Source organism: Epinephelus fuscoguttatus, linkage group LG14 (assembly GCF_011397635.1).
Source record: "Epinephelus fuscoguttatus linkage group LG14, E.fuscoguttatus.final_Chr_v1".
In the NCBI taxonomy this organism is placed as follows: Eukaryota; Metazoa; Chordata; class Actinopteri; order Perciformes; family Serranidae; genus Epinephelus; species Epinephelus fuscoguttatus.
This window is the reverse complement of record NC_064765.1, coordinates 1,226,485-2,330,971: the sequence shown is the minus strand read 5'-3', so window position 1 is coordinate 2,330,971 and position 1,104,487 is coordinate 1,226,485. Positions and strand designations below refer to the sequence as shown.

Below are 1,104,487 nucleotides of genomic sequence, written 5' to 3'. Positions count from 1 at the left end.
CTCTGTGGATAATTTAGATCACGGTAAACCTGAACATTTGGATCAAAAGTTATCAGAGAAACAGGGCAGCACAGATTAGCGGGTGTTGGGCTAGCAGCTTGTCTCTGACATGCCAAACAGTGACGGAGAAACTGATTTTAAATATGAAACTGCTTTATTGAGTGTTTTACTGATTTAACCCTTTAAAACCTGAGCAACGTGCAATCAAGAAACACAAAAAAAGGCATTGAGCAACTTTAAAGCAACACTTGCCTTTCTGGAAATGTTACACTTTTCATTGTTTAGGTTAAAATGCTATTAATACACTGATGGCACACTGAAATGTAAGTGAATTCCACCAGAGATAAAAACTCGGTCCGAATGCAGTGATTGGATGGAGTTTTCTCCTGTCCTGTCTGTCTTCCCCACGTGGAGGCCTCCGACTGACGTAACCGCTCGCGCAGCATTATCTTCCTTGTTTGTTGCCAGTCACCAGTACTATCTAACGTTAGCGTTTACGTTATATTATAAAACTCATCAGTCATCACTGACCCTGGATACGTTTCAAAGCTCTGGGGTTGCGTTTGACTGTGCAGTTATGTTCAGTTTGCTTCTAATATAACATATAACATTATATATGACAACACAGCATCCAGTTGCTAATGGCTAACGTTATCTTCCTTGTGCTTTTCCACTTACTAGCAACATTAACGCTACTATCTAACATTAGCACTGTGACCTTATTCTAAAACTCATCAGTCATCACTGACTCCGGTTGAGTTTTAAAACTCCGGGGTTGTGTTTGACTGTCTTGGTTGTAACTTTACACTCGCTCTCCTCTTCTGTGTATCTAACGTTACCTTGCCAGCGCCTACGTCTATCATAGACGTGATGAGGACATAATGGAGGAGGGGGATGGGACTTTGGAGGGAGGCGGAGTTGTGGATGTTCAATTTTTTTCTGCTGTGTGAAATGTAAGAAAGATGAGAGTTGCTTGAAATGAAATGACACAAAAATTAGCAAGAAATTAGTCAAAGTTACAGCAAAATGTCCTGAAAAATAAATAAATTAAATTTTAAAAATATAATTGCAAAAATGTATACATTTTTCAGAGCTTTTTTTTCTTTCATTTTTTAAAACATTTTTTTTAATAATTTCCCCTCTCTCTCTGTTTTCTCTTTTGGGTTATTTTTCTTGTAACATTTTACTATTTCCCTGCAGTTTGCCGGACATTTCTTGCCAAGTTGCTTATTGCCTTTTTGCACATTTTTGAAACAAATCAAACCAGTGTCTTCAGGTTTCAAAGGTTTTTTTCCCAACTTTATTTAGCAAGACAGTGTGGTATACAGCATCAGGTAAAGAAAAAACAGACAAAACATTGATTGTCACATCTGAATGTCAACTCCCTTCCCACCCACCGCCCACAACCCACTGCCAGGCCAATCACTCAAAACCCAAATAAGAGAGAAAGAAATAGATGAAAAGAGCAGTTCAAAAATAGAAATGAAAAAAGTAAATAAATAAATAAAAAATAATAATAAATAAGTACAAAAGGAATTGAAAAATAATAATAAATTAAAATATATATATATATATATATATTAAAAAAAGGTTAAATGATATTGAATAAAAATAAACAAAACGTAAATAAACAATTACACATATCAATCCTCCAACTCAGAGGAAAAGTCTAGAGAATGTATATGATTCAGAAAAGGATCCCAAGTAACATGAAATGATTTCACCGAGCCTTTCAGGCTTCAAAGGTTTAAATGTTTGTGAAAGGTGTCTGAATGCAGCACAAGACAGCTGATGTCCGTCCAGGTTTCAAAGGCTTTAATCAACACGTCCGTTTGTTTTTTAGAAGAAGAGACCTCTGTGCATAATTCAGCTCCTGCTAAAACCTCTTGAACAATGAACACTGAAGGACTCCTAACTAAGCTACAGCTGGTTGCAATGTGCAGTCCTCAGCACTAGATGTCAGTAGATGCCCCTACAGCTCACATGCTGGTTCTTTAAAACACCCAACAGTATATAAAACAGTAAAAATGAGCTCCCCATGACTCAGTACAGCAGCAACATTCACATGGTCATAAACTGATCATATTTTGAATTTATTGGAAGGATAGCCTCTTGAGATGTAGCATCTCATCCTCCAGGGAGTCCTCAGACACAAACACAAAAACACGCAGACAAAACTGCTTTACACAACAAACATACACTACAGATACACAGATACATCTTGCTCACCATCTCCCACCCACACCCCGCCCTCAGCTGTTGTACAGGAACAATTAGAATCAGACAGCGTGACACTGAAACGTTACGCAGCAGTTTTCAGAACGACATGAGAAAGTTGTTTTGAGATGTGAATATGAAGAAGTCCTGAGGCAGCAGAGAGGGGACAGCTTTGTATTAAAATTACCTTTGTCCAACTTCTGGGGACAAAGAAAGATTGATACTGCATATGTCTAAGTGGAAATGAGGAATTACATGGAGCCAAAAACTGTTTCAAATATGAGGCACAATTAAAATGAACACATTTGAAAATAAATTGAATCCAGTGAATATGTTATGTTGGTAAAATTATTATCTGCAAATTAACCACAGAAATGTGGAGTATAAGTATACAGAAGCATAAAATCAAAATACTCAAGTAAAGTACCTCAAATTTCAGTACAATATTGAGTAAATATACTTAGTTATTTTTCACCTCTGCTGATGTGATTTGTGTTTTTATTACTATACTTATAGACATATTTATTTTAGTTTGCAGCGCAGATTTTAACTGTCGTGTGTTCACTGTGTTCTTGTTGAAGTTTATCATTAAAGACTTTCCAATGGAAACAAGATAAGATAAATTTTATTGATCCCACGCAGGGAGAAGTGTAACTGTATGTGTGAAAGGGTCAAACAATATATGAGGCCATAAATACGTCTGCTACAGTCTCAGCATGTGCTGAATAATAACAATATGAGAGTTATTACTTTAAATTATGTGTAAGACACAAGTTACTGCAGCAGGGCAGGAACATGACTGAGTGAACTCATGAGTCAGTGCTCAGCTCTCAACACAAGATGGCGCCACTGACCCACTGAGTCAGGAGGAGTCCGCTGTGACGTGATGTTACACACTTTGTATTTTTTATTAATAAACATTTCCCTTTGTGAAACGAGCCTGCAGTGATGTGTATGAACATCAGATCCGTCTTGTGCGTGACAATAATCTTATTCAATGTAAGAAGTGAGTTAACGACATGAAGAGGATCCCAGTGATCTGAATTAGTGGAGGATTATGGGATGGATAATGGCATCAGGCAGAATGTTAGTTCATTATACTGCAGCTCTGTTAAACAGGAGCTGAATATGTTTGAGCGCTCAGCTTTGTTTCATCCCGTCAGTGTGTCAGTAAACACTTCATCTTTTATGGCTTTATTCATGTTAAATGTTTCGCCTCAAGTCAAAACACATCTCTATCAGATTTATTATGCAAAGAGGGAAAAATCATCTTTGCTGAATCACGATCAGAGTCGTCTTTGTGGAAAACATTTGGTTTGTTAACAGCTGAGTTGAGCTGCTGCTGTTTGTGATCTGAGAGGAGGCTCAGTGAGACAGAGATGAAACACCTCAGAGAACATGTGTGTTGATTCAACGCCTCAGTTCATGCTTCAGCCTGTGATTTAAGTTTTGGCTTTCTTATACAAAGCACTTCTTCACTGGGTGATCAGAGCAGCTCTGTTTAACCTGGAGTGACTTTACTTTTCTTGTGCTGCTTTCAGACGCCTTTCACAAGTAATTAAACCTTTTGAAGTCCAGGCAAATTGGTGTGATTTCTTTGAAAAAAAAAAAAAAAAAGATGGGATAAAAGGCAGCGAGCAAGTTGGAAAGAAATGTCCCACAAATTGAAAATGAAAAAAATAAAAAAAAATGTAAGAAAATTATTTTTGTTAAAACTTGAGAAAAAAGACAAAAGGCTAGGGAAAAAATATATTTATAATAATTATTATTAGATATTTAAAATAATATTAAATTGTTTAAATAATTGAATAAATACATTAAATTAATAATTAAAATTTTTAAGAACTTTTTTCCTTGGTCATTTCCTTGTTTGTTTTGAACTTTTTTATGATTTTTTTGTTTGTTTTAAATTCTCTCTTTTTACCTATTTCTTGCTAATTTTTTGGGTCATTTCTTCTTCCGTTGCTCGCTGCCTTCTTCCAATGTTTATGAAAGAAATCAAACCAATGTTTTCAGGTTTCAAAAGTTAAATCCATGAGCTGTTATGAGCTGTCATCAGGGCCCAGAAGTGATCTGATCAGATTTCTGCTGACGGGTTGGACCAGATCTACAAAGCATTCTGAAATCAGATGAGATCATGTAATCCAGTCTTTGTTTTGTTTAGGATCAAACCTTCAGTGTGTGATGTTCAGAGCCTCTGATCCACAAAATCAGGATCATCATGATCCCAGCAGGAAAAAAATGTAGTAAAACTTTTAAACTGGTCGTAAATAAATACGTTTATTTATATTCTGCAGTTGATGTGTTTAACAGATACAGTGATCAAGTAGATAAAGCAGACTTTGGTGTCTTTCAGTACGGCAAAGTTAAAAACAGAGGATGTTGTCCCCCACATATCTGTCAATAACATAAAACATTAATGATTTAAAGTCATAATGGATCTCTGTTTCTGTCTCTCTGGCGGCCCCTCTGGCGATAAGTGGTAACTGCAGTGTGTTTGTTGGCAGACTGACTACACTGTGATGTGGAGTCTCTTTGAGAGCTCTGGTCACCTTGAGAAGTATCTGGATCAGATTGATTCAGTCTGATGTTGCTTTGAAAAACTGACACAAAAGTAAAATGGATCAGCTGATCCTCGACGGGAAAACATCGGATGTTTTTGAACAACTGGGCCCAGAAGATCTACTTATATGGTTTGCATTTTACAGAATTTTTTATGCCTCTGCAGCGGCAAGAGCCGTGGCCGGGGGCATTATGATCTCAGGTTGTTTTTGTCTCTTTGTCCAGCCGTTCCATTCAGCTCACTTTGTGTGTCTGTGCAGTTCCTTTGCATCTTTTTGTGGTGATTTTGAGTCTCTCTCTGGTTGGTTATTTTTGTCTTTTCAACTGAAATTTTGCAGGTGATGGTTGGGGGCCCTGTGTTTCTAGTTCACAACTTACTGCCATTTTGAGGGTGCTGTCTAGATGGCGTTCCCCTAAATCATACACGCTGGACTTTTAGGTTTTCAACTTCAAAACAAGAAAAAAAATCCCCCAAAAACTGGATTACTGTGGTTTCTCTTCCGTGCACTTCCCAGAGATCACCTGTCAGTCAAACTGTGTGGGTGATCGTCTGTGCCGTCTCCTTCCCTGCATTTCTTTTGGTTGTTTCGGCGCGCTCTTGTGGCGCTCTTGTGCTCTTGTGGCTGTTTAGAAAAGCAAACCGGATACATGTTGAATCACTGTTGTGTTAAATCGGCTGTTCAGAGATGTTGATGATTGCTGCTTTTGAGATATTTGATGAAAGCACAGCTCATACTTGTCCTGCAGTCTAGACATCAGAGCGGACGAGACGACAGGTTATAGACTTTTTTTTTGTCTGTAAGTGATTAAAACGTCTAAAATGTATCTGACTCGTCAGGTAAACTCACTCTGACCCTGAAACCTTTAATAACTGGATCTCACCTGATAAACCGACAGACGGAGGAGTGTTTGATACGAGCAGCAACATATTACAGAATGTGAAGATCAGAACAGAAAACTAATAAACAGCAGTAACGCATCTTCCTGCAGTAAAATCCCTGCTCTGTATCTCTTCACGCAGCTCAGGACAAATGCTGAAACTATTAGCGAGTCCTGTTTTGACTCCAGTCTGCTTCAAACCTTTTCATATCTCGCAGGGCAATCCTTCCTTTGCAGGGAGGAGGATACAAATAAAGCCACAGCCAGAGCCCGAGGCAACTTTAACAATCCATCACGGTTGAGTGAGGAGAAAAAACACCATGTACGTCTCAATAAAAGAGCAGGACTGTGCTCTTTCAGAGGCCTTTAGCTCCAAAACTACAGCGCGCTGCTAAGAAAATACTGACATGGAAGATTCTCATGGAGCTCCACGCTAATATTACAGCTCAGGATTTAGTGGAGGATGGATTCAGATCCTCAGTGGGTGTCTGAGGCTTCAGCTCTGAAGGTTTTATGAATAATAATAAGCGGGATCACTGTCACACACTTATTAATGGACTTAATAACAGACAAAGAACACTGAGTCGATACAATGATGGCAGTTTGAACAGCTTTTTAATCAGGGAAGATACTCAGACAGATTTCAGAATCAGCAGATGGATTTATTTTTGGTTTAGCTGCTGCTAAAATCTCTAAAACTCCTGTGGTTGGTTCGTTTTCTTTCAAACCACAAATGAACCGTACTAACAAACGGACCTGAGTTCGTTTTAACCGAACCAAACAGGTTAGGTGGTAAAGCACTGTATGGTTTCAGGTGGTTCCACTTCATTGCTTCTTGGTTCTCCCAGCTCCTGTCTCTCCATCATCTTTTGGGGTTTCTTGACCTTTGGCGACGTGACCCTGGTTGAGAGGCTCACAAGCCCGCAGCAGCCATCTTCCACTGGTTGTTGTTCTCTAGCGTTTTTAGTAGATTTTTTCTTACTGCGACTTTCTCTGTTCATATGCCTCCTGTCGTCCATCTTCTCTTGGGGCCATCAGCTCAAGCAAGACCTGCTTATCAGTTTCCAAGCACAGGACGATGTCATGTCTGAATGTGGCGATGATGCTTGTGGGAAACTTAAGCTGCCTGTCCAGGTCTGCTCTCATTGACCAGTCGTTACCTCATGCTAACACTGATGTTCTGCCCTGTGCACGTCAGTTCTCCATTGATAAAACAAATTGAAAAGCTGCCTCTGGTGACATGGAGGCTTCGTGTTGGCCCCGGCCTTCATGAGGTATTTTTATTCAGGGGAATTAGTCTTCCAGAAGAATCCATAGTCTTAACTATAAACGTGGTTTCCTTGATGTCAGTGTGTGACTGTGTTTGTCTTTACATTTCTCTGCTGCTGTTTGTTTACTGCAGTATTTATAGGTTGAACCCCCATAGAGATCTGACCTTTAACCCTGATGGTGTTGGTGCATGTGTGAGCTAGATCATAGGCACTTAGTGGTTCAGGCAGACACAACCTTCATGCACTCAGCCAAGAATCTAATCGAGGTCGAGACTCGTTCTCATAACCCGGAGCGATCTGAGACACATCTCTTTACTGATACTCATCCATCCCTGGAAGATAGCGCTCACCAAACATCCCCCACCATCTCATGAAGGGTACGCCCACAGCAGGTATCAGAGCCTGACAAGCACTAATGAAGCCTGTTATGTAACGCAGCCATGATGTTCAACATAATGCTGGTGAAAGGGAATTAAACTGCCTTCAGGGGACGGAGTCCTGAAGGTCCATTTTCTTCTTTACATGTAGGCTTCACAGAGGAGGAGGAGCCTCCTGCTGCGTGCTTGTAGTTAAATATATCAATAAAAGCCGTCTCATCCATCATTCATACAGCCGAGCTTCTTCATATGTTGGTTAAGGGTCAGTTGTCTCTAAAGAAGACCGAACCGATGAACTTAAACCAAGATCTGAACTCACATGAAATGAAAACGGTCAGGTTCAATCAGCAGAAGGACAAAGAAGTGTGATTTGATGCCTGTCTTTTTACAGATCCCCAAAACATTTCCCAAATACCAATAAACTCAGAGGCGATATTTCTCAATATATAGGTGAATCTTTAAAAATTTAAAAAATTTAAAAATTCAAATCTTTCAATCAACGGCCAAGAAAGAGGCGACTCACATTCTTCCAACAGAGCACAGCTGAACGCCTCAGCTGTAATGAACTTCGTTCAGCCATGGTTTTCTCTCTCCTCAGCAGGATAAAACCGTCTGGAAACATGTCTAACAAGCAGAGCCCAGGACCTAAAATGCATCATCCAGCTGTTTTGAGCCCTGGGTCTGTTCCTGGAACTAGAGATAGACACACAGAGTATAGCAGTAGATCAACAGACAGACCCGCCTCTCTCTCTGTCTCTGTCTCTGTCTCTCTCGCAAACTCTGACCAAACTCTCATTAAGTGATAAAATGTTTTCAGAAACATATTTCAGTGCCCTGTTTGGGTGTAACAGCGAGAGTTCTTGAACAGGAAGTGGACTCCATACTGTTTCCTGCACAGTGAAAACAGAAGCTGTGAATAAGATCAAAAAGTAAAACTAAGCAGCGCTGATCAAATATAAACTGAGGTTCTGTTCCTGAGTTGCTTTTTTCTCTCCTCGAATTTATTCAAAAACATATTCAGCTTCCTGTTTGACTGTAATACGAGATAGTTTGTTTACAGCCAGTCGCCATTTTGATAAATTGATGAGTTCACACTACGTCACCTACCAGCAGGAGCGTTAATTGCTCCAGTGTGGTGCAGTGCATTCTGGTAGTTGTAGGTTTTCTACCTCTTGAGGTAAAGCAAATGTCACAGACCCTTTTCTCTGTTTGCTGTGGTCATGTAGCGCCACAGACAGCCGAGTGTAATGGAAATACCATCTTTCTTTCCAGCGCCGAAATACTTCTTTAATGGCAACTAAAGACACAGGGAAATAAACAGTTAGTAAATTTCAGATTACTTATTTAAAAAGTAACGTCCACCGCTCGCTAGGTCGTTACTGCAAAACCTCAGCTCAGTCAGTTTGTTTGGCAGTTTGTATACGGAAGTTAGCTGGCAACTACAGCTGCTATGGCAACGGTACACACAGCAGCTACTCTGAACACAATGTGGAAATCCATCGGTAAAAAATACCAACAAAACAAAACACTTTTTTTTTCTTCCTTTACCTCTGGAGGCACAGCCCGGAGTTTTTTGACTAATGGAAGTGCAGGGGCCTCGGCGATCGCTCACGCCCTTCACTTCCGGTGGTGCCCCCAGGGGATCACTGTGTTGTTTACAAATACTTCGGGTATAAAACCAGCAGAGTTTAGCTATATATCACATTATTCACGTCACTGTATCACCGTGTAGACTAATCTGATGTTTGTAAAGTCTATAAACACAATGACTGAACAAACATTACTATTTCTGTGTGCACGTTTTGTAAATAACATGGTTATCGTAGATTAGCCGGGCTAACCGTTAGCTCTTAACATTAGCCGTTAGCGTTGTCTATAACCATAGACTGTATAAAAATAAGGCAATAACTCAATAAACGGTCCGTGAATAAAATATTTTTTCCAGCGGATATCTTAGTTACAACATGATTGAGCTAGCAAAGCAGTTTTGTGTTGCTATGTGTGGTATTTATTCAGTTTTGTGAAATCACGATGTCTAGAAAGCATCAGTGGCTGCAGCTGACAGGGACAGCTAACAGCAGCAGCAAAGCTAACATCAGGACGTCATCTGTTAAAAGCCTCCCGTTGTCGGATACGACATGAAACTACTCCAGTTAGTTCAATCATGTTGTAACTAAGACATCCGCTGGAAAAAATATTTTTTTTCACGTTGACGAGACGGCGTTTTGGGTGGAGCGGTCTCTATGGACGCGGAGCTTGCTGTTTCTGTAGGTACACATTTCCTGGGAACACCTGCACGTCTTGGTCACGCCCCCTCCATTGTGATTGGCTAAAGCGCAGCATCGTTCAAACTCAAAGCCCCGCCCCCCTCTCTAGTCGTCTTTCACACAGGGCTGCCGACAGATTCTACAATGTAAACTGCAGAATCTGTCTTGAGAGATTACTCTGAACATCCTGCTACATTGATTTGAATAGTAATGTCCATTCTACCATCAGTGCATTTCTATGGTTTCAACTTATCCGCTAAATAATAATATTCAAATGTAACCTATCAGAAACATAAAATGTACATGTACAAAAAACCTGAATTTGCAGAGCGTTATATTCGCATACAGTGAAATGAAGATGTAGAATCAGTTTGATCAGTCTTGTCCCATATAATAATGTCCTCAGCATGCTGACACATTAAACTGAATAAACAACTTCCTGTTTTAGTGCGTTTGGACCTGAACTGAGGAGTCCATCAGACAGCCATACGGAGGGGGGGGTGGTGATCTTTACTGTCCCACTGCTGCTCGTCTATAAAGCTATAAATGGCCTGGTCGTTATGAGCCAGAGTCTGTCACGTCCTTTAGATGCTTTTTTTTAAGGATTAAATGAAAAGCTGGTGAAGCTGCTTTTAAACCTCAGAGTTGTTGCAGTCGGCTGCCAGACGACACAAGATGTGCCTCAACACTAACCTCTGTTAAAAGCAGGCTGAAAACTTTACTGTAAAGCCTCTGATTAGGTTTTATCCTGGTTATAGGAGTGTTAGTCTGCAGCCGTGTGTGTGTGAACACATATTTTATCTCTACAAACTGTATTTTTATGGACCGTTTGAACGACACACATGTTTTTTTACATATACAAGAGTGTTTGCTGTGTATAAATAGAGAATTACCACAACATGATATCATCATAATAGTCAGTCATGATACAATATTTTTGAGATTTTAGATTTTGGGATGTGTTTTGTTCCCAAAGGAACACTTTGTCAACATCGGTTTTATCTAATGAGATAAATTCTGTTCATCTGACTTCACTCATTGTTATTGCAGCAAACTGTATCTAGTGGACTGAAAAAGATATTAATTATATTATTCTAGTAGGCTAACAGAAGTTTAATTTGTATTTATAAAATCAATAATTTATATAACAACGATATCTATCCTTGGAGTCCATGTATCAATACAATATTGCCATGTTATGCTGTATCGATCCCTTATATAAATGTAATGTTAATCTATCTTTTTTCTATGAACCATTCAACCTCTTTTTGTACCTCTCTCCTGCTACGACTCTTTAAAGGAAGACTTCAACCCTCGACTGATCATCTGTGTGTCAGTTACTCACCTCGTGTTACGCTGAATTCATGAAGAAAACTTGGCTTTTCTCACACGCCTCCACCGTGAATGAAGAATTTGATTCAGGAGAAAACTCTTAATAAATTGAAGTCACAGGGGTCCACGTTTAACAAAAGCAAAACTATGTCAAAACATCTGTTTACAAACTGTAACACAACTCATGGAGTATAATCCAAAGCTTTTTTTGTACAGAGATGGCGCTATAGAGCCGCAACAAAGTCCCTTCTTTACACTGCCTTTGTATTTTTACACACAATCAAACAAAAGCAGCATCATGTTGCTCCAGTGTGTGATTTTAGACAGCATTATGGAATCAAAGAGGTGTGACATGTAACAGAACATCTGCAGTACTTTATAAACAATACCAATGGCATAACTGGTCAATAACAATCAGGGCTGTTTCAAGACACTCTGGGGGCCCCAGGCAAGAGGCACCTGGCAGGATTTGCCTTTAGTTTCTGCTACTGGTTGAAATCTGTACTTGCACAACGTGTTCCTGAATGATTTCTTTTGCTTGCACAAAACTATTTTTAATCATTGATATGGACCAATGTCAGCCGTCTCTTGGGGCCCCCTTCCAGCTCAGGGCCCTAGGCAATTGCCTAGTTTGCCTGTCCAGTTGCGACGGCCCTGATAACTATCATTTGCCATCGCTGTTATATGGCAGCTGATCTCATCCTCTGGAGCTCATGAATTTGTGGACATTTTTTGCTGCTGTTCTTTTTCTTTGAGTTCGCCACCTGCCAGCTGCCTTTGAAATCTCCTGCAGCAGATCGCACACATAGCATGTCATCAAAATGTCACCGCCTTGCCACCTATGATGCTGTCCTGTTTATAAAGACACAGTTTTGGCACTGTTACCTCCTCCGTTTCTGGTTCAGAAGCAAGACAACTCTGCCCTCTGATTCCACGATCCAACCTTACAAATGTGAAGTGGCATAACGGCGCGATATCCCTGCCTTGAACAGGCAGTGTAAAATGTGCTGAAGTCTCATTTATCCAGTCGTATGCTCAGTACTTCCCAAACACATCTATTTTCACTAAAACCTTTTTAAAACTGAACTAAAATTCAAACTTATCTCTGCTCTCTTCAAAGCCAGACTCCATTGACAAAAACAGTAATTTTACCTCACTGAACACAGGAGCTGCTGGTCTACTGCTGCCTCGACCTGTTAGTTAGTTTGTGTCATTGTGTGACTTTGGTGAATCTGAGTTAACTCATCACAACACCAAAGTCACACAGTAACACAAACTAACTAACTAATGGAAGCAGCAGTAGACCAGCACTGTTTTTGTCAGTGGAGTCTGGCTTTGAAGAGAGCAGAGTAAAGTGTGACTTTCAGTCCGTCTGTGAAGAACTGAGGATACGACTGGATAAATGAGACTTGGATTATACTGAATGAGTCGTGTGAGAGTCTGTAAACAGCTGTTTTGATAGAGTTGTGCTGGTGTTAAATGTGGACCCCGATGACTTCAGTTCATAAAGAATTTTCTCAGCTTTTAGGTTCTTATTTCACAGTGGAGGCATGTCAGAAAAACAAAGTTTTCTTCATGAATTCATCGTAACACAGGGTGAGTAACTGACATACAAATGATCATTTAAGGTGCAACCTATTCCTTTAATTTCCCTGCTTAGGAAAAATAAATAAACAGTAAATAAGAGGTTAGTGCTGTGAACGGTTTGTGGTGTCAGTCAGTTTACTTTAACGTGTTCAGAGTCAGTCATTTTACATTTTACATTATAATTACTCCCCTGAAAGCTTCTGAGCACATTATTGTCAGCAGGACAGTGTCTCCATCTTTAATTAATGTACGAGGAGAATTAATCTAGTAGATTTGTCTCTTAAATGGACTCCCTGATTCTCTGATAAAAAAATAAATGATGTGTGTTATTCAGAGTATTTTCCTCCTGTGATGGAGACCTCTATAAATACAGTGAATACTAAAATGAAGCGTGACCCAGGGGCAGACATTCGGAGACACGGTCTATTGTCAATGAATAAATTATGTGCCGCAGCACAATCATGATGAAGAGCTTTAGAGGCTTGTTTTTTTCCCCTCTTCGACCTGTAACCTTTCTTTTCACTCAGGCAGACTAAAATGTCAAATCTGCTGGGGCGTCGGAGCCACGGGCGGCCGCTGCTTTACTGGTAAACACACAGACCACTAAAAGCAGGTTTCTTTTCACCACCGCTGAAAGGTTAGACTGTTAACGCAGGTCGTGTGGGGTGGTGGTGGGCGGCCGACTGTCCACTCCATCTGGCCCCACACTACATAGAAATATATATATATATCAGACCAAAGCCATATGTACATCAAGAGACACTGTATTTAAGCATTTATCAAGACCTGACTTCTTATTTTTAATAAGTGAAATAAGTGTCAAAAAAAGAATTACAACTACAGACTCATGTTGTCTAATAAAGGCTCTAATGACTCAGAGACAGTTATGTCTCTTTAACTAAACTTTTATTTACTTTAGTTTTAGTTTATTTAGTTTATCAAGGGACAGTGTGCAATAGCATTAATCATTTACAAGAAATGAGGAGATGGTTGCACCTGATTTAGGTATAACTGCTCATTTCCATCTGTAGTCCCAACATATAATTCACAATAGACACAGACCACAATCTAAAATACAAAGGAGAAACCTGAAACACAGATGAACAGTGGACAGCACAGACACAATGCAGACAAACAGTTTCCACATTTAAAATGACCAAGTTGTTACAGTGCAGGGAGGAACAACACAAAACACACTAAAAGGCAGTCCAACTCCACCTTCGCCTTTATTGGGTTTTAAATGACCAGATACATGAATACTGACAATGTGATGAATGAAAAAATTATCTTTATGTCAGCCTTCCCTATTTATCACCTGAGAGCAGTTTATGAACTTATTATAAATTTACAGTTATAAGCAGACATGAGGACATTTTAAAGTGTTTATTATCATCTATAAGCAGTTTACAAACACATGATAAATTGTGAAGTGCTTCACAAAGAAATAAAACAGCAACAACACAGGAACAATCAAATATATATATATATATATATATATATATATATATATATATATATCATAAACAGGAGAATGTGAGTAAAATTAATAAGAGCAAATAATATTTTGACAAAATCGTAGCACAAAAACAGGATGCACAAACAGCAAAATGAAACATCCTCATGATAATTAAAAAGCTAAAGAAAAGAGAGGGGTCTTAAGATGAGTTATGAACGTAGAAATAGAGGGGGACTGTCTGACTGTAAGTGTGAGACTGCTCCGGACCAACAACTGAAAATGCTCCATCACCTTTAGCTTTTAACTGCGTATGTGGAACGGAGAGCAGTGATTGGTCACCAGATCTGCGGAGGTGGAACAAGGGATGAGCAGTTCAGAGATGCAGGTACATGTGTGTCCATGAGGTGCTTAAAAACAAATAAAATAATTTTAAAATCAATTCTGTGTTTCACTGGTAACCAGTAAAGAGAGGCCAGTACCAGGGTGATATGGTCTCTGGTCCTGGTACCAGTGAGCATTTTGAACAAGCTGCAGGTGGGACAGGGCCGACTGACTGATTCCTACATGGAGAAGAAATAAAAGCGTGAGCTCTTTAACGGGCAGGAAATGTTTTCATTTTACAACTGACCTCAGATGGTAAAAGCCAGTGCTGACGACAGAGTTGTTTGTTTAGCAAATTTTAAACCAGAATCAAAGAATACACCAAGATTTTTCACATGTGATTTTACATTTAATAACCAAGACCAGAGGGCAGTGATTTTGGAAGTAGACTGACAGCAGGGCCAAAGATTAAAACCTCTGTTTTATCCTGGTTCAGTTGGAGAAAGCTTTTGCAGAATTGTACATCCTCTATGTATTTTAAGAGGACGCTGACACTGTGTGGATCACAAGGTTTGAGCGGGAGATATAGCCGAGTGTCGTCAGCATAAAAATGGAAGGAGATCTTTTTTCTAAAAACAGACCACAAGGGTACTGGATGATGATAAAGTGGCTTGCTGTATGAGAGACAGACAGAGGGGAGGGAAATTTGATTATTCTTTCTGTAAGTTATCAATAACTTACTCAGAACGCTACTTTGTCACTTTATGACCCGCCCACCTAAAACCTGTGCTATTTTCTAACAAGCTTACCAGACCCCAAGAATTACGTTACGTCCTAAACGCACAGTTACGTAACTAACGTAAAGTTACTGAGATTAGGTTTAGGAAGAGAAACAAGGTGAGGACGTACCTTAAAATGTCTGCGTCTTTACAAGCACTCAGAACTGTGTTTACCACCGTCTGCGTGGTGGTCGCAGCCTTTCAAAATTTGTGGGATATGTACGACTTTTGGTTTGTGAGATCAGCCTGTAAAATTTGGACAGTGTTGAAATATATATTTATATATTGAAGTAAAATATCTCTTGTCGATAGTTTTAAAAAGCCTGAAGATGTAATTCTGTTTCTCCAGAATTTGTTTATTTACACAACATAAACACAACTTTACCTACTCCGTTTCCAAGATACTGACATCATGAAGCAGTTGGAGTCAGACGTGCTGGTGGAGCAGGTTCCAGACACATCTCTCTTATTGCAGATTAAACTATATTTAATTTTACCAAAATAGGCCAGTTAATTGTTGACTTGTTCCTGTCGATATGACTTCTGTTAATGAGTGATTTCTACAATAATAATTCTTGGATCATTTTTAAAGGTCTTCGGTCTCCTTGGTTTCTGAAGTCGTGTCCATTTTCTCTTTTTTCTTCTTCTTTTTAATTTCCTGGAGTGGAACACTGTCAGGAGCAGCTTCCAGATCTCCTTTGACGTCCTTTGTGGAGCACATGCGGCAGATATATCCACACATGAGCAATATTATCAGAACCCATGCGATGCCCTGAATCACAAAGAAAACAAAGGAAAAGATGATTGAAATTACTCAGCACAGTGAACCAGACAAGATTTGTAGAAAGTTTCTTACTCCCAACTCATCACGTGTGGAGTTTCACGTCTACATATGACGAGTTGGACATCCTGTGTGCATCTGCTGGTGATGTTCTGGGACGGCATGTCAATTTACGCTTGTTACATGTATTGTGTCTTTTTCAAAATACACTCGGTAAATGTTTTTCAAAATAAACTTGAACACAATATATTTACATTTATTTCCTTGTGCAGCAAAAGCTCGCAGTTAGGTTTAGAAAATCACATCATGGATTGGCTCCACCTTCATACAGGAAGTGGACACTGGGCTCCTGAGTTATGTCATGAGACCTTTGTGCGTTAAATAAGATATTTCTAAAATATTTTTATTTATAATGTGATTTAAGCAAGACAGTGCGGCCGTTCTTCTCAATGAAAATAATTGTTAAATTTATGAGTTAGACAAAACGTGTTTGCCGTTAACGTTCGAATGCTGCGTCGCTTTAAGTGTCGCTGCCACAAGGAATTAAGGGACCAAATATCTCCTTTCCTTTTGTAAAGGAAGGTCCAGTGTGTCCTACGGTGGCCCTGAGGGTCAAAACACTACAACATTTCACAAAACTCTTTTTTCTTTGTCTGAAATGTTGTAGTGTTTTGACGGGCCACCGTAGTGGAAAGGAAGCAGGAAACATCGACACACCTTTCCTCAGCATTTCCTCAGAATTCGAGCACCCTTTATCACGGCCGCCATTTTGATACTTGTGGCTCATTTCGCTCAGTGAGGAACTTTCTGAAGTAAAAAAGACGATCCCTTTGCAGCCTCAGTCTTGTTCACAGATCATTTCCCGACAGATGTTAAACAAACAAACAAACGACAGGACTTTTAGTGACATCACATTGTTCCTTACCTGAGAATAGAAATACCATTCCCTGATGTTGGTCTCACGCACTCGTAATGTGGTTTTGTTGGTTGGTCTGCACCACTTCTTTGGAGAAGTGTTGTTAAGATCCACATAGTTGCCTGACCAGTCTGTCATCGCACAGACAAAACCTTGGCCATCCCAGAACACGATGATGATCCAAAATATGGCAACGACGAGGCTGGAAACCACATTTTTCGCAAACGCCTTTGAACACGTTTTACTCCGGCAGCTTTGTATGTTTACCATCAGCAGAAAGACGACGACTGCAGGGATGATGAAATATGCAGCTGAAAACAGGAGATTATGAGGATATTTGCAGGGACATGAAAACTCCGTATCAGTAATATTCTCCAAGCAAACAAGGACGGTGCCAAAAAACACGTTTGACCCAAGAGGGCTCTCTTTGAATTTTCCCTTCACTTTGAGGATCCAGCCTTGTCGTAATTCTGCTGCTTTGGGCATGCGGGTTTGATCCATTGTTGATTCTGCAGAAAGAGAAAAAAGACAGCGTGTCAATTCATGACAATGACGAACAAAAGTCAAGTTTAATTATATAGCACGTTTTATGTGACAGGAGACTCAGGTCGGTTCGGTTCAATCAAACTCGGGTTAATTTGTCCCCTCAGTGCGGATTGTTTGTGCAGGTGTGAACACACCAAACCAACCGGACTGAGACCTTCTTGAAGAGGTGGTCTCAGTCCGGTTCCAAAGGAACTCTGGTGCGGTTGGTTTGTGGTGAGAAGGTGTTGCGACCTGGAAGTGAAGCAACTGCAGTCACATGACACATTGTTTGGGTTAAACATGAGCATGTTACAGTCCTGGAGGATTATTAATGTGCACCTCCTCCTGTACTGCCTTAATATGCACATTCAGCACATCCAATGCATCAAAACATTGTTTTCTAGTTGGAGCCGCGTTTGCCTCGTTTTCAAACTGTATGCTTTGACTAAAATGAACAATGACAGCAATATAGTCCACGATGAGCAGCGCTAAAATCAACCTGCGTAGTTGTCCCTCCATTGTGACATTAGAAAGTGTCACATTTATCTTGCAAGTGTACTCTTCTTCAACGTTTGCTTTACTTCCTGGATTTTTCCCACATGGAAATTCTGACCAATCAAGAGCAGCTTTCTCACACAAGGCATTTGATCTGGTCCTCTTGTAAATGCTGCCGTGAGAACACCAACCAACTCTAGGCAACTATACAACTTTGGAACAACATGAGTCCCTGATTCAGACCAGAGGAGACCACTCGAGGTCTGGGACCACCTTAATGTGACGGGAAAAGCAGAACAGTAAAGTTGAATGTGCTGTATAAAGTTATCCCATAATATGTTGCATGTTCAGCATCACATGGAGCCATTTGTTCTTCTGATCTCTGAAACTGCCAGATTTCGTGCCATATAACACACCACTGTCTCCCTCGTTCTTTCAAGACAAAGAGCAGTTCACTTTAATCAATAACTGATCATTGACTTGTCCTGACAGATTCTGTTGCTCTGTTTGCCTCGAGGCTTTTCAGAGGAAACCGTTACCTCTGAGTCACTGACTGCTGTTCCAAAACACTCCCGCAATAAAAATTCTTTCTCATGCTACTGAGCATCGTGTTGCAGAGTTGGTGTAAATATATTAGTGACAATCAGAAAAACTATAATGTCAGATACACCATCAGATGTTATTAATAGAAAGAATAAAAATGCAAACAGTTTTTTAAGCAACAAGGTGCCTTTTTGCAGTCAGTGTCCAATACTGAAATCAGACAAAACAGCAATACTTGACGAATTGGGAATAAGATCATGCTGGCAGTACGGTGGCTGCAAAGATTTTACGTGTACTCTCAGGGGCTGTCCCGAGATGGAAAACACACAGAAAAGCTCGGGGGTGCTTTTATTTTGTAGCCAACAAGGCGATGAACACAATCATACCCAACAACACTGTGTTTACAGCAAAACATTCCAGTTTTTGCCCTTATTCTGAAAAAGAAAATATTCTCACTAAGCTGTTGACACGGCTGATGAAAGTGAATACTCTTCTAATAATCCTGATTACTTGCAGCCGTGTTGATTAACGTGCCTTAAGTGGCATTTATCATGTCAAAATATGGAAAAGGGGAACGTCTGGAGCTGCTTGTCATTTTGCTTCTTTGAATCAAAATAGGACTTTTTTCCACAAAGTTTTCCAAACCCTGTTCTTTTTTCCCAAACCCAACCACATGTGTGTGTCGGCTAAACGTAACCGTGTGTGTGTCAGCTAAATGTAACCACGTGTGTGTGTGTTGGCTAAACGTAACCACATGTGTGTGTCGGCTAAACGTAACCATGTGTGTGTTGGCTGTGTGTGTTGGCTAAACGTAACCGTGTGTGTGTGTTGGCTAAACGTAACCGTGTGTGTGTGTTGGCTAAACGCAACCACGTGTGTGTGTTGGCTAAACGTAGCCACGTGTGTGTGTTGGCTAAACGTAGCCACATGTGTGTGTGTGTTGGCTAAACGTAACCACGTGTGTGTGTTGGCTAAACGCAACCACGTGTGTGTGTTGGCTTAACGTAACCACGTGTGTGTGTTGGCTTAACGTAACCACGTGTGTGTGTTGGCTAAATGTAACCATGTGTGTGTGTCAGCTAAACGTAACCACGTGTGTGTGTGTGTTGGCTAAACACAACCACGTGTGTGTGTCGGCTAAACGTAACCACGTGTGTGTGTGTTGGCTAAACGCAACCACGTGTGTGTGTTGGCTAAATGTAGCCACGTGTGTGTGTGTGTGTGTGTTGGCTAAACGTAACCACGTGTGTGTGTGTCGGCTAAACGTAACCACGTGTGTGTGTGTCGGCTAAACGTAACCACGTGTGTGCGTCGGCTAAACGTAACCACATGTGTGCGTCGGCTAAACGTAACCACGTGTGTGTGTGTCAGCTAAACGTAACCACGTGTGTGTGTCGGCTAAACGTAACCATGTGTGTGTTGGCTGTGTGTGTTGGCTAAACGTAACCGTGTGTGTGTGTTGGCTAAACGTAACCGTGTGTGTGTGTTGGCTAAACGCAACCACGTGTGTGTGTTGGCTAAACGTAGCCACGTGTGTGTGTTGGCTAAACGTAGCCACATGTGTGTGTGTGTTGGCTAAACGTAACCACGTGTGTGTGTTGGCTAAACGCAACCACGTGTGTGTGTTGGCTTAACGTAACCACGTGTGTGTGTTGGCTTAACGTAACCACGTGTGTGTGTTGGCTAAATGTAACCATGTGTGTGTGTCAGCTAAACGTAACCACGTGTGTGTGTGTGTTGGCTAAACACAACCACGTGTGTGTGTCGGCTAAACGTAACCACGTGTGTGTGTGTTGGCTAAACGCAACCACGTGTGTGTGTTGGCTAAATGTAGCCACGTGTGTGTGTGTGTGTGTGTTGGCTAAACGTAACCACGTGTGTGTGTGTCGGCTAAACGTAACCACGTGTGTGTGTGTCGGCTAAACGTAACCACGTGTGTGCGTCGGCTAAACGTAACCACATGTGTGCGTCGGCTAAACGTAACCACGTGTGTGTGTGTCAGCTAAACGTAACCACGTGTGTGTGTTGGCGAAACATAACCACGTGTGTGCGTCGGCTAAACGTAACCACGTGTGTGCGTCGGCTAAACGTAACCACGTGTGTGTGTGTTGGCTAAATGTAACCACGTGTGTGTGTCAGCTAAATGTAACCATGTGTGTACTTGTTGGCTAAACGTAACCATGTGTGTGTGTGTGTCGGCTAAACGTAACCACGTGTGTGCGTCGGCGAAACGTAACCACGTGTGTGTGTCGGCTAAACGTAACCACGTGTGTGTGTCGGCTAAACGTAACCACGTGTGTGTGTTGTTGAAGGAAAAAAAAAATCAGTTGGTGGTGTTGTACTGACGTAGTGCTTTTATTTTGAAAGAGACTGTATGCAAACTGTACATTTCCTGTGAAAACAGAAGTGTATTTTGAAAACAGACAATGCATGTAACAGGCTGAAGTTGACACGGCGTCCCAGAACGTCAACAACCAACACACGAAAGTCCGTGACCAAACGTGGACATGTGACGAGGTCGCAGTGAGGATGATGTTGAAGAATAAATGGCATCATAGTTCACATTAGTGTTGGTGAGACTCGCAGCCTCCAACGAGGCAGAAGAGGCAGTAAAGTGTTCAATAAAACAGCTGAGCATTGTTTTGTCCTCAAACCCAGTGTGTTGATGTTCTTACTACAGGCTCCGACTCCCTGCAGACACTACGAGTCCTAATTATATCACTAATAGACCTACTTACACATCGAAGCATGTCTAATATTCACACAGCAAAACACAACAGCTCTGCAGACTCCTTCATTCTGCATCATTTTGTCTGCTGCTCCCTGTAAACACAACATCATCCTGTTCTTTAACTGTCAGCTGATCTGTAACCCACACACACACACACACACACACACAGAGCTGCGTTTACATTCAACACATGTTCATAATAAAGACATAAGCTGTGTGAGCTCACCGATGGTGCAGCCGGGGCGCGTGTCTCCGTCTGAGCTGTTCACCAGTGAACTCAAACCAATAACTGATCAATGACTTAACAGTGCTCAGTAAACGGTCTCCTCTGGGTCACCAAATGATGCTCGTGACCACACCTGTAAATCATGCCTGCTCATGCTGTTGCAGGGCTGTAATTAAACATACTATTAAATGTTAATATTTAGTTTTATCTGTTGGAACCCAGCGTGAGAAAAAAGTCAACAGTGTTTGAACCCCTCAGATGTCGGCTGTGAAATCACAGACAGGGTTTGGAAGTTGCAGTTTTTCTGAGGAGTAACTTGTCGTGTTGATTAGTGTGCACGAGTTCTGATCGCTTCCATTTTCATCAGTGACGAATGTGCCAGGTCAGTCTGTCTCTGCAAAGAGCGTGCACTGGGAAGATGAACTTAACATTTTGATACCTTGGAAAAACATGTTTTAGAACATTTTACACAGCAACAACCGATTTTTACTCCAGGATCTTTCAACTGAAGATTTTCCATGAAATCACTGCGACTGAAAAACAACTTTAAATGTTTAACATTGAAAATCCTCAGTATGTCGATTCTGCAGTGAGGAAGAGGAGGAACTGTTGCATTTGCAGAACAGTTTTTTGAACTGATATCCAGACTGGCTGCAGCCTCTCGACATTTCTATTAAACTCACACCTTTAAACGTTTTATTGGAGGTCCTGGATGAAAACTGTCCCCAGATAATAAATACAGTCATTCTGTCGGGTAAAATATTTATTAGTTTAGTTTATTAGGATCCCCATCAGCTCCTGCAGCAGTGTTTCCTCCTGAGGTCCACGACAATAACTCACAGAGAACACTGAACAAAATAACAGGACTAAAACACTGACAGCTCCTGGTGATACAGTAATTAAGATAAATGCTGTTTCATGATTTCATTTGGTCAGTAGCCGCCATTTTGGGGCTAAATTTAGCTCTGATGACCTGATGATTATTGTAATATTAGACCAAGTATTTACATCATACTGTACATTCACATTTACATGTTTCCATACACACGTTACATGAGCATTTAAAAGAGTAGTAACACCAATATATTTTACCATGCGTGATGTTCATTACAGTGAATGAATCATATTATATGGGTCACCTTTTTGTAGTTTGATTTGGAAAACACGAAAATATGATTAAACTAACAGAAATCAATCACTAACTAAACGTCCCCGCACCACAGACAAAGACAGACCCTTCACATCCTGAGACACACGACACAGTCAGACTTACCTCTGATATTAATTCATTCAGCTTTGACAACTAAACTTTGTCTGTTTCATGGATCTCAGTCGGAGTCAAAAGCTGCTGCTTCAAGAGAATTTTAAGCTTTATTGTTCTGTTTGTCTTTGTTTGTGAGACGATATTGTCATGTCATGTTATCATCTGTGCTACATGTGTTATTACTTGTCTGTAATTCATTTAAAAAAAAAAAAAATATCAAGCAACATCAGGCACAGCCACATGACAGGAGGGAGGAAGCTACACTAACATTTCCATACAGTCAGCAGCATCAGCAGAGAAGCTGTGACTGTGATACGTAAGATAGCTTCCACCTGCAGCATCTCCTGCACACCTGCCAGGTGGAAACCAAACACCACGTTTGACAGGTCTAAACTCATTCCTGAGTCTTGTGTTCAGCTCTTCCTCTGCTCTCTGTAATGATGATGATGATGATGATGATGATAATCTACAGAAAGCAAAGCAAACATGCAGATGAAGTCAGAGGAACGCTGCACATTAAAGGATGGTTCAGGGATGTCTTCATGTCTTTGTTCTCAGGTTCATCAGGTTCAGGTTTGCACTTACAAAACCATATTTCCACCCTGAGAGGTGACTGAGGAGGAACACTAATATGGAGGGGGAGATCCAGAACATAATCAATAATCAATGATCGATCAGTAAACCCGATTTTATTATTTACACAAAACAAAACTGCATTCATGAGACAGGAAGTGATTAAAAAAAGGTCTCACTGTTTTTCTGAGTTGTAACTGAAATAAGTAGCATCATAATGATTATTGACAAACGCTATAATTAGTCAGTCGGTTCGTTAAATTAAAACAAATTTCTAAAAACATTCATGATTTTTGTCAGTTTAATAAATTGTTACTCTGTTGTTTAAGTGACGTCACGTTTGGTGAAGAAAGCATCATGACCTGTTCAGGACTCGAGACTCAAAGTTCAGGACTTGTCTGAGTTGACTCAGGACTCGACTCAGGACTCACTTGTGACTTGCAACAATGACTTGGTCCCACCTCTGTTAGGGACTGTTCATTACTTATGAGGGGGGGGTGCAAAAAGATGGAGGCATGTCAAATAATTTTTTAAGCACTGGGGAGGGACTAATGTTTTATATTTTGGTTTAGAGGAGGGGCATACAAATTTAAATGGTTGGATTTTGTATTAATTTTACTGCCAATGTTTAAAGACAATATTTAATAAAATTGTATTTATTTAAAATTAAAATGTATATATTAATGTTTTTAAGAATATATATTTTTAGAATTTTAAAAAATTATATAATTAGATATTGGTATCAAATAAAATTAAAAAAAAAAACAAAAACAAACATTTTTTAAAGAGAACATGCCCTCCAAACCCACATTTTAAAAAAAAAAAAGAAGGAAAAAGTTGCACCATCTGTCAGGAACAAAAAATCTGAGCTTAAAATAGTGATATTTCATCAAAATCATCTTGTAAAATTTTGTAAACATAAATTGTTTGTATGAATTAAGCAGTATGCACAACACGAATGAAAAATGTTTAACTCTTAAACATCAAAGGGTAAGTTTCAAAAATATATTTATATTATGGTGGAGGGAGGGTCATTGATTTTCCTCCAGTCACTCAGGGAGGCTCCAGGAGAAACATCTGGAGCTCATCCACCCTCCTCTGATAAGTAAAGAACAGTCCCTTATGCTCCCTGAATTCAGGTCAAACTTCCTGTTGGCTCTTGAACATACAGACAGTGGAAGTGTCATTTCATCAGACTGTCAGGGTCTGTTTCATACTGAGGGAAAATAAAGACATGACCATGTTTTTACACCAACACTCTGCTGACACTGACAAAGTGATTGACCTAAAACATGCAGCTGGATTAGTTTGTGATTTTAATATGGAGAAATGATCTCTGCATGTCATCTCATAACCGTCTGAATTAAATGGAGAGATTTGATGTTCTGTTTGGATCTGATCCGTGATTAAGGTGGAGGGCTGAGTGATTTTATAGCCTCAGGGAAAAAACCAGAGCACTCCATATTTGAGAATGTTTTAATATCCACGGTTTGTTTCACACGTACACAATCACAACAACCTCCTGATGCCTGAGAGTCCTGCTGGATATTTACACTGGCTTCATGTTGGTACAGCGCTCCTCTAATGGAGGTGTCTACATGACAGAAACATGTGTCACATCAAAACATGATTTACATCTAATCAAACAGCCGAGGGTCTGCACTGTGGGGCCACACACTAACACCTGCTGCTGACAACAAGTTCAACTCTTATTCACTACAACATCTTCTCCTCGCGCTCCCACGGCACCGGGTCCTGCTCCTCCTCCACGTGCGTGTTCCTGCGCCCTGTCCAAAAGTGCTCCACATCTGGGAACGTCTTCTCCTTCTCCTGTGACACCGCGTTGGCCACGGCGTTGGCCCCGACCTCTGCTCCGTTACCCTCCGTTTTGGGGCATTTGTTGCTGGGGGGGTGTTTGGAGCCTCTGCAGGTCGCGATGAACCAGATGGTGATCAGTCCCTGACGCACGTCATCGTACATGGTCATTAAGATGACGGGAGACAGCGAGCTGCATGCGTAAAGGAGGACTTGGGCAAAGATGATCAGCCCCACGGGAGGTTTGTTGTACCCGAGCCTGATCCAGGTGAAAGTGCCCCACTCCGGCAGCAGCATGAGCCCCAGAGCTCCGCTCAGACACAGTAACACCAGGGTGACTTTGCTCTGGTGCTGCGGGCTGGGCGCGTGGTTCACCGCGGTGTGCAGCGCTTTGGTGTAGTAGGCGAGTGTGAAGATGACCGGAACCACGAAGGTGGCGGTGGGATAAATCTTGTAGAACAAACGCATGAAGTCAGACGCGCACACCGGCATCTCAGAGACGCAGATGGTGTCGCGGCCATGCGGCACCAAAGTGGCGAAAAGCATCTGTGGAATCGGAAACATCATGGACACAATCCAAATGAACGCCAGGGCTCCGTGGATCCACGTCGGGCTGTAGAGGGGCCCCGTGGCGGCGCTGGGGACCAGCGTGTGTTTGGCTCTGGTGGTCACCGCCAGGATTAAAGTTTTTGCGACCACACAGGAGTGCTGGAACCAGTCCGTGGTGCTGCAGACAAAACTCCCCAGGGTCCAGGTCTGCTTGTAGTAGGTGACGGCGCGCACGGGGGCGCACAGCAGCAGGATCACCAAGTCCGTGGAGGCCAGAGAGGCGAGCAGCGCCTTCACCTCTGAGCCCCTTCCGTTTCTAAAGTCACGGATGAAAATCAGCAAAACCAGCAAATTCCCCACCGCCCCGGACACACAGATCCCGATGAGGATGACAGGCATGGCTGTCCGGGTGTCCTCCCCCTGCAGGAGCTGAACTCCTCCAACGAAATCAAAGAAGGACACATTAGCTGGTCGATCAATATCCATGTCGTCCTCTGAGGGTGTGAAGTTACAGCTCCTTAAAGTAAAAAAAAAAAAGATATTAAAATATTTCTGTGTCACTTTTCTCCGCAGGTTTGAGGTCCCGAGGAGCTGCTGTCCAGGGCGCGCGGTGCTGAAGCGCTGCCGACGGGGTCGTGATCGCATCAGCAGTGGGTGAGCAGACTGGCAGGTAGGCTATTTCAAGTGCTGCCATTTAGCGTCGTCAACCGCTCACGTCACTGCAGGCAGGATCCCTCTGCTGTGGAGTGTCACACATCCTGTCACAGTAACACTCTGAGTTGTCTCTTTATATTCATATGCAACATGTTAAAGGAGAACTGTGACTTTTACTGGAGTCACTGAGCAGTGAAATGTTGAATTAAATCATCACAACATGCTGCAACAACTGCACACAACTACTCAACAAGGAAACACGTTCCTTCAGTATATTTTACACTGCCTATGTGATCACACATCCAATAATATTCTCTTAAATCACTGAATTAATGACTCACATTTACCCAAGTTTGGAAACGGACAGAATCAGTGGGAATAAGATTCAGTCTCTATGGTTCTTATTAAACATTTAAAGTGACACTATTTTACTTTTTAAATTTTTTTTTCTCTCACAAATTAAACGTTGACCTCAAACACAATAAAAACACATCTTTTCTGAATTCAGTTCACTCTGGAGTTTTGCTGTTTCAGTCTGACCCTGTCTGCTATGACCGAAGATGCTCTGTAACTAAAGCTGACGAATTAGAAGCTTTGTCAGTGTTGTGAAAGTCAGGTGGATGGATGAAAGCAGATTCAAACCAAAACAACACCGTAAACAGCACAAATGTATTGTTTGCTCCTTGTTTTGCCGCTCGTTTATATCTGCTAGCTTCATATCTGATATCAGCCCAGTAGTGAACAAAGACACGTCTCAGACAAAGGTAATTTTCTCCTTTTGTCCATTTGAAAAATGACATTTTGGAGTCAGACCGCTTGGAAGATATGTTGCTCGTGAAAAATGGGTTCAATATTTACTTTGGGGCAAAAGAATCCTTCACTCACTTTTCCTTTTGGAATAAATGCACCCAGGACCATGTCTAGTCTCCTAAAGGGGCGGGGCAGCAGTGAAACCCACGTGGCACAGATACAGGAAAGATCTAAAGTGTGACGAAGGCTAATTTGCAGATCTTAAGGCCCTGACACACCAAGCTGATGGTCGGCCATCGACCAAAGTCGGGCCGTCGGTGAGCGTCTGTCGGCCTAGTTTTTGCGGTGTGTCCTGCACCGTCGGCACTTTGGCGTTGGCGGCTTTTCAGCCGATTGAGCATGTTGAATCAGCGGCGGAGCTTGTCGGTGAGAGAGATCACTCTGATTGGCTGTTCAGGTTTTATTTCCTCGCCCCTGTAGCGAGTGAATCTGCCTGTAGTGAAACCGGGGCTAACCGGTGCTTCCTCCTCAGGCTCCACTTCACTCAGCTGCCCCACAGACCCGCTGCTTCTTCACACTTTAACCTGAATAACAAACCGGAGCTAGCTGGGAGCGGCTAGCGGAGCATTAGCCGCGGCATGACCAGCTTCCCAGCTAGCCCCGGCTCTCCGTTAGAATCTAAATGGAGAGCGGCTTTTGTCGCCGCTAGTTCTTTGATGTGGGTTTGGTGTGTCCGCACCTTAAGGATAGCAACAGAATGACCCACCCTGTGCTCCCGATCAGTAGCTAGTACTTGTTGCAGATGTTAGTTGGATTGGTTAGGTTCGTGTACGAAGAGTAGGACTGGTTAGGGTTAGGGTGAGAACGTCAGGGTAACACCACAGGCCAACGCTGTAGTTACAAGCCCTGACACACCAAGCCAGTGGTTGGCCATCAGTCAGTGTGAGGCCATAAGTGAACGTCTGTCACCCTAGTCCGCACCGTTGCCCCTCGTTGGCCCAGTCTCCTTTTTTTTTGCCGATTCAGCATCGTCATCGAGAATGAATGAAATCGCTCTGTTTGGCAGTTGGGAAAGATGTGTCTGTAAAGCTTTTAGCTTCCTCCACCATGAATTAGATTTCTCAAACTTACCCTTTGATGTTTGAAAGTTTAAAGTTGAAGATGAAATCCTGGAGTTGAAGAAAGCCTCAGTTTTTCACTGGTTAGTTGATAACCGTCAGGTTCCCTTTTACGAGGTCACAACATTCTGGGCTGAGCACCACTTAAGACGACTGTGATTGGTCCACAGAAACAAAAACAAGCCAGATCATTTTCTTCCTTGATGACAGAACAGTAACATGATGATTCCAGACCTTTCTCAAGCGCTGACACGTCACCACGGAGACAGATCTGACTACGCGAGACTAGAACGTGACAACACAGTGAATATTCAATAATTCCAACATTTTAAACATCTTTATTACCAAACAGGAAGTAGGGATCAAACCTTTTTCCTCCCAATAAACTGATTCTGAAACCTCAGCTATCAGCTGATACACATCTGGTACAAGTATGACCACGTCTCATTCTGAAGTGGTCGGATACCTCCGCTTTGTCTCTGATTTTGGCGTCAGACACCAACGCCAAAAGCTACCTTTCACGGTGTTATGATACAGTGCTGGATGGCGTCAGTTTGAAACGCTGCCTGTAACAACGTAGTACAAGGAGCTGGAAAGTCGCTGGGGGCGGGCGGTAAGAGAGATGGATCATGGGTCCAACACACCGTGGACTTTCCAGGGAGTCCGGTGTTCACTTTCCATGTGAATGTTGAGGCAGTGCATGATGTTATTGTCTAAACCTAACCATGTTTGTTTCTTGTCTAAACCTGACCTTGTGCTTTAGTTGACATCATCATTGGTTGCGGCGTCACCCGAACATCAACAGCAGACGCAGGAGGATATGTAGCATGTAATATGTAGAAGTGAGAGTCCACTGACGAAACAGCGATATGTGAGGACTTAGTATGACAGCGCGTTAATATGACCTAATAAATGTTAATAACAGTAGAAACACTGAATATTTCTGACCTTAACAGACAAACTATATTTATCGTGAGTCGCGTCAGGTTGTTTCTGATCACCTGTTTCATAAAGTCAGCGTCAGGGTCACAGATAAATATGACCGAGCCGTAAGATGTCCTGTTTCACCGGAGCTATTCTCACAGTGACTTCATTATTTATGGATGAAGTGAAGTGAGTGTGAGTGGAGGCTCATCATCAGTCTAATACGCTGACCCTGATGCATAAGTGCATGAAGCAGACTGCGCCACAGACGAGGTGTGTTTACTTGACTTGAAGAGCATCCGGATGATGAAGGGGAGGGAGGGTGAGGGCGGGGGGAGGTTCGGGGGGGTTGTGTGTGGAGAGGTGAGGGTGCCCACTCAAATGCTGTCACCTCCTCTAAGAGGGCCGGTTGCTAGGAGACGGGAGCCACCATCACAGTATGGGGTTTGGAAGATGTGAGGCGTCATGAAGTAGTGCGAGATACGGACGGGTGGAGAGGCTTTAAAGCTTCACATGAGATGAATGAACAGTTACGACAGTGTGATTGCAGACGGGAAAAAGGCTCTGCTGGTATTTAGAGAGATGATATAATAGCATAAGCAGGGAAGCTGCCCTGATGGCGTGCAGTAATCAAGGATAATTGATATGTTATGGACCCTGTTGGGCGAAGAATACGAGTAGGTCTCAGCTCCCACTGATTCTGCTCCTGGAAATCTGTCAGTGGAATACAAATGTGATGCTTTCATCTGCACTTATTCAGGCAAAGATGGACTTTATTAGTTTTATAATTTACAATGGGTCCCTCGATGACGAGACCTGCAACATGTTTTCATAAGGCAAATTGTAATTTGTTTGATATTGGGCTTTATAGATAAAACTGAACTGAAATTGGAATTAAGATTTAGGAGGAATTATTGATATATCACAGTGAGGACTGCAGGTTTCAACCAGCTAAAACTTCACCTGGTTACAATTCCTTCAGGGTTCATTGTTCAGGAGCTGAATTATCCACAGAGGTCTCTTCCTCTCCAAAATAAAAGCCCTGTTTCCAGGTTTGGTTCAGGTCAGTTCAGTTCAGTTCAATAATTGTTTCTGTTCCCACAGTGTAAAGTTGTGGATGGTACCAACAGAAGCGTTCCTCACCGTCCCCATGTTTGGTCCCCCCTCTGTTGGGGTACCTAGCACACAGATCTGGTACTAAAAGGTGGAGCTAGAAACCCTGCAGTCTGATTGGTCAGTAGAGGACGCTCACTCTGGTTTTATGTAACCTCTGTTCATACATCAGTAAACTACAACTATAAAATGAAAGAGAAAAAAATAACTTCATTCACTGGGCCGACTGCCGGCAACTTTTAAGGCGGAACGTTAACTTGTAATGTTACTCAATGCATGAGTTGATGACGTGAATCCATCAGCACACCTTAAATTTCACTGTGACAACTTTGACCATCACTTTAGTTTTTATATGACACACACTTTTAGACAGACCAGGGGTCTCATTTATAAACATCGCATACCTACAAAACGAGGCCTGAAAGAGGCGTACGCCACTTCCCACACAAAAGTTGCATAAAATGGATAAAAACAAACTTGGTGGGAGGAACTTTGACCCATGCTTACGAACATTTTGGAGACAGGAACTTGGCGATGCAGGCCTCATTGTAGAAACTGTTGCACATCCTACAACCACTTGTAGGATTGTCTTTTTTCCTAAACCCAATCACATGTGTGTTGTTGAAGGAAAAAAAACATCAGTTGGCGGTGTTGTACTGACGTAGTGCTTTTATTTTGAAAGAGACTGTATCAAACTGTACATTTCCTGTGAAAACAGAAGTGTATTTTGAAAACAGACAATGCATGTAACAGGCTGAAGTTGACACGGCGTCCCAGAACGTCAACAACCAACACACCCAGGGTACCTTGGACGCCATATGTGGACGTGGAAAGTCCATGACCAAACGTGGACATGTGACGAGGTCACAGTGAGGATGATGATGACATTTCACAAGTTTGAAATGTGTCTGTGGTCCTGCCTCTTCTGCTACGCAGACAACATGGCGACCACTGAGGGTGAGAAGTGTTCGACATTCCACACGGAAGTGCGTCGGCTTTGAAGCCAATTTTCCTAGTGGCCAGACTGTGGAATCACACCTGCTGAGTCCGTCATGTGATGCCATGGGCCCATAAAGACTTTTTCCCATTGACTTACTCTGGGATAGAGACATCTGTGAATCAGTGGGTACATTTTTTTGAGCATCACAACCTTACAAAATGAGCCGTCCACCATCGGGATTTGATTCATTCGGTCTGATAACATTTGGAAAGTCTAGAGGAGCCACAAGATTAAATTGTATTGTCCTTGTTAAAGTTAGCAGAGGCTAAACCAGAAGTAGCTGTCTCAGCCGGCTGAAGTCCCAAGCGCAGCCCTGATCGTCTGGGTAATTTCAAACCATGGAAACAGAACTTTTTTGGTTTCATGTGCTGCTGAGCAACTTTCATAGGAATGAACTGGGCCTCGCCTCCAACGCTGCATCCAGGTCTCTTCGTACATCCATGTGTTCCAACTTTTCGACCGTTATGACTGCACCATCTGGGTATTCTGAACTTTGGCGTACTTCAGTGTGAACACACTCATGCATTGAAACTAGTGAGTACAGAGGTATCAGGTTGTATGATATTGTTGGTGTGAATGAAGCAAATGAGTCACTGTCTGTTCTAAAAAACTCTATTCATCCATCTGAGTGGGAATAACTGACTTGAATTAGATCTTGTCCTGACGTGGTGTCGTCAGTCCGTCCATCTGATCGCTATTATCCGTTAAAAGGTGCATTAATGTGCTGTAATTTTCTTCTATGTGTCATTTGAGAAAGTAAGCTGGTTTTTAAATGGTGGCAGTCTCATCTCGGAACAAAACCGTTTCTCAGCGGCTCTTAAAGGATGAAAGACTTCTTTTTGAGTGGTGCGTGCGCCTACGTGTAGTGTCTGCTACTCAGACTGTGATTGTGGGGCTTTTTCTTGACAAACAACACAGACCAACAGACACACGAGCAAATGCCTGTGAGATGTTGTTGTGTTTTTCATCTGTGCATCCATCACTCCGGCCAGGACTGGATCAGTATTGTGTGAGAGTTGGACCCCTCACATTCCCCCGAGGCTTTTACAGAGCCAGAGAAGGACGAAATAACAGGCAAAGAAAATGATAGAGAGGAGGGGGAGGAGGTGAACAAAAACCCAGAGCTGGGTAAGAGTCTGAATGAACTCCAGTAATGTTCCCTTTGGAGATATTCCAGAGTAGAAACAAAGATGAAGTAGGTTTTCGACCACAGGGATGTCTGCTCTAAAAAGCAAACCTTGCCATGATACATTTCTGTCCCGAGTCCCTTGATGCAGAAAAGCTTTTGCTGTATCAAAGAAAACAAATGCAGGTTTTTGTCATTAGCGTCATTGAGAGAGATCAAAGGTAGCAGGGTCTCCCCAGGTGACGCAGACATCCTCCTTATTCATGTCACTGCTCACAAGTGCAGAAGCGGTCAGCAGTTTGTCGTTGATGTTGCGACCCTGCTTTACATGAAAACTGACTGCTTTCAAGTCCCCTGCCGTCGAACACAGCTCGAGACGGAGAGTGATGGCTGCTGACATCAAGTCGCTCCTATAGGTGGCAAAGACTGACAGTTACCACGACAACCTGTGGATGGAAGCCACTTGACTTGCAAAGCCGTTGGTGGCTGCCGTGGTGCTTTGGGACAGAATAATCCTCTTTAACTGTTTTAATTTTCCTGCCTGTGTGAAGAAACGCGTGTTAGACGTGTGAGGAGCTGCAGGACTCTTCATTATCTTCATCACTGTTTTGTTTGTTTGTTTCAGGCATCATGCAAAGAGATAAATGACTCCCTTAAGCAAAAGGGCAGACTCCCGCCTGCAAAACAGCAAATAATTAATGTCAGGCTTTTTTTATAGTGAGCGTGTGGGAGGGGGAGCGGATGGAGGCTTTCCTTTTTTTCTGCTTTAATCATAAATAGATAAAAAGGTATTAGGAGGGAGGGATGGCATGAACAGATAGACGTATAGATTATAGTGTTTAGTGAACACCACTCTCATCACCTGAGTTTTAATCATTGTTCTCTTTCTATTTTTATGTATGCAGATGAATGTTCAAACTATGTTGCTCCCTGCGGTGCCTTCCTGCTGTCTGCCATCATGACTGATCATGCCATGGACACTGACGCTCACTATGTGTCACATTAGCTGTTTTTTTAATCCAAAGAAACAAACAACAACAACAAAACAGCGGTGGAAGGTTACTGAATGTGTTTAGGGAGTGTGGAGGTGGCAGAGTGTGAGCTCCAGAGGAAAATGTGGCAGTGTGCATTTCTGCAAAGCAGGAAAATGTTTCATTTATACATTTGTTCAAACGCAGCAGTTTAATGTGATGTAGTTTATGAGCTGACGTTGTCATCAGGAGGTGGAGAAGACATAGGAGAGAGACACCTGCCAAGCTGCCGGTCACGATCAGCTGGTAGTGTTTTAGTAGCTCCTCGATAATTTTCTGCTGGGGTCATCCCTGTGTTTCCAGCAGATTTTTAGTCACCAGACGTGGGTGTTTTTTATTATTTGTGTTTTTGTCTTTCAGCAGGGGTTGTTGCATGAAACACAGTTGTGTTTTACGAAGACATAGCTGCATTTTCTGCCAGAATAGTGCCCAAGAAAAGCTGCTGATTTTTTACAAGACATCGCTGCTTTTCCTGCCAAGACTGTGACATGAAAAGCATTTGTTTTTTACTGAGACATCCCTGTGTTTGCCTTGTTTTGTGTTGTTGTTGTTTTTCAGCAACATCACTGTTTTCCTACGGGTATAGTTGCATGAAAAGCAGTTGTGTTTTACCAAAGCATCGCTGCATGTGCTGCCGGAATAGTGCCCAGAAAAGTTGCAGATTTTTTACGAGACATTGCTGCATTTTCTGCTGGAAAGTGACACGAACAACAGTTGTTTTTTACAGAGGCATTGCAGTGTATCTTGTAGGGATAGTGCCAGGAATAGCAGCAAAAAACAGTGGCATGATAAGCTGTTGTTTTTTACAAACTCATTGCTGTTTTTCCAGCAGCTTTTTTGCCACCAAACATGGCTAGGGGTTATTTTTTCTATTGTGTGTGTGTGTTTTATTATTTCAGCAAAGTCTCTGTTTTCCTGCCGGGATAGTTGCATGAAATCGGTTGATTGCTGCAGATGCACCCCAGCGTTCCCTGCCAGGACAGTGGCATGAAAAGCAGTTGTTTTTTGTAGAGACATCCCAAGAAAGAAAGAAAGTTTATTTCTGTATCATGTTTCAGCCACAAGGTGATTCAAAGTGCTCCACATAAAACACCAAAAGCATCAAAACAAGGTGCAACAGACACGTGTTATAAAAGGACATTTAAAAACAGCCCATCAAAGGACTGGAGAATAGAAAATAAAAAGTTAAAATACACTAAAACAGGTATAAAATACAAGAATTAAAGTGACAGTGCAGAACACTGACAGGTTTTCTGAGCTTAATGTCAGCAGTGATGAATCTGTGACCTGCAGAGATACTGATAGAAGAGTGCCACCATGTGACAGAGGACGGAAACACAAAACTGACACCACATCAATATCAGACATCTTACCTCCAGTTTAATATTTGATATCCTGGAACAGTTACAACATGGAGCAAACTAGAAAAGTGAAAAAAAAATAAATAAATAAATAAAAATAAAACAAGGCAAATTATTTTTCCTGGTTAATGTCCCCAATATTTTTTCTAAATATTTGTAGAATTGTAATAATAATTTACCCTTTTACATTAAACTGTTTCCACCCACACACTTCTTTGAAAAAAAAAAATCATTATTAAACAGCATTTTAATCAAGTATCAAATCAGATGTGATGACAGTATTCCACTTCCTGTTATTTTATTCTATTTTATTTTATTATGTTTCTGGTGCAACAGGCAGCACACAGAACCAACTTAGTGACATACAACACATATCTACAGGTAGAAAAAATGGTGTGAAGGCAATTATCGACAAAACATGACAAAACTAAACAAACACATAAATGAATAAATTAGGTATAACAATATTCTTACTGTTATAAATATGCTGAACCAATCGCTGTTACTAAGGGACTGTTTATTATTTATGAGGAGGGTGCGGTGCAAAAAGGGGGAGGGACTTTCATTTTTATTTTGGCTTCGAGGGAGGGGCATACAACTTGAAATGTTTGTATTTTGTATTTATTTTACTGCCAGTTTTTAAAGAAAACGTGTGTGGGTGGGTTTGGAAGGTATGTTTTATTTAAAATCACCATAATGACAACATTTATCAGCCAGAAACTGTAAAGTCAAAGTTGTATTTTCAAATTTCAGACAGTATGTCAAGTATGACAAATGCTTCCCTCAGAAAAAAACACACATAACCAGATCTGAGCTTAAAACAGTGATATTTCATCAAAATCACTTTGATCTACATCTCGTTTAAAATGTGTACAAAAATAAAACATTTGCACAACAAGAGTGAAAAACTGAGACTTTTTCCAACTCCACGATTTCATCTTCAACTTTTAACTTTCGAACATCAAAGCATAAGTTTTAAAAATCTAATAACTCATTTATGGAGGGAGGGTCATGGACTTTCCTCCAGTCACTCAGAGAGGGTCAAGGGGAAATATAGTATAAAGTATTTCTGATCTGGAGCTGTATTTGGAGTGATGGCAAAAAAAGTCACACCCCAGCTACCCCCTCCTCTGATGAATAAAGAACAGAAAGGTTGTCAGTTGAGAATTACCTTCATCTTAATATGTATAACACATTTTTTAAGTGAAGAAAACACAGTTATTTTCCTCAGGAGAACATCAGTGTCCTGGTGTGAGCAGCAGGGGGCAGCAGATGATCGTTTGTATAAATGACAGTGAAGGTTTTTCAGCCTCTCGGCCACCAGATGGAGACTGTGACATGTGAGTGGTCAGAACAGTCGATAGATGAAGTCTGTCTGATCATTAAACATCTGTTGATGTAATAAAACAGACGCCTCGCATAAACCAGTTTTAATTATTTATGTTAAATTTGCAGTATCAGCAGAAGTTATTGATTTGAATGTTAAAATGAAAAACATTCCCTCAAAAGACTGTTTGATCCTAATATGATTAATATGCACCTTGTAAAAAGCCATTAAACAGTGAAAGTAATTGCAGCCACTTTGTTTAGCAGGTTTATAGTTGAAATATATCTGTAAAAGATCAGACTGTCATACCTTTATTCGTACAGCGTAGACAGATTCACTCTGGATCAGCCTTTACTGTCTCCCTCAGGACAAATGTCTCTGGGACATTTGAGAGAACGCAGGCGACACAAACACACACCTGTACAATCAAACTACAGTCAACATACAGTATCAACTCCAGATCCACACACCCTAAGAGTGTTGCACAGTGACCTGAGGTAACTGCACGACTGTCCCATTGCACAAATGCTCCACACACAGAAACTGCACAGATCACCTGCACAAGGTGATTTAACAGCAAGTACCCTACGCTGAAATATTTCATATTCCCCTCACATCCACACACACACTCTTCATCTCCTGCTGTTTGACGGACAGCAGGACTGGTTCACAGTGTGGTGACCTGTACCTGCCTGAAGGCCTCAGACTGTACTCCTCATGAAGGGCGTGGCTTTGTGATCCTCTGTGTCTCTTTGTGGTCAGTTTGAGTCTGTTCCTGCTCAGCATGTGTTAATCTGAGTGACATTTTGCAGGTTGCAGGTTCCAGTTGGGCCCCCTGACACTTTGGGCCCTCAGGCATGGGCCCAGTTGGCCCAGTTCAATGAACCAATCCATGTTTGGCGGCCAAAGTTTTCACCCTAGGAGGCTGAAATTTGGCCTGGAGGTCAAGTGTGTGTTTGTGTTCATGTCAATCAGCTACAAGGGGGCGTGTCAGTGGGGGATGCATACATGTATGTGGTCGCAGCTAATGGAAATTCACAGTCTTTTTAAAATGAAAATATTTTTAGGCTGCGTTTTCATGATTCACACCTTCAGTAGATCAGTTAGTGGGAAACTGGCATGAGAAGATGATTCAAGTCCCTGTACGGACCAGGTTAGGACTGGAGGTTTGAGACACATCAACCCGACTGTTGGCCGTCAGTCAAAGTTGGGCTATTAGTGAGCATCTGCTGCCCTCATTGGTGCAGTGTGTCCCGCACTGTCGGCCCACATCAGCTGTAGTTTGCCTTTTTTCTGCCAATTCAGCACTTTGAATCAGCGTCAGCGATGGCGGAGCCTGTCAGGGAATGAACTCCCTCTGATTGTCATTCAGCTCAGGTGACGAAGTGAGGAACGTAAACAAAGAGCTAAAGTCCAGCAGAAACGTTTCCTGATGGTTTGTGTTATTGTTCACTGGCGCACGGTAAATATGCTCTGATTGTGTTGTTAATGTGCTAACTGGCTAACTAGCATCAAGACGCTCTTCCTGTTTCCCTTTCTGAATGATGAATATAGACGACCGCCATCTGCTGCTGTGGAGACTTATTTCCTCTCATGCAGGAGCAGAACACACACGTGTTGGCCGTCGGTTTGGTGTGTTCATGTGCAACATTTTGGCCGAGACACCTCAACGAAAGGCGACGCAGTAGGGAGCTCTCATCACCGCTAGTTCTCTGATGTCGGTTTGGTGTGTCTGGGCCTTCAGGCACCAATCCCCAAACTGTTCCCCCCTTAGCTGCATGTATGTGGTGTGTAAATAGAGGAACACACACAAGCTACATCTCAACTGCCTGTGGATGAAAAATAAATGAAATAACATTAATAAATAAAAAAAGATTGACAGATAGAGAGGGAGGAAAATGTTGAGCCCTGAACATGTTGTTGATTTTCATCTTTCCGTGGGATTTGTTGACACTAAATGTTCATAAATGCTTCTCGTGTGTCACCTGAGTCACTTGTTTGTGCAGAGTGTGAAATAAATTACACCTCGTTCTGACACAAAGGACCAGTGAACCCTCCCAGAGCTGAAATTCAATCTTCTGCACATGTGGGATTAATAATTAGTTCACATTGTCTTTCATGATGTTTTTATGAAATTGGTGAAAGAGGAAAAGAAAAGCCTGCAGCAGTCACACACACACACACACACACACACACACGGTCAAACTGATTAAAGTGAAAGTTTTAATGCGCACAATAAGAAAGCAGATGTGTTTTGTTTATGGACCTGTGCTGTTTTTATTTAATCTAGATGACTTGTATGTTGGCGCCTTTATGCACACAAGGCCCCGCTAATCTTGTTCTCCATCGGCCCCTGTGCATAATGAAAAGGGGCTTATCGTGATGCTGGCCTCGGGGTGACGTCGACTTTCTCCATTTCCGCCGAGAATAAGGTGAATGCCACTTAAACCACGTGACCGGCGGGAAATCTCCCAGGACCCATAGGTGCCATCGCCGGCTGGAATGGGAACAATAACTGAGAGAGAATAAAATGAAGAGTTCAATTGGGAAGCGATTAAAATGAATAGAAGCTTTGACTAGATAAGACACATACCATTTCCTCATCTATTTAACATTCATTGAATTGAATAATCCGGTCTTATTATCGTAAATAGTCTGCATATTTACCCTGAATATGCTAATTTATGTTTGCTGCAAGCCCTCTGTGACTTAATAATTTTTCCATCAATATATCTGTGCCGGCGTCCTATAGCTGTTCCTGAGAGGAGTGGAGAGAGACGAGAGGAGAGAGGGACCTAGAGGGAGAGATGAACACAGTTATACAGCGCTCATTGTTTCTGTAACTTTTCTATTCTTTTTTTTTTTTTTTTGCACTTTGCCCAGGGCCAAGCGAGTTACATTTCAATCAAAAGATTCATTGTAAAGTCATTATCCCAAACTAGGCCCCGATAATTGGCTGTCATTTTGCATAGTGGAGGCACTCTGGCTGCAGGGCAAATGACTGCGGCCTTATCTTTCACTTTTAAGGAAAAATAATGGACAATTTATCATTAATCTTCTCCGGGAAATAATAACAAGTTAAATGTCATTCCCTGTGTCGCGCATTACAAAAAAAAAAGAAAAAAACAGAGTGTTGCTCAGGGCCAAGGCTGATCACTGACTGACCTATCCTCTTCACCGCCGAGGTAGAGGAGAAATTTACCACAGCAGGGTGAAGGCACGTTAGACCGCAAAACATTAAGCTCCCTGCAACACGTAAATATACGTGTAATATGAGACACACAGAGTCAACGTGTCAGCAACAACATTGTGTACCTTTAAGACAGTCTACTCTTTGTTTTTTCACCAAACTTCAACTTCAGTATTTTTCAGCCTGGATGTTTTTGTGTCTCAATGACTGATGGGAGCAACGATTTTTAAAAGTGACCCTATATTGATTGAGAACGCTGCAGAGAAACAGGCTGCAGTGTCACCACTTGGAGCCTGTCCACTAACAGTGGTTTTTTGGTCACTGACAGGCTCAGATTGTTATGCTAAGTGTCTGACAGCATTATGAAAGGATCCCTACAGAGATAGAGCTTTGTGTTAAAGAGTAAGATCCTTTTTGTTTAACCAGAAACAGCCCTGAAATCACCGTCACCAAACCCACCAGACTGCATTTAAATAAACAGTCATTTTATCATCATAAACACACTTCATTCAGAGTCGACAGAAACAAAATACAATTCAGAAAAGCCATCCTGGTTCATCTTTCCACTGTTGCAACAATCACCAGCTCTGGTTTGGTTTAAATTAACCCTTAATTCACCAGTTAGATGTGACAACATGCTGCCTCTATACACACTAACATGACTGCTTATTTAAATGCAGTCTGGTGGGTTTGGTGATGGTGATTTCAGGGCTGTTTCTGGTTAAACTAAGGATCTGACTCTTTAACACAAAGCTCTATCTCTGTAGGGATCCTTTCATAATGCTGTCACACACTTAGAATAACAGTCTGAGCCTGTCAGTGACAAAAACAAACACTGTTAGTGGACGGACACTGACGTTTTGTAGATCCATTAGTGTAAGCATCATTTCTACTTTGATTTTTTTGATTGCCTTTTTATTTTTGACAGTTTTGTTGTTGTTGTTGTTGTTGTTGTTGTTGTTGTTGTTAGCACTGTCGGCCAACAGCAAGAGGGTTCCAAGTTTCAGCCAGCCGGGGGCTTTTCTGCATGTTCTCCCTGTGTCAGCGTGGGTTTCCTCCAGGTGCTCCAGCTTCCTCCCACAGTCCAAAGACATGCTAAATTATCCGTAGGTGTGAATGTGAGCCCAGTGTCAGCCTCACTCCCCCTCAATCCAGTAACAGGGGGACTGTAGCTCAGAGGTAGAGCAGGTCGTCCGGCTTGATCCCCATGTCCTCCAACTCCACATGTTGAAGTGTTCTTGGGCAAGATACTAAACACTAAGTTGCTCCCAATGGCTGTTCCACCAGTGTGTGAACTTGTGTGAATGTGACATGTGGTGTAAAAGCTCTTTGAGTGGTCAGAAGACTAGAAAGGTGCTGTGCAAGTGCAGTTCATTTACCATTTAACCAGGATAAGCACTTATGAAAAATGAATGAATGAATAAATGTTGTTCTTGTGCAGTAGCAGTCTGTTTCTGTAAAATGAACTTGTACTAACAGCTGAATTTCTGCCAGAGTTGTGTACGTCGAATCAAACAAAAGAGAAAAACATCAGTTGGAAAAGCAGGAAACAGGAAGTGTCTGCAGCCATGCTAACAGCTCTGTGAGGCTAACTGCTAACGTCAACATGCTCACATTGTCAATGCTAACGGAGGTACAAAGTTTACTCAACCCAGTCACCAGAGTAAATGTTGGTGTTGAGATGTCTCAGTGATAAACAGCCACACCTCATGGAGCTGCTCACCGTGGAAACAGAGACAATAAGAAAGAGTTTCTCCTCCTGACAGACGCAGCGGGCCCCTGAGAGCGACCCGTCCACTGTGAGGGCCTCATCAGTAAACAATATGAGATAAATGGCAGAGTGAAAGGTTGACATCAGCAGAGGACGACACTCATTCCCATTCGTTTATGGGATTAGGCCGCGGTGAGAGGACGAGGCAGAATGACTCGTTTGGCATTCAAAGGCAACTGTGGCCCAAAGAGAGCCTGTTTGAACAGGGATCAATTATCAATGGGTCTATAGGCGAGCAGGGGAGATTACCAAAGCTATTGGAGTCGTGTTGACAAATAGAGCTCGCAGATCCTGTCAATGAATGCACGCGGACAAACGCCTTTGGCTTTGACACTGGCCACTGCTGCAATTCAGATTAGAGTCCATCTCATCAGCAGATTAGTGCTGTTTATGTCTGCTCCATCATTTCTGCCGTCATTAACGTCCTCGCTCCACCCTGCTCAGACCATTATGTCCTTGTAAGCTCACAGGTTACTTTCACTCTGTCAACAAATCACATTTTGGGAAATATAATTCCACACAAAATCACTTTGAGCATTTCTAATAATGTCATAATTACACTGTCATGAGGAGAAACAGCATCACCTGAAGACTACACGTATGAAACCACGAACCAGACGCATGATGAGCTTCAGGTGCAGCTGAGCAGAGACACTGAATGTTTACTGTGAGGCAGGAATTATAAATCATCTACAATCAATTAAAAATCATCAGATAATAAAACTGAACAAGCTTTTAATGAGCGACTGAACTATGGCAGGACTATTTTTGGCTGCTGTTATTACTCTGAGACTGATAGAAAATAAAAACAAATCATTTGTATTAGATTAGTTCTCACATACACATGCATCCTTAATAACCAGCAAGACTTCAGGATCGAGCTGAATCTGTCAGATTTTATTGTGTCGGCAGACTTTATTGTTAAAAGAGCCAAATTTGGCCAAAAAAAGAAAAACAAATCTGTCTGGAGCCACAAAACATATCTGAGCCTTATAATAAAGGTGTCAAAATAAACAATCAACATCACTAATGACTCCAAACGAGCACTCATGAAGGCGAGGCAGCTTCATCTGTGCAACACATTTCATACACAAGAGTAATTCGCAGTGCTTTACAGAGCAATAAAATATAAAATATAATAAAGGAAACAGAAAAGAGTAAAAAGAAATAAGATATAAACGGTATAATTAATTACTAAATGATTTACAATAAAAAAAATCACCATTAAAAATAGCAACGTGCAGAACAAGAGGTGCAAAAATAAAAAGATTATTTAAAATGATTTGAAATTGAATTTTAAAATAAGATGACAGTCATTGTTATTACAGTAAATCTTTTAGCACAGGGTGGCTCCTCTGCAGTGAGCTGTTCATCATTATTTGCTACTTTAACTTTGCAGCGTTGGAGGTGAAAGCAAACAAATCCGTCTGCACACTATTAAATTCTCTGTTTTCTTTTGCTGAATTTGGGATCCATAGTTCGCCTCACTAGGGAGACTCAAGACGAGTCCCCACCGCTGAGGTCTGGATAAATTTAGAGGACAAGGAGCCAGGTCGTAGACGTGTGACACGTTTCATTTGAAGAAATGTTTATACATTTTTTTTAATCACTGTATAGGCTTCACATTTTTACAATTGGAGAATGTAAAATCACTTTAGGGCGAGAACACTGATGTATGAAAAATAGAAAAAGTACAGGTATTTATTTCCTTGTTTTTTTTTGATGAATCCACAGGGAGCCACTGCTGAGAGGCACATGTGACTCCTGAGCCACAAGTTTCCGTGTGTCCGTGAAACATAACCACATGTGTGTTTTTTAAGGACAAAAATGTCTCTACGTGGTGTTGTACTGACGTAGTGCTTTTATTTTGAAAGAGACTGTATGCAAACTGTGCATTTCCTGTGAAAACAGAAGTGTATTTTGAAAACAGACAATGCATGTAACAGGCTGAAGTTGACACGGCGTCCCAGAACGTCAACAACCAACACACCCAGGGTACCTTGGACGTCATATGTGGACGTGGAAAGTCCATGACCAAACATGGACATGTGATGAGGTCACAGTGAGGATGTGATGATTATGTTTGTCCTAGTCCACACGTACACAGGTATCTTTCAAACATAACTTTTCTTTTGCATTTTGTCCACATAAAAACGGTGTTTTTTTCATCACTGAAAACAGACCATTCATAAAACTCCAGAATAAATGTGCAAATAAATAAATGTGAAAAATGCAGCTGCTTTTCATGGCGCTGTCTCCACTGGAAAAAGAGAAAGTGTCAGCAGTCACCTCCAGTCTCTCTCTCTAAAACCTACAAATCAGGTTAGAAATCTCAGGGTAATAATGGACTCAGACTTGAACTTTAACAGCCACATCAAATCAATAACATCAGCAGCTTTTTACCATCTAAAAAACATTGCCAAAATCAAAGGTATAGTGTCTAAACCTGACTTGGAGAGACTTATCCATGCATTTGTCTCTAGTAGGTTAGACTACTGTAACGGCCTGCTCACTGGCCTCTCCAAACGGGCCGTAAGACAGCTGCAGTACATCCAGAATGCTGCTGCTCGGGTCCTGACCAGAACCAGGAAGTACGAGCACATTAGTCCTGTGCTCAGGTCTCTACACTGGCTTCCTGTGGCTCAGAGAATAGACTTTAAAGCAGCTCTGCTTGTGTACAAGTCTCTCCACGGCCTAGCACCAAAGTACATCTCTGACATGTTAGTGCCATATGAACCATCTCGGACTCTGAGGACCTCAGGGACCAGCCTCCTGCTGGTGCCCAGAGTCAGGACTAAACATGGGGAATCAGGATTCCAGTTTTATGCAGCTAAAATCTGGAACAGTCTTTCTGAAGATGTGAGACAGGCCTCTACTCTGACAATGTTCAAAGCTAGGCTCCAAACAGCTCTATTTCACTGTGCGTATGACTGAAAGGATCTTATCTGCACTCTTCTCTTTTCAAGTTCATTTTATAATGATTATTTATGTTTTTATTTTGTATTGTGATTTTAATGCATTTTCTTGTTCTGTAAAGCACTTTGAATTACTTTGTGTACGCATTGTGCTCTACAAATAAACTTGCCTTGCCTTGCCTTGATGGGTTGCTTAAAACACACCCATGTTTGCTGGTCAAAAAGCTGCCAAAAAAAAACAGTCAGGGGCCGCTAAAAAAACTGGTTAAATTGCTTGTCGGTCTCAAACAGTTGTCTGCAGCTTGGCAGGCGTCTCACCATCCACCATCTCTTCCTCTTCAACATGACAGTCAGCTCATATACATCACTTTAGAAATGTAGATGTGATACATATGAAACATACTTTATTTCTGATATTTGTATTGTTTTCTTTTTGTTCTGTGTTTATGTTGCTTGATGATGTGCCCAAAACACCAAAGCAAAACCTACGTGGCAACAAACCAGATTCTGATCAGGATAAAAGTGATCAACAGAGCTGGTTGTCTCGGTTCTGTCACTTTTAGGGAACAACAAAAAGATTTTTATAAACTTCTGCTTAATGAAAATGTCCTGAAAAACAATTCATTGACCACTGAGTCACATGAGTCTTAGATAAGACTTAGAAGATGCTTCATCATCACATGATTACATAACGCTGTGACACTGATATTTTAATGCTGTAGACTGTTTTAAAGACACTTCAGCGAGTGGACATGTACATATGTTGTTTTGTTTTATTCATGAACGCCATCCCATCATGAGACACAGCCTCGGGGTCATGAATCTGCAAACACACAGAAACGTCATGTTTTTGTTTTGGAAAAGAAAAGGTGCACCAGACGAGGATTAATTTGACCAAATGCTGCTGTTTGCTGATGCTAATGTCACCAATAAACTTCTTCTGCGCTGATAAAAGGAATCTGATCATAATACTGTGTCACAGTGGGTATAAAGGCAGGTGTGACATCAATAGCAGCGGTCAGAGTGTCAGTTTGAGGGCAGGTTGAAGGTTACAGAGGGCGTCAGAGAGCAAACAGCCCCCTGTAATCCTGACCTTCTCTTTCTGCTGCAGTCAGGAGTTGACCATGACAGTTAAGAACCGCCGTGACTCCTCGGGCACGTCTGGACGCCGCTCAAAGTCGAAGGGACGAAGGGAGACAGACGGGTGTACCGTGAGGGATGATGGGAAATGTGCAGGGCGGCATGACAGTGCTTCCATCAAGGGTTTATCAGGAGGAAGACATGCAGGGCTCTCTAACTGATCCTGTCCAGCACACAGTCCAGCTGCTGTGCTTGTTTACGGGAACGCTGACGGACGAGGAAGCTGTGAATGATTCAGGAGTCACAGACACACGATCTGAGGCCTCCGTCAGGTTCAGATATTTACACCTACTACTAAGTTAAAGACCTAGAAATATCTGCAGCTCTCCTGATTTGATCCGTCAATATAGTCAAAGTCAATAGTCATCAGCTGTGTTTCAGGGACAAGAATCAAAGTAAAAGCAAACCTTTTTTAATCAGCTGATGTCAGATTAACAGAAATACATCAGAGAGGCCGAAGTCTATCAAACCTTCAATATCCAGTCCAATCCACTTTATTTATATAGCACATTTTACAGACGGAGGTTTCCAAAGTGCTGCACAGAAACAGAAATAAAATACTAAAAACCAATACTACATAAAATACTAAAACAGTAATATATCAAAGAAGAGCATAAATTAAAAACAATAATTAAAAACAAATAAAATCATTAAGAAAATCAATAAAAGAAATTAAAAGACAACAGAAGACCACACAACTCTCATGCTACGTTAAAAGCCAGAGAATAAAAGTGAGTCTTAAGACGAGACTTAAAAGTTTCACCTGTGTTGGCTATTTTAACCTGAGAGGGTAGGGAGTTCCACAGTTTAGGGGCGACCACAGAGAAACCTCGGTCGCCCCTGCTTTTGAGTCTGGTCTTAGGGACCACGAGCTGGAGCTGACCAGTGGACCTCAGTGATCTCGAGGGTGTGTAGATTTGAATGAGGTCCGAAATGTATGTAGGGGCCAGTCCACTCAAAGATTTAAAAACAAACAATAAAATTTTAAAATCAATCCTAAAACGAACAGGAAGCCAGTGCAGCGAGGCCAGAATGGGGGTTATGTGCTCGTGTTTCTTGCTTCCTGTTAAAAGACAAGCCGCAGAGTTCTGGCCTAACTGTAAGTGTAACAGGGCATTTTGATTAATTCATGCATAAAGAGCATTACAGGAGTCTAAACGTGACGTGATAAAAGCATGCATCACACGCTCACAATCATTAAACGATAAAACAGATTTAACTTTTGCTAAAGGCTGAAGATGACAAAAAATGGATTTGATGACAGCGTTTATTTGTTTGTTGAGTTTAAAATCTGTATTTTGACGCCAAGGTTGGTGACTGTCGTTCTAAGACAGTGACTGAGGGAGCCCAGAGCTAAGGAAGGGTCAACAGAGCCTCCACTGGGTCCAAACATGATTACCTCAGTTTTGCTTTCATTTAAATTTAAAAAGTTCTGGGCCAACCAAGCCTTGATGTCATTCAGGCACTCGAGCAGGGGTGTCAGGGAGCCACAGTGGTTCTTTTTCAATGGTACATAAATCTGTGTGTCATCTGCATAAAAGTGGTAAGAGATGCCATGTTTTTTAAAAATTTGCCCAAGAGGAAGGAGGTATAAAGAAAAAAGAATGGGCCCAAGAACTGATCCCTGGGGGACTCCACAAACCAAAGGGACAATGGATGAGGAGGAGTCGCCCAGTTTAACAGGTATGACTTTAACCATTCTAAGGCTGTACCCCTGACACCCACGCAGTTTTCCAAACAGGATAAAAGAATTGTGTGGTCAACTGTGTCAAAAGGGGCAGTGAGGTCTAAAAGTCATTAAAAACAGGTCATTAAAAACCTTTAAAAGTGCAGATTCGGTGCTATGAAAGGCTTTATAACCTGATTGTAAAATGTCTAAAATGTTGTTTGTATCTAAAAATGTCTGAAACTGTATTTGTACAGCTTTCTCTAAAATTTTTGACAAAAATGGAAGTTTTGATATGGGTCTGTAATTTGAGAAAACTGCACTGTCAAGATTGGCTTTCATAAGAAGTGGCTCAACAACTGCCTCTTTGCAAAACTTTGGAACGATACCAGTTACAAGGCTGCTGTTGATGAACATTAGAGCCAATAGTCGGCCATACTTCTTTCAAAAGTCGTGGAGGAACACTGTTTGTGGGACAGGATGATGGTTTGATTTTATTGACAGTTTTTGTTGGAATATAATTCTGCTCAGCTGGTTCAGGGTCAGTGGATTTTTTCCTGTGAGAGAGAAGCTTTTATTCTGCTGACCGAAAAACTTTTTACTACGAGCACAAGACTCTGTATTTTTAATGAGAGATTGGGACATTCCCAGCTGTGTTTGTAGGACCAAAACCAGGTATTTTTTAGATAAAGGTCAGAACATTTACAGCTGTTTGTAGCAACAAAAATCTGTATTTTCCAATGTAAGGTTTGGTCATTTCACTGTTTTTTGGAGTGTCAAAAATAGACATTTTTTAGATAGAGGTCGGGACATTTCCAGCTGTGTTTGCAGTGACAACACCGGTTAATTTTTAAACAAGAGTTTGGGACATTTCCAGGCGTGTTTGTAGCAAACAAGTCGGGTATTTTAAGCCAAAACATGATGTTTCCTCAACCCTGACCAGGTGTGTCTTGTGCCTAATGTAAAAAATGTTTCAACAAATCCACCACATATGGAACATAGAAATGGTTTGTTGAAACATACGATGCCAACATTTGTTCTTGTGACTAGGTTGGGAAATAGTTGGATTATAATGCTTTCAAGTTTGATATGAAGTTTATCTTGTTGTGTTTTCTGTCCTTCAGATAAAACTAAAATATGATTAATGTCTTTGTGTTATTAATAAGATAATATAGGGTGAAATGAGGCATAAATCATATTGAGCACAACTGAACTGACATCTTTTCCTTTAATTTTTCTCTTTCTGAATCTAAACGCTCTGTAGGTGGCGCTCTATGCTTTGCCTATTTATCCACGGTGACTGTCAGTACTCATGCTAACTACCCAGCTCCTCCTCCGCACATCTGAAACAAGCCAAACAGAATGTGGTGGCAGAGATTTAACAGCAGCACTTTAATGTACATGAGTTGAGTTTGTCCTGTTTTAAAGTCATTAATCAGACGTTTTCTTTCAGGTAAAAGTGACAATTTGTTCTTTAAATTCTTGGTAGCGCCTGAACTAATTGTTATTCCCTGAAGTCTGTCTCTCCAGGCATTTATCTCATGCACACACACACACTAACACACACACTTGTGCTCAGTCCTGAGGAGGGTCATGCTGCTCCTCTGCCCTCATGACCTGCAGGGGGTCAACGAGAGCAGCTTTACAAATCCTGACTTTATAAAAACACTGGCAGAAGGTCCTCATGGGAATTAACTCTACCCAGGCAACCCCAAACAGTAAATTACAGGGGGCTTACATGATTCCTGCGCTCCCCGGGGACATCAAACAGTCAGGCGGGCTGCGTTAAACTCGGCCTGCTCGCTCCACTTTAGATCTGCTCCTCTCTTTTGTTCCGCTGTGTTAGTTCAATCCCTTAAAGACTGCAGGGAGGCTGCTGCTCTCCACACGCTGTCTCTCTCCTCTGTCTTTATGAAGATGTTCTTAAAATGACATCTTGTTGGTCACCACAGACTCACCTGATTTTATAAAGTCCTGCACATGAATATAAGATTCAGTTTACTGGGGAATAAGGTCCTCAAAAAGTCAAAAATACAGGGAGTTTTAGCTGGTTATGAAACAGTCTCAGTCTATCATTGCTGCCTCTACATGACCCACAGCAGCCAATGAGATCATCAGGAAGAAGATGATCGATTCTAAATGCCTGCACCTGCTTCAGATTCCCGACCAAACCACACTGAATGATTTACAGCATACAGACCAGAAGAATCTACAGCCCATTTTACACTGCCTGTTCAGAGCAGGAATATCTTGCCGTTATGCCACTTCACTGATCTTCCAGTATAAAAGGTATGATAGCAGAATGGGGTGGGGGGGCAGAGTTGTCTCGCCTTTACGGTTGCATCAGAGGTAGTACTAGTGCTGAAATGGTGTCTGTATAAACAGGATGGCCAGTATGAAGGGTGTGACATTTTGACGACGTGCTATGCATGCAATCCACCGCGGGTGATTTTAAAAGTAGCTGTTAGCAGTTAGCAGCTAACTCGAAGAATAACAGCGGCCGAAATTGTCCACAAATAGTGAAAACAATGAGGTCCAGGAGCTCCTCACCCTCCGAGCAGAGGACGAGATCAGCCATCATATAAGGAAGTTAAATGATTGTTATTGACATGTGATGTCATTGTTATTGTTTATAAAGAGCTGCTGATGTATATGTTTCATAGAGGCCGATGCTGTTGTGTTACATGTCACACCCATCACGCCTCTTTTGGTTCTGCAATGCCGGTATGCTGTCTAAGATCACACACTGGAGCGACATGATGCCTGACGTCGTTGAGTTCTGTGTGAAAATGTGAAGGCGGCATAAAGAAAGGACTTCGTAGCGTCTCTGTAGCACCGTCTCTGTGTAAAGTTTACTTTGTTTCACCATAATCACATTACAGTTATTAATCTTTACTTCATCTCTGTGCATCCTGCAAACAGCTGTGTGTATGAAAGAAAAATATTATTAAACATAAGTTGCGTGTTTGGTCTAAAAGCATAAAACTGCTTCAAAATATCGAATCTAGAAACTCATCTGAGCTTTGACATTTCTCAGTGTCAGCTCCTGTCGTCCGTGTTTCCAGACCTCATTTACTAATAAAAAACACCACAAAACAATAGCATGGCCGTAAATACACATCATCAACATACATTTTTCTCACTGCGCACAAATGTTTTTCAGTTCTGGGGTCAGTTTGTTCTTCCACCCTGTACAGAAAACAATATATAGGTTTTTTTCTGTATAAAATGTTCAAATCCAGCAACATATTCTCGTGATGTTTTGTAAAGATGACGTCACATCATCAAACACAACAACAGACCTGAAGCTACATCCTCAGCAGCCATTTTGTTTAATCTAGTACAGATGTTTTGAAGTTTTTCCATCAAAAAACTGCTGTTTAAACAAAGAATGTCGTCAGCATTGGATTAACATGTGACAGTTTATGTCTCGTTACGGTTTAAATCTCATTAAAGGCCATTTTTGTTTCTATGCAATGTTCAAAATATGAATATGTTTGAATTTAGTCAAATGTTACCTCTTATTTGAACCATAAAACAACACGACTGAAGTCACAGCACTGCTCTTATAATAACACCAGACTAACACTAAATATCAGCACAGTTCATGATCTTATATCCTAAAGTGGGAGCCGTGTGATGTTGAAGGCAGGTCGGTCTGTATTGACTCGGGGACAATAGCTGGCACGTCTGAGTGTGTTTTCTCGGCCCTTCACTGGGAGGGGCCCCGCTGGGAGCAGATTAGCCTCTTCATGGGGGATGTGACGCCCAGAGAGGAAGTATCAGAGGAGGACAAACACAAGGACAAATCATGCGGCCGTCACTTAATATTCAGCACAGACACGCAGACAGCAGGAGAGGGCTTCCTCTGAGCTCCACATTTCCATTTCTTCTCCTCTTTGTTTCCCCTCGTTCTGATCTCCATTAGCTCGCTGAGATGATTGTTGGTCGACTGAGGAGACAGAAATGTTTTAAGTAACAGCGAGAGAGGAAGAAATATGATTTATATGTCTTATTTTCTTTTATTGACACTGAGGTTTAATTTTATTTTACAGGTTTATTTCCATTTCACATACAGAAAATTTCCCTCGGTCACAATGAAGACAGTGAGAGGGAGGAAGAAGAATCAGAAATATGAAATATAAATTCACAATAAAATTTGGTTAAATACATCTGTTTAAAAATGACAATAGCGGTACAGTGTTTGAGCAATAAATTAATATAGTAAATTAGTTAAATGACTCAAATTTAGGTGCACATATGGAGGTGAGAGACCTCGTCCCCACAAAGATAAAAAGAAAACCTGCTGCAGATTCTTCAGATCTGAACACACACTCCATCTGTCATTAATTTAACATCTTCTGTCAAATCTGGAGTTTAATTAATTCCAAATACCTCAGAAATCTGTGTGGAGGCTGAAATCACTGCGACCGTGACAACAACAGAAAAGATTCATTTTGATGTTTTTGGATTTGTCTCTAAATATCCATAAATCAGGAGTCAGAGTGAGTCATCCTCTCAGGACTGACACAGCTTTGATCCAGAGGGACTAATATTAATCCACATATACAGTCGAGGAGAGTCCCTGCTCTTGTTTTGTATTATGTTGGAGGTCTTAAATGTTTATTACAAATAATTTTATCCTAAAAAAAAACATGAATATATATATATTGGTAAATGTTCAACCTGAAGTCCTGTAATGGAGGAGTTATTTGTACATTTGATATATTTGTTTGTTTTTTAGGAGGAAATGTGATTCAGAGCAAAATGACACACAGAGACAATAAAAGAATAATGTATTTATATATATTTGGTTTTTGTAATGCTTGTTTTATTTCTTTACTTTCTTGAAGTTGAATTTAAAAGGAGAGAGAATGATCTTGTCAACCTCTGCAGAGACTTTAATGACCAACAGGTGGCGTCAAACACAAACTTATTTAATTCAGATTGAACACATTTGATGTGAAGCTGTGTGGATCAGAAACAGAACAGGTTTTAAACTCAGGTTTATTCAGTGGTGAAAAGTAACTAAGTACATTTACTCAAGTACTGTACTTAGAGATTAATTAGAGGTTCCTTTGTTGAGTATTTCCATTTTATGCTCCTTCATATTTTTACTTCACATCGTTCTTTAACATTTATTTACATTCATAACTTGAGTTACTTTACACTTTCAGATTATTAATAAAATGATATAAATCAGCTGACAGACTGTGATGTATTTATTTATTCAGCAGGAAACAAAGTCATTAAAATAAACTCCACCTTTACACCCTGCAACGTTAAAGTGAGGAACACAATCATGCATCAGTACTTACAGCCTCACCTAGTGACACAATATAAATTATTCTGCATAATGTTTAGTTTTATTTTGGCACTTATAAGGGACTGTTCGTTACTAATGAGTGGGGACGGGAGTGGTGACCTATGTTTTCTCTCATGTGTCAGAGATGTGTCCAATCAGCAGTGACGTGTATGTAAACAAATGTCCAGATGATCTTAAATTATGGTAAGAATATTTTTGTATGTCATTTACACTTTGGGAATGTTTCCATGTGCTTCCCATCATTGTGCCAATAAAGCACGTTCGAACCAATTTAAACCCACCGTATTAAAAGTCAGGGAGGCTCGAGGAAAATATGTGTGGCTTCAGAGAGGGTCAAAATAAAAAGCCACCCTCCTCCTCTGAAAAGTAACGAACAGTCCCTCATACTGAAGTACTTTTACCTGAGGATGTTTCTGAATGTTTCAGGACTTGTTGCAGAGTTATTATTGCAAACCTGTCAGACCTGATGTGATGTATTTATGTATTAAACACAGTGTGTGTGTGTGTGTGTGTGTGTGTGAGTGTGTGAGTATGAGGTGGTCCTCGTGGTGCTGGTTGGTGGGTGATTGACAGGTGCAGGGGTCATGTCTGGGCCCTTTCCCACAGCCGCGGCCCTCAGCCGCAGTTTAGCAGATAATTAAAATATAAATGGGACAAAGCGCTCTAAGTCTGTTACAAAGCAGAGCCCACATCCCCAGAGTCTGTAAACCAACACCGTGTCACTGAGCCCACGAAGGAAAACACGCCGCGCGCTCCCAGCTGTTCACTGCCGCGGGAACTGTCTGCAGGCAGCGGGAAACGCGTTGCATTCAGGGACTGTCGGAAATATCACAATCCTGTGGTTTACTATACATGTGTCAGAATCAGCTTTATTGGCTGCAATATTTATTTTGTGCAAGTAGGTAAAAAATGTGTGTTTATAATAAATAAAAAAGCAACAGTGACAAACAATGTCTATAGAAAAGTAAAGTGTTCTGTGTGTGCACAAATATAAGTAATGCAAAGAATAAATATTTAATGGGTAAACTACTAGATTACTTTATATCCAGGTATGTGGTTATGTACATGCATGTTTACATGTATATATACAGTGTGCAGGATTTATAGACGGATGATACAACAATCAATAATGAATCATTTCTGTTTGCATGTTGATGTTATTTGTCACCACCAGTAACTAAACACTCAAAGTTTCCTTCACTGCATCCAACATCACTTTGGAAGTTACAGCTTTTAATATGGGCTGAGTGCACCTGAACGCAGCACGCACTGCAGGCTGAGGGTCTGCTGCTCTCTGAGGCTTCATGGGTTTAGCTCTAAATGTCTCTCCTGCAAAAGGATAAAACTCATCAACCTGCACGTGATGAAACACAAACTGATCTGTTCCAGTCTGTACAGCATACAGCACTCTGCCCTCATCCGTGTGAGGGAAAAAACATATTTAAACACCTGAAATAAATCAATCTGTGCTTCAGCTGCAGATATGAAAGAGCGTGTTACTGAGAAGCTTCAGAGGAAGAGTCTGGTCTTCATCAGCAGCGTCCTCTGTCTCCATAATCTGCTGCTCAGTCCAGATAGAAACTCATTAAGGTCCTGCAGACACCTGATCTCCTCCACACAGTCTAAATATTTGGATTCACATAAAGCCCAGTAACACCAGTATCACCAGTGCTCACCGCCCAGTAACAGCTGCTGCTCACCAGCAGTGTGATAGTGATACTGATTGTGTCGACGCATCCACACACACACACACACACACACACACACACACACACATAAACACTATAATGTAGAAATGTAAAAACTTGCTCCACAATATTTTATGTTTTAATATTTTTGTGTTTTAGTTTTTTTATATCTGTTATTTACCTGTGTATCATAGTGTACTTTAAAGGGACAGTTCACCCCAAAATCAAACACACATATTTTCCTCTGACCTGTCGTCGTGTTTATCAGTCTGATAGTTCTGGTGTGAGCTGCAGAGTGTTGGAGATATCAGCTGTAGACATGTCTGCCTTCTCTCCAGTATGATGGAACTAGATGACACTATGAACTAGGAACTGTTTTCTTTCTACCAAACCACACCCACCAACCAGATCACTGTGCAGGAGGAAGTGTGCATCTGCTCATAGACAGGAGGCTCGATGTTAACATTAATGGTGTCCTCCTCGGCTGAGCTGTAACGTTAGCGAGTTCAGTGGTGCTAGGTGAGCTGGCAGTAGATGCATCTAAAGTCCAGTTCAGACCAAAGATTGGCAGCAAAATAAAATAGTTTTAGAACGTTGCAGAGAAAAGTTGCAGCAGTGTGAACTGACCTGTCTGAGCTCGACTCAAGCAGGTTGATGGTGTCACCTGTGACTCAGCTTGACAAGTCACCAGCAGCTAGTTTTGAAACGAATAAATAATTAGACGATTCACCGTCTCATCTAGTTGCATTGGTGTGAACTGGCAGGTTGATGAAATGAAGCGGTGCCACCAAAGATCATGGCGGCAGTGTAGCATAGTTCAAGGGAGATACGATGGTAAGAGCTGACGAAGACTTGTAGATAATGGTGGGACGGAACAAATAGGTCATGTATAATAATGACACCCACATGTCAGAATGTATATAACAGCCTCACAGACCACAGCTCTGTACAACACTGCCTCCATTTAAAGGTGTGATATTACAACCTCCTCCACCAACGCATTCTCATGGCGTTTGGTCATGGACTTTCCACGTCCACATATGGCGTCCAAGGTACCCTGGGTGTGTTGGTTGTTGACGTTCTGGGACGCCGTGTCAACTTCAGCCTGTTACATGCATTGTCTGTTTTCAAAATACACTTCTGTTTTCACAGGAAATGTACAGTTTGACTACAGTCTCTTTCAAAATAAAAGCACTACGTCTGTACAAGACTACAAACAGACTTTTTTTCCTTAAACAACACACACATGGTTGGGTTTAGAAATAAAGAACAGGGTTTGGCTTCACCATCTTACAGGAAGTGAACACCGGCCTCCTGGGTGAAAGTCAGTGGTTGTTGGATGTTGGCTATGTGAATAGAATGTGTTGCGGTGTTTGATGCTGAAAGTCACTGACCAAACACCGCGATTCGATGACTTCAGAGAGACTGGTTGGTTGTTATTGTGTGAAACTTTCGACTCCACCCCTCAGATCCATCTATTGGCTGTATCTATGCCAACGTAAAGGACGGATGGAAGTACGAGGGCAGTGATGTTAACAACGTTTAAAACAAACATCTACAGTGGTGGAAAAAAGTTTTCGGACACCCCATGCATTTGTGAAATATTGCATTAAGAATCACTCTTAGGTCTTCAAGTGCAATTTCTTTTAGTACAGTCACAGCCAAAATACTAAATAAATCCTAAAAAAGCCATTAAAAACTTAAAATTGATTGGTTCCATAAAAATACATAAGAAATTTTGAGTATTGGCTCATTTTGGTACCAGTGATGAAGGTCGTTCTTTTTATTAAAAGACACAATTTTTGTTGCCAAGCTTCGTGTCTACATAAAGCCAGCACATTTGAAAGTTCTTCAGACACAAAAATGGCTAAAACAAGGAACCTAACGCAGGAAACACGCCTGAAGATAAAGATTCTCAGCCAGGAAGGGTACAGCTGCCGCCAGATAGCCAGGAAGTGCAGATGCAGTCCTTCAGCAGTTGGATACACTCTGCAGAAATACAGATGAACCAACAGCTTGGAAGACAAACCAAGATCTGGGCGTCCAAGGGTTTCTTCAGCAAGAAATGACCGCATCCTGATCCGCATGTGCAGGCAAAACCGCGAATGACATCACAGGAGCTTCAGCAGCAGTGGTCAAACCAAACTGTGTCAGTGTTCCACCCGCACTGTCACGTGGCCGACTTTTAGATCATGGCTTAGGTCCTACAAGGCTATCAAGAAGCCCCTGATCAATGAGAGACAGAGGTTAGCCCGGCGTCGTTGGGCCCAGGCACACAAGAACTGGACAGCCAGGAACTGGAAGAAGATTTTGTGGTCAGATGAGTCCAGTTTCCAGCTTTATCTTCCTCCTACTAATGTGAGGGTGCATGAAGGCCAGGCGAAGCATTATCTCCAGCATGTACAGTACCTACTGTCAAGCATGGTGGAGGCAGTATCATGGTTTGGGGATGCATGAGTGCTGCTGGTGTTGGTCATCTCACTGTCTGTGATGGCACATTGAACTCTACCAAGTATTGTACCATTCTCCAAACCCACATGCTCCCTTCTGCGCGTGCACTGTTCCGTCGAGGTAAAAACTGGATGTTTCAACAAGATAATGCCCCTTGCACACATCCAAGGCCAGTAGAACTTGGCTGCAGGAGCACAGTATCCAGGTCTTAGAGTGGCCAGCTCAATCCCGGACATGAGCCCCATTGAAAATCTGTGGTGGATTATCAAAAGGTCTGTTTCAAAGCATAAACCAAAGAATTTAGAAGAATTAAAAGCAGTAATTCAAGAAGAATGGGACAAGATTACCCCTCAACAGTGTGAAAGGCTCGTGGGGAACATGCCAGCCAGGATTAGAGCTCTACTACGTGCCAATGGCAGGACTACTAAATATTAATTTGATGATGTGATGGTTTATTTATTTTTTGATCAGTTTTGAACACATTCTGTTATTTGTTGACTTTGATACCGACAGTGTTGAGAACTGACATATTGAAACTGTCAAGAATTTAGTTTTGTTAGTTTTTCTTGTAAACAATAAACAAAAAAATATAATTTGTATTTGTTTGTATCTGTCTAATGCAGCCACACCTTTTGAAACACAAAAAAGATTTTTCCACAAATATTTCATGAGAATATTTGAGATTGTGTTAAATTTTAAGGGTGTCCGAAAACTTTTTTCCACCACTGTATTTTTGTACGTACGTCACTTTGTTATGAGGGGCGAAGGGAATCTCGAAGGGGTAAAAATAAGAAATGGGTCTGGGCCTGAGTGTCTTTTAATCACTTCCTGTTGACTGAAGTTCAAACTCATATGTTGACATGTTGTGGTGTGCAGGGTGTTTACAGGCAGTCACAGCTGGTTTTGAACTCAGCGTCACGTATATGAGGACAGGAGCATTTCATTACGACCATCAGAGGTGACAAAGTGAGCCCTGATTAGGTTTCTAATTACCCAGTTTAAACTCTAAGTAGGCCATTTGCACCGCGCTGCCTGAACTGGATCCTCCTCTATCTGTTTCTCTTGGCTCTACACACAGTGTGTGTGTGGCAGCTGCCGGCCCTTATTGTCTACCCGAGTGTGTGTGTGTGTGTATCCGTCTTAAATGTGGATTAGCCGTGGTTATGTAACAGCTGTTCTGATATGAATCAGTGAGCCTGATGAGGGGATGATTGGCAGCTCGGCTCCCAGAATAGATGAGGAATCTCTCTTTGATGAGGCCTGGAGCTCTTCACGGGGCTTTCTGTAGAAATCTCTCTGTCGTCTTCATGATCGGCTCGGATAATATCTTAATGAGACAGATTAGTTTGTAAAACAAAATAACACTAAACACTTCAGCCCCTCATTTAGAGCCTGTGAGATGCCTCCATGGCTCTCAGATAGGGTTCGTCTCATGTGATCAGAGGACGTGGAGGGACGTTAGGAAACCCTCACATCTCGTGTTGTTCTGTGTGATTCAGGAAGTAGTCTGTACTTTAGGATGGAAAAAGATCAAATCTGTCCACCGGGTCTGTTTGGAGCTCTTCTCAGTCACATGACCTCTGTCAGCGGTGGAATTATAAATGTTGAAATGTAATTTTTTTTTTTTTTTTTGCAGATGTTGACACCCAAAATAAGACTGAAAGATTTCATTTCATTTCATTTAAACAGCAGCTACTCTTCCTGGGGTCCACACTAAACACAGTACTACATACATGACAGTACATAATCACTAAGACCATCCCACCACCACCACAACAACAACACCAGTCACAACAACAATAAACAAAACACAATACAACACAGGACAGGACCTAGCTCTAGTCACTGGAAAATAAAAACAAAATTCTTCTACTGAGGTATAAAGTACAAATGACTCATATTTAGGTTTTTGCACAAGGCATTATAAATGAAAACCAAAATCAAAACGGGTTTACAAAAAACCCTCCCAGTGCTTCAGAAATTTCAAAAAGGTTTCATGATGCTAACATCGTTCTTATCATCCATTATTCATTATAGTGACCTTCACCAATATTACATAATAAGACATATCATTGAGCTACGATATAAACGCTCTTGTACTACATGATAAGATCCTCTAGCTTGTATACTCTTTTAAACGTATCTAGTTGCTCGTTAATTATCATCAGATGAGGAGAGCTGTTTAGTTAGGAGATATTGTTTTAGTGATATTTTAAAGTGATCTTTACTGTTTTCCTGAACAATATACTCGGGCAGAGAGCTCTGTACATTACAGTGTTCTTCAACATACTAGTTTTAACTTTGGGTAGTATAAATCTACCTCCAATAGCATGCCTGGTATAGCAGCTATGTACATCTGAGCTCAGGCATAGCTGTTCATATAATACTCTTGGCAATTTGGTTATTAAGATATTTCTGATAAAGCTGAGCAAAGAAGCTGTAAATCTTCTACCTTTAGCAACGATAAACGAAAGTTGATGCTTGACTTTTGAAACAGTCACTGACATAAACGTAGAAACAGAATGTCTCTGTTTTACAGACTAAATGACTGATTGATCAGAATCAGAAATAGTTTATTGATCCCTGGGGGGAAACTATGATATGTTGCAGTTGCTCTGATGTAAAGCATAGAGAATTATAGAAGTAGAAATAAGAAGTATGTAAAATTAGGAAAATGAAATATGTGCATTCTGCTTCAATTTGTAACACCAGTATGTAAAATATTAAAAATATAAAATGTGTATTATATGTTGAGAAATATAAAAACATAAATTATAGCTGCTGCGCAGCGATGGGGCGGGTCTGGGCATTTTTAGGCAATTCTGAGCAACAAGCAGAAGAACTGGAAGACATTTAGGAATTTAGCAACACAATCTGCCTTTTGCATCAGCTGAGACTTGAACTCACAACCTCTGAGACTAGGAATCAATTTCTATCTCACTGAGCTAATTAGTCAGTGACAATTCATGTGTAGCTTCACAAACTGACTAAGCCAGACGTGCAGGTTTAGCAGCCGTCCATGCATGGAAAAGCAGATTTCAAACCACTGTAAAAAATTCAGTTATTAAGACAAAGATCTGAAAATACACATATTGCATCTAGACAGCATGGAGATGTTGGTAATTTGTTTGTAACAATGACTGATTTGCTCCATAAGTGAAAAACTGATGTTTAAAATCGCCATTTTTACATTGACTCCAATTGTTCACATTAGAGCAAAATTCAAAATGCTGTCAAAAATTCAGTTTTTCAGATAAAGTTCTGAAATTTGCCACACATCATCTACCATGACTCTAGAATTTTGTCATTTTTTCATGAACATTGAAGATTTATTTAGCAAGAATTTGCATGTATATGTTTACAGTACCGTTTACAGTCAAACATTTTGATGCACTGTAGGCTCAATTTTTGATAAATCAAAAATCTGAGAAACATAGTTTGTGTAGGACAGTCTGAAGATGCTCTGTAGCAAGTTTGGTGTCAACTGAGCAAAAATTGTGGGAGGAGATAGGTTAAAGAAGTTTTACAGTTTTTGAAAAAAACAGTGATGAACTTCATAATTTTTAATAGTAGTTTTGAACTTTAGACGCTTGCTGTAGCGCCACCATCAGGACTATTGGCTTGAGTTTACAGCTGAGGATATCTGGCATGAGACTGGACCTTTGTGCAAAGTTTGGTGAGTTTTCACCCATGGGAAGTATGATTTCCTCAGAAGAAGAAAGAAGAAGAAGAAGAAGAAGAAGAAGAAGAAGAATACGTAGGATTACAATAGTGCCAGGACCCTAAATAAAATGTATAAAACATTATAATCAAAAATAATTAATGGATAAATAAATTCTAGACCAAAAACAACTGGTGGAGTTAAAATAAACCCAGGAGAGGAAATATAGGCGTTAAATAAGTAAAAACATTAATGGAGAAAGTCAAGAAAAAAGATATATAAAACAAACAAACAAACAAAGAAATAGAAGTTTAAAAAATGCCTTTAAAGACAAACATGCATGGCAAAAGTGACAGTGGTGTCACATACATTAGATATATGTCAACAGTAACATGATTTAGTCATGATGATATTTAGTGTGTGTAGTTACAGTAAAACTTTATTTAGTAGCCGGGGATATAATTTGCTTGAATCACTCAAACCAAGTTCAGCAAAGATCAGGAAATACAATCAAACTGTTAGTTTAAACCAGTATGAATATATGTTTTATATATGCTTATACACATGTTGAATACATGCTTGCTTAAGCTTCAGATAATATATCAGTTATGAATCACTCATGTGATCTAACTCTGACAGACAGCACATCAGAGAGAGTTACAGCACGCAGCACACTGACACCAACACAACACCACTTTATCCTGGTCAAACAATCCTCACAACTTAAATTCATTTTTATGAAAAACCCTTTTGATTCTTTTGACCTGGGGACGCTTACAGACTGAAGGAGTGTGAATAACTTACAGGGTAATCAAGGAATGGACTCATAATCTGAGGTCCAAACAAGTCATTTTTACTATTGTTGATTTCTATGTTGAGATTCTTCGTCCACTGAAATGAATGAAAAAAAACCCCACATAATTAATAATGATTTATGAGTTATAACTACAATATTGCTTTGTGTGTGTGTTTGGAACATAACACACACACGTGGGCTCTGAACAGGTTAAGTAAGTCTTTTTTAACCTAACTTTTTTGTGGGAAAATCTTGTCAGAAACAAAATCAAAAATCAAAGCGGGTCATTTTTATATGTCTTAAAACATGTGTGGAGGGGATCTTTAATCAGCTGATCACAAGAAGTGATTAATGGACAGTCCTGAGGAGATGACCTCTCAAATACCGTCCACACTGTAGTCAAACATGTAGCTGTTGTTGCCTGTGATGGCCGACAGAGGGCGCTGTCTGCCTCAGCTGCTTCCTGCAGGGTCACTGTCTGAGGCTGCAGCTGAGCTCACAGAGCAGCAGGGACAGGAAGGTGAAGAATTAAAGACAGAAACTTAAATAAATCAGGTTGTTATCAGACCTTTAGGTGTTCATGAAACTGTCAGCTGTGTGTGAAACCACAGCGAGCCCTCAGAGTTCATGCAAAGTGTGTCGACCATTCACCGTGTTGTGATTTGCATGGCTACAGCACATAGAGATTTACGTGATGTAATCGAGGTCAAACAGTTACACGTGATTTTTTCCACTGATTACAGAACAGGTCGACACCAAATTATCTCGGAACGTCTCGTCTCTATAAAATGCACCATATTTGTCTTGGCAGTAAAGATGCACCCAGCTGTCGCTCTGAGAGAAGCACAAACACAGCGTTAAGATTTATTTTCTGTTGGTAGCAGCCATGATGTCGGCCTGCTGCCCTCACATATCTGGACCTCGACCAACCAAACCTGCTTCACTGCTCTGCCAAAAATCACATCCCTCCACAGCCAAACCTCCATCTTGGCAACGCTGACACATTTCTGTGGCGTCTTCCAACTCACAGAAATTCCATCTATCGGAGATTTTCCCTCTGCGTTTGGTCTTTGAAGGGAAGAGAGCTTTTCTTTTTCAGTGCACACAGATCACAACCTTCAGTTTGACACCTGCAGAACTAATTTATTCTCAAAGCTCATTACTGCGTCCACTGAAATTAACTTCCTGTAAAACATATGACAGATTCATCCTATCTGAAATAACATGACCACAGTGGACAAATTAAATTTCAGTGCAGATGATATACTGAAACATCCTTTATATTACAATCCAGAACGTCCTCTCTTATATAAAAACTCTGTGGTTTTATTTGGCAGCGTCTGTCTTCGTGGTTAGATTCTTGTTAAATACTTTTGTTGATGGACAGAAACGACAGGAAGGAGGAGTTGCAGTCAGGAATCCTCAGATACACATCTGATGTATCGCCCACATTTCCAGACTGAAACCTCTCCCTGCTCTTCAGATTTCATGGACACAGAGATTTGTTAAGTGCCTCCGTCGTCTCGGTGGCCACTTCACAGAACAGCCTGTTTACCTGGTCGTTACCTGAGTGGAAAATCTCAAGTGCTTCTGTCAAAATACCCTCAAAGACAGAAAATCTTCATCCTGTCAACACAGAATAAAGTCATATTTCTTATGAGGGCGGCAGCAGACCAGATGATCTTCTTCTTCATGGAGCTACAGCTGCTTCATGGAGCTGACACATGAAGCTTTAACTGTTACTCAGGAAGTTTCAGCAGCAGAAACCTGAAAGCAAATTACAATAATTAAACATCACAAGAAAATTCAGCCATGCAAAGAATTCAGCAGCAGCAGTGGAGGAAGTACACTGGCTCTGCACAGGGATATTTGCATTTTAGTGTCGCCCACATTAGTTAGCAGCCCCTCTGTGACGAGCACCATCGATAAGACACTGATTTTTTTAACGTGAAACAGCTTCATTCAGTGTTTTTACTGGTTTAAATCAGCTGGTGTCTCATTTATAAAACAGTGCGTAGGATCCACACTAAAAATGTACGTACTGACAAAAGCCAAAAATGGTGTGCGCCAAAAAATATTTAACAGTTTCTACAGTCAGGCTCCACCTCACCATCTGCGTCGCCAATCTCCCGTCTCCAAAATGTTCGTACACATGTGTCAAAGCTTCTCCCATCTTGTCAGCTTTAATAGATCACAAGTTTTCTTTAGGAAGTGGCGTACGCCTCTTTCAGGCCTCGTTTTGTGCGTATGCAGTGTTTATAAATGAGACCCCAGTTTTGAAGCTCATGGTAAAAACCACCTGAATGTTTGGATCAGAAAAAAGGTGAGCGCACATTAGCTGATGAAAGACGAGTGGAGCATCAGATATGGGACGAACAAGAAACACAGATTTCTAATTTGAAACTGCTTCATTCAGTGTTTTTACCAAGCTGCAACCTCTGAGGCTGAAAAATGAAGCAAATGCGGAAGTGCAAAAAACTGCAGTTCCTCTAATGTCCACTTGAGGCCGGCTCCAAGAGCGAGTCAGTCCCCACAGACCCCCATGTTAACATGTAGAAATAAACATGTTTACAGCCTGATACAAAAAAAACGGTTTTAGTCTCTGTAGCTAATTTCAACATTTATGACAAATGTACCGGGGGGTGCATAATTAAGGGTGGGGCCTCTTTGACTGACAGGCTGTCTGCTGACAGTGTCCTCAGTCTCAGTCAGCTCCACCCTCTTGTCCAAATATGGTCAATTCTGGCTCTAAAAAAAAAGACAAAATGGAGACAGCTGAGATGCTGAACTCGAGGCTGACATAATGTTTTACGTGTTTAAATCAGCTGGTCTGTTTGTTTTGGAGACAAAGTGACCTCTGTGGATCATTTGGCTCCCAGAAAAAACCTCCTGAACACTGATCACTGAAGGAAAAGTGTAGCTATGGTCAACCCCGTCTATTGGTCAGTTGATGAAATGAGTTGTCCTTTCACGTCGGCATGACATGCAGCTGGTTGCTGTTATTGTTTAAGGCCGCTGGTGGCATCGGGGGAAATGTGGCAGGACAAGGACGAAAGTTAAGGCAGCAGGAGTCCGAAGTAGGTGGGAGGGAGGGGTGGATGTGTCCAACAACCACTGACTTTCACCCAGGAGGCCGGTGTTTACTTCCTGTAAAGGCCCTGACACACCAAGCCGACAGTCGGCCGTCGACCAAATTCGGGCCGTCGGTGAGCGTCTGTCGCTCTAGTATTTGCAGTGTGTCCCACACCGTCGGTGGCTTTTCGGCCGATTGAGCATGTTGAATCGGTGGCGGAGCTTGTCGGTGAGAGAGATCACTCTGATTGGCTGTTCAGGTTTTATTTCCTCGCCCCTGTAGCGAGTGAATCTGCCTGTAGTGAAACCGGGGCTAACCGGTGCTTCCTCCTCAGGCTCCACTTCACTCAGCTGCCCCACAGACCCGCTGCTTCTTCACACTTTAACCTGAATAACAAACCGGAGCTAGCTGGGAGCGGCTAGCGGAGCGTTAGCCGCAGCATGACCGGAGGGAAGCACAGCCAGTTAGCCTCCGCTAGTCTCTGAGCTAGCCCCGGCTCTCCGTTTGGATCCAACCGGAGCACCCAGCCCTGGTTTGTTATTCAGGTTAAAGTGGGAAGAAGCAGCGGGTTTATCGGGCAGCTGAGTGAAGTGGAGCCTGCGGAGGAAACACCGGGACCGTCTGGATGTAATAGTCCGTGGAGGTGCTGCGGTGCTCGGCTGCACAGATAGGAAACCCCTCGGCTGACAGGATGTACCACTCTCTCACTCCGATCTCTCTCACGCAGGCGCAGAACGTATGTGCTACTTGGCCGTCGGATGTAGTCCGTGTAGTGTGTTCAAATGCAACTGACACAGGGCGACGTGAGGCGACGTAGACAACGCAACAGTTGGCTTTCGTCACCGCTAGTTCTTTGATGTCGGTTTGGTGTGTCCGCACCTTAAGATTGTAAAGCCAAACCCTGTTCTTTTTCCCCTTTAAGTCGCAGTGAGGATGTGTTGCCATGGTAGCTGCCAGTCTAATGTCAATTAATCATCAGAAATGTAGAGATTCGCACCAAAGACAAAGAGAAGCTGTGGACGGTGGCAAAAAAGCAAAATCGTCATGAGTTAGGAAATATAAAACAGACAAAGGAACTTCACAGCTCGCTCCCCGTTAACGCTACAGTCCCTGATGTCTCTCTGGTGTTTGACGTCAGCACCTTCACCTATCAGCTGTACAAAAAAAATAAATCTTTGGAGGCCTAATTTACAAACAGGTGTGCACATGAGCATCAGATACACAAACCAGATTTTCTGCTATCTTATTTTGTGCTTTAATTGCCCACTTTAATTGCTAGTACAAGTAAACTTATTATTTTTAGGGTTCAGAATCAATTTATTCTTTATTCCTCAACCTATATATTTTATATGATGTTTAAATCAAACACACCTGAGATGCAGCTGTCACTAAAGAAACCAGACTCACATGTTCATTAGTTGTCCTTCTACAAGCATGATCTATTTCTGCTTAGAAGAAAGATACTGAGCTCTGTATCAGCTGTAACAGACTGGATGTTAATGTAGCACATATTCACTACTTCACCACACTGCTGAGGTTCCTTTGAGCACGGTGGTGAACCTCAAACTGTTTCCTGTGTGTAAATCAACCAGTTAACTGCCTCTAAACTTAATCAATGATCCTTTCAACCTGTCAGTCAATAAACAGGCGGGGATGTGACGTATAGTGAACACACGTTCCTCAGATCAGGCAGCGACAGGTTCTACTTCAGTTATTGATTTTCTTACATGTGAGCTGGTCAGCGCTCCGTCACTAACACCAACAGCTACATCAGCTGGCCCAGTCCTCCCATCAGCCACTCTCAGGCAGACGAACCCTCACACGCCTCGGGTCTTACGAGACGTTTCACAGCAGCATGTCAAGTAAGTTCAGACAGACTGAAGAAAGGCGAGTCAGCTGGGAACAAATTCTTCCTCACAGTGACAGCTGGAAAACAACAAAACAAGAGAGGAGGAGACACAGTGAGCAAAGAGAAAAGAAAGCAGGATTCAAAGCAGCCACAAATACAAGTGATTAAAACATGCTGCAGACGTACGGCCGCTCTGACAGACAGCTTCATTTCCAAAGAAACAGTTTCATCTGTTCCCAAACACGAGAACATGATTATAGCAGAGATGAATTTACTCTGCACCCTGGAGAGTTTTTTTTCATGTGACACTGTGCCGTCATGATGTTTGCTGTCATGTTCTGGAAACATCTAATGAAGTGAAATCACTGACAGGATGTGCCTGGTGTTTCTCTGATGTGGTTGACTTAAAGGTCGCGACCTTTGGTGCTTCAGTTTGGAAAAACCTGCCTGTGGTGCTGACAAAGAAAACAGTGCCAGTGTCTGACTGTCACATGAAGATAGTACCTATCTAACCTCAAACACAGCTGTAAAACCTAATATATATTTAGATTGCTTCTCCCCAATTTCTCTTCAAGAATTGACTGTAGTGATTTCTTCATCTAAATCATGAACGTGTCTCTTAGACCCCATCCCAACTAGGCTACTTAAGGAGGTCTTTCCTTTAGTTAACACTCATATATTAGATATGATCAATATATCCTTATTAACAGGCTATGTACCACAGTCTTTTAAGATAGCTGTAATTAAACCTCTACTAAAAAAGCCCACCCTGGATCCAGAGGTGTTAGCCAATTATAGACCAATATCTAATCTTCCCTTTATGTCAAAGATCCTTGAGAAAGTAGTCGCAGACCAGCTGTGTGATTTTCTCCATGATAATAATTTATTTGAGGAATTTCAGTCAGGATTTAGAGTGCATCATAGCACTGAGACAGCTCTAGTTAAAATTACAAATGACCTTCTGATTGCTTCAGACAAAGGACTCGTCTCTGTACTTGTTTTATTAGATCTTAGTGCAGCGTTTGACACAATTGACCATCAAATTCTACTGCAGAGACTGGATCACTTAATTGGCCTAAAAGGTTCTGTACTGAGCTGGTTTAAATCTTATTTATCTGATTGTTTTCAGTTTGTTGACGTTCATAATGAATCGTCCTTACGTACTAAAGTTTGTCTTGGAGTTCCGCAAGGTTCTGTGCTCGGACCAATCCTGTTTACTCTATATATGCTTCCTTTAGGTAACATCATTAGAAATCACTCTATAAATTTCCATTGTTATGCGGATGATACTCAGTTGTATTTATCGATGAAGCCAGAAGAAAGTAATCAATTAACTAAACTCCATAACTGCCTTAAAGACATAAAAACTTGGATGAGCACCAATTTCCTGATGTTAAATTCAGACAAAACTGAAGTTATTGTTCTTGGCCCCAAACAACTCAGAGACTCTTTATCTGATGACATAGTTTCTGTAGATGGCATTGCTCTGGCCTCTAGCACTACCGTAAGAAACCTCGGAGTAATATTTGATCAAGATTTGTCTTTTAATTCTCATTTAAAACAAACCTCACGGACTGCATTTTTTCATCTGCGTAATATTGTGAAAATTAGGCCTATCCTGACCCGAAAAGATGCAGAAAAATTGGTCCACGCTTTTGTTACCTCAAGGCTGGATTACTGTAACTCTCTATTATCAGGTAGCTCTAGTAAGTCCTTAAAAACTCTCCAGCTAATTCAGAATGCAGCAGCACGTGTACTAACAGGAACTAAGAAATGCGATCATATTTCTCCTGTTTTAGCTTCTCTGCACTGGCTCCCTGTAAAATCCAGAATTGAATTTAAAATCCTACTGTTAACTTATAAAGCTCTAAATGGTCAAGCTCCGTCATATCTTAGAGAGCTCATAGTGCCATATTATCCCACCAGAACACTGCGCTCTGAGAACGCAGGGTTACTCGTGGTCCCTAAAGTCTCCAAAAGTAGATCAGGAGCCAGAGCCTTTAGCTATCAGGCTCCTCTCCTGTGGAATCATCTTCCTGTTACGGTCCGGGAGGCAGACACCGTCTCCACATTTAAGACTAGACTTAAGACTTTCCTCTTTGATAAAGCTTATAGTTAGGGCTGGCTCAGGCTTGCCCTGTACCAGCCCCTAGTTAGGCTGACTTAGGCCTAGTCTGCCGGAGGACCCCCCTATAATACACCGGGCACCTTCTCTCTCTCTCTCTCTCTCTCTCTCTCTCTCTCTCTCTGTCTCATTGTGTCATGTGGATTACTGTTAATTTATCATGTTGATCTGTTCTGTACGACATCTATTGCACGTCTGTCCGTCCTGGAAGAGGGATCCCTCCTCAGTTGCTCTTCCTGAGGTTTCTACCGTTTTTTTTTCCCGTTAAAGGGTTTTTTGGGGAGTTTTTCCTGATCAGCTGTGAGGGTCCTAAGGACAGAGGGATGTCGTATGCTGTAAAGCCCTGTGAGGCAAATTGTGATTTGTGATATTGGGCTTTATAAATAAAATTGATTGATTGATTGATTGATTGATTGATTGAAGATTCAAAGATTCCCCTGAAACATCAGTCTCATACTCTGTATAGGAACGATGTTAAACTGCATCGTCCAGATCAAAAAACAAAAACGAAACAAGAAACCTTCCTGTGCACCATATTCATATAGACATCATAGCATTATCAACACTCCATACGTGTGAAGCTGATGGGAATGTTGTAAGGGACTGTTCGTTACTTATACGGGGGAGGAAGTGGGGCAAAAAGGGGGAGGCATGTTGAATATTTTTTAAGCACTGTGGAGGGACTTATGTTTTTATTTTGGCTTAGGAGAGGGTCATACAAGTGTACACCATTTATCACAGCCAGAAACTGCAAATTGTTTTTATATTTAAAGAAAACATTTTTAAAGAACATGTTCCTCCCAAACCTGCATGTCTTCTTCAAAAATTAACAGGGAATTTATCATAGACAGAAACTGAATGAATGAATGAAACTGTATTGTCATTATACAAAACATGTACAATGAAATTGTGTTGGCTTCTCTCTATATAAATAAATAAAAATATTTAAGAAAAGGCACACATTAAAAACAATACAAGACATCCCTGAGAAGTTAAAGGAAATGGCCACTTCAGAATGAAAACACAGACAGTACTTACTGACCCTCATGTCAACAAGAAGTCCAGTGATGTTTTTTAATCCACAAAACTCATTCGGGGTATCGGAGGATAACAGCTAGCCGTATTTTTCCATACACTTGAAGTGCACGGAACCCACATTTTGAAAATGTAATAAAACTCCACTAATGCATTTCAAAAACGTCAGAACGGCTCGTCCGTCGTAATCCAAGTGCCCTGACTTGAAAAGACGTAATTTACTCCGCTTTTATAGCATCATTTCCCACCGCGGTCAGTTAACCTGCAGGCGTGCTGTGTTTTCATGGCAACTCACACAAGACTCGAGAACTAGCACCACCGCTAGCCATCAGCTAGTCTCGCGGGAGTTGCCATGTGTTGACCACGGTGAGAAATGATGCTATAAAAGTGGTGTAGATTACGTCTTTTCAAGTCAGTTTTGCATGCCGTGGCTTCAGGGCACTTTGATTACGATGGACGAGCTGTTCTGACGTTTTTGAAATGCATTAGTGGAGTTTTATTTCATTTTCAAAATGTGGGTTCCATGCACTTCAAGTGTATGGAAAAATTTGGCTAGGTGTTTTCCTCCGATACCCCGAACGAGTTTTGTGGATTAAAAAACTACACTGGACTTCTTGTCGCCATGACGGTCAGTAAGTACTGTCTGTGTTTTCATTCTAAAGTGGCCATTTCCTTTAAAATAGAGATATTTTTGATATATATATATATATATATATATATATTTTTTTTTTTTTTTTAAGATTTGGCCAAAAATAAAAAACAAAAATTACATGACAGTTGAAAAACAGGCCTTTTTATAACTCCAGGATTTCATCATCAACTTTTAACTTGCAAGTATTTGATCAGAAACCAGTGAAAGTTTTGATCAAATTTTGACCTGATGATGGCGCTAGAGGTGAAGCTAAAGGTTCACCAAAATTATTACAGTTTATTTGGAGGGGAACGTTAAAGTCTGCACAAACTTTATTCATCCAGTAGTTCTCAAGACATTTCATTTGAAGCCATAAATGTGAACGTTATGGTGACGGTACAGGAAACGTCAGGGTTGTTAAGATCCATCCTCTGGGGACCAAGACTGTCTGCACAACATTCCTTCACAGTGGTGGACTCAGGCTGTCTGAGGGTCTGGGCCAAATAAGTAAATACAAAGTGCACCTGCTGCATGTGGTGTGGCATGTAGAGGGTTTACTACCATATAGGGCAGCCTGTATGACTCTGCACCTTTCTCCATTTAAAGCCACCCAGAGAGCTCTTCATCACGTTCTCTCTCCTGGAGGCACATCCTGCAGGGCAATCTGCCATGTTTTATCTACCATAGGGGAACCAAGAGGACACTTTGCTGTGGTTTGTTTGATCATAGGAGCACAAAGGGGTGATTCCACCAGTGATCCATCAAATGGTTGTTGGGATTTCTCAGTCTGGACGACAGAGACCTTTCCATCCTCAGAGCCATGTACAGTGAGAGATGTAACATAAATGTGTAAAAGCAAGAAAACAACTGATGCTCGAACATCCAACAGGCTGCAGTCTGGTTCGCAGTAACTCCAGGAGAAGCTGGTGAAAATCAGTTCCAGACAGCTGGTGTTGCACCTGATGTACGAGCCATGAGGTCTGCAGGTGCATGAAAATGAAAACGCATGAACTGAAAATAACAGATAAAACTAATAAAAGGGAAACAGGTAGAGATGAGCACAGAGTGGAGGGCTGATCAGAGACATCAGAAGTTTATTGTTAAAATCAAATCTTTGCCCACAGTACAAACAGCCTTTTAGCACTAATGTGCTCTTGTTATCTGCTCATCATGTGAGGACTATCTGCTCTCAGACAGAGAAACCAAACTCAGCCATAACAAGGCTCCACAAAAATGGCTGCCAATGACAGTCTGACATTTGGCCCGACGGTGCAGCGTATATACCACAATATACCACAGTTTAAATGCCAGTGCACACTCAGAGAACACGGACTGAAACTACATGAATATGAAACATGACACGGCTTCAAAAAGGCAACTTAACCTCCAGAGTTGACAGATCATAAGAGGTTGTAATGTTCTTTGTAAGTACTTAAAATATCCAGATAAAGAGAATTTGGATCGATCATAAATCAAAGATAAAAGCAAAGAGTTTGGCAGAAGCCTCCTGCTGGAATGTGGAGGCAATGAAACTGCCGATGGAGACCATGTGATGCAGCTGAAAGCCAGTGAGTGGACAGTGAGCTGAGATTTATTTGTCCAGGATTAACTTTCGTTCCTAACCCTAAATGTGCGTGGAAAAGAAGTCCTAAAAGTTCAGCTCGGTCAGTGCTGTTGGGGGTTGACTGTTGGTTGGACAAAGCAAGACACTTGAGCACCTTTGGCTGTCTTAGTGGGCATTTATTGTTGTGTTCTGGTGTTTTATGTGAGAGATGATGCCTGATGAGGTGTTCATTATCACTTTTTAACAGCTGACATGGAGGCGTGAACTGTCCAACACACAGCGGAATGATAATGGACACCTCATCAGGCATCATATCGAACACCTGGAACAATCATTGCTGCCCCCCCCCCCCCAGGTTATTATGCAATGGAAACGTTATTCACTGCAGGATAAATGTCAGAGAACATATAGAAAACCACATGTAAACGTGTTGTCTTACCTTACCGGTGTGCTGCCATGTTTGTTTACCATTTAGCTCTGCTTTCCAAAGCGCAGCCAAAATATTGTGAGAACAAGCAGCAACAGCTGGAAAGATATACTGACAAAGAGCTTCGTGAAATTGAAGAACGGAGGAGGAGAGAGAGAGAGGCGCAACAGGTAGAGGACGAGAGAGGAGGAATGGCTGCTGCAAGGCTGCGTAGCTCTGGAGATTGGTGGTGTACCTGTGAATGCTGTGCCCCAGTGCCCACAGAAGAGGAATGCCTCTGTTGCAAGGAATGGGACCGGTTGCAGCCTTATTTTCAAGGTCTGGATGTGACCGAGGACGAGACACCTCCACCTGGAGTAGTATCCAGCTGGGCTTTATCTAGAGCTGGTGAGATATATTTCGGCCGCGCTTTGGAAAGCAGAGCTATATGGTAAACAAACATGGCAGCACACCGGTAAGGTAAGACAACACGTTTACATGTGGTTTTCTATATGTTCTCTGACATTTATCCTGACGATATGAGGCGGTCTTTGTGGAAAAAAATCTTGTTTAGTGGACTAACTTTGCACTTGAAGGTTGCCCGTTCACTTATGTTTTAACAGGTCTGACGCTACTATGCGCCCCGGCTGTATTTAGGCTAACGGCTAACATACTAACTATTATTTTTCGTCACTAGTCAGTTGAAGCAAATTTAGGACGATAGGAGACAGGTTGAAATAAACCGAAATTTCCCTTTAAATACGACCTAGCAGCAGGAGATATTCTAGTCCACTCAGCTCAGCTCATGGAACCCTTTGGCCCAGCTGTTAGCCAGAAAGCTAAAGTTATGCTAAGATTCAAAGTCAGTAACAAACAGTAAATATAATGTGACAGTATGTTTAACAACAAGACAGCGAGCTATCAGCCATGTCACTGTCCCCAAAATAATATCAAGATTTTCACAAACAAACAATACACCATGAGTTAGGTTGCATTTCCCCTGTGTGAAAATGTGCAGCTGCACAACAACAGTTACACCTCCACAACACTGGTGGGCGGTGGGGTTTCTGTGAAGTGCTGTAAAGTTTAGTTGATTCAAAACACACATTAAACACACATTAAACATGGCTTAATAGAGACAGTTTCAAACACAAATCAGCTTCACTATAACTCGCAGCATTCACAGACAAACACTTGTCTTTATCTGGACACATTTTCCCCACAAATACAACATGCTAACGTTATTAGCACAAGCCTATGGCATTTTACATTGTATAAATTAGCCTAGCAGCTAGCAGCTCATATTTCAGCCAGGATAAATCACACACAGTGTGTGGAGGCTTTATTGTCTTCACAATTTATTGTTTCTTATCTGTGAATTAAAGTAAATCAAAGCTTTGTTTCCACTGAGGGAAATGGTTTCAGCCTATAAAAACAGGAGCTCTGCGTCACTGTGACTTATCACATTTCTGGGGAGGTGCACGTCAGGTTACGGCTCTAGAAAGTGTTGCTAAAGGGCGGAGCTCTGTGGAGAGAGAGGAGAGATGGACACTGGTATGCGATATGTAACGCAACTTGACCCTATATCGATATAAAAAGTATCTACATGTATATCTTGCTTGACAATATATCGCTCTATTGTACACAGACGTTATATCGCCCAGCCTCACCTCCCACCGACCCCAGTTGGACTTTCGCTGCCTTAACATTCGTCCTTGTCCTGCAGTGTTTTCCCCTGATGTTACTATAACGGCAACCGGCCACGTATCATGCTGATGTTAACGGATGCCTTTTTGCTTTGGTTTCTGACGCTGCAAGTCACTGCCCAAGCACTGGATTTCGACGACTGCCGAGTGAGACCAGGCTCATATTTTGTGCTTTGAATATGTAACTTAGTTACATGTAATCTGTTACTCTCCACCCCTGTGCAGAAGGCACACAGTGAATATGGCCCCCACATGTTATATGGGTGATTACGGCCCTGACAGGCAGCCTCATCTGGCTTCATAGTTTAAAAAGGAGTGTTGTAATAGCTGGTGTTACAGAGGCCTCCATCAGGGAGTGTGCAGCCTTCACACAGACCAGTCTGACACAGTCTCAGAGGACACAGAGGAGTGGAGCTGCCTTGGTTGAAACATCACACCCTACATTCCAGCACAGGCCTGTATTGTTGTCTGTGTGCACGCAGCCATGTGTTGTGTCGGAGCTCCACTTCCTCGTCCTGCAGAAGAAGGAGGATAGAGGCGTGACGTCGCTGCCCGCAGAGAGGCCCGTGCAGCAGCACAGAGAGGCAGGGACACACCGAGCGGGGACGGACGCTGCTGCTGCCGCAGAGCTCAGAGCTGTGAGACACGGGGAGCAGCCGCGGCTCACCAGCACACACCGGCACCTTCGCAGAGAACACACGCAGCCATAATGCGGCACCGCCCGCAGACCCCGGAGCTGATGTGACTGTGCACACCCAGAGCAGGGAGGCAGCGGCGGACACCACCACCACCTCTCCCCGGTTGCCTCGTCGCGGCAGGTCGGTCGGTTTGTCTGTCTGTCTGCAGGGGGACATGTCCTCGCTAACCGTGGAGGAGGACCAGAAATGGGTACCGACACACGTCCAGGTGACGGTGCTGAGAGGCAGGGGCTTACGGGGCAAGGGCAAGCACGGCACCAGCGACGTGTACACCATCATCCAGCTGGGGAAGGAGAAGTACTCCACCGGTGTGGTGGAGAAGACCACGGAGCCGGAGTGGAGGGAGGAGTGCTCCTTCGAGCTGCAGCCCGGTGTGCTGGAGAACAGCGGGCGGAGCAGCTTCCCGGCCGGGAGCAACGAGCTGGTCCTCATCGTCATGCACCGGGCTCTGATCGGGATGGACGTGTTCCTCGGACAGGCGGTGATCCAGCTGGATAAGATGTTCATCGAGACCAGATGCGTGAAAAACGAGTAAGTTCAGCTGTGTGTACATGCGTGTGTGTGTGTGTGTGTGTGTGTGTGTGTGTGTGTGGCGTCAGCATGCAGATGAAGGGGACCTAACGCTTCATGCATGTGCTCCACCAGCCATGACTCCGATGTCTTATTTCCCATGTTCAGTGAACTCATCAGGGTGTTTGTGCCCTGCTTTTGTCCTGTTTCAGTTCCTACACTTTGTTGTGAGATATAAACACAGCTGTCAGGACTGTGCTGCATCAGGGCCCTGCAGACACACCCTCCCTCCTCCCACAGACACCAAACTAACTCATCTGAACACTGTTCACATCACTGAGGCTGGAGGCTTCCCCCAAAAACCAGACCTTCTAGAAACATCACTCTCACCTCCACATTAGGTGCTGCTTTGTTGTGGGATCTTAAAGTGTTGTGTCCCAGTAGCTGAGGCCTGACGTAGAGCAGAGGGGATTAATGCCTGTCCCAATTCCAGGGATTATCTAACAGATTCATGATCCCACAGCTCCAAGGTATTTTTAGAATAACATGTTGTTTTACTAAAGCTCTCCCATCGGAGTGCGGGATGTAAAGTTTGATGTTGCAGACATTAAACATTTTTAAAGGAAACCTCCATCATCAGATAACTCATGTTTATGATCTATATGTCATTGTGGCGCTCCCACTCTCCATTAACATTGATGTTATATAGTTCTACATGTGATGTCCTACAATCCCCTAAAGGGACAGTTCACCCTAAAATCAAAAACAAATGTTTTTCCTCTTTCCTGTGGTGCAGTTTATCATTCTAGATTGTTTTGGTGAGAGTTGCAGATATCAGTCGTAGAGATGTCTGCCTTCTCTCCACTTTGATCAAACCAGACGGCACTCGGTTTGTGGTGCTCAAAGTACCAAGATAATACATCTGAAAAACTCAACATTAATGTCTGTTTCCAGAAATCATGACCTGGTTACTCAAGATAATCCACAGACCTTGTTGTGAGCAGTTTCATGCAGGAACTATTTTCTTTCTTCCAGACTACACCAGTCAGCCATATCACTGTGCAGAAGGAAGCGTGCATCTATTCATGGATTAGAGACTTGTGCTTGTGACAGTGTGAGATGTAAATATTAATATGCGTCAATGTGTGATGTTTGTTTGCCATCACACGTCTCTTCATTTTCTCCCTGTGTTCCATCTCTCCCTCTGTGTGCCAGCTAGCTACAGGCAAACAGGGCAAGAACATTTTTCTGTCCATGAAAATGTGTGGGAACCCTGTGTGAACATTAGCTAGCTCAGTGATGCTAGCTGAGCTGGCAGTAGATCCACACTTCCTTCTGGATGATGAGATGGCTTTTGGTTGTAAAACTCAACAGCAGTGTCTCTTTACAGAAATCATGACCTGGTTCCTCAAGATAATCCACAGACCTTGTTGTGAACAGATTCATGTAGGAACTTTTTTCTTTCTACTAAACCATATCCACCAATGGTATCAATGTGCAGAAGGAAGAGTGCATCTACTCATGGACGAGAGGCTTGTGCTCATGACAGCGTGAGATGTAAACATTAATGGCGCCCTCCTTGACTGAGCTGTAATGTTAAGGCTCAGACACACCAACTGAGATCAAAGAAGTAGTGGCGACAATGGCTGACTGTTAGATCGCCTTACGTTGCCTGGGTCAAAAATGCTGGTAAGATATGCAAGTAGCTAGTAGATTTACTTCACTCACCAGGACGGATTTAAGACACTCGTTAGCCAGTTACCACATTAACAACTCAACAAGATGCTAGAGAACAATAAGACAAACAAGGGCTAACCATTTCAGCTGGCTAACAATAATAATCTTACTTAATCTAACATGTTGGTTTCTATCTCGTGCTCTCTTGATTTTAGCTGTTTGTTTACTTTCCTCACTTCTATTTCTTTTCTTGTGTGCTGAACTGAACTGCCAGTCAGGATGATTTCATTTACTGAAGGGCTCTGGTGGGCTCCACCGTCTCCAACACCTATTCAACATGCTGAATTTGCCAGAAAAACCCCAGCAAGGGCTGACTACTGCCAACTGTGCGGGACACACTGCAAAATTGGGGTGACAGACGCTTACTAATGGCCGCCCATCGGGTAGGTGTGTCAGGGCCTTTAGGTGCACACATCTACCACTAGCTCACCTAATGCCACTGAACTGGCTAACTGACAGCTCAGCCAAGAAGGATGCCATTATTGTTTACATCCGATGCTGTCATGAGCACGACCCTCTCACTGATGAGGAGATGCACACTTCCTTCTGCGGGTGTAGTTTGGTAGAAAGAAAATAGTTCCTACATGAAACTGCTCACAACGAGGTCTGTGGATTATATCGAGAAAACCGGTCATGATTTCTGGAAAGAGACGTTGATGTTGATTTTTTTTCAGATGTAATTTTTGGCACTTTGAGCACCACAAGCTGAGTGACATCTAGTTCCATTATATTAGAGAGAAGGCGGACATCTCTACGGCCGATATCTGCAACATTCTGCAACTCACACCAAAGCAATTCAGACTGATAAACAGCACCACAGATAAGAGCTCCCTTAGATAACTGTTTTTTAAGATCAGTGTGATCAGTCATCTTGGTGGAGTTCTGTAGAGGTGAAGGACAGCAGTGTTTAGGTGCATCAATTCTCCTTTAATGTCAGTTACATAGTTCTGTTTGTGACGTCCTACAATGCCCATAATCCCTTTCAACACCTCCCAGAGAACAGGCATGAACTTGTTGCATTTCAGCTGTAGGTTTGATATTGTAGATATAAAAATGAAAAACTCAAACATTTCTCATGACAGCAGTGCATTGTGGTCAACTGAGGCTACTGTCAGTGGAGAAATTAAACTTCCTCCATAGCTGATTTCCCCCTGTGTGATTTTAGGTTGGTGCAAAACTTAGAGCACACAAAGAAGTTATGTTATTTTGAGAGACTGACAGCACAGCCTGGTATTTACTGCTGAAGTTTTAGATAGCTGAAACATTTCCTGCCATCAAACCATAATGAGATGTGGTTGCACTGCGTTTACATTCTCCCAGACAGAGCGAAATGACTTTGTTCAACTTGAAAAGGACATTTGGTCTTTTTAAAGGCAAGTTCAGCACAAGTAGCATCATATTTCTGTCAAATCTGACTTAAAAAACTGTTTGAGATGAATAAAACCATTGAAGCTCTTCAGTCAGTACTGTACGAGTCATGTTGAAGAGGTAAATTACACCAGCAATCATCAAATTTGACCTATCAATAAAAAGAGCATCATCAGTAGGTGTATTTGTTCAAGTGCCAGAGTATTTTCTGTCCAGTATTAATCAGAACTGGTACCTGATCCAGGACATCCCCCATCACCCTACACCCTGCTCACTGAGCACAGATTGAATGTTTGGGCTTGTTGATGAACACAGTCGTTCCTCTGACTCTTTAGTTTCTGTGTTGTTTGTGGCCGTTTGATAAGAAGTGACGACCAGCTGACCCGACTGTGATTTCACTCAGACACACCTGTGAATATGAGATGAAAGGGGAACCAGTCTCCTTCTGGTGGAGCTGGTCACTTGAAGGTTAGAGTCGGCCTGTGATGTTGAAGTGTCAGCACTCTGGCGTCGTGGTACATTCAGTGTCTCCATGTGGTATTCAGTGAATCTGGGCTGGTCAACACTTCCCACAGTCAACACCGCTCATGTATGTCAGCCCTGAAAATATCTTGGGTTTGACAGAGAACATCGACCAAAACATGAGCCACATTTTAAGAGACGGTGTCATGTTCGTGCTAACCTATGTACAGATGCAGTCATTTATTTTGTGAATGAGCTTTGAAACCTGGCTCAAGGAAGATTATTAGACTGGAATATCTGTACAAACATGTCATGTTTTTGAGCTGTAAACAGAAGATTATGTTGCACATTATTGACATTATTCAGATAATCTACATGAAAGAGTATCAATTTTAGCATTGCTAATTAAAAAAAGGATGAAAATCGATGCAGCAGGACCAGAGATATCATCTTGTTTTGTCCACACATTCCTCCTCTGTGTATAAGTTTGGCGCCTACATAATACCCACAATGCACATCGATCTCTAGCAGTTCGGTCAGAGATGATGGTGAGGAGCGGGCCACACTTATTTTTGCAGTCTATGGGGCCACAGAGGTCTCACTTCTTTCTAACTCCACATCTCCACAAGATATTTTTATTATCAGACTTATAGGCCCAATCCCAGTTCCTCCCTCAACCCTACCACTCTGCTCTGAGTGCTGCTGCATACGTTAGGGTGTCCCATTTCTGTTGTGGGATGGAGGGGTCATGGTCATCCAGCCCTCCAGGTAGCCCTCCAGGTGGCCCTTCAAATGGGGTGGGAGAAGAAAATTCCCAGAATGCTTTGCTAACTGTGGTAGTCTAACGTAAACAAGTAACATGGCTGCTACCAGAGGGGGAAAGAAGCCCGTAAATCTAAGTTTATGTTTGTAAATAGTCATGCAAAATGTTAAAATCTGTTGGGATACCTTAGTTTAACATAGACACAAAGGAATATGTAATTTGATCGTTTTAACAGGCATTAAAAAAAAAAACAATACTGTGTTAACGGCCCTGTGAGATGTTTTAACTGTTGATCAGTTACTTTGTAGCAAACTAATGCTATTTCAACTGCTTATTAGTTACTTTTAGCTAACTGTTTTAACCATAATCCATTACTAATGGCATTTAAACTCTTTATTAGTTACTTTTATCTGTTTTCAATCATTATCCATTACTAAAGCTAATTATTACTATTTTGACTGCTTATCAGTTACTTACTTACTTACTTTTTAGCGAATTAATCCTATTTCAACCACTTAGTGGTTACTTTTAGTTAACGTTAACTGTTTAACTGTTATCCATTGCCTTTAGTGAACTAATGCTATTTCAACCGCTGATCGGTTTTAGCTAACTGTTTCAACCATTACTTTTAGCTAACTAACAATGTCATTTCAACTGCTTATTAGTTACTTTTAGCTAACTAATGCTATTTCAACCACTTATCAGTTACTTTAAGCTAACTATTACTATTTCTACTGTGTATTTGTTACTTTTAACTAGCTGTTTTAAGCATTACTTTTAGCTAACTAATGCTATTTCATCTGTGTATCAGTTACTGTTGTGACCATTGTTTGTTATTTTTAGCTAACTAATGCTATTTCAACGGTTTATCACTTTTTTCTAACCATTGCTAATACAACTGTGTATTAGCTACTTAATCATTATCATTACTTATAGCTAATTAATGCTATTTACGGCTTATCAGTTACTATAAGCTAACTGTTTTAACAATTATCCATTACTTTTAGCTAACTAATGTTATTTCAACCCCGTATCAGTTACCTTTATCTAACTACTGCTAATACAACTGTGTATTAGCTACTTAATCATTATCATTACTTATAGCTAATTAATGCTATTTACGGCTTATCAGTTACTATAAGCTAACTGTTTTAACAATTATCCATTACTTTTAGCTAACTAATGCTATTTCAACCCCGTATCAGTTACCTTTATCTAACTATTGCTAATACAACTGTGTATTAGTTACTTAACTATAATCCATTACTTTTAGCTAACTGATACTATTTCAACTGTTTATTACTTTTAGCAAACTAATGCCATTTCAACTACTTATAAGTTACTTTCAGCTAACTGTTTCAACCATTATATGTTACTTTTAGGGAATTCATGCTATTTCAACCATTTATTAGCTACTTTTAGCTCACAGTTTCAACCATTATCCATTTTTTTTAAGCTTAGTAATGCTATTTTTCAGCTTATCAATAACTTTTAGCTATCGGTTTTAACTATTATCCGCTACTTTTGGTGAACTAATGCTATGTCAACCACTTATTGGTTGCTTTTAGCAAACATTTAAACCGTTATCCATTGCCTTTAGTGAACTTATGCTATTTCAACCCCTTATCAGATAGTTTTAGCTAACTGTTTTAACCATTATCCATAACTTTTAGCTAACCAGTGCTGTTCCAGCTGTTTATAGTCAGCCTACTGTTAGCCAATGGTTTCAACTGTTATCCATTACTTTTAGCTATTCAATGCTATTTCTACCCGTTATTAGTTACTCTTAGCTTACTAATGCTATTTCAACCACTATCTGTTACTTTTAGCTAACATCATCTCCATAACTTTTAGCTAATTAATGCTATTTTATGTTCATGTCGAGCTCAGCCATGTTGTACAGGCTGAGCGCACACACACAAGTGAGTTAAATATTAAAATTCAGATCCCAGCCATAGTAGTGACACAGCATTTATTTTGTTTTTTCACACCTGAAAATACTTTGAGATCAGGAAATTGTTCACAGGTAGAAAAGGATGACTGGCAATATCTTTTAACATGATTAAAAACTGACTCTAAAGACTGCAGAGTTTAGCAGTAATATAAAACTGTATGTTTTCACCCCAGGATGATTTGTGGTTTTGGGCTGTTCTTGTTAACACCCTTAGCTTTGTGATATGTGATATCTTTAGGCTCTCATGATAGTCTTCAGAATGGTATTTTGTTTAAGGTGAGCTTTATTTGTATTGTGATAAAACCTAGGAGGAGGAATAAATGGTGGCAGTAAAATCTGATAATAAAAGTGTAATCAATGAACCTCTCAGGTGAGATGTAGGAATGAAAAACAGGTGCTTTTGAAACCAGGTGACAAATGAAGCAGCATTAAAGTCACTTTACATACAGATGAGCACAGAAACCTGTATTTCCAGTACATGTTTTCCAGTGACAGTGGTGTTACACTTGGTACTGCAGAGGTTGAGGACTGTGCCAAGACTCCTTCACTTTACAGTTTCTAATATTTATAAAGCCCTTTAGAGGAGGCTGGGGGCGTCACAGCGATGTAGCGCTCTGGGACGTATATTTCAGTAAATGGAGATACGTCAGGTCAAAACGGCTCTTTTCTTCTGAGCCTCTGACTTGTTTTATTCTCCATAGAATTCATCAGTTTTCACACAGCGTTCCTCTGAATCAGCGTGTTCCAGTCACACTCGGTGGAAATGAAGGATGAGGTTTAAATTTAGATGCGGAGAAGATGAGTTTATCCTGCAGGTGAGAGGATGAAGAAAAAGTGATGATTAAAGTAGTGAGGTAGTGCCAGAGGTGAAGACTCGAGCAGTGAACCTGGTGACTGTAGATAAGATCAAAAAAGACTTGGACTCGACGTAAACAACAGTTACTTATAACTTCACTTGACATGGACGGACTTATATTTTTTATCTAAAACTAAAAACGTGAAACAAAATCATAAATATGGGACTAACAGTGTGTTAATCTGCTGTAACATAAGCTGCAAACATTAGCATGCATGGCTAACTAGCTTACTACATACAGTTGTAACCAAGTGCAAGTTTAAAGGAGCACTTAATTAACTATCCTTATTAATTTGTGTTGTTACAGGTTACGTTTAAATAACAAACTGTGTAGTATTCTCCCACTACCTGATACTGGATGCTATCAGATTTTAAGCTAACGTTAGCAACTCTTTTCTACGGGAAATGGGAATCGCGAGCATTTTGGGAGTGGCATCGCCATCTTAAGGATAAGGATAGGCATCCTCAGCTATGGAAGCTTCCTGTCTAATCATTTGTCATCTGTCAATCATTCATCATCAGAAATGTATAATAAAGTGTGCAAATACTGATGTAAAGAGAAGCTCCTGACAGAGGCAAACGAGTGAAATAATACTAAACTGAAGTTATTTGATGTATTATTCATGCTTTAATAAAATTACTCAGACATGTATACGGCGCATTAAGAATAAGCGTCTCAATTGGAGTTTTTTTATTAATTTCCATCATCCACATAAACAGCTTTGTAGGAGTATTGTCTTCTTGGGAATAAGGGCAATTAACCAGAATAGTTTTTGCATGTTAACGTAGCAACAGATTAAAAAAAACCGTCTAATCTTGAGAGGCCCATGTCAAATTTACAGACAGTTGGTACCGGACCTTCAGATCTACAAGCCAAAATACCAACTACACTATCATTCAAAGATAAGCTAGCTAATGCTATGTTAACTGAATGCTAACTGAATGCTAACAAAACCTCAGCAAGTCATGCACAGTATTGTAACATAGAAACACTTGAAATGAGCATAGTGTTGTCATGATACTGGAATTTCTATCTCCCATACAATACCTTGAAAAATATCGATATTCGGTAGACTTTTTGATACCACACAGGAAAAAATTGACATCAAGAGGATACAATTTTAATTTTGTCTTAAAAGATAAACATAACATATACACATATAACACATGACATGGCAATAATGACTTTTCTCTCTCTTTGTTAGCAGCAGAGAAGAGCAGAATGACTATAGTAAATGGTCAAGTGTATCATACTGTGGAGAACGAGTATTAAATCCATTGCAAACATTCAGAATTAATATATTGATGAATCAGTATTTTTGACAACATCAGACCATCTGCTGTAAGCATGTACCAGGGCTCTGACTTCACAGATTAGCAGTGAGAGCAGCAGGACAACACACAAAGGCTTCATAGTAAACATGTCCCAACATGTCTGATCTTTATTCAGCCATTTGAAGGCAGAGCAGCTGCTCTGTAACGGGTGGCACGGGAGGATGCAGTGGCCGTGATGTATTTGCATGTTGAGCTATCGGTGCAGAGCAGATTCCTGGAAAGGTGGGCGTTGGGTGAATTCCCCTGCAGGGTCTGTCAGGAGGAAACCACAGAAACACTGCCAGATCAACACACTGCGGACAAACCAGCCCACGTTCTTAACAAAAATAATTTAATTTGCGATACCTTTGCTGAATATTGAACTTGTCATGCACATTTTTTCCTTAATAATCAAGTTCCGTCCCCAGAGAGTAATTTAAAGTTTCAGCTCTTTTTTTCTGCAGATCAGTGATTCTTCACGGTGCTGGTCGGGTGATTCTCTCACCGTTGATATCATGATTTAGATGTTGGATTTGTGTTTTTACAGACACTCCTTTTCATGCCATTGCTGTCTCAGTTTCACATCCTGTCATGTTGTTTATCTTAAAAAGCAAAGCTCTGATGTTGTTTCAGAAAAGTGAGTGTTACTGAGGCAGGCCTGAGAGCTGAACGTCCATCTGCTGACTGTGTGTGTGTGTGTGTGTGTGTGTGTGATGTACATCCAGACAAATCCTCTGTTAAGAGCAGACTGACTTTCAGTAGCTGCTGTCCAGAGGGAATACAGTCTAATGGACATTAGACGTTACATAATAGTCCCAGATAAAATAACTGTGCGTCAGGTTGTTGAAAACCAGGAGATTTATCAGATTATCTTGAGTAAAAACACATCCTGTAGGTAGCAGGATATACAGCAGCTGACATTTTACACATACTGCTTCTAACTCGTATCCCTGAGTCATGTGGAGGTTGTGTTGTTGCATGTCACATCAGCCTGTCTGCCATCGTCATGGAGACACAGTGAAGCAGAGACAAGAAGAGGACACTTGTAAAAGACGGTTGTGGTTTAGGCGAAGGACATTTTACCTATCAGTTGTTTCCAGATCTGGGTCACTGTGACACAGCAGCCCTGAACAGTCTTTTCTTTACTTCCTGTTGGTGCTCAGTTCAGTTCAGGTCAGAATGATCTGTCTGAAACAAAGCAGCCTGTGCTGAGGGATGCTAGTGTTAGCATCCCTCAGCACAGGGATGCTAACACTTGCATCCCTCAGCACAGGCTGAGGGATGCTAGTGTTAGCCACTGTTAGCATCTTCAGGATTTAGCAATGAATTAAATCATGGGTACGTTCCAAATCGCATACTTTATCTTTTTCCTTTCAGTAGGTCCTGCAGCTGCCCTTAAAAAATACGTACTGTGGCATGTAGTATGCACACAATCAGGACACACTGCCATTTTGTAACATCACGCCCTGAACTTTGACCCACTTGCTTTTATATCCGTTACCTTGGACATAAAATAAACATCAACCTGTATAGCTCTGCTGTTGTTACTTTGCAATGCATGCAGTTTTATTTTAAAGTTATAAGAAAAGACATCATCACAATGTAAAGTCTACGAGCGGGAACTCGTGGGCAGGTGGGGCCAGCAGGAGAAACACTACTGAGCGTATTCAGCGGGTCGCATACCACAAAAGAAAACCAGGGACCTGGAAACTTTTTTTGCGTATGCGCCAGGCGAGCACCTCCATTGGAATAAATAGGCACCATCTTGGGGTCAAGGTGTTATTATACATAGGGTTGCAGCAAACCAGTCTCACGGTACACTGTGATATAAAAGTTGGTGGTTATTATACTGGTTATTGGTAAAAGAAAGAATCTGGACGTCAAATCTCCCCTTTATTTTAGTAATTTGTTGAAGGGAGACTTTTGAAACACACTTCCATTGACAAAATGGTTTCAAATTTAAATTATAGCAATAAAATGTTTGTTCAACCAAAAATGACCCTTCTGTTTCCATTCCTTTAATGCTCATTCTGACTGATGATAATATAAATTCTATAATACCGTGATGCCATGAAACCACGATCTTTTTTGAGACGGTTATCGTAACATGAAAATCTCGTATCGTTGCAACCCTAATTACACATCTATGATTTTAGCTGAGCAGGTACACAATTCATCCGTAAACTCTGCAAAATAACAATATGTGTACTCTAATTGATTTCAAATGCACTTAAAAGTATTTGTATAATTAATGGATAGGAGCATCATTTATTTATTAGTTTTTGTAACCACTGTCTCCCCTTATTCCCTTCATTTTTCATGTTTACTTCAAATGCAGAAACAAATCACAATTTCAAACACTTACAGTCCCCCGTCAGGCGCTCTTTAAGTGCGTAAATACTCTGCTTAGATTAATATTTTGTTAAACATGCGTTTGTTCCACATAAAAAGTGGAGGAAAAACAAACTCTGGAAAGGAGCTGCAGGACATCAACTTTCTCCCTCATTTAGAAAATCTGGATCTTGACTTTAATTGTGTTGATGTGATGTGGGCTTGGTTGCAGTGATGAATTGAGCAGTCTCCACTCAGTATCAGCAGTAAAATGAATTGTTTTGAGAGAGGGCGAAGTCGAACATTTAGAAAATGCCATCAGCTGTCCAATACTGAAGTTGAAGTCCTCCATAATGATTAACACTTCTAAAAGATCATTTAAGGTTGCTGCACATAAATCTACTGAAGACATCACCCAGTCGTTAAAGGACTGAAGTCTGTTCAAATAGAAAAACAGCCACGCTGCATCTCGTCTCACATGTCTCAGTAAGTTTGCTACTTTGCAGACAGAAGCATCAGGACACAAAGTTAACTTGAATCAGCCTTTTGTGAAGCAGACATTGGCCTTGACCTTCACATAAGATGGTCTTGTCTCCTAAAAGCTCAGCCCAATAGAAAGTTGAAAGCTGAACTATTTGTTGCAGCCTTTGTAAGCAAACAGCAGCAGCAGCTGTGTTATCAGGATGTAGCTGCAGCTCCTGATCTACTCATTTTACTGTTGTTTAATACTTCAAAATCAACACCCACCTGATACATGTTTTCATAAGTCCTGTGTTTTGGAGAGGATGGAGGCATTTATTTATTAATTCATTTTGTGATCTTGGCAGAAGAAGCCTAGTTTTCTCTTTTATTATGACTTTTTCATTTCCTGTGATAATGAGAAATGATTCTGTCATTATGTTGAAGTGGCAAAATAAATATCCTTTGAAGATCACAGACTTTTCATTAAACAATTAATCAGTTCTTTATCTTCATTTGTTGATGTCAAGAAGACCAGCTGGCGTTTCGAAGAGCAAGAATTAAGAAGTATGTAAGATTTTGGGGGATTCAGTGGCATATAGTGTTAAAGACTGCAGATTGCAACTAGTTGAAACTTCTCCTGGTTAGAATTCCTTCAGTGTTCATTGTTCAGGAGCTGAATTATCCACAGAGGTCTCTTCACATCAGCTACCGCAGTTAGCTTGGAGAGGAAAACACGAGTGCCCCTGTTTAGAGTCAGTGTTTGGTTTGTCCGTTCTGGGCTTCTGTAGAAACATGACGGTGCAGCATGGTGATCTCTGCTGACGAGGACCTGCTCCCTTTGTAACTATAAACGTCTCATTCCAGGTAACGAGAACACAACAATTCTTATTTTTAGGTCATTATACACTAAAGAAAACAGACCTCAGTCCATCCATTATCAACCGCTTATCCGGGGCCAGGTCTCAGGGGCAGCAGGCTGAGCAAAGCACCCCAGACGTCCCTCTCCCCAGCAACACTTTCCAGCTCCTCCTAGAGGATCCTGAGGTGTTCCCAGACCAGATGAGATATATAATCCCTCCAGTGTGTTCTGGGTCTGCCCCGGGGCCTCCTACCAGTGGGACGTGCCCAGAACACCTCCAACAGGAGGCACCCAGGAGGATCCTGATCAGATGTTGAACCACCTCAACATGAAGGAGCAGCGGCTCTACTCCGAGCTCCCTCCAGATGTCTGACTCCTCCCCCTATCTCTAAGGCTGAGCCCAGACACCCTACAGAGGAAACTCATGTCAGACGCTTGTATCTGCGATCTCATTCTTTCAGTCACTACCCAGAGCTCATGACCATAGGTGAGGGCTGGGACGGAGATGGACCAGTCAATTGAAATCTTTGCCTTCTGGCTCAGCTCCCTCTTCACCATGACGGTCCGGCGCAGCACCTGCATCACTGCAGATGCCATGCCATACTGCAGATCCATTTCATGCTCCGTTCTACCCTCACCTGTGAGCATGACCCTGAGATACTTGAAGTCCTTTGCGTGGGGCAGTAACATAGTTAAGAAAACTAAATCCTAAATCCCACACACTGGAGCTTTAAGTCTGTCACCACAAAAAATATTGAGCTGTTTAACTGTCATCAGCCAAGTTCATCTCCTGTACATCTTTAACATAGAAAGCTGCTTGTGTTTAAGAGCATTACAACTGGCTACTAACACATTTGATTTCTTTCTAGATGACCTGTTCTCAGAAGGACTGGTGGCTTTTGTTGGTTTTTATTTTTATGACGACTTTTCATGAATCAAAAGAAGCCCGTCCTCCCTGGTTTTGTGTCAGCGTGGGCCTGAAGAGGTGTGGTTTAAAGATACAATGCTCTGTTATGTAAAAGTTTGAGGAGGGAAGTTGGCGGTGAGGTTCGAGCTCATCACATCCAGATGTGGAATGTGGTCTGAGCCTCTTGCCGCTCGTCTGCTGCTTCTGCTGATGAGGCAGGATCCAGGTCATGTTAGCAGCACAGAGCTCCTGGAGGGTTTGTTGGCTCATAACGTTGATGGAGGTGTAGCAGGAAGTGTCCACTTGATAATTCATATGAAGACGCATCACTCACCCACCTTGCGTCCTCTGTAAGTGGCTTGACACACTAAGCCGATTACCTGCCACTGTTGGGCCACTGTTGGGCCGTCACTGAGCGTCTGACCCTGGTCTGTAGTTTATGCAGCATGTTGGCTCTAGTTGGAGCGTGTTGTTGGGGACTGTTTTGCTGAATCAGCTCTCTGAGTGGTTGTTTATCCTCATGAATCAGATATTTAACATTTATCAAAGACATAATGTTTGTCCCCATATTTTTAAACCATTTTTTCATTCTGTTAGTAATAATACGACTAAATCAAATCTACCACTAATTACACATTTTTAAAAATGTCCTCTGGGATCTCTGTATATAAATCAACAGCTGATTTCCTTTTCTTTCAGCAAAATATATGTATATCAAATAAATATCAAATACACCAGTGTTGAAAAAAAACAGCAGTCAGCCAAGTGGATATGAGCGAGCAGATATTGATCAGTGACAGTGACAAGTCCTCCTGATGGTGGTGATAAGCCCATCTGGCAGTGCCAGTGTCTGTCGGTAAATAGTGTGATTAAACTCTTACAATTAATAAACCCTTGTCCTACCACTCTGTGGTTGACACTCCTGTAAATGCATTTATAAGATCTAAGGCAGTGGTCTCCACCTGGTTCAGCCACAGGGTCCAAAATTGTCTGTAGTCATCACGTCAAGGTCCACATAGTTCAATATATTCAGCATCATACTTGTGTTTTGTCATGTCGTTGAGCTAGTTTGTTGTTTCTGTTAAGTAGCTGTATTTTATTCACTCTCTACAGCAGGAAATGGCACTACAAAGTAAAAGCTCTGTGCCAGATGGTCAGTATATTTCAAAATAAAGTATGTATTTATGTATTCACTCACAAAATCAATTTGTGCACTGTTGATAAGTCAGAACTGGATGCCGTTAGCACCACCACAAATCCATGCCCGAACATGTTAAATATTGAACTCAGCACGTTAGCATGATGATGTTAGCATTTAGCGCTGCTTTGCCTCAGTACAGCTACACAGAGCTGATACCACAGACGTGTTACTGTGCCTCCGGACCGGCGTTAGCCGTGGCCAGAGGCATTATGTTTTCAGGTTGTCCGTCGATCCCATCTGAGTGAACGCAATATCTCAAGAACGCCTTGAGGAATTTCTACAAATTTAGCACAAACATCCACTTGGACTCAAGGATGAATTGATTAGATTTTTGTGGGCAAGGGTCAAGGTTGCTGTGACCTTACATCTGTCTCATTTTCATAAACACAATATCTCAAGAATACCATCATGGAATTTCTTTAAACTTGGCACAAATGTCCACTTGGACTCCACTTGGTCACAAGTCACTGTGACCTCGTCCATCTCATTCTTGTAAAGGCCATATCTCAAGAACACCTTAAAGGGATTTCTTCAAATTTGGCACAAAGGTCCACTTGGACTGAAGACTAACTGTCAGAGGTCACTGTGACTTCTCAAAACATGTCTTTGTCCATAACTGAAGAATTCATTCACTAATTCTGACCAAACTTGACACAAATGTCTAACAGGATAAAATAATGAAGGTCAAAAGGTCAACGGTCAGCTTGACTGTGACATCATCATGTTTTAACGTCATATCTCAGGAACAGAAGGGGAGACATTTGGTCAGATACTGAATTGGTGACTCTAATCTTGAACCTGTGCTGATTGTATAGATCTTCTGTGTGTGAAGCATCCATGTTTTCACTGACATGGATGGAGACTGTCAGAGACACTGGACTGGTGGGCGGAGTCATACAACCACAGGGTGGACTGGTGGGCGGAGTGGTAACTTCAGCTTTCCTAATGTGACGTGTGTGTCAGAGTGGTGAAGGTGTTTTTTATACTGTACTGCATTAAGCTCTCTCGGCCTGTGTAGAGGCCCTTGAGCCTCACAACAAACCCCTCCGACTCCCTGGGGAGAACAGAAGAAGTATCTTGGTGATATAACCTTAAACACCAACATGTTTGGTGAGTAAAGTGCTGTTAAATCCCACAGTTGACACAGATCCTGCACCCTTGGCAGCAGTTTTATTTCAGAGTCAGTTGAGTGTGGCTCTGATACCACCCAGGCTCACAGAGCCCCACAGAGACTCTGAGCACACGCTGGATAAAATAAGCTGATAGCCTACTTGTCTTGTAATTTCAGCCCTGTCCTGCCTTGAAGGGTGGTTTCTAGGGATCGACTTGTTCCACACAAGACTTTGTAAGATGAAGCTCAGAATGAGACGGCAGCTCAGAGAAAATTTTCCTATCTGCTCCTGAGTGGATAAGGGAGGTGAGGGCGGTGAGGGTGGGGAGATGGTGTCATGCAGGGATGGGGTGGAGTGTTGTGATTTCCTGTTTTTGCGAGATGGGGAAGCAGATATGCAGTCATGCTCTGCAGCTCAGGAATGGGACTGTCGACTGTGCAGACTCCCACCAATTCCAAAAAAAAAACAGGCAGAACATTCGGTTATGAAGATTGTTGTGGTTCTGGGATGTTCGTACGCTTCTCTGTGGATGTTTATAACCAAATGTTTTACAGTATCAGCAGAGTGGCCTTGTTGAACTGTACAGGCGTCTGTGTGGGACGGTGCTTTGGGGAAACTGGGTCCTCTTCGGTAACAGACTGTTCTCTCTCCGAGTATGTGGGCTTCAAACTGTAGGCTGCAGTTTTTGTCTGTGTTGCACTTTCTGTATTTAGGCCTTTTGTCAGGCTTTCTTCTGAGTCACATGACCCTCCAGCACAGGTGCATGTGCGTAAATAGGCCTGTAACTTTTTTTTTGCATCATGTTTGAAAATCAAGACACTTTGTGTGGTGAAAACAGCTTTGAAATGTTTTTAGTCAGCAGAAACTTTTTTTTCCACAATCATGTTATATGAACAGTTTTAAGGAGCAGTATGTGTGATATTGTGTCATCTAGCAGTGAGAAATGCAGATTGCAACCAGCTGAAACATCTCTATGTGCCAAGCCTGAACTCCTGGTTAGAATTCCTTCAGTGTTTAAGTTTCTACCAGGAGCTGAATTATCCACAGAGGTCTCCTCCTCTCCAAAACAACAGACCAGCTGATTAAAACTGCTAGAAACACCAAATAAATCAGTTTCACGATTAAAAGAATCAATGCTGTTTGGCTCGTCGCAGAGGGGCTTCTAACTATGATGGCCAATGTGAAAACAGAAACCGCCCTGTCTAGAGCCAGAGTTTTATTTATCTGTTCTGGGCGACTGTAGAAACATGGTGGCACAACATAGATAAGGACTGAGACGTGTAGCTGCAGACACATTGTAGCGTAAACAGCACACCCCTACAACCCAAGATAGCTTCTTACCTAGCTATTTGCTAAGTTAGCGTGAACATAAGTTACAAGATGTAGCCTTCCCATTACCCTTATCCTAACCTTAACTACTTTTCCTTTAACATAAAACTTCATAGCTAATGTAAGCTAATCGCTAAATTAGCATTGGCATAAGTATTGGGATGTAGCCTTCCTATTACCCTTACCCTAGCCCTAATCTCCTCTCGTTTAACGTAATACTTCTTAGCTTGCTAATTGCTAAGTTAGCATTAGCATAAGTTACCCTACCTGCCGGTGAAGATTCTCAGTCATCCAGGTCTTGGTAATCTTAAGTGTTATATCGTAGGCAACTGGACCTGAGTGGTTATCCTAACCTTAACTGCCTTTCTTTTAGCATAATATTTCTCTCTTTTATAATGAACCTCAAAGCTAATGTTAGCTCATTGCTAACTTAGCATTAGCATGATTAATGAGAAGTAGCCTTCCCATCACCTTACCATATCCACTTCTCTTTTAATGTTATACTTTATAGCTAGCGTAATCGCTAACTTAGCAGTTTCACCAGGACTTCCACTTCCAGGCCAAGGAATGAAGGTAGCTGACGTATGACAGGCGAGTCATGTAACTAGAGGTCACGTAGCTGCTCCAGCTGCAGTTATACCTACTTTTGAGGATCCACGCCGTGTATAGATACAAATGTCTTATTCTAAGGTAGAGAAAACACAATGACTCTTTCATTCAGGTTATTACACATTTAAGAAAACTGTCAGTATATCTTTCTAAATCTTCCACACTGGACCTTTAATGTGGGTCCGTCTGCCTCAGTCGAATAAATACCAAACTCTAATGTAAATAAATCATAAATATGCTCCATGACCTTCCTAAAAAACAAACAGTAAATGGTTGGAGGGAGACCTCCTTCATGAGTAGTATCCTACATTACACTGACGGTATGATGACGCTTTGCAAAGAAAACTCTGACATAGCTCTCAGGTCCTGTGTTTGGAATCTGAACCCCACCTTGGCTGCAGGGAGTTGGCTGCCAAATCAGGACGAGGCCTGATACTATTGTTGGAGCATTGATGTGAAACCTGAGTCCACACCTAACAGGCATGTGAGGCAGAAACACTGCTTTACTATCGTAGAGCCAGAGGTTTTTGGACATAAAGAAGATGACGACCCGACGAGTTCAGAGCGGTTCAGAGCTCAGGAATTTACTCTGTTTACATGCAAGCTGATAATCCAGTAACGGGATTTGATTTGATGAAATGCTCCAAAGTAAATATCTGGATTAGAATAATTCAGCCTCTGTTAAATTGATTTTTATGCAAATACAGAAACCTAATACCACAGCTAATCCCTGCTTCATGGGAGTGTCACTTTAAAGCAGCCTGCACATGACATGTGGATTAGTGAAAACAACTCACATTCCTCATGTCGGCTCGTGTGGCACGTTTCCATTGTTTACTGTTTATGATGTGTAATGTTTGTTGTTCCTGAGCAGCTATAAAAAGCATCAGCGTTCCTCTGCTCTGAGCTCCGGGCTCCACCTGCTTGGTATTTGTGGTTGTCAGAGTTCGTCTGCTAATTGTTTTCACTGGCATTCGTCTTGGGTGTTACCGTGTTTTCAGTGCTGAACTCGAGGTCAGTGGCAGGATGATGATGATGATGATGATGATGATTACATAACAGCCTGTGCTGTGAATTATAGGACTACAGCCTACAATTACGCCAGTGTTTTTGCCTGAGAAGGGAACTTCCTGTCTCTTTCCTGTCTATGTAATCAAACAACATGAACCCAGCAGGACCTGGGAATGAGGGCACTGGGTTTAGACCACTAAGTTAACGGCCTTTTACTAAATATCACACGACCAGTCCTACTCTGTCATCACAAGTCAAAGGTTCATTTTCTTAATTTTGTTGTTGTTTATGTGACATTTCTTCCATTCATTTTAAATTTGTAGTAATGTTCTAGTCACGTTAGCGTCATAGCTGTACTGTAGCTACAGCAGTTAGCATGATCAGTTTATCAGTCTTTGGTCCAGAGTGAAATATCTTGAGATATTTTGGATTGCAGTTTAATGTGATAGACGTTCCTCGCCCCCACAGGATTAACCTGAAAGTTTTAGCTATCTCTTAAATATTTTATCCAGTGCCACACAGTTAAACAGCTCTTTAAAACACAATTTCATTGGCAGAATAATCTCTAAAAATGAATTCTACTGAGCCTCACATGCAGTTTGAGATTAATGCTAACATAGCATGCTAACATTACAATGTTAGCAATATGCGAACAATAGCATGTTATCATGCTAACTTGTAACGTCAGCATTTAATATTAATTATAACCCACCATGTCTTCGTCGTTTTAACTTTGACTTTCCACCAAATTAAAAAATGCACATTACTTATATATTTATTATTCTACAGCAGTCGTAGTGAGGAGACATTTTATTTTTCAAAGTTGCAAAGAGTTTCCATAGTACTAATAAAAAGACTCATTTTTAAACCATAATTCTTGATTTGGATTTAGGGCTAAGAAGTTGATCTGTTGAGCTGAGACACACCTGATGGCAATATTATTTAATGAATGTATCAAAAAAGCTCACCAGCACCTGAGCAGCATTTAACAAGCAGCCATTTTGTTAGCGTTTCAGCCTTTAGTTGCATATTATAGTGCTGAAAGTTTTCCCCCCGGTGGCTGTGGTTTATAGAGTGTGACCCGTTTTGCTCTGTCTCTGTAGCTCACCCCTTTTATACCCAGATAAATTATGTTTGTGTAGAAATCTGACAGAGCTTGAATTCTGGGACGAGGCTGTTTTGTGACACTGCACGTTTAGATGTTAAATAAGTGAAAGCAGACCAAATATTTTATATTTCATATTTATTTCATATAAAAAATCTTTAGAAATAATGTTTCAGCTCAGAAATGAAATTAGTTTGTCAATCAGTTATAACTTTAATGGTGTTTTTGGTAGGATGATTTGTCCCAATTCTCAAGAACTGGTGATTATTATCCTGACGATGTTTCCCTGCTCTCCTGCTAAATATTACATCCAGGCCCGCTAACATGGTAGTGGCTGAATGTTAATAAACCTCTACCAAGAGTTTGGGCAGTGATAGGTTTTGCCTACAAAACTGCAAACCAAGATAAATGTTTTTTAATAATTACAGTGGTTTTTTAGTTTCCCATGATTCTCCGAGTTTTGTTTTCACAAACATTTACTCTGTAAAACTGTGGAGGATAAACAGAAAAATTAGGAATTTGATTATAAAAAACAGCACAATAATTGCAGCCATAAAACACAAAATTAATTCACCTCATCAGTTTTAAAATCACATTTTAGTTGAAGCAGTAGATCACCACTGTAACAAGCTGCAGAATTCAGTGAACGCACCATCTGCAGCCTTTAGTTAGCAGTGTTTGGGTTGTACCTCGTGTTAATTTTGTGCCTCGCTGAGTTTTTGCACAGTCATACTGAAGGTTTACAGAAAAGAAAAGGAGGAAATGTTGTTGGGGGGGGGGGGGGGGTGAAAAGCTCTCTGGTTTCTAAGATAACTGAGCACTTAATGCGTGAGCTTCCTTTTCTCAGATCCTGCGTACCTCAGTGGGTTTGCTTCAGTTTCTCTTTTCTTTCATGTGTCGTCTTTGAGGTTTATTCCTCTGTTCCTCTGACTTCTCTTCTCTTCAACATCTGACTTTCCACAGCGTGACATTTAGGTTTTCTTGTTGACTCAACAGACGGGGATGTTTGAGTTGTTCATGAAGCAGAATTTAGGTTACTGTACCTCCTCTGACATCCTGTTTTACATTTGTGACTGAATTCACTTCTGTCAGAATTTCACAGCTACTTTAAGTGATTAAACATTAGCTACATTTAAGAGCATTTAATTCAGTTAAAGACACAGTGTTTTGCAAAACACAAGGCGCACCGCACTGCCTTTTTCTTTTGTTAATTGAATGCCACTCGTAAAAAAAACGCTTGCTGCACCTATTTATTGTTCTTGCCATGTTGCGGCAGGGAGTACTGTCTGTAGCTCTGGGTGAGGGTGAGAGGCTGTCAGCAGATAAACAGAGATCTGTGTGGGTACATGAGACCCTAAAAAAGAGGCTGGATCATGGGGAGTACCACCAGTTGGTCCAGGAGCTTCTCCTCCATCATGGACGTTTACAGTACTGCACTTATCTGCTGTTTTCTATTCAGATGGTGCTAACTGTGCTTTGTAAAGTCGTATAGCTCTGGGTATCCAGCAACCACTACCACCAGTTTCTCCTCCATTGTTCACCAACTGTAAACTGGTTGTTGTGACCACCACAGAAGCCCCGCCTCTCACATCATCCGATCAGACAATGGGGAAAAGCAGAGATGACGTGGGGCACGTTTCTGCTCTGAGCTGAAGTTTTTTCAACCCGAGGACTTCAGAGCGCTCCAGCAAAAACACCAGGTGCCTAAAGTGCACAACAAAAAACAAAAACAGTGAGCAAAATTTTCACTCTCATTAAAAACTATTACAAAAAGCCGCCTCCAACTGCTTAAACACTTTCTGTGTGATCAGAGTCTAATGTTGTAATTTAAACTGTATTGTGTTTGGTAAAGGAGTCTGTATTTGCACATTATGGCGTGCAGCCTTGTAGCTGGCCTTCTGCATTTATATTAGTTTGTTTTTCACTAATACAATTACATCATATTTCTTTCAAGCTTCTTCATCTGGAGTCAACTGGTCCTTGGATTTAGAGTGTAACCTACATGTGGCACTATGAAACTTTACTCTAATTGTGAATTTGTCCAGGTATGTGTCAGTCGGCCTCGCAGAGCTCATTTATGAACAATAGAGAAAGTCTCTGTGGTTGAGGTGTGAGGTGAAAATGGCACAGCAGCACAGGAAGTAAGAGAATAAAAGCAGGTCTTGGTTTCAGGCCCAGTGTTGAGTCGTGCTCCCTGCTCTGATAACTTCCCTTTGGCAGCCCAGAGTGTCAGAAACACATGTTAACTGGGGGAATTTTTCTCAGTCATATCATTGTTTTAAACTGGTCACAACACAGCAGATGAGACTTTCCCATGAGTCACGGTGCGGCGGACTTGTTGGTGTTACGCTCCGAGGCGCACAGTGTTTCTAAGAACTGCTCCCCTGTGCCATGTCCAGTAAACCAGTCTACAGCTACAGCTGGTGAAATGTGTTTTCCTGTCATGTTTATGTAGGACACTCAGTGTTCAGTCAGATGTGAGCATTGTTTCACTGCATTGTTCGTGCTCATCCGGTCTGATGACAGAAAACAAGTGGTCTCTTGAGGTATTGTGGGATGTCTGACCACATGTAGCCTTGTGGTGTTAGTGGGACACAGACACACACTCTCACTCTGTGTGAGGACAGATTAGCCCCATTCATGCTAACAATACAGTCCTTCATGTTATTTCATGACCAGAACACACACTGCTGAACTGACTCAGTGAAGAGTTGTGTCAGTGCACCTTAAAATCAACACTTAAAAATATGTGTACGTTTGTAGTTTAATACTTCTCCCACACTGTGAATCTTATTTGACATTTACATATTACTACACTGAAGGGTTACATGTGTCAAGTGGGAGGGACTTTTGTTTTCCTCACTCTGTACTTGGCGTGTTTGCGGTGCGTCAGTGATGCAGTCAGAGCCGAGGCGTAATATTGTGATTATACAACTTTGACCAACAAATAAAATATGTAATCAAAATATATTCATGATGAGGGGCAGTTAGCTCTCAGAATCAAAAACTTTTTGTGGCCGTCTCAGTTTCCATGGAAACACATGGGGTCTGACAAAGGCCCAGATCACACAGAAAGTGTTTTGCAGGTTGCAAAACACGAGGTGCGCCGCAGTGCCCACTTGCTGTGCTTTTTTATTGTTGCCATGCAACCACCCCATCACCTCCTTATTCTAACCTTTCTGTGTAATCAATGTATTGTTAATCTATTTACTTTATGTATCCTGCAGTAATCAGTGTGTAGCTGCTGCCATGTTGAGGCAGAGGGTGCTGTCTGTGGCTCTGGTTGAGGGTGAGAGGCTGTCAGCAGATAAACAGAGATCTGTGTGGGTACATGAGACCCTAAAAAAGAGGCTGGATCATGGGGAGTACCACCAGTTGGTCCAGGAGCTTCTCCTCCATCATGGACGTTTACAGGCGGATTTTAGGATGACTCAGGGGCAGTTTGACAAACTGCTGTCTTTCGAGAAAATAACTCCACAGCAGCAGATGGCAGTCGTCTGTATTTGTCATTCAAAAAGGAGAAACAGGTAAACTGTCTTGATGCTAGTTAGCCAGTTAGCACATTAACATCACAATCCAGTGTAATGCTAAAGAGAAAAATAATCTGACCTTATGGAACAAGTTTGTTCTGGTCTTACTCCCTCTGGACTTTAACTCTTTGTTTACTTTCCTCACTTCAGTTTCCCTTCTCGTGCGCTGAGCTGAACTGACAATCAGAGTGATGTCACTCACAAACGAGTTCGGCCATTGCTGACGCTGATTCAACATGCTTAATCGGGCAAAAATAAAAAGCCACGGGGGGCCGACGAGGGGCCACAGTGTGGGACACACCACAGCGTCAAGGGCGACAGATGCTTAATGACAGCCTAACATTGACCGACTGCTGGCTGGGTGTGTCAGAGCCTTGACCTGCATCACTGCTCTTTGGGTGTTTGAAAAACCCGCCCTTCAACAGAGAAGAGAAAACGTCAAAAGTCTCATGTTGGAGAAGCTGAACTGTTCTGCATATTTTGTTTGATAAATGAATACAACCATGAATTGATTTTCTGTCAGTTAACGAACTGATGAAATGACTGTGTCAGTACTGAGTGATGAACACAGAGTGTTTTCTGTTGAACTCACGTGAACGGCTTGCCCTCTGTTGCAGGTGGTACAAGCTGCACTCTAAGACAGGGAAGAAGGAGAAGGAGCGAGGAGACATTCAGGTCACCGTCCAGTTCACCCGAAACAACCTGACAGCCAGCATGTACGACCTCGTCATGAAAGACAAGAGCGCCTCCACCTTCGTCAAGCTGAAAGAGCGCATGAAGGCCAAGAGGAGATCCAGCGACGAGGACTCGGCATCGGCCATCGTATCGAGCGGTTCAGCATCCCTTTACCGGATGCGGCACCGGCTGCCAAGTGACGGAGGCGGGGAGGAGGATTACGAGGACGACGAGGGGGGCGAGGTGCGGCGGAGCAAGATGAGGACCTTCTTCCTGAGAGGGAAGCTGAGGAAGTCTTCGGACACTCGTTCCAGCACATCACTAGGCTCGGAGAGCAGTGAGTCGTCATCACGGGGTGGGAGCCTCAGTCCCACAGCTGGCATCAGTGTGGTGGTCTCTGACCTCTCCAACTCACCCAGTAACAGCAGCAACCTGACAGCCGACAACAGCCCAGGTGAGTCTGAGACCACGTCATCACTCACTGAAGAATATTCATCACTATAAACTCACAGTCATCCCCTTCTTTAGTCGATACACAGAGAGTCAGATTTACCTTTTCTGGGACAACTCTGTGATCTTTAACCAAAACAGCAGTTGTTTTGGTTAATCGTTCGTTTATAATAGGGGTGGGCAACACGGCCAAAATTTTCCATCGCGGAATATTTAATTGTATTTCATGGTAAGGGTGTATCATGAAACAGTAGGAGATTTTTTTTTTTTAAACTTACTTAATCAGATTTGTTTATTTTTTTTTATGTCACCAAGAAATTTTGTTTTCAGGTTGTCCATCCCATTCTCCTGAATGTGATATGTCAAAAACGCCTTGAGGGTACTTTTTCTAATTTGGCACAAGCGTCCACTTGGACTCAAGAATGACGTATCAGTTTTTGGTGGTCACTGTTCAAGGACACTTTGACCTTGTTTGTCTCATTCTCATGAACCTGATATCTCGAGAATGTCTTAAAGTATTTTTTCCAAGTTTGGCTCAAATGTTCACTTGTACTCATCAATGAAGTGATTAGATTTTAGTGGTCAAAGGTCAAGATCACTATGACCTTGTCTGTCTCATTTTTCCAAGTGTGATATCTTATCTTGAAGGAATTTCCTCCAGTTTGGCACAAACATTCACTTGGACTCAATAATGAACAATGATTTTAGTGGTCAAAATTCACTGTGACCTACAAAATATTGTTTTGACCATAACTCAAGAATGTACGCTAATTATGACAATCAAATCTCAGGAACAGAAGGGGAGCTTTAAGGTTCCTTTTTATTTTTTGAATTTTAAAAGTATGGAAATCTGACATCAGAACTTAATAATTAAAATAACATAATTAAAATGATTAATCTATTATTAAAATATTGTGCATTATTATGATAGACTAAAAGATATATATTAATTATATTTTCTTTCATATTTAAAATAAATAATAATCTATTTATTCGTTTCAGCTAAAGCCACCATACATTTCTGTTGCAGAACTTACAGGAAAGTGTAAGTTTCAGGTTCATTTATGTAGAATATATAAAAATAAACCACGTCCTCAGAGTTATTTCACACCAGTTCATTCAAAGTGTGAAAAAACAGCAGGAGCAGTTTGAGGTTTTGTTCTTCTTTATAAAATATGGTGTCATATTTAAAACTGTGAAAGGAAGCTCAGCTGTTGAGAAAACTGATGGGTGGCTGACTGTGAAACGTTTTTATCTCTGTGCTGCAGGAGAGATGATTATAAAACAGGAAGATGAAACAAACTCCATATTTTTCCTTTAAATTATCTTAATGAAGGTTAATGGGTTTTATGTTTTTACATCATTTGTGAGCTGATTTATGTCAAAGAGGGATAAATGTATTTACAACAATGTATAAAACAATATAAAGTCTTGTCAGCATAGAGATGTTGTCGTTCACAGTTCTTGAATTTAAAGGATTTAAAGTAAAATGTTCCAAACATTTGCCACAGACACTTCAGAGCTTTTGTTATGCCTCTGTTGGTGATAGCTGTGTGTGTTTTCGTGGTGTCCGTCCCATTCTTATGAAAGCAATGTCTCAAGAACACCTTAAGGGAATTTTCTTCAAATTTGGCACAAACATCCACACATAAACTGATTGGAATTTTGTGGTTGAAGGTCAAAGGTCACTGTGACCTCACAAAACATGTTTTTGGCCATGACTCAGGAATGCATACACTGATTCTGACCAAACTTGACACAAATGTCTAACATGATAAAATAATGAAGGTCAAATGATACTCATGACATGCAGATATGATCATGCATCCCTGTATACAGTCTGTGTGTGTGAAGCATCCATGTTTTCACTGACATGGTCATAAACTGTCAGAGACACTTGGCAGGTTCACGCAGACGTACATCTGTGAGGTGGTAATTCTACTTTTTTGCGTCAGTCGATAACCATCATGTGAATAGAAGCTCTTAGTTCACTACTTTAATTACTTTAAGGTGTTTTGGTGGCGTCTCGGCACACTGAACTGCCAACTCTGTCAGACACACCGTGCACCCCCTCCCCACACCACAGACTGTGGGTTGTAGCTGCTGCAGCAGTGGACCAATCACACAGCTGCAAGAAAACCATACAGCTTGTCTTGACTGCAGATATCATTTCACTGTAGGTGTTTCAGTGCTACTTTGTACTCAGTTATTTTGATCCCAGTCCTGCTGGAAGGTTCGTAAAGTGATTGTTTATCTGCAACTCTGTTTGTCTCTCTGTCCTCTGTGTTTCTTTTTATTTGCCCTGTTCTTGCAGAGCACACAGCGAACACGTCGCCCAAATCGCCCTTTCTCAAATGTGAGTTTGGTGATGATGAGGCCGGTGAGATCACCATCGCAGTGCCTCAGCCCACAGTGTGCGTTAACGGAAGCCATTCTTACAACGTCCAGCCCCTGGACCCAGGCTCAGGAAAACCTAAGGATTCTTTAGGCCTGGGACTGTTGCAGAAGTCTCTTCCTCTCTCCATGTCCCTGCAGAACCTCAGACCCTCCACAGACCTCCCCAAAGGCCCCGTTGGAGACGGGCGCCGCTGGTCCTTTGACAGGCCCGACGAGGAGGAGAAGGCAGCCATAGCGGCGGCCCTGGAGCTAAGTGGCCCCATGCTGGGTGACGAGGAGGAGCTGCTGGGACACGCTGCTCCGCCCAAAGCCGCCTCCTCATCCTCCACCTCCACAGTGGAGTCAGAGAGCCAGGGGAAAAAGCAGAGGAGGAACTTTTTCTCCCAAGGGAGGAGTGAGTCTGCGGGGAAAGGGCAGAGTGAGTCCAAGGATGAGTCTGAACAGGCCCCCACCGCCACCGAGGAGAAACACAGGGGATGGTTTGGATCAAAGGACTCGCACAGCAAACCCAGGTGAGACACACCCACTGAGACACACACACTGTGAACACACACACTTAAAACACAGAGAGGATGAATCACTGACAGGGTCACGACCCACGACATCAGACAGGTGATTAATTATCATTTCAGTACTAATGAGCTGAATCAGGAGGGTTAAAGGAAAAAAAACTATCTGAGTAGCAGAGTTCGTTAAGTACAGGGACCGGTTGCACAAAACACCTTAAGTTTAGCATGACACTTAAGGTTTTCTCCTTAGCTGAGGGACTTAGACAGTTGCACAGAACCCCTTAAGAAGTTTCCTTTGTTAAGGAAACCTTATTTACTGTCTTGATTACTGTCAGAGATTTTACAGCGGTACATGTTTCCATGGTGATTGTTTGTTTGCTTGGACTCACACTGTGACGCCTGTTAACATCTCATAAAGTTGTCTTATAGTTAGACAGTGAAAAAATGGCAGAAGAAACTAAGACAAGACTCTGACCGTATTGGTCAGAGGAGGAAAAGAATAAACCTCTGCAGGAATATGATCATAGACAGAACAAACTACAAAATAAATCTGATCCCAAATACCAGAAAACAGAAAACGACTGTAGGACGAAGCAACAAAAATGAATTCAGTTGATCCGTTGTCTTCTCCAGGTGTGTTAAACTCATGTTGCAGTTAAGATAAAGTCAGAGGTACCTTAAGGTTATTTTCTTTTACCTTGCTTTGGTTGCTAAGGTCTTTTTGCAACAATCTAGGGATTCCTGAAGTATAAGATCAAGACAAGGAGAAAACCATAAATACTTAACTGAACATTTTAAGGAAACCTTAAGGAGAAGACTTAAAGGTGTTTTGTGCAACCAGTTTTTTGGGGGGAAACCTTAAGTAGGACTTTAAGGAAAATCTTAACGTAAGGTGTTTTGTGCAGCCGGCCCCAGACTCTTCACTCTGAGTCAGATATTTCCAGAGCAGAGGAGCAGTTTGTGACGACCATTATCAGAGTGGTTGTTTACTTTTCACTTCGTGTGGAGCAACATGGCAGCTGGAAGTTGCCTCCAGCTCTGAACACTTTCCTCCTCAGCTCCTGGTCTCAGTCTAGTTACAGCAGGTACCTGCAATGCAGATGGAGGAGAGCAGCTCCATCAGGCAGCAGCTCCATCAGGCTGCAGCTCCATCAGGCAGCAGCTCCATCAGGCCGAGGCCTCGTGCATGCTTCACTGAAACATTCGTTCTCTTACAGGTTGTGTGTGAGTCGCCTGCTGCACTGTAACTGTCTCTGTTGTGATGAGTGCGTTGCTCCTGCAGTGTAAAATATATCTTAAATTCAGGCCTTAAAGAACTTTAAACAGCTTCTTTACTTTTTATTTTTATCAATCTACTCAACTGAGACCAACAAACAAACCATAGTATCGTAGTGTTTCTCCACACTGAGCGTAAACAGAGTATTGGGCTGATAAGCGGCTGCTGACTGAGGCGAGCTCAGCTTTTCTGGACCACAGTACACTCAATACGTTTCTGCCAGCTCTGTAACTATACGTTTCCACAGCCTACACACCCACATGCTGTTATATCCTTGGGGAAAAGTGCCAAGTTGGCACCAGGAGCACTCAGTAATCATTACAACCAGCTGCATCAACTTTTCTGACATCATGGCCCAGTGAACACACAGGAGGCTCAGAGACGGCTGTTTGGGATGTGGACCGGTGCCAGGTTTTGTTTTTCTTAGTATGATCGAAAACTGTAGTGTAGTGTGAAGATAACAAAAGAAAATCCAGGTTAAAAGTAAGTGTTGAATTTTATGTTGGATCTGTGGACGGCAGCAGCACACACCCCGCTGGACACCGCCATCGTCAGGTGACCGAGATTCAATGTCAGCATGTCTAATGCCAACGTCAACTGATGTAGAATAACGACGACAGATGACGTTTTTATTTTGTTGTTTTGAAGTTGTGGTTTTAAGTATCCAAAATCCAAACGTCTCATGCCAACGTCATCTAGAATAACGACATTTGGTTGTAAGGTATGAAGAACAAAACTTAGACGTCATAATGTTCACGTCCACTCAACGAGGAATTCAAATGTCGTTAGATATTTAAAATATCGTCAGCCAGCCCAATTTTCAGTCCAACCAAAATTTAACGCCTGTCAGACGTTAGAGTTCAATGTCTTTCTGACGTCATATTGACGTCTGGTGCCAGCTGGGGCATTAGTCTCGGCTCAGATGTTTACAGCCTGGTTCAAAAATACAGTTTTGGTTTCTGTAGCTAATTTACCCGTTTGTGACGACTGTAAGAGGAGCGACTCACCAGTTTACATTTTATTAAGGGTCAGAGTTACACATGAATAAGGCCATGGCTGCTTGAGTGACGGGCTGTCTGCTGATAGTGTCTTTAGTGTCAGTCAGATCCACCCCTCGCTCCTCCACAGCTCCACCCTCGCATCCAAATATGGTCATTTCTGGCTCCAAAAATAAGATGGCGACAGCCTAAATGTCAAACTCAAGGCTTCAAAAGGATTTTCTACAAACGTATAATATAATATAATAATATAATATAATACATATTTATTATAATTTGAAGAAAGTCTAGTTACAGCTTGTTGTGCTGCCCCCAAGTGGCCAAAAAATTACTGCAGGTCTAAAGGTGTTTTTCCAGCCAATGAAGCACCGTTAAAGAAAACCACTGTTACAAATAACGGAATTAAAATGTGAATGTACATTTTGAATCAGTGAGTAAAACCAGAATAAACAGTCTGTAAAAACTGAATGAGTAAGATGTGATTGAGACAGAAACCTGCAGCAGGCCTGGAGCTGAGCTGTGTGAACCTTCCTCACTAACCAAGAGGACTGTGTGCCCTTCTTTCACAGCCTGGTGGTGTCACCTAAACTAGAGCCCAGCACAGACCCCCACCCACCACCCCTCTCACCCAGTCACCATCCCCCGGGTCCCTCTGAGGTTTCCCCACTGCATCACACTAACCCCTTCACCCCCTCACAGAGCACACCACCCCCCATATCTCCCTGCAACCCTTTCTTCTCTCTGCTCCAGCACAACCCTTTCTATGACGACATGCTAACCCCTCAGCCCTTAAAACCTTCGCTGCCTCCTCTGCCCTATCTCTCCAGCGCCCGGCCCCCCATAGCTCATCTCTTTCCTCAGGCGAGTAACCCCAACCCCACCCTGACTCACACCCGCCCAACCACAGAGGACTCCATCAGGGGTGCAGAGAGCAGAGCGGAGAAACGACCTCTTCCTCCGGCTCCCACGGAACAGGAGGAACCTCTAAGCAGGAAGTTGTCCAACCCTTTTACATGTGGCGGGGAGCTGGACCCAGACTCAGAGTGGGACGAATCCTTTGAAGCGTTTGCAGCTGGCAGGCTGCAGTCTCCTGAGGATCTGACCACAGCCTGCAGAACACAGCACAACACACCCAGAGACTGTCCACTAGAACACTGCGACGATAAAGCAGCATCACTACTCGCAGCAGATCACAACACAAATGTGAACGATGCACGACTTTGCACAGGATTTGTGTTCGAAGCACAAAAAGCCATCAGCCAGGTGACTCACACACATCATGCTGACACATTTGCACAATTCCTGGAGACGATCCCGGAGCACACAAGCTTCGAAAGCGACAACACAACTTTAAACACTAACTCACCAAAACTGGATGCTTGCACTAAAACTAATGAAGCTAACAGTCCGACTAACACAGACGATTTACCCGACACTAATATGCATCACGCTCCCGGTCACGCCTCGTCGCTGCAGCTCAACAGCAGCTCCCCTGATGCTGGATCTTCAGGTCTCGGCAGTTCAGCAGAAGAGGATTTCCTTTCCTGTCTCTCATCTTACTCCGATAAATTCTCTGCATCCTCCTCTGAGGAAGCCGAGGCACAGAACTTTGACAGAAACATCCTCGGCTTTGAGCACTCCTCTGACTCGTCTGTTGCAAAACAAATAAAGGCCTCAGAGTCTGAAGACGACATCACTGACAGCAATGATGTGTCTGTAGTGGAAGCAGCCCAGCACACTGTTGTTCAGCACAGGGACAGTGATGGAGATGGAGATGGAGAGGTAGATTTAAACGGTTCAGAGGGGTCGTTGGCGCGGCAGTCCCCGGTGCTCACACACCAGCAGCCTGTGATCACTGCAGCAGAGACAGGAAGTGAAGACGCAGTCACTAACTCGACAAACTTTTCCAACACTGATTTATCACCAAAACTACAGCCACACTCAGACGTCTCTTCACAGCCCGACAACACAGAGGATGGAGACAGTTTTTCCAAAGTGTTAAATGATTCCTCCGTAAGTAACACCACAGACGTGATGACCTCTACTACTCCAGATGATGAACTCTGCTCCACACACCCATCATTACACATCATAACCTCCTCCCCTGACATGAGGCAGAGCTCGTCAGACTCACCCATGGAGAGCACAAGTTTAGGAGGGCAGGATGTGAGCCAGCGTTCTCCGATACCTTTTGGCCTTTTTGGTGATTTCCTCAACACCACTCACATCATGAACAGTCCCAGCCAAGACTTTGACGACACACTGTCACACACTTGTGTGTCTGATCAGAGCAGCTTTTTCCAAAGCCTTTACGTCAGCGCCGACTCGCAGGGTTACCAAACCTGTGAGTCTCACCCGTCCTCCAAATGCTCCATCAGCTTGGAGCCAAACGAGACGCTGCACTCTGCGACCTCGACGCTGTGCGGTGAGCTGAGTGAGAGTCAGACGACTGAAGAAGATTCAACCAATGCACGCAAGCCACGTAATGGAGAAATCAACCAAACCGACCAATCTGAAGGATCCGTCTGTGTAGCTGAGGACAAGACGGCAACTCTTGAGCCAAGTGTCATGACGGGGGATCACAGTTTACTCCCTGCAGCATCGACCAACTCTGACATGAGCTGTAATCCAAGGAACCTCACAGAAGGAGGTGTGGAAAGTCAGCATGTCGTCCTCAGTGACGTGTTCTCAAATTGCCCTCAAGTGCAAAGTGCCACGCTTCACCGCTCCCAGTCTGAAGGCACACTGACACTCGCTTTTGACGAACTCCTCCTGCCCTCCTTTGGGAGTGATCCTGGCTCGATGCAGGAGTCCTCCTCAGCTCCGCCCGGCCCTGACCTCCCCTCTCTGACCTCCTTTGCTCCCTCTCTAACCCCTCTAAGTAGCAGCTCCCCTGTAGCGCTCTCTTACCTCCCTTCTTTTGCTGGCGCTACGTCGACATCACCACCCAGCGCGGCACAAGCTGCGGCGCCAGAGCCAACGCTTCAGGAGACGCAGCAGCAGCAGGCAGCCAATCAGCAGAACAGGTGAGGTTGCACATGCTCAGTGCGCGGTGACAAGGTGGAGAGGAAGCACTTTTTCCCACTTCCAGAAATCTCTATCCTGTCGTTTCTTCAGTCTCCCTCTGCCACTCGGCTTCCGCCTGCTTTTCTTCTGTGCTGCCGACTCTCGAGGGGTTTCTTCTCTGTGGTGTGACCTTCTCTTTTTTATCACTTTGTTCACACACACACACACACACACACACACACACACTGGTGTTAACAGGACTCCTCTGCAGGTGTCTTGTGTGTGCTGGCTCTGTGGTGACGGGAGGGGAAACAGAGCCTCAGGCCAATTAGCAGTTATTATTTTGCCCTGATTCCTACCACACACACACACACACACACACACTAACCCCCTCCCTCCCCTCAGGGCCAGCTCGTGTTCTCACACCGCCACACTCATTTGCCAAAACCTCAACCAGAACCAGGCTTTTCCACGAGGCAGAGAAGGTGTTGTTGTGTCACTGATAGCGTTTCCTTTTCACCTCGGGGTAATAACACATTTAACACAATTCTACATGTTTGATTGCACCGACGCATGCAATTAAGTCTTTCAGTTTGGAGCTCATTTAATTTCAATTTTCACCAGTGCTTCCTTTAATGAGGACTTTTCACATGTCTAACCTCCTCTTACTCCTGATCACTGACATGAAGAGTTTGTGGGATGTTAAAGGGTCGATCTGAAGCGTCTGTGTGTGGTGTCGTCCTGGAGGTCCAGAGGACGATCTGTCGTGCTCAGATAATGGCTGAAACCTTTATTACCTGAGCTAAAGAGCGAGATATGTGACAAAGATTGTGGTTGTATGAGTGGAAGTCACTGCACTGAGTGGGTAGGTGTTCTGATAACAGATTTCCTTGTAAATGTAGGTCACTGACACAGGAAACTGCCCTTCCTGTGTTGTTGTTGACTTGAAAAGGTCGTTTAAGTTGACCTGAACAAAGAGCTGGTTTCTGGTTGTTTGTTGGTGCCCCGACCAGCAGGCAAATTGACTTAATTTAGTACCTGAACAACGAGGCAGCGGCATATTTCAGCCTCTGTAAGATTCTGTGTTGTGAAAAAAACACAGATGTTGTGATACCTGTATTTCAAAGAGCTTCGGACCTCCAGAACGGCAGCCAGACGTCTTTATATCAGGGTGTTCGGTGTAAAGAGGCCACAGGGGTCGTACGCTGGTGTGAAGTGTGATACCTGACTGTGTGTGTGTGCGTGCTGCTTATTGTCGTCCCCTCCAGCCCCCACCCAGTGAAGCCCCTGACCACTGCCATACAGGCTGAGGAGAAGCGGACGGAGGGCCGGTCAGTGCTGGCCACCGGCCTGGAGAAGCTCAAGTCCACCATCCACCCGGGGAGGAGCAGCCAGCTCAGCGAGCAGGAGACAGAAAGGAAGAAGGTACGGTCAGGTTATAGTAATAATACTGTAGAAATACTGCAGAGCTGCCCTGCAGAGGGAAAGACAGGTTTCTCTTCCCTGAATAATTAAGCCCTTTTTACACAGAGGTGGCGCCATAGAGCTGCTACAAAGCCCCTTCTTTATGCTGCCTTTGAATTTTTACACAGAACCAAATGACGGAGGCATCATGTCGCTCCAGTGTGTGATTTTAGACAGCATGCCGGCATCACAGAATCAAAAGAGGCATGATGGGCGTGACGTATAAAGGCCCAGACATACCAAAATGGCGTCAGAACTTGCAAAGGCCCCCTGCTGCATCGGATCACGCCGCCGTGTCTCAGCCAAAAAGTTGCACATGAACACATCACAAAGACTCCAGCCAACAGCCAATCAGCGCATAACGCTCTGCTCCTGCTGAGAGGAAATGACTCTCCACAGCAGCAGACGGCGGTTGTCTGTATTCATCATTCAAAAAGGAAAACAGGAAGAGCGTCTTGTTGCTAGTTAGCCAGTTAGCACATTAACAACACAATCAGAGCATAATTACCGTGTGCCAGTGAACAAGAACACACACCATCAGGAAACGTTTCTGCTGAAGAGAAAAATAATCTGACCTCATGGAACAAGTTGGTTTGGTCTCACTCCCTCTGGACTTTAGCTCCTCCTTTCATTCACTGACGGGCTCCACCATTGCCAACGCCTATTCAACACGCTGAATTAGCCCAAAAAAAAAATGCAGACAGGGCTGACGAGGGTCAACAGTGCAGGACACACCACACCAACTAGGGCGACAGACGCTTACCGACGACCCAACATTGCCAATCAGCTTGGTGTGTCAGGGCTTTAACACAACAGCGTCGGCCTCCAATGTGACATATAACACACGTGTCAGCAGCTCTTTATAAACAATAACAATGACATCAACATGTCAATAACAATCATTTAGCGTCCATGTTATATGGCGGCTGATCTTGTCCTCTGCTCGGAGGGTAAGGAGCTCCTGGAGCTCATTGTTTAACTGTTTTTGGACATTCACAGCCACTGTTCTTCTTCTTTGAGTTAGCGGCTAACTGCTATCAGCTACTTTCTAAGTCTGCCATGGTGTGTCACACATATAACACGTCATCAAAACATAAAACCCCTCCAGCCCACGGTCCTTCCTGATGGCTGTCCACTTTTATACAGACGTCGATTCGCCTCTGCTGCCAGCTTAAAGACGAGACAACTCTGTCCCCTCATTCCACGATCGTCCCAAAATGGCGATGGGGTATAACAGCGTGATATTTCAGCCTTCAACAGGCGGCGTAAAAGTGGGCTAGAGTGACAGTAAAGATGCAAGATGCATGAGCAGACCGTCTTAATTCAATCAACAGGAAATCTAGTGAGAAGACACCACTCTGTTTTTATCTTTGTTACACTTCTGCTCTCCTTCCTGTCTCTGTTTGTCTCTCTGTCTGTCTCTCTGTCTGTCTGTCTGTTGTCAGTCTGCGACAGAGGGAGCGGGCTCGTACTACCACCTGAACCACAGTGAACTGGTCGCCCTGCTGGTGCAGCGGGAGGCGGAGCTGGAGAGGCAGAAGGCGGAGTTTGAGCGACAGAGAGTGTTGCTGGCGAAGCGTGAGGTGGAGCTGAAGAAGCTGAAGCCGCAGGTCAAAGATCTGGAGGACTACATTGACACGCTGCTGGTGCGCATCATGGAGCAGAAGCCCACCCTCCTGCAAGTGCGCTCCAAGTTAAAGTGACGACCACGCGGAGGGAGAAGGGTTTGCAGCCGTGTTCACTCTGTCCTCCACAACAGCTCTTTAGTCTTTTCACTGCTATGCTGTCCTTTTTGATACAAATCTGTAGGCACTGAGAGATGTGGAGGCGGCGTTCTCCAGCCGGCATGCTTTACTGTGCTGAAACACGTCCTCGGAGAAGGATTCGGTTCGGGCGGTTCTGAATGTAGCGGGTCCTCAGGTTGTTTTCAGGTTCACTCAGCCAGATGGGTTTGAGCTCACAGAGGAGAGAGCCCAGTAAGTTCAAAACCCATGCTTCCATTTTGGGATCCTGATTGTAGAAACAATGATTCCTCCTCTTCACCTCACCTCACGTGTATCACCTTATCACACAGAGAGAAATGGTAGAGTGTCAGTCCACAACACTTCACGTCGCATTGCAGCTCGCTCCTCCTCACACAGCGTTTCAAAGAATATTCTCTCAGTGTTGCAGCTTTGTGGGGAAACAGGAGCGAACAACCTGAGGGGACACTCTGGTGGGTTTGCATGTTTCAGACCATTAACTGCAAATTACATAGACTTCAGATCAACGCTGCACATTTCTGTCACATGTCGACAGGTTTACATTGATTTTATACCTTTGAGGCAGCCGCTGGTTTCACCTCATTTCAGAGAAGCAGAAACTCATCGTGCAGCGACTGAAACCTGCTCGAGACAAGAATCTGTCACCGTGAACATTTTGACACTTTTGTGTTTATTTCAGTTTCATGAGGCAGCAGAAAAACATTTTTTCAATCACTCATGAGCTTTACTGGAGGTCTGCAACCATTGTTATATTGATGTTTTTGTCAGAACAGTTTAAAATCCAAAGTTATTTAGTTTATTATAATGTAAATCAAAGGAGACAGAAATATCAAACGTTTGTGTTTTTGCTTGATAATTGCTTTAAACAATGAACAGATTATCAGAACAGTTCCAGTCAGATGATAAATCTATAAAGTGACTAATTGTTGCAGCTGTTCTGTTTTGTCAGAAAATCAATAGACAATTATAAATCTGGTTTTATCTGGCAGCAGTTTGGACTGTCAGGGTTTGGATGTCGCAGCGTCCAAGATATGCCAAAAAGAGGAGTTCAATTATATATAAATACACATAACAAAATGTTCACCGCAGTGGATCTCGAGCAAGTTTCAAACTTCTGCTGTTTTTCAGTCTGAATGTTTTTGTGTCTCTGTGACTCATGATAACATTTGTTTAATTTAGTTCAGTATTAACAGAGAGCGCTGCAGGCAGCAGCAGAGAAACAGGCTGCAGCGTAACCTCTCGGGGTGTGTGTGCACACCTTCAGTGTCCGTCCACTAACAGTGTTTGTTTTTGTCACTGACAGGCTCAGATTGTTATTCTAAGTGTGTGACAGCATTATGAAAGGATCCCTACAGAGACAGAGCTTTGTGTTAAAGAGTCAGATCCTTTTAGTTTAACCAGAAACAGCCCTGAAATCACCGTCACCAAACCCACCAGACTGCATTTAAATAAACAGTCATGTTAGTGTGTACAGAGGCAGCATGTTGTCACATCTAACTGGTGAATTAAGGGTTAATTTAAACCAGAGCTGGTGATTGTTGGAACAGTGGAAAGACAAACCAAGATGGTTTCTGTGAGTTTTATTTTGTTTCTATCAAGTCTGAATGAAGTGTGTTTGACAATAAAATGACTGTTTATTTAAATGCAGTCTGGTGGGTTTGGTGACGGTGATTTCAGGGCTGTTTCTGGTTAAACAGAAAGGATCTGACTCTTTAACACAAAGCTCTATCTCTGTAGGGATCCTTTCATAATGTTGTCAGACACTTAGAATAACAGTCTGAGCCTGTCAGTGACAAAACAAACACTGTTAATGGACGGACACTGACGGTGTGAACATGACCTGAGTGGTTACATTGCAGCCTGTTTAGCCGCTGCTGCCAGCTGCAGCGCTCTCATTAAATCCTGGACCAGATTCAAAAGTCGTTGTCCCTGTCAGTCACTCAGACACAAAAACATGGCAAAATAGGGTCCAGGTTGAGAAATTACAGTACAGTTTTTTTGTTAACTTTCCAAGAGTTTGTCCAAGAGTTTGTCCAAAACTTGGACGGCACTTTCCTGAAAAATCAGCTGTAAAATAAATACAACTATTTAAATGTGTATGCCCCTCCCCTAGGCCAAAATAAAACTGTAGTCCTTCCTGAGTGCTTAAAAATGGAAGGAAATAAATCAACAATCTTCAGGTGTGTTTTAGAAAATAGGAATTTTATTTGAAAGTTTACAGAATATTTGATTCGTGAGGTCGATTCATGCAGAACCACCGCTGTGTTTCCAGAACACTGATGTTCTCCTGTCTGCGTGCAGCTTCATGTTGTTGTGGACTGACACTCTACAGATGTTCCCTGATAAATACCGAGTGCTCTGACTAGTTACAGGAACTACAAAGCGACGGAGCGCTGTGAGACTTCAGCCGAGTCGTGTGCACATCACTGGGAACTGATTGTAGCTTCCGAATGTTCAAAGTGTTCTTAGCCAGCAAGTGAATGGTTTCTTTTCATACGCACGATGAGTGCTGTTTATCTTTTGCTTGCTCCTTCAGTTTTCTTCTTTCTGTTTATGGGCATGTCTTGAAATTACCCATAATGCTCAGCCACATAAGCTAACTGATTCTTGTATGGGTCACGGTGTTATCAGGTGAAGACAGTATCACTCAGTATCAAGATCAGCCATCACAGCTCCTCTGATCTCATGCTTCTGCCTTCCTTCACGTGTGTTATCAGCACACTGGTGAAAAAATGCCTGCGAACGTGCCGGTTCTTGACTCCTCCTCCCCCGCCCCCCCACCCCCACCCCTCGGTGTCTGCGTGTCACATCTGCTTCTGCTCCAGCACGCATATCGCTAATGCTTTCAGGTGTTACAAAGGGATATATACCGCATTACAGCATATATTGAAATGCCAAATGCTGCCTTATTTTTGTTTTGTTTGGATGTCAAGAATCTGGAACAGTGATACTCAGCGTACGGCTCTGGGCCAAATCTGGCCCCTGATACGGTGCCAGGAGGCCTCCCTGAAATGTTCTTTAATTCACAGGGTAAGGTGTCTCACACTGGGAATTATTTCGTGCTTTTAATATACAGGAAGCAGCTTTCACATCGCTGTGTGGTAACTGTCCTGACAGCCTCCTACCCACAGGAATGTTCCCCCAAAAAAGCAAAGCGTTTTTAGCAGCTGCAGCTACAGTCCAGGGCTGCGACGTGCAAGCTAGTGCAGCCTCATGTTAATAACTGCATACTGTAGCAAGACGACGGCAATCATTGAAATGACCAAAGATTTTTACATATTTGGAGAATTTACAATCATCTGAAGGTTGGACACCACCATTATCAGCTCCTCCATCTTGTAGTCTTTCCGTCTCTAGGATGCCCGTCCCCTTTTTGATCATCCAAAGCCAGAAGTTCAACCAGGTGAACTCTGCAGCACAGCTAAATCTGTGCGTTCAGCGAGATAATCGTCACAAATGAACCACTTTAATGATTTTACAGCCCTAAATACAATCACCAGAAATAAAAAGCTAACGTTAGGCTATAAACAAACTACACCATAGCCACATGACTCAGCGTCGCCACAACAACGAGGCTGCAAAGCTGCGTTCGGCAGTCATAGACTTCTTTAGCCACCGGTTAGCATCCACTTTTTTTAAGACGCATAAAAGCTTCTAATATTTACTGATGTAATTTATGTCGTAGATAAAGTGAACGTCTCCTCAGCTTGTGTGAACCACAGACCTTATTTCAGACATCGAACAAAAAAAGCTTCAAGACGAAGAAACAGGAAGTGCTAACATGCTAACTCATTCTGAGGGCACTCTGTACATACATTGTGTTGGCGCTGTTATTACCTCCCATGGCGGCTTAAAGGTGACACAACTCTGTCCCTCAATTCCACGATCGTACCTTACATATTCAACAGTGATGGTGCAACATTCCTGCCTTGAACAGGAAGTGTAAAAGGAGCTATTGAGTTTTGTAGGTCTGTGTGCGTTCATGTCGGCGGCGACTGCTTCATACGCCGACTGCCATGTTTTAAACCACTTCCTCTTATTGAAACGACGGGAGGCTGCCAGTTGCTGCTAGGTGGTGCGAAAGTAGCTGAAGGCGCCAGAGTTCATTAAGAAGCATCAAAATAGATCATTTATCAAACATAGTGCCAGAGGAGAATCCCCTGGATCACCTGACGAACGTCCGGGCTGAGCCCAAAATGTCCTTAAATCCCAGAAACGTCCCTGCGTTCATGTGCGGGGCCTCTGACTGGCCCCTGACCTCACATTTTGGCCCCGGGCAGTACAAGTCGAGTATCTCTGATCTAACACTTCATTTTCCTCGTCGGGGCTCGGGGCAGGTTTGGAAGAAGAAAGCCATCTGTTCACTTTTTACCTTGTGTTGATGCTTTATGTTCGATCACTGCACAAAATAAACTGTATGCATAGAAAACGAGCAGTAACAGTGACTTCCTGTGAAATGCCAAAAAAAACAAGCCTTGAAATGTAATCTGTGGAGCAGATGGAAACACCTTACAGTATTCTGATGCCACTGTTAACAGCATTTGTGGATGTTCTTGCACTACTTATCCGTCAGAGCATAACGAACATACTGTACCTGTCTGTCCATGTCGGGATAGTTAGATCTACTTCACTCCGTACTGCACTTTCTAACCGCTCTGTGATTTAAGCACTTGGCCGACTTCGACACCATGACGACGATTTGAGCTTGAAGCATACAAAAAACATCCGAAACCGTCTTTGTCATCTGAGTTCCTCTGTGCGATCACAGTATCAAGTGCATAGATGACGTAGAGACATATTCAGTGTGACTCGGCACTTATGAAGAATTAGCGTCCTCTTCCATGTCTTCCATTTTTATTTAAGTTTCAACTGATTGTATTTTGTCCTCGAGTGTGTAGCCGGTGGAATGTGCTTAAGGTAGTGTGTGAGATTGGAAAGTTTACAATTCGTGATGCAATTCTGTTTCACAAATTTTGTATATTTAATAAAGAATATTTTGTGTTTCTTGCTCACCGTATGTTTGGTTGTTAATCTTTCTTTGGGCTCTGTGTGTGTGTGTGTGTGTGTGTGTGTGTGTGTGTGTGTGTGTGTGTGTGTGTGTTCCACAGCACTGATTCAGTGTTTGTTTCTGATCATCAGCTCCATTTTTTTTTCCAAACACAAGTTGGTAAAATATCTGAGTTTATTTGTCTTTTTTATTTGCAAATGTATAAAACATTTTAGTAATTATAAACTAAAGGAGCTTCGTATTAGTTATTTTCCTGTCATCAGACCTTTAGTACTCAGAGATGGCGCTACAAAGTCCCTTCTTTATCCCTCCTCTGCATTGTTACACAGAACCAAACAGCGGCGGCATCATGTGGCTCCATTGTGTGATCGTAGACAACATGCTGACATCGTGAAATCAAGGTGTGACATATAACACAACAGCATCAGCCTCCAGTGTGACATATAACATGCGTGTCAGCAGCTCTTAAAAACAATAACAATGACATCACATGTCAATAACAATCACTTAGCGTCCCTGTTACATGGCGGCTGATCTCATCCTCTGCTCGGAGGGTAAGGAGCACCTGGACCTCAGTGTTTTCACTGTTTGTGGACATATACTGGCGCTGTTCTTTCTTTGAGTTAGCTGCTAACAGCTAGTCTTTAAATCTCCCTCAGTGGGTCACTCACATAACACCTCATCAAAACATCACACCTGTCCTGCCTACTGTCAGGTTTACAGAGTGCTGAAGGGATGACATTTTTTTTAGGCCGACATGGAAGTTAGCGTCGCCCTGGTTCATTTTGGATTGTTGCAAAAAATAATCTCTGTGACAAACATTTATAACACTTACAGGAACACTTCATGATTTTTGCAGCCTAAATGCGACAGCAGCAGTAAAAAGCTAAATGTTATTACAGTAAACAATAAACTCGCGTTTAAGGTCAGAGTAAAGATATGGATAAAAGGTAGATAGGATTGAGTAGGATAATATTTGTGGATAGGCGGGAAGGTATTTTACTCCGTCTTTTTAAATTTCCTGAAAGAGTCTTTGGTGTAAATCTGATTTTATCAAGCTGTAGATTACTGAAAATATTACAACCTGCCTTCTGTTATCATCTTTAAAAATCACCAAATTACAGCATTTATCACAGCCACAAACTGTAAAAAATAAGTAGATAAATAGTTCAAATTTCCGACGGTCCTTGGACACATCGTGTGCAACAAACGCTTCTGTCAGAGAAAAAGAAGTGTCAAATAATTTTATTTCATTTAAGCACCTGGGAGGGAATTCTGTGTTTTTTATTTTGGCTGAGGGGAGGGGCATACAGATTTAAATTGTTGTATTTTTTTGTTCATTTTAATGTTTTGTTTTTAGAAAATTTGCCTCCTTGATTTTGGCACTAAATGTTGGCACCTTTTAAAGACAATTTGCCTTCCAGATTTAGGTGATTTTCCAATTTTTAGTGTATTCACTTTATTAAGGGGAGGGGAAATTCAATGTTTTCACTCTTGCTTGTCAATTACACACAGGTCTGAAAGACACACACATGCACAAACAGGACCTATACATGCACAAAGTGGAGAGATGTCAGAGTGAGGGGGCTGTAATTCTGTTGTTTTTATAAAACATGTCTGTTTTCCAACAACAACAAAAAATCACCAAAATGAAAACATTTATCACAGCCAGAAACTGTAAAAACAGAAATTATTACTGGATTTTCAAAATGGTCCTTGGACACATCGTGTGCAACGAATGCTTCTGTCAGAAAAAACAAAAACCTAAAACCAAGTCTGAGTTTTAACTTTCAAACATCAAAGGGTAAGTTTTAAAAATCTAATAACACATTTATGGTGGAGGGAGGGTCATGGGTTTTCCTCCAGTCACTCAGGGAGGGTCAAGGGGAAATATTTGGAGCTTTGGGGAGGGTAAAAAAAAAACAGAGGTCACACCCCAGCCGCCCCCTCTTCTAAAATATAAAGAACAGTCCCTTAGTGTCCATGATTGAAGACAACTCACCACACTGTTACAGTTATTTCCGTCACAGAGGATGAACAGAATAATACAGATGTGAACATGTGGAATAAAATCAAACACTTCTGTTCTTGATGTTCTGCTGCTTCTTATGTTGTGATGACTTTGAGGTGTTCATGATATTTTGTCCACGTCACCAGCACAGGTTTTATCTCAGTTTGACCACCAGAGGGCTTCATCTACTCTGTAAACTCTCACAGCTTCTCTCAGAGCGAACACATGAACACATGGACACATGAACACATGAACACACACCCTCTGTAAAACTATAACTGTCTCAGTTTATCACCAAACTTTCACCCTGTTCACTTCCTTTTTAAACTCCTGTAAACACACCGTGTGCTCCTGGGAAGTGTAGTCTTCTAACAGCAGCTTCAAACCACATCCTGTCCGACAGGCACTACATTACCCGTCATGCAGCGGGGTGAGTGAACAACTGAGCGTTGACCGCGCAGCAGCAGCAGCAGCAGCTCTGCAGCCTGAAGTTTGATCAAACACCGTTTTTATAACCGTACAGAGGAAGAGGAGGAGGAAGAGGAGCACAGCTGTGTGTGTGCAGCAACATGTCTGAGTATGACACCTTCCAGCTCGGCAGGTCCCGATACGACCAGGTACTGTGTCTAAACTTTCCCTCCATGCGTTGAGTCCAGGCTGCAGCAGCAGCAGCAGCAGCAGCTGTGTCACCTGGTGAACAGGTAAAGGTGTGTTAACACCGATAATGACATCATCACAGGTATGAGCTCTGAGTCTGTGTCTTACAAACAGCTGCACACACTCACTGTGTCTGTGTAAACTACAGCACTGAAGTTTGTCAAACTCATCCAGTACATTTACTGTTGTTTTACATGAACTGAACTCTGAACCTTCCTCTGTGTCAGTGTTTATGTCACCTGGTCAACTTTACCCGCAACGTCCAGTTCATGTGATTTAAAGATTAAAATCTGTCCAGCTGACTCAGTGTTAACTTCATGGCACAGTCCTTAGATGCACCCGAGGCTCTCTGACTGCTGCTAAAGTGCTTTAAAACACCGTCTTCATCAGGGTGTGAGATAGAAACAGGTGTGCAGTGTATGAGCTCATATGACACCTGATGTTTTTACACCTGCCCACACAGAGCTTTGACACACAGCGGCACTCTGTTGTTTCCTCACATCATTTAGAGTTTGACCTTTGAACGCAGCATGAGGTTTATAATCCATGGATGTGTGAGGAGACCTGGATCCAGAGTTAAAGGAGGGACCCTGTTATTACTGAGGGTGCTTTCACATGTAGCCCTTCTTAAAGAAACCAAACTCAGACCTCTTAAAGTGGACCAACAGAAAAAGGGCTCAGTGTTCACACTGTAGCCCATCAATATATGATATAGTTTTCTTTTTACTTTGACGCGGCGCTGCAGTGAGGTTATGAAGCTGCTCACTTTCAGATGATCTTAATATTGCTGTGCTGCAGACTGTTGCTGTGTGGTGTATTCTACATTAACATCTGGAGACGTGCAGAATCTTCATGGACCACACTCCTCCTCGTCCTGCGTCCTTACAAGCGTTACAGGCCGACGTGGTTTCAAGCGTCCCAGGTCAGCGTCATGTGATCTAGAGGGCTGAATACAACAGTGAAGTGAACCTGTGCACTTTGTGTTCACAGGGCGCTGGTTACATGAAGATGCACTGACATGAAGTGACCTGAGGTGGTCTGAGATCGGTTTGCTTCAGAGGGTCTGAGTTCTCTTGGAGTGTTCACATATGTGCAAAAAATGCTGAGTCACTGCTCTGAATCCGTTCAGAGGGCTGAAAAGGACCAAGTGTGAAAGTTGCTCGGCGGCTGAAGAAGACGAAACGAGACATGTCTAACAGTAGTTGATGAGGTGGTGCACTGCTGGGTGGATGGAGACATTTGCCCTCCTCTGTGCTCCAGTGCTCTTTAGCTGATAGGTGTGTTACACCCACTGAAGGTGTCAGTATAAGGAGTGACAGGAAATGAGGTCAGGGGTTAAACAGTGCTTTTATTACAGAAGGTCCACTTCACAGTCTCTATTCTCTCACCTCACCCTCCTCAGGGTCGACCCCCCGCTTATCACTAACAGGGCGGGGCTGAGCTCCACTGTCATCACTCGGTACATCCTGCCCTCACACAGCGAACACACATATTCAGAGTTTGCACACCTGATTATTTTTACTGCCAACAGTCGACCACGACACCTTAACCTGCTCTGACCTTCTGACTGGGCTTAACCTGAGAGAGTTGGTGATTCATAGGGCTGTGTGATCTGTCCTGAAAATTATATCATGATATTTTTCAGCTATATCGACATAGAGTGGTGGAAAAAAGTTTTCGGACACCCTTAAAATTTAACACAATCTCAAATATTATCATGAAATATTTGTGGAAAAATCTTTTTTGTGTTTCAAAAGGTGTGGCTGCATTAGACAGATACAAACAAATACAAATTATATTTTTTTGTTTATTGTTTACAAGAAAAACTAACAAAACTAAATTCTTGACAGTTTCAATATGTCAGTTCTCAACACTGTCGGTATCAAAGTCAACAAATAACAGAGAATGTGTTCAAAACTGAACAAAAAATAAATAAACCATCACATCATCAAATTAATATTTAGTAGTCCTGCCACTGGCACGTAGTAGAGCTCTAATCCTGGCTGGCATGTTCCCCACGAGCCTTTCACACTGTTGAGGGGTAATCTTGTCCCATTCTTCTTGAATTACTGCTTTTAATTCTTCTAAATTCTTTGGTTTATGCTTTGAAACAGACCTTTTGATAATCCACCACAGATTTTCAATGGGGCTCATGTCCGGGGATTGAGCTGGCCACTCTAAGACCTGGATACTGTGCTCCTGCAGCCAAGTTCTACTGGCCTTGGATGTGTGGCAAGGGGCATTATCTTGTTGAAACATCCAGTTTGTACCTCGACGGAACAGTGCACGCGCAGAAGGGAGCATGTGGGTTTGGAGAATGGTCCAATACTTGGTAGAGTTCAATGTGCCATCACAGACAGTGAGATGACCAACACCAGCAGCACTCATGCATCCCCAAACCATGATACTGCCTCCACCATGCTTGACAGTAGGTACTGTACATGCTTCGCCTGGCCTTCTGCGTACCCTCACATTAGTAGGAGGAAGATAAAGCTGGAAACTGGACTCATCTGACCACAAAATCTTCTTCCAGTTCCTGGCTGTCCAGTTCTTGTGTGCCTGGGCTAACCTCTGTCTCTCATTGATCAGGGGCTTCTTGATAGCCTTGTAGGACCTTAAGCCATGATCTAAAAGTCGGCCACGTACAGTGCGGGTGGAACACTGGACACCAGTTTGGTTTGACCACTGCTGCTGAAGCTCCTGTGATGTCATTCAGCGGTTTTGCCTGCACATGCGGATCAGGATGCGGTCATTTCTTGCTGAAGAAACCCTTGGATGCCCAGATCTTGGTTTGTCTTCCAAGCTGTTGGTTCATCTGTATTTCTGCAGAGTGTATCCAACTGCTGAAGGACTGCATCTGCACTTCCTGGCTATCTGGCGGCAGCTGTACCCTTCCTGGCTGAGAATCTTTATCTTCAGGCGTGTTTCCTGCGTTAGGTTCCTTGTTTTAGCCATTTTTGTGTCTGAAGAACTTTCAAATGTGCTGGCTTTATGTAGACACGAAGCTTGGCAACAAAAATTGTGTCTTTTAATAAAAAGAACGACCTTCATCACTGGTACCAAAATGACCCAATACTCAAAATTTCTTATGTATTTTTATGGACCCAATCAATTTTAAGTTTTTAATGGCTTTTTTAGGATTTATTTAGTATTTTGGCTGTGACTGTACTAAAAGAAATTGCACTTGAAGACCTAAGAGTGATTCTTAATGCAATATTTCACAAATGCATGGGGTGTCCGAAAACTTTTTTCCACCACTGTATATCTTGATATTTTTATCTGCTCAAAGCGTTTCATCAGTGTCAGGACTGGGAGACAAAATTGAACAGAACATAATGATTCTCTCTAAATACTCTCTCTGACGTGACACAGTTTTAGGGATGACTATTATTATTTTTAATTTTTTTTGTCATAAAAATTATTAACACAGATTTTTTATTAATAATCATCAATAATTTGGATATAAAGACTAAGTGCTTGAAGGAAAGCGTTAGAACAAATAGAAAAGTCTAGTAGGTTGAATAATTCACATCACTTTGCACATGATTGAAAAATCAATAATTTAACTCTGTTTTCCCTCAATGAGAATTTTGTTTTGTTTTGTGTTCTGTGATTTTGGGAAGACTGACAGCCAAAGTCCATTAAAACCAAAAAGTGCCTTTAATGGTGCAGTGTGACTGTTACTGTGTCTAAGCTGCTGAGCCAGTATTAATTCAGGTAAGAAGAACAGGTTTATTAAAAGGTGTGTAAAATATGGAAACTAAACAGAGCATTAAAACGAACGAATCAGTAAACTGTGAGAAAAGGAGAGAAACAGCTTTATTAAACAAGTGAACTGTAAAGTGCTGCGAGAAACACTTCATGCTGTGTTTGTCATTAACAGTACAAACCCATCAGTTTTAGTGACGGTAAAAACATTAATTTCACAGTAACATAAAGTCGACTCCCTGCTGCTGTTTACAGGCTTTTATAACAGGGGAATTCTTCCCAGTGTGGAACAGGATTTGTCCACATCTCAAGAACAGGTGAAACATAATAATAATAATAATAATAATAATATTACATAAATTACATAAAAGCATCTTTTGCATATTTTAAAATAAAAACTATTTTGAGGTTGTTGTTTTTTTTTTTTGTTCAGAGTCCAGCTCCACTCCCATGACGTTAATTAATATGTCAGTTTTTTTAGATTATTAAAGTGATGTTGTTTGTAAATGAATCAGTCACAGAGATGGAGCGTATGTTTTTATTTTTGTTGTTTACCTGTTTATAAGTAGAATAAGTTTAATACAGAAATCCTAAAACTAAGATTCCAGCTGTATACTCTTCCAGACTCAGCACAGTGAAGATGTTTCATTCATTCTTAATATCTTAGTACAAGTGTTAATGAAGCATGATGCACATTTTAATTACTGGTTAATTTTATTACTTTATTTTATGCCCTTATTGTCACATCTTATAATTCTCTGCTCTTCACATCAGAGCGACTGTAACGAGTCACAGTGTCCCCCTCAGGGATCAATAAAGTATTTCTGATTCTGATTTTAAAAGAGAGAGTAGGGGTAAATTTACTTTATGTGAAATTCAGCCAAGAAAATAATTTTCTTAATAGTTCAGCATTTTCTTGGATATATTCATGACGCAGAGTTTAAAACCAAACAATACTTATAAAACATATTCAGGGAGAATTTAAGGACTAATGTCAGATCAAAAATAATGTTATATGACCAAGTATTTCTAATGCAGACATGAGGTCACTCAGACTCTGACAGGTCACAGAGGTCAGTGTGACACTGATGAGTCCAGCTGAAATGAGTCCCCTCTCCCAGTATCCCCAGTATCAGCTCTCACTGGTCAGGTTGGTGAGTCACTGGTGAATAATTGAATTTAACAGATTTTTAAAAACTCTTCCCCCACGCCGTGTTTTTAACCATCCATATGTTCAGGAAGTCACGAGGCGCCGCACAAACCAGATTTTCATCCAAATTAGCAGTTAGTGTAATTAAAGAGAAGTTGGGGAGGGACGGGCGCCGCTCCACGCCGAAACCATTCCTTCTGCTCCGTTCTGAATAATGATGGAAAGGTATTTCTGGCACAGTCATTATAGAAATTAATTGCGGATGGTGTGAGAGGATTCGGGCCCCTAAAAGATGCAGATAGGAAACAGTTTGTCGGCGGTATTAATGAGGAGGCTCCACCTGCTGTGTAGAAACAGCTGGCACGCTGTAATCTCACTGTTTACTGGGTGACAACTGGAATCTCTCCGCGCCCACAGAAACCATCCACGTTCAGATTTGGCTCCTTTATATTGACTAAATTAAATTTATTTACCTTCACATCAGATATAAGTTAGATTTGCTGAAGTTTCTCATCGGGACTCATTTCACTCAGCACACTGAAAACTTTAAAGTGTTTAGATGATAAATAATTGTTTACTGCTGTAAACAAAATGTATTTTTAATTAACTTATTAAAAATGAACGTAGATAATGTTTTTAACGATGGATTTCTTCTCCTCCTCTAGAACACGTTTTTCGGTCGGTTCAGGCACTTCCTGGATGTGATTGACCCCAGGACGCTCTTCGTCACCGAGGTAAACAAACTTATTTATTTTATATTTCATTTATTTAATGGATCTGATCTGATGAACGTTAAACTGAACCATGGAGGACAGATCCTCCTGAGCTGACAGGGACTGTGTGTCTCGTCTCATTGCAGTTTTTCAGGGAGGAACAGATGTTTTTCACTGTCCTCAGAGATTCAAGTCTGACTTTAATTTGATCAAGAAAATTCACATTTACCTTGAATTAAAATAAAAAACTGTGTCAGAGGCAACACGCTGATTCATTTTTGTCCTCCAGCCAATGTGACACCATATTACTGGACTTTATAATAATAACACATGTTATGGATAGGTACCTTTCAAAGCACTCAAGGACACCTTACAAGACACAGTGAAAGAAAACGTCTCATTTTCAGACGGGATTTAAAAAGGAAAAGGAGTCGATACTGTGAATGTCACGTTGGAGAGACTTCCAGAGTCACGGTAAAATCTGAAGGAGCCCATGGTAGTCCAGGGCAGATGGTGACGTGAGCTGAAGAGGATCTCAGAGTTCAGGAGGGTGTGTAGGTATGGAGGAGTTCAGGCAGGTAGGAAGGGGCGTGGCCTATGATGGGCGTGGCTTATGAAGGGCCTTAAAGGTGAGAGGCAGAAGTCAGTGAAGCTGCTGGCGAACAGGACTGATATGATCTGTGGAGGAGGTTCTGGTTATGATACAGGAGGCTGAATTCTGGACCAGCTGAAGTTTATGAAGACACTTGAGAGGACAGAATTTAAATAATCAATACCAGACGTAACCAAAAAGTGAACGAGTATAGCAGCACTCTTTTTTATTTTTATATCAGGGACCATGTACAGAGAACACTGGACTCAACAGAGTAAAGATGCGCTGCACCAGATTATAGCTTTTTAGCTAGTTTCCATCTGCAGTCCCTGAGGCAGGCAAAAGAAGAAATAACAGAAGAAAAATTAAAATATTACAAAGAGACATATAAAAAGACAGACTGAAACAGTACAAGAAAATAGAGCGCATTGAAACCCATGAGACAACGCACACACAGCGTCCAAAGTGCGAGTGCTCACAATTCCACAGAAAACAGTCATACAAGGTGCACACGCCCATACAGAGCGCGCAGTGCAGTGAGGCAGATAGAACACCCACATGTCTCATTTGGTCTTCATGTAATGTGTACATAAAGTGCATAGTGCAAAATGAGAACAGGATATTCACAGGTGTTAAATGGCGATAAATCTACTACGATCTGAGGTGTAAACGACGAGCGAAGACTTCATATTTCGTAGATGAAAGTAGAGTCACATGTGGGCTTCAAAGGACAGTGGATGACACTCAGACTCTGAACCTGAGCGGACCTACGGATTTTGGATTCATCAGTGGTCAGAGAGAAACTGTGCGTTGAGCCAGAGTAGATTTAGCACCTACGAGGAGAACCTCACTTTTATCAGTTAAATATTTAACAGAACAATTGCAGAGTATAAAGCCGTTCAGAACCAAACTATGTGCCAAACACAATAAAATATTGTAATGGTTGATTTCTATTCTGAATGCACTCATAAGTTTAATAACAATCTGTCCATCCCAGTGAAACAGAATCTTAATGCAGAAACACCTGATAGTAAAAATGACAATACAAAGTCTAAATAGACCTTTCTTGAGTTAATTAGTTTTTATAAACGTTTAACTCAAACCAGTGAATAAAGCAATGATTTAAATCACATTGCATATATCCTGTTGTATTTGTCATCATGACTCAAAATATCCAGAAGTGTCTCCAGAAAACAGGAAGTTGAAGCCTCCTGAGATGAATATGGTGTGGACATAATCAACAAGCTGATCAGAACAGTATTTCATTCAGAGTCCTGCACCAGGTCAGCCACCTGATGGGTAAAAGTGGTATTTCACCCCATCAGTTGTGAGTCTGTCGATCACTGATGACTGTCAGAACTGAGGTTTTGTCGGCATCTACACTTTTACTATGATATACCTCTTGGGCACCAGTGACCAGGGTCGGTCCAGGGTCACCTGACCTGTGTCGGTCGGTCCAGGGTCACCTGACCTGTGTTAGACTCTGCCTTCAACACAGGCTCATCCTGCTCGTGACAGTTCAGAAACATGTGGGTCACAATCTGAGAGAAACCATCAGTCACCTCAGCTGCTGGAAACAGGCGTGGCGTTGACTCGTCATGTTCAGAACGAGTGTTCTGTAGTTCCTCCACAGTTAACCTGACTGGTTTGACCTGTCGTCAAAGCCTGTAATTAACTCAGGCTGTTTGTGACCTGTTTGTGTGAGTGTTGTCTGTCTCGTCATGTTCACACACACTATGTTGTCCTGCACTGTTGTGGTCACCTGACGCTTATTTTCTTCCTCGCCACCGACACTCAGGATCTCCTGCACCCTGAGCTCTCACCACATCTCCACGTTGTTCAAATCCAGACTGCAGCTGAAGACATTCATGCTGCCATTTGTTTACGAGCTGCAGCGACCTGTGACGTTTGTGTCACGACTGTGAGACTGGTTTGCAACCAGTGACAGAATTTGATTCGCCCCGGTTGTTCTCGATCACTGATGGGAAGGTTACTTTTGAAATGTAACAGGTTACAGATTAATTAATAGTTACCTTGTTAAAAATGAACTAAGTAATGTAACTATTTTAATTACTTTATCGAAGTAACTAATTTTTCTAACAAATGTTTTAAACTGCTGAAAAGTGTTCAGAAATAGTCTCTGCCAAAGAAGAAATAAAAAACTTCAGTCCCTCTCCAGTGCTTGAAAAATGATTTGCCATGCCCTTTTAAATAACAAACAGTCCCTAAAGAAAACAAAGGTACTCTCCCTAAAGCCTCCACACTGGACCTTTAAACCTCATTTTAACATGATAAATGTATGACCATATTTAGGTATGTCTCCTGGTCACAGAGCGTGTAGTCTCGCCACCAGACAATCAGAGATCCCCACCTTCTGATAGTCTGGGGACACTCCTTTCTAAAGAGAGTTTATCACACCAGCGAAAACGGCCGGCAACAAAGCAACGCCTCTTGCATTTTTGAAAAGGACACGCCTTCTCAGAAATGTGCGCTCCCCCTTTTCTCGTCCGCAAGGAAACAAACACACAGAGAGCTTGACGAGAGGTTTAACTCCGTTTTATCAAACGTGTGCTCATCCATGAAGAAAATATTTTTCCAGTGGATGTCTCAGTTACAACATGATTGAACTAACTGGAGTAGTTTCATGTCGTATCCGACAACGGGAGGCTTTTAACAGATGACGTCCTGATGTTAGCTTTGCTGCTAGTGTTAGCTGTCCCTGTCAGCTGCAGCCACTGATGCTTTCTAGACATCGTGATCTCCCAAAACTGAATAAATACCACACATAGCAACACAAAACTGCTTTGCTAGCTCAATCATGTTGTAACTAAGATATCCGCTGGAAAAGATATTTTTTTTCATGGACCGTTTAATGAGTTATTACCTATTACAAACACCGCTAATGGCTAACAGGGCTAACAGCTAATGGTTAGCCCAGCTAAACGTGCGCACAGAAACAGTAATGTTTGTTCAATCACTGTGTTTATAGACTTTACAAACATCGGTGATACAGTGATGTGAAAAATGTGATATATAGGCTATATATATATATATATATATATATATATATATAGCTAAAGTTTGGTTTACTACCTGCAAGTATTTGTAAACAACAAGGCGATTGCCTCTATAGTCCGGCCGGACGGATGAGTCATGGCCTTGTAAAAGATTATGTTTGTTTCTTTTAGTTGGTGAGAATGTGTCGTCACAAACGCGACAAACATCCACTAACTTTGACGGCGTTTTCTGCGAGCATGGCTGAGCCATTTTGTACTGCTACACGTGTTTCTAGTGGGACTATGTTTACGAGCACAAGAGTTCAGTGAGCCACCGAAGGACCGCTCTGCAGATTTACTATTGGTTCTGCAACGTAGGGAGTTTTTTTAAACTCTGAAATTGTATCCGCCCATCTAAACACAAAATCAGGGAGAAAGTCATCAGTCTTTAGTTAAGCAAAGCGTCTAAAGACTGACTTGTGAGTCTACAGAGCGTGGGTCGGTCGCTCTCTGCTCGTGGTCACGTCTCTTCAGGTCTTTGTTGTGTTGTGATTCTGTTCATCAGAGCTCTGCTGCTCTGGGTAATGAAGCTGTTAGCAGGCTCTTTGGTGACAGTAATAGCGGCGGCAGCTCCTGGGATGTGATGAGGTGTGGACATGTGGGGCAGCTGTGAGGGGCGGAGAGTGTGTACGCTCACACACACACACACACCTTGCACCCTGCTGGGCTGGCGTAGCCTCGACTTGCCCCTAATGACGAGAGAGGAGCAAGGATGGCTGGGATTTTGCATACACTCGCACACACACACAACCTTGTGTGCACACAAGGCAAAAGTGCACACCTAGAGTTAAGAGTTCACACACACACACATGCTAAAGCTCATTAGTACAAATTGGGCCACATGACCTTGTATTTTGCTCGGCATTAGACGATGATCACACCACAGAAAGCTGCTCATTACCTTTTAGGAAACTCATTTGTCAACTGAAAATCAGCATGAAAGTTTCAGTGAAACACAATTATGGTGCGCAGCGAGCCGTGTGGCGTGAAGAGTGGAGCACACAAACATCTGTGGAGTGACTCGGACTCTCCAGGAGAGTGTTCTGACTTCACTTCCCATCTCACTGACTCTTTGTGTTTGGTCCAATCAGAGACGTCTGCAGGAGTCTGTGGAGCTGCTCCACCGCTTCAGACAGGGAACTCTGCCTCCAGGTGTGACGGACGCTCAGGTAAACACACAGAGTTCACACGTGTTGATTGGTCCACTGAAGGGCTGAAAAACCACCTGTTAATGACGTCAGAGAAGGAAGGAGAGCCAGGAGGTGCATCCCAAAATATCTCTTATACAGACTTTGCACAGTCTCCATTGGATAAATAAAAAGAGACATTTAACGCTGGCGGCACGGGGGTGCAGAGGACCCTCCACCCAGGGGTTTGAACTCTGTGGTGGGGGAGCGCTTCTATGCATTGTCTGCATGTTCTCCCCGTGTCAGCGTGGGTTTCCTCCAGGTGCTCCAGCTTCCTCCCACAGTCCAAAGACATGTAGGTTAATTGGTGACTCTGGTGGGCGGGGCTTAGGACAGAGAGGAGGAGGGGGTGTTTCCAGATGCTGTCTCTTTTTGTGTCTTCTCCGGATTCTTCCTCCAGCTTTAACTGACCGACACAGAAACTGTTGAGTTCTTACAGATCACAGTTTTTCTCACTGAAGGTGTGTCTTGTGTCTCCACAGCTTTGGCAGGCTCAGAAAATAAAACAGGTGAGATGTTTGTGTCTTTAACTCACTTCCTGTCTCTCAATCTCAATCTCACACACACACACACACACACACACAGCAGTTTACACAACAAGCAGACAGCAGAGGGACAAAACATGAAAATGAAACATAAACGTCTTTAATGGAGAATTATTATTAAAATAATAAAGATGGAGAACAGACGAGTGTTTTCAGTGTTAATTAACAGTCACAGCAGACTGTAAAGTCGTCTGACAGTCAGTGAACTGAGCTGCAGGTGCAGCTGGTCAAACACAGAGTTATTTACAGTCACATAGAAACAGAGACTATGAATCTTTTAAATAAGAATTAATGATCTTAATCAATTATTTATTCTTCTGTACATGTTAGCCCGTTCATTATGTTCATGTAATGAGTCGCCCCTCATCCAGTTTGTTTTCACTTTAACAAAAAATATCTTAAAGTCCTCAAATCTCACTGAACTAAGGCACTAACATGTGTCTTCATCTGATGAGACGTTCTGAATACAGATGTCAATAAACCCAAATCCGACCCAGGAAGCACCGAGGGACGAAGATGGTCAGTCTTAGTTCTGTTGGACATGTAATAAAGTCTGTAAACACGCTCCTGACCACAGTGAAGCGCCGCAGCGTCAGGTTTGTTGTGTGTCAACAATGTGAGCACGCAGAATTGGATACAGTTAGATCTGGTGTTCATGCATGAGACGACATGACAACAAAGCTCCAACTACAGCTCTACATGTTACCATGTGGTGAAGTCTGTGTGGGTACGACAGTCACACCTCATCATCACTGGTGGTTGTTGTTTTAGATACCTGCCACCATATTTAGGTTTTTGTAGTAAAGTAAGAAGTTATTGTGTTGTTATTGTGTATTGCCATATTGGTGCAGCTCTAAGCCCTGTTCCCTCCAAACCCTTTCAGTCCAGTCCCTCTGGAACCAGCAGTGACCCTTCAGACATGGTACCTAGACCCTCGGTCTGTTCAGACAGTCCTCTTAAATGTGGGCGGGGTTGTTGTCACTCACTGCTCCGTCCAGCACTCGCTGTATTTCCTCATCAGCGGTGACACAGATGGAAGTCTGCACCTGGTTTATCGTCCACAGAACGAGGCTGCACGCCCACATTTTCACAACAAAATAGAACAGGCTGCAGTGAGAGTCTCTCTCCATGGGATATTTCAAAATAGCAGCTTTGTGCATTTAGTCCTTCTCAGGCAAGCTCAGGGGTTTAGTGTTGCTGTAGCCCACAGGAAGTGAGGATTAGAATATATGACCTTCACATAATCCGCTCCAAATGAATCTATATTTTTAAAGTCATTACTAAAAGTGTGTGTCATATAAAAACTAAAGTGATGGTCAAAGTTGTCACAGTGAAATTTAAGGTGTGCTGATGGATTCACGTCATCAACTCATGCATTGAGTAACATTACAAGTTAACGTTCCACCTTAAAAGTTGCCGGCAGTCGGCCCAGTGAATGAAGTGATTTTTTTCTCTTTCATTTTATAGTTGTAGTTTACTGATGTATGAACAGAGGTTACATAAAACCAGAGTGACCGTCCTCTACTGACCAATCAGACTGCAGGGTTTCTAGCTCCACCTTTCAGTACCAGATCTGTGTGCTAGGTACCCCAACAGAGGGGGGACCAAACATGGGGACGGTGAGGAACGCTTCTGTTGGTACCATCCACAACTTTTCTTCGTGAAGACATGTTGAACTGAACCGCTCGGTGGAAACAGGGCTGTAGTTTTCTTGAGAGACCAACTGTGCCATGTTTTGTCTCGTCACCCCAAAAAACACTTGAACTTTTTGGTAAACAAAATCAACATGTGCCACTCAGCCTCCTCACCTCACCAACATGTGATCTCCTTCATGTTGTGCTCAGCTCACGGCCTGTCAGACACTACAGGCTCCGTTTGTCTGTTTATAAAAATATAAACATAATTTTATGTCAGTCACGTTGTCATATCTCTTGATACTAAAGCAGAATGAGTTGGATTTAGTGCTGTGACGCTGCTGATGTAGGCGACTTTAGCCTGTTTGCATAAAATCAGACTGGTTTAAGCTTGTACATCAGAGCGGACCATCAAAACCAGAAATCAGCCAAACTCTACATCCAGACTTTTACTGTATTTAAGGTGAAATTAATTTGTTTCCAGTATCACTTAAAACTTCCCTTAATTTTTTATCTCCACAGTAAAACTCTGTTCTTAATTAATTTGAACTGAACTCACTCAGCTCTGATTATCGTCTGATGGCTCTGATTACAGGCCATCATCCACCCTGACACGGGGGAGAAGATCCTCATGCCCTTTCGGATGTCAGGTACGGTGGCTCGGTGTGGAAGCTCTGGGGGAAGTGGGATCTTGGGGCTTGTTATGTGGTCCAACATGGAGGCGGCGTTCACCCTGGGAACTGTCACGGCTCGACGGGGCTCTTCAGGTTGTCTCGGGCCTGAAAAAGGTCACACTCAGCTGGGCGCTGATTAAAACCACTCTCCCACGGTGACGGAGACGTTCTTGAGGTTCTCTTAAGAAGCAAACATGAGTATTTTGGTCCAGGCTCGAAGCACCTTTTTTACAATGCGACTCCGACGTGTTGGAGAGACAGGGGGAGGGAGGACACACACCAGGGATTAATACGTTAGGACCAACATTCCTTATATGTCAGACGAGTCCTGCTGCTCCATCTAACCTGTGGAGACCAACACTAATTAAGAAAACCTGAACTGTTGGATGAAGAACTTAAAATCTGCAGAATAACCTTAAACACAAACTATTCTGAGTGTAAACTGTAACTCTAATAACACTGACTCTGTTTATCACAGGTTTCATCCCGTTCGGCACACCAGTGGTAAGACGTTTACATTTCAGTGAAGCAAATCCAGTCACCATGTTTATTGTTATTGATCTAAAATGCAGAAGGCCACAAAGTTTATCCACATATTGTTTTAATCCAAAATTGGCCCTCCATCATTTCGGCTCTGTTATTTCTATTTGTAACTGTGTAGTTTTGTAAAAGTGTTTTATCTTTGTGCAGGTCATTGGTCTCCTTCTCCCAAATCAAACGTTGGTGTCAACGGTCTTCTGGCAGGTAAATACCAACTTCTTCACCTGTAAAAGAATCTATATTTATTTATTTATGAGGACAAAACACATCAATGTGTTCCAGTTTTCTCCAGCCGGACAGTTCCTAGTTGACGTCCTGGGAAGACGCAAAAACCAGTGAAGTGACAGATTGAGAAAAACAAACACTCAACAGGAAAAGTTTCAACAAAAGCAACAAATTTATTTTTCTGAAATCAGTTCCACGAGGAAAAGCAAAGGACTAATGTCAGTGGTTAAATATTCGATCACTGATACATATTCTAGGTGTGTCGACATAATAAGCTCCTCTTCTTCTTCTTCTGTGGTTTTCTCCTCTCACAGTGGTTAAACCAGAGTCACAATGCCTGTGTGAACTACTGCAACCGCAACGCCTCCAAGGTAACAGTGACGTGACCATCCACACACACACTGTGTATAACCAGAGCTGCTTTCATATCTCATGTTTTTTCCTCCTCAGCCAGCTGCAGCCTCCAAATTCGTCCAGGGATACCTCGGAGCAGTGACCAGCGCGGTCTCTATTGCTGTGAGTTCCCATCATGCCTGAGTTTCTTTTTGATCCATAGTGTCTTTAAACCAGAGGTAGATCAATATATCAGTGTAATACTGGACTGCTGTTGACTGCAAACTGAACTGGAGGTTACTGTCTACGTAAAAAGTCTGTAAAACTTCCCCTTGAAGGATTTTTTTCAAATTGGGCACAAATGTCAAACTGTACTCTTTAATGTACTTATTAAAATTTGGTTATCGTAGATCAAAGATCAAGCTCACTGTGACCTCATATAACTCAGTCTGTGAACGCAATATCTCATAAACACCTTGAGGAAAGTTCTTCAAATGTGGCACAAACGTCCACTTGGACTCAACGATGAACTGATTAGAATTTGGTGGTCAGAGGTCACTGTGACCTCACAATACATGTTATCATGTGTCCGCGGTGGTGATAGCCTTGGCCGGAGGTATTGTTTTTGAGTTGTCCATCTGAAAGTCCGTCCCATTCTTGTGAACACATTATTATCGCCATGAAGGAAGTTCTTCAAATTTGGCACAAATGTCCACTTGGACTCATGACTGAACTGATTAGAATTTGTTGGTCAGAGGTCAAGGGCTGTGTGACCTTGCATCTGTCTCATTTGGTGAACGTGATATTTCAAACACACCGTGAGGAAATTTCTTTAGATTTGGCACAAACATCATTTGGACTCAACTATGAACTGAGGTCAGTGTGACCTCACAAAACATGTTTTTGTCCATAACTGAAAAATACATCCACTAATTAACTAACTGAGCAAACTTGACACAAATGTCTAACAGGATAAAATACTGAAGGTCAAAAGGTCAAAGGTCAGCTTGACTGTGACATCATCATGTTTTAACGTCATATCTCAGGAACAGAAGGGGAGACATTTGGTCAGATACTGAATTGGTGACTCTAATCTTGAAACTGTGCTGATTGTATAGATCTTCTGTGTGTGAAGCATCCATGTTTTCACTGACATGGATGGAGACTGTCAGAGACACTGGACTGGTGGGCGGAGTCATACAACCACAGGGTGGACTGGTGGGCGGAGTCATACAGCCACAGGGTGGACTGGTGGGCGGAGTCATACAACCACAGGGTGGACTGGTGGGCGGAGTCATACAACCACAGGGTGGACTGGTGGGCGGAGTCATACAACCACAGGGTGGACTGGTAGACTTGTGATATATACCAAAGTCTCACCCAGACACCCTGTTAACTCTTTATGAATCTGCTTTTTACATCTGAAACCTCCCGTCTACAACGGACTTGAGACGCACACTCGTTGAGGACTTGGCTCAGATTCCAGAGTTCCTCTCTTATCCTGAAGCCTCCTTAAGGAATCTGGTCCTGTTTGATTCGGTGGTGGGAACCTCTTGTGACCGCATGCCTTTGCTGACGTCGACCCCAGCAGGATTCACACCCTGGACCTTCCGCATGGAAGACAAGTAAAATCTAACCATTACACTCGGGAGGCGCCTTGAAAATGTTATTAATCTGGGTTTATGTGCTGAGTTTAAGGGCCCAAACACACCTAACTGACAACAGATAACGAGTGGTGACAGAGGCCGACTGTTGGTGTCATATCAGGTCGCCTGAAGCTCGGCCAAGAAGTTGGTGACTAGTGCCAATGATAAGATAAGATGATGCTTTTTTTTTTTTTTTGGCCCACAGCTGCGAAATTTGCAACATGACAGCAGCCAAGGGAGAGAGTGCAAACAGGAAGCATCAGTAGGAGAAAACACAAAGCAGTAAATCAGAACGAATCAGTAAAGAGAGAGACACAGATCAGTGTGATCAGTAAACTGTACAAACACAAAGCCATGTAATAAAAGATGCAAAATATAATATAGGGACAGACTGAATGGTGTTTCAGGTTTAACTGTTGTTTCAGATTCTTTTCCACAGGAAACGTTTTCATGTGAAACTTTACAGAATTTTAATTATTTGACAGGTAGTTCAGTATCAGGACAAACCTTTAAACACCAGCCTCACAACACCTCGTCAGCTGAACCTTTTTCTGACCTTCACGTCATCAAAGACTCAGATGTCAAAGAGTAACACACGTTCACACACCTGCCTGCCACAGGCCTCAGTGTGGACGCAGGGCTCAAACCGAGCCAATTACTGGTCCCGCTGGGCGCTCATCCGGCTGCTGCCCTCGGGCTTGACAACGGCAACAAGCTCAGAAAAAAAATCACAGGGTGTCTGGAGGGCGGAACGTCAGGCGGGGAGGGGGGCGGGAGCTCTCCAATTAAACCTCCACTCTGGTGACGACCCCCCGCCGGGGTGGGGAGAGCCGGAGGCTGAAGTGACATGTTGGTGTTATCTGAGCCTTTTGACTACAGACCTGCAGTGTGTTAGAATACTGTGTTTCACTGTTTATGCACAGAGACGGGGAGCTTTTACACCAGTCACTTCTGACTCTGAAAAGTTTTTTGTTTCTGTGCTGAAACCATGAAAGATTAAATCCTATTAATTCAAACATTAACTCCAAACATTCAGCGTGTGTCTCATCAACTGGTTTAATCTGAGTTAGGGACTGTCTAAATCATGTGCGTCTGGTTTTCCTTCAGGTTGGGTTGAATGTGTTAATCCAGAGAGCGAGCAGCTTCAGCCCGACGACCAGGCTCCTGGTGCAGAGGTTCATCCCCTTCCCAGCAGTGGGTGAGTTCAAAGAGCTCAGAGAAACACTTCACAGGGATTAAAGCCCGCTCTCCACCAAAACAGCCTTTTAAACTCAATCAGTGTTTGTTCGAGTTCACAAAGGAGTGCTGCGAGAACGAGTCCTGAAACCCTGGGATGAGTTAGCATGTTAGCATGTTAGCACTTCCGGTTCCCTCGTCTTGAAGTCAGCAGGTTTTTGATCAGATGTCTGATAAAAGGTCTGTGGTTCACAAAGCTGAAGAGACTTTCATGTTTTGTTTTATAGCATAAAACGTATTTAGTTTATTTCAGTCATTTTCTAACTTCAACAACTCAAATACAGCGGTTTAAATAGTTTTCTAAACCTGTTGTGTGTATGACACACTTTCATATCAGTTTCTAAACCATCCCACAGATCGACTCCACACCCTGAAACACATCTTTGTTTTCTGTGAACACAGTTTCCTCTCGGTTTATCCTGATGATCTCTGATTAGAAACAACCTTTAGATTCAGCCTGCTGACATGTTGTTGTACACTTTGTACATCAGTGATGCTGGTCGCTACATATCCCGCTGTGAATTTAGAAGCTTTTAACAGTTGATAACAATGAGACTACAAAACGTCATCGCTTTACAGCCTTGTTGTGATGCTGACGTTGAAGTCATGTGACCATTGTGTAGTTTGGGGGGGGCATACATATTTAAATGGTTATATTTTGTATTCATTTTACCATGCCTTCCAAACCTGCACGTGGGGTATGTTTTCTTTTAAAAAAAACACCAAAATTACACCTTTTATCACAGTCAGAAACTGTAAAAACAGAAATTATCATGGATTGTCAAATTTCCAACAGTCCATGAACACATCGTCTTCTGCCAGAAAAAAACACCACCACATCTGAGTTTAAAAATAGTGGTATTTCATCAAAATTAATTTATATCTCATTTTAAATTTGGCGAAAAATAAACCTTTTTCCAACTCCAGGATTTCATCTTCAACTTTTAACTTTCAAACATCAGAGGGTAAGTTTTAAAAATCTAATAAGTCATTTATGGAGGAGGGAGGGTCATGTGTTTTCCTACAGTCACTCAGGGAGGGTCAAGGGAAAATATGTGGAGCTTCAGGGAGGGTAAAAATAAATAAATAAATTAATAAATAAAACAAAGTCACACCTCTGATAAATAAAGAACAGTCCCTTAGTGAGTTGTTGTCACGTTTTATGGGATTGCTGTGTTTATAATGCACAGTGTAAAGTGACACATTTCAGGTGCATTTAAAATACAATTTGGTTACTGAAAAATCTGATTAATGATTTCAAATATATGTTTTATGCAACATTAAATTGTCCTCAGTTTTGACTGTTTTCTTACATTTAGTCTCATGGACTCGTCGAAGGTTAAACATCAGGGAGATGATGTGTCGGGAACATACTTCAGGACTCCTCTGTGATCATCATAACTGTCTGTACGAGAGCCAAACCACAGCTGAGAGCTTTGTGTCCCTCTGTTCCTCACAGTCCGTCCTGCTCTCTGCGGGGTTACAGACGTGTTGTGAGCTCGCTCTGTCAGACGTGTGTGGAGCCACAAAGCTGATTTCCATGCCGCTCTCCCACAAACACACACCCAGGGGTATAGACCCGTGTCCCACAATGCTGCCGGCTCATAATTAAATTGTTTGCCTCCCCCCTCTCTTACCACGGCAGCTCTTTTAATTAAATCAACAGGTTTCTGCAGTGCAGCCTTTGCCTGGTAATTGGCTGCTTGTTAGAACTCTGCTGCCGCAAACAAATTGGATAATTACCCCTAAAGTGGCGTCTATGTCAAGGCCTCATTTACCCGATTTATGTTTGTTCATTGTTGTTGCTGTTGTTGTTTTGCTGGGCCCATATATAAGGTAATTAAAATGGCTAATTGAAGCGAGCGAAAGCAAAGTGCTGTTTGAATTTTCACCTGCTTCATTTTGTTTGCTTACTTAAGGCTAGATTTATTTGTAATAACCTAATCAGGCAGCGGCCTGTCATTCAATTAGATTATGAAGACCTCAACTGCAGGGGACGACACGCCGCAGGAAAATTATGGGGATAATTAATTTGTTGTCTTTTGAAAATATTTATTATTATTTAATTATTATTAATTAATTATGTGAAAAACTCTTTAGTGCATTTCTGTGAGTGTGCCGCTCGTTATTAGCTGACAATTAGAATGTACATAAATGTAATTATTTCAAATAATTACAAATTACAGCCGTATATTTCAGCACTGAGCTGCACACACTTTATAATCATTGATTTCATTTTATAATTACTTTGATGCCTTTGTTAATTTAATTACAAATGTTTACTGTGAAAATTTGATCTGTTTCCTGTACTTTTTGTTATTCCTCACCAAAGTCCACCTGTCTGTCCTTTTATTAATTGGTCTGGATAAAAAAAAATCCCTTGTAGGTAAAAAGAGTGATTTGTTCAGTCAATTGAATTCCCCTCACAGAGCGGCCCTCAGCCCCGCGGCCCTCAGCACAGATAACTCTGAACGCTGTTGTCTTAAATTAAAAAGGCTTGCGGCGCCACCACTAAACTCTCTAAAATGAGTTTTTCTGATTCCTATTAGAGTCAAGGAGAACGGTCCGTCTACATTAACATACATTTGTGTTCATTTTGGCCCTCGTGAATAAATCACAGGGTAACAACACTGCTGTCTGCTGACCTGTCGCTCACCGGGGTCACTGTGTTCAACACTGATTTGACTGACTGGAGTCAAAGAGAAGAGGCTCCACGTTTAGTTTTGTGTATTATGGCACAAATGACACGGCAGTGATGTCGTCTACATTTGGGTTTTTCAGAGAGTAAAGCCAGCGGACCAGATCAAATGCCTTGTGTGAGAAAGCTGCTCTTGATTGGTCAGAATTTCCATGTGGGAAAAATCCAGGAAGTAAAGCAAACGTTGAAGAAGAGTACACTTGCAAGATAAATGTGACACTTTCTAATGTCACAATGGAGGGACAACTACGCAGGTTGATTTTAGCGCTGCTCATCGTGAACTATATTGCTGTCATTGTTCATTTTAGTCAAAGCATACAGTTTGAAAACGAGGCGCGGCTCCAGCTAGGAAATAAAACCGCACCACAGTACCCGGACTGAGACCACCTCTTCAAGAAGGTCTTGGTCCGGTTGTTTTGGTGCTCACCCAGGTGTGATTGCTGTGTTCACACCTGCCCAAACGAACCGCACTAACGGGGCAAATGAACTTGAGTTCTATTGAACTGAACCAAACAGGGCAGGTGTGAAAGCAGCCTGAGAGCGTGTCTCAAATCACATACTTCTGTCAGTACACTTTAATGTAGTGCACATAAGTTCTTCTTGCGTGTGCACTGATTTCAACAGGGTAGTGTTGTCTCAAATCTCACACTGCTGTTTTGCAATTATCAAAATCGGCAATGTCTGTTTTTTTAACTGCCTCCTCTTCGTCTTCTTTTTGAACGGTGAATTGCAAACAGACAGTGGAGCATTATTGCCAACATTTGACTGCTATCTCCACCCACACATAAACCAAACCTACACCACAACATCAGTGCTGATTAAAATGTGCCACCATAGATTGGAGCAAGTTAGCTAGCCAGCAAATGCTAATGTTAGCCAGCAAGCTAATGGTTAAACGCACTGAGCGCACTTGTGCACTCAAAATATTAAGTGTTGAGTACAGAAGTATGCAATCTGAGACACACTGCAAGTTACCACCTTCAAGCTAATCACACAGGTGCAGCTAATCAAACTAATGTTAGTGGGAAACCACTTTGCTAAATACTGCAAAGCGCTATTTTGGAGCGAGCACCAAGACCACAGAACTGTGGATGAAACTAAATCTAACAAGTTAACTACAGCACTGATAAATGGATGGAAACTGACTGCAGACCTGCATTTTAAGTCCTGTGTGTGATTTATCCTGGCTTCATGTGCGTTGAGAGAAACTCCACTAGCTGCTAGGCTAATTTATAAAGTCATGGGCTTGTGCTAATAACGTTAGCATGCTGTATTTGTTTGGAAAAAATGTTTAGTATAAGACAGTTGTTTTGTCAGTGAACCTTGTGAGCTGTAATGGAGCCGAATTTTGTAACGTTAGCTTTGTTACATGTTGCTGTTGTTCCTGGCTTCATATGAGCAGAGGAAAAGTCTGCTAGCCACTGTGCTAATGTATACAATTTAAAATGCCATAGGCTTGTGCTAATAACGTTAGCATGTTGTATTTGTGGGGAAAATGTGTCCAGATAAAGACAAGTGTTTGTCTGTGAATGCTGCGAGTTATAGTGAAGCTGATTTGTGTTTGACACTGTCTCTATTAAGCCATGTTTAATGTGTGTTTAATGTGTGTTTTATACAGTCTATGGTTTGGAATCAGACTTTACAGCACTTCACAGAAACCCCACCGCCAACTAGTGTTTTGGAGGTGTAACTGCAGAGTGACACAGACACAACACCACACAAGTATATTATGTATTGTCTTCAGGTCGACATGTTGTAACCAGCCAGTAGTTTGACACATATAGGACCTGTATGGATCAGAGAAAGACACTAAACTGGATCTCCTGACTCTTAAACCCCCACACAATAATATTCCAAGATGTAATCCCTCCTCACAGTGTCTACCACAGTGCCGTTGAGCAGGGAGCTGCTCATTAGTGAACTAATAAAATATGTGAAATTCTTCGAGGTGAGACACTTTGAGTTTGAAAAACAATCTCACCTCCTACAGCGAGTGCAAACGTCTGCAACGTGGTGCTCATGAGACACTCGGAGCTGTCGGAGGGCATCAGCGTCCTCGACGACAACGGGAACGTGGTGGGAACGTCAAAAGTGGCTGCCAGGCATGTACGTGGCTTTTTATCTTGTTTAGTGACTGATGTCATGATTGTGAGTGCCAGCTGTAAATGATGAGGTGCTGAGTTTACCTCTCAGTTTGAGCAAAATTAAAATTCATGATATTTCTTTCGTCCTTCTCTAAATGTCTCCTCTTATTTTTCTGACAGGCACTTTTAGAGACAGCTCTGACCAGAGTGGTGCTGCCCATGCCGATCCTGATGCTCCCGCCCATGATCATGGCCGTTCTGGAAAAGTAAGAGACCGTGTTATTTTTTATCTTCCATGAACTGGTCAGTTTTCTCAAAGTTAAAGGGAAATGTTGGTATTTTTATCCCTCCACGCCGACGATATGTTTTTGGGTTGTCCTTCTACACACATTCGTATGTCTGTCCCATCCTGATGAACACAATATCTCAAGAACGCAGAGAGTGAATTTCTTCAAATTTGACACAAACATCCACTTGGTCTCAACAATCAACAGATTAGATTTCAGCGGTCAAAGTTCAAGTTCAGTGTGACCTTGCATCTGTCTAATTTTTGTGAATGGATATCCCAAGAACACCTTGAGATGAATTTTTTTACATTTGGCACAAACGTCCACTTGGACTGAAGAATTAACTGATCAGAATTTGTGGTCAAAGGTCAGCGTGACCTCACTAAACATGTTTTTGGCCATGACTTAAGAATTCATATGCATACTTTTGTACATCTGGAAAAAATATTCATCTCAGAGCAGAAAAGCACTCCACATCATCTGTTCTTTTTGCCATTGTCCAATGGGATGATTTGAGAGGCGGGGCTTCTGTGGTGGTCACAACAACAAGTTTACAGTTGGTAAACAATGAAGGAGAAACTGGTGGTAGTGGTTGCTGGATACCCAGAGCTATACGGCTTTACAAAGCACAGTTAGCACCATCTGAATAGAAAACAGCAGATGAGTGCAGTACTGTAAACGTCCATGATGGAGGAGAAGCTCCTGGACCAACTGGTGGTACTCCCCATGATCCAGCCTCTTTTTTAGGGTCTCATGTACCCACACAGATCTCTGTTTATCTGCTGACAGCCTCTCACCCTCAACCAGAGCTACAGACAGCACCCTCTGCCTCAACATGGCAGCAGCTACACACTGATTACTGCAGGATACACACAATAAATAAACAGTAGAGTGATGACACAGGAAGTTAGTGTGAGGAGATGATGGGGTGGTTGCCTGGCAACAATAAAATGGTGCAGCAAGCGCTTTTTCTTTTTCTTTTTTTTACTAACACTGTGGCGCATCTCACGTTTTGCAACCTGCAAAACGCTTTCTGTGTGATCGGGGCCTAAATAAGTTCAGCAATTCATCACATTGCCAATTTAAAGTTAGTTATTCCAGGAGCCGATCAGTTTAAAAACCCGTCTTTGTCCTTGCCGTTGATGTACGCTGGGTGTTGGTGGGTTGACCCATGATAAAGTTATCTTTTTTAAAGGATAAATAGTAGGATAATAAAAAGGATCTGCAGCCTTTCTCTTTCCCATAGCTCCATCAGAGACTGCTCCGGCCAGACTTATAATTTAACATCATAATCATGAAGGTCTGCGTTTTAGTGTCACTTTTTGAGAAGGTGGTCTTTGCTGTGGAGTTTTACAACCTCTGTGATCACGCAGACAACATAAAATAGAGACACTCAGTTTAGACTGCAGCTAATAAACATCTACTGAGAGCAGAGCTTCTGTTCATGATGTTTTTTGTGTCTAGAGGGCTCTGTCAGTTTTCTTTCTTGAACCTGGATTTTCAGCTGATGTAGTTTCTGTAGGTGGCGCCCTTTTCTTTGTCCATTCATGTCTGATAATAATAATAATAATAATACTGCTGCACACATTGCCTCATTAAGACTCTGTACATGTTAAATCATTGTTAGTAAGAACCTGTGTCAGAGAGGAGAATTTTCCTAATTAAACGAGTTAATTAATGCTCTGATGAAAGAGATGAAGGCTTCAGTGTTGTCGTACAATACAAGTGTGGTTAATTAAAAATGCAAACGAGCTCTAATTAAATGACAATTCAGTATTTCAGAGTCTCAGATTCCTTCATCGTCGCTGAACCTTTTCCTGCGCTGAGATTCAGTGTTGTGTGATATGACTGTAATGATGTCTTAATGATGCAATGTGTTTATACGGACGTCCTGTGATCGATGGCCTGACTGAGCCTGCGGTGTACCAAGGAATGCAACCATCTTTGTAAATCCTTGACAGCACTTGTCCCAACCGCTCTGAGCAGGCGGGCTCAGACAGCGAGCGCCGGCTGCCCAGGTGTGTTTGGGATTCCTGGCAGCTGCATGACTGAACGGGAAGAGACAGAGAGACAGAGAGGGAGTGTATGTGAGAGGGAGCAGGGGGCTGTGAGGAGGGATGCAGGTGAGAAGTGCTCAGCTATCCTCCATGTCAGCTCGCCTTCACTGGCTCTCAATGGAGCGAGAACAAGGGGACAGAGACGGGTCCCTGCGTGGCCCCTCCATGATGGATGACCCTGCTGAGAGCAGACTGAGGGCAGCGACAGCGGGTTCTGTCCCTCATCTGAGAGAGGACACAGACTCATAAACATATTCACAGCTTCTGTTTGTTTCAGTGATTCTTAAAGGGACACTTCACCCACTAAACGATTATTTGTACATCAGTTACTCACCTCATGTTACACTGAATTCATGAACAAAACTTTGCTCAACATTGGGACATTCAAGAAAAACAAAGACTCCAAAACGAAAGAAAATTCTTGATGAACTGAAGTCATAGGGCTCCACGTCTAACAACAGCAAAACTATATCAAAATATCAATTTATAAACTCTTAGGATCTGTACACATGCCGCGTCTTTAACCGCCTGGAAAATGTGATGTCAGGAGCTGGGTGCTACCCTTGGGCCTTTTCTCTACCAGCTTTCAAGAGCGCTGCAATAGGTTGCATTTGAGGTTGCTATGCGAGCCTTTCAGAGTGTTGCTATGACATTACTCCTCTGACTCTAGAAATGTTTTCTAGATGGTAGCAGGCAGATAATGTTACAGATTTGATTTGGTTGTGTACATCGTCGTCAAAATCTGGAGCTTGGGCAGCGTCCTGTGCAACACCAGGGGTCCCCTTTAGCTTCTGTGTGAGATTCACCTTTCACAAACTCGTATGAAAACCTATCTGTGTCCAACGTTGTTTAAAAGAGTGTGAGAGAGGGTGGGTGGAGAGATGGATGAGTCCAACAGGCACAGGACTTTGAACCAGGAGAGCACGGTTCGAGAAAAACATCAGTTGCAGTGTTTGTGCCACTCAGAGCCAGATGTTCTGTAGCAACACAGTGATGCTTTTCCAGTCGTTTCAGAGCAGGGTGCAACAGCTGCAATCTTTCCCAAATCATAACCAAGTGAATCATAACCACCAACCCTGCAACAATGCTGACCCGAGTGTAGTTATAGTGTCATGTCACAGCATCATAAAACATTTGTAAAGTTTTAAGTGTTTCAAATTATGCACTGTTCATGTCCATGTTAGCTTTGTCACAGTCTTCATCTTTCCTACTTTTGCTTCATCTCTAGAACAGAAATTAAACTCTGACTTCGTCTGCAGCTGAAACACAAACGCCTTCTGGCTTTAAGTTAATTTTGTTGTATCTTCATGATCATCATCACCCTCACCTCCATCATGAGGTGTTTGTTTCGTGTTGAAATTAGAAACCTGCTTTACAGTTCATTTGTTCCTGTTGACATACCTCTGTAGACACATTACATCAGGCTCTGCAAGACGAAAAGTAACTGAACAAAAGGTCAAAAATAATGTTCGGAAATCACCATGTCTGATCACAGATTCATTTCTGTTGCATTAATGCAAACAGACTCACAGTTAGCAACTCTGTATAATCACTGTTATACATAAAAATGTATATGTTATTTAAGTCCTGAAAAATACATTGATACAAGTAGCATCTATTATGACTGTTGTTGGTTTTTGAATTTAGAAATGTAGTTTTGTTATTCTCACTTTCCAGCAACTTCAGTTACGCTGCAAAAAGATGGCTTTATTCCTATGTGTCTGATGCTGGAGTCTGCAGCCCTTTTTAGACAGAAGTTGTGCAAATCTGCAGGAAAGCCCAATCAGTGTTTTTTCAGCATTGGCAGTATAAAAACAAAATGCCGCCTACCTACTTTTGTTTATACAGAATGTGCCTTTTTCGGGGCAATGGGGGGCGTGAGCAAGTAACAAAACGTGTAGCTCAGCGTGTGACGTAAACAGTGACATGGGAGGGAAGCCGCGGCTGGTCAGTCCTTCGGTGATTCTCTCGTAAGTCGGCCCGTTCTTCACCGTCCCCGTCATCTGACGGTTAATGGCCTCTTCGTTTGCGAGGACAAGGAGGGCACGCAATTCCTTGTCTCCCCAGTTGCTCATCTTTACAGTGTCTGTCAGGTTTGTGTTTCCCTCTTGCTACTAGCTGCTCGCTAATTCCCGCTATCAGCTGTTTCCTGTTTATCCACCGCCAGTGGCTCGCACGTGTGGCGTCATCAACAGCTCCTCCTATAGAGTGTGCCAGGGCTGACGTCAAAACCCGGAAGTTTAGCATCGCGCTGGTTCCCGGCAGAGAAAGTGAATGTGATTTTTGCATTGCGTTTTGGATTATGTCAGAAAATAAGCTCTGTGGCTAACACAAGTTTTTGATACTTACAGGTTTTGTTCAGCGAGATAATCTTCACATATGAACACCTTTCATACCGCATTTGAAGCTTAAATGTGATAGCCAGAAGTAAAAAGCTAACGTTAGGCTTTAACGGACTACATGACTACTCCACGGTCACATGACTCTTGACGTCACCGCCACTAAGCTTTCAACTGATTTCGGCCGCTTTATTCTAAAAACATTGTATAATGGGGAAATCGGACTGTTGAAGCTAAATAAGAAGCTGTAATGGCGGACTGCAGCACTCTCGCCTGTTCAGGGGTGATGACGTTTAATGTCCCCGACAGGGTTTGTAGTCGTATTGAGCAACTTGTTAGCAACCACCTTTTTTACAACACGGAAAAGCTTCAACATTCATAAGTAGGGTATTTACTGACGTGTTTTATGTCGTAGAACAAAACCTGAAACTTGCTTAAGCTTTTGTTAACCACAGACCTTATTTGAGGCATTTTACCAAAATCCCATTAAAAAAACGTATTGACTTTTAGACGAGAGAACCGGAAGTGCTAAAAGCGCTAACGGAGTTCCGGGTTTACTGGCACACTCTATTGCAGAAGGCCGCCTCGGTCTGTTTAAACTAAAAGGGTTCCACCAATATGTCTACCCTACGAGGTGGAAAACTGGGCTCCTCGGATCAACTCGCATCAAACACTCGCAGCTTGCCGGCAAAACGGCCCAACATTCGCGGAAAATCTGGCAGTGTAAAAGGGGCTAATGACTGGATGGCTGTATTTGATGACTTCAAAATGAGAATGGTTTATCTCACAAGCTGCGTTTCCACCAAACCCTTTCAGTACAGTACCTTTAGAACCAACAGTGGGATATTTAAAAATAGCAGCTTTGTGCATTTAGTCCTTCTCAGGCAAGCTCAGGGGTTTAGTGTTGCTGTAGCCCACAGGAACGACTGAACTGAACCGCACTGCTCGGTGGAAACAAGGCTGTGGTGACAGGGAGGTTCAGTCGTGGTGTCAGAGTTTCATGTAAACAGTTAAACCCACTGAGACCTCACCAGAACATGGCCACCAGCCAGTTTGCTCAGAGCAGGTAAACACAGACAGCACTGTGTGAAATTGTGTCATTAATTTCGGATAATATCAAGTTTCTCTTACCTGATTTGATTTGGAGGTTTTCAAACTGCCCAAACCTTCCCTTCATCACTCTCACAACTTTTTTCCCATTGACTTCTCTCTTTGTAACCCACTTATAAGATCTGTGTGTGTGTGTGTGTGTGTGTGTGTGTGTGTGTAGCCTAATTAAACCATGGCAGCCATATGTGTTAATGAGCTCCCTCATTAGGCAGTAGCTCTCCTCGTTAGGGGGAGAGGCGTCGCTGGTGGAGGAGAGACGGAGCGGCTCCTTCTCAAGCTCCTGCTGAGTTCACTGTCCCACTCGCTGGAGAGGGGATTATCCTACGGAGGGCAGCGAGGAGGGAGCAGAAATCTGGGCTGAGACCAGAAAATATATTTCTGGAGATAACGTTCTTAAAATGTCTGTTTTGTGCAGATGGAGAAAAATACAGCTTTTATAACTGATGGCAATAAGTTTCTGAAACTGTTGGAATGTATTTGTGAGGGATTATTATCACACAACAAACAAATGACAATGAAAGCAAAGACTGAACTGTAAACAGGAGCTGAGTCCATTTATAATTGTTTTAAATGCAACCGATTGGTTGTTGAGTCAAACTCTACGTGAAAGGAGAAATTCAGTTTTTATGCCTCACGCAGGCGACAGCCGCGGCCACAGGCAATATGTTTCCAGGTTGTCCGTCACATTCTTGTGAATGTGATATCTCAAGAAAGCCTTCAGGGGATTCACTCACATTTGGCATGAATGTCCGCTGGGACTCAGCAGTGAACTGATTAGAATTTGGTGGTCAGAGGTCAAGGTCGTTGTGACCTCTTTTTGGCCCAAACTCAAGAATTCATGCACTAATGATGCTAAATTTCACACAAATGTCTAACAGGATAAAATGATGAAGTGACGTTTTATATCCAAAAGGTCAAAGGTTAGCTTCACAGCGACATCATAATGTTCCACTTAAAACAGCTCCAGTGCCCAAATTCATCCAGGGATACCTCGGAGCGGTGACCAGCACGGTCTCCATCCTCTTGAGTTCCCATAATGCCTCTGCTCTAACTGAACAGGCCCTGTGATGTGATGTCATCACACAGCAAATCACTGAGTCACTTATTGATCCATTATGTCCTTAAGACCAGAGACAGATCAATATATCAGTGTCTTAATGACAAATTGAACCAGGAGTTCCTTTTTTTTAAAGTCAGTAAAACTTACCCTTGAGGGAATGTTTTTTTAAAGTTGGCACAAACGTCCACTTGGAATCTAGAATTAACTAATTAAAATTTGGTTGTCAAAGGTCAAGGTCACTGTGACCTCAGTTGTCCGTCTGTACCATTCTTGTCAATGCAATGTTTTAAGAACGCCATGAAGGAATTTCTTTAAATTTGGCACAAACATCCACGTGGACTAAAGTGGTGTTTGCTTTAGCTCCTAAAAGTTTTATTTTTTTTTTAAATGTTGGTATCTGCACTAAAACAAATCCAGTATTCATTGGATTTTGCAGCTGTTTCTTTACCTTGTGTTGTAGTGAGTACAGTGTGCGACACATCAGCAGTGCCTGCACCACTTGTCTCTGTCCATTACCTGTGATGTGAATAAAGTTTGGGTGTTTGTGTCTCTGTGTGTCACCAGGCTTCCTCTGCTGCAGCGACAGCGGAGACTCGTCCTGCCCGTCCACAGTCTGGTGTGCCTCGCTGCCTTCAGCCTGGCTCTGCCTCTCGCCATCAGTCTCTTCCCACAGATGTCACAGGTGCGTCATCATGTCTTTACTAACATACGTCTTCACATTCTTTTATCACCGTCTGTAATCCTTATTTTGTGGTTTGTTTGGTTTTTTTTTTTTTGTCAATCACACCAAATGACGGCACTACAGAACTTTCTGTTGTTGAAGTTTCCGTTTCTATAGGTGACACTTTGTTTTTCCGTCCTGTCAAACTGTCTGTCACTGCTCTCGTTAAAGGAATTCTTGAACCACAAAATGACCACGTGTGTATCAGTTACTAACCTCATGTTCACTGAGAACATTCATGATGAACTGAAATACAAGATGTCAACCTTTAACAGCAAAACTACATTAAAACATCCGTTAACACACCCCCACACACTCTCAGTACCTCCCAAACGTGTGTGTTTTTGTTAGTACCGTAATATTTAGAATAGTTTGCAAACAAGTAGCCACCTGGGCGAGTGTGTGCGTTTGAACTAAAGTCTGTTAAATCATAATGTTTTGTGAAAATGCATGTTTTCTTATAAAACTGCCACCATTTATCACAGCAAGAAACTGTGAGAACAGAAATGATCATCATTTTCAAATGTCTGACGGACCTCGGACACATTGTGTGTGACGAATGCTTTCATCCAACATACATTTAACCAGATCTGAGCTTAATGAGATAATATTTCATCAAGTCACTTTAGTCTACGTCTCATTTAAAATGTGTCCAAAAATAAACTGTTTGAACGACAAGAGTGAAAAACTGAGACTTTTTTCAACTCCTCTTTAACTTTTAACTTTTCAACGTCAAAGGGTAAAAACTAAGAACTCATTTATGGTGGAGGGAGGGTCAAAATAAAAAATTAAAAATGTAGTCCCAGCAGGTCATCATAAACTCGGACTGCCCCCTGAAAGTTGGAGGTTGGAATCATCAGGCAGAGACCCCTCAGATTGCTTCAAGTCAAGCAGTCTTTTTTTTGTTTTGGTCCCCAGATTTTGCGGCAGAGTGAGCGCTCTTGAGAAGCACCGTATCAAAGCCTGTTTACGTGAAATCCTGAGTTCAGAGCTGATCTACTTCCTGTTTGTCTGTGTGACGCTTTGACAGCTCTGCACTAACATGATCAACTTCTCCTCCATATTTATCACACACTGATATTTACTGAAGAAAAGAAAGATAAGAAAAATTGAACTCAGTTTATCTCAGAGGTGATGAATTTACAGCTCACACTCATACGACACAGTCTCTGGTTTTTGTTTCATATCTAGTGTCGGCAGAAAATGTTGTTGCACATTTCTGATCCGTCGTTAGCGCAGTTAGCTTGTAGCTTTATTACATGAATGCTGCTGTCACACTGAACGTCCCCTGGTCAAACTTTAAGACTTTACATGGGAAAAACATGACATAACTCTGAGTCCTGATCAGTCCTAATATAACCAGAACCAACTGTTAGAGACTGGAACAGGTTGGTTGGTGTTTAATCATCATACACAGACACACTGAACAGCTCTGATTGTGTTATATGGACATGTTATGATGGGTCGTTGAGAAGTCATGGAAAAGTTTTAAAATGTTGTCGATGAAAACGTGTGAAGCCTGTAAGCAGCAGAATGATACGTGACAGTGATACTCAGAGCCTCTTGTTGCTTGTTGCCGTCCTGGCTGTGTACAATATCTGTTGCCCTGCTGTCAGCCGTGACTCAGTGTCAGTGACTGATGTTGATGACTGGAGTCTCCTGACCTCTTTAACGTTCCACACTGAACTTCACAGAGGCTCCGTCCTAATGAGGCGTAGCTCTCCGAGAGTTAACCTGCCCACAGTGTGCACTGCCTCCATTCATTGATGCCATCCAGGCTGAGATCTAACTTTAGCCTCGCTGCCTCAGTATGTGTCATCCAACTCATTAAATGGCTGCGGCGTGGTTTTGTTCCTCCTTCTCTCCCTCTCTTTGTCTCCTCTCTGCCAAGTGACTTGCTGACACAAGCCAACCAGCTCTGGCTTTAAAATGTTTAGGATTTAATTACCACTGGAAATAACTCAGACAGCCATATGGCAAAAAACTTCAGACATATGTGCCGCCAACAGTCCTGTGAAAAGCTGCCTCCCGCTCCACCGAGGGGCCTGTTTTTCTCTCACAAGTCCTTTTTGCACTTTTGCAAAGATAGCAGGTGAAAAAAAAACTCCCCAAAAAGCAACATGAATGCCCTGCCCCCCCCCCCACCCCCCCCCAGGACCCCCTGCCTACTCAATTTGTCCCACTTCCCCATTTCACACCTACCAAGATGTCTGATTAGGATTCTGCCTCCAGCTCCATCAGCCATCTGTCTCTGGTTCAAATATTAGGAGATGCAAACCTCAAATTAGACTTTAATCTGCCAAATTGGCTCTTTTTGCACATTAGCAGTAAATACAGAACATTTAAAGCCTTTAAGAGCGATTTAGTCACAAATGAAAGTGTCTGAAATCTTTAGGCAGCGGTGCGTGTAGACGGTTACGGATTCATCCGCAGCGTACAGTATGTAAACATGTTTTATCTGACAGCTTGTGACAAGTCTTTCTCTCTGCACTCTTGACCTTTTTGTTCTGCTTTGATTCTCACAGATCAGCGTGAATCAACTCGAGCCTGAGATCGCCATGGCAACAGATTGTAAGATTGTGACATACAATAAAGGCCTGTGAGTGAACTCCGCTGCCCGACAGACGCCGCTCGTCATGGTTTAAACCTGCCGACGCTGCCAGAGAGTGACTGATGGTAAATTTGGCTGCGAGAAGTTCACAAACGTTTACAGAGACAAGGCTGTTTATATTGTTGTTTACACCAACACGGTGACTGTGAGATAAGCACTAACACGTGATGACATATTGTGATATAGGAAAACATACATGATGACACCTCAGGAAGCTTCATCACTGTTGTAACATGAACACTAACCAAAGACATGATCTGAAATATCTGAGCCAGCTGCTCCGTCTGTGCCGCAGAGACGCGTCGCTGAGTGAGCTTCACTGGTGTCTTTCTTCTTAACACTGAACATTAACTTCAATATTAACAAAGATGATCAGGAATAGGAGAGTGACGACAGGAGCAGGACGCGTCTTAATGCTTGTAGTCATGTCTGAATTATAAACACTGTGAATGAAATCAGGATTAACAAATAAAAATGTATTTTTATGAACTTTTTTTTCCTTGTTTATAATTTAAAGCTCCAGTCTGGAGGATTTAGAGAGATAAACTGGCAGGGATGCAATATAATATAATCAGTCTGTTTTCTTTGCTGAAAATAAGAATCATTGTTTTTTCATGACCTCAGAATGAGCTGTTTGTATCTACACAGGGAGCAGGTCCTCGTCTACAGAGATCACCATGTTGCACCACCATGTTTCTACAGTAGCCCAGAACGGACAAACCAAACACTGGCTCTAGATTTTTTAAATGTCAAACTGCTTCATTCAGTGTTCTTACTGGTTTTAATCAGCTGGTCTGTTTGTTTCTGAGAGGAAGAGACCTCTGAGGATAATTCAGCTCCTGGTTATAATCTCCTGAACAACAGACACTAAGGAAATTGTAACTGGGAGAAGTTTTAGCTGGTTTGCAATCTACAATCCTCGTTTGGTAAATCTCCCTAAATCTTACACACTGGAGTGTTAAAGCACCCGACCCAGCAGCCCACTGTCACAGCTTTAATGTCTACAAGAGGCCTGAAAGGTAAAACTACAAAATAACACAAGAAAGAATCCGAGATGATAAAAGAGTCAGAAAAACAAACAGACTTTATTTTCTTCTTATTTCCTACCTGAGAAACCATCTTGTCACCAGGAGTGTCGTGTTAATTGTTGAAGTACCGGAGTGCACCTATGAAGAGCTCATGCACGTGCACAGTTAGGTTGTGGCTCATTGTGGGGCTCCTGACCTCAAGGTCAGGACCCACCGATGTCATGAATGTAGAAATTCAGCTAAGTGGAAATGTAGCTACGCTGCAGGATTTTGTTAAAGTGATGCTAAATCTGTAAAATAAATAAATAAATAAAAGCTGTGAACTGTGTTCAGAACAGATCAGTGTGAAATCATGACACTGTGTTTATGTTTTATTTTTTTCTCAAAACCACAAAAGCAGGTATTTAAAAGTTAATAATGCAGTAGTTTTAATTGCAGTATTTTTAGTAAAATTACAGCTTTTGTCATGTTAAAGAATTTATCTTTAAGATTTGCCTCTATTTAATTATTATTAGGGATGCACCGAATATTCGGTAACCGAATATTACAAAAAAACACACATTCGGTATTCGGTGGAATAAGTTAAAAGCAAGGCCGAATAATAGCGGCGTGTTTTGATAACGCAATCAAACAGCGTGTGGTGACGGACAGAGTAAAATGTCGGCAGTGTGGCGATCCGTCCGTCACCGCACTCGCATTTGCAACTAAAAATAGTTTTGAGCGAGCAAAATAGGCTTAAATCACTCAGCACGCAGATTTCAACCAGCAGCAGAAACGAAAGGCGAATCCCACCGATTGTGGGTTGAACGGGGGTCACAGACACAGACAGGAACGTTAATGTATTCCTGTCAAATACGGCGGCCATCGGCTTACCCGGCGACAGCCGAGCCAGCCGAACACAGGTATGTGACGTGTCAGAGGAGAAACGAGCCGTTCACGGCCCACAAACCTCACCGCACTTTAGGGACTGTTCTTTACTTGTCAGGGGAGGAGGGTGGCTGGTTGATTCTTATTTTATTTATTTATTTTATTTTGATGCTGATTGATGCTGTTTTTGAAGTATGAATAAGTCAATAAGTAATTTATTCCATTGAAATATCATTGATGTATTATAGAAAAGTGATTTATCTTTTTATAAATGACAAAAGGCACATCTGCCTCATTTTCACTGTGGTATCCTGATACTACTCAGAACCATGATATTTTCATTGGTATCATACAGTGGGTCCCAATTTTGGTACCATGACAACACTAATCTGGAGGGGGTTCATCTGCAGAAACGAATGAAAAACTAAACAACGGCATTCGGTATTCAGTTCTTGGTATTCGGCCAAGCGTTTAATATTATTCGGCTTCGGCCACAAATTTTCATATCGGTGCATCCCTAATTATTAAGAAACAACATTTTGTGTAATCAAAGACTGGACACATACATATATATAAAAAAATTACAGTTTGAATATTTTAAAGTCTTAAACTAAAATAAGCAGATTTTTATTCTCTTTTATTCTGTAAATGTTTCTGACAGCTCCGTGGTTAAAGTGCTGCTCCCTTTTTGTTTTTATGTATTTGCAATTGATTTATATAAACTTCCTGTCTGAGTATCTGTTGTCATCATCTGTTGGTCATTATCTGATCAGTGTGTGTGTGTGTGTGTGTGTGTGTGTGTGTGTGTGGAAACGCAGCAACGAGACACCACATGCAGGATCAGTTAAGGACGCCGGGTGTAAAGAAAAGCAAAACCACCTTCATCAAACATCATAATCATGATTATTGTTCATGTTTTTACTGTCAATATCAGATGTTAGCGTCACTTCTGCTGAAGAATTTCACTCTGTGAGAGTTTCACAGAAATGTTACCTGATGGCTGTTTCCTCGTACGATACTTGAACTATTTAGATTATAACTTTTAATAACTAGGAAAGCGCTCGGAGAGCGCAGACCTCCGCCAAGCAGCTTGGATTTCCCGCCATTTTATTATTTTATCCACTTCAGCCGATCACCACCAAAATTTTATCATCTGTTCCTTGTCCCGTTATCAACCTTTCCTGAAAATTTCATCAAAATCTGTTCAGAACTTTTTGAGTTATTTTGCAGACAAACAGACAAACGCCGGCGAAAACATAACCTCCTTGGCGGAGGTAATAATCCAGACTGAGTTCTGCTTCAGTACCAGAAATAAACAGAGTGCAGCCGACGCACATCTGAAAAACTGATGCAGGCGCTGCGTTGAAAAATCAATCTTTGTAAAGAATCAGACAAAAGATCCAAATGCTTCATTAAAAGCCTTCAGCAGTTTTATTTATGCAGCGTTTCAGATTTAATACCAGATTATTTTTTTATTTTTTATTTTGCATTTTTATGCCTCTGTGCCGGCCGTAGCTGTGGCTGGAGTCATTATGTTTTCAGGTTGTCGTCCATCCGTCCGTCTCGTTCTCATGAATGCAGTATCTCAAGAACGACAAATTTCCTCACATCTGGAACAAACCTGCTCTTGGACTGGACTGACTGTATTTGGGGTCAAAGGTCACTGTCACTTCGTCTGTCTCATTCTTGTGAACACGATAGTTCAAGAACTTTTTGAGGGGACTTGAAATTTGTAACAAACCTTCACTTGGACTCGACAATGCAGTGATCTGCATTTGGTGGTCAAGATCACTGTGACCTAGTGGCCGCCTCGTTATCGTGAACATTATGTCTCAAGAACACTATCAGGAAAGTTCTTCACATTTGGAACAAACGTCCTCTTGGATTCATCGATGAAGTGATTTGTATTTATTGGTCAGAGGTCAAATGTCAAGGTCACTGTGACCTTGTCTGTCTCAAGTCTGTGAACAGGAGGGTTGTTGTTTTTTCCAAATTTGAAACAAACATTCACTTGGGCGCAACAATGAAGTGATTAGATTTTGGTGGCTAAAGGTCAAGGTCACTGTGACCTTGCGGCTGTCTCATTCTCGTGAACACAATATGTGAAGAACAACTTGAGGGAATTATCTCAAATTTGGCACAAACTTCCACTTGGACCAAATGATGAACTGATCAGAATTTTGTGGTCAAAGGTCACTGTGACCTCACAAAACATGTTTCTGTCCATAACTGAAGAATTCATTCACTAATTCTGACCAAACTTGACACAAATGTCTAACAGGATAAAATAATGAAGGTCAAAAGGTCAAAGGTCAGCTTGACTGTGACATCATCATGTTTTAACGTCATATCTCAGGAACAGAAGGGGAGACATTTGGTCAGATACTGAATTGGTGACTCTAATCTTGAAACTGTGCTGATTGTATAGATCTTCTGTGTGTGAAGCATCCATGTTTTCACTGACATGGATGGAGACTGTCAGAGACACTGGACTCGTCATAACTTTTAAATCAAATGTCTCAGACAAAAACTCTAACAATTTAACCAAACTTTATATTTTGGAGAAAAAAATGTTATCAGATTTTTAACACAATTTAAATTGTCAGAAAGATTGTAAATTGTAGAAAATATCTACAATGAGGTAATTAAAGCTTGGTTAATCACGTTCCACAGTGAGCAGATTGTTTTGTCTTTCTGAAAAATGATTTCTGACAGTCTTTGGTTTTCAGTAATGAGCCTGTGATTTGTAATTCAATGTGCTGCTCGACTGAAACTGATGCAATGTGACAACTGTGACGACGCTGCATGATTTATCGCTCAACATGCAATTTTATAACCAACAATAAAACACGTGTAACTTGTGGTGTTAGCTGAGAAGATGGAAGCGTCTTTTATCCCACAGAAAACAGGTAATCAGACGATAATGATTAAACCAGCCGTTGTCTTTCAGTTCGGCTCTCCGACACCTCGACAGCAGTGGCGGCGGCAGCAGCGGGGATGTGGCGCCTCCTTCCCCCACCTCACAGCTCCTCTGGCGAGCCTCTTGTTTGTCTCAGAGGATTCCTGCTCTTGTCCTCAGCTCTCCTCTCTGCTGACTCGGCCGACAGGAGACGCAGCGTTTAGGGAGACGGGTGCGATTTTCCCTTTAATTGTTTTCCTAACAGACAAATGAGAGGTGCAGCTCCCGTTAACGTGCTGACCTTTTACCTAAGCGAGATGTGATTGGCCTTAAGCACACCTGCTTGTCAGGAGGACGGTTTCAGAGCTTTTGAGTGAACTGCTGCTCTTCTTAAATACACCCTTGGTGCTGTTTATTTGGACAATAAGGAATCTCCTTTACCACGTATTTGCACCTGCGGTGAGTATAGGATATCCTGCGAACTCAAAACAAGGCCCCTTCTGCAACTGCAGATGTTAGTAAGAAGGTGAGAGTACTGCGGTGTGTGTCACCTCCTCACCTCCCCCCCAGTCTGGGCTCTTTCTCTGTTTCTGAGCTTACAAAACAAAACATGGAGGTCAGATGTCAGGGCTCAGCTCTGAAGCCTCGGGGTCATTAGGAGGAGATTCCTTCCGCTTTCTTTTGACAGGTGATTACAGAGGCGGTGTGGTGAAAGGGCCGCAGCACAATAGTTACCACTTTCCCCCTTTTTCAGAGGTTGCACCCTCTGGATGGGAATTATTTCTGTGTCCCCCCTTTCTGCTGGAATTCAGAGGAAGTACTGGCCGATAGCTAACACACCTGACACCTGTGCAACTGTCCTGCAGCATTCCTCCGCCTCCGTCAGTGGCTTTTTTTACTCAGAGATGTCGCTACAGAGCCGCAATGAGGTCCCTTCTTTATGCCTCCTCTGCATTTCTACACAGAAGGGCCATCATGTCGCTCCAGGGGGTGATTTTAGACAGCATGCCGACATGTATGCTGGCATGTAACACAACCACATCAGTCTCTCGTGTGACGTATGACATATGACATATGCGTGTGCAGTGCTTTATAAACAATAACTCTGACATCACGTGTCAATAACAATCATTTGCCATCTCTGTTATATGGCGGCTGATCTCGTCCTCTGCTCGGAGGGTAAGGAGCTCCTGGACCTCATTGTTTTCCCAATTCGCAGACATTTACAGCTGCTGTTCTTCCTCTCTGAGTTAGACGCTAACTGCTATCAGCTGTGAGCTGCTTTTTAAATCTACTGCAGTTGGTCGCGCATAATACATCGTCTAAACGTCACATCTGTCGACCAGCTGTCCTGTTTATACAGACATTGATTTGGCATCGATCTGTTCCCCCATTCTGCGATCGTACATCATATACAGAACAGCGAGGCAGCATAACGGCGCAATATTCCTGCCTTGAACAGGGATTATAAAAGCTGCATTGGTATAACTCAGCACATGCAGCTATATGAACTTCTCTAGCTACACGACTCGCCCAGCATACCTACATGTCAGTCCACAATCAGCTCCCTTCTCTTCTTGGCCCAGAATCAGAAGTCCCGATGAAATTGCTAAGTTAGCGATTAGCTAGCTATGAAGTATTATGTTTAAAAAATAGGTGGTTATGGTTAGGGTGAGGGTAATAGTAAAGCTACATCTCGTTACTTATGCCAATGCTAAGTTAGCGATTAGCAATTTGTTGGAGCGTGGTTTGTACGCTACAAACAGAGTGAGTCTGCAGCTGCACGTCTCTTAAAAACGGCTCCTGGTTCCCAACCTCAGAACCTCCGATTATTTTTCACCTTTTTGCCTTTATTTGATCGGACAACATCGGAGTGAAAGGGGAAGAGTGAGAGGGATGACATGCGGTTGGAATCAAACCTTTGAAACCTACTATACCAATTAATTTGATCTCATTCCCTCTTTAATTATCATGCAGGGATATTTTTTAGTTGTAGTTAAAAGCATAAAACTGATAATGGAAGATCCACTTCATGTGCCGTGGTGGCCGGAGCATCTGCAGCTTTTCATTCCAATCAAACACAGCAGCCACATTTTTCACACTCGTTCACACGTGCCCTTTCAGCCGCAGAGGACGGACTAATGAGTGAAACCTGGTCGGAATAAAAGTCTGCAGCTGGGCTGACGTGATGCACAACCTGAGTTACACAAAAATCTCACATTTCTCATGAGAGAAATAGTTTTTTATTTTTATTTCTAAAACATCTTTCTGTAATTACATGTTCTGCTTGAAAAGTATGTTCTTATATTTGTTTTATACGACACACGGCGCTCAATGAAATCTGCAGACATTCAACAAATGGAGATGTCATCCGTCACCCCACGCCAAAGCTGTGATTTATTAACTCGCCCCGAACACCAGAGGTCTCTGCAGCTTCCTGTCTGTCCCGGAGTCACGCACAGCTGGTCATGAATCGCCTTTCTGTGCAGAGTCTCTGTGAGGAAGCGTAACAAAGCATTGGACTGGGTGTCGAGTCACCAGTGAAAATAAAATGCTTCACATTTAGATCTTCTTTGTCACATTTCCTGTTTTATTCTTCTGGCCAGTCACCAGCCCGTCCTCCGAGTCACTGTGTGGATTGAAGTGTGCGACATGTTGTCGTCTTTGAGCAGAAATTGAAATTAACAGGGTGCACAGGTGGAGCAGTGGGTGGGGTGAGCAGCGAGGTGTTAATGACCTAAGCAGGTGGTAAAAACAGCTTTAATGAAACAAATATCCTCTTTCAAAAACAACCTTTGTTCGTGGCCTATGTACAATATTTAAAAAACAGACTATGATGGAGGTTGATGTTGTTTCTCTTCGTCTTTGGTCGTCACCAAAGATCATTAAATGATGAACGGATCTCCTCATCCAGACACATTCAGGGTGGATGTCATTAAATATTTTTTTCTCCAGTGTCACTGAGCGTAGCACCTCGATGAAGAGACGGTCACATGTTCAGTCCTTCTCTAATGTGTCTAATTATACTTAATAATATTACATAATAAATAGTGTTGGTCCTCTGGTGCGTCACAAGGAGACGCAGGGTTTTGGGGCAGCCTTGTCAGAGGTTGGACGGCGGTTTTAGTCCTCTGAGGTCACGTCTATGTCCTCGGAGCTGGGCTGCTTGGTGGCAATGCGCCATCTGTTGATGTGGTGGTTTCCCTTCTTCTTCTGCTGGCTCTCTGGTCCCTCCTCCTCCAGCTTCTGTCGCTTGTACTTGGTCCGTCTGTTCTGGAACCACACCTTCACCTGGACGGAAAAATAAACAGGGTTAATAATGACGATGTGCGATTTGTTAAAGTCAACACCGCTGACGCAAAGACAACCAGATTGCTTTCTGTTTCCTCAGAGTCGAGCAGCGACACAGGACATGGCATTTGGTTTTTTCGCCATTACTTCTGTCGTTCCATTGTCCACCATCTCTGCTCCCAGGCAGAAAGAACTTACACAGGTACTCTTCGGTAACTGGTAGCTAACAGGGAAAACGGAAGTGCTGTTCTCTTCCTGTTTACGTTGTGCGATGGTTGGTTCACTTCCTTTGTGCCATACATCAAGCCTTCATCTTCCAGGAGATTGTTCACAGAGAAATCCAATATTCCTCTTAATCCCTCCCCAGTCTCTGATGAGCTGGACTTGATAATCCTTAATACACATAACCTTATTCATCCCTACAACAGGAAATACATTTTCCTGAAAAAAAAAACAAAAAAAAACATCAGTTGGTGGTGTTGTAGCGATGTAGTGCTTTTATTTTGAAAGAGACTGTATGCAAACTGTACATTTCCTGTGAAAACAGAAGTGGATTTTGAAAACAGACAATGCATGTAACAGGCTGAAGTTGACACGGCGTCCCAGAGTGTCAACAACCAACACACCCAGGGTACCTTGGACGCCATATGTGGACGTGGAAAGTCCATGACCAAACGTGGACATGTGACGAGGTCACAGTGAGGATGATGATGCACGTTGAAGCTCTTTGGTAATCGGAAATAGCTACCGATAGCTCTCGGGCAAAACAAAAGAACAGTCCTCTTCCTGTTTTAGTTGTTGACGCACTTCCTTTGTGCCGCATATATTGAGCCTTCACTTTCCTGGAGGATCGTACCCGGTGGCAGAAAGAATTGCAGAGTGAAAGTGAGGCTTATAAGGAACAAACTAAACAACATGGAGCAGTTATTGTCTCATCTCTGGTAAATTGTGTGATCAACATTTACGTCATAATGACGTTAAAGCAAAAAACTTTAAATTAAAACTTAAAACTTTTAAATACAGACAGTATGCAGCTCAAACAACAGACCTTTCTCAAGGTGGTTGTTGTGACGCATCAGACGAGGGTGTAACTTTAGTTTTAGGGTCCTGGTGTTGTGCAAACATGTCATGGAGCCATTATTATGATTTTAATAATACTGTGATTGAAGATTTTAATTATCTGTTAATCTGCTGAGAATTTTCTCAGTCAGTCAATGAAACGCTCGTGTCAGAAAACAACAAAATGTAGAATCCAAAGTGACGTCTGCAAACGCTTTGAGTTTTCTCTTTGATCATCTGTCCAAAAGCAAAAACATGCTCAGTTTACGATGTTGTAATTCAGAGACAAACAGCATCTAAGAAGCTGTACAAAGAAAAGGTTTGGCATTTTTGTCGGTTGACTGATCAGCTAATTGTTTCAGTCTGCCTGTGATTTTCTGACTGTGACGAGGTAAAATCTGCCTGTTGATGGCGACACTTTGCACGGTCCAATGAAGACACTTTTACCATCCACGCCACAGTTTCATTTTCTCTTTAAAAACAATGAAACAGTCTCATTTGCTCCCAAAATTTCATTCTGTTCAGCCCCTTGAAACCAGTGTAGGCTTTAATGGTTGTCTTCACTTTCTGCTTTTTACTTTCCTCCCTTTGCTTCATGTCATCTTTTTCAAAATGCTCAGAATGCTCCTTTAAACAGCTTCCTGACTGACGAGTGTTGCTGGTGTGACCTTGGAATATGAGCTTGGCAGACGGACCTATATATAACATATACATGAGCACGATGCATTTTTTAAATAGCAACACAAGCATTTATATTAGCGTCCACCTCTGTGAGTACATGACTTCAGGCTCATTTTAAAACAGCTGTCACTGAAACCTCGGGTGTCGTAGTGGAGGGAGAAGGGGACTGATTGGTCCCCAGTGAGAGGGGCCCCTCAAAGATAAAAAGGTTTTTCTTTATTTCTAATTAACTAGTGCCACAACTAAATTAAAACTGGCTGAAGAAATCAGTTCAAAAATGTAACTTTATTATAAAGAATAGTGAAAGCATGTTTGGCAAATGACATCATCATTCATCACAGAAACTGTAAAAACAGAAATTATTGTTGGATTTTCAAAGTACTGACAGTCCTTGAACACATCAACTGTGATGAACACTTCCATCTTAAAATTACTTTATTGTGCTCCTCATTTATGTTTATTTTTAAGTTTTAAAAGTTTTTCAACTCATTTATGGCAGAGGGAGGGTCATGAATTTTCCACCACTCACTCAGGGAGAGTCAAGGAGAAATATTTGTAGCTTCAGGTCCCATTTATACGACAACGATTTCAACTGAAAACAGTAAACTTTAGTTGCGTTTTGGCCGATCGTTTTCACGACAGCAGAGTTTTGGGTGCCTGAAAATGCAACGTTTCCAGAGTGCAATTTTTTGGAAACGGCAGCGTCTCCGTTGTCATGTAAACTTGCAATATGCAGTTCCTGTGAAAACGGAGACTTTCGCACATGTGCATTACACTTCCAGTCACTGGGCATGCGTGAGAAAGTCGACATCACAACAACAATGGCGGACTCCCGAGCTCTGCTTGAGCTGCTCACCCCGTTGAATTTATCAACGCTTCCCCATCATAGTGTAGATTTACTGTAGCAACTCCACCTCGTCGTCCGTCCAAACAAACGTTCGCACGGTTGTTTGTTTGTTGTTTGTTTATACATCGCCGCTCTGTAGAAGGAAGCGTAAGTGTCACACCGCCAACTACTGGCCTGGCATTTATACTGCAGTGTTTTTGGTCATTTTTGTGGATCCGTGTGCACGGTGATTGTTGTCAAAACGTTGTCGTCTAAACGCGGAACTTTTTTCAGAACAAAAATGAGGTCACACCCCTCCTCTGATAAGTAAAGAACAGTCCCTGAAAGGAACAAAATGGTTCAGTCCTGGACAGTCCTGGACTTTCCACGTCCACATATGACGTCCAAGGTACCCTGGGTGTGTTGGTTGTTGACGTTCTGGGACGCCGTGTCAACTTCAGCCTGTTACATGCATTGTCTGTTTTCAAAATACACTTCTGTTTTCACAGGAAATGTACAATTTGCACACAGTCTCTTTCAAAATAAAAGCACTACGTTGGTACAAAACCACAGACTGATGTTTTTTCCTTCAACACACACACACACACACACACACCCACGTGGTTGGGTTTAGGAAAAAAGAACAGGGTTTGGCTTTACAATCTTAGAGGAAGTGAACACCCCTCTCTTGGGGGAAACTTGGTGGTTGTTGGACCCATCCACCCCCCCCTCCCACCTGCCCTAATCAGACTTTTCGCCCCCTTAACTTTCGTGGTTGTCCTGCCCCTGACTTCGCTGGGTGCCGTTAAACAATAACGGCGACAGGCCACATATCGTGCCGACGTGAAAGGACGGCTTTTATTGTCGATGTCTAACATGGAAGTCACTGACCAAGCGCTGCTATTTGACGACTTCAGAGTGAGATCAGGTTGAACAAAGGCAAATCAGGGTTCGAAGAAAGAAAGAAAGAAAGAAAGAAAGGAACGCTTAAAGACTCAAACTGACTTTGTAAACAAAAAAAAAATGAAGAAGGTGCAGAGAGGATGGGCAGGGGGCCACAGAGGCTGCTGAAACATGGGGCCCAGAGTTTGGTGCTCCGCCCCTGACTGACGCTCCTAAAGAGCCAGAATATCCTGTGTTAGTTCCTGGAGAGGGATGGTGGATTTTTGTTCTTTGTTTATCTAAAATGGAGGTGATGCAGGAGAAAACGATGACCAGCAAACACGACTGCTCTCTGAGGAAGCAGACTGAATTAATATTCACTTCACTCATTGTAATCTGCATAGTGCACTTGGTGCTTAATTGCACGCCTCTGACTGACTGACACAAAACTTGTAAGCAGCATTTATCTGTATCGCTGACTCAGGACACTCCCTCTATATCACCCATTAGATCTCATTTACAGATAATGTGGACTCATTAAACATAACATCAATAATATTTACAGTCCTTTATCTTATAGCATGAATTAAACACCTCCTGAGCCTGAGACACTGTCTCTCTCCCAGCACACATTTGACTGGTCGTAGTAAGAAAAGCTCAGGTGTTAACTAAAAACACTGATGATGACTCTGTTGTGTTCAGGGACAGTGAGGAAGCATGCACTATGACAGGAACCAGAAGCCAGAATATGTCCTCCAAACTGGACTGCACAGATTAAGGGACTGTTCTTTACTTATCAGAGGAGAGGGGAGGCTGGAGTGTGGATTTATTTTTTTATTTTTGTAAAACAAATTTGACCCTCTCCGAAACTACAAATATTTTTCCTTGATCCTCTCTGAGTGACTGGAGGAAAATCCATGACCCTCCCTTCACCATTAATTCGATTTTTATAACTCACCCTTTGACATTTGAAAGTTTAAAGTTAAAGTTGAAGGTGAAATCTTGGGGTTTTCGCTTGTGTGGTGCGTGCTGATTAGTTCAGTTTGCTTTTCGCCAAATTTAAACGAAATGTAGAAATTTTAAAAAAAAAAAGTGATTTTGAGAAAATAATTTCAGAAAATTCAACAATAATTTCTGTATTTACAGTTTCTGGCCGTGATAGCACGTCTTTGAAAGGCATGTTTTCTTTAAAAATCAGCTGTAAGTGTGTCCACATGGGGAGCTGTGTGTCCTCTAATGCTGTGTGATTAATCTTCATCCACATGTGCAATATGTCAGGTAAAACCCCCATAAATAACAAACAGTCCCTGATGTATTGAAAAAGACAGGTCAGTAAAAGTGTCCATTAGAGCCACTGTAAGATGAATCCACACTGTTAATATATAGTTTCCTCTGTCGATCACACTGCAGTCACCTCTCACCTTGTGCATCATAACACACTCAGATGATTCCCAGTAATTCAAACTGCTGTAACCTAAATAAATACTTAAGAGGAGCCCTGTAGTAACGACTCTGAACGTACAGTAAAATAAAATAATCAAAATGCAGGTTATAATTTTGCTGCTTTAAATTCAAGTTATGGTTATTACTATCATTAAAGACATTACAGCGCGAGGAGTTGGTGAGTTGGTCCGTTAGAATATTTAATAAATATTCAGTTTTCAGTGAAATTTAAAAAACAAAGTCGCAGCCTCCTCCCTGGTAAGTAAAGAACAGTCCCTGACAGCACCTGGTGTTTTGTTTTTTTATTTTTATTTTTTATCTCTGTCCACTTTAACTCCGGTACATTTTCTTTAAGTGTCTTTATTACTTAACTACAAAACAGAGAAGAGACAGATGGAGGAAAATTTTTTGATTTTGTTCTTTAAATCCTTTAGTTGTGAAAATGATGTCACGTTTGTTCTTTTTAATGCTTTTCATGCACTCTGGCAGCGGATTTACCTTAAAAACTGTTTCTTTTATTTTCATATATTTATTTGATTTAATTTATTTAATTTTATTTTATTTTATGTTATTTTACTTAAAATTTAGAAAATTTTGAGATAGTTGTACTTCAGTATTTCCATTTTATGCGACTTTATTCTTCCACTCCTCAACACCTCAGAGGGAGACATTGTTCTCTTTACTCCACTATATTTATTTGTGCACTTTAGGGACTGTTCTTAACTCATCAGATGGGTTAAACATGCAAACAGTTTATTTTTGGCCAAATGTTATATGAGACATAGAATAAATTGACTTTGATGAAATAAATCACTGTTTTTTAGCTCAGACTGGTTGTTGCTCATGATGAGTTCAAGGGCTGTAAGAAATTTGACAATATAATGATAATTCTGTTTTGACAGTTTCTGGCTGATAAATGGTGTCACTCTGATGATTTTTAACGACAGCACACTTTTGGAAGGAATGTTTTATAAGATTTGTCTGTAGAATAAAAATACAGCCATTTAAATATGTGTGTGTGTGTGTGTGTGTGTGTGTGTGTGTGTGTGTGTGTGTGTGTGTGTCCCTCCTTTAGGCCAAATGGAAATTTGAAAATCCAAGAATAATTTCTTTTTCACAGTTTCTGGCTGATAAACGATGTAATTTTGGTGTTCTTTAAAGAAAACGTGCCGTCCAAACTCAAACCCATGTTTTCTCTAAAAATCTGAGGTAAAATAAATACAAAATAAAATCATTTAAATCTGTCTGCCCCTCCTATAAGCCACAATAAAAAAACATAAGTCCCTCCTCAGTGCTTAAAAAATTACTTGACATGCCTCTCTCTTTTTGCACCGCCCCCTGCCCCTCATAAATAACGATCAGTCCCTTAATTACTTTGGAAACTTACATTAATAAAACTTCATATAATCAACTAATAAATGATGATGTATAATTATAGATGAAACTATCCAGCAGTAAATAAAACATTTAAAATGAGCTCCTCCTTCATCCGCTGCTTTAATGACACAGAGAAGCCGAAGCTTCTCTTTCTGATCAATAATATCAGATTACTTTTATTTTTTATTATTTATTTTATATTTTATTATTAATATGATTATTTTTATGCGTGAACGAAACGACACTTTATTAGATCTGGGCGGGTTTTTTTAAATTATTTTAGGCCTATTGTTATTTTTTTGAAATATATATATATATATATACAGCCTATTAAGATCCCTCAGTCCAGTAAATATCAGATACTTTTATTTTGATAGGTCTCTTGATAAACAGTGCAGTGTGTCTCTCAGGTGCTTCATCCACCGTGCTGACGTCACCTCACCTGTGTTTCAGACAGGCTCAGGCTATTGGCCAGCTGCTTCCTCTCGGCTCCCACCACGTAGTGGTTCTTCTCGAAGGCTCTCTCCAGGCGGAGCAGCTGGGACGGAGAGAAGGCTGTCCGGATGCGTTTGGGTTTCCTGGCGAAGGGCCCGTGGAGCAGCAGGCTGTCCTGGGACACGTCATTTCCTGCTGACACAGACACACAACAGGCGGGACGTCACAGGTACCGTCATCACCTCAACACCTCACCTGAGAGTTTACCTGCGCAGAGCGGCCTGACTGACGGTGAAGTGTTCAAGCTGTGTGTTGAAGCAAGGCCCGAGGTTACTACAGTGTTACATTACAGTGAGGCTGCTGTTTATATTATTACCGTCATAAAAATATTAATATTTAATCATTATTATTATTATTATTATTATTATTATTATTATTATTATTGTGCCAGTTAGAAATAACCTAATGAATCGAACATAATTCATTGTTATTATTATTTGTTAATAATTATAATGACATTTTTGCCAGAAAATAAATATTAACAGAGTTCACACTGTCGTGGAAAACCTGGAAAAGTCATGGAATATCACAGTCGTATTTCCCAGGCCTGGAACAGTCATTGCAGTCAGAGACAGAACACATGTCGGAAAACTCATGGAAGTTATTTTGAATGTGTGTGTGATGAAATTCCTAAAACAATCTCGTGTAGATAGTAACCCTCCACCTGATGTAACATAACAGCAATGTCTTAGTTCATTTTTATTGAACATGTTAAAAGGATAAAAAAATAAAACATGAGCAATTAAAACAAAAACAAAAAATAATTGTCTTTAGCTGTGGAGTAGCTTTAATATGCGTCCATGTGTGTCAGGGTTAAATTCACCATCAAGTCTTTTCGTCATATTATTTAATAAAGTTTGTTTGAAAACGCGGCCACGCTAAGTTTTGGGTCCTTAAAAAAAATCCTGCAAATGTTTGGAGATGTTGTCCATGGAGAAGTGGGACCTGTGTTCAGCCTGTTCAAACTAGTTTTGTTGAATATTGTTTTAAATGAGCAGAAGCTTTAATAAAACGCTGCTGGTAAGAAAAAGAAATCCACCAGAAGCTCCTCACACACAGCTCTTAGTTTCACTTTAAACCTGCTGCAGAATCACATTTTAATAAAGCGAATAAGGACCTTAAATTATCTGAACATGGCGCATGGAGACGGACAACGTTTGCAAATCATTTGTAACAAATGAAAAATATATATATATTTAAAAAAAAAAACAAAGAAATAAAAATAACAAATTAAATAAATAATAAACACATGAAAACAAAGACACTAAGTTCACCAAATGCTCTTAAATGAATTTAAAGAGTTTCTCTAAATGAACCAAACACATGAGCTCCGGGTGAAAACTGACTCGGACATGAGATGTAACTGTAGCTTCTCTACAATTAATTTCTGTTGTGGACAGGTGAGTGTTTCAGCAGGAATAATTCCACATTATTAATTCATGTGTTTTATTCCACACAGCAGGCTAATTATTCATTTATCGTTGAATCATTTCATTTATTTATTCCAAATTTCTGTTTCAGCCTCAGATGAGTCTCTAAAGTTCCTACCGTACACTGTTTGTGGGGGACACGTGTTGGTGTGACTCGTGACTCAGGTGGTCGCTGTGCTTTAATGTGAATTAAAGATAAAACCAGAGAAACTGTCGCCGATCATTAAAAAGCAGATTCACACTGACGAGACAACCCGTCTGTAACACACACACACACGCACACACACACACAGAGAGTCTGATTTTACAAACTGAATTTACAGAAAAATTCAGCGAATTAAATGACGTCTTTGTGTCATTATTATTTTTTATATTGATTTCAGGTTCATTAAGCGACATTTGTCCTCCTGTCCCCGCCAGACACTGACAATATAAACTGAAAATATTCTGAGGAGATTTTATTTTGTGGTAAAACATTTTGGAAAAACGAATTTGTTTTTTCTTTTTTAAATATGAATGATATGCTAATTATTTAAAGCTTTTTGTCCTTTTGTGTCCTAATAATCAAACCACAGCTCATTATGAGATATTAATTAATTACTATAATAATTAAACTGTCAGTGTGAAAACAGACCATAACACATTTCTCACACCTTATTTTTTTACCTTCTTACATTTTCACATGATCATTGTAATAAACTGACGTCATGGACTTTACACAGAAATACAGGTGATACAAGACGACTCACATGTACAATAAATTACTGGCTGTGTCACTTTCACAGTAAATTACTGTGGTTTATCAGCAGTAGAATTACTGTATTACGGTAATTATTACTGTCATTTAGCTGTGAAATTACTTCATTTAAACTGGTTAAATTTCACAGTTGGAGCCTGTCAGGTGATAGTAGTGTGGTTTATTGTGAAATATTACAGTTATATTGTAACTGTATGGAAATAATTCGATGATGTTGAACCAGTGTGAACCTGACAAAGTCTCCATATTCAGCTCGTCCTGTTTGGAGCGTTATTTATATTTGTTTTAAAATGCAGCGCTTTGTGTCCTGAGCCTGAGTCGCTCTGTGAGCTGCGGCCTGTTTGGACTCTGCACAATGAGCCGCTACAATTAGACTGTGAGTGTCGATCCAGACTGTGTTTTAGTGACGACGATTTACGCGCTAACACACAGAGCTGCGGGGGACAATGGATTTACATGACTCTGTCTTAATTGCAAAATACATTTTTGTCCAGAACTTTAGGTTTGCAATTAAAATCAATAAAATAAAATCTCATATACCTGCAGTAACACACCGGGGAGATGCCTCTACATGCTGGGCTGGACGTCACTGACCACTCGCACACTGGTTTATATTTCTTATCTATAAAGTAATAACTGTGCAAACCTCCTCTGCACCCTCTGAGTGTCAGGTAGTCTCCAGCTGGTTGCTTTTTAATGAAGCCCGGGTTTTAAAAGATTTGGGGAAAGCTGCATTTCCCTCCTCTGCACCATGGGCATGAAACAATCTCCAAAACATCTACAACCATATCCGCATATATCCACTGATGGATTTCAGCGCGTCATAATCAAGAAGGTGGTGACAGAGACGTGTTTGTCTTGAGAGGCCGCTGTGTTTGAATAGTTGTTGTTTTATTGTGGATGTTTGTATTATAAGTCGTATTTGTTGCATTTAACAAGACATGTTCAGTCTCAGTGGGACCGCCTGCTTAAATCAAGGTTTCAATTAAATAATAGTCATAATAATAAATAATATTTTGGTGCGTAATGGCGCTGAGGTCTGTGTGGTGAATAAATGTCTGCAGGCTGCTCCGATTATATTTAATTATTATCCCGGATTTTATCACTTGTGTCTCCACAGCCGGGCTGTTGTGTGAGGATGAAATAAGCCTCACCTGGGGCGAGTTTTCATGTGTGGAAAAAAAAAATCTACATGGGAGCTTATCTGCTGACTGCGGCTCAGAGAGAGAGCGAGAGACGCTGCAGGGCGAGACTGGACGTCTGAGAGCTGCATGACGGCGGGCCTGGAATATGTTCAGTGCTCACAGCCGTGTGAGGGTGTCTGATTCAAATATGGAAAGCTCTTAAAGTAGGAGAGTGAAGCTGTTAGAGCGTGTATGAAATAGTTCATTTGGTCTCATGCAAACACCTTTTTAATTTTGTCATATTCGCACCTGAATCTGTTTTAAATCCTGATGTTTACTTCATGGCCTGAATATTGAGACATAACTAATCCACACAGGTTGTGCATGGTGTTTGAGTCACATGATATTCTGAGTCTTTATATTTTACCTTGAAATCTGTGTCCGAAGAACCTGTTCCGGAGCACCCAGGGGTAGAAGTTGAGCGGGTCCCGGTGTTGCGTCCCGAAGAAGTGCGGATGCTGTAGGTGGGATCCTCCGAGCTGGTGAGGAGCCACGGTGAGGGACGGGTGGTTCGCCGTCTCTGGGAACACCAGGTCCGGGCTCTGGTACAGGGAGCGGGCCGGCGGAGCCTGGTAACTGTTCATTAACGCGTCTGTGGTCGGGTTGGAGTAGGTCAGAGCCGTGGGGCGGATCGGGTCCTCGACGATCAGAGGGTTCTCCTTGGCCACCAGAGACTCGATGGTGAAGCAGCGCTTTCCTGCAGACGAAAACATCATCGAGCACCTCGTGTGTGTGAGAGACACACACACCAGCCAACAGCAGAATGAAGATGAGAGTGTGTCCTTCCTCTGAGCTCCCTCTCAGAGATGCACCATGACCGGAGAGATGGAGGGCTGCTCTGAGCTCGAGATGCTGCTGCTACAAAACTCAACAGTGCTGCAAATTGCCCTGATCCATGAAGTCTGCGCGCGCTCGCAGGTTTCTGTGCACAAGTGCGCACCAACTAAAAGCGCCTCCGAGCTTCAGTGCGGCTTGACGCTGCGCACGGAGGGCGCTGATTGGACCAGAGCACCTGCCAATAGGTCTCCTCAAGTACCTGCTTGATGGATCCCACAGGAGCGGCACAGGCAGCTTAGTTACACACACACGCTGAGAAAACATGTGTGCCCCAATTAAAGCTCATTGTGTCCTGTTCAGACCTAATGCCTGGCTTTCTCCTGCCTGTGGAGGAGGAAGAGGAGGAGGAGGAGCGGCTCCACTTGTTTCAGTGCGGCTTCATTTAACCCAGGAATTCTCTGGAAGTGTCCAAAACATTGAGTCATGTCCAGAAAATTAAACTTTATAGGAAAGTTGAGCGGTGACGCGCAGGATGGTGACTGTTAGCGGCTTTAATAACGTTTCCATTTTAAACTGTGTTGAACGTGGCCTTTAGCTGCCTGTGATAAAACAGGAAAAGGTCAACTATTATAAGTTTCTTTACGGTTGTTCTCCAACATCTCAGCCGATATTTCACAGCTATAATCTGCATGTAATTTATATTGATGAAGGCTGAAAGCAGCCAGATGTTTAGCGGCTCCTTTTCTCCTGTGAAATCAGATTAAATTGAAATATTATCTTATTTCATCCACAGTTTTCTCTCACCAAAAAGCACAGTTTGTCGCCTTTATTAATATTTTTTACAGGTCTGTTAATATTCATTTCTTAGTGTGCGCAATATGCACCCTTTTCCAAATAAAGAAAGTGACGCAAAAGTTGAATAATTCCGAAAAAAAAAACTATCTTAATTTTTCCTTTTCTTTGCGTAATTGAAACATGATTTTAAAGTATGATTTTTGCAAAGTTGTGTGAAGGACGCACAAAGAAAAAACATTTCAAATGCATCAATTAAATAAAAATAATAATAAGGAGTTTTAGGGTTTAAACACTCCTCTGTTTTTAGCGATTTCTCAGAAAGCGTGTCTCAGTTTGTCTCCTCTGTGCGAACAATGGAGCAGTAGGAGTCCAGCAGGAGGACTCAGCCTCTGATTGTGTTTGGAGCTCTCCGGCTTCCTCCTCATCCCTCGGCGCGCAGCTTCTAACCAAGTTAATAATTATCCTGTTAATACGCTCACAGGCTGCATTAGAAAATCATTACCGATGGAAATTATGAGGTAAAACAAGTTGTTGATTAGGTGTTTAGAGCTAAAGGCTCCTAAAGACGGCAGCACGGTCTGAGAAGGACTCGGTGACCGAAAAGCTCCAACAGATTCGGCGTATCTATTGAATATGTTTCTGTGAAAATTTAAAAATCTGAATTTATTTATGTATTTATGTGAACGTTTTGACAGATTTTCACAGGAAATATTTTCCCTCACATGTATGACTCAAAGTGTTGAAAATCACAGGCCTAAATAATTTAAACCTTATTAAAAAGTCTTGTTTGTGTCGAGCAGAATTTAAATAAATGCCAAAAATAACTGTTGCAAGTTGTTTTAATACAAAACTTTAGATGTGATCTGTTTGTTCTGTTTAAAATAATCGTGTTTCTTATAATTCGACATTAAATCATTTGTGACTATAATTATTGAGGCTATAAGAAGACAATAAATAACATCAGGCTATAATAAAATCAGCTCCCATAATATTTGAATACAGCGTCTGCTCGACCTGTGTCAGGTCACATATGTGTGTATATTTTATTTAAACAGTTGGGTTTTTACCCAGAGAGCAGCAGCAGCAGCAGCAGCAGGAAGTTTGGGGCCGGGCTGGTTTAATGATGAAGCCCTGCGGGTCTTTACGCACTGACCCTGATCTCTGCTGGTTAATAGATGTCCAAATCTCTGCGCATTAAGAAAAACAAAGCGGAGCAGTCCACCTTTGTTCCTGCTGCGGATTTCAGCCCGAGGCTCCGGAGCACAGTCACTGAGACAGGAGTGATTTTAAACCAGGAAACTGAGCGGAGTGTGAGTCTGCTGTGGAAATACCTTCATTTAGGTTTACTGTGAGAAAATGTAGTTTAGTATTTCTGAGATGTTTTTATTCCAGGTGTGACAGTCAGAGGGGATTTAAGTCTTTAATCTTACTTTAATATCCTGTGTGTGTCACACTGGGTGTCATAAGGGACTGTTCGTTATTTATGAGGGTGGGAGCAGGAAGAGGGAGGCAAGTCAAATAATTTCTTAAGAACCAGGGAGAGACTCATGTTTTTATTTTGGCTTCAGGCGGATTTATAGTTGTGTTTCAGCTCAAGGCAGCTGCGCACCTGGCCTACACTGTTGTGATCATTTATACTTGTGCTGGTGTGTCTGTGTCACTCTGCAGTTACACCTCCAAAACACTAGTAGGCAGCAGAGTTTCTGTGAAGTTTAGTTGATTCAAAACGCACATTAAGTACACAAATCAGCTTCACTATAACTCGCAGCATTCACAGACAAACATTTGTCTTTATCTGGACACATTTTCCCCACAAATACAACATGCTAACGTTATTAGCACAAGCCTATGGCATTTTACATTGTATAAATTAGCCTAGCAGCTAGCAGAGATTTTCTCTATTAATATAAAACCAGGGACAACAGCAACATTTAACAAAGGTAACGTTACAAAGTTCAGCTCCATTACAACTCACAAGGTTCACTGACAAAACAACTGTCTGATACTAAACATGTTTTCCAAACAAATACAACATGCTAACGTTATTAGCACAAGCCTATGGCATTTTACATTGTATAAATTAGCCTAGCAGCTAGCAGAGATTTCCTCTATTAATATAAAACCAGGGGCAACAGCAACATGTAACAAAGGGAACGTTACATAATTCAGCTCCATTACAGCTCACAAGGTTCACTGACAAAACAACTGTCTTATACTAAACAAGCTTTCCGAACAAATACAACATGCTAACGTTATTAGCACAAGCCTATGGCATTTTACATTGTATAGGCTAATTTAGCCTAGCTGCCAGCGAACCTTTCCCTTTTCTCATATTTCAGCCAGGGTAAATCACACACAGTGTGTGGAGGCTTTATTGTCTTCACAATTTATTGTTTCTTATCTGTGAAATTAAAGTAAATCAAAGCTTTGTTTCCACTGAGGGAAATGGTTTCAGCTTACAGAGACAGACAGGAGGTCTGCGTCACTGTGACACTGTGGAGTTACATCTCTGAGGAGGTGCAGTCAGGCTATATGGTGTAGGGTACACGTCTACGCAGAGCATACGCTGTAGGTACAGTGTCAGACATAAAAGTAAAAATCCCACCTTAGGGGAGGTGCAGTCTAAAAATGTAAATAGTTGTATTTTGTATTTATTTTATCAATGATATTCAAAGAAAACACGTCTGCCAAACCAGCCAGAAATACACCATTTATCACAGACAGGAAATGTAATGTAATGTAAATAAACTGTTTGCACGACCGGAGACAAAAACTGAGGCTTTTTCCAACTCCAGGATTTCATCCTCAACTTTTAACTTTCAAACATCAAAGGGTAAGTTTTAAAATCTAATAACACATTTATGGTGGAGGGAGGGTCGTGTGTTTTCCTCCAGACACTCAGGGAGGGTCAAGGAGAAACATTTGGAGCTTCAGGGAGGGACACAAAATAAATTACACCACAGCCACCCCTCTGATAGGTAAGGAACAGTCCCTAATGCCTTCAGTTAGGATTTCTGCAGTAAAGCTGTCACTCACTGCTCAGTGGAGGAAACTTGAAAACAGATCATTAAGACAGCAGGTGATACTTCTGCTTCTGTGTGAAGTGTAAAACATTTAAATTTACTTTTGTTAATTCATCCAAACTGTTGCATTTTTTCAGTACACAGTGTTATTATAGGAGGAAGCCACAGAGAGACATTTAACCCACACACACTGTTGTTGTGGGAAACAATAGCAAAACATATTGTTTTTACCCAACAAGTAAACTTCAATTAAATGTTATTTTCATTCTCTACAAACAGCAGCAAACAGTGAACCACAGTCATCACTCCTGAATCAGTGCAGTGAAGAACAAAACATTCAACACGGACATGACGACATTAAAGTGCCCTGTGAATATCAAGCAGAATATATCATTTTAAAATCATTTAAAAAGCAAAATGAAAACATGTTGGTGAAGCAGCACAGATTTCCTGGTGCAGCTGGTCACAGGCATGTGAAACACTTTCATTTTAATACACACACTGATTTCCCCAAAGGCATGAAGCTGTAAATTATATAAATTAAATTAGCTTTATTTCACCAGGATGATCCAGTCAAAGGAGTCCTGGGTCAGAAATCAGAAACATAATATGAAGTGTTACAGATGACTTTGACCTGAACTCAACAAACCAACAATTATTATAAAAAATCTATCTGACAAACATCATTAAGTTTTTACAATTGTCCAAAAAAATGTCACATAAAGAAGCTTCACTCTGCAGAGATACTGCCGAGGCCCGAGGCGAGCTGCAGCTTTATCTGCCCACAGTTTGTGTTTGGAGGGAAATAAGGGACCAATAGGAGGAGAGCTGTGGAGACACATGACACGTGCTGCCCTCTAGTGGCTGAAACAGGAATCTGATTTTTGCAGACACTCGGCTCAGAGAAGAAACAGTATGAGTGAGTTGAACAGACTGAACTTAATGTCTGTTTTAAGTCTGTATTTTTTAAGTTTTATTACTTAACTAATGTCCATAATAATGTTCAGAAACGTGTCTCATCTCATGGTGTAGTAAACACACAGTAACTCTCATTATAACATCTCAACTCCACTTTATTTATAGATCACCTTTCATACTAACATGCAGCTCAAAGTGCTTCACATGGCAGAACTGGATTGACACTGACACAATTTAAAGGAGAACACAAACAGCTGAATATAAAGTTTGCGAAACCAGAAAATTACAAGACAATAAAATATTTAAAAAAAAATTAACCAAACAAAACAGATAATCAAAATTCTGCAGAATAAAAAGAAAGTATATGATAAAATAGAAAACATTTAAACAGAAGGGATAAAATAAGTTAGAAACCAGTGATTTAAACTTAGAAATAAAAAACATTTAAAAATATTTACCACTATAATATGTAGAGGCAGTGAACTTCACACTTTAGGGACATAAAAACAGAAAGCGCTCTCAGCAGGACTTTTATGTGAACATGAGGAACATTTCAAAGTACAGAAGTGGAGGACCTCAGGGACCTGACTGGAACATTAAATCTAGAGATTTATAAACATGTAAAACAACTTTAAAATAATTTCTGAAAGACACAAGGAGCCATCGTAGTGACTGAAACTTAAACTTCACAGAAATGTTTTTAAAAAGTGACACAAACACATGAACTTCATTTCCAGCATTTGAGCTCTGCAGTCAGACATTTGGGAGAAAATGTTTTGTAGTGAAGAATGTCTTTTGCTCTATAATCTGTCTGATGCAGTGGCGTAGAGACGAGACGATATGTGCATGATAGCGTGCACTAGGGCCCGTCGTTATTTCCTTATGCCAATGCTTCACCTTGTTCTATTCTGACTCTTGGGACGGTCAGTAGGCCGAACTCAGATGTCCACAGATGTCCACAGGGTCCGAGAAGGTTCATATGTTACAAGCATGTCAGAGATATATTTGGGCGCTGAGCCACAGAGTGATTTTGAGATCAGTTCTCAGAGTGACAGGTGACCAGTGTGAGGACTGTAGAGCTGCAGGCATGTTGTCATATTTCCTGGCTGTTGTCACGACCCTGAATCAGCTGAATGCCTACAAACAGACCTCTGCAGTAACCTACTGGATATAAAGGGGTGTGTGTGTGTGTGTGTGTGTGTGTGTGTGTGTGTGTGTGTGTGTGTGTGAGCCCTTCACAGTGTTGCTCTGTCATTGTTCCTCTGAAGGGAACAAACCTAATCTAGGAGCAATGCTGCCATCCAGTGGTCGGAGGGAGTCAGAGCATGTTTGTAGGATGACAGATTTCCTGCAGAGGTCAACAGAGTCTGTGACCTCAGAGGGGTCGTTGTTTGTTCCAGTTGTTTAAGAGCAGGAGAGTGAGGATTATCACCTGTCTGGCTTTAATAACAAAATTAATTTAAACATAGACCGGCAGTTTAAATAATAAAACATCTCTCTGTAATTCATCAAGCCTCTGACATTCTGACAAAATGTGATTCTCATTTCCTTTTATATCCTCCAGTGACGTCAGGAACTCTGCTGTCCTTCACTCCACAGTCACAAACGTATCTGTCTTCTTCAGTCTTAACTCTTGTTTACTGGGGCGGCAGTGGCTCAGTCTGTAGGGATCTGTGCTGGGAACCGGAGGGTAAACGGTTTAGGTCCCTGTATGGACCAAGTATGAAATGTGGACTGGTAGCTGGAGAGGTGCCAGTTTGTGAATGTGTGTGTATTTCAGGCCAGAGTGTGTATGACTAAAGAGGGGAAAAAATGTAATTTCCTCTCAGGGATTAGTAAAGTATATCGTCTTCTTCTTCTTCGCCTTCTTCTTCAGCTCTTCTTCCGTTCTACATACACATCACATGATGTCACCTTGACACTTGAAAGAGAGACAGAGTTTAAGTAAAGGATCAGAAACCTGCCTCGTGGCACCACTGCCTTATTCTATCTATATAATATACTATAAATACAGTCTATTAAGGTTTGTACGTTTTTCATTATCACACTAATTTCTAAGTGTGTGAACGACTTAAACACCAGAAATACTCTGTCAGCTGGTAAACTAACAACGTAGTGGAATCAAAACGAGTGGAAACTGTAGAGCAGCAGAAAGCAGAACGACTTTGGTCAGCCATTTTTCAGTCAGAGGTTCACACCTGTGGAGTACATTACCATCTGGAATTTAAAAACTGACTGAACTCCAGGTTTTTAACACACATGTAAACACACGGCTGAAACTGAAGCAAGCCTGTGAACACTGACTGTGCAGGCTGCAGTCTTTGATCACACATATAAACACATGTGCACAGGTGTTGAGCGCAATACACGGACATGTGACATGTGTGGACATGTGCACATGTCCACACACAGCTCATGCTGTGACTCAGTCTTTGGTTGTATTTTACTGTAGATGTTGTGTTGTTTTATTGTAGTGAATGACTCCATGCTCAGTGATCTTACACTTCCTGTTTTAATTCTAAAAGCTGAACCAGGGACAGAGGGTGTAAATTAGCCATGGCCACAAACCTGTATGCATCTGCTTTGTATTTTACCTATGAAGCAGGGTCTCATGCATTTGTCCTCGTCAAATAAACCAGGAGGCTAAATTTAAAAAAAAAAAAAGTGTTAACTGGTAAAAAAGAAAAATATCTCAACCTGTTTCTATTTTGGCAGGTTTTCTAATCTTTATTTGATAATGCTACAGCAGCCTGTCTTGTAATCTGATTCATCTAATAGACGGTTTTAATTTGATATACGGCTGATAGATGATTTCTTTACAAGCTATGTGATGAACTATCAGCTGTCAGAGGGACACTAGTCCTAAACTGTGTCTTTATTAACGTATTACTTTAACTCTCCTCCTTCCTGATGATGTGGATTAACCCTTGAGTCGGGTGTTGTTGGGGGGGGGGGGGGGGGGGTGCTCTCACCTCCCTCCTTCATTAATAAACTAATTGGCCATTTTGTTTCGCATTAGCTTTGTGTGTTCAGTTAATCTGTGCCACTTAGAGAGCTGGAAATTTTCACCCCGTTATAACGAGATGGGAAAAGTCGCACGTCTCTGAGTTTGTGTCACCTGCACGAGAAGTGCGGTCGTTTAGCCACCTGTATTTGGCCCCGCCCCTCCGCCGGCTCCCCTCCTCTGCATAAACAAACACTCCCCTTAACACGGCCTGGAGGAAACAGTCAGGAGGAGGTTTAATCTGTAGTTGTGGAGCTGTATCTGCTGGGTCATGTCCAAGCGTCGATTTTAACCGTTTAGTTACAGTGAGTGAAACTAAGGGACCGTTCGTTACTTATGAGGGGGGCTAAAGGGGGAGGTGGGTCAAATCATTTCTTAAACACTGGGGAGGGACTTATGTTTTCATTTTAGCTCAGGTGAGGGTCATACAACTTTCAATGGTTGTATTTTGAAAGAAAACATGACTTGACATTTTAAACATGTTACTGATTTTATAAATGACCATTTTGATCATCAAAAGATTTCTAAATGCAAGAATAAAAGTTTTTATCTAAGTTATTTCATCAGAATCACTTTATCTCTTTCGACTCAGTGAGAATAACAACGGTGAGGTGACTACACTGATATTTTTGCGTGTTGTGACGTCATTTCTCTGAGTATCTTCAAATGCTTCATATCCCTAAAATCTGTTCAACCGAAGCTTAAAAGTTATGTAAGTCAATAATTCATAATGATTTATTAAAGACTTTATTTTATGACATAAAAAAATACAAAAAAACATGTTTTTTTAAATCCGATTTTATGAAATAAAAACAAAACATTTTGATCCAAAAGATTTCTAAATGCAGAAAATATTTTAAAGTATTTCTGAACACTCTAAGTTATTTGAACTATGCACGTTTTTTATTTTTTGAGATATGTTCATTTTTATGAGCAGAATGAAAAGCTGTTTTAATGGTCTGATTCTTTAGAAATATTTCCCCAGGAACTACGTTGGTATTTTTTTAGTATTTCATATCCCTAAAATCTGTACAACCTAAACCAGAAACTGTAAAAACAGCAAGTATTGTTAGATTTTCTAAATGGTTATCTAACAGTCCTTGAATAATAATTGATGAAGCATTGAAATTGCTGTCATAAATCAAAAAGAAAATACACTAAATCTGATCTTATAACAGTGATATGTCAAAAAAAAATCTTCATTTGACAGCTCTTTTAAAATTTAGCAAAAAAATAAACAGTTTGCATACAAGAGAGAAAAACTGAGACTTTCTCCAACTCCAGGATTTCATCTTCAACTTTTAACTTTCAAACACCAAAGGGTAGGTTTTAAAATCTATTAACTCATATATGGAGGAGGGAGGGTCATGTGTTTTCCTCCAGACACTCAGGGAGGGTCAAGGGGAAATATGTGGAGCTTCAGGGAGGGTAAAAAAAGTTAGTGCAGCCGCTTCCTCCTCTGACAAGTAAAGAACAGTCCCTAAAACGTGTTTCACACATATTTTACAGCCACATTACACACACAGTTTCCCATATGAGCGGTATAGCAACATGTGTGTAATGCTTTATTAAATAAAACATTAAAATACAACAAACGAGCTCCAAGACAGCAAATTAGAGTCTAAAATTAATTTAGCAGCGATTTATTAGGAAATCAATTCATCAGTAAAGAAGATAAGAGTGTGAACTGCAACAGACTCTAGTCCTGCAGGAATATTATAGAGATACAATCCAACATGTTTTTGTTTGTCATTTTACTCGTGGGCGCTGGTGTGCGTAAAAGACGCACGGTGGATAAATTACGCATTGTTTGAAAAGCCGCAGACTCCAGCTTCCTTCCTTCTGTTTGGTCTTTAACTTTCTCCTCAGCGCTCTCTGTGTGTGTCTGCTGATGTGAACAGGAACTGCTATTTCCTGACAGAAACACAATCAGTCCTCCCACACAGGGCTGAGGAGAGCTCCTCTGGTCAGTGCCCGTGTCAGGAGCCATTGTGCGTCCCTTTCAGGAGGGGACAAAGGGCAGCTTGTACTTCAAACGCTGGTAATGAAAGCTAATGACTATTAGATGGAGTAGAGGGGCCTCGGTGTCCAAATAAAATGCAAAGGAGGATTTTCTTCTTCTTTACAATCGCCTGCCCTAAAACGCGTGATGGTGAAATGAAGTGCTCTCTCCTATTGGAGCTGCAGGTTATTGCTCTCCATGAGAACTTTCACACCTTCACACAGCTGCATCACAATCTGACGCTGAGGACCGCGGCTCAGTCACGTGACCAACGGCATCTAAATTTACATACAGACTTTTAAAGCTGGTGAGAGGTTTGGTTCGTCAGCAGTTAAAGTTACAGCTGATTAAAGGGATAGTTCAGATGTTTTAAGTGGGGATGCAGAGGTACTGATCCAAACCTGACATAAAGACAAAGCAGTGAGAATACTCTAAGTATAGTTTGCACTTAAACTGATATAAACTTTTTTCAAGTGTGACTGTTTTTAAGGTGGCTAAAATACGTCTAATATCTGACCATCGTCCACACAGTACAGTGCTTAGCTTCTGTGTCACATTCCAGTTTGCTTCTCCAAGTTGAGAGCATGCTGACTGACATCTACTGTAGGTAATACACTGACTGTGTGTAAGTACCAGGGCTGCCCCCTAACAGTCGACCAGAGAGGTCATTAGTTGGCAAGATTTGCTGCTTGGTCGCAGATAAAAAGTGAAACTCTATGAGGAGCTGCACCTCCTCAAAATAAACCCAAACCTATATGACTGGACCATGTGTGACTTTACTTTGAAAGGACAGGCACAGGAAGTGTCCACGCTCAGCAGTCAGACAGGAGTCAGGTTAATCTCCAGGGCTGGTACCTGCGGTTATTCCACAGGCTAGTTAATAACATGTCGGGCAGGAAATCCAAAGTGTGGGATCATTTTGAGAAGGTGAAGGACGAACCCAAGGTGATATGTAAACTCATCTTCACTGGTCGACTACAAACATGACGTATCATCTGAAACATGGAAGTAGCTACATGCCCATTAGCCCACAGCGTCATTAACAGGCGGCTCGCTCAGTGTGTGACGTGCACTTGGAGATAAAATATAGGCCTATATTAATGAAGGTTCATTAGTACGGTTTTGTATTTGCAATTAAAAGTTGTAGGAGTGCAGAAACAAAGAGTGCACCATACAAAAGACTAAAATAACATAACAGTAGGTGCAATCTAATATAAAACAGGTCACAGAGGAGTGATGACAAAAAGACACACAACACATTAGAGCTCAAAAAGTATGTTTGTAAGCTGGAAATATGCACATTAGTACCAGGCTGAAACTATTTCGCTATTTTCCAAGTAAAATGAGAAACATTTTCTGGTTCCAGCTTCTGAGATCTGAGCATTTGTTGCTTTCTTTTGTCAAGTTTAAAAGTAAACTGAGCATCTTCAGGTTTTTCGTTGCAGCCCAGTCGTCAGAAACAAATGTGGCATTGTACGTTTCTGCAAACCATGAATACTTTACATTTGTCCGTTGAACACAAATCATATCAGTGTTTCTTAAGTGACGTAGTATCAGAGCCGACTTTGTCCTCAGGATGAAGATGTAACAGTTTCCTTTCATGCGGAGCTTCACGTCAGACCCTGCAGAGAGTCTTAAGAAGCCCAGCCAGCGTTGGCTCGTCTCCAGCCGCTAAGGTGCCCTGTGCTAATTGGGACGATGAGCCCGGTGACCCCCGCCCTCCCCTCTCCAGGACTCTCCAGGTTTTCCCAGGCCTCTGACTGCTTCTTTCTTCCCCTCAATGGGATTACGTTGGGCTGTGGAGTGCAGAGGAGGGGGCAGCTCTGATTCCCGGCTGATCACATCAGAAACGGCTCCCTGGGGTTTTTACACAAATTCTGCTCCTTCAGCCGTAATCAGCCGGAGCAGATCAGCTCCTATACTGTTTATTAAACTTCTCTCTTTGATACTGTTACCAGCCGATGTCTCCCTCCGACAGCTCCTCTGCTGCTCACAGACGTGGTGTGCTGAGGTTACATGTGCACGCTGAATTCAAAACCAGTTGGGAGGCTGTGTAAAACATAAATAACTACAGAATGAAATGATTTGTATATACACTCATTCTGAAACATGTCACTTGTGACTTCGCCTGTTCGTTAAGTGTTTGAAAGCTGAGGACACTTATTTAGTGTAAGCAGGGCTGTGCAGCTCTTTTTATTGACCTGTCCAAAGCTTTTGACATGGTTGACTGTCTTATTTTGACACAGAGGTTGACTAGTGTTAGTATATCTGACCAAGTGGTGGGCTGGTTTGTCATTTACCTCTCAGAAGGGTAATTGAAGGGTAAATAAACCTCTAAATAAACCTCTCTAACTGGCTCAGCACTTGTAACGGTGTACCCCAGGGTTCTGTGTTAGGTCCGCTGTTATTTCCAATTATATCAATAGTCTTGGTCAAAATTTGGATAGTACCAATATTAATTTTTATGTTGATGACACAGTGATATATTGTGAGGCTGTGGCTAAACTGCAGTCTGTCTTTAACGTTACACAGATTCAGCTTTCACAACTAAAGCTGCTTTTAAATGCTGATTAAAACTAAGGTAATTATTTTTGCAAATGCTGGGAAGAAGGCTGTGAACACTCCTGATGTTATTTCTGCTCAGGGAGAGAAGTTAGCCTCTTGATGACTCCGATTCTTTTAAACCTCAGGTTGATGATCTTCTTAAAAAGCTGAGGCTGACGTTTTATTTTTAGAAACAAGTCCTGTTTCTCCTTTGAGGCCTGAAAAACACTGGTTGTTGCCACATTTTGTCAGCGTTCAGAGGTTTAAATACATGTGAAAGGCAGGTCTGAAAGCAGCACAAGAAAAGTGATGTTGCTGCAGGTTTCGTACGGTTAAACTGTCGGACTGTTTGCAGTTTTTCGTAAAGTAACCATCCTTATTTGTGAACAACTGAGCCTTTCAAGGACGCCCCATTATACCCAGTCATGATACTTTAACCTGTCACCAGTTCACCTGTTTACCTGTGGAATGTTTTAAACAGGTTTTCTGAGTATTGCACAACTCTTTTATTGGTACTTGTTGCAGGTATCAAATTCAGAATGAGTGTATATTAACAAAAATAATAAAGTTCATCAGTTTGAACGTTAAATATTTTGTCTCTGGACTGAATTCAAGTGAATAAAGGTCAAAAAAAAGATTATAATTCTGTTTTAATTTCCGTTTTACACAGCGTCACGTCTTTTGTGGAGTTGGGGTTTTGGTTTGCTGGAAGCTAAAAGTGGCTGATGATACATTTATTAAGACAGAATATTAACTGTGGGCCTGACGTCCTGCTGCTGAGGATTAAAGCGATAGAAACGCAGCTCTGTGTTCACATCAGCTCTCTTTGTTTAATATGATGGAGTTATCCAAGACTGGACTTTCAGGTTGACCACCCCAATTAGCTGCTCTGATGGACTCATTTGCTGCATCCCAATCCTTTCTGCACGCTGTCATCCCTCCTGTTTTATCCCTCATGTCTGCCATGCAGGCTTCAGCAGACGTTATGTTTCCACCTGGAAGGAAAGACGTGCAGTTTGAATAGAGCAGAGACGGGACACCTGCCGGGGGTGGGAGGGCCTGTGTGAGCCCTGTGTGTGGAGGAGCAGTGAGAACGGGCGTATTGACCGTTTAAACAGATTAAACAGTGAGACCCAGCTCTGTCGCCCCGAGACAGACTGACCCCGGGTTACAGAGCGCCGCAGATAATCCCTGAGAGGGTTATTTATTGACTTAGCTGAAACCAGAGGGGAACCCGAGTCCGTCCCAGAATGAAACTCAGATCAAACCCGGGAGGAAATGTCTCGCCATGTCTCCATCATCTTCACACCGGGCGCAGGGGGAGATGAGAGGAGCAATAAAGAGAGGTCATAGGTCATGATGATGATTTGATTGTGGTACATTAGAGAGGAGACGAGTTTGCTCTCCAGAGATAAATCAGTTTATGATATTGATGTGCAGATTATTAAACCAACATCTTTACAACAAGGCAAACGATCAGTTAGTATTTAAACCAGAGTCTCATCTGATGGTTCAGTGAGCAGTTTGTGCTCTACGTTTAATTAATTGTGAAACTCCTCCTCATAAATTATAAAACTGTTTTTGAAATTTAGATGTTTCGGTTGTTTCTCAGTTTAAATGAGTTTGACGTCATCAGCTGTTGACTGGATAAAATTATGACTCTATGTCACTCTGATATTTCACATAAACCTGTTTGTGACTTTTTTATGTCATCCTAATTTAATGTTAACGAAACAAACGAGACCAGTTTCTAAGGGGCTTCAAAGAAAAAGTTCATATTTAAAAAACACATCTTCAGGCAGGGGCGCAGCAGCAAATACTGGACCCTACACATCAGCACTCTCTGTGGTGAAAATTCTTGATGCATTGCAGCATAATCTAGGTCTCATCTATCCAGTCATATGTTTAGTACTTCACAAACATGCATTTTCATGAAAATATCAAGTTTAAAACACTTCCACCTTCAAGTAGCACGACCTGAGCGAGCCTTAGCACTTGTAAGGATATGAGCTTCAGCAGAGTTCAAACGCACTTGTGTGTGTCCAGACATGCTGCTCAGCTGTGAAAATGCATGTGTTTACAAAGTACTGTGCATGAGACTGGATAAATGAGACTTGGGTTAGGGACTGTCTGTTATTTATGAGAACGGAGGGGGCGGTGCAAAAACAGAGAGGCATGTCAAATCATTTTTTAAAGACCGGAGAGGGAATTGTTTTTTCGTTTGGCTTCTGGGAGGGACATACAGATTTAAATGGTTGTGTTTTGTATTCATTTCACTGCTAGTTTTTAAAGTCAACGTGCTTTTTGGAAGGCACAAAATGACACCATTTATCACAGCCAGAAACTGTTAAAACAGAAACTATTATTGGATTTTCAAATTTCCGACAGTCCTTGGACACATCATGTGCAACAAATGCTTTTGTAAGAAAAAAAACCCAGTGTGCACCGCGCTCAAGTGTGAGTTCACGTGCTTTCGCTGGTCTCGCACACAAGCACACACATGAGCACGGTGTACAGTTAAAGCTACAGGCTACAATGAGGCTAAAAACAGAGTTCAAATGAGGTTTTTCCAAACAACTTTTTATGTCGGGGCTTCAGGACACTTGGATCACTACGGACGAGCAGTATGGAGATATTTTGTGGTTTCAATGATGTGTTTTTGGACGTTTGAATCTGGGGCGCCGTCAGCCTCCATTAGGTGGAGTTGTGTTGCTACCTCCTCTCCCCTTGGATCTCTGCAAGTGATGTGAGGACTCTAAAACTTCACCTGAGCCTCCCTCGGCATATGGGTGAGTAGATAATGGCTGCATTACATGTTTGGCTGCACTATCCCTTTAAACATTATAATTAAAGTCTTTAAATAAAGTCATCAAGTAAAATTGCAAAAATTAAACATTTGTTTTATCAGATTTTACAAAACATAAAACATGTTGATCCAAAACAGCTCTTAATGTAGAAACGATATTTCTTAGCACTCCATTAGTTATTGAACTATGAACATGAGATTTTGAGACATGAATATTTTAATGAGCAGAGTGAAGAGGCGTTGTGATGGATTCTGTGAACTCTCTCACAGAGCTCCTAACTTAGCCTAAAAACTTTTAGTGAGGAGTCGTAGCTTAGGAGTGATTTAGGAAAGTTCTCAGATCAACTCTGAGCAATGAAGGGACAGAAACCTTTATCTTACTGAGGAGGTGAGGTTAACCCTGTTGTCAGGTGTGATGTGTTCTTTTAAGGGATGTGATTGGTTGTCCTTTTTTGACCCCGTAATGTGAGGACACCCGTGGAAATGAGATGAACTGCAGACAGTGAAAGTGTCAGTGTGATCACTGCTGATGGAAGGTTGAGACCGACTCAACTCATCACTGATGTGTTTTTACAGTTTTCTCAGTGTCCTGATCGTTAGGTGGGAAATGTGTGCGTATCCCTAATGACATCAACCACACATTTTATTCCTGCACCACCTAATCTGCAGCCTTTCATTAACTCACTGTCGTCCAGTGTTTGGAGAATATTTCTCTGCCCTCTTTGTGTTTCCTCTCTGCTCCCAACAGTTGTTTTCCCCCCTTACGAGCTCTTTTAAGATGCTCTGTGAATAACTGTGAATAATAATCTTTACCAGGCCCTGGTCTTAATCTTAAAAGGTCTTAACAGGATTTCGTCTTCAACTTTTAACTTTCAAACATCAAATTGTACGTTTTAAAATTCTAATAACTCATTTATGGTGGTGCGAGATTATGTTTTTCCCCCAAAAAAGTCACTCCAGCCACCCCCCTCTCCTGATAAATAAAGAACAGTCCCTTACACTGCTGAGAGTTTCTAAAGGGATGTTTTGATACAGTTTGGCTTTTGTTAAACATGGATCTCTCACTGACTTCACTGATAATAATAATAAATGAGGATTTCTTTAATCTGTGAAACGTCTTTAACTCTTGGCTGAATGTGAAGGAACGAACAGGACAAAGTTTGAATTAATGTCATAAAATATATTTCTGAATGTTTCATTCAAATGTACAAAAACTGAAACACATGAAGTGAACTTATCAAAGAGCAACACCAGTAGAAAATTAAATATATAACTATACATCTATTAAATATCCATAGTTGGAGACACGCGCCTCTTTTCTCAGCAGTATGTACAAACAGTCTGAAACAGTCCGGGGATGTTCGGTCAGCAGTGATCAGCCGAGTCATCAGACACGTCAATGTCCACGTCCAGGTCGGAGAACTCCTCATCCTCATCATCTCCGTGGCCTTGAGATCCGGGACTTTTCGGCGGAGCAGCCAGACCCAGTTTGGCCAGCTTGGCCTGCTGCTGCTCCAGACTCTGTTTGCGCCACTTGATGCGCCGGTTCTGGAACCAGACTTTGACCTGGAGAGAAAAAACAACACGCATGTTAAAAATATTAGAACAAGAAACGCGTTTAAATGTTTCTGAGGCTGCACTCTAAGTGTCTAAATCATTATATTCCCTTCATATGTTCTCACCTGAGCTTCTGTGAGCTGCAGAGCCGAGGCCAGGAGGAACCGTTCGGACCCGACCATGTACTGCTGCCGGGCGAACTCCTTCTCCAGCCGGGAGAGCTGCTCGCTGGTGAAGCTCGTGCGCATCCGTTTAGACTTCCCACCTTTCGTTTTGAACGAGTGCAGCCCTGCGTTCACTTTGGACAATGAAGCTGCAAAGAAGAGAGGACACATTTAATCACACTGCAACACGGAAACAGTTTCAGACTCGTCATGCTCTGGTAGTTCTACTCTGTTTACCTTGTGCGTAAAATGCTCCACGACACGACGGCTGGTAGGTGAAAGGCGGGCAGCAGTACACTGGGTGTCCCGGTTGTGTGTGCAGCGCTGAGTGCAGCACGTTTGGAGAGTAGGCGTAAGGTGCTGTTGACATCGGTAAACCCACGTGTCCGGTGAGCGGCAGCACCGGGACTGCTGGTTGGTATTTCTCTCCGCACTGTGTGGGACTCGCCCGGCAGCTTCTCGTGTCCTCCGGCTTGGCGAGCAAAGCATCGATGGTGAAAGATTTCCCACTTGGAGGCTTCGTTGTCTGCGCGCACTGGCTCCCCTGGTACTGCGGGTACAGCGATGCTGGTGCGTAATTACGCACAGAGTATCCATAAGCTCCAACTGGTCTGTTCGGCACCTGCATTCTGTCTGATGGTTTTAAAAAGTGGTAAAATACAATCTCAGCAGAAACAGGCTGTGGCTCCTCCAGGTGCAGCAGGAAGGTGAATGTTGCTGCTGCTCTGTGGAGAGTCCTGATTTATACTCCAGCCGGACGCAGAGGTGTCAACAGCCCCCCACCGACCCTTTGTCTTTCTAAGTAGCAGATGAGAGAAACGAACATCCCGACAACGTATCCAATTAATTGGTGGAGTAGTACAAGCTGGGATTGTCAAACATCCTCAGCCTTTGAATGACGAGGCTTTTGAAGAGCGGCGGGGGGAGGGGAACTCCACAGATTTACTGGCCCTACAAATTCTTGCATGGATCTTAAGTCCAAATGTAATCATTACCGCTGGGAGAGCCTTGATGTTCCCGAATCATCTTATTTGGAGCCTTTTAAGTCCTGGCTGGCCGACAGATGCTTTAAGCAGCGTAACAAGTCGCTTCACAACTGGAGGCCGACTCCAAGCTGCACACAGGATCCACTGTTTCTTTAATCTTACGCACTCTTTACGCACTCCTTCAACCTTCTGATTCAGTCATAACCAAGAGTTAAATTTGTGTTTGTCTCAACCAGCTGTAAACTGAGACTCGTTGCTGTGTGTAAACAGCCCATCATCTCTTTCCTGTATAAAATGAACGGCTCTGTGTCCAAAGTGTGTCTTTTAACAGCAGCGGTGTCGCTCCTTAAAGCGGAGTAACTGTCGTGCGTAATGGAGGCGTCAGATTCAGCAGGTCTGGTGTGGAGACAGAGTGGTGCTGCTGGTTTTTACCAAACTGCAGCTCCACTAATCTGAAACACTGCGTTAATCCACAGGCTGATCCATCCCATCATCAGACTGAGAAAGGCCTCTGCAGCTCTGATTGAGTCCTAAAACAAGTTTGCCTGAAATCAGATGGTGGAGGATTTATTTATTTATTTATTTATTTATTTATTTATTTATTGCGTATTAATATAACACACCTCCTCAGGCTGCTCAGAGAGACTCATAGTTCTGAAATACATTTTGCACCGGAAATGCTCCCCTTTGTTTTATTAGTTTCTCATTAAAGGTCTGAAGTTGCTGCGGCTCTTTAAAGGAAGTGATTTGCTCTCTCAGCACAAAGACGTTCGTCTCTTTCAACTCGGATTATTGCCAGCTCTGCAAACGTCCCCGGCTCATTTCCATCATTTGGAGGTGGCACAGTGGCTCCGCGGAGCTTTAAGTAACTGTTAAAACACATTTAAACACCGGAGCGAAGCGCAGGTCCCTTTGAGTTTTATTTATTCTGCTTCACTGACACCAGAATGTCTAATGAAGAGCGCAAACACAGACTTTCTCAACCTGCACTCAACAATGAGGAGGTTTCTTCTGATGCGTTTATACGACCGGACCACCCACCCCATCATGACCCCGAGCGCTGCTGAGCACTGTACTGACAAGTCACTGAATTCACCTTTTAATGCTGAAACCTCTGTGGGACAAAACAAGATTTCAGATGTTTTTTTGAGTCAAATCTGCTTGAAAAAATATTAAATAACTTTTAATATAGTGCAACAGTGAGCTCAGATCAGAGACATGTTCAGAAAAGTGTTAAAGTAAGTGAAATAAGTGGAATTAATTCAACTTTTAAAGACGTTTTCGTCTGTCAGACTGAATATAACTCCTACTCTGTCCTCTCAGAATCCTGCAGATGTTTTGATTGACAGAAAATTTGATAACCAGTTTATCTTTCAAGTAAAAGACAAAAAACTGCAGGTTAAAGTTTTATTTATTTATTTATTTATACAGTTACAGATGACATGGACAGAACACATCCATTAACATTTCTGTAAATGTGCAAGTTTAAATCAGTTTAGCTAATTTTCAACTGTAGTCCCTCTGCAGCAATACTGATAATCAGAAATACTTTATTGATACCTGAAGGGGAAATTATGATTCGTTACAGGCAAAGAATACAGAATTATAATAAGTAAGAAAAAGAGTATGAAATAGAAGTATGTAAATATAAAGTAATAAAATAAAATAAAACTAGTGTTACAGTCAGAAATCTAAATTATGTATTGTGCTATAATGTTCACTACAAATATATACATCAATAGAATAAAGTAAGAATAAGAATAGACATAAGAAGTTATGTACAGTTATGTGAATACTGCAGGTTAAAAACTAATAAGTGTAACAATACTAATAATAAACTTTATTTATAGAGCACCTTCAGTTACAAAACTGAATAAAAGACAAAGCAGATAAAACAAGATAAAAACAATAAAAGCAGAACAGCAGAGTAAAACAGAATGAAACAGTTAAAATCACAGAAGGGTTTTCAGCAGTGATTTCAAAGATGAGTCTGCAGCACTGATCTCCTCAGACAGGTCGGTCCAGAGTCGAGGAGCTCTGAATGTAAAGGCTCCGTCACCTTTGTGAATTAATCTGAGGAACAACATGAAAAGATGTAGCTGAGGACCTCAGGGTCAGAGGGAGCCAATAGCAATAAATTATCTATTATAGTGAGGCCCATCAGGGCTGTGTAAGTCATCAGTAAAATCTTAATTCTAAAAGCAGCAGGTAACCAGTGTCGGGAATGATCGGTGTGATGTCATGTTTTAAGTCTGAGTCAAGATTCTGGCAGCAGTTTTGGACGAGCTGAAGGAGGGAGACAGATTTTATCCTGATGCCATACATGAAAACAGGGACGGCATAAAAGCAAAGTTCATACACTTGCTCTGGGGACCTGTGATGGACATATTTCCAAGTTTTCCAATTTCTCTATGGGCACAAAGATGAATCAGTGCTGAAAATACTCATCAGTCTGAACCCTGCTGCCACACCAAGAGGGAAACCTTGTTGTTGTTTGCTCCTCCAACATTCATCCTCCTTCTCGTGATCTGAGCAGCGAGGCCTCTGTGTCCTGTGACGATGCTGCAGTGAAAGCCAACATGTCCTCCTTGTGTATTGGAGCCAGACAAGGAATACGCGGCCCATTGTCCCAGAGAGAGTCCTCCTTTCATAGTCATGTCCTGAGAGGAGAAAGAAGCTGGAGGGGCAGCTCCCTGATGGCTCTACGGGTCGTCCTTCATTAATGAGGCTCTCAGTGAAAGCTTGAAACTCCTCATCAGCTCTCATTCTCTCAGTATCTGCTGCTGGCTAATCTGTGGCTCGTTGTCTGTCACTGCTGAGGATTTGTCTTTGGCTCTGGGAGCTCCAGATAGTCCAGATAAAAAGTTTTAGGTTTTCACTTTCCAAACATCCCTCTGTCACTTTTACTGCAGCAACTTACAAACAAAGTACAGTTATATCATGTAAAATAGATCACATTATACACATCAGGTCGACACTTCTGTCAGCGCAGTCATCAGGAGAACATGTTGGTGTGTAAATCGTTATATTTGCATGGCTGATATTTACCATATTAACATTCCTGATATAATGTAAGCTGACTGTCGCGTAGGCCAGACGCCTACTGAGCTGCAGGCTGTTCAAGACAAACTCACCGGTTGTGTTTCAGCGAGCTGTTGCTGTGTTTCCAGCGGAGATACTGCCACCAAAACGGGTTATTTTAAAGGTCCAGTGTTCAGGATTTCAACCCATTTTCATCCCAACTCATCAAATACCTCTGCTACATCAGTGGACCTAAGCGCCAAAAAACGAGGTAGCTTCCTGCGCTGGTTTTGGGCGTTCATGGAGACAGTGCCACAAAATGTGGTTGTTTTTTTACAGAGACATTGCTGCATTTCTAGCAGGGATTGTGTCCCCAAAAACCAAGTATTTTAGCCAAAACGTGACGTTTTCCAAACCTTAACCAAGTGGTTTTTGTGCCATAACATAATCACATGTTAACCACAGGGTTATTGAAATGTTAAGTTTCATATTCACTACATAATTCCCAGTGTAACCTATCTGTGGTTTGCAGAAATGTACAGTACCACCATTTCTTCTGGCTGTTGCGTTGCTCTTGCAGACTAGAAATCAACCTGGTCTCAGCTCGAAGTCGTCGAAAACTGGTGCTTGGTCAGTGACTTACAGCGTCAGACGCCGACAAAAAAAGCCATCCTTTGACTGTGTTTGATGAAGTTCGTGATGTTGTACCGTAGTGCTTTTATTTTGAAAGAGACTGTATGCAAACTGTACATTTCCTGTGAAAACAGAAGTGTATTTTGAAAACAGACAATGCATGTAACAGGCTGAAGTTGACACAGCGTCCCAGAACGTCACAGCTCCGACCTCTCACCAATATGTTCACTTCAGGCCACAAATGACCAAGATGGTGACGGCAGAAATGTCAGACTCAAGGCTTCAAAACAGGAGTTCATAAACCAATGGGTGATGTCACAGCTATGTCCATTATTTTTTACAGTCTATTATCTGTACGTGACAAATGTACCACCAAGTAGTTTTCGTAATTTATAGCTATTTTCCAAAATAAATTACAAAAAGGAAGAAAAAGAAAAACATGACGGGGATGAGTTTTTCCTTTTAAGCCACAAATAGTGAACAGCACCATTGTCAGTTGACTGTGAGTTCTTATTTGATCACAGTCATATTTCTTAGGTGGCAATCTGAATCAACCCCAACCCACAGGCCCCACATGCCCCACTGCAACAACACTGCCTTCACTTCACTTTTTACACTGCTGAGGTGAACAGTAACATCAAATCAAACTACTCAGAATGTCTTAAAAGTTGTATTTAGGTACGGCAAAAATGACTTTTACTTTGAGTTGGTTTATATCATCAATGGCAAAAGTTTTCCAAGAAATATATTCGATAAACGTTTGGGTAGAAAAGTGTCTGAACTAAAGGACAGGAGGTTAAATGTCCTGGTTTTATGGAGAGCAACACGCTAAGGCTACAGCTCTGAGTGACTTCAAGTCATGATCTCCAAACTGTGAAGTTATTCATGAAGGAGTTCATGACAGAGCAGTGAGACGTGACAGAGGAGAAACTCTCATTTTCTGCGTCACCTCCAGGCTCAGTTCACACCTGATTGAATGAAACAAAAGAATAGAGAAACACTGTCATCATTATTATTAGTGAGGTGAAAGGAGATCGCTTTCTCACCTGCCCGACACATTTAACAGCCTCTGTCATCTGGGCCTTTCCTGTCCACGCACATCCATCGCTAATGACTTTATGAAGCCATTTACAGGACGATCCAGAACGACCTGCCTCCGTCACCTCGCTGCTGGGGGCCGAGGGCCCAGGGCTCATTACTGCGGGGCCTTGGCCCTCACCTTGACTATGAATGGGAGTCCAGTATAAAGACAGGTGTGCTCAGTCTGGCTCCAGTACACAACCAGGACTGTGAGGAGGAGGATGATGTGATGGGAAGTTACACAAACACCTGCTCTGAAGCTGCAGGAACAAAAACACACTTACTAGTTGTTTTATATAAAATCTCCCACTTAATTCAGATGGTTATCAGTTTAACAAATGTTGCATTTCATGCAAGTTGCAGGCGGTGAAAGAAGAAGACAAATGACAAACCTGCCATTTATTCTTATAACTCAGAGAAGAACAAACACATTTTTTCAGTGAATTAACAAATCTGGTTCATTTTATTTTCACTGTAATTTACCGTGATAATTAACTAATGCTCCATCTGTGAGGATGACCCTTGATGGCTCACTAAACAATCTGAAGACATGTCTGAACGTGCACACCTGTCTGCACTTTAAACTTTTAGTTGTGGCTTAATATGAATATTTGTGGAGTTTTTCTGGATGTTATAAGCTGTTTTTAAAGGATTTATCTGGAGAAATATCCCAATATTAAATAAACGATATTAACTGAGAATTAAAAAGTATTTTTGGGCAGGTCCAACTCTGAAGTCATGTCAAAACAAGTCTCTAGTCGAGTCTTTAAATGCACTGATAACGAGCTGTGTTACTGCTGCGATCACCAGAAAGACAGTAGACCTTTTTACACAGAGATGGAGCTTTAGAGCCGCTGTGAAGTCTTTTCTTTTTGACACAGAACAGAAGTATCCAACCCGGTCTCACTGCAAAGTTGTCAAAAACCAACGCTTGCTCTGTGACTTCCGGCGTCAGACACATGAAAATGCCAAAAGCAGGAGGGGTGGTGGATGGTCCAGCAACCACAGACTGTCACCCAGGAGGCCGGTGTTCACTTCCTGTAAGATTGTAAAGCCAAACCCTGTTCTTTATTCCTGAACTCAACCACGTGTGTGTGACGGCTAAACGTAACCACGTGTGTGTTTTTGAAGAAAAAAAACATCAGTTGGTGGTGTTGTACTGACGCAGTGCTTTTATTTTGAAAGAGACTGTATGCAAACTGTACATTTCCTGTGAAAACAGAAGTGGATTTTGAAAACAGACAATCAGAGGTGGGTAGAGTAGCCAAATATTTTACTCAAGTAAGAGTACTGATACTTTAGAACAATATTACTCAAATAAAAGTAAAAAGTAGTCATCCAAATAATTACTTGAGTAAAAGTAAAAGAGTATTTGGTGAAAAAACTACTCAAGTACTGAATAACTGTTGAGTAACGTCTGATCAATCAATCAAAAATAATAATCTACAACTTCATGTATGTTAAACGATACCCCTTTAACTAAAACAAAAATAAATTAAATCTTTACAAACATAACATAAATCAAGGCACAAGAAACACAAATATATTGTTGTATATACTGTACACACATATATATATATATGTGTGTGTGTATATATATATATATATATATATATATATATACACACACACACACATACGGTGAACAGGGGATGTGAAACCTCTGTAGTGATCACCTGGCCTTTCCTCAGCACTCTGGACCCTCAGGTCATCATCATGCTGTTTTGCTGCTTCCTTAAAGCAGTCCTCATTTTTAACACTCAGTGTCATTACTGTGGCTGCATGAGAGTAACTTCACTGTACACAGACAGACACAGTGATAAAGACGAGAGTTTGGATCCCTCTGTCAGCTGAAACCTCTCAGCCTGCTCTGTCTCTCTGTAACACATGTTGAATCAACACCATCAGCTAAATGATGGTTAAAATTCTTGATTGTGCCTCTGTCACAGTGTCACTATGCAGATTGTGTGTGTTTTTCATTTACATGTGTGGCAGAGGGGAGGACCAGCAGTCGCTCCAGCAAGGGACTGTTCTTCACTCGTCAGAAGAGGAGATTTTTATTTTCATTTTTTTGACCCTCCCTGAAGCCCCACATATTTCCCCATGACCCTCCATGAGTGACTGGAGGAAAATCCATCACCCTCCCTCCACCATAAATGAGTTAAAACTTACCCTTTGATGTTTGAAATTTAAACGTCTTAGGATGAAATCCTGGAGTTGGAAAAAGCCTCAATTTTTAACTCTTGTTGTGCAAACAGTTTATTTTTGGCCAAATTTTAAATGAGAATAAAGTGATTTTGATGAAATATCACTGTTTGAGTTTCGATTTGTTTTTGTTATTTTTCTGAGGGAAGCATTTGTCACACACGATGTGTCCAAGGACCATCGGAAATTTAGGAAAATCCAAAGATAATTTCTCTTTTTACAGTTTCTGGCTGTGATAAATGGTGTCATATCAGCAATTTAAAAACATGCCTTCCAAACCCACATATTTCCTTTTAGAAATGCCACATTTTATTGGCCAGAAATGATCACCAAAATTTGTAAAATTGCCAACATTTGTAAGGCATGTTTTCATAAAATAAAAACAAAAATATAACCATTTTAGTTTATGTGCTCCTCCCCTGAGCCAAACTAAAAAGCATAATTTCTTCCTCAGTCTTAAGAATATTATTTGACATGCCTCTCTCTTTGTGCACCTCCACCCCTCCCCTCTCATAAATATGAGCAGTCCCTAAGTAAGCATCAGCATTAGCATTAGCATTGACACCAGTGCTGTGAAGTGCTACTGTATGAGCTGCTCTCTGCTGGGCTAACAGTGACCATTCAGACCACAGAGCCAGAGAAATGACCGTCCATGTCATTACCAACTTAATGAGGGATTAACTTTGTCCCTGAACGCTTTCTGTTGACTGTCATGACGACCTCGTCCTGGGAATGGAGGCTGTGTGTATTCGACCTGTCTGACACTGCAGGCCGCTGCACCTCTGAGCTGAGGGAGAGGATACCTGCAGTGATGAGCTGCACGATGCAGGAAAATGAACTGAAATAGATAAATAGATAGAATTTGGTAAAAGAAAGCTTCATCAAGAGACATAAAACAGAATCTGAATAATTTGACATGGTAACTTACTAAGTTGTTGTGACAGACCCGTCCTCACTGCGACCTCGTCACATGTCCACGTTTGGTCATGGACTTTCCACGTCCACATATGGCGTCCAAGGTACCCTGGGTGTGTTGGTTGTTGACGTTCTGGGACGCCGTGTCAACTTCAGCCTGTTACATGCATTGTCTGTTTTCAAAATACACTTCTGTTTTCACAGGAAATGTACAGTTTGATACAGTCTCTTTCAAAATAAAAGCACTACGTCAGTACAACACTGCAAATTAACGTTTTTTTCCTTCAACACACACACACACACACACACACACACACACACACACACACACACACACACACACACACACACACACACGCACGCGCGCGTGGTTGGACCAGCTGTGTCCCATGCTGAAATGAAAGGACATCTTTTTGTCCTTGGTGTCTGACGCTGGAAGTCACTGACCAAGCGATGGTATTTGACTTCCAAGTGAGACCGTGTTGCACGTGTCCATCAGTCCCAGTTGCTGAAGCAGACTCATAAATTTTGACCAGGCGGTCCTCTCTGACAGTCTGAGTTGATTTCAGTCGGTGTAACTGTTTGTCTCAACCACCTCTGCTGAGATAAACTAAGCGGCTGCAGGCTGTGGCTTCATATGAACCAGAGGTCGTCAACCTGCGGCTCCATTGGCTTCTTGCGGCTGTGACATAAAAGTAATTGGAAGTGAATGACAGTTATTTGTTAACATTCAGAGTTTCATTTGTTGCTGCTGTTGGCCTAAAGTGGTTATTGCATTATACGACAGTCAGAATGTGTAGCCTACACACTGAATTTCAAAACTTTTCATCAGCTAAAATGAGCGTTATCAGTCTACGACCTGCTGCCTTTTCCTCTAAATTTCTCTGAACTTCAGTCCTGGAGTCTCTCTATCATGGCTAGCCGTGGATTCCAGATACAAAAGAGGAGAAGAAGAAGACTTGGAGGAAAACAGAGAATTTAATAGTGAGTGGACTGATTCATTTTGTTTCACCACCAGCGCAGCAAAGTTAAGATGTTAAATAATGATCAGTAACTCCCTGCAGAGGAGCTACCCTGTCGTAAATCATATTAACAAATGCTCATTCAGACCTGTTCATAATGTTGATGGGCTGATTCAGATTTAAAGGCTGTTACCTTTATTCAGATGTGTTTTGGGGCTTCAGATTTCGTTGTATTTATTTTTTTGGCCATTAACGGCTCTGTTAATATTAAAGGTTGTCGACCCCTGATATGAACCATCCAGATATTATCATGTTCTTTTCATTTTACTCTGAAGAAAGAAAACGAATACCAGACTTTTCATAAAGTATTGAACGATTCCTACACTTTCTCTCATCTACTTTTAGAGATGTCTTTGTTTTCCTTTCTGCACACACACACACACACACGGTGATATTTGTAGGAGAAAAGGTCGGCTGGTGACTCCAGAGAGATTTCATGAATTATTTCGAAAAGGTTTATTCTTCCTCACACGGTAGTTTTCTCATTTCCAAGTTAAACTTTTAGTCTTTTTTGCCGCTGCAGTCAAGGTGGCTTGTCGGTTTCTTTGATAAATGCATGAACTCTGAATCTCCTGTCGACATTTCACGTGTTTGCTGATTTGTAAAGTTGCTTCATGAAACCACTCTCTGCAGTGTTTTAAAGGGGCCCCTTCCCAGGTGCTGTGAGGCCTCTGTGGAGCCCCCCCACCCCCAACCCTCTTTAATGGAGGTGAGAATTGGCGGGTTGGACTTTAACACTTGACCTCTGTTTACACTTCCTGTGGGTGTCAGGGCTCGTCCATAAAGCGCTGCTTGCAGGACTGGGCTGCATTGAAAGGAGACAGAGAGCATCCGAGCACCCCGGCGCTGCGAGCTGAATGCTCTGCTGCTCCGGGGCCATTTCCTCTCTTCACATTCTCTGTTTGCTTATATTACTGCCACACTTCCTCGACCCCCCACACACACACATAGGCCTACACACACACACACACACACACACACACACACCTCCTCAGGCCTTTTATGGGAAAATGATGACAAACTGCATATTGAGCCTCCTCTGCTCTGTGACGGAGGTTTAATCATGTCAGACATAGAGAGTCGTTTCTTTAAAGGCTCCGATCACACAGACGCACCACGCTGCCTTTTTATTGAATGCCACCAGTAAATAAACACTTGCTGTGCCTTTTTGTTGTTGCCAGGCAACCACTCCATCACCTCCTCACCCTAACTTTCCTGTGTAATCAATCTACCGTTTATTTTGTCGAAAACTACCAACTTATTTTCACAGTAATTAGTAGCCAGTTACTAAACTGGACAGACACAAGGTGAAGTCGTATCCAGCAACCACTACCACCAGTTTCTCCTCCATTGTTTACCAACTGTAAACTTGTTGTCGTGACCACCACGGAAGGCCCGCCTCTCAAATCATCCCATTGGACAATGAGGAGAAAAGCGGAGATGACATGGGGCGCTTTTTGGTTCTGACTTGAAGTTTTTCTAACTCAATGAGCTCAGAGTGCTCTGACAAAAACACCAGGCACCTCAAGTGCAGAAATGCAAGGTGTCGTGTAGCAACGCCAAAACAGCGAGCAAAAAGCTTAGGCCCCGTTTATACGACAACGATTTCAACTGAAAACGGTAAACTTCAGTTGGGTTTTGGGCGATCGTTTACACGACAGCAGCGTTTTGGGTGCCTGAAAACGCAACGTTTTGAAAACGTGTTCCAGAGTGCAACTTTTCAGAAACGGCAGTTTCTCCATCGTCATGTAAACGTGTAATATGCAGTTCCTGTGAAAACGGAGAGTTTTCGCACATGCGTATTACGGTTCCAGTCACTAGGTATGCTGACCGTCACAGCAACAATGCCGAGCTCTGTTTGTGCTGCTCAGCCTGTTGATTGAAGTGAAGTGTAGATCTGTTACTGTAGCAACTCCACCTTGTCGTCCATCCAGACAAAGTTATCTGTGCATGCTTTACCCATTGTGTCTTCTTTGTTTTGGTTTGTAATCACCGCGTTGTAGAGGAAGGCGCTTCAGCACAGGCATATGACGTCATGCCGTGGTGTTGCTTTGCAAATTTACACTGCCACCTATTGGCCTGGTGTGCATACTACAGCACTTCCAGTAGATTTTGCAGCTCCGTGTGAACGGGGATCATTTCAATAACGTTGTCATATAAACACAGACATTTTTTAAAACGCAAAGGACAGACTTTTCCGTTTTTAGAGAAACTGTTGTCGTCTAAACAGGGCCTGAGTCTCACAGAAAGTGTTTTAGCAGCTGGAGGTGGCTTTTTGTAATAGTTTATAATGAGAATGAAGCTTTTTGCTTTGTGTTTTTGCGTTGCTATTCGCCTTGTGTTTCTGCGCTCTAGGTGCCTGGCATTTCTTCCAGAGTGCTCTGAACTCGAGTTGGAAAAACTTTAACTCAGTGCAGAAAAGTGCCCAACGTCTGGCTGACTTTCACCCAGCAGGCCGGTGTTCACTTCCTGTAAGACTGTAAAGCCAAACCCTGTTCATTTTTCCTAAACGTAACCACATGTGTGTTGTTGAAGGAAAAAAAAACATCAGTTGGTGGTGTTGTACTGATGTAGTGCTTTTATTTTGAAAGAGACTGTATGCAAACTGTACATTTCCTGTGAAAACAGAAGTGTATTTTGAAAACAGACAATGCATGTATGTGTGCTGCACTGGTTTTGACACGTACATGGACAGATATGAGGAAACCAGCCTGCGGCCTTTTCATGATATTAGTCAATAATCAGAGAACTATAGTATCAGCACTTTTCCTTTAAACATTAACATGTAGGTGAGCATTTAAAAACATTAAGATATCTGTTGTTTCAATCTTTGATGTCCATGGTGGTCTGATGCATTTACAGTTCTATCCTAGGTCCTATCACACTGAGCTCATACGTAGAGAATAAAACAGAGGTCTCTGTTTTAGCGCTCTCTCCTCTCTGTCGTCATGTAGCTCCAGTTTACAGTTGTCACACCTCAGGTTGTCGTCCATTGTGTCTGTCCGTGCAACACTGAGCCGAACAGCAGATCAAAGCAGCGGTCTCCATGGAGACACAACAAACAAAGACAGGTCTGTCCTCTGTCCTCTGTCCTCTGTGTGTGTGATGGACTCAGACACCTCACCTCCCTGTCTTTAACTTATGTAAAGAGTGACGGACACTGTGGCTAATTTAGTGTCTTTATGAGAGCTGAACACTTCAAACAAGACCACACACACACACACACACACACACACACACACACACACACACACACACACACACACACACACAGAGGCAGACATCAGATCTGTTGAACATCTGCTGACCTCTGCTGGAGGAGAGGTGCAGGAAAAACCTATTGTTATCAGTGCAGAGACGCTCAGATGATTTTAATTGACACAATAAACTGAACTTTATTATTTATATAGCACTTGCCAAAAGATAAAAAGAGCCTCACTAAAGGCAAACATAAAGTAATTAAAGATAAAACAAGAATATTTAATCAGTGGAAAACACGGTAATAGAAAGCACAAACTGGGGGAGAGGAACAAACTGCGGTCCATCATGTTCGCCGTCCTCTGCACAGCACACTCAGACTGCTCTCCTAGTCCTGCTCCACAGACAGACTGAGGAGGTCTGTTGTCCCCCAGGCCATAAGGCTGTTCAACTCCTCCCGTGACGGCAGGTTCAAACAGACTGAACTGACTGAGAACTCACCTGCTCACCTGTCTTTAGGCTGCTGTCTCTCAGTTACTGGTTATGTTAACCTGGCACAATTTGCATTCACATTTTCTTCAGATATTAACACCCTGTGTGCATTTGTAATTATTTAGATATTCACTCTCTGCTAGCATCTGATATTTCACCATCTATGCTGTTTATATTTTATACTTTCCGGCATTCCTTACTTCATACAGTCTTTACTTTTTACTTTTAAGCTCCTTTTACCAAAATAAATAATATTTTTATATATACGTATCTGCATTGATATCTGTACATATATTTATCTTCAGTTGCATTCATATTTTAATTTCATTTCATTTCATTTTAATTTTAATTAAATAAAAAATAATTAAATTAAATTAGATTAAATTAAATTAAATTAAATTAAAAAAAAATTAAAAAGATTGTCATTTCACCACTGTGTGTTTTTATTCTTATATTTCTATTCTGTCTATTGTCTCTAACCATATGTGTGTCTGTGTTTTTCTATGCATTGTGTGGTGTAAAAAGCTACAGGGTGTCTTCATTTCTTTTGAGATTAATAAAGTATCTGTCAATCTAATGACGTGCCTGTGTGCACAAACATTAACTCATATACACATACATAGACACACATCAGGTTACACACCAATGACACCAATGTTTTTGGAAGATTTTAGACTAAAGGTGTGTTTATAGTTGTGCATCAGTTCTATGCAGAGCCTACACACATGGTCTACACTGCTGTGAGCATTTATAGTTCTGCAGTGGTGTGTCTGTGTCACTCCAGAACACTAGTGGGCGGTGGGATTTCTGTGAAGTGCTGTAAAGTTTAGTTGATTCAAAACACACATTAAACACATTAAACACACATTAAACACATTAATGTTTAATGTGTGTTTAATGTGTTTAATGTGTGTTTAAACACACATTAAACACATTAAACACACATTAAACACATTAATGTTTAATGTGTGTTTAATGTGTTTAATGTGTGTTTAAACACACATTAAACACACATGAAGCACATATTATACCGCATTAAACACACATTAAACACACAATGTGTTTAATGTGTGTTTAATGTGTTTCACGTGTGTTTAAACACACATGAAACACATTAAACGCATTAAACACACATTATACACACCTTCAACACACATTAAACACACATGAAGCACACATTATACACACCTCCAACACACATTAAACACACATTAAACACACATGAAGCACCCATTATACACACCTCCAACACACCTTCAACACACATGAAGCACCCATTATACACACCTCCAACACACCTTCAACACACATTAAACACACATGAAGCACCCATTATACACACCTTCAACACACATTAAACACACATTAAACACACATTAAACATGGCTTAATAGAGACAGTTTCAAACACAAATCAGCTTCACTATAACTCGCAGCATTCACAGACAAACACTTGTCTTTATCTGGACATATTTTCCCCACAAATACAACATGCTAACGTTATTAGCACAAGCCTATGGCGTTTTACATTGTATAAATTAGCTTAGCAATCGCAGCTCCTTCACTACTCCTCTTCTCATATAAATCCAGGGACAACAGCAACATTTAACAAAGGTAATGTTACAAAATTCAGCTCCATTACAGCTCACAAGGTTCACTGACAAAACAACTGTCTTATACTAAACATGTTTTCCCCACAAATACAACATGCTAACGTTATTAGCACAAGCCCATGACATTTTACATTGTATAAATTAGCATAGTGACGAGCAAAGATTATCTCTATTCATCTTTATTCATAAAGCACCTTTCATACTAAGATGCAGCCCAAAGTGCTTCACATGGTAAAACTAGCATTGGGCACAGACAGAATTTAAAGGAGAACACAAACAACTGAACAGCTGGAAGTTTTTTGCAAGAAAGACAATAAAGACAATAAAATATGAAAAAAAATAAATCAAACCAAAGAAAACAAACTAACAAGAGAAGAAAATGATTAAAAGTCCTACAGAAAAATGAAAATAAACAAATAAAAAAGAATAAAAATAAACAGGAGGGATGAAATGAGGACTTAAAAATTAAGACTTCAATGTAACTCCACATTAAAAATTAAACTGAAAGGTCCTTAATTTCCTTTTTAAATACAGAGAGAGCTTGTTGTTTTAGTATCCTGATGCGGTGAGTTCACAGTGTAGGGATATAAAACCAGAAAGCGATCTCAGCAGGACTTTTATGGGACACATGAGGAACATTCAACGCAGAGGTCACAGATATCAGAAGCTGTTTCTGGAGTCAAAGTGAAGAACAGATCCTCTTCTTCATTATATTGTTAATGGCAATCATAACACATTTCAATAACACTGAAACAATGTGATGTTTGATAATCTATTTATTACACATGTATTCAAAAACCTGAGAGACAAGAGGAAGAAGATGAGGAGCAGACAGGTGTGAACACTTTAAACTGAACCAACACTGCCCCCGTGTGTTCATCACACAGAACAACATTAACACACCGTCCTCTGCATGTCTGCAGCACATTGACCTAAACCAAGTCAGCACACTCCTCTTTATTATAAATATATTTATAGTTTTGTATTCCTTATTCCTATGTCCTAACTTACACACTGTATGTTGCTGTATATCTACGCTTTGTCACATAACTGCACTTAGTTAGATCATTGTAGATATACTTCAGTCAGATTTAGTTTAGTCTTTTAAATAATCCAAAAAAATAATCCAACTCTTCCACCAGAAATCCCAACAAAGGTGAAACCAGCCTAATGACCAGAATAAATGTTTGCACTGTACGTTTCTACAAACCACAGATACATTACATTTATATGATATTCGCTGATTATGAAAGAGATATGTTGAAGCTTTACATTTCATTGATGCTGTGCTTAATGTGTTGTTAGGTTTAGGTAAAAAATACAACTGGTCAGGAAAGGGTTGGAAAATACCTGGTTTAATGGCCCCCTTCCCAGAAGGAAACACAGTGGTGACTAAATAAAATCAAACACTTTCTGTGGCACTATCCTCAGTGAAAACACAGCGACAGATCCCCAAAAATACACCCATGTTTGGTGGCTAAAAAGATGCTCCTCAATCAGCGAATTCTCCTGGTGCCACGCCATCGCCCTTCCCCTCCACCTCCTGATGACAAAGTCAGCTCCTACACTACGTCACTGTAGAAACTTTGAGATGATAGATATGAAATGTACAAATGTAACTTGGTCATGATTTACAGAAAAATGCCAAAGTTTTCTTGGATAAACCCGATTGAAGCAGGAAACACAAGTTTTTCTGTTAATCTCTATTTCCTGTTTTACATGTTGTGCAGAAGCTCTTGATCTTTTCAATCATATAATCATCACTGAACACCTGCATGTTTCTGCAAGACTCCTCTGAATGGGGTTTTCATCTCCTTTAGCAAAAACAAACAAAAAACAACACCATCTTTGTAGTCCTTGGTTTGTTGTAGTCCTATTCTAAATTGTGCCCAACCTGCTGTTCCACAAATTACCAGCAGGTGGCGTCCTGCTATTAAATAACGATTTATCAAGGCTCTCTGATGCTGCTGCTGTCACATACATTACATATATGTGTGCGTGTGTGTGTATATGTATGTATAGATTTCACTTTAAATTATGAATGTAATCAGCAACAGTGAGAGTGCAGGAGTCTCTCATGAACTGAACCACACAAGAATAAAAATAAAACCAAGTCATAGTGACGGATAGATAGACGGACGGACGGACAGACAGACACTTCCAGATGTATGCCCCTCCTCTCAGCCAAAATAAAAACATAAGACCCTCCCCAGTACTTCAAGAATAACAATAAGGAGGTGAAGTACTGCAGTCAGTGAGTGTTCTGTGGTCTGAATGTGAATGTCAATAATATATTCATACTTTAATGGTAACTAAGTCAGTATGAGATTGTCCTCTCAACGCCCAGAGGAAGTGACCTCTGACCTCGAATGCTCCGCTGAGGATCTTTATGAATCGTCTGTAGAGAATAAAACGATGGCAGAGTGTCGTCTGAACAGGACGTTTAACTCCTGCAGGGTCACATGACATCGCAGTCAGTTAATCCAGTTTTAATAAAGAACCAGTCAGTTGGGAGGTTTTATTCAGGCGCTGCTAATTGTTGGGTTTATGAACATTTAATAACGTTACCTTTGATACTTGTTGAATTTATTAACTTTTAATCCCTGACCTCATCCATGATTCATGACTGTCTGTCTGATCCCAGCTCAGCCTCTGACAGATGGGCCGCCCAACTGCTGCCAACTGCTCTGCATGCAGTATTCAAGATGTATGGAACACACACACACACACACACACACACACACACACATGTGCCCATCACTCTTATTAGCAGTCAGACAAAGAGAGTCTCACAGCCATGAGGCCGTTCATCTGGACAGGATGTTCCTCTTTTCTTTTAGTTCATCAGCGAGACAGAGACACTGAAAATCATTTACATAAGAAAAGCAAATAGGTTTAACAGAGTGAGAACTGTTCAGAGTCAGCGTATTAAGGGCTATTTATACTTCTGTGTGGTATTGACGCCGTATATGAGGTGTGGGCTCTGTGTAGATGCTTAGCCCACACTATAAGTGTCTATGTAGACCCTACACTGTAGTCTAAGCCATTGTGAGCATTTATACCTGTGTGGTGGTGTGTCTGTGGCACTCTACAGTTACACCCCCAAAACACCGCTTGGTGGCAGGGATTTTGTGAAGTGCTGTAAAGTTTAGCTGATTCAAAACACACATTAAACACACAGTAAACACACCCCAGCAAACAGGGACGGACCTGGACATGTCCGAGAGAGCCCAGTGGGGTCGCGATCACATCAAATCACAACTAGTCCAATCAGGCCCAGAATATGACCCTATCACAACCAATTACTTGCTCACGGATGGACCAGTACAAGTCCGAGAGAGCCCAGTGGGGTTGAGTCATATCATGACCAGTCACATCAGAGACTATCACCCTAGTTCTATTTTATATGTATTAATTAATGTATTTATTTATTCATGTAATTTGGTGAAGGCGTACAAAAACTTTTAGATTGCAACCGAGGTTTGAGTCTTCTTGGCGATTGGTGAAGAAAGTGGGCCAGATCACAGCTGAAAAGAGGGAATCTCCTTGTTGTTTACAAATACTTCCAGGTAGAAAACCAGCAGCATTTAGCTACATACATATATATATATGTATATATATATATATGAATATATATATGTATTCACACATATATACATATATATATGTATATATATATATATATATATATCACATTTTTCACGTCACTGTATCACCGTGTAGACTAATCTGATGTTTGTAAAGTCTATAAACACAATGAACAAACATTACTATTTCTGTGTGCACGTTCTGTAATAAATAACATGGTTATCGTAGATTAGCCGGGCTAACTGTTAGCTGTTAGCCCCGTTAGCGGTGTCTGTAATGACTCAGTAACTCAATGAACGGTCCGTGAAAAAAATATTTTTTCTAGCGCATATCTTAGTTACAACATGATTAAGCTAGCAAAGCAGTTTTGTGTTGCTATGTGTGGTATTTATTCAGTTTGGGGAAATCACGATGTCTAGAAAGCATCAGTGGCTGCAGCTGACAGGGACAGCTAACAGCAGCAGCAAAGCTAACATCAGGACGTCATCTGTTAAAAGCCTCCCGTTGTCGGATACGACATGAAACTACTCCAGTTAGCTCAATCATGTTGTAACTAAGACATCCGCTGGAAAAATATTTTTTTCACGGACCGTTTAGAGTTAGTGTGTCATTACAGACACCGCTAACGGGGCTAACAACTAACGGTTAGCCCGGCTAATCTACGATAACCATGTTATTTATTACAAAACGTGCACACAGAAAAAGTAATGTTTGTTCAGTCATTGTGTTTATAGACTTTATAAACATCAGATTAGTCTACACGGTGATACAGTGATGTGAAAAATGTGATCTGTGTGTATATATATATATATATATATATATATGTGACGTATATAACCGGACTTAATAGAGACAGTTTCAAACACAAATCAGCTTCACTATAACTCGCAGCATTCACAGACAAACACTTGTCTTTATCTGGACACATTTTCCCCACAAATCCAACATGCTAACGTTATTAGCACAAGCCTATGGCGTTTTACATTGTATAAATTAGCCTAGCAGCTAAATTTATCATGTTGATCTGTTCTGTACGACATCTATTGCACGTCTGTCCGTCCTGGAAGAGGGATCCCTCCTCAGTTGCTCTTCCTGAGGTTTCTACCATTTTTTCCCCATTTAAGGGTTTTTTGGGGAGTTTTTCCTGATCAGCTGTGAGGGTCATAAGGACAGAGGGATGTCGTATGCTGTAAAGCCCTGTGAGGCAAATTGTTACTTGTGATATGGGCTTTATAAATAAAACTGATTGATTGATTGATTGATGATGTTATGACTTGTTCAGACATTCATACGTCTTTTTAATGAATTATTTCACAACACATGCTACGTACCTGCAGGCCAACATCTTTACTTATCTGTTGCTGTGCAGTACTGGTCTTATTTCCGTCCCAGTAACATTCCAAGTGCATCTTCCAAACCACTGGATGGTGAAAAACTGATATTAGCCCCTTCCCCATGGCTACAGGTAGTTTCTGTCAGGTTTCTATCCATCCTTTCTCGCGTTGTCCTCTAGAGGCATTGAGCAGAGGAAAACTCTGCTAGCTGCTAGGCTAATTTATACAATGTAAGATGTAAAAGGGTGGTGCTAATAACGTTAGCATGTTGTTTTTATATCTGTAAGTATAACTATAAATCAGCCTTCAGACATGAAACAAAATACTAAATGTGTCTTATTTGCCCACTTATTCATATTTATTTCAAACAAACAAATGAAACATCACTTTTCTTTAAAGCTTCTATCAATTAAAAGTTTAATCTACTCTCACTAGAATTCTCACTGTCTCCATGTTTGTTCACATGTCATTAAACATGATTAAGCTGTAACACTGTGGTATCGGTCACCATCACATTAGGAGCTGTGGTGGTTGACAAATACATTAAATACATTAATACATTATAATGTGTTATAAACAAGCTGTCAGTAAATACACTGCTGATAAATATTAAATTAGGGTGTGAAAATAAAGTGTTAACAGTCGGGGGAGTTGGTTCTGATGTTTTAATGTAGGACATGTTCAAACCACAGTTATTTGACATACGATGAAAACTCAACATGATAAAAAAAACTACATATGTTAACAGCACATTTACTACCTAAAGAAAACTTAGATTTTAATCATAAACCAGTAACTGATGACACGTAAAGGTCCTTCATCCCCCGACACACTCAGGCAGCAAAGATTACCATCAGATAATTAAAGGCTCTAAACAGTCAGGTGTATTCACACACAAATTCTCACACTGAGCCTGTTTCTTTTTCAGTTTGCTGCAGCAGGAATTAACAGACAGACACTTAACAACCTGCTCGACACAAACGCACCAAACCCTTTTCTCACGTTTGTAAATTTAGAGCAGAGCGAGCGGGGTGGAGCTCCTGCTGCACAGGTTCTCACCAACGACTCAAACACTGACGCAACCTGCAGAGTTTAAAACAGGATGGACTGTGGCTGACTGTTGTATGAGAACATTGTGATATGTGTGTGAGTGTAAAGGGACGACCAGTGTTTTCTGGTTAGTTTAAAAACTGGAAATCTTCTTGATTAAGCAAATAAAAGTCACTTTAAGAGACGCGGCTTAAAAGACATGCATTTGTCACATTTCTCTATTTATTTATTTATTATGTAAGGGATTATTGTGACATTGATTTGTTTCTGTTTTACATTCTGGTTATACTTACGCATTTCTGCACATTCAGTGTTACAGTTTTTAGACCCCATTATTGTTCATATTCATATTTATATCTTATTTTCTGTTGTTTTATTGTTTCAGAACTTTTACACCTGGAAAAGTCACAGGATTTCACATTTGTCACATTTTCCAGACTTTTCAAATGAAGTCATACTCTAACCATCCTCCTCTGATAAGTAATGAACTGTCCCTCAGTCTGTGTCTTTTTAAGATAGATATTAGCTATTGTTTGCCTAAATTACTGAACTCAGCAGGCCTTTAATTCCTTTCACACAAAAGTGTTAATATTCATACTGAAAAACATATTAATTATCAGTCATTCATTTGATCAGAGCATCAGAGACAGAGTGGTATGAAAATCGAGGGTTACGGCACCTGGCACACTGACACACCACTTTATCCTGTCAAAACAATCCTCACAACTTGGATTAATTTCTATGAAAAACCCTTCTGATTCTTTTGATCTGAGGACTCTAACAGACTGAAGGAATATCAGTAACTTACAGAGTAATCCAGGAATGGACACATGATTCGTGGCAGCCAACAAACTGGTTTTATACATCTGAAGAACTTCCATTTGAAAAAAATGAACTGCTTTGTAACCAGACCAGGCCTCTAAGGCCATGTTTACACGAAAACGATCCACTGAAAACAGAATCGTTTCTCATTTTCATTTTGAAAAAAAGTTCTGCGTTTCGACGACAACGTTTTGATAACAATCGCCGTACACACGGATCCACAAAAATGACCAAAAACGCTGCAGTATACATGCCAGGCCAGTAGTTGGCGGTGTGACGCTTACGCTTCCCTCTACAGAGCGGCAATGTATAAACAAACAAAATCGCAACCGCACAAACGTTTGTCTGGACAGACAACGAGTTGCCATGGTTGTTGTGATGGTCAACTTTCTCGCGCATGCCTAGTGACTGGAAGCGAAAGTCTCCGTTTTCAGAGGCACGGCATTTTGCAAGTTTACATGACAACGGAGACGCTGCCGTTTCCAAAAAAAATGCACTCTGGAACCCGTTTTCAAAATTGTGCATTTTCAGGCACCCAAAACGCAGCTGTCGTGTAAACGATCGGCCAAAACGCAATGCAAACACAATTTTCAGTTGAAATTGTTGTCGTATAAACAGGGCCTAATAGAGACAGGCCTTTATTCGTCAAAATGTGTAGCTACACCGGGCTGGTAAAAGGCACCGGGTGTTTAATTGGGATGAGGCTTTTGATTGAAGTTTTCAGGTATGTTCAGCAAAGAATATAGTAGCTTAGTAAACACATTAAGGCATTGTTTCCACTTTCACTCCTGAATTTGGTGCGAGTATGTTCAAAAAATTGAATTTTTGCGGTGTATTTCGGAGAGACTGTATGACAGTGTGCTAGCTTAGCTAACAGGCTGCTAACTAGCTAACATGCTATTTCCTTCAGTTCAGTTTCCTGTTGATCGTCAGGTGAGTTTGTCAGATTAAGAACTTGTTCATAGTTTTAACACACTGTGAATCTGAGTAATGACACTCTGCTAAAATCAGGTTATAGATTATTGACAGCCTGATTGTCATTATGAAACGTTCATACGTCTTTTTAATGAAATATTTCACTGATCCTGCTACGTACCTGGCGGACCAACATCTTCATTTATTTGTCATGCAATATTGCAAATGAGGTATAAGTTTTAATTTCAGATGAAGTTTCTGCAGCTCTTGTTTTGTAGGAAGAACTCCTGCATTCAAATGTGAGTAAAAGTAAATAAGTATAATCAAATAAATGCAATTAAATGATCAAAACTAAGTACTGTTCTGCTGTCAGTGTTATACTGTACTACTAATTATTATGTATTTTGATCATTATTAGTAGTTAATTAACATGAAAGCAGCGTTAAATATTGTAGCCGGTTGAGTGGGAGCCAGGTTAACTATGTACTGTGATGAAGTTTAATCTCTAATAATGAATTATAAAAATCTTAATCAGCAAAGAAGGTGGTAACAAAACCTGTCAGATACACAAATATAAGTACCTCAGAGTTGTACTTAAGTGCAGTATTTGAGTAAAAGTGCTCTCCACCTTTGGGTTAGGGAGGGATCTTATTTTTATAAACAGTGGACAGTTGACGGACGACCTCAGCGCAGGGTGCTGATGGGAGGACGGTCAATGAGCAGCTGAGTGGACACTTACTCGTGCATTTGCATTTGTCTCATCTGTAAATGTCTCGTTCAGCAGCATTAACATTGACACCAGTTCAAACAGGCCGTTAACACAGACTCAGTGGAAGCTGTGGAGCACCCAGGCTGTCACATGACCCGAGGAGACCTTCACAAAGTGACCACACCACACTCGGGCTGATTAACATCTCAGGCTGCACGCAAGAAAAATGTCCCCCAGCTTCATTCCACAGCAGCGACTGATGATGTGTGATCACAGCTAATTATGAGCTTTCTACTGTAAGACAAAGTTCATGTCCTCAGCACACACATATTTTCTGTTTCATAGTTTAGTTTCAAAATCTTTCAAACATCTGCGTCAAACAGTTTCTTCAGTTTGTCCCACAGCTGTGAGCTCTGCTGTTGTTCACACAATAAAAGCGCAAACACAGCTTGTGCTGTTTCTCACAACGATCAGAGTTTGGCCCATAACAGCAGGATTAATTTGAGCCCTTTGACCCTCCTGCTTCACCTGATAATAAGTCAGTGAGTAAATAAACATTAATCTGTTCAGCACCTTTAAACCCCTGATAACAGCCTCATGATAAAGCAGAGCAGTGATAAAATCAGCAGCACTGGAATATAAATAAATAGAGTTAAAACCAAAAGAAAGAAGTTTGAGTCTTTTATAGTGTAAAGTTTTTCACCATATCTTACCACTAAATGACATTTTTCTATGTCGAGATAACGTAGACACTGGATTTTGGTTATTTAAGACCAACAAAATATCGTCACTGCTCAACGGTTTCCTACGTCAACTTGAAGTTGGCATTTCACATTGAGTTTTGCTCACCTGGCGTCACAACCTAACCAGACATTAACGTATAATGATGTTGGTGGCCAGCTGGGTGGACACAGAGTGATATCAATCTTCTCAACTAACTTTCAGCAAGAAAATGAATTTCCCCTAAAGTCAAATATGTTGCCAAAATATTAGATTCATATTTTTGTAATGTCAGAAAGAGTCGGCTTTGCAAGCTGTTTCTCCCTGCTTACATGCTTGGCTAATCACCACCTTGCTGGTTGTTAGCTTAGCGGGAAAAAATGGTTAAAATGCATCTTTCCACAGTTTTCAAAAAAGCACCTCTAGATTTTATGAACCATCATTTTATATCTAGTTTGTTTTATCTGTTCACAAATAGAAATGTGAAAATGGCATGTTGTATTTTTACGGACACTGATATACTGGAGGATCTTTATAGCTCCAGCACACAACCTCCTGTAAAACCACAACTTGTCGGTTTTACACGAATGTTTGTTACAGATTTTTGAAGTCAGGGGTGCGTTCGTAAATCCAATCTGCAATCCACTGTTGTTCGAAGACACAGGCTCTATTCCTACATGAATTAATGAACCATTCAGGTAATCACACATTCACTCCGTCTGGCGCTCTGCTGCTTTGAGAGTGTAGTGTTCTGATGACGAACAGTACATTCAGACAGCACTCCAGCATTTGGAGTGAGTATTTCCCACAGTTAGGCAACCTGTGGCTCTTTAGCCCCTCTCGAAGGGTTCTATGTGGCTTTTACAAAAGATATATTGAAATGAATAACAGTTATTTTTTAATGTTTTAATTTTCATCTTTCATTGCCATAGGCCTAAAGTGATTCTTACATTTTACAGGTGTAAAAATGTGTGACCTATATGCAAAAGAAGTAGTCATACATCTATGACCTGGTGCCTTCTCCAAAAATTTGGTGAACCTAAACAGTGGCGGCTAGTTAGTCTCCCTCGTTGGTTAGCTGTTGATTCCAAATCCAAAAAAGTCTCAGAGGAAAACAAAGAACTTCATAGTGAGTGGACAGATTTTCTTGCTTTCACCACCAACGCTGCAACGTTTAAGTTCCAAATATTCATAAATAGTCCAATGAATGAATGCTCATTATGAACTATTAGCAATATTGATAGGCTTATTTCTAGCTGATCGGCTGTGTCACCTTGTAGAGCACAAATATGTATTGCAGCTCCAGACATTGTTTTTAAATTTAGGCCAAAAATGGCTCTATTGATAGTTCAGGCTGCCGACCCCTGAGTATTTCCAAACACACCCTGTGTGAAGTGGTTCCAATCTTCTCCTCAGCAAAAAAGGAGAATAAGCATATTTCCCAAATGCAGATCCATTCCTGTGAGTATGATTAAAAACCTGACTTAAAACACAGTCCTTGTGTTTTCATGGCCCTATCACAGGATTTCTGGTTTCCTGCCAGCAGACTGTTCAGATAAGAGGTTTCTCAGGATAAGTATAGCCTGCTGCAAATTGAGCTGATGCAGATATGTTGCCAAAACATGGTGTTGGTTGAGTAAACCAAGGAGCGAAATATAAAGAGGGCCATTGCTGCAAAGCTGACAGCACCAGCTGTAACATTATCTTTATAAAGACTTTTGGAGACAAATGGGTCAAGATTTAGACAGGAAAAACATCATCTACTGATCTTTCCTGAGGACATTTGACTTCAGTGACACAGGGGAAAAAGTGTATAAATGGAAGCATAAGATAAAACTGTGCTTTGACCATAAATGATCATCCTCTCTCCACATAATGTGTCCTGCTGTGATGAAGCTGCATCCAGTTTAATATGTACCCACACAGACCTTTTCTTCCTCCCTATCTCCGACTCCTCTCACAGAGGAATGTGTTCATGGAGACAGTCAGTCAGCCACCGCTCCCCCACAAGCTCCCTGGTGTTCATCCATACCATTGTTCCCTCTCATTGTCTCCACTGGTGTCAACGCAGACTCTCCCCTGGTGTAGGGCACCCCTCCACCGATCAACCACTGATCGACCACCACCACCCCCCGACAACTCCAGGCTCAGGTCGAGGAAAGAGGAGTAAACATCTGCTGGTGGAGGCCGACAGATGGACAACAACATATAGGGAGAGGGCTTGAGCCTGTGGCTAGGAATTCTGGAGGGAAAGGCAGACAAAAGTAGAGGAGGGGGCGAAGACGGTGGATGTATGTGGGGGTCAAAGAAAGGAAGGAGGAGGAGGAGGTGTATAGAGAGCAGTGACACGTCCTAATAGGCCTGAGAGGATATTTATATGATGACGATTCAGATGCATCAGAAAGTTCTGCAGATGGACATCTATGGCACCAAATACGGAAATCCTTAAAGCACCAAAAGCTGGCAATAAATTTGGGTTTGGGAGGCGTCGGTAAAATAAATAGAAAATATTTAAATCAGTATGCCTTTCCCCTAAGCTGAAATAAGAAGTCGCTACCCAGTGCTTAAAAAATTATTTGACATGCCTCCCCCTGTTTTTCACCGCCCCCTTCGCTCTCATAAATAATGAAGAGTTTCATTAGTTGTGGTTTCACTGGAGAGTTGAAGTCACACGACGGTCTAAAAGAAGCTCAGAGGTTTTTTAAAGTGACAACAAGAATAAAAGACACTTGTCTTGTAATGTCTGGCAGCAAAGGAGCTGAATGTAGTTTCCAGTTTTCACAAAACATCTGCAGAGTAAGAGGTCACCTTGAGAACAGCGCCTCACGCTTACAAAGCTATACTTTGCAGCTGGTTTGCGTGTGTGTGTCTGTGTGTGGCTGTGAATGTTAAACCCTCCCTCCTTCCTGCAGCTACAGCCTCTACTTCCACCTGTAAACAGAGGGTTTGGAAGCAGCTCAGGTTGTGGAGCAGTGAAGGCGTCGGTGGGGGAGAATCAATCATGTGTGTCCCAATTACAGGTTACCATGATCCAACACAACAAACTGCAGATCGCCACACACCGTTTGTTTCAGTCAGTCACAGTGTGAGAGATAAGATTTGGTTTATCAATAATAAACTTTACCTCTGAGTGCTTTTTAAAGCAGCTTTTACACAAGTTGAAAAGGTTTTATTGATTCTGTGCAGGCTGTTGGGGCTGTTCAGTAAATCTGTTGGTCTCTACAAGTATAAAGGAAGGAAGTTCTCGCTCTTTAAGATTCCATATGTGACATTCAGAGCATCAATATAGAAGCAAACCATTTTTTGTAATGTAAAGATACAGTTGAGTAACTGGAGTAAGTTATAATCTGAGCTTCTGTGTGGTTTGTTGTGGTAGACGTTCCAGCTGTGTGTTTCCCCACATGATAACACGAGCTCTTTTTACACAGAGATGAGGCTATAGAGCTGCTCCAAAGTCCCTGCTTTGCACCACCTTTGCATGTTTACAGTGAACCAAACAACAGTGGCATCATGTCGCTCCGGTGTGTGATTTTAACGTGTGACAGGCCTGACATGTCACACTAAATCGGCAGTCTTTAGTGTGACATATAACATACCAACCCATTCTCATCCCCAGTTCGTCACATACTGGCGCTTGGTCAGTGGACTCACATCTACGTATTACGCGCTATGTATCCTGGGTGCGTCTGTTGTTGTCTGCTTTCACAGGAACTATACAGTTTGTGTTTGTTAGATGAATGCAGTGTTTTTTCAAAATAAACCTGAATCAGTAAAACAGCTTATATTTACGTTTATTTTCCTGTTCAATAAAAAAAAAGCATGGTTTCGCTCAGCTTTCATATAGGAAAAGAACACTAGGCTCCCGGGTGAAAGTCCGGGGTTTGATGAACCCATCCATCGTCCTCTATAGGGACTGTGCAGCCCTTTATATTAATTCATTCATGTCAGCGTTTTAAACTTATGCCAAATCATACCTCTACGACCAGTGTCCAGCCACGTTATTAACTGATGCCGCCTGTCTGCATATCATACCGCTGCGACAAGGTATCATAATAATGCAAAAGGTTCTGTTCAGCTGCGTTTCAAACTGATGCTGCCTGGTGGCGTATCATGCCACTGTGAAAGGTGGTTTTTGGCATCAGTGTCTGATGCCGAAATCACTGACAAAGTGGCAGTATTTGACAAGTTCAGAATAAGCATATGCGTCAGCAGCACTTTATAAACAATAACAATGATTTAACATGTCAGTATCAATCATTTAGCGTCCCTGTTATATGGTGGCTGATCTTGTCCTCTGCTCGGGGGGTAAGGAGCTCCTGGACCTCGTTGTTTTCACTGTCTGTGCTGTGGACATATACAGCCGCTCCTTGAACCCCACCCCAGCTTCTTGAACAGGCAGTGTAAAATGGCTGCTGTTGGTTCTGTCAGCATGTTAGCACTGTTTGCACTGTTAGCTGTTAGCTGCTAGCCACCAGCTCAGCCACCTCCGTGTTTAGAGCCATGAGCACAAACAGCTCATTTAAAAAACAAATAACATTCTTGCTGATACATTTTGAGTGCATGATGCAGTTTTAGGTTTTTGTGTGTTTTTTTGTTTCAACATGGTGAAAAATGCCCATCACTGAGGTCAGAGTCCAAACTGCCATCTTCACATGCTGCTTTGTCGAGCCAACTATCCACAGATAATCACTTTACTGTTATATAAAACAGAGAAAACACCTAATTCTCACATTAGAGAAACTGGAGCCAGAGATGTTTGTGTCATTTTTGCTTAAGTTAACAACTTAGTTTTACTGACTGCTTAGTCTTCTGTCGGTCAAGGCATCAATTAATTGACTGCTCCTTGCAGGTCTGATACCACAGAATAAAGCCAAAGGTATCGAAGTGTTCTCTGTTCATTGGTTTGAGGTAAAGACTGCTGGATGAACTCTGTAATACCAACCATGCAGCTGACTTGAGGACAAAGATGGCCGACCAGCTCAGGAAACCAAAGCTCAGTAAAGAGATTTAGAGCCTCGAGAGCTGGAGTACTGTGATTCTTCCAAAGCATCAAAGAGAGCCATCTTGGATTCTTGTTTTGTGTTTTATGGGAGCAGCAGTGGCTTCAGTGCTTTAACAGACTGTGAATCCTGCCTCCTTGTTATGTGTGTGTGTTGGTGTGATCTTGTGTAAAGAGGAAATCGGTTGGCAGCGGGGAGTCTGTGCAGGTTTGGTGGGAACAGAAGGTGTCGGGAGGTTTGCAGAGGTTGTATTCAGGCTGAGTCTCTCTGCCTCTCCCCCCTCTTGTCTCCTCTTTTCAGCTGTGGGGTGTGGAGCCCGGAGTCGCAGGCCTGCGCTTGTACCTCTCCAGGCAAGTTCATTAAACTTCATTTACATTCGTGATGCAAATCACACAGATACTTTATCCGGACAAAGACTGTTGCAGTGAACGGCAGTTCTTCCACAAGCCAAAGGTCAGCACACCCCCATGCTTACAGCTCCAGGTTAAGTAAAAATGATACTGAAAGAGCTTCTCGTTGGAATACCAAAGCACTATTGTTGTGTTAAAATGGGCACAGCCTCTCTGATAAGGTATCAGATTCTGAATGACACATAACCGCACATTCAGCATTGTAAATACAACCTGGGCTGTGCAGGAGAAACCTGGACATCTGGTGGAAGAGTTTCAAAATGAATCAAAGAGAGTTGAGGTAAAGTTGCAGAAACACAAACACCGACATCACATGAACCTCAGGCAGAACACTGAGCTGGGTTCACTGGGAACATCTGTCTGGTTTTGTCAGCTGGACTGTCTCAGCGGTCTGGTTGAACGAGTTACGGGCAGGTGTGTGACTGTTGGTCAGTAAAGTTGTGTTTGACTTAACAAACAGGAGTTTTGGTGTTTGAAGAGTAAATAGATTTTTCAAAATGGAGTCCTGAAGAAGAAGCCTGTGGTGACACTGCAAGACATGGCCGCATCTAAAAGACACAACATGTGTGTCTGTGCTGAGACCAGCAGGCACCAGAACTCATTTATCTATTCCACAAACACACTGAGACTAAACCACAAGACATCCAAGTCATTTATAAGATTACTTCCTGCTGTAACCACATGGTCCAAATGAATGAATACCAGAAGAAGCAGTGCTGTTTCCTTCTTTAAATAAAATCATATTTGTGACTTTTTTTTCCTGTTTTCTCAAACTGAGGTTGAATTTTTTTCCTCACATTGGAGAGAGAGAGAGAGTCATGTTTGATAAAGGAAAATATCACTAAAACCACTTTAAGAGCTGCTCACTCCCACACCAGCTCACACATGCAAACCACACACACACATGAACTGTCTTTTATAGTCATAAACATTCATAAATTTATCTTGATTTTACTAAGGAGAAGAATGTGTGTGCTGGTGTGACAGAGAGGGAGAGAAACAGCAAAAAGCAAAAAGGAAATATTCTTCCTGTTACATCAATGAATACTGATTTGTCTGAGTCACTTTGTGTGGGAGGCGTATGAGCTCGACTGCTGCTACCGGTATGTGTGCACACAGTCAGGTCACCGTGCGCTTCACCAAAATGTTACGAGAGACTATGTGAAAAAAAATCTATCTGTCTATCCAGGGTACCCAAATATCTAACTTCAGATACTATTTATCTACATTTGTAAAATCATGCAGTCATCTTTGCATATTTAGATATTAGATGTTTCTTAATTTGTGGATTATAAACAGGCTTGTGAGCACACATCAGGGAAACTTAACTTCCTTTACATGCGGGGGACACTTCTCCAAAGCAACAGGAGCATTGCCTGTTCTCAACATTTCAACATGTGCTCATCTTTGCCAAGAGGCAAATCTAGTCACAGCAGCTCTGCACAGTCAGGACATGGGCAGCTTATGAGACAGTGGGCCCCTGGGGACAGACATGTAAAAGGCCCCACAACCTTTCCCACACAGGATTGGAAACTTACACACATTTTGTGGTGATATTTCCTCTTTTTTGTCGTAGTCATTTTGTGTCTCTTTCTGGTTGTTCTGCTCCTCCCTGTGTGTCTTTCTATCGTGTCTCTTTGAGGTGATTTTGTGGGAGGTTTTTAGGTAAATTTGTGTCTGTTTTGTGTTGTTTTCTGGCTTTCTGTGGTTGTTTTGTCTCTTTTGTAGTCATTTTGTGTCTCTTTACAGTTCCTTTGCATCTCTTTGTGGTCATTTTGAGTCTCTTCCTGGTTGGCACATGTTAATTTGTGTAATGTTTTGCAGGTAAAGGCCTGAGGGACACTTTTAGCCCGTGGGCCTGTGCCTGGTAGGCCTGTTCAGTAATCCATCCATAGCGCAGGGTGTTTCTAGGATTTGATGACATTTGGGGAATAGCTCTTCTGTTGAGGGGCCTGGGGATCCTCCCATAGCACTTTTTTTGAAAAACAACCCGTATTTTGATACCTTTTTATGTATCCTGGCACCTCATTTACATTTAAAGTACAAAAAAAAATCCCAGTGTGAATACATTTGTTATCAATGTGAATTAGAAAATGGTTGGAGGGACACCTGGCACCAAATTTGACCCAAGGGATGTAATTTGAGTATCACTGATGTACATGTTGCAGTTTAAAACAAATCAATGGGAAGTTTTGCAAAACTTAATCCATATTTAGTCATTTTGTAAAAATGTCCCTGCAGCAGAGATAATCTTATTTCACAAATTTAATATAGTGGTAGCCTATTAAAAAGTCTATCTGTCTATCCATCTATCTAACTTCCTATCTGTCTATCCTGTTTTAAGAATTATGCAATGTCATGTGATGATGTTTGATTTCAGCTTGCATGTGACCCTCAGTTTAGATGAATGACCACTGTGTTTATTTGCAAACTTATATTTTGTTTGTATTTGTGGATAAGCAGACTTGCAAGGCAGCCATTTTGTAATTTAGAGAGATTTTTGCAAAGCTGTTTCTTTTTTTACTCCTTTTCTCCAAATATCCCATCAGCAGCCAAGTGAATCTTACTCCACATATATAGCATAAAAATGTCCTAAAGCAGGTGTAATTATCAGTAAAATATTTAATATTTTTGCCACATTAACTGATAAAAGCCAGAGCCCACAGCTGAGACTGTAAGAACAAAAGATAACTGAGAAGAAAGATGAAATTTTAAAGGATTGTGTCACTTCCTGTTTCTGCTCCCCATCCGCTGAGAGGACAACAGCGGAGAGCCGTTCCGCGCTCTGATTGGTCAGCTGGATATCACAACGGCGCTGATTGGTCGAGAGATTGCCGCTCCTGAGCTTCTATTTTGAACATAAATACGAGCAGCTTCAGTCGCCTTTTCTCAGAAACCAGAGGCTGTCAGAGAGGAACCTGCCGCTCCGCTCCTCTCTGACACACACCACAGCTATGTGGCTTCATTAGGACCGAGTCAAAGTTAACTCCACACGGAACCACCGAGTCTCTTCTAGTCGGTGTGAAGGATCCTACGTTTGGAAATGCTTTAATAAATTACTGCTAGCTAACTGGTTAGCTTCCGGGTTAGCTCGAAGATTGGACCGTCTTGCTAATTCGTCGCTTTCAGACCAAAATTTAAGCTAAATCCTCCGCAAAGCAAAACTTCTGCAGGATTCATATAAATTCGGACAGCTAAGATGGAGTCGGCTAATGTGTTTGGCTGCACCAGCCCTGTGAGCAGCGGTCTGAAGAGCAGGCCCGACGGGATCCCCGGGCTTTCCTCGCTCACTCTGCCCGAGCTGAGCACAAAGAACACGCACTGCAGGAACCTGTTCTCCCCCGGACCCGCCGCCGTGCTGTCTCCTGTCACCAACTTGGCCCTTGACATGAACAATTTAGCTGGACTCGGAAGGTATTATTATTATTATTATTATTATTACATTTTACGTGTTATACATTCTCTTAACCTTTGCTTCTGGTTTTTGCACGCCATGGACAAACATTAATTTATTCCCAGCATGCACAGTGTGGTTTACAGCCCACACCACTGATACCACTGCTCATCTTTTCCCCACACAGTCAATGTGATACACCGAAAAGGAGAAAGCACGCACTCCTGGAGAAGGTCCCCTCCTTTGCTTCTGACGTCTCATCTGATGCCGGTGAGTCTCCCTGAAAGCCATTGTCTGTGCTAATTGATGCTGTTAGGACTGATGCCTGAGGCCCCATGAGCATCTATTGTACCTCATTTCATAGTCATGACTGTAAGATGTCTCCATGTGGTTGGTTTTAACCATTCTGTAAATTTCAAGCAAAACATTAGTGTTCCCACCTTGTTAATTTTGAGGATTTGCTTCTTTTATTTGTCTTATTATGATAGTTAATTGAATATATTTAGACTTTGAAGTGTGACAAATCAAGCTATTGTAATGTGTTGACTTGAGCTTTCAGAAACTGTGAGGGGGGTATTTTCACTTTTGTAATTGGTCACAGTGGTGGAAAAGTCCATTCAGCATAGTACAGAGATATTTGTGTGTGGCAATATCGTGTCATCACTCAGTGTCAACTATCAATTTTTTTAATTCTCCAAATTATTAGTATGACAAACACAAATTAAACTTAAGGTAGCCTACTAGAATAATGTCATCAATTTTCAGTCCACTAGATACATTTTGCTGCTGCAAAAACTGTCTGAAGTGAGACGAAGAGACTGAAAACTTAATTTTATTAGCTGAAACTGTTGAGGACAAAATTTAAAGTTGAAAAAGGTCATAAATTGCAATATTTTATCGCAATACCCAGCATTGCATTTCTGTAATATTGCATCATAAGGATATTGCATCGTGGATCCTCTGGTGATTCCCACCCTACTCACAGCCCCAGAGTTGCAGTCACACGTCTCTCCTTTTTTACAAATTAAACTGCTCAGCAGTATAATGTGACATTCAAATTTACCCTGAAGTTTTTGTGAAACTGGCTGAGGATTGAAAATTGTCCACCCACAGTTTCGATGTGTCTGTATTGTGGTTGTTGGTGGCAGTTAACCACCTGACGCTCGCATCGATCTGTGACACAAATCTCTTCTTTCAGGCCTCGGCATGGATCTCCCCAGCCCCATGGATGGTGTGGAAATGGAGGACACGTAAGTTGCACTGTCCTCGTCATGTCTGTTCTAATCAATCAGCCTGTGAGCTGTGCCCCTCTGCTTCCCCCAACACCAACCCCCCACCACCTCCGCCCTGCGCTTGGGCTCAGCTGAGCCAAGCTCCATTTCTCATCTGTAGGATTATGGTTTCTACCGTTGGCTTTAAAATGACAGCGTCACTCATTTTTTACTAAGAAGATAAGCTGATAAGGACATATGAGCTCAACTTTCTTGAAGTTATTAAGTGAAGAAGACACACAGAAGCATGAGTTTTACATTTGCCTGAAACCTAAATGCAGGTTATCTTTGTTATCTTGACCAGTTTGTCAGCATATCCCCAGTTTGCTAATCTTGGGTGGCCCTTTTCTTAACTCAGAGGAGGGTGAGTCTCTGTAGACATCTGTCGCTGTGTGATGTGCGAGTTCTTTTACAGCAGCATTTGGTCCTCAAGACCTCATTCACCTCCTTTACAGCTGCTCGGTTGCTAGGAGTCTTCCAGGTTGGGGGAGGACATGCCCCGCGCTTGAGTTTAATGATAGCCCACCCCCTCTGGGTTTTGGCACACTCTTCCTATGCACTGTTATTTCAATAGGAAAAGGGGGGCTGGAGTTTTCTGTGCGTTGTGGCCATTGAAATGAGGGCACCCTCCCTTCTCATGGTCTGCATTGAATGGGACACGCTCTCTCCTCGACAAACAAAGGGCTCTTGCAGAAAAGGGGTTGGCGACGTTGGCTCCAGCAGGCATATGGTAGATTAGCTGATCTCTGCATCCCTTCTCCTGCCCTCCCTCCCCCCATCACACTGAGCTCTCTACTCATTTAGCATACAGGTGGGCAAAACTCCAATGCAAAGACCACCTCTTGCCTCTGTGCATTCACTCAACTTCCTCTCGTCCAACCGTTCCTCCTGCTTTCTCAATAGAGCTCTAGCTTCTTTGTCTTTGTAGTTTATGAGCACAAGGTGTTCTGCAACTGCCAGCGAAGGCAGTCAGCGTCTTTCCTCAGCAGGTTTGATTAGAAAGACGTGTTACTTTTTTGTTCTGGCTGAAACAATTTGTCGGTCAATGATTAGTTGATCAACGTGTACAGATGGAAAAACAAGCAATTTAAGGACATTTAAATTCTGTACACAACATTATTAAATGATTCTCCTACTTTTCTTTTTGTTCAATCTTTCCAACTCATTGTGAATGATCTGTTATGTTTTCTGTTTCAGGTTTGAAAAGGCCATTCAGCAGTCGAGCAGAGTCATCAATGAGTAAGTTGCTTTCTAGTCAATACCATAAAATCATTAGCTTGTGTTTGGCTGTTACAGTATTGCTCTCCAAGGAGTATTTCACTCCTCAACCTAGAACAGCACGTCTGCCTGTTGATTTGATTTGTATTGACCACAGTGCTTTCCTCTCCCTTCTATCAATTGCAGGAGGATGCCAATTCGAAGAATCAACTCACTGCCGGTAAGAAGATTTGCCTTGTGTGTTGTTTACAGCCCTGCATGTCTTCAATTAATCAGTCAAGATTTGCCAGATGATGTTAGAGTTTGGCCTGTTGTCATGTGGTTGTCCCCTTCACAACATCAGATAGCTTAGCTTCCAAATCAGTCTCTAGCGTGCTTCTCTGAACTGTGGGCATGTCGACTGAAATCTGCTCTTTGAGATATACTGTCTGTGGAGGAGTACCTCACCTGACCTCACTCCAAAAGATCTGAACCATCCCTTTAAGCCAATAAAACAAACCTCATACTTGTAGATGGGTTTGAGTAACAAGACATTGTCTTGAGGGCAGATTTTCATATTGAATGAATTAAAAACATCTTCCAGCGTGAACCTACCACAGAGCCGCTTGTTTACAGCCACTGAGCCTCTGCTGACGTGGATCCCTCTTCTCCCCTCCTCAGCTCCAGCTCCAGAGTTTCAGTCCATGTCTGAAGGGACAGGAACCAGATCCCCACCGCTACGGAATATTCGGACAACAACCCTCCCAAATAAACGCCTCCTCCACCTCAGGACACGACAACAAGGAGAATGTGCCAGAGGTCAGTGATGCAGTTTGTGTCTTGGCTAGAACACATCACTGAAGAGATCCTGCAGTGTTAAATGGACTGTCAGGGGCAGTAGCAACCACAGAACTTTAGACAAGCTAAACAAAGCTGTTGCCGTGGTGAAGCATTGCATCATTTGTCTTGAAAGTTTGATAAATCCTAGGGTTTTATCACAGCTCTCAGAGGTACGATTACTGAACACTGGACATTATTATTCTGTAAGTTTATGGTTTGTACAGATAATAAATGCCTGCAGAAATAATTGTGTAGCACCAGAACAGATGAGTAGCCTCTGAGTTTACACAGTTGGAGAAATAGGAAATGGTTTTTTTTTATTCATCATTATGTTGAAAAATTGAGACAATTAAGGGCTGTGAGAATGCTTTGTAAGAAGTTGAGCATCAATTCACTCTTTAAAAAATGTCCCTCTTTTTTTCAGGAGGGCTTTGAATTCAAGAAACCAACAAAGCCGGTGTCACGGTGTCGTGTGCGCTCTTTCAACAGCGGTCGGTCAAAGGACGCGTTTGCCTGCCGTCCCAGCTCCGCACCGGCCCTCATGGTACGTGAACATGTGAAGAATCAGCATCGGCCTGCGTGCACAAACCTGGTTCTAGAAAGACTCTAACCCTCCTCCATCTTCTCCTTCGTCCAGTTTTCTTCACCTCCTCCAGGTCAGCAGCTGGACTTCTATGACTCCAGCCCCATGTTCCTGAGACGCTCCTCCCCAACCTCCTCTCTAAACGATGACGAAGACGACGGCTTCCTGGACGTAATGGATGACAACATGGAGGTGAGGCCTTGTTACTTACACGGACATCTGTGGACATTTTGTAATAGTCAAATGGATTTCTTTACAGATTTTCTGCCAGTAAAAACATTTTGATGGTATTCAAATTCCTCCTTTCTTTGGAGAATTAAGATGGTTACACTTGAGCCATATAACTTAACTCACACTGTCTCTAAATATTTGTCTGACAACACCTTCTTGTCACTGACAGAATGACTGTGGGATGCCGATGGGAATGGTTAGCCTGCTCACCGCCCCGCTGGTGGCTGACAGTGCAGGAGAAGACTCGGTAAGTTTGTCTACCACGGAACAAATTTTATTCATACTGTATTTATTGGTCGTGTTAAGCTCACAAAATGAAAACATGGTACTGAGTTTAATAATCTTTGTCCCCCTCAGCCTGTGATTCGCTGCCGGCCGCGGAGCCTGTTCCGCTCCCCCTCCATGCCCAGTCCCAGTCCAGTTTCGTCCCGTCCCTCTGTGAAGCGTCCCGACTGCCCAGGGGATGAAAACACACCGGTGAGGGTGAAGAGGCGACGCAGCCTGGCAGGAACACAGGTCACCACCCTGGAGCAAAACCCCGAATCCCCAAGAATGGTGAGTCCTTGCTGCATGGTGTGAACGAGACCATCAGTATTTGTCAAAGTCGATATGGTAACTGTATAAAATGTGTTAACAAATGAAACCAGTGTTGACATGATGAAAACAGGGGCTTAATTTTGACCAAACACACGGTGAAAGAGGAGTTTTCACCTTTTGTGTATAAAAAGAGCTGTGTCTGTAACTGGAGCCTGATCCAAGTCTGTAGCTACTAGCTGCTAACAGTCTTGTCTAAGGTCAGGCTAAAATGTTTGACTTAAAGATGTTTTCCGACTTGTATCTAAGTCGGTAACATTTTGGAGCCTCTGTTCTAAACCTGCAAGGATTCGATTGTCTTTTAGGACGCAGGAAGTGATCAGTTGAGACTAAAGCACAGGCCTGAGTCTGCAGGGTTTAGTCTCCACTGACCATCTGCCGCCTCCTTATTAGAAGTGGAGAAATGGCCTCTGAGACGTCCGCTGAGGCCGACTGGCTATTGTCACCGGATTTACAGGCAATCTCAAATTACCTCATTTTCTCCTTGACTGCCTCCTTAAATCTCTTCCTCCTCTCCTCCGGCAGAGCTGCTCACTGCTCCAGAGGTCCAAGTCCTTCTGCCAGACAGACATCGAGAAGCTGCTGGACAGCGAGGACGGTTCCAACGAGCTAATTGGTGATTTCACCAAGGTAAGGGCGGCTGCTGTGTTTCCCACTCCGTTAACTTTCAGGTGTTAAATTACTTTTCTAATCCAATTTCTTTTCTTGTCTTTCAGCCTTTCGTTCTCCCCACAGTGGACGGCAAACATCAGGACCTCAAGTACATTAACCAAGACACGGTGAGTCGAGACACTCTGTTGGTGTCTCTTCACTGTTTATGTATAAAAATGGAGCACACTGTAGACTGAATTTTGAAATGAAATAGTAAATTGAGTTGTTTGTGGTCTGCAGATGGTGGCAGCTCTGTCCGGCAAGTTTAATCATCTAGTTGAGCAAGTCATTGTCGTGGATTGTCGATACCCTTACGAGTTTGAGGGAGGACACATCAAGGTGAGCGACAATCTCCAAATACGTTTGTGCTTGAATTAAAGACAATTACTTTTCCTTGAGAAATATGTAGAAGTGTTCATCACAACTAGCTGGACCGCCTTTAGTTTGAAACTACAAGTCACTGTGGGCAGTGAATACTAAATACAGTTTGATAGTTTTTTTTTTAAGTAATGGAGAATTTACTGCTGTTAATTCTGTATGTCTGACATTGTTTTTGTCGCCTGTTAAAGGGTAACTTCTCCCCATGTTTTTGTCGTTAATAATTCAATTTTATAAAGTGGTTTCTGTCAACTTTTATGTGTTGTGTTTAATGATGATGAAATGATTTGTTTTTTAAATGCAGTCTGGTGGGTTTGGTGACGGTGATTTCAGGGCTGGTTCTGGTTAAACAAAAATCTTACTCTTTAACACAAAGCTCTGTCTCTGTAGGGATCCTTTCATAATGTTGTCACACACTTAGAATAACAATCTGAGCCTGTCAGTGACAAAAACAAACCGTTAGTGGATGGACATTGATGGTGCACAGTTGCCCATTAAGGTTACATTGCAGCCCGTTTCACTGCAGCGCTCTCACACTCTCATACTGGACTAGTTACAAAAAATTGTTGTTCCCATTAGTCACCAGACGCTTTGCCTTAGACACATTAGACATGTTGCCCTTTAAAGTGTTTGTGTCTGTGTCAGTTCTGTGCGTTATTAATTAAATAATTGTCTTTGTCGTCTCAGGGAGCTCTGAACCTGCACCAGGAGGACCAGGTGGAGGACTTCCTCCTCAAAACGCCCATCGTCCCATTGTCCCAGGACAAACGTGTCGTCATCATTTTCCACTGCGAGTTCTCGTCAGAGCGCGGCCCTCGAATGTGCCGCTTCGTCAGGGAGCGAGACCGCGCCATGAACGATTATCCCCACCTCCACTACCCCGAGCTCTACATCCTCAAGGGCGGATACAAAGACTTCTTCCCTCATTTCCAGGTCAGTTTCTCTTTAGTTTATTTTGGAGCTAAAACTGTGTCCGCACATTGAGCTTCAAACTTTGGCAGTTAAAACCTGCCAAAGTTTGTTTTATGCACCGACATGTGATATGTCACAGCTAAAAACATTAAAAGCAAGATTGTGGCCTTGTGACACTAGTTGGGATATTTGATGTTGGATGTCCACTGTTTCATTGAGACAAATGGACTACTGTTGAAGGACACGTTTCGGGACTTAGTGAAGGCAGATGACGCTGTAAGATCACGCCACTTTAACAGATGGGTCTTTGTGCATTTAGGTCTTGTGTCAACATGACATTTTTCATCAGCAGAAAAGCACTTCATCGTAGCGCCTCATTAAAAAGCACTCAGAGTGCTTTATTTAATGACGTACTCTGCATTGGTGTTTCATGACAACAAAATCTTGACACTAACATCAGCTGTGTAGCCAGCCTAATGCTCCATTATCAGAGGGTTGGTGACTGGGCTGGGCGATGTGGCTTAAAAAGAATATTGTGATGCACAATGCAGCTCATGTAGACTATGAACTTTAGTTACAGTAAAGTTTAATAAAGTAGACACTGACGTATAATGAAGTTAAAGCAAATACTGTTTTAATACAATTAAAAGTATTGTTCTAACTAAATAAATCAAAGTGGAACCACTGGTGCTTTTATTTTGAAACACCTGTTGCTGTGAATTTAAAGTTTCCTTTGTTGTGAGCAGTTAGTATAAAGTTAACCTGTTAGCATAGCTGCCCAAAATATTAGCCTTTCTGTCTCTGTTGTGACAGTAGATATTAGCCTTGCTAAAGAAGCGGCAGTGACATCACCGGCGTGTTACTGGAAACTGTAGAGATTGTAGTCAGAAGCTCTCAGAGCAGGGGCACAAAAAAGGCTGATTACTCTGAAAAAACTACGATAACACTACAAGCAGACACATTTATTCGCTCCTCACTGAGAAAAATTGAAAGAGGCTGGTGCTGAGTAAAAAACACGACATGGACAGGCCCTCAGTTAGCAGCTAGCAGTGCTGACATCACCAACAGAGCTAACAGTAGTAAGCAATGCTAAAGGTGGCTGGAGGGCAGGCACAGTGTTTCCTTATCAAAGCAGTTGGGTCAGGACGGCATCACAAGCAGTTAAAGCTGAATGAGCGGCGAGGCTAGGTGATATTAGCTCCTACGAGACCTGGGTAGTGTGCATTGCGATAAACTTTAGAAGCAAAATGAACCTTTAGACTGACATGTGACTGGTCGACAATATTCTCTGCCGTTCACCATTGACATTCCCCCTGTGAACATTTAGTGAGTAACTGTCCCACATGGTGATGGTTGACTGAACCCCTCGGTGGCTCTTCAGCTCTTTGAACTGGTCTCATTTTCTTCCCGCACAGTCACAATGTGAACCTCAGTCCTACCGGCCCATGCACCACGAGGACTTCAAGGAGGACCTGAGGAAGTTCCGCCTCAAGAGTCGCACCTGGGCCGGGGAGCGCAGCAAGAGAGACATGTACAGCCGCCTGAAGAAGCTGTGAGCGCCTCCTCGTCCTCCCAAACTGCCTCTAAGACACACTGCCTCCCCCTCAACGGGCTCAAGTACAAACTCCTTTTGGAGCCAGAGGCCCCGCCCCCACAGACGAGGATTCTCTTTTGGGATCGCGCCAACAGAAGGGATTTTCTAAAGTCCCAAATCTTTTCATTTAACTTTAGCAAAGTTAGTTATTTATGCAGATTGAAAGAGGGGCGAGACGTGATGATGAACGCCTGAGGTGCAGTGAACAGATTTCATCAAGATGCAATGTGATTGATTTTATAACCACTCGGACCCACTGCCTGTTTGACCTTTTTATTATCACGCTGGCATTCGCAGCACAAATCACTGCCATGACGCAATAACCACACTGCCAAGTCTGCCGTTTGTCTTCAGTCTCCTCACTGGATGTTTTTATTTTGCTTCTGTCATGTCCCACCTTATTTAAGCACTTAATTTAAATACCTTGAAATGGTCAGGTGCTTTTTTTTTTTTTTTTTTTTGGATACTGCTTTTATATAATTTTTCATGAATTTGTGTTTACACCCATTTAAACTTTGATTCCTTTTAATAGTCTTTTCTCTAAATGTCCCAAAATGCAAATTGGATATTTTAACAATAACGTGTACAGTGTGATATTCATGCAGCTTTTTGTTTTTGTTTTTTTTTTTTTTGCAATATTTGGTACCTCTGTGTTTTCTCTCAGTCAGAAGATGCCAAAGCAAACAAACTACCTGTTAACTGTGCAGTGAGATTTTTCGGATGCTGCAGGTCAGCAAGTGAGAGAGGGTTTTTGGTCCAAGACAAACGTTTTGTTTTTTGCTTTGATACCTTTAAGTTTCAGAGACAACATGTCTTCCCCTCTGCAGAGCTAATGATGTCGGATTATCATGAACGGGGTGGTTTGAATATTTTGGTACAGGCTCGTGGGGGAGCTGCTGAAATAAAGAGCCAATGTGTGTTCATACATGATATGCAGTTTCTTTTCTTTCTTTTGATAACAATTTCATTATTGTCCTGGGATTATTCTCAGGTAGGGATCAGTATCATTTGATTGTTTTCTCACTGTTGACAGGAGGATGGAAAGTTTGTTTTATTTTATTCCTTATGTTCCTGCAGGAATAGAAACATGTTTCATTTAACAACAGAAACAACAAATGATTACTGTCCAAACACAAGCAGCTTTGTTCACACTTTGCCTCAATAAGATGCCAATCCAAAGTTTACCGAGTGAAATTTTAAACCTGATTTTGTCTTATCAAAGAATAAGTAAATAAGACGAATCTGGTCAGGCGTTCAGTGCCAACTTCTAATGCTTTTTAGTTTTTGAATCTCCTGCTGACCCACTTCTACAGATAAGGGGCAGTAAATGGGTTTATAAAATCAGCACGTTCATGCCGTTTTTTTTTTTTGTTTGTTTTTTGTTTTTTTTAAACATGAGTGAGTAAACTCACTAAAAATAGGGAGTAGACTCCTTTCTGTTGGCTTTTTCCAAGTTACCCATCAGGTAATCGAGCCGGTGCAGGACAAGTGCTCTGATTGGAGCTTCTAAAAAGGCGATGTCTATCATCAATTTCAAACATTCAGCAAGTTCAGTGTTGGAGGAAAAACTGTAGAAGCAGCTACAAAGCTGTCAGCTCAAGTCCAAAGTTTATTTCGGATATCCACAGTAGGAGAGACTGGTCACCTCAAACACAGACGAGGAGATTCCAGCAGTGGTCTTTGTTTTACCACTCACTGATGTTAACAATTTTTCTTCAAAGAGGAGAAACAAAGAACGTTCCCATATTAAACCGTTTCAATTTCACACTTCCTACATTAATTCTTAAATGCAAGGCTTTGCTGTATGTGTATGTGTATGTGTACATTTACATTACAACACTCCACCTGTCAGCGAGGGCAGCAGATAATTCAGAAGACACGGGGGAAACAAACGTGAACAAAAACGGTTCCATAATTCATATTAAATTCAAAAGATAATGAAAAAAACAGCTCCAAGTGAGAGGGAGTAGTGATAAAGTGGTCAAACTGGGTCAAATCCACAGCCGCAGCCGCCTTTGTGGGCGTGTTTGCGCTGGTATATCATTAGCGCAATATCCTTTGTGAATAGGATGTTAAGACGGAGCAAACTGCAGGTGCAAATGAAGTGCAATTCAAGGTGCAATCAGCGGCCGCAGTTCATTCTTTGTGAATTCGGCCCTCAGTGTGTTTCCAGGTGGTAATCAGGCCCCTCCATCCCACGGGCCCCAGTGCAGCCACACAGCCTGCTCTGTCTGTATTTACACCCCTGAGTTGAGCAGTAAAGTCAGTCACCAACAATTATGATGACTGATTTATGAAGCAAAAATACCAAACATCCTCAGGTTGAAGCCTCTTCAGCGTGAAGACTTTTATCTGCTTTATACTACAGTATTTTTTAGTTTAGGGCTGCTGGTCGAACAGAATGAGCAATATGCAGTTTATGAGTCACTCTGAGTTTTGGGAACTTATTTTGTTGACTAACGAATAATCACTGCAGTCCAACTTCACACATCAGTCCAGGTCCCAGCTTTAAGGCACCTCTCGGTGTGATTCAGAGCCGTAAACCTGTTGACAGGCGCTGCCTCAGTGTGCAGGACTCAGTCTCAGCCAACAGGACTTTCCTCATGTGAGCTCTAAGAATAGCACATCTGCCGTTTCTTTGGTCTCTGCTCGGCGGGGACATAAGTTTTCCTCCACACACACTGACACAGAGCAGTTCCTGTTTTTTCAAATTCTCCCTCTCAGCCGACCCTGGGAGTGGCCTCTGCTGCAGCACGTGCCCATGCATACATACACACATTCCTATGTGCAGAGGGGAGTGGCTTTGTAGGGACAGCGCCTGGCAGCAAGCAGTTCCCCTGATGTGTCCTGACAAGAGGGAAAAAATATCAGCCACCACGTGCTGTAAACACGTGACCGTCCTCATAGAGAGGTTATAAGAGCGCGACTCCCTCCCCTCTGGCACTGCACCAAAGTTTGAAATCAGGCAGTTTCCCCGCGGCCGTGCTGGGACAGGACAGGGAGGGCCAGCCTGTTTGCATTCCTGAATCTAAAGACTCATTTACAGCCAACAGTTTGTAGCTGGCACAAGTGTCTGCTGGTTGTCTTGTGCAACTCAACTGAAGATGCTTTAACTCTTTCCTGGAATCAGTGCTGAGCTGTGGAGGGACGGAGGAAGAGGAAGATGATCTTAACATGAGTCTTTTCCATGTAGCTGCCACCTCTGACGGTTGTTGAAGTCTGAGGGGCCTCACACCTTCACAAGAGCCATACATAATGCAACACTTACAAAGCCTTTCAGGACAAGCTTCACTTCAACAGTTGGTTTTAAGATGCAGATGAGACCTTGGCTGGTCCCCTGAAAGAAAACCGAGCCAGACTTTTACAACTGGACTCATCCAATTAGGAGCTGGAGACTCGACAAAGACAATCTGGACCTTTTCTTCCGCCTGAGACTAATGATGTGTCCGGTTAGAGTTCCTTCTTTTCTTATGTTTGCTTTGTCAATAAATCTAAAAACATTCCATATAAATAAAAGCTGATGATAGTTTTTAGATACAGAGTTTTAAAGCTGATAAGTGTTGTTGTGTTGTAGTGAGAAGCGAGACCAGTCCGACGCACTGTTTCTTTGCTCCGTTCATACTGGTGAAAGGTCTGTTTATTCTCCTAAAATCTTTTTAACCTAACTTAAATCTGTACATTTCTGCCAGCTTATTAAAAAATATCCTGTAAGTCAGTGTAATGGGAAAGTTTCTAAAAATAATAACTTACTTATCTCAAAACAAATAAAGATATTAAGTCTCTCAATATAATAACAAATTTCACCTCAAAAGTTTCTTATTTTGAGTTAGTTATTATTTTGAGATAAGGAAGTCAGTTTTTTGAGAAAGTTTCTCATTGTTTTGCATTACTTAATTCTTATTTTGACACAAGTAAATCATTTTGTGAAAATTTCTCTTTATAATAACTTACAGGATCTCTTTCTTCATCACACTGATGGAGATGGGCTTCTGTAGTAGGCCATCTTATAAAGCTTAGCCAGCAAGCTAATGTTAGCTCTCGCATTATAGTTCACACCACCAAATCATTAGAGACCCAACAAACAAATGACGGCTTCTATTCAACAACAGTTTTGGTACTTAGTGCAAAAAGCATGTAACGAACAGGCTCCTTGTCGTCCACAAACACCAAATTAAAAGTTGAGAAGTTTGCTAGGACACAAAGATGGTGCCCGCTGAGGGTAAGAAGTGTCCGTCATTACACACTCAACTTTTGGGCTATTTTAAGTGCACCAGTAGTACTCTGTATTTTTGCGTACTAAGCGGTGCGAATGCACTAAGTGCAATTAAAATATCAACTGCTTAGTACAAAAGTCTGAGATTTGGGACACACTGTAAACCAAGCAGCATGGCTGCTCATGGTGCGGGTAAAGAATGTTATCTTTGCAAAGAATCAGGTGGAAATGTTAAAATCTGTTGGGATATCTTAGATTAATGTAAAAAAAAAAAAAAAAAAAAAATTAATATGTAATTTTCATTGTTAGAAAAATCATTTTCGAAAAATCGCACTATGGCCCTGTCACATGTTTTAGCTGTTTATCAGTTACTTTTAGCTAACTATTTCAATGTATAATCTGTACAGTTAGCTAACTGTTTCAACATTTAATCACTACTATTAGCTAACTACTTCAGTGTTTAATCATTACTATTAGTTACCTATTGCTAATTCAACCATGCTGGTTACGTGTAGCTTACTATTGCAACCATTATCCATTATTTTTAGCTATTCAATGATATTTCAACCGCTTATCAGTTACGTTTAGCTAACTATTTAAATGTTAAATCATTACTTTTAGCTAACATTAGCTAGTTCAACTGTCTGTTGGTTACTTTTAGCTAACTATTTCAACCATTTTACATTACTGTCAGTTAACTAATACTATTTCAACCGCTTATCAGTTACATTTAGCTAACTATTTAAATGTTTAATCATTACTTTTAGCCAACTATCCCAATGTTTAATCATTACTTTTAGCTAACATTAGCTAGTTCAACTGTTTGTTGGTTACGCAAGGTTCTGTGCTTCCACAAGGTTCTGTGCTCGGACCAATCCTATTTACTCTATATATGCTTCCTTTAGGTAACATCATTAGAAATCACTCTATAAATTTCCATTGTTATGCGGATGATACACAGTTGTATTTATCGATGAAGCCAGAAGAAAATAATCAATTAACTAAACTCCATAACTGCCTTAAAGACATAAAAACCTGGATGAGCACCAATTTCCTGATGTTAAATTCAGACAAAACTGAAGTTATTGTTCTTGGCCCCAAACAACTCAGAGTCTTTATCTGATGACATAGTTTCTCTAGATGGCATTGCTCTGGCCTCTAGCACTACCGTAAGAAACCTCGGAGTAACATTTGATCAAGATTTGTCTTTTAATTCTCATTTAAAACAAACCTCACGGACTGCATTTTTTCATCTGCGTAATATTGTGAAAATTAGGCCTATCCTGACCCGAAAAGATGCAGAAAAATTGGTCCACGCTTTTGTTACCTCAAGGCTGGATTACTGTAACTCTCTATTATCAGGTAGCTCTAGTAAGTCCTTAAAAACTCTCCAGCTAATTCAGAATGCAGCAGCACGTGTACTAACAGGAACTAAGAAACGAGATCATATCTCTCCTGTTTTAGCTTCTCTGCACTGGCTCCCTGTAAAATCCAGAATTGAATTTAAAATCCTACTGTTAACTTATAAAGCTCTAAATGGTCAAGCTCCGTCATATCTTAGAGAGTTCATAGTGCCATATTATCCCACCAGAACACTGCGCTCTGAGAACGCAGGGTTACTCGTGGTCCCTAAAGTCTCCAAAAGTAGATCAGGAGCCAGAGCCTTCAGCTATCAGGCTCCTCTCCTGTGGAATCATCTTCCTGTTACGGTCCGGGAGGCAGACACCGTCTCCACATTTAAGACTAGACTTAAGACTTTCCTCTTTGATAAAGCTTATAGTTAGGGCTGGCTCAGGCTTGCCCTGTACCAGCCCTTAGTTAGGCTGACTTAGTCTCTCTCTCTCTCTCTCTCTCTCTCTCTCTGTCTCTGTCTCTCTCTCTCTCTCTCTCTCGTGTCCTATTACTGTATCTTGCTAACTCGGCCATTCTGGATGTCACTAACTCGGCTTCTTCTCCGGAGCCTTTGTGCTCCACTGTCTCTCAGATTAACTCATATCACAGCGGTGCCTGGACAGCGTGACGTGTGTGGTTGTGCTGCTGCCGTGGTCCTGCCAGATGCCTCCTGCTGCTGCTGCCATCATTAGTCATTAGTCATACTTCTTCTGTTATTATACACATATGACTATTGTCACACATGTATACTGCCAGATATTAATACATACTTTCAACATATTGTACCACAGTAGCCAGAACTATAACTATAATATTATTACTTTCATTAATGTTGTTGTAAGCTACTGTCATTACCTGCATATCTCTCTCTCTCTCTCTCTCTCTCTCTCTCTCTCTCTCTCTCTCTCTCTCTCTGTCTCATTGTGTCATGTGGATTACTGTTAATTTATCATGTTGATCTGTTCTGTACGACATCTATTGCACGTCTGTCCGTCCTGGAAGAGGGATCCCTCCTCAGTTGCTCTTCCTGAGGTTTCTGCCGTTTTTTTTTTCCCGTTAAAGGGTTTTTTGGGGAGTTTTTCCTGATCCGCTGTGAGGGTCATAAGGACAGAGGGATGTCGTATGCTGTAAAGCCCTGTGAGGCAAATTGTGATTTGTGATATTGGGCTTTATAAATAAAACTGATTGATTGATTGATTGATTGATTGGTTTAGCTAACTGGTTCAACCATTTTACATTACTGTTAGCTAATTAATGCTATTTCAACTGTATGAAGTATTTCACAGTTTAAAGTTACTTTTAGCTAACTGTTCACTATTATCCATTACTTTATCTGACTAATGATTTTTTCAGCAGTTTATTCATTACTTTTAGCTAACTAATAATATTTGTATACCTATGAGATTTCAACTCTACATCCTGAGGCTCCGTTCTGAGGGGCCACTTCTCAGTCGAAGGCACTCCAAAACTAGATGTAGGGCCAAAGGGGAGAACTGGGAGGGCTGGTGTGTTAATTAATGATGCCAGTAGGCACATTTTATCATTCCTTTGGAAAAAGCCAGGCTAGCTGTTTCCAGTCCCTATGCTAAGCTAAGCTAACTAACTGCTGGCTTCATAGCTTCATATTTACTGCACAGATATAAGAATGGTACCTTTCCTCTTAGTCTTAGCAAGAAATCAAATAAGCACATTTCTCAAAATGTTGAGCCGTTGCTTTAATTTGTGTTTTGACATTTTCTACATCGACACACAACCTGTGATGGTGAAAGGTCACAAGCAGTCAGAGGTTGGTATCAGTGGTGTAGATGATGGGTAGCAGAGGGGACCTGTTCTCACTGTGAGGTTGGAAACATCTGTCATTACAGCAACAACACTGAGCCGACAACCCTGCTCTAAAAACAACCCCACCCTTCCTATCACCACCTCTCCTTTGTGAATCTCTTTGCCCCAGCCTGTCCTGTTTGATACCCCACCCTGGGGTCCTGCAGGGCTGAATCAAAGGTGCCCTCACACAAAGCTCCAGCCTGGGTGTCACCTGTAAACCCCTCTTCCCTCTGACCTGCTGACACCGACAGCAAACTGTTAAACCCGCCAGTAAAACAAGGTCTTAACAACCTGGCGAGGGCGGTGAAACACGGAGGGTAACACCGTGGTTTCAAAGGAAGGGCGGGGGTTTGGCTTTTGCGAGGTGAACTTCTCTTTTGAGGTTTAGACACTGATGCCATGTTTCTGCTCCTGCTTGTGCGTGTGCACATGCTCTGCAGGCTGCGATGATTTTCCCATAAGTTCAGGATGTTTTCATTTCCCCTGCTGACAATGCAGACCAGACAGAAAGATATTTTAGTTGCATGTTAGTGTGTTTAACTTCCTTTATTTCAAACAAGCGGGCTTCGCTGTCATTGGTCCTGATCACCCCCCCTTCACCCACATCCTGTTGTTGCTCTTATTCAGCTGCTTTGTTGCATCAAAGCGAGTCATGACTCACAGAACAAAAACACTGAAACCTGCTCAGACTTTTCTTGTGGTTTTCATGACACGAGCGATGGGTTTGAGAATTTGAATTCAGTTTTAGAAATCAGATCGTCTACAGTGAATATCTGATCACACTGACCGTGAACTCTGGCTTCAATTTCACTTTGAATTTCATTTTGATTTTCATTAATCATTACCTGCAGTGATCACGCTCAGTCACTCCTTTATTATTGCAGAGCGAAGCCTGCAAACTACGTGGGTGTTGCAGAAATACCTCCACACCTTTTCACATGAAAAGCTTCATGTAACAACACCGAACATTAAGTGTGTGAGAACAAATCAAACCAGGACTTGACCTCAGTCTAAAGTAGACAATCCTGTCTTATAAGAATAGTTGGACATTTTGGTATATGCTTCTTGCAAAAAGTTAGATGTAAAGATTGATAACAGTCTCTTCCAACAGAGCCATGCTAGCTGTTTTCCCCTGTTTTGTGCTAAGCTAAGCTAACCAGCTGCTGGCTTTAGCTTTGTATTAACTGTACAAACATGAGAAAATGTCCAACTATTCTTTTAAAATTTAGGTTTTTATATTGTATCTTAAATTAACATCAGCTACATATTTGTTCATAATTTCACACATTTAAGAAGCTGTATGTGACATTAGTTTAGTTTATTTAGTTTAGTTTAGTTTATTTGTTTGTTCCTCACATGAAAGTGGACAACAGAATTTGCACATGCACTCTACATTTTCAAATCAACACCTCCATGATTGGAAAGGAGCAGCGAGAAGAAATAAGATTCTTATATGTGCCTGCCCCCTACTTGAACAATTAATAATAAAAGAAAAGATGGTCTGACATCACACACAGTTGATTTTCAATAGCCAACACCAACAACACTTTGATAATAACAACAAAACAATTAAACAAAACAAATACAAAGGAATAAATTAAATAAATAAATATCCCATAAAAGTAAACTTTTACCAGCTCAAATCAATTGATCATTAACATCCGGTTTAAATTTCAAGTGCATATTGACAATTTTTTTTGCATTTGTACATTTTTTTAAATTGATGAGTATCTGTACAACCTTTCAAATCCTGTAGTTGGGAATTCCATATTTTTACACCAACAACCGAAATACACATTTGTTTTAAAGTAGTCCGAGCAACTTGATGCTTAAAATCAAATCTTCTTCTATGACTTTCATCTTCTGAAGTGAACGCAAAGAGCTTTTGTAGGTTTTCTGGTAAAACTCTGTTTTTGGCTTTGAACATAATTAGTAATGTCTGGAGTTCTATTATCTCTGTAAGCTTCAATAACCCTGATTTAATAAATAAACTATTGGTATGTTCTCTAAATTTAACTTTGTGGATAATTCTGATTGCTCTTTTCTGCAATATGAACAAAGGTTTTATATTACTCATATATGTATCACCCCACACTTCTGCACAATAACTCAGATAAGGCAGTATAAGTGAACAGTACAACATTCTCATTGTTTTGCAGTCTAAAGCATCCTTGACTTTGTTCAAAATAAAAATATTCTCTGACAGTTTTTTTTAACATATGATACATGGGATTTCCATGTCATATTTTCATCCACTGTGATTCCCAAAAACTTAAACTCTGATACCTTCTCAATATTAAGTCCATCAATGGACAATGAAATTTCATCTTTACTTCTTTTAGCAAAAACCATGAACTTAGTTTTTATCACATTTAATGATAACTTATTTACATCAAACCAAATTTTAAGTTTCACCATTTCACTTTCAATGCTTTCAGATAATGTTTTTAAATTATCTCCTGAACAAAAGAAATTAGTGTCATCTGCAAACAAAACGAACTGTAACAACTTAGAAACTTCACAAATGTCATTGATATACAAAATAAAAAGTTTCGGCCCTAAAACTGAACCTTGTGGGACCCCACATTCAATTTTCAAACATTCAGATGCATTACCAGCAAAATACACAAATTGTTTTCTATTATATAAATAACTAGTTAACCAATTAAGAACGATTCCTCTCACACCATAAGTATTCAACTTAGCAATTAAAATGGAATGATCTATTGTATCAAATACCTTCTTTAGGTCAATGAATACCCCTATTGTATATTTCCTTCTGTCAATTGCTGTTGTGATTTCTTCTATTATTTCCATTATTGCCAGAGCAGTAGAGCGATTTGTCCGAAAACCATACTGACTCTCACTTAATATTTTATTTTTTTCAATGAAATTATCTAGTTTTTGAACAAACAACTTTTCAAGCACTTTGGAAAATTGGGGAAGTAATGATACCGGTCTATAATTATTAAAGCTGTGTCTGGGGTTTAGTCTGGAGGATTGTCTGCACATACTCCTCAAAATGGAGGCGGCTGAGTCGGCAGCTAGTTAGTTTAGCATAGCACAAAAGCAGGTAGCCTAACAGGGCAAACAGCTAGCCTGGCTCTGTTGGAAGGCAACAAAATCTGGTCAGAGCCAGGCTAGCTGTTTCCCCCTGTTCCCAGTCTTTATGTTAAGCTAAGTTAACCATAATTGTACAGATATGAGAAAATGTCCAACTTTTCTTTCAAAATTTGGCTTTTTAATCACATCTTAAATTTTCATCGGCTACGTCTTTGCTTACAAAGTCTTGACCAAAATCAGACGCATTAAAGGAGCTGTATGTGATATTCAGAGTGTTTCTATGGTTAAGAGTCAGAGGTGGGATTGTCTGCACATGGTTCTCAACATGGAGGTGGCTGAGCCAGCAGCTAGCAGCTAACAGTGCTAATGGGGCGACTTCTAAGATGGCAGCGTGACAAATCCTGCCTTCACCAAGCTCTCAGCCCCAAACTTTTCTTTGAAGCATTTATTGACTGTATATGATAAAGTTAAACTGGTGAAGATTATTGAAGGAGCTAATGGTGCTAACTCAATAAACAGCACTAACAACAGCAACAGTGCTAACACAGCTAACACTGTTAACCTCTGGGACACTGGAGGGTGGGTGCTACGCTTCCATGACAACACTGTCCCACCATCAACGATGTCTGTCGTATGAGCTCAGTGCAGAGCGGCGGCAACGAGCTAGCCAGTGGGACCAGGCCCCCAGGAAGTGCACCAGGCTTAGAGACAATTTTCATAGTGTCCAAACAGTGAAACGACAACATCTGAGTCTGTCAGGTGATGTCATCGAGCCCAAAGAGACTGGAAGTCAGTGTCTGAATTTGTATGAGCACCCACCCCCTGTGAAGTGACTCAGGATTTAAATCATTCAGTCCGATAACATTTTTAAAGTCTAGAAGAGCCACATGATAAAATAATTTTATCTCCATTCAAGTTAGCGGAGCGCTTATCCAGAGGTATTTTAGCTATGTCAGTCCGGACCAAAGTGGTGGATGGACTGACACTGCCAGCTCCGAAGCCAATATGACACCTTACGCACTCATGTGTCACTGCTGTCATCTCACAGCTTTACAAAAATGACACAAGCAGAGCAGGAATTCAGAGGAAGAGTTTTTAATCCTACAAAGAAGTAAAATCCGTCCGACAAATAGAGGCATCTTCCTCAGGTCCTGTACCAGTGTGTGAGCAGCAGGTCTGTGCCGGGCGGAGAGGGTGGGGAGGTTAACAGGACGCTGGAGTGAATGTTTTCTTTCTTTCTTTTCCCTCTCGCCACTTCTTCACACACACACACACACACACACACACACACACACACACACACACACTGAGCAGGGCCTCTCAGAGTAAAGAAGCGTGACCAGCAGCAGCTGTTGGATTAACAGCTGCCTCTGTTTGTCTGCTGAGACCCTGAAACACTCGCTGATCTCTGATCTCACTCAGCCTCTCTGCAGCCGCTCAGTCTACTTCTTTACTCTACTCTGTCTCACAGTCTTATCGACTTGGGTATTTGGGTTCCCTGTAATTTAATTAAACTCAATCTGATCAGATCACTTAATTCCTTTAGTATGTTTCTGAGCAAAAATGACAAAAATTCAACGGATCCAGCTCCTCAAATCAAATTAATATTCTGGTATTTAATCATAATAAATGAAATATCTTCATGTTTTGGGGTGTTGCTTGTACAAAATAAGCAATCTGAAGACTTTTGGAGAGACTGATTGACATTTTTAAGTATTTTCTGTCATTTTAGTAAAAAATATATAATTGCAGCTGTGTATGCCATCTTCACCTTCCCAAGCTTTTAACTGGTAGACATCAATTTTCACAAAGATTCAGAGAAACTTATTTTGTTATCTGGTTAAAATGACATTATTCTTAAATAAAATTAGATGTGTCTTCTTCCTGAATTTCTTATTACAATAATATAATATAATATAAACTGTACATAGTTCTTATGTTTACCATAATTCTATTGTTGTTAAATTCTACTATAGTATATATTGTAGTTACATTTTCACACTTACAGCCTCAGCACATTGATGATATGTTTTACTTTTAATATTTCAGTTTTTAATATCTCAAGTACTAGGGTTAAACACTATAGCACAATGCACACTATTTTATTTTATTTTATTTTACTTATTTTATTTTGTTTTATGTCATTATATTTCATTTTTTATTTTTATTTGTATTCTATCTTATCTTATCTTATTTATTTTATTTTATTTTATTTTATTTTATTATTTATCTCTATTCTTTACACCGGAGCAACTGTAATCATTTATTATTTTTATTTTAATGCACATTTCATTTCTATTTTAATTTATTTTATTGCTTTATATTTACATACTTTTATTTCATATCCTTATTCTTACTTCTTATAATATAATATAATATAATATAATATAATATAATATAATATAATATAATATAATATAATATAATATAATATAATATAATATAATATAATATGGGAGCGCCATCTTGAGGTTAAAACAACGCATTGCAACGGTGGCCGAGAGCGGTCAGCTGACCAACGCGGAAGTGAATCATCAGTAACAACATTTAAAAAGCAGAGTTCTGCCTGTTGGTGACGTGTAAGAGGAGTTTTAGTGTTTTATCTCCGCTCTTGTGAACATGGTCCGGTTGTTCCTGATCCACACCGTGTGTCCGGTCTCTGCTCTCGGTACCGGGGACAGCCGGGTCCTGTACTCCCGGGTCTTCGGTCCAGATGAGGGCATGTTGTCCGAGCAGCACCGGGAGCTGAACCCGGAGGAGAGGCGGCTCCTGCAGAGGGAGAGGACCGCTGTGGTGGCCAGGTGAGCCGGGGACATAGTGTTGAATGCTGATTCAGCTGCGGACGTTTAAGATGTTAGTTTACAGATAATCAGTGAAGAAATAAACTGATACAAGATAACGTATATAGTTTATAGATTAAACCAGTGGTTCCCAAACAGGGACTCCAGGGGTCGTGAAGAAAGAGTATGGGTTATTCTTCCTGTTTAATTCACTGTAGAGAGGAGATCAGTCAGGATTAATGTGATCACAGGTTTCACTTCCTCCGTGTTTGTGTCCTCAGCTGCAGCTGAACTGTTAGCTTCTGAACATCAACAAACATATCAAAGAATGTAAGAAAATAATCATTTAATTGAATAGTTTATAGTTTATTTATAGATTTCATAGTTTATGTAGAAAAGCATATCATTTTGTTTTAGACAGCTGCTGACTTTAAACAAATAAAAAAGTAAACCATGGCTACAGTGGCTCTGACATTTTTGCAGACGTTGATAGCAGATGGCACCATTTTTAAATTAGGACCATTCTGTTTTTGTCTTCACACTTTGAACACAGGAACATAGTCAAGATGACAGTCTGAATCATCTGGATACAGATATTATATACAGATATTATGGAGACAGGTTGAGATGCACCGATCCAGCTTTTTCAGTTTCGATCCCGATGCTGTGGCTCTGAGTATCAGCCGATACCTGATGCTGATCTGATACCATGGTTGAGCTGAAAGCTATATACCTTTACATGTAGGAGAGAAAAGACTGGAGGCATCAGGCGTTGATGACGACACAGCTCTTTCCTAAGATAAAATGAAACAAGATGAAACAGATTAATGCAATGATGAACTATTTATCTATAACAAAAATAAACAATTGTGCAGCAGCAGTTGAAATAGTGTGAAATACCTCCACACAGCAGATTCTCTCCTTCCCCCCAGTGACGTGTGACGTAGCTCGCGTCGCAGTAGATTCAAAGGGAAAGGATCTCCTCAGGTACAGGTTGCATTTTCCGATACCCGATCCATCTGTTCTGATGATATCGGGCCGATATTTGATCCAGATATCAGATCGGTGCGTCCCTAGAGACAGGGCTTTCTCTGTCGCTGCCCCGAAACTCTCCCACCGTTCAGATTTTCAAGAGTCGTCTTTAAACGCACTTTTACTCACGAGCCTTTAATTGTGCATAATGTTACTGTCATTGCTGCTGTTGCTGTCACAGTGTGGTGACAGTATCAAAACAACAAGGATACACTTTTTACCACAGGTGCAATAATAACAGTAATGATGTGTTATCATTACTGTTATTTTATTTTATTGCTATTATCACTCAGAATTGAATGTTTCCCTCTGTCTGTTTGTTTTTGCTTCTCTCTGTGATTAAACGCTTCAGTCCCTCTCGTCTCTTCACTCTTTGACTGATCTCAGTCGAACAGCTCCCTCTTCCTGTTTCCTCCTATAACACATCCTCTCCTCTCTCCTCTCTCTGCTGATGTCATGATGCGCTCGGTGTAAAGAGGCGAGAGGAGGGCGGCTGTCAGTCTTCTCTGCATTCGACTCTCATTTGTTTCCAGTAAATGAGGATTTATTTCACTCAGTGTTTGTGTAGTTTCCTCCTCTCCCTCAGGACGACCTGTAACAGCTGATTATCTCTGCTCACCAACACTGACCCACGCTGCATGTCAAACAGCCACAATCAGTTCATTTGGGTGTTTTTTAGATTCATTTTCCAGCATGAAGGAAAAACAGGGACACTGACGCGTCCTGTAAAGGCCTCAGTTACACTCACATATTAATGTGGACTCGGTTATTAATGTTAAAATGCAGCATGAGGCTCAGTGTGAGGGCGGAGAAGCTTCGTCCTGTGAGGCTGCCTAACTGACAAGTTTTTACTTTATTTTCCTCCATTTCATTGTAAATGAAGTATTTTTGACTGCTGGTCAGACACAATATTCAGGCACCTTTAATTGCACACAAAACATAAAAACTTCAGTCTCCAGATGATGTCTGGTTACCTGTCTGGTTACCTGTCTGGTTACCTGTCTGTATCTGTATTTATGTGTCTGTGTTTCTGATTATCCTGCTGGTCGTCTGTGACTCAGGCAGGTGCGGAGCGCCGTCTCTCTGTCCCGCGAGGCTTCAGGTCGGATGCTGGTGGAGGTGGTGCCCGGTGAGGAGGCGCTGGCCCTGCAGGAGGCCGACAGCGGAGTGGTGCGTCTGAGAGCCGGTGACCCCTTCTCTGAGGAGATGAGCGCTCTGTGGCTGGGAGTCCAGAGTGTGGGCTTCGTGCTGGTCTGTGAGCCCCACGAGAACCTCCTGCTGGCCGAGGGGACCCTGCGCAACCTGACCCGGCACTGCCTGGAGCACCTGCACATGCTGGGGCAGGGCAGCGAGGTGAGCACCACACAGTGTTCATGTTCCCTCACATATGTGCTGCACAGCCAGGAAGCCTTTTAGAGCTGCGTTAAAGAGCACAGGGCGACTCTATGGGGTCAATTTCTGCACCCTGAAAGATCTCCAGTCTTTTTAAAATCTTAAAATGTGACTAAAAATTCACGTTGTATTAAGATGTGAGACTTTAGTCATTTTAAATCTTTGCAGTGTGTCGTCACATTAAAGAAGGAAAAGCTGAGAAATCTCCCTTTTCCTGTTTTTCACAAACGGACTAAAGGTTTCTCAGATGTGACTGTTGGTTTGTCACAGTGTGAAGGCTGAGATGATGATGATGATGATGTGCAGGAACTAGAAGCAGTGTGACAACAGAGGACTGGCTGAGAAATATTATTATCCCTTAACTTTACCCTTAACTTAGATCTTCAGTCTTGTTTTTATCTGGACGTCACAACTGCACGGACCAAGCTTGACTGTGGCCGGTCTTTTGTTGTGGACCAGTCAACCTTCAGGAGATAAATTCATCCAGATTATTTTCATCTTGTCAGATATTTTTTGGGGTGCGACACCGGGGGTGCCAATATGTCAACAAAGGAAAAATCGTCAGTAAAAACATCTGGACAACGAGACGTTTGTCGATCTTCCAGCAGCCGTCTGACCAGCTGACACGTTAAAACATCGTGCTCATGGTTATTTTTCTACAGTCTTTCTTTGTGTCTTCACAGTTCTGGCTGAAGAACACGTCGGTCTCGAGTCTCGAGTCTCTTGACTCGTCTCTAACCAGTGCTTGTGCTGGGACTCAACAAGTTGGAGTGAGTGGCTGTGTTGGACTCACTGCTGGCCAGTTTGTGAAGCGGGGATTAGAGCAGATTTATAATTGGAGAGTTCAGCTCTGACACTGTTATTTGGGACACAATTATGATTTTGGTCTTAAAGGATAAGTCTGATGATATTCAACAAATCCCATGAAAAGACCAAACTCAACAGTGAACAGAAGTTAAAGCCTAAAATACATCTTCTTCCTCTGTGACAGAACCACAGCCATGAGCCACTGACGACACTCACAGGCACAGAATACTCCAGCTTTTATTCTGGAAATGAAAATCATAAGCTCTTTACATGGCTAATGAAAATGAATATTCCACTAAAATTGCAGCTGCACATACTCCGATTAATGTGCGCTAACGTATCGTTTATCATGCCAACATATGGAAAAGGGGACGGCCGGAGCCGCTCGTGTCATTTTGCTTCTTTGCATCAAAATAGGTTTTATTATGTTTTATTATATAAATGTACCCACTGACTGTGTCTTCATGTCCAATATTATTCCATAATTATTGCAAATGTGAGAGTTCTACTGATTTGATCCTGGTCGTATAAACAGCGTGTTATTCCCAGGGTTCCCACAATCATGAAATCCATGGAAAAGTTAGAAATTAGAAAAACAGTTTTTCACATCTGGAGATGTTTTGGAGAAGTTTTGAATATGTTCATGATTCAGGCTACTGTTTAAAATATGTTCATAAACATCCCCAAAACAGGTCTAACAAAACACGAAATTCATTCCTATCCATCCATCCGTTTTCATCCACTTATCCAAAGCCAGGTCTCAGGGGCAGCAAAGCACCCCAGACGTCCCTCTCCTCAGCAACACTTTCCAGCTCCTCCTGGAGGACCCCAAGGTGTTCCCAGGCCAGATGAGATATATAATCCCTGCAGTGTGTTCTGGGTCTGCCCCGGGGCCTCCTACCAGTGGGACGTGCCCAGAACACCTCCAATAGGAGGCGCCCAGGAGGATCCTGATCAGATGTTGAACCACCTCAGCTGACCCTGTAGAGACTAGTCCTGTACTTTAGCCGCTGCTGGTTTCTAATTGGCTGAAATGTTCGGACGTGTACTCAGAAAATTACTCCCAGTCTTTACCAGTGCTGTGTATTGTTATTTGTTTATTACCTCACCCGTGTCCGTAATGTCCGTTTAACTTCCAGTAAATACAGTCATATACATTTTAATCTGAGCACAGCTGAAAACAGTTAGCTTCCTAACATCAGCAACGCCTGTGCTGACTGGGATGAAGTTAAATACCACAGTCTGCCTCAGCCAGTGACATAGTGGAGTGCCATCTAGTGGAGTGGTGGGAGAATACATTTCACACAACTCAAACATGTGGCTCCAACTGACCCCTTCTCAACGCGGAGGAGCAGCAGCTCTACTCCGAGCTCGAAATACGTTCCTGTTTTACTCATTTAAAATCTAGTTGCAGCGCTGCGTTAAACGTCATTATAATCATGTGATACACTTCAGTGTTTGCAACGTTTTGGTGACAAGAATGTCTAATGAGCGACTGAAGTTAGCGAGCGCTGTGGCAGAAATAGAAGTATTTCCTTTTGGGGTAAAAACTACAATATTTTGTGCATGTAAATGTTGTCACTGTTTCACTGGGTGACATGTTCCTTTTACCATGAACACACACACTGTTGTTTATTTTGACTCCGTCCATCAGACAGTCCTGCTGCTGCAAATACTCCCTGGACCAGCATATGTGTATTAATCCGCTGTTTCCTCCTGTCTGAGTGACGTCTGCTGGACTGAACAGGTGTTTTTACCTGCTGCAGCTGTAATGATGTTGCATTTAAATAAAATCCTGTTTAAAGGCGTTGAGATCACGTCAGTGGGAGAGTTCACCTCCACAGATCTGTTGCTGAGTGCAGCGTCGCTAACCAAATGTTCAACAACAGCAACAACTCGTTACACAAACGGCCGTTAAAGAAAAACAGACAACAGTAATGAAAGCAGACTGCAGCCGTACGGGTTTTATCACCATCTGTAACTAACTGCAGTCGTAAAAAACTCTGCACGACGCCGTCACTAACAACACTTTCCCTCCAGGTCCTGCTGAGGAGCAACCGCATCGACGCTCTGCTCAGCCGCCTGCTTCCTCACGGCCAGCTCCTCTTCCTCAACCACCGCTTCGCCCAGAGCCTGGAGAAGGAAGTGGTGGCCTACATGGCCAAGTGAAGCGGAGCAGCCGACCTCCAGTTTAACTACGGCGAGCTGCGAGTGTTTGCGTTCACACACGCAGGCCGACTGTTTGCTTAACACTGGTGACATTCCTGCAGCAGTAGAAGAAGAAGGGACTGCTGGCAGCTGCTGCTTCAGATTGCACGAGGTGGTAAACACACACAGAGTGGTAAATATCTCCGTCAGCCACTTGCAGCTCACTGTTGACTGTTTACTGTGTGGGAGGCTTCAGTTCAAATCCTGTTTGTCAAATTGAAGAGTGGAAAGGAAAATGTGGCAGATTAAAGAGTGCAGCTGAAGAGGCCGGTGAAAAGCTCCTCGTCAACATCAAAGACTGCGATTTATCTGATTCACCATACTCCAAATGTCACAGTGTGACCTTGAGGAACCCACCTGACCTCTTGTCTTTTTTTTCTTTGTGTAAATGAATCTCAGAGTGCTTTATTGCCTCGCTGTGACTGCTGCTGCACCTTCGTTCCTTAAGAGTAGGAGGAACCAGAGATGTTTTGTTGTTGTTGTTGTGTGGCACAAAGTCTGATTCATCTCGTAGTAACAAACAGCAGAAAGGGAGCAGAGAAAGATCAAAGTCGGACCTGTTTAATGTCACTTTGAACCAAAAATGTCATCATTCAGGAGACGCTGCGGAGAACCAAACAGACAGGAAGTGACTGGAAATGTTAGAAACCCAAATGAAAGACATGTAGAGATGTTGGCAGAATACAGAGTGAAACAGGAAATGATGAGCGACAGTGGAAACATCCAGACACAACAAATAACAAATGTATTCCTGTACCTTGTGAACATCTGTTGTACCTCCGACAGCGGCCCCCTGTGAAGCCTCAGACTCTCCTGCTCCTCCTCCCGGCCTCATAAAAGCCTCCCAGTTTTTGTGCTGGCAGCAAAATCCAAAACCAGAGCGAGGATTTATAGACGAGGGGTGGGGGGGGGGGCTTCTGTCGGGATGCCAACATCAGTTCCTTTGATCTTCTCCTTTTTTCTGTTTTATAAAATAAAACCCATTTTTAGCATTACCCAAGGCGTATTCTTTGAAACTTGTGTACTCTGCAATCAAGGACACGCAGTGCATTTTCCAAAAACGAGGCACCGGGGACGGCACGTTAAAAATGATAGAACACACAGGAGGAGGATTTAGAGGTTATGTACGTCTCAGGGGGAATAAAAGAAACACAGAGTCAACGTCGGGATAAAAACACCTGTGAACTCAATAACACAACTTTAACAAGCAACCAGTGGGTTTACACTATGACACCAGCAGAGGGCGGTGCTGTTCCACTGTGAGACCAGCAGAGGGCGGTGCTGTTCCACGTGAGACCAGCAGAGGGCGGTGCTGTTCCACTGTGAGACCAGCAGAGGGCGGTGCTGTTCCACGTGAGACCAGCAGAGGGCGGTGCTGTTCCACTGTGAGACCAGCAGAGGGCGGTGCTGTTCCAGGTCACTGTGGAAGAAAGCAGTTTACTAACTTTACTAAGATTTATAGTATCTTAAAGTGTCTCAGTTGTATTTTCCTAAAAAACAAAACAGACTCACACAGAAGTAACCGCTCTAAATCATCACTTCCTGCAGAGACTCCGCCCTCTGTCCGCATTTTCTAATTATACCTCAATGCCAGTGATCACCGTAGCCAGAGACATTATGTTTTCAGGTTGTCCGTCTGACCGTCCGTCTCATTCTTGTGAACGTGATATCTCAAGAATGCTATAAAGGATTTTTTTTTTTCAAATTTGGCACAAACGTCTACCCGGGGATGAACTGACTGTTCATCCCATTCTCACGCATGCGATATCTCGAGGACACCTTGAGGAAGTTTCTTCAAATTTGGCACAAACATCCACGTTAAGTCTGGGAAACTGATTAGATTTTGGTGGTCAAAGGTCAAGGTCACTGTGATCTTGTATCTGTCTCATTCTTGTGAACGCGATATCTCGAGAACACTTTGAGGGAATTTCTTTAAATCTGGCAAACGTTTACTTAGACTTAAGAATCTACTGATTAGGATTTTGTGCTTGAAGGTCAAAGGTCAGCGTGACCTCTTAAAACATCCTAAAACAGGTTGCAGTTACAGTCTCCGTCCATGTCAGTGAAAACATGGATGCTTCACACACAGAAGATCTATACAATCAGCACAGTTTCAAGATTAGAGTCACCAATTCAGTATCTGACCAAATGTCTCCCCTTCTGTTCCTGAGATATGACGTTAAAACATGATGATGTCACAGTCAAGCTGACCTTTGACCTTTTGACCTTCATTATTTTATCCTGTTAGACATTTGTGTGAAATTTTGTCAGAATTAGTGAATGAATTCTTCAGTTATGGACAAATGTTTTGTGAGATCACACTGATCTTTGACCACAACATTCAAATCAGGTCATTCTCCAGTCCAAGTGGGCGTTTGTGCCAAATATGAAGAAATTCCCTTCAGGTGTTCTTGAGATATTACGATCACTAGAACGAGATGGATGCTAAAGGCCTGAACATACTTGGACAGAACGTACGCGGAATGGACTCAAAGCGGACGTCCGCAAGCCCTGTGCGCGCAAAGCTCAGATTTTACGACCGCGCGGACTCCGCTCCGCGCACCACTGACTGCTCGGCATGTTTTTTTCACATCGCGGGGATTTTTCACGGACATTTTTACAGGAAACTACAACGCGGAAGTGCGCTTGAGTATGTAAGCCCAAATGACTGCGGACATTCCTCGCAGAGTCCATGTTCGGGCCTTAAGTCATGGTGATCTTGACCTTCAGTCACCAAAATCTAATCAGTTCATCCTTGAGTCCACGTCAGTGTTGTTTTCAAAGTTTAAAGAAATTCCATTGAGGCGTTCTTGAGACATCGTGTTCACAAGGATGGGATGGACATACGTACAGACATACAGACCTGAAAACATAATTATTAGCAGTTTCCTTTCATTGGAAAAAAGAAAGAGCCCAAAACACAAAATCACAAAAGTAAAAGCAGGTGTGTCCACTTACTTTTGGCCACACAGTATATAAAATCAAGATTTATCTTTCAGCAAATTACACCTGAAGGCCTTTCGGGTACTGTTGGCTACTGCTTGAGAACACACTTGTCAGTGAAAGTGAAAGTAAACCTATAGCTATATTTGTGCCCCGACCTCACCTGAGTGCTCTGGAGAACATGGCCAGAAACATCCTGAACACAGAAAATAATAAACTGGTAACCACAGTTAGTGGCCTCTCTGCCAGCAGCTCTCAGAACCTGTGCTGAGTATCTTGACTCCAGAGGTGACGCTGTCCAACAGCAGCTGATCCAAACAGAGGGTCTTCAGTCTCAGCGGAGTCTCTGCTTCACGTTCTGCTTCCTGCAGTCGGCTCAGGATAAATCCAGTACTGTCAGCACTCTGCTCACCTGCTGTGACATGGCTCACCTGAGAGCTTAGCTGGCACTTGCTGCTGTTCATGCAGAACGTCATAAGCCCCTCCTCCACCCTGCATCCACCTGTAGACTCTGAGTCTGCCTTCGCTTGGTAAAGTTATTAATACATCAGCAGGTTAATATCCACAGCTTTAGAGTGAGACGCTCTCAGATGTAACGTTCAGGTGTCATATGGTGCGTTTGTTTCTTGATTATAATTTCCAAAAAGTCAGTTTTTCCTCAGACTCAGCAGCGTGTTATTTGTTGTATGTGTATCAGTCCACAGCGCTCAGATTTCATTGAACTCTTAAGTCTCCCTGCAGTGAAACTGTGTGTTTGTCTCCTTGTTGCTGCGGCTGGATGTTTGACCTTCACCGTGCAGAGTGATGTACTCTCAGGGTCTGACTCCACAAGGCTGTTTCTACATTCACCTGCTGAAGGTGCAGCGTTTCTCTGTTTCAGGTAAAACTATAACGTCTTAATGCGTCAAATTGCTCAATATGGCAACAGAAGATGTCCCTGAACGAGTACATTTCTGACTTCTTAGGATCTTTAATACTGGACATAGTGTTTAGTTATGCATTCTGAGTGTGTGGCTGATTTGCCTTCATTCTTTCATATCGTATAAAATGAATGCCTGAAGTTATTTCTTTTACTACCACTATATATTACTGATGTTACTGAGGTCTGCTGCTGAACTCTGCGCCATGTTTCACTCAGTAGAACTCCAATTACATAAATTAGCAGTTGTAAAAATGTGTCAAACATTGTGTCGTTAAGGCAGACGAATGGAGCATGTTGTCTAAACGCACATTTGACGTGTTAAGACTTCATAATTTTACCTGTTAAGATGAACAAATTTGACTTATTAATACAAACGTCAAAACAGATTTATAGAGCCTCAATATCAGTCAAAGTGTACGCTATATTGAGAATATTTTCACTTCTGTATCTTACTGTCAGACAGAGAATACGGACTGGAAATTGAAGCTGTTATAACACGCTCTTCATGGCCAGACTCTGCTGAGAAAAACATAAATTTATCACAGCTGAACACAGGAGCTGCTGGTCTACTGTTCACTTTGGAAAATCAGAACTAACCCATCAGTATTATTGTCATCAGCACTCTAATCTGCGTCACTGCCTTTTGCTAACGGCTCAGTGGGTATTTCTGTGTCAAAAAACGCAGATGGAGCTGCCCTTAAGTCCTTGTTGCTCTTCTTTATCTGATGTGACAGTAAACTGAACATTTGTGGGCTTTGGACTGTTCGACACAACGAGCAGTTTGAAGACATCTTATTGTAGAAAATTGATATGTTTTCTACCCTTTTTATAGGCAAAATAACTCGTTTAAAATAAGCGGTAAATTAACTGATACAGAAAACAGTTGCTAGTTGCAGCGTGAATTTCACAGGAATCAACAACTGTGATTAATTTAGTTATGAACAAATGAAAAAATACTTGTTGTGAAAATATATAAAGCATAATTTCTCAGTGAAGTCTGGGGGCTTTGACCAGAGTGTAGATAGGAAACTCATGTTGTTAACAGCCTCTGCATCACAAAGGCCTGTCTGACAGAAATGTATTCTGGTGAAAATATTCCCAATACAGCAAACATTTACACTGATATTGATTATTTTAGGTGGCTACGATACGTAAGTGCTATATCGTAGGCAACTGGACTTGCTTGCGTTTCTTGAAGACGTTTCGCCTCTCATCCAAGAAGCTTCTTCAGTTCTAAATGACTGGTACGAAGTTGCAGACTATAAACCCTGTGTGGGTGGGAGCCCTTGCAGAGTCGTAGGGGTCATGTGAGCTCTTAGTTTCAGAGTCATAAGGTCACAATGTGAGTCGTTGACCCACCAGAGGCGAAACATCTTCAAGAAACACAACCAAGTCCAGTTGCCTACGCTATTAGCACTTACGATTACCATGACCTGACTGAGAATCTTCACCGACAAGTGGCTAAGATACATTTTCCTGCTGTCCAGCTGCACATTACTCAGCTTCTGTGTGGGTACCTCAACCTGCTTCTCCAAACCGGGAACATGACAGACAGCTGCTGTTCTTCTTCTTTGAGTTAGCTGCTAACTGCTAACATGACATCTACTGTAGGTAACACACTGACTGTGGATCAGTACCTCGCACAGCCACTTCAAAAGATCCAAACTGTCCAGAAGTCAAACCTGTGAAACAGTTTGCATCGTCACAGATTCAGGACTTTTCAAACAGGGCAAATGAGTCGATGTGAAGAAATTCAGATCAGTTAATTTATTATTATTCAAAGCACAGTATTTTTGTCCTACGCAATGTCTGCAGCCTGGGCACATTATGAGACAGTGGGCCCCTGGGTACAGGTATACAAAAGGCCCCACCACTTCTGCTACAGAGGAGCAAGACTCAAAGACTCTGTGGTGGTTTTGTCTTTTTGTAGTTGTTTTGCACCTCGTTTCAATTCAATTTCAATTTCAGTTTTATTTATAAAGCCCAATATCACAAATCACAGTTTGCCTCACAGGGCTTTACAGCATACGACATCCCTCTGTCCTTATGACCCTCACAGCTGATCAGGAAAAACTCCCCAAAAAACCCTTTAACGGGGAAAAAAAACGGTAGAAACCTCAGGAAGAGCAACTGAGGAGGGATCCCTCTTCCAGGACGGACAGACGTGCAATAGATGTCGTACAGAACAGTAATCCACATGACACAGTGAGACAGAGAGAGAGAGAGAGAGAAAGAGACAGAGAGAGAGAGAGAGAAGGTGAGAAGGTGCCCGGTGTATTATAGGGGGGTCCTCCGGCAGACTAGGCCTAAGTCAGCCTAACTAGGGGCTGGTACAGGGCAAGCCTGAGCCAGCCCTAACTATAAGCTTTATCAAAGAGGAAAGTCTTAAGTCTAGTCTTAAATGTGGAGACGGTGTCTGCCTCCCGGACCGTAACAGGAAGATGATTCCACAGGAGAGGAGCCTGATAGCTGAAGGCTCTGGCTCCTGATCTACTTTTGGAGACTTTAGGGACCACGAGTAACCCTGCGTTCTCAGAGCGCAGTGTTCTGGTGGGATAATATGGCACTATGAGCTCTCTAAGATATGACGGAGCTTGACCATTTAGAGCTTTATAAGTTAACAGTAGGGTTTTAAATTCAATTCTGGATTTTACAGGGAGCCAGTGCAGAGAAGCTAAAACAGGAGAGATATGATCTTGTTTCTTAGTTCCTGTTAGTACACGTGCTGCTGCATTCTGAATTAGCTGGAGAGTTTTTAAGGACTTACTAGAGCTACCTGATAATAGAGAGTTACAATAATCCAGCCTTGAGGTAACAAAAGCGTGGACCAATTTTTCTGCATCTTTTCGGGTCAGGATAGGCCTAATTTTCACAATATTACGCAGATGAAAAAATGCAGTCCGTGAGGTTTGCTTTAAATGAGAATTAAAAGACAAATCTTGATCAAATATCACTCCGAGGTTTCCTACGGTAAAACCGTAGTCCTGTTGTAGTCCTTAGCGTCTGTGTGAGGTTATCATGTCATGTGTCTCTTGGAGTCATTTTGCATCTCTCTGGTTGTTTTGCCCATTTTTGTAATTATTTGGTGTCTCTTTGCTTCCTTCGCATCTCTCTCTGGTCACTTAGTGTCTCTGAGGTAAATTTGTGTCCTTGTTGTCGTTTTGTCTCTCTCTCGCATCTCTCTTTGGTCTTTTTGTGTCGCCTTTTGGTCATTTTGGGTTTCTTCCTGGTGGGTACGTGTTCATTCAAGTGACATTTTTTAGGTGAAGACCAGGGGGCCCTTGGTCTGTGCTCAGATAGGCTCGTTCACTTTGCTTTCTTTGCATCTCTCTGCGATCTTCTTGTTCCATTGAGGTCATTTTGTGTTTCATTTGGTCAGTTTGTGCCTCTTTGCAGTCTATTTGCATCTCTGTGTTCTTTTTGTGTCTCTTTGTGGAGTTTCATTTGAGTGACAGTTTGCAGGTGAAGACCAGGGGGCCCTCCTGACACTTAAGTGCTCTCAGCCTGTGCCCAACAGACCCGTTCAGTCATCCATCCATGGTCTTGTGGGGATGTTTGATTTTTTGAACAGCTGACGCTGACTCAGATGAGCTCTCTGAGCAGACAAACGACTCGTCCCCTCCTGACAGTTTGTATAAACACCTTCAGCTCTGACTCCTGAAACACAGCCGGCTCCTTCAGCTCAGCACATCCAGGTTTTTGGCTTCATTAATATCACTGTGTTAAACTTACACAACAAAGTGCAGCGTCAGGACTGACACACTGAGCTCGCTCCACCAGGGGGCAGTGTGTCGCCAGCCATGACAGAGCTGCAGTCTGATAATCAGAGACAAATAGTGACACCAGAGCAGAAATCCAGCCGGCACCAGAATCAGAAATGCTGCGGCTGCTCTGAAACAATTTAAAATGAGCTGCTCGACATCAAACAAACAGCGCTCAGATTGTTTCCATGTGTGTGAAACCAGTTTGTAATTACTGCTAATTAGCGATGCACAGGAAGCTGATCTTTGCCTGCTAACAGCTGTGTGATAAAATGCATGAGTTAATGTCAAGTGGAGATTAAAATGACGTATCTGCTGCAGATTGTGTGCATGTTCAGGTTTGGCTGTCTGTTGCACATGTTGTTACAGCGCAGCCTGGTGTACAGGCAGGATTATCAATAAGTCATGCACATGTGTGCTAATACACACAAGTGGGTGAGGAAGAGGGGAAGTCAGAGGGGTGAAGGAGTCGTTCAGTTTAATTGCACAAACAAATCGCAGGGCTGGAAAAACGCAGCGATGCTACAAAATGAGCATATTTAGTTGTCTTCCTTTGAAAGGAGGCCGCTCTGAGGTTAAAGTTAAAAGATTAAGTGGATTAAGGTTGTGAAGAGGTTCTCAGCTGAGTGCGACTGGAGCCCAAGAATCTGCAAGTTCTTATTCCAGCCAAACACTGCGCGTGATTACTCCCTGATTAGCACCAGGCACAGGCTCATCGGTGAAATCAGCTGCTTTAATGTGTAGTTGAAATGAAACCCTGAATACTCTCGGGCCTCAATAGCACTTACAGAGGGAATAAATTGAAGGCCATTAACTGAAGTACATAAAATTCTCATAGCAAAAACAATCTTGTACCATTCACAGACTTTGTAAAGTGCTTTTTAGCAGCCGACGGTGGAGGAAACAAGCAGATGGAGAGTTGGGCCACGTTCTCGAGGGAACCCAAAGGTCAAACGGCGTGAGGCAGCCGTGCCGCTTAGATCAAAGGTGAAGTCTGGGAAGCTGCTTTGTACATGAGCTGCAGAGCTCTGCTGACTCACTGAGTGGAGAGGGAAGGTCCTGCACAGCACCTGATGCTGAAGTGGTGGGAGAGCGGCGAGGCACAGATTCACCTCATCAGGATGTGAACTTGGATCCTTCAGGGCCCAGATGTTCACAGACGTTCATCTGGATTTGGAAATCCCATGTTTGCTGTCCAGGATTTCAAACCAACATTGGATCAGATCACAAACATTTCAAGATGACCAAATCCAGATAACCAGAGCTCGACATGCAACCACGTGTCACGATGTTGGCTGTTAGAAACATGAAGAACAACAGGCACGAGAGTTACTTTAGTTACTTTAAGTATTTTTGATTTTGATGTCCACGTTTGGTCATGGACTTTCCACGTCCACATATGACGTCCAAGGTACCCTGGGTGTGTTGGTTGTTGACGTTCTGGGACGCCGTGTCAACTTCAGCCTGTTACATGCATTGTCTGTTTTCAAAGTACACTTCTGTTTTCACAGGAAATGTACAGTTTGATACGGTCTCTTTCAAAATAAAAGCACTACGTCGCTACAACACTGCCAACTGATGTTTTTCTCCAAGTGGTTGGGTTTAGGAAAAAAGAACAGGGTTTGGCTTTACAATCTTACGGTAAGCAAACACCGCCCTACCAGATGAAAGTCCTACTTGAACTTCCTCCGCCTTAACTTTCGTTGTTGTCATGCTATGTGTCTCTGACACCACTGGGCACTGCAATACCAGCAACCGGCTGCATATGACGCCGACATGAAAGGACAGCTTTTCCTGGCGTTGTCTGACATTAGAAGTCACTGACCAAGCGCCAGTTTTTTGACGACTTCTCAGTAAGACCATGTTGTATTTACGCGGTCACAGACTGGTGTGCGTCTGCTTCTTGCCACAGAGCACCTCGACTTAACATCATTTAAAGTTTGTATTTTGTCATAAAAATATTTGTGCTTTTGATGAATGCCTGAGCTCCATTGTAACATCACATTGTGCCGCCTCATTGCCTCCCTGTAATACACACAAAGCTAGCATAGCATCAGCTAACTGAGCTAAATAACACAGCACCTCAGCTAGAAACAAAAACATATGATCAGTTGACGCCTCATCGCACTTTGCTCAACTTCGATTTGTAGTGTGTCACACCCGTCCACAGCGACAAGTGTCAGGTGTCAGTTTGTGGCTTCATGTCACCAACGTCCACTGAAATCAACTTGTAGCCTGTTGCTGTTTTGCTCACAATGCAAACACAGCAACTCTAGTTTCGACTGTGTTATTGTAATAAATATAAAGTGATAAATATAAAGTGAAAAATGAAGCATTTTGTTGGATATTTGCAGCTATTTTGGGGATTATTTTATAGGATGGAATCTTTTTTCAACGCTACTATACTGAAAGGCTTAAAGCTCCAGTGTGTGATTAGATATAATATAATCAGTGTGTTTTCTTTAGTGTGTAATCAGCTGACAATAAGAATGATTGTGTTCTCGTTCCCTCAGAATGAGCTGTTTATATCTACACAGGGAGCTGGTCCTCGTCTACAGAGATCACCATGTTGCACCTCCATGTTTCTACAGTAGCCCAGAAGGGACAAACCAAACCCTGACTCTAGATAGAGACATTCGCGTTTATGTGTCCACCACAGTTGTGAGCAGCCTCTGCTGCAACAGGAGCATCAGAGAAACACAGAACTGTAACATGAAACTGTTTAATTCAGAGTTTTTCCTGGTTTAAATCAGCTGGTCTGTTTGTTCTGAAGAGGAGGAGATCTCAGTGGATAATTCAGCTCCTGATAAAAACCTCCTTAATGAAGTTATCAGAGAAAAAGGTGAGCACACATTAGCAGGTGCTGGTTAGCAGCCAGTCTCCAGCATGCCAAACAGTGTCGCAGAAACACTTTTTTGTAATGTGAAACTGTTTTATTCATTGAGTCATCTGGTTCATCTGCAGTCCTCGCTGCTAGGTGACACTGAATGCCCCTAAATCTGACACTCTGTTCCTTTTAAATGTACAAAATGTCATTTTCTTCCCACACGGAGCAATGTTGTCACTACAGTCAGTTTCTCCTGGTTAGAATTCCTTCAGTGTTCTTTCTTCAGGAGCTGAATTATCCACAGAGGTCTCTTCCTCTACAGAACAAACAGACCAGCTGACATAAACCAGGAACAACACTGAATTATAGCTGCTGCGCAGCGATGGGGCGGGTCTGGGCATTTTTAGGCAATTCTGAGCAACAAGCAGAAGAACTGGAAGACATTTAGGAATTTAGCAACACAATCTGCCTTTTGCATCAGCTGAGGCTTGAACTCACAACCTCTGAGACTAAGAATCAATTTCTATCTCACTGAGCTAATTAGTCAGTGACAATTCATGTGTAGCTTCACAAACTGACTAAGCCAGACGTGCAGGTTTAGCAGCCGTCCATGCATGGAAAAGCAGATTTCAAACCACTGTAAAAAAATTCAGTTATTAAGACAAAAATCTGAAAATACACATATTGCATCTAGACAGCATGGAGATGTTGGTAATTTGTTTGTAACAATGATTGATTTGCTCCATAAGTGAAAAACTGATGTTTAAATTTGCCATTTTTACATTGACTCCAATTGTTCACATTAGAGCAAAATTCAAAATGCTGTCAAAAATTCAGTTTTTGAGATAGAATTCTGAAATTTGCCACACATCATCTACCATGACTCTAGAATTTTGTCATTTTTTTCATGAACATTGAAGATTTATTTAGCAAGAATTTGCATGTATATGTTTACAGTACCGTTTACAGTCAAACATTTTGATGCACTGTAGACTCAATTTTTGATAAATCAAAAATCTGAGAAACATAGTTTGTGTAGGACAGTCTGAAGATGCTCTGTAGCAAGTTTGGTGTCAACTGAGCAAAAACTGTGGGAGGAGATAGGTTTAAGAAGTTTTACAGTTTTTGAAAAAAAACTGATGAACTTCATAATTTTTAATAGGTTCAAATGTACAAAAGTTTCTTCAGTATTGGGGCTACAGTTTGGTGAAAGTGTGAAGTTGTAGCACGTATGGTTGATTTGTTATGAATTTTCAAAGTTTTGAACTTTAGACGCTTGCTGTAGCGCCACCATCAGGACTATTGGCTTGAGTTTACAGCTGAGGATATCTGGCATGAGACTGGACCTTTGTGCAAAGTTTGCTGAGTTTTCACCCATGGGAAGTATGATTTCCTCGGAAGAAGAAGAAGAATACGTAGGATTACAATAGTGTCCTGGCAGCTTAGCTGCCCGAAACCCTAATAAAAAAATGTTTCTGTGATGCTGTTTGGCAGCAGGACCTGGAGCTGAGCTGCCGCTAACCTTCACTCAGCTTGTTCCTCTGGTAACTTCAGATCCTTCATCTGGTTAAAAGTGACCAAGATCTACAAAGTGAATCGTACAAACAAACATGGCTTAAAACTGGATAAAAATTCAGTATCTGACAGCTTCTGTCAGACAACCACAATCCTGACATGTGAAAAGGGGATATGATGCCACTGACAGGTGAAGGCGACAACATGACTCAGGCCGTGTCCTTGATTAAAGATTTGTGTGGGTTTGAAAACAGTTGGAAACATTTGGATAATGTCACAAAACTGAACAAAATATATGACACAGGTCTTGTTGTTGTTTTATATTTTAATACAGAAAAACTACATATCATATCTTTAATGAGTAGCCTAATGTTCACTTTATGTAACTGTTGAGCAAATCTAGTGCAAAATATAAAAGACGTTTATATGTTCGACCAATTTAAAAGTTTTATTACAGTTTATTCTTGAACTCAGATTTCACAAAACAACAACTAAACTTCAGAAAGCACTTCAACATTTCAAACAACACGACAAACTTCCCCCAAATACTTTTGTTCTGCTCTGTTTCTGAAATGTTTTGTTTTCTGAAATGCTGTCGTGTTTTGAACCTCAGGGCCACCGTACTGTCCTCTTAAAATGTTTTGAACAGCAGATATTAAAGGAAGCCACAGCTGGATGACGTGATCTAATTCCAGGATCCTTTTTTCTTTTGAACATCCCATTTTTCAGATTTGATCCGATCCGCTACCTGAAATCCGATCACATTACTCCTGAGCAACTCGTCTCCGGGCCGCAAACTGTCTCCTCCGACCACCTCGTGCTGAGGTCGTGTGTTTGAGCCCTCCCTCCTGCCTCTGTGCTCCGAGCTGGCCTCATATCCACTCGTCACGGGCGCAGGCTGACCAGACCAAAGCTGACATTGTCACAGCCCATCTCAGTCACTCGCTCCATCTTTTCTTCTTGTGCGTTTTGTTCTCTGCCTCCCACCAGCCTGCAGCTCCCACACATTGAATTCAGAGGCTGGCCATTGAATATGCCAACTCCTGAGTTTAAGGATTTTCCTCTTAATATTTTTTCTCCTGCCTCATTAGATGTCTCCCTGACTATTGTATGGCTCATGGCGAGAGCACTGTGGAGAAAATGGGCTCAGCTCCAGCCAGGGATACAATATGAATTTCAATGCGAGTTGACGACTTATTCACTTTAGCCTCTGTCAGGGCATGCGGCGTGAAATACCTGAACGTCACGGCTCCCATTCATATACATTAGGCATCATTTCTATTCCCTTTCATGCGCACATCCCCAGAATTTCAAATATTCCTCTCACAGGCGAAGGCTAAGTGGAGTTTCTATTCGGGTGAGGATGAGGAATGCTCGGTGATAACAGCTAAACGCCACTCATATTACGTGTCACAACAGATCTATGTGATCAGTAGATTTCTGCATTCCTCCTGCCGGGGGAGGAGGCAGATTATAGCTCTCAAGTACAGTGTGTGTGTCGCCAGGAAAAATGTTGGCGCTGTACATTTCTGCAGATATGTGACATCATTGTGTAACAGATGTGTTGAAACGTAATGCGACAGCACTGTGGTGAACGTGTGGTTAGATTTATGCACAAACACCCTTGTTATGGTCAAGAAAAATCAGTTTGGCTTAAAATACCTGGTTTCGGGAGCACTGTCCTCGCTGGTAAAGCATCAGTGTCTCTGTGAAGGACAACTGCTTCCCATGCCACTATCACCACTGGAAAAACACACACATTTGGGGGCTTAAAAGCTGCTAGAAAAACAGCCACAGGTCGTTAAAAAACATCAGCGTTTGGAAACTAAAAAGCCAGAGGAAACACAGTAATGGGTCCCTAAACAACACCCACATTTGGGGGCTTCAAAGCTTAAAAGACACAACCTGGTCTCACTCTAAAGTTGTCAATGCAGGCGCATGGTCAGCGACTTCCGGAGTCAGACACTGACGAAAAAAGCCTTCCTTCCATGTCAGCGTGATGCACGGCTGGTCGCTCTTATTGTTAAACAACCACCGACGTTTACCCTGGAGGCTGGTGTTTGCTTCTTGTTTGAACGTCAAGCCAGACTCTGTTCTGTTCCACTAAACCAACCGCGTGTGCTTGTTTTTGAAGGAAAAGACACATCAGTTCGTGGTGTTGTACAGATGTAGTGCCTGGGGTGAAATATTCCCTTGAAATCTCTGTCAGGGTTGTGAGGTGTCTTTTAGCTTGTTTCTGAATTCTTCTGCCCCCTAGTGGTCAATGCTGCAATAAGTGTGCTGCTTATTAACATTAGCAAAACAACTGTGTGACACTTTGGACTGGTTTTTGTGTCAGAATACCTTCATTCCAACCCAGTCTCACTCCAGAGTCCTTGAAAACTGACGCTTGGAGAGTGACTTCTGTCGACGGAAAAAGCTGTCCTGACACATCGGCATGATACGCAGCTGGTCGCCTTTTTTTTTTTTTTTTTTAATGACGCCTTGCAGTGTCAGGGGAAACAGCGGCAGGACAACAACAAAAGTTAAGGTGGAAGTCCGAGTGGGTGTGGCGGGGGATGGGTCCAACAGCCACAAAGTTTCACTCAGGATGCCGGCGTTCACTTCCTGTAAGATTGTAAAACCAAACCCTGTTAAACCCAATCACGTGTGTGTGTGTTGTTGAAGGAAAAAAACATCAGTTGGTGGTGTTGTACTGACGTAGTGCTTTTATTTTGAAAGAGACTGTATGCAAACTGTACATTTCCTGTGAAAACAGAAGTGTATTTTGAAAACAGACAATGCATGTAACAGGCTGAAGTTGACACGGCGTCCCAGAACGTCAACAACCAACACACCCAGGGTACCTTGGACGCCATATGTGGACGTGGAAAGTCCATGACCAAACGTGGACATGTGACGAGGTCACAGTGAGGATGTGTTTAGGAACCAAATAGCTGGAGGAAACACAGTGACTCACATTTTCCAGTACTGGAAAAACAGCTGTGGGTCGTTAAAAAATGCCAACGTTTGGGTACTAAAAGGCCAGAGGAAACGTGGTGATGAGTATCCAAAAAACACCCATGTTTGTGGGCTTGAAAGCTTAAAGAAACACAGTGAAGTCCTGGAGGAAACACAGCCACAGATCGCTAGAAAAAACCTACATCTGAAGGCTAAAAAGCTGCTGTAAAAACAACCGCTGGTCATTAAAAAAACCCTGGAAAACAACATGATGACAAGTCTGTAAGAAACACCAATTTTTGGGAACCAAAAAGCTGGAGGGAACACAGTGGCTGGTATCCAAAAACATCCACATTTTGGGTCCCAAGAGCTGGAGGAAACATACGTAGCGATGGGCTCTAAAAAGCTCACGTCTGGGGGCCAAAAAGCTGCTGGGGAAAAAAGCCACGCATCATTAAAAACCACCAACGTATGGGAGCTAAATAGCTGCAGGAGACACAGTCATGGGTTTCCAGAAAACACCCACATTTGGGGGCTGAAGAGCCACTGGAGATACAGCAGTGACTCAGGAAATCACAACAGGTTTTGTTGATTGTTGGTCTCTTGGCAGGTGTCTCTCCATCCACCCTCCCCTCCTCCTCCACATGACAAAGCCATCTCACACACCGTCACCGTAGAAACGTTGATGTGATTCATATGAAACTTACAAATGTAACGTACCTGTGGTTTGCTGATTATGGAGCCACCGACATGCTACACTTTAATTATTGGCTTGCATGTAGTAATCATCATTTCCTCATGTTGGTTTGTTGCCATAATTGTGTAGATTACACCTGAACTTGTCTTTAAACGCCCCCCCGCCCCCCCACACATGCACAGAGAGCCTTCCCTCCCAGGCTCTTGCAGTCTATCAAGCATCAGAAGAGAGATGTTCTCTCTTAGCATCTCAAATCGCGTTAGATTTCCAATTTCAAGCCGTTTATTTCATGTTATTTCCTCGGCTCCTGAAAAAAAAAACAACCTTTCACACATTTCACCCAATCTGCACGAGGCGCCTGCGACTGAAGGTATGGCTTGTCAGTGTGAGACTATCACAGCACTTCAAACAACTCAATTAATTGAAAATATAAGTCAATTAATTCTTAATTAAGCTCCCTCTGCAGTGCGGCTCCTCTGTAGGTTTGCTGCTCATTATCAATGAAACGGCAGCGCAGTCTGCGAGGAGACGTCGACTCACCACGACAACAACTCCACACAAAGAAATGGAAACTTTCATATCTTCATTTTTCTGCGTTCTTTCTGTTTCTCCTCACAAACTGGTTTGTTGATCTGTAAATAAGCTACGTGATAAAGAAGTCTAGACTGGGAAAGGCCACGTGCTCCTCGTGCTCTGATAGCGCCTCAGAGGGGATTACATGGCAAACAGGAAGCCATCTGCCTCTGCACGGGAGGCAGTCTTATTATTTTTCACCATTATTTAAACCAGAGATAGACAGATACTTTCCCGCTGTGCCAGGCGACTTCTGACACCGCGCCGCCTTTAAGCTCATTAGTAAAACACACTCATATTTGAATGCTGCAGGAAACCTTCTGCCTCTTTATTGCCTGCAATTGGTCATTAATTGCAATTTTTAACAGTAATTAAAATAATTGCACGGAGGTTATGGCTTGTTTGCGATGTAACACATCATCCAGGATCATAATCTTAACAGCTCTGAGCAAATGTGATCATATCCAGCACAGAGTGCCAGCTGTAAAACGTTACGACCTCCTCAATAAATTTACATCCGAGAGCGGCTGACTCTTTTATGGTAAAATTACAGTGAGGCTGTGTGTCACTGTGTTTTACTCAGGCCTGGAGGGTTTAATGGGTCATACTCCTTTATCACAGCCACACTCCCTCGCTGCTCCGCCCTGCTCCTCACGGCATCACTCACAACTGTGGAGGAGGACGAGGTTTAAAGTTTAAACCAGAGGGTTCAACGTGTTTAAGTTGGAGAAACAAAACCTCCTGCAGTTCATCACGACACTGGATAGGGCTGGGCGATATGACCAAAATCTCATATCACGATATAGGTCATTTCATATCCCGATAACAATACATATCACGATACAGCACATATAGCATAAATGTGCCTCTGTGTGTGCTTTGACGTAGCATGCAGGTGTTCCGGAGTCAGAGGTGTGACATGGATCAGACTGATCAGAGCATTAATCTCTAATGTTACTAGAGGGAGGGGAGGACATTTTTCCTCATTTGATAACATTACAATGAGTCGGGCAACCAGCTCATTTTAAAGAAGACGAGAGAAAGAGAGAGAGAGAGAGAGAGAGAGAGAGAGGGAGCAGCTGTGGTCGAGCAAGCTAGAGAGTGAGTAAAGAGGGAGTGCTGGCAGCGAGAAAGCTGGTGAATCAGATCAATAAAACGTTATTTTCTGATTGTTTGACAGCGGTTATGTTCTAAAGCACAAACACGCCCACACACCTCCGCTCAACGCTGAGGCTGTACTCCGCACCACCTGATTTGGTCTGAATATTGTCGCCATCTCGCTGCGTCTCTGTGTGTGCAGCACAGCAGAGACAGACAGCTTTATATATATATATATATATATATATATATATATATAAGTTTACATAGTTACATAAACTTGTTATGTTACTGTAAAGCCCAGCATACACTGTACGATTTTTGACCGGATTTGACCCGATTTTTGAGATGCACGACCTGCTGACACTCGGGCCGGATTTCTGCTTCGTCGTGTGTCTTTTGCCGTGCAGTGTACAGGGGGGACGGCGAGGGCCGATCATCTGTTCCTGAACCACGGTTGGACGGTCAGATGAATTTCTGACATGTCAGAAATTTTGGTCGGCCCACACAGACATTTGCACAGTTGAAGCAGAGCCACGAGCCGATTTGCCAACATCTGTGCATTTATCCCTCACTGCGCCTGCGCGAAGACATAGATCACCATGGCGACGCATGGGTGGACTGTAAATATGGAGGCCAGGTTGGTTGAGCTGTGGCAACAGTATGAGTGCCTGTTCAGTGTTTCTTCTGCCACCTACCACGACCGCTATCAACGAGAGAAACGCTGGCAGGAGACAGCCAATATTCTTCAGCTGCCTCGTAAGTTTTTTCTTCTCTCATTTTCAAGCAAGCGCAACAAACATACAAGCTAGTGTGCTAGACGAGGTACAACACACACACACACACACACACACACACACACACACAGAGGGTGCACCCGGCTGTAGCCGGCTTACCTCCAACTCTTGTTCTAAAATGGACAAACCATACTGTCCACGTCTCTCAAGCCATCTGTGAGTCCACATGCGCCGACGCCTCTTCTTTTTGGACGTTTCGGCACACAGTATAGCGCAAATCATCAAAGCAAACCGCTTGTCCTGCTTCGTTGGCAACATCGGCACTTCCGGAACAAATCGGAGCTTTCAAATGTATCTCTATTGACAGCTGTCAGCGGGCAGGACAGTCAGCAGGGGCCGATGAGCTGTTTTCACCCGTACAGTGTGAGCTCTCTGATCGTGCTTGATGGTCGGAACGTACAGTGTGAGCACATAAATCGTGAGCTTTGGCTGCACATCGCAGACGATTCACTCGTACAGTGTGAGCTGGTATTAACAACAATCTAAAAATCGTACAGTGTATGCTGGGCTTAAGTGCCGTAAAAGCTTCACGAATTAAAAAGCCAAGAAGAGTAATTTATCAATGAGATCCATGCAAAAGATGGACAGACTCCAAATGGTGAAAAATATTGCTGTAAAAAGTGTAATTTGTGTCACAACGATATAAACGATAGAGCAAAATATGAAATGATAGACATTTTTCTCTCGTCACACGATATTTATCGTCATATCACACAGCCCCAACACTGAATATATCAGAATATAGCGAATGAACTGCACATCCTCACTGTGACCTCGTCACATGTCAGCGTTTGGCCATGGACCTTCTATGTCCACATATGATGTCCAAGGTACCCTGGGTTGATGTTATATATCAGCCCTAGTGAGGAGCCACTGGAAATGCAGCAATGTCTTGGTAAACAAAGCGACAGGTTGCTGAAAAATAACGATGTTTGGTGGCTAAACAGCTGCTGGAAGATGCAGCGATGACTCATTAAAGTTAGCGAAAAAGCTGCAGGAAACAGTGATGGGTCTCTGAAAACACCCATGTTTAGGGACTTTAGAGATGCAGGGAAAACAGGTGACTAAAAACACCCACATTAGGGGGCTAATATGCTGCATTTTTTAAATTGAATGTCACTGGTAATAAAACAAAACAAACACTATCTGTGCTTTTTAATAGTTGCCAGGCAACCACCCCATCACCTCCTCACCCTAACCTTCCTGTGTCATCACTCTACTGTTTGATTTATTGTGTGTATCCTGCAGTAATCAGTGTGTAGCTGCTGCCATGTTGAGGCAGAGGGTGCTGTGTGTAGCTGTGGTTGAGGGTGAGAGGCTGTCAGCAGATAAACAGAGATCTGTGTGGGTACATGAGACCCTAAAAAAGAGGCTGGATCATGGGGAGTACCACCAGTTGGTCCAGGAGCTTCTCCTCCATCATGGACGTTTACAGTACTGCACTTATCTGCTGTTTTCTATTCAGATGGTGCTAACTGTGCTTTGTAAAGTCGTATAGCTCTGGGTATCCAGCAACCACTACCACCAGTTTCTCCTCCATTGTTTACCAACTGTGAACTGGTTGTTGTGACCACCACAGAAGGCCAGCCTCTCACATCATCCCATTGGACAATGGCAAAAAGAACAGATGACGTGGAGCGCTTTTCTGCTCTGAGCTGAAGTTTTTTCAACTCGAGGAGTTCAGAGCGCTCTGACAAAAACACCAGGCACCCCCCCACAAAATACACCAATTTTGGGGGACTTAAAAGTCGCAGTCACTAAAAATAAACTGCTTTCATTGATTGTTGGTGTCAAACATTGCTTTGCAGCTCACACCATCTCCTGATGACAAAGTCAGCTCACACACTACGTCACTTTAGAAACACTGATGATGTATGAAACGTACAGATGTAACATATTTATGGTTTGCTGAAATGTAAGACAAAATATTTGTTCTGGTGGCTGGGACCAAAATCTCTGCAGAGCTGCAGAGTCTGTGAGTTTGTCACTGTGAGCAACACCCTCCATACAACATGCTGTTTGACTCAGCGCTGATATGACTGACGAATGGAGCTTTTAAAAGCCACCCACAGAAACTTTTTCAGGCTGTTTGATGGCTTGTTTCAGGCTGGAAATCAACACTTCCTGAGTGCTGGCAGAGTTTGTGCCTGTAGCACCACAAACCAGAAGCTTTGAGTTGGACGGAGCATCATTCAGTCACATCCCCAAAACACTGCTCTGCTCTTTGTCACATTCAAGCCTCCAGTCTGTAAGTCACAAGATCACTTCTCTGATCTTCAGGCTGCTGCTCCGACCTAATTTGCGTAAATAAATCATTCAATTTGCACCCCCTGAAATGATGAACAGTGTGTGTACGTCTCTCGCTTTTTGCCCTGACGCCAGTTTATCACAGTCCATTAACGGCTTCATATTCAACCACACAGTGCTTATGGCACGTGAGAGCCCAGGCCGGGAAATATTGTGCAAAAGTGCCTCATTACGGCTCCTTTCCAAATTAAATGGAGAAGATGTATTATTCATTTGTGGAGAATCCCCTGTGAGTGAGGCCCAGCAGGAAAACAGGAAGTGTGTGAGGGTTTTTTTCTCTGCCAGCCACTTAGCAATTGGTTGATGCTCTCAGTTCAGCAGTCAGGACTCAGGAGAAACACTGCAGTGTTCGCTCACACAGATTCCAGGATGTCCAGGAGGCCTGCTCAAATTAGATTCTCTTCATACCTGATTATAGAGTCTCTGCTGCGTCCACACATTATTGTTTTTCTCCAGTGACTCCAGTAGAACGTCACAAATAACATGTTGTCGTCCAGTTCAGGTCAGGTCTGCACCCGTACGTCTGATTTCAAAGCGATGCCGCCTCTTCAGCCTCAGTTTGAAGGATTTCCCCGCTGTAACTTCTGCAGAGTCCCCAGCTTCCCACAACCCATTGTGCACTGATAAGTTGTTTAATGGAGCAGCCCGGAGATCCTAATCAAATCGTAAAGTCGAGATATATCACAAGACCATATCCTACGTACCAGGAGCTTAGATGCATGTGGTGATTTGTCTCTCTTTAATATATCACCTGAACAGGACCGATGGAAAAAACTGCAGGCAGAAAATTCACTGTTCTCGTTAGCAGCCTCGACAGGGTCACACACAGAAAAACTCACGACACATGGACGTATTCAAGTCGTCTGAGAGAAAACTAGACTTCTGCACCTCCTGTTTTTTTTCCAGAATTCATAAAATCTAGCTGTGACATGAGACTGTGGCAAATCACAGGTCATTTCAGAGAGAGGGCGTTCCTATTGGCTGTTCTACAGATACCAGAGTTAAATTAATTGATTAAACTATAAAGAAAATCTTTCATTAAGACCTTTTCCTCCATGACGAAAAAGAGATGATGACAAGCTAAAAATAGATATTGATCATAAAAACAAAGACAAAATCTGTGTTTCATTTTCATTGACGAGACGTGACGATAATGTTCTTGGTGGACTATCAGACATTGAAAGCTGAGAACGGCTTGTAATTATCTTAAAATGCAGCATGAGGAACAGGCTAGTAAACTCCAGTAAATAGTCTGCACCAGGATGTTTGGTGCGAGCTGTGAGCTGTAATTCAGCAGTAAATAATCAGCCGTGTGTGTCTGACTGTGGATGGTGGAGCTGCTGAATGGATTTGTGGAGTTTGTTAGTTGCAGCGGTGGCTGTTAGCAGACTTCACAGCTTCACCCCGCAGGACTGTAGAAAGTAAGTGTGTATAAATTATTTGTAGTTGTAGCCCCCAAATGTGGGTGTGTCTTAGGTAGTCATTGCTATATTATCTGCAGCTTTTTACCTACCAAACTTGAGTGGGTGCAGCCAGTGGCTACGGGAGCGTATCTATGTTTCCCGGGTTCTATGTTCCCCACTTAAGCCTGCAAAAAAGGTTCTATGTTCCCCGCTTACACAAAAAAGGAGCTATGTTTCCCGGGTTCTATGTTCCCCGCTCAACCAAACGGGAAACATAGAACCCTTTTTAGTTGAGCGGGTAACATAGATCCCGGGAAACATAGGGATGACCCTGTGGCTACTTGCTGTGCTGCCGTTAAAGGGCTAGTGAAACATCCTGGTGCAGACTATTTACTGGAGTTTTCCAACCTGTTGCTCATGCAGCATTTTAAGATAATTACAAGCACGGCTGTTCTTGGCTTTGTGTCTGACAGTCCACCACGAACATTTTCGTCTCATCTTGTCAACAAAAATGAAACATGGATTTCATCGCAGTTTTTTTTTGTTATCAGAAATATCTATTTTTCATCTTGTTTTCATGATAAACAAAAAAGTTGTTGACAAAAAATTTTGGGCGTAGTTTTCATCAACGAAATGCTGTGACACACTGTGCTGGGGCGTTTGCTCTGTCTGAGCTAGAGTCCCTACAGCCACCGACCACAGGCCCGTCTCCAGAGCTGCCACCCGCCCTCCTCTCTGGGAAGCCACAGTGGGGAGCGAGGCAGAGGGGCAGAGGGGTCGAGGGGCGGCTAGCAGCTAAATTTTGTCTCATTTGTTACAAGAGAGGAGGAGTCACTTCACTGTGGGCGAAATAATATCAAATAAATCAAGTGTGCATGTGTGTGGGGATGGATGAGGGAGAGTAGAGCATTGTGCTACTCTGTACAGTGACTTCTGCTAGGATTTTATGCACTGTGTCTATTCTGTGTTTGATGTTTATGTAAAGAGCCAAGTGTGACTGTAATCTGCATGTTGATGTGAGACGTCGGTACTTTTTTCGTATGCCCAAGATGAATTTCTCTTGAGAGACAATAAAGATCATTCTTATCTTATCTTATCACACACTACTGGTTAGATGTCACAGCTCATCCTGTAAACCTGGGTGTTATGAAACTTGTCTCAGACACTTTGTCGGCCATCTGAGGGCAACTTTCTTCAGATCATGTGAAAATTTTGGACATACAAGTTGACAAGGTGTTCTTGAATGCACCCTTAGTTTTGGTCTCTGGAGTCAGATGGTCTCATTTAGGGAGGAGACGCAGGATGATTTGGGTTTCAGGTCCCAGTTAGGGCCACTTTATTCAGAGCATCTGGACCCTGAGTTTACACAGGCACAAATACTCTGTGTGTGTGTGTGTGTGTGTGTGTGTGTGTGTGTGTGTGTGTGTGAGACATTGTAAATATGTATTTGTTTGCGTAATGAACAGCCTCCACGTCTCTGACATTAAAGACTAATTCCCCGTGCATTGCGTGTGATCTGCTGCAGACTGTAGATGCTCACTGGATCCTCCTTTGTGCATGGTAATACAGTTTTAAAGAAGGAATTGCAATTAGAGGAGGGAAAGTGGGTCAGTCATGACACCGGGGATGTGCAGCAGAAAGCTCTATGCGCTTGTCATGTCATCTCCCACTAAGCTGCAGTCAGTCAGGAGCGGCCCCCGGTGTCAGTCGCATCAGCTCGTGCAGGTTGAATCCATTCGAAAAGCAAGCTCGCCCGATTTTCTCCTTACCGGCCATTACCTTTCACAGCCGGAGCCTCCAGTATGTTGGATGACAGCTGTCATGTTTTATGCCGCCCAGTGACTGCATACATTTAAGGAGATTAGAGCTCTGTCCAAGCTTTACTTGTGATGGGAATTCTCATTAGAGCAGCGTGCAACATTTTGAAACAGCAGCCTACAAGGCTTCAAGTCTTGAAACTGTTTTCTTATTCTGTAAATGTCATGAATGTGATGTCTGGGTATTTGAGGACACGCAGTAGGAGCACCATTCATTTGTAATGGCAGCTTAATAATTACCTGTGCGTGTGTGGGCTGCTGTATTTGTGTCAGCCATGTGATAGTAAGCTTTGGAAATATCTTTGGAAATAGCTGTGACCTTCATGTGAACACATCACACGCTTTGACTGATGCCTTTTTCAGAGTGGGCCACAGTCCAGGCCGCCATGATTCACTGTACCATTTATTCCCAATCATCAAGGTGAATGGAGGCAGGGGTGTATCCACAAGTTATGGAGCCCATGATTTCTGCCAGGGAGGATGTCTGGAGGCCCCTCCATATCCCCTTAACGTCTGCACCACTGTTAGTCAACAGCTGACAAACACAGTGTGTGAACGTCTGAAACTCAAACCTCTGATAAACTCTAGTTACCAACCACGTCTTTAATACAACAAGTTTTAATCCTGCTAATAAACCAGTAAGTATCTGCCAGAGTCACAATGTTCAAATCTGCCAAATTTTAGACCTGCTTATTCCAGAATTATTCGAAACAACAGCAGCTGCAGTTTTTTTTATTTCTTAGTTTGAATTTACATCATGCAGTTCTGCAGACCACAGACAGGCCACGTTACATTTGTACGTATTTCAAACGTGACGTAGTTTATGAGCCGACTTTGTCACCAAGAGATGACACCACTGCAGGCAGCTGTTCCAGACCAACAAACAACAGCAGCTGTTTTTTAGGGACCTATCAGTGTGTTTCTTGCAGCTTTACGTTCCCAAAAATGGGTCTTTTTTTAGAGACTCGGTCGCTGTGTTTCCTGCTGATGTTGCTGTCTCCTGTGTCTCTCAGCCACCAAATGTGGATGCTTTCAGAGCCTCATTGTTGTTTCCCCTTCCTTTGGCCACCAAACCTGGGTGTTTTTAGGGGCTCATTGTCGTGTTTCCTGTGGCTCTTTAGTCCCTCAGTGTGGTGTTTCAAGGGACCGGATGCTGTTTTCCCTGCAGCTTTAAACTGTCACACTGATGTTTTTTTTGTCTCCTGTGTCTTTTTAGCCCTCTAACGTGAGTGTATTTTACTGACCTGTCACCGTGTTTCCAGCTGTTTTTTAGTCCCCAGTTGTGGAGTTTTTTTAGAGCCTCGATACAGTGTTTCCTGCAGCTGTTCAGCCCCCAAGCACGAGTGTATTTTAGTGACTAGTTATTGTGCTCCCTGTGACATTTAGCAACCAAACATGGTGTTTTTTTGTTTTTTTTGGGACCTGTCGCTGTTTTTCCTGCAGCTTTTAAGCCCCTAAACATGGATGTCTGTTTTGTGACCTGTGATTTTCGGGACCCATGGTAGTGTTTCATGCAGCTTTTTAGCCCAAACCTGGGTGTATTCTAGAGACTCTGCACTATTTGTCCTGTGGCTTGGTTGTTTTTAGAGCCTCATTGCTGTTTCCTCCAGCTTATTAGCCCCAAGCTTGGGTGTATTTTAGTGACCTATTGCTGTATTTCCTGCAGCTTTTTAATCACCAAACATGGGTGTTTTTTCCCTGCGGGGGTCATGCCACCAAAACTGGGTATTTCAAACCAAAACATGATCTTTTCCAAACCATAACCACATGTTGTTGTTTTTTGCCTAAACAGAGCCACATGTTAACCACAGTGTTGTTAAAACAAAAGTTTCAACATGAAGTTTTAACATTTCCACAACATAATAACATACTAAGGTAACATGTACGTGCTTTGCAGACACGTAAAATGCCAACTTATTTTCTAACGATCAGGTTGAATAACGTTCAGGGTCCTTCTTTTATCAGTGCAGGTCTGTAGGGATTCAGAGGGCTCCTCCTCTCCTGCCTGGTCCAAATATATATTTTCCCTGTCCCCTCCTAGTTTAATGTTGTTTGACCCCATCATGTCCTGATCCATCACTTTTCCTCCCAGTCTTGTTTCAGGTTTTAAGGGGTCAGTTTGGTGTGTGGGGAGAAGAAGATGACACAGGGGTAAAATGTCCTTCCCCCTCCAGCCCAGTCTCCTGTCCTGGGTTTTTCTGACGTTTGTCCCTGTCTCGTCCTGATCCATCACTTCTACTCTTGATCCTGTCACAGGTGTTACAAGCGTCTGTCTATCAGTTTGTGTCTGGGGGGAGTAATTAGTGACTTAGGAATAACATTTTCCTCATCTCTTGCACAGTCCCAGTTTACTTCATCCCAGTTTTACGCTCTTTGTCCATGTTATGATTCTCCTTCCTGTCTGCACTGCACCTCTCTTACCTGAGATGATCTGGCTGCTGAAATGCTGATACATCGTCACCCTACACTTAAACAGCTGAGCTTTATAACTTGACTGCTGGTTTCCTGTCTCATCCTGATCTCAAAGAATTAAAGTAATAGCGCTCCCCCAGGAGTCCTGCAGCACCCGCAGGGACCTTCAGGATCCTGGTGAAACAGGACGGATATTTCTGATCCAACACAGTCTCTATAACAGAAATAACACATCTGGATTGACGAGCAGGTGAGCTGCTGTTGTCCCTCACAGGACACTTCGGTGTTTTTCCTATCAGTGGGGATGGATTTACAGTCTGTGCTAACAATGTGGGCGTCATCCATCAACCCCAAATTACCTTTTCCTGGCTACAGTAGACAGCAATATTTGATAGCTCATTGCTCTTTAGTCTCAGTCCTAATGAGAAATATTTCTGTCCGCAGCTTCCCAACCGTCACAGCTCATTATAGCAGGTTTCAAAGCCGCGCCCGCCTGAAGTTTGATGTCTTTTCAAACCGGAGCTTTGCTGACTCGCTCTCAAAGAGAAGAAGAAGTCAGGTGACACACACTAAATATAATTTCCCGAGAGTTTCAACTGTTTCAGGTTCTTTCAATGATACTGATGAGTCATTGTAATGTCTCCATTTTCTCTCACTAACAGGCACATTCACATTTTTTAAATCATGTTTTTCACCGTTTACACGCTCGTGTCTGCTGCTTCTTTATTTGTTGTTGCTCTGTTTTTAAACATTTGGCTTCAGTGGGCTCACAGACATCTTACAACTTACATGTTCCACGTTATTAGGAACAAGATGGTTCCTGATGTTCTTCGCTCAATATTTCAAAAATAAAGGTTGTGTTGTAAAAAGCTGTGGTTCATATTTCACAGCAAACTTTGGTGAGTGTCACTGTTTTATTATGTGTAGAAGTCATCATGAAGAAACCATCAGTGTTGGGAAGGTCACCTTTGACATGTAATAGATTACAGATGTGCAGTGAGCTTCCTAATGTGGGGTAAATTGTAACACAGACTTTTGAAGTGGTTACACAGGGTTGATTATCTCATGCTTCAGGTCATGTGACCACAATACCGCCAAACAGAGACCCACCAAATTCCACAGAGATCGGACGTGTTTCAGCTGAGTTTGGTGAGTTTTTTCAGCTGATGTAAGTGCATTTCTTTGTTGGGCTTGTTTTTGGATCACTGAGCTGTCTATATAAGTCACAGAATTCACCCATATATCATCTTAATAACTGTCTTGTTGCCTAAAACAAAGCACCGTTTTCAACTGTGTAACCAGCTCCCAGCAGGTGTTAGCAGGCTCGATTGAATTTCCACACAGCGAGGTTAGATGCAGTGGTGGCTGCTGGTCTTTCAAACAGGGGACGCTCACTATATATAGTCATATCATAGCGAGGCAGTAACTTATAAAAGGAACATTTAATGAAGCTGTTTTTCAACCACACTCATGCCATAGAGCCACAGCAACACACCCCTCAAAGATTCTCAGATGCGTTTAACAGTGAAAATGAGCTATATGGTTTATGGAAATAAGCACTCTGTCAGAAGACTCCACTCAAAAACATCAAGATGGGACTCAGCTCGAAATGCGACGATGCTGGTGTGTATTTCCAAAGCACTGTCAGTCACAAAGAGGTTCCGCGTTTTAGACAATTCCTCCAATCATCATGCAGACGCTGAGCGTCCTTTCCCGCCTACCGCTCCATTTTGTCGCATTTATCTAATGAGCGTCTCGCTTTGCTGCATGAAACAAACCTGCTCAGCGCTGTCTCATAGGAATGCTTGGAGGCTCCGCGACCACCGCACTGACACCAGAATGTATGACAGAGAGGTCGCCTTTGAAAACTGGTGATAAACAGCTGACGTTTGAACATCATAGTTGTGATGTGAAACGCATCCTAGCGCACGTTTAATGCAACGTGAATTCTTATTTCAATGTAAATTCAATAGTGCATATTTGACCATTTCTTCTATGGAATTTTAGGGGAAGTTCAGCCTCCCTTGTTGTCTCAGAGCAGTCGCCCCTGGTTAGGTGTGATGCAGTGTTACAGTGAAGTCGCCTGTAGTGCATTGTCTCTATTGTTGCACTTCAAACTTGTGTTCAGTTTGAACTTATGTCTTTATTAAATGAGATATACGTTGTATTCTTATTTGTCAGGTGTCCATCTATGGGTCCAAACACTGAATATGGATGATAGACTAACAGATGGAGACCTGTCCTTCCTGTCTACATACATCTATCCACCAGTTTATCACAGATGTATAATATCCACTCATATGTATCCGTCTATATGTTGATGTTTCCATTCATGAAGCATTGGTGATTAGATGTGCAGATGTTTGGAGATCTACCAGAGTCAGATCCATAAACAGGATCAACCTGTAGTATAAAGACAGAACTGTACTGAATTAATTGTGTTCAACAGACTTTTCCAGTAAGCATACAACTAACGCTGCCTGTGGTTACGTTGGAACATTTCACCTCCATCACTTCTCGGTGTAACTGTAGAGGGAAGGTAGGAAGTAAAAAAACAACACCTGTTCATGTGTAGCAGAGATGTGCATGTTGTTAGGATAATTAATCTCAAACAGTTTTAACAACATCTGAGTTAAATAATGAACATTTAGAAAAGGACTGTAAATCTCCAGGTTTGTTCCTATGATACCAGCAGTAGACACAAAGTGCTCATGCAGCTGTTAATTACAGGTACGTCACCAAAGAGGCTGTCAGCAGACTGATTTCACTGGTCGACACACAGATGTAGTGACATGATACACAGCAGCTGGTCTGTGGTAAAGTGAAGACACAGTTTACGCACAATAGCGAGCTAGTGTGCAGGAATGTTCGTGTGTTGCTTGGCAGCAGTTTTGTTGCTGAACTATTTGTGTGGGCAGAGCCAAATAAATCATAAAATAAATATACAAAAATGGCACCTGAGTAACTGTGTCATAAATGAATATCTGATTATCTTCGGCCTGCAGCCTCGTGCCTATGACCAAATCACAGCTGTGCAGATATTCAGTACAACACCACCAACAGCAAACTGATTACAGTTACATTTAATCACATGTAATTCATTACTCCCCAACACTGGAACAGATGTGACCAAACGTTCACTCCAGCCCAGGTCCTGCTAAAAACTGTGATGTTCATGTGTTACCTTTCACATCTGTGGTTGCTGTCGGAGGAAACTGATGCAGGCTTCATCATTGTTTTGCTTTGCTGAGCTCTCGTCTCGTGTATTTCTGTTGGTGGTGGGGGGGTCTTAACGGGGGACGGGGGTTTAGTGCTGTGATTTGCACGGGGACGTCCCATATTAAAATTTTCCTGTAAAATCACTTAAAAGTCACCAGTTTAATCAGCCTCCATCAGCAGGTCGGGCCGCCGCAATAAATCCATCCCACCCTCCCTGATGAGGCGCTGATGTGCTCGTATTAAATACTGGGATCATGTATAAATACTTCAACGCCCACGGAGGAAGTCTCATATAAGGATGTTGCTATAGGCAACCCCAACAGGCAAAGTTCACTGCCAGCAGTTGCTATTACAGTCAGGCTTTAGATCTGTGACCAAACACACACTGACAGGCGTCTGTCATCCACTCTCTACATTAATAACTCATTATCTGTATGCTCTGTTGTTATGGTTATTTTAATGACTGTCTTTGATTAGTGATGTTTGACTATTTGTCTGGCTGTGCTTGGGTTTTTCTATCGTCTGTACTCAGGTCAGGAGGTCAGGAGGGGCGTTGACAGGCTTGGGCGTTGTGATCTGATACCCTGAAGCTAACCTACTCTGGAGCAGGTCAGCTGTTAAGCATCAGTTACCACGGTGATTCGTCCCGATAAAAGAGAACCAGCTTCGTAGTACGTTAACCCTGAGGTTGCCTCACTAACTCCAAATCCTGCTTCAGAGTTTAGGCCTCTGGTGTTAAGACGGCATGTCTGGCCTTACTGGAAGACGTTGCAGCATCTTCAGAGACTGACATGTATGAAGAATCTGATGAAGAGTTTGTCAAATGTTTTGTCTGCCATGAAGAAATATGTGTGCAGAAACAGCTTCACCTCTTTCTCCATGGAGAGTACAAAACTGTCCGGGACACACGTGTCATGAATCTGTGAATTTGTAAGTTGCCTTTGTTATAAGAAATAAAGATAAAGAAAAAAGTATCATGAACTTTTCTTTGCACGTCTCAGTGAATGAGGCCGATTGAATGTTTAGACGTTGGGCTCTGTTTCCTAGATGATCTACTGTGTTGTACGGCCTACACTGTTCTTACTGCTCCTTATTAATAAAATGTAACTAAGGGACTGTTTGTTATTTATAAGTGGGGGAGGGGGTGATACAAAAGAGAAGACACATGTCAATAATTTTCTAATCACTGGGGAGGGGCTCCTCTTATTTTTGTTTTGGCTTAGGGGAGGAGCATAAACATTTAAATGACTGTATTTAGTTTTTATTTTACTGACGATTTTTAAAGAAAACATGCATGTCCAAACCTGCATATCCAAATATTAATCTAACTTCACCCCTGTAGACAGGCTGGAGTGTTGTGCTGGTGCTCTGTAACCTTATGCTTATCTCAAGTGCACGAATCAACCAAAATGAAGGAACAACTTATATCGTGAGCATGCAACCAAAACAAGGGAACGAACTCTATCACAAGCGCATGAATTAACCAAAACAAGGGAATGAATTAAACGATCCTGAGGCCACGTGTCAGTATAACGAGGCCGTGCATTAGCATCTCAGGCGCTCGATGTAGTAAAACACGCCCTCAGTTTATTTATTTATTTCTCTCCATGGCAACTCCCGGGTTCAGAATCAGTGGGCAGAATGCTACAGAAGTAAACCTGGGCGCTAGAAACTTTTAGTTATTATCAAAATCTATGGGAAAAATATTTGTGGCTTTGTGGAGGGTCATGATGAAAAAACAAAAAACAAAACGAAAAGTCACGCCGCCACCCCCCTCCTCTGATTAGTAAAGATCAGTCCTTAATTTGACAGTAGGTATAAAAATGATAGTATTGGTTATATATATATGTATATGTGTTATATATATATATATTTTAAATCTCCACTGCGGTTAGGGGCGGGGCATCCCAATGGCACTAACTTCCTTGTGATAAATTAAAAATAAATAAATAAAATAAAATAAAATAGATAAAAATATAGAAAAACAGCGTCTTTCAAAATGAGTTGTTCATAAATGCCTATAAAAGAAAAACAACAAAACAAAAACAAAAGAAAGGCTCTGTCTTGACCTCATTCAGAGGACGCTGCTGATTGGCTGCGACTCTGGAGCGTGTGAAATCGTAATGACGTCACCGCCGGCGCACTGGAACGGAATCTGAGAACGCGCGCGCTTCGTTCAGTTACTGTAGCTGCCGCTGCCAGTACAGGTTCAGACGGTGTTAGCTTTATTACAGTGGCAGTAAACGGTTTCTACGGGCTGAAGAAATGTGTCCCTGTGTTTCTGTGCGACGTGGGAACTCATTTTAGTTTCAGAAGACGTCGTTACGTCGAGGAAGGAGCCGTTAATGAGGAGGTTCACACCGCTGACACCTGCCGCAGCGTCTGTGGACTTACAGCCGTTAGCTTGAAGCCGGGTTAGCTGTGGTACGGAGGCCGGGAGGCTCTGCAGATAGACCGGACTGTGTGGATGTAACATTACCGGCTGTCATCAAACCAAACCAGACGGATTAATGTGCTGTCTGGGACCCACCAGGTAAGATACACCTGTCATCATGGAGTCATGCTAATGAGTTCAGTTAGCTGTGTGTGAGGACCCGGATGTATGGTCTGTGGCGCAGATTAAAATCTACCTACATTATTATTCAGAATGTTAAAACCTGAACTCTGCGTTTCACCAGCTGAGTTCACATTAAGATGATTCAGCTGACATAACATGGGTCATGATCACTCTGTATCAGCGTGATGTTTAGTCCCAGTGCTTCCGGTTTAAGTCTTTATTTTCCCATCAGAGTAAACACGTTTTTAGGCAGCTGAAAAACTGATAAACACAACAAAACAATAAGACCACGAAATATTGTTCAGTATACACAGTACAAACAAATAAAGTAAATGATAAAAAATGAGGAACAAAAATGGCGTTTATGACATGTTTGTACAGAATCAGTCTGCAGAAAACTGTGCTGTTAATATTCTCATTCTGTGAAATGCACCTGAAACACCTGTGCAAGTCAAACCTGAAGTACTGGAGCTGTTCTTGTTCCATCTTTAGTACATGTACATGCTGGTCTCATCTGAAAGACTTGACCCAACAGTCAGAATCACTGAGCACGTTTACATGCGCACAATAATCAGATAACTGGGAATAATCAGATAATGGTAATAATCCGATTTGACGTGTTTACATGCACTTCAATAATCTGATAATCAGAAAAACCTGGTTTACATGATTCAGTCCTTCAGTTGGATTTCTCCCCAAGTACATAACATAAAACTCAAACTTCCTGTTACAGTAGGTACTAGGGCTGTCAACGAATATTCTAAATTTGAATGTAAATTCGAATTTGAAAAAAAAAGTCCTTCGAATGTGAAAATTGATATTTGATTGTGGAGAAAAAACCCCCACCACTGCAGCTGTCCTCTTTGTGATTGGGCGTTGGTCTGGGCCGCTGCACTGAACGTACTGCATAGGCCAGGGCCACACCGCCCGTGGAAGTGCTGCGAAGCCAGTGCACACATAGACCAGACGCCGAAACGATCGCTGCAGGGCGCAAGCCGGCCACGGAGCTGCGCGGCACGGCACCACATGGGCGCCGAAAGGAAACTGGCGGCGCTTCGAGGCTATTCACAGTGCTTCCGCAGGCGGTGTGGCCTGACGGGTCAGAGAGGGGGGTTGAGCGGGAGGTCCGCGGTCGTTTATAACGTAATGTTATAGATAATTGTTTTATGTGTTTTAATGTGTAGGTATGTAAATGTTTTCAAAGACATTTATGTTGAAATAAAAATACCTACAAGTAGTTATGTTTCCTTGTATTAATACATACACAAGTATGTTTCCTTGTATTAGTTTGCCCTCTTGTGGACATAATGCGAAAAAAAAAAATTCGAATGGTTCAAACCTATGAGTTATTTTTAGAAGGAATATTCTATATATTATATATATATATATATATATATATATATATAAACTTGTCACACAAAGTGCATAACATAAGGAAGATAAAATAAAAGTGACAATTTAAACACTGAGAATATAAAAATATATTATTTTATGCAAAATCTTTATCTGAAAGGAAACAAAAGCTGTCAGATTAACGTAGTGGAGTAGAAAGTACAATATTTTCCTCTAAAATGTTGTGGAGTGGGAGTATAAAATAGCAAGACCTGAAAGAAACCAGATTAAAGGGTATACATGCACCGAATAATCTGACTATTGGGGAAAAAGCTAGATGTGTTTATCTGATTTCTCATAATCAGATAATGGCTTTTATCTGATAAAGCCTATCGGATTATGCTGTTTACATGACCACTTGAATAATCAGGTAATTCCAGAAATCAGATAATGATCGGTTTATTAGTGTGCATGTAAACGCGCTCACTGTAAGTGCCTCAGTTGTTGACTTAAATACAAGTTTCAACACACTAAAAGAAAGTTTTGTTTTTAATCTTCACCTTGATATTATCTTGTAAAAAATAAAGCAGACAACATTATCACAGATAATAAACATTTTACAGATGTTTTTATAAGGTGTTGTTCAGATGCTTAAGAACAGAGGGTGAGACAATGAACTGAACGTGTGATCATGAGTGAAAAACTAATTAACACGAGCTCACTGTTTATGAAAACACTTTGAGGAAACCTACATTGATAAGAAAAACTGTTGAAGACAACAGAGAAGCCATTTGTGTCTCATGGTTCAGACTCAACAATATCAGCCCGATTACAGCCTGACGAGGTGTTGTACGGTGTCGGCTCAGATCGTGAACGACGAGTGTCCTACGAGATTGTCCATCAATTTATCCTGTGTAGTGTGTCATAGTAGACAACAACCGACGCCACGTCTGGAAAAGAAAGTCAAGCATTTTTGATTTTCTTTTTGTCGTTCACGACTGCTCCTGTCACAGCTGTGACTTTGACCAATAGGAACACAGGGCAATCTGCTGCCATGGAAACTAGGACAACAACAGCCCAGCCTTTACAGATATTTCCTGTAGGGACGTTAGCACACAGAGTAAAAAGGAAACAGCAGAGGCACTTTATCAACTTGCTGAGTACTGCCATTAGCATCAAGCTAGCAAAGAATGTTCTTTCTTCATAATGGAGGATATAAAGGAATCAAACTCACAGATAGTGTCCGGGCCATTTAGTTTTTACCCGCTCTCGTTTGTCCTGTTAAATTTGATGCAGCACCGCATCATTTCAAACTCAACACTTCCTGTATCTGTTTCAAATTAAAAGCCCCTTATCATTTCATCTGAGAGAATCCCTCCATTTTCTAAAAAGGCTTTTATTGTGAAACATTTGCAGGACTACAATAACATTAGTAATAATAAAAATAGGTCAACAATAACCAAATGACATTACTCGTGCGGTAAAAAATACCCAGGGATGATTGGTCTTGGACCATCGCGTACTCTCTCATGTCTGTCGGCCAAGTCACGGTGAGATTTAATGACTCCACCATCGTCTAATGTGACACAATGACTGTTGGAAGGGACAAAAATGTTGTGTAGTGTGAACCTGACATTAGAGCCGCCACTGTTCAGCTTCAGAATAAAAGCATTCTTCAGCCGGCGTATTCCACAGTAGTCACAACACCTCTGCAGCGAACATCAATCCCACTGATTCCTGATAACAGCACACACGCCATTAGTCGACCCTCCTTCACCCGAGCGAGGGGCCACAATTAGCCAACAAAACGTAATCTCAATCAATTTCAATTTCACCTTTGTAGAGACGATTGAGAACACAAGGGGTTAATTATCCCTCTGCAGTATTGATTGGTGTTTCTCGCTGGCCTGTTAATTAGGGTGACTGATTTGGCATCAGGGTTGGAGTGAGAGATAAATGATAAGCAGGAGTGGAGGGGAGTCATTTCTCGCCGCTACTCAACAATTTCATGGCTCCTCTGTTGTTTCTCTCCTCCTCCTCCTCCTCCTCCTCCTCCTCCTCCTTGTGTTTCTTCCGAATCCGACTGTGCTTTTAGCTGAATGATGTAAAGGCAGCTCATTCAATCATCTTTTTTCCTCCTAGTTATGTTTGATGAATCTGGCTTGATGGAGGCATTTTCTGTCACTGTGACGCCTGAGACTTTGCATATCACACGCTATTTACCTATGGCAGGGAGACGCGCCGCGATACATCGTTTGTTTCTTATGTATTTTTCATGATGTGCTGCTTGCAGAAGATGGCATAAAAGCTTATTTTTCTCCTCAGTGAAAGAAGACGCCTTTTCAAGCTGTCTTGTTGTTACGTCTCATTGATGGGTGCATGATATGGAATGAATAAAACCCAGCCGCAGAAACACTTATATGCTTTGTGGGAGCTTTCCTTGAGCGCCGTGCTGCCTGCCGCCTGCCGCCTGGTTATGCTTGGCTGCTCAGGTGACAGTGTGGCTTAGCTGTGAGAGTGAGGCAGTCGGTGCTGCAAGGCAGGCCTAATTGAAATCCCCTCCTATGTGAGACAGAGGAGATGGAGCTGTAAAAGGGCCTGTAATTACTGAGGCCGCTAATGAGAGATAATTAGGTCATATGGCAATGTCTCTACCGGGGCTGTGCTGCGAGAGATGTGGTTAGGAATAAAAAAGGTGGGCAAACTATGAACTCCTGTTGCTCATCACCATTATGCACCACCATTACAAATGAACAGTTCATTAGTAGTAATAAGTTACGCTGTGAAAAGGCCCTTTTTGTCATCAGCAATAGACTTAATGCTACCTGTCAGACCTCACACCTGGTATCAGACATGAGTGAATGATGCCCCAAATCTACAGGGGCCTGAAACCATCCTCCATATGAGCACATATAAAGTCCTCCTGTCATTCTTATGCCTCCACACTGGGTTGTCTGTTTGTCCGTCCCATCATTGTGAACATGATATCTCAAGAATGCCTCAAGGGAAATTCTTCAAATTTGGCACAGATGTCCTCTTGGACTCAGCGATGAACTGATTAAATTTTGGTGGTCAAAGGTCAAGTCTATGTGACCTCATCTGTCTCATTCTTGTGAATGTGACAGCTCAAGAATACGTAAAGGATTCTTTTCACTTGGACTTAACGAGGCCTGCCCCCTAACAGTCGACTTAACGTTAGGCGACCAGAAAGGTCATTAGCTTGCAAGATTTCATTGGTCACTTAGTCACAGGAAAAAACAAAACAAAACAAAACAAAAAACTAATGTGAAACTCTATTAGCTCCTTGTCAAAATAAATCCAAACCTATATGACTGGACCATGTGGGAGTTTAATGTGAAAGGACAGACACAGGAAGTGTCCACGCTCAGCAGTCAGACAGCAGTCAGGTTAATCTCCAGGGCTGGTACCTGCGGTTATTCCACAGGCTAGTTAATAACATGTCGGGCAGGAAATCCAAAGTGTGGGATCATTTTGAGAAGGTGAAGGACGAACCCAAGGTGATATGTAAACTCATCTTCATTGGTCGACTACAAACATGACGTATCATGTGAAACATGGAAGCAGCTACATGCCCATTAGCCCACGCGTCATCAACAGGCGGCTCGCTCAGTGTGTGACGTGCACTTGGAGATAAAATATAGGGGCAGCTCTAGACTCAGCAATGAACTGATTGGATTTCAGTGGTCAAAGGTCAAAGTCAGTGTGACCTTGCATCTGTCTCATGAACGCAATATGTCAAGAACACCTCAGGGTAATTTCTTTGAATTTGGCACTAACGTCCCCTCACGGATCAACTGATTATATTTTGGTGGTCAAAGGTCACCGTGACCTCGCAAAATGTGTTTTTGGCCATAACTCAAGAATCCATACACTAATTGTGCTAAAACTTGATGTATCTAAAAGGTCAAAGGTCAGCTTGACTGTGACACCATAACGTTCTTTTAAAAAAACTTCTCTGGCCATTGTTTAACGTCATATCTCAGGAACAGAAGGGGAGACATTTGGTCAGATACTGAATTGGTGACTCTAATCTTGAAACTGTGCTGATTGTATAGATCTTCTGTGTGTGAAGCATCCATGTTTTAGACCTTGTAGCTTCTTTGCAGCAGCATCCTTCTTTGAAGCACTGTCATAGCCACATACAGCCCTCAATAGACATGACTGTAAACTGCAGCTGAACTGGAGGCAAACAACCATCAGGAGGTAACTCCAGTTTTCTGAATTAATCATTTAGTCTGTAAGCAGTCAGAAAACAGTGAAAAACATTCACACAAGTTTCCCATAGTCCAGTGTCACATCTTCAAACATCCTGTTTTGTCTGACCAACAGTCAGATACTAAAAAAATACATATTAATATTAAAGAGAGAAAAGCAGAACATCTTCATATTTCAGAGGCAATTTCTTGTGTAACTCATCCTCAACAGGCCTCAAGTTTTTTCCTTTAAGTCTCAGTGATTTAATTTTTAGGCTGCTGAAAATATCTTTCACAAAAAACACAGTTACTATAAAATGACTGTAGGCGATTTCTCTCTTCACTGTCTCTGAAAATCCCAGTGAATTTGAGCCATGCTGCATAAGTGGAGCAACAAACTAGCAGCACTCTTACATTCACCAGCTCGGGCCTCGTGTTAAAACTGTACGATGCACATCTGCCCTTTTACCCACAGTGCACCTCTGCCCCTTACTGCCTCCTTTAAAACACTGTTAATTGGCACTGGTTTGTAAAAACATCCGTCATAAATATATTTAGGTTCAGCTCAGATGTTGGTGGGGTGATAATGGGGATTGTGAGGAGGCTGCTGCCTCATGTTGGTGGGGCGGCGTGACTAATATCGGAGATGCTGCTGTGATGTCAGAGAAGCGTGATTATGTAGAGCTGCTGTGCATGAATGACTGATCCCCACACACCGTGCATCCCGTCGGAAAAGACTTTATATAGCGGCTCCCTTTACAGCTGTAGATATTGATGTAGCAATTCATGTTTCTCTGGCTGTTCAGGGAAGCAGTTGTACATTGTTTAGTTTACCATCTCTTTTGCAGGGCTAACGTGAAAGTCGATATTTCTTGGATTTGTTTTGTGTGCAGTGCTCAGTTTGTGGAAAACATTGATTTGTTCTTTGGCATTTTTCTCATGGCTTAGCTCAGTGTTGGAGGATAAAGTTTCCCCATAGCTTATACTATGGGCTGCAGCTTCCAGGGCAGTGAATGTACGATAGCGCGCACGGATGATTGAGCTCACAGACACACACATGCATGGATGACTGCACATGTTTGCTCAGATTCAATGAAGGTAAAGCGTTTAATAAACAGGCCAGCAGCCTCCGTGGAGAGGAATCAGCCGTGTGTCTTTTTATTGGAGAAACAGAAAACCAAAGTGGAGGAGTCAGGGGTCCAGCTTTGGAAAGCCCTAATGGGCTTCTTCAGAGCTCTTCAGTATAATGACCTCTTCAGCTCGCCAACCATTTAAGTGATCTCCAGTTAATTGGGCTGGAACCTCAATCATGTCGACGTTTTCCTCCCATCTGACCCCGCTCCCTTTTTATCCATTAGCAGAGCTTTTTTATTCCACACTGTTCTGGGCACCTTCATAGAGAATCATTGGCACTGTTGAAGTATCTTGTCAAAGTGTGCGTGCATTTTACACCACTGGGGAAGGAAAAATGTAGTTTTGTTTTTTTTTTACAAAGTTTTTTTTTGGTCTACCAAGGTAGGAAACAGGTCGCGTTCACGTTCACACAGGTTTTAAATAAACCCTCAAGTTTAATCATATTATCAAACTAGAGATCAACTGATATGTTTTTTAAAAGGGCCATACTGGTTGCTTGTAATCAGGAAGACCAGTTCCTGACATATGGAACCCGCTTACTGTTTTTACTGTGCAGTTTGGTAACTTGTCACCTCCAGTCATTTCAGTGAGGGGGGGGTGATGATGGAGGGGAAGTGGTTTCAAACACAGTGGTCGGGGTATGAAGCTTGCTGTTGGGGGTGTGCCTTATCATATCCTTCGGGATAATACTGGTACAATTTTAAAAATAATAAAGATTTATATTGTGATAATGGCAATATTTCGACTTGTTGACATAATGATGTCATACAGTTAGAAGAATCAGAATCAGAATATCTTTATTGTGATTGTAACAGGTACAACGAAATTTCAGTGCAGTCCTTGACAGTGCAAAACGAGCTAATAAATAGTATAAAAAATAGTAAAGAAAAAGAGAAGAGAAGGAACACATAAAAACAATATAAGAACACATGGGGACGGTATCATAAAGTGCATATAAAGTGTATGACCAGTTATACGGAAGTGCATGTGTTTTGTCAGTCACTCAATGTCCAGCGGTATTTAATGTAACAATGGCTGTGGGGTAAAAACTGTTTTTAAGTCTATTTGTGCGTGCTCTGATGACCCTGTGACGTCTGCCCGATGGAAGCAGTTCAAACAGATTGTGTCCGGGATGTGATGAGTCCTGTGATATGGCGAGGGCCTTCCTGAGGCAGTGGGAGCTGTGTAACTCCTTCAGTGGTGTCAGTGGGCAGCCGATGATCTTTTGGGCCACCTAACTGACCCCCCTGCAGCGCGTTCTTCTGTGCCACTGTGCAGCTGGCAAACCAAACACAGAGGCAGTACGTCAGGATGCTCTCGATCGAGCAGCGATAGGACACCAGCAGCTTATGAGGGATGTTGTGCCTCTTTAGAATCCTCAGGAAATACAGTCGCTGCTGGGCCTTCTTCACCAGCTCTGCTGTGTTTGTGCCCCATGACAAATTGTCTGTGATGTGGACTCCCAGGAAACGGAAGACTGAGACCCTCTCCACACACTCTTCCCTGATGTGCAGAGGCTGGATTTTTTTCCTCCTGAAGTCCACAATTAGCTCCTTGGATTTAGATGTGTTCAGGAGCAGGTTGTTATCCCGACACCACGCTGTCGAGTGCTCCACCTGGGCCTGGTAAGCAGACTCCTCCCGAGATGAGCCCCACCACGGTGGTGTCGTCCGCAAATTTGACTGTGGTGTTGCTGTGGTGTGTGGGGGTGCAGTCATGTGTGTAAAGGGTATAGAGCAGGGGGCTCAGCACACAGCCCTGTGGGGAGCCCGTGCTGAGGCTAAGGGCTGTGGAAAAGTGAGGGCCTACTCTAACCCTCTGTGCACGGTCAGTCAGAAAGTCCTTTATCCAAAGGCAGGTGGAGTGTGGAAGATCTAGATTTAACAGTTTGGAGACCAGTCTGTGGGGGAGGATAGTGTTGAAGGCGGAGCTAAATTCTATGAAGAGAAGCTGTGCGTAGCCCCCCTGCTGCTCCAGATGGGACAGAGCAGCATGAAGGGCTGTGGCTACGGCCTCCTCAGTAGACCTGTTAGCCCTGTATGCAAACTGGTGTGAGTCGAAGGTAGCAGGAATGAAAGATGTAACGTGGCTCTGAACCAGTTTCTCAAAGCTCTTCATTACCACAGGGGTGAGTGCCACGGGCTGGTAGTCATTGAGGCTGGTGATGTTTGGTTTCTTTGGCAGAGGCACTATGGTGGAGGATTTCAGGCAGGGTGGGACAGTGGACTGGGACAGAGACTGGTTGAAGATTCTGGTGAAAACCCCCGCCAGCTGATCAGCAAATGTGCTCAGTCGTTCAGCACACGTCCAGGAACACCGTCGGGTCCGGTAGCTTTCCTCGGGTTGACGGCCCTCAGCGTGCGCCTCACCTCCCCCTCTTCCACTGTGAGGATGGAGCTGCTTTGTGCCGCTGGATGTGACACAGCGGCCTCTGTTGACACCTCCTCGAAGCGGGCAAAGAAGATGTTCAGCGCCTCTGCCAGCAAGGCATCGCCATCAGCAGCTGCGAGGTTAGTCCTGAAGTTGCTGATGTGCTGGACTCCCTGCCACACCTGCCTGCTGTTGTTGCTGTCCAGGTGTTCCTCTATCCTCCTAGTGTAGTCCGACTTGGCCTTTCGGATGGCTCTCTTCAGGTTGGCCTCCTTGGTCATCCAAGGCTTTTGATTGGGGTGGACCTGAATTTGTTTGTCCACTGTGACAATGTCCATGCAGTTCTTGATGTAACACAGGACACTATCAGTGAACACCAACAGGTCTGGATGTTCAAAAATGTCCCATCTGGTCCTGTTGAAACAGTCCTGCAGTTGTAGAGACGCTCCATCAGGCCATACTTTCACAGTCTTGATGGTGAGAGCAGTTTTCCTGAGGGGGATGTATGCAGGGATTAAAAGCAGTGACATGTGGTCAGACTGGCCCAGGTGTGGTAGTGGTCTTGCCCTGTGCCATGCTTGATGTTAGTGTAGACCTTGTCCAGTGTGTTAGCTCCCCTGGTGGCACACTTTACATGCTGGTGGAATTTAGGGAGCACTGCTTTTAAATCCCCATGATTAAAATCCCCCGCAACAGTATGCACTGTGTCCAGGTGCTTGTTCTGCTGGCTGCTAATGCTGTCGTACAAAAGTCCCATTGCCGAGTTAGCATTAGCATCTGGTGGTAGGTAAACAGCAGTAAACATGACCACAGTAGGTTGATGGGTCTGCATTTAACAGTCACATACTCCAAGTCCGGGGAGCAGTGTCTGTCTACAGTCACTGTGTTAGTGCACCAGTTGTTGTTGACGTACACACACAGCCCCCCTCCTCTGCTCTTACCGGAGTCACTGGTCCTGTCATGACGCTGTGCTGTGTGGCCTGCTAGCTGAATGGCAGAGTCCGGTATGAGTGAATGAAGCCAGGTTTCGGTGATCAGCAGGATGCAGCCGTCCTTTATGGTGTTGTTTGTTGCCACCTGCAACCTTAGTTCATCCATCTTATTTGCAAGGGATCTGGCGTTGGTGACGAAAATGCTGTGAAGCGGTGGTTTGTATGGCTGCCTTCATAGCCTCGCTAGCGCACCGGCCCTGCAGCCCCGCTGCTGGCGCCTCCTCCCTGTGGGGATTGTAATCCACTGGGGGCCGGGGCTCCTTGCTGTGTCCACTGGGATACCGTGTGAGCGGTGAAACTCGGCCGTTAACACTCTTCTTACTGCAGACTCCGATCTTCAGGAGATCATGCCAGCTGTAAGTGTTATCCTGACCAAACGTACATGAGACGATGAACAAAACGAACACAAACAAAAGTACAAAACACCAAAAGGAAAAGCACCGAGCCGCTGCAACTACTTGCGCCGCCATCTTGCCTTCCAGCACTAGTGCTGCACGATTAATCTAATTGCAATCGCGATGTCAGGCTGTGCGATTAGCCGCGTAAAAGGCTGCGGTTTCCGATTTAATGTAAATAAATGTTAACATGTGTGCCTGTGAACGTGACTGCCAAGCTATCCTGGTGTGTGCAGCATGTATGGTCAGGTGACCACCCGGCGTGCAGCAGTGACCAACACAGACGCTGAAGAAGAGTATGAGCACGACCATGAACAGGCTGAGTTGGTGGCGAAAAAAATGCAAAGTCTATTACATGGCGATACTTTGGATTCAGGTACAGCGACGTTGAACAGAAAGACGTGCTGTATAAAGTTTAAAAGTTAAAGTTGCCATGTTCCGCAGCAACACGACCAGTCTATATCAGCACTTGAGAAAGCACAGAGACACAGACTCCATAACAAACTATATAATAACAAATGAAAAACTGAGCAACTTTGCTCGGGTTCGGCCCACACGACACACATGCTGCTGTGTTGTGCAATGGCGTGCTGGAATTTGTCATTTACATGACAACACCTGAATGCAACACAGGAACGCTCCACTGTAGGTACAGTGCTGTTTGACTGTGCTCAGTCTGTTGATGGTCATTTACACACTGTCCATAACAATAACTATGTCAGGTCAGGTCAGGTCAGTGCCCCCTGATGGCCTAATATAATGTAGGGAAACACTGAATCAAGAAAGAAGACTCATGATACCATTTCTGTGTTATATTGTAATTGTAATTGCAAATTGCGATATTGTCCACTCAAATCACAATCGCACATTTTTCTCAAATCGTGCAGCACTAATGGGCGCCATGGTAGCTCACAACAGACTGGTGGCTGTTGATGGTTTAATGGAGAAGCTGATGTGCTGTATGGCAGACGGTGCCACAGAACTAGGAGCGCTTGGGTGGTCAGTTTCACAGCACCGTTTAGACATCTGTGTGTGTATGTGTGTGTGTGTGTGTGTGTGTGCGTGTATGTGAGAGAGAGAGAAACTGTGACACTGACAGCAGAGGAGCAGCAGTCACAATATAAACTCATACCTCACTGAAAAACAAATCCAAAATGTCAATATAATAAATCATATTCCTGACATCACAATACTGAGTGAAGATTATGAAGAACACACACATCAGTCAGTATCAGTCCTCCTGTCCTCTCTGCTGCTGAGGTGAGTCACTGCCCGCAGGTCACATGACCACAGGTCACATGACCACAGGTAAATGTTAAGATACTTGAACCGTCAGACACCAGCAGCTGTTGTTTCAGCTTGTCGTCAGCTGAAAAGCCTCTGTGCTTGTTTATAACATAATATTGGTGGCAGTGGATGAGAGACTGTGGACAGAGCAGACTGAAATATCACCTCTCTACATGTTGACATGATGCTGATCAGGTGTATTGATAAAGTATTGACTTTTTCCCTCATGGAGGTTTTATTGCACTCACACTAACAAGCATAGTTGTCATCAGCTCAAGTTAATTTCACTTCTGTCTCTTTCTGTGTGTGTGTGTGTGTGTGTGTGTGTGTGTGTGTGTGTGTGTGTGCGCATAAGCCCTGACGCACAGACAGCAGGAGGAGCGGCTGCTGCAGCACGATAATAAATTACACCAAAACTTAAAACCAGTCAGCCAACAGTTACAGATAAAGCTGGTAACATCAGAGCTTCTCAATACTATGGTGGTTAATAACTGAGCGCTGGGGACTCTTTATGACTGACGAGATTAATGGGGTTTAAGCTTCACACATCCATGGGAATAAGCATATATTAACCCTTTGAATCTTGGAGCGACTTCACTTTTCTTGTGCTGCTTTTAGACTCCTTTCACAAATACTCAAATCTTTGGGCCCCAAGCAACTTGGTGAAAAAGCTAGGGAAAAGCTATATTTATAAATATCATAATTTTATATTTCAAATCATGTTACAGAATTATTTTAATTTTTATGCACTTTTTTCCAGGTTATTTGTTTGTTTTTTTTTATCTTTTTTTCTGCACTAATTTTCTTGTTTTTAATTTTCTCATTTTTGTCATTTCTTGCTAATTCTTTGGGTCATTTTGTCTTCTGTTGCTCATTGCCTTCTTCCTATGGTTTTGAAAGAAACCAAGTCAATGTGCTCAGATTTCAGAGGGTTAAAAGATCAATCTTGGATTTTATGAATTGATATCGAGCCATTCAAATGAAACTCGATTTGAATCGGATGAATTGATTATTTTAACCCAACCCTATTAAAAAAAAAGATGATTAATGACTGATAATCATTAAAATGCTAAATATTGTGTGGGATAGTTGGTGGATCCCTGAACTGAAGCTGTGTGTTGTTTTTCTCAGTCTCTGGATCTCAGGAATGAAGTTGATGAATTCAGTTTTTTCTCAGCTGATCAGCATGATCGCCAGAACAATGGAGATATGACTCAGTGTTTAAAAAGAAGTCAGACTTTTCCTTTAAACCAGACTTCTATCTCATGTCTTGCCAGTTCTGTGCTCTTATATCCGTGATGGCCAGCAGGGAGAACAGGCGAGGACAGCGCCGTCACTGTCTCAGTGTCTTTACACTTGTTTGATGTGGCTCAGATGTACAAGTTTGGTTCAGACTGAGTGGGTGGGGCTCACTCAGTCGGTCCCTCCTCAGCCTTGGCACCAGAAATCTTCCTGTGGGTCCCGTCTCGCCCGTGACAAATAGATGGTGGCATCTGTGGGCTGGAGACCTCGGCGACACAGCGACTGGGGACGGCGGCTAGTGGTAACGGGATGAATATTCATCACACGACGCTATTTCACCCCATCAGCTCGGGCGCCGGCTGTTCCCTGTCCTCCGATAGAGACAGAACGTGGCCGAGAAAATGTGATGATGATGTGCGATGAGAGTCAGGGCCGAGCAGGAAGTGAAGCAGATTGAGGGAAAGAGAGGGCTTGGCTTTGAAAGATGCTTTGACCAGATGAAAGAGACAACTTGGGAGGGTGGACTGTGAGGACGGGGGGGAGCAGAGAGGAGAGGAAGAGTGAGGTGGGGGAAAGGATAGCTTTGGAAAGATAACTAGACAGCAACAGAGAAAAGAAAAGGTGTGAGGGAGAAAAATGGCAAGCGGTGTGAAAAGGTGGGTAATCGGAGGGAGAATGAGGAGAGGAGGACAGAGAGGAGGTGAAAGGGATTGCTTTGGAAAGATGAGTGAATTAAATCGGAGTGAGAAAGTGGAGAAAGCCGCGAGGAGAAAAGGATGACTTCAGAGCAACGAGCAGACGGTGCGAGGAGAGAAAAAGGTGTGGAAGTTTGGCGTCGGTGTAAAGAATGATTTATCCCCAGATGAAGACAGAAGCCGACCCCCCTCCTCTTCCTCCTCCTGCTCCTCCCAGCTCGTCCTGAGCGCTGGCTGCTGGCGTACCTGCGGACAGGCTGCTGCTGCTCTCTGGTCGAGGGATAAGTAAACAAGGCTGTTGCTCGCAGATGGGACTGTCTGAGATGGATGGCCTTGTCTCCGATACAAGCATGCGTGCACGCACACACGGAAATCCACACACGCTCACACTGTGCCAAAGTATGGCGGCATGAAAGGGGAAAACAAACACTCGCACATGGACAAATTACGTCGGAAAAATCACTTTAGGCAAAGCAAGCCTGTAGTTTTTTTGTTTTCGGTGGCAGGCGAGGCCACAGAGGAGGAGATGATGCAGTATTCGATTGAGCAGAGGTGAAGTCGGGACAAAAGCTGCTAACAAACCAGTGTGGCTTGCCTGCTGTGATTGACTGTCACTGTGTGTGTGTGTGTGTGTGTGTGTGTGTGTGTGCGCACATGCGTGTGAGGGAGAAAAGGAACAAATTAGATGGTAAACTCTGTTCATGACAGCATGCTCCTGTCTCAGTGTAGCTGAGCATTCAAGGTTTTCTTTCGTTATATGGAGACCCATTACCTCCACACTTCCTTTTAGCATGTCTGCCTGCCTGCATTGTGCTGGTGTCTTGTTTGCATGAGAAACCTGTAATCTTCCAGCAATGTGCGAAGCCATGATAATGAGCAGGTACCAAACACGGGGTCCCCGGATAGACATCTCTAAATCAGGGGAAGAGACGCGGAGAAACAAATAAAAAAGTAGTCATCAACCTTACATTTTTCATTTGTCAGCGAGGCACAAGCGTGACAGCGTTGCTCCCCACATGAAAAGGGGATATGAATGCAGAGAACTGCAAGCTTTGTCACTCCGCCATCTCACGCGTCGGACAGCCCTGCTCGGCGGGCGGAAAAACTGTAGAGGAGAATTCATTATCTCTAATGTATTCTAATGCACCCAAGTGCCAGGTTTCATCACAGCGAGAGGGAGTATAATACTCCAGCTCTGTTAGCTTCACTATGTATGGAAGTTTCTATACAGCACCAGCTCAGGTCCTGTAAATGTGTCTGTGTGCAGCAGCAGCATCTCTCTACATGTTCGCTCCTGTTTGTGCTGCTGACAGCTCAGTGATGAATGTGTGATGATGGATGTTTTTAGCTTCAACCAGCACACTTTATGTTGTAAGATCAACGGTTCAGTAATTTCAAAGAATAACCGCACACGTGCCACTTCAACACACAAACTGCTCCTGCATCACTTTGATTTCAGCTCCAGTGTTGATGGTTACATTCAGTCCAGTGTGTGCTCTGACAGAGACAAGGTAAATGTTAGTTAACAGCTGATTTTCAACCAAAGTCTGTCACAGCTGTCTTCAGTTTCTGTGTTAGAGGGAAAATTGATCACAACTTGGGCCTTTTTTCATTCTTCTTTTTTCATTTGCCATCAGTCCTGTTGGTGACAGTAACATCAGTGTCCAAAATTAAATTTGACTCACCGATGGAAGACAGAAAAATCTACTGGCCAAGCATTTTTATTAACTGGCCAAAATAATATATTGCCTTTTATGTCACATATACATTCGTTACAGTATATTTCATTTAGATAATAAGGTATTTTGTTGTATAGAAACTTGAAGAAGAGGCTGAAGCGTCAGCACGTGAATAAGTTTCTTCCGTGATGCAGTATGTATGTTGGCTTTTATTGTGAAAGGTAAGAACAGAAGGAGTGAAGCTGTAATGTGCTGCGTTATTACTACGTTTTTATTTTATTTCCGTCAAAAGTATGGGTGCAGCTCATGACTCTAAGCTATGCATCAGCCTAATGGAAGCTAGCAGCAGACTGATGATAAGTGATCGGATCAGCTGATGTCCCGTATTGTAGATTCAGAGTGCCTGTGACAGCCAGGGTTGTGGTGCCGTTTAGACTATTATTACATGACTATTTTGGTACAAACATTTACCAGTCCGTGTGGCGACCGGCCTTCTGAGATTTACTCGCTAAACGGAAAATCTACCCACATTTGGCGCTTGAGGGGTGTTTATTTTGGCCCCAGAGTAACATGGTACAAAGAAGAGGCAGATGTCACCAGTGTCATGACTTTGGTGACGCTAATCTTGAAACTGTGCGGATCGTATGGATCTTCCGTGCTGCTGGGGGACAACCTGTGTGCTAAGCATCCATGTTTTAGCAACTTGAAAGGTTCGCGGAGTCATACAACCATGAGGCGGTAATTCTGGTTTGTTTTTTGCAAAGTTAATTGTTTTCCCAGTGCCGTGGTTGAGAATTATGGAGCCTGCCAGGCAATTGCAAATGAAAATTTTGGGTGCAATTAAATTGTTTCTTTGTGCATCCAGTACCTGTTTGGCTTCGTAGCAGCCATTGCTCTTGTTGTTCAGGAAGTGGATGCAACGCAGAGCCTTGACATCATATCCAGGAGATAATGTTACAGACATGGGTAGGTAGGGCTAGGCAATGTGAAGATAACATATCGTCATTGAGACATGAGACTCTTAAATTTTGGATATCGTTGTATCGTGATGTGGCATTCATGGTGTTTTCCCCCCCTCGTTTTAAAGGCTGCGTGACAGTAACGTGATGTAGATTTATCAACTTAGCAGACTTGGGGCCCGTCCCAATACCCCCCCTTGGCCCTACCCCTACATGTGCGCGTTCCCGCCAGGGGTAGTGGTGTCCCAATTCCTTTTTGCGTGTAGGGGTAGGGGGCATAACGAGGGGTAGTGGGTATGAAACTAGCCCTTTTGAGCGAGGGATTTCAGATGCTGACTTGACGTCGCCATGGCTACCACCGAGCAAGAGACAGGGAAAAATTTTCATACATAGCTAACATTACCGTCGTCAGGTTGCTTGTTAGCTAGCTAGCTAGCTAGCTCGCACTATCTGGCGTCTGTCATTTGTCCTGTTCTGCAAAATTGTCTGACTTTTCACATTACGGTAACACACCAGCTAGTATAACTATGCTGCCTCGTAATGTTAGCTGGTTAGCTAGCTAGCAGAAGTCCCCTGTCGTCTGTCGTTCATCAAACGAATCATCGTGAATGTGGCAAACGCGATTGGTAAGATGGATGAGACTCCATTGTAGATGCCAGTTGGAAATGTAGATGGCAGCTTCCTGTTTAAAATAGTTACGTATGTGTGAACATAACCAACGCGGTGACGTAGTGAGTGGTGTCCCAATTCATAGGGAAAGATTTCAACCCCTACCCCTCGTTGCTTCATTTTGAGGGCCAAGGGCTAAGGGGAAGTGGGCAACGGGGGGTATTGGGATTGGGCCTTAACTATTTGTTTAAACACTTGCCTTATCCCACTTAGTGTTATATCCACATTATTGATGATTATTAATCACAATTAATCACGTGTTCATTTTTATTTTTAAATTCACATCAAAGAGGGTATTTGGTCAGAAATATTTTGTTTGATTTTGTCTCCCAGTCCTAGCATTAATGAAATGCCTGAGCAGATTTTAAAATATCAAGATATATATTGTGTATCAAGATAATGCCGAAAAATATTGTTATATAATTTTCATGATGTATCACCCAGCCCTAGTGGGGAGTTCATATCTAAATCATGAGGTCCCCCTGGCAACACCAGTCCCATTCCAACAGGACTAAATTCTGCATCAATAAGGGAAAACTGGGAGAATACTGTATGTTCAGTGTGGGAACAGGTGGCACAACTTTGTCACACTGTACGTCGCCTCATTGCGCTCTGAATCTCTCTGCCTTCGACTGCTCCAACCTAAAGCCTTCATTTAAAATGGGAGTTATGTCGGGGAGTTGTATATGATTTACAGAGGTATGTGCCATGATAGAAATCCCATCCTCTAATCCAGAGTGAGTCGATTGAGCATCAAGCCGTTTGTATTTTATCACACTTTTTCCAGCATGTTACCCAGGTATCTTTGTATATTACATCACATAACTGGTAGTGCGGTTCCCAGTGAGATGAATGCTATGAGGTAAGATCCCAGTAACCACTGTCACTTTCACATTATCCCAAAAGAGTCGCACTCACTGAGCTTGATAATGAATTCCTTTACAATTTAAGTTCACGCACTGTAAAGTCGGCCGCTATCAGCAATAAATCGATATAGAACCCCCCCTCCCCTTGCCTTACCACCTCCACATCACAGAGCAGAGGCAGAGTTTCTTTGCAGAGAGGTGTTTATATATTATATATCGCTGATCACTGCAGATTTCATCATCACAGCTGGTGGTTTCATTTTTCATTGGTGTCTTCTCTCCAGCTTCTCTATTTTCCTCTTGATCTAATGAGAGATGGAGACAGTGTTCACACTGCACCCAAATGTCTCATCACTTTAACTTTCCCCCTCGAGGGACTCAAAATGGTGTTTTCTTACTACTATGAAAGCTTTTTATTTAAAGGAATGTTCACCCACAAAATCATCATTTGTATATCAGTCTCTCACCCTGTGCTACGTTTCTCACGGCTGGCGTAGTGCACAAATTTTGACAGGGTAGTGTTGTCTCAAATCAAACACGGCCATTGTGCACTCACCAGAAATTACGACCGCAGCTGTTAGCTAGTTAGCAAACTGGCATTAACATTTGCGTTATCGTTTACGGTACCAAATCATTACAGACTGCGAAATTAACCCAATAAACATACTGCTGGCTTATACCTGACAACAGTTTAGTGGTGCTTAGTGCAAGAAACATATGTATAACGACAATGCAGCAACGTTCACGGTCGCACAGTCCTCGGCTGCCATTTCCAGTTTGAAAAGTGGTCCCTCCCCTTGCGCTACGTAGCCAAGATGGTGATTGTTGACGGTGAGAAGTGTTCATAGTTCCACACTCAACTTCTTGACTGTTTTGAGTGCGCCATCCGGGTACTCATAGTGCACTGCATTTTCCATACTTCGCCGAAATGAATGTGGAACGGGGGGACAGAGTTGTCTCACCTTGAAGGCGGCATCACGGGTAGTAACAGCAACAAAACGGTGTCTGTATCACAGCCGACATGCCGGGTATGACATTTTGATGACGTGTTATGCTTGCGACCCACTGTGGGAGATTTAAAAGCAGCTGTTAGCAGTTAGCGGCTAACTCATAGAAGAAGAACAGTGGCTGTAAATGTTTGCAAATAGTGAAAACAATGAGGTCCAGGAGCTCCTTACCCTCTGAGCAGAGGACGAGATCAGCCGCCATATAACAGGGACGCTAAATGATTATTGACATGTAATGTCATTGTTATTGTTTATAAAGAGCTGCTGACACGTATGTTATATGTCACACTAGAGGCTGACGCTGTTGTGTTACATGTCACAAGTCTTTTGATTCTGTGATGTCATCATGCTGTCTGACATCACACACTGGAGCTACATGATGCCGCCGTCAATTGGTTCTGTGTTAAAATGCAAAGGTGGCGTAAAGAAGGACTTTGTAGTGGCTAAGTAGCGCCATCTCTGTGTAAAAAGTGCTAATGCTAACAGAACTAACAGTGATCACTTATAACAATACTAAAGCGGGTTTGCAGCTCAAAATTGCATCGCTTACTCACTTGGACGACCTGAAGTTTGACTGAAGGGTGGGCACAATAATTCCACAGTAACATTGTTGTGTTGTGATGGCCAATAGATGGCTAAACGTTGACATTCCTACTCTAGTTTTTAAGAATTTTCTCTGTTTTTGGGGTTCTTCATTTACATTTGAGGTACCCAAGAAAAACAAAATTTTCATCTTCAATTCAAGTTAATATAGGGTGAGTAACACATTTACAAGTTAGGGGTGTAATGATCCATCAATCTGGATCGATATTTCGATTCAGTGATCCAGTATCATCGATGCAAGGTGACAATATTGTTCCATATCATCCATAAGTTACGCCTTTATTTGGAAATCCTGTGTCACCATTAAACTGCAGCCAAGAGAGAGACAATGAGAATCATGTTATTCATTCTGGAATAAATCAGCAGTGTGGGAGTAGTTTCAATCATGGAGAAAATACAGGTCAACACACAAAGCACATGTAAACAATTCTGTTATGAGATAAAACACAATGTGTTTCGCTAATGTCTAAAAACATCAACATCAGCTGCTGTTTCAACAATGTTCGGCTGAAAAACGTGCATACTGGCTGAAATTCAGCCGAGCTGTTCTGTCAGGCGATATAGTGACTTTAACCAACAGTTTACTCACTAAATAAAGTAAAGTAAATTATCTAGGGAAGTCCAGATCCGATCCAGCCACCGATATTAGCAAAAAACATGCATTGGCATCGGATCGGACTGCATGGAAAAATGCAGATCCCAGAACTCTGATCCAATTTTTCCGGCCAGCTCAGCACTCCGCGATTCAAGCAGTCCATTCCAGTGATCGCTCCAGCTCTTACTATCAATCCACCAGGCCAGCATGCAGACGGCAGACACACACGGAGGGTAGGAAGAGTAGCGGTCAACTTAGTTAACTGACTATTTGTTTTCTGCTCTGGTTTTTTGAGAGTGATATTTTTATTTGGTTTACACTCTTACTGTTTAAGTAAAGAGCACTGATGGCACTGTTTTGGGCACAATTAGTGAAACTGGAGCCATGGATGGACTATTGCTTGTTTAAACAGTTGTACAATATTGTGTGTGGTTTTTTGTCCCCTCTGTTGGTCCCAGGAAACAGCAGCACCAGGCTGGCACTGACACTATAAATATAACTGAAAAGGAAAGGCTGCATTGTTTGTTAAATGCCAACAATGTCTTGTGGTGTTAATCTTTTTTTTATTTATTAGGGGAGCAAAGCACAAGTGTGTGGAGTCTTGCTGCTATTTTAATTTCAGTGTTAGACATTTTAAAAATTTCTTGTGTTGATTTATTTTCTACTTATTAAGGGGCCAAAGCAGCCAAAGCAAACTAGCTATATTTTTTATTTAATGTTAATGTTCAAGTTTAAAGTTTGTTTATTTAACCCTGTTAACAATAAACGGGTCAGTTTCTCATACCAACTGTTGTGGATCATTCTAACTAGCCCGATTAAGTAGTTGTTCTTGTTTAGAGTAATATCGCTTGATCAAACCTTTTCTAACATGACTGACAACAAAATAAGTGAATATGTATAATACGCGCTTGGATCGGATCCGTATCGGTGTCGGCCACAACTCAAGGCTGTAATATTGATATTGGATCGGAAGTGAAAAAGCTGGATCGAGACATCCCTAAAATTATCAGTAAATTATTATGTTACATGTCATTTGTTAAGCCATGAGCAAAGGAAAGAAAATGTATCTGATCCAATATCGGCAAATATCGTATCCTTGTTCAAAGAATTGATATAAAATCATATCGGGATGTAACTGGTGATTTACACCCCTGACACAAATGATCAATTTGTGGGTGAAGTTTCTTTTAAAGTGAGTAAAATCATGACAAACTTTTAATAAACTACAATAACTAGAAGAATAACAATCAATCAATCAATCAATCAATCAGTTTTATTTATAAAGCCCAATATCACAAATCACAGTTTGCCTCACAGGGCTTTACAGCATACGACATCCCTCTGTCCTTATGACCCTCACAGCTGATCAGGAAAAACTCCCCAAAAAACCCTTTAATGGGGAAAAAACGGTAGAAACCTCAGGAAGAGCAACTGAGGAGGGATCCCTCTTCCAGGACGGACAGACGTGCAATAGATGTCATACAGAACAGATCAGCATAATAAATTAACAGTAATCCGTATGACAGAGAGAGAGAGAAAGAGAGAGAGAGAGAGAGATGCAGGTAATGACAGTAGCTTACAACAACATTATTGAAAGTAATAATATTATAGTTATATATATAGTTATATATATATATATATATATATATATATATATATATATATATATATAACTATATATATATATAGAGAGAGAGAATAACTTTCTCTTATCTTGATTAAAACATTTTCACTTTAACCCTCTAAAAATAAGATGAGATCTGACTTTGTCATGAAGTGCCACCACAACCAAACAGATTGACATCCAGCCAGATATTTAATGATGCTAAACTAAAAACTGTATGTTGAAATGTCAGGTTGAAATCTTCACAAATTCAGTGTAACACAGGGTCAGTAATTAATATACAGATGATGTCATCATGGGTGAGGTTTCCTTTAAAGGAATAGTCCCAACATTTTGGTAAATATGCTTTATTGTTTTTTTCCAATGAGATAATGAGATGAGAGGATTGATATCAAACTTTACATGCGACGTGTCATACAGCACTGATTATTCCAGATTTGATGTTTAATCATAAACAACAAAAGACTAATCACCTGACTCCGTTCCCTTGATTTTGGCACCGACAGCAGCTTGATTGAGTCGTTTATAGTGTGAAGTACGACAGGAAGCAGACGAGAGAAACCTGACGGGGATTTTGGGGAAATGCATCAGTTCAGTCAGCGCTGAGCGTCTACTGTAGCTTCACATAAAGTGGACAGGTGTGTAGTAGAGCAGGTGTGCTTCTGTTTATTTGTGGCTTGTGTTTTCTCACCCTGTCAGTAAATACGTTAGCAGATATGGGTTACATCCCAGCAGAGATACAAATAGGGATCTCACAGATCAGCTCGAGTAGCAGGAGTGACTCAGAATGGAGGGTGAAGGCCTGCGGAGTGATCTCACCCACAGAGATCAAACCTCGCCGTCATTTACCTGCAACAAACGGCAGCGAGGGCAGGAGACGAGGCTTCTTTTAAGATGTTCACAGCTCTCTTCCTCAGACAGCTCGTTGTCACACGAGGGCCTCGCAGCACACATGCCTCACATGCCTCACCTGTTGTCGCTTTTTAATTTCGGAGCAAGGTGACGGCCAATGGGTGCTGTGAAAATGGCAAGCTGCAAGGTGACAGTTTGCCTAAATCTGTCGGTTGTGTGAGAGCGGGGAGAAGGTGGTGGATTTTCATCACTGGCAGGTTGTGACCAAAGAAGGTGGATGATTTGTGTGTGTGTGTGTGTGTGTGTGTGTGTGTGTGTGTGTGTGTGTAAATGCATTTTTCTTCTCAGTTTATTTCAAATCCTCCAAAGATGCTTTTCAAACACACACACGTAGGTCTAACATGCGTACCACCACATTTCCTGTTTGAATCCAGCTGGATTTCTGCACAACAGAGAGGAAGATGTTGGTGTCATCCTACATTACATACAGTATAATCCGCCTCTGTGTTCCCATGGCAGCATGTGGAAGACTTAATTCCTTGGAATAACTGGAATTCCATCGTAGGTGGGAATCTGATGCCAAATCAGAGCAGTGGTTGGTTACTGTTAAAAAGTGGGTCACAGTCCATTCTGAATGAGCGGCAAGTGACTTGCAAATGTGTCATGTCTGTAAAAAAAAAACAAAACACATTTTATTTTTAAGGACGGTGAATTTTTCAGCACAGAGCTTTTATTTTGAAGTGCTGTTTCCTGCTGTAGAGTGACTAATGGACAGATAATTGATAGAGACAGCAAACTAGCTAACTAACTTTATTTAGAAATCATGCACTATATCTTTATGTAGAGTCTACATACAAAACAATACAAATGTCACATGTTGAGTTGAGTACATCCATCCATTCATTTTCAACCCCTTATCTGAGGCCGGGTCATGTGGAGCAAAGTACAGCAGGCTTCTCTCTCCTGCGTGACGCTTTCCAGCTCCTCCTGGAGGATCCCAAGGTGTTCCCAGACCAGATGAGATATGTAATTCCTCCAGCGTGTTCTGGGTCTGCCCCGGGGCCTCCTACCAGTGGAATGTACCCAAAACGCCTCTAACAGGAGGCACCCAGGAGGATCCTGATCACACGTTGAACCACCTCAGCTGACTCCTTTAGATGTGAAGGAGCAGCGGCTCTACTCCAAGCTCTTCCCCATATCTCTAAGGTTGAGCCCAGACACCCCACGGAGGAAACTCATTTCGGCCGCTTGTATCCACGATCTCATTCTTTTGGTGACTACCGGAAGAACAATCCACTGTTTTCCGGCAGAGAACCATGACCTCAGACTTGGAGGTGCTGACCCTCACCCTGACCGCTTCACACTCAGCTGCAAACCGTCCCAGGTCATGATAGAGGTCACGGTGTGATGAAGCCAACAGAATCACATCATCTGCAAAGAACAGAGATGCAAGTCTGAGGTCCCCAAATCGGATCCCTTCCTGCCCCTGGCTGCACCTTGAGGAGAAAAAAGACCCAAATCTTCAACCAAGTATTAAGTAAAGCTGATATGATGCATGATTGTGATTTGTGTGGTGTCCCGTCGTCCTGGGGGCAATAAAAAATGTGTTTGGGGATGAACAGAGATCTTTCCTGGACACGTTAAAGACGAAAGGAGTCAGTAAACTCAGTTTCGTTGTGTCAGGGGATGCACCAAATTGTTTATCTAAAAATTCTACATTGTAAACAACAAATCTGTGATGACATCATCAGGAGGAGAGTAGTTAAAGTCGTTAAAGTTAGGCATTAGCAGTTAGCAACTGACAGCTAAGAGATTGCATTAAGTCAAATTATGATGTGTTCAAGCTCTGTTCAGACAAATTGCCTTCTGGGTGAAAGTAAATTCTAAAGTTCTCATGATGTGTTCAGTGTAATCTTGTAATATATATTTTTGTAAGAAACTTGAATAAATACGCTGTTTTCACAGCAACATAAAATAGATATTTAAGAGGGAGCTATGATACAGTACATATAATAAAAAGGCTTTTGAAGCTGTTTTTTTTTAAGTTTTTCATGTGAAAGGTTTTGTTGATGGTTGTTTAATTCATTTGTATGATTGAATTTGTGCTCATTTAAAGGTAGTGTAATGGGCTAAATGACAGTTAGTTGTTTTTAGAGTGTAGATTTCTTTGTTTCCCTGGCACAAAAAGAGGAATAAATAACAACAAAAACAACAACTTAAACAACATAGAAGCACCCGGTGGGTGTATCCCTAATCACTGTTAGAATTACTGGCCCCTCGTGTTGTTTTGTCACCGTCTCTGATAACACTAACTGAAGGAAACACACACTGATTTCTAACAGTTTTGAAATGAGCTTTTACTGAAATGCTAAATTGTGAAGCAGTAACAGAACCATAAAAACATTTAGTGTGTCCAGACGGTTTGTGTTAAAGGAAATGGTCCGTTTTAACGAATACAGTCATGTGTGTCTCTTCCAGTGTTTACTGGCAGCATTTATGTAACTAAAGAGGGCATCATCAACACAACACCCTGCCTGCTGAGCAGCATTAAGATGGAGAGTGGTGTGTTTGTCTCTGGCGTCTCTCCTCTTATCAGTGTTGGAGAGCCCATTCACACTTTGTGCCCAAATGAATCTCTGCTGTTGGATTTCCCTCACAGGAAGTCATCAGATCTTAAAATATAAACCACCTGCTGAACAGAAGTGTGATGTTGAAAACTTTTTCTAGTCTGACTAACTTTCCTCTATTGTCTTGTTGGGTCCATCATATCCCAGCTGCGTTGATGAATGTGAGCCCATCATGATTTCTGCATTTTTAAGTTCATATTTGTCACCATAACGGGTGCATTTTAAAAGCAGTGTGAAACAGCTCATCAGCCCCCCACCTTTCAGTCCAGTCCCTCTGGAACCAGCAGTAAGCCTTCAGACATGGTACCTAGACCCTCGGTCTGTTCAGACAGTCCTCTTAAATGTGGGCGGGGTTGTTGTCACTCACTGCTCCGTCCAGCACTCGCTGTATTTCCTCATCAGCGATGACACAGATGGAAGTCTGCACCTGGTTTATCGTCCACAGAACGAGGCTGCAGAATATATGACCTTCACATAATCCGCTCCAAATGAATCTATATTTTTGAAGTCATTACTAAAAGTGTGTGTCATATAAAAACTAAAGTGATGGTCAAAGTTGTCACAGTGAAATTTAAGGTGTGCTGATGGATTCACGTCATCAACTCATGCATTGAGTAACATTACAAGTTAACGTTCCACCTTAAAAGTTGCCGGCAGTCGGCCCAGTGAATGAAGTTATTTTTTTCTCTTTCATTTTATAGTTGTAGTTTACTGATGTATGAACAGAGGTTACATAAAACCAGAGTGAGCGTCCTCTACTGACCAATCAGACTGCAGGGTTTCTAGCTCCACCTTTTAGTACCAGATCTGTGTGCTAGGTACCCCAACAGAGGGGGGACCAAACATGGGGACGGTGAGGAACTACACTGTGGGAACAGAAACAATCATTGAACCGAACTGAACTGAACTGAACCGAACTGAACAGGACTGCTCGGTGGAAACAGGGTTTTTGTGACACATCCAACAGAGGATTTTCACACAACCCTGCAGCTTCCTTCACCTCTAAGAAGTGTTTTAGTGTCTTTTAACTCATTGCTTTAGTTGTTTTGGGCTCACAGCTTTATTATTTTGGTTCCTTCACTGCTCTTTTAAACAAAAAAGCTCCATTAACCCTCCACTTTATGTTCATCACATGGACACAACTATGCCTGCTCCATATGTAAATAAAACACTGTTTGCTAATAAGTTCATTGTATGAACTTTATCGGTGATCAATATGTCACTGTTGTTTTTACAGCTGGGGGCAACAATTAATTAATGCAGCTTTACAATGCAGCTATGGATTCATTTTGTTATTGATTTTTGTGTTGGTATTTTCATTAAATACCAACTACTAAGAAGCCAAACATGTTTAATTTTTAATGGTCGAGAGCAGTGATTTTGTAAAGACTCTGCTCTCAGAGTGTTTATATGATTTCCCTGTGAGGTTGTCAGTTCTACAGACTTTCTCAATGAATGCTGTCAGATTTCTTCATGAAGTCAATGACGTTGATGTACAGGGTCACATTCCATTCCAGGCGCCGCTCAGTGATGTTGTGAAGAGTGTATATCTAGTCAGTGTGACCCCTGACCTCACCCTCGCTGTCAGTGCAAACTCGTCTTCATCTCTCTTTCTCTCACTGAGCTCTGCTCTCTTCACATCAGTCATCAGTCTCAATCCAGTCGTATGTTTTTCTCCAAGAAATAATCAAAGTTCTTCTGCAACTCATGAGTTTTACTTATTATTATTGACTGGCATTTCATCTATGAAGGAAACAAGCCTGTCTGTATTTGTCGACATTTTTGAGACTGTGAGTACAGGCAGAGTGGAGCTGAGTAGAGTAAAGCAGATGTTGCTGGTAATGTAAAGCAATGTTTGGAGAATTATAGGGCTGCCATAAGACCGTACTAATGAAGCTTCATTAATATAGGCCTATATTTTATCTCCAAGTGCATGTCACACACTGAGCGAGCCGCCTGTTAATGACGCTGTGGGCTAATGGGCATGTAGCTACTTCCATGTTTCAGATGATACGTCATGTTTGTAGTCGACCAATGAACATGAGTTTACATGTCACCTTGGGTTCGTCCTTCACCTTCTCAAAATGATCCCACACTTTGGATTTCCTGCCCGACATGTTATTAACTAGCCTGTGGAATAACCGCAGGTACCAGCCCTGGAGATTAACCTGACTGCTGTCTGACTGCTGAGCGTGGACACTTCCTGTGCCTGTCCTTTCAAAGTAAAGTCACACATGGTCCCGTCATATAGGTTTGGATTTATTTTGACAAGGTGCAGCTCCTGATAGAGTTTCACACTTTTGTTCTGCGACTAAGCGACCAATGAAACCAATCTTGCTGATTAATATCCTTTCTGGTCGACTAACATATGGTTGACTGTTAGAGGGCAGCCCTAGAAAATAATTTGAATGAAATGACTTTAAAAAAACAACTTTTCAAGCCCTGGCTGATTGGGCAGCTGTCTGATTGTCTGTACCGGCATGTGTTGGAGTCTGTGTCATTTCAGTGGGTTCAGTTTCACGGTTAAAGTTCAGGGAATGAAAAAAGATTATTATTGAATCATATTATTTAATTCAGCAGCTAAAATAAACTGTATGAAATTAATTTACAGGTTCCATAAACTCCATATGATGTGAATTGTGAATATATATGAATGTGAATTATGCAAAAGTTTTTATATTTTTTTTTCTCAGTGAAATGAGCATGTGACCTGAAGAACTGATAGTTAATAAGTCCAATCAGAATTAGAAGAATTAAAAATCGATATGATACCCGACCCTAATGATAATCAATAGTCTGTTATTTGCAGGAAAGCCCTTGGTGATTAATGCACCAGCTCCCATCATGCCCAGAGTGTAGCAGACCCACAACACCATTACACTGGAGGCTTTTCCTGTAACCTGCGGCTTACTGCAGTGAATCCGTCTGAAATGAAATGAAAACATGAAACATGGGCACATTTTAGTTCTCGTGCAGAAGGCTTTTGATCCTGATCCATCCTTTTACTGCAGCTTCCAGGCAGCCGCTGCTATTTACTGTATGTGTTGGCATGTCTCTGGTGTATTGGGATCTGTCCATGTGAGCGGTGTCTTGACGGTTCTTTGCTCCCTCTGTTGTACAAACTGGGCTGTTTGGGTGATAAAGGAATTTCTCCCTGTGGGAACAATAAAGTGTTATCAGGCTTGTTTGTTATTCTCAAACTGTGAATATATATTCTCTCATTCATTTGCATTTTTCACTTCACACATATTTGGTCTGTTTTAACACTTTGTGTATTTGTACTGTATGAATCAGTCTCTTCTTTTTATTAATAATAACAGTGTTAGTTTTTATGGCTCCTTAACAGTGATAGCTGTGGCCACAGGCATTATGTTTTTGTTGTCCATCTGTTCATCCATTTGTCCATCCTTCCATCCCATTCTCCTGAACTTGTGAGAACGCTGTAAGGGAATTTCTTCTAATTTGGCACAAACGTCCACTTGGACTTGAGGACGAACTGGATAGATTTTGGGGGTCATAGATCAAAGGTTAATGTTTGTGTTGACAGCTTTTTTAGATTTAGTCTCGAGATGAAAATGTTTCGTAGTCTTAGTCATATTTTAGTCATTTTATCCTTCATAGTTTCCGTCAATGAAAATTTAAAACATTTTAGTGAACTTGTAGTCATTCTGTTTCCGATATGTTTTTATCTTAAAACTAATCCAGTGAGGCTAAGTCATGTGTCAGACATTGGAGTCAAGGTGACAGGTTGTATAAAAATTTCATTTAGACATTTTTTTTCTACAACTACAAATAATTTCTGCACACTTAATAACTGTAATTTCTCTGACTGAGTGCCTGCAGGGATCAGCTGTGATGTCCAGCAGCTGGTGGCTGCTTGCTCCACTGCCATTCAGCAGCTAATGAGTGGAGCTAGCTGCTAACACCCACCGCTGCAACTAACAAACTCCACAGATCCATTCAGCAGCTCCACCATCCACAGTCAGACACACACGGCTGACTATTTACTGCTGAATTACAGCTCACTAACCCTAACCCTAACCCTGGTGCAGACTATTTACTGGAGTTTACCAGCCTGTCGCTCATGCTGCATTTGAACATAATTACAAGCATTCTTGGCTTTCAATGTCTGATAGTCCACCACGAACATTTTCATCACATCTTGTCTCATCAATGAAAATTAAACATAGATTTTGTCTTAGTTTTTATCATCAAGATCTATTTTTAGCTCGTCATCGTCACAGTAAATGATTGTTGATGAAAAATTTAAGTCATAGTTTTTGTCAATGAAATCAACACTGGTTGGGCAAGGGCAAGGCAGCTGTGACCTCGTCTGTGACATTCTCATTGATGTGATATCCCAGTAACGCCTTGAGAGAATCTCTCAGAATTTGGCACAAACATCCACTTTGAATTTTTGAACTTTGAATTGAATTTTGTGGTCAAAGGTCACTGTGAATTTTTTTTTGCCATAACTGAAGAATTCATCCACTAATTCTGACCAAACTTGACACAAATGTCTAACAGGATAAAATAATGAAGGTCAAAAGGTCAAAGGTCAGCTTGACTGTGACATCATCATGTTTTAACGTCATATCTCAGGAACAGAAGGGGAGACATTTGGTCAGATACTGAATTGGTGACTCTAATCTTGAACCTGTGCTGATTGTATAGATCTTCTGTGTGTGAAGCATCCATGTTTTCACTGACATGGATGGAGACTGTCAGAGACACTGGACTGGTGGGCGGAGTCATACAACCACGGCGCAGTGATTTGAGTTTTCAGTTGATTGCATCACCATTTTAATTGTATTTGTGACGGGAGCTGACGGTGGCACACGGGAACAGATTATGTAACTGAACCTTTTTACTAATAACTGTGTACTGTTAGGTAACATCCCAAAATACAGACTCCATTATGTGAGAACACAGTGGGGACTTTTGGAGCCCTGAAAGGACAAACTGCGAATAGTACAGGATCAAAGGATCGCTATAATTAAGTCTTATTAATTCCAAATTTTGGGATCACCTCCAGATTGCATCCCTCCTGGAATCACTGACACCTGTACGCTGGCAACATAACAATTTGGCGATGATCATCAGCGGCAGAGAATAAGTGGAATCCTTTGAAACAGTTACAGATAAAACTGCTCTCAGCTGAATAACTGTTTCCTTGTTGTTTTTTTTTAAAGAATCTCTTAAAACTAAATGGTTCTTGATAATGTGCTGCTGAACTCAAATCAAATCAGGGGCTTTTTAGAAGTAGACGCTGTCAGGAAGCAGCGGTCCATTAGAGCATCCGTTTTTATTCTGATAACACACCATTCGACTCCAATCAAGTGATTTTAGAACATACTGTACAATTTATGCATCTCGTCGTACGCTTTAATGCTGCTCCTCTTAAATATTCACAGAAATCAAACCTCTAACACAGGTTTGTTTTGTTTGATTTTTCCACGGCTTCTTATTGTGCATGTTCCTCTGTTTCCACTCCTCATTAGAGCTCTTTGTTTTAACTTTTTATTTCATTTGGTTTGTTTCAGCTGATTTGAAAAAGATGAAAATTGGCTGGAAAGAAAAGAACAGATTAGATTATGAAAACTACTACTTGCTGTCTTTTTTATTGGTGATTTGTAATTACTTTGAGGAACCCTGGCCGATCTCATCTTCGTGGGAGAATAAAATGAGCTCAGGCTGATGTGCTACTCTGTATTTCTCCTCAGAAATGTGAGAAACCTTGTTACTGTTCATATTGGTTATAGAAGCGCCGACCTTCGTAGCTGCGGCACTGCGGTTATTGAGGCTGATGAAGGGAAATGTGAATGAATGGCAGAAACATTGAACGATAACCAACCTGATGAAGGTCTCTGCAGTGAAACACTGTTCCTGGTAACGACGCTGTAGTTACAGAGTTCAAGAGTTTACAGTCGTCTGCTACGCTCCTGTCAGCGTGTCCTCAGGTGAGCTGGAGCTCTGCTGCCCAATGGACTCAATGTAGGGTGTTAGACATCATGCACACAGACTGTTCATGATTCTGTTCATCCCACAGGGGCGGTGTCTGACACAGTAAGGCCCCTGGGCTCATACCTGTTAAAGGTCCCTCAACCCTTCGACACAGGAGAACGTGCAGTTGTTTCATGTCTTTTTGTTGTTGTTCTGCTGCCTCTTTATGGTCTGTTGTGTCAAGCAGCAACCTCCAGGGATGACGAGTAAAGCTAATGCGGAAGTACCAAAAACTGCAGTTCGTTGAATGGCCACTTGAGGCAGGCTCCAAAAGCGAGTCAATCCCCACAGACCCCCATGTTAAGAAATAAACATATTTACAGCCTGGTACAAAAAATGGTTTTGGTCTCTGTAGCTAATTTCCCCTTTCATGACAACTGTATGGGGGGTGAATTTTTTTTATAACTCATTTGTTAAAGCTATAGTTGGTAATGTTGGAGAGCTAGCAAGATTGGAAAGCGGCACCTCCTCTAAGCTTCGCCCCCTCCTCCCCCTCCTCTCAGTGCTCCGTCCAAAGCCATGGCCCCACAAGCTTGAACGCGCATCCTGCAGTAGGAGTCAGACTCAGCAGGGCAGAGGAGAGCCGAGAAAAATAACAAATCCCGCCGAAGCAAACAAATAATTACCTGCCCAACAGAAAGACAGCAACCTCTGCATCACTTTCAGGCCCTTCAGCTCCCTCAGTTGTCTCCACCGTTAAAAAGCTGCACTGATGTTGACGTCTGGTTTGTCCTCACACTTTATCCAAAGCCTTTTTTGTCGCAGCCTTTTCTGCCTCTAACTTTCCTTTCTCAGCCTGTTTAGTGGGGCGGGCCGTTACAAGTAACACTGGAAGTGGTACTTTTGGCTGCATTTTCTCTGCCATTGTTCAGCAAACTCCAGCTAACTCAATATTTCTGCTGAGGAGTGTGCTGAATAATTCCAGCAACGGTGACATGTGATGAGTGCACGCAGGAAGGAGGGAGGGAGGGGCAGAGGGGGGCTCGAGCAGGACAAGACATAAAGGCATCTGACTGGTTCTTTCCATTTGCACCGAATGGCAGGGATTGGTCAGAGTTTTTACAGGCCTGCAGCTGCCACAGAGGTCGGATTTTTTTCGTTCCTTTTTCTGAACACATTACGTATTGACTACTCTCAGGATGGAAGGACCATTTTACCCAGTATAACAAGAAGTGTTTCTGAAGAGGATTACCAACTATAGCTTTAAATCTTTTTAAGGCCTAAAGTTGTGCATAATTAAGGGTGTGGTCACTTTGAGTGACAGGTGGCGCCGTCTCGGGTGGCTCACTAGCCACTGGCTGTCTGCTAGGCGTCATCTCAGCTAATTCAAAAGTCATTGAACCTGACACCTCAGCCGTGTTTGTGCCTTTTGGATATTTTGTTTCGTGAGGGAGCTGGCACCAAGCGGGAGCATGAGAGGGAGCAGCCAACACCACAGGGCTAGTCAAAGTAGAGTAGCTTGTTAGCCTTAGCTAACTTAGCAGCTTTGAGTGAGGTGGACGTGTTTAAGCAACCAGGCTTCATTTGGCCCCCCTCTTTGCCCATTTTTGTTTGGCCGGAAGTTGGGCACTGCCAAGATGGCGACGGCCAGAGCCGCCTACTTTGAGCTTCAAACCTGCTCCTCAGAAACCAGTGGGTGATATCACGGTGACTACGTCCATATTTTTATACAGTCTATGGTTTGTATCTTTTTTGTGGTCCATTGTTTCTTTGCTGTTATCTTAAGTGTCTTTGTGGTGATTTTATATGTTTTTGTTACTGTCTTTTTTTTTTTTTTTTTTTTTTTTTTTAACTCTTTGTAGATGTTTTCCCGACTCTTTGCTGTCATTTTGTGTCTCTTTGTAGTTGTTTTGTGTATCTCTTCATGGTCTTTTTGTCTTTCTTTGCTGTTGTTTTATGTCTTTGCCTTCATTTTTGCATGCCTCTGTAATGGTTTGACTGTCTCTGCATTCATTTTTATCTCTGTGGTCATTTTGTGTCTCTTTGCTGTCGTTTTTAAATGTCTCTTTGTAGGCATTTTGTGTCTCTGAAGTCATTTTATGTATCTTTGCGGTCATTTTGTCTGTCTTTGTAGTTGTTTTACTGACTCAGCAGTTGTTTTTATTTCTGGGGTTGTTTTTATCTCTGTAGTTGTTTTGTGTCGTTCACCATCTCTGAGTTCATTTTGTGTGTCTTTGTAACGATTTCACTTTCGCTTTGCAGTCGTTTTTATCTTTACTGTCATTTTGTGTCTCTGTGGTCATTTTTTCCATCTTTGCAAATGTTTTATTGACTCATTACAGTTGTTTTATCTCTGGGGTCATATTGTGTGTCTTTGTTGTGGTTTTGTGTCTCTTTGTAGATGTTTTACATCTCTTTGCATTCATTTTGCATGTCTTTGTTGTTTTACTGACTCATCACAGTTGTTAATATCTCTGTGGTTGCTTTCAGTTTGTGTCTTTTCGCAGTTTTGCAGTTTCTTTGTTGTTGTTTTTTGTCTTTCTGCTGTTTTTACTGTTTTTGTGTCTTCGCAGTCGTTTTTTTTTTCCACTTTGTGGTTATTGTTTGCATCTTTGTAGTTTGGTGTCTTGGTCTCTTTGCAGCTGTTTTATGTCTCTTTCTGGTCATTTTCCATATCTATGTGGCTGCTTTGTGTTTGTTTGCTGTTGTTTTCTCTTTATAGTCATTTTGAGTGTCTTTTTTTTTGTCGTCGTACGTTTTTTTTGTGTTTCATTGTAGTCCTTTTTATTTCTGTGCTGTTTTATGACTGTGATTCTTTGCAGTTTTGTGTCATTATCCTGTCTCTTTTCTGTTTGTGGTCTTTTTGTATCTCTATTTAGTTTTTTGAGTTTCTGTGCTGTTTATTGACCCTGTTCTGTGACTTGGAGCGTCTTTGCGGTCGTTTTGTGTCATTAATCGTCTCTTTTGCGTGTCTTTGTAGTTGTTTTTTTTATCTCTTTATAGTCGTGTGTGTTTCTGTGCTGCTTTATGACTCTGTGTGGTCATTTTGTGTATCTTTGTTGTTGTTTTGTGTGTCTTTGTGAACATCTGATTGAAATGATAACAGTCACTTCAAACATAGACACAGTAGTGTGGGCTCCTTGAAGCCTCGGACCCCCTGGATGGTGCTCAGTTTTCCCTATAGGTTATCTTACTATGATCACACAGCGAGACATAAGCATGTCAGTGCTGATCCTCTGTGATGTCTGTGCATGTGGAAATGTGTCTGTAGAGATTTAACAGCATTAAATGTCCTCCATGTTCAGTTCTTTGGCCTTTTGAGGATTCAAATACTGACTGTATGTGCATCATTTAAATGCAGCTCAGATAGTTGTGTTCACACTTCAGCCATTAGCTTGCGGCCTCCTCCATTATGCACAGTTATCATTATTAAAAGATTCTTTCAAACATCTTTTGTGGCTTCTAATGGAAGAAAGTACCTCTAATGCATTGCAGCACATCTCTCAATCAGCTGTTAGGAAAGCATCTAATTTCCTTAGATGGCCCTCATTCTCTATCTGGCCTTTAACGCCAGAACACAAATACTGATTTCATTAGGTTTCTAAGGAGAGTCCAATATGGCAGATTGTACTGTGAAAATTGGAACTAGACTTTGTGCATTTGTGCTTTAATAGCTCCATTATGCTCCTGTAACTTTTTAATGACAATACCACCGTCAGGGAAAGTGACGTTATGAAATAAAAGTTGACATGAAATAAAAGCATCATCAGGAAAAATGACATTATGAAATAAAGACAGACTGTTAAAATGAAAGTGACATTTTCATAATTGGTAAAACTCACCATGAAAATGAAAGCTGAGTTTTTCTCATTTCTTCAATTATTTTACAGATTTTAGTACTTTATATCTTTTACATGATTTATCCATATTGTTATTTCTATATATCCTTTTTACGTATTTTATATGAAACACTGGGCGTCCATACTGTTGGGCAGCAGATAGATTATCAGTCACTTGGCACGGTGGCTGTTATTAGATTTATAATAGTTACCCTTCGATGATCGCCAATAATTAAAAGTTGAAAACAAAATCCTGAAGCTGAAAAAAGTCTTTGTCATGTGTGCTGATTTGATTACATTTCTTGATGGAAGTTTGTTGCACATGACGTGTTCAGCGACCAGAGATAATTTCTGTTTCTGCTTTGATAAATGTAATTTTATTTTGTTTTTTTAAAGAATACATGCCTTTCAAGTCTGCTTGTAGGTTAAAGGGTTCTGAGGGCATTTGAAATAAATACAAAATATGATGATTAAAAGTTGAACGTCCCTCCTCTAAGCCAATAAATAAATAAGCAAATAAGTAAATTACTTCCCCATGGTGGTATGCCTCCGCCCCCCTAATATAATGGTAGGCGAAACACTGAAATGTCATCACTTCATTATTTTATCCCGTTAGACATTTGTCTTTGTCTTCATCTGCATGTTTCATAAAAGCAGCCCAAAACTAACCCTAACCCTAAGTTTAGTTAGAATTAGTGTATGGATTCTTGAGTTATGGCTAAAACTCAAGAATCATTTTTAAATCCAAGTGGATGTTTGTGCTAAATTTGCTGAAATTTCCCACGTGTTCTTGAGATATTGCATTAAAGAGAATGAGAAGGATGCAAGGTCACAGTGACCTTTGACCACCAAACTCTAATCAGTTAATCGTTTGAGATGTTGTGTTCATGAGAATGACACAAATGTGGTCACAGTGACCTTGATCTTTGACAAACGACCAACAAAATTTAATCAGTTTCACCTTGAAGTTTGAAGTGAATGTCCGTGCCAAATTTGAAGAGATTCCCTCCCTCAAAGAGATAATGCATTTATGACAATGGGACGGAAGTACAGACAAATGAATAGACGGACAACCTGAAATCATGATGCCTCCGGCTACGGCTATCGCCTGCACCAGGGCATCAAAATACGACCCCAAATCATAGACATGCTAACTGCTGCCAAAATGATGGGTAATTTCGGGTAGAGTTTTTACTTGACATATAACTAACATGGCAGATTCTCACAGGGTTAAAATCACAGGCGACCTCTGCAGTAACTACAAAAACTAAAGAACCCTAGGAGATACTAGTCTGTGATACTAGACAGGTGAGTCTGCATCGTTAAGTCCAAGATGATGTTTGTGCTAAATTTGAAAAAAATTCCCTTAAAGGCTTTCATGAGATATTGTGTTCATGAGAATGAGACAGATGGACAAACCAAAAACATAATGCCTCTGTCAAGAGGCGTAAAAACTACTTCCTCCCCAGTGCGTAAAATATTATTTGGAGTGCCTGCCTCGTTTTGCACCCCCCACCCCCTCTCATAAATAAGGAACAGTCCCTAAACTGTTTTAAACTTGGTGATTATGTTCTCTCCTCGACCTTCACATCCTGCCGTCAGTAGTGTTGAGTCTGTCCTAACAGCAGAACCATCAGTGAGTCTCTAATGTGTCCAACACTTCTGTACTGTAGTGTGAGTAATGTCACAGTTACTGTATCCGCCTCTAGAGGCCGCCAGGGGACATTTGTAGACCTTACAGTTTTCTAACTTTATTCTACACATCAAAATGTGTCCATTTCCAACAACTCATCGCCTCCCAAAAATTAGCATTTCTTTCTAGTGTGGCTTCTCAGAAGTTTTCCCAAAGATTCAAAAGCTTCCCCTGAGGGTTAATCAGACGAGCCGTGGTGGTTTCAGCGAGCATACAGTCGAAACTTCTGCAACGGGTTCATCTGCATGTTTCATAAAAGCAGCCCAAAACTAATTACATGTCCTGTTGCTAACTTCCTCCTCGTTCCCCCTGTGAGCCAGGAATGTGTGACCTTTAATGACTCCAGCCTGCCCCCGGCTCTGTACGTGATTACAGAGAGCTAGTTATCCTTGAATCCTGGGTGTTAAATCTCTCTTCTGCGGTGCCCCATGTTGTTGTGTTTTCAGGCAAAGGATTTTATCGGAGGGGAGCAGGATGATGGATATGGTCCATTCCCAGGATCCCCTGCCCAGGGAACGTATCATCAGTGTCAGCCTTTGATAGCAACTCAAGGTGATGGGTGTCAAGGTCTAAAGCAGCGGCGGGAGGGAGGAAGGTGTGGGATCAGAGCAGTAATGGTGTCCTCATCATGACGGAGTCTGCCTGTGGCTCATCACGGCCTCGCTCTGTGGCCGGACATCACTTAGCTGTGGACTCTGTACGCTGTTAAAGAGGAGGTGTCATTTTTAATACTCCTTTGTGTCTGTGACAATTAAACCATGAATCTGACACTTTCATCACACACACACACACACACGAGCAGGAAGTTTAGTGTCTGGCCCAAGGACACTTTGACGGAGCACATGGCTGCTGATGGATGCAACACTGTCTGTAACAGACTGAAGTGAACCTGCGGCTCATCTCGTCCTGCAGGACAGACTCTGCTTCACTGTTTTATATTTGTACACCTACAGTTTGTTATTATCTCAGAGCAGTCTGACGTCCTCCATGCAGATCTGCTGAGCACTACAAACACACAAGCTCTCTAATAACAACAGTCTGAGCCCAGCGCCAGTGATGATGCTGTCGAACAAATCCTACGATTAAACATGTTCATTTACCACCTTTTTATTAACAATAAAAACAGACTAAAACTAAATAAAATAGCCAATGAAACAAGCAGTATGTCAGAATGTGCTATATTTTTTGTCAGCTAATAAAAAAACTCACCTTTTCTGCTTGTAAGACATCAAAACAACATCAGTATCCATGGTAACTGTACACAATATCATACATGAGACATACCCTATATGATGTGGACCTGCCAGTGTGCTTTCAATCTGCCTTGGACCCATTCATAGAGAATCCAGTCTGCAGCGTAGGTCAGACACTTGACTGATAAACCAGAGAGTTGTAGAGTTTCTCTCTTTGTGTCTTTAAATACATGCATATACATGCAAATACATGTTTACTGCACACGTGGCCTTGATCCCAGTAACAAAGGGGAAACACTAGGTTTAAACACAAAGTTAAAACTTATTTATTAGTGGATGGTTTTTATAATACATGGTTTCAGCACCCCCTTCGTTCCACACTCATGCTATGTGCAAAATAATAAGAATATTAAATTAGGATATCTAAAACAATGTCTGCATTTTTTAGTGCTAAACTTTTTGAAGAAACCTCACTAAACCTTCAACTTCTGTAGCACAGTGCTCTGTGCAAAAAGAAGTTAATGCACAACTCTGTACAGCCATTTAAATGTGTAAAGAAACTAACGTGTGAAGGAAGTGACAAAAAGGTGACACTGACTATGTGTTGCGGCACTACAAGGTGCAGTGATAAAATGTCGCTGCACCTAAATGAACAAGTGAGGCGCCCTCACTGTATAAAAGTCAGTCTGGAGCTCCGTGTACGTCTGAACACTGAACAGTTTTTGGTAAATGTTCTTCTGTCCAACCTGTCTGTGAGGAGAGTCCGTCATAATGTGATTTCACTGTAAGTGACGAGGGACAAAATCTACTGACCTGGTTTTAGTGCAGAAATACATTCCTACGTTCAGTCAAAGCTAATATGAAGCTTCAGCAGTCCGAGTTATTCAAATCAATCATCTTCAGAAGTTATTCTTTTTGTACTTAATTCCCTCTTTGTAGGACGATTCCTCCGTCGGCTCAGCATGGGAACTCTGTCGGGGGAAACAAAGAGGGAATTTGAGACTAAACCCACTGTAACTTTGTGAGAAACCCACTTGATTTGAATGACTCAGACTGCTGAAGCCTCACATGAACTCCAGCTTTACTTAATAATGTATTTCTGCACGGAGCGAGGACTGTGCTTTCTGTCCCCATCACTTTAATTGGAATTGTGTTAAGAAGGGACGCTTCTGCGGCCGCTATGGACAAGAAGAGTGATTACAGCTCCTGAAAGCTGTTTGCAAAGCTTCACATCGGATACTAAATGGACCTTGTAGTGAGATTGTTTTCTGACAAATTCATAGTTTTCTCCATAGATTTATCGCGTTTCTGACATCGTTCCTTTTTGTCTTATCTGAGCATCTGCGTAAAGTTGACTCTATTATAGATGGAAGTTTTGTCTCTAAAATAAAAGATGAGAGTTTATTTGAATAGTGTCTGATACCTAAACACAGAGAGTTCAACAAGTGGTCGATGACGTCCAGAGAACAAACTAATCAGCTCTTATTTGATTTGTAATCAAGTCCAAAGATGGACTCTGTTAAATACAGATGTTGAGAACATTATAGAGTTCAGCCACATCAGGACGTTAGGTCACTAATAACAACATGATTCATTACCTGTCAGAATCTGTTTCAGTTTGTCTTTCAGCTGCTCACAATAATTATGATTGTGTTGTATTAGTGAGGAATTCCAGATGGGACAGTTTGTCCAAAGGAGCGATTGAGAAACGGCCAAACGGTTTTTCTGAGCAGTCTTGAGTTTGCAGATGTAAAATGTTTAATTTCTTGAGACGTGGTGCTGGTTTGAGTTCAGCTTTTCTGCAGCTGAACTATTTTATTTATGGAGTTTTGTACGTTCTTCCCCCTCAACCCACAGAAATGTACAGTAGTGGGTAGAGTACTGAAAGACTAAAGTTCCTCGGCTGCTTAGTCTGCAAAGTGTCTCAGTTTTGACTCATGTTTCTTTTGTGAAGATCCACAGTACTCACACCAGGTAGGGGAGAGGGTGAACGAGGCTTATTGAGAATGCAAAAAAAAAAAATAGCAAGCCAAGTCATCCCAAATTTACATCTCGTATGGCCCACTACTGACTCGATGTCCTATTTCTATAAATGTTCACCATATTACCCATTGTTAAACACTTTAACGCTGCATAAGATGATCAAAACCCACACAGACTTCATGTCGACTTTATGCGCACTAAACCGCCTCAGAGCTCCATACCTGTCTTAAATAACTTATGCCTGTATTCTGACACAGAAATAAAGTAAATATAAACACAACTTCAGCATAGTCCACCACAATACACTATTCAAAATATACAGAAACTTAGATATTATCAGAACCTATATGATATGTCATAACACTGGTCAACACTTGCACAACAGGCGGGGTGTGTTTCTTATCTGCAGAGCTCCAGACTGCTACTTTTTAAACACAGTTTGCGACCATGGAGCACCGCTGCTCCTTGCAGATATTATCTGAACTGTGGAGCTGTCAGTGTGTTTCCTGCTCACAGTGAAAAAAACCAACAACAACACAATTTAAAGGTGCTGCAACAATAGTTTAACTTTGTGCTAACTGCTAGCAGCTAACTGTTGACTGGAAGCTTCAAGTTCACAATGAGATCATCAACACTTCCTGCCTGAGACGAGCCGGGTGCTTCAAAGTATTTGGTGAAACTGTGCTGATTTTACAGATCTGTAGTACTGGATTAAAATACACACAAATGTATGGGAGGGAAAATGTACTTTTTAAGGGAATGTGGTCGAGTAAAAGTGAAAGTTGACAGAGATACAAAAACTCAACTAAAGTACAGATACTATAAAAAATACTTAAGTATTGTACCAAAGTATTATTACTTTGGTACATGACACCACTGGGTACAATTAAGCAATATCACACTCGAGCTTGTGATGTTGTACTGTGATATCGTCACGGCTGTGATTTGGTCATAGGCACGAGGCCGCAGGCGGTGAAATAAGTCTCTGGTGACTGCGTGGTGGACTGTCGCTTCACAGGCACAGCCGACTCTGCCTTCTGATCTGACAGTATGTTGCTTTTCTCCAAGTCATTGAGCTCCGCTGATGAAACACTGACAAACCTGGATGTGTGCTCAGATGGATTCAGCTTCTCCTCTCCCTCATCTTCCTCTGATGACCATTCATAGTTCAATTCAAAACTTATTTTAGGAAATAAATCCATATTTTTGTCTGTTTGACAGTGGATGAATTAATTAGCCTACAACGCAACTGCTGACCTAACTGACACTAGCCGTCAGTTTTGATTTGATTGTTGATTGCAATCAGCTGTGGGGCGGAGTGATACATACACAGTGAAATAACCGTGATGTTGTACTCCAATATCGTCACGGTTTTACTGTCTCTCGACCAATCAGATTGCAGGGCCGGAACTAACTGTTGTATAAATGGCAAATATAGCAGAGTTAAAAGTAGATTACTGGCTAAAAATATACTTGAGTAAAGAGTAGAGGACAGCTTAAAAAAAGTACTTTTACTCCTGTATGTTGCCAGTATTCTTCACTCCCCACGCATGGAGATAGAGATGCACTGAAAGTGACATTAAAGGCAGAAAATCAGTTTCCACATGGATTGAATATCTCGGGCACATTTCAGGCAGCGAATGATAAACAGCCTTTTTCATCTAACCAGATTTATAGAGTTATATGGGTTTCAGCTGACAAAAGCAGTATTCAAATGCATTGTCTCCCATTGTGATTCGGAGCGGATACGCTACTTCTGTAAGAGATTTGCAAGAATCACTGTCCATTGTGATGCCGGCTTGTTTCTATCAATCTTTATCAGGCTTACAGCTCCTATAAATACTGCTAGCCTTAAATAGCAATTTGCCAGTTTGATCAGTTAAGAGCTTTTGACAGCAATGTCATTGAGCAACTTTAGCGAGATGCAGCGGGGATCACTCCGCTGCCCTCATTGATACTGTACTCTGTTGGTGGGATTAGCTTCAAATCCTCTCCCTCTCTAAAATCCTCTGTGGGGAGCGCAGTCATTGAACCTGCTGTAACGGAGCCCTCTTCTATTTTTATTCCTTTTGCTCTTAGTCAGCCTTGGTGCGAAACATCAAAGCACATTTTTCGTTCAGCAAAAAGAAAACCAAACCTCTCACATATAACTGGTTCACAGCTGAATTAATTATTCATTCAGATTACCGTTCACCAGCACCAACAACAGGAAGATAGGACGAGACACACAAACACGAACACAAATTCTCTCAAAGTGCTTCAGAAAAGTGAAGGGCAGATAATGAGAGCGTGTTTTCAGTCTGCTTAAAAAGCTCTCACCTCCCAAAAAAACTGCCCGACAGAGCACAATGTGGAGGTTTACTGCACGGTCCGACTCCAAGGTGTTTTTAAGCAGATTAGTTGGTGTTTTGAAGCAGATAAGAATACAGATTAGCAGACTTTCTCTGAGGCGGAGTTAAGAGTTCAAACTTGTAGTGTCTCCGGCGCGTAATTGGGCTTCTGGCAAGACAAACAACATCATACAGACTCGCAATCAATGAGGTACAGATATGCAAAGCACATTTGAATTAAACAATGCAAAGCGCTGCAGGTGGAGGTAATGGTGTGGTCTATCAGGGACATTTAAACAGGATTAAAGCACATAAAATGGATGAGTCGACAGCTCCTCAATGGACGCAGTTTTAACTGTGTGTCTGTCAGAGACAGAGAAAGTACCATTATTTAAACCATTAATGTTGAACAACACCTGAACGAGCAATTCAAAGGTTCTGTAGGCAACATTCAGAGGTCCTCTTGTTCCACATTGGATGTATAAAATTACTTTATCACCAACATCAAGTATAAACAGTCATATTTTTTTTAAGACGTTTTGGTTCTCTCGCACATTAAGAAAGACCTACAAACATGATACATCACACACACTCCTCCGCTTATCCACATCACTGTCTCCTGAATGATAGCGTGTGAGCAGACAAGGTGTGTTTGTCATTTGCAGGGCACCGTTTCCATTTACTCACATTTTTGTGATCATGGAGCACCACTGCGACTTGCAAATAGTACGTACCATTATATGAGCTGTAGAGCTGTTGGTTTCACGGTTAAAGGTGCCACGAAAACAGTTTAACTTACTGCTAACTGCTAACAGCTAACTGTTGAACAGAAGCTTTACGTTCAACATCAACACTTCCTCCCCGAGATGAGCTGGGTGCTTCAAAATAAAAGCACTAATGGTCCTGTTTTGATTTATTTAATTATAACAGCACTTTATTTTACTTTATTCTACCTTTATTTCATCTAATATTTATTTATTTCAGTCGTCTGCAGTAGATAGGCAATAGCAGTGACTGAAGGGCATTGTGTTTTTGGGCTGTCTGTCCGTCTGTATGTACGTCCCATTCTTATAACACAGTATCTCAAGAACGCCTTGAAGTAATGTCTTCAAATTTGGCACAAACGTCAAAGGTCACTGTGACCTCACAAAACATGTTTCTGGCCATCATTCAATAACAAATATGTAATTATGACATAAGGTCAAAAGGTCAAAGGTCGGCTTGACTGTGACATCATCATGTTTTAACGTCATATCTCAGGAACAGAAGGGGAGACATTTGGTCAGATACTGAATTGGTGACTCTAATCTTGAAACTGTGCTGATTGTATAGATCTTCTGTGTGTGAAGCATCCATGTTTTCACTGACATGGATGGAGACTGTCAGAGACACTGGACTGGTGGGCGGAGTCATACAACCACAGGGTGGACTGGTGGGCGGAGTCATACAACCACAGGGTGGACTGGTGGGTGGAGTCATACAACCACAGGGTGGACTGGTGGGTGGAGTCATACAACCACAGGGTGGACTGGTGGGCGGAGTCATACAACCACAGGGTGGACTGGTGGGCGGAGTCACACAACCACAGGGTGGTGATTCTAGATTAATTATGGATCACTGCAAATACAGTATGCTATGTTTTAAAATTAGCACGTAGTCCCACAGTGAGGAAAATAAATCATGTCTAGAAAACAAACATTTTGACGCATTGATAATCATTTTATCAGCGAATCTTCCTTTAAATCACAATTTTAATGTTTAAAATGTTTAGTTGTTTTTTAGATTAACTTCAGCATGTGTTTTAGATTTTAGTATTATAATACGAACACAACACTTTGTGGTGACATTGACTCATGGTCAAACTAAAGACACTTGCTGTGTATTTTTATTTAATTTGGTTTAAAAATTCATAAGTCACAACATAGTTTCAGTTAGTTTTTGTGTTTTGCTAAAGTCTAGTTTTTATTTTGGTGAAGTGAAATATTTTTTCACACACAGTTTTTAGTTTTTAGTTGAATTTTAGTCAACTATCTAACCTCGGTCTCCTCTCTGCAGCTGTAGCATGTTTTGGGAGGAATAATGTGCTGGTTGGAATAAATGTTTCTAAATGAGGTATTAAGAGGTGATCCTTATTCAAACACAGAGGGGCTTCAGCAGCAGAGCTCTGGAGGTGGGAGCTGGATACTTCTGCTGCTATATTTAGACTGAAGAAATTACACTAGTTCAGTATTTCTGTTTACATAACTCCTCCTCATGATATTATTCCACTTAGTGCCAACAATTCATTTTCCCTCACACACACACACACACACACACACACACACACACATACAGAAGCTTCTTAAATGGAAAACAGTGCATGCAGAAGTCAAACAGTCACGTCAATCTCTCATAATTCACACAATATAAAGCGCAGTGAGACGACATGAATAATTCAGACACATATATGTAAAACATGGAGAATAAATATTACAGCTGTATAGGAGCCACGTTTACAGTCACACTGCCCCGCCGCCGCCATTATCACCACATGGAATGAAACACATACAAGTGAGACAGGAAACACAAGAAAATAAATGAAACTCTTCTCACACTTCGTGTCTGCGGGGCAGCGCCCCCCGCAGGGCGCCGTAGTATTACTGTCAGGCTTCATAGAGTCGAGCAGAGATTAAGAGCACAGAGGTCTGAGGGTCAGCGCACTGTGGAGGCTGCTCTGTACTGTAGTCCATCCACCTGTCAACACACACACACACACACACACACACGTGATAAATTTAGCCAACACACACACACGTGTGGTTATGTTTAGCCAACACACACACGTGGTTACATTTAGCCGACACACACACACACACACACACACACACACACGATACGTTTAGCCAACACACACACGTGGTTTTGTTTAGCCAACACACACACGTGGTTACGTTTAGCCAACACACACACACACACACACACACACACACGTGATACGTTTAGCCAACACACACACACATGGTTACGTTAAGCCAACACACACACGTGGTTACGTTTAGCCAACACACACACACACACACACACGTGATATGTTTAGCCAACACACACACGCATGGTTACGTTAAGCCAACACACACACGTGGTTACGTTTAGGAAAAAAGAACAGGGTTTGGTTTTACAATCTTACAGGGAGTGAACACCGGCCTCCTGGGTGAAAGGCAGTGGTTGTTGGACCATCCACCATCACTCCCACCATACTCGGACTTCCACTGCATTAACTTACGTTGTTGTCCCACCACCTTTCCCCCTGATGCTGCAGGGCGCCGTTAAACAATAACGGCAACCAGCTGCGTATCAAGACGACATGAAAGGACGTCTTTTTTCCTTGGTGTATGATGCTGAAAGTCACTGACCATGCGCCGGTATTCAACGACTTCAGAATGAGACCGGGTTGTGTGTTCACTTCAAACGCATCGGCATCTGCTGTGGCCGGAGACATTGTGTTGTTGAATTGTCTGTCCTGTCCTTGTGAACACGATATATCAAGAATGCCTGAAGGAAATTTCTTCAAATTTGGCACAAATGTCCACTTAAACTCAATGATCTTCTGATTAGATTTCGGTGGTCATAGGTCAAAGGTCAGGGTCACTGTGACCTTGCATCTGTCTCATTCTCATGTACCTGATATCTCAAGAACCCCATAAGGGAATTTCTTTAAATTTGGCACGAACGTCACCTTGGACTGAAGAGTAAACTGATTAGAATTTTGTGGTTAAAGGTCAGTGTGACCTCACAAAACATGTATTTGCCCATAACAGAAGTATTCACTAATTCTGACAAAACTTGACTCAAATGTCTGACAGGATAAAATAATGAAGGTCAAAAGGTCAAAGGTCAGCTTGACTGTGACATCATCATGTTTTAACGTCATATCTCAGGAACAGAAGGGGAGACATTTGGTCAGATACTGAATTGGTGACTCTAATCTTGAAACTGTGCTGATTGTATAGATCTTCTGTGTGTGAAGCATCCATGTTTTCACTGACATGGATGGAGACTGTCAGAGACACTGGACTGGTGGGCGGAGTCATACAACCACAGGGTGGACTGGTGGGCGGAGTCATACAACCACAGGGTGGACTGGTGGACGGAGTCATACAACCACGGGGTGGACTGGTGGGCGGAGTCATACAACCGCTAACAGAGCAGTGACTCCGCCCACCAGTCCTACAACCACAGTGTGGACTGGTGGGCGGAGTCACTGCTCTGTTAGCGTTAGTTTGGAGTCACATATCGGGCCACCCAAACAATATAAGTCCAATATTCACTCTTTTTGCTCTGTCTTGTTGCTAAGATCCAGGGTCCTAACCTGCTGTGATTCAGTTGGTTCTCTACACCCCCCCCCCACCCCCCCGTCTTGGATAAAAGCACTCAGTGTTTCTCATTGACCTCACTCAATGCATGGATTAGAAAAGAAGAGAAATGTGAGTGCATTTGTTCAGAGTAATTACCGTAACGCAGCAGCTGAATGTGTCTTCAGGTGCAGGAGTCCCTCAGCAGGAGGTCTCTCTGCTGCTTGCGTGTTTTAACTGTGTTGTTGTGTAAACCAGCTGAAGGTCCTGTTCAGGCGCACAGCACCAGCCCCGTCAGCCTGGTTCAACATCCACACAGCTCACAGCTCAACACTCACCAGCTCCCACCCCGGAGAGAAGCCTCCCGCTGTAGCTGAGGATGAAATAAACATGTTGTGGTTATTATCCTGCCTCTCTGCCTCCTGGCAACCTGCTGGCCACATTACACAACACTACATACCTGCTCAAACAGGGCGCAGACGTGCCCAGATGTGTGGCATTCAAAGGAGAGCCAAGGAGGGAAACACACGCCTGCTGTTTGCAAATATGGCCGAGCAGGTGTTCCTGTGCTGCCCGAAGACGCTGCTGCCTTCAGACACACCTCGACCCTGCTGCAGTCTGCGTCTCATCAGCTGCTAGCACCATCATGTCACAGACAGACAGACAGACAGACGTCTAATGTGAGGACTGGACTGCATCCATCTCTGGCTCACTGTGTCCTCCGCTGTCTGTCCGTCTCACTCTGTCCCGGCTTTGATCATGTTCGGCTTTGGAGTGAGTCAGACATGAACACGCACCAACGCATAGCCCACACAGATCCTGCGCACATACACACACACACACACACACACACACACACACACACACACACACACACATAAAGCTTAGAGTCTTGCATTAATGCCTCTCTGCTTCAGTGCTCTGCCTCTAAACATGTGTCTCTCCACGCTTGTCACCTGGATCTTGGTGGGCAGGACGTATATTTTCCTCACTGCAACAGTTTTTTTTGTTAAAGCCTCTAATCCGTCGACCATATGTATCGTGTGTTACTGTAGCCTGGGAACCAGACGAGTGTGTCAGCTCATGTTTTATATGCTCTGGCAGGTACATCTGGTCGTCCTGACGCTCAGACACATTTCAGCCCGTCCGACATATTTAAATATCTGTGGTCATGACGTCCTGTGAAAATAATCAGCTCAGAGTGTAGGCAGTGTCCAACTATCGGGTCGCATCCCGTAACATCGGTTGTGTTTATATGTTGCCCTATTGAAAGCAGGCTAGTGTAACATATATTTGCTTTTATTTCAAATTGTGTTATTATGCATGTGAGTCTGTTCATGGGACTTAGTTTATTTGGGATATAATGTATAAGCAAAATTAATTCTGTGTACCTTGATGACTTCATTCGTTCATAACCAGCCTATCTGTTGTTTTTAAGGTCAATAAATGCAGATAATATTTGCCCAGAATTTCTCCCGTTTGTCTGGGACATTTAAACCTTCCAGGAGACGTGAAACCCTGGTGATGACATCATTTTTGGCTCTCGCACCCTCACGCCGGGAATAGGGTTGTCATGAGAACCGATACTTCGGTACCACGTCGGTGCCAACGCAAAAAAATACGTCGGTACCTGTTTTTTCTGGTACAGTAAATACTGGATACAACTTTGTCCTCAGCGGGTCGTGTTGATTCCTGTCGGAACTGACGGGGGCAGTATACACGCGTCAGTCTGTGCCGAGGACGAGTGCCGAAGAAGAACGCCTGTTCTCCATCATCTTTGCTAGAAACAATGGCTTCTACAAGTGCTAGAGCTTAGATAGGTGCCAAAAAAATCCAGCCTGACCCCTCCCAAGCTCGTGCATGTTCTGTCCAAGCCCGGCCCTTTAACTGTAATTATGAGCCCGAGCCCGGTTTAAACCCGACCTTTTTTTTTTTTAAGGGTATGAACGTGGACATTGAAGACTCCCGTCTTTATTTCCATGGCAAGCCTTCGTCACGTGCCTCTTAAGTTTCAAGGTCCCTGTCTTTTTGCTGTCATATACCAGCATTGCGCTGCACTTGGTACACTCGACGAAGCCGACACATACGTTGTCTTGTCGATCATTCGCATGTGCGCGGCCAGTGGCGCCGTCACTGCATTTGAGGCAGATGAAAGTGGATTAATTATAAACTCGCAAAAACCAGTGTGCAGACGGTCCCTCCGAAGTTTCCAGACCAAAGAATGAAACACTTCAAACCTGGCTGCACACTTAAAAGACAGACACCCTGACTTATTTTAAGAATTCAAGGTGAGTGAGTTTCAGTTTCTGTTTTTTGATTTTTATTGTGGTATCGAATTAGTATCGAGAATCGTGGAAATTCCCTGGTATTGTGGAAATTCCCTGGTATTGGTATCGACTAACACCAGCTTCTTCCAACTAAGACAACTTGCTAAAATTAAACCCTTTCTGCACAGACAGCACTTTGAAACAGTAATACATGCCTTTGTAACCACTCGGCTTGATTACTGCAATGCTCTTTACATGGGGGTCAGCGGGTCCTCCATTGCACGTCTGCAACTAGTGCAGAATGCAGCTGCACGTCTCTTAACTGGCACTCGAAAGTCTGAGCACATTACACCGATTTTAGCTTCACTTCACTGGCTACCCGTCCATTTTAGAATTCATTTTAAAATTCTTTTATTTGCTTTTAAAGCCCAAAATGGCCTTGCTCCAGTGTACCTCTCTGAGCTTCTGCACCCTTACGCACCTACTCGATCCCTCAGGTCAGCTGACCAGCTGCTCCTGAGGGTTCCCAAAACAAGGCGGAAGCTCAGAGGGGACCGAGCGTTTGCTACTGCCGCCCCTAAGCTTTGGAATGAACTGCCGCTGCACATCAGGCAGTCCTCTTCCGTGGCCACTTTTAAATCTCTTCTTAAAACGCACCTCTTTTCCTTGGCTTTTAACACCACCTAGATTGTTTATTTTATGTGCACGGGTTTTACCCTTTATTTATTATGTTTTCTGTTTTAATGTCTATTTTATTGTTTATTTTATTGTTTATTTTTCTTAATGTACAGCACTTTGGAAACCTTGAGTTTATTTAAACTGTGCTTTATAAATAAAGATGGATTGGATTGGATTGGACTACTGAAATTCTGGTATCGTGACAAGGCTTGCTGGGAACACTATGGCGAGCATAAACCTTGCCTCGGCCGAGTCCACACAGACACAGGTATTTGTGATAACTGATTTTTCCCTTCTTCCTTCTTAAACAAATTCCCGTCCACACAAACACTGAAAGAAAAATCTCCATCTAAATGAAAATGCAAAACCACAGTTGAAGTGCTGTCAGGAGCATGATGAACCAACAGGTGGCGATATAACCATAACCCTAAAGCCACGATGTTGCTGGAAGGTGACCTGGAGTTGTGACCTCTGTGGTGCAAAGGACGTCACACAGTTGTCATCTGTAGTCACATATTTAGGTTTGTAGATCACCGTAACATTTACTGCGTGTACAGTGAATCCAGGTTTGATGGATTTTAACTTTGCTTCAGTTTATTTTATTCTGGCAGACTTTCTGCTTCCTTCCTCTATACTGTAATATTGCACTCTTTAGTCGACTCTTGTTTGTCTGACCAGTGCAGTCAGTTTGCAGATGTGGTTTTAACTCCAGTGTGTCAGGCTGCTGATGAATTATTGCTGCTGTCAGGTAAAAATCTTTCGTGTTGAAATATCAGTGTTTCAGGTGCTATGGAATGACTTTCACTTTTTGATTTTCAGGTTTTCTCATGTCACCTTTCAGCTGACCTCAAAGCATCAACATCCCCAGAAACTGTGAGTTTTTCCACCACTCAGCATGTCTCCATGCACAGCTAACCACCGCGCTAATAACCTTCTAGTTGTCTTTATGTTTTGATTCAAATGTTGCTGAATCCTGATTGGTGCTCAGGAGTGTGTGACATCACCTTTCTCCACTTTAAACCAGTAACGAGCCCAGACAGCGCAGCAGGGACAGAAATCTGTGAGCTGAAAGTCACCACAGTTTTATCTCTGCCAGTTAATTGTGTTCATGCAGAAGCACATCGCTCACACTGAGAGGCTGATTGAGAAAATAGGTTTTCAATACGTCTTCCAGAAACTCACAAAGAACTTCAGTATCAAACTGTGAATGATTTTCTCTGCTGTTTGGAATCACAAATAGGCCTGCTTGTTTTTTAAATCCCCAAACGGACACGTAGCAGTCAGAATAAACGCTGCCTGTCTTGAGTGTCTTCCTGTTAGGACGAGCACTTTTCTGCAGCGAGGCTCTTCTGTAACGGAGACGTCCTCCACCGTGAGAAGTGTCCAGGCAAACCCACGGGGAAGTCCTCCCTCTGTGCATCAGTGGAGCAGGAGAAAAACCCTTGAAAGGCTTCTTGGCAGCAGGTGACGGGCCGCTGTGGCGAAACAGGAGCGAGAGATTGGCTCTGTGTGAAGTGGTTTAGGCTGGCTCGCTGCTTGTATCTAAAAGGAGGTGTCTGCCATGCTAATGAGACGCAGCCCACGGTGAGAGCGTGCTCAGAGTGCGACAGCTGCCGGGAGTCCATGACTCACTTAAATCAAAATAATAATAATAATAATAATAATTTAAAGCCGATAACTCTTCCTCATGTCGTACATTACACTGTAAGGCATGAGTAAACCTCTGCCAGGCCTGCTGAGCACTTCTTACACATGTTCTGGAGGAGAAGGATTTTCTAACATTACACAACTGTCAGCCTGATGCGTCTGTACAGGATTACACTTCACACATGTGCTGCTGAGCAAACAGGAAACACTTATGGCACAATGGGGTCAATAATCATAATTAAACTGAGGTTATTAAAGTTCTTCAAAGTGTTTTTACTTTCAGCCTTTAGCTTGTTATTAAATTAAGGATTTAACAAAAATCCCTTAATGATGTTAAAGTTGTTTCCTCCTGACGAGTCAAATATTAAAGTTTCCTTATCACTGTGGCTGCTCACTAATAAAGTCATGTACAGTGGAGCCTGGTGACGTTACAGCAGGGGATGAAAGTAATTTATATTAGAGACAGCACAAGTCTGTTTAGTTCTCTTCATGTTGAGTTTTGATGAAGGCTGTTGGGCACTTACCAGAAATGATGATCACCACATGTGACTACATCTTCCTCTTCTTCTTCTTCTTCTTCTTCTTCTAAATCTGCTGCTGCTAAGTTTCTTCTTGTTGACAGTCCACATCTGTACAGTACTTGTCCACATGGGGACTTGAACCAACATCCCTCCAGTTCCCAACCCAAGTCTCTGTGAGCTGAGCTACTGCCACACTTTTCTTCTTCTTTTATTCTTTCTTCTTCTACTTTTGTCCTCTTCTTTTTCTTCTGCTTCCTCATCTTCTAAATTTTAAATCTTTTTAATTTTCCTCTCTTTCTTCTTTGAAATTTTCTTTTTCCGTTTTATCTTTTTTCTACTTTTTCATTTTCTTCTATTTCTTCCTCATCTTGACCTTCTCTCTCTTTCTTCAAAATTTTCCTTAGCTTCTAAATGTTCCTCTTCCTATAAATCATCTTTTTCTTTTCCTCCTTCTTCTAAAATATGGCATCCTCTTCCTCTCCTCTCTTATTCTAAATCTTCATCTCTTTCTTCTTCTTCAAAATTTTTTATCTTTTTCCTTTTTTTGCTTCTGTTTCTTCTTCATCTTCTCCCTCCACTTCTTTTTTCTTCCTCAAAATGTTCTTCTTCTTCCTATAAATCATCTTCTTTTCTACTTTTCTTCTTCCTTGAAATTTTTGCTTTTCTTTTCAATCATTCTTCTTTTGTACTCTTCTTTGCCTTCTTCATTTAATTTTTTTCATCTTCTAGATTTTCTTCCTTTGAAATCTTCTTCTTTTCCCTCTCTTTCTTCTTCCGCTTTTCATCTTCATCTTCTTCTTCTAAATCCTCACTCTGTGGTCTAGCACTCGGTCCAGCCAGCAAATTTAAGTTTGCTGTCACTCACCTGTGCAGCAGCTGCTCCTCTGATCCATTGATCTGATCTGATCAGTTCTGATTGATCCGACCTCTGAATTTAAAATGATCACACGGGGACACACACAATAAAAACAAAGTTTGCTGATCAGGCACAACTCTGCGCCCCCTCCACCCACCCTGAGACCCTCCACCTGTCAGTGATGACACACAATGAAGATGAATAATTATCCAGAGCCTCATTTTCCTGCTCACTGTAAACTACTGACTGCTGATTATTTGGTGAACAGTGAAGGAATAATCTGTCCTGGGCCTCCTCAGTTCAGTTGTGTCGTAGCGTTGGAGGGTTTGAGAGCTGCGCTGTAACATGACGCTGTTTATCGGCTGATGGTGCGGCGCCTGTCACACTGACATGAACGCTGTCACGGTGTTAAGACTCCAGCTCCACGCTCTCTGCATTAAAAATGAAACGAGCCGAAGTTTGACAGAAGGGATCTCTGTGAGAATATCAAAGTGTGTGTGTGTGTGTGTGTGAGGCCGTCGTGTGGTAAACAAAAGGCTCATCATTAGCACACCAATCACTACAGTGTTCCTCTCAGTGCTCTCGTTGCTTGTTGCTGAACTGTTGCTCTGCACTGAAACTGTTACGAGCTGTGACAAATTGTCAAGTTAAAAGTCAGACAGGCGGCGTGGACTCTCGGCACTAAACAACTTTATTTTATCTTTCTGAACGGGACACACCTGACAACAGCTATTTAGTTTTGCCTGTTGGAGCTCTCGCTCTGCATTATGTGATAAAACTCTGGCTGCAGATTGTGCGAGGCAGGGGTCTGTTCTTATCAGTGCACCTACAGGTAATGGATCTCTGCAGTAAATTATCATCACACACTCTCTTTGTCTTTTACTCAAAGAGTGCATTTCTCTATTTTATTATTGTCTGTGGAGAGAAACTTTAATTTCTGGCTTTTGGTCACAAAACAAGAAAAACAAAGTGATGCCACCTGACACGGTGCTGCATCGACCAATCACATACATGCAAGTGCTCATGGCTGGCAGATAGGTTTGTAATGAGAACACATTATTTCTGAAACAACACAGATCTACCAACACCCCCCCCCCCCCCCGGTATGTTTTAACACAGAGCTGGTGTTGGTCTGAATCCAGGTCTCACTCTGAAGTCATCGAATACCAGTGCTTGGGCAGTGACCTCCAGCGTCAGACACAGATGAAAAAAAAAGCCGCCTTTTTGCGTTGACATGATGTGTGGCCAGTTGCTCTTATAGTGTACTGACGCCTGGTGGTGTCAGGGGGGAAATGTGGCAGGACAACAAGGTCAGTTAAAGGGGCGAAAGTCAAGTAGGCAGGGTGGGAGCGGTGGTGGATGGGTCCAACAATCACCAACTTTCACCCAGGAGGCCGGTGCTCTTTTGTCCTAAACCCAACCACGTGTGTGTGTTGTTGAACTACTGATCGATTGCTTTTATTTTGAAAGAGACTGTATGCAAACTGTACATTTCCTGTGAAAACAGAAGTGTATTTTGAAAACAGACAATGCATGTAACAGGCTGAAGCTGACACGGCGACCCAGAACGTCAACAACCAACACTCCCAGGGTACCTTGGACATCGCATCCAAAACTTACCCATGGCATCTAAAGTTGTGCCGCACTGTGCCTGAGACCGTCTCCGGAGTCGCCTAGGCCACCAAATGTGCGCGGACCGCCACTGGGTGCGGATTTCCTTGCTAGTATGTGTGTGAGGTGGATCACGGCCGTCCTTCTTGGTAGTTGTAGTCTGATGTGTGACATGGAGACAGCGCCTGGATGCAGGCGACAGATGGGTTTAAAAAAAAAAGGCATTTCATATGTAAGACGTATATAACGAGGACAAAGTGTCTCCGTCCCTCCCTCGGCCTCTCTGATGATGCTCTGTGCAGAAATTAATAAAAATATTAAAATCATTTTCCAGCACTAGTTTCATTTGAAAGGTCAACGGATAGAAAATGACTTTTTAACACCTCTCGAACCACAAAGATTTTTAAGTTTCAAACCTACCTGATACTTTTATACCTGGGCTTGAAATTAACTTTTTTACATGGTAGCACTGGTGCTCCTAACGTTTTGAAGTTAGGAGCACCAGCAACAATTTGGGAGCACCCTCCGTAATGTAAGAAGCACCAACAGTGTAAGTGATTTGTTTTTATTGCAACAAAAAGTCGACATCATACTGTATACATTACATTGTATGTGTAAAGTACACTTATCATTAACAGACATTTTTAGAAAAAACACCACTGAACCACTGAACACCACTGTGAATGAAAGAGAAACCTTACCACAGGCGCGTCATCAGAGTAGGGCGGACAAGGAGCGCAGTGAATGCTTTTTGTGAACAACCAACATGGCTACTGATTTTGAAACTGCGATGGTAAATGTGTTGAACGAACTGGAATGGTAAAAGTTTAATTCACCAACTGAGAGAAGCCTTGTGAATGATGTATATTTTGAGGTCGCACAGATGAAATTTCGGTCGCAATTTCGAGCCCTGTATACGTATGTTATAGTTTAGTGTTTAAACCTCTGTAGCACCAGTGCTGTGTGCACAGACGTTAACGTACAGCCCTGATATTTGTTTTCTATCATTTTTCATTTCCATGTTGAGTAGTTGTTTGTTTTCAAACAGGGAATAAAATCCCCATCTTTGTGTTTTATTTTGATCACAGTCTGTTTTTATTAAAGTGCTTGTGACATCTCAAATGTGGCTTTGACATGAAAATAACCATCAAAATAACCCCGTGGAGGAATCCACAAGAAAAGCAATGCGTCTTCATCAGAGTCAAAACTGACTCTTTGACTCTGATGAAGACGCAGTTGGCATCGAAACGTTAGTCTTTAATAAATTCATCACAATAAATTGATCTGAGTGCCCCAGTGCTTTTCTTGTGGATTCCTCCACGGGGTTATTTTGATCTATATTGTCCTGTTCTGAGAAGCACCGACCTCCAATTGCGGAAGGGCTGAAGCGCAAGAGATTCCCTCTACATGAAAATAACCATGTTGCCCATTTCATAGAAAACAGCGAGATATGTGTCATGTATCACCCGTCAGCCTGTAAATACTGAGATATGAGTTTTTGCCCTTATCGCCCGGCCGTAGCGTGAGCTGACATTGTGAATTAGTCAACACACCTTAAATATTAATATGACAATCCTCACCATTCCATTTGTTTCTATTGGGTCTCGTGGATGACGTGTGCTTTAGTGATGATGGATCTTCAAGCGCTTGAAAATATGTGTGAATTTCATGAATAATTTCTTGATTCATTCTGCTTTATGTCTGTTATACAGGTCGGTCTTCCAGCTCTGGAATTTCATTTGTGCTCCAACGAAAAAATGCCAGGGCCAAATTTTGCTCCCAGTCCGACCCTGCTGTTGTATGTAGATGTAAAGTCCTGCTGTGGTGGGCAAGTCAAACCGAGTCAAACCAAGTCAGGCCAGCACATGTGTATGGAAAAGGCCTCATTGGAGCCCAGTATCCACTTCTTATAATCTGTCCACTGGTTGAATGTATTTATATTTGATTGACAGCTGCAGTGTGTTATCTGATGACGTCGCGTTGTGCCAGGTTCGACTCTCTCGCTGGACGACCCTGCATGTCTTTAGCCGGGGCCCTCCCTGTTGAAGTTCTCTACCTTGCCAACGCAGCGTTCTCATTGAAATGAATGAAGAGGCTGCGTTTTTTTGTCAAAGTGCAAATGCTGTTCTGAATGGAGCCTTATTAAGCACTGAACATGCAACATCCGCCGCCACCCCGGTCACGCTGAATTGACAGAACGTTTGTCCTGCTGCCAGAGCTGCAGATGAACCGGGAGCATTCAGGATATAACGAGCTGAACTCCACTTGGAAGCTAACCTGCCGCCCCGCCGTCCCCTCTATGGAGAGTCTGATCCATCCAGCACTGCGCCCCATAAGTTAAGGACACAACACTACAAAGAGAAGAGGGACTAATCCAATAACCTCAGCTGAACTTTCTCATCTTCAGGCTGTTGGAAGCCATGATGCTCCCACTATCAGCTACTGAACAGGGACTTGTGTTTTTTTGCCACGAAATTGGCTGAGGCGGAGTGGGTAAGTGGGAAATTGTTTGTATGAACGGGGGAGTTGTGATTGTGTGCGTACATGCACGAGTGTGTGTGCTCTTGTGTGGTTATCTGCGCTTGTTTGTTCGACTCTGCCGCCACATATGAATGTGTGTGTGTGTGTGTGTGTGTGTGCGCGCGTGGCTGAGGCATAATGTGAAAGTGTGAAATTGTTAATACAGTATGAATCACACACTGGCTGTGGATGTGAATCTGCATCATGGCTGTCTGTAGGTGTGTGTCTGTGTGATTATGTTTGCTTATCTGCAAGTGCAACCTTTCAGACGACCACCTCTTACTCCTCACTTAACATGTGACCGTGTGTTCGGCGCTGCACGTGTGCGTCGGTGGATTTATCCCTCCGATGTAGCTTCCCGCATTGATTTGTGCGATGCTCGATCCTTCTCTGATAACAAACTACAGCCTCTCAGAGAGCCGAGCCTGCAGCTGCTCCGTCTCTCACCCTGTCCTCCATCTTCCACCCTTCTTCCCTTTCGCACTCACCAGCTTTTATGGAGGCAATAAATAACCTCACACTGTCTCCATGTTTAACTTGGTTTTAGAGGCCAGTGGAGCAGGCTGCGTCTGGCAACATCACACTTTATAGAACTGGGGTTCATCGGCGGGTCATCAAAGATCCTCAGAGTGCTGAGGAGCCAATAAAAGGAACCAGCTCGACATTTTGAGGAACACGCATGTTTGATATCTTACCAGAAGTTGGATGAAAAGTTTGATAAAAATTTTATCTCTGTGCTTCCAGTCCAGGGACGTGTCTGGAATGTGTTGAGCCTTGAAAAGGCTGGAAAAAGAAGAACTGACGAGCTTTGGCGAGAACGACACCTGTAAAACGACTTATTTACATGTTGTATTTCAAGAAATAGACACTTAAAGGGACAGTTTGGATTTTTTCAAGTGGGTAGTATGAGGTGCTCATCCGTGCTAGTTTGCTGACTGGTGCCAAACCTCTGGTGTTGTGCTCATGGACGACTCCCTCGTTTGGAGAAACAGCAAACCAGAGCTTTTCAACTCAGCTGTACTTGTTATAAGTTGACTTGCAAAAATAATCAGCATAGTTCATCAATCTGGATCCTATTTTCCCATAATTTTGTGTCTAAGTGACTAATGGGAAAAACATTTTCAGAATATTTTTATGGCTGTCTTGTGCATTTAATACACAGGACAGGTTGAGCATGAAGAGGGGAAAGAGAGGGGACGACATACAGCAAAGGGCTGCAGGTCGGAATCCAACCCATGGCCGCTACAGCAAGGACATAGCCTTTGTGCTTGGGGTGCCTGCTCTACCAGGTGAGCTGCTGGCACCCCAGGGAAGAACATTTTTTAAAACTGGTCCAGTATTTAGTGAGAGTGCTGCAGCCAGCAGCCGTGAAACAGGCTGCAACATAACCACTCAGGAGACGTTCGCACCATCAGTGTACGTCCAGGAAAGTGTTTGTTTTTGTCACTGACAGGCTCAGATTGTCTGACAACATTATTGAAAGGATCCCTACAGAGATAGAGCTTTTTGATTAAAGAGTTGGGTAAGTTGGGTGTCAACTAGCAGTTCATTTAAATGTCAGTTAATCTAGTATTTTTCTAATTATTGGTCAGTTCCTTGTCCCCAGTAACACTTCTTTGAAATATCTCCTTTGGCACTTCTTCTTCTGCCGTGCGTCCTCAGACCTTCAGCTCTGGTGAGCCAAGCCAGTCCAGTGTTTGATTGTCCAGGTCAATTAGACCACGATCACCATTCGGTGGCTGGTGTTTGAGGCAGCTGGTTATTATGTGTTCCACAGTTTGTAGTGGATCCCTTCATTCGCAGTAAGCTCTGTCCATGAGACCCCATTTTTGCATTGCTGCCCCCAAGCGTCCTACGCCTGTCCTCAGGCTGTTGAGGGTTGTTCTTTGCTTTCGGGGCAGGTGCTGACCAGGAACATCTGTGGGGTCTTCAATGTAGTGGTGGAGCCTTGGTGGTTCTGCTGACTTTTACTGGTCCCTCCATCTTGCCTTGACCCAGGAAGCCATGGAGGTATCAGATGGTGCTGCACGGAGCAGTTCTTGGGCGTGTGTGGCAAACGGGCGCCAGGACTTGAGAAACGAGTGCTGTGGTGTCTCCGTAGTGATCTTGTGAAGGAGGTGGATTCATTTGTCTGTACCTTTCAAGCGAGGGCCAGCATGGCTGCTTCTCGTCTGACCTCTGCTGGAGCGATACCAGTGAGGACAGGCAGTTGGTTTGTTGGGGTGGGTCCTAGACATCTGCAGACAGTCCGTAGGGCAATGCTGAGTGCTGTGTTCAACTTCTTGACATGAGGGCTACGGCACCAGACTGGAGCGCAGGCCTCGGTGGATACGCACAGTGTCATTGACGTGGCTCCCCACGTGGTACCTGCTAGACGGTGTATCAGTGTGCCACAGGCTGTTGTCTTTGCCTTGACACTGACCAGGTGTTGTTTAGATTTTGTTGTTTAAATCCTTTGGCACCGTGCCAGTTTAAGATTATGTACAAACACAGCCTGTCTTGATATTTGAGGCCCTGAAACCCAGCTTTTGCTTTCTAATGAATTCACCAAATTACCTGTAATGAATTTAGTCAGTCAGCTAATTGATGAATCATCCGATAGTTTCAGCACTAATTTTTAACTCAGGCTGAATTTATTCTTGTATTATTATTTTCTTTGGGCTTTGGTACCAAAAGGATTTTTTCCAAATGTGAGCTGTAAAATCTTTCCGAGTGTCCAAGCCTGACAGAAAGATGTACTTCTGTAAATCCCTCCACATGCTGGAGGTGTGTGGACGGTCCCTTCATATTTCATGAAACATTAATGAATTCTTTGAAGGAACTTTGTGACGTTCCCCTGTGGCCGCCCTCTAAAGAACCCCTAAAGGTTCCTCGAAGGCCTTTAACTTGTGAGAGACTAGATTAAGCCGGGCTAAAACAAACTTAAAGAGCGTTTCTGAGAGGCACAGGTTCTTCTGGAGTCACCGCGGCTGAGTGGATGAAAAGGGATTCACAGAGATCAGAGGCGACTCCCATTAATTGTGATCTATGTGTGTTTTAGGAAGGATTAACAAGGTGGATGAAGGAAGCAGCATTTACCCGTGTGACCATTTTAAGGCCCTCATGGATCTGAAAGGCAAATACAGTTACCACACTGAACGGCTGCAGCCGGAAGGCCGGAAAGACGAGAGGAGAAAAGCCTTTCCATATCCCACTGTATTATCTTCAAGGGTGTACAGATGTCTGGGCCGTCTGTGAACTCCTCATCATTTGAAAACCTTTTAAATCAGCTGTTCAAGAGAGCTTTAGGCCCTTTGGACTCTGTAACGTTTCAAACAAGCACCAACGTATCCATAGATCATAAAGTCAAACAAATCAGTGTTATACAATAATAAGATGATAAAATAACTAGACAAAAATCACAATTAAAGAAACTAAGTATAAAGTCACCATCGTAAAGTCATCATCAGGGCAAATCTCAATGTGTGCAAGATCAGAATGAATATACCAGCTTGAAAGAGTGTGTTTTCAGATGAGATTTGAAAGTTTAAAGGGAGTCAGTATTGTTAGTGTCATGTTCCAGAGGTGGGGGCAGAACGGCCGGAGGCTCTATAACCCATGGTAGTCAGGAGGGCAGATTGTGATGTGATTTGGATTGCAGAACAGGGTCTAAGGCTGTGTCCATACATGTCCAGGTATTTTTGTAAACAGATATTTCCCCCTCCGTTTAAAAAAAAAAAAAAAAATGTCCACACGACCTTGTTTAACAAAATCTCATCACCGTTGATTCCAGTTCAATTCAAGGAGAAAGAAGCTCATTTAAACATACCAACATACGTACCTCTGGCCATGGGAAAGTTTTCCTTCCACTTCTTATCAACAACACTCCCACTCTGGAAAGTGTCCCAACATCTGCTGCTTTGACCGGTCCTGATCCAAAACCATTGGTTCTAGTGGACTTTAAACCCTGGGAGTTTTAAAAAATACCTGTTTCAGTGACCCAAAACTCCGCTTGCATGTGGAGGAGAGGCCCAAACGTAGAGGAAAATATTCGTTTACAAAAATATTTGGATACATATAGACAGGGCCTAAGAGTACGGAAGGGCCTTAAAGGTGAGAAGCGCAATCATTAAATCGAGATGATATTTAACAGGAAGCCGCAATCTGTGGAGGGAGTTCTAGCAATGATTCAGGCGGCTGAATTCTGGACCACTTGGAGTTTATGAAGACACTTGAGAGGAAGACCAGAGAGGACAAAATTGCAGTAATCAGTACAGGACGTAACTAAAGTTTGGACAAGGATAGTGATGCTGTTTGGTGTAAGCGATGGGCAAAGACGATTAATATTATGTAGATATAAGTATGTGGACGGAGTAACATTATTGATGTCGGCCTCAAAGGACAATGTGCTGTTCAGGATGACACCCAGACTCTTAATCTGAGGGGACAGATGGACTTTGGGGTTGTCAGTGATCAGAGAGAAACTATTTAGTCTCAGTTTTATCACTGTGAAGTTTGAGGAAGTGGGTGGAAGAGTGGAAGTAGGCTCGGTGGACCTGCCAGATTTCCTAAAAATATGGCCAAGAGGTAGACAGTCGATAATAAATAAAAAGGGGACCAACACAGAGCCCTGAGGAACACCACTCGTAATTGGACAGGAGTTTGATCTGAAATTTTTAAGTTAGACAAAATGATTGGAGCCCCAAATGGGTGTCACATGACAGGGTTATTAATCCACCACTTTGTGTCATGTACTTAACAATAAAGTTCTTCAATATACAAGTGTTAGAAGAGTTTTAACATGTTTGGATTTCTTCTTCTCTGTGCATTGTGGGAGTCGGAGAATTTGTGCCAGAAACTCCCATGCTGCTTCTGCATATAAAATGTCACGTATCAAGATTAATTTGCTTCACTAAAACACTTAATAGTAATAACTGTTCGTATTTCAGCCTCCGTCTCACCTAGCTGTGAGATGATATGATCAGATGGAGGGTTAAACCTGCTGCTGTTCTTTTATACGAATATTTCAAACCTGTGTTTTATTAGTTTGGTGTTAAAGTGACACGTAATTTCTTGTGTCACTTTCTATAAATATTGATGTTACTGCTGCACTTATATAAATTCAGCTTCTGCCCTCTCTGTTCTTCATCCACACACAGACTGATGATTTGCATTTGTTCCTTGTGCTGTTATGTAAATACACAAACATAGACCGACTGCAGGATCCATAAAACCTGCAGCACACCAACAGCTGTATCAGTTCACAGCGGCCTTAAAACATCAGCGCACTCACCTTTCTCCTGACACAAATATGTGATGAGTTGTTTTGCCTCATTTTTTTTATTTCTCTCCTTTCATTCTGGCTTTATTTGGGTATCCAGATTTAGCTTTGATGTTGAGGAAAAAGCATCTAGCTTGCCAGCAGTCAGCACAATTAGCCACGTTAGGTTGTGATCAAACCGTAGTGCAGGTGCAGGCTGAACCATTTGTGTCTTAATGAGGGGAGCGCTGGGGGGCAGAGGGCCTCACAAACTACTCTTTAATATCGATTTTATTTTTATACATATTTTTCATATTTATCACAGAAAAGTTTTTTGAAGCAGTTTTTGGTTTCATAAAGTGACTGTGATGGATTCAATTGACACCAGATCCTTTTCATGTGCAACATTTGACACGATGAATGTCAGATTATAACTAATAGCTTATAATTAGACCACAGCTTTTCAAAAATCATCCCCATGAGTCATTATGACTGCTGGCGTCTGGCCATGGATGGATTACTGAGCGTGCCTACAGGGCACAGGCCCAGGGGCCCAAAGTGTCAGAGGGCCACACTGCCTTCACCTGCAAAATGTTAAATGTTAATTTGTATAGACCAGGACGAGACACAGCATGACCACACAGACCACGCAGACATGCAGAGGTACCAAAAATGATACAACGTAACTACAAATACGGGCAAAACGACCACAAAGAGACACAAAACAGCCATAGGGGGCACAAAATTATTAAAAAATGACACAAATAGACTAAAAAGCCACGAAATGACAAAACCCCCACAAAGAGACACAAAATGACCACAAAGAGACACAAAATGACCACGGAGAGACACAAAACGACCACAAAGAGACACAAAACGACCATAAAGAGACATAAAATGACCACGAAGAGACACAAAATGAAGACAGACACAAAATGACCACAAAGAAACACAAAACGACCACAAGGAGACACAAAATGACCACAAGGAGACACAAAATGACCATGAAGAGACATAAAATGACCACAAAGAGACACAAAACGACCACAAGGAGACACAAAATGACCATGAAGAGACATAAAATGACCACGAAGAGACACAAAATGACGACAAACACAAAATGACCACAAAGAAACACAAAATGACCACAAGGAGACACAAAATGACCATGAAGAGACATAAAATGACCACGAAGACACAACACGACCACAAGGAGACACAAAATGACCACAAAAAGACACAAAAATGACCATGAAGAGACACAAAATGACCACAAAGAAACACAAAAATGACCATGAAGAGACACAAAATGACCACAAAGAGACACAAAATGACCATGAAGAGACATAAAATGACCACGAAGACACAAAATGACCACAAGGACACACAAAATGACCACAAAATGGGCACAAACACATCAAGCTAGCTTAGCCTGATGGTGCCTGATAGCTTAGCCATAGCTTAGCCTGATGGCTAAGCTAGCCGGAACAGCTAACGTCATGTCCAGTGAAAAAGATTTGCTGCTGAGGAAAGCAAACAAAACAATCACTGACCTTAAAAAGGACATCCGCCGGCTCTCGGATGAATTGAAAAACAAGGAGTCACTTCTGGCTAGCTGCTTGGATGTGGCGCACGAGCAGTCACTACGGATTGTCTCCCTTACCACAGCCCTCCAGGACACAGCTCCGTGGGACCCCTCCACCTGTACCCGGCCTTCCTCCTGCTCGACACCTCACCATCAGTCGTCCTGGGCCGAGGTGGCGGTCCAGGGTCGTAAGACAGCGGTGGAAGGGACCGCTTCGCCTCCTCGCCTGAGCCTCTCCAACCGCTTTGCGGTTCTGTCTGGGGATGATCCGACTCCGTCTCATTGTGACCTGGACCCCTCTCCGAGCACCGCTTCCTCTCCACCGGCAGCAGGCGATGTTCGGCCGGTAGCTCTCTGCTCCGCCGAGGGGCCACATCGGCAGCTGTCTTCCCAGCAATGACCTCCGCATCTCGGCGTAAGATCCTGAAGGAGGCTGTGCTGAGATGCTCTGGAGGTCCCCACTGCCCTAAAACGGGAGATAATCCTCCTCACGGGACTGGTGCCGCTGCCTCGCCGCAACACTCGTCTGCTCAGACTGCTCTCCCGGTGACCCCAGCACACGGTCCGGACGCCGACCGCCCGCTGCCTTCCCCCGATGAGCCGCAGCCGTCCTCTCCTCGTCCCCTCTTCCCCTCAAACACTCTGATAGTGGGGGACTCCATAGTGAGAAACATCCGTTTCTTTAACGCTGCCTCTCGCTGTTTCCCTGGAGCCACAGTCCCGGTCCTCCTGGATAAGCTCCCGGGGCTGCTGTGCTCACAACCGTCCTCCATTAACTGAGTGGTTATACATGTTGGGACGAACGATTTAGCTTGCCAGCAGTCTGATCTTACCAAAAAGGATTTCAGTGCCCGTTTTAACTTTTTAAGCAGCTGTGGGAAGTCCGTTTTTATCTCCGGCCCGATCCCCACACTTAGGCGTGGAGCGTGCCGCTTCTCGGGGACCCTCTCTCACGTTCGGCACGAACATTAACTTGGCTGTGCTGAACATGCGCTTTATTACAAATGACCTGATTTTAGACAATAATATTGACAGTATTCTTTTAACAGAAACATGGCTTGGCACTGATGCACCAGTTGTTCTCACCGAGGCCTGCCCAGCACATTTTAACTTTTTATTCTCTACTGGGGGGGGGGGTAAAAAAGGAGGCGGAACTGCATCTATAACCAGAAGCACACTGCACTCAAATGAAGTTTCTTTTAACAGTTACTCATCATTTGAGCATCATGCTTTTGTTTTTAGCAGCCCTCCTATTCTCTGCATCACAGTTTACAGACCACCCCACCATTCTACCTCTTTTATCAGTGAATTCTCAGAGTTATTATCAATCATACACACCACTTACAACAGGATTTTAATAACTGGTGATTTTAATTTACATGTTGATAATACCTCGGATACAATGTCCAGAGAATTTTTAAACCTTTTAACCTGCATGGATTTTAAACAGCACGTGACACAGCCAACTCCCAACAGAGGACACACCCTGGACCTGGTCATAACCTATGGCCTGTCCACTGGTGTGTCCTCTGTTGTTGACCTGGCTGTGTCTGACCACTACTGTGTGTATTTTAACATCACCAGTTTTAGCCATCAGGAGGCCCCGGTGAGAACGGTGAGGAAACGCTACCTAACTTCTGAAGTGGCTGCAAATTTTATCCAGATTTTACAGAGCACTCCTGCAGAGATTTTACCTGCACCCTGTGATTTTATTGTGGACAATTTTAACAGTAAATTAAAGCCAACACTTGACTCAGTGGCTCCAATTTTAACAAAAACAGTAAAAACAAAACCTACACCCCCGTGGAGAAATGATGCTATCAAAAAGTTGAAAAGAAAATGCAGGAGTGCAGAGAGGAGGTGGAGAAAAACAAAACTGACTATTCATTATGAAATACTACGTGAACAACTCAAAACCTACAATAATACAGTCAAACAGGCAAGAATATCCCACTTTTCAAAATTCATTACAGATAATAAGAACAACCCCAAATTCCTTTTCTCCACCTTCGATCTTTTAACTAGCACCAATTTTAAAAATACAGCCAAGATTTCAACAGATGCCCTCTTTGAGGACTTTGCAGACCACTTCAGAAGTAAAATCGATTACATCAGATCCAGTCTTTTATACCAACAGAATGTAATTTTTAACACACCTGGATCATTGCTTTTACCTGCGGAAACACTGGAGAGTTTTGCCCTGGTTGATGCAAAGACACTTGGTCGAGTTTTCTCCCAGGTAAACCCAACAACCTGCCTTTTAGATCCGATTCCCACATCACTTTTAAAGACATTTTATGGATTCTTTGAGGAACAGATTTTAAATATAGTAAATTACTCTCTTCAGACGGGTGTCTTCCCCACTGCTTTCAAAACGGCGGTGGTGAAGCCCCTTCTGAAGAAGAGTAATTTAGATCCGAACACTTTTAATAATTACTGACCTGTATCCAACTTACCGTTTTTAAGTAAGATTTTAGAAAAACTGGTTTTTAACCAAGTAAATTATTTTTTAAAAGGAAACAATTTTTTAGAGAAATATCAGTCTGGTTTTAAGATGGGCCACAGTACACAGACAGCCCTTTTAAAGATTTTAAATGATATCAGGTTTAATGCAGATTCACAAAAACTCACAGTCTTGGTACTACTGGATCTAAGCGCCGCCTTTAATACAGTAGATCACCACATTTTATTAAACAGACTCAGAAACCTGGTCGGCCTCTCTGGTACTGTTTTTAACTGGTTCAGCTCTTATCTCACAGATCCTTGTTTCTTTGTAAGTATGGATACATGTTCCTTCAGAACGCATGAAATCAGGTGTGGGGTGCCCCAAGGGTCAATTTTAGGTCCACTTCTTTTTAATCTATATATGCTTCCCCTTGGGGACGTCATCAGGAGGCACGGCATCAGCTTCCACAGTTACGCAGATGACACACAGCTGTACATCGCCGTGTCTCTTGATGACACAGGGCCGACTGATGCCCTTTTAAACTGTATTTTATATATCAAGTCATGGATGGCAGCGAATTTCCTGCAGCTCAACCAGGACAAAACAGAGATTTTAATTATTGGTCCTGAAGGCAAGAGAGAGAAACTTTTACCAAAACTACAAGATTTTAAACCTTCACAATGTGTGAAGAACCTGGGCGTCATTTTTGACTCTGAGCTTAGTTTTATTCCACACATCAAAAATGTAACAAAAACAGGTTTTTATCATCTTAAGAATATAGCCAGAGTCCGCCCGTTTCTCTCTCAGGCTAACATGGAGGTGCTGATGCATGCTTTTATCTCTTGTCATTTAGATTACTGTAATGCCCTGCTGTCTGGTCTTCCCAAAAAGACCATTTCTAATCTGCAGCTACTCCAAAACTCAGCCGCACGGGTGCTGACGAGGACCAGAGGGCGGGCGCACATTACAGCAGTTTTACAGTTGCTGCATTGGCTCCTCGTGTGTTTCAGGATGGATTTTAAGGTTCTTTTATTAGTTTTTAAATGTCTTAACGGTCTTGGGCCTTCTTATTTATCTGACCTGCTTTTATCATATCAACCCTGGCGGACCCTGAGGTCCTCTGGCACCGGCCTTTTAATTGTTCCAAAAGTGAGAACAAAAACCCACGGGGAGGCTGCATTCAGCCATTATGGCCCCCACTTATGGAACAGCCTGCCGGAGAGCATCAGGACTGCAGAGACTGTTGATGTTTTTAAAAGAAGATTAAAGACACACCTCTTTAATTCAGCTTTTAACTGATTTCTTTTTCTCTTTTAATTCCTATATTAAACGTTATTTTAATTTCTAATGCTTTTAAATGATTTATTTTTAATCTTTATGCATTTTATTAAGTTTCTAAATCTTCATTTATTTATTTATTATTATTTTATCTCATACTTGTTTTATCTCATTATATTGCCTTTTAGTCTTTTAGTTTTTAGCTTTAGTGTTTCCTCATGGGGGGCCTCTGCCCGCGGGGATGTCATCCTGGAGGAGGGTGGGGGGCTCATTATGTATGTAATATTTTTGTTGTATGTTTTTATTCTGTGAAGCACTTTGTGCTGCATTTTTAATGTATGAAAAGTGCTATACAAATAAAGTTTGATTGATTGATTGATTGATTGACAGAGACACAAAATGACCACGAAGACACAAAACGGCTACAAGGAGACGCATAAAGACCACAAACAGACACAAAACAACCACAAAGAGACACAAAACGACCAAAAAGAGACACAAAACAACCAAAAAGAGACACAAAATGACCACAAAGAGACACAAAACAACCAAAAAGAGACACAAAATGACCACAAGGAGACACAAAATGACCAAAAAGAGACACAAAATGACAAAAAAGACACCAAATTACCACAGTGAAATGTAGAATTATTTCAAAGAGGCCCAAACAACTATGAAAAGACACAAACAAATACAGAGAGACACACAATGGCTAAAAAAGGGTATAAAACAATCATAAAGAGACATTAAATGACTACAAAGAGACACACAGACACCAAGTTACTGCTGTAAGACACAAAATTATCTCAAACAGACCCAAACAGCTACAAACAGACAAAGACCAACCAGAGTTTGTGTGTCTCGCTCCTGTGTATCAGAGGTGGTGGGGCCCTCTGTATGTCTGTGCCCAGGGTGCCGTTGTCTGATAACCGCCCATGCTCCTGCTGGTTCCAGCCTCCACAGCACCAGGGACCTGTCTCACCCACGCACGTGTGGACGGGAAGGTTTTACTGCAGGACTGTCGGCTCGTCTGATACGATATGAAACATGGTGAAAATCCGGAGCTGCCATGCTCCTTGTCTTCTTCAGAGCGGTGGCAGCGACGTAGGCGGCTAATTATTTTCTCTCCCTCTTCAGAATCAATTGATTGCACGTCTTTGAGTTGTGAAAGCGGCCCGAAAGGAAATGTTCTGTCATATTCACATCATAAACTTTATTATTCCACACACATCGCACGCAGACACAAGGTTGACATTTTCTAATTAAACGTTTCCTTAAGCTGTGTACATCTCCCTGGGAAGTCTGAAAGACGCAGACGCCCTCACTGCCAAGATGAAAGAACTCATTATTTTCCCTTGCCCACTATCGTCCTCATGTTTCTCCCCTTTTTATCCAGATAACACAACTATTCCATTTAATCAATGCTGCCGCCGAGAGTACAGCAGAGCAGCTGCGGTCAAGAAAATGCACCTCAACAACTAAGCATAAAATTCAATTCTGCCCCCCCACCCCTGAGCCCCGCTCCACGCCACCCCAAAACAAACAAGCACACAGAGCAGCGGGGCATTCATCATCGCTGTTTCTGGTTTGACAAGTCGCTCTGTTTTAGTATTACAATCATAAGCCCTGAATTGGATAAGGGCAGCAGGAGAGGTTGAAAAATGGAAACGCAATGGATTTGGCCCGCCACCAACAGAAAAAAGCCCTTTCCTGTGCGGCTGGAAATGATAGCTCTGCACAGAAGTTGCAAGGAGTCGGAGATTATATTCTAATCCTCGACTCACACTTTAGTGGCTCTGTTCGAAGGGAACCCACGGGTGCTGTAAAAAAAAGCCTTAATATGGAAATGATTTAACAAGAGCAAAAAATAACGCTACTCAAAACTTTTAGATTTTTGTTTTATTCGTTGTGTAAAAGGTTTGATGAGCAGCAGCAAGAGATAAAAAAATACAGTACAGAAAAATTGACAGATTTTTTTTTACCCCTTGATCTAATTTTTGGAGTTTCTTCAAATGCTTTATATTCATAAAATCTGTACAACCTGAGCTAAAAGGTTAAGTAAGAAAAAAACTATTATACTATATACTAATTATGTCATTTGGACATTGGACATATTTTTTTTTTATCAGATTTTACAAAATAAAATCACAAATTATATTAATCCCCAAAACTTTTGAAATAAGAGACATTATTTAGTTTTTGAGATATGTTCATTTTTATGAGCAGTGTGAAAAACAGTGTTAATGTTGGCAGCTACTTTAGGTTTACTATAGTGTTGTGTTCACACCAAACATGACAAATTTTTATGTTGCGTTGCTCGCACAAATTTGAATGCGATAATACTTTGTGTTGACTCACTTCATACGTGTGTGTATGCGAAATTGCGCTACTTGCTTAATTTGCACTGCCCATTTTGTGTCATTGAGTGGCTAATCACATCTTTACCTTGACTTTACATGTAAGTCACTTGCGCCAATTGTTTTATTTGCGCCCAGTGTGAACACGTTAGACTTGAGACTAAAAACATTTTAGTCATTTTTATCCTCAAGTTTTATGTATGTTTTTTTATCTTTAAGCTAGTCCAGTGAGGCTGAATCAAGGTGACAGGTTGAACACCACAAATAACTGATCATGCGGGGTGAAGCTGTGAAATCTGGCGGCCTCTTGCTGCTTGCTCTGCTGCCGTTCAGCGGCTAATGAGCGGAACTAGCTGCTAACAGCCACCACTGCAACTGACAAACTCCACAAATCCATTCAGCAGCTCCACCATTCACAGTCAGACACACACGGCTGATTATTTACTGCTGAATTACAGCTCACAACTCGCACCAGTGGAAACATCCTGGTGCAGACTATTTACTGGAGTTTACCAGCCTGTCACTTAGCCGGCATTTGAAGATGATTATAAGCACGGCTGTTCTTGACTTTGCAAAGTCCGATAGTCCACTGCTGACATTTTCATCACATCTCGTCAGCGAAAATGAAACACAGATTTCATCTTAGTTTTTGGTTTTGCACCACACGCAACATACCTGCATGAAGTCACTGTGAGCCTATGACGTGATGACACAGAAGACAGAAGCTTCGGCTTTCTGCTGCAACAACAATGAATATTCTAGCTATTATGGTTTTTATTTTTGACAGATAGATATACAGGATTGTGGGAACAATGATCTCCTGCAGCCATTAAGGGGAAATTCTGGGAAAAAATCAGGTGTAGTTACAGTGAAATGATGCGTTTGCACTGCTGTGAGGTAACAAAGAAATGACATGATGACAGTGAAGACAGCAGCCTCAGCTTTCTGCTGCAGAAAGAAGAAATGTTCTATCTCTTATTTTAGATCTGTTTAAACAGGATCATACAAACATCGACCTCCTGCAGCCGTCTGTGGGCGGGATGTCCTTCTTAAAAGGTTAAAAAACTGAATTAACTGTCATCAGTGCCAAAAAAAGGGAGGATGTGCATGAACTTTGCATCGTGTTATGGCATAGAGACGAAGCAGACGTTGCTGAGTGTATAAAGCACATGAAGGGATACGTGTTTCAGAACCAGCGTGTCTCTGCGCTGCTCACAGGATTCAGTTTGAAACTCTATCAGATATCCCACTGACAGACAGCCAATCATCAATCCAGAGCTGTGAGCATTAGTCTGCATTATCTGTCGCTGCAAACTGTGCAGCTTCTTTTGTTCACACACTAAAAGTTTCATTGTTTCTCTGAGAAAAATAAAACGAGTGTCCGTAGTCTTTACAGGCAGCAACTGGCGCTGAATCCTCAGATAAGTCACAGTGAAATCGACGCTCTCCGCAGGAACAGCAGGGTGTCGAGGTTTGCTTTGGAACAGATAGCTGTTATTGCAAACATATTGGTTATCATAGTCAAATATTATCTTAAAGAGCTGAAGAAAGGAAGCTCCGTGAGCAGATTCTTGGAGAATGCTTTAATGTGTTCTTCTGGGTAAATATGCAACAGCTTTTCACACGGTTCATTTCAGTCCAGAGCGTTTCACTGCAGCTTTTTATGTTTCCAGCCCACTCATCACAGAGACGGGGCCCGAATAATTACAGTGTCTTTGAAAATTATTCCACCATATCTCTGGAAATCAGCAAGGTTATGATCAGGTAGATAACTACTCACTTTAAGCTGCATTCATATATTTATTATTTATTTATGTATTGTGTGTGCGGTAAAAGCTGCCTATATATCATTGCCTCTCAGAGTTTTTTGTTTTAGGTGTGAAAGTAGGGAACATTTGCTAAATCAAACCTTGAACATCATTAGTTCTCACTGACAGGTACAATGTGCGGTGGAGCGGGCACAGGTTTTGATGAGGGGTGTAAATCACCAGTTTCATGATATGATATTAAATCTTTGGACAACATTACAATATTTGCCGATATTACAAAGTCACCACGGTACGATTTTTAATTCATTGTGATTCAGGAGAAGCTACAAATTATATTCAGCCACAAAGTAAGTCTGAACGTTGTCAGGTCTTTGTCCTGTAGAAGTCTCGACAGTCTCCCTGTGAGACAACACAACATTTGAGTACAGGGAGCAGGTCGCCACATCAGCCGTGATAATGTCACTGTATCACACTGCAGAAAAACAACTAAAAACAGCCTCTCTCACCACCGAGCCGTCGTAATGCAAGCTTGCAAATGTCTAATCTGCTATCAGAACCTGCGCACCTAAAAGCTGCAGCGAGCTTCTGCTGTTATCAGCGCTTTACACATCCGACACCTGTAGTGTCTGAGCACGCTGCTCTCCAGGAAATGGATGTCACCAACACCGCCACAGCCTGCGATCCAGTGCATGCTGGTGGGACCCTTTAAAGCACACATGCATCAGATGGAAAATTTACGTTCATAAAAATAATGTTTGTTTTCATCACATTTAGTTGAACACATGATTTCTGTCTAAAGGTGACAAGTTTTTAAAGGTGAAAATTGAACCTGTGGCTCACAGAAGATTTTCACACATGCAGTATGAAGTATGGTGTTCACATGACCTGAGGCAGAGCACCATTTTAAACTGTCAGAGGGTCATATTCAGTGTTTAATTACACCAAATGACTTGATGATGTCACTGTTGCAGATACATTTCCAGTGTTGGAATAAAATCCTAGTTTTTACCTCAGTAGGCTGCTGCTCCTGTGATCTTGATCGTTTGGTGTCATGTGCTCATAAAACTTAAAATTTTCTCGTCTTGATGTTCTGACAAAATTAAACCTGTTTAATATTAACATAAGGTTTTAGTCTTTGCTCAGAGAAATACTGAAGTTCAATGAGATGAACATCAGCAGCCAATAGCTGCGCTCTCTGCAGCACCAACAGGAAGCAGCAAACCAGGTAGATGTTCCCATGTTCTGTGTTAAAGGAGGAGAAACTGATGGAGCTGTGGAGCGAACAAGAGTCTGTGTTTAATTTGTATCTGATCCACCAACCAGCTCTGACTTTAGTGAGAAGTCTTAATATCTGAAACACTTTTCGCCTCATTCCCACAGTCTGCTCCCACTAAAACAGCTCAGCTAACACATGGAGGCTGGTAGAGAGTTGAGAAGACAACATCCAGAAGTTTGAACATGAATACAGTTTATCATTCTGGATTAAACTGATGCCGAATTAACAAGAATACTGTCGACATGTGACGCCTTTTATCTTGTGTTTCTAGAGTTATGTGTGTTCTCTGCTGATATGTAAGGAATTATTAAAATGTCATACTGCCGTGCTTTGGAAAGCAGAGCTAGATGGTAAACAAACATGGCAGCACACCGGTAAGGTAAGACAACACGTTTACATGTCGTTTTCTATATGTTCTCTGACATTTATCCTAACGATATGAGGCGGTCTTTGTGGAAAAAAAGCTTGTTTAGTGGACTAACTTTGCACTTGAAGGTTGCCCGTTCACTTACATTTTAACAGGTCTGATGCTACTGTGTGCCCCGGCTGTATCTAGGCTAACGGCTAACATGCTAACTATTATTTTTATGTCACTAGTCACTTGAAACAAATTTAGGACGATAGGAGACAGGTTGAAATAAACCAAAATTTCCCTTTAAACTCACATAGTCTTTAGGTGTCGGAGGAAGTCACACTTCTACCTTTAAAAAGTCTTTCCAAAGTCTCCTAGAAAAGAGGTTCTCAACTGGTCCAGATTTCTCCCCAGTCATTAGTTCGAGGTCCACACAGTTTAACAACTTGTGTTTGGTCATGTTGTCGAGCTAGTTTAACTGTCTCTGTCAAGTAGTAGTCTGTTAGTCACTCACTGTACAGCAGGAAACAGCTTGAAAATAAAAGTGCTATGCTGTAAATTTACTGTACGTGTGGTCGAGTCAGACCGGACTCGCGACCCACCAATTGGGAACCACTGTTCTAGTGTACAGTAGGCATGAGGCTTACAGTCAGTACCATACAACATTGCATTGATTCAGTGTTCTTTGCTTGTAAATATAACTATACTCGTGTTATTCAGGTTAAAACATGTCTACGCTGTTTAACAGTTTTTCTGCCTCCACGCTCGGACAGAGGCATTATGTTGTCGGGCTGTTCGTCTGTCTGTCCACCTCATTCTCATGAACATGATATGTCACGAATGCCCCGAGAGAATTTCTCCAAATTTGGCGCCAACGTCCACATTTAGACTCAACGATGAATTGATTTTGGAGGTCATAGGTCAAAGTTCAAGATCACTGTGATCTTATCTGTTTCATACCTGTGAACGAGATCTCTCAAGAATGCCTTCAGGGATTTTCTTGAACAATGAACTAATTAGAATTTGATGGTCAAGGTCACTGTGATCTTGTATCCATCTCATTCTCATGAATCCAGTATCTGAAGAGAACAATAAGAGACTTCCTTCAAATTTGGCACCAACGTCCATGTGGGCTCAACAGTGAACTGATCAGATTTTAGAAGTCAGACTTGCATCCCATTGCATTCTCATGGATGCAATATCTCAAGAACTCCTTGAGGGAATTTCTTCAATTTTGGCACAAACATTGACTTGACTCAGCTGATCAGAATTTGGTGGTCAAAGGTCAAAGGTCACTGTGACCTCACAAAACATGTTTTTGGCCATAACTGAAGAATTCATCCACTGATTCTGACCAAACTTGACACAAATGTCTAACAGGATAAAATAATGAAGGTCAAAAGGTCAAAGGTCAGCTTGACTGTGACATCATCATGTTTTAACGTCATATCTCAGGAACAGAAGGGGAGACATTTGGTCAGATACTGAATTGGTGACTCTAATCTTGAAACTGTGCTGATTGTATAGATCTTCTGTGTGTGAAGCATCCATGTTTTCACTGACATGGATGGAGACTGTCAGAGACACTGGACTGGTGGGCGGAGTCATATGACCATAGGGTGGGCTGGTGGGCGGAGTCATACAACTGTGAGACAGTGATTCTCATTTTTACCTCAGTCTGAAATCTCTGCTTTATTTTTCTCATCACATCAGTTGGAACAAGCTATTAATCACAGATCAGCATGAATATCCAGCAACATGAGCATCTCACAGAAACATAACAGAAACCTGCTGAGTTCAATGGTTCTTCAGACAAACATCATTTAAACACAGCAGCGCTCACACACACACACACACACACACACACACACACACACACACACACACACACACACACACACACTTCAGAGCGCAGACTGTAGAAGTCACTCCGCCTGTATCCGTGTCTGCTGAGGCTGAGAGTTCAGGCTGCGTGGCACACAAACATGATCCACACGGTTCATGGAGGCAGTGATTTAATTGTTTGGATTAAAGCTCAAGGCAAAGTCTAAATGAAACTATCAATGAACCGTAGACCTCCAATCAGATCGCAGCACCTCAACCACACACCAGGCGCAGGGTTATATGTTTGGCTCGAGGGCACCTGAGCAGAGATGCACTCACTGCACCGACTGTGGTGAACTAATCTGTGGTGAACTGTGCCTTCACATGTGTGTCGACTGTAACTGAGGGCATTTAATTAAATGGGCAGTGCACATATTTCTAGGGGTGCGTGATGCATATCAGGGCGATAGATGATCAGCAGATAAAAGGACATTTATGTTATTATTTAGTGTCCCAGTAATAAAATTATAGCTGATGAACAGAGCCTATGATACAAAGCCAAATTGCTGTTATTGATTTAACTGGTGCAGCATCTTCACCTCCATTAAACACAGAGGAGAAGAAGAAGAGCAAGTGCAGCCTGGTAACTAGAGTCAAACACCGGTGTGATGCTTTTCACAGTTTAGAGGAAGACAGTATGATTGTACTGGTGGTCAGATGCAGCGCTGAAGTACCCGCCTTCCTGGCGAACAGTCGCTTCAACGTCTCCTTGGTTAGCTCGAGCTAACACAGCAGCAGCTAACATCCAACACCTAACTGTTAAACTGTCCCAACAAACCGTAATGAAGTGCACTGTTACGGCTCGACTCTGTTGGTAAACCTGTCAATAACAGGAAGGAAACATTACTAACAGTTAACATTACTAACAGCCAACAGTTAGCTCTGTCACTGTGTGTGTGTGCAGTTCGGTCGGAGCTATCAAATATTAAATCATCCGTATTTTCTCACTTCATCTGCCCTCAGTTGTGTCTAAACTGCAGGTTATGAACTTCTTTTTAAAATACAAAAATGTGAAATTATCGGTCGTCGTATCGGTATGGACCATTAGAAGTAAATAAATTTCTGTTATCGGTATTGCCTGAGGAGTTACACACAGGAAGTTGTATTATCTCCTCTGTGGCTTCTCAAAGGCAGAAAAATAACCCAGATGATCCCCAACACTCGGTTTGCAGCAGCTACTTTGAACTCATTATTTTGGTTTTGTTCAGTTTGTTGTATCGGTGACCTTTTGACCCCCTCATAAAATTTTGAATAGCTGCTCACACAGGCCAGCTCTACGCCTCCTGCCTCTAGTAACCTAGAAAGACACAAATATTTAAATGAAAAGACAGAAGACAAAAAGCAGAATGTAAAGCACCACCGCTGAATATTAGAAAATATTTCTACCTTCTGAATGCAAGTCATTCTTCTGTAACGTGCATATTCAGTAGAACGATTTTTATGATCAAGTAATTGCTTTAGTCATTAAGCAAAAAGTAGAGGTCAAGCTTCTCAAATACAAAGACTGAGGCCTTTCTTTAACATACATTATAGTAAACACATCAGCCTTTTTTAAACAGGAGTCGTGCAAATGTGCAGGAAAGCCCAATCAGTCTTTTTCCAGCATTGGCAGTATAAAAACAAAATCAGGGAGTGCAGCAAAATGCTGCCTACCTACTTTTGTTTATACAGAATGTGCCTTTTTCGGGGCAATGGGGGGCGTGAGCAAGTAACAAAACGTGTAGCTCAGCGTGTGACGTAAACAGTGACGTGGGAGGGAAGCCGCGGCTGGTCAGTCCTTCGGTGATTCTCTCATAAGTCGGCCCGTTCTTCACCGTCCCCGTCATCTGACGGTTAATGGCCTCTTCGTTTGCGAGGACAAGGAGGGCGCGCAATTCCTTGTCTCCCCAGTTGCTCATCTTTACAGTGTCTGTCAGGTTTGTGTTTCCCTCTTGCTACTAGCTGCTCGCTAATTCCTGCTATCAGCTGTTTCCTGTTTATCCACCGCCAGTGGCTCGCACGTGTGGCGTCATCAACAGCCCCTCCCATTGTAGAAGGCCGCCTCGGTCTGTTTTAACTAAAAGGGTTCCACCAATATGTCTACCCTACGAGGAGGAAAATTGGGCACCTCGGATCAACTCGCCAATCCGGCTCTGTGTGTCTAAACGCTCGCAGCTTGCCGACAAAACGGCCCAACATTCGCAGAAAATCTGGCAGTGTGAACGGGGCTAATGAGACTAGACCTCCGCTGACCTCACCAGGAAAACATCAGCACCATCTAGTGGACCAAATCTGTTTACTTTTAAGTTATTCTAGTATTAAAAGTTGTATTAAAATGTGTATTTGCAAAAATAAAAATGCATATAATAAAAGATCGATACTTGGTGTCAGTGTATGGATACAATATCGGCACGCAAAATATCACAATACTATGCTGTATCAATTTTTATTCCCCATTCCCGATCTGACAATAAGGTAAATCAGTAAAAATATACTTAACATAGCAACACTTGAACTGATATTGTTTTTTTAGGGTGCTAACATATGTTTTGCTGCTGCCCCCGTCCACAGCAGTACATTGCTTCTGTGTCAGTACTGCTGCCTGCTTCTCCAAACTGTAGGTCACACACTGACTATAAACACCTCATGCGACCCTGCTTCAACATCTGAACTGTCCCTTTACGTGGTAATGAAATAATTGTCAGTAGCCGCACACCGCTCACCCTGAAACTTTGTAGAAACCTGAAAACGAGATAATGATAAAGTTGCTCTGGAGTTTCCTCTCTGCCGCCTCATTCTCAGATATTTTTTAATGCATCTTTAAGTGTGTGAATCTACAGGAGGAGGAAGTGTGAGGAGAGAGTGGAGTGTCTGTGGTTGGAGAAGCGGTGAGCGCTGTGAAAGCAGCACTGTTTGAAGTAATTTAGCTTTACTGCCTCTGCGCTCGCTGCAGCGTTTCTGCGTGACTGATCCATTCTAAAGGCGGTAAATATATACATCACCCTCCCGTGGCGAGCTGTGAGGGACTCGCTGTGGTGGGGATAGCTTTGTAATGGTGCTGCTGATGTTATGTGTGTTTATGAGCCTGTGAAGATGTGGGTGTGTGCTCATGTGTGTTTGTGCATGTATGTGCTGTGTTCCCCCGTGTCCTGTTCTCGTGGGTTGTGTATCGTGTGCAGCTTCAAAGCCCCGTTCATGGAGTAATATCCTGCAGGATGGGCAGGTGTCGGGGGACCTGACTGAGGAGAAACTGGCCGGCTGTGGTAATAAGTGTCTTCCTCGTTGGAATAATGCTTAAGACTAAAAATGACTGGAATGATTCACAGTTGCCAGCATGGTCCGCTGAGCTCCCACTCACCACAGCATGAAAATATAGGCTGCAGCAGCACACTGAGAAATGTTATGGTTTCACTCTGTTTGTGACTCTGTGTGTGTGTGTGTGTGATGAAAAAGGCCTCACACAGAGCCCGGCTAGTAGAATTACCCCTGGAGAAATTAGAACATAATGTTCTCAAATTATAATTCATAATGTTCTTTTAAAGGCTTGTTAGCGCCGTGGTCGGCTGTTTTAAGAAAAAAAGGCTCCACAGAGAGCGACGAGTCGTTTTAAAGAGTTCACACCAGCCTGTTTGGTTCAGACGCACCTCAGACAGACGTTACAGATACACATCCTCCCACAGACAACCTCAACTTACAGATAGTTCACAGAGAAAGTAAACGACTCCAGAGTCGTAAAAGTGGGACTGATCACCCGGGACCAGAGTGGGAGGGGGGCCCTCAAAAAACCTGAAATAAAAGTATATGATTTCTTTATTTCTAGTTAATTAGCGCCACAACTAAATTAAAACTGTTGTAATAAATCGGTTGAAAGACTGAACTTTGGATTAAAAAGATAGTGGGAGCTCTCTGAGGCGTCTGTCACCCTGTACAGACTGTTCGCTGCGTACAGTGTGAAGAGGGGGAGGCACATCAAATAACTTTAAAACACTGGGGCCGAACTTATGTTTTTTATTTAGGCTTTGGGGAGGGGCATACAAATTTTAATGGTTGTATTTTGTTTTTATTTTACCGCTGATTCTTAAAGAAAACATGCGTGTTTTCATGTTGGGTACTTGTATTGTCATAAATGTTTCCATGTCACTCACAAAAAAGTCACTGAAAAAGAAAATGAAAACATACCTTCCAAATTTTGGTGATATCCAAACTTTGGACCTAAACTTTGGCAATTAAAAAAAATCCCATGCCCTGAGATTTTCATAATTTTTGTGCCAAATTTTGCACATTTTTTAAAAATAAAAATAAAAACAAGCCTTTCATGTTTTTGTTGTTTTTTTCAAATTTCTGTGCAAAATTTTGGTAATTTTTAAAGAAAACATGCTTTCCACATTTTGTGGATTTGCCCTCTGAATTTTGACGTTAAATTTAGCTGATTATTGAAGCAAACATTTCTTCGAAATTTTGGTGATTTGCTTCCAAATTTTGGTGCAAAATTTTGGTGATTTTTAAAGAAAACATGCCTTCAAAATTTTGTCATTTTGCCTCCCAAATTTTTGTGATTTTCCAAATTTCCGTGCAAAATTTTGGCAGTTTTCACAGAAAATAAGCCTTTGAGATTTTATTGATTTGCTCTCAAAATTTTGGTGTTTTTTTAAAGAATGCAAGCCTTCAAAATGTTGTTATTCTGCCTCCCAAATTTTGGTGATTTTTCAAATTGCTGTGTGAAATTCAAAGACAACTTGGCTTCCAATTTTTTTGTGTTGAATTGTGCAGATTTTTGAAGAAAGCATGCCTTCAGAAACATGCTTTGCAAAAAAATAATTAAATAAAACAAAGAAAAACTCAAAGTAAGAAAAACAAAAAAAGAAGTCACTCCCCAGCCACCCTCCTCTGATAAATAAAGAACAGTACCTTAAAGGCATGAATTGTTTAGTCCCCTCCTGCACTAGGGTTCGTCTCTAAACACAGACAGAGCTGAGTGCGTGTCTGCTGCTGGAGCACCAATGTACACTGTCATGTCTTTACCCAACAAAGTCAAGGGGGGCCCACAGACACTGCTGATGCACAGGGCCCAGAGTTTGGTGCTCCGCCCCTGGGTGTAGACACAACTGTTGATGGCCTAATTGAGGTCAGGTCATGTCGGATGTGTCACAGTCATTTCAGTGTTCTTTGAAAAAACGCCTCATCCATGAGTCATAAATGTGTTAATGGACAAAAGCAGCGTGGAAATTGTGCAGCAGACGTAGCTCCCTCCCTCCCTCCTCTGAGTCTATCTACAGTCATGCATCTCTACTGCTCTTTCATATTTCAATTATAATATATAATGTGTTTTAATTTAAAGCAGAAATCAGACTCTGAATAATGAATGGGCTTCTGTCCATCAAAGACACACGACTCAGAGTTTCCATTCACCTTCTAAAACTTCTGAAGTATCACTCAGTGTACTCTACGTACAAACACACACACAGCTGTGGTGTTTGTGTGTGTGTGTGTGTGTGTGTGTGTGTGTTTCAGACTGCACAGCTTCTGTCAAATCTTCTTTAGCTGTAAACATGCAGTCATATTAATGTGGTCCAGGTCGTCCCTCCTGATTCACACTAACCACAGCTCAGAGCTTCCTGCTGTAGGTCAGCTGTGTTTTTATCCTGCTGATCCTCCACGACCATGATCACCAGATTCAGGAATATTTACTGATGTCACTGCCATTTTTAATGTTTGAGTATTTTCTTACCAGTTTCTTTGACCCTTTTTACTCAGAGATGGCGCCATGGAGCCGCTACGAAGTCCTGGCTGAAAAACGTGTGTGTCAGATGCTCAAAGTGCAGATTTAATGAAGCCAATTACATTATTTCTGTCTCCTAGGGGTAGCCTATATTGTAAGTGTCTGAAATTACAGTCAAAGACATTTTGAACTTTCAGCTACTTTTACAGCCGAACAGATGAAATCCTAGTTCTCAGATAAATCCTTTGTGCTTTGAAGGAGCAGAGATGATAGATGTTTTTGTCTGTCTTGTTTCTGTCGGGTCGACGGTCACGTCACAGATTTGTTTTAACTCACTCCAAGTTTAATAAATGTGGTCATAAGTTCCAGATGCTACATGTCTCTTTAAAAATATATTGCTGTTAGTAATGATATCAGTGTTCAACAAACACAAACGACTCTCCAAGCAGATGATGTCGTTCTCTAATTATACCATCAACCTCATTAACCTTTTGTGCAGCAGCAGTTTGAGCGTTCAGCCGACAGGGTCAGGTGTCACGTTTGCCTCCACATGACGGACGTCTGAACCAAACAGCAACACGTTAAAGACGTACAGCAGATATTTTAAGTCTCAGGCTACATGCAAACACCTTAAGTGAGTTTCCCCATGTTAATAAATCAAGTCTAAAACTAATCTCTGCCAAGAGAAGGGTAAAAAATTCATGACCATCTGCCTCAGACATTTTTAATCACTGGTGCTGCAGTCAGCGAGGACTTCTGCTCTCCTCTGTGGCTCTCACACTGAGATCCACGGATGTCCAGAGGTCTGCGAGGGCTTCCCCAGGAAAATAAAAACTAGTTTACTCACACAATAAATACATTTAAAAATTTATAAGACTTCTAAACTCGTTCTGAGCACACTTTGGAGTTGATAATTCATAATGTGCAAAATATACTCAAATGGCAGCATTAGTGTTCGGGCGGGGGAGAAATCAATATCTCAGTATTGAGATAGTTTTGTTTGGCAATATGGTATCATCACACAGTGCCAAGAATTTATTTTTTTATTATATAAATGATAAATATTACAAATAGAAATTAAACTTGAGGCAGCATACTAGAATAATATAACCTGTAGTTTTTCAGTGCATGAGACACATTTTGCTGCTGCAGTAAAAATGTCTGAGATGAACAGACTGAAGAAAGGAAATAAAGATAATTTTATTGCAATACTCGGCACATCACAACAGGTTTAAAATTACGATAATATTGTATCGTGATAATATCGTATTGTAGATACTCCGGTGATTCCCACTGCCACTGATTAGTGTCACCATTACCAATTTTGATGTCAACATAATGACTTTGATATGAGACCTGCCTGAATAACTCAATACTGATAGTGAAGCAATACCTCGGCTAAGGAAATAAACTGATGAAAGATCAGATGAAAGGTCTGTCGCAGTTTGATTAAATCAATGATTCATAATCAATTTATTATCTCAAGCCAAGTTTTTACACAGTTCACACTGGTTTAAATCAACAATTTGTTTTTCTTGATCTTTGTTGAGCAACAACTTTGTGTAAAAGGAATTAAAGGCCTGTCTCAAATACAGGCCTGTTGTTTCAATGTATAGCCCGGGTTATTAAGGCCCAATCCCAATACCCCCCTTGCCCACTACCCCTTGGCCCTCAAAATGAAGCAACGAGGGGTAGGGGTAGAAATCTTTCCCTATGAATTGTGACACGACTCACTACGTCATCGCGTCTGTTACGTTCACGCATACATAACTATTTTAAACAGGAAGCTGCCATCTACATTTCCAACCGGCACCTACAATGGAGTCTCCAGTTGAGTTCATTCTACCGATTGCGTTTACATTATTCATCATGCTTTGTTTGATGAACGGCAGACGACAGGGGACTTCTGCTAGCTAGCTAACCAGCTAACATTACGAGGCAGCATAGTTATACTAGCTGGCGTGTTATCATAACGTGAAAAATCCAACAGTTTTGCAGAACAGGACAGATGACAGATGCCAGATAGTGCGAGCTAGCTAGCTAGCTAACAAGCAACCTGACGACGGTAATGTTAGCTTTGTATGAATTTTTTCCCCCGTCTCTTGCTCTGTGGTAGCCATGGCGACGTCTACCCCTCGCTGGCAAGTCAGCATCTGAAATCCCTCGCTCCGAAGGGCTAGTTTCGTACCCACTACCCCTCGTTATGCCCCCTACCCCTACACGCAAAAAGGAATTGGGACACCCCTACCCCTCGCGGGAATGCACAAATGTAGTGGTAGGGCTAAGGGGGGGTATTGGGACGGGCCCTAATTGAAGTTTTACAGTATATCTGTACAGGAAGTCATGACAGCACATACAGCTATTTATATAGTTCTTCAAACTAAATAAAACCAGTGTAGATCCTTCTATGTGCAAATGTCTCGTCTGCAGTTGTGCATCAAACACGTATGACTAATGAACTGCAACTTAGCAACTAGAGAGTAAATAAAGCCTTTCAGAAGTTTACACTGTGAGGCCAATCTTACATCTCTGTACTTTTGAAAACTTTCTCTGTGCTCAGCTGAATTTTCTTTTTATTGAAGCAAAGGTCTCACTTTCCATCTTTTCTTAACTCGGACAATTTTTTTAAACCAATAAAGGTTTTTTAGATACTATACTTAAATCAGTTACATCAACATGGTAGTATCCATGCTTATGTGTCCTTCTGTGCATGCACATATCCATGTTTGTCTACACCTCTTAAATAACTCACTCCAGATAGAAAAGTGCAGAAAGAGAAAGGGAAAAAAGACAACAAAAATACTGAAATAAATAAATAAAAATGAACTAAAACTCTAATAAAAAAATACAGAACTTGGACAAAATGCTCTGTACTTCCTCTGTTAACTCCCCACACATGTAATTCCTCAGATGTAGCTGGAAATTTTACCCTCAGTATTTTCCTCAGTAATTTTCTTTGCTCAGCTGATTTTTTCTGGGTGCTGAGGATGCTTGACATATTTCTCTAGTCTTTAACACCGTCTCTTGGAAGAGCTGACTTTCTCTAACTTCTCTAAAAATGTCTCCAACAAAAGCAAAGTGTAACATCCTCGCCGACTGAATGAACGAGCCGGGGCCTTTTCAGACTCTCTCCATTTGTTAATGTCCGACTATAATGACTCACAGAAAAGTTTCTGTCCCTGGAAAATCAATTCCTTTAACTTGATACATCCTCTCTCAATCAAAATGTCCTTGTGTTACTGTTGTTGGCTGTTTGCTGCATCAGTCAAAACCTCCTCCTCTTGTGATGTTACAGTTATTTCTTCAGGTGCCTGAGCTCCTGTGATGCTGCTAACATGTGCTGTTTCTCATGGAGCGATGTTGCTAGCTGAGTTAGCAATCTCCTGACGTGCTCATGGACTTGGCGGCAGGCTAGCATCTGCTGTGGTGGTGCTGCGAGCACCTGCTGGTAGTTGGGTCGGCAGTCTCCTGACATGGTGATGGACTGACGCCTTATTGACATGTCGATGTCTTCAGGCCTGCAGTCGTATGAAACAAGTGAAATTTGGAGCAGATTGGACGAGGTACGTCGAAGTTGTGTCGTGGGGAATAAGCCAATGCTGTTCAATGTAAACTCACAGTCTTCACAACTAAGCATCATCAAGGTCTTGTGACTAAGCTTACTAAATTTGAGGTGGATGTGGTCACCGCTCTGGGAGGAGTTTATCAAAGTATAAAACATGTCATTTCCTATGGAGGCAACCGCTTCATACCCCTACCATCGGGTTGGAAACCACTTCCTCTTTGTCGGTTTCCCTTCACTTAATGACTGGAGGTGGCAAATTAGTGGAAGCAGCTCAGCCTGTCGCTCTTTGAACAGGTCGGCACGGCTGTTGGCGAGACGGCTTCATTGTGCCCGTGGACGCGCCCTGACTGTTGGTTATGTCAGCGATGGATGGTCTCACTGTGCTTGCAGGAAGTGGAAGCAGAGTGGTGCTGTCAAACATCGACGCAGCTCATAGGAAACGCAGCTCTTATTAAAAGATTAATGTACTGATTTTAACGGCATGGTATTGTGATACCTTTCTAGTATCAATCTTATGTTGTGTTCACATCACAGGAGATGCACACTTTCACATTTCATTACTACTGTAAGTTTGAATGCTAGAATATTTTGTGTTGACTTGCTTCGTACGCGTGTGAAGTCCCACAGTTGATGAATGTACTTCTGCAGCTATCACCAGATGATCTCAGTGCTGATTAGCTACCGTGGCATAGATTGGTTGCTGAAGTTCAGATTTTGCAACTCTTGCATAAGTTGCATCATTTAAGTCACGTCCATTGCACTGCCCAGCAGAAATTCACGTCTAATTGCATCTTTACTTTGACTCTACATGTAATTCACTCATGGAATTTTTTTTAATTCATGCCTGATATGAACGCAACTTACCCAGAACAACAAGGGGCCAAGGATGGAGTGTTCTCCAAGGCTCCATCCTTGGCCCCTTGTTGTTCTGCATATACAAGCTTCTGCTTGTATGCAGATGATACATAAACATATGCTCTGTTAAAACCCAGTGAAGAGGGCAATCTTAAAGTGCTGCATGCCCCAAAACCATCTCCAGTTTAATGACAGTAAATCCATCACTATTTTACAAACCTATCTTTGCCTCACGTCTGGAAATGTCAAACCTGCAGCCAGAAACCTTGCTTGACATTTGACAGTGACCTCTCCTCTGAAAAATGAATTATAAGCGTTACCCAGCCCTCTTTATATCAGTTAAGAAGCATCTCCAAAATCAGGTCCTTTCTCTCTCGGCTCGATCTTCAGAAAGTCTCCCACGTTTTCAAATAAATGACATTAAAATGAATAAATAAAATAAAACACAGTCTCAGGTCTGTCTTGTCGGTTTGTGACAGGTGAAAAAGTCCTTCAGAGTTCCTGCATTCTGACTGAGACAGTTTATTTAGACCGTCCACTTAAATAAACGTCATGGTATATTCACTCAGTGGCTCCTGCCTTGCTGTTCACCCAGATATACTCCAGGAGGATGGCGGCCTTTCACGCGCTGCGGAAAAGTTCAAAGCCTCCCAGTTTCATGGATTACCTTTGATATTAAATCAAAACACACAACGAGCGCAGCCGCTGCAGCCCAGACACGCCGCCCGGCCCGTCCAACCCAAATATTTAGAGGAGGTCAGAGAGTTAATGGTTCGTCCCGCCAGTCCCAGCCTCCCCCTCGCCGTCTCTTTTTCCCACTCAGTTCTAAAATCAGTCACATAATGAGATAAGTCCTGAGCCGAGTCAGAGACACAAACAGTGGCGTCGCCTCTCCTTCACCTCGCGCTCTGAGGGTGAAGAGTGTACGCCCGCCTTTGAATCCTGGTATTCAGTGAATGACAATAAATCAGGGCGGCTGTCGGGACGGGAGAGACAGCCGAGGACGTCGTCACGCTTCAGCGGTCGCCCCCTCTGGATCTCTGGGTTACATTTGCTCAGTGATGTGGTCAGTCTCAGAAAAACACCCAGCCTGGTCCAAGATGTTATTCCATCTCCCAGCTTCTGATGTTTTTCAATTCAGTCCCCGCAGACTGAATAATACACTGTTTTCACATTCAATTATGCAGCAGCTGAAACTGCTCAGGAGAGGAAGAGGAGGAACAAGAGCAGTGTGTGTTCGACTGGAGAGGACAGCACAGTTATCTCTGCTGGTAATGACAACATGAAACTTCACTGACACCATTTTTTTGGCATTTATTTTATCCCTTTGTGTCCCTGCCGTGGCCTGTTGCGCCACACATATTTGAATTATGATATTTTCCTCTGCAAAGTGTGAAGCTCTTCCCTCAAATCCAATAAGATGTATTATTTACCATCTTCTGAAGGAGTGGGAATCCTTGAAGGCCCTAAGCTTCTCTCTGCACCATGTGCTATGTGCTCAGAATATCACTACAGAGAGGAGGCAAGTGTTTAATAGGCAATACCATTTGGATCACTTATTAATGAGGGAATGCACAAAACACACAGAGCCTGCTGCTGCTGCTGCTGCCGCCAGATAACAAACAGAAATCAGATGATTCCTGAATTATAAATAAAATAAAGAATAAAAGAATCAATAAATTATGGTCCTTGTTATTTCACTTCTTTCCTACAGCAGTGTGGCGCTCCTGCCTGCCACTGTAGATTCTAGCTGTCACCCTCTCTGTGAGGCCGAGTCTGCTCCGACGCTCCGAGACAACCACACATATCATTAAGGCTGCCAGCAGTGATGAACGGACCCTCGCACCGTCATGGTCGTCAGGGGCTCTGGTGGGACACCGGTCAGCTCTGCTGTTCATTTCTATTAAACTTTGCCACTATGTGCAGGATCTTTAAAGTATTCCTTGTGTGTAGTGCCGGCTGGAAATGACATAGTGCAAATTTTGTACCACTTCCTGTGCCCACTATGTGGCGCCAGAGAACACAGGAACTATGTCATGTTGCTGTAAATAACATTTAGACCACACCATGTAAATGTTAGAGGTGTAACGATCCATCAATCTGGATCGATATATAGATTCTATGATCAGCAATCCAACATCACAGATGCACAGTGACATCCATCTATATCATCATCTTTAGGATACGCTTTTATTTTGAAAATCTGCGTTAATGGTCAAACAGGGCCAGGGAGGTAATGATAGCAGCAGAGAGAAAAGAGGAAATACGTTTCAACAGACAAATCACATGCTGTATGTAAACATCGACGTTACGAGAAAAACACAACGTACCAGCCTGGACGAACATCTCACTGCGCTAACTTCTCACTACAACATCAGATGCTGTTTCAACAATTTTCGGATGCAAAAACGTTCATACAGGCTAAAACTCAACTGAGCTGTTCTCTCAGGAGACGCAGAGACTTAAACCAACAGTGAGGAAGAAAAGTATGAATAACACGTCTGTTTAGTGACTTACTTCAGCCGTGTGGAATAAACTGTGGCGTCCTGAATGTTTCATGAACAGCCCCGAGTAACTTTTCATATTGAAGGTCTTTAGATGGTTCAGACAAAATTCAAAGTTAATCGGAATCAAGGTCTGAGCACGTGGCGCCTGAGGCAAGATTACACCCCCCGATAAACATAAAAAAACCCCACAAACAACATAAACACATGTAGTTTGCTGCAGGTTAACAAATTACTGCAAGTTTATTCCCAAAATACAAGTAAACAATGTAGCTGACAATAAAAAATAAGATAAAAATATGTGCTGATTTACTTTCAGTAACATGTTGTACGTGTGTTATAATAATCATATAAATAAGTTAAAAAATCACAGATTGTTCAGACAACAAACAATAAGATAACATATAACATCGTAAAATAATAATAAAATGTATAAATTAATTTACTAATTGAACCTGCGCACTAATATTTAAATTCTGGGCTGAGACTGACACCAGCGTCTAAAGTAACAATTTGGGTAATAGCTGATACTGATGTTTTTATATTTGTTCATGTGTTTATGTTGTTTTAGTTGTTATTTACTCTTCTTTTGTTTCCAGGGAAACATAGAAATCACACATCTTTAAAAAATAAACAAAAAGCATTTTTACTAAATATGATGCATCATAATCCATCTCTAATATCTGTTTTACAGTGCTGTGAAAACATCGACACATTTCTCCTTCAGCTGATTTATTTAAGTTTCTCTCCAAAAGCTACATTTTACAAGATTACATTGAACACATCATGAGAACGTTATACTTTACCTTCGCCCAGTACTCATTTTTACTGAGTAGGGCCTGAACACTTCACAGTTTAAGTCAATGCAACGTCCATGATCTGTTGGTTGTGTCCATCGGCTACTAAGGTAATGGTAACTAGCTGCTAACAGCTAGCCGCTAACTGCTAACGGCTAACAGCTAACTTAACAAACTCTCCTCCTGCTGATCCTCTCAGTAGTGTCGTGGTAGTTGAGTGGTTTCCACCGAAACATGTCAAGGTATGCAACATCCTAACTAGGGCTAAACTTTTTTTTAACATATTTTTTGGTGCCCCGTTTTGTACAATAAATTATTGTTTAAAGTTTCAACAAGTTTCTTGTACCTTCGGATGCCATGACAATAACAGATTATAGATTAATAGATTATAATAATAATATCAAAATATCATTTACAGACTGATTTAACAGACGATCACTGCTGCCCGACCTGCAGGTCCATTTGCGGGTCCAATGGTTCCGATTTAATCAGAAGACAAATAAACAGGATGACTAGCCAATGTGAAAATCAAAAGAAAGCATAGAATAATGTACTGAAGGAGGCTGTTGTGCCATCACATTTTTTTTTGTGGTTTGAGAGCAAAGATCCGGTTGCCGCTGTGCAAAACTCCGCAATACAATGAGGTCCGAAAAAAACCCCGGAGTCCGAGTTAGTTATTAGTTATTGATTTGCATAAGTAACAATAATACTTTAGGTTTCAGCAGGTCCCTCAGTGCTTCGTCTCTAATTAAACATTTACTCTAGCCGACTGTAACGAGGCAGATTCATCCTCTCATAATAAGCCCCTTTTCATCTGAGTTGTTCGTTGTCAACACATGAAGTTTCTAAAATGTTTTCTGTGATGTGTCACGGACACAGAAAACATTAGGATGTGACTTACAGAGGGAGGAAGTGCCCAACGTGCTGCACATCAGCCGAACCATCAGGATGGAACAAACACTAATAGCTAAACTGTCAGTCTGATGTCCGTCCTGTAGGCTGCTTTGCTAAAACATTTATTTTTTTGGTTGCTGTCATAATGTTTCAGGGAATTTCTAAAACAAAAAGAGCCCAGAATAAATTATGTGGCTCAGAGTGTAACTCTTCTCCAGCGGTCAATGGAAAGGATTAATTAACTTGTCAGAGTCTGGATCCCTGGAGCCGCCACCATGAGACCTGACAGGGAGACATGTCTCTCTCTTTTATGTATTTACATTTTTATCATCCGTCAGGCAGTCTGTATTCTTTGTCACTGACCACACTAACTGAACTCACGTCTCCACAGCTGATCTGACTGTTTCTGAGTGTGTGCTCACACCGGCAGTGACATCATGAGACAGAGCGACAGGCACTTGTTCATTTGAAATGAGCGGAGGGATACGAGGAGCGACAGAGTGTGACGTGGCAGCTGGTGGAGAGAGATCGGTGTCTTAGCAACACTTGAAAGCTGAGTTTGACTTTATGCAAATAAGGAGCGACGCATTGTAGTGACAGACAGGAGAAGGACACGGTTAAGGTCTCAGCTGTAGAGATGCGTCTGACTTTTCCTCTGTCAGAACGTGTAAGAAAAAGATGAATCTGAAACACTCTGGTTTGTAACTTTATATAAGACTGTCTGATTCAGAGCTGAGGAGGATCTGTGAGGATTGCAGTTTTCAACCAGCTGAAACTTCTCCTGGTTAGAATTCCTTCAGTGTTCATTGTTGAGGAGCTGAATTATCCACAGAGGTGTCCTCCTCTCAGTGTATGTGCATGTTAAAGAAACAGGATTTATCCCTCCTGCATGTAAAAGCTCACAGATGGTAAAGTCTGGAGGCCTGTTAGCACAAAGCAATTTAATGTGCTCACACCATTAAATCATTGGTGGATAAAACACTATTGACACACCAACAGTGGAGTGTTTTACTGTCCCTGCCTCAGAGGCCACCCTTTATCCCCACGTGGCGGTCCAGGCATCGACTCGGGGAGGTCGACGCGCCAGCAGCTCTCGGCAGGAGCTGATGAACCAAGTGGAAGGAACAAATCACATTTTCTCTCATTAGCGAATGACTTAATTCTTCCACCTGACTGCTCTCCCAACCTTCAGGAAATCAGCTCTGCCTCCAATAATTCACTGTTCCCCATCTTCTGCAACAGGAGAATGTAATTAGTTAACACCCAAATAAGATTGATTAACAAGCCTAAACCAGGAGACGTCCCTGGCAGATTAAAAGAGGGCCACATATAATCTCTACCTGCACTGGGTGAGAAAACACTTTTAATTAAGCGTACCTACAGGGAGGAGCGAGTGCGGAGCGCTGGATTGGATGTGTTCAGGTGCCGGTGTGATGAACAGTGTTTCGTTTGATAACATTACACCACAGCTCAGGAGAATCACGCTTGGTTCTGGAGGCCTGAATTTCTTCAGGTGTCACAGCGATTCATTTACTGCTGGTGTGGAAAAACGAAAAGAAGAAAAAAGCTCTGCAGAAATCCACGAGCCCTGCGAGATGCTTAACAGATGACAGTGATCATTCAGCGGGGAGACTTTTATTGCAGCTGCTAATTAAATATTTTCTGTAACAGCACCTCACGCCCCGCAGGCCTTCTGCAGCGTCTCGTCTTCCTTCTGCAGGAAGGAGTGGTGAGACAGTTAGCTTAGCCGCGGCAGCTCAGCTGTATTGACCGTGGGTTGTGTTTGCTGTTGGTGTGCTAATGCAGTACCTGCTGTTTGGAACACTTCCTGAGGGACATGTTGAAACCAAGTCAATATTTATGAGTATTGCTGCTGTGGGCTCTTCCCTAATGGCATATGGCTGCTGAGGTGTCCGTGCAGAGCGGTGAAGGCAGGACGCCCGAGGCTGGCGATGATGAGAGACATAGAGACTGTGTATTCCAGTGTGTGTGTGTGTGTGTGTGTGAGAGAGAGAGAGAGTGAGAGGGAGAAGGACAAGAGCTTCATACAGTACATACTGACCTGGCCTTTGTAATAGTGATGCTGCAATCTCTGTGACCTGGCTCCAGGATTAGAAATGTATTCAGAGAAACACTGTGTGTGTGTGTGTGTGTGTGTGTGTGTGTACTCAGGTGAAGACAGACCTTGTGTTCCACTTGCAGTGCTGTAATAATATAACTGTGTCTGGGGTGTTCTGAATATTTACTCTGGAAAAATACAAAGTGTTCTTATAAAGTGTGTCAGCACGGAGACTTTCCCTTTGTCTCCTCAGTCTGATGATAAGATGAGATTCATGACATGATCCCTCACTGGCTTCCCGCACACAAACACTGTCAGTTGTGATTGCTCGAACCATTGATCATATGAAACCCCTTTCCCACTGCATAAAAAATGCTAACATCCGGCTGTTTAATGTAATGGGAAAGGCTAAAGTTGGTATTCACACTCAGTTCAGATGATTCTGCAGTAGTCACAGGTGTTTATTAGGGGAGTAATGATCCATAGACCTGGATTGATGTTTTGATTCAGTGATCAACGATCCAATATCATCATCTTTAGGTTACACCTTTATTTTAAAATTTTGTGTCACTGTCAAACAGCAGCAGCCGAGAGAAAGATGATAAAGATAAAGTTATTTAATTGGGAATAAATCAGCAGTGGGGAAATATTTTTTGATTATGGAGAAAATACAGTTCAACAGACAGAGCACATGATGTATGTAAACAATGATGTTATGAGGTAAGACATGTTAGCATCAGCTGCTGTTTCAACAATGTTCAGCTGAAAAAATGTGCAAGCAGGCTAAAATTCAGCCGAGCTGTTCTGTCAGGAGACGCAGTGACTTAGGATGTGTTCACACCTGCCCTGTTTGGTTCGGTTCAGTCTAACTCCAGTTGGTTTGACCTGGAACTAATCAAACTTACGTTTGATAACAGAGATCTGAAATGTATCTAAAGCAGACTGTAGATTTTTGATGGCTTGATTAAGAGAAGATAAAACAGCGTCATCTGCATAAGAATGTACTTTACAATTTGGGGTAGAAGAAATGATGTTTATGTATATGGTGAATAAAAGAGGACCAAGAATTGATCCCTGTGGAACACCTATACTAATGTCTAGGGGACTTGATTTAAAGCTGTAGGAGATAAATGCCTGAGTTCTGTGTGAGAGATTTATTGTTTATTGTTTATTAGGATCCCCATTAGCTACAGCAAGGCTGCAGCTATTCTTCCTGAGGTCCGCCAACATTTTAAAATAACAGTACAAATCATAACACAATAAAAGTGAACCAAAAAGGCTCCAATAAATAAAAGAAAATACCAAATGCAAAAATACTCAGCAAATCATGAAAGCAGAGAATTACAAATAAATAAAAATAACAAAACAGAACACAAAAACACAACTTAAACAGGAGCACTACAACAGTTTAGAAACTGACTGAGGTCATTGCCAGACACAATAAGTCTGAGAAGCAATCCACAATTCATATATATATTATTATGTTCATATATTATTATTATTCCAGCACATCGAACAATTGTTTGAGATGGTCACCAAACAACCGTTCATCTGCTCCAACTGAGTGTAATTTATCTGATAAAATACCACTATTGACTGAGTCCAGTGCTTTGATAGATCTATGAAAAGTGCAGTACTGTATTTTATGTTATGTTTAATTTTTTTCAGAACACTGTGCAGCCTGCAAAAATAATAATCTGATCAGTTAAACTGGTGAGCAGCCTAAAAGAAAAACATCCCTCAACTTCTCGTCCTTCAGCTGCAGCTCACTCAGATTCACAGCTCACATTCTCACGGCACATTATTCCTTTATAATTACCAGTTTCTGTGTGGGATGAGATGAACACATGACATTTGTTTTTCCATTTGGCCCGTGGTGTCAGTGCTTCACAGAGGTCGTGCTCCCTCTGTGACTCTAAAACAGAAGCACAGTGACACTTGATGTGCATGTACTTAAATAACTCTGCTAAATGAAACACAATTTAATTAGAGTTTCCTTATTTATCTTCACCAACTGCGGCCGACCTCCCACCATTTAACACGAGCCATCTGAGAGAACTGAAGGGTTTGTTCCTCTCCACTGTTCCTGCCAAAACACACCAGGTTGGGTTTATTGTCGGCGCAGACGTTATGAGTTCACTATATATAACATCACTTATTATCTGGTTACACGCGTTCACCAGGGTCTGATTAGTGCGTAACTTTTGGAAATAGAAATCCATTCCCTCTATTCGTGTGTTTTTATCTGTGAATGTGGGCCATAGTTGTCGTGGCAGTAAGAATCAATTGTAAATATATTATTCATTTGATTTTCTTCTAATACTCGTCTGTTAACCTCTTCCACCCCTCCCTACCATAACTCGATCGGTGGATTGGTGGACAGGGGATCTTTAGGGAGAGTTAACAGGTCAACAGTATATGCCACATAGAAGTGTTTTACATCATCTGAAAGCTGGAACATGGGGGCTAATTGGAGACGCAGCTCAGCATCTGTGTGGGGAGCTTTTCTAGTTAGAAAACTGTTCATACTGTCAACTCTAATAAACATTGTGTTTTAGTGAGGTGCCTGTTCAAACTTTGAAAGTTCGGAGTGTGTCCGGACTCAGAACATCATGATAGAAGTATTCGACAGCAATTCTCATTCTCAGTTATGTTTCATGAGTAGTTGCAGCAGTTTTTGAGTTGATACCATTTAAGAATTTATGAAAAATTGTGAAAAATCTCTCAAAAATACGACAAAGACAGTCAGACCTTGAGGAACACCATATAAAAATCCATGCTTTGATTTGGCATCAAAAACTTTGCACATTTTAGATTTCCTTAAGAATTGCATGTATCGGCAATTGTATGACGATCACTTCAGTCCTCAGAAACCCTCATATTGTCCAAATACCTGTGAAAGTCATCCATCATCTGAATACCTGACCTCTCTAGTTTGTGGATATGAAGTTTCATGAAGATGTGATTATTTTAAAGGTCACAAAAAGTAATTTTATACTTTCAGTTCAAGTTTCAAAAAATGTTCTCCCTGAGGGTTGCAGCCATATTCTGGTTTTAAGGTAAACTGTGATTTTAAGATTGACAGTTACTATACGGTGTACATTCGCCTATCTACAATATTGAAAAAAATGCAACTGGACAGAGAATCTCAACTTTATTTTAGTTATTTTCAAAAGTGAGACTTTTTACACAAACTCACATTTAAAAAATAAAATGGTTTCACAGAGGTCGCAGATGTCACTCTTTATTTTACTTTTTATAGAAACTTTCATTTAAAAGATGGTTTCAAGTTTCAGTTAAAGTAATAAAAAGTTTGTTCAACCAAAAATAATCCTTCTGTTTTAATTCCTTTAAGGGTCATTCTGACTTATGATAATAATAATAATTCTGTAATACTGAGATATTTTCTGAGACGGTTATCACACCATGGAAATCTCATACTGTTGCAGCCCTTGTCTCCTTCCAATGAAATGGCTACTACTGGGGTGAATGAGATCACACATGAATAAAACTGGACTCATTGAATCCACGAGTCTCAACTTTTCAGTCAGACCCAATTTATGCAATTCCAAGACTGTTTCGGGACCTCAGTGAGCATCCAACTATCCATTTTCTTCATCCCATCTGGGGCTGGGTCTCAGGGGCAGCAGGCTAAGCAAAGTCCTCCAGACGTCCCTCTCCACAGCAACACTTTCCAGCTCCTCCTGGAGGATCCCGAGGTGTTCCCAGGCCAGATGAGTTATATAATCCCTCCAGTGTGTCTGCCCCGGGGCCTCCTACCAGCTGGACCAGGAGGATCCTGATCAGATGCTGAACCACCTCAACATGAAGGAGCAGCGGCTCTACTCCGAGCTCCCTCCAGATGTCTGACTCCTCCCCCTATCTCTAAGGCTGAGCCCAGACACCCTACAGAGGAAACTCATGTCAGACGCTTGCATCTGTGACCTCATACTTTCAGTCACTACCCAGAGCTCATGACCATAGGTGAGGGCTGGGACGGAGATGGACCAGGAAATGGAAAGCTTCGCCTTCTGGCTCAGCTCCCTCTTCACCACGATGGTCCAGCGCAACACCTGCATCACCGCAGATGCCGCCTTCTTATGGTGTGTTCCCACCAAACGTGATGAACGCGATTTAATCGCTCGTAACGCGAGTAACGCGCCGCCCGCCATTTTGTTCATTCGCGTGAGTAGGGGGGAAGCCGGCTGTGCTAACTGGAGCTAAGCTAGTGCTAACGTTCATAGTACAACCATTCTGCAAGCTAATAAAAGACACATATTTACAGAACTTACCAAGTAGACCAGTCTCCTCGGCGACTTTCACCCAAGCCTGCTCCTTTTTGTTGCAGTCTCTGAAGAGTAGACACGTAGTATCATGTAGCTCCGGGTAGCCCCTGACGACCATGGCTGAGATATCCATCCACCATCGCTGCTTTGTACCTGCTCTTGAAGTCCCAAATGCGTCGGAGGGCCAAACGCCGTCGTTTTTGGGTTCACCCTATCCTGCAGAAACGCATCCAGCTCGGTGAGTTTCACCACCTCTTCCAGGAACTCTGTCTGGATGATAGCTGCTTTCAGCAGTACTTCAGGCTGAGTGGGGCCCAGTTTGAGGACCTGTTGGCGAGGGTTGACGCCAGGACCTCCCGGCAGGACACCAACTACAGCCGCTCCATTTCAGCTGCGGAGCGCCTGTCCATCTGTCTCCGGTGAGTAGCAGTTTATTGCTGTGTCAACAACGTCCAGTGACATCGGGAGAATCTCAACGCTGATTGGCTTTCGCGGCACAGCGTCACGCGAATTCGCCTCAAAAGTTCAATATTTTCAACTCGAGCGATGAGGCGTTGGATGCGATTTTCGTGTCTATCGCGCTGCCCGGCGCGATTTCGCGTCTAATCGTGTCTTTGCATTGACTTTGTATGTAATCTTGACGTGCAAATTTGCGAATTCTCCATTTTACCCTCACATGTGAACAAGACCCTGAGATACTTGAACTCCTTCGCTTGAGGCAGTAACTCTTTCCCAACCCAGAGGGATCAATCCACTGTTTAACAGCAGAGACCCTCAGATTTGGAGGTGCTGACTCTCATCCGGATGACTTCACACTCAGCTGCAAACCGCCCCAGGTCATGCTGGAGGTCGCAGTGTGACGAAGCCAACAGAACCACATCATCTGCAAAAACAACGCAGAAATATTCAAATACAAAAGGCGAAAGTAACACAAGTGGGCATGTCTGTAAAAGGAAGACTCGTGGGTACCCAGAGAACCCATTTTCATTCAGATATCTTGAGGTGAGAGGTCAAGGGACATCTGTGAAAATGGCCATGCCAGTTTTTCCTTCACCAAAGTTTAGCCTAACTTTGGAGCCTTATTTAAACTCCTTCCAGACAAGCTAGCATGACATGATTGGTACCAACTGATCTCCTGTGTCAAACAGCTACTGCCTCTGAAAGACAGTGATGTCGACCGAAGAGGTCAGCGTCACAGCAGGGTAGAAGAAATTAAAGGTTAGTGTATTACAAAGACACAGTCTGCATCCAAAATAACTGAAAATGCTACAGAGGCTCATCTTTGTTAGCAGCAGACAGCTGATGTTCTCATGATAATCACCAACTCCAAATCCGTCTTTACCTCCGTCCAGTTCCTTTGTCTGTAAAACTCTTTGTATCTTGGCTTTCATCACAGTAGAGGACACATTAGTAGAAGCTCTGTTTTTCACTTGTGTCTGCGTGTGGTCGTCAGGCAGCTAATAACATGAAGACGGTAAGAGAGAGGCGTTCGGGTGCAGACGCTGCACACATGGCTGTCGCCTTGTCTTTCATGTCAGCGTGTATGTTCTCATCTGCCTTTCGTGACGCATCATTATGGGCCGATGCACTCGCTTTAGTGATTGCAGCTATTGTTTGGATTCAGATTCCTATAGAGCTCATTTATTTCTCCATCACAGCTGTTGTCTCATGAAAGCCTCTAAGTACGCCTTGTGATTGCCAACTTTTCCTGTATGGCTCATTTATTAACTGCTCAAGCCTCGTTCCTCCGGTGCCAACACTGTGCTTTAATTGGAGGTGCATCTCGTCTTATTGCCTGGTATTGATTGTAGCTATTTAGGGTTCGATCGCGCCTACAGCTCATTCTCCGAGCTGCTGTAGAAAAGTGCACTTTTCTTTTTTAACAGGGTCCAAGTGAAGTCAGCCTCCTAAACAAAACTCATATGGAGATTATAGAGGCAGCGGCACGGTGGTCGAAACAAATTTCATTCCACTCTCTGTAGCATGACGGACCCTTCTGCATGCTCTGCTATAATTGTCTTCCTCTGTCGTTCATATTCATTCATCCGGTCTGACTGCAGTTTGTTCAGTTCTGTGTTTTACTACTTCTTTTCCAAGTTTCTGCTTCAGACTGGTTCAATATAGTAACATAAAAGGTTTGAGTACAACAGACACTAAATCAATGTGTCACATGACCCTTGTGTGACAGGAACTTATGTTTAACATAACTTTTTTTGTTGTTTGAGCATTTAATTCTGTCATATGAACATAAAAACATTGACTACACATTTTACATACCATTTCCTTGAATTATAAAAATGTTTTGTGATAAACTTTAGTTTCTTGATTGCTATAACAAGTCAAAGAGATGAACTCTGAACCAGGAAGTGCTCTTTGTTTCAGCTCAGCACAACCTATGTCAGACACTTTAAAGCCACCAAACCCTTTCAGTCCAGTCCCTCTGGAACCAGCAGTAAGCCTTCAGACATGGTACCTAGACCCTCGGTGTGTTCAGACAGTCCTCTTAAATGTGGGCGGGGTTGTTGTCACTCACTGCTCCGTCCAGCACTCGCTGTATTTCCTCATCAGCGGTGACACAGATGGAAGTCTGCACCTGGTTTATCGTCCACAGAACGAGGCTGCACGCCCACATTTTCACAACAAAATAGAACAGGCTGCAGTGAGAGTCTCTCTCCATGGGATATTTCAAAATAGCAGCTTTGTGCATTTAGTCCTTCTCAGGCAAGCTCAGGGGTTTAGTGTTGCTGTAGCCCACAGGAAGTGAGGATTAGAATATATGACCTTCACATAATCCGCTCCAAATGAATCTATATTTTTAAAGTCATTACTAAAAGTGTGTGTCATATAAAAACTAAAGTGATGGTCAAAGTTGTCACAGTGAAATTTAAGGTGTGCTGATGGATTCACGTCATCAACTCATGCATTGAGTAACATTACAAGTTAACGTTCCACCTTAAAAGTTGCCGGCAGTCGGCCCAGTGAATGAAGTTATTTTTTTGTTAAGTCTTCAATTTTTTTCTTCATGTGACTTTTTCTGTCATTTTTTTTATGTTGACTGTTTTTTTCTTTCAGTTTCAGCTTCCTGTCAGTGTTTTGGCAAAGACAGCTTGATTTACATATGATCTGCATACAAAGAACATTCCTCTCCTGGACCCACAGTTTGCTCCTCGGCCTGGCATCAGCACACATCCAGCATGAGGTAACGACTTCCATCACCTCACCTGGATCTCCCAAACAGGGAGGAAGTTAAATCTGTTTCTGTCTGCTCCGACTTTTTAATATAAAACCTGGATGGTTTGGTGTTTTATCTCTCAGTGCATGTTTCCTTTTCAAAGCCAAATTTTGTTTTTGTTGCTAAAACTTCCTGTCACTGTTTCAGCTCCATGAAACTTATTTTTCTTACCTTGTTGTGAGGAAGATGTGATAATTATGCCATGATTTGCATTGTGATTTAGTCAACAAGTTTTAGGAAATTCAAATGAGAAACTGTTGGATGAGTGTCTTTGCTTGACAGTGAACTAAACACCTGAAAAAAATCATCATCATGGCAGCTGATTGAGCTCATAGCTACAGTGATCTAACACAGTACCTGCTGTAATGTTAAAGAGAAAACTGTTACAGGTTAAATCGTCCAGAATGAGACAATAACAAATTGTTATAGTTCTGTGATATACACTCACCGCCCACTTTATTAGGTACACCTTGCTAGTACCTTTTTAATTCTTGGTGTCACAGATTCAACAAGGTGCTGGAACATTCCTCAGAGTTTGGTCCATATTGACATGATGACATCACACAGTTGATCCATGATGAGAATCTCCTGTTCCAGCACATCCCAAAGGTGCTTTAGCGTTGATACAAGGCAGGATGGATCCATGCTTCCATCTGAATGTGGTTTTTCCAATCTTCTATTGTCCAGTTTTGGTGAGAAAACCCGTGTGAATTGTAGCCTCAGTTTCCTGTTGTTAGCTGACAGGAGTGGCACCTGGTGTGGTCTTCTGCTGCTGTAGCCCATCTGCTTCAAGGTTGGACAAGGTGTTGTTGCTTCAGAGATGCTCTTCTGCACACCTTGGTTGGAACCAGTGCTTATTTGACTTCCTGTTGCCTTTCTGTCATCTTGAACCAGTCTGGCCATTCTCCTCTGACCTCTGGCATCAACAAGGCATTTTGGCTCACTGGATATTTTCTCTTTTTGGGACCATCCTCTGTAAACCCTAGAGATGGTTGTGCTGAACATCCCAGTAAATACTCAGAGCAGCCCGTCTGGCACCAACAACCATGCCACGTTCAAAGGCACTTCAATCACCTTTCTTCATCATTCTGATGCTCCGTTTGAACTTCAGCAGCTCGTCTTCATCGTGTCATGTTAATGAGCTGCTGACACCTGATTGGCTGATTAGATATTTGTGTTTACAAGCAGTTGAGCAGGTGTACCTAATAAAGTGGCTGTTGATATAAGTCGTCATATCAGCTTAATGCGACAGGTGGACATTATAAATGAGCTGTGCCACAGTCCAGCCTTCTCTTTATTAGAGAGCGCAGTGATGAGGCAGCTCTGTTGGGTCTGAATCACAGAGCCCCCCCCCATTAACACCCAGAGAAAACTGACTCCACACTCCTGCTGCCTCCTCTCTGCCAGGGAGCGATACGTGAATGCACTGGTGCTGATGACAAAGAAATATTGCATATTTTTAATCAGCTGTGTGTGCGTTTGTTCTTCTCATCTGCACACACAGGTTGTTTTTTTACGCAGTATAAGTACGTGCAGAGGCTCAGTCTGTCTGTAGGTCACGTAGACGTCTCAGTGTTCATGTCTATGTGTGTATGCCTGTAATATGTGTGTGTGTGTGTGTGTGTGTGTGTGTGTGTGTGTGATTTTGCTGAGAGAGATCATTAGCAGTAATGTGCACTGGCCTGATTCTCTGCCCGTCCTGCTTCTTTAGATGTATTAATATTTTGGAGGAGTCACCTGGTGAATCTGAGAGCTTATGCAAGCACAATCACCGTGAGAGCGCACATGTGATGTGCACACTGAGCCTCATTATCAGCACACACACGGCCACATTAGCATGCACGGTATTTTAGTATATACATGTGGAAAACAGAAATAGATTTTTAATGTTGTGAACTTTTGAACCGAAGCTTTGTCATACAAATTTGTGCTTTTGTTGCAGCGCGTTACTTCACAGAGGTCCAGAATCATCTGTCAGCTCTCAAACTGTTTCATGACTTTAACTGTATAAATGTGGAATAAACAGCAATTAGAAAACTGCAGAAAGACACTGAACAGGTTTAAACATGTCTTTTTTTTGCTCCTATTTTTTTTACTGGTTTCAGTTTAAGATCTAACAGTTTATTTAACGCATTCTTTCTATAACTTCCTCTTAAATTTTTGTCACAAATTAATTTATTATGTGTCAGTGAGTCCCGTTTTCTTTTATACTGTACAGACTGTAATCACTTAAACATCTTCTGGTGCTCAGATGACCAAAGCTGGTTAAGTTCTGACGTGTTTGATTTTGCCAGTTTTGTTGCAAAGGCCTGAAAGAGAAGGCAAGAACGTTTGTTAAATTACTACTTGATTTATTTCAGTGCTGCTCAGTAAATACCTTCATGAGTGATCCATGAACTCTGTCGTGCTCAGTGATGATCTGATTTTGTATGATGCTCTTGCTGCTTTGTTCCATTTGCCTTCTGTTTAGTGTTGTCTGACAGTGTGTACACTGGTCCTGGCTTTTCTTGGTTTTTGTATTCATGTATTCATTCTCCTTTTCTAAAATAATCCCACCACCTTCCAGGTGTGTCATACTCTATCAAGATGCTGATCAAACAGCATCATCACTACACAGGTGTGTCTTGGGATGGTCACAATAAAAGTAAACTCTAAAATGTGCAGTTTGATCACATGACACAGCAACACAGATGTCACAACTTTTTAGGGATTTGTTTTTCATGTCGTTGGCATGGTCACTGCAGGAATGTCCGCCAGAGCTGTTGTCTGTGAACTGAATGCTCATTTATTTACAAGACAAGTCTCTAATGCCGTTTATTTTCATTCATTCATTATCCAAAACCACTTATCCTGTCGAGGGTTGCAGGGGGGGCTGGAGCCTATCCCAGCTGACGGTCGCCAGACTATCACAGGACTGACACGAGGCTCATACCTTTCTGAAATTTCACTGAGGTAGACTGAATTTGACGGTACTAATGCGCGGCACAAACATCCCCCCATCAGACCGGTTCAACCCAGTCGAAAACCGGCACTCTGTCAGTGACTTCCGCCATCAGGCTCTGATGGAAAAGCCGTTCTTACGCGTCGGCATGATGCACAGCTGGTCACTGTTATTGTTGAACGGCGCCTGGCGGAGTCAGGGGGAAATGTGGTGGGACAACAACAAAAATTAAGGTAGCAGAAGTTTAGGTAAGGCAAGCGGGAGGGTTGGTGGATGGGACTGACGACCACCGACTTTCACCTGAGAGGCCGGAGTTTGGTTTCCATGAGACTGTAGAGCCACTGCTGTCGGGTCAAGATCCTGGTGAGGGTGATGAACGTGCAGACGTAGGATGTGGAGATCCAGAGCTGGTGTGGCTACATGTGGTCTGTGGATGTACAGCCTGGTTCAGGTAGTGGGCTGACAGTCGTATTCAACAGGTTCCTGTGCTTCTCTTGCGTTTGTTGCTGTGTGTTCATATAGTTTAAACTGCAGCTTTATCTGAAGCTGATGGGGTGTTCATTTGCAGATTTTATTCATAATCTGTGTTGTGTGAAAAATCAAAACTGGAGACACATTCAGCAAATATGGAGCTCATGAAACAGATAACATGACTGTGACAGTCTGTTTGTAATGTTGTTCTGCATAATTATAATCAAAGGTGACGGCAGAGTAGAAGTATAACACATCAGTATCCCACCAGGACTGAAATAATAGGAGTGACACTGACAAAAACAAACCTATTTACAGTCGATCACAAATAAACAAAACTTTCTGTCTCAACGCGGACACAAACACAAAATCACTTCTGTGAACACGGCTAATCTTCAACACTTTGACACGCACACTTCATTTATCAAAGAAAGTCTCAATCACTGCATCGCTTTTATCTTCCTGATAAACAGCCTGCGTTTCCTGCACAAACCGTCCCCGAGTCAAATGTAATCTTCAAAGGGACGCGCTGAGGCGTCCTTGTGTCCGTGTCCTCACATGAATCTGGATCAGGACCTTTGTCACATGTCACCCACATCCATCTTCTGCTCACTGCCTTCTGTTTTCTATCTGCTGCAGATCAGTGATGAAAATAAAAACACGACCCCTCCCCTCCCCTCCCAAAGAGCACTGATCCATGTATCAGCTAAAAATCAGCCTAAACATGTCTTTCCTCTGGAGCTTCCTTCAGCTGTGAATATGTGCTGCATATAAAGTGCTGATACATGTATACATTTACTCTAATGATCCCCACAGGGAAGGTGTGAGATGGTGACCTATATGCATTAAAACACAATTAGCATGAGGAATCACAGCAGCAGGAGGGCACAGCACTCTGCTGGGTTAATATGGTGCTTGCATCTTCCATCACTGACTTGTATATGTGTCAGGATGTCCTCACCGAACTGTGGGAGACGCTCAGTCCATGTCCTGTTTGGTTACTGAGTGCGTTACAGCTCAAACATGATCACACATAAGATTAGGAATCAAGTGGATCAGACGAAAATAGAGACAGCTCTGATGCTCGTACACGATCATTAACCTTCACCTTGATTTCATTTCATTTTTATTGGATCTCCATTAGCAGCAGCACAGTAGCATAGCTATTCTTCCTGGAGTCCATAAATACACTTATATTAGCAACACATTGCGAGTCTCATATAAACATGAACACATACTAATCTAATCATATCCATATAATCACACACATACTCACAACACTGACACAAAACAAGACGTACAAAAAAATATACATGATCAAATCAAAATTAGAATTAGATGCAAAGGAAGACAATATTTCCTACAGTAACATACAAAATATTCAAAAATAATATCCCACATAAACAGAGGCAAGGCAAGAAAACAGGCAAGCAGTATATTAAATTAAATTACTGCTGCTGCAACATTTGTAAATGCTGTTTAAGCAGGAATTTACACCTCTCCATTGAATTTTCTTGGATGATAGAAAATGGTAACGAATTCCATTTAACTATTACTCCATATAAAACCGATTTTTGCATAACACTTGTTTTAATTTTTGGCAAAATGAAGCTCCCCCTGTAGCATGTTGTGTTAAATGTAGGGCTGTCAAACCATTCATTTTTTTAATCACGTTTAATCGCGTTTTGAATTGCATGTTTAAAATTCTGTTATTTTGCATTTCAAGGCAGTTTTAAGCCCATGATGTAAAGCATTTCTTACCAGAGTGTCTTAATTGGGAATCAAACGAACACAAAGAAAGAATTTCCTTTTTGACCTTTTGTATTTTCTTTCAAAAAAGTGCCACGTAGACCAACTTAATACAGTACCTGAGTCTTCTACGATGTTGACTGGTCTGCAGTCAGTTGCCACCCATTTAGCGATCGCTTTAGTCAACTTCTTTGACCTACTTTCATCCACGGGTCTGCGGCGACTCCTACACTCCAAAATGGTACTTTGGTGGAGCTGAGGCTCGCTTGGCTGGGGTGTGCCGGCTGCACCTGGGTGTTTAGCGTGGAGGTGGTAACTCAAACTCAACGTACTCTGGAGGTAGTTAAACTCCATTTGACACAAGTTGCATTTTACTTTTGACTTGTCAACTGAACCGTCTGGAAGTTTTTTAAAGTTAAACAAGCCGTTCAAAAGTCCAGTAGCACTCTTTCTTTCCATCACTGCGGTAAGTTTACTGTAGGAAGCTGCTTTGAAGCATGATGCTACAGCCAGAGGAGCCAACTATGGGTGAGTAGAAGGGACAAAAAGGCTTGCGAAATTAAAATGCGATTAAAAAAATAAACGCGTTATGGATTGCATTAATTTAATCGTGATTAACGCGTTAACACTGACAGCCCTAGTTAAATGATCATGATGACTAATATGAGATCCAAAATAATGATACAAAACAGAAGGAGACCTTGTTACAGTGACGTTCTTTAGTAAATTTAAGAAAACAAAAGAGATTTTCCGATTGATAGTTAACCAACCAAGTCTATTGTGCATATATATTATATTCGTTCTGTAAGAACACGTTAAAACAAAACGAGCTGCCTTATTTTGAGCAACCTGTAATTTATTTAAGTCCGTTATTGAAGCACTCGATCATATAATGAAACAGTAATCCAGCTGCGATAGGACTAGGGCATTCACTACCTGTTTGGTGACATCTAGTGGCATAAAATTTTAAGGGCCTGTGTGCAACTGAGAGAGCTCTTCCCATTTTACTCATGATATTGTTAATATGTTCAGTCCATGTTAATTGCTGGTCTATTGTTATACTTAAGAGTTTAGTCTGTTGAACTTGTTCTGTGGGAGTGTTATAAATATCTAAATCCAAAATAGGGTTATTTCTCAACATAAATTTCGATCCTATCATGAGAGACTTGGTTTTGTCTACATTTAATACAAGTTTATTGTCAGATACCCATCCTGCCACCAACTCTAAATTATGTTGTAAGATATTATTTAAAGTTACTATTGATGAATCCGCTGCATAGATTGTACAATCATCTGCATAAATAGCAGTTCTGGCTCTATTAAAAACAAAAGGAAGATCATTAACAAAAATTGAAAACAATAACGGCCCTAAACAACTCCCTTGAGGTACACCACACTCAACATCTTTCACATTTGACAGACTTCCATTAAAAAAGACAGTTTGACTCCTGTTAGTCAAATAACTCTTCATTAATGTCAATGCTGACAAAGTAAAGCCATACTGTCTCAGTTTTTATAATAATAAATGATGGTCTGTTACATCAAATGCAGCACTAAAATCAAGTAGTACTACACCCACTAATTTCCCATTGTCAATATCTATGTGCCATTCATCTGTCATTTGAGTTAACGCTGTACACGTGGAGTGACCAGGTCTATAGGCATGTTGAAAGTTTGTGATCAAATTATTGACATCAAAATAACTTTGTATCTGATCAAAAATAATCCTTTCCATAACTTTACTTAGTGCAGGCAAAAGGCCGATAGGACGGCTATTTGCACCAGAAAAAGAGGCTGCAGGATTCTTCATAAGTGGAATAACTTTAGCAGTTTTCCATGCCTCCGGATAAACATTTTTAACAATACATAAATTGAAAATATAACAAACAGGAGCCGCAATTAAATTGGCAGCCATAGAGAGAAATTTAGCATCCAAATTATCTACACCAGGTGGTCTTTCCTTACATTTATCAACAACCTCATTAACTGTAACTTTTCTAATATTAAATTCATAATTTTGACCTCTCATTAACTTCTTTATTAATGATGTTGAATTGTTATCATTTACACAATTCATTTTCCTCCTCGAGTTACTGACCTTAACGTGAAAATAATCATTAAAGTAATAAGCTGTATTCACAGGCTTAGTTATAAATTTCCCGTCCACGTCAATATAAGCAGGGCTTGATGTGGGCCTGCGACCCATTATTCCATTCACTACACTCCATAGTTTTTTCTTGTCATTCTTCACATAATTTATTTTAGTTTCATAATATAAATGCATTTTCTTTTTGTTAGAGGCTGTAACATAATTTCTTAACTTCTTATAAATTTGCCAGTCTGACTGAAGACCTAATTTAACCGCTACTTTTTTTGCATCATCTCTTTGTTTCATTAAATTTCTTAATTCAGCATTCAACCAGGGGGATTGTTTACTTCTGAAATTATATTTTCTTAAAGGCGCATGTTTCTCCAATACTTGCAAAAATAATATATTGAAACCTTCAAGAGCTTCATCAGGATCCTGCTTTGCGTATACAGATTCCCAACATAAATTTGAGACATCTTCTAAAAATGCCTCACAACAAAAAGACTTCATTGATCTTTTGAAGACCACCTTAGGACCCGCCTTTGGATCCTTGGTTTTTCTAACATATGCAATTAGATTGTGATCACTATACCCCACTGGAATAGATAATGCTTTAGAACATAAATGACTGAAATTAGTGAACACAAGATCGATGCAGGTGGCTGTTACAGACCCATCACTTTTCAAACACACCCTTGTAGGTTTATCAACAAGCTGTAATAAATTACAAGCATTGGTTATAGCCAGTAGTTTATCTTTAAGTGGACATTTGGCCATATTCCAGTTAATATTCAAGTCACCTAAAACATGAATTTCATAGTCAAGATCACATACTTTATCAAACATGTTACATATTTCATCCAAATAATTCAATTGCGCATTAGGTGGTCTGTAGCAGCAACCTATCGGCAGAGATTAGATTAATTAACTTGAATCCAAAGTACCTCAATGTCAGTTGGCATTAAATCATATCTTATTTTAGCAGGTATATGACACTGAACATAGGCCCCAATACCACCCCCAAATGCATTTCTATCCCTCCTAAATAAAGTATATCCCTGAATATTAACAACAGAATCATTTATTGTATCGTCCAAATGAGTTTCAGACACTGCTATTGAGCAAATCAGATGAGCTGAGACATTTGTTCTGAGTTAAACCTGATAATCACCAAGTAACACGTGAAAAACATATCTAAGGCCCCGATATGTAGCTGTGGTTGAGGGTGAGAGGCTGTCAGCAGATAAACAGAGATCTGTGTGGGAACATGAGACCCTAAAAAAGAGGCTGGATCATGGGGAGTACCACCAGTTGGTCCAGGAGCTTCTCCTCCATCATGGACGTTTCGGGGCAGTTTGACAACCTGCTGTCTATCGTCGCGCCGAGCATAACAAAAATTAATACTCACCATGGAGAGTCCGTTGGTCCTGCTGAGCGACTGAGCACCACCAGTTTCTCCTCCGTTGTTTACCAACTGTAAACTTGTTGTCATGACCACCACAGAAGGCCCGCCTCTCAAATCATCAGATTGGACAATGAGATGATGCACACTTCTTTCTGCGCTGTGATACGATTGGCTCTCACAAAGTGGGTTTGCTTGTTACCAGCTAGCTAACAGCTAATGTTTGTACAGTCTGTATGTTGGCAGTTTGTAGTAAACAAGTCCAGGTTACAAACACATTTTGAACAGCTGAAGTCACTGAATGAAGCAAGATGACACTTTTCTTTGTGCTCAATATTTATTCACCTTTTTGTAATGTACCGAAATCTCATTTGTGACATAAAGCACTACAACGCACTTCCACTAACTTGTTGACAGAAGCAGTGTCTTAGATGAAGGCCGATTGTGTCACAGTGATGCGACCAAGGCTGTCCGATTTACAAGGCTCCTTCAAATGCGGCTGATAAATGAGGCCTTCTTTTCCCAGATTTGGAGGATACAACAGATGAATCCTTCGTGGCACAACCTCCCCGAAGATTCATGCGCGCCAGTGACGATTGGGTTTTTCACAAAGAATGTGGCGTAACTAAACACAACACCATTTCTATGACTCTGCACGGGCAATAGCCATGGACAGATGTATGTACGTCTGTCTGTCTGTCTGTCCGTCTGTCTGTCCATCTGACCTGCTCTTGTGAATGCAATATCTGAAGAACGCCTTGAGGGATTAAAAACAACTCAAGAGAAGTTCTTTTACATTCGGCACAAACGTCCACTTGGACTTAACTGCGTAGAATTTGGTGGTTAAAGGTCAAAGGTCGCTGTGACCTCACAAAACATATTTTTGGCCATAACTCAAGAATTTATACGTTAATTATGACAAAACCGTCACACATAGAAAAGTCTAATAAGATGAAATGACATTTTATACCAAAGTGTCAAAGGTCACCTTCAACAATTCTTTTCTGGCCGTTACTCAGCGTCATATCTCAGGAACAGAAGGGGAGACATTTGGTCAGACACTGAATTGGTGACTCTAATCTTGAAACTGTGCTGATTGTTAAGATCTGTCTTAACTTAATCATTTTAATTGACCTGAAAATGGTCGTCTCTCAGCCTGAAGTATATCACACGCTGGTGTCGCCAGCGTCAAACATCTCAACCATTTATTAAAATAAAAAAATATATATATATGTAACTAACTTGTAGCCTACTAACTTCTCTTGTCAAGTGCAACTGGTTGCTATGTGACAGGAGCGTCAACAGGTAGTGGCGGGCCTAGCCGATCATGCAAAGAGGAAATCCACTCAGACCGCTCAGTTTAGCCGTTTCGGTCTTCAAAGGCTGCGTCCTTTGAGGACCCAAACAGCTGAACTGAGACACAGCCAGAGATCACACAAGTGTCTTAAATGTCTTCATGTTAATCTGCGACAGTCAGCGTGTGGACGGCCCACTGAGCAAAACCCAAAAAACAGAAAATAAAGTATAAAAGTGCTAATAGTCCTGAAAAACTAGTGTCTGCTGCAGCTTGTTGGGAGAAACTTTCCCTTACAGAGGCAATATATGGTCGGAGAGTTTCTCTTCTAGAGGAATGATGGAATGCTAAGGCGTTTTGAGTGTTTTCCATTAGTCTGAGAAATACCCAAGAGACATAATGTACCAGTTGAACACCTCCCCTCGGAGTGTGTGAGACGCTGAGTGTATTGCAGTGTAAGTGTTCTGGAGAGTCGGAGGAAGAAAGAGAGAGGAGAGGAGAGAAAAGTCACGGCAAGGGAAAGACAAGAGGGTGAGAGTGGAGGAGAGATCAAGGGAGAGGCGGAGGGAGAGGCGGAGGAGGGGTACAAGAGAGAGAGAGAGAGAGAGAAAACATCTCTGGGTGTGTGTTGGTTCAGAGCAGCAGCAGCACATCAGCCTCCGCAGGGGACCGCAGAGAAGCTTCTTGGCTGACCATGCCTTCCACAAAAAGTGGCGTTTGATTCCTAACACAACCTCACAGTTGTATTTGGCCGGCAGGCCGAGGCTCTGAGAGCAGGCTGAGAGGCTCAGGAGACGGAGGCTGCTTGCTCACACCAAAGACTTATGTAATGTTCTGCTTCACTTGTCCAAGTTCCCAGAAAAGGTGCAAATTACAAGGTGTTATCTGGTGGGGTGCGCTGACATTTGGCAACACATCCATGAAGTTGGGCACGAATCAGACACGTCTGAGCAGGAAACGCTGCAGAGATCGTTTGGCAACGATTGAGTCGCTGCATTGATTCGTAAAGTTGGACGGTTTCTGTTAGATAACAGCGGCTCATCAAATGATTACCGTCTTTGGTGGCGAGGCGCACGTGGTGACCCAACATGAGGCAAACAGAATGTTCTAATTTCTAACACATGGTCCAATGAACTCTGAGTTTGAAGTGGGAATCTCACAGTCGCAGGTTTGAAGTACAAATTCTCCGTTTTAAAGGAGATGATGGGAAAGTTTATTTCAGGATGATTAAAAGGAGGCTCTGACCGATTGTCTCAGATTCAGGAGGAGCAGTGAGGATTCTGTCCCTACTGTGGAACAGTGGAGGAGATATTGACCCTCGCAGAGCTGCTGGAGAGGTCACAGTTTGATGATCCAGTCTGTATGTGTTCTTATTCAATTGAATTCAATTTTATTTATAAAGCCCAATGTCACAAATCACAGTTTGCTTCCCAGGGCTTTTTACACCATAGGACATCCCTCTGTTCTTGGACCCTCACAGCAGATAAGGGAAAACCCCCCCAAAACCCCCAACGTGCCGGTGATAGCCTCAGCCGGAGGCATTATCTCTTCAGGTTGTTGCATTTTTGTGAACGCGGTATTTCAGAATGCCTTGAGGGAAGTTTTTCAAATTTTGCACAAATGTTCACTCGGAATAAAAATGAACTATTCGTTTTTTTGTGGTCATAGGTCAAGGTCAGTGTCACCTCTTCTGTCTCATTCTTGTGAACTGATATCTCAACAACGTCGTGAAGATTTTTTTTCAAATTTGGCACAAACGACCGCTTGGACTCAGGGATGAAATTTATTAGATTTTGGTGGTCAGAGGTCACTCCAACCTTGTTCCCATCTCATTCTCATGAATGTGTTATTTTAAGAACATCTTCAGGAAATTTACTCAATTTGGCACAAACGTCCACTTTGACTCAAGAATGAACTGATTAGAATTTGGTGATTAAAGGTCAAAGGTCAGTGTGACCTCACAAAACATGTTTTTGTCCATAACTGATGAATTCATTCACTAATTCTGACCAAACTTGACATAAATGTCTCACAGGATAAAATAATGAAGGTCCAAAGGTCAAAGGTCGGCTTGACTGTGACATCATCATGTTTTAACGTCATATCTCAGGAACAGAAGGGGAGACATTTGGTCAGATACTGAATTGGTGACTCTAATCTTGAAACGGTGCTGATTGTATAGATCTTCTGTGTGTGAAGCATCCATGTTTTCACTGACATGGATGGAGACTGTCAGAGACACTGGACTGGTGGGCGGAGTCATACAACCACAGGATGGACTGGTGGGCGGAGCCATACAACCACAGGGTGGACTGGTGGGCGGAGTCATACAACCACAGGGTGGACTGGTGGGCGGAGTCATACAACCACAGGGTGGACTGGTGGGCGGAGTCACAACCACAGGATGGACTGGTGGGCGGAGTCATACAACCACAGAGTGGACTGGTGGGCGGAGTCACACAACCGCAAGGTAGTACTTCTGGTGTGAACTTGAAGAAAGCTTACAACCGCATCCACTGGGGAGTCCTGTGGGGGGCACTGTGGGAATACATGGTACCAGGGTCATTGATACGAGCCATGTGGTCCCTGTATAACCAAAGTGAGAGCTGTGTCTGACCCAGAACACACTGGAGGGATTATATATCTCATCTGACCTGGGAACGCCTCGGGATCCTCCAGGAGGAGCTGGGAAGAGTCGCTGGGGAGAGGGACGTCTGCAGTACTTTTCTCAGCCTGCTGCCCCTGCAGACCTGGCCCCAGATAAGCGGATGAAAATAGATGATGGATGAGTAAATGACGGACAAATTTGGACCTACTTTAAACAGCATTTCCCTCTTACCTCTCTCACACCTTGATAACAAACCAAACCAACAGAATGAAACCCACATGCTTGAGGAGGGTCTGAGGTCTATTTTTAGCTGTAAATGCTGCGATGATCGTTGCTCGTACTTTCTACAGAAACCCCCTGATAAATGTGAGCTCCTGAAGCTCCTGGTGTCGTGCTGTGAACAGTGGAGAAGCAGCAGGTTGTGGTTTTGCTCGAAGCTACGAGCTATGAATGGACTAAAACTATCAATCTGACGCAGGCTGTTTCTGAGGGGAGGATGCTTGCTCAGCAAACCTTCCGTGCATCATAAAACCAGAGTGAAAATAGGTTACAATTAATTTAATTTAATTCAATTCAATTTTATTTATAAAGCCCAATATCACAAATCACAATTTGCCTCACAGGGCTTTACAGCATACGACATCCCTCTGTCCTTATGACCCTCACAGCTGATCAGGAATAAGGCACTATGAGCTCTCTAAGATATGACGGAGCTTGACCATTTAGAGCTTTATAAGTTAACACTAGGATTTTAAATTCAATTCTGGATTTTACAGGGAGCCAGTGCAGAGAAGCTAAAACAGGAGAAATATGATCTCGTTTCTTAGTTCCTGTTAGTACACATGCTGCTGCATTCTGAATTAGCTGGAGAGTTTTTAAGGACTTACTAGAGCTACCTGATAATAGAGAGTTACAGTAATCCAGCCTTGAGGTAACAAAAGCGTGGACCAGTTTTTCTGCATCTTTTCGGGTCAGGATAGGCCTAATTTTCGCAATATTACGCAGATGAAAAAATGCATTTAGTCTGATCTTTTATTAAAAGTACACTTCAGATTCTGTCTCGTGTCCTGAGAAAACAAGTGGACGTAAAACCGACAGCAGTTCTGTGATTTATATCAGGTTCTTGTGCGATCAGTGCTGAATATGGCAGCACTACGACTCCTAAAGTCTGCTCATACTCAGAGAGAGGCTACTGACTGTGATTGGTTTGTAGATGTCTCACCAAATCCGTCTGTGCGTTTGGGTGGAGTCAGCTGACTAATCACAGATGGAGGCAGCACTGTGATCTGTACATGTGGTGGTGATGAGCCAGCATTTTCCTTTACCTTAGTGATGTGATTTATTGATGATGAACAGTCATGACTGTGGTGATTTCTCACCTGTTAGAGATCAATGTGAGTCAGTCGGTGTGATCCTGCCGTGGTTGTGTCGAGCTCTGGAGTCTTGACTTCAAACTCATTAAAATGCAGGTGTTTACTGAATGGAGATCTGCACATGGCTAAATTAACACAGGGTTGCACCACACAAACAGTTTGTTAATGTGAAACTGCAAGGCTAGATTACCAGCCAGCCAAAGCAGATATCTGCCCCGGGGCCCGAGAACCTCAGTGGCCCCCAAAGCCTCAGTTTCACTGTGCGTTAGTTAACCTTTGGTGCTTTGATTAATTACAACAACAGCAAATCTTTGCCCCGAGGCCTCGAGGAAGGTCATAACTAACTGCCAGGTCACAACTGTGGCACTGCTGACTGTCAAATATTATCAAGCTACTTTTAATAGCTCCATATATTTATATTAGATTAAGTAAAACCTGCGTTTGCTCAGGATTAGCAGCTAAATTACATATAGTGCCTCCCCCTAAAACTGCTGTAACATTTTGTCTGATATTTTAAAAATATTTTTTGGGACATTTTATCAATATTTTTTGGACATTTAACAATCATGTTTTTAAAGCAATTTTAATCATTTTTTGGACATGTAATCAAAAAAAAAGATATTGGATTGGACATTTCAGTGACATTTTTTGGACATTTTCATAATATTCTCCAGACATTTTATCAAAATTTTTTCAAGCGTTTTATTAATGTTTTTTGACATTCTATCGACATTTTTTTCTGACATTTTATAATATTTTTCTGACATTTTATCAACATCTTTTCAGACATTTAATTACCATTTTTTGGGACACTTTAATAGTAATTTTTGGACATTTAATTAATATTTTTTCCTACATTTTTTTTCGACATTCTATTAATAGTTTTCCAATATTTCATTCACATTTTTCTGATATTTTAATAGTATTTTTCAGACATTTTTATCAACGTTTCCTCTGACATTTTATTACTATTTTTTTCAGACATTTATTAATTTTGTTTGGACATTTTCAATAATATTTTCTAGACATTTTAATAATATTTTTCAGACATTTAAACAACTTTTTTTTTAACATTTTAAATTTTTTTTGGGACATTTTAATATTTTTAAGACATTTGATCAACTTTTTTTCTGACATTTTAATAATATTTTTCGGACATTTTATTAATTTCTTTTGGACATTTCTCCAATTTTTTCCCCGACATTTTATTTGTATTTTTCTATCATCTAACTGATATTTTTCCGACATTTCATTTGCATTTTTTTCTGACATTTTAATCATATTTTCGGACCTTTTAGCAACATTCTTCTGACATTTAATTCGACGAAAGAAGGAAGGAGCTTACTTTGAAACTTAGAAATGGGTTTATGACCAGCTGGTGCAGCTCAGTGCTGCAGAGCACATGAGGTCCTACCAGTGCTCTGCAGCACCACCAGTGTTTGGATTAACAACAGTAGCATCTGTAAAAGATTTATTAAATAGTATGTAAGATGATGAGTCGGCCAGAAACAGTGCAAGTGTTGATCTTTGGAGCGCCCAGTTCCAGTTGAATTGAATTCTTGGTCGTAGTACCGGTGCCGGTGATCGATGGTGGGCTTCATGCCGCTGTAGCTTCTTCTCTGGCTGATGCGATCTGGGCCGACCCATGGGGAGCGAGTTAATGGCTGTGCTGTGGAAGCAGTCCTGTACCGACTCCAGCTCCCGAGGTGTTCAGTCATGAAGGTCATTACGGTAATGGAAAAGGTTTGTTAAGTCCCACTCGCCTGTGTGCACTACATGACTGGTGGGTAGCTCTGGTCACAACAGGAGCGGGGCCGGGCCGGGACAGATGGGAGCAGGGAGCTGGGTGAACTCTGAGACTCTCATTGCCTGAGGCCGACATCATCTGCCCTCTTCATCTTCCTCTCTCACTCCAACTTCTCCTTTTTCTTGTCTGTCTTTGCTTTTTATGTGTCTGTGATTCCTCCAGCTGTGCTGGCTGCTTGAAGTGTACACTAAAACATATTGAACCTCCCATACAGAACAATATGTGTATAATCACTTCCTTAAACACTTTTAATACACTAAACTTATTGCCAAAAAAGCCACTCCTCAGTAGCATAAAGCCCCAGCATGCTTTGCTAAGAGCTAAAATCACTCAGCCTCCTTAGCTTGTGTCTAATGGAGGAGCCGCAGCAATGCACGACTGTTTAGAAATACTCGTACGCCTGCAAAGCAATAACCCAAACAGTATTTAGCAGGACTTAATTTGACAGTCAGGAGTCTTCAATCTCCGCACAGCGTGCTCAGGCATCTGTACCCTGCAACTCACTGAATCCTAATGAGTACATTTTCTCGCAGTAACAGCAGAAACAATGGCTGTCTCGCTATTCATTTGTACCTACAACAGCAGCTCTGCTTCGCTCCTCCGATCACTTACACAGATGCATGAATATTCCTTATTGCAGATTAGTCTTTCTAATCAGCGTTCCATCTGAGACGTGCCCTTGCGACTGTGATTCATCTGCACACCCACCTTCAGGGAAGAAAACAGGATTTAAATTTCTGAGACCGTTGGGAAAATACTTGGGGATGAAAAGAAATCAGTCCGTCTCAATAATGAGTGCATTTTTACAGACGGAACAAGAGTCACAGTTGTTAGGTACATGCAGCGTGGGCGTTTGTGCTTCTCCCGCTGGTTTTGGGGAGGTCATGAGTGTTGCTGGAAATGAATCTGTGGCTCAGTGGTAAACAGTAAAACATTAATAAGCACTCCAACATTTACATACAGTGGTGTGAGCCTCAGCCACAGCACGTCCTTAGCATGATGACAATTATGAAAGTGGGGCAGCAACACATCACACACACACACACACACACACACACACACACATACACACACATAGAGCCCTGTAGTGTCAGGAGTGGCATCATTAGTGTTGCATGAGAAGAGATCATCCCACAAACACAAAAACAGTTTTTATTTGCTCATTAGAAACAATAAGTTTTATGTTGTTGAGGGTTCACATACATGTTGGTGTCACGTGACTTAACCCTCCCACAGAGTGTCAGATTTTATCAGTCTTCTAAGCTTTAGTGCAGCTACACTGTGCCACATGGATCTAATAAACTTGGGCATCAAGTCGACATCCAGTGTGATGTCTGCAGACTGTACGATGACGACACCTACTGAATCTCAGGCTGTGGCGTACGATGCAACAGCTTCACGTGCTGAGTGAGCAAGGTTAGCTGAACGGGTCATTACTTCTCAACTGTGAAGCACAACATACAGGCTCACATAAATAATATTATAAAATTAATATTATTATTAATAAAATGTCCAAAAACAGTATTAAAGTATTTGAATTAATGTTAATGAAATGTCCAAAACATATCAAAAAATGTCAGAGAAAATTATGATAAAATGTCCAAAAAATGTTATTAAATTGTCTGAAAAAATATTGATAAAATATCTGAAAAATATTAATACAGTTTCTGAAAAGAATACTTATTTAAATACCTGAAGACAAAAAATGTAAATGAAAGGTCTGTAAAATATTTAAAAAAGTAGGAAAAAATGATAAAATATCTGAAAAATATTAATAAAATTTCAGAAAAAAAGTTAAATCAATATCTGAAAAAAATGTCCAAAATATATTATTAAATTGGCCAAAAACTGTTGATAAAATATATATAAAAAATTAATTAAATATCCAAAAAAATATTAATAAAATTTCTGAAAAGAATACATATTTAAATATCTGGGGAAAAAAAGTTGCTAAAATGTCTGGAAAAATGTTAATTAAATGTTTGTAAAATATAAAAAAAGTAGGAAAAAAAAAGATAAAATGTCCGAAAAATATTAATAAAATAAACAAAAAAAGTTAATTATTTATCAGAAAAAATGTGGATAAAATGTCAATTTTTTTTTTTTTTTTTTTAAATGTATGGAAAAAGTTCATAAATTTTTTGAAAAATATTATTAAAATATTAGTAAAATAAGCTAAAGTTTTGTGGGCCCTATGTACTGCGGTGTGTGTGTGTGTGTGTGTGTGTGTGTGTGCTAGCTACAGGTGTCTCACCTTGCAGCTGTAGCTCCGCCTCTGTTTCCTTCCATACTTCGTCCTTCTTTCCGCAACCATGGTCAGAGCTGGAGGACACATCACAAGGCTTCACAAGGTTTTCCTCACATTTCTTTTAAGCGCTTTAGTTTTGCCTCCATGGTGAATATTTCCAGCTGCTAAGTTAATCGTCTCAGGACCAAAAATAAATCCTCTGATGTGATGTTTTATTTCAGTGACATGATACGAAAGGTAATGTTGTAATGAGTTGTTTGGTTCTGGAGTAACTGTAATATTATTACTGCTGTTTTATTAGTAATTAACTGTAACGTGTTACTGCCCAACACTGGGTGGCGTCACCAGTATACAAATGAGTGTATGACATCATCAGGTGAGCGATGTTTGGAGCTACTGTGATTGGTAAAGAGTTTGCAGCAAGACAACAGCCAGATGTTTGTGGGTGTCTTTGGGCCGTATGAGAGAAACCACAAACTAGAGACAATGAGAAAGTGGAGTCAGAGCAGCTGGGGGCGGGGGGAACACATGTGAGTCGCCATGACACTTCCTCTCCTCCTCCTCGCTCCTGGCGGTGTCCATGTGAGCCGGCCAGCAGCCAAAAAAAGGCCCTGGCACCTAAAGTACCAACTATTTCACAACCAGCAGAGGAGCTTCAGTCTGAGCTGGTGTGAGCAGGAATCCTGGAAAACTCTGAAGATGCTGCGTCTTGTAGTTGCTTCCTTCTGCTTCCTGTCTGTGTCACATGTTGTCGAGATGCGAGCTGTTTAGTGTCTCTGAAAAACTCAGGAAGCTGAAATATTTTAGGAAAAAAAGAGTCGTCTATTTCTGTCTGCTCTCAGGTCCTGTCTGCCAGGTGTGTCACTGCTGAAATGTGTTATTAATTTTAAGGTCAAAAACTGATTGTTATTGTTGTTGTGTCGTACTTCATCATCATCTGTGTTTGTAGTGGGCGTGATTATTAGAAATGACTTTCAGACTCTTCACAGACTGTTTGACGAGAATGGCTTTGCAACAGCTTGGGTCCATGTTTACTGTCTGTCAGCTGATGTCATTCACACACAATGCAACACACTCCGACAGGAAATACAAAGGGACCCATGTAGAACGCTCACGAAACAGTCTATAGATGTATAGATGCCCCGTCTATGCGTCCAGATATTTTTGTAAAAGGATATTTTCCCTGTTTAAAAAAAAAATTCTGTCCACACGACCTTGTTTTAAAAAATATCTCTGTCTACACCAGAACACTAAAACGCTCACGTGCAGTGTTCACACCGACAGATTGTTGTCGTCACAGTGATTCGGTCTATAGTATAGTTGTGACATCACAACTTCGTGAAAGTCCTGACGGCTCGTTCAAAGGCGCAGTTTCTGAATACAGCCTGTCTGCATTTCTCATAGCATTTGATACTTTTACAGTAGTGATTGAACACCTGTACCTGCTGTACAGTATATTAAGATTTGACTTTTTACACATGTATAAATGGGACCTTTAACATATTAACTACAATTTCAACAGCCCAGCAATAAATGATTAACACCCAGAATAGCTCCAATAAGACAAATCTGTGGTGTCTCCTGGATGGATGTGGATGTAAACTCCATGAAAGGGAGTCTTACTGTCATTTAAACTCAGTTGTGCTGAAGGAGACGGCTAGATAATCTATTTTATATACATGTATGCATCTGTGTACGGACCATCACCACACAGCCTCTCTGTTCAGGCACTAAACCTGCACATTTGACGCAGAGAGCTCGTTTTGGTCTTTAACCAAAGAGACAGCTCTGTTCATCCCCTCAAAGAAAACAACATCAAGGGATTTTCACCACATCGGAGGAACTAATATTGTTATTGGAGCACTATGTATGTTTGTCTCTGTAGTCGGCACGCATGAGCGGCCCTCGCTGGTTCACTGCTCCTAATATCCCCAGAACCTGGGCTCCGTGCACGAAACACTCCTCAGACCTTTTCCCCCTGGTAGACGATAGGAAATGACATGAAGGGAAAACCAGACAACAGACAGACAGACAAGACCGAGACACTCGGACGCGCTGTACCGTCTCACACATGCACGCACACATGCACATAAAACCAGACCTACACACATATACAGGCACATGCATCACAACAGCAAGCGTGCACGGAAACATGCATAGATGCAAATCATGTTCACATGCACGCTCAGAGAGAGTCGGAGAGGGACAGACGGAGATCGACACACACATCAAGCCTCACCCAGCGAGCTCTTGACAGACAGTGAAGCACAGCAGGCGCTCAAGTTTAACAGCTACAGAGATCTGCAGGAAATGCTGATAATATCACACTTTATAAATGATCCTAAAACCACTCAGGAAATTAAATTAAATTGAAATCAAAAAGATAATGAGGTTCTAATTTTGTAAAAATGATGCAGCAGATAGCAGCTGTGAAAGGCTACGGATGTCGCCTCCTCTTATTCTGGCAATATGTTAGCACAGGTTTTTAATATTGATGCGTATTGTTGTTGTATTATTCAGTTAACATCTCAGAACATCCAACAAACTGCACAACACAGGTCTTAATCAGACGTTCTCAGGGTTTGCTTAACACCATGTAAAACAGGGTCCACTGCAAAACTCAGTCATGAATATATAAGAGCTAATAACAAAATGAGATGCAGTGAATTCATCGACTAAATTAAACCCTAACCTCCCCAAAAAATCCACTTCTGTTAAACACAAACTCAGGTTGGTTTTTATGCCATCTTAAATTCAAAGATGTTTTTTCAGCCTGTTCTGAATCCCAACATTAAGTGCCGCCATTTTCTCAGTGTGTCAGTGGATCAGACAGGAGCACCCTTCACAGTGGTGTAATGTGTCCTGAGCAGTGGCCGTTCATGACGTGGCGGGCAACAACCCAGCTCATCAAATACTGCTGCTTTGTCTGTGGACATAGGCGACACACGCCGACACAGAGAGGCACCCTTTGCGGAATTATGATACGCACTGGTTGGCGGCTGTTTGTGTCTCCATCGGCAACTACTCAGTACAAAGATGAATGACATATGTCAGGTGATGTGACTTTACATTAGTAACAATCATTTTAAACCAAATTATATTTTTTCTTAACCTTGTGCTTTTGCTGCCTAAACTGAATGAAATAAACTCCCCTGTTTTACTGACATTGTAAGTTTGTTTTGAAAAAGACTGTCTGCATGTAATGAGCAGAAACTGTACATTTCCTGTGAGTACGGCCAACACGTCCTCACTGTGACCTCGTCACATGTCCACGTTTGGTCATGGACTTTCCACGTCCACATATGATGTCCGAGGTACCCTGGGTGTGTTGGTTGTTGATCCCTGCGTCTCCCCCTGATGCTGCCAGGCGCCGATGTGAAAGGACAGCTTTTTCCATCTGCATCTGTCGCTGGAAGTCACTGACCAAGCGCTGGTTTTTGCCGACTTCAGAATGAGACCGGGTTGAAACAGAAGTGTATTTTGAAAACAGACAATGCATGTAACAGGCTGAAGTTGACACAGCGTTCGTGAAGCAAATTTACGAATCCTGGGATAGCGAAGGACTGACCTGTCCTACTGTCCTTGTGATTGGCTCCTACCTGTTGCCATCGTTGGGTGGATTGGTTCAGGTAAGAATGTCAGAGTCAGCCAATCAGATTTGCAAATCGGCATCTCTGAACATCCAAAGCCGACGCAGGAGGGTACAGAGTGCGTCATACTTTGACATGTAGGTTCACTTAACAAAGCAGTGCTATGTGACGAGTTCAGATGAGAACATTTTTCACCTCTTCCAGCTGCTCACTTTAAATTCACCAACCTACAGGTCCAGAATTTATAACTGCCCTCAGAAATGTCGACATTCAGAGAAGAAAAGTCTCGAAATCCATTGTTAAAAAAAGCTTTCTTATAATGACTTTCCTTTCCTGTAGAAGAGTTGTTATTTCCGAACAGGGTGTTATCTCCTTCTCAAGAAAATGTTATCTGCAGCCAGACAATAATAATGAAACTGACATTAAAGAGTCATAAAGTCCCTCACAGACAATAAAGCATTAATAAATGAAAAAAGCAATAAGATGCAGAGTGAAAAAAACAAACAGGACACCTGAAATGCAAAAATACATAAATATCTGTGGAAATGGAAAACTGTGCTGTAGGAGGTGATTTCCAGACTCTGAAAAACAACTCCCCTGTGCACTTAGCAGAGGGCTTGATTGATAAATTGTATGCAAATATATGCGCTGTACATTATTCACCAGGTTAATGATGAAACAAAACAAACAATTAGAGCAACAAGATTATTTAAGGAGCTCGTCTCTCCAGACGGAGCCACGAAAAGGTGAATTCCAGAGTCAGCAAACAGTTACAACACGCTGTGATTGATATGACATGCAAATATATGCCAGGTTCATTATGCGGCCGGTTAATGACGACCGGCGATCGCATTAAGGTCTCGCTCCTCCGTCGGGGTAACGTCCGCGCTGAAGGTGAAAGGTAACGTCTCCGTGGGGAGGAAGGAGAGGGAGAAGGTTATTAGATTAGTGTGAGAGAAGTGTTTCACCAATGGTCCCTGCAGGGCGAAGTGATTGAGCTCTGAAGACAGATTGTGTGCAATTACAGTCCATTTGTTCCAGCCTGGCCTCCCCGCCCGTTAGAGAGGACCTGGTAATGGAACTGGCTCGCTGGCTCTCGTCTGGCTCCTATTGTCTTTGACTGGCCTCTTCTCTGTCTTCTCTTCCCATCTGTATCTCTATCTCCCTCCTCTCTCCTCTTTTCTCACACCATCACAATCACTTTATCCTCCCAGTTTAATAAATACACTCAATCTCTCCTCCTTTAATTTCTTCTTTATCTCTTTATCTCCCCTCCTCTTCTCCTCTCACCCTCTATGCTCCTTCCTGTCTTCTTTCTGTCTCTCTTTCCTTCTTTCCATCTGTCTGAGGCAATTATATGCTTCCCCTCCTCTTAACTAAAGGCCTTCCCTTTTCGGAAGCAGGAGCCCCCTTCCTCCTGTTATCCCACTCGGCCTCCTCCAAAGGACCCAGTGGAGCCCGTCACTTGCAGGATATATCGAGTGGAACTTAATTAGACGAAGCCTGTGACACCAACAAATGCAGAGGGGCTTCACACGCCATGCAAAGGGACATCGAAAAACATATTAATGACATATCACTCCACAAATACAAATTCACTCAACAATCTCATGAGCCAAGTGACCGTGACCTGTCTTTTCTCCACTTTCCCACACCCTCTCCCCCTCGCCTTCATCTCTCTGTCTGGCCGAGGCAATTATATGCTTTAGAGCTCTTTGCTAAAGCTCCTTCACTCCGGCAGTAACCCCTCCCTCCCTCCCTCCTCATCTGTCTCGGCTTCCTCCAAAGCAGCTCCACTCTCTGTCTCGCTCAGAACCTCCCGGTTCTCTCTGAAGGACCCTGAGGACTCGGTCTCTTGTGTGCACCCTCGCAGAGAGCCGAGCACAATTAGATGGCAGGAGAAGTGTAAACAAATGCAGCATGAACTCGTATACGGTGCAAAGCAGAGTGCAGGACCATCGTTCAGCGTGACAACGAGATGTCGATATTCAGTTATCAGTTTGATATTTATGTGAACAGGCGGTGTGAATATTTTCTCTGCTTTGTCTTTTCTTCCAGTAGTTACGTCTTTATTTACCTCCCTGCTCGACACCTCCACCTCCATCTTTATACTGCCAGGCCCCCTCAGAGGACCCCAGAGTCCATGTTTTTATGCCACACTTGCAGGATATTGAGTTATTGTGGTGACAAAAACAAACGCAGTTAGATCTCATTAAATGCAAAGTGAATGTAAACACCGTTGAAAAATAAGACACTGAAAAAATGCACAAATTTGAAGCGAACTTCCAGCCACCCGTCCGTCTGTCCGTCCTCTGCAGCTTCTCTGGGTTTAAGCAGGCTAAGCAAGCTAACCCACATGCACGTCTCCCCAGCCACTCTCTCCACATCTTCCTCAGGGATTTGGAGACTTTCCCAGGCCTCATGGAACATATAATCCCTCCTGAGTGTTCTGGGTCTGCCCTGAGGTCTCTTCCCAGTTGGACACACCTGGAATTCCTCCAGAAAGCTTCCTGATCAGGGACCCGACCACCTCCACGAGCTCCTCCATATGTGAAGGAGCAGCTTTTTTGGATTTCAGACCTCCTTAAAGATGAACTCTGCAGGATTTTCCTAAAAAACAATATGTAGACTCATCCATAAGTAATCCCTCTCAATCATGACCCAGTCTCAGTGTGTGGCGGTGTATTTATCTGCAGAGACTCTGCCATCTGCCTGGGTTTTATTATTCTCTCCTTGTTTTTCTGTTTCTGGGCTGCAGTGTTCGGGCAGTAGTGTGAGGCCTCCAGCTTATAACAACGTGCAGGTGAATTCAGGACTTAATTAAAAAGGTAGCGACCGGGTTGTAGCGACATGCATCTAAGAAGAAGCTCTGAAAACTGCCAACACAGCACCAAAAAACCACATACAGGTGAAACGCTGAGTGGACGAAGCTTGTTCCAAAACAAGATTTAATTTGGTGGCGTTCAGTTTTACTGGTGACACCTGAGGGAGAGGATGAGGGTGAAGAGCGTCCTGTTTCCTGTTGGACAGCTTGGTGACGGCAGTTAGCTCAGTTAGCTCGCTAAATGATGAGTTCCATTTGGACTGGGAAGTTAAAATATCCGAGTTGGAGGGGCGCCCAGTAGCTCAGTGGTTAGAGCGAGCGTCTCGTACAAAGGCACTGTCCTCGCCACAGTGGTTGTGGGTTTGATTCCAGTCTGTAGCCCTTTGCTGCATATTGAAATAAAAAAGAAAAAAACGGTGGAAATTTCATCTGGAGCGCCCCTGAAGTTGAATTTGGTCTTGGAAAGTCAGAAGGAACCTGACAAAATCCAATATGGCTGCTCCATGCATCACCAGCAGTAAAAGCTGTAGTAATATATTGTTAATTATCACTTCTGTTGCTATCAACTGGGACTGCTAACAGTGGCTAACCTGACTACAACTATTGCTAACAGTGGCTAACCTGACTACAGCTGGTGTTGCTAACAGTGGCTAACCTGACTACAACTATTGCTAACAGTGGCTAACCTGACTACAGCTGGTGTTGCTAACAAGGTCTTGGTTTTCTGACTTGTTGAACTGGAATGTTGTCAACTGCTGTGTGACGTCAGTTTCAGACCTCAGACTGAGGTAAATGCCGCACAAGTATTGGCTTTTCTATCACAACAACTAACGCTCCTACAACAGCGTGTAGTTGTACCTATCAGCAGTGAAGGTGGGAGGAGCCAAGTTTGAATGTTGTGTTCTCAAACAGTAACTGACTGTTCCTGCACAGTGTAGCTTTGAGCCGAGCCGTCCTGTGAAGGAAACTCAATTCAGTCCCTTTTATCCACGATCTCATTGTTACCATCACCTTTGTTCAGGTACCTTCTTTTCATCATTTTCATGGCTTACACTTGAATGATGTGGACGTTACAGAAGAAGAATTGGGGTTATTAGATCCAAGTATTCAGGATAAGTGCCTAAATTACTGTGAAACAAGAGCAGGGTTGCAGAGGTATGAAATTCTCTCTGAAAATATAGGGGTTTCACAATAGACAGAATGATCCTTAAAGAATGAAAACAGAAGGGTTATTGTGGGTTGAACAAATGTTTTGTTACTATAACTGAACCTTGAAACTATTTTGTTAATGGACGTTTGTGTAAAAGGTGACAATAAGTAAAATAAAGGTGTCACGTGCATTTTTATGGCTCCACGCTGGTGGTAGCTGTGGCAGGAGACATTATGTTTTTGAGCTGTCTGTCTGTCTCATTTTTGTTAATGTGATATCTGAAGAAGGCCTTGAGGAAATAACCTTAATTTGGCACAAACGTCCACATGGACTCAAGAATGAGCTGATTAGAATTTGGTGGTCAAAGGTCAGTGTGACCTCACAAAACATGTTTTTGTCCATAACTGAAGAATTCATCCACTAATTTTGACCAAACTTGACACAAATGTCTAACAGGATAAAATAATGAAGGTCAAAAGGTCAAAGGTCAGCTTGACTGTGACATCATCATGTTTTAACGTCATATCTCAGGAACAGAAGGGGAGACATTTGGTCAGATACTGAATTGGCAATCTGGAACTCTACCTCTGGAGGCACAGCCCGGAGTTTTTCGACTAACTGGAAGTGCAGAGGCCTCACGCCCTTCACTTCTGGCGGTGCCCCCAGGGAATCGCCGTGTTGTTTACAAATACTTCGGGGAGAAAACCAGCAGAGTTTAGCTATATATCACATTTTTCACATCACTATATCACCGTGTAGACTAATCTGATGTTTGTAAAGTCTATAAACACAATGATTGAACAAACATTACTATTTCTGTGTGCATGTTTTGTAAATAACATGGTTATCGTAGATTAGCCGGGCTAACCGTTAGCTGTTAGCCCCGTTAGCGGTGTCTGTAATGACTCATTAACTCAATAAACGGTCTGTGAATAAAATATTTTTTCCAGCGCATATCTTAGTTTCTACATGATTGAGCTAGCAAAGCAGTTTTGTGTTGCTATGTGTGGTATTTATTCAGTTTTGTGAAATCACGATGTCTAGAAAGCATCAGTGGCTGCAGCTGACAGGGACAGCTAACAGCAGCAGCAAAGCTAACATCAGGACGTCATCTGTTAAAAGCCTCCCGTTGTCGGATACGACATGAAACTACTCCAGTTAGCTCAATCATGTTGTAACTAAGACATCCACTGGAAAAATATTTTTTTTCACGTTGACGAGACAGCGTTTTGGGTGGAGCGGTCGCTATGGACGCGGAGCTTGCTGTTTCTGTAGGTACACATTTCCTGGGGACACCTGCACGTCTTGGTCACGCCCCCTCCATTGTGATTGGCTAAAGCGCAGCATCGTTCAAACTCAAAGCCACGCCCTCCCCCCCCTCTAGTCGTCTTTCACACAGGGCTGCCGACAGATTCTACAATGTGAATTGCAGAATCTGTCTTGAGAGATTACTGAATTGGTGACTCTAATCTTGAAACTGTGCTGATTGTATAGATCTTCTGTGTGTGAAGCATCCATGTTTTCACTGACGCTGACACTGGACTGGTGGGCGGAGTCATACAACCACAGGATGGACTGGTGGGCGGAGTCATACAACCACAGGGTGGACTGGTGGACAGAGTCATACAACCACAGGATGGACTGGTGGGCGGAGTCATACAACCACAGGGTGGACTGGTGGGCGGAGTCATACAACCACAGGGTGGACTGGTGGGCGGAGTCACACAACCACAGGGTGGACTGGTGGGTGGAGTCATACAACCACAGGGTGGACTGGTGGGCGGAGTCATACAACCACAGGGTGGTAATTCAAGTTTATTTTTAAATACAGAAAAATCAGGTGTGTGGAGTTGTGAGAAGAGGAGCTCTCTCTCTCTCTCTCTCTCTCTCTGTTCATATAGCAACAGTCTTCCTGACTCATCTTTATTGGCCCGCCTGCTGCGGACCTCTTCTTCACTCTCCGTACCTCTTGGCCCGCTCTGAAGGACCTTACAGAGTCCGTGTCTTCAGTTCACGCTCGCAGGATATCGAGTGGAACCTAATTAGGTGAACCGAGTGACATAAACGAATACAGTGGCAGCCCACATACGGTGCCGAGGGCCAGTGCAACACGTCCCTCAGAATACATCAACATGAAGTCACTGTGCATTGTGGAATTACTAGTTTCCAGTCCTGTGTTCACAGCTTCTCATGTTCTGTCTCACACTCTCTCTTCCTTTCTGTCTGACTGCAGCAATTACCTTCTGTCCTCGCTCTTAGCTAAAGCCCTTCTTCTCATCAGTAACACCACAGCTCCCTCTTTTCTCCTCCTGTAGTGCCTCCACTGCAGCCCTGCTTCCTGCCTCATTCAGCACCTCTTGGCCCCCTCACAAGGACCCTATGGAGCCAGTCTCCTGGGTGCACTACAGAGTGGAGCAAAATTACATGAACTTTCCACAGACTTAGCAGATGTCACAGATCACGCTGCCTCCTCAGTTTTCGGAGGACAGGCGCTGTCAGAGTGGTGCCATCAGAGGCAATTAGCTTCACATTTCACGTTGTTCCTTTGACGGTGTGTTGTAATAGACGCGCAGGGATCACGTGGCTGTATGAGCACGGCGATGAAGCAGAGGACTGAGGGGGGGAAATGTAACCTGTCAGAGATGAACTGTTGCGGATAAACAGCCACTCCCACACCACACACACGCTTCCCAGACACTTATATTTCCAGCCATAAATTTCAGTCTTGACAACCTCATCCATCACATCAGATGCAATTCTGGGAGCAGCCTGGTGGTTTCAGTATTAACAGCCTTTCACTGTAGTCCTTTATGCACAAGTCTGAGCACACACACACACACACACACACACACACACAGACATACACACAGACATACACACACGATTATTTCAGACCTGTCTGGACTTCGTAGGGTTGTTGTTGATCATAATTCTGATTTGTGCATCAGGATGGAGCTGTAGGGGTCTGTCTCCGTCTGATCGAGTCACTGCTGATCGTTCATATTGAGGCAACAGCTGACGTATACTCTCATCCTCCTTTAATTAACAGATCATTTTAATGATTATCAGCATCATCCAATAATGTCACACGTTTTAGCTCACATGGTAGAGCAGGTGCTCCATGTACAAAGACTGTGTCCCTGCTGCAGCAGCTGCAGGTTCAGTGCCAACCCACGGCCTCCTGTTGCATGTCATCCTCACTCTCCATTTCCCTTCACACAAAATCTGTCCTATCAAATAAGGGCAATGAAAGCCCCCAAAAATATCTTTAAAAAAATTAATGACTAAATAGACAAATAAGACATCATGTCGTGTCGATCAGGTTTACGCACTGACTTCAAAAATTCAGCCCGTCATTGTTTCAGAACAGGTCGGATTTTTAGCATTTTTCCGCATCAGTTTTGACCAAGAAGTGGTGACAAAAATGTGGCCGAACTGTTGGAAACATACGTCCACGACAAATAAGAAGAACGAGGCAGAAGTGGACAGACATGATAAAATATATGGAAGCAATGTCCTTCTTGAAATCTTCCACGCCAAATAGAAGGAAACTTTAACCCATCCAAAAATGTGATGATATTTATAGCAGAATAAAAATGAATGGCTGCACATTATTATTTCATAACTCAGATGGCTGCGGTGGGCTGTGCACGACACGGGTGATAATAATAACTAGTCCATACCCATCGAGTGCACAGTTGCCCACGTGCAGTTTCACATGGTGTGTGTTTGGGATACAGGTCATAGGAAACTGCAGATTAAATAGTCAACTGAACCCATTAAGAAGAGCAATGTATTCAGACAGAGTTGGTCCACAGGGGGAGCCACAGCGATCGGTCGCATTTTAGCCATTTTGAAGCATTTTTCTGTTGTTATAGCGCCACCCAGTTGCCAATTAGAGTTAAATTTCTCCAGTCACCTTGAGGCGTCCTGTTCTACATATCTACCAAGTTTAGTAAAAATCCATATGGCGGTTAGGCCTAGATAAGAAATGAGCTCTCTAGCGCCCCCATTTTGTTTGATGGGCTCAATAATGGAGGGGTCCCCTCAGATTATGTGTGGTCATATGCCTACAAAGTTGCGTGGTGATGGGTGAAACCCTTGAGATGTTCTACACCTTTATGTGATGAGCCACGCCCTCCGCAATATTCATTGCCTTATAGAAGCTCAGTTTTAGGAAGTTTTCCAACTTTTGCCAAGAGGGAACTTTAGATATTGCTCCCTAGATTATGTTCACCCAGTTTCATGCAGATCGCTCAAACTTCCTAGGAAGAGATCCATTTGAAGTGTTTTTCAAAAAATTCAAAATGGCGGAAAATCTATATAAGCAGAAGTTATGGGTTCTTGAGGCAAATGTGTTCCTCATGAGGAGAGGCATCTCTGTGCAAAGTTTCATGTCTCTACCACATACGGGGCATGAGATATGCCCATTCAAAGTTTGACATTTCAATGGGTTGCTATAGCGCCCCCCTTTGGCCAATTGATGTAATATTGCTTCATTGGCATCCACCCATGACCCTCTACCACTGTGCCAAATTTCACATGGATTGACCAAGTCAGTGAGGAGGAAAACGTGGAACACACACACACACACACACACACACACACAGTTTTCCTCATTATATAGTGAGATGACAGTAATGATAAATTTTATATGGAGGCACCTTTCAGAGGACTCAAGGACACCTTACAAGACACCAAAAAAACAAGCAGCAAGGTAAGGTAAGGTATCCATTAATCATAAAGTCAAACAATTAAGTAATATACAAGTTAATAAAATAACTAGACAAAAATAATTACAAATATTTGATTAGTCTTGATGTGTGTCACTGATCAGAATGAATATGCCAGATTGAAAGGGTGCATACACTGACACATTATCGCCATGCAAAACATCGCAATACTTTGCTGTATTGATTTTTCCTCCACCCCTAATCAATAACGACGGCTGTGGCCCTGTGTTACCAGTTACCAAACTGAAGCCAAATTTCATGGTAACACCAACTCCTAATTAGAATATCTTGTCCAGGGCTCATGAGTATCTGCTCTGAGTTTCACTGCAGTCCCTCCAATAGTTGTTGAGATATTTAATTTTGGGACACAGTGGAGCAGCCGACCAACAGACCAACAGTTCCCTCCCTAGAGCCATGCCGCAAGCACGGCTAAGAAATGCCAGTCCACAATCCACTGTTGTGAGCATTGTTTTATTCTCCAGTTCATGCAGCGAGGAGCCGAAGCTCGTCTGAAGCTCCAGAGTTCATTTACCTGCGGCAGTGTCTGCACAGTCTCTGTCCTTGGTCTGTCTCCTTCCAGGGTTTCATCCATAAAACAATGTCAGTGAAAAGATCTCGTCATATCGACCTGAGGTTTAGTCTGCTGCTGTCTGAATGTACGTGCTGACTATTCAGACCAAACAAATTTGGGTGTGTTGATGGAAAGAAGTTATTACGTGTGTGTGTGTCGGTCTCTGTAGGTTTCAATAATCAGAGCTTCATTTTCCTCGTGTCCTTCTCTTATTTCCTCTCCTCCCTCGTCCTTCCGTGTGCACACTGTAGGCTCATATACTCAGTCTATTTGCCCATCTCTTCCACCTCTCTCCATTTTCTCTCTCTAAACACCTGCTCTCTGTTGGTTTTTCAATTTCTCCGTCCTCCTCGTCCTTCTTTATTATGCACTGTGTAATATAACACTCTCTCCTGATCGCTCCTCCGTTCTCTCTCCGTCTCACCAGTCCTACAATATACTGTGTTTCTCTCAATTAATATGTAAAACTAATAATCTGTGACATTTTCACATAAATGTCCATTTTCCCCTCTCTGAGAAACTTAATTAACAGAGTACTGATTCAGTCTGTATACCAAATTCATCAAATGAGTCACATTTGCATTTGTAGCCTCGCAGGCGGTGCAGCTCACGTCTGTCATTACGGGTCGCCCGGTCCGTCTGCAGGTTCCACTGTGGTCCACACTGAAATATCTCAGTGACCATCAGAGATCAAACTGTTATATAAAGACGCATTAGTACAGTTGAGGGTTGTCTGTGGCAGGACGGTGATGCAGTCAGGACGGTCCTGAACGCATCACTTTGATCTTACTCAGATTTGTTAAATGTTCTGACGATGAATAAACATTTAGACCACAGTAACCTTCACTCAAGAGCAAAACTAAGACTTTGTACTTGAAATAAAATGATTTGACGTTTGTAGTGTGATAAGTACTGACATCCACTGATATGAACATTTTTATCAGGACAACATTTGTAGCCATACTGCCATAAGTCTGAATATAAACAGTTGTTTCAGTCGTGGACCCAGCAGCACACAAATAGTTGAAAGTTTAGTGTAGCTAGTAGTCTCGCCACCAGACAATCAGAGATCTCCGGCTTCTGATAGTCTGGGGACACTCCTTTCCAACGTGAGTGTTTATTTTCTCATGATTCCTGCTGGTTCATCCAACCCTGTTATGTAGTCATTTTACTCTGCATTCTATTCATGTAGTGTATGGATTCATCTCTTCCTGTCCTCCATCTGAATTTTGTTTTTATTAAGGATTCCAAAAAGTAAAAGCACCAGGGTTTGGACACATTCTACCATGACACAATATACCTCACTGTTCAGAACAAATAAAGGAAAACAGAATCCTGTACCCTGAACAAGATGGCGCGTCTGGTCACGAGCAGAGAAAAAGTCACCGTACGGTGCTCTGCAGGTGTCAGATGGTGGACGTCTGCAGCAGCAATGCCAAGAAAGGCAACAATAGGGTCTAGTTCTGGATCTCTTTTAAAGGATTTAGACAGTGAATGGAAGATATTAGGGCTGTAGTCTCCCGGTCGACTAGTGGATTATTTGGTCACTATGCTCTCGTCCGACCAAATTCTCATTAGTTGAATAATCGCTGTGCTACATCAACAGCTTTCCAGGATTAATCCATTATTTCCTGCAGCAGGGGGACAGGCTAAGTTACCTTTGTTGACAAAAAGTGGAAACGAGGCTTGTATTTACTTGTATTTCACAGATAAGCAACAATAAATTGTGAAGACAGTGAAGCCTCCACTAAAATAGCATTTTAAGTCGTCTGCGTGATTTATCCTTCAGGGATTTATACTTTGGGATTTATCCTGGCGTCATATGAACAGAGGAAATCTCCACTCGTCGCTAGGCTAATGTATACCATGTAAAACGCCATAGGCTGGCGCTAATAACGTTAGCATGTTGTATTTGTTTGGGAAAATGTGTTTAGTATAAGACAGTTGTTTTGTCGGTGAATGCTGTGAGCTGTAATGGAGCTTATGTGCCGTTACCTTTGTTAAATGTTGCTGTTGTCCCTGGTTTTATAAGAGAAGAGGAAAAGATCGCTAGGCTAATTTATACAATGTAAAATGCCACAGACTTGTGCTAATAACGTTAGCATGTTGTATTGGTGGGGAAAATGTGTCCAGATAAAGACAAGAGTTTGTCTGTCAGTTCTGCGATTTATAGTGAAGCCGGTTTGTGTACTTGTGTTTGAAATTGTCTCTATTAAGCCATATTTACTGTGTTTAATGTGTGTTTTGAATCAACTATATAAATAAAGTTTGAATCAACTAAACTTTACAGCACTTAACACAGTCCTCCACCGCCGACTAGTGTTTTGGAGGTGTAACTGCAGAGTGACACAGACACACCACCGCAGAAGTAAAAATAACGTGCAGATTTTTTTTTCCCCACGACTAATCGATTAGTCGAAGATTATGTGCGACTTTAGTCGACCAAGATTTTCTTTGGTTGACTAAAGTCCTAGAAGATATCTGTCCAAAATGTTTGTAAGCGACGGCACGACTAGTCCATACGGATCAGGGTGGAGTCATTGTTTTTGTATCAGGGTAAATGCTAGATAGCTTAACCTTGGACATGTGGATCCTATGGACCACCCTACCTTATACAAGGGAAGATTTGTGTATCGTAGAAAGAACAGAGACCCATTGGTCTTCAGATATGGGTTCAAACTGTGGATTGAAGGAAAGAAATTTGTCGATCAGGTTGGCATCAGCTTCTGCAGGACAGCAAAGTATGTTTGACCGACATGTCTGATCTGTAAATATCAGAAAAATGTGTGTTGGGTAGGTTGTACTTTGCAGATAGTTTATAGAAAGAGACAAAGCAGCCATCTTTGAACATGTCTTTAAACCAACTGATGCCTTTCCTGTGCTAAAGCAAAAAAGTTGAGTTTGATCAAGATGGGGTGAAAAGATGGTCAGAGGTGACGGGGCTCCAAAAGGAGAAGTCTCTGTGGCCAAACGACTTCCAATACTGGGCCCACACTTTAAGGGTGTGATGCACAACCGGGTTGTCTGTCGAGCAGTTGAGTGGAGCTCTGAGGAGTCCTCCATCTGAATTTTGCGTGACATAATCGCCAAGTAGTTGCAACAAAGCAAATACAAATGACAGCAATGTAGAGTTCAGAGGATTCCAAGGGGAGCAACAAATTGCAGTCTGCGGTGAGAACAGGACGAAGTACAGTCGTAGTTAGTGTTCCTAATGGACCCACAACCCACCAGTTGGTAACCTCTGGTCGAGGGCTATCCTTCGATCCACACTGCGAACAAAGCTAAAGATGGTAAAGCCACTGGAAAAAACTTTTTTTCCGTAGTTCCTATCATGACATGAAGAAAACACAAAACCATTAATTTCTGAAAATGACCTCCTGTGAGCTGAAGCTGTTCTTACAACTGAAAGCTTTTAAACACCAAATGTATCAGGTGATCAGGCTCAAATGTCACAAATACATCTCAACAAGTTCTAGACGCACAGCTGATTTTCAACCTGCTTCTCTCAGAAGAAACATTATCATGTAGGATATATAATATAGCTCAAAAGTGAGGAAGTGTGAACAGCAGCACCTCCCACCATTTATTTACTGTGAAACAATCCGTCATATTTCCTGTCAAACTTAACCCTGGTGCTTGGGAGGTAAAGCCGAGGCTGTTATAGGCTGCTAATGCTCCTCACCATGGACCTGTTTGTTTACTGTAATTACACTGACACCTCAAATTATTCTTGTAATGATTTATTGATGTTAAATTGCAATGTGTAGCACCTCCAATTATGCTGTTCTGTCTCTGCTTGTTTTCTGCCACGTACATAAACACATTTATACCGTTTCTTTTATGACTGTTTACTTTAATCTCTCCTGTTCGTCCTCTCACACACACGTCTCTAAACTCTTTACATCTACATTGAATTTGTTAGTTTCCTAATACACTCATACTTTTAACCGCCGTCCTCTGTCGCTGTCCTCTTTCCTCCACTGACTTCCTGGTGTGTTTTGATCAGACTCGGTTCGAGACGGGCCTCTCCTCCACCGCCACTATAATCGGTCCTGAACAGGGTCCAGGTGCAGCTCGGCGGGAGACCTCTCCTTCCCCCCGGAAAGCTGGTGATTACAGGACAATTGCAGTAAACACTAACAGGCGAGCTTCATCCCAAACACAGCCTTTATCAGCCGGCAGCCCGCCTCTCTGTGGGCAACGCTGGGCATTTATCTCCATCTAGACAGACAGACGACCCCTCCGGGCAGCATCCTGCATGGAAATAGCTTCACTGTAAACGCGTTCATCTTAAAAAGCTGTTTGTTCTGGTATTGAGCAGTATTGTGTCATTTTGTTTAAACGCCGCGGAAGTTGTATACAGCACTAATTACAGCGAGAGCGTTTCTGTTCATGGAGAGTACTGTTTGTTTTCCAGGAGTGCTCTCAGGAGAAGAAGTCACATCATTGTTGAAGTAAAATACGTCCTAGTTTCTGGTGGTGTAGCAAATGTTAGAGGTCCAGTGTGTAGGAGTTAGAGGCATACACCGGGAGAATACACTCTAATCGTCTTCTTTAGCATATACTCGCCTGAATATAAGAATCATTGTGTTTTCGTTACCTCAGAATGAGACGTTTATATCTACACACAGAGCAGGTCTTTGACTACGGAGATCGCCGTGTTCATCCATCCACTTTACACCTTGCTCCTCTTTATTTGGTGGCACTGGTGGACTGTCGTCATCGCCATCACTGCTGTGAACGTTAGAGACACTTTGCCGCATCAGCCTTGAGTACTTTCAAGGGGCCGTACACATGCTGCATTATTTACGGCCTGGAAAACGTCAGGTCGGGTGCTGGGCGCTACTTTTGTGCCTGTTTTTGAGCCAACTTTCAAGAGTTCAGCAGCAGGTTGCGTCTGAGGTTGCTAAGCAACCTTAACAAGCACTGTTTCAGATCCCATTCATCTGAAAACCTGAGTGCAGAGTTTATCTCAGGGTGCAGCCGTTGTGTCCTGAAAAGCATTTGAGTGCGCCTGCCGCACATCTACAATGAAAACAACAGCAATAGCCGAGGCCAGAGGCATGTTTATGGTCCGTCTGTCCGTCCCATCATTGTGAACACAAAATCTCAAGAATGCCTCAAAAGAATTTCTTCACATTTGGCACAAACACCCACTTGGACTCAGCGATGAAGTGATTAGTTTTTGGTGGTCAGCGGTCACTGTGACCTCGTCTGGCTTATTCCTGTGAATGCAATATCTCAAGAACGCCTTGAGGGAATTTCTTTAAATTAGGCACAAACTTTCACTTGAATTCAACGATGAACTGATTAGATTTTGGTGGTCAAGGGTTATTTCTACATGGTAATAACTACAGGGAGTTGTGCAATAACTACTGTGGACTGAGCAATTTGCTGATCCTGGCACTTTATATTTAGTGGCTCTAGCACTTCATAGCTACCTCTGTTATATTATGTGCAGTGCGGTTTTTGCAGCATACTTAATATTTTTAATACTAAATATAATGTGGCCTTTTTCTATTAACTCTTACCAGGATTTGATTTTGGTTGTCGTAGGTAAACGGTCAAGGTCTGTGTGACCTCATCTGTCTCATTTTTTTTAACACAATATCCCAAGAATGCCTCAAGGGAATTTCCACAAATTTGGCACCAACATCCGCTTGGACTCAAGTATGAACATATTAGATTTGGTGATCAAAGGTCACTGTGACCTCGTCTGGTTTATTGTTGTGAATGCAATGTATCAAGAATGTCTTGAAGGAATTGCTTCATATTTGGCACAAACATCCATTTAGACTCAACAATGAACTGATTGGATTTCAGTGCTCAAAGGTCGAAGTCACTGTGATCTTGCGTCCATCTCATTCTCGTGAACGTGATATCTCAAGAACGCCTTAAGGGAATTTCTTTAATTTTGACACAAAGGTCCACTTGGACTTAACGATGAACTGATTAGAATTTGGTGGTTGAAGGTCAAAGGTCAGTGTGACCTCACAAAATATGTTTTTGGTCATAACTCAAGAATTCATACACAAATTCTGACACAATTTCATACACAGTCATACAGCCACACGGCAGTAATTGTAGTTTCTCTTTGTCTGTGACCTTTACTGCTCCAGCTTTTTGTCTTTAGCTCCTTTATCCACCTAGTTTGTATTCATGCTCCACTCACTGCGCTCTTTGTGTCTTAATTTTATTTATTTCCTGCCTCACCTCTGACATTACATGATGGACCGATCCACTTAACAAAAAAGCAAGAAGCTCATTTTTCTATACGGAGATCTCCCTATGGAACAAGCTGCTCCTGCATATTAAGCAGCACCAAACAAAGACAACTCTTGAAACTAAAGTTAAGGAGGAGTTGTGGGGAGGGTTAAAGGTTCCCCTCTGAGGGAGGTAATCTGAACTGTGGGCGAGGAGTTGTGAAGGGGTGAGCAGGTTTATGGTGTAATTTGTTTGTTTACAATGTTGTGGATGTTCTTATGTTGTTTTTCTGTCACCACTGAGGACCACTTTGGAAAGAGGTGTTTTTGGTGATGCTTTTAAGTTCTGTCCTCTGGGACTCTTCATGTCATGATGCTCCTGTGAGTCACTGTGCTTTTAAAATTCCAAATCAGGTGACGACAGCTGGTACCACTGCACCTGCCTCACAGTACAGGTAGTCTGTAGAACATATTGGAACTTTCTTTTTTCCCCTACAGCATCATTGGTGGCCCACAAGGTTTGCCGGCCCCTCTGACAGTTGCTAGAATTGCCTGATGGCCAGTCCGAGCCTGGTGGCGATGTTTGTTTTTTTATTAGGATCATACGTTTCTCCTCCAAACATAGTGTGTTGTATTGTTGCCGAAAAGTTTGACTTTTGCCTCTCCTGATCACACCACAATCTCCCATCAATCTACAGCAGAAGTCTTAAACATTTTTTGGGACAAGGACTCCTCAGCTCACAGAGAGACGGAGCAGGAACCCCTCACTACATATATTGTGTAAACCTGAGTAGCACTTGAGGCAACTGAATATTTTTGGGTCTTCCTTTGTTTGCACGTGCCTGTAGCTGCAGTTGTAGCATGGCTACATCCATTAGCTTCACCTTCTGTCTCTGGAGGTTTCTGAGGTGGACAATGCGTCTGGCTGGAGATTAAAGAATTGTCACCGCTGTTCAGGTTTGGCAAAATTTGGAGGAAAAGGCGCCAGGCTGTAGATGTTTGAAGCTCATTCTGGTTGGTGAAATGTTTAAACTTTTTTGTTTTTATGTGGTGCATAGGTGCAGAATCACTTTAGGCCATTAGCAGTGGTAAATGAAAACTATGGTTTCTTTGTCAAAGCTACTGGATGTCATTAAAGAAGCACGAAAGAGCAGCATTCGGCTTCAGAAGCGCAGGTTGCCTACTCTGATTTAAAGTAAAGTTTACTATACTGTTCTGTTTTTGTTATATGTTGGCAATAGTCATGGAAATCTTATTATAGCTCCTTACAAAGTTGTGGAAAGTTTTGGACATTTTGCCTATTAAAATGTGGACCACATCCACAAAGCTTCATTGGTCGACTGTATTCAAAATGATAACGGTCTGTCTGAATGACAGACCGTTATCATTTTGAATACAGTCGACCAATGAAGATGAGTTTACATATCACCTTGGGTTCGTCCTTCACCTTCTCAAAATGATCCCACACTTTGGATTTCCTGCCCGACATGTTATTAACTAGCCTGTGGAATAACCGCAGGTACCAGCCCTGGAGATTAACCTGACTCCTGTCTGACTGCTGAGCGTGGACACTTCCTGTGTCTGTCCTTTCAAAGTAAAGTCCCACTAGGTCCAGTCATATAGGTTTAGATTTATTTTGACAAGGCGCAGCTCCTGACAATATTTCACTTTTGACTGTTTAGTTTTTTTTCTGTGACTAAGCGACCAATGAAGTCTTGCTGACTAATGACCTTGGTGTGGTCGACTGTTGGAGAGCAGCCCTTCAGTTAACGCCTTAGAAAAGAACATGTCTGAGTTACCCAGTTGTGATGTGGTTCCAACGACAGCTTGAAGGAAAATCAGATTTCCAGTCTGAACATTAGCTTTACTAACTTGCTGTGTTGGGTGTTTACTGTCGTGTTGGCCTCGTGTTTTGTTTCTAATGTAGCTCCAATGTAACTGTTGTGAATCACAATGCTCAGATCAAGGCTGCGCAATAAAACATAAATATAATTTAAACAGTAAATATAGGAAATGTAACATTTACCACAGTGAGCCGCCGTCAGGCTGCAATTTTCTCACAGGGGAACATTCATTCACACCACAGTGTTCTGCCGCTCTGCAACCACCAATCAAGCAAACTGCATAAACTGCACCCCACCTTCCCTGTCAGCCCACACACACACACACACACACACACACACATGCACACACACTTTTTGAGACAAACATGAAGAAAACAACAGACCGACCTGAGCAGTGACTAATGTGTGTTGTGTTTCATATTAGCGTGGTGCCGCCGCTCGGTTCAGCGACAGAACAATGTGGCGTTAATGTGACACATGTTCAGTATTAGTGTTACACTCTCAGCAGGTTGTTCTGATGTTGACCAGCTGTCCTGCTGCCGGCCAATCACTTCTACAAAACATTGTAATTTAAGTTAATGATGCCCATTCATGCTCTGAGTGTGCGTGTGTGTGTGTGTGTACTGTACATGCCTGAGTATACTGCATAGCCGTGAGGAAAGACAACCTCAAACACAAGGACAGTCCACATCCATCTGTTCTCCTTCTCCTCCGCTGCAGTCTGTCATGTCTGTCCCCTCTGCGCCGCTGCCGCCGTGAACTCTGGGAAACAAGTGTCCTGCAGCAGTGTGTATACTGGTCCTGTGGCAGTGTTGCCTGCACACTGCTCAGCAATTGTCACACTGCTGCTTTCTCACAATGTGCGATGTTGCACACTGTGCGGCCCGCCGGCTCTTTTCATTGCAGAAAAATCAGAGCATGAAAGTTTGTGATTTACTTCCATCTTTGTGCAGGAAGAAAAGATCCAGTGTCAACATGTGCTGCTCTGCACCTTGTTATCTCAGTCTGTGTTTATAGACGGATCAGATCCATGTTTCCTCCTTTATCCACAGAAGCAGAGCTGCAGACCGCCAAAACTCTTCATAGTGTTCAGCTGCTCTTCACCGAGGCCTCGTTCACACCAACGGGCCAAATCTGTTTTTAACTCCGCAGCCTGGGGAGCACTGCTCTTTGTCATTTTTTTGTGATGAGAGTGAAGCAGTTTGTTTGCTTTCCTTTGTTGAGCGCCTTCATTTTTCCGCTCAATGTGCCTCATGTTTTTGGAGAAGCGCCCTGAACGCCTCGGGTTGAAAAACTTCAAGTCTGAACACTGGACGTCATCAGCTTTTTATTCCACCTGATTGGAGACAGCTGTGGCCACAGACATTATGTTTCAAGGTAGCCGGGCCGTCCGTCCCATTTTCGTGAACGAATTTTCTCAAAAATAAAGGAATTTTTGCCAAATTTGGCACAAACATCCACTTGGTCTCAACAAAGAACCAAATAGACTTTCGATCGATAGATCTTTCTAATTCTTGTGAGTGCATTCTTCATAACAACTTGAGGGTATTTTTTCAGATTTGGCACAAACGTCCACTTCGACTCAAGGAGGAACTGATTCGATTTTGGTGGTCAAAGGTCATTGTGACCTTGTGTCTATCATATTCCAGTGAATGCAACACTTCCAGAAGACCATTATGGAATTTTCTGAAATATGGGACAGGCGTCCTCTTGGACTCAAGAACAAACTGTTTAGATTCTGATATTTTAAATTCAAGGTCACTGTAACCTTGTGTTCATCTCATTCTCATGAAGCGATGAGAAGGCCGTGAGGTTATTTCTTCAAATTAGGCACAGACATCCACTTGCACTCAAGAATGAACTGATTAGATTTTGGTGGTCAGAAGTCATTGTAACCTTACCTTCGTCTCACTTTGGTAACATGATATCTCAAGAGCACCTTGGGGTGATTTCCTCAAATTTGGCACAAATGTCCACTTGGACTAAAGAATGAACTGATGAGTATATGGTAGTTGAAGGTCACTGTGACCTCACGAAACATGGTTTTGGCCATAACTCAATAATGCTTACATGAGTCCGAACAAAACTTGACACAAATGTCTAACAGGATAAAATAATGAAGGTCAAAAGGTCAAAGGTCAGCTTGACTATGACCTCATCGTGTTTTAACGTCATATCTCAGGAACAGAAGGGGAGACATTTGGTCAGATACTGAATTGGTGACTCTAATCTTGAAACTGTGCTGATTGTATAGATCTTCTGTGTGTGAAGCATCCATGTTTTCACTGACATGGATGGAGACTGTCAGAGACACTGGACTGGTGGGCGGAGTCATACAACCACGGGGTGGACTGGTGGGCGGAGTCATACAACCACAGGGCGGACTGGTCGGAGGAGTCATACAACCACAGGGCGGACTGGTGGGCGGAGTCATACAACCACAGGGTGGACTGGTGGGCGGAGTCATACAACCACAGGGTGGACTGGTGGGCGGAGTCATACAACCACAGGGTGGACTGGTGGGCAGAGTCATACAACCACAGGGTGGACTGGTGGGCGGAGTCATACAACCACGGGGTGGACTGGTGGGAGGAGTCATACAACCATAGGATGGACTGGTGGGCGGGGTCATACAACCACAGGGTGGACTGGTGGGCGGAGTCATACAACCACAGGGTGGACTGGTGGGAGGAGTCATACAACCATAGGGTGGACTGGTGGGAGGAGTCATACAACCATAGGATGGACTGGTGGGCGGGGTCATACAACCACAGGGTGGACTGGTGGGCGGAGTCATACAACCACAGGGTGGACTGGTGGGCAGAGTCATACAACCACGAGGCATAGATCTTAGTTCAGTTCATATTTGCCACCATTTAGGTGCATTTAAAAGCAGTGTGAAACAGCTCATAGTGACACATCCAACAGAGAATTTTAAACAAGTCAGAGTAATTTCCCCCTGTAGCAGAATGATAATGTGTGCTTTAGACCTTTCTGTAGTGCTGACACAGCTCTGTGGAGGTCTGGCTCGTCGTTGTGGACGCCTGTGTCGTTACCACGGCAACTCACGCAGATGGGTTGGGGATGTCTGGACACACAAATCTGATCTGATCACTTGCAAATAACAGTGTGGACAGTCTGTTTGATTTGAGAAACAAATGTGATGTGCCTGCAGTCAGAACTGAGCCTGAGTCAGTGAGAGATGCAGCTGTCCTGTCTGAGCCTCAGGCCACAGTCAGACTGACAGCAGCTCTCTGCTCCCTCCCTCATGTCAGTGACGACGGGCTGTGAACCCAGCAGGTCTGTCGACACTGGCTCGAATTCTGTCGCAACACAGCAAGGTGCTGCTGGCCAGTCACATACGTGCATATATGCATCTGTGGTGGATTAGTTTGTAATGTAAACGCAGTATTTCTAATGTCAGCTAAGATCAAGGATGGATTTTTTCTTTTATCAAACCAGTGTTTCAGTGCATGTGTGACGTCACTGTTGGGTGTGGTCAGAGGTGAAACAGACCTTAATCTTTAACCAGAGGGGGCAGTGGTCACGCTGTATAGACTGAGTGGCACTGAAACCAATGATACTCAGTGGTACTCCTTCGTATTAGAGCTCATTATGCAGACATTTATCTCATCTTGTCGTAATTACAAACCAATCTGGGTCTAATATCCAGACTGGACTTCTACCAGACGAGGCTGTGAGCTCAGGATCAGCAGGGCATCAACCTCCTGCTATAAAATCTCTGCCCTCATGTGTATCGCTGAACCCATCTGGATCCTCTCCCATCTGTTACTGTGTGCTCACCCTAAATAACAAGCACAGTTCAGTATGCAGAGATACAACTTGAGGTTGTTTTTTAGGCCTCAAGTGATTTTATTTTCTCCACTTATAATTGCCTAACGATATAAGTGGTGCGTGGTGCTGTGAGCTCTGTCAAAACGCTCCTGAATGCACAGCAGCAAGATGGAGGACTGACATGCTGTTTACACCACACGTCTGCTGGAGAGGAGGAGTAAGAATAAATGGAGGAGGAAAGAATCCAAGAGTCAAACGAAGCCCTCGACTGCTGGTGTCAGAATTCACAGCTTATAGAAAACAACAAGCACACGTGTGCATTGACGTGTCATATGGCGGCAGCACATTGTGCACTTGTGTCCTCTCGTCCCTGTGGCTTCATGCTCGTTATTCCACCATGCTTTGACCCCGTCCTCCTCTGAACCCCCCATCCAGACAGCCTCTTGACCTCCGTCTGCTCTCTGGTGTTTCTTGTTCTTCACTTTCTCCGGACATCCCTGCTCTCACTGCTCCTGATCCTTACTCTGCCGCCATCTGGTTTATGCTCCGACATGTTCTCCCCGTGTCAGCGTGGGTTTCCTCCAGGTGCTCCGACATGTTCTCCCCGTGTCAGCGTGGGTTTCCTCCAGGTGCTCCGACATGTTCTCCCCTTGTCAGCGTGGGTTTCCTCCAGGTGCTCCGACATGTTCTCCCTGTGTCAGCGTGGGTTTCCTCCAGGTGCTCCGACATGTTCTCCCCGTGTCAGCGTGGGTTTCCTCCAGGTGCTCTGACATGTTCTCCCTGTGTCAGCGTGGGTTTCCTCCAGGTGCTCCGACATGTTCTCCCCGTGTCAGCGTGGGTTTCCTCCAGGTGCTCCCACATGTTCTCCCTGTGTCAGCGTGGGTTTCCTCCAGGTGCTCCCACATGTTCTCCCTGTGTCAGCGTGGGTTTCCTCCAGGTGCTCCCACATGTTCTCCCTGTGTCAGTGTGGGTTTCCTCCAGGTGCTCTGACATGTTCTCCCTGTGTCAGCGTGGGTTTCCTCCAGGTGCTCCCACATGTTCTCCCTGTGTCAGCGTGGGTTTCCTCCAGGTGCTCTGACATGTTCTCCCTGTGTCAGCGTGGGTTTCCTCCAGGTGCTCCGACATGTTCTCCCCGTGTCAACGTATTGGACATCTTGCTCCAAAAATGTTGTAGTATTTTCTGAAATGTGGTGTTTGGTGAAATGGTGTAGTGTCTATAACTTGTGGTGTTTTGACCCTCGGGGCCTCTGTGACTTCGTGCCTCTGGACAGCAGCATCTGTTAAACACTCAGCGTGTGAATAGAAAACGTAGCAGAACCCTGACTGTTTGCATTGAACACCTCATTTTCTTTCAGGACTCCACTCAGTGCATCACATTTACATTTAGTGCACACAGCACCGTGGTGTGAATGTTATTTCCTTTTTATCACAGTCAACTGGCCGGGCAGGAAAACAAATGGGGTGTTTTGAAATTGACACAAACGTTACAGCGCAATCAAAGCCATGATCTAAAGCGTTGTATTTAATGTCAGCCATTCTTGTGCTGATTTTAAATTGCTAACAGCACCACGCTGTGCCAAGTGTCTATAATCACAGTGACAATATACAATATTCTGGCCCGTAGGCGAGAGCTCCCTCTCCAATTATGTTTCTCTTGGCCTGAGATTGAATCTATTACTGTGTAATTGCCTCTATATCTCCAACTATCACCCGCAGCAGTCCCACAGATTATTCACACATATGGTGTGTAAATGTTTGGTGGAAATCAATGCTATTTTTAGGCCGTTGTTGATGCTGAAGGAGCTGTGCCCTCGTGAAGGGCCATCTTATGCCAAATGATTAGCGATGGTGACCCAGCAGTTTCTCCGTCTGAGAGTTTATTCGAGTGGAATGAAAAACCATTCAGAGGAGTACATGTGAGCATGACGCTGAGGTTGTGACAAATAATTTTCAACATTTCCTGCAATCTTTCGGTCTCAGGTGGGTGCAGCTCGCTGCATCAAGACAAATCAGATAGCATCAGTCAAGCTGTCAGGTGCTGAAAACTCGACTTACTTTTCCTTAACTTTGCTGTGATAGTCCAGCAGGGTACAGCCGGCAGATCTCGGCCTGACACTGAAATATTTATAATTCAGCCTAATGCTCTCACCTCCCTGCTCTGTCAAGTAGAGTCAGGCATATCACCGCCATCATCTTTTCAGCTGACCGCTTCATTTAGATTAGTGGATGAATCTGAAGATGATGATGTTGGCCGCTCAGTCCACACGTCCGTCTGTCCAACACTGTCATCCAAAGCAAAATATTTTTACCCACGAGCCAAATGAACGAGACGTTTGCCACTAAATACTGGATGCTTGTTATTTTTAAACTAATTGTATTCAGTATCAAGACGACACGTTTGTCACATACTCTTGAACATTCATCGACATCAAAGCTCATTTATCATTTTAGTTACCAAACAAAGTTCTGAGGAGGGAAGAATCATTATTTAAAGAAAATGGCACAAGCAAACAGCAGAGAGAAGAAAAAGGAAGACAGAAAAGAGCAGAAGTATTCTTCTATTCAGATACAGAATTACAGGTCTCCACCTCTGGACAAAAATGTCCTTTTGCACTTGCAAATGTGCGGCCATTTTTCAGCATGTACATGTCTCAGTCTCCTTGTCAGTTGGTCCACAGTGGAGGTTGATTTCACAACCAAGGAACAGTTACCAACCTCCTGCAGTTAATGAAAGTATCCTTAAAATATGCAAATTAACCCCATTAAGTATAGCTGTCAGTATACATCCCAAAATATAATACAGTGGATTTAAAGGCAAATCAACATCTAACCTCACTGTTATCTCACTTTTAATATTCTCACAAACTTTCTGCAGTTTTGGACAATCCCAAAAATTTGATCTCCAGTCAGTCCACAGCCTCTCCAGTATAACGGTGACGATCCTCCAACAAACCCAGACACCAGTTTAGGCATCCTAATATACTTAACCTTAACTTTCCAGTAGGGCTCCCACGATTAGTCGACTAATCGATGACTAATTGACTATTAAAATAATCGATGACTATTTTAGTAGTCGACTAATCGGTTTGAGTCATTTTTCATAGAATAGTACTATAAAAGTACCCCAAAATACTCGTAACTTCAGCTTCTTACGTTCAGATATTGGCAGCATTACACTCTCTCCCGTGACAGTGAACTAAAACCCTTTGGCGTGAGTACGAAACAAGACATTAAATGACGTAATTTTGGGGTTTGGGCGAGACAGACCGACATTTTTCAACATTTTAACACATTTTTTGATGAAATGATAAGTCGACTAATCAAAGAAATAATCGACAGATTAGTCGGCAATGAAAATAATCGTTAGTGGCAGCCCTACTTTCCAGTCAAACTGTCTCCACATAAGACTGTTTGTGGTCTTATGGTGACTCAATATCGGATGCTTCTTAATGAACACCAAATGGCTTCATCCAAGACGGCGATATTTGTTATTGCTGTTGTAGTGGCAGAGTTTACAACCTCAGACCATTTTTATTGTGTTAACATCGTTGTGCATTCACTGAGGAAGGATTGTGCAAAGGGTTGGATTTGAGGGTATCATGACCGGTTTGGCTCTGACATTAAGGAGGTTAAAGGTTTGGATATTATTAGTCTCACATCTGGCCTGTTCTCCCTTTATTGTCCAAAGAAAATGTCAGTGTTTTTGTTTTTTACTCGTGTTAGTCAGCAAGCTGCAACAATAAAAAAGACACCGGACACTGAGTAGCCAAAAGAGCGCAACTCCTGTCCTGGAAATTAAATTTACATATTAGTAGTATGTAATTATGTCAGCCTGGCATCATCAGATAAATGTGCAAACCTGGTTCATTTTTGACTTCCAGGTGGTGTTATTGACGGACGCATACCAAAATGGCTCTGGACATGTCCAGCAGGGCTGCTGCCCACAAACTGAATGTTCATTTCACTACCATGAGATGTGTCCAATGTCGTTTCCATCAGTTTGGCAGTACATCCAACCATCCTCAGAACCTCCACATCCAGCATCTTCACCTGCAGGAATGTCTGCAACCAGTCACCTGAGCAGCTGATGCTGTAACTGGTTTTCACAACCGAAGAATTTCTGCACAAACTCTCAGAAAGCATCTCAGGGCAACTTATCTGCAAGCTTATTGTCCTCGCCAGGGTCTTGACTTGACAGCAGTTTGTCATCGTAACCAAGTTGTGCAGTTGTGAGGTTGGTTGGATGTGCTGCCAAATTAGCAGAAACAACATTGGAGACATCTTATTGTAGTGATATGAACAGTCAGTTCACAGGCAGCAGCTCTGATGGACATTCCTGCAGTCAGCATGCCGATGGTTTTAATATCTGAGTGCGTAAAAAGTCTGAGCTCTGTAACTTAAAACTGTGAAACATAGGAGAAAAAACAAAATGTGGGGTTTAAATTTATGTTCAGTGCGTGCGCTACGTTACCATGATGACCGTCTTTCATGGTCATGTTCAGGCACTAACAGTTGGTTAAGTTTGGGGAAAGATCGTGGTCTTGGAGAGACCTGAGTACTGACAAAGTCAACAGTGGCTTGAAACACAAGACAACAGGTTATCAATATTCAACTGGATATAACCCCTCCCCCAAAAAGAGCCTATTATTAACATTATATTTTGAATGTTCAGCTTTTTGTTTTCTTGTTTCCTGTTGATCTAGTAACAGATTCTCTGTGGCCTGGTTCTTGTCCGTGGGTCCTGTGTTGGGAACCTGTAGCACCACTGTCAGCTCATAATTTTCTCTGAAAACTTTGAATTAATGGTCAGATTTTTAAATTTGAGGAGAAAAAGGTCCTCAGAGGATGAACCCTCAGGTTTTCAGGGACCCCTTCTCTCTACGTGACCACGCTCGTGCCCAAATGTCCACGTATACACAAAACATTCTTCATATTAAAGCAATAAACTCCATCATCATGCATTAGTGACATCAGCCTGCTGCCTCTGAAAATGAAAACCACCATCTGGTGATCTCTGATTCTAATGTAAAGATTTCACAGATATGATCATACACCAACATCACAACTGCTGCAACACTTTTCATTTTTAGATTTGACATCACTGCAGCAGCAGCTGACTGCTGTGAAGTTCCAGGTGTCAGAGACAATGTTGGGTTTAGAGCTCAAGTTTATACACTGTTGTGAAGAAGCTGCTGAGTTCTTCTGCTGCTGTTAACATTTTACGCTTCCACGGCGGCGATAGCCATGGCCGTAGGTGTTATGTCTTCGGGTTGTCCGTCCGTCCCATTTGAGTGAACGCGATATCTAAAGAATGCCTTGAAGAATTACGTCTCAATTTTGGCACGGCTGCTCATTTGGACTCATCAATGAACTGATCAGAATTTGGTGGATGAAGGTCAAAGTCACTGTGACCTCACAAAACATGTTTCTGGCCATAACTCAGAAAGTCATGCCCTCTAATTCTGACTAATCTTCACACAGATGTCTGACAGGATAGAATATTGAAGTGATGACATTTTATATCCAAAAGGTCGAAGGTCAGCCTCAATGTGACATCATCATGTTCTGCATAAAACACTTCTCTAGCCATTATTTAACGTCCAACCCAGTCATACTCTGAAGTCGTCAAATTCTGGCGCTTGGTCAGTGACTTACAGCATCAGACACAGACGAATAAAGCACATCGGTATGATATGGGACTGGTTGCTGGTATTGTTTAATGGTGCTCGACGGCGTCACGGGGCAACATGGCTGGATAACAGCAAAAGTTAAGGTGGCGAAAGTCCAAGTAAGGTGGGCGGTAGGGGTGGTGGATGGGTCCGACAACCACGGACTTTCACCCAGGAGGCCGGTGTTCACTTCCTGTGAGATTGTAAAGCCAAACCCTGTTGTTGTTTCCTAAACCCAACCATGTGTGTGTGTGTGTTGGCCAAACGTAACCACGTGTGTGTGTTGGCTAAACGTAACCATGTGTGTGTGTGTGTTGGCTAAACGTAACCACGTGTGTGTTGGCTAAACGTAACCACGTGTGTGTGTTGGCTAAACGTAACCACGTGTATGTGTGTTGGCTAAACGTAACCACGTGTGTGTGTTGGCTAAATGTAACGTGTGTGTGTGTGTGTTGGCTAAACGTAACCACGTGTGTGTGTTGGCTAAACATAACCACGTGTGTGTGTGTTGGCTAAACGTAACCACGTGTGTGTGTTGGCTAAATGTAACCACGTGTGTGTGTTGGCTAAATGTAACGTGTGTGTGTGTGTGTTGGCTAAATGTAACCACGTGTGTGTGTTGGCTAAATGTAACGTGTGTGTGTGTGTGTTGGCTAAACGTAACCACGTGTGTGTGTTGGCTAAACGTAACCACGTGTGTGTGTTGGCTAAACGTAACCACGTGTGTGTGTGTTGGCTAAACATAACCACGTGTGTGTGTGTTGGCTAAACGTAACCACGTGTGTGTGTTGGCTAAACGTAACGTGTGTGTTGTTGAAGGACAAAAACATAAGTTGGTGTACTGACGTAGTGCTTTTATTTTGAAAGAGACTGTATGCAAACTGTACATTTCCTGTGAAAACAGAAGTGTATTTTGAAAACAGACAATGCATGTAACAGGCTGAAGTTGACACGGCGTCCCAGAACGTCAACAACCAACACACCCAGGGTACCTTGGACGTCATATGTGGACGTCACATGGACACATGGATGGAGACTGTCAGAGACACTGGACTGGTGGGCGGAGTCATACAACCACGGGGCGATAATTCTAGTTTGTGATGGAGGCGAGAGGAGGAAATGTGTGACGTACGACCCTGAAGTTCTTTTCACAGATTGCTGCGTTCACACATTGACTGTTTCACCCATTTATTGAAACACTGTAAGTACAGATGGACCTGTGTGTGAGTTTCTACTACTCTCTTCCAGATGCCCCAACAGAAGAGTAGTAAAATATTAAAGATGCACGATGTGCGTTATGTAAACAGAGCAGCTCTTAGTGAGGAGTAGAAAACATCATTATGTGGATTTATAGACTGAAAATAACCCAAATCAGCCTCTACTTCAGGTCACAGCTACTAAATGATGGCTGGTCCTTCAGGAGTCTTCAGCAAGCCAGATCAGAGTCCGCTCTCACCGTGACAATGCTGTAGGCGATCATTTGTTTCTGAATATCTGAGAGGAAGCAGGAGAAGCACAAACATGCGGCCTGGTAATGATGGTGCAGTGTTTTTCCGCTAACAGCTGCACAAAGACAGACCAAATCTTTTGAAAGCAGGGTGTGGGCACAAATCCTGAAAGGTGCTTTCATGTGGTTTCCTCAACAAAATGTGTAAAAAGAAAATAAAAATTACATGAGAAGATGTTGTTGCATCCAACATTCAGAACAGTGGCCACTTACAGCAGAGAGGACGAGTCTCAAAGCAGCTCTGAACAACAGCAGTTAACTGGAGGTCTTCCAGGGACACCAGCTGCATGTGCACATGAAACAGCGACATCATGTAAAACCCAAAAAACACAGCTGTTTGTGTTTTTAAAGCCAAAATCACAAATTCACATGAAAACCTGAACATTTGGTTTTAAAGCTGAAGAACATCCTTTTAACTTTTACTTAACTTTAGAGACCAAATTTGTTTTTGTACCAGGCTGTAAACTAAGGCTGGGCGATAACGACTGTACGATATATGCACGAGCTACGCTACAGCAGTCTGTGAGATGATTGAAGTTACTGCAGTAGCACACGTACAATACTGTGGGCCTCTTTTTGACCACACCGATTTAACTTAGGACGCACTGCGCGACGTCGAGCTGTGCCAGAGACGGATCTTCTCCAGGCAGGTCCAGAAGCCGGGCCGCCCACTCTCAAGCAGGCAGCAGTGATATCTCACCAAGCACAGTGAACCCCTGACCACCATGCTTCTTCTCCTCCTAAAACAATCCCTGTGTGTTGCAGACTCTCCTCTGTCTGCAGGAGACCAGAGAGAAAGGCAAGGTGTGCTCAGCTCTCAGTACGTCTGTAGCTTCTGACTGAATCTCTGTGGTTTGGAGTTTAGTTTCTCTCCTGCGTCCTGTTTTTACTTTAAATATCTGCTTTATTTTACTGTTTCATGTTCACTATCAGTCGGATTAGAAGTTGCTGCTCGAAAACTCAACATTTCCTTACTTTGCTGCTTCACAATAAAAGTTTTTACATAAAATAACAGGGGACTTTTATTGTGAAGAATCTACAGGAAATGAAATGTGTTAAGCACTGAATTAGACACATTTTTTCTCCAAGTGAGGATTAGAATATATGACCTTCACATAATCCGCTCCAAATGAATCTATATTTTTAAAGTCATTACTAAAAGTGTGTGTCATATAAAAACTAAAGTGATGGTCAAAGTTGTCACAGTGAAATTTAAGGTGTGCTGATGGATTCACGTCATCAACTCATGCATTGAGTAACATTACAAGTTAACGTTCCACCTTAAAAGTTGCCGGCAGTCGGCCCAGTGAATGAAGTTATTTTTTTCTCTTTCATTTTATAGTTGTAGTTTACTGATGTATGAACAGAGGTTACATAAAACCAGAGTGAGCGTCCTCTACTGACCAATCAGACTGCTAAAAATCCAAGATGGTGACGGTCAAAATGTCGGACTCAAGGCTTGCAAACGGGAGTCCATTAACCACTGAGTGAGGTCACGGTGGCTTCAGGTTGCTTTGAGCCTTTGTGTGTGAGCAGGACGTTATGTTAAAGAACTAATCATTTTCTGTCCTCTTTGTCGAGTACATCTCATGGTCATACGTTCTTTAAACTCCCTGAAAGATACCACAGAAATCTGCCAGTGAATAGTTTGAAGAATTTGTTTTCAATTGCAAAGCAAGGTTGTTGAATTTTTAAAAAATGCACAGCCTCATGCATATCATCTTACCGCCTCTGTTCTGTTAACAAATCTCCGGAGCTAACGTTGTGTGTGGAAATGGAGCTGACTGCTGCTGGATGCATACGTGGGCGTTCCACTGATGTGTGTGTGACACTTGATTGATTTATTCATCTTCATTGGCTCTGTCTTGCCCGGCAACCACGATCACTGCCGTCTTGATGTGGCATCCTTACAGAGGTTGAGGCCTCGTCGTGACAAATGCTGTTTCCTTTTAAAGAGGAAACATTCAGTCCTGGGATTTTCATGTTTACACAGAGCGTGAATCTTTATTTGGTTATTTATAGGATAAGAAAGTGTCATGAGCTGTTTTATAAATGTAGGAAAATGTCAAGATTCCTTTTCTAAATTCCTGAAAAGTAGACTTTCTTTGAAAGAAGCAGGGATTTCATCTGAAAGCGGTGCACAGCTTGAAGGAGTACTTATCAGGGTTCTTGATAGGCTGCAGACCATGTTGCATTAAATCTGGGCCTCGCCTTTCTCAACACACGACAAAGGAGACAGATTTAAAGCTGGGTGAAAATATTCTGTGGAGTAACAGATCTGGGTGAAGGCAGATTTCAGTACTTTGTACTTTTTCAGACTGATTGGAGACTCGTGATGGTGGATTTGACCACATCGGGACAGTTAAGGCTTCGATCACAGAGAATCAGAGCAGACTGAGGACATGAGGAGTTTCACAGAGGGGAGAGTTGAGCTGAAAAAGTGTGGGAATACACAGATGGATTTCACACAACAGGTCCTCCAAATTAAATGACAAATTGTGTTTGTACATGCAGGGGACTGCTGATTGTTCCCATGGCCCAAAATTTGTAAGCCCCGTCAGTTAGAAAAATGTTCCATTCCAAAAGCCCATTTTTCTGACAGCCTGTTATCCTAAAAACAAGCGCCCGCTGCTCAGAAATGTCTCCAAAAATACATACTTCCTGAAGTTCAGCAACTGATGGGGTGGTAAAAACACCTGGGATTGGTGGCGCAAACACCGCTGGAAAGCGTTGAATGAAAATGCTGCGAAGGGTCAATAAAAACACCTGGGATTGTTGGCTCAATGTTGCTGGGAAATGCTTCGAACGGTTGGTAAAAACCCTCGAGATTGATGACTCAAATGTCGCTGGGAAACACTGTGAAGGGTCAGTACAAGTACCCGGGATTGATGGCTCAAAAATCCCTGGAAAATGCCATGAAGGGTCAGTAAAATCTTTTGGGATTGGTGGCCCATAAATTGCAGGGAAATGCTGCACAAGGTTTGCAAAAATCCCTGAGATTGGAGGCTCAAACATTCTCAAATGTAGCTCAGATGTTGCAAGGAAACACTATGAAAAGTTGGTAAAACCACCTGACCGATGGCTAAACTGCCACTGGGAAACTGAGACTAGCGTCAGGGAGTTTGTGTTTTCAGTGAAACAGGACTTCGGTGTGAAGGGCGTTTGTTTTTGGGGTAATGTCGGGGACCGTATTTTGACGAGAACGTGAAGCCGCTAGCCACTAGCTTGGTTAGCACGTTTCATTAACAGTGTATGTTTAACTGTGATCATGCTAATGCTAATTTCTGCTGGTGAAACACAGGCTTAAAACCATTAAAACAAAGTGTACTTTAGAAAAACTGAACATCCGACTCCTTAGAGGGGCTTTAATAATACTAACAGTAATCTTTATTGCTAAAGCACTTTTCAAAGCAGTGTTACAAAGTGCTCCACAAGCCAGAAAAAAACAGATTAAATCAATTTGGTTTATAAAACAGAGAAAATTAAAGACAGTTCAAATTAATTAAAACTCAAATAAAATAAGGAAATGCTGTCCAATTAAAGTGTGTTTGAAGAGGGGACTTAAAAGATCACTGGCTCTTGACACAAATGTCTAACAGGATAAAATACTGAAGGTCAAAAGGTCAAAGGTCAGCTTGACTGTGACATCATCATGTTTTAACGTCATATCTCAGGAACAGAAGGGGAGACATTTGGTCAGATACTGAATTGGTGACTCTAATCTTGAAACTGTGCTGATTGTATAGATCTTCTGTGTGTGAAGCATCCATGTTTTCACTGACATGGATGGAGACTGTCAGAGACACTGGACTGGTTCTGGTTCTGGTTCTGGGAGTTGTTTGAGCTCTCTCACACGTGAAGCTCCACTCTCAGACGTTTTGACACCCACCTGTTGAAGGCGCTGAGTGTGGCCTTGTTGGCGCTGTGATGAAGCAGCAACACGTCTGATTCAATAATAATTTTTCTCTGGAACAACAGCTTCACTGAGAGGTTCTTGTTTACTGTTATAAATGTATGAATTTGCCTCTGCAGCATCATGATGCTGAAGCGACCCACAGCTGTTTGTGCCTAATGAGGTGTCTAATGTATCTGAGAACAGTCAGGCTTTGGAGTTTGCCAGCACATTGTTTTCATGAGTCTTGGTCTGTGAGGGAGATGTTTCAAGTTACTGCGTAAATCTTCTGTAGGTGATGGATCACACGTCACAGCATCATCAAAAATTTAAAATGAGTGAAAACTGAGATCAAAATATTTTCTGTCACAAAGACGTTTGACTAAAGACGGAAACACAAACAGCCTGGTGATGTCACAATGACACTGTGTGTGTGTGTGTGCGCGCGTGTGTGTGTGCAGAGTCAAACCCTGCCCCGTATACAGGACCATACAGAGGCTGTATATACATATATATATACAGTATATCGATAAAAAGTGTGAGAGGAAGCGTTTAATACGAACACCCTCCTTTACAATATATGACCGTTTTCTTTTATTCTCAGAGTAAAACCCCCAGGAGTATATTTTCAAAGACTCCAGCTATCACTTTGCTTTACGATTTATATAAGAGAGCACAAAGGAAGGAAATATATGGACGAACGTGTAAAAGCTCTTATTTCATTACAAGGCCTCGGCTGCACAGCCATATCTGCAGCGCTGTCATCTGCAGCACAGCACAGCTTTACTGTCCACCTTTATGGACCTTTGTTTCTGAACTCAACCACACCATGTTCGTAAAGAAGAAAACACCCGACATACAACACATCAATCTGTCCCACTACAGTGGCCTGAAAGAGACAAACAGGGCTGATGCTAGTTTGTTGGAGGACTGAGCTGCAGTGTGGTGATTTGGTGACTGTGTTTACCATAAAGGGTGAGAGGCACCAGGCATGTGTGGGTCACTGAATTAATCACCAGCTAATCTGATCATCAATTATCCTTTGAAGTTGCTTCTCTATGACAGTAAACTCAGTGTCTTTGGGTTGTGGACAGAACAAGACATTAGAAGACGTCATCTTTGGCTTTAAGAAACACATTTTCTTCTTTTTACCATTTTCTGATAGGTCATAGACCGAACAACTTATCGACTGATTAAGACAATAAAGCCCTTACGATCATGTGAAGAATGACGTTTTGGCTCACAGGAAATACTTTTACATACATTTACCTTAATATTTGAAACTCTGGTCTCATTTAACCCTTTAAAAACACACCTTGTGTTGAGGGCTGCAGAAGATTGTTTGTTTGCAAGATCCCGTTTAAATTGATTTAAAATAAAAACCATAATTCATTCTTTTGCATTAAGGTGGCTGAGTTTAAAGTTGGATACAGGGATCATTTCAGACTGGAAGACCAAATGAACCCAGTGGTACCAACCATGTCATACTAGCTTTTCAGGAAGGAGGTTAAATAACGCTCCAAATTTAGGCTAAATTTTGGAGAGGCAAAAACAGCATGGCCATTTTCACAGAGGTCCCTCGACCTTTGACCTCAAGAAAGTTGGTTCTCTGGGTCCCTGCGAGTCTCCCCTCTAAGGCCCTGACACACCAAGCCGACAGTCGGCCGTCGACCAAATCGAGCTGTCGTGAGCGTCTGTCGCCCTAGTTTTTGCGGTGTGTCCCGCACCGTCGGCGGCTTTTCGGCCGATTGAGCATGTTGAATCGGTGGCGGAGCTTGTCGGTGAGAGAGATCACTCTGATTGGCTGTTCAGGTTTTATTTCCTCGCCCCTGTAGCGAGTGAATCTGCCTGTAGTGAAACCGGGGCTAACCGGTGCTTCCTCCTCAGGCTCCACTTCACTCAGCTGCCCCACAGACCCGCTGCTTCTTCACACTTTAACCTGAATAACAAACCGGAGCTAGCTGGGAGCGGCTAGCGGAGCGTTAGCCGCAGCATGACCGGAGGGAAGCACAGCCAGTTAGCCTCGGAGCTAGCCCCGGCTCTCCGTTTGGATCCAACCGGAGCACCGAGCCCTGGTTTGTTATTCAGGTTAAAGTGGGAAGAAGCAGCGGGTTTATCGGGCAGCTGAGTGAAGTGGAGCCTGCGGAGGAAACACCGGGACCGTCTGGATGTAATAGTCCGTGGAGGTGCTGCGGTGCTCGGCTGCACAGATAGGAAACCCCTCGGCTGACAGGATGTACCACTCTCTCACTCCGCTCTCTCTCACGCAGGCGCAGAACGTACGTGCTACTTGGCCGTCGGATGTAGTCCGTGTAGTGTGTTCAAATGCAACTGATACAGGGCGACGTGAGGCGACGTAGACGACACAACAGTTGGCTTTCGTCACCACTAGTTCTTTGATGTTGGTTTGGTGTGTCCGCACCTTTACAGATGCGTCCACTGTATGTCAGTCTCAAACAGTTTTGGGCACAAACTATGCACTTTTTTTGCTTGCAATGTTTATTACAGATTAATGAGCAGAAATTCTTGACACACAGAGCTGAGCTGCATCTCAAATTAATATTCAGGTGATATAAACCACTTCTGTGTGTCCTCGACTGTTGACCTGCTGTCTTCCCCATAATGTCCCCTGTCCCCCTCCTTAAAGATAAATAAGAGTCTACAGTCTGTGGGTCTCGGAGGGTTAATTTTGTGCTGCTTCTTCGTCTGTTGGACCACACTGCTGCTGCTGATCTGATTTGAAATAAATACATCTAAAAGTCAAGATTCATTAATTTGATTCCTGATCAAAACACTCTGGTTAGAACTGCTTCACCTTCACTGATTTAAGCATTAATCATTTGACAGCCATAACACACAGTATATATGAAAATTTGGAAAACCACAGCAGGTCCCCTTTAATGCAGTTATTTTATGTTTAGATGTGTCAGTATAAAGCCTTCTTCAGGAGTTCCTGTCTGTGATCCACGTCTGTAGAATACACACTTTTTCTTTGGGTCTTGATTGCGACCAATTTGAACCAAGTCGGATGAGAGCAGGTTGGACAGTCCCGATCGATGTGTTATTGATTGAACACTTCCTGTTCTGTGTTCTGTAACCACAAAATTATGTCTTTAAAAAACTTCCTCTCTGGCCGCTGGTTTGTGTTTGAACAGAAAAACTCCTCCAGTCCTCGTTTAAACATCCAGCCACAGAGTCTGCAACAAGAAAATCTGCCCTCTCCCAAAACTGCTGGGTGGCTGACCGTACAATATTTGTGTAACAGTACGCAGCTCCCAGCTGTGTGTGTGTGAGTGTGTGTTTTTCCGCAGGCCATAATGCAGTAAATTAGGCTGTGTTCTTAGTCAACTTGCCGTGCTAAATAACAGTTAAATGTACTGTAAGTCAGCGTTTTTCAGACTCTGCAGCAGGATTTTTGCTGAGAGGTCGCTGCTCTGGTTAGCTGTCAGAGACAGGCTGTTTCCTAGATTAGCTTTGATGTAAACCACTATTAGGCTGACTGCGAGCGGGGCCTGAAGGCTTCCTGGGCACTACAGCACTGCTCTTTTGTTCATTTGTTTAGGAGTCTCAATAAATAACTTTGTGGTGACCTAAATGGGCCTGTGTGCGGCTGAATATCTTAATCGAATCATCGTGCTTGTTGTGAGACTCTTGGAGAGAAGCTAATTCACTGCTCAACAAGGTGTCACATTATACAACAATATATTGTCCCGAGAAGCGTCAGTATTAATTTACACGGGCCTCGGACAGAAGTGATGCTTCTGCTGTCAATTTGCCCACTAAAATTGGGCTCATTACAGCGTAACAGCCATCAAATCCACTGAACAGTTAATATCCTTTTCATTGTGAAGTTGTACAAATCCCTTTCTGTTCCACAGGCATGTCCAATGTGGCTTTAACAGGAGTAATGAAAGCAAAGCCCCCCTGCAAAATGCAATTATGGTGTGTGAATTATGAACAGTTAAACCCCCGTAATGATTCTCAAGCCAGTGGGGCAATTATTGCATTTCATTTGTAGATACCATCATCGCAGATCAGCCTAGATGTGACATTTTTCAAACGTTCCTCGGGAGTTCTTTATTCGAGTCCAAAGGGAGCGAGCGACGGCCTGAGGACGCCTCGCAGGAGAAAATAAAAGCTGCAGCGATAAACCTTTGTATGAAAGATGTTCATGGAAGTTCAGTCAGAGTTCATGAAGCTTTTACCGAAAGACTCCTGAAACATCCGTCCCCGGGGATCGCTATGGCAACAGTTATTTCAGTGGTGATTTTTAGGCACTCATGTCGACAGTGACGCCAGATGTGTTTTTAAAGCTGTACAAAAAGGAACTTTCAGCAAAATAACTTTCTGTCGTGTTTACTGAAGCCATCACTGTGTTCACACAGCAGCACATGAGACACATGATCTGTTGGTTTTAATGGTCTCACTGCACCTGAACAAAACAACCAATCAGAGCAGAGATGTTTCCAATGCAGCTGTCAATTGTGTCAGTCACTGCTGATGACCTGTGGTCAGACCGTCACACGAGGCAGCTCTGATCAAATATTGATCAAGATTCTGTTGCTGTGCCGTCTGTTTCTCACCTCAGATGTTTTCAGGAACATATTTTAGTTCAGCTGTAAGATGAGAAGGTTTGCTCTGGCTGGTGGGCGGTGCTTCGTGCTTCGCTCAACTATTTCCAACATGGCGTCCATGGTCATAAACATTTGAGGAGAGAAAAAGGAAACACAGTGACACAATCTTGACTCATGTTTGATCAGAGCTGCCTAGTTTGAGAGTCTGACCACAGTTCATGAGTTGTGACTGACATGATTGACAGCTGCGTTAGAAACTCCTCCACTCTGATTGGTTGTTGTGGCTGCACCATGATAGATTCTAACAAATGAGAGACAAGAGGAGGACAGACATGGACTTGTTAGGTAACCCCTGGGCACAGCAAGCCACAGCAGCACAAGCTGAGCAGGACCGTGAGCCTTCATCAGTGTATGTGTTACATGTGCTGATACGAGGTTTTCAATGATTTACTGTATTGTTGTGATCCTCTCGTAGTCAGGTCATTAGGTAGTTTGCTCCTCTAAAGCTAGGATGATGTTAGTTTGCTTCTGCTCTACACAGAGTCCTGCAGGCAGCTAAACGTCCTCTCAACTAACCCAGGCACCTTACATCATAGGTCTTCTTCTTCTTCGTCTTTCGGCTGTTCCCTTTAGGGGCCTCATCTGCCTCCATCTAACCCAGGCACCTTACATCATAGGTCAGTTACACATATACTCATAAACTGGCTTCCAACAGAGCTACACTCAAAGAGGACACTCTTTGTCTTTGTCCTGACCACACGGTCAGACTAAACCTCCCCTGGTCTGAAGCCATCTTTGAGTCGGCCATCTTGTAGTTTTCCGTTGTCAGCCATTTTGTTTTGTAGGCCAGACACACAAATACACACATCGTTATAATTCAGTGCCATTATTTAAAAGCTTTATAGACATAGGTATGAATAAATATTTAAATCTGTTCAGTCTCCGATGAGAGGCTCTGTTATTATCATTTATTATTTCATAATTAATATGTTAACTAGAGATCTTCACAGTTTGGATCCGACCTGAGACAGACGTGCTAAAACCCCCCAAATCTAATGTGAATAAAGATATTTTTAAGAAAGGAAACCTGTCATGAAAAGGACCTGAGTCACACACACACACACTCACACACAGGAGACCTGTGCAAACTTCGATCTGATGCAAGATGCTGTCAATCCAAACAGAGAACAGCAACACTGGCGGCAGCGTGACACTCAACAGTTAACAAGCTGACGGTCCGAGACAGAGTCACAATACATGTCCTATAAAATAATACATTCAGTAATACATGTATAGTCAGTGTCACAATAAAGAACAAATAGTGACTGAGATGATGTCTGATCATTTGTGTATTAGACATATTGACACATTGACTCCAAACCTGCAGCAAATCCCTCGTCCTGAAACAATCTTATAAGGTCTAAATCAGATTTTTAATGTTTAAGGATATAAAATGTTCTAAAGTCATTTAGGCGTCCACGCTGGCAATCACCATAGCTGAGTTAATGATGTACCTTTGTTCATCTGTCCATTCCGTTCTTGTGATTGCAATATCTCAAGAACGCCTTGAGACAATTTCTTCAAATTTGGCACAAACGGGGCGTCGGTAGCTTAGTGGATAGTGCCAGCGCCCCATGTATAGATGTGATGCCTCGCTGCAGCGGTCACAAGTTCGACTCCGGCTTGCAACCCTTTGCTGCATGTCATCCCCCCACTCTTTCTCTCTCCCCACTTCACACTCTTCACTCTGTCCTGTCCATTAAAGGCAAAAAGCCCCCCCAAAAAAAATCTAAAAAAAAAAAAAAAATTGGCACAAACATCCTCTCAGAGTCAACCATGAACTTACTTTATCTGTTTATCTCATCATACAAGCAGTTGCACGCAGCTTTTCATGCACAATGAAAACAAAGGTATTTTGATTCTGATTCTGAAGAAGGCCTGTCAGGAATTTCTTCCAATTTGGCACAAACGTCCACTTTTAATCCAATATGAACTGATCAGACTTTGGTGGTCAAAGGTCAGAGGTTGCTGTGACCTTGTGTCTGTCTCATCCCCATGAACGTGATATCTCAAGAAGGCATTGAGGGAATCTCCTCAAATTTGGCACAAACGTCCACTTGAACTGAAAAATAAACTGATTTTGTGGTCCAAGTTCAAAGGTCAGTGTTACCTCACAAAACACTTTCTAGCCATAACGCAAGAATTTGTACACCAATTCTGACCAAACAGGATAAAATAATGAAGGTCAAAAGGTCAAAGGTCAGCTTGACTGTGACATCATCATGTTTTAACGTCATATCTCAGGAACAGAAGGGGAGACATTTGGTCAGATACTGAATTGGTGACTCTAATCTTGAAACTGTGCTGATTGTATAGATCTTCTGTGTGTGAAGCATCCATGTTTTCACTGACATGGATGGAGACTGTCAGAGACACTGGACTGGTGGGCGGAGTCATACAACCACAGGGTGGACTGGTGGGCGGAGTCATACAACCACAGGGTGGACTGGTGGGCGGAGTCATATAACCACAGAGTGGACTGGTGGGCGGAGTCACACAACCACAGGGTGGACTGGTGGGCGGAGTCATACAACCACAGAGTGGACTGGTGGGCGGAGTCACAACCACAGGGTGGACTGGTGGGCGGAGTCATACAACCACGGGGCAGTGATTCTAGTTTTATTATCCATAAAGGTCTTTACTTTGAGAAGATGCAGACCTCTGAAGAATCACATCAGCCCTCAGGATTAAATGTTACACATACAGATATAAAACGTGCAGTCTGTCACTGTAGCTGTCTTTATATTCTTGTCTTTATGTTTGGCCCAGTTTGTTCTCAGTAGAAAGCTCTGCTCTGGTGTTTTTCCCAGAAGGTAACAGGATTCAGGAAGACAAACAAATAATTGACTGATCATACTAAGACAGTCCTGGGGGTCTTTAGAGAACGAGCAACATCCTCTGTCTCTGTTCGGTGGTAGTTTCTGGACGGTGCCAGTTTTTAACACGACTGAGAGGAGACTTGGAGCGGACTTCTTAAAATTGAAAGACCTCTTAAAAGGACAGAAGCTTACAGATATTTTCAGACTTGCTCGGATAGTGAATAAGTTTGACTGAACAGACAGAAAGAGATGAGGAGAGCATTTATTTAGAGACAGGGAGCACCTGGGAGAGACAAGCTAACTGATGTGCTGAGTCCACTGTCATGATGAGACATTAATTCCTGACCTGGTGTGAATGACATCATGTGATAGTTCTCTGTTACTACATCCACACTTAGCTAGCAGTTAGCTAGAAGTTGGCACAAGGTACTGGTAAGTTCATTTTCACATCCTGATGAGGGACTCACAGCCACATGTCGTCACTGTCCACAGCTAACCACAAAAAATACCACCAACAACATAAGCTGTCAGAGTGTCACATCTGTCCCACAGACACGCAGGAAGCAGATCAGCTCTGCACTCAGGATCTCAGGTAAATAGGCTATACGAGGCTTGTTGAGGTTGCTTAGCAACCTCAGACGCAACCTGCTGCCACACTCTTGAAAGCTGGCACAGAAAAGGCACAAGAGTAGCGCCCAGCTCCTGACCTCACATTTTCCAGGCGGTTAAAGACGCAGCATGTGTCTATAGTCATGCCTCCAGGTGTGCTGACTCAGCAGAGATAACATCAACATCATCTGCAGCCTGAATTTAGTGTTTTCCTCTCCTTACATAAAAACATTTCCACTATAAATTAATGCATAAAGATTTATCAGTGTAATAAATTAAGTGTTTGACAGTAAACAAGAACCTCCAACACTCCCTGCGTCATGTGTGTCCTCCTCACTGCTGTCCTTGTTTTACACTGTTATACCCTCAAGTTTTCATGTTTCTCTTGCAGCATTTTGAGTTACATAATTGCTCTTGAAACACATTTGATTTAGCTGGACGCTGTGTAAGAGTTCCTCGAAGCCCTTTCTCTGTGTAAAGTGTAGGGAACTATAAACGGCTGCTTGCATTCTCGACTTGTGAGGGACCTTCAAGTGTTCATTGACTCTGTTTGGATTTCAGAGCCCCCGATGAATGAACGCAGAGATTTGAAAGTGTACCATTGCAGTGTGGAGATCCCCTACAGGCTGTGCGGAGCCTTTTGACCTTGTGGAGCAGGAGAATGAGACAGAAGTCTTGTGTTTGTAACTTTGCTCCGAGCGCTCGCTCCGTGTCTGGCACGCAGAGATTTATTTGTGTAAGGGGCTCTTCTGTTGACTCACCTCAGCATGCGCCATCAGCTGTCTTTGCACTTTGTCAACCCGCTGACCAAACTACAAACCATAAATAAATGAATAAATAAGCACCAGCGACTTGTCAAAGGCAAACACTTGAACATAATCACGAGTGTTGGAGTTTAGCTCTGCTTTCTTTTCATTATTTGCTTTGGAGACGTGTAAAGAAGCTCTGCCGTGGTATCTGAGGGATGAAAGTGAAAAAGGGGGCCGCGATGTTCCCTGGTCCCTCTCGACCTCACACTATCTCAATTAAGCTTTGGCACTTTATACATCTGCAGATTTACATAATTTATGAAGAGCCCTGAGGAAGTGGCTGCTCATTACCAGGCGTGTTATTATACTTTATTAGGTTCAGAATCGGAGCCTTTGTGTACGCTGCCTGATAACGTAGTTTACAGCAAACAAACTGATGGGACACACAGCTGCACTCTAATGTCTTCCACTGAATGTGAGCATCTGTGACTCACACAGGTCCTTGAAACTGTGCTTGGAGAGGAAACTCTGTCACCTCTGCTTCAGGCGTCTGCTTCAAACACTATCACTCGATTCAATGGGACACGAGATCAGCCTCGTACATGAGGGGAAGAAGGAGCCTGCTGCACCTATGAGTAGGCCGTTATCAGCCCGTTACGGCACTGGTGGAGTTCAGTTTCACTTTCATTAGGTTTAGCTGCCAAACCGATGCTGTTAGAGAGAGATTGTGTTATCTGTCGTCGTAGGCAGCATACAGTATGTACGAACAAGGCACGTCATGAATTTATACCCCTTGTCGACAGTCATGTGCTGGTTTGGTTTGGTTTGGTTTGGCTTGGGCCGTCAGCCCAGCTCAGGAGGGATTTACATCTCCATGACAACAGATCTACCTGTTGAAGGTGTGTCTTTATCTGATGACGTTTAAAAGCAGCATGCTGATCCACAGCTACAGTCCCTGTTATTGTTGCTGCATGTGTGTGTCCACAGCAGGGCAGGTAAAAGAAGTTTACCTGTTGAAGTTGAGCTGTTTGCAGAGGTGCAGTAAGAGCCTGTTGTCTGCAGCTCTTCATCATCATCATCATCATCATCATCATCTCACTGTGGCTGTGTCTGCTTTCACTTTCCTCCCTGCAGTATCATTAAACTTGTCTTTATTGAAGAAAAGCTGCCGACAAAGTTCCACTAGTTCAGTGATAAACAGTTTATTTCCTGTAGATTCTTCACAATAAAAGTCCCCTGTTATTTTGTTATGTAAAAACTTTTATTGTGAAGCAGCAAAATAAGGAAATGTTGAGTTTTCGAGTAGCAACTTCACACAACTTCTTATCTGTTTGTTTTTGAAGATGAAACAGTAAAATAAAGCAGATATTTAAAGTAAAAACAGGAAGCAGGAGATTTTGTGATAACCACACATTGTTACTGCAATAGTCAGCTTCTCATATACAAGAAGTTATTGACTCTATCAGTACGTTGTGCACGCTTGTTTCCTAATGAAGAGGCAAACTCTAGCTAAAAAATTAATTTAATTTAAATTAATAAAAAAAAAAAAACCTTCATAGGGAATGGGTTTGTCGCCGTTTGCATGAGGGAATTTTAAGTGTGACACATCTAAAGCTCTGATTGGCAGCCAGTGTGAGAGATGATAACATTTAAAAGGAGAAAGCCGTGAGCTGGACGAGGGATCACTGTGTTCTATGGAGCAGATTATAACGAAGCACCAGCGAAGACGACCTACCATTGAAAGAGAAAAACAAACTGTCAGTAGAGAGTATCATGAAGCTACATGTCTTATTTTTGTCATTATTTTGTCATTGTCATATATCGTGATGAGAGTCGTGACACATGTTATAGAGTCCATTGTGCACAGATACAGGTGTGCCTTGAGATTTTGGCCCTTTGGTGTGCGTTGGACACAAAAAGTTTGAAAACCACTGATCTATGGATGAACAGGAATCGCACAAGTTTCATCCAACCAGACTCTGTCAGAGACCTTCAGGTTGCAGTAGTTGCCTGTGTCTCTCACGTCTCTGTCCAGCCCTCTGTTATCTGTACAACTCTTTCTCCTGTTTTGTTTGATATATTTCAGAGAATGATTCTTTGAAATTTGAATACTCCTATACAATCTTGAAACTAGCTTTTTGACGGTGTTAGCAGTGTTTAAGTATTATAACGGGGATCAGTGAAAAAATGTAGAAATAGGACATTGAGTTGGTAGAGGAACGTACAAGATGTAATTTTTGGAGGACTTGGCCTGTCGTTTTGTTTTTCCTTTTCTTGGATTCTCAATAAACCTCGTTAAACTTTTCCCTGCCTCATGTGAGTACTGTGGCGCTTCACAAAAGGAACATGAGTTAAAACCGAGACACCTCACAAACAGAGTGGCTGAGGAACTTTGGTATGTTGACACGGCCACTACACCAGCCCTATACTGAACCTGCCAGTAGGTGTATCAGGCGTAACCCATATCTACGAGGCCGATAACATTTATAACCTGTGTGCTCCAGGTCAGAGAGGCCAGTTTCAAACAGCTGTAATCTGCAGTCTGAATTAGTTTGTGTTGGATTAATTCCTTTCTCTTTGTTGTGTTTATTTTAATATTAATTTGAATTATTTCTCAATATTACTGTTACATCAGCGTTGTGCTGTTTACTCTCTGCTGAGAGGAGCTGCCGGTACTTTTATTATTAGTATGTGCCGGCTGATTTTCATGCACACAGGTACACCCTCCCTGTTGTGTCTTGACTGATTGTCCCAGGTGAAAATGCCAAAACACATCTTCATTTGGCTGCTTGTGTCGAGGGGCACAGTGTTGCGATTCCCCCACATCGTTGTTATTTACACAAGCTAACAAGGTTAGGACAGGATTTAGACTCCTGAATGTCATGGTGGGTTTAAAGAACCCAGAATTTAATAAGCTCCCCTGTCAGGTTGGGTTGCAGCAGTGCATTAATATGCATGAATATGTATAAGCATCTCTTCCTCACATTTAAAGGATTAACAGCTGAGTCTGTTACCTGTTTTAGAATTGCCGGAGGAGGAGTATTTTGGGCTCTACCGGGGGGAGAATTATTTATCATCATTATTATCATGTGTGGGGGGGCATGCTGTTCTGAGCTAATGTTGATACTTAAGGCAAAACTGGCCTAAACCGCTGCACCTCTACGGCCCGCCATAATTACTTTATATTCATTTACATATTATGTTAATTTGCCCGTCGTTTGCTGCATCGCTCGTTTACGGCTCCGAGTTAATAGGCTCTGACTGTCTGCTGGTTCGGGGTGGAGGTGTGTGCTTTTGACCCACTTCCAGGAGTCTGTGTCACCGACGGCCAACTCAGCTGAGTCAGGTCTGCCCCCCCCCACAACCCTCCTCCTCCTCACCGTCCCCTTTATATGCCCTCATCTTCCCCAGGCCAATATATCCCATTTACTGTGGCTGACAGTGGGGATGAACACGGCCACAAATAGCACCGGGTCATTTAAAGAGGGCAGGAGCAACACAGAGGTGAGAACAGTAAGTGTCTCGCTACGAGGTTGCTGGTTCAAATCCCAGAGAAGTTAAACAGAGGACACGTCCAGCACACAAGTTTCCAGAGCCAGAGGTTTCCCAGCCAACCCCTGAAAACCTGAAGAGATTTGGTTTTGAATTCAAGTATCAGCAAATCCAGGTTTCAGATTCTGGAACTAGTGATTTCAAAATTTACTCTGTTATCAAATGATTTATGGATTAATCAGCCAGCCACGTCTCCTAGAAATATAGATTATACACAACTAATTTGAAAAGGGAAACTTAATGTAGAGAAAAATAGTTTTCTGTTAACATAATGAGGAAATGTTGCAAATAAATGTTTCTGGCAAGTCACAAAAATGTTGTCAAACGATTAATGTTTTAATCATCATCAGTCGCTGATTTTCAGTCGTTAATCGCACACCTTTAATTGCATGTTAAAAATTCCAGTATTTTGTATTTCAAAACAGTTGTGAAGACCATATTAACGAGGTGAAGTGATTTTTACCAGTGTTTTAATCGGGAATCAAATGAATACAAAGAAATTTACTGTATGACCTTGAATTTTAGATTTATTTCTTTGGAATCATGAAGCCAGGACTGAAATGCAGGTCTGCAGTCAGTTGCACTGTAGTTAACCTCTTAGATTTAGTTTCATTCACAGGTCTGTGGCGGTTAGCTCACTCACAATTAGCACTTTGGCATCTTAGCGATGCAGTGGCTTATTGACATCAGTCTGATCAGCTGCACCTGTGCACTCAGCTCTTCAATACGAGCTCAAACTCAAAATACTTTGATGATATTTTAATTCTGTTTGACACAAGGTGCAGATTACATTCGACCAGATAGCTGAGCTGTCTGGGAGTTCTTTAAAGTGAAGGAGACGTCAAAGGCTCAGTGGTGTCTTGTTTTCCATCACTGTGGCTGCAGGAAGTCACTGCAGCAGCTTGAATACAAGTACGGGTGCATCAAGAGACAATGGCAGCACACGATTTAAAAACAGTAATGTCCAGAACTTAATCACGTCACAATTGACCTATGGCTAAGCCCCGCCCTCAAACGCGATGAGCCAATCACAGTGCGTATAGCCATTCCCATACACTGGGACATTCTCTGCCTGGACGTCCATTGAAATGCATTACAGAAAGTCAGTTTGTTGGGTTTTATGAGCTTTTTCTGAGATTTGAAGTTTAAAAATGGTCAAACGGTGTGCATGGGGTACATGCAACTCTGACACAAGGTATCCTGAGAGGCTGGGCGACCAGGTGTATTTTTACACTTTAAACCACATCTCAAGCGAGAAAAGTGTCTCCTTTGGATAAAGTTGTGTGGTAACGTTAGACCACAACATCAACTCAACGTGAATAAGATTAACAATGATGTCTACATCTGTTCTAAGGTAAGTCAACATTGTGTTTGAGGCAACATATTGTCACTTTGCTGCAAAGAAATATAAAGTTATCTTTAACATCTCTAGCTAACGTTAGCTAAAGTTAGCCTAACGTTAGCTCCTAGCTGCGCGTTGTTCATCATGTCACCTTGTTTGCTGGGAGTTCATTAGCCTATTTTGTTCTAGTTTTGTACTTTGGTGATGGTACATCATTGTTAGCTGTTGTCCAAAGGGCTCTAGTTAAGCTAACATTAACTTCTGGAGCTTAGCTTCATTAACTTATCTGTAATGGCAGAGATAACAAAGGTTGGCAAACGTTATGCTGAATGATTCAGTGTAAATACTGTAGCACCAAACTAACGCAGAGACACTCTTGGTAAAGATGGTAAAAAGGCCGTTATCCTTTTCTCATATTCTGAGCCAAAAACCTTAACTTCAGTGGCACTTTAACTTGTTGTCTTTGATGGTGACGGCAACCAGATGCGGTTCACAAGCGTACACTGTGACCTGTAAATGTTGGCTTGTAATTTAAGCTTTTCATCGACCTTCTCAACAATAAAATGATGAATATATCCCTCCAATGAGTAGTTTAGGCCCTTTTGGTTACTTCTCAATGACATCTGATCGTTATGTCCCCAAAAATCATCAGTTGCCTCCTGTGAAATGCCGTGTACTGTGACACCTGCCATAGCGCCGCTCACTGAATGTTGATAGCTTGTCCGAGTGAGTGGAGGGGGCGTGGCTTAGCCATAGGTCAATTAATGCATTAATGCTGACAGCCAGAGTTGATACTTCATGTATCAGCAAATTGTTCACTGACAATGTATTTAAAAGAAAATTCCGCCAAAAAATGCAGCCTTGCAAAACAGTGAACACTTGTGGTGACTACAGCATCATTTTTTAAAAATTGCTTTTTAAATAATATTTTACCAAAATTACAATCTGAACCTGAACCAAAGCTTTAAATCAAACCACAGACTGGAGTCTGGACTGAAACGTGTCCTGAATCTCTGTATGTTGAGTTTAATTGATTCTCAATCAATGCATTTCAGTAATATACCTTTCTTAGCTAACCCACGTCACCATGGTAACATGCTAAAATCAGGGCTGTGCAAAAATATGAAGTTACTGATCTCGAACAATGATGTAAGATACCATAGTATTTTTTTTCAGAGGGAAACTGATGTGCAGAGGTCGCAGTACAAAGTGAGAGTGAGCACAAACATCTAACAAAATATCAACTGTAAAGAAAAATAACCAACGTGTAGGTAAACAGGTGAACAGTTAGGTGCAAATTCAAAATAACCACGCTGTATTTAAGGTTAAAAATTAACTTTTTTTGTCCACCTGCCACCGTGGCTGCTGGACTCTGAAACCTCACAGACACTTAACAGATGACTGTTGTTTTGTTTGGCCGATGACAGAAGCTAATCTAACACTCACCTGCATATATTACCTGTGTTTGGCAGGTATCTGGCGCTAATTTACAACCCTGATTGTATTTATTATGTCAGTTATTAATTTTCATCGGTTTGTATTTGCATACATTTCCCGTCAGGAGCACACTGCTGCCAACACGGTGACACGACCTGAAACAGTAAACCAGCAGAGGAAGAGCCGACTCCTTCTTTATAACTTTTTCATTTTCCAACAAGAAGCATGTGAAGCTTTATGTTTCAGGTCTCCAGTCTGTGTAGTCTGAGCTGCTTGTTTGCGTCTTCACTGTACATTAAATTCCTTGGATTACATCTTACATAACACACCGCTCCCGGCCAACTGCTGCACCAGGTAAAGTGTTGTTTCACTTCAAATCCCAAGCTGCCAGTATCAAGGAAATTCACTAAACAGGCCACACAGAGGAAATGCCCCTGAGCGAGTGCGTCTCCAGGCTACTCCTGATGAGCTCCAGAGTGAAACAGGCTGGAAACCTTTAGCTCTGCTGGCCCACCTGCTGCTGCGTGTGGGTGGCTGTTTGTAGTTAAACCATCAGGCTGTGATGCAAATGAGTCATCATCACACTATCATGGAAAAAGAGATTTTAAAAACAGATCAAATGTCACAGTGGACTATTTTCACATCTCAGGCATCACTTGTGTTTCATGCCTTAAACCGTACCTCCACTATCGCTCAGCCTGTTGTTGTATTTCAGCTTTTTGTGTCTTAGTGACTAATGGAGTCAACATCTTTTAAATTAGTGCATTACTGAGGGAGAGCGCTGCAGCTGGCAGCCACAAAACAGACTGCAGTGTTACCACTCAGGACATGTTCACACCAATATATGGTCATTAACAGTGTTTGTCTTGTCACTGACAGGCTCAGACTGTTATTCTAAGTGTGTGACAGCATTATGAAAGGATCCCTACAGAGATAGAGCTTTGTGTTAAAGAGTCAGATCCTTTTTGTTTAACCAGGAACAGCCCTGAAATCACCGTCACCAAACCCACCAGACTGCATTTAAATAAACAGTCATTTTATCATCATCAAACACACTTCATTCAGAGTCAACAGAAAGAAAATAAAACTCAGAAAAGCGGCATTGGTCTGCCTTTCCCCAGCGCCAACAATTACCAGCTCAAATTTGGTTTAAATTAACCCTTAATTCACCAGTTAGCTGTGACAACATGCTGCCTCTATACACACTAACACGACTGTTTATTTAAATGCAGTCTGGTGGGTTTGGTGACGGTGATTTCAGGGCTGTTTCTGGTTAAACAAAAACTCTCATTTTAGTGTAGAGCGTCAGACTGAATTTACCAACGCACCATGTCAGGTCACTCACTCTCCGGGACCGCCAGTGTTACTTGAATAAGTAAACACTGACCAACGGGACCAGACTGGCCGACCCGTATGCTCTCACTCAGTGGATGGATGATGTCACAGGAAGCCAATCTTACAAAGGAGGACCACACTTGTTTGTTTTGCTATGGAAGCTAACGTTAGCTAATGTGCTAAAAAGTTAGCGTTGCAGAGAAATCCAATCTTCCTCTTAATCCCTCCCCAGTTTCTGATGAGGTGGACATGATAACCCTTAATACACATAACCTTATTCATCCCTACAACAGGAAATACTTTTTCCCTAACCTGATATGAAGTGTGCGCTGCACATGTGAGCATTTTTGATGATGGCCTCCGTCCAGTCCTTTGGTCTTATCACATTTAACCATAGTTGTCTTTGTTTTTGTTGACGGGCAGTGGCGGCTGGTTTTGAGCCATGACTCCTTCTATTCTGGCTCCCAATAACACAACAAGACAAACACATTTTAACACTCCTATGGAGCCTGGGGGAGAGGCAGCTGCACCTCCAGCTGATAACATGATGTCACTGTGATGTCAGCCTAAAAGGGACTATATTACACAACATGAACATGGTTGAGGGGTTAATGTCATGCAGCACAGCTCCATGTGAACTGCAGCCTGCTTTCATATCCTCATATAGATGTGTAGACATTTTTTGTTGACAGCTGCACCTGTTGAGCCAGCAGATTTTATTTGACCCTGGAGAATTCTCATCAGACTCCAGCTGAATTTTCACTGAACTGTCATGTAGAATTAAAACTAAAGTTAATTAAGAGAAGAACAGCATACAAAGCAAAACCTCAGAGGGCCGGGGCTGTGACAGAAATCTGACATCTCAGGGAAAAAAAAAAAAAATGGGGGAAACAGAAGCCTTGTCTGAGCGAGTCAGATTCTCTGCGTGCAGCTCACCTGCTGTATCCTCGCTCACACAAGTGTCAGTATGAGTTTAAACAGAGCCGCCGCCTTATGTCAGCCTGCTGGAGTTGGCCAAAGTTGCAGTTTTGCTGATGGTCAACCCCCTTTGATCATGAGACATGGTGCGAGGTCCTGCGGCCCTCCAGTGACTCAGCAGATATGACTCAATGAGGCAGAGAGTAACCTGAGTCAGCTGAAAACAAAACCCCCCACTGTCATAACAATAAGAGCAGGATGGAAAATGAAGCGTTTCAGCTGACCGGACCAGAGCAGAGAGAGTGATGACAGCGATGATCACGCATCCAGCATGAAACACTCAGCGCTCCGAGGAGATTGAGTTTACTTCCCCCTGTGGCCTGATACAGTAACGTTATCGGATGTGATAGTGAAATCCATCAAACCTGTGAAGCAGCCTGCAAACACAGCACCTACGTGGTTAATGCAGCTACTGTAGTCACACTCATCATTCCCAGCCTTTCCTAATAAGGAAACAAACGTTCAATATGTGGCGCCATAAACAGACATTTATGAGAGGTACAAAAAGATTCATGTTGTGCCCACAGGCGATCGAAGGGAATGAAGGGATGAACCGATTTTGTGAGACGGAGAGGAGGAATGAGGAGAGAGTAAAAAGAGAGGGGTGGCTAAAGCACCCGGAGGTCAACAACAAAAGCTTCACAAGCAAAAATAGAGACAGCTGTGCCTCAGGATATCAGCTAATGAGCAGGGAATGTCTTTCTTTTCAAGAATCCAAGAGCGCATGATCTGATGGCGAGGCAGTTGGAGCGAACGCTTGATGGTCTGTAGCAAATGATCCTTCATTATCAGAAGAGAAAAAAACAACATCAAGGAAAATCAAATAATTCTGTAAATGAGGGGTTTCATGCTAAAGGTCTGGAGTCTATTCTGGGAATGTTTAGTTTTAAAATTCATTAATCATTTCTTCTAAAAGCACAAACGACTCAATGAGTCATCTCTATAGACGTGATTGTCTCATCATCTTGTCTCTCAGTGCACTGACATCTGCACCAGGAACATTTAAACAATTTAGATTCTTGGGTTCACTAATAATAATAACATTAAAAAAACCTTTATTGATATAGCCCCTTTCGAAACAACTACATGTAGGACGTAACACACAGGGACACATTAAAGAAAGCAGGAAACAGTCAAATACAAATTCACAGTCATCAAATTAAAGCGCTCATTAAAGACCAGATGACAACAGATAAAAAGTAATTAGGAGACATTAAGAAAAAAGCCAGACAGTCAAAGAGACGATTTTAAAGAGGGCAGTGAATGCTCTCGTCTAAGTTCCTCATGTAAGCTCTTCCAAAGGTGGTGGAGCCAGGGTCTGACGTTAACACCTGCCAAGCGCCAAATGCAGGTAGATTTTCAGTTTGGTGAATGAATCACAGGGCTGTGGCAGGTAAAGGCCAAAACTCTGCGCGTTAAAAACATGCCCTGACTATTTTCAATGTACAACTCCACTCTGGCGACAGCTAGATGTGTGGCGGCACTCCTGGATGTGCTGCCCTGTGGCACTTAACGCCACTGTCCTATTTCTAGCCTCGCTGCTCCCTGAATTAAATACACTTTTCCCACACTCGCTCGCTGCTGTTACACACCAGCTCCTGCAGCAGCTCTACTCCTCTCCTCACCATGGATGCATAAAGAGAACTCTGTAGCTGTTGCCGTGACTTGTGTGTGACAAAGACTGGATGAGGAGAGACTTGTTAAGTTGAGAAATATCTGGAGCTAAACGACCCACAATCCATCATTGGAAAGACAATGACCAAAAATTGTATGAATTTCAGCTCTTCAGGTGAGAAACTGAATTTAATTTGTAGCTGTCGACACATGATTTTAAGCTAACAAAGAGGTGGAGGAAGTACAGATCTTTCAGTAAAAGTACTATTGACTTTGTGTGGTCGTCTTAACGAGCTGAAGCACAACGCATCCAGTGTGTGCTAGGGGTGGCACTTGATGCATGTCACATGACGCGCTGCACCACGGTGGCACTGATAGCATTATGGCCACTCTCGGCTTTCAATGTCCGATAGTCCACCACTAACATTTTCGTCACATCTCGTCAACAAAAATGAAACATGGATTTTGTCTTAGTATTTATTATCAAGATCTTTTTTTAGCTCGTCATCATCTTGTTCTTGTCATGGAAAAAAGGTCATTGATGAAACACTTTCATTATAGTTTTTGTCAACGAAACGAACACTGCAGTAGGAACAACATGCTAAGCTAGAGCTTTGAGAGCAGGCAGAACTCGGCCATAAGTGTGGTCAGAGTCTGTAATAAGGATTTCCGGTTTAGAGAAGATGAGCTATGCAGCTATGGTTCTTCACAGGGATGACAATTTAGCAACTTCAGAACATTTGCAGGACGAATACAGCGCAGTATCATCTGCGTAAGAATGAAATATCATGCTGTTTGATAACCTGGCCCAGAGGGAGAAAATAGAATAAAAGTGGTCCTGAAATAGAGCCCTGTGGTTTCATTCTTTATCATCAGATCCCACGAACAGGCCAAAACAACCGTGTGTTCTCACTTCATAACCTTCACAAAGTCACTCATATAGCCTCATGTTAAATAGCCTCATTTAGTTTCTAAAACCTCTGGGTATTGTAGTTTTTTATCAGACATGATGTAAGCAGGAGTAAGCAGTGTATTAGTTCGGGATGATTTTCAGCGGTGGATTAATCTGGTGCTTTGGTGAGTATTTGTGTCGGCAGGACGGTGTGTGTGGGATTAAGTCAAAATAAACTGCAGTGTGTGTGTTCGTGGTGATGAAGGAACATGTCACCCAGTGCCACACTGCGGCTCATTGATGTGTTTTTAATAGTTTTTGGACAAACATGGAAGAAGGTATATTTGGTTTTGGATGCACACCAGTACTTGTTAGTGAGATCAACTCTCTGTTGGTTTGGGTTTTTCATGGGATCAGAAAAATAAAGCAAACTAACAGATTTGTTTTTGAATCAGTTAATAAAACTTAAACATGTGCAGTTAGCTTAGCAGTTATATTCTCATGCTGCAGTGTGTAAAAACAGCAGTAAATACAGTGTGTATTTGTGTGATAAACTGTAGTTAAGAACCTCCTTAAGGCCTGTTCTTATTTTCAAATTTCAAATATATTTTACACCTATTTATTTAAATCTGGGGCTTGTTTTTTTTTTTGTTTTTTTTTAAAACATATATAGCCTCAGATGTCCAGGCCTAGCAACACCACTGCATTAATTTATTGTTTGTGGCACTATCCGAGTCACAGTGACAGGTCGCTACAAAACATGTTTGGTGTCTCTGAAGCTGCTGGAAACACGATGACTCACTAAGATATAACCGGTGTTGTTGTTTGTTGGTGTCAGACAGTAGTGTGCAGGAATCTGTGACCCCAACGAAACATAGGAAGGTATTTCTTCATCGGTTTCTCTTTGCATCGATGCATTAAAGATACACTAAGCAGGAATAGTCGCCAACTTCAGCTTTGTCAGCTTTGCTTCTCGCCTTGTTATACTGGCATTATTTCAGTGCTGTGTCTTTTCATAGTTTCCTCTTGGATGATTGCTCTTCACGGTCTCACACCTGGTGGCTACATTTTTAGTCCGGACTTCACCTGACTGCCGTGCCCAGCAACGTCCCGACCACAGCAAAATAAGAAGAGCATAATAAAATCCAGTCAGAGGGTGGAGTCTCTGCAGATAACTAAATTGCCACACACTGAGAGTGGCTCATAGTGATGACTGAGAGGCATCACCTCTGTATGAGTGATCTGAAAGGAAACTTCAGCTTTGTATAGCTTTAAGATGAGTTTTTTAAAAGTAACTTTATCCATTGATAACTTGGACTTTGTGCTGGAACATCCTCAGCAGAGGTTAATTATGTTGGTCTTATAGCTGTTAATAGGTAATTACTCTGTCGTATGGACGGCATTTATTTATACTGAAGATAGCAGGTAACTTTCTGGCGAGGTGAAGCTTGACTGTAAAGTTTTCTTTAAATTCAATTAGTAGTGGTGATTTGGGGGGGTTATAAATGTTAAACCTGTTAAAACTAAATCGTTTTTTCTTTTTTAAAAAAAAAAATAGCTGCCGCGCTGGCGTTAGCCGTGAGTGGCAGGTTGTTTGTCGCCGTCCATCCGTTTGTCTCCCATTTGCATGAATGTAATATCTCAAGAACACCTTGAGGGATTTTGGTGGTTGTAGGTCAAAGACCAAGGTGACTGTGACCTTTTTCCTTCTTATTCTTGTGAAAGCAATATCTTAAGAACAACTGGAGGAAATTTCCTCAGATTTGGCACAAATGTCTAACAGGATAAAATAATGAAGGTCAAAAGGTCAGCTTGACTGTGACATCATCATGTTTTAACGTCATATCTCAGGAACAGAAGGGGAGACATTTGGTCAGATACTGAATTGGTGACTCTAATCTTGAACCTGTGCTGATTGTATAGATCTTCTGTGTGTGAAGCATCCATGTTTTCACTGACATGGATGGAGACTGTCAGAGACACTGGACTGGTGGGCGGAGTCATACAACCACAGGGTGGGCTGGTGGGCGGAGTCATACAACCACAGGGTGGACTGGTGGGCGGAGTCATACAACCACAGGGTGGACTGGTGGGCGGAGTCATACAACCATTGTGGTGGTAATTCTAGTTTTAAGATGTTTTTTGGGGCGTTTTTGCCTTTATTGATAGTACAGTTGAAGACAGATGAAGAGGTGGGAACAATATGCAGCAAAGGGCTGCAGGTTAGAGTTGAATCCAGGCCGCTGCCCCATATGAGCTGCACGCTACCAGGTTAACCAGAGGTCGCCTCGAGCTCTATTGTTTTTATTAGGAAAAAAAAAAGAAAGATGAAGTAAGTATTAATTTCATGCTGGTAATGCCTTACATTTTGTGACAGTGTGTGATACGAGTGGAAGCCTGAGACTTCATGAAAAATGTGAATTATCTTTTGCTCTCAGTAATTAAATGAGGTCATTTAGTAATACGGTGGGTCCATTCCTCCCACGGTACGTTCCTGGTAAATTGATTTCGACTCTGCTGCTCTTTGAAAGATATAAACTTTATGAATGAGTCTGTTGAGGAGCTGAGTGAGCAGCTGTATGCTGCAGTGACACCGGTTGTCCCTCTGCTGCAGATTCTTTTGCACTTTTGCAAATGACTGTGTGAAGCACCATTTGTGTTGTGTCTCGAACGACATCCTCGGGGCAGAAATTAATAGCGTGGACACAATGGATTGTCTTGTTGTGCAGCCCTTTGCACTCTGTTGTGTAACGAGGTAGGCTGCACACACAATGCCACCAGTTCTCATAAATTCCCAGCCGAGGGTGAAAGGGAACGTTGACGAGGACCGAGCCTTTATCTGAGAATGATAAATCCCCCTCCACTGCCACACAGAGGATCACTGAGGAACCTTGAGCTGATTTATTGAGCTCAGAAAAACAGGGAGAGTGAGGAAGCTGTCCTCTGGCTGGATATCGCTGCCATTCTTCATTTGGGTGACGTTTCACTCAACCCTTGAAGAGAGTCCCAGGGAATTCTGCTCTTTCTGTTTTTAAGACAATTTTTATGGCATTTCTGCTTCATAAGACGGTGTTTAGGGACAAAACAGGAAAATAAAAAGAGCTCTGACGGAGATGAAGCACTGCAAATACATCGAATTGTATGTTTTTATTTTATTTTTGTGGCCATGGTTGATGACAGCACGTCACGTCAGAATATTCCCAACCAAGTCTTCAATAAACCGAAAGTAGACGTCAGAGTTTGGTTCAAGTTCCCACACCAGCTGAAAATACCAGAGCAGCTCTGCAACTCTGGGCCCTCTGAATTATTGAGGACTCCGTCGCACAAAAGGTCCAGCATTTAAAACTAGCTGCAAAATCTCCTTGTGAAAGAAAAGTCATTTTAATGAAATCTCTGCGATCAGTAGGCAGGGTGCATTGACATTGCTTTTTTTTTTTTTTTGGTCATATGAGCAAGCATAGCAGGAAACTGCACACTGCCCGCAGTACTTAATATGCATAAATAAATAATTAATTAATAAATGAGTCACTAAGTAAAACAAGGCTCCACAGTTACAGAATAAACACAGAAACAATCTGTCGTGAGTAGATGGAAAAACACCAAATCAGGGCACCAGTGGAGTGAGCTCCAAGCCGCTGCACTACTGCGTGTCGGCATGGTTGGAGTCTAACGCCAGCGATTAAATCACTTTTTCAACTTTGTTCAGTTGCCAAATAATTGTCTTGCCGGAGCGCCCCTTATGGAGGAAGCTAACGTTATCATTGCTTATTAGCTGTGTGTTATTTAACCTCCTCTGTTTATGTATACGCTCCATAAAAGAGACCTGGGTTGTGGTCAAATAGCCAAAAAAAACCCAAAACAATTTTCCTTCATCAAATGTGACAGAGAATTCATAAGAACTTTGGGACAGACGACCTCGTTGCTAAGAGTAATCGACTGCACTCACACCAAGCTACATGCAAGCTACATAATCATGCTGTGGTGAAACTACAATGTTCAAAGATGGACGACTAAATGAGCATCTTTTACTAATTTTGCCCCAAGCGTTCTCACTGTGTTGTGTCATTATATGTAAAACGAATAATGTGATAAAAAATATCATTTCATTACCAAGATTGCAGTTGACATTTTGAAAAAGAGAAATTTAGCCCAGCAGTAACAAAAGTGAAACCAAACGGTTGTCAAATTCAGAATGGTTGCTCTCACTCACCCTCCTGTCCACTCATATTTATCAACATGAAACTCAATCAGTGTGATCGTATGAAAGTGTCTGTAACATTTGTGCAAGATAGGCGATTCGTGTTCGGCCTATGAATCTACTACATTTCATATCATTGTATTTAACCCTTTGAATCCTGAGCAAATTGGCTCGGTTTCTTTCACAGACATGGGAGGAAGGGAGTGAGCACCAGAAGAAGAAATGACCCAAAACACTAGAAAGAAATTAGTAAAAAGAGAAAATTAAAAACAAGAAAACTTTTTTTAAAAAAGGGGAAAAAAGAAACAAGAAAATGACCTGGAAACAGAGCTTAACAATAACTTTATAAATCTTCTCTATAAATCCGGAACATTTCCTTATCAAGTTGCTCATTGCCATTTTCCCCCCAAAAAATGACCCAATGTGTTCAGGGTTCAAATGTTAAAGTTTCAAACATGCTGAATTCAAAACATCATTTAGCACAGTGTATCCTCAGTGTACAACAGTTCGTATGATATCTTACGTATTAGCACCTGACGTATTAGCGCCCCAATAGGCTAGGTTTAGGAAAAGAATCATGGTCAGTAGTCGCCATGCTGTGAACTTAATGCAAAGTTACGAACTGAATGTAATTTTATTTAGGTTAGGGTTAGGAAAGTAAAGTTACGTAGATAAGGCTCAGGAAGAGAATCATGGTTGGGCGTCGTTACCTTACATACTTAATGTAAGGTAAAGTAGGTTAGATACAGTTACGATTAGGAAAACAATGGCTCGACATTGTCACATTACGTACTTAAGCTAAAGATATGTAGGTCAGGTTTTAAAAAATCATAGTTAAGCGTTGTCTTGTTATGTACTTAACATAAAGTTCATAGGTTAGGTTCAAGAAAGTAGAGTTACGATAGGAAAACAATAGTTGGACATTGTCACATTACGTACTTATCGCAAGGTTACGTATGTTAAGTTTAAGACTGTGAAGTTATGTAGGTTAGGTTTAGAAAAATGTTGATTAGGTTTTGAAGAAGAAACAGATGATTAACCACACCTGCCACCATAGAGCCTATCGGTGTGCATTGTGTGTAAACTTTCCAAACACTCTGACCTGACGAAGATCCCAGCAGGATCCAAACACTTTCCTTAGTAACTTGTGAGGAATGGAGAAAATGTGCAGACGTTACTTTTTTGCTCATGAACGCTATTTTTTGACACCCTTCACCCACGTGATATGTACGTAATTATTTCCTCTCTTTTTGACCGAACATGTCGCCTGTCCATTTTGTCTTTGAAGACAGACTGCTGTATTTTATGCTGTTAACGATCTGACGATATCAGATCAATATTGTTGTGGCTGAAACACGCTGCAGATGTGTAGTGACAAACTCGATGATTCTCCAAAGAATGGCCGAATGGTGTCTTCCTAGGAATCATAGGAAGGCATTATGTCCTCTCCTTTCATGAAGGATGGTTCAGTGTGTCCTATGGTGCAGGAGATGAAAGAAGAAGCACTGAAGCACCCTTCCTTTGGATGCAGTGAACTGGACCAGCTCTAACTATGGCTGCAAAAAAATTACCCCACTGTGGTTCTGGTTTCTGGACAGTTGTGAGACAAAGTCGACGGTCCAAATGTGCTTGTTGAAGAAACTGTGTTAGTTTATTGTCCCGTATGTGTTCCCAAAATGCTGGAGGAGAGTCAACAGCACAGTGCACAGTAAAAATACTGTGACCGACAAGTGTTACGGTGTTCCTGGTTTGCTGTTGTGTCAGTGGTTCACCAGCAGGCACAGAGTCGGTATTTCTTGAGGATGCTGTGATGAATCTCGCTGTGCCACTTTCTGATGCCACCAGGCCTCAAGAATTAAACATGAAGAGCTTCTTTCAGGAGCCACCGTTCTGGTGGTATTAAATAATCATACAGGGAGAAATCCATTGTTGAAGCAGCACAGAGACCAATTTCAGCTCCCACTGTAGCTCCAGTAAACCGTGATGCAACGCAGCCACAATAAATGTGAGAAGAATTCTCGCTTTCATTCTTTTTTTTCTCCTCCTTTGCTATCTATCGTTTTCTCCGCCTCCACACGCAACCCACAGCAGAGCGAAGCAAGTTCACACCCGTTCTCCGGAGGCTGTCAGACTTAAGCAGGCGAGGCGGGCTGAAGGACACCGGGTACACCGCAGGACTCGACTACAGCACTTCATCACAAAATCAGCGCCTCCCAGAAGGCTGTGAACATCACAGATCTAACAATGAGAGAGAACTGGAGGTCAGATATTCTTTTAAAGGCAGAGAAGTTTTGCAAAACCCTGCTCTGCACTCACTGAAACCTGGCAGCCATCCAGCGCAGCCGGTCAGACTCTGCACTAAATAATTCATTTTCTGTTGTATCAGGGTCTGGGAGAGTCGGCTCTGCTGGTTGGCTGGAAGTTGTCCATTAAAAGCGTTTTCACCACAGCCTTGTAGAATATCTAAATTATTTCACAGACACCTCACAGGCTCATCAGCATTGTAAATGAATGCCTGTCGCTGGGAGGCTTTGGCTTGTGCTAATTGTTAAAGTCACAACATAATGTTTTTCCTCAGGTTACAAAGATGTTTCTCACAAATTCTTTTCATTGAACTAACAGTTGTTGTGTTGTGATTGCTGCCAGGTGGTCGCGGTAGAGGCGGGATAATCCACGCCAAACTCCTTGTGGATTATACTTTAAATTGAAACCCTGTTCTAAATTGATATGCTTGCCTCAAAGTTGCTTAGCAACCTGTGTAACCTTAGCAACATGCTAAAAAATTCACAGGGTGAGTGAACAAGTGAATGAGTCCAAGTTTGGCTGTATAACTTTTTAAAAGTTCAACAGAAATGTGATTTCTGCAGATTTAAAATCACGATCATCAAATCTCAGATGTGTTTTTAAGGATTAATATTTAACATCAGGTTGTTGTTTGTTCTTCAGCTCGTACCGTCTGCTGTCGTCTGACACACCAGAGTTTTGTCGTCATGGTGATTGGATTTGTAGTTTCTGGAAGTTTCTGGAAGATTGTATTGGTTAAAGTCATGTTGGATAAATAGTCATGGTAAAATGTATCCACAGATACACCTTACAGTCACTGATGTGGCTGGACAGCAGCAGAGTCTTTATCGTACCAACACTGAGTGTAACTCAGCCAGTGAAAAAATAATATAAACTTTTGTTTGTTTTTCTGGCATCTCCATATTGTATTGTGCTTATTGGATGTATTGAAAATCTAAATCAGGACTTCCAGTGTTAACACATGAATCACCATGTGATTAAGGTCTGAACATAATGCTTTTTTTTTTTTTTTTTTTTTTAATTGCATCCTGTTATTTTGTCCCTTCGACGCCTGTTCAAGCTGCCGCAGTGCCTTCCTTTTGCCGCAGTGATGGAAATAAGACACCACTGTGCTTTTGAACGTCTCCTTTCACTTTAAAAACTCTCCAGCTCGGTCGGCAAGTCAAAACCAATCTGCACCTTGTGTCAAACTGAATTAAATTATCACAGAAGTTCTTCAAGTTTGAGCTCCATCTATGAGCTGAGCTCACAGGTGCAGCTAATCAGACTGATGTCAGCGGGCAGCCGTGTTGCCAAAACCAGCAAAGCACTATTCTGGAGTGAGTGAATCACCACAGACCTGTGGATGAGGCTGAATCATACAAGTTAACTACAGCACTAATAAATGAACTGACTGTCACAGGTGAGGGGTCTTTGGTTTTTAGTTGCATGGAGCAAATCACAGTACAAAGATGATCGAGACCCTGGTCACACAGACAATGTTTCACAGGTTGCAAAACACGAAGCACACCACACTGCCATTTTTAATTTTTTTTTTTTTAATTGCTCCACCTTTTTATTGTTGCCAGGCAACTACCCCATCACCTCCTTACCCTAACCTTCCCGTGTATCATATATATAATCAATCTACAGTGTTTATATTTATGATATATATATATCTATATCTATATATATACAGTACAGGCCAAAAGTTTGGACACACCTTCTCATTCAATGCGTTTTCTTTATTTTCATGACTATTTACATTGTAGATTCTCACTGAAGGCATCAAAACTATGAATGAACACATGTGGAGTTATGTACTTAACAAAAAAAGGTGAAATTACTGAAAACATGTTTTATATTCTAGTTTCTTCAAAATAGCCACCCTTTGCTCTGATTACTGCTTTGCACACTCTTGGCATTCTCTCCATGAGCTTCAAGAGGTAGTCACCTGAAATGGTTTTCCAACAGTCTTGAAGGAGTTCCCAGAGGTGTTTAGCACTTGTTGGCCCCTTTGCCTTCACTCTGCGGTCCAGCTCACCCCAAACCATCTCGATTGGGTTCAGGTCTGGTGACTGTGGAGGCCAGGTCATCTGCCGCAGCACTCCATCACTCTCCTTCTTGGTCAAATAGCCCTTACACAGCCTGGAGGTGTGTTTGGGGTCATTGTCCTGTTGAAAAATAAATGATCGTCCAACTAAGCATAAACCGGATGGGATGGCATGTCGCTGCAGGATGCTGTGGTAGCCATGCTGGTTCAGTGTGCCTTCAATTTTGAATAAATCCCCAACAGTGTCACCAGCAAAACACCCCCACACCATCACACCTCCTCCTCCATGCTTCACAGTGGGAACCAGGCGTGTGGAATCCATCCGTTCACCTTTTCTGCGTCTCACAAAGACACGGCGGTTGGAACCAAAGATCTCAAATTTGGACTCATCAGACCAAAGCACAGATTTCCACTGGTCTAATGTCCATTCCTTGTGTTTCTTGGCCCAAACAAATCTCTTCTGCTTGTTGCCTCTCCTTAGCAGTGGTTTCCTAGCAGCTATTTGACCATGAAGGCCTGATTCGCGCAGTCTCCTCTTAACAGTTGTTCTAGAGATGGGTCTGCTGCTAGAACTCTGTGTGGCATTCATCTGGTCTCTGATCTGAGCTGCTGTTAACTTGCGATTTCTGAGGCTGGTGACTCGGATGAACTTATCCTCAGAAGCAGAGGTGACTCTTGGTCTTCCTTTCCTGGGTCGGTCCTCATGTGTGCCAGTTTCGTTGTAGTGCTTGATGGTTTTTGCGACTCCACTTGGGGACACATTTAAAGTTTTTGCAATTTTCTGGACTGACTGACCTTCATTTCTTAAAGTAATGATGGCCACTCGTTTTTCTTTAGTTAGCTGATTGGTTCTTGCCATAATATGAATTTTAACAGTTGTCCAATAGGGCTGTCGGCTGTGTATTAACCTGACTTCTGCACAACACAACTGATGGTCCCAACCCCATTGATAAAGCAAGAAATTCCACTAATTAACCCTGATAAGGCACACCTGTGAAGTGGAAACCATTTCAGGTGACTACCTCTTGAAGCTCATGGAGAGAATGCCAAGAGTGTGCAAAGCAGTAATCAGAGCAAAGGGTGGCTATTTTGAAGAAACTAGAATATAAAACATGTTTTCAGTTATTTCACCTTTTTTTGTTAAGTACATAACTCCACATGTGTTCATTCATAGTTTTGATGCCTTCAGTGAGAATCTACAATGTAAATAGTCATGAAAATAAAGAAAACGCATTGAATGAGAAGGTGTGTCCAAACTTTTGGCCTGTACTGTATATAAATTAGGGCTAGGCAATATGGACAAAAATTCATATCTCTGTATTTACAGGCTGACTGGTGATACACAATGTATATTTAGGTATTTTCTATGAAATGGGCTCCATGTTTTCAGCTGCAAGTCAAAGCCACATTTGTTTAGTTGATTCAAAACACTCATTAAACACACATTAAACATGGCTTAATAGAGACAGTGTCAAACACAAATCAGCTTCACTATAACTCGCAGCATTCACAGACAAACACTTGTCTTTATCTGGACACATTTTCCCCACAAATACAACATGCTAACGTTATTAGCACAAGTCTATGGCGTTTTACATTGTATAAATTAGCCTAGCAGCTAGCAGACTTTCTCTCTACTCATATAAAACCAGGGATAACAGCAACATGCAACAAAGGTAACGTTACAAAATTCAGCTCCATTACAGCTCACAAGGTTCACTGACAAAACAACTGTCTGATACTAAACATGTTTTCCAAACAAATACAACATGCTAACGTTATTAGCACAAGCCTATGGCATTTTACATTGTATAAATTAGCCTAGCTGCTAGTAGCTCATCGAAGCCAGGATAAATCTCTCACAGGACTTAAAATGCTGTTTTTGCAGAGGCTTTATTGTCTTCACAATTTATTGTTTCTTATCTGTGAAATTAAAGTAAATCAAAGCTTTGTTTACACTCAGGGAAACGGTTTCAGGAACTCTGCGTCACTGCAACGCCTAATTACATTTCTGGGGAGGTGCACGTCAGGTTACGGCTCTAAAAGTGTGCTGCAGAACTTGTGAGTGAGTGAGGGGGCGGAGCCGTGCGGAGAGTGTGTGGGAGGAGAGATGAACACTGGGATGTGTCATGTGGCGCAACTTGATCCTATCAATATAAACAGTGTCTTAATTTATATCTTGCTTGAAAATATATCGAGAGAATGCACACAGTCGTTATATCGCCCAGCCCTAACATATATATAAATAACTGATTCGTTCTGTTCCACCATTATTTTAACTTCTCTGTCGTCTCCTGTGGTCGTATCTGGCTTTAACTACGCATCACTGCCTCCACGATCTCCAGTGGCTCTGCTCCGTTTCATTGGTGCCGTTAGCTTTCACAAAATGTCCACAAATATGGACGAAACGAACACAGAGTGACAAAAGGCAGAAGGCTCCCTTCATCTCTGTGTCTAACCTGAGCATAAATGAGTCTTCAGGGTCACATCAGGTCTGACATCACTGTGACACATCCAATCATCAGAGGCGACCAGACACAAGTGTATGTCAGGACAGAGGGCAGCTCCTCTTTACCTTTAGACTCATATCTTGTCCCAGAGTTCCATCTTTCAAATACATACATCACCCACCTGCCGCCGGCTACATCAGCCGCCAGTCATGTGGCAGCGTCGCTAGTTGTCCTGTCAATCATTGCGGAACCAGCGGAGCCACAACCAGCAATCATCTGTCTCAGAGTGGCCTGTGGACAGCAGCAGAGTGACGTGGGGACAAACAGCGTGAGGACGGGGACAGACACATGGTTCTGGTTTCATGTCATCATCATCCAAACTAAAGTATTTCACTTATCCTTGCAGCGATCACGCCTGTTATAGGTTATTTCATTATTCATGTATTCAATGAGGCAAAGAACAAGTCTGCTGTTTTTAATGCTGAGCCACTGGTGTGTGTGTGTGTGTGTGTGTGTGTGTGTGTGTGTGTGTGTGTGTGTGTGTGAATCCCCTTTTCACTGGTGTCCCTGAAACATCTAGGTTATACCCCTGGGTGATCCGCACTGAGCCGAGGTGGTGATGTGAGCTCTGAAGTCAGGGAACGATACATTGATTTATTTGGCCTTACATAGTTTTCACCTCTCTGAACACTGCGGCCCGTCTCATTTCTTCACAGGAAGGCGTTGGAGGGGAAGTGAGATGGCGAGCTTTTTTAGCCACATACAATTTTCCTGCTGTCATAAAAGCAACCACGTAGCAGCAGTTTTTACACAGTAAATTAAGTGTTGAGTGAGTTTTTCTGGCTCAGGGACCTGTTATAAAAATCTGTTGGGTATTCTAAAATACAGCTCGTACAGCAGGTGCCAGTGGAGAAATGAGCAGTCTTTGAAAAGCAGACTTTTTGTAGATGTGTGGGTTTTTGCCCGACAACACCAATTTAGAAACTTTCAGCCACACATTTCTCACGATGCGTTTGGCGGGCGGTTGATCAGGATGAGGAATCGAGGGAGACGGGCAACACGAGGTGCCTCATGAACAGTTTCATTTTGTGGCGTTTCAATTGAATCTGCCTGCATCAGTGGGTCACGGCGGAGCGTCCAGGCGTGCCTCGGGATGACCTTCAGTGCTAAATGTATCTGACAACCTAATGGCCGAGGCAGACGGGATGTTTGTTTAGTCTCTGCGAGGAAGACAATTGTCTTCAAATTACCTCTGCACCTGCTCCGGTCAGCTGATCACTCAATCTGCCGTCCTCTCACACAGCTGCAGGTGTGACTGCTCTGCTCCTGCTGGGACGTGATTGGCCGAATGCAGCAACGTTAAAGGGGAACTAATGTTTTTTTCAACCTGGGCCCTATGTTCAGATCTTCTTTTGTCTAAATGAGTGATAGGATGTTCAATATGTGACATGTCTCCAGTACGAAGCTAGGGCTGACCTGCCTGCAGCTATATTAAATGATAGGGCACTCATACAGCGTCAAACAACGTCAAAATACGTCCACTAAAAGTGCATTTTTTTCACACAGATAGGCTCGGATTGTTAGTATAATTATCTGACAACATAACGGAAAGGAGAAATGAACATGTGTGTTTACCTTTAGCTGGATTCAGACATGTTCCTCTGCCTGTTGCTGCTCCCTCTCTCTCCTCGTCCGCTCTTCAGTTTCAATGAGCTCTGCGTCCGTGTACGTCCGTGTACTCCGTGTACTCCGTGTTCAAATAAATACGGGTGCTCATCAAATTCAAATGGCTCATCCAGATCCAGTTGGTCAAAATCAGGTCAAAATTTGTTTGTTGTGGCGAGTCAAAGCACTCAGTCAGAGAGTGAAAGTCTGGCTCTGAAATCTCACGTCTTGCGAGATTTGAGTTGTTGCAGGAAGTTACTGCTGGAGTGACCTTACAAACGCGAGGAGTTACTCTGTTTGGAGTAGTCATGGCTGAATTTTTACCTGATTTTGACCAACTCTAAGGTCACTCCAACAACTCAAATCTCGCGAGACCAACTGCCGTAAAACACCAAAAAAGAAGAAGAAGAATCTCGCGAGACGTGAGATTTCAGAGCCAGACTTTCACCTGCCAGCCCTAGCTTCATACTGGAGACATGTCACATATTGAACATCCTATCACTCATTTAGACAAAAGTAGATCTGAAAATAGGGCCCAGGTTGAAAAAACATTAGCTCCCCTTTAAAGGGATAGTTCACCACGAAATCAACAAGACTAGGTCAAAACCTGGTGTAACACTGGACAGAGGGCTTCTAATTTAAAATTGCAGTCTTTTAAATTTTAAAATTTAAAAGACTTTTGAAACAGGAAGCTGCAGCATTTACTCCACTTACTTATGATGACTGTTGTTGTCACAGCACTGACCCTGTTGTTGCGGTCCAGCCTAAAATGTCACATACAGAGGAGTAAACTAAGACACAGTCACACAGCAGGATGGAGCTGCTGATCAGTTAACACAGGGATATTCAACTTGTGCATCACAGTGGTGCAGTGGTTAGCACTGTCGCTCACAGCAGGAGGCTCCCTGGTTCGAACCCAGGGGTCAGGGAGCCCCTCTGTGCAGAGTTTGCATTTTCTCTCCGTGTTAACGTCACGTCCATGATGGACGTACTGCACTTATTTGCTTCCACGCCTGCTGTTTTCTATTGAGATGGTGCTAACTGTGGTTTGTGAAGTCGTATAGCTCTGGGTATCCAGCAACCACTACCACCAGTTTCTCCTGCATTGTCTACCAACTGTAAACTTGTTGTTGTGACCACCACAGAAGCCCCGCCCCTCAAATCATCTAAAAGCAGAGATAACGTGAGGTGAGGCGCTTTTCTGCTCTGAGTTGAAGGAGTTCAAAGCGGTCTGGCAAAAACACGAGGTGCCTAGAGCGCAGAAACACGAGGCACATAGCAGCACAAAAAAACGTGAGCAAAAAGCCTAATTCTCATTAAAAACTGTCACAAACAGCCTCCTCCAGCTGCTGAAACACTTCCTGTGGGATCAGGGCCTATGTGCTTCTGCGCAGTGATACGGTTGGTGGGTGTAGTTTGGTAAAAAGAAAATAGTTCCTACATGAAACTGCTCACAACAAGGTCTGTGGATTATCTTGAGTAAACAGGTCATGTCTTATTTTGGCGCTTTGAACTCCGCAAGCTGAGTGACCTCTAGTTCTGTTATATTAGAGAGAAGGCAGACATCTCTACAGCTGATATCTGCAACACTCTGCAGCTCACACCAAAACTATCTCGGTTAATAAACAGTTTTACAGGTGAAAGGGAAAACACAGATTTTTGTTTTGTGGTGAACTGTCCCTTTAAGCTGTCGTCAGAGCAGAATTCACCTTTTCCAGAGCCCTGCCTGTTTAATTAACGCTCAGTGTTTGAAGCTTTGATTTGTCACATGGCACCAGCAGTTCACAGAGAACCAGCAGCAGATTAACCACTCAGATATTTAAATGAATGTTTGAAACAATGGCTCCCTGATTTCAGACAGGTAGACAAAAGCAGCTTCTGATTTCTAGACGAGCGTTGATTCTCCGCAGCTGAAGTGACAAATGTTACTGTGGATTCATCTGCTGCTGTTTGATCAACATTAGTTTCGTTTAAAACTCTGTCTCCAGCTGACATGTTATAAAGCAATTACCCTGTGACAGTGTCTCACATGTGCACGTGATGGCAACACATGGACCATATGTAACATACCAACACTGTCTCCTAGACACTGACTTTGTATTTTATTTAACTGCATTTATAATTATGTTGTGACAGTGTGATCGCTGCCTGGATCATGTTCAGAGACAATGTTTCTCTCAGTTAATGAAACACGGCATTTATGTTCTGTGCTGATTTGTAGGAAGGTGGTTGAGGTGGGTGGTGGGCGTAGCAAGTGCAGGACTGAGACCAGAAGCCGAGCTTGCTGTCCAGATGTCTGTGGTTAAGTTTAGGCAACAAAAGCGGTTTGGTCAGGGTCAGAGAAAAATCCAGAATTTGGTTCAGTATCAGTTAAAAAGGTAATAACAAGAAAATAATGCTGTAGTCACTGTGAGTGAAGAGTGCATCATAAGATGGGCTACTTTTGGTGGAAAACAAATAAAATGTTTTGTAGGTGAACAGTGGTGTGAGACAGGTACAACGGGCCCCAGTGCGCGCTGTTATGACAGTCCCTAAAGGCCCTGACACACCAAGCCGACAGTCGGCCGTCGACCAAATTCGGGCCGTCGGTGAGCGTCTGTCGCCCTAGTTTTTGCGGTGTGTCCCGCACCGTTGGCGGCTTTTCGGCCGATTGAGCATGTTGAATCGGCGGCGGAGCTTGTCGGTGAGAGAGATCACTCTGATTGGCTGTTCAGGTTTTATTTCCTCGCCCCTGTAGCGAGTGAATCTGCCTGTAGTGAAACCGGGGCTAACCGGTGCTTCCTCCTCAGGCTCCACTTCACTCAGCTGCCCCACAGACCCGCTGCTTCTTCACACTTTAACCTGAATAACAAACCGGAGCTAGCTGGGAGCGGCTAGCGGAGCGTTAGCCGCAGCATGACCGGAGGGAAGCACAGCCAGTTAGCCTCCGCTAGTCTCTGAGCTAGCCCCGGCTCTCCGTTTGGATCCAACCGGAGCACCGAGCCCTGGTTTGTTATTCAGGTTAAAGTGGGAAGAAGCAGCGGGTTTATCGGGCAGCTGAGTGAAGTGGAGCCTGCGGAGGAAACACCGGGACCGTCTGGATGTAATAGTCCGTGGAGGTGCTGCGGTGCTCGGCTGCACAGATAGGAAACCCCTCGGCTGACAGGATGTACCACTCTCTCACTCCGCTCTCTCTCACGCAGGCGCAGAACGTACGTGCTACTTGGCCGTCGGATGTAGTCCGTGTAGTGTGTTCAAATGCAACTGACACAGGGCGACGTGAGGCGACGTAGACGACGCAACAGTTGGCTTTCATCGCCGCTAGTTCTTTGATGTCGGTTTGGTGTGTCCGCACCTTAAGGCACCGTAGTTATTTATTATGTGCCTAAACTAGCTACTGTATAATCTTATCGTCACATGATCTAATGGAGAGTTGACTTTGGATTTCACCAACAGACATATCACACAGAGATCATCATCGCACATATGTTTGGGACAAAATACCAAAGAAAATACAGAATTATTCATTTAATTGAAAAGTTTTTATACCATATTTATCGTTTATGTAAAGTGAGCATATATTTTATATTTTATCACACATGTAGTTAAAGATTGCTGCTGGCTGTTTTACAAAAAAAGAAGAAAGGAAACCATGATGAAGATGGTTTTGCCTTTTCAACAGCACTATTCATAATTAAATGTGATTTTATTCTTTAAACAGGCATATTTCTAAGGTGACAATCTAAATTACTCACAAGGGCCCGTTTTCTGCCTAAGTGAACGGCCCCCTCTCTATGGGCCCCCACACCACCCCTCAGTGCGGCTGCCCTGCCTGCACCGTCTTTATTTACGTCCTTGTAGGTGCTGAAACATTCAGTATCAACATTTTAGTGACTTGTCAGGTACTTTTTCTCAGTATGTTGATTCGCTCAGCATTTTTCCCTCAATAATAAAATGTGCAGTTAATTGTGTATTAACATAATTTCTAGAAGACACAGCTGCTTCATACACGTGCTGAAAGACTGAGGTTAAATTTGTTCACTATCCAGATCACACTGAAATAACGAAACAGCATTGTTCTTGTGTTGCAGATTATTTGTCGTTCTAGGAGCCAGAGTGTGTATTTAACCTCTGTTGTGTATTATTTGTTTCAGCTGCACGAATTCTTTTGGTCACTTTCACTTCCTGTAGTTGTAGTTGGCACAGACGGCGTGGTCTCACATCATTTTACCTGTTTATTCACTGCTGTGGCGACTCTGAGACGAAGAGGGTGAGTTTTTGGCTCCGATATTTTGTGTTGACTTTAGCATCACATCACGTTTCATCTCGCTTTGCTTCAGTTATCTCAGTTTGTTCAATAAAACACCATAAAACACATCTGTGGACTTCAGCGTGAATTTCTTTGAGCAAGTCACAGTTACGAGCCGACTCTTCTAGCTTGTGTTGCTGTCATCACACAGGTTGAACCTAGCGCTGCCACCGGCCACCAGCCCGCTGTGACCTGCTGTGATCCGCAGCGCTGGGTTAGCTGGTTAGCTCTGGTTGAATTCAAGCTGCTTCAGCAGGTCCATCTCCACCTCTCTTTACTCTCTCCTCATGGCAGAAGTAGTCTCCCAGGTCGGGAGTGAGGCGGAGAGGAACTGCAGGATAGCAGCTAGCTAACTAGCAGCTAACAGTTGGAATGGCTAGCGCAGGGTGGTGCTTAATGTTTGGCAACATGCACATTGACCACAGCCTCAGGTTGCACACTGCAGTGAGGGGCTTCCCGCTTAAAATGCTGTCTTGGGAGAGTTTGGTTTGAGTCCAGACTGTAAACGTCTAAACCAAATAAAGAGCAGAGCTGCAGGTCTAAACTGTGACATAGTAGAAGAATACTAGCTCGCTGTACCTAGTTATGGTTGCTAAGCTACCACCAGACCGACTGTTTGTTGGAGGGGTTTAGCAGTGGTTCAGTTAGTGAAGAAAAGTGTCTTTGTGTCTTGAGGTCAAAAGGGGTCGCAGAGTCGGAAACATGAGCTGCAGGTAAATGCATATCGCTCTCAGATGCTTTGTTGTTGCTGCTGCTGCTCAGGATGCAGCTCAGTTTTTGTTCAGTCCCACCTTTTCTCTCAGATTAGATAAGCATTGGAGGTTTGTCCTTCAGATCTGAACAAAGGTCATCCTTGACCTGCGACTCAGCTGCATGTAGCTTCAAAGCCTTGACACAACGGGGGCTTTTTTTTTTTGTGCGATTGAACCTTCACACAGAATGTGATTATTATGTGTCAAACAGTGACATAATGGTCTTATTTTTCTTTCAGAAAGAGGTCGGATGTTCTGATCTGACACAGAGAATAAAGGCTTCAGCCAATCAGGTTGTACAGAATGGACACTGTGTCACACCCTTGGGCCTGCTGGTTGTTTCTGTTTCTCAGCTCCCTGTGTTATCTGAGCAACGATCATAGAATTCTTATTGCAAGTTATTAAATGAAATCTAAACCATATCTGTGACCTGCTGTGGTAGATCTTCAGCTCCTGGAACTCTTCTCTTTCTTTACCTTGTATTTTGTTGAGTGAGGAAGAGGAGGACAAGGTCATCATCGCTGGATGATCTTTGTTTTTGAAGAATAAGCAAATCTATTCAAACCTTTTCAAGTGTCTTTTCAACTGTTACAAAGTTGTGAAGACCTGTTTGTACGTATGGTGGAAACTCTCATTGTTGCATGTTTGAATGGAGGGAACTGGAAGTGGAGTGAATATTTGCAGATATTAATACTTAGGTTTTCTGTTGGAAGAAAACCTGTCTTTTCATCACCACATAAGTAATCTTACTAAGAAATTGAGGGTGAAGTTGGGTTTCTTGTATAGAAACAAACGCTGTTTTTCTTTTGCTACAAGGAAGAAACTTATTCAAGCAACTGTATTGTCTGTAATTGATTATGGTGATATTCTCTACATGCATGCTACCTCTGCTTCTTTGAAAATGATTGACTCTTTATATCATGCAGCTTTGAGGTTTGTTTCAGGCCTGAGTTTTCGAACCCATCATTGTGTCTTGTATGAGAGTGTTGGATGGCCTTCCTTACACAACAGAAGAATGGAACACTGGCTTATCTTTCTTTACAAGGCCATTTTGCATGACTTACCGGCTTATGTATGCTCATTACTGACTCCAAAGATTGCAGGTTATCGTAATCTGCGCTCTCATGGTCAGATCGCATATGAAATCCCTCGGACTCGCTCTGTTTTTGGCGAAAGAGCATTCAGCGTCTGCGCTCCAAAATCCTGGGCTGAGATTCAGACCCATCTTAGACTTGACCGTTGTATTAGTCTAGAAAATTTTAAAGTTAAAATTAAGGAGCATCTGCCCACCATTTGTACGTGTTTTATGGATTAATCACGAGGATTTGATACTGGATGTAATCCTTTTTATTTTTTATTTATTTATTTTTTTTATTTTTATTTTTATTTATTTATTTATTTTTTATCTGAGGTTTATTAGTATGTCACTCTTTGTGTAACTTCTTGTGCTGCCTTCTAACACAGGAAATCATTCCAAAAATTTTAACAATGATAAAAATAATAATAAAAATAAACTTTATTCATATTGCACCAGTGATACAGGAAATGCAGCACAAGGTGCTTTACAGCAGGGGCAGTATAAACACTGAGTGCTTCACATGAAAATAGAATGAACATAAAACAGAGCTGATTCATAAAATAAAAGAGTTGTGAAACTATAAATCAGAAAATCAAGCAAGATTTTAAAAGAGTAGCGGCAGCGTGAAGCGTAAAAAGAAAGAGTTTCAGAGCTGCATCAGGAAAGTCAGATAGTTAAAGGACTAATGTGTGCAAGCGTGACGAACACGAGGTCATATTTACTTTTAAACATGCAACACTGTCAGACAATTAAACGGACTCACTGTGCAAAGACCTAAACAGTTGTATTTATCTAGTTTTTTCAAGACAGTGAGTTTCCTAGTTTTTTGTCAGTGAGATCAACCTGTCAGATTTTATAGTGCAGGTTCGACTCCCTCTCCTCCAATGCACTCAAATAAACTCATAAAATCTGAAGGATAAATGTCTGCAGCCTGAGCTGTTTTCACGACCTCACTGCCAGCTGAATCCACGTTAATTTGCTCCTTTCAGTTTCACTCAGCGCCTGTAGCACACACACACATAGACACACACACACACACACACACACACACACACACACACACGTATCCATAGTGTATCAGTGGGAGTTTAATAAGATTATTCATCGATTCCATTTACTCTGTCTTTACTCCATCAGAGGCCGCATGTGTATATTGCAAACATTAACGGTTATGAAACATACATGCAGTGAGATGCACACGTTACACTGAGAGCTCACCTTTCATGAGTCGACCCGGAGAGGGAATAATGAGCCGTGAACATCAAAGAGGAAATTATTTTTTCATAGTTGTGAATATTTAAAGTCTCAAAAGGTTTTTGCATAATAACATTTATGGCTGCTCGTCTTCTCCGACAAGATGGATTTTAATTCCACTCTGTTGGTTTAGATGTATTAACACTGCACCAGTCGTTCTATAAGATAATAACTGTGCTCATATCAGTTCATCAATACATCATAATGAAGTGGAATCAGTTAACCCTTTAAAGACATCATCCAGTGGACACACGCAGGAGAACGCTGTTTGCATGCGTCTGAACAGTGAGTGTAATGTGCCGAGTGTCAGCAGCCTTGATCCACATTACATACGTTATTATATTTTAATGCTGTATTAGTGAACAGAGTTAAAGAACATTATTAATGGTAAACTCAAGGCGATGGCAGACACAGACCTGAAGTTTGGCAGATCTTCAAATTTCCTTTTTTTTTGTCAAGCACATTTAAAGTCTTCTTGTTCTCACTGTATTTGCTTGAAAGTTAAGTTTATGAGGATAAATCTTGACCTTGAAAGCAGCACAGAACGGCTCTGTGCCAAATTATGTGTGTTGTAATAAACGGTGTCAGGTGGAAGTCAGTGACCGCTCAACGCTTGGTCTCAGGATTTGCATTTAATTTCAGCTGCACGTCTTTATTACAGAAACATGTTAGTAAAAAACAAACTTAGACATCAGCAGAGACGGAGCGAGACGAGTTGAAACAAACAACTACTGTCAACGCTCTGTTCTGTTACATTGTAAAAAGCTGCTGGTTGACAGGAAGTGACCACCATGAGACGGCGTATCATCTCTAGTCAACGACTCTGTGCTTCTGATCTGTAACGTCGACAGGAAGTGACCGCCATGAGACGGCGTATCATCTCTAGTCAACGACTCTGTGCTTCTGATCTGTAACGTCGACAGGAAGTGACCGCCATGAGACGGCGTATCATCTCTAGTCAACGACTCTCTGTGCTTCTGATCTGTAACGTCGACAGGAAGTGACCGCCATGAGACGGCGTATCGTCTCTAGTCAACGACTCTCTGTGCTTCTGATCTGTAACGTCGACAGGAAGTGACCGCCATGAGACGGCGTATCATCTCTAGTCAACGACTCTCTGTGCTTCTGATCTGTAACGTCGACAGGAAGTGACCGCCATGAGACGGCGTATCGTCTCTAGTCAACGACTCTCTGCGCTTCTGATCTGTAACGTCGACAGGAAGTGACCGCCATGAGACGGCGTATCGTCTCTAGTCAACGACTCTCTGCGCTTCTGATCTGTAACGCTGACAGGAAGTGACCGCCATGAGACGGCGTATCATCTCTAGTCAACGACTCTCTGCGCTTCTGATCTGTAACGCTGACAGGAAGTGACCGCCATGAGACGGCGTATCATCTCTAGTCAACGACTCTCTGTGCTTCTGATCTGTAACGTCGACAGGAAGTGACCGCCATGAGACGGCGTATCATCTCTAGTCAACGACTCTCTGTGCTTCTGATCTGTAACACTGACAGGAAGTGACCGCCATGAGACGGCGTATCATCTCTAGTCAACGACTCTCTGTGCTTCTGATCTGTAACGTTGACAGGAAGTGACCACCATGAGACAGCGTATCATCTCTAGTCAACGACTCTCTGTGCTTCTGATCAGTAACGCTGACAGGAAGTGACCACCATGAGACGGCGTATCATCTCTAGTCAACGACTCTCTGTGCTTCTGATCAGTAACGCGTGTAACACAATTTAAAGGTCCAGTGTGGAAACATGAGCAATTGCAAAGCAGAAATCTTAAATGTAGGAAAACAAACAAATAAAAAAGGAGTAAATTTCAGGTCACATGTTGAAGGACCTGACAGGAACATGTATCACTGGAGTTGTACCTTGCAGGATTTAATGTGACACTAAATGACTGATTGATCTGAACCTAATAAACCTTCATTGTGTGGATTTCAATGATCAGAATCAGAATCTGTCTGACTCTAATCTCTCTCCTGTTATCTCTGTGTTGCAGTTTGCAGACGGCCCCATCTGGCACGGAGTCGTGCAGTGTCCCTAAGTGAACAGGCGTCAAGTCGCAGTGAGTGTACAGATATTTGCTCGCAGCGCTGTGTTTGAAACCAGTTCAACAGCAGTTTAATTTTGTGCAAGCTCAATTTCATTTCTACTATATTGCTGCCTGCGGGACAGAGCGGTGCTGTTGACTGGCTCGTACTGTACGTCCAAACCAGGTTGAACCGCAGCGGCTCGGCAAACATTTGATTGCAAATAGTGTGTGTGGTTCAGAATAAAGGCCTGTGAGGATATCAGCACGCATCATATCTCCCAGTTTCACCATCTCGTAACGGCCTGTGGGGTGAAGAACCAGAAACTGAAAACATTTCAGCTACAATGGGAAAAATGTCTTTTTTTTTTAGAGATGAAAAAGCAAATGAAGTAATATTTTCTCCGTATTTCATCTCCATAATGTCTTCACTACACATCATGAGTCACATTCAATCTCAACACATGAACTCATAAGCCTGTTATGCTCCGCCGCCCGCTGAGCTCTTCAATTAATTTTGGCATCTTTTGCGAAATCACATCGCTAAAATTAAATGTGAGCAGATATGCAGTAAAAGCACACAGCGTCGAGCCGGCCTCCATTTCCTCCACGTTAACACCACAACCCCCCCCCCCACCCTCCCCTCCCCTCAGAGAGAAATGAATCCAGCACAGAGAATTACCTACAGTGTCATTTTCTCTGCATGATCACACAGATTTTCCTATTCCAGGTTCCTGCAGAGGATGTATCAGTTTATCTTTGCCATGTAGTGGAACTTCTCCAGCAGTAATGCCGCTGTCAGCAGTGCAAACAAAAAGCTGATTACAGGGCAGAATTATCTAGATTGCCTGTCTCTCTTAGCATCCAGAGATATCATAGCACCAAAGAACAGAGGAAGGTACTCGCCTTGCACACACTTGTTTATGAGATAATATCTCTCACGATAAGTCCCCGGTCCCAAGCCCCGCCCCAAACAATATAAATGTATATGAGGGAAAACTAGGCCAAGCCTGAATCAGAATTTCAATAGGCCGCGTTTTTGTTTAGTCTTGCAATTTTGGCAGTGAGCGCCACCACGCCCAGAATATCAATCCAGAGCTGTTATTCTTATGTCACCGAGACGTGTTGAGAGTGAGACGCCGCTCCGCTCAGTGGAAGTGAAAATATCTACAATAATCACGGGCAGAAGCAGATGTCACAGATTGTTTTTCCTCCTCATATGAATTATTCCTCTGATATGAAACACTCTGCCAGCTCTCTCTCCCCCACACTACTATCAGCACCTCGACATTTCCGAGTCCTCTGCGACCCCTCCATACATTAAACAGCCACATTAAGCGCTGCTCTGCTTGCTGATTCACTTGCACAGTTTTATTGGAACGATGCTCCGAGATATTTGGCTGCAGAGGCCAAAAATAGAAAGAGGCCGATGATGGATCGTAAAGTATTCCGTTTATTGGACTTAATGGAGCTCAGTTTATAGGTGGAATAGTGAGCCATTGAAATGGGAGTGTCAGTGGCGTGTTATAGTCTCTATAAAGCCCCCTGCTCCCCTCAGAGCCCTGCGTGAGACACAGTCACATTTTGGAGAATAATAATAAATGAGAGCGCTGAGGATCGAGGGGTCGGTGGAGTAATGAGTTCAAATGAAGGGACTCAGAGTCAGAATTCGGCTGCTCTTTGTGTCACAGACACACGTTGTCATTTCATTGCTGTGGTTTCACTTCCAAAAGAAGTTTTTCTTTAGATTTCAAGAAATTATTTTTCAGGGTGGGAGAGCCACCCGCTGTGACAGCTCCACTTCCTGCGTGCTACCAGCCACAACTTGACGGACATACCCGCCACCTCCGGTCGCCTCAGCCTGAATGGGCGATGAGACGATGACGGCTGCACAAAGATGTGAGAATGTTAAATTGGCAGGCTGCACAGGTTCGCCCACCGCCGCCCCTCACAAGCACATTTTAGCCCTTCCAGCTGATTGACTCCCGGCTCGACCTCATTAGTGAATTCGGAGAGGAAGGTTTGGTGCAGGTGGGGCGGGGGGGTTTCACAGAGCATGAAGGCCAAATACACTGCTTCCCATGACAATACCAAGGACAGCGTTGTGCTGACCGCAGAAGCATGGCAGAGTCCTTGGCTCATCTAAAATGCTGTTCCACATAATGGGAGCAGGCTGAAAACAAATAAAACAACCTGATAATGAGGCTTTCCCTCAATTTCTGCGACGTTTTTCCAATAAGAGTCATCTGTGCTTTTAATAGACAACGAACATCTGTGCTGCGGAAACACAGAGTCTAATTTGTTTGGTAATTGTTGGCTGAGCACGGAGCGAGCTAACCACGCTTTTTGTCAATAGCTATTAAAGTTCTTAGAGATATAATAAAATGGTTATTCATTACTGTACGCACTCCTCTCATCATTCGGCTGCTGATGTAGGGAGGAAGTTACGGTCCTCAGAGGTGGATGTTTTCACAGCAACAACTCAGGTGTTTCTAAAGTTTGGCAGAGTTGGTCAGTGTGTGGGTCGTTGAGTCCGCCGCTCTGTCCAGACTGAGACATGTCAACCAGGGAGCATATGGATACAGCAGAGGATTGTTTCTGTGGCAGTATTGTATCATCACAGTGCCAAGGACGGACTTTTTTAGTAGAGAAATTATTAATATTACAAATTAGACTTTAAACAGTTTCTGTTTTCAGTCCACCAGAAACATTTTGCTGCAAAAAAAGTGAAATGAACAGACTGAAAACTTTATCTCAAATAAAACAGACAATGTTTTTCTTTTGGGACAAAATTTAAAGTTGAAAAAAGATAATAAATTGCATTTATTTTTCACAGTACTCAGCATATTGCAACACATGTAAAATTGCAATAATATTGTATATAATAATATTGTATCGTGGATCCTGTGATGGGGAGTTTGCATGTTCTCTCTGTGTCAGCGTGGGTTTCCTCCAGGTGCTCCGGCTTCCTCCCACAGTCCAAAGACATGCAGGTTAATTGGTGACTCTAAATTGTCCGTAGGTGTGAATGTGAGTGTGAATGGTTGTCTGTCTCTATGTGTCAGCCCTGTGATAGTCTGGTGACCTGTCCAGGGTGAACCCTGCCTCTCGCCCAGTGTCAGCTGGGATAGGCTCCAGCCCCCCACGACCCTCATGAGGATCCTGTGATGATTCCCACACCTCATATCAACAACAGTTAACTGTGCTCATAAACTTTGTTACTGACATTCAGGGTTTCTGGAGGAGAAGTTCTTTGGTGATCTCCAGATCATCTGTCACCATGGGGCAGATTTCTTTTGTTATATTATTGAAACATCTGGATAGCAGGGTGTAACAGTTTCATGATTCATTGTCCATACAGCAAAAAAGTAGAAATGCCAGAGATGTTTCCTTGATTTATTATTTTATTTTATGGTATTCAAACTCGTTTACTTATTAAAACTTCCACCATAAATCAGTGGTTTCCAACTGGTCCATCCACAGGGTCCAGATTTCTCATCGGTCATTGTACGGTTCTTGTGTTTGGTCATGTCATCGAGCTAGTTTCCTGTCTGTGTCAAGTATCTGTCTGTTACTCACTCTACAGCGGGAAACAGCACTTCAGAATAAAAACTCTGTGCTCAAAAATTCACTGTACTTCAAAAAAAGTTTTTGTTTTTTTTTACAAGCTTGACATGTTTGTGAGTCCCTTCAGAACGGACTCTGGACCCATCAGTTGGGAAACACTACCATTAAGTATGATCCTTTTTGATTTAAAGAGTGATGGAGCTGAGTGACCTGTTCCTACCAGGGTGACCAGACGTCCCAAAAAATTCGGGACAGTCCCAAAATCCAAGCAGTTGTCCTGAATCCTGAATCTGTCCTAATTGCCCCGAATATGACACTAGAGCAGAGTCTGGAGGAGTTACTGCCTGATAAAACATTAAAAACTGATCATGGTGGTTGAGTCGTCCTGCAGCTCCCGCCGGCTGCACATTGGCTGCAGCTGTTCCTACATGAATTATGGGTGTTGTAGTTTTTAAATTGCGTACGGCAGTGGCGAAGAAGTAGATGAAGATAGCGCAAGTTGCAGCCGCGAGGACAGGGAGAGCGCAGGCAGCCCCGAGAAGGAGTGATCTGCACGTTGCAGTGCAGCCTTGTTGTACAAACTGACAGGCCTGAATGTACCAGGCGTCTTTTATTTTGTTAGCTTTTGTTTTTTATTGAGTTCAAAGGACAGGTGCTCTGTTTAAAGGTACAACATTACGACCTCCTCCGCCGTCACCTCATTTGTTGCTTTTGACTCCGCCCTCTGGTGTCATCTGTTGGCTGTATCTGTGCCACAAAGGACACATGGAGGTATGAGGGTGGAGATATTTACAACATTTGAAATGGACGAATCTGTTTTTGTACATAAAGAAAGTATAAATGAACCTGAAGTCAAACGACACCTGTCTGACTCTAAAATGCTGCAGAGACTGAGAGAGAAACGAGCTCAGATGGTTCAGTGCTCAGATTACAGCTCAGTTTTACCTCGACTTCTTTTAAACATGAATACTCACTGCGAAGGTTGTTTTCTCTTTATGAAAGCTTTATCTCTCACAGATCTGTGGTTTTCCTCTCGGTAATGATGAAGAAATCTTTGAGATAGAAACATTTTCACTGAGTTTCAGTACATGTGATGTTTCTGAACAACATGTTCACAGTGAGAGACTCATGAAAGGACACGAAACAAAGAACATGATTTACACAAGAAAGTACATGCTCACATTTTATGATTCAAAACGTGTGTGTGTGTGTGTGTGTGTGAGATTTCCAGATGAAGCTGTGATGTTGTCAGAACAGTTAGCGTCACAGAGGTTCATTCAATTAGCAGTAATTTTGATGCTTTGCTAATTAGTGAGGGGAAATGATTTGACTGAGATGACGTCCTCCAGGGACACCTTCACACTCCGTTTGATTGCATGTTGAAAAAAAAGACAAACCATGAAGATGACTACAAACTCAAACATCATCCCCGTCAGTCTGTGGTGAGAAAGAGTAATCTCAGACTGTCTTCTACTCCAGTTCAGGGGCGTCACAAAGGGGGAGAAGTGGGACTGATCACCTGGGGCCCCAGTTGGAGGGGGCCCTCAGAAAGCCTGAAATTTTTTGTTGCATACAAATTTAAATAGTTGTATTTTGTACTTATTTAACTGCATGATTTTAGTACATTTCAAAGGAAAACATGCCTTCCAGATTTTGGCATTTTTCTGAACTTTGGCACAAAATTTAGTGAATTTCAAAAGAAAACATGCCTTTCAAATTTTGGCATTTTTTTGAACTTTGGAACAAAATTTAGTGAATTTCAAAAGAAAACATGCCTTCCAGATTTTGGCATTTTTCTGAACTTTGGCACAAAATTTTGTACATTTCAAAAGAAAACATGCCTTTCAAATTTTGGCATTTTTCTGAACTTTGGCACAAAATTTTGTACATTTCAAAAGAAAACATGCCTTTCAGATTTTGGTATTTTTCTGAACTTTGGCACAAAATTTTGTACATTTCAAAAGAAAACATGCCTTTCAAATTTTGGCATTTTTCTGAACTTTGGCACAAAATTTTGTAAATTTCAAAAGAAAACATGCCTTCCAAATTTTGGCATTTTTCTGAACTTTGGCACAAAATTTAGTGAATTTCAAAAGAAAACATGCCTTCCAGATTTTGGCATTTTTCTGAACTTTGGCACAAAATTTTGTACATTTCAAAAGAAAACATGCCTTCCAAATTTTGGCATTTTTCTGAACTTTGGCACAAAATTTAGTGAATTTCAAAAGAAAACATGCCTTTCAAATTTTGGCATTTTTTTGAACTTTGGAACAAAATGTAGTGAATTTCAAAAGAAAACATGCCTTTCAAATTTTGGCATTTTTCTGAACTTTGGCACAAAATTTTGTAAATTTCAAAAGAAAACATGCCTTTCAAATTTTGGCATTTTTCTGAACTTTGGCACAAAATTTTGTAAATTTCAAAAGAAAACATGCCTTTCAAATTTTGGCATTTTTCTGAACTTTGGCACAAAATTTAGTGAATTTCAAAAGAAAACATGCCTTTCAAATTTTGGCATTTTTCTGAACTTTGGCACAAAATTTTGTAAATTTCAAAAGAAAACATGCCTTCCAAATTTTGGCATTTTTCTGAACTTTGGCACAAAATTTAGTGAATTTCAAAAGAAAACATGCCTTCCAGATTTTGGCATTTTTCTGAACTTTGGCACAAAATTTTGTACATTTCAAAAGAAAACATGCCTTCCAAATTTTGGCATTTTTCTGAACTTTGGCACAAAATTTTGTAAATTTCAAAAGAAAACATGCCTTTCAAATTTTGGCATTTTTCTGAACTTTGGCACAAAATTTTGTAAATTTCAAAAGAAAACATGCCTTTCAGATTTTGGCATTTTTCTGAACTTTGGCACAAAATTTAGTGAATTTCAAAAGAAAACATGCCTTTCAGATTTTGGCATTTTTCTGAACTTTGGCACAAAATTTTGTACATTTCAAAAGAAAACATGCCTTTCAAATTTTGGCATTTTTCTGAACTTTGGCACAAAATTTTGTAAATTTCAAAAGAAAACATGCCTTCCAAATTTTGGCATTTTTCTGAACTTTGGCACAAAATTTTGTAAATTTCAAAAGAAAACATGCCTTCCAAATTTTGGCATTTTTCTGAACTTTGGCACAAAATTTAGTGAATTTCAAAAGAAAACATGCCTTTCAGATTTTGGCATTTTTCTGAACTTTGGCACAAAATTTTGTACATTTCAAAAGAAAACATGCCTTTCAAATTTTGGCATTTTTCTGAACTTTGGCACAAAATTTTGTACATTTCAAAAGAAAACATGCCTTTCAGATTTTGGCATTTTTCTGAACTTTGGCACAAAATTTTGTACATTTCAAAAGAAAACATGCCTTCCAAATTTTGGCATTTTTCTGAACTTTGGCACAAAATTTTGTAAATTTCAAAAGAAAACATGCCTTTCAAATTTTGGCATTTTTCTGAACTTTGGCACAAAATTTAGTGAATTTCAAAAGAAAACATGCCTTTCAGATTTTGGCATTTTTCTGAACTTTGGCACAAAATTTTGTAAATTTCAAAAGAAAACATGCCTTTCAAATTTTGGCATTTTTCTGAACTTTGGCACAAAATTTAGTGAATTTCAAAAGAAAACATGCCTTTCAAATTTTGGCATTTTTCTGAACTTTGGCACAAAATTTAGTGAATTTCAAAAGAAAACATGCCTTTCAGATTTTGGCATTTTTCTGAACTTTGGCACAAAATTTTGTACATTTCAAAAGAAAACATGCCTTCCAAATTTTGGCATTTTTCTGAACTTTGGCACAAAATTTAGTGAATTTCAAAAGAAAACATGCATTTCAAATTTTGGCATTTTTCTGAACTTTGGCACAAAATTTTGTAAATTTCAAAAGAAAACATGCCTTCCAAATTTTGGCATTTTTCTGAACTTTGGCACAAAATTTTGTAAATTTCAAAAGAAAACATGCCTTCCAAATTTTGGCATTTTTCTGAACTTTGGCACAAAATTTAGTGAATTTCAAAAGAAAACATGCCTTTCAGATTTTGGCTTTTTTCTGAACTTTGGCACAAAATTTTGTACATTTCAAAAGAAAACATGCCTTCCAAATTTTGGCATTTTTCTGAACTTTGGCACAAAATTTAGTGAATTTCAAAAGAAAACATGCATTTCAAATTTTGGCATTTTTCTGAACTTTGGCACAAAATTTTGTACATTTCAAAAGAAAACATGCCTTCCAAATTTTGGCATTTTTCTGAACTTTGGCACAAAATTTAGTAAATTTCAAAGGAAAACATGCCTTTCAAATGTTGGCAAATTGCCCTCTGAAATTTTGACAGTTTTCCAAATTTTGGCACTACATTTTGGCAATGTTTTAAGATGACAGAAGAAAACATGCCTAACCTTCAAATTTTGGCCATTTTCCTTCTAAATTTTGGTGATTTTTAAAGAAAAAACATGGCTTCCAAACAAAACAAAAACATTTAATTTTGGATTTGCCCTTTGAATTTGGGGGATTTTCCAATTTTGACTGGAAAGACTCCTTTGATTTATGTGTGTTTTCTCCCATTCCTGATTCACCATCCCACAAGGGGTGAAAGTGCCAGAGTGAAACTGCAGGCTGCCTTTTTAAACCACGCCCACTTTACCTGCCCAGGAAACCCCGTAGCAGAGACCATAAATTGTTTGTTCACCCATCTCTCACTCTTTGCTTGCCTTCGCTCTGCAGCCTTGTGTGTCCGGTGTTTGATGTGTGCACCTTCACAGTTACCGTGAGTCTCACTTTATCAGTTTGGTTACTCTTGATACTGTTGAAGGTAGTTTGCTTCTTGAGCACTTCTGCCTGATATTTGTTTCCAGACGTGTGCAGCGGGCCATGTGACTTGTTTGATCCTGACCATTGATTTACCTGTGATTGACTCTGGCTATTATGTCTTCTTGAGTTGTTTGTATATGGTGTACATTTCAAGTCGAATTGATTGGATAGTGAATATGGAATATCAGCTTTAATAGGATTGGTTTCATTATTTTGTTTGATTGTTAGAGACGGATCATTCATGAATTGATCACTTGTATCTCTCTATTATGTTTATGTCTCTGATGCAGCACAGAAACCCAGACACAAGAAATAAAGAACAAGGAAAAGAAATATTTAATTCAAGTAAAATAAAAGCTGTGTTGCATCGTAACCTGCCTCCTCCTTGACCTCAATCCATACTATTGATGTCTTCTGACTGAGACTCTGCCGGCTCACCATGCACTCACTCTAGCCCGAACCACATCGCCCCCTACAGTTCCTATGTTGACAATCTGCCTTATAAATCTCACTATATAATGAAGAAAACTCTGTGTGTGTGTGTGTGTGTTCCACGTTTTCCTCCTCACTGACTTGGTCAATCCATGTGAAATTTGGCACAGTGGTAGAGGGTCATGGGAGGATGCCAATGAAGCAATATTACATCAATTGGCCAAAGGGGGGCGCTATAGCAACCCATTGAAATGTCAAACTTTGAATGGGCATATCTCATGCCCCGTATGTGGTAGAGACATGAAACTTTGCACAGAGATGCCTCTCCTCATGAGGAACACATTTGCCTCAAGAACCCATAACTTCCGCTTATATAGATTTTCCGCCATTTTGAATTGTTTGAAAAACACTTCAAATGGATCTCTTCCTAGGAAGTTTGAGCGATCTGCATGAAACTGGGTGAACATAATCTAGGGACCAATATCTAAAGTTCCCTCTTGGCAAAAGTTGGAAAACTTCCTAAAACTGAGCTTCTATAAGGCAATGAATATTGCGGAGGGCGTGGCTCATCACATAAAGGTGTAGAACATCTCAAGGGTTTCACCCATCACCACGCAACTTTGTAGGCATATGACCACACATAATCTGAGGGGACCCCTCCATTATTGACCCCATCAAACAAAATGGGGGCGCTAGAGAGCTCATTTCTTATCTAGGCCTAACCGCCATATGGATTTTTACTAAACTTGGTAGATATGTAGAACAGGACGCCTCAAGGTGACTGGAGAAATTTAACTCTAATTGGCAACTGGGTGGCGCTATAACAACAGAAAAATGCTTCAAAATGTCTAAAATGTGACCGATCGCTGTGGCTCCCCCTGTGGACCAATGTTGGTGTTGTTTCTAATGTTTGGTATGACTAAGTCATGGTATGGTATGCTGTACATAATCACGGAAACTGTCAGTGTGTCATTCTGTCAGTCAGTCATTCTGTCTGTCCCACGTTTTTCTACTCACTGACGTGGTCAATCTATGTGAAACTGCACATAGGCATTGAGGACTGGCATAGGTAGAAGGTGACAAAGCTACTTTTTCCAAAAATTACATTATTAGTATATTCTTTTACAAAGTCACTTTTAATTGAATTGTATGCATTCACCCCACGAGTAACTGCGCAGGCACGTTGATATGTATCCACCTCAAATGGACATCAGCTGTAGCCGAGCAATCGTACTATCAAATTCACAAACACTCTGTCTGACTGTATCTACAGTCTGTAGAGATTGTATCCTCATATAAATATCTGGGTGTGCATGTGGACTGTAAACTGGACTGGAAGAAGAACTCAAACGCTATTTTTAAGAAGGCCCGGTCCAGATTATTTTTCTTGAGGAAACTCAGATCATTTGACCTCAGCAGATCTCTTCTAAATGTTTTTTATAATGGTATTTTAGTGAGTGTCCTTTTTATGCGGTTGTTTGTTGGGGTGGCAGCCTAACATTGGAGGACAGCAACAGGATCAACAAACTTATTAGAAAGGCGGGATCTATTATTGGTATGAGCCCTGCTTCTCTGGAGGTCATAACAGAGCAGAGGACTTGGAGGAAGCTTAGAGCTATCTTGTCTCAGGATGATCACCCCCTGCATAGCACTTTTGTTAGAAGTGGCAGAAGTAAGCGGCTTCTTTTGCCCAGATGCTCCACAGAAAGATTGAGGAAGTCCTTTGTTCCTGCAGCAACCAGGCTTTTTAATTTGGACTGCTGATGTCATGTCTTGCTGCTATACTAGTCCTTGTACATTGCACTTTAAATTGCATTTGTACTCTTTTTATTCTTTTTCATCTTTTTATTTTTTGTTATTTATTTTTTCTGGTCATTTTGCTATTGTTGTATTGGACCACTGCACTCCTAGGTGACGTTATTGTATATGTATATTTTGTCTATGTCTTATTGTTGTACTGTATGTTGGCCATGGTGGCAATCCAGTTTCCCCTTGGGGATTATTAAAGTTAATCCAAATCCCAAACACACACCATGTGAAACTGTACGTGGGCAACTGTGCACTCAGTGGGTATGGACTAGTTTTGGTGATTTTCCAAATGTTGCCAAGTGTCTCTCTGAAACTGGTGATTTTTACAGAAATAACATGCTGTCAAAACCAGCCCATGGGTCAACAAAAATCACTAGAATGACACGTTTATCAGCCAGAAACTGTACAAACAAAACTTTTCATTGGATTGTCAGATTTCCAACGGTCTTTGGACACATCATCTGCAACAAAGGCTTCTGTCAGAGAAAAACAAAAACAGTCTGATCTTAAAATACTGATATTTCATCAAAATCAATTTATTCTACGTCTCATTTAGATTTTATCCAAAAATAAACAACAAGAATAAAAAACAGACTTTTTACAACTCAAGATTTCATCTTCAACTTTTAACTTTCAAACACCAAAGGGTAAGTTTTAAAAATCTAAAAACTCATTTATGGTGGAGGGAGGGTCATGGGTTTGCCTCCAGTCACTCAGGGAGGGTCATTGGAAAATATTTGGAGCTTCAGAGAGGGTCAAAATACATAAATAAATAAATAGAAGTCACAACCCAGGCCCCCTCCTCCTCTTAGTCCCTTAAAACATTCAAAAGGTGTGTGAGAGAGACATGGATCAAGAGAGGATGTGCTGGGGGCCCACAGAGACTGAAGCACAGGGTCCAGAGTTTGGTGCTGCGCCCCTGCTCCAGTTGGTCTGTGAAGGGTCAGAAACTTGTGCTTCACCAGCTCCCAGCTGCTCTGCCTGTTCATAACTTCCCTCTGAGCGGAGATTTTACTCACTGTTTAAGATTTATGACATATTTTCTCACCAAATGACTGATCGTCGTAAATGAGGAGTAATTGCGGAGGTGGTTGGTTACTGACGACCTCGGCTGACAAAGCACTTTTAGAAAATGAGTAATTTGTCGTGTGAGGTGTTGACTGATGGATTCTGAGGCTCCGTGTTTCGTCTTTAATGTGAGGAAGAGCTCTGAAATAGAACTTGTTCAGAAATACTCATATTTGTCCTCGTCTGCACAAGAAGAGGAAGAATATGATGAAGGCTGATGCTGGTTAATGCTGACATTTGGAGCGATAATGCTGATTCATGCAGCTGTGACAGAAAGGTTGACAGTCAAATAAATGAAGAGTTTCTTCTCAAACTGAGATACGGAGCGTTTTAAAAAGAAGTGACATCAGTTCCTGCTGGTTTGGAGCTGAAAATCAGACACAGTACAGCGTGTTCTGTGAACGACTCAAGTAAGTACTCACCTGTATTTTCAAATAATTCAAATAACGGTGATCACTCTCATGACCCCTGTGATTCACGTCCCACATGGCGGGAGGCCGGCTCCATCCGAGAAATCAGTCGCTTGCTTCATCATCCGCAACCTCAGTTTTTTTGGTTGTTAAATTGGGGCTTAATTGTGAGAGAGCAGGCAGCACAATGAAGGCAGAGAGGTGCTGACAGAGGTAGGAGGTAAAGTGGAGGATAGATTGGACACTGCTGGGGCCGTGCTCACACCGCTGAGAACAAAATAGAGGTCCCTCGCAGTAATGGTGGCTGGGGGAAAATGGTACTTGTGAAGAGAGCAGGGAATATTGGCGTGTTCTGACTGCTGCTGCTGCTGCTGCTGCTGTGGTGTTAATGTTGATCAGGAACTAAACAATCAACAACAAACAGGAAAACAAAACTGCAACAGATAAAACCAACACATCCTCCAGATGATGTCGTTACATGTTGGAAAATAAACTCCATGCTTAACTCTTGATCAGGTTTAGGCACAAAAACGACTAGTTAGGTCCTGATTTGAGTTAAAATAAATTCTAAGATTAGGGAAACACCTTTGTCGTCATGGTTACAATGGTAAACACCTGGTTAAAATTAGAGTGCAGGGTTTAAAAATAAAGCAACATTGGTCGTTGGTTGGAGATGGGGACACGTTAGCAGTCTGCTGTGTTAAAGTCAGATGTTTTGGTCACTTCATAAGAATGTCACCTGACTTCCTCCTTTGTTCCCGCCATAATTTCCTCTGCTGCTAGAAAGTTTTATCACCTGAACTGAACACATAATTCTGGAGGATTCATTGAAGTGACAAGAAGGACGGCCTCCACAAGACAATACTGATACGGACCAAACAGAAAATACTTAAACAAATGATACAAAACTTACACAAAAAGGAAAATACTGAACAAAACAGACCAAACGCATCGACAAAACATTAAAGGGATAGTGCAGCCAAAAATGAAAATTCAGCCATTATCTACTCACCCATATGCCGAGGGAGGCTCAGGTGAAGTTTTAGAGTCCTCACATCACTTGCAGAGATCCAAGGGGAGAGGAGGTAGCAACACAACTCCACCTAATGGAGGCTGACGGCGCCCCAGATTCAAACGTCCAAAAACACATAATTGAAACCACAAAATATCTCCATACTGCTCGTCCGTAGTGATCCAAGTGTCCTGAAGCCCCGACATAAAAAGTTGTTTGGAAAAACCTCATTTGAACTCTGTTTTTAGCCTCGTTGTAGCCTGTAGCTCTGACTGCCTCTCTGTGCACTGCGCTCATGTGTGTTCACGTGCTTTCGCTGGTCTCGCACGCACACGTGAGCGCGGTGCACAGAGAGGCAGTCTGCTGTTTGAGAATTTGTTTGAGCGATCTTCATTTAAAACAATAGATCTGAGGGCACAAAAATGCAGCATGTCTACGGTCCCAAATACAGACAAGATGATACTTACACAAAAGAAAATACTTGTTTTACAATACATGATAACCCAGACCAAACACATTGCAAAACAATAACAAAAGAAAAAACAGATGAAACAGGACAAAACTTTACTGCAGCAGACAGAAGAAACAAAGAAAACCACACATGTAAAATGTAAATCTCTCCTGTAAATCCATAAAATCTGCAAAGAACAGAAACTGTTTACTATAAAACATGCTCTTATTGTGACATCAACTGTTTAAGAATCAGTTTCCTTCTGCAGACTGTAAGTTTATCTGTTTCTTTATTAGGATCCTCATTAACACCACCATAAGCACTGACTGCTCTTCCTGAGGATCACACACACACACATACACACACTTATACTCACAATAACTGCACAAACACAACAAATAAAAAAAGCATCTCATTAAATTAACAGTTGAGTTCAGAAAAGACACAAAATTCTCATCTCTGTAACAAACATTAAGACAAACACAAAGTTATAAATCAAGACTTCATGGCTGGTGATTTTTCCTCTTCATGCAAATAAATACGAAACATAAAAACTTCTCTGAATGACCTTAAATTATATATTTATCCATCCTGTGCTGTCACTCATTAAATTCAGAGAAAACAGGGTTTAAAAATACATTTTTTATTCTTTGCTGTGGAAGATTTCTACTTTAAGATTCACACCTTTTGCACCTTTTTTCTTTAAGAAACATAGATAACTTTTTAGTGTCTTTGGCTTCTCACCAGCCACTTTATTAGGGACACCTTGCTGGTACCAGGTTGGACCCCCTTTTTAATTCTTGGTTCTCAACAAGGTGCTGAAACATTCCTCAGAGATGTTGGTCCATATTGACATGATGACATCACACAGTTGATCCATGATGAGAATCTCCCGTTCCAGCACATCCCAAAGGTGCTCTATTGGACTGAGATCTGGTGACTGTGGAGGCCATTGGAGTACAGTGAACTCATTGTCATGTTTGAGATGATGTGAGCTTTGTGACATGGTGCGTTATCCTGCTGGAAGTAGCCATCAGAAGATGGGTACACTGTGGTCATAAAGGGATGGACACGCTCAGCAACAATACTCAGGTAGGCTGTGGTGTTTAAACCATGCTCAGTTGGTACTAAGAAAATCTCCCCCACACCATTACACCACCAGCAGCAGCAGCAGCAGCAGCCTGAAGCGTTGATACAAGGCAGGATGGATCCATGCTTCCATCTGAATGTGGTTTTTCCAATCTTCTATTGTCCAGTTTTGGTGAGAAAACCCGTGTGAATTGTAGCCTCAGTTTCCTGTTGTTAGCTGACAGGAGTGGCACCTGGTGTGGTCTTCTGCTGCTGTAGCCCATCTGCTTCAAGGTTGGACAAGGTGTTGTTGCTTCAGAGATGCTCTTCTGCACACCTTGGTTGGAACCAGTGCTTATTTGACTTCCTGTTGCCTTTCTATCATCTTGAACCAGTCTGGCCATTCTCCTCTGACCTCTGGCATCAACAAGGCATTTTGGCTCACTGGATATTTTCTCTTTTTGGGACCATCCTCTGTAAACCCTAGAGATGGTTGTGCTGAAAATCCCAGTAAATACTCAGACCAGCCCGTCTGGCACCAACAACCATGCCACGTTCAAAGTCACTTCAATCACCTTTCTTCATCATTCTGATGCTCCGTTTGAACTTCAGCAGCTCGTCTTCACCATGTCTACATGACTAAATGTTAATGAGCTGCTGACACCTGATTGGCTGATTAGATATTTGTGTTTACAAGCAGTTGATCCTTAATATTCTCTTGATCAATATGTGGATGAATTCCAGCTGACCACGACTCCGTCAGCGACTCTTCAATCACACTGGTTTTCAGTTTTCAGTTCACAGATTTGGGTGAAACATGAAAACATGTGATCAGACAGTTGGGAGTGAACACACATGTAAAGCAGAGTGTGAACACACAGTTTCAGTCTAATTGTTGAAGTAAAAAGGCAGCAGAGACCACAGTGACCCTGCGTCTGCTCACAGGAAGCTGCTGTCACTCACCTCAGATGTCTTTCTGCTGCAGTAAACCACATGTAGCCGTTATGTTTTCTCTCCTGCTGTCAGATAAGTTTTTCTCCACTTTATTGTTGAAGGTGCCTCCTCGCCGCTGTGGTTGGACTGCAGTGTCGCTGTGTTGTGACTTTAGCTTGGCAGCGGCGTGTAAACACTTTTATTCTGACGCGTGTGCAGTACAGTTAATGCCAAAGTGCCTCTGTTAAAACAGGATGTGGATTACAGTGTCTGTGCCTAATGAACTAGATTGAAATGTAAATGTGACTCACTTGAAAGCAGATGTTTAATGATGAGTCTGTTTGTACTTCTGCTTTAACAAGGACGCTGAATTAAATGACCTTGTATCGAGGCGGCGCGTTGGATCCGTGGGCCTGGAAGCTGTTGGACATAATTTCCTGTTTCAACACTGCCAATTTAGTATCTTACTATTTCCACACATTTTTCAGATCCTTAAAAAAAAAACATCAAATTTTGGTGCAGCTGTGTGACATTTAACAGCTTTATTGTCAAGACAAAAAGCAGCCGTGTCAACTATGTCAATTAAAAGCACAACAGAGAGAAGGCTTTCATTACAGCAGACCTGCAGTCTTGAAGGTGGCTCTCTGTGAAAATAAAAGAGCAGAAGCGTGGGTTGTTTGTCTCACTAATGTCACTCATTTTACTTTTAAAGCAGGCGCATTTCGGAAAATGTGCTCTTGAACTAAACCTGCCTTGCGTTAATGGAAGCTGTGCTGTTGGAGGTGGAGGGCCGCAGCCCTCCAGGGATCCTTGATAAAAAGCCATTAGTCTCCTGTGGGCAATACCTGCTACTTTACAGTATATAATGGACTTAACATGCCGCTGCTGTAGCTGTGTGTTCTGTATTTTATCCATCGTACTGGGATTAATCCCTGAAGGCTGATAGATGCTAAATGAATATTTATGACCCCAAACAGTGAGGGTGAGCACTGTAGACACACACACAAAACCCACAGCCTCCCATTTCGCCACAGGTGTGTGAGACTGTGTGTGTGTGTGTGTGTGTGTGTGCCTTCAAACTGGCCGACATAATCAAATTCTCATAACATACTATTAACCAGAGCACTTTACTGTAACATGAGTTTATAGATTTTTTCAGTGGTGAAACAGTCGACGCGTGAGCAGGGGTGCACCCAGATATTCCTCACGAGGGGGGGCTGATGGGGCCAGCCACAATCCTGGGGTGGAATACCATTGTGTTGTTGTGGTGAACAGGCGACTTAAAGGCTGTGTCAATGTGAGACTTAAGGAATCAAGTACATATCTCCTCCACCCTGTGTCCTCACATGAGAACATCACATTTTGGGTTTACTTCACCTTATACTTTGTTCTACTTCACTCAGACCTGCTGTCCTTGTCCATCTAGTGGTAGTCAGAGCACAATACACTAATCCGTGTAAAGCAAGATGGCGGCCATCTCTGCCAAGTCACTCTTCAGCCAATCTGGACACATAAGTGCACAAGGTCCAAACTTGATCACATTTTATGGCTGAACCTTGTTTATTTATGATTAATAATGTTTGTACTTTGATGTGGCAGCACATTTGACCAATTTAGCAACAGCAACAAGCTAAGGTGCTGTTAATTAGGAAGTACTCGTTTAAAGACGTTAGTTGTCTTATTTGAGGACGTTGTTGACAGTGTTTAGCTTTTTGTACTTATCGGGTCCTGCTGATCCCAACTAGCCAGGAGAAATTAATAAAGCATACCAAACAAAAGCCCAGATCTCAGGAGGATTTACTCTGGTTTCTTACTGTACAGTTACTGTCACCAATTATCTGATGTGCGTAGACTAACGCCCGTACACGGTTTCCCCAGAAAAGTTGTTCAGCCAGATGGGGAGTATCTTTTGACGGGAGTCAGAAGTAGACTCTGTTTTGCTTCCGCAGCAGCTACAGCCATAACCAGAGGTGTTATGTTGCTGCAACCCGGACTCACTCTGAAGTCACTTGGTCAGTGACTTCCAGTGTTAGATACCAGCGAAACAAGCTGTCCTTTCATGTCAGCATGAAACCAAGAAGATGCAGCTGGATCTTTAGTAAGATGATGGAGTGCAGACAACATAAACAAAGTGCACTAGATGTGTTCATGACAACAGAACGTTGTTTGCACAGATAGTTTTGATCTGGAAATACAAATACAAACGACATAGAAGAGGGAAACTGATCCCTTGTTTGGTATCGATCCTATTGGCGCTAGGCTCGATCTTCAAAATGAAAACGTAGCATCGAGAGTATCTATATTTCATAATCGATCCACCATCACCTGGTGGGTGTCAGGTCCAATGCAACACCTAGTGGTACAGCCACTGACTTTCTGTAGAAATTGTTAAGCCAAACCCTGTTCTTTTTTCCAATGCCCAACCACGTGTGTATTGTTGAAGGAAAAAAAAACATCAATCCACAGTGTGCTGTGTAGTGCTTTTATTTTGAAAGAGACTGTATGCAAACTGCACATTTCCTGTGAAAACAGAAGTGTATTTTGAAAACAGACAATGCATGTAACAGGCTGAAGTTGACACGGCGTCCCAGAACGTCAACAACCAACACACCCAGGGTACCTTGGACGCCATATGTGGACGTGGAAAGTCCATGACCAAACGTGGACATGTGACGAGGTCACAGTGAGAATGATGTTGGGTTTTTGGTTGTTCGTCCGTCTGTCCCGTTATCGCCAGCACAATATCTCAAGAACAGCTTGAGGGAATTTCTTTACATTTTTGGCACAAATTTTTACTTGGACTCCGATTCATTCCTATGAATTTGAAATCTCAAGACCGTTGTGAGGAAATTTCCTCAGATTTGGCACAAACGTCCACTTGGACTGAACTTAGATTTTGGTGGTCAAAGGTCAAGGTCACTATGACCTCACAAAACATGTTTTTGTCCATAACTGAAGAATTCATCCACTAATTCTGACCAAACTTGACACAAATGTCTGACAGGATAAAATAATGAAGGTCAAAAGGTCAAAGGTCAGCTTGACTGTGACATCATCATGTTTTAACGTCATATCTCAGGAACAGAAGGGGAGACATTTGGTCAGATACTGAATTGGTGACTCTAATCTTGAACCTGTGCTGATTGTATAGATCTTCTGTGTGTGAAGCATCCATGTATATATGGATGTACAGAGAGCTTCCTGGTTCAGTATCTTGTGAGCGTTGATGTGACAAGTGCTGAAGGTGGTGTCGTGCAGAACACCAACAGTATGCCTGTAATTATGAATCATAGAACATTGATGAATTATTAATGGTTTTAATCTTCTCATGCGTTCTGCGCTGAGGTTTGATTGGCTCTTGACGTCAGGTGAAAGTTCTGCAGCTACAGAGTCTCGTGTGATAACAAGCTCGTCGAGCGTCGAGTTGAATTTTTCAGTTTGTTTGTTTCCATAAGTGAATCGTCTTTCACTGACGTGTTGATTGTATTATTTGTAGTGTCAACAGGGTTTGTATCATCCTCCTGCCGCCTCCTGAGCTGCACAGAGAATTTAGTTTCTACCGTGGAAAGCGTTGGTGTCACGCTCTGCCCATTGAGATATACATGACCACAGAGTAACCTGACAGCGCCTCAGATTCGCATTAAAGTCTTTCTGATGTCATTTTAAGAATGTGCAATGGCTTTCATGCAAATGCTGAGACTCTCCCACATGACTAACTGTCTGTTTTGTGGTTTAGGGCACTTCTTAAAATGATTTTGCTGCAGTGCAGTTCAAACCGTCGAGCTAACTGGCTCTTTTTAACATCAGCCGTTTGCTGGGGTTGCACGAAATTGCAAATCAGCGGCTGGTGACACTCTCTGTCATGTTTGCAATGAGGAAGAGAGAAAGAGGAGCGGGGAGGGAGAGAAGAGAGGAAGCAGAAATGGTATCTAACACCTGCAAATGGAAACTGTCACAGCTTGATAACAAACCTAGAGGAGGTTGAGCAGAATAAACACTAAGCTCTCTAATGTCGCTGCTTAATGAGGTTTTCAGCGATACAATTCAGTGAGATGGAAAGAAGTGACTGGCACTTGTGAGCGTGATTCACAAGGCGAGCCGGCTCCTGTGACCCCTGCGAGGATCTGTAAGTCTTAGCGGCCATACATTTCACTCCTCTTGACGACTGAGATCCTATAGAATATCATAAAAGGAGTCACCGCCACGGCTGGGCGCTCGGCTCGGGCTTTGATTTAGTGCAGGGAGACGGCCAGAGACACCGACGCAGCCTTGCATGACTGGAGGCAAATGAAACAGGAAGCTGACCACCTCATCTTCTCAAGGGTGTCTGTGGAGGTGGGAGTGGGTTCAGGTGGGGCTGGCAGGGGCGGGGAGGTCAGGGGAGCATATTTTACTAATGAGGACACACTTATATTCACCTCCTCCTGTACCGACACAGATATGAGAGAGATAAATCGTATTTCACCAATGCACCTGAACGTGCATGGAGAAAAATGCAGAGCTTGACAGATATCTATCTGTATAATTATTGATTACCTTTACACAGATCTATAGATACTCTTGAGAAATATGATGGATAAGACAGAGGTGATGAAACAGTGTTTATAGATCAGAGTTGCAGAGGTTCAAGGTACACCATAGACAGTTATCATAGTGCTGTCTTTACTGTATCTAACCCTCTGAACTCTGACCTCCTGCAGGTGGCCACGCGGTTTGTTGTTTTCATGATCCTGTTTGAAAGAGCGAGAGCATTCAGTCTCTTTGCAACAGGAAGTTTAAGCTCAGTTCAGACGAGACGAAACCGTTTCAGAACGTCACAGAAAAGTGTCAGCGGTGTGAACTGGCCGGTCTGAGCTGGACTCAAGCCGGCTGATGGTGTCACCTGACACTCAGCTGGTCACATGGCCGGCGGCTGGTTTTAAAGCACGTCACCTGTTTCAACAGCCAATCAGCTTGTAGTGAAGTCTGCTGGTCAAGTCAAAATGACCACAGACGGCGTGTTGGCTTGCTGCAGCAGGTGCTCCGTCCCCACCGAGCCCTCAGTTTCTGACCTCACTGTGTGCCGGTGTCAGACGGTGGGTCGCTGCTGCTGCTGGCTGTATGTGCTTATGCCCCGCCCACACACACACACACACACACACACACTCTCACTGACTGATGAATTGGCGCTGGTTATTTATATTATTGTGGCGTATTGATTATGAACCGACCTTGAGATCTGCTTCTGTGTCCTTGGTTTGCCTGTGGCTGTTTGGCATTCCCATCCGACGATGATGCTTCAGTGTGAGTGTTCCCATCTGCTTACCTGTGGTGTCCTGCAGTCCACTCACCTGTTGGCTTCTCGAAGGTTCGTCTGGCCCCCACCAGAGTCTGTCTGGACCCTGGTTTCAGATCTTCTGCCTCCTCACCAGTTATTGAACTGAAAGGTGTGTGTGTTTGGGCCAGCGTCACCGCTGACTCACCTGCCTCCCGGCCCAGTTCGGCCTGCCAAACCAGCCGGGCTGCCAGGGACTTTGTGGAGAGATTTAGGTGGAGTGCTGAATAGTTGCTGTGTTGTGGTGTCAGACATCATTACCAGCTGCTCCTGGTTTCTTGTGTGCTGCGTTTGGATCCAAACACAACCTGTTACAATTTATTTAACAGCAGAATAACTACAAACTAAAGATTAATGATGATCAATTTACCATTTATTAACAATGCTAATTATAAAGTGCGACTGAAAACACACTCACACCTCCCTATTTCATGTTTCCCTGCAGACCTTGATCCTGTTAGTACGGCTCATGATCCACCTCTGGATCATGACTCACCTGTTTAGAAACACTGCATGGAGCACATTGATGTATCGCAGATCAGGGAGGGAGATGTGCGTGCAAATGATTTAGAAACGTCGGAGACAGAGAGGACTGTGAAATCTCATTTGAACTGCAAATTAGATGATATAACGTGAAGGAAAACCAGTCACTCATACTGAATGTCCAATCCAGCACTTTAACATTTAAGAAAATGTGTTAATGATGATAAATGGGCGCCAACATGTCTGGAAGATGCACAGACACTTGCTGCCAAAGTGGACGTTCTGCATTTGAGGCGTTTAGCTGAGACTCTTCACCAGAATGTTTTCAAGCGATATAACACTCAATCGTTTCGAGTGTTTCTCAAGGACACTTTGGAAAGCATCCCTCCTCTGGGGATCTAACCTGTGATCTTTTAATTACTGGGACGTCTTTGTGAGGCTGCTCAGCCACCTTTAACTCCTTGTGCCGTTCACGGTTCACAAGTCCATAATCCATTTAGGTGTGGGCGGCGCGGGCTTCATTGCAAATGAAATGGTCCGTGCAGATCGGGAGGAGGAGAGGGGAGTGTCATATTAGTGGACTTGATATTGTATGCTGTCACTTTGCTGCCTTGAGATGTACTTTGACATTGTCAGAGAAAGCCTTCCTCTTCACGCTCCTGTAAATGGGCCCACTCCATTATATGCAGCAGCGACACTTGAACCACAAAATGCCAAAAAGTGCTAAAGGATGATTTTCCAACAGTCTGACTATGACCAAACGCTGTTAAATTGCCATTCGGTTGATGCTTTCATCCAACGCAGTGCTTAAGCACTAGTGGTAAAAAGAACCTCAAATCCAGTCCACTTTCACTTCAGGCATGTTTGGATGATTTATTCAAAGTATTTTTTCCTCCTTCGGTTTGGATCAGTCAGACAGGTGAGAAGAATGCCATTCAAACAGTGAGGGTCACGCTCTGACGATGTATTACAACCCAGCAGAGAGAAACAATGCCAAAGTGCGCTGGGTTTGATGGCTATTAGAGGGAACACGTTGATATTTTATAGATCCTGGATGAACTGAAGGGCAGTCTGGAGAGATTCAGCTGTTTCTTCATGTCTTCTTAACCTCTTAAACTCATGATTTCCTCTGGATTCCCTTCCTGCCTCTTTAAATTTAGGAGAGACAAAAAATCTGAAAACAGAAAAACGTTTCCACAGTGCTCAACAGCATCTCGTATATTCTGTATCTGCCACTTAATCGAAGCCACAGTATATAATGCTGACAGTGACTTTAAGTATTCACACCCAGGATACTGTGTTTTTATGGCTGCAGCATTACATCAAATTGAAATATTTTGGATGTCTTGTGCATAATTGAATGCACATCCTGCTGGAAGTCAGCCTGACACATTTGTATCCCTGGAAGCCCCGAGATCTCCAGCAGGAGTTAAGATAAAGTCTGGCAGATTTTAGTGATGGGAACTCACGGGGGGTGATAAAGAGCATCATCAGGTCCCTCGTGGTTTGCTGCGTTTGTAGGGATTCATATTTGTTTGGACTCCTCTTCAGCTGGCTGTGATAGGCTGAAACACATGTCAATCAAGGCACCTTGAACAAACTCTGCTCCTCTGTGAACTCTTCTATCTGTTTTAATGACAGTGATGTTTAAAGTCAAAGCTGAGACCCGTCAGAATAAGGGAGAGTAATCATTAAAGCCCTGACGTTGTTAAAATTTGATATCCGATCAAACTGTCAGCAGCAGGGATGCACTGTGGGTAATGTGGGCACCAGTAGTGAGTCTCAGATCTCATAGCGCCCCAAGTGTGTTCACACTGCGAAGTACAGGAAAATGCAGGGTACTACTGGCACACTCAAATTGGTCCAAAAGTTGCGTGTGGAATGACGGACACTTCTCACCCTCAGTGGCCGCCATCTTTGTGACGTAGCAGACTTCTCGACATGGCAGCTGGCTGAAAAAAAGAGCCTGTTAGTTCTACATGTTTTGCAAAACTGTTGTTGAATAGAAGCCGTCAGTGATGTTTGTTGGGTCTGTGATGATTTGGTGCTGCGTACAATCATATGAGCACTAAAGTTAGCTTGCTAGCTAATGTCAGCACTTGCTAGCTAGCTAACTTGCTCCTAGCTTCAGCAGCAGGTTTTATCAGCATTGACAATGTGGTGTAAGTTTGGTTTATATGTGGGCGGAGATAGCAAACAGTGGCTACGGTTCCATGACGGCTTCTCATTCAGAATGAAATGAATCTGAATGAAATCATTCTGAATTAAAGTCTTTCCAGGTAGTTTACATGGGAAATATTCATTCTGAATGAGGGTTTACACAGAGATCAGTTCAATCGCCTTTATTTGGGTCCACGCAAGGTTTGGGGCAGGGAAGGTTTCTGATTGGATAGGGGGCGGGGCGGATGTTACGTGTTTATGTTTACCGGAAGAAAACACTGTAGTCCTCGCTCCGGATAACAAGATGCTTGACGACGCCGTTCTTAGTGCCTTTTTCAGGCTTGTTTTGCTTATATTCTTGAAGCAGCAGTACGACAACAACCTTGTTCTGCTAATGCTTCGTCTGTCGAGGAGGAGAAGGGAGGTAGAAGGTCGAAGAAGGGAGGTAGAAGACAGCTCGGGACCATCTCTTGTTTTTAGAGGCTGCCATCTTGTTGCTCGTGCTATATACGTCGCCAGAAGGGCAAGGAAACGAGCATGTGCAGAAAGACCGGAGTGAACTTAAAGAGGAATGAGTGTATACAAGTGCGAGAAATTATTTCATTCGGAATTAGAAACGGAATATTCCAGCCCCTTACATCGGATTGAATTTTCAATCGCATTGGCCATTTTCATTCTGAATTAGGTGTTTACAAGATCACTTTTAATAGGAATGAACTTTCATTTAAAAAATAAAGCTGCATCACTTCCTGTAAGTGAAAAAATGGCAGTGCGTGATTTGAGCCAGCATCACCCTGTTGAAAGTAGTGCACCACACAAGAAGTTCGTAGTGTGCATTGTGTACTACACTAACGTGAACTAAGGAAAGTATGTAGTATTTGAGACACGCTGCAGGGTTTGACAGGGAAGAATAAAACGTGTAACAAAATAAAAAGATTATATCTCTGGTTCTGCTGCATCGATGTGGATTCCTTTTTTTAAACAGTCCACTGTGAGTCTGACAGTGTTTAATGGGTGCGATGCTAAATTGTTGAGGTAGTCTTTCAGTTTCATTTATTACATTTTGACACAGCAGAACACTGCCGAATAAAAACAGTGTCTAAACAGTGAATCCTGAATTGAGTCAAACAACACTGATCAACATCTTAAGCAACACCTAAATATGAGGACGTGAACAATGATAAATGTCAAATGTTGCAGGTCCGTGATGGGACACAAACGTTGGTCTCTGTTACTGTATAGACCACACTACTTCCTGCATCAGTCCGCCAACATTTTGACTTTGATATCAACACTACTCGGTACCTGAGAGATAAAATGTCCAGCTTTACATTAGAAAGGAAAACGTTTACAGCCTGTTTGGTCTCTGTAGCTAATTTCAACATTTATGACGACTGTACAAGGCTGAATTTATATATAACTCACTTGTTTACATTGAATCAAGGCCCAAAATTACACATATTTAAGGGCGGGGCCATTTTGAGTGACAGGCTTCCTGTGAGGTGTTGCCACAGTCTGAGAGTCAGATCCACCCCTCACTCCTCCACAGCTCCACCCTCTCAACAAAATATGGTCACTTTGGTCCCAAAATATGAAGATGTCAACGGCCAAAATGCTGAACTTGAAGCTTCAGAACAGGAGTCCACAAACCACTGGGTGACATCATGGTAGCTACGTACAGTATTTGTTCAGTCTATGGGTTCGCCAGCTAGAGCCTGACTGATACTGGGTTTTGGGGTTGATGCTGATACATCAGTGCACTGACATAGTAACATTTATTGGGTCTTTAATAAATATTAATTAGTCTTTTTCTGCATTATGTTCACTTAAAAATAAACTTTTCATATAAGGTGACCTTGGGGGTTTTGAAAGGCGCCTTTTGAGATAAAATGTATTATTATTAATATTCGTATTATTAAGATGACAGGCTGTTGTTGTCAGCAGTAGACAAAGTGAGGCTTTGCTTCCTTCTTTCAGTCGAAGCTGAGGCTCATGCTGTATCAGAGGGGATGAATGCAAAACCTCATGTCGTCTAACCATGACGTATTATGGTAACAACAACAGGTACTGAACGTTGGGGAAATTCTAACACTGAAATGTTTTTAACAAAAACGTGTGTATTTATAGAGCACAGTACATACCCAAAGTGCTGTACTAATGAGTCAGTTCGAAATGTATTGACGCCCAATCACAAAGCCTCAAAGGGCTGCACAGATAATAATTCATTTCAATATCAGTTGATCTATAAAGTCCAATATACAAACCACATTTAGCCTCAGAGAGTTTTACACGACTTTATACGACAACCAGAGTTTGGCAGCAGCGTCAGCACAAGAAGCGATGTTACTAACTTACGTACGTTTCTCAATGGTGGTGACGTCACTACCCTCTGAGGCATGTAGACGAGGGAAGCACTTCCTGTGTGACATCACCAGATGTTGCGCTAGACTTTTTCATCGCCGGTCATTTTGACCGACAGAGTCATAAAAATCCGGTCATAATCTATTTTTACTGGTCATTTTAATTTTCGTTTTTAAATGATAATAAAGATATTCAAAGACATTTACTTTTCATTCGTTCGTTTTTAATAATCCAACAAGCAAGTTATAAAGCGTGCATTAATAAGGACATGAACGAAAAGATGAACAGTCACATCCACACACCGCAGCACTTCAGTTCGGCGTCTGGTCTATTTTTCACGTGAGCTGTGAGCGCTTCTGTCAAGCTGCATAGAGCGGATCGTACCAAACAGGAAGTCGGACACAGAAAAGACGAGAGAATCCGGCCAATTTTCAAAATAAAATAACAACAGCATTCACTGAGGAACGTGAGGAGAAAATACCGTGTTTATAATTTAAAATAACACAACAGTGCATAACCGAACACATTTTTCAATACCCTAATCACTTCATTACAATTTTAATTTTGTGTCACCGAGCCTACAGACTACATAAATAAAATGGTCAGAACAATATGCCCTATTCATTCAGTGTTTATCCAGCACGCTCAGTCAATACATGGACATGCAATGACAAATTGTCATTAACTTATTACGTTATAAAAAAACGATTAAAATATGGACTTACCCATGTTTAAAATGACCCGTTGAAGTGAAAAAACGAGTACTGACGGGAACAGACGAGTGGAGTCGATGTTTGAAATGCGCTGCCTGTGTGGACAGTCAAGCTCCTGCGAGTACACTCGCAGCACTTCTGCGGCACTAACGCATCTGGTGTGTCCAGGCCGTTATATCAACAACGCTACATGAAGCAGATGAATGACTTTTTCTCTGCAGTGTGAAAACGGCAGCCACTTAAACCACTGACTGTGCAATCCGCCGCCAAGTGGGCAGGGGTGGTAATTGCAACCGGTCAAATGACCGACGACCTTCAGATTTTCCGGTCATTGTAGTCAATGACCGAGAATATCCGGTTAACGCGACCTCTGGATATCACACACAAAGCCTTCAGTTTATTCTGCTTGCTGCTTCGCTGTTGGCTTTTCTTGGTAATTCCCGCCCTCCTCTGCCTCTGATTGGCTGCAGTGCACTTCTTGACGCATCTCTCATACGTCTCACCCACAGACTGTGTGTATTCGGTTGATTTGCAGTGGACACAGAGAATAGACACAACAAGGGCCGAGAGACGAGCTGAGAGACAGAGACATAGTTTTCATTTAGCGCTCTTGCTTTTATTGTTTATATTACTGTCTTTTATTTATTGTGGTTTTATGGAGTGAAAAATATTTTTTTTGAATCAGTGGTGGAGCCAGAGAGCCGACTGAAAGAGGCCAAGACAGAGAAACGTTATTGGAGGTCATGTTCACGTGTCACAAAGTCTTCAAAAAAAAAAGAAGAAAGTTATTTTATTATAAACAGTTGGACTGAACATTTTTTGCAGCCTGTCGGTTTGGCTGAGTTTTTCTGATCACTGAGAAAACGTTGATTTGAGATAAAGTCAAAAAATAAAAGTAAGTTTGCGAGTAGCAGTTACTTTGCCATTTTCTCGTAGCTTAGCTTGTCACATTTCTCTGAGGACAGCTTCAATGTAGTGAAACTTTATTTGGATGTAGAGTAACTGGTAGCTTAGCTCACTACATGACATCCCTGTGTCCTCAGATCCTCACAGCTGATCAGGAAATACTCCTCCTATAAAAACCCTTTAACAGGGGAAATAATGGTAAAAGCCTCAGAAAGAGCAACCAAGGAGGGATCCCTCCTCCAGGACAGACTACGTGCAATAGATGTTGTATCAGCATATTGCAATTACAGTAATACCTAAAGTGAACCAAATCTCAGCACGCCATGGCCTTGGACACAAGTCAGCAAAGGCAGAAAGGCACAGTATGTACGCAGTTCTTCGGGACACTGCACTGTCTTTAGTTGAACTTCTCTCTGAGCATTTTCCTGCCTGATTCAACTCTGAGCTGCTGATTGGTGTGAAAATCGCAGCCTTCATGCCTTAACGCCGTTGACCTCCGCTGCACAACACCTAATGAAAATAAACACTTTTTAATGTGGCGGTGCACCTGATGACACATCATCATGAGGTCTCAGTTTTGCGAGCACGCCCGTGGACCTAATTCGGTATGATTATGGTCAGAGATCATTATAAAAACAAATAGGTGAGATCAGCGTGGCGACACTGATAACAAGGTTCTTTTCCTCATCTCTGTAATGAATGGAATAATCAGCTCAGTGAGGCTGCTGTCGAATGAACGTCAGCACTAAACCATTTCTCATCCACACTTCTTCTCCCCCGATGGGCTCATTAGTGTGCTGCTGAAAGCTGCACACCACCGCTACACAACATATTTATTATTTAGTGTCTTTTTTCCTATTCTTCCTTTTTCGCCTACTTACTTCTCCTGCACACTTCACACTCATGATCAAACTACTGTGGCCTACTCTACTTAATGTGGCTGTCTCACGCTCACACGCCTTATTCTGCTGTGAAATGTGGGTTTTTTCTTAAAGGGGATAATGGCACATGGAGTGTTTGTTAATTGGGTGAGATCCAGATCTCTCTGCTGTTTGATTCTGTTGGAATATTTTCAGATTTTCAAAGCAATTAGCATTAGATCCACGGCCGTGCAGTCATTCTCCAGTGTGATCGCTTCTCAGTTTACTATGTGATAACACTTTCTAGCTAATCAACCCCAGAGAGCCTCCAAACTGAGGCGAGGATAAAAATATCTCCATCTATGTTGTGAAGCTGATGACCTTTAAACTGTTTGAGCACCTTTCTGCGTCAAATTTAGTTCAACAACATCATCAGGAGATCAGAACATATGTTCATTACTTGTATAAATTGAGTCATGGTGTGAAAGATTGCATACTGTGCAGTGTATGCTTTCCTCATATAGACTCACTCAAGCTGCAGGTTTCATGTGTGTGTAAAGAGTGTAAGCCAGGGAGAACAAGGGGAAGTGGTGTTAAGTTCTCTGCCATTTCAGAGTAATTGGTTCGCCTGCTTTCACGTGAAGTCTTGATCCTGAGAACGTCAGGCATTTTCTCACCATTCCACTCTGTATGTGTGGAGAAGCCAACCCAACCGCTGTGATAAATGTGGGCATTTTATGTTTCTGTAAATCATGGATTTGTAAAATCTGTACATTATTATGTCACGAATATGTTGAGAATTTTAATTTCTCTATGTGTCAACAATGCTGTGGTTTAAGTGTGATTATGTTTAGGCACAAAATTACTTGGTTATGGTTCGGAAGAGGTCAAATTTTGGCTTAAGATATCTGGTGTTAGTGCCCCGTTGTGGGCGGAAATGCTGCCAATGTCTCACTAAAAACCACCAAGCTTTGGTGGCACAATCGCTGCCAGAAATGCTGCCATTGTCTCACTTAATCCATCCAGTTCTGGTGGCACAGTTAATGCCAGAAATGACGTCAGTGCCTCAGTTAAACACAAACTGCTTTGGTGGCACAATTGCTCCTGAAAATGCAGCCAGTCTTGCTAACAACACCCAGTTTTGGTGCTTCAGTTGTGACATGCTGCAGATGTTGCGCTAAAAACACTTTTTTTGGCTAAATTGACCCCAGAAATGCAGCCAATGTTTTGCAAAAAAACCCCTTAATTTTGGTGTTACAAAGAAGGTTTGAAATGCTGCAGGTGTTTGACCAAAAACACCCAGTTTTTGTGACAACACACTCGTGGCTGGAAATGCTGCCAAAGTTACTAAATCCACTCAGTTTTGGTGACACGATTGTCACAGGAAATTCCATTATTGCCTCAGTAAAATCGCTGGCAAATCTCTGCTGTATATGCAGCTGATGTCTCACTAAATACACCCAATTTTTGTGCCACACTTGGGGCTGGACATGCTGCCAATCTCTTGCAAAACACTTCATTTTGGGGGCACTATCACCACCAGAAATGCCATCAATGCTTCAGTAAAATACAAACTGTTTTGGCGGCAAAATCGCTGCTGGAAATGCAGCCAGTATCTTGCTAAAAAACATTTTGGTGCCACAAACATGGTTTGAAAAGCTGCCAATGTCTCACTAAAATACAAACTGTTTCACTGGCACAAGCACTGTTGGAAGTGCAACGGATGTCTCACAAAAAAAAAAACAGATTTTAGTGGCCTGAAATACCACCAACATTACCAATGCCTCACTTAAAACTTGAAATTTGGTTGCCTAAAAAACATCCAGTTTTGGTGGCAAAATTGCTGCCAGAACTGCACCCAATATCTTGCCAAAAAACAAACACACTAAATTTGGTGTCACAAACAAGGTTGGAAATGTTGCCAGTATTTTGCTTAAAAACACCCAGTTTTAGTGGCACACTTGTGGCTGGAAATGCTGCTGATGTTTTGCTAAAAAACACAAGTCGCTGCAAAAAAATACAGCCAATATCTTCCAGAAAAAAGCTTCATAATTTTGATGTCACAAACATGGTTTGAAATGCTGCCAATGTCTCACTCAAACACAAACTGTTTCTGTGGCACAGTCTCCATTAGAAAGCCAGAAGATGTCCCGTAAAAAATCACCACCAGAAATGCAGCCAGTGCTGCCAGTGCCTGACTAAAAATCTGCAATTTGCCTTGATTGCAGCTGGATATGTTGCCAGTTTCTTGCTAAAAAACAGTTAGGATGGCAAAATTGCTGCCAGATATGCAGCCAATATCTTACTAAAAGATTTTGGTGTCACAAAGAGGGATGGAAATGCCACAGATGTCTTGCTGAAAGAAGAAAGAAAGAAGAAATTTTGTGGCACGATCGCTACTGGAAATGCAGGCTATGTTTCACAAAGATACACTCAGTTTTGGTCCCACAACTGCCTCCAGTACTGGCACCGCTGTCTTGCTGGAAAACAGCGGCTTCTTCCTCTGTTGGTCTAAACAGCGGTCTGCAGCTTGGCAGCAGCCACGCCCAGGTGTCATGAAACCCACCTCCTAATGACAAAGTCAGCTCATTGACATGTAATGAGAACTACACCACCTCGGAAACATTGATATGATTAGTATGAAATGTACAAATGTACAAATGTAATGTATCTGCAGCATTGTAAAATGCCAACGTGTCCTTGAGGCCACATGGCTGGATGAACAGTGCAGCTACACAGATTTGCTGCTCTGTTTTCCTGGATTCAGCTTTATTTGAATGTTTGCATCCAAATCATTTGACAGATTTTAACCCTTTGAATACAAAGTTCCCCAAATGTAACGCACAGAACTCCATTCATTAACAATATAAACATTAAGTCCTGGGGCCTCATTTATAAAGCTTGCTTACGCACAAAACGGGGCTTGAAAGTGGCGTACGCCACTTACCACGCAAACGTTGTGATTTATAAAAATAAACTTGGCGGGAGAATGTGCACACCTATAAGCAAACTCTGAGTCATGCGTGCGCACATTTTGGAGACACTGGGAAGTGACGACACAGATGGCGAGGTGGAGAAGTGGAGTCATTGATGTCTCACTCAAATTTAATGTCACGCTATATCCACCTTAGATCCACGTTATCATTGAAATTAAATCCAGCAGCCTTGTTCTGTGCTTGGAGTGAGTGATGATTGTTTCATAAAAACGTTTTAAAATCCAACTCAAATCCTGAATTGAAATTCTTTCTAAATACCTATTTAATCCACACTGCCTCTAACGTCTCATTGTCCACTCTGTGAGCGCAGGAGGGGGAGAGGACGGCGTGACTGCATGGAATATATTTATTTATTTAGCTAAATATTTCCAGTGCATTTATCATGTCTCGAAATACAGCCATTAAGCACAACCGTTACACTCATTTCATCAGCCCTACTTAGACATGTGCTGTTCATGACAAAACCAGCATGAAGAAACGTGTTCGCCTATTACACTTTCATCTTTAAATTGTATTTCAAATTACACGTTGTATTTCGGGACAGGGATACCACTGGTTCATGCTGTAATTCAGGCCGGCTGTCTGATCAGACTAATTGCCATAAACATATAAATACTGCGGTGACCCTCGTGCGTAATTGCGCAAGATGGCACTGGCACATCCTCCTTTTTGCCTCCACCTTTAATAAATGTGATTCTTTATGTTGCACATCAATGTCAAACATCCTCAAATTTAAAAGCAACACATTAACTACATGTTGGTAAAGGAGTAGAAATATTTGGTCTACCTTTAGATCAGACCACTTCTTTTTTTGTTCTGTCACTGTCCGTGCAGTCCCACAGACACAGCTGACAGCATCAGCAGCGTTGATGTGTTGCCACTTTTTTCGCTTTCTTTCATTAGTGATCCCGCTGCTGTGGCCACCAAATACAATCTTTCTTCAGTCCTCCACCTCCCGTTAAAGGGTCTCTAGCTCAGTCTCTGAGAAATTCCGTTTTTTGGTTCGTTTCTCACACCTGTAACCGTGACTCACAACGAGAGAACACTCCCATGCCGGCTTATTTATATGCAGATCGCATTCATGAGGTGATTTGCATGACCATTTATGGCTGAACTAGGGCGTGTAGAGGGCGGAATATGAGGCGGATCTGGGTGTGCACAACTCCAGGAGGTCTGTGAGTTATAAAGAAAACATTGCGTGCGCACGGTTTTATAAATCAGATTATTTTTTGGCGCACGCCGTTTTCAGCTTTTGGGCGCATGGCATCTTTTAGTATGAATCCTAAGCACTCGTTTATAAATGAGGCCCCTGGTGTTCAGTGTGTGGTTGCAGAGCCATTGCAGCCAGTCACCACCTGACCTCAGGAGACCCCTGGTGTCTTTGGTGCCGCTGCTCTGCCAGACTCGTCCTGTCGCCGTCTTCACTTCTGTTTTGTTTCTCAGGGTTTTGCCTTCACTCTTCAGAATGTGATGTTGGACTGTGGCCAGCCAGCCCAGTTTGCCAAGCCCCCGACTCCTCGCCAAAAAACACGAATATTTGTATCAGATTTTTTGATTGAGCAGCTGCTCAGAATTCAGTGTTTTTTTTTTCTTGGGACCAGTTTCTAGTGTCCATGATCAGATGAAAAAGATTTTGCTGCTGAAAAAAATCTCATTTAGATCACTGATAGCAACACAAACAGACCAACTGTGTGTGTCAATACAGAACTGGCATTTAAATTAAAGGGACTGTTCAGTTATTTGAAGTGTGGCTGTATTAAGTAGTTATCCATAGACAGTATATCACATACAGCAGATGTCAGTCGGCACACCTTCAGTTTGGAGAAGCAGGCCGGAGTCTGACATGGAGGCTAATGCACTGCTGTAGACGGGTCAGCAGCAAGATGAATTTCAGCCACCTAAAAAAATCAGTACCACTTTAAGTGTCAGTATATTGAGAGTATTTTTCACTGCGTCACGTTAATGTCAGACACTGATTTCCAACAGGAAAATGAAGCTGTTATATCATGCTCTTCAAAGCCAGACTCCTTTGGAGAAACAGTAATTTTACCTCACAGCTCTCCCCTCAGAACAGTCTGTCCCAGGAAAGGTAAGGGCCTGTGTCCACATAGCGACGGCGACAACTCTGCGGCTTCTTTAGCTCATTTTTTGCAAACAGATCGGCCGGCACCCTGAGTGTTGCTGGTGAGTGTTGTGCTTTTGTCACCGTTAGCTTTGTAAGCTTGAAGTTAGCTGTGTCAGCCCTCTCTTTATGTAGTGTTGTTTTAGCTGCCTGGCTAATGTCAGTGCCAAGATATGATGATAATAATAATGATAATAATAATAAACTTTATTTTTATAGCACTTTTCAAAACAAAGTTACAAAGTGCTTAACAATAAAAATAAAAACACATTAACAGATAAAATACATGAGCAGTAATACAAACAGTGGTAAAAGTTAAAAGAAAGTTAAGAGAAAGCCAAACGATAAAAGTGAGTCTTCAGCAGAGATTTAAAAGAGGATACTGAGTTAGCCGGCCTGAGATCTCCAGGCAGGGAGTTAATAGCTGAGGGGCCTGAGCAGCTAAGGCCCGGTCACCTTTAGTGACCATGTGGGTTTTTGGAACCATTAGAAGGATCCTGCTGGAGGATCTCAAGCAGCGATCAGGCTCATAGGGGGTTAAAAGATCACTGATATATGCTGGAGCCTGGCCATTCACAGCTTTAAAAACAAGCAGTAAAATCTTAAAATCAATTCTAAAACTCACAGGTAACCAGTGAAGGGCTGCAAGGATTGGTGTGATGAGGTCTCTTCTCTTGGTGCCTGTTAAAAACCTGGCAGCAGCGTTTTGTACCAACTGAGGTCTTTGTATGTTTCGCTTACTGATGCCAGAATAAAGAGCATTGCAATAGTCCAGTCTGGAAGTGATGATAATGATCACTTCTGATTTGGAGTCATTTAGCTGTAAGAAATTATTTGACATCCAGTGTTTGATCTCAGTAAGACAGGACATAATGTGTGAAACGTCGGTGGAACCAGATTTCAGCGGGACATATAATTGGGAATCATCTGCGTAACAGTGGAAATTGATATTATGTTTACGGATGATTTTCCCAAGAGGTAGCATGTAAATGGAGAATAAAATGGGGCCCAGGATCGACCCTTGTGGGACCCGGCAAAGAAGCGGAGCACTGGAGGAGGAGGTGTTACTGATCGTTATGGAGAAGGACCTGTTTGACAGATAAGAGATGAACCAATCCAGAGCCACATCACTGATACCAACATAGTTCTTCAGACGCTTGATCAAGACATTGTGGTCCACTGTATCAAAAGCTGAGCTGAGGTCAAGGAGAATTAAAATGGAACACTGGCCTGTGTCGGCTGCAAGCGGTAAATCATTTGAAACCTTGACCAAAGCAGTCTCAGTGCTGTGTAGAGAGCGGAAACCAGACTGAAATTTCTCAAACAACAGATTATTGTTCACAAAAGAAATGAACTGGTTTGAGACAGTTTTTTCTAAAATCTTAAATAAAAACGGCAGCTTTGAGATGGGTCTAAAATTACTTAAAACAGATGGATCAAGGGAGGGTTTCTGTTCCCCTTTTGTCAGGGGTGGCGGGGGTAATTTTGGGTTAAATTTGAAAATCCCAACTTTCAGCATGAAAATCCATTATTTGACCCTGTAATGCATTTTATCCTATCCATGACCCTTCAAATGGACAAAATGTCCACCTGTCATTTAGCCATTTGTTATTATTGCTGGGATAAAAATGCAGGATGTGGATTTTCATGCTGAAAGTTGGGATTTTGAAATTTCACCCAGAATGACAACCCCCATGCAAAAAATCACCCCCCTGTGACCTTTTAATTTGTCTGTGAGGGAGTTTTGAATTTTGGAAATGGACAAAAATGTCCAGGGGTAACACAAGGGTTAAAAGAGGGTAAACAGTGGCATGTTTAAAATCAGTAGGAACAATGCCCGAGGTGAGAGAACTGTTAATAATGGCTAAAATATCTGGACCAACCGTCTGGAATACCTCTTTTAAAAACCAAGTAGGAATGCAGTCTGAAGGGCAGGTGGAAGATATTGTTGTCATTGAAACAAAACCCTGATAACTTGATTATTTTTAGGTGGTTAAAAAAGCTTATTAGCTGACCCTTTCCACAGCAGTACATTGCTGAGCTTCTTTGTCTGACTCCAGCCTCCTTCTCTAAACTGGGGCTGCACCGACTGACATCTAAACCCTTTTCCCACTGTCACTGTTGGCCGCTCTGATTGTTGTTTCCATCATCAGTTTATACACGCCATGCCACGGCAAGCAGCGCCGGAGATGGACCTTCTCAGGAGTAGGTCCAAAAGCTGGGCTGCCCACCCTCAAGCAGGTAGTGGAGACGTTTCGCCAACCTCAGCCAAGCTCCAACGATCTCCCTTAAACAGACCCATGAGTTGCAAACTCTCGTCCGGATTAGAAGTTGTGTGAAGTTGCTGCTTGAAAACTCAACTTTTCCTTATTTCGCTGCTTCACAATAAAAGTTTTTGCATAAGAAAATAACAGAGGACTTTAGCCGTGGATCAGCCTGCTGCTTTTAAACATCATCACCCAAGACAAGCTGTCAGCAGTTAAAGACACGCCTTCAAGCAGGTAGCTCTGTTGTCATGGAGATGCAAATCCCTGCCGCAGTGGGCAGACGCGACGGGTCAAACCACACCAGGCCATGACTGTGTTGAAGTGGTACTACTGTATGTGATATACTGTAAATAGATAAGTACTTAATACAAGCCCACCTCAGTCTGACTGAAGCAACCCTTCAAGCTGTTACTGACAGCAGATCAGATTCAACAACATAACTCTCAGAGAATAAACTTAAATGCTGCATCGTCTCCATTTTCTTCATCTGATGTAAAAACACCTCGTCTGTTCTAAATCATTGTCCTGCTGCAGTTTTATAAACTTTTGGGAATATGAATTCGTTTTAAAAAAGCCTACGAGTTTGACACCGTGCTCTCCGACTACAGCGCCGCCTTTATTCCTGCATCTGTTTCACAGTCATTATTTCATCCACTGTATCATGGTCTCATTTCTGCAGTACACATGCACGGTACACATGGACGGACTGAATCCTTTGTTCGCCCTCTGAAGGCGCATTTTCACTGGGGGAATATTTCCATAGTATTTGTGGGCCCTTAAAACATGACGCTGAATACATGAATGTTTTAAGACTGTTTTGCGAGCCGTTTTGGTGCGGCCCTTCAGAGTGCACTCAACCACACTAACTTGTTAGAAACAATTTCTGATACATAATTCTGCGCTCACACTTTTTACAGAGTGCAGAGTCGAGGCTGTGTAACTTTTCATGCATACAACATTTAGTATTTACACTGGAGCACAGCACATCTGCGCTCACTCACTCACACACAGTCTGGAAAGGCCACCAGATCTTTAGGTTCAAGGTTTTATTATTTAGGAGTTATTGATATTGAAGATGTTTAATAAGAAATAATGTGAGATGTTAAAGAAAGTGAGGAGCAGTGTCAGAAAAACAGGATCGTGACCAGACAGTCGATGGTTAGAAACCCTCGGAGCAGCGGGGAGTTTAGATTTACGGGAGGAAAGTTAATGACTAATTCAACAACTAGCATCGATGTGGCCTCAACCCCACACTGCTCCACTGCAGCTGCTCAGTGTTCACCAGTACAACACTGGGGCTGTACTGGGGAGCTCCCAGCTGTGAATGTAATTGTGTGTGCGTGTGAAGCAGCGCGCTGCTGCGACGGAGCGTGCATGCTCAATCAACTTTGTCTGGATAAATAATATGGGAGGAGATTAGTGCCAGCAGAGATTGTATTTGTGTTGCATAAATTTGAATTTGTCACCCTCGTATTAAGCTGTTGATTTAAAAAAAAAAAAATGCATTTATTGAATAAATGAATTCTGAAATTTAATTTGAAGGGAAATTAAAGGCAGTGGCTTTATGTTGGCTCTGATTATATTCAACTTAACATGCCTGTATGGTCTCTGGTATAGATTATTGTCTCCTGTTTGTTGTCTTTGACTGAATGGAGCCTGTCAACATATAAAACACTCCTTAGGATGAGACATGAAGTAAGTAGTTGAAACTTTTTGATATTGATTCAACTAGTTTATTTAAGACTTTAGATTATATAACTGTGACAGCAGATGATAATTATAGGATCATGGTATATCTTACTGTGACAGTAAATAAAGAAATGTACTTATGTAACACTATGTCACACTTGTTAAAGAACAGATTATTAATAGTGACGAAAGTTAATAAATACATTTAAGTAAGTACAATTTTTACATACTTGGTTTTCACTTGATTTTATTTTTACTTACTTAAGAATTTACAGAGAGTAATGATGTTATTATTATATCACAGAGAGCACTGCAAAAACATGTTGTTTATTGTCACACTTTGCGCCAAATTTGGACAGATTGAGTTAATGTAGAAAAACAGCAAAGTTATCTTTATCACGTGAGCACTGATTGTCTCCCGCTGTAGAAACGACATTGTCAAATCTCTACGAAACACATTTCTACTGTTGCATGTTACATACCAACATATTGCCCGACGGTACGTGACAGCTGTTCTTACTTCTCAGATTAAGATTGTTTATATAAAAAATGATAAGCTTATCAAACAACAGATTGTTACTGACTGAAGCGGTGGTTCCTTAACACTCTGACCTGTGATCGCTCACAAAAAGCAATGTCAGGTTGGAACCCCTCATGTATCAGATGTTTATGAACTGTTTAGCAGCTCCACCAAAAGTGATTTCCTCTTTAATTTTCTTAGATTTATAGTTTGACTAAAAAACATGACCAGGCCAGGAGAGGGTTATTTATCCAGAACACAAAAAAGATCAGAGAACAGTCCACAAAACAATACAGATTTGTACAGCGGAACTTTTTTCTTCTTCTTTCCTTCCTCATTAATGATCTGACAACCCCTCTGATCGATCATGTGACCCTTTAGACCACTACATGATTCCCGAGCGCGGTACCGCAGCTGCTCACCGCTCCCTGAGGGGATGGGTCAAATGCGGCAAGCAAATTTCACCCACTCAGGTGTGGAACTTTACTTTTAACTTAACCGAGCAGTGTGGGGTTAAGGCCACGTCGATGCTAGTTGTTGAATTAGTCATTAACTTTCCTCCCGTAAATCTAAACTCCCCGCTGCTCCGAGGGTTTCTAACCATCGACTGTCTGGTCACGATCCTGTTTTTGAGGTAACCTCCAGGGCTGAAAAATGCAGCCAAGACTAAAGTACCATGAACTGTAGTTCCTCTAATGTCCACTAGAGGCTGGCTCCAAGAGCGAGTCAGTCTCCACAGAAATACAGTGGTGGAAAAAAGTTTTCGGACACCCCGTGCATTTGTGAAATATTGCATTAAGAATCACTCTTGGGTCTTCAAGTGCAATTTCTTTTAGTACAGTCACAGCCAAAATACTAAATAAATCCTAAAAAAAGCCATTAAAAACTTAAAATTGATTGGTTCCATAAAAATACATAAGAAATTTTGAGTATTGGCTCATTTTGGTACCAGTGATGAAGGTCGTTCTTTTTCTTAAAAGACACAATTTTTGTTGCAAAGCTTCGTGTCTACATAAAGCCAGCACATTTGAAAGTTCTTCAGACACAAAAATGGCTAAAACAAGGAACCTAACGCAGGAAACACGCCTGAAGATAAAGATTCTCAGCCAGGAAGGGTACAGCTGCCGCCAGATAGCCAGGAAGTGCAGATGCAGTCCTTCAGCAGTTGGATACACTCTGCAGAAATACAGACGAACCAACAGCTTGGAAGACAAACCAAGATCTGGGCGTCAAGGGTTTCTTCAGCAAGAAATGACCGCATCCTGATCCGCATGTGCAGGCAAAACCGCGAATGACATCACAGGAGCTTCAGCAGCAGTGGTCAAACCAAACTGGTGTCCAGTGTTCCACCCGCACTATGCATTGCCGAATTTTTAGATCATGGCTTAAGGTCCTACAAGGCTATCAAGAAGCCCTGATCAATGAGAGACAGAGGTTAGCCCGGCGTCTGGGCCCAGGCACACAAGAACTGGACAGCCAGGAACTGGAAGAAGATTTTGTGGTCAAATGAGTCCAGTTTCCAGCTTTATCTTCCTCCTACTAATGTGAGGGCACGCAGAAGGCCAGGCGAAGCATTATCTCCAGCATGTACAGTACCTACTGTCAAGCATGGTGGAGGCAGTATCATGGTTTGGGGATGCATGAGTGCTGCTGGTGTTGGTCATCTCACTGTCTGTGATGGCACATTGAACTCTACCAAGTATTGTACCATTCTCCAAACCCACATGCTCCCTTCTGCGTGCACTGTTCCGTCGAGGTAAAACTGGATGTTTCAACAAGATAATGCCCTTGCCACACATCCAAGGCCAGTAGAACTTGGCTGCAGGAGCACAGTATCCAGGTCTTAGAGTGGCCAGCTCAATCCCCGGACATGAGCCCCATTGAAAATCTGTGGTGGATTATCAAAAGGTCTGTTTCAAAGCATAAACCAAAGAATTTAGAAGAATTAAAAGCAGTAATTCAAGAAGAATGGGACAAGATTACCCCTCAACAGTGTGAAAGGCTCGTGGGGAACATGCCAGCCAGGATTAGAGCTCTACTACGTGCCAATGCCAGGACTACTAAATATTAATTTGATGATGTGATGGTTTATTTATTTTTTGTTCAGTTTTGAACATTCTCTGTTATTTGTTGACTTTGATACCGACAATGTTGAGAACTGACATATTGAAACTGTCAAGAATTTAGTTTTGTTAGTTTTTCTTGTAAGCAATAAACAAAAAAATATAATTTGTATTTGTTTGTATCTGTCTAATGCAGCCACACCTTTTGAAACACAAAAAAGATTTTTAGATTTTTCCACAAATATTTCATGAGAATATTTGAGATTGTGTTAAATTTTAAGGGTGTCCGAAAACTTTTTTCCACCACTGTAAACATGTTTACAGCCTGGTACAAAAAACAGTTTGGGTCTCTGGAGATAATTTCAACATTCATGAACTGTACAGCCTGAATTAATATATAACTCACCTGTTTACATTTTGTTAAGACTTAAAGTTACACATAATGAAGGGTGTGGCCACTTTGAGTGACAGGTGGATGCCATCTGTTAGTTGCTACTACAGAGACAGTGTTGGTGAGGTAATGTTACCATGTGTGACCACACATTCAGAGTGTAGCTGTAGCTGTTGTGATTTTAGTGTGTTTATAGTTCATTATCGGTAACTGTTCCATTTTGGTCGTCTTGTTTAGCTCTAAGAAGTTGGAATTTCAGTTATTCTTGGAAACACATTTTGTTTTAATGCTTTTAGCTAGCGAAATTAGCATTAGCATTAACACAGTAAGCCAAAGCTGGAAATGCCTCGTCAACCCGGTCCCACTCCAAAGTCGTCGAATACCGGCGCTTGGTCAGTGACTTCCAGCGCCAGACACCAATGAAAAAAGCCGTCCTTTCAAGTCAGCATGATGCGCGGCTGGTCGCCATTGTTCTGTAACGGTGAAAGTATTTGTAGGGTGGGTGGGAGGGGTGGTGGATGGTCCAACAACCACCAACTTTCACCCAGGAGGCCGGTGTTCACTTCCTGTAAGACTGTAAAGCCAAACCCTGTTCTTTTTTCCAAAACCCAACCACGTGTGTGTGTTGTTGAAGGAATAAACGTCAGTTGGTGGTGTTGTACCGATGTATTGCTTTTACTTTGAAAGAGGCTGTATGCAAACTGTACATTTCCTGTGAAAACAGAAGTGTATTTTGAAAACAGACAACAGCTGCAAATATGGTCACTTTGGGCTCCAAAAATCCAAGATGGCGACAACCATGAAGCCAAATTTGAGGCTTTAAAACGGAAGTCCACGCTTGTGGTTGAACGATTGGACTGAACTAACTAACTGTATGAAGTTTAAACCAGCTCCACCTCAACCCTGAAATGAAATGAAATCACATGCACAGTTAAGTAAAGTTGTGTATTAAATTCTTCACCTCACATCATGCTTCATTTGTTGCTCTTGTATGAACAACATGTTGCTAACACAGAGGAAACTGTTGTGCTGCCTGAACTCAGCTCAGACCAAACTTAAACAACACTTTCTGGCTGCAGCGTCTTCGAAGGCGCAGCGGAACAATCACTGAGAGCAACGATTCAATTTGGAGGAGTTTTCCATGGGAGCACGTCTGCTTGTATCAGCACTGTGGGGACGCACACAACTCCTCAGCACTGGTTACCTGATAAAAACATAGGCTTGTTTATACAAACAGGTTGACGTGGAGCCAACTGTGATTTTTGCTTTTCCAGTCTGAGGGCAACGTTGCCAGTTAGTAATTATTGATATCAGGAGCAGGAGAGGAAAAGCTTCAGATCCCCCGGCAGCAAGTTTACAGTCGACGGCTCCTGAAGCGTTTTCGAGGCGTTGGTGCTTAAAAGCAAAAATGTTCTGACATGTTTGCTGCTTTGTGGTTTGAGGTAAAAACTTTGTGGTCCTGCGGTGGGTACAGTCCAAATATCTACATCCAGTCTGCTGGTTTAGCTCGTTACACTCAGGAACTGTGTGTGTGTGTGTGTGTGTGTGTTTCAGACTGATGTTATAAAATCAGCACAAACTGTACTGACTCCACAGAGATGGTAGGAGTCAGTGGTCAGTCGTCGTGACCTTCAGCAGCATATCCTTTTTCCCTCTTGCATCAATACAGTGGCTGCTAATTAGTATGGCCGTTAGTCCAAGAGAGGAAAATGAGAAGTGGAAAGAAAAGTGACCAAAGAAATAAAAGTAGCAGTTTATCAGTTTAGTGAAAGATTTCTTTTCTGTGTGCATGAATACAGAAAAATATGTCCATGATTTTCTTACCTGCATGTTGTAGAGGCTGCTCAGTAACCTTGTCAGGACTGAACGACAGTGTTATGTGTTGCTATGCTTTATGCTATATCGTGTTGCACACAGCTGGTGTGGTTGTTGTTTCCAGCATGGATTAGCTTGTTGGGCTTTGTTATTTTAGTTTGGGTTGGAGATTACAGGTAGTTCAGTTTTCGGACTTTGTTTGAGTTAAGTGTCAGTGTAGGTAGTTAGGGCGCTGAGCCGGGTCCGACGGCCCGCTGCATAATGGTGACTTCCCCATCCTTTGTTTCTTTCTGCTGGAATCTGCAACCCCTTTGTTTCTTTCTTTAAGTTGTAAATATCATTTCATTCTTATTAATAAAACTTTTGTTTGCCTTTTTCCCTGCCTAAGTCGCCGCTGGGACCGTTTATACTTGTGTGGTGGTGTGTCTGTGTCACTCTGCAGTTACACCTCCAAAACACTAGTTGGCGGTGGGGTTTCTGTGAAGTGCTGTAAAGTTTAGTTGTTTCTAAACACACATTAAACACTCATTAAACACACATTAAACACTCATTAAACACTCATTAAACACACAGTAAACACACATTAAACATGGCTTAATAGAGACAGTTTCAAACACAAATCAGCTTCACTATAACTCGCAGCATTCACAGACAAACACTTGTCTTTATCTGGACACATTTTCCCCACAAATACAACATGCTAATGTTATTAGCACAAGCCTATGGCATTTTACATTGTATAAATTAGCATAGAGGCTAGTGGACTTTTCCTCTACTCATATGAAGCCAGGGACAACAGCAACATGTAACAAAGGTAACGTTATAAAATTCAGCTCCATCACAACTCACAAGGTTCGCTGACAAAACAACTGTCTTATCCTAAACATGTTTTCCAAACAAATACAACATGCTAACGTTATTAGCACAAGCCTATGGCATTTTACATTGTCAGGATACATCTTTATCTTTGTTTCCACTGAGGGAAATGGTTTCAGCTTACAGAAACAAACAGGAAGTCTGCATTGCCGTGACATGTAGTTACATTTCTAGGTGCATGTCAGGCTACGGCGTAAGGCAGTGGTTCTCAACTTGTCCAGTCATGGGGTCCAGGTTTCTTCTTAGTTGAAGGTCCACACAGTTTAATGCATTCATCGTCATAGTTTCGTTTGACCACGTCATGGAGCTCGTTTGCTGTCTCTGTATAGTATCTGTCAGTTGGTCACTCACTCTACAGCAGGAAACAGGACTTCAAAATAAAAGCTCTGTGCCACAAATTCACTGTACCTCAAACCAGTGTGGTTTTTACAAACTTGAAAACTTTTAGAGTTTGTCAGTCTTGTAGAGTCTTTCAGAATGGACCCACAACCCACCTTTGGACTGTGACCCACCAGTTGGGAACCACTGACTCCACATAGATGTATAAATCCCACTTAAAGCCGTCATCATTGAGGTTTCAGTCCTCGTTGACTCGGTAACACAGTTACTGTAGGTGAGGTTTAATACTAAAGGTCCCAGAATTAACAGGAATTCATTTTTCTCACAAACACAACAGCAGAGCGTTTCTGCTTACGGCCAAACAGACTTGTTATAACGACCATCCTGACCTGAGATTAGTGCGAATTGGAGTCCAGGCGGGATTTACTTTTCACAGAGGTTCCCGTTTAATCAAGGATCCAGTTTACAGCCAAATACATTTCTTTTGCAGTAAAAGCTGTGTGATGATGAGGTGGCTGACTTCGCTCTCTGATGTGGCGTGCAATCGAGTGAGAGGTGAAAAAACAGTGATCTTCTCGTCACCTTTGCAGGATTGGCCCCTGATTGTGCAGGTAAGAACTGTTACACAAAAAAGGAGCCAAAAAAGAGTGTGATGTTTCTCTGCTTTCTTTCTTCGGAATCAGAGTTACTCAATACATGACTCAGCGTTGGGTCGTCACCTTTACACTGCTTCTGAGAGCAGAAAGAGTTTGTATATGGGCCGCCAACGACCCTGTCTTTGTCTTTAACTGTAGTGCATGTACGAGTCCTTTCTGTCCAGGTAAAGACTCATTTAGGCTCAACGTTAGATATTAAGACGAACGAAACCTTCTGTTGATGTCTGCAGACTGTACGATGACAGCGCCTGCTGAATCACAGGCTACGACGATAGAATTAATAAAATGATAACTATCATCAATAAAATTTATTAAATGTCAGAAAAAAAATGTTAACAGTATGTTAGAAAATATTTGATGAAATATCTGAAAATGTTATTAGATAGTCAGAAAGAATGTCCAAAAAAATATTGACAAAGCGTCTGAAAAATATTATTAAATAGTCTGAAAAAATGTAAAAAATAAATGTCTGAAAAAAATCTTGATAAAATGTCAGAAAAATAATCTTAAGTTTAGTGGGCACTATACACTACAGTGTGTGAATGTGTGAATATGACTGGTAGTGTTAAAGCTCTTTTAGTTGAAAGACTAGAAAGATGCTTTACAAGTGCAGCCTATTTTTTATGCCTCTGCACCGGTGATAGCTGTGGTCGAAGGCGGAATGTTTTTGGGTTAGGGTTACGTCCATCGGTCCCATTTCTGTGAACACCATATCTCAAGAACAACTTCAGGGACCTTTTTGAATTTGGCACAAACATCCACTTGGACTCGACGATGAACTGATTAGATTTTGGTGGTCAAAGGTCACAGTGAGCTTGTGTCCACCTCATTCTCGTGAATACAATATCTCAAGAACAGCTTGAGGGAATTTCTTCAGATTTGGCACAAACATCCACTTGGACTGAAGAATAAACCGACTGGAATTTGGTGATCGAACGTCAGGTTCACTGTGACCTCAAAAAATATGTCTTTGGCCATCAATTAAACACTAATTCTGACCAAACTTGACACAAATGTCTGACAGGATAAAATAATGAAGGTCAAAAGGTCAAAGGTCAGCTTGACTATGACGTCATCATGTTTTAACGTCATATCTCAGGAACAGAAGGGGAGACATTTGGTCAGATACTGAATTGGTGACTCTAATCTTGAAACTGTGCTGATTGTATAGATCTTCTGTGTGTGAAGCATCCATGTTTTCACTGACGCTGACACTGGACTGGTGGGCAGAGTCACACAACCACAGGGTGGACTGGTGGACAGAGTCAGTAATTCTAGTTTTATAATGACAGAATCGATCTTGTATTTTCCTGTGTGTAGTCTGTCATACGATCGATGGAACCAGATTAAATGTTTATTTCTGTTGTTTACATGGAGGCTAAAATAATCATTGAGTAATCAGTTCAGCATTGTTGTGAAGATGGCTGCGATTTGAAGAAAGATTTATTTTCAAAATGAATCTATTGTGTGTTTTATAGGTACTGTTGTTGTTGTGATAATGAGTTCAGATCAGACTGCACTCTGTGACAGTGTGTGTGTGTATGTGTGTGTGAGGGAGAATCAGTGGGAGTGAGAGGTGTCATTGTGAGCGTGATGACTGGCTTAGCTGGAGAGGGCAGACAATGACAATGATGATATTCAGTTATACTCATGGCAACTGTGGCCTTAATTTAGACATGCTGCAGCTCCTGAGAACAGGCCTATTTAGTTTCACACGATGCTTTAGGCTTAATTTCTGCACATGTGCCAGAGTTGTCTCCTGCGTGTGAACATCATGCACCTCATATTTACCTTAACATCATCACCATTTTGATTTAAGACACCAATCAGTTACCTCTGGTCTGTAAAGTACAAATATGCCAAAATTAATTTGTTAATTGCTGTTAAAGTTATCAGAAAAACACACTTTCACAAATATTACATGACCTTTAATTTCCTTAAAGCCAAATTAAAATCATTTGATGTGTGTCGTGAAAATAACGAGGCTCTTTCTCTTTTTTTTTTTTTTGTTGAATCTTGATAATGAATGGAATAATTAGGTCTGTGAGGCTACTGTCGAATGAATGTCAGCATCAAACCATTCCTCATCTTGACTTCCTCTCCCCAGATGGCCTCATTGATTTATCCATTTCCACGCATCCTTGCTGTGCATCTGAAATATGCTGCTGCAAACACATCATGAAAACAGCCCCCGAATTGCCAAGGGCATATGGGTCTTTTAGTTTTTGTGTCTCGCACTTCTTTCCTGACGCATCCGTCTCATCACCTGCCCACTGCGATGGCCAGATACCATTATAATTACACCACAGGCCTGTCTTAAAAAAAGCCCAAACACGGCGCAGCCTCGTTTGGCAGCCCATCTCCTCCTTTTTTCCCTGCCAGTTTCTGGTTACAGCTCGAGCCTGCAACGAGAGCAGAAGCTGATGCTGCAGTACATTGGTACCACTGCAGGGGAGGCTTCTCATATTCAGCTTCATCTTCAAAGGCTTCTCATTGTTGTTGGAAAGGCTTGATGACATGCCCCGTGCTACACAGGCAAAGCAGAAATATGTTGCCTGTTGTGATCTGTAATCATTCCTTTAGCCAGCGGACTCCAAACTGAAGCACGGACGGTTTCTACGAGCCAAGCTGGAATAAAAGAAAATGTAAAATAGCCCGTCGCAGGTAAAAGAACAAAAACAAAATGTGCAGCAAAGCAGTGTTCAGCAGGAAGATATTCAGGCCTCTGTCAGGACACACATCACTGATGAATTTATTTGTATGGAGCATTTTAATGTCGTCCAGCAGCTGTGCAGGTGGTTCTGAACCTCACCCTGCTTTCACACCAGACCCAGAGCAACACTGCGCAGAGCAAGGCCATTATTTTCAATGGGGAGTGCAGCTGCGCCTTCAGAGGCAGCTTCACGACTCATAGCAGCACAAATTGCTCTGATTTTGTGTCTGGTGTTGCAGCCAAAGATAAACTCAAATACAGTGTGACCCAGAGCCGTCACCGGGATTTTAGAAATACTGAGGACAAGAAGAAAAATGAGACCATTGGGAGGGCGGTAATTGCCTCGTCACACACACCACTCCCTCTTTTTATTTTTAATTTTTCATCTTGTATTTATTTAGTTACCTGTTGAATTACAGTATCGTGTTGCTGCCTGTCATCAAGTCTGATGGAGAAATACTGACTCCTTTATTTGTCTGAAAGAAGTCAAATTGTGTGTGGGATTAGAGTGAGTTCACCATAATCTGTGACTGTGTCTGTATCTGGTCAGTCAGCTAAATAACCTGTATCTGAGTTTATGTCAGAAGTTGTTATTTCAAGCCTGAAATTTATATGGATTCATCATAAGTTGCAATATTTATTATCTATGGGGAAAGTATTTACAGATCAGTCTCAGAACTGAGCTTCAGATAGTTATCACAGAGTAAAAGATTAAATGTAGCTACCCTATTGAGGATATTTCTTTATCTTGACTTCAGATAATGACACGTTTCAATTGTATGATACTTGTTAAAAGTACTTTACCTGTACCGGATACTCGTTTCATCCAAAAACGTTAGCAAGCCTTTCATATTCCCGTCCCCTTGTGTAGATGGTACCCAATCTAAATGCATGTTATATTACATATACAAAGAATGTGGTTTCTTGTGGTGGCCTTTTTAAAAGGAGCTTTATTATGTTTAAGGCGTTAATAACAAGCGGCATTAGCTAGCTAGCATGCTAGCAAGATGATAAGTCGTCTTCCACATTAAATTAAATGATATAGGGACGTTTCCACAAATATTTAACCAAAGAAAATGAGACAAATCCATGTGTGGCAAAGGTCAGTTTTTACAGTTCCTCATGATGATGATTTATTTTACACACACTGACACACACTCCTCTACTGAGCGTCCAGCAGTGATCACCGCCTAAATATTCAGATTCTATTTAACTAGAAACAAAAACCTTTTTATACTATAGACAGTGAAGTGTGTCGTGCTGCCGAGCCAGCGACAAGGACATGAAACGAGTCTATATAAGACATATACAAGTCAAACAGCTGTATACTGACACAAGCTGCACCTCATGGCTCAGTTAGTATGGACTTCTTTTCACTGTTTCATGTATTTAAGAATGCTGCCATGAGGTGGATGTGAATATAAGCCTACATATTATTTCACACTGTAACTGTCGGGCTCTATGAATTGTATATGTGAATATTATGTGCATTAAATTCCAGCAGCCATGACGGTCTTTGTTTAGATTCACACGCCGTCCTTTGTGACAGTTTTCTATAAAGATGAATGTTATGTTTATTTGTATTCCTGTTCTGACATCCAGCAGCACAGCAACACATTTCTATTCTGAGTATCTCGACAGGTTCTCTCTGGTGCCCGCTGTTTGTCTGCCACCAGTGTGCATGCTGTGATGTAACTGTGGTGTCCACTCAGAATCGGTCTGTATCTCAACTCGTGTCAGTGTGAGATGTAAAAATGAATGCTGTCCATCTCAGCTGAGCTGTAACAGTAGGTGAGCGGGCAGTAGATGCATGCTTCCTTCTGCGCAGTGATGCGGTTGGCTGGTGTAGTTCGATGGAAAGAAAATAGTTCATATGTGAAACTGCTGGAGCTTCGAGCACCACCAGTTGAGGGTATGTAGTGTCAGTATATCAGAGAGAAGTTAGACATCTCTACGGCCGATATCTCCAACACTTTGTAACTCACACCAAAACTGTCAGACTGAGGAGAAACATGTGTCTGATGTTTGGGTGAACTGTCCCTTTAAAGCCTCTCTTAATGCTCCTCACCATCTCTCACAAACATGTGCATTTGGTGCAACAGACGGACGACTACTTTATATTTAGTTGGTTGGATTAATGTAAAGCAATGCATTCTTCTTTATGATCTGACCATATGTTTGTTTGAGCCTCACAGAGACAGTAACATCTTTTGAATCTCTTCTTTAAACACGTGTTTTACAAGAAGCCTTTCAGGTACAAGTTCATTCAAATCAATCGAATGAATGTAGTCTTGTATTTTCCATTTCTGCATATAACTTTTATTACAAGATTCAAAAGGTTCAGAATGCAGTGCGACAAACATTTACAGCCCGGCAACACTTTTCATTGTTTACGCTTTGCATAGAATTCTATCAGCGCAGACTCTCACACCTAGAAAGACGAAGCTCGGACATCAAATGAGACATGCTGTGTTTCATTCCGCTCAGATGTCATATCACTGCTCACAAGCAACGCTTCCCAGCCTTTAAAAGCTGTAATACACAGGGAATGTTTTGTAGCAGTGTGGCTCTGTAATATTTCCCACAGCAGGGACAGAATTTGCAAATGGGACAAAATCAGTGTGACGGCCAAGAAAGTGCCATCAGTCCAGACCTTCAGTTGTTGCTCTGCAGGCTTTTATTTCTGCCATAATTCTGCCGAAGGGGAGGAAATGTAAAGTGTTACGACCCGAGCAGAGAACCACAATGAAACATTAAAAAGCATAAGTTAAAGAATGGGTGGCTTGTTACCGTGGTGATAATCCAATACTGCCAATGTGAAACACAAACAATGGGATGGTTTTGAGAAGCAGTCAGCTCTGAAGGAGGTTCAGACCAAGTCAGGAGCAAATTTAGACCTTCAGCCATGCATGTTTCCTCAGGATCTACAGAAGTGTATAGCTGTCAGACTCTTACAGTTCTAACTACCATAGTGAAGCGCACAGATATTCTCCAACACTAAGTTTTAGATCATTATGAACAGTATTATGAAAACATTTGGTTGAATCAGAAAATGTTCAGAATTTATGATTCATTTAAGTCACCTTTCAAGCAAAACTGAGAAACATTCAGTGGTTCCAGACGAGGATGTTGCTGCTTATTACTGGCCCCTCACAACAAGAGGGTCCTGGGTTCGAATCCACTAGTTGGCTGGGGCTCTTCTGTGTGGAGTTTGCACATGTGTGTTTGCTTTAGTATTAAAATCTTTTCAGTTCAACACGTATCAGAGCTGTCTCTGCACGTGAGCTTGGTGACCAGATGTTGTCAGCTGGATCACCTGCCTTTTCTTTATTCATTGTGTGTTGCACACGCAGCTCAGGAAAACAGCATCACAGACTGTTTTTAGGAAGTTTTTTAAACCCTAGTTTTTACTCTAAAATTCCCGAGTGTGATGGAGATGGAGATGGAGGAGGGTGAAGGAAAAGGAGGGCACAGCAGCACGAGGCGAACCGTGTCTCTTCGCCCTCGCTGCTGCACAGTGACCTGACGCTCTCATGTCCAGTGCTGGATGTTCAGAGTTGGCTGAACCACTCATAAACCAGACGCTGATGCTGCCATTACTGCAATGACCACTTCACAAGTGCTCCCTAGTGCCCTGGTGTTTTACCGCAAAGGAACTAAATGTTAGTCTTAATGTGAAACATGAGATGGAACATGTTGGGTTCAGTCTGAGGCGGCTGCTCTGCAGGAATGCTGGACTGTGTGTAACTGAGCAGATGCACAAAGTACTTCTCATATTTCTAGTTCAGGTGTGTCAGTAATGATGTTGCATACTCTTAAAATATATAAACACACATTTTCATATTCGGCCAGCAATGGCTTAGACGAGACAAAGTGAAAGCAGATCTGAAATAGATGAATATGTGAGCTCATGTTTAATGTCCTCAGCAGATGTGTCTGGTCCGACTTGGTCCCACTCATAACCATTTATCAAATACGTGGTGGGTTTGATACAATGAGTGAATCATTTTTGGCCGGCGTATCCTTGTGCTGGGGACACTGCAGCCAGCTAAAGCTAGCTTAGTAAAGAGGAGTACCACTGACGCATTGTCAGAACCAGGGATGTCAACTGTTGACCGTCAATTGGTCAACTACCGAAAATATTTTTGACCGGTTATGTGCATGTTGATCTATGGGTTAATTTTGCCACTCTGCAGTGTACTGCACCGTGCCGGCTAACTGTGTCAACATGCCCTGTCCTCAGGTTTCCACTGGCCTCGGCCACTCTGCCTGGCGCACCAGCTGTGTTGGGTGGGAGCTAGCTAGCAGCACCACTCGTTTCAGGGTACCTTGGACATGATATGTGGACATGGAAAGTCCATGACCAAACGTGGACATGTGACGAGGTCACAGTGAGGATGTGATGGACTAAGTGACTCAAAGGCGCTTTAGCATTGTTAGCTACTGTTAGCACTATTAGCAGTGTCAGCATTGCTGGTGGTGCTAACATTTTAAACAGTGCTAAAGGGGTTCAAAATGTGGCCGCTTACCTAGTGGGCTACATCAAAGGAGACTGGGGTTGGCTGTGATGTTTACACAGCAACGTCATCCCACCACTGGGACAGCGTAACTATCAGTAGTCACTGGATGAGTGTGCTGCTAGCTCGATTCCCCCCAACCTGGCTGGTGTGCAGTGCAGTCAATGATGCGCCGGACTGAAAGAAAAGACCTCTTGTATTTTATTGTCATTTTGCCTTTTACTTGTTTTTTTTTTCTTAAAAATTAACCAGTTAGTTTCCCAGTTTATGCATATCAGGCTATTGAAAGCAAAACTGACATCCCTAATGGAAACCAAGATGGCTGCAGCTCATGTGGAACTTCCTGTTAAATTTCTGGTGTTAAAAACAGCAGCAGTCATTCAGACACCACCACAGCTCATCTCTGCATGCTGCTGTCTGTTTACATATATCCGTCACCTGGCGCTACGTCATGTTCTGCCGCTCTGATTGGTTGGAGGTTGATCCAATTGCATCCAGAGCTGTTTTGAGCTTTTATCTCTCCTTTAAAGACGAAAATGAACCAAAAGGTTTCAGACCAATCTGGAAATCCATCGGTTAAAAAAAAAGAAGAAAAAAATGTTTTTCTTCCTTTACCTCTGGAGGCACAGCCCGGAGTTTTTCGACTAACCGGAAGTGCAGGGGCCTCACGCCCTTCACTTCCGGCAGTGCCCCCAGGGAATCGCCGTGTTGTTTACAAATACTTCGGGTATAAAACCAGCAGAGTTTAGCTATATATCACATTTTTCACGTCACTATATCACCGTGTAGACTAATCTGATGTTTGTTAAGTCTATAAACACAATGATTGAACAAACGTTACTATTTCTGTGTGCACGTTTTGTAATTAATAACATGGTTATCATAGATTAGCTGGGCTAACCGTTAGCTGTTAACATAGCTGTTAACGTTGTCTATAACCATAGACTGTATAAAAATAAGGTAATAACTCAATAAACGGTCCATGAATAAAATATTTTTTCCAGCGGATATCTCAGTTACAACATGATTGAGCTAGCAAAGCAGTTTTGTGTTGCTATGTGTGGTATTTATTCAGTTTTGGGAAATCACGATGTCTAGAAAGCATCAGCTGACAGGGACAGCTAACAGCAGCAGCAAAGCTAACATCAGGACGTCATCTGTTAAAAGCCTCCCGTTGTCGGATACGACATGAAACTACTTCAGTTAGTTCAATCATGTTGTAACTAAGACATCCGCTGGAAGAAATATTTTTTTTCACGTTGACGAGACGACATTACTGGAGCGGTTGCCATGGATGTGGAGCTTGCTGTTTCTGTAGGTATACATTTCCTGGGGACACCTGCACGTCTCGGCCGCGCCCCCTCCATTGTGATTGGCTAAAGCGCAGCATCGTTCAACCTCAAAGCCCCTCCCCCCCCTCTCGTCTTTCACACAGGGCTGCAGACAGATTCTACAATGTAGATTGCAGAATCTGTCTTGAGAGGTTAGTTTCAGACTCAGAGAGCAGAGTGTTGTGCTGCAGCCAGCCTCGTGACTTCATCATGTAACTGTGCCTTCGTTTCCCAGGAAGTCTTTATGCACTGCGGCCTTGAAAGCTGTTCCAGCGTTTGATTCGGCTCCATTGCCGGTCAATGTTGTCTCTTTCTCTCTCCGTCTTTTCTTCTCTGCCTCTCCCTCTAATTTCTCTCACCATGTGTCTCAGCGAGGCGGAGTATCAGCAGGCAGACACACCGAAAAAAACAACAGCTCAGGAGCAGGCATTAATTTGAATGCATTAACACCTCTTAATCAGCCCATGGTAACATTTCTCTGCTGCTTCATGACCACCGCAGCAGGAGCCTGTCCCACATCCTCTCCTGGATCATGACGTCAGCATCACAAATATTTTCAGGGAAAAGTTTTTGAGTCACAGAGAGCGATACAGAGCGAGAGCGGAGGCGGAGACACAGAGAGAAATCTGTGAAAGGATTCGATCTGGAGCAGGCAGGGGGACGTTTGATTAGAGGTTAGGAATCAATATGCCATCTTTTTGGCACAGACTGTAATTCAGGGGGTGTAGGCAGAGGGGTGAGGCCGCGCTGTACTTTCATAACCTTCTGGGTAAACCTGTTTTAAGACCTGAATAAGGATTGTTCTGCCTTCCTACAGTAGCTGCTGCCAGTTTGCCCTTGAGCAAGGCACTTAACTACCAGCTGCTGCTGCCGCGGAGCTGCTCAGTGGATGTGCTGCTGGACCGCTGCCAGCGTACAAATCCAAACCTCAGACTTTTACTCCCCCTCTGGTGTCACTGTAAAAAACATTTCTTTGTGTTCCTGCTTGTTAAAGCTGCACAACGATGTGAATACACTTGTTTTAACACAAACTGGGGCACAAAGATGTCCCATACATCCGTCCTGACAGCACAAATGAAGCTGCTGTTTACTGTGGTCGCATTTCTGTTCATAGGAAGTGATTGAAATTTAAGACTGGATCAAAAAGTCAGCTAAACTGCAGCGAAAGAACACACTGTGCTGACTAAATTAATGTGACCAACTGCAGCTCTGACTCCTCTCATGTCTTCTGGTACACAGTAAACGCCTGTGAGCACGCTGTGTTCACTTTACTGACATTTATTCAATTACCTCTCAAGCCTACAAATGATTCTTTAAAACTGATTTCTTAATACAGAAAGTCACAGCTATGAAACAATGAAACACCAGCACACCCCTCCATCGTCACATGTAGTCTGATACAGGAAACAAAGAGCAAACAGATGTCTGTGTATGCAGAGATGTGCTGTATCTACAGTGTCCACAGCAGCCATGTTGTGCCGTATAACATATAGTAGCCCAGGCTATTATTGCTTAAATCATTGAAGTCAACAGGCTTTTCCATTTTCAACCGCTTATCCAAGGCCAGGTCTCAGGGGCAGCAGGCTCAGCAAAGTATTCTAGACATCCATCTCTCCAGCGACTCTTTCCAGCTCCTCCTGGAGGACCCTGAGGCCTCCTACCAGTGGGACGTGCCCAGAACACCTCTAACAGGAGGCGCCCAGGAGGATCCTGATCAGATGTTGAACCACCTCAACATGAAGGAGCAGCGGCTCTACTCCGAGCTCCCTCCAGATGTCTGACTCCTCCCCCTATCTCTAAGGCTGAGCCCAGACACCCTACAGAGGAAACTCATGTCAGACGCTTGTATCTGTGACCTCATTCTTTCAGTCACTACCCAGAGCTCATGACCATAGGTGAGGGCTGGGTTATTGGACGTTGGGATATTTAGGACAGGCCTTTCATTCCTTTTATGCAAAACTGTTGCTCAGCAAAGATTAGGAAATACAAATTGCTTATTCGAACCAGTATGAATATTACTTGTATAGAAATGAATCTTTGAATAACATTTATTGATTCATTTTCCGTAACCGCTTACCCTGTTGGAGGTTGGCGGTGGGGCTGGAGCCTATCGCAGCTGACATTGGGCGAGAATGGTCGCCAGAAGAGGACCTGGAGAACATACAGACTCCACACAGAAGCGATCCCTCACCCTGGATTCAACCCAGGAACCCTCCTGTTGTGAGGCGACACTAACCACTAAACCGCAGTGCCGCCTTCAAATAACATTTGAAGTCCATGTAAAGCAAATTCTGTTATTTTCTTCTAAACACATTAAATAGGTCATAAAAGTATTCCTCAAAATGTGTAAAAAAGCCTTTCAACCATTTACAATTGAATTGTGGAGCTAGGCTTCACAAAATGTGTTTCTAGGTTTCTGTGTTCTGGATTTAGTGGGTGGGCCTTAAATCATAGCCGCGTTACATAACGGAGCTATCCCTGCTACAAACACGCCCCCTGAGGCTGTAGCAGTATACATAGAGGGAATCGCCTTGTTGTTTACAAATACTTCTGGGTAGAAAACCAGCAGGGTTTAGCTATATATGTGTGTATATATATATATATATATATATCACATTTCTCACGTCACTGTATCACCGTGTAGACTAATCTGATGTTTGTAAAGTCTATAAACACAATGACTGAACAAACATTACTATTTCTGTGTGCACGTTTTGTAATTAATAACATGGTTATCGTAGATTAGCCGGGCTAACCGTTAGTTGTTAGCCCCGTTAGCGGTGTCTGTGATGACTCATTAACTCAATGAACGGTCCGTGAAAAAAATATTTTTTCCAGCGGATATCTTAGTTACAACATGTTTGAGCTAGCAAAGCAGTTTTGTGTTGCTATGTGTGGTATTTATTCAGTTTTGGGAAATCACGATGTCTAGAAAGCATCAGTGGCTGCAGCTGACAGGGACAGCTAACAGCAGCAGCAAAGCTAACATCAGGACGTCATCTGTTAAAAGCCTCCCGTTGTCGGATACGACATGAAACTACTTCAGTTAGCTCAATCATGTTGTAACTAAGACATCCACTGGAAAAAATATTTTCAGTCAGTGGAGCCGAACCGACACCCTCCCTCCCTGGATTACATCCTCCCGTTCCGCCGGCTGCAGGTGCGGGGTTACATCCTTGTACAGTACACGGAGGCGGCTTCCCTCCCGTGAGTGGGCGTGGACTGAATGTCTGCAGCCTGGAGTCATGAGACAAGAGGCTGCAGACATACCCCTCCGGACACGCCGCCAGCGTTTCACAGCAGAGAGAAGTGCTTGTTTTTCCATGATTTTGAGAGCTAAATTTATATACTTTGCGATTTTTTTAATCTTTCAAATTTGGCTCAGTGATTAATGGCACATATTTCTGTGATGTGACAAACTTATAACAGACATTTTTTGCTGCTTTACACAGACTTTAAGCAACAAATCATGTCTTTAACCTAGCTCCAAGGCATCAGAGACGGAGCTGACACTCTTTAAGCACCCAAGGATTACGGCACCCAACACAACACTATCCTGTTTAAACAATCCTCATAACTAAGATTTTTTTTTTTTTTTCTTAAAACACTTTTGATTATTTTCATCGGTGGACCCTTATGGGCAAACAAATATGAACAATTTACCAGGTAATGAAGGACTGGACACATATTCTTACTTTATGACAGCTACAGAGGAGGAGTCACCATTTCTTCTCCTCATGGTTTTAGTAACATGAATTGTGGAGAATCTAACTGAGCTAACGATGTGTAGCATCTCCATACTAACAAAGTTTAACCATTTATATTTGTATCTGTGTCATCTAACTAACGTTAGCTCAAGTTGGTAGTCAGAAAGCAGGTTTTATAAAAATGAACTGCCTGGCAACCAGACCAGGCCTGTAATTGAGACAGGCCGTTATTTGTCAAAATGTGCAGCCACACCAGAGAGACCAAAGAGACTGGGCATTTAATTGAAGTTTTACAGTTAATGCCAATACAAGCTGAAACATTCTCAATGTCTAATAAGTGATTTCCAAAATACAACTTGAGGAGTTTGAGATTTTATCAGAGTCACAGTTCGACAGAGAGATCTCAGACTCCTCTGAATGAAGACAGTAAATTATATCATGCCACTTCTCAAACATGGAGGTACTAACATCTGTGTTTAAATTACGACATACATGATGAAGCATTGTTGTTGCTATGCCAACAAGTCCTCATGTCTTTTTTTTTTTTTTTCTCTCTCTCTTTCTGTTCCAAAATGAGCCATACGAGTATTCCGAGCATTTTCTGATCTGCAGCCTGTGTGGTTTGGTTCAGATTTGGCAGCTTTAACTGTTTGTTGAGATCCAGGAAAGGTTGTGATCGTGGTTGGAAGAAACTACTGTTGATTGTTGGTAGAAGACCGGATGTGAAACGTGGTCTCTGGTGTTTCTGACAGTTGGACATGTCTTTTAATAATAACTCCTCCAAACTGACTCTAAACACTAGAACCCCTCAGGGCTGTGTGCTCATCCCAGATACGTGAGCCACAAATGAGGTCAAAACTTACCTTCCCTCATGGCTAAAATAACTGATTTTGGTGCCACAGTCACCACTGGGAATGCAGCAATGCCTCACTAAAAATCATCTGCTTTTGGTGGCACAGTCCGTGCTGTAAAGGCAGTGATGCTTCACGAAAAAACTTCCACTTTTGGTGGCACAAACACTCCTGGAAACACAGTGATGCCTCGTTAAAAAAACCCTACATTTGGTGTCACAGTTGCCGTTAGAAATGCTGTGATGCCTCATCAAAAAACACCCTCTTATGGTGGCACTATCAGTGCTTGAAATGCAGTAATGCCTTGCTAAAAAACACCAGCTTTTGGTGGCACTATCGCTGCTGGAAAAGCACTGATACCTCACTAAAAACACCTTCTATGGGTGGCATTATCACCGCTGGAAACACGCTGATGCTTTACTAAAAATCATCTGCTTTTGGTGGCACAATAGCATCTGAAAACAAAGTGGTGCCTCAGTTAAAAACACCAGCTTTTAGTGGCACAGTCGCCACTGGAAATGCAGTGATACCTCACGAAAAACACCTGCTATGGGTGGCATTATTATCGCTGGAAACACGCTGATGCCTCACTAAAAATCATCTGCTTTTGGTGGCACAATCCGTGCTGTAAAGGCAGTGATGCTTCAGTAAAAACTTCCACTTTTGGTGGCACAAACACCCCTGGAAACACAGCGATGCCTCGTTAAAAAAAAAACAAAAAAAACCAAACCTACATTTGGTGTCACAGTTGCCATTACAAATGCAGTGATGCCTCATCAAAAAACACCCTCTTATGGTGGCACTATCAGTACTTGAGATGCAGTAATGCCTTGCTAAAAACACCAGCTTTTGGTGGCACAATCGCTGCTGGAAATGCAGTGATGCTTTGTTGAAAAAAACCTACATTTGGTGTCACAGTTGCCGTTAGAAATGCTGTGATGCCTCATCAAAAACACCCTCTTATGGTGGCCAGTCAGTGCTTGAAATGCAGTAATGGCTTGTTAAAAAAACACCAGCTTTTGGTGGCACAATCGCTGCTGGAAATGCAGTGATGCCTCACTAAAAACACCTTCTATGGGTGGCATTATCACCGCTGGAAACACACTGATGCCTCACTAAAAATCATCTGCTTTTGGTGGCACAATCCGTACTGTAAAGGCAGTGATGCTTCAGTAAAAACTTCCACTTTTGGTGGCACAAACACCCCTGGAAACACAGCAATGCTTTGTTAAAGAAAACCCTACATTTGGTGTCACAGTTGATGCAGTGATGCCTCATCAAAAACACCCTCTTATGGTGGCACTATCAGTGCTTGAAATGCAGTAATGCCTTGTTAAAAAACACCAGCTTTTGGTGGCATAATAGCAGCTGAAAACAAAGTGATGCCTCAGTTAAAAACACCAGCTTTTAGTGGCACAATCACCACTGGAAATGCAGTGACACCTCACTAAAAACACCTGCTATGGGTGGCATTATTATCGCTGGAAACACGCTGATGCCTCACTAAAAATCATCTGCTTTTAGTGGCACAATCCGTGTTGTAAAGGCAGTGATGCTTCAGTAAAAACTTCCACTTTTGGTGGCACAAACACTCCTGGAAACACAGCGATGCCTCGTTAAAAAAAAACAAAAACAAAAAAAACAAACAAACAAACCTACATTTGGTGTCACAGTTGCCGTTAGAAATGCTGTGATGCCTCATCAAAAAACATCCTCTTATGGTGGCACTATCAGTGCTTGAGATGCAGTAATGCCTTGCTAAAAAACACCAGCTTTTGGTGGCACAATCCGTGCTGTAAAGGCAGTGATGCTTCAGTAAAAACTTCCACTTTTGGTGGCACAAACACTCCTGGAAACACAGTGATGCTTTGTTAAAAAAACCCCTACATTTGTTGTCACAGTTGCCGTTAGAAATGCAGTAATGCCTTGCTAAAAAACACCAGCTTTTGGTGGCACAATCGCTGCTGTAAATGCAGTGATACCTCACTAAAAACACCTGCTATGGGTGGCATTATCACCGCTGGAAACACGCTGATGCCTCACTAAAAAACACCAGTGTTTGGTGGCACAATCGCTGCTGAAAACAAAGTGGTGCCTCAGTTTAAAACAACTGCTTTTAGTGGCACAATCGCCACTGGAAATGCAGTGATACCTCACTAAATAACACCTCTTGTCTCTGGTATGCAGAGAAAATGTCACTGAGTGACCAGCAAATCAAATTTTTATTATTTCTGAAAATAATGTTTGACAGTATCAAATGACAGTTACATCCAGACAAGTCAGACTGACATTTGTAACAGCAGACTACAATCTGAGTCTCCAGACACCATAACTAAACTGGTTTTTGTCTCACTCCACCAAAATATGTCTAATCAGGATTTATTGATTTCAAAAGTGTCTATTTTATCTTAAAGAGAAAACATCAGGACCAGAAAGCAAAGCATAAATAGCACAGTGCAGTATATGTTTAATAATGTTGCAGATTTTAAAGCTTTAGGATTCATTTTCTGCAAAAACAAGTTCACAGTATCTAAAACAAGTGGTCCTGTATATAAACCTCTCTCCCATCCATACTGAGAGCCTGTGGTTCTGGTGCTGACAGTGTACATGTGTTGGGATCATAACTAATTAAGAGTGGGCTTCAGGCTGGAGACAAATCTCTGCAAATGTAATGAAAGTTTACAAAACACTTGAGGAAGCTGCTGCAGAATCGTCCCTCTCAACCTTCCTACTGTCTGAGCAGAATCAAATCCTGTGAGGAGAACGCTGCCCACTCTTCTCCCAAAAAAGAAAACACTCAACACAAGTTTGTCAGTGTTTAAGGTTGTGCAGCTTATTCTTTAGAAAGCCAGTACGATCCTTCCCACGTTTCCATGAGTGTCAGCCTTTTTTACATACTGCACAAACAAGGTTTTGGATGAAAGTGTCCCTGAGATGCTGTAAAAACTCCAAAAATAAGCTCGAGGAGGCAAAACAACTCCCAACAGGGAACTGCTCAAAAATTAATTTCTCATCCAGAGTTTAACGGCTTGAAAATAATTCAGGCTTTGACCAGAAATAAAAAGGAGACAGCCATAACAGCTGTCAGTATGAAGAATTTAAATATTCTCCATGATTTATGGAGTGCCGCTCCTACAGGCTTAATCCAGTTATTCTGAGTGTGTTGCAAACAAAATTCTTACAGATAAAAAGTGGGCTAATGGTGCAGCTCGTGGTGAACGTCAGTCAGGCCCCGCCGTCCCCAAAACCCAGATGAAAACAGATTATTCTTTGTTGTGTTGTGAAAGCAGAGCAGCATGAGCACATTAGCCAGCAGGTAGCCTCAAACAGACCATGCTGGCTGCAAGATGGTCTCTTCATTTTTACCATTAAGAGGCAGAGACACTGTGAGTCAGCCTGCCTCTGTTTTACTGTCTGATGCTGAGCTGCTGCTGCTGCTGCTGCTGTAGGGCCCCTAAAATAGTTCCTCAACTGCCTCAAATCAATGATTCTCATGCAAGTCGGCTGTGGTAGTTTCTGTTTTTTAGGGGAAATAACCTACTTTGAGAGAAGTGTGGATACGGTCCACCCACCCATACACACTATGCACCATTTTACGCGGGTTTATTGTTTCCATTTTATGGCAGTATGAAATAGGCTATCGATTTCACTTGTCCTATTTCAACTTTGGCCAAGATTGGATTTTTAAACGAGCTGGGCTGGGCATCTCCGGCCGACCCGCCTGGGAGCAGAGGATCACAGGGACCGTGTGACTCGCAGGTCGGAGTGCGCAAAGCAACGCGCCCCTGTGATTCATCCGCAGTTTCCAGACGGTGCGCAGGTGGAGGCGAAGAGGAGAGGAAGCAGCCGCTCAGGACGGACGGATGAGACGTTCAGGGATGTTCAGTACGCGCAAGATTTATTCCAGCTGAGGAACAAACAGTGTTTTTTCTCCACCCCTCGGTGTTGCATTGATTTGGAAGCGGTGGCTTCATTTGGCGCAGCTCTAACCCATTTTTCCTCCATGACAAAAGTTTGACTGTTAAAAAATGATGCTCTGCTCCGCTCCTGCTTTTTCATGCACTGCTGTGGATTCCGGCGTCAGCCTGAGCGGCCAGTCAGCACTTGAGAAATAGCTGCGAGTCTTTCGGTCTTAATTTCGGTGCCAGTTTGAACAAACAGAGGGCTTTTATTCCCGCACATCAGCTCCCCGGGATTGCATCCGTGTGAATTAATGTCGCACTCCATAATGGACTTCCTCGGACTGTACTTCTTGCAGCTGGCTCTTATTGGTAAGTTGAACACTTGTAATTCAGTCTAGTTGAACTTGTGCAAAATGAACGCGTTGTTCTGCGGCTGCTGGCTGCAGCTCCCGTCAGACCTGTTCCAGCCGGAGCTTCACGCTCATTAGTGCCACTGTTCTCTCTCCAGCCTGCTCTTTGCTAAAGTTGCATGATGAGATATTTCTTTTTCCTGCATGATGAGCCGGGTGTGTTCATGTGAACGGGTGCACTACAGGGTCCCGGGCAGAGCAGGGCTGTGGGTTTGTTAAAGGACCACACAGAAAGACCGCAAAATCTGATGTGATGTGTGACTGACAGTGATGAAGCGGCGGCACTCGCCGGATTTTCTCCACTCAGGAGATGCCTGCGTGTCTCCTCTCAGCCTGGGAGAGGGATTTTTGTGTTACCCTGCAGGCAGCAGCCCCGCACATCCTCCCGCACAGGCACACTCTGATGTGAGGACGGATCAGTGGAGAAAAGAGCGCTTCACAAATGTTTTTTATTTCTGCCACCGGAGCCGCTGCTGCTGCTGCTGCTCCCGGTTTGACTGCGAAAATGCCAATGCAGACAAGTGTGTGTAAAAGTGTTTGTGTGTGCGCGCGCGCGTGTATCAGCCCGTGTGGTTAGTTGCGTGCGTGCATGTGCGTGCGCGCGCTTGTGCACCTGCCTTTGCAGGTGAATTGTGTTGTCTGTGTGTGTGTATGTGTGCGTGCGTGCGTGCGTGCGTGCGGGGGGCGGAGCGGAGTAGCAGCCGGTGTGTGCGGTGTGTGGCGCGCGCCTGTGCGTGTGTTATGTGTGTGAGCGCGCACATTTGTGCACGTGCTTGTGTGTAAGAGGCATAAAGCTGCCCAAAGTGGTGTGCAGAATGAAATCAAACAGTAAATTCATGAGCAGGGACCATCACACACACACACACACACTCAGCTTTCTTTCTCCCTAAATCTATTAATCATGTCACCTGTACGCGTCTCATTGTGCCAGCTGGTGCAAGTCATTTCTAATGTCAGTGCTGTTTTCTGCTGGTCTCATTTAAAATTCATCTGTGGTACAAACTCCAGACTTTTTCTGATTCTGCTGCACTCTGTTCTGCAAAATTCCCCCACCATGGAGAGAAAAAAACCTTCCCACAGAGCCGAGTGCAGGCTGGAAACAGGACGTACGGACGGAGGGATTTGTATTTGTGAGATTTATAGCCTCGATGATGACAGCTCCACATCTCAGACTCCATTTCCCTCTGCTGCAGCTGTGATTGCAGACGCTCACGAGGCACACTGAGAGCAGCCTCGCACACTGGAAGTAAAATTCCGGGGCTCCCAGACGAGATGTTCCTCCACCTTGAACCCTGAACGCTAACGTCACCCCGTCTGCCACACTCCCCCTGAAGGAAGCGGTGCCCTTATGTCCCTCTGTCGTCCCTCACATTTGACATTATATGTAAAACCTGTGTCACCGTGCTGAGCTGTCACTCAAGACATGAGCAGGGTGGGTAAGTGAGAGCAGGATGTGAGGGGGGGGGGGGGGCAGTGAGTCGTAGTCTTTTCTCCACAGATATTCTCACCTTGTCAAAGAGATGTGTCAAAATAGCAGAGAGTCTCTCACCCAGGGCCTCATGATCCCGTCCATCAGCCACACAGGGAGGCCGACGCAGACAGGATGAAGGGGGGGATCAAAGGAACTGAAGCAGCTTTAGCCTCAAGGTTAGAGAGGGGGAGACGGAGGTGGTCGGTCTCTGGGGGAACAAGGTGGTAAATACAAATTGGAAGTTTGGAATTTCCTTCTGAATCTGAGCAGTAGTGATGTGAACACTAGACGCAGGACGCCGATACGCCGAGTCGACTAATGTAAGACTGTTATGGTTTTGTTAATGTACGTTTGTGTTTGGCGTTGAGTGTAAATGCTCATATGTTGCTTTTGTGATGTGTTTTTTGTCATGCAAAGCGGAGCGCCTCTTGAATCATAAGTTAAATACCAGAAACACTTAGATTGTTGGGTTGCATTGAGCCCTCGAATGTGTGAAGTCATATTTACGACTCAGAAGCTTTAATGGAGCACTTGAAGGCAGCATCACTTCCTTCAGCAACTTCTACCAAAGCATCCTTGAGCACTGCCTCCCAGGTGTTTGTTTTCTGGCTTAGCTATGCATTCGAGGACCACCAGTTGGCAGCTCCTTACGAGGACCTTTCGGTTTAAGAGGACGTTTAGGCTGTCGTGTGTGTGTTTGCATTCGGTTCTTTCCCCCCGAGCTCCTGCTGCAAATCTAAATATGCTCCTGTACAAGTTGCCAGGCCAAACAAGGCTTTAAAAATGCACGTGGTGTCTGGGCTGCGATAATATCCAACCAGTCTAATGAATGTCTCTTTCTGATGAAGCGAGGTGTATTAAGTGGATGTATGCAGGATTAGCATGCGCTGTTGTTGCATTTCATTAACGTGCGGGGGTAAAGTCATGCATTGAAAAAAGAAAGCTGGGGGAAATATGCCTGTGTTCACTTCAGATTGAAATCAGCATATTTACTGCTCAGTCCTGTGATGCTTCAGTGATTATCTGCCCGCACTGCTCCGAACATTTTGCAGTCATTACTGTAATTAGTTGACCAGGTTTATCTGCATATTATTCTTCTCTAAGTGGTCGGCAGCAGATGAACACAGCCTACCTCGCCTTTTGCGACATGGCGGAGGGCTTATTCCATTTTAATATTGTGAATTGTGTTACATGCACAGCGGTAATTGGCTGGCAAGAAGTAATAATCATAAACATAAAGGGCCCACTACTTGAAGGTGGTATGCATATTTTCCCAGCGTGATTTTTGTGCTGATTGGTTCGTCACGGGGGCAGCAGTCGTGGAGGGAAGGTGTGAACAATTAAAGGGATGCGTTAAACTGTGGGGGCTCTGCACGAGGGCGAAGTGGCGCGGCCGTAGATTAGATTCATCAGGGTGGGGAGGCAGTATCACGTCCTGTGAAGAGGCCCAGTGGAGTGAAAAGGGCATCCACTGTTGATTTCACATCAGCCTGTTTTGGCAAACAGATGATTATGTGTAATTTGTTTCAAAATGGTAGCTGTCATCAGTTTCATTCAGAGGGGGAAAAGAAACACGATGATCAAATTGCACATTCTAAAATTAAGCAATTATTGAATTGTGAAAAGAAATGTTCAAACATTTTTTTATTTTGACTATGAAATCTGAGAGTCATTGGTGACGATAAAATCAAAGCAAACAATTGAGAACTCGTCAAAGGTCAGAGTGTGATACAGTATTTTAAATCACCACTTCAAAACAAAAACAACATCCACCTCAGTGATTTCATACTGTAGCTAGTCCTGGTTTAGTCATTAATTATGTCAGGAAAGGGTCTGAAATCACTCACTGGAACTCGAGCAGTTCTGATTTCATATTTTGGGGACTCCGGAGCAAAGTCACCCAAAAGTAATTACGGTGTTGAATCTACAGCGCTGAGAATAAGCTGACTGCTGATTACCATTCTTCACTAGGTAATTATTTACTGATTAACTTTCGTGTCCAGTTGAATAGATTTTTAAAGTAGTCCTTCCATACTTTGCATTATGATTCACTGCAGTAAAACAAAAGAAAAGCGTCAGATATTCTTAACACTGCTGGAATAATTGGATTCTTTTAAAGCAATGTTTTTCTTGTTTGTCTGAATTTTCCTCATCATGCTTCCGCTGCAACAAGTGATGTGTGATCTCTGTGGGTTTCTTTCTCTTTGACATCAGCATGACTTTGTTTAGCTGTGAGCTACGTTGGACGACTAATCGCCATTAAGGATTTTCCATCAGAGAAAAAGTTCTTATAATTGAAAATGTGGCTTCATGGGATTCTGATGAATTCAGGCTTCTGTCAGTGTAAAGAAACGGGTCTGTCTCCCTCCTCTGAGATGGATGTCTGTCTGTATGGTTATTGAATATCAGTGCCAGATGGTGGATCTGGACTTAAGAATCAAAGCTTTACTCTAATGCTGGGGGGACTAACACTGCTGATGGTGGGGATTCGCTCCGATCCTTGTGCCAATACTGACCTTTTTTAGCAGATCGGGGTATCAACCATGGAGCGATTGATTCACATTAAGTACAGTCTCTTTATTTTCACTCTCAGTAACACTCGTTCGGTCATGACGGGTCATTAATTCAGTTTTTAGAGCCACAGCGATGCCTGGCTGCATGATTTCAATTAGTTAGTACTGGTATCAGATTGGTACTACTCCTTATCGGCAGAATTGGTATCAAGAAATAAAAATTTGGATCAGCACACAGTTTGATGACGGTGTGGACAGTAAAATGCAGTTTATTTCTCATGTAGCAGTATTTTTCCATTGTGAAATGTTCTTGAAGCTGTGTTGACTGATTGGTGTCCACAAGGGGGAGAGAGAAATCAGACCAACCTGGTCTCACTCCGAAGTCGTCAAATACCAGCACTCGGTCAGTGAATTCTGGCGTCAGACACTGACGAAAAATGCCCTCCTTTCACGTCGGCATGATGCATGGATGGCGGTGTCAGGGAAAAATGTGGTTAGAGAATGAAAGTTAAGGTGGCGGAAGTCAAAGTAGGCCGGGTGTGAGGGGTGTTGGATGGGTCCAGCAATGACTCTTACCCAGGAGCCCGGTGTTCACTTCCTGTGAGACTGTAAAGCCAGAGTAGTGTCTTTACAGTTCATGAAAGTTAATTGTAAAAAAAAAAAGTCTACAAAAGTCTTGTTCAGTGTTTGTTTGGACCCAAAGATTCTCAAAGGAGTCGGGATTTCTGTTTTTCCAGGAAGGACATTTTGTTTTAATGGTTTTAGCCTGTTTGTAGCTAACATAAATTAGCATTAGCATTATCACAATGAACCAATGCAAAAAAAAAAAATGCCCCATCCACCTGGTCTCATTCCAAAGTTGTTGAATACTGTTGCTTGGTCAGTGACTTCCGGCATGGAGCGAACAACTTGTGTTGAAAAAGTTTACAGTGGGTTTATTTCACTTTGAATCGTCGTTCATGTAACAGCATTAATTAACGGATCTTTATAACACGGTGAATTTTCAGAGTTTGGCGTGGGAGATATAATCATATGTATTTAAGAGTTTCACAGGACAGATAATACAGTGCACAGGGACAAAGACAGACGCTCTCTGGATCCTAAGATCTCCACACAAATAGCTTCCTAATGAGCGGCCACACACACACACACACACACACACACACACACTCGCACACAGAAAGGACGGCCTCCCGTGTATCCAGACCGAACTCCTTCTGTCGCTCTCAGCAGTTATTCAGCCTCATCACTATGCTTTGTATGAGAATGAATAATTTTGCTCCTTGCATGTTTGGTAACCTTGAATTGTGACAGATAATATTATGGGTTTTTGCAAGTATGCGCTTTATGCATTTATTCTGACAAATCTGGAGCCCACCCCCTCACCACCACCACCCCCTGACACATGTATAATTCATACTCACCCCTCTCCCTCACCGGGTCCCGTAGCTGCTGCAGCGCTGCACACTTTCTTGATTTCTCTTATAGTGGATACTTGTGTGTGCCTTCAAGTTCCTCTGACAGAGAGAAGGGAGAGAATAGTGTCAGAGAATTACAGGAGCAAACATAGCAGGAAGAGGAGGATGTGAATGTGAATAAGCCGTGTGTGACAGTGAGAGAGGGGATTTATTTTTCCATGAGGCCGGGGCTGTCGTTGGGCATCGAACAGAGAGGAGATATGTATCCTCTGTAGAGCCTGGTCGCTCTTTAGATCCCCGGTGCGTCGGCTCAGTTTGGAACCTCGGCTTAACTGTGCTGCCCCTTTGAATTTCGTTTATCAGGCTTCCCACGGTCATGGAAAACCTGGAAGGGTCAAGGAATTTCACAAGCTCATTTTCCAAGCCTGGAATAAGTAAAAGTCATTGGAAGTCTTGGAAAACTCATGGGATTTTCTTGTTGTTACAGTAATCAGTGGCACGGTGGTGCAGTGGCTAGCATTACCGTCTCACAGCAAGAGAGTTCCTAGTTCCAACCTTGGGGTGGGGGAGCCTTTCTTTGCGACGTTTGCATGTTCTCCCTGTGTCAGCGTGGGTTTCCTCCAGGTGCTCCAGCTTCCTCCCACAGTCCAAAGACATGCAGGCTAATTGGTAACTCTGAGGGCTCTAGTTTCGCAGACCGGGTGCGGCGGAGGCGCAGCGCACCTGCGCTTTGCCAACTGGGTGTGGCCAGGCGGATATTGTAAGTTTGGCACACCGTGCGCCCTGGCGCAGCTACTCCTCTTTCCCACCTCCGTCCCTCCTACCGGCGCAAGTCGGAAAGAGGGAGGAGAGAAGGCGTGGAGTGGGTTTAACACACATCACACCAATCAAATGAGCCCCTCTCCTCGTCCTTAAATGTGTCGCACCATGGCAGAAGAGAGCAGCAGCGTCAGACGGCCAAACTTCTCCCAGGAGGAAACTGATGTTTTGGTCCGGGAGGTCCAAGCTAGCAGTGTCCGAATATACAGAACTGCGAGCAGACCTCCACGGGCTGATGATGCAAAGGTAGCCTGGGAGGAGGTCACCACAATTGTAAATCAATGTTATGCTTTCTGTGCGCCGCTTCTCTTTCTCTCTCGTAGTCTCACTCTGTTTCTTTTCTTCTGACTTTTCTAAGATGACAGATGCTGAATATATACTCCCTATCTGATGCTGTGGCTGTTTGTGGTTGGCTGAGAGGGATGTGAACTCATTAGTTTGCAGCTGTGTTAATCAAATCAGGTTGGGTTTCCATTACGCGTGCCAGGCGTGCCAAACGGTGCCAATTCCCTTTGATCTGACATCAGATGTGACGGGACAGTTGATATAGAGATACATTTATGTGCTGATTGCAGATAGTTGCATTGAATAGTGGTTTTTTGGGTATTTATTGCATCGTTAATGTGCCTGACATTCTGGAAACCTGCCTGTGAGGTTTTGGTGACGTGTGCGCACTGTCCGCCGGTCAGCCAAACTTCCACTACACCGGCTGCGCTCCACCTGCGCTGACAGTAGACCTGGTTTCAGATGGCGAGCTTTTAGCGCACCTTCAGTGAAGCCTTCTGGCACGAAACTGTCACTGTGCCAAGCTGGATCTGTCGACAGCTCCCCCTGCTGTGCCGCCACACCCATCTCAGCGCACTTCGGTCTGCCAAACTACCAAACTGAGCGCGCCTCGGGTTGCGCTGCTCGAAACTAGCTCTGCGCGGGGTTCGCCACTCTGCACCACCCTGCGCTGCGCCGGGAAACTAGAGCCCTAAATTGTCCGTAGGTGTGAATGTGAGTGTGAATGGTTGTCTGTCTCTATGTGTCAGTCCTGTGATAGTCTGGTGACCTGTCCAGGCTGAACCCTGCCTCTCACCCAGTGTCAGCTGCACACTTTCTTGAGTTCTGCTAAAACATAATCTATTACTGGAAAGTGTCCGATATGATGTTTCCATGTTAATATCTGATCAATAACAACACCTAAAAACTGTGAAAAAAAAATGTGAACATCACAGCAGCGTCCCTGTCAAGTTGTTTTTTTATTTCCAGATACCATGAATTTAGTTTGCTTAATATATTCTGAAATTAATATTTTATCATGGGTCCTTGGAAAGTCCTGGAACAGTTTTGAAATCCTGTCCATGAAAATGTGTGGAAACCTTGAATTTCCTCTTCCCCGTTTGTTGTTTATCCCCGACACCTGTTGGTTTACATCCCCAGCGTACAGATGGTGGAAATGGCTCGCCCCAATCTGCACCTCCCATCGTCACATTTGCAGATATCATTTTTGACGCTCGATCCATCTTGTGTGATTGAGTTATTGATTTAATTTGTCAACTGTCTCCTGGCTGAGATAATGCTTCGGCTCCAAAGTTTGTAGGAACACTGCCTTCCTTCTCTGTCATTATGACTCAACAAAAGAGCTGAAAATTCAGATAGCTGTGGGAGCGTTTCACTGGTGACTGGCTGACATTTATAGGCGGTTGTTCTCTGCCATCGTCCTGGTTTTTTCACTGCACCATGTTATCTCTGCCAGGACATGTAATACTGTATGTACAAAGAGCAGATGGAAGCAATTACAGGCCATCGGCAGCGGAGAAAAGAGCTAAATGGAGGCCCCTAAGATGGAGATAAACATTCCCTGGAATAGAAGGAATCAAACTGCAGCACTGACGCTGGTTGGGAGGATTTTGTAGGGTGAAACCAAAATGACAGTGCTCCTTATTATGTTAAAACCCTGTCATTTCCACTAGCTTTTGTTGAGGGGCGATTATGCCACAGAGACAATTACCCTGCCCTTGCCTCTCTGAAAGGATATGGCATTTACTGCCACTGTATTCCATAGCCAGACGTTTAACTTTGTAATGAAAAGGCTGCAAAATGGTCCAGGCTGATTGTGAGAAAGCCTAAAAGGCTGCAATTAATCAGAAGAAAAAGTTTTGTGAGTGGGGGGAGAAAGGTAGCACGGAGTTGGCTCGGCAGAGAGAATGACAAGTGGTAATGAAACAAGCTAGCACAGCTTCAAGGCCCTTCATCAAGTGTTCTCAGTACTTAAAGCCTCTAAGTGTGTCTGTCAGTGTGTTTTTAAGTATAAGGAACTTTCAGTGTCTCATTGCGTCTGGTGCGAACCATTATCCGGACCCATACAATAAAAGCTCTCATTACTCCAGCGTTTTATTGAGAGAAGCGCTGGAGGTGGCAATCATATTCTCATCTCGCAGAGATGGAGCCGACATAAAAATATCACTGATAATCACCGAGCCTCTGCTTCTCTTTGCATGATTCCATGTGTTAATCACACATGCTGTCCTAGTGCTGCACATGCGACTGTCACGGGTCGGTCTGAGCTTCAGTCTGTGCTGCAGGTGTGATGATGGTTTTACATCTGAGACTTTAGTGTGATGGATCCTTTTTAAGCCACTGATTTAACCCATAAAGTGTTTGAGTTAAGCAGCAGAGACAAATGTCCAAAATCCTCAAATGCTAAAAAAAAGAGATAGAAAGGATAGAATTGTAATAGTAATGACTAATGGGGAGGAAAAAAATAAATAATATCAATAAATAAAAAAGAATAATGATCAGTGGAAATGGTTCATTTCTTCATAGAGTCAGAGCACATGTCAGCAGGCGAGGTGGACGGTCAGAGATCCATTAGAGGTTCCCATGTTCTCAGGAAGACTTCCCTCTTATATTTCAATATCTAAGTACGTTGTTCCAGTTGTAGTGTATTGCTCAATATTTGTTTGAACAAGTTAAATGTTGGGGGTGTTTGCTGGTTCCAGTTGAGCAAAATACACACTATACATGGTCTGTTCAGTTCCCAACCATAGAGGTAGTGTACTGGCGAAATGTCAGATTGAATCCTCAAGACCTAAACAGTCCGGTCACGCACCTCTTTCCAAAAATGTTTTAGTTTTCTGCATTGCTAGAAAACATCTGCGGCATTCAGAGGATGAGTTGGAATATATCATACTAACAGACGTAACATCCTGTGCATACATTTATAAATTTAATTTATAATAATTCTCTTCAATTATTTAGTTACAAGACGATGAGGTGAGGACATTCTGACATATACTTCCCCACTGATCATCAGTAAACTCACATCACTTATCTTTCTGCCATACAGGAGGAACTGTGATGTTCTAACAGAGCGCTGTAGATTAGGGACATTTTCCCCTTCAGTGATGTGGAAGATTTGTTTTAAACATCATAGATAAGCAAATGTACAGGGCAATGACCTTATGTTTGTCTCATTCTCATGAACACAATATCTCAAGAAGGCCTAGAGGGAGTTTCCTCAAATTTGGCACAAACATCCACTTTGGCTCATGAATGAACTGATTAGAATTTGGTGGTCAAAGGTCAGTGTGACCTCACAAAATGTTTTTGTCCATAACTGAAGAATTCAGACACTAATTCTGACCAAACTTGACACAAATGTCTAACAGCATAAAATGATGAAGGTCAAAAGGTCAAAGGTCAGCTTGACTGTGACATCATCATGTTTTAACGTCATATCTCAGGAACAGAAGGGGAGACATTTGGTCAGATACTGAATTGGTGACTCTAATCTTGAAACTGTGCTGATTGTATAGATCTTCTGTGTGTGAAGCATCCATGTTTTCACTGACATGGATGGAGACTGTCAGAGACACTGGGCTGGTGGGCGGAGTCATACAACCACAGGGTGGACTGGTGGGCGGAGTCATACAACCACAGGGTGGACTGGTGGGCAGAGTCATACAACCACAGGGTGGACTGGTGGGCGGAGTCATACAGCCACAGGATGGACTGGTGGGCGGAGTCATACAACCACGGGGCCGTAACTCTAGTTTGGGACCTGTCACTATTTTTCCAGCATCGATTGCTTCACAAAAAGCAGCTGTTTTTTCTTGTTGGGATTGTGCCCACAAAGCTGGTGTCTCAAGCCAAAACATGATCTTTTCCTAACTGTAACAAAGTGTTTTTTGTGTTTAAACATAACCACATGTTAACCACAGCATTGTTACATACGAACATACAAATGTAACATATCCGTGGTTTGCAGAAATGAACAGTGCCAAGGTTTTCTTCTGGCGACTGTGTTGTTTATACCAACAGGAAATGATCCAATATTTGCTCTGTGATCTAACAGACTGTGACTTTGTGATGATGCTCTGAACATTTTTGATTTTCTGTTGTGTTCCTGGAGGTGTTTCACCACCATCCATAGTCAGATTCCTTTTTATTTGCAGCTTTGAGCAGCTCCTTCGTTTCCTTGATGTGTTGCATTGCATTGCATCAACAGCACTCTCAAAAATCAGGCGTCTTTAGTTTGTATACCGACTGCTGTGAGTGTGCTGCACTTAATTTTGTCACTTCTCCAGTGTGAACACTCAGAGCCTGGGACACGCTGCATGTCTTTAACCTGAATATGAAGGCAGCTGGACAAATCTGCAGCCATCACTTAACATTTGCCTTCTTTGTTTTCTCGACCCAGATGGCGATGGAAACGCTGGCATCAAAACTATGTTCTTTTTTCTGGCAGAACTTTTGAAGTGGGTAAATGTTCAGAGACTAGACGTGTCTGTCTTTGTGGATGGCAGAGTTCAGGATACAGAATGAGCCTGTTCCTCCGTCTGTCCACACGACCCATCCTCATTCAGAAGTCGTCAAATACGGCCACTTGGTCAGTGATTTCCACGTCAGACACTGACGAGAAAAGATATCCTTTTGTGGAGGTATGATACACCACCAGGCGGCATTAGAAACTGACATCACAAAACAACCTGACTTCAGGAGCTGGACAGTCCCTATAGTCGGGGTGGAAGGGTCCAACCAACACCAGACTTTCACCCAGGAGCTTGTTGTTTGTGTCCTTTATGAATGTTGGGTCAAACAAGTTGTTAGTTTATTATAAAGAAGACTGTCTGAACTTAAAGAGCAGAGACATTTCCTGTCAGAGTAGAAGTGTATTTTTAAAGACATGATATGTGTAGGCGTAAATTGACACAGCATCCCCGAACGTCAACAACAGATGCGCCCAGGGTACCGCTCACTCCATATGTAGTTGTCAAAAGTCCACTGAACGAGCAGCTATATGTGTAGGAGAGAGATTATGTTGGTCTGCAGCAGGCATGTTCAAAATCCAGCACAGGGAGCAATCGTGGCCCTCGGAGAGGTTTCAAACGGCCCCCAGCTTGTCTCTCACAATAGATGTGGCGGCCATTTGATATTGTTTAATCAAGCAAGATCACTTAGCATTTTTCAGTTTTCCCTTCTCATGGTCGGACTAACATACAGTTTATCATCACGGGTCAAGTCAGAGCTACGCAGGCAAAACTTGTGTCTTTTGATAAAGAGACGATAAACAGGCAGACAAACCAAGAGAGATACAACTGACGCCAGAAGTCACTGACCAAGCTTTTGATGATCTCAGAGTGAGACCATGTTGCTTTAAACATGTCCAGTTAGCCCAGTTTAACCAACAGGAGTGTTGCTGGCTCATGTTAGTTGTTTAGTTGGCACAGAGAACATAAACTCGTAACATGAAAGCTTCTCTCATAACGTCATTATTGCAGACGTTGACTGGACAGAATCATCTGTCAATTAGCCAAGAAATTCATTATGTGAGGAAGTGGCGGAGCCGAAATATCCGTCAGGAGTAGAGAGAGAAATAGTGGAAATGTTTGTGTGGTCCTGAAATCAACTGCTTCGTGGAACAAGACAGAAAAGCTGTTTTTGTTTGGGCTCAGAGCTGCCTTGTAAAACAGGTTTAAAAAATCTGTCCCACTGTACGGCAGGCAGATTATTATTGTAGCAGCAGGATTGTCTTTGAGGATTATGAATGCTCCTTTTTGTAAACAAGTGTGGCTTTTCTCTGAGTTTGGGTTTATTTTAATGAAAAGAGTAGCTTATATCACTGATGCAAAGGTTTCCATTAATGCAGGAGCTGCTGATATACCACAGATAATTACATGAGATGGGGGGCTATCCATCTCTCCCTGCCACAGCTCACATCTAGGTTAGGTCATATTAAAAGAGGAGCTCCTCCACTCTCCGGCTTACTTTTCCCTGAGAACTCCCAGAGAGCAGATGGAGAGCAGAGATCCCCGTCCAGAGCAGGAGCCGAATCGAGATGACATCCTGCAGCCTCTTCTGCAGGGGCCCCGGGATCTGGGGAGCTAATTGGTTTCTAATCAGAGCTGCAGTTTCAGCGGTGGTGTTCCGCTCAGCCTGTTGAGATAGAAGCAGAGGAAGAGTGTGAAATCGGGACTCAGGAATCAGGTTCAGCGCCAGGCTGTCAAGTGACGACGCCAACGGGAGGTGGAGGAGGATGGGGATGTGTGGAACGGGCCAAATCGCAGCAGGCGATCCACCCAGCCTGTCGCCAGTATGTGCCAGATAACATTTATGAGGGCTAATGAAAGAGTGTGCGGCTCGACACTCTTACATGATTTCTGTTCTGTACTCGCCAGCCGCTCAGCTGATTATATCTTTGTGTCTCGCATGTTCCACGCCATCACTCAGGCTGGCTGAAAAACGAGCAAACAGAAAAAACTCCCAACAAAAGTTGGAAGATGTTCAAGATTTCATAAAGATACAAGATGCAAAAAGCAGTTTATTGGCAGCGATGATGGGGCACTTTGTGTCTTGTCTCATTTCCCAGAATATTTATCACATAACGTCTGATTTAAGCACCGAGCTTCAGCGTGCTCTGTTTCTGCATTAAAATGATATTCAACACGTACCATATGTTATAGAATATCCATCTGAATGTTTCTGTGACCTTGTGTTTGTGTAAACGAATCACAGCATCCTGCTAAAAAACGGCGTCTCGCTGATGTTTGATTCTAATCCATACGGAGTTGTTTCAGGGGAAACACGCTTCCAAATATAAAAGTCCTCATATTCTTTAAATAGAAATCGTTAGGTAACTGGTAGTTGGAGCGCTTCACTTATCTGCACTGAAAATGAGGAACTACAATAAGAAAAAGTCAACTTCTCTGCTAAAGTTTCTGCACGTTAAAACTTAAGAAGAAAGGTCAACTACGACACCCAAGTTTGGTCTGACACGTCCAATTAGAGAAGTTATAATTCACCACTTAAAATGAAGTCACTTCTAGATTAAAGGTCAGCTTTGGTTGAATTCAGCAGCTGTGGCAGCGTGTCATTCGTCATGGCAGCAACAGATTGTTGGTAGTCAGGTAGCTAACATAATGCTACATTAATAGAGTGCTGACTGCACAGATAACAACAAGCTAAAAAAGTGAACAATGTTGAAGCACAACACTCATCAGCTACATTCAGTCTGTCGGCAGATCTGCTCCCAAAAAGTCTTAGTTGTGAGTTTCTGACTGACGCACAGCAGCTAAAGGGGCAGCAGTGATTTCAACTAGAGGCACTTGGACAGGCCACGCAAAAAAGCCATGGTGCTCTGAAATAGACGCTGGATGCTGCACTTTTCTTTTTCTCTCAGCGACTGGGTCCTCATATTGAACAACTGAATAAAGACGCCGGCACTGATAAAAAAAAAAAACAAAACTCAGTGTCAGCACATACCTAAAGATTTGTATTGCCAAAGTCTGCTTCTCTGTAACTGTTGTGCACATGATCAGGATGAAGAACTTGAACTTTTATTTAATCGACAGAAGACAGCAAGGTATATTATTGCCACTTCTCAAAACACAGATGAGAGATTGTAACGTCTAGGACTTTAGTCAACCAAAGAAAATCTTGGTCAACTAAAGTCACACATAATCTTCGACTAATCGATTAGTCGTGGGGAAAAAAAAAAAAATATCTGCACATTATTTTTACTTCTGCGGTGGTGTGTCTGTGTCACTCTGCAGTTACACCTCCAAAACACTAGTCAGCGGTGGAGGACTGTGTTAAGTGCTGTAAAGTTTAGCTGATTCAAAACACACATTAAACATGGCTTAATAGACACAGTTTCAAACACAAGTACGCAAATCAGCTTCACTATAACTCGCAGCATTCACAGACAAACACTTGTCTTTATCTGGACACATTTCCCCACCAATACAACATGCTAACGTTATTAGCACAAGTCTGTGGCATTTTACGTTGTACCAACTAGCCTAGCGATCTTTTCCTCTTCTCATATAAAACCAGGGACAACAGCAACATTTAACAAAGGTAACGGCACATAATTCAGCTCCATTACTACTCACAAGGTTCACTGACAAAACAACTGTCTGATACTAAACATGTTTTCCAAACAAATACAACATGCTAACGTTATTAGCACAAGCCTATGGCATTTTACATTGTATAAATTAGCCTAGCAGCTAGCAGAGATTTCCTCTGCTCATATGAAGCCAGGATAAATCACACACAAGACATAAAATGCTATTTTTGTGGAGGCTTTATTGTCTTCACAATTTATTGTTTCTTATCTGTGAAATACAAGTAAATACAAGCCTCGTTTCCACTGAGGGAAATGGTTTCAGCTTACAGAGACAGACAGGAGGTCTGCGTCACTGCGACGCTGAGCGTGAGGGTGGGAGAGATCAACTTTCTGTCAACAACCATTTTCACAGGTAACTTAGCCTGTCCCCCCGCTGCAGGAAATAATGGATTAATCCTGGAAAGCTGTTGATGTAGCACATTTCTCCTTATGAAAGTAACACTATGATTATTCAACCAATGAGAATTTGGTCAGACGAGAGCATAGCGACCAAATAATCGACTAGTTGAACAGGAGACTACAGCCCTAGTAACTTCTTTGTGTTCAAACTACAGCAGGCATGATGACGCATTATTGTTGCTATGCAAAATGAGTCCTTAATGCCTAAATCATTATTATTTTGTCTTTGTGTTCCAAAATGAGCCATACGAATGTTTCGAGCATTTTCTGATCTGCAGCCTGTGTGGTTTGGTTGAGATTAGGCAGCTTTAACTTTTTGTTGAGATCAAGATTTGATCATGGTTGGAAGAAACTACTGTTGATTGTTGGTAGAAGACCGGATGTGAAAGACTCTGGTGTCAAAGTCAGAGACATTTTGACAGTTGGACATGTCTTTTTCATAGCAAGTCCTCTGCATTGACTCTTAACACCAGAGCCCCTCAGGACTGTGTGCTCATCCCAGATATGTTTGCCACAAAAGAGCTCAAACGTTCCTTCTCTCGTGGCTAAAATACATGATTTTGCCACAGTTGCTGCTGGAAATGCAGTGATGCCTCGTTAGAAAGCACCCTCGTATGGTTGCACTATCCTCGCTGGAAATGCAGTGATGCCTCAATAATAAAAAAGGCACAGTGCCCTGAAAAAAGACCCTGTATGCGGAGCTTCTTCTCAGGCAGCCACATGCAGCCTCACACGCTCTCTTCATTGTGAACAATTGAAAAAAGACGTTAGCGCTCAGAAATAATAAGCTGTGTGGACACAGACCTGAGGGCTGATAATTCTTTGTGGGTTTGTCAATACGAGCAGCGCTTCTCAAATTACATCTGTTAGTAAATATAGAAATATTGATTGAACGCTGAACAGAAGATATTTTTCCTCCTGACTATTTACTGCGACTTCAATAATCACTGACTCATCAGAGTGACGGGTGCGACGACCTCAGCTGCATCAGAGGAGTGGCAGGAGGACAGGTCTGACAGCAGAGCCTACAGTAGCACACCGGAGCTTTAGATAGAGGAGAGCACAGAAACCTGTCGGAGACGTCAGCAGTGACGGAGTTAAACTGGTCGTATTAAACTATCAGTACGTTGATGTCCTCCAGGCCGCGGCATGGATTCCATGTGACTATCATACGCCGCTTTTTGCGGGTCTCCAGTTAAGCTCACAATAAGACGGGGCAGCCCTTCCTATCTGCGCTCAGTGGATCATCTCCCTTTAGCTAAGCTGATAAATCCTGCCTTCAAGGTCTTTTTGTTCCAGCACATCTAAATACAGTTTTTTTTTTAGACTTATTTCAAAGGGGATTTTCGAGGGTCGTGATTGACATGCTACACACAATGTAAAAAGAAATTAGTTGCTTTTCTTTCCCCGTTTCATCTCGGGCATGTTTGCATTTCGGCGGTGGGATTACAGATCTGTGTATCTGTTTTCTCTCTTACAGGAGCGGACGCATAACATGTCGTGTAAACTCTCTCGCACTGCTTTTTATATTCACCGTGAGGTCAGCCAGGCTGCTGCTGTTTTATACCGTACATAAAACTCTATAAATCTGAGCGATTAAATAGATAAAAACCTGATCTCATCGCTCTGAACATGCTCTTTTTTTTTAAAAGACTGAGACCTGAAGATTAGTCGAGCCAATAAAACTTAGGTGAGGGAGCTTAGTAACACAAGAATGAATGTAAATAGGATTCAGCAGCAATGAAAGGTACAAAGTGGTCTAATTAAATCCCTCTCGATGTGAATTCAATTTCCCCAGGCCTCACGGCATCCTGTCAGTGACAAAGAGAGCTGCCTCTCTTTGTCTTCCGATGAGTAAATTCCAATTGGGTGCTGGGCGTGTTGGTGTGCCAGTCAATCACAGTCACAGCCTGCGATTTAAAGATGATGACCGGGGCAATATATTGACCGCAGACCTCTCTGTGCCACTCATTTGGAACAATAGACAGTTAACAGATATTGATTTTCTTTATATGTCGGTTGAGTGAGACAGCTGGTTCGTTTAGGAGCTCGCGAGCACGTGGCGCTAATCGCTTGGAGGGTCTTTCGAAAATATTGATAACGCGCACGCAGCCCTTTGTGCTGAAGCAGCTTCTCCAGCCAATTAACACCGGCATCCACTGCTAAAGTGATTTTTATCTCATCTGAAAATTGAAAATATTTCCCCCTGGTGGGATCCATTTCACATCATTACAATCTGCCAGTCCCTCGAATTTATTTTTTAGTAGCAGCTGTAAGATGATCAAAGTGAGAACAGTGATGCGGAGGAGGACAGACAACACCTACACCTGTCTTAATCCGATCGGGCCTCTGGAGCAGAGGTAAGAGAAAGACAGACTGCAGTTACACACCAGCGACGCCTCACACCACAGATGCACACACACTTGGTTTTTTTCTTCAAATCGAATTACTGATGCCTGCTGCGATGGCCGGCGTCTGCGTGGCCCCCGACGTCGTCTGCGTTTGCCTTCAGAGAGCCTCATTTATTTTGAGGAGAGTTTTTTTTCTGAGACACGCTCTCTCATGTGGAACAGTGAATATGAGATATAAAACCCGCCTGCCTCGTGACTTTGGGCCATGGCGAGATCAAACGACAGAGTGACGGGGGGAAAAGAGCCGAGAGATAGACGAGAGGAGAGGAAGAAAACCAAAGACAGAGTGCGGGGGAAATACTGGAGGTTTCTGCAGGACGACTGCCGGCTCACCCTTCGTCCCTTCGGTCAGCGCACGTCTCATCTTAAGATTTAATTTGCTGCTTTTAACTCCGTCCGGCGCCCCTCCCCCTGCTCCGTGTGATCCTGGATCCTCGCCCTTCATGACTGCAGGCCTTCCTACTGAAGTGTGACCCAGCCCACTCCCATTGATCTGAGATCACTCGCCATCAGGCCGCTGACCTTTCACAGATTCCAATTATTTGATAATCCACCTCATCATCTGTCCTGCAGTTGGTCAGGTGTTACAGTTTTCACCAGCACTGGAGTAGCCGCACAGCTGTTGGCGTTTTCTTGGCTTCAAACACTATCAAAGCTCGGCCTTTTTTTTTTTTTTTTTTTTTTTTGAGGCTTTTTCGCTGCTCCTTAATAGCGCCGCTGTCGAGGAGATGAAGGATTATGAGCAGATAGCCTCTGAGGTCAGAGCTACTTGACTTACTCACTCGATGGTATCTGGGTAAGGTAATGGACACGGTCACCCAAAACGAGGAAGTTGGATGGCGCCGCTGCAGCAGATTGGCTATCATCGCCACATCCAGCGAGGCAGCAGATAAAGTGAAAGCTCGTCCTGCCCCGTCAGCTGCCGTGACCTCTTGTCTGATCAGCAACCTGAACAAACCCAGGGTTACATGTTCACACCGTGGAACCAAACGCCGTCCCATCTTGATAACCACTAGATTGGATGAAAGCCGTGGAGCCGCAGAATGATGCTCCTCAGTGTCCCCCGGCCTTCGTGGGGTTCACAAGGTTTCAGCCCCCATCAATTTAAGGACTTACACAGTGTTCCGGTCCTCCAGTGCTCTGGGAGCTGTGTTGTAGTACACTCCTGAGCAGAGGGGGGCTAAGAGCCCAAAACGCATTATGAGACCAAGAGGCTGGCCTCAGACAGCGAGCCAAGAATCTGCCAGGGCCCGAGCCATGATAGATGATGAGGCGCGGCGAAGGTTTTATTGAGGCTGTAGCGCGGCTTGTCATGACAACCAGAATGAATGAGATCCTTGGCATCTCTGGGCACCGTCACCCCTCCGGTCCCATTTTTATTATTACTTATTCACACACAGCAATAATGTTGCTTCAATTTCTCCCGTTATCAATTTACAAACTCAGCTGTTAAACTGTGAATTATGCAACGCTGGACAAAAAAAAGAGGATGGCAGCTAATCAACACGACTATGCCGAGGATATTTATAACCTGCTCCGGCTCCCTGGAAGACTTTTACATTCTCAGATGGAAGGAAGCATATGGAAGCATGTGAGCTCATGTCTCGACTCGTGTCTGCTGATCCTCTTGATTAGTTAAATGATAAATCCTCCCTGCTGCTATTTATAGTCTGATGATATTTGCATCTTGTGATTAGGGGTTCTTCAATCACTGTGATATGAAGCATGTGTCTCGTTTTAAAGTCATAGTCTGCTGGATTTCATCATTCCATGGCAGATAAATATGTTGTTATGGCTCGGTCTGTTTGTTCATAACATTGTTCAGTGGATCCAGAGTGTGCAGTCGGACTGAAGGTGAATATGCAGATACAGACAGATTTGCTGAGTAATGCTTTAATCAGCTTTTTCTCCCTTAACTAAGAAGTTTTATCGCTTTGCTTCTTAAAGTGTCATTATCCAACCAGATAACATGGAGATGAAAGTTATTCTGGGTTCAGATGACACAACATTTCTGTCCGTTCTGACCGTCACTAAGCCCCGTCTCCACCAAACCCTTTGGAACCAGCAGTGACCCTTCAGACATGGTACCTAGACCCTCGGTCTGTTCAGACAGTCCTCTTAAATGTGGGCGGGTTGTTGTCACTCACTGCTCCGTCCAGCACTCGCTGTATTTCCTCATCAGCGGTGACACAGATGGAAGTCTGCACCTGGTTTATCGTCCACAGAACGAGGCTGCACGCCCACATTTTCACAACAAAATACAACAGGCTGCAGTGAGAGTCTCTCTCCATGGGATATTTCAAAATAGCAGCTTTGTGCATTTAGTCCTTCTCAGGCAAGCTCAGGGGTTTAGTGTTGCTGTAGCCCACAGGAAGTGAGGATTAGAATATATGACCTTCACATAATCCGCTCCAAATGAATCTATATTTTTAAAGTCATTACTAAAAGTGTGTGTCGTATAAAAACTAAAGTGATGGTCAAAGTTGTCACAGTGAAATTTAAGGTGTGCTGATGGATTCACGTCATCAACTCATGCATTGAGTAACATTACAAGTTAACGTTCCACCTTAAAAGTTGCCGGCAGTCGGCCCAGTGAATGAAGTTATTTTTTTCTCTTTCATTTTATAGTTGTAGTTTACTGATGTATGAACAGAGGTTACATAAAACCAGAGTGAGCGTCCTCTACTGACCAATCAGACTGCAGGGTTTCTAGCTCCACCTTTTAGTACCAGATCTGTGTGCTAGGTACCCCAACAGAGGGGGGACCAAACATGGGGACGGTGAGGAACGCTTCTGTTGGGACCATCCACAACTTTACACTGTGGGAACAGAAACAATCATTGAACTGAACTGAACCGTACTGCTCAGTTGGAAATGGGGCTTTTGTCAGATTAAGCGATTACGGAGTGATAAACTCTTGCTGTGACTTGACAGACAGACATGACAGACTACAAGCTGGTCCATGACCAATCATCGCTGGTCGGCCTTCACAACCTGCGTGATGTCTGCATGAAACACTTCTGTCCGTTACTCAGCGTCATATCTCAGGAACAGAAGGGGAGACATTTGGTCAGATACTGAATTGGTGACTCTAATCTTGAAACTGTGCTGATTGTATAGATCTTCTGTGTGTGAAGCATCCATGTTTTCACTGACATGGATGGAGACTGTCAGAGACACTGGACTGGTGGGCGGAGTCATACAACCACAGGGTGGACTGGTGGGCGGAGTCATACAACCACAGTGTGGACTGGTGGGCGGAGTCATACAACCACAGAGTGGACTGGTGGGCGGAGTCATACAACCACAGGGTGGACTGGTGGGAGGAGTCATACAACCACAGGGTGGACTGGTGGGCGGAGTCATACAACTGCAATGTGGTGATTCTGTCATAACTTAATTTAAGTAACAACCGTAGCTGTCAAATAATTGTCCAGGACAGTGGAGAGAAACAGGACTCATGTTGGGAATGACATGCAGCAAAGGTCCCTGAACAGATTTAAACCTCCTCTTTTTGAGTTTGTGTCTGCTGCAGCATGGCCACTGCCTCTGCTCGCGCTAACCACCCAGTTTATTGCATGAAATGGTTTAGTGATGAGCAGTCCACACAAACTGAAATTATGTTATTTTCTGGCCTGGAATCAAATTGAGGCAGAGGCTCTCCGCCGGGGGAAACACATTTTTTTGGGAGAAACTAATTTTGACAGACGGCAGGAAACAGCTGCTTGACACTGGGCGTTTCAAACGGTAAATGGAAAATGCTTTCATCGACTCTGTATCAGTTAAATGTCCTGCCAGTCAGCGATAGCAAAATCACCCAACGTATTTAAACCGACCGGCCTGAATGTTCTGTCTGATGTGTTCCACCTTATTCAGGCGCCGTAATGGTTTCTGCGCGGCGTCCATGTGTGTTCGTGCCTGCGCAGGTAGACGTGCATGTGTGAAAGACTTTCTTGCTCATGTCTGACATTCCTGTTTTGAAGCGGTCGACCCAGTGATCCGTCTCAGCGTTCCTCTGCGCTCCCCGTCGCCCGCCATGTATCCTGAGCAGGACTGCTGAAATTTCCCCTCCCCGCCTGCTAAATCCTCCGACCAGAGTCGTGTCACACTGATCCCCAGCCCAGTCATTAGGGCCCATTGAGATGGGCTAGCATGTTCAGCTACGCTTGACTGGATGATTCCCATTTATCCTTAACCCTCCCTCCCTCGCCGCGCTCTTCGGAGACAGGAGCTGCCAGGTTCATCTGTTTGCCTGTCTCCTGACTTGTTAGAAGCCTCTGTCAGCCTTGTTACTGAGCCTGCTGATCCGTGGCCATAAACCTGTGCAAAGGTGGAGAGGTATTAGCGAAGCAGGGGCTTTACACAGCTGTCGGACGAGTGGCTGAAAGCCCAACATCTCCCTCAAAGCGAGGATCCATTCATTACTGACGCTGTTAGCCAAAGCTGAGCTGTTATCAGCCTAAAATAGATCAACAAATCAGCATTTCCTCACAGTTTGAGTCTGCATGTTGAATTTTAAAAGCCGTCTTCTGCACGCAGGCAGATGCTCCGTCTCTTTAATTGACAATATTGGATTGCATCTGAATCATTTTGTGTAATGACCCCAAAGTAATGGTCTATGTCTACATTGCTCAGTAAAAGCAATGAACTGGTACCATTTCTCAGCCCTGTAATCTCCCACTGTCCTCCAGTGCCACTTTATTGCATCCAGGTCTGCTGGCTTTAATATCCTGGTTTGTTAAATCAGTACTTTTCACTGCGGGCTGCGCTGATTTGTTTCCGGCATTTGCTGTAATTACCCCTCGTGGAATCAGTTTTGTCGACAATGTTTACCAGACAAAACACTAAGAGAAAAAAAAAACAGTCCACCCGAGGAGATGGAGATGTATCTGAGCCGCTGGGAAATCTTTACAATATCAACACCATTAATTACTAATGGAGGGTTCCCATTGGATGCGAGTGGAAGGCCAGTGCGTGTTGAGCATGCTCTGCACATGTGACTTGATATTTAATGAGCCTTTAAAAAGCAGAAACATATTTTTGTTGCTGATATTTATTCATGAGCTTCTCTTTTGAACTTCTTTGATTTGTTTTCTCTTTGATAATCTCATCAGCACGTTTCTTTATCATGAACCATGTGTGTGATTTAACTGCACACCTCATCAAATGCATCTCACCTCAGAGGTGGAAGAAGGATCTTAAAGACATGCTAGAGTAATAATGCAGATATGTCTCACCAGGAAATGACTTTGGCGGTCTTAAAGTATCAAAAGAAATTTATCATATTAAATTTACTTAAGTAAAGAAAGTAAAAGTACAATTAAGGCACCCATTTATCAGGGGTGCAAAAAAGGGGGGAGGCATGTCAAATAATAGTATTGGGGGGACTTGTGTTTTATTATTTTGGCTTAGGGGAGGGCGCACACACATTTAAATGGCTGTATTTTGTATTTATTTTACCGCAGATTTCTAAAGAAAACACACCTTCCAAATTTTATTAATTTGCCTTCTAAATTTCTGTGCTAAATTTTTGTTCAAAGCTTACATTAAAAACGAACAAACAAACAAACAAAGAAACAAAAACATGCCTCCTTCACAGTTTTGGTGCACAATTTTGGTGATTTTTAAAGACAACTTAACTTCCAAATTTTGGGGTTAAATTTTGGTGATTATTAAAGACAACATATCTCCCAAACATCGGCGATATGCCTTCCAATTTTTGGCGTAATTTTTTTTTCAAGAAAACATGTTTAGAAGGTATGTTTCCTGTAAATATTTTTTAAAATTACACCATGAACCACAGCCACAGACTGTAAAAACAGAAATTATCGTTGCATTTTCAAATTTTAAAAGGTGGAGGCATGTCCAAAAAACTTTTAAGCACTGGAAAGGGGCTTTTAAAAATAGTCAAAATTACACCATTTATCACAGGCAGAAACTGTAAAGACGGAAATTATCATTGAATTTCTAAATTTCCAATGGTCCATGGATCACGTGTGATGAAAACTGAGGCTTTTTCCAGCTCTAGGATTTCATCTTCAACTTCTAACTTTCAAACATCAAATGGTAAGTTTTAAAAATCTAATAACTCATATATGGTGGAGGGAGGGTCATGGGTTTTCCTCCAGTCATTCAGGGAGGGTCAAGGAGAAATATCTGGAGCTTCAGGGAGGGTTAAAATAAAAAACAGAAAAAATGCAGTCACCCCCCAGCCGCTCCTCTGATAAGTAAAGAACACTCCCTGAATGTTATTGATAAAAAAAGCAAGTGGTCTGAATTTTTAGAATTATGAAGATTATTTCTTTAAAAGATGTACACCACCTTGTACCACGTTGTTGTACGATATTGGATTTTTTTTTGCCTAAATAACAACTCATTAGGCCAATAACCAATATCAATATGTTTCCCAGCTAATCTTAGTGATCATCAAGTCTCTCTTCTCACCGTACATCACATTATAAAAGCATACTCTTATCATGACGGCCCACCAGCAGATGGAGACATGAAATACTGTTCAGTGTCTGTAACATTCATTCATTGTGCACAATAAGAAAAAGCACGTTGGCTGATTCTGATCAGTTCACTGAAAAGCTGATATCAGCCGTCGCCGATGACTTGCTGTTATTATCGTGTATCCCGAGTACATTTGAAGAAAAACAAGGTCTTCTCCACAGGTTTTAAGGATTTAAAGAACAAAACACAGTTTTACCTTCTCTCCTGTTCCTTCCCTGTCATGCGGTAAATAATTAAGATGCTGTATTTGAGTGAAAGTAAACATTTTATTTGTTTTAGAGAAAGAATTTACAGAAATATAAAAACTCAAGTAAAGTACAGATACGCCCGGAAAATATACTGTAACAGAGTTTTACTACTTTGTCCCAGCGCTGTGTTTCCTGTAGCTGGAACAGTTTCATCTCTTCTCGCTCAGTAACTTTCATTAGCAGTGAGTAATGTTGCAGACATGGCTGCAGCTTCCTGTGTTTAGTGCCCCGCCCTCAACGTGTTCAGGGAGCAAACCATCAACACCTGGTCTGAAAATAGCAGGTGTTGAAAACTGCAGTCAGAAGTCAAGCGACAAGGCAACAGGAAACACTGTTGTATACGGGCGAGTGTGAAGAACGCAGAGATGCTTTAAAAAGTGTGAAGGTGTGTAAGCGCCACGTTTCCTGCCTCGGGACCCCTTGAGAAATGGCCCCGCTGGCCCTCATTGTTAATGCTCTTGTCTGTGAGAAATACAGAGAGACAGGAAGAGAGAGGAGGGGACACACGGAGGGAGAGTTCAGAACGGCAGAAATAAGGGAGTCGACTGCGAGTGGGATTAAAAGGTGACGAGGGGGGCGACGGAGACGCAGCGAGTGTGAGATGAAGGAAGTGAGAGTTGAGAGGAAGTAGACAAGATTAATTAACTTATTTCCAACAACAGATCCCATTAAAGCTGCTGTCAGCACCACTCAACCACTCACTGACTCCACTAACTTTAACTGAATACTTTATGAGCTTTGTTTTTAGACTCACCGTGTGCGCTCAGGGTGTATAAATATATATGTACATGCAGGAGGCGGAGCATCGTCTGCACGCCGCTCTGTGTTTGCCTTTATGGCTTAGTGAGATGCTGCGGCAGCGGTCAGATATCTGTTGCTATGCTATTATAGAGAGCAGCAGATAGCGAAGTGGCAGGTGGGTCTGTAAACACAGCATCTGAGTGATTCAGTATAGCAGCATTTCTCCAGGTCTATAATGCCGAAGAGCGATGGAGTCGAAGAGGAGGAGGAGGAGGAGGTGAGAGGCCGGCTGCCGGGAGACAGCGATGAAAGATTGATCAAGGAGGCCGATGCCTTTTCAAGGTGAGATCTCAGTTGTGAGGGAGGGAGGGACCTCATCCTCACCTCCTCACCTCCTCACTTCAGCTCTCCACTCCTGTTTTTTTTTCTTCCTCCTTCTGGGAGGGAGACGGCTCTCACAGCAGAGACTGAAGCCGGGCTGAGGCAGCAGGAAGTCTCAGATTAGGGGAGTGAAGCGTTGTCTGTTTTCTCTCCCTGGTGGACGGCACTAACGCTCTAATGCTCTCCCACAGCAGTCCTTCAAACATTTTGCTCCCTGCGGAATGTTTTGGCGAGCGCTTATTCTTTTACCCTCGCCTTTATTTTGTCGTTGAGAGCAGCCGCGGCCCCGCTGAGGCTTTCTAAACATTTGTAGAACTCTATTATGTCTGTCAGCATCATCAAACACAACCAAAATAGCGCCTCTGGGCGTTAATCTTCACCTTCCCTCATATTTACCGCAGCAGCATTTGATCTTTTACATCTCTCCTCGTTCCCTGTCACGCCGCGGCCCCTCGGTTAAAACCACGCGAGGCTTGATCCCACCACGACAAAGCCTTTCTGGCACTTGAAAAGGCATCTCCCCACAATACAGCTCTCACATGCATTCCTAACAGAGAGCAGGGTAGTTAGCAATAAGTGCTAATTTCACATAATTGATTTCCCACTCAGTTCCATTTAACAGAATGCAAAGACCTTAATTGGAGCCGTGTGTCATTCTGCACAGTGTTTTTCACCTCCCATTATGTCCTCCATGGGCCTTCAAGGGGGGGAGGAAAGATGGAGTTCAGGAAAGGTACGGCTGCAGCAGCCTGACGGGCGACAGCAGCAGGTTTTCTGTGATTATAAGTTTGCAGGTTCGACTCCACGGGCTGCTCTGGAGGTGGAGCGCAAATTAAGAACTCTCGTCCGTCCCTTAAGGGCCGTCAAGGTGCCCTTAATCAAAGCACTTTGAGGAGAAATTACCCCTCAGACACTCCTACACTGTAAAAAATGATTTTCAGAGGGCTCCTGGAATTACTCTCTGACAGACTGTTATAATTTATTTTTCTTTTCTTGCAACTTTTTTCTCAGCCTGACTCATCTTCTTTCTGTCAGTACTTCTCCCACAATGCCTTTCAACATCCCGCGGTGAACCAGTCAGGACTTGTTGCGCGCAGCTGTTGGTTGCATGTGGAGTGAGACGGTGAAAATAACTGGAGTAATATCAACGACAGAGAAAGTTTCTCTAGTTAAAAAGAATGGACAGCTGCACCCTGACATCACAGAGTACCCTCACACAGTGGTTCCTAACTGGTCCAGATTTCTCCCCAGTCATCAGTTCAAGGTCCGTCAGTTGAATATATTCAGCATCATGTTGACGAGATACTTTTCTGTCTCATGAGTCACTTGCGGTTCATATAGACCCACCTGTTGGAAACCACCGCCTCAAATGAACACTGGGTCAGTTTTACTGGCCACATGTGACTCCACGTTCTGACAAATAAACGCAGGTCTCAATTAGATGTCAGCTCTGGTCGCCAGTGAAACTGTGAGCTAGTTTTACTTCTTGAAACCCGCCACATCATCGACGACCTGCTTGAGCTACTTCTGAGCTGCTCAGATCGAGCATATGAATATAAATGTTTAACCTCTGGTCAGTATGGACGCGCTACATGTCATTATACATTCTCCACAATTCAGATGCTCATTTCATTTTCCCGATCACCAAAGTAGCTTTAATTTGTTCTCATTTACCGCCATGGCAAAAAAGAGAAATGGAAAAAATGTGGTGACTTCCTGCCTGTGAAACGGTTGTGATGTCCGAGTATGTGTCCATGCTTCCATGATTCATATTCCCTAAGGTGTGAATATTGTCACGTGAAGTCCATAACTCACCGTCTGCTCACTTTGTCCATCAAGATCACACTTTAACTGACATCAACAAAATAATCTCATCTTCCTGCACCGTGTTGTTGGGTATGTTGTTTTTGTTCCCTTGCTGGTTTCACAATTAGAGTCTGCAGCCATTTTTAGACAGGAATTAATCTGCAGGAAAGCTTTTTTCAGCATTGGCAGTATAAAAACAAAATGCCGCCTACCTACTTTTGTTTATACAGAATGTGCCTTTTTCGGGGCAATGGGGGGCGTGAGCAAGTAACAAAACGTGTAGCTCAGCGTGTGATGTAAACAGTGACGTGGGAGGGAAGCCACGGCTGGTTTACAGTGTCTGTCAGGTTTGTGTTTCCCTCTTGCTACTAGCTGCTCGCTAATTCCTGCTATCAGCTGTTTCCTGTTTATCCACCGCCAGTGGCTCACACGTGCGGCGTCATCAACAGCTCCTCCCACAAGTCATCAACAGCCTCTCCCGTTGAGGAAGGCCGCCTTGGTCTGTTTAAACTAAAGGGTTCCACCAATATGTCTACCCTACGAGGCGGAAAATTGGGCACCTCGGATCAACTCGCCAATCCGGCTCTGTGTGTCTAAACGCTCGCAGCTTGTCGGCCCAACATTCGCCGTGTATCTGGCAGTGTAAAAGGGGCTCACCCCTCTCTCTGATGCTTGTCCCAGATATCGGCAGGTTGGGTTTGGTAAGTGAAGCAAATATGAACCCAGGCTTTTAACTGGAGTTTTATGGTATCCCATGACTGTGTTGCATTCTGGGTTATTAACACTTCTGGCCATCAGGATCACCACCCTGTATCTTTTCCATTATAAATATATGTATATGTATAAATATATATAAAAAAAATTGTCAGATTCAAACTATGATTTTCTACAGCTGCCCTGATTGTTATTAAATATAATTTCACTGACATTTAGCAGCTTTTGCTGCTTCGTTTATGCCCCTCAATCTCCTGCTGTTTGGCTCCAAGCTGACTGCCAGCATCCAATCATATTCACTCAGGTGTACGATACAACACGTACAGCCAGACACCTCCCACTATCACTCATGTCGACACCGTTTGCTGCCAGAGCTTCCTCCATCACTGACCTCCTCCTCCTCCTCCTCCTCCTTGTGTCTCTGGGTTTAGATATTATTAATGAACAAAGATTCAGTGTTCGTGTTTGTGTTTATTGATCAGTTTCTCAGCAGGATTCACGTTATAGCTGCTCAGATTCTCAGGGAGCTTCTCAAACAGCAGAGTCTTTTTACACAAACCTCACAGTGTGAACGTTCGCTCTGAATCATCAGTGAGTTTGACTGAATTTGTTCGTAGCTGCTGGAAATATAACACTGACATGACGTCTTTTTTTTATGCTAATAAGCTAATAAATGGACCAAGCATAAACAAATCACACATAAATCAAAGGTAGCCTATCTGTAGGAATGGTAGGAAGCAGCTGAGCAAAGTGTGTGTGACACATTTTGTGCTCATGTTGACCTCATTTTATGTTTTTACTTTATTGTTCTTTGCACAAATGAAGCAAGTAACTTGGCTTCAGAAGTTTGGAGAAGATGCTGGGTCAGCTTGACTGTGACATCATCATGTTTCAATGTTGATGACGTGATTCTGGTTGCACCAGGCTGTAAACATATTTATTTCTACATGTTAACATGGGGCTCTGTGGGGATTGACTCGCTCTTGGAGCCAGCCTCAAGTGGACATTAGAGGAACTGCAGTTTTTGGCACTTTCAGTGTTGTTATGGCTTGATTGTTACCGACATATTCCATGAACCAACTGGACGGAAAATCGCCCAGTCAGGTGTAAAATGTTCCACCTCAGTTTGAGTTATTTTCTGCGTTTGGTATCAAGCAATCAGGGGCAACCAGGAAACTCTGAACACGTTGAACACAACCTGCACAGCCTGCTCTACCACTAAGCCACCAACGCTCCGTGTTATTTTACTTTTTTAAATTAATACGAGTTCATAGCTGAGAGGTATCACTGATGCTTGAGAACAAATATGTAAAGTGAACTGGTTCTCAGGCTTCAGCTCTGCAGCTCTGCTTACGTGTTATTTACCTCTCATAAAAAAGGTAAAGACAGTGAACTGTTTACTTTGTGAAATCACATGTTGTGTACATGTGCTGAGGCTGCAGCTGACACAGGAAATTGCTAAGCATCAACAAAAACCCGAGCGCCCATAAATGAAATGCAAAAAACAATTTCTACTTCACAGCTGTGACATTTTCAGTGATGCGTTCACTGTACATCGTCATGCGTGCAGTGTTTTTATTTTATTGCTTATTTCATGCTGCACGTGCTCAGTCACACACGATCCTATTTGATGGTGTAAAGTTCATTTCAGTGAGCAAACATGCATGTACCTGCAGACATAAACAGACCTCACTACGTGCTGTGTGTTCATAAAAATGGAAATACACAAAGAATCACACACATGCACTTTTAAATATCTGTGAAAAGGAGTCAGGGAGTGACAACATGTTTTTATGTGTGTTTTTTTATCTGTGCAGCCGAGCACCGCAGCACCTCCACGGACTATTACATCCAGACGGTCCCGGTGTTTCCTCCGCAGGCTCCACTTCACTCAGCTGCCCGATAAACCCGCTGCTTCTTCCCACTTTAACCTGAATAACAAACCAGGGCTCGGTGCTCCGGTTGGATCCAAACGGAGAGCCGGGGCTAGCTCAGAGACTAGCGGAGGCTAACTGGCTGTGCTTCCCTCCGGTCATGCTGCGGCTAACGCTCCGCTAGCCGCTCCCAGCTAGCTCCGGTTTGTTATTCAGGTTAAAGTGTGAAGAAGCAGCGGGTCTGTGGGGCAGCTGAGTGAAGTGGAGCCTGAGGAGGAAGCACCGGTTAGCCCCGGTTTCACTACAGGCAGATTCACTCGCTACAGGGGCGAGGAAATAAAACCTGAACAGCCAATCAGAGTGATCTCTCTCACCGACAAGCTCCCCCGCCGATTTAACATGCTCAATCGGCCGAAAAGGCGCTGACTGAGTGCCGGCGCTGCGGAACACACCACAAAAACTAGGGCGACAGACGGCTCGAATTTGGTCGACAGCCAACTGTCCGCTTGGTGTGTCAGGGCCTTAACACAATCAGCATTCAGTCCGGGTCACATGACTCTGCAGTATTCACGGGTGTTTATTGGCTCCAGCTCCGATCGTCTTTGTTCGGCAGTGATGGAAATACAACACCTGAGTGGACGCGCTTATTTTAACCTATAGACCAGGGGGTCAAACTCATTTTAGTTCATGGGCCACAACCAGCCCAGTTTGGTCTCAGATGGACCAATAAAACCATCACACAATAAGCTATAAAGAACATCAGCTCCAATATTCTCCCTTTTTGTGTGTAAAGAATAAAGACACTGAATACTGAATGTGTGTGAAGCATCCATGTTTTCACTGACATGGATGGAGACTGTCAGAGACACTGGACTGGCGCCATGAAATGTGAATCTGCGTATTCACACTTTCAGATCCTGTAGCAAGCCAATTATTTTAACGTGGTCTTTGTGACTTTATTGGTGTAGTTACAAAATATCGGAGGTGCATGGCTCAGCACTCAGACCCTCTGCTGACCCTCCACGATGTCGCCGTCTGCTCCACGCTGACCACAAGAATCATGACACAGGTTGTATGCCTGCCAGTGTACATGCTGGTGATGGTGGCAAACTACCTGACATGAGAACAGAAGCATTTCTATCCGTCTGGAAAAGCCTTTTAATCAGAGCCTGTTTCTGTGAGAGGAGAGCTGTGGGTAGTTTAGGGACGGTGGGGGGTAAACCCACCTAAATCTTGTTACTCATGTTGTTATTGGAGGCACACAGGTACTGCAGGTCCCGTATATACAACCACAGGAGAAGATCAGATTCATTTTAAAGTGTGATTTACTCTTACTTTACAGATCTGCGGTCCTCATGTTGATCCCCATCAAACAGCCTGTGTCCTCGTTTCAGCTGATTTGAACCTTCTCTTTCATTGTTTTGTAAAATTAATTAAGTCATTGATGCAACATTGAACGCACTCAGAAATTAACGAAGCATGTTGTGGAGTCGGAGTCATCAGCCAGTGTCAGACGGGTTTTACTCACTCGTGATCGTTTGCTGAATTCACTTGATTGTGTTTGTTAAGACTGCTCAACGCTGAGCTGAACAAAGACGTGATTCATTAAATGATGAATTTTAACTGAGAGGATTTCATTAAAATTCACATTTTGAAAAATAGGAATAATTTCTCAAGTGTTGGGACTGACCACTCTGCCATGCAAGGTCATTTTAGAGTCAGGAAATAAAGCCATCGAGAGCTTAAAGGGCTCAAATGTTATTAACATGCACACTGGCCAGATTTAATTTAGATGCAGTCTGAAAGCAGCTCTCAGAAACACGTTCACCTTTTAACCCTGGAAGAGCACATTTAATATTATAATGAAGAAGAAACAGTTCACACAACAAGCAAGACATGACCGCCATCGTGCTCCTAACCCAACTTCTTCAACCCTGATACAGAAGTACACACTAGTTATTTAATGCTCAAACTTTATTGTTTTTTATAAACTTACACTCATTCTGAATTTGATGCTACAACACGTTCCAAAAAACTTGAGACTGGGGAATGACAAAGAAACCCATCATCATCCTCACTGTGACCTCGTCACATGTCCACGTTTGGTCATGGACTTTCCACGTCCACATATGACGTCCAAGGTACCCTGGCTGTGTTGGTTGTTGACGTTCTGGGACGCCGTGTCAACTTCAGCCTGTTACATGCATTGTCTGTTTTCAAAATACACTTCTGTTTTTACAGGAAATGTACAGTTTGATACAGTCTCTTTCAAAATAAAAGCACTACGTCGGTACAACACCACCAACTGATGTTTGAAGGCTGAGGAAGAGCCGTGTTGCTCGAAACATTACTCAGAGTTGTCTTTATACATCCATGGGGAGGAGAGGAGTCGAGCTGCTACAGGAGCTGGTCTGTACAAGCAGACAGCGAGGGTGGGAAAAATGCATTTATTTCAGGGAGCAGCGAGGCTAGAAATAGGACAGTGATGTTAAGTGCCACGGGGCATCTTGCCACCGCCGATGTGGGGCTGTACAGTGAAAACAATAGGGAGGTATTTTTTGACACACGGTGTTAACTGCCGGTGTGTTTTGGCCTTTACCATGGCGAAACAAAAGAGGAGTGATGTAGTTAGAGCTGTCGGGTGGAACAAGTCAGTCCCTGGCGCTTCCCTCCCTATCACCTGTTCACATGATGCAAGTTGTGTGAGACAGTAACGTGTGATTGGTTGGCATCCGAGCTTCAGTCTGACAGATACAACTCTCCAAAGTCACGATAACAACGTCTGACTCAACGGTCGCCCAGTCTGACACCATGAAACTGTCCAAAGGCAAAAACCTACCAACCAGTCTGATTCTGCATGAAGAAACAAACTGCATTAACCCCATTATTCATGTTCACAGTGACACATTGTTAGGCGACAGTTGTCTCACAGTAACCATCTCAGCCTGTGCGGTCGGCTCTGCCTCACTGTGTAAACTACAGTGTCATAAAACCACCAAACAAAAGCAGTGAGTCTCACGCTGAGGCTGGACTCAGCCTGTCAGAACACACCCCGGCTCTGCAGCTTTATAAATGTGCTCGTCAGATGGCAGTGAGTTGAGTCATCTAAAGGACAAGTGATGGAGGGAGGGAGGTGTTGCGCAGACATTATAGAGAGTTTATAGCCCGCAGAATGTGTCTGATGGTCGGGATTAACCCCTCCATCTATAGGCTCACACCAGCCGAGCTTCTGCTGTGGAGGAATAAGCTCCTTCTGTCTGTGTCGCTGTGTCTCTGCTCTGTGCAGTACTTCCCTTCATCTCACTCCCAGATCGGCCCATACTGTGTCTTGTAAAAGTTGTATTACTTCTTCCCGTCTCTGTTTCTCCGTCTCCTGCCGTGCAGCATCACCATGGTTACGTAAATCGCATGTATTCCCCTCTGAGTTTAAAGTTCCAGCCGTCAAACTGCAGCACACAGAGAGTGTGTTAGGTTTTATTCACTCTGTGTCTTCTGTAAGAGCTCTGAGTGTGTCGGAGGTTATATAGACTGTGCTCGCTCTCCTGTCTCCGTCCCTGAGGTTGTATAACCTCGCTCCTTTTCTTCCCATGCTACGTTACACTGTGTCCCTCTCTGTCTCTCTGGAGTTGTAATATCGGATGCTCATTATCTTTTCCTTTCAATTTATATTCAGCAAATCCCCTCTCTCTCTGTACAGAGGTACAGGACATCAGCATCGTCTTTCTGTCCACCTCTGTCCTCCCCAGTATGTTTCTCTCTATCATCACATTCCCAATCTGACCTCGTCACATGTCCACGTTTGGTCATTAACATATGGCATCCAAGGTACCCTGGGTGTGTTGGTTGTTGACGTTCTGGGACGCCGTGTCAACTTCAGCCTGTTAGATGCATTGTCTGTTTTCAAAATACACTTCTGTTTTCACAGGAAATGTACAGTTTGCATACAGTCTCTTTCAAAATAAAAGCACTACGTTGGTACAACACCACCAACTGACGTTTGAAGTCTGAGGAAGAGCCGTGTTGCTCGAAATGTTACTCTGCATTAGAATCCTTCTTGACAGGAAGAACTTGGTGTGCAAACTTATTTCTTCTTTACTTTGTTAGAGGTTTCTTTGGTCCATCGCCCACTCCATTGGACGCTGGGATGTGAGTGTCTTGTTCTGTTTTTGACGTTTAGCCAACAAATGCATGTGGTTACGTTGAGGAAAAAAGAACAGGGTTTGGCTTTTCTTACAGGAAGTGAACACCGACCTCCTGGGTGAGAGTCCGTGCTTGTTGGACCCATTCACCACCCCTCCCACCTGCCCTACTAGGACTTCTGCTGCCTGAACGTTCTTTCTTGTCCCGCCGTGTTTCAGTGTAACAGTAACGGCGATCAGTCACATATCATGCCGACATGAAAGGACGGCCTTGTTTTGTCTGTATCTGACACCTGTAGTCACTGACGGAGTGCCAGCATTTGACAACTTCGGAATGAGACCGGATTTTCTAATTTGTTTGCCTCCGCACTGGTAATAGCCACGGCCGGTGACATTATCTTTTCAGGTGGATTATCTGTCCGTACATTTGCCCCATTCTTGTGAACAAGAACTCCTGAACCTGTCCTCGAAGAATGCCTTGAGGGAACTTGTTCAAATTTGGCACAAATATTCTCTTGGACTCAAAAATGATTGGAATTTTGCGGTCAAAAGTCAAGGTCACTGTGACCTTGCATCTGTCTCATTCTTGTTAAGTTGGTATCTCAAGATCATCCTGAGAGAATATCTTTAAATTTGGCGCAGCTTTTTGAAAACATATGTTAAGCCATAATTCAGGATTTCACAATCTAATTCTGACCAAACTTGACACAAATGTCTAACAGGATAAAATAATGAAGGTCAAGAGGTCAAAGGTCAGCATGACTGTGACATCATCATGTTTTAACGTCATATCTCAGGAACAGAAGTAGAGACATTTGACTGGTGGGCGGAGTCACACAACCTAGGAGTTGTAACTCTAGTTTTTTTTAGGAATAAAGTCACTTAGAGGATCTGAAAGAACGGCGTTCTTCTGTGCTCGCAATGTGACCCGTCGTGCAGCACACGCATGTAAATATCACTGGCTCAGTCGGCTGTATCTGAGACTGACCGGCAGCTCAGCGGTTGGAGCTGCTCACGCTGAAACTCTGGTCACCAGCTGATCAATCAGCACGTCTTAATTTCAAATGTTAGTAAAGTATTTTTATTCACAGTCACACCCTCTGAATTATTTTAACTCTCTCTCAGCTTTCAGACAAAGTCATATTTACTCGTCACCTGTAACTTTTTCTCCCTCCTGCCCTTTCTGTCTCTTGACCTCTCCGTCCATCCATCTGTCTTCCATTTTCCCTCCTCCTTTTCTTCCCCGTCTCTCCTCCGTCCCCTCACAATGAGCAGATTATTTACAGTAGTTTGAGTCCATATCTTTGACCCTCCCAGCGGTGATAAGGTTATGGACTTTCTGTGCAGCTTGTGGCCGCGCGCCCACCCCACACACACACACACACACACACACACACACTGACGCACTCTCAGACACACACGAGTGCTTGTCCATTGGCTGTGAATCATGGTCTGACCTGGAGAACAGGGGACAGACCTGTAATTAAGTCTTGGCGCTATCATTCCTCTTCTCACCTTTCCTCTCCTCCACCTTAAACTTCTCTGTATCTCTTTCTCACTTTCTGTCTCTCTGACCTTTCTCTGTGTTTGACCTTTTTTCTCTTCCTCTCAAATCAATTTTCCTTTCTCCCAGATTCTCATCTCATTATGTAAAATCTGAGATTTGCAGGTTTTACGGGGCTGATCCTCAGATCAGAGGAGTAGAGTCAGTCCTCTGTACAGTCTCAGATTGACGTACCAGCATCAGCAGCGAGATCTGAAACCAGATGTTTCTAATGTCTTCATATGTTTCCATCAATAAATGACTGCAGCACAAATGATGCTCCGACGCAACACACAAAAACAAATCAAACATCTGTGAAACCTAAAGCTTTGAAAAACCAACCCGTCCTCACTGTGACCTCGTCACATGTCCACGTTTGGTCATGGACTTTTGTCCACATGTGACGTCCAAGGTACCCTGGGTGTGTTGGTTGTTGATGTTCTGGGACGCCGTGTCAACTTCAGCCTGTTACATGCATTGTCTCTTTTCAAAATACACTTCTGTTTTCACAGGAAATGTACAGTTTGATACAGTCTCTTTCAAAATAAAAGCACTATGTCGGTACAACACCACCAACTGATGTTTTTTTCCGTCAACACACACACGTGGTTACGTTTAGCCAACACACACACGTGGTTTCGTTTAACCAACACACACGGTTACGTTTAGCCAACACACACATGGTTACGTTTAACCAACACACACACACACACACACACACACACACACACACACACACACACGTGTTTGGGTTCAGACAAAAGAACAGGGTTTGGCTTTACAATCTTACAGGACAATGGCCTCCTGGGTGAAAGTGTTGGACCCATCCACCACATATCCCCTCTACCCTACTCAGACTTTCGTCCTCTTAACTTATGTAGCTGTCCCACCACATTTCCCCCTGACGTTGCCGGGCACCGTTACAGCCTAACAGCAACCCGCCGTTTATCATGCCAGCGTTAAAGGCTGGCTTTTTTGGTCTGTTTCTGACGCTGGTAGTCACTGACCAAGCGCTGGTATTCAACAACGACCAGGTTGGAAAAATACATTCTGACATTGTGCTCGTTCCTAAAAAGGGTCACACCACATTGTGTGGAAATTTGTAGGATTCAAAGATGATGATGGCAGTCGAAAGAGCAGCTTTGCAGCGTTGGAAGTTACCTGAGACAGCACCGCAGATAACGGAGAAGCTATCAAAGCCCCAAAATGTAGGAGGAAATGTTGACGCTTCTTTGTGCCTACTAAACCCTCACAGGCCTGGGATTAGAGGGTGTGAAAGGACGCCTTTTTTTATCAGTGTCTGACGCAGGAAGTCACTATTCAACCGCTGCTATCCCACAACTTCAGAACGGATTTCAGCTCTGAATCTCCTCACATGCAAATAAAAACGTCACACACATGCGCGCAGGAACACAAGTGAACCCACTGTTGTTGGCGGTGCAGTCTGGAGCAAACATACCTCCGTCTCTTTCTCCCTCAGTTTCTCTCAGCTCTCCGTCTCAGTGGCCGGTATATCAGCGGACCGTGGCAAGGTCCCTCTGACCTCACCTGTCATCATCGCCCGCCTGCGAGCTTCACAACCTGCAATCAATACTCGCACACTGCCCGCACCGTTTGTCACAATTTGTGTTGGTGTTGAGATCAGCAGTGAGTTTTACACACCGTGTGTGTGTGTGTGTGTGTGTGTGTGTGTGTGTCCAGGCAGCAGCAGGGTGTTGTCTGGGGGCCGACTGCAGCCGGAGCACAAAGAGAGCCTCTGAAATAATAAAATTATTGTAACGCCATTGACTGAATCCTAAACGTGTGTAAGGAGCAGATTAAACGGAGGATTGGACGTCGTGAAACGGTGGTTTTGTCTTATGTGGAGACTTTAATGGGAAAATACAATAAACCAATAACAAGACTCAGTGTTTCCACTTCGCTCAGCTCTTGTGTGGCTCCGTCTACAAGCGAGTGCATAATCTCCACTCTTCATTATTATTATTTTTTTTTAAAAAGTGACATCATTTACATATCAGAATGTCAACGGGCGTATTTGCATATTTTTCACGAGCACTGCACAATTAATGAGTTGGCTGCGAGGCTGTAATGGGAAAGACCCCCTGCTTAATATTGATAAGTATTAGGCCATTATTCTACCGAGCACGAGCAGTCGGCCGTGCTTAATCATCAAGTCAATTCAGATGTTTGCAGCTTGATGACGGGGCATGAGTGCACCCCGAATGCTTTTTCAATCCGGTTTCGCTGTGACTGATAGGCCTCTGGATTGGATGATGACGGCGTGCTGATGGGAATTATTCAACACGTATCAAAGTTGGCAGAGATCAACAGGAGAGGTTTGCATAAATAAGCCTGTTCCCCGCGGCCCCGCGGCGCCTGCTCGCTCTCAGTCTGTTTGTAGGTGGACGGCTTGCGAGGGAGCTGGTGTGTGTTTGCGTGGGCAGGTGGGGCCGCTCATTAGCATATTCACTTCACAAATTTAGAACGAAACATGGCACCCGTGAACCTGCCTTCGGTGGTAATCGCACCTAGAAAGCGCATACGCCGGCGTGCATGCCAACACAGAAAAGCACTCAGTGTGCACACACAAACACACTTACACACACACACACACACACACACACACACACTCCCCGCCGCACTCAAACTCTCCCTCGCTCACATTCACATCTCACATTAGAGTCCTCAAGTGTGCTGTTTGATAAATCTTCCCCTTAAGTCTATTATCCATGGAATACTCTGGTGGTACAAAAAGCTGCTTTGAAGTCTTCCTCCTCTTCCTGCTTATTCTTCAGTCTGAAAAACACAGACGACACTCTGCAACTCAGCTGCCTGCTCGCCTCCGATGCACAATATTCTGCTTGAAGAGTTCATTTCCAAATTGCCAGATATGCGTTTTGGAAGCGGTTCCACAGCGTGTTATCTCCTGGTGTAAGAGGGAAAAAAACATAATTTGTTTTAGTTGTTGGCGAAAAGTCATTTTGTAAGAGTGAGTGTTATCTTCCTTCTTTATTATAGTGAAAAGCTTCCTGAAATAGGACATGTTGTTCACTGCAGGAGCTCACACAGCTGCATATACAAGTTTAACCTTAATGGACAATATTTTTGTATCACGAATCGGAGCAGGAGTTTCTTTAAAGCTGGAAATGGTAACTTTTATAAAAACAACTTTTCATCATATCTGCAGGAAACTGTGGCTGTATTCACACAGAATATTCACATCTAAGTAAAATGATGTTCCTCTGCATCCTCGTAGAGCTTCTGATGGCATTACCACGCATGAACGAAGCAGCCATGGAGTCTCTGAGGCAGCTGTCAATCAGGTCGATCACTGAACTGTGGTCAAACAGTCAAACTAGGCAGCTCTGATCAAACATGAATCATGTAGGGCTCACTATTTTACTATTTAAAATCACTTCCCTGCATATACACTGCAGAGTATTGCTCTGCTCAGTGCCTCCTTGCCCTGCTGTTGCTCTCGCTAACCCTTTTCACACAGAGGTGGCGCTATAGAGCCGCTACCAAGTCCTTTTTTATGCTGTCTTTGTATTTTTACAGAGAAACAAACGACGGCAGCATCATGCCGCTCCAGTGTGTGATGTCAGACAGCATGATGACATCACAGAATCAAAAGAGGCGTGACATGTAACACAACAGCGTCGGCCTCTAGTGTGACATATAACATACGTGTCAGCAGCTCTTTATAAACAATAACAATGACATCACATGTCAATAACAATCATTTAGCGCCCCTGTTATATGGCGGCGGATCTCGTCCTCTGCTCGAAAGGGTAAGGAGCTCCTGGACCTCACTTCTTCTTTGAGTTAGCTGCTAACTGCTACTTTGTAAATCTCCTCCCATGGGTTGCACACATAACACTTTGTCAAAGCATCACACCAGTTGTCCGGTTTATAATGATGTTGTAATGACCTGCTGTGACAGCTTAAAGGTGAGACGACTCTGTCCCTAAATGATACGATCGTACCTGATATAAACAGCACAGCAAGGCAGCATAACAATATTTCTACCTTGAACAGGCAGTGTAACCGTCTGCTGCCCAACCTGGAGGTCCTGAACAAAAGCTTCACATTTCATTCATTTCTGTGATGAAAACTGAGTATAATTAATTTTGAAGTTTAGATTATTACTCAAGATATAATGTTGAAAATGTCACAGGATAAATGGCCGGTGGAGACCTGAACACAAAATTTAGAAAATAGATATGCAAACGTATCTCTGATGTCATATTCAAAGTAATCTTCTCAAAATGTGTCTGTAACGCAAGTTTGACACAAACTTCCGGCAGATATTACGTTCACGGTTTATGAGTTGTTTTTAATGGTATTGTTATGCATTAAACATAATATGAAATATCCATAACATAGGTCGCCTAGTCAGCAGTCATCTGTTTACTCATTGATAGAAAAGGGAACCACTGATCCAAACTGTGTCACTGCAGCAACAGAAAGTTTGCTGATTTTTCTCATGTTAACTTTGAATTTATGGTTTAATTTGCTGATTGAAGTCTGGTTGTTCAATTTATGAATTATTTAAACTGCACTTTTCCATCGTTGGCTAATTTACACACCTATATGTATTTAAGTTGTTTTGTTTTTTTGGCGGGAAATACTCTATACTAATTCAGTGTGAGTACTTGAAATGCCCATCCCTGTTTCCAACACGGTAGCCAGGTCACAGATTTTAATTTTACAACCAAACAAAAGACTAAAACATATGTCTGAATACATTTGAGTCTACTTTAACAGTTTGATGGTAGTTTAACAGCAGTGAGCGACATGATTGACAGCTGAGAGTCCTCGGCCCTGATTGGTTGTTGTGGGAGCAGCAGTAGGAGGGGCATGGTTATTTCCACAGACTAAATCTCCCTCGAGTATTTCTTTCAGAAAAAAGTGACAATTTCAGCAAATATGACACAAAGTTATTTTCCCAAAAGTTCCCGACTGTAGCTTTGAATGGAGACAATTAACAGGAGTGAAATCCGTCCCTTTGAGTGACAAGCTCGTTGACAGACAAGAGACATTATGAAAAACGAAATTTTATCATAAAGTGTTTAGTTTCAAAGCAACGTGAGCAACAGTCTCAGATTTGACTCCAAATGCATTCGTCTCAGGAGGGGCGTCTTTGTTGCCCGGCCATAGGAGGACTTTGTGCTGAGTTAAAACACCAAGTTAAAAGTGGCACTTTTCAGTAACTGTACTGTTACACAGCTGACAGAGACGCACACACACATTCAAAAGCCCATTTCTCTCCTCTTTTGCTCGCAGCCAGCATGATCCCTGGTTTCTGTGTTAAATGGAGGCTAACAGACACTTGGACAGAAACAGAGACACTGATATGATGAAAGGTTTTTTACCACCCGGCACAGCACGACTGTGAATTTAAAGTTTAATGACATCTCCCTGATGTCTTTTGTGGAGGATGCAGGGACGGTGGGCACCAAAGAGTCCTTATTTGTCATTTTTGAATAATTAAAGACACACTCTTGTTAGAAAAACCTTTTGTTGTCTTGTAAGCGACTCAGAAGCAATCTAAGCCTGCAGACCTCTCAGCGGCTCCGAGTGCATTAAGCAATCGCTCTCCCACTGCTGAAATTGAGCAAGTCACTCATGCATGCTGATGTCTTTATGCAGGATTGGATGTGTAGTCTTATGGAGCAGAATGAAAAACACTTACCTGAGATAAAATTAGCAAGTGTTTGGAAAGCTATGAGGAGACTGGGAGGCACAGATGAAGTGGAGGCGCCTGTTATTGTTTGTTTTTCATCTCTGAAATGTCGACGATCCCGTCTGTACAGATTTTATCTGCTGGGGAGGAATGGTTTGGTTTCCATAAATGATTTTAGACATTTAATGTTTGTCTTCATTAACCTTCATACTTACAGGGGTAAATGTTCACTGGCACAAAGAGAGAAATATGTGCTACTGTTAGCTGAGCCGAATCCTCTCAGATAAGGGACTGTTCTTTATTTATCAAAGGAGGGGGGTGGCTGGGGTATGACTTTTTGTTTGTTTGTTTGTTTGTTTGTTTTTGACCCTCCCTGAAGCTCCAAATATTTCTCCTTGAGTGACTGGAGGAAAACCCATGACCCCCCACCACCACCATAAATGAGTTATTAGATTATTATAAGTTACCCTTTGATGTTTGAAAGTTAAAAGTTGAAGATGAAATCCTGGAGTTCAAAAAAGCCTCTTGTCGTGCAAACGGTTTATTTGTGGCCAAATTTTAAATGTAGATTAAAGTGTTTTTGATGAAATGTCACTACTTTAAGCTTAGATTTGTTTTTGTTTTTTCTGACAGAAGCGTTTTGCTGCAAATAATGTGTCTAAGGACCCTTGGAAATTTGAATATCCAATGATAATTTCTGTTTCTACAGTTTCCGGCTATAATAAATGGTATTATTTTGGCCCTGAATTTCCTTCAGGATAAATAAAGTTCTATCACTGTATTAAGAATGCCAAAATTTATCGCCATAAATTATAACAAAATTCAGAAAATTGCTAAAATGTGGTGATTTTCCAATTGTCATAATTTGGAAGTCATTTTTTCTTCACAAATTTATAAAGTTAGGTGCTAAAATTAAGAAACTCGCCAAAATTTTTAAGGCATATTTTCTTTTCAGAAATTGGCAAAATTTAACACCAAAATTTACAAAATTGCCATAATTTGGAAAGCAGGTTTTCTTTTAGAATTGACAAAATTTTGCGACAAATTTATAAGCAAATCATTATAATTGTAAAAGCATGTTTTCTTTTAAAAAAAAGCCAAAATTTTACACCAAAATTTGGAAAATTGCCATAAATTGGAAGGCATGTTTTCTAAAAAAAAAAAAAAAAAAAAGCCAAAATTTTGTGCCAAATTTTGAAAAATCACCAAATTTTCAGAGGCCAATTGATAAAACTGTGAGCGCATTTTTTCTTTAAAAAAAACAAAAGGCAAAACTTAACTTCAGAATTTGGAAAATTGCCATAATTTTGAAGGAATGTTTTGAGTGACACGGGAACATATAGCACAAAAGAAGTGACCAGCAATTGCAAGTGTCAGACATGAAAACAAGTATCAGCAGTAAAATAAATACAAAATACAACAATTTAAATTTATATGCCCCTCCCCTAAGCCAAAAAATGGTTCCTCCCCAGTGCTTAAAAAACTGACATGCCTCCCCCTTTGTGCTCCACCCCCTCCTCCCTCATAAATAACAGACAGTCTCTATGTATGATTGGCTGAAGGCCGGGGTCATCTTTAAACAAGCTAGTTCAGTGTCATCTGGACACAACTGAAGGGGAAATTGTTTATACCTGATCAGGACGAGCCGTCGAAGGTGCAGAAGGTGCGGTGAAAATCCCACTATCATGATGAGACAAGACATCACGTCTTATAGATTATTCTTTTAGAATGGGAGGGCCTTCTGTCTTACAGCTCACTGCTGTGTTTTATGCTAACGTTACGTGTGTGAGGAGGGTTCTCTCCTGTTAACCCTCGCTGCCTGTTGATGGTTTGGGACACAGGGGTCATTTCCTTCTGCCTGTACGAGCTGACTCTGTGTCGTCTGTCGTAGCATCAGTGCTGCTTCCACCTGCCATTTGTCCCTCAACTAAATGCTTCATATTAGCTGGCTCGAGGTAACAACATCTGTCAACATGTGGCTTCAGTAAGAAAAGTTTTGAATCTGGAGGATGATGTCAGATTCACCCCTGAACGGTACTTTAACTGAAGAGCTGCAGATGTGCTGTGCACAGCGGAGCTTCTCTCCTGGGCGCCGGCTGCTGCAGGAGAAACCACAGTCAACCAAAAACATCAAAGTTCCAGCAGACACCAGGAGACCGCCATGATTTTTAAAAAGGAGCGAGATAACCTGGTGATAACATACTGTGAATCCTGCTATCCTCTTGTGTGCTGGAACATTTTTGAAAAATATTTTGGTTGCCAGTAATTAAACTGATTTAAAGTGAGTTGTTTAATTGTTATTTACCGAGGATTCCAGCCTGTACTGACTGATTTTTTAAAATTTTCACCAGAGCTGGAAGAATTTAAATCTTTTAAAGTCCCCCTCTAGACATGTTTAAAGTATGTTCAAATATTTATAGTAATATTTTGTTCAACATGGTTTTCCCACATAAAAATAAAATCTGAAAAGGAGCTGGAGACATGTCTGCTGTCTCTACTTAACCCCTTTTATACTTTCTGTTCAAGGTATGTTGCACCATTATGCCGCCTCGCAGTGCTGTATACAAGGTCCGAATGCGGAATGAGGGGACAGAGTTGTCTCGCCTTTAAGCCACCACGGGAGGCAGTCAGTACGTTTTCATGACATCAGAGAAAATGGATTTATTGTGTCAGTCTTTTAAAATACTTGTAAACATGTTAGTGTGAGTGAAAGTGAATGTGACTCCTGCTTGTATACAGCCAATCAGACCCAAACTGGCCGAGGCGCTCTGAGCATGCTCCACAGTTTCCGCCCCGGGCTTTGACCCGGAAGTCCAATAGCATTAAATGTGTAAGAGAAGAAGAAGCCAGTAACAACATGGAGAAATCTACATCCAGAGCCGTGACTTTTTGGACGGACCAAATGTACAGAGCTGTAAAGTTGTCCACCATGGTAGCAGTTAGCTGCTAGCTAACCGTAGCTAACTTGTTTGTCCATTGTTTGGTCTGTGACGTAATAGGTCAACAGGAAAAAGGTCCAATACTAACAAGCTGAAAGGGGGCATATCTCCACCTATCGTAGAGGAGTCGCACATACTTGGCTCAATAAATGGATTCCCCTCCCGTGCTTGTATACTGGGACAAGGACAGGAGTCCAGTTAGATGTCCTCGTCCAGCTGGGACTGCAGCTCCACTTCACTGTGACTGGAGACATACTGAGTGACAGTGCTGAAATGATGTCTGTGTATATAGGAAGGCGGGCAGGATGGGATCATGGGTGGCACAGGCGTGGGGTTTTTTACAAAGTGTTATGTGTGCAACCCATGGCGGGAGATTTGCAAAGTAGCAGTTAGCAGCTAACTCAAACAATGAGGTCCAGGAGCTCCTTACCCTCCAAGCAGAGGACGAGATCAGCCGCCATATAACAGGGACGCTAAATGATTGTTATTGACATGTGATGTCGTTGTTATTGTTTATAAAGAGCTGCTGACACGTATGATATATGTCACACTAGTGGCCGACACTGTTGTGTTACATGTCACGCCCATGATAAAATGTGTTTAGTTTCGGTTTGTAGTGACGTATGAACTTCAGTAACAGATCTGTGCAGAGGTCAAGGGATGTTTTGTGTCCGAACACTCTCCATCGTTGACTTCAGCTCTCAGCCATAGTTTCCACAACAAAACAAGCTTTTTGTTTCCTTCAATTTACTTGAAATGTTCTTCACTATTTATAGTTGTCTCATGACACGTAAAAGGAATAGCAACAACATTAGTGTGACTCCTCTCTCTCTCACACACACACACACACACACACACACACACGTCTTTGAATTAACACAGCGCCCTGCAGCATCACCACCATCAGCCTTATTAACCCCCTGCAGTTGTTACACAGACATTTTGGTCTGTGACACATTAAAATTACGGCCTACTGCTCCTTTAAACACACTTGGAATCACATTTCATAAATGGCTGAGATTTCCTTTTGCAATAAAACTGGTCAAGTGAGACCCACTAACCGCAGAGAATGTGGAAACACCTAATTTGTTCAGCCTGAGCAGCTGGATCAACTTTTGTCACCCCCGCAGCTCGCTCAGTCACACCCCCCACCCTAAAGTGCCACTTTTGTGGTACATTTCCTCCTTGAGCCCCCAGTACATCAAGATCAGGAGTGTGAGGACAGGTTAGGGCCATGGCTCCATCCGAGGACTTAGCTTGAGCCCTGGAAATCATTAAACTTTGAATAGAAGTCGCTATCAAAGCCCAGGCTCTCTGTCACATTGAGATAGTGTGCACACCAGATGAATGTAAGGATTTACAGTGAGAGCACTGAAGGTCACCCGCCCAGAGGCATCAGCTCGCTGGAATTCTGTGTCCCTGGGCTGCTGCAGATCCTACTTTGTCTTGCTACTGCTCAATGATGAGATGTGCAAGAAGTGGAGCTGATTCGCTGGGGGAAACCTGCTTTGTCTTTTAGTACCCCTGCAGATTTCCCCACTGGCTGCCTGGGCCCCTCTCCAAACTAATATTACAGCCTCACGGTTGTATGCCTCCACGAACACGTCAGGATGCACCTGCAGTCTCCATCCATGTCAGTGAAAACATGGATGCTTCACACACAGAAGATCTATACAATCAGCACAGTGTCAAGATTAGAGTCACCAATTCAGTATCTGACCAAATGTCTCCCCTTCTGTTCCTGAGATATGATGGACTGGAGTGTTTTATACAGAACATTATAATGTAAAATGAATAATACAAAATGTCATCACTTCATCATTATATCCTGTCAGACATTTGCAAAATGAGACTAAACGCAAGGTCACAGTGACCTTTGACCACCAAATTCTAATGAGTTCCGTCTTGAGTCCGAGGGATGTTTGTACTGGATTTGAAGAAATTCACTTAAGGTGTTCTTAAGATATCATTTGCACAAGAATGAGACACAAGAGATGAGATGCATGGTCATGGTGACCTTGACTTTTGACCTTTCACCACCAAAATCCAATCAGTTCATCCCTGAGTTCATGTAACATTTGTGCCAAATTTGAAAAATTTCCTCAAGGCATTCTTAATATATCGTGGTCATGAGAATAACACAGATGAGGTCAAAAAAGGACCTTGGACTTTGACATATGGCCACCAAATTCTAATCAGTTCATCCTTTACTCAGAGTATCCTCAAGGCCAAGGGAACATCTGTGCCAAATTTGAAGAAATTCCCTCATTCCTTCCTTCTTGAGATATCATGGTGACGAGACTGGGACAGAGGGACGGACAACCTGGAAAACAAAATGCCTCCAGCCATGACTGTCGCCAGCATGGAGGCATAGAAATGTGGAGATGATTACATATCATGTTCACCAGAATGAGAGGCATGCAGAGTCACAGTGACCTTGATTTTGACCTCTGTCCACCAAAATCTAAAATATTCCCTCAAAGTATTTCTGAGATATCGCTTTCATGAGAATGAAACAAATGAGGTCACAAGGACCTCAAGCTTTGACTTATGACCCCAAAAATGTAGTCAGTTTGTCCTTTACTTAAAGTGGACGTTTGTGCCAAATTTGTAGAAATTCCCTCAAGGCACTCTCGAGCTCATCACATTCACTAGAATGCGACAGACAATGTCACAGTGACCTTTGACCTTTAACTACCAATATCTTATCAGTTCATCCTTGAGTTTGAGAGACATTTGTGCCAAATTTGAAGAATTTTTCACAAGGTCTTTTTGAGATGTATGCATGACAGGGATGCAAGGTCACAGTCACCTTTACTTTTGAGTTTTGAACCCCAACGTCTAATCAGCAAATATAAACTTTGACTTCAAGAAAATGTTTGTGCCAAATTAAAAAAATAAATAAATAAAAAAAAAAAAAAAAAAAATCTCTCAAGGCAGATATTGTGTTAGCGAGAATGAGACAGATGAGGTCACAAGGACCCTGAACTTGGACCACTAAATTCTAATCCATTCATTCTTCACTCAGAGTTGATGTTTGTGCCACGTCTAAGGTGTCTTGAGATATCGCGTTCAAAAGAATGGGATGGACTGATGGACCCTGAAAGCATAATGACTCCAGGCATGGCTATAGTCGGCATGGAGCCATAACAATTTGGCACGTGTGCAGGACACTGAGTGAATGAGACACATCTGAAGCACACTGAGCACTGAATGGACGGACGAGGTGTGCGAACAGGTAAAGAAGCAGCTAGATGATATGGAGTCACTCAGAGGACACGTCAGAGACGTTTCCGGCTGACAGTTTTATCCACAATGACTTTAGGCGAGTTTTTGCTGCAGCGAATCAGCTTAAATTCCTCGATCAACAACATGACAAGCCATCAAAAGTAAGGACCTCAAGGGTCAGAGCGACAGTGCAGAGAATATAGATGTAATAAATATTCCCGTGTCCCTCAGAAAGTGCCGCATAATAAAGTGTGAGAGAAGTGAGGGCAAAGTTAGGAGATGGAGGGGCGCTTCCTTTTCCTCCACCACACAAAGGAAAGCAGATATTCAGATAATATACGAGTTATTCAAATCTCCATATCAGTGAGGCGGGACAAATATGTGGGACATGTGCTCACAGTGTATTCAAACAGACAGGCGGGGACACCTGAGGGCAGACAGGGAAAACAAACAGGTCTATGGACAGGAGACAGACAGATGAGGAGGTGGACAGACAGATAGACAAGCAGAGGGGACAGACAGGAGAGACTGACAAATTTAAAGACAGAGAGAATGACGAGGCTCTGAGGAAAACACACACACACACACACACGTAGAGACAGACAGCAGACAAGCTGGTCTTTTCATGGCTCATTCTGCAGGGGATCATGGAGGGAAACGGCCTCTCAGCAGATGGAATATTTATCACGTCTGGCGCTGGATTCGCTACCCAGTCACAGCTGAGAAGCAGTGAGACGGCTGGGACAGATCTGGGCTGCACAACACACACCGAGCGGATTGGGACGCGCCGCCGCAACTCCTGTGCCCGTGATGGTGATGAAGGCCTTGTCACCAACCTGTCGGCCGCCAGCATCACAGCCCAGCCCGGCCCCCGGCCAGAGACGGCACAAAACGGCCCACTAATGAATACAAGACAGCGCTTAGTGCTTTACTGGCTGCGGGGTACGAGATTCAGGCGGAGCTCGGAGAGGTTTTTACAGATACACGTGGCCCATCCAGGAACCTGTGGGCATCGCCACCAGTCTTTGTTGTTGCCTGTCAGCTGGTTTTAAGAGTCTCCCTGTGTAGTCTGCTGACAGCCACGGCAAAAGAAAAAAATGTCAACGCCGACACGTCTGATGTGGAAACAACAAAAATGACCCACTAAAGTGAATAAACACAAACAAAACATCTCACTAATGGAACGTCAGGAGTGGGGAAGATTCAAGTTTCTCCACAAGAGGATGTCATCAGCGCCGCCAGCCGTGTCCTCGGCTGGCGTTCCGTGAAATAAGAGCTCAGTTATTCAAAATTGGAAAAACTTTTCAATCTTTAGTAAAGCAGAGATGAACGTATTAAAAACTTTCCCACTGTGATTTGTTGTTGCGCTGAGGAGCCGGAGGAGGACAGATACGAGTTTTATAACCTCAAGGCCGACCCACACTGAAGCATTGTTAGTGTCACAGAGCAGACGTGTCGATCCTCGCTGACTCTGAGAGACAGCTGTTACACGCAGCCCTCTCTGTTTTATAACACTTGAAGTTTTCTTTTTTTTCTTTTGCACCCAGTTTGAACCCTGTTATCACACAAATCCCTCCTTATGAACTTATGAACTGCATCCACAAAGATCACTCAACACCAGCGTCTGACCAGGAGCGAATAAAGCTTTGATGGTGGGATTATAAAAAAAAAGCTTTGTTCACTGATTTATCCCAGTAAACTTACGGCATGTTCCCACTTTATATTCTCCTTCATACTGCTGTTTGCTTGTGTAGAATTGTTGCAATAGAAGCTTTTGAAAATATTCTGATAGCACATGTAGTCATCCATCCATCCATCCATCCATCCATCCATCCATCCAACCATTTTTATCTGCTCATCCCAGCCAAGCAAAGCAGCCCAGACGTCCCTCTCCCCAGCGATGCTTTCCTCTAAGAATCGCCATGTTAACATGGTGATGGGTTTTGCGTGTCCTTCTGATCCCAGGAGCTGTGTTGTCTGGGGCTAACGGCCTATTTCCACCAGATGCGTGTTGGTTGTGTCTCCGCTCCGGCATTGCAGCAGAGCCAATACGTTTCAATTCTAGTCAATGTGTGTGCTGCGTTCCGACGCCGGAGCACAACGCAGCAATTCAGCACAGAGCAGATTGTGCGGGGCAGGAAGTCATGCACAGAAACAAAATAAAACATCCGGTTAATTTTCAAAATAAAATACACAGTGTTCACGGCAGATCATATTTCCCTGCACTACACCTTGAAAACTACATAATGGGCGGAGGCAGGCCTGAAGTCAACAGGTCAGAGGTTTCCAGACGTCATTTCACCCCGTCGACACCATGGACGAGGAGATGTTAATCATGGAGGTGCACCCAGATGTCTTCCGGCGGAGCTGCACCGCTCCGCACAGCAAACGCAGCCGGTGGGTATTGACGGACGGCGGAGCACACAGCGGATAACCAGCGCTGCCGTTCCGCAACGGACACGCCACATCCAGTGGAAATCCGGCGTAATAGCCCCTGGTAGGGTCTCCCAAGGTGCAGTGGTCCCAGGTGAGCGGTCAGACTAACAGCGTTTGTCATCTGACACACAGAAACCTTACACACTGATTTTGTTGCATTTTATTCTTGTAGTTGTGAAATCAGTTATGAAATCATTCTGTGTGCCCCGTTCTTCTGTCTTGTCGCAGCTGTTTCCTGACGCCACATTTTCTTCACTGATTCTTAGTCAAACGTCTCTAACGGCTCTGATGGATGAGAGGACCTCAAAAACTCAAACCTGTTTATATTTTAATGACAGACAAAAGTTTTGGACTCAGTGTGAAAACCTGATTGACACAACATGAGATTGTTTTTATTTTTAGACATGCGACAATTTCGGACAAACAAAATGGACTCAGTGTGCAAAGACTTTGAGAGCGATTCAAGAGGACCTTGATAACTTGGCATATTAGGACTTAGAGTACTTCACCCAGTACAGCCACCCCCCTTAGAGCCAGACCTGGGGAAGAGCTCAACAGAGAGCATCTGATGGCCAGGCCTTGAGCCATGGGGCCCAGTCAGGCTCAGTCTGAATCATTAACATGGAGCTGCTGCCCAATGGGCCCACCACCCACAGGGACAGGAATCAGGGTCGGGTGCATTGTGTGCTTGGCGGCAGGCGGGGGCAAGGCCTCAAGAGTGTTACCCTGACCTCACAGATGTGTAATGTTTTGTCTGTATTAAAATTCGATAGTTCCAGTCTGTGTTCTCAGCTCGTTCATGTCAGCGTCTCTGGTTGGATTTGATGTGCTACTGTGTCTTTTCAGCCATGTGAACAACACAGCTCTCTACATGACAATGCTAATTTGTTGGTCGGTTCACCACTTTGGTCCAGACTGAAATATCTCAACAAATATTACATGGAATTTATTACAACCTCCCTGATCCTAAAGCCCAGTTCAGACCAAAGACTCATGACAAGAGCAGTTGAAACAAACAACGACTGTCAACGCTCCGTTCTGCAACATTGTAAAAACCTGCTGGTTGACAGGAAGTAACCACCATGAGACGGCGTATCATCTCTAGTCAACGACTCTCTGTGCTTCTGATCTGTAACGCTGACAGGAAGTGACCGCCATGAGACGGCGTATCATCTCTAGTCAACGACTCTCTGCGCTTCTGATCTGTAACGCTGACAGGAAGTGACCACCATGAGACGGTGTATCATCTCTAGCCAACGACTCTCTGCGCTTCTGATCTGTAACGCTGACAGGAAGTGACCGCCATGAGACGGCGTATCATCTCTAGTCAACGACTCTCTGTGCTTCTGATCTGTAACGCTGACAGGAAGTGACCGCCATGAGACGGCGTATCATCTCTAGTCAACGACTCTCTGCGCTTCTGATCTGTAACGTTGACAGGAAGTGACCGCCATGAGACGGCGTATCATCTCTAGTCAACGACTCTCTGCGCTTCTGATCTGTAACGCTGACAGGAAGTGACCGCCATGAGACGGCGTATCATCTCTAGTCAACGACTCTCTGCGCTTCTGATCTGTAACGCTGACAGGAAGTGACCGCCATGAGACGGCGTATCATCTCTAGTCAACGACTCTCTGCGCTTCTGATCTGTAACGCTGACAGGAAGTGACCGCCATGAGACGGCGTATCATCTCTAGTCAACGACTCTCTGCGCTTCTGATCGGTAACGTTGACAGGAAGTGACCGCCATGAGACGGCGTATCATCTCTAGCCAATGACTCTCTGTGCTTCTGATCTGTAACGCTGACAGGAAGTGACCGCCATGAGACAGCCCGTTCACACTGCTGACACTTTTCTCTGCAACATTCTAAAACTGTTTCGTCTCGTTGGTAATCTTTGGTCTGAGCTGGACTTCAGAGGATGGATTCTCCTGATCTTTTGACCCTTTTGGATATATTTCAGTGACATTCGGTAAACATACCCATGATAACCAGAGAACGTTACTTTAATGATTGTACCTCATACGATGGAGTACATTTCCTGTAGCACAGTTTGTTCCTCTGAGTACAGAACAGCTTTGTTTGCAGTTTCATAGAAACACGGTGTGTGTGTATATATGAATTCTTGAATGAATTCACAGCCCCCCTCACTGAACAAAGAATCCAAGAAATTCTTGATTTACACACTTTAATTCCACATGAACAGTCTCACTAATGTGAAAATGTTTAAATGTCACAGTTCTAACAAAAATAAATGTGTTTGGGACGGGGTTGGAAATCAGAACCAGCCATCAGCCAAATGCTGTTGAAATATGCAAGTGGCTGCTGGTTTGCTTCGCTCATCGGCCAGAAACACACTGGTGATCTGTGGAGTGGCCAGTTAGAGCTTGGAATCCATCAGCCCAGTTCATTTCCAAACCTGGTTTGTGAAGTGCTGAGCAAACGACTGGATAAATGAGACTTGGATTATACAGCAGGAGAGTGTGAGAGTGTGTAAAAGGATGTTTTGCTGTTTCACTCGGAGCCATACGACCTCAATTCATCAGGAACATTTGCCTTTTTGGAATCTTTGTTTACTTCAAAGTGTTCTTCATAAATGCAGTGTAACACAGGGCGAGTCATTTACATACAGATGATAATGTGGGGGTGAAGTGTTCCTTTAAGCCTGTCTCATTGTTCCCCTGTAGTGTCCCTGGACACCTGTGGAGTCTCTGTAGCTCAGTGGCTGCATTTCCACAACAGCCTTAAACTGTCCCATTTTCTGAGTCTGTGTGAACGACCTGCACGTATTGTACTGATATAAGCTCCACCTGGTGAAGAGATTACACCACTGCTGTTTGTTCACTGTAAAGCTCCTCTGTTGAAACGTTGACATTTATCTTACATTTTTACCATTCACATTTATAACAGAATAGAACATGATAGAACATGTAGCATGAATAGTTTTTAGACTTTCTGCTTGTAGAGTGATTTTGGGATCACACAGCCAACCCAATAGAATAAATGTTTGTAAATTTCTGCGAACCACTGATATGTAACATTTGTAAGTTATTATGTGGTGGATATGTGGAAGCTTCATGTTACTCTGTATTTTAATGACACTGTGGTTTACGTGTCATTATGTTTTGGCACCAAAACCATTTGGTTATAGTTAGAAAATGGTCATACATTTTATTAGAATACCCTGCTGGTGGTGCCATAATCACTGCTGGAAAAGCAGCCATGTGTCACAAAAAGAAGTCCACCACATTTTGGTGGCACAATCGCTGCTGGAAATGTTTTAATGTGTCACCAAAAAAAACCTCAGTGGCCAGGAATGCGGCAATGTCTCACTAACAAACATCAATGTCTCGCTAATAAAACTCCCAGTTTGGGTGGCACAGTTGGCGCTGTAAATGCCTCAACATGTCACTACAAACACAAAGTTCTGGTAGCACAATTGCCGCTAAAATGCTGCGATGTCTTGCTAAAAAACTCCCAGTTCTGGTGGCACAGTCGCTGCCGGAAATGGCACAATGTGAATGTTAAACACCAGGTTCGTTGGTCTTGAACTGTATTCTGCAGCTTGGCAGCAGGTCTTGCACCATCCACCATCTTCTCCCCCTCCCAATGACATCATCAGCTCATATTCATGTAATTAGCACTATGCCACATTAGAAATGCTGATGTGACATGTATAAATCCGAATACGAATCCATGGTTTACAGAAAGGTACCATGCCAGTGCACCTCGACGTGCCGTGTTCACCCAGTAGAAGTGTTTTCCTCACTGTGTCTTTGTTCGTCTCGCTGTAATCTGAAAGATGTGTAACTGAGCACAGGACAGAGATGAGAGGTTTGCTGCTGCCTGATGTCGGTGAACCTTCAGACACTTAAGGCTCGTCTAGGTACTCGTTGGCCTCTGAATAACAATCCAGAGCCTGTTGGTGCCTGTCGGCTCTACAGTTATTAGTTCTTATCATTTTACAGTCTGTTGGCTGCAGAGACAGCAAAATACATAAAACTGGACACGACCATCGCTACTGACACATAAAAACACAAAATGTGCTCCGACTCCGCCTGAGGAAAAGTACTGAACTATTCAAACTCTCCACTCTGGACAAAATGTACAGAGAGCACCTGAAAATAAGTTGACTGCAGCCTCACAGTGTGCTGCTTCATGACTCCTGAGAATTGGCAGTTTTGTTTGACACTCAGACTTCGGCTCACTCCTGCTCGCAGGGTCTCGCAGTCATTGACATGACAAAATTGCTGTGAAACATGATGTGACATTTCTCACATGGCATATTCAAAAAGATGGAAAATTTACATTTTAACACTTCGTCACGATGTTCTTTCACCTTTGCTAAACAGGGAAATCAAATGTTCAGGAAGCCGTGCTGCCAAGTCAGAAATCTGATTCTTCTCCTCCCAAGCATCGGCACCTCTCGGCAGCTTTTTAAAGCCAAAAAAAAAAACAGCACTTTTGGGAGATAAGTTCCACACCATGTTAGGACTTAAGGATAAAGCAGAAGTGTTCTTGAGACACATTTCTCATGTAATGATTTCCTCCTCCGGAATCCGATTTAAACAAAGGAGTTTAGTGATCCATTTCCTGGTGTTAAGATAAGAAGAGCAGTTTAACAGGGTGGCTAACAGCTCCTGTAACTAGAGCTCATCTGCAGCCAGACAGCATCTCCTGCTCCTGCTCCTACCCTCCCTCCGCACTCTCCGCCGCCTCCTTACCTCCTTTCTTCTCATCCCTCCAGGGCTACAAGTTGGCAGGGGCTGCACCGGTCAGCCAAATCAGCCCAATTAGAGGGGCTCATTTGGGTCTGTTGGAGGGGCTCAGGTGCTCTACTGGGGTGGTAAATCTCTGTTAAACCCGAGCCTGCTGCTCTTCCTCTTCACATTTCCATCCCTCGTTCTCAGCCCCCACTGCTATCAAGGTGATAACATCCAGGGCTTCCCTTTTCCTTCTGTTCCCTCTCCTCCCTACAGAAATAGGGCATCTCCGTGCCGACAGTCTACCTCTACCCAGAGGCCAGGAACACTGGTTAGTGAACTGAGTCTGGGCCAGCTCGCGTATGTGTATTATCCATCATCCTGTCACTGCTTTTAATTCAACGCAGTGCATACGCCTTTAAGGGGACTTGACCTGAATAAGTTGTTGTTTGTGTTTTGATGTAAAGGTCAGTCCATTTACTAATGATGCATTGAGGGACTGTGATTGTTGCTAGCCTCGCTGTCAGGAGGTTCAGAGGGCAGGTGTGCTCTGGCGGGGCGCCCTGCTCTCAGACAGCTGGGTGAAGCCAAACAGAAGCAGCAGCCCAGTGCTCTTAAAATATGTGTTTGGTGCAGAGAACACGGGGACCTGAGAGTGTGACTCCCCACAGCTTCTTCCAACACTTTAAAATCAATACTGTAATCGAAACAAAAGAGCATCCTGCAGTCGTCCTGGGCGCAAGATGAAAAATAATGAGAGCAGAATACAACATTTATTTAACTGCTCTGCATGTGTGTGTGTGCGTGTGTGCCTTTGTGCATATGCAGAGTGCATGCATATGAATCCGCAGCATCACCATATGAACACATGAAGAAATATCCCCCTGTGTTTTCATGAATATTTCATTTGTTTATGATCATGTGTGTGCGAGTACGCATCCAAGGATTCCTATTGGCCCGTTGTGTAATCACAGGCAGGATGAGCCGATCTCGAGGGAGGGAGATTACAATAGAGCAGCAGAGGCATCAGGTAGAGCTAACAAGGCCAGTGCTGCCAGCTATGCAGAGAGTGCACCATCACGCCGCCTCCGCAGGGAAACCGCCCTCCGTCACAAGACAACAACTGCAGGAGGCAAAGTGACACTCCATTATATCACTGACAGACATCTATCTGCCGTACCTGCACGCTCTCCGGCTCTCTGTGGATTCAGTCAAATGCCAACAACAAGGAATTACAAGGTGCTCTGAATGCACCGTGACTATGATATGTGTGGATTTATGTTTTATATTAGACACGTTGTTTCTCGTGTTTAACAGTTTTCACTGAGGGATTTTCTTTAAAAAGCAGCAGTTTAAATGCATGAACTGAAATCTAACTGCAAAACTAAAGAATGTTTGAGCTGCTAATGGTCATTTTATAGATTAATAATTTTACATTTCTTTCTTTTGCTTCATCTGAGTTTGAACGGTTTGTTATGTGGCTCCACACAGGTGACAGCCACGACCAGGGGCCGCATGTTTTCAGGTTATGTGTCCCATTCTTGTTACGGTTGTAACTCAGAAATACCTCGAAGGAATTTCTTCAAATTTGGCACAAACATTGACTTGAACTCAACAATGAACCGATTAGATTTTGGTCAAAGGTTGCTGTGACCTCGCCTCATGAACGTGATATCTCAAGAATGCCTTCAGGGAATTTCTTTAAATTTGGCACGAACTTCACTTAGAGGCAACTTGCGGCTCTTTAGTCCTCCTCCAGTGGCTCTATGTGGCTTTTACGAAAAATTATATGGAAATTATTTTAATTATTTTCCATTATTGTAATTTTCATTTTTCGTCGCTGGTCTAAAGTGATTTTTACTTTTTTAGTTGTAAAAATGTGTGACCTATATACTCAAAAAAAAAAACCCAACAAAAACAAATAGTTTTAACATTCCATCAACTAATGTGTGTGTCACACGTCTACGACCTGGTGCCTTCTCCTTACTTCAGATGAACCTAAATAGTGGAAGCTAGTTAGTGGTTGAGTCTCCCTCCCTAGGTTAGCTGTTGATTTCAAATCCAAAAGCAAAAAGTCTCAAAAGGAAAACAGAAGTTCATACTAAGTGGACAGATTTCTTTGCTTTCACCGCCAACGCTGCAACGTTTAAGTATGAAATAATCATAAACAGTCCACAGCAGAGGAGCCACCTTGTGCTAAACCACATCAATAAATGCTCATTTAGAACTATTAGTAACATTGAAAGGTTCATTTTGACCTGATATGCTGTGTCACCTTTATTACAAAGCAGAAATATATATTGCGGCTCCAGACGACTGTTTTAAATGTTTGAATCTGTAGAATTCTGAGTTTGCTGGTCAAAGGTCAATTCACTTCAACAGTTTACTGTCAGTGTTATAGAAAACAACGAGATAGTGTTGGAGCATTCCCATCACTGCATAGTTACATAGTGATACTAATAATAATCCCAAATAAAAAGTGAATCCAATCCCCAACATAAATAAAATGAAGTGCATTATAACAGCATATTAATACATGCAATGTAATATTCAGTGTGTGAGTGTTCAATGTGACCTCGTATGTCTCATTCTGTGAACATGATATCCCAAGAACGCCTTTAGGGAGTTTATTTCAAATTTGGCACAAACGTTCACTTGGACTTAACAACACACATTAGATTTCAGTGGTCAAAGGCTGGGTTGTCATGAGAACCAATACTTTGGTACCAAGTCAATGCCAATACGGAAAAATTACGTTGGCACCTGTTTTTGTTTGTTTTTTTCGGTACCATAAGTACCGAATACAACTTTGTCCTTAGTGGGCCGTGCCGGTTCCTGTCAGAACTGACGAGGGCAGTATATACGCTATAGCAAGTCTGATTTTTTGCGTGAGTTGTGAGCGAATGGTTGCAGTATTGTGACCTTTCTCGGCCACCGTAGACGCCTTGACCAAGCCAGACCTGACAGGCACGTGTTTCACGTACTTACCCATTTGTAGTGCTAAATATTAATTCTCCAAGCATTGGAATAATCACTGGCGTGGGAACCTGTGCACCCTGGGCTTTGGGTCCAAACTCACTTCTTCTTCTTTGGGGTTTATAAGAGATGGTGCACTACCACCAACAACTATTCGGGTGTGGTTTGTACTGTGACGGGACAGCAGCGGCCGCTGCACAACACGTCTGTTCGGTTTTGGTGTGAATACACGTGTGCTGCAGCATTGCTTGCGCTGTAAATGAGGACTCAGTGTTAAAGTTTGAAACAGTTTTAATAAAGTAGTGAATTTAGAAATACATGAGTTCTGTTTTTTGATTTTTATCGTGGTATTGAATGAATATTGAGAATCCTGGAAATTCACTGGTATTGGTATCGACTACTGAAATTCTGGTATCGTGACAAGCCTGGTCAAAGGTCACTCTGACCTCACAGAACACGTTTTTTGGCCATAACTCAAAAATTCATACACTAATTATGACAAAATTTCACACACATCTAACAGGATAGAATAATGAAGCGATGACATTTTATATCCAAAGGGTCAAAGGTCAACTTCACCGTGACATCATAATGTTGTGCAAAAACACTTTTCTGGCCATTATTCAACACAGGAACAGATCGGATACTGAATCGGTGACTCTGGGTGGTTGTATTGATCTTCTGTGCTGTCGGTTGAAGATGTTTGAAGTGTCCACATTTTAGATATCGTAGTTTCTTTGCAGCAACATCCATATTTGAAGAATATCAGATGTGGATGTAAACTGCAACTTCACTGGTTGGCAGAGTCAGAACAACTGTGATGCAGTACTTCTTGTTCATTTCCAAGATAGATAGATTTTTACCCGTGTTAGCTTTAGGGACCACAAATCCACCACTGTGTTTTTTATTCTGACAACGTAAACTGCTTCACCTGTGTGGCAAACAAGAAGAAAGTACCAAAAGCTGATTAGAACAGCCATCACATCAAACTAAACACATGGATTTATTTGTTGGTATATGTAGAAACACACTGTCTGACTTTGTTTGCAGTGATTCATCTCTACCTACTCTTACTCATTAATTTACACCAGGCACAGTCAGTCCATTCACCAGAACTCTGAATAACACAGGAAAGTGTGGCCATGACTAATCTGACCAGAGGCTGAAATCTCACCACCTACTGTAAAAACAAACTTTAAGTCTGATATGATCATCCTTTGGATTTACCTGATAGCAGACACAACTGTCAGCTCGTTGGAGTGGGTGAATTCAAAGGTCTGGACTTCAGGCAGCCTCTTAATTTATTCTACTCCTGACATTTCTTTGAATGCCCTGCCGTTCTTATACAGAGTACAACATACTGTTTGTACAGGAGACCAAACAGTGGTGCACTCTGTTTAAAACTATATTGAATATCTATTTTTCCTTTCACTTTTAATGCTGTAGATCTCCAGGCGTCAGCTGGGAGTGTTGTTGCATATGATCCTCGACCTAAACACCCTGACAAGGCATTTTCTTGTCAGCATTAAAATCCCCTTCACTGACTGTTAGGAAACATAAATGCACAGTGGCCGCCAAGGGCAAAAGTGCTACAACAAACCAAAACATTTCCATTTGGAAAGACATGCTGCAGCTTCAGAGACGATGCCAGTTCAAGACAAATTTAATTATTATTTATTATTATTATTATTATTATTTAAATTATTTAAAGTAATGCCAAAGATATCAGACAATTCTCCAATAGATTTTTCCCAGAAGCTCCTTGTCAGGACGGCTCCTTCCAGGTCAGGTCCTACAGAGGCCCGGTAAGGCTCTTTCCTAGCATTGGGTGAACACACATTAGCTGCGTCTCAATTCAGGGGCTGCAGCCTTTGAAGGACGGGGCCTTCCCGGTCTACGTCGGCCGCGTCCTCTCAAGACACATCAGCCAAGCCGAATGGTGTCCGAAATGGGACGGCAACCAGCTGCACTTGACAGGAGAAGCTAACAAGCAGCATCAGTTAGCATCACTAATGTCACGTACATTAGTCTGTTATTTGAACAAAACTTTTGGTTTGAAGGTTTAATAACGTTTGTATTGTTAGCTATTCGAGTGAGTTGAAACCCAGTATTTACATTTAAGAGTGTAATCTGCCGCCACTGCTGCTGATGGTGTGTCAGAGGCTTTAATGAAAACAACCCAATCGTCACCAGCTCGCAGTGCATCTTGGGATAGGCTGGGCCATTAAGGATACACCCATTTCTTCCTACAAATTCTGGTAAAGAAGGCTGCATTCGAAATGGGACGGCCTTGGTCGCACTGATGTGATGCACTCGATCTTCAAAAGAAGCCTTCCGAGGCTACAGCTCCTGAATCGAGTCACAGATAGTGGAACTGGCCAGCGAGGCCCCGCCTTCAGTTCCAGCAGGTGGTGCACCAAGAATTGTGAGTACTGCATGTCCATTGAGGATACACACATGCATCTTTGACAATTCTCGGAACAGAAGGACTCAGTCTTCGGTAGAATTGGAAGGATCTTTGACATTGGAACAGTCCTTTGGCAGGATTCATGATGTAGCCTCTTTTAAATGAGCTGTTTAAGGATCCTTCCTCGACTTTGAGAAGCACCAACAGTGTTTGGTTTTGAGGTGAAAACAAAAGTGTTGTTTGCAAGTTTTAGTCTTTGACTTCGTTTCTCCCGATGGAAATGTTTTGGGGCATTGCAGAACTTTGCACCAGTCGGCTGCTGTATTAATGTGAAGCAGGATACAGACAACATGTGGGGGATATGCAGAATGCACGAATCAAACACCTGCTTCTGTTGTTCTTGTACTTTCTGTGATTGTTCTCTATCAATGATGCAGCAGCTGTCTGACTTTGTCATTTCTCTGAAAGCTCTGAGTTCATAAGTCTTGTGAAGTTTTCTCTTTTTTGTTTGTTAGCATCATGAAGAGCTCCCTGTGCTCATACCTCCATCCTGAAGCTCACCCACCAGGGAGCTTTCTAATATTCTGCTTTGCCTTGTGTTACTAGAATAAAAAGAGACGAGATATTTGGCTCTTAAGGCGCCTCTGTGAGCAGGCATATATTTCAAACTGCATTTACAGGGACTCACATATAGAAAGCTAAGTTTCCTAGTATAGCTCTGTTGACAGCTTTGATTGACATGTTGAAGAAAAACAAACTTACACTCAACTTCTCGTGTCAGAAATAGACTCACAAGTTCCTGAAAGGGGAGCATATGCCTGTCAATTACAGTTGACAGCCTCAGCAATCATGCAGACTACAGTATATGGAAACATCTGGCGCTGCATGTACAGTACATGGCCTGCCTGGAATGATTAACACAGAAGCAGAGCACAGTTTTGTTCATGATGAGATGGGACATTATTTTTTGGAGACTGCAGCTCTCATGCTGTCAGGAAGCAACAGTTTGAGGTTGTGACTGCTGCTGTAGCACGAACACCAAGAGCCAACCAACAGTTCTGGTGACTGCTACGGCTGTGTGTGGACAAGAATCTGGTGATACACTATGTATCACGATACAGAGGTTGAGTCAGTATATTCAGTATATTTGCGTTACATCATGATACTGCAATATGATATATTTCTGTTTTTTTAAAATCTGATTTTAGGTCGCAGTCACAGTAAAAGAAACAAACCACCATATGCATAAAGTCACAAAAATAAAAATAAGCCAAACAGGAAATGAAAAACTGCCACAAATCTTTGCATGTAAACTATTTATTAAAATAGAATCACCACTCCATGGTTGTATGACTCCGCCCACCAGTCCACCCTGTGGTTGTATGACTCCGCCCACCAGTCCACCCTGTGGTTGTATGACTCCACCCACCAGTCCAGTGTCTCTGACAGTCTCCATCCATGTCAGTGAAAACATGGATGCTTCACACACAGAAGATCTATACAATCAGCACAGTTTCAAGATTAGAGTCACCAATTCAGTATCTGACCAAATGTCTCCCCTTCTGTTCCTGAGATATGACGTTAAAACATGATGAGGTCACAGTCAAGCTGACCTTTGACCTTTTGACCTTCATTATTTTATCCTGTCAGACATTTGTTTCATCAAAATGAGTGCATGAATTCTTGAGTTATGGTCAAAAACAGATTTTGTGAGGTCACAGTGACCTTTGGCATTTGACCATGAGATTCTAATCAGTTTATTCTTCAGTCCAAGTGGATGTTTTTGCCAAATTTACAGAAATCCCCTTAAGATGTTCTTGAGATATCATGTTCACAAGAATGAGATGGATGCAAGGTCACACTGACCTTGACCTTGTTCTTGAGATATATTTGTTCCTGAGAATGAGACAGACAAGGTCACAGTGACCTTGACTTTGACCTCTGACCACCAAAAACTAATCAGTTCATCCTCGACTCCAAGTGGACGTTTGTGCCAAATTTGAAGAAATTCCCTTGAGTCCCTTGGACGAACAACCCGAAAGCGTGATGTCTCCAGCCACAGCTGTCACCGGCATAAAAATCGGTAGTGTTTTTATGAAGCAGTAAAACAAAACCAAATATCTTGATTCTCACGTGTATAGATGTTTTCTTGCATCCCAAGTAAGGCTGAAGGAGCGTTAGGATTCAAGCCTGAGGGAGACCTGAGAAGATACAGCCCAGCTCGGGCTGAACCCTGCGGGTGAGGTCAGGTCCTGTCAGATTCAGACAGAGAATCAAAGCTCTGTCACAGAGCCACTAGCTTGGCTGTTGTCTTGTTAAAAACAAAAACCTTGTGCAAGAGCAAACATCAGATGTGGAGGATGTATGTGGAAGTTTGGGGCACATATTCCACATGTAAATTTGGATGGGTTTATTGGATTTGCATCGTATGTAGTGGAGACACTAGAATTCCTTTGAGGGTTAGGTGAGAGGTAACGCTGTAGTTTTCACCGTAGGAACACACTGTGCACTTGCGTGAGAATTTTCTATCAGATTTTCAGCCTCTGACAGAAACTGAGGAGCCACCTCAGGGGCTGAACACGTCAAATCAATTATCAGCTTTGGCCCCCGTAGGTTGGGGCCGAGCATCTGGTCTCTGCTGAGGTTAAGGGTAAATCCATGTTTTTAAGCTTCTTTTTTTCCTGTGAAAATGTTGATGCATCCCAGCTTATTTGGGATTATCATGATACTGTTGAAAAAGCAAGGACAATTAATACGGTCATAAAAAAAGGATGAGTGATTCAATGCTTTTTTTTATCTCACCGCAGCACTTAGGCACACTGGAGGGGATTAGTGCACTGCGCGCCTTATTTTAAGGGTGTGATTACATTTTCAAGGGCGAAAATCACATTATGAGAAGTGACTCAGGGAAAAGCCTCGTCCCCGATGTACCAGGCGGCGGTGCAACGGAACTCTGTGAATATTTCTGAGGCCTTTGGCTGTGTAGAGATTTGTAATGTTTTGTCAGGAAAACGTTTATCGACGGCGAAACACCCGGCCGATCACACATCTCCCTGCCCGCTGGAATTGTGTTTTTATCTCTTCCTGGGATCCTGCAGTGAAAAGCCTCTGTTATGTAAAGCGCGACCGCCCAGATATATCCGTGCCCACACACCATCCATCTAGTGTCCGCACACCTACCCAGCCGTACCCATTTATCTACCCATCTACCCATCCATCCATTTTACTTTCCCTCGCTCCTCTGATCTGCTGCCCAGTCATAATCAGCCGGCCCTCAAAGGCGAGGCAGAGTCTTTTATCTCAATCAACCATTCTCCACTTCACTATCAGCGATACCATCTCCGGACCTCCTGCGTTAAATTAGATTCTGTATATTTTCACCACCCGCCGATCAGACCGCCTGCCGACCCGCACTCAGACCCGTCAGACCGTCCGCCTTCATCGCCGTGCTTTGATGAGGCGAGATACCTGTATTAGAAAACAACATGTAATTTCCTGGTTAGTCAAGGCGGAAGATGTTTCGCAGCGACCTGCTGAGTGGGTATTTATGCATTTTGTCAATCACTGCACGGCTCGCCGGCTCGGTTCAAGACACTTTCCAAAGTGAGAGGACACAGTTCATGTGTAAAAGAAATGCCTGCTTGGTTTTCTTGTTGTTCATCTCACTTGCTGAGATGTTGAGTGTAATGGCGTTGAGCTCAGGTCACTCCTGTGTGTTACCTGTGTGTGTGTGTGTGTGTGTGTGTGTGTGTGTGTCTGGATTTATCAGTGTGTGTGTCTCTTATTTTCCCCTCCTTCAGAGTAAGGGCATGTTTGCAGAGTGAGTTCATATTTCTGCTAATTACATCTTTAGGTGCTGATAAGGATTTAGATTTAATTAAAACTGGGATTATGTTTAAGGCTACCTGCAAAAAAAAGGCTCAGTGTGAGGTTAGTGATGTATGATACCTAAATATGAATATACATAACTTTTTAGAACAAACATTAAACGCAAAACAGCAAAATTAATCGATAGTTAGAGGTATTAAAACTAAATATTAAAACTTAAGTCTGTGACTTTTTTTATGTGTTAGCCCGAGGTGCTGCAGCACCCGGTGTCAGGCTTCTTATCTCACCTCGCCAACGCTGGTGTTCGGCTGTCTCGCAGACTAAAATGTCATGAAGTAGCTAACTTGAATGCAAATATGTAATTTTGTAGATACTGTCAGCCTGGAAAGGACAGACCTGAAATCCTGATCAACATTTCTCACTAACCCAGTGTCTCAGCCCAAAGTGAATATAATGGCTTTAAAGTTATACTCAGGGAATTGTGAGACCAGTAAATATAAAATTAACCAGTTGAGGCTACCATAACAGTTTGGGGATAGTTAAAGCAATACTGTGATGTAATGAAAATAGTGATATGCATTTGATGGATGGTAGACATTTTACCAAGATGTGGTCAGCTTAGCAGACAATCAGATATGGCAGAGCATGGATGTATGAAGAGAACAGGATACAGCGTTGGAAGCTGAGTCCTGTTTATTACAATGAAAGTTGCTCAGTGGTGCATGAATCCAAAAAGGTTTGACTTCCTGGGAGAAGAATAATCGAAGTACCCGATCTTCAAGATTTTTGGGCCCAAAGAGAGGGAGCACCAGAAACTTCTGCCAACTGAGCCGTCTACTTTAGGTTTAGCCCTCAATGAGTGGGGATAAGACGATTTATTTGTGTTTCATCGGGCTCATAAAAGAAAACAGTTTTCTAGGAGTGAAGTTATTTAATATTTTTCCAATGAAAAGTTAAACAAAGGCACATATTTTCCCCAAATAAGTGTTTTACTAACAGAAGAGCATTGATGTTTGAGGTGATTTTGGCGAGTGAAGTGAAGTTATTGAATATTTGGGAACACTACACTGTACGAGAGTGAAGTTACTCCCAATAAAAATTCCCCAAAATTGACCAGAAGCTTTCTTATTTTTTGCTAACAAAAAAAAGTAAGACCAAAAAGAGGCAGCTGACAGCAGTGGAGGCATTTTGGCAACATTACGTTGTAAAAGATTGAAGTTATTGAATAATTTTGTAGTATCTTTTTCTGGTGTTGCCTTGTAGAGGCATCAAATTAGGTTGCAGCTTGTCGTCTACTTTACTGGAGATAGAAACAAACGCCATTTGAGTTTTAGCTACTCTTACCTGACATGTTATAGATCTGAAATGTTCAAATCTGTGAATATCTTTCCAACTTTACCAGACTGGTTCAGACTGGCAGCTGTTTTCCTGCCTCCCTGGTACTTGTACTGACACTGACTCTTGTAGTGTTGCAGAGCACCGGACTGTCTCGGCCTACTTTCACCTCTGTATTTCCACCTTACAGTAGCTCCTGTAGGTGTCTCTGTGCCTGTCAGTACCTGTGTGTCTGTGTCTAATCCGAGGCTAGGGGAGCGACAGGGACACTGTACCTCTGAGAGTTTCAGGGAGATAATTGGGACCTTTTCCCAGGTGATTACCATTCAGAGGGAGTTAGGATCAAAGCCGTGGCGCCCTGGCAGCCGAGCAGAGAGGGCACGGCTGCCTTCAGTAATCTTTTCAGATAAAGCGCTCTCCCTGCCTGCCTCCCCGCAGGGCTCCGTCCATCCCATTCCTTACCTGACTGTACCTCGCTGTCACCGAGAGGCACACCTCGGTTACACTTGTCAATTCGATTAGATTTTGAAGATTAGATAAGCATCGCATGATATGGGAGCAAATTTACGCTCGCATCAGAATCAATTTACGGGCCAGCTGCTGCGTGGGAAATTGTTTTCAGAACACAGCAGCGGGGACGATAATTTCTCACGGGCACAAAGACATGTTAGTTTATTACTGACCACAGCGACAAAAACATCACTGTCATGAAATAAGGACGGTAAGTGCGACATAACCAGAGGTGGAAGAGTATTCAGGTATTTGATGACTTAAGTGAAAGTACTTACAGCTCGTCTAAATCCTGACAGTGGTTGGTTGATTTTGATGTGTTCAAGATTGCCAGTTTTGTTGGTAAAGCTTGGAAGAGAATGCGAGAATGTTTGTATAACTAGTATTTATTATGATCTCTTTCTATTGGTTATACATGATAAATACCTTTGTGAGTGATCAACGAACTTGGTCTTCCAAAACAGTGATCTGATTATATATGATGCCTTTGTTGCCTTGTTTCATTCACTCTTCTTTTAATGCTGTTTGATTTTGTGTTTGCTGGTGTCTGATCCTGCCTCGTGCTGAATGTATGCTGTCTTGTAAGCCCATGTGGGCTGGGCATAACTGCTTGCATGACACAATAATATATTCATCAGTTTATTCATTCATTCACAAATACCACAGTATACAAAAAGTCCTCCATTCAAAATCTTACTTGAGTAAAAGTACAAAAGTATTAGCATAGAAGTGAACTTAAAGCAGCAAAAGTAAACGTGCAGAGTGGCCCATTTATATGTTGTATTATTGGATTATAATTATAAATAATATGTTTATTGCTTTCATGTTGTGGATGGGAAAGATGCCGATAATTTACATTACTCAAAACTGCTGATTAGTTCAACCAGTAATGTCATACAAATAATTTATAAGTTGATTTATATTTTTAAATGATAATTTGAATTTGGAAAGAAAGTAAAGTTATCAAATGTAGTGGAGTAAAAAGTACAGTATTTGCTTCTGAAATGTAATGAAGTAGAAATACAAAGTAGAAGAAATAGAAATACTCAAGTACAGTACGTGTGTAAATCTACTTAGTTTAGTTCCACCATAACTAATATGATTTAAGTAAATCTAATTATTAAGAAATTGTGTAAAGTAGGGTTGCAACAGTATGAGATTTCCATGATAGGATAACCATCTCAGAAAATATCGCAGTATCAGGGTATTACAGAATTATTATCAGTTAAAACTCAATCAAACTCAAACTCAGGTGTGTTTGCCGCCTCAGTGCGGTTCGTTTGTGACTGAGACCTTCTTGAAGAGGTGGTCTCCGTCTGGTTCCAAAGGAACTCTGGTGCGGTTGGTTTGTGGTGAGAAGGTGTTCCGACCTGGATGTGAAGCAACTGCAGTCACATGACACATTGTTTGGGTTAAACATGAGCATGTTACAGTCCTGGAGGATTATTAATGTGCACCTCCTCCTGTACTGCCTTAATATGCACATTCAGCACATCCAATGCATCAAAACATTGTTTTCTAGTTGGAGCCGCGTTTGCCTCGTTTTCAAACTGTATGCTTTGACTAAAATGAACAATGACAGCAATATAGTCCACGATGAGCAGCGCTAAAATCAACCTGCGTAGTTGTCCCTCCATTGTGACATTAGAAAGTGTCACATTTATCTTGCAAGTGTACTCTTCTTCAACGTTTGCTTTACTTCCTGGATTTTTCCCACATGGAAATTCTGACCAATCAAGAGCAGCTTTCTCACACAAGGCATTTGATCTGGTCCTCTTGTAAATGCTGCCGTGAGAACACCAACCAACTCTAGGCAATTATACAACTTTGGAACAACATGAGTCCCTGATTCAGACCAGGGGAGACCACTCTAGGGCTGAGGGCAGCCTAACATTACGGTATACCTTGAAACTGGTATAAAGTTTCAACCCTTGTGTAAAGACATCAAAAGTCTCCATTGTTTATTAAAAACCTTAAAAACTAACAAAGTAACGTCAAAACTTTTTTCCTCACTTCTTTCGATATTTCGATGTTTCTACCTGACAGAGACAATGCATATAATACCCTCGTAATAATCTCATTAGCAGTGACAGAAAAGAAGATCTGTACACCTCACGATGTTTCTACCTGACAGAGACAATGCATATAATACCCTCGTAATAATCTCATTAGCAGTGACAGAAAAGAAGATCTGTACATGTTCATCACGTCTCTGTAAGTGAGACCAGGTTGTGAAAGTGTGGCTGATGCCTGAGATGTTGTCACCCTGAGACTGAACCTGCTATAATCACATAATAAGATTATTAGGAGCAGTGTGATTTATAGACGTATGTAAGTGCTGAAGCACATTATTGTCTCACTCATACTGTGCCGAGTCTATTATAGTCATGACATGTTGAATTTTCCCATTAGAGCTCTAATGCCTATGTGATATATATATATATATATATATATATATATATATATATATATATATATATATATATAAAGATAACCATTGAAGTCTCTAATGTGTCTCTTATCTCTTAAAGACGCCCTTTTATACTCAATTACAGGTTCATACTTGGATTTCAGATTTCTAATGGAACATTTTCACACGCTTTAATAGTCAGAAAACAGTTTTCTTTATACTGACAGTGCTGGAACATCAGAATTCACCCTCTGTCGTAGACGTGCTGTTTTAGCCCCTGTTTATTAAAACATGGCGGCAGATGTTTAATCATGGCAGGCCACCACAAATAAATACATTTGTGGGAAACCTTGTGTTAGCATGTAGCTACATGTACATCAGTAGTGCACTTACAGCTGGAGAATGACTGTAACAGAGAATAGCAGCACTTTCAAACATGGAAAAATTCCATGTTTCCCTGATGTTAGCATGGAGCTGTAATTGAAAGTAAGGGCACTTTTTGATGTGAAAAATCATCAAATAAAGCTTTTATATGCAACTGGACATGTTCCAGAAGAAATCTGATCTGAAATTGGGTAAACATTAGCAACATTGACAACCAATATTATATTTCTGTGACATTAGCATGTAGCTACATGTGTGTTAGAAGTGTTTTTGCAGCTGAGGAATAACTGTAACTTTTACTATGAAAAATCATTAAAATCACCAAAATCAGCTTCAGAACACAACCAGACATGTTCTAGCAGGAATATGATCTGAAACTGGGGAGGAAATAACAACATTAGCAGCTAATATTACATGTTTCCCTGACGTTAGCATGGAGCTACATGCCATAGCGCTTTATTGCAGCCAGGGGATGACTGTAACAGAAAGTAGGGGCACTTTTTAACATAAAAAAATCATCAAAAAAACACACTGGACACTGTTTGACATGTTTCAGCCAAAGTCTGATTTGAAATCAGGGGAAAATTAACATCAGCAACCAAGATTTTATGTTTCCCTGACATTAGCATGTAGCTACATGTAAGTTAGCAGTGTACTTGCAGCTGGATGATGATTTAACAGAGAAAAGCATCGCTTCCTTGTGTGAAAAACCATGTTCACTTGATGCAATCAGAGCTGATCAGATCAGATTGAAGGATGAGAGGAGCAGCTTTAAAGCAAACTTTACACACAGCACATTTCATGGTTAAGTTTCACCTTCACTGTGCCTGATGTCCTGCTGCTCCATCAGAGTACACTGTGCTGAGCGTGGAGCAGTAATTAACTGAACAGTATATTCCAACAGTGCTCCTAATGAACAGCTCAGCTCCAGAAATAATCAAAATGGTGGGCCCCCAGATGTAAATGAATGTGTGGGAAACCTTGTGTTAGCATGTAGCTACATGCATGTTCACACTGTACAACTGTGCATGTTGCGGCAGAAATCTGATTTGAAACTGGGGATAAATTTACAACATCAGCAACCGAGATTATATGTTTCCCTGATGTTAGCATGTAGCTACATGTAAATTAGCAATGTACTGCAGCCGGGAAATGACTGTAACGGTGTATAGCAGCATGTTTACCGTGAAAAATCAGTAGTAAAAGCTTCTAAACACAACTGGAAATATTACAGCAGAAATCTGATCCAAAATCACGGAAAAATTTACAACAGTAACCTAGATTACATGTTTCCCTGATGTTAGCATGTAGCTACATGTACATTAGCAGAGGAGTCTACTCGTAGCTGGGTCATGATTGTAACAGAGAAAAGCGTCACTTTACATGTTGAAAAATAACCAATAAACACTTCTTAACACAGTCAGACATGTTCCATCAGGAATATGATCCGAAACCAGGGAGATATTAAGATTAGGCTACATGTTTCCCAGACATTAGCATGTAGCTACATAATATAATACTATGTACATTAACTTATCTATGATAGTGAGAAAAATGCAACCAGCTGTTTAATCTCCCCTTTATTTCAATTTGCTAAGGGGAGACTTTTTACACAAACTTCAGTTAACAAAACAGTTTGAAGTTTCAAATTTAGTAATAAAACGTTTGTTCAACCAACAATAAACCTTCTGTTTTCATTCCTTTAAGGATCATTCTGACTGCTAATAAGTTCTTTAATACTGTGATACCATGAAACCACAATATTTTCTGATCTCATGCCGTTGCAGCTCTAGTTCCAGATCCAAGATCTGAGAAGCATGATCAACATCGGTGACTAAGATTGCACGTTTCCTTGATGTTAGCACATAGCTTCATTGAGCAGTGTACAAACAGCAGGGGAATAACTGTATCTGAGTAAAGAAGCAATTTCTACAAAAAATCACCAATAAAACTTTGTAAACACAACCAGACATGTTCCAGCAGGAATATGAGTCAAAAATAGGAAGAACTTTTAAAACATCGACAACTGAGTTCATATGTTCCTCTGTCATTAGCATGTAGCTACATTTAGCAGCGCAGGCTACGTAATATAAACACTTGCAGTAGCCTGGAGCAGATGACCATATAAAGAAATCCAGCACACTGACGCCACACTGTAGACATACACCTTTATTATTACCTCATTATTTGATAATGTAACACTATGACACAAACACAGAAAAGCATACCATGTCCCGTTAACTTTTTGTGCTCTGAGCAATGAGTCTGCAATAATTAGAGTTGTAAGAATCAAGCTCGTGACTCTGCAGACAATATATACTTTATTCCATCTGTTAGATAAGACTTCATTTTTCAATTTTCCATGCTGGCACAAATTAATGACTGAGAAGTCGTACCCAGCTGATGAATTTAAGCAGAATATTCACAGCAATGACCCAGAATTCGATAATTAATCATTAACTTCAATCAGCTTGAACAACAGAGACAAGGACAAGCATCACTTCCGTAGCCTGTGCTGGCAGAGACGTCGCAGATGGAAATAATGGCAAAATGTGATTTAGCCTCAAAGGCATTTTGTCCTTTTTAAATTAAAAAGACGAGTGGAGTGTTTTCTCACCAGATGGTTACACATAAGATAACACTGCAGCAGAGACAACACGTGGAGGCCACCGGGACATTACCAGTCTTCATGTCTTTGTCATTCTTATCCTCCTCTAGCACGTCTGATCACGTACGGAAAGCAGGCGGTGCTTTGAATGTAAATATCTGTAGACCCTATCTCAAGGCTTGGCCCCATCGACGGACCTCTGGCAGAACATGAGAGCCGGGCTGCATTATTCACAGCTGCAAATGAAACTGTATCCCCACGAGAGAAGCAAACCCAGCAGAGAACACACACATTTGACCTGGCCTTCTGTTCATGCTGTTTCCACATCTTTCGGCCCCTGTAAATCCTCGCATCACTGTAGAGGTGCATACTGAGCAACTAGCCGCATCCCCACGGATGGCTTCAGGCAGCTCAGATTAGCATTGAGAACAGTTTGCTCTGAAACACTGCGATAGATCCGTGTGAAACGAGACTGAGCGTGAGCAGTTCCTGAAATGTGCCGAGCGCCCTTGACGTGATGGAGTTTCCCCTTGTGAAGGACTAAACCGGAGATCTTACGCACAGATAGTGTGGCAGTACACAACTTCTTCTGTATAGTTCCTGCCAGCAGTTTGACAGCTTGTATTTTCATCGCCACAAAAAGGACAACGTGAACACAAACAGTAGGAGGTGTATATTAATATTCATCTTGTTGTGTTTGCAGGGGGATGGACAGGTATTGATTTTCTGTGATGGTGTTTTAATACCAATAATAGCACAAGAAAAAAGAAACCTGGCACAAGGAGAAGGCAGACTCATGCATGCACAATACTAAATCGTGTGCTACAATGTCCTCTCAGTATATCTGTATGTAATAACAGGAAAGCTAGAGCACAAAACAAATAAAGCAGGGACAACTCTGCAAATCAGGATTTCAGAGCGTATCTGGTCAGATTCTTGTGTGCAGATTGAATTTTAAATGTTTTGGGAGCATAAAATGTTTTGAGCCCAGATTTGTGTGAGCAGTACGACTATACATGTAAACTTCAGGTGAGATGAGTGAAGTGACCCTGACAGACAGATGTGGGCGTATTGTGCAGTAGGACATACTGCCACCTCAATAAAAAACTGAGGTCCGTGGATTACACGTATCTGTATCAATCAGACGATGAGATCTCCAATGTCTTTTTTTGATGCTTTGATCACCACAGCTTCCATTTACTTCCCCCCTTCTCGCCTCTCTTTGATGGGGAGGTTGAGGTCAGAGATCCAGACTCTAGCTGCGCACAGTCTATACCATCCACGCTGAGTTCCAGGTGACCTCTCATACGAGTGCACCTGCCGACAATGCCAAGTTTGTGGCAGCAGTGTCTATCAGACAAAACACATGGAGTCAGGAACTTGTCTTTCTGTAAGTTTAATTCAGCATCTGCAGATGGACTCACAACAAACAGTCAGGAGTGAGCTGAGTGCAAAGAGTAGTGAGACCGAGAGATGTTGCTGAGGTCAGAGATGGGGTGAGTTACTGGTTATCTTTATCTAGCGTCGTCAGAGGGGCTGATGCAGCAGTTTGGCCCATCCTATCTAGTCATGTCTTTGGACACTGAGTAAAGCACTCACAGCTTGTTACACACTGACAAAAAGTAAACGTCATGAAAGGCACATGTGCTTGTAACGTCCTGACACGACATGAAATGCAACACTACCTCACATTCCTTCTGTTTTTGGCACACAGTACAGAGACCTAAAGTTAAATGTAGTTGTTCATCCCAAAATCAAAACTACAAAATGCTCCTCTTACGTGTAGTTCTGTTTATCAGTCTAGATAGTTTTGGTGTGAGCTGCAGAGTGTTGGAGATATCAGCCGTAGAGATGTCTGTCTTCTCTCCAGTATATTGGAAGTAGATGACACTCAGCTTGTGAAGCTCAAAGCACCAAAATAATACATTTGAAAAACTCAACATCAACGTCTTTTACCAGAAATCAAGACCTGGTTACTCAAGATAATCCACAGACCTTGTTGTGAGCAGTTTCATGTGGGAACTATTTTCTCTCCACCTAACCACACCCACCTACCAACTGTATCACCGTGCAGGAGGAAGTGTGCATCTACTGCTAGCTCACCTAGCACCACTGAGCTGGCTAACGTTACAGCCAGGTGTACGGCGGTTAGGATGGGCCCCAGTGCCAGATTTTGCATCAAACAGCTACTGTATATTTTATAGAATCGTACATGATCGAATACGAACTTGACGCTGGACAACGTGAACATACATAGTCATAGTCAGTTTTTATAGTTTATGTGAAATGAACGTATACTTTTTGTTATAGAGCTCTGCAGAATAGTTCATAGGAGAAAAAAAAGACACAGTGACGGAGATTAGTTCTTCTTGAGGGCAGATAAAGCAACATTTGTATAGTTTAACATGTGTTCTTCTTTGAACACAGGAGTTTCTGAGGTGGAAAGTTGAATCACTTCCAAAGACCCATTCTCTGAGAGTGGGCCCTCCGACATCTCTCTACGGGGCCCCCAATCCCACGGGCCCCAGTGCAACCGCCCTGCCTGCACTGTCTATATTTACACTCCAGATTACAGCTCAGTGGAAGAGGACGACATTAATGTGTACAGCTCACTGTGTCACGACCACAAGCCTCCCCACCATGAGTAGATGCACACTTCCTTCTGTGAGGTGATGCGGTTGATGGATGTAATTTGGTTAAAAGAGTTCCTACATGAAACAGCTCACGACAAGGTCTGTGGATTAATCCAAACTTGTTGTTCAAGTGTATCAGCCGGTGCTTTGAGCACCACAAGCCGGCGCCATCTTGTTCCATCATCAGGGTTTGGAACTGTTCACATATGAGCTGATACATGTACCTGTGATACGTTTGTTCATAAATTTCTCAGTACTTTACTTTGTTTATCATAACAAAAATTGAATTGTTGAGGAAGCTGCAGGGCTAACGTCATGGACTGAAATGCAATTATTCTCCTGCTCTTCTCTGATCACATGTAGAGCTAATCTGTCTGTCTCTGGTTGCTCGTCTGGCACTGATACTAGGTTATTACTAAAACACTGTTGAAAGGAAAATAGACCAGATGCCGAAACTACTGTGGCAGATCAGTGCTTCATTGATAGTTGTGGCTCACTGGGAAGCTGGTGTAGCGGGTGACGTAGCGGCCACTGAGCTCTGTGTCTGGCTTCGGTGTGTTTCTGCCTCCTGTCTGAAGCTGAACACTGTGGCTCTGCAGAGCTCTGTTGCTGGCCTCCAGGCTTTGTGGTGCTCCACTGCACTTCCACCTCTCGTCTAAAGCTGGCATTCTCACCCAGATTTGCTCTCAGCACCAACATTTGGCACCGATGGATTTGACATGAATTGGTACTTGATATATTTTGGTTGATACCTTTAAAAGTACTGAGCTCAATACCCAACCCTGTCTATTATGTTGGAGAGAAGGTCGATATCTCCATCACTCGCCAACTCACATCAAAACTATGGACTGATAAATAGAACGACAGATTAGAGGGAAAATATGTGGTTTTGATTTTGGGGTGAACTGTCCCTTTAAAGCTGAACCTGCACTTCTTTGGTTCACAGCTTGTCATTGTGTCTGTGAGAATTGTCAGTCTAAGCAGGTGCATTGGTGAGAAGAGGGTTTAGTGAGTGAGTGAGAGGGTGCAGCAGTGACTGAGTCCGTCAGCAGGTGACTGAACAAGCGAGAGAATAAACCAGCAACAAAGATCCGTAGAGCGCCTTAATAAATGTTTCCTCTCTCCATATTCCCCCTGTGAGCCTCCGGGTCCTCGCCCTGGGCCAGGATATCCTGCAGCAGCGCGGCCCTCTGGGAGACGAGGGCAGCAGCCTGATGTGAATGCAGAGCTGCGGCTTTAGTCGATAAATCAGCGGCCGTGACTGATGTGCTTCAACATTGAACCTAAGTGTTTGAAAACGTGGCACATTTTCTATAGAGTCACATTCAGACAGTTGTGTCAGTGCTGACGGACACACGGAGGCAGAGAGAAGACAGAGTGCTCACTTTGCTCACTCACGTCATGAGAGAAATCTCAGATTCCTCTAGCAGCCCTGTCGCCTGTATCACATACTGTATATCAGGGGTGGGGCGAAAATAGATGCAGCATAGTATCAGGATATTTTGTGTGGTAATATTGTATTGATACAGCATTGTTTTTTCAATTATATAAGTAATTAAGGTTGAAAATAAAAATTAAACATTTGGTAGTCTTCTAGAATGATAAAATCACCCGGTTATTTCACCCATTAAAAACATTTTGCTGCAATAAGAATGACTGAAGTGAGATAAAAACACACGTTGATAAAGTTTGTCTTTGGGGACATAATTAACAGGTAAAAACATCAATAATTTGCGATATATTGCAGCATATTGCAACCATGGACTCACCTCCTCACCCTAACCTTCCTGTGTGATCACTCTACTGTTTATTTATTGTGTGTATCCTGCAGTAATCAGTGTGTAGCTGCTGCCATGTTGAGGCAGAGGGTGCTGTCTGTAGCTCTGGTTGAGGGTGAGAGGCTGTCAGCAGATAAACAGAGATCTGTGTGGGTACATGAGACCCTAAAAAAGAGGCTGGATCATGGGGAGTACCACCAGTTGGTCCAGGAGCTTCTCCTCCATCATGGACGTTTACAGGCAGATTTTAGGATGACTCAGGGGCAGTTTGACAAACTGCTGTCTATCATCAGGCCGTATAGCTCTGGGTATCCAGCAACCACTACCACCAGTTTCTCCTCCGTTGTTTACCAACTGTAAACTTGTTGTTGTGACCACCACAGAAGCCCCGCCTCTCACATCGTCTCTGGTGCTCATGGTTTCAGTAAAATGAAATGAACCGAGCTAACAATGTGTAGCATCTCAAGTAGTCAACAATTTGGTTTATACACCCAGAGGAACAAACTGCTTGGCAGCCAGACCGGGCCTCTAATTGAGACAGGCCTTTATTTGTCTTAATGTGTAGCGACACCAGGCTAGTAAAAGAGACTGGGTGTTTAATTGAAGTTTCACAGTAAATCAATACTCAGAATATCACAAAATGTTTAAAATCCCAGTGATATTGTATCATGACTGAAGTATGGAGATAACATCTAATCGTGGGGCCTCTGGTGATTCTGGTGATCCCCACCCCGACTGTATAGAGACATTTACCTTGTAGACAGATTGTTAAGTGCTAATATGTGCTGTCACACTGGATTAGATTTACTCAGTGGACAGATAATTGACTGCAGCAGATACTGGAGAGTTGCCAGACATGTCATACACCAAAGAAATATGATTACCATATTAACACAATATTAATAATGCAGTATAATGTATTCCAGAGTTGCTCTACCTTTAAACACTGAAGGTTCCTCACTCTGCGTCAGGAGTTCCTATTGCTGAGCTTTAAAATGATTTTTGGGTTCAGTGGAGAGCTGTTATTGTAGCTTTTCAGCTCCGACAAGAATAAATATCTTGAGCATATACTTCATTTATTTTGCATAAATATCTGCTGAGAAATAACCCTTAACTTCAGATCTGACATGTTCACATCAGAATCACTGATGTACTGTTACAGTATTAATGGCTGCCAGCGGAGCGCGTGCTGTACGCCGCGTCGCTCGTCTCAACATCGAGGCGACGCAGTCACAGCCATCTGTCTGAGAATATATATGAAGCCTCTTTAATCTTTAATGTATGTATTCATCAGTGCATATGTACCACATGTGTCCAGATGGCTGGTGTGTGTCTGCGGAGTGTATCGTCTCCACTCCACACAAAATACCATCACTTCAACTAAAGAATACTAAATGTTGAATATCATGTGTAGGGGAGGATTTGAATTGCAAAGAGGAAGGAATTATAAATCAGAAGTGACAGTGACACTGACTGGGAATGGCCTGAATGCTGAAACATTTGGATTTGTAATTACATCCTCTTTGCAATTCAAATCATTTTCTCTGCACAGTCAGTGACTTTCTGCAACCTTTGAGCGTGGAGACCCATTAATGTCTGTGTCTGGACTCTCACTTTGGGCTGTTTGCACCATTTTGAGTCCCGAGGAGTGAAGTTTAATACACTTGAACGCTCTGAAGCCAGGCTTGCAAGAAAGTTATTGATTGAACAACTACTAGCAACAAATTGAAACAGACCTAGCAGAGCCTGCTAGCACTAATTCCTCCCCCGCTCACCTGCAGAGTCAGAGACGCTACTCTCATGACCTCAGAGGAAGGGCTGGGTGTTTTAAAACAGGGGAGCGTCGTGTTGTTTCAGAGCGGCTAATCAGAGCACAGAAGTTTGTTACAGTTTATGTCAAATCCAGTGGTGGGTGTTATTTTACATCCTGATGTGCAGGTCTGACCCATTCATGCTTTCACATTCAGCTTTGTGATAAATCCCCTGCTTATTTTTACAACAGTGTGAAAGCATGTTACATTTTTAAATAAACAAAAAGCCTTGGACACAGACAGGGCAACAACATTTTCACAGAGTGAGCTAAAGAGCAATGTGGCAGAACCCACGGGAGGGGGCACGGACTTTCAGTTATAGCTTTCAGTTATTTGCTGTAGCAACACTAATTCAGCAGAAGCAAACCCCAGTGCCGGGGGGTGCCGTCTCCCCACCGGCTCAATGGATTAGCAACTTTCTGTTGCTGGTTAGACTGAGCGCTGCCGATGGCTACGCACACACTGAGACCCCGGTGCTGGCATCTGTGAAGCTGGAATCCACTGCCGTCCCCAGTGAAGTCACACGTAAATCAGTGAATTAGAACCACTGTGTTTTTGTTTGGCAATGGTGTAGCTCTGGGGCGAGGACAGGAAGTGGGAGCGTATCGGGCAGAGGAAGAGGGGTGTGTTTGTAGCGCAGCTAACAAGGAATAGCACAGCAAGTGATATAATGTTACGTAACGTCAGTCAGGCTCTCGGTTAGCATAACCCCCAAATTCCACCAGATGCGTGTTGGTTGCGTCTGCGCTCTGGCACGGCAGCGGAGCCGACACGTTTCAATTCTAGTCAGTGTGTGTGTTTCCACCGGCTGCGGCTGTGCTGCGTTCCGGCTCCGTCACAGCTGCGGCGCTCCGGAGCCCTCCGCAACAGATACACAGGACTTCTATTTTTGCCAGACGCCGGAGCACAACGCAGCAATTCAGCACAGAGCAGATCGTGCGGGGCAGGAAGTCGTGCACAGAAACAAAATAAAACATCTGGTTAATTTTCAAAATAAAATACACAGTGTTCACGGTCAACAGGTCAGAGGTTTTCAGACGTCATTTCACCCCGTTGACACCATGGACGAGGAGATGTTAATCATGGAGGTGCACCCAGATGTCTTCCTACTACTCCTCTGGTTTTGTGCTTCTGTTTATAGAAACTACATCTTGTTATATCGCGCCATTATGCGTGAATTGCAAACGCAGCCGGTGGGTGTCGACGGACGGCGGAGCACGCAGCAGATAACCAGCGCAGCCGTTCTGCAACAGACACGCATCCAGTGGAATTCCAGCGTCAGTGTTAGATGTCGCTGCAGTTGCTGCTGCGTAGTTAATGTGCAAAGAGGACGAGCTGGTTTCCCAGAGCAAGAACACTAGCTCCAGACAGTGATACTCACAGCTGACCTGCAGGTATTAATCCAGCAACCTCCAACTTCATGCCTTCTCCTCACTGACGTTAAAGTGGCTGTTTGTCGTAGCCTGATTATTTTTGTTTGTCCGCCGTCTCCTCTGTGGCGGTCTCTCAGCTGTCTCTCCGTCTTGATAAAGCTCTGTGGATTTTAGCACCTCAGCACGTGCTGCCAGATTTACTGTTCCCCTCGCTCCAACTGCTTCTCTCTTTTCCCACGGTCTTTCCCCTATCCAGTGTACGAACATGAACGCGTCCTGTTGCCATGGCTACGATAGTCTTTTGTGGCTCGGTCCGAGTCACTTTGTCTGTTTCCCCTTTACAGAGACAGGTTGTGTTTGGACATCATATTTTTTGGTGCACACAGAAGAGACAGCTGTAGACTGTGAGGAGAATATAGTTACTGACTTTGACTCTGTGTCGGAGTAGAATCACAGACTTCACCTTTAATGACACATAATCTGATTCTTCCCTTTTTAAATGAGATCTGTCTCTGCCCTGTAAACGCTGGACAAACTGTGACATGCTACTAACTTATGACCTGGTGTGAAAGCCTTGACATGAGACAGTCTGCTGTGAAAAATGAATGAAGAAATGCTCAGCGAAGAAGTCGATGTGCCGTTGAGCAAAGCATTGAGTTGGGGTTGTGTTCAGAGGCACCTGAGGCTTCGCTGTGTGCAGCTGTGTGAATATGCAGCTGTTGCAAATGAGCGCACTCAGCAAACTCGCAGAGGGAAAAAAAAAAAGATTGAAAATTTTGGAGAAATAAATGGTTTAGCCAGTTTGGGACAGAAAGTGAGGATAATGTATGAGGGCACATGATGCCATTTATCATTGTTTACAAGACATGTCCTCCCCCAAAATCAAGATCTGATAAGTCGGTCCTGACCTGCAGGATACTTTATCACAGCCTCTCGAGCTGGTTGATGTTTATGATGATACATGCCTGTGGGTATTTCTTATCCCTCATCATTACACTGGCCTTACAAGCCATCATTTATGAGGTATTACCCTATTTTAAACTGTGAGAAGCTGCCTGTAGTTATGAGCTGCTGAAAACCAACTCTCTGAAATCCTCTGCATGCAGCTTGACACAGCTCACACAGACAGGACTCGTTTCAGCTGATCTGTATCTGTCAGTCGATCAAGGTAATTAATCTGCCAACAATTCTGATGATCACATAATCGTTTATCAAGGGGTTTTTTTAAAAGTTTTTTTCATTTTATTGTACAAAGTAAACATAAATCACATGCAAACATGCATTACATGTGGCAGCAGCTCGTTCCATCCCTGTTAAAGTCCAGTTCAGAACAAAGATTGGTGACGAGACAAAACCACTTTAGAACGTCACAGAGAAAAGTGTCAGCGGTGTGAAGTCCGCTGGTCAAGTCAAAATGACCGCAGACGGCGTGCTGGCTTGCTGCAGCAACCCAATCTCACTCCAAAGCTGTCAAAAACCAGTGCTTGGTCAGTGACGTCTGGTGTCAGACACTGACAAACAAAGCCATCTTTTAACGTCACATGATACATGGTGTCAGGGGAAAAACATAACCCTAACCCTGAAAGATAAGGGAGTGGAAATCCAAGGTTAGGGTCGGAGGGGTGGATGGTCCAACAACCACCAGCTTTCACCCAGGAGGCCAGTCTTCACTTCCTGTAAGATTGTAAAGCCAAACCCTGATCTTTTTTCCCTAAATGTAACCACGTGTGTGTGTTGGCTAAATGTAACCACGTGTGTGTGTTGGCTAAACGTAACCACGTGTGTGTGTTGCCTTAGTTTATATACACTGGAGACCAGTCGTTTGTTGGTAGCAATGTCCCATAGCTTGTCGTCTATACCTGTCTGAGTTGCCATTGACACCCCTTTATAGATTTTGGATTTCATTATGGAATATATTTGTTCGTAAGGCAGGAAGGAGAAATCATACTCTTCCTTTAATATTATGTAAAACTATGAAATTATTTTCTTCTCCCTGATTATATCTCCCAATCATTTATCAAGTTCAATATTGGTGCAGCTTGTCTACCAACTGTTGGTTGGACCAAAAAAAAAAAAAAAATCATGTCAAATAAAAAATTTAATAAACCAATTCGGAATTTATACACACTTTAAAATGTTTTGGAGATTTTGAAGCATATAAACATGCGAATAAGGAGGGAGAGAAGGAGAAGCAGAACATTTGGAGACAACAAAGGAAGGATGAAAAATAACATAAAAAAAGGAGAGAGGGAAAAAGAACAGGAAATTTGAAACCAAAGAAGGAGCAGAGAAAACAGACGATCTTAATCATATTTAATGACTGTATCTGATGTTGAATATAAAAATCTGGCTCCACAGACTGACCAGTGTCGTCAGGCGTCACATGGAGGTGTTGAAGTGTGGACGTGTCCTTCAGCACCTGAGCATTGTATCCCAGTACTCGTCTGTGCCTTGTTACACACACACACACACACACACACAAAAATACCTGAAACACACATTTCCTCCTCCCACAGACATTTCACTTCCACACTCACTCATTAGCTCCTGTGCACACACTTGCATCAGACCCACACACACTCACACACACACACACGGAGCTGCAGCTGACAGACCCTCCGCCTGTCTCATTGTCATCATTGCAGTCGCTGACAGGACCACTTCGCTGTGTGATGACTGTAAATCCTGCATCAGCACTGAGTCGTCTCTCAGGCCTGCTGCTGCTGGCACGCCGTGTCAGTCCTCATCAGCCCCTCCAGACCGACAGCTCGCCGCATTCCCTCATCACCAGCCTCCTGGCTGCCTCCACTGTGACCTCCCTCTGTCGGCGCGCAGGGAAGGTGCAGACTAACGAGCTTTAATTACTCTGCTGGGATCACTTTGGTTGCTGTGTTGGACCGACTCACCTGCTCTGGACAAATCAACAGTCTCCTCTCATTTGACCTCGGCTGCTATGTGACATCAGATTAACTTTAATATTATCGTATATGTATCATCATGGGACACCACTCGGCATCAACACAGCTTCCTAAGTTTATAGAATTCTAACAAAGTAACAATCAACACATCGCCGTCTCCCACGAGTTGCGGCTTCACACCCATCAGAGTCAATTTAACACTTGATGATGGTTTGTAAGATTTGCCCCGCAGCGCTCTGAGCTCTGAATGGACAAACAACTCTCCAATCAACACCTGTCATCTCCAAATACATTTCCCAGAAAGCAGTTGGCTCTTCATCACGGACAGGTTCTGCTGACTTTAGCTGCGTGTGACAGCGTCGACTGAGTGATGATCTCTGGACTGTCAGTCAGGAACAGAAACAGAAAATACGCCAGTCCTGCTTTTTCAAGCTCAAAGATATTTTATATTTATTGTGAACTTTTTATTGATTTGTCCACAGAGATACATTCTTACACAGAAACAGACCAGATCATAATATTTCCAAATTATTGTTCAGCCACACTGTCTGTATTTCCTCCTTAGAGTCCTCGATCAATGAATGCTGAGAATAAAACTCCAGTAGCGTGTATCAAGGAGAGTTTAACACAGGTCAGGTCTGAGCTCCCAAACTAAACCACTTAGTTTCTCCTCAGACGTCATAATCCAGGGTATATACAAAATAACTAAACCATATAAACATTCCTGGTTGTGGTTTACCTCGTCCTATACTTTCTATTTTCTTTCCTCCCTTGGTAGCTTTTTGAATTTGTTTCTGTGAGCACCTCATGTAGGTGGAAAATCTGAAGGATTTTCAGCAGCTTAACTATAAACATAGAATATAAATCTGCAAGAACATAACAAAAGATGAAAAGAGCCTGAGGGAGAAGACGAGTCCAACTTCTACCTCGACAGCATTATTGGTTGTTTCGTGCCTCTTTGTGATGTACATTAATATATTTTATGTTTTTTAGTTTAAAACAATGACGGGGGAGTGGACGTCATCTGTTTAAGCGGCATGGATAGATTGTCATGGAAGTTAATACAGATGTTTATGGAGCCCAGAGGATGAAGCCTTATTAGTTCGGTGATCCCTGGACAGTTGATGTAGCGCCACCAGTCGGTCAGAGCTCTAACTTTTCCAATAAATATCTCAACATTGAACAGATTTAGTACAGACACTGTTCCCATACCACTTTGTTGACTGGGTGAGCTTTAACGTCACATTTCAAAGCGCTGTCCATTTAGAGTTGGTAAAATCATAAATGATTTGTGAACTGCCAATCAGAGTGATTTCATTCACCGACAGGCTCTGCCATTGCTGTCTCCAATTCAACTTGCTGAACTGGCTGAACTAAATGCAGACGGCAACGGATGAGAGAGGCAACAGTGCGGAACACACTGCACCGATGAGGGTGACAGATGTTAACTGACGGCCCAACATTGACCAACTTGGTGTGTCAGGGCCTTAAGGCTTGTTGGTTATCATTAGTAAAGCTGAGGTAATAAATATATAAAAAACACCCCCTCCTCCTGCAGCCTCCTCTGTCTGTCCTAAGCCCCTCCCACCAAACGACCACGGGCATATGCACGTGCTTCATACAGTAACTCAGTTGCTGGGACTAGAGCAGGCTGTAGCTCTGCAGAAAGACCTTTGGCTTAAATTTGGCCACTGCAAACCCCCCCCCCCAACGCTGGGTGTCACAGTAGGCTGGTGTCATGGCCGCAGTGTCTGGTCTAACCTGTGTAACAGCAGCAACAGAAAGTTTGCTGATCCGTCAGGGAGTCACATCTGCTAACTGAGGATCTGTCTCTGGAGCTGCTGCCTGCTCACTGCCCAGTCAGATGGTCTGTAGCAGCTCGGAGTGAGGCAGAGGACACTGTGGTTGGAGGCTTTAGCTACCGTTAGCTACATAAACGTGAACGTGAAGCTGCAGCTGTGAGCCTTTAGCTCCTGTTGGCAGATGCTAAACTATTAGCAACAGTTTCTCTCCGTCTCTGAAACTCTTTGTTGATAGTGGCTCGTCTTTTATTTCATGTATTGTCAGACTCTATTCGAGGCTGTCTGTGATAGGTCCTTTTTCCTTTTTTGGTTGCTTTGTGGTGTAGTCAGCTGTTGTAACTACTGGAATAGTATCTTTCTCTGCAGGATTCTCCATCATTGATTCAGCAACATGTTCTCACTACGACTTATGAACAGGATTTGGCTTTGCAATCTCACAGGAAGTGAACCCTGGCCTCCTGGGTGCTTGGTGGTTGTTGGACCCATCCTCCACCCTTCCCGCCCACCCTGCTCAGACTTTGCTATCTTAACCATCGTTGTTGTCCAATTCCCCCCTAATGCCGCCAGGTGCTGTTAAACAATAATGGTGACTGAATGTGTAGCATGCCAACGTGAATGGATGCCTTTTTCTGTTGGTGTCTGATGCTGGAAGACACTGACTAAGCGCTGATATTCGATGACTTCAGGGTGAGACTGGGTTGTCTAAACCCTGAAAACAGATCCAAGAGGAGGTGCAGAAGTCGAGTTTCCTCTCAGAACACTTGAATTATAATCTGCTCAAAGTTTATTTGGGGATTTTTGCCCAATGAAGCCAAAATAAAGCCGCCTGCCCAGCTTTATGCGATGTTTTGTCCCACGGTTTCTGCAGTGATACAGTTTTCCAAAGTTGTTCTAATTCATTTCTTCTGATTTGGAAATTTCATCATCTCTACTTGACTTCAGGTTGCTTTGTTGTTAATGTTCATAGTTAGTGTCAAGAGTTAAGAATCAGTCATTTAATCCAGGAAGCACATTTTCTGTTCAACCTAAACGCAGAATTAATTCCCATAATTAGTAACAACAGTTGGTGTGAATGCTTTATTATTGTGCTCGGGTCATTTTGTTTTCCTGCTTGTTCTTCAGTTCCATTAGCTTTAGCTTTAGCTTTAGCGCCTCCCCTGGTTCATACTCAGCCTCCCTCAGTCTGTTGTTCCAACCGAGCCTCCATCCAAACCGTCTTTATTTTATTGTGAGCCGATGGAGTTGGATGGTGTCGATGCTCAGATGTTAAATGGAAATCAGGTCGCTGAATCCTCTGTGGAACACACACACACACACACACACACACACACACACACAGTTTAGTTGAGTCTATTTTAGTGGGGATTCATGGAGCACCTATTTTTAGTGCAGGACAGTCACTTTATTGGAGCCAAATCTGTGGTCATATTGCTGAGTACCAGCTGCCGTATCTGACTGTCAACAGAAGGATTCCTTTATCATCATTTCAAAGCCGGATGTTTGTGAGCTGCTTTCAAAAGGTAATCGATTAGAAACCATCTGGTACTGATCACTTCTCACTGGGATCAGTGGGAATCAGACTGTAACCTAGTTTTTGCAGTTTTTTTAATCTAAAGTCAAATAAACAGGAATCATTTCCAAAACTACAATAAATACTTTACAGTTTGTACATTTTTAAATACAGTGAATGAATCCCACAGTGTAATCAGACGTGAATACCACTTATAGGGGAGCTGTTTGGGTTTCCTAGTAGAGCATATTTACATGTTTTAATGTTAAAATAAATACTTTATTTTTCTCAAACTGTCTGCCTGAATGCACCTGTATTCACCCTGAAATGCTCAGTTTTAGCCTCATCTCTATAAGAAACCTTCCCTAAATGCCCAGTCTGCTCTGATGGGTCAGGTTTTCTAGATCTTCTGCATCTATGCATTATTGACTTGGAGTGGCACTTTTACAGAGGAAAAATCACTAATAGAGCTCCTAAACACAACCAACATGTCTCAGCAAGAATTTGATCAGAAATCAAAGAGAAATTACTATCTGCCACCACGATGACATGTCTCCCTGATGTTAGCTTGCTGCACTCCCTTTCTGACATATAAAATCACCATGTTTCTAAACCAAACTCTTCACAACATGTTCCAGCAGGAACTTGATCCAAAATTGGTCAGAAACGAAAAATATCAGCAACCATGATTACATGTTTTCCTAATGTTAGCATGTAGCTACATGTAGCAGTGTACTTGCAGCTGGGTAACAGAGAATAGCAGCACTTCCTACTGTCTCACATTACCAATAAAAGCTTGTAAATACAACTACAACATGTTTATATGCTTTAATGTAAGAAAAACTAGTTATATACCTGAATATTCCCGTATTCACCCTCTGTCTGAGACTCTGTATTGGCTAGTCCTATAAAGTCCAGTTTGCCCTGATTGTCAGTGTTTCTTGGTCTGCAGTGTCTAAAATCTTCACACGGCAGAAATATGACCCAAAATCAGGGAGAAATTGACATTGGCAAGCAAGATTATATGTTTCGGGGCGTCGGTGGCTTAGTGGCAGAGCAGGCGCCCCATGTATAAGGCTGTTGCAGCAGCGGCCCGGGTTCGACTCCAGCCTGTGGCCCTTTGCTGCATGTCATTCCCTCTCTTTCTCCCCCCTTCACACTTGCTGTCCTATCAATTAAAGGCTTAAAAATGCCCAAAAAATATCTTTAAAAAAAGATTATATGTTTCACTAGTGTTTGCATGTAGCTACATGTAGCAGCGTACTTAAACAGAGAATCAAGAATACGTTTTCACACTTAAGTGTTAAAAAAACACCTTTTATTATATGAATATACCTGATTATACCTGTATTCAACTTCTGTCGGAGACACTCCGCATTTAATTTAATTTTAATTTAATTTTTTAATTTAATTTTATATACTTTATTAACCCCCGAGGGGAAATTCAATTTTTCACTCTGTTGTCAATTACACACAGGTCCGAACACACACATGCACAAACTGGACCTATACATGCACTAAGTGGAGAGATGTCAGAGTGGGCTGCCCATGACAGGCGCTCCGAGTGGTTGGGGGGTTCAGTGCCTTGCTCAGGGGCAGTGCCCAGGAGGTGAACTGGCACCTCTCCAGCTACCAGTCCACGCTCCATATTTTAGGGACTCGAACAGGCGACCCTCCCGTTCCCAACCCAAGTCCCTGTGGACTGAGCTACTGCCGCCCCATTTCGTATCCCTAAAAATTCCAGTCTGCCCTGATTGTCCGGCAGGAGTATAATCAGGGAGAAATCAACATCGGTAAGTTTCCATGTTTTCCTAATGTTAGCATGTAGCTGCATGTAGCAGGCAGTGTATTTGCAGTTGCAGAAATAAGTACAGAGTATAACGCCACTTTGGACTGTGAAAAATCATCAATAAAAACCTCTATACGAAAATATTCACAACCAAACATGTTCTCGCGGGAATATGATCAGAAAGCGCGGAGATATTGACAACATTAGCAATAGGTTTAAATGTTTTCCTAATGTTAGCATGTAGCTACATGTAGCAGTGTATGTATGGTAAATACTTGCATTAGCTTGTCTGGAGCAGATGACCATATAAAGAAATGTTTCTGACGTCAGCTGGTCTTTAAAGTAGAAAAACCCATTGGAAACAGTTTTCAGAACGCTCTGAAGTTTTTGCTTAAATGGAGCACTTAAACATATGTTTACCTCGTTATTTAAAAAGTTTGGCCACGTTTAATCTGATAATGATATCTGACACTGTCACATTTTATATGAGACAGAAAATAAAGATGCGCAATAGGTCCCCTTTAAGTACTAACCCCTTAATAAATATATATTGTGTTTTCTTGGACTGTTAAGTGTCAGTAATAGTTGTAGTAATAGTAACATGTAATTTGTGACATTTATTCAGTTCATAGTTAAAAGAAAATAAATAAATAAAGCACAGATGAGTCATAGTTGCTGCTCCGTGCTCACAGCCACCTACTTTAGTTGCAGATGTGATGTCACTTGTTGCCGTGATGCACATGCCGTATGATACAGAGGTATGACAGATACATGTTTAAGTTACTGCAGCTGGTGTCAGATCATGTGACTCCAGCTCACACCAGCTGATGTTCTGTATCGCCCTGTTGTGTGTTTGTCACGATGTACAGAGACCATCATGATGGACACTATGATTCAGGAAACAATCTAGTCTTCAGTGTTCCCTCTGGTTTGTTTAATTCCTCCTCTGCTGCTGGATCTGATCCCAGTCAGGGCTTCTCTGTGTGGCGTTAGCATGTTGTCTGTGTGTCTGCGTGGGTTTGCTTCTGCTGCTCCAGTTTCCTCCCACTTCACAGAGACATTTAGGTCAGGTGCACAGGAAACTGTAAATTTCCCTGAGGTGTGAGTGTTTGTGTTTTAGCTCTGTGGTTTTTTCTGCCCTCACCGTGTTTGTAGGTGCACATCAGTGCAGAAAGCCTCAAACACAGGTACAGTGAAAGGTCTTTAAAAAGCCTCTGACATTTTTACTGGATAAAAAACAACAGATGAAACAGCAGTGATTAAAAACAGGTATTATCATAAGAAAAACGAGTTAAAATCACTTAATGTAATGAAACAATTTTGTGTGAGTGAATTAAATGTTAAGTCGATGTAAAGACACGATTAGATGTGAATTCCCACCGAGCGGTGCGAAGGATGCAAATGACCTGAATGATGAGAAATAGGCGTGTTAAGCGATGCTAATGAAGTGAGAAGCAAGATTTTGCATCATATGTTTGTTCAGTTGGAAAAATCTGAACTTCAGCGCCCAATTTGTGCCGCAATAAGCAATCAGCAATCAGCGTTGAGGTCTTCCAGGGGTGTATGGCGCTGATGGCATAATAGCAGAAGTTCATTCACTGATTGGGCAATTTCACGCATGTATAGTTATTCACACATATGAAGCAAGTCATGTCTAGTGCGAGTAATGCAATGTGAAAATTCCCGTCACATTTGGTGTGAACACAACCCAACAGTTTGCTTCAAATATTCAGTAAAAACTAAAGAAAAATGATGTGTCACTTCTTTAGTTTGTGAGCAACAACAGTAACTCAGAGTCAGATTCATATTAATAGTTCACCTAAATAAAACCTACCACTAATTACACATTTAAACAAATGTCCCCTGGGATCTCTATATATAAATCAACAGGTGATTTCCCTTCTAATCATCTGTTATGACACAGTCACATATATGGAGTTTATTCACGTAGGTTTCCATCAGTAAAGGTTTGTGACAGAATCAGAGAGGAGAGGGAGAGACGCTGTGCTGCTGCCAGAGGAGCCGCTGAATGAGTTCCCTCTGAGCGCTAAGAGAAGGAAAACATTCAGGACGCCACACTTTATTCCACACTACTGAAGCTGCTCCTCTTTTACTGGAACCACCAAGGAGTCAGGAGTCATTTCACTTTCAGCCATGCTTGTTGTTGCCGTGGGTAACAGTATGATGTCAATATGCCAACAAGTTGAAATACTCACAGTATCACGATATGAATTTTTCGTACGATATTAAAAAATATACCAGTCAATTCGTCCTTTATGCTGACTAAGAAGTTGATGATGTCAATATGCCTGGATGAGTAGTGAAATGGTCAGTGCACCATAGCAACTATAATATACTTTGCAAGACCTCTTTTTACAGATAATTTCTTTAAAGTTATTTGTAATTTGATGTAATAATTTCATGCATGCACCAATCTCAAAATCAACTTGGCATAAATATGAAAAGCTACATAACTGGGACGTTAAGTGGCACGCCCAAACTCCTTTACTTCATAATCCCTCATTACATAAGGGTGGTTCCTGTTTTGTAGCTCACCAGTGGTCCAACTCAGGTTTACATACGTTAGGAGATGTCATGGATACTAATGGTCTCAGACCCTTTTTTCCAGATCTGAAAGATTATTATAATTTGCCTGGCTCCTCTTTCTTTTAACACTTATAACTTCGCTCAGCTATGCGGGCCTATGGCGTTCCCTGGTCTCAACCACCCAACCATCCTTTATTTATTTTTGTTAAAAAAATATCTAGTTAAGATGATATGTTTCCATAATATATAAAGATTTGTTAAAAAGAACAGCATCTTCACCATCTGCCATCCAAGCTTGGAATTTTGATCTTGACACACAACATCATATAAACTAAAATGTTATCAATTTTCTTTTCTTTTTTCTTTAGTTTAAGAATACCAGTGAACATTTCTTCCGGTGTGACAAATGTATAGAAAGTGAATGCTCTGAGCGGAAAATATGGTGATGTTTTGCTCTTTTCTTTCATTATTGTTTATTTGCCTCCCTGGGAAAAAAACTACTGAAAAAACAATAAAAAGTTGGTCACAAAAAAAATAAATAAACAAAAAATACACCAGTATCACCATGAACAAGATGATGTGGCACAGCCCTAGTGTCACATTTTCATTCTTCAGATTAGCGTTCGTGTGGATTTAGCTGAGAAATCTGCGGGTGAAATGATGAAGATGAGGCTAGCTAACCGTAGCTAACTTGTTTGTCCATTGTTTGGTCTGTGACGTAATAGGTCGACAGGAAAAAGGTCCAATACTAACAAGCTGAAAGGGGGCATATCTCCACCTATCGTAGAGGAGTTGGCCTCCTGTGCTCGTATACTGGGACAAGGACAGGAGGCCGATTAAATGAGCAAGTGGAGATGTAAGTGTAGCTCCACTTCACTGTGACTGGGAACGTTCTGAGTGTGAAAAGTTTGTCTGCAGAAAACAGGCTTAAAGTACGCATCTGAAAAACATTCTCAGCATGTGGAGGTTTCAAGAAGCTGATTTATTTCTGATGAGACAAAGACAAGACTGATGTGAGCAGCATAATTCTCCTCTGAGCAGGTCTGTCGACACCTGAGAACAGCCAGTAATTGAGTCATTAGTTTTGATCAATGGGCCTATCAGCCGCTCACGGATATATGATGGTCACTTTGTGGTTCAATTAAAGGGAAAGTCTTTGATGTACTCTTTAAGAGCACGTTCCGTCCATGATAAAAACGCCTCACATGTTGGAGGAGTTAATAAATGATAAATGGCAACAACAAGATGTACAGCTGATGAAAATAAACCCACACATGAGATTAAAATGTTTGTAATCCTGCCTGCTGCTCATAATCCATTATTCACCGAGCACAGTGTAAAAGCAGCACGCTGTGTGTGCGTGGCCTCTTATTACCCCACTGACCCCACTCTTCAAATGCTAAATCCCATTGATATGTACAAGGAAGCATTGATTACATTTGGTCTTTCCATCTAATCCCGCCGAGTACATGAGCCGTTAATGCTTAAATCAAAATCAATACATAACTTAATCATTCAAACTCGTCTCTAATTTGTTTGTCACAATCGATTGGCGTGGCCTGAGCGCGCTGTCTGCCTCTCTCCCGCTCAATTAAGGTGTGATGTGAGCAAACTGTAGCTGCCAGAGAGGAGGTGGCAGTTTATGACCGGCCCTGCTGACATTAGGATCTATCAAATGTTACGACCTTCGGGATATTAAGTAGAGCTAATATGGCCGCGATGTTTGAAATGAAAGGACAGGAGTGATTTCTGATTCCACACACAGCTGTGCATGTTCAGGGGAATGTAATTAGGACATCGCTCATTGACTCTGCTACATTTATATTAGGTAGATATATTTTAAACATATGATCCCACAGGTGGAGCGGTCGCTGCAGTAAAACCTCACCGCCTCATATACTGTACATGCATTCTGTATGAAGTCAGCGCCGAGGAGAGGCTCAATCTGCATGAACATAAAACGATCCGCTGCAGGACTGATACCAAAGAAAGGTTCAGCAGCTCAAACACAGAGCTGGATTCAGGTTCTGGTCAAAATGGTTTACATTAAGTATCATTTTGTGAGAACACTGGAGACCTGTGTTTAGGAACCTGTTTATGTTTTTCATTTAAGTAGTGCTGCCCCCTTGAAAGTTGAAGATTGGACTGATCATCAGACGCCTCAGCTGACTGAGACTGCTTTTTTTATCCCTCCACACCAGCGACAGCCGTGACTGGAGGCACACTGTGTTCGGGTTGTCCGTCCCATCCTTGTGAACGGGATATCTCAAGAATGCCTCAAGGGACTTTCTTTAAATTTGGCACAAACATCCACATGGACTGAAGAATAAAGTGATTACATTTTTGTGGTTGACGGTAAAATTTCAAATTTACATATGGAATATTTGCCCCAAACTTCCACATACATTTAAAACATTTGATATTTGGTGTTGCACAAGGTTTTTGTTTTTAACATGACAACAGGCAAGCTAGCAGCTCTTCGATACAGCTTTGGTTCTCTGACTGAATCTGACTGGACCTGGCACAAACGTCCACTTGGACTGAAGAATAAACTGATTAGATTTTTGTGGTCAAAGGTCAGTGTGACCTCACAAAACACAAGACCGTCTGTGTGTGAAGCATCATGTTTTCACTGACATGGATGGAGACTGTCAGAGACACTGGACTGGTGGGCTTTTTCTGGAGTGGAGTCAGTGTGCTGTGCAGTGAACTTCTGGGGATGTTTTGGTCCCCAGATTTTGCGACAGAGTAAGCACTCTTTACTTTCATGCTACTCTTTGGTGCAGACAGCTGCAGACACAGAGGAGGAGAAGCTTTCCACTGTAACTGTGCATTCCCACCAAAAACGTCATGAGCGTCATAAGCGGCCGGCAGCCGTTCATTTTCAATGTACGCTTGCTACGAAGGGCGTCAGGGGCGTCGGCCGCGGCGAGCGGCGCGATGCCAGCGACCAGAGCGTCAAGTAGAAGTTGAGAGAAGCTGAACTTTATGCAAATGAGCAGCGCCGCTGCCGAAGCAGCAGCCAATTGCAGACCGGGATTCGGGTACGGAGGTCTGGGCTCTCCCGGGGCTGTACGAGCCGGTGAAATTCACCGTGGAGTTGCCGGGTTTGCAGGACTCTGTGGACCCAGACGGCCCGACGGTTTTGGGCCCTGTGTTTCCTCAGCAAATACGCTGATGCAGTACAAAGGAGGCTTCCGAAAGTGCGATTAATGAGCTCCCGCTTATTTACCACCAATTACATTTCTCAGTGGTCTTACGTGCCAACAGGAGAGTAAAATCATAATTATAAAGGACTCATAAAGGCTATATTGACTGTGTTTATTAACGTTATTTTAATTGTGCAATGAAAGTCACGGATAATACAAAGTGAAGACATAAATGATATATTTGTTCATCCTTGTAAAGTGAACAGCCATGTCAGCCTTGATGGACACATCTGCAGCAGCCGGCCCCGCCCCTTTGGCCGCTGCAAGCGCCTGCTGGAGCTGCTGCCAAGCAGCGGTCGCTCAGGTCGCTTTTGGTGTGAATGCACAGTAAGGCTCTGAGGAAACGTTATCTTCTCTCCTCTGCTGAGAAGTGATGAATTTACAGTTCACAGGTACTTAATACAACACAGTCTCTGACTTTTGTTTGATTTCTAGTGTCAAAAAAAGTTGTAGCACATTTCCAATCTGTTGTTAGCGTAGTTAGCTTGTTTACTTTATTATGTAAATGCTGCTGGGGGCTGAGCCCTGTTCAAACTTTACAACTTTATATGGGGGGAAAAAAACAACAACAAAAAATCTTTGAATATTCGTATTGAACACCAAAATCAGGCTCGACTGACATCATTCTGAGTCGGGTACAGCCCTGCGTTTAAGCCACCCCTCAGTGTGCAGCAGCTGACTTAGTTCAGCCTCAGTTCCTAGCTTAGCAGCACTATAAGCAGCACTCATTAAAGACTGTACAACTCACAGCATCATGACAGCACATGAGACAAATATTACAGCACAACTCCTGATACTAAAATCCATCTTTATACTGACAACTCTCATCTTTGCCGCTCCCACATGAAACTCCTGTGTCAGCAGTGTTGAGGCGATGACAACCTCAGGCAGTAATTATGGTTCACATAAAGCCGAGACATGAACAACCCTTTTTCTTTACCTGTGGACTGTACACGTCGATGCACTGAGGACACAGCAGCAGATTATCTCATGCTACACACTCACAACGACCAGGACAAGTCCTCGCTCACGCTCGAGCTCATTTCATACCCATCTCTTATTAGTCCCTTTGAAACAAATTAAACAGAAACTGCCGACGACGTTGAGATTTACAGGTATCAAGGTAGTGTCTCTTCACAGCCTGGGTATTGAGCAGCGTAATGCAGTGTCAGTGTTTTGAGGGCTTTGAGGGATTTAAGTGGTTTGGAGCTTCAGTGGCAGAAACAAAGAGCTGTCACTCAATGACAGCGTCCAATTTCATTTATCATATAATATACTGCTTTCATGGGGCCACTTTGAAACTACAGGTTTGGTGATTTTGAGATTATATCTTCTGCCATAAAGTGTCAGATTAAAGAGGGTTTAGTGGCGTCTAACTGTGAGGACTTTAGATTACAACCAGCTGGAACTTCCCCTGGTTAGAATTCCTTCAGTGTTTATTGTTCAGGAGGTTTTTTCAGGGAGCTGAAATATTAGAAGTCTCTTCATTCCCAGAACAGACCAGCTAGTCAGTGTTTCTCTGACGCTGTTTGGCATGTCAGAGTCGAGCGTCTTGCTCACCACATGCTACTTCGTTCTCACCCTTTTGTCTCTGACAACTTCAGATCCAGACGTTCAGGAGGTTTTTACCGTGAGGAGAATTATCCACAGAGGTCTCGTCCTGTCCAACACAAACACACCAGGGGTCTTATTTATAGACGCTGCGTACCCACAAAATGAGGCCAGAAAGAGCTGTACACCACGTCCCACACAAAAGTTGTGATCTATAAAAACAGACTTGATGGGAGAAACTTTGACCCATGCTTACCTGTCAAATGTTTCTTGGAGAATGCCATTTTTGCCTTTGTCCGTACATACATTTTCAGCATGGATCATAAACATCATCTTATAATTGAGACCTCAGGTGATTTAAAACGGCGGCTTCCTCATCCAATGCTTCTGTGTTCTCACTCTTTTCTCTGATAACTTTTGATCCACATGTTCAGAGGGTATTTACCAGGAGCAGCATTATTCAGTCTTGTCTCCAGAACAAATAGATCAGCTGATTTAAACCAAAACACTGAATAAATAGGTTTCATATTAAAAAGAATTCGCCCTACTAATGTGCAAAACTGGACCCAACATTTGACTATTCTTATGACTCTTTGTTCTTTGGGTAGATATTTGGTTTTCAGTCTTGATATACTTTATTTTTTCCACAGCATTTTGTCAGATGTCTCACATTCAGAGCTTATTATTTGAGTATTTATGTAGGTCTATAAGTTATCCATGGTAAGAAAAATAGTCACAAGCTGTTAATATGTAATTAAAAGTGTGAAACAATACAAACAATACAAACAAAATACTGTGTAATAACAGAATCCTTAAAAAATTACGTTTGTATAAAATGTGCTAACAGTTCCTTATAAGCACATACAGCAGAGTTGGGGCAACTGTAACTGTTCATTTTAAGTCATGTTTCTGTCTGCCTGATGGATGTACGTCCAATATTCACCGTCCTTTTTACTCTATTTTGGTCTCCTCCAATCCCCTGAGGGAAATGTCTGACTGTTACCAGCTGAATGCTCCACTTTGTTCACCAGCTATTTGTTAACTTTGTCACGTGCTGGGCAGGTATCTGCAGTGGACAGTTGATCTGACATGTTTTCAGTAAAACAGCTGCTTAAATGTTGAGTGTGGAGGATTTGGTGGCATCTAGTCATGAGGTCGCAGAACTGAAACTTCTTAGTGTAGCAGGAGAAAAACGTTCCCATGCACATGCATGGCATTTTTTGTCACCTAGCTTTAAGGGACCCTAATGATGTCTGGTAAAGAATTTTCTTTGTTGCCAAGGTCGACTCATGGCCCATGGGGTTTGCTTTGCGGCCATCTTGAATTGTTGTCCACACTCCTATGGAGGGCACAAGTCAACAAGTCTTCTCACACTGAAAGTCACTAACACAACACAAGACAGATGTGAGGAACCTTTCAAGCTCCTCAGGCAACAGTTCATCTGCTCACCTGTGGAGTTCATCTGCAGCAGGCATTATCTGGAGTACTGAGGGTCATCTAGGCAAGAAAGCAATGTTCTTGTTGTCTGTCATGGACCACAGGCGGTACACTGGCATGCTCCTCTTCTCTGTGAAAACCAACCACCTGGCGAAACTTCAAGGCTTATGTAACATGAGCCACACTGAACACTCAACCGTGTTATTCACACTTCATCAGGTACCTGGTCTGGATTAAGGTCATCCCCCTCAACCTGGAACTGACTCATCTTTGGATCATAGACGTCGTCCATTTAATAACCTTGACTACCTTGGCTATGCAGGAAACAACTGTGAAACAAAACGGCAAACATTTTGTTAGGAGGCTAAAATGTGTCATTTGCCAATAGAGAGTGGTTGTTGCATATCAGTGACCCTTCCATCTGATTCCTGGTGTCAAAGTTACATGAAGACCTCTGGTTCAGGAGTTACAAAAATCTGTTTTTCACCATTAGTGTGGACATTAATTCAAGATGGAACCTCATGAGTTGACTTTGGCAACAAGAAATATTCTCAACTAGACACCATTATGGTCCTAACATACGAGGTAACAAAATAATACCATGCAGGTTTTTCCTGTTAGATTATCTCTTGTGTGCCAAGCGTGTAGGAGAACAGCGCTGGCCAATGCAAAAACGTGAATGCCTCTATCTAGAGTCAGTGTTTGGTTTGTCCGTGCTGGGCTACTGTAGAAACATGGCGGTGCAACATGGTGATCTCTGTAGACGAGGACCTGCTCCCTGTGTAGATACAAACATCTCATTCTGAGGTAATGAAAACACAACACGTCTTATTTTCAGCTGATTACACAGTAAAGAAATGTACTTATATTCCATTTCTGCCAATAGTTCCCCTGAAACCTGCACACTGGAGCTTTGATAAAAGTCTTTCACCCATCAAAGTTATTAAAATCCATTTCAAAGCAGATCAGATAAACTGCATGAATTGCATTAAAAACAAAGCTCTTCTTTTGAAGGGCTGACATTACTGAGCTTCAAGGTTATCAGCTGACAGTGATGACATATACTACCCACTGAACTCTGACCTCATCGCCTGCAACATCATTTACCCTTCTACCAGATTCAAAGGCATGTAAAGGTCTCTCCAACTACTGGGTGGAAGTAATTTGCTTGAAATGCGCTCATAAATCCAGCCAAGTGCTGAAGCTTTATGAGGAATGTTGGCTTTATTGTCAAAGTCAGGAGCGATCCCTGTCTTTTATCTAAACTTTGTCCGTACACACACACACACACACACACACACACACACACACTGCACACTGTGATGAGGCGGACTGTGCTGGAGCTCACTGCAGATTTCGCAGTAATAAAGGCGTCATCAGTGTGAAACCGCTGAAGAAGTGCTTGTCGAGCATCGCAGCAGCTGATTTGTTACTCACCAACATAACTACCCAGCGAGATCCGAGCCCGTGGTGACAAATGTGAACTTACAGGCCCCAAACTTTATTTAACCTGATTAAAAATTCATGTTTCTTAAGCTCCTTTGATATATCTGTCTCCAGAGTATTATCTGTATGAAGAAGAAAAGTTCTATCTTCTTACAGTACTGTGTCAACCCGACACTTTGGCAGTAAAAGTACATTTGGGTGCATAAAATCCTGAGAATCATGTTCTGTGAGTGTCTCTCAGCCCACATGGAGAATCTTTCTCTAAACTGGAAGATCAGTTTGAGCAAACAACACATGAAACAATAGGAAATGTTTAATGTTTGTGAGTGTTTTTGTTGTTGTTGGTGTTTGGGTTTGTTACGGAGCACCAGAGCACAGATCCAGAGATAAATCCTCTGATATCGGAGTCCTGTGGAACACGGATGTGGCGAGCACTGACTCTAGCCTGTATACCAGCAGCCACAGAAAGTGAACTAATTCGGCGAGGTGTCGAAGTGGTTCGGGATCAGACCCACAGCACCAAACACAGAGGCAAACTTTCTGTTGCTGCTGTTACACAGGTTAAACCCGGTGCTGCTGCTGGCCACCACCCGCTGTGACCCCTGCCGCTGGAGTTTGCTCTGGCTGAATTTGAGTTGCTACAGCTGCTGACTTGGAATATCTGAACTGCTGCTAGAGCTTTGATTAGGCTCAAAAATCAGGCCCAACCTGACGTGAACCCCCACAGTTTCTGTCCAGGTCCGACTCAGGCAGCCGTTTTGGGTCTAAGCCCAATTAAAGACCCATATTTCTACTGTAAAATAAATGTATTACTATATTTCTACGCCTCTGCACAGTGATAGCTGTGGCCAGACGCATTAAGTTTATGCGCTGTCCATATGATTCTCGGGAATGCAATATCTCAAGAACGCTCTGAGGGCATTTCTTCTTTCAAATTTGGCACAAACGTCCACTTGGACTCAAAATGAACTGATTAGATTTTGGTAGTCAAAGGTCAATGTGACTCCACAAAACATGTTTTTTTGCCATAACTCAAGAATTTCCATTCACTAATTCTGACCAAACTTGACACAAATGTCTAACAGGATAAAATAATGAAGGTCAAAAGGTCAAAGGTCAGCCTGACTGTGACATCATCATGTTTTAACGTCATATCTCAGGAACAGAAGGGGAGACATTTGGTCAGATACTGAATTGGTGACTCTAATCTTGAAACTGTGCTGATTGTATAGATCTTCTGTGTGTGAAGCATCCATGTTTTCACTGACATGGATGGAGACTGTCAGAGAAAAACCACTTGGATGTGCTCTATATGTTTTGTGTAACCAAAGCTCTTAAAGCTGTAGTGCGTAACTTCTGTCGCCCCCTAGCAGATAATGCGTTATTACAACAAATAAGCCGGCACGTCCATGTACACAGAGTAACACTCGCCACACACCGTGTACACAGAGTAACACTCGCTACACACATGTAACAGCAACACATACTACTCATAATATAATTATAAACCAAGTCACTTACTTATCCAACAGCAGCAAGGCAACATCCGTGTCTGCCCTCAGCCCAATTTCTTCCTTCAGGGCTCTCCACCGAGGAAAAGCGACACTAATACAAATCCTTGTTTGCCTTCTCCGTCGGTCACTTTCCTTCTTTGCTAATAGACCTTCAGCCGAACATCCAGGCTTCTTCTTTGTGGTAGGATCCACTTCTGAACTGTGTCTCGGCCGCTTCTTTGGGTTCTCCGCCATGTTGCTTTCTCTTTCTACCTGCGCTCTATCTCTTGCTATGACACTCTCCGCTCTTCCTCCCCCTCCCTTCTTGTTGTGAGGAAGCATTTCCTGTGCGCCAGCGCGGGAATGTCGCCCGTCGACACGCAAACTAAAAATGATATATGTTGAAAAATACTGCGAGATTTTAGAGGAGCCGATCAGCTTAATCAGCATTGTGTCATCTCCTCTAGTAGTGGCTTGGGTGAAACGGACATTTACGGACATGTAGAAGTTACACACTATAGCTTTAAAGAAACTAGTAGATGTTTTTTTTTATGCATATTTAGATCTATTAACTTCAACTTGGCATTACTGGTCACCATGTTGTAACACGCACAACTGTTTAACACTTTCTAGGCAAGGCGAGCTAATTATATATCACATCTCAGCAACAAGGCGATTCACAGTGCTTTAAATAAAGCATCTTAATCATGGAGACATAATGCAAAAGAAACACATTTAAATTCAATTAAAAACTTAAAGAGCAAAAGAATAGAAAATAAAAATGACATAAAAAAATACTAGAAAACACAACATTTGATTTAAAAAAACAAGACAGCAGCAATTAGAAACATCTTCAGTCTTGATTTAAAGGAACTGAAAGTTGCAGCAGTTTGTTCCAGATATGTGGAGCATGAAAACTAAATGCTTATTCTCTATGATTGTTCTTGACTCTGGAGACACAAAGTAGATCTCTACCTGAAGACCTGAGAGGTCTTTACCTTATTGCATTAAAAAAAAGTTCAGTGTTTTGAGCTCAGATTAGTTCATCACTTTCAGAGGAATCCAGACTTTACTCTCACAATGTTGTAAAACATGTTGAGTCCAAACTGGCTCTTTGTTGGTGCAGAGAATGTGTTATTGATTCCTGTCTATGTAACAGCAAACATAACGGCCGATATCTGATGTAACAAAACAGAAATTTTGTAGGTAGTGTTGGACAGTGTTGTGATTCCTTGGTTGGTTGAAATAAACATCTTTTACTTTTGAAAAATGTTAATTTAAGTTAATTTTATTAATTGTCAAAATGAGACTGTTGATGGCGTCGCAGCTGTGAGTGAGGACCGTCCTTGGTGATGCATTCAACATTACCAGCACTTCACAGTATTGATTTCAAGGTTCCAGTGAGTTCACAAGCTCTTGTCCAGCCTTGCTGTTGTCCAAAAATTAAATCCATAAAGCAGCTGGATTTTGTGAAACAGATTCTGTAACTTTGGTTCTTTCCTGCTGTAAAAAAGTCGTTGTATGTCATGTATCAAATGTCAGTGTCCCTGAATGCACCAACAAGATAATCCACAGTTTCCAAAAGAATACCAGCTTGCAGTTGTATGAAATAGTTGAAGTTTAGGTGAGTATTGGAGAATATATATATATATATATATATATATATATATATATATATATATGCTGTGTAGGCGTTCGAGCGTGCACACAACACTTTGGCCTTCTAAAAATGTATTTACGGAGCACCAACTCTTCTTTATGATCCAAAAGTCGGCTGGAAGATGGATGTAAGAGAAACGGTGGAGTCACAAGGTGACGTCTCGTACAGCGTGTTCCTTAATTGGAGACAAATGTTCTCTGGGGCTCTCACTCTGATGTGAACTGCTGGAACCTTCACAGATAAAACATTTCATCTCTTCTAACGCCCTCCGAAACCATCTGCATTCAGAAGGTGATGGAGAGATATGGCGAGTGAAGTTAGGAGCGGGCTGGCAGCAGGAATGAGTCGCGGCCTTCGTCTTTGAGTGGAATCGATCGTTTGTACAAGTCGAGGGAAATGAGAGAGATCTGACGGGCCCTGGATCGGCTCGGATCGCTCACCTACAGAATCATAACAAGGCAGAGAGCTTTCGGCCGGACTGTGTTTGTGTGACAGATGGGTGGTAGAGCAGGTGTGTGTGTGCGTGTATGATACTGCTGTTTGTCAGTATCAGTCTGTGATCACTTCCTGTCTCCTACCAACAGTCAGCACTGTTTCCTGACCAGGATCTTTTCCTGTCCTGAACCAAGCAGCTTTAGTTCCCTAAACTGAAGCAAATAAAACCTTCTATTACTCATGTCCAAGACGTGTGTTAGAGTGAGAGGACATCCAAAGCCCAGTTCAGACCGATGACTGGTGATGAAACAAAACAGTTTTAGAACTTTGTAGAGAAAAGTGTCAGCGGTGTGAACTGAGCTCGACTCAAGCCGGCTGATGGCGTCACCTGCAACCAGTTGCGTATCGTGCCGAAATGAAAGGACGGCTCTCTTTCTTTGGAGTGAGACCATGTTGTTTCTGGAAGTTTCCTTCTCTTTTTGCCCAGGACAAAGAGCTGAAGTGTTGGACACGTCCCATCAGTGTGTGGAGTTTTGGGGACTGCGGATGAAGTGAAAAAACATAGTCAACCTCAGTGCAGAATCACCCCCAGCAGAAAACATGCATTTGCAATCAGTACGACCGGCGGAGCTCTCGTGCCTCCTTGTAGGCTTCTCCAGAGCCGGACGTAGCATGAATCGTTTTGGCAGTTGTTAACGTGGCGTCATCGTACGGTTTGAGAAGCCTTTCAGCCATTACAATCCAGGTTTCATTCTGTTCCTCATCTTCAGTGTCGATTACAGCCAAAAGGACTTTCACCTCTGACCAGTGCTGCTGCTATTTTTTAGCAGTTATTATTAATTTAGGACCTTTAAGAGTCTTTGCCATCCTAACTGAGAAATGGGAAATCACTAAAGTCAGGACGGTTCTGTAATAGCTCAATTCCTATCCTTTTCATTGTGTTTTATGATTTTCTAAATGTTTCTGTAATACCTAACATGTTAAATGTCGTCCTAAACTGTTTATCTAATGAGCCCCCTGGATCCTGCTTGGTCCATAAAGACTCAGCCTTTTAGCATTGTTGAATGGTTAATGGTTCAGCAGCAACCTCTGTCTGCCACGTTCTCTCTTTGTAACAGTTACCACACCATGATATCCCTCTGTCTTTCAATAAGCCTTAAACAGGAAGTAACATGCAGCCTCTCACAGTTAAGACGTCACTCTTGTGAGTCAACACGACATCGTACTGCTTTGTTCATGTACTGCACTATATTTCCTTTCAGCTCTGCATGTCGTCCACAAACCTGGTCATTTATTGTGGATATTTCTTGAGTAGAAATCAGTTCCGGCTCCATGAAGATGCTTGAAAAGATCTCCATCAGTGGAGGAAAGGAAGCTGCGACCGGCTGCCAAGATAAACTGTAATCATCGCTGGAGAGGGCAGAGCAATTGAATTGCGCCTCTCTTGGTATCGAATTAGTCCCTTTAAGTGGCTGAGTTACTCTATGAAAGTACATTCTCAGCTTTTTCATTTTTAATGACGAGCGGAAAACTAAGAACAGTCGCAAGTGGTAGTTTGAACTGATTTTATGTACCATTCAAACACGGCTAATGCTCGCAGAGCTCAATTTAAGGAACCATCAGAGCCGAAAGGACTTCCATCCCTGACCGGGTTAGTCGAGGGGCACAGATTTAACGGGAGGAGACGGAGGTGGGAGCGGAGGGGGCCTGCTGCGGTGGCTCCGCTGGAAATGGAGGCCATAGATCTGTTTGTTTGGGGATTAGGCCGGGATTAGGCCTCTAATTCCTTTCCCTCGTGTGCATAATTGAAAAATGTGTCTGCCCATCGAAGGCAGATGAGAGGCCGCAGAGCCTGAGCCCCTCGCAGCGCTCGATTTTCAGGCCAACAAGCTCTGAGGCAGAGAGTAGAGGAGGAACTTTTAACAATGAGTTTCAGTCAAACTAAAGTCCACAATTGAATTCCACTCAGCTGCGCAGAGTCAGTCTGTCCCTGCGTCTGTGAGGGATGAGCTCTCTGACTGCAGCAACACAACACAGTGACAGACAGCTGCATCCAGCCGGCTTTTTGTTCCTCGGCCGCGAGGAGAGTCGCTGTCATTGTAGTCTGTAATAGAGTGCCTGTCTCCTTCAATTTTTTTGTGTTTTTCCCTGCAATCCTGTGCACTTTATTCTATCCCTCTATGTTAAGCTCAGGCTTCTGCTGGAAATTTCCAGTATGGTTCCTCCATGCATGACACCTCGCAACGTGTCATAAACGTGTAATCGTGCGGCTCATGCAGAGATCTGCACGAATGCGAAGCCGTGAGTCCACGCGAGGTGTCGAATATCCATTGTAATTGTGTTTTATATCCCTCTGCACTTTAGATACATCTGCGGCTGAGTGATGGCGTAGCAGGGTGGATGATGAAGCGGCCAGAGATGTATTACTATAAATCAGAGCAGATGCCGTACAGCTGCATGAACAGAAAGGGTATCTTTTATTTGTCAAACGCACATGTAAAGATCTCCTCGCCTACGAGTTGGAGGGTAATGTGTTCAAAACGCGGCCATAAATCCGACCAGACTGTCCACGCTTTTCTGAGAAATGTCGGGTTTATCCACGATTTCTCTCTTTTATGTCAGTCCGTGTCAAATGCATCCTGGAATCATTCCTGTCTTTTATCTTAACTCTGACAATACACACCGAGCGCTTTGATGAGGCCGACGGTGTCGGAGCTTGCCGCAGATTGAGCCGTCACTTCTCTGGGGCTACTGAGAGCTCAGAGTAGTCTGATAACAGATACGATTACACTCTGACATCCAAATGCTTCTCATCTCAGGGCCAAATACACTCACTCATCTCTGGGATGAAAACTAAGGATGAGCGATAAACTGCAAATGTGTTCTTTACAAAGCTGCAGTTTGTAGAGTGATCTCATCGAAGCAAGGGTTCATGGGAATGTGGAGGCAGGGCTGGAGCACCAGACTCCTGTACATACAGTCTCTGTGAGCTCCCTGTCCATCCGCCCTCCTCTCACGCCTCTTTTGAAAATGTTTCGACCAAAGTCAGTTTGTTTCAGTTTCTGTCCCTTTCCTGTCCTCTTTTCTGGAACCCTGATTTCTCTTTGTTGGGTAAAGCTATGACAGCGTACCTTGGTGCGCCAGCAGCAGACACTCACTCAGCTCTATCTGTGTCGACCAAATGTTAGTTGACCACAAAGGTCATTAGTTGGCAAGATTTCATTGGTCACTTAGTCTGACGGGAAATCCTGAGAGCAGAGCTGATCGTCTTCCAGGAGCTGTTTATCAGTGTGTCGGCCTGTTGCCTGTTGGTTGTATCTTAAAATGGTCAGCATTAATTAGCTTAGTTGTAGAAACAAACAAACAAAATAAAACATGAAACTCTATCAGGAGCTGCACCTCGTCAAAATAAATGAAAACCTATATGACTGGAGCATGTGTGACTTTAATGTGAAAGGACAGACACAGGAAGTGTCCACGCTCAGCAGTCAGACAGGAGTCAGGTTAATCTCCAGGGCTGGTACCTGCGGTTATTCCACAGGCTAGTTAATAACATGTCGGGCAGGAAATCCAAAGTGTGGGATCATTTTGAGAAGGTGAAGGACGAACCCAAGGTGATATGTAAACTCATCTTCATTGGTCGACTACAAACATGACGTATCATGTGAAACATGGAAGTAGCTACATGCCCATTAGCCCACAGCGTCATTAACAGGCGGCTCGCTCAGTGTGTGACGTGCACTTGGAGATAAAATATAGGCAGTGTTCAAGGACCGTCTCTACAGTTTGTGGCTGTGATTAATGGTGTAATTTTGGTGATTTTTAAAGACAACATGGGCGGGTTTGGAAGGCAGGTTTTCTTAAAAAATTGACAAAATTACATCACCAAAATTTTGAAGGCAAATTGCAAATGGTTTCCCTAAAAAAATGGCTGTTAAAAAAAAACAAAGTGCAAGCATTTAAATGTATATGGTCCTCCCCTAAGCCAAAATAAAAACATACATCCTCCCCCAGTGCTGGAAAAAATATTTGCTTCCCCTAATTTCACCGCCCTCTCCCCCCTTATAAATAACAAACAGTTCCTAAAGAGTGAGAGAGGCCTCAAAGGGTGTCCACTATGTTTTTATTTGTTATATATATATATATACACACAAAGTTCAGACTTTAAACAAATTCATTCGGCCAATTTTAATTTAGTTGAGGCACTAACTAATTATTGTTTTGTATGTTTAAGAGCCCCCACTACAATTTTCCCCCCTCTGTGACACCCCTGCCTGGAGCCATGTTTAATTTTAAAAAATCCTGAGTTTAATGGTCAGCAGTATTTTAAAAATACATGAAGTTGTCTGAGTTGAATAATTGACGCTTTCCTCTCTTCAACAACAGTTTTCCTGGCGCCTGAGAGAAGTTTAAGCCTCTTGCAGCTCCCTGTTATGAATTTATGTCTGGTAACTGTGTGAATATAAAGTAGGCTGGTGATGAAAAAGAGTCTGTTTGCAGAGCGAACTCTCCCTGGATGAATAAAGGTTAAAAAACACTCGGACAGAATTTGGCTTAAACAGAATTAAAATGATCTTTTGATACTTTAGGGAATCCCAGACAAGAAGCACCATCGATCATATCGCGCCCTCAGCGGGCCGGCGGAGATAAGGAAGGTGTCCGTAAGACATTTGATCTCTTCTACAGTTAATTATGAGTTAGGCTATTAAATGTTGCGTTTGTATTCGCTCAGGCCTAATTAATTACATGCATTTGCCCACTGAACCGCAGACATTTAATTGAAATGCAGATTTGAAGAAGTGAGTTTGTCAGAATGGCAGGAATGTTTTCACCTTCTGAAAGAGCCTGAAAGGCGTGTGATTAGATGAGAGCGACTGATGACCTTTTTTGAGTTTCCCCGTACACCTTAATTAAAATTCATCCTCCAAGGCCAAAAGACTTCTCTCATTTGGGTGATGCATTCCCCTGAATGGAAAGGCAGATTAAATGTGACCAATTCTGCATTTAGCAAATGAGCAGTCGATGCTGTTTTACTTGGCCGGGGTTGGAGGAGAGTAACAGTGTTCTTCGCTAGAGAGTTTTCAGCACTTCTGATTTAATATGAGCTAAAACTGTCTGTCATTTAAAACTGAAAATATCATCACCAGTGGCCTTAAAGTGATGCTAATACCAATAGAGTGCTTCATGTGATACCCATCATGTGAATGGAAGAGTCCAGATATGTAAAATGCCACCAGACACCACAAGCGTGTGGTAAAGTCATATTCTTTAACTTTTTTGTGGCATCTCAACACGCAGAACTGCCGACTGTGTCAAATACACCATGCTCTTCGTCACTCCCAACTCTTCACATATCGCTGCTTTGTCAGGGGTCTTTCACGTCTACATGTCTTATTTCATCGTGCAACAAAAGCATGTCTTTAGGTATAGGAAAAGATATCATGGTTTGGCTCAACATTGATGTGGAAAACAAACACCAGGCTCTTGGGTGAAAGTCCAGGGTTTGTTGGACCCATCCAACTCTCCTCCCGCCTGTATATCCTCCTGCTCCCCCACAGCTGCTGCTTCGTCTAATATCTCCTAGCTGTTTGGGATCAGTTAGACCTGATAAGAATAAAAAACTAAACATTGTCTTTGAACAGGAAGTAGTTTTGGAGAAAAAAAGATGGAGATGATGGGTTTAAAACTGCTCAACTGAACATTGTCCTGCAAAAACTAATTCACAAATAATGAAACAAATTTAAAAGTCTTGATTTGTTCATTTGGAAACTCTGCATCAATTTTCCTTGATCCGCACTCGGAGTGAGGAATGTCTTGTTTGTCTCACCTGATTGGTCCCAGCGTCCTCAAACGAGACGATTTTACAAGCTCAAATTTGTTGCCATAACAAACCACAAACATTATTAATCATAAATAAACAAGTTTCAGCCATAAAATATGATCACGTTTGCACCTTTTCCACTTTGTGTCGGGATCGGCTGCAGACTGACTTGGCAGAGATGGCCGCCATCTTGTTTTTACATGGATTAGTCACAAAAAAAGTGTCCACGGCTGAGGACAACAGGTCCAGGTTAAGCAGAATGAAGTATTAGGTGCAGCAAACCCTAAATGTGACGTCCTCGTGTGAGGACGCAGGTTCTCAGGAGGACAGGGACTTTCCAACTCCTTATATTACGTTGTCTCTGCCAGCGTTTAAAAAAACTCACGCCATCCAGCAGCGTATACCATCTGATGATGTCCAGCCGCATTACGCACCAAAGTCGTCCATCTGTGTCTCATAGTGGCTCCCCGGTTCATATATTAATAATATTTGCAGGTCCCAGTGGTGCTCCATGGTCGCAAAATGGGACTAAACTGTTGCAGTCTGGAGCTCTGCAGGTACAAAGACACACGCTTCCTCTGTTCACACTATCGTTAATCTCATTAGGTCAAACTGTTATCATGGGGCTGTTAAACGTGAGGATTTATTTATGTTTTGAGTATAAATATATATATATATATATATATATATATATATATATATATATATCATCCAACCCTAAGTCAGCTCATATGTTGCGTCACTCTAGAAATGTTGACACGATACATATGAAACATATAAATGTAATGTATTCAAGGTTTGCAGAAACGTACAATGCTGAGAAACATCTTCCGGTGACTGAGCTGTCAGCTTTGTTCACCAGCCACGTTTTTTACACCTGAGCTTAAAGACTTTCAGTAAAATCAGCTGCTTGAGGTTTGATTTATTTCCACTCATCTCTGTTCTGAACTATAAATCTTATACGTTTGCACCTGCCTGCGTAAAGTTCCTCCAAATCTCAGCCTTCACACATTCAAAGAACTCAGAAATCAATAAATAAATGTATCTGCAAACTGTGTAATTGTACCTGCACTTGTAGTTTTATACCTACTGTGGTCTGTGGTGCATTCAAAGACCTGTACTTATTCCAGCTCTGCTCATTTAAACATTTATACAGCTGCCCTGCTGCTAAATACATAAACTCCATATGCAGTGCTGGGTTAGTTAGTTTCATTAAAATTTCGGAGGATGAAGCAGACTGGAGGATGACCCGTAGTGAGGATGATGATGGCGACGTCAGACATTATTAAAATCACGGAGGACGAAGCAGACTGAAGCAGCACCTGTAGATGTTTATGAGGTGTTTGTGTGCTGTCGATCAGATCGTACAGAGGTGCAGCTGAGAACTATGGGTCCTCTGATAAAATGTCCCCATGGGAACACAGCACCTTAAACCATAAAGAAAGGCTATTAACCCAGACTTTCCTCCGTCTGCTGCAGCTCCGGGCTTTGTCTGTCATTACTGCCATTTCCTCCGGCCGGCTACACCTCCTGATTGCTGCTGTGATACTGAGATAGATAGTGTGACAGAAAGATTTTCTGCAGCCTCCACTTGTGGTTTCCTCTGTGTTGTGGGAGCAAAAATCTGCAGAAGGGTTTTAAATTTTACTGTTAGCTCAACATTTTTTAACCATTTCTGGGGTTTCTGCTTCTGTCTGGTCGGAGACGGTCGAGAACTGACAGGAAATGAAGGAGTCAAAGATCATCAGACGGATTTGAATTGTGTTAATTTATTATTTTTAAGAAAACACATGGAGCAGAGTCCGCCAGACACGAGTTAGCACGTTAGCACCTCCTGCTCCCTCGTTTCAGAGTCAGTGGGTTTTTGGTCAGATGTCTGAAATAAGGTCTGTGGTTAACACATGCTGAAGACACTTTCCCTTCAACTTCAGCTTCATTAAAATCCCAGAGGGCAAATGGTCTTGCAGGCCGAAGATGACAATATAAACAACACAAAGGATAGTACATAAAATAATATCTGACAGTACATCAAACACAAGACTAAAAATATTGAGACTAAGATTTGCAGACATACAGACATTAGAGTGGACATTGAAGTGCATTGTGTCCGTATCAGTTACGTAAAGTGCAGCTTATTTAGGAGATTAGTTGCAACTGGCACAAATGAAAATTTAAATCTGTTGGTTCTGGCCTGTGGTCCCCTAAAAACCTTTTGTCCTACTACATAAAAAACATCAGTAAATATTCCACTGTGAATTTAGAAGCTTTTATGTGAGGCAGCTGCTAACAAGTGGCTAAATGCGATGATAATTCGCAGTACAGCATCACCCAGGTGTGCTGATCACTGGCACCATTCTATAATGTGGTCTGTGCTGACACGATGAGACACAGCAACCTTCAGTTGATGTTGTTCTGGTGGAAGTGGATCAGTGTGCATAAATGAAAAATGAAAACATCTTATTTTGGGTGGTAACCTGGTGAATTTAGTAATATTACCTGAAATCCCAGTGGCAACACGTTATATTACGTCGTCACTGCTGAAACGTAATGCATTACTGCAACGTGTTTTTGTACCACATCACCCTCGACACTGTTCATTGATAGTCCAAACTGGATTCATGTAAATCTGTAGTTGACCTTAGCTCATCTTCATTAACTGAAATTCATAATATCCTCATGTTTTTTGGGAACAAGGAATATAATCCACTGATTAAATAAAAACCCTCAGGGCCTTAAGAGACAAATTTAGTCCTCCAACCTGCAGCGTCTCTGAATCTCTCTGATACAGACACAGCTTCACTTCCTGTTTGTTAAAGCAAACAGACTGTTTAGCTTCTATTAAATGTGTGTATGTCAGCTGTGTGTGTGTGACTGTATGTATCCGTCCTCCTGCCCTCCCTGTAGTGTAGCTGCAGGTTTACTCTGTGCACATTATGGTGTTATCAAGCCGATGACAATAGACACACTGCATGATTGTAGCTGCAGGGCTGCTGTAATTGGAACGGACAAGGTCAAGTGCGGCACTCCCAGTTTTGAAGAGAGCAGAGTGTGCGTCTCTCCCGCCCTAACTATGACGCCGACACAATCTGACATCTGTTGATATAACACTGTGGCCATGCTGCCAGGCAAGTATCGGGAGATAGCTGCTCGGTGGCGTATAAATCTTCACTCACCAAGAAATGAAGCGGACGTGTTTACGTCGCAGGGAGCTGAGGAGGAAGTGTGAAGTGTCTTAGGTGAGAAAACATGTTTACCAGTAGTGGGAGATCGGGGGAGCATATTTCATCAGAGATCATAACTTTGTAAACATGTTTACCCAACAGAAGTGTTTGTGCTGGACTGATAAGGGTTTGTCCTCAAACGGTATGGAAGGCATCGGGGACCCTGGGCGTCTTGGCAGGTTGGCGTCGGGGGCCCCTCAGAGTGGCATTTTCGTAACGCTGAGGGTGATGTGAAATTCACATAAACAGCTAGTTGGTGTTTACAGCCGCGTGTTGTGCCAGGGTTAAGATAAGAGTTCACACGAGGTACGCAAGGATCTAATATTTGGCTGTCAGGATGATTAGTATTCTAAGAAAAGGTGCTGTGACGCATAGGCTTAATGAATTTGCATTATTCATCAGGACTCTGAAAACTTGCTGTGGGAAGCCCCCGTGTTTGTTTGGGGCCCATGGGAGAGGCCTCCCGAGGAGTTCCTCTGGAGCTGAAACTTTTTTGCTTGCAACTCCTAAAATCAAAGTGCTGTCTCTTCAAAAATCACCCGACACCGACCATCCTGTCTAAAATGGTGAACTCAGATGACGGCCAGTAGATCAGAGAGACCGTCATGTTGCTGAAAGGTTGAAAATTTCCTGCAGCATAATACCTGAATCTTTACCTGAGAGTCAGGACGGCTGAAAGCCTCACCTGATGTCAACGTGCTTTTTCCTTTTCAAGCTTTAAAACTGTATTAAATACAGTAGAATGAGAGCCTGTGCTGTGTCAGGTACCACAGGAAAACGTTTACTTTGAGACATCAACATCAGAAATTCATTTTTACACATGAGATACTTAAAGGCACAGTGTGTCAGATTAAAAGGGGTTTAGTGACATCTGGTGGTGACGATTACAGATGACAACCAGCTGAAACTGCTCCTGGTTAGAATTCCTTCAGTGTTCATTGTTCAGGAGGTTTTTACCAGGAGCTGAATTATCCACAGACGTCTCTTGCTCTCCAAAACAAACAGACCAGGGGCCTGTTACACAGAGCACCTTAATCAAGATTTTTCTTTAAATTAAGGTTAGGATTTCCTTTAAATAAAACATGTTGCAGAAAACATCCTTAAGTCTTCTTCTTAAGGTTTCTGAAGTTTTCTCCTTATCTTGGTCTTATAGTTAAGGAATTGCTTAAAGTTTGTTAAACTGTTGCACCTCAGCAACCAAACTAAGATGTTCCATGACAGGGAGAACCTGATGGACTCCCTTTAAGATGAGTAATTGATTTTAAACTATAAATTTGACAGGTCAGTTTATGCGCTCTTCTAGCCCCGTTCCAGTCAGTTATTGGTGAGGTATTTCACGCACTCACCTGTCTGCTGATGTTCCCGTCCAAACGTTAAATTTTCCTCCCACATTTGTTGCTTCATGTTTGATGTTATTTTCAGATCAAATGTATTTTTCAGTATGTTTTTTCTTTTATTGGATTTCTCTGTAAGTAAGATTTTTTTCTTCCTGTGACCAGTTTGGTTTTCATGTCTTTTTATCTTCTGCCATTTTATTTACTGTCAGGCCAACTGAGAGGATACGAAGGTGTGACGACAGGTAGCCTGGGCTACAGTTGACATTCAAGCAAACAAACCGTCTCCATGAAACAGCAGAATTTTACTGCTGTAAAATATCCGACCTTAACGTCTTTCTCTGACTAAGGAAACATTTTAAGAGATTCTGCGCAGCCTTCTAAAGTCACTTCCTCAGCTAAGGAAAAACCAAACCTTAAGTGTCATACTTAAGGAGCAAACTTAAGGTGCTTTGTGCAGCCAGCTCAAAACTGATTAAAACCACTAAAAACACTGAATAAAACAGTTTCATATATAAAAATGAGTGTTTCTCCAACACTGTTTGGCATGTCAGAGATAGGCTGTTGGCCTAGCACCTGCTAATGTGTGGTCACCTTTTTTCTGTAAGTTGCGGTCTCTTCCTCTCCAAACAAACAGACCAGCTGATTTAAACCAGTAAAAACTCTGAATGAAGTCATTTCATGTTTAAAAATCAGTGTTTTTCTGATGCTCATGTTACAAAGGAGCTGCTAACTACGGTGGCCGAAGCAAAAACGTGAAATCGTGAATGTCCCTATTCAACATGGCGATCTCTGTAGACGAGGACCTGCTCCCTATTCGTAGTGGGGGGCAGCCCTAGGTTGGAGAATGTCAGTGACCTCTGCATTTTAATTCCTGCTATCAGAGTTATATGAAAAAGTGGGTTCATTTGTCTTTTTATGTCGTCTGGTTCAGGAGGTGTGAAAATCAGCATTTTCCGCCACAAGTGTGGACATAACTTTAAGATGGCCGCCAAACGAACCTCATGAACCATGACTTGACCTTGTCAACAAGAAAAATTATTAACTAGACACCGTTAGGGTCCCAAAAAACAAGGTTACATAAATATGCCATGCAGGAACACAGGAACCTTTATCAACTGCTAGAATATCTCCTGTGTGCCAAGCGTGTAGAGAACGATGGCGGCTGACGTGAAGTGGGAATGCCTCTATCTAGAGTCAGTGTTTGGTTTGTCCCTTCTGGGCTACTGTAGAAACATGGCGGTGCAACATGGTGATCTGTGTAGACGAGGACCTGCTCCCTGTGTAGATACAAACATCTCATTCTGAGGGAACAAAAACACAACACTTCTTATTGTCAGCTGATTATTCACTAAAGAAAACACACTGATTATATTATATTCCATTTCTGACAGTAGATGCCACTGAATCCGACACACTGGAGCTTTAAAGCTGCAGCGTTTTACTCTCGACACATTAATGCAAACGTGATCGAGTATCTCATGCTTGTTGAGTTTTTGGCAACTGAGCAGAACTCACCCAACAAACCAGGTTGTATTTCTCATTAACAGGAGACACTAACTGATTTAACTTTATATTATAATGACAAATGCAGATACTGATGCAACACTTGTGCTTTGGGACAGTGAACGCATCTCTTTAACCTGTACAGTATTTTATTTTGACAGCTGGCACAGGAAGTGACAGAGGAGTGGGTCAGGGGACATGCTGGTTGAAACTATTTTGTGAAAAGGTGTTACAGTATTTGAATGTCATATTTGGCAGCACAGTATCTCGCCTCCACCGTGCTCTGTGTGGGGACGTGTCCCCTGGGATAAAGTCAGAATTAATGAGTGTGTGTGTTCATGTTAATGAAGCGACATGTCAGCCGGTGCAGCGGTGTGTGTCTCACTGATGGGTTTTAATAGTTTTTGGGCAACAGTGGAGCTCCATGGCTCAGAGGAGGAAGATATGTCTTTGGACACACAGGCAGTGTTCATTCAGTCGAGGCGCCAGAGGAAATGTTGGCGTTGTTCATCTCTGCAAACCAGCTTATGTTCGGTTTGTGTTTCAATACCTATCATATTAATGTTTCCAGAGTGAGTGAGTGTCAGAGGTGGTGCTGGATGGTGTGACACCTTGGTGAGACGCCTGCCAAGCTGCAGACCACTGTGTGTGTGTGTGTGTGTGTGTGTGTGTGTGTGTGTGTGTGTGTGTGTGTGTGTTGCAGCAACCTGTGGCTGTACTTCCAGCAGCGATGGTGCCGTGACAAGTGTTTGTTTTTATACCTCAGCAGTGATAGCTGTGGCCCAAGGTGTTGTTCTCTGGTTGTCCATCCGTCCTTCTGTTCCATTCTAATGAGTGTGATATCTTAAGAACACCTCAAAGGGAATTTCTTCAAATTTGGCACAAACGTCCTCTTGGTCCTCTCTTTTTTGTGTGAATAGTTTTGCTAGTTGTGCACTTCTAACTCCCTGGATCATGTAGTTACTTTGTCTTCCATGTTTTCTTTCTTGTTGTATGATGCCCTTGTGAAGCACTTTGTGACCTACGTCTGTGAAAAGTGCGAAACAAATAAATTTTACTTACTTACTTTACTGGGCGGCACAGTGGTGTGGTGGTTAGCACTCTCGCCTCACAGCAAGAGGTTCGATCCCGGGCGTGGGAGCCCTTCTGTGTGGAGTTTGCATGTTCTCCCCGTGTCAGCGTGGGTTTCCTCCAGGTGCTCCAGCTTCCTCCCACAGTCCAAAGACATGCAGGTTAATTGGTGACTCTAAATTGTCCGTAGGTGTGAATGTGAGTGTGAATGGTTGTCTGTCTCTATGTGTCAGCCCTGTGATAGTCTGGCGACCTGTCCAGGGTGAACCCTGCCTCTCACCCAGTGTCAGCTGGGATAGGCTCCAGCCCCCCTGCGACCCTCAAGAGGATGAAGCGGTTAGAAGATGAATGTTTTAGAAGATGAAGACTTACTTTACTAAACTGATTAGATTTTGGTGGTCAAAATACAAAGGTCACTGTGACCTCATAAAACATGTTTTTGGCCATAATTCAAGAATTTGTACTCGAATTATGACAAAATTTCAAGCAGAAATGTCTGACAGGATAAAATAATGAAGGTCAAAAGGTCAAAGGTCAGCTTGACTGTGACATCATCATGTTTTAACGTCATATCTCAGGAACAGAAGGGGAGACATTTGGTCAGATACTGAATTGGTGACTCTAATCTTGAACCTGTGCTGATTGTATAGATCTTCTGTGTGTGAAGCATCCATGATTTTGCATCTTGACGGGTTCGCTGGGACGGTAATTCTAATTTTACAGAGACATCGCTGTTTCCAGGCAGGCTTGTGCCACCAAACTGGGCACTTTAAGCGAAAACATGATCTTTTCCAAACTATAACCAAGTGGTTTTGTGTCTGAACACAATCACATGTTAACCACAGTGTTGTTGAAATGTAAAGAAACGTAAAGTCACGACAGCTCTGCCACATGATGATAACCTTAAAGTGTAACGTATCCGTGGTTTGCAGAAACTTACAGTACCAACATTTTTCTGGTGACTGGGTTGTGAACAAATATCTGAAGTTAAAATGGAGATATTTCATCAGTATGACTTTATACTGCATCTCATTTCAAATTTGACCAAAAATAAACCGTTTACACGACCACAGTTTTAAAATGAGGCTTTTTGCAACTCCAGGATTTTATCTTCAACCTTTAACGTTCAAACATTAAAGGATACGTTTTAAAAATCTAATAACTCATTTATGGTGGATTATCATCATCATCATCATCATCATCATCATCATCATCATCTTTAGGTTACACCTTTATTTTGAAATTTTGTGTCACCATCAAACAGCAGCAGCCGAGAGAAAGACGATGAGGATAACTTTATTTACTTTTGAAAAAAGTCTGCAGCGTGGAAATGAACACTCGTCAAGTAACACTGGCGGTCCCGGAGAGTGAGTGACCTGACATGGTGCGTTGGTAAATTCAGTCTGACGCTCTACACTAAAATGAGAGCCCTGTTGGTGGAAGAAACGCAGCGTTATATTTCTACATGAATGAACCAACGGTTAAGTTAATCACACATTCACTCCGCTCGGCGCTCTGCTGCTCCGTCTCCACAGACAGAGTGTCCAGAGTGCGCTCTGCCACTCTGAGAGTGCGCTGCTCTGGATAACCCAACGCTACATTCAGACAGCGCTCCCAATTTATCAACGCTCCAGTTTGTGTCAGAGTGCGCTCCCACACTCACAGTGAGTGTTTCTGAACGCACCACTCACATCATCTTCCTCCATCGTCTAAAACAAGACAACACAACTTGTTAGCTTTTTGCCTCCAGCTAAGCCCCGCCCACCAACAAACATCATGCTGTTTACTGACAGTAGGAGGGTGTAATGCACCGGCTGTTATTTGCAGCTTCAGTGAAGGCCAAACTCCTCCTCTGATAGGTAAAGAACAGTCCCTAACTGGGACCAGCACTAACCACCAGTTACCTGTACAAACCGACCCACCAGCCTCCTGTATGTGTGTGTGTGTGTGTGTGTGTGTGTGATGAGCGCAGGTCAGTAACAATAACCATCCAGCCTGAATCACAGAAATCCTCAGCTGTGTCTTGTGATGCAGTAAATCTGTACGTTTCTGGAGGGGAAGATTTGGGCTCCTTTTTTCTGTCCGATTCTCCTGGATTGTGACTCAGTGGAGCGCGATGCGCCGGATACTATGGCGGAACACAATCTCCTTATTGTCATATTGTAAACAGATGGAGAAAGGGAATGAAACATGACAAGGCATCAATAAGCACAAAACAGCCTATTTTAGTGGTGCATTCTGGTGTCTCGGCGTGGTTTCTGCATTGCAGGGCTCCATTGTGCTGCAGATGGGTAGAAATAAACAAGCAGGACCGCAGCTCTTTATAATGACTTCTCTCTCTGGAGATTATGAGCGCAGACACTCCGCTGTGGTGCTATGTTAAGAGACGCTTTTCTGCTGGGGAAGTGGATGTGATGCCTGTGTTTTTGTTTTGGGTTTTTTTTTTAACCACGAGGTATTAAAGGTAATTATGGCAGCAAGATAAACATAATTAGCGCAGCATGAAACTCTATGCCTTTACCCGTGAATTCTCCATCGCTAATTATCTTGGTATGGTTTAACAGTTTGTTAGCCCGTTCTCAACCAGGCTCCATGCCTGTGCGCTGAACGTCTACCTGTCTGTTCTTTATTTACACCTCACTTCTCCATCAGTCATCAGCGAGCTAATGTGTCCTCAGAACAGTATCCACTCCAAGGCCATTTAACTTCATCATTTATTCATCGCAGTGCATCAGAGTTTACCACAAGTGACAGAACTCTTTAGCCCTGAATCTTTGCTTACATTTTCCTCCCGCCACGCTGACCCTGGATGCTGCAGGGATTTCAAGTAGCGCCGCACTTGACATTGTTTTGCTCCTCTTAGGCTTTACATAGTTACAGAAAGTACGTGGCTGGTTTCCAAACTTCCCTCTCCGGCTGCCTTCGGTGGTGACAGCCAACTATGTTCCTGCATGTCGGCGACTCCCTCGCAGAGTCGAGTCGAGTCAAATCTATTTATAAAGTGCTTTTAACAACCAGGTTTGTCACAGAGTGCATCACAGAGCGGGGAAAAATGACACAAAAAAGAACAAGCGCATCACAAAGAGGATGATGGGATGGAGGGAGATGGTGGGAGATTGAGGGTGGCGTGCGGTGACATCAGCCAACTTTTAAGTGTGTGTGTGTGTGTGTGTGTGTGTGTGTGTGTGTGTGTGTGTGTGTGTGGAGGGGGGGGGTAAAGTGAAAGTTCGTATGGTGCATGCAGACGGTTTGCACCTGCAAACCGTCTGCATGCACCATACACCATGCAGCAGCAGTAAAATGCTTGTGTCATGCTTGTTGTTGCCGTGTGTAACAGTGGGACGTCAATATGTCAGTAAGTGAAACGATATCCATCCATCCATTATCAACTGCTTATCCGGGGCGGGTCTCAGGGGCAGCAGGCCGTGCAAAGCACCCCAGACGTCCCTCTCCTCAGCAACACTTTCCAGCTCCTCCTGGAGGACCCCGAGGTGTTCCCAGACCAGATGAGATATAGAATCCCTCCAGTGTGTTGTGGGTCTGCCCCGGGGCCTCCTACCAGCTGGACTTACCCAGAATGATACAGGTATTATGGTGAAAGAGATGATATGGCACACCCTAAATTCAGAGCCAGACTCCGTTGACAAAAACAGTAATTTTACGTCCCCTCCCAGTAGAGAAGCAGCTCCTGTGTTCAGCGAGGTAAAATTACTGTTTTTGTCAGTGGAGTCTGGCTTTGAGAAGAGCATAGACAACTTTCACTTTTAGCTCAGGTCCCGTCAGAGTGAGCTGTCTGTGTGTGAAGTGCTGAACATATGACTGCATGAATGAGACCTGGATTATGCCGCATGAGTTGTGTGAGAGTTTGTAAACAAATGATTAGTTTAGTTAGTGTTAGACGTGAACCCTACGACTTCAGTTCATCAAGAATTGTCTCCGTTTTTTGATTCTTCGTTCATCATGGAGGCATGCAAGAAAAACTAAGTTGTATTCATGAATTCAGTGTAACTGGGGGTGAAGTGTTCCTTTAGTGTGTTGTTATGCTGACACACACTGTGTTTTGTTCTGTGATGGCAGATGAAGCTGCTGTGACACACTCAGACACATGATGCAGCCTTCAGCGTGCAGACTGAGCTGCCTTTACATCACTCCAGCAGAACGGAGCACTGCAGCACCGCGACCAGAACATTTAAGGTGGATGCAGTCCACTTTTCTGGACAGCAGCCTTTTGAAAATGGCATCTGGTCCAGATAAACCTCTGCAGCCTCTCAGTGTATGATGGAGGCTCCACAGCCTCGTGTGTATTTGCCTTTCTCAGCTGCTGCGTTCTCTGAAGCTCACGCTCCTCTGCAAAGCTGAGAACTCTGTATATCAGAGGTTTGAAGGAAACGAATGGGCAGAGGGACTTTGGGGACAGAGTGGTGCTGAAACAAAGCGAGAGGCGGGTGCAGGAGTTGTGCAGTGTGCTGACATCACCCACTTACAGCCCCGTCATCTCTCGTGGCTCTCTGGCAGCGAGGGAGAGTGAAGACAGGGGGACAGAAGAAGAAAAGGTGTTCATAGTGGCGTCCCAGTGCTGCCTCAGCCCCGTGCGTCACTCTGAGTGTCAGCTTGATTAATGAGCCCCAGGCTCCCATCAGCCCCTCTCACAGGGACAGAACAGATCAATACACAATGAGAGCTGGCTGTGGAGAACCGTGTTCACGGCCGCTGTGGGTTTGTAGTGGCGTCAGGTGATTGAAACGCTCAGACAAAAGTTGTGTGCGTTATTACATCAGCTGGGCGCACTGTACGCATCTGAAAACAGAGCAAAGTTAAAACAGATTCAGTATCTGAGGAGATGGCAGACATATGCTGTTTGATATAAAACACACGCTACAGCGCCTCAGTGCACGCCTTTAAACTAAAGTGCCCTACGGCAGCAGCTTGGCGTGTTCTCAAGAAAAGATAGTGAGCCTTTAAGAAGCATGTCAGAGTGTGATTTAGCTGCTTGACTCTCACTGTCTCGCTGCATCTTATTAATGAAGTTTTTTTCAGTTTCCTGTGTTTGTATTGATACCCCTCCCCACGAAGACAAGCCATCGAAGGTCTCGCCGGGGTTTTAATTCCTTTGGCAGGAGCACAAGTCTGTCTCCTGCGCAGATTTGGGACCAGTCGGGGTCGATAGCTCACGGTCGATATTGTTTTGTGTCAAGGAGAGAAGGGGGGGGGGTGACAGTGTCGGTATTTACGGGCCCATATTGGAAAAGGATTTTAAACGGCAGAATGATTGTTGATATTGAACATCCATGCATTCTAAATGGGGCCATTTTTATTCCGGCTATTTCAGGGACAGAAAGTGATGCCAGTTGACTTCCTGCTTGCCGTAACAGCCTGTTTGGCTGCAGGCTACGGTCAATGGAATCTCCCTGCATCACATTTATTTTTGAGCCTCCCTAAAAAGCCACAGGGGTGAAACTGATCACATTTTCTGCGTACAGTTCACTGAGTGTCGTTCACTGCGCCGTGCTCACACACATTCAGGGACCACTCTCATATTTTTTTCACCCTGAAATTTGCAGAATGACAGACGAGACTTGTGGAGTGTGAACGCTCAGGTGTTTGAAATCATCATGAAACTCAAGCAGGCTGAAAATGGATCTGTTGGAGACGTCCCTGCTCATGTTTGTTTTACCTTGAAGAGATGAATCCATAGCTCCTGTTTTGATTCTTTTCCAGCTCGTCTCTCTGCAGATGTATCTCAAGGCCGCTCACAGCTGCTTGATGGAAATTTTAATCAGGAAGTGAATCTTATTCTGAATCTAACAGTCACACTCATACTGCATCTGTTAATTACCAGTGTGTCTTTATCAGGCAGTCAGCAGTTATATAATATACCTGTTATAGACATATGTTCTGTTCCAAAGGAGAAAAACAGATGACACTAATTTTCACGCAGCCACAGTGGACTGTATATATATCATTCACTGACATTGTTAAAGTGACATGTTGACATGTGCTGTATTATCAGTCCACTTCTTTCATCCTTCATTTACTTTTAATACTCAGCAGACTGAGATGTGTGTTTGTTCTGTATGGACGCCAGTGGAGACTTAGGATCAGCAGACGTCAGAGCTGTGAAATAATCTGCGTCTTCCTGTTGGATTAACACCAGAAACTGTTGGTGAATCAAAGTCTGAACCGTCTGCGGGACCTCCTGAGGGGATCTGGATGATTTGTTCATCAGGGTCCATCAGTGGACTAGTCTCCTGCATGTTTCTGATATTGCTGTAATGATTAAATGATATATTTTGGTGGTTTGAGTTGAAGGTGTGAGAAAGAATAGTATCAGTAACATTGTTAACACTGTGCTACATTACAGAGAAATACAAACCGTACTAATGAACCTTCATTAATATAGGCCTATATTTTATCTCCAAGTGCACGTCACACACTGAGCGAGCCGCCTGTTGATGACGCTGTGGGCTAATGGGCATGTAGCTACTTCCATGTTTCACATGATACGTCATGTTTGTAGTCGACCAATGAAGATGAGTTTACATATCACCTTGGGTTCGTCCTTCACCTTCTCAAAATGATCCCACACTTTGGATTTCCTGCCCGACATGTTATTAACTAGCCTGTGGAATAACCGCAGGTACCAGCCCTGGAAATTAACCTGACTCCTGTCTGACTGCTGAGCGTGGACACTTCCTGTGCCTGTCCTTTCAAAGTAAACTCCCACATGGTCCAGTCATGTAGGTTAGGATTTATTTTGACGAGGTGCAGCTCCTGATAGAGTTTCATGTTTTATTTTGTTTGTTTGTTTCTACAACTAAGCTAATTAATGCTGACCATTTTAAGATACAACCAACAGGCAACAGGCCGACACACTGATAAACAGCTCCTGGAAGACGATCAGCTCTGCTCTCAGGATTTCAGGTCGATAAGCTATGTGATACTTGATAAGGTTACTTAGCAACCTCAGACGCAACCTGCCGCTGCCCTCTTAAAAGCTGGCACAGAAAAGGCACAAGAGTAGCACATGTGATAATATTCAAAGCTTGTATTTCAGTGTGTTGGAACGTGTATAACTCAATGAGAGAAGCACTGACAGTGATTGTGACGCAACAGCTAACGACCTTTCACAACAGCTTTGGATAGATGTTTGTGACTTTAGATGAATTTTACAGGATGCGTTTGAGGACACTTAGTGAACAAGCCTCTCCGACATCTGTCGGTAGCTTTAGAAGACCAGCAGCAGATGATCGCAGTGTTCTTGAAGCCAAATAGTTAACAAGGGAGTTAGCAATGCAGCTTGGTCCTGAAAACGAGGAGGAGCTTAAAACCAGTTGTAAATGTAACAGGAAGTCTTGGTTCTGGTTCATAGCCGAGCTGCAGAGTTCTCAGTGAGCTCAATTTTATCGAGAGGCCAATAAAGAAGTGCTTTACAGTGATCGTACAAATGAATTAAAGCAGAAAGTCTTAACGTATAGACGGAGAGGTGATTCTGAGTGTCCGTAGCTGCACATCACTGAGCAGTGAACATTACCCAAGGTGTTCTGAGGATAATTTGAAGTAATAAGGCATGAATCCAGAACAAATCTACTTTTACCCACATAAAAAAACCCAAAGTTAATTTAAATGCCTGTCTCTATTACAAACTGCACAGACAGTTACAGCCAAACAAAACTGTGCTGACAGAGAGTCCCCAGCGGCGAGGAGCACACATGCCCAATCATCTGGAATGGTTTCCTCCATGACAGAAGACCTCGCTGAAACTCCCCAACCTCGTCAATATTTCAGCACCCGATTTATAATTATCCTAACTACCTTTCAGAGTGCCACCACAGCGCTGCTCGTCCTCGCTGCAGCCACATTAATCACATCATATATACCTCCGTGTGAGCTGAGCGCATGTGTCACTTTAAGGGCTGTGAACTCACACTGAGCACTATCTGACCACAAAGTTTTCCTCTGCCCTCCTACATCAAAGTTACACATCCCTGAATTATATAATCCCTCAGCTCGCCCATGGGACTCCTTTGAAAAAGCCCGTGGCGAGGCCTCATAGTAAAAATATTAACTGTATCCAGGTCAGCGGCAGACGACATGCGTTTTTTGGGGGGGAAATAAATAAATAAATAAGCTCGGAGCACATTTAAGAGCTTATTTCTGTAAAGTCTTTTGGGAGCATTTTATCAGACTTCCCACTAACTCTTCTAAATTGAGTGCATTAAATCAGTTATTTTGCTGCGCAGCTCAAAGAGCAAAGGTTCTAATATCCTCAGCAGAGGAAGAAAAGCATTATGTGCAGACGCCTTTTGTCTCCTTTTTTTTCAAAAGTTTCCCTCGATTACTACAGACAATGTTTTGCCGGCCTCAAAGATAAACTCTTATGAAGAACCACTGTTGTTCATATATTTGTTGCAATAAATGGAGAACATTTGTCACAGTGAACAGTCCAATATACTAAAGTCTTATTTTCCTTTTCATGGAGCAGAAGCAGATCCGTATACAGCAGCTCAGTGTGGCCTCAGTGAAGCAGCAGCTGCAGACCTGCTCAGTGTGTGTGTGTGTGTGTGTGTGTGTGTGTGTGTGTGTAACAGGGACAGAACTAATACAGATACTTTATTCAGATACAGATGACAATAATATCCTTCAAGATATGAACCTGTTGACACGATTCGCCACAGACGTCACACTCCTTCCTCTCAAAGTCATGACTCGAGTCATTACTCAGTGAACAAGTCATTAACTCCTCAAGACATTCTTGAGATAATGTGCTCATGAGAATGAACGGAGAGATGGACGACCCAAAAACATAATGTCTCCGGCCACAGCTTTCACTGTGCAGAGGTATAAATGTATAGTATATGATTATTTTCTTTTACAGTATCGGTCACAGTGACCTTTGACCCATAACGACCAAAATCTAATCAGTTCAGTGTGGAGAGTCCAAGCAGATGTTTTCGTCACATTTGAAAAAAATTCTCTAAAGCCGCACTTGAGACACTGCGTTCACAAGAGTGACGTTTTACCTTTGCCCACCCTTTTCCAAACAGGTCATCCTTGGGTCCAAGTGGATGTTTGTGCTAAATTTGAAAAATTTTCCTGAAGGTGTTCTTGAGATATTGTGTTCACAAGAATGCCTGAAAACAGTACTGCTGGTGCAGAGGCATGAAAATATATATATATATATATATATATATATTTTTTTTTTTTTTTACAGTAAAGGTCAGTACAACCTTTGAACCATGACCACCAATATCAAATCCACTCAGTGTTGAGTCCAAGTGGATGTTTTGGCCACATTTGAAGAAATTTGCGGAGGCGCTCTTCAGATAACGGGTTCACAAGAAAGGGATGAACAAGGTCACAGTGACCTTTGATCTTTGAAATATGACTGCAATATTAAAATCACTTCTTCCTTGAATCCAAGAGGATGTCTGTGCCAAATTTGAGGAAAGTCCCTCACAGCATCCTTGAGATAATGTGTTCATGAAAATGAGATGGACAAGGTCGCAGTGACCTTGGCCTTTCACCACCAAAGTCTGATCAGTACATCCTTGTGTCCAAGTGGACATTTGTGCCACATTTGAAGAATTTCCCATATCACATTCACTAGAATGTGACGGACAAGGACACAGTTACCTTTGACCCATTGACCAAATCCAAACAATTCATCCTTGGTTCCAAGTGGATGTTTGTGCCACATTTGAAGGAATTCCTGCAAGGCATCCTTGAGATACCATTTTCACTAGAATGAGAAGAACATGGTCATTAGTGATCTTTGACCTTTGACCACCAAAATCTGATCAGTTCAGTGATGAGTTCAGGTGGATGTTTTAGCCACATTTGAAGAAATTTCCCTTAAAGCGTTGACATGATATGTTCACAAGAATGAGACAGACAAGGTCACAGTGACCTTCAACCTTTGAGAATTCCACTTAATTCCGCTAAATTCCAAACAGTTCATCCTTGAGTCCAAGTCTATGTTTGTGCCAAATATGAGGAAATGTCCTCAAGGTGTCCTTCAGATAATGCATTCATGAGAATGAGATGGATGAGGTCACAGTGACCCTTGACCAGACCCTTGTGAGGGACAACCTGAAAACATAACACCTCCGGTAGCGACGGTGCAGAGACTAGGGATGGGAATCGAGAACCGGTTCCTGTTAAGAACCGGTTCCAACTGGTCCAGTTCATCGACATCATTAGCCTTTATGCTTAATGATTCCCTTATCGATTCTTTTCATTACGCCGAATCTATGCTCGTCAGTCAGCAGCACGTTCAACAACAAAGAAGACGTAATGGCGGAGAGACAGAAGCGGTCAAAGCCGTAACTTCACTTCTCGCTGTTAATAGCCTCCCTGAAGCTGCTAGCCCACTGTGGAGCCTCGCACGTCCCCGCTCCAGGTACACGGCAGCGGGACGCTGTTGTTGTTAGCCTCCCTGGAGCTGCTAGCCCACTGTGGAGCCTCGGCACGTCCCTGCTCCTGTTGTCGGATTTCATGGGAACACCAAGGATGGTAAGATGAGGGCAGTTGAGTTGATTTGCACGCCATTTGTTGTTATAATATGCTGGGCTAGCTGCGTTAGCTGCACTAACTGCGTGGTGTTGACACACTCAGGCTGTGGGCCGGGATTTATCTCTAGATCACCAGCTAGGAGTAACATTAATGACAACTCATTGTGGCTGTTGTTGTGACATAGATAAGTGTATGCCAATGCTGGCTTATGACTGTGAAACTGCCGTTAGTTAGACGACGTCGAAACATTTCTATGCAGGAGGAGGTGCGTCGTTAGGAGACTCCGAGGGGAGAGGGGGGGTGCTTTTTTTTTTTTTCCAAATCTTTCTCATCGTCTTTCTAAACTAGACCATGGCTTTAAGGTTCATAATAAAACGTTATGAAAGCAGATGTCTTGGGTTACAAACAACAGGAGGTGATATCGTTAATGCACAGGAGGAATCGATAAGGGAATCGATATCAATAAAATCCTATCAATTCCCACCCCTAGCAGAGACAAAAACAGATTCAGACAGCAGGTTTAGGTTGTGACTTTTTCTGTCCGTTGCCATGACACTGATTGTCACAAACCAGAGGACAGATAAAGATGTTAATGTCCCAACAGAACACAGAGCCAAAATACCATCTCAACACCAGATGAACTGAACCTCCAGACCTCGTTGAGTGAAATGAAGTCAATCGTCCAATCACAGCTTGGATCTGTGGGATTTGATGATCACCTCCGGCTGACGCTCGGCACCGCAGCGTCTCTGTAGGAGAGGGTGACCAGGGTTCAATTTTCTCGCTTCATCCCACAAAGCGGTGCTTGACTCAATCTGTGATTCCCACAGGATGGTTGCTATTATCAGGCTCCAGCTGACATGTTGGTCAGAACTGGTCACTGGATATAATCTGGCTCTGACACCAGGCGTCACACGCGTCTGACAGAGGAACTTTAAAGCCTTCATTTCTGTTTATTATTTCCAGTCTGGGTGTAATTCTGCTCGTTTCTGCCTTCACCGAGTGCAATAATGATTTGAAAAGCTAGAGTATATTTTATTTTTGGGTTGAGTTGTGGCCGTCTGTGTCTGTTGGCAAAATACTGGTACAAAGATGCCCACGTTGAAAATATCCAGTTATGATTAAAACATGCAAAACTGTTTTTTTTCCCACTCTTGATAATGGCAGAACTGCTCTGCATGCAGATGGGACCTCATAATTCCAAACTCATGAATTGGTTCCACGAGGCATCTGCATACATAAACTAAAGCTGCATCCACAATGGAAAAGATAATCAAACTTTTATCTGTGTGCGGCACACAGAAGGCTATCTTTGCTGTTTAAACAGGAGGAGATCTGATTCTGTAAGGCTTGTCGCCGCTCGGAGCTTTGGGTCAGATTTGGGCGTCAGATTCCGTGTGGTTTGTCCTTCTGTACTCGTCCCCGAGAGGATCAGATCTGCATCGCAAAGTCAAAATCTCACCTTGTGCTGCGGCTCGACTGTCACCCAAATTGGTTGTTTCACCGCAGCGTTTTCCAGCAAACCCTCAACCGACAAATAATAGGTGTTTTCTGTTGAAGCGTTTGTCCAATTGTTCCCAGTCTGTCCGAGACATGGAGGATTGTTTTGGCGAGAGGATTCTTATTATCTCCATCTAACCTCCAGTGCAGACACAAGGGCAATTTACCAGACCTCAACACTCCATAAACCGACCACAATGTGTCTCAGCAAATATTGAAACATGTTGTTGAAAGTCAGACACCTAGTTTTGTTTATGTGTTCTCAAACTGATATTTCTCGGCCCATGTGTGAGGGATACAATGAGGTAACCATTATCAGGAACTAATGGACGACAGGGAGGCCTGTTGGACAGCTGTCTCTGCGGAGTCCATTATTTCCTGGTAATGGACACATTGAGGGACATTTTCCGGCTCATACCATGGTCACTTAGCTTAAATACTCATTTCTATTTTCATTCATTTTACAGTCAAAATCTAAAGTTTTCCACAAGCTTTAACTAACTCTCCTTTTCCACCAAACTCTGTGCGTGTGCAGGTTTTTAAACACGGGAAAACTTTTTCTTTTTGGTGCGTCATGTTCAACGTCACAGGCAGCTGGAAAACAGGTTAGTAAGCAGTGTAAAGCAGCATGGAGGCCTGTGGAAACTTTACAGTGGTGACTTCTTTTTAAATCTCTTATTGATCAGTGTCTGTTTCAAACTCAGTGCAGACTAATATGGATCGATGTTTGAGCTGCTTGGGCGAAGACATTATAAGACAAGATATTTTGTGGTGGTGCGTCATTGCATCTCGCTGGTTAAGTGTTGTGTTTCTATCAATGCTGATCGGAGCCGATAAACACCTGTGACGACTGCAGAGAATGTGAATGCTGATTGTAACTTTTCCTTCCTGGAAGCGAAGGCTTCTAGGGCAGTCTTCTGTTCCTCTGTCAAGGAGAAAGATAGGTGCAGTTGGCTTAGCGTTTCTTCCAAAGCTAAATTGAATAGACGCGGTCCTTCAGCAGCTGCCATCTTGGCTGTTTACTTTTAGACTCCTATGGCTCTGCTAGTCGGGGCCAGATCCCCGTGCAGAGCAAATTAGAATTTGGGGGGCGGGGCATCTGGATTGTTTGACTACCACCTGGAACAATCATTACTGTCCCATTAGGTTCTGATGCGATGGAAATGATGTCCACTATTCCAGTATCTCAAACATATATAGAAAACAATTGATTGATTCACTGTATAATCACTCAGCTGATTTATTCTTTTTCCTACTCATTCTTGTCATCATTTAATTGTTTCTTGTTTTTTGCCTTTGTTTGTAACAAACGTGGTCTTTGAATTATGTCTTCATGGCTGAGGTTTTCATATAAGCCCTTGAGGGTTTCATACCTCTCCTTCGCACATCCCAATAATAATAATTGTTTATATTATTTTAAATGATATGTTTGTGCAAAAAAAATATATATATATACTTGGAATCAATCATTCAGTCAATCATGTTCCAGAAACTGGAAGTGTTTGATGGTGCACAAAGACTGAGACACAAAATATGACACCTCTGATCTGAATACGCTGATCAACGAAAAACTGAAACAATTGGCTCAAAAATTATAATCAATGTTTTTTTTGTAAAATATTATCAGGTGTAGGGCGGCACGGTGGTGTGGTGGTTAGCACTCTCGCCTCACAGCAAGAGGGTTGCCGGTTCGATCCCGGGTGTGGGAGCCCTTCTGTGCAGAGTTTGCATGTTCTCCCCGTGTCAGCGTGGGTTTCCTCCAGGTGCAGGTGTGAATGTGAGTGTGAATGGTTGTCTGTCTCTATGTGTCAGCCCTGCGATAGTCTGCTGACCTGTCCAGGGTGAACCCTGTCTCTCACCCAGTGTCAACTGGGATAGGCTCCACCCCCCACGGCCCTCAAGAGGATGAAGCGGTTAGAAGATGAATGAATGAATGAATGAATGAATTATCAGGTGTATTGGGAAGTCATAACACAGGAAACTAACCTTTTAAGATAAGTTGTAATAATAAGGGAAGTTTGGTGAGAGTGCATAATAACTTGTATTTTGTAAAGTAATGTAATAGTGAAATAGTCAGAGTAAATAATAAAATAAAAAAATGATACTTAAAAATAAATAATAATAATAATAATAACAAAAGGAAAGTTTGGTAGAAGTGTAATAAAAGTAAATAATAAAATCGTCGTAAAAAAGTAAAAAAAAATGTAAAAAAAATATATATATATATAAAAACTAATAACTAAATGTATAATAATAATGATAATCCATCATCATCATTAAATAATAAAATAATACCTAATAATAATAACAATTGTAAGTTAAAAAATATAATAATAAAAGAAATATTATAAGAATAATAGAGGGAAAGTTTGGTGAGGTGCATTATAAATAGTAAAATAGTAAAAATTCAAAATAATAAAATGATAATTATAGCTGCTGTGCAGCGATGGGTCAGGTCCGGGCATTTTTAGGCAATTCTGAGCAACAAGCAGAAGAACTGGAAGACATTTAGGAATTTAGCAACACAATGTGCCTTTTGCATCAGCTGAGGCTTGACAAACTGACTAAGCCAGACGTGCAGGTTTAGCAGCCGTCCATGCATGGAAAAGCAGATTTCAAACCACTGTAAAAAATTCAGTTATGGAAACAAAAATCTGAAAATACACATATTGCATCTAGACAGCATGGAGATGTTGGTAATTTGTTTGTAACAATGACTGATTTGCTCCATAAGTGAAAAACTGATGTTTAAAATCGCCATTTTTACATTGACTCCAATTGTTCACATTAGAGCAAAATTCAAAATGCTGTCAAAAATTCAGTTTTTCAGATAAAGTTCTGAAATTTGCCACACATCATCTACCATGACTCTAGAATTTTGTCATTTTTTCATGAACATTGAAGATTTATTTAGCAAGAATTTGCATGTATATGTTTACAGTACCGTTTACAGTCAAACATTTTGATGCACTGTAGGCTCAATTTTTGATAAATCAAAAATCTGAGAAACATAGTTTTTGACCTATGGACCTGAAATGGCTGTCCGTCAAATCTGCCCTCCTGTTGGCGCTAGCCACGGCCAAGAGGGTGGGGGAGCTCCATGCTCTCTCCGTACATGAAGATCTGTGCAGGTTCTTGCCGGAGGGGGCAGGGGTGGTCCTGCGACCCAACCCTGCATTTCTTCCCAAGGTCCTCTGTGCATCGCAGCCAGGTCAGGAGGTCGTGCTCCGGTCTCTTTACTCTGCGCCAACGCAAGAGGGGGAGCGCGGGCACTCACTTGTGTGCCCTGTCAGGGCCCTTAGGGTGTATTTGCACCGGACGCGGGTCCATAGGCAGACTGACCAGTTGTTTGTGTGCTTTAGACAGGACCTTCTGGGTCAGGCACTGTCTATGGCCCGTCTTTCCCACTGGATTGTGGAGGCTATCCAGCAGGCCTATGTGGGGACTGGGGCGCCCTTCCCATCAGGAGTGCGGGCGCACTCGACTCGGGGTATGGCTACGTCTTGGGCGTCATGGCGCGGTGCGTCTGTCGATGAGATCTGTGCAGCGGCCACCTGGTCGGCCCCGTCCACATTTGCTCGCTTCTACCAGTTCAGTGTGGCTGCAGGCACTTCGTTTGGTGAGCGGGTGCTTGGGGTAGCCCGGCGGTAGTGACTTTTTCATTCTTCCTGTCAGTCAGCCTCGTGGGGGCTGGTCTGAGTGGCCTCTCCACCCCTCTGATTGAGCCTTTGCGCCTTGCGGGGCCATCTGGCCCTTGGTTGTGTCTTGGCACCAGGGCTGGGGCGCCAGCGTCCTGCGTCTTGCGGAGCTGGCTAGCTTGGGGGATGTGTATATAGTGTACATTTGTATATAGTTGGTTTGACGCACGGGGGTTTTTCTTTTTTGTAGAACACTTTGGTGGCGGTGACGTCTCATTCGAAAGCCACGCCATACGTGTGGGGTGGTGCTGCTCTGTCCCTTCGCGGTGTGTCTTAAAGTTCTCCCGTAGAGATATATGTAATATCTCTGAGGTGGAGGGGAAGCCTCCTTACGATAGAGAACGTAAGGTTACGTGTGTAACCATGGTTCTCTGAGTAGGAGGCTTCCCCTCCAGCACGAGGCTGCTCAGGGATTCGTTCCAAAGATCTATATCAACGTGGGCGTGGTTGACAGGGGTTTAAATAACCGATCTGATTGATAGCCACGTCCACTCCACAGGTGGTTTGTCTTAAAGTAATTATCCACACACCTGACCCTGATGGATCAGGGTTCCCGTAGAGATATATGTAATATCTCTGAGGTGGAGGGGAAGCCTCCTACTCAGAGAACCATGGTTACACACGTAACCTTACGTTCTCATGTGTCAAAGCAAATTCCATTTCATGTTCATATTCCCGCAGCTGTGTATCAGGCAGATGTGTGTGTGTGTGTGTGTGTGTGTGTGTGTGTGTGTGTGTGTGTGTGTGTGTGTGTGTGTGTGTGTTGGTCCAGTTATTTACTGTGGTTGTTGTGGATCATGTGCTCTGCCCCCATCAGGTACCTCTGCCCCTTCATTTAACCATCAACCAATCAGAGCACGAGGAGTTTAGTGACCTCGAACAACAGCTTTCACCCAAACAGTGATGTCATCAGTCACACGGTGTGGGTGTGCAGCAGAGCATTTAAATAAAAGCACACGTGTTAAAAAGTGTCATCAGAGGCCAGGTGCTAATCGCCTGATTAAAAGTCCTCCTGAAGTGAACGCAACAACGCTCTGCATGGAGTGGATCGATGACTCAGCTCGCAGCCTCACAAACTTCAGCAGCGCCGATTCGCCTGAAAACACACTTGAACCGTTCGAGGTCGCCACGTCGCTCACAGTGAAACCCATTTATACACTGCCGCTGCCTTTATTCTCTTTCTGCTCAAGTGTTACATATTTATAGAAAAGTTAGTGAAACAAAAAAACATGTAAGAACAAAGAGAAAAGTCTCTTTTTTAAATCATGATCTCAAATAACTGCGTCTGTACACACTGTGAAATCTGACCAGTTGTTCCTACTTAAATACAAAGTAAACACAATTTGAGACAAATAATAAGATTTACTTGCCGTCTTCAAAGCAATCAGTTTATTTGATTTTTAAATAGAAAGTCGACAGAAATAATATCAAACTCAAAAAAAGTTGCCATGGTTCGTCTTTACACTGGTAATGATGTGACACGTCATCAGTCGCAGCCAAAGTACTGTTCCAGTTCAAAGTCGCATCCAGCCGAGTACAGTCCAAAGGCCCGGTTATGAACTTGCTCTGCCCGGTCCATCGGGGATGCATCGGGAGGTGACTTGTGTGGACTTTTGACAGCCAGGTATCCCAGAATGCATTTCTCACAGACCAGCAGCAATGGCAGCCGTCCTTGGGAGTTTGTACTCCCGAGTCAAACTTGCCAAGTCCGAACTCCCAAGTGTGCAAGTCCAAACTTGGTGTACTTGGTATTGAGAAACGCCTTCATTGTCAAAGAAACTTTAAAATGTGACTCTAGACTTCCTGCTGAGGGTTTTCTTCTTCTTCTTCTTCTTCTGCTGTGATTTATCCGGTGCCTCCAATGAACTCTTCAGGGTCTGTTTGTGTTTCTGAACCAGCGATGAAGAATCCAAATCATTTCAAACGGCCGAGGGCTCGACTGCAAAAATCAGATTTTTAGAAAACATTTGAATTCATTTTTACTGTCAGTCTTACATATATATATGTGCCGCTGTGACAGAGAGAGTAATCTGTGTCGTATTTTAGCGCTGACATCACTGTTTCCTATAGTGTCAAACAGCCAATCAAAGTGCTCAATGCAAAGTACTGCAGAAAGACTGATTGATTTTATTTGGTAAGATGGTAAAAACAGCACATTTACCAACTTTGCTTTGGTTAAAATAAACCCTTTAATTCACCCAGTTAGGTGTGACCATATGTTGGCTCTGAGATTTTGAGGCTGTTTCTGGTTAAACAAAAAGGTCTATCTCTATATGGATCATTTCCATAATGTCGTTAGACCCTTTAAAATCACCGTCACCAAACCCACCAGACTGCATTTAAATAAACAGTCATGTTAGTGTGCATAGAGGCAGCATGTTGTCACAGCTAACTGGTGAATTAAGGGTTAATTTAAACCAAACCAGAGCTGGTGATTGTTGCAACAGTGGAAAGATGAACCAAGACGGCTTTTGTGGATTTTATTTTGTTTCTGTACTCAGTCAGTGTGTTTATGACGATAAAATGACTGTTGATTCAAATGTAGTCTGGTGGGTTTGGTGACGGTGATTTCAGGGCTGTTTCTGGTTAAACAAAAAGGATCTTGCTCTTTAACACAAAGCTCTATCTCTGTAGGGATCCTTTCATAATGCTGTCAGACACTTAGAATAACAATCTGAGCCTGTCAGTGACAAAAACAAACACTGTTAGTGGATGTTTGCAGCATTTTCACTCAATACTGGACCAGTTTGATAATGGTTGTACCCATCAGTCACTGTGTCACAGGAATGTGGGGAATAAGAGTTCAGGTTGGAAAACTGTGAAGATATCCTAAAAGGAATTTTAAATCTAATTTCCACCTGTTTCAAAATAAAACACAACAAAACAAAAATGTGACCTGAAAGAGTTTAATTCTGGTTTTTATTACACGTTCTAAAAACATTAAAGTTACACTGACAACATGTTTTGCTTGTACTTTATTAAAGCTAACACATTTTTTGGCGTGTGAGCACTGCTGAGTAAACACTGCCAAGTTAACAAGTTCATAGTAAATCCACATCACAACATTATCTTGATGTCCAGCAGAAACAGGACGTGACATCCAGGCCGCAGGAACGAGCAGACAACCTCAGAGAAATGATGCAACTCTGCAGAAAAGAGAAACTGCTTCAAAAATAAATCGTCTTCCATCTGAAAATGATCGACTCTGCTGTAAACTTTAATAAGACTTGTTTCCAGCAGTTAATTAAAAATACCGCACCATAACTTTTGCTGTCTTTTTCTCTGAGAGTACATATTTAATTTGGAAACAACTCCTCGTACACTCAGCAGCAGTGAGGCGCCGCCGCATGCTGCACCACCTACACACTCACATCCACGCCAAGCGAGAGCTGGTTCCAGCTCCTCCGCTGTGTCGCCCGCTTTCTCTCCCGCTAGTGAATATTTAGAGAGTGCCGCTCAGTCCAGGGGAGCTGTCACCTCGCCTGACAGAGTTTCATCATTATTGGATCCATAAGAGGCTTTTTGTCACAACAGCCTCAGCAAACGCTGCTTCAGTGAATATCGTTAGCGCTGCTTTCAGTCAAGAGTTTAACTGTCTCGTAGTTTCACAGCTGCTCAGAAAATCCAGACTTGTGCTGTGGCTACACGTTTAAGGCGCCGTTACACCGGCAGTCTGAGTCCTCTCAGCTTGCTGTTCTCGGCTGTGGCGGGAATAATGAGCTTTAATCAGGTGTAGATAAAGTCACACTGATCAGCTTCAGCTGACGACTTAAAGTCACCTGAGATCATAATTTGTTTGCTAATTGGACGGGGCAGATTCTGGTCACCGTGTCTTCAGGCAGGTTTGATATTTTGAGGGCAAAGTGTCAGAAAATCTGATTCTTTAGTGATTTGTTTGTAAGATGAGAACAGAGTGAGAGCTGCAGGAACAGTTCATCATGTGAAAACCAAACTGTGTTTCACTGATATAAAGACGGTCCTCACATTAAACTGTTCTGTCTCTGCAGCAGAGACACCAATACTTTTGAACCTGGGGCTGCATGAGCAGAGAAAACACACACACATACATGTACAGACAATACAGGGAAAATCAATTAAAAGTGAAAACATCGTGCAGGAGAGGTTAGAAGCTAAAAATGGCTGCTGAAGATACCTCGTCTGTTAAAGACTGCAGGACTGAGCAGACGTCATACACGATTCTTAGCGATGAACAATTTACAACAACAAACAAACAATTATAAATGAATCAATGAAGTGTTATGAGTTAGGCTGAGGCCTTTTTAGATGTTTTTTGAATGATGATGATGATGATGATGATGATGATGATTGTAGAGATGGAAGCAGGTCGTTCCAAAGAGATGCTCCTCTGTATTTCAGTGAATATTGATTAAGGAAAGTCCGACAGTATGGAAGATAAAAGTCTGTGGCATTCACTACAACTACCAGAATGCACTGGGCTGCACTGGACCAATTAACTCTCCTGCTGTTGCATGACATAATGACATTGTGCAAATGAGTCTCTTTGACACAGTGGCTCATGTTACAGCTAAACAGGAAGCTAACATGTTTCTGACAACGCTGAGGAGAGTAAAATGCAACTCAAGAACAGAACACAGTTTATATGTGATCAGTGCTCAGTTGTTTCAGCCTGTTGTCACTGTGCAGGAAACAGCATGGCGCCCACTTCCTGTTCACAAACTCTTGCTACTAGTACAGCTAAACAGCTAAACACGGCACTAAAAAAATATGTTTCATTTTAGGTGAGAAATATGTAATACAGTAACATAATCCATGTTTAAAACCATATTTACCAGCCCCCTCTGGGTTGGGAGAGTTACTGTGTCAAGTGAAGGAGATAAAGTATCTCAGGGTCTTGTTCAGGAGTGAGGGGAGAATTGGGCGTGAGATGGATCGGTGGTTTGGTGCGGCGTCTGCAGTGATGCGGGCGCTGCACCGGATTGTCGTGGTGAAGAGGGAGCTGAACCATTTCCTGGTCCATCTCCGTCCCAACCCTCACCTATGGTCGTGAGCTCTGGGCAGAGACTGAAAGAATGAGGTCACAGATACAAGCGTCTGAAATGAGTTTCCTCTGTAGGGTGTCTGGGCTCAGCCTTAGAGATAGGGGGAGGAGTCAGACATCTGGAGGGAGCTCGGAGTAGAGCCGCTGCTCCTTCATGTTGAGGTGGTTCAACATCTGATCAGGATCCTCCTGGGCGCCTCCTGTTAGAGGTGTTCCAGACACGTCCCACTGGTAGTCAAGTCAAGTCAAATTTATTTATAAAGCACATTTAAAAACAACCCAAGTGAAGTAAAATAATAAACAGGCACAAATAAACACAAAGGAAACATCAGGAGGACTCTAAAGCTTTAGTAAAAAGACGTTTTTAGCCTTGATTTAAAAGAGTCGATGGAGGGGGGGGGTGCTGTTCCAGAGTCTGGGGGCTGCGACCACAAAGGCACGGTCACCCCTGAGTGTAAAATAAGTGCGTGGAACAGTTAAAAGCCCTAGGTTAGCCGACCTGAGGGGTCTGGAGGTGGAGTGAGGGGTTAAAAGTTCTGTCATGTAGGAGGGGGCCACTCCATTCAGGGCTTTGTATGTGAGTAAAGAAGTTTAAAATCAATGTGGTGCTGCACTGGCAGCCAGTGGAGAGAGGCTAGGACAGGGGTGATGTGATCTCTCTTTCGGGTACCTGTCAAAAGTCTGGCTGCAGGTAGGAGGCCCCGGGGCAGACCCACAACACACTGGAGGGATTATATATCTCATCTGGCCTGGGAACACCTCGGGGTCCTCCAGGAGGAGCTGGGAGTGTTGCTACAGGGAGGGACGTCTGGTGGGCTAACCTCCAGCATCTGTATAAAGAGAGGGTCACCTCTAAAGCTCGGTCTCCCAACATCCCCTCCATGTTGAGTTTCAGGATGGAGGTTCAGCCTCTCTAAATGAGGCATTACAGATCGTCCTTTGTCCCGTCTGCTATTTCCTATCTCAACCAGCAGTGACCCTAAATGTCCATGATGTACCCCTGACAGTGTGTCATACTGGACACTGTGTGTTTGTATTTAAATACTGTCTTTAAATATCAAACGCTCTGTCACATACTGGATGTAGCAGTAAAGTACGTTCTCTGTTCTGAGCTGCACAGGTTGGAGTCATGAAACATGCATTATTTATTCCAGGGATTTGCTCTCATAGACTTTGTTCTGTTGTTTCATGAAGCTCTGTTAGCTTCCCACCATGTCCAGCGCTCCAAGGACATTTGAAGGTCGTTTCCGCCCCAGCATCAAACCATTTGCGGGTGAAACTGCGGTGCAGATGGAGGCTCTCGGCATGTTCATGCGAGTGAGCGTGGAGAAGCTTCTCTGTGTGTTCCAGACCTGGCAGTCTACAGCCGGCACTTCATATTGCTTCTGACACAAAGAGAGCCGAGCTAGTCATTTGTGTCTGACTTGATCTGTCTCTGCAGGGCTCGCGTTTTACTCCTGCATGTGGGTTTCACTCGGTGTGTACACACAGACAGCAGAGCGGAGTCTAGTGGCTCGACCCCGGCTTGTTTCAGGTCAGCTCGCCCCTGTCGTACTGTCCCTCTTCCTCATTAAAAAGACGCCTCTGGCTCCGATCTCGTGACCACAGAGCTAAACTGAGAGAGCTCTCCTCCAAGTGACAAGGACCATATTAATACTGTGATGCCCTCCACTCTCTGGGCCACATTAGCAGAACACTGGCACAGACAGCACCAGCAGTGGCAGAGGAATAGAGTCGAAAATGGCCAAAATTCTATTTCAAAGTCACTCTTGCACGGCGACATCAAACCCAGCCAAAGCACAAACTTATTCCACTGGATGTAGCCAAGAGATTCAGGATGATAATTTGCTCATGCAGAATGATGCTGCAGTCAAAGTGTGACAGAGCAGAAGGCGGCGGGAGAAAGAGATGGAACGAGACAGGAGCGAATCTGTCAATACACATTATCATTTCATCCTGATCTCATACGGAGCATAACGCTCTCCTGACTCAGATAACGCCAAAACCCAGTGGTGCGCCGTCTAATCTGCCGCCTTACATAATGAAACATCAACTCACCTCCTCGCTCATCACGGGTCATCTCCCAAGGAGTGTGTGACCACAGAGCCTTGCCGACATCAAAGCCCGTCTATTTTTATCTTTTGGAACGACTCTGTTAATTAGCATGCATCCACAATCAGTAATTAATGCAGAGTAGATTCTTGGCCAGCGAGGGCATCTACAGCGCAGAACAAAAACGATAACATAACTCAGTAATGACGGCGCCGTCACCGCGGCTCCAAACCATCTCTCTGAACAAAGAGCTCCATTTGCCAGTTTCAAGGTTAGTTTTTCACTCCCATTGAAAAGTTTTTTTCCTCCCAATCTAATTGTCTGCTGACCTGTGGCCTCCAGGTTAAAACATACATTTGGAGAGCTCTTTGTAAAAGTTATAATTGGCGGGCGGTGATGCATTCACAGCCCGGGCTTGCAATCAGCGTGTCCTCGTCCCGTCACCTTAGCTGACCCGGGGACATGTGCGAGCAGAGGCAGACACACACTCTACAGAACACACAGAGGGCTCAGCACTCTGCAGCCGTCACACTCAGATACATACGTCCACTCATTTTAATACACAGGACAGATTGTTGGAGCGAAGCTGTTTCACACCAAGAACAACAATCCAGAACTTTAAATAAGTTTAGTTCCTGCTGTGTAATGGAGTGTTGCACACTGATGCAAAAGATAACTCAAGTAAGTCCATAAAATCCTTCAGACTCACTTTAGATCCAACAAGAGGACACTGTTTATACACGGTGTGAGGCCCTGATCACACAGGAAGTGTTTCAGCAGCTGGAGGTAGATTTTTGTATTTATTTTTAATGGGAATGAAGCTTTTTGCTCGCTGTTTTAGCGCTGAGTCACACGTCACGTTTCTGCGATTTTGCCCAAGCGCTCTGAACTCCTCAAGATGATAAAACTTCAGCTCAGAGCAGAAAAGCGCCCCACGTCATCTCTGCTTTTCTCCCATTGTCTGATTAGATGATGTGAGAGGCGGGGCTTCTGTGGTGGTCACGACAACCAGTTTACAGTTGGTAAACAATGGAGGAGAAACTGGTGGTAGTGGTTGCTGGATACCCAGAGCTATACGACTTTACAAAGCACAGTTAGCACCATCTGAATAGAAAACAGCAGATAAGTGCAGTACTGTAAACGTCCATGATGGAGGAGAAGCTCCTGGACCAACTGGTGGTACTCCCCATGATCCAGCCTCTTTTTTAGGGTCTCATGTACCCACACAGATCTCTGTTTATCTGCTGACAGCCTCTCACCCTCAACCAGAGCTACAGACAGCACCCTCTGCCTCAACATGGCAGCAGCTACACACTGATTACTGCAGGATACACACAATAAATAAACAGTAGAGTGATCACACAGGAAGGTTAGGGTGAGGAGGTGATGGGGTGGTTGCCTGGCAACAATAAAAGGGCACAGCAAGCAGCAGAACATACCGTGGCAAACTTACTTGCTAACACTGACACAGTGTAGTGTCCAGCTTTACTCTTGTAAAGGTGAACTAAACATCTTGTTTTTTATAGCAAGTTGAGCTTCAACACCAGATGGTTCTCTGGAAAAGTCCAGAGGTTTGTTTCTGCTCACCATCACTGCTGCATCACTTCCTGATTTCCCAAACTATGGGGCGGGCTGAGGGTCATAATTACAGATTTACAGAACATAGGTGTGCTAATTGCGCGTCAAAAAAATCTGTGGCGTTTAAAGGACTTTGCATTATGTCGTTGTCATTGCATTATGTACCTTTGACAGCCCTGATAAATTAACAATATTAACAGCCTGTTTAGATCCAGGTTTATTCATAAAACATTCAGGGCTGAAGCCTCAGACGCTCAGGTCTAACAACACCACTGGCTGCTGCACTCGCTGATCCCAGCAACGTTCAGGGTGTCGGGGAGTTTGATGTGAAGGTTTACTTATATGAGTTTTGTCTGCTTGTCTCAGCTAGTTTACACCTGGGCGACTGTGGTTCAGAGTGTGTTGTCCACTGATTGGAAGATCAGTATGATCCACGTGTCAGAGTGTCCTTGAGCAAGATGCTGTGTGTGTAGAATAATAATAATAATAATAGATTCTATTTATAACGCACTTTACATTTGAATACAAATCTCAAAGTGCACAGTACAAAGGCAACAATAACAATAAAAGCAACAATAACAGTAAAATCGAGCAACAGAACAAAACAATAAAAACAGTCAGCAGATAAAATCAGATAAGATTAGTCAGGATAGGCTTTCTGAAAAAGGAAGGTTTTGAGTCCTTTTTTAAAAGCATCCACCGACTGTGGAGCCCTGAGGTGGTTGGGAAGGGCGTTCCACAGACGGGGAGCAGCAGCCTCGAAGGCCCTGTCGCCCATGGTCTTGAGCCGAGTCCTGGGCGGGCGCAGACGGTGCAGTTGGCCTGACCGGGTTCTGGCTGAGGTATGTGGGTTGAGGAGTTCGGTGAGGTAGGTGGGGGCTGCACCGTGCAGACAGTGATGGGTGTGAAGGAGGATTTTGAATTCGATGCGGAGGTGAACGGGGAGCCAGTGCAGAGTGTGAAGGATGGGGGTGATGTGCTCATGTTTATGCACTCTCATCAGGACCCGAGCAGCGCTGTTTTGGACATATTGTAGGCTCTTGCCCGGGATCCCGATGAAGAGCGTTACTGTAGTCCAGCCTGGAGGAGACAATGGCATGGACGAGCCTCTCTGCTGCATGTAGTTAGAGAGATGGCCGGTGTTTGGCGATATTCGGAGGTGAAAGAAGGAATTCTTGAAGATATGGTTGATATTATCGTCAAAGCTAAGATGGGGGTCAAACCTGACTCCCAAATTAGTCACGGAAGGAGAGAGGAAAAGTTGTGGCCGAGAAAAGAGACAGAGGAAATGTGGGAGGAACGGAGCTGGTGAGGGGTGCCGATATGAATGGCTTCCGTTTTGGAGCTGTTCAGCTGTAAGAAGTTTTCACTCATCCAAGCCTTTATCTCCTCCAGGCAGGAGTCCAGTTGAGTGACAGAGGAGGAGGGGGTGACCTTGAGGTAGAGTTGTGTGTCATCAGCATAGCAATGGAATTGTATTCCATGCCTGCTGACGACACGACCAAGGGGGAGCATGTAGATGGTGAAGAGGGTTGGACCGAGCACAGAGCCCTGGGGGACCCCACAGACAACAGAGTGGGGTGGGATTTAGCATCCCCAGGGCTACAAACTCGGTCCTTCCGTGAGGTAAGAGTGAAACCATTGAAGGGCGGTGCCAGAGATACCGATGTCGTGTTGGAGGCGGTGAAGGAGGATGTGGTGATCAACAGTATCAAAAGCAGCAGAGAGGTCGAGAAGGATGAGGAGGGAAGTGGAGCCGGAGTCAGAGGTCATCAGGAGGTCATTGGTGACTCTGATGAGAGCTGTCTCGGTGCTGTGGGAGGGCGAAAACCAGATTGGAATTTTTCATACAGACTGTTTGATTTAAGATGGTTGTGAAGGTGGATGGATACAATTCTTTCAAGAGTTTTGGAGATGCAGGGGAGATCGGAGATGGGTCTGTAGTTTGACAGAGATTCAGGATCAAGAGTGGGTTTTGTGAGGAGGGGCTTGATGATAGCTGTTTTGAGGCTGACCGGAACGTGGCAGTTTGAAGAGAGAGATTAATTATGTTTGTTATTAGTTGACTGATGGAATGACAGTGAGCTTTAAGCAGAGGGGAGGGGAAGGGGTCGAGGGAACATGTGGACGGTTTGGATTTACTGATTATTTTTTCGACCTCCTGCTGCACTGTGGGGGTAAATTGAGACAGGTGTTGTGTGGTGGGTGTGATGTCACCTGACGGGATAGAACTGTTGACGGAGGAGAGAGATGCGCGGATATTGTGTATTTTGGAGGTAAAAAAATCCATGAATTTGTTGCACTGGGTGACTGTTTGGTTGTGGTGTGGAGAAGTCTGAGGTTTGAGAAGGTGTTTGACAGTGGTAAAGAGTTGTTTGGAATTACCTGGGTTATTGTTAATGATGTTGGAGTAGTGTGCTGACCTGGCCTTGGAGAGTTCTTTGGCATATCTCCGTCGATGTTCCCGGTAGGCCAACTTATGCACCGTCAGCCCAGATGTGACATAGGCCTGCTCAAGGACTCGGCCGGTCCTCTTCAGCAGTCTCAGCTCCTCTGTGAACCAGGGGGCGGAACGGGTGAAGGTGACTGTCCTGGTTTTTAGTGGAGCATGAAAGTCAAGGATAGAGTGAAGATTATGGTTGTAGTAGTCCATGAGGTCAGTAAGTGATGTGTTTGAAGGAAGGAGCTGGAGATGCTGATTGAGGGAAGTGGAGTCAATGTTCTTGAAATTTCTAAAGGATATAAGGCGTTGTGGTTTGGTGAGGGGGGAGGGGTCCTGAAGGTGACTGCATAATGGTCTGAAATGCCGATGTCCTGGACGTGAAGGTCTGAGATGTGGATGGAATCTGTGATGACCAGGTCCAGTGTGTGGCCCTTAGTGTGGGTGGGTCCAACAACAGATTGGTGGAGGTTGAGGCAGTCCAGAACCTGTTTAAATTCAACAGCCAGTTGGCAGGAGAGTGAGTCCATGTGAATGTTGAAGTCCCCCAAAACCAGAATGTTTGAGTGTGAGGTGCAAAGTGAGATGAGAAAGTCATGAATTTCAGAGAGGAATGATGGATGTGGTTTGGGGGGGCGATAAATGAGAGCTATGGTTGCAGAGGTGATGTGATGTGATGTGTTTGCAATTAAAAACCAGATGTTCAAAAGTGTTGACGGGTGGGACAGACAGTAGAGAGGTTTGAATGGTGCTGCGGTGAAAAACAGCAAGGCCACCCCCCCGACCGGTAGTCCGGGCCTTACTGAGGTAGCTATACCCAGGGGGACAGGCCTCATTGAGGACAGAGTAGACCTCAGGCTGTTGCCAGGTCTCTGTAAGACAGAGAATGTCAATTCCCTTGTCTGTGATGTGGTCATTGATGAGTCCAGCTTTGTTTGTCAGTGACTGAACGTTTAGTAATTCCAGTGTGGAATGGCCTGCGGAGTCCAGTCCATTAAGGGGGCGCAGGACGCTGTGATCCACTCCGGGTTTTCTGTCCATCCGGCCGTAGGCGCTCCTGTCTTTTGCGACTGGAGTAGCGGTGTTCTGATGACGCCATTGTTGTGCGACGGTGCGACCAGCCGACCAGAGGGATGTGATGAATCGGTGAGGGTTACCATGATCACCGTGTTTGGACAAAACAAACTGGCGACCAGATCCTCTGTGGATGTAGCGGGGTCGGTGAGGTAGTTGGAGTTGATCAGAAGGAGTGCTGATGTGATGGGAGCTCCGAAGCGGCACAGAGATGACGGTGGAGTAGCCTGGAGTGTCGGTGTTAGCCATTAGCCAGGATCCCGGCGAGCGACGATGGATGGCAGCCGCACAGCCCAGGATGGTCCAGAGTCTCCACAGAGATGGCAGCCCACTTGCAGACATCCGTTCGAGAGCAGATGACATGCAGAAGCCGGGGAGATTGGCGAAACGGAGAGAGGTCGATATAACAGCTAGCACCAAGGTCAGTCTAGCAGCTAGCACCGTATTAGCGCCGCCGTCCCAGCTGAAGGGGGACCAGGCTTGCTAGTCACCATACAGACGATTCCCGGGGGTTTGTGCAATACCAGAGACACAATCCGGGGAAAAATTAAGAAACCAGAGTTAGGTGGAGCAATAACCTAGCTGTGGAGGGTGGAATTTGTGAGGTTTGGAGTCAACAGGTATGGAGAAGCGGCGAACAGTCAACGCCAGCGTCCTCTCCCCCCATCTCTCTCCTCTCCCCCCATCTGAGTGCTTTGAGCAGTCAGAAGACTAGAAAGGCACTCTACAGGTGCACGTTCACCATCAACCATCGACCAATTAGGAGAGAGCTCATCAGAGTTGTTCCAAGACCTGTGTCCACTCTGACGCTGTTCAGACAGTCTGTAGGCAGAGTTAGTGTCAGCCTCAGATTCAGCACCACGGACAGATCACAGAGTGAAGAAGGCTGTCACTGAACTCTCAGCACAAACTCTATCAGTGTAGCCTGAGTGTCAGACTGAAGCTCCCAGAACCTTCAGTCTGACATGGCTTCCATTGAAGGCGATTCACAAGGGGGAGGGAATTTGATTTTTCCCTAACCAATCAGTAGAGATCAACGACTCACCCAGAATCTGACGTCATTAGTATCCATGCCTCGGGGGTGCCGAAAACAAGCCAGCATTGCCCGTTTAAAATGTCTCCGTCGTTGTGCACGCCCAGCTGCATCGCCGTTCAATCCAGTTTAGCAGCTTCCTTAATTTGGTCCTCCATTAACGCGAGTAGTGGCGAAATACCTCGATAGCATCGTTAATGTGGTCTGTAGGATCTGTAGCGGTCGCCATTGTTGCTATCCTCACCAGTTACCCACCGGCGGACAGCTTGACATCAGCGTGGCGCTGATTGGCTAATCGCTAGACCCGCCCCCACCCCCGGCGTTCATTGGTCCGTCCATCGTTTGGACGAGATAAATCGCAAATTCATTGATGTATACCAGACCAGAGATGCAAGCCTACTCAGTTGAGTGGGCGGGGTCTATGGTCTGGAACCAGGCTAGTACCAGTACTCAATAATAAGGAGTGTTGGGAAATCACACTTTGTGTGTAACTAACTTTAGACTTTACTTTTTGTCTGTACACAGAAAAAACCAAACTAACACACATTGTTCTCATAAAAACTGTCAGTATAATATTTAATTTAATGTTTATCAATTTTTATTGTCTCTCTCTCACACACAGACACACACACACACACACACACACACACACACACTTCATATGCACAAAAACAAAATGCAGACACCCAAGCAAAAAAATGTAAAAGAATATTTATTGTTATTTATGACTAAAAATCGTCTTTTACTTTCGGTTCATGAACTGGAGTTGTCTCCTCCTGAGTGGGCTCTGTGACATCAACCGCTCTCACGTGGTGACACGTCGCCGTGTTGTCCCTAAAGTACTCTGTCTAACACTAAAGGTGGGTTTGTACCTCTGCGTCAGCTCTACGCCGTTGTGAGCATTTATAATTGTGTGGTGGTGTGTCTGTGTCACTCTGCAGTTACACCTCCACAACACTAGGAGGCGATGGGGTTTCTGTGAAGTGCTGTGAAGTTTAGTTGATTCAAAACACACATTAAACACACACTGAACACACATTAAACACACATTAAACATGGCTTAATAGAGACAGTTTCAAACACGAATCAGCTTCAAGACAACAAGAAGACAAAGAAGAAAAATTAATTTTGATACCTAACACCACGTCACGGAGGTTAATACCATCCAACCACCACCAGACACATTCACCCATCATTTCTAACCCTGGTTTTTAGTCACAATAATGTGAACTTTGTCAACAGCCAATAGCTGCTCTGTCTCCAGCATAAAACAGGAAGCAACAACCAGGTAGACAGTAAAGATGGAGGAGACTCAAAACAAACAGACGCTGGTAGAGAGTGGAGGAGACAAACTCCAGAATATAAAGCTCGTACACAAACACAGTTTATCTTTATTGTTATTGATGCAGAATTAACAAGAACACTGTCGACATGTGACGCCTTTTATCTGCTGTTTCTGGAGTGATGTGTTTTTGCAGACGTGTAAGGATTTGTTAAAATGTCGTATTTCTTAAAGGGAGTTTGGTGTCATATTTCCCACCAGCAGCAGGATGAGGAATAATCTCCAAATGAATGTGGTTACAGTCTGTAAATAATGACCCTGACAGATCTGCAGTCTTTGTAACATGTTAAGAAGAGTGACTAAAACCTCAGACGGTGTTTGAAAAGTCTTTTAAAGGTCCTGTAGTGAGCAGCTCTCACTTTACTTCACTGACTCAGCCTGACGCTGTGCTCATGTTGATTTCTTGTGAAGTTATTTTCAGTCCAACAGGAAACAGTGATGTCACTCAGTGGGAGCACTTCATGATTTTCACACTCATCAAAGAAATGTGTGTGTTTGCATGGAGGGTTGTTGTTTTTGTTGACTTACATCAGCATTCACAGCGAAGATAATTTCATTCACACTTACCGCCGTTTCTGTTTCCATACTTTGTGAATGTAGCTGGATCGTTGACGGCACACAGATGAGAAGGAAACGAGTTAGTGATGAGGAGCGACAGACAGCAGAGAGACAGCTGTCAGTCAGTTCAGATGTGTTGAGTTAACACAACATCAGAGCTGTTGGAGCTGCTGAACAGATCTGAGCTGTGGGCAGTGATTCAGAGAAGGAGCTCTGCTGGACTGAATATGATCACAACTGTGATTAACTTCATCACAACCAAATCAGAGCTGTGCTAATAATAAACATTACTTTTCTAGGATGTCCAGATCTCTGATTACTGTCATCTGACTCCACACAGACACAGACTTGATTTGATGGGACGTCTATGAACCAATCACAGTGTTCCACACCATCTAAAGTAGGGATGGGCAGCACAAGCAAAAACACTAGCGCACACTAGCACACTATTTCATGTAGTTTTTATCTGCTGGAGGGTCGCGTAGGGGAGCGTAGTGCGACAAAAATAGAAGAGCCACGTAAAATAGAGAGTTGTCACGTGACAGACGGGAGTTGTCGCGCCGCTCCCGTTGCCGGTGGAGCCGCTGTAATTGATTAACCGAGGGGGCGAGCTGCTACGAGACTCGCGCTGCAGACGTGTTGTGGTGGAACCCGGCCGTACGGTCCCTCGCCGCCTCCTGCGTGCCTCGCTCTCAAATGACTGTGCATACTTGTTGTAGACTTGTGATATGCAAGCTTTGCCTCACAGAGTTTGCACTGCACCTCATTTTCATTTATTTTGTCGAAGTTGTTCCACACGGAACTTTTTGATGACTGTAGTAGTCTCTGCATGTTTCTCCTGTTTGTAGAAGAGCATCAAACTAGCTGGTAGCCCATCTCACACCGCTGTAGCAATCCTATACTGCCCTCGTGCGGTTAGGAGCTGAATTGCATGTCAAATAAAGGGGGGAAATAAGACGGCAAAAAAAAGCATTAAAAAAATCGATTTTTCAAAATAAAACGACTATTCGAAAATCGCGACCCATCCCTAATCTAAAGTCGACTGCAGTAGAGCCACGCCCTCTTTTTATAACAAGCATGGCCGACCGTGAGGCCAGGAGGAAGCACAAGGCACCTTCAGTCTGTTAATCATATGACATCATTTGTGTTTAATATGTGGAGAGATTTACGGCTTTAAAGCTCAGCGGCACGGTGGTGCAGTGGTTAGCATTGTTACCGTACAGCAGGAGGGTTCCTGGTCAGACCACAGGGTGGGGCAGTTGTGTGTTATCTGAATATCACATGTTCATGTCAAGATGATCACATTAGCTCAGAGCTGTCAGTCTAAACTTCGTCAGCTGACCTTTGTGACCTCACAGGATGATAAATATGAAGTCTGTGATGACGGAGAAATAATGTTGAAGGAGAAGTTTCCTCTTTGTCGCTCAAGTTTTTCCAGTTTTCAGTGTTGAGAGGAGTTTTGTTTCTGTAGCTTTGCCCACTTGGGATTAACTCCAACAATGAGATTATTTCCACCCTCAGAATAAAAAAAAAATCTGTGTGTACACAAACATTTGTGTAAGAGTGCGCTCACACACGAGAGCTGTAAATAGACCAAAACAAGGAAGCCGCAGACAGGAAGACACACACACACACACACACACACACTTACAGTTAAAGAGTGTAATTCTCAGCCAACACTCGTAAACACAGACAGGTAGCTCACACACACACACACACACACACACACACACACACACACAGTGTGAACGGCACCCTGGGGAGGTGAAGTGAGGAGGCGAGGCTTCAGCAGAGAGCAGGATCGGGGCATGTTGGGTGTGTTTGTGTGTTTGCGTGTTGATATTCAGATCTGTGTGTGTGTGTGTGTGTGTGTGTGTGTGTGTGTGTGTGTGTGTGTGTGTGTGTGTGTGCAGCAGAGATGAAACAAAGTGCGCACAAGGCTGTGTGAGAAAACGCTGCACATGTGTGTGCTGTGTTTTATATCGATATGCACAGATAGAGTGTGCTGCAAGAGGAGAAACTGTGGTGTCTGTGAGGGTGATGCTGTGGGGGAGAGTGGAGGTGATTACTCAGGATCCTGATGGACGGGGGGCGGCAAAAAGCCTGTTTGGTTTTTTCTGTCTAATTAATTAGTGCCACATCTAAATTAAAACTGGCTGAATGAATTAGCTGAAAGACTGAAGTTTGTATGAGAAATAATGGACGCTCTCTGAGGCCTCTCAGCCCTTAGGGACTGTCCGCTATTTATCAGGGGGAGGGGTGTGCAACAAAGGGGAGGCATGTCAAAAAAATTAAGCACCAGGGAGGGACTTAGGTTTTTATTTTGGCTCCAGGAGGGAGCATACAACTAGAAATGGTTGTACTTTGTGTTTGTTTGACCGTCAATTTCTAAACAAAACATGCCTTTAAATTTTGGTGATTTGCCTTTGAAATGTCATCAATATTCCACATTTTTGCTCTAAATTTTAGCAGTTTTGGAAGAAAACATGCCTTCCACATTTTGGCTATTTTCCTGCTGAATTTTATCAATTTTCCAAGTTTTGGTGCTAAATTTTGTGAGTTTTTAATAAAAAAAAAAATGTCTTCCAATTTTTGGGTATTTGTCTTCCACATTTTGTCTGTTTTCCAAATTTTGGAGCTAAATTTTGGCTCTTTATTTTGGTGATTTTTAGAGATAACATACCTCCCAAATCTTGGCAGTATGCCTTCTAGATTTTGTCATTTTTCCAAATTTTGACACAGAATTTTGGTGATTTGAAGAAACCATGTCTTTAAAAATTTTGGCTATTTTATTTCAAATTTTGTCAATTTTCCAAACTTTGACAATTTGCATTCCAAATTTTGGAACTAAATTTTGGGGCTTTTTAAAGAAAATATGCCTGTCAAATTTTGCCATTTGCCTTCCAATTTTTTACCTTTTTTTTCTAATTTTGGTGCTAAATTTTGGAGATTTTAAAAGTAAACATGTTTTTGATAAGTAAAGAACAGTCCCTTAAAGGCACCAAATGGTTTAGTCCCCCTGCACTAGGGTTCATCTCTGAACGCAGATGAAGCTGAGTAAGTGGTACACTGTCATGTCTTTCCCTAACAAAGAGAAATCAGGGTTCCAAAAAAGAAAAGAAAGAAAGAGACATGGATGAAGAGAGTGCATTGGCCCCAGAGTTTGGTGCTACGCCCCTGTGTGTCTGTGTGTATTTAAACCTCAGTGTGTTGTTATAATGGAGAGAAGTGGAGATGATGCAGAGCACAGAGGGGGAGTGTGTCGCTGTTTTGTATTTGTATTTGGACAAAGAGAAAAATAAGGAGCTTAAATCCCCAATTTTTTGGAACGAGCTTCGAACTGTTCTCCAATCAGACTCAGAGCTCTTTGTCTTCAGAGGAAATAATGATGCAATAAAATCAAAATATCATTAGAGTGATATGGTAAAAGTGTACGCCAGGAAACAACAATATACGCCAGAGATGCTGCCAAATGAGACGAGAAACATTTGTTACAATGAAACATGGAGAGGAGGAAGCTCGGAGGGTAAACACACATCAGCAGCGTCCACACTGAACCTCTGACTGTACGTTCAGACCGGTGGTCGATCACATCTGTCAGCAGAGGTTTGGGAGGTGGTGTCAGACTGAAGCTTTTCAGACCAGCGTCATTAAAGCAGAGTTCAGATTTTTTGGGGGGGTTTGTATGACGTCCTTATCCATAGACAGAATAGAGAGTAGATATCAGTCAGCATCTGCACAGTTCACTCACACTAACATGTTTACATGGATCTTAAAAGTCTGACAGATTAAATCTATTTCCTTTGATGTCATGGAAACACACTGACTGACTATGAGTAAGAACCCCATACAGCCCCACGTTAAAAGATCCGAACTGTCCCTTTAATACTACGGCGGCCTGGAGGTGTTTGGAGTTTATCATGGTGGAAACCAGAGATGTGAGCGGTGACGGAGGCTGTCAGGCTGCAGATAGATGTTTTCCAGCTGTTGTTTGCACACTGCAGGACAGACAGCTTCAGAGTCTACAGGAGCTGCAGAAATGAAAACGTGGGTGTAGCGTGGCCGGAGTTCAGAGAGGCTGTTGAGCCTCGTCTTTGTCACATGGATGTTGGGAGGTATACCTGTGGATCGGCACAGAGGTGTGAAAGCAGACGTTTTCCAGAGGAGGAACTTTTGTTCCGGGTCAGGAAAATTCACCAAACTTTTGTCTTTCTTGAAAAATCTGTGTGACGGTCCTGGAAATGAGACTACAAATGAGTATTGAACCACAGATTTAGCAGTAATCAGATTTTGTCCTGGGTATTGAACACTAGTCTACATTTTAAAGTGTTCCCAATTCCTTTGGAATTTGTGACTCCAGTGTTTGTGAATCTGAAACATTTTGTTTACTGAGGTATTCTGTAGGAGACTCTGTACGGGTAAAGGATGTTCAAGGGATTGTTTCCTGCAAGCTTCCAGAGGTGTCTTTGCAGTTATAGGAAAACTTCAACCCCCAGATGATCATTTGTGTGTCAGTAACTGCTGTTACGGTGAATTTAGGAAGAATCCAAAAACGGAGAAAATTCGTTGATGAATTGAAGTAAAAGGGGTCCGTGCTTAACAACAACAAGACTATACAAAACTCATGCAGTAAAATCCAAGTATAACTTCAATGGCACATTTGGTGCCCTCTCTCAGGGCCAAAACACACCAGCAGCAAATGCTGCGTGTAAAAATATACAGCCCAAATATTTTCAACCTCACATCAGCAGCAGCTAGATGCATCTCAATGCTCCTGGAAACACCACTACCCATTGTCCTGTTTCCAACCGTACTGCCCCTGGAATTAAGTTCATTTTTCCCCCACTCGCTCTCAGCTAGTACACACCAGCTCCCGTAGCAGCTCGACTCCTCTCCTCAACATCGATGTATAGAAAGAACTCTGTAGCTGTTGCTGTGTCTCGTGTGACAAATGGATGAGGAGAGACTCGTTGTTGAGGTTGAGAAATATCCCGAGCTAAACGACCCACAGTCCCGTCATTATAAAGACAATGTCCGAAAAGATACTTCCTGTTGAGTCACAGCTCTGGAGATCTGCTCTACAGGTGAGAGATCAACTTTGAGTAGAGGCTGTCCACACGTGATTTGAAGCTAACGCAGAGGTGGAGGACGTACAGATCTTTCAGTAAAAGTAGTCAGAACTTTGCATGGTTATCTGTTGACGAGCTGCAGCATGACGCGTATGGTGTGTGCTGGGGGCGCCAATTGATGCACGTCAACTGATGCACTGCGGTGGCACTGGTGTGTTTTCAGCTTCACTATCATTGTCACCAGCACACACACTCGCTTACTCCTCATCTCTTGCTCGCACTCTGTCTCACTGCTCGTACTACTTGGCAATGAAATGACGCACCAAAATCTGCAGTAGCTAGCGGTGGTATAGAAACCGTTGCCATATTAGCCGTTGCCATATTAACTAATGGTAGCAGCAGTAGACCAGCAGCTCATGTGTTCAGTGAGCTAAAATCACTGTTTTTGTCAATGGAGTCTGGCTTTGAAGAGAGTATGGATAAGTTTAGTTCCTTGTCAGTAAGGGTCTGTCAGTTCAGGAGGTTAGAGCATACGACATGATAAATGAGACTTGGATTATACTGAACAAGTTATAGTTAATATTTCTGCTTTTGTTAAACGTGGACCCCAATGACTGTAATACGTTTATGTTTCTGACTCTTTGTTCCCCATGGAGGCATGCAAGAGAAGCAAAGTTTTCTTTACTAACTCAGTGTAACACAGGGTGAATAATTAATATACAAATAATCATTTGGGGGACAGAGTCTCTCTTTAAGGACAGCGTTAGCCTGACACAACTGTGCCCTGTTACCTCTCATGTTAAGATACTGCTTCCTGGTGAGTGTCCGACCTGATGGTGTTTTTGCAGATAATTTGGTTGGGTTAATCACAGTGTGGTCTGGTGTGGTTTGCTGCCAGGTGTTAGACTGGCCCATTCCCTTTAACAATGTTCCAGACAGCTACTGGGAGGAGGCCACCCAGGACCAACTGATGTGATTACATCTCCCAGCAGGCCCACAAGTGCTTTGGGATCTCACAAGGAAAGCTGGAGCATGTCTGTGCTGCTGTCACATCCCAGACTGAGCAGATGTTTGACTGTCTGCTGTTCTTTAAATCTTTTTTAGACTTAAAACCAAAAACAGTGATTATTCCTGCTCAGTGTTCTCTCAGACAGGTGGAGGTAAATGTCAGCTCACTGCGCTCCTGCTCTTCAGTGTTTCACATTTTAAACTGGTACTCGTGTCGACGGGCTGCAGTGAGAATAAGATTCGGCTCCAACATCCCAGACATTACCAGCAATCAACAGTAAAGACTGTGAGTGTCAAATCCTCTGTGCTCAAACAAGAGTCAGGATTTTAAAGGTCAGAGTGACAGCACCCAGACAATAGCTGAAACAAATAGCCTTGTTTCTCTAACTGTGAGAAAATTGGCAACAATTACATCCCGGCTGACACTGGGCTCTTTTATCAGGTCCCTGGATTTACAGGCACAACACAAAAATACATCACATTCAAGAAAACATCCTCTCCCTGCTCTCCGTCCTCCCAGCGGAGCCTTTTGCTCTCAGCCTGATGACATTCTGAGTTTTTACCAGCGTTGTGGTCTGCAACAGTTGTTAGGCCTTGTTTTGTCCCGGTCCGTCTCCACATTGACAAATACGAGATGTAAACATCTGTTCTGCTTTGTGCGGCTGAGCGGGCGCGTTCCAACAGCTAAAGACAGGAATAACATAATGAGAGCAGAGGATAATAGGATGTCTTGTTGACAACCAGTTGTTCTGTGGTCAGGATCATTGTCATCGTGTACGACACCCTCCTCTCGCTTCCTGCCATGTACAGCACGGGTGCAGCTGGCAGGGTGGACGAGGTTCAGCGTGCTGTCAGTGATGTCCTCTAATGGCCAGGACAGACGACTTATTCAGAGCCAGGTGGATCACACGGATGTGATGAGCCTCCATTAATCCACAGTGCACAGTCATTTAACACTGGACAGTAAAACTATGTTACCAAAGAGCAGTTCAGTTCATTGTTTCTGTCTCCACAGTAAAAGTTGTGGATGGTACCAACAGAACCGTTCCTTTGCGTCCCCATGTTTGGTCCCCCCTCAGATCTGGTGCTAAAAGGTGGAGCTAGAAACACGTGTCTGGATTAGGGATGCACAATATTTTTTAGGCTTTTAAGTCAGCGGCCGATAATGTGAGTTTTTTGTAATTACACATTATTCCGCTAATTAGAATTATAGCTGATATACAGCACCCGTAATACGAAGTCAGACTGTGTTCACTGACTCAACAAGGGCAGCATCTAAACACTGACACAGTGGGTGGCGGCACATGTACCTTTATACTTGGTTTGCGCTGCTAACACTGTCAAGAGGACAAACCATGTCGTGGTGTGGATGTCTTTCACAGTTCCAGAGGAAGACGACAGGACGGCGCTGAGGGTCTGATCTCCGACCAGAGTGTTACCAGGAGCTATTTAGCAGCAGCGGCTAACATCCAACACCGAGCTTTTATAAGGCTCGACTCTGTTGTTAGACTTGTTAATAACCGCTCGCCATGTGATGCTACAGATAGTGATTATTGGTATTGTTACCTCTCTGACTGTGTGTGGTAGGGGTAGAAATCTTTCCCTATGAATTGGGACACCACTCACTACGTCACTGCGTTGGTTACGTTCACGCATACGTAACTATTTTAAACAGGAAGCTGCGAGCCATCTACATTTCCAACCGGCATCTACAATGGAGTCTCCAGTTGAGTTCATTCTACCGATCACGTTTCGTTGCTTCGTTCGAAAGGGGACTTCTGCTAGCTAGCTAACCAGCTAACATTACGAGGCAGCATAGTTATACTAGCTGGCTTGTTATCGTAACGTGAAATGGCCGACAATTTTGCAGAACAGGACAGATGACAGACGCCAGATAGTGCGAGCTAGCTAGCTAACAAGCAACCTGACGACGGTAACGTTAGCTAGCTGTCTGGCTTTTTGTCAACTGAAATCTAGACATTGTGAATAGAAATAAAAAAATTGTTATACCGTTCTCTACACAAACACACAGTTATTTGAAAACGTTTTTACAAATGTTTATGTGGATCAACAGTAGCTGTAGGCTGCTCTGTGGTGGGATGGTGAGATGGCGCCTGGGCGTGACGATATAAACATGTGATCCAGCAGATGTTGATGTTCATCAGCTGTCAGTGTTTGTCAGTAGAGACTTATACACTTTACTGACACACCAGAGAATTACATAATCTGTAGTGTAGTGTGGCGTCATATGGGGGCGGGGCCAGTGAGGGTCGACCTGATGTCGGCAGGTATGAAGAGTCACACCTGATGTTTGTGTTTGTTGTGTTAACAATAGTGATGTCAGTTTGATTTGGTTCGCTCAGAGCTGTAGGATATTAAATCAGATATATTTTCTCACATGATCTGAGCCTTTCTGACCCTCAGGTGACACAAACTACAGGTTATAGAAGATGTCTTCTTAAAATACAAAAACTGCAAATTAACATTAGCATGCTAACATGCTAAAGTAAGATGGTGAACATGTTGACATTAGCATTTAACTCAAAAACAGATGGACTTAATTCGTCCTGCAGCAGGTGCTGGTGTACGAAGAGCCCAAATATGAAGAGTGCGAAATAAAGTCTGAGATGACAGAAAGGTGCAAATCTAAAATATATACAATATAAACAACAGTTAACTGTGTAGATGATTCAGATATTATCAGGTTAAGGGCAGAGATCTGAACGTACAGCATCAGATCAGGAGCAGAGGCAGCTGTGAACATGGTTAATACAAAGTGTTCATGATCACCTCCATGATGATGCTCTTAATGTCCCATTACTGCACATTATGTCCCATTATGGAGAGACAGAGGTGCAAAGTACTGCTGCGCTCACAGAGACTCTCAGTCTGATTATTGTCCATTTTGATGGAAACTAATTCAGTGACCAGCGTCATGGTGACGTATATGACAGAGACACATCACATTAAATCACATTAAATCACCTCCGCCCTCGTAGTTTAAAGCCTGATGTTCTTCCAGACTCAAAGGACGTTTCATTTTGCTCCCAAACCACAGCTCCTGTCATCCTGTGTGTGTGTCTGTAGCTTCTTTGTGTTCACATGTGTATTTGTGTTGGGATTTAACTGGAACAAGAGACCAATTTAAAATGCTAATTTAAAATCCCTCAGGAACCAACGGGAACAAACGGGTTCTGCAGTTTGTTCTCTCTGCAGTTTAAGAGACTGAAGCTCCTCACTGATGTTATAAGCTGGTCATCATGGTGGAAACGGGAGAGGAGGGGATGTTATTCACCCCACTCAGGGGTCTTTTGAAGAGGCCTTGAGCACTGGTTGACCATCCTGTTTGAAGCAAACTTCCTGTAGCCTGAGGACTCTTATACAGCTCAGCAGAGAGACGTGACCCACACTGAGCAGCTGTGCGTCTAAACGCTTTGAATCAGTGGGTAGAAAAAGAGGGAGAGAAGTTCTTTGCCGGCCCCCCGAGGACCTGTGTCTGCTTGAAGGTGGATTCATTGTTGGACTCTGCCTCAGACGCTCAGTTCTCCTCAACCACACTTGAACCTCTCACCTCTTTTTATCACCGCTCTCGGTTTGCAGTGAAAAGAAACGGTGACAGTTTGCAGTAAAATGACTTAAATTGGATCATCTTCTCTTTCTTCTGTTTAGCAGTTTATCACATCCAGTTCAATGTGGCTTCATTCCGCTGTTCATCTTTTTTAGTTTCACAGGCTGTGTGGTCGCCCCGCTGCCAGGAGAGGAGGGGACCAAAGAAACTACATAGAGAGAGAAGTTTAGTTTCAGGCGGTCATTACATTTTATAAAATGCTCTTCCCTTGAATAAATACCTTTATTTGAATAAAAGTAGCTGGAGCATAAAAGTTAGGTTTGTAACAGAGTACTCGAATATCAGAGTAGGGCGGGACACGCCTTCGCCATCCTCTGCCTACAGTAAATGGGGCCCTAGGATGGTGAAGGCGTGACCCGCCCACCTCTGCCTCAGGGCGTGTTCACAGAGCGTTTTTCCTTCGCAAAAAAGTGGTGTCAAGGCATTGAGGGGCGCTATGTTTAATAAAGACGTTGGCTCTGAGAAAAAAAACCACTATGTGAACACAGGCCCTTACTCTGCCTCTGATTGGCTAACCCTGACGTTCTTAGCCTAACCTTAAAAAGTCTCACTCCTCAGGCTTTAAGCTAACCAATCCAACCAACGAAGGCGACGAGCACCAGAGACAGTATGGTGGATCATTCCTTCACTGTGGCGTCCAGGTGGACACAACGTGTGCTGATGTTAGCACAACAAGCTGACAGGCCAGTCCTTCACACTATGCTGAGCACTGGAGGACCCGCCTGCAGGGTCCAGGGCAGCGACAGCAGCACTCGACAGAGAGTTGTATATAAGACCACGCCCCCAGGAACATCACCTGGTGCTGAAGCCTGTTTAACACAGTGGCCAAACTGCGGACTATGTGACGCCCTGCAGCCTAAATGAGACCCTTTCCCACAGACTCACATTGTGAAAGAGACGTCTGTAAATCAGTGGATACATTTTTTGAGCATCACATCTCCCGCTAAATGATCCATTTGACTATCAGGATTTGATCCTGATAACATTTGGAAAGTCTAGAAGATTAAATCATTTTATTCCCATTCAAATTAGCGTAGGGCTAAACCGCGAGCTAACTGCTAACTGTTTTTGTTTGTACTGCGACTGCTCCGTGGGCCCGACTATGGGGAAGTCATTTTCAGCGTGTCCTCACAGAAGGGTTCGTTTTTGGATTTTCATGCTCTCACAGAAGAACTTTCCCCTTCAATTTTACATTTTGGACACTTTTACTGGACAACATCTATAATTATCTAAAACTGAATTTATGATCTCTAAATGAACGACAGCCAGGAGACACATGTGGCACAGCTCCAACACGTTTTCATGGAAAAATAATCTAAACTTTTCCAGTTTAGAAAAGCACCCACTTCACTGTGTCTGCTGCACCTGTCGGCCTGGTTACGGTACTTTTCACACGCACACATTCAGGAGAGTCTTGCTTCCTGTAAGAGACGCCGCAACACTATGTCACATATACATGTAACGTCTAACGGCAGAGTTCTTGGCCAGTGTAAGTCCTGGATAATGAGAACTGGGAATTAATTTGTATCAAGCATCAAATAAGTTGTTTGAATTCATTTGCCTTACTTGACGTTGCAAGTCCCTCGATGTGACCGTTGTGCATCGCAGTGTCGATGCTGAAATGATTTATCGTGCAGCCATAAATGAACACATATTAGAACAAGTTGTTTCTGACTCAGAAAATAAATTTGCTGTTATGTTATATGACATGTAAGGTCATCCCGGGAAGATTGCTGTAACGATTACTTTCATTACAAACAAGAAAGAGTTTTCCATGAGCATTGAAACCTTGATAAAAAGCAGCTGACAACACTATCTTAACTAGAGCTTCTAACTGTATTAACGGTCCCTCCTCATCAGCAGGAGCTTTACATGTTCAGACATTCATTGTCATAAATAACAAACACAACGCTTCTCTCTAACATGTTGTATCTGTGTGTTTGGTTTCTTTCTGCCTCCGAATATTTCTGAGCAGATGTGAAATGTCCAGCGAAAAACAAATGTTATTGTGCTGGTGTTAAATGTTATTCTCATCTCGTGCAGCACCTCTAATTTATTTCCACATAAAGCGCTTCTTCATTATCATAATATCCAATTTAGATATATTTCAGAGCAGCTGATTGAAGTCTTGAGCCTTTGTCTTTCATTACTTTTCAAACACAGATCTGTCTTCAGTGTAATAATCATTTCATTCAGCCATCATATCATTCACACCACTGAGGAGCTCATTCCAAAATCAATTTAATATTATCCTGCACAATATAAATGTGTCTGCAAAAAAATATGATCTCCACTTCAAAAGAGCAAAATTATTTTCTCCGGCAGAAAGGGGTTTATTTTTTTACATTTTTTTTGAAATTGTAAAAATTGTTTTTCATCGAGCTTTTGGGTCTGAAGACATACGTGCCCACACACACTTTCAGTTCAGAGAAGACAAAGAGGAAAGCAGTTGCGTGGTTCTTCTGGAACAGCTGCGGAGTGATATTGACTTTCTTCAGGATGGATTAGTCACCGAGGAATCCGGGGGGGGGGGAATTAGTATTCTGCATCACGGCCGCAGCGCTCGCCTGCTTCTCTAAATTTCATCATGTTTTGCTGAATCAATGATAGAAACCAAAAGGACCAATCACAGCGTGATCACCTGCTATCGTCCAACCAGGTCGTCCTGCAGACTCAAGTTATGATAAAGTAGTTCTTTCACTGTTGTGTGTTCGGGTGGATTTACACAGGCGTGTTTGTTCTTTGATACAGGCGTGTGTTTCTGTGCATCTATGGGAAGAATATGTCTTTATTTTGCTGCTGGGGAGGAGAGAGGCTTTTATTATTGCTGTGAAAACACAGCAGAAGCAGCCCCAGCAGGCACGGTGAGTCATCTTGGTTAAAAAGTGTTCGGGGAGGAGCAGTTAGCTAATAAGGAGCTAGAGTGTACAGTAACAGAGGCGAGGTCCCCGGGTAGCACTGTCAAAGATTTACCAAACAATCCAAGAGCCTGTTATCTGTAATAGGATTCATCTCTCCGTCTATAGCGAGTCGCTGAGCTGTGCAGCCGCTGATGGAGAGAAAGATGTTTTTTTATGCCAGATCTCGTCAACAAATCATAAACATAAAAACAAACAACATTCACAGAGCGTCAGGTCAGACTGATAAAACAAATTTCATTCGCTGTGTCGCAGCTCAGATCTTTGCTTCAGTCAGATTTGTAAACTTGGAGTTGGAACTTAAAGTTGAAGAGTCGACTTCGAGACTCGACTGGAGGGATTTTGCTGAGCGCTGCGTTGTCTCTGTGCGTCCTGGGAATCATCTCTTTATAATCTTTGTGGAGTCGGTTGTTCTGCTGCGGCGACGGGAGAAAAACATGCAGTTTAAGTTTATTTGTTTAACTCAGTATCACATATCACATCTGAGTGGAGTTTACAGGCTGCAGCTGAGGCTGGAGCAGATGATTAGTTTCATATCAGTCGGCTGATTGTTTTTAACTTAACGTCACAAAGTGTGAACATATGTGCAGAACACTGAGTGGGACTGGTGCTCTTAGTCGGTTGGTCGATTTGATCGCCTGACTAAATTCTCACTGGTCACTGACTGTCACTGCTGCGTCCACCAAAGCGCTTTTTCCAGTTGAAAACACCAAGCGCTGCTGTGAATATGCCCAGCTGGGAGCATTAGCGCACTCTGATGGTCCCTTTTTTCAGAGGTGCTTGGGTTGTATCTGCTGCGACACAAAATAGCCACAGATGCAAAAATGTCAGCACAAGGTAAAAGTGCAGTAAAGTAAAAGTCCGCACATCGAGCAGCTCTCCAGAAGGATTTGAATGCAGCGTGGTGTTTTGAGCCGGCAGCTCGTCCTCAGACTTCTGATAAACGACAGGAAATCGCCATTTTAAATACCCATAGTGGCTGAACCAGTCATGTGACATACCAAACCTGCTGTCCACATTCATAAGAGAAATAAACAAAGGAAATACATACCACAATATTGTTCCAAAGCTACATTTGATAAATATATAACGGGATAAATACCAGCATATACACAGTTTTTACCCAACATATATAAATAACTTTGCAAAGTTATCCGGATAAGTAGCCGCCTGTCACAGTGTCTGCTCACGTGTATATACACAGTCAGGACACAGAGAAATAAAGGTACATGGGAAAAAAAAAAAGCATCCATAGGCTACAAATACACCAATCATGTCCCCCCAATATTTAGTATTACTGCAGGACTCGCTGAACAGCTGTCATAAAAATACTCTCTATTAGAGGCGACTCTGTTTATCTGACCCTGAAAAGAGTTTTTCGTGGATACAAAGCACCAGTCAGTAAACAATGGGAAAAAAACAGTTTCATATACTGTAAAACTTCCATTAAACACCCAGTGCCTTTCACCAGCCTGATGTGGCTCCACATTTTGTCAAATAAAGGCCTGTCTCTATTAGAGGCCTGGATGTATAAAGCAGGTTATACAACAGTTAGTTCCGACCAAGTAATTTGATTGGACGAGAGGCAGTCCGTGAGTGCTGATATACAGTATAACATCACTGGGACTTGTAGCAGTAAAATCACTCTGTTCACAGGTGTTATAAATATAAACACAGCCGTTAATTAACCAACTGTCACTGCTTTGACACAAACTGACACTATAGCGTTACACCAAGAAGATGGATATTTTCCCCAAAATTACATTTGAATTAAATTCTGAGTGGTCGTCAGGAGAGGACGAGGAAAAGGAAAGTCAGGACTCTTCTGTGCAGACCTCCAGGTGTGTTTGTGTAACATCAGCCGACCTCGACAAACTGGAGAGGAAAGGGGGAACTGTTTTCTTTTCGTGGAGCTACATACTCGTCTCGTACTCGTCGTCCTCCGCTTATCCGGGTCCGGGTCACGGAGCTACATAACATACTTAAATAATTTATTTCATCACCTTTTGTTAACATTTCCTTACTCAGCATTGCTGTTTAAGCTGTTGTTGTCCTGTTGTATAAAAGCAATATCTCACGCGAGGTCGTGACGTTGGACAGTATATCGTCACAGCCTGCGGCCTCGTGCCTGCGACCGAATCACAGCCGTGATGATATACAATACAACGTCACGACCTCAGATTATGTGTCCATTCCTGGATTACCCTGTAAATTATTCATATTCCTTCAGTCAGTCAGGGTCGTCAGATCAAAAGACTCAAAAGAGTTTTCCATAAAAATGAATCCAAGTTATGAGGATTGTTTAAACAGGATAAAGTGGTGTTGTGTCGGGTGCTGTAATCCTCGAGTTTCATAACACTCTGTCTTTTTAATCATTAATTAATATATTATCTCTACCCTGATTTTTATACAAGTAATATTCAGACTGGTTTAAATAAACACTTTGATTGTATCTCCTGATCTTTCCTGAGTAACAGTTTTGTGTGAAAGGAATTAAAAGCCTGTCCCAGTAAAGCAAATAATAGCCCTGGCTATTAATTGAAGTATTGCAATATATATACTCTTTACCGCACTGGCAACATTAATGTGATTAGCATGAGGAATCTGACATTAGACTGTTTAAGTAGCTCTGTAATTCTATATTCTGTCATGTCACGACGATGTGTTGTTCAGTGCACTTTCTCTGTCCAAGAAACAGTCAAACACCCAAAGATATTTAATTTACAACAATTTGAAAACATGAGAAAGTAGAAAGTGGTGGTATTTGCCTAATTTGAAAGATAAATTGTCGAAGCTGTCATTATTTCTTTGTAGAAGTAGAATTTACGGCTGAGCTGTTGCATCGGGTTGCATCAGAGTTGACAGGTGTACCTAATAAATTGGCCTCTGAGTGTCATTGTTACAGCAGAAGTTGCTCTCGAAGAGAAAAAGGAAACACGACTGCAACTCTAAAGAAGCTCAGAACAAAAGGAAATAAAGAATAAATGGACAAAACCTCAGAACATTTTCCTCCGCAGACAGTCAGAGGTGTAACTCTGTAGAAAAAGACATTTCATAAAAATACTGAAGAGAAAATTAGAACAATTCACTGACAGTAAGAACACCAGGGGTTTATATAATGCAACAACAGAATTTTAATAAGTCCTGCACCTGGATTCTCTCTGTAGGGAACGTAACGTTAAAGACAAACGAGCAGTAAAAATGTTGTTTTCTGGGATGTTTCCTCTTCACTCTGTCGACCTCAGCGTGTGTGAACACATAATTAATCTTATCATGGACATCAGTATCTGTTCTTCTGCAGTTTCACCTTCATGATTCCTTTTATGAACTCCTCTCTGTGATGGACATCAGTTATCGAGAATTAGATCTTATTGAGCCTCCTCCGTGTGACGTAGCGAGAGCGGTTCTTTCTGTGGAGCAGCTCTTATAGATTTTATAGGAAGCCTCGTCCTGTTGGCGGAGAGCTGGCGCCTGATGGCAGTGACGGATGCCTGGTGGCTGTGGAGCAGCCTGAGGTTTAGGTGGGAGGCAGAGAGACGTGAGGAGCCACCCGATGAGTTCTCCCACAATCTCTACACCTGTTTCCTCTGAGTGGAGAGCAGAGCAGCGACAGGCAGGAGGATGAGGCGGAGGGTTACTCTGCAGCAAAGGCGACAGAGGAAAATGTTTGCACAGTGCGTTTCTGCAAACAGCACTTTACATTCACACGCTTCATACATGTCATGTCAGTGTTTCTGAAGTGACTTTGACACCAGGATGTGGAGGGGAGGGTGGAGGGTGTGACACCTTGGACAGATGTGCACCTGCAGGTTTTGAGCCCACATTCATGGATGTTTTTTCTAGCAACCTTTTGCTGTGCTTCCTGTGGCTTTCCAACCACCAAAAGTGGATGTTTTTCAGGAACCTGTCACTGTGTTTCCAGCCCCTAATCTTTGGTGATTTTAGGGACCCATCATTGTGTTTTCTGAAGGTTTGTAGCCTCAAAACAAAAGTGATCTTCAGGGACTTGTCACTGCTTCTTGCAGCTTTTTAGCCCCCTAACTTGGTGGTTTTTAAGGACCAATTGCTGTTTTTCCTGCAGCCTCCAGATATGGGTCTTTTTTACAAAAACATAGCAGGTTTTCCAGCTGGAATTGTGTCCCCACTATCAGCTATTTTAAGTCAAACCATGATTTTTTCTGAAGCATTACCATTTGCTTTTTGTGCCTAAACCCAACCACAAGTTAACAGCAGTGTTGTTAAAATATAAAGCTTTAACCTTACGGCTACACAGTTCAAATGTATTTGTGCTCTGCAGAAACATATAGCACCAACTTTTATCCTGGCTTCTTGTTTTGTGTTGGTTGTAAAGTATTCTCGTTAATCTCACCCATTGTTGTCGTCGCCTCAGTCGACGCTGCAGCTGTAAATGTAAATGTGTTCACAGGATCAGAGTTTCACTTCATTCATGTTCCACAACTCTGTCAACAAAATCATCATTTTTCAGTCAATGTAAATTTTGACAGTTTCATGTTTGGTCTGTCAAAAACATCCAAAATTCATCTTCACTGTTTTTGTGTTTTTAGCCGTGAGACTGCAGCTCGCACTGCCCGGGATCAGAGCAAGTAGAAGTGAATTCAGTTTTGTTTATGGGTGACCCGTTTCCTTGAAAAGATTTCTTTAATTTTAGAATCTGCTCCTTGAACCAAACCAGGTGTGTTTTGCATGCCAGCGAGGGATGCGAGGGAAAAAAGAGAAAAGGAGGGTGAGAACAGAGAGATAAGCGGAAAGGATGACGCCAGCAGAGAGGAAATCAGAGAGAAACAGAAACAAAGAGGAACAGAAACAAAAAGGCGCAGAGAGAGCTCAAACAGATTATTTACCTCAGTGGGATAAACAGGAAGGCGTATAGGATGGAACGAATTTGAATGACAAGGCAACTGATTTCTCCTAATTGGTTTTGACTGTCTCTCTTTGAACTGCCGGCGAGCTGTTTCCAGGCAAACAGTTATCTCTCGCAATCTGGAGTGCTGCTTAATTTCTCACACAAACACCAAACCTCTCTCCACAGCGGATTAGTTGCAATTTAATAAGATTTGCACTGTTGCTGCTCACCAAGGGCTTTTTTTCCTGTTGCCTGGAAGCTGAGGGAAGCCAAACCTGGCGTTAAGGTTCCTCTGTGCTCCACCTTCTGTATCAGAACACCCACACACACCACCCACATCTCTGCCCCCACCTGCAGCTCCACACACTTGCATAAGAGAAGTCTCCAAATATGTTTAAATATTGTTCCTCTCAAACGCAGTGGAGAAAACTACCACAGGCTGAGATAATATTTCCAGTGCAAATCTGCATTTTAAGAGTTTTCTCAGAGCGACTGAGGCGTCTTGACATAAGGCTGATTCCTCCGCTTTTTTCAAGGTACCATCGCTTGATACGCGGAGACTCACAAGTGGAGCTGATTTGCATCGAAAACGAATGACATTATCTCACCCTGCAGTTTTTCTCCTCCTCTTTTTGCTTTACATAAAATAAATCAGATTTTAAGACTCTTCGGTGGAATAAATGATTTGTTGAAGGGGATATTTCTTCTGGCACACTAAGTGCCGCCTGTCAAGACCTCGACGAAGATGAGCTCTTCACTTGAGTGGCAGATGCATTCTCTCACTGGCATGCACTAACACCCCAAACCCATAGCAACACGCTCCGCGCCTCACTGTCTGTCTAGACTTTTATTGACAGCTTGCCTCTAGATTAGCTGACTCCTTGGAAAGGTTGAGAAGTCTCCTGCCGGGCGCTCTGCAGTTAACCTCCTCTTTTCAACAAGTAGAACAGGCCTCGGCTCACGACGTCGACTTGATTCAGATATGTCGTACCCTTTTCTGTTTTATCTGATCAGCTGTGGAGTCACGTAACCCGGGGAGAGCTCCTCTGAGTTACAGTGTGAGCCTGACGAAGACGTCGGATCCTGACACTCCTGTCAGTCTGCTGGTGGAAAATGAGCCGGCTCCTGCCTTTATTGGGATACCGCTTTCGCTCCTTATCACTTGATTGAGCCGTGATGGAATCAAATTTGATTAAGATTTAATTACTGAGCCGACTCGCTGCACGGAGCGCCGCACCGAGGAGTCAGTGACACAGAAATCACTTTGGACATGATTTCTGGGAATCTGTCAGGCAGTGGAGAAACAATTCTTCTCACTCGTCTAGAACAAATTACTGTCACTTTAAATTGTTTAAAACGCTTCTGAAAGACAAAAAGAATTGTTTTAATGTTTATTTCATTAAGCCCTGGACACACAGCCCCCGACCCAAGGTGAAGACATTTTTATGCACTGGTCAGTTTGGGCTGTTTGCATGCATGACATGTCTTCTTTCAGACTAGTGGAAAGAATCGGCCCAACAATCACATTTCAACTTATTTTAATTCAGATTTTTGTTCTGAAAATTTATGCAAAAAGCACATATTTAATAATAATGCCTCATTTGCATATTTTAAGATAAGATTTCAGAAAATACAAAAAAAAACAGTTGCCTCAATGTAGCAATCAACGAATGACACACACGTGGTTACGTTTAGCCAACACACACACACGTGGTTACATTTAGCCAACACACACACGTGGTTACATTTAGCCAACACACACACACACGTGGTTACATTTAGCCAACACACACACGTGGTTACGTTTAGCCAACACACACACGTGGTTACATTTAGCCAACACACACACGTGGTTACATTTAGCCAACACACACACACACATGGTTACGTTTAGCCAACACACACACGTGGTTACGTTTAGCCAACACACACACGTGGTTACATTTAGCCAACACACACACACACATGGTTACGTTTAGCCAACACACACACGTGGTTACGTTTAGCCAACACACACACGTGGTTACGTTTAGCCAACACACACACGTGGTTACATTTAGCCAACACACACACGTGGTTACGTTAAGCCTTGTCGGAGTGTTAGTCTTCCTAACTGTTGTCGGGCCATGTTCCCCCTGATGCCACCAGGTGCCATTACAGAATAACGACATCCAGCAGCACATCATGCCGATGTGAAAGGAGTTCTTTTTTTGTTGGTGTTTGACCAACGCAAGTCAGTGACCAAGCGTCCATATTCAATGATGTCAGAGTGACACCAGATTGACCTTAACAGGAAGTTAATTGCAAAAAACTCACTGTAGACATGAGCGCTCTGTGTGAAGAGATTTCACTCAACATGTTATAGTTTCAGAGGTCTGACTGAACAGGTTTATGTCACTTTATACAAGACGTAAAAGTCTAATAGGCGTCAAATAATTATTTAAAAACTTGCCCCAACAAACGCTTCATTTGCCCTTTTATGGTAAACGTAGTGAAGCTATGATAATGTATCTAAAATTAACCATCTGCTGTGGGAGCTACAGGTCGACACAGGGTCTGTAGATTTGGTTGTTTCTTTCTGTTTTACAAATGACCATGACTTCTCAGTCGTTTGGTCGAGGCCTTTATTTGAAAATTAAAAAATATGTGGTCTGTTAAAAACATAAAAACAACATTAATTTTTTGTGATTATTGCCCCCAGGAAATGTTTTCATTGCTTTTTCTTAGTGTGGATGTTAAAGGCTTAAAGGTCGTTTTCTTAAACTGAATTTTGAGCCAAAAATCTCCCCACCTCAGCAACACATCCACCAAACTCTCCAGATTTATTCCTGTTTATATTCAGAAGGATTTTACACAGAGATTTATTCATATTTTATTCACAGCCTGATTTATGGAACATTTTATTCCTATAAACAAAGTGAACATTTATTTTTCTTTATGGCTGTTGACAATATTTTCTGACTTACGGAGTGATATAAACAGATTCCCTCTGTAAAAACCTTCGACTCTGATGTGACAACAAAATGAAACAAGAATTTTGAACCTGACTTTATTCAGTGTTCAGATTTCTGTCCTGGAAATATGTTTAAATCAGCTCATACCAAACTAGATAATTTGCATTTTTAAACATAAAATGTTATAAAACCTGTAATACAACGAATAATAATCTTAATGTGAGTGATCAACAGGGGACGTTAGAGGTTATAATCTGACCCTGTTCACCTGCTGTGTGTCTCCCTTTAAGAAGCTTTAAAGTAGGAAAATCCTCGTCTTCCTCCCGTCTGACAGGGTTTCATATATATTCTGTCTCAGCTTGTTCCAGCTCTTTATCGAAGCCGTGTGTTTACACCGGCTGACACATCCAAACCCATATTTTTCTGGTTGCACCTTCCCCTCAAATGGAAATATTGGAGATGTCTTGTGCATCATTTCATACACATTTCAACAAATCCAGCCTGACATATCAGGTATTCACAAACTTAGGGACTGAAGCAGAGTTGAAAGTAAAGTTCTGTGGGTTTGAACAAAGTTTAAGAGCACAGCAGGAGTTTGGACGGAAGAACGGACCCAACGTGAAGTCGACTGTAGGGACGGCTGCTGGTCAGTCAGTCGGGCAGTCGGTAAAATATCTTCACACAAATTACCATGAAGTTTGGTGAACATATCCATAGCACCAGGATAACGAATCCTAATAAATGCTGTGATCCTCTGACCTTCCCTCTGACGCCACCAGCAGGTTGACATTTGTGGTTTGAAGTGAAATATCTCAGCAACCATTGAACAGACTGCCATGAAATTTGGTTCAGACCATAGAAACAGAATGAGTAAAATGGATGGACAGTGGCGGCCATTTTTATGTGTATCGTCAACACATCATTCCAAAGTCGTCAACTATCCCAGCATGGTGAGTGATTCTGCATCAGACACCGACGAGCAAGACGTCCTGTCTGGGTGGAATTATAGGACGTTGCCTGGCGCCAGTTTGAAATTCCACTGGAAAATAGTGTATTTTATTTTGAAAAAGAATGCACAATGCATGTAACAGGCGTAAATTAACACAGTGTTCCAGAATGTCAACAACAGACAAAACCAGGACGCCCAGCGCGTCATATGTAAGCGTCAAAGTCCACTGAACATGTGACGAGTTGAGAGTGAGAATACTTTGGTACCGTTGCCAAACAGCCATTGTAGCACGCTAACTTCAGTGTCAACAAACCAACCTGTGACAGGTCGTGAACTCACTGAGGTGAGGCTTTGCAGTAATGACCAATGAGGTGTGGAGTTGCAGTACAAAGCGTGGAGAGGCGTCTTTTGTGCACTTCCTGTGCTGTCTTGCTGCTCGAGAGGAAGTGAGGCTCGCTGAAATGATGTTAGAACACTATGCTTTGAGCCGAGCAGCTCAGCAGCAGAGACCCAACTGCCTCTGTACGTATCTAATAAACCTAGTCTGAGTGGGCGGAAGTTCGCTGCATAGATCAGCCTCTCATTGGGCGGAACGAGCCACCTGCTGAAGTCCCGCCCTACCACCTCCGGTTGTCATAGTCAACAAACGTCCTTTACTAACTTTTGCGGTGTTTGATCTTGCGGGGATGTAGCCATTTTTCTGCCATGGTTCACGTCCTGCAGGTGATATTTTTGTGGGCGTGTTACACCAAAACCTGTTTCCCCCCGGCAATTCTTTTGCAAGCGCACCGTTGCTGTGGCACCGCCCAGAACAACTGTGATTGGTTGAAAGAAATAAAAAAAGCCGGGCTGTTTTTTTCTCCAATCTTAAAGTGAGAGTCGGCGCAGCCAGACCTTTCTTTTCTTGGTGAGCGAGACTATAATAAACCAAATCAACACTAAAGGAACAGAAATAATTTTCCACCTGTGTTCCGTATCAACCCTATAAACATGGACGTCCTGTTTGCAGAGAGAACACTGAGTCTTTCTGCAGCAGAAAGCTAAAAGGCTTCTGTCTTCCCCGTCATCATGTCATGACCTTCTGTTAACTTACCTTACGTGTGGTGCAAACAAGGTATTTCACTGTAATTATGGAGGAATTTATTCAAGAATTTCCCTGCAAAGGCTGCATGACATTGTTGTTTGCATAATCCTGTATATATATATCGATCTAAAATTAAAAACCATAATAGCTTTTAGATTTTTCTTTTTGCAGCAGAAACCTCAGGCTTCTGTCTTCTGTGTCATCACGTCATGACTTTACATTACCTTACCTAGCAGAGATTGTCGTTTGTGTTATCCTGTATATATATCGATGTAAAATAAAAACCGTAATAGCTACAACATCCATTCATTTTGCAGCAGAAAGCTGAAGGCTTCTGTCTTCTCTGTCATCATGTTGTACGCTCATAGTGACGTCACTGCACTACGTTACTCGCGATGCAAATCCCCGTGAAAATACGTGGTGGCACCAGAAGAATGACTGATGAATCACGTCTTTTCACTCTGCTCATAAACATGAGCATATCTCAAAAACTAAATAATGCACACAGCTCAAATGATTTGTGGAGTGTTTAGCAGTATTCTCTGTATGTTTTGACATTTACAAATCTGTTGGATCAAAATGATTTGTGTTTTTATTTTGTAAAATCTGATGAAAAAACATGTCAGATTTTTGCATTTTTTGCAATGACACTATTTCAATACAGTGATCATTTATAATGGTTCATTGACTCACATAACCTTGCAGCTCAGGTTGTACAGATTTTAGGGATATGAAGCATTTGAAGATATGAAGTGAGAAAAACCAGTGTTGGCACTGGCAGACCAATTCTATTGCAATTCTAGTGCAACTGTACACCAATCCAAGTTTGTGTCTTTCACCGAACTAAGACGAGTGTAATTGCTCTCACTCGTTCTTCGGACGCAGCCACAGTAACGTTGCATCATGTTTCAACAAACATGCAAATAATGGCAACAAAAGAAACAGGAAATGCAGTCGTATTTATTAAGTGACACTTTGCTTATATATAAAATAAAAGAGGGTTTTCAAACTGTCAGCTGTGACCCACTTTTTACGAGTCAAGTGACCACTTTAAGCAGTTCACTGTCCTCTCTGTTGTTTCTGTATCTGTCGATCAGTCGTTTAGGTTTCACAGCGTACACTGTGTAAATGTGTCTGTGTTGTTCCACAGCAGAGAAAAGAGACGGATCAAAGAACACTGCGTCTTTTTTAAGAGTGTCTCTAAGAGCTGTGTGACAGCTGGGAATAAACAAGTATTTATGTTGTGTCCTCGGGGGAATAAAGCTTGCATGTTATTAGTGCCACATGAAACAAGACAACAGTAAACAAGTTGTTCCCCCACAAACGCGGCGGCTCTTCTCCGGGCCAATCAGAAACAAACCTGACACTTTATTTTGACGGCGGCTCAAACACCTCAGTGTCACTTGGAGCATGTCAGGATGGATCGGTGAGACGCTTCATACCCCCAAAGTTTCATCAAAATCTGGTCAGTGGTGTCGGATGGATTCTGTGTGACAACTGTATGAATTCATGAATAATATGGCAGCCCCCCCCCCCCCCCCCTCCCCCCACCTCGGCTTTATGAATGTGATTCTAAAAGACTGGAACAATGAGATGGATCGTTGACCAGGTTTGATTGCTCCTGACAGGGGATGTAAAAATCTGAATATTAAACTCAATACAATTTACATCATTTCAGCAGCAGCGACTCACTGGATCATAAACGGCCACATTAATTCAGCTTGTTTGTTTACAGGGAGTTTGGACATTTAGAAGTGCGGTCGTATCATAAACTTATCTGTAGAATTAATTCTATTGAATGGAAAGACCCTTGAGTTACAGCATCTCATTTTCAGTGGGGTCCTCTGCAGTGAGTCTCACGTACAGTAGACGTCAGTCGGCCCCCAGTCCTGCTGTGGACGGGGGCTCAGCAACATGTATTTTAGCCACAATAAAGAATCAGTATCAGTCTAAGTGGATGTTGTTTGAGAGTATTTTCACCACTTCACCTTGCTGTCAGACAGCTCTTTACTTTGCAACACATTTTCTTAACCGTAGAACTCCAATGTTCTGGCATGAGTACGGGCTCAGGGCTCGTACACATGCAGTGTCTAACTGGTCTCACTCCAAACTCATCGATTAGCAGCAACACCAATGAAAAAAGCTGTCTTTTCAACGCAGCATGGTGGTGTCAGGGGGAAACACGGCTGGACAACAGCATAAGTTTAGGACGTGAAAGTCCGAAGGATTGGCAGGAGGGGTCATGGACGTGTCCAACAACCACCGACTTGACGCAGCTGTTCACTTCCTGTATGAATGTAAATTCAAACCTTGCACTGTAAAATATCTGACTGTACCCTGACAGTAACTTTCTGGCTGTTAGTTGCATCACTTTCACAGTAAGTTACTGTCTCATATTTACAGCTGTTTGCTGTGATTTAGCAGTTTGCTCCTGTAATATAACTGTATTTACCTGTAACCTCACAGTTAAAGCTCATCAGGAAGTCAGTGTAACAAAACTCTGGGAACATCTTCATCATCATCATCATCAGTTGCTAAATCAAACTTTTGTCAAATCCAGTCAGAACGGTGAAAACGTTCTCCAAAACGCTCAGTGAGGTCAAACTGTTGTTCTTGTTTAACTGTTACTGACTCTATTTCTGCAGTAACTTCTAGAGATGCACCGATCCAGCTTTTTCAGTTTCGATCCCGATGCTGTGGCTCTGAGTATCAGCCGATACCTGATGCTGATCTGATACCATGGTTGAGCTGAAAGCTATATACCTTTACATGTAGGAGAGAAAAGACTGGAGGCATCAGGCGTTGATGACGACACAGTTCTTTCCTAAGATAAAATGAAACAAGATGAAACAGATTAATGCAATGATGAACTATTTATCTATAACAAAAATAAACAATTGTGCAGCAGCAGTTGAAATAGTGTGAAATACCTCCACACAGCAGATTCTCTCCTTCCCCCCAGTGACGTGTGACGTAGCTCTTGTTGCAATAGATTCAAAGGCAAAGGATCTCCTCAGGTACAGGTTGCATTTTCCGATACCCGATCCATCTGTTCTGATGATATCGGGCCGATATTTGATCCAGATATCAGATTAGTGCATAGTTACTTCACTTATTGCTGAGTTTACTCTGCTAACGTTAGAGTTAGCGCCATCACTGTTCTGCAAGCTGCTGCCTGCAGTTTACATCATCAGCTGCAACGTAGTGCCTTACTGGCTGCTTACACAGTCAACTATGGTGCTGATCCCTGATTGGCCCCAGCTGGATTTTAATTTCATGCTATGAGGTAGGACGGCAGTGAAACCAGGCTGACACAGAGAACAGAACATTGAGCTGGCGTCATCAGGATTTATTTATGTCTCATTACGTCACAAACGTTCTTATTTTAACCCAAACATGATCTTTTGTCTAAAACCTGTTCAGGTCGTTTTGTTGCTTAAACCTAACTGTGACTGTTTCACAGCTTTGACCTCATGTTCCAGTGTGTTTGAGTCACATAGAGACGCTGAAGGGTTCCTGTGTGTCGCTGTGACACTGTCTGTATTTGACGACAGGTTAAAGACATGTGATGGATAAGACAAGACTCAGTGTCATTTGTACAGTTTTTGAAATGTTTAAAAAAAAATAAATCCTGATGTTATTTTTAATGCATTTTAATCTTTGCCAAATTTTCCATATCAGTTAAAGCGACGGCTCACTGTGTTTTGGAGGAGAATAATCCCATTTAAATGTTTATTGGCACCAGATCTGCAACATTAAGTCGGCCTAATAACAGTAAATAAAATAATGTTTAATTCACAGTCAGGCTGTTGGCTTCATTTACAGCTCCTCTCCAGTGTCCCTGTTTCAGTCCTCTCCAGTTTAATCCTGGTATTATTTTATTATTCTTATAGTCTAAAGATGTGAGTCAGTTTGTATATTAAGATCACAGGCATTTGTACATCACATTGCCTGTGTCAGTCATTGCAGAGACGGCGTCAACGGCGCCGCCATATTTAAGAGGGTCAGACTCACCTGTAAACAAATGACAGTTAACAGGAGAGCTGCAGGTTTTCTGGATAAAAAGCACCATAACTTTTATATTTTTCAACTGATTGCAAGGAATCGTTTTTATAATAAAGGGTTTATCATCTACGTGTTGTAGGAAAAAAAAAAAAAAATTGTCTCCGAGTGTGAGAGGAGTGTGTGTTCGACTGACATGAACTTAATTACTAACCTGGTGAAAAATAATTCATCATCCTAAGAAGTGTAAAAACATTTGTCAAACATGGATTTGTCTCATTGTCCTTGATTATTAATACTTACTGACATCAAATTTGAGCCACCAGAGAGGCCTTGGTTCGGATTCAAATGGCGTCCTCTGTGACGGTTCTCTGTAAAAGTAGAGGTGATTTTTTTTGTATTCCTGTTCTGACATCCAACGGCACAACAGAACATTTTTGTTTCGGGTATCTCAACAGTTTCTCTCTGATATCTGCTGTTTTTCTGCCACTACGATGTGTGCACAACTGCTGTGACGTAACTGTGACGTCCACTCACAACTGGTCTCTAAGGCATCTGTGTTTGTATTTCTATGACTTCAACATGAAGTGTGTGTCTGCCCTTATTTTCTTTTTCATCATGATGGTTAAATAGATGAAAAGAGAAGTCATATTTTAGTGTTTTTAGTTTCCTTTGTCTCAGAGTTTGAGCTGCTCTTTAACAGCCTGATAGATTTTTTTGTTTGTTTTATGGTATGATTTATACGTACAATCAGCCTCTGAAGCTTCACTGAACATGCGAACAGAAAACCAACCCACAGACCCATTGCATCATGTGTCTCCACAACGCCACACTGACCTGTCCTCTGTCTGTCCCACAGGAGTCCCACGTATGGCTCTCTCTGCAGGCGGGAGGGACTGCCTGCGTGCCGGAGACACCTGCTCCAGCGACGACACCTGCAGCCCGCGCCTGCGCACCCTCAGGCAGTGTGTGGCGGGGGACGGCAGCGTGAAGCTGGGGCCCGGGGCGCGAAACCAGTGTGAGAACGCCATGACGGCACTGCTGTCCACTCCTCTGCACGGCTGCCAATGTAAACGAGGCATGAAGAAGGAGAAGAACTGCCTGAGCATCTACTGGAGCCTGCATCAGTCCGTGCTGCACGGTGAGACCATCATCAACACACACACAACCCAATGGGTGTGTTCCCCGAGGTGGGCAGGAGCAGGTACAGGATGTTGTTGGGATTACGGAGTGTGTGCCGCCCGTTACACACACGTTAGGCCTCCGCCTCCACAGAGCTCAGCAGCAAAGTCCCAGCTGAAATAAAACAGGGTGATTATTGTGTCACAAACAGTTATAACGAGGCTCTGATTCCTTTTCTTCCTCCCACACTCACTGTGTTTGATCACTTTGTGCGTAGTCCAAATGCTTTGTCACTTCCTGCATTAAACCCTGTTATTAGTATTTGTCTGCTCCGCATTTACATTCACAACTAGGTGTTTAACATATAGTTTTATATTCACAACACATGAAACAGAGCAACAGCACGACACGGCTGACAACGTTGTGAATATCTTCAAGTCAAGTGCAAACGTAGATGACACATAATGGAGATAATAAACAAAACACACAATAAATCCATCAGTAATTATCATTTACAGGATGGAGTGCAGTGAAATAATACATACGCTTCATTAACAATGTTAGAAACGACTGAAGCAAACTCCCCTTTAACATTTGTAATGTTATCTTTCAGGCTGTTAAGCAGAGGTTTCCAACCACCTGATACTTACAGATAATGTCGAGCATATTTTTTTGGTTTTCTGTTGCAGCTGTTTCTCCCCAGTAAACAACGATTTGTTGATTTGTTGCCCAAAAGACGCCAAGACATGAAACTGGGTTCAGTTTGGTCACAGATAGATCAGGGCAATAATAGATATTTTATTGACTAGATATCGTCTTAGAACAGCTGAATCCAGAGGGAGTGAGACCAAAACAAACTTGTTGCCAGGGTTCCCACGGTCATGGGAAACCTGGAAAAGTCCTGGAATTTTGTTATGTGTAAAGACATTTTTACAGTAATCACCCATGAATAACTTTCCTGTAACTTCAGAGCAAATTTATTTTGTGTAGCTGACGATGTTACGTACAGTAGCTCTAGTGGGTGACAACATTTGTTTACCATCACGTACGTTCCTTTGTTTTCTCCCAGCGTTCTGTGTCTCTCGTCACATCTGCCGGCTGGCTGACATTATGTAGTTTGAATCTGATATGTTTGAGAAACGTCGGGCAAATAGGGCAAAGAAAAAAAATATTATGGGTCCTTGAGAAGTCGTGTAAAAGTTTTGAAATTTTCATCCATGAAACAGTGTGTGACTCCTGTGATCCATGAGGTCAGATTATTTTTCTCTTTGGCAGAAACGTTTCCTGATGGTTTGTGTTATTGTTCACTGGAGCACGGTAAATATGCTCTGATTGTGTTGCTAACGTGCTAACTGGCTAACTAGCATCAAGGCGCTCTTCCTGTTTCCCTTTTTCAATGACGCATACAGACGACCGAGAGAGTCATTTCCTCTCATGCAGGCGCAGAACGGACGTGCTGGTTCGCCATCAGTTGTACTCTTTGCGGTGTGTTCAGGTGCAACATGACGGGACACGGCAGTCAGCTTTCGTCGTGTTGCCTTCAGGCTGGCTCACCAGGCGAGCAGCTTCAACCCCCTTGAAATCCTCCAAAGTGGCTTGAAAGTCGCTGATCCTGCATATTGATTAGTTTCCTTAACTACACTATTTTCCTTTAAATTTTAGTCACAGTGGCACATTATCAAGCTGGAATGTCCACTGGAGCTGTTACCTGTGAACTCAACGTTCATTTTACCAACATGAGACATTAATCCAGGTGTCATGTGATAAGTGTGATACTTCCTGTCTGTATGAATATGTCAGTGCTTGAACTAGGGGTGCAAAATAATATCCACATGTCAGTGTTGTCTGCAGATATCGGCTTTAAAATGAACTATTAGAATCGTCCAAAATGCTTTTTCTTATTGTGCAAAGTGAATGAATATTACAGACACTGAACAGTATTTCATGTCTCCATCTGCTGGTGGGCCGTCACCATGAGAGCATGTATGACTCAGTGATCTTTAAGATTAGGTGGGAAAAAGGGATAAATCCATATCTGTATCGGTTAACACCCAAATAAGTTGTTACACATCAGCATATCGGATATCAGCAAAATATCTAATGTCGTGCATCATAGCTTGTTTACTGGCTTGCTGGTCAGAGCACAGAGAGAACAGGACGATGAGCGGAGCAGAGAGACGATGGACATAATCCAGCAGAAACGTAAAGAAGCAGCAGGTGTGACAGGCGGAGCTGAAGGTGAGGTGTGAGACAAAGTAATGTTCGCGTATAAAACCTGCTGCATCAGCTCAGCTCTAAAGCTACAGTGAAGACACAGGTATCATATTAAACTGGAGGACCTGAGGCATCCATAGGTACCAACCATGATATGCTATCTTGTCAAGACAACATTTTGTTGAGTGAAAAAGGAAGATTGCCATTTTTAAAATTATTTCTGCACACTGAGCTCCATGAACAGTCATGGAATCACATGAACTGGATTTTGAATTTCTTGCAGCAATGTCTTCAGTGTTTGATTTTACTTTTCTCTTATCATTCATTTGAAGCCATTTTTTCAGCCAAAAAAAACAAAAAAAAAAAAACAAAATACATATGGAAATATGATTAATTGGATTATGATAGCAGGAAGTATGAAATTCCCCCCAATGGGTGGATGAGGGTCCCGCTTTGGAAAATGGCCTGAGGATAATACATGAAACTACAAACTACAAATACATGAGGACTTTTAGATGTTAACTGGAGCACATTTGGACAATGTGAGACTTCATGATATGGCCCCATTGTGTTTTCTGGCTGATACCTCCCAGTTCTCCCAGTTCAGTCATCTGCAGCAGCTTTTATCAAGAAAATACGTGAAGATAAAAATAACTTTTATTTTAGTGTTTTTAAACTTGTATATCTCCTACGCCTTCGCTGTTGTGAGCATTTATACCTGTGTGGTGGTGTGTCTGTGTCACTCTGCAGTTACATCTCCACAACACCAGTTGGTGGTGGAGTTTCTGTGAAGTGCTGTAAAGTTTAGTTGACTCAAAACACACATTAAACACACATTAAACATGGCTTAATAGAGACAGTGTCAAACACAAATCAGCTTCACTATAACTCGCAGCATTCACAGACAAACACTTGTCTTTATCTGGACACATTTTCCCCACAAATACAACATGCTAACGTTATTAGCACAAGCCTATGGCATTTTACATTGTATAAATTAGCAGCTAGCAGAGATTTCCTCTACTCATATAAAACCAGGGACAACAGCAAAATTTAACAAAGGTAATGTTACAAAATTCAGCTCCATTACAACTCACAAGGTTCACTGACAAAACAACTGTCTCATACTAAACACGTTTTCCAAACAAATACAACATGCTAACGTTATTAGCACAAGCCTATGGCATTTTACATTGTATAAATTAGCCTAGCGACAAGCTGAGATTTCCTCTGCTCATATTGCAGCCAGGATAAATCCCTGTGTATAAATCCCTGAGGGATCAATCACACAAAATACTGAAAATCTACATTGACAGAGAGCCTATGGCGTCGTTTCATCGCAGATAAATTCCGCCCAACCTTTCAAATGAGACCAAATGCATGTACATGTACTAAATATGGAACAGAACAGCTCTCAGTTTACTTTGGGTTTGACTTGGAGAGGTGAATTTTACAGGATGTGTATTTGCTTTAGGGGCCACGTCTGCACAGATGTTGCTGTCTGATGCTCCAGAGTTTTGATGTTTCAGTGGTCTCCTGGTTTCTGCTGCCCGTCAGTGTGTCTACAGCAGATCATTGTCTCTCACAGGTTCATCTGAACACACATGAAGCGTCTGAATTATTTTGTCTCCTTCCTGTAACCTTGGATTCAACTTTATGAGATATAGTGATTTTTTCTCAGTGTTTCAGGACACTGAAAAGACAAATTCTGCTGTTAAAAAAAAATAAGAAGAAAAGAGCAGCATTATTTTAGGTTGTCATGACAACAGAGCTGACCTCTGTGCTCTGTGTTGGCAGGACTCAGCCTGGTGGAGAGCTACCCGTACGAACCAGAGGAGAGGGGCTCCGACTACGTGCGCCTGGCCTCCATCGCTGCAGGTGAGTGGGCGAGCTGCCACCGCTACAAGTGCTCCTCTGCTTTTTGCCTTGGGTCGCTCTCACAGAGCAGACAGAGAGGGAAGTTTAGACACTTTAGACAGTCAGAAGCATCCATTTATCACCACAACAAACAAACAAGTGGGTCCCAACCAAGTTAGGAGTCAAAGAAAGAGCAGATCGAGACGTTACCCCACGTTATTGTGACGGAGGAGGCGGAGGGATATGCAGGTGGGTTTTTGATGAGTAACTACCCACAGTTTGCTTCTGTCTTGCCTCTGTGCCTGTGGGCGAGCCGCAGGGCTGGTATGTGCTGCTGTTAGCCCCCGAGGCACAGATTAATTACCTATTTACTTTAATGCATCTGGAAGCAGCACAACTTGTGGAGGGGGGAGAGATGGAGATGGAGAGAGCGAAGAACTGAAAGACGGAAAAAAGTCTGGGTAAGAGGTGAGAGGGAGAAAGAGACAGAGGAAGTGAGAAAAAGAAAATGGGAGACAGACAGAGCGGGTTTGTTTACTCAGACAACACCACGCTTCTTCCTGTTGGAGGTTTGGAAACGAGAGAGGCTGCACACAAATGAGGAGTTACATTTTTTCCCCCGGAGAGGACATGAAGTCAAGTGTTTTGTTTTCTCCGACGGCAATTATACTCTGGATGAGTGAAGCCGAGATGGAGAGTCTGCGAAACTTAAATAATGACTTAAATGAAGTGATTAGTATGGAAGGCAGTCATGCATATGCCTTCCAGTCTAATGATAAATGTCCTACATACACACAAAAAAAAAGTTTAAACAAGTGTGTAATGACAGCTCAAAGGGACGACATGGCTTCATTCCAACAGTTAAACACTGTGTTTCTCCAACAGAGAGCAACAAGAACAGAGGTGGCCCCAACACTAAGCCTAAAGAGAGTCCAGCTGGTTTGTTTAAAGACAGTGACACCTTTACTGTGGGTACAGTCGCTGTGAAAGGAAACACACACAGAACGTCACATCCACTGCCACGCTGAGGAGTTGTTGTGTGGCTTTCAGCATGACAAATAAACTAAAAAAACACAGTTAAAAGGTATTTTTCAATCTTCAAATTCATGATGATGTCACTCATCCTCACTGTGACCTCGTCACATGTCCATGTTTGGTCATTAACATATGACGTCCAAGGTACCCTGGGTGTGTTGGTTGTTGACGTTCTGGGACGCCGTGTCAACTTCAGCCTGTTACATGCATTGTCTGTTTTCAAAATACACTTCTGTTTTCACAGGAAATGTACAGTTTGATACAGTCTCTTTCAAAATAAAAGCACTACGTCGGTACAACATCGCCAACACGTGGTTACGTTTAGCCAACACACACACATGTGGTTACGTTTAGCCGATTCACACACGTGGTTACATTTAGCCAACACACACACACACACACACATACACACACACACACACACACGTGGTTACATTTAGCCAACATGCACACACACGTGGTTACATTTAGCCAACACACGTGGTTACGTTTAGCCAACACACACACACACACACACACACACACACGTAGTTACGTTTAGTCGACACACACACATGGTTACATTTAGCCAACACACACACGTGGTTACGTTTAGCTGACACACACGTGGTTACGTTTAGCCGACACACACACACACACACGTGGTTACGTTTAGCCAACACACACACACACGTGGTTACATTTAGCCAACACACACACACGTGGCTACGTTTAGCCAACACACACACGTGGTTATGTTTAGCCAACACACGTGGTTACATTTAGCCAACACACACACACACACACGTGGTTACGTTTAGCCAACACACGTGGTTATGTTTAGCCAACACACACACGTGGTTATGTTTAGCCAACACACGTGGTTACGTTTAGCCAACACACACACGTGGTTATGTTTAGCCAACACACGTGGTTACGTTTAGCCAACACACACACGTGGTTATGTTTAGCCAACACACGTGGTTACGTTTAGCCAACACACACACACACACACACACACACACACACACACACACACGTGGTTACGTTTAGCCAACACGCACACGTGGTTACGTTTAGCCAACACGCACACGTGGTTACATTTAGAAAAAAAGAACAGGGTTTGGCTTTACAGTCTTACAGGAAATGAACACCGGCCTCCTGGGTGAAAGTTGGTGGTTGTTAGTCATCATTACAGTCTAATAACAGAACTATGAATGTTTTCCAAGTTAAGTTATATTTTTCATTTTTCACACTCCTGGGTAATGACCTGCATGTGTGTATATTTCTGAGATATATGTATGTTGTCACTCTGATGAATAAAACACAGCTGCTCAGAGAGAACCAGTCAGAGCTGTTTATTCTTTTGGAAGCAGATAAGCAGTGATGTTTCTTGTATTTACCGGGGGATCCCGGGGATCCTCGTCATGTTAAAGTTGCACAAGGTAGTTTTGTATGTTGGCAGCTCCTAATGGCGATGAGGGATCAGTGTCAAATCTGAATTTCATGACTTCTAACCTGAAATAATTCAGGCTGACATTAGCAAACTGCACATGCTCTTTTTTTTCTTAGACCACAGGGACGAGAGGCAAATGGTTTAACAGAGCTGTGAGGCCAGTTCAGGAGACAGTTTGCATAAAAGCCCTGAAGGTAAATTCAGGTTATGTTCAGGTTGTGTAACAGTTCTGCTGTGTTACTCAGAGATGTGCTGCAGAGATCAGGGGACATGGAAACTCTACTCAGCACAGCTTTACCACTGAGTCAGTTCACGGTTAAAGTTCACATCTGGAGTGTTATATTTTCACACAGCAGGTTAAAGCTGTATGTGTGCACATGAGACAGCTGAATGATTCTGGATCATCACTGATTATGATACGATTTCAGTCACCAAACAGATCTGATGGTTCAGATACAACCCCGAGGTTAACCAGACTTATTTAGAACAGAGAACTAAGGTGATTAGAACCCAAACAGTCCATCACAGTTTACAGACTCCAGCTGTACATTTAGTTGTTGTGCAGACAGGAGGAGATGTAGATCATCTTGATAGACTGTGGCTGTATTTGCAACATGTCTGATGTTTGCCTCTTCAGACTTCATAGATATATATTCTCCAGGCTCCTGCTTCTCTTGTGTATCTCTTTAGGCAGGTAGCCAGAGCTGTGAGCCTTTGCTCAGCAGTCTCCAGTGCCTCAGGTATAGACAGTTTGTTTTACTTCCTAGGTATCTCTTTCTTCCCCACACCTTTCTGTAGCTGACTAACCTCTCTCCTTGTTGCCTTGATCTTGGCCTCTGGCCTCCTTCTCCATGGAGGGTAGCACTCTTTGCGGCTCATGGCGTTCATCTTGTAGCCAGGCATCTCTAGGATCACTGTTGCTGTGGTTTATATCAGCTGTCCTAGTTTCAGACTTTCCAAGGGAACTTTGTCACGTAGCCTTGGTAATTGGCTTCAGGGGTGCCAGGTTTCACCCCTGCTGTAAGGGAATCTGTGTCATAAGGGCTTGGGGCTTGGTACCCAATCTCGGAGTGTAGGGATGATGATGATGTCATCCCCACTGTGACCAGTCCTCCTGGCTCCCCCTTGCCGTAGCATGTTTGTTGTACCACCTTAATCTCTAGTTGTGATATGTACATATATATATATATATATATGTACATATCACAACTAGAGATTAATAAAGTGTGCTAATTAATATTAGCACACTTTCAAGATTAGAGTCACCAATTCAGTATCTGACCAAATGTCATGACTGTCATGAATGTCATGACTTGACTGTGACATGATGATGTCACAGTCAAGCTGACCTTTGACCTTTTGACCTTCATTATTTTATCCTGTTAGACATTTGTGTCAAGTTTGGTCATAATTGGTGTATGAATTCCTGAGTTATGGCCAAAAACAATGACCTTTGACCTTCATCTACCAAATTCTAATTTGTTCGCGTGGACGTTGGTGCCAAATTTGAGGAGATTCCCTTAAGACCTTCTTGAGATATCGGATTCACAACATGAAATGGAGGCAAGGTCACAGTGACCTGTAACATTTGACCACTGAAACCTAGTTAGTCTATCCTTGAGACCATGAAGATGTTTGTGCCAAATTTAAAAAAAAAAAAAAATTGCATAAGATGTTCTTGAGAGATCACATTCATGAGATTCTGCCAGACATACAGACAACCTGAAGACATAATGCTTTGGGCCACAGCTATCACCGGTGTGCAGGCATCTTCTTCTTCTTTTTGCTCTGCACAACAGCAGGAGCTGAAGTTGTGTAGAGTGAATGTTGTCTGTTGGGGCATGAAAACATCTCTAACATGTATTAACATGTAATCTTTGAATGTGGCCTTAAAGTATCAACAGTATACGTCCACCTCTCCTGTACATCCAGTCTTTACCTTCTACACGTATGTATCCTCCCCGACAGCAGCTCTGCTGGACTCTGCAGCTCCTCTCAGGCTGCGTTCATTCTCATGGATGTTTCCAGCTGTTTCCAGGCCCTTCATGACTCTCAGCAGAGCGCTGTGGTTCTGATATCAGCTCAGTGCCGTTCATGATTCCCACAAAATCCTCTTGCACGCTGAAACTTTCACCCTTGTCTCCCTAACTAATTCATTATGTCATCGCTGGGAGCGATCGCTCTATTGTTCCTCTGGCTCTCTGTTTTTATTCTGACTTCTTCTTCTTCTTCTTCTTCTTCTTCTTCTTCTTCTTCTTCTGTAGGACATTTGTTGCTGCTGCACACTGTCAGCTACACAATCCATTCACATGTTCAAAGTTCAGCTCTTTAAAGGACATTTCTGCTTACCATCAGTTTTTCCTACTTCTTGTGCTCCTCAGAATATTTTTCAGCAATTATTTATTCTGAGAGTGACTGAGAGAAATCAGCTCGATGCTTGTATCCACATTTTTATGCCTCTGAGGCATTATGTTTTCTGGTTGTCCATCTGTCTGTCTCACTCTTGTTTGCATGATATCTCAAGAATGCCACAAGAAAATTTCTTCAAATTTGGCACAGACATTCATTTGGACTCCACTCATTAGAGTTTGGTGGTCAAAGGTCAAGGTCACTGTGACCTGTCTATCTCCCCCTCGTGAACACGATATCTCAAGAACACCTTGAGGGACTTTTTTCAAATTTGGCACCAGTGTTCACTCAGACTCATCAATAATCTGATAAAATTTTGGTGGTCAAAGGTCAAGGTCACAATGACCTTGCATCTATCTCAGTTACATGAGTACAATATCTCAATTATGTGCAATATTTGCATTATTACAAGCAGCTTTTCACGTCTGTGTATACTTAGGTAGTTTGTATGTATTCTTAAACCTGTGGTGTTGTACCAACGTAATGCTTTTATTTTGAAAGAGACTGTATCAAACTGTACATTTCCTGTGAAAACAGAAGTGTATTTTGAAAACAGACAACGCATGTAACAGGCTGAAGTTGACACGGCGTCCCAGAACGTCAACAACCAACACACCCAGGGTACCTTGGACGTCATATGTGGACGTGGAAAGTCCATGACCAAACGTGGACTGGTGGGCGGAGTCATATAGCCACAGGGCAGTGATTCTAGTCGGTCTCTGTCATATTCAGTTATAATAATTACACACTGCACACAGCAGTTTGCAGCAGTCATGTATTTTCTTCAGGCTATTGTTATTTACAGGAGGTCGTGGGCACTCATGTGAACTAAACCAAACCATTCAGATTCAGTGGATGCCCCCTTAAACATGGCTGACAGTACATTTTTGTGACCTTATACATAAGCTGCTTGTTAAAACGATGCCGCATGTTTTCTGCTGCTTTGAATTACCGCAGCGACAGACCTGCACTGTACTGCCTCCTCGTAAATTTCACTGCAGCGACTCCACGGGAGGTCAAAGTTGACATCCACGCCATGCATCTCGACAAGTCGACTGCCAAAACAACAAAGACGTGATTAATGGGTGTTTTTCCGCCCTTATAGCATCTCTCCCTCAAACAGAGTAATGACCCTTTTCAAAGACGCACGGCGGAGCCACAGCTCATCATATTCAGAGGATTATTTAAACAACAGAAGACTCCAACCTTTACCAACTCATCAGTTAACTACAGTGAAGGCAGTGGTATTAAGAGAGTGCCTCAGTTTAAACACATTAAGATGTTCTGCACTGAGAAAGAAGCTTTTTAACGCATCATCGGCCTCCATTGTTTTTCCTTACTGGGATTTTCTCCTTCATGCTCCATGGCTGTGAGACAAATACCAACAGTTCTGTTTCCTTTGCTTCAACGCAACAGGTCGGTCTCAAGCTCTGTGAAACAAGTGAAACACTGAGGGTGAAGTGTGAAGCTTTAATTTGAGGCTGTTCTGTCCTTTTTATTGTCCTCCTGCTCAGTGAAACATCTCAACACACTGTGTATGAAAAAGCAGTTTTTTCATTGTTTGTCTAAAATGAATGTGACCACCCTGAAAGACTCTTAAAGGGACAGTGCGCCCCAAATCAAAAGCACATATCCTTCCTCTTCCCTGTAGAGCTGTTTATCAGTCTGGATAGTTTTGGTGTGAGTTGCAGAGTGTTGCTGAGATATCAGCCGTAGAGATGTCTGCCTTCTCGCCAGTATAACAGAACTAGATGTCACTCAGCTTGTGGAGCTCAAAGCACCAGAAAATATTCATCTGAAAAACTCAACATCAGTGTCTCTTTCCAGAAATCATGACCTGATCACTCAATATCATCCACAGACCTTGTTGTGAGCAGTTTCATGTAGGTAGGGCTGCACAGTTTTTGATTAGTGGACGAATCTAATGACTAATTTTTTCTAAATTTTTTTTGCTCGATTAATATAACACTTAAATAACCCAAAAACTCGTCTCATAAATATTTAAATGTTTTAGTCAATTATCTTAAAAACAATGACAAAAGCAGCGTATTTTAAAATTAGTCTGATTTCTACATCACTGTTGTGTTATGATGATATTATTAATAATAATAATAATAATTATTATCGGCCCCATGTGTCAGATACCTGATCAGAAAGTACTGGACCTCAGATTCAAAAGCATCACTGTAACATGTTCATTAATTTAATCACTGTATATCACAGCAGAGCTTTCCCTTAACTGGAGATTTTTTTCTTAAGTACTTGACTTAAATCTTAAAATGGTTATGACATGGATTTATTTAAGCACTGGAGTATTATACACTTAAAGGGATAGTGCACCCAAAAATGAAAATTCAGCCATTATCTACTCACCCATATGCCGAGGGAGGCTCAGGTGAAGTTTTAGAGTCCTCACATCACTTGCAGAGATCCAAGGGGAGAGGAGGTAGCAACACAACTCCACCTAATGGAGGCTGATGGCGCCCCAGATTCAAACGTCCAAAAACACATCATTGAAACCACAAAATATCTCCATACTGCTCGTCCGTAGTGATCCAAGTGTCCTGAAGCCCCGACATAACTTTTTATGTCGGGGCTTCAGGACCATTTCTCAGTAGCGTGGTGAATGTGAATGATGTTTTCGCTGACATGGATGGAGACTGGACTGGTGGGCGGAGTCATACAACCACAGGGCAGTGATCCTAGTTTTATACTAACAAATACAACAAAAGTTGTAAATAAAATATTACTATTTCTCGTTATGATCAAGAATTTTAAAGTAAATCAAAATCTCCTGTAAAGCTAAAGTTACGCTAAACTTCAGACTCTGATCTCAGATACACTCTGCTGGTTTTTATGTGTAACTGTTGAAACTCTCTCAGACTGAAGTTCAGATTTCAGATGCAGCTATGAGCTGATGAATTTTACAGCAGCGAGCCTGCGACTGGAAAACAAGCTGGAGTGCATTCAGCCTGCGGAGGGTCCAGTGAGCAGCAGCTGTGGATGGAATGGTTTTACTGGGCAGGTCTGAGGTGTGGGTGTGTGTGAGGCCTGAATATGAAGCAGGATGTTCCTGAATCAGAGCGAACATGTTCAGCAGGTCTCCTCAATACATAATGGATTTAAAAAGCAGCATAACAACATGGATCTCACGTGAAAGCTGATTTAATTTTCTGCACATGTGGTCGCTGGATGCAATTAGTCATCCCGACCTGGAGCTCCATCAGGTCCTCGTCCTCCACCCGCCTGCTTTGCAGTTAGGTTGGGAATAACCTGCTCTTTGTGATGGGTTGTTAGCCTGTTCTCCAAGGCCATTCATATTTTATATGACAGCTTGGTGAGAGCCGAATTCACCAGGCAGGAGACACAAGTACAGGCAGTTTACAAACTAATGAGCGGCGCTTTCTGCCACAGGAGCTGAACGTCATCATGGCCGTATTGACTGTGAGGTCGCTCGGGGGGGAAAAAATGCACATGATGATGGATCAGGAAATAATGTGGCCAAAAAAAGACGGGTATGAAAGGGGCTCTCCGCTGCCTCCACAGAGGTGGCTCATTACTGCGGAAGTCAGAGGGAGCGTGGACGCTGAGGGAGGCAGAGACGGACAAAGTTGAGGAAGGAGGGATGGCGGAGTTGAATGGAGGGAGGGAGGAGACAGATGGAGCGGGGGGTAATGGCAGGGCTGAGAGTGGCAGGCGCACAGCGAGGGAGGAAGATGGCGAGGGAAGGAGGGAGTCAGGTGAGTGAGGGATGGAGCAGCTGCAGGCAGGGAGTGTTGTGAAGATGGATAGATGGATGAACGGGAAGGAGCAGTAATTACAGGCCTTGTTGTGCGGTTGGAGAGACGGAGGAGCCGCTTTTTTCAGCACTGCCACTCCGCATTAACCCGGCAGAATGAAATATTCAGCCATTAGGCCTCAGCTGAAACACATCCAGCGCCCGGGCTCATGCAACATTTAAACACCAGTCATGTTCTATTCATCGCAGGGGGCCGCTACATATAATCATCATTTTGGTTTAGTTTGTACTTCAACACACACATTGCTTTTTTCCGTCTGTCAATGCAACATCAGAGCGGCGAGGTGAGAGCGGCGCCTCAATCAGGCCTCAGAATCATTGGTAAACATTGCCTGGGATTTGATTTTCTCAAACCACACACAGAGGGATGAAACACTCTCACCGTTTGTGTCTTCTTCTCCTTCCAGAGTCTGAAGTGACGACGGTGAACCGCTGCCTGGATGCCGCCAAGGCGTGTAACATTGACGAGACATGTCAGAAGCTCCGCACAGAGTACGTGTCGTCCTGCATCCAGCCGTCGGCCCGCTCGGGGCCGTGCAACCGACCCAAGTGCAACAAGGCGCTGAGGAAGTTCTTCGACCGCGTTCCACCCGACTACACCCACGAGCTGCTGTTCTGTCCCTGCACTGACACGGCCTGTGCAGAGCGCCGCCGGCAAACCATCGTGCCGTCCTGCTCCTTTGAGGACAAGGACAAGCCCAACTGTTTGGCCCAGCTGCGCATCTGCAAGGCCGACTACGTGTGCAGGTAAAATTAGAGACGTTGTCTTACACGCTTCCTTCTGCCAGGGGCGTTTTCCACTTCACTTCCTGAGTCGGCTTCACTCGACTCACTGAGCTGATCGTGTGCAGCGGCGGTGGCATCTGTTTAAGGATCATAAAGGTTCTTTACATGATTTACCTCACATCATGTACACGTTTCATTAACAATGAACCTTTTTCAGCGCTCACCAGTTATTAGATATAACTCAGACACTTTTTGTGTTTTCGTCTCCTCTCAGTTATAAAATAGAATTCATAGTGACTCGAGACTTAAATAGGTCGGCGAGGAGAAGAAATAAGGAATCCATGACAGCAAACACTGATTGATTCAGAAAGTCGTGGTGTGTTCAAGGGCTACTCCCAAGCTCTGATGTCAAAGATTTAAAGCTAGAATAGATTTTTTTGAAGGTTAGAGGAAGAAAATAGACTCCCACAGAAATGAAACAAGCTTTGATACACACACTATCAGCTTATCGGGTTTTATGTTTAACTTGTTAGCCGACACCTGCCGGAGGTTACTGACACGTCCAGTGTGTTGTTTGATCTTCCAGCTCCTGAGAAAACTGTCTGACTCTCTTTGTCTTGTTAGATGTTTGACCAGCTTCACCAGACACGTGTTTATTTTGGCTCTCTGCTCTTCCTCACCGGACAGATTGTCCACAGTTGACCTGAGTAAACCTGAGGACTCTCTGAGAGACGCAGCAGCTCAATTATACACACCAGGAAACGACACAGTCAACACAGAGCGCTTACAGGAAGTCCCTCAATTAGAGACATCACTGTGAGTTAATGCTGCTTCCAACAGGCCGACAGACGTGAACAGACGACGTGAACAGACGTGAACAGACATTAACAGACGTTAACATACGTGAACAGACGTTAACATACGTTAACAGACGTGAACAGACGTTAACAGATGTGAACATACGTGAACAGACGTGAACAGACGTTAACAGATGTTAACATACGTGAACAGACGTTAACAGATGTTAACATACGTGAACAGACGTTAACAGATGTGAACATACGTGAACATACGTGAACAGACGTTAACATACGTGAACAGACGTGAACAGACGTTAACAGACGTGAACAGACGTGAACAGACGACGTGAACAGACGTTCACAGACGTTAACATATGTGAACAGACGTTAACATACCTGAACAGACGTTAACATACGTGAACAGACTTTAACAGACGTGAACAGACTTTAACATACGTGAACAGACGTTAACATACGTGAACAGACTTTAACAGACGTGAACAGACGTTAACATACGTGAACAGACGTTAACATACCTGAACAGACGTTAACATACGTGAACAGACTTTAACAGACGTGAACAGACTTTAACAGACGTGAACAGACGTTAACATACGTGAACAGACGTTAGCATACGTGAACAGACGTTAACAGACGTGAACAGACATGAACAGACTGACTGGTTCATTTAGACTTAAACACAGAATGACATGAAACACAACAGGCCTCTCCTTTTGGTCCGTCGCTCCGTCGACTCAGTGACATGTATCAAAGCGCCGTCCGGTCAGAGGTGATCAAAGTTTAATGTTTTAAAATTTAAATGTCTCGACTTTTATTTATTGTCAGTTGTTCTGCTGACAGACGGTCAGTTAAGAGGTAGAAACATGTCCGCTGCCCGACCTTCAGTCTCCACTGGTTCCTCAGCCACCCAGGTCAGGTGGGAGCTAACGTTAGCTAGCTAGCGGCGCCGCTCATTCAGTGATCAGCTGGTAACGCCGTCCTGGTGACGGCAACGTGGACTCTACCTGACACCAGAAGCCTTGGTCTCTTCTAGATGATGACAACTTAGCTAGTGAGCGAGTCACATAATGCACCTTCCTTTCACCCTCTCTTCCTCCTTCCTTTCTCCCTTCCTTCCTCTCTCCCTTTCTTGCCTCCTTTCTCCCTTTCTTGCCTCCTTTCTCCCTTCCTTCCTTTTTTCCTTTCTCCCTTCCTTACCTGTCATCTTCCTTTCTCCCTTCCTTCCTCTCTCCCTTTCTTCCCTCCATCCTTTCTCCCTTCCTTCCTTTTTCCCTTTCTTACCTGTCACCTTCCCTTCTCCTCTCCTTCCTTTCTCCCTTCCTTCCTTCCTTCCTTCCTTTCTCCCTTCCTTCCTTTCTCCCTTCCTTGCCTGTCACCTTCCTTTCTCCCTTAATTCCTTTCTCCATTCCTTCCTCTCTCCCTTTCTTGCCTCCTTTCTCCATCCTTCCTTTCTCCCTTCCTTCCTTTTTCCCTTCCTTACCTGTCACCTTCCCTTCTCCTCTCCTTCATTTCTCCCTTCCTTCCTGTCTCCCTTTCTTCCCTCCATCCTTTCTCCCTTCCTTCCTTTTTCCCTTTCTTACCTGTCACCTTCCCTTCTCCTCTCCTTCCTTTCTCCCTTCCTTCCTTTCTCCCTTCCTTGCCTGTCACCTTCCTTTCTCCCTTCCTTCCTCTCTCCCTTTCTTGCCTCCTTTCTCCATCCTTCCTTTCTCTCTTCCTTCCTTTTTCCCTTCCTTACCTGTCACCTTCCCTTCTCCCTTCCTTCCTTTCTTTCTCCCTTTCACCCTCTCTCTTTCTTCCTTCCTTCAGTTTCACCTTTCCCCCTTCCTTTCTTCCTTTCTCCTTTCCTTCCATTCTCTCTTTCTTTCTCCCTTCCTTCCTTTTCACCTTCTTCCCTCCTTTAACTTTCCTCTCTCCTCTCCTTCCTTTCTCTACCCTTCCTTCCTCCCTTCCTTACCTGTCACCTTCCTTTCTCCCTTCCTTCCTTCCTTTCTCCCTTTCTTCCTCTCTCCCTTTATTCCCTCCATCCTTTCTCCCTTCCTTCCTTTTTCCCTTTCTTACCTGTCACCTTCCCTTCTCCTCTCCTTCATTTCTCCCTTCCTTCCCCTCTCCCTTTCTTCCCTCCTTCCTTTCTCCCTTCCTTCCTTTCTCCCTTCCTTCCTCTCTCCCTTTCTTGCCTCCTTTCTCCATCCTTCCTTTCTCCCTTCCTTCCTTTTTCCCTTCCTTACCTGTCACCTTCCCTTCTCCCTTCCTTCCTTTCTTTAAAGTTTTCTAAAGTAAAGAGACTCTCACCTTTCAGGCCCTTCCTTTCTTCCTTTCTCCTTTCCTTCCATATCTGTTTCTAATGAATACACACACACCTTCTTCCCTCCTGTTACACTTTTGGGTACCTGTCCTTCCTTTCTCTACTCTTCTCTTCCTACACACACACAGATCACCTTCCTTTCTCCCTTCCTTCCTTCCTTTCTCCCTTCCTTCCTCTCTCCCTTTATTCCCTCCATCCCTGTCACCTTCCCTTCTCCTCTCCTTCATTTCTCCCTTCCTTCCTCTCTCCCTTTCTTCCCTCCTTCCTTTCTCCCTTCCTTGCCTGTCACCTTCCTTTCTCCCTTCCTTCCTTTCTCCCTTCCTTCCTCTCTCCCTTTCTTGCCTCCTTTCTCCATCCTTCCTTTCTCCCTTCCTTCCTGTCTCTCTTTCTTCCTTCCTTACCTGTCTCTCTTTCTTACCTGTCACCTTCCCTTCTCCTCTCCTTCATTTCTCCCTTCCTTCCCCTCTCCCTTTCTTTTCTCCTTCCTTTCTCCCTTCCTTCCTTTCTCCCTTCCTTCCTCTCTCCCTTTCTTGCCTCCAATAAATGGCATTGTGTGTCTTGGAGGATCAGTGTGGCTGCTACCTTGATATGTTCCTTCCTTTCTTTCTCCCTTTCACCCTCTCTCTTTCTTCCTTCCTTCAGTTTCACCTTTCCCCCTTCCTTTCTTCCTTTCTCCTTTCCTTCCATTCTCTCTTTCTTTCTCCCTTCCTTCCTTTTCACCTTCTTCCCTCCTTTAAGCAGTCTCTCTCTCCTCTATTCTTCTCTACCCTTCCTTCCTCCACCTTACCTGCCAGAGACCTTCCTTTCTCAGTGTCCTTCCTGACTTTCTCACCATCATCACCATCATCTCCCTTTATTCCCTCCATCCTTGTCTGAATGAGCCTTCCTTTTTATTCTTACCTGTCACCTTCCCTTCTCCTCAAGATTCATTCCTTCCTTAAATTGATTTCTTCCCTCCTTCCTTTCTAACTTGCCTGTCACCTTTAAAATTCTCTCTCTTCCAATCCCTGCAAACATGGACTCCTTTCATACCCATCCAGTCAGCCTGCTCTCTTCCTTCCTGTCTCTCTTTCTTCCTTCCTTACCTGTCTCTCTTTCTTACCTGTCACCTTCCCTTCTCCTCTCCTTCATTTCTCCCTTCCTTCCCCTCTCCTCTCTTTCTCAGTCCTCAATCCTTCCTTGCTTGTCATCTTCCTTTGCAGAGGATGCCTTCACTTCTCCTTTCTTCCTCCATCCTTTCTCCCTTCCTTACCTTTCACCTTCCCTTTCTCCTTTCCTTCCTCTCTACCTCCTTCCTCTCTTCCCCCTTCCTTCCTTTCTTTCTTCCTTCCCTCCTTTCTCCCTATCTCCTTCCTTTCTCCCTTCCATCATTTCTCCCCTTCCTTACCTTTCACCTTCCCTTCTCCTTTCCTTCCTTTCTCCCTCCTTCCTCTCTTCCTTCCTTTCTCCCTTCCTTCCCTCCTTTCTCCCTCCTTCCTTCCCCCTTCCTTCCTTTCTTTCTTCCTTCCCTCCTTTCTCCCTCTCTCCTTCCTCTCCCCTTCCTTTCTCCCTTCCATCATTTCTTCCCTTCCTTACCTTTCACCTTCCCTTCTCCTTTCCTTCCTTTCTCCCTTCCTTCCCTCCTTTCTCCTTCCTTCCTTTCTCCTTTCCTTCCATTCTCTCTTTCTTTCTCCCTTCCTTCCTTTTCACCTTCTTCCCTCCTTTAACTTTCCTTTCTCCTTTCCTTCCTTTCTCTCCCCTTCCTTCCTCCCTTCCTTACCTGTCACCTTCCTCTCTCCCTTTCTTCCCTCCATCCTTTCTCCCTTCCTTCCTTTTTCCCTTTCTCCCTTCCTTACCTTTCACCTTCCCTTCTCCTTTCCTTCCTTTCTCCCTTCCTTCCCTCCTTTCTCCCTCTCTCCTTTCTCCCTCCTTCCTGTCTCCCTTCCTTCCTTATTTTACAGCAGGTAACAAAGAAGCTCAGGGGAAATTTATTGGAGTTAATATTAAAGTTGAGAGAAAAATAAAATCTAAAGTAAAGAGACTCTCAAAAAAACTCAGGTACCGTAACAAAGTGAATTTTTATATAGCTACATATATGTATAATGAATACACACACACATATATATGTACCTGTTACACTGTTGGGTACCTGTCCCGGTGCAGGACTCTGGTCTCATGTAGGCTACACACACACAGATCTCTCTGTGCCCAACAAAGTACTTACTGACAGTTGCCTGGCAACAATAAAACACACAGCAAGTGTTTTGGTTTTTTTTTTTTACCAGTGGCATCAATTAAAAACAGAAGAAAGTCGTGCGGTGTGTTCACACCCTGCAAAACACTTTCTGTGTGATCACAGCCTGAGTTAGTTTCTGTGCACGGATCAGTAGATGAGTCCTGATGAAGGTTCAACTCCTCCTCTTCAGAGAGGGATCCTGCTGTGAGTCTCCAGGTGCCAGGTACCTTCCAACAATCAGCTCCTCAACTTTGACCTGGGTTTCTAATGAAATCATGTTGTAGAGAGAAACATGACCTGTGAGACGTGTCGGTGTCGTCACCTGGTTGTGTTCAGTGTGAGGCGCTCTGCTGACGCGGCGTCCTCGCACAACGACTTCCCCTCAGGACAATAAATGGCATTGTGTGTCTTGGAGGATCAGTGTGGCTGCTATGATATGTTCATTTAGATTTAATTAGTCAGCTGTGTTTAATTAATTCAATTGTTACACTCATTAACTGTGTTTGATTAGTTCAATTAAATTCTGCCTTCATTCTGTGAAGGCAGAATTTAATGGCAGCCAGGCAGGAAGCAGTCGTGGGACAGAGACATTATTGGAGCGGCCGTTATCGGTCGGGATTCACACACGACTCTCCTGCCAGAGAGCTCAGAAAATATTTGTCAGTGTAGGGTCATGACATCATCACCATCATCACCATCATCAGTGGAGTGACCCTCTGCGGGAGATAAGTTGTCTGAATGAGCGAATTTATTCTGTGTTCAGTCCCTGATGAAACCAAGATTACATTCAGATTTAAATTGATTGTCAACATCCAATCAGAAACTAACAATGTCTGATGAAGTGGTTAAAATTCAGAGGGAGTCTCTCTCTCAATCAGCAGACTGCAAACATGGACTCCTCATACCCATCCAGTCAGCCTGCTCTCTGACAGCCAGTGGTGGCCAGCGTTTAATCTAGTTCCTCTTCAAATGTCAGGAAGACAAAGGGCTTCATCTGTCACGGCTATCGATCAGGCATTATTCTCTTCTGCCGCCGCCCCGATGGATGGAGCCTCTCAAGGCCTCAGTGCAGCCCGCCAATCCCGCACCAGTCAGCTGGCATTAAGCGGCCGCCTGCAGAGGATGCCTTCACTTAGCGCGCGGCCTATGAGTTTTACGCACATCATTACAACGACATGACAAATGAGGGGAGAGCGGGGAGCTGTGGCGCCCTGAGGGGATCCCGTTGCAAATGCCAGTCGACGGGGGCTGCTGATGCGATATGATGGCCGCGATAGCCTTGTGCGATGATGATGATGAGGCTAGATGTCTGGGTGGCTGGCAGGAAAGGTGAAGGAGGGAAGGCAGAGCGGCTGTGGGAGGAAGTATTTATATGGAAGATCCATATTTGTCTAATCTCCTCGCGGCCAGGCCTGCCAGCCAGACAGCGCCCACGGTATTTAGAGAGCAGAGCCAAGGCCTATCTTTGCCCCTCATTGACTCTTTACGGCCTGGCAGCTGGCCAGGGATCTCTGGGAAAAGTGGGGAGGGAAGAAAAAGAGGGATGAATGTCACCAGGGGTGACTGGAGAGGAGGCTGAGGAGCTGCAGAGCGGAGCATCCTGAAGGATGGAGGGAGATGGAGGAGGATAGACAGGGGCGTAGCAGCAAACTCTGGGCTGTCAGCAGTCTCTGAGGGCCCCCCGCCCCTCCTCTCCTGATCCATGTCTCTCTCACACACACCTTTGATGTTATTTTACAAAGTCAGTTTGCTTTCTTTCTTTTCTGTTTTTGAACCCTGATCTCTCTTTGTTGGGTAAAGACATGACGGTGTACGTTGGTTCTCCAGCAGCAGCTCACTCTGCTCTATCTGCGTTTAGAGATGAACCCTAGTGCAGGAGGACTAAACTGTTTTGTACCTTTAAAGGAAATGGCCATTTCAGAATGAAAACACAGACAGTACTTACTGACCCTCATGCTGACAAGAAGTCCAGTGTAGTTTTTTAATCTACAAAACAAGTTCGGGGTATCGGAGGATAACAGCTAGCTGGAATAACAGCTACACTTGAAGACAAAATCAAAGTCCAGTTGCCTACGATTTAATTGTTGCCAAAATGGAATTGACCTGGATAAATGAGAATATCCACAGACTTATCACTGTACATTTTGGGTCGGATACCCTCAAAACAGTGCGAGAGTATGAAAGGTTGGCTCGGAAAGTTGCGGATCACGTCAGACTAGTGAGGACTAGTCAGACCGATGCGTTGAGAACTGATGAAGCCGCTTGGATAAGAGGCGAAACGTCTTCTAGACAAAATCAAAGTCCAGTTGCCTACGATTAAATTGTTGCCAAAATGGAATTGACCTGGATAAATGAGAATATCCACAGAACTACACTTGAAGTGCATGGAACCCACATTTTCAAAATGTAATAAAACTCCGCTAATGCATTTCAAAAACGTCGACTCGTTCGTCGTGCTGTGTTTACATGGCAACTTGCGCAAGACTCAAGAACTAGCACCACCACTAGCCATCAGCTAGTCTCACGCGAGTTGCCATGTGTTGACCACGGTGAGAAGTGATGCTATAAAAGTGGAGTAAATTACGTCTTTTCAAGTCAATGTTGCATGCCGTGGCTTCAGGGCACTTGGATTACGACGGACGAGCTGTTCTGACGTTTTTGAAATGCATTAGCAGAGTTTTATTACATTTTCAAAATGTGGGTTCCGTGCACTTCAAGTGTAGCTGTTATTCTGGCTAGCTGTTATCCTCCGATACCCCGAACGAGTTTTGTGGATTAAAAAACTACACTGGACTTCTTGTCGCCATGAGGGTCAGTAAGTACTGTCTGTGTTTTCATTCTGAAGTGGCCATTTCCTTTAAGAGACTGTTCAAACAGTGTGAACACATGCAAGGGTCTGGAAGACACGTTTTCTTTAAAGATCTGCAGTAACATAAATATGAAGCCAGTTCCTGGTTGTGATAAGTGCTGTACTGTAATTTGGGCAATTTTTAAAGAGCACATGGCTTAAAAACCAGTGTGAGGGTCAGGAAAACATGTTTTCTCAGTCGGTGGTAAAATACAAACTCTATCACCAAAAAATTGAAGGCAAATCACCAGGATTTAGAAGGCGTGTTTTCTTTGAAAGGCTGCGTTACAGTTAATATGAAACACGACCATTTACAGTGATTTTGATGGAATATCACTTTTTTAAGCTCACATGAGTTTTTGTGACGGGAGCGTTTGTTACACACGATGTGTTCATGTTGTAAAAGTATAAAAATCCAATGTTAACCTCTGTCTCTGGCTGTGATTAATGATGTCATTTCGGTGTGTTTTTTTTAAACAGAACATGTCTTCCAAACTCATTCAAGGGTCTGGAGCAGGGGCGTAAATAGACAGTGCAGTTGCACCAGGCCCTGTGGGGTGGAGGGGCCCGTAGAGAGAGCGGGCCACCTCGAATATTAACCTGTGTTCAAAGAGGAATGATAAAAATGAATGTTCCTAATTTAAAACATATTTGCTATATATGTCCTTAAAGTGGAAATGAAACGTGCATGTTTTGGCACTGGTTGTGCGGAAATAAATTTTAAAAAACACCTTGCCTAAAATTTGATTTTAAAAAGATGTTAAAACCACAGATATGACCAATTTATTTTCGGAATTTCTACCTAACAATCTAGCTAGTGCCTCGCCATTTTGAAGTGAAGTCACTGCCTACGTAAAGGGGCTGGTTGGTTCAACCCACATTAACTTGAATGACTGCTTCATTTCCACTTTAAGAAGTCAAACCCATCTGCATCATGGTTTACTGTATTATACTTTATTATTTTTTAAATAGTCAGCAGCTGTCTAAAACAAAATTATGTGCTTTTTCTACATAAGCTCCAAAATCTTTAAATATACTTTAAAAAGTATTTAATTAAATGATTCAGATCTTACTTTCTTTGACATTTTTGTCAGATATGCAGTGATGATTTCTGGGTAATATGTATGTTGATGTTGCTCAATGTCAAGTCTCTGTGTTAAGATAATACATGCACGATATCTTGCACCGGGGCCCATTGTGAAAGCAAAAGTAAATGCCGAAATTTATCATCAAAAATTGGAAGGCATGTTTTTTTGCAAAATCTGCTGTAAAATAAATAAAAAATACAGCCAAAATAAAAAAGATAAGTTCCGCCCCAGTGCTAAAAAAAATAATTTGACCTGCCTCCTTTTTTACCCCACAATAAATAACCAAGAGTCCCTAAAGGCTGAGAGAGGCCTCAGAGAGCGTTCATTGTTTTTAAACAAAGTTCAGTCTTTCAGCTGATTTATTCAGCCAGTTTTAATTTAGTTGTGGCGCTAATTAATTTAATTACTTTGAAATAAAGACTTTTTATTCCAGGCTCTTTGGGCCCCGCTCCTTCCCTCCCACAGGGGCCCTGTGTAATCAGTCCCAGTGTCCCCCTCTACGACCCCCTGAGCACAGACAGGTAGATGAGCATTGTGGGGTTCAGATCCACATCCTGTCGCTGACAGAAGGCACTGGTGGCGGCCGCCCCTCGGTGACACGCTGTGTGCAGCCGCCAAGCAGGAGTAAATGATGGATGGCGTGTTATTGCTCCCACAGGTCTCGCTGGGCACAGTTCCAGTATGATTGCCAACCCTCGGAGCAGAGCGCCAGCAGCTGCAAGCAGGAGAACTACGGAGCATGTCTACTTGCGTACACCGGCCTGATAGGTAAGAACTAAATCTCTGTGTGCCGGCTCGGCTTCTTTCTGTAATGGATCAGGAACAAACAGGTTTTAGAGGGAGGAAGGCGGGGAGCAGACAGGAGCGCTGAGCAGGACTCAAAAGAATGAATTGTGATGAGAGGCGTGCTCCAACAATCGATGGAGCGCTGATTAATGTGGCTGCAGCATGCCCGGCCAAGTCGTTGGCATTATAAGTAGTGCAATTACAACTATTGACCGCTGTTTTGAGAGAATTATCCCTGACGTGACGATGAGTGGGAGCAGGCAGAGGCGTAGAGCACGGCTTATTGTACTTTAGATAAAAACTTAACAAAAGATCACGTAATGCACAAAAGGTTGTTAAAAAGCACTCAGTCTAAACATGTCATTACAGGACAACAATGCAGCTCTGAACTGCTGCTGCTGCTGCAGGAAGAAAGCTTGTTTAGTTTGTGTAGTCGCAGGGACTGAGAGAGACAGATAAAGACGGACAGAGACAGAGAGGTGTGCTGCAGTGATTGGCCATTCTAGACAACTGAAGTAGAAGTGAGACTCTGAGGTGTTGTTGTTTGGAAGTCTGGGACCCAGAAAATCAATGGAGGTAAATCAAAACTTTTTTCGCCACACTGCCTCAAAGTGCAGCAATTCTATTTCCCACCTCTTTAAAAAAAAAAAAATACAAGCTACAAGGCGATATTACCCTTCCTGGAGAATGACTTCCAATCACTTCCTGCTGAAAGGCTCCAAAGGCAGAGGAGAATAAAAAGAAGACATCTGAGAGACCTGTGTGATGGTGGCTGGACTCTGCTGCAGGTCGCTGCACTCGTCAGAGTCCACTGAGCTGCCGGCCGCTGGATATTCATGTAGGAGACAAACAAATGCTGCTTCAGTTGCTGTTTGGATCTGATGTGTCGGAGCTTTAAACGGCTCAGAGATCAAGAGGACGCTGCACACACAAACAGCTCTGTGTCTCTGTGTGTGCATATTTATGATCAATACAGGCTGAAGTAATTGCCTGTTTACCAGATATCACAGATATTTTTAGCACAGTTTCCGTTCAGTTATGTATCCAGACAACACTCAGTTACGTCAGGCCCTGTCAGCAACTGGGATTAAACCAGTTGACATTTAATCACCAGGCTGCCTCCAGAACTCATCTGCCACTCAGTCTCTGTCTGTATGTACCCAGATATTTTTGTAAACCGATGTTTTTCCCCTCAGTTTAAAAGTAAAATCCGTCCAAACGACCTCGTTCCAGGTCCAGTTCAGACCAAAGTGTCACGATGAGATGAGTTGCTGCTGTAACTTCTGTATTTCCACGACTGACAGCTGAGACTCACTATAATATTTATAAATAAAAATAAAAAGCCTCCTGTTAACAAATGAAGGGATTCTGCTTTTATTTTGAAACAGAAACAGGAAGTGATGTCTGTCTGGTCTGTGACAGGTTGAAACTGTAGATGGCTGTTGATAAAATCAAGACAGGACAGAATAAAAAAAAAATTAAAAATTAAAAAAAATTCTTTTCATGCTCAGATTCGATCACTGTGGTGTGAACATGATGATGATGATGATGATGTCACCCCCCCTCTTCGTCTCTACAGGAAGCACAATAACTCCCAACTACCTGGACAACTCCACGTCCAACGTGGGGCCATGGTGCTCCTGCGCAGCCAGCGGCAACCACAGGGAACAATGCAACGACTTCCTCACGTTCTTCCACGACAACGTCTGCCTGAGTGAGTACCAGCTGACCTCTGACAGTCACACGGAGACGAGCGTGAACAAAATAATCGATTTCAATCTTCAAAAGTCTTTTTGATGTGTGTCGTAACGCGGAGACGAGTCAGACGGAGACCAGGTCATTGTGTTTGTTTGAGGTTTTACACGTGCTGCTGTCAGAACTCCGTCTGTGCGTCTGTTTCCTGGTTCACATGAACAAGAACACATCGTCCTGTAGTTTGTGGGACCGACCTGTGGAGCAGTTTATATCACTCTAAAGCTTTTAAAGACAGATTTTTATTTATTTATTGTTTTGTCAGACCTACTGTCCTTACATTAACTGTTCTAGACAATGAACACATTAAAGATGAGCTCGCAGGATTTTCCCTAAAACACGAATGTATAGACTTAATCATAAGTGATCCCTCTCAGTCATCACTTAGGATTAACTTATCTTATCATCACTTGTCACTTTCACCCTCTGTCAGTGTGTGATGGTGTTTAACTGCAGCTTATTCTGCCTCTGTGCTGGTGATAGACGAGGCTGTGCTGGCATAATGTTTTCACATTGTCCGTCCATCTGTATGTACATACATCTGTCTCATTCTTATGAACGTGATGTCTCAACAACACCTGGAGAGAACGTCTTCAAATTTGACACAAGCGTCCACTTGGACTTCACAATTAACTGATCAGATTTTGGTGATCAAAGGTCACGGTGTATTTTTTTTTGCCATAACTGAAGAATTCAGACACTAATTCTGACCAAACTTGACACAAATGTCTAACAGGATAAAATAATGAAGGTCAAAAGGTCAAAGGTCAGCTTGACTGTGACATCATCATGTTTTAACGTCATATCTCAGGAACAGAAGGGGAGACATTTGGTCAGATACTGAATTGGTGACTCTAATCTTGAACCTGTGCTGATTGTATAGATCTTCTGTGTGTGAAGCATCCATGTTTTAGAGTCTGAAGCTTCTTTACAGCAGCATCTGTGTTTGAAGAACTGTCACGGCTTCATGTGAGAAACTGCAACTTGACTGGTTTGTGGAGGAATACAACTGCAAGGCGGTGATGCTAGGTAGCAGACAGTTATGTGGGAATATTGATCCCACTCTCATGTCTGTGGTTGCATATGGAGATAAGCTTTGAGCATCAGAGGTGCTGGTAGGTTTATTCTTTCAGCTCCAGCTCTGTGCTTAACACACAGTCATGTGAGTGATATCGGTGTGCTCATCTGACTCTGGGTAAGGAAGCAAATACATCAAATACAATATATTGTGTACTATTTTATTTTAAAGATCAAACAATATGTAGACTCATAACCTCAGTATAAATCCCAGATTTTGTCCTGTTCATCATTTAGAAAGAATAAGAATAATGTCTTCCTGCCTGTCACTACACTGTCAGAGGGGCCGTACACATGCCGCGTTTTTTACACCCTCAAATTAATCGTTTTCAATGTAGACATGCAGCAGGTACCCACTGCACGTCATGTGACGAGGACCGACCAATCACAGTTGACAGACATCTTTCCTTCTTCAGTAAATATCAGTGTGTGATAAATATGGAGGAGAAGTTGATCATGTTAAAGCAGAGCTGTCAGAGCGTCACATCTGTCCCACAGACACAGGAAGTAGATCAGCTCTGCACTCAGGATCTCAGTGCTTGTTGAGGTTGCTCAGCAACCTCAGACACAACCTGCCGCCGCGCTGGAACAGAAGAGGCACAACAGTAGAGCCCAGCGCCTGACCTCACGTTTTCCAAGTAGCATGTGTACAGCCCTAACTGATCAGCAGGCTCAAACACAAACTGAGGATTTTTTTTAAATTGATTTCAGCACTGATCCAAAATGAAAATCTGTGGTATGTTTTTTTGGTTTGTTTTTTGCATATAATATGATAAACAATATTCATTTATGATAAAAAATTTAATAATCTCACACAATACATTACAAGCTAAAATGATCTCAGGCAGGCTCAAAGAACTACTGAGTAGATTTCAGAAGAAACTTTGAATCAGAAATTTGATTTAATCCTGAAAACTTCAAGAAAACATTTAAACATTCTTGGTAAAGTCGATGGCGGCACGGTGGTGTGGTGGTTAGCACTGTCGCCTCACAGCTGGTTCGATCCCGGGTGTGGGAGCCCTTCTGTGCAGAGTTTGCATGTTCTCGCCGTGTCAGCGTGGGTTTCCTCCAGGTGCTCCAGCTTCCTCCCACAGTCCAAAGACATGCAGGTTAATTGGTGACTCTAAATTGTCCGTAGGTGTGAATGTGAGTGTGAATGGTTGTCTGTCTCTATGTGTCAGTCCTGTGATAGTCTGGTGACCTCTCACCCAGTGACACCTGGGATAGGCTCCAGCACCCCGCGACCCTCAAGTGGTTAGAGAATGGATGGATGGATGGAAAAGTCGATCAACAAACTGAAGCTTCAATATGGAGCAGAGAGAACAATTATCTTTGAACAGTAGATCTGAGTTTTGACTTTATTTCTCACAACACCACTAACTTTGATTTTAATCCTGACTAAATACAACACATGATCGTCACACACGTGCACGAGGAGGAGACAGTGACAACATCCTGAATTTTACAAGCAGCATCTTTATTCCTAAAATCTGAGGAAAATCTGTGTGTGCAGACTCCATATGGGCCTGCAGATCAGGCTGTTGTCACGCACTGTTCATACGTTTCCTACGAGAAGTAATGTACCAAAACTCCTACATACTGTACTGATGAGCCAGTAATTTGTGTATAACCCACATCATTTGGAAGGCTGTGATCATGTGAACGAGGCTCTGACGGGAGCAAAGAATTAAGCAGGGAGCGGTCTTATAAGGCGGCAGGTTGGGGTGATGGATGGTCACAAAACACAGGACTTTACCCCACGATTTTCTCCAGGAGATTATTGGAGCCAAACATTGAGAGTCATTCACGGCACATTGTCACCATGTTTTAATTCCTGCTCCTAACCACAGTAACTTCACGTTAAGTTTGTAACGTCATTTGCTAATGTGCAGGATATCATCTGAACCTTCGTATGAGGATACGTTGAACTGATGAGTCGTCAGTAGACTTCCACTCTGCTGTATCTGTCAGTATCTGCAGGGAGTGGTGACACCAGTGACACATCAGCAAAGACTCGTCCTCTCCGTGTGTTTACTTCAGTCTGCATTAATTTATTTCTTTGCACAAATAAGACTGGGAGACAAACGAGCCTGTGAGTGATGGCAGCAGTCACAGAGCGCTGACATTAAGAGCTGCTGGCGCTCAGTAATGAGGTTCCACATATAATATCTGTGGGTTCAGACGATGCTGAATTTTCACTGCAGGAAAAAAACTGTCCAATAATAGAAACATCTTTTTAAGTGGCAGAACAAACGATAAAATAAAGGTGATAAACGGCAGCTGATGTGACACAAGGATTATCCACCAATCCTCTGCAGCCTTTTGTTGTAGCTTGTATTCATCCAACAACAACAACAACAACAACAACAACAACAACAACAAGCAAACAGCTGCGATGATAGCGGATCATCCCTCTGAATGAGTGATAGCACCAGTGACAGAAGAATGACGCCAGTGACAAAGTAATACAAGCTGTAGCTGCTGGTGTCACAGCAGACACCCGAGTTTATTCTGGGTTATTATTTTTTTTCCAACAACAGAAGAAGACAAGTTCTTACGAAGCTGTCGGCATGAATAACAACACCAGTGACAGACCAATGACACCAGTGACAGAACAAAGCGAACTGCAGCTGCTGTCAGTGTTGTCACTGTTTGTTAAGTTTCTACGAGGCTAAGTCTCAGTTCAATTATTACAAAGACAACAAAGAACCAACTTCTTATCAGACATGAAGCCTCTCACCCTGCAAAACACCGGACACCGACGCATTTCGTGCCACAGCTCCACAGCGGATCCGAGAAACAATCTTTACCAGTCTAACCAGTGGGCCAAAGTCTGCTGGACACCAGAGGCTGACAGTTCTTTTAGCTTTTCTGCAGCTCTTTAAGTCAGTTGGTCCATCGATTGACAGTCGGTCAGTCCACAAAAATTTCCCCACTCTTTGATGGCCACAGTTTTTGCACTCGGTCTCCCACATTAGGGGCGTGGCAATAGGAGGAGCCTATCGCAAAAAGGTGCATAACTTCCAAGCCATCACATCCTCACTGTGACTTCGTCACATGTCCACGTTTGGTCATGGACTTTCCACGTCCACATATGACGTCCAAGGTACCCTGGGTGTGTTGGTTGTTGTCGCATGGTTACGTTTAGCCAACACACACACATGGTTGGGTTTAGGAAAAAAGAACAGGGTTTGGTTTTACAATCTTACAGGAAGTGAGCACAGACCTCCTGGGTGAAAGTCTGTGGTTATTGGACCCATCCACCACCCCTCCCACCCACCATACTTGGACTTCAGTTTCCTTAACTTCCATTGTTGTCCCGTGATGCTGCTGGATTCTGTTAAACAATAATGGCAACGGGACATGTATCATTCCGATCTGAAAGGACTACTTTTTTTGTCTGTGTCTGACACCAGAAATCACTGACCAAGCACCAGTTTCTGACAACTTCAGATCTTAAGATTTGCACATGATTTTGTGGAAAGACTGATCACTGGCTATAAGACAGCTGATTTCCTGGCAGTCAGCAAGAAGGGTTAACAAGTGGATGCATTCCCCACATGTGGTTGCAGCCAGACTCGGACCAGCCATCGACAGCTAGTCTACTTTGCTGGCCGCAAGGCTGCTACCAACAATGTTGGGAAAAAACAAAAACCTTAGGCAAAAAACCAGAGGACCTGTCAGCTGCAGCTCACCTGATGTTGGAACAGTCCATCTGATTTGGGGTTACAAGATCCCAGAATTTACTTACCTGTGATTACCCATGCTGACAGTCAGGGTGTAAATCACCAGGTTTGTCACGATATGATATTATAGTGATTTTTTTTAGAAAAAGATACTCGGGTATAAATAAAATATATCTTCTTCTTCTTCCTCTTCAAACAATAGCACAAACAGCTGAAGGAGCTCAAAACAGAATTTTACCTCATGTAACAAATTTGGTCTCATTCCTTCTGGACTTTTGTTTACTTTCCTCACTTCTGTTTCTCTTTTCATGCGCTGAGCTGAACTGACAGTCAAAGTGATGTCATTCACCGATGGGCTGCATTGTCTCTGACGTCAACCTGCTGAATAAGAAAAAAAGGCCTCTCTGTTATTTAGTAGACGTTGATATGTAGTTTTGTTGTTGTGGCCTTATGTCATATTTCAAAATAATATTAGGAATAGAGTTAGTAAAAAAATAGCAAAATAAAAACATTTTATTTTTCTTCTTGAATCTTAAAATCACTCTCTTAATATTATACAGCTGCACAGGTCGGCTCTTGTACCCAGGCTCAGTCTAATGTTTCGTCCCAGAGCAACAATAACGCACCACAGTCAATAATGAGAACAATGGATCTTGATACTTTTTACAGTGTAATTTCCCAAAGTAAATTCTTTATGAGCATCATAATTTTAAAATAAATGATACCAGACCTACTTCACAACAAACAAAAACAAAGTGACTACAGCTTGTAATTATAAGGTGGGGACTCAGTAATTTAAAATATATATATATATATATATATTTGTCTGGACTTACTGCCCTCACCTCTTCTCTCCTGCCCTCATATTCACATATATCCGTCCCAGTGCAGGTGTTCAGTCAGCATTTGATTGATATCCTGTACAACTGCTAAATAATTCAGATTTAATTTGCAGGCAGTAATCTGAAGCAGAACCAAATTAACTGCTGTTTGTATATAAATGCTAATATGTATCTGTCAGTCGACATAAGTTTGATAAGTAACGAGCAGGAGCTGTGAAGCAGGAGACTGACTGCTCTCTTCAGGAAATACAGATACACAACAGGCTGCTGCAGCACGTCATTAAAATAAACTAAGTTACACAGTGTTTCCACACCGAGCACAAATAAAGCTAAATGTATTTAATAAGCTTTAAAAAATGTTTTCAAACAGCTTTAACCCTTCAGAGTCCAGATTAGTTTGGTTTATTTGTGCAGAGTTTCTTTGTGTTCTTGTCTTTGTTTTGCACTTTTATGCCACATGGTTGATTTCCTTTGTTTCAGCAGACACTCAGCTGTGAGGCTGATTTATTGTTTTGTCAGTTTAACAAAGTATAGAGCTGCCAGGAACTTGACGTATGAATGAAGTGACAGAGGCGCCTGTAATTAAAGTTATAACAAGGTCTGTGTGAATACTTGATTCTGATTGGCTGCAGGGTGTCTGTTAAAAACTGATAATGGACACCTACTAAGCCGTTATGGTGAAACTGTTCTAAATAAATGTGCTGGTATCAGTATCTGTAATCTGATTACAATTAATTTACAACACTGAGAGTAACATTAGTCCCTCAGAGTCCATTCATTCCTGTGGGAATATGAAATAGTAGTGTAACTCCTCTCCTGCATAATATTGTGGTCCAGAATTTGCCTCGAGAAAAAGTATTTATTAAGAATTTGTTTTTTGTGTTTTTTTTAATGCAAAAAGCAGTGGGCAACATGGCGGTGCAGTGGTTAGCATTGCCGCCTTGCCGTGGTGGGGGAGCCCCGCTGTGTGGAGTTTGCATGTTCCCTCCATGTCAGCGTGGGTTTCCTCCGGGTGCTCTGACATGTTCTCCCTGTGTCAGTGTGGGTTTCCTCCAGGTGCTCTGACATGTTCTCCCTGTGTCAGCGTGGGTTTCCTCCAGGTGCTCCCACATGTTCTCCCTGTGTCAGCGTGGGTTTCCTCCAGGTGCTCTGACATGTTCTCCCTGTGTCAGCGTGGGTTTCCTCCAGGTGCTCTGACATGTTCTCCCTGTGTCAGCGTGGGTTTCCTCCAGGTGCTCTGACATGTTCTCCCTGTGTCAGCGTGGGTTTCCTCCAGGTGCTCCCACATGTTCTCCCTGTGTCAGCGTGGGTTTCCTCCAGGTGCTCCCACATGTTCTCCCTGTGTCAGCGTGGGTTTCCTCCAGGTGCTCTGACATGTTCTCCCTGTGTCAGCGTGGGTTTCCTCCAGGTGCTCCCACATGTTCTCCCTGTGTCAGCGTGGGTTTCCTCCAGGTGCTCTGACATGTTCTCCCTGTGTCAGTGTGGGTTTCCTCCAGGTGCTCTGACATGTTCTCCCTGTGTCAGTGTGGGTTTCCTCCAGGTGCTCTGACATGTTCTCCCTGTGTCAGTGTGGGTTTCCTCCAGGTGCTCTGACATGTCCCCCCCCGTGTCAGCGTGGGTTTCCTCCAGGTGCTCTGACATGTTCTCCCCGTGTCAGTGTGGGTTTCCTCCAGGTGCTCTGACATGTTCTCCCTGTGTCAGCGTGGGTTTCCTCCAGGTGCTCTGACATGTTCTCCCTGTGTCAGCGTGGGTTTCCTCCAGGTGCTCTGACATGTTCTCCCTGTGTCAGCGTGGGTTTCCTCCAGGTGCTCTGACATGTTCTCCCTGTGTCAGCGTGGGTTTCCTCCAGGTGCTCTGACATGTCCCCCCCCGTGTCAGTGTGGGTTTCCTCCAGGTGCTCTGACATGTTCTCCCCGTGTCAGCGTGGGTTTCCTCCAGGTGCTCCCACATGTTCTCCCTGTGTCAGCGTGGGTTTCCTCCAGGTGCTCTGACATGTTCTCCCTGTGTCAGCGTGGGTTTCCTCCAGGTGCTCTGACATGTTCTCCCTGAGTCAGTGTGGGTTTCCTCCAGGTGCTCCCACATGTTCTCCCCATGTCAACGTGGGCTGGCTGTTAAAAAGTGAGAGTATGTTCACAGATTTACAGACAGACTTCAGAGGGGTTTAAACAAAGCGGTGGTGGAGAACAGGTGGACATTCTGTGTTACAGAACAGAGGACAGGACATCTGGTCAGTTTAAAACAGCATATCTTTTATAAACTCCAGAATCTGACGACACAGAATTTCAGACAAGTGGAAAAAGTAAAAAAAAAGCTCCAGCTCTCACTCAGCAGCTCGGTGGTTAATCCAGTGATAAGTGTAATAATCCAGTAAGAGGCAGCGAGTCGTCATCAAAGCATCAACGATGGAGAGAAAAGCATAAAAACAACCATCTGGAGGAGAAGCACCAATAAAAGACAAGAAGTACATGAGAAGAAGAAAACGGAGATTCATGAAGAACAAACAGACTAAAATTTCAGTATTACTCATTAAAAGCATTATCTTCCTCTCCAGTGACAGAACTCTCTGTTCACTAAATCACTTGTATTAATTGTGCTGCACAAAGGGATCACCACTTCAACTGCTCTAATGGGCTTTAATGACTCAGTCAGTGGTTTAAAATCGCAGCTGCAGATTCCCCAAAGAACAGCAACAGTCCCTCACAAAATGTTCCAGGGTTTTCAGAAACATTTTCTTCCCGACAGACCTGGATTTTTTTTTTCTCTCTAATAGATTTAAAGCCCACCAGCGTCTGCTCTCAGCAGGCAGGTTGTGCTTTTAGCAATGCAGATGTAGATGTGAGCCTGGCTCAAGTGAAGGAGATCACAGAAGAGCACAGGATAGTTTTTATGGCTCTGAACTAGCCAAAGGAATCATGTTTACGGGAGGTTCGTCCGCGTCATTCTTGTGGACACAATATCTGAAGAACACCTTCAGGGAATTTCTTCAAATTTGGCACAAACTTCACTTGGACTCAATAAACTGATTAGATGGTTAGCTTTGCTGGTCAAAGGCTACTGTGACCTTGACTCCATAACACCTTGAGGGCATTACTTCAAATTTGGCACAAATGTCCTCTTTGACTCTAGAATTAACTGATTAGATTGTGGTGGTCATAGGCCAAGGTCATTGTGACCTTGACCTGTGACCACCATAATCTAATCATTCATTCTTGAGTCCAAATGAATGTTTGCACCAAATTTGAAAAAAAAATTCTCTGAAGGTGTCCTTGAGATATTACATTCATGAGAATAAGATGGATGCAAGGTCATTGTGACCTTGCATCCATCTTATTCTCTCAAATCTGATATCTAAAGAACGCCTTGAGGGAATTTCTTCATATTTGACACAATCATCACTTTGACTCAACGAGCTTGTTAGAGTTTGGTGGTCTAAGGTCAAGGTCACCGGGACCTTGACTGTGTCATTTCTGTGAACACATCTCAAAAACGCCTTTAGGGAGGTTTTTTTTTTTGTTTTTTTTTTAAGTTCGGCACAAATGTTCGCCTGGACGTAACAACAAACTGATTAGATAATTAGATTTGGTGGTCAGAGGTCACTGTGACCTTACAGCCATCTTATTCTCATGAATGTAATATCTCAAGAACACCTTCAGAGAATTTTTTTCAAATTTGGTGCAAACATTCATTTTACTCAAGAATGAACTGAATAGATGTTGGTGGTCATAGGTCAAAGGTCTCTACCCTGTGACTACTGTGAAAAAAAACCTTTAATTTCCCTCAATAAACAACATAAAGAAAGGTCTGCACCCTGTAGTTCCCTTAAGTGCCATTTATCAGCACATCCACAGGTGACGTTTGAAGCTAATGTTCCTCCTCAGACTTGTTTCAGACAGTCTGAGACGTCACCTGTGGATGTGCTGATAAATGGCACTTAAGGGAACTACAGGGTGCAGACCTCTCTTCATGTTGTTTCTCTTATCTGGTGTATCTGTTATTGGTCCAGCGCCTGAAAAAACTTCTGGATGTGCGTGACTCCCTTGCTTTTTGTGTCCTTTTCTTCAGACTCCTCAGCTGTTCCTCCTTGGCTCCCCATAGTCTGGTTTTTGAAGGTCCAGTGTGTGATTTAGGGGATAAACTGGAAAAATGGAATATAATATCATCAGTATCTTTTCTTTAGTGTAAATAATTAAATAATTTCCCCTTGGGGATCAATAAAGTATTTCTGATTCTGATTCTGATTCTGATCAGCTGGAAATCAGAATGGTTGTGTTCTCGTTACCTTTGAATGAGACGTTTGTATCTACACAGGGAGCAGGTCCTTGTCTACAGAGATCACCATGTTGCACCGTCATGTTTCTACAGTAGCCCAGAACGGACAAACCAAACCCTGACTGTAGATGAGTCCATCACTGTTTTCACATTGGCCGCCATATTTAGCAGCCCCTCCGTGACAAGAGCATCCAAAACACATTCATTTTGTTTAACATGAAACTTTATTCAGCGTTTGTTTGTGTGAATGGAATTAAAGGCCTGTCCCAAATATAGGCCTGTTGAATTTAGTGATTTAAGTAAATAATAGCCCGGCCTACTAATTGAAGTTTTGTGGTACAACAGTTTATAGTTTGTAATATTAAATTTTTCTTTCTCTTCAGTGACATCTGAGCTGTTTGTCAGAGGCCTGCATTTGAAAAGAAAATGATAGCATCTTTTAAATTGTTGATCTTTGTTATCATTGCCCCGAGGAAAAATACCGTTAAAAATACGACTATATGGATACTTGATTGATACCTCAAAATCACACTGTAAATCATTGGCTCTACTGTAAAGTATTACTGTAAATTTTACCAATCAGATCAGAGACCTGAACGCTGCAGACAAAAAACCTGCACAAACGAGTGTTGAAACTATTTCTGGAGCAATTATCAGGTGCTGTATCTGCTCTGCCACCTGACACACATCACTCAATGAGATAATGACATTTCCCAAAATGCCTCTGTTCTCTCAGGAAGCAGCGGCGAATAACAAATAAAATGCACATTATCCTGCAGTGAGTTAAACCTCCCAGCGTCGTCACATATATTTTTCAAGCGGTTGATGGATGTCTTGTTTTTCAATGAAACTCCTCATGTGCATCCTGCAGCCAGGACTCAGACTTGCCAAGGCGGCTCCTCGCTGCTGTTTACTGTAAGCTCCTTAGAGACCCAGAAAAACAAACCTCAGACTGACTGGCCTCATTTCCCTGCGTCTGAGCAAAGAAGCGCTCCTCTCTTCCTGCCTGAGCGGGCGGCTGAAGCCAAACAGCGCGTACGTGATAATAAGGATGAACAAGTTTCTAATGGGAAAGGCGATTCATGGACCGGCAGTGCACGCCGTGCTCTCATCTCAATTGGAGTTCAGTCTCGTTTGCCAGGCGCAGGCGAGCCACTGTTCTATTTTGGGTAGAAAGTGTGCATAATGATTTGGCACGGGGAGTTTGGATTCGAGCCAATAATTGGGAAAATGAATCCGCCCTGGGAGAGATCCTGAATGTTTTTCTTTCCCCCGTGTTCCTCGTGTAATCACAGCGTACAGAGAATGAAGAGCTGTTCGTTCTGACTGAAGCCAAAAGACTCGGCTCCTTCGCCGATGGTCCCGTTTCACAATCGGACAACACCGCCGTCAATTAAATGAATCCTCCTGGTCTCTTTTGGTGCTCGCCTCTTTCTGTGTCTGAATTCAGCTTTATTTTGCGTGCAGGCCCCCTGTGCTGCTGCGCTGGGGGCCTGCTTGCTGAGACAGGACTTCAGATGGCCTTTGATGACTTTGTAATTGAACGTAATTTGGTTTCCTGCCTCCGAACTAATGAGGTGGACAGAGAGAATAGTGGCAGGGAAGAATACAGTCGTTTGCAGGCAGGGGAGTGGGGGTGGAAAAACTGCTGAAAAAAAAAAAAAAGATTCCTCTCTGGAGTGAGCGCGCTCAGGTTTTAAAAAACAGCTGTCACCCTACCTTACCTCCTCATCACAGCCATAATAACCGCATCACTATGCAGAACGGCAGCTCTGGACTTCTTCGTTTTCTGAAAGCTGAGTGTGTCAGGGAAAAAATGAGAGGACAGATGGAGGTGAAGCTCATTTATTTCTGCAATTATTCTAATTTTTTCCTGGTAGTTAAATTGGTGGTGTAACAGGAAAGAGTGAGGGTAACCAGCAGCGTGTCGAGGAGGTTGGGGATGGGAAAAGAGGGTGCGCACAGGAAGTGCTCTGCAGTGTGGCTTTGGGGAATCAGTGAAGTCAGTAAAAGAAAAGAAAAACCCCTCAGGGAGAAACTTAAAAGTCAAAGAGATGCGAGATGGAGGTGCTTAAACAGCCGTGTCCAAACATTTACAAAGGAACTGTCACAACAGCTTACCACTGAAGATATCAATGGGCACTTCATCTCTGCGTGACGGCGGGCGGCCAGGCGAGGTAGCGGGCAGCTGGAGTTGCACCCCTCACTTCTCTCATCCGTCAGCCTGTCGGGGGACGGCTGCACGCTGCAGAACTAACTGCACACTTTTAGCGGGGCGGCACACTTTCCCACCTGTCCCACCAACACTAATGGCCCTCGGCACCATCAGCACGCCGGTCCGCAACCTTTCCTGCAAGGTGCTGATGTACACATAGTGAGCCAGGCTCAATCTGTCTCCCTCACTATCGACTCTCAGCCGTTGTGTTGCAACTTGCAGATTCCCTAATTAGCTGCAGAGCTGGCAGCAGGTGCCCACAGGTCACTCCTCCACCACCTCCATCTGCATCTGGTACTTGATGCTCAGCGCTGCACCAGCGGAGGGAGTCGAGTCAAGGCTCCACATTGATTGCTGCAGAATTTTGTTTGCAAAAGCGATGGATGGATCAATTTGTTATGATCCTGTGAGAAATCAGTGTTTGTGTGTCACACCCCGATACTCCACCGAAGGCTTGGAAATCCCATCACTAATAACCAGCGAGTCGCTCCTGACATCGGAGGCTTTTTTGCCGGGAACAGATGGAAGAATGGTGCGATTTTCATTTCTAAGCACCCACATCCATCTTACAGTATAAGCTGTGGATATTAATTGATGAATCTCTCATTCATGTCTTCATTTGAGCATATTTTAATTGAAGTGACTTTCATGCAAACGTAATTGCTGCAGAGTAGCCCATTAGCCAAATGAAAATGAGTGCTTATAGAATATTAATCCATCATCTGATCATAATTCATTCTGGTTGTGGTAAATCCAAGAACTCAGTGTAATGGGCGTCCTTTGGGGTGTATGGAGCCATATAAATCCAGCAGACTGTAAATTATACATAGCACAGAATGTACACACTTTAATATTCCTTCCAGTCACAGCCTACTTACTGTAAGTGGCCCATTTAGATATTCACCACCATCATTATATCACAGACGGCTGAGAGATGAGACTCCGAGGCTGACTGACGCTTTCAATACACTTTTACAGAACTGAGTCAAAGTCCAATGCCACCTCTCTTCTTTGGAAATTGGAATTAAAATTGTAAAAAATTAAACTGGAATCGAGGCTCTTTGCTTGTGTCTCACTCTCTGAATCATCTTTGTTATAGACTTGTTTCTGGCGCTGACAGTGAAGGTGTAATTATCTGTTTCAGTCAGGTGAGGATTCAAACCCGAAACATCCAACGCATCTGTTTGTTTAATAGAATTACATCCATCTGTTCCTCTTACACCTGTGAAGGAGGAGAAACATCTCTAAAGAGTCACATTTCTCCCGTCATTAGAAATATGCGACTGTTTCAGCAACACACTCAGTTTGTGTCAGGGTACACGCACCAACATCCCACAGCAGCGACATGCACTGTGCTGTCGCCACCGCCGACACCGGCATTTTGTTTTCAGGTCATCCGCCCAATTCTTGTGAACGCAACATATCAAGAACAACAAGAATTTGGTACAAACTGTGTTTTGACTTTAGTGGTCACAGGTCAAAGGTCACTGTGACAAGACATCTCAAGAACCCCTTGAGGGAATTCCTTCAAATTTGGCACAAACGTTCATTTGGACTCAGCTATGAGCTGATTGGATGTTGGTGGTCAAAAGACACTGTGCCCTTGTGTCCTTCTCATTCTTGCAAACACGATATCTCAGGAAGGCTTTGAGGGAATTTTCTCTAATTCTGCACAAACATCCAGTTTTGACTCAACAGTGAAGATTTTGGTGGGTGAAGGTCAAATGTCAAGGTCACTGTTTGTAAAACAAAACTTATCAAGTTCTATTCATGTCACTGATTTGGAGTGTTTTGACGTGACAGCAGACAGACAGGTTGTGATTTCACAAAACACTGCAGAAAGCAGCAGCAGGAGGTGACATAACTTTAATTTTTGGGGCTTTTGTTGAACATAATCGTCGACTGCTGTCGCTGCTGCCTGGGTGGGAAGTCAGAATCTTTTCAACATCAGCTTTGTTCAGTGATCGGATGTTGTGACTCAGCTGCAGACACTTCGTTTGTTCAGTCACATTTCCTGATAGTCAGACTTAATGTTTACCGCCTACAGTTGGTGATGTCAGCGGACAAAGGGTTAACTTTATCCTCAAGCACCACCACTGCTGCAAACAGTTTATCTCCGCTGGCTGTAAGACTGGAGGGCAACATGTGTGTGTTTCTGTCTGTCCACAGCTAAGCCCACAAACTACTGGACCCATCAGCCTAATAGTTTTTGTGCACATTTATAACTCTGTGCTGGAGGACTTCTGTGTCTGCTGTAATTCACAGTCTTAAAAAATTATTTTATTTTTTTATTTTTATTTTATTTTATTTTATCCTATTGTTTTATTTTATTTATTGTTTGTCATTGACTGCTGACTTCTTATGGTTAATTTTCATCAGATCTGATTCAACATTCAAGACATGTATTGCGGTATACACAGTAAAATCACAGCGGTTCACACCATAAGATCAAAATTTCTTAATTTCCAGTCTCCCTTCACTAAACTAAGTTAAAGCCTGATGGTGACAGAGGACGTCTCAACACTTTCAGTTCATTTCCTGTGGAGAAGCAGGAGAAGTAGTCACATGGTGGGAGTGTTTCAGTGAGTTTGGAGGCGGGGTTACGGTGTGTTCGCTGGTCTGTATTTGCATAAATTAGACTAGATTCAACTTTATGCTAATGAATCTGTCCAAAGTGATGCGCCATGCTCACAAAGTTTGGACCAAGCTATAAACTGAGCGTAACTTCCATTTCAACATTGGGGAGGACGGGGACACATTAAGTGAGGGTCTGTGCCTAAGCATCCAGCATATAATGCTGATAGATAATGTCCGGCTGCCCAGCAGCTAGCAGGAAACAGATGATTATTTTGTTCCGTTTTGAGCACATTATACTCACTTCGTCTCTGAATCTCGTGGCTGTAAGTTGCTCACAACGTAGGCTCTGGCCGAACAATTTCTGTTCACCTCCTGGAGTAGTTATCTGAAGTATAGCCGGGTACAAGATGCCATACTTGACCTCGGGGCAGCAGCGCAGCAGCCCCCTGACCTCATTGAAGGCAGCCCGCTTCGCCCTCACTGAGGGTGTGTAGTCGGGGTAAATGTGGATCCGCCTGTTGTTGTGGAAGATGGCTCCCGCTGCTGCAGCTTTCCACAAGACGTCCACCTTCTCCTGGAAGTAGTGAAACTTAACCAAAATGGGTCTAGGCGGGTTCCCATCTTTCCGCTCGGGCTGAAGACTCCTGTGAGCCTGGTCCAACTTCAGAGAGTAGTCGAGGGCTAGCGCATCTTGTAGCATCTTAGCAACAGTGGCGTTTCACCAAAGCCTTGATCCACGCTGATGATTCTGCAGTTGTCTCTCCGCTGCCTAGATTCCAAGTCTTCTGTCTTAGCCACCAGCTGGTTTACTTGGGAGGCGAGTGATTTCACTGTGTTTTCCAGTTCAACGACCATGTCCGAGTAGGCATTAGACCCGTCCTCCAGGCTAGCGATGCGTGTAGCATGCGCAGCATTAACTTTTTCAACTTCTTTCATTGCCTTGGTGTGTTTGGCATGGGTGTTTGCGATCTGTTGGTGGAGCTCTCTCGAAAGATCTTCAACTTTCTTGTTTGACAAATCTATCTTTGCTAACACCCTTTGCTCCGACATTAACATGCTTATGAATGTTAACCACATACAACGCGACCGGCAACTCTGCAATGGAGCAACTGAGAGAGGCAACGTGTTGGGTACTGGACTATACCAGAATGGTATGAGGGGTTGTCATTGGTGTTATTTTTCGGGGGGGCAATTTCATCTCTTCTAAATATTGCCCCGCCTATGAAACTAAGTGATGCTAGTGATCTAAAATGAAACAAGACTCCGCAGCAGCACTTCCTGTTTCTCACCTCAGATGTTTTCAGAAATAGATTTTGGTTGTTTGAATGGGGACAAAATAATTTAATTGTGCAGCTATCCTAAACTTTGTAAAGCTGTTATGATTAAACTGAGCAAATCCAGATATTAAAATAAGTTGCAGCGCTCAAATAAAAATCTCCACTGATTAACAGCTGTGTCTTCTGCAATGTGAGTCTGGTGGCAGAAAAAATCTTTCTGGGTCCAGTGACATCATCATCTCGCCAGACCTGGAATTAGTAATTTCACGGTTTGGCCACTTTGTCAGAGTAGTTGTGATGCGACCGCCCGAGCTGATCCCGGCCACTCTGTCAACTCCTCTTAGTTTGGGAGGGGGCGGGGCTTTAATCAACACTGTGTCCCTTCATTTCATCACTGTCACGCACACACACTGGACACACAGCTGTCCTGCACTCTCTGATCCCCGCCCACTTCCCCCCGACACACCTGGTCGAGATCTGCTCTCCACTGAGTGCACTTCTCTAGTTTTATAATGCTTTTAATAATTCACGGTGTCAGCCCTCTTTTTTTCTCCACAGAGGGCGACGACAGCATCAGCAGCGACCAATCAGAGCTCTCCGTTGTTCAGTCCACACACAGCTTCCCTCCCACTCTCCCATAACTTTACAGTCCAGGTCAGAGCAGGTGTGTCCGTAATGAAAAAGTTTGTTTAGTCAAACTCTCCCCTCCGCAGCACTCACGCAGTTTCACACATTTTCAGATGAATTATTAACATTTTAAAATTATATTATTCATTTCCATTCTTGTGTGTGTGTGTGTGTGTGTGTGTGTGTGTGTGTGTGTGTGTGTGTGTCGGGGCGCCGCTGCCCGTGACCCTCTGTGGCGCTCATATTTTACTAAAGAGTGAATCCTGAGAGGGTCTGAGCGTGGACGTCCTTGGTTTCCCCTGAGTGAATGAAAGCTCTGAATATATGACAGTCCTACAGAATGATTTTGACCTTACTTTAAAATCAATCATCCTGCATGAAATCAAACACTGTGTGTGTAACTTTTAACTGGATTATAATTCACACAGTCCAGGAGCTTAAACAAAGTACGAAGGACCTTCAGTGGATCCGTCGTTAGGTTCAGTGTCCTGTTAGCTGACGATACTGATTAATGAGGCTGGATGAAGGACGGTGGGTTGTTACTGTGGGATGCAGGATTCACTGACAGTAACTAGTGGGATTTTATTTGTTGAGCCATCTGAAGCACATGTCGGAGCACCTGGAGGAAACCCACACTGACACTGTAATATGCAGCTCAGTTTTATACAACATATGTGGCAGGCGGTCTCTGCTTCATCTCTCTTTCAGTTGCGTCTCTTCAGCCTGAAAATCATTGACGGCCGCTGAGCTACAAAGTTTCATTTGTTTCTAACGGGATGCAAATCATCACGTTGCATTAAATGCACATACATGGTTGCTTCAGTCTTTTTTGGAGCATTTTGCACTTAACTTCTGTGCTTGCTGGCTAACTGGGGGAGGCAGCTAACGGCTAACAGCTAACTTGGTAGCTGTTTTTTAATGTAACAGGGGAAAGGTTACGATCAGCATTCACACCCGGGTCAAATCACTCTGCAGTAGTCACAGGTGTTTATCAGCTCCGATCGGCATCGATGGAAACACAACACCTGAGTGAACACACAATTTTAGCCCTTTTACTGGCGAGATGCAATAACGCACTGCCACAAAATACTCTGTCTCCGTCCGAGCAGCTCAAACATCGATCCACATCAGTCTGCACCGAGTGTAAAAGAGAGACAGAATCACTAAGATGTATATTAAAGGAGCTAACCACTGTAAAGTTTCCACAGGCCTCCATGCTGCTGTCTGCTGTTGACTAACCAGTTTTCAGGCCTGTCTGTGATGTCAGATGTCATACATCAAAAAATACACACACAGATATAAGATATATTCGTCTGCTGCAGAGCCGTGGACACAGCTGTGGTCTACTGACAGTTGCAGAGGAGTCGATCACCTATTTTTATCAGGTTGTCCTGTTTTTAAAAACTTCACACACGTTGATTTTGGTGGAAAAGCGGTGTTGGTCACGTCTGGAGATCTCACCTGGATCGTAATGCTGATAGGCTGATAGTGAGTATAATTCACAGCCTGCTGTCCTCTCCTGCAACACACTAACATATAAACATGTAACTCCCTCTGTCCATTATTGGGTGTGAGGCAGAATTTCGATGCGGCCTCGGTGTTGAAAACCAGCAGGAAGGTCAGGAGAGAGTCAAAGTGTCTCAGTGTTGAGCTCCGTCTCTTCATGTTACCCTGCAGCTGTTCAGGTAAACCGGTCAGTGAGCACGCTGACGGGAATGGATCCAACACTAGTTCACTCCCTGCTGGTGTTCAGTGTGTTACAGAGCGACCACAGACCCACTGCTGACATTAAAATGTGTTGTTAATTGAACCTGCATTGTTGTGACCTGCAGCAGCGTTTGAGCCTCTGAGGCTCCTGTAATTAAAGCAAAGCTTCAGTCTGCCTGCGACTGAGACACTCTGCTGTTCATTTGCATTTTAAATACAGGAAACACAACACTCTGTCACATTCTGTCATGGAGGACAGGTTTGTTCAAGACTGCAGACTCACAGTTTTCTTGTGTTGATCCTCCCACAGACTGACATCTTATCAGTCCTATAAGTTTAGTGCAGCGACACTGTGTCACATGGATCATATAAACTTGGGTACGACATGTTTGATGTCTGCAGACTGTATGATGCATTAGCTTGTGAACTTTGTTGCCATAGATGTCTAACAGGATAAAATGATGAAGGTCAAAAGGTCAAAGGTCAGCTTGACTGTGACATCATCATGTTTTAACGTCATATCTCAGGAACAGAAGGGGAGACATTTGGTCAGATACTGAATTGGTGACTCTAATCTTGAAACTGTGCTGATTGTATAGATCTTGTGTGTGTGAAGCATCCATGTTTTCACTGACATGGATGGAGACTGTCAGAGAAACCTCCAGTTGACTTTAAAATCCTGTTAAAAGCAGTTTGACATCGATTCATTTGATTCAGTCGCCTGATGAGTCACCCTGAGAGGTTGAGCTGTACTCACATGCCATGACCACACTGTAATTACAGTCCCCCGGTGCATAATTATAAAGTGACCAATCACGTTACAAAGAGCCGTGCAGCATGCAAAGAAAGCAGAAGCAAACTGGAGGTGGAGGCTGATGGGAAAATGACCTGCAGAACTTCACCTCCCTTTAAACACGACGTCTCTGCTGCTCTTGTGTTCCAGAAAACGCCATCCTGGCCTTCGGGAACGGCTCGGACGTGAAAACGGGCGCCAGTCAGCCCGGGATGCCCAGCCCAGCGACGGACAACCAGAGCCCGCACTTGGCAACCACCGCCCCAGGCGTCTCCATGGAAACAGAGCAGAACATTCTGAGAGCACAGATACCTACTCAGGTGAGACGAGATGAAGACTGAACATGTGATGTTCAACCTTTCATAATCAGAGCGGCAGTAATAGAGACGGCCTCGATCAGAACTGGGTCGCAGTGCTGCAGATTACTGGGGGCGTTTGTTTTATTCTGCGGGGAGCAGCTGACGGGTGGGATTTACAGTGTCTGTATGGTTCAGATGGGTCTGATACAAAGTCAGTCACAGGCACTACAACATGAAGAGAAACGACACATTGTCATATGCTCAAAGTTCATTTTACAACAACTTGTTTAAAGGGATGGTGCTGCCAAACATGTAATTCAGCCATTATCTACTCACCCATATGCCGAGGGAGGCTCAGGTGAAGTTTTAGAGTTCTCACATCACTTGCAGAGATCCAAGGGGAGAGGAGGTAGCAACACAACTCCACCTAATGGAGGCTGACGGCGCCCCAGATTCAAACGTCCAAAAACACATCATGGAAACCACAAAATATCTCCATACTGCTCGTCCGTAGTGATCCAAGTGTCCTGAAGCCCCGACATAAAAAGTTGTTTGGAAAAACCTCATTTGAACTCTGTTTTTAGCCTCATTGTAGCCTGTAGCTCTGACTGCCTCTCTGTGCACCGCGCTCACGTGTGTGCGAGACCAGCAAAAGCACGTGAACACACATGAAGGCGGTGCCCATGTCTCACGCTCTTGTGCAAGCGCGCGCACGTGAGCGGCATATGGGTGAGTAGATAATGGCTGAATTTTCATTTTTGGGTGCACTTTTAAGTGTAGAAATTCTAGATGTCAGCTAAAATAGGCTCCAGCCCCCCGCAACTCTTTACAGGATGAGCTGTTAGGGACTGTTCGTTATGTATGAGGGGAGTGAGGGCGGGGGTGGCTCAAAAAGGGGGAGGCATGTCAAATAATTTCTTAAGCACTGGGGAGGGGCTTGTGTTTTTTTTTTAATTTTGGCTTAGGGGAGGGGCATGCACATTTAAATGGTTATATTTTGCATTTAATTTACTGCAATGAAAACATGCTTTCCAAATTTTCCAAATTATGGCACTGAATTTTGGTGATTTCTTTCTTTTTTTTTTTTTTTTTTTTTTTATAAAGCCATCCAAATTTTGGCTAGTTCCCCAAATTCGGTGCTAAATTTTGCAGGTTTTTCCAAATATTGGTGATTTACCATCCAAACTAAACTTTGGCGTTTTTAAAAAGAAAACGTGGTTTGAAAGGCATGTATTCTTTAAAAATCCCCCAAATTACATCATTTATCAGCCAGAAACTGTAAAAACAGAAATTATCAAATTTCTGACGGTCCTTGGACACATCATGTGTGACGAACGCCACAGTCGATCACTGAGAAGTTTCAAAAATTAGTGCCACAGTGCTCAGTTTCCTTTAACTAGTTATTGCGGGGGAAATTTACAAATTACATTTTGCCTTTGCTGCTAAAATGACAGGCATGTAAATTACAATTATGTGACTCTAAACTTGTCAGTCAGAAGCAGGAATAATGATCCATGAGTTTCCTAAATGTCAGTTTCCTCCTCATTAGAGTTTGACAGAGGCCTAAACGGATTTTTGAAACTAAAACGACAATAATTGATGATTGTTTGTTCACAAAGAGTCAGTAATAATATGACAAGAAAAAAAGTAAAATTCAGTAAAAACACTGTCTCAGTCAAACTCAGGTAAAAGAGGGTCAAACACACTCGTACAGCTGATTGTGTTTGTGTGTGAGCAGACTGACAGTCACAGGCTGGTACCTGTCGGGTTCTGCTGCTCATCACACACTGAGTGTTCATCATGTGGACAATTGTGGATGGAGGAAGCTTTGAAGCTTTTAGATTGGGTTTAGGTTGGCTTTATTGATCCCAGCGGGGTCATTAGATCTGTGCTGCAGTGAGAGGATCCAGAGCGCAGCAACAACCCAGTGATGAGAATGAAGGAGTGACGGTGATTAAAACAATCAGACAAACTGGATTCTGACAAATGTGTTTTATAGAAACGTTTCCTGAAGCCTGAAGGGAAGTGTACCCCCCCTTTTGTTTCTAAGCAACCATACGTGTCATGTGACCACGTATCTTTAAAGAGTCATCCATTAAGAAAAATCACTTTTTATTAAATATGTGATTGAGGGAAATTGGCGAGCACATTTTAAGGAGCAGCAAGTCAGATTCTCTCAGCGAGGATTACAGATTACACCCAGCTGAAACTTCTCCTGGTCAGTTCAGTGTTTGTTGTTCAGGAGCTGAGTGATCCAGTCTCACATGACATCAGCTCTAAACTGCTGAATGAAAACCGGCTCACCTCACCCTGCTCTCCCCTGTCGGAGGCTGACACACACTGACTCGTCTTTGCACACAGGAACACACACTTAAACTGTCTCATATTCATAACTGCTTCATCAACAGTATAAAGAGGTTGTGTAAACATCATTAATGTCGCCCATACAATGAAGAAGAGGGGTAAACAACATTAAACTCTGTTGAACATCCATTTTAATGTGGCCGGTCTGTTCTGCATTAAGCAAACACACAGATTGTAATAATGAGCAGACATTTATAAATAATATAATTTACTCCAGGCCAAAGAAATAATGTGCTCCATGCATTCAGCTCCTAATGGGACTCCTCACGAAAAACACTGCAGATAACGTAACTGACAATCTGCCAACAGATATAAATAAACTACACAAGCTAAATGTATAACTGGGACACTTACTTATTCCAGAGGGAGGATGTATCCTCATCTCTGAACTGCTCGTCCCACACACCATTGTTCTTCTATATCTGACTGTGTTACAAACAGGGACATGAACATTTTGTCACCTGGTAGTCGAGCGTCAGGTCGGGATGATAACGTGTCACTGAGTGGACACCGCTCAGCATCCTGTCACAGTCACACAGCTGTCTCTGATATGTCAACAAAAATTAAATTACCACAGGAAATGATGTCGTGACTTTCAGTCAGAGCTGGGTTGTCCACGGGAGACGCTATACGACCAGGAACGACTGGTGTGTTTCAAGTTTCACTTTGGTCATGTGTCATCTTCAGTCTTTGGTTTGTAACAGACTGGTTGTTTTGTTACCTCAGCACGAGTCGTGTATATCTACACAGGGAGCAGGTCCTCGTCTACAGAGATCACCATGTTGCACCGCCATGTTTCTACAGGAGCCCAGAACGGACAAACCAAACACTGACTCTAGAGAGAGACATTTGTCTTTTCCTGTTGGTGACCACAGTCAGCAGCTCCTCTGCAACAAGCTGCATTAGAAAAACATGAAACGTCTTTATTGAGTGTTTTTACCGGTGTAAATCAGCTGCTCTGTTTGTTTCTGAGAGGAAGAGACCTCTGTGGATTATTTAGATCTCATTAAAAACCTCATCATAAAATAAGCTCAGCACAGATTTGCAGGTGCCGGTCAAGCGAGCCATCGAGTCACAAGTCATAGTATGTTATAAACAATAAATTAAAAATCTTTATGGGCAAACTCTACCATCACTTTAATTACGAACTATTCTATGACTCTCTTAAAACATGTTTATGACAAAATTTAATGGCTTTTTGTGACATAAATGACAAGAACTATTTTTAATGATGTTTACTTGGCATATAATACTTTGACTTTTTATGTAATGTTACACTTGGCGTATCATAAATTTTTATGGCACACTAAACTTTTTATGACATATGACGCTAAAATATACTTTTGGCGTACTGCAATATGACTTTTATTTACTATAATTTTACATCATACTATGATACAATATAATTCTTGTATGGCATAGTGCATGATTATTTTTTTCTGCATTTTTATGCTATATTACACCATGACATTGTTTTAATGACATACTATATTTTTTTTTGATAAACTATACTATAACTATTTTTTCACTTTTCGACATGCTATACTATGATGTTTTTTTTTCCTCGACTTTTTTCGACATGCTATACTATGATGTTTTTTTTTCCTCGACTTTTTTCGACATGCTATACTATGACGTTTTTTTTTCCTCGACTTTTTTAGACATGCTGTACTATGACGCTTTTATCACTTTGTTCCGACATACTCGACTATGACATTTTTTGTTTGTTTTTCCGACGTTTTTAATCATTTTTTCAACATACTATACCATGACGTTTATTTTTTCGACTTTTTCGACATACTATACTATGACTATTTTGTCACTTTTTTTGACATGCTATACTATGACGTTTTTATCACATATTATACTATGACTGTTTTTTTTGGGGGGGGGTGGGGGGGGGTCGACTTTTTTGACATGCTATACTATGACGTGTTTTTTTTTGTTTTCAACTTTTTTCGACATACTATACTATGACGGGATTTTTTGTTTTTTTCGACATACTATACAATGACTTTTTTTCCGACTTTTTTCATCATGCTCTACTATGATGCCCCCCCCACACACACACACACACACTTTTTTCCGACGTGCTATACTATGAAGTTTTTATCACTTTTTTCAACATACTATACTATGACTATTTTATCACTTTTTCGACATACTATACTATGAAGTTTTCATCACTTTTTTTTGGACATTCTATACTATGACTATTTTATCACTTTTTTCGACATACTATACTATGACTATTTTATCACTTTTTCTACATACTATACTATGAAGTTTTCATCACTTTTTTCGACATACTATACTATGACTATTTTATCACTTTTTCTACATACTATACAATGACTATTTTATCACTTTTTCTACATACTATACTATGAAGTTTTCATCACTTTTTTCGACATACTATACTATGACTATTTTATCACTTTTTTCAACATACTATACTATGACTATTTTATCACTTTTTCTACATACTATACAATGACTATTTTATCACTTTTTCTACATACTATACTATGACTATTTTATCACTTTTTTCAACATACTATACTATGACTATTTTATCACTTTTTCTACATACTATACTATGACTATTTTATCACTTTTTCTACATACTATACAATGACTATTTTATCACTTTTTCTACATACTATACTATGAAGTTTTCATCACTTTTTTCAACATACTATACTATGACTATTTTATCACTTTTTCTACATACTATACTATGAAGTTTTCATCACTTTTTTCGACATACTATACTATGACTATTTTATCACTTTTTCTACATACTATACTATGAAGTTTTCATCACTTTTTTCGACATACTATACTATGACTATTTTATCACTTTTTCTACATACTATACTATGAAGTTTTCATCACTTTTTTCGACATACTATACTATGACTATTTTATCACTTTTTTCAACATACTATACTATGACTATTTTATCACTTTTTCTACATACTATACTATGAAGTTTTTATCACTTTTTCTACATACTATACTATGACTATTTTCTCACTTTTTTCGACATACTATACTAAGACTATTTTATCACTTTTTCTACATACTATACTATGAAGTTTTTATCATTTTTTGACATACTATACTATTACTATTTTATCACTTTTTTCAACATACTATACTATGAAGTTTTCATCACTTTTGACATACTATACTATGACTATTTTTCATCATTTTCCACATACTATACTATGACTTTTTTCATCATTTTTCTCACATACTATACTATGACTATTTTATCACTTTTTCGACATACTACACTATGAAGTTTTCATCACTTTTTCGACATACTACACTATGAAGTTTTCATCACTTTTTCGACATACTACACTATGAAGTTTTCATCACTTTTTCGACATACTACACTATGAAGTTTTCATCACTTTTTCTACATACTATACTATGAAGTTTTTATCACTTTTTTCGACATACTATACTATGACTATTTTATCACTTTTTCTACATACTATACTATGAAGTTTTCATCACTTTTTTCGACATACTATACTATGACTATTTTATCACTTTTTCTACATACTATACTATGAAGTTTTCATCACTTTTTTCGACATACTATACTATGACTATTTTATCACTTTTTTCAACATACTATACTATGACTATTTTATCACTTTTTCTACATACTATACTATGACTATTTTATCACTTTTTCTACATACTATACTATGAAGTTTTTATCACTTTTTTTCGACATACTATACTATGACTATTTTATCACTTTTTCTACATACTATACTATGAAGTTTTCATCACTTTTTTCGACATACTATACTATGACTATTTTATCACTTTTTCTACATACTATACTATGAAGTTTTTATCATTTTTTGACATACTATACTATTACTATTTTATCACTTTTTTCAACATACTATACTATGACTATTTTATCACTTTTTCTACATACTATACTATGAAGTTTTCATCACTTTTTTCGACATACTATACTATGACTATTTTATCACTTTTTCTACATACTATACTATGAAGTTTTCATCACTTTTTTCGACATACTATACTATGACTATTTTATCACTTTTTTCGACATACTATACTAAGACTATTTTATCACTTTTTCTACATACTATACTATGAAGTTTTTATCACTTTTTTTCGACATACTATACTATGACTATTTTATCACTTTTTTCGACATACTATACTATGACTATTTTATCACTTTTTTCAACATACTATACTATGACTATTTTATCACTTTTTCTACATACTATACTATGAAGTTTTCATCACTTTTTTCGACATACTATACTATGACTATTTTATCACTTTTTTCGACATACTATACTATGACTATTTTATCACTTTTTCTACATACTATACTATGAAGTTTTCATCACTTTTTTCGACATACTATACTATGACTATTTTATCACTTTTTCGACATACTACACTATGAAGTTTTCATCACTTTTTTTCGACATACTATGACTATTTTATTACTTTTTCAACATACTATACTGTGACGTTTTTATCGCTTTTTTCAATATACTATACTATGACTTTCTTTTCCGACTTTTTTTGACATGCTATACTATGAAGTTTTATTAATTTTTTCGACATACTATACTATGACTATTTTTATCACTTTTGGACGACATGCTATACTATGACTTTCTTTTCCGACTTTTTTTGACATACTATACTATGACATTTTTAATCACTTTTTTCTACATACTATACTATGACGTTTTGTTTTTCTCCGACGTGTTATACTATAACTATTTTATCACTTTTTTGTGACATACTATACTACGATGTTGTTATTACTTTTTTCGATACACTATACTATGACGTTTTTATCACTTTTTTGACATACTCTACTGACGTTTTTATCACTTTTTTAGACATACTATACTATAACTACTTTATTAATTCTTTTTGACATACTATACTATGACGTTTTTATCACTTTTTTCTATACAACATACTATGATCTTTTTAATAAATTTTTTCGACATACCATACTATGACGTTTTTATCATTTTTTGACATTCTATACTATGACTATTTTATCACTTTTTTCAACATACTATACTATGACTATTTTATCACTTTTTCTACATACTATACTATGAAGTTTTCATCACTTTTTTCGACATGCTATACTATGACTATTTTATCACTTTTTTCAACATACTATACTATGAAGTTTTCATCACTTTTTTCGACATACCATACTATGATGTTTTTATCATTTTTTGACATTCTATACTATTACTATTTTATCACTTTTTTCAACATACTATACTATGACTATTTTATCACTTTTTCTACATACTATACTATGAAGTTTTCATCACTTTTTTTCGACATACTATACTATGACTATTTTATCACTTTTTCTACATACTATACTATGACTATTTTATCACTTTTTCTACATACTATACTATGAAGTTTTCATCACTTTTTTCGACATACTATGACTATTTCATCACTTTTTCGACATACTACACTATGAAGTTTTCATCACTTTTTTTCGACATACTATGACTATTTTATTACTTTTTCAACATACTATACTGTGACGTTTTTATCGCTTTTTTCAATATACTATACTATGACTTTCTTTTCCGACTTTTTTTGACATGCTATACTATGAAGTTTTTATTAATTTTTTTTCGACATACTATACTATGACTATTTTATCACTTTTTCGACATACTATACTGTGACGTTTTTATCACTTTTTTCGACATGCTATACTATGACTTTCTTTTCCGACTTTTTTTGACATACTATACTATGACGTTTTTAATCACTTTTTTCTACATACTATACTATGACGTTTTGTTTTTCTCCGACGTGTTATACTATAACTATTTTATCACTTTTTTGTGACATACTATACTACGACGTTGTTATTACTTTTTTCGATACACTATACTATGATGTTTTTATCACTTTTTTGACATACTCTACTGACGTTTTTATCACTTTTTTAGACATACTATACTACAACGTTTTTATCACTTTTTCAATACATTATACTCTGACTTTATCACTTTTTCGACATACTATACTATGACGTTTTTAATAATTTTTTTCGATATACTATGACGTTTTTATCACTTTCTGACATACTATACTATGACTACTTTATTAATTCTTTTTGACATACTATACTATGACGTTTTTATCACTTTTTTCTATACAACATACTATGATCTTTTTAATAAATTTTTTCGACATACCATACTATGACATTTTTATCATTTTTTGACATTCTATACTATTACTATTTTATCACTTTTTTCGACATGCTATACTATGACGTTTTATCGTTTTTTTCGACGTGTTATATTATGACTTTTTTATCACTTTTTTTGGACATTCTATACTTTAACGTTTTATCACTTTTTCCGACATGCTATACTATGACTATTTTATCACTCTTTTCGGCTTACTATGACTTTTTTATCACTTTTTTTACATATGCTATACCATGACTATTTTATCACTTTTTTGGACATTCTATACTTTCACGTTTTATCATATTTCTTGACATACTATACTATGACTATTTTATTAATTTTTTTTGACATACTATACTATGACGTTTTTATCACTTTTTGACATACTATACTATGACTGTTTTATTTTTTTTTTTGACATACTATACTATGACGTTTTTATCACTTTTTAGCATTCCATACTATTACTATTTTATCACTTTTTTCGACATGCTATATACTATAATGTTTTTAATCATGTTTTTCTACGTACTATGGACGACATGCTATGCTATGACTTTTTTCATGATTGTGGACGACATGCTATACTCTGACTTTTTTTTCATGATTTTGATCGACATGCTATACTATGACTTTTTTTTCATGATTGTGGACGACATGCTATACTATGACTTTTTTTCATGATTTCAGACAACATGCTATCTATGACTTTTTTCATGATTTTGATCGACATGTTATGACTTTTTTTTTTTCATGATTTTGGACGACATGCTATACTATTTACTTTTTTCCATGATTCCAGACGACATGCCATACTATGACTTTTTTCATGAGTTTGGACGACATACTATACTATGACTTTTTTCATGATTTTGGATGACATGCTGTACTATGACTTTTTTAATGATTGTGGACGACATGCTATACTATGACTTTTTTTCATGATTTTGATCGACATGCTATACTATGACTTTTTTTCATGATTTTGATCGACATGCTATACTATGACTTTTTTTCATGATTTTGATCGACATGCTGTACTATGACTTTTTTTCCATCATTTTGATCGACATGCTATACGATGACTTTTTTCATGATTTCAGAAGACATACTATACTATGACTTTTTTCATGATTTCAGAAGACATACTATACTATGACTTTTTTCATGATTTCGGACGGCATGCTGTACTATGACTTTTTTTCATGACTGTGGACGACATGCTATACTATGACTTTTTTTCATGATTTTGGACGACATGCTATACTATGACTTTTTTCATCATTTTGATCAACATGCTATACTATTTACTTTTTTCCATGATTTCAGACGACATGCTATACTATGACTTTTTTCATGATTGTGGACGACATGCTATACTATGACTTTTTTCATCATTTTTATCGACATGCTAAACTATGACTTTTTTTCATGATTTTGGATGACATGCTGTACTATGACTTTTTTCATCATTTTTATCGACATGCTAAACTATGACTTTTTTTCATGATTTTGGATGACATGCTGTACTATGACTTTTTTAATGATTGTGGACCACATGCTATACTATGACTTTTTTTCATGATTTTGATCAACATGCTATACTATGACTTTTTTTCATGATTTTGAACGACATACTATACTATGACTTTTTTCATCATTTTTATCGACATGCTAAACTATGACTTTTTTTCATGATTTTGGATGACATACTATACTATGACTTTTTTAATGATTGTGGACGACATGCTATGCTATGACTTTTTTTTCATGATTTTGATCAACATGCTATACTATGACTTTTTTTCATGATTTTGAACGACATACTATACTATGACTTTTTTTTCATGATTTTGGACGACATGCTATACTATGACTTTTTTCATCATTTTTATCGACATGCTAAACTATGACTTTTTTTCATGATTTTGGATGACATACTATACTATGACTTTTTTAATGATTGTGGACGACATGCTATGCTATGACTTTTTTTTCATGATTTTGATCAACATGCTATACTATGACTTTTTTTCATGATTTTGAACGACATACTATACTATGACTTTTTTTTCATGATTTTGAACGACATACTATACTATGACTTTTTTTTCATGATTTTGATCAACATGCTATACTATGACTTTTTTTCATGATTTTGAACGACATACTATACTATGACTTTTTTTTTCATGATTTTGAACGACATGCTATCTGACTTTTTTTTCATGATTTTGATCGACATGCTATACTATGACTTTTTTTCATGATTTTGAACGACATGCTATACTATGACTTTTTTTATGATTTTGGATGACATGCTGTACTATGACTTTTTTTCATGATTTTGGACCACATGCTATACTATGACTTTTTTTATGATTTTGGATGACATGCTGTACTATGACTTTTTTTCATGATTTTGGACGACATACTATACTATGACTTTTTTTATGATTGTGGATGACATGCTATACTATGACTTTTTTTCATGATTTTGGACCACATGCTATACTATGACTTTTTTACGTGATTTTGAACGACATGCTATACTCTGACTTTTTTTCATGATTTTGATCGACATGCTATACTATGACTTTTTTCATGATTTTGATCGACATGCTATACTATGACTTTTTTCATGATTTTGATCGACATGCTATACTATGACTTTTTTCATGATTTTGATCGACATGCTATACTATGACTTTTTTCATGATTTTGATCGACATGCTATACTATGACTTTTTTTCATGATTTTGAACGACATGCTATACTATGACTTTTTTTCATGATTTTGGACCACATGCTATACTATGACTTTTTTACGTGATTTTGAACGACATGCTATACTATGACTTTTTTTCATGATTTTGATTGACATGCTATACTATGACTTGTTTCATGATTTTGATCGACATGCTATCTGACTTTTTTTTCATGATTTTGATCGACATGCCATACTATGACTTTTTTTCATGATTTTGAACGACATGCTATACTCTGACTTTTTTCCATGATTTTGGACCACATGCTATACTATGACTTTTTTTCATGATTTTGGACCACATGCTATACTATGACTTTTTTCCATGATTTTGGACCACATGCTATACTATGACTTTTTTCCATGATTTCGGACGATATGCTATACTATGACTTTTTTCATCATTTTGATCGACATGCTAAACTATGATTTTTGTTTTCTTGATTTTGGACAACATGCTATACTATTACTTTTTTCCATGATTTTGGACCACATGCTATACTATGACTTTTTTTCATGATTTTGATCGACATGCTATACTCTGACTTTTTTTCATGATTTTGATCGACATGCTATACTATGACTTTTTTTCATGATTTTGAATGACATGCTATACTCTCACTTTTTTTCATGATTTTGAACGACATGCTATACTATGACTTTTTTTCATGATTTTGATCGACATGCTATACTATGACTTTTTTCCATGATTTTGATCGACATGCTATACTATGACTTTTTTTCATGATTTTGGACGACATGCTATACTATGACTTTTTTTCATGATTTTGATCGACATGCTATACTATGACTTTTTTTCATGATTTTGATCGACATGCTATACTCTGACTTTTTTTCATGATTTTGATCGACATGCTATACTATGACTTTTTTTCATGATTTTGAACGACATGCTATACTCTGACTTTTTTTCATGATTTTGATCGACATGCTATACTATGACTTTTTTTCATGATTTTGAACGACATGCTATACTCTGACTTTTTTTCATGATTTTGATCGACATGCTATACTATGACTTTTTTTTCATGATTTTGAACGACATGCTATACTCTCACTTTTTTCATGATTTTGAACGACATGCTATACTATGACTTTTTTTCATGATTTTGATCGACATGCTATACTATGACTTTTTTTCATGATTTTGGACCACATGCTATACTCTGACTTTTTTCCATGATTTTGATCGACATGCCATACTATGACTTTTTTCATGAGTTTGGACAACGTGCTATACTATGACTTTTTTTCATGATTTTGATCGACATGCTATACTCTGACTTTTTTTCATGATTTTGATCGACATGCTATACTATGACTTTTTTTTCATGATTTTGAACGACAGACTTTTTTTTCATGATTTTGATCGACATGCTATACTATGACTTTTTTCCATGATTTTGATCGACATGCTATACTATGACTTTTTTTCATGATTTTGGACGACATGCTATACTATGGACTCTTTATCATGATTTTGGACGACATGCTATACTATTTACTTTTTTCCATGATTTCGGACGACATACTATACTATGACTTTTTTTTCATGATTTTGATCGACATGCTATACTATGACTTTTTTTCATGATTTTGAACGACATGCTATACTCTGACTTTTTTTCATGATTTTGATCGACATGCTATACTATGACTTTTTTCCATGATTTTGGACCACATGCTATACTATGACTTTTTTTTATGATTTTGGACAACATGCTATACTATGACTTTTTTTTATGATTTTGGACGACATGCTATACTATGACTTTTTTTTATGATTTTGGACAACATGCTATACTATGACTTTTTTTCATGATTTTGGACGACATACTATACTATGACTTTTTTTCATGATTGTGGACGACATGCTATACTATGACTTTTTTTCATGATTTTGGACAACATGCTATACTATGACTTTTTTTATGATTTTGGACAACATGCTATACTATGACTTTTTTTCATGATTTTGGACAACATGCTATACTATGACTTTTTTTCATGATTTTGGACGACATGCTATACTATGACTTTTTTTCATGATTTTGGACGACATGCTATACTATGACTTTTTTTCATGATTTTGGACAACATGCTATACTATGACTTTTTTTCATGATTTTGGACAACATGCTATACTATGACTTTTTTTCATGATTTTGGACGACATGCTATACTATGACTTTTTTTCATGATTTTGGACAACATGCTATACTATGACTTTTTTTCATGATTTTGGACAACATGCTATACTATGACTACTTTTCATGATTTTGGACGACATGCTATACTATGACTTTTTTATATGATTTTGGACGACATGCTATACTATAACTTTTTCATGATTTTTGGACAACATGCTATACTATGACGTTTTTTCATGATTTTGGACCACATGCTATACTATGACTTTTTTTCATGATTTTGGACAACATGCCATACTATGACTTTTTTCATGAGTTTGGACAACGTGCTATACTATGACTTTTTTTCATGATTTTGATCGACATGCTATACTCTGACTTTTTTTCATGATTTTGATTGACATGCTATACTATGACTTTTTTTTCATGATTTTGAACGACATGCTATCTGACTTTTTTTTCATGATTTTGATCGACATGCTATACTCTGACTTTTATTCATGATTTTGAACGACATGCTATACTATGACTTTTTTTCACGATTTTGGATGGCACGCTATACTATGACTTTTTTCCATGATTTTGATCGACATGCTATACTATGACTTTTTTTACGTGATTTTGAACGACATGCTATACTCTGACTTTTTTTCATGATTTTGATCGACATGCTATACTCTGACTTTTTTTCATGATTTTGATCGACATGCTATACTATGACTTTTTTTCATGATTTTGGACCACATGCTATACTATGACTTTTTTCCATGATTTTGGACCACATGCTATACTATGACTTTTTTCCATGATTTCGGACGACATGCTATACTATGACTTTTTTCCATGATTTCGGACGATATGCTATACTATGACTTTTTTCATCATTTTGATCGACATGCTAAACTATGATTTTTGTTTTCTTGATTTTGGACAACATGCTATACTGTGACTTTTTTCCATGATTTTGGACCACATGCTATACTATGACTTTTTTTCATGATTTCGGACGACATGCTATACTATGACTTTTTTCCATGATTTTGGACCACATGCTATACTATGACTTTTTTCCATGATTTCGGACGACATGCTATACTATGACTTTTTTCCATGATTTCGGACGATATGCTATACTATGACTTTTTTCATCATTTTGATCGACATGCTAAACTATGATTTTTGTTTTCTTGATTTTGGACAACATGCTATACTATGACTTTTTTCCATGATTTCGGACGATATGCTATACTATGACTTTTTTCATCATTTTGATCGACATGCTAAACTATGATTTTTGTTTTCTTGATTTTGGACAACATGCTATACTATTACTTTTTTCATGATTTTGAATGACATGCTATACTATGGACCCTTTATCATGATTTCGGATGACATACTATACTATGACTTTTTTTATGATTGTGGACGACATGCTATACTATGACCTTTTTTCATGATTTTGGATGACATACTATACTATGGACCCTTTATCATGATTTCGGATGACATACTATACTATGACTTTTTTTATGATTGTGGACGACATGCTATACTATGACCTTTTTTCATGATTTTGGACGACATACTATACTATGACTTTTTTTATGATTTTGGATGACATGCTATACTATGACTTTTTTTATGATTTTGGACGACATACTATACTATGACTTTTTTCATGATTTTGGATGACATGCTGTACTATGACTTTTTTTCATGATTTTGGACGACATACTATACTATGACTTTTTTTATGATTGTGGATGACATGCTGTACTATGACTTTTTTTCATGATTTTGGATGACATGCTATACGATGACTTTTTTCATCATTTTGATCGACATGCTAAACTATGATTTTTGTTTTCTTGATTTTGGACAACATGCTATACTATTACTTTTTTCCATGATTTCGGACGATATGCTATACTATGACTTTTTTCATCATTTTGATCGACATGCTAAACTATGATTTTTGTTTTCTTGATTTTGGACAACATGCTATACTATTACTTTTTTCATGATTTTGAATGACATGCTATACTATGACTTTTTTCATCATTTTGATCGACATGCTAAACTATGATTTTTGTTTTCTTGATTTTGGACAACATGCTATACTATTACTTTTTTCATGATTTTGAATGACATGCTATACTATGGACCCTTTATCATGATTTCGGATGACATACTATACTATGACTTTTTTTATGATTGTGGACGACATGCTATACTATGACCTTTTTTCATGATTTTGGATGACATGCTATACTATGACCTTTTTTCATGATTTTGGACGACATACTATACTATGACTTTTTTTATGATTGTGGATGACATGCTGTACTATGACTTTTTTTCATGATTTTGGACGACATACTATACTATGACTTTTTTTATGATTTTGGATGACATGCTGTACTATGACTTTTTTTCATGATTTTGGACGACATACTATACTATGACTTTTTTTATGATTGTGGATGACATGCTGTACTATGACTTTTTTCCATGATTTCGGATGACATGCTATACTATGACTTTTTTTCATGATTTTGGACGACATGCTATACTATGACCTTTTTTCATGATTTTGGATGACATGCTGTACTATGACTTTTTTTCATGATTTTGGACGACATACTATACTATGACTTTTTTTCATCATTTTGATCGACATGCTAAACTATGATTTTTTTTCATGATTTTGGACAACATGCTATACTATTACTTTTTTTCATGATTCTGATCGACATGCTATACTATGGACTCTTCATCATGATTTCGGATGACACGCCATACTATGACTTTTTTTTATGATTGTGGACGACATGCTATACTATTTACTTTTTTCCCATGATTTCAGATGACATGCTATACTATGACTTTTTTCATGATTGTGGACGACATGCTATACTATGACTTTTTTCATCATTTTTATCGACATGCTAAACTATGACTTTTTTTCATCATTTTGAACAACATGCTATACTATGACTTTTTTTCATGATTTTGAACAACATGCTATACTATGACTTTTTTTCATGATTTTGAACAACATGCTATACTATTACTTTTTTTCATCATTTTTATCGACATGCTAAACGATGACCTTTTTTTCATGTTTTTGGACCACATGCTATACTATTTACTTTTTTCCTGATTTTGATCGACATCCTATACTATGACTTTTTTTCATGATTTTGAACAACATGCTATACTATTACTTTTTTTCATCATTTTGATCGACATACTATGCAATGACTTTTTTCATCATTTTTATCGACATGCTAAACGATGACCTTTTTTTCATGTTTTTGGACCACATGCTATACTATTTACTTTTTTCCTGATTTTGATCGACATCCTATACTATGACTTTTTTTCATGATTTTGGACAACAGGCTATACTATGACTTTTTTCATGATTTTGATCGACATGCTATATGATGACTTCTTTTCATGATTTTGAACGACATGCTATACTATGACTTTTTTTATGATTGTGGAAGACATACTATACTATGACTTTTTCAATACTATGACTTTTTAATGATTTTGGAACACATGCTATACTATGACTTTTTTTCATCATTTTGATCGACATATATATATGACTTTTTTTCATCATTTTCGACATACTATACTGATTTTTTTTCCTGATTTTAATCGACATTCTATACTATGAGTTTTTTTTCATGTTTTTGGACGACATGCTATACTATGACTTTTTTTCATGATTTTGGACAACATGCTATACTATGACTTTTTTCATGATTTTGATCGACATGCTATATGATGACTTCGTTTCATGATTTTGGACGGCATGCTATACTATGACTTTTTTTATGATTGTGGAAGACATGCTATACTATGACTTTTTTTCATGATTTTGATCGACATACTATACTATGACTTTTTTCCATGATTTTGGACGACATGCTATACTATGACTTTTTTCCATGATTTCGGACGATATGCTAAACTATGACTTTTTTCATGATTTTGATCGACATGCTAAACTATGATTTTTGTTTTCTTGATTTTGGACAACATGCTATACTATTACTTTTTTCATGATTTTGAATGACATGCTATACTATGGACCCTTTATCATGATTTCGGATGACATACTATACTATGACTTTTTTTATGATTGTGGACGACATGCTATACTATGACCTTTTTTCATGATTTTGGATGACATGCTGTACTATGACTTTTTTTCATGATTTTGGACGACATACTATACTATGACTTTTTTTATGATTGTGGATGACATGCTGTACTATGACTTTTTTTCATGATTTTGGACGACATACTATACTATGACTTTTTTTCATCATTTTGATCGACATGCTAAACTATGATTTTTTTTTTTCATGATTTTGGACAACATGCTATACTATTACTTTTTTTCATGATTCTGATCGACATGCTATACTATGGACTCTTTGTCAGGATTTCGGATGACACGCCATACTATGACTTTTTTTTATGATTGTGGACGACATGCTAGACTATTTACTTTTTTCCCATGATTTCAGACGACATGCTATGCTATTTACTTTTTTCATGATTGTGGACGACATGCTATACTATGACTTTTTTTCATCATTTTGAACAACATGCTATACTATGACTTTTTTTCATGATTTTGAACAACATGCTATACTATTACTTTTTTTCATCATTTTTATCGACATGCTAAACGATGACCTTTTTTTCATGTTTTTGGACCACCTGCTATACTATTTACTTTTTTCCTGATTTTGATCGACATCCTATACTATGACTTTTTTTCATGATTTTGGACAACAGGCTATACTATGACTTTTTTCATGATTTTGATCGACATGCTATATGATGACTTCTTTTCATGATTTTGGACGACATACTATACTATGACTTTTTTTTTTTCATTTTTTTACGACATATTATACTATGACTTTTTTTATGATTGTGGACGACATACTGTACTATGACTTTTTTTCATGATTTTGGACGACATGCTATACTATGATTTTTTTCATCATTTTTTACCACATGCTATACTATGACTTTTTTCATCATTTTTTACGACATGCTATACTCTGACTTTTTTCCATGATTTTGATCGACATGCTATACTATGACTTTTTTCCATGATTTTGGACGATCAATCAATCAATCAATCAATCAATCAATTTTATTTATAAAGCCCAATATCACAAATCACAATTTGCCTCACAGGGCTTTACAGCATACGACATCCCTCTGTCCTTAAGACCCTCACAGCGAATAAGGAAAAACTCCCCAAAAAAACCCTTTAACGGGGAAAAAAAACCGGTAGAAACCTCAGGAAGAGCAACTGAGGAGGGATCCCTCTTCCAGGACGGACAGACGTGCAATAGATGCCGTACAGAACAGATCAGCATGATAAATTAACAGTAATCCACATGACACAATGAGAGAGAGAGAGAGAGAGAGACAGAGAGACAGAGAGATGCAGGTAATGACAGTAGCTTATAACAACATTATTGAAAGTAATAATATTATAGTTATAGTTCTGGCTACTGTGGTACAATATGTTGAAAGTATGTATTAATATCTGGCAGTATACATGTGTGACAATAGTCAATACATAATAACAGAAGAATGATATGAGCAGCAGCAGCAGGAGGCATCTGGCAGGACCACGGCAGCAGCACAACCACACGTCACGCTGTCCAGGCACCGCTGTGATATGAGTTAATCTGAGAGACAGTGGAGCACAAAGGCTCCGGAGAAGAAGCCGAGTTAGTGACATCCAGAATGGCCGAGTTAGTGACATCCAGAATGGCCGGGTTAGCAAGATGCAGCAATAGGATACGAGAGAGAGAGAGAAGGAGAGAAGGTGCCCGGTGTATTATAGGGGCGTCCTCCGGCAGACTAGGCCTAAGTCAGCCTAACTAAGGGCTGGTACAGGGCAAGCCTGAGCCAGCCCTAACTATAAGCTTTATCAAAGAGGAAAGTCTTAAGTCTAGTCTTAAATGTGGAGACGGTGTCTGCCTCCCGGACCGTAACAGGAAGGTGATTCCACAGGAGAGGAGCCTGATAGCTGAAGGCTCTGGCTCCTGATCTACTTTTGGAGACTTTAGGGACCACGAGTAACCCTGCGTTCTCAGAGCGCAGTGTTCTGGTGGGATAATATGGCACTATGAGCTCTCTAAGATATGACGGAGCTTGACCATTTAGAGCTTTATAAGTTAACAGTAGGATTTTAAATTCAATTCTGGATTTTACAGGGAACCAGTGCAGAGAAGCTAAAACAGGAGAAATATGATCTCGTTTCTTAGTTCCTTTTTTAGTACACGTGCTGCTGCATTCTGAATTAGCTGGAGAGTTTTTAAGGACTTACTAGAGCTACCTGATAATGAGAGTTACAGTAATCCAGCCTTGAGGTAACAAAAGCGTGGACCAATTTTTCTGCATCTTTTCGGGTCAGGATAGGCCTAATTTTCACAATATTACGCAGATGAAAAAATGCAGTCCGTGAGGTTTGCTTTAAATGAGAATTAAAAGACAAATCTTGATCAAATGTTACTCTGAGGTTTCTTACTAGTGGCAGCCCAATGAGAAACTATGTCATCAGACAAAGAGTCTCTGAGTTGTTTGGGGCCAAGAACAATAACTTCAGTTTTGTCTGAATTTAACATCAGGAAATTGGTGCTCATCCAAGTTTTTATGTCTTTAAGGCAGTTATGGAGTTTAGTAAATTGATTACTTTCTTCTGGCTTCATTGATAAAAATACTGAGTATCATCCATAACAATGGAAATTTATAGAGTGATTTCTAATGATGTTACCTAAAGGAAGCATATATAGAGTAAACAGGATTGGTCGAGCACAGAACTTTCAAAACAAACTTTAGTACGTAAGGATGGTTCATTGCGACGTCAACAAATTGAAAACGATCAGATAAATAAGATTTAAACCAGCTCAGTGCTGAACCTTTTAAGCCAATTAAGTGATCCAGTCTCTGCAGCAGAATTTGATGGTCAATTGTGTCAACCGCCGCACTAAGATCTAATAAAACAAGTACAGAGAGACGAGTCCTTTGTCTGAAGCAATCAGAAGGTCATTTGTAATTTTAACTAGAGCTGTCTCAGTGCTATGATGCACTCTAAATCCTGACTGAAATTCCTCAAATAAATTATTATCCTGGAGAAAATCACACAGCTGGTCTGCGACTACTTTCTCAAGGATCTTTGACATAAAGGGAAGATTAGATATTGGTCTATAATTGGCTAACACCTCTGGATCAGGGTGAGCTTTTTAGTAGAGAGTTTAATTACAGCTACCTTAAAAGACTGTGGTACATAGCCTGTTAATAAGGATATATTGATCATATCTAATATATGAGTGTTAACTAAAGGAAAGACCTCCTTAAGTAGCCTAGTTGGGATGGGGTCTAAGAGACACGTTGATGATTTGGATGAAGAAATCACTGCGGTCAATTCTTGAAGAGAAATTGGGGAGAAGCAATCTAAATATATATTAGATTTTACAGCTGTGTTTGAGGTTAGATAGGTACTATCTGAGGGCAGGAGGTCATGAATTTTGCCTCTAATAGTTAGAATTTTGTCATTAAAAAAGCTCATAAAATCATTACTGCTAAGGGCTAAGGGAATACAAGGCTCAACAGAGCTCTGACTCTCAGTCAGCCTGGCTACAGTGCTGAAAAGAAACCTGGGGTTGTTCTTATTGTCTTCTATTAGAGCTGAGTAATAGTTTGCTCTGGCATTGCGGAGGCCCCTACGACATGCTATACTATGACTTTTTTTCATGATTTTGGACGACATGCTATACTATGACTTTTTTCCATGATTTTGGACGACATGCTATACTATGACTTTTTTCATCATTTTTTTTACGACATGCTATACTATGACTTTTTTTCATGATTTTGGACGACATGCTATACTATGACTTTTTTCATCATTTTTTTTACGACATGCTATACTATGACTTTTTTTCATGATTTTGGACGACATGCTATACTATGACTTTTTTCATCATTTTTTTTACGACATGCTATACTATGACTTTTTTTCATGATTTTGGACGACATGCTATACTATGACTTTTTTTCATGATTTTGGACGACATGCTATACTATTTACTTTTTTCCATGATTTCGGACTACATGCTATACTATGACTTTTTTCATCATTTTTTTTACGACATGCTATACTATGACTTTTTTTTATGATTGTGGACGACATACTGTACTATGACTTTTTTTCATGATTTTGGACGACATACTATACTATGATTTTTTTCATTATTTTTTACGACATTATACTATGACTTTTTTTCATGATTTTGATTGACATGCTATACTATGACTTTTTTTCACGATTTTGGATGGCACGCTATACTATGACTTTTTTCCATGATTTTGATCGACATGCTATACTATGACTTTTTTTCATGATTTTGGACGACATACTATACTATGATTTTTTTCATTATTTTTTACGACATTATACTATGACTTTTTTTCACGATTTTGGATGGCACGCTATACTATGACTTTTTTCCACGATTTTGGACGGCACGCTATACTATGGACTCTTTATCATGATTTTGGACGACATGCTGTACTGTGACTTTTCTTCAGGATTTTAGACAACATGCTATACAATGACTTTTTTTGTGATTTTCAACGACATACATTGGTATGACTTGATTTTGCAGTTTTGACATTTACTGTGACCGATTTTATGACATTGTGGACGACATACTACTGTCATTATTTTGGTGATTCTTGAAGACATAGTGAACTACATTTTTTTTTTTTTCAGTTTTTGACAACATACTGTACTATGACTTTTTTCACAATTTTGGACAACATACTGTACTTTGACTCACTTTATGACATTTTGTATGACATACTATACTATGAAATTTTTCGGGATTTTTGAAGACATACTATACTATGACTTGTTTAATGACATTTTGGACGACATACTATACTATGACTTTTTTTCAGTGATTTTTTACAACATACTACTGTTACTTTTTTTGTGATTTTTGTACAGTATGACTCATTTTATGATATATTTATGACACTGTTTGTGAAACTTCACTTTACCTGACTGGTCCAGGGTGTACCCTGCCTTGTGCTCAGTGTCCGCTCAGCGGATTGGCTCAGGAAGTGAACACAGTGCAGTGGAGGTTTGATGGGTTAAAAAGGTTTCAGTGAACAGAAGGAGAAAAGAAAAAGAATCTGAAGATGGAGCTGGTCTGATTGAAGAGTTTATTCTGAATATGTTTGCAGAGAAAATCACCTCTCGCTGTGAAATTGCACTGGCTGATAAGTGGCAGTGTCCTCGCCATTGCTCGTTTTACTTTTCAGCCATGGTTGTGGGAAATTTTGTCATTATACTCACATAAAACGTCTCCTCTCCTCGGAGGTTTTTTCCTGCTGAAGATGTTTCCTGGTGTGGGAGGTAGAGAAAATACTGTGTTTTATTATTGTACCAAAAAACTTGATGACTAATCACAACATGCGTCCATTTCCTTTCAGGTAAATGAGAACGACAGATTGTGGGGCGACGAGGGAGACTCTACCCTTCCCTCTCCGGGCCTGTCGGACCGTGGAGCTGAGCCCGTGCGCCTGTCCCTGCTGCTGGGCCTCGGCTGGCTCCTCCTGCTGCTGCTCTCTGACCAATAAGAGGCCTCGCTCAGCTGGCCTCCATGGACAAATAGGGGAGGGTTGGTATGAAAGAAAGAGCCATTTCTATGTGTCAAACGACGGTGGGGGAAAGGGTCGACTCCGTCCTGCCCTGCCCCCCTCTCCCTCTCTGTCACAAAAATCACACTTAATCTCTTTTTGTGAATCATGACTCAGAGCAGATGTGTTGTGCCGCCCACGCCCGTGAGAAGATCGTTGGAGAGGGTGCCGCCACCGCACCACGGGGGAGGGAGGGGACCAGGAAGTACACACCTCATTTCTTGCTTCACGCCTGTCCAAATACAAACATGACACACACATGCAAACTTTGTTCATAAGAAAATATCATTGGAGCTTCAGTGGGGTTCAGAAGGTGTACAGTGAAGAGACACTGACGATGCAGTGCAGGAAAAATATAAAAAATATAAAAATTAAAAAACAAAACAAAAAAAAAAACACATTTTTTTTTTTTTTTGTTCCTGAACATTCCTCGATGTAAAAGAAAAATATTAATGTTAAGACTTTTGTCTCAGAAGAACTGTGATGAAGTGTTTCACGAGATTTAAGGTGGATGTGTGTTTGTCCACATGCAGCACCCAGCTCATTCTGCTCTGCTCTTTACTTTCATGCCACATTTCTTTTATTTTAAATCTGAATTAATTAACATAATTTTGTTACCCAGAATGTTAGATGGAAGCACATGTGTATATATATAGTTATAATCAAGTCAAATCACAATGAAATTCTTTGACTGTTTGTTGTTGTGTTTTCAGTTGCAGGATGAAGAGTTCATTTCCAAATAAAGAACATGTAGAAAATATAAGTTGTGAATTGAAATTTAACACTGAATTAAGATTAAGAAGATTTCCCAAAGTCTGCAGAAGTTTTTTATTTCATCAAACAAGGACCTACATGATTTATTAGCCTTTAACGTACTGGACTTTGCTTTGATTTTAAAGCTTTGAATCATTTTGTATGAGTAGATGTCATTTTTGCAGACAGTGGATACCTCACTTTGGAAGGGGACTCTTCATGTGCTCATTCATTCAGCTTTAAGTGTGAGGGTGAGACAAACATTTGGGTTTGTTCCTCTTCAGAAATGTAAAAAAAAAAAAAAAATTGTGGTTTTGGTGACGCAACAAGAGATGGAAACAAGTTTATATTTTTTAACTATATGTGGAATTTACCGCAGAGAAACTGACACCTATCGACGAGTTTGTGACCAATCATGCTTTGTCGCTGTGGGAGGGGCTGCTGGGAAAACAGACTGGGGTTTGATGCGTGAACGGATGCATCTGTCTTTGGAGAGACTTTTGAGATGAAGGTGACCCATGTTGGCCCACTACTCGCTGGGACCCTTTGCTCAATGTGAGACGCCAGAGGATTTACAATGTGCTCTGCTTCGTGAAGCCGACGTGTCTATGAGAAGTGTCGGGACGGACAGACGGAGGTTGGTTAGGCGCAAAACGCTCTTAACAAGGAAGAAATGTGTCATCTTCAATACTGCCACTGAATCCAGTTCTCTGAGGAAGCACCCGTTTGTGTCACTGCATTATTCAACGACACAGCACACGCTGACTTTAACACCGAGACCGAACACGTGAGCGACAGCAGACCTGATGAAAGTGATACGTTCTCATTCAAGTTGGACCTAAAAACGCTCACACATTATAAGCTCATATTGTCATAACAGCACAAACCTGTTGGATTCTGTCTGCCAAGTTTTACAGGACGGAGAAAAAACTGTTATTTCTTCCTCACTGACGTCCATATCGTTTTGAAATGAGACCCCAATGGGTTTTAACAGGGTTGTACGGATCTGAAAACACATCAACAGCTCTCTTAAAGGGGCAGTTCACGCAAATCACAGATATCCTCTCCCCTCTGCCCTCAGTGGTGACATACAGAAGCGTGATGCATTCACTTGAGACTTGAAATAAAGACATTATTATCTCAGTTCAGAAAAACAGGGAAAATGTGTTTTCTCCATCAAAACTTTTAATTCTAACAAGATTATTACCTCAGAATTCTGGGAACAGTTTTCACATCAGTTTATTATCTCGTCAGTTCAAAAAACAATCACTTCAATTCAGAAAAACAAGCATTTACTTGGGCTGCAGTCAACCAAAGAAAATCTTTGACTGAAATGCTACCTACTCTTTAACCAGTGGATTGGAAAAAAAAATTCTGCACGTTACTTCTAGATTAACTAAATCACCACAGAGCACTGAGTGACCTCTCTTTGGTAACGTTGTGTGTCCACCAAGGCATTTTTCTCATGACGTTACTAATGTTAAATGTCTCTATGATGCTGTACAGAGAGAGAGAAACTTCCTGTTTTTAACCCAGATGCTAACATTAGCCAGGATAATAAATCCACAGTGATAACATCCAACAATTTATGTGACTATTTACCCGTCTATTAATTCAGAAGAAAATGAGCAGAATTTTTTCATGAAAAATCTTTTCCTGATTTCTGAACATTAATTTAGAAAAACAGTGCATTTTTTCCTTATATTTTTGAGACATTAATTAATCTTGTTAATTCAAGAAAAACAGCAGATTTTTTTCCATCAAATTTCTCTAATCATTTTGAGATACTAATTTGGGTAATTAAGAAAAAACAACAGATTTTTTTTTTTTTTTTTTCATTTAAGTTTTTCTCAGAAATCTGAGATAATGATCTCGTTAATTTTGAAATCAGGACTGTTTTCCTTGAGTGAATGCATTTAGCTTCTGTAGTGATGACACATGCAGATCTTTCTGTCTTTATTTGCCCAGGTTTAAGATATGGTTCTCTCATATTGCTGCTGCCATTCAAATACAATAAAGATCATTAAACTTTTTCTTTGGGAAGTCGTTCCAGTGATGTCACTGTTGATACCAAAGCTTCGAGGCGTCTGTTTTGTATGTACAGCAGTTTACACTGAAGGTACATATTTATTACTGTATTTCTCTGAAGCATCTTCACTCCACACAGGTTCACCCTCAGGGTTCTTGTTTTCCTGAAATTCTTTGACTATGAAATTGCTTCTTTTTTTTGACAGTTAAAAAAAACACTGACGCATCATCAGCATATAAAAATGTTGTAACCAATGAATTAGTTAACAGTTTACACATCCAGCTGTCATGGTGCAACATCTGCATTCATCTGGCAACCTAACAAGAGCAAAAATTAAACACCTCTTTTAGCTCTGTTTTACTCTCCACCAACTCCTGCGGAAAATATTTCTTTAGCAGCTAAATGCTCCACCAGCTCGTCTCTGACTGGGTTGGCATTTTGGTATTGGTCAGGTAATTTTATCAGACAGGAAACAGCTGAACACGACAGCTGGAAAAGAAAGACATGACTGAGTGTGTTAAGATTGAATTTACTGCTGTTTAACAAAAGCAGTTCGGGATGCACTGATTTATCGGCTGATATTCTCCTTGTTGACTAACACTGGCCTGTCAGCAAATGAGATGACATCACCAACAGCAGTGGCCGATGGTTTTCTGTCGTGTCACACGAGTCTAAACAGCCGGGCTCCAGACAAACAGCTCATTTATTCACCCTTTATGTACGAAAAAAGATCCATTTTAAAAACCATCACTGTTCTCATACTACTGTGGGTCCTCTACGTTGGTACAGATACAACCAATAGATGGCACCAGAGGGCGGACTCAAACACTTCACACAACATATTACCACTTTGTTATGTTCCGCCATTATTTAAAAAGTATATGTCATCTCTGTTTCATTCATACTCATAGGCTTTCAGAAAACGTGCACAAATAAGGATGAAATGAACGCAAATTAAAAACAGAAGGCTCCATCTGTCTCTGTATCTACCGTTGAGCATAAATGAACCCTAACTGCGTCCCATCGTCCTGAAGACAACATAACACGTGTATGGGAATAACAGTGGCCCTGTCCAAATGAAAGGGCGCAGTAAACTCACTGTCACCTCGTCAGGAAACGCATCCTATTGTTTTCCTGATGATGCTACACTGTTAACAACAAATCGGCTGGAGCTAACAGCTAACGGAGGCTGCACTGATTCAGAGATCTTAGTAAGTACCGAGATACCTGATGGTAAAATGACACAAGTTCATTCTAATCGAGTTACTCGCCTGGCACATACACCAAAAAGTTCCGAGCTTCTGGGTTTACTGCCGCGGTGTGCAGGAGGTGAATATGTGCTCAGCTCACAAACTTTACGCTGTGATGACGTCACAGTGTAAAGTTTGAAAACACTTTTTTCTCAGCATTAAGAAAACTTTTACAAATAAACAACCTCCATAGGTCAAAAATTCACAATAGAAAGAGTCAGAATTGAGCTTGTTTGCAGTTGGACATGTCAACAGTTTTACAGACGTCTCTTTATAATGGAGGTCTAAATGCTGTGTTGGGTTTTTGCTGTGATACAAAAACTGTCTGCGAGGCTGAGCGGCGTTCCTGGGCGAGTTACATTTTGATGCATTCAAGCTCTGGTAACGCTAAAATGTGACACTCTCATGATGTGTTCAAATGTAATGTCATAAAAAATGTTTTAATGCAGCTGTTTGATGGAGAAATCTGTTGATATTTTCACAGCAATATAAAATAGACATCAGAGAGGGAATTAGGATATACTATATAATAAAAAGACTGAGATGCTTTTGGAGATGCTTTTAATGCAGAAGAAGGTTATATTAAAGGTTGTTTAATAAATTTGTATGATTGAATTTTTTGCTCATTCAAAGGTAGTGAAACGAATAACTTTAAAAAACCTGAGTTATTTTTTTAATAATCAAGATTTGTTTGTTTCCCTGGAACAAAAGAGGGAATAAAAACCACATGAAGCAAAGTGACCTACAACAAAAACATCGGTATCGACTATCGGTCAATTGTTAAACATCAGGTTCAACCTAAAATTTCACAATCGGTGCATCCCTAAAAGCAACAGTTTGACAAACGCTGAAAAGCTCAATCATAACGTCCCTGATTTGACCCGTGGTTAATTAAAAAATATTTATTAGCGCAGCTTTAAACACATGTTGTAAACTGATTTGTATATGTTTTAAAAAGGTTGTTGACAGCAAACGTAGCCAGGATACAAAATACATACAGTGACTTTTAAGAGCGTTCTGATTGGTTACAGTCGACGAAAATTCAACTACAAATGATTATCTTTAACAATCTGGCAGCTGTTAATTCTTTGTGCTGAACACTGTCGTCGCTCATCAGGAATAAATTGGCACCAAACAAAATAGTCCCTGCTGTTCACAGGGTGGCAGAATACATTTACAGAGGTGCATAGCTTAAAGCCTGGGCAATCCAAACGCTCTGCATGACAAGATGTGAGTGATGTTTTTGTGCTTTGGGTGAACTTTAACATGTTTGGAAAAAAACTGCAGTTGTGTGTTTTTGTGGCGAGCAGAGTGTGAGTGATACCTTTCACAGAGCTCCTGTCTCTTATCATGATGTGACACCAGCCGAGCCCTGTCGCCCCGTTTTGATTTGTCCTGTGATTTATCAGTCAGCGGGTGTCGCGTCGTGTCCTCTGGCGCCGTGAGGTGACTGACCAACCTGCTCCCCGTCCGTCTGCACCGGCAGAATCCCAGATGTGACATGTGTCACTTCCTGCAAATAGAGACGACACTGTAAGTGGAGGTGAATTCTGCCCGGTCTTCTTGTGCGGAGGGGACGGACTTTTTGAAGTTTTGGTCTCCTGACAAGATGTGACTCCTGACCCCCGTCCAGATTCATCAAAGTTCAGCATCACCTCTGAATTTCACAGGAATACTTGCCCTTTTCCTCCCTCTGGCAGCGCCCCTGGCATCCAGTCAAAAATCCATTTTTCATGGCACACAGGGCGTGACGTGTAGAGATGTTATAGTATAGTGTATATACTGCACAGTGTATACCACATATATGATGTCTATAACATTCATACCTGGGTATTAATAAAGAGGATCTTATCTAAAGTTTTGCTTTTGATATTTCAGACAGGAAATCACTGAGAGGCTGATTCTGACAACTTTACAAAGCACAACTTTGAGCACAAACTTGTGCATCAGAAACTTTAATAAATGAGACCCCTGGTGTAAACAAACCAAATTTGTGTTTCTTCTAACCTCCTGTATACCTCAAGGCTACGGCGCCAGGGCACGTTGTGAGGCAGCTCAGGTAACGCTCACTGCAGCTGCAGAGAAGTGGAGGACTATAAAGTACTGTATGTGAGACACAAATGTATCTGGTACTGTAGTCGGAGTACTTAGTTGTATGACTCCACCCACCAGTCCACCCTGTAGTTGTATGACTCCGCCCACCAGCGAGCTATTTGTGTATGCCACCATCTTGCGGCGGCGCCATTGCTGCGGTGACACATGTCAGTCATCAATTCATTATGCTGTCATTGTGAACTGACTCTACAATGACAGCATCATGAATAGCTGGATTGATGATGTTAGACAGTGGCCTCCGGTAACCGTAATTTAGAAATTAATCATTTGTTTGAGCGATAAGCAGCAAAGATTAGAGTAATAGGGAGATAACAGACTGTATCATTAAACACTGTGTAATATAACGTTAGCATACGTTATGTGTGCTGACGTTAGCAAGCTAGCAGCGGGACATTTAATCATTATGGACATCACATCATATTGAAGGCGACTGCCTTCAATATGATGTGATGGTCGTCTAAAAGGCGGTGTAAAATTTGCCCGACCCTTACGGAGCTCAGGTAATTCTGACCCTCAATCAGAGACCTGTAATTGCCGTTTTTCTGGTCATCAGAGGCCAGGCGATCAATAAAATATTCTTGAATACCTAAAACAAAACACAAACACATGTTGTTGTTTTTAGTCATGTAGCCTGTCCATAATGATTAAATGTCACGCTGCTAGCTTGCTAACGTCAGCACACGTAACGTATGCTAATGTTATATTACACAGTGTTTAATGATACAGTCTGTCTGTTATCTCCCTATTACTCTAATCTTTCCTGCTTATCGCTCAAACAAATGATTAATTTCTATATTAATATCGGTACTCATTTAAGATACCTTCATCGGTTACCAGAGGCCACTGTCTAACATCATCAATCCAGCTATTCATGATGCTGTCACTGTAGAGAGTCAGTTCACAATGACAGCATAATGAATTGATGACTGACACATGTCACCGCAGCAATGGCGCTGCCGCAAGATGGTGGCATACACAAATAGCTCGCCGAATTCGTCTATACAATCAGCACAGTTTCAAGATTAGAGTCACCAATTCAGTATCTGACCAAATGTCTCTCCTTCTGTTCCTGAGATATGACGTTAAAACATGATGATGTCACAGTCAAGCTGACCTTTGACCTTTGGGACATAAAATGTCATCACTTCACTTGAAGTTTTGTCATAACTAGCGTGGGAATTTTTGAGTTATGGTATGTTTTGTGAGGTCACAGTCACTTTGAACTTTGACCACAAACTTCTAATCACTTTACTCTTCAGTCCACGTTTGTGCCAAACTTGAGGAAACTATATCAAGGCCTACATTCAAAAGAATGAGACAGAAACAAGGTCACAGCGACTTTGACCTTTGACAACAAAAAATCAAATCACTTCATCACAGATTCCAAGTAGACATTTGTCTGCTCTGAAGAGAAAGTGTTCTTGAGATATCACGTTCACACAAAGAGAGCCAACAAGCTCACAGTGACCTTTGACCACCAAATTCTTATCAAACTAAGAGAACGTTTGTGCCAAATTTAAGGAAACTCCCTCAAGGCCTTCCTGAGATATCACATTCACAATCATAAGACAGGCACAAGGTCACAATGACTTTGACCTCTGACAGCAAAAAATTAATCAGTTCACTGTTTAGTCCAAGTGAATGCTTGCAAGTACTTCTTGAGATATAATGTTCACAAGAATGAAACAGACAAGGTCACAGTGACCTTTAACCGCCAAAATCTTATCACTGCATCACCAATCTGGAAATCCATCGGTTAAAAAAATCAAAAAACAAAAACCCCCTTTTTTTCCTTCCTTTACCTCTGGAGGCACAGCCCGGAGTTTTCGACTAACTGGAAGTGCAGAGGCCTCACGCCCTTCACTTCCGGCGGTGCCCCCAGGGAATCGCCCTGTTGTTTACAAATACTTCGGGTAGAAAACCAGCAGAGTTTAGCTATATATCACATTTTTCACATCACTATATCACCGTGTAGACTAATCTGATGTTTGTTAAGTCTATAAACACAATGATTGAACAAACATTATTATTTCTGTGTGCACGTTTTGTAATTAACATGGTTATCGTAGATTAGCTGGGCTAACCGTTAGCTGTTAACATTAGCCGTTAGCGCTGTCTGTAATAACCATAGACTGTATAAAAATAAGGTAACATTAATAACTCAATAAACGGTCCGTGAGTAAAATATTCTTTCCAGCGGATGTCTTACTTACAACATGATTGAGCTAGCAAAGCAGCTTTGTGTTGCTATGTGTGGTATTTATTCAGTTTTGTGAAATCACGATGTCTAGAAAGCATCAGTGGCTGCAGCTGACAGGGACAGCTAACAGCAGCAGCAAAGCCAACATCAGGACGTCATCTGTTAAAAGCCTCCCGTTGTCGGATACGACATGAAACTACTCCAGTTAGCTCAATCATGTTGTAACTCAGACATCCGCTGGAAAAAAAAAAAAAAAAATCACGCTGACGAGACGGCGTTTTGGGTGGAGCGGTTGCCATGGGCGCAGAGCTTTCTGTTTCTGTAGGTACACATTTCCTGGGGACACCTGCACGTCTCGACCACGCCCCCTCCATTGTGATTGGCTAAAACGCAGCAGTTCAAACGCAAAGCCCCACCCCCCCACCGCCTCTGTAGTCGTCTTTCACACAGGGCTGCCGACAGATTCTACAATGTAAATTGCAGAATCTGTCTTGAGAGATTACTGCATCACTGATTCCAAGTAAATGTTTGTGCCAAATGTGAAGAAATTCCCTCAAGGCATTCTTGAGATATTACATTCACAAGAGTGAGACAGACACAAGGTCATAGTGACCTTAACAACAAAAAATTGAATCTCTTGATCATCGACTCCAAGTAGACCGCTGTGCTATATTTAAAGAAATTCCCTAAAGGTGTTCTTGAGATATCACATTCACAAAAATGAGAAGGCCAAGTGACCGTTACTTTTAACCAGCAAAATCTAATCAGTTTATTTTTGGGTAAATAGATATGTTTGTTAGCCTGGAAATCCAGACCCAAATCTAGAAAGATTTAGGGTCTGGCCATGAGTGATGAAAATGGCCCAACTCGAGGGACGGAACCAAGCATGCATTTGTAAATATCACTGCACGCAATTGGATAACACTATGACCAATCAGAACAATACACAGGATGACGTATATGCTTAGCTACCAGTGGAGCTAATTGGTTAGACTCTTGTCGTATCCGGTCGGCACAACAGCAAAAATGTCCTTCTTGGAAAGGAAAGATTCGAGCGCCGTCTTCTGTTCCTCTTTTAGAGAAAAAGCCAAGTCTAACTCGTTCATTGTAGCGGCCAAAGCCGTTTCAAACAACTGGTGTTCATCCGTAGCCATCTTGCAATGTTTACTGACTGATTCTGGACTTCGTCGTCGCAGCCCTGTCGTCATCTGTTTAGCTCGCCTCTGGCCCGCATATATCAGATAGCAGCTCAGTTTCATGGGCATAGGTAATGAGCATCATTACTGATTGCCAGAGTGACTCGCTGAACAAATGCAAATTGTGCTCTCGCGAGAACTCTGGATTTCCAGGGTAGAAGTTTGTGTCAAACAGAGCATGTGAGCGGAGCAGAAGGATTTTGTGTTGAGCGAGGAACAGCTATTTTTTTTTTAAAAGGTAGAGCGGAGCCTTATCTCTCGCTCCAATTTCGCTCCAGCCGCTCATGCCCCACCCAGAATGCATCTTTGCACCTGCGCACACCCACACTGTTTTCTTTCAAAACTATGGAGTTTACTGTGTACTTCAGGAAAGAAACTGAGAAGAGAAGCAGCGGTACCTTGGAGGACGGTCCCTAACTGCAGGGAGAGGCGAGAGGGCTTCCCTGGAGGTCGGCCGCTTAACCTGGTCCGTCTCCTCTACACTTTGACTTATTTCCACCCTGCTGACAGTGGTACCATGGAGAACGGTCCCTAACTGCAGGGAGAGGGCTTCCCCGGAGAATCCACCAAGCTCATGTTTTATTTGTGAATAGAAGATTACAGGTTAGGGTAGTACGACGCAGTTTTTTTGAGCGGAGTGGTGAGTGAGTGGAGCGGGATAAAATTTATGATGGAGTGGACCGGAGCGGAGCGAAGAATGTGCAGAACCAAGCGGAGCGCATGAGCAGCGCAAAGTGACAGGTCTGCGAGCGAGGAGCAGAAATTTTCACCCGGTCCGCTCCGCTCACATGCTCTGGTGTCAAATTTAAACAAATTCCCTCAAGGTGTTCTTAAGATATCGCGTTTACAAGAATGAGACTGATGCAAGAACACAGTAACACTGATTTTTGACCGTCAAAATCTAGTCACAGTAGCTCTGACAACGAAAAATCCAATCACTTCACTCTTGAGTCCAAGTGAACATTTGTGCCAAATTTGTAAAAAAAAGTTCCCCTTAAGTTGTCCTTGAGCTATCACCTTCACAAGAATGAGACAGACAAGGTCACAGTAAACTTTGACCACAAAGTCTAATCACTTCAGCACTGATTCTGAAAGGATGTTTGTGCCACATTTGAAGAAATTCCCTCAAGGCTTTCTTGAGGTATCGTATTCATAAGAATGAGATGGATCCAAGGTGACAGTGACCTTGACTTTTGACCACCAAAATCTGATCAGATTATTTTTGAGTTAATGTGAATGTTTGTGCCAAATTTGTACGAAGAAATATCATTTACAGGAATAGGACGGACAGACGGACAGCCCAAAAACGTAATGCCTCTGACGAACGACTATAACCAACATGGAGTCATAAGCAGTCCCTGACAGTAACTTGCCATACTGTAAACTTACTGCGTCATCGTCGTCTTGCCCTCCTGCTTGTTGTGGCTGAACAGAAACTCTCAGGCACTCATCCTCTGACAAAGTGTGACTCCAGCTGCCACTGTGCCACCTGTGCTTTGCATATGGTGGCTGTAATTGATGCCAGTCTCCATGTTTTGGGTCAATGGCTAAGTGGGACAGACCTCCTGCTGTCCCACATACTGTAGCTGCTGCTGCTGTGGGCTGATTAATGGCTCAAATCTGACCACCAACAGGAAGCTGGGTTCAGATCTGAAACTTTTAAACATCCAGAACAGGGTTTCTGAACCTCTCCTGATCTCTAACATTTTTAAACTCTTCACTGCAGCAATTAAAGATTCATCAAGTTTCAGCAGCGCAGAGGGAACTCAGCTTCATACATACTGAAGTGAGAGGCTGAATCACACGTCCACACTCTGGGCCTGTGGACTGAGCCCTCCTGAACTTCAGTCATACTGTGACGTGTTCACTGTCATCACGTAAAGTCTGTGAGGGCAGAAACTGCAAGCTGATGATACACAGGCCTAAACTCAGTTTCACTTGTTGCCATGGAAACATCTGAGCAACAGCTACAGTCATGTACACGGTGATCTCTGCTGTCATATTCTGTCTGCTCATCTGTCCCTGCAGATAGAAATCACATATATACAGGCTGCAGAAAATATATTTCTATACAACATACAGACGTCAAACATTTAAATAAAGTGTTTATTTCCTGGTGAGATCAGCAGAGGTCTCAGTCAGTGATTAAAGTCGGATGAACAGACTGAAAACTTTATCTTAAGAGGTTAAACTGATGTTGACAAAGTTTCTTTTGGTGAAATAATTTGCAGTTGGAAAAAATGTGAAAAACTGAAACATATTTTTATATCAATATTCAGCATATCACAACATTTAATATCATATGGTATTGTGGGTCCTCTGGCGATTCCCACCCCTACAATCTGCACTTCAACCAACCATAACCCTTCTGTTTTCATCCCTTTAAGGATCATTCTGACTGATAATAACATTAAGTCTGTAATACCATGAAACCACAATATTTTCTGAGATGGTTTTCGTACCGTGAAAATCTGTTGCAACCCTACCCTGGACAGGTCACCAGACTACCGCAGGGCTGACACATCAGCACCAGTCACACTGCTTGTTCAAGGAACATTGTGCTGTTAAGCCACCACACCGTGCTGTGTATAAGGTAAAAATCAAGAAATGGAGGGACAGAAATGTCTCGCCAAGTAAGATTGTTGCGTTGTAGCAGTTAACAGCTAGCTCAATAAGAAGAAAAGCAGCTGTTAATGTCCACAAACAGTGAAAACAAAGAGGTCCAGGAGCTCCTTACCCTCCGAGCAGAGGACGAGATCAGCCGCCATATAACAGGGACAAACACAATTCTATGACTGGGCCTTTATAACAGAAGTAAATGTTTCCTCACTTTAAATGAAATGAAAGTTGCTGTAGAAACTGCTTGCTGAAATTTCCGTTCAATCTGAGCAGCACAGCTCAGCAGTAAACTTAATTGTACCTGTGCAGTGTTCATTAGGGCCTCCTCCACCTTTTACCACATTAAGTTCAAGGTAAAAATATCATTATCCAAACAAACAAGACGATGACTGATGTGGAGCAGCTTGCTGCTGGCCTCGAGACACACAATCTGTTTCATTCTGACTCCACAGCTCTTTGTGTTGTGTTCGCTCACCTTATTATCATCCATGTCTGTGGTTCAGGCTTTTCTCCTTCTTCTCATTCTTTGGAGTGAAGCCAGTGTGGAAGAACAGGCAGCGACATCATCTGTGTGGTTCAGGGAGCCGGCGCTGGCTGCTGAAATGACCACCAGGAAACAACAAAGAGGAAGGGTTTCTGTCAGAATGGTTTTCTTGGCAGGGAAGAAAAAAGGCTCCAAAAGAAACATCCAGCCTCACCAACAAAACAGTGACATGCCAATATGAATATGTGACACATAACAAGAACAGGCCACACTCCAGCAGTGAGTGAAACAGCACTGAAAATTTCCAGTGTTACAAAGGAGGAAGAGGTTGGGACCTGCGCTGCAGTGTGAGAAACTTCATCTGGATATTACAACAGCAAATCTGAAAGCTATTAACTATACTGACCAATCAAACATCTCAGGCATTATTACCTCCTCCTGCCACACTGGCATTAATCTGAGAGATTACGTCCCCTGTCTGCACAATTCAATCTATTCTTTAAAAACTAAGAGGAAAACACAGACAAACAGAGCTCATGTTAGCTGATATTAAAGAGAAGGTTTGGTAGTTTCAACCTGGACCCCATTTTGAAATGTTTTTGCATCAACCAAATCAGCTCTGGTTTAGAGGAGAACCACTGTGATCAAGGCTGTGTCTTAAACAGAGGTTGATGCACAGTGGAAGCAAGATGGCAGATTACATTGATGAACTGAGCCTTTTTTTTGGTATTGCAGATATTTTTTTATTCCAAAAAGCAAGCACTGACTTCCTAATAATGATGACAGCAAAATGCTTTTACGTGCAAGTCTCCATTATCTCTTTCTATCCTGTAGAATATGACACGCCCACTTATCTTCAAGTCAAGGAAAACCTGCTATTTTTTTGGGAACCAACTTTCCAGGTTCTGAACCTATTTATTTTTGGTTAAAATGCTCAGAATGGTTCAAAAATAGGTGCAGGAACCAGAATGGAACCTGATTCATGCTGGTAGAAAAGGGTTACAAGTGAGTAATGGGAATAACAGTTTTTGAAACTGGTCCAGTGTTGAGCTAAACAGGCTGCAGTGTGACCACTGTGCAGTCTGGTGGGTTTGGTGACGGTGATTTCAGGGCTGTTTCTGGTTAAACAAAAAGGATCTGACTCTTTAACACAAAGCTCTATCTCTGTAGGGATCCTTTCATAATGCTGTCACACACTTAGAATAACAATCTGAGCCTGTCAGTGACAAAAACAAACACTGTTAGTGGACGTACATTGACGCCCCCAGCATTAACACTGCAGCCTGTTTCATCGCCTGAGGATGCGGCACTTGTGCTCAGTACTGGACATTTTCAGGAAACTGTTGTTCCCATTTATTTTTTATTTTATTTTATTTAACCTTTATTTAGCCAGGTTAGTCCCGTTGAGATTAAGAATCTCTTTTTCAAGGGAGACCTGGCCAAGACGGTCAGCAGCAATAACACAAAGTTGCAGACGGAGACATACAGGGAGAACAAGTACAATTCACAAGCACTAAAATTTGCATAAAGAAAAACTACCAATAAATCAAGACGAGTGTTTCTGGGAGTAATTTGTACCAACAGTCAAGCTAAAAACATCGACATCCCATAGAAACTGCTTCCAAGTCCTTCATTTTAGATTTAAAAACATTTAACGACACGAGCTCCTTCAGTTTTAAATCATTCTGCAACAAATTCCAGGCTGAGGGTGCAGAATACCCAAAAGCCCTTTTCCCAATTTCAGTCCGAGCATTTGGGACAGAGAGCATAAAGAGGTCCTGAGAACGTCATAATGTCATAATGCCATAATGTCAACTAGACACAAACATGGGGAAATAAGGTCGGGGTTAATAAACACCACAGTTAGCCTTTACAAAGGAAAACTAGAGCCTTATATCAGCTCACACTGAGGGTTGTATTACTGAGTATTTGATGGATTTTCTGTGATCATTCAAACACTGACACCATTAAATCAACATGGAGGATGAAATATGAAAATCTAACAGAAGTTTATTCACAGTTCCTTCAAAAGCTGGTTCCTCTGTATGTTCCAGGGTCAGCCACCCTGCAGCTCACTTCGTTAATTATCCAGACACCACAATGGGCTAATTTCTCTGCGCAGCATTCTGGAAAGGAAAAATACTAATAACATTTTTACAGGCTGCGGCAGTCTGCAGGGAGCTTTTACTTCTGCAACAATAAAGCAGATGATTAGGTTAAGATTTTTAATTAAAGGCCAATATCAAACCAAAAGCAGGGTCAGAATTACCACTGACAGTGGTGTTAAATAAAACACTGTGGTATGAATTTATTAGGACGATGATCTTAGAAATACATTTTTTAAAGGTGATTAAAGTAGTAAATGGGAGGCTTTACTTAGGGACTGTTTGTTATTTATGAGGGAGGAGAGGTGGTGCAAAAGGTGGAGGCATGTCAGTGTTTTAAGCACTGGAGATGGGATTATGTTTTTTTAATTTGGTTTAGGGGAGGGGCATACAAAATTAAATCGTTGTATTTTGTATTTATTTTACTGCATATTTTTAATGAAAACATGCCCTTAGAAATCACCAAAATGACACCATTAATCAGCCAGAAACTGGAACACCATTGGATTTTCAAATTTCCGACAGTCCTTTGGCACATAATGTGAAACAAAACGCTTCAGTCAGTCTTTTAACTTTCAAACATCAATGGGTAAATTTAAAAATCTGATAATTAATTTATGGTGGAGGGGGGGTCATGGATTTTCCTCCAGTCTCTCAGGGAGGATCATAAATTAAACAACCTTTGTTGGAAGACAACTCAAAATGGTAAAGAACGTGGAGTCCGTATTAACCTTTTACCGCTCACAATATAGTTTCAATCTCGCCTTCAAATCCACAGTGAGTATGCTACATGCATTAGCTCGCTAGCTAACCACTGTGCCCTTTGCAAACAGGCTACATGTAAGCTAATGTTAGCTATTAGAATGTCTGCTTTAAAGGGCCAGTGTGTAATATTTGGCATGGTTTATTGTCAATCTGAATCTGAATCTGAATATTCTACCCATTAATATGTTTATATAAGTGTATAATCGCTATAAGATAAAATTTGTTTGGTTTTTGTAGCCTTATAATTATGCTTTTTTATATATACAGTACAGGCCAAAAGTTTGGACACACCTTCTCATTCAATGCGTTTTCTTTATTTTCATGACTATTTACATTGTAGATTCTCACTGAAGGCATCAAAACTATGAATGAACACATGTGGAGTTATGTACTTAACAAAAAAAGGTGAAATAACTGAAAACATGTTTTATATTCTAGTTTCTTCAAAATAGCCACCCTTTGCTCTGATTACTGCTTTGCACACTCTTGGCATTCTCTCCATGAGCTTCAAGAGGTAGTCACCTGAAATGGTTTCCACTTCACAGGTGTGCCTTATCAGGGTTAATTAGTGGAATTTCTTGCTTTATCAATGGGGTTGGGACCATCAGTTGTGTTGTGCAGAAGTCAGGTTAATACACAGCCGACAGCCCTATTGGACAACTGTTAAAATTCATATTATGGCAAGAACCAATCAGCTAACTAAAGAAAAACGAGTGGCCATCATTACTTTAAGAAATGAAGGTCAGTCAGTCCAGAAAATTGCAAAAACTTTAAATGTGTCCCCAAGTGGAGTCGCAAAAACCATCAAGCGCTACAACGAAACTGGCACACATGAGGACCGACCCAGGAAAGGAAGACCAAGAGTCACCTTCTGCTGCTTCTGAGGATAAGTTCATCCGAGTCACCAGCCTCAGAAATCGCAAGTTAACAGCAGCTCAGATCAGAGAGCAGATGAATGCCACACAGAGTTCTAGCAGCAGACCCATCTCTAGAACAACTGTTAAGAGGAGACTGCGAAATCAGGCCTTCATGGTCAAATAGCTGCTAGGAAACCACTGCTAAGGAGAGGCAACAAGCAGAAGAGATTTGTTTGGGCCAAGAAACACAAGGAATGGACATTAGACCAGTGGAAATCTGTGCTTTGGTCTGATGAGTCCAAATTTGAGATCTTTGGTTCCAACCGCCGTGTCTTTGTGAGACGCAGAAAAGGTGAACGGATGGATTCCACATGCCTGGTTCCCACTGTGAAGCATGGAGGAGGAGGTGTGATGGTGTGGGGTGTTTTGCTGGTGACACTGTTGGGGATTTATTCAAAATTGAAGGCACACTGAACCAGCATGGCTACCACAGCATCCTGCAGCGACATGCCATCCCATCCGGTTTGCGTTTAGTTGGACGATCATTTATTTTTCAACAGGACAATGACCCCAAACACACCTCCAGGCTGTGTAAGGGCTATTTGACCAAGAAGGAGAGTGATGGAGTGCTGCGGCAGATGACCTGGCCTCCACAGTCACCGGACCTGAACCCAATTGAGATGGTTTGGGGTGAGCTGGACCGCAGAGTGAAGGCAAAGGGGCCAACAAGTGCTAAACACCTCTGGGAACTCCTTCAAGACTGTTGGAAAACCATTTCAGGTGACTACCTCTTGAAGCTCATGGAGAGAATGCCAAGAGTGTGCAAAGCAGTAATCAGAGCAAAGGGTGGCTATTTTGAAGAAACTAGAATATAAAACATGTTTTCAGTTATTTCACCTTTTTTTGTTAAGTACATAACTCCACATGTGTTCATTCATAGTTTTGATGCCTTCAGTGAGAATCTACAATGTAAATAGTCATGAAAATAAAGAAAACGCATTGAATGAGAAGGTGTGTCCAAACTTTTGGCCTGTACTGTATATATATATATAGCAAGGGCCTTGCTTTAGAGAGGTCGGCATCTTGTGCCGCCATGTATGTACGGCAGCCCGAGTGGACAATCCAGCCAGCCAGAGAACGTGTTTCGCGTGTATAAATGAACCAACGAACACAGCGTAAGGAAGGAAGAAGGAGGAGGAAACAGCGGAGTGTGTTAGTAGTTCGTCGATAGAGAGTAGTTAAAAGTTTTTTAGTTATAAAGTTTGCGAATGGACCACACTTACCATGCAACAGGAGAGAATAAACCCGAACCGTCATCTGCGAGGAAAAGAAGACGCAACTTCACTCCTTGTGATGCACTCTCTACGGCGCTTTTCCTCCTGATGATATATCTCCCCAACGATGGCAGCAGTAGCACCGAATCCCATTCTGTGCATTCAGCCTCTCTTCTCGCCCGCTCAGCATCAAACACATGGAGTTCCTCATCTGTATGCTCCGGCTCAAACAGGTATGGCTCTGGGTCTGTGTCCGCTACAAGAAACTCTTCAAAATCGCGTTCAAAGTCGTCCATTGCAGCTACTATAGTCCGGAGATATTGCTAGGCTAAATAAACAGCTGAGCTCTGTTTACAGGCTACGCTGTCAGTCAGTGTGCGGGCTGGAGATTGGTGGAGCAGAGAGGGGAGGGGGTCCCCACTTGGTGTGGTAAATGAGTATGTGTGTATGAGGTAGGGATGGGCAGCACAAGCAAAAACAGTATTCGAAAATCGTGGCAACTATTCGACAATTTTTCGGATAAGCCATGCACACAGAGATCCATTCATCATTAAATGCCCAAACATACTTGGGCGGAACGTACACGGAACGGACCCCACGGAGGTCCGCGCAGACTCCGCAAGCCCTGTGTGCGCAAAGCTCCGCGCACCAGTGACTGCTCAGCATGTATTTTTCACATCGCGGGGATTTTTCACGGACATTTTTACAGGAAACTACAACGCGGAAGTGCGCTCGACTATGAAAGCCCAAATGACTGCGGACATTCCTCGCGGAGTAGTAGTCTCTGCGTGTTTCTCCTGTTTGTAGAAGAGCATCAAACTAGCTGGTAGCCCATCTCACACCGCTGTAGCAATCCTATAGTGCCCTCGTGCGGTTAGGAGCTGAATTGCATGTCAAATAAAGGGGGGAAATAAGATGGATAGTAACAGTCGCATTAAAAAAATCGATTTTTCAAAAATAAAACGACTATTTGAAAATTCGAAAATCGTGACCCATCCCTAGTATGAAGTGTGTCTGTTATGCTAGAAGAGTCAGAGTTTGGGACGGAGTCTTTTACCCCCTGGAGTGTTACTGGAGTTTTTGGAGTGCTCAAATAAACAGGCCTTTTTCCCGAACGCTCCTCTGGTCTCCTGCTCGTGAGGGATTCATTACAATATCGTAACATGGTTTAGATTTCTAAATAAATATTCACCTCGTCGCTAGATAGACCTACTCCTGAAAAACTCGTGCGCAAGGCTTTTTGTCCCTACGAGGCCACCGTCATTTACCCGATGGGAGGGGTGAGCGAGTGAGCCCTGCAATCTAGAATTTGACCACTGATGTCACTGTTTTCAACCCATTTTACACACTGGCCCTTTAAACCTTAAAGCCAAGTGTACGTTAGTTAGCAATCTTCAGCTGAAACATACAGTTAGCTCGTAGGCTAATAGCAAACATTCTAGCAGCTGACGTTAGCTTACAAGTAGCTCCTACGATGGACAGTCAGCTAGCTATAGCATACAGCAAACTTACTGGGGATTTTCAAGGGTGCAGCAGTTTCTGTTTACTTCATTTCCTTTTGCAGACCAGTGATACTCATTATACGGACCAGGGGCCAAATCTGGCCCCAATCAGGTGGCAGGTGGCCCCCAGAACACTTTCCCTGATTCACAGGGACAATCAATTGATTCACATTGGGATTTTTTCAACATTAAGGTGCCTTTACACTGCCCGAGGCAACCTCTCGGACAACGACTAAAGTAATCAGAATCAGAAATTATTTATTGATCCTAGAGGGGAAACTGTGATTTATCAAAGTCGCTCAAATATAAATAATAAAAGAAGCAGGAAAAAGAGTATGAAACAGAAGTATGCAAATGTAAAGTAATAAAATAAAATAAAATAGAAATAAAAATGTGCATTATGCCACAATGTTTAACACTAGAACTTGACAATAAGAATATCTTCCCTGTGCTGAGTCTGTAAGTGTGTAAAATACACTACTGTGTGCTACATTACACTTTATAAACTAGTGTTACATTCAGAAATATAAATTATGTATCATGCTGTAACGTTCACTACAATATATACAGCAATGGAATAAAAACAAGACTATACATAAGAAATATGTACAATTATGTGCATTTTATGTTGAATGAATAAAATGTAGTATAGAGTATAAATTCATAAACTGAAAAATATTGCACAGATAAATAACTGCACTGTAAAAACTGTCACTATAGCACAGAAACATAATAGAGCTTGTTTATCAAAAGGAGGATCAGCTGACAGACGTCTGGGCTCAGCTCTAAATGTCCTAAAATCCCAGAAACACCCCCATGTACATGCACAGAGCTGCTGACTGACCTCTGACCTCCTGCCATTTTGCAAAAGTGGCCTCAGGCAGTGCACATTGAGTATCCCTGTTACAGATGTATCAATCTGTTCTTCACTTAACACATTCAGTGAGAACTTGTGATTCTGCATAAACTGTTATAGCACACTATGAGTCCTCACTACAGCTAGACTCATAAGTCAGTCTTTAGACGCTTTGCTTAACTAAAGACTGATGACTTTCTCCGTGATTTTGTGTTTAGATGGGCGGATACAATTTCAGAGTTTAAAAAAACTCCCTACGTTGCAGAACCAGTAGTAAATCTGCAGAGCGGTCCTTCGGTGGCTCGCTGAACTCTTGTGCTTGTAAACATAGTCCCACTAGAAACACGCGTAGCAGTACAAAATGGCTCAGCCGTGCTCGCAGAAAACGCCGTCAAAGTTAGTGGATGTTTGTCGCGTTTGTGACGACACATTCTCGCCAACTAAAAGAAACAAACATAATCTTTTACAAGGCCATGACTCATCCGTCTCGCCTTGTAAACAACAAGGCGATTGCCTCTATAGTCCGGGTAGAAAACCAGCAGAGCTTTTAGCTATATATATATATATAGCCTATATATCACATTTTTCACATCACTGTATCACCGTTTGGACTAATCCGATGTTTGTAAAGTCTATAAACACAATGATTGAACAAATATTACTATTTCTGTGCACACCTTTAGCTGGGCTAACCGTTAGCTGTTAGCCCTGTTAGCCATTAGCGGTGTCTGTAATAGGTAATAACTCATTAAACGGTCCGTGAAAAAAATATCTTTTCCAGCGGATATCTTAGTTACAACATGATTGAGCTAGCAAAGCAGTTTTGTGTTGCTATGTGTGGTATTTATTCAGTTTTGGGAGATCACGATGTCTAGAAAGCATCAGTGGCTGCAGCTGACAGGGACAGCTAACACTAGCAGCAAAGCTAACATCAGGACGTCATCTGTTAAAAGCCTCCCGTTGTCGGATACGACATGAAACTACTCCAGTTAGCTCAATCATGTTGTAACTGAGACATCCACTGGAAAAATATTTTCTTCACGGATGAGCACACGTTTGATAAAACGGAGTTAAACCTCTCGTCAAGCTCTCTGTGTGTTTGTTTCCTTGCGGACGAGAAAAGGAGGAGTGCACATTTCCGAGAAGGCGTGTCCTTTTCAAAAATGCAAGAGGCGTTGCTTTGTTGCCGGCCGTTGTCGCCGGTGTGATAAACTCTCTTTAGAAAGGAGTGTCCCCAGACTATCAGAAGGCGGAGATCTCTGATTGTCTGGTGGCGAGACTACACTACAGCTGATTGTTGAGGTGTGTGTAGGTGAGTCTGGGTATTCATAATGCATCATAAGCTCCATCAGTCAACCTAGTTTATAACTGGTCAAGAGCATCCATAAGTCACATCTATAATGTTTTATGACTGTTGATATAGAGCATTAGAAAGCACTATGTGTTACTTTATAACTACTCTACATCCCAGTTACAAAGTGAGAAACAACACACACTGTTAAAATATAAACGTCCTGTAGCTCAGCTGATTTAACATCCTGACACTCCTCAGTTAGAGCAAACAGACCAACAGTGAGGAGGCATTTCTGTAAAGGCACAGTCACACTGCAGATGTTGTCTCCACATGCTGCTGTTCTCCTACTCTGTATCTACGGGTGCTGTTACCTTAGCAACAGGTTAATGGTGCTAGCTTACCTGTTCTCAGGCAGTTAACTTAATTACGTCACAAAACACACCGGAAACATCGCCTACTGAAGGGACTCACACCTGAGAACACCAGCATCAAACAGAAACTTTCCTCTCGTCATCATTACGTCATTACATACATCAAAAGCCTACCTCCTCCTGCTGGAGCTCTATGCTAACGGCTAACAGTGTTAGCATTACAAATATGTTCACCTGCTACAGTAAACATTATAACTATTAATATGATATAATGTAAAGATGCTAACTTTGCTGCTAACGCATATTAAGCTACTTATGTCATCCGTCCTGTTAGCTTAGCGTTAGCTTTTACCATCCTGATCTGTTCGTGGATAAAACCGAGATTTTCCACATCCGGTGACGTTTAGAGGTGATTTAATTAAGTTTTACAGTAAAGCCCCAAAGAGACGTCACAGCGCCTCCGTACTGTGATGACGTGTTGATCTCCCAGGTAACAGCAGTGAACGGTTACTGGAGGAATTTGAATCAAATCCTCAACTCTGATTGGACCGCTAAAAAGTGGGCGGGGTTAATGACCAGCTCGATGCGGAGCTTTTTTAATTAAATCTTTGTTGATATTACAGATAACATAAAACAAAAGTCATTAATAAAAATATTAAACAAGGCGCACAAATATATTTCTAGGTTTTCACAGCTTTTTTTATTCTTTGAGTCGACAGTGGTGTTAACTGACTGTGAAGTTTCATTTTTAAATACCAAAAATAAAAGTTAAGTGTGGCTACATTTAGATTTATAAGTATGATACAAGTGTTACATTGACAGCTATTTTAGATCGTTGTCTTTAGATGAAAATGGTTATTAGCTTTAGTTTTACTTTATTTTAGTTATTTTTGTCCTTCATAGTTTTAGTCAACAAAAATTTTAGATATTTTAGTCGATAAAAATTCAAAACATTTTAGTAAAAAAAAAAATATTAAAACATTTTAGTCGAAAAAATCAAAATATTTTGTTTTTTTGTTTTTGTTTTGTATGTTTTATTCAGTCATCATCATCACATACAACATAGGAACATACACACATTTTCACAACAACAACAATAATAATCATAAATATAAACATTCTAGGTAACACACAAAAAATGCTAATTAATATATGATGGTAATGACTGAAAAGGTGTAGGCTGAAGCATAATGCTTATATTTGCCTACCCTACATAAATCCTAAATTAAGCTACCCATCAAACATCATTTATAAGAAAAAAGAAAAAAAAACTATTCCAATTTATAACTCTCAAATTTTAGTCGATAAAAAAATATAAAACATTTTAGTCAAAAAAAAATTCAAAACATTTTTTTTGAAAAACAAAATCAAAATATTTTAGTTGATAAAAATTCAAAACATTTTAGTCAAAAAAAAATCAAAACATTTTAGTCAATAAAAAGTTAAAACATTTAAGTTGACAAAAATTTTAATTATTTTAGTCGAAAAAAATTCAAAACTTTTTTTTTTTGAAAAACAAAATCAAAGTATTTTAGTTGATAAAAATTCAAAACATTTTAGTCGAAAAAAAAAATCAAAATATTTTAGTCGATAAAAATCCAAAACATGTTAGTTGACAAAAACAACATATTATTTCCAGAAACTTGTAATACAAGATGAAGTTTCATGGTGATCTCTATTAGTTTAAAGTTTGACCCTATTGACCTCAGGGTGCCCCCTCCCCTTCAGCCAACATGGAGTAGAAACCCTTTGAATTGAGTGCTAACATTTTAATGATAACCGGACAAACTCCATCTGCTGAGGAAGATCATGCAATATGATTGAAAGTTCCAGAATTGCTACTAAATGGGCCTTATGGTGGGATTACGTTAATTCTCAGAAATAGTGAGATATGAAATCCAGACATTGTTTCCTCACACATTAATTAGACCTGCAGACACATTACGGCCACTTTGTGCTGTAGAAACATCCTGATGAGATCTGTCATTTTACAAGACACCTGTTCTTGTTTCGGAGGATCGCCTACACATCAGCAAACAGGTTTTCCTTCCCAAAACGGACAGACTGCAGATTAACTGTGAGTGAAAGCCTTCATGGTAACGAGTGCTGAGAGGGAGAACATCATCATAAGTCAGACTCTGACAGCTCGGTGTATAGGACGAGGCGGGGGCGGAGAGATCGGAACAACTCCTCTGAGAAATGTTGGCTAATTGTGATAATGTGTCTGAAGCTGTCAGCAAGACGTGAGAGAGAAAAACGTCGGCAACAAGAAAACACAAATGCAGCATTTCTGAGAATCACATTTCACCGTGTAACCTTTGTTCAGCAAATTTGAAAAACGACGGGGGAAATTTTTTACAGACGTTATTGCCCCTGACAGCTCTGCTGAAAAACCCAGCGAATCAAAGCTGAGCAGAGATAATTATATCAGACTGTTGGGTGAAAGCAATAAAGACTAGATGACCTGAAAATGGGTAGACGAATGTAAAGTCTGCAAATAGTCTTTGCGTAGTCGAGATTAGACTCGAGGGGCGTGGAGGGTGTGTGTGTGTGTGTGTGTGGGGGGGGGTTCATAAACAGCATCATCATTATGTGAGGGAGGAGAAGAAATGGAGAAATAAGAGGCTCATTATCAGCCGACTGCTCCTGAGCTGCTGTCACACTGATCAGGATGGATTTAGTCAAAGAGTTGGAATCAAAGGGCAGAAACCTAATCAGCTGTTTACACCGTGTACCAGCTCCTGAGGCGCACACGGACAGGAAACAGGGTCGGACAAGAGAGCAGAGAAGAAGAAGAGGACAGAGACAGGAGGAGAGAAGAAGATGGAGGAAGGTGAAAGAAAGTGGAGAAAGAATAGAAACATGTTAGACAAAGGACGGATTTGGGGAAGTGGATGGAATGACAATTTGGAAAACCAAATTATAATTAGTTACACTACTCGCAAGTTATCTGATTACTATAACACTTTACTGCCCAACACTGTTTTTAAGTCATTCCAGCTCTTTTATAATCTGACAATCTGACAAACTAAATTAGTTCAGTACATCCAACATGAATTACTTTGAACTCGAAAAACTTAATTAAGTTGAACCAACTTAATATTTATCCAAAGGTTATGTTGATATTTAGTGGTCAAACTATTTTATTTCAGATATTCTAATGTATTTATTTCAGTCCATCCTATTAACGTGTCAAAAATGTTTTTCATTTTCACCAACTTCTTAAAATAAGTTGTAAACTGACTGAAACATGTTCATGAAACCTACGTCATTTTTTTATGCTGATAAATGTATTCATTTTAAGAATTATCCACTGAATCTAAAAGATAATTCACAGGTTCAACTTTAAGACAAAGAAAAGTCTGCACACTTCAGCTCCCTTTAGGTGCATTTATTCCACCATCCTGGAGTGACGTTTCGGGCCACAGGTGCCCTTCTTCAGGTTCAACTTTAAAAAATTAAAGCATGAAATTTGCACAGTTTGCATGGAATTTTTTAAGTGGTTCCAGTTTGAGTTTTATAAGTTGGAAAATGAGTGAAATTTACTAAACTAATCTGACAAACTCAGTTTGGTACAATCAACACCTTGACCTTGAAAAATTTTATTGAGTTGAACCAACTTAATATTTATCTAAATGTTGTGTTGATATTTAGTGGTCAAGATATTTTATTTAAGATATTCTAACATATTTATTTCAATTCCATCCCACTCAAAAATGTTTTAATTTCAACCAACTTCTTAAAATAAGTTGATATAACTAATAACTGACTGAAACACATTAATGAAAGATACGTCGTTTTTTTATGCTGAATAACGTTTTTATTTTAAGAGTTATCCACTAACGCCATGAATCATTTTAAGTGCACCTTTGTTTTCAAAGCTAAAAAAAGCATTAACTCTATGTTTATTTATTGTTTATCTACCCGTGTATTTGAGTTTTATAAGTTGGAAAATGACTGAAATTAACTAAACTAATCTGACAAACTCAGATAGCTTAGTTTAACCAACATGATTTGCTTTGACCTCAAAAAGCTTAATCAAATTGAACTAACTTAATATTTATCCAAAACTTGTGTTGATATTTAGACATCAAACTATTTTATTTAAGATCATTTAACTTATCTATTTTAATTCCATCCTACTCAAAAATGTTTTGATTTTAACCAACTTCTTAAAATAAGCTGATGGACTAAAACATGTTGATGAAACAAATGTAATTTTTTAAATGCTGAAAAACTCGAATTTTATGAGTTATACACAAACCCCATGAATAATTTTTTAGAGTATAGTCAGAAAAAATAGGGGAATATTAGTGTGCAAGAACGGAAAGAAACAGGTGTGGAAGAGAGGGATGGATGATGTGAGTGGTGAAGACGGGGAAGGAGGGAGTAAAGAAAGGTGGAGATGGAAGAAAAGATGAAATCTAAAGGAAGTAAGGGGAAACAGCAACAAATGGAGAGGCAGAGAGATAAGGAGTGAAAGGAGAGAAGGATGAGATGTGACAAAAAGAAAAGTAACAGCTAGAAAGAGGGAGGAAGATGAGGACATGTGAGAGGTGGAAGTAACAGAGGAAGATGAAGAGGAAAGGGAAAAGGGGGTGGGGGGGTGGAGGAACGTTGAAGATTGAAGGATGGGATGAGTGGGAGAAGTGTGAGATGAGAAGAGGAGAAAGTAGGAGCCAAGAACGGAGGAGGGAAGAGTGAAGGAAGGAAGTGTCAGACAAAGCGTGAGAAAGTGAAAGAATGGTGGGGGGGGGGGGGGGGGTAAAGGAAATGAGAGCTGAGAGGCAAATGAAGAAGATGAGGAGCGAGAGGAGGAGAAGAGAGTGGGAGAGGGAAACAAAAAGAGACATGAAGTGAGGGAGAAGGAGGGAGAGGTGGGAGACGGAGATTAAAGGGAGAGAAAGAATGAAGGAGAGATGCAGGATGACTGGTGATGAATAATTGCTGGTGAGAACACAGCAGCTCACCGACACTCAGCCTCTCCTGCCGCCGCCGCCGCGTAGCTGCAGGGCTCACAAACATCAACAGCAGCATTAAAAATAGCAGCGATTATTTGAAAACAGGCCCGGGGAGAAGTGTTTTTACAAATTATAATTCTCTACATTTGTTTCATCCCACTGGGAGCCGCAGACGGGCGGGCGGGGCGTGTCACAGCGCGACAACCCAACGTGGGAGAAACTTTGTGTTTCTGGCGTCTGATCTAGAGTGAGACGTCCTGACGCCTGGTGAGCAGATCCAACCCAGACTTGATTTCAAGGGTTTAAAGATTTCTGTGACCCCGTGACCTTTCCTCTGGAGTCACCACCTTCTTCATCTCAGAAACGAACACTGTGATAACAAGCATGATCCTCTGGACAGGAATTCTAATGTGACCTCCCAGGTGACCTCCTGACCTTTGTGCTGGTCATTTGTCTCCACAGCTACCAGCAACAATTTCAGCCTCTACACCAAAAATATAAACAGGAAAATACTGTGCAGATTTCTGATCACATCAACACCCCAACACTCTCTAGAGTAGAAACTCTCTTCACCTATGACGCTTTACAATCCGCCCTCAGCAGTGATGTGCATCCTCACTGTGACCTCGTCACATGTCCACGTTTGGTCATGGACTTTCCACGTCCACATATGACGTCCAAGGTACCCTGGGTGTGTTGGTTGTTGACGTTCTGGGATGCCGTGTCAACTTCAGCCTGTTACATGCATTGTCTGTTTTCAAAATACACTTCTGGTTTGGTGCGGGATCTGCAGCGATGCGGGCACTGTGCCAGACTGTCGTGGTTCAGAGGGAGCTGAGCTGGAAGGTGAAGCTTTTGATTTACTGGTCCATCTCCGTCCCAACCCTCACCTATGGTCATGAGCTCTGGGCAATGACTGAAAGAATGGACGCCTCCTGTTAGACGTGTTCATGACACGTCCCACTGGTAGGAGGCCCCGGGGCAGACCCAGAACACACTGGAGGGATTATATATCTCATCTCTCCTAGGAACACCTCAGGGTCCTCCAGGAGGAGCTGGAATGTGTCGCTGGGGAGAGGGTCGTCTGCTGACCCCTGAAACCCGGCCCCGGATAAGAGGATGAAAATGGATGGATAAATAGACACAATCAACAATCAGCACAGTTTCAAGATTAGAGTCACCAATTCAGTATCTGACCAAATGTCTCCCCTTCTGTTCCTGAGATATGATGTTAAAACATGATGATGTCACAGTCAAGCTGACCTTTGACCTTTTGACCTTCATTATTTTATCCTGTTAGACATTTGTGTCAAGTTTGGTCAGAATTAGTGAATGAATTCTTCAGTTATGGACAAAAACATGTTTTGTGAGGTCACACTGACCTTTGACTTTCAGCCATCAAAATCAGTACATTGTTGAGTCAAAGTGGACGTTTGTGTCAAAATTGAGGAAATTCTCTTAAATGGCCAGTGTGTAATATTTGGCATGGTTTATTGTCAATCTGAATCTGAATCTGAATATTCTACCCATTAATATGTTTATACAAGTGTATAATCGCTATACAATAAAATTCGTTTGGTTTTCGTAGCCTTATAATTATGCTTTTATATATATATATATATATATATATATATATATATATATATATATATATATATATATATATATATATATATATATATATAGCAAGGGCCTTGCTTTAGAGAGGTTGCCATCTTGCGCCGCCATGTATGTACGGCAGACCGAGTGGACAATCCAGCCAGCCAGAGAACGTGTTTCACGTGTATAAATGAACTAACGAAGACAGCAGAAGAAAGGAAGAAGGAGGAGGAAACAGCAGAGAGTGTTAGTAGTTCGTCGATAGAGAGTAGTTAAAAGTTTTTTAGTTATCAAGTTTGCGAATGGACCACACTTACCATGCAACAGGAGAGAATGAACCCGAACCGTCATCTGCGAGGAAAAGAAGACGCAACTTCACTCCTTGTGATGCAGTCTCTGCGGTGCTTTTCCTCCTGATGATATGTCTCCCCAACGATGGCAGCAGTAGCACCGAATCCCATTCTGTGCATTCAGCCTCTCTTCTCGCCCGCTCAGCATCAAACACATGGAGTTCCTCATCTGTATGCTCCGGCTCAAACAGGTATGGCTCTGGGTCTGCGTCCGCTACAAGAAACTCTTCAAAATCGCGTTCAAAGTCGTCCATTGCAGCTACTATAGTCCGGAGATATTGCTAGGCTAAATAAACAGCTGAGCTCTGTTTACAGGCTACGCTGTCAGTCAGTGTGCGGGCTGGAGATTGGTGGAGCAGAGAGGGGAGGGGGTCCCCACTCGGTATGGTAAACGAGTATGTGTGTACGAAGTGTGTGTGTTATGCTAGAAGAGTCAGAGTTTGGGACGGAGTCTTTTACCCCCTGGAGTGTTACCGGAGTTTTTGGACTGCTCAAATAAACGGGCCTTTTTCCCGAACGCTCCTCTGGTCTCCTGCTCGTGAGGGATTCATTACAATATCGTAACATGGCTTAGATTTCTAAATAAATATTCACCTTGTCGCTAGATAGACCTACTCCTGAAAAACTCGTGCGCAAGGCTTTTTGTCCCTACGAGGCCACCGTCATTTACCCGACGGGAGGGGTGAGCGAGTGAGCCCTGCAATCTAGAACTTGACCACTGATGTCACTGTTTTCAACCCATTTTACACACTGACCCTTTAAGGCATTCTTGAGATATTGCATTCACGAGAATAAAGGAGATGAAGTCACAGTGACCTTGATCTTTGCATTCTTGAGATATCACAGTGACCTATGACCACAAAAATCTATTTGAGTCCAAGTGAACATTTGTGTCAAAGTTGAGAAAAAAATCCTCATGGTGCCCTTAAAATATTGTGTTCACAAGAATGAGATGGACAAGGTCACAGTGACCTTAACCTTTCACATTTGACCACCACTTTCTCATCAGTTCACACTTGACTCAATGTGGATGTTTGTGCCAAAGTCCATGAAATTCCCTCAAGGCCTTCTTGAGATATTGCATTCACAAGAATAAAACAGACGAGGTCAGAGTGACTTTGACCTTTAACCTAATGATCACCAAAATCTAATTAGTTAATTGTTGGGTTAAAGTGGATGTTTGTGCCAAATTTGAGGAAATTCCCTCACGGTGTTCTTGAGATATCACAGTGTCCTTTGACCACAAAAATCTATTTGAGTCCAAGTAAACGTTTGTGCCAAATTTAAGAAAAAAATCCTCATGGTGCCCTTGAAATATTGCATTCACAAGAATGAGATGGACAAGGTCACAGTGACCTTAACCTTTCACATTTGACCACCACTTTCTCATCAGTTCACACTTGACTCAATGTGGATGTTTGTGCCAAAGTCCATGAAATTCCCTCAAGGCCTTCTTGAGATATTGCATTCACAAGAATAAAACAGACAAGGTCAGAGTGACTTTGACCTTTAACCTAATGATCACCAAAATCTAATTAGTTAATTTTTGGGTTAAACTGGATGTTTGTGCCAAATTCAGGAAACTCCATCAAGGTGTTCTTGAGATATCATGTTCAAGAGAATGTTATGTACAGACGAACAATGTGAAAACATAATTCCTCTGGTCACGGCTGTTGTTGGTGCAGAAGCATAAAAACTGTGCATAATAATAAGGCCCCGCCCCTCTGGAGGAGGAGCCAACACTGTGGTTAGATGTAGTCATGAAGAGAAACAGCAGTGGTGGATTTTCACATTTAATAATAGACAAAAATGTTCTGTCATTCTTTTCTGTACATCAGTAATTACAAGTTCAGTAAGCTATTATCCTCAAGTTTTACACGTAGGTTCATCAGCTTCTAGTAATGCTTGTTCGTCTTTACACTGCGTCTTACATACAAAATATGCTATGTACTGCAGTCACATTTATAAAAGCCTGGAGAGGTTCGCCATAAATGATTTTTAAAACCATTCAACAAATGCCATTCACAATACTTTCTCATTATTTACAAAAAACAGCAACTGCTAAATTATACATATTAACAAACTACTTCCTCAGTGTATATATAATGCCACTATACAAAAGAGAGGCGGAGAGAAAGAAGGAGGGGCTTTTACAATGACCTTATTCTGATGCTTTAACCTGTGTACTAAAGCTTTTAAATACAGATTAATGCTGCCAGTGTCGGAGAAAGAAACTCTACTCGTACTGTGAATATTGGAAGATCTCCAGTAAGTCGTCACACTTTATAAATATGTGTTGTTGCTGTACAAGTTTATCGGTTAATACAGAGATTAATGAGCTGAAATAAGGCCGCTGTAAAGTTTAAGTTACCCTATAAAGTTTGAGGCTTGGAAAGCGGGGCGACTCTTTAATCTGACGCGGGTGCGGAGGCTCGATGGCGCACAGGGTTCCTACACGTTTCCCTTCACACACACTCCCTCTCAGATGTTCTCAGCAGCTCGGGGCCACTTCACACTCCGCCGGCTCCAAATGGTGGAGAGAGGTAATCATGTGGAAGATCTGAACTTTAGGACCCAGGAATCCTGAAATGTAACATCAGAGCGGCGACACGCAGCTGAGCTGGTGTTTACCAACAGGCCCGGGCTGAGACAGGACTTAACCTCGGTGAGCCCGGCTCTCTCTGACAGGGTGAAGGTTGTTTTGTGCTCTTAGGTTTGGATTTGTCACTTGGATGGGCTCTCAGTCAGGACGCCAGGACGCTCGCGGGAAGAAGGTGCTTTTAAATAAACACTGTGGAGTTTAAACTCCAGTCACTCCCACACAGGACGCTTCAGATATGCTGTTTCCAGATGAGCAACTGTGACCAATCAGAGACAGACTGGTGATGTGTTTTTCCACGACACAGCACAGTATAATAGACCCTTTTACTGTTAGTAAATAACATGATGTTTTTGGTGGGCGGGGCTTGGTTCAGACCTCCACTGGGCACCTTTCACACAGCTGTGACACGGCTGAAGGCTATCAGTAAGCAGTAAAAATGGCTGATGTCCGTAAGAGTACAACTTCAAACCACAGAGATTTGGTTCAAAGCCAGTTGGACAAAACGTGATTTCCCTCCGGTCAGCAGCACGACGATTTAACAGACGTCAGGATCTGAGGGAGGAAACAGTCGCAGGTTTGCTGCGGCTCCTTTAAAGCAGGATGTTACATTTATCATGATCAAGGTTAATGTGACGATTTACCCAAGTTTAGACTTTGGGTCTTCCTGTCAGGCCCCACCATGGAGGTCTAATTCAGTCCCGCCCTAACAGGTGTGGAGGACAGCGAAGGAGACGTCTGCAGACGCCCACACACACCTGAAGAGATGTCTCATCAGTCCAGAATAAATGAAAACGCCTGTGTGGGCGGAGCCAGGGTCAAAAGTCCTGAATAACTGCTGAATGTGGAACATTTTTTTCCCCTCTCTACATTTTCTTAATCACTTCTGAGACCGTGCGGAGCGGCGGTGTAGGAACCCCGTGTGAAGCTGCTGACGACAGATTCGGGTCAAATAGTATTTACAGATAACAGAGTTTGTTTTTCAGCTTGCTGCTGATGCTGAGATCTGAATGTGAGACCGGCCTCACAGGACGAATGTCTCAAACCATGGAGGTAAGAACAAATGTCTGAGATCCAACTGTAGACGCTATCAGACCGAGGATCTGCTCAGCCGCTCCGACCATCAGGCAGAAGGAGACGAGGGTTTGCATCGTCCGGGCCGCAGACGTCACATCTTTCTCAGCACATCTCCAACAAGACAAAGCGGCTCTTACACGGCGTGACCCCGTGACCTCACTGTAACTGTGCTGTCTGTTGGCCGCGCTGTCACCGCCGGCCACGCAGGGACTGACGACAGCAGGCTGCTGGGGCGTTCACATCCCCTCCAGTGAGCTCCAGTTTACAGATTTACCTTGGCTGCACAGGTGAGTTCTCATTTTACATTCATTTACACAAGAAAACAAAACACAATCTTCATTCTGTGAGAAATTATTTCTACAGTACATCTGACTCAGAGCAGATTCATTTCTGACCTCTGCTCTGAAACTAAAGGAAACCTGCAACACAAGACGACAGCAGTTACACAGTTTGTCACTGAGTGTTGTCACCGCTGGGTGCAATAAAGTTTTGTTTCAAAGGAAAGAGAGCGTCGTGGAATTTAATACTTCATCTACAGGAAATCAAATATGTGAGATGTTGGCTGATCTCAGAGCTGCTGCTGCTGCTGCTGCTGCTGCAGAGGACAGAGACGTAGTGCAGGTACACCTCAGGTGTTACAGTGTCAGGAACACGTCACCTGTCAGATGAACAGGTCATGTGATTTTTGCAGGTCACGTTTACTCGCCTCTCGTCTCCATCAGCTCAAGGTCACATTTTCACTCAGCTGAGTCGCCAGAAGAACAAGTTGGCATTGTATGTTTCTGCAGACCGTGATTATGTTACATTTGTATGTTTCATACAGATTAAAGTTTCTAAAGTGACATAACTTAGGAGCCGACTTAGGGGTGTACGATGTATTAAGTATACTCGATAAATCGCGGCTTGTTTCATGTGGGATGTATAAAATGACTACATCAGAACACTCCTCCGACCATCCAGACCACTTTCTCCTGAGCGATAGTTTGTGAGCAGGCAAAGTGTGTTTCTCATCTGCAGAGCTCCACACCGTTAACGTTACGATTTAGTTGCATTTTGCGACCATGGAGCACCACTGTGATTTACAGTAATTATTAATATGTGAACAGGAGAGCTGTCAGTTTGTTTCCAGCTTACAGTGAATAAATCATCACGTTTTACAGCACCACAATAACAATTTGACTTAATGAGATTAATAATAGCGTGAACTGAGGAATCATGTGTTTTTGTATCTCCACACCGTGATTATTTAGACGTATTTTTCAACCATGGAGCACCATTGTGATTTGCAAATGCTATAAATACATGGACTGGAGAGCTGTTAGTTTATTTCCAGCTAATAGTGGATAAATCATGTTTAACAGCACCACAATAACAGTTTAACTTAATGAAACGATAGCGTGAACAGTGTCTTTTTACCTGCAAAGCTCCAGACCGTGACTATTTAGTTGCATTTTGCAACCATGGAGCACCACTGCAACTTGCTAATATGATCAAGTTATGGTCCACAGAGCTGTTAGTTTGTTTCCTGCTCACAGTGAATAAATCATCACACTTAAAAGTGCAGCAGGGACAGTTTAATTTTGTGCTAACTGTTAACATCAGACTGTGGACCGGAAGCTTCAAGTTCACAGTAAAAACATCAACACTTTTTGCCTGAGATGAGCCGGGTGCTTCAAAATAAAAGCAGCAGCGGTTGCGCTTCCCTTTATGTAATTATACCATCACTTTAACGTTATTATAACAGCACTTTATTTAACTTTATTGTAACTGTCATTCATTTATTAATGTTGCATTTCAGTAGTCTACAGTAAGTAGTAGCCTAAAGATATGGCATAATTATTTTTAAACCATGTCACTCAGCTCTAAGCTGAGTTTGTCAACAGGAGGTGGAGGGGATGTCTGATGGTGTGTCACCTGGGCGAGATTGTAGCTATTGTAGCTTACGTTACTGCGACCTGCGAGATGACAAGGTGGCTCATTTTTATGTGTTTTTACGTCCTTATTTCTTATTTATCCCACAAAGATTTCTCACTGAAGCTTTGATTCCCAATAACTGGTACACAGGACGGCCCTCCTGCAGACCAACAACAACACAGCTGTGATTTAGCGAGTCATTCAGTCATTTATGTGTTTCCAGCTGATTTTTAGCCCCAAAATGTGTTTGTTTTAGAGCTCTGTGGCTGTTGTTGCAGCAGGGAGGGTGCCATGAAAAGTAGTTGTGTTTTTCTGAGACACTGCTGCTTTTCCAGTGTGTTTGCTCCCTTAAAACCGTGTATTTCAAGCCAACACATGATCTTTCTCGAAACGTAACCTAGTGTTTTTTGTGCCCTGACCCCCATGTTAACCACAGTGCTATTGGAAAGTATCTGCGACATATTAACATGTAAATGAAACTTATCTGTGATCTGCAGAAACGCACCATGCCAACATTTTCTGGTGACTGGGTTGTTTCACCCCAAATAATTCTTCATTCTTGCTTTTGTTTTAAAGCTGCTTCGAGTGTCAGATGAGTGTTGATCAAATCTGTGTGTCCAATGAATTAACACCTGAAACAGGTGTGAAGCAAACAAAAACAAAAAACTGTTCAACAGAGAATCAAAATGTGATTTTCAGGCTGAAGAATATTGTTGTCTTCCTCCAGCTGCAGAGCTTTGTGCATCCCAAAAATGTTCCTCCCAACAAGATTTTTGGAATTGAATAGCACCTCAGAGCGATGGTTGGGTTCCTGCCAAACTGAACTGTAGTGTAGCACAAAAAAAAAAAAAAAAAAATCAACCTTGTGCGGACCTGAGAAGAAGCCGAGCGGAGGACGACTGCTCTGATGGACTGATGCAGTTTAATAAAGTGTTTTATGCATCTCAGACGTGAGGAGGATTTTCTTGAAATTTGTAAGTGACAGCTTAAACTTGACAAACCCAGCCCAGACACGACTGTTAGAGAAGCTTCCTCTGCTGGAGAAAAGAGCCCAAAAAAAAGCCTGATAATGCAGAGTCTAAGTGAAGTGCTTTCACTCCTGTGCGAGCAGAGCTGACTCCTTAACGCTCGCCAGGGTCGCTGAGTGGAGTTGTGAGCACATCCAGCTCTCTATAATTACAGAATGTCAACTTTGTTCATGCTTTCTGCTCTGACCTTTTCCCAGTGCTAAAAGTGTGCCCTTTAACCAGACGCTGAGCAGTTCTAGTATGCTGAACACATGTGAGAGCCTGGAACTAAATACGACGCATTCTTTAGGGCAGAATACAAGTTATTAAATTGTTCTATTACTGTACTTCTGCGAGGGCGGGAAGTTAATAACTTGGCGAGGGAAGAGGAGATATATTTTCTATATCGGTGCCTCCAGTCGGAGACCTGCAGGTGTTGTAGTATGCAACTCATACTTTACAAAGATGACCACTTTAGACTTATTAAAGCCTGCTGTGATGTTCAGTGCTGGAGGAGAGAAGAGGAAGAGGCAGGCGGAGACAGATCTGACACACTGATGCCCTCAAAACACAACATTACCTGTGACATTTCAAAGCAACAGCTCTGTTTCAAACCAGCAGTTTTCTGTTTTTGCTTTTTTGTGTTTTTCATTCTGTGTTTTCCCTCATTTTCCCCAGCTGACACAAAGGAGTAATGCTTCTTTAAAAATGGACCAGATAAGGGCTGTGGAGAGAGAGGCAGGTGAAGCAGATATAAAGGAAGGAAAAACAGAAAAAGCAGCCGCCTCACACATGGAGCCCAAAAACAGAGGAAGCCCAAGAGACCAGGCAACAGGAGAAAACGTTTAGTGCTCGTCTTTCTGTGTTTTTATATGAGATGTGGCCAAATCAAAAGTCCCATTTATCAAACACTGTTAGTTTAACATATGTGTGTGCTTCATGTTCAGGTCGTCTGCCCCGTACAGTTCATATGTTCAAAGCTCAGCTGTAGCTGCATCAATGTGGACACAAATGTCACTGCGGTGGCGGGGGCTAATTAGGCCGCCGTAGATAGCTCAGAGACACGGAACAATCACCATCGAGCGGCGGGGAGAAAGCAACAGGATTTCTGGCATCGAAGAGGGGACGTGCGCTGCATTTGGGGACACGTGAGCAGCAATTAGAGGCGATGGATTTCTGAGGCAACGATCACAAAGGATGCTGAACCGTCGCCCCGGCTCCTCTCACGCACACCGGCCTAATCACTCCAGTCAATCAGACGATCTATGGGAAGCCTGTTTCACACGGGCTCGAGGCGCGGCGCTGCCAAAGGGACAATCGTTAAACACTGGAGGGTTTTCTCACCGCCGGCTGCGTGTGAGCGCCATGCGTGTGCACCTGTGTGTGCGCGGCCGCTGGCTTTCACTGCAACTGGAGGAGTAATTAGCTGGAAAAGTTTCAATCTGCGCTGGCTCACGATCCAGCCAGCCAGCGTGGATGAGATGTTGCTGCGGTTTTGTTTTGTACTTGGACGCGCTGCCAGAGAGGCTGGAGAGGTGGTTGGCTGCGCAGCCAGATGGCCGCAGAGACAGAGAGAGAGAGACGGGTGGAGACAAAGCTCCAGACAGGACACAGAGAAGACAGCGGCGGACGACACAGAGGCCGATTAGAAATGTCACAGACTCTTTCGATGGGCTTTGGCTGCACGGCCGGCCTCCTACAGCAGATCCTCGTTAAAGGAAGACTCAACATGCTATTAGCTCGTTCGGAGGCCAAACTGTACAGGACTGCGGCGACAGTAGCCCTCAGTGCTGAGCTGTGAACATGACAGCAGGCGACAGTGGGCTACAAGTGATACAAGGGCCTGGAAAGTTGTTATTTTGGAAGTGTGTGTGTGTGTGTGTGTGCGTGTGCGCGCATGCGCAGCTGAACGTGTCCACTTTGTTCCTGCCTTCAAAATAAAACCATTAAAAACAACAATAACTTAAGAAGTGAAAATGAGGGTTGCAAAGTCTCTGGATTTTTCCAAAACTACGAGACGAGGATCTCTTCTAGCAGCAAGCCGCGGCCGCCTTGACTCTAACGAGGCGGTGTCGACAAATGTAAAATGTTTTGTTTTTTTGTTTGTTTTTTTTTTTTCTGGAGGGGAAGAGGTGATGTCAGCACCCGCTCCGTCCCTCCCTCCCTCCCTCTGTGTCCAGTTTCTGTCTCTCAGTTTGTGGGGACCCAAAGTTCCCGTCGGAGGAGAGGGAGGGGAAGCCCAGTCCGCCGGACGACTCGGCCCCTCGCCAAAATGTTCCAGTCCTGCTTCCCAGCATGCACCTCTCCCTGCCAGAGCGGAGCTGGCGGGAGTCTCTGAAGGAGGAGGCCGAGGCGGGGGGCTGATGGGAGAGCGTCAGGTGATGGGGTGGTGGAGGAGGGCGGGGGCGTGGTCAGATACAGGTGGATGGCTGTGCAGTGGGCTGCTGTTTGCGGTTCCTCAGACCTCCGGACTTCTCCTTGTAGCCAACGCACATCTGCTGAGAGACGTCCACCAGCGCGCTGGCCACCGCCAAACCTGCACGCACACACACACACACACACACACACACACACACACACACACACAGAAACATCACAGTCAGGTGAAGGTTATGTAAAGACTGATACGCCACTCATTTCTTATTTTGTGATCCTGACATACCAAACAGAGCACTGAGATGGGGATCCTGTGGGACCCGACACAACTCTCACGGGGAGTGGGTTTAAGTTTTGTTGCAGGTCGGAGCAGACGGTCTAAAAATAAACTGTGAGTCCAAGGATTTGTTAGAATACAACAAAATTAGCGCCTCTCCTGATCAGTCATCAAATGCCTGCCCTCTCTATGTGTCTTTCTTCAGGGTGCACTTGACAGCGTGCGGGATCACTGACCAATCACAACCAAGTTAGTTAAACTTGTGCTTTTGTCACAGAGTGCTGCAGGGATAATGTGTCCTGCAGGTCGACCCTGAGGTCAGCGTCGATTTTAGATTATTGCAGAAAATAAACTCTGTGACAAACAAACGTTTATGAAACTTACAGGTTTTGTTCAGTAAAATATTCGTCACTATTAAAGGTGCAGTAAGAAGCTGACGCGGGGCTATAAACAAACTACACCTTGGTCACATGACTTAACATCACCACCACCACGAGGCTGTACAGTCGTGTTCACATGATGACTCCTGTTAGCAGCCATCTTTTTTAAAAATGATTTTGTACTTTAGCAGTCTACAGTGGTTAATATAGATCATGTATCGTGATGTGACCTAAAAATATCGCAATATTATTTTTAAGCCATATCATCCAGTGCTACATTGGCTTAGTCGTCGAGAGGTGGAGGGATGATGGATGGTGTGTCACCTGGGCGGGACGCCTCACTTCGCCCTGATAGTTTTGTGACTCGCTTTTTCTAACATCAGTCACCTGCCGTCCAACATTGACCGAACGTGACAGATTCGCTAGTCAGATGTCAGAAATGTCAAAGGTCTGGTAAAGTTTTGATATTTGCACAGATGACGCCCAAAAGTTGAGTGCCAGAAAACACGGATCAATATGAGATGTGACCAATTCAACATTAACAGTGTTACTTCAGTGCAACCGTCTTTTTAAGACACATAAAAGCTTCTAAATTCACAGTGAGGTATTTACTGACATTGTTTATGTCGTAGAACATAACGTGAAAGTCCATCAGACTTTTTTTCAGACAGCTAAACAAAAAGCCCACTGGCTTTAAAACAAGGGAACAGGAAGTGCTAAAATGCTAACTAGCTGACTCTGTGGGTAGTGTCGCAGCTGTAAAATGGTGGTTTGCTTTAAGCAGCTTAAATCTTGGAAAACGACTTGTTTCACAATCAGAATCTGATCATTTTAGTCTGATAACATTTGAAAGTTGAGAAGAGCAACACCCCTGATTTATTTCACCCTCATTCAAGTTAGCAGAGGGCTAAACAGGAAGTTAGCTAGCTCAGCTGGTCCAAGTCTCTGATGTGCTCGTGCTCCGCCCACTCTATGAAAGATAATAAAATAACAACAAACAACTAACAACAACCAGCTCTGGACTCGTATTCACCTTTTTAATTTTTTTTTACCTCGAAATGTATTTTGTAAAATGTGTGTATGTATAAAATGTATACAGGTTTTAGTTGTAATAAATACATATGTGATTACATCATACTGTCACATTAGGGGTTGTAAACATGAGGCGCTGGGTGCTACTGTTGTGCCTTTTAAGATAAGATAAGATAAGATAAGATAAGATAAGATAAGATAAGATAAGATACACCTTTATTGATCCCATAATTGAGAAATTCCAGTGTTACAGCAGTCAAGGGTAAAGAGTCAAATTAAAGATTTCAATATTTAAAAACTTAAAAAAAACTAGGTATGCAGATAAAAGTACAAAAGATACAAGAAACAGCAATAAATAATAATAACAATAATAATAATGAGCAGTGGATAAAAAAAAGTGAGCAATGGATTAAAGTGAACATATTTAGTGCAAGTGAATACTGAATGTGCAAATAAACAACATGGGGGACAGCAATGCTTTTATTTTCTGTGCTAACTTTCAGGAGCACGGCAGCAGGTCCCATAATCCGGAAAAAAATGTCTGCACAGGATTCATATGATCAACGTGTGATTATATTAGAGGAGGAGGTTCATATGACCCTAAAATAATATCAGGATATTTCATGATGTTTGTTCCTCTTCCATCAACAGCAAACTGTGAAACATGCACTGGAGCATGTGACTGCATTTTTGGTTTAAACTTCTCTATGTCAGTTTCCTTCTACAAACACAAAGCTTATTTAACTTAAGTGTGTAAAATTGGGACACACACACACACACACACACACACACACACACACACACACACACACAGGTGGTGAGATCACAGACTGGCAGTGCAGGCAATCATTTACTTATAGCACACTTCATTAACATTTATTAATACTCTCTGAGCCATGAAATTCCAATAAACCCCATTTATCTCCAATGATGGATGCATTTCCCCCGATCAAGTGCACACGGCGGAGAGTGAAATATAAATCCTCGGGGGAAAAGCGGTGGCAATATCACTTCCTGTGAAATCAGGCTGCAACTATTAGCTCGACTCTCCGCCTTAAAGCCGGCACAGGACGGTTCACAGCAACTGAACGAGGCTCAGATACAAATCAGAGGTAATGTACGGCGCTGACCTCCTCTGGGCTGTTTGGACAGTGAGGAGGGCGGCCATTTTGGAACATGCTTAACTGTAAACAGATGTGCTGTGAGGTTGTGACAGCAGTCAGAAGAAAACTTAAGACGAGACCCTCGCAGGCACGAGGAGGCGGTAGGAACACGGCTAACACGGTCTCAACCACAGCCGCCTGAGGGAAAGCTCCGCTGAGAGCCGAGGCGGTTTTGTTATGACAAAAGGCCTGTGTGGTAATTAATAAGGGCCTGGGGCGAGCTGATGGTCGGGGGACGGCAGCTGTGGGAAGCAAAGAGGCTATAAAACACAGACACAAAAAGAGACAGAACAGGAATCAAGTTTTGAGTCCTTGAAGACAGAAAAGAAGAAAAAATGAGTTGTAAGAAAAGGCAGGAGAAGTACTTAGTCCTGGGTCCTATCAGACTGTCTCGCAGAGGAAGATAAGGGAAACAGATGAAGGACGGATGGGAATGTAAAGACGGCGAGTGACACAGCGAAGGATGAAAGGAAGAAATGGGCTCAATCCTCAGCGCTATCAGAAGGAAGGAGGAAGAGAAAGAAGGAGGGAGAGCACGGGGAAATGCAAGAAGAGACACCAGACTGCACTTTAAACCCAGACCGCACAGACAAGACGCATCAAGAAGGAAAATAAAACTCAAGAGTGGCGACAAGAAGAGCTGCAGAACGCTTCTGAGAGCCGAGGGACGAGACGACGCGCAGACAGGAAGATGATGGAGGAGGAGACGCAGATGAGAGGGTGAGAAACAAACACACAGGACTGAGAGGACAGACGGACGGACACACAGCGAGGACGGAGAGATGAGGGACGTCTTTACAAGTCAAGCCGTCCTCGTCGTCACGTTTCTGATGCAGCCATGAAATAATTACTGTAAACAAATGAGAGCATGGTCACGATGAGTCTGTCTCTACATGAAGACCACATGTCCCATCATCCCTCATTCCTCTCCTCTGTCACTGAGCAGCGTCAGGCCGAGCTGTGATTGTCCTCTGAGGATTCACTTCTGTCTGAAGAGGAAAAATGTCACTTTGTTCTGTCGCAGAGGAAAAACTGCGTCTGTTTGTTTCTCTGAAGAGTTTTTGCGTCGAACAGAAACACAGGGAGAAATTTGGGGAAATTATTCTCGAGTCAGAATGTGATGAACAGTGACTGACAACAACTGTAAACACTGAACCTCAGGTTTTATAAGTAGCACGTCGTCCACACTGTAAACAGCAGACTGAAGGCTCACAGAACGAACCAGGACTCCTGAACCGCCTGTGTGTCAGTTAGCTCAAGCTAAAGGGATGGAGAAGAGGGGTTACATGAGGTACTTCTCCATCGTTAGCATATCACGTTCAGTAGATGTCAGTCGGTACGTCTCCAGTTTGTTGGAGCAGGCTGGAGTCTGACACTGAAGCTCAGCAATCTACTGCGGTGGACGCGTCAGCAACAAGACGCTTTATTTTATTATTTTTGGTGATGTGTTTTTTTTCCTGATGGAAGCATTTGTCACACATGGTGTGTCCAAGGACCGTCAGAAATGTGAAAATCCATTGATAATTTCTGTTTTTACAGTTTTTGGGTTGTGATCAATGAGCATGCCCTCCAAGCCCCATGGAAGGCATGTTTTTCCAAAATTTAGAAAATCGTTAAAATTTGAAAAATTGCAAAAATTTGGAATATCGCTAAAAGTCAGTCCCTCCAGAAAACGCGATTATGCAATCACATAATTCAATGTATAATCAGCCAAAATCTGAATGTTCATGCGGGGGCCGCATTTTTTCAAAGACGCTGCACTTTCACGGCATAAATTGGCGATTTCCGCGTAAAATGCGCAAAATATGCGGGGCTTGCATGATTTCATAATCCTCGCATTTTCGTTGCAAGAGGGTTTTTCTTGTGAACGCTCTCTGTAATGTACAAACAACTGTTGTGTCTGTCTGAGGCTCGCTGTGCGCGTCACGTAATGAGACAGAGTGCGCACTAGGCAGAGTCGGTGTGACGTTTCTTCTCCTCCTGTGGGGAGGAGGGAAGAAACCTTCCAGTGAAATAACTCTTGATCTACAAGAGCTGGATATGATTTTAGGCATGAATGAGGGATTCGGTCTCAGAGTAGCTGCGCTCCCGTCATCTCTGATAACGAAACAAGACGGGGAGACTGACAGTGCACATAAATCACTCCCTCTCTTACAAAGTCAGGGCTAAGAGAAGTGCTGTCTTTAATGACAGTAGTTTGAGAGAGATTTGTGACAGAGAGAAGGGAGGTTCTCCCAGAGCACGTAACACCAGGGGTAAATCCCACTGCGGTGCCAAAGGGCACGTGACAGGTCTCTGTCGCCTGACTCCTTTCAAAAAGCGCTTAACCAGTGGGTGCACAAAAACGGATCTCTCTCCATAGCCTTCATGACATAATATATATTTTATTTATTTATTTTTACATAAGTTGTAGCATATTCTAGCTACAGAACTGTTGCTAGTTTGACTCAGCAATGTTTTGTAAGTTTGAGCCATGTGTTTATTAAGGTCTGAAATAAAACAAGATGAGAACTTAAATATTCCCTGCACTTTCTCTGATGTAGTATGCTTGCTTATCATAGGAAGTAATTAGAAATGACTACATTAAGGTAGTAGCCTAGTGACAACAGGGTGTTGGGGAAATTACTTTTTTCCTCTTTTTCATCAAACCGCAGTTTTTGCAAGTTCCCGCAATTTCATCGCATGAAATTGCATAAATATTCCGCATATTCCATCGCATTTTTTAAGAAAACGTGCTGCATAATCAAGGATTGTTGCCCCGCAACAATCACAAAAAAACTCTGCATTTTTCTGGAAGGACTGAAAAGTTAAAATTATTAGGAGGGCATATTTTCTTTGGAAATTGTGAAAATTTGTAATGCAAATAGCCAAAATTTTAAAATTATATTTTCTTTAAAAATCTGCAAAATTTAGAACCTAAATTTGAAAATGTTTGGAAGACATGTTTTCTCTCTAAAAAAATTCAAGAGGAAAAAAACAAAAACAAAATACAATCATTCAAAGTTGTATGTCCCTCCCCCGAGCCAAAATAAAACCATAACTCCCTGTGAGAGCGGACTCAGAGAGCTTCTAGTACTTTCTTATACAAAGTTCAGTCTTTCAACTGATTTAATAAAATATCAAACTTTTATTTCAGGCTATCTGAGCCCCCCCCCTCCATCAGTTCCACTACGACACACCTGGTGGGAAACAGACGTGGGTGTCTAAGTCATCATTAAGTCTCAGCTTCCACCTGTTCAGACTTAAATTAAATCCAGAGTTTTAAAACTGAAAAGACGGCAGCAGTTTGACACTCGGTGTGAACATAGCAGAAGTTGTGTTTAAAATAAAAATGTGTCCGTATGGATTCAGCCTCAGTAACAACCCAGGGTCCACCTGAACTACTGTTGTACTGTGGTGGTGCAGATTTCTTAAATGCAGTTAATTAAATCCCTGTAGAGGTCTGGTGCTCAGTGTCCCCTCCTCCTGGCTCACAGATGAGCCCTGACTAAGCTGGCGACATCTGAAAAACATGTCTTTGTTTCTGTCTTGGCCTCTGAGTTAATTTTTTTAGTGTGGCTGTAAGAGCTGTGCGCCTCTCCACAGCCGATGAGTCGGCACTCACACTGTAACAGGGACGAGAAAAATGAAGCTCCTCCAGAACAATGACAGAACGCCCCTGCACAGACAAGTTCAGGCACGATGCCAACTTCCTGTCATCTGCGGCTCTCTGTGAGATCCTTCACTGTTAGTGCCAAAATCTGGGATGAGACAATACAGGTGTTGATATGTATTTATGTTTCTGTTCTCAGACGACTTTATGCAGGAATAAAACACTGATTTGACTGATGGACTTCTGCTGCGGCACAGAAATTACTGTTTACCCGCTGAGGAGGCGGCACTTATGAGCCTCCATCAAATCACTGATTTATATTTATGGTTGTTTGTCAGACGGCAGAAACAGAAACACATGATGTGATGAAGATCAGTTAATGTCGGCCTGACACCAAACGACTTTTCAAGCAATTTGTTGCAGACAAATTTCCAATGTTTGAAATCAAATCTTCAGAGTTTGACCTCAGTTGGTGTTTTTGCTCCTGTGATCAGGATCAAATCAAAGCTGAACATGTTCGGAGGCCTTTGACTGTTCCAGAGGTTTCTGTTTTATCTTTTATTTGATTTCTTATTTTCTTTTTTACTTGTTTATTGATGGGGCAGCAGCAGCTCAGTCCGTAGGGACCTGGGTTGGGAACTGGAGGATCGCTGGTTCAAATCCTTGTACAGACCAAGCATGGAGCATGGACTGGTAGCTGGAGAGGTGCCAGTTCACCTCCTGGGCACTGCCAAGTGCCGTCTGAGTCCGAGTTCATTAATATAGGCCTATATTTTATCTCCAAGTGCACGTCACACACTGAGCGAGCCGCCTGTTAATGACGCTGTGGGCTAATGGGCATGTAGCTACTTCCATGTTTCACATGATACGTCATGTTTGTAGTCGACCAATGAAGATGAGTTTACATATCACCTTGGGTTCGTCCTTCACCTTCTCAAAATGATCCCACACTTTGGATTTCCTGCCCGACATGTTATTAACTAGCCTGTGGAATAACCGCAGGTACCAGCCCTGGAGATTAACCTGACTCCTGTCTGACTGCTGAGCGTGGACACTTCCTGTGCCTGTCCTTTCAAAGTAAAGTCCCACATGGTCCAGCCATATAGGTTAGGATTTATTTTGACAAGGTGCAGCTCCTGATAGAGTTTCATGCTTTTTTCTGCAACTACGCGACCCATGAAATGTTGCCAAATAATGGTGGTCGACTAACGTTTGGTCGACTGTTGGGAGGAAGCTCTAACAAACACACAAAGACTGCCACAGATAAAATCAAAAATGGTTTCTGCGCTGCTAAATAAAAGTATTTTGGATATTATTCTGACTGATGGAGTGAGAGTTGGGAGGAAGCTGAACAGAAGAAAGGAAGTGAGTTAAAAAGCATAAAGGAGCTTCATGAGACAGAGAGAGGAGGACAGATCAAGGAGAGGGGGGTGTAAGAAGTCAACAACAATCAAACAAAGACAGACGACGTGAGGAAAGAAAACAAGCGAAGGATTCAGTGTCTGCATCTTACCAGACTGTCCTGGAGGAGGGATGCCGCCGGTGCCCCTGGGTAACCGCACAAAGATGGAGAGCACGGCGGCTTTGTTGCCAAAGCAAGGCTCCAGGGCGATGGGTTTTGGGACGGACTGCAGGAAGAGAAAAGAACAGAGAAGAAGAAAAAAAATTACACATCACAATCCTCCCAAATCCTGGTGAACACACATTATTTTCAAAGACGTGGATAACGGAGGCTTTGCTGTTACTCTTCCTGTTTGTGTCAGCAACACGCCTGCGACCACAGAGAAATAACTCCAGATACACACACTGATCTGAGCCACAAATTGGATCCCCCCCCACACACCTTCCCAAAATCCCCCACTGTGCACAATTTCATGACAATGCCGCCTGTGTGCAGCGCGGGCCGCGACTGGATATCAAGTGGCGGCCCTGGGAGCGGAGATTTGTGTCGGCGGTGCTGGCGGTGCACTCCTGTCGCTGCAGGCTGCCTGACACACCTGACTCCCTAATACCAATATCTCCTGTTCATCAGCAACTCATCCATATGTGGGGATGAGTTTCCCGCCTGTAAACACTGGCCGGATCCGCCGCCGCTCGCCTCCTACAATATTTATGGCTTTACCTCGACGGAGGATATGGATATGAAGAACGCCGCCATGACAACCGCATACAGATACAGAAGCTGAATATCTCTCCTCGCTCTGTGTTTCCTGAGCCGGACAGGAAACTGGGCCATGGCATGGTTTCACACACTCCTGACACTGACTCTCAATGTGCTCACACACACTAACTGACACACACACACACACACACACACACACACACACACCTCTGAACACAAGTTCAATCCCTTCCCACGCTGGTCTTTATACTCTGGAGAGTTGAGCTTAAGTGGCGACGCCGCAGGAGTGTGACGCACACTGCAACACGCACATTTTTCACACTCACACTTTTCGCCTTTTCACACAAAAATTTGTCACAGCTGGTCTCACACACACACACACACACACACACACACACACACACACACACACACACACACACACACACAGTAATGATATTCAGGCTCTGACCCATTTTACACAATTATTCTGCGCTGCGTCTCTGAGGCTTACCTTTCATAGCAGCATGATACACAGGCTGTCACACAGGTAGCTGGGGAGGTGGCACAAAGACCTGGATGCCTCCATGTGTGTGTGTGTGTGTGTGTGTGTATAGTCATGTTGTAACAGAGGGGGGGATCCTGTATTTGTTTATGCTCCTCCACATGTGTATCGGCCTATTTATAGCGTGTGTGTTTCCACATGTGGTTGTGTGCAGCTGGCCGCGTTCGTCCGACAGTGAAGGGCATCTTATCCTCTGTTATTTGCCCTGCGTGTGTGTTAGTGGATAATAAACTCTTTCAGACACACACTCCGCTCAGTAAATGTGCTGTAATGTCCATCTCGTGTTTGAATAAAAACCCAAATCGGTTTTCCTGAAAGAGCCACGACTGCAATCTGACTGGGTCGGACGTTTGAACATTTCTATAGCGCTTCAACACAGCTGTGAATTCTGAGGATGGAGTTATGACTCTCACAAGATACAAGAGAGAGTCTCTCTGGGTCTGCACAGAAGTGGGGGATGGTGTGTATCACTGCTACAGACCACCTCAGCAGAAGGAGAGCAGGCAGCAGCTCCAGAGACAGACCCCCCGTCAGCAGCAGCAACATGGATCCAGCTCAAACCAAGCTTTCGTGGACCAGACCGCCCCGACATGTATATGTGACATCAATGCAACCATTCCTCCTCTGACCATAAAGAAACACACATGTTCATCATATATACTGACAAACTGAAATCAGAACCCCTGACTCCATCTCGACCACCCTGCCCACACATCCTGAGGATTACAGGTCACAAAATACATTTAGGTAAAGGAGGGAACCTACCAGAACTTGACCGAATAATTGTATTAATTACTCAAACAAATGTAGAAAGAGAGAGGGAGGGGAAAAGGAAAGAGAAAACAAAAAACTTTCTGCTGTAGTGCAACATTTAAAGGTACCATCTTATTTTTTACCGAGGGGTTCTTGTAGTGAATAAAAGGTTTGAGAGGACCTTTGAGTGTGTATTTGATTTTTGTCTAGCTTTAACAAATAACCACAAAACTTTCTGTTGCTGCTGTTACACAGTTTGACCCAGCCCTGTCACTGATCACCAGCCCGCTGTGACACCGGATGCTGGGGGCCAAATTCAAGATGCTACAGCCACTGATTGAAGGTCTGTGTCCAGAGCTGCTGCAGACTTTACTCCGAGGAAAACAGTCCACAGCAACAGGGAGCGAGGGGAAAGGACTGTGGGGTGGCTAATGTTAGCTAAGTTTTATGTCTACATTAACAACGTCATGTAACCCATTTCCCATATCGAGTGCGGTGTGCCTCACGGGTCAATCCTTGGTCCAGTTTTGTTCTCATTACACATGCTCCCCTCAGGTTATGTAAGCCTCGTCATGGCTCCAGATTATATTTCGGATCTTTATGAACCTCTGAGTAGTTTGAGTTTCTCGAGCAGAGGTCGTCTGTCTGTTCCAGAGTCCAGACTGAAAACTAAAGGGGACGTGGCTTCTGAAATCAGGACCCCGAGGCTCTGGAACGAAGTAACCGGGGATATAAGGCTGTCGTTTAGTCTCTTATGAACCTTTGCATAGTTTAAGATCCTCGGTCAGAGGTCGTCTGTTTGTCCAAGAGGCCCGAGGCTGTGGAACGACCTGCTTGTGAATATAAGACTCTCTGTCTTTGGTTAAGTCTCTCCTAAAAACGTACTTCTATCAGAAAGCATATCCTGATTTTATCTGAGCTGTCTCACTGATTTTATTTCCCATTGATTCTCTTGATTTTAGTTTTCTTTATTTTATCTTCTACCTGGAGACACTGAAGCTTGTTTCTTCCTGTGTTTTAAATCGGTTTAGTTGTGTTTGTAACTGTGTTGTGAAAGGTGCTTCATAAATAAAGTTTATTATTAATATTAATATAATTAAAATTGTTTTCTCATTCTTGGTCTGATAAACAGAGAAGGAGAACGGAGCAAGGACAGCTGACTTGTTACGCTGCGTCCATCTCGACAATCATATAAAATATGAAGTAAAAGAACATATGGAAACGCTGAGTCATCGAAGTGTAAACGAAGATCTGTGTTAGATCAAAACGTTGCACAATTAAAACTACTCTTTGCAGGTTTCTTAATTTAGCACCTGTAACACTTTTCTGGATGAGCGTCCCCTCCACCCTGCTCGTTACTGTATGAGGTGCGTGCATATGCCTGTGGTCATCTGGTGGGAGGAGCTTAGGACAGAGAGGAGAGCTGCTTTTTTTCTTTTACTTATCCAGATTTCTGCCCACACTGACTTTAATAACACAACAAAGAAAATATTGTGAGTGAGCCAGTTTGAAGTTTTCGCGGCGCCTCTCGTCGGATCAGTCCTGAAAGTGTCTTTTTTTATTCCTGCACACGAGAGGCAAAGACACAAAGCTGCAAAAGAAACTAAGAAAAAGAAACACCACTGGAGCACCTCAGTAATCACCCGACCATCGTTTGCCTCCATCTTCAGACGGCATTAACGCCAACTGCTCACAGTGTAAAGCTTTACATACAGCCTGCGAGGAATTAAGAATTCAGTCTGTTTGGATGCCGTCGGACTGAATTCAACAGGGAGCAGAAGTTTATATTCCTTCTGATGAGTGATTAAATTGATGAGAACATTTATGAGGGATGATCAGACATGTAACGCCGGGCCAGCAGCTCCGTGTCTGATAAATAAAACACTGTTAATAATGTAAAGACAACACTCTGTATGTTTGAGAGATGATTAATTTAACAGATAATGAAGCCAGAAAAATGACAGATTTCATGTCTGAAAGGGGCGCACAGTGTGTGTGTGTGTGTGTGTGTGTGTGTGTGTGTGTGTGCATGTCTGGATGGATTCTGACCTCTCTGTGTTCACGTATGGACAGAGAAGGTTATACGGAGGTTGTGTTTGTGTGTGTATGCTTTGCGTGCATGCCTCTGAGCCTGCAGCGATTTTCAGCGTTGTTGATCGGGCGCTCACACGCGTGCAACGTTCAAACCCCTCCCCCTCCACCAAAGACCTGACAAGGGGAAGAGTTCAGCTGCAGACAAATGGGCCGGTGGAGGGGCGGACTCAGACTCGCCTGCTGGAAACACTGCAGTCAACGCAGCGTCGACAGCAGCAAGAGAACAGAACAAACACTCAGACACATGTTTGGAGAGCAGAGTCATGTTAACTCGACTGTGACACGCCGGCATTGTGACGATAAATCATTAATACGAAGCTTCAACTTTGAGAAATGAGCCTGATTAATGTAAACACACAAAGAGAAGCTTTGTTTTCCAACCTCTCCATCTTCAGCTCCCTCCTTCAGGATCTGTCTTCCTCTTGTCAACTTAGGTTTATTTAAAAAGACAAAATTAAGACGAGTGTGTCCCAAAGGGCTTCACAGTCTGTGTGGCACATGACACCTGCCCTGAAACTCCACAATGAAAAACTTCTTATCAAAAGACAAACAGAGCGTTGTCTCTATTCATATGTGAGAAAACATTTTCTTTCACTCCCTTCGTCTTGTCTTTATCGTTTCTTTCCCCGCGCCGTCTCTGGAGCTCCTACTTGTACCATTTTACATCAACATTTATTCTACAAGAAATTTTAATGACTTTTAATTATATGCTGTAAATATAATAATAATAATCACCATAAACAAACAAGACTATTGCCGAGATGACTGACAGCTTCTAACAACCAGTCATTACACTGATGTTCCTTTCCTCCTCAGCAGTGTGAAAAAACACAGAGTGATAACAGGAAGAGCCGACGGAGACGAGACGCTGCTGAACAGTGAGAGACGGGTTTCATGAGGAAACATGGTTTTAATTATGAGAGCGAACAAACAGCGCTGATGTGTGAGAGACAACACGAATCATCTCACCTGTGGTCACATCTGTCTGCAGTGAATAAACAGGTACCAAAAGTGGCTGAACGCTTCATGTGACGCTTTTGTCTCATTGCGTGTGTGTGTCCAAACAAATACATGTCTTACATGAAGTGTAAAATGGACACAAGGAGGTTTACTACCTTAACTTTACGAGTCACTTTGAAGTTCTGATCTTGGAGATTTCAGTCCTGGTTGATCTGGGGACACACGTGGAGCAGAGGCAGGTGTGTGTGTGTCCGAACCCAGTTATAGCTGCTAAACATGACGCGACATGTTCCAGCAGAATTATGATCCGAACTCTGAGAGAAAATTTACAATGCAGTCCATGTTTCCCTGAGTCCATGAGGTTAGCACGTAGCTACATGTAACAGCGAACTTGTAACAAAGAATGACGTAACAGAGTATAACTGCACTTTCTACGATCAAGAATCACCAATAAAAGCTCCTGAACCAAAACTCTTAACAGCAGGAAACTGCTCAGTTAATGTAAAGTATGTAAACACTCGCAGTCTGAAGCAGACAAACTAAAGAAATCCATTACGAGTTAACGTATGCTTCCCTCATTGGAAACAGAGTATTCAGGGGACTTCCGCTTTGATCCAGCCCAAGATGGCAGCTTAAACGATCAGCTCCCAATCAACACTCGATAAAAAGTCCCACATTCAATTATTTAAAAATAAATAATCACATCTGAAAGTGAAACCGGAATGGAAAGAAGATCAAGAAGACACAAATCCAACAAAAACTCGATGAAATGACTTGAGCTGGCCAATGACGACGGAGGAGACACGAAAGACACAGAGGGTTATGAAGAAGATGGACATGTTGAGCCTGAAGGAGATCCTGAAAGTGTTCAGGAGAATTTTAAGAAGAAATGGAGGGAGAGCTCGATGACTTTAAGAGGGATATTAACCAAAAGCTCACAGACAAAATGAAAGAGCATCACAACCCACGAGAATAGAGGGAGCCCAACGGAGATTTGCCGAGATAGAAAGCTGGAAACAGAATTCAGAACAGTCTGAAGGTTTCTCACATTTACATACACCGATCAGCCAAAACATTAAAACCACTGACAGGTGAAGTGAACAACATTGATCATCTTGTTTCAGTGCAATGTTCTGCTGGGAAACCTCTGGTTCTGACATTCACGTGGTTGCCACCTGACACGCTCCACCCATGTAAACACCAGTGCAGGCCAGGTACCCCCCTCATGGCAGCGGTATTCCCCAGTAGCATTGCTCCCCAACAGAACAGTGCACCATGCCACACCACAAACTGCTCAGGAGTGGCCAGAACATGACAGAGAGCTCAAGGCATCGACCTGGCCTCCAAATTCCCCAGATCCCAGTCTGATCAAATATCTGTGGGACGTGCTGGTACTCCACCTCACAACCCACAGGACCCAAAAGATCTGAAGCCAACACGTTGGTGCCAGACACCACAGGACACCCTCCAGAGGTCCTGTGTCCATGCCTTGACAGGTCAGAGCCAAGTCTGGTCCAAGGAGGCCCCACCATGGATCGGGGAACCTCTGGGGTACCAGCATGTCCCTCAAATGTTTGATCAGATTGAGATCTGGGGTATTTGGAGGTCAGGTCCCAGGACCCAGGGTTTCCCAGCACAACACTGCACTGTAACAAGATGATCAATGTTGTTCACTTCACCTGTCAGTGGTTTTAATGTTTTGTCTGATCAGTGTATGTTTACCTCATTATTTGACACTTTGGCCACCTTTAATACGACAGAAATAATAAAAAGCAGAACGGGCTCCCTTCACAGAGTCAGCTGTTTGTCTCCACCTGGCGAAAAAGCAAAAACCTCCTTTTGTTTTATGCTTTAATAGTTAGATAAGTGAAGACAGTGATGTGGGAGGAAGAGTCAGTGATGAAGAGTCCTCTGATTAGAGGAGCTTAAAGTGTTTTTTGTTCTTTAATTTGGTCAACTTTAGAAAATCAGAGTAAAATCAAACTTCTATTAATAATCATGGTCAAAAGGCTCGTATCTCTGGAAGCTCTTTCAAGGCACTTCTTTAAATCTCACGAGAGCTGTGGGAGTGAACCAGATAAAAGTATTCTGAATAAATACTAAGAGAGTTTTGTTTTCCATTTGATTGCAGTAAGAGCTGATACCGTCCCACAGGACAATAAAATATCACTTACAGCTCTGTGTGATAAACGACTGACGACTCAGTGACTAGAAAAGAAGACTTGGTATCAGGATGATTTCTTTCTGTTGTCACCATCATGCTGCTGGAACATCATTATATGAAGCTTACACAGATTGCTGAAAAATGGGAATAAAAATACAGACAACTCTTCCAATACAACATTAGGTGGTGCAATATCACACTTGGCTAATTTTGCTCCTCGATCCCTCGGTACACGGAAAGATGAAACAATTATTTTGGCCTTGCCAGAAGCGATCCAGCCCGGCTCGGTTTGCTCCAGTCCACAGGTCTGTTTTTGCCTCGGGCAAAGTGTATTTCTCATCCAGTGTGTTTACAATTGGAGAAATGAGGGCTGCCTGTGAACACATCTGTACTCTATGTGTAAAAAATAAATAAAGAAAAGAAGAAGACTGGCAGCTTTTAATTTCACAGCTTAGGGCTGTCGTAGCACTCGTCTGCCAAGTCCAATTTCCACAGCAGCAGCTGCAGGATGCTCTTAGGTTCTCGCTTGTTTACGTGCTTGTCTTTCATTTTTCTAACACCAGCATCTCATATTCAAACCGGAGAGGGAATAGGCGCCGCAGACACAAGCTGAATGGGAAGAGACTCGCTGTCACACAGATGTGGGATGCGGCAGCGGGATCATTTTGATTTCAGCTCGTTTCGTAATCGATTGCGTTGAGTGTTCATCAGTGCGACTATTGTGTCCAATGTTCAACTTCAATTTCAACCTGATACGCCAGGTGCTTCACTTTCCTTGTTTTGACAAAAACAAACTAGCGTGCCTTTAAAAAAAAACACACAATATATCTCCCTCACACACACACACACACACACACACACCTTATTTTGTCCTAAGCAGAAATTAACGGGGAAAACAAAACAAAACACCTTGAAAAATTCAATTACGCCTCCTTTTAAACTCTTTGTACATGTGGTTTTTGGGGGTTTTATTTTTTGTGCCTAAGATGTTCCCCAAAGGTAGTGTCTCCTCCCGCGGTCTTCTTCAGAGGCTGTGTGTTAATAACATTCCCCAGCAGATGCCTTTGTTTTATAGCGTTGAAGCTCTCCCCCCGACTCCCCCCTGCCCAACCTCCCCCACCAGCACCACTCCGGAGAGTTATCTAGACTGGCCAGGCAGAGCGGCGAAAGGTTTTGTTAAATTACCTCCAGTAATTAGCCCAGCACGTGGGATAACTGCTGAGCCCACACACACACACACACACACACACACACACACACACTGCTGTGGGCATACACCGCGGCCGCATGCTGCTTCGCTTTCATCCGCTGCATTCATCTCTACTTTAGCAGCAGCTGGGGATGACTTTCCCCCTGCCAGCGACGAGAGCGAGTCAAACTCCCTGTTGCTATGACTCACCAGGTACAGCCACTTCCTCTGAGCCGCTTTGATGAGTTTTATTCAGTTGGCTTGTGTTTGCAGACAAACTGTTTGTCAGCTTGTGATAATAACGCCATATTGCAACGTCTTTAAACTAAACACTGAAGATAAACATGATAAACTTTATCTCACTGAGTTAGAAATCTGAGACACAACTGACGTGAAACGGATCAGACAGACCTCCAGCTCTATGAACTAGTGCAAGTCAAAGGGACAGTTCACCCAAAATCAAGAGTACATATCTGTCATCTTAACCTGTGGAGCTGTTTATCAGTCTAGATAGTTTCAGTGTGAGCTGCAGAGTGTTGGAGATATCGCGAGACATCTGCCTTCTCTCTAATATAACAGAGCTAGATGGCACTTGGCTCGTGGCCAGGACACATGCTGGAGCTTTTAACGCCTAGAAAACCCGAGGTTGGTTGTTGGGTGCTACTCTTGCGCCGACTCTGAGCAGACTTACGAAGGCAAAAAAGCAGGTTACATCTGAGGATGCTGAGTGACCATAACCAGCATCATGTCATGAGCTAGCAGTACATGCATGCTTCCCTCTGGTCAGTGATACAGTTGGTGGGTAGGGCTGAGCGTAATTTAAAAAAATGATGATACCAAAAGAGTACTTAATTCATTCGTTACCTTTTGTTTCTACTTCCTTCGTTACCTTTTGTTTCTACTTCATTCGATACCTTTTGCTTCTACTTCCTTCGTTACCTTTTGTTTCTACTTCCTTCGATACCTTTTGTTTCTACTTTATTCGATACCTTTTGTTTCTACTTCATTCGATACCTTTTGTTTCTACTTCATTCGATACCTTTTGTTTCTACTTCCTTCTGTACCTTTTGTTTCTACTTCATTCGATACCTTTTGTTTCTACTTCCTTCTGTACCTTTTGTTTCTACTTCCTTCGTTACCTTTTGTTTCTACTTCATTCGATACCTTTTGTTTCTACTTCCTTCGATACCTTTTGTTTCTACTTCCTTCGATACCTTTTGCTTCTACTTCCTTCGATACCTTTTGTTTCTACTTCCTTCGATACCTTTTGCTTCTACTTCCTTCGTTACCTTTTGTTTCTACTTCCTTCGTTACCTTTTGTTTCTACTTCATTCGATACCTTTTGTTTCTACTTCCTTCGATACCTTTTGTTTCTACTTCCTTTGATACCTTTTGATTCTACTTCCTTCGATACCTTTTGTTTCTACTTCATTAGATAACTTTTGTTTCTACTTCCTCGTTACCTTTTGTTTCTACTTCCCGTTACCTTTTGTTTCTACTTCATTCCGATACCTTTTCGATACCTTTGTTTCTACTTCCTTTGATACCTTTTGCTTCTACTTCCTTGATACCTTTGCTTCTACTCCTTCACACCTTTTGTTTCTACTTCATTCGATACCTTTTGCTTCTACTTCCTTCGATACCTTTTGTTTCTACTTCCTTTGATACCTTTTGCTTCTACTTCCTTCGATACCTTTTGTTTCTACTTCCTTCGTTACCTTTTGTTTCTACTTCATTCGATACCTTTTGTTTCTACTTCCTTCGATACCTTTTGCTTCTACTTCCTTCGATACCTTTTGCTTCTACTTCCTTCGTTACCTTTTGTTTCTACTTCCTTCGTTACCTTTTGTTTCTACTTCATTCGATACCTTTTGTTTCTACTTCCTTCGATACCTTTTGTTTCTACTTCCTTCGATACCTTTTGCTTCTACTTCCTTCGATACCTTCTGGTTTCTACTTTATTCGATACCTTATTTCTACTTCGTTCGATACCTTCTGGTTTCTACTTCATTCGATACCTTTTGTATCTACTTCATTCGATACCTTTTGTTTCTACTTCCTTCGATACCTTCTGGTTTCTACTTCCTTCGATACCTTCTGGTTTCTACTTCCTTCGATACCTTGTTTCTACTTCGTTCGATACCTTCTGGTTTCTACTTTATTCGATACCTTTTGTTTCTACTTCCTTCTGTACCTTTTGTTTCTACTTCATTCGATACCTTTGTTTCTACTTGATACCTTTTGTTTTACTTCCTTCGATACCTTTTGTTTCTACTTCATTCAATACCTTTTGTTTCTACTTCCTTCGATACCTTCTGGTTTCTACTTTATTCGATACCTTATTTCTACTTACTACGATACCTTCTGGTTTCTACTTTATTCGATACCTTTGTTTCTACTTCCTTGATACCATTTGCTTCTACTTCCTTCGATACCTTTTGCTTCTACTTCCTTCGATACCTTCTGGTTTCTACTTTATTCGATACCTTATTTCTACTTCGTTCGATACCTTCTGGTTTCTACTTCATTCGATACCTTTTGTTTCTACTTCATTCGATACCTTTTGTTTCTACTTCCTTCGTTACCTTTTGTTTCTACTTCATTCGATACCTTTTGTTTCTACTTCCTTCGATACCTTTTGCTTCTACTTCCTTCGATACCTTTTGCTTCTACTTCCTTCGTTACCTTTTGTTTCTACTTCCTTCGTTACCTTTTGTTTCTACTTCATTCGATACCTTTTGTTTCTACTTCCTTCGATACCTTTTGTTTCTACTCCTTGATACCCTTTGCTTCTACTCCTTCGATACCTTCTGGTTTCTACTTTATCCGATACCTTATTTCTACTTCGTTCGATACCTTCTGGTTTCTACTTCATTCGATACCTTTTGTATCTACTTCATTCGATACCTTTTGTTTCTACTTCCTTCGATACCTTCTGGTTTCTACTTCCTTCGATACCTTCTGGTTTCTACTTCCTTCGATACCTTGTTTCTACTTCGTTCGATACCTTCTGGTTTCTACTTTATTCGATACCTTTTGTTTCTACTTCCTTCTGTACCTTTTGTTTCTACTTCATTCGATACCTTTTGTTTCTACTTCCTTCGATACCTTTTGTTTTACTTCCTTCGATACCTTTTGTTTCTACTTCATTCAATACCTTTTGTTTCTACTTCCTTCGATACCTTCTGGTTTCTACTTTATTCGATACCTTATTTCTACTTCCTTCGATACCTTCTGGTTTCTACTTTATTCGATACCTTTTGTTTCTACTTCCTTCGATACCTTTTGCTTCTACTTCCTTCGATACCTTTTGCTTCTACTTCCTTCGATACCTTCTGGTTTCTACTTTATTCGATACCTTATTTCTACTTCGTTCGATACCTTCTGGTTTCTACTTCATTCGATACCTTTTGTTTCTACTTCATTCGATACCTTTTGTTTCTACTTCCTTCGATACCTTCTGGTTTCTACTTTATTCGATACCTTGTTTCTACTTCATTCGATACCTTCTGGTTTCTACTTTATTCGATACCTTTTGTTTCTACTTCCTTCTGTACCTTTTGTTTCTACTTCATTCGATACCTTTTGTTTCTACTTCCTTCTGTACCTTTTGTTTCTACTTCATTCGATACCTTTTGTTTCTACTTCCTTCTGTACCTTTTGTTTCTACTTCCTTCGATACCTTTTGTTTCTACTTCCTTCGATACCTTTTGTTTTACTTCCTTCGATACCTTTTGTTTCTACTTCATTCGATACCTTTTGTTTCTACTTCCTTCGATACCTTTTGTTTCTACTTCATTCGATACCTTTTGTTTCTACTTCCTTCGATACCTTCTGGTTTCTACTTTATTCGATACTTTTTGTTTCTACTTCCTTCGATACCTTTTGTTTCTACTTCATTCGATACCTTTTGTTTCTACTTCCTTCGATACCTTTTGTTTTACTTCCTTCGATACCTTTTGTTTCTACTTCATTCGATACCTTTTGTTTCTACTTCCTTCGATACCTTCTGGTTTCTACTTTATTCGATACTTTTTGTTTCTACTTCCTTCGATACCTTTTGTTTCTACTTCATTCAATACCTTTTGTTTCTACTTCCTTCGATACCTTCTGGTTTCTACTTTATTCGATACCTTTTGTTTCTACTTCCTTCGATACCTTTTGTTTTACTTCATTTGATACCTTTTGTTTCTACTTCCTTCGATACCTTTTGTTTCTACTTCCTTCGATACCTTTTGTTTTACTTCATTCGATACCTTTTGTCTCTACTGCTTTTGATACCTTCTGGTTTCTACTTTATTCGATACCTTTTGTATCTACTCTGTTTGATACCCTTTGTATCTACTCTGTTTGATACCCTCTGCTTTAGACACTACTTGGCTATTTCAGTCGACTTGTTAAAGGTATTGAATTCCAATAATAAGCCCTATTGGCTGGCTCAGTAGAAAATAGTTCCTACATGAAACTGCTCACAACAAGGTCTGTGGATTATCTTGAGTAACAAGGTCATGATTTCTGGAAAGAGACATTGATGATAAGATTTTCAAATGGATTTTTTTGGCGCTTTGAGCTCCACAAGGTGAGCGTCATCTAACTCCATTATGCTGAAGAGAGGGCAGACATCTGTACAGCTGATATCTCCAACACTCTGCAGCTCACATCAAAACTATCTGGACTGATAAACAGCTCTACAGGTAAAGAGGAAAGATATGCATCATAATTTTGGGGTGAACTGTCCCTTTAACAATGGCCACCTCCAGGAACTCCTCAGCGCTAACAGGACTCAGAAGGAGGCAGCAGATTCTTTGTGGAACAACAGACAATAATACTTTGAAAATGTTTTGTTCAAGTAGGTGAGAAGTTCACAGACTGATTATAACAGATAAAAACACCTTTTGTCATTAGCGCTGTTTCGTCTTTCTCTCACCTCGTGTCTCGTATCTGAACTGTTTGTTGAAGTGAAAATTATTCATAAAGATCGAGTCACCAGTTACGACCCGCAACCTCCGTTAAATTCTGAGGCCGACAGCATAAGGACTGCAAACAATTCTACTTCCCTAAGACCAGGGTTGCTGCTGGATATTTGGGTGGGCTTAGTTTAACTGCTCTGTGGTGCTGGTACTGTATGTCCTGTGTAAATACACTAAGTTACACTACAGGAACAACAGGATGGGACTCACTGGTCTCTACACTCTCACTTACTGATAGGGTTTTGCTAATCGCTAATAAAGCTGATGCCTTTGCCAGTGTTTTATTATTATTGTTATTCTTATTGTTATTATAACTGTTATTATTAGGGTTCAAGCCCTGAAGGGACAGAACCCTACTGAGTTTGTGCCAGTTTGTTATCATTATTAATTTTTGGTATAAGTCCGACTGACTTGATATTTGGCCAACACATACAGCTCACTGTGTTCTACAAAAAAGCCCCATGAACCATTAACCTCTGCCTCACTAGATATTCAGACATTTTTTAATTTTTTTGAAAAACAGTAAAATAAACAGATCTTGATGAATTTTGAGTTTCTCAACACCATCACTGGTTCACACCATCTCAGGATAAAAATACAACTTCCTTATACAAATGAGCAAAACTGGCCAAAAAACATGGCCGCAATCAGCAAATAAAAATCCACTCGGGGTGGAGCTTGGATGAAATTGGCCATATCTGAAACGATTTGTGCAATCATCACAAATCTTGGTGGATATGTTCTATACATGTTGGGTGATTGATGTGCCAAAGCAGTTTGAGCCAAATCTATAGGGGGCGCCAAAAATACCCAAAACATCTGAACATACAGATCAAGTTTCATCAGTTCTGTGGAGGCGGGCAAATGTCACGACTTTGAGTGGGCCGTTACTGAAATGCTGCGGGGCAAGTTTGTGGTTGGTCAAACTTCTTCTTTAGACATAAACAAGCTGCTAATCAGTAGAAATGATATGAAGAATCTAACTTTTTGATATAACACCTTAAAAACAGACTTTATTTAACTTTATTATGACAGTACTTTTGTTATATACCAGAAGCTACTTCACTTTTTAAATGATCTTAACTGTATATTATGTTGTACTTTTGTATTTTCATGGTCTGCAGCAGTTTAGAGGAGATTTCAGAATACTGAAATATATACTGTGTATCGTGATATAGCCTAAAAAAAGCAGTATTATTTATAGGCCGTTTCACTCAGCTCTGTTTGGAGCAAATTTGTACATCATGCTGCCTCTAACGGTCTGATGGTGAATACTGCAGATATGCCGAGACTTAAATTGATGACTGATGATGATGATGATGTACTGAATAAGGAAGGCAGTTCATGTCTAGATATAAATTAAACGTCAGACATTAAAGACAGGATTGTGTCTTCTTCACATCATACGGAAAATATTCAGAAAATCTTCGGTCTGCTGTCACCTGGACTTTGCTGCATGACTCCTCTTCACAGTACGTGTGAGTCTTTACGTCACTCTTATCTCTCAGAAATGATCATAATTGAGCTTTCCTCTGGTGTCTCGACCTTTGACCTTACTTCCTCTCCCCTGCCAATCACTGAACTCAAGATTACCGCACTCACACATTTGGTATTTGATCAGTAATTTAATGCAGTGTACAGTGAGTGGAGGCAGATTAGTAGATTGAATAAAACGCAGCACCACATTATGTTAGATAAACCTGAGCTGTTTCTCCACTGCCCCCTATTTTTGCATCAAATGTCCCGATTTTCTCTCGTCCCACGGTATCTATAAATAAAAGCAGAGCAGAAGGCGTCAGGAAGGTAATCATCTGCCCGTGATGCCGGGGCCGCAAGCTCCATTTGGCAGAAGCCGAGTGAATATATCTCATCGGCGGAGCAAGTTTGGACTTCCCACCGAGGCTATAAACAACTTTAATGATCTTCAGCTCACTGTGAGGCGCCCGGCCCCCCGTATACTCCGATGGCGTGTCTTAATACACCACTGTAGCATCCTGATAAAACAGTGTGGAAACAAGGGGAAGAACCTGCTCCGAGTCGCTCAATCTGAGCCGCGAGGAGATAGGATAGTGTGCGCTCACCGGTCGGGCTGGTGAAGGCACAGAAAGCTGAGGAGGAAGATCTAAATTGGATCTCTGCTTCTGGGAGGCTCCTGCCCTGACGAAGAGGAGGAGAGCACGCCGGGAAGAATGGAAGAAAAGAAGAGGAGAGGTGGGAGAAGAAAGGGGAAAGCAGAGACGGAGGAGGAGGTGGAGGGCGCCTGATTTCCACAGCAAGTTGCATCTTTTCTTTTTTACACAGCAGCACACACACACACACACACAAACAGAGGCAGCAGATAAGGCCAACAGAAAACCCCAGACAGCCGATAGCATCAGTAAAGGGCTGGTAAATTAGAGGAGAACACTATAGTGAAGTGAGGATGTCAGAGAGGAGACGAGAGGGAGGAGAAGAAAAGAAGGGAAAAGGATACAAAGAAAATAGAATAGAAGACAGAAGAAGAGGAGGTAGAGACAAACCAAGACAAAAGAAAAAGAAAAAGGATGATAAACAGCCAAAAGAGAAGAAGAGTAAACTGAAACTAGGAGGAGGGAAACAAGGACCCAAGATAATTAAATCTGAAAAAAGAGAAAGGAAAGGTGATGAAACATAAATAAGGTGAGGGGAACGAGACAGAGAACAGAGGAGGAAAAAATGATGTGAAAAGAAAAAAGGAGACAAACAGGTGAGAAACAGAAAAAAGAAAAACAGGAGAGAAGAAAAATGATGAAACCAGGAAGAACAGAAGAGAAGAAAGGAGGTGAATGGAGACGAAGAGAAGGGAAAATCAGACGACAAGAGAAAAGACAGATTACTTTAAAGAGACCGTTTACCCAAAATCAAAAATAAATGTTTTCCTCTCATGTTGTGCTGTTTATAAACCCAGATAGCTTAGGTGTGAGTCACAGAGTGTCTGAGATATCAGCCGTAGAGACGTCTGACTTCTCTCCAGTCTAATGAGACGAGATTAAACTAGTGTCTCTTCACAGAAATCATGACGTGGTTACTCGATAATCCACAGACAGTGCCGGCCTGTGTCATAGGCAGGAGAGGCAAATGCTCAGGACGCCATCATCCACAGGGTGCGTTACTTACTATGATACTATTACTACTGTTATTTTGACATATGACATAAGGCCGCAACAACATAACTACACAAGAGACCGTTTTTCTGGGTTCCTCGCCACCTCGTTACACTTTACCCGCTCTCTGTGTGAGATGGGCGGAGTTATCTGACCTCACATGAACCCTGAAACACACTGTATCGTCAAAACCACTCAACTACCACGACACTACTGAGAGGATCAGCAGGAGGAGAGCTCGTTAAGTTAGCTGTTAGCAGTTAGCAGCTAGTTATCGTTACCTCTAAGCAGCTGGTGGACACAACCATCAGCTCACTGAGGTTGCACTGATTTACACTGTGATGCATTCAAGCTCTATTCAGTAAAAATGAGTACTGGGGGAAGGTGAACTATAACATTCTCGTGATGTGTTCAAAGTAATTGTGTAAAATGAAGCTTTTGGTGAGAAACTTGAATAAATCAGCTGTTTGAAGGAGAAATGTGTCGATGATTTCACAGCGATATAAAACAGATATTAGAGATGAAATATGATGGTTATTTCTTTAAAGACATTTTTCATGTAAAAGACGGTTCTGTTAAAGGTTGTTTCATAAATGTGTATTATTGAATTTGTGCTCATTCGAAGGTGTGAAGGACTGAAATCTTTTTTTTGGTTTACAGATTAGATTTCTGTGTTTCCCTGGAAACAAAATAAGAATAAACAGGTAAAAATTCAGCCATGACTACTCCAAACAGAGGAACTTCTCGCGTTTGTAAGGTCACTCCAGCAGTAACTTCCTGCAACAACTCAAATCTCACGAGACGTGAGATTTCAGAGCCAGACTTTCACTCTCTGACTGAGTGCTTTGACTCGCCACAACAAACAAATTTTGACCTGATTTTGACCAACTGGATCTGGATGAGCCATTTGAATTTGATGAGCGCCCGTATTTATTTGAACACGGACGTACACGGAGTACACAGAGTACACGGACGCAGAGCTCATTGAAACTGAAGAGCGGACGAGGAGAGAGAGGGAGCAGCAACAGGCAGAGGAACATGTCTGAATCCAGCTAAAGGTAAACACACACGTTCATTTCTCCTTTCCGTTATGTTGTCAGATAATTATACTAACAATCCGAGCCTATCTGTGTGAAAAAAATGCACTTTTAGTGGACGTATTGTGACGTTGTTTGACGCTGTATGAGTGCCCTATCATTTAATATAGCTGCAGGCAGGTCAGCCCTAGCTTCGTACTGGAGACATGTCACATATTGAACATCCTATCACTCATTTAGACAAAAGGAGATCAGAAAATAGGGCCCAGGTTGAAAAAACATTAGCTCCCCTTTAAGCCTGTGGGCTGTCTGCTGCCAGATCACAAACTAAATCAACATTGTGGCTCGTTTGGAAACTTTATCTCATATTACAGAAACAGTTCACTGAAATATGTTTCCGAAAAAAATGTTTGATGTTAAAAATGAGCTGTGCAGTTGCTGAATCTCATTTGAGCTCGACAACAGCTAGTTTAAAAGTTGGATTTACATAACGGAGCCTAGAATCTTCTGCAGATGCCTCGTCTCTCAAAACGCAACACGGCACTACAAGAACAGGAGTGATGGTTAGAAACTGAAGTAAGTTCCCTGAAGGAGAACCACACTGAGCATGTGCTGAACAGGTGTAATCAAACACTGCTGATGCACTGTTTGTGTGTGACTCAGCAAGTTAAACTTTAACTGGTGATAAACACAAACAGCACACTGCGTTGTGAAATACCTGCTGCTTGTCTGGATTGTACAGGTGTGTGTCCTTTGTCAAAGTCTGAATGAGTAGATGCACACGTCCTTCTGCGCAGTGATACAGTTGGTGGGTGTAGTCTGGTAGAAAGAAAATAGTTCCTGCTCACAACAAGGTCTGTGGATTATCTTGAGTAACCAGGTCATGATTTCTGGAAAGAGACACTGATGGTGAGTTTTTTTAGACGTATTTTTTTTTGGTACTTTGAGCTCCACAAGCTGAGTGACCTCTAGATCCATCATACTGGAGAGAAGACAGACATCTCTACGGCTGATATCTGCAACACTCTGCAGCTCACACCAAAACTATCAGACTGATAAACAGCTCTACAGGAAGAGGAAGAATATGGACAAGAAAAGAAAAGATAAACAGAATGAAGAGGAGAGAAAAAAGGGAGACACAAGGGAGGTAGAACTGAGACAAAAGGGACAAAATGGAGAACAGGACAAAAAGAAGGGGGGGGGTGGTGAAGAAGAAGAGAGGTGAACAGAGGACAAAGTGAAGTTTCAGTCCCACGGGGGTTTGATTAGCTGCTGATCGTCCCCAGGGGCCCTGCAGCCTTTGCTGGGAGTAACCTTGTGCTCAGGAGCCGAGCCCCTTGAGATGCATGGCCCCTGTCAGCGCCGAGGGGCCCCGAGCCACCCCGCCGAAACAGCCCTATAATTCTGCACTACATCTGCATTCAGAGGTCATTCATCACAGAGTGCACAGTCACAGGTATACCTGCCCGCAGCTCCGTGCCCGCTGAATACTCAACTGCAATTTCTATAAGTCGGCACAGTTCCTATTTTTTCAGACGTGCTGTGCCGCTGCCTCTTTGCTCCGTATCTGCATTTAAATCTACTCCAGCCTACTTCAACTCTGCGAGTGCATCAAACTCTTCTCTGTAATAGAGTCTTCTCGAACACTATCTCCAACTCAGCTTGATCTTTACGTTTAAATCTCCCCTTCTTCCGCTTCAACAGGCTCCAGCTCCACGTTTAATCTGGTGGACTGATTCTTCTGTACGTTCAAATCTACTGCAGCACTCCACACTAAAATATACGCAGAAATTCTGGACCTAGATCTATTAACAGATTGCTTCTTTCATTTGGTAAAAGACTGAGATCAGCAATTTGTCCCAGTATGGACTTCACAGGCCTTTGGTGGTAACACGACAGAAGTGAGGAAAAAAGTTGTATCCAGTATTTTCTGACCCCAGAGGGAGCTGTGTTTGATAAACCGTCTTAAGTGATGTCACTTGAGTCAGCACCAGGGCTACAAGGTCGAAAATTAAATAGATAAGCAGGTGTGGAGTTCAAACAAAGCGAGCTTACCAAATCTCCTCGCAGCTTTGGAGCTACATTAGAGTCTTGTAGCACAACACATCAAAATCTCTCACTGGACTGTCAGCAGTTGAGTTGCATTATGGGTAATGTAGGCAACAGGTTTTGTCGAGGGAGCAGATTTTGTGGAATAAAAGAGGACGATGCTGTTGGTTCGGTTGCATCGATTTTGATACAGTTTTTTGAGATAAGTCCATCATGAGTCCAACAATGTTCGTTGTTCGTTTCTGCAAACAACAAATATGTTACATTCGTATGTTTGTATTGTAGATGACCTGACATGCCTGACATATTGGGGTATGTGAGGAGCAGGGCTGTGCCATATCATCTTGTTCACCTGTATAATTTTTAATATCATATCAAAAATTCATATTGTGATATTTTGTCTCATTGACGTATTGACATCATGCTGCTGGCAACAACAAGCATGGCTGAAAGGTAAATTATTCCCGACTCCTTGGTGGTTCCAGTAAAAAGAGGAGCAGCTTCAGTAGTGTGGAATAAACTGTGGCGTCCTGAATGTTTTCCTTCTCTTAGCGCTCAGAGGGAACTCATTCAGCGGCTCCTCTGGCAGCAGCACAGCGTCTCTCTCTCTCCTCTCTAAACTCCATATATGTGACTGTGTCATAACAGCCTGTCACAGGTTACAGCCTGATGATCAGACAGTCCCTCCAGAAAATCGCAATCTTGCGATTGCAATAATTAACGCTAATTCAACGAAATTTCACAATATTTGCGGGGGCTTGCAATTCTTCTAAAGTCCCACGATTTTTCCATGTTTTCCGCATTTTCCGTGCATGTGACGTCATTTGAAACGTCATCAGACGCGTCATCAAATGCGCTATTGGCATTGCAGTATGGAGAAACGCTCTGTAGTGACATAAGAGTTTGCACTGTGTAAATGCAGACAAGATGTGTTGAATGTATTAAAGTGTTATGTCTACAGAAGATGGAGCTGACATGTTGTTGTACAGTCACATTGTCTGGTTTGAGAGCGACAATATTCACTCAGGATTTTTTCATTGGAGTCCATGTTTTGAAACTAATTCAATAAAACTTAAGAAGAGAACAATAAAAAACACTGGCAGCTATTTTTGTAATATTCAGTATTCAGTTTGATTATTGTAGCCAGTGATTACATGACTTATAAAATCTTTTTTGTTCTCCTTTTGTCATTAGCTACAATTTTTGTCATTTGCCGCAATTTCCCGCAAAAAAAACAACAACACATAAATATGCCACAATTTTGGGGGCGTCGGTGGCTTAGTGGTAGAGCAGGCGCCCCATGTACAAGGCTGTTGCCGCAGCGGCCTGGGTTCGACTCCAGCCTGTGGCCCTTTGCTGCATGTCACTCCCTCTCTCCCTCTCTCCCCCCTTCACACTTGTCTGTCCTATCAAATAAAATTAAAGTTTAGTTTTTTACTGAAGATTTGAAGCAAACTCGTCACAATAGTATTTCCCTAAATAAATAATACATTTAAAAAAATATAAAAATTGTCAAATTGTCAAGAATATGGTTATTGCAAAAATACCTATCCTGATATTATTTTAGGCCTATAGGGCCCAGGCCTAGTGAGGAGAAGCAAATGTTCCCAGGAATGGTTATCTGAATAACATGAAACAGCAGCTTAAATGACGGGAAGCATGTTGAATGTGTGTGCATGGGAAAGCTTGTAGGAGTGTCACAGATTTGTGAACTGATACAGCTTGTCTGTCAGACAATATAAACTGTCATGCAGTATCAATTCTACGGCTCCCTCTCGAGATAAAAAGCCCCTCAAATGTGCAACTCTATGTCTGAGCCTGAGTTATTTTAAGTCTCATTTATGCTACAACACGTTTCGTACATATCATTTAAATGTTTCTACAGTGATGTAGTTTATGAGCTGATTTTGTCACCAGGAGGTGGAGGGTGTGACACCTTAGGGAGACACCTGCCAAGCTGCAGATCACTGATCCAGATCAACAAATAACAAAACTGATTTTGATTAAACGAGTCGCTAAACTTGTGGTGAGAGCATATTCATCAGGAGCCTGCTGACATCTGTATCACTGATTAATACTTTCAACAAGTGTTTCAGAGGATTAAAGCGTCCATTTGTCCAAATCACACACACATAAACCTGCCCTGTTACTCTGAGCAGTGTGTAGTGATGCACTTAATTTCCCAGGTGCTTCAGATTTCTACCTCCACACAGAGACGTTTGGTTCGTAGCGCTCACAGCATTGAAAAAATATATTCTAAAAAGCAGATGACAGTTTCAGTTAATTTCTACCTGTGGTGGAAAATCGAGACAAAAACACCTGTGACAAATTCTTTGTTAAAACTTAATCTGCTTATTTGAGAAGAAAGAAATCTGTTTTATCCTGATGATCGCTGTTGATTAGACGACCTCGCAGACATTCCTTATCTCGCTCTGTTCTTCTGACTGTGACTCTGTTAGTTCGATTGTTGTTTCCTCTTCACAGGAAGTGTGTCTCTCCTTTACTCAGCTGACGTGTCTTCATTCAGAATATTCAGGCTGAATGACTTTTCTCTCTCTGCTGAGATTATAAACACATTCATGTAGAGTTTTCTTTCTTCAACACTTCTTCAGAAACAGTCCCAATAAAAGCTGTTCAGAGGGAGGCTTTTTAAAATAGTCATGGCAGAGTTTTCACACAGAGATACAATATCTCCAAACGTCGTCATGGCGTGATGCAATTATTGGTGAGAAAATGTGTTTTTTTGTGATTTGGAAGTATAGACATGTTTCCTCTTAGTAAAGAAACACAAGGAAACATTATTATCTCAAATCAGACAACAATAGCAGCAGCAATGCAAAGTCATAAATGCAAAAAATCACAAAAGCAGAAAGACGTTGGGCTGAATCCAAAATCACAGTTCAAACATGAATACAGGTCTCTGGCTAAAACTTTGACTCAACTTTATATTTACTTATTCACTCACTTTTTGTACCAATACAACAGTGACTACGCGTTCGTGCACAAAATATTCCAGGTTTTGCCCTTATTACAAAAGATTTTTATCCAAATTCAACACAAATTGCTACTTTTAATCACTACTGCAGTCTCAAAATTCTTCAACCCCCTGTTTCAAGCACACCTGGTGCAACTAATCAAGGGCTTCATTAGTTCAGGTGTGCTTGAGACAGAACACATTAATACCTGGACTGGCTAGGGTTTTGTTGAGAGTGACATTTGATTGTATGTTAAAAATATGGCTAAGTCAAAAGAATTGTCCAAAAAGTTCAGAGAAGAAATCATTGCCTTGTACAAACAAGGAAAAGGATACAAAACAATTGCAAAAGCTCTGAATGTTCCTAGAGATACAGCTGGAAGCATAGTTTGCAAGTTCAAAGTTAAAGGAACAGTGGCTTCACTACCTGGACGTGGCAGAAAGAGGAAACTATCAGCGGCTGCCACCAGATTCCTGAGGAGGCAAGTGTTCAAAAATCCTCGAGTGACTGCAAAACACCTGCAGCAAGACTTGGTGGCAGCAGGCGCTGAGGTTCAGTTTGCACAATAAGGCGCATACTAAACACTGAAGGGCTCCATGCCCGGACTCCAAGACGTACACCACTACTGACCCAAAAGCACAAGAAAAGTCGGCTCCATTATGCTCAAACCCATATAAATAAGCCACAGAAGTTTTTGAATTCTGTTCTGTGGAGTGATGAAGCAAAACTGAAACTCTTCGGGCCTATGGAACAGCGGTATGTCTGGAGGAAGAAGAATGAAGCATATGCTGAAAAGAACACCCTGCCTACAGTGAAGCATGGCGATGGCTCAGTGATGCTCTGGGGCTGCTTTGCTGCCTCTGGCACTGGAAACCTGCAGCGTGTGGAGGGCACGATGGATTCAGTCAAGTATCAGGAAATCTTAGGTAAAAACGTCATGTCGTCTGTGAGGAAGCTGAAGCTTGGGCGTCATTGGACCTTCCGACAGGATAATGATCCCAAGCATATCAAAGTCCACCAAGGCTTGGTTTCAGAAGAAGAAATGGAAGATTCTAGAGTGGCCGTCACAGTCGCCTGACTTGAACCCCATAGAAAATCTCTGGTGGGATTTGAAGAAGGCGGTTGCAAAACGCACACCCAAGAATATTACTGAACTGGAGGCCATTGCCCATGAGGAATGGGCTGAGATTCCTCAGGAACGCTGTCTGAAGGTGTCTGGCTATGCATCACGTTTGCAGCAGGTCATAACAGCAAAACGGTGCTCTACTAAGTACTGAAGATGCTTGTCATGAAGGGGTTGAATAATTTTTGAGACTGCAGTAGTCATTAAAAGTAGCGTTTTGTGTTGAATTTGGATCAAAACCCTTGTAATATTAGTTTTCATTGAACTACTTAAACAGTTCTTGTGTAATTTGTTTACTGCAAACAGCAGAGAAAGTGTATATTTTGCCAATAAGCCTAATATGCAATGGGGGTTGAATAAATTTGATTGCAACTGTAGATCCAAACCTTCTGTCGGGTGCTCATGGAGAACAGGAAACAACAGGATACACAGAGCGGCAACTGAGGCACCCAGAAAATGAGTAAGGAAATATTAGAAAAGTTTTATTGTCGTGGCTAAATTATTGAAAGAACAAACATGTTTCGACCACTGCAGGTCTTCTTCACGGCTTTAAAATGCAGCCAAAGACGTTGGGCCTGCTTCCAAAATCACAGCTCAACAATGAGTGCATTTCTCTGGCTAAAACTTTGGCTCAACTTTATATTTACTTATTTGCTTAGTTTTTGTACCAATAAAACAGTGACTGTGTTAAAACATGCAAAGAAAGACAATATCTCTACTGAGTTTAGAAAAAGAGAGACGACTGGTTGCACCACAATCAAACATGGATCAAAACCTTGTGTTGAGTGCTCATGGCGAACAGGAAACACAGGAAGGCGATCCAGGCATCCAGGAAAGAGGAGGGAAGTATAAAAATTTTTAAAAAAGCCTGTCGTGGCTAAATTACTGAAAGAGCCAACATGTTTCGCCCATTGCAGGTCTTCATCAGGACTTTAAAATCCAGCCAAAGATGTTGGGCTGCCTCCAAAAAAATCACAGCCCCAAAATGATTGCATTTCTCTGGCTAAAACTTTGGCTCAACTTTATATTTACTTTCTGTACCAACAGACAATGACTAGGCTTACCTGCACAAAAGTTTTTGCCCTTATTTAAAAAATAAATCCTACTGAGCTGTTTATATGGCTAACATTCCCGTTTACATGCAGCCACACATTCTCTGATTATTGTGCCTCAACATGTCATTTATCACGTCAAACAGGATCATTTGAGAGTTTTCCAGCAGTGGTGCCGTGTTCGACTGTGCTTACACAGCCTCCATCTTTCATTCCTTCAGCAACCTTCTAGAAAAGTTTTACTTTTCTAAATCTTGCTTTTAATATCCAAATCTTTCATAATGTTTAAGACTAGGCGTGTTTCTTCTTCAGACAGTAAATGTGCGTTTGTCTTTGAGGCGTGCGTCTCCACCTCTCAGCCTTACAAACTGTTGGCTGTGTAGTCTGTGTATAATGAACAGACATATGACCTGTTCATACCTACGAAAAACACCAGAATTCTTATATAACCCATGTAACAGTGAAGGCTGCGATCACGAGATGAATGTGTTGTGTTGTGGGAGTAAAGAAGGACGTAGTATGAAGAGTGAAAGTCAGTGTAAGGAGGCAGGTTGGTGTGGGCGATGGGTCAAACAAACTCAGGACTTTCCACCCGGAGATGAGTGTTTGGGTCCTGTGTGTACACTGGGTCATTTTAAGCTGAGTACAAAACATGAGGACACCAAACCATGTTTCTATCACTAACTCTAACCTGAATAACTTTACTTTCCTAAACCTAACAACAACCTAATAATTTTGTGTTAAGTATGTAACATGACAACACCCAAACATGATTCTTCTCTGGAACCTAAGCTACGTAAGTTTACGTTAAGTATGTAACATGACAACGCCCAACCATGATTCTTTTCCTCGAACTGACCTAACCATAAAGGTGCAAAGTCATCAGCAGCGTTAGATATCATACAAACCGTTTTCATAAGATATCAAAGGAACTGTTATTTGAGGATATGTTGACAGAGTTGACCGTAAACAGGCAAGAAGCCGTATTTCACAACCAGCGGTAAAACCCCAGTGATGCATATTCTGAATGTCCAAACACTGCTCCTATTGTGTCTGGTTTTGGGGGTTAAATTAAATTCCCACTTGTGTTGGTTCAAGTTGATGTGACTCAGACCCTCAGGACCTATTGTGACTTTGAACCTGATGCTGTGAGCTGGCCAAATAAAACATGGTCCAAACAAGAGAATCATGGTGTGTTTAGAATATGGAGCCATATTTTCAGACTGACTCTGTCTTCTGCTGCTGCTCTCCGATATGAGTGGTTTTGTTCCAACATGCTGCACGTCCATATTGTCAGAAGTTACCTTGGATTCCTCCGTCAGAGTTTTTAAAAACACAGATGGTTCGCTGCACCAAAACCCGTCTGTTTTCACAGATGAATCATGACTTTTAATAGTGTCCCCTAATGTTCTTAATTTTCATGCCAGCAAACATTTCCTGCGAGTGGGCGTTAAATAATTATTTCTCTTCCAAATGAAGAATATCTCAATGTTGGAACGAAAGTCTTATCTCATTTCTAAGTATAGTCTTAATCTGCAATACTTTACTCTCATCTGCATGTATTTAACTCCAGGGTTAACTGAATTCATTCTCATTAGAATTCACAGCCTACCCACCATAACTGGTATAATGCACCGTGTTACTCATCAGCAGCCCACTTTCATCATCCTGCAGCCTTCACACTGTCCCGGCGAAATGTACACTGCATTGACCCTCATTATGTGTACTAGACCTGCACTAGACTTCAAACTCTTCCTCCTAAGTGAGCTCAATTTAGCCTCCTCGGCTTGTTGAAAACTAATGGAACTACCTTTAAGAGTTCAGACTCAAAAATGACGTGGAACAGATGATGTGAGGAATATCTATCAGTCAGCCACTGTAATCACAAACCGCAGTCGACGGGCACAAGACTGAGCTCCCACCTGAGGGAGGATGAGCGATGACGCCCGTGATAAATGGAGCGCCCCCTTCGCGGTCTCTGTCAGCCCAGACAAAAAGTCAGATCTCTGGGGTTTGGGCGGCCATCGCTCTCAGAAAAAGGTTGTGCTCACCTTGACGTTTCCTCCTATCAGGTCAGGTGGCTCCTCGTCCGTCTCCAAGGCGACGTTGATGGTGGCAAAAGGCCGGCTGGCCATCTGTTGCATCTCCCTCAGCAGTTGCTATGGAGAAGGAGGAAGAAGAAGACGAGTGCGAAGGTCAGTGACGAGTAAATACAGATGGACTATTCTCCAATCAACAGCCCAGCGTGTTTCATCTGCAGGTAATGAACATAATTTATTTATTAACGCTAAGAAGTTGTTTTTTAAGGCACAGTTCATGCAAAAATTTAAATCAAGGAGGCTTGAAAGAGGTATCCAGATCTGTAAGGGACTGTTCGTCACTTATAAGGGGGGAGTGCAAAAAGAGGGAGGGATGTCAAATCATTTCTTAAGCACTGGGGAGAAACTTATGTTTTTTTAAACTGTATTTTGTATTTATTTCACCACCGAGTTGTTTGGAAGGCATGTTTTCTTTACAGAAATCACCTAAATGACACCATCAGCCAAGAGGCCCTCTGTTTTAGTCTGGCGCTCCACTGACTCAGTTAGCTTTAGCGCCGCATTTCAAAGCTCTGTCCATTTAGAGGTGGTGAAATTATAAACATTTTTAATGTAAATGTTTTGACTTTTCTCGTATTTCCTGTTGGCTTTGCTGACAGACATCTGGACAGCTACGTAAACATGCAGAAACATGGTGCCTGCAGCCCATCCTCTGGGCTAAACTGGTTAGCTAATATTAGCCTTGGCCGTTCTGCACCACCCAGGTCAGGTGGGAGCTAGCTAGCAGGGCCACTCAGTTGGGATTACCACTAGCTTGCTGTGGAAACATTGCACCCTACCATGGCGAGCTGCTTACTCGCCATGGTGTCCTGGGGGAGACTAGAGGGTGGGCACAATGTTTCCATGGCAACACTGTTGGGATGGGATGGCGTTACAAAAGGTATTTGATGAATGAGAAATGCAGAAAACTGAAGAGCAGCAAAATCAACCTACAGGCCGACACGTGTAACTGGTCACAGTTACGATTAACTGTTAACATCTCTAGTTAATATAAATATATTCATTGGTGCAGTTTTAAGTCTCAATAGTAGAAGTACTAATTATCCAAAACGGTGCTTTTAACTCTTTATAAATCAGTAATGATGCAATAAAACACTCACAACTGGACCACAACAGGCACACAGGCTCAGACAAACACTAACCACCATGATCCTGACAGAGAAACTTGTTTCAGACTGTTTTTAAACGACGATCCAGCTGCAGCAGATCTCGGGTTATCAGACAGTTTGTTCCAGAGAGCATCACCACAGCAACTAAATACACCTTCACCTGATTCAGTCTGACTCCTCTGTACATTCAGGAGACACACGTTTGATGATCTGACAGATCTGGTTGGGCTGAAGCAGGTTGGAGATATATGTCAGGGCCGCACCATTTATGGTCTTGTAAACAGGCAGTGATACTTTTAAATCAATTCTGTACCGCGCTGCAGCCGGTGGACAGAATTCAGTTCAGGTGTGATGCGTTCTAGTTTCACAGTTAGAACTCTCACTGCAGCACTCTGAATGAGCTGGAGACGATCCACGGTCTGTTTGGGAAGTTCAGTGAAAAGGGTGTTACAGTAATTTAACCTGCTGCAGATGCGTCAGACGAGGACGGTGTTTGTTCTCTATATAAACTGATCTGTATATAAACTGTTGTGTCAGTGGAGCAGAAGGTAAAATGTTCACTAAAACACAGTGATGCAGATATAAAGATAATCATATGGTGGAAACGGTGAAGTAAAGTACCATTTAAAGTGCACAGTACTTGAGTAAATGTACTCCTAATGTAACTTTCCATCACTGCAGGGCAGAGGCACAGTCTCATTCTGGGCTGATTTATAGCATGGACCTTGGCCAGAGGAGGAGGAGGAGGAGGAGGAGGAGGGAGGTGATTATAAGGGAGGAGGCAGAGGGTGAGAAGGAACAGAAGCTGAGAACAGAGAGCGCAGAAGAGGAAATAAGGCAAATTAGAAGAAGATGAAACTGGTAAAGAGGAAAATGGGCATTGTAATAATGTGGAAGTGTGAAGATCAGAGAGGAGACATCGAAGTAAACCAGAGAGCAGAGTAAACATGGCGACACTCCCGAGCCGTCGACTGTCAGAGCAGCAAAAGTGCATGAAAAGAGAAATAAACAGTGTCAACTGTCAAAGACACCAGGACCTGAAAACCAGCAGCAACCAAACAAAAATGACTGCAATGGCCACACGACACAGGAAGTCAGACATATTGGAAAACTAAAATTACTACCCCATGACTCCGCCCACCAGTCCACCCTGCGGTTGTATGACTCCGCCCACCAGCCCACCCTGTGGTTGTATGACTCCGCCCACCAGTCCAATGTCTCTGACAGTCTCCATCCATGTCAGTGACCTTGACCTTTGACTACCAAAATCTCGTCACTTTATCTTTGAGTCCAAGTGAACATTTGTGCCAAATTTGAAAAAAAAAAATCTTTCAAGGTGTTCTTGAGATACTGCGTTCATAAGAATGGGACGGATGTATGGACAGTTTTATGAGGTCATGGTGACCACCAAAATCTGATCACCTCATTGTTGAGTCCAAGTGAATGTTTGTGCCAAATTTTTAAAAAACTGCTTCAATGTGTTCTTGAGAGATTACACAAGGATGAAATGGATACAAGAGAGGCGGTGGTGTGGTGGTTAGCACTCTCGCCTCACAGCAAGAGGGTTGCCGGTTCAATCCCGGGTGTGGGAGCCCTTCTGTGCGGAGTTTGCATGTTCTCCCTGTGTCAGCGTGGGTTCTCTCCGGGCACTCCGGCTTCCTCCCACAGTTCAAAGACATGCAGGTTAATTGGTGACTCTAAATTGTCCGTAGGTGTGAATGTGAGCGTGAATGGTTGTCTGTCTCTATGTGTCAGCCCTGTGATAGTCTGGCGACCTGTCCAGGGCGAACCCTGCCTCTCGCCCGATGTCAGCTGGGATAGGCTCCAGCCCCCCCGCGACCCTCAAGAGGATGAAGCGGTTAGAAGATGAATGAATGAATGAATGAAATGGATACAAGTTTACAGTGACCTGGACCTGTGACCATCAAATTTCTAGTCAGTTCATCTTTGGCTCCAAATGACTGTTTGTGCTAAATTTGAAAATATTACTTCAAGACATTCTCGAGATATCATGTTCACAAGAATAAGGCAGACGAGGTCACAGTGACCTTGACCATTAACCTTCAACCACCACATTCTAAACAGTTCATTCTTGAGTCCAAGTGGACTTCTGTGCCAAATTTGATGAAATTCCATCAGAGTATTGATGAGATGTGACACATCATGTTCACAAGAATGATACAAATGCAAGGTCACAGTGACGTTGACCTTTAACCACCAAAATCTGATAACCTCATTGTTCAGTCCAAGTGAACGTTTGTGTCAAAGCTGAAGAAATTCCATCAAGGTGTTCTTGAGACATCACGTTCATGATAATAAGACCGATGCAGGGCCACAGTGACCTTTGACCACCAAAATCTGATCAGTTCATCCCCAAGTCCGACTGAATGTTTGTGCCAAATTTTAAAAATTGTTTCAAATGTTCTTGAGATATCGCTTTGACGAGAATGAGACAGATGAGGTCATAGTGACCTTTGACCACAAAAATTCTAATAAGTTTATTCTTGAGTCCAAGTGAACGTTTGTTCCAAAAGTTGAAAAATTCCGTCGTGTTTGTGGTATCATGTTCACAGAAATGAAACACATGCATGATCACAGTGACCTTGACCTTTGTCCACCAAGTTTCTAATCAGTTCATCTTTGAGAATGAGATGGACAACCTGAAAACGCCTTCAGCCACAGCTATCACCTGTGTAGAGGTATAAACACAGCTGATTGATCGATGATAAATTAATAATTAAAAAATTTAAGCAAGTCAATCAGTGATGATGTCACATGACGCAGTTTTTCTGTGCTGAGTTTTATATGTAGACAAACATCCCAAGAAGCCTGACCTGATGCATCCTCCATCTTGTCACAGTGGAACAGAGAACAGGTGGGAGCAAAGGGCGGCGTTTCAGTTCAACATGAGAACACACACAACTCGCACATCGTATGTCTGTATCAACACATGTTCATGTGGGGGGGGTTGAGGCTGATGTGTGAGGGTGGTGACCCCCCCGTCTGACTCGTCCACAGCCTGTAATTAATCTGCTGAGTGTTTTCGTCCCTGTGAGGCCGCCAATCGTCTCTATCGACACGTCGGCTCTTCCTCTCTAACTGTGATGCCCTGTAATAACATCCTCACCAAAGGTTACAGAAACAGCCGCAGGGAACGCCTCTGTTTCTCTACAGTGAAGACGAGGAGGGAGAAATGTCTCAGTGTCCTGGATTGTCTTTGTGGAGTGAGTCAGCTCATTAAACTCCTGCATGTGTCTGTATCCAGATCTGTCTGCGCTCCTCTGTGGAGGAGCAGCTGGACGAGGAGGAGCTGAACTCTTGTTTTCCTCCAGTCTCTTCTTTTAAAACAGAATTGTTTAACATTTTAGTGAATCTGCATCTTCACACTCTGGCTCAGTGGCTCAGTAATAAATCACATCAATATCACTCTTAAATATGAGGCTACATCCGGCAGCCTGCTAGCTTAGCTTAGTTTAGCTTATTGACGCAGACTACAGCGAGCTTGGCTCCGTCTGCCTCCCAGCTCATCTCACACTAATTAACATGTTTCTGAAACATGGAATCATCACTGTGAGGTTCCTAACAGAGTCCAGAGACTCTGCTCCCAAGATAAAACCTGTGAATCCACAACTTGTTGTTTTGCTTGTTAATTATTGAGCTGTACAGGAGCTGGAGGGAAAATTGGTTTTTATTTTTAACCTTTGACGGAGCCAGGCCTCCAGGAGGTGTGCCAGGGTTTGAAGCCAATTTACACAGTGGGCAGACAGGAGGTCTGGGATCGGTCACACATTTTCCCATAGAGTGACACTGGGAAAGACACGTCTGGAAATCACTAGATACATTTTTGAGCGTCACAGGCCCACATGAAATAACTCGCACAGATAATAATATTATATATAATATATATATAATATTAGGTAAGTCTAAAAGAGCCACAAGATTAAATTGTGTTATCCACAAGTTAGCAGAGCGCTAAACCAGAAGTTAGCCACATGGCCAGTGGAAGTTACCCACTAGGCCACGCTTGACGGCGGTACGTCTCTAGCGTACCTGCTCTATGGGCCCAATGATGCCGAAGCAGCACCGATCATCTGAGCAAATTCATACTGCAGAAATGAGAGCTTTTTTGGCTTCATGCGCCACTGAGCAACTTTCATATACATATATAAATATAAATATATATATATATATTTATATATATATGTGTGTGTATATATATGTATATATATGTGTGTATACATATATATATATACATATATATATATTTTCTAACTGTAGTTTCTAACTGTGGAGTGAGAGAGTGGTACATCCTGTCAGCCGAGGGGTTTCCTATCTGTGCAGCCGAGCACCGCAGCACCTCCACGGACTATTACATCCAGACGGTCCCGGTGTTTCCTCCGCAGGCTCCACTTCACTCAGCTGCCCGATAAACCCGCTGCTTCTTCCCACTTTAACCTGAATAACAAACCAGGGCTCGGTGCTCCGGTTGGATCCAAACGGAGAGCCGGGGCTAGCTCAGAGACTAGCGGAGGCTAACTGGCTGTGCTTCCCTCCGGTCATGCTGCGGCTAACGCTCCGCTAGCCGCTCCCAGCTAGCTCCGGTTTGTTATTCAGGTTAAAGTGTGAAGAAGCAGCGGGTCTGTGGGGCAGCTGAGTGAAGTGGAGCCTGAGGAGGAAGCACCGGTTAGCCCCGGTTTCACTACAGGCAGATTCACTCGCTACAGGGGCGAGGAAATAAAACCTGAACAGCCAATCAGAGTGATCTCTCTCACCGACAAGCTCCGCCACTGATTCAACATGCTCAATCAGCCGAAAAGCCGCCGATGCTGAAGTGCCGACAGTGCAGGACACGCCACAAAAACTAGGCCCACAGACGCTCACCGACGGCCCGACTTTGGCCGATGGCTGACCATCGGCTTGGTGTGTCAGGGCCTTAACGTAGTTTCAATAAGTAGTAAATAACTCACATTCCAACCCTATGATTTTGCCAGTGTTAGCTTGCTACTGTCGAATACAGCAGTGGTGCCCAACTGGTGGGACAGGACCCAAACGGGACCACAAGTGACTTTTGAACACATCGAGTTCGTAAAAAACACATTATTTTGAAGTACAGTGAATTTCCTGCCCAAATCCTTTACTTTGAAGTGCTGTTTCCTGCTGTAGAGTGAGTGACTAACAGACAGACACTGGACAGAGCCAGCAAACTACATCAATGACACGGTCAAACAAGAGTGACGCTGAATGTATTAAACTGTGTGGACCTTGAACTAATGACTGATATACAGTAACATCAGCTAATATTAGCTGACTCATGATGTCAGTATGGAAGATATTTGCTGCTCAACATGACGTTACCGAACTATATAAGCAACACTTATATTAAAAAACAGTGTCAAGGTTGTATTATTTACCTCTATGGGTCATGTGGAATCTATATTAACCCTTCACACTCTGTAGATACATGGCATCTATCAATATAACACACTTATTTACAAATGACAAACACAAGAAAAGCACGACAAATACTACGTCACCTAAACATGAAACCAAATGTTTAGTCAGCTTTTAACAGGTCTACTCATTCAGTGGCGTGGAAGTGGTGTAACTGTGGCTCAAATCGGAAGATTGGCGGTTCGATCCCCGGCTACTCCAGGCCACATGTAGAAGTATCCCTGGGTAAGAGACCGCACCCAAATTGCTTCTGATGGCTGTTCCATCAGTGAGTGAGTGTGTTCAAGCTCAGGAGCAGGCGGCACCATGTAAGGCTGCCTCGTCCACTAGTGTGTGAATGTGACATGTAGTGTAAAAGCGCTTTGAGTGGTTGGAAGACTAGAAAAGCGCCACACGAGTGCAGGTCCATTTATTAACTATAAAAGTGCCATAAACATGTGTGATTTTCCACCATGGATCCTGTGAGATGGACCCAGCAGCAGAGGTGGGCCTGAGCCTGCAGCTCTGATGGATTAACTGGTATCAAAAATAATTCCCAGTTGCAGCCCTAAACGACTCAAAGCTCGCACAACTCCTCACAAACTATTAAGGTTAACTTTACACTCTTTAATTAGGTGACCTAAAATAAGCACACACACACTATTAATTCACACAGCAGCTGGAGAGAAGTGATGCAACGATGAGAGTGTGTGTGAAGCGACTGCAGCCAGTTTAATGTCAGCTGGTGGAGGACGGAGCGCAACCTACCTGGATACTGCCTGAGTGCATTCCTCTTTTTATTCTACAGGAAGTTAATTAGCACATTTGATAAAAGACAAACATGTTTAAAGAAGCCAGTGATGAAACTGAATTAGAATATTACTAATTGTGGAGGAGATACAGTAGAAAATATGGTTTATAAGACGAAAGAAAACTCAACCTCACACTACAACAGAAACACTTAAGCAGAACACTTATAAAGTCTGAATCCAAACACAAAGAGTCGCCTCGTTACCACGAACACAAATACAAAGCGTGAGACCAGTCTGACGACTTGTTGTTGAACACTCTCTGGTGCCACCGCAGCAGTCAACGCGCACTAACTAATGAAAACACAAATGAGCAGCTCGTTGTGCTGAGTCCCGATTTGTCATGATTAGACGTCCCACTGTGTGAAGTGTCTGTGAGCCAAAATATGTAGCCTCTGTGAGTGGGATGACTGCCGGGTGTGTAGCAACACAGCACCCCGAGGACTCTGCCATCTTGCTCTGGAGTCTGCTCCGCTCTGCTTTGACATAAATTATCATCTATTAACACAAACTCTTCTTAATAAATCCACTGACTTCCTGTCTGACCAGCCGAATCCAAACGCTCCTGCTCAGACTCTCTCTGAAGGAAGAAACAAACTGAGAGAAGTTCTGCACTCGGGCAGAATCCTTCACAATGACGCAACAGGCCGAGCCGGGCGGCAACATCACACTGTGGATCTGTGTGGCGAACAGGAAGCAGGAGAGGCGCGAATCTGCATGCAGACACATCCTTTTTCATAAGCACAGCTCCTTGAACAGCACAAAGCAACAGAATTGATTTAGTGGATAAAAAGCAGATGGAGGAGCATCTGAATGTTGCGGTAAACAAACTTTAGAGATTCAGTCCACCTCCCCGCAGCCTCTCTGCAAACAGCCTGTCCTCCTGTCTCACAGGCAGGTAACCTCTGTCTAAACACAGACGCCTGGCTCAACTCACACACACACACACTGCTTATATTCACGATTACATAGATTTACTGTAAAACTGAAACTGTCCACAGTTGATTGTGTTACTGAACAATAATCTGCTCCGTGAGCTCTGCAGGTTTCACCAACCTGGATTTAAAACATTTTATTGACAATTAAAAACAGAGAACAACACTAAAATGTTGAATCTGACTGTTTTCGTGAAACTTTAAATCATCTCTGTGAAGAATTTATGTGATTCTGCTGCAGAAATACGAGCTGATGTTGATTTTACAGATGTGTTTTCACCAGTTTCACAACTTGGGAACCAGCTGTTAACATAAATTTATCATTCCCTTCTAAAACTGTTAGCGAAGAAGTCGTCAGCCAGCAGTGAGTCATGATGCCGACGTGACAGAGTCCTACACTCACTGTCCTTTTCTCTTTGTTTTGGTCTCCACCGCCTCCCGAGGGAAACATCATCTCTTTCTGCCGCTAAATGCTTTTGCATGTTGTTTTGTCATTGAGATTAAAATCACTTTCCAACCCCATAATAAACAAGGAATATAAACGAATACTAGAATCCTAAAAACAATCAGAAAATTAAACGTAAAAAGTTTGTGTAAAAATTTTATTGGTCGCAGAGCACCTGAAACCAACTCAACAACAGCACTGCGTAGGGCAATATCATGTGTGGACAAGCAACTGCAACAACCGCAAGGTTCATGTTGTTTTTTTTAATTATTTTTAGCCCTTTGAAACCTGACAGCAAATTGGCTTCATTTCTTTCAAAAAACATGGGAAGGCGGCAGTGAGCAACAAAATAAGAAATGACCCAAAAATTAGCAAGAAATCTGTAAAAACAGAAAATTTAAACAAAAAACAAGACAATTATTGAAAAAAAAGCTAAAAACAAACCAACAAAAGAGAGCTTAAAAATTATAATTCTGTAAAATAATTTTAAATAATAATAATTATAATAATTATTATTATATTATAATTATTATAATTGATTAATAATAATATTAATTCTTATTATTAGTTCATTTAAAAATAACTGTTTTCTAAATCTTTTTTTTCCTTTTCTTCCTTTCTTTATTTTTTGCATTATGTGGAACATTTCATACCCAGTTGTGCACCATGACCTCAGGGTTCAAAGGTTTAAACACTTGCAAAAGGCGTCTGAAAGCAGCACAGGAAACGTGATGTCGCTGCAGGTTTCAAAGGGTTAATGGGAGCATGTGTGTTTACACTCTGCTACAAACGTCAGCAGCGTGACGAGGTGCTCAGCGTCTGTTCTCCGCTGAGTGCGCCATGTTTGGTGGTTTTTTTTCTGTTTGCCAAGAGTTGAAAAATATTAAAAACTGAGTAAAATGCAGCAGCCGCGCTGTCACCATCACTTTTTACCCAGCAGTCCAATCACAGGGAGAGTGGGCGGGACAAACACCACAAAAATCTCTCTGCCTGGATCCTTCAGCCTTCCCTTCATCCAGAGCACCCTTTAATGTGCCTTGCTGCCCGTGTGTGTTTCTGCTTTTACAGTAAAGAAGGATTTATTTGTTTTATCATCTCTGCCATTTAATAAGTAACAACACACCTGATAACAGCCGAACATTACAGCTTATTTACAGAGCACTAAAACGATAGAAAAAGAAACGTTGCTAACACTGTATATCACTCTGCTGAGCCACGTCTGATCACCGCAGGGGAAATTCCTTCACTACGACACCACTGTTGGTGCGTACATGAGGGATATCTGAGGTTCAAGGGACAGTGTAGATGTTTTAAAATGGGGCGCTATGAGGTAGTTAACTACAGACAGTATATTACATACAGCAGATGTCAGTTGTCAGTTTTTTGGTTCGTGTATCTTGTTACTAGATGTAAAAGAGAGAAGTGATTCGAGGTGGAAGCTTCAACAGTGCAGCTTTATAAATGAAAAACATGAGATGGCTTTTTCTTCTCGACGGTCAGGACGTGTTTATTAGCAGGTCACTGAATGTGTGTGTGTGTGTGTGTGTGTGTGTGTGTGTGCAGCTCAGTGTCGGGGAGGTAAAGCATTTTTGCCTGCTGCCAAAAGAAATGACTTTATGAGGCAGTGAGTCTGAACCAGAGAACAAGATTTGAGGGCTGTAACTTGACATCAGCGTGGATCCTGTATCCAGAGGTCGCCGACAGGAACACAGAGCCAGAACAAGCTGTTTGCACCTGAACTACTGTCCAAGAAAATGTATTTCATTTCTTACAACCTGGGTCAGTTTTTTTTTTTTTGGCAAAGTCTAACATTTTACCCGCAGCATCACCTTCTGAGGTCTGGGAACACGGCCACGTCGCCACAACACGGTCCAACAGGGCAACAAACACAAGCAGTCAGACAATCAGACACGCAGTAAATAAACACGTTGCTAGTGACGTCGTCACTGTTGGTTCAGATGTGAGAGAGGAGTGCTGACAGAAACTGGACCGACACCATCGAGTTGAGGACGAGTGACAATTCTGAGCACAGTCGTCTTGGACCGAGTCCTACACAAGATACAATTTGCACAAATCTCATTGTGCCGTGCTGCGAGTAGGCAGCTGCTGTACAGCAAACACTCAGCGCTCCAAAGATAACCAGGAGCCAGAGGAGTTACAGTGCAAGTCGCCTACTTCCTAAATTGGCTCTCAGTCTTCTGCAGGGTAGTTAGTGTGTGTGTGTGTGTAAGTGTGTGTGTGTGTGTGTGTGTGTGTGTGTGTCTGTGTGTGAGCGAATATCTGACTGTGGCAGAGCAAACTGTGCATACAGAAACCTAATTATGATATGTGTGCACAGAGGTGGACGCAGGCAGTCACACACACACACACACACACACACACACACACACACAGATACATGCAGGCAGTCTGGAGATACCTGCACATGAGCTGTTGTGTATGTGTGTGTGTTTTCATAAATGGATTTTCTCAAACAGAGAGAGAGAGAGAGAGAGAGAGAGAGAGAGAGAGAGAGTGGAGTAACAAAAGAGCACAGGAGCAAACGTGCCTGCAGGTAACGTTAGCATGTTTGAATTGAATGCACATGTGTAAACACATGAAGACAGAAACAACAACATGACAAGCATTAGCAGAGTGTGAGAGCTGCTGCTGCTGCTGCTTAGTATTTAAATAACTGATTGATCCATCTTCTTAAACATCAAGTTCAAGGACTTTAAAGGATATTTCATGCCCAATTCCCTTGAATTCAAGGACCCAACATGTTGATACACAGACTGCATATAATATAAAGATGGACGACATGTCTTCTCTTCCACCCACTGTAGAAAAACGAAGCCAAAATATCCAGATACAGCTGCTGCCATCTTGCACTGGTGACATCATTTGGAGCCAAAGTCTGCAGAAAAGTGATCTCTACCGGTATCGAGTCCCCGCCCAAAAACACATCCGACCAATCACTAGCAGCACCGTACACCGATTGGCTCACACAGCTGTCAATCATGACGTCAGAACCCTCTTTTTAAAGCATCAAATTACCATTTAAAGCCACACTGATCAGGGACCGAACACTATGCAAACATCTGCGTGATAATATCTAAAATGACCGAAACCACTTTTGGGAAAAATGGGACTCTTTGTTGTTATAATGTTATCGTACTTGCAGACCCTTTTAGAGCTGGCGTCACAGTGACATCATGTTATCAGCTGGAGGTAAAACCTGCCTCTCCCCCACAGGGCTGTAGGCTCCATAGGAGTGTTAAAATGTGTTTGTCTTGTTGTGTTATTGGGAGCCAGAATAGAAGGAGTCATGGCTCAAAACCAGCCGCCACTGCCCGTCAACAAAAACAAAGACAACTATGGTTAAATGTGATAAGACCAAAGGACTGGACGGAGGCCATCATCAAAAATGCTCACATGTGCAGCGCACACTTCATATCAGGTTAGGGAAAAAGTATTTCCTGTTGTAGGGATGAATAAGGTTATGTGTATTAAGGGTTATCATGTCCACCTCATCAGAAACTGGGGAGGGATTAAGAGGAAGATTGGATTTCTCTGCAACGCTAACTTTTTAGCACATTAGCTAACGTTAGCTTCCACAGCAAAACAAACAAGTGTGGTCCTCCTTTGTAAGATTGGCTTCCTGTGACATCATCCATCCACTGAGTGAGAGCATACGGGTCGGCCAGTCTGGTCCCGTTGGTCAGTGTTTACTTATTCAAGTAACACTGGCGGTCCGGAGAGTGAGTGACCTGACATGGTGCGTTGGTAAATTCAGTCTGACGCTCTACACTAAAATGAGAGCCCTGTTGGTGGAAGAAACGCAGCGTTATATTTCTACATGAATGAACCAACGGTTAAGTTAATCACACATTCACTCCGCTCGGCGCTCTGCTGCTCCGTCTCCACAGACAGAGTGTCCAGAGTGCGCTCTGCCACTCTGAGAGTGCGCTGCTCTGGATAACCCAACGCTACATTCAGACAGCGCTCCCAATTTATCAACGCTCCAGTTTGTGTCAGAGTGCGCTCCCACACTCACAGTGAGTGTTTCTGAACGCACCACTCACATCATCTTCCTCCATCGTCTAAAACAAGACAACACAACTTGCTAGCTAGCGCTAGCTAACGTCTGTGGAGAACTGTTTTACCCGCCCACCAACAAACATCACACTGTTTACTAACAGTGAAAGGGTCTATTAGTGGACGGTCTCTTCTTCTTCTGGTTAATGATGGGTGGTAACTGGTGTTTAAGGTGCATTACTGCCCCCTCTACAGTCATCAAACATTTATTACATCTCTATCGAGGAAATTTACATCAAGATATTTATTGTTTAATCGCCCAGCCGTAGAGTGACACCATAAACATATGTTGATTCACTCTTAAATATGTACAAATATTGATTCTAGCGGCTCTAAAAACAAACCAATAGATTGATGTGTGGCTTCAGAGATGCTGCATCCACATACACATACACACACACACACACACACACACTGAGGCTGTCTGAGGGAATTGTGTTTGAGCGTTCTCAAAGTGAGCAGCCGTGTGCCAAAGAGATTGAGTGCGTCAGCAGAGTGCACAGAGGGGGGGAGGAGGAGGAGAGAAAAAGGAAAGATGCAGGAGAGAACCAGAAGAAAAAGGAAATGAGACTAAAGAGAAGGAAGAGAGGATGCAGGAGAGGGACGAGTGACTGCAAACACAGCGAAGAAGAAGAAGAAAAAAAGCTTGTGAGAGCGAAGAGAAAGAAATGAGAGCAGAGAGAAAGACAAAGGCGTTCAAAGAGTTCGCCCCTGGGAAGAAGGGATGGAGCGCTGGATCGCCTGGGCGCACAGAACACACACACACACACACACACACACACACACACACACACACACACACACACACAGATAAACACACACATCCTGTGTGCAGTCAGCAGCGCACGTGTACGGACACACACATCACACACGCTGCACATCTCAGCGCACTACATCAAGACGTTTATTTATTGATGTTTAAAAATGCTGTCGGTGGAAAGAGCTCTCAATCATCCTTCAGCATCACTGAAGGAAAACTGTGGAGTGAGAGTCGTGGCGGCGGCGGGGAGGAGGGAGGGAGGGAGAGGAAATCTTCGTCTGTGAAGCGACGTTAGCTGCTTGCTGCTTCTCTCTCGCTTCATCTTTCCATCTCTGCGGCGGTGAGGTGGGGTGTAGAGGACGCACGCTGTGAATACTGACAAGGGAGAAGGCTTTGATCCCTCCCTCACTCTCTACACATCTTTTTGTCTCTTCTTCCTCTTTTTTACCTCCAGCTCTCCGTCTTTCTCACCGCTGGCCTCCTGCTGTCCTTGCTGTGCACCTCTCCATCCATCTCCCCTTCCAGATCTGTTAATCTCCCTCCTGTACGTACTGTATCTGTCAGGACGCCATCGCCTCGTCCACGATGCTAATCACCGCCCATCAGAGAGGAGCGCACCATCAGAAACACAGAGAAATGAAGAGTAAAGAAACTTCAGAGAGCTCCTGACGAGATGAAATAAAGTGAATATCAACAACTGAAGCCTCAAACAAAGCAACAACTGACAGACTCAGTGACGGAGCGTTTAACTAATCACCACGGCGAGCACTCACGTCTCCGTTTAAAGCCGAAGCTCTCACTCTGAGGTGTTATCTTGAAATGGATATTTGGACGGGCCGAAGTGGTGGAGTGTGTGTGTGTGTGTGTGTGTGTGTGTGTGTGTGTGTGTGTGAGGACGGGAGCCTCCAGGTTTTATGAGTACAAGGAGACAGAGTTTGACATCTGATAGCCAGCAGTCACTGGACCAGAGCCCAGGACGAGTAGCCGAGCGGAGCAAACATGTCCAGAGATGTATTTTGAAGAAAAACAAGATTTTAGTCAGCAAACTTTTAAATGATGTTTTCTGATGGGAATATCAGGGGAGACTGACAGCCTGCCAGAAACTTTAAAAACCAAATCTACACTTCAACAGCTGGAACAGCTCCAACCTGTCTCTGCTCACACACACAAACATCCCAAACACTGCAGCTCACCACGCCGGACGAATAATCGTGACTACACACTCAGAACTCTGTGTTTGTAACCTCATCCTCTAGTTATTTAAGACTCTACATCAATGCCACTGTTTCAAGTCATTACAGACACGATGACTTGTTATCATCAAGCAGCAAACTGCAGTTCCTCTGATGTCCACTAGAGGCTGGCTCCAACAGCGAGTCAGTCCCCACAGACCTCCATGTTACCTCCTGCAGTGAGACTGTGGCTCCGTGTTCAGAGAAATATCTTTGTATAACACAAAGAGAAAAGTAAAACAGGACTTGTAACATTAAGCTGCAACATCTTCCATATTTCAGAAGGCACGGCGGCGATAACGTCGAGGTATCAGAGTTTGACTTGAGAGTGACGGCAGAAATGAGCTGAGGTGATTCTGAGGTTAAAACAAAGAGAGGAGAGTGACGGAGGAGGTTCGACAGCTGCAGGAAGAAGAAATAGAGAAAAGTAAAGAAAGTGAAGACAGGCTGAGACGAGATGAAACAGAATCAAAAAGTACAGGAGCGCAGGTCTGACACAGGTTCTGGATCCAAAATAAGCCCTTCACCGGCGTCGTGATGGACGGGTGGGTGGGGGGGTGGAGGGGTGGATGTTGCGAGGCTGAGCGGGGGGGGGTCACCCACAGTGCAGCAGGGTCGGGACCAGACGCCGGTGCAGTAACACGCTGCCGCTGATCCAAACTCTAATTATACACACACTCTCAGTGGAATTAAGATTAGCAGGGTTTAGGAGTATCTCGGGAACTCTGGGAGACAAGAGGCCACGTGTTCACACACACACTGAAAATGTGCAGTGACATCAGCACAAACACGGCGCAGAGACACCGTCCGACCAGCCCACACACACACACACACACACACACACACACACACACACACACACACCAGTGTTCAGTCAGTGGTGCAACCGAATGTTGCAAACACTTGTTTGTTCACAAACACACAGACGGCCCCAGAACGAGCTGCACAAACACACAGATGTATTATTGGTATTCTTTCTGTCATGCACATGTTTATGTTCGCTGTCTATTATTTGCATGCTGGTTATTTCCTTAGAAAAGCAGAGCTAATATTTGCTGCGGAGCTGGCAGGGCGGCTGAAGGCAGGAGTGGAGAGGAAAGCTTCCAACACTGTTGCAGAGGAAAGCGTCTGCCAGCGCCGCAGAGTAGACGATTCTTTCTCATCACATTCTGATGAATCCGCATCCTGTCAGGTCCGAGGAGCCTCCCGTTAGCTCCACTCTGCAGTGGACACCGTTAACAAGGCCTCCTCTTTACGCAGGATTCCCAAAGATTCTCAGCTTCCTGTGTGAGTGACCTTCACCGCTGCCCGCTGCCCTCCCTCCCTCTCGTCATCTTAACTCCGCTCTGCGTACCTTTCACTTCAGGATTGATCACCTCAGAATAAGCCTTTTGTTCTGTGCGGTGGTGCAGCCAGCGCTGACCCCAGGAGAGAGGAGGAGATGGAAGGCAGCTCTCAGAGAATCTTAAAGCATCGCTCTGGTTAATCTACAGAGACCTTACACAACTTGATGCTGCTGCTGCCTCTGAACACAGGAAACACATTCTTCATCCACGTCTGCGGCGTCTGTTCATCTGCATCATCCTCAGTGAAGACAGCATCAATAACGTCCTTATTGGCAAAGTTATCATGTGCAACCAAAAGGTTATCTTCAAGTCTGAGGAGTGAAGCGCATACAGAAGCCTGTGTTCTTTCTAATGGCCACCAGGGGGCGTCTATGTTAGTCAATTAGGAAATGATTGATTTATGACCTCAGTAAACATTTTCCCGATGAGCTCATGGCCTCAATCACTCGCTTCAAGACTCTGTCAACACAGAATTATGTTTAGTTCATGTTTCTCATTTAGAGTCAAACAGACGAGAAAACAGGGGACGCTTTGGGGCGTGGCTACATTGTGATTGACAGGTCGCTACCACGGTGATGTTCTTTGATTCTACGTCAGATTCACCTCCTCCACAGCTCCGCCCTCTCCTCTGAATATGGTCATCCAAAAAGGTTCCTACACACTGTCAAAATGTCCAGACTTTTCCAGGACTTTTCAAGGACCAATAACAAAGTTTTTTTGTTTTCTTGCCCCACTTATTCAAACATATCAGACTTAAACTCTGTTTGAACATGATATCAGCTGACTGTCTGACAGGAGGGGGGATGAAAGAACCCAGAGAGTAAATGACAAACTATGTGCGATGGTAAATAAAAACGTAATCTGCGGTTAATCTTACATTATGTGGACGAGTTATACACAGAGGATTACTGTAACAATACCATTACATACAACACAACTGCATGACTTTTCCAAAACTTTCAATAATTCTGACTAATTCCATGACTGTTCCAGGTTTTCAAAAAACCAAGATGGTGATGGCCAAAGTGCAAAACTCAAGGGTACAAATCAGAAATCCACAAACTTCACAGGTGACCTCTATGACTGTGTGCAACCCTGGCTGGAGGAACTGATGATTCACCGTTGAATTCAACTGCTATTACAATATTCTATTGACTTAACTTTTTAAAAACACATAATTTTAATCACTGCTTTTGTGCTGCATCATTTAAAAGCTGCTTTCAGCCCCTAATTCACCAAGAGTGTGTGAGAGCGTTTTGGAGGCCCAGTGTTTTTTTTTTTGTTTTTGTTTTTTTTTACAAGCAGCAGCTACAGACACTGAAACATGAAGCCAAACCTGCAGTTCCTCTGATGTCCACTTGAGGCTCCAAGAGCGAGTCAGTCCACACAGACCCCCATGTTAATATGTAGAAATAAACATGTTTACAGCCTGTTTGGTCTCTATAGATAATTACATTTTATTAAGGTTTAAAGTTACGTATATTTAAAAACAAGGCCTCTTTGACTGACAGGCTGTCTGTGAGGCGGTGCTACAGGCCGTGAGTCAGATTTACCCCTTGCTCCTTCTCAGTGCCAGCCTCTTGGTCACCTTTAAATATGGTCACTTCTGGCTCCAAAAACCAAGATGGTGACGACCAAAATGCTGAACTTGAGACTTGAGAAACCACAGGTGACGTCACAATAGCTACGTCCATTATTTTTACAGTCTATGGTACCTCCACAAGACGGATGAATTTACAAAACGTACGCAGAGGTTTTGACTTGACATGTTGTGATGAGAGCCAATCAGGAAGCAAACATGAGCTTCTGTTTCCGCCCGTCTAAACAAAAAACTCAACCCTGGAGTTTTCAACCTGAAACAGGGTCAGCAGCGTTTTCAAAGGTCTCTGTTTCAGGGGTTCCATAATTCTGGAGTAGTTTGCAGGCTGGGCGAACTTGAGGCCTCGGGATTGCTGTCCACAAACCACAGGTGACGTCACGGTAGCTACGTCCATTGTTTATATGATCTGTGGTTTCTTACAGCCGAGACACTTTGGCTGCGTCTGGTTGATGTGATACAGAACATCAGCAGAAGTAAAAATGTCGGCGCAAGGATGAAGGGTGAAGCAGGCAGAGAAGGAGGACGAATCCACCGCTCTGTGTGGTTCATGAGAGGAAGCATATATTAATATATACACAGTATATTAACAGATGTCTCCTTCATTGTTGTTGAGTGCTTTTACACATGTGACGACTGGTCTTCGTGTTATTTGTTCCTCCTCCACTGTGACTGATCGGCTGGTGAAAAGTGACAAAGTTGAGCATTTTTTTAACTCTTGGTGCTCAGAAAAAATCCACCAAATGTGCAGCGCTCAGCTCAGAATAGACGCCTCGTCATGCTGCTGGCGTTTGTAGCACAGCGTAGATATGCGGCGCTCCCATTGCAAGGAATGAAACAAATGCACCGACCTCAGGAAAAGGCTTTGGTGAACACGGCTCATTGGACTCGTGTGGTATGAATCATTGGCGCTGGTTGAAGGGATTTGACAAAGCCTCAGCTCCACTTCTCCTAAATATTGATACTCACGATGTTCATTACACTTCATCTAAATTAGTGTTTTAGTTGTAAGTAATTTCAAGCATCGAAAAATATTGTTTGGCCGTACTTCCTGAAACTGCTGTAAATAAGAGTAACAAATACAGACCTATTTCTCAACGTCTAGTTTCACCTAACATTGTAACATGTTTGTACCAAAACATCCAACATGTGTTTGTGGTCAGACAAAGGCAAGGAAATGCAGTGCAAAGCAAATTTATTTGTATAGCACATTCTTTTCTTTACATAGAGTGCAAGAAAAAACACAGGGATTAACATAATAAGCACATGGCAGTTCAAACAAAGTACTAAAAAAGCAATTAGAAACAAATTATATGTGTGCACTTGCATTTTTCCAATGTTACATCACATGTTTGAGGCGGGAAAAGCAATAGCTCAACTATGTCCTGAAAAAACATTGCTGTATGTCTCAATTTAAATCACATTTAAGCACTTTCAATGTATATTTTCATGCTTCTGATTTAATGAAAATACATTTTACTTAATTCAGATAAGCTTGAAAATGCACCTTTAAAATGCCTGGGAAGTGCTTGACTGTGATTTTATAACATGCAGCAATGCATTTCAGGAAGTGTTTGTGATTATTTTACTTCATCAGATCAGATGCTATAGTGCTATATGTTTAGTGGGAGCCTTCTACAAAAGGGGTTACATTTCCAGGGATTTCCAGCACTGGACCTGTTGTCTTCATTAGCAGTGGCATTGCTGAGTGGTCCTTGGGTGCGAGTGTATTCTGAAAGTAGAAGTAGAGTGTGTATGAGTATATTTTTATCATTGTCAGGAATCCACGATAGTCAGAGAAATTGTTTAAAGGGCCAGTGTGTAATATTTGGCATGGTTTATTGTCAATCTGAATCTGAATCTGAATCTGAATATTCTACCCATTAATATGTTTATACAAGTGTATGATCGCTATAAAATAAAATTCGTTTGGTTTTCGTAGCCTTATAGTTATGCTTACATATATATATATATATATATATATATATAGCAAGGACCTTGCTTTAGAGAGGTTGCCATCTTGCGCCGCCATGTATGTACGGCAGACCGAGTGGACAATCCAGCCAGCCAGAGAACGCGTTTCACGTGTATAAATGAACTAACGAAGACAGCAGAAGGAAGGAAGAAGGAGGAGGAAACAGCAGAGAGTGTTAGTAGTTCGTCGATAGAGAGTAGTGAAAAGATTTTTAGTTATAAAGTTTGCGAATGGACCACACTTACCACGCAACAGGAGAGAATGAACCCGAACCGTCATCTGCGAGGAAAAGAAGACACAACTTCACTCCTTGTGATGCAGTCTCTGCGGTGCTTTTCCTCCTGATGATATGTCTCCCCAACGATGGTAGCAGTAGCACCGAATCCCATTCTGTGCATTCAGCCTCTCTTCTCGCCCGCTCAGCATCAAACACATGGAGTTCCTCATCTGTATGCTCCGGCTCAAACAGGTATGGCTCTGGGTCTGTGTCTACAAGAAACTCTTCAAAATCGCGTTCAAAGTCGTCCATTGCAGCTACTATAGTCCGGAGATATTGCTAGGCTAAATAAACAGCTGAGCTCTGTTTACAGGCTACGCTGTCAGTCAGTGTGCGGGCTGGAGATTGGTGGAGCAGAGAGGGGAGGGGGTCCCCACTCGGTATGGTAAACGAGTATGTGTGTACGAAGTGTGTGTGTTATGCTAGAAGAGTCAGAGTTTGGGACGGAGTCTTTTACCCCCTGGAGTGTTACCGGAGTTTCAGGAGTGCTCAAATAAACGGGCCTTTTTCCCGAACGCTCCTCTGGTCTCCTGCTCGTGAGGGATTCATTACAATATCGTAACATGGCTTAGATTTCTAAATAAATATTCACCTTGTCGCTAGATAGACCTACTCCTGAAAAATTCTTGTCTGCGCAAGGCTTTTTGTCCCTACGAGGCCACCGTCATTTACCCGACGGGAGGGGTGAGCGAGTGAGCCCTGCAATCTAGAATTTGACCACTGATGTCACTGTTTTCAACCCATTTTACACACTGGCCCTTTAAGTAACGTTACAGAAAAGCATATCATCAGCATTACTGTAGCATATCCAAACTCAATCCTCTGACACTTCGGAATGAACCACATCATTCATACTAGTACTGTGTATTTTTCCAATACTGCAGCAGTCTGCTCTGCACACATGTAAAAAAACAATTGTGACAATTCAAATAGCTGGCTCACATGAGATGGTGAGCAGCCTTCGTATGGTCTTAAAAACACTGCACATTAGACAACGGTATACTTACATTTTGATGCGAAAGCTGTGTTACCAACTGCTCCTTTAGTGAAGTGTTCGGCCGTGGAGACAGAGCACAGCGGGCCATAATCTGAAAGCCACGCCCCCAAAGGGGAAACGTTTCAGATCCAGGGGTGGAGTCGTGAGATTTGGAAATCCGTATCCAGTCAGATTGGGATCAAGGTGATCCACCCTGCCAATGTTTGGAAATACCCAGATAAAGTCAGCAGGATCACCTTGATCCCTGACTGGGAAAAGGAGGATTTCATTGTCCGGATTATTCTGATCCAGATTACAAGTTTTGAAATACTGGGCCCTGAACGCCACAGCACAGACCTTCATTAATTTAACTTTAAAAAGATTATTTAAGCACTCTTTTTATGGCTAAATGATGTTTGAGAGAGGAGCAGAGAATCGGTGCAGTTCTGCTTTTAATGGAAAGCTTTAAGAGACGGCAGCAAATGAAATACAGGATTTAATAAAATGTTTCTCTGAAAGAGTGAAACTGTAATAAAATCTGATCCTGTGATAAAATACTTCCTGATAATGTAATACATCATCACATTATGAGCACGACGAGTGTTCCACTAATCATCATGTGTCTGCAGAGGTTACTGTGTTAGCTGGTAATTGGCTACATTAGCATGTTTTATTAACACAGCTCTGATACATTAAAAAAGGAGCACACTCAGATTTCTATGGCATCGAGACACAGAGAAACACCGAGGCCACGCGGCAGCAGGTAGCAGGGAAACATGGTGGGGAGTCGCTGCTGAAGGCAGCTCTGAAGTCCACCACCTGGGGGATGAGTGGCGTGCAAGTCCACAGCACAGAGTGTTTGAGGAGCGGTGGCGTGAGAGCAGGCGGGCCGAGCAGGCAGCGTGCAGGCTCGGGTCACCTTGACCGATCTGTCTCCCACTTGAAGCGGGGAGGGAGACAGAGAGGCGTTTTCCTCCCAGTTAATAGGTCTCTGCAGAGGGTGAGATGAGGCAAGGGCTCTCCTCTCTCCCATCGCTGGTGTGGACGCAGCCACAGCTGGACTGGTGGGACAGGAAACGCCCCGACAGCTGAGAGAAACAACACATCCTCCTGAGAAGGGTCTGTCACACGCCGAATGAGCTACCGCATAAAAAAAGTGCACAAAGACAAAAGACGAACCCTTACAGCAGAAGAAGCTATTAAATGAAAGTAAATTCATCACCTGCATATTTCTCCATGTTTCGGGGGCACTGTATCCTCCCTGGAGAGCCATGTGGCGTTCTGCTGCACAGTCAATCGTTAAGAAAAGTTCAATTTACATGTGTTTGTGTTTGGGAGCGCGGAAGAGGAAGCGGGGGAGACGAATTTCTGCATCGTGTTCACACCGCACAGCAGGAGGAAAAGACATTTTTAACCCACAAGTGACAGATACAAAGCAGTTAATAAAGTGTCTCCAACAGCGAGGAGCGTCCACAGTTCTTTTATAATTTCATAAAGTGATGTTGCACTTGTGCAGAACGATCCCAGCACACTGTGCCGCAGCACTGAGCCAGAACGACGACCACGGCCTCAAAACTCTGCCTTCAAGGGCACCATTATTCTGCCTGAGCCAGGCATGGCTGAATCCATTTTGAAGGGTGCACAAAGGTAACACTGATCCAAAATAACTTTCAACACTTCAAGAATACCCTGATTCCTGGATCTGCGAGGATCGGGCATTTCAGTCACGTAGCCCACGCTGTTTTTATCGAGTGACCTTAAATGAGCGGTGAGGTTTCAGGAGCCCTACTTTACCGTTCCACACTTGACCACATGAGCGTTAAATCCTCAGACTGACTGCCACCGGGAGAGAGTTCAAGTGGGGGAAGTTGACACAGACAGCAAGTGTTAAAGGAATATTTCACCCAGAAATGACCATTTGTAGATCAGTTATTTAAAAATTCTTGATGAATCAGGGTTTGTGCGCAACAACAACAAAACATATCAAGACATCCGTTAAGAATTTTTCAGTATAATAATAAAGTCTCATTTATCCAGGCGTCTGCTCAGTACTTCTCTGACAGACAGCCAGGGCTCTCTCACATTTTCATGGATAAAATTTCAAAATTTTCAAAACATTTCAAGCACTTTTCAAACATATCAGAGTCAAACTCTATTCAAACACACTTTCAGTCCGCTGGCAAACATGAAGGAGAGACGGAACGTGGAGAGCAGGTTTGCAACGGTGTGAGTTTTTCATGCTATGATAACCATTGCAGAAATTAACACTGATTAATGGCATTCCGTGGTGACCTATGACCCCGTGTGTTATTGAAGGCCACAGTGTCCTTGTCACATGATGGAGGCAGACAAGACGACGCTGCTCGGCCCTGTGGATCGAACATTTACATTTAAAAAATGCCCAGATGTGTTGACAGGAGCACTGTTCCAATTTTGGCACCATCGGAGAACTTCCATCTGAACCATCACCTCAACACAAAACATTTAGCAGCGAACATGGAGGTCTGAGCTAGCACAGCCTCTGATGCTAAAGCTAGCAGTCAGCCTCGTCACGCCACACTCGACCAGGTGTTCAGACTGAGTCAGTCTACCTGTGACCGACTCACTAACTCCCCTCAGACCAGTGTGGGTGGTCGAGGACAGGAGGGACAGCTGTGTCCAACACTCAGCAGCTCTACTAAGACACGTCTGATAAAAATTTTTTGGACTGAAATCTTCTGAAAACTTTCACAGCAAAAACTGATATATGGGATTAATTTAGATTAATTAATCAAAAAACATTTTCTCATTGCTTGACAGCCCTGTTAAAAAGTAAAATAAAGTTGAGATTGACGCTGCAATGCTTCTTCAAACCCTTTTTGAAAATGAAAGTTTGTATAAAAAGTCTCCGTTTTGAAAAAATAACTAAAACAAAGTTGAGATTCTCCGTCCAGTTGCACTTTTTTTTTCAATATTGTAGATAAGCAAATGTGCACCGTATGATAACCGTCAGTTTAATATCACGGTGTACCTTAAAATCGGTATATCGCTGCAACCCTAGTGGAGAGAAAATGAAGAAATGATGGTAAACAAAACGTCGCACACTGATGCATATTGACGGCTCCAGAAAATTAATTTGCTCTTATGTTACATTACGTGGAAGGTTATCTACGAAAAGTTCACTGTAACAGTTTCATTACACACAACAACAAAATTCCAGGACTCTTCCAAAACTTTCAATATTTTTTTTACTAATTCTTTGACTTCTCCAGGCCTGGAAAATGTGACTGTCAAATTCAGTGGGACTGTGGGAACCCTGGACAGGCCCTTTTTTCTGAAGCAGAGCTAAATGTAAAACTTACCTACGCTCTCTTCAAAGCCAGACTCCATTGAGAAAAACAGTAATTTTACCTCTCTGAACACAGAAGCTGCTGGTCTACTGCTGCCGTGATTGGTTAGTTAGCTTGAGTGACTGTGTGACTTTGGTGAATCTGAACGAACACTTTAAAACACCAAAGTCACACAGTCACTCAAACACACGAAGTGATGGAGGCAGCAGTAGAGCAGCAGCTCCTGTGTTCAGAGAGGTAAAAGGAGTCTGGTTTTGAAGAGAGTGTAGATGAGTTTCATTTTCAGTTCAGGTTTTATGGAAAAAATGCACTTGTTTGTGAAATACAGACTGGATAAATGAGATTTGTATTACACTCCATGAGCTGTGTGTGCGTTTGTGAACAGATGTTTTGATGTGGTTTTGCTGTTTGATAGAGGTGGACCCCTATGACTCCAATTCATCAAAAACTTTCTCCGATTTCAGATTCTTGGTTCACCCGGGTGGCATGCGAGAAAAACAGAGTTGTTTTCTTGAATTCAACGTAACACGGGGTGAGAAACTGATATACATGTGGTCACTTGAAGGGTGAAGTGTTCCTTTAAAAGCTGCATTTTTATAGGGTTATTTGTGGATTACTGCCCCAGCCTCTGCGTCTGAGGACTATATTTGAATAGAAGAATAACTGAGATGACCTGGACCTTGCAGAAACTGTTGAAAGATTTTACTTAGCATCTCTTCTTTTCTTCCATGTGTCACCAGCACTGATTTCAACAAAAAAGAACCCTCAGAAAATCTGGATCCACAGCATCTTTCTTTTAAGTCCAGCATGACATCCATTTCCAATGACATGATGAATCCAAATTAACAAACAAAAAGCAGCTGCAGCTGAAATCTGCTCAGGATTGATATCACCAATGGACCTTTAATCGAAGCAAAACACCGTGGGCAACCTGCACTGAAATGTTCACCTTTTAAATCACACGTCAGGCAGACTCTGTCACCAATTAAACACAGAAATGCCCTTAACCATTTCATCGACCGAGCCAATGAGATTATAGGCGTGAAGCAGATCAAGTGTGTCTGAGAGACGTGATGGACGGCTCTGTGTAAAGCTCTTTAAGACTGTAACCATCCACTACACCGTCAGTTCCTCCAGCTCACCTCCGGCATCTGTTCCTGTCTGCTGGAGAAAAAAATCCCCTCAGCAATGTCATCAGAATACTTAAATAGATGTGTCAGTAAATGTGTACAAGTTTGTTGGATGTTAATGCTCCTGTCTGTTTTTTACACGCTGTTCTATTTTTACTCAGCGTCTGGGCTGACGATAAAAACGGAGCTGATTATTAAAAATTAGAGGATGTCCCCAGGCTGTGTTAGTCCTGAGCAAATGAGGCTAAAGATAAGGTTTAGTTGGATCAAACTCTGCTTCCTGTTCTGCTGAAGTGAAATCAACTCTCCAGACTGAACAACAGGAAAAACACTTTGTCGTAACAACTTGGGAGCGTTCACAACATTCCTCTAAAATGGTCACCTGCAACGCTGAACCCACTGTGACATCATCAGGTGAATGGAAACTTGTCCTAAAGAGTTCACATGTTGTTCAGTACATGTTATGGATCCAGTTCAGTCAGGTATCTGTACAGATAAGATCTGTATCTGGGTCCTTTCTGCTGAGTATGACATTAACCTTCTTCTTCATCACAGACACAAACACCTGGAGAACCTGACAGCTGCGTCATGCTCATTGATTTCATCAAAGCCTTTGATACCATGAACCAGAAGTCTTCACGGGTCTATCCAGACCCTTGGACCCAAAACCAGACCCAGGACCAGTACCAACTTTAGGCATCACAAACACTGATGGAAATGTCTATGCTTCTTGTTAAAAATACCTGGTTTTATCGCCACACACAAGGATGGAAATGTCCCAACCTCCCATTCACAAAATACCAGGTTTTGTTGCCAGAGACATGGCCGATAATGTCTGGACTTCTCCTTAACAATATTTTATTCCCTCAAGCGTAGCTGGAAATGTCCTGACCTTCAGTTTGAGAAACTACCTGGTTTCGTCTCCATCTCTCATTGAAAATACCCACATTTGTTGCCACAATGGGGCTGGAAACAAATACTCATTTTCCTTTCCACAAACACTGCTGGAAATGCCTACAGCTCTTGTTAAAAATACTTGATTGTGTCGCCACACACACACAGCTGGAAATGTCCCAATCTTTGGTTAAAAATACAAAGATTTATTGCCACAAGCATGACTGGTAGAGTCCTGACCTCCAGTTTAAAAAACAACACAGCTTTGTTTCCACAAACACTACTGGAAATGTCCCAGCCTCTGGTTAAAATACACAGTTTTGTTGCCACAAAAATGTCCGGAAATGTCCGAACTACTTGTACCAATATCTGATTTTGTTGCCACAAGCACAGCTGGAAATATCACTGGTACCAGCAGCTGTCTTGCCGAGGTCTCACGCCATCCATCATCCACAGCATGGCTGGAAAAGTCCCAGTCTCATTAAAAAAATACCCGTTTTTGTCGCTTCACTCACGGCTATAAATGTCCCAACCTTTAGTTACAATAACAAAGACTTAATGTCACAAGCACGGCTAGAAATGTCCCGGCCACTCGATAAAACTGTCCTGTTTCACTGACATAAACAGGCTGCAAATGTCCCGATCTTTTGTCTTATGTCACTTGTAGCGGCAGCTGTCTTGCCACCTGATGTGAGACTCTGCTCATATAATTGTTGATATGATAATATGAAATGTAAAATGCAGCATATTATTCATACTGGTCTGTTTAGACGGTCTGTGTGCGTCTCTGCAGCAGACGTAGATATAAAGACGTATGTTGCTCCGCTGACACTGTATTGAACATTGTACCGTGCAGTCATTACAGAGAAGAAAAGGATAAACTGAGGTTTAAAATAGCTGTGATGATTGTATCAGTGTTGATATTGGATTTTATTTAGACTCAACTACAGGCCATGGCGGCGTTGGCAGCAGCCTGTTGACAGTTCTTTTTGGGAGAGTGGGAGATATTGTATCTGGCACAAACGCTCTGAACCTCCTACTTGTAATGAGACTGTGGTGAACGGGCTCTCCTGTCTGCTGAGCTCAGTTTGGTTACCCTGGTCATCGTTTTGTCCATTTGGAAGACGGACTGTAAACACATGGCGTATCAAGTTCAGGTCATGTGTATTAAAGCGCTATGAGGGGACGCATGCAGACACCCGTGCACTCTGTGGATAGTGTTGTTGAACACTGTTGGCAAGCAGGAGTGGAGAGGCACAGAGCCGCGGTGTATTCCCATGATTCAGAAATGATAATGTATTACAGAGCATCATGGAGAAGTGCTTGGTGAGGGGGGAACAGCTGCAAAGTAAAGGTGGAAAGATTGTTTTTTCCTTTCTTCCCTGCTCATGTGTGAACTGCATTCACATCCAGCCATCTGCTTCTGGGACCGGGGCGTCCGGGGCAGGAGCCGCCGCGCTGCTGAGAGGATCCTCCTTATCATTACGGATGATTCTGGAAACTAATTTGATGCGGAGCTCGACGTGCTCACTGATATCTTCATTGTATTCGGGGACTGTGCTTATTCAGAGGATACCGCCGCCAATCTCTCCCACTCTACTGCGCTTTCACAACGAACCATCTGCCGGAGGTCTCGCTGCATGTGAGGCGGCGTGTCTATATGAGGCGAGGGGAGAGTCGGAGAGGAGTTAGTGAATGTTTAATGTGTGTTTGAGAGTGTGGGCCGGTGTGTTGGTGAGAATGCTTCTGAGAGAAGTGCGACTGATTCTGAAGACATGATGGAGACATGTTTCTCCTCTGACGTTCATCACCGACTCCTCTGCTCGCTCCCATCACTGTGTTCTGTTTCGTCAGCAGGATCAGGGTCAGGTATCTGGTCTCAGGTTGGTGAAACACTCTGATTCGTTAAGCTCCAAGGCTGACAGATCCTGCATTGAATTTTCTATCCTCTGCTCTGTTTTATTAATAAGGAGGGATGTATTAGCCCTTTAAAATCAGACCTGCTGCTGACGCTCGTGGGAGGTTGTTGTTTGTATGATCCTGTTTCAATGGGTCTAAAATAAAAACCACAATAGCTTGAACATTTATTCTCTTTGCGGCTGAAAGCTGAGACCTTTGTCTCCCCCGTCATCCTGTCACGACCTTGCGTTACCTCGCCCTGCCTGCAGTGCAAATGTATTATTTTGCTGTAATTACGCCAGAATTTCCCGGTAATGGCTGCTGGAGATCGGGGTTTGCATAATCCTGCATTATATCGATCTAAAATAAAAACCACAACAGCGAGAACTTTTAATCTTTTGCAGCAGAAAGCTAAAGGCAAAAACACATTGGAGGGAAAAAAATACGCCGGTTATATTCGATGTACAACCCCACACTGGCAGCAGCTAGATGTGTGTAAGAACTCCTGGCAGACCGCCCTACAGCACTTCACACCACTGTCCTATTTCCAGCCTCACTGCCCCCAGAATCAGCCCCCAGCTCCCGTAGCAGCTCTTCTTCTCTGCTCCTGCAGCAGCTCGACTCCTCTCCTCACCATGGATGAATAAAGAGAACTCTGTAGCTGTTGCTGTGTCTCATGTGTGACGAACAATCAATGAGGAGAAATATCTCGAGCTAAATGACCCACAGTCCCGTCATTATAAAGACAGTGGCCAAAAAGAGATTGACTTTGATTAGCAGCTGTCCACACATGATGTTAAGCTAACGCTAATGGAGGAAGTTCAGATCTGTCAGTAAAGGCAGTAAGAACTTTGTGTGGTCATCTGTTGACGAGCTGCAGCATGACGTGTCCAGTGTGTGGTAGGGGCGGCACGTGACACACATCACATGACGTGTGGCAGCTCCGGTGTGTTTTCAGCTTTAGGCTTCTGTCTTATCATCACGTTGTATGGTGTTGACGTTACCGCACTACGTGACGTGTGGTAAAAACATGCGGCGGTGCCAGAGGAACAATGATAAATCCATTAAAAGGCCTTTTTACTTTGCTCATAAAAATGATCATATCTCAAAAACTAAATAATGTTTACAGTTCAAATAACTTATGGAGTGTTAAGTAATATTTTGTTCATGTTTCTACATTAAAACATCTTTTGGAACAATATGATTTGTGGATTCATTTTGTAAAATCTCATGAAAAAACATGTCTGATTTTCATATTATTTTAATGACACAGTTTCAATACTTTCATTAATTATTCTGGTTTATTGACTAACATAACCTTTTAGCTCAGGTTGTACAGATTTGAGGGATTTAAAATATTTGAAGATACTCAAAAATAAAATACCAGTGTAAGCACTGCTGTTTCTGTTGCAGAGCTGAAAGGGTTAAACATTCAGGCAGCAGGATTCTCATTTTAGCTGACACTTATTAATCTTATTTATTAGTTTGTTTGTTTGTTGTTGTTGTTGTTATATGTTTTGTAGCATATGTCGTGTTACGTGCTCTGTGTGTTCCTAATATTTGGGTCAGTACACTTCATTAAAACACATTTTAAATCTTACTCACAAACTTTCTTGGTTAACTGAAGTTTTTGTTTCGAAGGTGTGTGTGTGTGTGTGTGTGTGTGTGTGTGTGTGTGTGTGTGTGTGTGTGTGAGGAGGAGGCAGAGGGAGCGTGCACGTGTTTACGTACATGTGCCACGGAGCAGCAGGAGCAGCCGGGATCGCTGAAAGGTGTGGACAGGGTCGGCGATGGCACGGGTCAGAGGTCACACAGTTCTCTCCATCAGCGGAGGTGGGAAAGGATGGGGGCAGACAGGAGAGGACGGAACGAGGCGAGGAGGAGCGGTGACACGGCCCCCCTTCCTCCCCCCTCCCCCGCCCTAATACTGAGGGTCAGCAGTCTGCGGAGGCAGAGGGCACGGACACAAGGACGACGCCACAGAGTCGCTTAGCAACTTTTACAGCCAGTTCTGACTCATCCTCACCTTCTGCATCGGACCGTCCGAGAGGAGACGTGTTTTAATAACATGGCCACTGGTGTACGGTCAGGTGTATCTGCCTGTGTATCAGTATTATAGGTATACTACTGACTAACACGCCAGAATTTAAAGAAGCTATTTCATGTTAGGAACTGTGTATTTATTCTGTTAGATATTTCTTATTCATTATCTGTAACTGTTTTAAGGGTCATTGGGGGGTGGGGTCTGTCCCAGCTGACACAACCCGTCCTCACTCCGACCTCGTCACATGTCCACGTTTGGTCATGGACTTTCCACGTCCACATATGACGTCCAAGGTACCCTCGGTGTGTTGGTTGTTGACGTTCTGGGACGCCGTGTCAACTTCAGCCTGTTACATGCATTGTCTGTTTTCAAAATACACTTCTGTTTTCACAGGAAATGTACAGTTTGATACAGTCTCTTTCAAAATAAAAGCACTACATCAGTACGTCAGTTTTCTGCCACCTTAACTTTCATTGCTGTCCCTCTGTGTTTCACCCTGGCTTCGCTGGGCGCCTAAACAATAACCAACAATACGTGGGGACCATCCACGCATCATGCCGACGTGAAAGGACGCCTTTTTTCTGTCTGTGTCTGACGCTGGAAGTCACTGACCAAGCGGCAGTGTTCGACAACTTCAGAGTGAGACCTGGTTGTCTTGGACTGTGGTTCAGGTCTCACACCTCCAGTGGGTCATCAGTGAAGGTTAAGAGTTAAGGGATTATTTTTAGACGAGTGTCTATGATGTGATTCAGTAAAATCCTGCACAGTTTACCTTTAAACTTTCTCTCATCAGCGGCTGGTAATCCCAGCAGCACCTGCAGCTTTAAGGCGCAGCTCAGCTGCCTGCAACACGCACACACATGATAAAAGCTGAGTTTTCTGAATAGAAATGAGCACGGCAGTTAATTAGAGCAGAGATCCAGCAGAAGCATCCTGTGGCGGGGTAATATATCATGATGCAAAATACTGTAATAATAGCAGCGCTTTAACATTCACTCTTTTCGCCTTTGGACAGAAAAAGATCTGGTTTCACTCCTGACTGTTGCACCCAAAGAGATTTCTGGTCAGAGTGTGAGTTCTGAAAAGCCTGCACCACGTAACAGTTGAGTCATACGTATTGATTCATAAAGGTCAGGTTACTGCCTGACTCTGTGGTGCACGGCGCCGCGAGTCTTTGATGTTCATGTTGGTTTTCACAGTGTTTCTTTCTTCTCACTGTTAAACTCTGGTTCTTACTGTAGCTCCTCAGAAACACGCTCATCATGACAGCGTGGGTATTTACCCGACATCCATCGCCGCCCTAACGCAGACATGCATCACACATAACTTGACACATATTAGACGTGTATTGCACCCTGAGGTATTGACGGAAATGCAGAATGTGATAATGTTCCTGATCGTTGCCACGGCAACTCACATGATTAACTGTGTTGTAGATTCTGTAAACTACGCCAGAGGCAGGCCGCCGGGAGGAGGCAGGGAGAGGAAGTGGCTTAAACGTCTCCAGATACCGTCACATATTTATTACTCCATTAAGCTGCCCCCCCCCAATCACCACCTCCCTCCGCTATAAATATGAGCGTCAGCCGAGGTGTCAAGGCTCAAGCTCCCGTTAGAAATGCCTGCTATTATGTCATAAAATGAGTGGAGAGCTGCTCAACGGCCTGTGATGTGTAAACTCTCCCTCTTTCTCTCTGGTCTGATGTTGTACAGCTGAGGTTGGGGGGTGTTAATGAAGTGATGTGCGAGGTACGGCGCGCCCCTCTGAACACACACATATTTCCCCTCCCGGGAACCGACCGCCACCGTTTCACTTCTCCCTTTGATGGCTGTGTGAGGGAAAGTTTACAGTCCACACATAAAAGTTTCCAAAGAGCGGCAGCCGATCAGAGGAGAGATCTGAGGCTTTAACAGTACAGGTCACTGTGAAACTGCTGCGCTGTCTGAAGTCAGACTTTCACTGGCTCTATCAGAGTGTATTAACCTGAGAGTTCACTGGTGAAGAAGCACTAAATGTACTGTTGTAATCCTGATTGTAAGCAGCTCATAATGTACAAGAAGGTGTGACAGCAGAATGAATACACCAGTTCAGTTCTTCTGAAGTTTGTCTGGGTTTCTGAGTGTGTTGTGACACTAGGGTTGCAAAGGGACGAGATTTTCATGGTACCATAACCACCTCAGAAAAATAGTTTTCAGAATTGATATTATTACCAGTCAGAATGATCCTTAAAGACTGAAAACAGAAGGCTTATTGTTGGTTGAATGTTTTAATACTATAATTAAAATTGAATCCATTTTGTTCATGGAAGTTTGTGTAGAAAGTCTCCTTTTAGAAGATAACTCAAATAGACTGTGAGAGTCTGGCAACCTGTCCAACCTGGTGTCCAACAACCACCGACTCTCACCCAGGAGGTCGGTGTTCACCTCCTGTAAGATCGTAAAGCCAGAACCTGTTCTTTTTTCCCAAACCCAACCACGTGTGTGTGTTGTTGAAGGAAAACCGACGCACCGACGTGAAGCTTTTATTTTGAAAGAGACTGTATGCAAACTGTACATTTCCTGTGAAAACAGAAGTGTATGTTGAAAACAGACAATGCATGTAACAGGCTGAAGTTGACACGGCGTCCCAGAACGTCAACAACCAACACACCCAGGGTACCTTGGACGTCATATGTGGACGTGGAAAGTTCAAGTAAAAAGTGAAGTGGCGAGCGGCTGCAGTGTTTCATCCAAAGATCAACATTTTTCATCTCTTGGGAAAAAACAAACAAAAAACCTTGAACATGCAGAGCTGAGCGCAGAATAAACTCTGGCTGCTTTGTCACGCTGCTGGCATTTGTAGTGTAGCTCAAATACACAACGCTCACATTGCAAATAATTTAAAAAATATGTTGACCTCAGGGAAACGCACTCAGGTGGACACGCCCCTTTCTGCATCGAGTCGACGCCGTGCTCATTTGGATTAAAAGGCAGCTGCCTTTCATGGCACAAAATGGCTCCTGTTTTTCGGGTCTGTCTTTTGCCATCTGGCAGCTCGAGCTCCTTCAAAGGGACCGTCAGGTCTCAGAGGAAGCTTTGATTCAGAATCACACAGTGTTCTCACACACACACACACACACACACACACACACACACACACACACACACACACACATCCAAGCCCGTCTATGCAAACAGATGCACAGCAAACACACATGTGAGGAAAAACATGCACCTGAACACTTTGAAACCACAACAGGTGGGCTCAAAAACCTCCGCCAGTCACAGCAGGTGTTCGCCCGCAACCACGGCGAGAGGAACCTCACACACACACACACAGTCCTCGGCTTTTTTCTACTCTGTGCAGAAACACACACCTGAAAACCTGTCAGCACCAGAGCATAAAGTTACTGTGCTGGAAAGAAGCATTGAGCTACACAGGAGCAAACACAGGGACTCAAACTCGGCTCGGCCACGTGCTCAAAAGCATTTACAGTATGTTCATTTATGAGCTGGACACTGTGCACAAACACACACAGCTGGTGATAAACTGACATCTTGACGCCTTGAACAAACCACCCCTCCCTTCAGATGGTCCATGTGAACTACTACAAATGGACTATTTTTGATTGTGATCCCTTAAAATGAATTTAGACATGAAGTGTTCTAGGATTTATTAACGTGTGGTATAATCACATTGCTTTAAAGGTAAGAGCTGTGTATGTGCGCAGGTAGCTCCATGTTGCAGTCAGGCGGTTCTTGTGTGTATGAAACAGACTCCTGTCGGTGCCTCTGCACAGTTTCACTGTGTTTTACAGTCAACATTAGCAGTTACCTGAGAAGAAAAGCCTTTTGTTTGTTCTGCATTCAGCTGAAACCTCTACACCCTCTGTATTGTGCACTAAGTGCTTCATTTTGCACAGATTTCTCACTCTCTAAACAGCCTCATTAAGACTAAAAGTTCTCTGTAGGAGATTTTTGGCCTCGTGCAGAAACACACTCATATTTCTCTTAATTTTCTGTGAAGAGAAAAAACAAGAGAATCAACTCGTTCTGAACAATGACTGTAAAAAGAGGGTCTGTCAGGCTGGAGACACTGTCACGGCAATGTGACCGTAAATGTTTAAGACCCATCAAATCTGAATTTAAGACAATGAAACACCTTTTAAGTAATATTAATATCATTTCTTTTTTTAAGAAATATTTTCTTATATTAACTGAACTGAATTTAAATTGAGACATTTTATGACTTTTAAAGGACCTGTAGACAGCCTGCTATATTATCTGTTTTCATCTGTGTATGTGACTGAGAGCAACAAGGTCTGATTCCTTGTATGTGGACAAACTTAGTTGGACGTTAAAGTAGATCTTGCCTCTAATTATTTCATGGAAACTGCTGAGCAGCTAAAAAAGTCAGAAAAGTTGATTCCAGCTGTTTCTAGTTCCTTTCATAAAGAGCGAACAGTGACATTTACATTTTGAGGCTCAAGCTAACACTGTTATCCAGAGCACCGTACACTGAGTGTGACAACACAATGAGCTTACACTGCACACAGTCTGACGACACGCAGCCGGGAGCAGGAAGTCCAAGCATCAGGGCTGCAGCCACGAGTTCCTCTGACCCTGCACTGAAAATCCACCGGCCACCATTTTCCACCGCAGCGGCCTAAGTGAGGTGAGTGTGGGCATAATTAGCTGCAAATGTGTGTCACTGTACAGCTGATGCAAGCGGCGAGTAACACGCAAGGATCCGGGATGAATGTGGGAACGAAGCCTGGAGGGGACAGCGCTGAAAAGAACACAACGGTCCCAGTGTCAGGGAAGCAGCGAGAGCCGGCCTCGCCGAAAACATGATTAGCTTTCTGTTTGCCCAAAATTATGTGTCACGATGCGTGTGTGTGTGTGTGTGTGGTACATGTGTATGCATGAAGCAGATCTGCTCTGTGTAAGTGTTTCTGCATGAGTAGGACGAGGTAATTAAAGTTAAACCCAAACTAGAAATGAGACTCCGCACAGTTTCATGAACAAAACTCATTTCCTTTCTTCATTTGTGATATTGTTACGTTGGTGTTTAGTTTCATCAACATATAACTCAGAGTATATGACATCACTCTCAGCTGCAATCACTGGATGTGTGTGACATGATGAGAGTCTGAAATCAGAGGACAAGATCTGGATTCTGAGCAGTAAAACAAACCTTTACCTGCAGCAGAATATAAGAATATTATTCCCAAACATAATTCTTCACACATAAAACATGTTTCCTTTATGGTCTCTGTGTCTCTGGAGGCTGCTTCAAAATCTGCTGTTCCTCTGTGATCCAGTGACGTCAGTGGTGCTCAAACTATGAGCTGTTTCAGCTTGTGTTTCTAGTCTCTACCTCTGAGTACTGGGAGGCTCTAGGTACATTATTTGACCCACCTGAAGAAATGCAGCAGAGAGCGGCTGTGGCTACAGCTGAGCCGTACAAGAGAGCATCGCCAACAGGGTACCATCCAGAACCTGAGCTGCAGAGAGCAAACAGCCACCAGTGGGACCTTTGCTCAAATTACCCTCTGATGCTAGCTACACTCTACTGTCAGCTGAGAGCCCAGTTTGAATGAGGTGCTTCAATGTATCTTCATTCGCTGGTTGTTGGGCTAACTGTGGCCAAACGTTGGGCTAACTGTGGCTGAATGTTGGGCTAACTGTGGCTGAATGTTGGGCTAACTGTGGCCGAATGTTGGGCTAACTGTGGCTGAATGTTGGGCTAACTGTGGCCGAATGTTGGGCTAACTGTGGCTGAATGTTGGGCTAACTGTGGCTGAATGTTGGGCTAACTGTGGCCGAATGTTGGGCTAACTGTGGCTGAATGTTGGGCTAACTGTGGCCGGTTAAATTGATGCCATGTTTTCCAGATTTCTAGCTGAACAGTGAAATAAGTTATTTCAGAAATCTTTACTTTTTGTCAACAAATCTGCATTTGTGACCCTCACCTTCACATTTTTTATAAACTCCCTCATCATCACTTTAGCTTTTGAAAAGAACTGTAAATGGCAAACTGATTATTTGGGTCCTGATTTTTGGGACAGAACTTTTTCCCTCCATCAGCTGAAGCTCAACAGAAATGTATGCTGACTTCCAGAAAGAGGTCAAATTAAAAACTAACGGCAGCAGCGCCACGACTACCAGAAGGAAGGACAATGATGTCACAGAGAACATCATTATTAGGACTCCCCTCAGAGACGGCTGCGCTCTGCTCGTGTGTCTGCAGCATTAAAGTGCAGCCACCTCTAAGAAGGAGATTCATCTTTACAGAGAGGGAGGGTCATTACGGCTGCCACCTGCTGCTTGAACTGCAGGAACTTAAACGTACCTGCGCTCCATGAATTGGCTGCTTTGTACATTTTGACTTTGACTAAAATAACCAACACGCCTTCTCAGTGTGAATCTGATTGTCATGTTTCAGATCATTTGAGGCATTAAAATTCAAAACTACAGGATTCAAAGGAATTTTTCAAGAAAGGACTGCAAAGCCTAAAAAGCAATATTTCCACACTTCATTTTAATGCTGTAGATGCTGGAGGAAGGACTCACTGAACCCATCATTATTCCACAGTAAAGAAAAAAGCCTTCTGGGTTGTTTCGATTTCTTTAAACCACTCACAATTGTTTTAGGTGGTGTTAAACTCATGATACAGCAACAGTGCCCTTGAAAACAAAGTGTCTGGATTTAGTGGAAAGGGAGACAAGCTGTGTCTGAAATAGACGGCCAATGACGGCCTTACAGGTACAGTCTACATCCTGTGAGCCAACTACTGCAGCATTCACAGATCTGATTGACAAACATTACTGTATCTATAAACTGTCCTGTCTAACACTTAGGACTCTTTACAGGAAGTACCCAGCATGTTGAAACGCTGTATGAGTCACCATTGTGACTGTCTTACAGCATTTTGGAGACGTGATGCAACAACTCGCTTCAGTCTCAAATCCATGCATGAGGGTTTTAAAACAATGAACTTGCATCATCTCATTCACAGCTGAGGCGCCTGAGTGCTGCAAACACTTGATACGTGACACCTGAGGTTTGGCCGAGTTCAAGAGTCTTGTTAAATTGAGAATCTACGTGTACGTGATGCAGGTTGACGCCACCCACAGCACACGTCCTCCTCACCACCCGTCTCACCTGGAGGAGAAAGGATGCTTTCACAACCGTAACCCATGACGAAGACGTTTTAAAAATAATCATCATCATCCTCACTGTGACCTCGTCACATGTCCACGTTTGGTCATGGACTTTCCATGTCCACATATGACGTCCAAGGTACCCTGGGTGTGTTGGTTGTTGACGTTCTGGGACGCCGTGTCAACTTCAGCCTGTTACATGCATTGTCTGTTTTCAAAATACACTTCTGTTTTCACAGGAAATGTACAGTTTGATACAGTCTCTTTCAAAATAAAAGCACTACGTCAGTACAACACCACCAACTGATGTTTTTTTTTCCTTTGACAACACACACACATGTGGTTGGGTTTAGGAAAAAAGAACAGGGTTTGGCTTTACAATCTAACAGGAAGTGAACACTGGCCTCCTGGGTGAAAGTCCGTGGTTGTTGGACCAACCACCACCCCTCTTGTCCTACTCAGACTTCCAACCCCTTAGTTTTCGTTGGTCTTGTGTCATTTTTACCCCTCACGCTGCCGGGAGCCGTTAAACAATAATGGTAACTGGCCACATATCATGCCGATGTGAAAGAATGGCTTTTTTCGTCGGCGTCTGATGCTGGACGTCACTGACCAAGCGCCAGTATTCAACAACTTCAGAGGTGGTGGTCGCACAGATCGCTGCCATCTCCAGCACTGCCTCTGTTAAAAGGTACAATATAACGACTTCCTGTAACGTCGCCATGTTTGTTGCTGTCAGAAATGTTTGACTCCGCCCTCTAGTGCCATCTAGTGGATGTATCCATGTAAACATAAAGGACGCGTGTGGGCAGTGACGGTTACAGCGTTTAAAATTAATATTTCGGCATGTGAAGGAGGATAAATGAGCCTTCAGTACAGCCCAGGCTGGTTCTATGAAAGCTGTTTTAACAAACCCTCCTGTTGGGGAATTTAATCTCGGCCCCACAGTTTTCTGTAACCTCCCCGCGCCTCTTTACAAAGGTCCACCGCTAATTCTGTTTAAAGGCCGGCCTGTGGAGGGTCCAGCTGGACGGCAGCGGCTGGGTGCTGGAAAGAGGGCGAAGTGGGAGCAGGTGAGGGGGGATGTTAAGAGGCATCCCGAGGTGAGGGTGATGACAGCACTCTTGGGCGAGGTCACAGCCGAAAGGCACTTCAGCCGGCGCGCTGAGCGTGAAAAGCACAAACCAAAAGTTCACATCCAGCACAACAATAGCTCGTCTGCCCTCAGATGCTGGCAGAGAAACACACTCCCACATGCACACAACCTTTCAGCCACTCGTTCAAAAGGTGGTTCAAACCCTTCAGGAAACGCACTATGAAAATTCATTTTGTCATTTTTATTTTTCAGGGAGCAAAAATTCAATATGCAAAAAACTGCACTCACACTGACTGCTTATAGTTTCCACATCACTTTAGTTAGCTGACCTGCTGCTACATGCTAACCCTGCTATAAATAGCTCAAACAGCCAGATATCACTCAGGAAGTCGGTCTGACCGTCCAGCTCGTCATGCCGCATCGTCAGCCCACTGAGAGCTCGTCCTATTTCCTTTTACTTGGACAATGACTTAAAGAAATGAAGTCATAAAGTGAGCAGACCTATTGTGGCTGCTGTCATCTTAGGAGGAATAAACCAATCACACGGGAGCTTTGTCAGGATGCCTGCACTGGGAATTTTGAAAAAGTGGGTTAACGTCACCGACGCTTAAAACCTGCAGTGCATCACATAATACTCCCCCAGCCTGTTTCCTGATCCACAGGTTCGACACGGACAGCTTCATGTGTGATTTTTCCTCCTACAAATCAATAAATGAATTAATATTTTTACTCTAATTTTGGTTTTGCAGAATTGTTACACAACCTGAAAATCGTCTGTCATTTTCATCTGTCGTGCACCCTGCAGAGCTTCCCACAGTTCGGCAGATTGCTTTGGCATCCTGTGTTCAGTCCTTTCAAAAAATTATTGACTTTTTCCAGTTGACTCAGTGCAGCTTGAAAGACACCATGTGCTGTGCCATAGGAGCAATTAATTATGGTCACTGCACTTCAGTAATGCACTTTCAGTGACTGACAGCCTCAAATAAAATGCTGTTTATAAAATTTTTTGGAAATACTGGAGCATTAGAAACGCTGTGATGTTCATGAATCAACACATCTGCAGGTTTGGAATTAAAATGCATCTCATTTATGCATCTGGACAGTTACTGTTCTGATTATTACATCATTGTCTCACTTGATTCAAATGTTACACCTGCAAATGTTCTGTATGTCAGTATGTTTTGGCTGTTCTAAGTATAGGAGGAACGTATTTTAAACTAGAACCACCACCCTGTGGCTGTATGACTCCGCCCACCAGTCCACCCTGTGGTTGTGTGACTCCGCCCACCAGCCCACCTGTGGTTGTATAACTCCGCCCACCAGTCCACCCTGTGGTTGTATGACTCCGCCCACCAGTCCAGTGTCTCTGACAGTCTCCATCCATGTCAGTGAAAACATGGATGCTTCACACACAGAAGATCTATACAATCAGCACAGTTTCAAGATTAGAGTCACCAATTCAGTATCTGACCAAATGTCTCCCCTTCTGTTCCTGAGATATGACGTTAAAACATGATGATGTCACAGTCAAGCTGACCTTTGACCTTTTGACCTTCATTATTTCATCCTGTTAGACATTTGTGTCAAGTTTGGTCAGAATTAGTGAATGAATTCTTCAGTTATGGCCAAAAATATGTTCTATGAGGTCACAGGGACTTTTGACCACAAAATTCTAATCATTTCATCCTAGAGTCCAAGCAGACGTTTGTGCCAAATGATAAGAAATTCCCTCAAGGTGTTCTTGAGATACTGCATTCATGGGAATGAGATGGACACAAGGTCACAGTGACCTTTGACCACTGGCCACCACATTCTAATCAGATCGTCACTGAGTCCAAGTGAAAGTTTGTGCCAAATTATTATTTTATCTTGATAGACATTTGTGTGAAGTCTTGTCAAACTTGGTATATGAATTCTTGCGTTATTGCCATAAAACAAGGTTGGTGAGGTCACACTGACCTTTGACCAACAAAATCTAATTGATACATGTTGAGTCTAAGTGGACGTTTGTGCCAAAATTGAGGAAATTCCTTCAAGGCATCCTTGAGATATCGCTTTCACAAGAATGAGATAGACACAAGGTCACAGTGACCTTTGACCACTAAAATCTCCTCAGTTCATCATTTAAGTGGACCTTTGTGCCAAATTTAAAAAAAAGAGACAACTGTTTGGGTTTTTATTGCCTTTATTAGAGTGGAGCTAAAGTGACAAGAAAGCAGGAGAGTGAACGGGGATAACATGCAGCCACAGAGTCGAAACCCAGCTGCTGCAAAGGACTCAGCCTACATGGGGCCAACACTCTACCTGCTGAAATAGAGGCTGTCCTGTTTGTGCCAAATTTGAGGAAATTCCCTCAAGTTGTTTTTGAGATATCGCATTCACAAGAATGTGGCTGACAGAAGGTCACAGTGACCTTTGACCACCAAAATCTAATCAGTTCGTTGTTGAATGGTGTGAACGCACAGACAAACAGACTAACGGATGGACAACCCAAACACATATTGCCACCAGCCACGGCTATCACTACACCCATTAAAGGCTTTAAAACGTGTGTATTCAGTCTCACTTCCTCTGAATGATTTGAGGAACCAAATGTCAAAATCTTGTAATATAATAACTCAAATCTCCTCAGAAACAGAGAGACGCCACAGCGAGCTCTGTGCTGGTCAGCATTCATGCTGCTGTTTGTTGAGTGATCTGCAGTTTATATAATTTAAAGATTTCTTTGGGTAGTCTTAGAAAAAAAACCTCACAGCAATCACACCAGCCAGAAATAAAAGCTTCTATGAGGTTCTTCGCCTGTCAGAAAAATGGCTGTACTTCAAATAAGGATAGAAAAGCACAAAAGTAAAGGCTTGATGTTTTGTTCCCACGATTCTGAGCTGATGCACCGGGTCTTCGCTCCAGGAATTAAAACACTGACTCATCTCTGCTCAGTTTGAGGGAAGAAACTGTGCAACACAATCGGCAGGATAAATGTTGGCACTGTGCGTTTCTGAAAACCACGGATACGTTATGTTTGTGCGGGATTATGTAACAGATATGTTGAAACTTTAAACAGTGCTGAGGTTAATGTGTGGTCATGTTCAGGAACATGGTTTTGGCTTAAGTAATCAGTTTTGATGGCACAATTGTGACTGGAAATGATGACGTGTGGTGCAAAAAATCAACTGGTTTTATTGTTTGTTGGTGTCGATCACTGGTCTGCAGCTCAGCAGCTGTTTCACCTGTCCTGATGCCGTCCACCATCTCCTCCAAAGTCTATATACTTAGGCTGCTTTCACACCTGCCCTGTTTGCTTTGGTCTAGTCGAACTCAGGTGTGTTTGCCCCCTCAGTGTGGTTGGTTTGTGCAGGTGTGAACACACCAAACCAACCGGACCGAGACCTTCTTGAAGATGTGGTCTCAGTCCGGTTCCAAAGGAACTCTGGTGCGGTTGGTTTGTGGTGAGAAGGTGTTGCGACCTGGATGTGAAGCAACTGCAGTCACATGACACATTGTTTGGGTTAAACATGAGCATGTTACAGTCCTGGAGGATTATTAATGTGCACCTCCTCCTGTACTGCCTTAATATGCACATTCAGCACATCCAATGCATCAAAACATTGTTTTCTAGTTGGAGCCGCGTTTGCCTCGTTTTCAAACTGTATGCTTTGACTAAAATGAACAATGACAGCAATATAGTCCACGATGAGCAGCGCTAAAATCAACCTGCGTAGTTGTCCCTCCATTGTGACATTAGAAAGTGTCACATTTATCTTGCAAGTGTACTCTTCTTCAACGTTTGCTTTACTTCCTGGATTTTTCCCACATGGAAATTCTGACCAATCAAGAGCAGCTTTCTCACACAAGGCATTTGATCTGGTCCTCTTGTAAATGCTGCCGTGAGAACACCAACCAACTCTAGGCAATGATACAACTTTGGAACAACATGAGTCCCTGATTCAGACCAGAGGAGACCACTCTAGGGCTGACAGCAGCCTACAACTATTCGTTAACTAAACACACAGAACTAAACAGATGAGGGTCAGATGAGTAACTGGAGCGCTTGCAGTGCATTTGTTTTTCCTGAGCAGTTCTCTATCCACAGGAGAGACGGGGTTCATGGAAGTTTCAAGGGTAGAAGTTGGGTTCAAAGCAAAAAAAAAAAAAATCAAAAATAAATCACAGTTCAGCTACTGTTTTTGATTCTCTGCTTCCTTGTTATAATTTAATGACTGTTTAACAGCTGACACAGTTTAAAGGAGGAAAACAAACACAGACTGAAGAAAACAGTCGACTTGGACGGACCGAGATAAGACACAATATCTCCTGATCCTCTCAGTTAAAAATGTTTTATTATCGTAAACCTGGAGATCTAAGAACACACATTGCTAATTCAACTCTGGAAAGGAAAACCAATCAAAGTATTTCAGCTCATTCGACTGTCTGTTTATCTTGCGTTGTAGCTGTGGTGCAGAGATGCATGTTGCAGTGTTGTGTGATCCATTTACAGAGGCTTCCTCTGAGGATCTTTATACTTCAGGTGTAAAACCTCAGTCTCGTCTTTTGTAATCAACACTGACTAAAGACGTAAAACCTGAGCAGCAGCTTTATGGCACCAGAACGTTTCCAAACACCAGCTGAGTTTCGGTGGTCGTTCATTTACCCACCAGAACAGCCAGCGTGTCGTTGTCAGCGTGAGCCTTGGACTTACCTCTCGTCGCCGTGACGCCCAGCAGCTTTGTTTGATCTTCCAAACCACGGCGGCCACGAGGAGCAGGGACAGGAAGCAGCTGTGGACAGGCAGGAAGTGAAGGAGACCATTAAAAAAGGGAGGAAAAGATGGATTAATGTGAAGGAGAAATCTAAAAGTGTTTGAGGTCTGCTTTGTATCAAAGAAGTGCACGACTGTCGTGCACAGACTGATCAGTGATTTTCTCTGCACATTCACGTCTGTTTTGGTCTGACAGTGTTTGACAGATCAGCTGATTACATCTGTCTGTGTCATTAATGAATGAGCCAAAGGTTCAAAACTTGTGGACCTTCAGTTTTGTTTTCTGCCTCCTGCTCTGCCACGATAAGTACGACCTTTACTCGTTTCAACACATCACCGCAGGCTGTCTTTCCAACAGCATGTTCTCAGGATCTGCAGGTATCAGACAATTAAATTTAAAGTGCTGCCCTCTGGAAATTGAGGATTCAAATCATCAGTTAGAGGCCGCTAACTCAACTCAGATTCTCAGAAGTCGAGCATCGTTTTTTTCTTCTTTTTGTTGTTTTATGTTTGTTTTGTTTCAGAGTGCAGTTCAGCCGATTTCTGGGGACGCTTTGCTGCTGAATTTCTAATTTCTACCCAGTACCTTGAAGAACGTTGATATTCAGAACTATGTTCAATACCAGAGGGAAAAAAGTGACAGAGAAAGCATTAATGTTATTTATTCTTTTAATTAAAAGACTAACATAACAAGGAAATAAGACGAAGACAACAGCTTTTTTTCCTCGGGCCAGAGCAGAGAGCAGCAGACTGTAGGAAATATTGACAAAAATTTAGCACTAACTTAAATGCTTCAATCGTTGCCATGGTAATCAATGTCCAAATCAGTGTTAGACAATTTGACCACCTGTGACAGGCGTACATCTTTGTTAGCAAGATGTCGAAAAAGTCAACTGGAACAGTTTCAAGACTGACAAAGATGACCCCCAACTGGAATATCAAAAAACTACAACCAGTTTGGTAAATCAGAAATCTGACAGTAACATCTCGGTCATCTTGCAAAGTATTTTGTCCCAGTTACTGTAGCTAATGTTACTGCAACCCGCATGCTAACTAAAGCCCTTTTCACACACAGATGGCGCTATAGAGCCGCTAACAAGTCCTTTCTTTACGCCTCCTTTGTATTTTTCCACAAAACCAAATGACGGTGACATCATGTGGCTCCAGTCTGTGATGTCAGACAGCATGCCGTCATCACAGAATCAAAAGAGGCGTGACATGTAACACAACAGTGTCAGCCTCCAGTGTGACATATAACATATGAGTCAGCAGCTCTTTATAAACAATAACAATGACATCACGTCAATAACAATCATTTAGCGTCCCTGTTATACAGCAGCTGATCTCGTCCTCTGCTCGGAGGGTAAGGAGCTCCTGGACCTCATTGTTTTCAGCTGCTGTTCCTCTTCTTTGAGTTAGCTGCTAACTGCTAACAGCTGCTTTCTGAATCTCCCACAGAGGTTGGTCACACACACAACACGTCATCAAAAGTCACACCTGTGCTGCCAATGATCCCGCCCTAGCAGCTGTCCTGTTTTGGTGCCGTTACTACCTCTGATGCCGGATAAAAGACGCAACAACTCTGTCCCCCCATTCCAGGATTGCACCTTTTATGCAGAACGAGGGGAAATAACAGCAAGACTTTCCCGACCTGAAAAGGCGTGTTAAAAGGCCTAAAGTAGCTAATTATTAAGGTTTTGGTTTTTTTTAGATACAATGACTGAAAACTGATGTTTCAAAAAAGCGTGTTCTTGTCTCTTCACCTGAGGCTTTGGTTAAACTTCGATGCACCAAAACTAGAATTGAGAAGAGGCCTAAAATAATTGGTGTATTCTGTTTTGTGAGGTCACAGTGACCTTACACCATCAAAATTTCACCAGTTCGTCTTTGAGTACAATTGGACGTTTGTGCCAAATTTGAGGAAATACCATCGAGGTAAAGGTCAAAGTTCTTTATTGTCAAATGAGCAACGACTACAAGAGCAGTCGCTGTCTTTGAAAATCCTGGGTCCTCCAACAATGCAATTTAAAGACGTATAAAACATAATAATGATAATAATAAAATCACACCAGTAGAAACAAAAAGATTAACTAAATATGAGGATATTAAATTGTTTAAGTCATTATAAAGGATAAAATCTAATAAAATATGAGGTAATCTGTAATAATATCAAATATTAAATGTTTATAATCTAAAAGACCCTCAAGGTGTCGATGGGGACGGGACAGTCACACAGGGACAACCTGAAAACATAAAGCCTCTGACCAACAGGCATAAAAACCCGGCCTGCTCTGCTCTGAGATCAAATATAGCACCCAACCTAAAAATATCTTCACAGTTAGAGTATATAAAACGAGCGAGGACGATGTGATTGGTTCACAGGGCGCAGGTGTGAAATGCTGGCAGACGGAGGAGGCAGCTGCTGGGAGAGTCCGAGAGGCCAACGACGCTTTGTACTCTCCATTTAATTACCGAGAGGTTCAGGAGGGTGGCAACACAGACGCACAACCTGTATCAACACCTGTATGTGCAAACACACACACACACACACACACACACACACACACACACACACACACACACACACACACACACACACACACTCTGACTTCATTTCATTTTACCTGCATGAAGGTTATTTTATTCCCTAATATTTATATCTGGATGATTCTCCTCTGAGTTTCGACATGAAGAAGCATCTTTGTCATCTTTATATTTTTGTTTTGTCTTCTTCTTGTGGCTCGATGAGATTTTTTAGCACCGTGGAATTTTTTACTTCATGTTTTTATTCTGTTATTTTTGTTTTTCAGCATTTGCGCAAATAAAATATACAAAGAATCAAAACCCTGAGTGTTCTCTGCTCACACGCAAGATCACCTTGAGGTGATGAAGGCAGGGGTGACATGTCTTGAGAGGTGGCTTTGTTGGCAGTGTCACTCTGTGTGTGTGTGTGTGTGTGTGTGTGTGTGTGTGTGTGTTCCTGCACTTCCTGTGGCTCCTTTCACACTTGCACTTAAGAAGCTGTGAAGACGACAGGTAAGGAAACCACAAAAATAAAGACAAAGACAGAGAATGTGTGTGTGTGTGTGTGTGTGCAGAGATGTATTAGAGGAAACATCTCCTGTGATCTGAACTTCATTCCCTGACTGTCATGCCTTTTGCTGATTTCCTGTCAGCCTTCCTGCGGCTCTGCGGCCCAGACCTCCCACATTTCAGCTCACGTTAGCGTCATGGCAACCAGCTGCCGATGAGCCGGGTATCAGCAGCGTCATGGCAAAACGCCGAAACATCAGTGATCCAAACATCATCTCAGATTTTCCTGCAGCGAAACATCCACTGTGACAATCGCCGTTTGCACTTTTATGTTTTATGTCATCGAGGCTCAAACACAGAGTCTGCCCCCAAAACTAGAAAACTGAACTCTGAATTAAAATGCCAGAATACGATAGAATAAATAAATGTTTATGTTGAGTTGCAAATAAATGAAGTTTATTTGGGGTTTTACAGACTAACGAGCTCCACTTTACATCAATTAAAACAAAGTGAACGCATCAATTTCCTCATAAAACTGTTCACAGTCTGTGATCTCCGTCAGAGCAGCTGATGTGATGTTTATGATCTCGTTTACAGTTCATACGGATGACACCCTGCGTTCACACTGAAATGCATTAAGTGCTGAACGTGACAGAAGAAAAAGGTCTTCATGATTTTAATTGGGTTCTATTTAAAGTTTGACTCATAAAGAAACACCAGCGTAGATATGAGGTCGTATTGCCCGACTCTGCTTCCTCTATTTGCTCACATTTTGGTTGCAGTCATTCTGAAGTAATCAAAGGAGGGAGTCAGGTGATGTACGAGCAACAAATGGAGCTTCTCAAAGTCAATAAAGGATCCTTTAACAGCTGAATTTCAAGGAGGCTACATCATCAAATCCCATCAAAGGATTGTTCCAATGTCAGGGATCAGATAACTGAGCCTCCTACCTGCCTGTCAAACACCATCAAACCATAAAACTTCTCCAGTCCAGATCTCAGTGGATCAACACATGCAAAGTCTGGCGGCCATTGGCTCTGCTGCCATTCAGAGAATGAGCGGAGCTAGCTGCTAACAGCCACCGCTGCAACTAACAAACTCCACAGATCCATTCAGCAGCTCCACCATCCACAGTCAGACACACACGGCTGATTATTTACTGCTGAATTACAACAGAAACATCCTGGTGCAGACTATTTACTGGAGTTCACAGCCAGTTAGCACTTCGTTCTCATACAGCTTTAAAAGAAACAACATGAAATAATTTATTGAATCAGAATCAGAATCAGAAATACTTTATTGATCCCCGAGGGGAAATTGTTTATGTTACAGTTGCTCCTTGCAAGAGAGGAAAGATACGTGAAAATATAAGAAATTTAAACATTAGTATTAACAAATATAGAGTTAAATAAACAGGAATTATTAACAAACATAAACTTAAATAAATATATATATATACATATATATATATTGTAAACTGAACAAGATTATTTACACAAACAAAATATATACAGTCAGGGTGAATGGGGTTATTGCACAAGTTAGATTAAATTATTGCAGTGTGTGAAATAGTCACAGGGCCACTCAGAGGGAGGAGTTGTACAGTTTGATGGCCACAGGCAGGAATGATTTCCTGTGGCGCTCAGTGGTACATCTTGGTGGTATGAGTCTCCCACTGAAAGTACTCCTGTGCCTGACCAGCACATCAGTGACATTGTCCAAGATAGTCTCTGTCAGCAGCTTTGTTACATCTTCTGTGTCTCATCTTCTGTCTACAGTGAAGATTTTTGTCCCAGTCACTCTGAAATATAGCCTGTTCTGACTCTTCATAAAGTGAAGAGCCTGGTTTCTATTCACTCTGAAATTTGTCTGGATTCTGGTTCCGGTCTAGAGAGCGGATGCCGAATTCACCAAATTCACCAAAGTAAAAGTGTTCACCAAAGTAAAACTTTAAATTCTGGGACACCATCAATTTGGGGTGATGAGAGGTGTAAGAAAATGGATTAACTTAATGGCTTGGGGCTTTTCTTGTAAATTATATTCTTTAAATTAAAAGTTTCACTGCATTTTTATTAGCTTGGTGCTTTTATTTTGACGGAAAGGCGCATCAACTGAATTCCGGATCCTGTCTCACTCGCCCGGGTTCCGGTTCCTTACCAAAACGGCCACTAACGGCCCCAGACTAGAAATACACAGAGCAATGCAAGAATACAATTCACTTCCAAAACATATTAAATACAACGAAATAATGTATTTGGTTTTACAGAATTGCTAAAAGAGCATTATTTAAAAAGAAACGTTACTAATTAATGAGTGTTCCTTGGTGTGTAAATGTTTCACGGTCAGTCTGTTGATTATTAGATGATGATATCTCTTAGATTATGATGGATTTAGTCCGAGTCGGTCTTCTTCTTTGTCTCATGTTAACTATGTCAAAAGTTACTGTGAAGTTGACAGTGGGTGTGCATTATGATGTGTTATTTAGTGTTTTGTGTCGTGTAGTGTGAATTTAGATTTTGTTTTGTCACCATGTAGCTGTGTGGTCCCCATGAAGAATAGCTACTGCAACGCAAAAGCTAACATAAACATAAGTATCATTAGCTCGTCATCTGGTCATATAAAAAAAGGTTGTTTTCATGAACGAAATCAGAGCAGCCTCGATTTCCAGATTTTCCAGCTGCTGCAATTGTCTTAACTCCTCACTGGTCCCACCGCACCACCTGACAACAGCTTGAAAACAGTGTTAGTCCCGTCTGTGGCGCTGATTGGCTCATGGTGAGTCTCCCCACAGCGCTCATTGGTTGGTTTTTATTTCAAATGAGAAACTGCTGCTTCACATCGTGATGCCAGACGAACCAGTCAGCTCACTGGAGCTGTCTGGACCCAGTCAGGTGTTTTTAATGTGCAGGACTCAGCGCAAAAAAGACGCTCAGCGCCTCATCATGCCGCTGGTGTTTGTAGTAGATAGTAAAGATGCAATGCGGTCGTGGCGGTTGGCTTGTCAATAGTGCGGTTATCGTGACAGCCCCACTGATAACAACCATCTAACAGGCCGATAACATCATGTACGCTCTGTATAAGAACAGCTGTAGTTTACTGCAGAGTCATTCAGCTCAACACTGCTGACATGGCTGTTTACAGACACAAAACTAATCACTGTAAGTGCAGAATAAAGTCACGACGTGCGGCTCCCTGGTCTTCTTTTGTTTCAGATCACAGCAGTAATGGACCTGAATTCTCTTTCGAGGGCTAGAAGTGGATTATATTGAACTTTTCCCGACACTCGGGCCTTCCAGCGAGACTCCGCCAAGATTTTCCTCCAAAGTTTCACCACCTTTTCAATCTAAATGCCTTTGCCCATTTTAATACTGGCTGTGATGTGCTCAGATCTTTATTCATCCCCACCACCCCCGCCCCCGCCCACCCTGTGTGACTCTTTAAAGTGCCATCCATTCAAAAAATTTCCCTTATCTCTCCAGGCTGAGGAGGACTCTTAAGAGATCCATCCGTTCAGCCATCTTATTGATCTGGCTTCCTGCTCGCTGCTTAAAGAGCGACACGGTGCTGATGAATGACCCGCATGAATAGATATCAGCCCAGCATCAAAGGCCTCCCTGCCCAGCAGGGTGGGAGGGAAAAGGAGGGAGAGACAAAGGGACGGGAGGGGGAGGAGAGGGAGAGACAAAGGGACGGGAGGGGGAGGAGAGGGAGAGACAAAGGGACAGAGGGAAATGGACAGTAATGGTGAGAGAGGAGAAAGTGTGAGCTGCAATCTGAACAATGGACAAAGAGAGATGAGACAGACGAAGAGCACAAACAAATTCTGATCGTTTCTCAGTCTGAGAGTCAACATTTAAGTTTATAAAAGTAGAGTCAGATCTGAGCGTGCTGTCTGCGTGTTCTCATTTATGAGTTTCATCTCTTAATTTTCTTCAGCTGTTCTGGCCTCTGAGCTCTGACCTGGACGAGGCTGCTTGCCAGATAAGAAACACCCACATCCTGACGTCAGGGTCTCGTCTTCTTAAGAGTTAAAGTTAAGTTTCTGCTCTGTAGCTTGAACTTAAGCCAAATTCTGGTGATCCAGCTGAACTCTGCAGAGCCCAGGTGCCATGGACAGAACTAAAACAACAAATCAGACCACGTTTACCAAAGAGAGCGCTCGAGATGCTACTGCGTGGCCTCAAGATCGTTTAATTCCTCCTTTTGTTTTGGTTAATTCATGCCATTAATATAAGTTTAACGCTACAGAGAACCAGCACAACAGACCAGCCTGTCTACAGGAGTCAAGTTAGTTTAATATTTGATATATACTGTTTTCCCAGCTATTATCTTTAATAGCTTCGTATCAAAGCCCTGATTTCTCCCAGCTCATTTATGCTGTTTTCACACCTGTCCTGTTTGGTTCAGTTCAATCAAACACAGGTTGGTTTGTGCAGGTGTGAACACACCAAAATAACCTGACTGAGACCTTGTTAAAGAGGTGGTCTCGGTCCGGACTCTGTTGCGGCTGGTTTGAAAGCAGCCTTATATTTCACAGTTTAAGTCAACGCCGAAAAACTGAAAATGACAATGCAGTTGAGAGTGCAACAAACTGAAGCCCCTTTTACACTGCCAGGTTTTCAGCGAATGTTGGGCCGTTTTGCCGGCAAGCTGCGAGCGTTTAGACACACAGGGCCGGATTGGCGAGTTGATCCGAGGTGCCCAATTTTCCGCATCGTAGGGTAGACATATTGGTGGAACCCTTTTAGTTTAAACAGACCGAGGCGGCCTTCCACAACAGGGGAGCTGTTGATGACTTGTGGGAGGAGCTGTTGATGATGCCGCACGTGCGAGCCACTGGCGGTGGATAAACAGGAAACAGCTGATAGCAGGAATTAGCGAGCAGCTAGTAGCAAGAGGGAAACACAAACCTGACAGACACTGTAAAGATGAGCAACTGGGGAGACAAGGAATTGCGCGCCCTCCTTGTCCTCGCAAACGAAGAGGCCATTAACCGTCAGATGACGGGGACGGTGAAGGACGGGCCGACTTACGAGAGAATCACCGAAGGACTGACCAGCCGCGGCTTCCCTCCCACGTCACTGTTTACGTCACACGCTGAGCTACACGTTTTGTTACTTGCTCACGCCCCCCATTGCCCCGAAAAAGGCACATTCTGTATAAACAAAAGTAGGTAGGCGGCATTTTGCTGCACTCCCCGATTTTGTTTTTATACTGCCAATGCTGAAAAAAGACTGATTGGGCTTTCCTGCCGATTCATTCCTGTCTAAAAAGGGCTTGAATTTCCTTCCAATGCACCTGTATCTATGGCGTAGTTAGGGAGCGAACTCATAGTGCAATACGACTCATTTCAATATTCAATAACTTTTTTTTTTCAACACAGAAATCTCAAACCACTGTCGTTAAAGAGTTACAGCCTGTAAACATTTCACATCTGTGACTTTGTGAAACAAATAAAATACATTTTAAAAAATGTTATGATTGCCCTGTTTCCTTAACTGTGCACATTTCAAGGTTGTCAATAGCTCGCTCATTCATAAATGTACTGACGTGAAACCACCTCTGATGTGTCTTTGAAATTCCCTCACAGCTGCCTGTGAGATGAGACTGTGCATGTCCTTAGCAAATCCCTTAGCGTCATCATCAGTGACCTGTATCCTTAAATATGGAAATTTCAAGGATGTGATTTCAATAGCTTGAAACTCCCTCAAGTTGTTCTTGAGTTACTGTGTTCGGGAGAATGAGATGGATGTACGGTCCCAGTGACATTTGACCTTTGACCACAGAAAACTAAACAGTCCATCGTTGAGTCAAAGTCAACATTTGTGCCAAATCTGAAGAAATGTTCTTGAGGCATTCTTGAAATCTCACATTCACAAAGACGGGACAGATGAAGGTACGTACAGACGGGTGGACAACCTGAAAACATAAAGCCTCCAGCACAACTATCGTCAGCGCGGACAACTACAAAGGTATCTACTGGTATCGTTGTCACATTACTGATACTGGTATCTTAATTTGTTTTTATGACAGCAGTCCCAGCTTTTATTTTGAAAGTAGAATAAAACTGAAGATGTTCCTCTCTGCTCTGGGTTTTACACTCGAGCAGCTCTGTTCATTAGGAGGGAGAATCCATGTTGCCGACTTAAATGTTGTTGCACAATTCCTCTTACACGCTCAAGTCATCGTCACGCTCACGACTCAGTCCTCCCTCGCGCACAAATCTAATTCTGCTCTTACAATTCCCCGACCCTGCGCACGCTGACACGAACGCAAATTTCTTTTTAGCTCTCTCAAGTCTTGTGCCGTCAATATTCTCCCGCAGAGGGAGACCAGGAGACACAGAGTGAAAGAGAGTAACCGGAGAGAGACGGACACAAATACAAAGAGAAGAAGACACAGATGGAAACAGACAGAACAGCGCGCTTCATTTGATCTCAACCTCCACGAGGGAAGATGGCCAAGTTAGTCAGGCTTCAGCTCCTCCAGCACCGTCCCCCCAACCGCCCCATCACACCCTGAGCTCCCAGTCTCACAGGGAACAGGAACCAGCATCCACCAGCAGACGCAGTGCCACCAGAAACACCCGCGACCATCACACACGCATTGTCACATTAACTGGAAGTGATATATTCCTCGAGTTTTTACAGAGCGTCACGTCGACTCTGCACGGCCCCTGAGAACAGATGGTGATGCAGCGCAGTCACAGAGGTTGAAGAAAACACACAGTGTGTTCGGATGCATTTACAAATAAAGGTTAAAAAAAAAGTCACGGAGTGTAACGTAACTCCTCATTAGAGAGGAGTGCCACACTGTAAAAGATTTGTCCTGATGAGGTGTGAAAGATTCTGAGTCTCTGTGAAGACATGACAGAGCTGTCATCTGAAGGCGATTGTGTGGAGTTTCACTGTGAACGTTTTGTTTGTGTTGTTGCGTTTCTCACAACATCTCGTTGTGTCCTCGAGGCCTAACAAACACGCTGAATGCATCAGCTACATCATAAAGCTTCTGTAAAGCTTTTTATTGAGTGTTTTGAAACCTGCAGTCTTTACTTTGGCTGGTCGTCGTCTGAAGCTCATTTTATGGCCATGCTGCCACCAACTGCTCCTCCCTCTGCAGCCTGCAAAATGTCACGTCAGGTCTTTGTTTTTTCTTTATGGTGACTCCAAGTGGACAAAAACTCTACATATCAAATTCTCATCACAGTAATTTTTATGGCACCGACCAATATGCAGGAGATATTGTTCTCACTTGGCAGCTCATTAGAGAACACAAGTCCTAAAAACAAATTGTTCAAAATCAAATAATGGCGACAGTTCTGAGCTTACACTACTTTTTTACCTGATATCTTGAGATAAGAACAGGTTTGTGCACTGAGGTGGGGCTGGAGTTTCTTAAACCAGTTTGATTAAACTAGAACAGACCAGTAAACCAAATTTTGCAAAGTCCTGCACGGGTCCATTTTTGAAAACCTGCACCCACCCATACCCGTAAAGCTCAGCAGCAGAACCGACCCGTTACCTGTGATTAAACACACACAAGCTTTTCTTTTTCCTCTTCAGTGTGCTGTGCAGTGTACCTGTAGGAATGTTTGGGTCCCTGGATTTTGCTGGAGGGTGAGTGCTCTTGACTTTCATGCTACTCTCTGGGACAGACACAATGCAGCAGCACAGAGGAAGAGAAACTTTCCACTGTAAAGCTCTTCTTCTGCTGGCTCTAGCTTTTGTTTGACTAGATGCTGGATCAGATTGGGATCTGAGGAGTTTGAAAGCCAGGTTGACACCTTGAGTTCTTTGTCATGTTCCTCAGGTCATTCTTGAACAGTTTTTGCAGTGTGACATGAGGCATTGTCCTGATGGTGGGAGGCACTGCCATCAGGGAGTGCTGCTGCCATGAGAGTCCTGCATGGATCCATTATTTAAGACCATAAAGCTCAGCACCAGAACTGACCTGTTGCTCGTCATTATATCGAAGTCAAAGCTGCACCTGTTAATAAAAGTCCTCCGACCTGACCCACACCTGTGATTAACCCCCCCGGGCTCCAGTCCCTCACATGAAGCTGGTTCTCCGTTCTTGAATTGGACGTCTCTCACAATGACACTGTATCTAAACAGGAAACAAGCGTCTGACTGTCGCCTATCACCGCAGCTCTCTGTCTCATATCACAGTATTGATGTAACATTAAAATTTGCTATAAACACATATTTATATGTGAGTTTGTCACTAACAGCGTGGACTTATAACCCAGTATCTTCGGCTGTTTCACGCTGAACAACAGAAATCGGGTCTGAAGCACGACTGTGTGTGACTGCATCATGTGTGTTATTCAAACCTTTCATGACTAACTCAGGTGTAAACTGATGAAGGAAGCTGTCTGTGTCTTTGGCAGAGAGCCGCAGAGAGAGTGTATTATAACCAGGAGCTGCAGAGGCCAGAGAGGTGAGCTCTGACGTGTCATTGGCTAACCTGACAGCGAGACAACAGCCACGGGGCAAACACCAACAGACCGGCTCTGTTGTCCACAGCCAGCTGAATACTAATCCAGCAGCCTGTCCGCAGCCGCCGGCTCTGACTCCAGGGAAGGAAATTAAACCTGCTCAGCAGCCAAACGCCATTTCGTTTTCACCAGAGCTGATAAGTTTGTCTGCTGAACCACACACAGTAACCAGCAGTCGCTCCCAGGTCCCATTCTGCCCTGAACTTGTCACCACTGCACCCTGCAGCACTCTGGGTGGTGGGACACTTCCAGGCAGTCTAACCCACCTGAAAAAGCAGCAGAGGCTGAACATGCGGCAGAATACAAATTCCTGTATAATCTCTGCAGCTCTGTATAGTTTGTTTACTCACTTGCAGCACAATGGGAGCCGGGAAGTGACTGGATTCACTTTATTTTTGATGGCGGAGAGAAAAAGCTAAATGGAAGATGGCACCCTCTTACAGGTGATAGGAGGCGTGTTGCTGCAGTGTGGTGTGCACGGGATGCCAAGATGAACTTATTCAAGGCCCCCAGCGCCACATCATGGATGTTAATTAGTTACAGATAATTAAATTTACCACAGACAGTTATCACTTCACCTCTTAAAACTTGTGAAGATGGAAAAGGGTGCAGATAATTAAAACTGCAGGTTTGAAAATTGTGTTTTTCAGAAGTTGGATAAAAGAGCATTTAAACCATTTATATTTTACATCTGGAGCTGCTGATATTTATTTACCTGTGGGGCTCGGACACATGGGAATTTTTTTTTTTTTTTTACTATAGTTTAATACCTTAATATCGATAGTGCGATGAAATGTGTTGATTACTGCTGAATGTCTACAGGAATCAAACACCTGAATCTAATGCTTCCTCCTGAACGTCCCAGATGTGAGTCATCAGTCCCCTCAGTCAGCCAAGATTGCTTCAAGTCAAGCAGTCTGGTTTTTTTGCTAGTCAGTTTTGAGTGCAGTGTACACCTTGGGAGTTTCGGTCCCCAGATTTTGATGCACAGTGAGCGCTCTTGCCTTTTAAGATACCATTTAGTACAGTCAGCTGAAGACGTGATGCAGCAGCACAGAGGAAGAGAAACTCTGCACCGTCAGGCTCTGAGATAAACTTATCTTCTCTCTGCTGCTGAGAGGAGGTGAATTTACAGCTCACATATAATTATGCATTTTATTCCATTAAATATTCATTCATTCATTATCCATAACTGCTTATCCTTTTCAGGGTCGCGGGGGGGGGGGTGGAGCCTATCCCAGCTGACACTGGGCAAGAGGCTAGACAGGTCTAGACTCTCACAGGGCTGACACTTGGTCACAGATAACTGTTCAAGCTTGCAATCACACCTACGGCCAATTTAGAGTCACCGATTAACCCCACTGACTGTGGGAGGAAGTCTCTGACACGAGGAGAACTCAGACACAGATGGCCGATGGATTCAAACCACTGCACCACGGTGCCGCTCTCTGTTACATATAACTAGCTTTATATTCTTTAGTTCATTGTGTTTCTTTAAGTTAAATTTCACCCACAAAATTTCTGTTTCTACAACATTTACTCGTCATGTGTTGCTTTGAATTTGTGAGGTAAACTTTGTTTTTCTCGCATGATTCCATGGTGAATGGAGAATCCACAAAGGGTGAACTTTCTTCATGGGCTGCTCCTTGGAAGCTGGAGAGTCAAATCGTTAGTCGCAGACCCCTCAGTCAACTGAGACTGCTTAAAGTCGAGCAGTCGAGTATATGTGGGGTTGTTTTGGTCCCCAGATTTTGCTGCAGAGTGAGCGCTCTTTCTTTGGTACAGGCAGCTGCAGACACAATGCAGCAGCACAGAGGAGGAGAAACTCTGCACGGTGAGGCTCTGCCATAACATTATCTTCGCTCTTCTGGTGAGAAGAGGTGAATTTATAGCTCACAGACACTTCATACAACACAGTCTCTAACTTTTGTCAGATATCTAGAGTGCTGAGCCTCGTTCAGACTTTAAAACTTTGTATGGGAAAAATACCGAATCACTTACAATCACTTATAACTAATGCACTCCTGTCTGTAATTTTTTTCCTCTTTTGTCTGCTGTTTTGCACTTCTGATTGTATTTCCTTGCACTTTTTTATGCCTGTAAAGTGTCTTTGAGTTTTTGAAAAGCGCTCTATAAATAAATTGTATTATTATTACTGACGCGTATTGAACAGCCAACTCTGATTCAACTGATATAATTCTGAGTCAGGTACAGCCCTGTTTTTAAGATCTTTTCATGATAATCTTTGACCAGATTTAAGACAGACTTTAGGACATATCATCTTTTTCTTTTTCCAGCATTGCAGGTAGGTATAAATGTCAGTATCTGCGTGGTCGTGTGCAGAGGTAGTTTTTGTTTTGTAGGAATATGGTTGTTAGAGTGAGTAATGTTAATCCACATTTTGCCAGCAGGTACGGGTAGGTATGAAGAAAAAAGACAGAATTAGGTTTGGTGGTCGTTTTAAAGATCTGTAACAGAAATGTGGACTTTCATATTGAGAGCTCAACTCATTTTAACCGAAACGAAAAGATGGATGAAACAAAATCAAATTCAAGACTATTTAAGATTATTATTTAAGACTGACTTTTAAGGCCTTCTATTTATAAAATTCAATTTAAGACTTTTTAAGACGTCTAAAGGACCTGCAGAGACCCTGTACTGGTGCTGCTACAAAATACACCGATTAGCCACAACATTAAATCCACTGACAGGTGAAGTGAGTGACACTGATCATCTTGTTCCAATGCCGAGCTCTGCTGGAACTCTTTGGTCCTAACATTCATGTGGATACCATTTGACACGCTCTGCCCACCTAAACATCGTTACAGACCAAGTACCTCCCCTCATGTCATCAGCATTCACTGATGGCAGGACACTGCACCATGTTGCACCACAAAAGCTGCTCAGAAATGACCCGAGGAACGTCCAAATCAGATTGAGCATCTGTGGGACATTCTAGTACCCCCTGGTACCACCAACACCTTGGTGCTAGACACCACAGGACACCCCCCTGCGTCCATGCCTCAAGTCAAGTCTGATCCACAGTGGGACCTGTGGAAGCACAGACACAGGACCTCTGGGGTACCAGCATGTCCCACAGAAATTTGGAGGCCAGGGGCCGTATTCACAAAGCTTCCTCGTACACACAGTTGCTCCTGGTGATGAAATTCTGAGAACATTCTTAAAATTGTGATGTTTTCTTAGAATTTCCACTTAAAGTTAAGACTAGGTCCTTTAATGACTGAGTGGGTAAAGGCAAATGATACAAAACAGTCTGGTAAGTTCAGAGTATTACAATAACACGGCCTTTAAAACCAGGAAAACACAACACTTAAGACATTATATCCAAAATCTACAACGATACTGATATATTCTCGATATATTACCGAGCCCTGTTTACCTATAGGAAGCTGACAGCTTGATGAATGTGACCTTGTTGGGAGCTAACTGCCTGTTTAGATCTAATCGAGGGAAAGAAGAAGCAGCAGTGACAAAAACTCAGGGATCAAAACAAAAGCTGCAGAGACAGAGGGCCTGAAGCAGCTGGGGGAATATGAGGATTTAGAAATTGATTGGTGAATAAAGAAGCAGATTCTTTTGAAAGAGTAAGCAGTGCACCTTTCATCCTGAACAGGTAAAGAGATCAGAGCGAGAACAATCAACTGAAAAAACAAGAGCTTTTCCACAAGTCATATTATATTTCCTACAATCCTGTGCTGAGGCCCGCAGCATGAGGAGTCCAAAGACAACGCTGCTCTTCATCCTTTTTCTGCACGCATTTGCTTTTGTTTGATCGAGCCCGCAGAAACTCATTTCCACAGCAAGAGCTCCGCAGCTCTTAAGATACGAGTGTGAAGCGTGGGGGGGGAGTGGACATGAGGCCGAGGGGAGGGGAAGAAAAGACCTGGCTCCCTCCCGGGACTCCCCAGGAGGGCGTTACGGCCCAGTTCACGTTCCCTCTGCTCTCCTCCCTACTCATTACAGGTGAGGAAGAGGAGGAGGAGGAGGAGCAGGGAGTGGAGGCTCCGAGTTGAACTGACTGATCTGACTCATTTATTATTAACCGAACGCAGAGCGGCTGTCAGCTCTTTGTGGACCTATCGGATGGGGGGAGGCTTAGCCACGAGGCGCTTTGTGCGCTCTCTGTATCTGCTCCATCTCTCACTTGTATCTCTGAGCCGCTCCTCGCTGATGACCTCACGATGAGGTCAGATACAAAGACAGGGTGTTAAAGAATGCAGGAGAGTGAAGAAAAGGAGAGGCTACAGAGGTAGCGCCTCGTGGCTCTGTGAACCAGTCAAGTTCCAGATTTTACAGAACATGATGATGTCACAGTGAAGCTGACCTTTGACTTTTGGGAAATAAAATGTCATCACTTCATTATTTTTGTGTCATAATTTGCATAGAACTTCTTTAGGTATGGTAAAAAGTATGTTTTGTGAGGTCACACTGAGCTTTGACCTTCAACCACCAAATTCGAATCAGTTCATTCTTGAGTCGAAGTGAATGTTCGTGCCAAATTTGAGGAAAAACTCCCTCAAGGCCTTTTTGAGATGTTGGGTCACAGTGACCTTGACTTTTGACCACCAAGGGAACAAAATTCTTCGAATATTTACATTCTTTGTGTTCACAAGAATGAAACAGATGAGGTCGCAGTGACATTTGACCACCAAATTATAATCAGTTCAAGTCCAAGTGAATGTTTGTGCCAAATTTGAAGAAATTTCCTCAGGGTGTTCTTGAGGTATTGCATTCATGAAAATGAGATGGATGAAATGTCATGGTGACCTTGAACTTTAACTGCCAAAATCTATTAAGTTTATTGTTGACTCCAAGTGGAAGTTTGTGCCAAATTTAAGGAAGCTCCCATAGGGCCTTCTTGAGATATTGGGTTCACAAGAATGACACGCATGGTCACAGTGACTTTGACCTTTGACCCCCAAATTTTAATCAGTTCATCATTAAGTCTAAGTGGATGTCTGTGCCAAATTTGATGAGATACCCTCAAGGTGTTCTTGAAATACCAGGTTCATGCGAAATAGGAAGACAGGGTCACAGTGTCCTTGACTTTTAACAGTCAAAATTCTATTAGTTTATTGTTAAGTCCAAATGAATGTTTGTGCCAAATTTGAAGAAATTCCCACGAGGCATTCTTGAGATATTGCATTCATGAGAGTGAGACAGACGCAATGTCACAGTGACCCTGACCTTTAATAGCCAAATCTAATCAGTTTATTGATTATTCAAAGTAGACATTTGTGCCAAATTTGAAAAAAACAAACAAAAAACAAACAAAGAAAAAAACCTTAAGGCGTTCTTCAGATATCATGTTCACAAGAACGAGACAGATGCAATGTCACAGTGACCTTTGACCACTAAAATGTAAACAGTTCATTGTTGAGTGGAAGTGAACATTTGTGCCAAATCTAATGAAAGTCTTTCACAGTGTTGGTGAGATATCACGTTCACGAGAATGAGATTGACGGACGGACGGACAACCCATAATGCCTCTGGCCACGGCTATCACTGACGCAGAGGAATAAAGAGGAGCTGGAGAGGAGGTGAAGGCAGAAGAAAGAGGCAGCTGTAGAGGAGGCACTCAGGGAGGAAGATGAAGAGGAAGATGAAGAGAAGGTTAGAGATGAGGAGGGAATAAGCAAGACGGACAGTGAAAGAGGCAGCAGAGAGAAAAAGAAGAAGATGATCTAGTGAGGCAGGCAGGTAAACGGACAGGTAGTGATGCAGCAGCAGAGCTTCAGATAAAGACGGAGGGAGGAAGAGGAGGAAGAGGAGGAAGAGCTTCACAAAGAGGAGGAGAAGGCCTGATTCTGGCACAGCACCTGCAGCAACCCCTGCTGAGTGCCCGGGGAGGCCCCTTAGGACAGGGAGACGAGGGTTGAATGTGAGAGGAGTGTGTCTCTCTTCCTCAGGTGTCTCCAGGTGAAGACGGAGAGTCTGCTGTCAGTCAACACAACACGGAGCAGGCTGAGGGCAAACACCCCGCTGAGTGTGTGTGAGTGCCGGAGTGTGTGTGAATGAGATCATGTGCAAACTGTGTGTGCGTACACGTGAGAGCGCAGCAGGGTCTCCGCACAAATATTTATTTTTACATTTGAACGGTATGAAAAGAGACAGACAGGAGGTGAAGAAGGGAAGAAGTGAAACTTGCCTCCACGTTGGGATTCATTTATAAACTGTCAAAAAACATAATGAGACAAGTTCCTCGCACATTTCCTGAGAGCCACAGCTGTCACGCTTTGTCTCAGGATGAACCATGCCAAAAATTCCCGACAGTATTGTTATCTTAAATTTTAATTATCATTAATTTTGTGTTTGATTACTGCTCAGGATTCACCGATCTATCACCTGAACATCGTTATCACAGCATATTCTCCTCATTGACTGCCGTTGACCGATCAGAGAATACGATGACATCACCGATGGTATTGTCTGATGTTTTTCTGTCGTGTGACGTCAATGTCTCAAGGCTAAAAAGCAGAGATCCAGACTAACGGCGTCCCATCATCCCAGGGGACAATAGAAAACATGTTTGGGACAAACAGAGATCTTTCTTGGGACACCATCGGGACAAAAGGACACATTAAACTCACTCTGGATGTGAACAGCATGATTTTGTCAAGAAGAACATGCTCCTGGATCAACACTGCAATCAACCAATCACAGCCCTCTGACATCATCAGTGTGCTGCTCCTGTGCGTCTTTCAAATTTCCTTTGTGCTCCTTCAGAGCTAAGATAGTTTTCTTAATTGAAGTTAGTACAACTGAACGAATACACTGGTTGCAGTGTTGGTCCCGAAGCATGTCATTCTTGGAAAAATCCCAATGTGTCAGAGGACTCAGTCTGTTGTTGTCTGTTGTTGTTTCACTGTGAACAACAAATCTGTGTTGACGTAAGCAGGAGGAGAGCTAGTTAGCGTTAGCTGTTAGCAGCCAATGGCCATAACTAGCTGCAGACAGAGGCTAAACTGAGTTACATTATGATGTGTTCAAGCTCTATTCAGAAAAATGAGTCTTAATCAAAGGTAAATTATAATATTCTCATGGTGTGTTCAATGTTATCTTGTAAACAGGGTCCAAATGAACATGGTCCACGCCTCAAATGCAGGTTGATTTTCCGCTTGGCGTTAAAATCTCAGAAAGCTATTGGCCACACTGAAGAGTAGATGTTTGTTACATGAGTCATTTTTGTGATACTTAGTCGTTCACTTGACTTTTACTTGTCTCAGTGAGACTTTTTATACATGTACATGTCGTGTTTCATGTTTGTTATGTTGTGTGTGGACCCCTGGAAGAGTTGCTGCTATCTAAACGGCATCTGACAGGATGTGAATAAAGAATAAAGTCGTTGATTTAAGTTTTAGCTTGTAGAAAGATCCCAGTGACAGTGCTCAGTCTGTGAATTTATTAGCTACAGAGAATCAAAATTAATATAAACAACAGATAGATTTTTTCCGGTTTTGGGTGCAAATTCTGAAACATGGCCGACGATGAATATTAACGAGACCAACGACAATTTCTCCTGCACAAAACAAATGTCTCTTTTCTTCTAAACGAACTTTAAGTTCTGTTTGTGTGAGTCAACATCTCAGAAAGTTTGAGAAGCATCTGACTGACAGTCGGATGAAATCACAGCTCCGCTCTCTGTTTGTGAGCTGCACAGTCCACGGCACTCTGTCCTGCTGTCAATCACCCATCACCCGCCCCGTCACCGCTGCTGGTGACGCTGATGCAGCCCGACGTTTGTGTACAAACACAAACGTGTGTGAGAGGAAGCGGCGAGCCCACGCACTCCGGGGCGCGTATCACGGTTGGGGTCAATGTCACTTTCTTTTCAACAAATCATGGTGATGGATCGCTCTCCTGAATCTGGAGACAGAAAAGCTCTCTGCTCGATAATGAAGCCACTGAGAACAAATACCACGGGGAGATAATTGGGAATGATCTGTCGTTACTAAAGTGGCCGCAATTTAAATTGACATTTGGGATTGATTGTATTGAGTCGACCCCAACATGTGCACTGGTGCAGGCTGCGGTCCGAATCTTTAAAGACGCAGTACAGAGGCAAAAAGAGCCGGTTGGTGTGTGAGTGTGTGTGTGTGTGTGTGCATATCTGAGTGTGTGTGTGTGTGTGAAGGGTAATCACACAGCTCCACTGAGTGGCCAGCTGCCTCCTATGTTTGAATAGAGAGTGTTTCTGAGTGTGTGTAAGTGTGCACAAAAGACTGAGCGTGTGCACTGGAGAGAGTTTCTGTGTGTCTGAACCTGCAGATGTGTTTAAGAGGCTGAATAGTGAGATGATGATCACAACAGCAGAATTATTTATGTTGTGTTGCCGGCCGCTTCAAGCTGCCAAAATATGCATGAGTGGCCCTGACGTTACCCTCAGAGCCCGGAACCAACACACACACCAGGTCTGTCTGTGTGTGTGTGTGTGTGTGTTTGTTTGGTAGTGGGACGGTCAAGCTTTCATTTCTTTCTCAGATGATAATAAGTCCACATGCTTAACGCTGTTATGTGTAAACTGCTGCTGAATCCTCAAAAGCAGAATCAAGAGAAGTACAACACTCCAATCAACATGGCCGGAACTGGCAACTGTTGCCGAGGAAGCGTCTGTCCGAAGCATCTAACCATGACTGAATAATTTAACTGGACGGCCGTCTTTGTCTTTATTTTAGGAACAGTACCTGTGTGACGCAGGCTGCGTTCAAGCAAAAAAGTTCTTCATGTTACTTTTATCCTCAAAAAGTTTCTTATTTAGGCACAGTTTAGTTCCTTGATTCTGATTGGCTGAACCTCAGGCTGAGCAATATAGCTTAAAAATAATATCATGATAATTTAAGGCTGCATCGCAATACACATCTTTATATTTTAAACTCCTCACTAAACTATAGTAGACGACTTAAATAAAAAAATATTACAGTAACTACAGTAACAATAAAGTTAAATAAAGTAGCTACCGTCATAATAAAGTTCCCGTCTGTTCAGGACAGGAATATCGTGCTGTTACGGAACGATCGTGGAGCCGTGGAACAGAGTTGTCTCGCCTCTGAGCCGGGAATGGAGGTAGTGACAGCTGAAATGATGTCTGTATAAACAGGACAGCGGGCACGATGGGAACATGGGCAGCACAGGTGTGACGTTTTGATGACATGTTATGTGTGCAACCCACCACAGGAGATTTAAAAAGCAGCTGTTAGCCGTTAGCAGCTAACTCAAAGGAGAAGAACAGCAGCTGAAAACTTCCAGGTCCAGGAGCTCCTTACCCTCGGAGCAGAGGACGAGATCAGCCGCCATATAACAGGGACGCTAAATGATTGTTATTGACATGTGATGTCATTGTTATTGTTTATAAAGAGCTGCTGACACGTATGTTATATGTCACACTAGACGCCAACACTGTTGGGTTACATGTGACGCCATTTTTTCATTCTGTGATGTCTGACATCACAGACTGGAGCTACATGATGTCGCCGTCATTTGGTTCTGTGTACACATGCAAAGAAGGGACTTCATAGCGGCTCTACAGCGCCATCTTTGTGTCATTCACTGAATGCACAAAAGCAACAGTGACAGTCTGATTTATGTTTGAGCAGCCAGAGAGCTCACTGTGTCGCTTCGTTGGACAGATCTCAGGGAAAGTGAGCATAAGTTGCTGAGGATAGAAACATATGTGGTAATGATGTAACTGCAACATGATGAAAACTGTTCTCTCTTCCTCCTAACGTTGGGTACATGGAAGGATTACTGAACAGGCCGAAGGTACAGGCCCAGAGGCCTACAGTGTAAAGGTGGGGGAGCCCCGACCCTCACCTGCAACTGTAACTCGACTTAACACAGACTGAACCAGGAAGAGGTTCAAGATGACCTCAAAGAGACGCAAAGACACTGCAAAGAGACACAAAATTGCAACAAAAAGGGGCAAAACAAAACGACCAAAAACAACACATATTTACCTCAAAGTGACACAAAATGACCACAAAGAGACCAAAATAACTGCGATGAGACACAAAATGACTACAAATACTGACAAAACAACCACAAAGAGGCCCAAAAATGAACAAAAAAGACACAAATTCACCCCAAAGTGACACAAAATGACCAAAAAAGCAAACCAATTTACTTCTAAGTGGCACAAAAGGACCATAAAGAGACACAGTACAAGCAAAAAAGACACAAATTTACCTCAAAGTGACAGGAAATGACAACAAACAGACACAAAAAGAGGCTCAACAACTATAAAATTTGTGCGTCTTGCTCTTATCTGAGAGAGGTGGAGGGGCCTCTTGTAAATTTGTGCCCAGGGGCCCACTGTCTGATTATCCGCCCCTGGTTGGTAGGGCCACTAGCTGAACTTACCTGTCTCCATGTTGCAACTGATTTTAAAGCAGCTGACACTTTCTGTTGTGTCTGTTTGTTGCTTAGCAACCATTCTGATAATTGTCTCTGAGGAACTACTTTTCTTGGCGGAAGAATGATTATTTGTCATCAGTAAATTATGTATTATTAGTTGCTCTGTGTGCACTGAAGGAAACATTGGCAGGTATATGTGGTAAGTGTTTTATAAAAGCAATGAGCCACTTGAGGACGTGATTTAAACCATTTGGCTTCTTTCTTCATTTTAGCACCTGTATCTGAACAAAAGGAATAAAAAATGGCGAGCAGGAGAGCGGTTGGTTGTGTAACTGGGACACACTGAGCTCAGAGCTGGTGGTGAAAAGCTGCAGTACAACTGCAGTGGCCTCAGCACAAAGGGTTAAAGGCCCTGCTGGGGATGACGGGAGGCTGCGCTGACTGTGGGAGGTGGAGAGCGCCGCACACGGCTGGCATGCTGACTCAAGAGACCTGGGAGTGACGACACTAATCACCTCTGTGCTTTAACGAGGTAAATGGTTGAGAACAAGGTCAGCGAGTGGGATAACACCGCTGCTCGCTACCCGCTGCTGCATGCTGATGATGGCACTCAGGGTCTGATCGTGATTAGGAACTACTGTTGGGAACAATTCGATGTTCTGCTGGTTAAAATAACAACCGAACAAAGACACCAGTGAAGACCACCGGAAGATAACGCCATGAAGCCTCTCTGATGTGTTTGAGTCTGCCTCTCAGAGGAGAGGATTTCACTCTCCTTGATATCAGCAGGGTGATTCATTCATTTCATCGAATCCCAGCCACCCACACGCCCGCCCACCCAGACGTGGCCCAGGGCGGGCAGCCTGCTGGTACCCCTTCTTTTAATGCCTGTGCCCTGACCAAACGACGTCTCCCCTCTGTTCAAACAGCCGGCGAAGCAATATAAATCACTAATCATTTTCAAGACGCAGCCGTGCTAACACGCTGCAAAGAGGGGAGAATTAAGATTATTTGATGAGTTTTACATTTTTAATAATTAATCTCAGAGGAGGATGACATTTCTGGAGGGTGCTGAGGCTGCCTGCTGCTGATTCACACCGGCTCCATGCAGGTCGATGGTCGTTACTGCTCATTATTCTGAAGGAAGAGTCACCGGCTGTGTGGCTCACTGATGTCTTTTACAACAAAACTTTTAAGGACAACAACAGAGCTCTGTGGCACAAAGGACAAAGATGTCCAGCTTTGGATTCTGGACTCTATATTCGAGGATCATTTCCTTTTTTTCCTGGTGTGGGGAAGGTTCTTGTTTTGGTGAATGTCTTTTTAAAGAGTGCAGTCTCTTGGTTGTGTGTTGGGGTCAGAGCTTCAGTACACTATAAAAGTCTGTACACTCTGAAGGCTGGCGAACAACACTTCTCGCCATGCTGCATGTATTAAAGAGAGTTGATTCTTCACAACGATCTGTCACTTTTTCAGGGAGGAGAATTTTCCTCAAAGGATACAGACAAACTACTGTTTTAGTGGGATTAATTAGCCCTTCTTAAGCCCCGCCCCTTTTTTGTTTCCTGTTGAACTCAGATGTGCGATGTACCGGGCTCGTTTATGTTAAAAAGAAAATCAAATGTTGAAGATGGATAAAAGATGTGGTTGGAGGACTGTCACCATCTTCACAGACACATTGTGTGCGATCACATCTTAAGTTACGTGACACCGTGTCCTAACTGGATGTGACACGAGCATCAGCGACTCACGCCGTTTGACTGCATTGTTTTCTACTGGACTGTCCTAACTAAACGCAAGTGACATGATGCGATGCAGCGCGCCGCTTTGAGCTGAACTTTTGTTGGTCACCTCGTTTCTATTTTTATTTTGTCACTCCCGTTGGAGGCGCCACAATTAGGGAGTTTGTGGTGGCGCGTCACTGCAAGGTCACACTGCCCTTGAGCTTTGACCATTGCAATCCGATCACTTAATTGTTGAGTGAAAGTGGACGTTTGTGCCAAATTTGATGAAATTCCCTTAAAGGCGTTCTTGAGATATTGGGTTAACAAGAATGAGACAGATGCAAGGTCGCAGTGACCTTGACTTTTGACCACCAAGGCAATGTTTGTGCCAAATTTGATATCCTGTTCACAATGATGGGAGGAACAGATGTATGAACAGACAGATAACTGCAACAGGCATAAAGAGCACCAGTCAGTTTTGAACAACTTATATTTTAAATCTATTTCCTGTGTGCTGCGTCAGCGTGTTAAAAGCCTCCAGAAACCATGAATAAGGAGCTCTCAGTGACGGTGCACCACAACTGAACATCATCATTTATTTGCTGAAACTGTTTTGACTGCACTCAGTCTCATTTACCTTTCATTAAAAACTCTGCCACCTCCATCAAGTGTAAAAACGTTTGTGATAATTTGAGAGTTTTTTCATATTGTCTGGCGTTTCCACTCAGATCTTTTTAACGTGCAAATTGAAAATGAGCAACAGAACAGGTGGATGGAAACACACTTTAAGAGTGTGCTGAAGCTTCATATTTCAGGTGAACACTGAGACGCATCTTTTCATACAACAAGGGGTATGGATTTGTTGATCTATGACGCAGTTGTTTTACAGTCATCATGGAGACGGGGGTGACTGTATATCAAGGACATATATCATATGAGTATTAAAGCAGAGCTGAATCAGAGCCTCTCCTCTCTGTATGAAGAAACAGACTCCAGTGTCTTTGACTGGTGACACTTTCGGGCGCAGCATCGCCACCATCAGGGGTTTTCTCCCCCCCGGGACCAGATGTGTACTAAAAATATAAGTAAGCACTGGGGCTGGATGTAAGTGCCCATCAGAGAGCACGGGTGTTTTAATATTAGCTGTCAGCAGCTCAGACTTGCCGGGGAGGTAAAGTCTCAGGGGACGCAGAATTTTCTGGGACATCAGGCCTCAGCGCCGCGCTGACTATTAGAAGGTTAGGGCGAGTTTTTACAAGAAGTAAACAGGAGAGCAGGCCGATGTGTGGTCAGTGTTCCAGAGGAAGAGTTCAGAAACTCTCCTTCTTCTGTTGCTTTGATGTGTCTGTCAGAAAATAAAAATCAACACCTGGAGGTCCCACAACAAAGACGCAGGATCCCAGTGCAGGTTAGAGGAGCTGAGTGTTGTCTCACAGAGCTGACAGCTTTATCAACGTGCCCTGACCTCCTTCTTTGTGCTGGAGCTCAACTCACATCAAAACATCATGTCTCTCTTGTTTTGTCCACAGATATAAAACACAGATGCCTCAGTGACCGCTGGATCGTACATCAGCAGCACCGCCATATTGGACAGGGCAAGACTGGCCTGTAAACAAATAAAGTAAACAGTGATCCTACTACAGCTGCAGTTTTTCTGGATTAAAAAAAAACATGTTAACATTTATATTATTATTATATTTATATATAGATTTTAATGAGTCATTTTTGTATTAATGTCTCTAGTTAAACAGAATTTTGATATTTAGTCTATAATCACTGTGTTTCACATAAACTGAATTACTGATGTGGTGTAAAATAATTTATTATCATGAGGAAATTTAAAAACTCACATTTGTCAAACATGGATTTGTCTTGTTTTCTTTGGTCAAACACTTCAGGAGGCGTCTCTATATATAATATAATTTAACATGGAAGTAGACAATTTATCAACTTGCAAGCGAGCTAGCCAGCTAAGGCAAAGTCTTCTTATAGAGCCATTGGTCATATAAAAACTTTAACCTCTGCTCATTTTAGAAAGGACACCACAAGAAAATATGTTCTTTGTTTATTTTACATAATGTGTGTTTAGACTGGTTCATGTCTGCATCCAGGGGCTGGGAAATTAAAGGGCCACTATTATTAGCCTGCTAGCTACGTTAGCACGCTAGCTACGTTAGCAAGCTAACACTGTCTGCTCATTGACTACTTGATTATAACAGAATATAGTAACTTTAACCACTGTTCATTTTAGAAAGAGCATCACAAGAAACTGTGTTCTTTGTTTATGTTATAAACTGTACATTTAGATTTGCTCTCTCTGCATCCAGAGACAAAAATGAAAGGCTCGCTAACATTAGCCTGGCTCGCTACGTTAGCACACTTGCTACATTAGCTATCCAAGATCACTGACAACCAGACACAAACACTTATGATCCACCTGCCATTGGATTTTCTAAACAAACAACACTAGCTAGCTAGCATGTTAGCTAGTTGAAAAGTTGTCTACTTCCACATTAAATTATATAGAAATGTCTCCGCAAGTATTTCACCAAGGAAAATGAGCCAAATCCATGTTAAATGAATGTGATTTTTTTTTTAAAGTCCTCATGACAAGGATTTATTTTCTACAAAATAACAAATCAAGTTCATATCAGTGTAACACACACTCCTCTACTGAGCATCCACCAGTCATTATAGCTGAAATATATAATATACTATCATTAACTGGAGACAGAACTTTAATTAGTTTGTTTCATTAATGTGTTTTCGTCAGTTGACAACTAGGGATGCACGATAATATCAGTACATCATCTGTATCGGTGTCAGAATCGGCCAACATGCTTTTTCTTATTTAGCACAATGAATGAATGTTAGACACTCAACAGTGTTTCATGTCTCCATCTGCTGGTGTGCCGTCATGATAACGGTATGTGTCAATAATATGATGTTAATTCACTACAGAAGAGACTTGATGATCACTGAAATCAGGTGGGAAAAAGTGGATATATTGATATCAGTTATCTGCCAAATGAGTTGTTATGTATCAGCATATCAGATATCGGCAACAATATCGCGACTCCCTATTGACAACTTATTTTAAGAAGTTGGTCAAAATTTTAAAGATTTTTGAGTAGGATGTAATAAAATTAAATAAATTAGAATATGTTAAATAGTTTGACCAATAAATATCAACACAACTTTTGATAAATATTGACATCATCACAATGCAAAGTCTTTGAGCTGAGCAGGAACTTGTAAACTCTGACGCTAGAAAACTTTATTGGTGTATGCGCCAGGCCAGCAACTGCACTGGAATGAACTTTGTGTTCAGTATCTAATTATTAATCTGTTATCTATGGGGCAGACACAGCCAAAGCGGCGTGTGTTTGTCTGTGGTTTTGCCCACACTGCTGTAAACAGGTTAACTCTGCAGTGCTGCACTGAAATATGAAGACTTGGCTGAATAGAACATTAAAGTGTTTTTTTTCCTTTATTTTGGTAAATTATATATTCGAGCACCATTAATTCTCCACGACACACACACACACAGATGTAACCTCTGTAGGTTAAGTCCCACTTTCATATGCACCTTTGCTGAACCGCCGGCGAACACGAGGCTCATAAACAACATCAACTATTCAGAAAACATAAACAAACTTTTATTTTCCTTTTGAAGGAGCTCGGAAGCAGCTGGGTGAGAGATGATGTACAAAGTCCGACTTCAAAAATAGCCACGACCGCAGTAATATTTCCGTGACAAATATGTCCCAGTGTGCAATGTTGAAAAAAGTTGCATTTTATGATAGCTCTTTTAGCTTCCTCCATCCAACAGTTTGGACTTATGGAGCCAAGAAATTTGTCATTCAGGTCACGATCACTTCAAAGGGTGCTCGCTTTAGCAGCGGCCAAGTTTTAAATTAAAAACATGACAGTTTGAGTGAAAAAAAACAAAAAAAAAAAAAACATTTTCATTGCATTTTCAAAAATATTTTTGAAATTTCACATTCTCAAGGGATTTTCCAGGCCTGGAAGAAAACATTCAATTTGCACAACGAGAGGGAACATTCAATTTGTATCATATTCATAAAAAGTTTGTCATAAAAGCTGTGAAAGTTCCTGACTCCACTGGATTTCAAACAGGAAGAAAAAGTGTTTATTCACTTTTAAAAGCCATGATTCAACATAACGAGCTGAAGGTGAGACGCTGCCGGACAGCTGGACCAGAATATGTGAGTGCATTTTATTGTCGTTAGCGCTGATGTTTAATGCATCTGCTCTGCGGCTGGAGGACGCTCGTGGGGGTATCTGTGCTGGTGCTGCAGATAACGGGATGGCACCACCTTCATCTGTCCCCACAGCACCGAGAGAGAGGAGAGAGAAAGCACCGACAGCCAGAGAGGAAGCGAGATTAAGACACGGAGAAAAGTCGGGAGTGAAGAAGAAGAAGAGCAAACAATTTCCGCGTTAATTAGCATCCCTCTCCTCCCCCGCTACACAAACAATGCGGCGCCCAAAGAACCAGAAGCAAACAGGGACAAGGCTGCGAGCTCGCTAACTTTAGGTCTACTCATCTGTGCGAAATCAGTGGCAGGCAGCACACACATCAAAAAAAGACTGAGCTGTGGGATTAAGAGCAAGTCAGAGGGAGTGGTGGGAGGCTGGGAGGAAAGGAAACAGGGAGGGACGGAGGGAGGAGGGGAGGATGATGGAACAAGGGAGATTGACAGAAGAGAGGAAGCAGAGGGAGACAGAGAGGAGGAAAACAGAGCAGAAAGGGAGATAGAGAGCTGGAGATGAAAGAGAGGAGGAGGGCATGATGGGGAGGGAAAGAGGGAGGAGGGGAGGGAAGCAAAGCAAGAGATGGAGGGGGAGAGAACGGGAGAAGGAAGGAGGGGGAATGTAAAACTGATGAGTGGAGGAGGGACAGAAAAAGAGATCAGAGCAGGGAGATGGTGAGATGACAAAAGAAAGAAAGAAGGACGGAAGATGAAGAGGAAGACGGAGCGAGTGACACAGGGAGGAGGGAGAGATGGAGGGGGTGTTGTGTTTATGGATGCTGTGATGCTGCGCACAGCAGGCACAGGCTGCACGCTCCAAATGCTGACACGCAAACATCCAAACGCTGACGCATGTGTATGAACATACGAGCATCATGAGCGAGCGGCTGCAGGCTCTGCATCTGTATGCAGCGGGAGGTGGAGGTGTGGCAGAGCGTTTACAGCTGAACACCATCCACAATAAACCTCAGTGAGGAGGGGGACTCATTCAGTCGATGCTGAGACACACTGTTATCCAACATGACTGTATAAATAAAGAGAATCTTTCAAATCAGCATCATCACATCTCTCCGTCTGAACACGGCGGCCGGATCAATAAAATCTGTACGACTTGAAAATGCCGGCAATTCTTTCAGGACATTGTTGAGACGACACAAAGACGTCCTGCGTTCCTCCTCTGGGTTCTATGCACAAAACATATACACACATGCAGTGGAGCATGCATGCAACACACCCCATATTTTTAAAATCGATAACACATTACAGCGGCTCCTGAAGATGAGGAAGAGGATAAAAGACCCAGGGATTCATCACAGCTCAACACACGCACGCTGCGTTCAGCCTGACCAGGAAAAAACACCAGCGTGTCCGTCATTACAAAGCAGCGTTTTGCTCTGACGAGGATCCCCAAACCCTCAATAGGATCCAAAGGTTTCTGCAACTGCATGTCAGCCGAACCACGAGGACAAAAATACACCAATTATATTTCTGTCTCCTTTTCATCATATGAGATCATGGGTTTGGACACATGACACTCAGTCAGCAAAGTGAAAAGTGAATGTGTCACAGTGGGACTAACACACCCAGATCATGTGACTCCTGCATGTATACAGTCAATCAGACCCAAACTGGCCGAGGCGCTCTGAGCATGCTCCACAGTTTCCGCCCCGGGCTTTGACCCGGAAGTCCAATAGCATTAAATGTGTAAGAGAAGAAGAAGCCGGTAACAACATGGAGAAATCTACATCCAGAGCCGTGACTTTTTGGACGGATGTGGAGACACAGTCCATGATGTGTCAGCTGAAAGAGTTCAATATCTTCAAATACACGGATGGGAGGAAAACATGGCGACCTGTTCAAAACAAGCTGGACGACACCAGATTTAAAAGGACGCCCGAGCAAATCAGTGTTCAGTGGAAGCACCTCAAACAGGCTGACTAGAACGCCACAATCCAGCTTCTTGCCCATGATCCAACATATTGGAGGTGTCATTTTCTGATGAATTTGGAGTGTGACTGGATTGTGACAGACAGTATGTGGGAAACAAAGTGTCTTTAACATTAGAGTGTGTTAACATGTTTTAGTAGGGACCTTAAATACAAGTGTGAACCTGAAAACGAGCAGCACAGCTCCTCTTTAAGAGTCAACTCCAGAGTGTGTCAGCATGGCGTCACATCACCGCAGGGTGTCGTTACATTTTAAGCTCTTTCAGCTCTTTTTATTTAAGATGATCATATCGCTCTGCGTCTGTTGTATTAAATCTACCAGGCAACTTTATGCCAACACATTAGCCAAGACAACCTGATACTGCTTTATGCCCGCCTCACACCAAATGACTTCAATGGTTTGGTGTGAGGTGGTGATAAAACTCAGTCTGAGCTGCCTCAAGTCTTTTTCTCAAGGCTCCTATAAAGTCAAACGTGTTTAATATTATCATAAGTTTTTAGACTTAGCTCGTGGACATACTAAAGTTCAATTATGTGAACATCAACGACCAATAGCTGCGCTCTCTACAGCACCAAACAGGAAGCAGCAACACACAGGGGTGTAAATATAGACAGTGCAGGCAGGGCAGCTGCACTGGGCCCCATGGTGTGAGGGGGCCCTTCAAGTCTGTGCCAAGTCTCTGTTTGATCATGTGACGACGGGTTTATACAGTAGCTAGTTTAAGAACATAACATGTAACTGGCGTGCCTTAGGGCCCGCCATAATAGCGTGCACTGGGGCCTGTTGTAACGACCTTATGCCACTGAAACCAGGTAAAAAGAAAAGATGGAGGAACACGAACAAGAACATGAAGTCTCTGTTCTCATGTTCTGTGGAAAAGGAGGAGAAACTGGTGGAGTTGTGGAGTGAACAAGAGTCTCTGTGTAACTCAGCTAACCAACAGAGGCTGGTGGGGAGTTGAGGCGACAACATCCAAAATGTAAAGTTTGTACATAGATACAGTTTATCTTTATGGATTATACTGATGCCGAATTAACAAGAACAATGTCGACATGTGACGCCTTTTATCTGGTGTTTCTAGAGTGATGTGTTTTTGCAGACGTGTAAGGAATTGTTAAAATGTCATATTTCTTAAAGGGAGTTTGGTGTCATATTTCCCACCAGGAGCAGGACGGGGAATAATCTCTAAAGGAGTCTAGTTGTAGTCTACAAATAGTGATGCTGCAAGATCTCCAGTCTTTGCAACATGTTACAGTGTGTGACTAAAAACTCGTGTTGTGTTTAGATGTCACAGGTAGTCACACAGTGTACAGCAGGCATTACTACAGCATATCAGAGCTGTGTGTGTTCCTGCTTGTTGTGGAGTGTTTCTGCTCCCTAGCGGCCAAAAAACATGCAGATTTGTACTGAAAAAGATATTTGTTAGAAAAATGAGAGTCACTGTTTGCCTGAGATGGGATGCACATATCAGACGTACATGAAGGGAACTTCCTGTTTGGACATTAATGAAGTGCTGCTGAATTAAATGTGGAACAAACACACTCACGTCACAGATCGGTCTGATATTGTGAAGAGCTCCCTGTTTATGCAGTTTATGACTGAACTTGTGTGTGAACAAAATCAGAAAGCAGGAACTGTGTGTGTGTGTGTGTGTGTGTGTGTGTGTGTGTGTGTGTGTGCCTGAGCGTGCCGACAGCTAACCAACTCCTATAAACCGGCGAGCTGCAGTGCTTCTTCATAGTAACGGCTGGTGCACAGGCACAGTGGAGCAGCTTTGGTGATCCATCAGCGTGCTTCACACCGCATCGCGCGCGCGCACGCGCGCACACACACACACACACACACACACACACACACACACACACACACACACATTCAGAAACGTTGAAGGCGACTGCCGCCACTTTAACGCCAACACATGTGTGGTGTGGAGTGAGTGAATAACTGACAGGAGGAGAGGGGAGGGGGGGAGCTGCTCACCTGAAGAACGTGACAAAGAACTGCACCAGATCCATGAAGTTACTGTGCTGGGAGAAGGCGATCTGCAAAGACAGGACAACAGAGCGAGTCAGGAATGTGCTTTAATAAGGGAGATTTTAAAACCGGAGGTCAGCATTATGCGCTCATAAACATGCACGCTTCAGACCAGAGTCGACCTTGTACATCTGACAAAAGACACACAAATGAGCAGCACAGAAAATTCAGCTTCTGCTCACACAGGCCGACAGTGCATCTGTATGTTTGGTGTATTGTGAATAATATATGTATATTTATGACACTATGATGTCAATCTGAGCCTTTACCTGCATATCTTACAGCGTGGGGTCATTCACAAACTAAATGATGGACTAAAGATAAGGGATTTTAAAGGGTTTTTTGTGCCTTAAATGGGATTCATATCTCTGTGTCTAATAGGCTCTGCAGTGGCCTACACCGTAGCCTAACGTAAATCACTGCACATGAGAGAAGTTTTTCCTCGTAGACTCAGAGCAGAAAGCTTTTAGTGTCATTGTGCAAATAATATACAACAAGCTTAGGAGTGCTCCGTCTGATCAGGTGCCGACTCGTCATTAAAGCAAGCAAGTAAAAAACAGACGACATAATTATTCATAAAATCAGAAATGAATAGTGTAAAACAATTAGCTGCATCAAGCTGTTGTACATGTGAAATAAATACTGGACTGCACTTAATAAATAGTGTGAAAAGGCCATTTCTGACAGAAATCTGTTCATTTTAACTTAAACCACGACTCATTTCCAAACCTTAACCATCTATTTCTGACAGAAAGCCCTCAAGGAAAATTTCTCCCAACTGCTGCACAACCCCAAAAATATAAATGCATGTTGCGGTGACGCACACCTCCTGTTTGATTTTGTGAGATGAAAACCATTTCCCTCAGTGGAAACTTTTTACTTTTATTTCACAGATAAGAAACAATAAATTGTGAACATTTTAAGTCCTGTGTGTGATTTATCCTCGCTTCATATGAGCAGAGGAAAACTCTGCTAGCCACTAGGCTAATTTAAACAATGTAAAATGCCATAGATTTATGCTAGGGTCCAGAGGGTTGCTGGTCCCCGTACAGACCAAATATGGAGTGTGGATGGTAGCTGGAGAGGTGCCACTTCTTGTGCACCTTGGCCTTGTGCAAGGCACTGTACCCAAACAGTTCAGGGCGCCTGTCCAGGGCAGTCCCCTTACTCTGACATCTCCCCATTTAATGCATGTATAGGTCCTGTTTGTGCATGTGTTAGCATGTTGTATTTGTGGTGACAGCGTGTTTAGTATAAGACAGTTGTTTTGTCGATGATGTTATGTCCCTGGTTTAGGGGATCTGGACACAGCATGCTGTGACTACCGACTCTCCCCACTCTCCCTACTCTCCCCACTCCCAAAGAAAGCCAGTTACACAGTGTTTCAGCAAACGAATGAGGAACAAAAGACAAGTTTCTAACCTAAACTCTACCATTCAAAACAAGAGAAAAGAACATGCCAAACAAAAAGGGCTTCTCTTACTAGCACCGCTTAGAGTGCTTTGCCTTGTGAGTCATAATGGAGATGAATTTTGTAACGTTACCTTTGTTACATGTTGCTGTTGTCCCTGACCTCATATGAGTAGAGGAAAAGTCTGCCAGCTGCTCGGCTAATGTATACAATGTAAAATGCCATAGGCTTGTGCTAATAACGTTAGCATGTTGTATTTGTGGAGAAAATGTGTCCAGATAAAGACAAGTGTTTGTCTGTGAATGCTGCGAGTTATAGTGAAGCTGATTTGTGTTTGAAACTGTCTCTATTAACTCTTTTTCTTGTGCTGATTTCAGACGCCTCTTGCAAGCATTAAAACCTGAATTGGTGCCGATTCTTTCAAAATATGGGAAAACTGCAATGAGGGACTTGGTAAGAAATGTCCCACAAATTGCAAAAAATTGATAGATTTGGATTTTTTTATAAAAACTAGGGAAAAACATAGCTAGGAAAAAATCAAATGTATGATCATTATTAATATTGCATATTTAATATTATGGTACAGAATTATTATAATTTTTTAAGCATTTTTTTCAGGTCATTTCCTTGTTTATTGGTTTTTAAACTCTTTTTTTTAAAGTAATTTTTTTGGTTTTAATTTTCTCCTTTGATTAATTTTTTGCAATTTTTTTCGGTCAATTATTCTTTTGTTGCTCATTGCCTTCTACCTGTGTTCAAAGCCAATTTGCTGTCAGGATTTGCTGGAGGTCAAACGGCAGAGTGACACAGACACACCACCACACAGGTATGAATGCTCACAACGGTGTGGTCCATATACACAGGCTCTGCGTATATTACGTATAAATCCACCTTTTTGGTGTTCACAACTCCTGATTCACAACAACTGGGAGGTTCCCACTCTGTCTGCTTATCTGAGCTGCAGACTACACGCCTGTCGGAGCATCAACACAGCAGCAGTCGGGCCTCTCAGCTGCCCACAGCCTGAACAAAACCTCATTCCTTCACATGTGGGCAGAAACATTCACTGTGTAATCATCACAAGAGCAATTGTACTAACGATATTCTGTCTTAATCAAGGTTGCCAGGGGTAACATTGGCAGTGTCGTACCACCTCCCCACACACAACCCCTCCACCTCCTCCTCTTCCTCCTCCACCTCCTCCTCTACCTCTCTACACTTACGCCTACAGACCCCCCAAAAATGCCTCACAGTGAAGCCGTTCCTGACACAACACAACACTGCCTCTCTCTGGCCACATCAGAGTACTGCACCTGCTGCCTGCAGCTGAATTCCCCTCACACACCTTCCCTCCGAGGTGACACCTTGGACCAGAACTTATCACCGCTCCTGCTTATTATTCCTCAGCGAAGAATGGATTTGCATACAATTCCAGAATAAAAAAGCAGCAGGAGGACGAGGAAGGATAAAAAAGACAAAAGCCGGGAAACCCAGCTGCGTGCACGTCAGATTGGTCTGTGAATTCTTGATATAGAATCAGGAACACAGAAACACTGGACGGGTCTGAGTGTGACAGTGACTTTACGGCAGGACGACTCAGGGCCAAAGACACTGGCCTCTGTGGTGAGATGATGGGGGGGGGGGGTGCTTTGTGAACGGCCCCGGGTCTAATTTACTCTTGTAGTCAGCACCATCTGGCTCGCTAATGTGTTGCTGTTGATTACTGTTGAGCGCCGAATCCTCAGTGTGATCATTTTCCTCCAGACTGTTGAACACTGAAGAGAAGTTCAGGGAGCCGACACGCCCAGAGAAAACTTCTGAAACACGTCAGTACAGCAGATCTCAGTGGGACACCAACACCACAGTGGTTTGGTGTTTAATCTCCTGGGTATCGTCAATCAAGGTCCAAATATCCCGTTGATGAAACTCATTTATTCTTCAAAACGTCTGCAGACAGGAGGCTCTGTCTTTGGGATGCCAATATTTTGGGGGTATTTAAGGATCTTGATATGTTCGTCTCATTAAAGGGTAACTTTGTTGTCCTCATGAGTCTATCTTTTAAACTGGTCCAGTACTAAGCGGGACGTCTGAAGCCGACAGCCACAAAACAAGCTGCGATGTGACCACTTGGGACATGTTCACGCCGTCACTGTCCGTCCACTAACACTGTTTGTTTTCCTCAGATTGTTATTCGAAGGGTGTTTTCACACTTGGTCCTTTTCAGCCCTCTTAACGGACTCAGAGCGGTGACTCAGCATTTTTTGCACATGTGTGTACCCTCCAGGAGAACTCAGACCCCTCTGAAGCAAACCTGGAGTTCGTCGCTTCATGTGACCTCCAGGTTCACTTTGCTCTCTGCCGTTGTATTCAGCCCTCTAGGTCACATGATGTTGACCTGGGACGCTTGACAAAACAGGCGAAACCACATCGGCCTGTAACGCTCACATGGACGCAGGACGACGAGCAGTTTGGTCCACAGAAGATACTGTACGTCTCCCGATGTAGAATGTAGAATACATCACACAGAAACAGTCTACAGCACAGAGACACTAAAGTTTGCCCCCATTTTTAAGTTAATCTGAAAGCGAGGAGCTTCATAAACGCACTGCAGCGCCACGGCAAAGTAAAAAAGAAAAACAAGTCAGTATATATAATATATAGGCTATATGTAAAGGTTTCTTTTTTAACATTAATGAAGCTTTGAAGAAAAAAATCACCATCAAAACTTCCCAGACCTCAAACTGATGTTCAACTAAATACTTAAATATATCCAAACTAATATCCAGTTAATCTTGATATGAAACAGAGGAAACAAAAAATCTCTACATGTGCAGGGCTGGAACCATCACGTTCATGCAGCTCTGGTTATATGACTTAATTGACCTATGGCTAAGCCCCGCCCTCAAACGCGATGAGCCAATCACAGTGCGTATAGCCATTCCCATACACTGGGACATTCTCTGCCTGGACGTCCATTGAAATGCATTACAGAAAGTCAGTTTGTTCGGTTTTATGAGCTTTTTCTGAGATTTGAAGTTTAAAAATGGTCAAACGGTGTGCATGGGGTACATGCAACTCTGACACAAGGTATCCTGAGAGGCTGGGCGACCAGGTGTATTTTTACACTTTAAACCACATCTCAAGCGAGAAAAGTGTCTCCTTTGGATAAAGTTGTGTGGTAACGTTAGACCACAACATCAACTCAACGTGAATAAGATTAACAATGATGTCTACATCTGTTCTAAGGTAAGTCAACATTGTGTTTGAGGCAACATATTGTCACTTTGCTGCAAAGAAATATAAAGTTATCTTTAACATCTCTAGCTAACGTTAGCTAAAGTTAGCCTAACGTTAGCTCCTAGCTGCGTTGTTCATCATGTCACCTTGTTTGCTGGGAGTTCATTAGCCTATTTTGTTCTAGTTTTGTACTTTGGTGATGGTACATCATTGTTAGCTGTTGTCCAAAGGGCTCTAGTTAAGCTAACGTTAACTTCTGGAGCTTAGCTTCATTAACTTATCTGTAATGGCAGAGATAACAAAGGTTGGCAAACGTTATGCTGAATGATTCAGTGTAAATACTGTAGCACCAAACTAACGGAGAGACACTCTTGGTAAAGATGGTAAAAAGGCCGTTATCCTTTTCTCATATTCTGAGCCAAAAACCTTAACTTCAGTGGCACTTTAACTTGTTGTCTTTGATGGTGACGGCAACCAGATGCGGTTCACAAGCGTACACTGTGACCTGTAAATTTTGGCTTGTAATTTAAGCTTTTCATCGACCTTCTCAACAATAAAATGATGAATATATCCCTCCAATGCGTAGTTTAGGCCCTTTTGGTTACTTCTCAATGACATCTGATCGTTATGTCTCCAAAAATCATCAGTTGCCTCCTGTGAAATGCCGTGTACTGTGACACCTGCCATAGCGCCGCTCACTGAATGTTGATAGTTTGTCCGCGTGAGTGGAGGGGGCGTGGCTTAGCCATAGGTCAACATTAGTGCTGCCCTTTAAAAGTCGGAGATTAGAATTGTCAGTCAGAGTCAACTCTGAGAAAGCTTCAAGTCAGGCAGTCTTTGAATGAGTGCTCTTGACTTTCACACTACTCTTTGGTACATTGACATAAATCTGAGTCGGGTACAGCCCTACTGAAGCAGGATTTATACTTTTTGCATCGACGCAGAGCCTACGCTGTAGCCTGACGTGCACCTCCCCAGAAATGTAACTACACGTCACGGCGACGCAGACCTCCTGTCTGTCCCTGTAAGCTGAAACCATTTCCCTCAGTGGAAACAAAGCATTTCATTTCATTCACAGGTAATAACAATAAATTGTGAAGACAATAAAGCCTCCACAAAAATAGCATTTTAAGTCCTGGGTGTGATTTATCCTGGAGAAAAGCTCTGCTGTCCGCTAGGCTAATTTATACAATGCACAATGCCATAGGCTTGTGCTAATAACGTTAGCATGTTGTATTTGTGGGGTAAAGTGTTTTTTTCTGTGAATGCTGCGAGTTATAGTGAAGCTGATTTGTGTTTGAAACTCTCTCTATTAAGCCGTGTTTGTGTTTTAGTTGTGTTTTGAATCAACTAAACTTTACAACACTTCACAAAAACAAGTATACACACAGAAGTTTAAATGCTCACAACAGTGTAGACTACAGCTGTAGGCTCTGTGGAGAGCTGACGCACAAAAATAAATCTGCCTTTAATGAACTAATCAACAACATTCTTAACTGGAGGACACAGAAAATATGTTTAAGATAAAAACCAGTGCCAGGTAGAGTCAGCAGAACGTTAGTCTTTGATTCTTTGTATTTCTCCTCACACGTCTCACTCATTGTAATGACATTACAATCCAACATCCTGTGAAGCAGCCGCTCCAACATCAGCAGGATTAAAGAAAGAGAAGAAGAAAATCTCCTCTGTACCTCCGCAGAACACTACACAGTGATTTTTGGAAATTATTCTGACTTTCTAAGAAGCCAATCAGGCATTTGCAATTAAGAGAGAATGGTTAGGAGGGCATATTTTACTTTCCACGCTCATGAATGTAAATGGGAGGTGAAATGAAAGGATTAAAGAGAAACGAGTGCAGATTGTGTGACACTCTGAGTGACGGGGATTCTTTTAAGAGCAAAGCTGAGAATTATCACAGCAGCTGTGTCAGCTGGCACACTGACACCCGGTTCACTTTGTGACGGCGGCCTAACAAAGACTTCTCCAGGTGATCAGAGACATGTACAGTCGTTCTCTCTTCTGATGACACAACAGATCCTTTCAAGGACACAGCTGACTCCTTCCACAGAAAGACGAGCAGCGATGGGTGCTTCAGCCATCGCCGCATACCTCAGGTCGTCTCACTGAGCAGATGTGCGATAACAGTTATTGTTACGGCTAATCTCAAGTGTCAGAAATGTGTGGTGCTTTGTCACCAAGAGGCAGGCTGATGGCGGTGGCAGGAGGCCCAGGTGACGCTCTCGTTACGTGCCCAGCAGAGGATGACTCTTTAGGGGCCGCAAAGGATCTCGCAGTGGGGCCTGTCAGCCTGCCGGCGGGCATTAAGACCACGAAATATTCCGCCTTTAATGGCTTCTGACAGCCAACTGAGCTGTATTGGAGTTTTGAGGGAAAGTGTCGTTATGGGTGTGATGGAGGGCGGCTCAACAGGTCACACAAGACAGGAAGGAAGGTGATGTTTAAATGTGGCGGAGCTCCAATATGTGTGTGTGTGAGATACTTTAATGTGTATTTAAAGTTCTGTATCACAGATTATTACTTTCCTGCGAAAACTGGCGAAGCCACCAGACAAATGCAGATCGTTTTATACTGTGTGTGTATCTTAATCCATCTCTAATGTTCTGTAAAGATTTAATAATCATCAAAAAAGAGCTCTGACAATAAAACATAAAGCTCGTTATCTTGTCGGTGAAGATTCTCAGTCATCCAGGTCATGGTAAGCATAAGTGCTTTATCGTAGGCAACTGGACTTGTTTGCGTTTCTTGAAAGCTGGTTATCGTTGTTTACAGCATCTCACACCTTGACATTTCTGGACATTGTATATTTAAAAATACTGAAAATACTTTTACGAGTTGTGAACTAAAGCCTTCCTGTCTCTATTTAACAATACAAAAATATTTATGGTTCATATTTCAGATTTATTTTAACCAGATCACACAAACAAAGAACTGAAAGTCTGTTTTTAAAGGTTTAATATTCTCAGTGTCACAAACAGAACCTTTAAGGTAAAACTATTTATTTCTATAAACATTTATCAGTATGTATTTCACCTTTTATCTAATCGGTCTGCATGAAACGTAATGTACCGTTTAATAATGAGCGTGGGGCTGATTTGAGGTCGTCACCGCCCGCCGCTGTCACACGCTGCTCAGTTTGTGTTTCCTCACCTCCCTGTGATCAGTATCAGAGCGCAGCCATCAGGCAGCCATGCGTGGCCCAGATAAACACTACACCAGTCCACACGGATCCGCCGAGCGGCCCAGCCAGCTGATAGCTGCAGCTGCTGCTGCTCCACAGCGGGGTATTAAATTGGAGGCTGTTCTAATCTCCACCATATCATGACATGTTCACTAAGGCACGGAACAGGAGATCACAGCTCTTTAATGTAATTAGTCTGGGATTTGTGTTTCATTACAAACATCATTAAATTCAGATCCATTCTTCATCAGGAGAGGAAAAAAAGAAAACAGAGGGTGGGAGAACTCCTCGCTGACTAATCGCACTGAAACTGATTTTGCTTTGATGATCCGAAGCTGCTCGGCGATGATGAAGTCATCACAGAGCTCACATGTGAAGGGTCTCGCTCATTCGTCAGAGCGATCATATCAAAGTGTTTCTTCCTGTGTGCTGCTCAGAAGTTTGGTCCGTTCTCTGCCACACACATCAGGTTGAAAACTTTTATATGCGCTGCTGCGTTTCTGTGGTGAAATTATTTGTGCAGCAGATCAGCTCCTGGACGCAACAAGTGGAGTTCAATGGGCGAAAACAAACTCTGCTGCAGATGGTACACACGCTGTTCTAACGCCACTTCCGACCACGTGAAAGCAAACAGAAGCAACCTTGAGGTGGTGTGTTGGAGAGCGAGCATGAGACAGAGAGCTCTGTGCAGCTGCACACTGAAGCCGATGGAGCTTAGCTCGCACTCAGCCCACTCTGAATGCAGCATGTGTTTCAACTTAACATTCCACTTTGCCCTTGCTCTTTCTCGGCTGCTGTTTATGAACCGTTTTCCAACACTCCGATCTCTGCCTGCCAACACTGGAGTACCAACCGCCTACGAGTACGCACACACACATCCCAATGCCAAACTGCAGTCGACCACTGAAGGCGAGGAGAGTGAGAGCAGGCAACAAAAGAGAAATGAAGGGCTGTTATTAAGAAGAAATGGTTTTTGAGACGAGGAGCAGAGGCAGAGAAAGAGACGAGAGACAAGCGGAAAATGTTACCTCGCTGACGAAGGTAAAGCTCCATGAGTGCAAGGAAGGAAAGTGTCACGCTAGCAGGACCTGCGTGCTTTAGTTTCAAGGACAGGGGTGATCTTCTATATGATCCCACCCAGCAAGACAGAAGGTGAGGTGGACCAGAGGAGGCTGAGAGGGGGAGGGCTCTCTCCACTCAGCTCAGCTCGCTGCTGTGCTGTGGAGCTGCACCGGAGCTCTCCTGAGGCCGGATGGCAGCAGCTGGAGTTCTGAAGCTGAGAGAACTAAAAGCTCTCACAAGGCAGGACATGGAAGATGGAGGCAGGAGGAGGAGGAGGAGGAGGAGGAGGAGGGCAGGGGGAAGGAGTTAGCACGGGGCAAACCAGTCAAATCACTTCCAGGAGTGATCAGGGAGGCACACAGGCCAGGCCCAGAGCACCGAGTGCTCCCAAACAAGCAGCAGCCAATCCTGCAACAGTATTCAGTCACTGCATCAGACATGCTGAGGTCGTTCCATCCTTTGTCAGGCTGCAGAGACACCCACAAACACACGTAATCAGTTTAATCAACAGCCAGTGAGACGATGATGAGCTAAAAATAGATCTTGATAATAAAAACTAAAATATTTGTTTCATTTTCGTTGATGAGATGTGATGAAAATGTTGGTGGTGGACTGTCGGACACTGAAAGCTGAAAACAGCCGTGCTTGTGATGATCTTTACTCCAGTAAATAGTCTGCACCAGGATGTTTCCGTTGGTGCCAGTACATATCAGTCTTTTATCAAATGTGTGACACAATTTCAGAGGACTGCAATATACAAAATACGACAGATGTTCCTGATGACCTGCTTCTCTGCTCATCTGGCGCCACCGCACGTTTTCACCGTCTTTTGGACGGCCTGTAGCATAACGTGATGACATCATAGGATGCAGACAACACGATGGTGCAAAAGATGGACGTCTTAACTTCCTGTTAGATCGATTTTAAAAAGGTAATAAAAAAAGGGTAAATGTTCTAACTGGCTAACCAGCGTCTCGACTCGTCCTGTCTGTCCTCCAGTTTTCCTTTTTGAATAACAATGACAGGCAACCGCCGTCTGCTGGTGTGGAGAGTTGTTTCCTTTCACACAGGCTCAGGATGTGCCTGCTAGCCGTTAGCTGTGATCTTTGTGGCGTGTTCAAGTGCAATGTTTTGCCGATAAACAGGCGATTGTAGGTGAAAACAGTCGGCCTTCATCCCCACTAGGTCTTTGATGTCAGTTTTGTGTCTGGACCTTTAGAACTGAAATCAAGTTCACAATGTTTTCAGTCAGACCTGATTATAAAGTGCTTCTTCAAAGGCTGCTTTCACACCTGCCCTGTTTGGTTCAGTTCAGTCTAACTCAGGTTAGTTTGTCGTTTGTGCAGGTATGAACACACCAAAACAACCGGACCGAGACCTTCTTGAAGAGGTGGTCTCAGTCCGGTTCCAAAGGAACGCTGCCGTGAGAACACGAACCAACTCTAGGCAATTATAAAACTTTGGAACAACACGAGTCCCTGATTCAGACCAGAGGAGACGACTCTAGGGCTGAGGGCATCCTGAGATACTGAGATCTGCCGGTGTTTTGACTTTGACTGACCAAAGTCATTCAAAGACAAAAATTGATGGAGGCAGCAGCTCCTGTAAAATTACTATTTCTGACTCTGGCTCTGACAAGAACACAAATAAGTTTCGCTTATAGTTCAGCCCTCTGTCATAAAGGTCTGTCTGTGAAGTCCTGATCGTACAACTAGATAAATATGACTTGGATCATCCTGCACGAGTAAAAGAATGTTTGTTAAATGCCGACCCTGATGACTTTAATTCATCAGGAATTTTTACCAGTGTTTGATCCACTGGCTGCATGCCAAACAAACCCTTTTCTTCATGAAGTCAAGGCAACACAGGTCAGTAACTGACGATCAAACTGTGACGATAACAGAACATCTGCCACATGAACAGTTTCTACATGTTAAGTCTCAGTTTAATCACACTGTGACTGAAGTCGACTGACTTTCATCTTTTTGTAAATAAAGTAATTACAGCATTAAACACCAACATCAGGCTGGCACGACTCTGACACCAGCGGACAGTCGCAGCTCTATGAGGGGGCAGTTTTCTCTCCATCAGCCGGCCACATGGCAGCGGTTCACCGAGTGCAGCGCCAATTGTAGCTCGTCACCAGGCACGCACACACAGAGCTCTATTCACAAAGACAGCCACATCAACACTGGTGAAAAAGCTCCTGCACACCAAATGTGCTGACCTGTTTTTTTTTTCTTTCCTCTCCGACCACATTTTACCGGTGACGGCCAGCGTTTACATTCTGCCATTCTGCTCGCCAGCTTCTGAGTTTACAGAGCAGAGACGTGTAAATCAGACAAACAGAGCAGTCACAGTGAAAACTGACCTCAGGTCTGCGGCACTTTGACCCAGGATGCGCGGAGCTGTGAGTGGATGCATGAGTGTTTATTTGTTTGCACATGAAAGCACATTAGGAGACGTGACGTGCAGTTTGTAGATGCTTTTATTCAGGGTGCATGAATACAGACGTTCTCAGCAGGAGCGCTGCAGTCGTCAGGACAGCTTGGCCTCTTTAGGTTTGTGCTCGTTCTCTAAATCATGCTTTTATCATATTTTATGCTCTATTAAGTCGTGCTGCTCTGAGATGTTTATACATGAAGAGGCAACACGACTTTAAAGCAGCACTGAATCCATTTTCAGGTTAGCAGCCTCCAATAAGAGACACATTTATTATAACTGTTAAATTGTGAAATAAACAAAAAGCAATACGGACAATTATTTCTGTCACATTTCTCTTTTTCTTCATCTAATGACGACTCGGTTCAGCTTTATTTTCCTGCAGTGTTTCACACACATCCAGCGTTTCTGTTTTCCCACGTTGTCAAAGCACAAAGCCTCCCTTTATAGATTTCAGGCGTCACACTGAACCCTTCAGCTTTCTTACACTGTTCAACACATCAGGCAGGTGACGCTGATCCTCACATGTCACGGCTGAATGTGTCCTGCTGTCTGTCAGAATTAAATCTGACCAGTTCTGATCAATAGAAATAATCACAGACTCTGGGAGAGAGTCGCTCCTCTGATATGGATTTTAATTTTTCTAGAAATAAATCTGTGCAGCTTAAAGGGACAGTTCAGATTTTTTTAAGGGGGGTTGTGTAAGGTACTGATCCTTAGTCAGTGTATTAGATACAGTAGATGTCAGTCAGCATGCCCCCAGTTTGGAGTAGCAATTATGTTGTGAGAGGGGTCAACGACAAAATGCATTCTGGGCTCCTAAAAAAGTCCAAACTTAGCGTACACTTAAGGCCCTGACACTCCAAGCTGACGGTCGGCCGTTGACCAAAGTCGGGTCGTCAGTGAGCGTCTGTCACCCTAGTTTTTGTGGTGTGTCCCGCACCGTCGGCACTTCAGCGTCGGCGGCTTTTCGGCGTGCCAGCTGACACCTACTGTGTGTAAGACCAACATTTTAAAAAACAGTTCTAATGAATTTTGGATGTTAACGATCATAATTTGAGCCGGATGTGTTTAAAAGCACTGCAACAGTCTTCACCTACCTTTTCCTCGCACATCTCAGCGTATGCATTTATTACAATGAAGCTTACAATCACTGGTTAACATGCAGGATAATATGTTGCACTCACATCTAATGCAGCTGGACTACATGTCACATGACTCTACAGACTCTACAGACTCTACAGACCCCTTCATGCTTTATATCAGAGGAACCTGGCTGTTTATCTGTTTGGCTGCAGCGAAGCTTACTTGGATCTTAATGGGCCACGTGAAGTTGCTGACGTAGACGAAGAAGGTGATGTTCGGGCTGTTGCGGAAATCAAAGTTCTCGTTGGAGAAACTGTCTTTGAACTCCTTGATGTTGCTCCGAGAGACGATGGGGATCTCCTCCCCAGTCTGGGTGCCTGCTGAAGGACAGAGAGGAGGAGCAGAGAAGAGCAACAGAGACGGAGGAGGGGAACAAGAGTTAAGTTTATGAAGGAGGTCAAATATGACAATAAGATAACATCACAAGGTGAAGGCTGAGAGATGAATTAAGAAAGGCACAGACACATATGATGGGGGACGGAGCATCTGAGACAGAGGGTGAATACAGACGGTCCAGCACAGACAGGAGGAAACATGTTTTAGTGAAAACCCAAAATCCAAGTATGAACCTGAACAGATCCTCTTTAACATCAGTGCTGGTTTCTGTCTTTACAATCTGACAGCCCTCTCTGCACTGCGTACGGTCACCAAACATATTTCCACCAATTAAATCACCTGAGGAGTAACGAGTGTGTGAGTTTGACCTCTTCTCCTACAGTTAGCACCACACACACACACCACACTGGCAGAGGCCCGTGAGGACACCTGGTCTGACCATCTGAGGACAGACGACGTGTGAGAGCTGCCACCTGCTGCCACCTTATGTTTCACTGAATTAACTCTGACGTCTGCGGCTGCAGCCACATTTTCACCGTCAATTCATGTGTTGGTTCTGTTTCTGGTAAAATGTTTGTTTGTCTGTAAAATGTGAGGAAGGAGCCCAAGGTGACGTCTTTCTGAAGATCTTCACATTACAGCAATAAAACAAAGCAAATCCTCACATTTTAAAGTTGGATCCAACACAGGTTTGGCATGTTTGCTTCAAGAATGATGATTTTATTTTCAACACTGGGGATAATTTTCTGTTACTGTCTCACTGTTTCAGCTCGGGCTGCACACCTGAGCATGATTTTGGCAGCCTTTGCATATTATTTGTTCTCTTATGAAAAGCTGTCATGTCGCTACACATTTACCCTGCAGCAGCAACCTGTGAAAACTTTCCTGTATGTTGCAGCTGCAGACGGGCCAAATGAAAGTCATCCGTGGTTTTAAAGTATTTTGGATTCAGGAAATCATAAACAAATAGTGCATCAGACTTGTGTCTGTGCCACAAAGCAACTAACTCATTAAACCACCTGAACACACTCTGAGAGTAATGACGCTCAAGTCTCGCCTATTATTTCTGCGTGTGGTTTTCAGTAAAAGACAGTGAATGTGGTGTTTTTATGATCCTGCTGACATCACTCCAGATCTGTTACATGAAAATATAGAAATACTTCTTCTTAATTCAACACCTTCATTTGTTAACACCAGGGGCCAGTTGCACAAAACACCTAAAGTTAAGGTTTTCGTCAAGTCCTTGTCAACGTTTCCTCAAAATAAAATCAGCTGCACAAAAGACCCTTAAGTCTTCTCCTTAACATTTCCTTAAAATGTTCACAGAAGTATTTTTATTTTCTCCTTGTCTTGGTCTCATACTGAAGGAATCTTTAGACTGTTGCACAAAAGACCTTAGCAACCAAAGGTAAAAGGTAAAAAAAAACCCTCTGACTCTGTCTTAACTGCAACATGACTGAGTTTATGGTGTCAAATGAAATAACTAATCCACCCTGAGAAGAGTGTTCTGTGACCAGGAGGACCTGACGGATACACTTCTGATTTCACACTTTAGATTTGACTGAATGAATTTTCCTGACAGTTGTTTTTTGTTTTCTGGTATTTGGGATCAGGTAGTTTGTTCTTTCTATGATTGTACTCGTCCAGAAGTTTCATCTTTTCCTCCTCGGACCTGTCTGGTTTATTGTCCTATTTTCTTTCAACTCTGTGAGACGATAACAGGCGTCAAACTGTGAGTCCAAGCAAACAAACAATCTCTATAAAAACTTTTACCGCTGTAAAATCTCTTTCAATGCAGGAAATTATTTTTTCCTTGACTAAGAAAACCTTTTAAGGAATTCTGTGCAACTGTTAAAGTCCCTCAGCTGAGGAGAAATTAATCCTTAAGGAAAAAACTTTTAATTGTGGAAATAAAGCAGTCACAGCAGCAACACTGTCTGTGTGAACACTACATGCACACTACAAGCTGCAGCAGTTCAGCGAGGATGCTGTCACATGCTGCTCACACAGGCAGTGTGGCCCTGGCATGAATCCTCATCTGTGTCCAGCGTCAACTGACAGGCATCCGGGACATCCAAAAAATAATTGTACAGCAGTGAAGAGGAATCCAAAGGAGATGAAGAAGAAAAACCTTATCTTAAGTTTTATTTTAGTCTTTAAGGGTTTGTTAATTAGCAGGAATGTAGCAGAAGGTGAAAGTGAGAGCAGCACTCTGTTGATTTGATTTGGGACAAGATGTTTTGGCACAGTTTTATTAATGTTTTGCTTCGAGAAGATTCACTGAATTTTAAGTAGAACAACTTAATTTTAAGTCTTATCTTGATTCAGACTGAGACAACTTTATTAATCCCACCAGGATCAATTTGTTGGAATTTGTCTTATTTAGATGCAAAGACTTGTCCACCAGCAGGACTGTAGCACAACACGACTCTGTGAAAGTGCAATGAAAATATTTTGTCCCTAAAAACAGTAAATAATCATGATTATCATTTTGACCTTTAGTTAACACTCATATATTAGATATGATCAATATATCCTTATTAACAGGCTATGTACCACAGTCTTTTAAGGTAGCTGTAATTAAACCTCTACTAAAAAAGCCCACCCTGGATCCAGAGGTGTTAGCCAACTATAGACCAATATCTAATCTTCCCTTTATGTCAAAGATCCTTGAGAAAGTAGTCGCAGACCAGCTGTGTGATTTTCTCCATGATAATAATCTATTTGAGGAATTTCAGTCAGGATTTAGAGTGCATCATAGCACTGAGACAGCACTAGTTAAAATTACAAATGACCTTCTGATTGCTTCAGACAAAGGACTCGTCTCTGTACTTGTTTTATTAGATCTTAGTGCGGCGTTTGACACAATTGACCATCAAATTCTACTGCAGAGACTGGATCACTTAATTGGTCTAAAAGGTTCTGCACTGAGCTGGTTTAAATCTTATTTATCTGATCGTTTTCAGTTTGTTCACGTTCATAATGAATCATCCTTACGTACCAAAGTTTGTTTTGGAGTTCCGCAAGGTTCTGTGCTCGGACCAATCCTGTTTACTCTATATATGCTTCCTTTAGGTAACATCATTAGAAATCACTGTGTAAATTTCCATTGTTATGCGGATGATACTCAGTTGTATTTATCAATGAAGCCAGAAGAAAGTAATCAATTAACTAAACTCCATAACTGCCTTAAAGACATAAAAACTTGGATGAGCACCAATTTCCTGATGTTAAATTCAGACAAAACTGAAGTTATTGTTCTTGGCCCCAAACAACTCAGAGACTTTTTGTCTGATGACATAGTTTCTCTAGATGGCATTGCTCTGGCCTCTAGCACTACCGTAAGAAACCTCGGAGTAACATTTGATCAAGATTTGTCTTTTAATTCTCATTTAAAACAAACCTCACGGACTGCATTTTTTCATCTGCGTAATATTGTGAAAATTAGGCCTATCCTGATCCGAAAAGATGCAGAAAAATTGGTCCACGCTTTTGTTACCTCAAGGCTGGATTATTGTAACTCTCTATTATCAGGTAGCTCTAGTAAGTCCTTAAAAACTCTCCAGCTAATTCAGAATGCAGCAGCACGTGTACTAACAGGAACTAAGAAACGAGATCATATTTCTCCTGTTTTAGCTTCTCTGCACTGGCTCCCTGTAAAATCCAGAATTGAATTTAAAACCCTACTGTTAACTTATAAAGCTCTAAATGGTCAAGCTCCGTCATATCTTAGAGAGCTCATAGTGCCATATTATCCCACCAGAACACTGCGCTCTGAGAACGCAGGGTTACTCGTGGTCCCTAAAGTCTCCAAAAGTAGATCAGGAGCCAGAGCCTTCAGCTATCAGGCTCCTCTCCTGTGGAATCATCTTCCTGTTACGGTCCGGGAGGCAGACACCGTCTCCACATTTAAGACTAGACTTAAGACTTTCCTCTTTGATAAAGCTTATAGTTAGGGCTGGCTCAGGCTTGTCCTGTACCAGCCCCTAGTTAGGCTGACTTAGTCTCTCTCTCTCTCTCTTTCTCTCTCTCTCTCTCTCCTTCTCTCTCTCTCTCTCTCTCTCGTATTCTATTACTGCATCTTGCTAACTCGGCCATTCTGGATGTCACTAACTCGGCTTCTTCTCCGGAGCCTTTGTGCTCCACTGTCTCTCAGATTAACTCATATCACAGCGGTGCCTGGACAGCGTGACGTGTGTGGTTGTGCTGCTGCCGTGGTCCTGCCAGATGCCTCCTGCTGCTGCTGCCATCATTAGTCATTAGTCATACTTCTTCTGTTATTATACACATATGACTATTGTCACACATGTATACTGCCAGATATTAATACATACTTTCAACATATTGTACCACAGTAGCCAGAACTATAACTATAATATTATTACTTTCAATAATGTTGTTGTAAGCTACTGTCATTACCTGCATCTCTCTCTCTCTCTCTCTCTCTCTCTCTCTCTCTCTCTGTCTCATTGTGTCATGTGGATTACTGTTAATTTATCATACTGATCTGTTCTGTACGACATCTATTGCACGTCTGTCCGTCCTGGAAGAGGGATCCCTCCTCAGTTGCTCTTCCTGAGGTTTCTGTTTTTTTGGGGAGTTTTTCCTGATCAGCTGTGAGGGTCATAAGGACAGAGGGATGTCGTATGCTGTAAAGCCCTGTGAGGCAAACTGTGATTTGTGATATTGGGCTTTATAAGTAAAACTGATTGATTGACCATAATCTTGCAGCCCCAGTTTCAGCACCATGAGGAGAGTTGTCTGTAACCTACCGGTGAAGCTCGTGGCCCAGGTGATGTTCAGGTTGAAGTTCTTTGAGGCGTTTATGAACATGTCGAGATCTCTGTTTGGCTGAGGAGGAGAGAGGACATAGGAAACAACACAGTCAGCATCATCAGTGTCATCACGCTGTGTCATACACATCTAATGAACCAGGAGAAGCATGTACAGTATCTGCAGCAGGTCAAAAAGCCTCTGTGCTTCACAGTGAGTGCAGAGCGCAGCCTCGTATCCACTCACATCAGTCTGCAGCTGTACAAACAGTTACTGTACTGCAGACTGGAGCAAATTTGCACAGCTAATAGAAGCTGCATTAGCAAAACAAATGTTTGAACAAGAGTCAGTGATGAAAATGATATTCATTAAAACACTGTTGTACAGTGATACCAGCTGTGATTACGCAGAGTGAGACCTAATTATTGTTTACATACGTAATCGTTTCAACAGCTTTATTGCAGATGAATAATTAAGAAGCGTTTGTTAGGAAGAATCTAAATATTCATTATTAGTCATTATTAAAGGAACATGTTCACACCCACATATAAATCCCTCACCCTGTGTTACTTTGAATTCTTAAATAAAACTTTGCTTTTCTCACATAATGAACGAAGAATCCAAAAAACTGAGAAGATTCTTGCTGAGTTAAAGTCACAGGTGTTCACAAGGAACAACAGACAAACTAAAACATCAGTTCACAAACTCTCACACAGCTCGTGTAGAGGAATCAAACTTCCCTTTTTCACTGCACAAAAACCCAGTGACACCCACTGACATCTCTTCTGTAATGTGATGGCAAAGGTTAAACTCAGCGCTCACACGCAGGTCAAATGACTCTGCACAAGTATTAATGGGTGATCAGCACCGATGGAAACACGACAGCCGGGTGAAAATGCTCCTTTTAGTTCCTCAGCCAACGAGATGCAAAGACACACTAACACAAAATACTGTCCATATCCAAGCAGCTCAAACATCAAGTCCATTGAGTCCACACTGAGTTTAACAGAGACACTGAATCAGTCAGAGATATTTAAGAGGTGATAGTGTAAAGTTTTCACAGGCCTTCATGATGCTTTCTATCTGTGGGAGAAAAAAACCATTGCTTCTTCAAATACACGTGTTTAGGAAGTCCTGAACTCGGATTATTCTGCAGGACTAGTTTCACTGTTAAATGTGGACCCCTATGACTTCAATACATCCAGAACTTTCTTAGTTTTTGGATTCTTCGTTCACCGTGGAGGCGTGCAAAAGAAAACAACACATTTTTCTTGATGAATTAAAGGTAACACAGGGTGAATAACTGATATACAAATGAGCACCCTGTGTTGAAGTGTTCCTTTAAAGATGTGTCATGTAGGCACTGTTTTTATGGTTTTATTTAAAGTATTCTTTTTATTGTTCCACTTAATTCTAAGGCGTCTTTCGTCTAAACTAAACAACTGCTGAACATCAGACAAGCTCTTCAGCCGTCAGGTTTTGCCTCATCTGAGCCAAGTGACATTTGTAGTGGATGTAAAATCACAGAAGCACGACATCATCAAAATGTCATTTCCTGTGCCTTTTCTAAGCACACATGTCCACGTGCACACGTCTGGCTGACAGAGGGATCGCAGTTCTGCACTGGTTGCCGTTTGGTAAACACTTTGTCGGGGGAAAAATACCATCTGGAAAATTTAATCAGATCCTGGTGTTTCAGGTGGACTCCAGCTGCTGCAGCCAGGAACACAGGACCGGACAGGCTCTCCTTTACCGAGGAAACATCTGTGTGATGATGAGTGTCGCTCACACCGCCACGCTACACTTCAGGATGATGTCATTAATATGTGTGTGTGTGTGTGTGTGTGTGTGTGTGTGTGCGCGCTCTTCAGTGGCAGAGGGACTTTTACTGAGAGAAGCCAGGAGTAGTTTCTCTTTAATCATCATGGCTGACGAGACGTTAACTGAGTGAGAGTTTGATTGATTTTATCAGTTTAATTTAGCTTTTACTTTACATCTTATTATTTAAAACTTATGCTTATTTAACCAACTGGTCCATAGCCATTGTAGCTGTGTCACCTTCTACCTATGCCAGTCCTCAATGCCTATGAGCAGCTTCACATAGATTGACCACGTCAGTGAGTAGAAAAACGTGGGACAGACAGAATGACTGACTGACAGAATGACACACTGACAGTTTCCGTGATTATGTACAGCATACCATACCATGACTTAGTCATACCAAACATTAGAAACAACACCAACATTGGTCCACAGGGGGAGCCACAGCGATCGATCGCATTTTAGCCATTTTGAAGCATTTTTCTGTTGTTATAGCGCCACCCAGTTGCCAATTAGAGTTAAATTTCTCCAGTCACCTTGAGGCGTCCTGTTCTACATATCTACCAAGTTTAGTAAAAATCCATATGGCGGTTAGGCCTAGATAAGAAATGAGCTCTCTAGCGCCCCCATTTTGTTTGATGGGCTCAATAATGGAGGGGTCCCCTCAGATTATGTGTGCTCATATGCCTACAAAGTTGCATGGTGATGGGTGAAACCCTTGAGATGTTCTACACCTTTATGTGATGAGCCACGCCCTCCGCAATATTCATTGCCTTATAGAAGCTCAGTTTTAGGAAGTTTTCCAACTTTTGCCAAGAGGGAACTTTAGATATTGCTCCCTAGATTATGTTCACCCAGTTTCATGCAGATCGCTCAAACTTCCTAGGAAGAGATCCATTTGAAGTGTTTTTCAAAAAATTCAAAATGGTGGAAAATCTATATAAGCGGAAGTTATGGGTTCTTGAGGCAAATGTGTTCCTCATGAGGAGAGGCATCTCTGTGCAAAGTTTCATGTCTCTACCACATACAGGGCATGAGATATGCCCATTCAAAGTTTGACATTTCAATGGGTTGCTATAGCGCCCCCTTTGGCCAATTGATGTAATATTGCTTCATTGGCATCCTCCCATGACCCTCTACCACTGTGCCAAATTTCACATGGATTGACCAAGTCAGTGAGGAGAAAAATGTGGAACACACACACACACACACACACACACACACACACACACACACACACAGAGTTTTCTTCATTATATAGTAAGATTATTATCAAGGGTGTGTTTTAATGTCAGTCACAACAGTGATGGGGTCAGGACCGAGATGCTCGTGCCTCACTGATGGAAACCCACGGGCTCTGACTAATACCTGTGCAGCAACTACTGTCATTGTAAAAAGCTGCTAAAAGACAGAACAGACTCATAACTACTTCAAAGAAATTCATGCTGAAGTTCAGAGATGCGTTTCATGGTGCTACAGCAAACATAAAACTGAGATAATGGACAAAATGAGATTAAACGTTACACTACTTGGTATTAGGATCAATAGAACTCACTCCCTTTGTCTAAGTGACGCGAAGTGAAAGTGACCATAACAACGTACACAAATAATAAAAACCATAGGTTGAATACACATTCTGGCAACAAAGTAGTTGGAACCTCAGTAACGACCTACAGACATGTCTTCTCGTGCAACATGAGCTTCATACTTTCTAGAGATGGCTGTGTTTCTCCAGATACACTGTCTTGTTGACTGCTCAGCTGGCTCAGTCTTATAAACTGTGTCTGAGCTCTGTTGTTTATCTCTGTTGTTTGATGGGTTGATTTACTGTAATAAAGATATTTAATTGTTTGTGTTCTCAGGTCTCTCCTGAAATACTCATCTCATTCTGACTAAATAAAGACACTGATGATGATGTAATTCAGATAAACAGATTTTATCTGTTGAGTTAACGGAGCTGTGACAGGACCAACAGGCGACATCCTCCCGTCATCATGTTTCCTTTGAAACTAAAATCTGTCTCATCACTTCTGAAGACTGTAAAACAACACACTCAAATGTTTTTAATGCTGCGTCAGATAAACTGAAGGATTTAATGTTTATTTAATTTTCCCTAATGGGAGTGGAAATAATTCTTAAGCTGAATAAACTATTTAAAATCATCTCTTTGCTTCAGCTGAACAGTACGGAGGATGGAAGTCGCCAAAATAAAAATTAATTAACGACAGACACAGACCCTGCAGACCTCCTGCTCTCCCCCTGGTTCTCCAAGACGCTCTGGCTCTGGCTCTGGCTCGACTCTGAGCCGCCTGGCTCCGTCCCACAACCTCTAAGCAGCCTCCAGGAAGTCCCTCTGACCCAGGCTGAGCTCTGCTCCTCCACCAGAGAACCAGGGGGACGATGGGAGGTCAGTGGGGTCTGTGCCCACAACTGAAGGGCCTCTAATCACTTTGCTCCAGTTCCCACATACTCCTAAATGTGCAGCTGAGGATTTACAACCTTGTCTCATCCCAGCTCGCCACATATCGCCGCTCGGTCAGTGATGTTCACGTCTACATGACACGTCGGGTATCGTCCTGTGTCAGTTGTTGCATTCTGGGATGGCGTGCCATTTTACAAAGTGCGACAAAAGCATGCGGTCAGATTTTGAAACCAACATCATGGTGTGACTCTACATTAATACAGGAAGTGAACAGCAGGTTCCGGGGTGAAAGTCCAGGGTTTGTGGGACCCATCCTCCCCTACCGCCTGCCCTACAGAGACTTCCTCGCTATTATGTTAGGTTGTTACTGGCAGTGATCAAACTGACGCCGTCCAGCAGTGTATCTACCACCGACACAGGTTCTGTCTGACCACGTTATTAACTGACACCAGGTGGCGTCGTATCATAACCGCTGAAAAGGTGGCTTTTGCCCAAATCAGATAAAGCTGTCGTCTCTGACGACTTTGGAATAAAGGCAGACTGAGATTTTGTTCCCCCGCTCTCCAAACACAATGTTTATTTGCTATGATTGGATAAACAATGTTTCGCACTCTAGCCAATGACAGCACAGCAGGGCGGGACTAAACCCTCCCACTAATTTGCATAATGAAGAAGAAACACATTAAGAAATGTAAGACAAATGTACAAGGACAGTAAGCCAGAAATAAATGCATTTGGTGAAATAAAATAAAGGGAAAATAACAAATAAATAAATATATTTTTTTTTAATATTCTTTTTCAAATAAATAAAAGTTAAATGCAAAAAATTAATAATTACAATGGAAAATAAATAAAGAAGCAAATTAAAACAGAAATATTATCTTATGTCATATTTAATTAATTAATTAATGCCTGAATTTATATTTAATGTTATTTTTGGTATATTCAATGCGATAATAATTTATTTACTGTGTCATTTATTTCTGATCATATATCAATCTGTCCTGGGAACGTCTCGAGATCCTCCAGGAGGAGCTGGTGAGACGGACGTCTGGAGTACTTTGCTCAGCGTGCTGCCTCCATGACCCGGCCTCAGATAAGAGGAGGAGTCATTTATTTATTAATTTATTAGTTTATCTATTTTCGATGTTGCCAGCTTTCGTCCTCCATAGACAGTGCATCGCCACGAAGCTGAAAACACGGCTTGTGAAAAGTGACATGTTGGAGGTTTCCACTGGACAGGACATGTTACACACGTGTGTTCCTACAGGTCGCTCTTCAATAACAGCTCTTTACTTTTATTTAATAATCAATAATCAAAGTGGTGAAGACAAAGTGGAGACGTGTCTTTGGAGGAAAAACTTTGCTGTTTGACAACAACTGAGGTGAGACAAAGGGAAAAAAGCTAATCTCCATCATCATCATCATCATCGTCATCATCTGGCGCTGCCTTCACAGTCTTTAATCCTAATAAAAGTGACAGCTGCTGTGGCGGCGGGGCGTTCACTGTCAGAGACTTACCTCCTCAGGTGTGGCCACGAAGTTGATGGCGGTGTAGTAGCGGTCGTCCTCCTGCGACAGGCTGAAGGTGAACTGGTAGTCGATGAGGAGCGTGTCTGTTTGAAGTGATGGCGCCGGCGGTGTGGGTGTGGGTGTGGGAGAGCGTGGTGGGGATTACAAAACAAGAAGAAGAAGAAGAAGAGGAGCTCGATTAGTTTGAAAGTCACACAGGAACATGTTTTCACACGGCGCTCGGGGCAGGAAATTACCCACAGCTCCTTCTGTTGTTAAAGGTGTATTGACTTTCCTGGAAGAACCTGAAGATTTGGGAGCGAGCTGTGATGAAGGTCGTGATAGAGGTCGGGTTTTATGTCTGTGTGTGTGTGAGCCTGCCTGAAACAGCAGCTGGGATCTCTGTCACCAGACCATAATAATAAAATGTCAGTGAGTTCAGAAACAGGAAGCTGACCATGAACTGGACGCGAACCAAATGACTTCCATGTTTCAAACTTTTCTGTCCACTTGTTCTTCGACACATCTCCTGATATGAAAACTTTAAAATCATAAAACTAACATCCTGTCGCACTATATTCCAAAACTTTATGATCCCTTCTCATGTTGGTTTGAACCATCGTAGGGAAAATAGCGCCTGCAACCTCTGGGTCAGTTTAACTCCTTTCGTACAGGAGACACGTTTACAAGACGAGCACATGGTTAAAAAACTCCACCAGTGTTTGTGACTGCTGTCAAAGGTTAATGTCCGAATGTGGTTCAACTCACATTAATGCTAAACTGTTGAAAAGCTTCTTTCGTTCATAACACTGAAACCTAAATTCTAAATCAGCAAACATTCAAATTCAAAGCAGCTTTTTAATGCCTCAGCCAGAGGCGTTATGTTTTCAGGTTGTCCATTCATCTGTCCCATCCTTGTGAACAATTTGAATTGGTGGTCAAAGGTCAAGGTCACTGTGACCTTGCATCTGTCCCATTCTTTTGATCTCAGTATCTCAAAAACACCTTGAGGGAATTTCTTTAAATTTGACACAAACGTCCACTTGGACTGAAAAATAATGTGATTGGAATTTTGTGGTCAAAGGTCAAGATAACTGTGACCATAACTCAAGAATCCATATGTAACTATAACATGGATGCTTCACACACAGAAGATCTATACAATCAGCAGAGTTTCAAGATTAGAGTCACCAATTCAGTATCTGACCAAATGTCTCCCCTTCTGTTCCTGAGATATGACGTTAAAACATGATGATGTCACAGTCAAGCTGACCTTTGACCTTCTGGATATAAAATGTCATCACTTCATTATTTGAGAGACCTTGAACTGTGACCTTGGACCACCAAATTCAGAACAGTCTATTCATGAGTCCAAATGAACGTTTGTGCCAAATTTGAGGAAATTTCATCAAGGCGTTTTTGAGATATCACATTCACAAGAATGAGACAGATGGTGTGACGACCCGTAAACATAATGCCTGCTGCCGTGACGATCAGCGGGGCAGAGGCATAAAAACAAGACCCAAAGTTCCAGTGCAGTGTGAGAAATGAATAAATATTTGATTTAATAAAAGACAGTCGCTGAGAGCTGCAGCAGACCTGCAGGTTTCTGGGAGTCTGTCGCACATATGTGGTGAATTAAAGATAAAACACTGCTGCTCCATGTTTAATACAGGAGGCTTGGACGACACAAGTTAACCTGTTTAGTTCGACAGCAAATGAGAGCTGTCAGTCGGACAAAGGTACAGGTCTGTTGAGTCCTACAGGTCTGCTGTTACTTCAGTATCACACACTTACAGTTAATGCTCTTAAGACATTTTCAGATCATTTTTGACCGAATTTAAGACGTATTTTTGGACAAATAAATTATCTAAGATTTGTAACATCAGAAATGTGAAGTTTGACGCAGTTTGACGAGCTCGACTAATTTTGACGAAAATAAATTAATAGATGGATCAATTAAATTCAATCAAGTGTTTGTGGCAATTAAGATTTCAATTTCAAATTTAAAACAACTTCATGACTTTAAAACCTCATGTTCATAAAATTAAAGTTAACCCTGAAGCTGAAACCTGAAATCGTCCACAGCTGCTCTTTAACTGTTCTGATGTCACGACAAAACCTCTAGAGACGCATCTTTTAGCGACTACGCCCCAAAAATATGGAACATCCTGCTTTTAAATATCAGACCTGCTGGCTGAGTGGACCGATTTAAAGCACGACTCAAAACATATCTTATTAATAAAATCTATGACTAGAAGTCATCTGTTTTAACATTTTTTTCTGAATTAACTGATTGACTGATAAATTAATTCATTTATTTAAGTGCTGTCTAATTGTATGGTTTTATCTCTTTGCTGTGCTTGTATCTGTCGCCAGGTGTGATATAAATAAAGTTCATTCACTCATTCATAAAGACTTTCTGCAGACAGCCTGTACTTTAGCTCCCTCTGTGTCTCTGAAACATTATAAGCTCACAGAATAATGATGAATAAGTGTCTGAGGACCAACTTTAGTCAAATTCTGCGATATCACATTTGACACGACGTCATCAGAGCTGACAGGAATATTAATGACAGAGACTGATCTGCAGTGTGGACGGCGGTGCTGCAGCGTCTCATCACAGCAGCAGGGAAAGAGAAAGACGGCCCTTCAAACGCTCCAGCACCTCGCTCTGCGGCGACTCGCTTTCATCTGTGGATTCTTCCCACCTGCGACCTGTTTGAACACGCCGTCTCTCCTCTGGCTGTTATTTCTTTAAACATCGCACCACTTTGAGACCTACTTTGATTTAAGAGCCGTGTAACTGTCTCAGCACTGACCTGAACAGGGGAGAGAGTACGGCCTCACAGTGGTGTCTTAATATGACCCACACACACACACACACACACACACACACAGTGAAGTTGGTAATTGGAATTCCACTTACAGTAACATGTTCCTTTGAGGGGGTTGCCTTGGTAACGATTCTCGACTTCACACCTGAAAGAGAGAGGTGGACGATGGATGAAGAGAAATGAGGCACAACACGAGGGAAGGAGAAGAAGGGAAGGAGAGAAGGAGACAGAGAGGAAGAGAATTGAATTAAGACGATTTAATCACAGGTATAAACAAAGCAGCGTCGCACACGGCGGCGTGAGCCTTAACCTTCAGTCGGTTACAGCGCTGCCGCCATGAAAAGGGAACAGATAGAGAAGGCGTCATGAAAAGACACTTTCTGTCCACAGAAACAGCCTCAGTTTCATTTGTGAAACGGTGTCTCAGGTTTTTAACTGGCTTTAGGAGGCGCTGTGGCGATGAAGGTCAGGATTATAACGAGTGCTGCTGGCACTGACGAAGAGCTGTGATTATGGTCAGAGAAGAAGAACATGGAGGGTACCAGATCAAGATGATTTCTTAAAATATATATCAACATGTTAGCTCACAGGATTTAGTCAAAATTATTTCTTTAGCATTTTGCCTTTGTTGATTGAGGCAGTGTGGGGGTGGGAGGGGATGGCGTGCATCAGGGAGCCGCGGCTACAGTGGCAAGAACATTGCCTTCGTATATGGGACGCCTGCTCTGAAGGGCACCCACTAAGCCACCGCGTGCCCCAAAAATATGTTTGTAAACAAAATCCCTGAGTGTAAAGTGGTTCAATATGTTTGTCTGGACCACAGGTGTAAGGTCAGACTGACAAACACCAACATCTGTCTGGAAGTGAGCAAGTGAGTTTACACAATCAGTCGGAGTGAGAAATGACGTGTGAGTTGGTGTTTGCTCCTTCGCTGACGGTCCTGTATTAGCTGCCGTACACATGCTGCTTTTTTTGCACCCTCAAATTCATTGTTTTTAATGTAGGCACACTCAAACAGCAAAGCAACGTCGTCGTGTCGCAGATGCTCTGAGATAAACAGAGTTCAACTTTTGGAAGGCAGAAGCGCGCACCACATGTCATGTGACGAGGGTCCACCAATAACAGCGATATCTTTCCCTTCTTCTATAAATATCAGTCTGTCTGTGGCTGTCAGAGCGTCACATCTGTCCCACAGACAAACAGGAAGAAGATCAGCTCTGCACTCAGGATTTCAGGTAAACAGGCCGTGATACGATGCTGGTTAAGGTTGCTTAGCAACCTCAGACCTGCTGCCGCGCTCTTGAAAGGCACGAGAGTAGCACCAAGCGCCTGACCTTGTGTTTTCCAGGCGGTTAAAGACGCAGCATGTGTACAGGCTCTTGCTGTGTTCTTCACCTTCTGTAACGGTGTCACATGATAGCACGGTGGGATTAGCAAGCTAGCTCGCTAACTAGCCGGCCGCTACATGAGTAGAATTTAACTTAATGCTTCGGTCACACTCTCATCACAGCGTAGGAAAACACATCATCTATCATCAGATGAGTGACAAGATTGCTCACCTCATTTTCTGTAACCATGGTAACGGTAGAAATAAAAGCATGGGGGCATTCACAAGCTAGCTCGCTGCTTTGACGGAGGAAAGAGAGACAAAAGAGAAAAGATCTCTTGTTTTCAGTCCGTGGCGTAGACCGTGTCATCACTACTAGAAATGCAACTATAGCCGGTATCTCACAAACACTGTGCTGCAAAGACACTAAACATTTTATCCAGCTTCAGAAAAAGCTTGGAAAGCCAGAAGTTCGAATGAAAGTAAAGATAGTTGCTGCTTCGGAGACGGTGCACAGTCTCGTCGAGTCACATTACTTTAGGTTTCGGAAAGACGCTCTGAGCTGAGCTTTAAACAGGACGGAGGAGGGAAGAGGATGACAGAGGAACAGTAAAGTGAAACTCACAGGTGGCAGCGATCTCCTTTGATGCCTTTAGTGGTGCAGAAACATTTGCCGTTGTTGGGGTTGCACATGCTGGCGTGGCCGTTACACTTGCAGGCTGAACAAAAGACATGAAACATCAACATGAAGAAAAATAGAACAAACACATTTCAATCTTAAATGACTGATGTTAGAGGAGGACAGTGAGGACAAAATCAATTTAATATCACTTCATCAGTATGTGTCACGACACAGTGACTTTCACAACTTCACAGTCCTGCCCTGAGGTTGCCCAAATTGAAATTATCCTGCGAGGCAGCTGGATACATGCGATCATACGAGAATCATGAGATGTTGCAACAATCACAAGAGAATCCAGCCCTGATTTGCTACACAGGGTCTTTTTCATTACGCAAACACGTCTCCTGTCTCCTCTCACTCGTGTCTCTTCCTTGTATCTTAGCTCGATGCAGAGAGGAGCCACATGTGGAGCTTCTTAAAGTCGAGGAACAGCTGAATTTCAAGGAGGCTGCGTCATCGAATCCTGTCAGCGGACTGTTCTAATGTCAAGGATCCTTCAAATTCTACCGAGACCAAGTCCTTCCTTCAGAGAATTTTCAAAGGCGCGTGTGTGTGTATTCTCAGCAGGCATGAAGTTCCCACACTTCTTTGTTCACATTTTTGGGGGTTAGCATAATGAAAAGCACCTTTGCTATCTTCTTCTAGTCTTCATCAGTTATTTCAGTTTTCAGCTGTTTAGAGGAGCCCATGGCTGCTGATTGTTGGGACAAGCTTTCAGAACTCAGAGTATTTATAAAGCTTTGAAATTGCATCACCTGGCCTTTCCTAACGATGACTGTGAACAAGCCAGAGCCCTAACAAGCTCATTAAGGTCTGAGATAAAAGTTTGAGAGCTCGAATGTCTCGGGGTGCCCAAACTGTTGCACAGTGCTCCTTTTGTTTTGTTTTTTTTTAACTATAAGGCTGCTGTCAGCCCTAGAGTGGTCTCCTCTGGTCTGAATCAGGGACTCATGTTGTTCCAAAGTTGTATAATTGCCTAGAGTTGGTTGGTGTTCTCACGGCAGCATTTACAAGAGGACCAGATCAAATGCCTTGTGTGAGAAAGCTGCTCTTGATTGGTCAGAATTTCCATGTGGGAAAAATCCAGGAAGTAAAGCAAACGTTGAAGAAGAGTACACTTGCAAGATAAATGTGACACTTTCTAATGTCACAATGGAGGGACAACTACGCAGGTTGATTTTAGCGCTGCTCATCGTGGACTATATTGCTGTCATTGTTCATTTTAGTCAAAGCATACAGTTTGAAAACGAGGCAAACGCGGCTCCAACTAGAAAACAATGTTTTGATGCATTGGATGTGCTGAATGTGCATATTAAGGCAGTACAGGAGGAGGTGCACATTAATAATCCTCCAGGACTGTAACATGCTCATGTTTAACCCAAACAATGTGTCATGTGACTGCAGTTGCTTCACATCCAGGTCGCAACACCTTCTCACCACAAACCAACCGCACCAGAGTTCCTTTGGAACCGGACTGAGACCACCTCTTCAAGAAGGTCTCAGTCCGGTTGTTTTGGTGTGTTCACATCTGCACAAACGACCCTCGCACTGAGGGGGCAAACACACCTGAGTGTGACTGAACCAAACAGGGCAGGTGTGAAAGCAGCCTAAGATTGTACAAAATAAAAATAAAACACCGACCCTGCTTATAATGTTGAAAAACATGTTTGATCTTTAACTTCATGTCTTTTGGAGATCATTTCATCTTCTACTCACAGGAAACCCAAACGTTTGCCTGACACTGTGATGTTTGCACTGAATCAGAGCGTTTCCTGTACGTCTCAAATAGAGTTTGACACAGTTCTGTCTGGTTTGATGGAAACTCTTCTTCCCTGAATGTTTCATTGGGGTCGACTGCCTCCTTCTCCAGAGACAAGGACACGAGGGAAATAAAACACTGTTGCCACCATCAAGGAGTTTAGCTCCAGAGCCAAGTGTGTGTCCACAGGTGAACTTAAATGTTGTATCTTCCTAACGAGTTTTGGCTCCCACCCACCAGAGGTGACTTTCCACGTCCCAGGAGACAGTTTCTGTGTCCGTTAACAGATGCCAAATGTCTATTAGGGTTTGGTGCGTTTGAGGACCAGTTTTATAACACCTGTATAAATGTTAATGTTTGCCGTCCTTCGCATTAAGTCAGTTCATTATTTTTAAAGATGGCTGAGCCTCCGGGTACAAACAGCTGCGACTGATGTAGAAATGTGTGGGTGACAGCGGGGGACAGCTGGCGGAACAACAAGCCATATTGTGATTTTATTCTTATTTATAGCAGCCGTGTGTTCTCTTGATTATTTGTTCATCGTCTCCTTTCTGAGGTATTGATTGTGTACTTCTGTTTCGGCTCCTGAGTCAAACTGAAATAAAGAAAGCCTTTAATGTCCCTGAGGAGGGACGCCGCTGCGAGGAGGAGGCAGAGAAGAAGAAGAAGAACAAAACAGATGCACAACAGTGACAAGATAAAGATATGCAGAGAGGCTGGTTTACGGCTGTCACTGATGTAGGAACAGGTAAATACTGGATACGCTCCAGAGGAACACCTGGAGTTAGTGCCAAAATAAAGATGAAATCTCAAAAACACACAGCGTGGCTGAATTATATTGGTAAGCTAAATTAAGCTGCTGAAGGAACGGACGATTGATTTGTTGTCTGATTGACTGGCTGTCAGCATTAGCTGCACAGCAGAGTAAATCTTAAATATCCCACAGGAGCGCCTCGCCGTGCAGCCAGGACTCAGGAAAATGGCAGACATAAAACTCAACTGTAAAATACCGACAAGTTAAATGAAGCCGTGCGTGGGAAGACTGACTGGCGTGATTTAGTGGTGAGCCGAACGGGCCGCAGATACTCACGCTGGCAGGTGCCCCCGTTGGTCGGATCTCCGTAGAAGCCAGAGATGCAGCTCTCGCAGTGTCGGCCGGTTGTCAGGTCCTCGCACTTCTCACACACGCTCTCGTTGATACACTGGCTGTGACCGTTACACTGACAAGCTGACGGAGAGGAAACAAAACACACACACACACACACACACAGAAATTCAGTTTTTAATAAACAGCCTGAGGCCCAAACAGGAATGAATCTGAGTTAATTTGTGAGTAGAGAAAGTAATTTACAGTCTGAGGTGTGTTTGAGTTGTGAACTGTCTGCTGGACCTGAGCGTGACAAATAGTGTTCGTTTGATATTCTCTGCGCTCGCCATGTTCATCTGTCAAGATCTGATACAGCTGGGAGAGGTCACAGAGGTCACTGCAGGTAAATCTGTTAGTCTGAGATTATAGAACACTCCCTGTGACTGGGTGACGGTCTAATGATCCATCGATCTGAATCAAATTATGGATCCAATGATCAACGAACCAAAATCATCGATGTAAAGTGAAAACATTGATCCATCATCATCGTCTTCAGGAAACGCTTTTATTTTGAAATTCTATGTCAGCGTCAAACAGCAGCACGCAGACAGATGCAAAGAAAGACGATGAGGGTCATGATATCACTGGGGCAAAGAATCAACAGTGTGGAAATATTCTGGATTATGAAGTTATCATTACGAGATAAAACACAACGGACCAGCCTGGACGACATCTCACTCCGCTAACGTCTCACTACAGCAACATCAGCTGCTGGTTTAACAATGTTCGGCTGAAAAAACGTTCATGCAGGCTGAAATTCAACCGAACTGCTCCGTCAAGCAGCAACTTAAACTAACAACCAGGAAGAAAAATAATGACGTGCAGCCTGAAAGCTTTTTCCCATAGACTGACACTGCGAAAGAGACGTCTGTAAATCAGAGGACACATTTTTTGAGCATCATAACCTCCACAAATTACTTGTTTCACCATCAGGGTTTAATCCATTCTGTCTGATAACATTTGTAGAGTCTAAAAGAGCTGCGAGATCAAATCATTTCATCCCCATTCAAATTAGCAGAGCGCTAAACAGCAAGTGAGGCGGTTGGCAGGAGTTAGCCACTCGGCCGCGCTCGACAGTTGTAAGTCTCTGGTGCGCCTGCTCTGTGGGCCGCACAGTAATCTGGGTGACATTACACGCTGCAGTGGAAACATCTTGGCTTCATGCACCACTGAGCAGTTTTCATATAAAGGAACAGGAACTCATCCTTTACATTGTGATGACGCCATGGATTTTAAATCGCATCTCTCGGCTCCAGGAAAGTTTTACAGACATCAAACCTCCATGGAGCAAAGACTCAGAATAGAAAAAGTCATAATCAGCCTTATGTGCAGTTGGAGGCGTCAACAGTTTGACAGACATCTCTTTATAAGTGTGGGACAAATCATTTTTAGGCTGAGGGGATTGTTTCTGCTGCAGTACTGTGAGTGGCCACTGGGAAAGACTGGAGGCAAGACTCAGCAGCGTTCCTGGTCGGTACGGCTCGCTTCCACCAGACCCGACTGGTGCACAGTGCAGTAAACTGAAGAGCAGCAAAATGAACCTGCAGACTGACACGTGTGCCTGGTCAAAGATATTCTCTGCGGTTAACGTAACATTGCGTTGAATAAAATCAGAACTGTTTCCACCTGTGTGTTAGTAAATACCATTTATAGAACACATTAACAGAAATCAGTATTTTTAAATGACCAATATCTTCGATTACAAACCAAACTAAGAGTTAAATCTTCCGTACCTGGGCAGTGGATGAAGGACCAGTTGTATTTGGCCTCACTGGGGCACATGCTGGCGTTGAGGGCCGGCTGAGGGCTGGCGGGGAGGCCTGGGAGGGTGGACGGGGCCGGGACCGAGGTCTGGAAGGGCCCGCGGTACGAGCCCTCGATGCACTGACCTTTGCCCGTGTTGCTGGGGTCGGTGCACCAGCCGCAGCCCGGCTGGTCCAGACACTGGCCACAGGTTCTGTACCCGGAGCAGTTCTCGGCTGCAGAAGGAAACACACAACACAGCAGCAGCTCCAAAACAACGTCTGAAGAATTATGTGTTTACCAGAGTGAAGAAAGAGTTTGTTCTCAGCGGGTTTCCCTCGTGTAACTAAAGGGTTCAGTTAATCAGGCGCTGCCCTGTGAGCGGACGGGAGAGGAAGTTTGTTTTGGTCCTGTTCCACAGGTTTAAATTAATAACACCACCAACACCTCCACAACAGCTCCTTCTTCCCTCCGCCTGCTCTCCATAGATATTTGCCTATATTTTAATTCCTAACTCTGGGCCCTCCAGGGTTTCCTCTGCTGACGGCTGTAAGCAACAACTTGTTCTTAATTGACCTGCCAGGTTAAATAAATGAAAATGAAAACAACAAAGCAGCAGCCGGAGACCAAGTTATCAAACTATTAACCAGATTATTAATCCCATCTCATCTGGTGGAGGGGCCACGCTGTAATGTGTGCAGCTAAATGAAGGCAAACACTCCACAAAGCCACGCTTATTTCAAACGCTGCCTTTTTATTTAAAAGTCTGATGAAGATCGCTGCAGAGGCTGAAGTGGTCGAGTACATTAACCGCAGCTGGAGCTTTACGTGACACGACTTCAGATTCACGCCTTCATATTGGTGTTTTTCTCTCTGTCCATAGACTGAGAGTCAAGAATCCTGCCTGAGTGATGGTGGTGTTACATGTAGCTGTTACAACTTAATCAGAGGTTTAAACTGCATCCTGCAACGTTTCCATGTGTCAGACACAAAGTGTTTATCTGCGGTGGAAACAGTCAGAGATTTGTGAACATTTAAAAGTGAACGTTTTATGTTTAATCAATGAGTTCTGACTCCAGAGATGCTGATTCAACAGCTGCAGAACAAACAGCAGAAAGATTCTCACACTGAGGAACGACGACGCCAATGAGTCAGACATTATAGATTACAGAGACAAAATAACCCAGAGGCCGAACCTCAGCAGAGGAGACGCCTCGTTTTACTGCTCCCTACTTTCCCTGCAAGTTTCCTCAACACCAGTAAACATTCATTTATCATTGTAAACTTTATCTCCTCATATGAAGATATGTTTGCATGTCGTGTTCAGTGTCTCACATGCTTCTCTGAGCTGTTCCACTCTGGTTAAAGAGATTAATGACTCACTGGCTGAATCACATGTTTCGATTTTCCCTGAATTTATTTCCAAATTACACGTTTCTCTCCAAGAAACTTGTTGGACGCAACATCACAACAGTTGTTTAATCAAACCCAGACTCATTTATGTGATGAAAAAATAAGATTCTGTGAGAAATTTTAATGAGAAACTTTCTCATTAAGTTAGTATAGTCTCTCATTATTCTGAGGTACAAAGTCATCATGTTTGAGAAAGTTTCTCATTATGGTGAGATACTGACTCATTTTAAGAAAGTGACTCGTTATTTGATACTGATACATTTTTTTAAATACCAAGTTATTATTTCAAGAAAGTTTTTCTTTATTTTGAAAACAAACTAATTTTATCATTCGCTCATACTCATTATGGTAAGTTTAAGTCATTTTGGGAAACGTCTCTTTATTCTGAGAAAGTTTCTCTTCATTACTTTAAGATACTAACTCAATATTTTGAGACACTAATTCATATTTTTGAGTTGCTGAGTCAATATTTTGAGTAAGTTTCACTGACTCATTTTGTGACATTAATTTTGAGATGCTAAGTCATTATTTTAAGAAAGTTTCTTCTAACTTTTGGTTGTGCTCTGTGGTCACAGAACATGTTTTTATTGTCTGTACTGAGTGACTCATTTATAAATTATAAATCAATTTATTAATGTACATTGTGCACCACGGCAAGTTTGCAATTTTGTTGTATGTTTGCTCATTTAATGATAATTATATTTTCCTAGAAGAATCACATTGACTGTCACATTAAACCTGTAAATGATTATATGTAACAGTGACAACAGTGAGGAGGGTGAGAAGTCTTACGTGGACACGTGTTCATGGTGTACCACTCCATACACTGCCCGAAGGGGAAGGACGCCACATAGGCGTTGGAGTCGACGCACTGCTTCATGTTGCTGCACCACATGCACTCGGAGCTGCTGCTGGTGCACTCGCTGCAGGTGGTTCTCATGGCACACGGCGTCCGGCACTGCTTGGCACTGTGGTTGGCTGAAGAACATTTTCAACAAGTTAAACTCGTGGAGTGTGAACACAGAGATTCAGCAGGAGCGCCTCAGGGGAAATCAGAGCCTTTCAGGTAGGTGCTCTCTCTGCTCAACTCTACACGGCTACAGTAAACAAGGTGTTATCTCGAGAGCAGAGAAATAAGTTTGGAAATGTGGAGAGCAGATGCAAAATACAAGAGTTGATCCTCGGATATTTTCTAACAGAGGTCAAACAGTCAAAATCCTCATGTAACACAGCTGAATTCTTTTTATTAGAAGTTTTATAATAAGTTAAAATCTATTTACAAATTCATTCAGGCCTCTGGTAAAGTACACTGCTGCTGTTTTACACTGTAAAATATGTGTGAAAAATATTTTCCACAGCTCATGGCTGTACAACACTGTTTGATAGCAGCTGACACCAGTGACATCTGCAGTTAAAGGAGCACTGCAGCAATTTACTGACACACAAAATTAGTTAGTTAGTTAGTTAAATTAGTTTTGCTTCTTTGCCTCAAACATTAACAGACTTAAACATACATCAAGTATGATGAACTCACCCGGCCGTTCACACAGGCTGCCGTTCACCGGGTTGATGCAGGTTTGTGCTTTCAGTCCGCTGGACGCCGGCTCGGCCAGGTAGCCGCAGAAGCCGGCATCGCTCGGCTCGCCAGGCAGCCACTGCAGAGTGGTGTTAGTGAAAGGTGACATGTCCTCCCAGCACCAGTACGACACGTTGATCTTCCTGAGCCCCACCCAGGGCGTCACTGTAGCCTTGTACTGCGGACACATGACGACACGCCAAAGTTAAAACAAAGATTTTATTCTATTTAAATTCATCTATGTTCAAAGTTTGACTTTGTTCAACTTAAGTCAAAATTCTACCACTGCCTGCTCCTTCTTCTACTCTTCATGTCAAGTTTCCTTTTTATAGATTTTCTGTAAGTCGGACTCAAACAGGGCTCCCACACATTGTTTAACTACAAAACTTTTCCAGGACTTTTCAAGGACCCATAACAAAAAATTTCAAAACTTTTTACTCTACTTGTCTGGCGTTTTTTTAAACGAACATCATTTTAGCTAGCTGGCAGACATTGAGGGAGAGATGGAACGCAGGGAGAAAATGATTAAACGTACTCGCTTCCTGTTCGGACACGGAGTAAAATTCATGACAGATTTTAAGAGTGTGCGCAGCGTTGCTCACACACGATAATACCAAAAGAGATTCAGAGTCAGAACACTGCCATGTGTTTTTGTCATAGAAATGTAAGACCCAGGAAGGGGTCCAGTTTGGTGACCTCAGAATTTCATCTCTGTTCTTTGCAGACGATGTGGTTCTGTTGGCTTCTTCACACCGTGACCTCCAGCGTGACCTGGGACGGTTTGAGTGTGAAGCTGTCGGGATGAGAGTCAGCACCTCCAAATCTGAGGTCATGGTTCTCTGCATGAAACCGGTGGATTGTTCCCTCTGGGTTGGGAGAGAGTTACTGCCTCATGTGAAGGAGTTCAGGTATCTCAGGGTCTTGTTCACCAACGAGGGTGAAACGGAGCGTGAGCTGGATCAGCAGATTAATGTGGTGTCTGCAGTGATGCAGGCACTGCACCAGACTATCATGGTTCAGAGGGAGCTGGGCCAGAGGGCAAAGGTTTAGATTCACTGGTCCATCTGCGTCCCAACCCTCACCTATGGTCATGAGTTTCCTCTGTAGGGTGTCTGGGCTCAGCCTTAGAGATAGGGGGAGGAGTCAGACATCTGGAGGGAGCTCGGAGTAGAGCCGCTGCTCCTTCATGTTGAGGTGGTTCAACATCTGATCAGGATCCTCCTGGGCGCCTGCAAGGCAGACCCAGAACACTGGAGGGATTATTAATCTCATCTGACCTGGGAACACCTCGGGGTCCTCCAGGAGGAGCTGGAAAGTGTTGCTGAGGAGAGGGACGTCTGGGGGACTTGCTTGCTTTGCTTTGGATAACTGAATGAAAATGGGTGAATATAAGACCAGACAAAAAAGCTCAACAAGAGCGTTTTAAAGTATCCAAAAGTAATCCAAAGTATTTAGAGTACATTAGTTTGAGTAATCTAATGGAGTACGTGTATTCATTAACCTGCAGTGGAATACATTTTAAAAGTCCCCGTCCCAACTCTGGGATGATGTCAGCGATATCTCATCTGACTGACGGAGCAGCAATAAAAGCTGCTTTACTTCTCTCCACCTGGGAGGCTCTGTTATCCATCCCATCTCTAATCGATGGCCGTGCTGTTGCAGTCGTAGTAAACAGTGAGAGCTCGATCTCTCATAGACGTGGGTCGAATTACTGTTCCATCGGGATTTAATTGCATTTCTAGGATTGACTGAAGCCGTCTGGAATAAGTCTGAACTGCCAAACAGCAGCAGCGGTGTCAATATAACACGGAGGGAAGCATGTTTCTGACTCTCGGAGCCTCCACACACTTTTTATTGCTCAACTGGACAGTTTGAAAACCAATATTATTCCTGAGAAATGAGGTTTTACTTCTTCTCCTCCTTTAAGCACAAAGATTACCTGGAACTGACCAACAGAATTGAATCTGGACCATCAGGGGAAATCTACACAACTGCATTAGTATGGATGGAAACCGCTCGTCGGTCTCAGCCCTGCTCTGAGATTCAGACTCCTGTGCTTTTGTCTTATTTAGCTGCGACATTACAGATGCTGTGCGGTGGCTGCGGGGCACCTTGTAGGATCCTAAGTGGCTTACATTTTTGCATGGGTGGCTTCAGTGAGGGATGGCGGTGTTTGTGCCTGCTGGGTGAGGCAGGACTGCAGCTGTAACATGACATCATGTTTTATTGAAGTGCGGAGCGGCTCGTTAGAAACGTTCCCTCGCACAGCATTTGACACGTTCAGGATTGCGTAACGCTCTCTACCAAAATATTTAAACACATTAAGCTGTGATTAGGCCGATAATGTAGCTCCCAGAAAAACAGCTCCCTCATCAGCTTGAAAATTTGAAACATCTTTTTACAGCGGCTGTAAATTCAAAGAATTTGATGTATGAACTCCTTTTAATAACACAGGGAATGTGTCCTCCATGTAGAGGCCTTCCTGTTCCTTTAGAGCTGCAAGTAACAATTATTTTCATTATCCATTTTTTCGTGATTAATTAGTGCTTAAAATCTTAGAAAATGCCCATTACAAAGTTTTCAAATATTGTTTTTTTCTCTAATCAACAGTCTAAACCCCCAATATTTAATTATTTCAGATGGTAAGCAGATAATCGTCACACTGAAGAAGCTGGAACCAGAAATCTCACCACCCTCCTATGATCCATCAGAATGAAGTCCCTGCCCTTCCATTCTTTAGCAATTTCTAATTAATTTCTCTCTTTTTTGACACACATCATCTCTAAAATGAATCAGAGTCCACATCTCTTACGTACTTTTCCTTCATGTTTGACATGACAGGATTTGTTCTAGTCTCTAGATTCAGGAAATAACACAGCACTAATTCTTATAGACCTATTGGCTGCCTTTGACGCAGTCGATCACGCCATCCTCTTGGACCACCTTAAGCATGCTGTTGACCTTCAGCGACCGACCCTACAGTGGTTTGCCTCCTACCTACAAAACAGATCTGTCTCTGTTTCTATAGATAATGTGTCTTCTTCCTCTGCACCCATCTCCTGTGGCGTACCACAAGGCTCCATATTAGGCCCCATTTTATCTTCCTTGTATCTGCTTCCCCTGGGGTCTGTTTTGAGATAGTGTAATATCTCACCGTTTTTACGCTGACGACACTCAGCTGTATCTGCTGCTCAAACATTGCATCCATGCAGTGTCAGAGTCTTAACTTGCATCGAGGATGTAAAATCCTGGAGGCAAAACGCTTTCTTCAACTTAACCAGGATAAAACAGATGTTTAATCTTTGGCCCAACTTTCGAGTCTGCTTCCACAATCAGTGTCCTTGGGTCTCTGTTACTAAACATAACATCACATTTTGGTGAATTCTTTGATTCTAGACTAAAGTTTGATGAACAAATCAACTTTGTCATTAGCACTGGTTTTTACCATCTGAGGTCACTTGCAAATCATTAGGTTGACGTTCCTGATCACATTGCTTAACACATATATTTTCTGTATTTTATTTTACTGTTTGTCTGATGCTGTTTTTGTGTTATGATTTTGTAGAAATATTGTATGATCTTGTTTATTTGTTTATTTTTTTTCTTATTTCTTTCTTCTTATTTCTTCAGCCCTTTCCAACTGGGAAGCCGTTAACATCTTCAGTTCCCCATCGATGCTCTCATCAAACCCAACAGACTCCACTAAGAAAAACAGTGATTTAAAATCACTGAACACATGAGCTGCCGGTTTACTGCTGCTTCGATCAGGTAGGCTCCGTTTCCAAAAGGCACTTCAGTTCAGTTCAGTTCAGTTCAGTTCAGTTCTGACGTTTTTCTGTTCCCACAGTAAAAGTTGTGGATGGTCCCAACAGAAGCGTTCCTTAGCGTCCCCATGTTTGGTCCCCCCTCTGTTGGGGTACCTAGCACACAGATCTGGTACTAAAAGGTGGAGCTAGAAACCCTGCAGTCTGATTGGTCAGTAGAGGACGCTCACTCTGGTTTTATGTAACCTCTGTTCATACATCAGTAAACTACAACTATAAAATGAAAGAGAAAAAAATAACTTCATTCACTGGGCCGACTGCCGGCAACTTTTAAGGTGGAACGTTAACTTGTAATGTTACTCAATGCATGAGTTGATGACGTGAATCCATCAGCACACCTTAAATTTCACTGTGACAACTTTGACCATCACTTTAGTTTTTATATGACACACACTTTTAATAATGACTTTAAAAACATCCTGTGTTCAGGAGTGTTACATTCCTGTTTTCGGCGACTGAGTCTGGCTTTGAGGAGAGCGATATAACAGCTTTAGTCCACCGTCTGAAAGGGCTGTCTGACAGCAAGGTAAAGAAGTAGTGGAAATATTCCAAATATGGCATACAGGTGGCTGAAATACATTTTGCTGCTGTCCCCTGACCTCTACTGTTTGTAACACACTGACTGTGGATATCCTCAAACAAACTCACTGTAAAAGATCCAAACTGTCCCTTCAAGGCTGAATTCAGTCTGTTTGACTCAGGGCTGCTGAGTGTTTTTTATTTACATCCAACTTTTGAGCCACCACTCAGTGAACTATGAGCTCATACTGGATTTCTTCATCATCAATATTACAAGCAGCCACGAGTAAAGAGAGTGGGATCAAAGCTCCGAGGCCAAACACACATCATCAGACACAAATACAGTAAATCACTCTGTGTTCAGCTCCTCTCAGTAAGTGCAACATTTTTCTCTATAATCTGTGTGTGTTACATCGGTGCACAAATTTGATTTAAACTGTGCATCTCCCGTTGTTCTCTGTGAGCAGACATGTGGCCTGCGTCTGATGAAAGTTCGTCGATAGTTGGGATAGATTTCTGCGTATCTGCTCTGATGGAGCGAGTAAGAGACGTCCGAGCTCGGAGGAAAGAATCTGTTAATGGGAGATTTGTTTCACGCTCGCTGGTCCAAAACTCACAGACAGAGAGAGTCCAACCTGCACACCTGAGAATAAGACGACGCTTCAACAGAAGGCAGCGACCACAAAGACTCTCAGCTGCCGAAACTAAGAAGGTCCAGAGCAGTGATGATGAAACAGGAAGTAAAGACGGTTCATTTGTCTTTTCTTCCTTGACTCAGTGTCATGTCTGGTTTCATCTGTACACATACACATCTGCTTCAATGCGACGATCTGCCAGAGAAGAAGCTCAATGAACTGAATGTTCTTCCTCATTTATCTGATATTTAAAACCTCAGTCTTCATCATCTCGCTGTCACTATCTGTTTTATCTTTACTCTCTCTGTGTTATCGATATCTCATCCGCTGCTGGTGTGACGACCCGATTTCCCCCGAGGTGAATATTAAACTTTCTCTAATCTGATAATTATTATCAAGGACTGCCCCCCTCCTCTTCCTCCTCCTCCTCCTCCTCCTTCTTACCACTACGCTCATTATCTGCAGCTCCTTCAGGACAAAGTCCACCTTCTTCTGCGTGGTCAGCGAGGCCAGGACGGCGTTGTGGCTCCTGCAGGCCAGCTTGGCGTTGTCGTACGAGTCCTTCGCTGTGATGAACTTCAGACAGGAGTTCCCCACCAGGTGCCAGCTCTCACCGCACACGTTTTCTGGAATAAAGACAACAGATGAAGACTTTGGGGTCAGTTGCACACAGCACCTTCAGTAAAGATTTTCCTTTAAATCTGAGTTAAGGTTTCCTTTAAAAAGCTCAACACTGTGGTGAAGTTCCCGTCCAAACGTTGCAGTTTCCTCTGACATTAGTTGCATGTTTGCTGTTATTTTCTTCCTCTGACCAGTTTGGTTTTTGTGTCTTATCTTCTGCCTTTTATTTACTGCTAGGCTGACTTTGTGAGAGGATACTGAGGTGTGACGACAGGTAGCCTGGGCTACAGGTGTATGTTTAAACAAACAAATGGTCTCCATGGAAACAGCAGAATTTTACTGCTGTAAAATCTCTTTCTTTTCAGTAAATGCCTTAATGACTTTCCCTGACTAAGGAATCCTTTTAAGAGATACTGTGCAACACCCTTAAGTAGATTCCTCAGCTCGGCTTTTGTATCCTTAGAATATATGAAATGATCTATATGTCCTTTCATTCATCAAAAAAAGGCATCAAAAGGTCTCATTTTTGTAGTTTCTTTACTTTAAGTTCTGAAAAATCATTTACTCGTCAGGCTAACCCTTGAGACATTTATTGATTCATTTTCAGTGGAGTCCATCAGAGCAACATGTGTATCAGTGTCTGATCTCATACCTGGCAGAGAGATGCACTCCTGGTTGCGAGGTTCCCACTGACAGTTCTGGTCCACAGCGCAGCTCTTACAGCTGGTCTTCTTGTTGCACACGTATGACGGGTTGTCTTTAGGACAAACGTCATACTCCCCGATGGCTCCCTGAGAGGAGACAGCAGAACATTACCCAACTCTCAAAGTGCCAAACTATTAAATTTCATAATCCATTAATGACACTCAGTCGTACTGCTCTAAATGAAATGTATTTCATATCGATAGAAGGTTCTAGATCTGTAAGATCTGAAGATAACCGAAGTGTCGTGGTCGTAATGAGACAGAATCTTATTGTGTCCGAGACAAAGATGTTTTATCTGAGGGAACATCAGGTTATCACAAGTATTAGATTATGAAATAAGAGCAGTCAGAGCAGCTGACCCTTATTAATCACACACTTTAGAGACAAGTGAAGATAAGAGCGCTGGAGGAGACACATGAACTGTGTCTGAGCATCATAACTGCCTCTGAATGAGCAGCTGTTTAATCACAGATGGACAAATCAGATCCAGAGTTAAAGACGAGGACGTGCTTCATCAGTTCTTTATCTCATCATCATCACTCAAATCTGACACGTCATGTTTAACTTCTGGCGGAAATGAAAGGGAGGGGACAACATGTATGTATCCTATTTAACAATGGAATTGACTGTGTCAGAGTTAGTGAAGCTGTACTGTAACTGACTGCAGGAACCCGCTGAGTCCCAGCATGCATCATCATCAGCATGGTTAGCATGGTTAGCATTGTTAGCATGGTCAGCTGGCTCAGTTTCCTCACCGTTGCAGAGGTGCAGTTGCTCCCCAGAGACACACACTGGCCCGAGCACCACTGGCAGCCGTTAGTGTTGGCGGTGCAGCTGTAGCAGTCTGTGTACTGGTCACACCTCTCGTTATCAGCGTCTGCAACATGACGAAGAACATGGAGTATGAATAGTTTGTTCTAGAAACAATGTACGGACAATACAGCCTGAAATATATTTGAAAATAACTGGAGTGAAGGACACATTTTTAACCCAACTGTTTAGTTTCCACACGCCTCGCCTGCTGAGTAAAATGCCCATTTCATTTTTTCAATTTTTTATATTTAGACGACAATGATGAAAAAACTGTACAAATGGTAAAAATGATTGTGGCTTTTAGGAGACAGCAATAAAATTTGTCTGGCATTTCTACCTTTTTTGCTGTATCAAAAACATACTGTCACGTGAATACTGGACGTGAGGTTTCTTCTGAGGAAACTGGGGCAGAGTCACTGGCAGACAGCAGCAGAGCAGGACGGCCTCCCTGGTATTAAATGTGGCTGAGAGATATTCTGAGGCGCAGCTTCCATCTGCCGCCGCTTCTGTGGACGCCGACACCGGGAAATGAGAGCGGCCGTGTGGAGGAAACTCCGGAGTTTTTGTGACAAATGGTGAACAGCAAACAGGGGAGAGCTCTCAGCAGGAAGCAGAGAAACCTGGGCGAGCTGTCTCTGATGATTACATCTTCCTGAGCTATCCCACACACACACATATATACACACACACACAGAGGGCAGTAGACCCTGAGAACTGGGACACACTGTCATCTTGAGGGAAAAAATAACTTATATGTAGTGAAATGTGTTTATAGGAGACATCAACACATCAGGAACACACTCCCACACACACTCAGGAGATCACACACAGGCCGCAGCCAACAACTAGTTTCATCCTGAGTTCATTTTGGATTCATTTTTTAATTTAAGTGGAGACAAACAACTTTTTAACTTCCACGTGTCGTGTTTCCAAGTAGCCTCACTGTTGACTCTGCAGTCACAAGGATCAGTTTCCTCAGAGACGCACTGCATTTTGTTCTCCACCGCTACTTCTGTTGTTCCAACGTCGGCCATTTCCAGTACTGAGGACAGTGACTGCAAAGACCACATTCACACATAGATCCCAGTAATTAGCGGGATAACCCTTCAGACACTGGTGAGTTTCATACGCACTAAATTCAGGAAAATGTTGCATCGATACTAGAACAGACAGGGAGAGAAATAGCCCAGCAGATGGTGGTTAATGCGACTCATATAGACGCTAACTGCCATAAAACTCAAGAGAAGAAGACGATGAGGTGAGGTCGGATGTATGTGTATGTGCCATATTATTATTTTCAGCAACATGGCGAGCGAGGAGCTGTTTACGTCCGGTGACAATGTGTTGTAAGTTATCAAATCACCTGAGAAATGTGTCATCAGCAGAGTCGTGATTGTTCACTAGCTCCATGTAAGAGCTGATGTCTTGAGATGGACGAGACTCTTTAAGAGCTTGTTCCTGCAGCGTTACTGCTTTCAGTCACAACACAGCCGCTCCTGTGTTTTCCCTGAAATGTTTCCAGATCATGAGGTGGGAAATCTGTGGTACTGATTTTGCTGAACATCGACCCCTGCTGCTGTACACACATGACCCCATGCAGGAAATGTTCCTCAACATTTCATGGACAAACTGCATGTATAAAAAGGGCTTTACACAGATACACTTTGGTAACTGGGGATAGCTACCATGGGGGAAAAGAAGCACTGAACTCTTCCTGTTTTGGCTGCACAACAGCTGACGTTCTTCCTTTTTGCCATAAATGATACCGTATGTTTCCCGGGGGATCACACCCTGTGACAGAGCTGCTGAAAACAAGGCTTATAGGGAACTAATCTTAACACTGATGGTGTCATTATTCATGACACTGTGTCACACAACATTTAATTTATCATGACGAGGTTAAGCAAAAATAACCTGTCTATTTCCACTTTAATCTATCTGCTGCTGTTATAACAGTGAAACTCCACTTACAGCCCGTGAGCCAAATCTGGCCCACGACAGGGTGCAGAGGCCCGTCGTCCATTTTCTAATTCACTATGAAAATAAACTGATTCACAGTGCGGATTTTTTTGTACTCTGAATGTAAATCAGGAGCCAGGGTGCATAAAAAGCATCACATTTATAAAAAATAAGCACCAGAGGAGGACCCCCCTTCCTACCAGTTAAACCTCTAACAGGAGGCGCCCAGGAGGATCCTGATCAGACGTTGAACCACCTCAACATGAAGGAGCAGCGGCTCTACTCCGAGCTCCCTCCAGATGTCTGACTCCTCCCCCTATCTCTAAGGCTGAGCCCAGACACCCTACAGAGGAAACTCATGTCAGACGCTTGTATCTGTGACCTCATTCTTTCAGTCACTACCCAGAGCTCACGACCATAGGTGAGGGCTGGGACGCAGATGGACCAGTCAGTTGAAATCTTTGCCTTCTGGCTCAGCTCCCTCTGAACCATGACAATCCGACACTCACTCATGAACAAGACCCAGAGATACTTGACCTCCTTCACTTGGGGCAGTAATCCACAGAGTCCAGCAGAGAACCGTGACCTCAGACTCAGAGGTCCTGACTCTCATCTCAGCTGCAAACCGCCACAGAAAATCTTGAAAAAATGTCGATTACAGAGGCCAAGATGACGTCTTCAAATATCTTGTTTTGTCCGACCGACAGATCAGAAACATTTTCATCATAAACTGAGAAAACACTGAATCCTCTCACACAGCTGGTGAACAATTATCAGAACTGTTGTTGATGATGATTCTCTGTTGATCAGCTGATCAGTGGCTCCAGTGTCGGCACATCATCACACAGAGAACAGTTTCTAAAGAAGCATGAAGGCCATGTTTTCTCCATCTGAAAACCTCACACACACACAAACACCCTGGTGACACTTTTTTTGGCCATTTTCACTCTGATGTGCAAGACTGCGTTGGCAGTCTGTGACAAACAAGTCGTTTCTGCCAGTTTATGCATGCCATCGGACATCAGCGCTGTGAATGCAGATGAGTTCTGCAGACACTCAAGAAAAGACAGGAAGGATCTAAAATAATCTGGGATTAGTTTCACATAGCAGACGAGCACCAGTGTGGGATTTCAAAGCGATGGCGGTGTCACCTACATGATCGTGTGGTGCAGGAGGCCGGGAGCTGCTGCTGCTCGCCTCCGATAGCGCTGCTCTCCCAGGGCAGGCAGGTCCCCTGGGTGCTGTTCCAGATGCAGTGGATCCCCGGCCAGGCCTGGCTGCAGGACGCCGAGCTGGAGAAGGCCGCGCAGCTGGGCGAGGTGTACATGAGGACGTCGCTGAGCAGCAGGCTGTTGAAGCCGCCGAACACGTACATCACACTGCGAGACAAAAGAAGAAGGTTGTTAGAGGACTACAGAGGAGAGGTGCTGAAAAGATGTAGGGGGATTCAGGAAGTAAGACCGGACGATTTCTACCCCGCAGAAAACAGAAAACTGGCAACTTTCAACCTTTCCTGCACAGTAAGAGCCAGAGAAGCTTAGTCCGAGTGCTCTTCCTCTTCTCTGGGCTTCAGCCCCCCTCACAAGTCTGCTAAATCCCCAACAAGCGCTCTCTTCCTGTGCGGACGGACCTGACAGACCCCCCTGCTGTGTGTGTGAGCATGTGTGTGTTCGGATGCCGGGCACAAGGCATTTCTGAACATCTCTGTGCACTGGCCTCTGTTCAGCTGCAGGGATTAGTGTGTGACTGGGACTCTGTGTGTGTCTGTGTGTGCTGGTGGCAGCGGCTGAGCAGGGTGGATGGGTAATTTGCACCAGTCTGATCAAAAGTCCCCTCGGATCATCGAGGGCACACTTCAAACTGTTGGCTGCGGACGTCCTGCTGAGCACACGGATCAGGAGGAGGAGGATGTGGGAGTCTTGCCGGGGAGCTGCTTCCTTTCTGTCTCATTTACAAGATGAGAGTCATTGTTGCAGAGAAGCAGAGGACGAGCGAGACAATGAAAGCATGCATTCAAATTCTAAAAGTTAAAAGTGACAAGAACAGAGAGATCACTTATAAGGTGAGTTTGGTATTTTTCTACCTGGACCTTTTGTCTCCACATTGCTGCATGTTAATGACTAATGGGAACAACACTTTTGAAATTGGTTCAGTAAAAATATTTTTATTTTCTGACAACATTTTGGAAAGGATCCCTACAGAGACAGAGCTTTGTGTTAAAGAGTAAGATTCTTTCTGTTTCACCAGAAACAGCCCTGAAATCTTCCTTAAAAGGCCCAGAACATGAATTCAAAGAACTAGCAGCAACAAAAGTCTCCCACTGTGTCGCCTGACGTCGCCGTGTCTCGGCCAAAAAGTTGCACATGAACACACCACAAAGAATCCAGCCAACAGCTAACCAGCACGTCCATTCTGCTCCTGCTGAGAGGAAATAAGTCTCCACAGCAGCAGATGGCGGTTGTTTGTAATCGTTACTCAAAAAGGGAAACAGGAAGAGTGTCTTGATGCTAGTTAGCCAGTTAGCACATTAACAACACAATCAGAGCATATTTACCGTACGCCAGTGAACAATAACACAAACCATCAGGACCCTCCCCCCAAAAAAACAAGGTCAAAAATACCGCAGTGACCCTCTCCCCTGGGTTTTAGTCGAGCTTTACAGGAAGTCACTTAGGAGACAAGACAACTTTTTAAAGAGTTTCAAAGTTTGTGCGGCCCTGGCGGTGGAGGAACTCCTCCTTCCTTCAGTCTGAAGTCTTGACCGGGTGATCGCAGAGTTTTGTAGCAGGATGTGAGAAAAGCTCACAAATCTGTGTTGGAGCCCGACGGTGGAGCGCTTCAAAAGTTAAGAGTAAAAATCAATTGAGATCAAGTGGAGGCCGACGCAATGAGAGGGAATCTGACTTGTTCACCAATGAGAACGTCTCCTCCTTATTTTCCTGCAGCATCAGTATTCTCCCCTCAAAACCCAAACCACAACTTTGTCTTTAGGAGAACTTCTTAGAGTGCATTTGTGCAGACTCTCTTAATTCCTCCGGACTGCACTTTGCTTTTTTTTCATCATTTTATTTTACTGTAAAGTGCTCTGAAACATTTTTCTTTCAAAGCTTCATCTCACTGCCCTAAATTCAGTCCTGAACTCGGGGGTTTGCGTTGAGTCTGAACTGGATCAATGAGCGAACGCATGAACAAACTCTTAATTGCTCCTGAGGAACAGCAGTCATCAGCGAGGATTGACTCAAACAGGGCTGGTGATTCATGTTAATATTTGATGTCTTCTCTACAACAGGATGTATAATTTAATATGGATCGCTGTGGCTTGCTCTGCCGGCGGTGCAGATAATACTTAGGATGAGTCATCCCTCCTGGTCGCAGCACCATCCCCATCACTATCTATTCACAGCGCACACTAATAATGAAATGTCATGTATGAATGCACAGTGGATTATTTTCCAAGGTAACAAGCTTTTTTCTTTTTCAGTTACGCCGTCTGTCAGTCGGCCTTGGTCTGAGTGGAGTGGAGTGTTCGTCTTTTCTCCCCACGCTGCCGCAGAGTTTACAGTACGCTGCGCTTACGTAACGTTTTCTCTTTGTCAACTCAGCACGGCGAGCTTTTATGAATTACAATATTGCAAAACCAAGCAATCTGAAATGTTGTATCTGATTACGTATTCAGTTTTATGAGAAATGATTCATGTAAAAATCAGAGAGCATCTGCACACTGGAAATCCCAAGTGCACCGAGAAGTGATCATGAATAAAAGAACCAGGAAGAAAACTGTAATTTCCCATCAGAGAAGATGAAAAGTCCCGTAATGTCGAACTTAGTGCGACGCATGTGAGGAGAGGAAAACTACATATTTAGATCAGACGCAGTCCTGAACATGTTTGTTCGTCTAACATGTTCCATTTGGATAATTATTTAAATACCACGAGTGCATAATTAAAAATGAGTGGGCCGCGGTGGAAATAAAACCTGTCACCTCGGTTTACATGCACTCAGGAAAACAAGGTTACTGAGAGAACCAAGATCTGAGAACATGTTTATATTCACTGCAGTAACCTGGCAGATTATTACTCCCCACTTATTTTAAGAGAGCAAAATGTTTCTGGTGTATTTTTGACAAATTAAAAGGAAGGAGAGAGCATGAAATGTTGGTAGAGCCTCCAGAGTGTCTTCAGTGCTGCTTGGCAGTGGTTTTACTAAGCGTTAACCTCCGGGGCTGAAACAGGAAGCTAAAACCTGCAGTTCCTCTAATGTCCACTAGAGGCTGGCTCCAAGAGTGAGTCAGTCCCCACAGACCTCCATGTTAACATGTAGAAATAAACATGTTTACAGCCTGGTACAAAAAACAGTTTGTTCTCTAGAGATAAGTTCAACATTGAGAGCTGAAATATGTTCATCTTTTGGTAAAAGCGGCGCCCTCATCACCGTCACTTCAGCTGTGCAGTCACAGTGGCAGACGGACGAATACCGTGAAGACAAACGTCACACCTCACATGTATAATCGGAGAGGAGAAATCTGTTAACATGCTGTAAATATATGATGTTTCCTCTCATGAACCTACAGAGCAGCAGATCCGTCCCCTCTCCCTGTATGCTTCACCCTCCCCTATATCCAAAGCAGGTTTTCTACCTTTTGCCGAAATGTTTACTTCTGCGGATATTCCAAATCAAAGTAACCAGACGCAGCCAAAGCATCTCAAACGCCTCCAGTTTGCGTTTTCAGAGGAGCGCCTCGTGTTTTCAGCTGAGAAAAAAACACTTTGGTGGACATGAGGCCTTACTCCCGACCTATTTTAGGAGAGTTGTTACATTTCCAATGTATTAGTGACAAACTACAAGAAAAGAAAGAGCTTAAAGTTTTGGTAGAGCCTCCTGAGTGTCTTCAGTGCTGCTTGCCAGTGGTTTTACCACACACTAATGACCGGGGCTGGAAAATGAAGCTAGCATAGAAGTGCCACAACTTGCAGAGACAGTTTTGTTCTCGAGCAAATTTAAACATTGATGACGACTGTACAGGAGTGAAGAAGAAGTTTTATATAACTAACTTGTTTATATTTTAAATAATACAACGTTGGTTTGGTAATGTAACCATAGTAACCCCAGAGTCCTGGAGTACAGGCGGTATAGCTGTCACTATTCCACAGGATCACCACACATTTTTTTTTTAGGGCATTTTGGCCTTTAACTGATAGGATAGTGAAGTGTGAAGGGGGGAGAGATATGTAGCAAAGGGCCACAGGCTGGAGTCGAACCCGGGCTGCTGCTGCGACAACAGCCTTGTACATGGGGCGCCTGCTCTACCACTAAGCCACCAACGCCCCAACACCACACACTTTCATGGACAACATTTCCAAACTTTTTAAGCACCCATAATTAAATTGTCGTAGATATTTTCGTAGAATTGTTTCCAACTTGTGTGACCGAAACATTTCCAATAACTCCAGAGAGTCGTCAAGTCTAAAGATCATAACTTATTGAAAAAGACAGATATAATTCTAGGGCTGTCACAATAACGTGTTAATTTAATTTAATTAATCACCGAAAAAAATAACACGTTAAAAAATGAACTCTGATTAATAGCGTTCCGTGGTGCCCTCTGACCCGGTGCGTCACTGAAGGCCACAGTGTCTTTGTCACATGATGCAGGCAGACGAGAACTGAACATTAACATTTAAAAAACACCCAGATGGAGCTGTTGATAGGAGCAGCATTCTCTGCAGGTTCTGTTTGCACCATCGGAGAACGTCAAGTCTGGAATATCACCTCAACACAAAACATTTAGGTCTGAGCTAGCATAGCCTCTGATGCTAACGCTAGCAGCCAGCGTCATCACATCACACTCGACCAGGTGTTCAAACTGAGTCAGTCTACCTGTGACAGACTCACTAACTCCCCTCAGACCAGTGTGGGTGGTCGAGGACAGGAGGGACAGCTGTGTCCAACATCCAGCAGCTTTACTGCGTCACATCTGACAACTTTCATTACAACTGAAATGTTTTAAATACTTTCACAACAAAGATGTGTGAGATTAACTGATGACTGAATCACAGAGCAGGTCATTAATTAGATTAATAATACTCTGCTTCGATCTTAACATGTTGGCATTGAGCCTTTCAGAAACATTTTCACTGCAGTCACTGTTTCCCACCTGCTGCACACAGAGAGAGGCCCACACCTGTATTCACTGCAATCTAACGTCTTAAAATATTCTGAGGTTCATTTGAAAAACTTTTTCATTTGAAAAATTTGCCACAACTCCACTTTTTCTCATTTCATTTTGTATTTCATATCCACACAGTGTTTGTGTGCAGCTCTGAGCTGTTAGTTAAGTGCTGTGCAAATGATTACCTGTCGCTGAAGACTGCAGAGTGTCCGAAGCGATTGACGTCGTGGTAAAGGTCCGGTCGAGGCAGCACCGTCCACTCATCACACGCTGGAATGAAAAGACAACACAGAGGGGTCAAACTGTTGCCCTGCACCCACACATTAAATCATACATGTCTTCAGTACTGGGAAATGCAGCGGACACGCCATGAGTGGATGGTGAGACCTCTAACAGCTCGTGTCCTCGTGTCAATCAATGAGGAAGACGGCAGATCGTCCTTGACCGAGACACTGAGAGCCTGACGGCTGCAGGAGCAACAAACATGCTGATGAAATACCGCCGGGCATCAGTGCGTGTCTCTGACATGTGAAAACACAGAACGTACAGTAGAGCTGTGCTGCAGGTCACAGCTGAGGGGTTTCATCCAGCCTCGGCCTTTTCTGGTTTTATTTTTAAAGGCCCATTTCTGGAGGTGTTTTTGATTTTCTTTGATATTTGTTTGGACAAATTCACCGAGCTAGGATCAAACCGGAGAGACCACACGTCTGAACCTCAGACAAGGAGCCCACAGGGATGCTGCACGGTCACGGCCATGTCTGTGAACACTTCTCTCCCTCTTTGGTTCCTCTTTAGTTAAACCTGACTGTGAAAATAAGGAAAATATGAACTGTTAGCAGTCTCCACATACAGAGATGTTTGCTCAGTTGTTTTGATGCTGTGACAGATGAGCAGCCTGATCAGGTTTTTCCTCTCGTCCCGCTTTTTTCCACCAAATCAACTCATGTTCTGGATTTTTGGAACCTTGGTGCTACCAAGCAAACACGAGTCAAGACAAGACAAGAGTCACATTGATTAATTTTGTCCTGTTATCACAGATGTTTGATGCTATCCACAAAAACAATGTGTTATTTTGGGCACAGCACACGTGCGTGTTTTTCTTGAGCGGACGCTGTCTTTTAATAGTTGTTGCTTTATTGTGGATTTCTGTATTTTATGTTATATTCGTTGCATTTTAATGTGTTCTGATTGGCTGCTACCGCGAACAGGTCTCTCCTAATGGGACTTCCTGGTTAATTAAAGTTTAAAAAAAAAACAAGCACGAACCAAATGTTAATGAGACGACTGCATGCTGCTTTTTTCTGACAACTTCTCACTTGACCACTCCGTTACGGACGTCTCCATCTTCTCTTTCCAGTTTTTACAACATGACACGCCCACTGATGTCGTCACAGTTTGCACTTCAGGTCAAGACAGTGTCACAATTTTCTGGTTCCAGCTGTGAACCAACTCAAAGTGAGGCGCAGGAACTGAAGCAGAACTGTGTGTCACATGGTTTGTGTGTTACTGCACATGACCATACTGCTGACCTGTAACTGCATGTTTTAACTTTTCATTAAGATCTACATGACGGCTGTTGTATTCTATCTGTTTATTTTATGTTGTTGCTCTGTGTGTCTGCGTGTGGTGCTTCATGTTGTTTGCATGTCTTCTGTCTTCTTCTATGTTGAGAGATTCTGTTTGTTGTAGTTAATGCTGTCGCCATGTCTTCATGCTGTCTTCATGTCTTTGTCCTGTGAATCTGATCCTTTTATTGGTCTCCAAACATCTCGCCAAAGGACTGCAGGTGAAAATTAGCCAGCTGACTGACACTGGCACATTTTCTGAGATGTTAATTAATGTGCATTTCTCCTTTTACATAAAATAAATGAAATGAAAAGCGATATCAAGGTGCTGAAGGGAAAGGAACAGACAAAGGTAATATATTGTAAATATTTTATCGCACCACTCGGCATATTGCAACATGTTTAAATTCTCAATAATATTTCATCTTGACTTCTGTATCATGATAATATCATATCGTGGGAGACAACCTGCAGCACTGGAGCCACATGTTATTTTTTTAAGATTTTAATTTTCATTCATCACTGTTGTAGGCCGAAAGTGATTCTTAAATTCCCCAGTTGTAAAAGTGTGTAGCCTTTAGACTGAATGAAAAAATGTTTTAACATTTTGTGAACTACAATGTCCTTCATCAGTCTGCAGCCTGGTGCTGCTTCCTCTGAATTCAACCTCAGTAGTAACAGCTGGTCTTGTGTCTCCGTAGCTAAGCTAGCAATGAATTCCAAATCCAAAAAGACCTGGAAATACTGAGGATTTATTAGTGTGCACATGTCTGTTTGCTTTCACCACCAACACTGCAAAGTTATAGAAACAAATAATCATAAAAATGTTGTGTTAAGACATATTAACAAATGCTTATTTAGACCCGTTGGCTAATTTAGACTTATCAGGCTGTGTCACCTTCATTATAAGGCTCAAACATGTTTTTGCTGTTCCAGGTATTTTATTTTTGTTTGGTCAAGATGGCTCTTTGGTAGTAAAGGTTGCTGACCCCTGGTGTTCAGGGTAAATTTGGGTTACAGCAATCTCAGAACTCAGCTATCAGTCTAACAGCGATTTAGCCTCTGGAGGCAGTACTGTGGGCGTCCAGGTGTGGCCAGCAGATATCTGGATAATTGATATCCAGGCCAAGACTTCGTCTTCAGAGTGCTGGTAACTGTTTAAAATCTAATTAACAACTTGAGACGTGACCTACACAGAGTCATGATGCTCAGTAACCAGACAGCTGCACATGAACGCAGATAAAGAAACTAATAGAAAGCTGAACTGTCATCAGGTGACTGCAGGTGGGTTCTGAGGTTGTATTCCAGCCAGTGCATTGCTCTCCACACACTGTTTTCCTGCATGCAGCCAAAGCTCGCTCACATGTGACTGGTCGATACGACTCTGACTCCAAACAGACTTTTCCGTCCCACCCACAGATGTATGGAGATATCTGTTAATGGAGATCAGAGCTCTGATAGCTGGATCCATTTCAGATCTGGTCGGCAAAATATCCACACTCATTAAGATGTGACCAACAGATGTGTTCTCACCGCCTGAGATCTGTTACTGCTCCTCCTCTATTATCAGCACAGAGACATTACAAACATAAGTTTATCCAAATAACGTCACTGTTGCTAGTTAAAAGACAAAACAACAAACATCACCTGCCGGCAGATTAAATCAGCTGATACAGGACGAATCATCCAGCTGATTACATCACATCGATCAAAGAGAATCTCCCAGTCAGACCTGTATACTTATCATATCCATATTTTGGGCGTATGGCCTCAGTCATCCGGCATCATGACCTGCAGCATTTAGAGCAAGTAGCTTGTGAAAAATAAAGTTAATCTCCTCTGCTGCTGCTGCTGCGTCTCATTTTCAGCTTGTAGCTGCAGGTCATGAACATCGATTAGACCGCCATTACACTCTGGAGTGTTTCAGCCGACAAGGAGTGACAACACATCTGAATCTTTACGCTGCTGTTATTTAGAACTTGTCTGCTAATGTTAGAAGGTAAATGTGAAGAGACTGGATGTGAGGGATCTGAGAGGACGTCACTGAATGTTCACACACTCACACCTTAAAACAGGATGAGACCAAAATATGATAAATATGATGAATAAGGTGCTCTAAAAAGGACAAGATAAAGTGCATTTGCAGTTGCTGTACATCAGTGTGTGGCAGCGTAATTTAAAATCGTTGTGGTGTTGGTGGAGGAGGGAGGGAGAGGGATTTTCGGGTGAGAGTTCAGATTGTGTTTAGCTGTAGGGTAAAAACTGTTCCTAAGTCTGGAGCTGCAGCGTTTGTGTGAACAGCTGGTGGACAGGGTGGGTACTGTCCTTAACAGTCCTGCAGGCTCTGCTGTGGCAGCGAGACCTGGAGATGTTTTCCAGTGGGGGAAGGGGGGAGACTAATAGTTCTTTGTGCTGTGTTGACCGCCCTCTGGAGAGCCGCCCTGTCTGCAGCCGAACAGTCCCCACACCAGGCTGTGATACAGGACGACAGGATGCTCTCCACTGAAAGACTCGAGTAATTTTGCAGAGAGGTTGCTCTTAGTCAGCTTCCTGAGGGAGTGTCGTTCACAAAAGCTCTCAACCGCTGTGTTTGCGCACGCCGCCATCTTGTGGATACAGATGTGCAGACGGATATGACGAGCAGATTTTGGACGATTGTGGCCCAACAGGTGTAACACAGACCTGAACAAGAATAAGTAGGAACACTACAAGCCAGAGATGTGGACTCGAGTCACGTGACTTGGACTAGGGATAAACGTCCATTTGCAATATATTGATATCTTTTCAAGAACGATACAGATTTCGACAACAGCGTTTGTATCGACACAGGGTCAAGTTGGGTTACTTAAGGAACACCAGTGTTCATCCCTCCTCACAGCTCCGCCCCCTCACTCACTCACAAGTCCTCCAACAACACTCAGTAGCCCCTTTTTAAACAGGAGTTGTGCAAATTTGCAGGAAAGCCCAATCAGTCTTTTTTCAGCATTGGCAGTATAAAAACAAAATGCCGCCTACCTACTTTTGTTTATACAGAATGTGCCTTTTTCGGGGCAATGGGGGGCGTGAGCAAGTAACAAAACGTGTAGCTCAGCGTGTGACGTAAACAGTGACGTGGGAGGGAAGCCACGGCTGGTCAGTCCTTCGGTGATTCTCTCATAAGTCGGCCCGTTCTTCACCGTCCCCGTCATCTGACGGTTAATGGCCTCTTCGTTTGCGAGGATAAGGAGGGCGCGCAACTCCTTGTCTCCCCAGTTGCTCATCTTTACAGTGTCTGTCAGGTTTGTGTTTCCCTCTTGCTACTAGCTGCTCGCTAATTCCTGCTATCAGCTGTTTCCTGTTTATCCACCGCCAGTGGCTCGCACGTGCGGCGTCATCAACAGCTCCTCCCACAAGTCATCAACAGCTCCTCCCACAAGTCATCAACAGCCCCTCCCGCTGCAGAAGGCCACCTCAGTCTGTTTAAACTAAAAGGGTTCCACCAATATGTCTACCCTACGAGGAGGAAAATTGGGCACCTCGGATCAACTCGCCAATCCGGCTCTGTGTGTCTAAACGCTCGCAGCTTGCCGGCAAAACGGCCCAACATTTGCGGAAAACCTGGCAGTGTAAAAGGAGCTATAGAGACACAGAGCTGATCTGCTGTTTAATCTGTCTGTTCATTAGTCTACAGTGAGACATCGGTCTGTACGCTGCACATGCTATGAATGAAGTTACCGCAGCAGCACACGTGCAGCACAGTGCTGCTAGTTTGTGTGTGAGGTGGATCACAGTGCGTCACCGTTCTTCTTGGTAGGTGAAGTTTATTGTGTGACACTGAGACGGCGCCTGGACGCAGGAGACAGATGGGTTTAAAAAAAAAAATCCAGCGACAACACAGACGCTTCATTTACAAGACGTATGTAATGAGGACAAAGTGTCTCTGTCTCCGTCCCTCCCTCGGCCTGTCTGTTGATGCAGAAATAAGATTAAAATATTTAAATAATTTTCCAGCAGTAGATTCATTTGAAAGGCCGACAGATGGAAAACAAGTTTTTAACTCCGCCCACAAAGACTTTTAATAGTTTCAAACCTACCTGACACTTTTATAGTCATGTTATAGTTTAGTGTTTAAACTTGTGTAGCTCCAGTGCTGTGTGCTCAATGTTAACGTACAGCCCTGCTGCATGTGTCATGTACATGATGTGCAGCTGAATATTTTCAAACAGAAAATAAAATCCTTGTCTTTGTGTTTTATTTTGATCACAGCCTGTTTTTATAAAAGTGCTTGTGACAGCTCAAATGTGGCTTTAACTTGTAACTGAACATGTTGCCCATTTAGTAGAGAACACTGAGATATATATCGTGTTATCGTCAGTCAGCCTGTAAATACTGAGATATGAATTTTGTCCATATGACCCAGCCCCAGGTCCTTACGCTCAGTTTGAGAACCACTGCTTTATATCTCCAGGCTGGTTTAACCATTCACTGTTTGACTCAAGTGCTGAAATGCAGCCAGTGAAACGCTGATTAAAACAACTTGTGTGACCCACAGGTCAGAAAACTTTTCTCAGTCTGAACCCAGATGTCGAGATTCCTGACCTCTAAATCATCAGGTCAGGTACAGGGTGAGGAGATGAATGAATGAGGGGATGAATTCCTTCAGGGCTGCTTCTAAATGAAGCTGCAGCAGCAGGTGACAGCGTACACCCATCATGAGCCTGTGCAAACAACACAAACAACAACAACAAACAAAAAACTTGGCATGTGAGGCTGAAAGTCAAAGCTGCTGGAACACAGCACAGTGACTGCAGTACATCACCTTCAGTCGTACAATGCAGTGCAAGTCATCATGCTCTCCCAGAGGAGAGGGTGACATCTGCCAGGGCGCCACATTCACAGGCTGACACTGCCCTCTGGTGTCGGACGCCAGTACTGCAGCCGGCCTGGTGCATCGGCCCTCGGAGTGGGGATTTATTATGACACCTTCTACCAATGTCAGGACAGCGGACGGCCCTTAAATTCTGCTCTCTAATTGAGTTCAGCTTGTTAAGGAGGTGCGATTAGTCCTCGACGCAGAGCCCATCTCGGCTGTAATTACCAGACAATTACAGAGCTGCTGCCGCTGACACCGACCCTGCAGCTGGCTGCCGGGGGGGGCGGAGGGCGAGGAAAATAGTCGACTAGTCTTTTCTGTCCAATTACAAAATCATACAGAGGATCAGGAGTGGCAGGGAGGGGAGACAGGGGAGAGCCGGGGGAGGGGAGACAACAATACTTGAAGTTTTTAATTTCTAAAGTTCGGCTCAAACGTGAACTCTCCGGGGAAATCATGAAAACAATTTGTTTCCCGCGGTGACTGGTGTGAGAGTCTCATTACACCAATCAAGAGAGGACCTGTGGTAAATGTAGAAATGGGACAGAGTTAAATGAACGTGACGCCTCTACATGTGCTGCTGCTCCTCCAGAAAGCTGACAGAGGGACGTCTGTTGGAGATGTTTCAGTCCCAACATGCAATTCTCATGAACAAAAGCTGGTTGCACAGGGAGGGGCAGGGAGGGGGGGCTGCTTGTGCCCCTGAGATTGTAATTTCGCTGCCTGTCAATCATGTCGGTAATGACACAGAAAAACAGAATGTCCTGGGGCCATCTCGCAGCCTGCAGGGAGTTCTCCCTCCCTCCACACTGAAGCCTCCCATTAATGAGCAGCTTATGACAGCGCTGCCGAAGGAGGTCGACTCAATTTACAACAATATTTGCAGGCAGCTAACACAATGAGGATGCCAGGACGGCTTCTGACAAAGCTGTGCTCACTTCTATTAGGACGAATCAGACAAGTTTAAATGGGATGAGAATCAGAATGCAGGAGGAGTACGCCTCCATCCACAATAAACTTTTGGTTGTCGTATTTAAAGTCCTCCTCCAGACTCCTTTTTCAGTTTGTTAAAATACTCTCAAGGCTCCTGCAGCTGGAGGACAATTAGATTTAAGATGTTTAAAGACTTTTATTAATGCTTCTTGTAATGAAATTTAAGATCAGTTTTACAACGACCAAAACTGAAGAAGAAAATGAAACATAAAACATGACTTTATGGGAAATACGTGGTGTTGTTGGAGAGCTTTCTGTGCGATTTCATGTTTCTCAAATTCAAGGAAGGATCCTTAAATCTGTGGTTCCCAACTGGTGGGTCGTGGTCCCAAAGTGGGTCACAGGTCCACTCTGAATGAGAGACAACAAACTAGCTGGACGACATGGCCGTACACGAGTATGACACTGAATATATTACACTGTGTGGACCTTAAACTAATGACTACAGAGAAATCTGAGTCTGTGTCTGCACAGTTTGGAACCATGGCCTTAAACAGCTAAATTTCAAGGAGGCTACATCACCAAATCCTGCCCAAGGACTGTTCCAAAGTCAAGGATCCTTTCAGTTTTCAAGGATGCATGTGTGTATCCTCAGCGGGTATGAAGTACCCACAATTCTTTGCGCACGATTTGTTGAACTGAAGGCGGGGCGTCTTTAATGAAAGCTGCACCAGTGGAGCTCGGCAGTACTTGGATACACACGTATTTATTTGGATTAATGCCTCCAGAAGTTTTTATCACACAGGCATGAAAACGTGATAATTGTTCTCATTGTTTCAAATTTGATTGGTGTATTTTCTGGATGAAGCGCAGTGAGAACGGCTGCATGAACACATCAGAATATCCTGCAGGTTAAAGGAAGATTACACGGCGGTATCAGGTACAATCGGCCTGGTCAGCTGTTTCAGAGCAGCGCGACTCATCAGATCAGATCAAACATTCCTGTTACTATACTATTTTTTAAGCGGAAGTCAAGTGGAAGTTTGTGTAAAAAGTCTCCCCTAAATAAATAACTGAAATAAAGTTGTGATTCTCCGTCTAGTTGCATTTTTTTCCCCAATATCGTAGATAAACAAATGTCCATGGTATGACAATCATCAATCTAAATATCAGGGTATACCTGAAAACTGGTTTGTCACTGCAGCCCTCTCTGAGATCAGATCAGGACATCGTTACTTTAACCCTCAAAACAAACGCCCCTGTGAGCAGGTTGAAGCCTGAAATACATCCCATAATCTTTTCTTAGAGCGACTGATGTCTGTGTTTTGTTCACGTTAGTACTGTAAAGAAGAGTCGAGTCTTTGGGGGGAAGTTGTGACATCAGATTCTGTCCCCTCGAGCTACAGTTCACACTCGACTCCCCGAGGAGTCCTCAGCGAAGGTAAATACAAAGTGATCACAGCTCAATAATAGAAGCACCAAACCAGTCGGTGAGGGATTCACACGTGGTGCTTTGGGGACGTAATCTGGAGGCTCTGATGTTTATTCCTGTGCTCTGTGTTCTGCTGAGGTGCCCTTAATCAAGATACTTCACCTTCAGTCTGTGTCACACCGCCGCTCATCAGCAGACACAGAGAACGACCTCATCACGTGTGTCTGCACGAAGAAGGAGCAGAATGAAAAACATCTTCTGTCTGTTTGTTTGTTAAAATCCTCCTCCACTCATAAACTTCTCTTTATGTCCCCTAACATGTCTGACCTCGACTCTCCTGCTGTGTGTCTGTGCAACGTTTGACACTACAGAGGTGTTTTCACACTCCTCTACTGAAGGGGGCGCTGTCTGTGCACGTCCCTAAAATCTGAGATTCAAACAAACACCACCTTACACAGAGCAGAGTTAGCGTTAGCATCATGAGAGTTTCCACAGTAAACATGAAAGAGCGTTAAGTTTTTGGATGTAAACCGAACCCTGACGCCTCCGTCTACTGACAACCAGAAAACTATCATGGCAGATATTATTGTTTTTCTGCCTCCAAATGCCGCTCATGAGCTCGTGGTTACAATATAGGAAGTCGTATGTACATGACTAACTCGGTGTTCAAGTGGTTAAGTTGTGAGAACACAGCAGCAACATGGACGTTACTGTCGACATCTAGAAGCCACTGAGGCGAGCAGTTTAGTAACGCAGGGAACGCAGAAGGAAGGCATCATGACAGAGGCAAAAGATGAGGTTGTTAAGAATATCAACATTTTCCTCTGACATATTCTGAAGTTACGAAGATCATCAAACACATCATAACTCCAACATGTGAACTGTCAGAAATGCTGCGTTCAAATGAGGTTGAGTTTAATGAGTTCATGAGAAGAGTTCATATGAACGTCTTGTGGTGTTTACAACCTCACATGTTTAGTTTGGTTTATTTGATTTGAAGAGGACAGTGTGCCGTGACATGAAATATTTACAAGAAATGAAAACATGGTTGCACCAGATTTAGCGAAATGCTAATTCCCATCTGTAGTCCTACACACAACTAGTAGACGCAATAAATAGAAATAATTTAAGGTGCAGTGCAGACGACAGTACATCCATGTGCCTAACATAATAGAGGCAGTATGTGCACACTGCACAGCACAAAATATAATATAAAACACCTTGTAAAGTGACCAGGTTACCAGTGCAGCTGCCTTACATAATAAAAACAGTAAGTGCACACTGCACGGTACAGAATACAACATGAAACGCACATGTCAAGTTGTTAAAACAAGCTCCATTTGAAGGTTGTTAATAAGACAAGAGGGGACGTTAATATGGACTCTGCTCATGAACACGGTGAAACCAATCACATTTCATGGCAGCACATGTTGTAACGCCAACCCTGTGGGACACCGAAGAGAATGCTGTACACAGCTCAGTTTTTGCACGGTAACCTGCAATGATGTTGAAAAAGGTCCTGGTCAGAGCTGAGTCAAGTTCTTCCACACCAAACTGGGAAAACCATCCTCTTTCTGTGCACGGGGGCTTTGTCAGGTTGAAACAGGAAGTTCAACTGGTGCCACACACTTGGAAATTCACTGTGGTCTAAAATATATTTCTGTGCTGCAGCATTAAGATTTCTCTTAGTTGGAGCTAAACCACACCACAAAGAGCCCAGATGAAAACGTTAACAGGGTCGTCCACAAACTAGAGGTGTACCGATACCGATACCAGTATCGGAAATGCCTCTGATACTGCCTAAAATGCGGTATCAGGTATCGGCGAGTACAGCCTATGACCAATCCGATACCACGTAATGCCTCACGTCATTACGTATACGGCTGCACTTTAACCTGTGTCTTGATCTGTGTCAACACTGGATAATAATAATAAAAACTTTTATGGCATTCATTCTACTATTATGTATTTATTTCTTAATATTTTAAACAGAGTTTTAGGAGTTGAGACATACAACAATTCATATCCCATCCATTTTTATTTTACACGCTGGTATTGGATCAGTACTCGGTATCGGCAGATACCAAAGGTTCAAGGATCGGTATCGGTATCGGGAAGGAAAAAGTAGTATCGGTACATCTCTACCACAAACTTTTGACCATGTCTTGTGTCTGTGAAGGTTCCTCTCTATTATCCAGGTGATGATGTCATCAGTTGAATCCAAACAGATGAACTGGAGATTAGACTGAAGACAAACTGTGCACAGACAGGAAACATCTTCATTCACAGCTCCAGTCCAGTGATTTGGATTCTCCAGACGATGAGCGCGACCAGCCGCTCCGGCACACAGCAGCATTAATATGCACATAAATAAACCATGAAATCAAAAATAAGTAACTTCCAACAGACTCTGCTTCACTTCCTCTATCCCTGAAAATCATGTCACATACGAGCACGCTCTGCCTCGAGGTGTTACAGAAACATTGCAGGAGAATTTCACAGCACATTATTCAGAGCAATATGTATGGAAAGAGGCTGCGCTTTACCGCCTGTATACATCGAGCACCGACATCTGACCTTCTGCTGCTCCACTGGAGCCGCTCAGTGTCCGACAACAAAACACTGCAGCTGTACTGAGCAGCTCCCAGGTGTGTGTGTGTGTGTGTGTGTGTGTGTGTCACTGTGTGAATGTAAAGCAGCTCAGCGCACAGGAGGAAAGATGATGCATGCTTAGCAGATAAACTCTGAGTGAGGCTGAGACTGCAGGAGCTGCTGTGTGTGTGTCTGTGTGTGGTACTGACCCAGACTGTAGGCCAGGAAGTCGGCGGAGAAGCACTTGGCACCGTGGCTCATGGATGTGTCGTTGTGCGTGTTTCCTCCAAACACCAGCATCGTTCCGCTCACGATCACCGCTGTGTGGAGGTAACGGAAGAAGCCGCTGTCTCTCAGGATGGTCCTGCAAACACACACAGAGGTCGTTACACGTGTTGGTGTCATACAGCTGTTACTGACAGGCTGATTAAAAAATATTTTTTAGCTATAGTGGCACTCCCCCATGATGTTTTCATATACAGCTGGTTTTGTTCTCCTGTATTTGCAGAAAACGTCACAACACTGACTTCCTGTTGACCATTAATGCAACTAGAGTCACCGACCCCTGGTTGTATGACTCCGCCCACCAGTCCACCCTCTGGTTGTATGACTCCGCCCACCAGTCCACCCTCTGGTTGTATGACTCCGCCCACCAGTCCACCATGTGGTTGTGTGACTCCGCCCACCAGCCCACCCTGTGGTTGTATGACTCCGCCCACCAGCCCACCCTGTGGTTGTATGACTCCGCCCATCAGTCCACCCTGTGGTTGTATGACTCCGCCCATCAGTCCAGTGTCTCTGACAGTCTCCATCCATGTCAGTGAAAACATGGATGCTTCACACACAGAAGATCTATACAATCAGCACAGTTTCAAGATTAGAGTCACCAATTCAGTATCTGACCAAATGTCTCCCCTTCTGTTCCTGAGATATGACGTTAAAACATGATGATGTCACAGTCAAGCTGACCTTTGACCTTTTGACCTTCATTATTTTATCCTGTTAGACATTTGTGTCAAGTTTGGTCAGAATTAGTGAATGAATTCTTCAGTTATGGACAAAAACATGTTTGTGAGGTCACACTGCCCTTTGACCTTTGACCACCAAATTCTCATCAGTTTATTCTTCAGTCCAAGTGGACGTTTGTGCCAAATTTGAAGACATTCCCTTGAAGTGTTCTTGAGATAGGAGGACAGAATGGACAAACTGATGGATGGACCACCTGAAAACATAAAGCCTACAGCCACAGCTATCGCCAGCACGTGAGGTCACAATGACCTTGACCTGAAACCTTCGACCACCAAAATCTAATCAAGTTTGCGTCAAATTTGAAGAAATTCTCTCCAGACCTTCTTGAGATATTGTGTTCACAAGGATGGGATTAAGGATGGACAGACAACCCAAAAACATAATGCCCTGGGCCACAACTATCACTAGCGTGGAGGCATAAAAACATGTTCTGTGAGGTCACAGTGACCTTGACCTTTGACCAATTTGCTGTTTGTGCCAAAATTGAGGATATTCCCTCAGTGCCTTCTCGCAATATCGCGTTCATGAAAAATGAGACAGACGAGGGTCACAGTGACCTTTGACCACCAAATTCGTATCACTTATCCTCCTCAAAGTGGACGTTTGGGCCAAATTTGAAGAAATTCCCACAAGTTGTTCTGCAGATATTGTGTTCATGAGAGTGGGATGGTAGGACAGATAACCTGAAAACATAATGCCTCCAGCCACGACTATATTTAGTCTTATATATTTATACTATACTTATATATTAGTGCAGTTTACGTCCTCCTGATTGAAGCTTAAATGTTGCAGAGTTTGAAGATTCTTCCAGAGGAGTGTGAATATACTTTCTGAAGCTCACAGTATTTTAGATTTTATGAAAATAACAAGTTACTAAATATTAAATTTGTTATTCTTTTTAATAAGAACAAAGTCTGTATTCGACACAGAGGAGAAAAGTGAAGGGTGCAGTGAGAGTCTTGAGTGTCGGCTTCAGTTCAGAGTGGAGTCAGACTGCAGACTTCATCATCTCTGTTTACAGCCCAATAAATAAAATCAAGAGTCATTTAAAACATTGACTTCTTGTATAACTTGTTTTGTTCTGTTTCCATGTGTTTAACCTCGAGGAAACAGCCGCTGCAGACTCTTGTGATCACAGTCAGTTACTGTGAGATGCTCTGATAAACCTGAGACATGTTTTCATTCTGACACTGTGATTTGAGTTCAACACGTTTGTGTCACGTTAAAACCAAATGTAACTCAAAGAAAGTGAACAACACCATAAATAAGCTCTGACACATCTGTGCTGTATCTGTGACTCCTCTGTTTACCTGCTCGTGACCTCCTCATGTGACGATTATGGTCACAGGCTGCATGTCTATGGATCGTCCAATCAGAGTGATTTTCCATCTCAGACTGTTTGATTTGATTCATGTTAAAGTCTGAAAACTAAACGTAAAGCCTACCTACCATGCCTAACGTTAGCTTCTATAACATCAGTAACGTTATGACATCATCAGTAACCTTCACCAGAGTCACCTTCACTAGTGTCCAGTATGTCCATCCTGTTTAACATTTAGTGGTGAGACAGACTTGCACAAGTAGATCAGGTGGAAGAGTGTTAAATGTGCGCAGTTTATTTTCAGACATTATTACATCAGAGATCAGATTTATTTTTCACTCAGGACGTTCCACCTGCCTGAACACAGCATTTACTGATCTGGGCAAGTGTTGATGTGGAGCTGTGGCAGGAGAAAAGATGCTCTGGTGGACACACAGCGTCACCAGCTGAAGAACACTTGGTAACAACATAGTTAATCTAGAGATAACCCCTGCAGATGTTTTTTAACCCATCCACCAAACGGATGGTCAAAGAGTCAGTAAAATTTCGGTTGACCTAGATTATCTTTGGTTAATTACAGCCCTACAGTTTACAGTTTTATAACCTCTCCTGTCCCCTGAGTGTGTAAACAGCCTGCACAGCCTCCCCGTTAAATCTGTTTTTACAGGATCTGGTTCAAACAAATGGATTATTCTGGGCAGTAGAATGAATAGATATGTTCACTGTCTGTTTTCATGTGAAGCTCTCAGAGCTTATAATGTCCTCACTGCGAAGCACTTTGTGCTGCATTTCTTGTATTATAGGTGCTCTATAAATAAAGGTTATCATTATAATTCAGGGTTCCTACATTATTATTATTACTACACATTTGGAATTTCAAAATTCCATACTTTTCCATATCCTAATTTCCCCCGCTGTTTTTTTTTAAATTTTTTTTATTTTTTCAGAGAATATGCGACATCTGAGTAAATATATCAATGTGTCATATTTCACATCATATTTAATTATTCTTAACAGGCGATTGTAGCCAAGTACCATAATGGCATGCAAATAAAAACTCAGGTAAGTTCAATGTCTGGGCTGAGGCAAAAAGGTTGGGACTCTGGGTGCAAGCCATGCAGTAATGAGACGTCGGTGTTTTTTCCTTTCATGTGGCTCAGAGTCGCCTTCTCCCCCATGTTGGCGATGTCAAACGATTTCACACAAAGCTTGCATCTAGCTCTGTGTGTGAATTGGCAATCCTTGGCCAACCAGTGTTTAGATACGGTATTGTCAGGCCATCCATCCAAAAACTTGCATCTACCCACTGTGAACCACGTGAAACTCGTCTTCTTGTCGAAGGTGCGGTGTTGGAGTGAAACTTGATACCTGGGGGGCTGGAGGAGGGTCATGGGGCAGCGGACTGGACAGACCACTTGTCAATCAGGTAAAAGGGGCGGTATGTTTTCTGAGACGTTTGCTCTCACACAAACTGTGCTTGGCCCGGCATAAAACACGATCCGGACTGATTAAATTATTTACAGACTATTTTAAACTCAGATTTCTTTTCGGTTGTTTTTCTGTTGGAAGGGTTCACCCACATGATGAGTTCAAGGACTGTTGGAAATTTGAAAATTGAATGATAGTTTCTGTTTTTCATCTTAACAAAGAGCGTTTTGCAGGTGTATTCGTCACAAGAAAAAAACGCTCTTTTTCACAAATGCTTGGATTGTTCAGGAGAGACAGTAAAGTGGTGTCTTAAACCTTTTATAAAGCCACATCTTTCGTACCCAGATTTAGATCCAGATGTAAACGAGGTGGCAGCCTACATGGAGTTCAGATCCTTTGGATCCTTTTGATGGTGGGAAGGAGCATGCTAACATGTTTCCTAACCTGGCAGTGACTGAATGTTTTCACCATCCAGTCAAAGAGACGTCCAATTCAAGAACGGAGAACCAGCTTCATGTGAGGGACTGGAGCCTGGGGGGGGTTGATCATGAGGCAGCTTTGACTGAGACATAATGAAGGGCAACAGGTCGGTTCTGGTACTGAGCTTTACCGTGGGCAGGTGGGTACAGGTTTTCAGAAATGACCCGTGCAGGACTCTGCTTCACCCGCCCCAAAACAAATCCTCACCATTTCCTCTTGTCCACGTCGAACTTGTACAGGTCTCCAGCCAGGCCATACTTGTTGGCGCTGAAGGCCTTGTAGCCTCCGTGGATGTAGATGGCTCTGGTGCTGGGGTCGAACACGCTGCTGTGGCCGTAGCCGCCCTGGACCAGAGCGCCGTCTGTGGACACCAGGCTCCATGTGTTCTTCACTGGAGGGTCACACAAAGAAACAGAACATGATGATGTGACAAAGTGAAGGAGAGTGCAGAGAGGTTCAGACAGGTCTTTGTCACGGAGGTGATTTCAGCTGAACTCAGTTTACACTGCGCTTTATTAGCCAAAGACAGTTACGCTGATATAAATCTTGTCTTATTGTTCCTGAAATGCATCACGAGTGCAGAAGTGGCATCAAACTGCCATCAGATTTTATTGGTGACCATTCAGGTAACGATAATCACCTTCATTTGTGAGCAAACAGGACATGCGCTCATGTCCATCGGCCACAGCGGCAGCTTCATTTGTCCCATTCTCTCAGACAGATTGGCTTTTAGAAAACAATGAGACCTCTTAATTGAGTTTGGGCGCCTGCCAACCAGGAACAGAGTCCAAAGCTCGTTAGCTTCGTCTTGATGGCCGCTGTTAATCTGCGGTTCTTATGAACTGATTTATCAGGGCAGGATATTAAGTCAGGAAGCAGCTAAAGGTTTGGAGCACAGGTGTGAAGACGAATCCACAGACCTGCAGCTCTCTGCTCGCCACTTACCGATGTTGTACTCCTGCACCAGGCTGATGTATCCGTACAGAGGACAGTGTCCAAACATCACCAGCATGACGGGATTGGCCCCCTCCTGGACGGGAGGCACGATGTGGGCCGAGTGTCCCACCACGGCATAGTGCTCTTTGGCTCGCGGGCTCAGGAGGACCCAGGTCTGGTTCTGGATGTGGAACACCCACAGCTGGCTGGAGACGTTTCCTGTGGAGTCGATCTTTCCTCCGTACATGTAGATCTTCCCCTGAGGAGCAGAGTCAGATCATACAGTCAGACTCAGCAAACATCCAGTGACATCGACACATGAAAGTTTAAATTTCAAAGACTTTGTTAAACACGACCCTGATGATCCTCTGTGGATCCACCACCAAGACTGTATTTGGTTGGCTGTCCGTTGACCAGGACATCTCCGCGTTTCCAGCAGGATTGTGCCTCTAAAGGCGAGTTCTTTAAAGCCAGAGCGTGATCTTTTCCTGAGGAAACATCCAAAACTGAGACTGACTGTGCGCCCGCTGACGGATCAGGACTGAATCAAAGCCCAGATTAAAGCCCAGTTCCACTGTGGTGATCATGAACCATCAATCTAATGAAATCTAATAATGAAACTTAAACACAACCTGGGATTTTCCAAGAAAATAAAAAGCTGAGCGATGATAACCTTCCATCTGTCCTTGAGATGTGAACAATAAGACAGGTCATGATCACGTCAGTCTGACTCTGGAGCTCAGACATGATGACGCCTCCTGATATTCAGAGCCACAAGTTTTACTCTCCTGATTTAATACTAAAAATAAACACAGCTTAAAAATCAAGTGTTCAGTGTTGCAGACAGAGGAACCCTCCTGAGACAGAGTCCTGAGAGTTTTTACCATGAGCAGTGTTTGTACCTCAGTTTGTGAGCTTCACAGCTGATTTGTTCAGTTTTAGACGTGATTGATTTTTTTGTACATTTGGTTGATTTTCTGACGAGAGGTGTTGTGATGGCTTTGTTAGTAGTTTGATAAATGTCTTGTAGATGGGTGTGTAATTTAGGCAGGTGGCAGAAAGAAGGGTCAGCACTGACGTCACATTTAGGGGTTGGTGGTGTTAACTCATCAGCCGCTATTAGCTGCACCTGGGCAGAGAGCTGGGAGGACTTTGAGCTGAATGGACACGCCAGGAGGACGTCGCCGGAGGCAAGACGTTCTAAACACTGACCACACACCCTTCAGATAGGAGAGGTCACACTCACCCAGGGAAGTCCATGTTATATTTGTCACGTATAATGCAACACGTATGGAGAGGTGCTAAATTACAGCCTTAGCTAACGAGGTTTCTTGAGCCTGGTTTGGCAGAGCAGCGTCACAGGAGGCCTTCAGTTCTCAGACCTTTGAATCCGCCCACTCCCCAAAGTTTGAGTTGACTGGTTCACATGTCACTGTGTCATGAAACAGCTGTTTCTCTGTTGGTGTTCACACCTGATGTGTACCTGTGTACCAGAGTACACATACGCCATACTGAAGACCACCTTTTAAAGTGACTTCAGGCACAGAGCGGTGTACCGAGCCCAGGTACAGTACGCATTGTTCACACTAATCAAATGAAATGGATTTTAGGGGTCAAATGTACTTTGATTTAGATCCCCTAGTTTTGTTTTTTAAAATGTATTCTAATTTATTTCAATTAATATATTTGTTTATTACTTCTTAACTAATATTGTAACCAATAACAGTTTTGTCAAGGGTTAAAATATCCTTTGTAAGTTTATCTTTATTTAATTTACCACTAATATCACTTCTGCATATATGAATGCTCACACAGTTAATGTTTTATTTTATTTGATCGCTTTATTACTTTATCTTAAAAAAAAAATAAAGAGGGAAAAAAAACCCAAAAACTTTGCAATTTTATGCTGGAAAATTTGCTCCAACTTTGTTTAAAATAAAATTTTAAGTCAAGAAAAAAAAAAAACCTCATGAAAATTAGATCACATCTGGAAAACTGCCAGAGTTAGGAAGGCATGTTATCATTAAAAACTGGCAGTAAAATAAATACAAAATACAACTATTAATTAATTATTTTTATATTATTATTATTTTTACTATATTTAACTATTTAATTATATTTATTTAACTTTTTTCTCTGCCCCTCCCCTCAGCCAAAATACAAAAATAAGTCCCTCCCCGGTGCTTCAACAATTATTTGACCCGCCTCCCCTCGTATAAGTAATGAACAGTCCCTAACCTGCTGTGCTGCCTCTCAGAGAGCTCTCTCATCATATCATCGTAACAAAAAGAGCGTTTAGCGGTCGTATTAAAGTCACAGGAAACAACTCGATTTCACAAACACTCAGATTATTTGTTTCCAGGAGAGACAGAGGAGTCGTGGCGTCTTCATCTGTTTATAAAGCGGCGAGGCGGCGTGTGCTTGAGAGACTGAATCGGTACATTATGTGCTGCTGCGAGACTTAAATCACTTCTATCTGTCATGCATCAGGACTGATTTGATTCCACTTTTGTCTGTGAGGCCCACATTGAGCTGCAGCGCACATCCGCACACCGTGATGCAATTTGTGTATTACAAACAGTCTGCGGCTCAAAGTCGCCTCTCTGAAACCTCGGAGCAGACACGCTGCGTCTTCCTCTGAATCCTCCCTCTCCCTAATTTATTATTCCATCAGCGGCTCCGCACAGTCTTTCTGGCTTCAGCACTTCACTGCAGCATATCAAAACCCTCAGATTTAAATATTAGTTCCAGACAACAGACAGACTCCACTGAAAGCATAAATAAGAGGATGCAGAGTTTATAATGTTTCTGCCTCATTTCATTTAGTTGTCAACTGGTCTTTTCTCTTCTGAAGCTCTTCTTCAGATCACACTGAGAAGCTGCATGTAAAGACACTAGGATAATATCACACAGCACAGTGTGGAGTCACGCTGCCTTAATGTACATCCTGAGTCACAGAGGATACACACTTCTCCATCTACTCACCTCATGAAGAGCCAGCGAGTGGCCGTATCGTGGCGTGACAGTGTGGACGGAGGGGTCAAGGGTCAGCCAGCTCCTGGAGCTGAGGTTATACCTGCAGAGAGACAACAGGAAGGTGAGGTGACATCACAGGACAGCTTTAAAGAAATCCAACCATGTGACAGTCACACTACGTGAGGTTATTTTAGCACAGATGGTGGTTTTTGTTTTATTAATTTATTATTATCACTATTTATTTTTTGTTGTCTCCGAGAATGTCAAAGGTCACTGAGCAGTGTCGGTCTCTGTTCTTTGCTCCTGTCAGATCTTCATCACTGCAATAAATACGACCTGCACCTCCATGTAAACAGCTAAATCAGGGCTCTAAGCAGGAGGAACTTAAAAAATGTCATGACTTTTTCAAATGTAAAACACAATTATTTATATCTAGAAAATATATGCAATAATTGAGAAAAATAGAATTTATATATACAACTTTTTTTCCCAAGTGACCACAAGTATAACTGCAAAAAAACAAATGGGGCTTCACATAATACATACACTGAATTATTAACATGTTTCAAACCTTTGCTTACAACCTCTCACGTCCTCTCCTCACTGCTCTGTGGGTTCGATTTCTGAGTTTGAACACTGTTGGAAACATGCGGGATAACTAAGTTCACAACTCAACAAAATACAAACAAAGATCTGGTCGTGTTTTAAACATTTTGATTAAAAAATGTTGCATTAAAACCAAAGTGTCAAACGACAAGGACTGTGGTGAACTAGAATCAGCACCCTGCGGTTTTATAACTCTGCACACAAGTCAAGTTTCTGTTTTTGTGAGTAAAAACTGTGAATTGTTGCTGCCAGCTTCACTGTGTGAATATTGAGACTTGACAGGTGATAATGTTTAATAATTCGTCATGGATGGTTTGGAGGTATATGTTATATTACCTGGTACTACATGAATTAACTGGATCATTTTAAGGAAACACCCACGTGGTTGCTGTGCTGACCTTTGACCTTCATTATCTGATCCTGTTAGGCATTTGTGTCAAGCTTTGTCAGAATGTGTGAATTCTTGAGTTGTGGACAAAAACATGTTTTGTGAGGTCACACTGACCTTTGACCTTCACCCACCAAATTCTCATCAGTTTATTCTTTAGTCTAAGTGGACGTTTGTGCCAAATAAGAAAAAGAATTCCCTCAAGCTGTTCTTGAGATATCACGTACACGCCGATAAGACAGACGAGATCACAGTGACCCTGACTTCTGACCCACGACCACTAACAACAGTCAGTTCATCGTTAAGTCCAAGTGGACGTTTGTGCCAGATTTTTGGGCCCCTCACTCTGACATCTCTCCATTTAATGCATGTATGGGTCCTGTTTGTGCATGTGTGTGTATTTCAGGCCTGTGTATCTATGACTACAGAGTGAAAAAACAAACAAAGTGTATCTTCCTCTTATTTGTGTTTTTTCACCGAGACATTTAGCACAGCTGGGTTTTCATTTCTGCTTTTGATTTTGTTGGATAAGATTAGCAGCTCTCTGTTTGTTAAATTCCTTTCTTTGAGTTGAACAGCACCCACGAGCCCTTTCCTCTGTAGTCTGGCCTTGACTTAAGTTGATTTCCTTTGTTAATAAATAACTTTATTTCACCAAACATCTGGTTTCACGTTGCTTCCCTTTTCACCTTTACGAGCTCGGTCTCAGCAGCCTCTGACATGTGAACCTGCTGAACCTACGTGCCTACTACTCATCAGACAGAAGAGTCATCAGGGCCTCACTGTGTTTCTTTCCTTCAGTAAGAGGTTTGGTTTTATTTCACAGACTGTAAGAAAGCAGTGAAACACACTGCAGCTCCATCAGTAAGAAGCTACACAGCTGCACTGAGGAGGATCGTTTTGCTATCGTCTGATCCCTCTGTGAAGAAGCAGTGCAGAGCTGGCACAGAGCTCCTATACAGTCTCATGTGATCGACCTTGAGCAGAAATAAAAGGCTCTCGGCCTGCATGCAACCATAAAACCAAACTATGAGCCGAGGGGATAAGTGCGAGCATCCTGGGTGGAGTTCAGGGCGAGGAGTGTCGCTCTATCCTGTAATTTTACGGTTTTAATTACATCCTTCAGCGTGCGTGCCCGACACACAGCCGTCTGTGCTGAGCCGTGTTCTTGTTGATTTTCAACAGACAGCGTTTTCAGGAAGAAGCGGCAGGACTTCCTGACAGCCAAGTATTACTTTAGCGCTCAGTGTAGCAGGCGTGGAAGTTAAAAATATTGAGATTTCTGCAACAGAGAAGCTGTGTTTCAGAAGCACATTCCCTACAGTCGCATAGCAACAGCAGGACTCGAGTTGGTGGAGAGCAGCAGCCAAACACGCTCACAGGGGAGAGTACTTACGCTTTGACCATGTGATAGTCGGAGGCGTTGAAGACGTAGCCTCCGATAACCCACATGATGCCCTGGTCCACCACGGCCTTGTGGGAAGCCCTCGCCAGCCCGGCCTCGGTGTACTCCTCCCGGCTCCAGAAGGAGGAGTTGGCAGGCACTGAGACGGAGCAGTCTGGACCTGAGGAGGGAGGAAACCACAGAGTCAGGACTCCATGGGAGATGAGATGATGCAGGAAGATCACTCATGCACGATAAACACGAAGCTCCAACCTTTCAGAGGAAAATAAATACAGACCAGATAAATCCAAATAAAAACAAAAAATCTAATCTGTCTGTGCTTCCTGCATCAAAGGAGGATTAAACTTCCACAGACTTCATCAGTTCACTTTAACGTCCTGCAGCAGCGTACAGAAACTTCCCATGAATTGACTGTGAAGGTGGAAAAAAAACATGATCCATTATTGATTTCTCCTGAATAATGAAAGCGAGAGGTGAAAGACGAGGGCAGAGAGGTTAAAGAAGCGTTTAAAGCCTTCAGATAACTGAGCGATTATACAGGTGGAGTAATTTAGTATCAGAAAGTATTATCTGCTGTGTAAAGAAAATGGACAAAACTTTATTCGTTCTTTTAATTTATTTTTTCCATTCATTCGAGATTTAACTGCCTGAACTGTCTTTCAGGAAACAAACTGATAAACGGAGAGTTCAGATCTTTTGAAGGGAGGTTGTGTGACGTATTGATCCACAGTCAGTGTGTTACTGACAGTAGACGCCTGTCGGATCGTCCCCAGTTTGGAGAAGCAGGAGTAGCGGTAATGTGTTGCTGTGGAAGGATGCAGAAGCAAAACATCTTTAACAGCCAGGACACACGGGGGCACGGACGTGGCGCATCATGAAGGCAGGACCGAGCAGGGTGTTTCACCTGCTACACCAGGGGTCGGCAACCTTCACTATCAAAAGAGCCATTTTTGGCCAAAAGAAAATTTGTCTTACTTTTGAAACCAACGTTCAGACTGATGGAATAAATGTCCGTGTAGCAGACAGCATCAGGGAAGTTTAGTCTCCAGGTGTTCGGTTAGTGTTAGGAGTTCTGTAGGTTACTGTACATTACCTGCACTTTCTTTTTCTTAAATCTGGACAACGTGTTCGTAAACACATTTTAAAATACAACTTGTTTCATGTCTGGGCCCACACAGAAGATCTATACAGTCAGCACAGTTTCAAGATTAGAGTCACCAATTCAGTATCTGACCAAATGTCTCCCCTTCTGTTCCTGAGATATGACGTTAAAACATGATGATGTCACAGTCAAGCTGACCTTTGACCTTTTGACCTTCATTATTTTATCCTGTTAGACATTTGTGTCAAGTTTGGTCAGAATTAGTGAATGAATTCTTCAGTTATGGACAAAAACATGTTTTGAGGTCACACTGACCTTTGACCTTCAACCACAAAATTCTCATCAGTTTATTCGTCAGTCTATGTGGATGTTTGTGCCACATTTGAAGACATTCCCTTGAGATATCATGTTTACAAGGATGGAACGAACGAACTGATGGATGGACAACCTGAAAACATAAAGCCTACAGCCACAGCTATCGCCAGTGTGGAGGCATAGAAACATGTTTGTGAGGTCACAATGACCTTGACCTGAAACCTTCGACCACCAAGATCTAATCTACTTTGCGTCAAATTTGAAGAAATTCCCAAATGTCTCCCCTCAGAATTAGAATTCTTGAGTTAAAGCCAAAAACACTGAGGTCACACTGACCTTTGACCAACAAAATCAAGGAGACCAAGGGGACATTTGTGCCAAAATTGAAAAACCTTCTTCAAATATCACATTTACCAAAAAATAAGAGAGACAAAAGGTCACTGTGACCTTTGACCACCAAATTCTTATCACTTATCCTCGACTCAAAGGGAACGTTTGTGCCAAATTTGAAGAAATTCCTTCTTGTTGTTCTTGAGATATCAAGTTTGCAAAAATGGGACAGATGGACAACCCGAAAACTGAATGCCTTGGGTCACAGCTTTCATCGGCGCAGAGGCGTTAAAGTAGATCAGCCACGTAAAATTAGAGAATCAGTGTTGTGATGCCGGCGCAGGCAAACATGGCCTTCATGGTCAGTGCAGCAGCTTCAGTTGATAATGGACACACTCTGCTGAGGCAGATATGTCACACCCTGTCTGTGTGTGTCCCATATATTTTAGCAGTGAGCCCCATAAAGAAATCAATATCAGTTATATTTAGAGTATTTTCACTGCTTTACCTTACCATCAGACAGCTACAGTGAACTGAAGCTGTTATATCGCTCTCTTTAAAGCCAGACTCCACTGAGAAACTGTTTCTGTCAGTGGAGTCTGGCTTTGAAGAGAGCATTGATGGGGAACGACTTCCTTGTCAGAAGCAGCGGTCTGACAGCGAGATGAAGTGGTGAAAATATTCTAAATACAGTGCAAACTAAACTGATACTGATTGTTTAGGTGGCTATGATATGTTTTCCTGCTGCCTCTGTCCACAGCTGTACGTCAGCTGAGCTTCTGTGTCAGTACTCCAGCCTGCTTCTCCAAACTGGCGGTGCACTGACGTCCATCTACTGTAGGTAACACACAGACCCCACTTCCAAAGATCAGAACTATCCCTTTAAGGCTTTCTGGATTTGATGACTTGTTTCCAGACAGATGGCCCTGGCCGGAGCAGCCGGAGCAGCCGTCCCCTGTTACTGAACAAGAACAATGACGGCACCGTAAACCGGAATCACTTCTCAATGAGGGGAAAAGACTCGGAGACGTTCTTTGGAAAACAACGGCAAAGTCAGAAATAGAAAGATTGGCCCCGCCCCTGTTGATCGTTTAAACCGTACAGGTTGAGGGGCAGTTTGTTGGTCCTGTCCGTCCTGCCTGATGAAAGACGAAGATAAAACCTGCCTGGAATAAAACATTTACCAGCTAATTACTGCTTCCACTCCATCATAGAGGAGAAACAGGAAGTGACCCGCTGGGGGAGCTGCATATTGATCATTATCCAAACAATGCCGAAGTGGCCACGTGCCAGCACAGGAAGTGTTGTGATTCACAATCAAGGTCACTTAACCAGTTCCCCTTTTTGTTTTCTTCACTGGCTGAAAACAAAAAACCCTGGTGGCCAATCTTCCTGCAGTATCACCGAGCACACCAAAGTACCTCTGCACCCTGGTTATTATTTCTATAAATAAAACAGCCTGACTTCCCTTATAGACGTAATATGTTGAAGGCTCCACATCTGTGAAAGAGAGATTAAATGCACGACTGGCTTGACTAAACAGGCATCTGTCTGCGTCTGCACTGGTTGGTGTAGAAAATGAGTTCATTTGGGAGCTGGCAGCACGGAGTACACTAAGTGTGCTATTCCTCGGCTAACACACCATGACAGGGTAATAAAGGCTAAAGAAAACGCCAGTCTGCTTCCCAACTCCCTCAGCTTCAGTAATTAGATGGTGAGCACACTGAGCTGCTGATATAACTGCAGTTAAATTAAGCCGTTGTCTCTGCTTGCGCGGAGTGGCGCAGTGGAGCCGTTTAAGAACTAATAGAGCTGTTAGGACGCCCATATGGTCTGATTCAAAGATACAGTAGTGTCAGGCCATCTCAGGAAATATAAATAAAACAGAGCAGGAAGCTGATGCTGCAGAAAGTTCATGTGAAGTCCATCAGGTTCCAGCAGATGGAGGCTGTGGGGGCAGCAGGAGCCTCCATAACACTGGTGGAGGCTTAGAGCTGCTGAAGAGGCGCTGGGTTGAATCACCAGATAAACAGGCAAAATCTGGACGGATAAAGTCAGTCACACTCTTTACTAAACCTCCAACTGCTTCAGAGGAGCCGCTCAGAGCTCTGCTGCAACGGATATTTACTGGGAACAGTTTTTATTTATTCCTGGGTTTGATTAAAAGGAAAATCTACATGAAATTATCTCAAAGTTTATGATATGAAAATTATTAAAAAATAAATAGTGTCAGAGAATCTATGATGAAAAAGGTGATGTGAAATTAGGGCTGCACGATTCTTGATAAAATATTAATCACAATTTTTCTTCCTAAATATTGAGACCATGATTCTCTAACATGGTTAGTATTTATAAAAAGAAAAAACAAACATTTATTGCACTCTTAGATGCTCAAGTGAAACTTAGTAGGGCTGGGCAATACATCGAAAATTAATCCAATTCAGAACCTCTAACCGACGTAATCCTGCACGTCAGTAATTTCTTTTCTTTTTTAATTCTGTTTATACCTTCCCCACTGTGTGTGTTTCTGTACTGTCCCCTTAAAACGTCACATCGTCCAGCCCTACATCACAGCCATGTACTAAAATGCTGTATGTTAAAAACAAAGTCACAGCTTTCAAATTAATAACACAAACTGACCATTATATGACGCCTTTGTCTTGATATAAGCGGCTGTAAAACAGTGGGCATTTCATTTCCTGAACATTCTTCACAACAAAAGTCCATGTTGTTTTGTTATTGGATAGCTTTTATTGTGAAGCTGCCAAAACAGGAAATACTGGGTTTTCATCTGCAGTAACTGAACATGAATCCTATCAAACTGAAAGTAAACATGACACAGTAAAATAAGGCAGATGTCTGAACGCAGGAGAGAGACTGAACGCCAAACCACAGAGATTCACTTTAAAGCTACAAATGTTCTGAACACAGACGTGTTGAAACTCTGAGCTGCTGCACAGACGACACGCGACTCTTAAAGGGGGAGGAGCCTGTCAGTTTCAGCTCGACTAGTTTGGGGTCGGCATGTGTCTGTCTTTGGTTTTACACTTATTTGGAAGATTTTATTGCACTTACTGTAATGTAATGAGAGGTTGTTAACTCACGTAACGTCACCTGTGTGGCGTTTCTTGAGAAAGGAGGAGAGACAGAAACGCAGCCAAGCGACAGGAAAACACAGTAAAGGCTCTCACACTGAGCTAAAATGAAACGAGTGCACATAAACCGAGTAAATAACAATAAACAAATATTTATTTTCTATCAGGGGGGTGGATGATCCTGTTGTTAAAGGAAACACTTGATAGAAATTGGGATTGTTCTGCAGCAAGAACAACAAGTGAACGCAGCATGAGGTGAATGCGAAGGGAATCATTGTTATTTAGAAATGAATCGAGATTCTTCTTAAATTCTTTTTTATTACACAAAAACGTTCACTGTGGTGTTGGGGGGTAAAAATCAGATCCTTTTTGTTCACAGTAAACCAAACCGACTTCACGTTTTACAGAATAATCAGGTTTTCTTAGTATTTGCAGACTGAAGGATGGTTTTATATCGAAGAATTCACTGAAATCCTGAAATCAGGACTTTGTTTAACAGATATCTCCAATAAAAATACGTCCTTTCAGACCCAGATTATCCTGAACACCATCCCTCACTGCAGCTGGAGGAAGTCGAGTCACACAATCTTTCATAGAAACCTTTTTCTTTCTCTTAATTAGACACGTCTTCACTGTTTATACGAGCTGTGTCCCACTGCACCTTCAGCCTCTCTCAGTGGGTGGTACTCTGGACACTTAAAGCTGCTGCTGTGGTCGGCAGTTTCATTTTGGCCTCACTGGGCAAAAATCCCATAATAAACATCGAGTGTTGTAATTCAAGTGCACTGAGAGAAAACTGGGCTTCTGCTCCTCCTCTTGGCTCCTCTTCCAGGAGGCTTTGTCCAGTCACTGGTCATTTCAGAGAGAGGGCGTTCCTACTGGCTGATCTACAGATGCAGATGAGCGTGCACGTCCCTTCAGACGATGAAAGTCTGAATCAGTGGAAGTGAATCCTGCACTGACAACAACTCTCACACTGCAGAGCAACCCATAAAGGAAGACGGACTGATCAAACAGAGTCTGACAAGAAATGAAATAAAACACGAGTCAGTATCAATAAAGAGAGAGAAAATGTTGCTGATAGTTTAGCCTTCTGCTAACCGGCACTGCTAACGGCTGCTGCTTCAAGTTCACGTTCATGTAGCCAACGTTAGCTAGAGCCTCAAATCAGAGTGTGTCCTCCGCCTCACTCCCATCCACTACAGACCACCTCACTGGGAGGAGAGTGGGCAGCAGCTCTGAACACAGACCCCCAGTCAGCAGCTGCAGCAACACAAATCCAGCCAGATCAAACCCACAGCTCCGAGGGACCAGACAGCCCCGACTCCTCGCTGGATCAGCGAACTTTCAGTTGCTGCTGTTACACAGGTTAGACCTGACACTGTGGCTATGACACCAGCCTGCTGTGACATCTGGTACCAGGAAGTTTGAGCTGACTGACTTCGATCAGCGACTGGAGCTCCGTCTCCAGAGCTGCTCTCCTCCCGGGGAAGCTGTCCACAGCAGCAGGGAGTGAGGTGGAGGTACCGCGGGGTGATGAGCAGCTAATTCTTGAGGGCGTTCAAAAACACTCACTCCAAGTGCTGGAGCACACTCTGGCACAAACTGGACCGTTCAGGAATTTGCTGTTGGAGTGAACTGATTATCCCGAGCGCCACACCATCGGAGTGAATGTGTGATGAACTTCACCGTTGGGTTAACTCATGTAGAAACAGTGTCTTCCAACAGCAGCTCTCACATTTAAGTGCAGAGCGTCAGATTGGATTTACAAACGCACCCCTCGGCTAATTTGTGGTCTAATAAACAGACAGAGAGAGAGGAAGGGATTGAGCGAATGAGTTCTGCAATGAAATAAGATTAAGTAAAAGTATTGGGAACAATGGGTTACTGTATGAAGCACGTGCATATGCCCGTTGATGTCTGCCGGGAGGAGGAGAGGCCATTAAGTTTTGCAGCAGGGGGCAATTTGTGTTTTTATTGCGTCTGATTGTAATTATCTGTGAGGCAGAGCGGATGTTTCCTTTGCACCAAGAACACAGAAGGCAGAACAACAGCAGAGAGCAAACCCTGACCGCCGAGCTGCGGAGGCGACAACTGAGCTGTCAGGATCACTGGGGAGTCGGCGTGACACCCCGAATAAAAGCGCTTCAGTTTCCACCAACTCTGTGAAGACACTGATGATCTCACTGTGTGTGTCTGTCGGCACTGATCTTTGTGAATTGGACTGTTTTTTGCAGTGAGGCTCATTCACACATTAAAAAGCCATTTATGTGCCAAACGTGTGCAAATTACCCAAGACGCTGTCTGCACTGCGGTGCAGTCAGGGGCGCATTTCACCATCACAGGTGCTTTGAAAATTACAGTTTCTTTTTGTCTTACGCTGGTTCAACAGCTGAAAAAGTGGCATAGTTTGTGAATTCACCTCTCTGACTGTGACCCAACAGCTCTGTGTATCAAAGGACAGGGAAACAGCCTACAGGGAGGACGCACAGTCACTGTCTGCATGGTGCAGGGACAATGATCTGAACCTCAACACCAAAATCCCCAAAAGAAATCATTATCGACTTCAGGGAAACATTACGCTGGACTCTGCATCAAGGGGTCCTGTTGCTGTCTGCACGGTGCACGGACAATGATCTGTTGCACAAAGCACCTTTAATAAAAATTTTCCTTTAAATAAAATCAGTTGCACAAAACATCCTTAAGTCTTCTCCTTAGCGTTTCCTTAAGTGTTTCTCCTTGTCTTAGACTTTTACTTAAGAAGTTACTTAAAATCTCTCTCAGTACAGTGAACATCTGAACTTCTTTAAACTTTAAGAGATTCCTAGCAACACCATTAAGTAATTTCCTCAGCTATGGAAAAACTAAACCTTAAGTGTCATACTTAAGGAGCAAACTTAAGGTGCTTTGTGCAACCAGCGGCGATGAGGTGCAGCAGGTTGCCAGTACTCCACATGTCTGAGGATCTGACCTGGAGCCTGAGCCCCACCCATGTGGTGAAGACGGCTCAGCAGCGCCTGTTTTTCCTGAGAACCCTGAAATGCGACAGACTCCCTAAAAACCTCCTGATGACCTCCTCCTCCGGCACTGAGCGTCCTGACACACCACTGTACAGTCTGGTACTGTAGCTGCAGACAGGAAGGACCTGCAGCGGATAATTAGGACGGCTCAATGAATCACCGGCTCCCCACTTCCTAACCTGAGAGACGTCCGCTCAAGTCGTCTCTACAGACGGGGCTGTTACATCAGGAGACACAGTCACATCCTGGACACCACCTGTTTTCCACCCTCCCCTCAGGCAGACGCACAATCACACGCAGATCAACCAACAAACTGAAAATGATTTTTCCCATAACCCCCGCCTCCAAAACAACCTGCACGTTCACCGTGAGCGCAGTAACACTGAACTCCTGCTGCTGTGAAATAAGAACAACTGTCATTTGTATTTTTATGATGTATATGTGACTGTTCATTTTTAAAATATTTCCTTTTATTGTATGTATTGATGCTGTTAAACTGAGTCTTGCCACCAAAATTTTGTTGTTTTAATTTTCAATGCTGATTCAGTATCTGGGGCTGACCAGGTGCAACGGTGCAGGACACACTGTGGTGACTTATACAGATACTCACCAGTGGCCCAACACTGACCGACAGCCAACTATAGGTGTGTCTGGGTGTTTAGCCATTAACATAACACATTTTTAATATGCATCAACTTAGGGCTGCACAGTACACCCACCTTCCTGTCTATCTGCCTATCTACAGTTCTTGCATCACTCCTGACAGCACTGTGCCTGTTCCATAAAACAGAAATGAAAATCCGAGGAGAGCAAACTGTATTTCCATGAACATCCTGTATTAATAATTCTGGCTGTTAACAGTGAATCTTGGCAGATATATATTTATCATCGACCCCTGAGAACACAGAGCCAGTTAGGATCTTCCTGAAGTCACTGAGGAAGACTTGGCATCAGCCAGCCTGATGACACTGTGGTTATTCAGACCTGCTGTATGTATGAGACACGAGGTGACATCACTGACAGCCTGCAGTGATGCGGCTGCAGTGCCGGCCCACCTTGCCATCCGGGCTTGCAGACGCAGGATTTGCCCTCGCAGCGACCTCTGTCAGGGCTGCCACAGTCAGCCAGGCAGTAGGGGACGTCACAGGCCGGCCCCTTCCACTTGTCTTCACACTCGCAGTACACCGCACCTGTGGAGTTCCTCACACGACACTCGCCGCGCCCCGAGCAGTTGTTGGGACATGTATTCACCCTGCAGAGGGAGAGAGAGGAGGAAACAGAGAGAAGGTGAGAAGATGCACATCCTGAATAAGTTCCTGAATAAAACATCAGGAACGCCTCTCGACCGCTGGGTTACATCTGCTGTGGTGCAGCAGCTCCTCGGCCGTGTGCGGCCCTAAAGCTGTAACGTTTCCCCTTCAGACAGCAGGACGGATTGTTACTGGCATCGTCCTCCCTCATCAGTTGGTCAAGCGCCCGCCTCAACACTTGTCATTCATCTCAGAGGGCCGTCTGCAGCGACACAGCATCGAGCCAGAGGCTGAGGTAACTGGCAGACATAAAGTCACCACAGGCCCAGAGGAGCAGATGGCGAACTCAGCCAATCTGCAGTAAAACAGCTCCGCACGTCTCAACAGGTCATTTCTGTTGTCACTGAGCTGTTTCTGTTTGCACCCAGAGGACACACTGTGAGCCAATAAAACCACACAGACCTGAACATACAAACATCATACAGCTGGAATCACAGCGACACGCTTTCCTCTGAATCTGGACCTCATGTTTCTCTTCAGCATCAACAGTATTTCAGGTGTTGGAACAAACAGGAAACGAGAGGGCGTCTCTGTTCCTGTTTGACTTTCTGTGGTGCAGAGGCAACAAAGGTGCAACACGTCCATCCTGGAAATGGGCTCAGCTGTCGCCCACAGTTAAAGGGACACTACGCCCATTTCATAGAATTCATACATGTTATTCCTGTGGTCTTAGAAAGTCCAAAAAATATGAGTAAACTCTCCCAAATCCAGAACTAGAGTGTTTAAACTCACACTAGTGATGTCATAGGGTATAAAGTCTGAAGCCTCTTAATTCAGGTGGTGTTCCCCTTTAACTACGCCTTCATCCAAACCCCATGTTTGAGCTCACACTACAGCAATGATTCCCAACTGGTCCAGATTTCCAGAGGTCCACACAGTTTAATATCTTCAGCATCATACTTGTGTTTGGACATGTCGTCGAGCTAGTCTGCTGTCTCTGTCACGTATCTCTCCATTGATCACTCACTCTACAGCAGGAGACAGCACTTCAAAATAAGAGCTCTGTGCTGTATATTCAATGTACTTAAAAATAAAGTGCACATTTTACAAACCTGACATGTTTGTGAGTCGCCTGCGGTCCATTTAGGACCTGTGACCCACCAGTTGGGAACCACTGCACAACAGAAGTGACACCAATGCTGGATTTTGGGTGTGAGGCTGATGTTAAAGGGATAGTGTACCCAAAAATGTAAATTCAGCCATTATCTACTCCCCCATATGCCGAGGGAGACTCAGGTGAAGTTTTAGAGTCCTCACATCACTTGCAGAGATCCAAGGGGAGAGGAGGTAGCAACACAACTCCACCTAATGGAGGCTGACAGCGCCCCAGATTCAAACGTCCAAAAACACATCATTGAAACCACAAAATATCTCCATACTGCTCGTCCGTAGTGATCCAAGTGTCCTGAAGCCCCGACATAAAAAGTTGTTTGGAAAAACCTCATTTGAACTCTGTTTTTAGCCTCAAAACACGAGATCTGAGACATGTGCACCGCCTTCATGAGTGTTCCCTTGCTTTCGCTGGTCTCATGCGCAAGCGCACACACGTGAGTGCGGTGCACAGAGAGGCAGTTAGAGCTACAGGCTACAATGAGGCTAAAAACAGAGTTGTGTTGCTACCTCCTCTCCCCTTGGATCTCTGCAAGTGATCGGCATATGGGTGAGTAGATAATGGCTGAATTTTCATTTTTGGGTGCACTATCCCTTTAATACACCTGCAAAATGCTCTTTTGTTAAGATGACATGATATGAAAACACTTAGTGCACTGCGTTGTTGGATGTAAAGCCTTTCAAAGACAACTGAAGAACACACGGCTGGAAAAAGGGTAAAAAATTAAAATTCAAGACGTCTGAAAACAAAAACTAAAGAAGTCTTTGGAAAGCTGCTCCTGCTTTAACTTCACAGAGAGAAAGCAACATTTGCACTTTACGCTACATCAGCTGAATCCAAATGTCTGAATTTCACTGCACTTGCAGACTCATGGACTTTACCGGCCTGTTCCTGGGAAGTCCACAAATCCACAGTTAAACCAGTCCACCAGGGGCCTCAAGCAGACTTTCTGCAGACTTCAGCAGACTTCACTGATTTAATTGCCTACCATTCACTGCAACACGGACGTGACGTGGTAGTTTTATTCATTTTAATAGCCGACTAAAAATACAAACTGTATGTGTATGTAAAAGTTACTGTAGTGTATTAAAACACTTGAATCATGTAGGTCAGAAATAATATTCAACCACATCAGGATACAGAAACATACAGAAACACAGGCTGCAGAGGAGAATCAAGATGCATTGTATTATTGCAAGATCTTGTGACATCACTCACAGGCTGACCTGTGACATCAGACACTGACTTCATCGTTGGTTTTGGTGTGTTTAGGAGTCTGTTGACGACAGGAGACACGTAGAACATTTCCACATTTAGCCTTTAACAGCTGAAACACTTCAAACTGTGAACAAGCTGATGTTAATGTTTGTTTACGTAACAAGAGTAAACAAGTCAGAGTCAAAAGTTTGGCTGTAAACTGTCAGATTATTATCCATCAGAGTGAGACGCTGGAGTGAGACGTTAGTTTCTTTTCCCGCTCATGAAGACAAACATGTTTGGGAGCGAGACAGACGACACAAAGGGCCTCCGTCATTCTTTCATGTTCCTCCGGCTGCTTCACGGTTTGATGTTTCGACTCCTCCACCTCTCTGAGACACCAAAGACCGGGGGCCCGGGGGCACTCTGCTTTTATCAGACTCCGCGCTTCTCAGCCCAACTTCAATCCCATTGCTATGGCGACGGTGCCAATGAGCATGGGGGAATATGCTGAGGTCCTTTGTGTCCTCTGCAGATGTTTGGAGCGGACAAGCTTCACTTTGGTTTGCAGAATACTTTTCCTTTTTTACGCCAGCTGAAGCGACCGGCTCAGAGAGTGTGAATGACATTTCTGGCTCTTTGTGACTTTGTGTATAGTTTAGTTTGATCTGTGGGAGCTGCGTCACACCCATACAAGGAAGGAATGGATTAGATTTCTGCAGCAGTGTGGGCAGATGGTTTTCTATAAACATGGGAATTAATACATTTTACTGTCTTTATTTCACTGGATTGTTCCTGATTACAGATCTATAAAGAAGTGTTTTCATGCTGCAGAGACGTCCCAGCTGCTCTCTGAGAAGCTGACGTCAGATTGGGGCATTGACAGCTCACAAGACAAGACATCATGCAGGAAATGGACGACACATGGGTGGAGTGAAGCTGCACTTTTCCCCAATAATCTCGGGTTCAAAAAACAAGAAATGAGCACAGAGGAGAAAAGTGATCCAAACCAGGAGGAGATAAAAGTTCAATCTTGACCTCACATATGTCTGTCCATAACAGCTTCTGTAGAAAAACCGGTCAGCAGACGGACTCTGTTTTATGGTGCATGATAAACTGATGTTATGATTCAGCACAGTGTGTTGTGGCAACTGATTTATATCCTAAGTGTTTAAAGGTTGCTCAAGTTCAGATTACTGTTGCAGTGTTGCACCAGAAGCAAAACACAGGGTATCATCATAATCTGAACCAGACTGTAACTCTTCAGTACAGTAGATGAGTTTACGGCTTGGGTGCAGCTACAGTTATGATGGTGTATGGAAGCCCAGAAAGGCCATAATGATTCAAATTTTATCATCTACAGAATATCTGATTATAAAATTCAACCAGTCTTAACTATTCACCCCTCTGAAATGAATCTCCAGCAGGCGGCCGTGGGAGGTTGTTGTTTTTATGATGGTGTTTAAAATCAATCTACAATGAAAACTCTAACAGCGAGAGTGTTCGTTTTTGTGCAGCAGAAAGCTGAGTCTGTCTCTCACGCCATCAAGTTGTCCATGTGCGATGTCGTTACACTACAAGCAGGGCGACAACGGTGTCAGATTTAGTAAGGAACGATAACTGTCTCAGAAAATATTGTGCTTTCACAGTTTTGCAGTATAATAATAATAACAATACATTTTATTCATAGGCGCCTTTCAGGACACTCAAGGTCACTGTACAAAAGACAATAATAAAACAATCAATAAAACATGACAGTCAAAAAACGCAAGACATAAAACAGCAGTAAAGTGCAACAGTGAGGTCATTCCCGTCCAGATTAAAGGGAGTATGCCTGTCTGAATAGGTGAGTTTTGAGGCGGGACTTGAAGGAGGTGACAGAGTCCTGCAGTAGAGAGTTCCAGAGGCGTGGGGCCGAGCGGCTGAATGCTCTCGACCCCATGGTGGATGAGCGAGCAGGTGGGGGGGTGAGTTGAATGGAGGAGGAGGACCTGAGAGCACGGCTGCGTATGTTAATGTGAAGGAGCTCAGCAAGATACTGAGGGGCAGGCTGTTGATGGCCGCAAAGGTGAGAAGGAGGATTTTAGTGGTGCGGTATTTGATTGGAAGCTAATGGAGTTGCTGCAGGACAGGTGTAATACGACTAGAAGAGTTCTGGAAATAATTCTGGTGGCAGAGTTTTGAACCAGTTGCAGTTTATGGATGGTAAACCACAAAGAAGGGAGTTACAGTAGTCAAGACGGGATGCAACCAGGGTGTGGACCAGGATGGCAGCACTGTTGGGTGTGAGGGACGGGCGCAAGCGTGAGATGTTACGGAGATGGAAGTAAGCTGAGCGAGTGACATTGTTGATGTGGGACTGGAATGACAGGGTGCTGTCAAGGATGACACCCACACTCTTAACCTGGGGGGAGGGAGAAACTGAGGAGTTGTCAAAGGCGACGGAGAAATTGTTTCTCTTTGAAAGGGTGGATTTGGTGCCAACGAGAAGGAGCTCAGTTTTGTCACTGTTAAGTTTGAGAAACTTAACAGATATAACCAGATATACAGCTTGGTATGTATCGTCATCCCAATGGAGTCTTACTGCGTCTCTGTCGCCCGCCATGTCTAGCTCTGCATCTAACTTTCTTTCTCTGTACATCTTCTGATTTGCATGGCTGATTATGTGCTGCTTGCCTGTCTTCTGCTATTGTGTGCTTCTGCATGACTCTTATGAATTGTTGCGCTTGCTGCTATCTGTGCTGCTATGCTTCTGCTACTGTGTTACTCGTGATATGTACTGTCTGTGCTGCTATGCTTCTGCTACTGTGTTACTCGTGATATGTACTGTCTGTGCTGCTATGCTTCTGCTACTGTGTTACTCGTGATATGTACTGTCTGTGCTGCTATGCTTCTGCACCTTATTTGTCACTGTGTTGTGCGTCCAATATGGCTATAGTGCACTGATAGACTGGATTCTGTTCTGTGTTATGTCATTGTTATTTTATACTATGATGCTGTCTACTTTTAATATATTTATCTTTCAGGTTTGTGGTTCTCTATAACATCTTGCCAAAGGACTGCAGTTGCGAATTAGCCGGCTGGCTAAAACTGGCACATTTACAGTAACACTGTTGATTAATGTGTACTGTCATTTTGTAAATAAAATAAACTGAAACTGAAACTGAAAATTGTAGGTGAACCAGGATTATAGAGTAATTATCATAAATCAAAATGAGCCTTAAAGGAATGAAACCAGAGGGGTTATATTTGGTAAAACACACGTTTCATTACTATAACTGAACCTTAACACCACTTTAAGTAAAAAGTCTCCCTTTTGAAAATAAAGTTAAGATTCTCCGTCTAATTGCATTTTTTTCCAATATCATAGATGAGCAAATGTTCATGGTGTGATATTCAGCAGTTTTAATATCACAGCATACCTACATATTGGTAGACCTCTGCATCCCTCGGTCCAAAAGACAGTGAAAAGGCGTGGTGGTGCGAGAGGAGCAGAGAAGCAGGTCGATAGGAATATCTGTTGTATTTTTTTTTATTTATGACACAACTTTAATATGTTTATAGATTATTCTGCTTTAATCAATTCCCTGAGCTTTTAACTTTCAGGTTGTTCAGATTTAAGGGATATGAAACACAAAAAAAGCACCGATGAAGACACTGAGGAAATAATGTTATAGTTAAATAACTTATGGAGTGTTAAGAAATATTTTGATCATGTTTCTACATTTAGAAATCTTTGGCATCAAAATGTGTGTGTGTTTATTTTTCAAATTTGATGAAAAAACATGTAAAATTTTAAAGATTTTCACATAATTTCAACAATTTTATCAACTACTCTGGTTTACTGATTCACATAAACTTTGAGCTCAGGTTGTACAGATTAACAGATATGAATTAATTGAAGATACTCAAAGAAACGACATCACAACAAGCAGAAATACCAGCGCAGGCACTGTTTCTACCGCAGAGCTCAAATGGTTAATATCAATATTTTAATGTGACCATATGTATAGCACTGTAATATTTTATTGTGCAATCTGCCAGTTTCTTGAATATTGAGCATTTTAACTGTCAGTCTGAAGGTGTGAGCCTTACAAATGTTTTAGAAATTCTCATGAAAACGTACAATATAAATTCTGGTTATTTTAATTCTAAAAATTCAGCATTTAAATGTCAACATTTAGGACACAGTGATGGCAACGTTACTCAACTCGATGTTCAGTTGCTTATTCAATAAAAAAGCATCAATACTGTTCTAATTATTGTGTATTATTGTGTCCCTTCTCTGCTTCCATACAGGCTGGATTCATTTTAAACCCAATTAAATCAAAATATAACTTTAAATCATGTTGCACCACACTCTAAAATGAACTTAAAACAAAGTAAGATTAAACTGTGACCGATCTTGAAACTTAAGGTTTGTTTTTACACTAAATCAGATTCAGTTTTATTCTGTTGCACCAAAACTTTAAACTCCAATTTAAATAAAATAAATGAAAATGTTTTATCCAGTAAATACGTCACAGCCTGTTTACACGGATATGTGTGTTGTGAGTATATCATGTGTATAAGTATCAGTTGAAATAAAGAAAAGCAGCAAGAAGTGTTCCTGTGAAATAAGTTACTGCTTTAACTACTGGGAGTGAATATGAAGTGGAACCAGTGCGGTCATGTTGTTGAGGCAGAGAGGAAGAAAGAAAAGGGAAGAGAAAGTGAAATAAAGCGACAGATTAGTTTGTGCGTCAGTGGATTAATCTGTCTGCATGTTCACACAGTTTTATTTTATCTATGATGATGAACTGTATCTGATGACACGAGGTCACTGTAGGACGGAGGGTGAAGGACCTGTTTTGGGAACACCTCTTGTCATTCTCGCTGCTGAACATTGATGTTAGTTTGTAGGTATCACAGCTCATCTGACAGTGATATCAGTGCTGTCGGACTTTAGAAAGCAGTGTGTGTGGTTTGGCAGAGGGATATTTAGAGTCTGGTTTGGTCACACAGACGTGGGAACCCTGGCGTGGTAGATTACAGTGTAGTGATGCAACAGAAACATGCTGCAGCAGCCTGACGTGATCCTCTCACTGAAACACTGTCGACCAGCTGAGGCAGCGCGCAGGCTGAATCATGCAGAGAGTGATAGCTTTGTATGCGTCATCACGTCCCAGGGACGGGCATCGAGGGACTCCTTCACCTACAGAAAACTCAGCAGCCGGTAAAACAGAAATGATTTGCACAGAGGCTGGGTATCAAAGTATCTGTCATTTAGCAGCTTCTTTTATCCAGAGACTGACACCGTCATGAACGCACCCTGAGGCCGGGCTGCACCACACACCCAGGTTAGGAAAAACCTGATATGTGGAGGCTTCAAACTAAAGACAAGGCCTGAGACTGCTGTTGTCAAAAATATCGATTCTGAATATCTGAAGCAGTTTTAATACCAACTTTCTGCAGTGCAGATAAACCACTACCTGCTGCGTTCACTGCCTCTTATTGTGAATGTTTTCTACAGTCGACCTGCTGTTCTCTGCTGCCGACCAAGGAAAGAAAAGCTGTCATGTTACTGCCTGATTTGATAATTAATTTTCCATCCTTCCATTTTCATCCGCTTATTCGAGGGTGGGTCACAGGGACAGCAGGCTGAGCAAAGTGCTCCAGACGTCCCTCTCCTCAGCAACACTTTCCAGCTCCTCCTGGAGGACCCCGAGGTGTTCCCAGACCAAATGAGATATATAATCCTCCAGTGTGTTGTGGGTCTGCCCCGGGGCCTCCTACCAGCTGGACACGCCCAGAACACCTCAGAAAAATAGGCAAACTGAACTGGACTACACTGCACTGCTTGATGTAGACAAAGCTTTTGATTATGTTCCAGAAACTACACAACTTTTCCTTTGAAAATAAAACCAGCTCACAGTTTTAAAACAATTATCAACTCCATATTTCCTCGGTTATCTTTTATAAACATGAAAAAGCAGAAGGCGGTCACGCTTCTCTCACCTGTAGGAAATGTTGAACCCAGTCAGATTGTAAGCAGCGTCACTGAAGAAGTGCAGGAGGGCGAAACCGGACTGAGACACCACCTCAGGAACCGTCTCATTCCCGTATCGCTCAGGAACGATCAGACCGCTGCAACAGGAAGTGACAACATTTTATTAATATTTATACAGATCTACTCCCAAACTGACACAGAAATGAAGGAAGCGAAAAGACAAGGAGCGAAACACAACAGCCTTTGCTCGTTTATGTAGAGATGTTGGATTAAACTGTAAGAGTCAGATTTCTCTTCAGGAAGTCCAGTCCACACAGAGACTTCCTGTACTCACACCTACGCCAAACCACCTCTATGCAGACGCACCTGAAGGCAGCGAGAAGGGGGGCGTAGATGGAGTCTCCGTCGTACACGTAGAGGTGGTCCCAGCTGCATTCAGTGGCAAAGTGGTTGAACCGTAATCGCAGTATAGTGTTGGGCCTGGAAAACACACACACACACACACACACACACACACACACACAGAGGATGACCATGAGAACATCTGTCTGACCATGTTGGTCGTTACTTTAATTCTAAACAACTGGAAATCAATTTAAAAAATTTATCTCAGAGAACAAAGACACAGCTGATTAACCTGTGAGTTGTAGCAACAAGAACACTGTTGTATCTTTGGCTGCTTCTACCCTCTGAAATGATTAATTAACTTTGGGATCGAGCATTACAGTATCTTTTTTAACACAGTTCCTGGTCCAACTCTGAGGAATCAGACAGAAACAAACGAGCCCTGAGCGCAAAACCTTTTTTATGCTCAACTTAAAATGCTGCTCGCAATGCTGCAGCTCGTTCTGTGTGAGTATGACCCTCAGCTGGAACCAAAAAGTACCAGGTTCTCCTTGACCTGAAGTGCAAACTGTGACGACATCAGTGGGCGTGTCATATTCCACAGGTTAGAAGTCAAGTGAGAAGTCATCAGGAAAAAAGTGCATGCAGCGGTTTCATCAGTAGTTGGTCCAGGATTTATTTAGGGTAGAAACTAATTCTGGTAATAAAAAACAAACAAAAGTTTGCTGGTAATCAATGTAATCCACGAGTTTACTACTGCTGTTTACTTTGTTTTCCACTGTGCAACGCCCTCCGTTGATGATACATCCTTGATTACAACGGCTCTGCACAGAACTGGATGAAACACAGGCTGATTTGCTGTATTGCACCAAGTTTCTAAGAATCCTGGCCAGAATAACGGTCCAGTAGTTCAGCAGGTAGAACAGGCGTCCCATGTAAAAAGCTTCACTATAACTCGCAGCATTCACAGACAAACACTTGTCTTTATCTGGACACATTTTCCCCACAAATACAACATGCTAACGTTATTAGCGGAGTTTTAGTGGAGTTTTCCTCCACTTATATGAAACCAGGGACAACAGCAACAAAGGTAACGAAGACAGTCAGCTCCATTACAGCTCACAAGATTCACTGACAAAACAACTGTCTTATACTAAACACAGTTTCCCCACAAATACAACATGGTAACGTTATTAGCACAAGCCTATGGCATTTTACATTGTATAAATTAGCCTAGCAGCTAGCGGAGTTTTTCTCTACAGATATGAAGCCAGGATAAATCACACACAGGACTTACAATGCTCTTATCTGTGAAATTAAAGGAGGTCTGCGTCACTGTGACGTGGAGTTACATTTCTGGGGAGGTGCACGTCAGGCTACAGCGTAGGTACAGCGCAGAAGTATAAATGATAAAAGTATAAGTCCAACTTAACTCGGGAGAAACCACTTTTGTTACTGTTTCGATTGAGAGACCTGTAGCGACAGGAAATTAGATACTGTAGGTTTAAATGTTGCTGCCGACAGGAACTGCGTGACAGCATCATGTTCTTTCCTTTCATACAGGAAGGTCCAGTGGAAGGAAGCACTGAAGCATCCTTACATACAACTGGACCAGCTCCTGTCATGGCTGCCACTCAGAGACTTCTAGGTAATGCCACTCAGTTAAAAACTAGGGATAGACCGATATGGATTTTTTTTTAGGGCCGATGCCGATACCGATTTTTTTCCATCACCCTTAGCCGATGACCGATTATGGACTGCCGATTTTCTTGAGCCGATATTTGGGGCTGATACTACTTTTGCTCCCTCAATTTACATCAAAAAAATGACACAATGATAACAAATATTACAGGTCTCAAGTTTAAAATAAGAAACATTTATTGAACAGTAAAAAATACTAAAACAAGATGGAAAGTTGAGGTAGAACAGGTAGAATATTATTATTATTATTATTATTATTATTATTATTATACATTCAAATAAAAAAAGAGTGCAGTGCTCATTAAATCTTCCAGTAATGTCTTTATAAAATAAACAGATATTTAAGCTGAAGCATAAATAAAACAACAACTACTGTACACAGAAGGAGTCGCTGCATGTGCGCTGCAGGGTCTTCCGGCAACACAGAGCTGCCTGTGGATGCCTGTCTGTAAATCATGCCAGGGAAAAATAAATCCGCGAACCCACACGCGTATCGGCCGATGCCAATACAATTAAAAAACTCAAATATCGGCCCGATATATCGGCCGGCCGATGTATCGGTCTATCCTTATTAAAAACCTTCCTAAACAAAAGACTAACCAACAGCAGCCCCAGTTTAACAGAGTGTGGAGTGCTGACAAACTGTGTTCTGAAGATAAACCTCAGCGCTGATCTGAGGTCTGTGTGAGGGAACCTTTGGGAATAAGAGCACCTGTCACCTTCATCACTGTACAAATGATTAACTTCACCTGTTAAATATAAAGTGTTAATCTTTCTAACAAACCTGTAAATCCCCGTTCACTCACCTTCACTGTCACATTCACTGCACACGAGTTAGTTACTGTTTCACCAAACACAACTCCCACTTTCACCACATGAGCAGAATAAATGGGGCTTTAAGAGCATGACAGGTGGATAATTAACAGCTGATATGGTGCAAACATTCACCACCTACAGCTGAACAGAACGAGCATTTGTCTGTCGACGGTTTCCTCCTGCCCTGGATCTGTGTTTGCATTACATCACAGGATAAATGATCAAATCAACAGAAACCTAATGGTCTAATATTTGATATAGTTGTAGTTAATTACGTGGTTGTCATCATGAACAGTAAACTGTGAACCAGGCTGTAGAGGAATTTATCATGTTTACACAAGGAGGGGATCAGGTTGGCCTTGACTTTGTTTTTATCTCCTTCTTGATCATTTTAGTTTGCTCCTGCCCTCGTCTCCTCCCTCCTTCCCTTCAGTACACCCTCTAAGGAAACTATGAAGAAGGAAAGGTCGTGACAACAGAGTCAGCGTTCATGGAGCCAGAGGTCAAAGCATCAGATACAGCAAATCAAACTATGACCCATCATATCTTTGTTGTTTCACTGACAAATCCTTCCACCTGATTAAGAAACTCACATTATGTGATGTTGACTGACGTCTTTTTTTTTTTTATCTAAATGTGCACATTTGTCTTCCCAGTTACTGGTGTCCTGACAGATCATGTCTCCGTCAGTCAGCTGCGTCTCAAGCTCCTGTTGGCTCCAGTAGTATTGTGGGCTACATGAATCTGATTATGAACTGTTAAGGACATGTAGTGACACTCAGGAAGGCTAACGTTAGCCAGCTCTGTATTGTTTCCTAATATAATCAGGAGCTGGTGCTAATCACCACATTAATATAAATCTGGACTTTTATCACTTAAAGGTACTTCGTCAGTGAACTGAGTTAGCATTTGCACTTTGTTTAGCTAACGTTAGCCTGCCATATAACTGTTGAATCAAAAATTAGATTCAAAGCTCAGCGCACTTCCTGGGTGCCTCTCACTCTGCTCATTAGTAGCCCTTTTCACACAGAGATGGCGCTATAGAGCCGCTATGACGTCCCGTCTTTACGCCTCCTTCACATTTTTAGGCAGAACCAAACAATGGCGCCATCATGTGGCTCCAGTGTGTGATGTCAGACAGCATGATGACATCACAGTCAAAAGAGGCGTGACATGTAACACAACAGTGTTGACATATAACATACGTGTCAGGAGTTCTTTATAAACAATAACAATGACATCACATGTCAATAACAATCATTTAACGTCCCTGTTATATGGCGGCTGATCTCGTTCTCTGATCGGAGGGTAAGGAGCTCCTGGACCTCACTGTTTGAGTTAGCTGCTAGCTGCTAACAGCTGTTGTTCTTCTTCTTTGAGTTAGCTGCTAACTGCTAACAGCTACTGTTCTTCTTCTTTGAGTTAGCTGCTAACTGCTAGCAGCTGATGTTCTTCTTCTTTGAGTTAGCTGCTAACAGCTGATGTTCTTCTTCTTTGAGCTAGCTGCTAGCTGCTAACAGCTACTTTTTAAATTTCCTGCGGTGGGTCGCACACAAAAGACGTCATCAAAACGTCACACCTGTCCTGCAGCTGTCCTGTTTATACAGACATCCTTTCGGTGCTGTAACTACCTCCTGTGACGGCTTTAAGTCGCGACAACTCTGTCCCTCGTTCCACAATTGTACCTTTAATACAAAACAGCGACACGGAATAACTGCGTGATATTCCCAGCCTGTACTGGCTGAGTAAAAGAGGCCAGTGTAACACAATATAGGTGTGTACGCTACCACTGACAACGACCCTGGAGAAGAAGGAAGATGGTCATTTTAAATACATACTGCAAAATAAAGGGAATTCTGCAGAGCCCCTGCAGGGTGCCTGGGACTGTTTTCGAAGGAGACTTGCATTTTAGATTTTATATTGGGACCACATTGCACCCTCACAAAGGGCCTTCACAAGATGGAATAAACACAGTGAACCTGTGTGTGATCACCACAAAGACCCAGCAGGGCCTCGACTCCATCGTCTTCACTGTCTAAAAATTAACCTTATATTCCTTTATTTTCCTCTGTTATCTGTGTCAAATAATAAATCTGACAGAGCTGCATTGCATCACGTCACAGATACAGTAGGTTACTGTGCAGTATGAATAAACTAAGCGTCCATGGCCTTTATATTTAAGACAGCAGACAGAAAAACAAGAAAAACAAGCTTGTTTAATTCGATTTGGATTAAAGACATTTATGAGATTCATGAAACTGTGTCTACTCTAAATTTGGTTCATAATAAATCAGTCAAAAGAGGAGGGAAGAACACACAAAAGGCCCATTTAGTGAAGCTACGATGTACAGGAAATGTTATGAATGCTCACATTTTTCTTCTGGATAATTTTACAGGGAGGCAGCGGCAGCCTCGAGGTTTGATTAGAGACGAAGGCTTGTGACCAGTAAATAATAAATCTGAAGTACAGAGTGACTTCAGGGATCTGACAAAGAAACTCCTATTCTACATCAGCAATTACCGCCGCAGTCCCCGAGAGCGTGGAGGCAAACACAGCGCACAGCCAGCTTCACTCAGTCTGAGTCACTTCAGGCCGCTGCAGACACACTGACTGCAGACTGAACGTATGGACGAGGCCTCAGAGCCCTCCTTGTCATTGTGATGCGTACGGCGCATGTGTCACTGCATTAACCTCTTGTTACGAACGGGCTGAGGTCTCAAGACGGCATATTAAAGTACCATCAGGACGTAATGAAAATGCAGGATGACGGGGCGGCCTGGTGATTACAGAAGCTATACAGGAAGAGGACGGTCACAAGTTCAAAACCCTGAAACATCTACACGTCCGGTCAAAGGAAACATGAGTGTGACCTCACGAGCCCTGACATAGTCACTCATGGTTAATCCCCCGCTGAATGTTGGCCAAACGCCTGAAATGCAAATGTAATCAAAGAGTTTGGGTTTGGATGAGCTGGCAGCCAAGAAAAATTAAGACTCATGGCTGTGAATCGATACTCGGTGGCGTGGTTATGCTGACTAAAACAATAGAGCAGGAGTATTGGATTTCTCACAGTTACTTTGCCATTTATGTTCATCCATCATCTCGTGGATCCTGTACGGTCCGAACGTTGGACAGTATCTCAGTGAAGGACTGCAGAGCACAGGCAGTCTACAACAATTATTATGAGCAGCTTTGACAAACTGCCTCACAGCCTCGGTTTTCACAATCTGTCTCTCAACTGTGCGCAAGATATTCATGCTGTCTGAATAAAATCAGGTGCTACAGGTAGTCTGTTACACCATGATCACTCCAAAGTATGTTTTTTACTGCTCGGTCCTTCTGTCTCAGGCTCAGCCACAAAAAAAGGTTCCCCTTCTGAAACAAAACTCATTCAACCAAAAGAAATCCACCTAAATATACGTCATTTTACTGAAAACTACGTCCCTTATCTTTTCATTTACAAGACGCTCTCAAAGGTTTTCTGAGCTGATTAAAGAATTCAGTAGACTCTTTCAGAAAGTCTTTAAACAGCAGCAACGTCCTGGTCTGGTATCAAAGTCCTGGTCTGGTATGTGTCCCCTGGTGTTGGATCTGCTCTCTACTTACTGTCCTTCGATCAGCCAGGTGCACTTAGTCTTGTACTTGTAGTTTCCTGGACCGTCAGTCAGGTGACCAGAAGGCCCCGTCAACCTGAAAGAGAGGAAGAGGAGAGAAGAGAGATTCAAGGTTAAAGATGAAGATGTAAACCGTGTCCTCTGCTCCAGCAGCAGTCCGGGTGTGACGTGATGCTGCAGGTTTGTGAGGTGAAACAACCGATGGCACCAATGACTCCCCGTGAATCACACACAGAGAGTTTATACAAGACTTTATACAAGAACGTTCAACATGTGCACTGAGAAGTGTGACGGAGAACACTGAGGGAATTAAAAGGCAGGAATAACAAGAGTAGACAGCTCAGTGTCTCCATGTGGAACTCGTTATTATCACAGGATCATGTTTTCTTACCAATCAAACTGTTAAATGATGAAAATCAGTTTAATCTCACTCGAATTTCACACAAAATTATCGACCTTTTCTAATTTTTATCTGCAGTAAAAAATCCCGAGGGTATTAAATTTACAACCTCGACTCCAATAAAGTTGTGACACTGTGTAAAATGTGAATAAAAACAGGACACTATAATTTGCAGATCCTCTTTGACCTACATTCAACTGAACACAGTTTAAAGATATTTAATGTTCACACTGATTAAAGTTACTGGTTTCACTTATTCTGAATCTGATGCTGTGACACATTCGCTCTTGACCTTTGACCACCAAAGCTAATCATCTAATCAGTTCATTGTCGAGTCCAAGTCAACGTTTGTGCCAAATTTTTTAATAAATCTCTAAAAGTGTTCCTGGGATATCATGTTCACAGGAATGAGACAGACGAGGTTCCAGTGACCTTTGACCACCAAACTCTACCCAGTTCATTGTTAGTCTGAGTAAAGTTTGTGCCAAATTTGAGAAAATTTCCTCAAGATCTACGTGAGATATTGCGTTTACAGGAGGGAGACGGATGTAAGGTCACAGTAACCTTTGACCTTCGTCCACCAAATTCTAATTAGTTTATTCTTCTGTCCAAGTGGACGTTTGTGCCAAATTTATAGAAGTCATCTATATTATTGCCAGTGCAGGGGCATAAAAACAGAGTGCAATGACTGACAGATCTGTTGAGACCTGTATTCAGTTGAAAAAAGTATAAAGACAAGAAACTGGATGTGTGTGTGTGTGTGTGTGTGTGTGTGTGTGTGTGTGTGTGTGTGTGTGTGTGTGTGTGTCGGTGCATGTGTAAATATTTATATGCTGCTAACTGGACTGCGCCAACAAAGTTTGGTTGTGTAACACACAGTGACAGTAAAAGAGCTATTTAATAAACTTTATGGGTTTTTTGTGAATAAAAGTTATTTATTCTGAATCTGATGCTGCAACATGTTTCAAAAAAGTTGGAACGAGGCTTTTTTCTGGCACAGGACAAGTTAAGAAGATAAGAAGATAAAAGAAAACAGATCTAAATATTTTATTGATCATGTTTATGTCGTATGAAAATCCTTTGAAAATAATATTTCACCCCAAAAACAGAATTAATATGTTGATAAGTTAGATTAGGTTAGGTCTGACGTGATTTGACCCAGTTCTGAAGAACAGGGGACGTGTAATGTAGACATGATAACAAACAAACACACACACACACACACACACACACACACACACACTCTGTTGTTACACAAGAGCCCGTCAGCAGCAGGTAAACACTAACTTCACTTTTCACTACACGCAGCTCGGCGGCAGAACATGAGAGCTGAGATGATTAAACCTCACAGCAAATGATTACGTGAAGCCGACACCACGACGGACACAAACAGTGTAATAGTACAGTACGGCGCCCGGCCTGTGTTATTGCCTGATCAATTCCAGCTTGATGACACAGCAGCAGAGGAGCTGAGCTCCACAGGGGACACTTAGACGCAGTCACAGATTGTATCATTACTGATGTAGGTCTCAGGGTGCCGTGAGTCCGCTGACACGCCCAATCACAGCCCTCCAAAACAGTCTCTGAGCAGCTTCAGTCTGCAGAGGACTCACTGCTGCAGGAGACACTTACAGATCTCTGCACCGCCGTGTCAACAACAAAAAGACTTTTTACTAAATATTAATTTGTCTCAGATGAATCTTTTTCTTTTATTTACATCATCCCACTTCTAAACCAGGGCGTTAATATTTCACGGCTGCAGCACAGACCTGATAACACAGTCAGAAGATTCGGGGAGATCCCTGCTGTGTGTTGCATAACAAAGGTTTTTATTCGCAGCTAGGCAACAAGTGTGCTGCAACTTCTTGTTATTGAAAAGTTTAGCCGGCAACCATAGCTGCAGAGGTGCAGGCCAGGCCAGCTGTGTGGGCTGGGCGGCTCAAGGTCAAAGGCCAAGGGTGTTGTTAAGTTAACGAGGACTTTACAGGCCAAACACATGACTCTATGTTACAGCAATGCTCCTCTGCTATCTCTGCAAATAAAGAGTTTAACCAGCACGCAGGAATTATTCCTGTAACCAGCTCTGTGTTCTGACATCAGGAGGCTCTGCTGAATGTTGCTGCCTCACTGTTTGTGTTTTAAGAGAGCAGCTCTTTCCTCTCTGCAGGTCTCAGCGGTTAGCTAACAACTACACTAACGCTGTAATTACAGCTCTCTCGGTGCTAATACAGCCGGGGCCTGCAGGGACGCTCAGCCGGCAGACAAACAGGCCCCTCAGAGGGCGAGAGGCTCCTGACTCCTCTGAACCTGACACACCGCCGCTCTCAACACCACGACTCAAACTGCTGCTTGTTTAGAGCTTTCTTAAATCACACTGAGCAGAATGAACAACCAATAATACTATAACTACTACTGCAGCTGGGGGACAAACATCCCTCTGAAACAAATGAACTCATGTTTTAAAAGTAGTGACCACATAAAAACAATTAAAGGCGCAGTTCACTCAAATAACTACGGCTGGCTATCGTTTGACACCAGTACCGTTAAAGGGCGCTATGCAAAAGAGTACGTGTTATCTTGACCAGTCTTTGACATGGAGGCTGAGTCCTTTGTAGCAACTCTGGTTCAGTTTCTACTGCGTGTTTCCCCCCTCCTCTCCCACCTTTCCTGTCCTAACAATAAATGCAAAAAACACAGATGTGGCTGAGCCGGTGGCTAACAGCTAACGGTGCTAACTACATAAACAGCACCAAAAACAGCAACAGTGCTGACAGAGCAGTGCTACCCTGGGAGGGACCAGAGCGTGAGTGCTACGCCTCTGCGACAACACAATCCAGATACTGATTGAGCACACTGCAAAATGGCAGCAATGAGCCAGACAGTGAAATACACACAAATACTAACATGGCCGCACAGCTGGACCAGATTAGCACAACGAACCCCAGAAAAGCTCAGATTACATCACACGTAGAGAGATCGTGACTTCATTCTCTGCTCAGGACACCATTACTCCACTACACCTTTACATAGGTCCCTTGTACGCTGACTGTCAAGGCGGGAATATCACACCATTACGTCGCCTCGCTGTTCTCTATGTAAGGTACCATCCTAGAGTGGTCTCACCTTTATTCTGTCACAGGAAGTAGAAACAGCACTTCATACCCGTCCTGCTGGCTTTCTGTATAAACCAGACAGCCAGCAGGACGGGTATGAAGTTTGGGCGACGTGATATGTTTGCGACCCACTGGGGGAGATTTAAAGACTAGCTGTTAGCAGTTAGCAGCTAACTCAAAGATGAAGAAGAACAGTAAATGTCCACAAATAGTGAAAACAATGAGGTCCAGGAGCTCCTTACGCTCCGAGCAGAGGACAAGATCAGCCGCCATATAACAGGGAAGCTAAATGATTGTTATTGACATGTGATGTCATTGTTATTGTTTATAGAGAGCTGCTGACACGCATGTTATAGGTCACACCAGAGGCCGACACTGTTGTGTTACATGTCACGCCTGTTTTGATTCTGTGATGTCATCATGTTGTCTGACATCACACACTGGAGCGACATGATGCCGCCGTCATTTGGATTTGTGTAAGAATGTAAAGGAGGCGTAACAAGGCGACTTCGTAGCGACTCTACGGCGCCATCTCTGTGTGAAAAGGGCTCATGTGTCAGCCCTGTGACAGTCAGGCGACCTGTCCAAGATGTACCCCAGTGTCAGCTGGCTCCAGACCAGCCACGACCCCGAGAAGGATAAGCAGTTACACAAAATAAATAGAATAAATTCCACTCCATTCGGTGACTTTTTAAACGCAGAAGCCTCAGCAGCTGTTGACATCATCACTGGCAGACATTTTGTGTTCATCTGAAACCATGTGGCAGTAAAAAAAATAACTGAAGCATTCATGTTATTACGAGGAAACACGTAACGGGAACTTCAGGACAGCGATCTGTACCTGAAACATGTTTGGGACCAAAATGGGAACTGAAATGAACCAAAAGCAAACCATGAACTAAAGGTCACCAACCATCTCCAAACCTACCACGACCTTTGACTGATTTCCAGAATCAACGCAGATTTTAGGCAATTTAAGTTCTCAATCATCATCAGCCACGCCAGTTATCTATAATACTGAGAGACACAGCTTGACTTTTAAATTATAAATTAAATATGATGATTTTTTTAATTTTATAACCAAAATGTTCAGTTACCTTTATTTATTTTATTTTTATTTTTTTAATCAAACATTGAACACAAAACCTCTCTTGTTCAAGGATTATCTGAGATCTGAGCGAAGTAAAATAACTAGAGACCAAAGTTTTCCTGAACTAGGTCACCAATCTAAAGCACAGGGTGTGCCTCAGATGGGTTAATGGTCCTGTAAAGTGATGGACGAGTGGTTAATGAGCAACTGTCACAAGATATCCAAACTGTCCTGAGATAAAAAACAATCCAGCAGGAGACTTTCCTTCGTTTTATTGGACCCACATTGATCCGAGCACAGCTTTACATCAACAGTGACGTCGGGCGGCGTGCAAACAGTCTCCCTGCAGCAGAGCCAAGTGGTCTGCAAATGGCAAAGTGCTGCAGCCTGAGAGCAGAGCAAACACCATCTCTCATTCAGAGGCGACAACAGCCGCTGCTCAGCGGCACAGAGAGGAGGCGAACAGAGCATGCTCAGACGGAGAGTAAACGCCACAGAGGCGAGAGGCTTCTCCCCTCAGACCGTCTGCGCCGACACAGGAAGCTGCTGAGATGAGACTTTAAATCTATTAGGGAATATTTGGGGGGAAATCACACTTTTATTGCTGTGTTATATCCCAACAGAGTGGTGGACACATAATGTGATCATCTCACATGATTCTGAACACGTTAGCAGAAAGAAACTTTCCTTAATATCAAAATGTTTCTGAGGGACGCTGTGATTACTCCAAAAAATCATCCCACCAGATTCTGTAATCAACAACCAATATGTTCTCCTCCCTTCTTCATGCTGCCAGAAACATTTACAGAGATACATCAGACGACACAGGATGATGTGAAGTCAATCAGCAGCAGCAGCAGCAGCAGCAGCAGGAGGAGGAGGAGGAGGAGGAGGAGGAGGAGGAGGAGGAGGAGGAGGAGGAGAGCTGTGAACCAAACATGGCAACAAATCGACAAAGTCTGAGCGTCCAAAACAGCTTCATGAAACCATAAGTCAGTTTAACTATATCATAAATATTTCATCAATTATTTGCAAGTGGATATTTTCCAAGTTGCCGAGCGTTGGCACCTCAGAGCTTCACCTGAGTTACAGCTGCAGTTTGAGGAGAGGGTTTTTAATGTCCTGTAATTTATCCTGTTCTGTATCTGCCTTAACCCTTCGAACTCAACAGAAACAGTCCGCCAATGCATATTTGGTATTTTGATATATATGAGTATCTTCAAATGCTTTGTATTTTTTAAAATCTGTGAAACCTGAGCTTAAAGGATATGTAAGTCAATAAACCATAATAATTGATCTAAGTACTGAAACTGTGAAATTAAAGGAAAAAAAAACCAAAAATCAGACATTTTTTCATCAGATTTTACACAATAAAAACAAAAACAAAAACTCTCTACATTATTTCGTTTTTGAGATATGCTCATGTTTTTGCACCACATGTAATGTAGCGTACTATCGTCAGCGTACGTGATGTCTTAGCTTTTGGCTGCAAAAAGAATAAATGCTCTAGCTGTTAAGATTTTAATTTCAGATCGATATATATACTTAAAGGTTAACGACAAACCTGCGGCTATTAGGGAAAATTCCTGGGGAAATTATGGCGTAAAAATGGCAACATACCAAGTTTGCACAGCGTGTAAAGTAAAGTAAGGGGGGACAGAAGCCTTTAGCTTTCTGCTGCTAAAAGAACGACTGCTGTATCTGTTATGATTTTTTATTTTAGATCTATTTAAACAGGCTCATACAAACGACAACCTCCTGCAGTCGTCCACTGGACCTCAGTTTTTAAAGGGTTAAAATTCCTCCCATCTCTGCTGACACTCTGCAGATTCACCTCGTCTGCACAAATAAAAATGTGTCCTTTGATATTTACCGACATGCTGAGAGCAGTTTACTGCAGATATCTGTATCATCGTTCAGATGTTTGAGTTTGTTAAATCGTCGTCTGACAGTAAACAGATCCATCCATCCATCCATCCATCCATCCATCTATCTAGCATCTATCTGCCTGTATAACTTCCTAAACTCCACCTCTGACAGTAGGTGGCTGTGGATGGAGGGGGGGGGTGCCTCTGCATCAACCAGCTGAAAACAGAATAAATCAGCAGCGCAGCAGTGGGGCCGTTAGTCTCTACAGAGGGCAGCAGGCTGGTCGCTCAGCGGGGCCTTTAGTGAAGCGAGGTCGGCCTTCAAACTGGTTCCAGAAAGCGCCTGAGGATGATGAGGACGAATACACAGACGACACAAGAGACGAAGACAAAGGCTGCACAGAGCTGCACGATGGAAAATACCAGAAGCAGAGTTGCTCTGAGGTCAGGACGGATGAATCCACGGAGCATCAACGGACCAGATATATCGTTTAAAACTGAACCCTGGTGAGGACTGCAGATCCTCAGTGATTCAAACTGAAAAATTAATCAATCAGTCGACTCACAGAAAATTAAAAAGGTACACTGAGGAGAGTTTGATCAGGGCCGAGCACTGGGCCTCGTTCACCAGACGTTCTTCACACAGTTTTGGGGATTTATTCTTTGGTAAAATCAGAATTGACACAAATTAAACACACATCTGATAAATGTGTGATAAATATCTGGTCCTTGTGTTTTCTTCAGTCCTACAGCTGTTTAATATGATCATTTATAATACTTTTAATAATTATTGTCATTATTTTGAAGCATGATGGTCTGTTAAAATAAATAAAGAGTAAACTAACACTTCATTTACTTTGGAATCACGCCATCCAATAATCAGTGATATTTACAGGCCATCGGTCGACTGGCACAGTGGCACATTTACTAGGGATGAGTGTTATGACCCTAAAATAAAATCAAGATATTTCAGGGTGTTTTTGAAATAATAATATTCTTGATGATATCATAAAATATGGAAAATGATTCATTACTGAATTTAAGACCCAACAGCTGCGACAGAACAGGTGTTACAGTCTTAAATGTGAACATAAAGGAAACAGTTTGTCAGTCAAAACTCACAGAAATCATCTGTAAACAACAACAGTAACAATTCTGTGTTAAATATAAATGGTACAGCTAAATAAAATCAGCTGCTAATTACTCTTAAAGCACATGTTCTCGCTGTAGCTTGTGTCACATGGTACCAGCTGTTCATTAAACATTCGTCTCAGGACAAACAACAACGCCACTGATTTACTGAGGTCGCCCACATGTTTGGACTGAACTCTCCCAATTTAGTTTCCACACACGCTAGTTGTTGCCGTGCCTGATGGCGTGACGTCATTGTGTCAACAAGTCGAAATATTGCCATCATCACAAGTTCTTCTGACCATATTAAAAATGATAGTGGTTTATGACCTGGCACATCCCTAATATTTCCTGTTGCATGGAGCTCTGAGGAGGGAATGTGTCTCGATCTATTCTCAGACAGTGATGACGGTAACCCCTTTGTTCAGCGGTCAGTGTCTCATTTGTTTTCTCTTCATCAGCTGTGCCCTCCTTGTATTATTCTATATCCACTCCTGACGCTACTAAATACGACAGATCGTTTGGAGCTCACTTCCTGCAGAAGTGTTTTGAGTCCATCACGCTGTAGATTTAAGTTTCAGTTGGCAATTCTTGACGTAATTCTCTCAACTTTTCCTTCAGCACCTGTGCTAACACGGCCCTGCAGTCTCAGGGCCCTTTATGGGGACTGACGGGCCGTTTATTGATGCTAATTAGGATCAGCTGGCCGAGCTTTCAACTCCTGATGACCATGGCATTCATCATTATAACAACACAGGTACATATAATTCTGCAGCTGCTTGAATCTGATGTAGAGTTCTCTGAGGACCTGGGCGGGGCGACATGGCTCAAAAATAATATCACTCCATGATGTCATCACGGGAACTGTTTCTGGTGTTCGGATGATGGAGTTTGTTTCACGATGTCACCGGCACACTTCAAAAGACAAAACCATGCGCCTTCGATATGCGATTAAAGATGTGCAGGACGTTCAGTGACTTTATTAGATATACAATAACTGCATGAGACATTTGGGGAGTCGGTCAGAGTCGGTGCCAAGACATGACCATGATCTGGACGCTCACAGTGTCTCTGAGCGGCAGGGACAAGGCATGTATTCACCACCGCCCCGTGTCCGAACTGCAACCCTACTACTAAACAATCTGATGTCTACACTGGCTCCATGTCACACTAATAAAACAGCACAGTTGTGTGTCTTTGGGACCGTTTGTGCCGCGGAGCATAAAGCTGCTCTTTGTAGCCATAATCTGATCAGAGTCAGTATCAGATACAGTTCGGCCTGAAGGCAACACTCATCAACGCTACGATGAACACTTAGGTCTGAGCGATGGTTAACCAGATTAATGTGGCTTTTCACAAAAATACAGAGACAGTGTTTTACAGTCTGTGTCTCTGAGAATCACAAACATAACTCAGCAGACAGTTTGACTCTGATTCTACAACTACAGATGATTTTCTACAGAGTGTGGAGGATTTTAATCGATTTAAATAAAATCTGTGTGTTCTGGTTCCCTCAGAATGAGTCGTTTATATCTACACAGGGAGCAGGTCCTCGTCTACAGAGATCACCATGTTGCACCGCCATGTTTCTACAGTAGCCCAGAACGGACAAACCAAACACTAACACTGTTTAAAATAGCGTTACATATGTTTTAAGCACTGGGGAGGGACTTTTTTTAAGCGGCATACAACTTTGAGTAGTTGTATTTTAACACCAATTTTTAAAGCCTTTCAAATTTGGGCTAGTCTCCAAATGGTGGGGCTACCCTTTGGCAAGTTTTGAAGAAAATGTGCCTTCCAAATTTGAGCAATTTGCATTCCAAACTTTTGTTGCTATCTTTTGGCAAGTTTTGAAGAACATGTATCTTCCTAATTTTAGCGATTTGCCTTCCAACTTTGTCCAATTTTCCAATTTTTGGCTCTAAACTTTGGCAAGAAGAACACATGCCTTGCAAATTTGGGCAATAAAGCAATTCTCTGCGCTACATTTTTAAAGAAATCATGCCTTGTAAATACAAATGTTCCTTACATAAAACAATCTTTTTTTACAAAATCTTAAAAACTCCACTGGTCACTAAACTTTCAAGGGACTGTTTGTCCTGTTTAAAGAAAAAGAAAATAACAAAAACATTTAAAAATGATCTTCAACGTGGCGAGCCACACCTGCATGTTTTCTTAAATAATCTGCAAAATGACACCAGTTATCAGCCAGAAACTGTAAAAACAGAATTTTTTGTTGGATTTCTCAACTGCCAACAGTTCTTGGACACATCGTGTGTGACGAACGCTTCCTTCATCAAAAAACAAACAAAACACTCTCACACAACAATCTGAGCTTAAAATAGTGATACGTGATCAAAATCACTTTATTCTACATCTCATTTTTGTTTGCACGACAAGAGTTAAAAACTGAGGCTTTTTCCAACTCCAGGAATTCATCTTCAACTTTGACCTTTCAAACATCAAAGGGTAAGTTTTAAAAATCTGATAACTCATTTATGGTGGAGGGAGGTCAAGGAAAAATATCTGGAGCTTCAGGGAGGGTCACACCTCAGCCTCCTCTCTCCTCTGATAAATACAGAACAGTCCCTGATGGGGATCCAAATAAATAAATGAATAAATGAAATGAAGGAAATGTGTTTGTTGTCTTGTTTTATTGTGAATCAGGGTGAGCTGACCGTTTAAAGATAAAGACAGTAAGTTAAGGTTTGGTTTGACGATGGAGCACAACTTGATTTTGCAGACATCTGTCGTACTGTCACAAACATCAGGAACATATCTGCATTGATATTGTGATATTGATTTCAGCCATGTTGCCCAGACTGTCAGAGATCACTTCTCTGAATCCCGTGGGAAAGAGTCACACACTCACAACCACAAGTTCATAATATCCTCAGATTAAAAACAAATCTGATCCTGATGCCATAAAACAACAACAGAACACACTTGTCTGTTTCTGTCCCGCCTCCTTCATGTTGATTTTGGCCCTCATGGCGAGTGGGGACTCCATCTTGGCAGGACGCTGCCACAGAAAGCTGCTTTTACCAGCATTCAGCCAGCCTTGTATGGTGGCATTGTCTGTATGCTAAACACGGCCGTGGACCGCAGACTCTCCCCAAAAAACTATCGGCCCTTTGACCACGGGAACAAAACAACACAGCTCTGATCCCGGGCAGATCTGGCACCACGCAGCTCAAAGTTTACCATCGCATTTAATGATAATTAGCCCAACGGAGCATCGCTGATAGCGCTGCACGCTGTGGCGCAGGAGAGCTGAGGCCTTTTACTGTGATGTCAGAGCCCCGCGGTGTTATTAGTGAGGCTCAGGGTCAGACTATCAGTCCTCCAGCAAACAGGAAGCAGCACCACAACCTCTCCTACACAGCTGAGGTTCAGAATAGAAACAGATGATTAAACGCCGGTCAGCTGCTTTTAAAAGTTCAGCTGGAGGAGAAACTTAATAACAACCGACAAAACTACAGTTCAGCTTTAATAATCCCCACAGGGGCCGCTCATCCTCGGCCCTCGGCCCTCGGCCCTGTGGGCAGCGCCAACACTGTGCTCAGACACCAACTCCAGATACAAAGAGATGGCTCAGATATGTTAGAAGTAGGGTTGTACGAGGTACTTTTACACAGACAGTATATCACATACAGCACATGTCAGTGGGCACGCCTCCAGTTTGGAGAAGCAGGAAGGAGTGTGACATGGAGGCTAATCTGCTGCTGTGGACGGGTCAGCGACAAGATGTATTTTAGCCACCTAAATAAATCAACATCAGTTTAAGTGTACGCTATATTGAGAGCATTTTCACTGCTTTACCTTAACGTCAGACAAGCGACCAACAAAATCTTGCCGACTAATGACCTTCCTGGTCGACTGTCTGGGGGCAGCCCTAACAACGTGATCTTTTATGAACCATAACCAAACTGTGAACCTGTTTTAATGGCGTCACACTGTTTCTTATCTCTGACAATCAAATGTCTCAGCAACTAATCACATTTTCAAAAACAACAATGATTCAGTGATGAAAATAATCCCTGACAGCAGCTTCAGCTCCACCTGAACCAGGACTTCCAGGCCAACATCTGAGCTGCCACGTTACCCAGGATGCAGCTGGTGGCCAGTGATGATTTCCCCACAGTGACAAACCGCTCCAATTAATACCTGAGTGCAACGAGCTCGCAGATTTTAAACCATGACCAAGACGAGCTCTTTCATCCAGAGAGCACTCAGCCCTGTCGTTGAAGCATTAGCAGCTCAGCAGCCTCATTCAGCTGCCTCCATTTTACCTGTTCGGATACGCTCGCCGATCAGCCGTGCTAATGTGCAAATAGTTCCAGCTTCCCTTTCCTTGACCATGACCGATTTCCAGGGATGCATAACACCGCGGGCCCCCTACCAGCTCCGCTTTACGACCTGGCAGGCTGGCACTGCGCTGACACAGCATGATACACAAGATCACGTTTTCAAAAAGAGGAAAAAACTCCCTGCTTCTCCTAAAACACACATTAAGCAGAGGCCTGGCAGCAGGACGCACCCTGACGGACACATTGGAGCTCAACACACAAATGCTAGCTCATCACAATGTTGGAACAAGATCAGCTCGCTAAAGAATGAAAAAAGACAGAAAGCAAATGTGTAACATTTCTGTCTGAAGTCGCCCCGAGGAAGTCAGTTCTGATTAAATGCTTCTTTGTGTTATTGTGTATAAAACAGTGTATTGATCACTGATTTAGTCCAAATGAAGCTGTCGTCAAGTTCAGGAGACAGTTTTCCTCAGCAGAGCATCACTAACACAAACTCCAGTCATGTGAAGTGTCACAGAGGACGAGACGTGCAGCACAGACTGTCTCAAGATTCTCACTGACATCTGACATCTGCACACTGCCATGTTTGTAACGCAGCTATAACGCAGGACATCACTGTGTTTTGTATAGATCACACTGGGGCCCACACAGTGTGCAGAGAGGACGGGGTCGTTCTCTCCTCCCACCTCTCAGATGATCCCACTGTCGGACCGTCAGCACTAACCTCGATGTCTCGGCTGTAAAAACGCAGAGTGCTTTCAGCGCGTGTGCGTGCGTTTGACCTCTGACCTGCTGTCATCCTTTTATAACAGTCATCTGAACGTGTCAGTGGGTCAAACATCATCAGGTCACCTGCTGTATCTCAGAGTCACGTAAAACACTGAAAGACACAAACAGTCAAACACTGAACCCTGAGCTACGCTCTCTGCTGATCTGCAGCGGCCAGCGCCTCCATGCACACTGAGCTGAGGGGACGCCACGACTCACCGTCCTCACAATACAACCACAGGGAGCGCCGTGTCTTCAGACATAACCTGACTGTGAATAAATAACCGTAACTGTCTATAAAAGCACAGAAAGTAAAATAAAGCGACTGTTAATGCCCAAAATATTAGATGATTCATGATAGAAAAATAACAACTGTTGTGTCTCTGAACAGACGAATCAAAACACAACATGGTCCAACAGGATGCACCAACATGCACACGTCACTGTGGTTAAATTAAAGGAGAGTTCACCCAAATGTTCTCAACTGTTGTCTGCTACACTGGCACATGGATGCATTTACAAAAACTAAAAACACGATCACGTTAAAATATGCAGCCGACATTTATACACAACAAGTCAGTGTGAGCTCCTTAACTATTGGAGTTAATGTGATAACGTGATCATTTAATTATTTCATATGAACGTGACCTTATTATTCTTATTAACACTCCATTAATAAACAGTCAGACATTATTGTTCATCATCCGCTAGATTAATCATTAAAAGAATATGTTAATGAATGTTAATGTTAATATGTTAACAAACTGTATTCTGTTTGTTTTCAGTGCGTCAGGAGTTTCAGATTCAGACTTTATTAATCCCACCAGGTCCAATTTGTCTGAACAGCTGACCGTGCACACACACACAGTAACATACAGTAACACACAGTAACATGCAGACACCACATGAATAGTCTAGATTTAAAGGTAAACATGAGAATGATTAACTTTTGGGTTCATTTAATTAGTCATAACACAGCAAAAATCTCTTTGACTGTGTTTACTGTTTTCAAGACTTTGTATAATGACAATATTTTTCAGTGTAAATGGATTTCCAAAGTTAAAAATATTTTTGATGGTTGTGGTTTATCGTACTTATGGCATGACGCTGGACGGATGAACCCTAAATATTTAAAATTAATGATTGAACGTAGATTATCTGACATGGAACTACAGAGCTGGCATGAGAAATTACAAAGCAACCCTTTATGTGATAGTTATAAACTGTTTAAAACTGATTTCACTTTTGAACCTTATCTGATTATGTTAAGACCTGCCGAAAGAGTTTGTTTGTCTAAGTTTCGGTGTGGAAATCAGAAGTTACCTATCTCTGAGCGCAGGTATGATCGTGAAAATGTCCCCCGGAAATGTACTCTTTGTTTGACTGGCAATCGAGGAGACGAATATCATTATGTACTTGTGTGTTCTTTTTTTGAAAAAGAGAGAAGAGAGTTGGTCGGACAGGTCTATAGAGCAAATCCAAATATTTATACGTTTCAAAAGTTAATGTCATCTGGAAAAGTAAAGGTCTCGTCAAATTTGTTGAAACTTTTAAAGAAAATCTTGAATAGTTTCTCTTGATTTGCTTTGATTTGTATGTATGTACACAAATTCTGTTTTATTTATTCTGCTGTGCATTGGCTGCCGCCTGTTTGTTGTGTGCCCCTTATACTCCGGGGAGGAGTCAAAGGAATAAATGAAATGAAATGAAAATGAGTAGTGAATAAAAATAAAAAATATGTCGAGGAGTTGAGCAAAATAAAGGAATCTATAAATAGTTAAAGACGTTAATAGACTGATTAGCAATAAAAGAGATTTAAAAAAACGATTGAAAAAATTTACAGAGAATATAAAAGACAAACTGCAGAGGGAATAAAAGATTTTGAACAGCAGTCAGTTTTATAAGAAGGTAAAACGTAACGACGTCCTGAGAAAATTCGCCTGCAAGGAAATATTTTCCAGAAGAAGCTAAAATACTGGCAGCTCTCTGGAGGATCTGTTGATTGCATAAAGTGGTCAACTCCCGTTGTGTCACTGCTGTCTGATCTTAGAGCAGATTTCAATGAGTCTGTTTAGACAGTTTACGTCTTTGAATGTGAAACCAGCAGATAAATGAAAAACACAACAGGCTCTCCATAAAAGACTGATAGAAACATCGGAGGATGACGGGACTGATGGGAAAAGATTTAGTTTAATTCTCTGTTACCTCGCTTCACAGTATCTGAAGTGTTTACAGCTAATTTAAGATGTTCATCAATAAAGGTTCCGAAATATTTGTCAGAGGTAACGCTCTCACGAACAGAGGAGTTCACCAGGTGTTATTTGATAAATAATATGAAATAAATCAATAATACGACAATATTATTGTTTAGATAAATAATATGATAGTACAACAACATGTTTTCAGCACACTGTGTTTATTGAGACAAAAACAAAAGTTAATTTATTAAATTTAATGTATTCTAACATCTGATTTATTCCATTCAAATAAATATTGTTAATGATATGTCACATTTAATCATGTTTAAATAATGTGGGTGATTAACAGACAGATGTAGGTTTAATATTTAAACATTTGGTGGGTTTAGTCCAAACAGTCTCTGAGTAACTGAGAAATGCAAAAAGTGTTGGTACTGGGTGGAAGAGGGGATGTTCACACCAGTTGTTACCCTCTCTGTACCTGTAACACAAAACCTGTACTGATAAAATGGTGTCAAGGAAAAGTTGATCACAAAACGTGTTGCTGCTGTCCCCAGTCTCCCCTATTTTCTACTGTGTGTGTGTGTGTGTGTGTGTGTGTGTGTGTTACAGTGATGCTGACATGGACTCACTGCGTCATCTTAAATATTCTTTCAGCAACATAAAGACTTTAAATGTCTGTAATGTCTCAGGACGGCACACGATAGCAGAACTCCTGATTGTACGACAGCTGGTTGTCTGAAAACATTCTGGGTTCACTTCAGTAAAATGTCCAATTTTACCTGAATGCATCAAGTAGGGGAGACTGGGGACAGATGCAACCCTTCTTGCTCAGTTACTCTGAGATTATTTGGTCTCCAGCTGGTCCAGATGTGTCCACACTGTTTAATAAACTCAGTGTCACACTTGTGTTTAGACATGTTGTCGAGTTAGTTTGCTGTCTCTGTTGAGAAGCTTTCTGTTAGTCAGTCACTCTACGAGAAGAAAGGGCATTTCAAAATAAAAGCTGTGTGTGAGAAACTCACTGTAATTAAAATAAAGTGTTTTTTACAAGCGTGACATGTTCACAAGTCAGTTGCTGTCCATTCACAATAAACATGCGACCCACTTTTAAACTGCGACCCACCAGTTGGGAACCACAACCTAAAGTTTATATATCAAACTTCTGTCTAACATCTGTCTATTAGTTACACACCATTTATACATGATTACATGTGACATATCATTTATGATATTTATTTGAATGGATGAAGGCAGATGCTGCAACATGTTGAAAATAAAATAAATTTAACAAATTAACTTGTGTTTTTTGTCTCCATATGCACAGTGTGCTGAACACATGTTGTTGTACTTTAATATTATTTATTTAGTATTATTTATCAAATAACAATTATACACTTTTGTTTGTGGTAAACTCCTCTAGTAACCCTCCTCTTCCTCACTGCTGACACATAATAACAGAATAAAATTTCTACTTTTATTTATTCAGTGTATGATACACAGTGATGGTTCAATATTTACTACACAGTTGTGTTTTTGGTTGCTGAGTTAATGTTATGATCATTTCATTATTTCATATCAACGTAACCTTTTTATTGTGATCAGGGTTAGAGATCAGCAGCAGTTTCCAGTCACAGTGCAGTGGAGCTGCAGTCCCAGCTGGACGAGGACATCTAACTGGCCTACTGTCCTTGTCCCAGTATACAAGCACGGGAGGGGAATCCATTTATTGAGCCAAGTATGTGCGACTCCTCTACGATAGGTGGAGATATGCCCCCTTTCAGCTTGTTAGTATTGGACCTTTTTCCTGTTGACCTATTACGTCACAGCCCAAACAATGGACAAACAAGTTAGCTACGGTTAGCTAGCAGCTAACTGCTACCATGGTGGACAACTTTACAGCTCTGTACATTTGGTGCGTCCAAAAAGTCACGGCTCTGGATGTAGATTTCTCCATGTTGTTACCGGCTTCTTCTTCTCTTACACATTTAATGCTATTGGACTTCCGGGTCAAAGCCCGGGGCGGAAACTGTGGAGCATGCTCAGAGCGCCTCGGCCAGTTTGGGTCTGATTGACTGTATACATGCAGGAGTCACATGATCTGGGTGTGTTAGTCCCACTGTGACACATTCACTGCAGGACCATTTCACTCACACTGACATGTTTACAGGGATTTATATAAATCTGTTTTCTGAGTCGTCATGGAAACAGACTGAGTGACTTGTGCATGTAGGAAAATACTGTTGTGTGGTTTGTTCTTATACAGACACTTAGCTTAGCTAACATTATATCAGATGGGACAGAGCATCATGTGACCTGGACACACACTAACCACGTCACTTAGAAACAACAAAACAATGATACAAACTAAATAAGGTTTGATTCATTCATACAAAAGGTTTCAGGGGTCTCATTTACAAAACAATGCGTAGGATTTATACTAAAAAATTAGGGTTGCATGATAATGGATTTTTTTCCGATATGTAACAACCTATTTGACCAATAACCAATACAGATATCAATATATACACTTTTTCCCCACCGAGGCTAATTTTAGTGATCATCAAGTCTCTTGATGCAGACTCTTATTGTGACAGTCCAGCAGCTGACGGAAACATGAAATACAAAAGTTTGTAAAAAATGTGAAATTGTGCAAAATAAGATAAAGCATGGTGTTAGTTCATTTTAAAAATTCATTATCGGCCAATACCGATGACGTGCTGCTACTATCGTGCAACCCTACTAAAAACGTGCGTACGGACAAAAGCCAAAAATGGCGCCAAAAAATACTGTACAGTTTCTACAATCAGGCTCCACCTCAGCACCTGTGTGGCCAATTAACTGTCTCCAAAATGTTCATAAGCCTGGGTCAAAGTTTCTCCCGTCAAGGCTGTTCTGTTTACTAATCAGTCATTTTTATTGTTTTGTCTGAACAAAAAAACATCAAATCGTCGACATAATACGGCCGAATAAACACTGAAAAATAGGATACAAAGACTGAAGAGGTGACACAGCTGTATAGTCGGACAGAAGACAACACTGAAACAAACTGACTGAAATAAAATTAACAACACTAAACAATAAAAGACATAAATAAATAAATAAATTCAAATTGATTTTTAAGGATGTGAGGCAGCGTATCATCGTACAGCTGCCCGTCAGGTCTGTTTTATTAGATCACAACTTCAGCTCGTTATGTGCGACACGTATAACTGAGAGCTCCGGACAGTGTGACCAAAATACTGCTAACGAAAAAAATGACTTTAATAACTCCAAAAACATTTTTACAATTAATGCAGCAGCAGCAGATGTTGGATGTTAGGGGCTTCCTTGGAAGCTTTGGGACCACATTATCTCAGACCTATAAAAATGTTTTACGTAAAGCCCATTTGAAGGCTGTTAACAACGTAGTAAGATCTTTGGTGACTGGCTGCTGATATTTAAAGAGTCCAAGATGTAAAATCTAAAGGTGGGAATCACCAGAGGCTCCACCATACGATGTTATCACCATACATCAGTCATGATATAATATTAATTTGATTTTAAATGTGTTGCAATATTGCAATAAAATGTATTGTGATATATTGCCTTTTGAAACTGTAAATGATGTCCCTGAAAAGAAAACTTTGTAAATGTCGACAGTTTAATTGAATTAGAAAGTTTTATTTGCAGCAAAATGTTTGTGGTGAACCAAAAAAGCAATTTACTATATTATTCTAGAGGGCTACCTGAAGTTTAATTTGAATTTGACATATTAATAATTAATATAATTTAAAAAATCAATTCTTGGTGTCTGTGTGATGACACAATATTGACACACACAACCATCGCGATATTGTGTTAAACTGAATTTGTTCCTCATCTCTAATAAAACCTGATCAGTCCCAGTTCACCTGCTGAACCACATCACCTGACCCTGACAGTGCTGATGGTCTCTCAGGTGAGCTCTCTGACTAACACACCTGTCTCTGAGCTCACACACACACCGGGCCCACAGCATCACACACACACACACACACACACACACACACACACACACCCCATCAGAACCTCGAGACAGACAGGAGCAGCTTTATCCGGATCACTGTACCTGAATCTCCCTCCGCAGTGCTGGCATTGGTCCCCGACCCAGCCGGGGAAGCACACACAGTTCCCGGTGGCGGTGTTACACTGCCCGTTCATACACGGTTTGTCGCATTCCTTCGCCTCGGTGAAGCCGGGCAGCCCGGACAGCAGCCCGATAACGGACAGCAGCAGCGCGGTGGTCAGCATCAGCAGGCTCCGGCCCCGGCCAGAGCCCGAGCAGGCCCGCCGCGTCGCCCCGTACATTCTCTCACAAAAGATGGCTGCTAAAGGCAAAGAGCTCCGCTGCTTCGGGGGACGGAGGCTCAATGAGAGGCCGCTCGCTGTGCTTCGTGTGTCGGCGCGGAGCGGCGGGTTCCCGGGACGTAATGTTTAGTGTGTTCGGTGAGGCTGCTGATCGCTGGGTCCTCCGTTTACATCTTTCCAGTGGTTCCGTTTCCCCAGCGCCGCACCAAGCCGCATATTGACATCCGGAAGTGACGTGATGGCAACGGAAATGCGCAACCAGGGGGAGGCGAAGCGCGCAGGACTTTAAACTCTTATTTTGAAAACAGAGAGCAGAAATCCCGCCTTTTTACAGGCTAACGTTAGCATGTTAGCTTCTTTCACACAATGATTTATACTTTATTTGTATTTTAAAATCTCACATTTAATATGTCGAATAAATCACTTTAAAAAATATAAAAACAGTCTTTCTGAATCCTGTGAGTTCAGTAATACTGACACAGAAACAATCATACCTTTACTTAATGAATGTTTTAATGTAAAATTCTTATGTGGAGCTAAGATGAATCAAAGAAAGCAGGTGTTATTTTTTATTGTGGAGAAATGATGTGGACAGACGTCATGTCTTTATTTTATATTATAAGTTTTTCACCCACAAATGCAAATGGTCTGAGAGTAAATCAAACTTTTGTGACTTTATACATGATCTGAAACTGTAGGCCTACTTTGTAACCCCTGACAAATAAGAAAGAAAGAAACGTAGAACTTCTACTGTTAAAACAGACAGCAGAAATCATGCCTTTTTACAAGCTATTGTTGGCATGTTAGCTTCTTTTACATAATTTATAACTTATTTATATTTAACAATCACACAATAAATCTGCCCAACAAGTCACTTTTTAAAAAAACATTGAAACAATCTTTCTGAATCCTGTGAGTTCTGTGATACCGACACAGAAACAATCATACCTTTACTTAATGAATGTTTTAATGTAAAATTCTTATGTGGAGCTAAGATGAATCAAAGAAAGCAGGTGTTATTTTTTATTGTGGAGAAATGATGTGGACAGACGTCATGTCTTTATTTTATATTATAAGTTTTTCATCCATAAATGCAAATTGTCTGAGAGGAAATTCAAGATTCTCCACTTTAAACATGATCTGAAACTGTAAGCCTACTTTGTAACACTAATATTTTGAAAACAGAGAGCAGAAATCCAGCCCCGTTACAAGCTAACATTAGCATGTTAGCTTCTTTCACATCATAATAATTCCTAAGTTATTTGTTTTTTTAAATCACACATTTAATCTGTCCAACAAGTCACTTTTTAAAAAATATAGAAATGAATCCTGTGAGTTCAGTAATACTGACACAGAAACATTCATTTTATGAATATATTTATGTAAAAATCTTGTGTAGAACAAAGATGAACCCTTTGGGCCAGAATGACGCATAGTGCGTCTAAATTCACACCTGTTCTTCTCTGTGGATTTTCTCCATAACCGTGCGTCATAGCGAGAAGCCACTCACATCACATGAAACAGCAGAACCGCAGCTTTCTGACAAGACCAAGCACTTGTCGAGTAGTTAGTAGTCCAGTGTTTTCATAGCAAAAAAAAAAAAAAGATAAAGTTACACTAAAATTATGTAGAACAAAGCTTTCATACAGCTCTGCACACACATCACTCACGAATGCAGGGTCGAGATGTTAATTTTTCATTGGGGAAAAAAAATGATCCAGACAAACGTCATGAACTGAAACTGTTCTTTGAAACACTAAAAGACCTGATGAATCAAACAGCCATCAGGACTAAAGTCAAAGCCTTAAATACTTTTCTTATTTTTTTAGTAGGCCTATACTTGTTTCCCCCTTTCTTTGTTTCTCCTGTTATTATTAAAAATAAAACTTAAAACAGAGAGCAGAAATCACCGCCCATTATGAGCTAATGTTAGCCTGTTAGCTGCTTTTACATAATATTATTTTTTTAAATTAATTTTATATTTTCTCTGTAAGATTAAACATTGTACTGGAATAGATTGTGTCTTTAGTCTGAGCTGAGTTTATTGTACTGTCTCCATGATGCTTTGACAGAACATGTGTTTGTATAATAAGGGACTGTTCATTATCGTGAGGGACTTCTTTTTATACTCCCTAAAAAAAGAAAACAAATTAAAACTCTACCAGCTGTAGTGTGTTTTATCTCTGCTGTCTATAGAGGAACTGATGGAAGGTGAAACTTTATTTTTTTTTTTTACCTTGCCTTTTAGGGCTTCCAAACTTCCTGTGTATCCCTTTAGCCTTGAAAATGTGTTGTACATGTTCCCTTTCGTACAGGTTATTTATACATGTAAGATGTCTTAGGAGAGAGAAATCAAGGTGCATCTCTTGAAGTGGGTTTACTGGTAAATGTCTTTATTATGAGAAATAAAGTTGTTAAATAAAAGCAAAATGATTTCTAAGCATGAAATTAAATTATTGACGATAGAATTAGATGTTTGGCTAAACAGTCATAACTCATGATCCACTTACTGGTTTTAATTACATCTTCTCAGAGTCTTCATCAGCATCAGAAAAGTGAGCAACAGTAAGGGACTGTTTGTTATTTATGAGGGGGGGTGCAAAAAGGGGGTGGCATGCTAATTAATATTTTAAGCACTAAGAATGTATTTATGATTTTTACTTTGGCCTAAGGGAGGAGCATAGAATTTTAAATGGATGTATTTCGTATGTTTTTAACCGCAGGTTTGGAAGGCGTGTTTTCTTGAAAAAGACAATATTACACCATTTATCACAGGAAGTGTAAGAAGTGAATTATTGTTGCTTTTTCAATTTTCCAACAGTCCTCGGACACATCATGTGTGACGAATGCTGTAAACATAACCCTCTGAGCTGAAATAGTGATATTTCGTCAAAATTACTTTATTCTTTGTCTCATTTAAAATTTGTCCAAAAATTCAGATTCAGATTCAGATTCAGAATACTTTATTAATCCCCGGGGGGAAATTGTTTTTGCTCCAATGCTCCGTGCAAAGTAGAAATAGAAATACAGCATGAATGGAAACAAGAGATAAAGATGAAGATATAAATAAATACTAAAACAGACAATGAAATAAATAAAATAAAATATTAAAGTAGACATTAAAATAAAATAAAAATAAAGTGTTTGCACAAGAGTGAAAAACTGAGGAACTTTTTCCAACTCCAGGGGTCGTATTCACAAAGCTTCCTCACACTAAGAGTCGCTCCTAAAGTCAAAATTCTAAGAACATTCTTAGAATTTTGACCTTTTCATGGAGATTCTCCTTAAAGTTAAGACTGGGTCCTTGTCAAGATAAAAGTTATTCACAGAGCATCTTAGACATTAAAGGAGGGGAACTGCCCATTGGTTCGACATCCCATTGTTCCGACCATATTAAACCCATTGTTCCGAAGTCCGTTCTGAAATCATCATGATGCCCTGTGGTTAAGGTCTGGTTAGGTTTAGGCACAAAAACCACTTGGTTAGGGTCAGGAAAAGGTCATGGTGTGGGTTAAAATGAAAAAGAAAGTGAGCCGTTCAGCACCGCGGACAGTCGGACTAATGGGCTGTCGAACCAATGACATGGACCCTTAGAGGAGCTCCTAAGGTGAAACACTCAGTATGTTTACATGCACGCAGTCACTTAATATAGTGCGTATTAAATGAGTTCTGGTTCTTGTTCAGAAACTTTTTAAAATAGATCTGTGTTGCGCGAGCAGTGGAAGGATTTTTTCTACAGGTTATCCGTGTCATGTACTGCTGTCAGGACAGAGTGACAGTTTCAGCAAATACGACAAAAAACTATTTTTTTTTAAAGTTACTAGCTGTAGCTTTAATGTTGTGTTCATGCTAAAGGCGATGCGAATTTTAACGTTATTTGCCAAGTTTGAACGTGAGAATGTTTTGTGTTGACACGCTTCATACATGTGAAGTTGCTGAATCAGTGAATGAACTTCTGCAGGTGTGTCCTCAGTGAGTGTGTTTACAAGGTCTTTAGTACCCCGGTTTTGATTGGGTTTTTTAAGTATCCCGTCTTTATGTTTGTGCATGTAAACACCATATCCCACATTCAGAAACCAGGTTATGCCCTTTCCCTGGTTTCAAGAAACCCGGTTTTGCCACCTGGAGTACTCTCGATAGAAGCCGGGATACTGGAGCATGTATACGCCTTATCCCGGTCTCTGACGGCTGCCCGCTGTGTGCGCAGGCGCCGGAGTGACGCACCAGATACACAAGCAGCATGGCGGCAACGAGAGCGACGAAGAGACTGAATTTTGCCTGAAAATGATGAAAGAACTCAACATGACTACGTGTTTAGACGGCAGAAGACACAGAAATGCCGATCTATTCAAGTCTGTTGTGGACAAGCTACGTGACGCTGGTTTTCCACCTCGCTCAGCCCGCTAGAAGCCACAGAGGTCTCATTTTTGTCTTACTTCTAAATATAATAAATATATCACATTTCCCGCTCAATCTGTTGTAAACAAAAGACGTAAAAGACGTAAGACACGCCTGCGCAGATAGGATGCAGTGATCAGAAAACGGGTTACTGGTATTTATCACGTATACAGGGATATGAATGACCGGGTTTCTCTGTGTTCCATGTGAACATCATATCCCGGATATGCTCAAAGCCAGGATACTAAAGACCTTGTAAACACAGTCAGTGTCTCACCTCACCGGAGGATTTCAGTGCTGATTGGCTATCGTGGCACAAAATAGTCACTGAAGTTAAGATTTTTCACATCTTGGAAATAAGTGTGTGGCATGACATCGTGCTACTGGCTTCATTCACGCCACTGAATTTGATTCACATCCTGTTCATCGCATCCATCGTGCTGTGCGGTGGGACTAATCGCGTCTTTAGATTCACTTGTGCCAATTGTTTTATTTTTTTAATCATTTTTTGCCTTTAATTGACAGGACAGTAAAGTGGAGAGAGAGAGAGAGAGAGAGAGAGACATGCAGCAGGGGGCCACGGGCTGGACTCGAACCCTGGCCGCTGCTGCAACAGCCTTGTACATGGGGCGCCTGCTCTACCACTGAGCCACTGACGCCCCGCCAATTGTTTTATTGATGCCTGGCGAGAGCACAAAATACTAGTGCTGATGATGACGATATATATTGATATATTGAAAGCTTCTGAAAAAGCCAATAAAGCCAATTTAGAAAAGAGTCAAGTCTTTGACTGTTGATAAAATAAAGTGGATGTAGTGATGAACTTCCTTTATTCTAAATCTCCTTCATCCCTCTTGATCACTCACACAGGTGACTTCAATTATTGCCCTGGTCAGGTGTGTCGGTGTGTATGGACGGTGTCCAGCAGAGCTCAAACTAACCGGAACAACTTAAACACCTGTGTGAGTGTAAAGAGCCTTCACTACATGTTAAGTATTTACAGAGCAGGTGAGCTCTCCTCTACGGACTGTCACACATTATATGGCTGAACTGTACATGAATCAAAATATCTAAATAAAATGTAATATAGTATAAATATCTTTTTGTATATTTTTTAAACAACTGTAGCTGATTACAGTTACCGGTATATTTATATTATAATGAATTACATCCAATTATAATGAACCACACCCACCAACTGTATCACTGTGCAGAAGGAAACGGAAGGAAGGGAAGGTCACCTCTGAAATGTAACAGGTTTACAGATTACATGTGTTCAATGTAGTAAGTAATGTAACTATTTTAATAACTTCATCAGAGTAATGTAACTTATTACATTTGATGCCTTTTTAAAAAACTTTCCAACAGGCGTTTTAAACTGGGAAATAAAACTGAAAACTCCAAAAAACATAAATGTAATCAAAGTAAACCAGGCGGTGTGAACAACAGAACTCAACACAGATTACTGTCAAACTTTTATTAAGACTTCTTCAGTAAAATGAAGAATATGAAAGTTCATATTTTACATGGAAGCTTTTTATCCCCCAAAATATATCTGAATGTCTTTGTAATTATCAACTCTTTGATGAGCAGCTGTAGTTTAATTACCTTTTTTTAACAACTGTAGTGGATTACATTCACATTTATTTTGTAATCTAATTAGGTAACTAGTGGGGCTGCCCTGAAAGTCAGAGATCTGAATCATCAGTCAACTAAAATAACTTCAAGTCGAGCAGTTAGTTTTTTTATTTGTCAGTGTGCTGTGCAGTGAACTCCTTGAGACGTTTTGGTCCCCAGATTTTGCTGCAGAGTGAGCGCTCTTGATCTTCACGCTACTCTTTGGTACAGACAGCTGCAGACACAGAGGAGGAGAAACTCTGCACCGTCAGCCTCTGAGATAACATCACCTAAAAACTTTACACGGAAAAAATAAAAATGAATGGTCAAATATTCATATTACATGGCAGAATCTGATTTAGTCGGGTACAGCCCTGATACCTTGTTACTCCCCGACACTGCGCTAGCTAACGTTACAGCTCAGCTGAGGAGGACATCGTTAATGTTTACATCTCATGCTGTCACACACGAGGCTCTCATCCGTGAGTAGATGTACGCCTCCTTCTGTGGGCTGAAGGTCGGTAGAAAGAAAATAGTTCCTACATAACAAGGTCTGGATTATCTTGAGTAAGAGACGTTGATGTTGAGTTTTTCAAATGTATTTTTTTTTTGGGCATTTTAAGCACCACATGCTGAGTGTCCTCTAGTTCCATCATACTGGAGAGAAGGCAGACATCTCTACGGCCGTTATCACCAACACTCTGTAACTCACACCAAAACTATCAGACTGATAAACAGCTCTATAGCTCAGAGGAATAATAGTATGTATTTTTGATTTTGTGGTGAACTGTCCCTTTAACTCTGGCTGTTGTGATCCCGGCCCCGCCCCCACAGACTTGACACCAAGGACACCAAACTGTACAAACGGTATAGAACAGTTTATTAAATTTAGACTTGTAAGAAGTCATCGTATTCCAACGCGCTCCATCGCATGAAGCGCATTCAAAATAACACCAACCCAAACGGATTGATCACGGCATCGAACATAAATAAAGCAAATAAACATATTTACAGTGGAACATGGACAGAAAACAGGGTGTGTGCACAAAACAGGCGAATACACATCCAGACAGATCGTCAGAGGTTCACAACGTGGGTCTGATTTTCAACTGAACTGTGGTCAGGAGGAGGAGGAGGAACACAAGTCAACAAAAGACCTACAGAATCATCACATTTTCTTGGTTTGAGAGAGAAGAAGAGAATCTGGAGGAGAAAACACAACAAGTGTCGATGATGCTGACTTAAAGGTAGAAGGCTGACGAGCTACTGGAGGTGATTTAAGGTGTGAAAGTTTACTTCTTTCCTGCTGAAAATCCTCCACAAACATTCTCAAAGGACTTTTAGCAAATGTTCCAGATAAATTGTTCAGATAATTCAGGTGATTATGTAAAACATTGATTTTCCAAATGTTGTCAACACGTCAGTAACAGAACCCACGAACTGTAGTTCACAAACTTTCAACTGAATTTGCAGCTCCAGTTTTCACATTCCCCCTAAACGCCATAATGGAACTTAACTTCCTGTTTCCACCTGTTACGGTGGAGTTCAGTCTGATTTAAACTCTGAGGAGATAATTTTACAACATGAATGACTCGTCTTCAGTGAGCTGAGAGGACGGACGGACGAACATCAGTTTGACTTCCTGTGTGAGACACAGTCGAGACTTTACAGTGATCAAAAAACCCTGAAGAATCAAAAACTGCGTTTAGTAAAATAAAAAAAGAGAAGATCCTTAGAAAAGTACAATCATCGAAAGCACGTTACAATTAGCAGTTTGTGTGTGTGTGTGAAGTTACAAACGGGTCATGTGACTCTCCCAGCACTTCTTATGTACATAAAACAATGCTCGTGTGGATCACATGACCAACATCAGGTCCAGGTCCCCAGCAGACACCGTCGAGGGGATGAAACATCATCATCCTCCTGGCTAAATGCTATTTCTCCTTATCACCGGAGGACCTCAGTGTGTGTCGTGCTTCACCGGGAACGCCAGCCGGGCGGGGTCGGAGGATCATGGGAGCACGATTTTGGATAAATGTGAGGTGAGTTATCAGTTACAGAAAAGTACACTTAACTGACGTTCAAATGGCACTCTGGTCCGGCGGGTTCAGCTCTGGTGCTCAGCGCAGGGTGAACCCTTTCCCTCCAAAAAGCAAAACACTGAGAATCAAAGAGGTGACGCACCATCATCGGTCTCTGGAGGTCACACTGTCACATTCAGCTATGCGTTAATGGCAGAGATCGTCTCCTCGCTACAGGAAGTGTACCGACGCCACGCCAGGAAAACAACCGAAAACATCAGCATCAGGTAACAACAGGAAAAGCTCCTCATTATAATGAGATGTTGTCCTGTTTTTACAGGATATGTTCATGTTATACTAGGAAACTTTTCAATTATATCAAGATATTTTCAATTATATCAAGATATTTTCATGTTATAACAGAAAACTTTTCAATTATATCAAGATATTTTCAATTATATCAAGATATTTTCAATTATATCAAGAAATTTTCAATTATATCAAGAAATTTTCATGTTTTAACAGAAAACTTTTCAATTGTATCAAGATATTTTCATGTTTTTACAAGAAATTCCATGTCATAACAAGAAACTTTTCAATTGTAATAAAAACTTGTAAAATAAGAAACTTCTTGTACTATCAATGTACTACAATATATTTTATCTTTTGTGAAACTTTTCTTTTTAAAACATTAAAAACATGTTGTAAAAACGTGACAAACATTTTGTTTTATCAGGAAACTTTTCACGTTATCACCTGATGCTGACATGTTTTTTATTTTCCTGGCGTGTCAGTGTCACACCTCTGTACGTATTTGTTCCTCTCCCACGGTATATTTCACACTATCTTACAGTTTCCTTATGAAAAGCCATTTACAAGCACCGGAGCCTTACAGTATGTACACATCAGTCCCACACGTCTTCTGATTCACAAAGAAAAAAGATATAAACACATTTTCCCTTCAGGTATTTACACAGATTAAAGAGGAGGTGTTGGAGAAATGATTGAGCACCTCAGAGTCATCGTGGAAATTTACACACTAAAAAAAACTGCTTCCAGGTACTGGCTTTAAGATCATAGACTCACACTCACCCCTTCACCTTCCTATCAGGTACAGGCAGAAAGACAGAGGCTCAGCATCATTCATTCATCCAGAGGCGCCGCACGCCTCCTTCTAAAGGCAAATCATATCTGATCTGATTCATAAACTCTTCTCTGCGACACACATCACCTTCTCTTAAAAAAACAAACAAAAAAAAAACCACGTAGGAAAAAAGAGAGGGTCTTTTTTGGTCTCCCAAATCAGGCATATCAGGTGTCAGAACACCGCTTAGTGCTCGTACCAGTGATCAGACTGGTCACCAGTAGATAGATGATCAAAGGCCCCTTTGGATCGTCCTCTTGGTTTGATACCTGAGGTGTGGCGTGGGTGGGTCAACACTGGCTGAATGTTGGGAGCGAGCAGCGCGTTCGGACCAGACTGGAGTCAGATCGCACGTTTTATAATTCTCAGCGTGTTCATTAATGACCTCAGAGTGAGGAGGATTATTTCATCACGTTAACATTTCAGGATCAATGAGCTGATCAATGGTTAGTCGACACTGAGCTGATGGACGCGGCCCGTCTGCTTCCCTAAGAATTATTTGTTGGTCAACTTGAGTCCAGTCGGGTCAGAACGTTACAGATCAGCTGCTGCTTTAAAATCTTCTTTCACCTGTAGGTGGGATTAAAATCGGGAGGAGGGCAGCATGTCGGTGTGCGGAGACATAACGGCATGTGTGTGAGTAATAGGAACAGGACGTTATCTCGCTGCTCTGAAGCCACCGAGGTAACTTCCTGTGGTACTCGGCGTTCAGAGTCTGAGGCAGTGTGCGACAGCAGGCGGGGGCTGAAAGGGAAACAGCAGGGGTTGAGGGGGCGGGGTTACATATTGCGTCACGGGACTTTCAGGTAGTCGATGTCTGGCGTGAGGGGCGGCCCATGGACGAGGCGCTGTAGGTGCGGGAGCGCTGCCTCATGGCCAGTCGGCACGGCAGCTCCAGCTCCTGGAAGAGAGGAGTCCCTGTGATGTCAGCGGCCTCGGGGCGCTCGGCGGGGCTCCAGGACAACATGCTGCGCACCATGCTCAGCTGCACACACACACAGGAAACACAGAGTCATGTTACAGAGATGCTACGGCTAATCCAGCAGAACCAGCAAACAGTGCGACATTAGTGCTAAATTACACTCAGATAAAACACAACATAAAACATTCTGACAAACAAAAGTTAGGAGTGGACAATATAATCGATTATACTCGATGCATTGCTTTGGTGTTTCGGCGCTCTCACACAAGTCTCCTGGACGTTAAAGTGTGTGAGCATGTGAGGTGTGTTTTTGTATCAGCAGATTGCGACCGTTTAGTTCCATTTTTCGACCACGGAGCAACAGATTACTCATCTGTGACCTGTAGAGCTGTTTGTTCTTCTCCTGCTCGCTGTGAATAAATCCTCATCACTGTGATGGTTTAACTTCCTGCTAACTGTTGACCAGAAGCTTTAAACATGTACACTTCCTGCCTGAGATAAGCCGGGTGCTTCAAAATAAAAGCACCAGTGGTTCCGATTTCACTAAAACAAAACTAAATTCAACTTTTTTGAAAGAAACTTTGTCATTCTAACAAAATTTATTTTACTTTATTTTGACAAACTTTATTTAACTTTTTGTAACAAAACTTTATTATAACAAAATTTTCTTTAACTTAATTTAAAAAAAACTTTATTTAAAGTCATTATAACAAACTTTATTTAACTATTGTAACAATTCATTAATTAACTTTATTAAGACGTCATTTTATTTAACTTTATTGTAAAAGTACATTATCTAATTCTTTTTAATAAAACTTTATTGTAACATCACTTTAACTTTATTATATTAGTACTTTATTCGACTTCGTTGTAACAGTACTTTACTATTACTTTATTCTAAGAGTACTTTGTTTAATTTATAGTAAGAGAAGGTTGTTTAGTATTTCAGTGTTCTACAGTAGTTTAGAGGAGATTTCAAAATATTCAGATTTATATTGTCCATAATGAAATGATCTTAAAATACTGTGATATTATTTAGAGGACATATTCACCCAGCCCTGTCACACACTCATGTACTGTAGGCTCACATAAAACACAGAAGCACATTCTCTCTCTCTCTCTCTCTCTCTCTCTCTCTCTCTCTCTCTCTCTCACACACACACACAGACACACACACTCACACACACACACACAGACACACAGACACACACACACAGTACAGGACATCTTAAAATAGATCAGTGCACGTCTCGGTCAGTGGGATACTGGGATGACAGAGGGGGCTGAGGGGATTTCCAGTGTTGGAGAATCACAGATTATTCTTTGGGATTATGTTAATCTCATTACACAGTAAACAGGTAAACAAGGTAAACAAACTTATCACACTCCGCACAGACAACATGAAGCAGAACGTAAACCTCTGACTGACGCAGAAATAAAACCTGAGATGGAGATTTACTTCATCTGATTTACTGTTATATGAAAGAAGAGTTCACTTCCTCCTCCTTATGACAGGGAATAATTAATTTGTTTACTGAATATGTTTACAGGGTATTAGTGTTGTGTTTTCTTACTTAAATATTTTTATCTTCATTTATTTTATCTTCTTTATTTTAGAGTTGATGGTTAAATGAATGAACATCCTGTAGTCCACCTGTAAAGATCTCGTACAGCGTGCAGAGGAAACCAGCACAGTATGAAGAATTACTGAGCTCTTTTTCTGTCCTCATAATCGTTATTATTATTATGACCCCCGGCTGGAAACTCCTCCTGTGCTCTGCTTCTCTATTTAACGCTGTTTCATTCCACTTTATTATCACCAAACTAACTCTGTTGTAAGGGTGCTTTAATGAACTTTATGATAAAAGTAATCTGTTTAACTTTATCGTAGCAGAGCTGCAGTGTTTTATTTAACCGTGCCACACCAGTGCTGTAGGTTTGTGTTGGCAGGTCGCTCTATGTTTGTGTCTCTGTTTGTCTTTCTCATGTGAATTTCTTCAATAGAAAAATGGCAGTTTTGAGTAAATAATTTTTTTTAAATACATTTTTTATTTAATATTTAATATTATTTGAACATATGGATAATCAAATTCTAATGGGATTATAGGTACAAATTAGGGATGCACCAAAATGAAAATCTGCGGCCGAAGCCGAAGCCGAATAATATTAAACGCTTGATCAAATACCGAGTACCGAATAGCAAATATCATTGTTTAGTTTTTCATTCGTTTCTGCAGATGAACCCTCCAGATTAGTGTTGTCACAGCACCAAAATTGGGACCCACTGTATGATACCAATGAAAGTATCATGGTTCTGAGTAGTATCACGATACCACAGCGAAAATGAGGCAGATGTGCCTTTTGTCATTTATAAAAAGATAAATCACTTTTCTATAATACATCAATGATATTTCAATGGAATAAATTACTTATTGACTTATTCATACTTCAAAAACAGCATCAATAAGTGATTAACATAGGGGGGATCAAAATAAAATAAATAAATAAAATAAAAATCAACCAGCCACCCTCCTCCCCTGACAAGTAAAGAACAGTCCCTTCATAAGTAAAGAACAGTCCCTAAAGTGCGGTGAGGTTTGTGGACCGTGAACGGCTCGTTTCTCCTCTGACACGTCACATACCTGTGTTCGGCTGGCTCGGCTGTTCAGGTACTTCTGGGCAGTCATGACACCAAGAAGAGGATATTATTGGAGCCGACTTCTCCGTCACCGGGTAAGCCGATGGCCGCCGTATTTGACAGGAATACATTAACGTTACTGTGTCTGTGACCCCCGTTCAACCCACAATCGGTGGGATTCGCCTTTCGTTTCTGCTGCTGGTTGAAATCTGTAGGCTGCTCGCACAGCGTGCTGAATGATTTAAGCCTATTTTGCTCGCTCAAAACTATTTTTAGTTGCAAATGCGAGTGCGGTGACGGACGGATCGCCACACTGCCGACATTTTAATCCGCCCGTCACGGCACGCTGTTTGATTGCGTTATCAAAACACGCCGCTATTATTCGGCCTTGCTTTTAACTTATTCCACCGAATACCGAATGTGTGTTTTTTTGCAATATTCGGCTGAATATATTCAGTTACCGAATATTCGGTGCATCCCTAGTACAAATTATACTTATAAATCATGTTGATAAAACAGTCTCAGAAAAAATGCTGCTACTTATATTTTAGTAATAATAATAATAATAATAATAACTTTGCCTTTAAAAACAGAGTTTACAAAGTGTTTTGACAACTAAAGCAAAACAGAAGCAAGAAACCTCCGATGCAATAAAATAATAGGAGCCAAAAAATAATGCCGACCTAAGTCCAGACATAAATTAAAGAAGAATTAAACAAAGGATCAGACACACAAACATGTTAGAAAGACGGCAGATGATAGTGAGAAAAGAAATTAAATCAAAACTAAATTAATTAAATAAAATAAAACACAAAGAATAAAGGCAGTAAACACTGAATATTATTATTAATAATAATAACGATAAGCAGGACAAAGACAGAATAAAACATAAATTAAAGGACGACGTCACATAAAAGCAAGTCTGTAGAAAATGGTTTTTAAGAGGTGATTTTAAAGGACACTGATTCTGCGGGCGTTATGTCTTCGGGCAGGTTGTTACAAAGCTGAGGGGTCCTGACGGCAAAAACATGGACACCTTTAGATTTAAGCCTCGACTCTGGAGCGATCAGCGGGGCCCTACCTGAGGCTCATATGAGGTCAGCATCTCTGCTGTGTAGTTTGGGGCCAGACGAGCTTTAACAGTGATCCTTGAAATATTAAATAAACTCTAAAATGAACAGGAAGTCCAAGGAGAGACGCCAGGAGAGGAGAGATGTGACGTCATCTGGTAAAACCAGTCCCAGTTTAATATAATATTTACATATTTATATTTAGATTTTTTATTAATATCCTGTTGATTTAAGAGCAAAATAATCCAGCTACACTTCCTGACTAGATCAGCTGATCAGATCGGAGTCACATGTTGGTGTGGACGGGTCATTTAAAGATTACATGATGAGAGTAAACTGTCTCCGCTCTGTGTGTTTCCCTCTTTGTTCACTCTCTCAGGATGTCTCAGTTCAGGTGTAGTGTGTAGTTGGAGCCACTAGGTGGCAGCAGACGGCCACTCACCTCCTGCACGTTGTTTTTGGAGAAGACCTCAGGGAAGCGCAGCGCTCTCACCTCTGTCAGCGTCTGGAAGAAAGGATGTAAACACCTGTGAGCGTCTAATCAGGTCCCTTTGTTCCCGAGACAAAGGCGTCCCGCTCGATCGCACACACGAGGGCGAAGACAATCCACCGTTTAAACCCACGACAATAGTGAGGATGTGTCACAGCTTCCCTCCAGAGTTTCACACAAAACAGAATAATGAACTGAATAAAAGACGCACGGCCTCATTAGGACATCGCTGTCTGTCCTCCTGCAGCAGCCGAGGGTCGGACTGAAGACAAACATGAGATCAGACCGATTTAAATCTGATCAGTCTATAAAATGATCCGAGAGTTTGAACTGCTTCTAAATGTTTAACAGATCAGTTCAGGGGAAATGTTACCTCCTGTTCATGTTCGTTGCTCTGCTCACAGTCGTTTGTCTTAACTGAAGTTTGATTTCTTTTATGCTTCACAAACTGATGTGTAACTGGAAAATACAAACCCATCTAAACTGACTGTAATAATCATGTTTAACAGTTACAAAAGCTGAGTTTAAGGGTGATTTATCGCCGTCTAACGACCCTTCTGGGGACTGAATCAAAGCTGTATGTGCTGACTCACCCTCACTCTCTCCATCTGCGTCCTGAAGGGATACAGCAGCTCGAACAGGATCAGACCCAGAGAGTAAATGTCCACTTTGTGAGAGTACGAGTTTCCAGAGAGCTGCAGGGACGAAAAGGACGGGACAGGATTTAGGACATGAAGATTTAAAGTGATAAAGTCTCAGAGGTGGGAGACATGTACAGCAGCTTTGACATGAAGTTTATTTTTACAGTTTATGTTTAATGTTCTGGTGAAAATCAAATGAACTATTTTTTTAAACAACTTATTTTTATTAGAATTCGATAAAGACATATGGAGCACCCTAGAACATTAATGAACCTGTGTGACATCAGGAAGGGAGCGCGGCGTGTTTCATTACAGTTTTTCAAGTTCATTTTTCACTCACCTGCTCGGGGCTCATGTACAGTTTGGTGCCCACCTGGCCCGTGTGCCGGGTGAGGAGCGGGGCGGGCGTCAGAGCGCTCGGCTCGTCCTCATCTTCCTCCTGGTCCATGGCCGTCACCAGGCCGAAGTCTCCCACCTTCACCACGTCGTCCATCGTGAAGAAGATGTTGGAGGGCTGAAGGAGTGATGGTTACAGGTTAGAGAACATGTACCGAACATTAAAGCATGAACCTGTCGACACTATCAGACCGTATAAAATAAAAGGTTTTACACATTGGCAGGAAGAGATCATGTGTGAAGAGTCTGAAAGAGATTTTAACACTGAGTTAACGAGCCCCTTTTTCACACCGCTGCCTCACCGTGCTGTACATGAGGTACAGTTTAGTTTATTTTATCTGTGTGCAGCTGTCGGCCTGAGAGTCACCTAACAAAGATTTAATGGTAATAAAGTGTCTTGTGTGTGTGTGTGTGTTCACCTTGAGGTCCCTGTGCATGAGGCCCTTGCTATGCAGGAAGTCGACGGCCTCTGCGATCTGGACGAAGATATCCAGACACTGGTTGTGCTCCCTCTGCTCCGTGAGGCAGCGCTGAGCCATCCAGTCCTTCAGGTTCTCCTTCCGACAGAGCTGCATCTGGATGTACAGGTACACCTGGAGACGAGAGGACACGTGTCAGAACATTACGATCTTATGTACGACACTAGAAACTAAGAATTCATTTCAGAGGGAGAAGGGGGCAAAACTTTATTTTACATTAGGCTCATCACAGCCGACTGAGTAAACGCCTGACTGACCTTTGGCGACAGCTGAACTCTCTGAGTCGGAGGAGTCGCTGGGAGAGCCAGTGTGAGTGAGGTTGGCCGAGGGGGAGAGGAAGAGGAGGGCGGGACAGATTCCTGTCGTCTGGTGCGCGAGGAAGACGAGCTGTTCTTCTCCGTCGTCGTGCTCGGGCTGGCTGCGCCGGAAGCCGAGTCCGTGTCTGCGTCGGCGTCTCGGTCGCAGCCCGAGTCCTCGAACACGATGTCAAAGGAAGAAGAGGTGCAGTCGCTGGGGCCACGTGGGGGACACAGCTCGAAGGAGTGGGGGGTGTCTGAGGCGTCGGGGTCGGCCTGGCTGTCCCTCTCAGACATCAGGCTGTCGTGGCCCAGCAGCGGGTGGAAGGACAGGTCTCCGTCACCAATGCTGAAACCCACAGCACCACTGGCGCTGCTGGAGAGCAGAGCCTGTGCGTCGACGGAGGCCTCCAGGACGTCTCCTCCAGGTCCAGAGGAGGGAGACACAGAGCTGGACACGGGGACTTTGACTGACAGCGCCTCCATGTGGTCGAGGAAGCTCATTGGCCAGTCGGTGGTACTGAAAGAGAGACAGAGGAGGGATGTTGCTGCCAAGTTTGATACAATCAAATAAATATGACGTCAGTATGGATAACTGTACAAGTGTCTAATAAAATAGTTTTGACAAAACAGTTCACAAAATTAAAACAGTTGAAAGTAGACAAACAAAAGTAACAGGCGGCCACGATTATACCGACCATACACGAGAAGACTGACCAGACTTTTCAAAGACTGAAGTGTGACAGCCTCTCACATCTAAACTTCATGTTTTTAGTTTGGGATCTGTCAGGGTCACTGTTCACAGACTACAACTAGATTCTCTCTGAGATTATTCCCCGTCCTGCTCCTGGTGGAAAATATGACATATTTACAATTCCTTACATGCCCACAAAGACAAGATTAAAGTTGTCTTACTAAGTCCAGTCTTAAAAATAGCCATGCTATAAGGCTCACAGAAAGTTTGCTGACCACTGCTAAAAAATGAATTGTCTTAAAATCGAAATCAAATGTCCCCCTCCTAATCCATTATGGTTTTCTGAAATCATCAGCTGTGCACCCCTTGAATACAATAACTTGTTCACTGAGAAGTAAAAAATAAAGCAGCTCTTTGTGAATCAAATGGAAACTTGTCATCAAATCAAACCGACTGTGCCTCTGTGTCGTCTTATTGTATTGAGGATGTGTCGAACCATGTGATCCCTGATGTCGTCCATTTTGTTTACATCGATTATTGTCGTCATTTTGCACTTTGTTTATTCGATTTAATTTTGGCTTTGTTTATTGTTTACTGTCTTGTTTACTTCATATTGCCGTTTGATTGTTATATGTTGTTTATTAATGCTTCAAAATGTAAAATGAAATAATAATAATTACAAATAAAAAAAAAGATGTCTCAGTAAAATCAGCTGGTTGATGAATCAGATACAAATTATTCTCTGACTCTTGTTCGCGCCACAGCTCCACCAGTTTCTCCTCCTTTAACACACGACAAGAGAACAGAGACTTCATGTTCTCGCTCCTCACCAGAGTCTCCTCCATGTTTACTGTCTACAGGGTTTGCTGCTGGAGAGATGCTGCTATTGGCTGTTGATGTTCACGTCACCAAAAACTAGTTTAATATTGAACATGTTTAAAACGGCTCAGACTGAGTTTTATGACCACTTTGCACCAAACGACTGAGATCGTGGCGGGCGCTCCAACCAGCTGAGGTAAAACTTTTATTCCAACACTTATCATTTTATATGCGACAGAGGAACTGCTTGAAAAGTCATCTGGTGTCAGGTCGGCATCAGAGTTCATTTTATTTACTGTGTAACAGCTTGGTGCTTGGAAAGACAAAGAAGAAGATGATGATGATGATGATGATGATGATGGTCTCTGAGAGGTTTTCTGGAGCTTATTTTTGCTCTGATCTGCAAATCTGAAAATGCATTTTTCATCCTCTGGCATTTAAACATCTGATTTTAACCAGTAAAGTGATAAGTAATAATGTACAATTAAAGTCCTAATAATCTTCCTCCTGAGTGGATTATATTTCTTAGCATGGCAGCCATCTTGGACAGCTGACCACTGGCCGTGTACAGTATAACAGGTGTAAAAGCTGCAGCTGACCTGGCGTCTTTCAGCCACCTCTGGTCCATCTCCTCCTGCCAGCCCTCGGGGGGGCTCTCCTGCCAGGCGTTGAAGTAGCGAATAATCCCGGGATGCTCCAGCTTGGCCAGCGCCTTCACCTCTCGCATCACCTTCTCACGAGCCAGCTCTCTGTAACACACAGAAGCAAAAGCTTCAGCGTTTAATTCAGTCAGGAGAAAACACTTTGTCTTTTATCAGCAGATGGTCTCAGATTATCAAGGTCTGAAGACGCTAATACACTGAACTCCTGATGAGACTTTGCTGTTGCCGATACAACAAAGGGTCAAAAAGTGTTTCACAAAAACACTGAGCGTAAAAATAATTAACAGACTAGTTTGTGTGATGTCACGGTCAATAACAGGGCTGCATTAAAAATAAAAGCAGCGCTGCTGTGTCTACATGTACATGCCTGTCAGTAGACGCATTGCTAAATATTTGTCCCTCTGTGTGTTTCCTGTGTTCAGACATGTCGGCTACAGCTCACACAAGTCAGTCTGACAGAGATAAAAGAAGAGCCAATCGCCTCCAGCGAGGACGTGTGTGTTGTGTCCAGCGAGAGGCGCTACCTGTTGGGCAGACGGATCCTTTTGATGGCGTAGTTGCAGTCGTCCACTTTGTTGCGGGCTTCAAACACGACGCCGAACCCCCCACGGCCGAGGCACTGCACCGGCTCAAAGTCAGTCAGGTACCTGCGGAGAGGAGACACTCTGGTTGGTTCATTTAGCAGAGAAGAGTCGCTCCGCTCTCTGTGGTTATCACCTGCATGTCTGACTGTTTAAAGACCTGAGATCAGACGTTCACTGTGGTTTATGAAGAGTTAACAGGTGATCACAGAGAGAGATTATTACCACACAAACCTCAGTGAGAGCTGCTGAGCTGGCAGGAAACAGTGAAACAGTATCATTAATACAGACTGATGATGTGCTGACAGAAAAACACTCGGCTGTCAGGAGGCCGAGACTCAACTCTGAACTTCCTGCTGAATAAACTTAATTAAATAAAGAGTTTGTAAAACTAAAAGAGAATAAAACATTTAGACTCAATTTTGTTTTGTGTCACTCAACAATTCAGTAGCAAAATTCAGTCGTAAATTTGTTGTCCACAGTTGTGAAGATGCTTTAAGAATGTTTTCAGTGAACAGGCTCGACTGTACGTAGGAAACACCGATTGTGAAATTCTAGGCCACAACAGATGTTTAAAATAAAATTTAGCCAATACTGACATTTTCTGGTTTTTGCTTATGTTGTTTTTGTTGTTATTTACTCCCCTTTTGGTGCCAAAAGACACAAATAAAATCTTCACTATAAAAGAGTTCAACCACTGGGGTGTCGGTGGCTTAGTGGTAGAGCAGGCGCCCCATGTACAAGGCTGTTGCCGCAGCGGCCCGGGTTCGACTCCAGCCTGTGGCCCTTTGCTGCATGTCATTCCCTCTCTCCCCCCTTCACACTTGTCTGTCCTATCAAATAAAGGCTAAAAATGCCCCAAAAAAATATCTTTAGCAAAAAAAAAAAAAAAAAAAGTAGTAGTAGTTCAACTATGAAACAACTTTAACGTAATCCTCGTTCACTTCCTGCGTTCAGACGCCTCTAACAAGCGTTTAAACCTTTGAAACCTGGAAAATAAAATCAGCTCCATTGCTTTCAAAAAGAACAAGAAACTGGTCAAACATGAAAACAACCTGAAAATTAGTTTATTAAAAAGAAAGAGAGAGAAATTTATTAGAAAATTATCTTTTTAAAAAAGGAGAAATGTCAAGAAAACTATATTTATGATTTGTATAATCACGTTTTATTTGTTTTTCACTTACTTAATTTTCAGGTAAACTATTTTTCATTTCCTGATTTTTGGGTCATTTCTTGTAAAGTTGCTTGTTGCGTCCTTTCCATGTTTTTTTTTTGTTTGTTTGTTTTTTTTAAGAAATCAAGTCAGTTTGTTCGGGTTTCAAAGAGTTAAAAAAACTTTTACACTTTTTAAAAATGTTTCATGTTACATTTCTGCAAATTAAAAACAGAAGAAAAAACTAATTAAGATAAAACGTGCATAAATCATGTGTGTGTATATCTATGTCATACGGGGGGTTGTTTGGTTCAGTCAACAGGTTTGGGACTCGCCGCTCTCCGCCCCGTCAAAGAATCCCTGCTCAGTTCTCCTCGGGGGATTGAAGACCGTCGTATACGGCGATGTGTGGGCACGTGTGATTCCTGATCCGTCTCCTCCTGATGATCCTGACTCATGTTTGCTTCAGCTGCTGCAGCAGCCACCGGTTTTATTTAAGGACACGGTGAAAGCAATGTGCACGGACTGCAGCAGCAGCTTCAGAGGAGCGAGGAGGAGGAGGGCGGGTGTTTGGCGTTTTAGGGTGGATCAGAAGTAAAGAATGTGCGAGTGGTGACAACAGGAAGAAGAAACACCAGTTTAATCAGATTCCTCTCATGTTGGGGGGGTTAGAGGACGTAAACATGTAAACTCCATCGATCAGACAACAGGCGGTCACTGACAGCCCATAAATTATGTCCTCTGATCAGATTTGGGACGTCCAGAGGAACAGAAGTTGTGACAATGTGCTGACGGTGATGTAAAGTGACACTGCGATCCCGCGGCAGATGCTGCTGGGGGGGGGGGGTCTGTGGGGGCCAAGGTCATTTTCATTTGATGGCAAACAGCTGAGTTATCCAATCATGCACTACTTCGACTCGTATCTCCCATCTCTGCCTTGTCCTATCCAAGCAGGCAGGAAGACCAGTGGTCACCATGGTAACAGTGCCGAATCTGTAGCTACACCTTGAAAGAGTGAGACTCGAGGATAACACAGCAGCAGTGTGTCCTCAAGTTCTCCTGAGTCATGATCAACAGTGTTTACAAAGCGTGTTTGGCCTCAGTGTTTACACAACGCACCTGGACACGTATTCACTGGAGCGGGTCTCCATGGCAACAGGCTCTTTGGATTCCACAACCTCAAGGTCAAACTTGCAGTCGGTCTGGCACTGTGTCTCCGACTCTTTCCGCTGCTGTGAGGGACAGAAGAGGACAGCAGAGGCACAGGGAGGACGTCAGAAATGTTAACAAACAGGATTAACTCCAGGTGCATTCTGGGTAGTTTTTCTAAGAAAAAGACTGAACAAGGTGTCTCATGTACTGAACCTCTGTGATAAAACATTCCTGTGAAAACTATGCACTAATGTTAAAGAAGTTTTTCACGGAAGAATCACCTGTTTTTATTTCACTTTAAAGAGACAGCAGAGTCTGTCACAGTGTCAATAAGGGCTGTCGGTGTTAAGACGTTAATCATGATGTGATTAAGGTCCAAACATAATCACATTAATCATGTGTCGCTATTTTGACTAATCAGACTGATGTCAGCGGGCGACCACATCACCACAGACTGCAAAGAACTTCTTAGGAGTGAGCGAGTCACCACAGACCTGAGGATCAAACTAAATCTAAGAAGTTACTCCAGCGCTGACTGCAGACCTGCATTTACAGTCCTATGTTTGATTTATCCTGGCTTCATAGGAGTCAAGAGAAACTCAGCTAGCTGCTAGGCTAATTTATACAATGTAATTTGCCATAGGCTTGTGCTAATAACGTTAGCATGTTGTATTTGTGGGGAAAATGTGTCCAGATAAAGACAAGTGTTTGTCTGTGAATGCTGCGAGTTATAGTGAAGCTGATTTGTGTTTGAAACTGTCTCTACTAAGCCATGTTTAATGTTTGTTTACTGTGTGTTTGAATCAGTCAAACTTTTCTGCACTTCACAGAAGGAGGTGTAACTGCAGAGTGACACAGACACACCGCCACACAAGTATATGATATATTAAGGGGGCGTCTTCAGGCTGACATGTCTTACCGTCTAGTCGTCTTAATCTATAAGTCACTATCACAAAGTCAGTTTCTTTGCATTCATTTGATTTCCAATGAAAACACTCTGGTAAGAGCTGTTTCACTTTGTTAACATGAACTTCAAAACTGTTTAGAAATGCAAAATAATAGAATTTTAAACAATTGAAATTACTGGAATAAAAACAATATTCATTGGACAGCTCTACTGTCATCACTACATTGAACTTAACTCTTTAACTATCCAAATTAAATTAAGTACATTCATGGACGTGAATGTGACAATAAAGTTTGTTCAGTGACATTTTGAGGAAAGAAAGTCTGATGGAGATCAATGTGCAGTCTAGACTTGTCACATTACTAATGTTATTGACTTATATGATATATGGACGTGACCTTGATCATTTTGCTGACCTTGATGATGCCCGTTGTGTTTTTTTTTATTATATATTTTTTTAACATAAAAATGTCACCAACATTTTAGCCAAAATGACGCCAGAATAAACAGCGGGGTTTTCCTGAATATCTTAAGATGTGGGTGCAGAAAGTGATAGCCCATTTTTCCCATCATCTCTTCATCGCCCGCTTGCACAAATCCAATTAAAACTCTGACCTCACTTCAAAAACGACACAGTGCAGCTCACCAGTAGCCTGCAGCTGCACTTCTAAACTGAAAGACACAGTCCTGATAGTTGTTAGTTCACCAGCCCCTGCAACGAGCTAAAAAGTCTGTCGTCTGTAGTTTCACCCTCCAACAACTTCATTCTCCGCTCTGTAAATCTACCAGCAAACTGCCGGCTCCGAGGACATCCGTCCCCCGAGAGCCGACTGCAGCACAGCAGACAGATTCTGGAGCTAGCTGCGGCGTTGTTGGAGCTTCACTAAGCTTGTCTTTTAGTCACAAGAGGCATCACTTGGTTTAGATTTTTATTAGTCTCAAACTGAGTATTTTTGGGGCAACTCTGATAAAAGTTGCATAATTTTATCTATATTTATTACATATATATTTACGGGTTTAATTACCTTTTTAAAAATATGTTAAATATTGTTTTCATATTCTAATAAAAAAGTCGTCCAATAAAAGCAGTTATTATGACAGGCCTCTGAATCATGGTGACGAAGAATCATCTGATATGTGGAAGCTGGTTTTTATACCGTGCTCTGGTCTCAGAAGCTGCACGTTTGCAGAGTCTAACATTAACATGTGATATAAATAACCAGCAGCAGTCACTGTCCGTGTGTCGTTCCTGCTGCAGGCCGCGGTCTTACCCTCACATAGGCCACGGGGGCGGGAGGGTGGAAGAATTTGCGGACGATGTAGGTGGTGGCGGCGATGCAGAAGACGATGGTGCCGAGGATCTCCTTCCACCATGGCAGCAGCAGTACGGGGTCCTTCCTCCTGCGGCTGTCACCCCCTGCACCGTTTCCTTTTATCAGGCTTATGGCACTTTCACGTTTCTCCCGGTAACGCTTGCTGTAGGGGAAGTAGTATCCGTTGTCTACGGAGAGAAGAGCAGAAATCTGTCAGTGGGGTTCAGTGGGTTTTAAGCTCTAAGGTTCGCTCCAGCGTGTCTGTGTGTTCTGGACTTTATTATGGTCTTTATGTTCAGTATCTGGTTCTTACCGTACGGATACTGGAGGATGGACAGGGCTCCGTTGCTGTACTCGTCATGGGAGAACTTGTCATTATTCAGACACTTGTCAAATTCATGGGAGCCGACCAGGGCTGGTGTCCGAGACGGGGAATCTGTGTCAAGGACGAGATGAAGAAGTTCTTTGATCTCAGTTGAACGAGGGATCAAAAGAGTTGGAATAACAATCACAAAGATCATCGTACATCGAGGGGAATGGCGACGACGCTCTGAGCAACGAATGAGCCCAAAGGCCACTAATTTATTCAGATATATCCGACACACTTTGTGTTCAAAGCAATAACACGAAGCCAGGCTTCGGTCGCTGCTTTCCCCCATCACAGACTGTGGTCCTTTGGTTATGGTAGGCACGTCACAACACCAGAAATTTATTGGTTGATAACATCAGTGAAATTACAGGATTATTAATACCCAATACTACAGTGAGAAACAAAAACTAAACAATAAATCTAATGTACTTAAACAAACTCTCCCTTATTAAAGTTAATGTCCATTTTATTATCATTAATCTGTGATGATCTGCCTTGAACTTAAGGTACTAGTCTGTGAGGGGTGACGAAATATTCTGGGCGAGGAAATGTTTATTAAAATACAGCCTACAATATATTAACGAATTTTCTCCTTCATTGTTGTTGTGTTCAACTCTTGCATGTGTGAGATGTGACAGTTGGTCTTTGTGGTCGGTTATTTGTCCCGCCCCTCCTCCACTGTGATCGGACAACGAGGTGAAAAGTGACGAGCACAGTGCTTTAAAGTTGAACATTTTTAAACTATCGAGAAATTATCGAGATTACCCAGCAGCACATGTCAATGACTTCAAACATGAGATCTCATCATTTAGGATCCGGAGAACTGAAGTTACTCAGCCAGAGAGGTGGGAACACTGAGGAGAAGTATACTGGATATTTAATCCGCAAACTCCGTCTCTCAGAGGATTAAATGATGAAACACTATGACATGTTGTGCTATAACAGAGTCTGGGATCTCAAAAGACCAATTTATAATCCACTCTAAATACGAGCACAGTGTTGAACACTGTGAACGATTTATGAAAGTTGCACAGCCGATGTGTTCGTTCACAAGATCAGAATTTTTTTGTAAATAATCTTGTAAAAACACTTTGTTGTGTGAGGAGCCTCAGGTTTCTAGGTTTTCCTTGATTTCTTTCTTTTATGGGGTATGTAATGTGACGTGTGGCGCACAGGTTGTTGTCGATTATTGAGAAACACACCCACAGCTGACTGCGCACATGAGATGGGTGGAGCGGTATCCATTTAAGATCAGTGTTGTAAAATATGAAGTTGAACACTCTTGACAAAAGGTCCTGTACGACTGAAACATTCGTATAGCTAATAAATTGCGACGCTGAGCAGAAGCAGTGTGCAGGATTTCTGTTCAAAGACTAAACTCCAGAGTTGAAACCATAAAAAAACGCCTGCTATGCGCTTCGTCACGCTGCTGATGTTTGTAGCAGAGTGTAAATACGCGGTGCTCCCATTGCAAAGAATAAACAAAGTTAGCCAGCCTCAAAGAACACCTTTCTTTTCTTAACAGGTTGAGGCGTAGCTGTCGCTGCACTTATCATGATTGTACACATGTTGTTGTTCTGTGCTGGGCGGTGTTCTTCTTCTTCCTTTGGCATTTAACGGCAGACGAGAACACTTGTAAGCAAATATGCTGCTCATCAGCTCCAGAGGAATTTCTCAATCCGACCTGCGGGGTTTCAGGCTGGGTCAGGCTGTAATTTCTCAACATTTCCCAATTTTTCTAAAGCATTTCTAAATGAATCAACGCACGGTTATGTTTCACTGCTCTGTCTCTGGATTACACTCTGCTGCTGAGACTCTGGTGCTCTGATCTGAACTGTGTATTCCAACAGCACCATGAATTTACAAATGGTCCAGTTTGGGCGAGAGTGTGCTCTGGTGCTCAGAGTGGCTGTTTATGAACACATCCCGCATCATATACGTCTGTTACTATACTGAAAAGACCTTAGTTGACTTATGTTTGTCATAAATGTTTAAATGCTATTATCATTACTATTTTTACAGTAGATTTCGGGCAAAGAACTGCTTCCGTGTTTCAGACTCCGGACAAGCTTGGACAGGATCGAATCTGATCACAGCTGTAATTCTCAGTGCTGCGGTGCTGAAGAAAAACAAGTACTGCGATGCTGTCACCATTTTGGCAACAACTTGGTACCGAAGTATCAGTTCTCGTGACAGTAGTAATAAGACACAGCACCTGATGAAAGAGCAGGTGTGGACTTACGGACTAGAGGCTTCCATTTGACCGTTGGCAGTGGAATGATGTCCTTCTCCGATCCGATAGCTTTGGAAGGGAACTTTTCACTGATCCTCACGGAGGACTGGAGGTAGAGCTGTCCCTGGAACATCCCTGATAACAAAGTGCACAGGAGTTACACATGCATAAAATACACTCATATACGACTGGAGAGGGTTTGTGCTGAAAGAAAAGTCACAGCAAGACCAAATAACGTGACTGAATGTCAGGAATGAGAACATCCATGCAGTGTATGAGTTTACCGAGGTAAACACTGGATTCCTCTTCTCCTCTGTTCTGCTTGGATTCGTCGTCGTCATCCTCTTCATCAGTTTCCGACTGGTTGCTGTAGGCATTGTCGTCAAACAAGGTGATCGGCGTGACTTTGCCCCCGCCCACCAGCCAAGCCGAAGCGATGGGAGTGCAGAACTACACAACACAGGTGGCACAGAATGAGATGACACACTGCACCGAACTGAATTCACACCAATAAACCACCACATGACGCTAACTCTTCTTCTTCTCTGACAGGTTGTAACGTCTCACCTGACGCTCCCACACCAGCTGCCCGTCAGGCTCCGTACTGAAGGCCATGACCTTCCAGTCAGGGACAGACACTTTGATGACGAGGTCCAGATTCTGGTTCTGATTGTTCTCTGTGTGCTCTCGATCTTTGGGTTCATCAACGATGACCCGCTGACTCTCCTTCCAGGGCTCACCACCAGCAAATTCTCCCTCCAGGAAGTTGATCCCGGACTGTGTCTCAGGAATGAGCTTCAGCTCAAAGGTGCCGACGCTGAAGTTCCACCTGGTGTCAAGAGTCATAATAAACACTTTAAAACTAGAATCACCATCCATCCATGTCTCTGAAAACATGGACACCTCACACACAGCTTGCCCCCGACAGGTAAAAAATAGCTACAAAGACAGGATCGTCACCAGGTACAGAAATGAGGCTGTTGTCGGTATTCTCTATTCATATTTTTGTATTTGTTGTAAACACAGGGTAATATTGGTTATCGGGTATTAAGATGTGCAGTGGTGTAAATGTGTGATTGATCAATGGTGGGGAGAGCGTGTTTATGTCACAGTTTGATTAGTGATGGATTGTTTAGTTTGGGATAGACAAGCATGTTGCCTCTTCCTACTCATTTTTTGGACAATTAATGTTAATTTATGTTTCGACTACATTTTCTTTTTTTTTTTTTTTTAAATATTCAAAATAAATGAATCAAGTCAAAAGATCTACAAAATCAGCACAACCACAATCATCATGTTTTCTGAGGTCACAGTGACCTTAATCTTTGACCTTCGACCACAACATTCTAATCTGTTTATTTCTGATTTCTTTGTGCCAAATTTGAGGAAACTCTGACTTCTTGAGAGATCGTGTTCACGAGAATGAGTTGGACGCAAGGTCAGTGACATTTCACCCTCTAATATCAGGTCACTGTCAAGTCCAAGTGAATGTTTGTGCCAAAATTGAAGAAATTTCTTCATGGCGTTCTTGAGATATCACATTCACAAGAACAGGACGGACGGACGGACACATAATGCCTCCAGCTACGGCTTAAAAATACTGTAACTGTAATTGTGTAACTGATGATCAAAATCAGGGTCAACCTCGAGATAAAACAGTAATTTTTGATTATCTTGTTTAGTAAATGAATAATTAATCACTGCACTGCTTTATAAATATGCTCATTACTAATGTAAACAACACAATATTTATTTAACGCGAACCTGCTGAGAGACAGATGGTGCGACACTGAGAAACAAGATTATGATACAAGATTCATGTTCAGATATTAAATCAGTATGAAACATAAGAAAAATACATTAAATCCAAAGTATCTGTCAGTGTGGTAAATGTACAGAGGGGAAGAAATAAGCGTCAGTGATGGCTGACAGGTTAACTGACTTTATTTAAAACCACTGACAGAAAGTCAATCGACTGCCTGCGACCGTCTCTGGAAACCACCCAGATACAGTCGCTGCCTCCTGACGGACACTGACTGACTCTGATGGATTGATTGACTGATTGAATAAAACTCACTTCTCCATCCCTGATCGAGGCCTGATGGCTCGCACGGTCTTCTGAGTCCTCTGCAGCAGGAGCACGTCTTCGGCCTCCAGCTCCTCTTCCCCCCAGCGACTGCAGCCCACCGCAGAGCAGATGTACCGAAGCTGAGACGGACGACATGAGGGGAAATCAGAAGCAGGGTTATTATACTGTGTTAATGTGGTCAGAACAAGATGGCTTCATTCAGACCTTTATAAAAACATTACGGAGACTACTTTAACTCAAAAAAAAAAAAAAAAAGTAATTCTTGAAATTCTTGAAGCTTTGAGTGATGTCACTGACCTTGCCGCTGTAGGCACCCAGGCCGTAGGTTGTGAGAGATTTGCCCCCAACCAGGACGGTGTCCTCCCCGATCCGGTAAGACGAATCCAGCAGGGACTCCACGCTGAAAGGCACTGCCTCCATACTCTCCCTGTCCCGGTTCCATTGGAACAAGGCACCATCCAGTGAAGGGATGACCATCTTATTGCCAAACACCTGCAGGAACAGACAGGTCGTTGTTTTAAGTATCAGTGTTGACTGGTAACGAGCCAAAACAAGTCCATGTAAACGAGTCAGAAAAGCAAATATTCCGCCAGAAGAAAGTGATCTGGTCATGTCTCATTCAACACAAAACAACATCAAGCTCACACTAGAGGCCGATGCTGCTCTGCTACATGTCACGCCTCTCTTGATTCTGTGATGTCATCATGCTGTCTAAAATCACACACTGGAGCGACACGATGCAGTCGTTGTTTGTTTCTGAGTGAAAATGCAAAGATGGTGTAAAGACGGGATTCGTAGCAGCTGTATAGCACCATCTCTGAAGAAAAAGGGCTTTTCTTTAACAGACCACAGATCAGACGAGAATTAGCTGCTAGCCACCCCATGCTCCCTCCGCCTCACTCCCCGCCACTGTGGACATCTTCCTTAGGAGGAGAGTGGGCAGACCTTTGGTTAACGGCTCAAATTCCGCCAAAGCAAACCCCCCAGCAATGGGTGTCTCACCAGGCTGGTGTCTAGTGTCAGCACCAGGTCTAACCTGTGTAACAGCAGCAACAGAAAGTTTCACGAACTGGGGTTTGGTCTGGGTGGATTCGTGTTGCTGTGACTGCTAACTAAGGATCAGGCTACGGAGCTGCTGCCCGCTCTCCACCCAGTGAGGTGGTCTGTAGCATCTGGTGGTGAGGCAGAGGACACACTGTGATTCCAGGCTCTAGCTAACGTTAGCTAAATAAACGTGAACTTGAAGCCACAGCTGTGAGCTAGAATGTTTGCTAGAAAAACAACTTTCTCTGCAGGATTCTCCTCCATTGAATCAGAATTTAACTGAAGGGACGTGCACGTTCATCTGCATCTGTACAACAGCCAATAGGAATGTCCTCTCTCTGAAATGACCTGTGATTGGACAAAGTCTCCCGTCATGGGCTGGATTTTTAAAGCCTTAAAACTGAGCCAAAAGGAGACGTCTAGTTTTCTCTCAGATCACTTGATTTACAACATGCTCAGAGCTTATTGGGATTTTTTCAATAATGATGCCAAAATAAAACTGCCTACCCCAGCTTTAATGTTGTGTTAGCTTTTCTACTAGTTAACCTTGATGTACCTGTAGCGTGCAGTCCATTAACGTTAGCCAACGTTTGCTTACTCGCGGGCCAAGAACTGCAACACAGGTGATTCTGTGTCACACCTGGACTCCTTCGACTTAAGTTTTCTGAACAAGCCTGACACACAGAACAGTCAGTGAGGTTTTCTTTGCTGTTCCTGCTGAAGCGGCATGATTTCATTACGACACTCTGCTCCACTTCCACTCAGATAACTGCTGAACAAAACTGTTCTTGGCAACAGACCTGATCCTGGATTTATTACTTGTGTCTGATGCAATGGCTTTTAACACACATCAGAGCTCCTGGAGTATCTTTTACAGTTTGAAAAGTGGTTTTCAGCACAGACAGACAATCGTTCAAACACAAAAACACTCACCCACACAGACAACACTGGCCGACACACACCCGCCCACACAGCGGCAGCTTCAGCCCCCACACACTTGGACTCGATCCACCAGCTCGGGACCATTACACAACTAAGTGCCCAAGTAATTAACCTGGATCTTTACAGAAGTGTGCAGCTCAGGATGATGTGTGTGTGTCTGACTGCAGGGGGGCAGTGAGGATGACATCATCGCACAAACCTGAGCCTAATCCTGATTTAACCCTCGCAGCTTTGGCTTATCAGGAGGTGGAAGAGAGGACGATTGTTTGCCTCAGTCGTTATAAAACACAGACGCACATCAGAAATCAGTTCATCTGCACGTCCAAGTTGTGACTCAGTCTTTTAACAAACTGTTCAGTGACATAACGACAGGATTTGGACCAATCAGCAGTTCACTGTCTTGTTACTGGACTCTTCCAAAAAGAGACGGACACATCAGGTGCTGCTGGTGTCGAACCTGTGACCTGTCAATCATCTTGCCTCTGACATCATCCCTGATTAAAATAGGCCAGTTTCTTTGTGTTGGATTAAAAATGCCAGGAGGCAGAAACGTGTGGCAGAATGATTTACTAGAGAGCAGAGCCGGGAGCAGAGGTGATGTCATCTTTTCAGAGGGAGGGGGGCGGTTTGGAGACAAGATGAGGATAAATTTAGCAAGTGAAAGGAGGCGGGGTTAACAATCTGACCATCACATCACACCATGCTGGTTTGGCTGAGGGGGTGTAAAGAGGTTTAGCGCAGAGGGGAACTTCTCGGGGCTGTGGATGAGTCATCCTGCTCCTGATGCCTTAATCTGTGTCTCTGATCCAGCAGAGTGTCCAACGCTGTGGATCTGTCCTCTCAGCTGCTCGTCCTGTCCAAGTCCTCCACATCCACAGACACACACACACACTCATGGTGTCACTGCACTGAGATCTGCATCATGTACAAAACTTTGAATCAGCTAATAGTGAAACTGAGGAACACAAACAGAAGTTGTCAGAAGTCACAACTGCAGCCTGAAGTATTCAAACCTCTCTCCAAACATAGCTCAGCATCACCATCACATTAGCTCTTTAAAATCAGGCAGGGATGTCTGTGATATGATCGACTGTTTCTCTGTTGAACGCCATCAAATCTCAGCACAATTAGAATGAGTCTGTTGAAGTGTTTGTGGCGTGTGCGATGACTCACTGTGACATATTGTGACAGCTCTTGAATCATAAAGCAGTCTGTTTATATAGAAGCCATCGAGGCAGACACTTCAGTTCAGTGACAAGACGAGTCTGAAATGAATCAAGTTATCTAAAGCTAATTCTGAAGGACTTTTTCAATATCACCCCTCTGCAGAAAAGGAGAGCCACTGTTAGATGTGTGCATGTGCGAGTTTCAGAGCCACGCTTGTAGACAAGGGTTAGAGAGGGCGGGGTGTCTGTCAATCACTTTTTAATGTGGCCAATCAGAGGCCCACAATTCCCTGTCAGTCAAACATTTGTTTTTTACTTCAGTCACTCTCTTCACAGTAGTGGGAGGAGTCAATATTTCAACTAGCTAGCTAGCGTCTGTGTATCAACTCGACTGTCACAAAATAACTTCAACCACTGCCCATTTTAGAAGGACGACTGCAAGGAAACGTGTTCTTTGTTTAAATTAACGGACAGTTAACGGACAATGAATCATAGTTGTTTGTTTCTGGCTGCCAGGATTAGCTAGTGTAGTTCGCATGCTAGCTAAGTCAGCTGACAAGTCGTCTATTTCCACTTCAAAATGTTGATTAAAAACATTCCCGTCTGTTGATACCTTGTCGAGGTTAATGTTAAAATCGATGGTCTGGAGGGTAGGGGCACGAAACCCTGGGGAAAAACATGACAAAGTTCACGACTCCACATTCAGGTGTGTGTGAACACTGGAGGGAAGCCGACAGACCCCGTCGATGTCCCGTCCTCCCTCTGGTTCTTCTAACAGAGGGGCAGACCACAGTCTGGGTCAGTGGGGTTTGATGGAGGCTGTTTAGGAGCTCAGAGTCATATTTTTCCCCGGGGTTTCTTGCCCCTGTCCTCCGTACGGGCAGACTTCTTCCTCCGGATCATCCGTATTAGCACTAATCCAAGTCAAAGTATCAATAGACGGCAGCATCTTTAATCAACTTTTTAAAGTAGAAATAGGCAACTTTTTAGCCAGAAACAAATATCTATAGTATGATCCATCGACTGTTTGATCATCTAAATAAAGAACATGTTTCCTTGTGGTGGTCCTCCTGAAATTATATGTGGTGAAAGTTACTATATTCTGTAATGAGTCATGATTAAGGAGCTGATTAAGGAGTGAACAATCTTAAATTTATACGTAGCAATCTCCATCCATACAACATACAAGGGTCTGAAACTTGTGCATGTAGGTGGGTGTTTCTCGACTTTATGGCCACTGAAGGTCTTTAGTAAAACGCCTCTTCTAAAATATATAAACTTTCATTGTCCTCTGTGATATTATTCAACATGGAGAAATCTGAATGAAGATTTTGCTGTTAATTCTACATTTGTGTTTAAATATACATCAATCGGATTGCGTTATTTATTTTACACACTGCATACGTACAGATCTAATGCTGAACTCTTTGCTGAAAGTTTGGTTTTGATGAGGGGTAATTCCTACGATCGACCTCAGTGTCACAGATTTTACGACTTGTGGCATCACACCAGCAGAAGATCATCTGAGATGTTTTTACTTCACAACTAGACCTTGATATTCAGCACTCAGGTCATGATGCTAACAAAAAGCTGCCTGCTACTGCTGAGAAAATGTTTTCATGATCGTTATTATATGGGAATCTGCTGCTCTGCTAATTGGAATAAAGTTATTTAAAAATTCATTCATAAACCCTCCTTTGATTATATGAAAAAAACAAACAAAGATCAAAGGAAATTAAAGACATCCTTTGATGAGATGAGTGTGAAATCATGAACGACCCTCCCACGTGTCTTTGTTTTGTTTGTTTGCATAAATCGGTCTTTGTTTACCCTCCCAACACTTCCTTGAAAACAAAAGGGAAAAAAAAACAACAAATCAAAACAGAGCAGGGGTTCAGATTTTGAATTTTTAAAATTTTGTAGAATAATAAAATAAAAAATTCAAAAGAGGCTATCAGTTAAAAAAATACTGTAAATGATTAAAAAGAAAAAGTGACTGCTCAGCGTTTTGCTCCTCTTCCTCGTGTCTCTGCTGCTCTGAACTTCCAAAGCTTATTCATTTTTCACAAGCTATAACTCAGACTCATTCATGTCGCACCCTTGCATCTTTTTCTGAATGTGACTTCTTCTAACAAAAACATCCACGATCACTCTGAGACCATTCAGTTATCTGGAGGTGTTTATGTGTCGACTGCATCGCTCTGTAAAGGTCAGACTGTAGATCCACAGATGTGTTTCTGTAGCAGTGACACTGTGTGTGTGTGTACGACACTATGAGGGTTAGTCTTTATTTGTTTTTAAAGTATAGTTCCCACAGTTTATTTTAATGGAGGCAATCGTCCAAAGGAGCCACAGCACTTGATGATGATTTGATATCACTAATCATGTCATCATGTTCCACCCTTGGGAGATGTAGGGATGTAGTTTCAGAGGGAGTGGAGTGGGGGGTCGGACGCTGCAGACGCTCCAGCGATCCTGTCAAACAGAGTCAGCGCTCACCCGCCGCTAATGTGCCACTGTTGGCCCACAAGGCTACTGCTCCACTTACAGGCGGCAGACACAGAGTGAGACAGAGGAACAGGGAGAGACCAAATAACGCCGCGGGTTTGAGGAGAACAAACATAACACAAAACTACAAATTTAACGCCTCCGCCCACCAGTCCACCCTGTGGCTGTATGACTCCGCCCACCAGTCCATCCTGTGGTTGTATGACTCCACCTACCAGTCCACCCTGTGGTTGTATGACTCCGCCCACCAGTCCACCCTGTGGTTGTATGACTCCGCCCACCAGTCCACCCTGTGGTTGTATGACTCCGCCCACCAGTCCACCCCGTGGTTGTATGACTCCGCCCACCAGTCCAGTGTCTCTGACAGTCTCCATCCATGTCAGTGAAAACATGGATGCTTCACACACAGAAGATCTATACAATCAGCACAGTTTCAAGATTAGAGTCACCAATTCAGTATCTGACCAAATGTCTCCCCTTCTGTTCCTGAGATATGACGTTAAAACATGATGATGTCACAGTCAAGCTGACCTTTGACCTTTTGACCTTCATTATTTGATCCTGTTAGACATTTGTGTCAAGTTTGGTTAAAATTAGTGTCTGAATTCTTGAGTTATAACCAAAAACATGAGGTGAAGCCCCCGTGACCTTGACTTCTAACCAATAAAATCTAATTGGTTCTTTGTTGAGTCCAAGTGGATGTTTGTGCCAAATGTGAAGAAATTCCCTCAAGGCATTTTTGAGATATTGGGTTCATCAGAATAAGACAGATGCAAGGTCACAGTGGCCTTAAACTTTGACCAACAAAACAAAACAAAAAAATCTAATCAGTTCATCATTAAGTCCAATTGGAGGTTTGTGCCAAATTTGAGGAAATTCCCTCAAGTCGTTCTTGAGATATCATATTCATGAGAATGAGAGGGACAAGGTCACAGTGACCCTAACATTTGACTTATGTCCACGATATTCTAACTGGTTCACCATTGAGTCCAAGTGGATGTTTGTGCCAAATTTGAAAAGAAAAAGAAAGAAAAAATCCCTTAAGGTGTGCTTTAGATATTGCGTTCACAAGAATAAGATGGACCCCAGATCACAGTGACATTTACCTACAACCACCAAATTCTAATCAGTTCATCCTTGAGTTGAAGTGGCAGTTTGTGCCAAATTTTAAGATATACCCTCAAGGCATTCTTGAGATGTCACATTTACTAGAATGAAACGGGCGCAAGGTTACACTGGCTTTGAACTTTGACCACCAAAATCTTGTCAGTTCATAGATGTGTCCAAGTGGACGTTTGTGCCAAAATTTGAAGAAATTCCCCCAAGGGGTGCTTGAGATGTCGAGCTCATTTGAATAAGATGGATGCAGGGTCAGTGACCTTGATGTCTGACGTATGACCACCAAATTCTATGTGGTTCATTGTCATGTCCATGTGGATGTTTGTGCCATATATCAAGAAATTCCCACTAAGCGTTCTTGAGATATTGCGTTCATGAAGAATGGGACAGAGGGAGGGACGGACGGACAGCCGGCCACAGCTATCGCCGGCGTTGAGCCATAAAAACACGATCAAAATAAAATCAGAGCGTCCAGAAGAACGATCGACTTCCTGCCAAAAATATCGCCCATCTGGCCTTTTTTCTTTTCCTTCGCCACGCTGGAAGAATTATTACTCGTCACATTAGTCACAGAACGGCGATCAATCGTTCGTCAGTGTGTAGTGATCAATCATATTCTCTCATCGTTTATTCATTCATTCACAAACGGCGTCGGACGAGGTATGAGAGTGTGTGTGTGTCAGAGTGTGCATTGTCTGTTGTGTGATGACATCATCTCTGGTCTGAGGCATTACCTCACCTCCCCTAATCACCCAGCCCCCCCCTCTTCTTCATCCCTTTAACCCCACCCCCACCCCCCCCAACTCGCCCGGAGCGACTCCCAGCGTTTTGAAGTGATGGCTTCTTTTTCTGCAGACAACGCTGTTTGTGGTTCTGCTGTCCCTCATTTCACTACAGAAAGAGACACACACAAACACACACTCCGCAGGATGCAGCAGGTGACTGGCTGTTTCCTCCCCGGCGTGTCGAGGCCAGCCAATGGCATGGCAGCAGACCCCCCCCAGCCTCTAATCACCGAGCAGACTGGCGTCTCAGGGACCCGGCGTGCACCAATGAAACCGTTGCTAAGGCACTGAGGAGGCGTGGGGGGGAGCTAGTGGCAGCCACCCCCCTCCACACACACACACACACACACACACACACACACACACACACACACCAGACAGGCATTCCAGGTTACGAAGGCCAACGAGGGCAGAGCGAGGAATAAAACTTACATAAAGTACATGAGCATAACACACACACAGACACACACAGACACACACTCTAGGGACCATAACAGGTGACGTCACAGCGAGTCGCCGGGTTCACAGCTGACAGGCATCTCTCCTCGTTCCGCTCCGTCAGCCAAATGAAAGCCAACAGGTGAAGACACAGGGACAGAGGGAGTCAGCATCCTCCGTCACCACGGCAGCACGCCGCAGGATGACAGGAGGACGTTACATGTGTGTCTGTCTGTCGGTGGGTTTCTTGACACGTCCTCGTGAAGTCTCGCACACTGAACACAGATGTAAAGGCGAGGAAAACAATGCGGCGTCCTCAGAGAGGCTGTACGGCAGCTGTGACACACACACACTTTTGTGCTGTGTTCCGCTGTTTTTCTCCGACTTTTACTAGTTACATTTTCTAGGAAAAACTTTTTTCCTGCAGAAATAAACTAGAACAAAATTTAAATCTGCACAACAATAACTGATAAATCATATTTTTTAAATTCATTTCTTACTGCATATGTTTACCTGTTACACAGCTTCTTGTGGGTTACCTGTCGGGTACCCGACCCGGTGCAGGACTCCAGTCTGACTTCTCTTTAGTGTAACAGAATTGGAAGACGCTCAGCTTGTGGAGCTCAAAGCGCCAAAAAAATACATTTAAACATCAATGTCTCTTTATAGAAATCATTACTCGTTTACTCGTGATAATCCATAGACCCTGTTGTGAGCAGTTTCATGTAGGAACTATTTTCTCTCTACCAAACTTTACCCGCAGAAGGAAGTGTGCATCTACTCATGGACGAGAGGCTCATGTTCGTTACAGTGTGAGATGTAAACATTAACGGAGTCCTCTTCAGCTGAGCTGTAACGTTAGCTAGCTCAGTGGTGCTTTCACTTTTATTGAGTCACTGTCCAGATCTTGTTTTCACTGAATCATGCGACGTTTTACATCACCGCCTGTTGTCATGAGGCAGATGTGTGCAGAAGCATGTGTCTGTGTCAGATGCATAAATGTGTGTACGCACAACAACCATGTGTACCTCTTTCCTACACATGACCAGGTATTTTAAAGGAGGCAGGGCTACCTGTAGTTCACCAGGTAGGCTGTGCATCACATATAAGCTGCTGAGTTGCTGCAGCAGCCCAGGTTTGATTTCAACCTCTGACCTCAGCTGTGGGTGATGCGATGAGGAGAAGAATTAATATAAGTTTGTTCTTTGGTTGCTAGTCAGCGTCACGGACTGTGTGATTATTGTTGCAGGCTGCACAGCGTTTTGTGTCAATCAAAGACGCATTTATAAAGTTCATTTCAAATGATTTATGAGGTATGCATTTCATCGTTTTAATTTAGATTCATCTCCCTGTTAATGAGCCTTTCATTTTATTCTGTGAGCTCTTTGTAATGTCAGTTTCAATATGAGTTTAATATGAATGAATCACTGATCGTCCTTCTGATCTTTAATAATTACAGCCCCGTTCACACTGCCAGGTTTTCGGCGAATGTTGGGCCGTTCTGCCGGCAAGCTGCGAGCGTTTAGACACGCAGAGCCGGATTGGTGAGTTGATCCGAGGTGCCCAATTTTCCTCCTCGTAGGGTAGACATATTGGTGGAACCTTTTAGTGTAAACAGACCAAGGCGACCTTCTGCAAAGGGAGGAGCTGTTGATGACTTGTGGGAGGGGCTGTTGATGACTTGTGGGAGGAGCTGTTGATGACGCTGCATGTGCGAGCCACTGGCGGTGGATAAACAGGAAACAGCTGATAGCAGGAATTAGCGAGCAGCTAGTAGCAAGAGGGAAACACAAACCTGACAGACACTGTAAAGATGAGCAACTGGATTTTGAGATTTTACCACCATGATGATGACTGACAGAAATGTGATGAATCAGTGGTTTGGACACTCTGAATATCTGCAGCCCTGCATCATTACAGCCCCACTGGAGACTCTCTCTGAGGTGACACTTTCTGTGAAACTGCACGTTCTTCACTGTGTTTCTCACTGACAGGTGTAGTAAAGGCACAGGTATCGATGTGCAAAGGGCGTTTCTACATTTATTTAACTGTGGTGTGGAAATGAAGCTCGTGCAGGTGCATCCAGCGCCACAGTCAGTTATAAAAACAGAATCAGGCGTGGCTTTATAACTCTGATGTGATGTGATGAACATACATATTTCTGTCTGTGTGCGTACACAAAGATTTTGTCATGAATCTACACAATGTTTACGCCTCTGGCCATCAGGCTGTCACATCAACTCTCCTATAGAACTGTAAAGATGAGGGAAAAGAAGTCAGATGAACAGTAGCAGTAAACAAACTGACACTGGAGGGAAACACTTTGAAAACAGCCTCATTTTTTTGGCTCGACTAAACTGATTTTTTTAGTTAATGAAGTGATAAATAATCCAGTCGCAGACTTTGATCAGAGCGTAGAGAATCGTGTTATTCCTCCACTGACAGCGTGAAAACTGAGATATCTTGTAATTCAGTATAGTGGGTGCAACTTTATATTCAAGGTCAAATTTACATTCTGATGCGGAGAAGCTTTACTGCACTCACACACTCTCTGTGAATTAACTCTCAGTGCTCAGAGGAACCTTTAGGGGTTCTCTGCAGTCTAACCTCCGAGGAGCCCAGACAAAAAAAAAAGAAGAAGTTCTCAAACACGAGCCTCTAAAAAGCCTGAAGATGTGTTTGAGTCCCAGCCGACCGTGCAGCAGCTGATTCCAGTGATTAGTTCCCTCCTTCTAATTGCAGGGTTGCTAATCAGTGAACTTCGCTGCTGTCGTGTTTGGCGAGGATGAAAACACGCAGGATGAATGGAACATACTTAAGAACCAATTCACCCTCTAATATGGGAGGTTCTTACACACTCCTGTGAATGAGATGCTTCGACAGAGAGAAACACTGAAGCTGCCAAATCTGGATCCTTGATGCTCAGCTGAGACGGCTCATTATCTACTCTCATCTTATACATTTCATTATTTTTCTTTGAGCTCTCAGTGCTGATTACATTTTTATCTTATTTGTGCTTCCAAGCAGTGACCTGTTGATCAAACAGTGTGGGCTGACTTTTTATCAGTGTTACTCAACATTAAAAGAGTCACGATTCATTTTGATTTAAATATTTTTTTTTATATTTTTTCAGCAATGAGAGTTCTGATACATAATCCTCAGTAATGTGGATTTAATGACTAGGTGTGTTAAGGGAAATAATCAGACAGGTAGAACTGTGTTTTAAATCACATCATTTTACTGTAACAGTGTTTCATTTAAACCCAGGAAGTGTTGATCCGTACAGATCAACCGATCTTTGGTTTTATGCTCCGACGGCTGTCACAGGGCTTCTACAGTTCAAGCTGAATTTAAGAATTTTTCAGTGCCATTCAGGATTAAATTTAAGATCAATTTAACAACAACAAAAATAAAGAGCAAAAGAAAAACATGAACCAACATAAACATGAGTTATGGAGGTTCAGGGACAGTTCTGGACAAATGAACAGAAGTGTAAAATATGTGGTGTTTGTTCGTGATTTTTTGTCATTTACACACTTCCCCTTCAAGGCGGGAATTTCACGCTGTTAAACCGCCTCGCCGTTCTGCATAAAAAATGCGATTGCGGAATGGGGAGGACAGATTTGTCTCAACTCAGAGTCAGGACGGAGGCAGTAACAGCGTCATAATGATGTCTGTATAGACCGGACAGTGGGCAAGACCGTGGAAGGGACGGGTGTTGCATTTTGACAACGCACTACCCACCACAGTGGTTTTAAAAGGGAGTTATCAGCAGTTAGCAGCTAACTCAAAGAAGAAGAACAGCAGCTGTTAGCAGCCAATTCAAAGAAGAAGAACAGCAGCTGTTAGCAGTTAGCAGCTAACTCAAAGAAGAAGAACAGCAGCTATTGGCAGTTAGCAGCTAACTCAAAGAAGAAGAACAGCAGCTGTTAGTAGTTAGCAGCTAACTCAAACAATGAGGTCCAGGAGCTCCTTACCCTCGGAGCAGAGGACAAGATCAGCTGCCATATAACAGGGATGCTAAATGATTGTTATTGACATGTGATGTCATTGTTATTGTTTATAAAGAGCTGCTGACACGTATGTTATATGACACACTAGAGGCTGACGCTGCTGGGTTACATGTCACACCTCTTCTGATTCTGTGATGTCATCATGCTGTCTGACATCACACACTGGAGCCACATGATGCCGCGATCATTTGTTTCTGGGTAAAAAATGCAATGTAAGCATAAAGGTGGGACTTTGTAGCAGCTCTCTAGCGCCATCTCTGTCTGTAAAGGGCTTTCCACTGCCTTCTTTCCCATCGCGCATAGTTTGTGTATTTATGCAACAAGTTTTTAGAGACTTGAGCTGATTTCAGCCATGAGATTTTGGTAAAACAGCAAATTTTTGTTGAACTTTCACCTCCTCCTGTCGTCCAGGGTTCAGTGACAACTGAGGCGACAATGGATTCTCCGCTCTGAAGATCACAGCCTGAAATAATTCATAAGTGTTTTTTGGTTGCTGTGCAGATCTGCATGATTTTAATGCAACAGGCACTTGGTAAATTATTTCTAAAAAACAGATGTTATGAATAATTTTGAGATTTTACGATGCAACATCAGAAAAGAAATCATTCATAAAATCCTACTTTTCCATGTCTCAGCATTTTTAACTTTAAAAAGATTGATTAAAGACATTTAATACAAATGAAGGCCTTATTTTCATGAATGAATTCAGTGCCCTCTGAGACTTTTTAAGGATCTGTGAGAACCCTGTGTCATTTATGTGTTAAATTCTTCTTTAAAGAGACGGACGACATGAGAACACATCTGATTTTGGAACGTACCACACTAATTTCATATGGCCAAGTTTTTTTTTTAAATGTAAAGACTTATTTCACCAGTTTATTGGGAACAAAATCGCAGTGGCCAATCCTCCGTTTGATTTCAATGATTGAAATCAAAAGCTCATTTCGATCAGTCTCAATTCAGAATCAAAATCATGACGCTCCTACTTCCTGCCATGGTTTGATTCCAGACGTTTATTTACTTTACGTCTGTGGGAAACAGATAATAAATCATAACCTCTGAGTCAGACTTTTTCTGGAAAAACCTCACCTGTTAAAAGGTGTTAAACTTTATGAACTGCTTCTAGATTGCCTTTTTATTTTTATACCAGACTAATAAGCAGAGTTGTATTTCTATGAAGGAGCCAGAGAGTTCATTACACCCCAACACGCCTCAGCAGCAGCCGACCAACATTAAACTGATCTCAGCAGCCGCCCAGACCCTTGTTAGTATCAGAGGCTTTTTCCCTGAGGCGAAACTCACACACAGCGAGTCCACATCAAAGTGAAGCACGAGCACGTCTCTGGTATGTTTCTGTGAGAGCGGCGCTCTGGGCTACACTTCACTTTCAGCATGTCGGTGTGGGCGGTTTAAGCCTCTGTATACATGTACAGACGAGGGTCTTGCTGTGCCTGTATGTGTAAACCACTACAGTCAACAAAGAGGCTAATCCTCTGGGCAAAACAGCTCCTCTCAGATTCATGTGGGGGTGTACGCAGTATGTCTGCTCTGTGTGTGTGTGTGTGTGTGTGTGTGTGTGTGTGTGTGTGTGTGTGTACATGAAATAAATGTAAGCAACAGCAATCCTTGGTTGACTGTTCAAAGTGCACCGAGTTATGTTATTGGTCTTAGTGTCTGCGGAGAGACAGCCAGCAGGGACAGACTCAGATGAGGCTGAATCCTTAACCTCACACTCACATGTCAAGACTCAGGAAATGGACTTTTTCATCTTCTGCTGGGTCTCAAACAGACGTCGTTCAGCTGCTAAGCGGCTGCGGTTGGTTTTACACCAATCAAACTGAGAGGGAGATTTGTTTCACAGTAGTTAGGGAGTGTTCGTTATTTATGACGGGGGAGGAGGAGGTATGTCAAATTCAAATGTTGGTCTACCTCAGGTTTGCTGAGGCTGGACGACACCAGGCACCCTGAGCCGACATCCAGGTCCCACTGCTTCCTGCCCTGGTTGTGAGGATCCAGTGCAGAGATCCGCCCATCCAGGGTGCTGATGATCACAAGAGACCTGCGGACACGACAGAGAAGAGTTCACTTATTGCAGCTTTACATAGATACACTCATTACAGCCCTGCACGCTGATGTTGACGAGGCCACGGTGCGTCTCTGCACGCTGTTTTCAAAATGACACCGGTGATGTGTTATCTTCCCAGTGGGGCGTTGCATTTAATGCCATCACGGATGAGACAAAAGCGTGAAGAGCTGCGAGGTGGTGGTGCAGATGTTGCTGTTCCCTCTGTACTCCTCACCCTTGTTTGGCAATCAGGGTGACCTTCAACTGCAGCCAACAGCACACCTGTGCCGTGACAAACCCCATCCTGTCAGCGAGTACGGGCGTTGATTAAAGGTGGGAGCAGACCTGAGGATTATCAGACCTGACCACACATCCCACACATGAAAAATATGAACGTGTGAGACCATGAATTCTCAGTGGTTACTGAACCAAAACAGAAATCCATCAAAAATGCACCCTGTTCATTTGTGTCGCAATTTCAAAGGTAAACCACATGAAAACATCGAGTGCACCTGAAACGCTAGACGGAGAGAGACGGGCTGTAAACTCTGCTGACGGAGCGGGAGGGGAGTCGACTCTGTAATAAACGGATTAATAAACTCAATCACAGCACATCACTCTCTTTTACTTTTGCTGACAACTTTTAACATTTAATGTCTCTTCTGTCAAGAGTCTGCAGCCCCGTTTACACCGCCTCCGTCTCCGCCGAGCCCTCTGTGTCCGTCCTCATGGTGTGCCGGACAGACAGCATGCTGTCTAAAATTGCAACTTGATGCAGCCGATGTTTGGCTCTATGTAAAGAAGGGAGCTGGTAGTGACTCTATAGCGCCATCTCTGTGTGAGAAGGGCGTCACACTGATGTAGAGAGGAAGCACACTTAAATCTCCTGAGAGTAAATTGAAGATGACTCTTTCAGTCACAATAAAGAAACAGAGCTGGAGGGCAGACGAGGTTGATTTCATTTATATGAAATGATTTTCTGTCCTCACTTTAAAAACGGTGGACTCCATCGTTACCTCCTTTTATTTCAGGAGAGTAATCAGAGTTTGTTGCTCCTCAGGTTTGGGAAGAGACACGCTGATGATGCTCTGAAACAGATGGTAACAGCGACTGTTGAGAGCACACGGGGGGTTTGACACGGATACTTTTCTCAGGTTTAAAACTGTTATTACTGCCATAAAATTAGGCTCATTTACATGGAAAACCTCAAATCAATGTTTTATGTGTCGACAAAGACCGTCTTTTATTCAGAGGAGCTGGATTGGTTTGGTGGCATTTCTGATTTGTCTTGGCATTCTTCTGGGCTCTTCAATATTGGCAGAAAATTAGTGTTCACAAATATTGGCTCGACTGCCCCAGCTCAGAGAAATACTGTGTCAGCACCGCTGAGGAAACAACTAAAGCATGTTTCATTTCACTCTCTCAGATCTCTGTCACAACACAGATGAAACCCTCGTGGATACAGTTAAAATGTTCAGCCATCACTGGCGAGGGGTGGGGTAGTGGGACTGATTTCACAGGGCCGTAATGGGGGGGGCTAAGACAGCCCTCTCTTTTTTTAATTTCTAAATTAATTACTAAATGAAAACTGGCTGAATAAATCGGTTGAAAGACTGAAGTTTGTGGGAAAAAAAATCATCACTTAGGGACTGTTTGTTATTTATAAGGGAGGGGGAGGTGCAAAAGGAGGCAAGTCATACTTTTTAAGCATGAGGGAGGGGCTGATTTTTATTTATTTTTTGGCTTATCGGAGGAGCAAACAAATTTAATTGGCTGTATTTCATGGCCCATTTTTAATGGAATAATGCGTTCCAATTTTAAAAATTTTGGTGCAAATTTCAGGCAGTTTTTAAAGAAAAAATGCCTTCAAATTTTTTGTCGGTTTGCCTTCCAAAGTTTGGTGATTTCATGCCTTCCAAATTTTAGCTATTTGCCTACCAATTTTCTTTTGCAATTTTACACATTTTGGTGCTAATTTCAGGCAGTTTTTAAAGAAAAAAAAAAGCCTTCTAAATTTTGTTGATTTGCGTCCCAAATTGGCTGTTTTACTAATTTTGGCATTAAATTTTAGCAATCTTTAAAGAAAACATGCCTTCTGAATTTTAACATTTACTTCCCAAATTTTGGTGCAAAATTTTAGCAATTTTTAGAGAAAAAATGCCTTCCAATTTTTGGCTATTTGCCTACTTTTTTGTTTGTTTGTTGTTGTTTTGAAATTTTACAAATTTTGGTGCACATTTTTGGCAGTTTTTAAACAAAAAAAGCATTTCAAATTTTGTTGATTTGCCTTCCAAATTTTGGCTAATTTTCTAATTTTTGCACTAAAATGCAATTTTTAAGGAAAACAAGCCATGTTTCCCTTAAAAGTCACTAAAATTACACCATTTATCACAGCCAGAAACTGTATAAACAGTCGCTGGATTTCCATATTTCCAACGGCCCTTGGACACATTATGTGCAACTCATCCATCAGAAAAAAAAAAGAAAGAAATATGAGCATAAAATAGTGATATTTCATCAAAAACAAACCGTTTGCACGTATTAACCAGCATGAACGATACTTTTATGAACTCCAGGATATCGTCTTCAACTTTTAACTTAAAGTTTTAAAAATAAAATAACTGATTTATGGTGGAGGGAGGGTCACCGATTTTCCACCAGTCATTCAGGGAGGCAAAATTTAAAAAAGTCACACCCCAGCCACCCCCTCCTCTAATAAATAAAGAACAGTCCCTTACAAGGTGCTAAATTGTTGGTCCCCCAGCAATACCAATGTACACTGTCATGTCTTTCCCTAGCAAAGAGAAATCAGGGTTCCAAAACAACTGATTTTGTAAAATAATTTCAGAAGGTGTATGAGAGAGACACGGATCAGGAGAGGACAGGCAGGGGCCCCGCACAGACTGGGGGCCCAGGATCTGTTGCTACGCCCCTGATCACTGGCAAAAATCACACTGATTCCTAAAAAATATTTCCACACTGTAAAAGCGTTTTTTTCCAAATAAAGTGTGTTTCCACATATTTCATTGAGAGGCATCGCTGGCAGAGACACAGTGTGAAGCTAAAAATAAGACGCGGGGGGAAAATCAGATGCAGGGGGTGAAGGCAGTTTTCCTTAGATGATGAATGAGCTTCACGTTGCTCACTGCACCCCTGAGCTTTACCTCTGAGGAAAGACTTCTTTAATTATTTTGGTGATGGATTTTTACATCACTTCTGTGTCTCCACCAAAACATTTACTCGGTGAATAGTTTTTCTTGGTGGAGTACGAATTCTCCAACTGAGTTTAATCCCTCTTAATGTGCCCACGCAGCAAGATTTGTAAACAGTTCTCCTCTGGTTGGTGTAGTAACTCGGGGCTAAAAACAGTCTAACTGAGTTGAATGGATCGAGACATCCAGCCCCACCCTTCGCCCAACTCTGAACCGTTCTGCTGCATTGCTTGTCAATCACGTCCTGAGCTCTGGCAGGGGCCACCTCCAGACTATTGATTTGTATCTGTCTCCAGGAGATGCTGTCAACGGGGCTTTTAGCTTTATTTAACACACACATGCTGTCTCTGAGCACCCAGTGCTTCACATCCACACAGCTGGGACCCAACCAGCTTCCCTCTGTTGGCCGCCGGGGCATATGGGGCTTTAACTGCCTCCCTCGAGGGCAACTAGACAGCAGCAGCAGCAGCTGAGGAGAGAGACACTGTTACACTTGTTCACTTTAAGAAATTAGGAGATAAAGTGAACGTGGACGTCATCCATCATCTTAATTCACGAGCACTTTGAGAGTTGTCAACTTAGCTGAGTGAATTTATCACCTGTGTTATCCATCACTGAGACTGAGCAGGTGAGTCGCTCCTGATGAGCTATAATCCCTTATTGATCTCACCTATCGAACACTCTTCAGTCATGAAGGGGAGGGAGCGTGTTCGAGGATGTTTAAGCCTCAGGACAAGCAGGAAATGGATTGTTTCAAAGGGTGCAAATCAATTTTCGGAAGCTTTCTCTTTGTAGACACCGACTTATTCGCAGGGAGTCACACTCGCTACTCCGGACCAGCTAGTTGCTTCAGCTCGACTGGATCTGGAAGTCTGCATAAAAATGCAAATAGGCTCACTTAACAGTAATGAGCCATGTGTGTTTCAGCCCCATCAAAGCCAAGATTATCTCCCCAAATCTGCTCTCAGCATTATCAGCCTCGCCACTCGCACTCAAGTGTGGAGTACGAAGGAAAACATTGTTTTTCCTCTCAGCCACCAATAAAAACACAGCGCTAAAGCCCGCTCTCACCCTCTCCATTGGCTGCCACAACCTGCCAAAAATATTAGGCTGATTGGTTGTTGCTAAGCAGTCGGCTCTCTGAGAGGGTGGAAGCTTTGGCGGCCTTCGCTCGGCCGGCCCCACCCCCTCAGAGTCATGCTGTGAATGTAGAAGTGAGGAAGAAGTCACTGAGAGCATTGAGTTCAACTTGAGAGATGGAGCGAGGCTGAGCAGAGATAGAGGAATTTCATTCTGAGGGGGATCAAAGGCTGGTGTGGACTCTTTGTACTCCACATAAAGGATGAGACGGAGTACAGAGGGGGGTCGGAGTGGGGGGGGCAATTAACTCTACAACTTAGGTGTGGTGATGATGGTGATGGAGAAAACAAGCGGGGGAGGAGGGGCAGCTATAAAAATAGTACTGAAGCCAACAATAAAAACAGCTCAAACAAAACAAACAGCCCGACTATCATTTACAACTCCAGGCAATTTATTTTCCACGTCTGAGCCCCGAGACACTGCCGCTCTGCTCGTCACCAAAGGGATAACATGTAGCCTGTGGGGCTGCCGCCGCCGACTGTGACAGATGCAGGCGGCGGAGACACTGAAGAAGATGTTGGAAGGAGAATGAAGAGAGAGAAAGAGGGAAAGTGGCGAGGCTGCCAGCAGACTGAGGGTTGTTAGCGTCCTCGCCTGTAACGCTGTCAAAGTGTCATAATAGTGCAGAGAGCTTCTTCAATCACAAAGCGTATGGCGAAGCAGGGAGCCAATTAGCCTCGCTCTCACCAGACTCTCTGCTCCTCAGAGGCACTCAGCCTCAGTCTGCACACACACACACCGGCACAACTGAGCTGCTGGTAAACACACTCCATTGAAAGAAGCAACCAGGATGTTTACACAGGCCAAGTCTCCAAGGAGCGGGAGCCGCAGAGACTGACCAATCGCAACAGCCTTACACTTCCCCGGCAGCCAATGGCAGCACTGTTTTTCTCCCTGCTTGGCCAATGGCTGAGCGGCTCTGCAGACTCTGAGCCAATGGTGAGGCAGAGCTGCCTGTAACCATGCAACAGCGAGCAGCCTGGATGCACGCTGGAGTGTGGAGTTGTGCTGCCGCGCAGCTGCCACTCAGCCTGCCGCGCAGCCACCGAGCGGCAGAACAAAAATACGAGAGCATGGGGAGCACGTGGGGAGAAAGTTATGGATGCAGCTCTGAGCCGGCCGCACCCAGCACCACCAGCTGCACCAGCTGGAGGGAGGAAAGAGTCAAGTGCATTCCTCTAGACTCCGCACATTCTTACTGGTTTTAACGTGTCAGCAGCAGAGTCCAGTTTGATCACAACATGGAAACAGAAGAACACCAGATATCTAAACCTGCTGACAGAGAGAACAAACGACACACTGAATAAATTTTTACATTTTTTAGATATGTGTTTTAATTGCTGTAATCCCATAATTCAATTCAGGATATTAAGGAGCTGCAGGCAGTTGGCACATCGCAGCATGAAACCAGATCCTTCTCTTTTCCTTCAGCAAACATGAACATGTTCCTCCTTCATGTGCTTTAATCTAATGTAAATGAACTCTTACAGTGAGGCCGCATTAAATGTCAAAGTTAAAAAAAGAAAACAAACAGTCAGCGATGACATAACACTGAAACACAGATTAATGAGACTTGAAGGTTTATGTAACTGTCCTATAAACCTGTTATATTAACATTCTGTCAGATCACTGTCACAGCTGAAGCCTCGTTAATGACTGACGGACCTGTGATGCTTTAAAGACTCGCCAATCGGTCAGGGTCGCTGCAGCAGATCACCGCAGCAACGAGCACAGGGTGTGGTTTTCAAAAAAACTTCTCATACTGGCATAAAAAACACACACACACACCATTTAAAAGCCGTCAGCCTCTCCTCTCCCCTCTCCAACCCGTAGCGTCTCACACGTGGTGAAATCCAAACTCTATGGCGCCATGCTCCTGCTGCCTGATTGGCTGAGCTGCAGCTCTGATCCCAGGATCTGATTCGTTGTTGCTAAGCAGTGAGGAGCCATCGAGAGTGAAAACAAGACAGCGTGGTCCTACTAACTATCAGCTAACTCCTTGTTTTCATCCTCCCCTCCCTCTCTGTGAGCTTCCCACCTTTCTGCCTCTGCCCCACCCATACTGCAGTGCTGCAGGATGGCTCCTGACGACTCACCGAAATAGCCGCTGACCTAATAAACTCATTCCTCTTGGTAACATACTCACTATTGTTTATCAATCACATTTATGAGGAGCTGGTTACTATTCCTGTCCCTGCACACGGTTATGAAACAAACATCAGACTGTTCATCAAGTGCAGAGAGTCACAGAGTCAGGAAGTCAACACATCGGCAACTGCTGCTGCTCACTGAACAACTTCAGCAATATCACAGAGAGCAATGAAACCAGTGATAGTTGAAAAAGACAGCAGACAGGACTAAAAGCAGAGTTATATAAGGAGGAGACAATGAGGATAAAATAGGTTAAAAGACATTATATAAGCTGGTTTGAAGTGACACAGAGCCGGAGTTAAACATTCAGACCTCTGCGATGTGAAACAAGAGCTGCACACAAACAGAGTTTCAAGAACTGAGCTTAAAGTGCTCAATTAAAAGTTCCCAGAGGGAGTTCAATCATCTTCATCTTGACCTGTTATTTTGGGGACAGTCTCTATTTAGAAAACCCACAACATCTCCCTGGTTACAGAAAGTGGACTACGGAAACAAAGTGAGAGGAAAAAAAGACAACAAGGAAATGAACTCTTTCCTCCCCAACAAAAAAGGAAAAAACCCTCCTCCTCCTCCTCCTCCTTCTTTACCTAACTATAGCCAGACCCATGTGGCCAACTCAAATTCTGAGCACTAGCCCGTCTCTCCGACGCAATTGGCCAAAAAGTCGCCCGGCTCGGCGGATTGGCTGTTGCTAAGCAGTAGGCTGGTGGGAGCCAGCCGGCGAGTGAGGCGGCCCAGAAGAGCTGTTGCCGCTACAGGGCCCTGAGGGGGGTGTGGGGGGGCGGCGGGGGGGGGCAGAGGGCGGGGGGTGGGTGGCGGTGGGGGGAGCAGGTTCAAACAAAGCTGCTGTCCTCTCTCCTCTCACCTCCAAGTGCTCCCTGAGGTGCCCCAGGCCCCGATGGAGCGCTCGCTGGCAGAGGCATCAAACCTGGCAGAGCTGTCACATGCATGATTCACACGTACACACAAAGCCTTCGCACACACACACACACATATATATGCACTAATGTAAACAACAGGGAGCAGAGTTCCTAATGTATAGATGGCGGCCGTGAGAGCGAGGTGACAGCCGGCAGCCGGCAGCCTCCGTCACAGACTGAAGGCCGGATCAAAGCCAACATCTAGAATATTTATAGATAACAGGAAACAGGGGCGGAGGAGGGAACGGGATAAAAAAAACAACTGCGACTGACAGAAACTTAAAAATGTTGACATCTGAGTGGAGACTGGTTTTCAAGGTGTCCGCATGAAATGTTTTCAACAGTGTGTGTTTGAAATGCTGCACTCCCAAATCTAATTTAGAAGAAAGACTTTACTGGAGGTCTATTCTCTTTACAACAGACTGGCAGAGTTTCAACAATGTCAACAAGGCACCACAGAGATCTTTCCAAGGTGGCACACGCTCATTGGTTTAGGTTTTATCTCGTGAGGTCATGATTCTTGTAAAGTTGATCAAGGGTGTGTTGGTATTATTATTATCAACACAGGACCTGGTGTGTTTGACTTGGAGAACAGCAGGCGCCGCAGCTAAAGCCTGGAAAGGTCACAGAAGCAAAGTGGCGATATGTTTTCAAAAGGCTGACCTAATTAATGCTGGACGTAGACAGGGCCGCTGCAACAAACTCTGGGGCCAGAGCATCAGCTCTGTGGGCCCCCTGCCCATCCTCTCTACATCCAGGTCTCTCTCACACACCTTTAATTATTTAAAAAGTCAGTTTACTCCTTCTGTCTTTTCTGTTTTTGAACCCTGATTTCTCTTTGTTGTGTACGTTGGTGCCCCAGCAGACACTCAGCTCTGTCTGCGTTTAGAGATGAACCCTAGTGCTGGGAAAGGCTATACAATTACCAAACAACAAAGCTTTAAGGGACTGTTCTTTATTTATCAGAGGAGAGGGGTGGCTGGGGTGGGACTTCTTTATGTATTTATTTTTTATTTCAACCCCCCAAAAGCTACAGATACTTTGCAAAACCTATGACCCTCCCTCCACCATAAATGAGTTATCAGATTTTTAAAACTTAAACTTTGATGTTTGAAAGTTAAAAGTTGAAGCTGAAATCCTGGAGTTGAAAACAACCTTCATGCAGGTTGGCTTGTGCAAACAGTTTATTTTTGGCCAAAGAATGACAGTAATTTTAATGAAATATCACTATTTTGAGCTCAGATTTGTTTGTTTTTTTCTTATGACAGCATTTGCTACACATGATGTGTCCAAGGAATGTCGAAAATATGAAAATTCAAGGTTAATTTCTGTTTTTACAGTTTCTGGCTGTGACACACGGTGTCATTTGGGTGATTTCTAGAGAAAACATGTTGTTCAAACCCATCACAAGGCATGTTTGCTTTAAAAATCTCCAAAATATAGTGCCAAAATTTAGAGGGCAAATCACCAAAATTTGGAAGTCATGTTTTCTTAAAATATCATTAAAATAAAGCACCAAATTTGGAAGGCATGTTATCTTTGAAACTTGACAAAATTTACACCAAAATTTGGAAAACTACCAATATTTGGAAGGCATGTTATCTCTCAAAATTGGCAAAATTTAGCAACAAAATTTGGAAGCCATGTTTTCTTAAATTTCATTAAAATATAGCACAAAAATTCGGAAGGCATGTTATCTTTGAAACTTACCAAAATTTGGAAAACTACCCAAATTCGGAGTGCATTTTTACTCTAAAGATCGGTGGTAAGATAAATACAAATAAAACCATGACCAATGACTTGACATGCCCCTCCCCCTTTTTGGACCAACCCACCCTGTCAGTAATGACAGTCCCTAAGGGGTGTGAGGGGCCTCAGAGAGCTTCCACTATTGTCTTTATACACAGTTCAGTCTGTCAACGTATTGACTCAGCCAGTTTAATTTAGTTGCTTCACTGATCAACTATAAATAAAAACCTAACTCTTTTGAGAAACTCAGTTTGAGGCCCCTCTCACTGGGGCCCATAATAATCAGTCCCTCTCCTCCCCTCACTACAACACTCGTGGTCACAGAGCCAATAACTTTGATTTCACTGTTTCACACTGAGTCACAGCTCAGCAGAGTTTCTTCTCTATTTTTAAATCCAAGTTCACTGTTCTCACTGTGAGTGTTTAAATCAACACAAACCACTCTGAGCTTTAGTTTACAGTCGTGCCGTATGTCAACGTGCTGCTGAAGTGATGCACATGAACTTTCTCTGAATGAACTGATTCTTTAATGACACTTTTCCTTCTGCTGTAAATGTGCTTTCTGACATTTAAGATGTCATCTCTGTTCAAATTGGCCCATTTGAAAGGAAACACACCTGAATCACGTTTCATTTCTTACGACATTTCTAAAGTTCAACGACTATTCTCCTGACAGATGGATGGAAACATGGAGTAGAGTATATACTCATGGGGCGACATTAAAAAGCAGCATGAACGTGTGAAGGTAAAGGAGAGCACAGGGGAAGGAGCCAGTGTAAGGTGAGAGCATAAATATGAAACAGGAGACAAAGAGTAAATGTAAAGAAGAGACAGATGGGTGTGTGTGAGAGGTGTTATTGTGCTCTGACACTATAAGGTTCATTATTCTCTTATCTCAGCAAACAGCTGTCATCTTTAACATTGTTTGTTGTTGTTTTACAGACAGTCTTTTAATGAATGATTCACCTGTACAGTCTGGCTGTATCACAGCAGCCTCACAGGATAATTCTTTATCTCACTGACTTCTACACATCAGTGTCACTGTTTGTTACTGTCATCTGTGTAGATTCAGACCGTCTGTGGCTGCACTGTGAAACTGTCACAAATATAAACTTAGTTCAGTGTTAATATTCAGATACTTAACACAATTGGACAAGAAGAAAAAATTAGTTTTATGTGCCAATATTTCTCAAGTGTTTTAAAGGTCATAAACCAAAGCAAAAGAGCACCGCTGCAATGGTGTGAGATATTTACAGTTCGATAACCTTATCAACCGTATCAAAATATCACGGAATGACACAGGGGTAGGAATCCACACTACGACATTATCACAATACTTATGTCATGATACAACATTATCACGGTTTTAAATATGTTGTGATATGTTGTGTATTGTGATAAAATAAATTGTGATTTATTATTTTTTTCAGCTGTAAACTCTGCCCCCAAATAAAAACTTCGTCAACATCTGTTTTATCTAATAAAATAAGGTTTTCAGTGTGTTCATCTCAACTTCAACTTCATTTTTAGTGCAGCAAAATGTTTCTAGTAAACCGAAAAAGCAACTCATTGTATTATTCCAATAGGCTACCTAAATTTTAACTTGTATTTGTCATATCAATAATTTCGATTCTCCCACCTCTAGTATTATTACACAATAAATATTATCATTATCAATAAATGACAACAGAAGTTTATTTTACGCTTTATATTAACTGGAACTTAAAACAATTTTTTTATTATAAGTGTAAAAAGTCTGACAAGCAGTCGCAGCCAAAAGGATACGAGCACATGTTTTAGATCAGGGCAGCACGATTATGACCAAAATGATAATCAGGATTATTTTGATCAATACTGAGATCACGATTATTCATTGGTTTTGTAGACAAAATATCTTTATTGCACTTTCACATTTATATCAACAGAGCGCTGTTTTCACTTCCATGTTGTGCCACATTCCTGCTGACGTAGCAGGGCTGCAACTTCATGAGATTTTCCCAGTACGATAACTGTCTCAGAAAATATTCACAGTATCAAGGCATTACAGAACTGATCTCATCATGAGTCAGAATGAGCCTTAAAGGGATGAAAACAGAAGAGTTATTGTTGTTGAAACCATTTTGTTAATGGAAGTTTGTGTAAAGTCTCCCTTTAGAAAACACCTCAAATAAAGGAGAGATTCTCCATCACTTACTTTTGTTTTTTCAGTATCACAGATAAGCAAACCTGTACCTTGAAACCAGTGAATCTCTGCAACACTATAATGTATAAATATATCAAAATAAGACTTCAAATAAGATTCTTCTTCTTCTCCTGAATTCAGTGCATCTTTTATGGACATGTAGGTGATCTGCTGCTGTTTATTTGAGCAGCACCGTCATGTATGTCTGAGTTGATGCTGGACAAGGACGGGCAGTAGCGGTACAGTAATGTAGGAACATAATTCCTGTTGGTCTTCATGTGTTCATCCTACTGCAGATTGTGGTGTTTATCAGGTGTTTTTAAAAGTTATCTGTGTTTCCCTGCAGCACAGATGAGTCTCATGCACTCCTTGCATATGATTCATTCTTTCCTGAATCTGAAACACTTCCAAACAACAGATGATGAGCAATGACTTTTGTTTTGCCGTCTCCAGTTGCAACATACAGGGAAGTTTGTCACAGGCTGCTGCTGCAGGGAGCGCACGTAGCAGCACGACAGCTCCTCGTGAGTGCAGGCTGACTGTTAAGGAGGCGCCTGATTTAAGCAGCAGGGCTCACATTTAAAGCGTCAATATCACAGTCCATCATGTTCATTTAATTGTAGGAAGCTAAAATCGTGATTGGGATCAATATTTGATTAATGGTGCAGCCCTACTGTGGATAAGCAAATGTACACTCTATGATAACTGTCAATTTTCATATCACATGTACTCTGAAACCAGTGTATCGCTGCAGCCCTACAACAGTTAGAAAGGAATCATTTAAACCTTTTCATGGTATAGACGATATAATCTAACCATAACACCCAAAAAGTGATCAATAAAGGATGACCCAACGCTGATCAGAGGTGGCAGACAAACTGTGGAAATGGGAGAAAGATCATGAGAGACAGAAAACTGAAAGCAGGAGATGCAGAGTGTGACAAAGTGAGACAGGAAGGGAAAACAGCAGAAAGTGACAGACACAGGTTGGTATACAGACGCTGTATGCGGACAGACAACGGCACAGAGAGCGAGCAACGGCGGCGGCAGGGTGTGACCAGCAGCGAGGTGAACGCCTAGGAGTTCTCCTGCAGCAGCAGCAGCTGAGGTGCCCCGCGGGGAGTCACCAGCTTCTATCAGAGCAAACTGCTCCACTAATTACTTTCGATTTCCTCTTGATACTGTAGAGCAGGTGACAGGCAGGACTCTCATCCTCCTGGACGTCCTTCACCGTGCGCGCCCTCGCACCACAGTTATTTCACCATCATATATAAGTTTGTGTCCTTGTTGGTGCGCTGGCTGTAAACAGCAGTGCAGCGAGGACACAGAGACTGTGTTCTTGTATAACACAACGTGAAAACATCTCTTTTCCTCTGCCTTACACGACTCTTCAAAATAACACATGCAACAACTAATTATTCCTCTTGACTTGAGCTCCGTGGGGCTGACTGCACAGTGTGCTCTGCAGCTCCCTGTGGTGACAAAGCGGGGTTTGTACGGCATCCCAAATAACAAAACTAATATGAGATGCTCTGGGGGTTGTCACAAAGCTTTTCAGTGAGCCGCAACATTAAAACACAGCGACGGCAAATGGGAGACATGCGACATTTTTACCAGCAGGTAGATACAGATGCAGAAAGTTTTAGAGACAGCAACAAAAAACTTCAAAAGGTTTGACTCTAATTTTACGACCGACTTGGATCCAGCTTCCTCTTGAAAATCAGACAGCATGTGTGAGACTACACAGAGAATAATTTAGTGATTGACCTGATGTGCAGCAACAAAGACAGGGCGCTGAAATAAGAAGGATCCTCGAAGCTGCATCACAGTCTAACGTGTCTGTAAAAAAAAGACCAACATGGCAGAGGGAAGGAGCATCATGAAGAACACACTGCGCCAAACATCTAAGGTGGGCGTCAGACCTACTGTTTACCAAGGAAGACAAAATCAATGCCCTACCCACTGCACCAAGAACTGCATCTCACTCAGTGCAGCAGCAGCAGCAGCAGGTCGAACAGCTCCGTAAACCTGACGTCTGTGTGAAGCTGTAAACTTTTGACTGACAGGATCCTGGAGATATTCTCACCTGAGCGCCATGTCTAATAATCATTAAACAATAACATGCTTTGTATGTTTGTATGTTTGATCTCGGTGCCTGAGCAGAGCACATGTCAAATGTTTGCTTTTCATGATAACAACTGCTTTTAGTTTACGTCCAACACAAGTTCACCAACCAGGACGATGATATCTGTGTTAAGCAGAGCTAACTAACTTAGGGGCTGTTCGCTACTTATGAGGATGGAGGGGTGGTGCAAAAAGGAGGAGGCATGTAAAAAAAGATTTTATTGGTTGTATTTTTTTTTGTTGTTTTTTACCTCTGATTTTTTTTTAAAAACACCCGCCGATGTTTTCTTTTGCTTTTTTCCCCCATTTTTTTTTAATACCTTTAAATTTTCTTCTCAATAAAAAGACCTTACATTTGACTTAAAACAAAAGGCATTCATTTTTTAAGATTCTTTCATTTTTTCTTTAAATAGAAAAAAATAGTAATTTTTCTTTAGATTTAAAAACAATCCTTAAATTTTTATTTCTTATATTTTTTTTTAATCTTTACATTTTCTTAAACCTTTTAGAGAAAACATGCCATAATAAAAAAAAAACCCAATTTCTGAATTTGACATTTTTAAAGTAAACATGCACAGTAGGTTTCGAAAATTTGTCCAAAAATAAACCGTTTGCACGACTAAAGCAAAGTCACACCCCAGCCTCCCCCTCCTCTGATAAATAAAATAAGTAAAGAACAGTCCCTTAACAAACTGAATATACCCGTTATAATCTCACTCAGTACTTGCACACAGAGAAGTTTGTACCTGCAGTTCGTTCAGTTGACGTGATAATAAACACATTCCTGACTGACAGGAAGTAGGATGTGATGAACAGGACCCCGCCTGTGTTGTTTCAAGTGTTCCTCTCCACATTCACTCGTCAGTTTGGAGTTAATTTGCTCTCCATGTATCATCATACAGAAATCACATTACATTAAGGGAATGTTCCTAATCAGCTGATAGCACAGATAGTGTCTACTCCTAATCTCCTCCTGTCAGCAGGCAGACCAGCTGAGGAGAGTAAAGTAGGAATAAAGTAGGAGTGTATTTAATCAACTACAGCTGAGTTTAACAGACACAAGTGATAATTTAAAGCTGAGGAAGTGATTCAGATTTCATACATGATCTGAAGTGTTTGACTTCACATGTCAACACGCTGCCTGAGTGCTGCAGGGATCTGTAGTTATTTAACATTGTGGAAACTGCTAAGGGACTGTTCTTTACTTATCAACAAAATTAAAAATTTCAAGAAAATGAAACAAAAAACTTTTCAAAAATTTAAGGCATGTTTTCTATATAAAAATTTAAAGGAAATTTTTTTTTTTTTTTTTTTTAAATTCAGGCATGTTCTCTATAAAAGTTTAAAGAAAAAGAATTTAAAAAAAATATGGAATGTATTCTTAAAAAAAATGTAAAGACAATTTAATTTTTTTTTTTAATTTAAAGAAAGATATAAAGAAAAGTTCAAAAACTGAAGATGAAATCAGGGAATTGAGCAAGCCTTCATAATGACGGACAGTCCCTAATGTGTCAATACACACAGTATCAATACAGTAACTCATCATCCTGCACCACAAACTGTCTGGTTGATGAACCACAGTGTGTTTAGTCCTGACGTGCCAAACCAATGGAATAGCCTACTTCCTAAAAACTATTACTTTTAACAACATATTAGAAGTAATGTGCAAAATAACCACAACTAATAACTAAAAGTAGCTGCACCTGCGTATGAGTTCGCTGGCACCCTCTGACACTTCTGCGAGAATTAATTCAGAACAAGAGCAGATAAACTTTTATAATACGCATTAAGACAAAGTTTATGAGTCAGCAGACACAAGCATCCGCATCCGCCACATGTGCTGAGGCAGAGGAATACTTAGGGACTGTTCGTTATTTATGTGGGGGGAGGAGAAGTGCAAAAAGAAGAAGACATGTCAAATATTTTTTAAGCACAGGGGAGGGGCATATGAATTTAAATGGTTGTATTTTGTATCTACTTGTCAACTTCCTCCTGCATGTACACAGTCAATCAGACCCAAACTGGCCGAGGCGCTCTGAGCATGCTCCACAGTTTCCGCCCCGGGCTTTGACCCGGAAGTCCGAGAAGAAGCCGGTAACAACATGGAGAAATCTACATCCAGAGCCGTGACTTTTTGGACGGACCAAATGTACAGAGCTGTAAAGTTGTCCACCATGGTAGCAGTTAGCTGCTAGCTAACCGTAGCTAACTTGTTTGTCCATTGTTTGGTCTGTGACGTAATAGGTCAACAGGAAAAAGGTCCAATACTAACAAGCTGAAAGGGGGCATATCTCCACCTATCGTAGAGGAGTCGCACATACTTGGCTCAATAAATGGATTCCCCTCCCGTGCTTGTATACTGGGACAAGGACAGTAGGCCAGTTAGATGTCCTCGTCCAGCTGGGACTGCAGCTCCACTTCACTGTGACTGGAGACACACTGACTGGGTCTGCACCATAAGTACACTGGCGTACCTCTGCGGTGTGCCGTGTAGGTGGAGTCTGCACCGTTCCACAGGAATGTTAGCCGGCTGATACCAAATTCAGCAGCAGTGTTTACAATCACCACGACCACATGGGCCTCACTATCACAGGCACATCAGGGAGACTGATAACACAGAGGACTGTTAACTGTCATTCAGGATTACATAACTGAAAAACTCCCGCACACTGTCTAACGTGCAGAAATATTGATTCTAAAGCTGCAACGTTTCGGCAACAAGACAATCATCATTAGTTTTACATGTCAGACAGTGTGCAGGAGTTGTTCTACAAGTTGTGTTCTGCTGGTCCCTCTAACACACACACCTGTCTGTATGTGGATGTTTGAAGTATTCCTTTATTCAACCTTACATAAAATCATACTGTGGACATCACTGTCCATGCAGGTTTTTTTGCCCTGCAGACCAACATCACTGTTTGTTGATATCTGCGGGTGGCTGACAGATTACTCCCTGTTTAAACTCTCTTGTCCCAAAGTATAAAGTGGTGCACTGAAATGGAGCAGACCCACTCAGCGAGGCTCAAGGAAAAATATCTGTAGCTCTAGGGACGGTCAAAGAACAATGAACATGATAACATTTACATGGTACGATAACTGCAGAAGCACAGAATTTATACTATTATCAGTCAGAATGAGCCTCAAAGGAATGAAAACAGAGGGACTATTTTTGATTAAACCAATGTGTAATCACTGTAACAGGGTGTCTACAGATATAACCAAGTTAAATTTAAGACGGTTTAAGATTTCTTTTTACCAACTTATATTAAATTTAAGACCAAACCTGCAATGAAAATACACAATTTATATATAGATGCATGTGTAAGTACTCCTTCCAGGTGAACACACTGATGTCAGTTCAAAATGAACAGTGAGGAGAAATGACAATATTTAGGTGAGCTTAAGTTTAATGTGTTTAATGTACAAAGAAAACAAAATCTCATCGCTGTAATAAATATTGTTATATCTCGGTGTTGTTGTTGTTGTTGTTGTGTTGTCCTGCTATTGTTACTGCTGAAGCCGTTGTGTCATGAATATGTTCTACTTTGTAATTGTGTTTTTATCATAATATTGTCTTTTAATTATTCTCTGTTTCCTGCCCGGCGACGACAGATGAAAATTAGCTTATAACAAACTCTGGTGCAGCTAAGTACCTGTGCACTGTCCCTCTAAAATAAATAAATAAAATGTTTTTTAATGATTGAAATATTCAGAGAAATACTGACTGTAGACAGTCGTAGGGTCTGTCAGGCTGCAGAAATATTCGCGGTAGTGTGACGAAATTATTTAACACCCGAATTCAAGACAATTCAAGACTTTTATTAAGGAGCCTTACATTCAGAAAACTTAATTTAAGACATTTTAAGACTTTTTAAGGACCTGTAGACTTCCTGTAAAACTGAAACCTGAAACATTTTGTTAATGGAAGTTTGTGTAAAAAGTCTCTCCCTTTAAAATAAGTTAAAGACAGGGGAGATATTGTATTTGAGTGGATGAGTAGATGTACACGGTGTGACAGCTTTTCTGTCACTGCTGGAACCTGTGTATCGCAGCAGCCTCACGCAGCAGCCTCACGCCCCCTGTGATTAGTAACGAACAGTCCCTTAGCACGAGACTGACCGTTAGCTGGATACACAGCCGTGAATGTGACGTTGTTGCTCGTTTAATTAAGATTAAATGTAGTTTTTGACTGTTTGCTGTTGTGAGTGTGTCAGTGTGAGGGGTGTCCATGTCGTGCAGGTGTTTTGAACTCGTGTCAAACTGAAAGTGTCCGATAATGGGTGCACAGCTGCTAGCTCGCCCTTACACTTTAATAAACCGTACCTCGTCGGTTGGACGTTTCCGCCACTTTCTCCGTACGCCTCGTCGCCCTCCCCCGCCGACCCGTTGTCGTCGTCCTCCACGGTGACGTCTGCTACGATGACCGGGGCGCCGACGTTGCCCCTGGCCCGCTCCATGACTCCGGCACCATGTTCCTCCGAGCTGGAGCCCCGCGCGGCGGACTGCGGCTCCCTCCCGACGGCGGAGCCCTGCGCGTGCGAAGTCCCGAATCCGATGAGCGCTTTGAGCAACAAGAGGAGCACCAGGGAAATGCTCACGTTTCCAAAGTGAAGCCCCCTTTCCATTTGTAAGACTGGCACATTAGTGAAATATGAGATCTACATGCCACGGGCCGTGTAAATCTGAACATACAAAAAAGTTAAAGTGCAAAGAGCGAAGAAGAGTCCGCAGTGTCCCGCACAGCTTCCGTCCAAATGTCTTCTTTAAGTAAACATAAACAGCCGCTGGGACACCATGTTATTCCCTTTATACTTGACTCCAGTCTCGCCTTGGTAACGACATGTCCCGCCTCGTCTCCACTCTGGGATTGGACCGGAAAACCTGCGTGTTCGCTAAACATTCATGTTCCGGTCTGTGATTGCGCCGCGCGCTGTCAGTCCCGCTCAGTCGCACACTAAGCACAATGTGATTGCGTCAGAGAGCTGTCACTCAAAGGGGCGGGGCTAGAATATTCCAGCCCCCCAAACACTGCTCCTCATTGGCTCATCAAAACCACGCATGCGCACTCGCAGTTAGGAGCAAAAGGTGACGCAAAAAAATCCCCGATGGCGAATCCTGTGGCGGAGCTGTGATTGGTGGGATGTGTCGTTATGCGGCCAATCAGAGGGACGGTGGAGGTAAGCAGTGACGCCATTGGTCGGTGCTCTCCGCGGCTGCCTGAATGTCAGCAGCTCATTGGGCAGCTGAGCTGTCAGTCAGGGAGCAGTTGTCAGGACAGCCGACATGAAAGCTTCAACGTGGCCTCAGTGTAGATGAGAGAGAGGAGACGTTTCCTGTTCCTGATCACGAGTTGTGTTTCTCTCTGCTCCACAAACACATGACATAATGTCAAAATAAATAAAGTGCGGCCCTGAGAGGTGTTTATTATTCATACAGTCAGAGGAGATTAAATTCATTCACACTGTCTCACAGTTGTTTTGGATCATTGTTCTCACACAGAAACAGTTCATACAGATTTAATTTAAATATTTAATACTTTTATTTTTGTTTTTAGGGACTGTTCTTTACCTGTCAGAGGAGAGGCGTATTTGAGGTTTGACTTTTTTTATTTTTTGTTTTATTCTCCCTGAAGCTCCAGATATTTCCCCTCCACCCTCCCTGAGTGACTGGAGGAACATCCATGACCCTCCCTCCACCATAAAGGAGTTTTTTTAGATTTTGATTTTTACAGTTTCTTGCTGTGATAAAAGGTGTAATTTTGATGATTAACACTTTTTAAAGAAAATTGATTTTTAAACAAAAAAAACTTGCATTTTAAAAAACACTTTAAAAGTTTTTAAAAATTGGAGAAAAAAACTTTACATTGTTATTAAAAAATTGTTATTTAAAATTAGATTTTTAAAGAAAACACACCCTCCATGTTGTCTTAAAAACACGTTAAAGCTTTTTCAAAATTGGGGAAAAAAAAGCTTTTTAAAATCACATTTTAAAGATTCTCAAAATTTAAAAAAAATTAACAAAATTTGCTTTTTAAATTTGGCTTTTAAAGAAGACATACTTTAAAAAAATTGGAGGGCATGTTTTCTTTAAAAACATATTCCTGTGGTGAAATATATTCAAAGCAGAGTCATTTAAAGCTATGTGACCCTCCCCGTAACCAAAATAAATAACATAACTATAAAATTATTAGACATGCCTCCCCGTTTGTCCTGTGGGTCTAGATTTGTTGACAACTTTAACTGGAATAAATATCTGGAATTTTCCATACTGATGTATCCTCACCAATTAATAAAGTCAGGGAAGTTTCCTTCAAAATCAGACATAGATATTATTCGTACGTTATTATTGTCTTAAATTTAAGAAGGACATTTGTGTTCACTGTTCATTCTGTGAAATGTGTCCAGAAACATTGCTGCTGGTTTATTGTTGATAAAAGTCCTGTGTGATATCCACAATAACAACAATACAGAATCTAAAGAATTACATATCATAAATTTGATGATCAGACTAGTATCATACCCGTAATCCAAATTTATCCACTCTGAACCTTTAAGTGTTTGAAAATGAAACTAAACAGAACATGAAGACTGTTTTTGACTCAAAATAATAACAAAGCTGTGAAAACCATCTGAGCTCTTTGTTTAATGTTTTCATATAAATATTCCTCCTGAATGTCTGTTAATTTTTTTTGTTCTCATTTTGTCAATAAGGATTTGATATGTATGTGAAAGGCTGATGACGTGTGTCTGAATAAAGACTCTGATTTCATAAATGTTAATTATTTGACAGTCACTTTAAATAACTTATTGCATCAGTATCTGTGCAGACATCTGCTCAGAGCATAAAGAACATATTTTAATAATGATATCGGGTGGTATATGAGGACACTCAACACAGGCTGATGTCTGAGGACTGAAAACCTTCCAGCTGAATACAGCTGCTTACATGTCTAGCGCCCCCATGTGACCCTACAGGAGAACAGCACCAATGAGTTTTTTTCACTTAAGTCTTTCACATGAAAACATGACAAATGTTTGACTTATTAAAGCTTTGTTCATCCAGATTATGAAAATAAAATGTCTCTTACCTCAGCTGACGTCAACAACAGCTGCAACTATTTAGTTATCAGTTCATCTGGTGATTATTTGGGTCTGTAAATTAGTAAAATAGCACAAGTTAGAATATCCTCCTGAGACGTCAGCTGCTGTTTGCTCTGCATATTTAATGTCTCCTGGCTGTTTGGGATCAGTCAGACCTGAAAAGTACAAAAAAACTAAACACTGTCTTTGAGCAGGAAGTCGTTTGGAGAGTAAAAGCGATGTCATGTGGGGGCCATGGGTTTTTCTTCATAGTCACAAATGTGTAGTAAAGTATAAAACTGAATGTTGGTGTGCAAAAACTGAATTACAAAAAGTGCAACAGAATTAAAAAGTCTTGTGATTTGTTCATTTAGGAACTCTGCATGAACTTTCTCTGAGTCGTGCTCTGAGTGAGGAACGTCCTGTTGTCTGTCACACCTCACTGGTGCCAACGTCCTCAAATGATGTTCTGTTGTTAACTCACCAAATGTGTGTTTCCATATCAAACTACAAACATTAATCATAAATTAACAAGTTTAAAAATCAATCATAGAGTCAACAGAAATAAAACACAGACACAAAGTGGGTGTTACCATGACAGGTCTGTATTGGCTGACAAAGGAAATAGTACCTTCACGTTAACATCATGATCACAGTCACCTGGTGAAGGAAGGAAGAAAAGAAATGCTGGTGCAGAAATATCATAGTGTGCAGATCATACTGGCCCCAAACTGGGCCACATACTCCCAGTCTAGTTTGTCTACACACCACTGAGGCCGACACGTCCTCCAGTTCTGACCTGAAACTAGTAACAGTGACTTGGAGACAAACAGGATTGTGTTACACGTCTGAGCCTGATGTTCTCCTGAGTCTCTCACAGCTGCACATTTAAAACAAACAGAAATAATGTTTAAGGCAACATGAACTGAAACAGAGTGAGTAGCTGCATTCAAAAATTAAACATATTGGTAATTATATGGAGAAAATATCAAACAATCACAGCCTTCAGACAGATGACGGACAGTAACGTGGCCTCTGAAACACAACATGACTGATTACTGTTTGATCGGAGGAGGGTGGCAGTGCGTGGGAAATAAACTCCAAGTATTTTTAGACAATTCAAAGAGAGTACCATGCTGCGGACGTGAGACACATAAAACCCCTTTTACACCAAAATTAATGCCTGTATGTGGTTTTTTAAACATGGCTAAACTCGCTAACAACAAGCGCGGGACTGTTTCCCCACTGACAGTAGATCAGAGCTGCGTACGTGCCTTTGTGTATCTCTCTAAAGCTCGACGGTTAAGGGGACTAAAATGTGTTTTCATCAATGCCGATCGGAGCCAGAGCCGATAAATACCTGCAGCTACCACAGCGTCACCTGACCCAGGTGTGAATACAGACTGTAAACTTTCCTATTAGATTAAAAAGCCAGATGTTAGCAGATGTTAGCCATGTTTTGCTGCAGTGGAAAAGGGGCCATGTTCTCACATAAACTTGCTGCACAATGAGTATAACATCTTTTACAACACATTCATTTTTGAAGACATCAACATCTTGAAATGATCAGAAATACGATTCAATCAGGGAAGAACTGACACGACGTGAAATATCTTCAATGTTTCTTTAAATCTGCTGCACACAAATCAAATGAATCCTCAGAGATTCATCTTTTGTTTTTAGCTGCTGCATTTCTGACACATTTATATCCTGAAATATTTTCTTTTGAACCTGATCACAACATGTAGCAGTGATTCTGAGCGTCAGTTGTTCAGACTTTATGCTAAGCTACATCACAATGTTGCTACATCAGAGTCAAACACAGGGATCTATTGCTTTTTGACGTGCCGAGGTACATTAAATACATGTGCACTGCTGTTGGTTCAGATTTCAGCTGCATCAGTTCATCACATTAGACCATGTCACAGAGTAACAGCCCATCATCATGACCTCACAATGTTCTACAGGTCTCTCTACAGCTGTGTTTAAACTGAAGTCAATGACACATGACGAACTGTGACCAGACGGTTTGTGTGAGGAATAAACAGCAACGTACAGACACAAACAGAGCCGACACAGTGGGAGGAGGTGCAGGCATGAAGGTACATCAACAGTGAAGCTGTGGACTTTAACTCTGCTCAATGACGAGTGTGACTGTACAAAGATTCCCCAAACTCTGTCTGCACTCAGGAAATCAGATCATTGGTCCACGAGAGGCTGCCATATGTTAGAATTTAATAACCGATGAGAATATCTTCCTATCATGACGACGACGTACACGACAGGACAATTAAATAAACACATTTATATCTATATCTGTGTCCTGTGCCTTACGGGACTCTCTTGTGACAGAACGGAACCATTTCCAGGTTAACATCATGTTATAAGCCGTCTAACCTGCAGAAATGTCCACAACAAGTTTAACCCCTCGTAAAGAGGATATAAACACGTCGTCAGGTGCGGCTAATCGTTTGAGATGATGAGAAATGAATCGCTGTTGTCACAAAACGAACCAGGAGCTGCTGTCGCACAAACATTTAAACCTTTTCCACAAACATGGAGGCGGCTCTGTGCTGCTTCCTGCACCTCAATTTGAATGTTTGCATTTCAAACAAAACTAAATTGCATCAAAACCTAAAAAGTCTGTTCTCAGCTGGAACCAAAACTGCAGGTTTTTCTGACCTGAAGTGCGAACAGTGATGACATCAGTGGGCGTGTCTTGTTTTACAGGTTGGAAAGAAGATGGAGAGACAACGTCGTGAAAAATGAATATTTTTACCCCATTTCCACGACTTAATTTAAGTAATTTAAAATGAGCTGGCTGACTGCTGACGCTTGCTAACTTTACTCGCTCATCAGGCATTCCAGCTGCACATGCTGATACAGCAGATAACACAAACGAAAAACGTCAAGGCCGCGCCCATTTTTGGGGGATAGAAAAGACCACATACATTCTTCTTCTCATCTGAGTCACTGTCTTCGTTTACGTCTCTCCAAAGAATGTTCTTCTGTTGGAGAGCATGTCCTGACTGTATCTGAGCAGTCTGTCCGTTTTATTGATTTTAATTCTCATTTATTATCTTGATTTTTGTTTTCTTTACTTCATCTTTTACTTTGGTGGCATTTTAGTTTGTTTCATTCTCCTTGTGGATTATAACTTTGTCTGCATATATTTCTAAGACTTTTGTTTCATGGATGCGTCCCTCCGTCCAAGTGGATCAGTGACCTAAAAGGAGGCGGAGCCTTGGTGATGACACAATGCTGATCTGGTCTGGTCGAAGCACAGCACGCACAGATTTTATATTCTGTGTAATGACAGACATGTTTGGGAGTTTTTATGAACATGTTTAAAACAATAGCAAACAATGTTTATTCAAAACTTTTCCGGAACACGTTGTTAATTTCAAATCAATTCCAGGTCTGGAAAACTGATAACTTTTCCAGGACTTTGATGACCGTATGAACCCTGATCGTTGGTCCATGCTTGTTTTTTTTCTGTGTGCAATAACCAGAATATTTTGTGCGTGTGCATGCAGTCGATGAGGACGAGGACTTGGTGAACAGGTTCTCTGCCCACTGTTCCTTCTACACCATTACTTCCTGCTGTGTGCCGACCTGTTTCTGTTGTAATTACTAAACCATTTCTTAACACGTCTCTGTTTTAGAGCCACGAGCAGCTACATTACATTTATCATATTTATTACAGCCCACCTCTGTGCTGCACTGAACGCAGGCGACACTGTCGGGTGTCACGTGTCTCTAATAACCAAATAATTGGAGCTTCATACCTGCACCACAGGGTTTCCCCAAATTGTCCGAGATCTCATTAATTTTGGAGCTTTTTTTTCAGTTTAAATTAGCATATTAATTAATTTGCTGAGAAATAACTTGTGCATGTTGCAGTATAGACTTCATATTATTCCTCTTTTCTGTCGTCTAATTAAACAAAAAGACTTGAAGGCAAATCAGCGTTCTGACTGTGTACGGCGTCTCCAGCCTTCACGAGACCAGACGACTCATCTGCAGCACATGGCAACAGTTCGATCAACAATTACGAGCTTTTAACTGTATCTTTAATAGCATCGTTTCTTTTAATAGGACTGAGAATATCATCTCAAGGCACACCTTAGTTTCATACTGCAGTGATTCAGCGGCCGTGCTGGTCGAGAACCACAGCTTCAGTCACACCCGCTAATTACAGGACGAGCCAACCAGTCGTGCAAACCGAACAACGAGATTGAAAATAAAAAACATTAAACGTATCAGACGCACTTAGTCTTCCTCTTCAGGCACTTTAAATCTCACAGTGTCAGAAGCACCACCTGCAGGATGAGGAAAACCAAGTGATCCTGTTTCTATCTGGTTTGAGATGAGTGAGAAAACGTCCCAGTTACAGTTTGGTCCAGATCTGCAGGAGGTGCAGCTCCGTCCAAACGCAGGCTGAGACCGGGAGGAAATCAGGAACACGGCACTTGTGGATAAAGTGAGGTTGTTTGGGAGGAGGGGCGACAGTGAGGAAGGTCAACTCCTCAGTTGATTGGAGGATCTCGAACCTGCACGCTTCCGTCCTCCATCCCGAAGTAGGCTCGCTCAGCCATGCCGACGAAGAGCCCGGTCTCAACTACACCTGAGGAGGACACACAAGGACGCTCGGTTCAGTCGGACCACAGAGGTCAAATTTCAGTCCAAATTTTAGTTTAAAGCCAAATTCGAGCTTCTCTTCAGTCTGAACTCAACATCTCACAACAACTTGATTCTGAACTCTTGTTCACATCGTGCACCGATCATGTCCATGTCATGTAAAGTCGACTCTGTAATCAGTGTTTTATTTATGTTAATCTCAAAATGCTCCACCTGCACTGTCCCTCAGACACTTGCTCCTCAGCTTACACTTCCTGTTCTCGACGACTGTGACTTTGTCTTTAAATCAGACCTTGTTCACACAGCGTTTAATAAACTCTGCAGATCTGTCCTTGGATGTCTTTTTCTCACTCACCGCTGCACAATGTGTGATTAACTTTAATCACCATCTCTGAATCTAACAAAACTCATTCACTGGTTTTATATATTGAAATGTATTCACTTTAATTATCCTCATTACCTACAACAGTATCTGCTACCTTTTACTTCATATCATCATGTTAGGCACTCTGACAGCTGCTTGTCGTCCTTCGTGATGAGAAAACAGCTTTTATGTTTAAAGCCTGAGCAGATTAGCATCATCTACTTGTCACTGTTGGATCTGTTTCAACACTTGGTGTGTTTGATCACTTCCTGTCTTCTTACTTTGAGGTTGACTGCTCTTGTTATCAATCAACAGCAGCAGTGTGTTTGGTTTAAGGTCTATATATTGGTGTTATTATCAGGTTTATGTACTATGTTTACACCTGACTGGATTTGGTGATCCACTCTAGAGCCCAACCAATATATCGATCGGCATTTTTAGCCTGCAATGCGTCAATATAATACTTCCATTGCCAACTATACAAGTGTCATATAAAAGATCTGTAATTTCTCATTTAGTCCAGCAGGGGGCGTTGACTGCAGGCCATTAGGGGTGAGCGGATCAATCAATACTCTCCATGCTACGTTTTCATTTTGAAGATCGATCC

At 42.6% G+C, this 1,104,487-nt stretch overlaps 11 protein-coding genes and 2 long non-coding RNA genes across 24 annotated transcripts in view; 6 read left to right on the top strand and 7 right to left on the bottom strand.

Moving 5' to 3' along the window:
• Window positions 1-24,649: 24,649 nt before the first annotated feature.
• LOC125900879 (G-protein coupled receptor 151) lies at window positions 24,650-26,103 on the bottom strand. The gene has a single exon (XM_049596153.1). It carries the CDS (start codon window positions 25,950-25,952, stop codon window positions 24,819-24,821), a length of 1,134 nt encoding a protein of 377 aa, XP_049452110.1. The 5' UTR covers window positions 25,953-26,103; the 3' UTR covers window positions 24,650-24,818.
• Window positions 26,104-72,819: 46,716 nt separating this feature from the next.
• rab11fip5a (RAB11 family interacting protein 5a (class I)) lies at window positions 72,820-110,807 on the top strand. 3 transcript variants are annotated; one of them, XM_049596075.1, is made up of 6 exons: window positions 72,820-74,092; window positions 97,599-98,110; window positions 100,421-101,015; window positions 103,856-106,312; window positions 107,561-107,717; window positions 109,202-110,807. In XM_049596075.1, exons 1-6 carry the CDS (start codon window positions 73,716-73,718, stop codon window positions 109,457-109,459), a joined length of 4,356 nt encoding a protein of 1,451 aa, XP_049452032.1. In that variant the 5' UTR covers window positions 72,820-73,715; the 3' UTR covers window positions 109,460-110,807. The 3 variants fall into 3 exon arrangements, with proteins under 3 accessions (XP_049452032.1, XP_049452035.1, XP_049452034.1); XM_049596078.1 differs by lacking the exon at window positions 72,820-74,092 and adding an exon at window positions 89,817-90,027; XM_049596077.1 differs by lacking the exon at window positions 72,820-74,092 and adding an exon at window positions 89,817-90,050.
• Window positions 110,808-116,992: 6,185 nt separating this feature from the next.
• On the top strand, window positions 116,993-152,017 carry sfxn5a (sideroflexin 5a). 2 transcript variants are annotated; one of them, XR_007450886.1, is made up of 15 exons: window positions 116,993-117,155; window positions 122,719-122,787; window positions 127,506-127,583; window positions 128,084-128,110; window positions 130,376-130,430; window positions 130,933-130,958; window positions 131,145-131,198; window positions 131,534-131,590; window positions 131,670-131,735; window positions 134,306-134,396; window positions 139,123-139,238; window positions 139,397-139,482; window positions 146,634-146,751; window positions 149,316-149,466; window positions 150,050-152,017. XR_007450886.1 is itself a non-coding variant. In XM_049596144.1 (14 exons), exons 1-14 carry the CDS (start codon window positions 117,108-117,110, stop codon window positions 149,391-149,393), a joined length of 969 nt encoding a protein of 322 aa, XP_049452101.1. In that variant the 5' UTR covers window positions 116,993-117,107; the 3' UTR covers window positions 149,394-152,017. The 2 variants fall into 2 exon arrangements, 1 of the variants encoding a protein (XP_049452101.1); XM_049596144.1 differs by having other exon boundaries at window positions 149,316-152,017.
• A 4,452-nt stretch (window positions 152,018-156,469) lies between these two features.
• emx1 (empty spiracles homeobox 1) lies at window positions 156,470-169,244 on the bottom strand. 2 transcript variants are annotated; one of them, XM_049596150.1, is made up of 3 exons: window positions 167,988-169,244; window positions 164,197-164,384; window positions 156,470-157,486 (listed from the first exon to the last, which is right to left on the bottom strand). In XM_049596150.1, exons 1-3 carry the CDS (start codon window positions 168,334-168,336, stop codon window positions 157,319-157,321), a joined length of 705 nt encoding a protein of 234 aa, XP_049452107.1. In that variant the 5' UTR covers window positions 168,337-169,244; the 3' UTR covers window positions 156,470-157,318. The 2 variants fall into 2 exon arrangements, with proteins under 2 accessions (XP_049452107.1, XP_049452109.1); XM_049596152.1 differs by having other exon boundaries at window positions 164,197-164,381; window positions 167,988-169,231.
• A 15,529-nt stretch (window positions 169,245-184,773) lies between these two features.
• noto (notochord homeobox) lies at window positions 184,774-186,045 on the bottom strand. Its single transcript, XM_049596148.1, has 3 exons — window positions 185,448-186,045; window positions 185,172-185,359; window positions 184,774-185,055 (listed from the first exon to the last, which is right to left on the bottom strand). The coding sequence occupies exons 1-3, from the start codon at window positions 185,836-185,838 to the stop codon at window positions 184,855-184,857; spliced, it is 780 nt and encodes a 259-aa protein (XP_049452105.1). The 5' UTR covers window positions 185,839-186,045; the 3' UTR covers window positions 184,774-184,854.
• Window positions 186,046-217,719: 31,674 nt separating this feature from the next.
• On the top strand, window positions 217,720-227,497 carry cdc25b (cell division cycle 25B). The gene is made up of 15 exons (XM_049596121.1): window positions 217,720-218,336; window positions 218,504-218,586; window positions 219,515-219,566; window positions 220,785-220,826; window positions 220,992-221,025; window positions 221,466-221,603; window positions 222,049-222,168; window positions 222,262-222,399; window positions 222,608-222,685; window positions 222,796-222,993; window positions 223,558-223,662; window positions 223,749-223,811; window positions 223,924-224,022; window positions 224,749-224,994; window positions 226,389-227,497. Exons 1-15 carry the CDS (start codon window positions 218,122-218,124, stop codon window positions 226,527-226,529), a joined length of 1,752 nt encoding a protein of 583 aa, XP_049452078.1. The 5' UTR covers window positions 217,720-218,121; the 3' UTR covers window positions 226,530-227,497.
• A 12,098-nt stretch (window positions 227,498-239,595) lies between these two features.
• Window positions 239,596-246,179, top strand: ap5s1 (adaptor related protein complex 5 subunit sigma 1). The gene is made up of 3 exons (XM_049596157.1): window positions 239,596-239,860; window positions 241,933-242,224; window positions 245,111-246,179. Exons 1-3 carry the CDS (start codon window positions 239,679-239,681, stop codon window positions 245,237-245,239), a joined length of 603 nt encoding a protein of 200 aa, XP_049452114.1. The 5' UTR covers window positions 239,596-239,678; the 3' UTR covers window positions 245,240-246,179.
• A 285,977-nt stretch (window positions 246,180-532,156) lies between these two features.
• On the top strand, window positions 532,157-775,066 carry gfra4a (GDNF family receptor alpha 4a). The gene is made up of 8 exons (XM_049596165.1): window positions 532,157-532,949; window positions 704,315-704,596; window positions 708,589-708,669; window positions 717,734-718,073; window positions 727,985-728,094; window positions 729,692-729,826; window positions 749,085-749,254; window positions 772,366-775,066. The coding sequence occupies exons 1-8, from the start codon at window positions 532,892-532,894 to the stop codon at window positions 772,510-772,512; spliced, it is 1,323 nt and encodes a 440-aa protein (XP_049452122.1). The 5' UTR covers window positions 532,157-532,891; the 3' UTR covers window positions 772,513-775,066.
• On the top strand, window positions 736,473-737,514 carry LOC125900892 (uncharacterized). 3 transcript variants are annotated; one of them, XR_007450888.1, is made up of 4 exons: window positions 736,473-736,877; window positions 736,922-737,053; window positions 737,143-737,318; window positions 737,408-737,514. It is a non-coding gene; the product is annotated as an uncharacterized LOC125900892 (long non-coding RNA). The 3 variants fall into 3 exon arrangements; XR_007450889.1 differs by lacking the exon at window positions 736,922-737,053; XR_007450887.1 differs by lacking the exon at window positions 736,922-737,053 and having other exon boundaries at window positions 737,099-737,318.
• Window positions 775,067-785,218: 10,152 nt separating the features above from the next.
• On the bottom strand, window positions 785,219-1,036,400 carry atrn (attractin). Of its 4 annotated transcripts, none has more exons than XM_049596081.1 (29): window positions 1,035,915-1,036,399; window positions 1,016,939-1,017,022; window positions 1,010,836-1,010,949; window positions 1,010,478-1,010,606; window positions 1,001,918-1,002,114; window positions 992,992-993,160; window positions 990,611-990,701; window positions 987,635-987,884; window positions 986,897-987,080; window positions 982,641-982,795; window positions 971,243-971,327; window positions 966,044-966,267; window positions 962,872-962,993; window positions 962,064-962,202; window positions 961,235-961,416; window positions 955,771-955,990; window positions 955,029-955,214; window positions 952,814-953,059; window positions 951,024-951,161; window positions 948,118-948,211; window positions 946,258-946,310; window positions 943,338-943,432; window positions 937,573-937,651; window positions 932,627-932,784; window positions 919,914-919,975; window positions 888,025-888,103; window positions 844,775-844,882; window positions 818,083-818,197; window positions 785,219-785,331 (listed from the first exon to the last, which is right to left on the bottom strand). In XM_049596081.1, exons 1-29 carry the CDS (start codon window positions 1,036,151-1,036,153, stop codon window positions 785,234-785,236), a joined length of 4,095 nt encoding a protein of 1,364 aa, XP_049452038.1. In that variant the 5' UTR covers window positions 1,036,154-1,036,399; the 3' UTR covers window positions 785,219-785,233. The 4 variants fall into 4 exon arrangements, with proteins under 4 accessions (XP_049452038.1, XP_049452037.1, XP_049452036.1 ...); XM_049596080.1 differs by lacking the exon at window positions 785,219-785,331 and adding an exon at window positions 802,937-810,285 and having other exon boundaries at window positions 932,627-932,781; window positions 1,035,915-1,036,400; XM_049596079.1 differs by lacking the exon at window positions 785,219-785,331 and adding an exon at window positions 802,937-810,285.
• LOC125900899 (uncharacterized) lies at window positions 828,477-830,639 on the bottom strand. 3 transcript variants are annotated; one of them, XR_007450897.1, is made up of 4 exons: window positions 830,628-830,639; window positions 830,152-830,226; window positions 829,953-830,027; window positions 828,477-828,564 (listed from the first exon to the last, which is right to left on the bottom strand). It is a non-coding gene; the product is annotated as an uncharacterized LOC125900899 (long non-coding RNA). The 3 variants fall into 3 exon arrangements; XR_007450898.1 differs by lacking the exon at window positions 830,628-830,639 and adding an exon at window positions 830,554-830,565; XR_007450899.1 differs by lacking the exons at window positions 828,477-828,564; window positions 830,628-830,639 and adding exons at window positions 829,341-829,428; window positions 830,554-830,565.
• Window positions 1,036,401-1,043,025: 6,625 nt separating the features above from the next.
• On the bottom strand, window positions 1,043,026-1,096,687 carry eif2ak3 (eukaryotic translation initiation factor 2-alpha kinase 3). The gene is made up of 18 exons (XM_049596086.1): window positions 1,096,120-1,096,687; window positions 1,078,183-1,078,312; window positions 1,064,536-1,064,730; window positions 1,064,227-1,064,357; window positions 1,062,717-1,062,978; window positions 1,062,434-1,062,599; window positions 1,062,159-1,062,284; window positions 1,059,860-1,059,982; window positions 1,059,505-1,059,734; window positions 1,057,294-1,057,406; window positions 1,054,965-1,055,087; window positions 1,054,378-1,054,527; window positions 1,052,227-1,052,785; window positions 1,051,910-1,052,083; window positions 1,051,435-1,051,608; window positions 1,051,047-1,051,148; window positions 1,050,406-1,050,468; window positions 1,043,026-1,046,318 (listed from the first exon to the last, which is right to left on the bottom strand). Exons 1-18 carry the CDS (start codon window positions 1,096,419-1,096,421, stop codon window positions 1,046,136-1,046,138), a joined length of 3,306 nt encoding a protein of 1,101 aa, XP_049452043.1. The 5' UTR covers window positions 1,096,422-1,096,687; the 3' UTR covers window positions 1,043,026-1,046,135.
• A 2,771-nt stretch (window positions 1,096,688-1,099,458) lies between these two features.
• rpia (ribose 5-phosphate isomerase A (ribose 5-phosphate epimerase)) overlaps window positions 1,099,459-1,104,487 on the bottom strand; it is an 11,015-nt gene continuing 5,986 nt past the window's right edge. The window contains exon 9 of the mRNA XM_049596147.1: window positions 1,099,459-1,103,502. Within this exon, the coding sequence (XP_049452104.1) occupies window positions 1,103,405-1,103,502 (98 nt within the window). The 3' untranslated portion in view covers window positions 1,099,459-1,103,404. The remainder of the gene's footprint in view (window positions 1,103,503-1,104,487) is intronic.

Bases quoted from the DNA above. Each gene is read 5' to 3' on its own strand.
- gfra4a (XM_049596165.1), top strand. From the start codon at position 532,892: ATGTCGCACTCCATAATGGACTTCCTCGGACTGTACTTCTTGCAGCTG. The intron at 708,670-717,733 runs GTGAGTGGGCGA...TTCTCCTTCCAG, and splicing joins CCTGGCCTCCATCGCTGCAG to AGTCTGAAGTGACGACGGTG. The intron at 729,827-749,084 runs GTGAGTACCAGC...CTTGTGTTCCAG, and splicing joins CCACGACAACGTCTGCCTGA to AAAACGCCATCCTGGCCTTC.
- atrn (XM_049596079.1), bottom strand. From the start codon at position 1,036,153: ATGTACGGGGCGACGCGGCGGGCCTGCTCGGGCTCTGGCCGGGGCCGG. The intron at 1,002,115-1,010,477 runs GTGAGAGAAGCG...CTCCCTCTGCAG, and splicing joins GGGTTCAACATTTCCTACAG to GGTGAATACATGTCCCAACA. The intron at 951,162-952,813 runs GTACGGAAGATT...CCTCTCCGTCAG, and splicing joins GTCCTTCATCCACTGCCCAG to CTTGTCAGTGTAACGGTCAC.
- noto (XM_049596148.1), bottom strand. From the start codon at position 185,838: ATGCAGGTGCCGAACAGACCAGTTGGAGCTTATGGATACTCTGTGCGT. The intron at 185,360-185,447 runs GTAAACAGAGTA...TCTTCTTTGCAG, and splicing joins TGGAGCATTTTACGCACAAG to CTTCATTGTCCAAAGTGAAC. The intron at 185,056-185,171 runs GTGAGAACATAT...TTTTCTCTCCAG, and splicing joins TGCAGCTCACAGAAGCTCAG to GTCAAAGTCTGGTTCCAGAA.
- eif2ak3 (XM_049596086.1), bottom strand. From the start codon at position 1,096,421: ATGGAAAGGGGGCTTCACTTTGGAAACGTGAGCATTTCCCTGGTGCTC. The intron at 1,062,979-1,064,226 runs GTGAGTTTTATT...TCTTGACACCAG, and splicing joins CCTCGATCAGGGATGGAGAA to GTGGAACTTCAGCGTCGGCA. The intron at 1,051,609-1,051,909 runs GTGAACACACAC...TCACTCCTTCAG, and splicing joins TCATGCACAGGGACCTCAAG to CCCTCCAACATCTTCTTCAC.
- LOC125900879 (XM_049596153.1), bottom strand. From the start codon at position 25,952: ATGGATATTGATCGACCAGCTAATGTGTCCTTCTTTGATTTCGTTGGA.
- sfxn5a (XM_049596144.1), top strand. From the start codon at position 117,108: ATGTCTGAGTATGACACCTTCCAGCTCGGCAGGTCCCGATACGACCAG. The intron at 130,431-130,932 runs GTACGGTGGCTC...TGTTTATCACAG, and splicing joins CATGCCCTTTCGGATGTCAG to GTTTCATCCCGTTCGGCACA. The intron at 131,199-131,533 runs GTAAATACCAAC...CTCCTCTCACAG, and splicing joins TGTCAACGGTCTTCTGGCAG to TGGTTAAACCAGAGTCACAA.
- cdc25b (XM_049596121.1), top strand. From the start codon at position 218,122: ATGGAGTCGGCTAATGTGTTTGGCTGCACCAGCCCTGTGAGCAGCGGT. The intron at 222,994-223,557 runs GTGAGTCCTTGC...CTCCTCCGGCAG, and splicing joins ACCCCGAATCCCCAAGAATG to AGCTGCTCACTGCTCCAGAG. The intron at 224,995-226,388 runs GTCAGTTTCTCT...CTTCCCGCACAG, and splicing joins ACTTCTTCCCTCATTTCCAG to TCACAATGTGAACCTCAGTC.
- emx1 (XM_049596150.1), bottom strand. From the start codon at position 168,336: ATGATGTTTTCGTCTGCAGGAAAGCGCTGCTTCACCATCGAGTCTCTG. The intron at 164,385-167,987 runs GTAAAATATAAA...TGTCTGTGTCAG, and splicing joins CTTCGGACACAGATTTCAAG to CAGGAAATGACGTGTCCCAG. The intron at 157,487-164,196 runs GTGAGGTGACGT...TTTTCCGTCCAG, and splicing joins TGAGCCTGTCTGAAACACAG to GTGAAGGTGTGGTTCCAGAA.
- ap5s1 (XM_049596157.1), top strand. From the start codon at position 239,679: ATGGTCCGGTTGTTCCTGATCCACACCGTGTGTCCGGTCTCTGCTCTC. The intron at 239,861-241,932 runs GTGAGCCGGGGA...TCTGTGACTCAG, and splicing joins AGGACCGCTGTGGTGGCCAG to GCAGGTGCGGAGCGCCGTCT. The intron at 242,225-245,110 runs GTGAGCACCACA...CTTTCCCTCCAG, and splicing joins TGCTGGGGCAGGGCAGCGAG to GTCCTGCTGAGGAGCAACCG.
- rab11fip5a (XM_049596075.1), top strand. From the start codon at position 73,716: ATGTCCTCGCTAACCGTGGAGGAGGACCAGAAATGGGTACCGACACAC. The intron at 101,016-103,855 runs GTGAGACACACC...CTTCTTTCACAG, and splicing joins GACTCGCACAGCAAACCCAG to CCTGGTGGTGTCACCTAAAC. The intron at 106,313-107,560 runs GTGAGGTTGCAC...CGTCCCCTCCAG, and splicing joins GCAGCCAATCAGCAGAACAG to CCCCCACCCAGTGAAGCCCC.